The 1,153,433-nt window shown below is 47.1% G+C and overlaps 2 protein-coding genes across 4 annotated transcripts; one reads left to right on the top strand and one right to left on the bottom strand.

The window, feature by feature from the left end:
• Positions 1 to 434,940: 434,940 nt before the first annotated feature.
• Positions 434,941 to 592,443, top strand: slc39a10 (solute carrier family 39 member 10). Of its 2 annotated transcripts, XM_038789118.1 has the most exons (10): positions 434,941 to 435,070; positions 486,900 to 487,821; positions 497,693 to 497,873; positions 512,295 to 512,479; positions 514,711 to 514,926; positions 545,790 to 545,913; positions 564,279 to 564,605; positions 565,738 to 565,818; positions 587,764 to 587,954; positions 591,311 to 592,443. In XM_038789118.1, the coding sequence occupies exons 2-10, from the start codon at positions 486,916 to 486,918 to the stop codon at positions 591,455 to 591,457; spliced, it is 2,358 nt and encodes a 785-aa protein (XP_038645046.1). In that variant the 5' UTR covers positions 434,941 to 435,070; positions 486,900 to 486,915; the 3' UTR covers positions 591,458 to 592,443. The 2 variants fall into 2 exon arrangements, with proteins under 2 accessions (XP_038645046.1, XP_038645045.1); XM_038789117.1 differs by lacking the exon at positions 434,941 to 435,070 and having other exon boundaries at positions 512,310 to 512,479.
• Positions 592,444 to 592,490: 47 nt separating this feature from the next.
• Positions 592,491 to 1,091,252, bottom strand: dnah7 (dynein, axonemal, heavy chain 7). Of its 2 annotated transcripts, XM_038789116.1 has the most exons (64): positions 1,091,001 to 1,091,252; positions 1,074,884 to 1,074,943; positions 1,071,828 to 1,071,912; positions 1,059,055 to 1,059,211; positions 1,057,942 to 1,058,035; positions 1,044,059 to 1,044,239; positions 1,041,057 to 1,041,126; positions 1,024,318 to 1,024,443; positions 1,012,345 to 1,012,464; positions 1,011,925 to 1,012,108; positions 1,008,831 to 1,009,010; positions 984,908 to 985,174; positions 984,495 to 984,622; positions 976,416 to 976,494; positions 969,714 to 969,938; positions 962,285 to 962,431; positions 954,333 to 955,018; positions 948,794 to 948,980; positions 930,923 to 931,116; positions 926,355 to 926,553; positions 921,910 to 922,050; positions 919,301 to 919,513; positions 908,491 to 908,600; positions 886,212 to 886,380; positions 886,014 to 886,116; positions 883,338 to 883,465; positions 882,177 to 882,389; positions 881,947 to 882,045; positions 879,611 to 879,859; positions 874,046 to 874,195; positions 859,531 to 859,713; positions 858,735 to 858,911; positions 834,689 to 834,820; positions 821,756 to 821,977; positions 810,404 to 810,601; positions 802,754 to 802,909; positions 800,154 to 800,322; positions 789,332 to 789,458; positions 783,087 to 783,306; positions 775,541 to 776,413; positions 770,179 to 770,408; positions 767,693 to 768,023; positions 764,795 to 765,141; positions 764,489 to 764,669; positions 760,699 to 760,884; positions 740,510 to 740,673; positions 739,083 to 739,237; positions 734,457 to 734,647; positions 720,490 to 720,623; positions 710,910 to 711,245; positions 709,618 to 709,744; positions 698,735 to 698,929; positions 684,713 to 684,805; positions 683,336 to 683,512; positions 664,369 to 664,530; positions 650,559 to 650,759; positions 641,240 to 641,401; positions 638,894 to 639,079; positions 638,534 to 638,671; positions 618,765 to 618,995; positions 614,184 to 614,336; positions 607,659 to 607,836; positions 597,953 to 598,056; positions 592,491 to 592,921 (listed from the first exon to the last, which is right to left on the bottom strand). In XM_038789116.1, exons 1-64 carry the CDS (start codon positions 1,091,061 to 1,091,063, stop codon positions 592,715 to 592,717), a joined length of 12,033 nt encoding a protein of 4,010 aa, XP_038645044.1. In that variant the 5' UTR covers positions 1,091,064 to 1,091,252; the 3' UTR covers positions 592,491 to 592,714. The 2 variants fall into 2 exon arrangements, 1 of the variants encoding a protein (XP_038645044.1); XR_005459743.1 differs by lacking the exons at positions 592,491 to 592,921; positions 597,953 to 598,056; positions 607,659 to 607,836; ... (4 more) ...; positions 641,240 to 641,401; positions 650,559 to 650,759 and having other exon boundaries at positions 664,407 to 664,530; positions 698,794 to 698,929.
• Between the last annotated feature and the right edge of the window lie 62,181 nt (positions 1,091,253 to 1,153,433).

Genomic DNA, 1,153,433 nt, shown 5'->3' with positions numbered 1-1,153,433 from the left:
CCCACTTGCAAGCTCCTCCGTGATTCATACTTGCCGCACTACGGATTGTGGGCCCTGGGTTGGCAGTAACAGCGGGTATGGCCCATGGGATTGAGGATGATGACAACCCGCTCTGCATTGAGCTCTGGTGCTCCGCATCATTTGACAACATCTGATTGCTGCCCACGGCAGCATTTTCCACCGTCCACCTGGATGATTTCTGCAAGCCGGCTGGCCATTCCATCACATGGTCCCATCGGGTAACGGAGGTGGTGATAGTGAAAGAGGAGGTGGATGGGGGTGGGACATCAGAGCGGTGAGTGCTGGCTGAGCGGCGGTCGCCAAGTCAAGCCAACCTTCAGTGTTCACCCATTCCAACCCCCCTGCAGCCAGCCCAGACCAGCCCACCCCTCACACCCATCTGACAGAGCACTAAGGCAGATTGTAACATTATGCACAGGTGTTTAATGTGAAAGCATACACACAAATTTGTGCCCTAGCTCTTATCACAAACTGTACCCTGCACCTATGCCAACTGAACTGGTGTCCACTTTCCTGGCCTTATGGGTCCTAGCGCTATACCCAGGTGGATCCCCATATAGTACATCAGGACTGTAGGTGGCCTGCAGTGATTCCTGCCCTAACACCTGGGTCCCCTTTGGTGGCCGTCTTCTGGGGCGACTTGGCCTGAATGGACTCGGTATCCCAGGTGACTTGATGCTGCCCAGTTCTGACCACTACCCATGTGTTGTGCCAGGGACAGGAAGGGGGGCACCAAGGTGCTGAGATGTTCCAGCACCTTTCCTGCAGGAGTCACCGGCGCGGGACCCATAACCTCCTCCTCCGTTAGGGTGCCCAATGGCACCCCGGGCTACTCCATGTGACGGGGATGCAAGTGGAGCTAACCCCTGAGGCTCCCCGTCACCTGGAACTGCCAGTCCTAAGGCCCGCTCTCATCTCGCCCAGGTACTACGTGCTCGCAGCCATGGAACACAGGGAGTGGATAAGATCCGTTTGGGACTATGCTGCATCACCCAGTGACTGTGCCATCACCTTCTGCGTCTGTGCCACATCAGCCAGTGACTGCACCATCTCCATCTGGGACTGGCCACCTCCTTCTGGGTGTGTGCCACGTCGGCCAGTCCCTGTGCAATACCGCCTATGCCCTCAGCCATGGCCCGCTATGACTGGGCCACGCTGAGGAGCATCGCTGTAATGCCCAGGTGGCTCTGGCACATGTCTGTCTGTCATAGAATCATAGAATCATAGAATGTACAGTGCAGAAAGAGGCCATTCAGCCCATCGAGTCTGCACCAGCCCTTGGAAAGAGCACCCTACTTAAGCCCACGCCTCCTGTTGCATGTTTTACTATGGGCGTAAAACGCGTTTATTGGAGTGTATTAACACGCCTCCGAGTTCGACGTGTGCTTAACACTGCTAGGCTCTGTTCTATGTAATTATTTAGCTCTGGAGTCGCCAGTTGCCGTATAGGCAACGTCACAAGTATTCCAAGGTCAAGTTCAAAGTAATAAAGACGATACACCGATTAGTAAAGTTCAAACGATCAATATTTATTATACAGTTAATAATAAATACTCATGCACACACTAAGAGACTAAGCTACAACTAAACATAAGCAAACAGAATACTTATCTAACAGGAACAGGCAAGGTCAGAGAACGAGGCCTTCGTCCTGGTTTTGTCTGCAGCCTTCAGCAAGCGTTCTGGTACTTGGGAGTCTAGTGGGCTTGGATCGCGTAGCGAGCGTTGAACTTACGGTTTCGGCGGCTGGTGCTCAACGGCTGGAGTCAGGATGCCAGGTGTCAGTCAGAGCCGGAGCACGGGTTTAACAGACCGGACAACACGAGGTCCCTATCTTTTATAGGGGTTCCGTTGTCCTTCCCTCTTCTCGGGCGGGCTCTACCTATTGGATCAATTTCTTATCGATACTGGATTAATTCCCCAATGCGAGGGGGTCTCCGTGATGGAGGGGGCGTTTCTTATGTCCTTTTGTTTGGAGGTTTCTGGTGCCTCGATGTCTGGGTCTTGATTAGAATGTGTCCATTCAGAACCAAATGTATCTATTGTGTGGGTGTTCAAGTCTGATGGCCTCATTAGCATGCAAAGCGTTTTGCCATTTGCACCTAGCTAAGGTCTTTTCACCTGAGCCCAAACTGGTTTCTGCTGCTGCAGAATGCAAACTGCTCTTTGCAGACTGCTGTTCTGGCTGAACTGTCTGTTTCCCAGCAGCCTTCCATTTTAGTTTGGCTCAGTGTCCATTTTGCGTGGCCAGCATGGCTACATTCCCTCCTTGTGATCCTCACAATCATACTATTGTGAAGGATCACCTATGTACTTTGCCTCCTTGTGTTCTGACCTCTTGCCAGTTCCTGTTCTACTCTGTTCTAAACTATGGGAAGAAGAGAAAAAAATTTTTAACTAACATTTCTACTTGGCCCTATGTCAAAGGGACATGCATTACTACAATTGGGAACCTCTACCTATCACTATTAACCTTAACCTTAACTTAAACATTTAATCACTCTAAAATCTTAACCATTCACACCACAACATCACACTTCCCAACTCGGCAGTCGAGTATGGAACAATATAATACATGGCTGAATTTTATTTACAGAGTGTTGTAATCAGTGAGGGGTTGAGGGGTTTGGTGGAATCCGAAGATGGGGGATTGCACTCTATAGATGGGTGAGGTGCTGGAACGAGAGGCTCTCCTCTTCCATTTCCTCAACCTGAGGGTCTGCACTAGGATGATGAGGATCGCGATCACCAACAGTGATTCGATTATGTAGGACATGGAGTACCACGTCATGAATTTAGTACACCAGGTCTGAACCTCGCTGATCAGAGCTGAGCACTGGGGGTTTGTTGTACTAACATTTACGGTGGGGGTTGTGGGGGAAACGTGTCTTGTTTCCACACATATACATATGACATTAAACAGTAATAAGTGGGCTTCCATCATTTTGCTGTTCTTCTTCTTTCTCTTCCTTCTTCCTCCGGTATTGACAATCCTGGCTTCGACCTCTGTCTCGTCCTTTGAAACCTTTGGGATCAAGCACAGTATCTGTCAATACACAGTTTAAGACCTTTACTTGTTAGTGCATCTGTCTTTCAAATCCCAATTGACCCTTTAAAATGACTGGCTAAGTCACACCCTGTGACTCCCCTCATTTTTTTTTTCAAAAAGCGAATTTAAAGACCAGCATACACCTAACAATCCTTCCTTCTGCGAGCCGTCTCGCAGGCTTTGCTGATTTACCATCCGAATGTTTCCGGATGTAAATAGCATGTGGGATGGCGGCCGAAGGGCTACCTAACTTAAAATGAAAACAAACTTTGAAATAAACATCCGAATGAGTTGCGTATGGGCCGCTACGGGTACGAGTTGGATGGGATCCCCGGGTAGGGCGTGCTGTGCCATACCCGAGCTTGGCTGACCAAGGGTTGGTTCTCAGACAGGGCGGGTCCTCAGTGCCGTTTGTCCACTGCCTGAGTAACCTGGAAAGAAACGGGTACGAATGTGTTCACCATGACTTGCAGCCTCTATTTCGCCGAATAGAGGGGCACCTAAAAAAAACCAAGGGAGCCAAGATGCTCCAACTGAGGACATCACTGAAGTTCTCAGAGATATCTGCAGATAAACTATTTGGCGTGTGGTCTTACAACTTTGGAAAAGATCTCCAATCAAACCGAAGTTCTCAAAAGTTTCGGCAGACAAGCTAACGTGTATGTGAGGTGGTCACAATCTTTTCAGCTGAAAAGAAGATGTCCATCCTCCAGCTGAACAATGTACATTCCTGAGAACAAACAAACATAAAACGAAGACAAACATACGTGCAGGTTCCATCAGAAAGGACATCGTTTCCCTCAAACGATTCCTATCTTGCATCATCTGGACACCTCACTTTGATTCTGCCTCTGTGAACAGGGTCACAAAGGGGTTGCCGTGTCGGGAGTCAGACACCGTGTCGTCCTGCTCTCCCGGATCCCACACCCTTGTGTGGATCAGGCATGCTATTTTGGAGTTGTGTGACCGGGGGTCACTCTCGTCATTGCGGACAAGTCTGTATGAGTTGTCCCTGTGCCATTGTGTAGCGTCGAGTGTGTTGTCGGGGTAGTCGGGGTCGGGTGGTAGTTCTGGATATTTGAGGTAGGTGACTTCCATGGGGTCACTGGAGTCGGGGTCGTAGTTGGTGCAGTGTGGGCTGTATGGCTGTGTGGTGTCGCTGTCTTCAGAGTCAGTGTCAGTCCTGCTGTCTCTGCTGTGGCAGCTTGTGGGCGTGTCGGGGCGTGGTCTGTAGTGGTCTGTGGGCGGAGTCGTGGGCGAGTCCGTTGATGAACTGGTCTGTGAGGGGGATGGTGGAAAAGTGTCTCTGGTGGGCGGGGTGAAGTGTTCTGCTGCATCCAGCAGGACATGGTGAGCATGGTTGGCCTGTGTTCCATAAGCCTTTAACTGGTTTATATGGAACCACGCGGTCTTCCCATTAGGATACTTTATCCTGTAAACGGAGGGGCTAATTTTGTCCGAAATTGAGTAGGGACCGGAATATTTTGGAGCCAAAAAACTGCTGGGGTTATAAACAGATAACATTACCTGTTGCCCAACCTGGAATTCTGTGGTGTGGACGGTCTTATTGAAACAGGCAGTCCGTTGCTGTCGGCGTTTCCCTAGCTGGACTGCGGCTGCGAGCTGTGCAGACCTCACAGTCTCAACTAGATCTTTAACTGCCTTTTCATGTGTGAGGGCCGTCACTTCGGGGCTTGTCATGTCCAGTCCTAAAAGGAATTCTGTACCTTTCATAGGGCGTCCGGTCATGAGTGTATGTGGTGTGTATCCTGTCGATGTGGAGACAGTGTTCCTTATGAACATAAGTGCAAATGGGAGCACTGAATCCCATGTGGAATTATTCTCTTGAACCATTTTCCTAAGGGTAGTTTTTAGGGTCCGATTCATGCGCTCCACAATCCCGCTGGACTGTGGATGATACGCAATATGGAAGTTTTGTTTGATTCCGAATATTGTCAGGACGTTCCTCATGACCCGTCCTGTAAAGTGAGATCCCTGGTCCGAATCGATACTTCGGGGTAAACCCCATCTCGTGAAGATGTGGTGGGTCAGGATCTTTGCAGCTGTCTTTGCTGTATTTGTTCGTGAGGGAAATGCCTCTACCCACTTGGTAAAGGTATCTATCACCACCAGAACGTATTTATAGCCATTCCTGCAAGGGGGCAATGGACCTATAAAGTCGATCTGGAGGTTTGTCCAAGGGCCGTTAACTGGGCGAGTATGCCGAAGTTGTGCTTTCTTAGAATACCTCTCCGGGTTATTCTGAGCACAAATCAGGCAATTCTCTATGTAGTGCGTTACATCATTCCTGAGATTAGGCCACCAACAGAGTTGCCTGAGGTGCCTCGTTGTTGCATCAATTCCCTGATGCCCGTGTCCGTCATGGAACAAGGCAATCATCTGATTCCTGTCCTGCTGTGGGACCACATAAAGTTGGTCCTTAATGATCACACCCTCATGTGTGGTCAGTGCGTGTTTAAAGTGCTCGTAAGCAGGCACAAAATTTCCCTTGAAAACCTCCCTGAGGTCTCCGTCCTGTTTTTGTGCTGCCACGAGATCTTTAATATCAGTCTGTGAGACTTGGACTGCGCTCACAGGGGCGCTAGCTGGTGCGCTAGCTGGGGGGGTCCATAAGTGTCCTCTCCTGGAACCTGCCTTAGCCAACGCGTCGGCCTTTACATTCCCAGGGGGTGATGACCTATGGTGGCTTCTTACTTTTATTATGCCGAAGGTCCTGTCCTTCGCTTTCTCTCGGATATGCTGGAGTAAGGGGGCTGATGGAAGGGGTTTTCCGTCTGCGGAGACAAAACCTCGTGTTCTCCACAGGGGCAGAAAATCTGTCAGGCTATTGCAGACATATAAGCTGTCTGAATATATGTCTGCTGGGCTGGGGAAAGAATTGGGGTGGTCCACTATGTACGCTATGGCTGCTAGCTCTGCTGCCTGCGCGCCTAAGTGACCTGGTAACTTAAGAGCTATCTCTTCGAGAGCGCGCCCCTGCGCGTCCTCTACATAGATGCCGCATCCTGTGATACGCTCACCATTTAAAACTGTGGAGGAACCGTCTACATAAATCCTCAAGGGGCCACACGTGTCTGTGGGTTGGGGGCTTTGTTTTGGGTTCCCTATCTTCCTGGGGGGTGTCTTTGCGATAAAGGGTCCTGTGTTATGCAGGGGAGCTACAATTTCACAGTCATGGGGCTGTCCGGGGTATTGGAGGTTGTCTGCTAAGTATGTGTGTGTGCGTGTCCGTTTTACAGTAATGTCCCGTCCTTGTAAAAGTAGGGTCCACCTAGCTGCCCTAATCTGGCTAACTGAACCGTCCTTCAGTCGACCGTCTAGTAGTAGCTGTGTGGGTGTATGTTCGGTTAGAATGGTGATGGGGTTTAGTCCGGTGATGTAGGAAAAGTACTGTACTGCCCAGAAGACAGCAAGGAGGTGCCTCTCACAGGCCGAAAATCCTTGTTCTACTGGGTCTAACAGTCGGGAGGCATAAGCCACTGGTCTTAGCTGCTCGTGCCGTTCCTGAAGCAACACGGCCGAGAGGGTCAGATCGGTGCTCGCTACCTCTATTGCGTACGGTGAAAGTTGGTCGGGGACTAGCAGCGCGGGTGCTGCACTAAGGGCTCGTTTCAACTCTTCCACAGCGCCTGTATGCTGCGGAAGCCATTCCCAGGGGGCTCCTTTCTTAAGGAGGTCTGAAAGTGGGGCGGCTTTTGTCGCGAATCTGTCTATGTGGTTCCGACAATAGCCAACCAGTCCTAAAAACGACCGGAGGGCTGAAACATTCTGGGGAAGGGGCAATTTGACGATCGAATCAATTCTTTTGAATTCGATCTCGCGTTTGCCGTGCGTGATGACTGATCCCAAATACATCACTTTACTTTCCAATATTTGGGCCTTTTTCGGGTTAACTTTACAGCCAATTTCAGTTAAGAGTTCCAGGAGTTCGGCCAGAAGCGAAATGTGCTCCGCCTTTGTGTCTGTCTGCAGTAGTAGGCCGTCTACATACTGTACCAGACATTCGGGTCGGGAAAATTTTTCTAATCCACTTGCCAGCTGTCGGTGGAAAATGGAGGGTGAATTGTGGAATCCTTGTGGGAGGCATGTCCACGTGTACTGCTGAGTTTTAAAAGTGAATGCGAATTTGTATTGGCACGCTTTTGCCAATGGTATTGACCAGAATCCATTACTGATGTCCAATACCGTGAAGTACTTGGCGTTGAGACCCTGCTTGAGCATGGTCTCGGGACTAGTAGCTACCGTTGGGGCTACTGCGGGGGTTACTTTGTTGAGTTCCCGATAATCGATGGTCAGACGCCATGATCCATCGGGCTTCCTCACTGGCCAAATAGGGGCATTGTTGGTGGAGGCTACCGTTCTCAGTACACCTTGTTCCAACAAGCTGCCTATAACTTTTTCTATTTCCACCTCTGCCTCGAGGGGAAATCTATACTGCTTTTGCGGTCGGGGGTCCTGTCCGGTAACATGAACTTGTCCAGTCATTCTGCCACAGTCATGACGGTGACTTGCAAATGCTGTCCTGTGTTTGTTTAGTAGGGCCTTAATTTGTCTGTCGGTGTGGAGTGTAGTCAGGTCGAATGAGTACTCTCCCACTGCGCTAATCCGATTAGCGTAGTCTCCTACTGTGAGGGTGGCTGGGGCTCTGTCTGATCTAGCCATTCGCCAGACACACTGGTTCACTGGGTCGAACGACAAGCTGTGAGCGTTCATAAAATCTATCCCCAGGATGTGTTCTGCTGTCTGGGGAAGATTTACTAAAACTACGGGGTGCCTTGTGCTAATGTTCCCTAGCTGGATCGCTACGGGTGCTGTGATATGTCCCTGCTGCGAGTGTCCGGTGAACCCGCTAAGTGTGATGGTGGAGGTGGTCGGCCACGTGTCTGCGTGTGCCGTGGTTGTGGAGTTAATGGTGGTGCGGGATCCTCCTGTGTCCCACAGTAACTCTATGGGCTTCCCTTTGACTTTTGCCGTGACTACGGGCCTCCCTGATGAGTCCCATAGTGTGTCACAGACCCAAGTGGGGGAGCCCGAACACCGTCAGTTCGTCTCGTCCACATTGGTGGGTCCTGACTGTACTGCTACATTGTGGATGGGTTTTGCCTTGTTGCGGTTCAGAGTGCCTGTCTGCTGGCCTCTCTGAGATCGCTGGGGTGCTTGGCACTCTTTTGCCCAATGCCCTAACTGTCCACAGTTATAGCATTCCTGTCCTTTCTGTTGAGGGCTGCTCTTGCCTTCATTTACCCATGCGGGCTTCTGGTGCTCTCTGACTGCTTGGATATCTGCAGCAGCCTGAGCCTCTTCTGGGGATCTAACTTTTCCTTTTGCCTGAAGCGATTGCTCCCAAGCGCGGGACAATCTTTTCAGGACCCATTTTTCGTTATGGGCCTCTTCTGAGGGGTCGTAATTATTGCAAGCGCTCTGTCCTGCTTCTGTTGCGTGTGAGATAATTGTGCGCGTCCACTTAACCATGTTTTCGCGGGTTAAATGCGCTCTATCTAGCTGTCCGAAAACTGCGCTGAAGTGAATCCACAGCCTTCCTGCGAATGCTGTGGGGTGTTCGGATCTCTTCTGCCTGCACTTATTCAATCCTTCTACGGGGTCACCTCTATTGTACCCGATGGCATCTAAAATGGCAGTGTGCATCTCCTCTAGGCTGCCTCCTGCCACGTTCTGTGGGTCGGGGAGGGCTGCCACCACACTCTGGTCTAAGCTCAGCACGGTGAGCTTAACCTGCTCTCTCTCATCCAGGCCGTACATGGTAGCCTGCTGTTTCACTTTAGCGAAGAACTGGTGGGGGTCTGCGGTGGGGAGGAACGGAGTGATCTTTTCACAAGCGTCCCTTAGCTGGGTTACTGTTAAAGGGGTGGTGTAAGTTATGTCTGGGGCGCCTTCTGATTCGGCTTTCCTCTGTGTGGTTACGGGATTCATGGGTGCGGTTATGATCTGAGCTGTGGGGGGTTGGGGTGCCTGTCGTTTCTGCTGAGCTGCGGGCGCACATGTTCCCTGAACATAACGCTGCGCTGTCTCGCTTAATTCCTGCCAATCTGGGGCGTTTTCCCCATCTAACTGAGCTCCAAAGGTGCTTTGGAAGCCATTCTGCACCGAAAGCAGAGATTGCAGTTCCGCAATCTGTTTCCTGCATTTCGCGTGGTCAACTGTGCTTTGTCTTTGTTCGGTCGTTGCAGCGTGGAGTGCTCTCAAAGCTGCTTTGAGATCAGAGCATTGCCTCTGCAATGCCTCCACCTGCTTTTCCGATTCCTGTCTTATCAGAACGGCACGTTGCACGTCCTGATAGGCTTTCTCATACTGGGTCTGGGAACTGTTCAGATGAGCTAGACAAGACTGGTGAGCCCTCTTGGCATCATCCACCTCTCTACCCTTCTCTGCCAACTTCCCTTTTAATTCCAGGTTTTCTTTCTCGATGTCCCTGACATCGACCTTACTCATTCGGTTCCTTTCCTCTAAATATGTCCGGAGCGTCCTGATGACCTCCTCTGCGCCTCGCAACTGTGCCAAGCAGGACACAATCGCCATCGGCTTGCGTGCTTTACCTAAACTCTTTTTGTGTATCTGAGAGAGGTTCTCCCACCAAGTATGACCTATACTTCCGGGACCTGTCTCCTCATTTGCACAAAACTCTTTCCAAAGGGGCCATCCCTTTCCTTGTAAATATTTGCGGAGTTCCAGCTCCCACGTGGGACACTGGCCTACTCTGCTACTGCTGCTGGTCGCTGCGACCACAAACTTTGCTGGATCCATCAGACGTTCCATTGCCTGCATGGCCATTTCCTCTGACTCTCTTTTTATAATTTGGAACAGGGGGTTGCTGGGGTGGTGTTTCGTGAAAAGGGTACGGCTTACGCTATTTTCCGATTACAAAACTACCGAAAGTTTGTCGCAACAAAAAGCTTTCAGTTTTACCTTACAGCCCTGTTAGTACGCATGCACTAAACACACTTCCGAATTACGCTTATTATTTTGAACACCTTGAATACTTGTGATCTCTTTCTTTCTCTGCAATTTGGAGTTCTAATTCAAATTTCAGGGTCCTGGACACTGTGGTGTTTCCACTTACAACAGGGTCCCACCAGAGTCGCCACTAAATGTTGCACGTTTTACTATGGGCGTAAAACGCGTTTATTGGAGTGTATTAACACGCCTCCGAGTTCGACGTGTGCTTAACACTGCTAGGCTCTGTTCTATGTAATTATTTAGCTCTGGAGTCGCCAGTTGCCGTATAGGCAACGTCACAAGTATTCCAAGGTCAAGTTCAAAGTAATAAAGACGATACACCGATTAGTAAAGTTCAAACGATCAATATTTATTATACAGTTAATAATAAATACTCATGCACACACTAAGAGACTAAGCTACAACTAAACATAAGCAAACAGAATACTTATCTAACAGGAACAGGCAAGGTCAGAGAACGAGGCCTTCGTCCTGGTTTTGTCTGCAGCCTTCAGCAAGCGTTCTGGTACTTGGGAGTCTAGTGGGCTTGGATCGCGTAGCGAGCGTTGAACTTACGGTTTCGGCGGCTGGTGCTCAACGGCTGGAGTCAGGATGCCAGGTGTCAGTCAGAGCCGGAGCACGGGTTTAACAGACCGGACAACACGAGGTCCCTATCTTTTATAGGGGTTCCGTTGTCCTTCCCTCTTCTCGGGCGGGCTCTACCTATTGGATCAATTTCTTATCGATACTGGATTAATTCCCCAATGCGAGGGGGTCTCCGTGATGGAGGGGGCGTTTCTTATGTCCTTTTGTTTGGAGGTTTCTGGTGCCTCGATGTCTGGGTCTTGATTAGAATGTGTCCATTCAGAACCAAATGTATCTATTGTGTGGGTGTTCAAGTCTGATGGCCTCATTAGCATGCAAAGCGTTTTGCCATTTGCACCTAGCTAAGGTCTTTTCACCTGAGCCCAAACTGGTTTCTGCTGCTGCAGAATGCAAACTGCTCTTTGCAGACTGCTGTTCTGGCTGAACTGTCTGTTTCCCAGCAGCCTTCCATTTTAGTTTGGCTCAGTGTCCATTTTGCGTGGCCAGCATGGCTACACTCCACCCTAGGCCAGCCCTGTCCTGGGCCTCGGTCACCGCCTGCACAATGTGCCCCAGGCCCTGGACATGCTGATCCATGGCCAAAACCCCCGCCCCCTCGGCCTCCCCTGCAGTTGCCACCTGTGCATATCTGGCCTGGGTGGCATGCATGGCTGCCACCACTTCCTGCTCCTGCACGTGGTTGGACTCCCCTAACTGCACCTGCAGGTGCTGGATGCACGCCGACAATCCCTCATGGTGACCCTGGTTTTCCGACAGCATCTCCACGATCAATGGCACCATCTGTTCCAGAAGCCCAAAACACTTTTGGACAGCAGTTAGTCCCTGGGGTTGTTCTGCCCTCCGACCGTCTACCGCCTCAGAAGTTCCCAGTTCCTATCTCCACCTGATGTACCAGAGCATGTATGTGATGCGGAAAACAGAAAAGGCACAATGTTAGACAGTCCGATGCATGCAGCTCAGGGGGTGAGTAGCTGGTCACATCAATGGCAGGCCCATGGCGGTTGGTATGGATGCCAGCATGTGGTCCATGGTTGGGGTTCGGCCGCCCTCTCTTTGTGGGGGATGGTGGAGTTACGGGTGTGTGGGATAGGGGTTGGTTCCAGGGGCACAGTGCTGCCTACTACCCCTGGCACCTGAGGAGGTTGTGCAGTTTCATCCAGCAGTGCTGGCTAGTCATGATGATGTTTCCCACGGTGCTCACAACAGCTTCCACCTGCTTCCAGGCACGGCAATCAGTGGCAGCTGGCAGCCCCTTTGCTGGGCAAGGGTGCAGGGTCGCCTGCCTCTCCTTCACGTCGTCGAGGAGATTCTCCAGCTTGGCGTCCATGAAATGGGGTTTCGCTCTCCTCGCTGCCATCTTCTTGGCTGGGATGGTGTGTGTGGGGAGTGAAGTGTGTATAAGCTGCTGCAGCTTGTCAGCCTCCTGCATATCAATCACGATCCCAGCAAATCCCGCACCATTTCCTGTTGGAATTGATTCTGTTCCACATTGGGCCATGCCAGCCAGTTAATGGTCGTTGAACCCGGTCCAGGTGAGGCACCAGTTTTACTGTCGTGAAAGGCCACGATTCCTGCCACGCCATCAACACCTAGTCTCAGGAAAGAAGAATCCAACTGCATATCTTTCCTTACATCATCTCCAGCTTTGAGCATTTATCCCCATCAAAACCATTACTCACTCTCACTGTGATTATTCCCCTGATTGCAGCACTCATCTCTGCTCCCTTAAGGATATGGCAGACAACTAATTTAGGCATTCATCACCAGATCTGACTGACCATGTGAAATATTATCGGTTCTTATTTGTGCAAGTTGCTCACTATTCCAGGTTCAATGTGGTATGCAAAGGTAAACCACAGCTTCCTTTCATGGCTGAAAACTGTTTTCTTAAATCCTTCTCCTCTATCCTCACTTCTAGCAACAAGAACACAGAGCTCAGGAAACCTTTGTCACCAAGATTGAGACCATCCAATCAGCAACCTCTGCCCCATCCCTCCTTTCCTCGAGCCCACTAACCCAAACTTTCTCTCAGCATCCTCCTGTCCTGAGCCTGAAACTTGTATTTTTCTCAATTTCTCTCTTATCGCTGAACACATCTTCCCCTACAACCCAACTCCTAGCCTCTCAATATATTCCTACTAAATTACTGAGTCACCAACTTCCTTTCCTGACTCTCATGCTCGCCAATGTTGCTAATATCTCTCCTCAAGTGCCCCTGCCCACTGTTATACATAATCACAAACAGCCCTTGTCCTGGGGCTCTGTCTTTGAGAGCCACCATCACATCGTCCACTCCCGTTCCTCTCCAAAGTTTGTTCACGTTATCACCTCAAATATTCCAATGGAACCCTGAGCCAGATGTTTATGTAGGAGGCAATAAGATCACGTCAGAAAGCTTTTTGACCTGGCAGACCTTTATTTTCATGTTGGGTAGTGTTATAACCTGCCTGCTTACCACTGGCTGGGGACAAATGGCAATCCCACAATCCTTTGGGAGTATGAGCCTTCCCAATGAGGGGGGGGGGAATCATTAGCAGATTTCCTGCATGAATAAAGCTGGACAGTTTGGAACCGGCTAGAGGAGAGTGAGCAGCAAGGGAAGTTGCTGCTGCTGTTGTGTATGTATATGTTTGGGCAGCACGGTAGCATGGTGGTTAGCATAAATGCTTCACAGCTCCAGGGTCCCAGGTTCAATTCCCGGCTGGGTCACTGTCTGTGCGGAGTCTGCACGTCCTCCCCGTGTGTGCGTGGGTTTCCTCCGGGTGCTCTGGTTTCTTCCCACAGTCCAAAGATGTGCGGGTTAGGTGGATTGGCCATGATAAATTGCCCGTAGTGTCCTAAAAGGTAAGGTTAAGGGGGGGTTGTTGGGTTACGGGTATAGGGTGGATACGTGAGTTTGAGTAGGGTGATCATTGCTCGGCACAACATCGAGGGCCGAAGGGCCTGTTCTGTGCTGTACTGTTCTATGTTCTATGTTCTATGTTATTGTAAATAAATGTTATTTCTTTCTATCTTTCAACTCGTGCTGGATTCTTCGTGGCCCTCACAAAAGGTAGACAGGGGTGAGGTTTAGGTGGGTGGATGGCCAGGCTGGCAGGCTGAATGTTCACCTCCATTTACTGGGTCACCAGCCCAGTTTTATTGGTGAATGCCAGACCCTCAAATGTTCTAGCTTCTACTAATCTAATATTGAGGGAGAACCTTTATAGAGGCAGGACCTCCAGCCACCATCATCCCACCCATTTAAACATCCTTACTGCCTTCAAACTAGCCCATGGAGAGGGTATAAAATACCACCCTAATAGTCGAACACACAAACACACTGGACACTAAAAGAAATTCTCATTCACGAAACCCATTCATAAAATGCAAATTCCCTCAATCGGTGAATATGTTGTAACAAACAAATATGATTTCACTGACCACATCAAAGACTGCTGGTCTTTTAATGACATCTTAAAACATTCCTACTACAAACTAACCCAACATCCAGTAAACGGTGCACATGATGACCAGACTTCCTGTGTAATAATCCATAGAGGCTGCTCTCCCAATAAGCTCATCACAACAAACTCCAGACTTCCAATTCCATTCTGGAAAGATGGGAAAATATCAGCAAGGCTTTTTAAACCCTGCAGCGACAAATTTCCTCCCTTCATCAATTTATTCTTTTGTTGCAAGGAGCTGTGCTCCTGGCCTGTCATTCAATGTGGTAATGAGCTGATCCCTCGGGTTTTGCAGAGTTCACTGATGTCCCTAACTAATGGATGGGAGTTCTCTCCTGCTTGGGTTTAGGAATTAAAAATTAAGCAGCAAGCTTTCATGAATTTAAAATAACAAAGGTTATTTATTAACAGCTCCATGAGTTTTCAGAGGCAACAACCACATACAACATCAGTGTAATCATAAATCTAATCAAAATTCAAATATATGTGCCTCTTGTTTCTTTCCACTATGCTCCCTTTTGGTGCCTGTGTATAACAACTGACCTCATAAATCTATCCTCTCCAGGGGCACCCTTGTGGCAGGACTGGATGAGATGGCTGGTTGCTGTATTCTGCTGAGTATCTTTGCGAGTGAGGTAATCCTTGCTTCATGTAAGTGAAGCACTGTAATTTACCTGCTATAAGTTGAACCTGCTATATTGACAGATTATCCTGATCTATTTTTCTGATGGAACTTCTAGACGACCACATGTGTTGCTATTCTGGAAGCTAACGCTGAATACATTTCTGCTTTGACGTAAAAACTGGGCACTGGCTCTGCATGGTCACAGGTTTTCCTGGGAAACAGATTTAATGGCACTAATCAGATCAAGGAAGTTCTGTAACTGGCTGCCATGCAACATGCACTGGTTTGCATCTCACATTCTGGTGCTCAACAGCATCCATGGCAGAAACAAAGATCATCCTTGGAGTCTTTGTAAGCAACCTTCATGTTGTAGGGAGTAGAATCCTCCAACTGATTCAGTGTGTGCCTGGTACTTAGTAAACATTTTTGTCTTAAAGCAGAATCCAGGAAATCTCTGTCTCACTTCAGTTGAGAAGTGATATCTTCTGACTGGTCAACTAATCAATGCTTCTGGAAATCCAGTTAACTCCTTCAGTCCACTTGTGCGCTGTGTGCCACACTTTACTCTCTCCCCTCTGACCTGCTCTTTAATGCTCTTTGGGCAGATGTCTATGAGCTAGAGCCTGACAGAGGGAATGTGATCATCTTCCTCATTTACATTCTTCTTGCTGCATCCTATCTAGAGGAGGAGTTGAAGAAAAGTTGGAAGAGTAACTGAGAAGAGTTTACATGTGACATTTAAGATGAGGAGGTACAGGACACTTTATTTATTGCACTTTGCTTACATGTAATGCGGGGTCTAGTAGGAGGAAGGTAAGGACAAGACAAAATTCCAGGTGGCATTTGGCCTCCAACTGCTATTTCTACAACTATCTTGCATAGCTATCTGTCCAGGAACTCCATCACCATCTCCTCTTGGGAGACTGTCAGAGTAGTTTGCAAGAGTCACTACCTGTGGCCAATCTCTCCGGTGAATGAGTTGCCCTCTCTTTCAAGAAGAGTATAACGTATGAGAAAGCACTCTGGTTTTCATAGGTTCGAGTAAAACCCAGGTGTTATCAGATAGATGATAAAAGATTGATGATTGATGCTTCAACCAACTATTACGCACCAGATGGGGATGCCTTCATATAATTGTATCAGTCTATTAACACTTGCAGGTAAAGTCTAGGAATATAAAAAGGCTCAGGAACTTAATGGTAATATTTTGAAGTACTTCAATTCAACCTGGGGAAGATGATTGCAAATGGTAGTCACACTGACTTGTATGCATGCTTGTGAAGTATGGCTGGTTCCTCTTACCTTGGCTGACCTGATAAGATCAGGAGCACAGTTTGTTTTATTTGTTTTTTGGATGTGGGCATCGCTGGCTGGGCAAGCATTTGTTGCCCATTCCTATTTGCCCTTGAACTGAGTAACTTGCTAGACCATTTCAATGGGGGGAAGTTAAGAGTCAACTACGTTGCTATGGGTCTGGAGTCACATGTAGGCCAGACCAGGTAAGGATGGCAGATTTCCTTCCCTGAAAGACATTAGTGAACCAGATGAGATTTTATGACAATCTGTCATGGTGCGATTCGAAGCCAGCACCCCAGAGCATTACCCTGGGTCTCTGGATTACTAGTCCAGTGACAATACCACTCTATCACTGCCTTCCCCGATGCTATGCATGAGGTTGTAAACTTCTCACTGACTGATTTGGCTCTTCCTTCCATTCTAACCACATACCACCACCAACTGGTGGAAATATGGATAGAACATAGACAAATAGAGCACAGAACAGGCCCTTCGGCCCACGATGTTGTGCCAAACCTTTGTCCTAGATTAATCATAGATTATCATAGAATTTACAGTGCAGAAGGAGGCCACTCGGCCCATCGAGTCTGCACCGGCTCTTGGAAAGAGCACCCTACCCGAGGTCAACACCTCCATCCTATCCCCATAACCCAGTAACCCCACCAACACTAAGGGCAATTTTGGACACTAAGGGCAATTTATCATGGCCAATCCACCTAACCTGCACATCTTTGGAGTGTGGGAGGAAACCGGAGCACCCGGAGGAAACCCACGCACACACGGGGAGGATGGGCAAACTCAGTGACCCAAGGTGGAATTGAACCTGGGACCCTGGAGCAGTGAAGCAATTGTGCTATCCACAATGCTACCGCACTGCCCTTAAGAACAAATTAATCGACACTCCATTATTCTACCATAATCCATGTACCTATCCAATAGCCGCTTGAAGGTCCCTAATGTTTCCGACTCAACTACTTCCACAGGCAGTGCATTCCATGCCCCCACTACTCTCTGGGTAAAGAAACTACCTCTGGCATCCCCCCTATATCTTCCCCCATTCACCTTAAATTTATGTCCCCTTGTAATGGTTTGTTCCATCCAAGGTAAAAGTCTCTGACTGTCTACTCTATCTATTACCCTGATCATCTTATAAACCTCCATCCGTCACCCCTCATCCTTCTCCGTTCCAATGAGAAAGGGCCTAGCACCCTCAACCTTTCCTCGTAAGACCTACTCTCCATTCCAGGCAACGTCCTGATAAATCTCCTTTGCACCTTTTCCAAAGCTTCCACATCCTTCCTAAAATGAGGTGACCAGAACTACACACAGTACTCCAAATGTTGTCTTACCAAGGTTTTGTACAGCTGCACCATCACCTCTCGGCTCTTAAATTCAATCGCTCTGCTAATGAACGCTAGCACACCATCGGCCTTCTTCACAGCTCTATCCACTTGAGTGGCAACTTTCAAAGATCTATGAACATAGACCCCAAGATCTCTCTGCTCCTCCACATTGCCAAGAACCCTACCGTTAACCCTGTATTCCGCATTCATATTTATCCTTCCAAAATGGACAACCTCACACTTGTCAGAGTTAAACTCCATCTGCTACTTCTCAGCCCAGCTCTGCATCCTATCTATGTTTCTTTGCAGCTGCCAACAGCCCTCCTCACTATCCACAACTCCACCAATCTTCGTATCATCTGCAAATTTACTGACCCACCCTTCAACTCCCTCATCCAAGTCATTAATGAAAATCACAAACAGCAGAGGACCCATAACTGATCCCTGCAGTACGCCACTGGTAACTGGGCTCCAGGCTGAATATTTGCCATCTACCACCACTCTCTGACTTCTATCGGTTAGCCAGTTTGTTATCCAACTGGCCAAATTTCCCATTATCCTATGCCTCCTTACTTTCTGCATAAGCCTACCATGGGGTACCTTATCAAGTGCCTTACTAAAATCCATGTACACTACATCCACTGCTTTACCTTCATCCACATGCTTGTTCACCTCCTCAAAGAATTCAGTAAGACTTGTAAGGCAAGACCTACCCCTCACAAATCTGTGCTGACTATCCCTAATCAAGCAGTGTTTTTCCAGATGCTCAGAAATCCTATCCTTCAGTACCCTTTCCATTATTTTGCCTACCACCGAAGTAAGACTAACTGGCCTGTAACTCCCAGGGTTATCCCTATTCCCTGTTTTGAACATGGGCACGACATTCGCCACTCTCCAATCCCCTGGTACCACCCCTGTTGATAGTGAGGACGAAAAGATCATTGCCAAGGCTCTGCAGTTTCATTTCTTGCTTCCCATAGAATCCTTGGATATATCCCGTCAGGCCCGGGGGACTTGTCTATCCTCAAGTTTTTTAAAATGCCCAACACATCTTCCTTCCTAACAAGTATCTCCTCGAGCTTACCAGTCTGTTTCACACTGTCCTCGCCAACATTATGGCCCCTCTCGTTTGTAAATACTGAAGAAAAGTACTCATTCAAGACCTCTCCTATCTCTTCAGACTCAATACACAATCTCCCGCTACTGTCCTTTGATCGGACCCAACCTCGCTCTAGTCATTCTCATATTTCTCACATATGTGTAAAAGGCCTTGGGGTTTTCCTTGATCCTACCCGCCAAGGATAGAACTAAATTTTCTAATAAGTGAGCTGCATTATTGGAAGGTATCTTTGGAAGCACTATGCATGGATGAAAATAGACTGCCTTGTGAATATATAAAAAAGACTAACAGGTTCCCAAGTGACAATTATGGATCTAAAGTCAAACACAATTGATTTGATAGCCTATATTGCAGGCATGTCCTGCATTATACTCGAAGGATATTTAACCTTAAATAGCTTCCTTAAAGTTCCAATCACCTACTCTGTTGATTCCTCCCAGTCCCTGCCATCACCATACTTTTATGGCAAGTGTCACTGGATGGGTCCCTTCTTTAGTTGCACCTCCCTCAGCATCACCTGCAGGGTTCTTTCTTAAAGGGGATAGTACTAATTTTGTTTCTCTAAGCCTTTGAACTGTTCTTTAAATCTTTCCCAATGCAGTTTGTGTTTTTCTTCTGCTCCAAATTTGTATCACTTTAAGGACCAGCAGCTCTTTAAATCCTTTGCGCCCCACATTAGATTTTACTATTCCGATGCTCTCCTGGACAGTCTCCCAGCTTCCACCCTCCATAAATGAGAGCTCATCCCAAAATACTTCTGCCCATATCTTAGCCAAGGGCCCATTTACTCATCACCCCTGTGTTCACTGATATCAGTTGCTAGTTTACTAACAGCTTCATTTTAAAATTCTCATCCTGGTTTTTAAATCACTCCACAGCCTTGCTCTACCCTATCTCTATCTGACGAGCTTCTGAGATTCTGAGCTTACTGAATTCTGGCTCCTTGCCCAATATTCATTGCTTGACAATTAGTGGCCATTCTGTCGCTGCCTCAGGAGGCCTTAAGCTCCTTCTCAAAACCACTCTGCCTCTCTAGTTCTAACTGTTGCTTACAGGTGTTCCTTAAAACTTTGCTATTTGACCAAACCTTGTGTCCCTAGTTCTAATATCTCCTTATGTGGCTTCATGCCACATCCTGCAGCATGCCTGTGAAGCACCACGGGATGTTTCACTAATGGCATTATATAAATGCAAAGTGTTGCAATTATTACTGAGTGTTTTGCTGTTTTGCCAATTTTGGCTGTTTGGACCATTCCTCAGCAAGGAATGGTTAACAATTAGTTAAATAAGCAGACATCTGGGCAGCACGGTGGTGCAGTGGTTAGCACTGCTGCTTGACAGCGCTGAGGTCCCAGGTTCGATCTTGGCTCTGGGTCAATGTCCGTGTGGAATTTGCACATTCTCCCCGTGTTTGGGTGGGTTTCACCCCCACAACCCAAAAATGTGCAGGGTAGGTGGATTGGCCACACTAAATTGCCCCTTAATTAGAAAAAATGAATTGAGTACTCTAAATTTATATTTTAAAAAATAAGCAGACTTCACGACACGCTTGAGACACAAGATGCATTTTTATTCTACTTGGCCTGCGGTCCTCCTTCCTTGTGCAAATGTAGCCATGTAATAAGCTGTATTATTTGAAACATAATAGGGCTAGAAAGAAAAATATGGTGAGAAATTGGCACACAAAAAAATCATTAGAAACCCGTTATTAGCTTATAGTGAATACATGAAGCAAAAGAATTTACTGCAGACCCTCTGTGACCCAACTTTATAAACAACTGCTTGTGTGGGGATAAGTGCTGGGCGTAAGACAAGGACACCTAAGAGATGACACAGTTGATTACACTGGGTGTGCAGGTGCAGTGAGCTGGATCACAGGCAGAACAAAGTGAGGGAGGAATCACTAGACCACAATGATCTCATCATCATCTGTGCATTAAATGATGAATGATGATAAGAAGAGGCCCCAGCACTCAGAAATGATTCATTACCCTGTCAGGCTATTAATGGAGTACTGTCCCCCAGTCAAATACTCCTCAAGATACTATTAAAGGAACAAAGATTGTTCATACCACGACTGAAAATTATTTTCATAAAGGGAGCACTATCCCATTTTCTTGTGATCTACGAGACGCTTTCAAGTTTGCTTAACGTTTCCTCAGCCAACCAGCTCAGTATCTTTGCTAATTTAAGAAGGTGATTCCAGTGAATAGATTACTTTTGTAAAATTCAAATCAGATGGAACGTGCATTTTATTTATATGAACTGATAAAAGTTGCAAACCTTTCAGAGAAGTATATTAAATGTAACTGTATTCTGAACTGAAACATTTATGCAAATTAATGTATGAAAGGTAAAAGGAAATGTTTTGGTTCAAATTGCCTAAAGTTTGGCAATGAGGACCTTATGCTATTATGTGCGGCACTCCATGATTGGCTGGGCCTTTTACAAAGGGAGCATCACAGAAAATGCAAACAGCTACTTGGGGACAGTTTTGAGCCTGCACCAGCTGTGCGCAGGATCAGCGACACAGGCTGAAAATCCAGAGAGAATTAGAAAACGCAAATCCCTCCAGCGACATCCTGATTGCCAATTTTCAGCACTCCTCATCGGTGGAAACATTGAAGTACAGAAAATAATAGCAGGAGGAGGCCTTTGAGCCTGCTCTACCATTCATTATGATCGTGGCTGATCATCCAACTCAATAGTCTGATCCCACCTATCCCCCATATCATTTGATCACCTTCGCCGCAAGTTTTGTATCTAACTGCTTCTTGAAAACAATGTTTTGGCCTCAACTACTTTTTCTGATAGGGAATTCCACAGGCTCGCCACTCTCCGGTTGAAGGAATTTCTCCTCAGCTCTGTCCTATAAAACCTACACAACTCCTCGGATGAGAGGTAGTTCAAGGAGGGGAAATCCACGGAGGAGGAGGAAGGACTTCCGGCCATGGCCAGCGCCTGCATGGGACAAACAGCTAGGGGTAGCCTCATAGCCTCTAGGTTTGGCCACAAACACGCCTTACGTGTGACATCTCAACAGTACTGTGGTGCCAGTGGTAGATGCACAAGGTGGTGCCCAGGTTCATGGCAAAGTGCTAAAGCCATTGGCCGGACTCTGCAGGAGGATGATGATGACTCGCATTGAGGATGGAGCGATGCTTCTCTTATGCTCAGCGATATGGCTGACAGTGAGCTTGTGGTGAATGTATTCACCATTATATAAGCTGTCTGTGTAGCACTGTGGCCCAATAGTAATGTGATCTCCTGACAGGTATTGTACTGGAACCTGGTGGGCTCCGCCTCTGGCTCCACACTCAGACGGTATATAGACCGGCCGCCTGGGGGCGGCGCTCATTTTGTACAGCAGACACAGGCAGGCTAGTTCTTGGTTAATAAAGACTAAGTTCACTCACTCTCATCGTCTCACAGTGAATTAATGAAACAACAGAGCTGAACGCATCCTGTCAATGAACAGGCTTATCATGGGGTTCAGAGGCTCAGCTTGAGCTTTCATCTGCTGCAGCCCCCTCCGATGTCAGGTGTCCTGGAGTTTTAACATCCGGGGTGGGCAGCCTCTCTGCACTCTGCCAGCCCGTGACCTTCTCATCACTGGAGAAGAGAGGCAGAAATTAGAAGCCTGAACATTGATGGAGGCAGATCTTTACTGAGTCATCGGTGTGGGAGGCAGGAGAGACATGGTGCTGCCATTCTCACACTCTACAGGGATTAAGTGCCAAGTGTGTGTGGGGATTTGTGGAGCCTGGTGCCACAAAATGACAGGGTCGAGGATCTGCTGGTGAACAAAGTTATGTTTAATGCATGAGTTATATTACAATGGTGACCTATCTCAACTAGTGTCTATGTGCACCCGTGCTCCCTGGGTGCCTATTGTCTCTTACTCTTCCTCACCCTCCCACTACAACTAGTTGTACCCCAGGATCCACAGCTGAGGCTGAGGTGACCTGCTGCCTTCCACAGCCTGTTGTCTGAAATGACCTTGGCGGGCATCCACTGGGGAGCCTGGACCTTGTGGCTCTGGGCCTACTTTCAAGCAGCACTGTGTTGCAATGTTACCATCCTTGCTTTTCGCAGCAGAAGGTGTCATGTGTCGCTCACAGGGTTGGGGGTGTCAGATGGGCTGGGCACCCTCAGGATCCCTTGGTTGGAGGGCCACAGACTGCACTCCTTGAATGCTCTGTGGCCCCTGTACTCCTCCATTGGATAGAGGGGCAGCTGGACTGAGATTGAGAAGCCCCGCCATCCTCTGGATTCCCATCAGTGCCTGCACCATGCAGTTGAAGCTCTGCACCATGGAACTCATACCCTCAGCCATGGAGGCCATGAGCTGAACCATGGAGCGGACATCCCCTGCCACGGAGTACTCATCCTGCGCCAAGATCTCTACTGCAGCTGCCACCCTGACAGTGTTAGTCTTGTTGTGTGGGAATAACAGCATCATCTCCTCGGGCGGAAGGCTGACACCTCCAGTCAACTTGCAGTTCGGGGGAGGGATGCTGTCATTCCTTCATGATGCTCGCGACTCTGCCTTTGAAGATCCAGAATCTCTGGGACTATTGGGCCCAGGGGAACATCATTAGCTAGGGGTTCAGCAGCGTGCCGGATCCCTGGGACATCCCTTCCCCTCCCCCTGTCTGCAGCATATCACCATCTATGAGGTGCTCACCAATTGGTGACGCAGAAGTCTGTCTACTACTTATTCTGACCGGGTTGGCTGAGTGAGAGATCAACTCGGAGCTGCAAAGGGTGTGTGAAGGGGTGCAGCGAGAGACTGGAGGAGGCAAACTTAACCTGGCCAAGCAAAGAAGGTCATTCGTCTTCTTGCGGCACTGCTGCCCCATCCTCTGCAGTGAGCTGGCACTGACTAATGCTGCCACGACCTCCAGGCAGGGATGGTGACCTTGCTGGAAGGGTGTGTGATGGAATGTGAGTACAGGATGTTCTACCTTTGCTGCACACCATCCAGGAGTTTGGTGAGGGCTCCCTCGATGAAACTAGGCACAGGCTACCTGGCAGCGACCCCCCCACCGCCAACAGCACCCCCCTATCCTCCCAGCTTAAAAACTGGGAGAGGATGGACCGGCAATGCAGACAACATTGCCTAAAGTAGATGACAGGGAAACTTGTAGACAATAATCCAGGACAAAATTAATTGACATTTGAAAAATACTGAGATAATAAATGAAAGTCAGTGGGATTTGTTAAAAACTTGATTGGTTTCTTTGATCAAGAAGTGGAGAGGGTTGATGAGGGTAGTCTGTAGATGTGTATATAGACTCTCAAAAGGTCTTTTACAAATTACTACTTAACAATTTTTTTTTAGCAAAGGGACTGTGGCAGTATGGATAAAGATTGATTAAAGGACAGAATGCAGAAATAGTGGTGAGTATTTACCAAACTGGAAGGAGGAAAATATTGATGTTGCCAAGGGGTTGGTATGAGGATCACAGCTCTTTGGATACATGTTATTAACCTGGATATACAAGGCATAATTTCAAACCCTGCAGAGGCTCTGACACTTGAACATACAGCAAACAATGATGATAATAGCAGACTTCAGGAAGGCATTTACATATTAGTGAAATGGGCAGACAGGCTGCTTGACCCGACATTAGGTCCTGGTGCAGGAACATAAGAACATAAGAACTAGGAGCAGGAGTAGGCCTGGCCCCTCGAGCCTGCTCCGCCATTCAATGAGATCATGGCTGATCTTTTGTGGACTCAGCTCCACTTTCTGGCCTGAACACCATAACCCTTAATCCCTTTATTCTTCAGAAAACTATCTATCTTTATCTTAAAAACATTTAATGAAGGAGCCTCTACTGCTTCACTGAGCAAGGAATTCGATAGATTCACAACCCTTTGGGTGAAGAAGTTCCTCCTAAACTCAGTCCTAAATCTACTTCCCCTTATTTTGAGGCTGTGCCCCCTAGTTCTGCTTTCACCCGCCAGTGGAAACAACCTGCCCGTATCTATCCTATCTATTCACTTCATAATTTTATATGTTTCTATAAGATCCCCCCCTTATCCTTCTAAATTCCAACGAGTACAGTCCCAGTCTACTCAACCTCTCCTCGTAATCCAATCCCTTCAGCTATGGGGTTAACCTAGTGAATCTCCTCTGCACGCTCACCAGTGCCAGTACGTCCTTTCTCAAGTAAGGAGACCAAAACTGAACATAATACTCCAGGTTTGGCCTCACTAACACCTTATACAATTGCAGCATAACCTCCCTAGTCTTAAACTCCACCCCTCTAGCAATGAAGGACAAAATTCCATTTGCCTTCTTAATCACCTGTTGCACCTGTAAACCAACTTTTTGCGACACATGCACTAGCACACCCAGGTCTCTCTGCACAGCAGCATGTTTTAATATTTTATCATTTAAATAATAATCCCGTTTGCTGTTTTCTACCAAAATGGATAACCTCACATTTGTCAAATTGTGTTCTATCTGCCAGACCCTAGCCCATTCACTTAACCTATCCAAATCCCTCTGCAGATTTCCAGTATCCTCTGCACTTTTCGCTTTACCACTCATCTTAGTGTCGTCTGCAAACTTGGACATATTGCCCTTGGTCCCCAACTCCAAATCATCTATGTAAATTGTGAACAATTGTGGGCCCAACACTGATCCCTGAGGGACACCACTAGTTACTGATTACCAACCAGAGAAACACCCATTTATCCCAACTCTTTGCTTTCTATTAATTAACCAATCCTCTATCCATGCTAATACTTTACCCTTAATGCCATGTATCTTTATCTTATACAGCAACCTTTTGTGTGGCACCTTGTCAAAGGCTTTCTGGAATATACCACATTCTGGATATACCACATCCGTTGGCTCCCCGTTATCTACCGCACTAGTAATGTCCTCAAAAAATTCTACTAAATTAGTTAGGCACGACCTGCCCTTTATGAACCCATGCTGTGTCTGCCCAATGGAACAATTTCTATAATTACCCGCTCTCTGCCTACCTCCTTTTTTAAACAGTGGTGTCACGTTTGCTAATTTCCAATCCCCCAGAGTCTAGTGAATTTTGGTAAATTACCACTAGTGCATTTGGAATTTCCCTAGCCATCTCTTTTAGCACTCTGGGATGCATTCCATCAGGGTCAGGAGACTTGTCTACCTTTAGCACCATTAGCTTGCCCATCACTACCTCCTTAGTGATAACAATCCTCTCAAGGTCCTCACCTGTCATAGCCTCATTTCTGTCATGTTATTTGTGTCTTCCACTGTGAAGACCGGCCCAAAAAACCTGTTCAGTTCCTCAGCCATTTCCTCATCTCCCATTATTAAAACTCCCTTCTCATCCTCGAAAGGACCAATATTTACCTTAGCCACTCTTATTTGTTTTATATTTTATTTTATTTTATATTTTTTGTTTCATATTTTATATTTTGTTTTATATTTTATTATATTTTTGTTTTATATATTTGTGGAAACCTTTTTTTGTTTTATATATTTGTGGAAACCTTTTTTTGTTTTATATATTTGTAGAAGAGGAAATCTTTGCTGCCCTACACACAACCAAAGAACATCTTGAAACTGCCTGCTACAGTGCAAAGAAATAAGCTTATTTTCTCTCCCCAACATTTAATAAGTAAAGGGAGACATTTTAGTGGGAGGTTTGAGGAGATGGAACATGAATTAAATGGTAGTTCGAAGTGGGTATAGGAATACAGAGACCTTAGTTGTATGTACAGATATCTTTGAAGGAGGGCAGACAAGTTCAGAACGATATTACTGTTATAAATATCAGGTTTATAAGATTATGTTTTGGGACTGCAGCTTTCAATTTGGGAAAATGAAGGGTCATGCGACCTGTTCTGAATTCTGCCTGACAGTAAACTTAACTGTTTGGTTTTCAGAGATCACAGGAAGGTTCAGCTTGCTTTCGTAAGAAGAAGGTACTTATGCTTGGAGATAATGGCAGCAGTCTTTGAGTTTGCCATGAGTAGATTTTGAGTCACCGAAAGTCCAAGTAATATGTTGTAGCTATCAGGATGTGAACCAGTGTGTTGTCAACAGTCCATTTACTTCTAAGGTGGGAGAGAATTGTGATCAAAGATAGGTAGTTACCAGTACTACCTGGATGCAAAGTTATTGAGCTTTGGGTGACTATGTTCTCCCACCAGAGCTGAATTACAACTGGTTTCCGATCCCCTTGCAGTTGTAAAGCAGGATGCAATTCAGTGTTCCATGCCATGAATATTTATAATCGTACTATTGGGCCTCCGTCTTGAGCGAGCTGCCCAAAAGACAAGTCTCACCACCAGCTATCCCCCCCACACCGCAAATCTGCACCGAGCCCTTTCCCACCCCAGATTGCCTGGGTGCCCCCTGTTACTCCCAAGTACATGGGTGGCATGACTCACTCCCCCCCCCCCCGGGACTCCTGTAATAGGGAGACCCCCTGCAGGGACCCCTATAATAGGGGGACACCCCACAGGGAGCACTGTAATATGGGAACCCCCCACAGGGATATCTAAAATAGGGGGAGCCCCCACAGGGACCTGAGTATCAGGGACCCCTCCACAAGGACTCCAGTAATAGGGAGACTCCTCACAGGGTCCCCTATAATAAGGAGACCCCCCACTAGCGACCCCTATAATAAGGATACCTCTGCACAGGGACCTCTGTATTAGGGAGAACCCCCTCAGGGACCCCGCTGCCTAAAGGGACCCCACAGACCACCCCTCCCACACAGTCCATGCCCCAGAAAGGACACCCCTGTCTGGAAGCTAAAGAGCAGTTCAGACAGGAGCATTTAGAAGAATTACAGCTGTCACACTTACCTTGCAGCATCACCTGTCCATTCCTGAAAGGAGAGCAGCTGTGACCCGTGTCTGGTTCCCACAGAACCATTAGTTGCAAGTCATTCATAACGTTCTCATAGTGGTCTGTGATTGACAGCTTTTACAAATCATCTGCTGCATTAGTTTATTCATCTCCTTTCACAATTCATTGTCCCATGTGATGAAACCCCAATGTTTGCAAACATTGACCACATCAAAGAGAGATAATTCCCAGCACTCAAGCGTGTGATTTCACTGCATATTCAATTCTGCACGTTTTGTCAAGAACCTGCTGAGGGTGCAGAAGAGACTTGCTAAATGGTATCAGGGATGAAAGGCTCCAGTTATGTGGGGAGATTGGAGAAGCTGGGATTGATTTATTTGGGGAAGAAACTATTAAAAGGAGATTTAATACAGTAACTCAATATCATAAAGGTTTTTGATAGATTAAATCATCATCGTCGGCTGTCCCTCAATTTGAGGATGACGTCTTAGTCAGGGTTGTGATTTTCTGTGTGGGTCTTTATGTGGCTGACCAGGTTGAATCAGACCAGCAATCTTTGGACACAGAAGGCAGGATGTCCCATGGGGTTCTGGTATCTAGAGTGCAGGATTTGCTTTCTTTTCTTTCCCCCTTTTGCTGTCACCCCATCTCATCATTCAAACCCTGTGAATCAAAGTGTGGCTTTTGGACTGATTAACCGGTGAGAATCTCCCAGTCACTAATGTCAAATCTGTCACTCTTCATGGGGGACTTCAGTGTGTCTTTGAAGTGTTATCTTTGTGATCCCCTCCCCACCCACCCCACAACCGCACAGAAAATTGGCCATTTAAAAGTTGAGAAAACAGGTTGATTTGGGGGAGATGATGCAACCATCAGCACACTGTGTCCAGTGCATCAAAATTGATTTTGCAGGAGTTTTGCTTGAATATTTGGAGGACTGGCTTCAATGAGGGCACTATCATTTCTTCAACAGTTCTCCAATTGAATGCAAAGGTGCTACGAAGGAATTGATGATTACATTTCTCTGGCGCTCTTGTGTGTCACTGATATGCAGTCCAGGTCCCACTGCACTACAGGAGTGTGGTAGAGTAAATAAAGAGAAACCGTCTCCAGTAACAGAAGGGACAATTTAGTGTATAGAATTACTAGAGGTGGCATGAAGAAAAAAATTTTTACATATCAAGTTGTCGTGATTTGTAAAGCATCAATCTATAACCACTCTGAACCACATCAGCCTGAAACCAGTCATCACTCAACCATGTGAAGGTTAGGTGGATTGGCCATGATAAATTTCCCTTAGTTTCTAAAATTGCCCTTAGTATTGGGTGGGGTTATTGGGTTATGGAGATAAGGTGGAGGTGTTGACCTTAGGTAGGGTGCTCTTTCCAAGAGCCGGTGCAGTCTCGATGGGCCGAACGGCCTCCTTCTGCCCTGTAAATTCTATGTAATTAATTTTTGCCCATGATGTTTTGTGAAAAAGTTATCTTATAGCAGCCAAAGAAATCCCTGAACTCCCTGTTGCTGACAATACAATTCAGGAGGCCCTTGAATAAAGCTTTCCTCAGTGTTATAAAATTTGGTCTGGGAGTCACAGATTGCCCAAAGAACGGGTAAAGCTTTGGTCCTTGGGGTTTGAATGAGGGCACTAAAATACAAAGGGTACAGTTACTGTCAGAGGCAGGAGTTGGATCAGGTAGTGCTCGGCTCATGGATGGTCTGGGCGGCATGGTGAGCAGTGGTTAGCACGGCTGCCTCACAGCACCAAGGACCTAGGTTTGATCCCAGCCCTGGGTCACTGTCCATGTGGAGTTTTCACATTCTCCCCATGTCTGTGTGGGTCTCACCCCCACAACCCAAAGATGTGCAGGGTAGGTGGCTTTGTTTTTAAAAGGATACTGCTGATCTTGGGAAACGGAATGGTCAGGATTAGGAGGGATATGGGCATGTCAACAGTTATGGGAATCGGAGAGGGAGCAGGAATGTTCACAAAGATGATCATTGGATTCAGAGTGACAGGGTGAGGCTGTTTTTGAAGGACCTCAGTGATTGAATGGCTGGCTCCTTGGAGACGAGGGAGACCCATGGAAGATGTGGATGATGACGCGAGTTTGCCATTCGCATAGTGCCACTGAGGGGAGCCACAATGCTGCACATGCCTCCACGTGAGCCAGCATTGTGCAGGCCCCCTAAAGATGAGTTTCAAATGTTTGGACTTCTCAGGCGGGGTCTCCAACATTCCTAGGGAGAATGGCCTGGATCATCATTGTCCTCAGTGCCCTGCACAAACTAACGCTACAAAGGAGGGATGTCTTGACTGAGGGAGATATGGAGGACTGAGATGTCTCCTCCGATGATGAGGATGGTGAAAGAATCGATGCTGATGAGGGCCAGAATGTTGTGGAGATACATGCAGAGGCCATTGTAAGAAGAAAACATGGCAGACAGACCCTTCACAATCTAGTAGCTCAGAGATCCCAGACAGAGTAAGCTGACAATACTTATCCTTCACGATTTAGTTTTCTTCTTGCTGGCATATGCAGATCTTTTATGGCAACACACATTACACTTTACTCTCATGTACCTTGATTTGTGATAGCCAAATTAAATTGTGCTACTTAACATCAGCCCTGCTGGTGGATTCATTCTTTACATTCACCGAACTGTACTGATATACAGAGTCCTGTCGCAAAATGTGCACATGAGAACCTACACAGCACTCAGTTCTCCTGTGACCTAAGTCACCTGGAAGTAGAAATTAGATTTTTCACATGCCCTCACAAGGTCCGTACACGTGGCACATTGAAGGCACGATGAAATCTCGCTCATATCACCCTTCCGCTTGATCCCAATGGGGAACAATCCTTTCAGAGAGCTCTTTGAGGTGGAACCAGATGGATGGGTGCAAGGGTACTATTCCATTTGGCTCCTCGAGATTGCTCCTCCGTGTGGATTGATTGGTGTAGTTTGTGGTCCTGGTCCCTGATCACCACTCAAACAGCCTTATCGCTTGACATTTTTATCATGCTGAAAAGTTATAAGGTTAATTTGGAGTCCACTCAATGACAGTGTCTCACCTGCACTGTGGGCTATTCAATAGCAACCTTTCAGGACCCTCCAGTTGCAGAGATTCCTACAAGCCTCAGTTCTAGATTGTCTTGTTATTACTGTGATCCATCATTCTGGATCCAGCCAAGTTAGACATCTTTCCTGCATGGACCCCACACAGCCCTCTAAGAACTGTTGAAGTTTCAAACGGAGACCCTCGCAGTGCTGTGCACAGTCCAGCCTACAGGCCCATTCCACTCGCTTTCACCTATGACCTAACACCCTGCTCCTTTAATGAGATCCAGTGCACTTTGGTTGCAATCTCTTTTATGTAACGTCTACTGCCACAGTGGATAAAAAAATGATCAGGGCACACAAACCTCCATGTGAGGCCTCACAAAGCTGCTGTCAACTGCACACACACCTAAATAATCCTACATCAATCCCTCTTTCAGTCAGGGTTAACCTACCAGTTGTCTCCTCACTTGCAGCCTTCGCCCACATATTAGCTCAAAATTACAAAGCACCAAGGATGACCAATAATGATTGGATGTGCCCTCGACACCATTCTCTAAACACTTAGGGGAAAATTCGATTTTCTATTGTCAAGAAGGCGGTGTAGAGCTTCTTTCAACCCTTAAATTGCATCTACAGTGTGCCTTGCCACTCACATAGCAAATGTAACTCCTCTTGAGCACTCTTTTCATCCACCCACATCTCACATCAGGCAAGAGCAGCAGCACATGCAATGACCGGACTGAACTCTCTGTACAGACATAACTTTCAGGGGGCAGAACATGGTGAGCTGCAAGTAAAGGCCAAACATCCACAAACAATGGCCAGCGCGTAATGTACATGTGGGATTATTGAGTCATCACAATATTGATAAGTGACTATATAGGAGTTCATTATCAGGCTGTGCTGGGGTACCAAGTTCAATACCCTTAAAAACCTATAACCATTCAAGCAACTAGAAGCAAGATGGAAATCCAATCTCAAACAGTGCATGTGAACATATATTTACAAGTGTCAAAATTATATACAATTGTTGTTCACCCGTGCCACCAATGTGCCATCAAAACTTATTTTACTTTCTTTTCCTGCTATTCATTGCCACAGAAGGCTGTGGAGGGCAAATCACTGAGTGTCTTTGAGACAGAGATAGACAGGTTCTTGATTAATAAGGGGATATGGGGTTATGGGGAAAAGGCAGGAGAATGGGGATGAGGTAAATATCAGTCATGATTGAATGGCGGAGCAGACTTGATGGGCCGAATGGCTTAACTCTACTCCAATGTTTGATGGTTTAATGGTCTTACTATATTGAGGTACAGCCTTAACATCCAGAGCAGAAGTGGAGGCAGACTGATGACTGCTATGCCCTGAAGACGTTGACAATTTTGGCAGGTGTCCTCTGGTGGCCCAAGCCCTAGAGGGCCCCAACTTGCTAAGCAGTGCCTTCACATGTTCAGGTTCACCCTCCTCAGCCTGTCCTACTGAAAGCAATGGGATCATAGCAGAGGGGAGTTGGTGTAGCAGGGAAGCCTCAAAGTGACCGGATCTGAAGCCCTCAAGTATCTTGTTGATGCTTTGCTTCCCTGTGGGTGTGCAATGGCAACTCCCTGACTCCTTGGGGAGAATAGGTGCCTGGAGGGATGTCAAGGTGCCCTGTCTCTCTCTCGCCTCGCCAATAATGTGTTGTACCCATGGCTAGAATGACAGACTGCAGGTCCCAGCTTATATCTGGCAGCTGCTGTGTGCTCTGCATGAACTGGGTCTCAAGGCAGCCACCGCCCTTTCCATGGAAGCAGCCAAGCACTCACATTCCAGAGCTAAGATAGCCGACAGAACGTGGACAGCCTCCTCCAGCCTTTGGCCCAATCTAGGCATGGCTTTTGACATATCTGCCTGATGTTTTGCTTATTGTCTCTGCATCTCCAACAGGCCTCCTCTGGCCAACTCCAGAGGCATCACCCAAATGGGGTTCAACAGGGGCCTGAAAGAAATATTTACTGCATGCCTAAACAGGCTCTCTTATCTATCTCTGATTCTGTGGGTAAACGGACACTGCAAACTGGTTCTAAAGATCAGGACATAGAATTATTTTGGGTGGAACTAAGGAACTGTATAAGGGGCAGAAAACATTAGCAGGAGTTATTTATAGGCCATTAACAGCAGTGGTAATGTAAATTACAGTATAAATCAGGATAGTAGAAGGAACATAACAAGGGGAATTCAATCGACATATAGACTAGGTAAACCTAATTAGTGTTGTGGAGGACAAATTCTTAGAATGTATACAACATAGTTTTCTCGAGCAGTATGTTTAGGAACCAACTAGGGAACGGGTTATTTCATATGTAGTTTTGTGCAATGAGAAAGACCTCATTTATAATTTTATTGTAAAGAGGCCTTTCAGAAAGAGTGACCATAGTTTGAAAGTGAGAAACTAAGGGCTTAAATATGAACAAAGAAAACTATGAAGGTAAAAGGGGCAAATTGATTTTGGTGGATTGGGAAACTACATTGAAAGATATGATGGTACGCAGACAATGGCTAACAGTAGAGATCTAATACATAGTGTACAACAAAAATACATTCCTTTAATGCACAAAAACAAAGCAAGGAAAGAAATCAAGGATTGTATTAGATCATAGGAAGAGATCCCAGGACCCCGGAGCTCGCCAATCCCGCCGGTCAGGTAGGTGTTTTGATTCCCGCCGGCGGGAGAGGCCTGTCAGCGACGGGACTTTGGCCCATCGCGGGCCAGAGAATCGCCACGGGGGACCCGCCGACCGGCACGGTGCGATTCCCGCCCCCGCCGAATTTCGGGGGGGCGGAGAATTCGGGACATGGCGGGGGCGGGATTGACGCCGGCCCCGGGCCATTCTCCGACCCTTCCGGTGGTCGGAGAATCCCGCCCGGGATATCTCTGAGGATTGGGAGTATTTTAGAATTCTGCAAAAAAGATCCAAGAAAATTATTAGGGAAAATAGTATAGAAGAGTAAACAAGACAGAAACATAAAAGCAAAATATCAGCAAAAACAAATATGTGCCCATTAGAAGTGGAGTCAGGAAAATTTATAATGGGGAATAAAGAAATGGCAGATAAACTAAACAAGTACCTTGGACTGGATTCTCTCCTCTCCGATGCCGAAATCGCGTTCAGCGACGGTGCGAGAATCCCGTCTTGGTGGCGAAATCGGGAGCAGTGCCAGTTTTAAAATTCTCCAAGCCCCAAAAATCGGCGTACTCATGGAGTACACCACACCAAGTATCCACCGCCTCAGACCATTCCCTGAAGCCCGCCCTGCGATGATCCGTCCCGACCAGCCGAATTCCCGACGGGGTGGGTCTCTCATGGTCCCACCGCCCGGGATCCTCGTGTGGCTGCTGCGGACTCAGTCCAGGGCCGCCACAGCTGGGGGAGGGCCGATCGGCGGGCGGGGGGGGCTTCATTCAGGGATGGGGACAATGTGTGCGGGCAGTCCGGGGCATGAGAGCGGCCGATCTGGGGCACTATTTTGCCAGTCCGGGTCCGCGGGCTGAGACCGCCATGGAGTACCGCACAGCCGCTGCAGGCCACCGCCATGTGCTTGCGCAGCCTCTGACACGGAAGTGCTGGGTGCAGTATCGGCAGCTAGAGATGCGAGCTCTACGACAGCTGCCTGCTAGCCCCCTGCAAGACAGTGAATCTGTGGCCTTTTGACCCCAGTTTTCCTCGTGTAAAAGACCACGGGCGCGATTCACCGCCCCCCACGACGGGTCGGAGAATAGCGGGAGGGCCTTCCCGACATTTTTCCCGACCTCCCGCTATTCTCCCCCTCCCACGGCCGCCCCACGACACGAATCGCTGCTCGCCGTTTTTTTACGGCGAGCAGCGATTCTCCCCTATCCGATGGACCGAGTTCCCAGGCCTTTACAGCCGTTTTCACGAACTCCAGCACACCTGCTCTCACCGTTCGTGAAAACGGCCGCAAAGTGCCGTTCTCGAGAACCATGGCACCGATTGGCACAGCCGAAGGGTGGCATGGGCCTGCGATCGGTCGGCACCGATCGCGGGCAGCGGGTCCGATACCCGCGCACTATTTGTTCCTCCGCCGCCCCGAGGTAGCAGGAGGTGTATACAGAATCAATGGGAGGGTGGAAAGCTTTGGGCAAATTCACCACAGTCTGCAGTTTCTTGCGATCTTGGTCCAAGCAGTTGTCATACCAAGCTGTAATGCAGCCAGATAGGATGCCCTCTGTGGCACATATGTAGAAGTTTGTGAGAGTCAATGCAGACATACCAAATTTCTTTAGCTTCCGTCGGAAGTAGAGTCATTGTTGGGCTTTCTTGACTGTTGCATCGATGTGAGTGGACCAGGACACACCATTGGTGATGGTGACCCCAGTAACTTAAAGGTATCGACCATCTCCACTTTGGAGCCATTGTGTATCACTGGGGAGTTCAGCTCCCCAATGTTGAAAACAATTCTAGGTGTGGGTTTGACTGGGAAGACACTCCCCAAGGCACAACAAAATGACTAAGGGCACGATTGCTTGGCGTCGCCGTGCCCGCCTCGAGATGCAAGGATTGCACGAGAGTTAAATTTCGCAGTCTGGATCTCACCCTCACTGGGCAGGATCCAGATTTTCGTATTTAAGTGAGCAGTTAGTCTCACTTAAATATGTCTGTGCCAGAGTCTCCCAAGGTGGGGATTAAACGCCTGCACCTGGGAGACCTCGCATGGCACTGGTCCACACAAACGGTTTCCCATCAGTGGCCCCTGGGTGGCCTGTCAGCATGACCCTCGATGCCATGTAATCACCAATAACAAAAAAACAGATGAAGAAAAATCTCAGGTTGAGTCAGAGAGAATAAAATTATAGGAATTTCATCTCTGGCCACTGAAGTCAATCCAAAATAAATTCTAGGAGATTGTGTGAAGTACATTACTCAATGTCCCACCTTCTGGAAGCAACATCGTCCTCCTCCAGGGTTCAACTTCCATATGAACATCTGCAGCAAATCTACATTCATTACATGATTATTAAAAAGGTCAATTGTCCTCTTTGAAAAGGAAAAAAAAACGCTTGACACCTCATCCAGCACTCCACTGATAACATTTAGAAGAACACTACCTATATTCGACCTAACCCATATAATTCAATTAAGCTAGGCATACGGAAACAGTCTAGACCTAATTAATTGTATTTTTGGTGAAAGCTAACTCCGTAAAACAACATTATTATGTATTGTAACCAATGCCTCTCTGGAGAGAATGTCACATTATTACATACTGACATCATAAGAGACACTTGATCAATTTTCCCTCTGCTTCCATCTTAGACTGTGAGCAAGCAACACCTCTGCAATAAACTGTGACAACCGGTTAAGTAACCTATGGTGGCAAATTTTTTATCCTTTGTTTATACTGGGCGTAAAAGTAAAACCCCGAAAACATAACAGCATTAAAAATAAAGCTGGAGACAAGGATATTTTTCCAGTGTAATAGTAGAAAAAGCAGAGGGAAAACCAGGAAATATGGGGGTAGGCTGTAAATAAACAAGTTATTTATCAAGTTGGGGACTGTTCCAGCTGTATGCCTTTACACGTGGTGCACTGCATCATTGGATCTTTGAACTTGGAGAGAGAGAGACCTGCTTCAGGGAAAAGCAACTGCTCAAAAGTAAAAATAATGTGATCGTAACCAAGGTTAAGCAGAATTACAGTTCAAATATTCTGTTTTTAATACAGATTAGTGTCTGCAAAAAATAAATTTTCTTAAAACTACTGTCCAAACAATATTTTTTTAACAAAAACAAAGGAAATAATACAAATTCAATTGGAAGAGAAAGAAATTAGAGGGGAGGAAATGTTAAAGGAAGTACTAGAACTTAAGAATGGGTAACTGTGATGCCAGGAAAATATGGAGCTATGGAACCATTTGAGGAGAGTACGGAATCATGGAATTCCTCGGAAGAGACATTCCAGCACTTCCTTGCTGCAAATTTCACCAGCATGATAGGATGGAAAACCTTCACCCTATTACAAAGTCTTGTCCATCCTGCAAAGCCTGGTAAAATAACTTATGAGGAGTTAAGGAAGACCGTTTAAGAACACTTCTTACCCAAACCATGAATAATAGCAGAGAGATTCAGATTTCATCGTCGCTGTCAAGAAGAGCGTGAAAGTATTTAACAATTTGTAGCAGTACTTCGGAAACTATCAAAGAATTGTGAGTTTGAATCCACCCTTGAGGACACACTGCGAGACAGACTTGTGTGTAGATTGAGAAAAGAGGTATGCCAGAGACAATTGCAGACAGAAAGCTCTCAAACACTAAAACATGCTGTTGAAATAGCAGTGTCAATGGAATTGGCAGCAAATGAAGCTTCCCAAATTGGAACTGGTACCAAAATAAACAAGGTGAATACTGAGAAAAGAAGATAATTTAACATGCAAACATGCCAAAGATGTGTCCAGGTGGATATTCTCCACAGGAATGATTTTGTTGAGAAAATGAATGTCATAACTGTGGCAAGAAAGGTCATAATAATCTTTATAATTGTGACAAGTAGGCTTACATTAACACTGCAAAGAAGTTACTGTGAAAATCCCATAACAAATGCGTGCTTGGCCAGACAAAATTCTCAAACCTCGAAAATAGGTAAACTGCAAGAGCGCACCCAAATCTACAAAAAGAGTACACAGAATGACAGAAGACAATGAAAATTCCCAGGACGCAACGATATCTACGAAGGTTAAATAACTAAAACCCTGTATTATCGATGCAAGGTGAGAGATTTTGGGTCTTTCCAAAACTAAATGGGAATAAAATTAAAATGGAGGTATTTACGGGAGCTGCTGTATCTCTTATCTTTGAAATATTATGTCAACAGTAGCTCACGAATGTACCATTAAAACGGAAGAGATTGTTCCAGTGAAGAGTTATATCTTGGTGCAAGTTGAAGTAAATGATAAATCTGAAAAATTGACATGAATGTGGCAAAAGGAAATTTTCATGCACTTTTTGGAAGTGCATGGTTGAACAAAATTAAACTAAATTGCCAAACTGTGAACCAATTGATTGATGGAACGAGCACACATCAGAGACTTTCAGAAAAGTATAAAAAGAATATTTGGAAACACTTTAGGTGAGATGACTAGGGCCAAAGCATGGCTTGAGATAAAACCTCATTGCGCCCCTAACATGTTCATTGGCAAAAACTGTGCCATATGCTATCAAACCAAAAGTCAAAGTGGAACTTGGCAAATTGATCAAAGTGATTGATACAGTGATTGAGAATGTGACAAAGAGCGATTGGGCAACCCTAATTGTTTCAATTATCAAGCCAGGTGGCTCAATAAGAATCAATGGTGGCCTTAAATGTTGATGAACCCAGTGTTGTATGCCAACAACCAGTGTCCCTTACCATTAATAGAGGACCTATTGTTTGGATTGTCAGGTAGACGAAAGTTCAATGAGATAGATTTGTCCCAAGTATACCTCTAGATCAGGGGTGGGCAAACTTTTCCGTGCAAGGGCCACATTCAGAAATTCACAATTTTAAAGGGCCGCATAGTATATTAAGTAAAATAATTACTTCACCCGGTTATGATTCTGGGCGCCTCATATAGAACATAGAACAGTATAGCACAGAACAGGCCCTTCGGCCCTCGATGTTGTGCCGAGCAATGATCACCCTACTCAAGTCAACGTATCCACCCTATACCAGTAAGTAACCCAACAGCCCCCCCGCCCCCCCCCCCCCCCATTAACCTTAAAAAATAAAAAAAAAAAAATTTAAAATTGTTTTTTTTTAATGACTTGGTGGGCCGCATAAAGACCTTTGGCGGGCCGCATGCGGCCCGCGGGCCGTAGTTTGCCCATCCCTGCTCTAGATGAAGGTAGCAGCTAAGTCACAACTTCTTCCAACAATTGTAACACACAAAGAACTGTTCAGGTACAAGCACGTATCAGTCGGAATAACGCCGACACCAGCCCTATGACAAAAGTTTACGGATCAAATCCTTAGTGGCCTCAGCGGTGTTCAATGTTATTTAGATAACATTTTAGTTACCAGCAGGACCGAACAGGAGCATCTAAATAATTTGGAAGACACATTCAAGCATTTTGAAAGACACAGAACTGGATTCTCCAATTTGGAGACTATATCCTGACGCCGGCATGGGAATGGTGGCGTTTTACGACTGAACAAATGGCTCAAAACGGCCACTCCGTCTGGTGGGGGCTAGCAGGCAAGCAATGTAGAGCACCCGGCTATAGCTGCCGATATGGCCATAGAATTGTCGGGTCCGTGACCGCTCATGCACAGGGCAGCGGCCTGCAGCGGCCACGCAGTACAACATGGTGCGGGCGTGGACCAGGCCTGCCAAATAGTGCCCCCTTTTGGCCAGGCCCACCAGCCCTCGATCACCCCCCACCAGTGCCCCATGCCCCTGCCAACGCTCCCCCTGCTCAAGGATCGGCTCTCTCCTGACTGTGGTGGCGCTGGACTCAGTCCGCAGCCGCCACACCGAGCTCCCGGAAACAAACAGCATGAGTTACCCACGCCGTCGGGAACGTGGCCCGTTGGGGGCGGAGAATCAGGGGGAGGGCCTCAGGTAATGTCCTGAAGCCATCCATACGGCATGTGGCGTACTCTTAGAGTACGCCATTCTGGCAGGGGCGGAGCACCGTAAAAGTGGCGGCGCCCCGCAATTTCGGTGCCAATATGGATTCTCCAGCCAATCGACAAACGCAAATTGCAGAGTCGGAAACCAGAGAATCCCGCCCACAATCTTCAGATCAAGAGAGAGAAATGCAAATTTTTCCAATCATCAATAAGCTATCTGCCATTTAATTAATAATAATCTTGATTAGTGTCACAATAAGGCTTACATTAACACTGCAATGAAGTTACTGTGAAAACCCGCAGTTGGAGAATGTGCAGGCTCCGCACAGTGAGCCAAGCTAGGAATTGAACCCGGGTCCCGGGATCTATGAAGCAACAGTGCTAACCATTGTTCTACTATGCCACCCAATTGATAAGGAACAAAGAAGATGACTGCGATTTTAGATGTGCCAAGACCTCAAACTATAATGTCACTGAAATCTTTTTAGGACTCGTCAATTACTCTGGAAAATGTATTCCAAATTTCTCTAGTGTATTATAACCACTCCTACATTTTCATGTGTGAATCCACAATGGACTTGGACAGAAGACTGAGAGGCATATAATGAAGTGAAAAATGTGCTGAAGAAATCAGAAGTAATTTCGACCCTAAATTAAAAATAAAACTTGCAAGTGACACATCGCCCTATGGGTGGGGGCAGTTGCACTCATATCATGCCAAATGGAGATGAAATCCCAATAACTTTTGCTACGAGAACGTTGACGATCTCTGAACAGAATTTTGCTCAATTGGTAAAAGAAGCCTTGAGTATAATATTTGGAGTCAAACGATTTAATCACGACCTGTATGGAAGACATTTTACCTTGTTGACAGACCACAGATCTTTGACAACAGTTTTTGGTCCATAAAAACTCGTACTCCACGAGTACCACGCGGAAAATAATCATTCCCACCCCGTTGGTCCCTTGCGGGATATTACAGTAACCATGGCAAAGAGAAGGATATATGTTTCTTGTCCTCATGGATGCACATTCCAAATAGCCTGAAATAATGAATATGAAGGGTTGCTATGTCGAAGATGGCAAAGTTTTGGCGATATTCATGGGGGAAACAGGAGAGATGGATCCATGACAGTTTGTAAACCCCGGGGGGGTGGGGGGTAGGAGTTTTAATTTCTTTCGCCAGTGCATAAGGTAAACTCAAGGATTGACTTCCTTGTTGTGAGTAAGACTTTGCTCTCTGTGGTAAAATGTGCAGACTATTCGGTGGTCATCATTTTGGACCACGTGCCTATTTGTTTGAATATCAATACGATATGAGCCTCCCTATTGTCCACAAGAATGATCCCAGATTCCATTAAATACCAGCAAAAAGATCACTAAACACAGTATTTTTAGAGAACCATTGAGTCAATGCTCAGTGTGATTTCACACTTTGTTTCAGGATCCTTCACCCAGAATTAAGAGGCAACTATTGTAAAGTCTCTGGTTTTAGATACCTTTCATCTTTCTGCTACTCAGTTTATGTTAGAGTCATTAATTAGTCTTTTGTGGATTCAGAATACATTGTTGAATAAAATAATTACCAAATTATGTCTGAAATTATTTAGCTCAATGTAATTTGTGATTGATGACAATAATGATTAGTGTTTAATATGCCATGGTGATTTCCATATCCTGTTCCCAAATCTCTGGAGTCATTTTCATTTCTAATTTCCATATCTATATTGTGCTGGTGACAAACAATATCTTCACATTTAAACAGACAGCTTTTCAACCACCTGGAACAGTTCCCGCCTCGTTTTCAGTTCCAGTTAATTTTAACTCAAATTTATTTACAATGCGAATAATTTTTTTTTCAGTAAGGCCAGAAGTAATGGTGTTACTTTTTCAACAAACTCCTTTATTTATCTAGTGAGTGCAAAGTCCGAAAGCGAAGCAGTTTCTTCTGGTCCTGCTGTTGAGTGTGGATAGGCCTCCTCCGAGTCTGAGGACTGGCTATTCTATGATGTGGTGCATAGTTTTCTCTCGTCCACAGGCACATAGGGGGCTGGCACTAATGCCCCAACTGTGGAGGTTGACCAAGCAGGGGCCATGGCTCATCCTGAACCTGTTAAGGTGCACCACTCTTTCCGTGGAAGGTTGAAACCAGGCAGCTGGCGGGTTGGGGGTTTGAGACCAGGTGCTTTTTTGTCATGTCTAACTATTCCCATTCACTTTTCCAGGTGGAAATTGCACTGAAGTCCTGTATGGAAGAGTTTTTCCAGATCAACCTTCTTGATGGGAGTCGTACCTTGGGTGGGCCAGCACCAAGTGGGGGGCATTGCGATATTTTTCTCCACATTTGTGGGTTGTTGCAAGTCGGTGGATATGTCAAGAGTGATATTTGCTAGGACAGGATGCCAAGGGAGTGGTGTTGGGCATAGTGTTCCAGTAATGATACTAATGGTAGCATTCAGCTGGGTGTCAACTCTGTGTGTGTGATGATCTTGACTGGACAGGGCGCAGTATTTTCCTACTGAGTATGAGAGTGTGAGTGCTGAGGTTTGGAGGGTGGTGGTAGCAGCACCCCACATTGAGAAGGCGAGTTTGGAAATCAAGTTGTTTCTGGACTTGACCAGTTGCCTTCAGATATTCCCGGAAGGTTGGTTTCTTCTCTAAGGTCACTCCGAGGTGTGTTGAGTGGTGCTTTACCTTGTACTCATTCATTGGGATTTTCAGCTGGGTCAGTTCTCTTATTGAGACTCCCCACCCAACACAGAGCCTTGTCTTAGATTACTTTCCACATAGTCAGCACTGTCCTCAATTCGTTCACATCGGCCTACATGTTCCGGTAGTCAACAGCAAACTATTGTGCCAATACAGTTGATAATTATATAAATATATGTGTATGCACTGAGGTTTTACAAACAACTCCAAAATCAGTATATATAAATGCAATATTTGTCTTGTAAAAGTGGAGAACCAAGAGTGTCAACCTGAATTTTACACTTCCTGCCATTGGCATAACTAAGGTACACAATAAAGTGTGTTAAATCTCATCTAAAGCTTGTGGTGTACGCACAGGACCTTGGTTGCTACTTTGCACTTTCTTTTAAAGACAAAATCCAACACAAGTATTCCAGTAACATGTTACTTAGGTAGCATTTGCACCTCACAAGTGCCAGGCAATAAACTCTCCAACAACTGAGAATCTTACCACTTCCCCTTGACATTCTATGGCATTACCATCACTGAATCTTCACTATCAACATCCTAAGGTTACCACTGACCAGAAACTAAACTCGGCCAGCCATATAAATAATGTGGCTACAAGAGCAGGTCTGAAGCTAGGAATTTTGCCACACGTAACTCACCTCCTCACTCCCCAAAGCCTGTCCGCCAACTCAGATATATAATGGAATACTCACCACTTGCCTGGATGAGTGCAGCTCCAACTACACTCAAGAAGCTCGACACCATCCAGGTCAAAACAGTATGCGTGACTGGCACTCCATCTGCCATCTTAAACATTCACTCCTTTCACACAATTCCCGCTGGCATGTTTCAGTTTTGGAATTTCCAGTCTCCTTCTCCAGTGGAGTAGTGAGAATCGCACTGCGGGAGCCCGGGAACCTCGGTTTAGTGCATTAGCATGTGATTAGTGAGCACTCTCTGCAGACCTTACTCCCCTCACGGAATATTCACTGGGTGCCGACATGACGTCATGCCAGTGTCATTTACAACATGCCGACAAAAGCGTGAACCTGGCCACCTAACCTCCAAGGGGGATATTGGAGGTGAGTGCTCAGGCAGCCCTGGTTCTCCAAGCTCTTCACTGCTCAGGGTGCACTGGAGAGGACATGGGGGTACAGATACATTCAACTCAATCTCAGGGGAGGGATTTAGTTGGCCTTAATTTCCATTCACTTCAGAGCATCTCAGCTCTGCCTCGTCTTTCAGAAGAGGTATTCAATTACTTGATATGCAATTCATCTTCTTTGACAAGTCAATTGTGCCCTATGAAATATGCAGACCTAAAGGTCACTGCTACTGGTTTCAGTCCCAAACATTGAACCCCAATGCATACAAGGGTTTATATCACACAGGATACATTGAAGTGAACCCCAAAGCAAGGCTTCATGTTGAAGTGTACCATCTCTCACCGCATTGCAGGTCTTGACAGGGGGCAGCTTTAAGATGTCCATGAGGATTCAGAGGCTGGTCCCATACATCCACTCAGTAGTCCTGCCACCTAATATAAGGGAGAGATGTTGAGGAAATGTCATGAGAAGTGTGCCAGTGAGGCTCTGAACTGTCCAAGTGTGTAATACTGGTGCAGTTCAGAGGGACAGGTGTGGAGATATGCCAGTGTGAGAGGGAAGAGTTTGAGACTTTGTGAAAAGGAATTCACGAAGGGAGAAGTACATAGTGGATGTCGCAGAAGAGTAAGAGAGTTGAGGGCCATGAATCCCCACCGCTCATTTTGGTTTTCTTCTCTTTTTGTGCATGATTCTGGAGAAACTTGGAGTCTGTTGAGTTGGCTTATTCCCGTCCGGACTCCCGATGGCGTCGGTCGTGGGTGGTCTCATTCATCGGGAACTCGGCATGGCAGCTGCACACTCAGTCCAGTTCCGTCACAGTCAGAGAGGCCGATCCGCGGACAGCGGGTCTTTGTCATGGGCTGGGGGCACTGTTGGGGGGTAGTCCGGGGCTCATGAGTCGGCTAAAGGGGGCACCATTTCGCAGGGCGTGTCACAAGCAGCTGGCACGATAATGCACGGTGCGGCCTCTGCAGGCCGCTGCCATGAGCATGCGCGGCCAGGGACCCAGCAATTCTCCTGCCCATATCAGCAGCTAAAGCTGGGTGCTCTACGCCACGTGCCTGGTAACTCCCGTTTTACGCCATTTTTTGAGTGTCGGAAAATGCCCCTATTCCCACGCCGTCAGGGGGACATAGCCTCAAAATCGGAGAATTCAGCCCTCTATGTTTGGGAATAGCAGGACTAGAGGTGAGGAGATCTCTAACCATAGGGACTGTGATCTCATCATTAGTGTGGTACCAGCACTAGCATTTCATGATTGTGCCCAATTCCATGGGCAGGATGCTAATGCTATTGGCACATCTTCACTGAGTCATCAGTGTGGGAGGTGGCGGTGACAATGCCTTGCCACTTCACAGGGATGAAGGACCCGCATGGCTCTATGAGATGACAGGGATGAAGATCTTCTGGTGAACAAAGTGATGTTGATTTACATGTACATTGTAAGGTGGGGACCTATCTTAAATGATGCCTCTGCTCATCTGTGCCCTCAAGGTGCCTACAGCATCTTGCGTCACCTAACCCTCACACCTCATCGAGGTGTATCGACAGGATCCACAGCTGAGGTTGAGACAGTCTGCTGCCTTCCACACCCTGTTGTCTGAGATAGCTGTGGCGGGCATCTCCTGAGGGGGGGAGTGCTTGGACTTTGACGGTCCAGGGGTACTTTTGTAAAGCAAGGCTGTTGCAGTCCTGTCCTCTTTAGTGTTTGGGGTTGGAGGTGTGCCACTCACAGTGAGGGGGTGTCAGATCAGCTGGACACACCCAGGGTCCCCTAGCTGAAGAGCACTGGATTGCATTCCTCACATGTTGTCAGACCTGCTGAGGTTGTCTAGTATTTTCTGTTTTTATGCACGTGATTTACCGGCTGCTCGCGCCAGTGGGAAATTTCCAGCCCCGTGCCGGGTTTCCCAGCGACAAGAGCTACAGTCAATGGGAAATCCTGCTGACAATGGTCGGGCCAGTAAATCATGCTGGCGGGCTACCTCCACCGCTGAAAAACACGCGGCAAGTCGGTCGGCAAATCCCGCATTATGTATGAGGAGGAAAGTTCAGACAGGAGGAGCACCAAGGTCACTGGTGGGGGGGTGGGATTGGAGGGGGGGGGGGGGGAGGGGAGAGGAGGGAGAGGGCCTTGTGACAGGTGGGCAAAACGCAAGGTGGCTGGGCAGAGTGGGAAACCACCTTGGAGGTGCAAGGGAATGCATGGAGAGACTGGAGGTGGAGGATTTACCCTGGCCGTGCAATAGTCATTCATTTTCTTTCGGCACTGCTGTCCCATCCCCTCTGCAGGGGACTCACATTAATTAAAGCTGTAATTCCCTCCCAGGCACCAAGAATCACCTTGATGGTGGGCTGCTTCCTGGATTCGCGCGTACAGGACGTCCCGCCTTTGCTGCACACCATCCAGAAGTCTGGTGAGGGCTCTGTCTGAGAATCTTGGAGCAGGCTCTCAGGCTGCCTTTTGCTCCAATGGATCTGGAACAAGTGCTGGGAAGGCGGTTAAATAAAGCTCCCCCGTGATTGCATTGATTAAGTTTCCCTGGGGTGAGTGAATCAGCAGGAGGGTGCCAAGACCAAAGCGTGCTTCACGAGGGGAATACATTTTTCCTGGAGAGGTTCAGAATTCCCTGATAAATCCCACCGAGAGCGTCGGTGGTACTTGCACCGTTCTTCTCACTGCACCTGACACTTTGCTATTTTTGCTAAGATTAGTTATGTGTTCCTAACCTCTGCGTACTTATGGTAAAACTGCACTTAGTATAGATTTTCTCTTGAATGTTGTAATATGAGTTTATTCAGAGATAAATCTTATTGGTAAACTTATCTTCAAGCCAGAATTATTATCCAGGTACTCTGGAAAGTCTGGAGCTCAATGCAAAAACGGCAAGCCTATCCAGGACTGGCTGGATCTGCAAGCTGCAGGAAGAAATTAACCTCTCTAACATTGACATTATCTAACTGTGACAGTCTGTCAATACAGAATAATTCATTATCTCTGAGCAGACTGTAAATATTGAATTATGTATTATCTGTGACAAAAGGTAAATAACGAATAATTCATTAACTACAGCGGAGTGCAAGTTTGGAATAATGGGCCAACGTTGTGTGAGGCATGCAGAGTGGGAAATATACACGCAGAATGAAACAGTGAGAAGTGTGCCAGAGATTTGATTAGCCTTTGCCTAAATTATAATTATTCATGTCTGACCTTTGCCTATAAGTGTTAGCAAACATTCAGCCACAGCAGGGAAGGGAAGATCTTAACAATAACCTATCTTGCCTCCAATTAATAACCACACATAATTTTTTTAGCAGGATTGCTAAATAACAATCAGTTACAAAACCCCTGATCGCTCAGCATAGTAAGACCAACGTTAGCATCCCTGCCACTAGCCTGGCTAAGATAGGTTGGCTAAAATACAGACTGATCCTGGGGCCTTCAGGATTACAAACTACTCACTCACTGAACAAAGAACTTTGATTTGATGTGAAAAATACTGGTCTATGCAAACCTTTCTTTGCAATATCTGTGATTATGAAATAGAGAGAAGTAGGATATAAATCTTGAAGGCACTGTATGAATGCCATAAAGAGGATTTAAAATGATTACCCCCACGATAGTTCAGTGGTTCTTATTCCCATGTTGAGGACTTGACTTTTGAGTTTCCGCTCTGACGAGAATTCAGATATGTTTTGTTCCATACAAGCCCCTAGGTGGAGTACTTCACGATAGAAAGAAGGTTAAAACTGCCAACTTTGGTCCCGTTGCTCAGAATTATATTTGAACTATAAATAGAAAACCAGAGTCCAGTTCTGAGGAGGGCTCCACACCTCAATCGCGATCCTGTATTTTCACATTTTACAGATAGGCACAGCAGATCCATCAGAATCTCTGAAGGGTAACCATGGGCGAACAAATTTGATTTGGATCCTTCTTCGAAACTGGAATACGAGTGCAATGGAACAAATCAACAAAGACCGAGGAAGAGAAAAGAAGATAACATTCTGAATGTTCCAGAAATGTTTAGAAATTGGTGAAACCTGGTGAATGAAATATATATGGAGATGCGAGAGAGAGAAATACAGCACGAGAAATACACGATGTTGTGCCGAACTTTTATCCTAGGTTAATCATAGAATTTTGGACACTAAGGGCAATTTATCATGGCCAATCCACCCAACCTGCACATCTTTGGACTGTGGGAGGAAACCGGAGCACCCGGAGGAAACCCACGCACACACGGGGAGGATGTGCAGACTCCACACAGACAGTGACCCAAGTCGAAATCGAACTTGGGACCCTGGAGCTGTGAAGCAATTGTGCTATCCACAATGCTACCGTGCTGCCCTTAAGAACAAATTAATCTACACTCCATTATTCTACCCTAATCCATGTACCTATCCAATAGCCGCTTGAAGGTCCCTAACGTTTCCGACTCAACTACTTCCACAGGCAGTGCATTCCATGCCCCCACTACTCTCTGGGTAAAGAACCTACCTCTGACACCCCCCCTATATCTTCCACCATTTATCTTAAATTTATGGTCCCTTGTAATGGTGTGTTCCACCCGAGGAAAAAGTCTCTGACTGTCTACTCTATCTATTCCCCGATCATCTTATAAACCTCTATCAAGTCGCCCCTCATCCTTCTCCGTTCTAATGAGAAAAGGCCTAGCAACCTCGTCCTTTCCTCGTAAGACCTACTCTCCATTCCAGGCAACATCCTGGTAAATCTCCTTTGCACCTTTTCCAAAGCTTCCACATCCTTCCTAAAAGATCTGCAGTGAAAAGTCATTAAGGGTGTAAAATAACTAAGTTCAGCACTAAATAGAAGGGGAAATAAAGAAAAGTTGTAAACACAGGAAATCGAGAATAAAAACAAAACTGTTGGATATATGCAGTAAGCCAATGAAAAACAGGGAAGAGGCCTCCCCTGAACTTCCAGAATTTATTTTCTGATTATTTTGAGACTTTCTCCTGCCAACACCACCCCTTAGATCAGTGCCTCCCAAACTTCTTTCACTGTGACCCGTTTAAATGCTTCACATTTGGTGCGACCCAGTTGGGAAAATTGGTGTAGTTGGGGAGAGTTGTTGAGTAGAGCGAGGGTTCAAACACCAGGAATACAGGTTCCAAAACAACTAAGACACCAACTCTGTTTGTTGTCAGTGATCTGGCCTTAGAGATCATTACATTAGTCCACACAAACAAATTGTGCACATTTAAAAGAACCTTGCAGCCGATCCCAGGACTGTCAAACCTGAGTCTCTGCTGAGCAGCTGTCGCTGCTGCCTCACAATCCCACTGAGTCACAGTTTGAGAATTCCTGCCTTAGATTCCAGCTTTCTCTAAGAAAGTAGGCAGTCAAAGCCATTGAAGTCAATGTTCAGACTTCAAAGGGGCAAGAAGACAGGTGGCTGATGTTGGTCTTGCATTCTGCTTGGATAGAGCAGAGTAAGAGACAAAAGGTAGATTGGTCAAAGTTGCAAGATCAGAGTGGCAATGGAGAAGAGTTGACATGGTGTGTTACAGAGAGGTCAGAATCGCATGTGCAGATCATATAGAAGTGTTTGGGTGAGTAATTTGCCAATCTGCAGTTCATCTCTCCAATGTAAAGGAGGCTGAACCCTTAGTCGACTGGATTGAGGAACGTACATCAAAATGATTTTTCACACAGGAGTGTTTTGATCCTTTACAAAACAGTGAATAAATAGATGGATCTCAACGGTTAGCCAAAGAAATGTCAAAGAATGAGCAGCTGTAAGTTAGGGTAATAGAAGAACATCCCCCTGAAAAATATGGAGTGTAGGGAAGGGACATGCTTATGAAGGGACCATACCAGAGCTGATAGGCATTGTGGCAATTAATCTGGTTAAAGTTCAATAGGCTGGGCAGTGGACAAAGCAAAACACTGTCACCTCCCAGCCCATCTCTAACTCCGCGGTGAAAGGGATGGTAATATTATTTTAATACAAACTTGTGGTTAAGGCTTGCAACTGAGGAACATCAATGGTTTAAATGAAATAGAGAACGCTGTTTGCCTTAGGCAGGTGTCCAGAAACTGGCTGAATCTTCCCAGCAGCATTGCAAAAGTCATACGGCTTTTCAAACTAAAGTAAACTGTTAAAACAGCAAGCGTTTTTTTCACAGATAAACAGGATCCCTAGGTCTGTGCTGGAAAATAACACTCAATGGCGAGTTGCCCAAAGATTACAAAATCGGGGTGAAACCATTAAATAGCCATAATTCAAAGCTGAGTTATACTTTGATGCCAAGTTGGAACTTTGGTGAAACTTTGTGTTTTGATCAGTGCCTAAAGGATATGGAGGCATGATGTTTGTTCTACAGAGTAATGAAACGCAGCCACAGAGATAAAAGATTTGGCATGGCTGAGTATGTTTTTAAAATGCTAAATTGGTTGGCTTAAATGCTGCACAGAAAAATGTAAGAAGGATGATGTCTGAGTTTGCCTTTTTTTAAAAACCTATTTTGATTTTTTCTTTTCTCTCAGCATTCAGGGACAATTGATTAAAATGGCAAAAGAGTTAGAGATGTACATCAGTGTTGTTGACAAGAATATAAAAGAAACAATTTTGCAAAGTGTAATGAACTCCAATTGGCTTTATTGGTTGGCCAATTGGAGTATGAGCTCCCTCAATGATAGCTCATTGAGGGGGCCCATATAATCACCTGTGTAGGCTTTATGAGCAGTCTTAAGTTGACAGGACTGCTAGCAGCACTGTTTGTAGCTGCTCCTGTAATATCGTTATTGTAAATAAATATTGGTGTGGTGACGGAACTCCTGCCTCCTGTGGATTACTACACAAAGGCACTTTTACTTTAGTGAATCATATACATCTACAAACAAGTGTTGTTATAGCAGATAAACAAGAATTTGATGATAACTTGTCCGTATAAAAGCTATTTTCTTATACAGGGTACCAGTGAAAAATGTCTATAGAAAATATATGGGAAAGCACGGTTAAGAAAAATGCATATCAAATATAAGGAATGGTGTTGGGTTAGGGTAGGGAGTGCTCTCTGTGGTTTAGTTCATGGGAACAATATTCCCATCACAGAATAACAGGAGGCCTTGTTCATCCAGGCTGGAGACCTCAACCAGGCCAACCTCAATAGTGTACTGCCAAAATTCCATCAACACATTCCCTGTCCCACCAGGGGGCCCAACATCCTTGACCACGCTATATAAACATCAAGGGCATCTACCAATCCATCCCTTGACAGCATTTCAGAAAACAAGACGGTACTTCTTCTCCAGGCATACAATCAGAAACTTAAGCGGGAGGATCTGGGTTAAGAAGGTCATGCAATGCTGGTCCAAGGCCCCAGAGGTAGACAGTGCCCACAGGTCGCTTCAACAGCGACCGAGGGCTGGTGAACCATCACGGGCGATAATCGTAAAGTTCCACCAATACCAGGATAAAGAACGTATCCTTAGGTGGGTGAAGAGTGCGTGGGGGTGCAAGTACGAAAAACATTCCATCCAGAAATTTAGTTTGTACCCGGACACCGGCCAATGGCCAAGTGGAGTTCAATGGAACCAAATCCGTGCTCTACAAAAGTGGGATACAATTTGGCATGCTCTACCCGCCTAACTGTGGGTCACATATAGGGCAAAGAAGTATATTTTGACGTTCCGGAGGAGGCCAACATGTTTGTCCAGAAAAATGGACTGTACAAGCAACAATAAAGGGAAATGACCAGAACATGGAATGGAAGGAACTGAAAGGAGAAGGGGCGATCACAGACAGGGGTGCGGAAGAGGGGCAAGGGGGGTGTGAGGTAGCCTGGGTACCGCTACACTAGTGAGCAACCTGGTGTTTGGAGGAACTGAGAGGGAGGTCGCAAAGCACTTCCCGGAAGGGAGGAAGTGCCTGCCAGGAGAGACGGGATAAACAGGATTATGGGGAAACAAAGGGCGAGAAGGGGGTGACCTAGGGTGGGGGTTAGAGATAGGGGCAAAGCCATTGGGAGGAGGGAAGTACAAGGAAGGGGGAGCACAAGGCCAGGGGGGTGCAGGGGGAGAAGCGGGGTGTAGGGGGAAGGGAGGTGGTAGGGCAGAGCGATGGTTGCAACAGGTCGCACGTGGAGATGGTGAAAAAAAGAAGTAGTCAGCGAGCATCTTGAATGGTCCGTGAACAAGGGCAGGCCCGGATGAACAGGGCCAGGTCCAGAGGGTGAGTATGGTTGACGGGGTGGCCCTACTAGTAAACAGAACAGTTTAATTCACGGCAATGAACACATGACTGACCCAGGGGGGCAATTCGTTATGGTCAGCGGACCATGGAAGGGGCCCGGTAGTCTTGGTAAATATATACTCTCCAAACTGGGATGCAGCTTTCGTCAAAAAAAACAATGGCCGAAATCCATGACTCACACGCCCACTAACCCATCATGGGGGGTGAATTTAACTGCATACAGGACCCGACAATGAACAGATCCAACTTCAGGGCGAGAGCCAGATGATACAAAGATATGCAGATGGACATGTAACGGGGTCTCTGTTGGGACTACAAATATTCACTATATACATTAACCATCTGGAAGAAGGAACTGAGGGCTATTCATGTCAAGAGGGCTAGAATAAAAGAACAGGGATATACTTCTGAGGCTGTATAAGGCTTTCGTCAAACCCCATTTGGCGTATTGTGAGCAGTTTTGGGCCCCATGCATAAAGGATGTGCTGGCCTTGGAATGGGTCCAGAGGAGGCTCACAAGAATGACCCCTGGAAGGAAGAGCTTGTCATATGAGGTGAGGTTGAGGACTCTGGGTCTGTACTCAATGAAGTTTAGAAGGATGAGGGGAGATCTTGTTGAAACTTACAGGATGCTGTGAGGCCTGGATAGAGTGGATGTGGAGAGGATGTTTCTACTAGTAGTTAAAACTAGAACCAGAGGGCACAGCGTCAGACTGAAGAGACAATCCTTTAAAACAGAGATGATGTGGAGATGCCTGCTTTGGACTGGGGTGAGCACAGTAAGAAGTCTTACAACACCAGGTTAAAGTCCAACAGGTTGTTTCAAGCACGAGCTTTCGGAGCACTACTCCTTCCTCAGGTGATTGAATTGAATAACCTGAGGAAGGAGCAGCGCTCCGAAAGCTCGTGTTTGAAACAAACCTGTTGGACTTTAACCTGGTGTTGTAAGACTTAAAACAGAGATGAAGAGGAATTTCTTTAGCCAGGGGGTGGTGAATTTGTGTAACTCTTTGCCACCAGAGGCTGTGGAGGCCAATTCACTGAATGTCTATGTGCACGAGCAGTGGGAGTGAGGCCACAGACAGAGTGAGCGCACAGGCAGAGTGAGGCCACAGGCAGAGTGAGCTTTAAGCTTTAAACCCGTGAATTTGAAGCAGTGTGAGGATTCGGTGCAGAGCAGGAAGAGGTGCTCTTTGCTTTTCCTCCTTGCTTTGTAACTTTTAAATCTTCAGAGACTGGTCCTGTCCTGCTGCAGCTGAGGCTACAAGGGAGAGAGCTGATGGTAAGTAGTGGTGAAGGTCGCAAAGTCTTTACAACTTTCATCAATTATAGCTTGGAAATAAGTCTTGTGGTTTATAATCAAAGGACTCTAATTGGTAGTAACGAGGATGAGCAAAGAAGGGCCATAGAGAATTGGATTTAATCTAATATCAAGCATCTTCCAAAGCTTTAATTTAAAAGGGCAAGTCGTGGCAAGAGAACTCAAAGCTTTGGTTTGTTTCTCTTGCTCCATATGGGAGACTGGGAACATTTCCAGTGCCTGGGACCAGCACATGTGCAGGAAGTATATCCAGCCACAGCTCCTGGGAGCCCGGGTTTCGGAGCTGGAGCGGCATCTCAGGAAACAGTGAGACATCCGCGATTGGAGAGTATCGTGGCTAGCATGTATAGAGAGGTGGTCACACCATAGGCTCAGACTCCACAGGCAGGAAGGGAATGGGTGACAACCAGGCAGAGCAAGCGAGCAAGGCAGGCAGTGCAGGAATCTCCTATGGCCATTCCCCTGCAGAACAGATATACCGTTCTGGATACTGTTGAGGGAAATGACCGATAGAATTTACAGTGCAGAAGGAGGCCATTCTGCAGCAGCCTTTGGAAAGAGCACCTCACCTAAGCCCACACCTTCCACCCTATCCCCACCTAACCTTTTTTGGACACTAAGGGCAATTTAGTATAGCCAATCCACATAGCCCTGCACATCTTTGAACTGAGGGAGGAAACCGGAGCACACGGAGGAAACCCACACACAGGGAGAATGTGCGGACTCCGCACAGACAGTGATCCAAGCCAGGAATCGAACCTGGGACCCTGGTGCTGTTAAGCCACAGTACTAACCACTATGCTCCCGTGCTGCCCATAAGGGAAAAGCAGGAACAGACAAATTTGTTGCACCACTGTTGGCTCTGTTGCAGAGGGGAGGAGTAAAAAGTGTGGGAATGCAATAGTCAAAGGGGATTCGATTGTCAGGGGAATTGATAGACATTTCTGTGGCTGCAAACAAGACCCCAGGATAATATGTTGCATCCCTGGTGCTAGGGTCAAGGATGTCTCTGAGCGGTTACAGGGCATTCTGAAGGGGGAGGCCAAACAACCAGTGGTCGTGGGGCACATCGGTACCATTTACATCGGTAAAAAAAGGTATGAGGTCCTGAAAGCAGAAATAGGGAGTTAGGAAGAAAGTTGAGAAGTCGGACCTCAAAGGTAGTGATCTCAGGATTACTACCAGTGCCACGTGCTAGTCAGAGTAGAAATAGTAGGATGTATCGGCTGAAGAGATGGTGTGAGAGGGAAAGTTTCAGATTCCTGGGGCATTGGGACAGGTTCTGGGGGAGGTGGAACCTGTTACACCTGGGCATCACCAGGACTAATGTCCTTTGAGGGGGTGGAGGGGTACTAGCTAAAGCGGGTGGGGAGGGTATAAATTAATATGGCAGGAGATGAGAACCTATGTAAGGACTCAGAGAAGGGGAATTAAGAAAAAGAGAAAAAGGCAGAAAGGAGAATAAGAAAAGTGGTAGGCAGAAAAATCAAGGGCATGTATCAGATAATAATACTGTAAAAAAATAGCAGGGATGGGACAAAGTGCGTTAAAAGGACTAGCCTTATGGTTTTGTACCTGAACGTGAGGAGCATTCAAAGTAAAATGGATGAATTAGTTATGCAGATAAATGTAAAGGGGTATGATATAATTGGGATTACGAAGACATGGCTCCAAGGTGACCAAGGATGGGAAGTAAACATTGAGGGCTATTCAATTTTTAGGAAGGACAGACCGAAAGGTAGAGTTGCATTGTTGATTAAATAAGATATTGATAGAATATTGAGGAAAGATATGTACAAATGATATAGAATCTGTATGGATCGAGTTATAAACATCAAGGGGCAAAAAACATTTGTAGGGGTGTTATATATATCCAACAAACTGCAGTGGTAATGTTTGGAATAGCATTAGACAGGAAATAAGAGATGCATGTGATAAAGGAACATCTGTGATTATGGGCGACTTTAATCTGCATATAGATTGGGTGACTCAAATTGGTCACAGTGCAATAGAGGAGGAATTTCAGGAGTGTATGCAGGATGGTTTTCTGGACCAGTATGTTGAGGAACCAACATGGGAACAGGCCGAAGGGCCTGTGTCTGTGCTGTAATTTTCTTTGTTCTTTTTTCTTTGTAACTATGATGATATGAGGCATGAGCTGGCTATGATGGACTGGGAAACATTACTGGAAGGAAGGATAGTGGATTGGCAATGGCAGACATTCAAGGAATGAATAATTGAACCCCAAAAGTTGTTTAATCCTAATTGGCGCAAGAGTAGAAAGGGAACTATGGCCAAACCATGGCTTACAAGGGAAATTCGAGTTAGTATTAGATTCAAAGAATTTAAGCAGAGAGTGGTGAATCTGTGGAATTCGCTGATGTGTTAAGTGAGTTTGTTCAACATTGACTGCAACTGGATGCAGTGAAACTAGAAACAGGCTTCCGACACAGGAGGTGGTAAAACACTGTTTTATTGAACTTGCTGATTGTTGTACATAATCTGCTGTGGGTTGACACGCTATTACTCTAACTGATAACCTCCTACTGGCTTGACCAGACTAGCTCTCTACCACATGCACTCTGACTATCTTAGTAGCTGTGTCCTGTGAGAGAGGGAGAGTCTTAATGCCCTGTGGGCTTTATAGTGGTGGTGTCCTGTCTGGTGATTGGTTGTTCTGTGTTGTTTATATTCATTGGTTATCCTGTGTGTCAATCGCTGCCTATCTGCATCTCATTATATACATGAGTGGATATTATGACATCTCCCCTTTTTAAAATAAATTTCGGAACGTGGCTGTATATACATGCCTGACTATGTGCAAGTGGTGAATGAATGAACATATGTACATGGGAAGGTGTCTATCGTGCAAATACAGAGCAAACTGAACAAAATTTACAATATTTAAGTCTATAGATTCAGTCTTTGTGGCGGGCGATGAATTCTTGTCGATCGTCTTAGAGGTGGAGGGGGGGGCACCGGCACCTGGACAGCAGGATGGCTGCCATCTCGGTGGCCTTGTGGACAGGTAGGATCACTGCCAGATCGGTGGCCTCGTGGTGCAAGATGTCCAGAGGAGGCATGATGACATGCGGGGAAGTGCGGTTGGGTGATGGGCAGGGAACTTTACGCAGCGCACTCCTGTTGCGCAGTAAAATGGAGCCATCAGCCATTTGGACAACAAAAGACCTGGGGGCAGCCTGTCTGACAACAACAGCTGGGGTGACCGACCTCCCTCAGGCAACTGCACATGAACAACATCTTCTGGAGCCAGCACAGGCAGATCCGTGGCATGAGCATCATATGTGATCTTCTGCTGGTCCCTGGATCGCTGCACTTTCTGCAGCACCGTGAGGTGGTCAAGGTCTGCAACATGGATGGCTGGAACAGGTTGCATCAGGTTGCGGTTCATGAGCAGCTGCGCCGGAAACAAACCAGTCCACAGAGGGGTTGCCCTGCATGCCAACAGCGCCAGGTTGAAATCCAAGGCTGAATCTGCAGCCTTGCACAGCAACCGCTTGACAATATGGGCCCCTTTCTCGGCCTTCCCGTTTGATTGCAAGTAATGGGACTGGATGTGATGTGACTGAAGTGGTAGGATCGTGCAATGTCGGACCACTCTTGGCTGCAGAAACATGGACCATTGTCACTCATTACTGTGAGTGGTATCCTGCGCCTGGCAAATGTCTCTTTGCAGGCTTTGATGACTGACTTGGATGTGAGGTCCGACAGTTTCATCACTTCCGGGTAGCTGGAGAAGTAGTCGACCAAGAGCACATAATCACGCCCATTTGCGTGAAAGAGGTGTATCCCCACCTTGGACCACGGAGAAGTCACGATCTCGTGCTGTTGCAGTGTTTCCTTGGGCAGAGCTGGTTGAAACTTCTGGCATGTTGTGCAGTTAAGGACCATGGTGGCAATGTCCTGGCTGTTGCCAGGCCAGTAAGCTGCCTGCCGAGCTCTGCGTCGACATTTCTCGACCCCAAGGTGACCCTCATGGATCTGTCTGAGCACCATGGTTTGCATGCTTTGGGGAATTACGATTCTGTCTAGTTTAAGAAGGATCCCCTCAACAAACATTAGCTCGTCCTTAATGTTGAAGAACTGGGGGAACTGCCCCTTTTGCCAGCCATGGGTGAGGTGTTGCATCACGCGCTGCAGTAGAGGATCTTTGGCAGTTTCTTTGCGTATTTGGACAACCCGTTCATCAGTGGCTGGGAGGTTGCTGGCACATAACTGCACCTGTGCCTCAATGTGGCAAATTAAGTTGCCCTGTTCACACGGCGTGGTGATGGATCGGGATAGGGCATCCGCGATGATCAGCTCCTTACCCGGTGTGTAAACAAGTTCGAAGTCATATCGGCGGAGACTAAGAAGAATTCGCTGCAGCTGAGGTGTCATGTCATTTAAATCCTTCTGGATTATATGGACCACAAGCCTGTGGTCTGTTTCCACCTTGAACTTTGGCAGACCGTATACGTAGTCGTGAAACTTGACTATTCCTGTCAGGAGACCCAAGCACTCCTTTTCGATCTGGGCATACTGTTGCTCAGTCGGCATCATGGCCACTGGAGCCCAGGACGAGAGTCGTCTCGCTGGAGGAGCACCACCCCAATGCCATCCTGGCTTGCCTCTGTGGATATCTTGGTATCCTTGGTTGGGTCAAAGAATGCCAGTACTAGGGCTGTGGTGAGCTTCACCTTCAGCTCAAACCACTCCGCTTGGTGTGTGGGAAGCCACTGGAACACTGTCGACTTTCGCCATTTTGGGAATGAATTTTCCGAGAAAATTTACCATCCCGAGGAAACGGAGGACCACCTTTTTCTCCTCTGGGGTCTTCATGGCATTGATTGCCAGCACCTTGTCAGCGTCAGGTTGCACACCCTGCTGTGAAATGTGATCACCCAGAAACTTGATAGCGGATTGACCAAATGAGCATTTGGCCCTGTTGAGCTGGAGGCCATTTTCATGAATCCTCTGGAAAACCTGTTTGAGGCGAGCGATGTGATCCTCAGGCGTCGTGGACCAGATGATCACGTTGTCCACATAGACTTGCACCCCCTCGATGCCCTCCATAATTTGCTCCATTATGCGATGAAATACTTCGGAAGCTGAGATGATACCAAAAGGCATGCAGTTGTAGCAATGCCTGCCGAACGGAGTGTTAAACGTGCACAGCTTCCGACTGGACTCATCTAGCTGTATCTGCCAGAACCCACGGGAGGCATCCAGCTTAGTAAAGAATTTGGCATGAGCCCTCTCACAGGTTAACTCTTCACGCTTCGGGATCGGGTAGTGCTCTCGCATTATGTTGCAATTCAGGTCTTTGGGATCAATGCAAATGCGGAGTTCACCAGAGGGCTTCTTGACGCAGACCATGGAGCTGACCCAGTCAGTTGGTTCCTTGACCTTTGAGATGATGCCCTGGTCTTGGAGCTCTCGTAACTGCATTTTCACACGATCCTTGAGAGGAGCCGGCACCCGGCGTGGTGCATGGAAGACTGGGGTGGCATTCGGTGAGAGCAATATCATGTAGCGATATGGGAGCATGCCCATCCCATCAAACACATTGTGGTATTGCGTGAGAATGTCATCTATCTCAGGCTGAAGATTCGCATTGGGCGAGGCAGTCGCCGGTGTCGAGGACATGGCATGGACGCGCTGGACCAGATTTAGGAGTTTGCATGCGCGAGCACCGAGCAGGGATGCCTTGTCAAGCCGGACGATCTTGAATCTTAACGTCGCCTTGATTGCCTTGTGAGATACACCTAGCTGACACAATGGCATTGCCATTGTAGTCAAGGAGCTGGCAGGCCGATGGGAGAATGCTAGCTTGGCCTCGGATGCTGTCGAGGTCTGACTGTGATATGAGGTTTGAAGACGCGCCAGTGTCCAATTTAAATCGGATGCGAGACTGGTTAACTGTGGTGACAGCACACCACTCGTCATCAGGATCCACGCTCAGGATTGAAAGGCGGTTTGCAGGCGCGGTGGAGACCAGTTCGCGTGTGGTGATGGTGCCCACCCGATATGGAGACTCGAGGCAGTCAGCATCGGGGTCCGTTAGGCTGTCGGGATCAGAATCCTGCATGCCTTGTTGTACGCAGCAGACATGTCTGCGCTGCAGCTGGGACCGCTGGCTGTTGCTCGGTGGAGCAGACCTGCATAAGGCCGCATAATGCCCAGGCTTTCCACACTGTAGACATCGCTTTCCTTTGGCCGGACATTGCTGCTTTAAATGGGCGGAGCCACAATTTCGATACATCATGACGCTGGCGTCAGCACGTTCTATGCGCCATCGCGCATGCGCATTAGGGTCTTCGGCCTCATCGCCCACCCGGTCGTGGCGCACAAGCGTAGGGACCCGGGAAAAGCACGTGAAACGACCACTCTCCTTGATGGTCAGGCCTTGCATTTTTGCCTCGTTGAAGGCCAATTTTGCAGTTTATGCCGCCCTGATGTGGGAGTAACGATTTCTGGTATGCTCATGGACAATGCATGTTTTGATGGCGACGGAGAGGGTCAACTGTTTGATTCTGAGGAGTTGCTCCCGCAGGGAGTCGGACTGGACCCCGAAAACAATCTGATCCCGGATCATGGAATCAGCTGTCGAGTCATAATTACATGACTGCGCTAGGATGCGGAGATGGGTCAAGAAGGACTGAAAAGGTTCATCCTTACCCTGAAGCCTCTGTTGGAAGATGTACCATTCAAAGCTCTCATTCACCTCAATGTCGCAGTGGCTGTCGAATTTCAGCAGAGCCGTCTTGAACTTTGTCTTGTCTTCGCCATCGGCAAATGTGAGTGAGTTATGGATGTGGATGGCCTGATCCCCCGCAGTCGACAGGAACAGCTTGATCTTTCTGGCATCCGATGCTGCCTCGAGGCCGGAGGCCTCGATATACAGGAGGAACTTCTGTTTGAAGACTTTATAGTTGGCGCTGAGGTTGCCGGAGATCCGGAGTTGCGGAGGAGGGTGGATCTTTTCCATGCCGCTGGATTGCTGCTTGCTGGTCGTTGCAGATTCACTTGAGGTAGGTTCGTTAGAATTAATACCTCCCTGGTACCATGCTGTGTTACGTGAGTTAGTTCAACGTTGACTGCAACTGGATGCAGTGAAACTAGAAACAGGCTTCCGACACAGGAGATGGTCCAACACTGTTTTATTGAACCTGTTGATTGCTTTACATAATCTGCTGTGGGTTGACACTCTATTAATCTAACTGATGACCTCCTACTGGCTTGACCAGACTAGCTCTCTACCACATGGAGATGATGCTCACTGGCTTGTGCACTCTAATTATCTCAGTAGCTGTGTCCTGTGAGAGAGGGAGAGTCCTGGTGGTGGTGTCCTGTCTGGTGATTGGTTGTTCTGTGTCGTGTGTGTTCATTGGTCATCCTGTGTGTCAATCACTGCCTGTCTGCATCTCATTATATACATGAGTGGATATTATGACATTCGCTACCACAGAAAGTAGTTGAGGCCAACACATTGTGTAATTTCAGAAAGGAATATACGGCGGGATTCTCCATTGGCCGATGCCGGAATCGGGAAATGCAATTGGGCGGAGAATCGGTTCCGTTACTGAACTTGCGGCAGGTGCCACTTTGGCGCCAAATCACAATTCTCTGTCACCTTGACATCGGCGTCAATGCGTTTGCTGTTTGCATAACATTAGCGGGCCTGACACGGTATTGTTGGGACCTTTGTGATTCTTCGCCTCCGATAGGCTGAGTTCCCAATGGCACAGTTCACTTGTGCTTTTAAAAATATTGAAATCGGCATTGTAGCTGATGAGGGAGAGAGGAGATAGGACACACAGTCACAACTGTGAGCTGCCGAGCCAGACTCTGGCTGGGCTGGCTGGGATCGGTTGTGGGGGCGGGGGAGGGGGGGGACTCTGCCAGGGCCAGTGAGGCGGGGGAGAGGTGATGCCCATTCAGCGAACAAGAACATGATCGAGTAGTGCTTGGCCTCCTGAAGATGCGATTCTGGTGGTCCGCTCTGGGGGGTGCTTTCCAGTATGACGCTGAGATGGTCTCCCACATCGTGGTGGCCTGCTGCATCCTCCACAAAATTGCGCAGCAGAGGGGCGACATACTGGAGGAGGAGGGTGAAATGCAGGCTTTCTCCAATGAGGAGGATGCGGGGTAGGGCAGGGATGGGCAGGACATGGGGCCCAGGCAGGCACAGGAGGCCACATGACCTGTGCGCCAGGGCCAACACACACGGGATACACTGATCGTCTCGAGGTTCACTGACTAGGGGGTGGGGGTGTGTGGATCTGGCCAGGGGTACGGATACCACATCCTACCACCACATTCACCCCTCCCCCCACCGGCCACCCCATCGTCTGCAGCCCCCTCCATGATATATACCTGCCTCAATACAGGGTGTGGGCCCTGGGTTGGCAGCACACCGGGCCTGGTCCATGAGATGGAGGATGATGACGACCTGCTCTGTGAGAGCCCCAGTGCTGTGCATCGTTTGACAATGTCTGACTCCTACCCACAGTAGCACTTTCCACTGTCCACCTGGGTGGACTCTACAGGTGAGCTGGTCATTCCATCACACGGTGCCATCGGATCCCTGGGGTGGCGGTGATCGGGGCGGTTGGAGCGTTGGAAGGTGGGGAGCCCAGGCCTTCTCACAACATCTGCCCCTTCCCCCACCGCACGCTCTCTGGCCAGCCCAGACCAACCCACCCATCACACCCATCTGACAGAGCACCGAGGCAGATTGTAACAGTGTGAACAGGTGTTTAATGTAGCAATATATATATATATATAGAGTCGTGCCCTAGCCCCTATAACTAAACTGTGCCCTGCACACGTGCCAACTTAACTGGTGTCTAATTTTCTGGCCTTACAGGCCCTAATTCTACATCCAGATGGATCCCCAGAGGGTATATCAGGGGTGGAGGTGGCTGCTGTGATTTCCGCCCTGCGACCTGGGTTCCCATTAGTGGCTGTCTTCTAGGGTGACCGGGCCTGGATGGGCCCGACTGCTGCTCGGGTGTCCCTGGTGACGCTCTGTCTGTCCGCTGCCCACCAGGTGCACCAAGGACAGGAGGGGGACGTACGAGGTGTTTCAACACCTCCCCTGTGGGAGTCACCGGTACAGGCCTCATCACCTCCTCCTCCTTCAGGGTTCCCGATGGCCCCTGGGCTACTCCATCGGATGGGGGTGAGAGCAGAGCTAACTTTTGAGGCTCCCCCGCCACCTGGCGCTGCCAATCCTGGAGACCCTCTCTGGTCTCAACCAGGGCCTGCATGTTCCTGGGAATGGAGCACAGAGAATGGACCTACTCGGTCTGGAACTGCACCACATCACGCTGTGACTGTGCCACCAACTTCTGGGTCTGTGTCACATCAGCAAGTGACTGTGCCATCTCCCTCTGGGACTGGGCCACCTCCCTCTGTGTCTGTGCCATGTTGGCCAGTGCCTGGGCAATGCCACCAACGTATTCAGCCATTGCCCACTGTGACTGGGCCACGCTCGTTGCCATTTCCAGATGGCTCTCACACATGGCTGCCTGTAAGGCGGCAACCCTGCCCTGGGCCTTGGCCAGTGCCTGCACAGAATGCCCCAGGCCTTGGACATACTGATCCATAACCGCAAACCATGCCCCCAATTCCTCCACCGTGAACACCACCCGTGCCATGTTGGCCTGAGTGGCACACATGATCGGCACCACCTCCTGCCCCTTGATCGTTGAAAACTCACCACTATTCTTAGAATTCCCCCTATACCAAAAAGGGCCGACATTCTAAATGGTGAACAGGGATTCTCACTCCCTGACTCCTATGCTATTCAGGTCAAACTATATTTTCAGTTTATCCCCCGGTATAACCCATACCTTCACAGAAGATTTAATCTACTTACCACTTAGTAGCATCGATCCTGGGTCCCGCATTGCAGGGGCAGCAGGGTAGCATGGTGGTTAGCATAAATGCTTCACAGCTCCAGGGTCCCAGGTTCGATTCCCAGGCTGGGTCACTGTCTGTGTGGAGTCTGCACGTCCTCCCCCTGTGTGCGTGGGTTTCCTCCGGGTGCTCCGGTTTCCTCCCACAGTCCAAAGATGTGCGGGTTAGGTGGATTGGCCATGCTAAATTGCCCGTAGTGTCCTAATAAAAGTAAGGTTAAGGGGGGGTTGTTGGGTTACGGGTATAGGGTGGATACGTGAGTGTGAGTAGGGTGATCATGGCTCGGCACAACATTGAGGGCCGAAGGGCCTGTTCTGTGCTGTACTGTTCTATGTTCTATGTAAGTAAAGTAGACTTAGGAATAACCACTATTTCAGGTTAAAACTTTAAAGTTATTTTATTATATATATATTTTTTTTAAAGATGCAATCACTGTCTTTACAGAAAAGTAAAAAGATCTTGCTTCTGGATCCTTCTGGTTAGTTGAAGGGTCTTCTTTAGATGTATTCGCTGGTTAGCTCGGCTGCTATGTCCTATCTTTCCCATGTACCAAGCTGTGAGAGCTAACTCTGCTGGCTATCTCTGAGCTCACTCTGCTTCCTCTTTAAATCCTCGTCTTCCTTAGATGTATTAGCTGTTTTAGCTCTGCTGCTTTGCTCTGTCCCATGACCGAGCTGACTGTCAGCTGACTCTGAGCTGACTCTGATTCCTTCTCTGTTTCTCTCCTCTCTACTTCTCTCCTTCTCTGCTTCTCTCCTTCTCTGCTTCTCTCCTTCTCTCCCTCTCTGCTCCTTTCTCAGGGTTTATTTATTTTTCTAACAGTTATTAAGTTTTTATGACTTTATTGTAAAGTAACTTTTGGATTGTAAAAGGTACCTTTAATCTAAATTTTTCTAACATGACTAAGTATTCATTTTGACATGACCTCTGCTCATAGATCTCTGATTACATTGTTTCCTTGTGATGTTCAAAATGCTTTGATTTCAAAGGGGTGTTACTTTTAATTCCTGTCATTTCTATAGTTTTATTATCGAATTGTGTCTCCAGCTCATAATTTTGACTTTGATTTTGGCTTTAAATTATGTTTCTCGTAGACTGGTAGTCTCTAAGTTTCTTTTAATTTACCTGATGTCAGCAGAGCTTCACATCTATATATTTGTCTCCCTAGTCATTCTTTTCTATCTGCTGATTTTACTTCAATGAAGGTGTGAAACATTGCTTTTAGCGTAATGCTAAAAATCCACTTGGTTATAACTTTAAAGGTTTTCATTTATCACCTAACTCAACTGAAACCCTCATCCATGCTTTTCCAGATGCTTACTAAGATGGTTAATTTCAATGAAGGTGTGAGCCATTGTTTTTAGCTTCATACAAAAATCCTGTTTGTTTGCTAAGCCTGTTTGGGAGAAGGAATCTGCATTTTATAATCCTGCTCACTGCAGCTGCTATTAACCCTTCATGTGAACTTTCCCTGTATCCTCTCATGTTTCTCTCAGACCAGATATTGCCAGACTTCCATGTTTCAAATGACACATCTTTCCATATTTTCAATTACATCCTACACGTAGCTAGACTCCTCCAGTTGCACCTGCAGGTGCTGGATGTTTGCCAACAACCCTCATGTAGTCCCTGGCTCTGTGCCTGCATCTCCACAATCAATGGGACTGTCTTTTCTAGAAGCCCGAAACCCGTGTGGACGGCAGCTACTTTCTGAGAGATACTACCTCAACCTGATGTACCAGATCAGCTCTGTGGTGCGCACCAGATTGTGTCCCAGGAGCATCTTCACTAAAGTACTCAACCGAGCTGAGTGTGTCTGGGATGTTGGAGATGCTGGAGCACATTGGAGATAGCTGTGACGGAAAATCTGTGTCAACATCGGACTCGGGCTCTGGGGTATCCTGAGTCTCGGGTGGAGGGCTGCCGTCCGGGTGCTCTCCTCATCACTGCTCAGCTCATGGGGGGCTCAGCTGTGGCAATTGCTGGGAGCGGGGGACAAAGGATGGACCCGCCCCATTTCCAGCAGGTTCTGCAAGACACAAGACAAGATGCATGATTAGACCTCGGGCCAGACATGATGGGTTGGTGGGCGTGAGAGTGAGGGTGATGGCGAGGGTGATGAGGGTGGGAGTGATGGTGAGGGTGGTGTGGGAGTGGTGTAGGGATGAGGGTGGTGTTGAAGGGGGCAGGGGGTTGGCACACATGTCACGAGAAACCGCAACTCAGCAGGGTCTCACTTCCCTGCCCATGGCCGACCTCCATCCCAGCGACCTCCCTTTCCTCCGGGCCGCCGACTATGTCCAGGGCGCTCTGCTCTGCCACAGTGATGGGCTGCAGGTCCAGCTGTCCCCTTCCAGTTTTCTCCCACTCCCAGTGGTTATTGGCGGCCTTCTCCTGGGGAGGGGGGGGGGGGGGCGCAGGTTTTTACGGCACTGCTGGCTGGTCACCACCTCTGCCACCTGCGCCCAGGCATGGCAAATGGTTAGCAGGCTCCTTCCCGGGCCGGGGCACAGGGTCAACTGCCTCTCCTCCGCCGCGTCCTGGAGAGTCTCCAACTCGGCGTCAGTGAATATTGCCCGCTCCCCTTGTTGCCACCTTGATGGCTGGGGTGGTGTGTGTGGGGATTGAAGTGTGTATATGTGGCTGCAGCTTGTCAGCCACCTGAATGTCAATTACGAATACGGCGAATACTGCACCTTTTCTCATTAGAATCGATTGTGTTTCACATGGCACCATTGCAAGCCTCTTAACAGTCACTGACTCAGTCCAGATGCGGTGCCAGTTTTGCTGTCGTGGAACTCCACGAATTCAGTGCCAGCACCACGGAATGGAAAATCCAGCCCTAGATATTGCTCTTGGGGCTAAATGGATCAACGGATAGGGAGGGAAGGCAGGATCTGGGTATTGAACTTGAAGATCAGCAATCACCATGTTGAATGGTGGAGTAGGCTTGACGGGCCGAATGGCCTCATTCTGCTTCTCTTTTCTATGTTTTTATGTTTCTAAGTTTAAGATAGATAGGTTCTTTATTAATAAGGGGATCAGGAGTTATGGGGAGAAGGCAAGAGAATGGGGATGAGAAACATATCAGCCATGATTGAAAAGCGTCGCGGACTCGATGGCCTAATTTTGCTCTTATGTCTTATGGTCTTACAGGAATGGTTTGAGAGCAAAACGTCTTCATAGAGCAGATGGGGTTTGGACCCGTGGAGAATCCACAACCCGAGTGATAAAGAATTCCCCTTCTTCTCCCATGTGCACAAGGCCTTCTTGAAAGTGAACCCTAGGAAGGCGGTGGGTCTGGAAGGAGAATAATTATGGGCTTTTCCAGGGGGAAGACATGCAGACCCCGCCACCCCCCCCCCCCCCCCGCCCCCCCGCCCCCCAACACATTAAAAAACAGGGAGGCTGATTACCCTAACCTCGCTCGAGAACACAATAGGGCATCAGGACTCATTCATCAGATTGAGTGCACACATAAAGAAAGTCAAGAGTTCTGACATGGACTGTAGATATGAATGTCAATAACATAATACAAGCACGGGAACATTGGTCAAAGGCAAAATGATAACCGTTTGTGCAGATGTATATGCAATTATTGGTGCCTCATTTCTTTGTTTATGTATTCATCAATGGCACTGTTGTGTTAAATCTTTTTGCTAAATGTTAAAATTCCAATAAAAATTTTTGCAAAAAAAATCTGACATTCATCCTGGGTCCCTGGACCTGATGGGCTGCATCACCGGATATTAAAGAAGGTATCTACAGAGATACTGGATGCCCTGGTAGTAAGCTTCCAAGAATCTTTAAATTCTGTAAAGGCCCCAGTGGACTGGAAAACTATTCATATGAATTTTTATTCAAAAAAGGAGTGGTCCAAAACCATGAAACTATGGGCATGATTCAGTGACCGCGTTGCCCCTGGACATTTCCGGGCACAATGGGTGAATCACGTGAGAGACCCAAATCGGGCAGCGCCAGACCGATCGTGAGTCACCCGACTCGCTCCGCCCAGCGAGATCTGGATTTCACTTCACTGGGTGAGATCCAGATCTGCATATTTAAATAAGCCATTTAAATAGGCTCATTTTAATACTTGAAAGCTATATGCACATGGAGTCAACAGAGATCCCTGCAAGACCTGGTCTCCACAATTGTGGACCAGGCTTAACCCTTGCAGGCCATTAGAAACCTCCAGGAGGTTGGAGACAGGGTAAGGTAGTAAGTACCCTGGCACTCTTCCTGGCACCTGGGAACACTGGTACTACCTGTCTGGCACCATGGCAGCTAGGGGTGCCAGGGAATAGAGTACCAGGGCACTGCCGTGGTGCCAGGCTGGTAGTGCCAGTGTTCCCGATTACCAGGTTGGCACTGCCAGTGTTGTGGCTCATGGGACATTGCCCATTTGAGGGTGGAATGAGGGAGGGTTCCCAGGGGCCTTGACAAGGTTGGTGGGGTGAAGGAGGGTCGAGAAAGGGTGCGGGAACCAGAAACGGGGCTTTATAGATCAGGGCTGTCATTCATTCGATGGCCATTCCTGCTGGCAGGAAATCGACTGAAGTGTGGCCTCGGCAGTGAATAGCTGGGTGACTCTCGGTGCTACAGCCACAGAGAAACACGCTGCTAAATGCACCCAAAAGCACACTTAACATTTGACACTGAATCGCGCCCGATTGGTCAGTTAGTTTAACTCCTGTCATTGGGAAAATGTTCGAGACCATTATAAAGGATGTGGTAGCATAATATGGATAATAAATGCATAATATAATCAAGCAGTCAGTATGGCTTCATGAAGGGGAAATCATGACTGATAAATTTATTAGAATTCTTTGAGGTGGTATTGAGCAGGGCAAATGAAGGGAAACCAGTAGATATAATATACTTGGATTTTCAAAAAGCATTTGATAAAGTACCATACAAAAAGCTACTTAATAAGATAAGAGCCCATGGTGTTGGAAATGGTATATTAGCATGGGTAAAGGATTGGCTAACTGGCAGTTGCAGGATGCCAACCTGAAACTAGTGGAATGCCATAGAGATCCATGCTGGATCCACAATATATATTAATGACTAAGACAAGGGAAGTGTTTGGGGTCCTTAAAGAAATCAACTAAATACATTACTGGGAAATAAAATGATTTTTAGAAATACTTAATCTGCAAAAAGTATAACCAATGTCCTGGAAAATTAGTGAACTGTTAAACGCTTAAGGTCATGTCTGCAGAAACTAACAATGTTTCGAAGAATGTTCCATGCAAGCTCTACCTAAAGAAACAATATATGGATATGCCATTGTATTGAAAATACATTTAGAAAATTTAAACAATCAAGTAACATTGTAAGACTACTGACTATTCATGACACGAAGGCTTTAACCGTGAGAAAGCGCATGGGTAACTGCTGTGTCAGAGAAATATTAATTAATTTTGAGTAAGTGATTTATGGTTAAAAAGCTCGCAAGCAAGTTCAGCAGGTAATTGGAGAGGCAAATGGAACATTGGCCTTTATTTTAAAGGAACTGGAATAAAAACATAGGGAGATCCTGCTAAAACTATATAGGGCACTAGTTAGACCTCGCCTGGAATACTGTGGACAGTTTTGGTCCCCCTATCTAAGGAAATATATATTGGCATTGGAGGCAGTCCAGAGAATGTTCACTAGGTTGATCTTGGGTATGGAGGCATTTTCGTTTGATGGGAGGTTGAGTAGATTGGACCTGTACCCATTGGAGCTGAGAAGAGAAGGGGCTGGTCTACCACAGTGGGCTAAACAGCTGGCTTGTAATGCAGTACAAGGCAGCAGCGCGGGTTCAATTCCCGTACCGGCCTCCCTGAAAAGGCGCCAGAATGTGGCAAATAGGGGCTTTTCACAGTAACTTCATTGAAGCCTACTTGTGACGATCAACAAATATTATTATATTATTGAGATATATAGGATTCTCAGTGGGCTTGAAAGGATAGATGATGAGAGGGGGCGCGATTCTCCGCTCCCACGCCGGGTGGGAGAATCACGGGAGGGCCGCTCTGGCACCCCCCGCGATTCTCCCACCCCACCCCCAAAATGGCGTGTCGCGTGTTAAGTAATGGGTTATGAGACATTGCAATTAGTTGTCTCATTTATGTTAAGTGTTCAATGATTGTCTCATTTATGTTAAGTGTTCAATGATTGACACTGATATGTAAAGAGGCTTCAGGTGGACTTTGAAGCTTGTGATGATCTGTAGAGTTCTGTGCAGAGTGAGTTTGAACCATTAAAGGTGTGTTGGTGGAAAAGGAGCTGAACTCTTGCCTCTTCATACCACAGCATCTAGTACATTTACCATCGCGTTTTGCGACACGCCCCTCGGAGAATCGCCGTCCGCAATTCTCCGACCCGGATGGGCCGAGCGGCCTGCCATTCCTGACCGGTTCATGCCGGCGGCAACCACACCTGGTTGCCGCCAGCGTGAACACGGCGCCAAAAGCTGGTTTGTGGCTTGTGGGGGGCGGAGAGGGGAGTGAGCACCATGACCGTGCTTGGGAGGGGACTTGCCCGCGATCGGTGCCCACCAATCGTCAGGCCGGCATCTCAAAGGGACACACTCTTTCCCCTCCGCCACCCCACAAGACCAAGTCGCCACCTCTTGCGGGGCAGCGGAGGGGAAGACGGCAACCGCGCATGCGCGGGTTGGCGCCGGCCAACCTGCGCATGTGCGGCTGACATCATTAGGCGCGCCGGCCGCGTCATTCTCGGCGCACTGGGCCTTGACACCAGCGACAAGGCCCGGCGGCCGAGATTCACGGCACGGCCCTCCTAGCCCCCCTGGTGGGGGAGAATAAGGAGCGAGGAGCTGCCTCCAACGCCGTCGTGAACCTCTCCGGGTTTCACAACGGCGTCGGGCCTTGCGGAGAATTCCGCCGCCCCCAGGATGTTTTCTTTTGTGGGAGAAGTCTCGGACCAGGGGCATAATCTCAGAGCAAGGGGTTGCCCATTTAAGAGGAGGAATTTCTTCTCTCAGATGGCAGTGAATCTGTTGAATCTTTTTATTGCAGAGAGCTGTAGCGGCTGGGTGGTTAAGTATGTTCACGGCTGAGAGAAACGGATTTTTAATCAGTAAAGGAATGAAAAGTTATGGGGTTCAGGTGAGAAAGTCGAGGATTATATCAGAGGATCCATGACCTCATTGAGTGGCAGAGCAGACTCGATGGGCCGAGTGGCTTACTTCTGTTCCTATGTCTTATTATTGCAAGGAACTCGTTACAACCTTGTCTGTGGCTTGTTTCTCTTTTCAATTCTTGTCAATTCTTGTCCTGTGCAACATTACAGACATTTTGTTTAGAGCTGAATCCCCCCACTGTGAACTGCTATGTGGCATGGGCTGTGATGTCATTTTGATAGTGATATAACCCTGCATGAGACTCGTGCAGCTGGAGATGATTGTTCCCTACTGCTGATTGGGCTGTATGTTAACCAACAGGTTAGCTGCTGTAGCAACTGATAGACAGGAAGGCAGCATAAAACAGATCTCTCTCTCAACTTGGCAATGTAAACTGATTCCCACCAAGCCTGTGAGAAGTCCCTCCTGTTTAAAAGCCTGTAGGCAGTAGTCAGGTCTGTGAGAATTTTAAGTCTCTGGTTCGGAGGGCTGATGATGTAAAACACTCTTTATCAGCTAAAGCTGTCAATTAAAGTACCCTCCAACCAGCCTGCGAAGTTCCACTTCTGAGGAAAAGGCTGGGGAACTGAAACTGACTTTTCTCAACTGATGACCTATGGTTAAAGACTGTTCTCTCTGCAGTGAATTCAAAAGGACATAGTCCAATACCTGCAGGAAGAAGGAAGGGGTTGTTTAAAACCTAGTGAAATCCTTAGGTGAAGAATTCTAATGTTACCTCAGCGGGTCTGAGGTTGGACTGACAGAGGTCCTACAAATGCAACTGACTTTGGGGTTGGAATTCTACCGCCTACATGTTCTTTTTTATAAAAATTGCAATTAAGGGGCAATTTAGCACAGTCAATCCATCTTCCCTGCAGACCTGAAACCAAAAGAGAAAATGCTGGAAAATCTCTGCAGGTCTGGCAGCATCTGTAAGGAAAGAAAAGAGCGAACGTTTCGAGTCAAGATGACTTTGACAAAGCTATGACAAAGAGTCATCTGGAATCGAAACGTTAGCTCTTTTCTCTCCTTGCAGATGCTGCCAGACCTGCAGAGATTTTTCAGCATTTTCTCTTTTGGTTTCAGATTCCAGCATCCCCAGTAATTTGTTTTTTTCCCCTGCAGATCTTTTGGGTTGTGGTGGTGAGACCCACACAGACATGGGGAGAATGTACAAACTCCACACGGACAGTGTCCCGGAGCCGGAATCAAATCCAGGTCCTCACCGCCGTGAGGCAACATTGCTAACCACTGCACCACTGTAATGTCCTGCCTCCATGTTCTAATTGAAGACGAGAATTAGAAAAGGCAAACCAACTGAGGAGTTTGACACATTGGGCGGGATTCTCCGACCCCCCGCCGGGTTGGAGAATCACCCGGGGGTGGCGTCAATCCCGCCCCCGCCGTGTCCCGAATTCTCCACCACCAGAGATTCGGCCGGGGCGGGAATCGTGCCGCGCCGGTCGGCGGCACCCCCGCGGCGATTCTCCGGCCCGCGATGGGCTGAAGTCCCACCGCTGTCTAGCCTCTGCCGCTGGTGGGGATCAAAACACCTACCTGACTGGCGGGATTGGTGGCGCAGGCGGGTGCTGGGGTCCTGGGGGGGGACGCGGGGTGATCTGACCCCAGGGGATGCCCCCACGGTGGCCTGGCCTGCAATCGGGGCCCACCAATTGGCGGGCAGGCCTGTGCCGTGGGGGAAGTCTTTTTCTTCCACCTTTGCCATGGTCTTCATCATGGCGGAGGCGGAAGAGACCCCCTCCCCTGCGCATGCGCCGATATGACATCAGCAGCCGCTGACGCTCCGGCTCATGCGCGGACGTACGCCGGCCGGCGAAGTCCTTTAGGCCCTGGCTGGCGTGGGGCCAAAGGCCCTTCACGCCAGCCAGTGGAGCGGGAACCACTCCGGCAAGGGCCTAGCCCCTCAATGTGAGGGCTTGTCCCCTAAAGGTGTGGAGAATTCCACTGCGCCACCATAATGTCCTGCCTCCATGTTCCGCACCTTTAGGGCGGCCCGACGCGGAGTGGTTCACGTCACTCCAACACGCTGGACCCCCCGCCCCGCCGGGTAGGGGAGAATCCCAGCCCTTGTGTCCTTGGAAGATCGCAGACTGCAAAGACCACAAGTTCAGCAGCGAAGATTCATCTCAAACCCTTTTGAATTTCTGCTTTTTCAAAGATCCTTTCCCTGCCATATGTTTGTCTTGTTTGTGTCTGGGTGGAGGGTGGGACAGGGTTTTGGGTATAGTTAGACTAGTAGACCATTGTTCCATTATTTCCATTATATGCTCATCTTTTACTCTTGTGGGAGGAAACTGGAGCACCCGGAGGCAACCCAGGCAGCCACAGGGAGAATGTGCAGACTCTGCATTTACAGTGACCCAAGCCGGGAATCAAACCTGAGACCCTGCAGCTGTGAAGCAACAGTGCTACCCACTGTGCTACTGTGCTGCCCATATACCTCTATGGCTTTGTCTTTTGCAGTCTCTGCTATTTTCTCCAATCCCACTAACCTCCAAGATTATCTACTGCTGTAGTGCATCCTCTTGTGCATTCCAGTATAATCGTTCCTCCATTGGTTGTCGTGCCTTCCTTTGCCATAGGCCTGAAGCTCTGGAATTCCCTCCTTACCCCTCTGCCCTCACACCTCGCTTTTTTCCTTCAAGCCACGTCTTAAAAACTCTTTGACCAAGCTTTTGATCATTTGTCCTGCTACCTCATTTCATGGCTCAGTTTAATACTTTGTGTCATAATGTTCCTATGAAGAGCCATGAGATGTATTGTTACGTTAAAGACTCTATATAAATATAAGTGGTTGCTGTATTGTTGACAGGCATATTGTATTATTCACTTGTACTCCAACCAAACCTAGTTAAGTCAAAATTGTTTTAAATGAGCTTTGACTATGGTCTTCTTTTTTTTCCCACAGTTCTTGGGTTTGAACCAGAGGTAATTTGTCAAAAGTAGAGGGTTATGACTGAGTGGCAAAATTTAGCACTAGTAGTCTATCCATTGTGGTGAAAATGCAGGTAAGCACAGAAGGTTCCCTTGTGGAGCCATAACGCATCCCTGTAGAGTTATCTTATAATTTGTAGATACTGGTTCAGAAGTGTTCAGAACCTAAAACCACTGTCTTCTAATCACCCAAGGAAATGGGGGGATGGTGGACTGCGGGTCTCCCATGGCAATTTTCTGTTGCCCGGAACGACTCTTGCACCCACTTACAAAGAAGAGCTTAATATTTCTGAAGGGCACATTGCACTTCATCAGAGACAGCATAGAAGATGGGCAGGGCATCCTCTAACATAGAGGCAGTACGAGCCAGAAGGAGGGCAGAACATCAGGATGAAGAGTCTGTGGCATGAACAACAGAGGAAGGACAGACTGATTCTACCCTATGAGGAGTGCATACAGATTGAGAACATCAAACTTCAACATGATGGAAAACCAGTGCTGAAGGAGAGTCAGGTTCAGCTATGAGACTGTGACAAATATTTGTCACATGGTCCAGCAGCAATTGAAGCTACAATCGACCCCCATGCCCTACCAGTGGCTGCGAAGGTAACCATCACATTAAACCTGTGTCCTTCTGCCTCTTTCTAGAACTCATCAGGAAACCTGGCTGGTATGTCCCACACAGCTACATTACGACAGTGACAAATATCCTATTGCTCATGTGGAGGAACACCATTAGTTTCCTTTTAGATTTGGCATCTTAGACACAGAGAAAAATGGCCTTTTCCTAAATCCTCAGGTGCATGGTGCCAAAGATTCCATCCATGTTGCAATAAAGGTCCCAGCTCAGCGGGTGAACACATTCATCAACCAGAGTCCTTTCATCCAATCAATGTCCAGGTGACTTATGACCACAATAAGCTTTTTGTTCAAGTGTGTGCAAGGTTCCTGCACAGCTGCCACAACTCCTTCATGCGAAGGAGTTCACAACACCGACAACACCTCCCCCCCCCCCCCAATCCATTTCAACCACCAACACAGATCTGTGGTTTGTTTGGAGCATTCATTATTGAAATGCTGAAAATGGTTAGTGTATGTAAACATGCAAAATTGATGGACCATCCAGTCCAGGGTCAGCTAACAGTTGGACAACATTTTACAGCTTTGACACTCTCCTTCAAGGCCCAGGAAATAAAGCACCTTGGACCCAACTTCTCAAATAGACCTTTTGAAAGGGGTGCTTTTTATATCAGCCCAAGTTAACCAAACCGCATTGGGCCTGCCTCTGACCTCTCACTGCTTCCTGGGTCACCAGGGCCAACTTGAAATCTGGTCCACACACTTGCCAAAAATCGCAAGTGAGGCAGACATTTCAAAATGTCGAATTCACGAACATGGGAATCCTCCCAACTCTGCGCATCTGAGCAATCTAGCCTAACAATCCAATACAATTCCAGTCACTCTGACATCCTTACACAATCATTTCCATATCGGACTTTCATATGTCTTTTTCTTTTTTTGGACATTGGGCACATACAATGTTTTCTGTTTTTCTTTCCATCCACTCTTCTATGTCCCTGATCTCATCAATATTTGTTGTGAGAATTGAGAAGTAACTTTGCAGAGGAAGTTACAGTTCACAGAGTGAGGAAATGGGAGGGTTCATTTCTTGTAGAAGGAGAATCAATTAACATTTCAAACACACCAATGCCAAGAACAATGGGTCTAAATGACCCATGTACTGTTGACTGTAAAAACATTCTCATTTGTTGTTAAACCAGTTGCTAAATGGCCCATGTAGATCAATTTTCAGCTTCCTCAGGAAATGCGTCAGTCTTTCACTGGGTGAGGAATAAATTTGAACACTTTGGCACTTAATGTAAAATGTTCTGTTTCCTGAAATGTTAAAGTTTATCTTTCTTGCCACAAGCCATAACAAGCATCCCATATAGATGTCAAATGCCTGGAAGGCATTGCTGTCAGTACACATTATGTCATAAAATGTTTGAGATGTCATGACACAAATTGTGCTTTCACAAAACTCTGTATGTGCACAAATAAACGCATGGCTTAAAGAGCAACGATTACTCAATGCCCTTTACAAAATCAAATAATTGCAAACATTTATCATTGGTATTATTTCCTTTCTGCTGGTTTATCAGGATTTTTGCATCAAAACTGAATATTTACATCATAATAAAATTTTGCTTGAAGAGGTCTCTATGTGACACTGTGAAAGAACTGAATTAGCGTCAATAGAGATATCCGTCGACAATCCACTTCAGCTTCACTGTGTGCATTCATTCAGGTCTGTCATACCTTTAATCTCCCTGACATTTCCTCACCGCTTCGCACATGATAACATCTGTATTCACTGCTTAAACCAAATACTTGGAAAAGTCTAAGTGACTGATCCATAAATCTGCTGATGCCCTGCGTGATTGGGGAGTGAGTTGAAAGGATGCTTAATACTTCTGATACATTCTGCTGTAGAATGCAATCTGGAAACACATGGGGCCAAATTTTCATGGCACGAATTGAGCCAGAACGGAGGTGGCAAGATACAAAAAACAGTGGTGACATTGTGTAGGTCGATGTCCCGCCTTGAACTCAAGTTCAGCAATCTTTGTGAGGGCAGGGAGAAATGTTTAGCTAACTAGCCCACGATCCCCAATTAAGATAAGTAAGGAGGTGTTAAAAGCGGTTTTCCAAAGGTTTTTTGAATTTGTTAGACGCAGCCAGCATTTAGGAGCTGCCTGCCTCAGACAAGCTGAGGGCAGGCATGCACCAATCTGGGAGGGTGATTTATGAAGGTGAAAATAGTTTGCGAAGGTAAGTTTAAAGACTGATTATAGATTGAATGGCTTATCCTTTTGAAGTAATAGTTGCAGCAGCCCACTACAGGCCAGAGAAGGAGTCAGAATTAAGAACATTGTCAGTTCAGGGGTCTCCTGGCACCGCACGAGCATTGGAGCAGAGGGCAAGGCTGACATTGGAGCAGAGGGCAAGGCTGAACAGCAGGAAGGTGCAGCTGGAAATGTGTACCCCTGCATGACCACAAGACCATAAGACATAGGAACAGAATTAAGCCACTCGGCCCATCAAATCTGCTCCACCATTCAATCATGGCTGATATTTTTCTCATGTCCATTCTCCTGCCTTCTCCCCATAACCCCATATCCCCTTATTAACCAAAAACCTATCTATCTCTGTCTTAAAGACACTCAGTGATTTGGCCTCCACAGCCTTCTGCGGCAAAGAGTTCCACAGATTCACCACCCTCTGCCTGTTTCAAATGATCGTACTTTTAGTCTGAGATTGTGTCCTCTGTTTCTAGTTTTTCCTACAAGTGGAAACAACCTCTCCACATCCACTCTATCCAGGCCTCACAGTAACCTGTAAGTTTCAATAAGATCCCCCCTTATCCTTCTAAACTCCAAAGAGTACAGATCCAGAGTCCTCAACCGTTCCTCATACGGCAAGTTCTTCATTCCAGGGATCGTTTTTGTGAACCTCCTCTGAACCCTTTCCAAGGCCAACACATCAATCCTTAGATACTGTGCCCAAAACTGCTCACAATACTCCAAATGGGGTCTGACCAAAGCCTTTTATAGCCTCAGAAGTACATCCCTGGTCTTGTATTCCAGCCCTCTTGACATGAATGCTGACATTGCATTTGCCTTCCTAACTGCCGGCTGAACCTGCACGTTAACAAGGTGGCCTTCCTCTGCCAACCCCTATGAAGAGGATCTCCCTCCTCTCTCTCATGGGTGGCAGGCCTCTAGTCTGAAAAAATCTAGATTGAGGTCTGCTGGGTGGTGGGACTCTGGGAATGGTGGTACCCTGGCACCCACAATGCCAACCGGACACTGTGGCATTACCAGCCTGGCACCCTGGCAGTGCCACCCAGACACCCTGGCAGTGCACCCGGGTGCCACCCCGGCACTGCCAGGCTGGCAGGGACACTGTCAGGGTGCCATGGTGGCAGTGCCAAGGTGCCCAAGGGGTGCCTTTCCCTTGTCAGGATCAGGCCCGAGTGCCTACCCTTATGAGGAAGGGTACCGGAGGCTCGATGGCACCCTAATTGGTGAGTTAGAGCGTTGCGGGAGTCCGGAGACGTCACTGGGATGTCTGGAGATCAGGGTGCCATTTTAAAATGGCTCCTAATTTATTCGTGCACTGGTGAGCAGACCTTATTAGTGCAGGAAGTGAGCCTAAGTGTGGCCTTGGCAGGGCATTCCTCGCCGAGACCCAGAAATTAACCACAGTCCCGTTTAAGAGCGGGGTCGTTCTCAGCACTGCAAGCACCGGGAAACAACACGGGACTCTGTTTCATTGCCATTAAATCACACTCAAGAGGTTTTGTACCTTAAGTGGTAGGTATATAGGACATTATTATACATATTCGAGATAAATGCCTAAGTACGTGGCCTTTCTCCTCCCTAACTACAGAAGCTCCTTCAAAACTACACCCTCAACACAACAACCATCTACCCTTACACCTCGCACCTCCACCATTGTTCTGGTTCTCTGAAAACTGCATCGTCATTTGTGATTGTCTCTTTGGCTGTCCCCCTCCAACCACCACAACCTCCAGCCCTCCTACTCTCTGCCCAACTCCCCATGTTTTGGAAATTCTTTGCAAAAGAACTTCACCTTTCCTCCTGAAAATACATCTCGTTCACAAAGCTTACAGTCTTGCTTATTTCTTCCTTCGGCTTAGCATTACATTTTTTCCGAGCCTCCAAGTGCGGCGGGGATGCAGTAGCTGGCCACGAAACCTTGCTATCACGCCGCTATCACACCGCTCACTTTTTTTTTATAAATTTAGATTACCCAATTATTTTTTCTAATTAAGGGGCAATTTAGCGTGGCCAATCCACCTACTCTGCACATTTTTGGGTTGTGGGGGCGAAACCCACGCAGACACGGGGAGAATGTGCAAACTCCACACGGACAGTGACCCAGAGCCGGGATCGAACCTGGGACCTCAGCGCCGTGAGGCGGTTGTGCTAACCATTAGGCCACCGTGCTGCCCTTCACACCGCTCACTTAAGATGACGGCTTGATAGTGGGATTCCCTGGGAATTCCTCGTATTCCACGCCATGCATATATTTGTATAGGATGAAACACGGAATTCCGTCCCATTCTAAGACTAAGGAAATCGTAAACTGGTGCAATTCAGTGCCGGCGGGAGAACATGGAGCAGGATTTTCCGTAGCCCAACGCCAAATTGGGAACTGCAATCGGGCGAAGAATAGCTTCTGATGCCGGAATCAAGGTAGGCGGCGGTTTGATGCCGATTCGCAATGCTCCACGACTCCAAATCGCTGTCATCTGGCCGCGTGTCGCTCGCAGCCGCAAAGCCGTTGGCACATCATCAGCCGACTCACCCACTATCCTCTGTCTCCGATTGGCCGAGTTCCGGTCAGCGCGGGTCACATGTGGTCCCAGTGGTCATGAGTCTGGCGTGCAGGCTGCAGACAGTGTCCAGCACCACCACACTCAGCCGAGATCTGTGCCGCTGCCCAGGGGGCTTTCACTAGGGCTGGGGAGAGTGGTGGGGGTGGCCAGGTGGTGGGCTCTGGGGTTGGGGTGGGCAGGTACGTGGTCCAGCATGGCCGGCGGCGTGTTCCCCGATGAGACCGGTGGGAGGGGAGGCCTGCACAGCTGGAACTTGTCAGCCCTGCGCATGTGTGTTCCCACCGTGGAACACCATGGATTCTCTGTTGGCACCGGCAATTAGCCTCAGAAATGGAGAATCCAGGCCATAGTCTCCCAAATAGAGAATCCGGCTTATTCTCTCAGAAAACCTGAATGAATTGGGGTTCCATAATTTGTGATGGAAACTATCTTCTTCTTCTTAGGCAATCCCTCATAATCGAAGGTGATGTGCTTCCACACTAAAACTGAGTTTTCAGATGACTGAGGAGTCCAATGCACGACCTACAGTCTCTGTCACAGGTAGGGCAAATGGTGGTTGGAGGAGGAGGTGACTGGGGAGCCCACGCGTTACTTTCACTATCAATGATTGGCTTCAGGTTGCTCTCGGCGATGAAACTCACGGGGCAGGATTCTCCGTTTGAGAGATTTAGGGCTGGATTTTCTGATTCTGCGGCTATGTCCGCAGGTTCCGTCTGGTCTTACGACCAAAAAGTTGGCACCGCCCCTGCACCGCTCGGTGGGGGATGAGCAGTCATGCCTAGCTGTGGATACGGCCGCAAAATGGCTGGGTGCATGGCCACGCATGCATACGGAGACGGCCTGCTGTGGCCATGCCACACAACATGGCGCCGGCCGTGTGCGGACCCAGCCTGCCCAAAACTTCCAACTTGTAACTCCCCTCGCCACCCACAGACCACCCCCCACCAGTCCCCCCCAGCTCCCACTGAAGACCCCCTGCCAGCGGAATGGCTACCCCTTCCCCGACTGTGGCACCACTAGACACAGTCCGCAGCCACCAGGCAAGGTCCCCGAAAGTTGTGAGAGATGTGATGTGCTGTGAGAGCTGGGAGCAAGAGGGCCTGTATGGTTTCTTCAGTGCTATGAGGTCGATCTATCGCCCTAATGCTCTTCAATGCATTGCAAATTCAAGAAAAATGCAAGAAGCAACACCAGCCACTTCACATGTCCTTCTTCAAGCTCACAAAAGCCTTTGACCCCATCAATCATAATGAATTATGAAGCACCCTCCTCAAATTTGACTGCCCTCAGAAATTTGTTACCACTTTCTGCCTACTTCATGATGACATGCATGATATGACACTCACCGATGGAAGCACCATGAAAACCCGATCTCAGTGCACGAATACTGGGGTCAAACAATGTTGTGTCTTTCACAAACCCTCTTCGCCTTTCTTCTTGGAGCAATACTGCACATTGCTTCCAGAAAATTATGCACAAGCATGGTGATCATTTGCAGAACAGACGGGAAATGATGCAACCTATGCAGTCTTCAGTCTGAAACCAAAATCGCTGCAAACTCATTGTGCTTCAGTGTGGTGATGTGATTTGCATAGCTGTCTGCCATTGGTGCAGAACACCGGCTTACCATTGGCCCTGGTCGGTCATGTGCCTCTCGACCGATTGGTTGAGACCAGTCATGTGACGGCTCTCCGATTCGTCGAGAGGCTGAGTTAACCACGCCTCCATACCGAGGTATAAATAGTCAGAACGCCCGGCGGTCGTCCATTTACTGTAGTCGACCGCAGGGCTAACTTCTAGCTTATTAAAGCCTAACTTTTGTACAGCAACTTGTCTCGCGTTCGATTGATGGTTCATCAATGCTTCAGTATGCAGATGACACTTGTGTGTGCGCCCACTCTGAAACTGAGCTCCAGGTCATTGTCCACTCCTTCACTGAAGCATTTAAGAAAATGGGTCTTTAAATACCTGGAAAGCTCACCCATGATAGGTTGTACAGTGATCCAATGTCCAGTAAAGCCTTGTCATTTTGTTTTTCTACTGCTGTGAACTGCTGTTCTAACAGACTGAAGCTTGCTGACATATTTTTGCCAGCAATGGAATTCTTTTCAAGTCTGAAATCAAACAATATTCAGGGACTAAGTCTGTCGGCTCACGGCTGTTTGAAATACGCTTTTGTCTCTTGCTCTCTCCCTCCCCTCGCCCACTATTACAGCTCTGTTTTGATGCCTTTGATGAAGGGACGCCTCATTGGAATTATTTTAATTCTCCGCTGGAATCCAATTACCAAGACAAAGGGCCGACTTCAGAAATGCAGTTGTTAAAGGATATTGCAGTCATTAGTGCTTTACATGTGAAAATCAGTAAATACAGAAAAATCAATTGAAGAACCTAAGAATTGCCAGAAATACCTGACACGTTTAATATGTTATAAACTGTTATAGTGCTGGCAAATGGTTGCTGTGATCTTGCCGATATAGGTGACTACCCGTAGGCTGTATATGTGGTGGGGATAGAACTGGATTTGAATTTTATTTCAAATTTATGCAAACGAATTCAAATCTCCAGGGCAGGCTATAAGTGGGCCATATTGATTTTTTAAAATCAAAAACAGCTATATTTCATTTTACTCTGCTTATGCCACGAAAACATTTCATTACTTTCCTAAAACCAGGTTATTTTAGCTAAATTTTCATTGTGATAAATAGAGTGAGGCAACTGATGTGACTCATATGATTTATATTTCATTCTAATATTAATAAGATGCATAAATTCTCCATTTTCAATGTCACCTCTTTCCCGATATTGTCATAAAACTAGGAAAAGACTACCTGACAACCAGGATCTCAAACCCGTGACTAAGGCCATAGTTTATTGAGCAGCAGTGATCCCTGTGTTCCTATATGCTTTGAAGACTTGGAAAATATACAGCAGGCACCTCAAAGCTCTGGAAAAATATCATCAGCAGTGCCTTCGCAAAATCCTCCAAATCCGGTGACAAGTAAGATGGTCCAACAGCAACGTTCTCTCCCAAGTCAACATGTCCAGCATCGAGACGCTGATCACCCAAAACTATCTCCGCTCGGCAGGACTAGTCATTTGCATGCCTGGCATCAGACTCCCGAAGCAACTGCTCTATTCAGAACTCAGGCGTATCAGGAGACCCTGAGGAGGACAATGGTAATGCTTTAGGGATGTTCTCAAAGCATTCCTGAAGGGATCAAATATTCCTGCCGGCTCATGGGACTCCCTGTGACTAACTAAAATGGAGATAGTTAATTCAAAATGCCCAGAACACAGAGAGACTTCATCGCGAACATGCAAAAGCAAAGTCGAAGTGTTGAAGCGAGTGCACAAACCTCCCAAATCCTCATCTATCTGACTTTCAAACCATCCACCTGCCCCACAGCCTGGCAAAGGCAGCAAGTCATGAATTGGGCTTACCTGCAATCGCAGAACCTATTGAACCAGAGTGGAAGCAACTCATTATCAATCCTGAGGGATTGCCAAGAAGATGAAGGGTATAGTTCCCAATAACCAATTGGACATTTTGTTCAGCTCAGCTTCACACCAGCTGGAATGATACTGTGCTATACCTGATGTGAAATGCTTTTATTGCAAAACTGCCTCCTGAAAGCCAACTCACAAGTTCCACTTTATATGTCCAAAAGTCTTATTGCTGACCTGATCTCCGAGTTATGTTGCTACTTTTGGCACATGCCCAAAACACCTCTTGATTTATGTCCAATACCACTGTGCTTTGCAGTGAACCTTGTCACATGCCAGCAGGATTGATGTATGAGGGAGAAAGAAGTAGTAGGTTAGACTGATTAGGATTAGGTGAAGAGTTGTGCAAAGCGACTTGTATGGTGCATTAACGTCAGCATGGACCTATTGGGCACATAGCCTTTCTCTGTGCTGTAAATTCTATGTAATATGTACATGGGAACAAAGTAGGTGCTTTGTGCATTCTTTCATGAATAGAATTTATAATTACATTTTATCCTTAACAACTTCTCTTTTCACCTTTCATCACAGAGCTAAAATGTAACAGTGGTCCTATTTACATGAAAGCAGCACAAAAATGATTACTATCTTCTGACCAGGCTTGCTTAATTCTTCTGTTTTAATCCTTAAATGAATGATAGCACAGGCAGAATTATCGAGATTTTAAAATGAAGCAAGACCACCGAGTCCCAGATATTGTTTTTAACAATCTGGATTAATCAGCAGAATATAAACAATCCTCTGTACCTGGAGCGGTTTAAGGATTGAGCACACCATTTAAATCAAGCATTGGGATTGGTCACCACGGATTTCAGATGACAGGGCGTCTCTGTTGTATGTCAATTAGTTCAGAACTTCAAAAGAAACAGAAAAGGATCCTCGGCCCATGAAGCTTGCTCCTTAAAATATGCAACTCACACTGCTATGGGCTGACATTGTTCTGAAATATCCCAAACTGATGTCCGTGATAAAACCCTGATCAACTTCAACGTAAACCCAAGAATAATTGAAGGGAAACTCCAGGATATCGAATCCTTCTGACCTTTAATTAAAGTCATTACCTAATATTTGTCTTGCCCAGTTCATTGTGAAAGAAAATTTATTAATCAAAATGGGAATATATTGTTCAAAATTTCTATTACATTTTTGTTTTTTGGGGATTGTATTTAAATCTGAGTTTTTTTGCGTAAATCCTGGTGCACACAATGTAATTTTACATGTATTCATATCAACATTTTAGATCAAAATGAATGATGAGATATAAAGGTGTGCATCATTCACAAATATACAGGGACAGATATCCTAATATATGTAGAGTTAGATTAGTTCTGCACACAGGCAAGATTGAGGCAGCTTCCTGGCCATTGGCTGCAGCCTTGAAAAATGAAGAGGCAGTCCACAACAGTTCCATAATGTCAATCATGGGAATTGGAAAGCCTTCCTCGTAAATCAGGAGTCAGGCAGGGCTGCCTTTTCTCCCCCGTCCTGTTCTTGTGTTATATGGAGCAGTTTGCTGAGTCTATCTGGAAGGATTTGGGCATAAAAGGAGTGATGATCCTAGATAGTGGAGCCTCCCGGTATATGGACAACATCACCGCATCAACACCCCGTCAACATGCTCCAGGGTCCCAGGTTCGGTTCCCGGCTGGGTCAATATCTGTGTGGAGTTTGCACGTTCTCCCCGTGTCTGCGTGGGTTTCCTCCGGGTGCTCCGGTTTCCTCCCACAGTCCAAAGATGTGCAGGTTAGGTGGATTGGCCATGATAAATTGCCCTTAGTGTCCAAACAAAAGGTTGGGTGGGGTTACTGGGATAGGGTGCAGGTGTGGCCTTAGGTGGGATGCTCTTTCCAAGGGCCAGTGCAGGCTCAATGGGCCAAATGGCCTCCTTCTGAATTGTAAATTCTATGGGCAGGATTTTCCCTTCTGGGGTCTAAGTCCCCACGCCGGCGGGAAAACTGGCACCAACCACTCTGGCGTCAACAGCCCCCGAAAGTAAGGAATTCTCCAAATTCTCCAGCCGGTGGCGAAGGGCCGGCGTGAGTTCGCTCATGTGTGGAACGGCCGGCGTGATCTTGTGCATGCGCTGACCGGCCGGCGTATTTCCACGCATGCGCAAACTGGCCCACATATTTCCACACATGCGCAGGGATTCTCTTCTCCGCGCTGGTCCCGGGCAATATGGCAGAGCCCTACAGGGGCCCGGGGTGGAGGAACTAAGTCCCCCCACAGAAAAAGCCCGCCCGCAGATCGGTAGGCCTCAATCACGGGCCAGGCCACCGTGGGCCCCCCCTCCCAAAGACCGCCCCCGCACCCTCACCTGCCAGGTCCCGCCGTGCATGAGGTGAGTACTTCACGCCGCTGGGACTGGGCAAAATTGGATGGCCGCTGAGCCCATCGGGGTCCAGAGAATCGCCGGGGGGGGGGGGGGGGGGGGGGGGGGGGGGTGCTGTCAATGGCTCCCAACCGGCGTGGCCGAAACAACACCGGAGAATAGGGCAGCCAGAATTGGGGTGGCAGGGTGGGATTTGCGCCTCCCCCCGGGGATTCTCCAACACGGCTGGGGGTCGGAGAAGCCAGGCCTATATCTTCTACTCAGATTCGCGCTTGGTGCGCAGGCTGATCAACATCTGCAACCAGTTTGAACTGGCCTCGGGTGCCAAGGTAAATCATGGCAAGAGCAAGGCCGTGTTCATTAGAAACTGGGCTGACCATTCACTTGTTCCCTTCACCGTCGGGTCAGTTTGCCTGAAGGTGCTAGGGATATGGTTCAGAGGGACCAAGGCATGCGTTACACACTGGAAGGAGTGGGTAGGTATAATTAACCAAAAACTGTGTATGTGGGAGTGATGCTCCCTCTCCATTGCAGGTAAGAACCTGGTCATCACGTATACAGCACTGTCGGTGTTACTGTACATGGCGCAGGTCTGGCCCATTCCTCACTTTTACGCTGTGGCAATCACCCGAGCCGTTTTCCAATTCACCTTGGGCTCAAACATGGACTGCATTTGCAGGGACAAACTGGACAAACCTCTCAATAAAGGGGGAAAAACGTGTCCAACATTGCCCTAATTCTAATGGCCACCTTTGTGTGTGGCTGCATCAAACTCTTCCACTGCAAAGAGCTGTCCCTGACCGAGTGTTACAGACTGGCACATTCCAAACCTCAGGACTGTGCACTGAGGGACGTAGTAAAGCTTGGGGCAGCCGGCAGAGAAACACAATGGGGGAAGGTCTCTGTCTAAGGCCTTTCAGCCATAGTGAACTGATGGGAATGGAATTGTATAGAGCCCCCTCAGGCTGTATGGCTCACATTGAATGTACACAGTGTGGTAGTCACCACTAACTATATTAGATGTATATTAGATGTAGTACGGTAAGACACCTGTATTAGAGGTACAAGGGTAAATCCCTGCATGCTGGCTCCACCCAGTAGGTGGCGTATAAATGTGTGTGCTCACCGGAGTTGCTCCCATTCTGGTAGCAGCTACAGGAGTCCACACATCTTTGCTCAATAAAGCCTTGATTATTCACTACTCTCGTCTTTGTAGTAATTGATAGTGCATCAATTTATTGAGCAAAGATTTTAAAATGATGGAACTTCGCATCAAGCCTGATCGCCTACAGCTGTGCCCTCAAGCAGCCAACGCTACATCCGCTTTTGACCACTGGCTAGCCTGCTTCGAAAGCTACCTCCGAACATCCGCTGAAGAACCCTCGGACGCACAGAAGCTCCAGGTCCTTTATTCACGGGTGAGCCCTCACATTTTTCCTCTCATCCGGGATGCGTCCACTTAGTCTGCAGCAATGGAGCTCCTGAAAGGACATTACGTTTAGCCGGTCAACAAACTATACACTAGGCACCTACTGTCCACGAGACAGCAACACCCCGGTGAGTCCTTAGATGATTTCTGGCATGCCCTGGTGAGGAATTGTGATTGCCAGGCAGTTTCAGCAGTTGAGCATACAGAACTTTTAATCAGAGACGCTTATGGGCATAGGGTCGGCGTACAGCCGCCAGCGCCTATTGGAGGGGAGTACGCTTGATCTTGCAGGAACCAGGCAGCTCGCGAACGCGTTAACAGTGGCCTCCTGTAACGTCCAGTCGAACACCCCCGACCGTACGGCACCCTCGTGGGCATCGTGGGACCCACCAGCTGCCGACCCCAGCCCACTGCAAGCCTGCGTCGCGCAGCAGCCAGCCAACCCCGGGGTGCCCAAATGCTACTTCTGAAATGAAAATGGCTTATTGTCACGAGTAGGCTTCAATTAAGTTACTGTGAAAAGCCCCTAGTCGCCACATTCCGGCGCCTGTCCGGGGAGGCTGGTACGGGAATCGAACCGTGCTGCTGACCTGCTTGGTCTGCTTTTAAAAGCCAGCGATTTAGCTGAGTGAGCTAAACCAGCCCCTAGCTAAACCAGCCCCACTAGCTAAATCTGCCTGAGGGCAGAACAAACACCTCCGGTGCAGAGCGCAACCTACAACGGCTGTGGAAAGAAGGGACATTTTGTTGCTGTGTGCCAGGCCCGGTCGGTCACTGCTGTTTCTAGGCCCAGCATTCCTACACCCACCACATGCGGCCCTTGGGCGCCGCCATCTTCTTCTCCGCAGACTACGTGCGGCCCGTGGACACCATCATCTTCTTCTCCGCAGGCCACGTGCGGCCCGTGGACACCGCCATCTTTAATGCCGCCCGCCATGTGCGCCTTTTGGGCGCCGCCATCTTCGGCGCCATTTTGGACGGCGCCTCAGGACCCCTGCTCGTCTGGCCGCTCAGCGCCTGCCACCACTGCTGACCAGCCCGGGGCCTCCCAGCATCAGCCGCAGCTCGCCTCAATCACCCTCGACCAGTCCTGGCCTCACAACTGCAATGACAGTGGTGAAAATTGATGGGCACAAGACTTCCAGCCTTTTTGACTCCGGGAGCACGGAAAGCTTCATCCACCCCACTACAGTAAGGCGCTGCTCCCTCGTGGTACACCCCATTAACCAAAATATCTCCCTGGCGTCCGGATCGCAGACCGTGGAAATCCAGAGGGACTGCATCGCGACCCTCACCGTCCAGGCCGTAGTTTAGCAACTTCCGGCTCTACGTCCTCCCCAACCTCTCTGCTTCCCTGTTACTCAGTCAGGACTTCCAATGCCACCTCCAAAGCTTAACTTTAAAATTCAGCGGACCCCTACCCCCCCCCACCCACCTCACCGTATCCGGCCTCACAACCCTTAAGGTCGATCCACCTTCCGTGTTTGCAAACCTCACCCCGGATTGCCCAGGACAGGACCTTCATCAGGTCGGAGGCCCAGCGGCTACTGCGGGAAGGCATCATTGAGGCCAGCAACAGCCCCTGGAGAGCCCACGTGATAGTAGTAAAGACTGGGGAGAAGCACGGGATGGCCATTGACTACAGTTAGACCATCAATCGGTACACGCAGCTCGACGCGTACCTCATCCCACGCATATCTGATATGGTCAATCAAATTGCACAATACCAGGTCTTTTCCACAGTGGACCTGAAGTATGCCTACCACTAGCTCCCCATCCACAAGGAGGACCGCCAATACGCTGCGTTCAAAGCAGATGACCGCCTCTATCATTTCCTTAGGGTTCCCTTCGGCGTCACAAACGGGATCTTGGTCTTCCAATGTGAGATGGACCGAATGGTTGACCGGTACGGACTCCGGGCCACCTTCCCATACCTAGACAACGTCACCATCTGCAGCCACGATCAGCAGGACCACGACGCTAACCTTCGCAATTTCTCCACACCGCCAACCTCCCTAATCTCACGTACAGTAAGGAGAAGTGCGTGTTCCACACCAACCCCTTAGCCATCCTTGGCTATGTTGTGGAAAATGGAGTTCTAGGGCCCCGACCCTTGCGTCCCCTCATGGAACTCCCCCTCCCCCACTGCGCCAATGCCCTGAAACGATGCCTGGAGTTCTTCTCCTATTATGCCCAGTGGGTCCCGAACTATGCGGACAAGACCCGCTCACTCATTCAGTCCACAGTCTTTCCCCTGACGGCTGAGGTCCGCATCAAGGCAGACATCGCTAAGGCCATGATGCACACGGTCGACGAGTCCCTCCGTTTTCAGGTCGAGAGCAATGCATCGGCGTAGCTCTGGCCGCCATCCTCAACCAGGCAGGCAGGACCGTGGCATTCTTTTCCCGCACCCTCCATGCCTCCGAAATTCGGCACTCCTCTGTTGAAAAGGAGGTGCAAGCCATTGTGGAAGCTGTACGGCATTGGAGGCATTACCTCCATTCACTCTCCTCACTGACCAACGGTCAGTTGCCTTCATGTTCAATAATACACAGCTGGGCAAGATCAAAACGATAAAATCTTGAGGCGGAGGATCGAGCTCTCCACCTATAATTACGAGATTTTGCATTGCCCTGGGAAGCTCAATGAGCCCCCCCGATGCCCTATCCCGAGGTGGCAGCGCACACGTGGACCGGCTCCGGGCTCTACACGATGGTCTCTGTCACCCGGGGGTCACCCAGTTCTTCCATTTCATAAAGGCCCGCAACCTGCTCTACTACATTGAGGAGGTCAGGACTGTCACCAGAGACTGCCAGGTCTGTGCGGAGTGCAAACAGCACTTCTACCGGCCATATCGAGCCCACCTGGTGAAGGCCTCCCGCCCCTTTGAGCGCCTCGGCATAGTCTTCAAAGGGCCCCTCCCCTCCACCGACCGAAACACATACTTCCTGAACGTGGTTGACGAGTACTCCCGGTTTCCCTTCGCCATCCTATGCCCTGATATGACTTCTGCCATGGTCATTAAAGCACTCCACAGCATCTTCACCCTGTTCAGTTTCCCCACTAACGTCCACAGCGACCGGGGATCCTGCTTTATGAGAGATGAGCTGGGTCATTTCCTGCTTAGCAAGGGCATTGCCTTGAGCAGGACGACCAGCTACAACCCCCGGGGAAACGGGCAGATGGAGAGGGAGAATGGGATGGTCTGGAAGGCCGTCCTCCTGGCCCTACGGTCTAAGAATCTCCCGGTCTCCTGCTGGTAGGATGTGCTCCCCCACGCGCTCCACTCCATCCGATCGCTCCTCTGCACTGCAACTAACGAAACCCCCCATGAATGTCTCTTTGCCTTCCCCAGGACGTCCACCTCTGGGGTCTCACTCCCAACATGGCTGGCAGTTGCTGGACCCGTCTTCCTTCGCAAACACGTGCGGACCCATTTGTCAAAAGAGTACAACTACTGCACGCGAACCCGCAGTACGCCTATGTGGCGCACCGCGACGGGCGCCAGGACACCGTCTCCCTCTAGGACCTGGCACCCGCTGGATCCCCACCCACGGCCCACCACCCGACACCCCCCTCTTGTTGTCCTTGCGCCATTCACCCTCCCCCCAGCGCACCTCACCGCAGCCCCGCCCCAGGAGGATCCGTCCTCCCACTGGTTCCATTCGGGGGCGATGAAGGTGAGGACAACACACTCCCGGAGTCACAGGTGACCAATTCGGCGCCCGCATCACCACTGGGACCGAGGCGATCACAGTGGAGGATCAAGGTCCCCCACTGGGACCGAGGCGATCACAGTGGAGGATCAAGGTCCCCCACTGGGACCGAGGCGATCACAGTGGAGGATCAAGGTCCCCGACAGACTGAACTTGTAAACTTTTGACTGAACTTTTACATTTTTCCAACACCCCCGCTGGACTCCTTTTTTTTAACAGGGGGTGAACGTGGTAGTCACCACTAACTGTATTAGATGTATATTAGATGTAGTACGGTAAGACTCCTGTACTAGAGGTACAAGGGTAAATCCCTGCCTGCTGGCTCCGTCCAGTAGGCGGTGTATAAATGTGTGTGCTCACCGGTGCTGCTCCCATTCTGGTAGCAGCTACAGGAGGCCACACATCTCAGCTCAATAAAGCCTCGATTATTCACTACTCACGTCTTCGTAGTAATTGATAGTGCATCACACAGTGAATATTACATGTATCACATTTGCATTAAAGCACTTCAGAGTGCAATTTGATCGAGGAAGACAACTTAAATGCCTTTGCATCATTTGTAACAACCATTTTGAAATGTTTAACATATTTTTGCCTGCATTGAAGCATCACGGAGTGCAACATGATGTATGTAGAAAACCCGAATATTATTGCACTTTGTGTGATGGGCATTTTGAAATGTTTGTAAAGTTCTTTCAGACATTTTAAGAATAAAGTATACTTTTGCAAAAAAAAAAAGGCTTGAACAGCAAATAGGTTGAACAGGGTATTAATTTGTTCTAGTGTTTAGAAAACTAATACTGAGCTAGGTCCTATAACGCTTATAAAAGAATCATACAATTTACAGTGCAGAAGGAGGCCTTTCGGCCCATTGGGTCTGCACTGGCCCTTGGAAAGAGCACCCTGCTTAAGTCCACGCCTCCATTCTATCCCCATGGCTCAGAGGGGGAATTCCCAGACCTGGCCAAACCAATTTACAATTGGAATACATGATCATGTTTGAATTACTGGTCAGGTGGAGTGGGCTGTCACTGGGGTGGCATGGTGGCACAGTGGTTAACACTGCTGCCTCACAGCATCACATTCTGACTTGGTGACTGTATGGAGTTGGCACATTATCCACTTGTCTGCGTGGGATTCCTCTGGGTGCTCCGGTTTCCCCCTACAGTCCAAAGATGTGCAGGTTAGGTGGATTAGCCATGCACAATTGACACAAGGTGGGGTTCATAGATTCATAGAATTTACAGTACAGAATGAGGCCATTTGGCCCATAGAGTCTGCACCAGCCCTTGGAAACAGTACCCAACTTAAGTTCACACCTCCACCCTAGCCCTGTAACCCAGTAACTGCGCCTAACCTTTGCAGTCTAAGGGGCAATTTAGCATGGCAAATCCACCTGCACATCGTTGGACTGAGGGAGGAAACCAGAGCACCCGGAGAAAACTCACGTAGACAGGGGGAGAAAGTGCAAATTCCACACAGTCACCCGAGGCAGGAATTGAACCTGGGTCCCTAGTGCTGTGAGGCAGCTGTGCCAATCACTGTGCCACCCTGCCGGGGGTTATGGGGATAGGGTGGGGGATTGAAAATCTGTAGGGTGCTCTTTCAGAGGGACAGTGCAGACTCGATGGACCAAATGGCCTCCTTCTACACTGTAGGGATTCTATGATTCTCTGACAAGCTTTGTTTGCTTTAAGCATCTATCTTCTCAGCATACAAAGAATAAAGAACAATACCGCACAGGAACAGGCCCTCCAAGCCTGTACCGGTCATGCTACCAACCTTTGCCAAAACCCTCAGCACTTCCTTGTGCCGTATCCCTCTATACCCATCCTATCCATGTGTTTGTCAAGATGCCTTTTGAACGCCGTTAATGTATCAGCTTCCACAACCTCCCCTGGCAACCCATTCCAGGCACTCATCACCCTCTGCGTAAAAATCCTGCATCGTGCATCTCCTCTAAACTTTGCCCCATGCACCTTAAACCTATACACCCTGGTGACTGACCCCTCCACCTTGGGAAAGAGTAACTGCCAATCCACTCTATCCATGCTCCTCATAATCTTGTAGAACTCTATCAGGTCACCCCTCAACCTCCGTCTTTCTAATAAAAACAGACCTAGTCTATTCAGACTCTCCACATAGCTAACACCCTCCAGACTAGTCAACATCCTGGTAAACCGCCTCTGCACCATCTCCAAAAATTCCACATCCTTCTGGTAGTATGGCAACCAGAATTGTGCGCAATATTCCAAGTGCAGCCTTACCAAGGTTCCATGGAACTGTAGCATGACTTGCCAATTTTTATACTTGATGCCCCATCCAATGAAGACAAGCATTCCATATGCTTTCTTGACTACCTTGTCCACTTGTATTGCCATCTTCAAAGATCTATCGACATGCACGGCCAGATCTCTCTGACTTTCTATATTTCTAAGAGTTTTGCCATTTACAGGATATTCCCCCTCTACGTTAACCTACCAAAATGCATTACCTCACATTTGTCCGGATTAAACTCCATTTGCAAATTCTCTGCCGAAGTCTCCAACCTATCTATGTCCTGCTGTATCTTCTGACTATCTTCAACACTATCTGCCACTCCACCAACCTTGGTGTCATCCGCGAACTTACTAATCAGACTGGCTACATTTTCTTCCAAATTGTTTACACTACAAACAACAGAGGCCAAGCACAGATCACTGTGGAACGTCACTAGTTGCAACCCTCCATTCAGAAAAACATCCTTCTACTGCTACCCTTTGCCTTCTGTGGCTGAGCCAGTTCTGTATCCATCGTACCACCTTACCTCTGATCCCGTGTGACTTCACCTTTTGTATCAGTCTACCATGAGGCACTTTTTCAAAGGATTTACTGACGTCCATGTAAACAACATCCACCACCCTCCCCTTATCAATCACCTTTGTCACCTCCTCAAAAAACTTGATCAAGTTAGTGAGGCACGACCTCCCCTTCACAAAACCAGGCTGTCTATCGCTAATGAGTCCATTTGTTTCCAAATGGGTATAAATCCTGTCCCTGAGAATTCTCTCCAATAATTTACCAACAACCGCGTGAGGCTCACCAGCTTATATTTTCCAGGATTATCCCTACTACCTTTCTGAAATAGCGGTACCACATTAGCTATTCTCCAGTCCTCTGGGATCTCACCTGTAGCCGATCAGGATACAAAGATGTCAGTCAAGGCCCCAGCAATTTCCTCCCTTGCTTCCCTCAGTATTCTGGAGTAAATCCTATCCAGTCCAGGAGACTTATCTATCTTAATATCTTTTAATATCTTTTAAAAGACCCAGTACCTCCTTTTCGATGTTAACATGATCCAGACTGTCCACACACCCTACCCAAGAATCACCTTCCACAAAGTTCCTTTCTTCGGTGAACAATGATGCAAAGTATTCATTTAGTGCCTCACCCATTTCCTCTGGCTCAACACATAGATTCCCCCCACTGTCCTTAAGTGGTCCAATCCTTTCCCTGGCCATCCTCTTCCTTTTTACATATGAATAATAAGCTTTGGGATTCACCTTAATCCTACTTGCCAAGGATTTTTCATGACCCCTCCAAACCCTCCTAATTTCCCACTTTAGTACCTTCCTATTTTTTTTATACTCCTCAAGGGTTTTGACTGAACCCACCCTTCTAGACCGTGCAAAAGTCTCCTTTTTCTTTTTGACGAGGTTCACAATATCCCTCGTTATCCAACGCTCCCTACACTTCCCATACTTATCCTTCGTTCTCTCAGGAACATGACTTTCCTGAATCCTAGTCAACTATCACTTGAAAGACACTCGCATGTCCGATGTTCATTTCCTATCCACCAGCCGCACCCAATCCAAATTCTTCAATTCCTGTGTAATGTTATCATAATTTGCTTTCCCAGTGAAAAGATCCAGGGTCTTCACTCACCTAAGAAACATGAAAGCTGACATAGTCTTCCTCCAAGAGGCACCCCTGAGAGAGCAGGACCGACTGCGGGTCAGAAAGGGCTGGGTGAGACAGATCTACCATTCCTGCTACGGGGCAAGGGCCAGGGGGGTGGCAATACTGATCAACAAGAGAATGATGTTTAAGGTGATGAAGACGGTTACGAACCCAGGTACATCATGGTAGTGGGGCCCTGGACGGGGCACCAGTAGTACTCGTTAACGTGTACGCTCCCAACTGGGACGACACGAAACTCATTAAAAAGACCATGGCGGAAATCCCCGATATAGCGATGCATTGACTGATCATGTGGGGGGACTTTAGCTGTGTACAGGACCCAAGGACAGACAGATTAAACCCCAAAACAGGGAAGACCTCAACATGGCGAAGGAACTCGGTAGTATTATGGAGCGGATGGGGGTGATGGACCCTTGGAGGTTCACCCACCCAGGGGAGAAGGAGTTCTCCTTCTTCTCCCCAGTACATAACGTATAGACCAGGATTGACTTCTTTGTTGCGGGGAAAGTGGTGCTTCCCGGGTTGGTCAAAACTGAATATTCCACAATCGTAATCTCTGACCACGCTCCATGTTATATGGATGTGAGGTTGGAGACGGGCAAGGCCCAACGCCCCACATGAAGGTTGGACACTGCCCTACTAGCCGACAGGGCTTTCAGCGAAAGGGTACCACGGGCCATAGCAGAGTATACATAGACCAACCAAAACAGGGAGGTCTCACCCTCCACGTTCTAGGAGGCGCTACAGGCTGTGATTAGAGGAGTAATTATCGCCTTCAAAGCGCCAAGAGACAGGGAGGAAAGGACAGCTAGGCAGTAGCTGGTCGACTCCATACAGAGGTAGACAGTAAATACTCTGAGGCCCGCCTGTAGAGCTCCTGACGGAGAGGAAAAGCTACAAATGGACTTTGACCTGCTCTCCATGAGGAAGGCAGTGCGCCAACTCCGCCAGACACGAGGGACCCGAAACGAACACTGAGACAAAGCCAGCCGCCTGCTGGCACACCAGCTGAGAAAGCAGGAAGCCACTAGAGAGATCGCACAAATCAGAAACAACACAGGCACGTTAGAAACAGTCCCAGAAAAGGTCGACAAAACCTGCCAGGCCTTTTACCGAGGACTGTACTCCTCGGAACCCCCAGCAGGGGAATCGGGGTTGAAACGGTTCCTCGATGGACTGGACATGCCAGTTGTGGGGGAGGGCAGAAAACGGGGCATGGAAGCACGACTGGAACTGGGAGAGATCATGGAAAGTATTGGCTCCATGCAGGCGGGGAAGGCGCCAGGACCGGACGGGTTCCCGGCGGACTTCTACAAAAGATTTGCGACAGCATTGGTGCCGCACCTGCGGGAGATGTTCACAGACTCGCTAGCTAGGGCATACTGCCACCTACACTAGCACAGGCCTCAATCTCGCTAATACCTAAGAAAGACAAAGACCCAATGAAGTGTGTGTCATACAGACCCATCTCACTACTAAACGTTGACGCCAAAATGATGGCCAAAAGCCTAGCCAAAAGGCTGGAGGGCTGTGTTCCAGAGGTGGTCGCAGAGGACCAGACGGGATTTGCCAAAGGTAGACAGCTAACATCGAACATCAGGCACCTGTTGAACGTGATAATGATCCCATCCGGGGAGGGAACACCCAAGGTGATTGTCTCCCAGGATGCAGAAAAGGCCTTCGACAGAGTCGAGTGGCAGAATCATAGAGGTACTGGAGCAGTTTGGGCTCGGATCAGGGTTTATCTTCGAGGTGAAGCTCTTTTACAATGCTCCAATGGTGAGCATGCGGACAAACAACACCAACTCCTAGTACGTCCAGCTGCACAGGGTCACCAGGCAGGGATGCCCGCTGTCCCCAAGGGATCCTTTAGGCCGCGTCTGCCATTGTTTAACTCTTTCTCCATGGAGAGCAGATAGAGATTCTAAAGAAAGAACTCAACCCCACAACCGTGCCTCCTGAAGAACAAAAATATCATCCATCTGCAGTTTTAAATCACCTTGACGCTGAAAGCAGACATCCGCTGAGTGAAAGCAGCAAGACCACCAGATTCACCTGATACCAGCTGGGTTACCAGGCTACAGATTGTGAATTCCTTTGAATTTTTTGGACTCTAATTGGACTACCTATCCTTCTCCATGTTGTAATCTGCATTATGGGTGTATGCAATCTTCTGGTGTGAATATGTTTGTGAACGTTGGTGCGTTTTGTATTATTTTACTTTGATGGGTTTAAGCAAACAAAACCTAACCTATTTATTTGTGAAACTCAAGAAAACCTGTCCTATTGGTTATTTTATGACCACAGCACAAAGCTAGTTAAGTAGTCACTGAATTGGAAAGTATAACATTTTCAAATTGAAAAACTTTTTGCAGACAAATGAGGAGAAGGCAAAGAAGGGACGCATCCAACCCCTTCTCATCTGGTTATAACACTCTGCCCCCCCCCCCTATTTTATATATGTTGAAGTAATAGGCTTTACTCTTATGTAATAACCTTCACAAGACCCATGGGGATGACCCGATTCATCTCCCCATGGCGTTTGTGGAATCAACCCTGAAAAGCCGGCCTGGATTGGGACCAGCATGGCCGGTAGTCCTGGTTGGGACCTATTTGCTGTATGCCGCATTGCAGTCTTCTCTTTTGGTTAGAAATAAACCTCCGTTTGAATCACATTCTCGGATCTCCTGAGCTTTTATACTGATGACAAGGAAAAACTACAGGGCGATCCTGGATGTCCAGACCACACTTGAATTCCTCAGAACGAGAGTAAGGTCGGAGAGAATTTTAAAATGCTGCTTTTTAGAAGGTTTGAGGCTTTTGACGCCGGTGTGGAAGATTTGGCCCAGTATACTGAATGGATGTGGTATTTCTTCCAGGCGAATGCCATTGTAGGAAACGACAGGCAAAATGTACTCCTGACCCCCTGCGGAGCCCCAACCTTCAGTGTGAACAAAAGTTTTATCTAACTCAGCAGCCCAAGATTTGAAGACTTTTAATGAGCTTGTAGAGCTTGTTGCAAACCATTACGATCCAAACCATCAGTGATTGTGCAGAGGTATCGATTCAACAAGGCCAGGTGAATCCCGGGGGAGTTCACGGAATTTCTGATGTATCTTCGCAAGCTGGCTGTGCATTGTGACTATGGCCCATCCTCCTGGAGGCAAGGCCGCCTAGTGTGTGCCATTAATAACGTGGAGACCCAACGGGTATTATTGGCTGAACCACTCTTGGATTTAAAAAGGACAAGGGCATTAGAACTATCTCCCTTGTGAAAACGCGGGGGTCCAGGAGCTGCATGGACTTTAATGCACATAGTGTGGCCACCACCTCCCCCCCCCCCCCCCCCCCCCCCCCCCCCCCCCCGCCCGATTCGGCGAGTAGCACCTCCCAAGAGCAGGGCCTATGGAACCCATTCACCACCTGAGCAACTTTGTGGTCAGAACCATTGGTCAAGAACCACCGTAGCCCATCGAGACACCCGCCCCTGAGGTCCAGGAAGAAGACTTGCAATGGTGTTGCTCAGGTTGCCGCAGGAACCATGGAGGCCGGGGGTGCTAGAATCATCAGCGAATGGTCGCCTTGGTCAGGTGAACCAACTACCCCAAGCCAGTGCTCTACATATTGCCCAGCCCAATGAGGGTGATTGCATGCAACTAAATTGCATTACAGCAGCAAAAGTAGCCCCAATTAAGATAACCCTCCAAGTGAATGGTGAGTCCTTGGATATTGGAAATAGATACAGGGGCTGCTGTCTCAGTTATTGGACATCAAACATCCCAGAAAATGTATTTGAGTATCCAGTAGTACTGGGTCTAAAGGACACTAAAACACGGCTGGTGACATATACCGGAGAACCATTAACAATTGGGGTGGCACAGTGGCACAGTAGTTAGCACTGCTGCCTCACAGTTCCAGGGACCCGGGTGCAATTAGAGCCTCAGGTGACTGTCTGTGTGGAGCTTACATTTTCTTCCTGTGTCTGCGTGCGTTTCCTCCGGGTGCTCCAGTTTCCTCCCATAGTCCAAAGATGTGCAGATTAGGTGGATTAACCATGCTAAATTGCCCTTAGTGTCCAAAAGACTAGGTGGGGTTACAGGGGTAGGGTGGAGGCATGTACTTAAGTAGGATGCTCTTTCCACGGGCTGGTGCAGACTCAATGGGCCAAATAGCCTCCTTCTGCACTGCAGGGATTCTATGATTCTGTAATTATTGGGACAACGATGACCTCAGTTACCCATGGACAACAATCAGTTTTTGACTGCCACTGGTGGTGGCACAGGGGCTCTGGCCCAGTCTTCTTACAGTCTTCTTACTTAGATTGGCAACAGATCTTTAGAATGGGTACAAGCCAATTGTATGAGGTCCTGGGAAAATACCCGGAGGTCTTCCAAGAAAGACTAGGAAAGATAAAGGAGGCCACGGCTAAAAGTTACATTGACCCAGATGCCCAACCCAAGTATTTCAGGGCCCACTCATCCTATGCGTCCTGCTGTCAAAGGTGGATGGTGAGCTGAGCCGGCTGGAGAAATGAGGATTATTTACCCTGTCCAATTTGCAGTGGTCCCAGTGCTGAAGCCAACAAGACTCTCCACTTGTGTGGTGACTATAACATGACAGCCAACAAGGCCTCCCATTTGGATAGGTACTCCATGCCACACGTGGAAGACCAAATGGTAAGTTGGCTGATGGCCATTCCTTGATGGAGCTGGACATGAGACATGCCTACCTGCAACTGGAGTTGGACACAACATCAAGAAAATGCGTAACCATTAACACCCACAGGGGTTTGTATGAGTACACCAGGCTCCCATTTGGGGTATCATCCGCATGTGCAATTTTCCAGTGGGTTATTGAAAGCACTCTTCAAGGGCTTCCAAGGGTGGTTGTTTACCTGGATAATGTGTTGATTACAGGAGCCTCTGAGAAGGAACATCTAGACAAACTAGAAGAAGTCCTCTGTCGGTTCTCGGAAGTAGATTTCCACCTGAAAAGAGGCAAGTGTGTCTTCCAGGCAAGAGAAGTCATATACCCGAGATACCGGGTTGACAAAGACAGTAGAAGAGAATGTTCGAGCTACCAAACAGGCACTAATGCCAGAGAATGCAACTGAGCTAAGGGTTGTGAAATATTATGGAAAATATATTGCACATCTGGCAACCATACTGGCACCTCTACATGTGCTCGTAAAGAAGCACCAGAAATGGGCAAGGAATGCACCACAAGAAGGGGCATCTGCCAAAGTAAAGCATCAGCGATTATCCTCTAGGCTACGGAAACACTGTGACCTGTCAGAACCGCTGCTACTCACATGCGAAGTATCCCCATGTGCCATTGGGGAAGCCTTGTCCCATCGGTGGGATGATGGGACAGAGCGGTCGATAGCTTACGCATCAAGAAGCTGACGCAGAGTGCTGTCACGCTCAAATTGAAAAGGAAGGACTGGCCATGATCTTCGGCGCTAAAAAGCTTCATCAGTACATATATGGACCTCATCCATAATCACGGACCACAAGTCCTTACTCAGCCTTTTCAAAGAATACGAAGTGATACCACCGGTAGCTTTGGCCAGGATCCAGTGAGGGGCATTGCTGTTGGCAGGATATGAATATATTTTTGAGTATCTCCCAGGCGCACAGGTTGTGTATTCAGATGCCACTGTCTTTACGCCCTCCATCCCGCCCGTAGCAGATGTTGTTGTGTTGCCACTTAACTTTATGGACATGATGCCTGTCACGGCCTCACAAATTTATGTATAGACTCAAAAGGACCCAACATTGGCAAAATTCTGCCATGTTATCCTGAATGGGGCATTACAGAAGAAACTGCCAGAAGAACTGCGAGCAGTTGAAATCAAGCAAGAGCAGCTTAGCATAGAGGACGGCATTCTCCTGTGGGGACCCAACGCGGGTAGCCCCAAAGCAAGGTTGGAAAACCATTTTGCAGGACTTGCACAGTGGGCATCCAGGAGTTTCCAAAATGTAGATGCTTGGCAGGAGTTAGGTGTTGTGGCCAGGGCTCGATGGCGATATTGAGAGGTTGGTGCAGCAGTGTGCAGCCTGCTAAGAACATCTGAAGCTCCTGCCATTGGCCTCACTCCACACGTGAATGGCCAGGATGCCCTTGGGTGCATCTGCGTGGAGACTTCGCCGAGCCTTTCCAGGAGTCAAATGTTCTGCTGTTGACCATTGCCCACTCATAGTGGATGGATGTGAACTGAGTTCCTTCCCCACTTCTCAAGCCACCATCTTGAAGCTGTGCTTATCATTCAGAATTCACTGTGTTGTCGCTGATAACAATGCCCCTTTCACGAATGACAAATTTCTGCTTATGGAGTGAAGCATATACAGTGCAAACTTTTAAGAGCAGCATGAAAAAACAAACTACGGAGTCATTTGACATGAAACTGTTACACTTTTAATTTAATTATCAGACAACTCTGTAGATTATGACCAGTATAGCGCTGGCGGAGCTACTGATAGGCTGACAACTCCGGACTGTTTAAGCTTGACATTTTCCAACCTTGGTGGGAAGGTGGAGAAGAAACAAGACTTCCAGACGAGGTATCATGACCATCGGAAGCGGGACAGGGGCTTCAAGCCATGGGACACAATATGTCCAGAATATTGGATACTGAGGACCATAGTGAAGAAGCCAGGATCAGTCTCCTGTACTGTCATAGAATTTACAGTGCAGAAGGAGGTCATTCGACCCATCGAGTCTGCACCAGCTCTTGGAAGAGTACCCTACACAAGCCCACACCTCCACCCTATCCCATGACCCAGTAATCCCACCCAACACTAAGGACAATTTTGGACACTAAGGACAATATAGCATGGCCAATCCACCTAATCTGCATATCTTTGGACTGTGGGAGGAAACCGGAGCACCCGGAGGAAACTGGAGCACACAGGGGGAGAACACGCAGACTCCGCACAGACAGTAACCCAAGCCAGGAATCGAACCTGGGACCCTGGAGCTGTGATGTAATTGTGCTAACCACTATGCTACCAGAGAATTGACTGTAGAACATATGGACCATCTCAAAGGCAGGGGCCCACACCAGAGGTAGCCCTGCCAGACAAATCAGTCCCACATTCCCCTTGCTTACCACCAGGGAGCACAATTCTCCAAGGTCAGCATGAGATGGAAGACTCTACAGTGGATATGGATACGGAATCCTCAATACTTTCGGAGAATAGTATGGTCAGAGATGGATATCTGATGGGACTCTGATGGTCTGTGCAAAAATGACGCTCCCCATCGCATTATGCACCTGCTGAGCCAGCCCCACAGATGTTGGAAGATGTTGTGGGCAAAGCGGAGAACAAGACTTCCTCTGCATCCAGCAACAGAGGGACCTTCAGACTTCGGTGGGGGGGAGGATGTAATAACCCTTACGAGACCCATGGGGATGACGCAATTGATTTCCCCGGGTAGTCCTTATTGGGACCTCTATGCTCTATTGTGGCCTCTTCTTTTGGTGATAAATAAACCTCCAATTGAATACCTTTTTGGATCTTCTGAGTTCTTATACCTTATGAGAACATTTAATATTATTTTAATAATTGAGTGATTTCCCACTCCTCACACTTGAATGTTTGCATAACTTGAGTTTTTCTGATAATTTTGCATCGCCCATTCCTTTATTCTTGGGATCAGTCTTACTGCTTTTTCCTGTTAACATCTTAATGCAAGTGTATAACTTGGTTGAAGTAAACATTTTAATTCATGGCGGCTGAATTGGACAGCACCAAAATTGGACACAGTGATTGCAATATGCCCATTGCTTCTGAATCAGGCAGCAGTCCAACTTCATGCTGCTTGTTAACTAATATGATTGTTGCAAGAAGCCAGTGCTAAATGCACTATTGAGTGGTTGCATTCCTTCATGGGATGGTCTAAGTTGTGCAATGTTAGCAACACATGAAATACTTAAACCTAGCCTGTACTACCTAAAGCCAGCTTGTGCCTCTTAGAGGGGAATCCTGACTTGATCAGATGCTGGAACTGTTTGTCGAAGAGAGTCTGAGCAGCAGCAAGTGTGAATTAAAGAGGGAGAGAGAGAAAAGGAGTATGCTTCAAGATTATCTGATGCTGCACTGGACACCTTGGTCAAGGAAGTGGAAAGGAGCAGAGATGTCCTTTATCAATACAGAGCCTCCAGACACATTTTACAGAATCATGGAATTCCTGCAGTCCAGAAGGAGGCCATTCAGCCCATCGAGTCTGCACTGGCCCTCCAAAGGAACACTCTACCTGGGCCCATTCCCCCACCCTAACTCCGAAACCCAGTGACCCCACTTAAGGGGCAATTTAGCATGGCAAATCCACCTAACCTGAACATCTTTGGACTGTGGGAGGAAACCGGAGCTCCCGGAGGAAACCCACGCAGACAAGGAGAGAATGTGCAAACTCCAGGCAATCACTCAAGACCGGAATTAAACCAGGTTCCTGGCGCTGTGAAGCAGCAGTGCTAACCACTGTGCTGCCGTGCCACCCCATGAAGACAATCGGTCCAGATAACCATGTTAGTCAATGCCTTAAGCCACAAGAACCTGGATGCAATGCCATAAAATGTTCAATGCCTTCACTGAGTGGTCAAAATCATTGAATGTATCTTCAAATGCTACCAACAATACCACCAGCTTCGGACACTCCTCAATGCACCACCGCTACCCCATCACTCACCTACTTCTAACAATCAAGACTCATAGATAACATCCTCATCCTCACACACTTAGCAATGCTGCATGTCTCACACCTACATCTCATATTGCCAGCCATTGAACCGTGATAGGCACATCATCCAAACACATTATGCCACACTCACTGATACATTTTCCTCGTGCTTGCAGAACTAGCTGACAGGTCACGGGAGCAGCAGGAGCTAACTGGTGGGACAGGTATGGTGGCATGTCCTAACCCTAAGGGAGGACTTGGTAGTTGCTATCGTGGAGCAGCAATCACTAAGGCTGTGGCCAGTGGTGGGGTTGAAACGAACAAAAATGATGGTATCCTCTACATAATCCTCCTTCCCACATCCCACCTTGTCCTAATCCCACATTCCCTTCTGATTTATAGGCTGCAAATGATGTAAGCATCATCTGATGTCAGCATATCTTTACTCATCACAATCTTCACCACAACCTTTCTCCTTTTAAGTACTCAGGTGCTGCAGTATGGCCTGAGAGTCATGGAAGAGCAAGAGGCAAAAGGCAGTGATGAAGAAGAAACACCAACACTTGCTCTAATACTCGCAGTCACTAGAAAGTGACACTGGAGAGGAATGCACTTCGAGGAGAGCAGAGAGGCAGGACCTACACTTGGTGAGACTCTGGGCATGGGTTGGCTGCAGCAAGGTAGAAGACAAGAATATTGTTTATGCCAGCTCCCTGGAGGTTAAGGGCATACACTGGTTCTGCTGCAAATGATGCAAATGAGAACTTTGATGGGACAGCCTCCAGAAGAAGGCTGATAGGTGTGCACATTGAAACGCCTGCTGCAGTGGCAGGTCTGACAGTCTGTGCATGATTTAAAGGAGCAGAGAGGAAACTGACACCAACTTGGCACAGTACTGTAGGTTAATATTGGAGCCCATATTTTTATTGTGACAGCGGTGACCAATCCATTAGCATAGTCGTGAGCCCACCCATTATGGAACATCATGTTCAATGCCTCTGCGTCCATCATTGCATAAGTAGAAGCCATCCAATGGCTGGATGCTGCAGTGGATGCTGAAGCTTCTATAATGCATGGTCAGCCAGTCACCATGTAAGTCCCAGCTGTTGCTGTCTTGCCTGCAGGTACCGGTATTCAAAGGGGCTTGTCGTGTCCCCCAACAATCGTGCAATCTATCCTCCAACAGATTAATAGATTTACTGAGGCTGTCCAAGGGAATGCAAGTGTCTCCGTAAAACACAAATCTGCCATTCTCACTTATGTGAGCCCTTGCTGTTTCCCATCAGCCAGCCAGCTTGGGCTGCTGCCACCCATGCCAAGATAGTGCGGAGCGAGGACACAAGAATAGGTAGCATTGTAATGTAGATGGAAGCATAAAATTACAAACAGATGTTGATAAATGAAGTGAATGGATAAAACTGTGGCAAATGGATGTCAACATAGGCAAATATCAGGTCATCTACTTTGATCCTAAATAGGATCAAACAGATCCTTTCTAAATTGTGAAGAGTCAGAAATAATGGTGGTCCAAAGAGACTTGGGGATCCAGGTATACAGATTATTAAAATGTCACAAATAGGTTGAGAAAATAATCAAAAAGACTAATAGAATGCTGGTCATTATTTCTGGAGGACTAGAATACATGTTGGTTAGTAGTCATGCTTCAGCTATACAAAGCCCTAGTTAGACTACACCTGGAGAACCGTGAACATTCTTGGGCCCCACACTTATATAGGCTTTGGAGAAAGTGCAATGTTGGTTGACCAGGATGAGATCTGAACTCCAAGGATTCATTTATGAGGAGATATTACTGATGAAAGGTCATCAAACTGAAATGTTGGGTGGAATTTAGTGGCATCCACTAGAGCAGGCAAGATGGCAGGTGGGCCCAAAGAATCATTGCGGTGCCTTGCTTCCGACTCTCACTGGTGGGAAAACTGTTCCACTTTAAATAGCGGCAGAATGGAGCTGACGCAGGAAACTTGCTCATGAGGGACGCACAAAGGGCAATTAGGCTCATAATGAGCTACTTAAATCCAATTATCCCTGAGCCAACTGGGATTTAATGGTGAATCGGGGATGACACAAGATTTGCATGGGTCTCTCATGCCTCCAAAATACTGCCCAGCAAACATGAGGGATGCTAATGGCCTATTAGAAGTATCCAATGTTCACAGATGAAATGAAAATAAAAATGAAAATCGCTTATTGTCACGAGTAGGCTTCAATGAAGTTACTGTGAAAAGCCCCGAGTCGCCACATTCCGGCGCCTGTCCAGGGAGGCTGGTACGGGAATTGAACCGTGCTGCTGGCCTGCTATGTCTGCTTTAAAAGCCAGCGAATTAGCTGAGTGAGCTAAACCAGCCCCTTCAGTGTCCGATTGAAGGACCAGATATTGGTAGGGAAGGACCCACTAAAAGCCCCCCCCCCCCCCCATAACCTTGCATCCAAGACTGCCCTGCTCCCCTCACCAGCAACTCCTTCCCCGTGATACCTATGCCGTCCCACCCACATCTATCCAAGGATCCTTGGTGAAGGTCCCAGTGTATTACCAGCAGCTACTGCTGCCATTACCTGATTGGCTGACAGTTCTTGGGGGTGGGATTTTTGCCTAGTTAATCTGTAAGGGAACTGATGCTGTCCAGATAAGTGCCTGGCTGCCAGGCAACAGCATGGGCACTGGTGGAGCTGCAGGAGTGGAAGGACAAATGCTGTCATCAGCCGCCTTCGCTGAAGTGGGATTTTGGTAGGTCAGGAGTGCGAAACCCAGAATGTGAAGATTAGACCAGTTAAGAGGAAAACTGAACTTTGTGTATTTGTTGGATAGCCATAGTGCCCCTTTGAATAGGTAAGGTACCCCTTTAGATCTGGTCCTGGGTCACCATGGTGAAGGTACATCAGGTGCCCTTTGGCATTGTTGAGAGTAGGAAAAATGTGCATAAGAAGTGCATAAACTCATTACTGTCGAGCTCTTTGGAATTATCAACAGACCTGTCAAAGTCAGCTGTCAAGAGGGCCTGTGAAAAGCAATATCACAGGGATCTGTCAAGCTGGCAAGGCATTTAAAATATCGGCCCTTTAAATTTTGGGGGAAAAATGTCTGGAGTGTTAAGAAAAATGGTTTCTCAGGGTAGAATGACATAGCTTGGCATGGAGGGTGTGATGGTACATGGTTTGGTTAAAGGGCCATAGGTTGACATGATAATGGGAATTGTGGGGTGGCTATATATATATATATATATGATGTGACATTGATTGACATAGATGAGACATGGAGAGTAGGTGGAGAGTTGTGGGGTTGAGGGTGATTACAGTGATCGGTCTGGGCCATGTGGATTCCACGTGAGGGGCAATGCTCCAAAACGTTCACCTCCATTTCTTGTATTTCTTGGATACCGCGTTCCACGCTATCTCGGGACAAAGAAATCTGTAACGTAGCCTGTTGAAAAGTCAGGGCGATTTCGCCCAAAAGTGTTTTTTGTGTCTCCATATTATTTATACTATAGACCAAACGATCGCTGAGCATATCAGTTAAAGCAGTTCCATACTGACAAAACTCGGCTATCTTCTATAGCTTCATGATATGAACTCGGACGCTTCATGATATGAACTCCATGACAGACTCACCAGGGACCTCTTTGCCATATTAAAACAATACCTTCAAACGACCACTGACGAGGTCAGGTTAAAATGTTGCACTACAAGTGCCACAAGTTGGTCAAATGTGTGTGTATATGGTACCGCCGGGTATGTAAGACTCCCAATTACCCCAAACTTGTGCACCCCACAGGCCATCAACAGAATAACTGTCTTGCACTCATTTTGTATGGTGATGTTGGCCTGGAAGAAGTAATGCATCCTTTCTGCATACTGGTTCCAGTCTTCAACACTGGCATCAAATGCACCCAATCGCCTAAACAGAGGCATGGCAAAACAATGGGTCCAGAAAATTGAGAAGGTACGCTGTAGCGTCAATGGAAACCAGTCTATTCCTTGTTGCCAGTTTAATAATGACAGGGGGAGTCCATATTGAGTACGAATAACAAACTTTGGTTTATTTACAATGATGTTATATACAACTCCCGGTGGATTCCTACGGGTCTCTCCTCGGTCAGTGCCTTATTGGCCGACCTTTTATACACAGTTGAAAGGAGTTACCCTGCCCCTCAGCAGGGGAGCTCGTACTCCACGAGAACAATGGGGAAGATAATAATGCCCACCCCCTAGGTCCTATGCAGGATATTACACACGCACTCTTACCCTCATCAAAATGGTATCCCATGTGACCCACACCAGAAGTGTGCACCCTTGATGAGGATGCCATTTTGGAGCTAAAATGGTACTTGTGGCACTGAAAAGGCCAGTACCAAGCAGCCAAATTTTGCAACCTATGTATGTCCCATAAAGTTTTGCTATAATTTTCCATAGGTTTATTTCCCATTGTTCTAGCTGTCTTTGAATACAGAGGAACTCATATTGTGTGGCTTTTAAACCTGTTGACTAACACAGTATCAGGTTTTACATAATGCAGTTGAACTTATATTGACTCTTTCCATTCATCTATATATTCACTTCACTTATATGAGCTTTTGAAAATTATTTTGCCACACTGCCAAATGGCAAGATTTCACTGTCTACATATCATAGAAGGTTATCGTGACCAAGTCATTTAAAGTAATTAGAAAAAATAGGCATCCAGCAGATGCTCACTGTGTAACAGATTCAAGCTTTACTACCAGTCTATCGGGTAAGGATTGTGCAAATCTCCAAGTCTTACTTGAAGCCTCCATGCCTTTCAACATTTCACAGACCTAGTTCATCACTTAATCTCTACTTGGGTGAGTAGAAGTTCCATTCTGTGAGTCTTTTTCATAACAGAGCTTTGAGTTTCAGAATCACTCTTGAAATTCTAATCGCCCAAAGTAATTTCATAGTAATCTTTCTTTATTCCTGGGCGTTAGAAAATTCTGTGAAGAACAAAGACATGTGAAAGGTAACTATACTTTGTGACTTAGTATTAGTTCCATGGTTCAGAGCTCATATTATATGCATTGATAAATCATACCATGCAAAAGAAGCTCATTTGGCCCGTCACATGTCTGTTGCCACTTTGAAAGAACCATCCAATTAACCCAATTTCCCGCTCTTTCCAGCTTTGCCAATTTTGATAACATGGTGTATATGTTAAAGGTCATGAAATTAGAGAGTTGCTGAATATTTTTCAGAATGCACAACATTTTAATAGCCAAACCAACGATTGTCAGTCGACTGGTGAAAAATTTCAACTGGTTAACTTGATGCACTCAAAATGATTGGCAACTAAATGTATCCGGCCTCATTGTTGAATTTTCAAGCCTATCTGTGACGGTAAGATTAATCTTGTGCTTTGTTATGACTTGTCATTCATAATAAATGCAGCAGTGCCAATCTCGCACAAACCAAGGAAAATAAAACAACATTTCAAATGCAGCTAATTATGAGGTTCATTCTTTGCTCTTGTCACACTCCCACTGAAAATCCATCTCGTCTTACCTGACATTCTCCTTGTCCCATTTTTGCAGTTACACCTCTATTGCTTTCGCTTTGCTTAAAATGTGTGATGGCATATTACTCTGTCACAAGCAATCACCACACAATTGTACAAAAGCTAGGGTAAGAATCCCCACAACTGTTCAACAAAAGCTGCAGGAATAAAATAAAACTATACCTTGGCTTATGTGATAATACAATAATAATGTGGATGTTATGTGTTTTATAATGGTGTTTTATGCTTTCATATATAGTATTTGTTTCTTATTTTGCACAATGCGGTTACAGAATTGCGACATCAGCAGCAAAGTTTGAATTAAATTGGGTTACTTAAGTTAAAGGAGGGGCCTTCAGCTAAATCAGCATAGCAATTAACATTTGGTTATAACTTAGTGCAATGTATTGCAATAAAGTATTAATGAAAATTGTCTAAGTTTCTATTCCAAGTATCAGTGTGAATGTACAGTAGCTTCAATAATATCCCATATATTAAAATGTGTGCTGGTAAATACAATCTGTAATTTTTCTCATCCTGCATCAATGAGAATATTCACGGATCTAAATAAACTAATAAAAAATTTGCATCCTACTCAGAGTAAGATTTGAAACTAAAGCTTGAGTAATAGATATAGTCGGATCTGGTGATTGTACCTTTAAGGACAACACAACAGAGTAAGGGTCACCTGGCCTGGGTGACCAGTCGGGACTCAGAGTGTGGAGTCACCCCATGGTGAGAAAGTCTCTTAGGCAGAGACATTTTGGGGAGCAGGCTAAATTCATGAGGCTGCTGTACAATTCTTAATAGTAAATACCTTTTGTATTCACTAATGAAGTCTGCGAAAGTGCATCTTTACATCTTGCATGAGGATAAATTATCATGATACTGCCTCTGCCTGACATCAGCGTGTAACCTGTTTTAATCGTGTCTAAAAAAGGTACTCACTGTGGTGAATGTAATTCACACGGAATTATAATCTGTATGTACATGTGTCTATAATATAAGTGCAGTTGCACAACCTGACCATCAGGGGGAGTAGCTCTGGGAATGCTACTCTCTTGGGTAGGGCTTCTCCCTTGGCTCCGCCCAGGACTCCTCCCCTGGGACCTGCTGTATAAAGATCAGTGCCACAGGGTCACCCGGCCAGTTCACCGAAAGTTCAACGGCTAACAGTCTGGCTCTGTTGTAAGTATATTAAAACCGCTATTCTAATCCTACAAGCACGTGTCCGTAGAATTGTTGGTTCCAACAATTTAATATACTTAGGAAACAGTCGAAGAAATCATGGAAGCAGCCCTCAAGCCCAGACGCCTAGAACCCGACCCACAGGATGCAGAGGCTAAGGAAATTTTTTCCCACTGGCTGAGATGTTTTAAAGCCTACCTGGCAGAAGCCAGCACCGCCGGAACAACGGAGGAACAAAAACTCAGCCTACTGCATATGAGGGTAAGCCACAGAATCTCCACACAGCAAAATCCGGCCGGTTCTTACACCGCAGCGCTGGCAACATTGGACAAAATGTGCGTTAGGCCCATTAACGAGGTTTATGCACGCCGCGTGTTTACGACTCGCCGTCAGCGGCCTACAGAAACGCTTGCCGAGTTTGTAAGGGAATTGAACAATCTTTCCAATGACTGTAATTATCAAGCCGTTACCGCGGCTGAACATAGGGAGCTTGCTGTGCGGGACGTTTTCGTAGCGGGCCTTGGGTCTAACTATGTGCGCCAAAAACTGCTAGAAAAGGGGGCCCAGGACTTAGACACTACTGTGGAGGCTGCTACCACTATGGAAGTTTCCTTCCTCAGCCTTTCGCGAACCCCGCGACCTCATCGTGGACCCCCGACCAACAGTCCCCCCAGGCCTGTGCCGCACAGCCCCCCCAGCTACCGCGCTGCCAAAGCCAGTTACTCTGCTGCCTCAGCCAGCTACTCAGCTGCCCCAGCCTGCCATTTCTGTGGCCAAAGCACTGCCCAGCCCGATCCGCGACCTGCAGCAGCTGCGGGAAGAAAGGCCACTATGCCAGAGTGTGCCTCGCGAAAAGGGCCCCAGTTTTAAACTCTCCTGCGGAGAGAACAAATCGCTCCCAACACCAGCGGGCCCACGGGGCCCGAAACGCTGCGGCCTACGCCCCGACTCTGCCCCCTCCCGCCACGTGTGATCCATGGGGGCTGCCATCTTGGCAAACCCCCACAATGCGGCCGGCCACGTGCGACTCATGGGGGCCGCCATCTTCCTCGCCGCTCACCACGTGCAATCCACGGGCCCCATCTGCATCGGCATGCTCAGAAAGCTCATCTGAAGAATACGACTTCCCCGGGCACTCACCACGCGGCCCGCAACTCAACGCGGTCACCCTGGAGCAATCCCGCCCCAAGCACCTACAAAGTTCGATGACGGAGGTCCAGATCAACGGGTACAGCACGCCATGCCTCTTTGACTCCAGGAGCACCGAGAGCTTTATACATCCAGAGCTGGTAAGACGCTGTTCGCTTTCTATTTTTCCGCTAAGCCAAACTATCTCCCTCGCTTCGGGCTCCCACTCAGTCCAAATCCAAGGACGCACCGTCGCCATGCTCACAATTCGAGGTGCTAGTTATTCTAAATTTAAACTTTATGTCCTGCCCGACCTCTGCGCGCCACTCTTATTAGGCCTGGATTTCCAGTGCAACCTCAAGAGCCTCACCCTCAGCTTCGGCGGGCCCCTGCCCCCACTCACTATCTGCAGCCTAGCCACACTGCGCATCTCCCCCCCCCCTCCGCTCTTCGCCAATCTCACTCCAGATTGCAAGCCAGTAGCTACTCGCAGCAGGCGATACAGCCTACAGGATAGGGTCTTTATCCGATCGGAGGTCCGACGGCTGCTCAGTGAGGAGATCATAGAGGCCAGTAATAGCCCCTGGAGAGCTTAGGTGGTGGTCGTCAAGACCGGGGAAACATTTTGCATGGTCGTCGACTATAGCCAGACCATAAATCGCTTTACGCTCCTAGACGCGTATCCCCTCCCCAGGACTGCAGACATGGTTAATCAGATCGCCCAATATCGGCTCTTTTCCACGGTGGATCTGAAGTCTGCATACCACCAGCTCCCAATCCGCCCGGAGGACCGCCACTACACGGCGTTCAAGGCCGATGGCCGCCTCTTCCATTTCCTCCGGGTTCCCATCGGCGTCACCAACGGGGTTTCGGTGTTCCAACGAGCAATGGACCGAATGGTAGACCAGTACGGGCTGCGGGCCACGTTTCCGTATCTGGACAATGTTACCATCTGCGGCTATGACCAGCAGGACCACGACGCCAAACTCCACCGTTTTCTCCAAACGGCACAGAAATTAATTCTCACTAATAACAAGGAGAAATGCGTTTTCCGCACAAACAGACTGGTCATCCTCGGCTACGTCGTGGAGAACGGAGTCCTGGGCCCAGACCCGGACCCCTCCCTCATTGCCCCAAGGCCCTCAAATGGTGCTTGGGGTTCTTTTCATACTACGCCCAGTGGGTTCCTCAATATGCGGACAAAGCCCGCTCACTCTTTAAGGCCACACGATTTCCCCTGTCAGCTGAGGCACGCCAGGCCTTCAGCTGCATCAAGGAGGATATCGCCAAAGCAGCCATGCGGGCGGTGGATGAATCCACTCCCTTTCAGGTTGAGAGCGACGCCTCAGAGGTAGCTCTAGCAGCCACTTTAAATCAGGCAGGGAGGCCCGTTGCATTTTTCTCCCGTACCCTATCCGCTTCAGAACTCCGACACTCCTCAGTCGAGAAGGAAGCACAAGCCATCGTGGAGGCTGTTCGTCACTGGAGGCACTACCTCGCAGGTAGGAGGTTCACCCTCATCACCGACCAACGATCGGTTGCCTTTATGTTTGACAACTCGCAAAGGGGCAAAATAAAAAATGATAAAATCCTTCGGTGGAGGATCGAACTCTCCACCTATAGTTACGATATTAAATATCGACCGGGGAAGCTCAACGAGCCCTCGGATGTCCTATCCCGCGGGACATGTGCCAGCGCACAGATCAGCCATCTGAAAGTCATCCATGTGGACCTCTGCCATTCAGGGGTCACCCGGCTCGCTCACGACATCAGAGCGCGGAACCTGCCTTTCTCCAACGAGGAGGTAAAAGCGGTCACCAGGGACTGCCCGATCTGTGCAGAGTGCAAACCGCACCTCTATAGACCAGACAGGGCCCACCTGGTCAAGGCTTCTAGGTCCTTTGAACGCCTTGCGATCGAATTCAAAGGGCCACTCCCCTCCACTAACAAGAACATATATTTCCTCAACATCATCGACGAGTTCTCCCGATTTCCTTTTGCCATTCCATGCCCTGATATGACCTCCCACACAGTCATTAGGGCCCTGCATAGTGTCTTCACCCTGTTCAGTTTCCCCAGCTACGTGCACAGCGACCGGGGTTCGTCCTTTATGAGCGACGAGCTGCGCCAGTACCTGCTCGACAAGGGCATCGCCTCGAGCAGGCTACAGCCCCAGGGGGAACGGACAGGTGGAGAGGGAGAACATAACGGTCTGGAAGTCCGTCCTGCTGACCCTCCAGTCTAGAAAGTCTCCCAATGGCAAGACGTCCTCCCAGACGCACTCCACGCTATCAGATAACTCCTCTGTACAAATCAAACCTCTCACGAGCGACACTTCATTTTTTCTAGGGGCACTACCACGGGAGTCTCACTTCCGGCGTGGCTGAGGACACCAGGCCCTGTCCTCCTGAGAAAGCACGTCAGGGGGCACAAAACTGACCCCCTTGTTGAAAAGGTGCACCTCCTCCATTCCAACCCCCAGTACGCATTCGTGGAGTTCCCGGACGGTCGCCAGGACACAGTATCCCTTCGGGACCTGGCACCCGCTGGATCCAGCCCCCCCCCCCCCCCCACCCCCCACTGAGGAACCCCTTACCCCGTTCCCTATGCTGCCGTCCCCTCGCACCCCCGATTCCGCAAACTCACCCCACCGGTTACACGCGCCAGAACCAGCCCGCCCCCAGCGCCCCCAGTCTCCGGTCAGGCCAGAGGTGTATAAAGTTCAGACGAGACCCGTCCCGGAGTCTGCCATCGTACCCCAGCTCTCAACACCCACCCAGCCACCGCAAGAGGCTGCAACCACGGTGCTCCACAGATCGAAAAGAACAATTCATCCACCGGACAGACTAACTCTGTGAGCCACCACCCCCGCTGGACTCGATTTTTTCACAGGGGGTGAATGTGGTGAATGTGATTCACACCGGATTATAATCTGTATATACATGTGTCTATATTGTAAGTGCAGTTGCACTACCTGACCACCAGTAGCTCTGGGAATGCTCGAGAATTGTTCTGGGCTTCTCCCTTGGCTCCACCCAGGACTCCTCCCCGGGACCTGCTGTATAAAGATCAGTGCCACAGGGTCAGGCGGCCAGTTCACCAAATGTTCAATGGCTAACAGGCTGGCTCTGTTGTAAGTATATTAAAACCGCTATTCTAATCCTACAAGCACGTGTCCGTAGAATTGTTGGTTCCAACACTCACCAGAATTCCTCTCTTTTGGCAAATAGACCCATTTGACTCCTCCTCAGAGGATTGGATACATTACGTCAAATGCCTTGGCTATTATGCCCATGCAAATGAAATAGGGGAGGAGTCAAAATGCAAGCAATTCGCCTTAGGGTTTGTGAAATTCAGACCTACAACCCTATTCACAGTCTTACAGCCCCAAGCGCACCTGACACCAAATCATTTAGTGAGCTTCTGGATTTATTGAAGGCTCAATTGCAGCCTCAATAATCAGTCATACTCCAGAGATTCAAATTTAATTTGAGGGTGAGAGCCCCAGGTGAATTGATCGCGACTTACATTGTTAAACTGAAGCAATTATCTGAGTATTGTGATTTTGGAGACACTCTAAGTGACATGTTATGGGATAGGTTAGTCTGTGGCATGAGCACCAACACTATTTAATGCAGATTGCTTGCAGAGGTCAACATAAATTTGAAATGAGCAATGGAGATAGCATTGGCCGTGGATAGCGCTGATAAAGGTACATAAGGGTGGTGGAGCACACAAAATGCGCCATTCGCCAGTTAGGGAAAGAATCTGCAGCCAGCCGTGACGCCAAAACCGCTGAAGCAGCCACAGAACAGGAAACAATTTTAGCCACCAACAAAACAAAAAATGTACAAAATAGTCACAGAATAGGCAATCAATCAGTAATGCTTAAAGTGTAATGTTAATAATGTGGAGGTAACCGGATTCCTGAATCATGTTAGTTTAAGGAGGCTGAGTGTTTATTGTCACAAAAGAGGACATTTAATAAAGCAGTGCAGAGCTAATACAAAATCGCCGAGTAATCGATCAACCAATATGTTACAAGTACACAATGCAGAAGAGCCTAGCACTAGTGATTTTGGTATTCTCTTAAGCCTTTTAAGATGAAAGTGGAGACAGGGGCATCAGCCACTGTGATGGCTGAGCACACATTTAGATACCTAAGAGAAGAGAATGCAACCATCAAACTTGAACATTTCTGCCAAGTTGAAGACTCATATGGGATGTTGCTGTTGGAGTTTGATTGTTGTTACTGGAGTCTGGTTGAGATTTCTTTTCACAAGTTTTTGTTTTCTTTCTTCGAACAGAGATTTTTTCTTTCTTCCTAAACCTGACTATTCGACTTTAGGAACCAGTCCTGGCACCATGTGGGAACCTTACTCTTTAAAGTTTTCCACTTCTGGTTAACAAGCCTTTCATCAGCCACACCCATCCGGCCCAACATTAATTCCTGACAGTCAAAATTCCCAGACAAGTGGATTTGAACTTCAATTCAGCTTAACCCCTTTGTCCTCATAGTGCTACCTGAATGTGAGGTTTAACTCACACTGCAGTCATTTTCCTGCCCATGAGAGGGTCTTCATGCCGTGATGGCATGGATGCAACTGTACACCAAGGTCTGTGAGATCCCGGACAGGTCCCCACTCGGCGCCTGGGAAGGACCCCATGGGAAGGACCCCATTTCCTAAACATTCAGGGTCACAACTTGAAGGCCACCGGGGCCAGATGTCCTCCCCCATACCCCCGGGGTGCCAGATGTGCCACGATCTGGCAGATATTTTGCACTGTCTCCCTGCTCATCCGGAGTCTTCGATGACATGCCCGGTCCGACAGGTCCTCGAATGACAGGCACTGCCAATACACGTGAGGCCTCATAATTTCCCTTCTTTAAATCCATGCTGACCCTGTCCAATCCTGCCACTGTTTTCCAAGTGCTTTGCTATTAAAACTTTTATAATGGACTCTAGCATTTTCCCCCCACCACCAATATCAGGCTGACTGGTCTATAAGTATATATCGCTGTTCCTTCACTGACGGAGGGACAAAATACTTGACTCCCTTGTGGTGTTCTTTGTGTTGCTTATTTCAGGATGGTTGGCATAGTGTTCACGAAGACCACAAAATAGCTTGAACTTAAACAAAGCTATACATTTATTAACACTACTAATTTGGATTCAACACGTACTTGTAAAGAATACACTGTTGATTAATAACATTTAACTACACTCATCTACAATCAATCTTAATACTGATATAAACTATGATCTGCTCTCACTTACACTATTTGTACTTCTGAATCTCTCAAGCTAACTCCTGCGCACACTCTCCCCATAAGGCTTAGCAACACTGCCTTATATAGTTGTAACTTTAGCTCCCTTTAATGGCTACTTTAAACACTTAATTAACCATTGCAGTTCTTACAGTTATGATAATACCACATTCCTCTTTAGCAGCACTCTGATTGCACCTACACTTCATGGACTGCAGCAGTTCAAGGAAGCAGCTCACCACCACCTTCTCAAGGGGAATTGGGGGTGGTGGTGAGCTGGGTGGTGGTAAATGCAGGGTTAGCCAGTGACACCCACATCCCATTTATGACTGTTACAAATGTTGGGAGAGGTGATCAGAGGTATCTGGTCACTACTGCTTTTCTCCTTTGGGATTCCTCTGGGATTCCAGGTGCAGACCGGGCAAATTAATCAAATAAAGCAGAAGAAACAGTCCCAAATCTCCCATCTCATGTCACTTCACGATGTGGGCATGCATTTGGAGTGGTTCCCAGAAGGAAGAGACCCTTTATACTTGGAGGCTCAGAGAGAGAACAAACAACAACCTTGTTGACGCTTTACTGTTTTTCAAAATGTCAGATCAAAGATCAGTTGGAGTCCTCCTCCCTGATCCTGGATGGCAACCAAGAGTCCCAGACCATCATCAGGAGCTACTGCAGCATACACCTTTCCTCATCCATTTGAAGGCACTGTGTGGCGCTGCACTGATGGTTCAATGATCAGCCGCAACAGATTTTTGTGAACTGACGCTTACACAGGAGCAGAGTACTTGGTGGCAGCGCAGTAGCATAGTGGTTAACACAATTGCTTCACAGCTTCAGGGTCCCAGCTTCAATTCCCGGCTTGGGTCGCTGTCTGTGAGGAGTCTGCACGTTATCCCTGTGTCTGCATGTACTCCAGTTTCCTCCCACAGTCCAAAGATGTGTAGGTTAGGTGGATTGGCCATGCTAAATTGCCCTTAGTGTCCAAAATTGCCCTTAGTGTCGGGTGGGGTTACTGGGTTATGGGGATAGGGTGGAGGTGTGGGCTTGGATGTGGTGCTCTTTCCAAGAGCCGGTGCAGACTCGATGGGCCGAATGGTGTCCTTCTGCACTGTAAATTCTATAATACTCTATGATACTTGTAATACGCTACAGCACCCAAAGAGGTAGACCAGGAAATTTAGCCCCATTATTTGTAATATTTATCCACAGCTTTATCAACCTTACGTGACACAAGTAATTTTGTTTTGCTTAAACCTTATTCCGAGTTATTTACTTTACATTTTTTACATCTCACAGTGTTGTATTTGCTTAATGTGAAAATATTTTGTGGTTTCTCTTTCCTCTTCATTCCTAAAAATACCTTTCCTGTAATCTATTTGGATGGCACGGTGGCACAGTGGTTAGCACTGCTGCCTCACAGCTCCAGGAACCCGGGTTCAATTCCGGCCTCGGGTGACTGTCTGTGCTGAGTCTGCACGTTCTCCCAGTGTCTGCGTGGGTTTCCTCGGGGGCACCGATTTCCTCCCACAGTCCAAAGATACGCGGGTGGATTTGCCATGCTAAATTGCCCCTTCGTGACCAAAAGATTAAGTGGGGTTACTGGGTTACAAGGATAGGGTAGGGACATGGGCCTAGTTCGGGTGCTCTTTTGGAGGGTCGGTGCAGAATGGATGGGCCGAATGGCCTCCTTCTGCACTGAAGGGATTTGCAGCACCAAGGATAGGGTGGAGGTATGGGCTTAAGTAGGGTGCTCTTTCCAAAGGCCGGTGCAGATCCGATGGGCCGAATGGCCTCTTTCCGCACTGTAAATTCTATGAAATATGATTCTCTCTAATTTTCATCTTGTCTTTTCCCATTACATATTTAGGTGAAACCATGGAGGATGGCGAACCTGTTCATTCACCTCTTCCTACACTATTTTCCCAAGACCTTCACATTTCTATTCAAAACAACAACTTTACACATACATCCTTTGACTTCAAGTATTAGTTACATATAGAGAATTTACAGGGCAGAAGGAGGCCATTCGGCCCATCAGTCTTGCACCAGCCCTTACAAAGAGCACCCGACTCAAGCCCACATATCTACCCTATCCCCATAACCCAGTAACCCCCACTTACTCTTTTTGGACACTAAGGGCAATTTAGCATGACCAATCCACCTAACCTGCACATCTTTGGACTGTGGGAGGAAACCGGAGCCCCGGAGGAAACCCACACAGACACAGGGAGGACGTGCAGACTCCACACAGTGACCCTGCCGGGAATTGAACCTGGGACCCTGGAGCTGTGAAGCAACTGTGCTAATTACTATGCTACCGTGCTTCCTATCGTCAAAGATACAATATGTCTTTGAAGAGATTTTTGCCCAGCACACAGACACATGTTGCTCGTTCTGGGTGAGTGTGCTTTACACTCAATTTGGCTCTGTTTTATTGCTTAGCTCTAGAGTCGCCAGGTATCGTTACGATACCGCCACAAGTTTCAAGTTCAAGCTCAGACCAATAACTCAATACACCAGTTAGTAAGTTCAAACAAGACAAGTTTATTATAATACAGTTATCTACTAATTATGCATATAAAACTACAAGACTAGGCTAATCCTACCACTAACAGGCCAATACTTATCTGGAATAGGGGAACTGCTGGATCAGGGAACAATGGCCTCTTGCTTTGTCCTGGATCCGCAGGCTTCCAGTTGGTGTGGACTAAAGGGGTCAGGAGTGTCTACTCTCGTAGCGTGCGTTGTATGACACTTACTTGATGGCGGCTGCTGTTGGCCAGGCCTCTCCTTCTCAAGGTTCTTCGAGAGCTGCTAAGATGTTCTGCTGGGAGGGCCAGCTAAGAGAACGAATCAGTCCTGGGACCTGACTTTTATAGGTCCCAGGGGCTTCGCATCCTTCAGGGTGGACCCTCTATAAACCTGCAATCGATTGGGTCTTTTCCCAATCGATTGATTTGAATTTCCCCAATAACGGGACCGTTCCTCGATCACCGAGCGGTTCCTTACACCGCACAGACAGTGACCCAGCAGGGAATCGAACCTTGGACCCTGGCGCTGTGAAGCCACAGTGCTAATCACTTGTGCTACTGTGCTGCCCAAATGTGCTACCGTGGTGCACTTTCAATATGGGCCCGATTCTCTGGCCTTGTTGCGCTCTCACTCAAGAGAGGTGAAGAGCGAAAACGAGAACTGCGCCAGACAACAAACAATTTGCAATGTAACCAGCCCGCTCCCGGAGGCAAAGCCAGGACCTCGCTGTAGCGTGGCGAGAAACAAATTATCACCACTTAAACCCTATTCCATATAATTAACGGGAGCTACCCCTTATCCAACGGCCTCCCATCATTCATCGGCCTCCCCAGCAAGTTGTCACGCTGTCGCTGATTAGTACTCCTTTTTAGAAACATGAACCAGGTGGAATGGTCTCTTTGGTGAGCATTGGGATCACCCCCCCCAGTGCTTGGTGGGGTGTGGGCAACCCTCATCTGGGGTGGGGGGACCCTTAGCAGGGGTGTGTAGCAATGGGAGGATGGGGGGAGGCGCTGAGGGGGGTGCAATCGGGGGGAAACCACACGCAGTACTACCATGTCAATCCCTGGATCATGTGTACCTGTTCCGGGGACAACCTTAGTCCCTGCCCATCTGCCCCACCGATCACCCATAATCCCCACCGACAGCCCACTCTGCCCATGCTGCCGAAGGCTATTGCTAATAGGAAATTGGCAACCATGGTTAAGTGAGCACTTCACACAACCTAAGTAGATTCCCTTGGATGAGCAGGCCATTTAGCATATGGGAGTTATTGCCTAGCATCCCAATCACTTCGCGATAGCCTAATACTGTGCCTGAACACTGCGGGATGCTATACCACACACGTAGCAGCCAAACACCCAGGGGATGGGACACAGCTCCAGGGACATGTCCATGACTGAGGCTAGATGAGTGCCACGGGGAGGGGGACCAGTGCTTTGAATAGATGACGGACAGAGCGTGCCACAGGAGGTTCTGCCTCAACAAGGTAAAGGTGTGGCATCGGTGTCATATCCTCGTGGACTTGGCATGGAGGAGGAGGACACTCACTCCCGGTGGCCATCAAGGTTCCCGCAGCCCTGAAACTTTATGCTTCAAGATCATTCCAGGGCTTGAACAGGAACCTGTGTGGCATCTCACAGACCATAGCCCACAGATGCATCTACAGGTCACGGATGCCCTGTTTGCCCCAGGCAGACGAATTTGAAATGGACCAAACCCTGCAAGATGCCCGGGCAGCAGGTTTCTCTGCTATCACCGGATGCCTCACGTTTAGGGGGTAATAGTTGGCACGCATGTTGCCCTGTGCTCAGCAGGCGATCTGGGAGTGCCCTGCATCAACAGGAGTGGGTTCCATTCCTTCAAAATGCAGCTTGTGTCCGACCACCACATGAAGGCCATGTGCGTATGTGCACTCTTCCCAGGGAGTGTCCATCACAGCTGGGGCAGTCGGTCATCCCCGGCCTCTTTGAGGACAACCCAAGGATAGGCGACTGGCTCTCAGGAGATAAAAGGTACCCACTGAGGATCTGGCTAACGCCGCCAGTTTGGAGGCCGGAGGCTGAAGCTGAGACCCGGTACAACAAGGCCCATGCGGCCGCCCGGACTGTGATTGAGCGGTGAATTGGACTCCTCAAGGTGTGGTACCGATGCCTCGAGCATTCTGGCAGTGGACTCCAGTACCCCACACGGGGAGCTGCCCGCTTTGTGGTGGTCTGCTGTGCCCTTCATAACCTGGCACAGCAGCGGTGCGATGAGCTAGAGGTTGGTGATGAGGAACATGTGCCCACCTCTGAGGAGAATGAGGAGGAGGATGAGGATGTGATGAGGCACTGGACCAGCAGGGGCTAGAGTACAAGCCCAGGGGGGAACAGGAGGACCAGCCAGAGGCTGCAAGACAGGCAGCAATGGTGAGGGTCCAGCAAGCCTGTTTAACAGTGGTGGGAGGAGAGATGTGAAGGATGGGTTGGGGGGTGGGGGGGCGGGGGGGGGGGGGGGGGGGGCAGGGGAGGGAGGGGTGGGGTGGGGGGGGGTTGAAACAAGACAGGGGTAGAGGGAGGGTTGGGGTTTCCATGGAGAGTTGGAAGGGTAGGTGCACACGTGGGGGCGGAGGTGGGGGGTTGGCGGTGTTGGTGTCGACTCACTCTTGTTGCAGTGTAGATCATTGACCGTTTTCCAGCACTGGAGGCCAGTTCTCCTGGTCAGAAGAAGCTTGAATCAGAAGTAACAGTATTACAATTGAATTAGAGTAACTGCAAAGGCATGAGGGAAGGGGCTGGCCAGAGTTGATTGGAAAAGGAGCCGAGCAGGGAAGACAGTGGAACAGCAATGGCAGGAGTTTAGGGCATTACTTAGCAAGCACAACAGAATTCATCCCAAGGAGGAAGAAACCTGCTCAGGAGTGCACAAGGCAGAGGGCGGCATGTGGCACAGTGGTTAGCACTGAGACTATGGCACTGATAACCCGGGTTCGAATCCCGGCCCTGGATCACTATCTGTGTGGAATTTTGCACATTCTCCCTGTGTCTGCATGGGTTTCACGTCCAAACCCAAAGATTTGCAGGTTAGGTGGATTGGCCATACTAAATTGCCCCTTAATTGGAAAAAAAAATAATTGGGTACTGTAATTTTTTTTAAATGGAGTGGACGAGGCATCCATGGCTGACAAGGAAGGTCAGGGACAGCATAAAAGCAAAAGCAAAATCATACAAAGTGGCGAAGATTAGTGGGAAGCCTTTAAAAGCGAGCAGAGGACAACTAAAAAAGCAATAAGGGGGAGAAGATGAAATATGAGCTAGCGAGTAATATAAACGAAGATTACGAGTCTTTTTCGATATATAAAAGGTAAGAGAGAGGCAAGAATAGACATTGGACCACTGGAAAATGAGGCTGGAGAAGCAGTAATAGGAAACAAAGAAATGGCAGAGGAACTGAATACTTACTTTTTATCAGTCTTCACAATGGAAGACACCAGTAGGATAGAACTTCAGGAGAATCAGGGGGCAGAGTTGAGTGTAGTGGCCATCACTAAGGTGAAGGTGCTGAGGAAAGTGAAAGGTCTGACGGTGGATAAATCACTTGGACCAGATGGATTACAAAACCTAGGATTCCAAAGGAGATAGCTGAGGAGATTGTGGAGGCATTGGTGGTGATTTTCAGGAATCACTGGAAGCGGGAAAGGTCCCAGAGGACTGGAAAATGGCTAATGGAACACCCTGGTTTAAGAAGGTTGGGAACAGTTTTGGACCCTCTATCTATGGGTGGTACAGTAGCACAGTGGTTAGCACTGCTGCTTCACAGCGCCAGGCTCCCAGGTTTGATTCCTGATTTGGGCTACTGTCTATGTGGAATCTGCACGCTCTTCCTGCGTCTGCTTGGGTTTCCTCCGGGGGCTCCAGTTTCCTCCCACAAGTCCCAAAGGACGTGCTTGTTAGGTGAATTGGACATTCTGAATTCTCCCTCCGTGTACCTGAACAGGCGCCGGAATGTGGTGACGAGGGGATTTTCACAGTAACTTCATTGCAGTATTAATGTAAGCCTACTTGTGACACTAATAAAGATTATTATTATTATTATTATTATTAAGGAAGGATGTGCTGGCCTTGGAAAGGGTCCAGAGGAAGTTCACAAGAATGATCCCTGGAATGAAGAACGGTATGAGGAGCAACTGATTATTCTGGGTCTGTACTCGTTTTTGTTTGGAAGGATGAGGGGGGGATCTTATTGAAAATTACAAGATACAAAGAAACTGGATAGAGTGGGCGTGGAGAGGATGTTTCCACTAATCGGGACAACTAGAACCTGAGGTCACAGCCTCAGACTGAAGGGACGATCCTTTAAAACAGGAATGAGGAGGAGTTAGTTGAATTAGACATTTTGAATTCTCCACAGTGTATCTGAACAGGCCCCGTAGTGTGGCGACGAGGGGATTTCACAGTAACTTCTTTGAAATGTTAATGTAAGCCTACTTGTGGCACTAATAAAGATTATTTAAAAAATTATTATAAATTTCTTCACCCAGAGGGTGGTGAATCTGTGGAACCTTTTGCCACAGAAGGCTATGGAGGCCTTCTTTAAGTCAGAGATAGATAGTTTCTTGATTAATAAGGGGATCATGGTTATGGGGAGAAAGCAGGAGAATGGGGATGAGAAACATATCAGCCATGATTGGATGGCGGAGCAGACCCGATGGGAAAATTGGCCTAATCTGCTCCCATGTCTTTTGGTCTTATGGTCATGCAGGAGTACCCATTTCTCGCTGCAACTTCCTGGTGTGTATGTATTATTGTCTTAAGGTCACACTCGCAGCACTCAGAGCCACCACCATCTCATTCCAGGCATCATTAGCTGCCCTGTGACTGAACCTCTAGGATCCTGGGGGGAACAGGACATCCCTCCTTGTCTCTACTGCATCTAGGAGCCTCCCCAGATCTGCATTGCCGAACCTTGGGGCGGGACTCCTGGGTTGGCTGAGTAAGTGCTGCCTAAGTGCTGCTCAACCTTGTTAGCGGGGGACTGGCGAGCGCGTTGCCGGCGAATCGGCTGGAGAGCCTTCATTTGCGGCAAGCAGCCCGTAGGGCCTCGTTAAGTGGACCAATTAGCATTGAGTACCATTGCCAGCCTTGCTGGGCCTTCCTGTGCTTCATCACTTTAACTCTGCCACCTTAACCTCACTATCCTTGACTTACAATGCAACTCTTCCAAAGCTAACATGAGCTTCCAGAATAATAGCCCATCATTTTCCTCATTATTCAGAAAGCCATTTGGAATAAACACAGTGAGCCAGATTCTCCAGTCCTGAGACAAACAGCTGGATTATCCGTTTCAGGTACTATGCCCCCAGGCCGTCGGGACTTTGGCCAGTCAGGGGTGGAGAATAGCGAGGAGGGCCTCTGGCAACGGCCGCAGGTGGCTATTACAAGGTGCGCTGCACTTCCCGGGTACGCCACTTTTCGGGGGCCGGAGAATCGAGTAACCGGCGCCTGTCCCAATTCCATGCGCAAAAGTGGATTCTCCGCCCCGGCTCCGGATGCGAATTCAGAGTCAGGGTGCGGAGAATCCAGCCTAAAGTGTTGATGGGGGTAGGATTAGTGGACTTCTATAACAGCAAAATTGGCACAGCACCTGGACCAATTCATTGACCATTAAGAGGCTAGCACTGGCGCCACGTGGAATACAATCGACTCCAATGATAAGTGGTGCCGGATTTGCCGGATTCACGATTGACACTCAGGAGGCTGACAAGCTGCAGCCACAGATACACACTGCATTCCCCACACACATCATCCCAGCCAACAAGATGGCAGCAAGACAAGCACAACCAAGGTTTAGAGATGCCGAACTGAAGACCCTGCTGGACACCATGGAGGAATGGCATGCGACACTGGAGGAGACTGGCAGCCACTGCCATTCGCAGGCCTGGACACAGGTGGCAGACGTCATCAGTGCCATGGGCAACATCGTGAGGACTGGCCAGCAGTGCCGAAAGAAACTGCACAACCTCCTCACGGCAACCAGGGTGAATAGGCAGCACTGTGCCCCTAGCACCAACCCCAGTCCCAAATACTCATAACCACCCCCCCCACATCTGGTGTGCAGCCGGACCCCCACCCTGCATCACATGCCGGCACCTATACCAGCCGTTATGGCTGGATGCCCTGGCCACTGAAGCCATCAGCTCCCCAGCCCCTGGGCTGCATGCGTCAGATTATCTAACACTGTGCATTTTCTGTTTCCCCCCCCACCCCTGTTCAGTCCAGAAAAACTAGACATATTCAAGCACCGAATAATTTGACCATTACATCCATGTAATCATGAGTTTGCAGTTGAGAATCTGCACAAGTCAGCTTAGGCAATTGTAGAAACCTCTGAGAGACCACTTACACAGTAAGAATTGGCAGACCATTGCCCACGCATTTAGACTAGAGGAAGCTAGCTGTCATGGGAAGAAGGGTAAATACTTTCCAGTGAATGTGACATTCAGATAGTCTGATGCTGAAAGTTCATATTCAACTGTACAGATTGTTTTATAAACGATCTCATAATAACCTGGGCGCATGCGTTAATAAAATTAATTAAAAACTAGGAACAGATATAACCATTGTAATAACACAACTACATGGCTGGTTGGTTGTGCTAGAATATTCAATACTGTTAAATATTATATAAAGCCACTAATGAATTCACATGATGTTGATCTTCAGTTACAGCAAAATAGTATTTAATTTAAGAGAGTCAGAGAACATCTGTTTGCTGGGTTTTAAACTAATTATGTCTTGCGTCTGCCTTCAGTTTGGGAATTTAAACGCGCTTAAATTTTATCAAATCACGCTTTGGCTCATTCCATAATCCATTTTATTAATTAACTAGTTATAAATTGAATAGAACCACAGTTGTTTTTTTTTGCTGATAAAATGCATTCGGCTGACGTGCATTCCACTCTGTTCCTCAAGGAGGGTGGAATTGTAATAGTCTTTGCCAAAGGCTTAGAATAATAAATAATAGATGCCAATGTGACAGGATGCACATTGATAGGGAGATCTGTGAGTATCTTTCAGTTTCAAGCCTGCCTTTGATCTCCCACAGCTTTACAGTGTTTGATATGGCCTTTCTGTCACTGGCAGGTGTCTCTTGAGAAATGTGTCATCAGTTCCACCGACAAGTGACATCATCATATATCTTTGTACCTGCAATTTTATTTCAAGTTCTTACATTTATGTAAAATACAGCATTACTGGGTTGTCAGAAACTTGGAAAAATTTATGGGGGAGTTTGAGAGTGGGGGCGGTATTGTGAAATCTGAGGCAGTTTCTAATCCTACTTTCAAGCTTCGCTCATTAATCCTTACTCGATTATTTGAACATTTAAACAGTGAAAGCAGCCAATCATTTTAATTCAGGTCGCTTCAATACATTTCATTTTATTTTAGCATTTATGCTGCTCACCTTCTTGCTTCCCTCTCTCCTTGTTAATCAGAGAATCACAGAATGTCCACAGTGCAGAAGACGACCATTCGGCCCATTGAGTCTGCACTGACCCTCTGAAAGAGCGCCCTATCCAGGCCTAATCCCCCACCCTATCCCCGTAACCCCATCTAGAGGCAATTTAGGATGGTCAATCTACCTAACCTGCACATCTTTGGACTGTGGGAAGAAACCGGAGCACCCAGAGGAAACTCATGCAGACACGGGGAGAACATGCAAACTCCCCACAGACAGTCGCCCAAAGTCAGAATCAAACCCAGGTCCCTGGTGCTGTGAGGCAGCAGTGCTAACCACTGTGCCATCGTGCTGCCCACACAGCGGGCTATTGAGGCTGCAAGACAAAGGAATCACAAATCATTTCTAGTGTTCTTATTCCACTGGCAGAATTTCGTGCCATTCCCATGACGGGTTTGGTGTGAGTGGTGGAGCACAGGGTGGAATTCCTCATTCGCAAGCTCTCAGGAACTGATCAAAGATCCCAGCATCTGGAAGTGGGGACCCACTGGGAAACAATGCTGCCCTTGCTGCTGACCCTCACCCATCCCCTGCAACCCCTATCCCCCAACAGCCCTCCCGCCGTCACTGCCTTGATGCCTGGGATCCTACGACATTAGGCCTCAAGAGGCTGTTGCACCAACAACAGCCTCTGTCTCCCCAGCGATGGCATCTCTTCAATTAGTCAACACTTCACCTCTTTTTGGGAGGAAATGAAGCAGAAAATGCTCTTCAACTAATGGGTCGCTTTTTGATTCTGATAAAAAGCATGGCACTGGGGATTATATAGGCCAGTGTCAATTTAAGCTGCTAATCCATGAACCAGAAAATATTTGAGTTGAAAGCAAAACTGTGTGTGTGGGTCCACATTGCTCCTCAGATTCCATGGATTGGTAAAAATTATGAGCAACTAAGGAAAATAATATACAATTTCGACCTGACACATCATGCCATGGCTTGTCCTACCACATTGCAGATAAAAGAACCAAGAAGAAAGAAAAGTACAGCACAGGAACAGGCCCTTCGGCCCTCCAAGCCTGCGCCAACCATGCTGCCATCGAAACTAAAATCTTCGCACTTCCAGGGTCCGTATCCCTCTATTCCCATTCTATTCATGTATTTGTGCCCCTTAAACATCACTATCGTCCCTGCTTCCACCACTTCCTCCGGCAGCGAGTTCCAGGCACCCACTACCCTCCGTGTAAAAAAACATGCTCATACATCTCCTGTAAACCTTGCCCCTCGCACCTTAAACCTATGCCTCCTAGTAATTGACCTCTCTACCCTGGGAAAAAGTCTCTGACTATCCACTCTGTCTATGCCCCTCATAATTTTGTTGACCTCTATAAGGTGACCCCTCAACCTCCGTCGGTCCAGTGAGAACAAACTGAGTTTATTCAATCGCTCCTCATAGCTAATGCCCTCCATACCAGGCAACATCTTGGTAAATCTCTTCTGCACCCTCTCTAAAGCCTCCACAACCTTCTGGTACTGTGGCGACCAGAATTGAACACTGTACTCCAAGTGTGGCCTAACTAAGGTTCTATACAGCTGCAACATGACTTGCCAATTCTTATACTCAATTCCCCGGCCAATGAATGCAAGCATGCCGTATGCCTTCTTGACTACCTTCTCCACCTGTGTTGCCCCTTTCAGTGACCTATGGACCTGTACACCTAGATCTCTCTGACTGTCAATACTCTTGAGGGTTCTACCATTCGCTGTATATTCCCTACCTGCATTAAACCTTCCAAAATGCATTACCTCACATTTGTCCGGATTAAACTCCATCTGCCATCTCTCCGCCCAAGTCTCCAATCAATCTAAATTCTGCTGTATCCTTTGACAGTCCTTATCACTATCCGCAGTTCCACCGTCTTTGTGTCGTCTGCAAACTTACTAATCAGACCATAGAACATAGAACATAGAACACTACAGCGCAGTACGGGCCCTTCGGCCCTCAATGTTGCGCCGACCTGTGAAACCATCTGAAGCCTATCTGACCTACACGATTTCATTTTCATCCATATATCTATCCAGTGACCACTTAAATGCCCTTAAAGTTGGCGAGTCTACTACTGTTGAAGGCAGGGCGTTCCACACCCCGACTACTCTCTGAGTAAAGAAACTGCCTCTGACATCTGTCCTATATCTATCACCCCTCAATTTAAAGCTATGTCCCCTCGTGTTGGTCATCACCATCCGAGGAAAAAGACTCTCACTGTCCACCCTATCTAACCCTCTGACTATCTTATATGTCTCTATTAAGTCACCTCTCAGCCTTCTCCTCTCTAACGAAAACAACCTCAATTCCCTGAGCCTTTCCTCGTAAGACCTTCCCTCCATACCAGGCAACATCCTAGTAAATCTCCTCTGAACCCTTTCCAAAGCTTCCACATCCTTCCTATAATGTGGTGACCAGAACTGCACGCAGTACTCCAGGTGCGGCCGCACCAGAGTTATGTACAGCTGCAGCATGACCTTGTGGTTCCGAAACGCAATCCCCCTGCTTATAAAGGCTAGCACACCATATGCCTTCTTAACAGCCCTATTAACCTGGGTGGCAACTTTCAGGGATTTATGTACCTGGATGCCGAGATCTCTCTGTTCATCTACACTACCAAGAATCTTGCCATTAGCCCAGTACTCTGCATTCCTGTTACTCCTTCCAAAGTGAACCACCTCACACTTTTCCGCATTAAACTCCATCTGCCACCTCTCAGCCCAGCTCTGCAGCTTATCTATGTCCCTCTGTATCCTATAACATCCTTCAGCACTATCCACAACTCCACCGACCTTCGTGTCATCTGCAAATTTACTAACCCATCCTTCTACACCCTCTTCCAGGTCATTTATAAAAATGACAAACAGCAGTGGCCCCAAAACAGATCCTTGCGGTACACCACTAGTAACTGAACTCCAGGATGAACATTTGCCATCAACCACCACCCTCTGTCTTCTTTCAGCTAGCTGATCCAAACCGCTAAATCACCTTCAATTCCATACTTCCTTATTTTCTGCAATAGCCTACCGTGGGGAATCTTATCAAACGCCTTACTGAAATCCATATACACCACATCAACAGCTTTACCCTGATCCACCTGTTTGGTCACCTTCTCAAAAAACTCAATAAGGTTTGTGAGGCATGACCTACCCTTCACAAAACCGTGTTGACTATCGCTAATCAACTTGTTCTTTTCAACATGATTATAAACCCTATCTCTTATAACCTTTTCCAACATTTTACCCACAACCGAAGTAAGGCTCACAGGTCTATAATTACCAGGGTTGTCTCTACTCCCCTTCTTGAACAAGGGGACAACATTTGCTATCCTCCAGTCTTCCGGCACTATTCCTGTCGACAAAGACAACATAAAGATCAAGGACAAAGGCTCTGCAATCTCCTCCCTAGCTTCCCAGAGAATCCTAGGATAAATCCCATCTGGCCCAGGGGACTTATCTATTTTGATATTTTCCAAAATTGCTAACACCTCCTCCTTTTGAACCTCAATTCCATCTAGCCTGGTCGACTGAACCTGAGTGTTCTCCTCGACAACATTGTCTTTCTCCGGTGTAAACACTGACGAAAATATCCATTTAACGCTTCCCCTATCTCCTCTGATTCCACACACAACTTTCCACTACTATCCTTGATTGGCCCTAATCTTACTCTAGCCATTCACTGGACCAGTTACATTTTCCTCCAAATCATTTATACATACTACGAACAGCAAAGGTCCGAGCACTGATCCCTGCAGAACACCACTAGTTACAGCCCTCCAATCAGAAAAGCACCCTTCCATTGCTACTCTCTGCCTTCTATGACCCAGCCAGTTCTGTATCCACCTTGCCAGCTCACCTTTGATCCCGTGTGACTTCACCTTTTATACCAGTCTGCCATGAGGGACCTTGTCAAAGGCCTAACTGAAGTCCATATGGACAACATCCACTGCCCTACCTGCATCAATCATCTCTGTGATCTCCTCGAAAAACTCTATCAAGTTAGTGAGACACGACCTCCCCTTCACAAAACTGTGCTGCCTCTCGCTAATACGTCCATTTGCTTCCAAATGGGATTAGATCCTGTCTCGAAGAATTCTCTCCAGTAGTTTCACTACCACTGCAGTGAGGCTCACCGGCCTGTAGTTCCCTGGATTATTCCTCAATATTTTCACCTACTGACCTATTGCTCAGGTGCCCACCCTCCGTCATACTAGTTTAAACCCTCCCGTGTGACACCAGCAATACGTGCGGCCAGGAAATGTATTCCTGTCCAGTTTAGATGCAACCCGTCCTTCTTATACAGATCACACCTGCCCCGGAAGAGCTCCCAGTGGTCCAGAAAACTGAAACCCTCCCTCATACACCAGCTGTTTAGCCATGTGTTTAGCTGCTCTATCTTAAAAGTAAACATATATTCTGCAGCTTTTAAACCAGAGTAATTACCTTTTCAGCAAGTTCAAGATATGGGTTTCCTTTAGTCTCGGAATGTGTGGTGTGCCCAAATACCATGAAGCTCTGTGAAGCTTCCAATCTTATTTCCTGAATTACACCAATTAAAATGAATGGCTTAGCCCACTTAAATGAGTCACAGATATCCGAAATGTAAATTTCAACTGGTTAGCAGGTAATCTATTTCAGTATTGACCATGCTCACAGGCAGTCTTCCATTAGACTGGATGAAACATCTGGACCAGCATCTGGTGCACATATTCTGTGGGGTTCCTGCCCTTGATGCCCTCTGCTTTGCCCACAATATGGATATTCCGAGGTAGTTCCTGGCCGTGGGGGGGGTGGGGTGGAAGCACGGTCGCATAGTGGTTAGCACTGCTGTGGCTTCTCATTGCCAGGGTCCCATGTTCAATTCCCTGCTGGGTCACTGTCTGTGCGGAGTCTGCCCATTCTCCCCGTGTCTGTGTGGGTTTCCTCCGGGTGCTCCAGTTTCCTCCTACTGTCCAAAAACGTGCAGGTTAGGTCGATTGGCTATGCTAAATTGCCCTTAGTGTGCAAAATGGTTAGGAGGGGTTATTGGGTTTGGGGATAGAGTGGAAGTGAGGGCTTAAGTAGGTCGGTGCAGACTCGATGGGCCGAATGGCCTCCTTCTACACTGTATGTTCTATGTTCAGCTGATTCTGGCGGCATGACCGGTTCTCCTGGTCCTCGACTTTCCTCTTCAGTGCCCCTTGTATTGCCGAGGTATGTGACCTCTTTTGTATGAAAAACGCACTTGCCCCTTTTTAAGTGGACACCTGCCTCAGGGAACTGGCGGAGAACTTCCTCTAAATTGTTCAGGTGTTCCTTTTCAGTGGCTCTGGTGATCAGGATATCATCCAAGTAAACTGCCCCCTTGAAGCCCTTGGAGGTTGCTTTCCATGACCCTCTGAAAAATTACACATGCAGATGATACCCCAAATGGAAGCCTGGTGCAGACATAAAGACCCCTGTGGGTATAGATGGTCACAAACCTTCTGGATGCTGCGCCTAGCTTCAACTGGAGGTATATGTGACTCATGTCTAGGGAATGCCTTCCAGCTAACTTTATATAGAGATCCTCGATGCCGGAATCGGGTACCCATTCGACTTGTAATTGCCACACAGGCGGTCGGTTTTATCCGGCTTCAGCACTGGGACTACAGGCACTGCCCACTCGGCAAACTGCACAGGACAAATAATTCCCAGGTTTTCCAGCCAGTTGAGCTCATCATCCACCTTCGACTACAGAGAGTAGGGAACTGGGCGGGCCCTAAAATACCTCAGTTTAGCTTCTGGGTCTACGTAGACTTTGGCCACGGCACCCTTTACTTTTCCCAGGCCATCCTGGAAAACTTCCAGGTATTTCCCTAGGACTTGGTATAGTCCCCAGTGGCCATCGTGAAATTCTGCTGCCAGTCCAGGTGGAGCCTTTGCAGCTAGTCCCGGCCCATCAGGCTGGGTCCGGGCCCTCATATCACTGTCAATTACCCTATTGATCTCCCCATGGGTCTGGTGGAATACGAGCTCCCCTGCTGCGGGCCAGAGGCCGAACAGCGGGACTCATTAAAACCCACCAATAAAAGCCGGCCAGGAAGTGAACCGGCATCTTCTGATGGCCCCAGCTAGGACGGACTGCTGCCCGTACGCAACTGGAGTCATCATCATGCCCATGAGGGCCAATGGTTCTCCTGCGTATGTTGGCAAATGCACCGCAGTTTCCCTCAGGTCCAGGCATTGGATTCCTGTCCAGACGTTCTGGTACGTCTGCCATCCTGTGACCGAGACAGAAGCTCCAGTGTCAATTTCCATTTCAAGTGGGTGACTATTAACCTGGAAGGTGACTTTGATGGGGGCTATTCTTAGTGCGACAATACAATTTAGCTGCATGCACTCATCCTCACCCGGCTGCACAATAAGTAAAGACCTGGCTCTACGTGGGTATGTCGCCCAACTAGGGCAGCATGCTTGTTGCCGGATCTAGTGTTCCTGATCCCCACAAGTCCTCCGGCCAATGGTTAAGCACTGCTGTGAGTCCTCCTCCTGGGATTCTGGAGATACGACTTGCCGGACTGTAGAGGCCCTTGGCCAAAAGGTCTGGTCCCGGCATTGGTTGGGCAGTGGCTGGGTCCCAGAGGCACAGCTCTTGGGAGTTATTGTTAGCCTGAATGGGGTGGGACATCCAATGCTATTCACCTTCATTTCTCGCAGGCCTTGGACTCTGTTCTCTGCGCTTTCACCTGAGAAAGATATCTCTATGGCCTTTTACAGGCCCAAAGATGGTTCAGCCAGCAACTTACATTGGCTCACCATGTTGTTGATTCTGCACACAAGGGGTCCCTGAACATCTCCGGAAGGGATGGCCCATAATCACTGCCTGTAGTTCCGATTTTCCTCATCACCAGTATTACAATCACAGGAGTCCCGAGAAGCGTTCAAACAGAAAGGTTTATTCAACAAGTCAAGACAAAACCACAAAGCAGCGGGGAGTACATCTCGCCTTGCTGGGGCCATCAGAAGTTCGCTTCCTGGCCAGCTTTTATTGGTGGCTTTTAATGAGTCCCGCTGTTCGGCCTCTGGCCCTCAGCAGGGTAGCTCATATCCCACCAGCCCCACGGGGAGATCAATCTGGTCATCTCCATGGGTCTTGTGGGAATATTACAGGATTGAACCATGTATGGTAGAATGGCTAGAGAGATCATATTACAGGAGAACCAGGCTGCCATTGGCCCAGGCAAGTCATGTGCCTCTCTGCCAATTGGTTGTGGCTGGTCATGTGACTCCCTGCCGATTGGCTGAGAGGTTGGTAGCCCCGCCTACAAGGAGGGGTATAAGAGCTCGTGTTGGCTGGCAGTCGGCCTTTCTCTGTACGACCACTGCCGGGCTCACATCTAGCGTATTAAAGCCTGTTGTTTGGAACTTCACTACGACTCGAGTCCAATTGATGGTGCATCAATTTAATACACTAGACTTTGAAAATGGAACTACGGATTAAGCCAGAATGCCTCCGGATCAGCCCGCATGCTTCAAATGCATCAGCAACTTTTAAACATTGGCTGGCGTGTTTCAACAGCTACCTCTCTACTACAGAAAATCGACCAACAAAGGAGCAGAATCTCTACATCCTCCACTCATGCGTGGGCACCGCCGTTTACTCGATGATAGAGGACGAACTGGACTATGATGTGGCCATGGAGCTCCTAAAAGGACACTTCATCAGGCCAGGAAACCAAATCTATGCGCGGCACCTCCTGGCAACAAGGCAACAATTCCCCGGTGAGTCCCTTGATGAATTCTATCGGGCCCTCATTGTCCTAGGGAGAAACTGCGCCTGCTCGCAGGTCACTGCAGCGGAGCACACCGAACTCTTGATTAGGGATGCCTTTGTGGCGGGCATGCAGTCACCCCAAATACGGCAGAGACTGTTAGAGAAGGAAGCTCTCAGCCTCACTGAGGCACGGACCCTTGCATCCTCTTTGGAGGTGGCTGCCCGCAACACGTGCGCGTATGCCCCCGGCTGCGCGGCAGCCCCTTGGGCAGCGTGGCACAGCCCCCTCATCTCCGCCGACTCGGACCCCCAGACCTGCGCTGCAGGACGCCCAGACAAGCCCACGGGCCCCCGCTGATATTTCTGCGGGCAGGCCAAGCACCCCCACCCGCGCTGCCCGGCCCGCACCGCAATCTGCAAAAGCTGCGGCAAAAAGGGCCATTCTGCAGCCGTCTGCCTCTCCAAGTCAGTCGCTGCCGTTCCTGATAGCGATCATGGGGCCCCTCCCTGCACTCCTCTAGGGCCCCGTGCGGGTCGCTGCCTCCACCCCCCACCGCCCCGAGTGATCCACAGCAGCCATTTTGGGCCCCCGACTCCAAGTGTGACCCCAGGGTGCCGCCATCTTGTTCATCCCCCACCACGTGCGGCCATCTTGGATCGGCACGGAGAACCCCGCAAGCGATTACTCCGTCCTGGATGATGACTCCGCGTTCCTGCCACGACTCGCCTCGGTGACACTGTACCAGACACGGCCCCGCACGCTTTCCACGGTGACCACACAGATCCACCTCAACGGTCGCGAAACATGCTGCCTACTGGACTCCGGGAGCACAGAAAGTTTCGTCCACCCCAACATGGTAAGACGCTGCGTGCTCCCCGTTCACCCCGTAAAGCACAAAATCGCTCTGGCACCTGGTTCGCACTCCGTCCAAATCACCGGGTGCTGCGTGGCGGACCTCACGGTCCATGGATGGTTTTTTTAAATTATAAATTCCTCGTCCTCCCCCGCCTCTGCGCACTTCTTGGACTGGATTTTCAGTGCAACCTGCAGAGCCCTAACTTTTAAATTCTGCGGCCCTATGCCCCCCCCCCCTCACTGTCTGCAGCCTCGCGCCCCTCAAGGTTGACCCCCCTTCCTTGTTTACGAATTTCACCCCGGATTGCAAACCCATCACCACCAGGAGCAGACGGTACAGTGCCCAGGACCGGACCTTCATCAGGTCCGAGGTCCAAAGGCGCCTGAAGGAAGGGGTCATAGCGGCTAGCAACAGTCCCTGGCGAGCACAAGTGCTGGTGGTTAAGACTGGGGAGAAAAACCGTATGGTCATCGATTACAGTCAGACCATCAACAGGTTACACAGCTGGACGCGTGTCCTCTCCCCCGTATCTCCGACCTGGTTAACAGGATTGTGCAGTACAAAGTCTTTTCCACGGTGGACCTTAAGTCCGCCGACCACCAGCTCCCCATCCGCACGAGTGACCGAAAGTACACTGCGTTCGAAGCGGATGGGCGACTCTACCACTTTTTAAGTGTTCCCTTTGGTGTCACGAATGGGGTCTTGGTCTTCCAAAGGGAGATGGACCGAATGGTTGACCAATACGATTTACGAGCCACCTTCCCGTATCTCGACAATGTCACCATCTGCGGCCATGACCAGCAGGACCACGACACCAACCTCCGTAAATTCCTCCGAACCGCAAAACTCCTTAACCTCACGTATAATAAGGATAAATGCGTGTTTAGCACCGACCGTCTAGCCATCCTCGGCTACGTAGTGCGTAAGGAGTGATAGGCCCCGACCCCGAACGCATGCGCCCACTTATGGAACTCCCCCTTCCCAACTCCCTCAAAGCCCTCAAACGCTGTCTGGGCTTCTTTTCTTATTATGCCCAGTGGGTCCCTAACTACGCCGACAAAGCCCGCCCCCTCATCCAATCCACCACGTTCCCCCTGTCGATGGAGCCCCGCCAGGCCTTTAGCCGCATCAAAACTGACATTGCTAAGGCCACGATGCATGCTGCCGACGAGTCCCTCCCATTGCAGGTTGAGAGCGACGCGTCCGATGTAGCTCTGGCGGCCACCCTGAACCAAGCGGGCAGACTCGTGGCCTTCTTCTCCCGGACCCTCCACGCTTCCAAAATCCGCCATTCCTCGGTGGAAAGGAGGCACAGGCCATTGTCGAAGCTGTGCGACATTGGAGGCACTATCTGGCCGGCAGGAGGTTTACCCTCCTCACAGACCAACGGTCAGTAGCCTTCATGTTCGATAATGCACAGAGGGGCAAGATCAAGAACGACAAGATCTTGCGGTGGCGGATCGAGTTGTCCACGAACAACTACGATATCTTGTATCATCCTGGGAAGCTCAACGAGCCTTCTGATGCCCTGTCCCGCGGTACCTGCGCCAACGCGCAGATAGACCGCCTCGGCTCCCTCCACGCGGACCTCTGCCATCCAGGGGTAACCCGCTTCTTTCATTTCATTAAGACCCGCAACCTGCCCTACTCCATCGAGGAGGTCAGGACCGTGACCAGGGATTGCCACATTTGCGTTGAATGCAAACCGCACTTTCAACGCCCTGAGCAGGCGCATCTGGTAAAGGCTTCCCGACCCTTTGAACGTCTCAATATGGACTTCAAGTGTCCCCTCCCCTCCAACAACCGCAACATATACTTTTAAAATGTGATTGACGAGTACTCCCGCTTCCCGTTCGCCATCCCCTGTCCCGACATGACCACTTCAACTGTCATCAAAGCCCTCCACTCCATTTTCTCCCTGTTTGGTTACCCCGCGTACATCCACAGCGACCGGGGGTCCTCCTTTATGAGTCACGAACTGCGTCAATTCCTGCTCAGCAGGGGCATCGCCTCTAGCAAGACAACCAGTTATAACCCCCAGGGTAACGGTCAGGTCGAGAGGGAGAACGGTACGGTCTGGAAGACCGTCCTACTGGCCCTAGGGTCCAGGTGTCTCCCAGTCTCCCACTGGCAGGAGGTTCTCCCAGACGCCCTCCACTCTATTCAGTCTCTCCTTTGTACTGCCACGAATCAAACACCTCATGAACGTCTTCTTGTTTTCTCCAGGAAGTCTTCCTCTGGGACCCCACTCCCGACCTGGCTGGCCACCCCCGGGCCCATCCTGCTCCGGAAGCATGTGCGGGTGCACATGTACGACCCGTTGGTTGAAAGAGTCCAGTTACTCCACGCGAACCCGCAGTAAGCGAACGTAGAGTATCCCGACGGACGACAGGACACGGTCTCCCTTCGTGACCTGGCACCCGCCGGAGTGCGGCCACACCCCCCAACACCAACACCCTCCCCCCAGTTCCGACCGCCCCCGGCACCCCCAGCGCCCCCGCAACCCAGCGCACAGGAACCCCGTCCCCCGGCCCGGCTACCACCAGCTCCGACCAGGGGTATGGACACAGGACCGCGACCACAGCTCACGGAGTCATGGACGACCACCGCTCCAATGTCACCGGCGCCGCTGCGCAGGTCCGGCAGGACACCGAAGGCACCCATCCGGCTGATCAAGTCAATTTGATGGACATTATGGACTTTCATGTTCTGCATATGTTCCTTGCTGATGTTTTTTTATTATTATCACTATGGTTATTGTTGTTTTTTTTGTCTCTTGTACACTGTATATAGCATGGTTTTCTTGCACGTTCGTTGCGGGCCAGTGGGCAGCCATAGTTACCTCGGTACTAGCCGAGAAGGTCTCTAGTCATACTACCAGTTTTATGGGCCATACACCCCCCTCCCCCCGTCTCTCCCGCCACTCCTTCCCACCCCCCCCGCTTCTTTCTCCACAAGGGGTGAATGTGGTAGTATGGCTAGAGAGATCATATTACAGGAGAACCAGGCTGCCATTGGTACAGCAGCCTCACTGCCCATTGGCCCAGGCAAGTCATGTGCGTCTCTGCCAATTGGTTGTGGCTGGTTATGTGACTCCCCACCGATTGGCTGAGAGATTGATAGCTCCGCCTACAAGGCGGGGTATAAGAGCTCGTGTTGGCTGGCAGTTGGCCTTTCTCTGTACAACCACTGCCGGGCTCACATCTAGCGTATTAAAGCCTGTTGTTTGGAACTTCACTGTGACTCGAGTCCAATTGATGGTGCATCACCATGCTTTCAACTTTCTTTGTGCAGATAAATGAGCCTAATATCAGCTTAGGCATGTGCTGTAGACACTACAGAGGAGCCCTAACTAATATGGCAGGTGGTGTACTTTCAGATTAATGATTAATTGCTGCTTTTAGGCTCCGAAAAAGAAATGCCATCCAATTTCTCAGCAATGTATTTCAGTTTTACAGCCTACTCCCTTATGTAGAGAAAGGGGGGACCAGTTAGCTCAGTTGGCTGGATGGCTAGTTTGTGATGCAGAGCAATGCTAACAGCACAGGTTCAATTATCTGTGCCAGCTGAGGTTATTCATGAAGGCCCCACCTTCTCAACCTTCCACTTGCCTGAGGTGCAGTGACTCCCAAGTTAAATCACCACCAGTCAGCATCTCTCTCAGAGTGGGGAGCAGCTTATGGTCCTCTGGGACTGTGGCAGTTTTTATTTCATGTCGTGAATATTTCTAGTTTGTCTTACTCTTAACCCTGTTTGATCCTTTAAGAGATTTCTTCTTTGTATTTTAATATTGGAAAAATTCTTCATTGTTGCCTCTGCAGCAACGTTCACTTCGATTTGCATCCAATGTGAAGTAAAGCTTCTATGCTTCAGCAACGTACCTCGCCCCACATCTCTCCCTGCTGCAATTATTTCCCACAACAGCCTCTCCTGCTTTGCTTAATCAAGTTTTTTTTCCCTTAAATCAGCATTTCCCACAGTGACCTCTCTCACCCTGAGATGCCACATGAGAAATAGCTTTCAGATTCCCACACCACTGACTCACAACACCATTATACAACCAGTCTATTACATTCCTCCATCTATCATTTACAGTAAACACCGTTAATATATTTCTCATGAGGATCTTAAGCATGTCCTGATTTTCAAACATGCATTACAGTAAACCTATATAAAAATAGTTAATTTTATTTATTTTTAAAATATGTGGAACAATTTTAATTTATCACATACCATCAGATTAATTGCTCACAGTACGGCTTTTTTCAATATTAATTTCACAGTAATAAAACAATTTCCTTAAATTGTCAGATATCTAATCATACAAACGACAGAACAGATCATTTATATAGTTTCTATAACTTACAGTGCCAAAATTGATTTTTTTTTCCATTCATTCTTTGGGAGGAGCATTGTTGAAAAGGATAGCATTCATTGACAATCCCTAATTGCCTTTAAGAAAGCAGTGGTGAGCCACCTTCTTGAACTGCTGCATTCCATGATGTGTAGGTGCACCCACTGTGCTTTTTTAGGGAAGGAGTTCCAGGATTTTGTCCAGCGACAGTGAAGGAATGGCGATACATTTCCTGCTCCTTGTTTGTATGTTCATAAGGCTGGGCGGTGGATATTTAGTATAATCTAACCATTTTTAAGCTATTTCCACCTTATATTCACTGTCGTAAATTAACAAAGTCAAGCAGCCATTTTGTACTGTCATCTTGGGCTAAAGAAGCCATTTTGAGTTCTGCACAGCACAATTATTTAAAAGTATTAATCAAGACTTACTGCATAATTAGTAATCACCCATAAGCAGTTGATGGGCTAAGTAGTGAACCTAAACTAAACTATAATTGAAGAATTAGTAATTCATTAAGAATTTATATAATTGAGATAGGTTATATTCAAAATTCTGCAATCTTATTTTAAAAGTAGTAATTGCTGTAGCTATTATGAGGTTCTGTCCGTAGACTGAGTGGTCATATAAAACATAACATTGGAGGTCACATAGCAGAAGAGTAGAAGTTATCCGCAAGAGCACGGGCAGAATTCAAGTGTAGTATTTAGGTATTGAGCTGAGGAATAGAGTATCTTTGTTGGAAGTTCCTTGATGTCGGGGCTTTGAGGAACCCACAACATTCTACACAGTGTCAGAAGTTGGCAGTATGGCACAAGGCCTATGCCGCATCGACCCACTCGTCTTTGATGAAAAAATTGTGGATAGATAGGATATGTTACAGAAGGAGTGACATATTTACTGTGCTGCTGCCCTCTCTGGCAAGTCAATAAAGATATAAGATTATACCCTATTTCTGGTAAACACCACTGTTGACACACTACATGTATTATGGTACTGCCACTGTATTACAGGCACCATAGTAAATCTCAGCCTGCTGGCTCCTCCCAGTAGGCGGCGTATAAAAGTGTATACTCTCCTGCACTGCTCCCATTCTGGTTCCAGCTGCAGGAGGCACAACATCTTGTGCAATAAAGTCTCGATTGTTTCATCATTCTCGTCGCATGGTAATTGACAGTACATCAATTTATTGCACAAGATTTTGAAAGATGAACACCTTAATCAAATCTGATCACCTGAAGTTGAGCCCCCACGCAGCCGACGCCACGTCCACCTTCGAGCACTGGGTAGCCTGCTTTGAAGGCTACCTCAGAACAGCCACTGATAAACTCTGAACAGTGAAGAATTGATTTTTTTTCATTCATTATTGAAAAGGACAGCATGTATTGACAATCCCTGCAGAAACTCCAGGTCCTCTACTCACGGGTGAGCCCTCAAGTTTTTTCCCTCATCCGGGATGCGCCCACCTACACAAAAGCCATGAAGCTACTAAAGGGACAGTACATCAAGTCTGTGAATCAATTGTACGCTTGACCTTGCAGAGACTGTGCAGCTTGCAAATTCCCTAGAAGTGGCCTCCCCGTAATCTGAAGGCCTACACCTCCGACTGCGTGGCACCCTCGTGGGCATCGTGGGCCCCACCAGCTGCTGACTCGAGTACTCCGCAAGCCTGCGCCGCGCGGCAGCCGACCAACCCCGGAGGGCCCAAATATTATTATTGTGGCCAGAGCAAACATCCCAGGCAGCGCTGCCTGGCGCGGAGCACGACCTGCAATAGGTGTGGAAAGAAGGGCCATTTTGTTTCTATTTGCCAGCCCGGTCGGTCGCCGCTGTTTCCAGGCCCAGCATCACTACACCCCCCCCTCCCCCGTGTGATCCAGGGGCACCGCCATCTTCTCCACCACCTTCGCCGCCATCTTGGACCGCGCCTCAGGACCCCTGCTCGCCTGGCCGTTCGCAGCCTGCCGGTATCTCTGCCACCGCTGATCAGCCCGGGATCTCCCAACATCTTCCGCAGCTCGCCTCCATCACCCTCAATCAGTCTCGGCCCCGCAACCTCGCGACTGCTACGACGATGGTAAAGATCAATGGGCGCAAAATGACGTGCCTCTTTGAATCCGGTGAAGTGTGTGGTGAATGTGATTCACACTATATATAGTTGCCAATATCACTCCATGTATATATGTTCGTTATCTACCCATTGTAAGTGCAGTTGCGCTAACCGACCACCAGGGGGAGTCGCTCTGGGAGTACGCGAGAGTTTGTAATGGGCTCCTCCCTTGGCTCCGCCCAGGACTCCTCCCCCTGGGACCGATGTATAAAGATCAGTGCCTTAGAGCCAGCCTGCCAGTTCACCGAAGTTCAACGACGAATAGGCTGGCTCTATTGTAAGTGTATTAAAGCCTCTGTTCAGATCCAACTACACGTGTTCGCTGAATTGATGGTTCCATCAAAGTGTTGGCTAGTGTAGACTTGAGAGATGAACAGACACTTCCAACACTGATGAAGGTTCAACTCAATTTTATATACTACTTCTAACTAACTAACACACGATGACTGTGGGTCTAAATGATGCTAACTTAAACTAGAGACCTAAGCCTTGTCCAAACCAGTTGATTCTCTCAGCACATGTTGTAAGTCTGTGCTGGGCTGGATGAGTTCTTGTTATACTCAGAGGCAGTACCCAGAATGAGCGGGAACCATGGTGCCCTCTGCCTTTATAGTGTGTGTATTCCAACTGGTGATTGGCTGCGGTGTTTGTATATGTTAATTGGTCCCTGTGTTTGTCCATGCGTGTGTGCCTGCACCATGATATACTGGTGTATATTATGACATCCCCCTTTTATAAAAAAATGTTGATATACGCATGTGATAATAAATAGTGTGAGTGTGTGGAGAATGTACCTAGCTACGTGTGAGGTGCGAAGATATATGTACAAAGCTATATACAGGCAACAAGACTATTTACAGAGGAAGGTGCCTGGTGCGGATGACTACCATGAACTGGAACAACCAACAAATCCATTTACAAATCAGTGGATAGCGAATGCAACAATAAAGGATATAGGAAAAAAAAACATTTCAGAGAGTCCACATGTGTACAGAGTTCATAAGTTCAGTCTCTGAGGTGGGCGACGAACTCTGGTTGACTGTAAGGGTGGCACACCGCTCATCATCCTGGCTGACGCTGTGGCAGTGGACGGGTTCAGTGCCACGCTTGGGGAAATCCTGTTCGTAGTAACGATGCCAATTTGGAACGGCACCTGTGGGTCATTGCAGGCACAGTCGGAAGCAAGGTCTGGAGCAGGTTCATTGATGGCAGGCTGGAATGCCCTGATGTCTCTGTGGGGCTGGGTGGACCTCCTAAAAACAGCAGGCAGGGAGGATCTGCACATTGCAGCGTAGTGGCCTCGTTTGCCACACTGCAGGCAGCATCGGGACTTCACGGGACATTGCCACTTTAAGTGGGTGGAGCCGCAGTTGCCGCACGGCGGAGCGTCGGTACGTTCGTCGCACCACCGCGCATGCACGGAGCGATCCAGCATAGCGCGCACCTGCACGAAGCGGTCCGTGACGTCAGCACGCTCGCTGCGTGTAAGCGCGGGACTCTGCGAAAACGCGTGAAATGGCCGATTCAGATCCAGAACCTGAAAAGGTTTAATCATTTGGACCTGTTCTGCCTCGCAGGGGGCTGCCCGCGCCGTTTCAGCAGCCTGGATGCAGGAGTAGTGCGTGGAGGCATGTTCATGAAGTGCACAGGTCTCAATGGCCGTGGAGAGAGTGAGCTGCTTTACTTTTAGTAGCTGCTGGCACAGGGGCTCAGATTGAACACCAAAAACAATCTGGTCACGGAGCGTGGAGTCAGAGGTGGATCCGTAGTTGCAGGACTGCACAAGGACGCGGAGTTGGGTAATAAAGGACTGGAAAGGCTTGTCCTTACCCTGAATTCGCTGCTGAAACATGTATCTCTCGAAGCTCCCTCCCCTCCACCGACCGCAACGTAATTAATCAGTACTCCCGTTTCCCTTTTGCCATCCGATGCCCCGACATGACTTCTGCCACGGTCATCAAGGCCCTGCACAGCATCTTCACCCTGTTCAGCTTCCCCACCTACATCCATAGCGATCGGGGATCCTCCTTCATGAGTGATGAGCTGCGTCAGTTCCTGCTCAACAAGGGCATCGCCTCGAGCAGGATGACCAGCTACAACCCCCGGGGAAACGGACAGGTGGAGAGGGCGAACGGGATGGTCTGGAAGGCTGTCCAGCTGGCCCTTCAGTCTAGGAATCTCCCAGTCTCCCGCGGGAAGGAGGTCCTCCCTGACGCGCTCCACTCCATCCGGTCGCTCCTGTGCACCGCTACTAATGAGACCCGTCATGAACGTGTGTTTGCCTTCCCTAGGAAGTCCACCTCCGGGGTCTCGCTCCCAACATGGCTGACAGTTCCTGGACCCGTCCTCCTCCGGAAGCATGTGCGGAGCCATAAATCGAATCCCTTGGTTGAGAAAGTCCACCTTTTCCTTGCGAACCCACAGTACGCCTATGTGGCACACCCCGACGGGTGACAGGACATGGTCTCCCTCCGGGACCTGGCACCTGCTGTGTCCCCACCCACAACCCCTGACCTGATACCGCTTCCCACCCCCCCCCCCCCCCCTCCGGTTGCCTCGTTCACTCCTGCGCCACCCACTCTCCCACCAGCTACCTCACCGCCCCTAGCCCAGCAGTATCCGTCCCCTCACTGGATCCACTCAGGGGTAACGAAGAAGAGGACAACACGCTCCCGGAGTCTGAGGTGACCGCATTGGCATCCACATCACCACCAGGACTGAGGCGATCGCAGCGGAGGGTCAAAGCCCCCGACAGACTCAATCTGTAACTTTGTTCTTTCACCCCCACCGGATTTTTTTTAAAAAGGAGGTGAATGTGGGAATTTTCCTGGGTGAGTGCAGCTCCAACAACATTCAAAAAGCTTGACTCTATCCAGGGCAAAGCAGCCCGCTTGATTGCTTCTCCTACCACAAACATTCAATCCCTCCATCACTGACGAACAGTGGGAGCTGTATGTACCATCTACAAGATACACTGCAGTAACTCACCAAGGTTCCTTTGACAGCACCTTTCAAACCCATGACCACTACCATCTCGAAGGACAAGAGCAGCAGATACCTGGGAACCCCACCACCTGGAGGTTCCCCTCCAAGTCACTCACCATCCTGACTTTGAAATGCACGGTATAAATGCTATAAATGCCTCACGGTAGCATGGTGGTTAGCATCAATGCTTCACAGCTCCAGGGTCCCAGGTTCGATTCCCGGCTGGGTCACTGTCTGTGTGGAGTCTGCACGTCCTCCCTGTGTGTGCGTGGGTTTCCTCCGGGTGCTCCGGTTTCCTCCCACAGTCCAAAGATGTGCGGGTTAGGTGGATTGGCCATGCTAAATTGCCCGTAGTGTAAGGTTAATGGGGGGATTGTTGGTTTACAGGTATACAGGTTACGTGGGTTTAAGTAGGGTGATCATTGCTCGGCACAACATCGAGGGCCGAAGGGCCTGTTCTGTGCTGTACTGTTCTATGTTCTATGTTCTATTGCGATTCCTTTGCTGTCATTGGACAAAATCCTGGAATTCCCTCCCTAACAGCACAATGGGTGTACCTACACCTGCAGCAGTTCAAGAAAACAACTTACCAGCACCTTCTGAAGGGCAACTAGGGATAGGCAATAAATGCTGGCATAACCAGCGACGCCCACATCACGTAAATTAATTTTAGAAAATACCACACCTGGAATACTGTGAACAGTTTTGGCCCCATTATCTAAGAAAATATGTACTGACGTGGAAGGCCATCCAGAAAAGGTTCACTAGGTTGGTCCCAGGTTTGGAGTGATTTTCTTATGAGGAGAGGTTGGCTGGGTTGCATCTGTTCTTATTGGAGTTTGGGGTTTATGGCGGAGGAAGAGCAACCCTCCACTGCACACAGGGAAATTTCAAGTTCCGTATTGTTGACCAGAATATAAAGCCATTACTAGGGCTTCGGGAGAGCATTGCATTGGGGCTCATTCAACTTGTTCCAAAAGTATATGTTCAACAACTTTAAGCCCCAGAGATGACAGCATGAAGCAACCTATTGAACTGCTACATCATTGGTAAGCTACCAGTAATATACCGCATGATAATAATAACATAATAATCGCTTATTGTCACAAATAGGCTTCAATTAAGTTACTGCGAAAAGCCCCTAGTCTCCACATTCTGACGCCTGTTCGGGGAGGCTGGTACGGGAATTGAACCCGCACTGCTAGCATTATTCTGCATTGCAAGCCAGCTATTTAGCGCACTGTGCTAAACCAGCCCCTCTAGATGAGAATATATGAATCGGTATCACCAAAACTCTGTGCGCCGAGAAGAGTACCAGTCGCCATGAATCAGAAGGTCGTTACTGAGCTGCATCGAATGATGCACTAGATGTGATAACTCCTATAAATGAGGCTGCCGAATGGGTTTCAGCAATGGTAGCAACAGTAAAGAAAGATGGCATGGTCAGGATCTGTATTGATCCAATGCACTTGAACACAGAGTTGCTGAAATCCCATCACCCTATGAAGACAATGGAACAGGTGATAGCAAACATGCCAAATGCTAAAGTTACAACATTCTTGATGCCAACTGCAGGTTCTGGCAGATCCTGTGAGATGAGGAATCCTTGAAACACACCTCATTCATGTCTCCAATAGACATGACGTTTTCTTCATATTCCCTATGGGATCTCCATGGGCAGTGAGGTCTTCCAGTGATGCATGGAGCAACTCTTTGCCGACCAAACTTGTGAGATCATTATTGATGAAATCTTTGTTTTACTGTGCAACAACATAATGCATGTCTCTGTCTTGTTCTTGACAGAATCAGGATGATCAAATTAAAACTTAACCCTGTGAAATGCAGAGTCAGGACCAACCAGGTTCCGTGTATGGGCCATTTACTCACAGCCGATGGTGTAGAGCCAGATCCAGGCAAGAAAATAGCTGTACAGCAGATGGTCATTCCTGTGGACAAGCACACTTTACAGCGCTTTCTTGGTCTGACAAGTTATCTTTCTGAGTTCATCCCGCATTATAGTGAGGTCACTGGACCGCTTTGTCATCCCTTCCACCAGGACACCAAATGGTTCCAGCAAGAGTACCACACGGTGGTCTTAAACAGCCTCAAGCAATTACTCGCAACCCCACCAGTGCTACAATACTTTGACGTTCAAGCACCTTTACTTATATCAGCAGATGCTTCCCAGCGTTGACTTAGTGCAGTCTGAATCCAAAATGGCAGATCAATCATCTTTGCTTCAAAGGCCCTTACTGACACTGAGACTCGTTCTGCACAAATTGGAAAGGAAATTCTTGCTGTAGTCTTTGCTTGTTATAAATTTCATCACTTCATGTGTGGTCGTCCCACAACAGTTGAAATGGTTCATCAGCACTCATAACTATCTTAAAGAGGCCTCTTCACATCGTGTCTGCACAACTGCAAAGCATGATGGTAAAGTTACAATGTTGCAACCTCGGCATTGTCTGTAAACATGGTAAGAAGCTGTACTTGACTGATGGCCTCCCCAGAGCCTTCTTACCCACCATATACCAGGCACATCATGAGGAAGACATAGATATTATGGCAATAGAGATAGTGTCCTTTCTTCGAATTCAGGAATTCAAACAGACCTTATCGGCAGACATCACATGTAGGAAATTGTGCAATGTCATCATGAGGCGCTGGCTAGAAGCCTCAATGGAGCTTCTCCATGAACTCTGCATATTCTTCACCATCAGAGATGAGCTGATTGTATAGGATGGCCATCATCCTTACTGCCCTCCAAAGGTACTACACACAACTACCCCAAGGGCTCCCCAGGTTGGATGCAACCAGATACAGGGCCAAGGAATCACTGTACTAGCCCTCCATGTATGCAGGCATGGAAAGGGAAATCTCCAGGTGCACACAGTGCAAAGAACTGAAGCGACACCAAGCAAATAAATCGTTGCATTTACACGAGATCCTAGACCACCCCCATAACAGCTGATATCTTGGAGTGAAATGTTAAACAACTTTTAAGGGGCGATTTTCTGGACCAGTTATGCCCCAGTGCCAAATACTGTTCTGGCCGGCAACTCTTGCTAGAGTGCTGGGAGATCTTAGAACCCTGACGGCGAAGAACCATGGTGATTGCCATGGATTTAAATACATTTAAATATTCTAATTCAGCTCAACGCCAAATCTTCTGGAAACGTCACATGTTCCCACCCGCCGTTGTGTCATGAAGATGGCCGGAATCACTGTTGGTCTCCAGAAATGGATACATGTTGTGATGACCATGCTGCGGGCTCAGAGGCTCTTGTAACCGCTGGGTGGTCAGTACCCTGGCAGTGCCCCCTGTCACCCTGGCAGTTGGCACTGTTAAGGGGAGGCACCTGAAGGGGCTGTGCCAGGGACAGGGCCTGGAGGGAGATCCAGTAGGAGGGCCTTGATGCCTGATGTAAGGTGCGGAGGGGGGGGGGGTTGACGCTGGCAATAAATGATGGGAGATGTCCCGATGTCCATGGGGTGGTGGAGGAGGGTCTTCAAATTCAATTTGAGATCGGGGCACCCTTTAAAAATGATACCCCAATCTCTGTGGAGCCAGGCTTGCCATCGTCTTTAGGCCCGCCCCTCACAATAACAGCACAAACACACCCCCTTGTACAAAATGGTAAAGTGTGGAAAGATCCCGATGGAAAACCTGTCTCTTTCCCTGGGAAGGAACACTGAATTTTCAAGTCATTGTGATTCACCTTTCCTATCAGTTGTGGACCCTCGCCCACCTGTTTCCTGGCGGTGTGGGGTGGTTGCAATGGGAAATCTCATTGACAAGCCACGGAAGATAGAATCCTCCCACCAGCAAATGTTGCGCGACCCTAGAAACAGGTGGTTGAGGAACCAGAGAACCCAGCCACTGGCTATCTTACTGAACCTGACACTTTACCATTTTGGGGGAAAATTCCACACTTAGTCTTAGTTGATTCAGATTCCACGCAGCTTGAACTCGACTACCTGCCAAACGTGATGAGTAAAACAGTACAGACACTTCACCACACACAGCATCCCACAGCATCCCATAGAGACTCATTACAGAAAATGCTTGGAAACTTGTCTCTGCTGAATTTCATAACTTTGCACGCACACGGGACATTGAGCATATCACAAACAACCCCCTTGTTCCACATTCAAACAGTTTAGCAGAACAGGTGGTTCACTCAGCCGAGCATTTTCAAGAGAAGTGCGCTTGGGATCTCACACATTACTGTGCTGCTGCACACCTCAGCCTGCAAAATCTACCATAACATATCCTTGTCAGCAAAACCAACTTTTTTCCAGGCACATCAGGACCATGATTACCGTGCCAAAGCTGTGCTGCAGCCCAAACGTGAAACCAGTGTAAAAGATGCCCTTCTGCAACACAGATTGAGAAGCAAAATGCACTGTAATTGAGATGCCCATAGACTTGACCCTCTAATATCAGGTCAAATGGTCAGGATTAGGACCGCACTTGGTGGTGATACATAGTAATGCCCCACAAATGAACAGTTACATAATAATAATAATAATTGCTGATTGTCACAAGTAGGCTTCAATGACGTTACTGTGAAAAGCCCCTGGTCGCCACATTCCAGTGCCTGTTCGGGGAGGCCGGCACGGGAATTGAACCCACGCTGCTAGCCTTGTTCTGCATTACAAGCCAACTGTTCCGTATGCAATATCTGTTATCTTCTACAACTAGTAGAACCAGCACTAATAGATAACACAGCACTTCAGCCCTTCAGCCATTCGGCCTGTGCACCAGACCCTGCACCAACGGATATGCAGACTCCTACAGAGGCCAATGCGCGGATCCTTCACCTGACAAACACAGATGAAACATCCCATATTGCTAAGAACGAGGACACTGGCCACAGAAGGACAACATCACCAACCGTTGTAATCACACTCTCAGGGCACCTGAGCAGGCCAAACACAAGATTCCAGGACTTTATTACCACTTTGCCTCAAACTGACTTTTGAAGTTCAGTTTTTTTTCCAATAGAAAAAATGAGGAGGGAGAAAGAGGCGTGATGGGCCATGCACCAGTTCCTACAGTCTAATCCATGCCTCAATGTGTAAATAGTTGTGCATTGTCAATTTGTTTAATTGCATGTCATACAAAGGTCTAAGTATTGATTCCTATGGTGTACACTGTTGCATCTCATGTCACCTGGTGTCCCAACTAAACGGGGAAGATGAAGACCAGGTGGTTACATGAGAACATGATGATGCAGCTACATACGGGGTCACATGGTGGGAGCATGGGAGTTATCTCCGGGAGAACGGGCAGAGCACATTTGATGTACATTGCTGTTGAGTTTAGGAATAAACTTGTTGGAATCCCTTTGATGTTGGTGATTTAAGGAACCCACAACATTCAGCATTGTCTGCGGGAAAGAACAAGCAAGCTGATACTGTGTGCTAGTTTGAAACTGCCTTATCCTTGCTAACGTTGAGATGCAAGCTGGCTAATAAAGAGAAACTTATAAAAAAACATATGAAAGAGACAGTGGGAACAGTTCCCTGTCCCCCAATAGGACAATATATGCAGGTGCCTAAAGTCCAATGAAAATAATTCAACAATGAAATTGACAATTGCTAAATGACAACATGTTCAGTTTAAGATGAGGTAATGGCAATTTGGGGGTTAAAAGTGTCGAGAGAAATTTTTGCGAATCATGTACTGTAAGCTCCGGAGGCAGAATTCTAAAATTGCTGTCAGTGAAGAAACTTGAAGGAATTACACCTCTCAGGCCTGATTAACCACACGAAGCTGTAAAAGGCTGTCTGAAAGTTGTAAAATATACCTTTTCTTTCAATAAACATCTTTTGGAAAATTTGCCCTCCAGAGTAAATGCAGAGTTCTGCATTTGTCATCTTGTCTGAACAAGGTGAATCTATTAATTTGCAAGCTGAGGTGGTGAAATCAGTTCAGTTACAGAGAAGAGGATCAGATAACATAAATCTTGCCCAAAAACTTCCATGCCCTGGGGCTGAGATGATTGGCCTCCCCACAACTATCTTCCTTGTGCTAGGGATGACTCCAACCCAGATTTCCACTGACTTCAATCTTGCCAGCCAGGGTTCCTTGATACCAGGATCTCTCCATCCCAATTATATACCACTGTGCCACTTTACCTCTGTTGGATCTGTCCCGCCAGCAGAGAGGCTGCAAAATATTCTGAGCAGTAATTTTCTGTAGTGGGACCAACGACATAAAAAAAAGAGGGATGAGGTCCTGCAGGCATATTTTTGGGAGCTTATTTTAGGAAGAAATTACTAAGCAGGACGTCGAAGGTAATAACCTCCGGCTTACTCTCAGTGCCACTCACTATGGGTGCAGTACAGAAATTGGAGATTAGTGAAGATGAATATGTGGCTAGACAGAAGATAAAGAAGGGAGGGCTATGGATTCCTGGGGCATTGAGACTGGTTATGGGAAACATAGAACATAGAACACACAGTGCAGAAGGAGGCCATTCAGTCCATCGAGTCTGCACCGACCCACTTAAGCCCTCACTTCCACCCTGTCCCCTAACCCAATAACCCCTCCTAACCTTTTTGTTTCGATACTAAGGGCAATTTAGCATGGCAAATGCACCTAACCTGCACGTTTTTGGACTGTGGGAGGAAACCAAAGCACCCGGAGGAAACCCACACAGACACGGGGTGAACATGCAGACTCGGCACAGACAGTGACCCAGCAGGGCATCGAACCTAGGACCCAGGCACTGTGAAGCCATGGTGCTAACCACTATGCTACCGTGCTGTCCCCAAATGGATGGATGGATGGATTTGTTTATTGTCATGTGTACCGAGGTACAGTGAAAAGTATTTTTCTGCGAGCAGCTCAACAGATCATTAAATACATGAAAAGAAAAGGTAAGAAAAGAAAAGACATAATAGGGCAACTACATAACACCGGCATTGGATGAAGCATACAGGGGTGTAGTGTGAATGAGGTCAGTGATGCGACCATCAATTGACTCGAGACAGGAGTAGAAGTAAACTGTGGCTTTAATCAACTTAGAACAGTGCCTGCCTGCGACTGATCCAATACTGAGAACCGCGTACAGATCGACTGCTCTTTGTACCTCCCTCCAAGGGGAGGAGCCATGGGCGGAGCCCATAGAGGCCCCAACATGTTCCCCTGTGGATAATGCCATACAATGGCCCACAGGAAGAGTCCACAAGGGCAACAGCATAGCACAGATACAAATACAAGGGCAACAGCACAGATACAAATACAATGGTGGATTATTGGCATAATACATTCAGCACATTCAGTCCATAAGAGGGTCAGTTAGGAGTCTGGTAACAGTGGGGAAGAAGCTGTATTTGAATCTGTTCGTGCGTGTTCTCAGACTTTTGTATCTCTGCCAGATGGAAGGAGTTGGAAGAGTGAGTAAGCCGAGTGGGAGGGATCTTTGATTATGCTGCCCACTTTCCCCAGGCAACGGGAGGTGTAGATGAAGTCCATGGATGGGAGGCAGGTTTGTGTGATGGACTGGGCTGTGTTCATGACTCTCTGAAGTTTCTTACGGTCTTGGGCTGAGCAGTTGCCATACCAGGCTGTGATGCAGCCAGATAGGATGCTTTCTATGGTGCATCTGTAAAAGTTGGTAAGAGTTGAGATCTGTGCAAACTGGATGTGTTGCACCTCAACAGGGTAAGCACCAGTGTTGTAATAAGAAAGTTTGATCGTGGGTTTTAGGGTATACACCAGCTGGGCAGGGGGTGGGACCCTGAATATTGATTCAGATAAGAAAGAAAGCAGAGGGCAGCAGAGCAGAGCTTCTGATTGGCTGTTCCGGGGAGATTTGCATACGTGCAGTGCGGTCAGCGTAAGTTGAAGGTGCACCTGCATCAGTGACCCGAGGAGTTCGACGGAAGGTCAGCATCCAGCAGAGGGCAGCAGAGCAGAGCTTCTGATTGGCTGTTCCGGGGAGATTTGCATACGTGCAGTGCGGTCAGCGTAAGTTGAAGGTGGTTTGTGAAGGGGCTGTTCTCGAGTGACAGCTTTACCCAAAACACTACTTACGTAGTGTCTCCCACCCATCCTTCTCCTCTAACCAAAAAAAAAGCTCTGTCTGTTGGATTGCTAAACTAACAAGTTTTTTATTTTTATTTTTCAGTAGTTGGGAAGTTAGTTCAGTGGGAATGGAGGCTAGGGCAGTTGAATGTTCCTCCTGCAGAATGTGGGAGGAAAGGGTCACCTCTAGTGTCCCTTCTGACTACATCTGCGGGAAGTGCACCCAACTCCAGCTCCTCGAGAGCCGCATTAGGGACCTGGAGCTGGAGCTGGATGAACTTCGGATCATTCGGGAGGCGGAGGAGGTTATTGAGAGGAGTTATAGGGAGGTAGTCACACCTCAGGTAAAAGAAGAAAGTAGATGGGTTACCGTCAGGGGAGGGAGAGGGAACCGGCAGGCAGTGCAGGGATCCCCTGTGGTCGTTCCCCTCTATAACAAGTATACCGTTTTGGACACTGTTGCGGGGGACGACTTACCAGGGGTAAGCAATAGGGCGCAGGTCTCTGGCACAGAGTCTGTCCCTGTTGCTCAGAAGGGAAGGGAGAAGAGGAACAGAGCACTTGTCATTGGGGACTCCATAGTTATAGGAACAGACAGGAGGTTCTGTGGGAACGAAAGAGACTCACGGTTGGTGTGTTGCCTCCCAGGTGCCAGGGTTCGTGATGTCTCTGATCGTGGTTTTGGGATCCTTAAGAGGGAGGGGGAGCAGCCCCAAGTCGTGGTCCACATAGGTACCAACGACATAGGTAGGAAGAGAGATGGGGATTTGAGACAGAAATTCAGGGAGCTAGGGTGGAAGCTGAGAGCTAGAACAAACAGAGTTGTTATCTCTGGGTTGTTACCCGTGCCACGTGCTAGCGAAGTGAGAAATAAGGAGAGAGAGGAGTTGAACACGTGACTACAGGGTTGGTGCAGGAGGGAGGGTTTTGGTTTCCTGGATAATTGGGGCTCATTCTGGGGTAGGTGGAACCTCTACAAACAGGATGGTCTTCACCTGAACCAGAGGGGTACCAATATCCTGGGGGGGAGATTTGCTAGTGCTCTTCGGGGGGGTTTAAACTAATTCAGCAGGGGGATGGGAACCTAAATTGTTGTCCCAGTGTACAGGATGTTGAGAGTAGTGAGGTCAGGGATAGGGTTAAAAGTTCGAAAGAGGGCACCGGCAAGCAGGACGCTGGTTTGAAGTGTGTCTACTTCAACGCCAGGAGCATCCGGAATAAGGTGGGTGAGCTTGCAGCATGGGTTGGTACCTGGGATCTCGATGTTGTGGCGATTTCGGAGACATGGGTAGAGCAGGGACAGGAATGGTTGTTGCAGGTTCCAGGATTTAGATGTTTCTGTAAGAACAGAGAAGATGGTAAAAGAGGGGGGGGTGTTGCATTGTTAATCAAGGAAAGTATTACGGCGGTAGAAAGGACGCTTGAGGACTCGTCTACTGAGGCAGTATGGGCCGAGGTTAGGAACAGTAGAGGAGAGGTCACCCTGTTGGGAGTTGTCTATAGACCTCCGAATAGTTCCAGAGATGTAGAGGAAAGGATTGCAAAGATGATTCTTGACAGGAGCGAGAGTAACAGGGTAGTTGTTATGGGGGACTTTAACTTTCCAAATATTGACTGGAAATACTATAGTTCGAGTACTATAGATGGGTCAGTTTTTGTGCAGTGTGTGCAGGAGGGTTTTCTGACACAGTATGTAGACAGGCCAACAAGGGGCGAGGCCACATTGGATTTGGTACTGGGTAATGAACCCGGCCAGGTGTTAGATTTAGATGTAGGTGAGCACTTTGGTGATAGTGATCACAACTCGGTTATGTTTACTTTAACAATGGGCAGGGATAGGTATATACCGCAAGGCAAGAATTATAGCTGGGGGAAAGGCAATTATGATGCTATTCGGCAAGATTTAGGATGTATAGGATGGGGAAGGAAACTGCAGGGGATGGCTACAATCGAAATGTGGAGCTTTTTCAAGGAACAGCTACTGCGTGTCCTTGATAAGTATGTACCTGTCAGGCAGGGAGGAAGTTGTCGAGCAAGGGAACCGTGGTTTACTAAGGAAGTTGAAGCACTTGTCAAGAGGATGAAGAAGGCTTATGTTAGGATGAGACATGAAGGCTCAGTTAGGGCACTTGAGAGTTACAAGTTAGCCAGGAAGGACCTAAAGGGAGAGTTAAGAAGGGCGAGGAGAGGACACGAAAAGTCGTTGGCGGATAGGATCAAGGAAAACCCTAAGGCTTTCTATAGGTATATCAGGAACAAAAGAATGACTAGAGTAAGATTAGGGCCAATCAAGGATAGTAGTGGAAAGTTGTGTGTGGAATCAGAGGAGATAGGGGAAGCATTAAATGGATATTTTTCGTCAGTGTTTACACTGGAGAAAGACAATGTTGTCGAGGAGAACACTCAGGTTCAGTCGACCAGGCTAGATGGAATTGAGGTTCAAAAGGAGGAGGTGTTAGCAATTTTAGAAAATAGATAAGTCCCCTGGGCCAGATGGGATTTATCCTAGGATTCTCTGGGAAGCCAGGGAGGAGATTGCAGAGCCTTTGTCCTTGATCTTTATGTCGTCTTTGTCGACAGGAATAGTGCCGGAAGACTGGAGGAAAGCAAATGTTGTCCCCTTGTTCAAGAAGGGGAGTAGAGACAACCCTGGTAATTATAGACCTGTGAGCCTTACTTCGGTTGTGGGTAAAATGTTGGAAAAGGTTATAAGAGGTAGGGTTTATAATTATCTTGAAAAGAACAAGTTGATTAGCGATACTCAACACGGTTTTGTGAAGGGTAGGTCATGTCTCACAAACCTTATTGAGTTTTTTGAGAAGGTGACCAAACAGGTGGATCAGGGTAAAGCTGTTGATGTGGTGTATATGGATTTCAGTAAGGCGTTTGATAAGGTTCCCCACGGTAGGCTATTGCAGAAAATAAGGAAGTATGGAATTGAAGGTGATTTAGCGGTTTGGATCAGTAATTGGCTAGCTGAAAGAAGACAGAGGGTGGTGGTTGATGGCAAATGTTCATCCTGGAGTTCAGTTACTAGTGGTGTACCGCAAGGATCTGTTTTGGGGCCACTGCTGTTTGTCATTTTTATAAATGACCTGGAAGAGGGTGTAGAAGGATGGGTTAGTAAATTTGCAGATGACACGAAGGTCGGTGGAGTTGTGGATAGTGCTGAAGGATGTTATAGGATACAGAGGGACATAGATAAGCTGCAGAGCTGGGCTGAGAGGTGGCAGATGGAGTTTAATGCGGAAAAGTGTGAGGTGGTTCACTTTGGAAGGAGTAACAGGAATGCAGAGTACTGGACTAATGGCAAGATTCTTGGTAGTGTAGATGAACAGAGAGATCTCGGCATCCAGGTACATAAATCCCTGAAAGTTGCCACCCAGGTTAATAGGGCTGTTAAGAAGGCATATGGTGTGCTAGCCTTTATAAGCAGGGGGATTGTGTTTCGGAACCATAAGGTCATGCTGCAGCTGTACATAACTCTGGTGCGGCCACACCTGGAGTACTGCGTGCAGTTCTGATCACCACATTATAGGAAGGATGTGGAAGCTTTGGAAAGGGTTCAGAGGAGATTTACTAGGATGTTGCCTGGTATGGAGGGAAGGTCTTACGAAGAAAGGCTCAGGGAATTGAGGTTGTTTTCGTTAGAGAGGAGAAGGCTGAGAGGTGACTTAATAGAGACATATAAGATAGTCAGAGGGTTAGATAGGGTGGACAGTGAGAGTCTTTTTCCTCGGATGGTGATGACCAACACGAGGGGACATAGCTTTAAATTGAGGGGTGATAGATATAGGACAGATGTCAGAGGCAGTTTCTTTACTCAGAGAGTAGTAGGGGTGTGGAACGCCCTGCCTGCAATAGTAGTAGACTCGCCAACTTTAAGGGCATTTAAGTGGTCACTGGATAGACACATGGATGAAAATGGAATAGTGTAGGTCAGATAGGCTTCAGATGGTTTCACAGGTCGGCGCAACATCGAGGGCCGAAGGGCCCGTACTGTGCTGTAGTGGTCTATGTTCTATGTTCTATGAAAGCTGGAAATTCTGTAGCAAGTAACTCACCTCCTGGCTCCCAAAAGCCTGTCCACCATCTACACTGCACAATTCAGGAGTGTGATGGAATACCCTCCACTTACCTGGATGAATGCTGCTCCAGAAATACTCAAGAAGCTTGACACCTTCTCACACAAAGCAGTCCACTTGTTTGGCACCCCATCCACAAACATTCACTCCCTCCACCAACGACGAACAATGGCAGCAGTGTGTACTGTTGCAACTGCCTAAAGGGCCAGAACTTGGATAACATCCGATTCCCCACCTACAAATATTTTGGGCTGGATTCTCCCAAAATGGGGCTATGTCCCCACGCCAGCGTAAAAACAAAGATTCCTGAAGAAAATTTGATCCGATTCTCTTACCTGCAGAGGGCTAGCAGGGACCCAGAGTGATTCACATAGCTTTAGCTGTCAATACTGGCCCTTGCACTTCCAGTTTTGAGTCCACACATTGAGACGGCGGCAGCCTGCAGCGGCCGCGCCGAGCGCCATGACGGACTCGGACCGCGAAGGCAGCTGCAAGATATAGGCCACAGCGATCGGCCGCACGCCCTTGCATCCGACCGGCCCGATCCATCCTCCCCCTGCCCTCCACCAGGGCAGCCGCGGACTGAGTCCACAGCTGCCATGTGAGAGTCCCGACCGGCAATGGCATATTAGTTCCATGCCGTCGGGAATTCGACCGGTCGGGAGAGGAGGATCGCTGGGCGAGCCTCTGTCAATGGGCCCCTAGCCGAGCGGCGTACTGTGCGATCATGCCGATTCTCGGTTCCCAGGGAATCGCCGGACCGGCGGCGGGCCCGGTTTCACAGCGATTGGTGATTCTCCGCCCCCTCGCCAAAAGCAATTTCAGTGCGGGGCTGTGGGGAATCCAGCCCTTTAAGTTTATTGAGAACTTAAGAATACAAAAAAATCAGCAAAGTGCTAAAAACAGTCACAAAAATCAATAATAGGCTGAAAGCATTTACAAGACACCAAAGAAACAACAAAATCAGCATCTCTCAACATCCAAACGAGCAGTACAGACCACCAGTGCCCAGAGAAGCAGATACACTGACATGGGGCATGGTGGTAGAAAGAGAGAGAGAGAGCTCCCTGTACAAGAAAAAAGACAAAATACAAGCAACTACAAGAAAACCAAGAAACAATTAGGTACAAGGAAAAGGCACCAGCACTCAAGCCAGCGTACAGTTGAGGAGAGAGGGAGAGAGAACACCTCTCCCCCTAACTAACACCAGGATGGACCCCTCAACCCCCAAGTGCACAGAAGCAGGAGGGCCGCAACTGGTGAGCAGCCAGCCGCTAGGCACAAAATAAAACAACAAAAATACAAAATGACCATGCAATCCCCGAACAATAAAACAAAACCAACATCAGTACAAACAGTACACATAGTCAATTGGGCCACCGCCCTGCTACCCTCACAGTTCCGGCATCCAGTCTCCAGGCACCATCCAGTCCAAAACTACAAAAGCCAGTCCGTTCTCCTCCACTTTCAGCCTGACAGCAGGCCAACCAAAATCAACCCCGTGCTCCACTCACAGCCAGTAAGCAGAATGGCAGCCAGTCACAAGTACGAGTCCCAGGCATGGCAACTGCAGGCAGGGGACTTTCCCCCCCCTGCAAGGAACTGGCAGCAGCAACAGTATCCTCTTCCCCTTCATCCAACCGCTCGTAGCGCCATTCACCCTTGTTGTAGCCCAGGCTTCAAAGTCCGGAAAAGGCAACCAGCAAGCAGAATAACACACCAAGCAGGATTATAGCCAGAAGCAGCTGGAGTTCAGAGAAACACAGCCCGCATGTGCCTCAGAGTGTAACCTATCTTGGTGACTAGGGGGCGAAGATTCCTCCCAATTGGACGAGCTCCCCACAGGATATAAACCCTAAACTGGAAGCAGTTCGAGGAAGGAGACCCTGTGGGGAGTGGAGAGGAGTGATTGTTGTGAGGAATAAAGAGAGTTGTACCCTGTCAGCCTGGCCTCTTGGGGAGTCTTTGCCTCTATCTCCAACATGTATCACTCACAGGATGCATGTCAGCAACTCACAAAGACTCCTTAGCTCCTTCCAAACCCATGATCGCTACCATCTAGAAGGACAAGAGCAGCAGACACATGGGAACACCATCGCCTGGAGGATCCTCTCCAAGCCGCTCACTAACTCTTTTGGAAATGTAACATTGTCCCTTTGCTGTCACTGGGTCAAAATCCTGGAACTTCCTCCCTAACAGCATCGTGGGTGTACCTACATCATATGGACAGCAGTGGTTTAAGAAGGCAGCTCACCACCACCTTCTCAATGACAATCAAGGATGGGCAATAGATATTGGCGGAGTCATTGACACCCTCATCCCATGAATAGTTTTTTAAAGAATGAACAAGTATAATATAAAAGCTGTTGGTAGATGAGACGTTAAACAGGTTTATTGCTTGAATATGTGATGTTCAATTGATCTAAGAATGGTTCCCTCGATTCCCAGGAAAATACATATCTAAAAATATTGAAAGAGTAAAAATACACCCACAGACTTCATGGAATTTTGGCTGGAGCATCAGGATGCCACTGCCAATCTTCCTTTCTAAAAATTACATTTGGGAATAGCAATGTCAGATCGAGCTGCATGTGTACACTATTTGAATGATGCAAGTTGGACAGCTAAAGAACAACAACCAGGAAATAACAGTAGGAAAAGAGAGCACACTTTCCGATGAAAGTGCAATTAAAATATGTCGGTCCGTTGGAAGCACAATTACAATTAATTAAATTCATTTTGGGAACCTGTTTTTTGTCAATGTCGTGCTGTTTGAATTGAGATGTGACAACAGTAGAATAGAATCAAAAACTGATTTTCTCTACTCCACTCCCCTCCCGGTCCTCTTCCTCGGCCTGCTCCCAGGTCAGGGTTGAGATCCCGTAGGAGGTCCTCCGATTGGGGGGAAGCTCCGCCCCCTAATCACCTGGCGAGATCGTATTCCAAAATGTAAGAGGGAATCTGATACAATGTTGTTTCTGACCCCTAAGGGGGTCGTAACAATTCATCATTTGTTCATAGAATTTACAGTGCAGAAGGAGGCCATTCGGCCCATCGAGTCTGCACCAGCTCCTGGAAAGAGCACCCTACCCAAGGTCAACACCTCCACCCTATCCCCATAACCCTGTGTTGGGGTACCCAACACTAAGGGCAATTTTGGACACTAAGGGCAATTTATCATGTCCAATCCACCCTAACTTGCACATCTTTGGACTGTGGGAGGAAACCAGAGCACCCGGAGGAAACCCACGCACACACGGGGAGGATGTGCAGACTCCGCACAGACAGTGACCCAAGCCGGAATCGAACCTGGGACCCTGGAGCTGTAAAGCGATTGTGCTATCCACAATGCTACCGTGCTGCCCATGAATTTGAAATTCATTTCAGTTCAGTTCGTAGTGAACTCAGTATCTCAAACCAACACTCAAATGAGAGTAATACAGCAGTAATAAAGTTAAATCAGAAGACCAACATTCACTATAAAAACTTGGGGAGGATCCAAATCTGAAAAGAACCTATTATTTACCGCTAAATCCATGTTTGCTCTGCAATTGGATTATGATTGAAATGCCTTTTAAACTGGAGAACCATCTCCTCATATTTTTCAAGGCATATATATAGAATGTATGTGAAGTCCACATTAGCAATCTGCTCACCACTTCCACCAATCTTAAATTAAAGCTCATTTAAGTTCCAGTAAATGACATGTAGATTTAATTTGAGTCTCTCATTCAGTAATATTCAATCACAAGAAAAGCATAAACAATTTAAAAGAAAATTGCAAACTGAAAGTATGAGCATTCTCTTCAATATGTGTAAGGTCTGATGAGAATATGTTCAAAGGTTGTTGGGGGTATTGCAATGATGTGTATATGCATATTTTTATAGAGACATATTATAATAAGGAAACAACACAGACTGGAATTTATTGAATTGGTATTTTGTTCTGTACTTCCCAGCTCACTGTACATCTTGTTTAAATTTCTCTCTGGTTAAGCATTTAACTGTTCTGAAGCCATTACCCATTTTTGTTCTTTGTCTTTTCCCTGTATGGATTACATTCAGTCTATGAAGCTTCTGACTCTCTTCATGTGGGAAAATGGTGATCTTTGTTCAGTTTGTCTCTGTGTGCTACACAACTAATATCAGGAGATCAGTGGAATAGAAAGTTTGAACCTTAGGGGTGGCATTGTGGCACAGTGGTTAGCACTGCTGCCTCACAGCGCCAGGGAGCCAGGTTCAATTTGGACCTCGGGTGACTGTCTGTCTAGAGTTTGCATGTTCACCTCGTGTCTGCCTCCCGGTTTCCTCCCACAGTCCAAAGATGTGCAGGTTATGTGGATTGGCCGTGCTTAATTTCCCCTTAATGTCCAATGGTTAGGTGGATTTATGGGGTCATAGGTGGGGGATTGGACTTAGGTGGGGTTCTCTTTTGGTGCAGACTCAATGGGCTGAATGGCCTCCTTCTGCACTGTAGGGATTCTATGATTCTTTGAGTATCCCTCCAGTCTGTGAAAAAGCAAGTGATAATTCCTCAGCTATGTTTAGTAGATTAATAGTATGAGGGTGGTAATCCACAACAAGCAAAACTGGTGCAAACATTGGGGGCGTAATTCTTCGTCTAGCGATCATGGAATCGCGAATTGCGATTGGGCGGAGAAACGGGCATCAGCGGAATATAGAGGTCAGTGCTGGGTGCCCACATGTTCCACGCCCCACGCCAGCATGGGCATGTAAATCATACATAACACTCATTAACATATCACTAACGGGCCCGACCCAGAGGTCTCTGACCTCCTGTGATGCTCCACCTCCATCAAGCAGAAGTGACACCGGTGTATTTAAAAACAGGGACCGGGCGCCGTTGCTTCTGATGGAGAGAGAGGAGGTAAGAAAAGTTTCCTAACGTGCACAGCGGGTTGACAGTTGTGCTGCTGGCTGTGGGGCATCTGTCAGGGCTGGTGGGAGTAGCAGGGGGGTGACCAGGAGATGGCACATGGGTTTGGAGTGTTCCCCCGTGACCTGGGTGTCTAGTCATGGACCGCCATTGCCGCGGCCTGAAAGGCAGCCATTTGGCTGCACACACCGCTGACTGCCCACTGTCACCCATAAATCTGCAGAGTGCCACCGGCCATATGGGTTCCCCTCCACAGACCACCCCCCCCCCCCGCGCCCCCCCCCTCCCCCCTCCCCCCCCTCCCCCCTCCCCCCCCTCCCCCCTCCCCCCCCCCCACAACCCCCCCCCCCACCCCACCCCCCCTCCCCCCCCCCCCCACCCCGCCCCCGGAACCCTCAGATGCCGACTGACCCATCAATGGGGTGGGCATGGTCAAGCACAACTAGAGGCCCACCAGCACTTGTATGTACCGTAGCCCTTTGCACCCACCATGGCACACTGCCCCTCTCAGGGCAGATGGCCCACCCCACAGGACCACCGACCATCACCAAGCCTCGTCTGGCAATCTCACCCTGCTCCCACCCACTCTGTCCCTGGACAGTTAGGCATAACCCATGCATCACACATAGGACCCACCGCACACTTCAGCTACGGTTACGGTCCCAACAGGTACACAACCCCCTCGCCCAGCCTCATTGGTGGGTGCTGTCTTCTTGGATGCCGCCAGGCTTGGCACCAGTTGGTGGTACATGGTGCCTTCCCCCCCAACTCCAAAACCAGGTGCCACTCTGCTGGTGGGGAATCACACGGTCCACCCAAGGAATTCACCTATGGTACATCACACAGGAGGTTGCAGGACAGGGTTGCAGACCGTATCGCTGGCATGGATGGATACTGCCACCAGTACCCCTACCGGCAGGGACAGGTGGTGGGCTTCGAGGCCTCCCTGTACGAGGCACCGATGGGATCTGGGGTGCAGTGCAGAAGGCAGAGTGACCAGGGGAGTGGTCAGGGGTGGGATTGGGAGGGGAGGGGGGTGGGGGACATAGGGAAGCAAGTCCTACAGTGCAAGGGTGGGCATAGAAGTACTCACCATGCGAACATGTCCTTTACCCCCTGCAGATGCTGGATTTCGGAATCCAGCCAGGAACTTTTGGCTGCCCTTGTGGATGCACTGCGCAGCTGAACGAGCAGGAGCTGGTCGGGGAGGATGCTACATAACAGGAACCTGCCCCAGTGGAGCAGGGGCCAGCCGGTGAGACTGGAGAGACGGCCATCAAACAGGCTGATGAGGAAGTGGCAAGGAGGCACCGCATCATGCCTCGTGTATATCAGGAGCGCCAAGTGGAGAGCTTTCTGGGATATCACAGACGTCCATAACAGGTGCATCTGCACCATCACAGATGTCCTCTATGACCAGGATGCACAATAAATCAACTTCAATGTGGACCGAGCCCAAAAGGTTTTGCGGGCTGCAGGATTCACTGCCATTGCAAACATGCCCCAGGTCCGGGGCAGATCAATGGGACACATGTCCCCCTGCGTGCACCAGTTGACGGGGTCAGCAACCGGTACGGCTTCCACTCATTGAACATGCAATTGGTGTGTGACCACCGGCTATCTCATGCACGGCTGCGCACGATACCCAGGCACATACATAATGGCCGGGATTCTCCGACCCCCGCCGGGTTGGAGAATCGCCAGGTGGCGGCGTGATCCCGCCCCCACCGGCCTCCGGATTCTCCGACCCACCAAAAGTAGGTGAGACGTGAATCGCGCCGCCCGCCTCGGAGAATGGTGGGGACCGGCGCGGCGCTATGGACCCCGGGGCTGCCCAAATTCTCCCGTCTGGATGGGCCGAAGTCCCACCGGCGTGACCACAGATCACGCCGGAGTAAATCGAACCACCTTATATAACGGCATCAACCAGTGCTGATGGTTGACGCCAGACAGCGTGGAGGTAGGTCACGGCGTGGGGTGACCGCAGGAGAAGTGACAGCGCGGACGCAGTCGGTGTGGAGGGGGGAGTGAAGGAGGTGTGAGGTGGGTGGAGGGGGGAAGGGGGTTGGAAGGGGGAGAGTGCCGGCGTGAGGGTGAGAGTGCCGTGGTGAGGGGGCGAGTGCCAGGGAGGGGGGAGAGTGCCGGGGAGGGGAGCGAGTGGCGGGGGCGAGAGTGCCGGCGTGAGGGGGCGAGTGGTGGGGAGGGGAGAGAGTGCCGGGGTGAGGGGGAGAGTGCCGGGGAGGGGAGAGAGTGCCGGGGTGAGGGGGCGAGTGCCAGGGAGGGGGGGGAGTGCCGGGGTGAGGGGGCGAGTGGCAGGGAGGGGAGAGAGTGCCGGGGTGAGGAGGCGAGTGCCGGGGAGGGGGGAGAGAGCCGGGGTGAGGGGGCGAGTGGCGGGGTGAGGGGATGATTTCCAGGGCGGGGGGAGAGTGCAAGGGAAGCGAAACAGTGCCGGGGTGAGGGAGCGAGTGCCAGGGAGGGGGGAGAGCGAAAGGGAGGGGAGAGAGTGCCAGGGTGAGGGGCCGAGTGCCGGGGAGGGGGGAGAGTGCCAGGGAGGGGAGAGAGTGCCAAGGTGAGGGGGCGAGTGCCAGGGAGGGGGGGAGAGTGCCGGGGAGGGGGGGGAGAGCCGGGGTGAGGGGGCGAGTGCCAGGGAGGGGGGGGGAGAGCCGGGGTGAGGGGGCGAGTGCCAGGGAGGGGGGAGAGAGAAAGGGAGGGGAGAGAGTGCCAGGGTGAGGGGCCGAGTGCCGGGGAGGGGGGAGAGTGCCGGGGAGGGGAGAGAGTGTCAAGGTGAGGGGGCGAGTGCCGGGGAGGGGGGAGAGTGCCGGGGAGGGGGGAGAGTGCCGGGGAGGGGGGAGAGTGTCGGGGAAGGGGGAGATTGCCGGGGAGCGGGGAGAGTGTCGGGGAGGGGGGGAGAGTGCCGGGGATGGGGGAGAGTCCCAGGAAGGGGGGAGAGTGCCGGGGAGCGGGGAGAGTGTCGGGGAGGGGGGAGAGTGCCGGGGATGGGGGAGAGCCCCAGGGAGGAGGGGAGTGCCGGGGAGGAGAGAGAGTGCCGGGGTGAGGGTGCGAGTGGCGGGGAGGGGGGGGGGGGGTGAGTGCCGGGGAGGGGAGAGAGTGCCGGGGTGAGGGGGAGAGTGCCGGCAGGGGGGAGAGTGTCGGGGTGAGAGGGAGAGTGCCAGGGAGGGGGGAGAGTGCCGGGGTGAGAGGGAGAGTGCCGGGGAGGGGGGAGAGTGTCGGGGAGGGGGGAGAGTGTCGGGGTGAGAGGGAGAGTGCCAGGGAGGGGGGAGAGTGCCGGGGTGAGAGGGAGAGTGCCGGGGAGGGTATAGAGTGCCGGGGAGGGGGAGAGAGCCGGGGTGAGAGGGCAAGTGCCGGGGAGGGGGGAGAGTGTCGGGGAGGGGGGAGAGTGCCGGGGTGAGAGGGAGAGTGCCGGGGAGGGTATAGAGTGCCGGGGAGGGGGAGAGAGCCGGGGTGAGAGGGCAAGTGCCGGGGAGGGGGAGAGTGTCGGGGAGGGGGCAGAGTGCCGGGGTGGGGGGAAGTGTGCCGGGGAGGGGGGAGAGTGCCGGGGAGGGGGGAGAGTGTCGGGGATGGGGGAGAGTGCCGGGGAGCGGGGAGAGTGTCGGGGAGGGGGGAGAGTGCTGGGGAGAGGGGGAGAGTGTCGGGGAGGGGGGAGAGTGCCGGGGTGAGGGGGAGAGTGCCGGGGAGGGGGGAGAGTGCCGGGGAGGGAGGAGAGTGTCGGGGAGGGGGGAGAGTGCCGGGGTGAGGGGGCGAGTGGCGGGGAGGGGGGCGAGTGTCGGGGAGGGGGGAGAGTGCCGGGGTGAGGGGGCGAGTGGCGGGGAGGGGGGAGAGTGCCGGGGAGGGGGGAGAGTGTTGGGGACGGGGGAGAGTGCCGGGGTGAGGGGGCGAGTGGCGGGGAGGGGGTAGAGTGCTGGGGAGGGGGGAGAGTGTAGGGGAGGGGGGAGAGTGCCGGGGTGAGGGGGCGAGTGGCGGGGAGGGGGAAGAGTGTCGGGGAGGGGTGAGAGTGCCGGGGTGGGGGGGAAGAGTGCCGGGGTGGATGAGTGGCGGAGAGGGGGGGAGTGCCGGGGAGAGGGGGCAGGTGGCGGGAAGTGGGGAAGAGTGCCGGGGCGAGGGGACGATTGGCGGGGAGGGGGGAGAGTGCTGGGGCGAGGGGACGAGTTGCGGGGAGGGGGGAGAGTGTCGGGGAGGGGGGAGAGTGCCGGGGAGAGGGGGCAAGTGGCGGGAAGGGGGGAAGAGTGCCGGGGCGAGGGGACGAGTGGCGGGGAGGGGGGAGAGTGCCGGGGCGAGGGGACGAGTGGCGGGGAGGGGGGAGAGTGCCGGGGCGAGGGGACGAGTGGCGGGGAGGGGGGAGAGTGGTGGGGAGGGGGGAGAGTGCTGGGGAGGGGGGAGAGTGCTGGGGTGAGGAGACGAGTGGCGGGGAGGGGGAGAGTGCTGGGGAGAGGGGAGAGTGCTGGGGTGAGGGGACGAGTGGCGGGGCGGGGGGAGAGTGCTGGGGTGAGGGGAAAGGGAGAAGGAGGTTGTCCGCCGGCCAGGTGCCAGCTCCCAACAGACGTGCCCATGAAGCCCTTGGCCCCTGGCTGCGGGGAGGGGGGGGGGGGGGGGGGGGGGCGGAATGGGCAGTGCTGACATGTCGTCATTGCCCCACCCCCCCCACCCCCACCCCCTGCAGGCCGTTATGTTTGCTGATCACCCAGCGATGTTGGCCACCGTGGCAGCAGCCGCACTTCTACATGTTGCCCTGGGGGAGCAGGAGGAGGAACGTGCCAGGGGGCGGCAGAGGCTGCCGCAGAGGAGCGTGCTGCAGAGCGGCAGGTGGCAGTCGCCCAGACTGGAGGGCCGCCCGCCCGACAGGACGAGGAGGAGGAGCACGAGGCGGAGGAGGAGGGGGAGGAGGAGGAGGGGGAGGAGGAGGAGGGGGAGGAGGAGGTGGTGGCGCCACGGCCCTCCAGTACCCGTCAGATAGGGTGGGCCGCATCGTTGTGGTGTGCTGCGTCCTGCACAACATAGCCCAGCAGAGGGGCGATGTGCCGCAGCCAGAGGAGGGGGAAGTGGAGGAGCAGCAGGACGAGGCGCAGTCCTCCCCAGATGAGGAGTATGGGTGCAATGGTCAGGACAGACGGGCTGGACATGGACGGGTGGCTGCCCACTGTTATCAGCTGGGCCAGCGGGCACAGGACAGGTTGATAGCTGCCCGGTTCACTGACTAGGGGGGGCGTGGGAATTGCCTAGTATGGGCACAGACCACACATCACGACACCAGCCGACCACCCTCATCCTCCCCACACACCCACCAACACCCTCACCCCCCTCACCCACCCACCACCAACACCCTCACATCCCCCCCCCCCCCCCACCCATCCGCCACCAACCACCTCCACCCCATCTTCTGTTTCCTTGAGGGTGCCGTCACTGAGTTTGCGGCGCTCCCGTCTGGAGTCATGTCCGGAATACTTGAATCAGCTTTGGTTTGTCGATGCTCCCCGTCTGGAGTCGTTTCTGGTTCACCTGTGTCAGCTGAGGTTTCTTGATGCTCCACGTCTGGAGTCAAAACATTCAGGGATGTATTTGCTTGTGGAGAGGCTCGAGCGGATTGAATTAATGCGGCGTCACCGGAGTCACCAGTAGTCTCACTGTGATTGTCGAGTGCCTCTCTACACTCTAGCTGAGGTCTGTCACGTTGCACATCTGGTATTGGAAGTGTGATTTGCGTCACTTGTCGCACATACAGTGGGTAGAGCCTCAATGTCTTCTTGTCGTTCACTTGAGCTGGGTAGACTGTCATAGTCTACTTGCTGTGCAATTGAGCATGGCAGACCTGCATCATGTGCTGCTGGTTGCTCAGAGGAGGTTGCTAGACCCTCATGGTCTTGTTCATGCAAGGACTGCGCTCTGGAGTCTTGCGTTGCTTCTATCGTGGAGGCTGTCCACGAGCTCGCTGTGGAGGCTTGTGTCACTGGAGTCACTTTCTGTGTGGGGACGTGCAGTTTTCTCGCTGTGGAGTCTTTCATCGCTTTCTGTGTGGAGGCTGGGACCCTTCATGGTGTGTGGACCACTCTCTGTGTGGAGTTGGGGACTCTTTGCAGTCGTGTCCCACTCTCTGTGTGGCAGCAGGCCGCTCTCTGTGGGCTTGTACCGCTCTCTGTCTCTTGGCGTTAGGCCGCAGCATAATCCTACACTCACGAGTTGGGATGTCATATATGCTGGGCTGAAGATTCCCCATTCCGAAGAACTCATCGTTGGGGTCTTATGGTATAACACCTCTAGTTGCGGTTCGCATTTGGCACTGGGGTAGCCATCTCCCAAGATGAAATCTTCGTCTGCATCGTAGTCTTCCAGGACTATATCATCTTCTAGGCCAGTGCCAACTTCTTGTTGCAAGGTTCTGCGGAGGTTGCTTTCAGCTACTGGTCGAATTTCAGGCATTGTGCTGTCGTTCCAGGTGAAAGAATATTGTTTTGAGGCTTTTTTTTTTTAAATTCTTGTTTTGGGACATTTCCCCTTTAAGTGGCCGTGGTCCGGGGCCTTTGACGTCACGAAGCGTGTGACGTAGAGTGTATGAAGCAATTGAGCATGCGCAGATCGCTGTTCCTATACTTGGAGCCTTTTTTGCAATTGCGCATGCGCGGCTTATCGCGCATGCGCAAATAGACCTTCCCGTTCTGTGCGCTCTTCGCGCAACTGTGCATGTGCGGCTCTTTTTCCAAGATGGCTGTAACTCAAAACTGCCGTTTTCAGCAAATGGAAAGCCTACCTTCGCTTCATGGTTAGTATTGGCGCCTCTTTTACTGTTTTTTCTTGTATCTTCCTCGCAGAATTCTTGAAATTTGTCTAGGACTGCCTGGAAGTCGAGATTTCTGCTGCTTTTTCACCCGCAATAGTAAGTAGAAGCTTTATTTTCTCTGCATCCGCCAGGTCATCTAAATCGGATGCTACCAGGTAGATCTCGAATCTCTGCCTGAACCAAGACCAGTTTTCACTGAGATTGCCTTGGTACCTGAGTTGCTGTGGGACTGGAATCTCGAACATCATCTTGCCTGGGTGCTGTTGCTGGCTGTCACTGTTTGCTGAGTTGTAACTATATGGATTTAAACAGATACTCACTGGTACCATGTTTTGTTAAGCTCTTGACATAGCATAAGCTGCTTCCTTGATATGCACCTGACAAAGGAAGGTTCAGACTTGGAGATAGCTTTAACGCATTTATTATACTGTTAACGATTCTCCTACTTGGATTCGACTCTCCTGTCAATCCTGCTATAGCTACTCAGACTATCTAACCAGTCTGCTACAATCCACGCCGGGTGGGAGAATCGCGGGATGGCCGCTCTGGCACTCCCCGCGATTCTCCCACCCCCCCAAAATGGCGTGTCACGTTTTGGGACACGCCGCTTGGAGAATCGCGGGCCGCCGTTTTTCATAGCGGCGTGTCCCAAAACACGACACACCGTTTTGGGGGGGTGGGAGAATCACGGGGGGTGCCAGAGCGGCCATCCCGCGATTCTCCCACCCGGCGTGGGAGCGGAGAATCGCGCCCCATGTGTGCTGTGTCCTTTTATATGGGTAGCTCCCTTGTGGTAGTGTCACCTCTGTGTGTGTCTTGACTGCCCATTGGTCGTGTCCTATCTTACTGACCTATTGGTTGAATATCTGTGTGTCATGGTGTCTCTGGTGGTCCCTCTAGTGTTTATCTAGTCTTAGTGTATTTGCATTAACTCCTTGTGTGTTTATAGTGTCCTAGTGTATCGACATTAACCCCCTGTGTATTTACAGTGATGCATATCACCGCACTCGGGACTCGTCTGGGCGGCAGATGGTTGCTGGGCCGGCCTGCCCTCCGACCGCCCGGCCCCTTGGCTGCTCCTATCTCAACCTGCTGTACCGGTATGTCTGTGTTGTGCACACTAGTGAGTGTACCAGAAGCCTCATCGCTAAATTCCCCTACTGAGGTGAGTGTCTCTGTGATGGTGGAGGGTGTTGGAGATAGCAGTGGTGTTGAGTTGTGATGATCGTCCGACCCAGAGTCCATGGTCCCCTGGGGTGGCGGTTCATGTCCACCCGTCCACTGTGTGTCAGTGTCCTGCGTGTCGATGTTATGTCCGTCGGTGTCCTGGGTAGGGCTGTCCCGGGAAGGGCTGTCCCGGGTAGGGGTGTCCCAGGTAGGGGTGTCCTGGGAAGGGGTGTCCTGGTCCGGCTGCGACGGGGGCATGTGGCTTCCCCCCTCGTCACTGGGTGTCGCATGCCTGCGTCGCCGCACTCGCACGAGACGGGGGCGTCATCTCCGTGTTGCTCCGGGCCGGTCCCTGTCTCGTGGCCATCTGGGGCGTCCTGGGGGTGGACGGCATCCGCAGGGCTGGGTGCCTCGACGTTTGGTTCTGCAATACACAATACAGCATACATGGTTAGACACGTGGGCTGTGATCGGGGGACATGGGGGATATGGGGGAGGGGGGATATGGGGGATATGGGGGAGGGGGGATATGGGGGAGGGGGGATATGGGAGAGGGAGGATAGGGGGGATATGGGGGAGGGGGGATATGGGGAAGGGGGGATATGGGGGAGGGGGGTATGGGGATGGGGATTTGGGGGAGGGGGGTATGGGTGATATGGGGAGGGGATATGGGGGATATGGGGATATGGGGGAAGGGGATATGGCGGAAGGGGGATACAGGGGATATGGGGGATATGGGGGAGGGGGGATATGGGGGATATGGGGGAGTGGGGATATGGGGGATATGGGGGAGGGGGGATATGGGGAAGGGGGATATGGGGGATATGGGGGAGGGGGATATGGGGAGGGGGGATTTGGGGGAGGGGGATATGGGTGATATGGGGAGGGGGATATGGAGGAAGGGGGATGTGGGAGATATGGGGGAAGGGGATATGGGGGAAGGGGGATACAGGGAATATAGGGGATATGGTGGAGGGGGGATATGGGGAGGGGGATATGGGGGATATGGGGGATATGGGGGAGGGGGATATGGGGGATATGGGGGAGGGGGATATGGGGTAGGGGGGATTTGGGGAGGGGGATATGGGTGATATGGGGAGGGGGATATGGGGGATATGGGGAAGGGGCATATGGGGATATGGGTGAAGGGGGATATGGGGGAAGGGGATACAGGGGATATGGGGAGGGGATATGGGGGATCTGGGGGAGGGGAGATATGGGGAAGGGGGATAATGGGGATATGGGGGAGGAGGGATATGGGGTAGGGGGATATGGGGAAGGGGATATGGGGATATGGGTGAAGCGGAATATGGGGGAAGGGGGATACAGGGGATATGGGGAGGGGGATATGGGGAGGGGGGATATGGGGGATATGGGGGAGGGGGCATATGTGGGATATGGGGGAGGGGGATATGGGGGATACGGGGATATGGGGAGGGGGATATGGGGATATGGGGGAGGGGGATATGGGGGAAGGGGGAAAGGGGGACAGGCCATGGGGGGGTCTCACTTGGTGGTGTGCCCCCGACCTCTGCATCGGCAACCTCCCGGTCCTCAGGTCCGCCTGCCAGTTCCAGGGCCCCCTCCTCATGAACGGTGAGTGGTCTCTCATCAGCTGGGCCCCCTCCGGTCCTCTCACGCTCCCTGTTGTTGTGTGCACGCTTCTCCTGTGGGGGGCGGGTGGGTGGGTGACAGGGATAAAGGGCAACAGTGTTAGGCAGGGATATACACGCAGGCCAGCGGTTGTGCGTATGTTGGCAGAGATGCACAGCACATTAGGGTTAGGGTTAGTTGCACCTGGGGCTGTGCCGCACATCGGGGAGCCGGGGGGGGGGGGGGGGGGGGGGGGGGAGTACTCACCCTGGCTGCCCTGACAAGGTCATTCGCCTTCTTGTGGCACTGGGCGCCTGTCCTTGGTGTCACAGCAACAGCGCTGACGGCCTCTGCCACCTCCCTCCACAGGCGCCGGCTGAGGCGTGGGGCGACCCTGCAGCCATGTCCGGGGTACAGGGCCTCCCTCCTCTGCTCTACTGCGTCCAGGAGTGTCTCGATGTCGCTCTCCTGGAACCTCGGAGCTGCGTGGCGGACGGCCATCTTGTCGGGTCTCCGGGGTGGGGGGTGGCGGCGTGTTTTGTGCTGTGACACCGCGGCAGGTGATGCCGTCGCGTATGGCATCACGCCGCTACTAGCCCATTCCAGGCCGGAGAATTTGCGCCGTTTGGGGGGGCCCGATGCCAGAGTGATCCGTGCTGTTTTTGGCGCCGTGTTCCAGCGTTCGCGCCGAGTATGGGAGAATCTCGCCAAATGTATTTGTCCCGGCTCACTCGATGGTGAGGGGTTTTCGGCAGCGGTTATCCCCTGCAGTCGTGGATAATGGCGCCTATCCAGAGGCCCCAAACCTGCACGGAGAACCGCTACAATGTCGCCCAAGCAGCAACCAGGGGCATCATCAAGCGATGCATCGCCGTCCTAAAGGTGCAGTTCAGATGTCTGGACCGCGCTGATGGGGCCTCCAATATAGCACTCGGAGGGTCTCCCACATTGTTGTTGCCTGCTGCGTCCTCCACAATACGGTGCAGGACAGGGATGGGTGACATGCTGGAGGATGAGGAGGATGGACGCCAGGCCTCGTTCAATGAGGAGGACGAGGAGGTTGGACAAGCACAGGCAGCTGCATGGTTTTTGGGTCACAGTGCACATGACAACCTAATTGTCTCCAGGTTTGCTAACTAGGCAGCCTGTTCACTGGCAAACCAGCCATCCGGTCCCACACGCGCACACAACCCCCTCACTCCCCCATGACCACCCATCCCTCCCCTGTGCCCCCTGCCTGCACTCATCTCCCCCCACCCGAGACCTGCACCCCACTCCAAACTTTCCACTTGCCTCACCACAGAGTGTTGGCCCAGGGTTGGCTGTATCAGCAGATCTGGTCAATGGGGCGGAGGATGAGGATGACCCACTCCGCAATGAACTCTGGTCCTCCCCATTGTTTGACAAAGTCTGACTTCTACTCCGGTGTCACATTCCACTGTCTGGCCAGGTGATTGCTGCATGCATGCGAGCCAGTCCATCACACGGGTCCACAGACCTTGAGGGGAGAGGAGGGGTGGAGATGTGGCCAGTCTTGGTGATGGTGAGTAGCGATGGATCAATCACCATGTGGCATGGCCTGCCCGCATATCTGCCCTCGTCCCCTTCTGCCACCAGGGGCAACCCCGGGAGGTAGCCCCAGCTGACCTCGGTGCCTGGCCCATGCCATCATCCAGCACCCACACACCACATCACTGAGCATGCAAGCTGATGGCAGATGAGGTTTGGTCACCCCCTAGGTGGGGGGGGGGGGGGGGGGGGGGCTGGGTGTGGAGAATGGTGGGACGGGGATTGTGCCAGGGACCACCCTAATGAGGTTGTGCTGCTTGCTTCTTTCAGCACAACTGTCCGGTCCTCGCGGTGGGGCCCATGGCGCACAAGGTCTTTGCCACTCCCACCCAGGCCCACTTGACGTCGGCAGGTGGCAGCCTCGTTCCCATCCCGGGGAACAGGGCGTCCTGCCTCTCCCCCACGGCATCCAGCTCTCAAGCTCTGCGCCCACCAATCTCAGGCCGCACTCCCCTGGTGCCATCTTCCTGGCTGGAATGGGAGTGTGTGGGAAGAAGAGTGCTTACAAGGAACTGCAGCTTGTGAGCTTTTGAGTGCCATTCCTGATCCCAGTGAATCACATGCCGATGTGCGTTGGAATTGCCCTAGTTCCACATGGTGCGATTGCTGGTCCTTTAGCACCTCCTGAATGGCTCTGGCAGTCACCCCGGGACCGTGGAACATCACCCATACAGTCCCAGCATCAGCACATGGGGCGGGATCCTCCAGCCACGCTGCGCCGATGAAGCATCTCACTGCGGTGCTGCGTGACCAGTGAAAACTGGGAGACTCCCCTCCCGGGATCTACCCGGCTCGCAACGCCTCGCGAGATTCAACGCAATCTCGCGAAACGTTGATTGATTAATTGATTGATTGATTGAATTATTGCCATATGTACCGAAGTACAGTGAAAAGTATTTTTCTGCGGCCAAGGGAACGTACAAAGTAGACAAAAGAATAATCGACAGAGCACATTGACAAATAGCCCATCAAATAGTATATCGAATAGTTGCAGGGGGAATCCCACCCACAATGGGCTTTTCAGCAAATCTGCATATTAGAGCGGGTCAGTAAGCCTCACTCTAACGTGCAGATTCCCGAGGTACCTGAGGCTTTGGAATTCAATCCTTTTATCACAGGGACCTCAGACGAGCGCTGTTTGGTACTGAATCCTACAAATGGGTGCCAGCCTGGCACTGCCAAGGTGCCCAGATGGTACTACCAGCTGCCAGGAGTACTGCCAAGGTGGCATTTTTTGCATATGTGCCATTGGGCCAGGGTTGCACAGTGTGAGTGTTGGGAGGGAGGCCGGGGTCCCTCCCATGTTGCATTCAGGCTGGGGGGAAGTCGGTGATTCTTTCCGGAGCCTCAGAGATCTCTCACTACAGTGGGGAGTGCTGGCGATCGGAGCTCCCCATTGTAAAAAACGGGGCTGTGTGCGGCCTCGGCCATGTGTTCCCCATTCAGGCTCCTCAATCAAAGCGAGTCACTGTTATGGGCCAGGGTTTAGAGAACCCCAAAGTGTATCATGGAGTTCACCTGGCCCACAACTTTTAATAGATTGTGGTATGGGGAGCACACGGCTCACTCTACAGGTATGGTATAGCAGAAAATGGACCAGTGGTTTTTTAAAACAAAACAATGTTTATTCAAGTTAACCTTTTTAAAACAAACAGTGAATATCTTAGCAACCAATAAATCAAATCCACCCCCCAAAGAACACAACACTAAATAGCCTGTATGCTTTCCTTTTAACATCCAAAAGACTTAATAAACCTTCAAACAGGAGCACATTAGATATATATTCAATATTGAGACCTTTTTTACAATTCTGAGTTCACCCAAATGATCCATAGATAGTCTTTTGATGGCAGAGATCAACAGCAGTGCAGCTCACAGGCACACCCAAGCTTTCCTCAAACTGAAACTAAAAAGCAGAAGTGGAGCTCAGCTCCACCCACACTCTGACATCACTCCAGTAACGTGAGCAGCTCCATTTCTTAAAGGTACATTTCTTTAACACTCATTTCTTAAAGGGTACTCTCACATGATAGCCACGTCGAATAGCCATGTGTTTCTCGACACTGCGAGTACCGGGAAATAAATAGCTAAACACGCTCACTAAAGGTCGAGTCCTAAGTCTGTCAAACGGAGAATCCTGCCATCAGAATCAGCCAGCTTATCACCCGGATGGGAATTTTTAGCTTTTCTTCTTTCTCTGTAATGATGTGTTTGGCTCTCTATTCGGCATCCTGCTCGCATATTGACTCGCCATATGTATGAATTGTGGACATGAACTGTTTGGAGGATGGTGCATTTGGGGTCCAGTGCATCGTGTGTCACTATGCCAACCTCAGTGGCACCTTATCATTCTCGCTGTGGAAAAAAAAAACAGATGTTTTGTTGCAGCATATTCTGTGTTTTATAAAAATATATTTTTATTCTCCATTTTCACATTTTCTTCAGAATGTACATCCCACCAACAAACAGTAAATGGTAACGAATACAATGTCAATCCCCTTCTTAACAATAACGATCCCATTCTCCCACCACACCCCAAACAACGGCCCACCTGACAATATAAGTATCAAATAAAACAAACCCTCCCAAGGTGGAAAAAAAAGGAAAAAAGAAAAAGGAATCAGGTCAAAAGGCTGGAGGGCTGCGTACCAGAGGTGGTCGCAGAGGACCAAACGGGCTTTGCAAAGCGTAGGCAGCTCTCAGCGAACATCAGGCAGCTGCTGAATGTGACAACGATCCCCCCCCCCCCCCCCAAGGGGAGAGAACACCAGAGATAATCGTCTCCCTGGATTCAGAAAGGGCCTTCGACAGAGTCGAATGGAAATACCTCCTCGAGATACTGGAACGGTTTGGGCTGGCAGCAGGATTCACTGCCTGGGTGAGGCTCCTGTACAACGCTCCCAAAGCTAACACCACCAGCTCTGAATACTTCCAGCTACAGAGAGGAACAAAACAGGGCTGCCCCCTGTCCCCACTCTTGTTCGCGCTGGCAATCAAACCCCTGGCGATAACCCTGCAGGACGCAAAAAGCTGGAAGGGAATCCGGAGAGGACAGGGTCTCACTCTGTGCAGGTGACCTGCTCGTCTATGTCTCAAAGCCACAGGAGCGATTGAAGGCAATACTGCAAATACTGAAAGAGTTTGAAACCTTCTCAGGCTACAAACGTAACCTGGGCAAAAGCGAGACATTCCCAGTGAACCCAAATGTGGAAGGGACAGAGCTGGAGGGGCTCCCGTTCAAAACAGCCCAGAACAGATTCCACTACCTGGGGATCCAGATAGCCAGAGACTGGACACAGATCCACAAGTGGAACTTGACCAACCTGGTGGAGGAAGTAAGAAAAGACCTTCAATGGTGGGGCTCACTCCCACTCTCCCCGGCAGGAAGAGTGCAGACGATCAAGACACACGCACTGCCAAGGTTCCTCTTCCTGTTTCGATCCATCCCGATCTTCACCCCAAGGCCTTTTTCCAAAACACGGACAGGCTAATCATGGCGTTTGTGTGTGTGTGTGTGTGTGTGTGGGGGGGGGGGGGGGGGGGGTACAAGAACCCGACACAGATTGGGTACAAATGGAGGAGCCATCCTGTAAAGGAACAACCCTCTGGGCCCCGGCCACAGCAGCACTCCCATCCACCTCAACAAGGTACACAACGAGCCCAGTGGTAACGGCCACGCTGAGAACGTGGACCCAGCTGAGACAATACTTCAGGATAACCAAAATGTCCCTTATGGCCCCCATATGCGGCAATCACAGATTCCCCCCAGCCATGCTGGATACCACCTTCAAAAGGTGGATGCGGGACGGGGGCACACTGACGGTCGGGGACTTCTACGTGGGGCGCAGACTGGCGATACTGGACGAACTGACATGGAAGTGGATACTAGCAAGAGGACAGGAATTGAGGCACCTTCAAATAAAGCACTTCCTCCGCAAAGAGACAGTAGGGTACTCTGCGTCCCCAGAAAGCACACTACTGGAGGACCTGATAGGCACAAGCAGCGAGAAGTGGGGGCTATGTGGGAAAATATACGGACAGCTACTGGACAGAGCCCGGACTCCACTGGACGAGACCAGACAGAAATGGGAGGACAAACTGGGGACAGAGGTGGGGTGGGGACTCTGGAGCGAAGCACTGAACAGGGTGAGCTCCACCTCCTCCTGTGCAAGGCTAAGCCTAATGCAGCTCAAAGTGGTGCACAGAGTGCACCTGACCAGAACCGAATGAGCAGGATCTTCCCGGAGGTGGAGGACAAATGTGAACAGTGCCAGAGGGGCCCGGCCAACCACACCCGCAAGTTTTGAGCATGCCCCAAGCTTGCTGGGTTCTGGACAGTCCTCTCCGAGGCAATGTCCAAGGTTGTGGGGTGAGGGTGAAGCCATGCCCAATAGTAGCAATCTTCGGGGTATCGGAGCAGCCAGAGCTACACATGAGGTAGGGGGCCAACGCCCTTGCTTTCGCTTCCCTAATTGCACGCCGGAGAATCCTGCTTGGCTGGCGATCGGCAGCACCAGCCAAAGCTGCAGACTGGCTCGCTGACCTCTCGGACTTTCTCCACCTGGTACTAACGACATCGGCAGGAAGAGGCATGAGGTCCTGCAGCAGGAGTTCAGGGTGGAGGAGTTGCTCTACTGCTTAAGGAGAATATCACCGCTGTACTACGGGAGGACACCTCAGAGGGCAGTGAGGCTAAATGGGTAGAGATCAGGAATAAGAAGGGTGCAGTCACAATGTTGGGGTTTACTACAGGCCTCCCAACAGCCAGGGGGAGATAGAGGAGCAGATAGGTAGACAGATTTTGGAAACGAGTAAAAACAACAGGGTTGTTGTGATGGAAGACTTCAACTTCCCCAATATTGACTGTGACTCACTTAGTGCCAGGGGCTTAGACGGGGCAGAGTTTGTAAGGAGCATCCAGGAGGGCTTTTTTAAAAAAATAATTTTTATTCAAATTTTCACATTTTCACAAAAAAGAAAACAATAACAGAAAATTCTAAGAACAAAAAGAACTGAACCCCCCGTATATACAAAAGAGAAACAATAAATTAACGCCCATCGTTGACAAAAAGCAGATATTCAACCCAAAACAAAAACAAAGAGACAGCCCCCCCCCCCCCCCCCCCCCCCCCCCCCCCCCCCACTCCCCCGGGCTGCTGCTGCTGATCTTTTGTTTTTACCGTTCTGCCAGGAGATCTAGGAATGCACTGATCCCCTTAGGGCAAATTTCACCCTCTCCAATTTAATAAACCCCGCCATATCGTTGACCCAGGCCTCCACGCTTGGGGGCCTCGCATCCTTCCACTGAAGAAGAATCCTCCGCCAGGCTACTAGGGACACAAAGGCCAGAGCACCGGCCTCTTTCGCCTCCTGCACTCCCGGCTCCACTGCAACCCCAAATATTGCGAGTCCCCAGCCCGGATTGACCCTGGATCCTACCACCCTTGATACCGTCCTTGCTACACCCTTCCAAAATTCCCCCAGCGCCGGGCATGCCCAGAACATATGGACATGGTTTGCTGGGCTCCCTGAGCACCTAATACACCTGTCCTCGCTCTCATAAAACCGGCTCATCCTCGTCCCGGTCATATAAACTCTATGCAGCACCTTAAACTGTATGAGGCTAAGCCTCGCACAAGAAGAGGAGGAGTTCACCCTTTCTAGGGCATCCGCCCACATCCCCGCCTCAATCTCCTCACCCAGCTCCTCCTCCCATTTACCTTTCAGCTTCTCCACCGAGGCCTCATCTACCTCCTGCATCACCTGGTATGCTTCCGAGATCCTCCCCTCTCCGACCCATACCCCCGAGAGCACCCTGTCCTGGACCCCACGTGGCGGCAGCAGAGGGAACCCCGCCACCTGCCGCCTGACAAACGCCCTTACTTGCATGTACCTAAAGGTGTTCCCCGGGGGGAGCCCAAACTTCCCCTCCAGCTCACCCAGGCTCGCAAACTTCCCGTCTATGACCAGGTCCCCCAGCCTCCTGACACCTGCCCTGTGCCAACTGAGGAACCCGCCATCAATTCTCCCCGGAACAAACCAGTGGTTCCCCCATATCGGGGACCCCATCGAGGCCCCTACCTCCCCCCTGTACCGCCTCCATTGCCCCCAAATCTTGAGGGTAGCTGCCAGCACCGGGCTCATGGTATACCTCGTTGGAGGGAGCGGCAGCGGCGCCGTTACCAGCGCTTCCAGGCTCGTGCCCACACAGGATGCCATCTCCATCCTCTTCCATGCTGCCCCCTCCCCGTCCATTACCCACTTACGCACCATCGCTGCGTTGTCAGCCCAATAATACCCACAGAGGTTGGGCAACGCCAGCGCCCCCACCCCCCCCCCCCCCCCCATCCCTGCCCCGCTCCAAGGACACCCGTCTCACCCTTGGAGTCCCGTGTGCCCACACAAACCCCGTAATGCTCCTGTTAACCTGCCTGAAAAAGGCCTTTGGGATAAGGATGGGGAGGCACTGGAACAGGGACAGAAACCTCGGGAGCACCGTCATCTTGACTGACTGCACCCTACCCGCCAAAGACAGCGGCAGCATGTCCCACCTCTTAAACTCCTCCTCCATTTGCTCCACCAGCCTTGTGTGGTTTAGCTTATGCAAGGCCCCCCAGCTCCTGGACACCTGAACCCCCAAGTACCTGAAGCTCCTCTCCGCCCTTTTCAGTGGGAGCCTCCCAATCCCCCCCCCCCTTCCTGGTCCCCCGGGTGTACCACAAACAGCTCGCTTTTCCCAAATTTAAGCTTATACCCTGAGAAATCCCCAAATTCCCAGAGAATCCCCATCACCACCAACATTCCCCCCACCGGGTCCGCCACATACAACAATAGGTCATCCGCATAGAGCGCCACTCGGTGCTCCTCCCTACCCCGGACCAGCCCCCTCCAATCCCCGGACTCCCTCAACGCCATAGCCAGGGGTTCAATTGCCAGCGCAAAAAGTAGGGGAGACAGGGGACACCCCTGCCTTGTCCCTCGGTATAGTCGAAAATACTCCGACCTCCTCTTATTCGTGGCCACACTCGCCATCAGGGCCTAATACAACAGCCTCACCCAACTGACAAACCCCTCCCCAAACCCGAACCTTTCCAGCACCTCCCACAAGTACCCCCACTCTACCCTATCAAAGGCCTTCTCCGCATCTAGCGCCACCACTATCTCCGCCTCCCCTTCCACCGCCGGCATCATAATAACGTTCAAGAGCCTCCGTATATTAGTGTTCAGCTGCCTCCCCTTCACAAACCCCGTTTGATCCTCGTGGATAACCTAAGGCACACAATCCTCTATCCTCGTGGCTAAGATCTTTGCCAACAACTTGGCGTCCACATTCAGGAGTGAGATCGGCTGGTATGACCCACACTGCAGGGGGTCCTTGTCTCGCATAAGGATCAAGGAGATCAGTGCCCAAGACATCGTCAGGGGCAAAGCCCCCCCCTCCCCTGCCTCGTTTAAGGTCCTAACCAACAGGGGGCCCAGCAGGTCTGCATACGTCTTGTAAAATTCAACCGGGAACCCATCCGGCCCCGGCGCCTTCCCCGACTGCATGTTCCCTTTCCCTTTGACCAGCTCCTCAAGCTCAACTGGTGCCCCCAGACCCTCCACCCGTCCCTCCTCCACCCTCGGGAATCTCAGCCGGTCCAAAAAGCACCCCATCCCCCCCTTCTCCGCCGGAGGTTCGGACCGATATAGTCTCTCATAAAAGTCCCTGAAGATCCCATTAATGTCTACTCCCTTCCGCACCACATTTCCTCCCCGGTCCTTAACTCCACCAATCTCCCTAGCCGTATCCTGCTTACGGAGCTGGTGTGCCAGCATCCTGCTCGCCTTCTCCCCATACTCGTACACAGCACCCTGAACCTTTCTCCATTGAGCCTCCGCCTTTCTGGTGGTCAACAAGTCGAATTCAGCCCGAAGGCTGCGCCGCTCCCTCAGCAATCCCTCCTCCGGGGCCTCCACGTACCTCCTGTCCACCCTCACCATCTCCCCCACCAATCTCTCCCTTTCTCTCTGCTTCCCTCTCGCCCTGTGAGCCCGAATGGAGGTCAACTCCCCCCGAACCACCGCCTTCAGCGCCCCCCAGACTGTCCCCACTCGGATCCTCCCCATTATCGTTGGCCTCCAGGTACCTCTCGATGCATCCTTGAACCCGCCCCCTCACCACCTCGTCCGCCAGCAGCCCCACCTCCAAGCGCCACAACGGGCGCTGGTCCCTCTCCTCCTCCAGCTCGAGGTCCACCCAATGCGGGGCATGGTCAGAAATGGCTATCGCCGAGTACTCAGCGTCTACTACCCCCGCAATCAGCGCCCTACTCAAAACAAAGAAATCGATCCGGGAGACGGCACATGGGAGAAGTATGAAAATTCCCTGGCCCTCGGTCTCGCAAACCTCCATGGATCCACCCCTCCCATCTGGTCCATAAACCCCCTCAGCACCTTAGCAGGCCTCCTACCCGTCCTGGAACTGGATCGATCCAGTGGCGGATCCAGCACCGTGTTGAAATCCCCCCCCATTATCAGGCCCCCCCGCCTCCAAATCTGGAATCCGGCCCCAACATGCGCCACATGAAACCCGCATCATCCCAATTCGGGGCATATACATTGACCAGCACCACCCGCTCCCCTTGCAGCTTGCCACTCACCATCACGTACCTCCCGCCGCTGTCTGCCACCACACTCGATGCCTCAAATGACACCCTCTTCCCCACCAGGATTGCCACCCCCCCGGGTTTTTGCATCCAGCCCCGAATGAAACACTTGGCCCACCCACCCCTTCCTCAACCTAACCTGATCCGCCACCTTCAGGTGCATCTCCTGAAGCATAGTCACGTCCGCCTTCAGCTTCCTCAGGTGCACGAACACACGGGACCGTTTAACCGGCCCATTCAGTCCCCTCACATTCCAGGTGGGCCACCTGCCCCCCTCCCCCGTCGACTAGCCAACACCCTTTCGTAATCCGCCACGTGCCCGCGCCCCCCACTCAGCCCGTTCCCCACAGCGACAGACCCCCATCCCGACCCCCTCTACCCGCTCCAGCTCCTTCTTGGCCATTCCAGCAGCAACCTGGTATCCCCCCCCCTCTCCCCCCCCAAAACCTCCCTCCCCCCCCCCCCCCCCCAAACCTAGGGCTCCCTCCCCCAGCTGCGTAATTTTGGTCATTGTACCTCCGTAAGTCAGCCGACTCCTGCTGACCCCGGCTGCTCCCGCCACCCCAATTACCCTCCCCAGTGTCACACAACCATTCTCCCAATGCAGACCCTGCCCCCTGCATCTCCAGCGCGGGAGAAAAGCCCGCGCCCTCTATCCCAAGCCCCGCCCCCGACCCAAAACACGGGAAGCCAGGCACATGACCCAACAGGGCCGCGAACCCCACCCAAACCCGCAACCAGTGAAATAATAAAAATCCCAACATGATATGATAAATCACCCAAGTAAACAGATAACAGTCCCGAAAAGCAGAAAAGAAAAGCAGCAAAAAAAAACATTGTCCAATAGAACCAAAAAGAGCGAAAGGATATCAAGGAGGACAAAGCCTCCGGGCTGCGTACAACGTTCCCCAGCCCCCAGTCCTCAGTTCAAGTCCAGCTTCTCTGCCTGGACAAAAGTCCAGGCCTCCTCCGGGGAGTGAAAATAAAGTTGGCGGTCTTTATAAGTGACCCACAGGCGTGCCGGCTGTAACAGGCCAAACTTGACCCCCTTCTTGTGGAGCACTTCCTTCGCCCGGTTAAACCCAGCCCTTCTCTTCGCCACCTCAGCCCTCCAGTCCTGGTAGATCCTGATCTCCGTATTCTCCCACTTGCTACTTCTCTCCCTCTTCGCCCAACGAAGCACACACTCACGGTCGACCAAGCGTTGAAATCGGACCAGCACCACCCTGGGCGGCTCGTTCAGCCTGGGCTTCCGCAGCCGCACCCGATGGGCACTCTCCAGCTCCAGGGGTCCCCGGAACGACCCCGCGCCCATCAGCGAGTTCAGCATCAGGACCACGTAGGCCCCCAAATCCGAACCTTCCAGCCCCTCCGGGAGGCCCAAAATCCGCAGATTCTTCCGGCGGGAGCGGTTCTCCATCTCCTCCATCCTTGCCAACCATTTCTTGTGAAGCCCCTCGTGCGACTCCACCTTCACCGCCAGGCCCAGGAGTTCGTCCTCGTTCTCCGAAGCCTTCTGCTGCAGCTCCCGAATCTCCGCAGCCTGAGCCGTCTGAGTCGCCCTGAGCCTGTCCAGCGATGCCCTCAACGGCTCCAGGATCTCAGCTTTTAGTTCCTGGAAGGAGCGCAGCAGCAGCTCCTGCTGCTCCCTCGCCCACTGCTGCCACGCTGCCGGTTCCCCGCCCGCCGCCATCTTGTCCTTTTTGCCTCACACCTTCTTCTGCTGCAAAGTTGATTTTCTGGTCGCTCCACGTCTGGTCCAGCCCATCCACCAGCCGCCAAGCACAGAGGCTGTGTTTCCATCCGGGGGAAAATCAAATCAGCGCCGTTGAGGGCCCTTAAAAGAGCCCTTGGTGAGATCTTTTCACAGTTGTTCTCTGCTGCTAGAATTCAGCTTTCATAAAGGCCCTCAGGTCAGCTTGAGGCCTTTAAACTCGCCCTTCCTCCGCCTGCATGCTGGAAGAGGCTTTTGTCTCTGCCGTAGCTCCAGCCAAATCTTTCACTGTTTCTGCGGGTCTGGTAACCAAGAAACATACCATTCCTGGGGGAAAGTACTCCTCAACATTCACCTATGCTTTTTCATCAAAATTCCACCCCATATTGCTTAAAAAAGAGCTCTTTTCTGTAACCTTGGGCAGGCGCTGCCTTTTGTGTGACCACTTACTCCATGGTGCACACTGGAACTAAGCCAGGAAGGCTTCTTAAGACAATATGTAGACTGTCCAACTAGGGAAGGGGCTATACTGGACCTGGTATTGGGGAATGAGCCCAGCCAGGTGGTAGACGTTTCAGATGGAGAGCATTTCGAGAACAGTGACCACAATTCAATAAGTTTTAAAGTGCTGCTGGACAAGGATAAGAGTGGTCTTAGTGTGAATATGCTAAATTGGAGGAAGGCTAATTATAACAATATTAAGCGGGAACTGAAGAACCTAGATTGGGGGCAGATGTTTGAGGGTAAATCAACATCTGACATGTGGGAGGCTTTCAAATGTCAGTTGAAAGGAATTCGGGAACAGCATGTTCCTATGCGGAAGAAGGATAAATACGGCAAATTTCAGGAACCTTGGATAACGAGAGATATTGTAGGCCTCGTTAAAAAGAAAAAGGAGGCATTTGTCAGGGCTAGAAGGATGGGAACAGACAAAGCCTGTGTGGAATATAAGGAAAGTAGGAAGGAACTTAAGCAATGAGTCAGGAGGGCTAGAAGGGGTCACGAAAAATCATTGCCGAATAGGGTTAAGGAAAATCCCAAGGCTTTTTACACATGCATAAAAAGCAAGAGGGTAGCCAAGGAAAGGGTTGGCCCACTGAAGGATAGGCAAGGGAATCTATGTATGGAGCCAGAGGAAATGGGCGAGGTACTAAATGAATACTTTGCATCAGTATTCACCAAAGAGAAGGAATTGGTGGCTGTTGAGTCTGGAGAAGGGTGTGTAGATAGCCTGGGTTACATTGAGATCCAAAAAGATGAGGTGTTGGGCGTCTTGAAAAATATTAAGGTAGATATGTCCCCAGGGCCTAATGGGATCTACCCCAGAATACTGAAGGAGGCTAGAGAGGAAATTGCTGATGCCTTGACAGAAATCTTTGGATCCTCACTGTCTTCAGGTGATGTCCCGGAGGACTGGAGAATAGCCAATGTTGTTCCTTTGTTTATGAAGGGTAGCAAGGATAATCCAGGAACTACAGGCCAGTGAGCCTTACGTCAGTGGTAGGGAAATTACTGGAGAGAATTCTTCGAGACAGGCTCTACTCCCATTTGGAAGCAAATGGATGTATTAGCGAGAGGCAGCACGGTTTTCTGAAGGGGAGATCGTGTCTCACTAACTTGATAGAGTTTTTCGAAGAGGTCACAAAGATAATTGATGCAGGTAGGGCAGTGGATGTTGTCTCTATGGACTTCAGTAAGGCCTTTGACAAGGTCCCTCATGGTAGACTGGTACAAAAGGTGAGGTCACACGGGATCAGGGGTGAGCTGGCAAGGTGGATACAGAACTGGCTAGTTCATAGAAGGCAGAGAGTAGCAATGGAAGGGTGCTTTTCTAATTGGAGGGCTGTGACTAGTGGTGTTCCGCAGGGATCAGTGCTGGGACCTTTGCTGTTCGTAGTATATATAAATGATTTGGAGGAAAATGTAACTGGTTTGATTAGTAAGTTTGCAGACGACACAAAGGTTGGTGGAATTGCGGATAGTGATGAGGACTGTCAGAGGCTACAGCAGGATTTAGATCGTTTGGAGACTTGGGCGGACAGATGACAGATGGAGTTTAATCCGGACAAATGTGAGGTAATGCATTTTGGAAAGTCGAATGCAGGTAGGGAATATACAGTGAATGGGAGAACTCTAAAGAGTGTTGAAAGTCAGAGAGATCTAGGTGTACAGGTCCACAGGTCACTGAAACGGGCAACACAGGTGGAGAAGGTAGTCAAGAAGGCATAAGGCATGCTTGCCTTCATTGGCTGGGGCATTGAGTATAAGAATTGGCAAGTCATGTTGCAGCTGTATAGAACCTTAGTTAGGCCACACTTGAAGTATAGTGTTCAATTCTGATCGCCACATTACCAGAAGGATGTGGAGGCTTTAGAGAGGGTGCAGAAGAGATTTACCAGGATGTTGCCTGGTATGGAGGGCATTAGCTATGAGGAGCAGTTGAATAAACTTGGTTTGTTCTCACTGGAACGACGGAGGTTGAGGGGCCACCTGATAAAGGTCTACAAAATTATGAGGGGCATAGACAGAGTGGATACTCAGAGGCTTTTCCCCAGGGTAGAGGGGTCAATTACTAGGGGGCATAGGTTTAAGGTGCCAGGGGCAAGGTTTAGAGGAGATGTATGAGGCAAGTTTTTTACACAGAGGGTAGTGGGTGCCTGGAACTCGCTGCTGGAGGAGATGGTGGAAGCAGGGATGATAGTGACATTTAAGGGGCATCTGGACAAATACATGAATAAGATGGGAATAGAGGGATACAGACCCAGAAAGTGTAGAAGATTTTAGTTTAGACGGGCAGCATGGTCGGCACGGGCTTGGAGAGCCGAAGGGCCTGTTCCTCTGCTGTACTTTTCTTTGTTCTTTTTTCTTTGTGTGGTGATATGCATCACTGTAAATACACAAGGGGTTAATGTAAATACAAGTAGACTAGATAGGCACTAGAGGGAGCACCAGAGACATGACACACAGACAGTCAACCAATAGGTCAGTAAGATAGGACACAGCCAATGGGCATTCAAGATACACAAAGAGGTGACACTACCACAGGAGGGCATTACACCAACTCGTATAAAAGGACACAGCACACATGATCTTGCTCTTTCCAGTGGAGACTCTCAGTGTGTACACAGGGTTGATTTGAAACACATCACACCCACCACGTGGATTGTAGCAGACTGGTTCGTCAGTCTGAGTAGCTATAGCAGGATTAAGAGGAGAGTCAAGTCCAAGTAGAAGAATTATTAACAGTTTAATAAATGTGTTAAAGCTATCTCCAAGTCTGAACCTTCCTTTGTCAGAGTGCACATCAAGGAAGCAGCTTATGCTACGTCAAGAGCATAACAAAACATTAAGATTAAGTACGCCATCCGAGGGTCAGAGGAAGGCTTCCTGGATACTTGGGGCAGTTCGTCGGCCTGTTCCAAAACCTGTTCGAGGCCAGCAACGAGGAGTAAGCCAGGGAAAACAAACGGCAGCTAAGTGATCCTTTTCACTGCAATTAGAAATTCTAATTTGGGTCATCACTGTATCAGATCCTTTCCCTCAGAGTAATGAGGTGCAGACTAATGTGGACTTTGAAAGTGTGCTGACAGTGCCCACCATGTGTGGTGGCTCAGAGGATGGGAGTCCAGTTGGCTCTTTGCAGCATGAGGTCGGGGAGATTGTTAACTCCCAGGCCTTTCCCGCATGCTCTGTTTCACTATCACACCCAAACAAGACTGAGTGACCAAGTAGATTAGCATATTGTCCATTCACCTCTTGAATTAGCATTTGAATCGAAGTTAAGCTAATGAAGGTTTCTTCTCTTAGTTGCTTTTTGGAAGGTCCATATGTGGGTGAGTTTAAGCATACTGAACTCAATACTTAATCAAAATGAACCCGCCACAAAACTGCCCAGAAATTGATGATCTCCATTTCAGTCATCTTAAGGGTGGTGAAAGTTGGAGAAGTTGAATTGAAGTTTGTGAAGTTGAATTGATGCGAGTTCCAGTTACCACACATTGTTGGAGCTGAGAAGAGAAAGCTTTACATTTATGATTGTATTAATAGCTAACCTTGGGTGCTTCACATTGCCACTTGATATAAATGATCCAATCACATTGAAATATTTTGCTTACTCAACCTTCTTCCCCCCTCTACCGCCCCCTCAAAGAGAATCCGCAAAAGTCCTCATTTCAAATCATGCCATGCGAACTGAGAATCCCACAGCGATCAGAGGCAATGGTGCAGTGGTATTGTTGCTGCACTGGTAACCCAGAGTCCCAGGGTAATGCTCTGGAGACCTAGGTCTGAATCCCATAATGACGGTGGAATTTGAGTTCAATACATGTGACTCCAGGCCTGCAATGTGGTTGATTATCATAGATTATCATAGAATTTACAGTGCAGAAGGAGGCCATTCAGCCCATCGAGTCTGCACCGGCTCTTGGAAAGAGCACCCTACCCAAGGTCAACACCTCCACCCTATCCCCATAACCCAGTAACCCCACCAACACTAAGGGCAATTTATCATGGCCAATCCACCTAACCTGCACATCTTTGGACTGTGGGAGGAAACCGGAGCACCTGGAGGAAACCCACGCACACATGGGGAGATGTGCAGACTCCGCACAGACAGTGACCCAAGCCGGAATCAAACCTGGGACCCTGGAGCTGCGAAGCAATTGTGCTATCCACAATGCTACCGTGCTGCCCCTTCAATTCTGACCTCTTGTGCACCCTGGATTTTATTCAATCCACCATTAGAGGCTGTTGCTTCAGTTGCCATGGCCCTTAGCTCTGGAATTTACTCCCTATACCTCTTGATTCTTCTTTAAGCTTAGTTCTTTGAACAAGCTTTTGGCTATCTGCCCCAGTTTCCTGTTCTGAGGCTTAATGCTAAATTATGTTTGATAACATTCCTTTTTAAAAATTCTTTCATGAGATATTGGCATCACTGGCGAGGGCAACATTGGTTGCCCATTCCTAATTGTCCTCGAGAAGGTGGTGATGAGCCACCTTCCTTAACTGCTGCAGTCCATCTGGTGCAGATACACAAAGTGCTGTTAGGGAGTTCCAGGATTTTAGCAATGTTAAGCCTTTAAATGTCATGGGGAGATGGTCAAAATGCTCCATGCAGGTGATCATTGCCTGGCACTTGTGTTGAATTGAAGGTCACTACGAAACAAAGATAGCTGGGCCTAGGACACTGTTGCAGTGGTTCTTCAGGATAATGCCGCATGGACAAGGTGATTTCTGACCAACAACTATAATAATCCTCTTTTCTGCTCAGTAAAACCTCAACCAGTGGATAGATTTCCCCAATTCCCACCTGATCCCCAATTGTTTTTTCCATTCATGGGACATGGGCTTTGCAGTCAGGCCCGCATTTATTGCCCATCTCTAATTCCCTTGATGGAGCAATTAAGAGTTGCTGTGGATCTGGAGTCATACGTAGGCCAGACCAGGTAAGGACGGCAGGTTACCTTCGTCCGACTCCGTCAACGTCTTTCTCCTTTTGCCGAATACACCAATTGTGGGTAATTGGCTGGCTGTCTCACCAACTCCTCCCCCCTTTTGCCGACTATGCCAATTGCAGGATCTCGGTGTCTATTCATATACTTGTAACGCCGTACCAGATAACCATGATTCAAGACTGGCTTCTTAGGTTAAAAGCAATTTGCAACTTTTATTTTGTCAGCTTCTAGTGTCTATTGGTAAGCTTCAATTTTCAAGTACAAAATTTAGGATGTTGAAAATGAAAATGGCTTATTGTCACGAGTAGGCTGTGAAAAGCCCCTAGTCGCCACATTCCAGCACCTGTCCAGGGAGGCTGGTACGGGAATCGAACCGTGCTGCTGGTCTGCTTTAAAAGCCAGCGATTTAGCTCAGTGAGCTAAACCAGCCCCGACTAGCCCTGCAGCAACCTAATCAGAATGGCAAAGCAAGCAGATAGAATAGGTTTCAGAGGATAGGTTGAATTGATTCTAGAATGGCTCTCCTATCCTGATACTTGAACTTTTAAAAAGATTACTATCTTTAAAGTTTTGTCCTTTTTACAGCTGTGATTGGTTTTAACTAATCTATAATTCATTTAATTCGGCCGAAGTGTGTCTGTCAGTCAAATTAAGGGATAAAATATTTCTGTATTTTTCCACTCAGAGAAAAGCTTTCCCACCAAAGATTCTTACGATGGGATGACTTGTTACCACGGACACAGAACTGGATCTTAGCCCAGCTCTCTAACATAAAGTCTCTCTACCATCTTCACTGTCCACTTGGTTCAAGGGCAATTAGGGATGGGCAATAAATGCTGACCTTGCCAGCGATGCCCACATTCTATGAATGAATTTTAAAAACATTAAGGGCCTTCCAACCTCAGACCTCTGCATGAAATGAAACATTGACAGACAGCGTTCTCACAAATCATAATGAAAGCTTGTGAGCATCTAATGCTTGAAGGGAATTCATCAACAGAATCATCAGAAGTGCTGCTGTATTCTCCCTGTACAGATGTCAATGATCATATCAATGTGAATAAACTATTACTTACATGTAAAAATACCTCATACCATAGGTATTAGCGCTTTGAAACATCACAACATATATCCCAAAGCATATTACGTTACAAATAGAGGTCAAAAAGCATATGCTATTCAAATATACTCACGCTCCCAACAGTTGCAACATTAGAAAATTGTACACAAAAATCACTGTTTTAACTGAGCTTTCTGAAGAAAACCTATCGGGCTGGTTTAGCACAGGGTTAAAGAGCTGGCTTTTAAAGCAGACCAAGGCAGGCCAGCAGCACAGGTTCAATTCCCGTACCAGCCTCCCCGAACTGGTGCCGGAATGTGGCGACTAGGGGCTTTTCACAGTAACTTCATTTGAAGCCTACTCATGACAATAAGCGATTTTCATTTCATTTCACAGCAGCCTTTTACCAACACACCCAGTAGACTGCATGGCAAAAAATAAATTACTGATCAAGGTCAGTTTAATATTCTTGTGCATCGTGCAATATCTTGTACATATTATCAAAACAATAGCATTTTATTTTAAATTGCCATTTATTCCCCAGGCATCTACACACGAAAAGGCTTCCTTGAGATAGATTCTAGTCTTGCAATTGGGCTATTACTAGGCATTCATTAATGCATATTGGCAAAATGCTCAGATCTTAAGAGCTGCCGCTGCACCATTTTTATTACCATTTCACATTTTTCTGAAATTTTAGACTACAGCCTGGAAGATGCAGCATGCGAATTATCAAGTGGAATTGGTGTTAAAATCAGAGATAATTAAAATGTGTTGGCAATCTATCTTTAAGGTTTTGGGATGAAACTCAACTATTTATGAAATGTTCTGTACTCAGAACGTGACCCAGACTTTAGGCACAAATTTTGACTTTCAATGAGCTTTTACAATTTGTCCTGAACTTCAGTGTTAAATTACTGAAATCAACTGGTGCCCTTTGAAGGGTCTGTTGCATCATTCAGTTCACCTACAGGATTTAGTACTGGAAGAGTGATTCTGAAAATTGTATTAAAAACCCTCTTTCTGCCAGTGAATTTTAAATTTTAAAAACCAGCTGTGTCCATGAGATATAAATAATTAGCACTGAACCATAAATGTTCAGCTTTCATTACTGCAAGATATAAGGGTCCTTGTTTATTTAATCTGCACAGCATTTAAAGAATTCAGTGTGCAATTTTGGACAGTTTGGTAGGAAACACATTTATTAACATATAATTTGACACTGCTGGAGGTTAGATTAGTGATAGAAATATTTATATTGACCATGAAAGTGCAACCGCAGGCCAAGAATTTCTGTTAACAGAAAGTAACTTTCACCTTTTCAAGGACATCAGCAAGAAAAAGCGGAGGTCATGTGACTCAGTGGTAGTGCCCTGTCTCTGAGCCAGAAGCTTTGGGTTCAAGTCTCTCTGCAGGCATTGATGGCCAAGGAAGGGGCATTTATAATGTGCACAGTCACTTGTAAATCCTTCCAATATATGTCAATGGCATGCTTTAAGAGTGGGAGAGATTCCTGGTCAGCCATGTGCCAGAAAGAAATTGGAAGCTCTTCCATCACTATCTATTGAATCACTACAGTGTAGAAGAACACCATTCAGCCCATCGAGTCTGCACCGGCCCTCTGCAAAAACAACCTATCTAGGTCCAAACCCCACACTATCCCCGTCACTCCACCTCGGGCCAATTTAGCATAGCCAATTCACCTAACCTGCACATCTTTGGATTGTGGGAGGAAACCGAAGCACCCGAAGGAATCCCACACAGACACTGGGAGAAAGTGCAAATTCTACAGCAATGCTAACCACTGTGCCACCGCGTAAAAATGGATATTGGATATTACCACAGTACCCCTTTGGAGCCAGGTTGGCTGGAGGGCCAGACAGTGTGGATCAGACCAGTGTGGGTCAGCTTGGCGCCAACAGTATGGGGGTTCAATCCGTGTTGTGGCTGGGATACATTCAGAAGCCGCCTCCTTTCCCTACCCATAGTGGGGATCGTGACTCTGCGTTCAGGCAGAGAACTGAAGAAGCCAGAAACAGGTTAGAATATAGGCAATAGGAGTGTGCTCAATGGGCTCCCTTATGGTCATGTGACCCTCTTCTGTATCAATCACAGGGCTCCTCACAACTGTCATCAGCTGGCTTTTCAGGGTAGTCTTCAAGGAACCACTGGTGCCTATCAATGTGAAGGTTCAAAAACCTGTAGGAGATGTGCCATATAATGGAAGAATCTTGCCAGCCTCCAGACAACTTGCAGAGGTCAAAGTACTAGCCTATACATGCTGAGCATTGAAGACATAGAATCCCTTTCAATTGCTAAATACTTCAGGTTGCTCTGAGACCAACTAGATTAGTGCATTATTACAATGACTCCCCAGATCAATGGGAATCCAGCCACGGCAACAAATGCAAGAGGCCTCTAGATCAATGTCAAAGTGGGCCTAAGTGGAGGCCTTGCATACTTGTAACCATTGCACCAGTGATCTGGGAATTTATATAAAAGTCTGCAGATCCAGCTTCCCTAAAGCTCATAGAAAGAGAAGATAATGAAAGTGCTAGTGCAACTGGGGAGGGTTTAAACTAGCTTGTCAGGGGGATGGGAACATGAGGGGTAGAACACATTAGAAGGAAGTAAAGTTCGTAACATGAGGTAGAAAAGTAACAAATGAAATTAAAAGGCAGGCGAAACAAAAGCAAGCATCAAGTAGTGGGGTGGGGGTTCACCTGGCTAGCCTCGGGTGTTGCTTTGTCTACCCGTCCACCTGGTGGAGGCCGCATTGGGAAGGGGGGTGGGATTGGTGAGGTGTATGAGATGAGGGTGGTGCCAGCAGCACAGAGGTGGTGACTCACCGGGCCACCCTGAGCAGGTCGTGCAGCTTCTTCTGGCACTGCTGGCCGGTCCTCATGGTGGGGGCCATGGCATTCACAGCCACTGCCATCCCCGCCCAGGCTCGGTTGACATCGGCAGGTGACAGCCTCCTTCCCACCCCGGGGAACAGGGTGTGACACTTCTCCTCCATGGTCTCCAGCATGGTCTCGAGCCCTACATTTTAGAACATCGGGGCCCACCTTCGTGGAGCCACCTTCTTGGCTGGAATAAGAGAGTGCATGGATTGAAGTGCTTGTATGCAGCTTCAGCTTGTCACGCTCTCATGTGCCAATCCCAGCTGACACATCAGTGGGATAGGCGCACTCCAGCACAACAAGTGCCATCTTGTTGGCTGGGATGGTGTCAGCGGGAGTGAAGTGTATATGTGCGGCTGCAGCTTGTCAACCTCCCGAGTGTCAATCACGGATCCAGTGAATCCTGCACCGTTTTTCATTAGAATCAATTATGTTCCATGTGGCGCCATTACTAGCCCCTCCATGACCGCTGAATCAGTCCAGTCTGGTGCCAGTTTTACTGTCGTGGAAGTCCACGAATCCTGCCCTGGAATCAACATGGTACAACACGGTACCACAGTGGTTAGCACAGTTGCTTCACAGCTCCAGGTCCCAGGTTCGAGTCCTGGCCTGGGTCACTGTCGGTGCAGAGTCTGTACATTCTCCCCGTGTCTGCGTGGGTTTCCTCCGGGTGCTCCGGTTTCCTCCCACAGTCCAAAGATGTGCACTTTAGGTGGATTGGCCACGATAAAGTGCCCTTAGTGTCCAAAAAAGTTAGGTTAGGTTGGGTTACTGGGTTACGGGGATAGGGTGGAGGTGTGGGCTGAAGTTGGGTGCCCTTGCCAAGAGCCGGTGCAGACTCGATGGGCCGAATGGCCTCCTACTGCACTGTAAATTCTATGATTCTATGAGCTCGTAGTCTCATGAACAGCGAATCCAGCTGATTGTGTTTCAGCTTGGTAAAGTGATAGAATTAATGGGAGAAGCTAGAATACCAGGTATTTTACAGAAAGCAGTCTCATTGAGTTGTAGATTGGGAAGTGAGCAGAAATCTGCTCTCATGGCAGTTCAGTTAAAGATTTGCCCGTGACAGGATAGGCAGTTTCAACAGTGAGTTGAGACAAACAGGAATTTGCAATTGGTTCTAGAAGTCAAAGTATGAAGGCAATTTCTGAAGGCTTCAGCTGGAGACCCTGCATTGATCTAACAACATTCATGCCTGTCTCTTGAAACATTTTCAAAGAACATCTATTAAGCAAGTATACCTGGGTCAACTAATTGTATTGAACAGTGGATTGAGAGATTTGTTCTTTGAGTGGATATAAAGATAGAAGTTAAGGGTTATTGTGTTACTACGCTGATTAGCATTTTGTACAGGATAATTGTAAGCTATTTTCTTGTGTGATGTTAAAGATATATTCTGGTACTGTGTTTGTAATAAAGTTTGTTTTACTATACCATATCCCTATTTTGCGTGACATCACTCCTGGAGCAAGGTATCCTTTCCTCACAGACTTACAAAATGAAAATAAAATATTGGGGTTTCTGTCCAGTATCCCAGCCACTGTTGGGATCTGAACCAGGATCATAATACCTGTCAGCCTTACATCAGTAGCAGGCAAAATACTGGAATTAATTCTAAAATTTGTGATAAATGGACACTTGGATAATGGTGATCTGATTTGGCATAGTCAACATGGATTTATTAAAGGAAATCATTTTTGATGAACCTGATGGAGTTTTTTTGCAAATTTTATAACACAGTTTGTAAAGGGGAATCAGTGGACATAGTGTTGCTATCTTTTAATGGCTATCAATATGGCGGATAATAAGGTCACCTTTCTTAATCTTAATTATGAATATGCTTTCAGAGTTGCCAGGTATCTCTTGATACTGCCACAAGGTCCAACCGAATACCGATCAAAGAGCCAATCCACCAGTTATTTAGTTCAAAGTCAATGGTACTTTATTTACACACAGTATGATTTACTCATGCACAATAACACTACAGGCTAAACTATGTCTATCACTAACACCTATACTTAACTTCGGGTGCTCACTTATGTCAGAGGAACAGTGGCCGTTGTTCGGATCTGAGGCTGTTGGGTTCAAAAGGTAATAGGAGTATAGCTATGGTCGTCCGTCTGGTAGCGAGCGTTGAACTTACCCGCCTAAAAGCGCGCAAAGCCCCCCCGAGTATAAGAAGGAACCCCCGCCATGTGTTCGCTCTCTTGGATTCGGCTCTCAACTGGAGAGACCCCTCCACCTGCATCACCAGAAGCAAGCGAACACATGGCGGGGGTTCCTTCTTATACTCGGGGGGGCTTTGCGCGCTTTTAGGCGGGCCTTAAACTTGGTCCCAATCAATTGGGCAGCTTCTCGATCACCGCCATCGATCTGAGCCAATAAAGGGGCGGGTGCCTTGATGGCTGGGCGTGTCCTAAGTGGCCGTTGCCCTTACTTTGTATGTTCTTGCTGGAGTACTGGCGCCGGAATGTCTGGGACGGTATCGGCTACCTGAGCACTAGTCTTTTGTTAATCGGAGATGGGCCATCAATGTGCAAATCGGCCAAGAGTTTTGGTTCTGTCTGCAGTCTGTCTTCTAAATACACATTCAGGCTCTGTGCCCGCTTGTTACTTTGCATTGTCCATTTTACCCTGTATGCTCTGTGAGTGTCCATTTTATACGCTGAAAGTGGCCATCCCAGATGGTTACACTCCCTCTTTATCTGTGAAGGATCACATTACTGAATCTTCTTTGTTCTCTGCCTAAGTTCGGGGCAGCACGGTAGGATTGTGGATAGCACAATTGCTTCACAGCTCCAGGGTCCCAGGTCTCGATTCCGGCTTGGGTCACTGTCTGTGCAGAGTCTGCACATTCTCCCCGTGTGTGCATGGGTTTCCTCCGGGTGCTCCGGTTTCCTCCCACTGTCCAAAGGTGTGCAGGTTAGGTGGATTGGCCATGTAAAATTGCCCTTAGTGACCAAAATTGCCCTTAGTGTTGGTGTTGGGTGGGGTTACTGGGTTATGGGGATAGAGTGGAGGTGTTGACCTTGGGTAGGGTGCTCTTTCCAAGAGCCGGTGCAGACTCGATGGGCTGAATGGCCTCCTTCTGCACTGTAAATTCTATGAAATAATAAAAGTCGAGCACCCGTAGTCAAGGATAGGTTCTGTCCTACTCTGTCCTATGGATTCAAACATTTACCTAAATTGCGTTTATTTACATCATATCATTATAAAATCCTAAGGGGCACTATAACATTCAAGCATGCATTACATTTCTTTCTTCAAACACGGGAACCTCTACCTATCTTCCTCTAAACTATATTCAGGCTGTTTAGTCAATAAAAGAATTTACAAACAGTATAAAACTATACAACAGCAGCGTTAGATTTCTCTGTATCGTGGCGGTCAAGTACAGAAAATTCACATCCTTTCATTATTAGAACAAATGAAAAAAAATAATCGATGCACTTTATTTATTTAGAGAGAGTGGGGGGTTTGCTGGAGTCCGAATCCCAGGGCCAGTGCTGTAGGTACACTACCCGAGCTTAGCTGACCAGATGGGGGGGTCCTCAGGCAGGACAGGGATCAGTGCCGTACTCCACTGCCTGGGTGACCCGACAAGAATGGAAAGAATTTGTGTTCACCATGGATAAACTGGTTCTTATGATTGCCGTCGAATCAGAAGAGTAGTTATGACTGTATCAATAAACTGTATCATGAGTCGAACAACATACAAACATTCAACATTTTTAAAAAACAAGCTGAAACAAGAAAGCGGGCAGGCTCTATCAGAAAGAAGGAGACTGAAACTCTCAATCAGTTCCTTTTTCTCATCACTTGGACACCTCATTGTTCTACTGTAAAAAGAGTCACAAAGGGGCTAGCCTGGTGGGAGTCAGACTCTGAGTCATCATCTTCACCCGGTTGCCAAACCCGTGACTGGAGTAGCTGTGCCAAGGCGGCCTGGGCCGATGTGGGGTCCATGTCATCGTTACGGATGAGTCTGTAGGAATTGTCACGATGCCAATGCTTAGTGTCTAGGGTGGAGACGGTAGGGGGCAATCCATCATCATCGCGTGGTGGGTCCGGTTCAGGGGCTTTTACGTAAGTGGTCTTGTAGGGGTCAAACATGTCCTGTTCAGAGTCATTGGGAGTGGGGCCTGGTGCAGAATTTAAATCGCGTGATGGTTCCATGAGGTCTAACGTATCAGTGCTGTCGCTGTCGGTGCTGATTGAATGAAGGGAGGGGCGGAGTTGTGTATCTGGGGGTGGAGTCGAAGTGGTGGCCGTGGATGGGCTGGACTGGTTAGGGGAGGGTAGGAATACGTCGTCCATGGGCGGGGCATGTTCGTCTGCTGCTGCGAGTGAGATGTGGTGGGAGTGGTTGCACTATGTGCCATAAGCCTTAAGCCAGTTTATATGAAACCATCCTGACTTGCCATTAGGATAAGTGATTTTATAAACGGAGGGGCTGACTTTGCCTGAAATTGAGTAGGGTCCTGCGAATGTGGGGTAAAGAAATGAACTGGGGTTGCACAGGGAGAGCATGACTTGCTGTCCAACTGGGCTGCTTTAACGTTTTCCAGGATTTGTTGTACTGCTTTCTCATGGGTGAAGGCAGTGACTGTGGGGCTGGCCAAATCAAGCCCTAATAAGTATTCTGTTCCCTTCATGGGTCGTCCGGTCATGAGGGGGGTGTATCCTGTCAAAGTCAATACCGTGTTCCTAATGAACATGAGTACAAATGGGAGAACTGTGTCCCATGTCGTATTATGTTGCTGTACCATTTTCCTAAGTGTTGCTTTGAAGTTTCAATTCATGCGTTCTACAATCCCGCTGGACTGGGGATGATAGGTTATATTAAATTTTTGTCGTGTGCTGAAAATTGTGAGGACATTTTTCATGACGCGTCCTGTGAAGTGTGAGCCTTGGTCTGACTCAATACTACGGGGAAGTCCTCATCTTGTAAAAATTTGCTGTGTTAGATTCTTGGCTGTCGGTTTAGCCGTGTTAGTCCTAGATGGAAAAGCTTCCATCCATTTTGTGAAGATGTCGATCACTACCAACACGTATTTAAAACCATTTTTGCAGGGGGTAGGGGACCTATATAATCTATTTGTAGATTCGTCCAGGGGCCATTAACAGGGCGAGTGTGACTGAGTTGACCTTTCTTCGCATACCTGCCTGGATTGTTCTGGGCGCAAATCAAACAATTCTCAATGTAATGAGTCACATTGGATTTTAAATCGGGCCACCAGCAGAGAGGTGGGCAAGGGTTGAATCTATCCCTTGGTGTCCATGGTTGTCATGGAATTGGCAGATAATCTTGTTTATATCTTGGATGGGGACCACCATAAATACCGTCTTTTAAAATTATGCCATCGTGTGCTGTTAAAGCGTTTCTGTATTTATCATAGGAGGGTGGGAAGTTACCTTTTAAAACTTCCCTGAGCTTTCCGTTTTCCTTCTGTGCCTGGGCTAAATCTTGAATATTGGTCTGTGAGACTGGGGCACTCTCGGGGGAGTTCCAAAGGTGACCATGTCTGGAACTTGCCTTTGCTAGGGCGTCTGCCTTAACGTTACCGGTGGGGGAGAACGTTGGTGGCAGTGAACCTTAGCGATACCGTATTTACGGCCTTTAGCTGGCTTGAGGATATGCTGGAGTAATGGGGCTGAGGGTAGGGGTTTTCTGTCGGCGGAAACAAATCCTCTAGGTTCCCACAGGGGTAGGAACTTAGTTACGCTTTTGCAGACATATAGGCTGTTGGAGTATATGTCGGCTGCGGTCGTGAACGAGTTGGGGTGCTGTACAATGTAGGCTACGGCTGCTAATTAAGCTGCCTGCAAACCTAGATGTCCAGGCAATTTCATTGCGATTTCTTCTAACGCATGTCACTGTGCGTCCTCTACATAAATACCACAACCTGTGATTCTTTTGCCATTTAAAACTGTGGAGGAGTCATCCACATAAATCCTAAAGGCTGCCTCCGTGGGCTGGGGTCTCTGAGGTGTTTGAGGCGTAGTACCTGCTTTCGCAGGAGCTGATTTGCGGACACGGGATCCTGTATTGTGCTTGGTGGTAATGATCTCACACTCATGTGGGGTGCCTGCATAGTGTAAATTGTCTGCTAGAAACATGTGTGTCTTAGACCTTTTAACCGTAATGTCCCGTCCTTGTAAGAGTAGGGTCCATCGTGCTGTGCTGACTGTGCTGTCCTTTAGTATACCGTCTAGTAGAGGTTGGGTTGGGGTGTGCTCTGTCAAAATGGTTACAGGGTTGAGTCCTGTTATGCACTCAAAGTACTGAACAGCCCAAAAAACTGCGAGGAAATGCCTTTCGCAGGCAGAAAATCCTTGCTCTACCGGATCGAGAACTCGTGAGGCTACGGGGCATAAACAATCGTCTCTTTCCTGAAGGAGCACAGCCGAAAGGGTTCGGTCGGTGGATGCTACCTCTATTGCATATGGGGCGAGTGCGTCTGCTACCTGTAAAGTGGGAGCTGTGCTCAGGGCACGTTTCAATGCGTCCAGGAAGCCATTTCCATGGAGCTTGATTTTTGAGGAGCTAGGAAAGGGGCAAAATCGTCTATGTGGTTCCTGCAGTAGCCAACCAATCCTAGGAATGACCGGAGGGCTGGAACATTATGAGGCAAGGGTAATTTAACAATGGAGTCAATGCGTTTCTCCTCGATCTCGCGTTTGCCATGGATGATTACTGTGTCTAAATAAATGACCTTTACCTGGAGAGTCTGGGTATTTTTGGGGTTAACTTGTGGTAGTCACCACTGATGTATATACTGTATATATATGGATTTTACAGTAAGGCCCCTGTACTGCAGGTATGGGGGTAGATCTCTGCCTGCTGGCTCCGCCCAGTAGGCAGAGTATAAATATGTGTGCTCCCCGTACAACAGCTATTTAGTCAGCTGCTGTCGGAGGCCAACTTTTCTGTATAATAAAGCCTCGATTACATTTGTCTCTCGTCTCGTCGTAATTGATAGTGCATCTGTTTTCGTGAAGGAGTCCTAATAATTCGGAGAGAAGTAAAATATGCTCTCCCTTAGTGTCCGTTTGTAGGAGTAAGTCGTCTACATACTGCACAAGGCATTCGGGTCGGGAAAATTTAGCTAATCCATTTGCCAATTGTCTGTGGAAAATGGAGGGGGAGATGCGGAAGCCTTGTGATAGGCACATGCACGTGCATTGCTGTTCCTGGAAGGTGGAAGCAAATTTGTATTGGCACACTTTATCCAATGGAATGGGCCAAAAGCCATTGCTGATGTCCAAAACAGTGAAAAATTTGGACAGGAGTCACTGTTTTAACATTGTCTCGAGACTCGTGGCCACGGTGAGGGCTGCTAATGGGGTCACTTTGTTTAGTTCCCTATAATTGATAGTCAGTCACCATGAGCCATCAGGTTTCCTTATGGGCCAAATTGGGGCATTGTTAGTTGAGGCTACTGAACGAAGTACGCCTTGGTCAAATAAACTTTGAATGACTTTTGCAATTTCTCTCTCTGCTTGTTGGGGGAAACCGTACTGTTTCTGGGGTTTAGGATCGGGACCTGTGATGTTAACTCAACCAGCGATCCTGCCACAGTCATGCTTGTGCTGGGCAAAAGATGCTTTGTGTTTCTGTAAAACATCTCTAACTTCTTTGTCTTGACTAATGGTTCGTGGATCAAACCAGAAGTCTCCTACTGCGCTAATCCTGAGTGCGTAGTCTCCAACTGTAAGCGTGGCGGGGGCTCGTGCTGCCTTTGCCATTCTCCACCCACATCTATTGACGGGGTCGAACGAAAGATTGTGGGAGCTCATGAAATCTATCCCCAAATGTATTTGGCTGTCTGGGTAGATCTACTAGAACAGCGGGATGTTTTGTCTTAATGTTGCCTATCTGAATAGCCACAGGGGCCGTAATGTGTCCCTGCTGCAAGTGTCCTGTGAAGCCGCTAAGGGTGTCTGTGGTGGGCCATGTATCTCGTTGGAACATTGTGGAGGAATTTAATGTGGTACGGGAACCTCCTGTGTCCCAAAGAAATTCTACGGGGTATCTCCGGACTGTGCTTGCCACTACCGGTCTCCCGGACTTGTCCAAAAGGGTGTCGCAGTCCCAAGTAGGGGAGTCTGAACACCGTCAATTGGTGCCGTTCATGTTTGCATTCTCGGAACGAGTGCTAACACTGTGAATGGGCTTGGTTCTGTTCTTAGTTAGGGTATTTGTCTGCTGGTTTTGCTGCTGTTTCTGGGGGACATTGCACTCTCGGGCGTAGTGTCCTAACTGTCCACAATTATAGCATTCTTGTGATTTAGGCTGCTTCTTCCCTCGTTTACCCATTCGGGGTTTTGATGTGTCCTGACTGGATGCATGTTAGCATCTGCCTTCTTTTCCTCTACTTTTCCTTGTTGTGACCTTCCCTGAAGGGACTGTTCCCAAGCTCAGGATAATCTCTTTAATACCCATTTCTCATTATGTGTGTCGTCTGAGGGGTTATAATTGGCACGAGGTCTCTGTCCTGCTTCGGTCACGTGAGAGACGAGGATGCGAGTCCATTTGGCCATATTTTCTGCTGTCAAATGGACGTGGACTAACTCTCCAAATACTGCGGTAAAGTGGGTCCAAAGGCCTACAGCAAACGCTGTTGTGTGCTCGGTCTTTTTCTGTCTGCATTAATTGAGTCCTTTTACGGGATCTCCCTTATTGTAACCGATCGCATCTAGGATCGCTGCATGCATTTCCTGGAGGGTACCTCCTCTTACATTTTGTGGGTCGGAAAGGGCTGCCACGATTGAGGGGTCGAGGCTCAAAACTGTGAGCTTAACTTGCTCTTTTTCATCCAGGCCGTACATGGTCGCCTGTTGCTTAACTCTCGTAAAATAATGGTGTGGGTTGATGTGGGTTGGAACGGTTTGATTTTGTCACACGCGTCCCTTAATTGGGTGACGGTTAATGGGGTGGTGTACAGAAAGTCAGGGTCTCTGCTTGTTGTGGCCATGTACTATGTGGTGACAGGGTTCATGGGATTGTGCTTGACCTGTGCAGTCGGGGGTGGGGGTGCTTTCCTTTTCTGTGTTTTATCTTGAGTACATGCTCTGTGCACATAGCGATGAGCAGTTTCATTTAGCTCCTGCCAATCGGGCCATTTTCCTGATCTAGCTGGGGTCCGAATGTATCTTGGAAACCATTTTGTACTGACAGCAGGTATTGCAGGTCTGCAGTTTGCTTTCGGCATTTGGCGTGGTCCTCCGAACTCTGCCTTTGTTCCATGGTGGAACTGTGGCGTGCTCGTACGGCTGCCTTTAAATCCTGACATTGCATCTTTAATTGTTCAACTTGAAGTTCTGTCTCTTCTCGTACCAATACTGCACGTTGCATGTCTTGGTAGGCCTTATCGTACTGAAACTGAAAGCTGCTTAGGTGAGCGAGACAAGATTGGTGTGCCCGTTTGACATCAGCCATCTCCTTTTCCTTCGCTGCTAACTGCTCTCTGAGTTGCTAATTAACTTTCTCGCATTCGGTGACGTGTCCCTCACTATTCTTCTCTCTGTCTCGAATCTCTCTGCAGAGCGTCTTCCCGACCTCCTCTGTGCCTCACAATTGTGCCAAGCTGGACACGATTGCCATCGGCTGACAAACTTTTCTTAAACTCTTTTTATGGATCTCGGTCAGGTTATCCCACCAAGCTGTCCTATACTTCCGGGATCTGTTCCCTCATTTGTGCAAAATTCGTTCCAAAGGGGCCATCCTTTCCCTTTTAGATACTTCCTAATCTCCTCTTCCCATATGGGACACTGCTCTGCTCTATTGGTCGCTGCAACCTCGGATTCCTGGGCGTGCATAAGGCGTTCCATTGCCTTCATTGCCATCCCTACTTTAATCTCTGGGTATCTACCGTAAATTTGGAACAGGAGGAAATAAAGAGGTGATGCAAACATGGGTATGGCTTAAGCTATTTTCTGGTCTACAAAACTCCCGACAGTTTTACGCAACAAAATCTATCAAGGTTACCTTATATCCCTTGTTAACACGCATGCAAATGACACACTTCCAAATCTTGGAGGTTTGATCAATACTGGTCTTACGCTTGTGGTTTTTACTTTTTCCTATTGGGTTTCTAATTCAAAGTTGGGTACTCTCGGAGTGACAAAGTCACTTCTAGGTCGAGTCCCACTGGAGTCGCCAGTAATGTTGCTATCTTCTAATGGCTATAAATATGGCCGTTAATAAGGTCGCCTTTCTTAATCTTAATTATGAATATGCTTTCAGAGTCGCCAGGCATCTGGCCCGCGATGAGCCGAAGTCCCACCGCTGACAGGCCTTTCCCGCTGGCGTGGTTTAAACCACCACTGGTACTGGCGGGATTGGTGGCGCAGCCGGGCTCCGGGGTCGGGGTGATCTGATCCCGGGGGGTACCACCATGGTGGCCTGGCCCGCGATCGGGGCCCACCGATCGGCGGGCGGGCCTGTGCCTTAGGAGCACTCTTTTTCTTCCACCCCCGCCATGGTCTACACCATGACAGGGGCGGAAGGGACCCCCTCCCCTGCACATGCGCCGGTATGACATCAGCAGCCGCTGACGCTCCGGCGCATGCGCGTCCTTCCGCCGGCTGGCGGGGCGCCAAAGGCCGTTCGCGACGGAGTGGGAACCACTCCGGCGCGGGCCTAGCCCCGAAAGGTGTGGAGAATTCCGCACCTTTGGGGAGGCCCGACGCAGGAGTGGTTCACACCACTCCGTCCCGCCGGGACCCCCCGCCCCACCGGCTAGGGGAGAATCGCGGCCATGGTGACGAGAGGCTTTTCACAGTAACTTCATTGCAGTGTTAATGTAAGCCTACTTGTGACAATAAACATTATTATTAAGAAGAAATTACAAAAAATTAAGCAGGCACAACAGCAGAATGACGAGTGCATCAAAATAAAAATAAAAGAGTGTTGCTGGAAATATATTGACTTGGAAATATTTTGCCGTTGTTGTCGCTGGCACAACTTCCTGGAACTCCCTCCCTAACAGCACAGTGGGTGTACCTACACCTCAAGGACTACAGTGCTCCAAGAAGGCAACCCACCACCACCTTCTGAAGGGCAACTAGAGATGGGCAATAAATGCTGGCCTAGCCGGCGATGCCTACAACCCGTAAGTGAATAAAAAAAAGAATGGATGGCTGGAGTATCGTCGACTCCTTTGTTTTCATTCCATTTCATTTTAACTGTCTTTTACCTTTTATTTCTTTCTTGTCTCCCTTCATCTTATCCCCCCTCTCCTTACCTTTTCTCCTCTTTGCTTCTCCCTTTCCCCCTACATCTGTCACAGCTTACCTTCTGGCTTTAGTTTATCTGCTGTTTGGCCTTTCACACCTTTTATTTTTTCTGTGGACTGCCATTAGCACTCTTTCCCTTGGGCTCTGTGGCTGTTAGCAATCTTTTCCCTTGGTTTCTGTGGATATGACTCAACTTTCATTCCCTCACCCCACTGTATCAATATCTCCCATTTTCTTTTAGCCTTGACAAAGGGTCATCTGGACTCAAAACGTTAGCGCTTTTACCTCCCTAGGCCTGCTGAAATATGCCAGCATTTCCTCTTTTGTTTACAGATTCCAGCATCCACAGTAATTTGCTTTTATCCAGTTAGAAGACACTCATGTCAACCAGCAAAAGAGTGCAGTTCATTTTCAATTTCAAAATAAAATCAGCTTCAGAGCTGGGAGATTGGTAAGGCACCTCAAGAGTGCAGCATTATGGGTTAATAGAATACTTATAATGCATTAATGATGTACATCATGATGTAACAGTGATAATAGCAGCCATGAGCTCGAGACATTGTAGAATAGATGAAACAATCTGTGCTCATGAGAAACATACCACCTCTGTAGCCCATCTTGTACATAGAGTTAACAAAGCAGTTTAACCATGAGTCAGACCATAGCTACTCAAGATAAGATAGGCCAAGCAACCAAAATAAGAAACAAAGACCAACCCTGTGAAGTCTCAGACTTTGTGAAGTGTTCAGGGAGTGTGTATATAAGTGGGACAAAAACCTGTGTGTGGCAGATGTAGAGTGAAGGGTTAACATCAGGAGCACCCAGCAATGATGTAACTATGATGCAATGTCATATGACTAAGAGACTGAGTGAGATCGTGTGGGAAGTGGAAGTACAACCTTGTGCAGTACACAGAGATATATGTAGATCTGTAAATAAACAAGCATGCTTTTTACGAATAATGGTTTATGGTAGCATACATAGGGCAACAGGCAAACCCTACAAAAATCCCATCTAGGCTCAGAAGTCAAAGTATAAATTACTGACCCACCAGTTTCATGAGGATTTCTCACTCACCTCTTAATACACTCCGATAAAACCCAGAAGTGGGAAAAATCCTGTCTCATACATCAATATTTTCCCAGCATTTAATATACTAACCTACGCTTGAACCAACCCCAAACCCCTATCCTCCTTGAAAGATAAAATGTTGCCTTTAATCCTAATCCTATACCTGATTTAACACTGAATTTACCTACTCTAATTCACCTCCTTCTCAGTACTTGGGTGTATACTTCCCATAATGTCATTGGGCGCGATTCTCCAGCCTCATTGCGCTCTTGCACAAGCAAAATGAGGCCGGTGAATAGCCAAAAACGAGAACCGCGCATGGCACCAAACAGTTTGCGATGCAATCGGCCCGTTCCCGTTGGCAAAATCGGCATCTCGCCGGAGCGTGGCAAGAAACCAATTATCACCACTTAGCCCGATTTCCATACAATTAACATGGGCCACCCCATATCCAACGGCCTCCTGTCATTCAGCTGCCTCCCCAGCAAGTGGTCATGTTCGCGCCAATTAGTACTCCTTTTGAAAAATGTGAACCTGGCGGAAGGACTTCTGTAGGGAGCCGAGGAGGTGAGTAGGCATCTTTGCTTACAGGCAAAGAGTCTGGGGGTGCTGTGCTTGCTACTCCTGTGCTTGCCAGGGTATGGAGGACCCTTGGCTGGGGGTGGGGGTTTTGGCCGCCATACGAGGGTGGGGGGGAGACACTGCGGAGGGCAACCCAGGGGGCAACTACTCACGGCACCACCATGCCAACCCTTATAAATGTCTACCAGTTCTGAGGGCAATCATTATCCCTGCCTGTCTGCACCAATGACCATCTATTACCCCCACTGACTGCCAAGGCCTCTGTCTAATAGGGAATTGGCAATCATGGTCAACCCAAGTGGATTCCCATGGGTGAGCGGGCCATGCAGCATGTGGAAGTCATTGCCTAGCATCCCAATCACAGTAGCAAATGGTTAGCACTGTTGTTTCACAGCACCAGGATCCCAGGTTCGATTCCCTGCTTGGGTCACTGTCTGTGCGGAGACTACATGTTCTCCCTGTGTCTGCGTGAATTTCCTCTGGGTGCTCCGGTTTCCTCCCACATGTCCCGAAAGACGTGCTGTTAGGTAATTTGGGTTCGTCCCGGAAAGTGGCAACTAGGGGCTTTTCACAGTAACTTCATTGCAGTGTTAATGTAAGCCTACTTATGATATTATGGGCCAGGCTATAGAGAATGTCAAAGTATATCATGGAGTTCACCTGACCCACAATTGTGAATAGAGTTTGGTTATGGGGAGCACAAGGGCCCACTTTACAGGTGTGATGCAACAGAGATCTAAATTATTTAAAAAACAAAACAATGTTATTCTATGAATCCAGTTAACATTTTATAAACACACATTAAACAGTTTATCAACTACCAACCCTGACCACCCACCTCCCCCAAAAGATACAGTACTCTATAGATAACCCTTAATAACGTATTTCTTAAAGGTACATCCATCTGACAGTGACAATATTATATTATTATAACAATCACACCTTGATGCCTGGACACTGTGCTTGAACATTATGGGAGGCAACACCACACACACAATAGCCAACATCTGAACACCCAGATGATGGGACACACCTCTTGGGACATGTCCATGGCCGGAGGGTGGCTGGGTGCCACGGGGAGGATGGATACCCGAAGCGATGGGTCATAGAACATAGAACATACAGTGCAGAAGGAAGCCATTCGGCCCATTGGGTCTGCACTGATCCACGTAAGCACTCACTTTCACCTTATCCCCGTAACCCAATAACCCCTCCTAACCTTTTTGGTCACTAAGGGTCATTTATCATGGCCAATCCACCTAACCCGCATGTCTTTGGACTGTGGGAGGAAACCGGAGCACCCGGAGGAGCAGACACGAGGAGAACGTGCAGACTCTGCACAGACAGTGAATCTGTGTGGAATTGAACCTGGGACCCTGGTGCTGTGAAGCCACAGTGCTATCCACTTGTGCTACTGTGCTGCCTCTAAAGAGTTCGGAGGTCAGCCCGCATTGTATAAGAAATTGACAGAGGCATCATAATGGTTGTGCATAAGGTTGTTTAATGTATATTACAATTCCCCACTCTCCCGATTGTGCCGCCCCCCCACCCTCCAAACTGCCCTCCCGACACCTCCACACCCTTTAGCTACCCCCCCCCCAACCCCTCCCCCAGTGCCGTCAATGATCCACAATATACTTGGCCTTCCTAGCTCTACCAATACGTCCAGGTGACTCCAAAGGATGCACATTGGAGATGGAGGCAGCCAACTTTCTACCTTGTCCCGTGGCCTTCGATTGTCGGCGGCACATGCACAGCTGTGCCGCCCTGTCCCGTGTGCTGACCTCGTGACACGGCCTCATCAGAGGGGTGGAATTCGGGGGAGTTGGTGGCCACCATTGCCACTCCTTGGGACAGGTCCGGGTTGGTACTCACTGCCCCCACCTTCCACTCGGTGTCCATAGAGCCCTGGGGGTTCACCTTGGGATGGAGAGGCAGCTGGTTCGAGCCACGGCTGGCCCTGCACCATCTGGATCTGTCAGCCCTGGTGGTTCCTGATGGTCCGCACCATCATGTCGACGCCCTCGGCAATGCTCCTCAGTGATTGGGACATGCTCGGCAGTGCCACGGCAATACCCACCTGCGACTGGCACCAGCTCCGCAACGCCTCAACCATTCCCATCTGAGAGCAGGATAAATCCTCATCAAGGTCAGCCTGCTACTGGGTGCCATTGCCCAGAGAGGCAGACATTCTGCCGAGACCATCAGCCATGGCTGTCACCGACTGCACAACACCTTGGACACCTTCATTAATGGTGTCAACATTGTGCACCAGGCTCTCCACTGTGGCCACCACAGAGGTGGGGTCTGTGAAAGGAGGGTTTGAGGGGGTTGAAGGGGAGGGGGGTGGAGGGAGGGTTGTGGGTTGCATGGATAATTGGGGAGGGGTGGATGCTCCCATGGGGCAGGCAGGTCGGGGATGGGGGGAGGGGTGGAGGTTGTCTACTCACACGTGCTGCCCGGTGTTGGTCATTGACCTTCTTCCTGACCTGGAGGCCAGTCCTCCTGGTCACACTACCGGAGCTCACAGCAACCACCACCTCATCCCAGGAAACTCCGGCTGCCCTAAGGAAAAGGTCATCTCTCCTGGCCTCCACAGCATCTAGCAGCCTTCCCTGGTCTGTGTCCATGAATCTTGGGGCCAGTCTCTTCGGCACCATTATTGTGAGCTGGCTGGGGTTTGCTGAGCTAGGGCTACTTAAGCTCGACCTTGTTAGCAGGGGCTGGCGAGCACAGTGCCAGTAAAGTGGCTGGCGTGTCTTCATTTGCGGCGAGAAGCCTGTGGGGCCTCGTTAAGTGGACAAATTAACGTTGAATAGCGTTGCCGGTATCACTGGGCTGAGTGAAAGGAAGCTCGCGGCAATTCTCCCTCACTACAACACTTAGAAATCTTTCCGAAGAATTGTGCCCATAGGGTTTGACAGCACACAAAGAGCTCCTTCAGCCCATCATGTCTGTGCTAGCCATCAAGCCCTTATCTATTCTAATCCAAATTTACAGCACTTGGTCCGTACCGTTCTGTGCTCTGCAGCGGGATTCTCCAACCCTGGGGGGTGGTGTGAATCCTGCCCCTCTGCTCCAACGCCGGCTGCCGTATTCTCCAGTGCCAGTTTTCAGGCGGGGGCGGCGATCATGCTACGCCGATCGGGGGCCGTTCGCAGAGGCAACCCCAGCAATTCTCCGGGGCCCGAATGGCCGAGCGGCCGTCGGTTTCTGGCCAGTCCTGCCGGCGTGAGATGGACATGGTCCCATACGGCAAAACCTGGCTGGTAGGCCGGCTGGTGCCGTCCTCGGGGGGGGGGGGGGGGGGGGGGGATCGGCTCCGAGAGGGGCCCCACAGTGGCCTGGCCCGCGATCAGGGCCCATCGATCTGCGGGCAGGCCTGTGCCGTGGAGGCACTCCTTCCTTCCGCGCCGGCCTCTGTAGGGATCCGCCATGGCCGGCGTGGAGAAGGCGACCCCCTGCGCATGCACAAGAACACGCCGGCCGGTCTGCGCATGTGGTAACTCGCGCCGCCCCTTCGCCGCCGGTTGGTGCGGCGCCAACCCCTCCGGTGCCGGCCTAGCCCCTGGAAGTGCAGATGATTCCACAATTTCCGGTTGGCCCAACGCCGGAGTGGTTCGCACCATTTTTTTACGCCGGCGTCGGGCCATCAGGGGATTCTGGAGAATCCCGCCCATCATGTTTCAAATACTCATCGATGTGCTTCTAAAATGTTGTGAGGGTTCCAGTCTCTACTACCTTTTCAGTCAGTGAGTTTCAGATTTCCAGCATCTCTGGGTGAAAAATATTTTTTACAAATCCCCTCTAAATCTCCTTCTCCTACCTTAAATCTATGCCCCTTGGTTATTGACCCCTCTAAGGGGAAAAGTTTCTTCCCATCCATCCTATCTATGTCCCTCATAATTTTGTACACATCGCAATCCTTCAATCTGATTGGTTAAGGAAATACCTAATTGGTTTCCCTATTCACTCAGGTCTCAGATTTACTCACTCCAGCATTACCAACTCACTATTAGCAACTTTGTGGACAAAATTGATACAAGGGCGGAATCTAAATAATGGCAATAAACTATTAGATTCCCTTTTACAGTTAAATCTGGTCCAATATAGAAACGTTACCTCAGTGAGGTAATTAAAAGATGTTTAGGCCAGATTTTTCTGGAACATGTCCAAATGGAACAAGTTTATTGAACAGTTAAGGTGAAAATGCAGCACTATTATGAAGATCACAGAGTTGTTTCGCACAAGATGGCATTTTTATGAAGTGACTTGTAGCAATTTACAATTCACCGGGTATTTGTTCCTTGCTAAATTTTGCTGGCAACCTTATCCATTAATAAAACAATCCATCATTCAGATACTTTTATTTTTATATACTTTTATCGACAAGACCTAGCCCATTAAGGCAAAGAAGCAGAGAAGCAGGAAGTACCTAAGGATGACTGTGAAAGTGCCTGGGTCTTTATCCTTTTTGGGTATCAGCGAGATTGTGACCTGCGCTAACGTAGGAGGCAAAGTGCCCTTTGCCAGCGAGTCCGCGAACATAGAACATAAAACAGTACAGCACAGTGCAGGCCCTTCAGCCCACGTTGTTGTGCCAACCATTTATCCTAATCTAAGATCAACCTAACCAACACCCCTTCAATTTGCTGCTGTCCATGTGCCTGTCTAAGAGTCGCTTGAATGTCCCTAATGACTCTGACTCAACCACCTCTGTTGGCAGTGCATTCCACGCACCCACCACTCTCTGTGTAAAGAACTTACCTCTGACATCTCCCCTATACCTTTTTCCAATCACATTAAAATTATGTCCCCTCGTGACGGCCATTTCCACCCTGAGGAAAAGTCTCTGGCTATCCACTCTATCCATGCCTCTCATCACCTTGTACACCTCTATCAAGTCACCTCTCTTCCTTCTTTGTTCCAGTGAGAAAAGCCCTAGCTCCCTCAACCTTTCTTCATAAGACATGCCCTCCAGTCCAGGCAGCATCCTGGTAAATCTCCTCTGCACCCTCTCCAAAGCATCCACATCCTTCCTATAATGAGGCGACCAGAACTGGACACAATATTCCAAGTGTGGTCTAACTAGGCTTTTATAAAGCTGCAGCAAAACCTCATGGCTCTTACACTCACTCCCCTGTTAACGAAAGCCAACACACCTTCTTAACAACCCTATCAACCTGGGTGGCAACTTTGAGGGATCTATGTACGTGGAACCCAAGATCCCTCTGTTCCTCCGCACTTTCACGAATCCTGCCTTTAAACCTGTATTCAGCATTCAAATTCAACCTTTCAAAATGAATCACTTCACATTTATCAAGGTTGAACTCCATCTGCCACTTCTCAGCCCAGCTTTGTATCCTTTCAATGTCCTGTTGCAACCTGCAACAACCCTCAACATTATCTACGACTCCCACAACCTTCGTGTCATCAGCAAACTTACTAACCCACCCTTCCACTTCCTCATCCAAGTCATTTATAAAAACCACAAAGAGCAGGGCCGGGATTGTCCCCTACCCGGGGTGGCGGGGTGGCGGGGGGGGTCCCGGCGTGATGGAGTGGCGTGAACCACTGCGGCGTCGGGCCGCCAAGCCCTAACATTGAGGGGCAAGGCCCGCGCCGGAGTGGTTGGCGCTCCGCCAGCTGGCGGGAAAGGCCTTTGGTGCCATGCCAGCTGGGGACGAAGGGAATTCGCCGGCCGGAGGAAGTCCGTGTATACGCCGGAGCGTCAGCGGCTGCTGGCGTCATCGCCACACGTGCACAGGGGAGGGGGACACTTCCGCCTCCGCCATCGTGAAGACCATGGAGATGGCGGAAGGAAAAGAGTGCCCCCACGGCACAGGCCCGCCCGCTGATCGCTGGGCCCCAATCGCGGGCCAGGCCACCGTGGGGGCACCCCCCGGGGCCTGCTCGCAGGCAGGACCAGCCTGACAGCGACGGGACTTCGGCCCATCGCGGGCCGGAGAATCGCCAGGGGGGGGGTCCCGCTGACCAGCGCGGCGGGATTCCCACCCCCGCCGAATCTCCAGTGCCGGAGACTTTGGGATACGGCGGGGGCGGGACTGACAGAGGTTCCAGAACAAAAAGATTTGGGGGGGGGGGTAATCGTGCCGCACCTGTCGGCGGGCCCCCCCTACGGCGGTTCTCCGGCCTGCGATGGGCCGAAGTCCCGCTGCTACCATGCCGGTCCTGCCAGCGTGAATTAAACCACCTACCTTACCGGCGGGACCAGGCGGCGTGAGCGGGCTCCGGGGTCCTGGGGGGGGCGCGGGGCAATCTGGCCCCGGGGTGTGCCCCCAAGGTGGCCTGGACTGCGATCGGGGCCCACCGATCGGCGGGCGGGCCTGTGCCGCGGGGGCTCTCTTTTCCTTCCGTCTTCGACATAGTCTTCACGATGGCGGAGGCGGAAGTGACCCCCTCCACTGCTCATGCGCGGGGATGACGTCAGCAGCCGCTGACGCCCCGCTCATGCGCATAATTCTGTCGGCCTCCCTTCGGCCCCGGCTGGCGTGGTGCCAAAGGCCGTTCCCGCCAGCCGGAGGGGCACCAACCACTCCGGCGTGGGCCTAGCCTTTCAATGTTAGGGCTTGGCCCCTAAAGGCGCGGAGACCTCCGCACCTTTGGGGCGGCCCGACGCTGGAGTGGGTCAAGCCACTCCATCCCACTGGGACCCCCGCGCGACCAGTTAGGGGAGAATCTCGCCCCAGATCCTTGCGGGACACCACTGGTCACCAATCTCCAAGCAGAATACTTTCCATCCACTACCACTCGCTGTCTTCATTCGGCCAGCGAATTCTGTATCCAGACAGCCAAATTTCACTGTATCCCATGCACCCTAACTTCCTGAATGAGGCTACTATGGGGAACCTTATCAAATCCCTTACTGAAATCCATATACACCATATCCACTGCCCGAACTTCATCAATGTGTCTTAGAGTATGAGTGTAAACTTGCTCAGAATATAAAAACAGACAGTAAAAGTTTTTACAAATATATAAAACAAAAAAGAGTGGCTAAGGTAAATATTGGTCCTTTAGAGGATGAGAAGGGAGTTTTAATAATGGGAAATGAGGAAATGGCTGAGGAACTGTACAGGTTTTTTGGGTCGGTCTTCACAGTGGAAGACACAAATAACATTCCAGCGACTGATGGAAATGAGGCTATGACAGGTGAGGACCTTGAGAGGATTGTTATCACTAAGGAGGTAGCGATGGGCAAGCTAATGGGGCTAAAGGTAGACAAGTCTCCTGGCCCTGATGGAATGCATCCCAGAGTGCTAAAAGAGATGGCTAGGGAAATTGCAGATGCACTAGTGATAATTTACCAAAATTCACTAGACTCTGGGGTGGTCCCGGCGGATTGGAAATTAGCAAACGTGACACCACTGTTTAAAAAAGGAGGTAGGCAGAAAGCAGGAAATTATAGGCCAGTGAGCTTAACTTCGGTAGTAGGGAAGATGCTGGAATCTATCATCAAGGAAGAAATAGCGAGGCATCTGGATAGAAATTGTCCCATTGGGCAGATGCAGCATGGGTTCATAAAGGGCAGGTCATGCCTAACTAATTTAGTGGAATTTTTTGAGGACATTACCAGTGCAGTAGATAACGGGGAGCTGATGGATGTGGTATATCTGGATTTCCAGAAAGCCTTTGACAAGGTGCCACACAAAAGGTTGCTGCATAAGATAAAGATGCATGGCAGTAAGGGTAAAGTAGCATGGATAGAGGATTGGTTAATTAATAGAAAGCAAAGAGTGGGGATTAATGGGTGTTTCTCTGGTTGGCAATCAGTAGCTAGTGGTGTCCCTCAGGGATCCGTGTTGGGCCCACAATTGTTTACAATTTACATAGATGATTTGGAGTTGGGGACCAAGGGCAGTGTGTCCAAGTTTGCAGATGACACTAAGGTGAGTGGTAAAGCGAAAAGTGCAGAGGATACTGGAAGTCTGCAGAGGGATTTGGATAGGTTAAGTGAATGGGCTAGGGTCAGGCAGATGGAATACAATGTTGACAAATGTGAGGTTATCCATTTTGGTAGGAATAACAGCAAACGGGATTATTATTTAAACGATAAAATATTCAAGCATGCCGCTGTGCAGAGAGACTTGGGCGTGCTCGTGCATGAGTCACAGAAGGTTGGTTTACATGTGCAACAGGTGATTAAGAAGGCAAATGGAATTTTGTCCTTCATTGCTAGAGGGATGGAGTTTAAGACTAGGGAGGTTATGTTGCAATTGTATAAGGTGTTAGTGAGGCCACACCTGGAGTATTGTGTTCAGTTTTGGTCTCCTTACTTGAGAAAGGACGTACTGGCACTGGAGGGTGTGCAGAGGAGATTCACTAGGTTAATCCCAGAGCTGAAGGGGTTGGATTATGAGGAGAGGTTGAGTAGACTGGGATTTTACTCGTTGGAATTTAGAAGGATGAGGGAGGATCTTATAGATACATTTAAAATTATGAAGGGAATAGATAGGATAGATGCAGGCAGGTTGTTTCCACTGGCGGGTGAAAGCAGAACTAGGGGACATAGCCTCAAAATAAGGGGAAGTAGATTTAGGACTGAGTTTAGGAGGAACTTCTTCACCCAAAGGGTTGTGAATCTATGGAATTCCTTGCCCAGTGAAGCAGTTGAGGCTCCTTCATTACATGTTTTTAAGGTAAAGATAGATAGTTTTTTGAAGAATAAAGGGATTAAGGGTTATGGTGTTCGGGCCGGAAAGTGGAGCTGAGTCCACAAAAGATCAGCCATGATCTCATTGAATGGTGGAGCAGGCTCGAGGGGCCAGATGGCCTACTCCTGCTCCTAGTTCTTATGTTCTTATGTTCTTATGTCACATCCTTGAAGAATTCAGTGAGGCTTGTGAAGCATGACTTGCCCCTTACAAAGCCATGCTGACTATCTTTAATCAAACATTTTTCTAAATAATCATAAATCGTATCTCTCGGAATCCTTTCCAATATTTTGCTCACCACAGAATTAAGACTGGCTGGTCTGTAATTCCCAGGGATCTCCCTATTCCCTTTCTTGAACAGGGGAACAACATTCGCCTCCCTCCAATCATCCGGTACTACTCCAGTGGAGACTGAGGACGCAAAGATCATTGACGACGGCGCAGCAATCTCCTCCCTTGCTTCCCGTAGGAACCTTGGGTATAACCCGTTAGTTCCAGGGGACTTAACTATCCTGATGCTTTTCAAAATTTCCAGCACATCCTCCTTCTTAATATCAACCTATTAGAGTCTATTAACCTGGTTCACACTGTTCTCATGAGCAACCAGGTCTCTTTCTCTCGTGACTACTGAAGCAAAATATTCATTTAGGGCCTACCCCATCTCCTCAGACTCTAGGCACAAGTTCCCTCCACTATCCATGATCGGCCCTACTCTCACTCTGATCATCCTCTTATTTCTCACATAACTGTAGAACGCCTTGGGATTTTCCCTAATCCTTCCTGCCAAGGCTTTTTCATACCCCCTTCTAGCTCTCCTCAGTCCATTGTTGAATTCCTTCCTGGCTACCTTGTAACCCTCTCGAGCCGTGCCAGATCTTTGCTTCCTCAAACTTATGTAGCTTCCTTCTTCCTCTTGACGAGAGGCACCACTTCTCTTGTCATTCAAGACTCCTTCACCTTACCATTCCTTCCTCGTCTCAGTGGGACAAAACTATCCAGCACCCACAGCAAGTGCTCCCTAAACAACCACCACATTAATGTTGTGCATTTCCCCAAGAACAATTTTTCCCACTTTATGCTCCTCAGCTCCTGTCTAACAGCAGTATAACTTCCCCTCCCCCAATTAAATACCTTCCCATACTGTGTGTTCCGATCCCTCGCCATGACTATGGTAAAGGTCAAGGAATTGTGGTCAGTGTCACCGAAATGCTCTCCCACCGAGACTTCTGATACCTGGCCTGGCTTGTTGCCGAGTACCAAGTCCAATATGGCCTCCCTCCTAGTCGGCCTATCTACATATTGAGTCAGGAATCCTTCCTGTACACACCTGACAAAATTTGCTCCATCCAAACCATTTGCACTAAGGAGGTTCCAGTCACTATTAGGATAGTTGAAGTCACCCATGACAACAATTCTGTTACTTCTGCACTTTTCCAAGATCTGCCACCCAATCTGTTCCTCTATCTCTCTGCTGCTATTGGGGGGTCGATAGAAAACTCCCAATAAAGTGACTGCTCCTTTCTTGTTTCTGACTTCCACCTATACTGACTCAGTAGACAAATCCTCCTCAACTACCTCCTTTTCTGCAGCTGTGGTGCACTCCCTAATTAACAGTGCCACTCCCCCTCCTCTTTTACCTCCCTCCCTGTTCTTCTGAACATGGCTAAACCCCGGAACATCTAACAACCATTCCTGTCCCTGTGAAATCCATGGGCGGTATTCTCCACCGGCTCCAAAAATCGCAGAGGCCGTCGTGAACTCGGCCGAGATTCACGACGGCCGAGATTCACGACGGCCTTGGGGCCCGCTCCCCACACCTAATTCACCCCCACCTGGGGGGCTAGGAGCGGGCCCCCGTCGTTCCCTACCGTGACCTCGGCCGCCGGAAATTACGCCCGAACGGCGCTTCACGGATGTCATCCGTGCATGCGCAGGAACCAGCGCATGCACGGATGACATCAGCGCGCAGACGACGCGAACCCATGCATGCGCGGTGCCGTCTTTCTCCACCGCCGCCCGGCAAGACGTGGCGGCTTGTTCTTGCCGGGCGGTGGAGGGGAAATAGTGCGTCCATTTTGGACTCAGGCCCGACGACCGGTGGGCACCGATCGCGGGCCTGTCCCCTCCGGATCACAGGCGCGGTGCTCCCGTCCCAATCGGGCCCCTGGATGCCCCAAACGGGCATCCGGCGCCTGTTTCACGAATGCAGCAACCAGGTATGGTTGCACCTGGTGAAATGGGTGTGAAGGACCGCGTGCTCGGCCCACCGGGCTCGGAGAATCGCTGTTCGCCGTGAAAAACGGCGAGCGGCGATTTTTCCGAGAAGGGGGGGAGAATCGCAGGGCTCCGGGGGGGGGCGTAAAAAATGTCGGGAGGCACTCCCACGATTCTCCCACGGCACGTGGGGAGCGGAGAATTCCACCCCATGTCTCCGTAATCACCACAACATCGTAGTTCCAAGTACTGATCCATGCTCTAAATTCATCTCCCTTATTCCTGACACTCCTTGTATTGAAACAGACACACTTCCACCCATTCTAGTGAGTGCAACTTTGCCCTATCAACTGTTTATCTTTCTTCACAGACTCGCTGCATACTATTTCTGCCTGTTCAACAGCTACCCTAGCCTCTGATCCATAGCTCTGATTCCCATCCCCCTGCCAAACTAGTTTAAACCCTCCCGAAGAGCTCTAGCAAACCTCCCACCCAGGATATTGGTGCCCCTCCAGTTTTGGTGCAATCCGTCCTTCATGTACAGGTCCCACCTTCCCCAGAAGATATCCCAATGATCCACATATCTGAAGCCTTCCGCCCTGCACCAGTCCTGTAGCCATGTGTTCAGCTGCACTCGCTCTCTGTTCCTTGCCTCACTTTCACGTGGCATCGGTAGCAATCCTGAGATCACTACTCTGCTTGTCCTGCTCTTTAGCTTCCAACCTAACCCCCAAAAATCCATTTTTAGATCCTCATTCTTTTCTTAGCTATGTCGTTGGTGCCTATGTGCACCACGACTTCTGGTTGCTCCCCTTCCCCCTTAAGAATCCTGTAGACTCGATCCAAGACATCCCTGGCCCTCGCACCCAGGAGGCAACATTCCTTCCTGTAGTCTCGTTTGCGACCACATAATCTCCTATCTGATCTCCTAACCATTGATCCTCCTATCATTATTGCTTTTCTATTCTCCTCCCTTCCCTTCTGAGCCACAGAGCCAGGCTCAGTGCCAGAGACCTGGCCGCTAGGGACTTCCCCCGGTTGGTCATCCCACCCAACAGCATCCAAAACGGTATACTTGTTTTGAAGGGGAACAGCCACGAGGGATCTCTGCACTGTCTGCCCGTTCCTTTTCTTTCCTCTTACTGTAACCCAGCTACTCTTTTCCTGTACCTTGGGTATGTCTATCTCCCTGTAACTCTTCTCTATCACCCCCTTTGCCTCCTGGATGATCCGAAGTTCATCCAATTCCAGCTCCAGTTGGAGCTGGAGCTGGATGTCCCTTAGGTGTGGGGCCAGGACTTGTGCAGATTTTTTATAGAAGTCCGTCGGGTTCCGGTGCCTTCCCCGCCTGCATGGAGCTGTTGTTGTCCATGGTTTCTCCCAGATCTATTGGTGCTTCCAGCTTCCCCCGTCTGTCTTCCCCCACAACTGGTAGTTCCAGTCCATCGAGGAACTGTTTCATCCCCGTGTCCCCGTCGGGGGGCTCAAAGGTGTGCAGTCCTCGGTAGAAGGTCTCAAATGCCCGATTGACCTCATTTGGTTCTGTTACCAGTCCGCCTCTGCTTTCCTTTACCTGGGCTATTTCCCTTGCGGCTGCCTGCTTTCTCAGCTGCTGAGCCAATAGGCGGCCAGCCTTGTCTCCGTGTTCGTAGAAGTTACCCCGTGTCTGGCAGAGTTGGTACACTGCTTTCCTGGTGGATAGCAGGTTAAAGTCCATTTGTAGCTTTTTCCTTTACGCCAGCAGCTCTACGGTTGAGGCCTCGGAGTACTTTCTGTCGACTTCCAGAATGGAGTCCACTAGCTGCTGCCTGGCCGCCCTCTCTTCCCTATCTCTGCTTGTCTTGTAGGCTATGATCTCTCCTCTAATCATGGTCTTCAGTGCTTCCCAAAACGTGGAGGTGTCAGAGCAGCCAGAATTACACATGGGGAAGGGGGCCAATGCCGTGGCTTTCGCTTCCCTAATCATACACCGGAAAATCCTGCTTGGCTGGCGATCAGCAGCACCACACACAGCTGCAGACTGGCTAGCAGACCTTTCGGAATTTCTCCACTTGGAGAAGATTAAGTACGCCACCCGAGGGTCGGAGGAAGGCTTCCTAGATACATGGGGGCAGTCAGTCGGCCTGTTCCAAAACGTGTTTGAGGCCAGCAGCGAGGAGTAAGCTAAGGAAACGGGAAAGAGAGGAAGAAAAAGATGGAAGATAAGGAAAAAAATCAAGATAGATGGGAAACCAAAGGAATGCGCAACCTGGGGGGAGGAAGAGAGGCGGGGAGGAGAAGAAAGCAGAAAGGTGGGAAAGTCACAAAAAGGGAGAAGAGGTGGCGGGGGCAAACCCCCCCTCCCCGATTACAAAGCAAACACAGCCGAAGTCAACGTGAGGGGGGAAGAAAAGGGAGGCGGAGAGGGATCGGAGGAGGATGGGAGGGAGGACAGGGGGCGGGGCAGGAGGGGGGATAGAAGGGAACATAGGCCGAGCCAGAGGAAGGTGCAATGTATCTAAAGTTAATTAAAGAAAGGACAGGATAAACATTTCTGTACAAGAAAGTAATTTAACGCGGTTAAAAAAAAGTATATGACTGTTTATTAATGTGGAAATTGCCAATAAAAAGATTCCAAAAACAAAAATGTGCCTGGGAGAAACCATCCATGATGAGGGCAAATTAAGTGAAGGTAGATCGAAGAGATAGCAAGAAAATTAGAAATATTTCTAAAATCTGCAGTTGTGAAAATCAACATCAAGTCAGTTCTTTCAGTTGACAGCAGTGCATTTGGCGGAGTACAAGGAGAATGAATAGAAGTGGGCAAGTTTAATCCAAATGCCTTGAAATGGATACATCAGATTATTTCTAGGCAAATGGCAATGCTGTCTGATTCTCTCTCAATTCGATGGGAAGAACTTTTTGCACCCTCTGATCACTCTCCTTTTCTAAGATTTGGGGAAGGTGTCTGTGCTGTCAATCTTCTTTGTGTGCAACTATGTATTAAATGTTTTGGCAATATTTCACTAAGCTCTGATGATTACTCGGGTGACAGATATTTCTTTCCTCCTCCAAGCCAAGTAAGGTTATTTTTCAGTGCTAATTCTGCAATCTGCTCCAGCCACCATCAATAACTTTCATTGTCGGATTATGAGAGCCCATTGACAAGACTGAACATTTATTGTACTCTCCGGGTGTCATTTGCACTAATGATATGTTCATTATTGTTTTATTCGCACCTTTGGTCAATACATGTGTCCCAGTGCTGTATGCCTCACAGCAGGTAATAAAATCTGAAATGTAGGCAGTGATGCAGAACCAAATGGGGCTGGCTCATGAATGCAAAATATATTTTGTGCTTTGGGAGAGAAAAGATAGAATTTAACCTGCCATGTCTTTGTATAGACATGTTTGTACAACTCATGAGTTAATACAGTGTGCGATAAAGATTCAGCAGAAACTTCCAGGTTAAGTGAAAAATAAGATACCTTAAGAAATCCCCGTTCTTCATTACTTTTATCAACTTCACACACATGCTCTTATTTGTCTTAATTTCCAGTTAACTTAGAGCCATTTTCTCTCAATACATTTTTTTTGTGTCCTCTAGTTGTTGCTATCTTCCCAGCTTTTAGTTTTATTCACCTGCATTGTCAGTTTAATTTTTACCCTTGATTTGTTGTTTCTGTCATTCATTAGGTCGCTCCCTTTCTCACACTCACATTTCTGTACCTTACAATTACATTATTCCTCCTATTTATTTCCTTCCTAATTTACTTTCTGATGTTAATCTTATTATCTAAATTACATATTTTCCTGCTTCTTAAGTCTTTGATCTCCTTTTGCAAAAGTTAGTTTCACATCCTATGTTAGTCTTGCCGAAGCGCTGCTTTCTATCATTGGCTTTCCTGAGGTTTAGTTCACTTTTCTCGGCTGTCTTACTTTTCCTATTCATACCCCTTGCCAATTTTTTTTGCTATTTCAATTTCATTTCTTCCACTGCCATTTTCTTCCCTCGTTCCTCCCTGCCTGCGCTGCGTACTATTCCTGCCCTTACTTCCCAGGGTTCCTTTTGTGTCAGTAGAGCTCTCGTTTTCTCTCTGCTGCTTTTCAGACCTCTATGCTGTCAGCCTGCTTTGTCTTTCACTCCTCAGCTTTATGAGTTGAGTAAAATGTTTCTCTTCTGATATTTTCATTTTAACATTTCTGTGGTCACTGGGGATGCCCTTGGATGTTTTGCTTTGTCAATTTGAATACAAGGAGCAGGTGCCCAAAAAATGTTTCCCAGGCATCTGAATTCATCAGAACAAAGTTCAATACTATCATTGTGTAATAGCTTGGAAGGAGTGGTGATCACCAAGCCAAGTAACTACAGAACTATTTATTAACAGAATAACTATGTACAGAGAATGATGATAATACTACCCATGACTTTGACTCCAGTGTCTCGATTGGCTAATAAAACCCACGCTCAGTCCCAGGATTTGCGCGCTCTGTCTCAATTGGCCCAATGATCACATGACCCCCCCAAGACTCCCACCCCTTAAAGGTGCATGCCAACACATCCCGCCCCCTTTTATTGCTGATTAACACATTTCAATAACAATGGAACTATTTACAATATTACAATATACAACAATTGGATCTCAACACAGTCCTTCATAAATTAACCAGGGGACTTCCTGGTACTTTGGGAGCTTCGTAATTCACTAGTGGGTGCTCAAGCAGTAGAGGTAACTTCAGTTTTGAACATCATTGGGTTGACTCTTAACTGGCAAAGGTGCATCAGTGCAGATAAATTCTCCAGTTCTCATTGGGACATTACTTGACTCTTCCTTGGGATAGCTTGCTGCAGCATTACTTTCATCTGTAGCAATATCACAGAGAGGCATACTAGAAGCAGATTGCCCCTTTGGTTCTCTGTCTGATTGTCTTCTTCTAAAATGGTGTTTCTTCATCCTTTTGCCTTTAACATCTGTTTAATATGACACTGAACCTGTTCTGGCCATGACCTTGCCAGGGATATAATTTAGACTAGAACCAAATTCTTTACAGATACCAAGTTGTTTGCCTCAAATGTTCTCTCAGTTTTTGTTAAATTGTGATGTTTCTGCACATGCTGTTTTGCCTCCACCTTCCCCACCAAATTTGGAAGCCCCACATCCAACCTGGTCCGAATACGCCCACCAGCAACTCAGCAGGAGTTACTCCGGCGTCGTTCTTTAGGTAATAAGAAATGTGCTAATTTGGTCTGCAGGGACGCTGGTGCTTGCTTTTTCTAGCCTGTCCTCCATTTTATGTGACAAGACGGCTCCAATTCCATAAGGAGATGCATTGCAAATGAAAATTATTATTTGGAAGGGTCGAAATGGACTAAAAGGCAGGTGACTGAATGGCTTGCTTCACTTGTCTGAAGACTTTGTTTTGCTTTGTCTTCCAGTGCCATCTCTGGTGTTGTTTTAATAATGCATGTAGAAGTGCCAATATTGTGGACAAATTTGGAATGAACATTCTATAATACTTTACCATTCCAGGAAAAGATTTTAACTCTGACACATTCTTTGGGGTCGGTGTTTCTTTCATGGCCCTAACTTTATTTTCTGTCAGGTGCAACCATTGTACATCTGCTCTAAAGTGGAAGTAAGTCACTTCATTTGTCGTAAATGTGCATTTCTCTCTCTTTAATCTTACTCCAGCTTCTTGGAAACTTTTTAAAACCTGCTCTAAGTTGGTTAAACGTTTGTCTTCTGTGGCTCCTGTGATTAGCACACATCATCCAAGTAAACAACTACCTGAGGTAAATCTTGTAATAGGCTCTCCACTGTGCATTGAAAGATTGCACAAGCCAATGATACTACAAGTGGCAGTCTGGTGTACTTCTACAGGCCCTTAGGTGTGTTGATCGGGACGACGAATTCTCTGGATGCCTAATCCAGATCCAGCTGCTGACATGCATGACTCATGTCTAATTTATAGTAAATTGGACCTCCAGATCCTCTATTTTAGGTATAGGATGCTTGCCAATTTTGCTGCTTGACTGACCGTTAATTTATAGTTGCCACATATTCGTACAGTCTTATCTGGTTTAAGTATTGGCACAATGGGAACTGCCCACTCCGCTAACTGCACATGTTTGATATTGGCCAGATCTTCTAAATTCAGTTTCCATCTTCTAAGGCAGGGAATAGGGCACTGGTCATAGAATCCTTACAGTGCAGAAGGGGACAATTGGGCCCATCAAGTCTACACCAACCCTTTGAAAGAACTCGCTCCATAGGCTGAAACCCCATAACCTCACCTCACCTTTGGACATTAAGGGGCAATTTAGCATGGTCCACAATATTGGCACTTCTACATGCATTATTAAAACAACACTAGAGATGGCACTGGAAGACTAAGCAAAACAAAGTCTTCAGACAAGTGAAGCAAGCCAGTCAGTCACCTGCCTTTTAGTCCATTTCGACCCTTCCAAATAAATCATTTTAATTTGCAATGCATCTCCTTATAGAATTGGAGCTGTCTTGTCACATAAAATGGAGGACAGGTTAGAAAAAGCAAGCACCAGCATCCCTGCAGACTAAATTAGCACATTTCTTATTACCTAAAGAACGACGCCGGAGTAACTCATAGATAGTCATAGAATTTACAGTGCAGCAGGAGGCCATTCGGTTGCACATCTTTTGGACTGTGGGAGGAAACCAGAGCAGCCAGAGGAAACCCATACAGACACGGGGAGAATGTGCATATTCCACAAAGGCAGTCACCCGAGTTCGGAATCAAACAACAGTGCTAACCGCTGTGCCACGGTGCCGCACTTGCTCTATAAAACTTTGGTGTAGCCTCTAGATGTATTTACATTTTGACTTTATTCCTCATATTTTGCCTAGTTCTTCTTGAAATACCTTCTGTTATCTCTGGAGGAGGTCATGTAGGTCCCTTTCATTAATTTTGAAAATTACGAGCCAATTCAATTTTATTTCCTAAAGCCAATCTTGTCCCATAAAGCTTGACCCTTGACCCTCAACTAGAATTAAACACAGTTGGGCAGACTGCTGCCTGTAACAAACAGGTACAGGTGTCCCCAAAATCTGTAGACTGCCCATATATAGCACCAGCCTGCTTGCCATGATTTTATAATCTCAGGGGCTGGACTCTTCCCTATCGGTATTGATAAGTTTGTTCTCCCACTATTAAGGCGAGTCTGCTGTGTCAACCTTCATTTTGAGTGGACGACCATTAAACATCAATACAATCGTGAAGGGAACTACTTTGTCCACCTCAATGTTATTTAACCTATATACATCGAATCCTTGTTCTGAATTACTCTCTATACTAAGCACTGGAGTCGGAATTTTTGTCTACTGTCAGGCAGATCCAGTTTTGCCTTGCACTTGCTTCTTAAATGCCCCTTTCTGCCTCAATTGTGACACACAGCTTCCCTAAACTTACACTTTATCTGAGAGTGGGCTCCCGCACACTGATAACATTCTTCACCATTCTTGGTTTGTGGACTGAATCTCCTGTACCTCTGCACTCTCTCTGGTTCGGTCCTTCTTGTTCGTCAAACTATGCACCCGCATCCCTGGTGCTACTGCCATTAGCAGTTCCCCCCAAACCTGGTGAACTTCACCTGCTTGCACGCTTTGAAGTTCCATCAAGCCTTTTTCTGACTTTCCATAGCAAGGGAAATTTCTATTGCCTTCTTTAGGGATATTTCTGCCAACAGTTTCTTCTACATGGGAGTAATATTCACCCCACATACTAGCCGATCTCTCAACATCTTATTAAGGACAGACCCAAATTTACAATGTTCAGCTGTTTGCCTCAACTTCGCCATGAAAGCTGCTATCACCTCCCTGGGAGCTCTTGCTGTTGAATTGTATTTATATCTCTGCATGGTCACCAAGGGCTTCGGGTGATAATACCCTTTTACTAATTCTATGTGTTATTCGAAGGTTTTAGTGTCAGGGGAATCCAGAGGTCAAGCCCCTTATCAACTTGCATGTTTGGGCATCGCAGGCTGTTAACAACCCTCCACTTCACCTCCACCTTTTTTTCGGTTGCTTTGAGAAAAAATTGTAGTCGTTCAACGTACTGAACTCAATCCTCCAAATTAGGGTCGAATGGATCAAGCTTTCCGACTAGAGGCATTATGACAACTCACTGACTGCTGAATAGATGTGCTTCCAACGAGTTGTACACGAGGTCTTCTCTGTCATTCTCCATGCCGAATGAAAAACGCTCCCTTGATCCTCGGCAGCAAATGTAATATCTTGGAAGGAGTGGTAACCACCAAGCAGAGTAACTATAGAACTATTTATTAACAATATAACTATGTACAGAGAATGATAATTATGCTATCGATCATGTCGACTCCAGTTTCTAGATTGGCGAAGAAAACCCATGCTCAGTCCTAGAATTCACGCTCTCCAGCCCGAATGCCCAAACAGGCCACATGGTCCACCGAGAACCCACCCCTTAAAGGGGCATGCTACCACACATTGTCACTCACATCCTTTATAACTGTTACTGTAATTAGCATATCAGCCATATGGATTAGTTCAATTTAAATGTCCAATAAGGATTTTATAAAGAGATAAACTCATTTACCTCATCTACTTGAGTTAGACTTGGGGACAATCTGCTTGCCCTGCCTCTGGATATGGAAGGTAATCACAAACCTGTCAAGAGAAAAGCTCAGGATGAAGCATTGGCAGACAATGAGCCAAGAACTACCCTGCACATGGTGATGATAAACTAATTTGTGAGCTTTTCATCATAGAATTTACAGTGCAGAAGGAGGCCATTCGGCCCATCGAGTCTGCACCGACTCTTGGAAAGAGCACCCTACCCAAGGTCAACACCTCCACCCTATCCCCATAACCCAGTAACCCTACCTAATACTAAGGGCAATTTTGGACACTAAGGGCAATTTAGCATGGCCAATCCACCTAACCTGCACATCTTTGGACTGTGGGAGGAAACCGGAGCACCCGGAGGAAACCCACGCACACACGGGGAGGATTTGCAGACTCCGCACAGACAGCAACCCAAGCCGGAATCGAACCTGGGACCCTGGAGCTGTGAAGCAATTGTGCTATCCACAATGCCACCGTGCTGCCCAAATGCACCGTGCATCACAATTTCTACTTTGTTTAAGTAGGGACATTTACTTTTATGCATCTGATGCAATGTACCTGTGGATATCACTGGCTCCATTAAACGATTTGTTACCTTTTTCCCCATTCTACCGGAGCTCGCACTTTGTTTTTGACATTCATCCAAAACATCTGACATCAAACTTAGATGGAAATGGGCTGACATTTGGCTTTCTTGTGATCATTTAAGATTTTCTGTCAACTTGCCCCAGTAGATATTGAATGCTGAACCCAGGAAAAACGAACTCCAATGGTGAAAAAGCATATCACTATCAGCTATCACTTACTCAATTATCTGATTGCCAATATTCACTTTGGTTTCTGCCAGGGTAAGTCAGCTCTGTATCTCCTTATGGACTTGCACCAAACATGCACAAAAAAACTGAATTCCAGTGGGGATATGAGATTGACTGCCCTTAGCATTAAATGTAGCACCAAGGAACCCTAGTAAAATTAAGTTGATAGGAATCTGGAGAAAATCTCTTCACCGGTTGGAGTCATATTTACACAAAGGAAGATGATTTGAAATGAAATGAGATGAAAATCGCTTAGTGTCACAAGTCGGCTTCAAATGAAGTTCCTGTGAAAAGCCCCTAGTCGCCTTAGTCCGGCGCCTGTTTGGGGAGGCCGGTACGGGAATTGAACCCGTGCTGCTGGCCTGCCTTGGTCTGCTTTAAAAGCCAGCTATTTAGCCAGTTGTTGAGTCCAATCATCTCAGCCCCGGGATATGGCTGCAGGAATTCCCCAGGTTTGTGTGCTGGGCCCAACCATCAATGACCTTTCCTTCATCATAAAGCCAGTAGTAGAATGTTCGCTGATGATTGGACAGCATTCAGTAATGTTTACAACTCCTCAGATACTGAAGCAATTCATGTCTGCAGCAGGACCCAAACAACATTTAGATTTGGGCTGATAAGTGGCAAGCAACATTTGCGCCACACTAAATTGCCCTGAGTGTCCAAAAAGGTTTGGTGGGGTTATGGGGTGGAGGTGTAGGCTTCAGAGGTGTGCGCTTTCCAGGGGCCGGTGCAGACTCGATGGGCCGAATGGCTTCCTTCTGCACTGTAAATTCTATGAACTAGTGCCAAGGAATGACCGTCTCCAACAAGGGTGAATCTAATGACTTTCCCTTGATATTCAATGGAACCATCACTAGATCTCCCACCATCAATACCCTATGAGTTACTATTGAACAGAAATTTAACTGGATCAGCAATATAAATACTATGACTACAAGAGCAGATCAGAGACTCGGAATTCTGCAACTCACTTCCTAACTCCCAAACTCTATCCACCACTATCCAAAAGAATATTTCAAGAGTGTGATAAAATATTCTCCACTCATCTGTATGAGTGCAGCTCAACACCATCCTTGTCAAAGCAGTTCACTTAATCAACACTCTGTTGATCACTGTAAACATTCAACTCTTTTCACCATTGGTATACAGGACAGCAGTGTGTACAGTTACAAGATGCACTGCCAATGCTCCTTTGACAGCACCTTCAAAAGACAAGAGCGCTAGCTACCACCTAGAAGTATACGAGCAGCAGGCATATGAAAACATCATCACCAGCAAGTTCCCCTCCATATCAGACATCACCCTGACTTGGAACTGTAGTGATCTGTACATCTGCACATACACCAGGGATTACAGACAGATGTAACAGCCATAGCATCACTAGAGGGCAGCATCAGAGACGGGTATAAAGAGTCCGACCCAAGGGAGGATCCGGCTCTTTTAGAAGCACAGGGCTAGTGAGCAGCAGCAGACAGAGACAGCTCAGCATAGGCAGTTTACCTTAGTTTCACTGGTGATACCACTTGACTGTATTACATCTAGTTGAGCTCTGGAAACAGAATGAACCGTCTGAATAAAGTATTTGTGTTAACTGGAAGTCTAAAATCTTTATTCAGACTGAGAGAATAACATATGGTACCAAGAGTGATTTCAGCAAGCTAGCTAGACACCAGCAAAAGAAGAGAACTTAAACCAGACATTCGACCAAGCAAGGCCTCGCAGCATTCGGACCCTTCGGATACCAATCGGCACGATGGACCCAATCCAAGCTCCACGCCTGCTCCAGACCACTGGTAATATGCATTCCAATTGGAAACGTTTTATACAACAGTTCAATCTATATCTCGAAACTAAGGATCTGACCTCAGCGTCTAATGCCAGGAAGATAACCTTGCTCCTATCCCTGGCAGGGTCGCAGGCACTAGAAATATATTATTTCTTTGCCTACCTGGAAGGGGAGGACAAGGGCAAGCTTGAAATAATCTTCAAAAAATTTGAAACCCACTGTCAATCTGAAGTCAATGAGATATTTGAAAGATTCAAGTTCACAAGGCGTTTGCAAAAACCAGGAGAATCTTTCAGCAGTTTTGTAACTGATTTATAATTACTAGCTCAATCCTGCACCTTTGAAAACCTCCGCGAATCCCTCATCAGAGACCGGGGCCGGGATTCTCCCCTACCCGACGGGGCGGGTGTTGCCGGCGTGATGGAGTGGCGTGAACCACTCCGGCGGCAGGCCGCCCCAAAGGTGCGGATGTCTCCGCACCTTTAGGGGCCAAGCATCACATTGCAGGGATAGGCCCGCGCCGGAATGGTTACTCCGGCCGGCGTAAGTCCACGCATGCGCCGGAGCGTCAGTGGCTGCTGACGTCATACCGGCACTTGCGCAGGGGAGGGGGTCTCTTCCGCTTCCGCCATGGTGAAGACCATGGCGAAGGCGGAAGAAAAAGAGTACCCCCACGGCACAGGCCCGCCCACTGATCGGTAGGCCCCGATTGCGGACCAGGCTACCGTGGGGCACCCCCCGGGGTCAGATCGCCCCGCGCCCCCCCCCCCCCCCCCAGGACTCCGGTGCCAGCCCACGCCACCTGCTCCCACCGGTCAGGTCGGTGGTTTAATCCACGCCGGCGGGAGAGGCTTGTCAGCGACGGGACTTCAGCCCATCGCGGGCCGGAGAATCTCCGCGGGGGGCCCGCCGAACTGCGCGAGGGGCCCGCCGACCGGCGTGGCGCAATTCTCGCCCCTGTCGAATCTCGGGTGGTGGAGAATTCGGGACACGGCGGGGGCGGGATTGACGCCGACCCGGGCAATTCTCCGACCGGCGTGGGGGTCGGAGAACCCCGCCCCAGATAGTCAATGGCATATCTGGGGCGAAATTCTCCGACCCCCAGCAGGGTCGGAGAATCGCCTGGGGCCGCCGAAAATTCCGCCCCCGCCGTGGCAGGGATTCTCCGCCCCCCGAGAAGTGGCGGTGGCGGGAATCTCGCCACTCCGATCGGCGAGGCCCCTGCGGTGATTCTCCGGCCCGGATGGGCCGAATTCCCGCCGCTGGGAGGATTCTCCCGCCGCCGAGGTTTGAACCACCTCTGGTGGCAGCGGGATTGGCGACGCGAGCGGGCCCCGGGGTCCTGGGGGGGGAGGGGCGGGGGGCGATCGGTCACCGGGGGGTGTCCCCACGGTGGCCAGGCCCGCGATCGGGGCCCCCCACTCAGACTCCGGGCCAGTGCCCTGGGTGCACTCTTTCTCCTCCGCGGCCGCCAAGGCCTCCGCCATGGCAGAAGTGGGAGAGAAACCCATATCACACATGTGCCGGTGCTGACGTCACCGCTGGCGCATTCGCCAACCGGCGAAAGCCTTTCAGCCAGCCCCGCTGCCGGGGGCGCCAGTTTTTTGCGCCAGTCTTCTGGTGGCAACCGCTCCGGCGCGGGGCTGGCCCCCAAAGGTGGGGAGAATTCCCCACCTTTGGGGAGGCCCGACCCCGGAGTGGTTGGCGCCACTCCCCTACGCCGGGACCCCCCGTCGCGCCGGGTAGGGGAGAATCCCGCCCCTGATGAGGGACTCAGAAAATCTTTATTAAAACAAAAAGACCTCACCCTAGAAACGGCCAGGCAAAGATGCTCTACTCATGAAAAAAGTAAAGAATAGTATGAGGAATTTACTTTCCGGGACCAAGGCCTTCACCACGAGGTCGAGCCCGTCAAAATGGTGGCCCAGGCTTCCAGAAGGCGCTCCTCTAGCGGAAATCCCGCGCGCGCGAACCTGGATGCAGGCCATACGCATGAGCAATTCTCCCAAAGATTCAACACGGAAGAAAGGCCTACTGCGCATGCGCGAGTGTGGAGGGACAGCGTCATGACGTGTCTCCGCTGTGGACACGCCCACTTAAAAGGGCAATGTCCAGTTTCTGGAAAAAAAATTTTAAAGTGTGGCAAATACAACCACTTTGCCTCACAGTGCAGAGTTGCACTGCTAATGAAGACCACAAGTCAGAAACACATGAACTTCAACGTAAAAAGCATAGACTCAACGGAGCACAAAAAAACCAATGATGAGTATTCCTCAGACGAGGGCAACCTCGCTTGCGACAACCCGCTTGTCGTGGACACGATCGAAACAATTGAAAAACCTGGCGCAACAATCGCCACGCCTCACCCGGTCAACTGCATTGATTCCAGCAGTGAGTGGACTGCGACTGTGCAAGTCAATGACTTTCCATTAGTCTTCAAGCTTGACATTGGGGCCTCAGCTAACCTCCTCACTAACAAGGATCTACATTCGATTCCAGGAGACCATGAAATAATACCCGCTGCATGTCGTCTGAAGGACTACAACGGCAATCAGATCGCCTCAAAGGGATCATGCCATCTCCGGGTGGACAACAAGATGATACGCAAGCAGCTACGATTCGAGAGGATTGTAGACAACAATAAATCATCACTGTTGGGCACTCAGGCCTGCAAAGACTTGCGGTTGGTGCAACGCATTTACATGCACACCCAGGATCCATCAAGCCTGGAAGCTGAAATCCACAGCATGCTACAAGAATACCCTGACGTATTTAAAGGCATGGGCACCCAACCCTGCCAAAACAAAATCATGCTGAAGACAGATGCCAAACCCGTCATTCAGCCGCCCAGGAGGGTTCCAACTCCACTGCGGGAGAAGTTGGAAGCGGAACTTGACAGACTGCAGTCACAAGGTGTAATATCGCGAGTCACACAGCCGACTGACTGGGTTAGCTCTATTGTCTGTGTTAAGAAACCTTCTGGAGATCTTCGCATATGTATAGACCCGAAGGACCTGAACCAGAACATTCGCCGGGAACACTACCCCATCCCCAAGCGTGAAGAGATCACATCTGAGATGGCGACTGCTCATATCTTCACTAAACTCAATGCCTCGCAGGGGTTTTGGCAGATACAGCTCGATGACTCAAGCAGATTACTGTGTACGTTTAACACGCCATTTGGACGTTTCTGCTTCAATCACATGCCCTTCGGTATTATCTCTGCGTCAGAGATCTTCCACAGGATAATGGAGCAAATGGCCGAGGGCATCGAGGGTGTCAGAGTCTATGAGGATGACATCATCGTATGGTCCACCACTGAAGAAGAACACCTCTATCGTCTGAAGAAGGTGTTTCAGAGGATTCATAAATACGGTTTGAAACTGAACCAGGCAAAATGCACATTTGCGCAGGAGTCTGTCACCTTTTTGGGTGATACCATATCATCACAGGGTGTTAGCCCTGATGAGTTGAAAATCGCTGCGATATGGACCATGAAGACGCCACACAACAAGAAGGCGGTGCTACAATTTCTGGGCTTCGTCAATTTCCTCGGCAGGTTCATCCCAAACCTGTCCGCACAGACAGCAGCTTTACGCAATCTCCTTCGAAAGACCTCTGAGTTTGAGTGGACATAACGCCACCAGAATGAATGGGTGGATATCAAACAGCAACTGATAAGGTCACCGACACTTGTTTTTTTTGGTGCAACCAGACCTACCAAGGTCTCCACTGACGCCAGCCAGGATGGGATAGGCGCCGTTCTCCTCCAACAGGACGACCAGTCTGACTGGGTCTCGGTGGCATACGCGTCCAGGGCCATGACCGCAACTGAGTGCAGATATGCACAAATCGAGAAAGAATGTCTCGGACTCCTCACTGGGATGCTGAAGTTCCACGACTATGTGTACGGCCTGCCCATGTTCATAGCGGAAACAGACCACAGACCTTTGGTCCATATCATAGACAAGAATCTGAATGACATGACACCTCATCTGCAGTGCTTCATGATGAAGCTGCAAAGATATGATTTCACCCTCGTATACACCCCGGGAAGAGACCTTGCCATTGCCGACACACTGTCCCGATCAATTGGCACTGACAGCGCACCACCAGCCCCCGTCAGAGAAATCGAGGCCTAAACACAGTTATGCATGGAGAATTTGCCTGCTTCGGGTGAGAAACTTCACCTAATCCGACAGGAGACGCAGAAAGACGCAACCTTACGGAGGGTGCTGCACCTACTCCAGCACAGTTGGACGAGGGGACAATGTCCACAATTTCAGAATGTCAAGTCTGGATTGTTTGAAGTTGATGGGCTCCTGCTACGCAAAACACAGATTGTGATTCTGGCCACTCTCCGTGCCAAGATGCTACATAAGATTCATGAAGGCCACCTAGACATTGAGAAATGCAAAAGGCGAGCACGACAGGCTGTGTACTGGCCCAGCATGAATCAAGACATAACGGACATGGTTATGACATGTGACACCTGTTAAAGACATCAACCCACACAGTGCAAAGAACCACTGCAGCAACATGAACTCACAATGGCGCCGTGGCAAAATTGGGCATTGACCTATTTCATGCTGCAGGGCGTGATCACGTCCTCATCATGGACTATTATTCAAACTATCCAGAGGTACTGAAACTCCCTGATCTCACGTCTTCATCTGTCATCAAGGCGTGCCAGGAGACATTCTCGCGACATGGAATCCCGCGTGTGGTGATGTCAGAGAATGGTCCCTGCTTCGCAAGCTGGGAATGGAAAGAGTTCTCAGACAGCTACAGCTCTCGGCATGTAACATCCAGTCTGCGCTACCCACAGTCAAATGGGAAAGTGAAAAAAGGTGTCCACATTGTTAAACAATTCATTAGCAAGGCAACAGATTCATGCTCGGATATCAACCTAGCGCTGTTATCCTACCAAGCAACCTCATTGAGCTCAGGACTGTCGCCAGCGCAGATGCTCTTCAGCAGAGACATCCGGACAACCCTACTGGCAATACAATTCCGAGACCCCGACAACGCTCTGTTCCTCAACAAAATGCGGTACTACGGTCCAAACATAAACAATACTACGATCAACATGTGATCCCACTCAAGCCACTGTCAATAGGCGACATCATTAGAATCATGGGACCCAGAAGGCGGATGGTCTGAGCCGGTGTTTCCCATACTGGATTTGACCGAGTTCATTTGTCCACAGGAAGTGCCTCGCCACACAACACCCAGACAGTACTCTTAATGACATCAAACCATCATCCCTACCACAACCGTTAAGAGGCTCCAGGAGAAGCCGTAAGGCACCCGACCGGCTAGATTTGGAACGACACTTCAACACACACACAAGGCAAATATTTCTCACGATGGACTCATAACACAGTTAATTGTTTCTGTACTACTTTTATCATTTTCACAGTGTGCAGATTTCCATATTCTCACCATTTGTTATGTACAGTTTTCTTGAGGCCAGTCTAGAAAGCGTGTCAAATAAAAGGGGGGGGGGTGTAGTGATCTGTACATCTGCACATACACCAGGGATTACAGACAGATGTAAAAGCCACAGCATCATCAGAGGGCAGCATCAGAGACGGGTATAAAGGGTCCAGCCCAAGGGAGGATCCGGCTCTTTCAGAAGCACAGGGCTAGTGAGCAGCAGCAGACAGAGACAGCTCAGCATAGACAGTTTACCTTAGCTTCACTGGTAATACCTCTTGACTGCGTTATATATAGTTAAGCTCTGGAAACAGAACAAACCTTCTGAATAAAGTATTTGTGTTAACTGGAAGTCTACAATCTTTATTCAGACTTAGAGAATAACATAGGAACAAGATCAACTTTTCTTCAGAGTTGCAGGGTCCGAATCCTGAAACACCCTGCCAAACAGCATTGTGGGTGTATCTACATTTCATATAGTGTTTCAGGAAGGACACCTTCTCAAGGACAACTAGGGATGAGGATAAATGCTGGCTTTGCCAGCGAAGTTTGCATATTACGAACAAATAAAAAAACACTCTTCTGTCAGGAGACAACTAGAGCACACTGGGATTTGCTTTGTTCTTCAAAATGAGGCTGAAATGTAAGGTGACATTAAGGGAACTGCAGAACTCTGCTCACCACAAGGATTTCTTCACAAGGAAAATTAATATATTTGTGTCATAACTGTGCATACAAAATATGCACCGCCATGGATTGCAGAAGATTGATTTTAATGCCTTTCATTGAACACAGTTAAACTAGAAATATTGTAAATGTGTGGCATCTGTGAAATTTATCTGGTTTGATTTGATTTTTGTGCCACATCTTTTTCTCAATTGTATGTGTTTCTGTAATTCCCTGTATTGTCTTTCTCAAATTTACTGAGTTGATTTTTTTCAGGTGTTGGCAACATGTCAAGCTGCAGTTCCGGGAGACAGGTGCCTGTCAGGAGACTCCTGGCATTATTATATGACCAAATTCAATTCTCTATCTCACCAACAAATGTGTAGACCCATCAGAAAGTGGAAATAAACGAGTTGGATTTAATAGAGCCAATGCCAGGAACCACACAACAGAATTAAGTCTCCTGGAAGCCGAAGCAAAACAGCAGCAAGTGTCTGTCAATTTATCTTAAAGTGGCATTGTCATTTTCATCAATAAAATCAGAAAATGCTGCAAAACACTAAGCAGTTCAGGCAGTCTGTGGAGAGAGAAACAAAGTTTGTCTGACAAAAGGTAATTGAGCAGATATTTGCGGGGAATTTTAACTTGATTGAGTAGTTTGTAAGCAGGCAACTGGTTAACAAGACTGAAATTGGCACACTTCAGGAAACTAGCGGCAATCTACTGACTTCCGTCTTTAAATTGAGTGAATTTGACTTTGTGCTACTTCATACTCTTGACCAATTGAGATCCATGTGAAACCATGTAAAACCCAGTTGGTCCAGCTGAGGTGTGTGTATCTGAGCTAATGAACTTTCTGCAGGAGTCCATTTGGTCATCCTTAGAGTGGGTGGCCTTCTGAGAGGAGCCTTGATCCCCCTCCTGAACCACTTAATGTAGAATGAGCCGGTGGGAGATGAAAGACGCGATTTAGAGCTGTCAAAGTAAGAAGTTGCGAAGTAACATTCTTCACATAATCATGTTCCAGTTGGTGGCTGGCATCCAGTCAACATGACTGAGTCTTGAATGTCATCTTGCAGTGTGATATTTACTTTTGTCACTAGGTAGCTGAGAGACTATCCTTCCATTTCCCCTACCAAGCATATCAAGACTCAGCTTGTCTCCAGTACATCCACCAGTGCACCTGAAGGGTCTCCTCTGGTTCTCTGTTGTTCCCTGCTGTTCAATGCAGCTACAAAGAGAGAAAGAAGAGACATGTGTGTCTGAGCAATGGAACGCGTTGAGAAAATGGATCGATGACATTTGAGGATATGCACGTTGCCTTCAGATGAGGGTGAGTGTCATTGGTGGATGGAATGCAGAGAAGTGCTTAGAGAGGGATGGGCCCATTGGCAAAGTGTGTTGATCTGAGAAGTGATGTGCAGGATTAGGCTTGGGAAGGCAGGGTGATGAGGGTTGGGGTTGGTCACACATCCAGGTGCACTTGAATATGCCATGCCACCCATCTTCCAAGACCTAATCAGGCCATTAATCCTTGTTTGGCAATGCGCTCAGGAACAGAGCACACACTCACGTTGCTCAGCTCCTCGGCAATTTCAAGCTCTGCCTTCTTCTTCTCTGTGACAGGCTTCGTCCTCCCATCAGCAGGGGGGGAAATCTCTCTGTGGGCCCTTGAGCCATAGCATCAACATTAAGGAGGCATCATGACACGAGGTGCTGTCTTGCAACATTGTGATTCCAGTGTTGCATTTTCTTATTCTGTAGAAACCCCTGGACAATCCTTCAACTTCAGCTAAAATAAATTTATGCAGGTCATCATTATCATCAGTCACAGTATGTAGGTAGGAAACCTGAAAGTCATATATTGATGCAGTAGCTGGGTTATGGAGTCACTGACAGATGCACCAAAACTTCCAGGTTCCCTGCGCTGGAATCCCCTGCTGCCAGTGTGTCGAAAAGTTAAAATTCAGCCGTTACTTCAGCTTCTCTCACTGCTGCTGCTGCCTGACCTGGTGAATCTTTTTCAGTATTTTCTGTTTTTATTTCAGGTGTCCAGCATTTGCAGGAGGGTATTATTAGTGTTTTAATACTTGATTTAGTAGAGCATTTCCTTTCTCTTGCCTTTTGCCAGTTATCCTATTTGGCATGTATAGTTTATGTAAATTATTCCACTCAAAGTACATCACCATATCAAAAAAGCTGATATTATCGCAGTAATAATATTGTTCTGAGTTATTCTTTCCCTATCCAGAAAGGCACTCTAACCAATGGTAATTGAGCAGATAATCCACTCATAGACAAGTAACAAACCAATTGATAATTATGGAATCATTTGAAAGAGTCGGTTTACATTGATGATGTATATAAATAAGGTAACCAAGAGACAATCCATGTTATTTTGTTAAATAAGCTTAATACTGTTCATCTCTTAGCTAGAATCATTTATATTGGTTTCAGCAAAGTGTTAACTCCTGTTCCCCTTTCCTGGGGCGAGACTCTCCCTTACCTGGTGGGGTGGGCGGTCCTGGTGCCAAGGAGTGGCGTAAACACTCCAGATTCGGGCCGCCCGGAAGTTGCGGAATCCTCCGCACCTTCAGGGGCTTGGCCGGCACCGGCAGGATTGGCGCTGCGCCAACCGGCGCGGAAGGGGCTTGGCGCTGTGCCAACTGGTGCCAAAGGGCATCTGCTGGCCGGCTCGAGTTGACGCATGTGCGAGAGTGCCGGCATGTGCTGGCATCATCCCAGCGCATGCGCAGGGGGTTCGTCTCTGCACCAGCCATGGTGGAGGTCCACAGCAGATGGTGCGGAGGGAAAGAGTGCCCCCACAGTACTGGCCCGCTCGCTGATCAATGGGCCCCGATCACGGCCCAGGCCACCGTGGGGACACCCCCCCGGGGCCAGATCCCCCCCCCCCCCCCCCCCCCCCCCCCGAAGACCCCGGAGGCCGCCTGCAGAGCCAGGTCCTGCCAGTAACTACCAGGTCTCATTTACGCCAACGGGACCGGCCTAAAACGTGTGGCCGCTCGGCCTATCGCGGGCCGGAGAATCGCCAGGGGGGCCACTGCCAGCGGCCGCCAACCGGCATGGCGCGATTCCCGCCCCCGTCAAAACCCCGGCACCGGAGAATTCGGCAGCCGGCGGGGCGGGATTCACGCCGCCCACCGGCCCAGCGGGAGGTCGGAGAATCCGCCCCTAATCTTTTGCACTCATCGTGTTAGTGGGCTGATGAATTTGGAAACCATATCCCTCAATTCTGTCCCTTTAGTAAAATGTAGCATTTATTTAGCTGTAGAGTGTACCATTTTATTGATCTAGCGAGGGAGGCAAGATACAGCACCTAATGATTATCCTGTTGTCAAATGTTATATATATCTTGTAACAATTTGAAATTAGCAGAAATAATTGAAGGTTGAAATTGGGGGAATCATTTTCCTGCCTCCAGTTGATATTTCAAAAGGATTATGGAGTATTGCATGTATTTTTGAAGAAGAGATTTGGTTGAGCCATCTTGCCCCATTGCAGTGGCAAGCATCCTGGTGCAATGATGTTGACATCTCTTCCTGATGACAATAACCGATCCTGGTTTATAATTTTACTGGACTGAAGTCTTCCAGGTACATCAGGGAGGCTGTTTGAATGATAAAGTAGAAAGGATCTTGCATGTTTGAAGTGTGCAGGTGACTATCCACAGCAACCATTTATATTAGTAGCTCAAATTTAAAGAAGTCATTAAGAAGGAAGTTTGTATTGATCCACCGCACTAAAGCTTCGTACTGATTTATCATTGTCCGTTTTGTTTGTGATCATGCAAGCCCATAAAAGAAACCTTGTTATACTTAAAGGGCGCGATTCTCCACAAATGCGGCGAGTCGTAAAGGCTGCCGTGAAACTGGCCGTGTTTCACGGCAGCCTCCGCGCCCCCTCCCGGGACCTGATCCTCCCCCCGGGCGGGGCTAGCAGCGGGGCCCCGTGAACCACGGCATCGCGGCCTTAGCGACCGTCGCTAAGTCCGCGTGCCAAGCGTTACGCCAGCTGACGCGCACGATGACGTAATCCACGCATGCGCGGATTGGACGGCTCCAACCCGCGCATGCGCGGGGCCGTCATCTCCCTCGGCCGCCCCGCGGACTGATCCTGCGGGGCGGCGGAGGGAGAAAGAGTGCGTCCGTTATGGACGCACTGCCCACGATCGGTGCCCACCGATCACGGGCCCATGCCCCCCTTGGCACGGCCGTGGTACTGCCTTGCCAATCGGGGCCCTGAATGCCCAGAACGGGCATGTTGCGGCCGTTTTTACGACGGCAGCAAGCAGGTGTGTTTGCTGCCGTAAAAACGGCCGTAAAGGCCTGGGTACTCGGCCCATCGGCCTGGGGAAAATCGCTGTTCACCGTAAAAAACGGCGAGCAGTGATTCGTGTCGTGGGGCGGCCGTGGTGGGGGAGAATAGTGGGAGGGCTTGAAAAATTTCGGGGACGCTCTCCCGCTATTCTCTTTGCCCGTCGTGGGCAGCGGAGAATCGTGCCCAAAGTATTTTCAACATTCTGTGATATGCATGCAATATTTAGATATAAAAATAATTTCTGAATTATATAAAATACAGAATCCGTCCAACTGTAATATAACTGATGCCATGCAATGACTGTAATGGTCACAGTTTTACAAGTAAGGATCTTCATATATTAAGTAGCTTCCAGCCTATTTCAATTGGTATTGAAGAATTTGAAATTTCTTCAGCTTTAAGTACTAGTACAATATTGGAAAACAACTTACTAAAATCGGTTTTTATTCATGAGCAAAGTTTATAGACAATCAGAAGATACTAATTAGCATCATGTGATTCAAAATAATTAGCATCCATTTTGAAACCTTTACTTAAACTTTGCAGTACTTAATTGAGGTAAAGTGTGGCATATTTTACATAAATTTATTGATATTCTCTTCTGCTTCATTTATGTAATATGCAAATAAGTGTGGCACTTTAATGAGGTTTTTCTTAAATCCAGATCACCTTGTTTTATTTTGAATAACATTTATTATTGGGAGCGAGTAAATTTACTGCTCATCAAGACAAGACATGTTTGTGCTGGAAAATGGAATATTAGTGTCACCGTCTATCCAGCACTCCCACATCAGTTTTGCCAGTTATGTGCCAGAGTAAATCGTCCTTTAATTTGACTCAACCACAACAGTGCCCTCTACTGCACTAATTTTTTTTTGCATCCCACAAGAAGTTTCTCTGGGGTAATTTTGATTTTGCAGGACAGCACAAAAGTGGCTGCTGATTTACTCTCACATGTTCTATCGCCCGCTTTATTGACCATCCCAAATTGTATGCAGATTTTATGCGATAGACTCACTCGGTGCATCTGGGTTAAGATTTCCAAACGTATTTCCTGAAAATAATCCTGACAATCAGCAGAATGAGGAGACTTTATTTCTATAAGTTAAACTGGATACGAGCTCAGTTCCCACAACAGTTGCCAAACAATCATCCTCCCAAACCAATTAATTAATTACATTTTCATTGCACGCATGAATATTTAATGGGCATATACCTTGAAGTTGAGAAGAGGATGTGAGGAACTCAAAGGTTGTAAACCGGTACACTGTGCTATTGGAGATTTAGATTTTGAACAGTAGAACTCAGACTTTCTGACACCTGAGAGATTGGAGAGATTCAATTCAGTTGGTTGACTGGTAGCCAATGTATTGGCTAAGGACCATATTCTGCCCAATGACAGACAGTAGCTGGGTTCAACCAGGTGGGGATTTTCGAGGACACAAGAAGAGGAAGCAGAATGTGCCTGGACGCTGAGAGAAGAAGCTGGGAGTTGTTCCTTTTCTTTCTCTCTCTCTCTCAAAAAAAAAGGTTTGCTGACTGTTGTTTCTGAATCTGCAGAGGTCTTGAGATCCTGGTGAATCTACAGAGAAAATCATTACAGACTGAAAGCAAGAACAGCCAACTGATGACCCAGACTAAAAAGAATCAAATTGGAAGGGGTTTGTCCCCCCCCCCCCTTGTGCTGTTCTTTGTGTTGCTAAATTCAGGATGGTTGGCACAGTGTTCACAAAGACCACAAAATAGCTTTAACTTAAATAAAGGTACACATTTATTAACACTATTAATTTGGATTCGACACGTACTCCTAAATAATACAGTTGATAATTAACATATAATCGATGCTCTATAGTCACCTACAACTAATCTCTACACTATAATAAACTATGATCTTCTCTTACTCACACTAACTTTTGTTCAGTCTGTACTCTAGCTAACTGCTTCACTTCTCCCCCACAAGGCTTAATATCAATGTCTTATGTACTCGTAACTCTAGCTCCCTCTAATGGCTGATCTAGACATTTCATCAACCCTTGCAGTTCTTACATTAATGATGATACCATCTCTTCCAGCGGGATCACCCTTACTTACCTGGTGGATGCGGCCCTGTACTCTTCAGTTTCCCTTTGTGAGGCGACCGTCCAAAATGGCAACCGTTACTGTTCTCACCATGAGGTCAGGCCCATGCGCTTCGGGGTTTACCTTTTCCCAGGGGGCACCCAACACGGCCACCAGCTGTGTGCATGCCACATGGGTGCGTCCCTGCACTCCGGGGTCTCCCTTTGTTTAGGGACCCTCCAACATGGTTGCTTGCAGCGCCATCTTGTCTCCTCCGCCTGCAACGTACCTGCCGAAGCCAATCGAAAACCAATTCTTTTTCCCATCCTGTTCCCATTGTGTTCCTTTCTCCCCCTTCCCCCGCCCCCCCCCCCATTCCTCCCCCTTCCTACATCGCTCTTTCCCCTTATCTCCTTATGCGTTCCCCCTCACCGTGGCCCCTCCCCCCCCCCCCCCCCCGCTGTCTGTCTTCCTGTGCTAGCTATCCCTGCTAGTACGGTGGCCGCCCCTTCCCAGGGCTGGTCAAGTCCCTAATTTACACCTGCTGACTGTCTGCTTTCCCTGCCTATTACTCACCCTCACCTGAGTTTCCTGTCCTCGCTCTTTCATGTGACCTGGTGTTTTTGATCAGAACGAGGCAGCACAGTCACGCGCAAACATATGTACTGTCCAATGAACCTCTATTTCTTTAGCGGTTCTCCTCTGATCCGGCTTCCTCTTTACCTCTTCTGCCCCTTGTCCAGGCTGTTGGTCTGTATGAATTTGTTTGCCTCCGCTGGGGTGTTGAAATAGTGCTCTTTGTTCTGGTACGTGACCCAGAGCCTGGCTGAGAACAGGATACCAAATCGCACCCCATTCTTCTACAGGGCCGACTTCACTTGATTAAACTCAGCTCTACATTTTGCCAGATCTGCCCCAATGTCTTGGTAAATTCGGATTGTGTGTCCTTCTCAAGTACTCGCTTTAGTCTGTGTTGCCCACCTCAGGATCCTCTCACGATCCTGGTATCGGTGCAGCTTCGCAATGACTGCACGCGGCTGCTCCCCCATCTTGGGTTTCGGTCTGAGAAATCTGTGTGCTCTGTTGAGCTCTGGTGGGTTGAGAAGCTGTCTCCCCGACTAGGTTGTCCAGCATTTGGGTAACGTAACCTGTCAGATCTCTGCCCTCGTTGATCTCCGGCTCAGTGTCACATTTTGTTGGATAAAGCTGCTGTGGCACACCTTGGGATAATTTGGTATGGTAAAGGCGTCAGATAAATGGCTGTTGGTGTTGGTGGAAAGACCTTGCGGTGTTAAGTGGTGAGCCACTTGCCACAGATTACCCAGCATCTGACCTTTGCTAGTCGCCAAGGCTAGAATACAGCTAGAATACTATGGGGAGGATTTTCTGCCTCCGTTTTCGGTCAGGAGGAAGGCTGATTGGGGGATAGAATCCAACGGGTGACCCAAGACAGTCTTTACACTGTCAGGGATTCCCATTGAGATTGTCCCCAACAACTACCCCCCCCCGCCCCCCCCCCCCCCACCCCACCCCCAACACCACCAGTGATATAATGGGGTTCTGGCTGTGAAAGGTTGGGAACCTCATTAGGAGACATTATCATCCACAGCGCAGGCCTCTCTGCTATGTCATCCCCCCATGTAGGGACTTCCAATGCCCCGCCGTCATGACATTTTGACTTGACAGGAACCTGGCGAACAGAACCCGCTGGGGGCGCAAAGATAGGTACAACCCCCACGGGGGCAAGGATCATCCCAGGCAGTCCCCCCTTCCCCCCAATGGAAACCGAACTGAGAATCAGTGAGCAGGTTATTACTGACTAAGTGCCACTTGATAGCACTGTCAGCGCCACCTTCCATCACTTTGCTGATGAGAGTGAGGTGAGGAACATAATTACCAGGTAAACTGAGAAAACTATTAGAACTAAAGGCTGACAGGTTCACAGGACCTGGTGGATTCCATACTAGGCCTTAAAATAAGTGCCTGCTTCAATAATAGATGCATTGATTGTAATTTTTCATAATCCCCTATATTTTGTAAATGTTCAATCAGATTGGAATATAATGAATATAGCTCCTCTATTCAAGTGGGTGAGACAGAAAGCGGGAAACTACAGGCCAGTTATCTGTCAGAGGAAAAGTGTTGAACCCATTATTAAGGAGGTAATTGTCGGCCATTTAGAAAATCTTATTGGAATCAGGCAGCGTCAATAGTTTTGAAGTGGACATCAGGGACGGGATTCTACGACCCCATGGCCAAATTCTGACGCGGAGAATCGGCAGCCCGACCCGGAACGGGATGGGAGAATCCGGGCCAAGGAGTCTTGTAAAAGGTGATAGGTAGGTTAAATGAGTGGGAAAAAAATTTGTAGATGGAGTATAATGTGGAAAATTGTGAACCTGTCCACTTTAACAAAAATGATAGAATTTCCTCTGAGTGGCAGTCAGCATCGGATTGCCACTCTGTACCCATTTGCCTGCACTATATTTCTTCCGTAACTCTCTCCCGACCTTCTTGATTCAGGCCGGGTGAGATGAAGGCAGTGCAGCTGTCCATGCAGTGCACCCTCAGAGGCAATGCCCTGTTTTCTGCTGCACCAGCTGCTGTAAAGCATGTAAGTTTAAAGGTCTGAGTTAAAGGTCAGGGCGAAGGGAAATATCTAATGTAAGTTGATAGAATTTGGGAGGGTGGGATGATCAGAGATGAAGGGGGTGGTCGGACATCGGGAGAGGGTGGGGGGAGGCAATCATTGTGGTGGGAGAGTCCAGCAGTGTTGGGAGGTGTCAGTTTGGATGGGTCAGGTCCAGCTGGGTCGGGTGCAGCTCGGTCGGGTTGAGAGAGTTCGGGCAGGGGTGGGTGTGTGTGTGTGTGAAGGGAGGGTAGCCATATCCGGAGGGGTGGAGTGTTGGCCATTGGGGAGTGGGTTCAGACATCAGGAGGGAGGAGCAAAAATTGGGGATGGGTTGGATATCTGGGGATATGGGGATCAGCTTCAGCTGGATCAGATGGGTCAGGTCAGGTGGATCAGATAAGTGGGGGCCCAACTAGATCAGGGACTAGGGTCAGGTCAGGTGAGGTCAAGCTGGTTCTGGGTGTTGGGTCAGGATAGGTGGCGGGGAACCCAACAGGGTCTGGGGTAGGGTTAGGGTGTTCCAGTGGGGTCAGGAGACCGGGCGGGATGAGGGTGGTGGTGTCTAGCTGGGTTGGGGATTCGGGTTAGGGATGGCAGTTAGGCTCACGGGTTTTGGGGGGGGGGGGGGTGGAGTTCCATGTGGGTGGGGGGAATCTCATGGGGAGTCTGGTGTAGGGAATACATTGTGGGGGGGTAGTTCACCGAGAGCAATGGGTAAGTCCTCCGGGAGGGTTGCGTGTGTGGGAAGTCCTGTGTGGGGATCGGTCTGGGTGGTTTAAATAGTTAGGCAGAAGTTCAAAGGGGCTTTATTTCTTCTAAAATTATCTGAGTAACTATTAGCCCCTGATGGAGCTGTCCAAAGTTAACAATCTAAATCACTCTTTCGGATGGTTCACAGCGCATCGCGATGGTTCACAGAGCATCGCAATTGCCCAAGGCAAACTAGCATTTCTGGACAATTACCATGCAACTACTTACCCAGGAAGTACCGAGAGAGATTCTGCAGTGCATTTTTGGGGTGCCCTGAAAATCAACACTGAGGAGCCAACAAGTTAAGGCCCATTGAGTTATTTAAATGAAGAAAGATTGCAGAACTCTGTGGCTGTCTTGTTATGTGAATCACAGACAGTATGCAGGTACAGTGCATGATTAGGAAGGCAAATGGAATGTTGTTGTTTATTGCAAGGGAATGGAATGTAAAAGGAGCCAAATTTTGCTTCAGTTGCACATGTCTTTGGTGAAACCACATCTGGAGTACTGTGTATAGTTTTGGTCTCCTTATTTAAGAAAGGATATAATTGCATTAACAATTCAGAGAAGATTTAGTCAATTGATTCCTGAAGTGAAAGACGATTTCATTGAAACATATAAGTTCCTACGATGACTTGACTAGGTGGATGCTGCAAGGATCTTTCCCCTTATGGGGTCTCCCATTTGGAACACTCTTCCCCAAAGATCAGTGGAGGCAGGATTATTGAATATTTTTGAGGCTAAATTAGATAGATTATTGATTGACGAGGAAGACAAAGGGTACAGGGGTAGACGGGAAAGTAGAGTTGAGGTCACCATCAGGCCAGTCATGATCATGTCAAATGGCGGAGCAGCCTCGATGGTTCTCCACAGATATCCCAGTTCGCACAAGTGCAGATGAGGAGGCACTGGTAATAAGTAGAGTTCAACATCCCCGGCAGTGGGGGTGGGAAAGCATGGATTTCCCAGCTACTTAATGAAATAATTAAATACCCACATACCGCATGACCCTCAATCATGTTGGAAATACTCAGCAGATCTTGCAGTATCTGTGAAGAGAGAAAAACAGAGTTAAAATTTCAGGTCAGTGATCTTTCATCAATATTTCCAGCATCTCCAGTATTTTGCTTTTGCCCTCAGTCGTGTTGACTTGTTTCAACAGTGTGAGAAATGTGATCATCTTCAAAATGATAACTTACAATGAATAATTTGTATCTTCGATTTACAACAATGCCTTCTCTCATGCAACAGATGTCAGCGGAGATCACAGATGACAATTCCTCAGAGGAGCTGAATGTTTCTGAGGGTACAACATCACAGGACTTGTGCAAACCTTGCAGTTAATCAGTTACTCACACTTGGGTGGGACCAGTAAGGCAGATAACTGGGAATCAAATTTTACAAATGAGCAAAGTGGCAATTAGGGGATTTTCACAGTAACTTCATCGCAGTGTTAATGTAAGCTTAATTGTGACAATAATAAAGATTATTATTATCATTAAATCATTCTTTTTTAAAAAACATTTTATTGAAAGTATTTTAAATATATACATATTCACAAAAATATAAAAGCCAACCACGGCAACAGGTAACAAAAGCCCTCCCTCCCTGCATCCCTCCCATCACAGCCCCCACTCACGCCACTGCCTCATCAGTACCTGTCTCCCTTTTCCAACCTATCTCCTCTCCCCAAACAAAACGTAAACTCCCACTGCGCCCGCTGCTGATGACTCAATGCTCTTAAAGAAGTTGATAAGCATCTTACACCTCAAGGTGAACCCCTCCTCCACCCCTCAAATGGTGAACTTATTTATTTCCAAATACAGAAACTCTGCCAAATCACTCACCCATACCCTCACCTTTGGCGGCTCCGAGTCCTGCCAATCCAGCTAAATCCATCTCCGGGCTAACAGATAGGCAAAGGCCAACACGTCGGCCTCTCTCCCCACCTGAAATCCCAGATCTTCCGACACTCCAAATATCGCCACCTCTGGACTCGGAGCTACCTCCACCCCCAAAATCGTTGCCATTACGTCCGAAATTCCCTTCCAAAACTCTCTCCATCTCAGACATGCCCAAAATATATTCACTTTGTCTGCCGACCCCCGCCTCCCCTGCACACTGCCCACACTGATCCTCCCCACCCACACCTATCCTCCACACCAAAATGAAAAAACTCATCCTGGGCACCATCATGTGAGCTCTATGCGCCACCTTAAATTGGATAAGATTTAACCTAACACACAATGACAATGCATTCACCCTCTGCAGAGCCTCCCTCCACACTTCAGCCCCCAAAGCCCCTCCCCCCAACTCCTCCTCCCACTTGCGCCTGACTTCCTCCATGGGAGCACACTCTTCATCAGCTGCCCATATATGTCTGCCATCCTGCCCACCCCAATGTCATCTTTGGATAAAAGTGGCAGCACGGTGGTGCAGTGGTTAGCCTTGCTGCCTGATGGCACCGAGGTCCCAGGTTCGATCCCGGCTTTGGGTCATAGTCCGTGTGGAGTTTGCACATTCTTCCCATGTTTGCGTGGGTTTCGCCCCCTACAACTCAAAGATGTGCAGGCTAGGTGGATTGGCCACACTAAATTGCCCTTAAATTGGTCAAAATGAATTAGGTATGCTAAATTTAAAGAAACAAATGTTTGGACAAAAGCTTCTCCTGCATCATCAGGGTAGGCAGTGCTGGAAAGGACGGCACATTCTTCCTAACATATATGAACCTATTCCCCTTTGGTAACTGGTGCGCCCCCTCGAGCTCTTCGAGATTGCAAACTTTTCACCCACAAACAGATCCCGGAAGTACGCTATCCCCATCTGCCGCCATCTCTGGAATCTCACATCCATCCCAGTTGGCGCAAACCCAGAATTATCACAAATTGGCACCCACAGCGACATGCATTCCAATCCAAAGTGCTGTTGACACTGGTTCCAAACCGTCAGTGCTGATACCACCACTGGACTCGTGGAGTACCGAACCGGCGAGAACAGAAGGGCTACCAACAACAGTCCCCTCAAGCTGGTCCCCAACACGAGGCCACCTCCATCTGCATCCAAAACAATGACTCCTTCACTGCCCATTTCATAGCCATTGCAAAGTTTGCTGCCCAATAGTAATTCAACGAGCTCAGCAATGCCAACGCCCCCAGGTCGATCCCTCTCCAAGAACACCCACCTCAACCACGGAGTCTTCCCAGCCCACACAAAGCTCAAAATCAACCCTTTCGCCTTCTTTGGACCTAGGAACAAAAGTCGGGAGGGTCTGAAATACAAACAAAACCTTTGGCAGCGCAGTCATCTTCACCGTCTGCACCCGCCCCACCAAAAACAATGGCAGCACATCCTACCTGTTGTTGTTCACCTTCATCCCTCCACGAGCCGTGCAGCTGAGCCCAACTCCGCGCCACATGCATCCCAAGATAGCGAAAGCTCACCCCCCAGACCCAAAATGGCAATTCCCCCAGCTACCTCTCCTGTCTCCATGCATTAATTGGGAACATCCCGTATTCAGCTTGGACCCCGAAAAGCGGCCAAACCCACAAAGACTCCCCATGATCCAATCAAAGCTCCCAACCGGGTCCGAAATATACAACAGGTCATCTGTGTACAAAGAATCTCGGTGCTCAACACCCCCACTCAAACCCCCTCCACCCAATAAGCGCCACAGCCAATGCCTTTATCGCTAGGTCAAACAGCAGCGGGGAGAGCGGGCATCCCTTCCTCATCCCGCGGAGCAACACAAAGTAATCCAAACCAACCTTGTTTGGTCAAACACTCACCTTAGATGCCTTTTACATCAGCTAAACCAAATCCACAAACCCTTGCCCAAACCCGAACCGACCAAAGACCTCAAACAGATACGCCCATTCAACACGATTGAACGCCTCCTCTGCGTCCATTGCAACGACCACGTCTCGGCCCTCGAAGGGTGTCTTAATAACATTAAGCAGCCTCCGTACATTTGCCAACAGCTGCCGCCCCTTCATGAATCCCGTCTGGTTCTCTCCTATCACCCCCGGCATGCAATCCTCTAATGCCAGATCCTTCGCCAACAACATTGCGTCCACATTTAACAGCAAGATCTGGCGGTACAATCCATACTGCTCTGGGTCTTTGTCCTTCTTTAAATTGAGCAATATAGTCTGTGACAGCATTGGGGGGGGGGGGGGTTTAGCTCCCTCCTCACCATCGCCTCATACACCCCAACGAGCAGGAACCCTAGTTCCAAGCTGACAGAAATTGGCTTTTCTAGTCAGCTATAACCATGGGAGTAAGGGAAGATGATAGCGGTAAAAGGATTAAATGAGAACTCATTAATAATAATTAACTATAATCATATTAAGCATTACTTAAGTGCAAAAATAGCTGGGAATCCACTAAGGGTTAATCCTGATCATACACTTTAATTTCCTTTTTTCTGCAAGTTGCTTGAGGCTGCAAAGTCAGTGATGTCAACTAGCTAAAAGGCCCCATTGTATGGTAAGAACTGGTGCTGCTGTCCAAGAACAAGTCGTCCCATTTCTATGGTGGCAGCTAGTCTAGGGTGATAATGTCGTAACAAAAACTGTGTTTTCTAATTAATGTTAGATGCAGGTGTGGATAATTTGGAAAATTGGCAAGCCTTGGAATGGGAAATTTGCACCAATACATTTAAAAATATATATCTCTTAATTTGATGGACAGACATTTTGGCCAAATTGAGTAAATTATAAATTAGTTAAAGCCAATCAGAAGTAAAAAGAAGGCTAGACTTTAAGATAATTATCTCCTTAAGAATCACTTACCAGAATGGAAAAACTCATCCCGAGATCACCCCATCTATATTTCTGAAACCCATTTCCTTTGCTGCTTGCTTTTGCTAATCACCATCTTTCATTTGTTTAAATTATTTAGTTGTTTTATCCTGTGTATTATGATTTGAAGAATTACTACGATCTGTAATTGAATGGAAACTTAACTACTATATTCGCTAAAGACAATTAACCTGACTAGTTGCTGCAAGGCTAGTTGGAAACTTTCTAAATTTTGTACTAAAAATAAGTTTACCAGTGGCACAGCTGACAAATAAATTACAAGTGGACTTTGCCAAAATGCACACACTTGACCTCTGTTATTTGGGAACTGAGAAGGGATAACGGATATCCAGGGTTCCAAATAGACACTGAGATCCATCACAAGCCAAACTTCTTATAAAATGGCTGGGAACCCATCCAGCTTTAGCTCCATTGACCCATGGAATCCATCCCATCCCTGAGCTCAATCAGGACCCCCAATCCCTGCACCTTCATCTCCTCAACTCTCAGGAATTCCACCCCAACATGCTCTATAAACCCCAATAACTCCCTCGTCATAGACAAAACCTTCAGGGACCTAGGGTACGACTGGCCCAACCTAAGATGCAGGACTATATTGAAATCTGCCCCCATAATCAGCCGATGCGGTACAGGTCCGGAATCTTCACCAGAACCCACCTCAAGAAATCCACATCATCCATCAAGCCCGCCACTTGGCCAACTCCGCACCCAGGTCGATCGATCCTCAGCAGGTTTCCTTCCCAGGTGCACTTTTTTATTTGCTTCGGCCACGTCAGTACCTTCTGTGTATCGTGAAAACGATGCAGCCGCACCACCATTGCCCTTGGAGCCCCCCGCCTTCGGCCTCCTCCTCAGCGCACTGAGCGCTCGATCCATCTCGGGTTGCTGCAATTGGGTGATTAGCATATTTTAATAGATGACCTACCTCCCCCGTGGGGCTGTATGCATTCAAGTTAAATACATAAGTCAGCCAATTGGAAACAAAGTCCTGGCGACCTCACATTTTTTTCCCCAGATTGGTGCCCCCTCTTGCATCTGTCATGTTGTTGGTCGTTCTGGGTGAGTGTGCTTAACACTCAATTTGGCTCTGTTTCTTTACTTAGCTCTGGAGTCGCCAGGTATCATTAAGATACCGCCACAAGTTCAAGGTGAAGTTCAAAGCAATAAAACCATACACCAATTAGTAAGTTCAAACAACTGAGTTTATTATAATACAATTATAATAACTACCCATGCACACGCTAAAAGGATTAAGCTATTCGACCGCTAAATAAACTAATACTTATCTCGAAGGAACTGCCGGGTCAGGGGACAAGGCCTCTTGCTCTGCTCTGGTCTGCAGACTTCAGGTTGGTATAGGTTAAAAGGGGTCAGGAGTGTCTATCTCTGGTAGCGATCGTTGTGAGACACTTACTTGCTGGTGGCTGCTGTCCGAGCCCCTCTCTCTCTCCTTCAGGGTCTTCTTGGCAAAGCTGGTCGAGGTGCTCGTCCACGGAGGAGTGCTGGTCAAAGAGAGAGGAGGGCTGGACGAGAAGACTGAACCATGTGTGGGACCTGTCTTTTATAGGTCCCAGGGATCCGCGCCCCTTTGGGCGGACTCCCTTACCTGCTTGGAATCAATTGGGTCTCTTCCCAATCGATATGTTTGAATCCCCCCAATACTGAGGCTGTTCCTTAGCTTCTGGGCGGGCTCTCAGGCTCTTTGTTTTCGAACCCTGTTGGTGCCTGAGTGTCTGGTATCCTTTACAATGTTGCAGTTGCTTCCCCATTTGTGTCCATTGTATCTGGAATCGTTCCATTAACATGCTAATTATCCCGGTGATTGCCTCATTAGTATGCAGACATTTGTCCATTTTATCCTATATGCTTTGTGTTCCTCCATTTTGTATTCAGGGAAATGGCCAACTTCGGTGGCTACAATGTGAGAGTCCCTTTAAGAAAAGTGTGTTTCATCAAATGGCTGCAGTGATGTCATTGTGTGCGTGGAGCTGGGATCTGCTGTGCTTTTTACTTTCACTTTGAGCTGGGAACTGTTTTTGGCTGTGTTTAGTTTCGCTTTCAGTTGGAGAGCTGCATTCAAACCAAGCAAATATGTATTGATCTCTCGCTGCAATCTAAAGAATGTCTCCAGATCACTTGATGGTTTCAAAGTAATACCTGTTTCTGTAAGGAATGCAAACCTACTGTTTGTTAAAAAGGGTTTTTTGACTTATGGATGTTGTTTGGAAAGTTATTAAGGGTTATCTGTAGACTACTTTTGGGGGATTATTTGTGTGTTGGTAGTTGATAAACTGCTTAATGTGTGTTTATAAAATGTTAAACTTTATTGAATAAACATTGTTTTTGTTTGAAAATACTTTTAGTTCTCTAATGCATCACACCTGTTAATTGGGCTCTTGTGCTCCCCATAACCAAAATCTATTAAAAGTTGTGGGTCAGGTGAACACCATAATATACTTTGGTGTACTCTAACCCTGGCCCATAATACACCTGAAACCATATATTCCTCCAGGTTAAACGTCTTCCTTTTGCATCTGTTCATCATGTTCTCTTTTATTCATTTACTCCCTCTTTAACATTAAACTTGGGAGGCATGGTGACACAGTGGTTAGCACAGCTGCCTCACAACGCCAAGGATCTGGGTTCAATCCTGGCCCAGGTCACTGTCCATGTGGAATTTGTACATTCTTCACATGACTTTGTGGGTCTCCCCACACATCCCAAAGATGTGGAGAGTAGGTGGATTGGCCAAACTATATTGCCCCTTAATTGGAATTTTCTTTTTTTAAACTTACTCATTTCAAATAATTCCAAGCTTATACTTTCAAATTAAATTCTTTTATTTGTCTTCTTCTGCCTTCATTCTTTCACTATCTAGTTTCGAAAAGAGTTTTGATATCCTGAAACACGTTTTTGGGTGAGTTCTTCACCTAGTGAGAAAAGTAATTTGAAGCCCATAACCTGGTATGAATGTATTTTCCCGCAGTGCTTTAAGAGTTAAGAGTCCAATTTATCTGGGATTTGACCTATAGTTGGTTATGAAAAATCTGTTGACGACTAATGCCCGACTCGCAGTTTCATGAAGCATGTCCTTGACACAATGATTTCTAATGTCAGCAAGTTGGCGTTTGGCCATCTAACATACAGATAAAAGGTATTCAGCGTTTCTGTTATGAATCAATATTGTGATGCAGAACAATGCCAGCAGCACAGGTTCAATTCCCATACTGGCCTCCCCGAACAGGCGTCGGAATGTGGCGACTAGGAGCTTTTCACAGTAACTTCATTGAAGCCTACTTGTGACAATAAGCGATTATTTTTCTTTTTTTTCTTATTTGACAAGTTCAACTAGATTTGAGGCTACTATAAGATTCAGGGTGGGAGATATAGGAGGGATGTCCGAGGTAGGTTCTTTACTCAGAGTGGTTCGGGTGTGGAATGGACTGCCTGCTGTGATAGTGGAGTCGGACACTTTAGGAACTTTCAAGCGGTTATTGGATAGGCACATGGAGCAGACCAGAATGACAGGGAGTGGGATAGCTTGATCTTGGTTTCGGACAATGCTCGGCACAATATCGAGGGCCGAAGGGCCTGTTCTGTGCTATACTATTCTATGTTCTATATAAGGTGGATTGGTGAAGTGTATGTACAAGCCATTGATGTGCACCACAAAATGGAGACCTGGACAAACAACTGATTCCACTAACAATTGGCAATGCTTTGTGTCTGGGGAAAGGAAGCAAAACCACCTCATGACATCATGACATAAAGTGCTGTTTTATAAGAGCAGTCATGCCTCTGGAAGAGAGCAGCAATATACGAAGATTGCTTCAGGTCCAACGCTTACTCTCATATTTATGACAATTAGTCATAATTTATCTTTTTAATTTATCATTTATCTTTCTTAACTTTATGTAATTACTCTTTCCTCCCTTCCATTACTCGCATCAATTATTCCACTGCTTTGCATAAAGAACCGGTGGATTCTGTGTTAGTTGAATGTTACCTTCTCATGAACCTCTTTGAAATGGGTTAATGTAATTTGCATTGGAACACTTTGCTCTTGTGTATTGCATTTCTATTCCAGATATAAAAGAATAGCAATTTGCATTGAAATTGTTTATAGTTCAAAGCTTTGCAATCAATATTTTTAAATATTCATTAAACAAACCCACCTTCCTTTTTAGATTATTGCTAAAATGCTTGCTCGACTCTCAAAAGCATTCCATATTGTCAGTACAATCATTGAAACAACCTTAATGGTAGCGATTTTAAAATGGGTAAGCAAGCTGCAGGTTTAGTTATACCAAATTCAATACCAAAATCTGAAATCTAGTTTTGAAAGTGATTGAGATGGGGGTTGGGGTGAAAAAGCCAAATTGCAAGGAATTTCCCGGGCTCAGCTCTATTCATCTATTTTCCGTAAGCTCCCACTTGTATTCCCCTCTGTATTTGGGATCTCTATACTGGGAGCAAGCGTAGAAACTAGTTGCCACTAAATCTGACAACTGCAACATTTTAAATGCACAGTAAGCTTAGAGAAGTGAAAAATTCAGTTATCTGAAAACAGAGAAAATGTGCCATTGGATCTGTTTGTTGATTGCACTGTATTGATTGCTTTTAAATGTTTAAGAATGTAGGATGTTATTTTGGAGAAATGGGAAAACAGACACAAGATGCTAATATATTACATCCCTGTTTCAAAGTATAATTTTGACCCACAATTTTAGGGCTAATGGTCGATTATGATTCAAGGCACCTGGAGGCGCTAAAATGCAGACCTACATGTTTAGCACTCAAGCCTTGCCCTGTGCTGTAACCAGCCTATGATTCCATGGACTGATTGGAAGCAATTTTCATTGAGCACTATATGTAGCCTTTTATGTACAAATTTTGCATGAAAGTGGGGTGTATGCTAGCTGACAGACAATGGGTCATTTCAGAACAAATGAAGGACAGGGTGCCTGGGTTCTTGGATGTGACATTGGCGGTCCTGGTGAAGAAGGTACTGAGGGCTGTCCTGTACCTGCAGGGAGAAATAAGTCACAGAGGTTACTAATGCAGGTGGAGATTACGAATGAGGTCACAGGCCTTGCCCCTAAATCATGTACTTTTATTTAATAAATACCAAGTTTTCAAATATTTAATATTTTCAATGGAATTTATGATGGCCTTCAAACATGTTAGCACCAAAAAGATTCTCGTATTATTCTCTCATGTCGATAACAATGACAAATAAATCATTCAATCTCCATCATCAAAACTAGACCTTCCTATTTACCTTCCTATTTCCATTCATTTTCCTTCTCACTCTCATTGTTATGTCTTTTTCAGGGCCCACCAGAGCCTCCCTCTCCACAGTCTGATGACATGGAGCATTCTAATTGGCAAGCTTACTTAGCAAGAGTGTAGAAGAATTGTACTCTTGACTCACTTTAAAATCAAGAATCAAAATCAGAAGCAACAATGCCAATAAATGCCTTTGGTTACCGTTTGACTGTTGGGCATGATCGTGTGCCACTTCCACTTTGTTGTGGCTACAGGCAGTCTGGAATCTGACTATTTAACCAGTTTCTGGAAGACAAAATGCGCAAGCATTTTGATCATGATACCTCTTTCCTCTCCGACACTTCTTCATGATGGTGGCACTCATGTTGGTTTCATCCTTTGGTTGTCTGAGGGACTGAGAAATGGGAATCGTGGTCTTGGTGCACCTGAAGAACAGGTGCTGCACTGATGAGACCAAACTTTGTCTTGGCATGTTGTGCAGGCTGAGGAGAGCAGCATTAAATTCTGTGTGATCTCAGGAATATTTTGCGAGTAGGTGCTTGGCTACCAAGTAGGTGGATGGCATATTGGTTAGCACTACTGCCTCATAGTGCCATGGCCGCGGGTTCGATTCTGGCCTTGGGTGACTGTCAGTGTGGTGTTTAAACATTCTTCCTGTGTCTTTGTGGGTTTCATCTGGGTGTTCTGGTTTCCTCCCACAATCCAAAGCTGTGCAGGATAGGTGGGTTGGTCATGCAAAATTGCCTAATAGTGTCCAAAGATGTGCAGGTTAAGTGGAATCACGCGGATACTGTGGGGAAGTGGGCCTCAGTAAGGTGCTCTTTCATAGGATCGGGGCAGACTCGAACGGACAAATGGCTTCCTTCTGCACTGTAGGGATTGTATGAATACACTGCCCTTTCTGAAAAACCAATGGATTGTGTCTACAGGGAGCTAACCATATGCTCAAAGTCCCATGCGTGCGCAAAATCCCTGAACTCTCTGGAATTAAATTGATGAGTTTGTCTGTCATTATCTGTTGTGGGATGCCACACGTGACAAAGTGTCTCTTGACCGTGCTTATAACCGTGTTGCTCTTCACATCTGCAAGGTAGTCAATTTCAAACCGACCAGACTACAAGTCGACTAGGACCAAATGCTGTTTACTGCTCCATTTGAAGCTATCAGCCACTGTGAATGACCATGGGATAGCCAGAACCTCATGCAGATTCCTTGGTTTAATACAGCTTGAGTGGTTTGCACGGTGCACACCTGGATACTTCTCTCCTCATGTCTGCATACATCAATGGCCAGTATAGGGATTCCTTTGCCCTGTGTAATGACATGCATAACGTCAGGTTAGTGAAGGGTTAATTATTACATCTCTGTGTAAATCAAACACTACAGGGCGTTGCTGCTTCTCTGTATTTAAGTCAGACTCTGAGGGAATTCTGGGAGTAGCATAAGGAGAAAGCATGGTGAAAGCATAAGAAGATTAGAGTAGATAGAGTTAACACAAGGTTAGAAAATTGTGTAGTTAGTGACTAATTTAGATTATTAAGTGCTGTGAGACAGATTCAATATCATTTAATTATCATCTGTATCTCAGTAGAGTGTGAAAACTTCATTATATTAGCAGCGTAATAATAAATTAGTTTTGTTTCAATCTTTTGATTCGTATATTCTTTGTCAACACTGCATTGGGTCGTTCTGGAATAAAGGACAAAGAATACATCATATTAGCAATCATGGTAATATAACGTGGTACCAGGTGACTGCTGAAGCTATATAAATAGTTTAGTAAGAAACTAGTCAACAAAAAACCAACACGCAACTCGAATTTTTAAGAACAGACCTGTTACTGCGAGACATCGAAGAATCCAGGACTCAGGAGAAAGCTCACGCTTCACGACAACTCCAGATCACCGGTAAACTAGATGTTAACTGGCAAGTGTTCAAGCAACAGTTTCAGTTATATCTGTTGGCTTCTGATTTAAATGATGCGAGTGATCTAATGATTGGGAATTAGCTTTATTTCTAACGATGGCTGGTCCACAAGCCATAGAATTGTATAACTGGAATAATCGATGATAAGCTCAGGGAACGTTTGCTGAGACAGAAAGATCTCCAGCTTGAAAACGCTATTGAAATGTGTTGTATGCATCAATTATCCAAAAGTCAATATATTGAGATTCTGCTGGGGGAAAAGGGCGCGAAAACAAGCCTCAAGGTAGAATGCATCGGAGCTATGGCGCAGCTCAGAAAGATGCATGTTTCAGATGGCAGCCATCTTGCGCATGCGCATTCTAGGCCTACACATGTGCCCTTCACAAAAAGATGCAAGACGGAAGAAGACCCATCTGCGCATGCGCGAAAAAGCTGTACCCATGACGACGTGAATGTCATGACGTGTGGACGCTGTGGACATGCCCACCCACACAAAAAATATCCAGCAAAAGGAAAAATTGCTCACAAAGTGGCAAACACAACCACTTTGCTGTAGAGTGCAAATCCATTCTTAAATTGAAATCTGTGAATTTAATTAAACAGCAAATTAATGCAAGTTTTTCAAATGATCTTGATGTTTATTCGTCCTTCGTGGGCATTATTGAAAAATGTGATGCTACCACAGATGTTCAATTTTCTCTTAAATGTTGTTCATTCTATTAACACGGAATCGGAATGGAACACAGTACTTCAAGTTAATGGTTCAGAAATCAATTTTAAACGTGACACAGGGGTTTCTGCAAACTTTCTCAACAGGCGTGACCTTTCGCAACGGAGGCAAACTCCTAAAATCAAGAAATCAAATTGTCAATTGATGACTATAATGGCAATGCCAACACCTCATTGGGATCTTGCTATTTATTGGTTACCAATCACAACACTGCCATATCTCTAAGATTTGAGATTGTTGACCCGAACATATCTTCACTCTCAGGTGCGCAAGCCTGTAAGGATCTTCACCTAATTCAGAGAATTTATAATGTGAGTTCATCTCATCCACCTATTCAAGATGACATACAAGGAATTCTTGATCGCTTTCCGCACGTCTTTGAAGGCATCGGTACAAACTTACAAGATAATACATGGCTTAGAAAGGATGGACGCAAAGAAACTGTTTCCGTTAGGCGAGGAGTCGAGGACCCGTGGGCACAGCCTTAGAATTAGAGGGGGTAAATTCAAAACAGAAATGCGGAGACATTTCTTCAGCCAGAGAGTGGTGGGCCTGTGGAATTCATTGCCGCAGAGTGCAGTGGAGGCCGGGACGCTAAATGGCTTCAAGGCAGAGATAGATAAATTCTTGATGTCGCGAGGAATTAAGGGCTATGGGGAGAATGCTGGGAGGTGGAGTTGAAATGCCCATCAGCCATGATTGAATGGCGGAGTGGACTCGATGGGCCGAATGGCCTTACTTCCACTCCTATGTCTTATGGTCTTATGGTCTTATGGTACTCTTCCCTATCACATAAAATTCAGTTACAGCCAGATGCCAAATCAATGGTACACCCGCCGAGAAGAGTTCCTGCACCGCTTCGGGAGAGATTGAAGCAAGAGCTTGCACGTATGCTAAATCTTGGCATAATATCCAAAATAGCAGCACCGACTGACTGAATGGTGTGTGTAAAGGAGCCTTCTGGGGGATTAAGGATATGCATCGATCCTAAAGATCTTCATAAAAATATTAAGAGAGAGCACTATCCTATACCCAAGCGAGAAGAAATCACTAGCAAAATTTATTTTTAAAAAAATAGAATTTACAGTGCAGAAGGAGGCCATTTGGCCCATCGAGTCTGCACCGGCTCCTGGAAAGAGCACCCTACCCAAGGTTAACACCTCCACCCTATCCCCATAACCCAGTAACCCCACCCAACACTAAGGGCAATTTTGGACACTAAGGGCAATTTATCATGGCCAATCCACCTGACCTGCACACCTTTGGACTGTGGGAGGAAACCGGAGCACCCGGAGGAAACCCACGCACACACAGGGAGGATGTGCAGACTCCACACAGGCAGTGGCCCAAGCCGGAATCGAACCTGGGACCCTGGAGCTGTGAAGTGATTGTGCTATCCACAATGCTACCGTGCTGCCCCGTGCTGGAAATGCTAAAATTTCCAGCATTACCGTGCTGGAAATGCTAAAATTGTTTCCAACTCGATGCCTCCAGAGGATTTTGGCAAATGCAGTTAGATGATACAAGCAAGACGTTGTGTACATTTAACACACCATTTGGTAGATACTGTCTCAACAGAATGCCGTTTGGAATTATCTCAGCATCAGAGATTTTCCATCAAGTGATGGAACATATGACGGAAGGTATTGAAAGTGTACGAGTGTATATGGATGATATAATTGTCTGGTCATCTATAAGAGAAGAACACAATGCAAGATTGTTACAAGTATTTTAATGAGTACATGCATTTGGTTTGAAACTGAATAGAGCCAAATGTAGTTTTGGTATCTAAACTCTGAAGTTCCTTGTAGATCAAATTTCGGTGTGCGACCTGACATCAACAAAATTTCTGCCATACAGAAAATTAAAGTCCCAGAGGACAAGAAAGCTGGATTGAGATTCTTAGGTGTTGTGAATTTTTTGGGAAATATAATTCCCATCCTCATGTCCAGATGTTGCAAGGACTAACACTCATCAAAAAGAATGGATTGACTTGAAGTCAAAACTGAGTCCTGCATCTCTTCTTTCTTTCTTTGACCCCAACAGGGAAACAAAAATCTCAACAGATTCAAGTCAAAGTGGAATTGGAGCAGTTCTTCTACAGAGAGCTGACAATTGTTTATGGTTACCAGTTGCTTATGCTTCAAGAGCAATGACGCCTACTGAACAACGGTATGCCCAAATAGAAAAGCAATGCTTAGGTTTACTGATGGGAATTCACAAGTTTCACAATTATGTATATGGCTTCCTACATTCACAGTCGAGACTGATTACAGACCACTTGTTCACATCATTCACAAGGATTCGAATGATATGACACCAAGGTTACAGCGTATCCCGATGAAGCTACGTAGATATGACTTTTGACTTGTATAAAGTCCAGGCAAGGAATTGATCATTGCTGACGCGTTATCATGTTCTGTGAATTCATAAGAGCAACCACCTGAATTTGTTCAGCACATAGAAGTTCAAGTGCAGCTTCGAGCTGAAACCTTACCTGCATCAGACGACAAACGGAAACTCATCCATGATGAAACCAAGAAAGATTCAATGTTACTTCGAATCAAAGACCATTTAAACAATGGTTGGCCAAAAGGACATTGTTCCAAGTATAGGAACATACAAGCTGAATTAACAGCTGTGGATGGATTGTTACTTCGACTTGATCGAATAGTAATTCCTATGTACATAGACCCATGATACTGAAACAGATACAAGAAGATCACCTCGGCATTGAAAAATGCAAGAAAAGAGCATGACAAGCTGTTTATTGGCCAGGTATCAACCAAGACATCACAAATCTTGGGTGTGATTCTCCAACAATGGGGCTATGTCCCCACTCCAGCGGCACAACGCGGGTGTTTCACTTTGGACTTTCTTCAAGAAAGTCCAGAGTGATTCTTCGACCTGAAGGGGCCCAGTAGGGCCCCGGAGTACTCATCGTACCTCTGCCTGCAGATATGGGTCCCTGTACTTCCGGTCGGGGGTCCACGCATGCGCAAGGCGTTAGCCATTGGCTGCCACCCCGCGTGACATGGCAGATTCAAAATGCAGAGGGGCCCCAAAAATATAGGCCCCCCGAGATTGCGCGCACCCGCAGATCGGTGGCCCCCAGTCGCTAACCTGGACGACCCCCCGCCCCCCCAAGGTACCCCGGTGAAGGATCCCCCCACCCCCCACCAGTCCGCAGCCGCCGGCGACCGTTCCTGACAAGCAAGACGTGGTTAGAACCATGCTGTCGGGAACTTGGCCAGTTGTCGTCGGTGAATCACGGAGGGGCAGAGAAAAAGAGGAAGTGAGAGCACTTAACTGTGTTTGAAATGGTCCAGGAGCTGTCAATCATAGCTATATGTATCTAAACATTGTAGTTAGTTTCACAGCTGAAAGCCACTCAAGTGTGAAGAGAGATTACTAAAGAATTCTTCTGGTTGAGTGTGGAAGCTGTCAATCACAGCCTAGTTATAGCAATTTCACAGGCTTGCAGATCAACAAATAAGGGGGTTTAAACCCAGCTGACTGTTTTTCTATTTCCAGGAATTTACAGGTGCTGCTTCCTCTACCCGAGCCAGCAGGTGTATTGCAAGGCAAGTTTTAAAGCAGTGGGTTTTTTTTGTCTGGGCTATTCTCTAGCTTCAAGAAAGAGGGTTTCTAATGAGGGTAACAAGCAAGGGTCTCTCTTTTGGCAATGGTCTCTCTTATTGGGGGCTTCCAGGCAGGGGCCACTTTTATGGGGGGGGGGGGTCTCTGGTAGGGGTCTCTGTAATGGAGAGGTCTCTAGTGGGGATCTCTGAAAATTGGGGGTCTCTCTTTTGTGGAGGTCTCTGGTGGGGATTCGGTGGGATGAGGTCAGTCACCCTCATACTGTTGCATTGTGGGGGTCCCAGCTGCTGGGCCTCACTATTGGGCAATCTGCTCAAACCAGCGGCCTGATAACCGGATTCGCTAGATAATCCCTTGCATACCCCACCATGCATAACTTTGCCTGGAAGTGAGTCGTGAATCGTTTCTGGATTTGCACTCCCAGCGCGAGCACCAATCAGTGGTAATTGATCTCCAGCAAGAGAACATAGTCTCCCAAATGGAGAATCCTGCCCCATATTTAACCAACTTATTAGAGTTATGGAGTTTTCTGTAGATAAAGGGGAGTCTGTAGATGTATTGAATTTGGATTTCCAGAATGCATTTGATAAGTTGCCACATCAAAGGTCATTGTGGAAAATGAAAGCTCATGGTGTAGAAGTAACATATTAGCATGGAGAGAAGATTGGCTGGCTGGTAGAAAGAAGAGATTATTCCTAAATGGGTCTTTACCTGATTGAAAGAATGTGACAAGCAGAACCTAACAGAGGTCTGTGCTGGGGCCTCAACCTTTTACAATTTACATCCATGACTTAGCAGAGGGGACGGATGGAATGGTTGTGAAACTTGCAGACAACACAAAGAAAGGTTGGAAAGTATGTTGTGAAGATGACAAGGTATTTGCAGATGAATATAGATAAGTCGAGTGAGCAGGAAAATATCTGACAGTGTGAGTACAATGTGAGAAATATGAGAAAATGTGAGGTTGTTGACTTTGGCATGAAGAATAAAAAACATCAGAGTGTTATTTAAACAGAGAACGACTACAGAAGCCTGAGGTGCAGAGAGATGTACGTGTTCCAATTCATGAATCACAAAAAGCTAGTATGCAGGTACAGCACACAATCTGAAGGCTAATAGAATGTTATTTTTTATTAAGAGATGAATTTAACATAAAAGTTAGGATGCGATGCTTCATTTATGTAGGGCATTGGTGAGACTATATCTTGAATACTGTGTGCAGTTTTGGTCTTTAAGGTATGATGTAAATGCATTGGAGGTGGTTCATAGGAGGTTTACTGAATACCTATAATGAGCAGGTCATTTTATGAGGTTGGACAGACAGGGCTTTGTTTCACTTAAGTTTAGAAGAGTGAGGAGTGATTTAATTGCATATTGCGAGAGTCCTTCCATTTGCTTTCCCTTTGCTGCCATTTTAAGAGCCAGCTTTGGAGGAAGTCAGTTCGATTAGCTAGCTGCCAACCTATTGGTTGGCCAGGGACAGTATTCTGCCTGACAACAGTCAGTGATTGGTTCCTGCATAAAGCTTCTCAGATGGCTGAGCAGAAGTGATTCGACCTTGAAATGAGAAGGAACTGTCTCTCGCTGCTGAAGTAAAGATCTGGGGGGTTCTCCAAAATCCCGGACAAGTGTTGATGCCGCGTAAACATCAGAGTGTTTCACGCCGGCGCCAACGGGCCTCTTGGCCCTGCGATTCATTGGACCATAGAGGGCCAGCACGGCGCCGGAGTGCTGCGCGCTGCTCCGGCGCCGATACGCGGCCCTGCACTGCCGGCGCGGGTCTGCCCATGCGCGTGGTGATTGTTTCCATGCCGGCGCATGCGCATGGTGGTCATTTCCGCGCTGGTGCCACACAACATGGTGTAGTGACACAGCAGGCCCTCACGGAAGGAGGTAGGTGCCCTCCAGATCACACACGCCCACCAATCGGTAGCTCCCGATCGCGGGCCTGGCCGTCGTGCAGGCCCCCCGGAGTCTGATCCCCCGCCCCCCACCAGGAAGGCCACCGCGGCCGAGGGTCCGAGCTTCCGCCGGGTGTACCAGGTTGGAACCACGCTGGCGGAACTCGGCAGGAACTCAGCCGGTCGACCGCGTAGAGTCGCCGCGGGGGCCATTTTCAACGGCGGGAATTTCCGGCGTTACCGCCGATTCTCCGACCCGGCGCGGACTCGGAGAATCCCGGCCCAGCTTTATCGTTCTAAAACCAATGGCACATCTTTACTATGAATTTGAAATGATCTTGAATTAACGGAAAAAGTAGGCAACCTTGCCAGAGAAAACCATCTCAAGGCTGGGAGGAAGAAATATCAAAACAAGAGCTTGAACTCCAGAAAGGCATTAAATGAAAGCCATCCCAGTGCATCAGAGATCCTTTATCCTTTTATGTTGTCATTATTTTCTTCCGGCTTCACCACCCTTTGCCTTTATTTTGTCTGTGTGTGTGTGTGTGTGTATAGAAAGTGGAGCTAGTTACAATCATGGTTAAATCAGCCCTTCACACAACCCAAGTTGATTCCCGTGGGCGGGTGGGCCATGTAGCATGTGGAAGTCATTGCCTAACATCCCAATCACACCTTGATGCCTGGACACAGTGCTTCAACATTGCGGGAGGCAACACCACACATGCAGCAGCCAACATCCAAACACCCAAGGGATGGGACACAGCCCTGGGGACATGCCCACAGCCTGATTGGGGGTAAGTGCCACAGGGAGGGGGACCAACGCCAGGTCCAGGTGACATTATGAGTGAGTGTCTGGGGTCTGGTGAGGGGGGGGCCGCTGCGCCCGGGTTTTATGGGCAAGGCGTTCTTGGTGGGGGGCGGAGAGGATCAGTGGGGTTTGGATGGTCCATGGGTGGGAGCCACCGCTTTTTGTCGTCTAACACCCTCTCCCAATTATTTGCAGATATTGAACAGTATGAAAGGGATATTGGGCCCAGAACCTGCCCTTGTGATGCTGCTGCTAAGCCGGGTGGCCAGGCGCAGGACACAGCGGCGGACCAAGTGCCGGACCCTGCCCCTCACCCTCAGGACCTAGCCGCCCATCAGACCAGGGAGGGACCCAGAGGGGGAGTCCTGCGACTACCCAGAGTGTACAGGCGTCGCTGGTCATTTGACCAAATGATGGACACTGTGTGCTGCAGGAGGCTCTGCCTCAACAAGGAGATGGTGCGGCATCTGTGCCATATCCTCGCAGACTTGGCACCACATGGAAGAGGAGGACACATGCTCCTGGTGGCTGTCCAGGTCACCGCAACCCTGAACTTTTACACTTCGGGATCATTCCAGGGCTTGAGCGGGGACCTGTGTGGTATCTCAAGGCCACAGCCCACAGGTGCCCCAGATGACATGGGAGACTGGAGAGGGAGGGTGCCCGCCCACCCCCTTCATCGCCCCCCCTTCATCCCTCCAAGTGGTCAGTGGGAAGAATGGGTCAGTCAGTAAAGCAATAACAACTCACGTTTGACAGGACCTCCTGATGGAGCCAGCGGTTCCTCACCTCTGCAGCTTTCTCCAGCCTCCGCTTTGGTGACCGCCCTGTCCTCGGCTACACCATTCATCTCCAGGCCCCGTTTCTCGAAGGTGGTGAGGGCACTGATGTCCGGCAGCCCAACGCCAGTCTGGCCCCTCTCCCGGTGATTGTGGGGGAGCTTTTCCTGAGCTGACACAGAGAGGGCATCGTTAGTCACATGTGTGGTTCACAATAGCGAGAGGGTGTGTGTGAAGGAAGGGTTGGGTGGGTTGAAGGTGGAGGAGGGTGGAGGGAGGGTTGGGGGGTGCAAGTGAAGTTGGGGGGTGGATGCTCCCGTCGGGGCGGAGGGGTCTCATGGGTGGGGGGACGGGGTGTTTGTTGATGTCTACTCACTCGTGCTGCCTGGCATAGGTCGTTCACCTTTTTCCTGCACTGGAGACCAATCCTCCTGGACTCACTCCCAGCAGCCGTCACCTCATCCCAGGCAGCACTGGCTACCCTATGGCTGACCCTCCTGGACACGCGGGGAGAAGGACATCCCTCCTGGTCTCCACATCATGTAGCAGCCTCTCCAAGTCTGTGTCTCTGAACATTGGGTCGGTCTCCTCGCCGCCATTGTTGGGAGGTGGCTGGGGTTGGCTGGGCAAGTGCTGCTCGACCTTGTTAGCGGGGGGCTGGTGAGCACAGTGCCAGTGAATCAGCTGGCAAGCCTTCATTGGCACCGAGAAGCCCGTGAGGCCTCGTTAAGTGGACCAATTAACGTTCAATAGCATTGCCAGACTCCCTGGGCCGAGCTGGGAAATTCACGGCAGTTCCCGCTCGCTACAACACTTAGAAATCTTTCTGGAGATTCATGCCCTATATAACCAATCTGAAAGTCTTGACTAGGGGATGTGAGAATGATGTTTCCTCTTGTGGGTGAGTCAGAACTGGGGGATACTATTTTCAAATTAGGGAGTCATCTTTCCCGGACAGAGATGAGAATGTTTTTAGTCTGAGGGTTGTGTAACTTTGGTACTCTCTGCCTCAGAATGGGGTGGAGGTGGGGTCACTGAATATTTTTAAGGCAGGGATAGATAGATACTTGTTAGGCATGGGATTTAAAGGTTATTAGGAGAGATGGGAATGTGGAACTCAAAACAAAAAAACAATCAGCCCTGATCCTATTGAATAGTGGAATAGGCGCAATGGGCCGAATGGCCTACTTCTGCTCTGTTTGTCTGTTCGTAGTGGCTGTCTTCTGTATTCTCCGAAAGAAAATACCATTCCATTGTAATATGATGAAACTTGTGCAAAATAATTGAAGTGACCCAAATCAGTAAAGCAAAATACTGTGAACGCTGGAAATCTAAAATAAAAACAAGAAGTGCTGGAAATGTGGTGACATCTGTGGGGGAAAAAATTTCTAGTTGAATATAGAACATATAGTGCAGAAGGAGGCCATTCGGCCCATCGAGTCTGCACCAACCCACTTAAACCCTCACTTCCACCCTATCTCCATAACCCAATAATGCCTCCTAGCCTTTTTGGTCACTAACGGCAATTTACCATGGTCAATCCACCTAACCTGCATGTCTTTGGACTGTGAGAGAAAACCGGAGCACCCGGAGTAAACCCACGCAGACACGCGGAGAACGTTCAAACTTCACACAGACAGTGACCCAGTGGGGAATCGAACCTGGGACCCTAGCGCTGTGAAGCCACAGTGCTAGCCACTTGTGCTACCGTGCTGCCCTGTTCTGAAGAAGAGTCTTATAACTCTACTTCTCTCCCCACAGATACTGGCAGCTGCCAGAGACTGTACTGGCTTAAATGATTCCATTTGCTCCCTTTCTTTGGCACATCCTGTTTGCTTTTAGTGTTACAGATCGAGTATCCTTCATCCATAAACTCAGGGCATTACATTTTTGATTTCAGATCATTTCAGTTTCCAGATACGGAATATAACCTTTAATTACAATAGCCTAATCCTAGGCTAGCTATAGTCAAAAGCAAATAAAATGGCTCGAAAAGTAAGATGTGTGACTGAATAATAAATGCAGAGTACCTGTAAGAAGTTATGACATGTTCACCACAGAACTCGCAAGGGTAACAGTATAGACAAACAACTAGATTTCCCCACCACAGGGCAGCATTGCTGCCTCACGGCACCGAGGTCCCAGGTTCGATCCTGGCTCTGGGTCACTGTCCGTGTGGAGTTTGCACATTCTCGCTGCGTTTGTGTGGGTTTCACCCCCACAACCCAAAGCTGTGCAGGGTTGGTGGATTGGCCACACTAAATTGCCCCTTATTTGGAAGAAAATGAATTGGGTACTCTAAATTTATATTTAAAAAAAAGATTTCCTCACCAAAGTTAAAGAGGTTCAAAAAAGTGTGCTTTTTGGATATTTTCAGATTTATGGATAAAGGATACTCAACCTGTCCTGTATAGCACATTGCTTGAGGTCTTGGAATAGTGTTCAGACCTCTGGGCCACAAGCTGCAGGTTCAACTCCCAATTTGGGGGCTGATGGTCAGGGGAAGTGGTCAAAAAGGTGGATTGGATTATCAGACTGTAAATCCTTTCTAATTGTCTGATGGCAGGTGGTAAGAGTGGGAGAGTTTTCTGGTCAGCCAGGCCATTGCAATACATTACCGAGTATAATCATGGACCTATCAAATGGAAGTTGTCAATGTCCTCTTAGGGTATGGCACCTGAAGGACCTAGGTGAGATTTTAACTCACTCAAAAGACAATCACTTACACTAAGTTAAAAGGCCACAATTTCAACAAGATGAATAAGTGCCTGCTCTTCTGTATAATCTATCACTATTATATACATATTCTATATATTCCAACAGAATTTCCCCTTTTTCCTTCCCCAGTCCTACATCTTTGTCCACACAGAATATTTATCGCTTATGAGCCCAAATTACATAATTCTGTAATTGGTTTGCTTTGTTCCAGTAATTGCAGCCCCACCCTTAACTCCAGTATTGTATCATCAACAAACCAAGGCTGTGTTGTTTCTATCCTCATTCCAAATCGCTTAATGTAAACAAACCTGCTGATTTTTGAGATACGTCTCTTATTCCCTCACCATGCAAATGTTCCCTGTGTTATTATTTTGAATAGGTTAATGTTCCTGTTTTTATTATAGGGAGAAACACTTGATGCCTGATACAAAAATAAGAATATAAAAAGAAGTGTTCATAAAATATTATTATCGATATTGAGATTTAATCTACGCGATTGTCAAATGTAGAATGGTCATAGACATTCTGAATTTTTACACTTGTTGCATACTCAAACATCCTGCCTTTCTTATCAATTAATCGGGGAGAAAACTCTCCACTGGTTGGAGTCATACCTAACTCAAAGGAAGATTACTGTGATTTCAGAGACAATCATCTCAGTCCCAGGAGATGGCTACAAGAGTTCAAGGTAGTGTCCCAGGCCCAACCATCTTCAGTTGACTCATCAGTGACCTTCCTTCCATCATATGGTCAGAAGTGAGGATGGTCACAGAAGAGTGCACAATGTTCATCACCATTCATGACTCCTCAGACAATGAAGCAGACTGTGTCCATGTACAGCAACACGCAGACAATATTCAGGTTTGGACTGATAGGTGGCAAGTAACGTTTGCACCACACAAGTGCCAGACAATAAGCATCTCCAACTAGAGATGATCTAACCATCCCCTCTTGGCATTCAATGGCATTACCATCACTAAATCCCACTATCATCATTCTGGGAGTTACTATTAACCATGAACTGGACCAGCCATATAAATACTGTGGGTACAAGAGCAGGTCAGAAGTTTAGAATTCAGCAGCAGGTAACTCACCTTGTGACTCGCAAAGTCTGTCCACAATCTCCAAGGCACAATTCAGGAATATGATGGAACCCTCTCCAAATGCCTGGAAAGTGCAGCTCCAACAACACTCAAGAAGGTCAACACCATCCAGTTCAAAACAGTTCAATTGATTGCTACCCTGTCTTCAATATTCACTCCCTCCGCTGCACAGTGACAGCCATGTGTACCACCTACAAGATGCACTGAGGCTCACCGAGGCTCCTTGGACAACACCTTCCAAACCCACAGCCTCTAACCACCCAGATGGACAAGGGCAACAGATGCATGTGGACACCATTACCATCAGGTTCCTCTCGGTGTCACACACTAACCTGACTTGGAACCATTCCTCCACTGTCGCTCTGTCAAAATCCTGGAACTCTCTTCCAAGCATCACTGTGGGTGTTCCTATATGTACTCCAGAAAGCAACACACCACCACCTTCTCAAGGGAAATTAGGGATGGGCAATAAATGCTGGCCTAACCAGAAATGTGCACATTCCATAACATATTTTTGAAAAAGTACATGATTGTGCATCGAAAATATTAGAACTAAAAGGACTGCATCATGTATAAAATATAAAATAAAGTGATTGTTGATAGTGAAATTGTTGGTATTCAGATTGCAGTGTTTCAGGAAAAACACAGTTCACACTTGGTTTCCACACGGTGAGATTCTACTTGCAGCCATACTGTATAAAAGGGAGACTGAAGAATTGAAGGCTGGTCAATCCAGTCTCCAATTATTTGCTACCAGCATAAAAACAAATGAAATTTAACGTCACTAGAAGAAAAAGAGTGAAATCCTGATGGGGTAGTGTAATGATAAGGCTTTAACAATTGGCTGAACATAATTTCTAACAAAAAAACTGTTTGATAGAGAATGATCTCTAATCACTTTCTCGGAGCTGTCTCCTGCCTGCATGGTGGAGAGAACGCAATGACAGCCCTGCTGTGACATTCAAAGGGCATCTACTCACTCATCCCTGCTGAACAGGTTGTGCTTGTTTTCTGCTGAGTGACACTGGGCTGTGTTGACAGGATGTTTTAAATATGGTTCTGGTTTTGTTTTAAGACTGAAGTATTTTGAGTCATGTCACATTACAGTTGTGTTATTTATTGGTGCATTACGGAGAAATCTAAAAAATGTAGTGCCATTTCGATTAACTACATCGGGTGTTTAATTGGTTTTATTAACTGGCAAAATACCTGCACCCAAAGGTATTTAGTAAACCATTTTTATTTGTTTGGAAAATGCTAAGGGGATGTTGATATTAAAACTCATCACTGATTCTGAATGTTTCTGAATGAAATCTTGTATTGTTTGTGGTTTATGTAACAAAATAATTTTATATTGTTCTATAAGCGAAACACCTGAAAATGTAAGTCGGTTAGAATTTCTAACAAGTATGCTCTGTCTATTAATATTTCATCTTTAATGTTTAATTTGATATTATTACACAGTATTAGCAGTGCTTTCCAAATTCACACATTATGCTGCCAGGTGTCTGACATTTAATATAACCAGCTTGGCTTTATCCTCAAGGTCAAGTGCTAAGAATATTAACTCCTTCAACTCTGACTGTAATTGTTAAATCAATGGCCCATATATATTCGATACTGCTGCAACAATCATGCTGGCTGGCCCCTAGCCAGGGCAGTGACTGCAGTAGGAATCACGCCAAGATGTTTCACTGCTGCCGTTCTGTGTAAAGAAAGGGGTGTAAACAACAGAAAGTTAGAACTAATTATAAAATATAAGAACATTGCATAACCAAAAAGTGTTTGACTAAATTCAAATATAAAGAATTATTTTCCAAGTGAAAGCTATCAGCAAGAATTAATAAGCCATGCAACAGAGACAGAAATGCTCTATTAGAGGCACACTAGATCGATTGTATTGTCAGATACATGTTCTGAACCACCTTCAATCTTAGCTGTCAGACAGTAGTGGTATACACTGGTAATCAACTTTGCATCTGCAAAGTGATAACAATGAGAACTTTCATTCATGTAGCATCTTTAACATAGTAAAATGTCCCAAGGCATATCACAGGAAAATTATCAAACAAGATTTGACACCGAATCACATAAAGAGATATTAGTGTCGGTGAAAGTGGTAGGCTTTTAAGGGCATGTGAAAGAAGGAAAAGTACGAAGGGAAGCAGATAAGATTAGAAGGGAATTCAAGAACTGAAGGACTTGTCAGCTGAAGGCATGGTCACCAATGGTGGGGTGATTAAAATCAGGATGCTTCAGAGACCAAATCCCAGTGGAATGTGGGTATGGAGGAGATTACAGAGATAGCGAGGAGCAAGGCTACAAAGGGATTTGCAAACCAGGATGAAAAAATTAAAATTGTGTTGGTTAACCAGGAGGCAAGGTAGGTAAAGAAAACACAGGGATGGTGTGTGAATGGGATTTAATGCAAGTTAGGACATGGGCAACAACATTTTGGAGGATTTATGGAGTATATGGGAGCTATCCAGGATTGCTTTGGAAAAATCAAGTCAAGTGGTGATATAGTCATGGATGACGGTTTCAATGGCAGATGAGCTGTGACAGTAGTGGAGTCTGGCGAGGTGGGAATAGGTGGTCTTAGTAACGACACAGATCTGTGGGTTGGAAGCATACCTCAACCTCAGTTATGACACCAAAATGGTCTGATACAGCCTCAGACTGTTTCCAGGGGGAGGAGGAGGAACATACAAACAAAAAATAGGAGAAGAGTGAATCATACAGCCCTTCAAGCTCGCTCTACCATTCAATAGGATTGTGAATGAGATTCAGCCTTCATTCTACTTTCCTACCCAATCCCCTTTTATCCCTTGATGCCCTGAGAGACCAAAAATCTGACGATCTCAGTCTTAAATATATTCAATGATGAAATTTCCACAACCCTCTGGGGAGAATTCCAATGATTCAAACCCCCACAAGTGATAACATTTCTCCTCAGCATATTCTAAATGTTCAATCTCTTATCCCAAGAGTGTTCCCTCATGTTTGAGATTCCTCAACTGGGGAAACAACCTCTCAGTGTCTCCAATGGCAAGCCGCTTCAGAAACTGAGACATAAATAAATAGATGCTGCATAATAGCTGGGTTGACAAGTGTTGTCATAGATCTGGCCATCATCTCCACTCCACAAAGGATGGGCGTCAAACTCTATGCAAAGTCATGTATCAATTTCGAGCCCTCCATAAGATCATAAGACAGGAGCATAATTAGACCATTCGGCCCATCAAGTCTGCTACACCATTCAATCATGGCTGATCTGTTTCTCATCCCCATTCTGAATGATTTTGAAGTCCTGAGCTGGAAATTGACAGCACTTAACTCTCTTTGATGTGGTTGATGTTGATAAAAATTATGATTTCAGCACTTAGACTTTCCCACCCATGAAGAAGATGAATTAAGCAAGGCTCACAGCTGGTTTGTGGAAGCTGTCAACCACAGCCCACTGCAGACATTATTGAACGACTTGCAGCTAATGGATCTGATGTGTTTAAACATAGGTCACAGCGGTTCTCTTTACAGAAATGGAAACATGCTACTTCCAGGTGAGTGTTGCACTGTAATTTTTTTCACTGCCACTGTCTGTTCTGCTTTCTAGATTTCAGACAGGAGTCTCTTTTCTGATATGCCCCTGTGGGGAGGTGGGTTCCCTCTTGTTAAGGGGTCCCTGTAGAGGGGGTCTCCCTATTTAGGCGGAATCTGTGAAGGATCCCTTTAGTTAGGGGGTCCCTGTGGGTGTCCCTCTAGTTAGGGGGTGCCTGTGGGGAGGTCCCTCTAGTTAATGGGTCTCAAGCAGGGTCCCTCTAGTTGGGGGGTCTCTGGGGGTGTCCCTCTAGGTAGAGAATCCCTGGGGGTCCCTTTAGTTAAGGGATCCCTGGGGGGTCCCTTTAGTTAAGGGGTCCCTGGGGGGTCCCTTTAGTGTTTCCCTGGAAGGGGGGTCTCCTATTTAAGTGGGTCTCTGAGGGAGGGTGGGGGCGTTCTGGTAGGGGTGGTCAGGTAGCACATTGTGGTGGGGGAAGGTGGCCGTTGGATGGACTTTGCGGGAAACTCCCTTCAGGAGTTACCCCTTGGCCCAACAGGAGGTCCACCACATCAGGTTCACGTTTAGAGATACCTGTAGTAATCCTGGCTGCTGTGATTCCTGGCCCATAATCTCAGAGGCCCGGAGATTCTGGTGCCTGCCCCTCTAAGTAGATGCAAATGGGTCATTGGGACCCATTTGTATCCATTTACATTCTCCCGTAGGCGTGCGGGCACGAGCCCCAATCAAGCTGTCAGCAGAGGGGTCAGCAGGGGGGCTGGTGCATAATGGTTGGTTTGACGCCTAATGCCCGATTCTCTGCATAATTGCGATTCACGATCCCAATGCCATGGTGGGAAAATCCAGCCCAAAGACTCTGGAAGATTTGCCCAAGCAAGGCCAGGAAAATAAATTACTGCCATGAATCTTACTGCTAGTAGTTAATTGGAGATTCTCCACAACCTGAGCGAAGTGGCTTTAAACAATCATTCTACGTTAAAACTCGGCATATAGTTGTGAACACATTAGAGACTAGGAATGGTTGTGGCCTATTTCCTATAAGGACTGTAAGCATGTTGAGCGCATGGTGTAATGTATAGATGTGAATCATGTGTTCATCAGTCATGTTAAAGCATTCTCTTCTGTAGTTTAGAGTAGCAACTACTTACTCGGCATTGTTTAGTCAATGTTGATTTCATTGGTTTATTACAGTAAATGTCTTAAAACATAAAGAAGGGGCCGGATTCTCCGATCCTGGGATTAAGTGTTGACGCCATCGTAAACACTGGAGTGTTTTACGACGGCGTCATCTGGCCCCTAGGATCAGCGATTCTGCACTGCACAGGGGACCAGTACAGCACTGGAGTGCCTCACGCAGCTCCAGCGGCCGATATGGCCGCCAGTCCAGCCGCCGCGCGTTTGTGCATGCGCGTGAGTTGCCTTCTCTGCGCCGGCTCCCGGGCAACATGTGGGAGCCCTAAAGGGGCCCAGCGCAGAGGAACATAGGCCCCCTCCCGGGATAAGCCCGCCTGCCGATCGGTTGCCCTGATCATCGGCCAGGCCACCGTGGAGGCCCCCTCCCCGGAGTCGGAACCCCCCTCTCCCCGGAGTCGGAACCCCCCTCTCCCACACCAGGATGGCCCCTGCAGCATGAACGCCGAGGTCCCGCCGGGTAGGAGCACACGCGAACGTCGCAGGCGGGACTCAGCCGAACTCGACGGGCATTCGGCCTGTCATGCGCGGAGAATCACTGGGGGGCTGCATTGAGCGGCCCCCAACCGGCACCGAACCGACCAGGCCGGTGCCATTGCCACTGATTCTCCGATCGCTGGAGAATCGGCGGACCTGCATCGGAGTGGCGGCGTATGATTCGCGTAACACCCACCCCCGGCGATTCTCCAACCCGGCGTGGGGTCGGAGAATCCCGCCCAGGAGATTTGAATTCCCAATGACTAGTTTAAAGGAATTGTGCAAAGACATTTTAAGTTATCAGTCTCATTGGGAATCCTATCAATCTCCTCCAAGAGTCATAGGTGCCTGTTCAGCCCTGGTTAGCTGCTGCCTACTTTTGAGTGCAACCTAGTCCTGCAAGAGAGAAGGAAGAGTATTAGTGAGCATGTTGCGAAATGTGTGAGTCATAGCTGAGCAACTGGAAGTTAGTGGAAGCTGTACGATGTAGAAATGATTTGATGTTTGTGAAGGTGTGGTGGAGAATTGGAATATTAGGCATGAGCCCTGATTACTGGTGATTTTTGGTGGATGATTTATCGGGGTGTGGTGCATTAAACAGTGTGTAAAGTTGGTAATGCGGTGGGCAGGAGGTAACATTTGAAGATGCATTCACTCATCTTGACCAGTCATGTGAGTGCACTGAACATCTTGCAAAACTGACAACATATCCTCCAGGCCACTCCCCTGAAATTGACTGCATTGGCTGCACATTCCAAGTCCCTTTGCAATGAGTGCCTCCTGGCCCACTGCAGCTATGACCCCTCTCCTAATTTCTAACTCCTGAAGGAAGACCTTCATCTCCATATTGAAGAAGGTCTCTTTTGTGACTGCTTTATCATTCTTATTCCTTCTCTGAAACACTTTGTTACAGTTCCACCATCAGCTACATCCTTCCCTTTAAATGATAGAGGCTAGCTGTAACTCTGGATCGCCATGTATGTACTTGAGTCCCCTGCTAAGCATACAGCACCTAACAGGGCGTTTAGAGCTGGACTGCTCACAACAATCATGAAGATGGGTCAGTACGCATCATGATTCCCTATCTGAAAACCGGCACTAATGAATATTTAGCCCTTGGTCTCCTCACATGGGTGACCAAAGATGAGTGCTGCTTCAGGTCATCAACATTACCACAGACTGCTACTGGGCCAGGATTGCCTCCTCATCTCCCCACCTTTCCTGCAGGATGACCCGACATCCAGGTGCACTAATGTTGAGAATTCCCAAATCCGAGAGGTATAGCTTAATATCAATAAGGTCAGGGCCACATCTGGAGTAAGGGTCATGTTGACACCTTCAGATGTATATCCCAGAAATGCACCAACTCCTTTACCTCAGTCTCCACCACTAAACCATTTTCTGAGCTGTGGACTTTTACATTTACTTCTTTAAATAACAAAGTATTAGTGCTACTGGGATCTTATTCTCATGGTGTGAAGCATTTGGAGAACTTGGCACAAATGTAGCCTTCTGTAAATATCAGACCCATTGCAAGGACACGTCAACAGTTGCCTCAGTGTTTGCATATGATAATCTAAACTTTGTTCAAAGAATTTTCATTTCAGCTCATTTCTGAAGCCTCTGGAGCAAAAGCTGTGGCTTTACTTCAGTATGCAATGTGCAAATAATCCTTCAGTCACTGCTGTTCCCTCATCAATGCATTTGAACTTTTGGCTGAAGCATCCATTTTCATTTATTTTTCAGTCACCATTACTGTCTATTTTGTTCTCTCATTATGATGTTCCTGAATCACACAAACCTTATGGTGCTTTTTCACCACAGAAGTGCAGCAGGCTATAGGGGTGAAGATCACCCTCAATTGGTTGTTCCACACAGTGAGCAAGTTTGGATATTCTGGAAGGGTGGCACAGTAGCACAGTGGTTGGCACTGTTGCTTCACAATGCCAGGGACCCGGGTTCGATTCCTGGCTCTGGGTCACTGTCTGTGCGGAGTTTGCACATTCTCCCCGTGTCTGCATGGATTTCCTCCGGGCGCTCCCTATAAGTCCTGAAAGACGTTCTTGTTAGGTGAATTGGATATTTTGAATTCTACCTCAATGCACCCAAACAGGTGCCGGAATGTGGCCACTGAGAGATTTTCTCAGTAACTTCATTGCAGTGTTAATGTAAGCCTACTTGTGACACTAATAACGATTATATTATCAAAATGGCTGCCATCGTAGGTCCACTAAAACCCAAATCTTCAATTCGTCTTCAAGAGAAAAGACCTGGCTTTAGTGATCTTGAAAGGGAGAGCCGAGCTCGTATGATTTACGCTTTTAGGGTCAAATAAGTAAACAGAGACAAGCACAGTCCCCACTGCTTATACTGGGCTTGTTTGTGAAAACATCTTCTTGTAAAGTTGACATTTCCACATTTTTTAAAAGCAGGACAGATCCAGTCACCATTGCTTTTTACCAACATCCAATCCAAAGCTATTGAAAAGGCTGTAAAACAGGAACAGGGAAAAAATAAACTATCTTCAGACATTATATCCACCATTAGAGTAGACCAGAGCTCTCCCTTCGTACAACACAATTCTTTACATATAGCAGCAAAGCAAATCAAGGCTGGAGGAACAGAAATTGGAAAGATACTTACAAAAGAAATCTGAAACTTCTTCAATGCCAATTATTGGGCATGTCAAATTGTGGGAATGTGAATTGGGCAATAAGGTCAGAGTACAACACTCTAATCAATGCCAGATGATAAAACACTGCACATGGATTTGAATTTAATGAAATGTGCACAGATAAGTAAGCACAGCTGTACCTAGCCAAAATAGACACTGAACATAGGATGCTAAAACTGACAACTTTAAAATTGACAGTAATACATATGACTGATAGTTATCGCATTTGGTTAAAATGTGTAACTGCGCATTTTAAACATGCACATTTAAATGGTGGGAAATATAGGGTGTGATGTAACGGGAAAAGTTCTAAGTGTCACATCGAGCCCGATTTCCCGAGCCTACCCAGCTAGCCCGCGGCCGCTTTCAAACAGCATTTAGTGTTGCAAATGCTCAACGACAGAACGAGTTACTCTGCCAACTGATTCGCCGGAACGGTGCCTGGCAGCTTCCCGCTAACAAGGGGAGATGCACATAAACGTTCCCTCCGAAGTTACTCCAGTCAGCACACAGCCATGCCACCGCGTAGACCTGCTGCACACTTCGGAGGCAGGCTTCTGGATGGCGTGGATACGAGAAGGGACACCCTGTTCTCCCAAGGGGGTCGGAGGACCAGACACAGCGCTGCCATTGTCACCTGGGAGGCAGTGGCAGCAGCTATCAGTACGGGCAGGCGGCTGGCACCTCCCCCCCCTCCCCCCCCCACCACCACCACCTCCCACACACACTCATAATACCACACCTGTGTCCCAACACTCCCTAGAACCCACCAACACAACCCACCTATACCCAGGGGCGGTTCCCAAACATGTCACCCACAATACATCCCCCTCCCCCCCCCCCCCCCCCCATGCATCAAGCATGCAGCTCACAATGCCCTCTCATTGTCCCTGTGGAGAGGTTGGCACATAACAGGTGGGAAAGGGCCCAGACCTGTGGAGGGGTGTCAGACCTCAGAGTCCTCACCCCCTATGATGAATGGTCCTGGAGGTCACGAGGTTGGCCGAGGAGAGAGAGTTCACGGACAGTGAGGTGGGCCTGCACCGCAGAGGTGAGGATCCACCGCCCCGTCATCCAGAGTTGTTCATGTCTGACAAAATGATCCTTCCCTCTCACTGACCACATGTCCTTTCTCTCACAGGGTCACCCCCCACCCCTCTGGCACCCAAGAGCACACCTCGGAGGAGAGCTCCAAGGATGCCATCATTGGTGCATCAGAGCTGTCATACCCACCTTCCATCAGCACAGAGACACACATCTCGGTGGGTGAGACTAGTCGACAGGCTTCTGGGGCACAATCTGGTGAGCACCACACAGGATGAGGTCGGAACATCCAAGATAGTTAGCAGTCGGAGATCTGCTGGATCCCAGGACTCAGCTGGGTCCCAGTCAGATGCCGAGCCTCTGAACAAGGTTGTCCTGGAACTGATGAAGACGCTAGGACATGGTCGTGAGATTCAGGAGGGGATGTCAGCGACACTCCGGCGAGTGCATAGACGGTCGGAGGAGTCCCAGAGGCTATGGGCACAGGAAATGGCACCGGCAATGTGTGGCACTAAGGCCAACACTGCTAAGGTGACCGTTCTGGAAAGCCTAAATCATGAGTCAGCGCCATGAGTGATGGCATCCAAGGCGTGGCTCAGTCAGTGGCGACCATAGCTGAGGGAACCAACAGCATATCCCAATCGCTAAGGGACATCTCCCAGACACAGGTACATATTGGTGAGCACTGCACCCAATCACTTGAGGCCATCGCTGAGGGCATCAACACCGTCGGGAGGCACCAGGATCGGCAGGGCCGGATGACGCAGAGGCCTCTGGAGCTCACTGTTGCTGCCTTGCCATCCCATGGAGTCCCCCAGGACCCCATGTGCACCGTCTAGGAAGAGGGAGTGCTGGAGGCCAACCAGGAGCCTTCCACCAGGGATCAAAGGCGATCTTCACCTCACATGACTCCCCCCCCCCCCCCCCCCCCCCCACCTCCTGACATAGGCGCGACTCAAGATCAGCAGGCTAAAAAGGGTGGCATGGCAATGCCAGTGTAACCAGGAAGGTGGCCAGGGTCTATGACTCCAGGCTCTCCAGAGGATGTCTGCCAGGAGCATGAAAGTCCACAGGCAACGAGAAGCAGCAGGCTGCCTCCATCTCTTATGTTCATCTTGAGGACACACCTAGACATAGTGGCCGAGCACGGAAGCTTAAGAAGATTGAGGATCACTGAGTGGGCACTGGGAGAGGGAGGCGGGACCATTGATAGCTAGGAACAATGAGGGTTTCAAATGTGCCAAATTGAAACATGTTACACCTGATACATGCAAAGCCTCTGTAACGTTATTCCTTATTGCGGGCCGGCCCTCACCCCCACTGCCTGTTTCCCATTTCTCCCCCACCTCCTCCTCTTCCCCCCCCCCCCAGCCCCTCAATACCTGCACCCCCGGCACAGTGGTCCGAGGGGGGTGTTTGGGGAAGGGGGACGGTGGGATCGGGGAGGCAGTTGGTGGTTAAAGTGGATGAGATGATAGACAAAGCCCTGTCCTATGAGAAGGGGCAAGGATGAGGGCCTCCTTGGTCCTTCGGGCATGCTGGACTATCATCACCACCACCACCACTGCCACCTTGTTATGGAAGCGGCGTTCTCAGAACCCCAAAATGTATCATGGGAGTTCAACCAAACTCTCCCTTTAATATATTGTTGCTTTTGAAGCACACGGCTTGGTCTGCAGGTGCGGTATTACAATTATGGACACGTGGGTTTTTAAACACAAAACACTGTTTATTCCATGAATTCAACATAACCTTTTTAAATAAACATTGGATCTCTTAACACCCCTTACTTCAAAGAAACCCCCAAAAATAATACAACACTAAATAAACCCTCAAAATGTTCCTTCAAACCTCCAAAAGACTTAACACCTTTAAACAGACACACAAGAGGTTAAAGACATTACTATTATGAGTTTAAATCATCCAAATGAATCAGAGATAGTCTTTCCTGGCAGAGATCACAGCAGATTTCAGCTTACTGAAAAAAACACAGACACACCCAAGCTCTTTTCCTCAAAACTGAACTAAAGCACTGCAAAATGGCTGAGCTAAAAACCCAACTCCACCTACACACTGACATCACTTCAGTAATATGAGCTGCTCCATTTCTTAAAGGTACATTACTTAGACGTCCATTTCTTAAAGGTACTCTCACATGACAACCTGTCCTCCCCCCTCCGGTTGCTCCCATGGATCCTCCCCTGGTTCTTCCTCCAGCCACTTGTAGCCCACCACAAAGCGGGTGACCCTCTGGGGGGGTATACTGCAGGGCCCAACCACAGCACTCCAGGCACTGCAATCCCATTTTCAGTAGTCTGATGCACCACCCAGTGACAGCGCGGGTGGCAGCATAGGCCTCTTTACATCGGGTCTCAGCCCCAGTCTCCAGCCTCCATATTGCCGTCATCAGCCAGGCCCTCAGAGGGTACCCGTTAACCCCATGAGCCAACCCCTCATCCTGGGATGGTCTTTGAAGATGCCAGGGATCTCTAAATGTCCCACGATGAGGCCGTCATGCACGCTCCCTGGGATGCGTGCACACTCATGCATGCTCTGGAGGTGATGGTCGCACACAATGTGAACATTCAGGGAGTGGAACCCTTTCTTTTTAATGAAGGGTGCTCCCTGTTGCCCTAGTGTGCATAAGGTGACATGTGTGTCATTAATTACTCCCTGGACCTGGGGCATCCTGGTGATAGTGGAGAATCTTGCAGCCTGGGCATCTTGATGGGCTTGGCCTAGATCAAAATATACATAGTCAGCTGCCCGGGCATACAGGGCGTCCATGACCTCACGGATGCATTTGTGGGCTACGGCTTCAGAAATGCCGTGGTATAAAATGGTATAAAAAGTTCAGGGCTGTGGTGACCGGGAGTGGGTGCCCACCTCCTCCTCCTCTAAAGGGTGTCAAGTCCCCAAGGACATGTATCGCACCGTCTCTTTGCTGAAATGGAGTTTCCTGCAGCACACGTTGTCCATCAGCTCCTCGAATGATCAACGATGCCTGTACACCTTGGTCCATCATTGGCCTCTCCCTCTGGGTCTCTCCTTTGCCTGATGGGCGGCCCCCTGCACATGGGGTGCTATCTCGAGCCTGCGTCAATGCTGTTGCCATCTTTTCCAATGCCTGGCCACCTGAGCTGCCACCAGCACCGCGAGGCCTGCGGCTGCGGGGTCGACAATACCATCCATATTTGGATATCTGTAAGGAGACCAGAGAGAGACCTACAATCTGTTTCCATCCTGGGACCCTCAAATCCCCCAAACGACCCCCACCCATAGATTTCCTGCCTTCTCTCCAGAGTGCCATCCACCGAGTGAGTTGTGCTAGGGAACCCCGATCTGCATTCTTACCCCCGGCCACGTCAGGTGTCCCTAGACCCCAGACCCCTGCCGGCAACATTAGGAGGACCATGGTCAGGTGCACTCCCCTGATCCACACACTCACACTCTAGTTGCAGAGTTATCCCCAGTAGTGAGGCCCAGCTCCTGAGTGCTTGATTGTTAGCTGCTGCCTTTGTGGTGATGATGCTTCCAGGGTTCAGGCAAAGTGTTCAGGCCAGGCAGTTTGATTGTAATGCTAGGCAATAACCCTCTCTGAGACATGGCACGTATACCCACGAGAAGCCACTTGAGAATATTTTGTTTTTTAAACAGTCAACAAAAAGATAAAACTACTTAACAGTCTATATATCACAATAACTTTTGAATGACAAGGAAAGGCACAATGCCACGCACACAGGCATCTTTCGCACTACAGAATATTGGTACAAACACAAAGCCAAATAGACATTAACCTTGAAACAATCAACGGTACAATGAAGTCAACAGCATCTGAAACAACCCACTGCTCTCTCCACCTCCCACAGCTCCCAGAAGTAGACTTGCATCAATGGAAAGTCGCTCGAGGGTTGCACAAGAATACACCGGAAAGTCACACAGATGCAGAGCTCAGCAGAAGAACAGCGAGCATCCCTTCCCCCTCTCCAGCACTGACAGTGGTTCCAAACTCCAGGCTACAGAAGTAAAGGGGGCTACAGCAGATAAGTATACATCCTCCAGGCATTAAACAATCACCAGTGCAATAGAAAACGCACAGCTTCCGGACATTAAACATTGAACAGTGAACAATACAATAAAGCCACCAACAATCTGCAAGAGCATTTCCTCAATATCTTCAGCAAATGGCATGTTCAAATCAACCCGCCATGCATCCTCCTCTCCAGCACTAGTAGGGGTCATCTTACTTCCTCCCTTTCCATGCGCTCCAGGCCACAGAAGCAAAAAAGAGGCAGGAGCAGACAGACACAAGATTTCCACATATTAAACATGAATCAGTCAATAGAACAATAAAGCCACCAGCAATCTGCAAAGCATTTCTTCATTGCTAGAGGCATTTCCTCAATACCTTCAGCAAATAGCATTGTAAAACTGGCCTGCCACCTCTCCCCCCCTCTCCAGAACTGGTAAGGGTCATCTTACTTCCTCCCTTCCCATGCACTCCAGGTCAAAGAAGCAAAATAACATAAGAACATAAGAACTAGGAGCAGGAGTAGGCCATCTGGCCCCTCGAGCCTGCTGCGCCATTCAATGAGATCATGGCTGATCTTTTTTGGACTCAGCTCCACTTTCCGGCCCGAAAACCATAATCCTTAATCCCTTTATTCTTCAAAAAACTATCTATATATCTTTATCTTAAAAACATTTAATGAAGGAGCCTCAACTGCTTCAGTGGGCAAGGAATTCCATAGATTCACAACCCTTTGGGTGAAGAAGTTCCTCCTAAACTCAGTCCTAAATCTACTTCCCCTTATTTTGAGGCTATGCCACCCTAGTTCTGCTTTCACCCGCCAGTGGAAACAACCTGCCCACATCTGACCTATCGATTCCCTTCATAATTTTATATGTTTCTACAAGATCCCGCCCCCCGCATCCTTCTAAATTCCAACGACTACAGTCCCAATCTAGTCAACCTCCCCTCATAATCCAAGCCGTTCAGCTCTGGGATTAACCTAGTGAACCACCTCTGCACACTCTGTGCCTGTACGTCCTTTCTCAGGTAAGGAGACCAAAACTGAACACAATACTCCAGGTGTGGCCTCACTAACACCTTGTACAATTGTAGCATAACTTCCCTAGTCTTAAACAACTCCATCCCTTTAGCAATGAAGCACAAAACTCCATTTGCCTTCTTAATCACCTGTTGCACCTGTAAACCAACTTTTTGCGACTCATGCACTAGCACACCCAGGTCTCTCTGCACAGCGGCATGTTTTAATATTTGATCATTTAAATAATAATCGCTTTTGCTATTATTCCTACCAAAATGGATAACCTCACATTTGTCAACATTATATTCCATCTGCCAGATTCTAGCCCATTCACTTAACCTACCCAAATCCCTCTGCAGACTTCCGGTATCCTCTGCATATTTTGCTTTACCACTTATCTTAGTGTCATCTGCAAACTTGGACACATTGCCCTTGGTCCCCAACTCCAAATCACCTATGTAAATTGTGAACAATTGTGGGCCCAACACTGATCCCTGAGGGACACCACTAGCTACTGATTGCCAACCAGAGAAACACCCATTAATCCCCACTCTTTGCTTTCTATTAATTAACTAATCCTCTATCCATGCTACTACTTTACCCTTAATGCCATGCATCTTTATTTTACGCAGCAGTCTTTTGTGTGGCACCTTGTCAAAAGCTATTTGGAAATCCAGATATACCCCGTTATCTACCGCACTGGTAATGGCCTCAAAAAATTCCACTAAATTAGTTAGGCACGACCTGCCCTTTATGAACACATGCTGCATCTGCCCAATGGGACAATTTCCATCCAGATTCCTGTACCGGCCTCCCCGAACAGGCGCCGGAATATAGCGACTAAGGGCTTTTCACAGTAATTTCATTTGAAGCCTCCTTGTGACAATAAGCGATTTTCACTCATTTTCTTTTTCATTTCAGATGCCTTGCTATTTCTTCCTTGATGATAGATTCCAGCATCTTCCCTACTACCAAAGTTAAGCTCACTGGCCTATAATTACCCGCTTTCTGCCTACCTTCTTTTTTAAACAGTGGTGTCACGTTTGCTAATTTCCGATCTGCCAGGACCACCCCAGAGTCTAGTGAATTTCGGTAAATTATCACTAGTGCATTTGCAATTTCCCTAGCCATCTCTTTTCGCACTCTGGGATGCATTCCAATAGGGCCAGGAGACCTGTCTACCTTTAGCCCCATTAGCTTGCCCATCACTACCTCCTTAGTGATAACAATCCTCTCAAGATCCTCACCTGTCTTAGCCTCATTTCTATCAGTCACTGGCATGTTATTTGTGTCTTCCACTGTGAAGACTGACCCAAAAAACCTGTTCAGTTCCTCAGCCCTTTCCTCATCTCCCATTATTAAATCTCCCTTCTCATTCTCTAAAGGACCAATATTTACCTTAGCCACTCTTTTTGTTTTATATATTTGTAGAAACTTTTACTATCTGTTTTTCTATTCTGAGCAAGTTTACTCTCATAATCTATCTTACTCTTCTTTATAGCATTTTTATTAGCTTTCTGTTGCCCCCTAAAGATTTCCCAGTCCTCTAGTCTCCCACTAATCTTTGCCACTTTGTATGCTTTTTCCTTCAATTTGATACTCTCCCTTATTTCCTTAGATATCCACGGTCGATTTTCCCTTCTTCTACCGTCCTTCCTTTTTGTTGGTATAAACCTTTGCTGAGCACTGTGAAAAATCGCTTGGAAGGTTCTCCACTGTTCCTCAACTGTTTCACCATAACGTCTTTGCTCCCAGTCTACCTTAGCTAGCTCTTCTCTCATCCCATTGTAATCTCCTTTGTTTAAGCACAAAACACTCGTGTTTGATTTTATCTTCTCACCCTCCATCTGTATTTTAAATTCCACCATATTGTGATCGCTCCTTCCGAGAGGATCCCTAACTATGAGATCATGAATCAATCCTGTCTCATTACACAGGACAAGATCTAGGACCGCTTGTTCCCTCGTAGGTTCCATTACATACTGTTCGAGGAATCTATCGTGGATACATTCTATAAACTCCTCCTCAAGGCTGTCTTGACTGACCTGGTTAAACCAATCGACATGTAGATTAAAATCCCCCCTGATAACTGCTGTACATTTCTACATGCATCCGTTATTTCTTTGTTTATTGCCTGCCCCACCACAATGTTATTATTTGGTGGCCTATAGGCTACTCCTATCACTGACTGTTTTGCCTTACTATTTCTGATTTCCACCCAAATGGATTCAACCTTATCCTCCATAGCACCGATGTCATCCCTAACTATTGCTCGGATGTCATCCTTAAAATAACAGAGCTACACCACCTCCTTTACCATCCACTCTGTCCTTCCGAATAGTTTGATACCCTTGGATATTTAACTCCCAGTCGTGACCATCTTTTAACCATGTTTCATTAATGGCCACTAAATCATAGTCATTCACGATGATTTGCGCCATCAACTCATTTACCTTATTCCGAATGCTACAAGCATTCAGGTAAAGTACACTTATGTTGGCTTTTATACCTCTGTTTTGAATCTTAACACCTTGATCAGTAACCTCTCCTCAGTTATTTTTCCTCTTAATATTTCTCCTAATTTTCCTTGTCGTTGAACCCATATCTTCGTGTAACAACCTGCCGCATCGCTTTCCATTTATGTTTTTACTTCCCGTTTTATTCCTTTAAATATTACTGGGCCTATTCACTGAGCTCCCCTCAGTTACTGTACCTTGTACTGTCGCCCTTTTTGAGGCAGCAACAGGCAGATACAGGGGTTGGATTCTCCGATCCCCGATGCCGAATTTGCTTTCAGGGATGGGGCGGAAAATCCCTGATGACGACAAATTTGGGTGCGGCGCCACTTTCGCGATGGTCCGCCCTCTGGAAAGCGGCATCCTCTAGGAGTACACCGCACGTGGTATCCCCGGCCTGAGGCCCGCTCTGCGATGCTCCGTCCCTGACCGACCGGGTTCCCGACAGCCTGGAACTCTCATGGTCAGATCCGTCGGGACTTCAGCGTGATGGCTACAGACTCAGTCCTGCGCCACCACAGTCAGGCGACGGCTGGTCCGCGGGAAGGGGATGCTTTATTTGGGGCAGGGGCATTGTGGGGGGGGTTGGTCCTGGGCACCCGAGCCGGCCGAAGAGGGGGGGGACATTTTTTGCGGGCCGGATCCATGGGCTGCGTCTGTCATGAAGCACAGTATGGCCGCTGCAGGCCGCCGGCGTGTGCATGTGCGGCTACAGACCCGGCTATGCTCCAGGCCATCTCAGCAGCTAGAGCTGGGAGCCTAATGGCTGGGTCCTCAGCGGGCTGTGCAAAACATTTCTGTACACCATAACACTTCTTTTGCCAATTCCTCAATCATGGATCTCCAGCTCGCTGTCAACCCCTTCTTGACAGAGGGCACAGACATAAATCTTGCCCGCGTCCCACCATAGCCTCAAGCAGGGGAAGCCTCACTGCTTCCTTCTCCAGCCAGCCCAGAAGCGACTAAACAAGACCAGGAATTGTTCGTCCTCCAGCAGCAGGTTGTTAAAATGCCAGTCGCGGGCAGTGTCAGAGTGTGGGAGGAGGCGAGCCACACCAACCAGGTCTGATCATGGCACCTGCTGCAAAGGGGCCGTCAGAACACTGGTCAGGTATGCCTTTGAAATGTGAAGGCTGAGAATTCTGGACGTTCCGACTCCAGGCCTCAGCAAGGTGGACATGCTGGAGTCAGGGTGGAGAGTTCACCAGACGTCCACCAAGTCCAAGGTCCCGAGAAGGCACTTCAACTTCACCACCGCCAGCAAGTTGTGCTGAGGATGAAGACGGTCCTTGGTCCCAAGGGTGCCATGAGGACAATGCACTCGCCCGGGGCAATGGTGCCTGTGGTGATATGCCTGGACACAGTTATGTAGAATGTGAGCAATGTGACCTCCAACCAGCTGGTGGCATCAGAGATACCAGGCAGTTGGTAGTAGGATGTGCGCGAGGATAGTCGCACATAGAGTAGTTCCAGGAGTATTCACGGAATTCATTGAGTAGCCTTTGTCTGTATGGTAATCTGTTAGTTATCTTGTTTATTTTTAGTTATTTAGTTATATTTATTAATAAATCATTTTTCTAGTTATACAACTAGATGTTCTGTGTATATCATTGCAATTACCATAACGAAGAACACAACAGTGCCAAGAAGAGTGGGCACTATGTCAAAGAACTTTACTTGCTGCTGGCGAACTTGGGGCCATAAAGTGAAGCGCCATGGCCCCTCGCGGACAAGTCAGGTTCAGCAACTGGCCTGGCACTGGCTCCTTGACCCTCAAGATCACCGGCTGTAAATGTGGGGCCAACAAGATAGCCACCCTGCCTAAACATGAGGTCTGGTGACTCATGTAGACACCCCCCCATCGCCTCTTAAGGAGCCACCTTGCCTGGCCTCCCGGGGCGGTGTGGGTTTCCTGCAGGAAACACACCACGTACATCCCATCCCGGAGGACCGAGAAGTTATGGAATCTGCGGAGCGCATCCCTTCTCCCATTAATATTGAGGCTGGCAATTGTCACCCCCATGTCAACGGTAATGTGTCACCATAACCGTATTTAGTGCACAGCTCTTGCACCTCCACTCCCTCAGGAGCTCGGCAAAAAAGCCAACGTGCTGGTGCCACTCTGCCTGGTCCATGCCCAGCGCCTCCTTGGCATAGGCACAGGGGGACCTCGGGAACAGCGCCAGATCAGACGACCGGTCGAAGGATGGCCGCACTGGGTCTCGGCTTCTGTGGTCAGTACCAAGAAAATTCTGGAGTTCCCCTTGGGAGATGAGGGGTAACCCAGCTCCGAGCATGAGGGAGCCCTCCGGCTCACTGCAGAGGGAAACAAAATCCTCGCCCGTGCCTGCAAGCGAGCAGCCATCCTCCTCCAGACAGTCGCTATCTAGGTCCAGGTCCCCCGCCACATTGAGTGCGGCAGATGGCATGGACCCACCAACCAGCCCTGGATCATCATCAGGCGGGCTCCTCTCATGCTCCTCCTGGGACTCTGGGTCAGAGGCGGGTGGTGATGCAGACTTTTGCTCATCGCTTGTGGTAGTCACCACTGCTGTATAGTGTATACTGCATATGAGGGTATTACGGTAAGGCCTCTGTACTACAGGTATGGGGGTAGATCCCTGCCTGCTGGCTCCGCCCAGTAAGCGGAGTATAAATGTGTGGGCTCTCCGAGCTGCAGCCATTTCGGCAGCAGCTGCGGGAGGCTCCACATCTCTGCTTAATAAAGCCTCGATTACTCTTGTCTCGTCGTAATTGATAGTGCATCACCGCTGATGCCGGAAAGGTCTGGAAACAGATCCGGAAACAGCTCCGGTATCGTAGCAGAGGCGCCTGGTGTCGTTGGTTTGGATGGAGGAGAGGTGGGCTTCTACACCACCATCTATCCACAATCTGAAGATCATGGAGCTGCCGCTGTCCCCTGGCATTGGGAAAATAAATGAATAATGAATCAGGGGTGCAAAGTTGCATCTGGCAGAATGAGGCCTCAACGGCCCTGTCCACACCCGGCCCCAAAACGTCTTTCTCAGCTAGCTGTGTTTTAGCTCAAGAATTATTTTTCTGGGGGCTGGGCATATGTCGATGGGGATGTAGCAGGCCATCATCCATTCCTCACCGGGGGCGGTAGTGATGCACGATCAATTGAACAAAGACTAGAGTTGGATACAACTGAGGCTTTATTGCTCTCAGATGTGTGGCCGCCCACAGCAGCTGGCAAAATGGCTGCTGCATGGAGGACACACAATATTTGTACTCCACCTACTGGGCGGAGCCAGCAGGCAGGGACTACCAGCGAACCTGTAATACAGGTCCTACTGTACATCACCTAATATAGGTGAAACAGTGGTTTACCACATTCACCCCCTGTTAAAATTGAGTCTGGCGGGAGTGGTGAAGAACTATATACAGCAATGAATTTATATTTACAATATTTGAGAGCAAAAAAAAAGTATTTTTAAGTCCAGTGGAACAGTTATAGGTTTAACCTGTACAGGGCCTTAATGTTCCGCTGGGAGCCACATAGTGGTGGCAGCGATGTTGATGGTGGCCTGATGTTCGGTGACTCCGGGAGCGTGCTGAAATCCTCTTCATCCTCGGGCGTGGGCAGGGGAAGGATGGATGGTCCTGGTGGGGTTGATGTTGGGAGCGCTGGGGGAGGGGAGGGTGGCGCTGGGCCGGGGGTGTGTGTATGGGTGGAACCTGCTGGTGCCAGGTCCCTGAGGGAGACAGTATCCTGGCGGCCGTCGGGATACGCCACGTAGGCATACTGGGGGTTTGCATGGAGCAATTGCATCCTCTCCACCAACGGGTCCACCTTGTGGAGACGGACGTGCTTACGGAGCAGGACTGGTCCTGGAGTTGCGAACCAAGTCGGGAGCGACACCAGAGATGTGGACTTCCTGGGGAAGGCAAAAAGACGTTCATGGGGTGTGTTGTTAGTGGCGGTGCACAGTAGCGACCGATGAAGTGTAGTGCATTAAGGAGGACCTCCTGCCAGCGAGAGGCTCGGAGGTTCCGTTACCGTAGAGCCAGTTGGACGGCCCTCCATACTGTCCCGTTCTCCCTCTCTACCTGCCCGTTTCCCCGGGGGTTGTAGTTTGTCGTCCTGCTGGAGGTGATACCCCTGCTGAGCAAGAACTGTTGCAGCTCATCACTCGTGAATGGATGTAGGCGGGGAAACCGAACAGAGCGAAGATGGTGTTGAGGGCTTTGATGACGGTGGCAGGCGTCATATCGGGGCATGGGATGGCGAAGGGGAATCTGGAGTACTCATCGACCACACTACACTGAGAAAATACATGTTGCGGTCGGTGGAGGGGAGGGGGCCTTTGAAATCCATGCTGAGGCGTTCAAAGGGGCTGGAAGCCTTCACCAGATGCGCACGGTCTGGCTGGTAGAAGTGCGGCTTGCACTCCGCACAGACCTGGCAGTCTCTGGTGATTACCCTGACTTCTTCGACGGAGTAGGGCAGAGTGCGGGCCTTGATGAAGTGGTACAACCGTGTGACTCCCGGGTGACAAAGGCTGTCGTGCAGGGCCCGGAGTCGGTCTACTTGTGCGCTGGCACATGTACCTCGGGATAGGGCGTCTGGGGGCTCGTTGAGCTTACTGGGGTGATACAAAATCTCGTAATTATAGGTGGAGAGCTCGATCCTCCACCTCAAGATCTTATCGTTCTTGATCTTGCCCCGCTGTGTGTTATTGAACATGAAGGCTACCGACCGTTGGTCAGTGAGGAGAGTGAATCTCCTGCCGGCCAGGTAATGCCTCCAATGCCGCACAGCTTCAACAATAGCTTGGGCCTCTTTTTCAACGGATGAGTGCCGAATTTCTGAGGCATGAAGGGTGCGGGTGAAGAATGCCACGGGTCTGCCTGCCTGATTGCGGGTGGCAGCTAGGGCAACGTCTGATGTGTCATTCTCTACTTGAAAGGGCAGTGTCTCATCTACTGCGTGCATCCCGGCCTTGGCTATATCGGCTCTGATACGGCCGAAGGCCTGTTGTGCCTCAGCCGTCAGGGGAAAGTGGGTGGACTGTATGAGTGGGCGGACCTTGTCTGCATAGTTTGGGACCCACTGGCCGTAGTATGAGAAGAACCCCAGGCAGGGTTTGAGGGCCAGAATTCCGTTCTGGACCACATAGCCGAGGATGGCTAAGCGGGTTGTGCTAAACACGCACTTTTCCTTGTTTTAGGTGAGGTTTAGGAGAGTGGCGGTGTGAAGAAATTTGGCACGGTTGGCGTCGTGGTCCTGCTGATCGTGGCCGCAGATGGTGACGTTGTCTAGGTACGGGAAGGTGGCCCACAAACCATACCGGTCAACCATTCGGTCCATCTCCCTTTGGAAGACCGAGATCCCGTTAATGAAGCCGAAGGGAACCCTGAGGAAGTGATAGAGGCAACCGTCCACCTCAAAGGCAGTGTATGGATGGTCCGATTTACGAATGGGAGCTGGTGGTAGGCAGATTTGAGGTCTATCGTTGAGAAGACCCGGTGCTGTGCAATCTGATTGACCATATCAGATATGCATGGGAGGGGGTACGCGTCAAGCTGCATGCATCGATTGATGGTCTGGCTGTAGTCCATGACCATTCTGTGTTTCTCCCCAGTTTTAACGACTACCAATTGGTCTCTCCAGGGGCTGTTGCTGGCCTCAATGATGCCTTCCCGAAGCAGCCGCTGGACCTCGGACCTGATGAAGGTCCTGTCCTGGGTGCTGTACCATCTGCGCTCCTGGTGGCGGCGAGTTTGCAATCCGCGGTTAGATTTGCGAAGAGGGATGGTGGAGCGACCTTTAGAGTTGCGAGGCCGCACACAGTGAGGGGTGATAGGGGCCCGCCGAACTTTAGGGTTATGCTCTGGAGGTTGCACTGGAAGTCCAGGCCTACTGGTAGGGCAGCGCAGATGTTAGGGAGGACGTAGAGGCGGAAGCCGCTGAATTCTACGCCCTGGACCGTGAATGGGACCGTACAGTACCCCCGGATCACGACGGAATGGGATCTGGAGGCCAGGGAGATTCTTTGGTTGGCAGGGTGTACCGCGAGGGAGCAACGCCTTACCGTATCCAGGTGGATGAAGCTTTCGGTGCTCCGGGAGTCCAGTAGGCAAAAGGTTATGTGGCCGTTGATTTTCACGCTGGTCGATGCGGTGGCCAGGTTGTGCGGACGAGACTGGTCGATTGTCACTGAGGCGAGTCATGGTCGGTCGTCGCTGAAGTCGGATGATGGGGAGCCTGGAGGGCCCAGGTCCTGAAATGCTGTCAGTGTCCATGTGCCATGGGGAAGACAAGATGGCGGCGTCGGAAGATCTTGAGGGGGACAAAATGGCGGCGCCCATGGGCCGCACGTTGCGGGGGGTTGGACAAGATGGCGGCACCCATGAGCCACACGTAGTCTGGTGGGGGGGGGGAGATGGCGGCGCCCACTGACCGCTCGTGGTCTAGGGAAGTGAAGATGGTGGCGCCCATTGTGCATAGACTAGGGGGTGAGGGCGACAGCGGCAACTGCATGGGACTGGCACACCGCGGCGAAGTGCCCCTTTTTACTGGAAGCTTTACAAAGGGCAGCGCGGGCCGTGCAGCGTTGGCGAGGGCGTTTCTGCTGGCGACAAAAATAGCATTGGGGGCCCTCGGGGTGCGATGGCTGGCGTGCGGCGCAGGGGTATTGGCTGGGTAAGGCCCCTGCTGGGGCAGCCGTCTGTGGGGTCCACGATGCGTAGGAGGGGTGGGCTGCGCGGCTGGGGTGTAGGCCTGAATGTTGCGCGAGGCAACGGTCATGGAGAGCGCAAGCTTCTTTGTCTCAGCTAGATTGAGCGTGGCCCCCTCTAACAGTCTTTGGCGTATGAGGTCCGACCCAATCCCCGTAACGAACGCGTCTCTCATAAGGAGGTTGGAATGTTCGGTGGCCGTAATGGCCTGACAGTCACAGTTCCGGACGAGTGGGATTAGGGCACGCCAGAAGTCTTCAATGGACTCACCAGGGAGTTGAGAGCGAGTGGCGAGTACGTGCCTAGCGAAGAGCGTGTTCGTCTTCTGCGCGTAGTTTTCATTAAGAAGCGTCATGGCTTCGGCGTAGGTCGGCGCGTCCTAGATCAGTGGGAAAATGTTGGAGCTCAACCTTGAGTACAGGATCTGTATCTTCTGAGCCTCCGAGATAGCGCTGGGCGCCGAGTTGATATACGCCTCGAAACAAGCTAGTCAGTGATTAAAGTCCTTTTTGGCGTCGCTCGATTGTGGATCCAGCGGCAGGCGATCTGGTTTGATACGGAGGTCCATTTAGAGCAATAAATTGATGCACGATCAATTGAACAAAGACTAGAGTTGGATACAACTGAGGCTTTATTGCTCTATGATATGTGGCGGCCCACAGCTGCTGGCGAAATGGCTGCTGCATGGAGGACACACATTATTTATACTCCGCCTACTGGGCGGAGCCAGCAGGCAGAGACTACCGGCGAACCTGTAGTATAGGTCCTACCATATATCACCTAATAAAGGTGTAACAGTGGTTTACCACAGGTAGTGATGGCCATCTCCCCCCCGCGCCCCCGCTTCCTTGGAGTGATGCCTTTTGCAGAGTGGGGTGGCATCTGAGGCCCCCTAGCCACACCACCCTCCGCTCCCTCGACATCTTGCCCCCGGGGCTGTGGTCAGGACAAGGATAGAGTGCCCTCCGGCTCAGGGTCACCCGCTTCACCACTGCCACCTTGGAGGACCCACGGATTTGTCACATTGCCCGATGATGATGCATCGACGGGCTGGAAATCTCTCTGGGTGACGGCAAGACAAAGTGTGACCGTGACATCCACGGCGGCAATCAGGGGTGCAGTGCTCTTACGGCCTGTGGGGTCAGGCGTAGCACTGGCTGGCCTCGGTTGGCCTTCCGGCCGGGCGGATCCGCCTTCTCGCTCTCCACGCTGGCAGCCATGGTGGCAATAGGCGCCGGCTGGGCCTCCCCGGGGAGTGGGAGGGGGGGGCGCAGTTATAAGTGAAACGTAAGAGGAGGGGGAGGTGGCGCCAGCTGCGGCCATTTTGGTGGCTGTGATGGTCATTGCGGCTGGGTAGTTGCATGTAACTTGTCGCACCACGCCGTCCACAAACCAGAAGATTCTAAAGGTCTCCCCTTGATGAGGGACCTTGAAGACCCGTCCAAAACCTCCTCCCGGGCCAGGCTGATAAAAACCTGGTGCTGGATGAAGTAGACATGATTTATGGAGGCTTCCTTGAGACTGAGTGCAAGTGGTGCCACCCTGGACTTAACCTCCCCCAATTGATGGAGGTGCGGGAGAAGGAGCTCTGTGAGGAGGTAGGGCAGGACATTAAACAAGATGACTTGTGCAACGGTTGTCTCCAATGGGTCCACTGCCACATGGGTCCCGTGCACCGTGGACCCCTTTTCCAGGACCAGGTGGACCGCTGGCTCAGCCTGGAGAAAAAACACGGCCTTCGGGAGGCGGCTACAATGGCCGAGGGGCCGATGAACCTGACCATTGCGCGCAGGCATGTCTTGATGGATATAGAAGAGTGGGCATAACACTTGACCCCTAGCTGCCTGGTGAGCAGCTGGAAGGGTGACGAGGCTGCAGGAGCAGAGCGGGACTTCGAAGCCACATCTCTCACACAGGTGGCCTTGGAGGGCCCTGCCACCAGCATAGACGGGGACACCTTAGGTCGATCAGTACGCCCATCCCGATGTAGTCTTAGCCATGTCAATATGGAGGTGGGGGGGTGAGGTGGCAGACATACGCCCCCAGGAAAGGTGGGTGGAGGAGAGGGGGAATGGGATAAGGGAGAGAGAAATGTAGAGGGAGCAGGAGGAGGAAGGGGCACCGTCACTGGGATGGTGCGAGTGGAACAGAAACAGAAGCTGGAGGATGGGAGGATAGGAAACCAAACTCTTCAGCCTGGGAGGGGCCCAGCCAACGCAGTTCAGTCGTCCAAGTCCCTTTCTCACCCAGGGACATGCACACTGATGAGAGAGAGAAAAAAAGGAACCTCCCTCCTTACTGAGAAGCAGATGTTGGGTGGGAGGGGCTAGGAGGGGCCCAGAGAATTATAGTCACCAACCTTGCTCTCCTGGTGGTGTTGCTCAAGTCTAAGCCCTCCAGCCTCACTCTCTTTCCGCAGGGAGGGAAGCCTCCAGTCTGCAGGCCCTAGGCCTCTGTAGATTGTATTTGGCAGTCCCAGCCTCTGCCTCCTCCTTTAATATTGCAGCCAGCAGGCACTCATGAACAATCAGGCAGTTCTCAAATCCAGTCACAGGCCAAGCCCAGTCCCAGAGCCTCACCTGCAAACTCATCCCTCTCCTTCCCTTTTCCCTTTCCTTTCCTCTCCCCTAAGCAGCAATCGCAGAAAAAGAAGGGAGTCAGCAGCAAGCGAACAAACTGTCGGCTACAGCAGCGTCCAGGAGTCTGCAGCCACCAGGAGGAAGCAGCAAACAAACTCTCAGCTACAGCAGCCTCCAGGTATTTTGCAGCCAGCAGGAGCAAGCAGCAAACACAGCGTGCAAATATTTTAGTTTATTGACAATATCAAAATACAAAAGGCGGGCAGCAGTTTTGGGTGCCTGAAATCATAGGATCTGAGCAGGAGGGTGGGTTGGAAAGACCCCTCTTCACATTGAGGACATCCTCCTTCATGTTGTGTGACACTACCAGACTGTTAAATGGGACAGACTCAGAACAGGTATGACAGCTCCAAACTGGGCATCCAGGTTGCGGGTTATCGGCAGCAGCAGAATTCTACTCAACCACAATCGAGTTATGGCCCAGCATATTCCACACTGAATGATTACCATTAAACCAGAGATTAACCCGAATTCAATGAGGGGTGTAGGAGATAATGCTCCGAGCTGTATCAGTCAAACCCAAAAACAAGGTCCAAGCACGGTGAAGCTCCAAGACAGGACTACAAGCATACTACACACTGGAATTAGCATGTTATAGATAATGCTAAGTGTGCTCACAACCAACGGATCGAATCAAAGCTCTGCATGCCAGTCACATCCATTAATGAATGCTGGTTGACAATTTAAATCAAATCTGTCCTCCATGGATTACCTCACATACATACTTTCCAATAAAGGTCAAATGGTATTGATCAAACAGCAAGAACCCTAGCCAACTTTCTCATCATGTGAGAGGGGTGCCAGAGGCAATTATAGTATTCCAAAGTTGCATTAGACAAGAGCTGAGCAAAGACCATGGGTCCACTGAGGGGATATGATTGATGCCATGTGATCCTGGTTTCTAAAACTTATTCTAAAGCTATTTCCCCTCAATACGTTTTGTGCCAATGTATATGATAAAATACACCTCCCTATAACCTATCAGGCTTGGTAGATAATGTCAGAAACCTATAAATCTGAGACAAATGGTCTTTTGGTAGTAGAACTTGACTAATGCTGAAAAAAAAAGACTTTTGTCATAACTTCTGAAAACCCTGTGTATTAATATATGGACTTTCCTGTCGACGCAAATGCAGCACAAAAAGCCAAACTGACAATCTTAAATTGGTTGTCGGTGTAATTCTTATCACTCCGAGGGTTATTTAGCAAATGGTGTTCAATCGTGGAATCACATCAAACATTGGACACTGTGTTTTGAACTTTGCAAGCATGGGTTGGTTGAGCGTGGTCTGCACCTTGCCTGTATGAAAAATGGAAGCGACATGCTGATTAATATGATCTTTAAGAAACCCAATGTGCATAATGACCATAAGACCATAAGATATAGGAATAAATTTTGGCCATTCAGTCCATCAAGTTTGCTCTGCCGAATTCTATTGCTATATCTTATGGTCAGAAGGAAGGATGTGTTGGCAATGGAGATGGTCCTGAGGACGTTCACAAGAATGATCCCGGGGATGAAGGACACATCATATGAGGAATGGTTGGGAATCCTGAATCTGTACTCGTGGAGTTTAGAAGGATGAGGGGGATCTCTTTGAGACTTACAGAATACTGAGAGCCTAGATAGAGTGGATATGAAGAAGATGTTTCCACTAGTAGGAGAGACTAGAACTTGAGGGTACAGCCTTAGACTGAAGGGCGCTCCTTTGAAACCGAGATGAGGAGGAATTTCTTCATCCAGAGAGTGGTGAATCTGTGGAACTCTTTGTCACAGAAAGCTGTAGAGGCCAAGTCACTAATGAGGGGATCAGGGGTTATGGGGAGAAGGCAGGAGAATGGGGATGAGAAACACATCAGCCATGATTGAATGGCGGAACACATTCGATGGCCCGAGTGGCCTAATTCTGCTCTGATGTCTTATGGCCTTATTAATTAAGAACCTATCTACCTCTGTCTTAAAGACACTCAGTGATTTGGCCTCTACAGCTTTCTGCGGCAAAGTGTTCCACAGATTCACCACTCTCCTCAGGACCATCTCCATTGCCAACACATCCTTCCTTATATATGGGGCCCAAAACTGCTCACAGTATTCCAAATGGGGTCTGACCAGAGTCTTATACCTCAGCAATATACCCCCTCCCTATCCCTCCTGAAGATTCTATATCCTGGGATGTTAAGTTGCCAATCCTGCCCCTCCCTCAACCATCTCTGTGATGGCTACTATATCATAATTCCACATGTCAATCCTGCCACTCCCTCAACCATCTCTGTGATGGCTACTATATCATAATTCCACATGTCAACCCTCGCCCTTAACTCATCCGTTTTATCTGTAATACACCAGGCATTAAAGTAGAGGCCATTCAGCCTCGTCTTACTCTCCTGTAACTTACTACCACTGTATTCCCTCTGACTTGATTGCTTTTCTGTGTTATGCTGTGTCCCTATTCTGCTATCAGTCTGTATCCGCTGCTCCTGCCGAACCCACTAATAAGGATGTTAGTCCTGCTCTGGTTCAGATGTAGACTGTTCCGCTTGTACAGGTCCCACCTTCCCCAGAAATGGTCCCAGTGGTCTAGGAATCTGAAACCCTCCTTCCTGCACCAACTCTTAAGCCAAGCATTCATCTGCGCTATTCTCCTATTTCTATACTCGCTAGCACGTGGCCCTGGGATTAATCCAGAGATTACAACCAAGAGGTCTACTTTTTAGTCTACAGCCTTGCTCTCTAAATTCCTGATGCAAGACCTCATCCCTCTTTCTACCTATGTCATTGGTAGCAACATGTACCATGACCTCTGCCTTATCACCCTCCCCTTCAGGATGCCCTGCAGCCATTCAGTGGCATCCCGGACCCTGGCACCAGGGAGGCAACACACCATCCTGGAGTCTTTTTCACAACCACAGAAGCGCCTATCTGTGCCCCTGACTATAATGGCTCTTATGACTATTGCTCTTCTGCACTTTGATCCTCCCAGCTGAACAACAGAGCCAGAGGTGGTCCCACTGCTCTGGCCACTGCTGTTGTTTTCCCCCGATAGAGCATCTCCCCCAGTGAATAGTTATGGTCCCAATACTGACCCCTGCGGAACATCACTAGTCACCAACTGCCATCCTGAAAAAGACCCCATTATCCCCACCCTCTGCCTTTTACCAGTCAGCCAATCATCTATCCATGCCAGTACCTTGCCCCTAACACCAAGGACTCTTACATTATTTAGCAGCCTCCTGTAAAGCACCTTGTCAAATGCCTTCCGGCAATGCAACTAGATCATGTTCACTGGTTCTCCTTTGTCCAACTTCCTTGTTACCTCCTCAAAGAACTTTAACGGATGTCAGACATGACCTCCCCTTGACAAAGCCATGCTGACTCAGTTCTATTTTACCATGCACTTCCAAGTACTACCGGCCTATAATTTCCCGTCTTCTGCCTCATTCCCTTCTTAAACACTGGTGTTACATTAGCCACTTTCCAGTCCTCTGGGACCCTTACTGCCTCCAGTGATTCCTGAAAGATCATCACCACTGCCTCCAGTATCTCCTCAGCTATCTCCTTCAGAATGCTGGGTGTAGTCCATCTGGTCCAGGTTATTTATCCAACTTCAGATTTCAGTTTCCCCAAAATCTTCTCCTTAGTGATGGCCACTACACTCACCTCTGCCCCCGATTCTCCTTTTGATTTGATTTATTATTGTCACATGTATTAGTATACAGTGAAAGGTATTGTTTCCTGCATGCTGTACAAACAATGCATACCGTACATAGGGAAGGAAGGAGTGACTGCAGAATATAATGTTACAGTTATAGCAAAGTGTAGAGAAAAGATCAACTTAACACGAGGTCCATTCAAAAGTCTGATGGCAGTAGGGAAGAAGCTGTTCTTGAGTCGGTTGGTACGTGACCTCAAACTTTGGTATCTTTTTCCTGACGGAAGGAGGTGGAAGAGATTATGTCCGGGGTGCGTGGGGTCCTTAATTTTGCTGGCTGTCTTTCAGAGGCAGTGGGAATTATAGATAGAGTCAATGGATGGGAGGCTGGTTTGCATGATGGACTGGGCTACATTCACGACCTTTTGTAGTTTTGTGCGGTCTTGGGCAGAGCAGGTACCATACCAAGCTGTGATACAACCAGAAAGAATGCTTTCTATGGTGCATCTGTGGAAGTTGGTGAGGGTCGTAGCTGACATGCCAAATTTCCTTAGTCTTCTGAGAAAGTAGTCGTTGGTGTGCTTTCTTAACTATATTGTCGGCATGGCGGGACCAAGACAGGCTGTTGGTGATCTGTACTCCTAAAATCTTGAAGCTCTTGACCCTTTCTACTTCGTTCCCATTGATGGAGACAGGGGCATGTTCTCCACCTCGCTTCCTGAAGTCGATGATAATCTCCTTCGTTTTGTTGACATTGAGGGAGAGATTATTGTCGTCGCACCAGTTCACCAGATAATTTATCTCATTCCTATACTCTGTCTCATGATTGTTTGAAATCCGACCCACTACTGGGTCATCAACAAATTTGAAAATCGAGTTGGAGGGGAATTTGGCCACACAGTCAAAGGTGTATAAGGAGTATAGTAGGGGGCTGAGGACACAGCCTTGTGGGGAACCGGTGTTGAAGATGATCGTGAAGGAGGAGTTGTTGCCTAGCTTTACTGATTGTGGCCTGTGGGTTAGAAAGTTCAGGATCCAGTCGCAGAGGGAGGAGCTGAGGTCAAGGCCACGGAGTTTGGAGATGAGTTTCGTAGGAATTATGGTGTTGAAGGCTGAGCTGTAGTCGATAAATAGGAGTCTGACATAGGTGTCTTTGTTATCTAGGTGTTCCAGGAACGAATGCAGGGCCATGGAGATGGCGCCTGCTGTGGACCTGTAGCAGCGGTAGGCGAACTGTAGTGAATCAAGGCAATCCGGGAGGCTGGAGTTGATTCGTGCCATGACTAACCTTTCGAAGCACTTCATGATGATGGATGTCAGAGCCACTGGACGATAGTCATTAAGGCACGCTGCTTGACTTTGTTTTGGTACAGGGATGATGATCATCTTCTTGAAGCAGATAGGGACCTCGATTGTTGTAAAGAGAGGTTGAAGATGTCTGCGAATACCCCCGCCAGCTGATCCGCGCAAGACCTGAGTGCTCGTCCGGGTACCCCTTCCGGGCCAGTGGCTTTCCATGGGTTGACCTTCGAGAAGGCTGCTCTGACGTCTGCAGTGGTGATCTCAGATACAAGTTCATCCACAGCTTCTGGGATGGAGGGCTCGCTCTCACTGACCTCTTGCTCAAAGCGGGCATAGAATGCGTTGAGCTCATCAGGGAGGGGTGCGTTAGAGCCGACGATTTTACATGCCTTCATCATGTAGCCCAATATGTCTTGCAGACCTTGCCATAGACGGCAGGGATCCGTGCGGCGAGCCTGGGACACGAGCTTGGTCTGGTACTGTCTTTTGGCATCTTTGATGGATTTGATAGATCCCCGGACAGGCGCTGGAATGTGGCGACTAGGGGCTTTTCACAGTAACTTCATTGAAGCCTACTCGTGACAATAAGCGATTTTCACTTCATTTTTCATTTCATTTCATTTCTTTAGATCATATCTGGCGTTCTTGTAGATCAGGGTCGCCTGACTTGAACGCCTCAGACCTAGACTTCAGCAGTGGATATCCCTGTTCATCTAGGGTTTCCGGTTGGGTAACACGCGGATTTGCTTCTTTGGCACACAGTCTTCTACACACTTACTAATGAAGTCAGTTACTGTAGAGGTGTACTCGTTCAGGCTGGTCGCAGAGTTTTTAAATACTGACCAGTCCACTGACTCTAAGCAGTCCCGTATGTGGTGATTTGCATCACTGTAGATACACAAGGGGTTAATGTAAGTACACGTAGACTAGCTGGACACCAGAGGGAGCACCAGAGACATGGCACACAGACACTCAATCAATAAGTCAGTAAGATAGGACACGACCAACGGGCATTCACGATACACACAAGAGGTGACACTACCACAGGGGGGGCATTACAACAACCCATATATAAAGGACACAGCACACATGATCTTCCTCTTTCCAGTGGGGACACTAAGTGAGTACAGACACAAGGTTGATTCAACATTACACCCACCACGTGGATTGTAGCAGACTGGTTTGTCAGTCTGAGTAGCTACAGAAGGATTAACAGTAGTGGCGAACCCGAGTAGGAGAATTGTAAATAGTTCAATAAACGTGTTGAAGTTATCTCCACGTCTGAACCTTCCTTTGTCAGAGTACACATCAAGGAAGTTGCTTATGCTACGCCAAGAGCATAACAAGACATGGTACCAGTGAGTAACTGTCTCAATCCATATAGCTACAACTCAGCAAACAGTGACAACCAGCAACAACACCCAGGCAAGATGATCAAGATCCCGGTTCCGCAGCGGCTCAAGTGCCACAGCAATCTCCGCGAAAACTGGCGTGCACAACAAGGAAGCCGCTTATGCTATGCCAAGAGCATAACAAAACACTGTAGGAGATCATCCGATTCCTCAGACCAACAATGCACAACTTTCTTTGATGGATTCTCCCGCTTCAGTTTTTGCTTATAAGCAGGGAGCAGGAGCACAGCCTTCTCGCCAGATTTGCCAAAGTGTGGGTGGGCGATAGAGCGGTAGGTGTGGTGATATAACCACTGTAGTGATGTGTACTTGCCGTAGGGGGATGTATGCCTGTACCTGTAATACAGGTTCCTCCGGTAAGCCCCTACTGGCTAGCTCCGCCCACAGGGAGCTTGGGTATAAATATGCGTGTGAGTCACTCAGACCTTAGTCTACAGTTGCAGATGGAGGAATAGCATCGCACAGCAATAAAACCTCTATTGTACTACTCTCTCGTCTTTGAGTATAATTGTTAACGCTACAATTTATTGCTGTATGATTTTCCGTTCACCATGGACATCAGAATCAAGCCTGACCGTCTGCAGCTGGATCCGCAGTCGCCTCACGCCAGGAAAGACTTTGTTCACTGGCTTGCAGTCTTTGAGGCCTACATCTCTTCAGTGGACCCTCCCCCGACGGGGGCTCACAAAAAGCAACTTCTGTACTCCAGACTTAGCTCCAGTGTCTTTCCGCTAATTCGAAATGCGACTGACTACGCCAGAGCTAGGGAACTGCTCAAGGAGAACTATGCACAGTCACTAACACCCTGCTTGCGAGGCATCAACTCTCTACTCACGTCCAGCAGCCGGGTGAGTCGATTGAGGACTTCTGGAGGGCCCTCATACCTCTGTTACGCGACAGCGACTGCCGGGCCCTCACAGCCACGGAGCACTCTGACTTACTCATGCGCGATGCCTTTGTTACAGGCATTGCATTAGACCCGATCCAACAACGACTGCTAGAAGGGGCCGCCCCCGACCTTGCGGCCGCAAAGACTCCCGTAGTCCGCGATCTTACTCCGCTAGCCACTCGGCCCACCCGTCCTACCCCTCGTGGACCCCGCAAACGGCCCCCCAGGACCACCCGTCCTACCCCTCGTGGACCCCGCAAACGGCACCCCAGCAGCCGCCCCCGCGCACTATGCCTGCGCTGCCCGCCGCACCGCGCTCCCTGGGGGTCACCACTGTTACTTCTGCGGTCAGCAGAAGCACCCCCGCCAGCGCTGCCTGGCCCACACCGCGACCTGCAAAGCTTGTGGCAAGGAAGGCCACTTTGCAGCGGTGTGTCAGTCCCGGACGGTTGCCGCTATCGCGCCCCCGGTCCCCTCGCCTCAGCCGCTCGCTCAATGGGCTCCGCCGTCCGCTTCCCCTGACCCCACGTGCGATCAGTGGGCGCCGCCATCTTTCGCCGCCCCAGCCACGTGCGCTCCATGGGCGCCGCCATCTTCATCCACCACCGCCATGTGCGTTCCATGGGTGCCGCCATTTTGTCCCGACCCCACAATGTGCGCTCCATGGGCACCGCCATTTTACCCACAGGTACTCCAGATGCCGCCATTTTGTCCTCCCCCCAGGACGGGGCCACGGGACACGGGTCACTACCGCTCCTCGTCGGACTTCATCTGACTCGACCGCCGATCGCCCGCTACTCGCCTCTGTTACGCTCGACCAGTCCCGTCCTCGCAACCTGGCACCCTCTTCCACATCGGTGCTGGTCAACGGCCATCTGACCTCCTGCCTCATCGACTCCGGGAGCACCGAGAGCTTTGTCCACCCGGACACGGTAAGGCGCTATTCCCTTGCGGTCCATCCCGCCAACCGGCAGATCTCTCTCGCCTCCGAGTCCCACTCTGTCCCGATCCAGGGTTTCTGCCTGGTTAAACTTACTGTACAGGGTGTGGAATTCGACCGTTTCCGTCTGTACATTCTCCCCAACCTCTGTGCGTCACTCTTACTAGGCCTGGATTTCCAGCGCAATCTCCAGAGCCTCATCCTCAAATTCGGCGGACCCCTACCTCCCCTCACTGTTTGCGGCCTCGCGACCCTCAAGGTCGAGCCTTCCTCACTCTTTGCCAATCTGACCGCAGATTGCAAGCCCGTTGCCACCCGGAGCAGACGGTACAGCACCCAGGACAAGGCCTTCATCAGGTCCGAAGTCCAGGGACTGCTTCGGGAGGGTATCATCGAGGCCAGCAACAGTCCTTGGAGAGCCCAGGTGGTAGTGGTTAAGACCGGGGAGAAGCACAGGATGGTCGTGGACTACAACCAGACCATCAACCGGTACACGCAGCTCGACCTGTACCCCCTCCCCCGCATTTCTGTTATGGTCAATCAGATTGCACAGTACCGGGTCTTCTCAACTATTGACCTGAAATCCGCCTACCACCAGCTCCCCATCCGTAAATCGGACCGTCCCTACACTGCCTTCGAGGCAGATGGTCGTCTGTACCAATTTCTTACGGTTCCCTTCGGCGTCACAAATGGAGTCTCGGTATTTCAACGAGAAATGGGCCGAATGGTTGGCCGGTACGGACTGCAGGCCACCTTCCCGTACCTCGACAATGTCACCATCTGCGGCCATGACCAGCAGGACCATGATGCCAACCTTTCTAAATTCCTCCACACCGCATCGCTCCTTAATCTCACATACAACAAGGAGAAATGCGTGTTCCGCACAGACCGCTTAGCCATCCTCGGCTACATTGTCCAAAACGGACTACTGGGGCCCGATCCCGACCGTATGCGCCCCCTCATGGAGCTCCCCCTCCCCCACTGCCCCATGACCCTCAAACGCTGCCTTGGGTTATTTTTTTATTACGCCCAGTGGGTCCCACAATACGCGGAAAAGGCCCGCCCACTTATCCAGTCCACACATTTTCCCCTCTCGGCCGAGGCACAACAGGCCTTCGTCCGCATTCGATCTGACATAGCCAGGGCCGGGATGCACGCAGTAGACGAGACACTTCCTTTCCAAGTAGAAAGCGACACTTCAGATGTCGCACTTGCCGCCACGCTGAATCAGGCAGGCAGACCCGTGGCATTCTTTTCACGCGTCCGAAATTCGGCATTCCTCTGTTGAAAAGGAGGCCCAGGCAATCGTTGAAGAGGTGCGGCACTGGAGGCATTACCTGGCCGGCAGGAGATTCACTCTCCTCACTGACCAACGGTCGGTAGCCTTCATGTTCAACAACACGCAGCGGGGCAAGATCAAGAATGACAAAATCTTGCGGTGGAGAATCGAGCTCTCCACCTTCAACTACGAGATCTTGTATCGCCCCGGCAAGCTCAACGAGCCCCCAGACGCCCTCTCCCGAGGTACATGTGCCAGCGCACAAGTGAACCAGCTCCGTGCCTTGCACGACGGCCTTTGCCATCAAAGCCCGCAATCTATCCCACTCTGTCGAGGAAGTACCGACAGTCACCGAGACTGCCAGATCTGTGCCGAGTGCAAGCCGCACTTCTACCGGCCAGATCGTGCGCGCCTGGTGAAAGCGTGCCGCCGCTTTGAACGCTTCAGCGTGGACTTCAAAGGGCCCCTCCCCTCCACCGACCGCAACACTACATCCTTAGTGTGGTCGATGAATTTTCTAGGTTCCCCTTCGCCATCCCATGCCCGGATATGACGTCTGCCACCGTCACCAAGGCCCTGGATTCCATTTTCTCCCTGTTCGGTTTCCCCGACTACATCCACAGCAACAGGGGATCCTCATTCATGAGCGATGAGCAGCGTCAGTTCCTGCTCAGCAGGGGTATCGCCTCCAGCAGGACGACCAGCTACAACCCCCGGGGAAACGGGCAGGTAGAATGGGACGGTATGGAGGGCCGTCCAGCTGGCCCTATGGTCCAGGAACTTCCCAACCGCTCGCTGGCAGCAGGTCCTCCCTGACACGCTCCATTCCATTTGGTTGCTACTGTGCACCGCAACTAACAGTACACCCCATGAACATGTTTTTGCTTTCCCTCAGAAGTCTACATCCAGGATGTTGCTCTCGACGTGGCTCACGACTCCGGGCCCAGTCCTTCTCCGTAGGCATGTCCGGCACCACAAGTAGGAACCCCTGGTGGACAAAGTACGCCTTCTCCACACCAACCCTCAGTATGCCCACGTGGAGTACCCCGACGGCCACCAGGACACAGTCTCACTCTGGGACCTGGCTCCCTCAGGTGCCGATCCCATGCCCACGCCCCCTTTTCCCCCCGCGCCACCCTCCTTTATCCCGGCGCCCCCCTATTCGTCCCCACCAGGTCCATCCCTCGTCCCCCTGCCCATACTGGAGGACACGGAAGATTTTGGCTCGCTCTCGGAAGATTTCGGCTCGGTCTCGGAGTCATCCCGCCAGCAGCCAGCACCAACACCGGCAGCAGCTGCACCGACGTCGCCACCACAGCTACGCCAATCACAGCGGAATATTCGACCGCCAGTTCGGCTCAACCTGTGACCTGCTGACCGGATGGACTCTTGGTTTTCTTTGTTTGGACCCTCTTGTAAATAGCTCATCCTTTGTATTATAGTTACATGTCACCCCTGCCGGACTCATTTTTTTTTTTTACAGGGGATGAATGTGGTGATAACCACTGTAGATATGTGTACTGCAGTAGGGGGATGTATGCCTGTACCTGTAATACAGGTTCCTCCGGTAAGCCCCTGCCGGCTAGCTCCGCCCACAGGGAGCATGTGTATAAATATGCGTGTGAGTCACCCAGACCTTAGTCTACAGTTGCAGATGGAGGAATAGCATCGCACAGCATTAAAGCCTCTATTGTACTACTCTCTCGTCTTTGAGTATAATTGTTAGCGCTACAGTAGGCATGTTTGATATTTGTGCAGCAGTGGTCCAGGATCTTTGGGCCTCTGGTGGAACAGGTAACGTGTCGGTGGTAACTAGGTAGTATGCTCTTGAGCTTGGCCTGATTGAAGTCCCCAGCCACAATGAACACAATGAAGGCCTCGGGATGTTTCATTTCAAGGCTTTTTGTGGTGGTGAATATTTCGTCCAGTGCGATTTTCACATTCGCATGGGGTGGGATGTGAACTGCCGCCAGGATAACGGAGCAGAACTCCCGCGGAAGGTAGAAGGGGTGGCATTTTAGTGTCAGGTATTCCAGGTCCAGGGAGCAGAAACTCACCAATGTTTGCTACATCTAGGCACTAGGAGGAGTTGATTAAAACCTGGAGTTCTGGTATCCCACTCATGTTTTCCACTGTGAAGACTGATGCAAAGTACCTGTTCAGTTCTTCTGTCATTTCTTTGTTCCCCATTACTACTTATCCAGCCTCATTTTCCCATGGTCCAATGTCCATTCTTGCCTCTCTCTTACCTTTCATATATCAAAAAAACTCTTGCAACTTTTTTTTTTTAAATATTACTATTTGCACACAAATTTCATCCCTTTTTGTTTTTCCAGTTATCCTCTGCTCGCTTTTAAAGGCTTCCTAATCCTCTGGCTTCCCACTAATCCTCGCCACATTGAAGGCTTTTTCTTTTGCTTTTATGCTTCCTCTCACTTCCCTTGTCAGCCATGTTTGCCTCACCCTTCACTTAACATGTCAACTCCTCCTTGGGATGAATTTCTGTTGTTCCTCCCAAATAACCCACAAAAATCCTGCCATTGAAAGAGAAAATGCTGGAAAATGTCAGCAAGTCTGGCAATTCCCTGCAGATCCCTACAGATGCTGCCAGACTTGCTGAGATTTTCCGGCATTTTCTCTTTTGTTTCAGATTTCAGCATCCACAGTAATTTACTAAAATCCTGCTATTGGTGTCAGACTGGCTTCCCTGCTTGGTTCCACTTCCAATTAACTGTCCAGCTCCTCCCTCGTTTATTATCTTTATTCAATTGTAAAACCTTTGCATCTGACTCCAGCTTCTCCCTCTCAAACTGCAGGGTAAATTCTATCATATTGTGGTCACTGTCCCCCTTTTAAAAGGAAGCTTATAAAAGCAAGCAGAGGACAACTGGAAAAGCAATAAGGTGGGAGAAGACATTTCAGGGATCTGTTATAACCCCAGGGGAGGTCCCGAGATCAGGACTATACAGTTTCCCATGAGTTCCCCAGAATATAAACTGTCCATTTTAAGGGGGCGGGTATTTCCCTTAACAGGGAGAGCCCCAACTCACATACAAATCTAGACCTGGGTGCAGATTGGGAAAGGAGACCCTTAGGGGAGTGCAGTAGTGTTGGATTTGCATCATAATAAACAGTGTTCATTAATTTCTACCTGTCGTCCATGTGTCCTGCTTACCGTGGATTCAATACTGGCGATGAGGATTCAGTGGTGCTGCCATCGAAACCGGTTGCTACGCACTCAGTCCATCTCATCTAGGGCTTGGGAGGCCCCTCTGCTGACTGCTAAAATGCCACATATAATGAAGCTGGAGTCATTTAACACCGGTACAGACAATTGGGGACAATACGTGAAACACATTTTTCAAAAATGACCAACGGGGGCTGCAGCAGGCTACAGGAACCAGGGGAACAGGAGACCCAGTGAGGATCTAACTGCCCACTGGCCCACCAGGCCCGAATGCCCCCCCCCCCCCCCCAACGTGACAGGGCTTACTATGTGTAAGAATACAAGAGCACCTTCCAGCAGTTGCATTGCTTGTCTGCACCAGGAGTGCCACCCATCGAGATGTCTCTGCAAATTAATGGACACCCCATCTGCATGGAACTCGACACTGGGGCGACAGTGTCTGTAGTCCATTGGCGTACGTTTGACCAAATTCAGACTGGCCTTCAATCAGTGACTCTGCTGGACACCAATGTGTGGTTGGCCACTTATACAGTTGAACCGCTGGCAATAGCGGACACTCCAACTGTTCTGGTTGAGTATGATCAGCAATCCACAACTCTTCCTCAGGTGGTGGTCCACGGGAGCCGTCCGAGCTTGCTGGGGCGTGACTTGTTACGTCACCTATAGTTAGATTGGTGGCATGAATGCCACATGCACCTACATGGATTCTGACCAGATTTCCACGGTATTCCAGGATGGCTTGGGCACCATAAAAGGGGCAGTGGCCCAAATAAGCTTGGACCAGATGGCTCAACCATGCTGCTTCCATGCCCAAGCTGTTCTTTAAGCCCTACGACCCAAGGTAGACGCAGAATTGGACCAGATGGAGAGTTAAGGCATCATACACCCGGTGCAGTTCTCCGAATGGACGCCGCCAGTCATCCCGGTCATGAAACGTGACAGATCAGTGAGTTTCTGTGGGGCCTATAAGATAACAGTCAACCGTGTGTCTCAGCTGGACCACTACACTGTCCCTCGGATCAAGGATCTTTACGCAAAGCTGAGCATGGCAGCACGTTTACAAAACTCGACATGAGTGACGCTTACCTCCAGTTGGTCCCAGCACCCGAGTCCAGATGCTTCATAACCATGAACACACACTGTGGGCTAAATTAATGCTCCGGGGGCTAAAGCACGTAATGGAGAATATTTTGCATGGCCGTTTACCTGGATGATGTCCTGACCGCGGGCTCATCCGATCAGGAGCATCTGCGAAAGCTGGCAGAGGTACTGAGGTGTTTTGAGGAAGCCGGTGTCCACCTCCAGCGGGTGAAGTGCACTTTAAATGCTGCCAAGGTAATGTACCTCGGCTATCGAGTCGACCGCCATGGTTTGCACCCAGTGAAAGAAAAAGTACAGGCAATTCGGTAGGCCCCCATGCCAGATGACCTGATGGAACTCCGATCATTCCTCGGCCTAGTGAACTAATATGATAAGTTCCTCCCGAATCTGGCAACCATTTTGGCCCCCCTCCACCATCTGTTGAAGGAGCGGCCCCCCTCCACCATCTGTTGAAGGAGGGGCCCCCCTCCACCATCTGTTGAAGGAGGGGCCCCCCTCCACCATCTGTTGAAGGAGGGGCCCCCCTCCACCATCTGTTGAAGGAGGGGCCCCCCTCCACCATCTGTTGAAGGAGGGGCCCCCCTCCACCATCTGTTGAAGGAGAGACCCCCCTCCACCATCTGTTGAAGGAGGGGCCCCCCTCCACCATCTGTTGAAGGAGGGGCCCCCCTCCACCATCTGTTGAAGGAGGGGCCCCCCTCCACCATCTGTTGAAGGAGGGGCCCCCCTCCACCATCTGTTGAAGGAGGGGCCCCCCTCCACCATCTGTTGAAGGAGAGACCCCCCTCCACCATCTGTTGAAGGAGGGGCCCCCCTCCACCATCTGTTGAAGGAGAGACCCCCCTCCACCATCTGTTGAAGGAGGGGCACCGCTGGGAGTCGGCCCAGGAACAGCAGACGGTTTTCACCAGGGTGAATCAGCAGCTTTCCTCAGCAAGACTGCTAGCAGTGGGCAGCACGATAGCATTGTGGATAGCACAATAACTTCACTGCAGTGTTAATGTAAGCCTACTTGTGACAATGAAGATTATTAATTTTATTAATTAAAATTAACTCACTTTGACCCATCACAAACCTGTGATGCTTCTCTGTATCGCACAGGAGCAACGTCCACATCCATGGGTAAGTGTGCCGGTCTTTTGACCGTTTCGCCTGTGGATGCTTTTCAGGTGCAGACTGTGCGGTGTCAGGAGGCGTATATCGGATTGGGGAGCAGCATTTGCGTGATGAGCGTTGGGGTAGAGGCGGCGTTGCATGTGTGGCCATGAGAGCCTGAAAGGGTACCTCTGGAGGTGGTGAAACATTCATCTTGGTTTCAGAGTTGGAGGATATAATCAGTTTTAAGGCTGATTAAATTGTATATCATAAATTAAAAGAATTGGGCACTTTAAAAACCACAGTCTGCAGAAGCCTGCAGAATCCGAATATACAGAACTCAGACAAGCTGCTGGGGCCTGCCCGAAGCAGCTCTTGAATAACCCATCGAGTAATTATCATTGCTACTTGAGATTCACTGGTCTACTGTCCACAGTTCCTGATATCCCATCAAGTGATAGTCGCTCCTACTTAAGATGCATTGGCCTATTGTCCACAGTTCCTGATAACCCATCAAGTGATAGTCGCTCCTACTTAAGATGCATTGGCCTATTGTCCACAGTTCCTGATAACCCATCAAGCAATCATTGCTCCTCCTAGGGCAGGCTCAGGACCCATGCGTGTCCAAGATGAATATGTTAGCTCACAGCTACATTTGGTGGCCGGCATTGATGAGGACATTGAGCTGTTGGCCCAGCGCTGCGTTCAGTATCGGGCACACCAGAAGTTACCTCCTGCAGCCCGCTCCAACCTTGGGAATGGCCAGGTTGTCCGTGGTCTCACCTCCATATAGACTTTGCAGGCCCCTTTCAGGGCACAATGTTCCTCGGCTTTGTCAATGTCCACTCCCTAGTGGATGGAGGTACTCGAAATACAGGCAACGACGGTCCAGGTCACCAAAGAAAAGCCCCGGCACATTTTCAGCATGCATGGCATATCAGAGGTGCTGGTATCAGACAACGGTATGGCTTTCACGTGTGCAGTATTTGCAGCATTCGTGTCCGCCACTGGGATCAGTCATGTGAGGATGGTCCCGCACCATCCAGCTTCAAAAGGGCAGGCCGAGCGGGTGGTCCAAACTTTACAGCTTGGAATGAAGAAGCAGGTATTGGGTTCCTGGGAGACCCGCATTGATAGAATGTTATTCTGCTACCGGACGACCCTGAATGCCACGACAGGCATCTCTCCAGCTGAGATCTGGATGGGTCATCGCCTCCACACCCGGTTAAGTCTCGTCATTCCGGATATTGGTGTGAATGTCCGCCATGCTCAGGATCAAACCGAGGCAGTCGCAGGCCGTCGCAAACTGCTGCACGTGTTTGTCCCAGGAGACATGGTACAAGAGAGTAAAGAAATAGTCTAAAGAGAGTAAAGAAATAGTCTGGAATCCAACTTCAGGAACTGCAGCTAACATACAAGAAGTATGCTGGTTAAACCAAAAGCAAAAAGTAATAAAAAAGGTAACAAAATATCAGTGCTGAGGGACAGGTCATAGGGAGTAGCCCAATTAAGTGTTCTATATACAAATCCATGTAGTGTAAGGAATAAACTAGGTGAGCTGCAGGCGTAAATGTAAGTTGAGAATTATGACGTAGTTGCTATTTTCATAGAATTTACAGTGCAGAAGGAGGCCATTCGGCCCATTGAGTCCGTACCGGCCCTTGGAAAGAGCACCCTACCCAAGGTCCACACCTCCACCCTATCCTCATAACCCAGTAACCCCATCCAACGCTAAGGGCAATTTTGGACACTATGGGCAATTTAGCATGGCCAATGCACCTAACCCGCACATCTTTGGACTGTGGGAGGAAACCGGAGCACCCGGAGGAAACCCACGCACACACGGGTAGGATGTGCAGACTCCGCACAGACAGTGACCCAAGCCGGAATCGAACCTGGGACCCTGGAGCTGTGAAGCGATTGTGCTATCCACAATGCTACCATGCTGCCTATTAAAGAGACATGGCTGCAGGAGGTCGGCACTGGAACTAAATATACCTGGTTGTTAAGTTTACAGGAAGGATGGAAGATGGCAGCAGGGGTGGAGTGGTCTTACTAATTAGAAACACTATCACTTCAATGTTGAGGGAGGATATAACGAAGGGAAAGCATCTAGTGGAGACCATTTGGGTGGAACTGAGGAACTAAAAAGGAACTAAAGCTGTAATGGGTGTTGTATATCGATAGGGCAGCATGGCAGCATAGTGGTTAGCAGAGTTGCTTCACAGCTCCAGGGTCCCAGGTTCAATTCCCGGCTGGGTCACTGTCTGGGCGGAGTCTGTACGTTTGCCCCGTGTCTGCGTGGGCTTCCTCTGGGTGCTTCGGTTTCCTCCCACAGTCCAAAGATGTGTAGCTTGGGTGGATTGCCCTTAGTGTCCAAAAAATGTTAAGTGAGGGTTTCTCGGTTACGGGGATAGGGTAGATACATGGGCTTCAGTAGGGTGCTCTTTGTAAGGGCCGGTGCAGACTCGGTGGGCCGAATGGCCTCCTTCTCCACTGTAAATTATATTATTCTGTGACCCATTATGCTATGTCCCATTATTCTATGTCCTGAATTTCAGCGATGGAGTCACTTGGATCCCGGGCGTCCTGTTGGTGAAAACAAGACCCATTGCCTGACTGAATATAGGCATAGGACCTCGAGTATAGTCACCAGGTGGACCACCTCTGAAGCTGCATGCCAGATATTCTCGTCGATACTAGTTGATTCAGTCGTCCCAGCACCACTGTGTTCGCCACTGCCCCTCGGCCCCTTCCATCTCCAGATCTGCCGGCTGTCCAGGATCCAGGGGTTGATTTTGAGGATACCAAGATGCTGGTCAAGGAACTTCTTAGCTCCAACTCTGAAACCAAGATGAATGTTTCACCACCTCCAGAGGTACCCTTTCAGGCTCTCATGGTCGCACACACAACGCCGCCTCTACAGCAACGCTCATCACGCAAATGCTGCTCCCCAATCCGATATACGCCTCCTGACACCGCACAGTCTGCACCTGAAAAGCATCCACAGGCGAAACGGTCAAAAGACCGGCACACTTACCCATGGATGTGGACGTTGCTCCTGTCTTAAGAGGCAAAAGGAGTGTTATAACCCCAATGGAGGTCACGGGATCAGGACCATACGGTTTCCCATGACCCCCCCTGGAATATGAACTGGCCCTTTAAGGGGGATTGGCGTCCCCTTAACAGGAAGAACCCCAGCTCATATAAAAACCCGGCCGGGGTGCAGGTTGGCGAAGGAGGCAGGGGAGTAGAGGTTTGGATTGTATCGTAGTAAACCATGTTCATTAATTTCTCCCAATCTTCCATGCGGTTCAGCAGGTTCCTTGACCTGAAGTTCCTTGAACGAACACAGGAGATCCTGAAGGGGGAGAGTGAACAGCCAGAGGTCATAGTACACATAGGTACCAATAACATAGGTAGGAAGAGTGATGAGGTCCTGCAGAAGAAGTTCAAGGAGTTAGGCAGTAAGCTAAAAAGCAGGAACTCTAGCATTGTAATCTCAGGATTACTCCCTATGCAACATGCCAGTGAGGCTAGAAATAGGAGGATAGTGCAGCTAAACACGTGGCTAAACCAGTGGTGTAGGAGGGAGAGTTTCAGATTTACATAAGAGCATAAGAACTAGGAGCAGGAGTAGGCCATCTGGCCCCTCGAGCCTGCTCCGCCATTCAATTAGATCATGGCTGATCTTTTGTGGACTCAGCTCCACTTTCTGGCCCAAACACCATAACCCGAAATCCCTTTTTTCTTCAAAAAACTATCTATCTTTACCTTAAAAACATTTAATGAAGGAGCCTCAACTGCTTCACTGGGCAAGGAATTCCATAGATTCACAACCCTTTGGGTGAAGAAGTTCCTCCTAAACTCAGTCCTAAATCTACTTTCCCTTATTTTGAGGCTATGCCCCCTAGTTCTGCTTTCACCCGCCAGTGGAAACAACCTGCCCGCATCTATCCTATCTATTCTCTTCATAATTTTAAATGTTTCGATAAGATCCCCCCTCATCCTTCTAAATTCCAACGAGTACAGTCCCAGTCTACTCAACCTCTCTTCGTAATCCAACCCCTTCAGCTCTGGGATTAACCTCGTGAATCTCCTCTGCACACCCTCCAGTGCCAGTACATCCTTTCTCAAGTAAGGAGACCAAAACTGAACACAATACTCCAGGTGTGGCCTCACTAACACCTTATACAATTGCAGCATAACCTCCCTAGTCTTGAACTCCATCCCTCTAGCAATGAAGGACAAAATTCCATTTGCCTTCTTAATCACCTGTTGCACCTGTAAACCAACTTTCTGTGACTCATGCACCAGCACACCCAGGTCTCTCTGCACAGCAGCATGCTTTAATATTTTATTGTTTAAATAATAATCCCCTTTGCTGTTATTCCTACCAAAATGGATAACCTCACATTTGTCAACATTGTATTCCATTTGCCAGACCATTCACTTAACCTATTTCTCGACAATTTGGATCTCTTCCAGGCAGGTGGGGCCTGTAGAAGAAGGATGAGTTGCATCCAAACTCAAGGGGCACCAATATCCTGGCTGGGAGGTTTGCTAGTGTCATACGGAAGGAATAAACTAATATGGCAGAGGGGTGGGGATCAGAGCGTTAGCATAGCAGGTGTCATAACTGAAGGGGAAATAGAAAAAAAAACTAAGAGAACAACATCACCCTCAGGCAGAGCAAAAAAGGTGACAAGTGTGGGAAGGGAGGTGGTCAATGCAGGATTGAGGATGTTGTACCTTAATGCACGCAATATACGGAACAAAGTAAATGAGCTTGTTGTGCAGATTGAAATTGGCCAGTACGATGTTGTGGGCATCACAGAGACGTGGCTGCAAGGGGTTAGGGATTGGGAGCTAAATGGCCAAGGGTATGTGTCCTATTGAAAGGACAGGCAGATGGGCAAAGGGGGCGGGGTTGCATTGCTAGTAAGGAATGCAGTTAAATCGATAGCAAAGAGCAATATAGGATCAGAAGGCATAGAATCTCTGTGGGTAGAGTTGAGGAATCGCAAAGGTAAAGAGACCCTGATGGGAGTTATGTACAGGCCCCCTAGAGTAGTCAGGAAGTGGGGCAGAAAATAAATCAGGAGATAGAGAAAGCTTGTAAAAAAGGCAATATCACAATAATCATGGGAGACTTCAATATGCAGGTGGACTGGGAAAACCTGGTTGGTAGTGGATCCCAAGAAAAGGAATTTGTGGAATGTTTTTTGGAGCAGCTTGTGGTAGAGCTCATAGGGAACAGGCAATTCTGGATTTGATTATGTGTAATGAAGCAGACTTGATTAGGGATCTTAAGGTGAAGGAACACTTGGGGAGCAGTGACCACAATATGGTAGAATTTACCCTGCAGTTTGAGAGGGAGAAGCTGGAGTCAGATGTAACGGTATTACAATTAAAAAAAGGTAACTACAAAGACATGAGGGAGGGGCTGGCCAGAGTTGATTGGAAAAGGAGCCTAGCAGGGAAGATAGTGGAACAGCAATGGCAGAGGTTTTTGGGGGTTATTCGGGAGGCATAGTTGAAATTCACCCCAAGGAGGAGGAAACAAGCTAAGGGCAGGAGAAGGCATCCATGGTTGACGAGAGAAGTCAAGGACAGCATAGAAGAAAAATGAAAAGCATACAAAATGGCGAGGATTAGTGGAAAGCCAGAGGATTAGAAATCCTTTAAAAGCGAGCAATGGACAACTATAAAAAGCAATAAGGGGAGAGCAGATGAAATATGAGTGCAAGCTGGCTAGTAATATAAAGGAATATAGGAAGAGTTTTTTTTCAAAATGTAAAAGGTCACAGAGAGAGAAAAATAGACATTGGACCACTGGAAAACGTGGCTGGAGAAGTAATAATAGAAAACAAAGAAATGGCAGATGAACTGAGTAATTACTTTGCATCAGTCTTCACAGTAAAAGATGGTAGTAGGATGCCAGAGCTCCAGGAGAATCAGGCAGCAGAGGTGAGTGCAGTGGCCATCACTAATGAGAAGTTTCTGGGGAAACTGAAAGATCTGAAGCTGGATAAGTCACCTGGACCGGATGAACTACACCCCAGAGTTCTGAAGGAGATAGCTGAGGAGATAGTGGAGGCATTTGTGATGATCTTTCAGGAATCACTGGAGGCAGGAGGGGTCCCAGAGGACTGGAAGGTGGCTAATGTAACACCACTGTTTAAGAAGGGAGGGAGGCAGAAGACAGGAAACTGTAGGCCGGTTAGTCTGGCTTCAGTCAATGGTAAGTGATGTGTTGGGTAAGCTGGGTCTGCGAGGACTGCGTTTACTGCAGCAGTGAGAGAGACAGGCTTCCAACACTTGAAGAAATGCAACTCGATTTTATTGAACTCTTAACTATCATACATACTTTAACTGTGGGTTGACACTATGCTGACTTGACTGGAGACCTGAGGCTAACCTGACCAGACTATCTTACTCCACATGGTGGATGTTCTAGTTGTTGCTCATGGGCTCTGACAGTCTCAGAGGGTGGATCCCAAGAGAGCGGGAAAACTAGTGCCCTCTGGCTTTATAGTGGCCGTGTCCTGTCTGGTGATTGACTGCTGTGTTCTGTGTGTTCATTGGTCATCCTGTGTGTCAATCAATGCCTGTCTGTGCACCATCACATACTTGTGTGTATATTAAGACAGTAAGATTTTAGAGTCCGTTATTAAAGATGAGATCGCAAAGTACTTGGAAGTGCATGATAAAATAGGACTGAGTCAGCACAGCTTTGTCAAAGGGAGGTCGTGTCTGACAAATCTGTTCTTTGAGTTCTTTGAGGCGGTAACAAGGAAGTTAGACAAAGGAGAACCAGGGAACGTGATTTATTTAGATTTCCAGAAGGCTGTTGATAAGGTGTCGCATAGGAGATTGTTAAATAAGTTAAGAGCCCATGTTGTTAAGGGTGAGATCCTGGCATGGATAGCGGATTGGCTGACTGGCAGAAGGCAGAGAGTGGAGATAAAGGGGTCTTTTTCAGGATGGCAGCCGGTGACTAGTGGTGTGCCTCAGGGGTCGGTGCTAGGACCACAACTTTTCACAATGTACATTAATGATCTGGAAGAAGGAACTGTCGAGGGGCAGGTAGTTTTGAGGAAGCAAGGGGCCTTCAGAAGGATTTGGACAGGCTAGGAGAGTAGGCAAAGAAGTGGCAGTGAAATACAAGGTGAAAAAGTGTGAGGTTATGCACTTTGGAAGGAGGAATGGAGAGGCATAGACTATTTTCTAAATGGGGAAATGCTTCGGAAATCAGAAGCACAAAGGGACTTGGTAGTCCTAGTTCATGATTCTCTTCAGGTTAACATGCAGGTTCAGTCAACAGTTAGGAAGGTAAATGCAATGCTAGCATTCATGTCAAGAGGGCTAGAATACAAGGCCACGGTTGTACTTCTGAGGCTGTATAAGGCTCTGGTCAGACCCCAGTTGGAGTATTGTGAGCAGTTTTGGGCTCCGTATCTCAGGAAGGATGTGCTATCCTTGTGCCCAATTTAAATTTTAAACCCTGCTTGGTAGTTACCTGTCAGTCACCATCTTCATTTTCCATGGCAATTCTCGACCAAAGTCTACTTGCCAACCAATCAACACTTTCTTTTCATACAGTATAAATGAATTGTCTCACTTGTTGTCTCCGCGGTGTATTTCATGGCAGCGGGAACGAGCCCGCATTTGGCCGGCGGCGGGAGCATCTGGTCCTGCCACGGTCAATGGGATTTCCCACTGAATCCACCCCACACCACTGGAATTACCGCAGGCAGGGTGCACCATTGGTGGTTCCGGGTAATGCCACCAGCATGAACAACCAGAAGATCTTGGGTGGGATTCTCCATTTCTGAGACAAAGTGTTGATGCAGGCGCAGAATTCATGGAGTTCCACAACAGCAAAACTGTGCCACACCTGGACAGATTCTGCTACTGTTAAGGTGCAAGCACCGCACCACAAGGAAACCAATGGGCGGAATTCCCCGCAAGGCCCGACGCCATCGTGAAAACTGGAGAAGTTCACAACGGCGTCGGAAGCCTCTCCCGGCCCCCTATTCTCCCCTACCTGGGGAGATAGGCCGTACCGGGAAACTCGGCGGCCGGGCCTTGTCCCTGGCTTCAAGGCCCGGCATGCCAGGAATGACGCCGCGGCGGAGCCTAATGACGTCATCCGCGCATGCGCGGGTGCCGTCTTTCCCCTCAGCCACCCGCAAGATGTGACGGCTTGATCTTGTGGGGCGGCGGAGGGAAAAGAGTGCATCCCCTTGAGACGCCGGTCCGACGATCGGTGGGCACCTATCGCGAGCCAGTCCCCTCCAGAGAACGGTCGTGGTGCTCGATTCCCGATCCGCCCCCCCCCCCCCACCTAGGCCCCACACTTACCTGGCGCGCCATGTTCACGACGGCAGCGACCAGGTGTGGTTGCCGCCATCATGAACAGGTCGGGAACGGCAGGCCGCTCGGCCCATCCGGGTCGGAGAATCGCGGCCAATTTACTCTAAAGAGAAACAATGCTGGCTTTTCTGGTATCTCGATTGACACTCAGGAGGCTGACAAGCTGCAGCCACATGTACCTCTCCACTCCATGCACACACCATCCCAGCCAACAAGATGGCAGCGAGGAGGGCAGCCCCAAGATTCACCGCATCGGGCTGGAGACTCTACTGGATGTGGTGGAGGAGAGGTGGATGACACTGTACCCCAGCCCGGGAGGCAGGCTACCAGCGACTTCTGCTGCCCACCGAGCCAGGGCACTGGTGGTAGAGGCGGTCAGTGCCATGGGTAATACTGTTGGGACCGGCCAGCAATGCCAGAGGAAACTTAACGACCTCCTCAAGACGGCCAGGGTGAATAGGCAGCACTGTGTCCCTGGTACTAACCTAGTTCCACACACCCGTAACGTGACCACCCCCCACCCGGAGAGCAGCTGAACCCTACCTTGCACCACATGTCAGCATCCATACTGGCCGCCATGGCTAAATGCCCTGGCAACTGAGGCCACCAGCTACCCACCCCCGGGCTGCATGCGTCAGACTGTCCAACACTCTCATTTTCTGTTTGCACCCCCGCCCCCCACAGAATGCAGTGAACCTTTGATGGATACAGGTGGGGAGGTTTTTTTTCTGTTGCACCATGTTAGGAAATTTCAAGCGGCTATTGGATAGGCACATTGGAGCACACCAGAATGACAGGGAGTCGGATAGCTTGTTCTATAACTACCGTAACTGTATGTATGTAGTCACATTAAACACCTGTTCACACTGTTACAACCTGCCTCGATGCTCTGTCAGATGGGTGTGAGGGTTGGCCAGGTCTGAGCTAGGCAGGGAAGTGGTGGGGGAATGGGCAGATGTTGTGGGTGGGTGCACACTCTGCTGCTGCAGCTTCCTCCTCCTCCCCCTCAAGCAGATCCAGCTCATACAGCCGCAGAGCATCCCCCATGGTGGCAGCAACCAGAAGGAACGCCACCATTGATGGTTGAATTTGAATATCCGGTGTCTGCAGGGGGAAAAAGACCGACATGTTAGCATGGTGCTTAACCCCGTTCCAACCAGCTCCACCGGGCTACACAGTGCGGGGGTGGGGGCACCCATACAGCTGGTGTCACTCTGCAGAATCCCAGGCCAAGGTAACTGGTTAGTGGGGTGTGCAGCAAGGTGGCTGACTTGCAGTCTGTGGTAATGGCGGTCTATGCTTGGACAGCATCCCAGTCCCGTGAAGGGTCACACCGGCCGCACGGCCTGTTCCCCCCTCACCCCTCCCTCCCCCGGCCCTGGCAGCTGCCCCCACCCCAGCCAGCCCAGTCAGTGTCTGGCCCAGCAGCCCACGGTCTGGCCTCTCTATGTCCTACCTCCTCTCTCTCGCTCAGCAGCCACGATGCCAATTTCACAATTTTTAAAAGCACAAGTGAACCGTGCCGTCGGGAACTTGGCCCATCATAGGCGGAGAATTGAGGAGGCCCTGGAGAACACCGGGTCGGGCTCTATAATGACATGCAAACGGTGTTTACTGTACGTCCGGACCACATTTACGCCGCTGTCGAGGTGACGGAGAATTGCAATTTGGCGTCAAATCGGCCCCCACCATGATTTTGGAGTCGGAACCTATTCTCCGCCCAATCGCGTTTCCTGATTTTGGCGTCAGCCAATGGAAAATTCCGCCCCTTGTCTATTATATTTTCTTCCAATAGCAATTCACAATATCTGGCAGACATGGCTGTCTCTCTCCAAAATTAATGAGTGTAATACAGCTGTGTATCTCTGAAGAAATCCAAGTTTACCTAGATGTGTTACTTTTTAAAAAATATATATGTCTCTTAACGCTTTGTCACTGGTCAGGCTTTTACCCAATGTTCACTTTTGCATTTATGGTTAGATAACAGTTTCATAGCAGATCGAATCCCTTAATAACCGTACCTTGAGTCCTCATTCGTTATCTGCATCAGGAGGCAGCATACACACATTTAACCCTAAGTATGTTTATTGCTCACAGGACTTTTAATGGGACAGGCACTATGCCCTTCTGCCACTTTAGAATGTAGAAAATGACACATTGCCAAACAATCCAGGCTAAAACTAATCAATCATATTTAGTTATGGAGCAAATAATACACAGAAGCAAAAATGTAAAGAAAGGCTCTAAAACAGCACTTTGCTTCAAAACAATATAGAGGTAGAATCAATCAAAAATGATGCTTCCACAGCCTCTCATTGACATCAGGACTTTCAGGACGAAAAATTGCAATGTACAAAGTTCAGTTTGCCCAGAGTCTGGATGCTTTTATTATAACTAAAAATTGGCAACTAAATCATTATTTATACCATGGCAACTCTTTTGCATTAAGACCATCTCTTGTCAAATAAACATCAACTTGTGAGATAAAGTGTTAATATCTAAAAGTCACTGTTTACTTCATACTTCCTCGTTATACAGAGTTTTACTCCTCTTTATAAACCCCTGAATGTTCAGAGAAAATAGCTTTCTACATCACTGTCTGTCAACCTGAAAATATTAGCACTTTAACAGAACAGTTGCCGTATCAATGCTACTTCAACTTAAATTTGTTCCTGAACGTTGGCATTCTCCACGTTCCAGTGAACATACTGCAGGCCTCCATTTGAGAACAGTTCAATAGCCATTCAACACTGACTATCTGCATTGTTTCCTACTCTATCTCAGTACTTAATCATCACAACCATGTTCCAGGCCTCAGATTACCCATGAGCAACTTCATGGAGTCAGTGACTAATTTACAAACATATTACTAAAATGTTCAAATGACTAAAGCACAGTTAATTACCGTAGTTCCAGAGTAATTTTAGTGTTACATGAACTGGTAAATCTCAGATTATTGCCAACCTTTTGTAGCTTAATTGCTTATTCATTATCAAGTCTATATTTAAGTGATTTGTTATACATGGTTCACAATTTAGAATTGGGATATCTGAGCCATTCAACTGTGAATCCCATTAACCGATATAACTGCAGTCCATCTGTGTAGGGAATGTTTAAACAGTATTACTCAAAAATGGTTGCCCTCTTAAAACCTAAAAAGTTGGGCAAACAGGCAACTCTCTGTGCAAATATGCATGCTTCCTAATTTTCACTTGAGCAACCTTTATTTGCTGCAAAAGACAATCACCAAAAGAGGTAAGATTAAAATTATTAAATCCATTTCCATTAATGTCAGTTAAATACAGACAATATCACAGGCAATAGCATTTTATCATCAATAGCATGTGCTTTATATGGAAGGTGGGGCCTATCCCAGCATAAAACAGGTTGGATCTATCGTAATATGTTAAACTAGTGACTGCCTCAAAAACATACATTGAGCACATTTATAAACTTTTATTGTATAGCATCTAGCAGGACTGAATTAAGAACAGTAATAAACACAATAGCAGATGAATCACAATCATCACGCAAATGGTTTGTGATAGGTTCCGAGACCAGATTTGTAGCAAATGAGGTTTGCTTACCATTTTAACAAGTAGCCATCATTAGAAAAGACAGCTATATAATCACATAATTAAATAGGCACTTTGAAGGATGATTACAAGAAATAGTAACTGCATGAAAGAAGAAACACATTCATTAAGTGGCTTTCTTTGTAGTTAATGATATAATGGAGACACGGTCTAACCAAATTGCAACAGAGTCCCGTGTCGAGCATGTTTAGCCGGGTGTTTCCCAGCACTCGCCGTGCCTAGAAACACCATGCAATCGAACGGGACTCTGTTGCAATCCAGGACCTCAGCGGTGAATATCCCGCCAAGGCCGCACTTAGTCCCATTTCCTGCACTGAGGAACTCCGGTCAGCAGAATTCCGCAGTGTAGGAAGAGATCAGGACACCATTTTTAGATACATTGTTATATAGAAGATAGGAGCAGGAGGAGGCCTTATGCCCCTTCGAGCTTGCTCCGCCATTTATCATGATTATGGCTGATCATCCAACTCAATAGCCCAATCCTGCTTTTTCCCCATAGTCTTTGATCCCATTAGCCCCAAGTGCTATGTCCAGCCACCTCTTGAATATATTCAATGTTTTAGCATCAACTACTTCCTGTGGTAATGAATTCCACAGGCTCAGTACTCTTTGGGTGAAGAAATGTCTCCTAATCTCTGTCAGAAATGGTTTACCCTGAATCCTCAGGCTGTGATCCCTGGATCTGGACACACCCACCATCGGGAACATCTTCCCTGCATCTACCATTTAAATGGCGTCCCGGTCTCTCAATCCCCCCGACGTGACCCCCGGACCACCTAAACCAGCCGCAACTCACCAATAAGGGGGTCCTCGGCACCCCCACACCTCATCTCACATGGGGAGGGAACCCTGGGGCCCGATCGGCAGTGCAGGAACAATGCCTGCCTGGCAGAACCACCTTGGCACCTTGACAGTGCCAGTCTGGCACACAGGTGACACTGCCAAAGCGAGATCTTCATTAGATCTTGGGAGGCGTAGCGAAGCGAGTAGACCCCGGATGAAGGCTCTCCCGGTATCTGGTCGCATGTCGACTCCGTTCGCCCGAAGCGGGGGGGGGGGGGGGGGGGGGGGGGCGTGACATTATTGGTAGATCATGCCCTTAAATTAATGCATGTGACTATATAGGAACGAGACCATTGATCAGAAATTGAACTGGATTAGCCATATTAATACTGTGGCTACCAGAGCAGGTCAAAGACTAAGAATCTATGATGAGTAACTCACCTCCTGACTCCCCAAAGTCTGACAACTGTCTAAAAGGCACAATCCAGGAATGTAATGGAATACTCTCCACTTGCCTGCGTGAGTGCAGCTCAACAACACTCAAGAAGCTCAACACCATCCAGGACAAAGCAGCCCACTTGATTACTTATCCTTCAACAGCCATTCAAACCCTCCACCACTGACGAACGGTGGTAGTCTTGTGTACCATCTACAAGTTGCACCGCAGTAATTCACCAAGGTTCCTTAGACCGCACCTTCCAAATCCATGACCATAGAACATAGAACATAGAACATAGAACAGTACAGCACAGAACAGGCCCTTCGGCCCTCAATGTTGTGCCGAGCCATGATCACCCTACTCAAACCCACGTATCCACCCTATACCCGTAACCCAACAACCCCCCCTTAACCTTACTTTTATTAGGACACTACAGGCAATTTAGCATGGCCAATCCACCTAACCCGCACATCTTTGGACTGTGGGAGGAAACCGGAGCACCCGGAGGAAACCCACGCACACAGGGGGAGGATGTGCAGACTCCACACAGACAGTGACCCAGCCGGGAATCGAACCTGGGACCCTGGAGCTGTGAAGCATTTATGCTAACCACCATGCTACCCTGCTGCCACTACCACTGAGAAGGGCAAGAGCAACAGAACTCCCTCCCTAACAGCACTTTGGGTGTACTTACATCTCAAGGACTGCAAGGGTTCAAGAAGGAAACTCACCACCACCTTCTGAAAGGAAACTAGGGATGAGCAAAAAATTCTGGCCTCACCAGTGATGCCCACGTCCCGTAATTTGCGTAGGACCGCGTCCTAAAACAAAAAGTGGGAATCAATATCTTTTGACTATAATGGATATGTCCTCTAGGTTTCCAGAAGCCATTCCAGTACGTAACAATACAGCGAAAAAGATTGTGCAAGAGTTACTTAAATTCTTTACTAGATATGGACTACCCACAGAAATACAATCGGATCAAGGATCAAAGTTTACCTCAAAGTTATTCAAAGAAGTTATCGATAGCTTCAGAATAAAACAATTTAAATTAACTGTGTACCATCCAGAATCGCAGGGAGTTTTAGAAAGGTGGCATCAGATATCAAAGACAATGTTGAGGGCTTATTGTCAAGATTATCCAGAGGATTGGGATAAAGGAATTCCATTCGTACTGTTTGCAATTAGGGATGCACCTAATGAGTCAACCAAATTTAGTCCTTTTGAAGTAATTTTTGGTCATGAGGTAAGAGGACCACTTAAATTGATTAAGGAAAAATTGGTGAGTGAGAAATCGGAAATCACATTATTGGATTACATGTCAAATTTTAGGGAACGATTAAATAGAGCAGGTGAATTAGCTAGACAACATTTGAAAGTTGCACAAAATATGATGAAACAGGTCGTGGACAAGAAATCCAAAGTTTGTAGTTTTGCCAGTGGCGATAGAGTTTTAGTGTTGTTACCAGTGGTAAGTGAACCTTTAAAAGCAAGGTTTTGAGGACCTTATCTGATTGAAAAGAAATTAAGTGAGGTGAATTATGAGGTAAAAACACCAGATAGAAGGAAGACTCACCGAGTGTGTCACTGAATGTGCTTAAAAGGTACTTTGAAAGGGAAGGAGAGAAAAAGGAGGAGGTTTTAATGATTCTAACTCGAAGTCAAGAATCAAATCCAGATGACTGTGAATTTGACATCCCTCAAATTAAATTGGAAAACGAGGATATTTTTAAAAATTGGGATAAATTGTTGAGATACCTTCCAGAGGAAAAACGAACTGACCTGAAAGAGTTATTGATATCACATGGGCAAGTTTGTGGAGATAAATTGGGAAGTACTAAAATGGCTATACATGACGTAGATGTGGGAAATGCTGTTCCAATCAAACAACATCCACACAGGCTTAACCCTTTAAAATTGGAACAGGTTAACAAAGAGATTGAGAATATGCTTAAAAATTGCATAATTGAAGTGGGTTGCAGCCAATGGAGCTCACCCATAGTGATGGTACCCAAACCAGATGGTACCCAACAGTTGTGTGTGGACTATAGAAAGGTTAATGCAGTTACAAGAATGGACTTTTATCCTATCCCACATTTGGACGATTGCATTGAGAAAGTGGGACAATCAGCTTTTATTTCCAAACTGGATTTACTTAAAGGTTACTGGCAGGTACCTTTGACATGGTGAAGGAGATTTCAGCTTCTGTGACTCCAGATGGTATATACCAATTCAAAATTATGCCATTTGGCATGAAAAACGCCCCAGCCGCATTTCAACGGTTAACTAACAAAGTTGTTTCAGGATTACCCAATTGTGCGGTATGCATCGACGATCTCGTAATTTTCAGCCAGACATGGAAAGAACATTTAAAACATCTGATGGAGTTATTCGATTGACTTCAGGAGGCGGGTTTGGTGATAAACCTCGCCAAAAGTGAATTTGGAAAAGCCCACGTCACTTTCCTTGGCCACACAATCGGACAGAGTCGAATGGTCACACGGGATGTGAAACCAACAGTTATTGAGGAGTTTCCGATACCCTCGACACAACAGGAAATGATGCAATTTCTTGGCAGGAGTGGATTTGATCGAACATTGGTGAACAATTTTTGTAGCGTGGTTGCTCCACTGATGGACTTGCTGAAGAAAGGTCGAAAATTTCAGTGGACAGCAGACTTTCAAGAGGCATTTGATGGCCTGAAAGCTGTGCTGGAGAATTAAAAGGGACTCTGTGATCAGATTAAACTACAGTATCGGACTTTAAAGAGAAATGCCGAGGCGTAGAGCAATGGACGAATCGTGCAGACACCTTCTTGTTCAAAGAGACTGTCAATCAAAAAGGATTTCAGTTGGAGGAAGAAAAAGAAAAACAAAATGGACTATATCATCATAGCTGTTTGCGTGTTGTTTTTTGAAACAAAAAAGTATATTTACTGTGTGCATTTCTGAAAGGAAAGTGAAAATGTGAAAAATGAAACCATCTTGAAGTTGATGGTTTATTTTTTTTCTTGGGGGGGAGGTGTCGTACGAGAGTTCTTTTAAGAAATGGGTGTTTATTACTGCAGTGATGTCAGAGAGTGGGTGGAGATGGGCTGTCTGTCAGCTTTTTACTTTAATTTTAGGCTGTTTGCTGCAGGGTGCGTTTTAGTTTCGTTTTCAGAGCTGGATAGCTGCAGTCACAGCCAGAAGGTGTATTAGAGTCACTCTCTGTAATTAAAGACTGTAAATCGATCCTGTTGATTTAAAACTAATAACAGGAGTGACTTTAACCTGATGTGCTTCTGGTAAAAGGTGTTTTAAGTCTTATGGATGTTAAAAGGAAAGCTTGAAGGATTACTTAGTGTTTTATTCTTTGACGGTTGTATTTGAATTAATGGTTGCTAAGATGTTCATTGTATGTTTTAAAAACGTTAACTTGAGTTCATAGAAAAAACATTGTTTTGCTTTAAAAAATACTTTTCCATTTCTGCTCCACCACACCTGTAGAGTGGGCCGTGATGCTCACAATACCACAATCTAGTAAAATTTCTGGGTCTGGTGAACTCCATGATACACTTTGGGGTTCTCTAAACTCTGGCCCATAACACTATGCGACCACCTTCTGGGTCTGAGCCACATCAGCCAGTGACTGCACAATCTCCCTCTGGGACTGGGCCACCTCTATCTGCTTCTGTGCCACATCGACCAGCACCTGGACAATGCCAGCAACGCTCTCAGCCAAGGCCTGCTGTGACTGGGCCATGTTCAGGAGCACCACTGCAATGTCTGATGGCTCTGGCACATGGCTACCTGTGACAGGGAAGCCCTATCCTGGCCTTCGGCCACCATGTACACAGAATTTCCCAGGCCTTGCACATGATGAATCCATAGCAAAAACTGTCGCCCCTAAAGCCTCCACTGCGGACATCACCCATGCGGTGTTGGCCTGAGTGGCATGCATGGCCGCCACCACCACCTGTTCCTGCACACAATTAGACACCTCCACCTGCAGGTACTGGTTGCTCACCGACAAGCCCTCATATAGTCCCTGGCTCTGCGACTTCATCTCCACTATCGATCGTACTGTCTGTTCTAGAAGCACGAAACACAGATGGACAGCAGCTAGTCCCTGGGGAAGGCCCGTCCTCCGACCGTCCGCCCCCTCGGGAGTTCCTACCTCCACCAGATGGACCAGAGCGTCTGTGTGTGATGCCACCAGGTAGTGTCCCAGCAGCCTCTTCACTAAAGTGCCCAACAGAGGTGAGTGTCTCTGGGGTGGTGAAGACAGCTGTGATGGGAAATTAATGTCATCATCGAACTCGAGCTCCGGGATGTCATGAGTCTCAGGCATATGGGTTCCCTCCATGTCAGTATCCTTGTTGCTGCTTGGCACACAGGACTCTGGCTGCGACTGTGGCTGGGGACGGTGGACACCACAAAGGCCCGCCTCATCACCAACAGGTCCTGAAAGACACAAGACAAGACGTATGATTAGACCACAAGCCGGGGGAGGGGGGGGGGGGGGGGGGGGGGGGGATGGTCTGCTGTTACGATCTGGTGCTTGGCCAGTCGGAGTAAGTGCACTAAAGAACGTCTAGTTCTTGACTAATTAAAGTTTTATTGTAGAGCAAATATAACCATAAGAATATTACCAAAATCTACTAATCACAATAAATAATTTAAGAGCTACTACAAATTGTGACTATCTACTACAAAGACCATCTACCAACCCCCCGACACAAAAATATCACATGGTTATTCTCTACTGTCACCTGCTGGTTGGAGGTTTGGTCTACTATTATATACGTGACTGCTTATGCATATCATCACATCCACTTTTCTTTGGAAATGTACAGAGTTTACATACATATTTTCAATTTTCTATACAATATACATGATAGGAATAATGTTTCCATTATTTACATGTTTACATTCCATCACAAATTCAATCTGTCTGGCTGTCTTCTGTGTCTTGTCGACCTTCTGAGCATTGGTTGAACTTGTGAGTTTGCTTGATGTTCATTTGTTATAGAAGATGATGTGATGATAAGTACATTGTCATTTGTATGTAAATAATAATATATGTTTAACTGGTGTAGTTCCACATCCAACCAACCAGGTGGTGTGAGTAAGCAGAAGCGTGACCCGTGACACCATGGGCGAGATTCTCCGATCCTGCACCGGATCGGAGAATTGGCAGAGGGCGCGCGAATCCCGCCACACCGCTCCGATGCCGGGCAGCCGATTCTCCGGCAACCGAAGAATCGGGGCCAATCGTGATTACGACGTCGCTGAGGTGCCAGTCGGGGGCCGTTGAAAACAGCCCCCCCCGGCAATTCTTCATGCTCGCTGCGTGGACCATCCTGGTGGGGGGGGGGGAGGGGGAGCCGACTTCGGGGGGGACCTCGACGGTGGCCGATCAGCAGGCAGGCTCATTCCGGGGGGGGGGCCTATGTTCCTCCGCGCCGGGCCCCTGTAGGCCTCCGCCATGTTGCCCGCGGTCTGGCGTGGAGATGGCAGTGGCACGCATGCGCGAACCCATGCCTGCTTCTGGAGCCGGAGCAGTGCACAGCACTCCTGCGCCATTCTAGTCCCCTAGGAAGGGGTGAATGCCTGGGCCTGGAGGCCTGTTTAAGCTGGCATCGCTTGCGCCGGTTTTGATGCTGGCGTTCCACGTGTTCCGGGGGAAGGTGTTAATAAGGGGTTTGTAGCAGCGATGCATTAAAGTAGGTCTGTAGTATCTTAGTGTAAGTCACTCTACAATATCAAGATTCAACATCAGCCCAATCAAAGAACAATACATGGTACCTAGGAGTGGATGTCGAAAAAGAACAGTTAGGAAAAGTTCTGTGTTTGTGAACATAATTAATGAAAATGCTGGATGACAAAAAACATTAAGGGCGGTATTCTCCACCCCCACCTCCACCCCACGCCGGGTGGGAGAATCACCGGGGTGCCGTGCGAATCACGCCGGGCCACTCGGAGAATCGCCGCAAATGGCGAGCGGCGATTCTCCAGCCCGGATGGGCCGAGCGGCCGCTCCGACACAACAGGTGCCCACCGGCGCCGTCCACCCCTGGTCGCTGCTGGCGGAACTGTGCAGGAACACTGGGGGCGCAGCCTGTGAGGGGGGTGGGAGGGGGCTCCTTCACCAGAGGGGGGCCTCCGATGGGGTCTGGCCCGCGGCCGGGGCCCACCGATCAGCAGGCCAGTCTCTCCCCACCCCCCCCCCCCCCCCCCCCCCGCCCTACCTCTTTCCGCAGCCGGCCCCAGAACACCGGTGCCATGTTGGTGAAGTGCCGGTGCGCATAAGAAGTTCCCCGCGCATGTGCAGGATGGTGCGGCCCAACTGCGCATGCGTAGGAATGAGCTGCCCCAACTGCATGCGTAGGAATGAGCTGCCCCAACTGCGCATGCGCGGCATTTGGTGCCGCGTAGGGATGCTGGAGTGGCGTGAACCTCTCCTGTACCGTGCTGGCCGTCTGTGGGGGCCAGAATAGGTTGTGCCCGGGACCTGTTCGCGCCATTGTGAAACGCAACGCCGTTCACGATTGCGTGGGCATTTAGTCCCGGGAGCGGAGAATACCACCCTAAAAATTCAGATAGTGAAAACAGTGGATGAGTGGACTACACCGCTCAAGATAAACGAGACCACTGTAAAAGTAGCTAGACACATGAGCTCGCACAAACATAATTACAAAGCCAATTTAATGAAGTTGAAAAAAAATCCAAACATCCAAAACACAGATTGTATCCTGAGCGACTATAATGGGGAAAATATTACAACGCTAGGTGTTTTTAACTGACAGGTGGAAGTTAAGAGGAAGAAATATTTAATCAAGTTCATAATAGTTCAATAACCAAGAACATTGTTATTGGCGCAGATGCGAGCGAGCATTTACAACTGGTGAAACGTGTCTACAGCATGCTGCAACAACCACTCTGTGCTGCCATTGAGCAAATAATAAGTAGATTTCCCTAAGTATTCCAGGGAATTGGAATGTTGCCATTCCAATACAAAATCCAGCTCAAGGATGATGCACGTCCAGTAATTCACCTGCCAAGAAGAGTACAAGCGCCACTGCGGGAACACCTCAGCACCAAGCTTGATAAGATGCAGAGGTTAGGTGTCATAGAGAAAGTGGAAGGTTAACTCGATGGTCTGTGTTTGAAGAAGAGGAACTGAGAGTGCATTTGCATTGATCCTAATTATCTGAACAAAAACATTAAACGGGAACACTGCCAGATCTCCAAAAGAGAGGAGATTACCAATGAGATGAAAGATGCCAGTTTTTAGCAAACTTGATGCTTCCAGGGAATTCTGGCAGCTGAGATTGGACAAGGGCAGCACACGTTTGTGCACCTTTAATACACCATTCAGGTGGTACTGTTTTTTAAGAATGGCATTTGGGATCATCTCTGCATCGGAGATTTTCCACAGAATGATGGAACAGGTCATGGAAAACCTTCCTGGAGTTCATGTTTATGTCAATGGCATAGTCATCTGAGCATCAAACATGGCAAAGCACAATGGAAAACTACGACAAGTCATGCACAGGATTCAGCAGTAGGGGCTCAAACTCAACAAAGACAAGAGTCAGTTCGGGATCAAAGGGATCACTTTTTAGGAGACAAACTATCAGCACAAGGAGTACAGCTGGATCCTGAGAAGTTAAAAGCAATTGTCAGCATGCCTCATCCACATGACAAGAAAGCGGACCACGTATGCTTGGGATGATGAATTTTGTGGGAAAATTCATCCCCAACTTCTATATCGCTAAGACTCGGCTCAAGAAGGCCATTGCTTCAGACACTGACCCATATCTAGCCCTGTTGCTGTACCCTACTGCACCACTGAGTAGTGGGTTAGCTTCAGCTCAACTGCTAATGGGTAGGAAGCTGCTGACAACACTTCCCAGAATTCCTGAAAAAATCTGTAATGAGCCCATAATGCAACAAATCGCTGCTCAAAAGTAAAAACAAGCATATGGCTACAACCATTCCAGCAGAATGTTGGACAGTTTGGGACCAGATGATACCGTCAGGGTTGAGACACCACAAGGATGGTCCATGACTGCTGAAGTCATAAGACAGGCAGGTCCCAACTCCTTTATCCTTCTCACAGATCAAGGCTCAATATTGAGACGCAAACGCAGAGCGTTGCTAAAGCTCAAGGCAAATCACCCATTTACTCTTCAATCAAGTCTGGATGATGGGGTTCCTCCTAATTGTACGCCTGAGACCACACAAACAGCTGCACAAGCGCCAAATATTGAAGCAACCAATGGGCAAGTTAGATTCTTGGAAAATAACCAGACTACCTCGTCTTCACCTCAAGCACTGCGACAGTCCACCAGGGTTTGAAGACAATCTGATAGACTGAATTTATGAACATTACCAGCCCGATTATTTGAATGTATACAGAGTTATAATCAACATTGTGAGTAAAAATGTAAATACTTTCAAACTACAAATGTATCTAAAAAGAAAAAAACATTTCCAAAGAAAGGGGGATATGATGATTAGTAGATTGTCATCTGTATGTAAATAATAAATGTACAACTGTTGTAGTTCCAGCATCCAACCACCAGGTGGTGTGAGTATGCAGACATGTGACCCGGACACACCATGTGTTCCAGGGGAAGGTGTTTGTCAGGGGTTTATAACAGTCACATATTAGCGGAGCTCTGTGGTACCTTAGTGTAATTTAGTGTTAGACCATTATTTCCAACTGTATTAATCTTAAACATTTCAGTAATTTGTTGGTATAGTGTTAGTAATAAATAACTTTGTTCTTTGTTCACACTACAATATCAAGATTCAAGATCAGCCCAATAAAAGAATATTACAGATGATTCTTGCTGTATTTCTGTGTTTTGTATATTTTCAGATTGTTCTGTTTCTACATGCTGAGGTACCGTTTGCTGAGTTGTCCTTAGATTGCTTACAACATCATCTTGCGGTTCCATGACAAAGGGTTGCTGAACCTTCAGCAAAGCTCTCCTGTTCCATCGTAGAACTTGCCCGTCATCAGTGATGATGATACAAGATTGAGGACCCGATGATAGTCGTACCTTATCACACTTCAACCATCCATTTCCATCAGAATCATCTACCCTGATTGTGTCATCCTCTGCTAATGGTTGCAGAAGACTTATCATTTTGTCATAATACCTCTTTTGCCTCCTTTTTTGAAATGTGAGCTTCCTCACTAGTTTTCAATTCGTAGGTTCCAATGAAATGTAGGGTTGTTCGGAGCTGTTGATTCATCAACAACTGCTCTACAGTTAAGTTAAGCGAGATATGGATCTTCCCGGCTGTCCATGGCTTTTTTGAGTAGCTGTTTCACAATGTGAACACCTTTTTTAGCCTTCCCATTGGATTGTGGATACAGAGGACTAGAAGTAATATGCTGAAAATCATATGTCTGTACGAACTCTGTCCATTCATGACTGCTTAAAAATGTCGCTCATGACAATGACAGTATTCCATGGAGAGATATTCCATGGTAAGCAAAAATGTCTTGTGGTATGCTTGATAATGTCTTTGGTATGCTTGATAACACCTAGCTGATGAGTTTGCTATTGTACCACTTCTGGAAAGTCAGAGAAATAGTCGATCGCTAACAGGTATTTTTTTCCTGCCAGATGGAACAGATCCATCCCCACTTTCTGCCATGGAATCGTAATGATTTTGTCCATTTATATTGGTTCCTTTCTGTAGTGAATTTGGCCAGGCCTTTGAGTTTGGCCAAAGTGTCAGATCCTCTGCACTCCCAGTGTAGTCAGCAAGCTGACTGTGTTAGCCGTTTAGCAGCTGTTGTATAAAGAGTCAAAAGTTCTGCTCCTTCTCACAAACACCTTTATTTTCCTTTAACACAATTCTGTACAAAAATTCTATCATCACATCACATGCCCCAAAGGCCACCTGAAGCTTCTTTACATATCAGTGTCAATTATTGGATACTTAACATAAACAAGACATTTAATTGGAATGCCTCTTAACCCATTCCTTAACAGAATGCACCTGGCTGGTTGGCTGTTAGTTTAGTAAAATAAAAAGAATTCTGGTGAAGGGACTTCTGCCTCCGTGAACTTATTACACTTTTGTTGTTCGTACTGATATTTCTGACAGGTTGCAGTTTTCAATCATAATTTGAATGCTGTCTGGCCAGTATACCGTCTCTCTGGCTCATCATTTGCATTTTTCTTTGCCTAAGTGCCCCTCATGAATCTTTTTCAGAATCGTTGGTCATAACAATTTTGGAATGATTATTCCATTTTGCCTCAGCAAAAAAACCCATTGTCTGCACTTAGCTCTGCTGTGATATGATAATATTTGGAACAAGATCCTTTTGGACATCCCAATATATTTTATTATCTTTTAGTTGGTTTCGCCTCGGATTAGTTTTGACTTCTCATCTGAGACTGAAAGGGATTCTGTCACAAGATTCATATGTGCTTGTACATCCTCATCCAAATATTGTTGCTTTTTCATGTCCACGGCATGAGGTTCAGCTCAGCTACTACAGTGATTTTTACCTGGCGTGCAGATGATATTGAAATCGTATCATTGTAACTTCAACATCATGGGCTGGATTCTCCATTATTAGGACTATGTCCCCAAGCCGGCGACAAAATGGTGGAGGTTTACTCCTGAAAATCCTGGATTAAAGCAGGGGGCTAGCAGCTTTTGCTGCAGATACAGGCCCTCAGACTTCTGGGTCTGAGGTCTGGGTCTGAGGCTGCGTGTGCTCACAGCGGCGGCCTCCAGCGGCCGCCTTGTGCTTCATGGCGGACTTGGACCGTGGAGGTAGACCGACAAAAGAGACCCCACGATCGGCCGCGCGCCCAACCCTCAAACACTGCACAAACATTCTCCAGCCACTTAAAAGGCCCCCCATGGCCTCCAATCCGCATGCCCCCAACCAGGGTGGCCGCGGACTGAGTCCGCAGCCGTCACGTGAGTATCCTGACCGGATGGACCAGGTTAGATGCACGCCGTCGGACTTCGGCCGGTCCGGGGCAGAGGATGTTGGAGCGGGCCTCTGGCAATGGCCCCCAGTGGCGCGGCGTACTCCCCGGTGATGCCGCTTTTCGGTGCCCAGAGAATCGGCGAACCGGTGCTGGTCTCGATTTCCGCACGAGGGTGAGGAGACTCCAGCCCCATATGTTGTATCCTGGGTGACATCTCATTTAGATTTTTCTTCACCATTGCCACAAGTGGTCTATGGTCAGTTTCCACGAAGAATTGCAGTAAGCCATACACAGAGATCAATCATCCTGAAGCACCTGAAGGAAGAAAAGGTAAAATACAGGACCTTTCCAGACCCCCACCAAGGCCAACCAAAGCGTGACTAGACCGCAGGGACGCGAGGCCTCGCCAGCGAAGCGGGAATGCCTGAGCCAACCCCAGAGCGACAGGTACTCGCCCGACCCCACCTGAAGGTGAACCCTACCTCAACGCCCCACGAGGCCAGACCAGCCCACGCACAACCCCCTCCAGTGACCCTGACACCGCCACCATCATCCATGACCCCTCCAAATGCAATCACAAGAGCAGCTGACGACCCAGGAAGAGAGAAAAACGCGCCGACCTGAAGGTGAAACTTTAACTATGCAACATCAAGACTCCTCTCCCCAGCGTACTCCTGGCGAACGTCCAAGCATTTGAGAACAAGCTGGATGACCTCAACTCTAGACTTACCTCCCAGAGTGAAGTGAGAAATTGCTGTGTGCTCTGCTTAAACGAGACATGGCTCACTACGGCCACACCAGACTGCGCCATCCAACCCAAAGGTTTTTCAATCCACTGATTGGACCACACGAGGGCCTCAGGCAAGTCGAAGGGCGGGGGTGTTTGCCTCCTAATCAACACCTCCTGGTGCTCGGATGTGGTGACTCTAGCATGCCATTGCTCCCAGACCTAGAATACCTAACCATGAAGTGTTGCCCCTTCTACCTCCCATGTGTATTCGCCTCTGTACTCATCTCAGCACTCTACATCCCACCCCAGGCGGAAGTGAAGAAAGCACTTGACGAGCTACATTCCACTGTCAACAACCAAGAAACAAATCACCCCGAAGCCCTGACAATCGTGGCTGGAGACTTCAACCAGGCCAACCTCAGGAAGGTCATACCCAAACTCCATCAGCATATCTCCTACCCCACCAGAGGTGCAAACACCTTGGACCACTGCTACACAACCATCAAAGGAGCCTACCACTCCATTCCCGACCTCACTTTGGCAAATCCGACCACAAGTCGGAACTCCTAATTCTGGTTTACAAACAGCAACTCAAACGTGCTGAACCAGTTAAGAAAACCATGCAGTGCTGGTCCGAGGAACCTGAGGACATCCTCCGTGACTGCTTGGAGACTGAGGACTGGTCCATATTTAAGGCCGCGGCAGCTAAACTGGACGAGTACGCAACCACCATCACAGACTTCATCAGTAAGTGTGTCGAGGACTGTGTACCAAAGAAGACAATACGGGTGTTCCCCAATCGGAAACCCTGGCTCAACCAAAAGGGTCCACTCCTTGCTAAAGTCCCGGACAGAGGTGTTCAAGTCTGACAACCCTGACCTATATAAGAAATCCAGGTACGATGTACGGAAATCCATCAGGGATCCAAAAAGACAATACCGCATCAAACTACCAGAGTCCCAGGCCAACGACACTAACCCATGACAACTATGGCAGGGCCTACACAAGATCACTGTCTATAAAGCAAAGCCAGGCAGAATTTCTGGGGCCGGAGCATCCCTACCCGATGATCTGAACAAGTTCTATGTTCGCATTGAGCAGTCAGCCAATGTGTCAGTGCCTCCCGCCCCAACAGCCCTGGACACACCCATACCCACTGTTACAGCCTCAGAGGTAAGAGCTGCCTTATTGAAAGTGATTCCGCGGAAAGTGACGGGCCCCAACGGAGTCCCTGGGCTCAGAGCTCAGAGCCTGTGCAGACCAGCTGACGAGTGTATTCGCAGATATCTTCACCACCTCACTCCTCCACTCTGAGGTCCCCACCTCCTTCAAGAAGGCCACCATAATACCAGTACCAAAGAAGAACAAGGTAGCCTGTCTCAACGACTACCAACTGGTGGCCCTAACGTCTGTTATCATGAAATGCTTCGAGCGGTTAGTCATGAGACGGATCACTGCCAGCCTCCCAGACGATCTTGATCCACTGCAGTTTGCCTATCATCGCAACCGGTCCACAGCAGATGCTATCTCACTAGCTCAACAATCAACACTCAAACACCTCGACAACAAGGACACCTATGTAAGGCTGCTGTTCATAGACTACAGCTCCTCCTACAACACCATTATCCCAACAAGACTAATAACCAAACTCCTCACTCTCGGACTTGACCCGTCCCTGTGCAGCTGGATCCTCAACTTCCTCACCAACAGACCACAATCTGTCAGGATAGGCAACAGCACCTCCTCCACAATAGTCCTCAACACCGGGGCCCCGCAAGGATGTGTGCTCAGTCCTCTACTGTACTCCCTATACACCATGACTATGTGGCAAGATTTAACTACAACTCATTCTATAAGTTTGCAGATTTCATAGAATTTACAGTGCAGAAGGAGGCCATTCAGCCCATCGAGTCTGCACCGGCTCTTGGAAAGAGCACCTTACCCAAGGTCAACACCTCCACCATATCCCCATAATCCAGCAACCCCACCCAACAGTAAGGGCAATTTTGGACACTAAGGGAAATTTATCATGGCCAATCCACCTAACCTGCACATTTTTGGACTGTGGGAGGAAACCGGAGCACCCGGAGGAAACCCACGCACACACAGGAAGGACGTGCAGACTCCGCACAGACAGTGACCCAAGCCGGAATCGAACCTGGGACCCTGGAGCTGTGAAGCGATTGTGCTATCCACAATGCTACCGTGCAGCCCCCGACTGTGGTGGGCCGTATCTCAAACAATGATGAATCAGACTACAGGAGAGAGATAAATCACTTGGTTGCATGGTGTACCGAAAACAACCTCTCTCTAAATGTCAGAAAGACCAATTAACTGATCATCGACTTCAGGAAGTGTAGCATGGCACACACTCCCGTCTGCATCAATGGCTCCGAAGTGGAGATGATCGATAGATTTAAGTTCCTGGGGGGTCACCATCACCAACAGTCTGTCCTGGTCCACTCACATTGATGCAACAGTCAAGAAAGCCCAATAACGTCTCTACTTCCTACAGAAGCTAAGGAAATTTGGTATGTTTGCATCGACCCTCACAAACCTTTACAGATGTGCGATAGAGAGCATCCTATCCGGCTGCATCACAGCTTGGTATGGCAACTGCTCGGTCCAAGATTGCATGAATCTGCAGAGTGTGGTGAACTCAGCCCAATGCATCACACAAGCTTGCCACCCCCACATTGATTCTGCATACACCTCTCGCTGCCTCAGGAAGGCAGACAGCATTATCAGAGACCCCTCCCACCCTGGCATTGCCTTCTTCCAGTTCCTTCCATCAGGCAGAAGATACCAAAGTCTGAAGTCTCGCACATCCAGACATAGGAACAGCTTCTTCCCCACAGCTACAAGACTCCTCAACAACTCCCCCTCGGACTGATCAGTTCCCTGTAAGAACACTATTTATGACGCTCTATGCTGCTCTTGCTCATGTATTTGCTTTGTTTGCCCCCTTGTTCTGCACTGTAACCAATCACTTTGTCGATGTACCATTTGTCAATGTTCTCTGTTGATTATTCTTTTGTCTACTATGTACGTACTGTGTACGTTCCCTTGGCCGCAGAAAAATTTCAGGAAATTATTTAAAGATTGCATCTACTGATGTACTCTGCATAGTTACAACACAGTCTGCACTGTGGACTCTTTTCATTAGTTCGAGTGCTTCACATGCTTCCACTCCCAGTAATGTTTCACGCTCAACCTCTACAATGGAAAACTTCACTTTATACTTTCTGGGCGCGATTCTCCGCTCCCCAGGCCGGGTGGGAGAATCGCGGGAGGGCCGCTCTGCCCCCCCCCCCCGTGATTCTCCCACTCCCCCTAAAATGGCGTGTCGCGTTTTGCGACACGGCGCTCGGAGAATCGTGGGTCGCCATGCGATTCTCTTACCCGGATGGGCCGCGCGGCCTGCCGTTCCCGACCGGTTCACGCCGGCGGCAACCACACCTGGTCGCTGCCGGCATGAACATGGCACCAAAAGTTGGTTTGTGGCTTGTGGGGGGCGGAGAGGGGAGTGAGCACCACGACCGTGCTCGGGAGGAGACTTGCCCGCGATCGGTGCCCACCCATCGTTGGGCCGGCGTCTCAAAGGGACGCACTCTTTCCCCTCCGCCGCCCCGCAAGATCAAGCCGCCATGTCTTGCGGGGCAGCGGAGGGGAAGACGGCAACCGTGAATGCGCGGGTTGGTGCCGGCCAACCTGCGCATGTGCGGCTGTCGTGATTAGGCGTGCTGACCGCGTCATTCTCGGCGCGCTGGGCCTTGACACCAGTGACAAGGCCCCGCGGCCGAGATTAAGGGCACGGCCCTCCTAGCCCCCCGGGGGGGGGGAGAATAGGGAGCGAGGAGTGGCCTCCGCACCGTAGTAAACCTCTCCGGGTTTCACGACAGCGTCAGGCCTTGCGGAGAATTCCGCCCTTTATTCCTTACAAGGACCTCTAATTAGCATACTCTCAGTGTATTAATAATTTTGCCTTCGTAATAGAACATAGAAGATACAGTGCAGAAGGAAGCCATTCGGCCCATCACGTCCGCACCGACCCACTTAAGCCTTCACTCTCACCCCATCCCCGTAACCCAATAACCCCCTAAGGGCAATTTATCATGGCCAATCCACCTAACCTGCACATCTTTGGACTGTGGGAGGAAACCGGAGCACCCAAAGGAAACCCACGCAGACACGGGGAGAATGTGCAGACTCCGCATAGACAGTGACCCAGCGGGGAATCGAACCTGGGACCCTGGTGCTGTGAATCCACAGTGCTATCCACTCTGCTACTGCACTGTCCAATCTTTAAAAGTGGTATTTTAAATGTGCAGTTTAATCTTCATTTCCGGCATATCGAATAAACTTATAAGATTGGCCCACGCTCCAGTGTCAAGTTTGACATTGATTAATCTTTTATTATGATTTGGGGATGCTGGCTTTGGACTGAGGTGAGCACAGTAAGACATCTTACAACACCAGGTTAAAGTCCAACACGTTTATTTCAAATCACTAGCTTTCGGAGCACTGCTCCTTTCTCAGGTGAACAGTGCTTCGAAAGCTAGTGATTCAAAACAGATCTGTTGGACTTTAACCTAGTGTTGTAAGACTTCTTACAATGTTTTATTAATCATCAGAGCAACTGTCCAGTTATCTACTTGAAAACTTGCATTTGCATTGCTGGTACAGCAAATTTGCTTTAAGCCTGTTTAACTTGCATATTGTCACAATGCTTATCTTAACTCGATATCATATCAATTAAAAATGTGTCTTCGAGATTTATCTCATCAAGCACGTTGATCGATTTTGGTATTTCCGGTTTGTTATTAAAACACATTGTTTACAAAGTGATTTTTGCCTTTGCATTTAGAATAGACTTTTCCAAATGCTGGACATTGACTTTGCAAATGTGTGTTGCCGCATCACTTGCATAAAATGGTGGTTTTGATTACTCGCATGAAATGGCCGCCGCTGCTGGGAACATGTTTTGCCTCAGAGTGTATCTCAATAGTAATGGCGTTGGCTGCATCTCCAATCTTCGCGCCAAAAATCTTCAGGGTTAGAGTGCTAATATGCTGCGCAGCTAGCTCACTGGCATGGCTAATTTTAATGGCACCGTTGAGCTGGAGTTCATTCTCCCTCACTAATCTCTCCAGAATCTGGTCATTGCTTGTCTCGAAAATGATTTGATCGTGGATCATCGATGCTTGCAAGGTTGCAAAATTACATGTCTGCGCCTTTAACCTCAAGTCTGTTAAAAAGCTAATGAACGATTCACCTGCCGGCTGTGTACGCATGCAAAAGACATACCGCTCAAATGTCTCATTTTTCTTGGGGTGCAGTGCCGTTCAAATGTTTTCACGACTTAATCGAAGTCATTTTTATCCACTTCGTTATCGAATGCAAAGGTGTTAAAGATTTCCATCGCTTGTGGACCTGCTACAGTGAGCAGCAACTCTATTCTCCGTTCATCAGGCTGTGCTTGAAAACCTAGAGCTGTTACTTCTGGTGTGAATTGCTGTTTAAAAGCACGTAAATTCGGATCTAGATTACCAGTTCTCGAAGCTGATGTGGTGTCTTCAGACCTTCCATCATGGATCTCGATGCCTTGCAATTCAACGCGCTTAGTAGAAAGTCTTTTTCATTCCTCTCTGGTTATTGTGTCTTTAGATCTTCAAAACCAATCCTGATACCTTGTTAGATCTTTAAACCTGGTACCATGTTATGTTCTGGTGCTTGGCCAGTTGGAATAAGTGCAATAAAGATCGTCTAGTACTTGACTAGTTAAAGTTTTATTGTTGAACAATTACATAGGTTAGATTACAGTAAAAATATTATCAAGGTTAGATAACAATAAGAATGACAAAAACTACTAATTATTGTAACTAATCTAAAAGCTACTATAAATTGTGAATGATTCACTATGAAGACCATCTACCAACACCCTGAGGTACCAGTGTCCTGTGATTGTTCTCTACTGCCATCTGCTGGTTGGAGGTCTTGTCCAGCACTATATACATGAGACTGTTTATGCATAGGGGTGTGGGGGTGGTGTGAGCGTGGCGTGGGGGTGAGGGTGGCGTGGCGGTGAGGATGTGGGGGTGAGGTAGTGTGGGGATGGTACGAGTGTGGTATTGTGGGGGGGTTGACACATGTATCACGGGGAATTGCAACTAAGTGGGGTCTTACTTCCTCGCCAGAGGCCATTCTCCACCCCAGTGACTGCCCTTTCCGCGGGCCCGCCAATTATGTCCAGGGCCAACTATTTTGCTGCGGCGAGGGGCCGCAGATCCAGTGGTCTCCCTCCAGTCTCCTCCACTGCCTGGGGTTATGAGCGGCTTTCTCCTGGCAGGCGGGGAAACAGAAAACACGCAGTGTTAGACAGTCTAACACATGCAGCCCAAGGAGTAGGTAGCTGTGGGCTTCAATGACTGGGGCACCAGGCCATGGCGGCTGTCATGGGTGCCAAACTGGGGTGCCAGGTGGGGGTTCAGATGCCCTTCAGGTGGGGGGTGGGGTAGGGGTACGGGTGTGTGGGATGGGGGTTGGTGCGAGGGGCATAGTGCTGTCTTCTCACTCAGGTCGTGCTGAGGAGGTTGTGCAGTTTCTTCCAGCACTGCTGGTCGGTCCAGATGGTGTTACTCGTGGCACTTAATGCCTCTGCCACCTGCGAACAGCGGCGGCTGGCAGCCTCCTTCCTGGGCCGGGGTACAGGGCTGCCCGCATCCCCTCCACAGCGTCCAGGAGGGTCCCCAGCTCGGCGTCAGTGAATCTTGGGACCCCTCTCCTTGCTGCCATCTTGTTGGCTGGGATGGTGCTTTTCAGGAGTTCTGTGTTTATATGCGGCTGCAGATTGTCAGCCTCCTCTGTGTCAATCCAATTGTGAATCCGGCGAATCCCGTAACATTTCTCATTGGAATCAATTGTGTTCGATGTGACACTGGTGCAAGCCCCTCAACAGTTGTTGAATCAGTCCAGGTGCGGTGCCAGTCTTGCTGTCGTGGAACTCCATGAACCCTGCCCCAGCATCAACACTTTGTCTCAGGAACAGAGAATCCAGCCTGTCATTCAGGAGGCACCCAGATGAGCCTCATGGACTTCACGGTGACTTGCAAATGACCAGCGGGTAGAGAAACCACTCTAGATCCCAAAGAACACAACCACCCTGCACACTCAGCTCCTCTTTTGTGTTTCGCCTACGGTCTCAGTTCCTCATCATCTGTAGCAGGAGGCCAACCCTGCAAAAGAAATCCTCTCACCCGGGAAAACTAGGATCCCTGTGTGTTTAATCTGTTTGGCATTAACAGGAGAATTTGAAAGTTGCTCGAGCAAGAAAATTGTCTCCAGAGGAACTAGTGTCTTGGTTGACATTCCCAGTAAGGGAAGACAACTCAGCGTGTCTGTGTTTGCATTGTCCTTCACTGCCCTGTACATGATGTTGTACTGGTATGCTAACAATGTGAGAGCACAGCGCTGTAATCTCACCAAGGTCATGGGAGGATGCATCTGCCCTCACTAAAAAGGTTCACCAGTGGCTTGTGGTCTGTACATATGGTGAATGAATACCTATTAGGGGACTGATGAAACAGTTTCACAGCAGAATGATGGCTCGACACTCCTTGTCTAACTGCGAATATCCCTTCTCAGTTGTTGTCAGTGCTCGTGATGCAAATCCAATAGGTTTTGTGCCCCGACACCATAAGGCAGGGTGTCACATGACAGAATGAGTTCTCTGCCCTGATTAAAGTGAACCAGCAGAGTAGCTGATTGTAGCAGCGCTTTCAAGTCCTTGAAAGCTTTCTATTGTGCTGGCCCCCACTTCCATTTTGTCTGTTTGTGGTAGTATATAAATAGTACATAAAAACGCCACTCAGAGACCCTACAGTGCAGAAGGAGCCATTGGGCCCATAGAGTCTGCGCCTACCCTCTGAAGGAGCACCCCAACCCAGGCCCAATCCCCTTCACCTATCCCTGTAACCCCACCTAGGGACAATTTAGCATATCCAATCCACCTAACCTGCACATCTTTGGACTGTGGGAGGAAACCAGAGCACCCGGAGGAAAGCAATGCAGACACGGGAAGAATGTGCAAACTCCACACAGACAGGCGCCCAAGGTTGGAATCGAATCCAGGTCCCTGGCGCTGTGAGACAGCAGTGCTAACCACTGTGCCACCATGCCGCCCAACCACCGTAGCGTCAACACTGTTGAAAGGTCTGGCAGAAACTTTCCGTAGTAGTTCACTGAACCAAGTAATGGTATAGTCTCACCCATGTATGTTCGAAAGTTGATCACTGCCTGGGTAAGGGCTGGCATCTGCTTAGAACACCAAATCCTCCTGAACGTCTCTTCGCTAATGACAGGTGCAACTCCATCTTAGGTTTCTGGCCATTGACCTCCACTGTAGTATAAATAGGTTCTGTACGCACCTTACTCACATTGAACTTGTTGCAGGACCACTCCTCCTTTTGCTCTGCGCTTTCCAGGTGATGTGTAACAGACTGAGGGTTCTTTGAATTTGAAAATCCTTGCCGGGCCTTTGACTTCTTCTTTGCACTCCTGCACTTTTAGCCAAACATTCCTTTTTGTTGCAACTGTGGCATACAACATCTATGAATATGCAATGATTGGCATAGTGTATGCCTCCATACCTGAAATATTCTATTGTATTCACCTTTTTGCTTTCTGGCTCTTTTCTTACCTGATGCACTGCCCCCACCTGCTTTCTGGCTCTTTTCTTATCTGATGCACTGCCCCCAACCATGGCCCACTATGTGCCTTTTGAATATTCTTTGCATTGTTGGCAGCCATCTCCATGCCCTGAGAAACTTCTAGAGCCTTCATAAAGGTTGGTGTGTCTTGCCCCAAAAAGCGACACTGTGTGCAGTCTTGATTAATGCCACAGACCATTCTGTCCCAGAGACTATCCTCTAACACTGCCCCAGTGCTCAGAGAGTTATGCAGTTCAGCAACAAACGCACCTACACACCATCCTGCCTTTCAAAAGTGACTAAGGAACTTAAAACGTTGGACAATTACTGAGGGCTTAGGATGGTGATGATTCTGAACAAGTGCATCTAACTGCGCAAATGAACTGTCCCCCAGTTTCTGTGTTTTTGCTAAATTCCTCATTAGCTTGTAAGTATTTGCATCCCACACTCAGGAGAATTGAACACCGAATTTTGTATTTTGGAGAGGAGAAACAGACTCGTCGATGAGTGAATCTTAGGGACTGATTTTGGAGGAAGACAGTTCAATTGGCTAACTGGCAACTGGTGGTTTGGCTAAGGATAGTGTTCTGCCTGACAACAGTCAGTGATTGGTTCCTGTGTGATGCTTTTTGAGAGAATGGGGCAGAAGTGTTTCGATCTTGGAAGTGAAAGGGACAGCCTCTCTCTCTCTCGCTGCTGAAGTAAAGAACTGCTTTAGTATTCTAAAACCAGTGAATGTTTGTCACATCTTTTCTGTAAACTTGAAATCATCCTCAATCTACAGACACCAGCAGCAGCTAAACACAACATATACACAAGCTTATCGTGGCTAAAATGGAAACCCGCACAAGCCCACGCTTCTGATGACTTCACACACACATCCGAACTTTTGGTAAAGACATCTGTACACATGATTAAATAGAAAGATGCTCATTAAAACACTATTAAAACATAACAGGAACCATTTTAAACCTTAATTTACAGTGGGAGAAAGTGAATGAATTTGGTAATGCAGATCATCAGCCAATAGTCTACACAACACTAGTTGAACCAAATACCTACACCCATTCCAAACTTGCAGAACCAGTGTGGAATTACTATTCAGCAGACAAGTGTGAAAAAACCTCCCCAGTCATCATTCGCTATTCCTGGGGGTATGTGATGTCTTAATTGAAAAGCAGGAGAGGATGAGAGATACCCACAACCAGCATCCAAGTAACAAATTATCCAAATGGAACATTTTACAGGAAACAACTGATGGCCCTTGGCATCCAGCAGAAATCATCAGCATGTGCCCAGAAGCAAGATATTCTCAAGTATGAACACCGAATGGCAATTGAGTGTGACATCAGAAACATTGAGCAATCGTATAGTGACTAGAACACTGTCTAAGACGCAACACAAACACGCCACCCTTAACTAACATTCTGATTCCATACAGCAGCCTCCAGCAAAGCTCATCGTAACTAAATCTGGACGGAGAAGTAACCCATTGATTAATTCCAGAGACTCCTCAGTATTGTACTCTGTGTTAAAGTACATTCAGATACTATGTTCTTTTGTTTTGCTGTAGTGCAAATTGTTTGATTATTTAAACGTAAATCTTCAGTTTAGAAAAAAAGGAACGTTGTGATATGATGTGCATGCACCTTTAAGAGCACCTTAAGCCCCTGTCATGTAGTTACTCTGCAAGTACCAGCAGTTGAGGTCAGATAGGTGCATAGAGTTAACAGTAAGCTTCAAATAAAGAAACCACATTTTTGTTGCACCCAGTCCTTGTGTATGACTGATATGTTCACATTGAAAAGAAGAAGGTAACATACCCCATCTGTCAGCTTGTTGTGCTGAGTGCATGTAAGGATAAATGAAGAAGTCCAATGAAGGTCAGGCTATCTTTGGACAGTCTTGAGTTGCAGACATGCTTAATACAGTGCATTGATGAGAGATCTAAGTAGCTTGTCACTCCCATTTCCCCTAAGCTGCTCTCCATGTACCTGTCAATCATAAAGAGGATTCCTTTTGTGCCTCATAACTTTAGCCAAATTTCTGTAGCCCATCTGGAAACTTGGTCACTTTATGCCAGCCTTCACTCCTGCTCACATATTCTTTCCCCATCTCTTAAATTTTACATCATTATCAACAGAAGTAACATGATGCCTGCGGCTTTGAGCTGTTAGAGGACTTTAAATCCCATGGCAATACATGTGCCTGCACCGCTTATGTGATGAGTTCCCTGTCAGAGAAGTTGTTCGAGCCTGGCAAGAAACTTCTAATGACATGACCCTGGGTTTACATTCGGATTAAACCTGAGAACATCAGCCAAGTGTGCTTCATGTTCATACCCAAGGGATGTTTCTTATAAAGTCAAATATTTTTATGGAATGCTTTGGTATTATACAGATGTTTTTCTAGTCTTACTCTTTTACTGATTTCCTTTTACTACTTTAATCTGTTGCAAAACAACCCTGAATCTCTTTTCTACCCCTCAATTTTGTTTTTCCAATGTCAATTTTATCACTTTTAGTCAAATTGTACCTTAGTTCTTTTATTCATGTCAAATGTTTGCCTCCTTTTTTCCTCATATAATTGGATCAAAATGTTTGTTCTGTTTTTCTTTGTACTTTTCATGCTTAATTAAAAAGTCTGTTACTGAGGTCTTTGTGCAGAAATGGGTTGGAACAACATGTTTACATGAAAAAAATGAAAATCGCTTATTGTCACGAGTAGGCTTCAATGAAGTTACTGTGAAAAGCCACTAGTCGCCACATTCCGGCGCCTGGTACGGAAATCGAACCATACTGCTGGCCTGCTTGGTCTGCTTTAAAAGCCAGCGATTTAGCCGAGTGAGCTAAACCAGCCCCTGGCATGAACTGTTACAACCCGAGTTTGCATCTAGCCAAAATACTGGGATCACATTTGTTGCTGGCTGCTCGAATCCAATACAAAATTTGAATTTTTCCATCCCAGTCAATGCTTTGTCCCCAAAAGCGAAAGACAAAAATCTGCTTATGGTAATTTGCAAAGCATTTTATCATCCATGACTATATTTGTCCTTCTAACCAACAATCCTTTACATTGCCAGATACTTGTGCTCCTATTTAATTAATTAATTTACATTACATTAGCTCCATCTAGAACTGATCACAAGTATCTGCAATGGAACAGAGAAAGATATATATGTGCTAAGAAACCTGTGAAACAACACTTGTTTCTAAAGCAAGTCATATTTCCAAATGTGGTGCAGTTCAACTATTTTCATGTAAAAAATGATAGAATCCTTAAAACATGAGTAACATTTCCAAAATTTCATGTCATAAAACTGGAATTAAGCTTAGTCAGTCACTCTAACCCATACCATGAGGTAATGGAAATAATTTTTCAAACCAAAGTTCAAATACTGACTCACTTCTATCAAGGACGGTAGAAAGAGGAAAAATCGACCATGGATATCTAAGGAAATAAGGGAGAGTATCAAATTGAAGGAAAAAGCATACAAAGTGGCAAAGATTAGTGGGAGACAAGAGGACTGGGAAATCTTTAGGGGGCAACAGAAAGCTACTAAAAAAGCTACAAAGAAGAGTAAGATAGATTATGAGAGTAAACTTACTCAGAATATAAAAACAGATAGTAAAAGTTTCTACAAATTTATAAAACAAAAAAGAGTGGCTAAGGTAAATATTGGCCCTTTAGAGGATGAGAAGGGAGATTTAATAATGGGAGATGAAGAAATGGCTGAGGAACTGAACAGGTTTTTTGGGTCGATCTTCACAGTGGAAGACACAAATAACATGCCAGTGACTGATGGAAATGAGGCTATGACAGGTGAGGACATTGAGATGATTGTTATCACTAAGGAGGTAGCGATGGGCAAGCTAATGGGGCTAAAGGTAGACAAGTCTCCTGGTCCTGATGGAATGCATTGCAGGGTGCTAAAAGAGATGGCTAGGGAAATTGCAAATGCACTAGTGATAATTTACCAAAATTCACTAGACTCTGGTGTGGCCCCGTCAGGTTGGAAATTGCCAAACGTGACATCACTGTTTAAAAAAGGAGGTAGGCAGAAAGCGGGTAATTATAGGCCAGTGAGCTTAACTTCGGTAGTAGGGAATTTGCTGGAATCTATCATCAAGGAAGAAATAGAAAGGCACCTGGATGGAAATTGTCCCATTGGGCAGATGCAGCGTGGGTTCATACAGGGCAGGTCGTGCCTAACTAATTTAGTGGAATTGTATGAGGACATTACCTGTGCGGTAGATAACTGTGAGCCAATGGATGTGGTATATCTGGATTTCCAGAAAGCCTTTGACAAGGTGCCACACAAAAGGTTGCTGCAAAAGATAAAGATGCATGGCATTAAGGGTAAAGTAGTAGCATGGATAGAGGATTGGTTAATTAATAGAAAGCAAAGAGTGGGGATTAATGGGTATTTCTCTGGTTGGCAATCAGTAGGTAGTGGTGTCCCTCAGGGATCAGTGTTGGGCCCACAATTGTTCACAATTTACAGAGATAATTTGGAGTTGGGGACCAAGTGTAATGTGTCCAGGTTTGCAGACGATACGAAAATAAGTGGTAAAGCAAAAAGTGCAGAGGATACCGGAAGTCCGCAGAGGGATTTGGATAGGATAAGTGAATGGGCTAGGGTCTGGCAGATGAGATACAATGTTGACAAATGTGAGGTTATCATTTTGGTAGGAATAACAGCAAAAGGGATTATTATTTAAATGATAAAATATTAAAACATGCTGCTGTGCAGAGCGACCTGGGTGTGTTAGTGCATGAGTCCCAAAAAGTTGGTTTACAGGTGATTAAAAAGGCAAATGGAATTTTGTCCTTCATTGCTAGAGGGATGGAGTTTAAGACTAGGGAGGTTATGCTGCAATTGTATAAGGTGTTAGTGAAGCCACACCTGGAGTATTTTGTTCAGTTTTGGTCTCCTTACCCGAGAAAGGACATACTGGTGCTGGAGGGTATGCAGAGGAGATTCACTAGGTTAATCCCAGAGCTGAAGGGGTTGGATTACGAAGAGAGGTTGAGTAGACTGGGACTGTACTCGTTGGAATTTAGAAGGATGAGGGGGGATCTTATCGAAACATTTAAAATTATGAAGAGAATAGATAGGATAGATGCGGGCAGGTTGTTTCCACCGGCGGGTGAAAGCAGAACTAGTGGGCATAGCCTCAAAATAAGGGGAAATAGATTAGGACTGAGTTTCGGAGGAACTTCTTCACCCAAAGCGTTGTGAATCTATGGAATTCTTTGCCCAGTGAAGCAGTTGAGGCTCCTTCATTAAATGTTTTTAAGATAGAGATAGATAGTTTTTTGAAGAATAAAGGGATTAAGGGTTATGGTGTTCGGGCCGGAAAGTGGAGCTGTGTCCACAAAAGATCAGCCCTGATCTCATTAAATGGCAGAGCAGGCTCAAGGGGCCAGATGACCTATTCCTGCTCCTAATTCTTATGTTCTTATGTTCTTATTTCATCTCAAAAAATAAGCTCCAAAGAGATTGTGTTCCACTCATGACAATGACACATTTCTTATAACAAAGGGCTTGGACAAAGGGTCATTTGAACTCGAAACGTTAGCTCTTTTCTCTCCCTACAAATGTTGCCAGACCTGCTAAGATTTTCCAGCATTTTCTCTTTGGTTTCAGATTCCAGCATCCGCAGTAATTTACTTTTATTTTGAAACATTTCTTATTGCAGGGTGCATTTATATTACAATGAGTTTCCAAAATTGATTCTGCTTCCCATTACTGTGAAAACTGTGGTAGACATCTGGGGCACGATTTAACCAAAAGGTTTGTAAGCGAATGGGAGGTGCCCTAAGCTTCCCAATGCTCGGCCATCGAGGCTGTCACTGCTATTATGCATCAATTGGTCCAATTAATGAGGCCCCACAGGCTTCATGTCACAAATCATGGTACACCAGCTGATTATCTGGGACCGCGCTTACCAGCCCCCAGCTAACAAGGGACGGCAGCACTTAAACTGCTCCTGCACAGCCAACCTCACTTAACTTATAGCCATGCCATCAAGCTGACTAGCCCATGATTTGGCGATGCAGACCTGGGGAGACTACTAGCAGCGGTCAAGGCAAGACCAGGTGCTCTGTTCCCCCTAGAGTCTCGCAGGGTCAGCCACAAGGCAGCCAGTGCCGCCTGGGAGGAAGTGGCAGCGGCCCTCAGCTTGGAGTACCGGCACCCAGTGCCACAAGGAGGTCAACAACCTACACTGGGCCGCACAGGAGAGTTGGCACCGGACCGCCACCATGTCCCTCTGTCAGATGGGAATGGTTAAGGCGCTGAAAAGCAAGGCCCAATCACTGTGGAGCATTGCCGAAGGCAGCGACCTGATGGTGCAGACTTTGGGGACCGCCAGGTGACGCAGGGGCAGCCGGGACTCGAATCAGCTGTCCTTCCATCCAGAGGTGAACACCAGGGCCCTATGGGCATCCAGCGGGTGGAGAGGGTGCTGGGTGCCAACCCGGATTCGTCCCATGGAGTGAGGATGGTGGCCCCCGAGGCTCACTCCTCTGATGAAGCCGCGTTTTGGAGTCAGCACAGGGGACAGGGCGGCACGGCTGTGCATGTGCTGTTGACAAGTGCGCTGGAAGCCTCAGGCCCCAGAGCTCCCAAAGGATGCCCGCCAGGGGCATCGAAGGCCATGTAACGTGGTAAGCAGCTGGCTGTTTCCACCTCAGATGTGCATCCTGGGGACACACCTAGACATAGTGGTAGAGCAAGGAAGTTTAAAAACCGGGAAGGGTGGGAAGAGGGCAGGGGGGTAGGCAGGAGGAGGTGACGGGGAGGGGGGGGGAGGGGGTGGCGGGGAGAGTGGGGCAGCACCGTCGGAGAGTGGGGCATTGTTGTACACATGTGACAAATTAAAAACCCTAGACCATAAGCAGTATGATGCCTCATAAAATCATGGAATTTACAGTGCAGAAGAGGACCATTCGGCCCATTGGGTCTGCACTTGCCCTTGGAAAGAGCATTCTGATGAAAATGGATAACCTGACATGTGTCAACATTGTATTCCATCTGCCAGACCCTAGCCCATTCACTTAAACTATCCAAATCCCTCTGCAGACTTCCGGTATCCTCTGCATTTTGCTTTACCACTCATCTGAGTTTTGTCTGCAAACTTGGACACATTGCACTTGGTCCCCAACTCCACATCATCTATATAAATTGTGAACAATTGTCGGCCCAACACTGATCCCTGAGGGACACCACTAGCTGTTGATTGCCAACCAGAGAAACACCCATTAATCCCCACTCTTTGCTTTCTATTAATTAACCAATCCTCTATCCATGCTACTACTTTACCCTTAACGCCATGCATCCTTATCTTATGCAGCAACTTTTTGTGTGGCACCTTGTCAAAAGCTTTCTGGAAATCCAGATATACCACATCCATTGGCTCACCGTTATCTACTGCGCTGGTAATGTCCTCAAAAAATTCCATTAAATTAGTTGGCACAACCTGCCCTTTATCTTCCCTACTACCGAAGTTAAGCTAACTAACCTATTATTATCCGTTTTCTGCCAATCTCCTTTTTTAAACAGTGGTGTCACGTTTGCTATTTTCCAATGTACCGGGACCACCCCAGAGTTTAGTGAATTTTGGTAAATTTTCACGAGTGCATCTGCAATTTCCCTAGCCATCTGTTTTAGTACCCTGGGATGCATTCCATCAGGGCCAGGAGACTTGTCTACCTTTAGCCCCATTAGCTTGCCCATCACTACCTGTTTAGTGATAACAATCATCTCAAGGTCCTCACCTGTCACAGCCTCATTTCTATGAGTCACTTGTATGTTATTTGTGTCTTCCACTGTGAAGACTGACCCAAAAAACCTGTTCAGTTCCTCAGCCATTTCCTCATCTCCCATTATTAAAACTCCCTTCTCATCCTCTAAAGGACCAATATTTACCTTAGCCACTCTTTATTGTTTTATACATTTGTAGAAACTTTTACTATCTGTTTTTATATTCTGAGTAAGTTTAGTCTAATAATCTATCTTACTCTTCTTTGTAGCATTTTTAGTAGCTTTCTGTTGCCCCCTAAAGATTTTACCATCCTCCAGTCTCCCACTAATCTTTGCCACTTTGTATGCTTTTTCCTTCAATTTGATACTCTCCCTTATTTCCTTAGATATCCACAGTCGATTTTCCCTCTTTCTACCGCCCTTCCTTTTTGTTGGTTTAAACTTTTGCTGAACACTGAAAAATCACTTGGAAGGTTCTCCATTGTTCCTCAACAGTTTCACCATAAAAGTCATGGCTCCCAGTCTACCTTATCCTCTGTCATCCCATTGTAATCTCCTTTAAGCACAAAACACTAGTATTTGATTTTACCTTCTCACCCTCCATCTGTATTTTAAATTCTGCCATATTGTGATCACATTAATTGTATAGAAATAAGGCTTAGGTGGTGATGATGGGTTTCTCGCCACGGTTGCCTGGCGTGGATCTCGTTTTTGGCCTCTCCTGTTAGTCACCAGCCTTGTTTTGTTCGAGTGAGAGCCTGAGAATCGCGCCCTAATTTTTCTGACAATAGAAGGCTAGGTAGAAATATAAGTTTGTGAGGAGAAAAAGGAAAGGCTGAAAAGAGAAATGGACAGGTTAAAATGAGTCGGTAGCAAGATGACAGATGGAGTATAATGTGGTGAAGTGGGTGTTCATTCACTTTGGGCGTAATAATAGGCAAGCAGAATATTTTTAAAAGGTTGAGAGGAGATTCCTGGGACTGTGGAACCGGTTCTGGGGGAGGTGGAACCAGTACAAACCAGATGGTCTGCACCTGGACAGGACTGGAACCAATGTCCTCGGGGGAGTGTTTGCTGGTGCTAGTGGGGAGGGTTTAAACTAAGGTGGCATGGGGATAGGAACCGATGAAGGAAGTTGGAGGGAAGTAAAGTGGGGAGAGAAACAAAGGACAGTAAGGGAAAAAGTGAAAGGCAGAGAAACCAAAGTCAAAAATCAAAAAGGGCCACAGTACAGAATACAGAGACTGTGGAGAACTCAGTGAATGGATCCGGTAAGGCTAAGTGTAATAAAAAAACAGGGAGAGTGTACAAAACATGACTGGACAGATGGTCTGAGAAAGCAGGACAAAGAGCAAAGGAAGCCAAGATTAAACTGCATTTATTTCAATGCAAGAGGACTGATGGGCAAGGCAAATGAACTCAGGGCATGGATAGGTACATGGGACTGGGATCATAGCATTTACAGAAGGAGGCCATTCGGCCTATCAATTCTGCACTGGCTCTTGGAAAGAATACCCTACTTAAGCCCACGTCTCTACCCTATCCCCGTAACCCCAGCTAACCTTTTTGGACATGAAGGGCAATTTATCATGGCCATTCCACCTAACCTGCACATCTTTGGACTGTGGGAGGAAACTGGAGCACCCAGAAGGAACCCATGCAGACATGGGGAGAACGTGCAGACTCCGCACAGACAGTGACCCAAGCAGGAATCGAACCTATGACCCTGTACCTGTGAAGCAACTGTGTACAGCACCATCTGGTGACTGACGGCAAGAACTGCACTGATCTGAACCCCCCCGGACCTAGCTCCACTTGGTAGCCAAAGGGTGGAATCACACCAACCTGGAATTCTCAGGTGAAACACCAGCTGGTGGTCGAAGGATGGAATTGTGGCAACTTGAACCTCTCTGGTAAATCTTTTTCCCATAGACTGCAACCACAGTAGTGAAGACTCATCTCAGACCTACCACTTTAATCCATGTTTTATTTTATTCCTCGCCGCCCCTTCCCTGGTGTCTGTCCTGTGTGTGTCTGGATAAAGGGTGGAATGGGGTTTGGGGTTAGGTAGTCTGGTAGATAGTTATCCTGTTATTTCCTTACAAAGTCATCTTTTCTCCTTTTTACTAATAAATAGTTTGTTAATGTTTTACTTATAAAAGTCTGGTGTCTGTAACACATTGGAGCAGCCTACAGAAAATGCAAGATTATTGGTTAATTCATTTTGGAATGTCCATTTTGGAAGGACAAATATGAATGCGGAATACAGGGTTAACGGTAGGGTTCTTGGCAATGTAGAGGAGCAGAGAGATCTTGGGGTCTATGTTCATAGATCTTTGAAAGTTTCCACTCAAGTGGATAGAGCTGTGAAGAAGGCCTATGGTGTGCTAGCGTTCATTAGCAGAGGGATTGAATTTAAGAGCCGTGAGGTGATGATGCAGCTGTACAAAACCTTGGTCAGGCCACGTTTGGAGTACTGTGTGCAGTTCTGGTCACCTCATTTTAGGAAGGATGTGGAAGCTTTGGAAAAGGTGCAAAGGAGATTTACCAGGATGTTGCCTGGAATGGAGAGTAGGTCATACGAGGAAAGGTTGAGGGTGCTAGGCCTTTTCTCATTAGAACGGAGAAGGATGAGGGGCGACTTGATAGAGATTTATAAGATGATTAGGGGAACAGATAGAGTAGACAGTCAGAGACTTTTCCTCGGGTGGAACAAACCATGACAAGGGGACATAGATTTAAGGTAAATGGTGGAAGATATAGGGGGGCTGTCGGAGGTAGGTTCTTTACCCAGAGAGTAGTGGGGGCATGGAATGCGCTGCAAGTGGAAGTAGTTGAGTCGGAAACGTTAGGGACCTTCAAGCGGCTATTGGATAGGTACATGGATTAGGGTAGAATAATGGAGTGTAGATTAATTTGTTCTTAAGGGCAGCATGGTAGCATTGTGGTTAGCACAATTGCTTCACAGCTCCAGGGTCCCAGGTTCGATTTCGGCTTGGGTCACTGTCTGTGTGGAGTCTGCACATCCTCCCCGTGTGTGCGTGGGTTTCCTCCAGGTCCTGCAGTTTCCTCCCACAGTCCAAAGATGTGCAGGTTGGGTGGATTGGCCATGATAAATTGCCCTTAGTGTCCAAAATTCTATGATCTATGATTAACCTAGGACAAAAGTTTGGCACAGCATCGTGGGCCGAAGGGCCTGTTCTATGCTGTATTTCTCCATCTATCTACCTATCACTTGTGTTGGGGCTCCAGGTCTGTGGGGCAGGAATTGACCGTGCACTCGCCCAGGGTATAGTAACACAGTATACTTTACCTGGTCCATATCATACCATGTCTTCCACCCATAAGCATGCTTTGGTTACTGAGGGAGATTTCTGGTTGAGTAACATTTGCCTCCTGGCTATTAAGAAAGCAAAAGCAAGAACATCTGCCCTCACTCCCAAGTAGATTGACGGGGAATCCAAAACCCCAAATATTGCAACCAATGGGCAAGGTTCCAGGGTTATCTGCAAAATCTTGGATATTGTATTGACAAAGGAAACTCAGTGTTCAGCAAGCTTAGTACAAGACCAAAATGCATGCATATGGTTAGCCAGTTAGAATGAACAGTGGTCACACTTGTTCTCCATGTCTTGCCTTTGTCCAATCTGTTCTATGTAGAACTCGGAACTGAACTATACTCAGTCTGACACAAGATGAAGTGGAATTCACGCTCTAGAGGGCTTCCCTCCAAACCACTTCAATAAGCACAGAGCCTAGCAACGCCATCCATTTCTCGTATATTCTATGCAAAGTGGCAGGATCCGAAGATAGAATGAGTTTGTTATGATTTGAAATTGACCCTCTCCCCTGATATGCCAAGGCCAATACCTTTACCAGCAGGAAAGAAGGAGGGGCTCGGGGAAGGAGGAAAATAATTTATGTGAAATCCCAAATTTGAAAGAAATGAAAAAGGTTGGGACCAGTCAGATTGTACTTGTCTGTATGTTTTCCAAGACTGGCAAAGCCTCCATCTAGAAATGAATACCCGAAGAGAAAATGCACCAAATCTTGTGAGTATCTTCATGATGTTTTCTATTGAGGTGATTGGATCCATAATATGTAAGAGTAGGTCATCTGCATATAGTGAAACCCGGTATTCTCCTCCCTCCCTCAACCCTTCCGATTACCTCAACAGTATCGCCATCGCAAAGAGCAATAAAGAAAGGGGTCAGCTCTGTCTAGTGCCCCTGCCTAGCAGAAAATATTCAGAGGAAGTCATATTTCTGCAGATGTTGGTTTTCGGCACATTGTACATTAGACAAAATTATTTTTCTGCATCCAAAGATGCTATAACTTCAGGTTCTTGAGTAGATGAGGGGGTAAGGACAATGTTCAAGAGACCTGGTACATTAGCCAATAACTGTCTACCTTTGATAAAGCCTGTCTGATCCTCCCATTTTGTTGTTGGGAGACAGGGTCCATCCATGTTGCAAGGACTTTAGCCAGTATTTAGCATCAATGTTAAGGAGTGAAATATAAGACCTGCACTCTACTGGGTCCTTACACTCTTTAAGGAGCACCGACATTGTGGCTTGGGCAAGAGTCGGGGGTAGTGATCCCCTAGACATTGAATCATTGAACATGTCCAATAATAAGAGTATTAGTTGCTCTGAGAAGCTCTCATAAAATTCGGATGGGAAGCTGTCAGGACCGGGAGCTTGGCTGGATTGCAGCCGACCAATACATTTCTGTCTTTCTTCTGGGCTTCAGGGGGATTCCAGTTCCCACTCCCTGCCTTCCTCGATGATCAGGATGTGTAAATCATCTAGAAACTTCATCATGTCTGAGGTGTCTGGAGAAGGTTCTGATTTATATAGCCCATAGTAAAAGGAACAGAAAGCCGCATCAACCTGCAGAGGGGCTGACACTGGATTACCAAGGGATTTCTCGGGAGGCAGTCTTCAGGGTTTCTCAGAGTGTTGAAGGAGAAACTAACTCTGTTTTATTGAGCTTAATAAGGTCGTCAGACAGTAAAGAGGTGTCTCATCTCCAGGGCGGGCACTCAGATCAAAATGAAAGCAAATATCAACAAAAGGGATTGGTCAACAACAAAAACATTAACTCAGAATAGGTGCGGTGAACATGTGAAATAAAAGAAAATTATTGACTCTTTGAACACAGAAAAAGCCACAGGTTGACCCCTCCAATACTATCCATGAAAGAGGTCAATGCCCTGGACATCCCAGTTTGGGGCCAGGATTTTTGACATGGAGTGGTCCAATTTAGGGTCCAAGACACAGTTTAAATCTCCTCCTAGAATCATCCGATATGAGTCCAATCGGGGAGGGCATTTACAAGGGAGTTTATGAAGCTCGCGTCATCCAATTGGGAGCATAGATATTTACCAAAATAACCGGAGTATTTTCCAATGAACCACAGACAATAATTTAATGCCCATTGGGGTCATCCATGATCTGGAAGGAAGTAAATTGTATTTTTATGTGGATTAGTATTGCTGTAGCTTTAGCCCTACCATTAATGCCTGAGTGAAAGACTTGTCCCACCTAATCTTTGCGAGGTATTATCTGGTCCTTCACCCATAAGTGGGTCTCTGGTAAGATCACAACACATGGATCTAGGCCCTTCAAATTAGCAAAGATCTTTGCCCACTACACTGGTCCATTCAAACCCCTTACGTTCTAGGATATAAGACAGAAAGGAGAACCTTGACTGCCTCGCCCACTGATGGCAGCCATTACATCTGTAGTTCAACAAGTAAATCCTGTAAAGATACAGCGTAGAGATCCCACCAGGACAGCAGCCTAGTCCATAGACCAGACAAATACAAATTAGTAGACAGCATCAAACTATAACCCATCTATAATCCCCCTCCCTCCCCCAACCCAATAACCTCCAACAAAAACATCAAATTTGTACAAAGCCTGAACTCCTTAACACTATAATTTAAGCTTCCCCACGCAGAGTGTTTGCGGGTGGGAGCTGCAGTACACCCAGTTTTGTGACTTCCCTTCACTAAACCCATCTCTCGCAATAGCTGAGAGACTCTCCATCTGACCCCATATTCAAAATTAAGAAAAATCATTAACAAGATTTAAAAGTTCCAGTTATAATAACCAGTGACAACGACGGCACAGGAGGAAAAATATATACAGGACTGCAACAGTAATAACTTTTTAGTTTAAACCAACCATATAGAAAAATTATTTAATTTTTGAATGTACAGCAACTTAACTCTTAGACAAAAACAGAGAAAGTTTTACACAGAGTTCAAACCAAGTTTCTTACCAAAAATGTTCGCATAATCTGGGGAGTCAAAGAAGTAATCCTTTACCCTGACAGAAACCCAAAGATGGGCAGGGTATAGTAGGCCAAATTGGATACCTTATTGAATAGAGCAGACTTTGCCCCTTTGAATGCTGCCCTTTTTTTTGCCAGCTAAGGTCCTGGGTAGCCAGGTTAAGTGATCCTCCCATTTAACGTTCCAGTGCTCCCTGGCCCACCGCAGGATCTGCTCCTTTTCCTTAAAATTATGGAACCTTATGATCATTGCTCATGGGGGTTCCTCTGCACGAGGTTTCAGTCGCAGCGAGCAATGAGCCCTACCATATTCTGAATGGGATTTGAGAACCCTCTCACCCACCATTTTGGACAGCATATTTGCTATGTAACCTGTGGAAGTCTCGCCCTCTAACCCCCGCGATGAACCCATGAGACGATGTTTTGTCTTCGAGACCTGTTTTCCAGGTCACTTACTTTATTTCTCAAATACATTTTCAATTCCCGGACCGAAGTCAATTTTTTTTAAAGCATTGTGATCCGCTCAATAGAAGGCCTCCTCCATATTTCTAACCATATCGCCCCTTGCCTCCATAATTTTGTCCATCCTTTCCAATTGACTTGATATTTTGATTAGGGACTCAGCTACTGACCTTTATACACTTCTCCGGCCAGGTCCCGTTGATATATTTGCAGTTCAGCCTCCACGATGCAGCTGATGCCCTCGGCTAATGGCCACGCGGTTACCTGGGAGGGGGAATGGGAAGCTTGTTGCAGCCATTTTCTCCCCCGCTAATTCCAGGGAAGCTTCCGAATCTGAGGAACACACCCAGCTCTCCACTCTCATATTCTTGTTATTTTTTGGCATTTTTCGTTGCTGCACTGTTCCCTGAGTGATTTTTAAAATCTTTTTATAGTTAGCGCTGCCATTATCGTGCTACGCAGGTCGGGTCTGGGTCTGAGTGTCTTCCAGTGGGTTCTCTCCCCTCACATCCCCCACTGGAAGTCTCACTGCTCTATGATTCTAATCTATAGACAAGATTTTCAATATATTTCCAGCCAATAGTACCTGATAGCTACAGCTGCTGATTTCTTCCACAAGCCAATAATTAGTTTCAGCAAGTGGGAAACTCTCACTTTTAAACTCATTTATTTGATGCAGCTAAAATGATAAAAATGATTGACAGGATTGTTCTGTGTAAATTATCTTAATCCAGAAGCTTCCACTTCAATTCGAGCATTCAGGGCCAAATGGTAATCATATAAATATTCTGAGTCTTGGAGCCTCCATTCAGCCATGCCCAGCAGCCATCACAGTAATTCACTGGTGTTACAGTGACAGAGACGATGAGGGAGCTTTATCGTTTTGCTGTGTGGAGAAAAGGCATTTTAAAAATAATTGGTGCAATTTACAAACTGTAGCAGCCAGGTCACTATTTTTATAACGTTACTGCTAAATGATTGAAATTTTATACATAAACTGTTCAATTTTTCCACTTTCCTTCCAGCTTTTCATCTTTTTCTGCATGTATGTGAGGTGATGATGCAGCTGTACAAAACCTTGGTAAGGCCACATTTGGAGTACTGTGTGCAGTTCATTTTAGGAAGGATGTGGAAGCTTTGGAAAAGGTGCAAAGGAGATTTACCAGGATGTTGCCTGGAATGGAGAGTAGGTCTTACGAGGAAAGGTTGAGGGTGCTAGGTCTTTTCTCATTAGAATGGAGAAGGATGAGGGGCAACTTGATAGAGGTTTATAAGATGATTAGGGGAATAGATAGAGTAGACAGTCAGAGACTTTTTCCTCGGGTGGAACAAACCATGACAAGGGGACATAAATTTAAGGTGAATGGTGGAAGATATAGGGGGGATGTCAGAGGTAGGTTCTTTACCCAGAGAGTAGTGGGGGCATGGAATGCACTACCTGTGGAAGTAGTTGAGTCGGAAACATTGGGGACCTTCAAGCGGCTATTGGATAAGTACATGGATTACGATAGAATGATGGGGTGTAGATTAATTTGTTCTTAATCTAGGACAAAGGTTTGGCACAACATCGTGGGCTGAAGGTCCTGTTCTGTGCTGTATTTTTCTATGTTCTATATTCCCGTACCAGCCTCCCCGGACAGGCGCCGGAATGTGGCGACGAGGGGCTTTTCACAGTAACTTCATTGAAGCCTACTCGTGACAATAAGCGATTTTCATTTCATTTCATGTTCTATCTATCTGTATCCCCGCAGTATGGTATGCAACTTATTTGAATTTTCAGTTCATCTCTCAGCATTTTATTATTTTGCACAATTACCTTATGCTATTTGGACCTTAATCTTATATACTTCATCTTAAATTAAACAGTACCCTGTAATTTCCTTAAATGTCTGGAAATTTGGTAACATTATATACTCTTCCAGAAAGTACTTGGGTTAGTATTTTGGTGAATCGTCAGGTCAAACACGGATAAGGAAACCTCCTGCTGATTGCCACATCTCCGCCTCATCTCTCAGCTGATGAATCAGTATTGCAACATATTGGACAACAGTTGCAAGGTCCACTGAAGTTGGCAAGGGCACAGAATGTACTCTGCATGGGGAACATTAATGTCCATCACCAAGACTAGCTGTAGTACCACTGCAGACTGAGCTGACTGTGGTGGTATGAATGTGAGCACTGCCATTGGTGCAGAGCATGGGTTTCCCATTGGCTCTGGCTGGTCATGTGCCTCTCGTCCGATTGGCTGGGACTAGTCATGTGACTGCTCACCAATTGGTCGAGAGGCAAGTAGACCCCGCCTCGGAGGCGGGGTATAAGTACCCAGAGTTCCCGGCGGTCAGCCTTACTCTGTAGTCGACCACCGCACTAACAACTAGCTGATTAAAGCCACAGTTTGGATCTTAATCGTGTCTCGAGTCCAATTGATGATACATCAATTTAATCAGCTAGAATTTTGGAATGGAGCTACGCATCAAGCCTGACTGCCTCCGCACCAGCCCGCATGCTGCAAATGCGTCTGCAATCTTTAATCACTGGCAGGCGTGTTTTAATAGTTACCTGACTACTGCAGCCAGCAAACCCTCCAAGGAGCAGAAACTCCACATCCTCCACTCATGCGTGGGCACAGCGGTATACTCAATGATTGAGGACGAAAGCGATTATGATGCGGCCATGGAGATTCCCAAAGGACACTTTCTCCGGCCGATCAACGAAGTATACGCACGGCATCTCCTGACGACTAGACAACAGTTCCCTGGTGAGTCACTCGACGAGTTTTACCAGGCCCTCGCAGCTCTAGGGAGAACGTGCGCATGTCCCCAAGTTTCGGCGACTGAGCACATGGAACTGTTAATTAGAGACGCTTACGCTGCTGGCATGCAGTCCCCTTCTATCCACCAACGATTGCTGGAGAAGAACACCCTCAGCCTAGCTGAGGCACGGACTCTTGCAACATCCCTGGAGGTTGCTCACCTGAACACCCGTGCATACGCCCCCGGCCGCACGGCAACCCCCTAGACATCATGGCAGGTGCCACCCTCGTCCTCCGTGGACCCCGACCCCCCCCCCACCAAGCCTGCGCTGCGGGTCGCTCCGACAAACTAGCGGGGCCCCGTTGCTATTTTTGTGGCCTCTCCAAGCACCCCCGTCCACGCTGCCCGGCCTGCTCCGCTCTGTGTAAGAGCTGCGGGAAGAAGGGCCACTACGCGGTGGTCTGCCAGACCAAGTCGGTCGCTGCTGTTCCGCGCAGCGACCGTGGATCGTCCCCCACAGGCCCCCCTAGGGCCCAGCGCCGCGCACCAACCTCTCTGGCCCGCCTCCTGGCCCCCGCTACGGCCCCAAGGTCCTCCCGACCCTCGCTCCCAGCTGCCCCGACCGGCCCGCAGACGCCGCTGACACTGCCCCCAGCCGCCACGAGGTTCCCACGGGCGCCACCATCTTGGGCCCCGGATGCCATGTGCGGGCCCCGGCTCCACGTGCAGGTCCTGGGCGCAGCCATCTTGGGACCTCGATTCAACGTGCGGGTCCTGGGCGCCACCAAGGCTTGGGCCAACACGGAAGGCCCTGCCAGCGATTACTCTGCCACCGAGGATGATCTGGAACTTTCACCACGACTGGCTTCCATCAAACTCGACCAGTCGCGACCACGCTCGCACGCCAAGACTACGACAACGATCCAGCTCAACGGACACAAAACGAGATGCCTGTTGGACTCCGGGATCACGGGAAGTTTCGTCCACCCAAACACGGTAAGACGCTGCGCGCTCCCCATCCATCCAGTTAAGCATAAGATTGAATTGGCCTCGGGTTCGCACTCCGTCCAAATCACCGGGTGCTGCATAGCGGACCTCACGGTCCAGGGGAGGGTTTTCAAAAACTTCAAACGCCTCATCCTCCCCCGTCTATGCGTTCCGGCACTCTTGGGCCTGGATTTCCAGTGCAACCTGCAGAGCTTGACCTTTCAATTCAGCGGCCCTATTACCCCTGTTTGCAGCCTCGCGTCCCTCAAAGTGGACCCCCCTTCCTTGTTTGCTAATCTCACTCCAGATTGTAAACCTGTCATCACTCGGAGCAGACGATACAGTGCCCAGGTCCGGACCTTCATCGGGTCCAAGGTCCAGAGGCTCCTCAAGGAAGGAGTTATCGAGGCCAGCAACAGTCCCTGGCGAGCCCAAGTGCTGGTAGTTCGGACTGGGGAGAAAAACCGGATGGTCATCGATTACAGTCAGACCATCAACAGGTTTACGCAGCTGGACGCGTATCCTCTCCCCCGTATTTCCGACCTGGTTAACAGGATCGCGAAATACAAAGTCTTCTCCACGGTGGACCTTAAGTCCGCCTACCACCAGCTCCCCATCCGCGCGAGTGACCGAAAGTACACCGCGTTTGAGGCAGATGGGCGCCTCTACCACTTCCTCAGGGTTCCATTCGGTATCACAAATGGAGTCTCGGTCTTCCAACGGGAGATGGACCAAATGGTCGACAAGCACGGTTTACGGGCCACCTTCCCATATCTCGATAACGTCACCATCTGCAGCCACGACCAGCAGGACCACGACATCAACCTCCAAATATTCCTCCGAACCGCAAAACTCCTTAATTTAAATTGCAATAAGGATAAGTGCATGTTTAGCACCAACCGTCTAGCCATCCTTGGCTACGTAGTGCGTAACGGAGTGATAGGCCCCGATCCCGAACGCGTGCGCCCCCTGATGGATCTCCCTCCCCAACTCCCTCAAATCCCTCAAACGCTGCCTGGGCTTCTTCTCATATTATGCCCAGTGGGTCCCCAACTACGCTGACAAAGCCCGTCCCCTCATCCAGTCCACCTCCTTTCCCCTGTCGATGGAGGCCCGCCAGGCCTTTAGCCGCATCAAAGCAGATATCGCAAAGGCCACGATGCATGCTATCGACGAGTCCCTCCGATTCCAGGTCGAGAGCGATGCGTCTGACGTAGCTCTGGCGGCCATCCTGGACCAAGCAGGCAGTCCGATGGCCTTCTTTTCACGAATCCTCCACGCTTCCAAAATCCGCCATTCCTCGGTGAAAAAGGAGGCACAGGCCATAGTCGAAGCTGTGCGATATTGGAGGCACTATCTGGCCGGCAGGAGGTTTACCCTCCTCACAGACCAACGGTCAGAAGCTTTCATGTTCGACAATGCACAGAGAGGTAAGATCAAGAACGACAAGATCTTGAATTGGCGGATCGAGTTGTCCACGTACAACTATGATATCTTGTATCATCCTGGAAAGCTCAACGAGCCTCCCGATGCCCTATCCCGCGGTACCTACGCCAGCGCGCAGATCGACCGCCACCGGTTCCTCCACACGGACCTCTGCAATCCAGGGGTCACCGGTTTTTACCATTTTATTAAGACCCGCAACCTGCCCTACTCCGTTGAGGAAGTCAGGACCGTCACCAGGGACTGCCACGTCTGCGCCGAGTGCAAACCGCACTTCTACCGCCCCGAACGAGCGCATCTGATCCAGGCATCCCGCCCCTTTGAACGTCTCAGTATAGACTTCAACGGTCCCCTCCCCTCCAACAACCGTAACACATATTTCTTGAGTGCTATCGACGAATACTCCCGCTTCCCTTTCGCCATTCCCTGTCCCGACATGACCACAACAACCGTCATAAAGGCCCTCCTATCCATCTTCTCCCTGTTCGGTTACCCTGCGTACATCCACAGCGACCGTGGGTCCTCCTTTATGAGTGACGAACTGCGTCAGTTCCTGCTCAGCAGGGGTATAGCCTCTAGCAGGACGACCAGTTATAACCCCCGGGGTAACAGTCAGGTCGAGCGGGAGAATGGCACCATTTGGAAGACCATCCTGCTGGCCCTACGGTCCAGAGATCTCCCTCTCCCCCGTTGGCAAGAAGTCATCCCCGACGCTCTGCATTCAATCCGGTCTCTCCACTACCACTAATCAAACACCTCATGAACGTCTTCTTGTTTTCCCCAGGAAGTCGTCCTCAGGATCCCCTCTCCCGACCTGGCTGGCCACCCCCGGGCCCATCTTGCTCCGGAAGCATGTGCGGGTGCACAAGTCCGACCCGTTGGTTGAGCGAGTCCAGTTACTCCACGCCAACCTGCAGTATGCGTACGTGGAGTATCCCGATGGTCGGCAGTATACGGTCTCGCTTCGGGACCTGGCACCCGCTGGTTTGCGGCCTTCTTCCCCGACATCAACACCTCCCCCCCAACCCCAATTCCCTCCAGCGCCACCCGCGCCCCCACGACCCATTGCACATGCCCCCTCTCCCCCGATTACAGCGTCTCCACCACCGGCCCAGGGTACGGAGACACATCTACGACCGACGCTCCCCGAGGCAAGGACGACCAGTGGCCCGACGTCACCGGCTCCACTGTGTCGGTCCTCTAGAACACCACGGGCACCCGACAGGCTGATCGTGTCCATCTGATGCGACCATGGGACATTTTGGACCTTGTTGTTATTCTGTTGCACCTTAAGTAGTAGTAGTATTGTTTTTTTTGCCACGAGCCAGTGGGAAGCCCACCTTTCTCGATTTTCGCTGCTCATCACCACCACCACCAGTCCTCGGACACCCCCTCCCCCCCCCCTCTCTCTTCCACTTACCCTCCCCGCCTTCTTTCTCCACAAGGGGTGAATGTGGTGGTGTGAATGTGAGCACTGCCATTGGTACAGAGCATGAGTTTCCCATTAGCTCTGACTGGTCATGTGCCTCTCGTCCGATTGGCTGGGACTAGTCATGTGACTGCGGACCAATTGGTCGAGAGGCAAGTAGACCCTACCTCCGAGGCAGGGTATAAGTACCCAGAGTTCCCGGCGGTCGGCCTTACTCTGTAGTCGACCACCGGGCTAACAACTAGCTGATTAAAGCCACAGTTTGGATCTTAATCGTGTCTCGAGTCCAATTGATGGTACATAACTGACCAAGTCCTAAAGAACACTAAAGTCCAGACCGAGTTTGCGGCAGATGGTGAGGGAACCAGCAAGAGGGAAATATTGGCTTGATCTCATCTTCGCCAATTAAAGTGTCGCAGATGTATCTGTTCATGGTGGTATTTGTAGAAGTAGCCATTGCACAATCCTTGTGGAGACAAAGTCCCTTCTTTTCCCTGAGGATAACCTCCATCATGTGTGACGCTGCCACTGTACTAAATGGGATAGATTTTGAACACATTGAGCAACTCAAGACTGGGCATCCATAAGGCGCAATGGGCCATCAACAACAACAGCAGAATCACATTTAGCCACAACCTGTTGTCATATGATACATCCATGTATATGATGGAGTGCAGACAGGCAGTGATTGACACACAGGATGACCAGTGAGCACACAGAACACAGCAGCCAATCACCAGACAGGACACGACCACTATAAAGCCAGAGGGCACCAGTTTTCCCGCTCTCTCCGGATCCAGCCTCTGAGACAGTCAGAGCTCGTTAGCAGCAGCCAGTGCAAACACCATGTGGTAGTCAGTTAGTCTGGTCAGGCTAGCCTCGGGTCTCCAGTCAAGTCAGCATAATGTTACAGTTAAGCATGTAACATAGTTAGATGTTAAATAAAATTGTGTTGCATCTCATCAAGTGTTGGAAGCCTGTCTCTCTCTACACTGAATCAAACGCAGTTCACATAGACCCAGCCTGCCCAACACATCATGGTACCAGTGAGTGATGCTGAAGTTTGACGGACCTACCTTTAGATAATCTGCCTTTGACCAGCGATCAGCCATCCGGTAACATGGACAGCGTCCACCCTCCCCCGCAGCTCCGCATCGCCGGCAACCTCGGTGCAAACTGGAAGATTTTCAAGCAGAAGTTCCAACTCTATCTTGAAGCCACCAACCTCGAGGCCGCATCGGATGCCAGGAAGATCGCACTATTGCTTTCTACGGCCGGGGACCACACTATCCACATCTACAACTCCCTTACATTTGCTGAAGGCGAAGACAAGATGAAATTTAAAACAGTCCTGCTGCAGTTCGACAGCCACTGCGACATTGAGGTAAATGAGAGCTTTGAACGGTATGTTTTCCAGCAGAGGCTTCAGGGTAAGGATGAACCTTTTCAGTCCTTTTTAACCCATCTCTGCATCCTCGTGCAGTCATGTAACTCTGACTCGACAACTGATTCCATGATCCGGGATCAGATAGTTTTCGGGGTCCACTCAGATTCCCTTCGCCAACAGCTCCCGAAAGTTAACCCTCACCATCGCTATCGAAACCTGCATTCTCCACGAGCACGCTAACAACCGGTACTCCCACATCAGGGCGGTAGAAACGGCAAAGCTAAACCCCACGAGGCAGAACGGGTGCAGGCCATCAAACAAATGCAAGGCCTGAGTCTTGATGAGAGTGGCCATTTTGCGCGCTTTTCCCGGGCTCCGGCACATGTGCGGCACGACCAAGGGGACGGCGAGACCGACGACCAGCCTGCGCAGGTGCACACGTCGTTCGACCGCACTGCGCATGCGCGTTGGCGCACGGAACGTTCTGACGTCGGCGTCATGACGTGTCCGAATTGTGGCTCCGCCCATTTAAAGAGGCAATGTTCGGCAAAAGCACGATGCTGTCTCCAGTGTGGCAAGCTTGGCCACCACGCAGCCCTTTGCAGATCTGCTCCACTGCCCAGCACACAGCGATCTCAGCCCCAGCGCAGAAGCGTCCGTTCCGTACAGCAGGCCATGACAGATTCCGACCCCGACAATCCACCAGATCCCGACGCGGAGTGCCTCAAATCCCCATTCCGGGTGGGCATCATCACAGAGCATGTGCTGCCTCTCTCAACGATGGTGAAACACCTCCCAATCCTGAGTGTTGATCTGGACGACGAGTGGCGTGCTACCCTTACAGTTAACAAGGCTCGCATCCGTTTCCAGCTGGACACCGGCGCTTCAGTAAACCTAATTTCAAAATCTGATTTTGACACCATCCGCGTCAGACCAAACATTCTTCCACCGGCCTGCCCGCTCCTCGACTACAATGGCAATGCCATTGCTGCCAGTGGCTCATGCCAACTTGGGGTATCCAATAGGTCATTGAAAGCGACGCTGCGATTTGAAATCGCAGGAACCAGCAGAGCTTCCCTGCTCAGTGCTCGGGCCTGCAAACTCCTGAACCTAGTACAGCGGGTCCACACCATGTCATCCGCACAGGCAGCAGCCTCACCAGATGATAACTTCCAGGCTCAACTCACTGACATCATAGCGCAATACCATAGCGTGTTCGAAGGTATGGGCACACTCCCATACAGATACAAAATCCTACTGAAGCCAAACGCTACCCCTGTGATTCACGCACCGCGTCAGGTGCCAGCACCCCTCAAGGACCGCCTCAAGCAGAAGCTGCAAGACCTCCAGGACCAGGGCGTCAAAGGTCATGGAACACACGGACTGGGTTAGCTCCATGGTTTGCGTCAAGAAGCCGTCAGGGGAGCTACGAATCTGTATCGACCCCAAAGATTTGAACCGCAACATCATGAGGGAACACTACCCAATATCTAAACGAGAAGAGCTGACCAGCGAGATGGCTCATGCCAAGTTCTTCACGAAGCTGGACGCCTCCAAGGGGTTCTGGCAAATACAGCTGGACGCGTCCAGTCGCAAGCTGTGCACATTCAATACCCTGTTCGGTCGCTACTGCTACAACCGAATGCCCTTTGGCATCATCTCTGCCTCAGAGGTGTTCCACCGCATAATGGAACAAATGATGGAGGGCATCGAGGGGGTGCGAGTGTACGTCGATGATATCATTATCTGGTTCACAACCCCTCAAGAACACATCGATCGCCTCGAGTGTTCCACAGGATCCACGAGCACGGCCTCCGACTCAACAGAGCAAAATACCCGTTCGGTCAATCAGAAATCAAATTCCTTGGCAACCACATCTCGCAGCAAGGCGTGCAGCCGGATGCTGACAAGGTTTCGGCGATCAACGCCATGAAGACCCCGGAGGACAAGAAGGCAGTCCTCCGCTTTCTAGGGATGGTCAACTTCCTTGGGAAGTTCATTCACAACATGGCGTCACACACCACAGCCCTCCGCCATCGCGTAAAAAAACCGACGGATTTCCTGTGGCTATTCGCTCATGAGCAAGAGTGGCGTGAGCTCAGGGCGAAACTCACCAATGGTGCTGGCGTTTTTCGACCCCGCCAAGGAAGCAAAAATATCCACTGATGCGAGCCAGGCTGGCATTGGGGCAGTGCTCCTCTAACGGGATGACTCCTCCTTCGGGGCCCCAGTTGCATATGCCTCTAGAGCCATGACGCCCACTGAGCACAGATATGCTCAGATTGAAAAAGAATGCCTGGGCCTCCTCACAGGGATCAACAAGTTCCATGATTATGTGTATGGCCTCCCCAAATTCATGGTCGAAACGGACCACAGGCCATTGGTTCACATCATCCAAAAAGACCTTAATGACATGATGCCATGGTTACAACGCATCCTCCTCAAGCTACGCCGCTACGATTTTGACCTGGTTTACACCCCAGACAAAGAGCTCATTGTTGCCGATGCACTCTCCAGGTCCATCACCACACCGTGTGAGCAGACTGACTTTGTCTGTCAAATAGACGGGCAGGTGCAATTCTGTGCCTCCAACTTCCCGGCCTCTGATGAGAGGGTCATGCAAATTCATCAGGAGATGGTCAGGGATCCTCTGCTGCAGCGGGTGATGCAGCACCTCACAAATGGCTGGAAAAAGGGGCAGTGTCCCCAGTTTTACAATGGCAAGGACGATCTGACGGTAGTAGGTGGCATCCTCATGAAGCTTGACAGAATTGTGATCCCGCAGAGCATGCGAGATTTGGTTCTCGGCCAAATCCACGAGGGTCACCTGGGGGATCGAGAAATGTCGCCGTTGAGCCCGAGAGGCCAGGCATCAGCCAAGATGTCGCCAACATGGTCCTAAATTGCCCGACGTGTCAAAAATTCCAGCCAGCTCAGCCTAAAGAGACTCTACAGCAACATGAGATGGTGACCTCCCCACGGTCCAAAGTCGGTGTTGACCTGTTCCATGCCAAGGGGCATGACTATGTCCTCCTAGTGGACTACTTTTCCAATTACTCCAAAGTGGTCAGACTGTCTGACCTCATGTCGGCGGCGGTGATCAAGGCATGCAAGGAAACTTTTGCCTGACATGGGATACCACTCACGGTGATGAGTGACAATGGCCCCTGTTTTTTCAGCCAGGAGTGGTCAGATTTTGCCCGGCTATACAATCTTTGGCACGTCACATCCAGCTCCCACTACCCCCAGTCAAATGGGAAGGCCGAAAAAGGGGTCCACATCATAAAAAGATTGTTGTGTAAGGCTGCTGACTTGGGCTCAGATTTCAACCTGGCGCTGTTGGCTGATAGAGCGACCCCTCTGTCCACTGGGCTGTCCCCAGCGCAGCTCCTCATGAACCGCACACTGCGAACGACGGTTCCGGTCATCCACATTCTGGACCTTGACAACTTCCTGGTCCTACAGAGGATGCAGCAGTCTCGGGCCCAATGCAAATCTGCATATGATGCCCATACCACAGATCTCCCCGAGCTGGTACCAGCTGATCGAGTTTGTGTTCAGCTGCCTGACGGTGGCTGGTCCGTCACAGCTGTGGTGGACAAGCAAGTGGCCCCGAGATCGTTCCTCGTTCGCATGGCTGATGGCTCTTTCCTCCGGAGCAACAGGCGGGCACTGCGCAGACTTCCACGCCTGCCATCCGACCGTGATGTCCCGCCTCGCACACTGCTTCCTCTGCACCCTGCCACAAGGCCACCGATCTACCAGATATTCTACCGACCTCTACGACCACCACATTGAAGGCAGTCCCACCCGTTCAGGTGCAGGCGGCCCCTGGGGCGGTCAACCAGAATTCGTCACCCGCCACAGAGACTACATTTATAGACTGTTGCATTAACTTGTTATCTCATCATTTTGACATCTGTACATGTTGTTTTTTCTCATGTGTTATCTGCCCTCTATCTGCACTGGACACCTTCCCATGTATATAAGTTAGCATGTTCTGTATATAGTCAAGTACCTGTACACATATTCATTATTTATTGACCTGAACACATATTTCTTTTGCAAAAAAAGGGGGAAGATGTCATAATATACATCCATGTATATGATGGAGTGCAGACAGGTAGTGATTGACACACAGGATGACCAGTGAGCACACAGAACACAGCAGCCAATCACCAGAAAGGACACGACCACTATAAAGCCAGAGGGCACCAGTTTTCCCGCTCTCTTGGGATCCAGCCTCTGAGACAATCAGAGCTCATGAGCAGCAGCCTGCAAACACCGTGTGGTAGTCAGTTAGTCTGGTCAGGCTAGCCTCAAGTCTCCAGTCAAGTCAGCATAGTGTCAACCCACAGTTAAGCATGTAATATAGTTAGATGTTAAATAAAATCATGTTGCATCTCATCAAGTGTTGGAAGCCTGTCTCTCTCTCTACACTGCATCAAACGCAGTCCACATAGACCCAGGCTGCCCAACACGTCACCTGTAACCTCTTGTCATGGCACATCCCTCACTCTACCATTACCATCAAGTGGGGAGAATCAACCCTGATTCAATGAAGAGTGCAGCAGGCCATGCCAGGAGCTGCATCAGGTATACCTGAAGATGAGATGTGCTCCTGTTGAAACTAGCATACAGGACACCTTACATGCCAAACAGCAGAGGAAGCATGAGATACAAAGAGCTAATCGATCTAAGCTCTGCAATCTTGCCACATCCAGTCATGAAGTGATGAATAATTAAACAACTAACTGGAGGTTCCCAAAATATCCCCATCCTCAACGATGGGAGAGTCCAGCACATCAGTGCAAAATTGGTAATGCATTCACAACCAACTTCAGCCAGAAGTGCCAGTTGCATGATCCATCTCAGCCTCCTCCTGAGGTCCCCAGCATCACAGGTGCCAGTCTTTAGCCTATTTGATTTGTTTCACATGATATCAGGGACTGGCTGAAGGCATTGGATACTGCAAATGCTATGGGCCCTGACAACATCCAGGCAATAGGACTGCAGACTTCAGAACTAACTATGCCCCGAGCCAAGCTTTCCAAGTACAGCTGTATCACTGCATCTACCTGGAAATGTGGGAAATTGCCCAAAATGTCCCTTGACAACAAAAAGTAGGACAAACCAATTACCGCCCCATCCGTCTACTCGCGATCATCAGTAAAGTGATGGGAGGGGTCATCAACAGTTCTAACAAGCGGCATTTAACCCTCATAATAATTTCCCTCCATAATAATGTCAGACGTCGGGTTGTTCATTGTTAATTGCAAAATATTCAGCGACATTCGTGATTCCTCATATACCAAAGCAGCCCATACCCATTTGCAGCAAGACCTTGACAACATTCAGGTTTAGACTGACAAGTGGTAAGTAACATTTGTGCCACACCAGTGCCAGGCAATGACCATTTCCACAAGAGAGAATCAAAACACCTTCCCTTGAAATTCAATAGCATTATCATGGTTGAATCCTCCACTATCAACATCCTGGAAGTTTTCATCAACCAGAAACTGAATTGAACCAGTCATACAGATAGTGTAGATACAGGAGCAGATCAGACACTAGGAATCCATGGCGAGTAACTCAACACCTGACTCTCCAAAGTCTGTCCACCATTAACATGGCTTAAGTCAGGAGTGTGATGGAATACCCTCCACTTGCCTGGATGAGTGAAGTTCCAACAACATTTATGAAGCTCAAAATCATCTAGAACAAAGCAGACCTTTCGATTGGCACCCCATCCACCACCTTAAACATTCACTTCCTCCTCTACCCATGCACATTGGCAGCAGCGTGCATCATCCACAAGATGCACTGCAGCAACTCAATAGGATTCCTTTCACAGCCCCCTCCAAACCCATGGGGCGGGATTCTCTGGTCACCAACGCCAAAATCGCGTTCGGCGATCAGCCGGGGAATCCCCATTTACGAACCAACTCGGGGCGGCGCCGCTTTCACAATGCCCGCCCCCTCCACAGCATGTTGCTTGCCATATCGACGGTCTCAGGACGTTGCCCGTGGCCCACCCCCCAATGCTCCATCCCCGACCAGCCGAGATCCCGATGGCGTCAGTCACTCATGGCCTCATTGGTCTGGAACTTGTCGTGGCGGCTGCGGACTCAGTCCAGCGCCGCCAGAGTCGGGGGGAGGGCCGATCTGCGGGGAAGGGATGATTTTGTCAGGGGCTGGGGGCACTGTGGGGGGGGGGGGGGGGTGGTCTGGGGCTTACGAGAAGGCCAAAGGGGGGATACTATTTTGCAGGCCAGGTCCGTGCACGGCACAACCGCTGCAGGCCGCCGCCGTGCGCATGCGCGGCCATGGACCCGGGAATTCCCCGTGCCGTGTCGGCAGCTAGAGCCGGGTGCTCTACACTGCTCAGCTGCTAACCCCCAGCCAGACGGAGGATCGGTGGCCATTTTACACCGAATTTCCGGTCATAGAACACCACTGTGCCTACGCCCGTGTGGGGACAAAGCTTCAAAATCGGAGAATCCAGTGCATATCTACCACCTATAAGAATATGAGCAGCAGATGCATGTGAGCAACACAACCTGCAAGTTCCCCTCCAAGCCACACACCATCCTGACTTAGAACTTTATCGCTGTTTCTTCATTGTTGCTGGGTCAAAATTCTGGAATTCCCTTCTAAACAGTACTGTAGAATTAATGGGAAAAGAAAGTGCTCCACCTTTCTGGCTAGGCTACCTACCCTTAGCCTAGCCAGAAAGGTGGAGCACTTTCTTTTCCCATTAATTCTCATTGGACTCTGCAGTGAACTAGACTTAGCACTGCTGCTTCACAGTGCACAGCTCACAGCACCAGAGACCCAGGTTCAATTTCAGCCTTGTCTGTGTAGAGTGTGCATGTTCTCCTAGTGTCTGCATGGGTTTCCTCTGGGTGTTCTGGTTTCCTTCCACAGTTCAAAAATGTGCCAGTAGGGTGAATTAGCCATGCTTAGTTGCCCCTTAATGTCCAGGGATGTGCAGTAAGGTAACAGGGTTATGGGCAAATGGCAAGGGAGTGGACCGAGGTAGAGTGCTCTTTCAGAGGATGTGTGTAGACTCAAGTTGCCGAATGATCTCCTTTTGCACTGTAGGGATTCCATGATTCTATGAATGAGGTCCCATTAAATCAACCCAATTCCCCACTCAACAACCGCCCCACACTTTATCTTCCCTCTGTCATTGGCCATCACAGAGTTTCTTGACTGCATGCTGAATTAAAATCAATCACAAAACAAACATAATGGGAGGGATTCTCCGAGCCCCGCGCTGGGCCGGAGAATTGCTGCAACCGCGCCATGCCGCCCCGACGCCGGCACGCAATTCTCCGAGAAGCGAAGAATCGGTACCATTTGCGCCGGCGCGTTTTGCGTGGTGCCTGTTGCGGGCCGCTGTCCGCGGCCTGGCCGCCGATTCTCCAGCCTTCATTGGCCGAGTGGCCGCGCGGAAACGCAGAGTCCCGCCGGCGCCATCCACACCTGCTCGCAGCCAGCAGGAACTCTGCGCACAGGGTCAGGGGGGGGCGGCCTGTGGGAGCGGGGCTCCTTCACCGGGGGTGGGGGGGGGCTCTGATGGCCCGCGATCGGAGCTCACCAATCGGCGGGCCGGACTTTCCAGCCCCAGCCCTATTTTGTTACGTGGCCGGTCCCTGAACCCCCACGCCATGTTGCGTCGGGGCCGCATGTTGAGGACGTCCCCCGTGCATGAGCGGGTTGGCGCATCGCCACTGCGCAAACGTGGGTTGGCGCAGCGCCCAGTTGGTGTCGGGAAGGGAGGCTGGAGCGGCGTGAACGACTCCAGCACCGTGCTGGCCCCCACCCGTTTTGCGCCATCGTGAAACGCGACACGGTTCAAGACGGCGCGTACACTCTGCCTGCATTTCGGAGAATCACGTCCAATAAATCAACTTTATAAATTAAACAATCCACGTTTCCATGTAAAAGCCAATTAATCACCCTTGTGAATTCTCTTAGTGCCTGTACTAGTGTCCCGATGCAGTGTCACCTTGGTGGTTGCAGCATGGTAGTGGAATACTGTTGACTTTCAGTGGAAAAACCTGAAGATGGCCTTGCAGGGTGATCTCTGTGGTGATATGCATCACTGTAAATACACAAGGGGTTAATGTAAATACACTAAGACTAAGTAATCACGAGAGGGAGCACCAGAGACATCATGGCATGCAGACATACAGCTAATGAACACACAGAATAGGACATGACCAATGAGCAGTCAAGACACCCAGAGGTGATACTACCACAAGAGGGCATTACACAACCCATATACAAGGACTGGGCACACATGCTCTTTCTCTTTTCCACAGGCGACACTCAGAGAGACAGGGGCAGATTAGGAAACATCACACCCACCGCATGGATTAGAGCAGACTGGTTAGTTAGATTGAGTTACTATAGAAGATTAGCAGGAGAGTTGAACTCAAGGAAGAGAATTGTTAACCGTTCAATAAATGTGTTAAACCTATCTCCAAGTCTGACCCTTCCTTTGTCACAGCATACCTCAAGGAAGCAGCTTATGCTACATGAAGAAGCATAACACAACAATCTCAACCAATTCCGTCTCTAGATCTTGGACTGTGTTGCCTAAACGTGTGGTAGCAGTATGGGCTGTCAAGCAACAGCAACAGGCAACAGCAAGGACACTAGCTAAGTACAAATGTGATGGAACAAATATGGTAATTTGAGGAAGGACAGCAAGTTTCTCTCCATGATGCAGCTGGCACTGCTCTGGTGCAGCAGCTTGAAATCCAAGTAATGTGTTGGAGGTTAGATTGCTGGAATGCTGCGCGATCCTCCAATCATTTTTGAACAGGCTGAGCATTTATAGCAGCAAGTTAGCTAATGTGGCTGCCGTCTGAGATTCGACTGGAGCACTCAGACATTGGGTTTGTGTTGCAAATGAAGCAGCCATTATGTTTAGCTCCACAAACATGATGATCAAGTTGACCACTACTTCCATGCTGTAAAAGATGGTCTCCAAGTAACTGAGCAAAGCCTAAGGTTGGTACCAGACCCCTCCACATTCCTTGGCATTGACCACAAGTTATTTGGTAGGCCTGTCAATACACCAAGCATTTCTGTGTGCATATCATTTTTCTGTATGTTGTCCGACAGAAGTCCTCACCTGGATCCTTTGAAGCAAAACATGTATGCAAACTCACCCCCTGGTGAGCTGGAACCTGTGCCATGCCAGCAGACAACTCATGTTTGGAATCTCTCCACATGCAAATCCTGCCTTTCAGCTATCCACTAAAGTATGTGCAGTGCCATTATCTGAGCTGGTGGGTGTGGAAATGAAGACAGGAAATGAGGGTTCATCTCATCATTGTTTTTTTGTTTTTCCACCTCTGCTCTTCCTCCACTGTGCTACCGTGGGGCAGCACAGTATCACAGTGGTGAGCACAGTTGCTTCACAGCTCTAGGGTCCTAGGTTCGATTCCCGGCTTGGGTCACTGTCTGTGCGGAGTCTGCACGTTCTCCCTGTGCCTGCGTGGGTTTCCTCCGGGTGCTCCGGTTTCTACTAAACTGGCACTTATAACACAAAAACTGCCAGTGTTTTCAATGACTACGAGACGAAATGGCGAACTATTGAGGCTTTATTGTGCTCGATGTTAAGCCTCCTGCAGCTGACACCACAATGGGGGAATCGCCTCAGTCCCGGTTGTGGTGTGGGCGCCAATGTGGGTACCTGCGACTCCGGGAGCGTGTTGTCCTCGCCTTCTTCACCCAGTAGTGGATCTGGTGGTGGGATGGGCGCTGCTGGAGTGGGGGTTGCGGTGATAGTCGCTGGTGGGGGGGGTAAATGGCGCAGGGGTGGGGGTGGCAACCAGAGGGGGAGGGGATGGTACCTGGTTGGAGGTGGTGGTGATTGTGGATGGGGAACCAGCAGGTGCCAGATCCCGGAGGGAGACTGTGTCCTGTCGCCCGTCATGGTGTGCCACGTAGGCGTACTGTGGGTTCGCATGGAGGAGGACTTTTTCAATGCGAAGGTCTGATTTATGGCTCCTCGCATGCTTCTGGAGGAGGACGGGCCCAGAAACTGTCAGCCAGGTTGGGAGTGAGACCCCGGAGGTGGACTTCCCAGGGAAGGCAAACACACGTTTGTGAGGGGTCTCATTGGTAGCAGTGCACAGGAGCGACGGGATGGAGTGGAATGCATCGGGGAGAACCTCTTTCCTGCGGGAGACCGGGAGACTCCTAGACTGAAGGGCCAGCAAGACGGCCTTCCAGACCGTTGCGTTCTCCATCTCCACCTGTCTGTTTCCCTGGGGGTTGTAGCTGGTCGTTCTGCTCGAGGCGATGCATTTGATGAGCAGGAACAGACGCAGCTCATCGCTCATAAACGAGGAGCCCCGATCGCTATGGATGTAGGTGGGGAAACCGAACAGGGTGAAGATGCTGTGTAGGGCCTTGATGACTGTGGCAGAAGTCATGTCAGGGCATGGGATGGCAAAAAGGAAACGGGAGTACTCAATGATATTGAGAAAGTAACGTTGCAGTCAGTGGAGGGGAGGGGCCCTTTGAAGTCGATGCTGAGGTGCTCAAAGGGGTGGGAGGCATTCACCAGATGCGCTCTTTCCGGCCGGTAGAAACGCGGTTTGCCCTCCGCGCAGCCTTGGCAGTCCCTGGTCACTTTTATACAGAGCCTGTTGGGTGGAGCCAGCAGGCCGGAATTTACTGTAATGACTGTAGTGCAATAGCAGTACCGTAATACATGTAGTGTATGACCAGTGGTGTTCACCACACCTTCCTATAATAAAATAATGGCCCAGACCTTCCAATCTCTGGATTTTGCCCCATGATGCACCACAGGACCCCTCAGAAGTCCCAAAACAGTGACTCCATGGGAATCGGCAACTACATTTTAACTGCTGATGGGCAATTTCCCTGCTTCTGGGACTCTTTGAAAAAGTCTCCAACTCTGAGACAGAGTTAAAGACTTTGGGCAGTCATGACATACTTATCTGAATAGTTACCCTGGAAATAAGAGACTGAAAAAGCCTAATCGAACTGCCGGTTAACTATTCAACTGATCCTAAATCACTCAGAATAAATGCTGCTCAGAACTCCCCCCTCAGCACCCCCATGACTACTCCCCTGACTCCCCCCTTCCAACTAGCCCCCCATTACCTCATTCCCCCCGACTCAACCTGACGTGGCCTCAGCATCCTGTCCAGCTGTCACCCTCACCTACATTATCCTGAATGCATTTACCTCACCTGTCCTACCCCCTTATCGACATACTTTTGGTGCATAGCTTTTCAAAGAGGCTTTGGAACATTAAACTCTTTACTTACTAGAATATGGTAGCTAGCATTATGAAAAGGTGGCATGGTTGAACATGGATTTTCGTCATTCACGCCTTCCTGCGCCGAGTCAATTTGTAAAGGATCCTCCGTCGGAGGATAGCGCAGAAAAATGTCAGGAACTACATTTGATTTTGCTTTGTTAGATCAGGTCCGACTTTGATCGAATGAACATGTGTCAGTGGTGGGGTGGGGGGGGGGGAAGGATCAAAATGCAGGTGGGACCTGTGCCCGGGGTCGATGCTAACGCACCATTGCGGTCCGGTGAAGGTCGTTCAGCTTTTTAGGACACTCTGCAGCGGTCCTCCTGGTCACACTCCCAGCACTGACGGTCACTGCTACTTCGTTCCAGGCGGCACTAGCTGCCCACAAAAAAAATCTCAGGTTACCAAAGCCATATTGGCCAGGCATTGTCATCCACTTTGGTACTGATGAAGTCAAAATTTGGGGGCTCTTGCTTTTATGACATTTACCTTACATTTTACTATGTTCATCAGTCTCAGAAGAGAATAAAATTAATTTAGGGAGTTGTAGTCCAAAGGGATTGAAGAGTCACACTGGTGTAGTTAGGAGTCATACTCTGCTACCTCATTAATTATTTCATTGAGGGCAGTTGATCTTGAAGCAGCAATCTTGCTGCACATCCCACTGTCTGCCCTCCATGGCCCCGGGGCATTCAGAGTGACAACAGCCTTATGGGTACCCAGACCCCACCACCCACTATACCCCAGCCTCCACCAACTTCCCCCCCAACCTGCTACCACTTGCCAGCGGGGCAGCTTGTGGCCCACGCATTGTCCACAGTAGCCCTTGCAGGAAGGCGACAGCGAGGGGAGGGGGGGGGGGGGGGGGGGGGCATGGACCACATTGCTGGCATGAGTAGTGCCAGCCAACAGTACCCCTAGCAGCAGGGACGGGCGCCAGGGCTGGAAGCCCCCACAGCTTGGCGAGGGGTGCAGCAAGTTCTGGAGCACAAGTCTTTAGCACTATTTACGGGACATTGTCAGGGCCGATAGCCTTTGCAGTATCCAGCACATTCCGGCACCTGTTCGGCTACACAGTGGGAGAATTCAGAATGTCCAAATTGCCTAACAGCACGTCTTTCGGGACTGGTGGGAGGAAACCGGAGAACCTGGAGGAAACCCACGCAAAAATGGGGCGAACGTGCAGACTGCACACAGACAGTGACCCAAGCCGGGAATCGAATCTGGGACCCTGGAGCTGCGAAGCAACAGTGCTAACCACTGTGATACCGTGATGCCCATATAGTAGGATATGGGCCAAATGCAAGTGCGACCAGTTTAGTGATAGAAACCGGGTGGCATGGACCAGCTGGGCCGATGGTCCTGTTTGCATGCTGAAAACATCTAAGATTCAATGATTCTATGACACATGGTTGGACCGGTGAATGAGGCGGCAGGTGGTGGTGGATGGGGCCGGGTGTGGGGAGGGGGGGGCAGCGTGGGGAGGGGGGCAGTGGGGGGACTGGAGGGGGCAGCGGGGGGACTGGAGGGGGCAGCGTTAGCGAGGTGGTGGGAGTGGAGGGGGAAGTGTGAGGGTGGTGGTGGGAGTGAAGGAGCAATGTGGGGTGGGGTTGTAGAGGTGGGCCATCCGCTCCCCAGGCTTGCTGATCAAGTTCGGGGCCCGCTGCTCTGCCACGGTGAGGGGGTCGCAGGTCTGGCGGTCCCCCTCCAGTCTTTTCCCTTGGCGGTTGTGTGCCACCTTCTGCTGGGGGAGGGGGGGTGGAAGACTGAAAATGCACAGTGTTAGGCAGTCGGACGCATGCAACACACGGGGTGTGTAGCTGATGGCCTCGGTGGCCAGGGCACTCGGCCTGGGTGGCCAGGGCACTCGGCCTGGGTGGCCAGGGCACTCGGCCTGGGTGGGTAGGGCACTCGGCCTGGGTGGCCAGGGCACTCGGCCTGGGTGGCCAGGGCACTCGGCCTGGGTGGCCAGGGCACTCGGCCTGGGTGGCCAGGGCACTCGGCCTGGGTGGCCAGGGCACTCGGCCTGGGTGGCCAGGGCACTCGGCCTGGGTGGCCAGGGCACTCGGCCTGGGTGGCCAGGGTACTCGGCCTGGGTGGCCAGAATGGGTGCTGACAGGTGATCTAGGTTGGGGTTCGGTCACCATCCGGGATGTGGGGTGGTGGTGGTGGTGGGGTGGGGGGCGTGAATTGCTGTGTGGGTCGAGGGTTAGTTCCAGGGGCACAGTGTTGCCTACTCACCCTGGCTGCCCGGAGGAGATTGTGCAGTTCTTGAGGCACTGCTGTCCGGTCCTGGCGGTGTTGCCCATGGCGCTCATGACCTCTCCCACCCGCGCCAGGCCCCAGTGCATGGTGACAGGTGGCAACGCCGCTCCTCCACTGCATTCAGCATCAGTGAAACAGGATGCTGCTCTCCTCTCTGCCATCTTGTTGGCTGGGATGAGTGTGTGTGGGGAGTGGAGCGCATATATGCGGCTGCAGCTTGTCCATCCTGAATCCGACGAATCAGAAACCGTTTTTCATTGGAACCGGTCATGTTCCACATGGCTTTGGTGCTAGCCCCTTAACAGCAGTGGACTGGAACAGCGCCAATTTTGCTGTTGTGGAACACCACCGATTCAGTCCCGGCACCAGCACTTAGTTACTGGATCCGGGAATTCCGCCGTATGCGTATTATGAAAAGGTTAATGCAGATATTAATGTTTTTATTCAACCAGATGGTCTGTTGTCATTTAATTTTTTTTAACCACTCACCATTCCTAAATTAAAATATTCTTATATGTACAAAACAGCAGGTTATGACTATTAACAATAGTCTCCCGCTATCACCGCACAGTTTGTTCTCTCTTCAATTACCCCAAATGCATATAATTTATTGAAAGTGTCTCCATTCCTGCTGGAGATGGTAAGTACCAAACATTGCTATTCCACTCAGATTTTAACTTGCAACCTGAAGACTTTTGTTTTTGAAATGAGCAAGTTAGTATCTGCATGATATAAATAACTTTTTTTTTGTAATAACAATGATGATGAATTGGGCCATTGTTAATACTGCAGTGTCATATTTATACCTAGAACTTACACCCTGGTTTGTCGAATCTTGCTAACTGAACTTGCTAACTAAGGTCAATGAATATGGCACATCCTAATACAGAAACTACCTTCTTAAAGAGTGGGTGAACTGGCCAGGGGCAATAACATCGTATCCCACCATCAGCTCTCCCCCCACTCCTCACCCCTTGCCACCCCCGCTGGCAACCCCCTCCATGATACATACCTGCCGCATTGCAGGGGGTGAGCCCTGGGTTGGCAGTAACATCGGGTCTGGTCCCTGGAATGGAGGACTATAATGACCTGCTCTGCGATGGGTTCTGGTGTTCCACATCGCTTGACAACATCTGACTCCTGCCCACGGTAGCACTTTCCACCGTCCACCTGGGTGATCCCTGTCTGCGAGCTGGCCATTCTATCACATGGAATTCTATCCCCGCCCCCCTCCCACCCCCGGAAACCCCTCTCTGACCAGCCCACCTCTCACAGTCAGCTGGCAGAGCACCAAGGCAGGTTGTAAAAGCATTAACGGGTGTTGAGTGTGCACAAATATTTACAGATACTTGCCCTAGCCCCATATCACTAAACTGTGCCCTGCACCCGTGCCAACTTAACTAGTGTCTAATTTTCTGACCTTACGAGCCCTAAAAATATATCTAGGTGGATCCCCAGATGGCACATCAGCAGTTGATGCAGCCCGCTGTGATTCCCGCACCTGCGACCTGGGTCTCCGTTGATGGCATCTTTTTGGGCAGCCGGGCCCAAATGAGCCCGGCTGCTACTCGGCTGTCCCAGGTAGCGTCGTGCCATCCTGTTCTGCCTGCTACCCATAGATACGGGCAGCACGGTAGCATGGTGGTTAGCATAAATGCTTCACAGCTCCAGGGTCCCAGGTTCGGTTCCCAGCTGGGTCACTGTCTGTGTGGAGTCTGCACGTCCTCCCCGTGTGTACGTGGGTTTCCTCCGGGTGCTCCGGTTTCCTCCCACAGTCCAAAGATGTGCGGGTTAGGTGGATTGGCCATGATAAATTGCCCGTAGTGTCCTAAAATGTAAGGTTAAAGTGGGGGGTTGTTGGGTTATGGGTATAGGGTGGATACGTGGATTTGAGTAGGGTGATCATTTGCTCGGCACAACATCGAGGGCCGAAGGGCCTGTTCTGTGCTGTACTGTTCTATGTTCTATGTGCCATGGACAGGAAGGGGGTGTGCGGGAATGCGAGGTGCTGCAGTATTCCGGCAGCTCCACTGCGGGAGTCACCAGCATAGGCACCATCACCTCCTCCTCCCTCAGGGTGCCTAATGGCCCCCGGGCTATTCCTTGGATGGGGATGCAAGCGGAGCTATCCCGAGACTACCCCGTCACTTGATGCTGTCAGTCCTGGAGGTCTCGACCAGGATCTGTATGCTCGTGGACATGGAGCACAGGGAGTGGATCATCACCGTCTGCGACAGCGCCACGTCATGCTGTGACTGGGCCACCACCTTCTGGGTATGTGTCACATCTACCAGAGACTGCGCCATCTGCCTCGGAGACTGGGCCACCTCCCACTGTGTCGGCACCACATTGGCCAACGCCTGGGCAATGCTGCTTATGTCCTCAGCCATGGTCCGCTGTGACTGGGCCCCACTCAGGAGCGCCGCTGCAATTTCCAGGTGGCTCTGACACATCACTGCCTGTGAGGTGGCAACCCTGTCCTGGGCCTCGGCCAGCGCCTGCACAGATTTCCCCAGGTCTTGGAAATGCTGATCCATAGCCTCAACCCTCGCCCTCAATGCCTCCACTGCGGATGCCACCCGTGCGGTGTTGGACTGGGTGGCACGCATGGCTGGCACCATCTCCTGCTCCTACATGCGGTTGGACTCCTCCAACTGCACCTGCAGGTGCTGGTTGCTAGCTGACAACCCCTCATGGATCCCCTGGATCTGCGACTGCATCTCCACCATAGATGGGATGTCTGATCCAGAAGCCCAAAACCTGTCTGGACGACAGCTACTCCTTTGGTTGGCCAGCCGTCTGACTGACTGCCCCCTCAGGTGTCCCTACCTCCATCTGATGCACTGAAGCAGCTGTGTAGTGCACACCAGAGGGAATCCCAGCAGCCTCTTCACTAAAGGGCCCAGTCAAGGTGAGTGTCTCTGGGATGGTGGAGGGTGTTGGAGACAGCTGTGACGTGAAATATGTATCATCCCCGGACTCGAGCTCTGAGATATCATGAGTCTCTCATCAAGGGCTGCCATCCATACTGTTGTCCTCTTCACTGCTAGACATACGGGGGGGCTCAGGCTGTGGCTGTGGCACTGGCTGGGGGCGAGGGACACAAGATGGACCTGCCCCGTCACCAGAAGGTCCTGCAAGACACAAGTCAAGGGGCATGATTGCACCGTGGGCAGGGGGGGGGGGGCCGGGAATTACATAGATTACATACACTTTACAGTGCAGAAGGAGGCCATTCGGCCCATCAAGTCTGCACTGGCCCTTGGAAAGAGCACCCCACTTAAGCCCATGTCTCCACCATATTCCCGTAACCCAATAACCCCACCTAACCATTTTGGACATTAAGGGCAATTTGGAATGGGTAATCCACCTGACTTGCACACCTTTGGACTATGGGAGGTTGCATAGAAGCATAGAGCACCCAGAGGAAACCCACAGGGAGAACGTGCAGACTTCGCACAGACAGTGACCCAAGCCTGGAATCGAAACTGGGACCCTGGCGCTATGAAGCAACCGTGCCGCCCATAATGGGTGGTGGGGCTGAGGGTGGTGTGTGGATGAGGGTGGAGGTGAGGGTGGTGTTGAGGGGGTTGACACACGGGGATCCCCACCCCGGCGACTCCCGTTTGGGCCACCGGCCATGTCCAGGACCCTCTGCGCAGCCATAGTCAGGGGCCGCAGGTCCAGCGGTCCCACTCTAGTTTTCTCCCGCTCATGGTAGTTATGGATGGCCTTCTCCTGGGCAGAGGGGGGTGGCGAGACAATGTTAAACAGTCCAATGGGGGGTGGATAGCTGGTGGTCTCAGTGGCCAGGGCACCCAGCCATGGCGGCCGTTATGGATGTCGGCATGTGGTGCAGGATGGGGGTTTGGATGCCCTCTGGGTGGGGGAGGGAGGGCGGAGGGTTACGGGTGTGAGGGACGGGGATAGTTCGAGGGGCACAGCTGCCTACTCACCCTGGCTGCCCTGAAGAGGTCATGCTGTTTATTCAAGATGGCGGCGCCCAGGACCCGCACGTGGAGTCGGGGCCCCAAGATGGCGGCGCCCAGGACTCGCACGTGGGGTTGGGGCCCCAAGATTGTGTTGTTCGTTTTACTGGAGTGTATTAACATGCCTCCGTTTAAAGGCCGTGTGCTTAACACTACTATGGCTCTGTGTATGTAATTATGCTCAGGAGTCGCCAGGTGCCGTATTTAGACACCTCACAAGTATATCAAGGTCAGGTTCAAAGTAATAAATCTGTACACCGATTAGTAAGTCCAAACGATTGATATTTATTATGACAAATATAATAAATACACATGCATATGCTAAAGAGACTAACTTACTTCTAATACTAAATAACTAAAATACTTATCTAGACAGGAACAGTCAAGGTCAGGGAGCAAGGCCTTCGTCCCATTCTTGGTCTGCAACTCTCAGGTACTTAATGTTGTCAGGATCTAGCAAGGTCTGGATCACGTAGCGATCGTTGTATTGGCACTTACAGTTCGATGGCTGATGGCTCAACGGCTGGTGATGGAACTGGAGTCAGGATGCGATGTATCAGCAAAGCGGAGCCGGAGCGACAAAACAGACTGAACCATGTGCGGGGGTCTACTTTTATAGTCCCTAGAAGTCCGTGCCCCTTCGGGGCGGGCCTTTTACCTGCCATGTATCGATTGGGCCTTTCCCAATCGAAATCTTCCAAACCCCCCAATCTGAGGGTCGTTTCTCGATGGGTGGGCTGTCCCTATGGTTCTTTGTGTTGGATACAGTGGTGCCGTTCTGTCTGGGCGTCTACTCAAAAGTATCCATTCATACTTAAATGTTTCTATTGTGTGGGGTCTGGATCTGGATCACCTCATTACTATGTAGATCTTGTTGCCATTTGCACCTTTGGCTGAGACTCTGCACCTGGCCACAAACTGGTTTCTGTACGTGCAGAATGCTAATTAGTCTCCTGCAAACTGCTTGTCCTTGCTAAGACTGTTTTTTCCCTGCAGCCTTAGCAGTTCTCCATTTTGTAGCCCAGTGTCCATCTTAGGTGGCTACATTGGCGGCGCCCAGGACTCGCACGTGGGGTCGGGGCCCCAAGATGGCGGCGCCCAAGACCCGCACGTGAAGTCGTGGCCCCAAGATGGTGGCGCCCGCAGGGCCCTCATGGTTGCTGGGGGCGGGGTTAGCGGTGCTGGCAGGCCGATCGGAGCGGCTGAGAGCGACCATTTTGCGCGCTCTTCCCGGGGACCCACGCATGCGGGATGCGAATGGGATATCGAAGCGGCCCAACACACTGCGCAGGTGCGAACATCTGCCGTCCGCACTGCGCTTGCGCGACGATGGATGGAGCATAATGACATCACAACGGCCCGAACTGTGGCACCGCCCATTTAAAGAAACACTGCCCTGCAAGAGGCAGGCGCTGTTTGAATTGCGAGAAGCCTGGACACGATGCAGCCTTGTGCAGGTCTGCACCACCAGTCAAGGGCCAGCGCCCCCAAATCCAACACAGGTGTGTTTGGAGTGTACAGAAAGGATTACAGGATTCAGATCCTGGCAGTATTACGGATCCGGAGGACGATTGCCCGGAGTCCCCTCCCATGTGGGCATCATCACCATGTGTGAACATGCCTCGCCGACAGCATCACGAAGCCTGCCCATTGTCACTGTGGATTCTGCGGACGAATGGCGTGCGGTGATGCAAGTTAATCAATGCTCTATCCAGTTCAAGCTGGAACCAGATGCTTCTGCCAATCTTCTTTCACAGGCAGATTTCAACCACATCTAAAAGGCACCCAAGCTCCTTCCAGCAGCCTGCCAGCTCCTGGACTATAACGGCAACGCCATCACAGCGCTGGGATCCCGCCATCTGCTTGTCTCCAACAGAAGCGTTCATGCGAGGCTCAGGTTTGAGATCGTCAAGCCTGACAGGGCCCCCCTGCTCGGCGCACAGGCATGCAAGCAGCTGAACCTGGTGTAGCGGGTCTACACGATGACCTCCCACAACGTGGATCTTCAAACCGGCATTGATGACCATCCTCGCTCGATATCCGGATGTATTTGACGGTTGGGGCACTCTGCCATATCGGTACAAGATCCTGCTGCGGCCTGAAGCCACGCCTGTGGTCCACGCTCCACGTTGGGTTGCGGCTCCACTGAAGGAGCGCCTGAAGCCACAGTTGAAGAATCTTCAGGACCAGGGCATCATCTCCAAAGTCACAGAACCAACTGACTGGATCAGCTCGATGGTCTGTGTAAAGAAACCATCAGGGGAGCTGCCCATCTGTATTGATCCCAAGGATCTAAACCAGAATATCATGCGGGAACACTACCCCATCCCGAAGCGGGAGGAACTGACAAGTGAGATGGCGCATGCACGGTTTTTCACAAAGCTGGATGCATCACACGGGTTCTGGCAAATCCAGCTGGATGAATCCAGCAGAAGGCTCTGCACCTTCAACACACCGTTTGGCAGGTTCTGCAACAATCGTATGCCGTTTTGCATTGTTTCGGCCTCGGGCTTTCAAAGCACTGAGGGCTTTGAAAGCTTGGGAAGGAATCATCAGAGGAGGGATGGAGCATAGGGTCTCACTTTAGGCCAACAATTTGCTGTTATGTTAGGAATCAGGAGTCGTCAGTGGGAAACATTATGGAGATTTGGCAGCACTTTGGGGCCTTTTATGGGTAATAAACTAAATATAGCAAAGAGTGAATATTTGGTGGTTGAGGCAGAGGTGCGTCGTTGTTCTGGCTAGCAGATGAGTTTCTTTCAGGAATCACTGGAGGCAGGAAGGGTCCCAGAGGACTGGAAAGTGGCTAATGTAATACCGCTGTTTAAGAAGGGAGGGAGGCAGAAGACGGGAAATTATAGGCCGGTTAGCTTGACATCGGTCATTGTTAAGATTTTAGAGTCCATTACTAAATATGAGATCACGGAGTACTTGGAAGTGCATGATAACATAGTACTGAGTCAGCACAGCTTCGTCAAGGGGAGGTCATGCCTGACAAACCTGTTTGAGTTCTTTGAGGAGGTAACGAGGAAGTTAGACAAAGGAGTACCAGTGGACGTGATTTATTTTGATTTCCAGAAGGCCTTTGACAAAGTGCCGCATAGGAGACTGTAAATAAGTTAAGAGCCCATGGTGTTAAGGGTGAGATCCTGGCATGGATAGAGGAATGGCTGACTGGCAGAAGGCAGAGAGTGGGGATAAAGGGGTCTTTTTCAGGATGGCAGCCGGTGACTAGTGGTGTGCCTCAGGGGTCTGTGCTGGGACCACAACTTTTCACAATATACATTAATGATCTGGAAGAAGGAACTGAAGGCACTGTTGCTAAGTTTGCAGATGATACAAAGATCGATAGAGGGACAGGTAGTATTGAGGAAATAAGGGGGCTGCAGAAGGATTTGGACAGGCTAGGAGAATGGGCAATAAAATGGCAGATGGAATATAATGTGGAAAGGTGTGAGGTTATGCACTTTGGAAGGAGGAATAGAGGCATAGACTATTTTCTAAATGGGAAGATGCTCAGGAAATCAGAAGCAGAAAGGGACTTGGGAGTCCTTGTTCATAATGTTCTTAAGGTTAACATGCAGGTTCAGTCGGCAGTTAGGAAGGCAAATGCAATGTTAGCATTCATGTCGAGAGGGATATAGAGTACAAAAGCAGGGATTTACTTCTGAGGCTGTATAAGTTATGGTCAGACCCCATATGGAGTATTGTGAGCAATTCTGGGCCCCATATCTAAGGAAGGATGTGCTAGCCTTGGAAAGGATCCAGAGGAGGCTCACAAGAATGATTCCTGGAATGAAGAGCTTGTCGTATAAGGAATGGTTGAGGACTCTGGGTCTGTACTCATTGGAGTTTAGAAGGATGGGGGGGATCTTATTGAAACTTACAGGATACATCGAGGCCTGGATAGAGTGGATGTGGAGAGGATATTTCCACTTGTAGGGAAAACTAAAACCAGAGGACACCATCTCAGACTAAAGGGACGATCCTTTAAAACAGAGATGAGGAGGAGTTTCTTCGGCCACAGGGTGGTGAATCTGTGGAACTCTTTGCCGTAGGAGGCTGTGGAGGCTAAATCACTGAGTGTCTTTAAGGCAGAGATAGATAGTTTCTTGATTAATAAGGGGATCAGGGATCATGGGGAGAAGTCAGGAGAATGGGGATGAGAAAAATATCAGCTATGATTGAATGACGGTGCAAACTCGATGGGCCAAGTGGCCTAATTCTGCGCCTATGTCTTATAGCAGGAAGTTATTTTCAGTATGTGTGGGTCTAGATAGCAAGGAACTGGGGGAAACTCCAGAGGTTGAACTAGACGGGTCTGGTAGGGAAGGTTCAGGCAGTCCTGCAAAGGTTGGATGGTCACCCACTATCACTGGCGGGCTGAGTGCAATCGGTTAAAATGAATATCTTGCCGGGATTTTCACTTTTATTTCAGTGCCTCCTGGTGTTCCTGTCTAAAGTGGTTTTCAAAGAGATCAACCGGCATGTTGTTGGGTTTCTTCGGGCAGGTAATGGTCTGGAGATCAGGAGGACGGTGCTCCAGAGGGAGAGACAAGAGGAGGCTGGTCCTTACCAAACATTCAATATTACTATTGTAATTTTCAGAAATCTGTATCCAGAGCTTGCAGGATAAAGCTGCATTTCAGAAGTGTAGTACTATATTGTATCCTTTGCTGCCTTCCACATTTCACCAGGACCATGGAAAAAATTAGATTTGTCTGAACTAAGTAAGTTAATAAGTTTATATTTGTTAAAGCTTCAAATGGGACGTCTGACCCGAGTATCCCTGCCGTGCACCCAACAGGCCACATTCCATTAAAACCCAAACATCAGCGGACTTCAGCACACAGCATTGTCTACCGTATCTCCCATTTTAAAAAGGTTTATAATGTTGAACATTCTTTCACGGTTGCAATGGTTCCTTATAAGCCATCTGTATATAATGCAGTGATGGGAAGCAAAAGAAAAATGACAGTAGATCCGATGGTTGCATCAGTCATTCCGCCCAATCCGTTATCTCCTGCTCTGCCTCACTCCTCGTGCCTGTAGCCTCGATCTTCCTCTCCTGACTCTAACTGTTTTTGTTGACTTTTCGGCCCATTTGTTGGTTTGAGGGCATTTCCTTGGATACTTGCTGTTCCAGTTTGGGGTGGGGTGGGGGGTGGTTTCGCTTAGAGACCGATTTTCGGGTCAAAGAGACTTAGGTTGGAGTCTCAAGGAGAGAGCCAACTTTCATGCCACTGCTCAACACATCCTCGTCATAGGAAGTCGATCATCTTGAATTATTGTAAGGATAACGGCAATATTTTTCAAAGCTTTGTTTAAAACGTGTTTTCTATGTCAACTAATCTACTGCACGATATGTTTAAACATCCTTTGCTCTTGTATTTAGATATCATTAAAGGTATTTTACTGTCATAGTACTTTTGGATGTGCACCTGTGTGTTGGTGTGTATTGGTCATTATATCAATTGTATATCAAAGACTGACTAATATTATTGAATGTAAAAACAAATGATTAATCTGATCCAAGGGTCTTTGTGCTAAATATGTAATTATGCAAAATAATAATTAAATATTTTTATCTCCATGAAAAAGATGATAGGTCACCAAAAATTCAAAACTTGAAAATAATTGAATAATTACCTTCTATTGATTTAATATATCTAAAATGAGAGAATTATTTGAAGCAGATCCAAATGTCATATATTTCCATATTTTAGAATGTTCTAATGTGGCATTCTTATTAAACCACCTACTGAGACATTTATAACAATTGTCAGACTACCTCATTTATCATCGTACACACTAACACATACTTACTGATAACAGATTGGAGAGGGCATTTCATGAAAGGGTGCAGATTGACTGATTACACTTATTCAACAAATCATGCAGCATCAGTCTGCCTGTCTCTGGACACACCTTTAGGAACTGAGAATCATAACCATCAGAATTCAAATTGTTGACTAAGAAATCAAAATAAAGACAGTGCTTGCAGTCAGTTTCAAAGAGTACCAGGTGTGATTCACGCATTTCATTGTTTCATTCAAAAAATATAAAAACATTCGCTACCCTACCAGAAAGATTCTGGTATTCCTTAGCATTTATAAAGGTTCATGAGCATCCAATGCTGATCTGACTTCAAGTGGTGTAATTTGGAACAAATATTCATTCATGTGAAAAAAGCTTCTTTTAAGAGGCTCTTAAATTGTATTTTGTTCAGATAATATATAGAATATGAGTACCAGTTTGAATTCAAACCGTAGTAACTGAGAATCATAGACATCATGGGTTTTCATTGTGAGTGGCTTTGAACAACTGTATACTTCCAGTTTCTTTAAAAAAAAAATAATTATCCATTTCTTAGTTTCATTTCCTCCCATTCTTAGACCTAGCTAAATCATGTACTTTTAACTTGTCTAAGCTGCTCCTTATAGAGGCAAGGGAAAGTGGCCAAGTGATTCATCCTTCAGTTTCTCTTCCGACCCTGCTGTTGAGTACCTCTTGCCAACAACATTGCTGAGACTGGGAAATAACTGTGTGGCTGTATGGCACAAGCCCACATGCCCAACCACCCACAGCACTGTGCAGCTGGAGTATTGTGAAACCATTCAACCAGGGTATCTCATTCCATCAGAAAACAACTTCATGTGGAAAATCTCATTGTAAAAAAAAAATATTTTTACAGTATTGTAACTTTCAGTGATATTATGATTTAGGGTTCTATTATCCATTATTTTTGTCTCTCCTCAAAATTTTAGAATCTAGTTTAGCATTATTTTATGAAATGCAAAGAAATCACAGAAATAGCATATAAAAGGAATCACAAAAGTCGCATTTTCAATATGAAGGGAATTTGAAAAGAATTCTATTAAAATCAATGGAGCTTTACCCAGAGATCACAACCAATACCTGTGACTCCTTTCATGCTGAGTGACAAATCTCAAGCATATTGTTCCAGCAAGATATTGAGCAGATATTAAGTGCTTATTCACAGGGAAGGAGGGAATTGAGACTGTGAGCTACCCTGGCATGTTCTTGAAACACTTCCTAGTGGCTGGTTTTGGATCAGTATTAGCAGCAGGTTTTCTGCCTGGCCTGCTACCCAGAGGATATCATGTAGTCTCAGAGGACTAAAGTGACAGACAATAGGCAATACAAAAAAGGGGCCAAGTATTCACTGCAGCCAAATCCATGACCTAGAAAGAGCTGCTTTCAATATTAGCAGATAATGCTGAACAAAGTCAAGTAACAGTCCTTTGCTTTGTCCATTTTTGGGGGTGTTAACCCAGTCAAAAATTCAACCAATATTTTTTTAGAAAGATTTCAAAAACTTTGAAATTGACGGGGTGGTACAGCAGGTAAACACCACAATATTTGTACGCTCACAGTGTCAATCCTGGCTTCTACCATAACATACGAAAGACATAATTGAAAAAAAGTCCATTACAATTAAGCAAATTTCATTTAACAGTGTGTCTGTACTTTTCCGAAAATCTTGTTGGTGTTCCACAATCTCATTTGCATTGCATTTCATTTTGTTGCTTGGCTTTTCCGATGCTTTTCATCCATCTTATATTTATTTCAACACTTTGAAAACAAATTGTTTCTATCATTGCTTTCTTTCTCCTCTTGTTTCACTGTAGCTTGAGGGCGGTGGTGGTGTAGTGGTATTATCACTACTAGAAATCCAGAGAGCTAGGGTAATGCTCTGGGGACCCAGGTTCAAATCCTACCATGGCAGATTCTTGAATTAAATGTCCAAAGGTTATTGTGACAACTATCATAACTTGTGGAAAGGAAAGGAAAGGAAATCTGCTGTACTTACCTGGGGCGGGATTCTCTCCTACCCGGCGGGACAGGGGGTCCCGGCGTAGGGGAGTGGCGCCAACCACTCCGGGGTCGGGCCTCCCCAAAGGTGCGGTATTCTCTGCACCTTTGGGGGCTAGCCCTGCGCCGGACCGGTTGGCACCACGCCGAATGGCGCAAAAACCGGCGCCAGCGGCCTTTCAGGCCCGCCGCCCGGCAGCAGAGCTGGCCGAAAGGCTTTCGCCGGTTTGCGCATGTGCCGGCGGTGACGTCAGCGGCCAGCTGCCGCTGACGTCACCACCGGCGCATGCGCGCTGTGGGTTTCTCTTCCGCTTCCGCCATGGCGGAGGCCGTGGCGGCAGCAGAGGAGAAAGAGTGCCGCCAGGGCACTGACCCGCACCCTGATCGGGGGGCCCCGATCGCGGGCCTGGCCACTGTGGGGGCACCCCCCAGGGTCCGATCACCCCGCGCCCCCCCCAGGACCCCGGGGGCCCGGTCGCGCTGCCGATCCTGCCGCCACCAGAGGTGGTTCAAACCTCAGCGGCGGGAGAGGCCTCCCAGCGGCGGGTCTTCGGCCCATCGTGGGCCGGAGAATCACCGCAGGGGCCTCGCCGATCGGAGTGGCGAGATTCCCGCCACCGCCACTTCCCGGGTGGCGGAGAATCTCTGCCACAGCGGGGGCGGGCATTTCAGCGGCCCCAGGTGATTCTCCGACCCTGCTGGGGGTCGGAGAATTTTGCCTCTGGTCTGGCCTACTTTAGATTTGACTCTAGATCCACAGCAACTCTGAAATGGCCGAGCAAGTCATTCAGCTCAAGGGAAATTTGAGAGGCACAATTAATGCTAGCCCAGTCAGCAACACTCACCTCCCATGAATGAATGTAAGAAAATTATTCCTAGTTAAATTTGTTTTTCTAACAGCAGTGAGGAATAAAAGGTGATAAACAGAGCAACCATAACAAAAAGCAAGGCAATGAAAGTGATGTTAAACAAGAGGATAAAACAAGAAATGACCAGCATCAATGATTCTTGTGCCTTAAAGTGTAAGTAATAATCATTGCCTTATCACTGTTGCTGCTCCATTTGAGTTGCTTTTCTGTCACTAAATATACGATAATATATGATAGCTCAGTACTTAAGGTTATGGGCGCGATTCTCCGCAAATGCGGCGAGTCGTAAAGGCTGCCGTGAAACTGGCCGTGTTTCACGGCAGCCTCCGCGGCCCCTCCCAGGACGCGATTCTCCCCCCCGGGCGGGGCTAGCAGCACGGCCCCGTGAAGCACGGCATCGTGGGCTTAGCGACCGTCGCAAAGTCCAAGCGGCAAGCGTCACGGCGGCTGACGCGCACGATGAAGTCAGCCACGCATGTGCGGGTTGGACGGCACCAACCCGCGCATGTGCGGATGACGTCATCACGCAGGCGCGTCAAACCCGCGCATGCGCGGGCCGTCATGCCCCTCAGCCGCCCCGCGGACTGATCCTGTGGGGCGGCGGAAGAACAAATAGTGCGCGGGTATCGGACCCGCTGCCCGCGATCGGTGCCCACCGATCGCAGGCCCATGCCACCCTTGGCACGGCCGTGGTGCGGCTGTGCCAATCGGTGCCATGGTTGTCCGGGATGGCACTTTGCGGCCGTTTTCACGAACGGTGAGAGCAGGTGTGATTGCGTTCGTGAAAACGGCCTTAAAGGCCTGGGAACTCGGCCCATCGGCCTGGGGAGAATCGCTGTTCGCCGTAAAAAACGGCGAGCAGCGATTCGTGTCGTGGGGCGGCTGTGGGGGGGGGGGGGGGGGGGGAGAATAGCGGGAGGGCGGGAAAATTGTCGGGAAGGCCCTCACGCTATTCTCCGACCCATCGTGGGCAGTGGACAATCGCGCCCTATATATTGTAATAAGCTTGTGAATAAAGTTACAATTGTCTATATAAAGTTTTTGAGAGTCATTTTGTCGATACTGGACTGTGATAATGTTGAACTTGCCAGTCTCATCATGTGGCTAGTCAAAGTGTGTTACGGGAGCAGCAGATGGCAAATGAACATAAAAAGTAATCAGTAGTCCATTAAAGTGCGCGATGCAACCTTTGGGCTGTGCAGTTGAGCCAGGTCATCGCCCCTCCACTCCTGCAGTATCGGCATCTGATCTTTCATCACCACCCTGTCTGAGGACCGGGCGAGAGGAACACAGGGGGCATTAACAGGTGAAGCAAAAGTCGAGAACAGAATACACAGTCAATGCACAAAACAGACCTATAAAATAAATCCTCCCCTCGCCGCACTCCAGGTAAAAGAGGTAGAAAAGCAATTACCTTCTTTCTTCCTTCTCTTCATCCAGAAAGCAGCAAGCAAACTCTCAGTTACAGCCTCCAGCAAGCAGCAAACACAACCTGCAGCTGGGAAGTGCTCTCATAACTAACAATGCCAATTCCTTATTAGCAATAGCCTTCAGCTGTGCAGCCAGAGGCTGCTCACAGTCAGACGGTCTTAAAGTTACCTTCAGCATTTAATCACAAACGGGACACTGTCCTGGAAGTGCTTGGTGGGACAGACAGGCAGCAGCTATGGTTGCCTCTGTTATGGGTGTACACAATTTGGGAGATGGCCTATAGGACCCTCAGGTGCTAAGCTCCTCAACCCCCAAGCCCAGGGGTGACCTCTCGACCGATGGCACCCACCCCCCGGAACATACTTGCCCCTCTCAGGGAACCCTCCCTGAGCACTAAGGCTCAATTGGTGTCTCGGCGCAGATTCCGATTTCGGCCTCTCCCGCGATTTAACCAATGCGCTCGGATCCAAGCTCAACACGGCTGTTAAATCACACTCACATGCTTCAGAACTAGCCATGTCCCTAGCCAAGCTGTTCCAGAACAGCTACAACACTGATATATTTACATGACAATGTGGAAAATTACCCAGGTATGTCCTGTCACAAAAAGCAGGACAAATCTAATCTGGCCTACTGCTCCATAAATCTAACCTCAGTGATCAGCAAAGTGATGGAAATTGCCATTTACAGTGCTGTCAAGTGGCACCGATCTGCGATAACCATAGGTTTGCACCAGCAGGGTTAGACGCGAGGTTTCGGAGGTGGCAGCAGGTAGGGGTGGAGCGCTTTGGTGATCTGTTTATAGGGAGCAAATTTGCGAAGTTGGAGGACCTGAAGGAAGAGTATGAGTTGCCCGGGGGAATGGCTTTAGGTACCTGCAGGTTCGGGACTTTGTAAGAAGAGAGGTGCAAGAAGAGAGGTGCCATCCTTTCCTGGGCTGCCGCCCCTGGGGTTGCAGGACAAGGTGCTGTTGAGGGATGAAATAGGGGAAGAAAGGGTTTCAGATGTCTCTTTTCCATTGGTGGAATGGAAAAGAGCCCTGGTGGGGGATATTGCGCACAAGTGGCAGGAAGAGCTGGGAGGGGAGGTGGGAGCCATCATAAACGGATTTGATGTGTCTGTAGTCTGTGTATTCAGCTGAGCTGTAATAAAGAAGGAGGATCCCCACATAAGAGCTGGCTTAATACTCTCTCCTTGGAAACGCTCCTACACAGATAAATCCCCAGGATGTTGATAGATGGGGATTTAGTGATGGTAATGCCATTGAATGTCAAGGGGGATTAGATTGTCTCGTTTTAGAGATGGTCATTGTCTGGTACTTGTGTGGTGCGAATGTTACTCACCACTTGTCAGCCCAAGCTTGGATATTGTCCAGGTCTTGCTGCATTTGGACATGGACTGCTTCAGTATCTGAGGAGTCATGAATGGTGCTGAACATTGTGTACTCACCAGTGAACATCTCCACTTCTGACCTTATGATGGAAGGAAGGTCATTGACAACTGAAGCTGGTTGGGCCAAGGACACTCCCTTGAAGAACTCTTGCAGTGATGTCCTGTAACTGAGATGATTGACCTCCAACATCCACAACCATCTTCCTTTGGAGGTCTAACTCCAACCAACAGAGAGTTCTCCTCCTGAATCTCATTGATTCCAGTTTTGGTAGTGCTCCTTGAGGCCAACTCAGTGAAATGTGGCCTTGATGTCAAGGGCAGTCACTCTCACCTCACCTCTGGAGTTCAGCGCTTTTGTCCATGTTTGAATCAAGGCTGTAATGAGGTCAGGGACTGAGTGGCACTTGCAGATCCCAAGCTGAGGGTCAGTAAGTAGGTGATTGCTAAATAAGTGCTGCTTGATTGCACTGTTGATTTCCTCTTCCATCATTTTACTGGTGTTCTAAAGTAGCCATGATGGGGCAGTAGTTGGATTTGTCCTGCTTTTTGTGTACAGGACATACTTTGCCAGGTAGATGCCAATGTTTTAGCATATCTGGAACAGCTTGGCTCAAGGCGCAGCAGGTTCTGGAGCACAAGTCTTCATTATTATTGCTGGAATATTATCAGGACCCATAGCCTTTGCAGTATCCAATGCCATCAACCTTTCTTGATACCAAGTGGAGTGAATCAAATTGACTGAAGACTGATATCTTTGACTCGGGACCTCTGGAGGAGGCTAAGATGGATCATTCTCTTGCCATTTTTGGCTGAAGATTGGAGCAAATGCCTCGGCCTTATCTTTTGCACTGAAGTGTTGGACTCCCCCATCATGAGGATGAGGATATTTGTGGAGCCTCGTCCTCCAGTGAGTTGTTCAATTGTTTTTTTTATTTAAAGTACCCAATTCTTTTTTTTCCCAATTAAGGGGCAATTTAACGTGGCCAAGCCTGCACATCTTTAGGTTGTGGGGGTGAGACACACGCAGACATGGGGAGAATGTGCAAACATAGTGACCCGGGGTCGGGATTGAACCTGGGTCCTTAGCGCCGTGATGCAGCAGTGCTAACCACTGTGCCATTGTGCCTCCTGAGTTGTTCAATTGTACACCACTATTCACAGCTGGACGTGGCAGGACAGCAGAGCTTAGATTTAATCCGTTGGTTGTGGGATTGTTTAGCTCTGTCCATCACTTGCTGCTTATGCTGTTTGTCACACAAGTAGCCCTGTGTTGTAGCTTCACCGGGCGACACCTCATATTTAGGTATGCCTGGTACTGCTCCTGGAAGTACTGGAGGGTTAGTTATCCCTGAAGGTGGATAAATCATCGAGGCTGAACGGTTACTATCCCAAGCTGTTAAAGGAAACAAAGGCAGAAATAAAGGATGCTCTGAGGATCATTTTCCAATCTTCACTAGTTGCAGGTGAGCTACCAGAGGATAAGAGTTCTGAAAACGTTTCGTACCATTAATTTTTTAAAAAGAGGGAAATTGGTAAAATAATTATAGGCTGGTCAGTCTGACTTTGGTAGCAGGCAAATTATTAGAATAAATTCTGAGGGACAAGGTAAACTATCACTTAGAGAGAAATTGATTCATTAGAGATAGTCAGCATAGAACATAGAACAGTACAGCACAGAACAGGCCCTTCGGCCCTTGATGTTGTGCCGAACATTGTCCGAAACCAAGATCAAGCTATCCCACTCCCTGTCATTCGAGAAATGGATTCATCATGGATAGTCAGCATGGTTTTGTAAGGGGAAGTTCATGTCTTAATAATTTAATCAAATTTATTTGAGAAAATCACAAAGGGGATTGATGAGGGTAGTGTAATGGATGTTGTATACATGGGGTTTACTGACGCAGTTGATATGGTCCTACATGGCAGACTGTTGCATATTGGATACAAAATTAACTCAGCGACAAAAAACAAGGGATAATCGTCATAGAATTTACAGTGCAGAAGGAGGCCATTCAGCCCATCGACTTTGCACCAGCTCCTGGAAAGAGTGCCCTACTTCAGCCCACGCCTCCACCCTATCCCCGTAATCCAGTAATCCCACCTAACCTTTTTGGACACTAAGGGCAATTTATCATGGCCAATTCACCTAACCTGCACATCTTTGGACTGTAGGAAGGAACCGGAGCACCCGGAAGAAACACGGGAAGAAGGTGCAGACTCCGCAAAAACAGTGACCCAGACTGGGAATCGAACCTGGGACCCTGGAGCTCTAAAGCAACTGTGCTAACCACTGTGCTACAAAGCTGAATGGTTTCTACAGGCATTCCAGTATGTTCAGTGTTTCTTCCTTTGCTGTTTGTTGTGTATATTAATGATTTGGACTTGATTGTGGGAGGCATAATTGGAAAATTTGCAGGTGACACAAAACTGGCCTCTGCAGCTAATAAGGAAGGATATAGCTTTTGTCTCCAGAATGATATCAATGGTTTGGTTGAGTATGTGGAAAAGTGGCAACTGGTATTCAATCCAGAGAATTGACAGGACAGATGGATAAGGTGTCAAAGAAAACATATGGAATGCTTTCCTTCATTGGATGAGGTATGGACTATAAAAGCAGAGATGTGACACTGGAACTTTATAAAATGCTGGTTAGGCAACAGCTGGAATTTTGCATTCTATTCTGGCGGCCACATTACACCCAGGTCATAATTGCTCTGGAGAGAGGGGCCTCACGGTAGCATGGTGGTTAGCATCAATGCTTCACAGCTCCAGGGTCCCAGGTTCGATTCTCGGCTGGGTCACTGTCTGTGTGGAGTCTGCACGTCCTCCCCGTGTGTGCGTGGGTTTCCTCCGGGTGCTCCGGTTTCCTCCCACAGTCCAAAGATGTGCGGGTCAGGTGGATTGGCCATGCTAAATTGCCCGTAGTGTAAGGTTAATGGGGGGTTGTTGGGTTATGGGTATACGGGTTACGTGGGTTTAAGTAGGGTGATCATTGTTCGGCACAACATCGAGGGCCGAAGGGCCTGTTCTGTGCTGTACTGTTCTATAATGTTCTATTCTATAAGAGTACAGAGGTGATTACAAGAACATTGTAAGAAGTCTTAGAACACCAGGTTAAAGTCCAACATGTTTGTTTCAAACACTAGCTTTCGGAGCACTGCTCCTTCCTCAGATTCACCTGCTCCGAAAGTTAGTGTTTGAAACAAACATGTTGGACTTTAACCTGGTGTTGTGAGACTTCTTACTGTGCTCACCCCAGTCCAATGCCGGCACCTCCACATCATTACAAGAACATTGCCAGGGCTTGAAAATTGCAGCTATGAGGAAAATTGGATAGGCTAGGATTGTTTCTCTAAGAACAGAAGCCAAGGGGTGACTTAATTGAGGTGTACAAGATCATGAAGGGACGAGATAGAGTACACAGGAAAGACCTGTTTCCCCTAGCAGAGTGCCCAGTTATCCGGGACACAGATTTAAGGTGATGGGTAAAAGGGACAGACAGGATATAAGGAAAAACGTCTTCACCCAGAAAATGGTGTATGTCTGGAATCTATTCCCTGGTGTGCTAGTGGAGGCAGAAACCCTCAACTCATTTAAAAGGAACCTGGATCTGCAGCTAAAGCGCAGTAATCTGCAAGGCAATGCACAAGTGCTAAAAGTTTGAATTAGAATGGGTAACTAGTTCTTTATCTTTCTTCTCACGCAAACAAAAACAGCTGAATTTCCTCTTTCTGTGCCGTAACTTTAAATGGTTCTATGGTAGATTTCCAGAGGTGAGGTGAGAGTGACTTCCCTTGAAATTTTACATTTGACCAAGTGTCAAATCAAGGAACCCTCATAAAATTTGTCAATGGGAATCAGGGATAGAACTCTCCACTGGCTTGAGTCATACCTGGCACAAAGGAAGATGTCTGTGTTTAATGGAGGTCAGTCACATCTCCCCAGGATATTGCTGCAGTAGTTCCTCAGGATGATGTCGTTGATCCAACTAAGCTGATTCATCAATGACCTTCCCTCAATCACAAGTCAAAAGTTGGTATGTTTGCTGATGAATGTATTGTGGAAGGGAAATTAATGAGTTGTCCACTTAGAAGCATACTGGGAAATGCTTGACTATAGTTTAACATTGCTTTTGAACGAAAATACTTAGAAGCATACTAGGAAATGCTTGACTATACTTTAACACTGCTCTTGAACAAAAATAAGTAGGTCAGGTAACTTAAGCATAATACTGCTTAATATTTTGGACTCGGCCTTGTTATGATAAGTTGTTCTTCTGAAGGACAACAAAATGCATACTGGAGTTGTTTTTAAACCAAGGGCAAACCATTTGTATTTCCACTTGCGTATGTTCTCAAGGTTTATCTCTTCAAAGTTGCTTATCTCACACTATAAATATAATGGGTTTTCAACTGTATAACTCAGAGTGCTGTGGAATGGCTATGCAGTCGGACCACTCCCCTCTCCGCAAATGAAATGAAAATGAAATGAAAATCGCTTATTGTCACGAGTAGGCTTCAATGAAGTTACTGTGAAAAGCCCCTCGTCGCCACATTCCGGCGCCTGTTCGGGGAGGCTGGTACGGGAATTGAACCGTGCTGCTGGCCTGCCTTGGTCTGCTTTATAAGCCAGCGATTTAGCCCAGTGTGCTAAACCAGCCCCTGTGTATATATCTGTGTAAATAAATTTCCTTAAATCGAACCTCAAAGAATATGTCTTTATTATAATTTCCACAACATGTATAGTGTTCATTTCTATTTGTAACTCCTTAGATGATGCAGTCCAGGCCCACATCCTGGGCAAAATCGAAGAAGTGGCAATTGGCCAGGTGATGACCATCTCCAATGAGAGAGAATCTAACTATCTCCCTTTCACATTTAACAGCATTGTCATCACTGTATCCTCCACCATCAACATCCTGGAGGGTTTCACAGTAACTTCATTGAAATGTAATGTAAGCCTACTTGCAACAATAAGAAAGATTATTATTACCTTTGACCAGAAATTTAACTGTAAAGCCATACAAATAATGTGGTTACAAGAGCCGTCAGTGGCTGGGAATTCTGCAACACATCTGCTGACTCCCAAAGTCTGTCAACCATCTACAAGGCACAAGTCAGCAGTGTGATAGGATACTCATCACTAGCCTGGATGGGTGCAGCTCCAATGACATTCAAGAAGATCATCACCATCAAGGACAAAGCAGCCACTTGATTGTATGCCTCCATAATCTGAAATATTCACTCTCTCCACCAGTGGTGCACAGTCACAGCAATGTGTACCATCTACAGGATGCACTGTGGTAACTCACCAAGGCTCCTTTGACCACCTAAAATAATAAAGGTAACCACCACCTCCAAAATCCCCTCCAAGTCACACACTACCATTATTTAGATGTATACCTCTATACTTTTATTGTTGCTGAGTCAAAATCCTGAAATTTCCTTCCTATCAGCACTATGGGTGTGCCTACACCACAAGAACTACTGCAGTTCAAGAAGGTGGCTCAGCGCCACCTTTTCAAAAGCAATTAGGAATGGGCAATAACTGCTAGGGTAGACAGAAGCTCCCACATCCCATGAATTAATAATAAAAAATCCACAGCCTTTTGGGGAACTGATTCAGATTTCCACTGCCCTTTGGCTGAAAAATCTTATGAACTGCCTAACTCTAATTTTAAGGTTGTGTCAGAGAACATTTTAAAATTATCTCCATTTTATACTCAAGTTATACTCTACTCCGTGTTAGTTCCTAACAGGATGAGATCAATTTTGAAAGAGATGGCAATATGCAAGCACACTTGAAACCACTTATTATCAACGTGAAAGTGGTAGTATAACTCCAAGTATAAAAAAAGGCATTCAAAAATTAAAATGCAAACTTTTCAATGTGCAGTGACTCATGTTCAATATGTTCCTCAGTAAGCTGCCTTCCTGTTTCACATCCTGAATAGCTTCTGTTCACTGCTGGCATTTTGAATACTTTGTTCACTGGCCTTAATTAGCAAGCAGCAAGGAAACATTCACATACAAATAGTTCTTTAGCCAATCACATTTCTATCCAAGTTTTGGTAAGACAAATTTAACAAAATTGCTTCATGCAAATAAAAATGTTGAATTTAATATTTTTTATTATGCTGAAAAATATGAAAATGTATTTGTGTTTATCAAAGTGGGAAATGTTAGTTCTAGATGTTACCTTTCCATTTCTGTAATCTAATGTCAATATTAATTAGTTCTAGCTTACGTTTTTGCACATCGAGCTGCAAAGTAAAACCCCCGTACTTCAGAAATGTAGCTCTACTGCACAACTGCAAATGTTTCTATTCCCATATCCCTTTGTAGTCTGAGTGAGACTGATTGTTACATTTTGTTCTGTCGGATTCCTTTAATTGAACATAATATTGCATGTCATACCAACATTGGGATTGGTTAGCTCACTTGGCTAGATGGTGAGTGTGTGGTTTAGGATAATGTCAACAGTGCAGATTTGATTCCCGTTCTGGCTGACAATGACTTGGGATATGTCTCCTCTTCCTGCCCATGACAAAAGCTGCCAAGAAAATGACTCAGGATGAAACAGTCAATGATTCAAGCAGTGGTTTGAGGCAGAGCACACATGGGTTCTAAGGAAATCCTGCAACTCATCACGTCTGAATTTAGAAAGAATGTGATGAGGTGCAAACCATAATTGGTCTCCAAAATCTATTTGGAAGTCCCCTTTCATGTGGGTTTGTGGATACCATCATTCTTTTGATGTTTCAAAAGGAGGGAATGGTACATTTAGGAGATGAAGAAGGAATTTTTCCCCATTGCAAAATGACTCCAAACAATTCACAAACTTAAATAAAAGAACAAATTAACTTCAGACAGTTGCACTAATTACGATCTCGGACCACACCCAAACATGGACCCTGGAGCTGTGAAGCAACTGTGCTAACCACTGTGCTACCATGCTGCCCTCTCATACAATATATATATACCTACATTCATCACATACTGCAATGTAAATCACAAAGCAATGCTCTGAAATTATCCCGGTGCTACACTGATGTGATGCCTGTGGATCAGGTATACCAATGTGTGTCTGTGCTGTGGCATCACAGACTCAAAGCTTGATGCCCAGAATGAGATCTGCACATGGGTGACTGGTCCTATAATTTTGATCCTTCCGTGAATAAGCATCAACGATGATTTCTAGAAAGTTCACTTAAGGAGTCAATGAGAGAGAAGATGACAAAATGAAAATAGATTCTAACCGTACAGGTTCCCATAAGTGCCCAATGAAGCCTTGATTTTTATTCAGGTGGAATTGCATTCAGGGGGACACAGCAAACAAGAGTCAGCCAGATGGGAAGCTAAACTTAACCTGTGCAATCACCAGCATCCGTCCATTGGGAAAAGATGGACTGCGCTCAGGGTATATGTCATTTCGAGACTGAACATCGTCTGTTGTGGCTGTCGAGGCCGATTCATAAATGGAAATCCCTTCTGCAGCTGGCACAGATGAATAATGTTGGTCCAAGGTTAACTGGTGTCTTTTTTTTCTTACAAACTCTCCTTTCCACCATCTGGTTGTTTCCTTTGTCAGAACATAGAACATACAGTGCAGAAGGAGGCCATTTGGCCCATCGAGCCAGCATCGACCCAGTTAAGCCCCCACTTCCACCCTATCCCCGTAACCCAATAACTCCTCCTGACCTTTTTGGTCACTAAAGGCAATTTTTCATGGTCAATCTACCTAACCTGCACGTCTTTGGACTGTGGGAGGAAACCGGAACACCCGGAGGAAACCCACGCAGACACGGGGAGAATGTGCAGACTCCTCACAGACAGTGACCCAGCGGGAAGTCGAACCTGGGACCCTGGCGCTATGAAGCCACAGTGCTATCTACTCGTGCTACCGTGCTGCCCCTAGTCTGAATTTTCATCTGAATTTTCCATACACTTCCTGACTGCTTCTTTCCAGGCATTCCATTCTTCCCAATCATTGATTCCAATCCCAGTCAGTTTGAGCTCTCGCTTGTAGACACCCTCGTATTGAAGACATGAGCGATCCAGCGGTCTTTTGCTTATAATAACTTATCATAGAGCATGTCTTTGGGAATGCAGCCATCATTCATTTAGCTCACGTCTCTCGCTTGGGAAGTCCCTCAGCATTGAGAATGATTTGCTTCCACTCCGGGGAGGTGGATTCTGCGGTGGCTGAGTAGTCTGATGCTGGATCCGCAGACTCTGCCACAGGCTTCGAAGGTGGGGCTTGATGAGATGGGTGTGACACTCTGGATTCTGTGCTCGCTTCCCGCTGGTTATGCTTGGACTCCGCGTGCTGCACCCTACGCTCGAGGTAATTGGCACCCTCGTGGACGCTTTTTCTCCAGTTTGTGCCTTCTCAGGCAAGCGGTTCCCACATGTCAGAAGGGATGTTGCATTTATTTAGAGGGGCTTTCAGAGTGTCCTTGTGGCATTTCCTCTGCCCTTCTGTGATTGCTTGCCGTTGTGGAGCTCGGAGTAGAGCACGTGTTTTGGGGGTCTTGTGACGGGCATGCGGGCAAAGTCACCCGCCTATCGCAGCTGGTTGAGTACGACCAGTGCTTCAATATTGGGGATACTTAGGTAATTTGGACATTCTGAATTCTCCCTCTGTGTACCCGAACAGGCGCCGGAATGTGGCGACGAGGGGATTTTCACAGTATCTTCATTGCAGTGTTAATGTCAGCCTTCTTGTGACAATATGGATTATTATTATTATGATATTGGTCTGGGAGAGGACGCTCACATTGGTATGCCTTCCTGCCAGTGGATTTACAGGATTTTGCGGGGGCCACGCTGGTGATATCTCTCCAAGAATTTGAGGTGTCTGCAATACATTGTCCATGTTTCTGATGCATACAGGAGGTCGGGGACTATATCTTCTCTGTAGACAACGAGCTTGGTGCTGGCTTTGAGGTCTTGGTCTTCAAATTCTCTGTTCCTCAGGCTTCCGAAGACCGGCGCAGTGCAATCAATGTTGGATTTTGTCGTCAATACCTGCTTGCACCGAGGGGAGACTCTCGAGGTATGGGAAATGACCCACATAATCTTATGACTAATGGAGTTACCACAGGCTCATGAGGAAAAACACATCAAGGATCCCTGCACATTGGTGTATTGCCACATTCCTCAATGTCAGGAGATACCCATATTATTTTGAGGCAGTAGAGGTGGAAGCTGTTCAGCCATTTTTCTTTGTTTGCATAAGTTCTCTATGCCATGCTACTGTAAAGAAGCGTGTTGAGAGCACAAGTCTGATACATGCAGAGGTATGTATTTTTAGTAGTTTGCTGTTGGTCTATAGTCAACTTCTCAACTTTGACATGACAGCTGTGACCTTGATAATCCTGGTGCTGATTTTGGCATCAAGGGACAGGTTGCTGGTGATTGTCCATCCAAGGTGTGAAATGTAGAATCCAAAGTGAAGCTGTCAATGTTGATGGGTGGAATCTCTACTTCCTAGGGGCCCATAACTTTGATGTTCCTGATGCTGATTGCCAGTCCAAACTCCTTGCAGGTCGCGGAGAACTGGGGCGAAATTCTCCAACCCCACGCAGGGTCGGAGAATCGCCCGGGGGCCCCGATATTCCCGCTCCCGCCATGTTCAAAATTCTCCTACCCGTCATAAAACGGCGTTCTTCAAATCCCGCCACCCGCCTCGGAGAACGGCTGGCGCCGGCGGGATGCCATTGTTTTTTTGGGCTTAATTATTCTCCAGCCCGGATGGGCCGAAGTCCCGCCGACGTGGCCATGGGTCACGTCAGCGAAAATCAAAGTTGCTTTATAACGGCGTCAACCATTGATGATGGTTGACACCGTTCAGTTACCTACATCGCGTGCCGGGGAGGGGGGGGGGGAGGAGTTGTGAAGAGAGAGTGAAATCACTTACATCGCGTGCCGGGGGTAGGGGGGGGTAGAGGTAGGGGGGCTAGGGGTAGGGGTAGGGGGGGTTGTTGGGGGTGGGGGGGTGTTGGGAAGAGAGAGAGATAAATCACTTACCTCGAGTGCCGGTGGGTTGGGGGGGGAGGGTTTGTGAAGACAGAGTGAAATCACTTACATCGCGTCCCGGGGGTAGGGGGGGTAAGGAGGGGTGGGGGGGGGGTAGGGGGGTAGGGGGGGTAGAGGGTAGAGGTAGGGGGGCTATGGGTAGGGGTAGGGGGGTTGTTGTGGGTGGGGGGGTGGTGGGAAGAGAGAGAGATAAATCACTTACATCGAGTGCCGGGGGATGGGGGTGGGGGGGTGGGGGGTGGTGGTGGGGGGGGGGGGGGGTGGGGGGGGGTGGTGGGGGTGGTGGGGGGGGGTGGGGGGGTGGGGGTTGGGGGGGTGGGGGTGGTGGGAAGAGAGAGAGATAAATCACTTACCTCGAGTGCCGGTGGGTTGGGGGGGGGGGTTTGTGAAGAGAGAGAGTGAAATCACTTACATCGCGTGCCGGGGGGTCGGGGTAGGGGTGGGTGGTCGGGGTAGGGGTGGGGGGTAGGGGTAGGGGTGGAGGGTAGGGGTGGGGGGTAGGGGTGGGGGTGGGGGGTAGGGGTGGGGGGTAGGGGTAGGGGTGGGGGGTAGGGGTAGGGGTGGGGGGGGTAGGGAACTCAAGGTTCTGCAAGATGGCATAATTAAGTTCAAACATTTGGAGTAATAAATAATGAGGATCACCAAGAGTGCAGCAAATCTTTTTCTCTCTCGCTCTCAGATAGGCACGTAGCACAATATACTTGCCATTTAAAAAAAAAACAAGGCATTCACATCTTTTCCAGCCGTGTTGGTTGCAGACTCTGCCACCCCTACCCCCCACACCCCCCTAACCCCCACCCCCCCAACCCCTACCACCACCCCCCCCACCCACCCCCCACCACCCCTACCCCCCCCACAACCACTACCCCCCCACTACCCCTACCCCCCACCACCCCTAACCCCCCACCACCACCCCTACCCCCCCACCACCACCCCTACCCCCCCCACCACCCCTACCCCCCAACGCCGGGTGGCGTTGATGATGTTACCCGACGTCAACCGACGCGCCATTTCCGCAGCGGGTGAAACTGACGCGTACAGCGTCACTCCGCTGCTGGCCCTTTCGGGACGGGAGATTTCGGGCTGATAAGCGGGCCCCGACGCCTGAGTCACCAGCGCCGTTTTTGCCCGCCGGTCAAGGCGTCACGATGGACTTCGGTGAATTTCGCCCCTGATCTCCAAGTTATTGCAATTAAGTTCAGTATGGGATTTCAGCGCGGCATCATCAGCAAACAGAAACTCTCGGACTATGATATTCTGCACTTTGGTCTTGGTGTGCAATCTTGCCAAGTTGAATAGCTCGCCATCAGCTCTGGCATGCAGGAGACACCCTTATTTGAGCAACCAAAAGTGGACAATAGCAGCATGGGGAAAAATCTGCCAAAGTGTTGGTGCCAAGATGCAGCCCCATTCTACATCACTGCTGACCACAGAAGCATTTAAAGTCAGTTCCATACAATTGACAGAAGAGTACACCTTCTCCTGGAAGGAAGAGATGTTGCTCAGGTGTCCAGCCTATTTTCCACCAGTTTAAAGAGTCTGCCTCTGCTGACAAGATTGAAGACCTTGGTGATATCTTTAAGATGACATGATCTGAGCTATCGCAGCATTTCTTATAGTACAGCCGAAGTGAGAAAATCATGTTGACTGTCAATCTGCCAAATCTGAAGCAACACTGATATTCAGGCTAGATGCGTGATGCCATCTGGTTAGAACAACATGTGCAAAGATCTCCTCCGCAATACCTAGCAAGAAGATGCCTCAGTATTTGGTGCAATCAATTCAAAGCCCTTTGTTTTTGTACAAGGTGATTATATTTGCATCAAACATGCCTTGTGGCACAAATATCTCCTTCCAACAGAGACACTAAAGTTTGTGAAAATGCTGACTAAATTTAAGACTCTGAAATCAGTGTCACTGAATGTTTTTCAAATTTTTTTTCCTGGGACCCACTTTTACCAACCAACTCTGGCCGACCTTCATGACCCACTCTGGCCGATCTTCGCATAACACCATTTTCTCTTACGTTTAATGGTCCTCACAACCTCAATCCAATCAGGTTCACAGGAGGAGAAGGCAATGTGCATATCAGGTGCAGAATTCAGCTGGTTCCTTTGTTCTGTCTTCAGATTTGTGAGGAAAATTCAACCTCGCACATGTAATTCATTGTGACGGGCAAAAGCAACAAAATTCTTGTTTTACTCAGCACTGGATATACCTCAGATACCCTACTCCAGAATGCTGACAGCCTCATTGACTTGTGGCATGTTTTAATATGCTGTCACAGGAAGGGCACAGAAGTTCAGTCTCTTCATTTGGAGTCAGCTGTAATTTAATAATTGACTATGAAGTCTCAAACTCAAAAGAACTTTTCACCTCCAGCTTCTCTCTCAGAATCTGAAACTTCTCCTCTGGAAAGTAGAAACAAAAACCGTTCACCAGCACACCCAGATGTAACTGAATAAGGCTTGCTAGTCTATTGACCGTTCCCTTACTAACACTGTTTTCTTCAATGTATCATAGTAGTGTAGGGAACATGTAGTAATTTTGGCTTTGTACTCACACTTGCCAAATATTCAACGACTTTTGGAAAGCATCTATTTCTTCATGCGATCATCATCCTCCCCTTGCAATTTGAGGCTCAGTTCATTTAGAATTGCAAAGAGTCTACAAGGTAAGACATATTTCACATCCAAGTTTCATCACAAAACGAATCAGCCAGAGGAGATGATTTCTCAAGGAGAAAAGTGTTGATTTCATATTTCAATTCATAAACTCTGACAAGCACCCGATCCCTTGACAGCCAACATACTTCTGTGTGGAACAATAAATGTGTGTGCTCGGCACCCATATCAGAACAGAGCCTCAAAAAGCCTGGTATTATGTGCACTGCATTTAATGAAATTCACAACTTTCACAATTCCTTTCAACACCACTTTAAGATCGGATGGAATTCCTTTCAATGCCAGTGCCTCACAAAGAATAAAACAAATGATTCCAAACAATATGCTGACCAGCTGCCTCCTAAATCTTTATTATAACTTCACTATTTTTTCCAGTCACGTTGGCAGCCCCATCGCTTATGATTCCTCTGCAATGAATCCAATTGGGCCTGCACTTTCCAACCACATAACTATTCAGTGCTTCATAACTCCCTGCACCAGTTGTGTTGGTTGCTAATATCAGGCAGTGCAGCAAATCCTCAACAAATTCATTGTGCCAAACATACCTAACCTAAACCAGCAAGGTTGCACAATCTGAAATGTCTGTCCTTTCATCCAATTGTATTGAGAACTCCTGTGCTGACTTTAAATGAGAAATAATCTGGGCTTCTAAATTCTCAGCAATATCTCAAATTTAGCGAGCCACTGAGTTATTACTAACTAGGATACATTTCAGTTTTTCAGCTCACCTCACATTTAGGACAGTACGAACTATGTCTGATGTTGCAGGAAGAGTTCATCTCTCTGCTACAGTGTGCGCCATTTTCTCTTTAGCTACATGGTAAGCTACGATGCAAGAGGCTCATTGTGCTTTGTCATTCAATGTCATATTTCAGCTAAGGTATGGCAATTGCTCGGTCGAAGATCGCAATGAAACTGCAGTGTGGTGAACTCAGCCGAATGCATCACACAAGCTTGCTGTCCTCACATTGATTCAGTATACACCTCCCGCTGCCTCAGGAAGGCAGACAGCATTATCAGAGACCCCTCCCACCCAGGCATTGTCTTCTTCCAGACTCCTTCCATCAGGCAGAAGGTACAGAAGTCTGAAGACCCGCACATCCAGACATAGGAACAGTTTCTTCCCTACAGCTATAAGACTCCTCAACGACTCCCCTCGGACTGATCTGTTCCCTGTAAGAACATTGGGTGCAATTCTCCGCACTCACGACGGTGCGGAGAATAGCGGGGGTCGTAAAATTTTACGGCCACGCTAGTCTGACGCCCTTCCGCTATTCTCCCCCCCCCCCCCCACGCCGGACTCCCAATATGAATCACTGCCGCCGTTTTTTTACGGCCAGCAGCGATTCTCAGCTGGCCGATGGGCCGAGTTCCAAGCCCTTTACGGCTGTTTTTACGAACGGCAAACACACCTGGTCTGGCCGTTCGTAAAAACGGCCGTAAAGTACCGATTTTTAAAACCGTGGCACCGATTGGCACGGCAGTACCACGGCCGTGCCAAGGGTGCCATGGGCCCGCGATCGGTGGGCACCGATCGCGGGCAGCGAGTCCGATGCCCGCGCACTCTTTGTCCCTCCGCCGCCCCGCTGTATCACTTCGCGTAGCGGCTGAGGGGCATCCCGGACCACGCATGCGCGGGTTTCGCGCAAATGCGCGATGACGTCATCCGCGCATGCGCGGGTTGGAGTCTTCCAATCCGCGCATGCGCGGCTGACGTCATATGACGCGTCAGCCGGCGCAAACTCTGGCAAGCGGGCTTAACGAAATTCGTTAAGCCCGCGATGCCGGAGTTTACGGCGGCGGCATGCTAGCCCCGACCGGGGACCAGAATCGGTTCCCGGTCGGGGAGGGGGGGGCTGGCATCAAACCCGCCCGGATTTGACGCCAGCCTTACGATTTCTCCCTGTGTGGGAGAATCGCGCCCAAAATTCTGTAAGATGCTCTATGCTGCTCTTGCTCATGTATTTGCTTTGTTTGGCCCCTTATTCCGCACTGTAACCAATCATTGTTTGTCGAAGTACCATTTGTCAATGTACCCCATTGATTATTCTTTTTGTCTACTACGTACGTAATGTGTACGTTCCCTTGACCGCAGAAAAATATTTTCATTGTACTTCGGTGCATGTGACAATAAATCAAATCAAATCAAATCAATGGTTGGTAGGGGGGAAAGTGGGGAGCCCAGGTCACCCACAACATCCTCCCATTCCTCCCACCCCCCCCCCACCCTTTCTCCAGCCAGCCCAAACCAGACCACGCCTCACAGCTATCTGACAGAGCAACGAGGGAGGTTGTAACAGTGTTAACAGGTATTTAATCTGCACACATATTTACAGATACGTGCCCTAGCCCTGCACCCATGCCAATTTAACTGGTCTACCTTTCTAGCCTTACGAGCCCGAACGTTACGTCTAGGTGGATTCCCAGATGGTACATCAGGAGTGGAGACAGCCTGCTGTGATTTCCGTCCTGCAATCTGGGTCTCCGTTGGCGGGCGTCTTCTGGGGTGTCCAAGACTGGATGGGTCTGCTTGCTGCTCAGGTGGCCTTGTTCTACCTGCAGCCCACCAGATGCCCCAGGACAGGAGGGGGAAGTCTGAGATATTGCAGTATTCCGGCACCTCCCCTGCGGAAGTCACTGGGACGAGCCTAATCACCTCCTCCTCCCTCGGGGTGCCTGGTACCCCCGGGCTACCCTATGGGTTGGGGCAGCAAGCGGAGTTATCCCCTGAGGCTCCCCCGCCACCTGGCTCTCAGTCCTGGAGTCCTGCTCTGGTCTCGACCAGGGTCAGCATGCATGCGGCCATGGAGCAGGGAGTAGACCATTGCCGTCTGAGACTGCGCCACATCGCCCATTAACTGTGCCACAACCTTCTGGGTCTGTGTCACTTCAACCAGTTACTGCACCATTTTTCTCTGGGACTGGGTCACCTTCGTCTGTGTCTGCGACACGTCAACCATCGCCTGGGCAATGCCACCGACATTCTCAGTCATGGCCTGCTGTGACTGTGACACTCTCAGAAGCAATTTCCAGGTGGTTCTCGCACATGGCTGCCTGTGAGGTGGCAACCCTCTCCTGGGCCACGACCATCACCTGAAACGAATGCCCCGGCATTGGACATGGTTGGCCGACCCTCCGGGTGTTCCTACCTGCACGTGAAGTATCAGATCAGCTGTGTGGTGAGCACCAGATAGTGTCCCAGGAGCCTCTACACTAAAGTGTCCAACTGAGGTGAGTGTCTCTGGGATGACGGAGGGTGTTGGAGACAGATGTGAAGAAAAATCTGTTTCATCCTGGACTCTAGCTCCGGGGTCTCTTTGGTTTCTTATCATGGGGTTCCATCCGTACTGCTCTCCTCATCGCTGGTCAGCACACGGGGAGGCTCTGATCTGGCACTGGCTGGGAGCGGGAGACACCATATGGACCTGCCACATCACTAGCATGTCCTGTAAAACACAAGACAAGATGCATGATTAGACTGCGGGCTGGGAGTGCTGGTGGGGGTGAGGGCGGTGTGGGGGTCGTGTTGGTGGGGGTTGACACACGTGGCATGGGAAACCACAACTCAGCGGGGTCTCCCGCTCCACCGGATTTCAAAATGTTTACCCTAAAGCTCTTTGCTAAGGTCGCATTTCATTAAGTTTCTCCTTGTAGGGCAGCACAGTGGCACAGTGGGTTAGTACTGCGGCCTCACGGCGCTGAGGTCCCAGGTTCGATCCCGGCTCTGGGTCACTGTCCGTGTGGAGTTTGCACATTCTCCCTGTGTTTGCATGGGTTTTGCCCCCACAGCCCAAAGATGTGCAAACTCGGTGGATTGGCCATGCTAAATTGCCCCTTAATTGGAAAAAATGAATTGAGTACTCTAAATTTCTTTTTAAAGTTTCTCCTTGTAATTTGAGCCAACCACACATTAGAGATGGGAAAGACCTGAACAAGTCTGCATACCTAATCAAATATTCCAAAACCAACACTGAGGGTCCAGGAATATCTAGCTGCACAAAATCCAGTCTCAGCATAGGCCATTGCTGAAATGTTTCTTGGGAGAAATCATCTTTTGTGTGCATCACTCAGAATTATTCACAGAACAGTGCTGCAGCCTATCCAGTACCAACAGAACTTTCACAGTGTACTTTTTATATTGTGAATACTGACGGGAACAAACCCAGCTCTATTATGATACATTTTGTAATATGGCTTGAAACAAATCCTGTCGACATATGGATCACAGAATGTGAAGTGTAGATATTTAACACTGACTGATCAATCCTGATCAAAAATGAACTTTTGGGGAATTCGTATTTCTGTCAGAACCAGCTTCTGACAAAGGGCTCACATGACTCTCAGATCTGGTGGCATATTCGATCTTGGACAACATTACTGGAACTAATCTTGGCAGGTAAGGGCAGAGAACTCAAGTAAATCTGTCAGACATTCATATAATTGGTGGACAGGCACCAAAGGCAGCTGGCATGTATGTCAAACACAGTAAACAGCCATGCAAATGCTTGCCATCTAATGATATGCTGCAGTTCTATGCTGCTGCATGTAATTTAATTATTTTTAAAAACAAGAAAATGTAGTTCTTATAAGTAAATCAAATTCTCAGTTGCATACACTGCCAGGAACTGGGTAGGGTAGGAAAATACAGACTACTTTAAAGTCAATGAGTCATTTTGCTTTTCCAAGCTGATAACCTGGACTACGACTGGTGTGTGGTGGAATGAAGCACAAAGTTTATAATTGCTGAGCAGTATGTGACACATAGACAATAAATTGTCAAGCCTTAGTGACTCTTACACAACAAAACTCATTACTAAAGAAAATGTTCATTGTGCATTTCAGAATATGTTAGAATCATAGAATCTCTACAGTGCAGAAGGAGACCATTCGGCCCATCGAGTCTACACCAACTCTCTGAAAGAGCACGCTACTTAGGCCCACTCCTCCACCCTATCCCTGTAAGCCTTTAACCTCACCTACCCTTTGGGAACTTTTGGCAACCACTGGACAATAAGGGGCAATTTAGCACGGCCAATCCACCTAACCTGCACATCTTTGGACTGTAGGAGGAACGGAGCGTCTGGAGGAAACCCTCGCACACACAGAGATAATGTGCAAACTCGACACAGACAGACACCCAAGATTGGAATTGAAGCTGCGTCCTTGGCACTGTGAGACAGCAGTGCTAATCACTATGTTGCCCTGTTATGTTATTAGTTATTCTTGAATTTTGTGGGAATGAAATATCTAAAATTAATTGAAATTTAATTACAGACAACAATATGTCCTCAGAAAAAGTTGTAATGGATCAAACTAAGGCTAAAATGTAACCAAGGAATTAGTACATTCAACATGTATTCTCAACAACCAAGTGTTCCTCAAAAGTGTCTATGGCAATAAAAACAGAGCTCTGTATTTGTTAGAAATACCACAGGAGATGGTGGCACTGTGTTGTCGTTAGAATAGTAATCCAAAGGCCCAGTCTCAGCCTCTAGGGACATGCGTTCAAAATCCCACCGTAGCAGCAGGTGAAAAGTAAATTAAATTAATTTATAAAAATCAGGAATTAAACGTTAATCTCAGGAATAGAAGAACACACCTGGACCATTAATGCTCTTCAGGGAAAGAAACCTCACCGCCCTGACCTCATCTGGCCTACAAATGACTCTGAAATGCCCTCTGAAATAACCAAGGAAGCCACTCAGTTGTACCAAACTGCTACAGAAAAGTCAAAAAGGAATGAATTGAGGCACCCACGGACCGAGTGCACTAAGAGCCAAAAACAAAGAAGGTGCCCATCAACAACAGAGCATCAATGGTGGCTGAGCTGATTGATTGCTGAAGATCCTTTCTGCCAAACTGTACCAACAGGAGGTGGTGAGGGAACCAACAAGAGGGAAATACCGACTGCACGTTGTCCTTGCCAATCTATCTTTTGAAGGTGTATCTGTCCATGACCATATAGGTCGGAGTAATCACAGCACAGTTCTACTGAAGACAAAGTCTCATCTTCACACTGAGGATACCCTTCAGTGCATTATGTAACACTACCACTGTGCTGAATGGAGTGGATTGACAGACAATAGACCCACCAGCTCATTATAGGCATCAATGAGGCACTGTGGACAACAGCAGCAGAATTATATTCAACCGCAAGCTGTGACCCCCATGGCCTGGCATATCCCTCGCTCTACCATTACCATAAAAGCAAAGGATCAACCCTGGTTCAATGAAGAGTACAGGAAGGAATGCCAGGACCTACATACCTAAAAATTAGGTTTCAAGTGAAGCTTCTACACAGGATGACTTGCATGTCAAAAAGGGGAAGCAGCATGCGAGAGAGAGCTAAGCGATTTCACAACCAACAGATTAGATCAAAGCTCGGCAGTTTTGTCATAGCCAGATATGAATCATGGTGGACAATTAATCAACTCACTGTAAGAGGAGGCTCCATAAGTATCCCCATCCTCAATTGTGGGGAGCCAAGCACATCTTCACAAAATAGAAGACATTTGCAGCAATCTTCAGCCAGAAGTATCAAGTGGATGATCCATCTCAGCCTCTTTCTTTATCCCCTGCATCATAGATGTCAGTCTTCAGCCAATTTGATTCACTCCACTAGATACTACAAAGGCGATGGGCCTTGAAAACAGCCCAGAAATAGTACTAAAGACGAGCTTCAGAACCAAGTGCATTCCTAGCCAAGCTATTCCAGTACAGGCCCCCCCATCCTGGCCCTAATCTGGCACAGGCAGAAAAAACTCTGATGCAGGAGACTCAATGTCGCTGGACTCAAAGACCCTGAGAAGAAAGCTACTCAGTCAGTGCCTCACAGCTAACCTGACCAACGAGCCAGAGCTGCAGAATTCCCTTAGTACCTGGTCCGCCTTAAAAGCCACCATAGTCAGCATCTGCAAGGAGACGCTTGGGCTCTCGACCAGGAAACACAAAGACTGGTTCGACGAGAACGATCATGAGGTTGAGGATCTCCTTGACTGCAAAAGCAAGGCGTTCCTGAACTGGCAGCTCCACCAAAATTCGAATGAGAGAAAACAAGCCTACAGGCAACTGAAGGACAAGGTGCAACAAAGAACTCTCGGCCTAAAGATCAGATGGTGGGTGGAAAGAGTGCAGGAGACACGTGGCTTCTTCAGAGTAATTAAAACCATCTACAGTCTGAGTACCCAGGGACCGAGTGCACTAAGAGCCAAAAACGAAGAGGTGCCCATCAACAACAGAGAATCAGCCAACACCCACTGAGGAGAGCACTTTGAGGACTTTCTCAACCAAGACACAGACTTTGGCGCAAGTGCCCCCAACACCATCCCGCAACACGCCGCCATCTCAGCACAGCCCCAGCTCGCCAAGTGATCGAAAAAGCTATCCGACAGCTGAAAGACAACATGACCTCTGGCGTAGGTGGAACCCCCGCAGAGGTATTAAAATGTGGTGGAGAGGCACTCTTGACAAGAATCCACAATCTCATCAGCCATGTCTAGAAGGAAGAGAGCATAATGGGTGATTTCAGAGATGCCTTAATTGTGCCATCTTCAAGAAAGGAGACAGGTCCATATGTGGAAATTACAGAGGGATTTCCCTACTCTCCGCCATGGGAAAGGTCACCATGAGAATACTCCTCAACCGCCTCTTCCGAGTGGCTGAACAACTCCTCCTGAGTCTCTGTGTGGCTTCCGCCCATCAAAAGGCTCAATGGACATGATCTTCAGCACGCACCAAATCCAGGAAAAGTACAGGGAGAAGCATCAACCTGTGTACATGGCCTTCTTCGATCTCACAAAAAGGTTTTCGACTCCTCCAGCATGAGGGATTGTGGAGAATTTTCCTCAAATTCGGCTGTCCACAGAAATTTGTCACCATTCTCTGCCTGCTCTACCATGACATGTAAGCCATGATCCTCACCAATGGAACAATGACAGACCCAATACTTGTGCAAACTGCGGTCAGAGTTGCATCATCGCACCAATGCTTTTCTCCATCTTCCTCGCAGCAACACGCCACACTCATCACTCTGAAACTCCCCGCTGGAGTGAAGTGAACACATTGGACATGCGGGAAACTATTAAGCCTCTACGCCTCCAGGCCAGAACCAAGACTACCCCAACTTCTGTTATTGAGCTGCAGTATGTGTCATAATATACACCGGTATATCATGGTGCAGACACACACTGATGGACACACTCAGGGACCAATCAACATGTACAAACAGCGCAGCCAATCACCAGTTAGAACACACACACTATAAAGGCAGAGGGCACCACGGTTCCTGCTCATTCTGGGTGCTGCCTCTGAGTGTAACAAGAACTCATCCCGCCCAGCACAGACGCACAACACGTGCTGAGAGAATCAACTGGTTCGGACAAGGCTGAAGTCTCTAGTTTAAGTTAGCATCATTTAGACCCACAGTCATCGTGTGGTAGTTAGTTAGAAGTAGTTAATAAAATTGAGTTGAACCTTCATCAGTGTTGGAAGTGTCTGTTCATCTGTCAAGTCTACACTAGCCAACACTTCAATATGCACCCAACCACTCAGCTCCTGACCTCATTACGCCTTTGATTATACATCGCACAAACCCTACCTGAAACATTTCACATAATTTGACATAATTTGCATTCAACAGCATTCATTCATACACATTTGACATCAATTAAACTCAAAAGCAATCATTTAGCTATCATTTGATATCACTTGCATTCAAAAGCCATCATTTCGGTATCATATAATACGCAAGTAGTGTAATTTACATCATTGTCATCAATTACCCCAAACCACAGTGCTCAACTGTTTGTAATTAGCAAAATCGCTAAAGCATTCTGACACCAAAAATTATCACACAGAGTTTGTTCTCCATATTTCTGAATTTCTATAACTTCAGACATCCTAAAACTTTGCAAAAAGCAGACTGGTTGAACAAATTTTGATAAAATAGTTTTATGTTTTTCTTCATGATCTATAACTAGTGCAGCACAATCCTGTCACCCCCCACATTTCATTGCAGCAGTTTTCTCCCGCACCACACACGTGGAGCAATGGTCTTCTGCCCCCACCACCAGATTGTAGTAATTTTCATTCCCATTTCTTCCATCCTTACCCACTTTTCCTCAGCCTTCTCTCTTCCTTTCAACTCACCTCCACAGACAGGTTCTGTCTGCCAGGTGCACGCCCTAGTGGAATATTGTAATTAATGTCATTGTGCCCTCATACCAATGTGAATAGACAATATAAGGGATTAGAGATTGTTTCTTGGAACAATATGTTGTGGAACCAACCAGGGAGCAGGCTACTCTGGATTTGGTATTGTGTAATGAGGAGGGATTAATTGATGACCTTATAGTTAAGGATCCTCGAGGGAATAGTGACCATAGTAGTATGATAGAATTCAAAATTCAGTGTGGGGCGAGAAAGTGGAGTCCCACACCAGCGTTCTGGAATTAAACATAGGTAACTACATAGGCATGAATACAGGTTTGGCCCGCGAAGAGTGGGCAGGAAGGCTAAAAGGTAGGACAGCTGATGAGCAGTGGCAGTTGTTTCAGGAGATACTCAATTCCTCACTAAAATATATTCCAGAGAGGAAGAAAGACGGCAAGCGGGGTAAAAAAACATCCATGGCTAAGCAAGGAGGCTAAGGACAATATAAAGACAAAAACTAAGGTATACTATGTTGCAAAGGCTGGTAAATTGGGTAACGTTCAAACATAAACAAAGGGTTACTAAAAAAAATAAAAAGATCAAAGCACAAAATATCAAAAAGGACAGCAAAAGCTTCTATAAGTACATAAAAATGAAAAATGAATCGAAAATCACTTCTTGTCGTAAGTAGGCTTCAAATGAAGTTACTGTGAAAAGCCCCTAGTCGCCACATTCCGGCGCATGTTCGGGGAGGCTGGTACGGGAATTGAACCGTGCTGGCCTGCCTTGGTCTGCTTTCAAAGCCAGTGATTTAGCTCTGTGCGAAACCAGCCACTATAATGGAAGAGAGTCGCTAAAGTGAATGTTGGTCCCTTGGAAGATGAAACTGGAGAGTTAATAGTGGAGAACACAGAAATGGCGGAGACTCTAAATCAATATTTTGCCTCAGTTTTCACGGTGGAGGGCATTAGTACCATCCCTATCAGAAGTAATAGAAAGGGTGGAACTGAGAACAATCAGGATCAATAGGGAAACAGTACTCAACAACTATTGGGTTTGAAGGCAGACAAGTCCCCTGGTGGCCAACATCCTCGGGTGTCAAAAGAAGTGGCAGCGGAAATAGTGGGTCCATTGGTCACAACATTCCAAAATTCCCTGGACACGGGAAAGGTTCCAGTGGACAGGGAAAATGCTAATGTAAGCCCCTTATTCAAAAAGGGAGGCCGAATGTAGGAAATTACAGACCAGTTAGTTTAACATCTATTGTTGGGAAATGGTTAGAATCCATTATTAAGGAAGTAACATCAAGACATTTGGAAAGTCAAAATGCAATCCATATGAGTCAGTATGGTTCTATGAAGACTAATTTGCGAGAGTTCTTCGAAGATGTAACAAGCCAAGTGGATAATGGGGATCTTGTAGATGTAGTATTTCTGGACTCCTGGAATACTTTTGATAAAGTGCCACACAGGTCAATACACAAGGTTAGATCACATAGAGTTAAGGGTAATTTATTAGCTTGGATAACAGACTGGCTGAACAAAGAGGACAGAGAGTTCGCGATAAGTGGGTCGTTTTCTGGATGGCAAGATGTAACTAGTGGGGTGCCACAGGGTTTGGTCCTTGGGCACCAACTATTTACAATCTGTATTAATGATTTGCATACAGGGATAGAAGATTCTGTAGCAAAATTTGCAGATGACCCTAAATTAGATGGGACAGTAAGTTGTAATGAGAAAATAAGAACCTTACAAATGGATATAGATCGGTTGGGTGAGTGGGCCAAAATATAGAGTTTAACGTGGATAAGTGTGAGGTCATCCATTCTGGTCGGAAAAATGGAAAGGCAACTTATTATCTAAATGGGGAGAGACTTTGGGGTGCTCCGATGCAGAGGGATCCGGGTGTCCTTGTACATGAGTGGTAGAAAATTAGCATGCCAGTACAGCAGATAATAAAGAAAACAAATGGAATGTTAGCATTTATAGTTAAAGGAATAAAGTATAAAGGTAATGAAGTGTTGTTACAACTGCACAATGCATTGGTGAGACCACACCTGGAATATTGTGCACTTTTGGTCCACTTATTTGAGGAAAGATGTAGTGGCATTTGAAGCAGTTCAGAGGAGTTTCACTTCAACACAAAAATATGCCAAAAAAACACAAAAAACATAAAGGTATATCAAAACAACCAGAAGTAACATTAACTACATCTCCTGAAGAATCCTTCAATATTATGCCCAAGATTAAACATGGAGATGAGCATCTTCATGCTCCCGAGGACGAAGCAGCTTTGCAACATAGAACAAGGAAAGATTTGAGTTCCTCAAAATTGAATCATGAAGATCGCCTAGAATCTGAGCTTGTATATGATGAGGTGAGACTGGATGAACCAAATTAATAACGTGTAAATATGTTACAATTGAAATATTCTATAAATGATGATGAAGGGAATTCAGAATTATTCCCCACATTGATCAAAGCAGAACTGTTAAATATAAGCTTTCCCTTTTTAATTAATTGCTTAAGCTTAATTTGTAATATACAATTTCTTTTTTTCTGTGTGCAAAAATATGAAATTCAGCTAATTTAGCATTTTTGAAAAAGAAAGTTTCAGGTCTTTGTACTTACTTTGTTTCTCCTTTCCCATCTTCTTCAAATCTATCACTTAGATCCTTGTAAGCCCTTGTGCCAGTTACCATTTATTTTTCTAGATCCAGGTCCCTTTGCTGACACTGCAGGATTTAGGGAACCTTCAAGTTGCCATGCTAAGAGGAAGAGTAAAAGTTGCAGATTGACCTCAAGATGCCCTGTAGGTGATTGGTGCGCTACTGCTAGCACCTGCAACTGAGAGATGAACAACAACCTTTGCTTTAAAAGATACCTGCATGCAACATTTTCCTGTTATTAATGCATTATCCCTGGATTTGTTTGAGTTCCCAATTGGAGCTATAAATAATAAATTAAATGAGCTTAGACTAATTAATTTAATATTATTTACAATTGACATTGAGGCAGATATTAAAGCAGAGGAGATAAAATTAGAACAGATTTAATGCCAGAAGGCGAATATTTCCCCAATATTTTCAAGTTCAAGTTGGGAAAATCATGCTCGAGGAAGTGAACTTCTGTGAATGTTTGTTGAGGGATGCATCAAATGATAAAATATCTTATGAAGAAGAACAGGGAAAGTGGCTAGGTTCCCATAAGTCATAACCAATTTGAGAGAAATGGGGAGAAAATTCAATGAAAATAAATAACAAATATTTATGCGACAGTTAACTGATAGTACTAACCGTTAAGGTATATATTTTCTCTTCAGTTATTTCATTATTCAATCTGAGCTGCTGAGTATCTCCCTCATTTTCTGTTTTTATTTCAGATTTCCAGCATCTGCAGTATTTTGCTTTTGCATCATTTTCTAATATTCCATGTTAATTAAATTCTTCATTTCAGTTTAAAGAATTGCACTTAAATCGCATTGAGTGAATTCTGAACTTTTTTCTAGTTGACATGAAGGCTCTCTGATGTGAGACTCCATTTGTAACACTTCAGGCATGAGCAGACAAGACGGGCTGGATTTAGTGGAGAAGACAAGAAGGTTAAGTCAGGAAAGTTTCCAACTCTGCAGTGCCATGTCCTTTAAAAGGCCCCTGTTGTTTCCATTTTCTCGCTGAGGAAGGCCTCAGGAACTCATTACAGTTACAAAAACAAGTAACAGGGCAGAGAGTAAAGAAATAGTCTCAACCCAACTTCAGGAACTGCAGCTAATGGCAAAACTACGAGAAGTATGCTGGTTAAAACAAAAGCAAAAAATAATAAATAAGCTAACAAAACATCAGTGCTGAGGGACAGGTCATAGGGAGCAGCCCAATTAAGTGTGCTATATACAAATACATAGAGTGTAAGGAATAAACTAGATGAGGTGCAGGCTTAAACGTAAGTTGAGAATTATGATGTAGTTGCTATTTTGAGAGTGAAAACAGCGCGAGAGGGGAGACAGCCTGGAGAGTGAAAACAGCGCGTAGGAGAGACATCAGAACATAAGAACATAAGAATTAGGAGCAGGAGTAGGCCATCTGGCCCCTCGAGCCTGCTCTGCCATTCAATGATATCATGGCTGATCTTTTGTGGACTCAGCTCCACTTTCCGGCCCGAACACCATAACCCTTAATCCCTTTATTCTTCAAAAAACTATCTATCTTTACCTTAAAAACATTTAATGAAGGAGCCTCAAATGCTTCACTGGGCAAGGAATTCCATAGATTCACAAACCTTTGGATGAAGAAGTTCCTCCGAAACTCAGTCCTAACTCTACTTCTCCTTATTTTGAGGCTATTCCCCCTAGTTCTGCTTTCACCCACCAGTGGAAACAACCTGCCCGCATCTATCCAATCTATTCCCTTCATAATTTTATATGTTTCCATAAGATCCCCCCTCATCCTTCTAAATTCCAACGAGTACAGTCGCAGTCTACTCAACCTCTCCTCATAATCCAACCCCTTCAGCTCTGGGATTAACCTCGTGAATCTCCTCTGCACACCCTCCAGTGCCAGTACGTCCTTTCTCAGGTAAGGAGACCAAAACTGAACACAATACTCCAGGTGTGGCCTCACTAACACCTTATACAATTGCAGCATAACCTCCCAATTCTTAAACGCCATCCCTCTAGCAATGAAGGACAAAATTCCATTTGCCTTCTTAATCACCTGTTACACCTGTAAACCAACATTTGCGACTCATGCACTAGCACACCCAGGTCTCTCTGCACAGCAGCATGTTTTAATATTTTGCCATTTAAATAATAATCCCTTTTGCTGTTCTTCCTACCAAAATGGATGACCTCGCATTTGTCAACATTGTATTCCATCTGCCAGACCCTAGCCTATTCACTTAACCTATCCAAATCCCTCTGCAGACTTCTAGTATCCTCTGCACTTTTTGCTTTACCACTTATCTTAGTATCGTCTGCAAACTTGGACACTTTGCCTTTGGCACCCAACTCCAAATCATCTATATAAATTGTGAAAAATTGTGGACCCAACACTGATCCCTGAGGGACACCACTAGCTACTGATTGCCAACCAGAGAAACACCCATTAATCCCCACTCTTTGCTTTCTATTAATTAACCAATCCTCTATCCATGCTACTACTTTACCCTTAATGCCATGCATCTTTCTCTGATGCATCAACCTTTTGTGTGGCGCCTTGTCAAAGGCTTTCTGCAAATCCAGATATACCACATCCATTGGCTCCCCGTTACCTATCGCACTGGTAATGTCCTCACAAAATTCCACTAAATTAGTTAGGCACAACCTGCCCTTTACGAACCCATGCTGCGTCTGCCCAATGGGACAATTTCCATCCAGATGCCTCGTTATTTCTTCCTTGATGATAGATTCCAGCATCTTCCCTACTACTGAAGTTAAGCTCACTGGCCTACAATTACCCACTTTCTGCCTACCAACTTTTTAAAACAGTGGTGTCACGTTTGCTCATTTCCAATCCGCCAGGACCACCCCAGAGTCTAGTGAATTTTGGTAAATTATCACTAGTGCATCTGCAATTTCCCTAGCCATCTCTTTTAGCACTCTGGGATGCATTCCATCAGGGCCAGGAGACTTGTCTACCTTTAGCCCCATTAGCTTGCCCATCACTACCTCCTTAGTGATAACAATCCTCTCAAGGTCCTCACCTGTCATAGCCTCATTTCTATCAGTCACTGGTATGTTAGTTGTGTCTTCCACTGTGAAGACCGACCCAAAAAACCTGTTCAGTTCCTCAGCCATTTCCTCATCTCCCATTATTAAGTCTCCCTTCTCATCCTCTAAAGGACCAATATTTACCTTAACCATTCTTTTATGTTTTATATATTTGTAGAAACTTTTACTATCTGTTTTTATATTCTGAGCAAGTTTACTCTCATAATCTATTTTACTCTTCTTTATAGCTTTTTTAGTAGCTTTCTGTTGCCCCCTAAAGATTTCCCAGTCCTCTAGTCTCCCACTAACCTTTGCCACTTTGTATGCTTTTTCCTTCAATTTGATACTCTCCCTTATTTCCTTAGATATTCACAGTCAATTTTCCCTCTTTCTACCGTCTTTCCTTTTTGTTGGTATAAACCTTTGCTGAGCACTGTGAAAAGTCGCTTGGAAGGTTCTCCATTGTTCCTCAACTGTTTCACCATAAAGTCTTTGCTTCCAGTCTACCTTAGCTAGTTCTTCTCTCATCCCATTTTAATCTCCTTTGTTTAAGCACAAAACACTAGTGTTTGATTTTACCTTCTCACCCTCCATCTGTATTTTAAATTCCACCATATTGTGATCGCTCCTTCCGAGAGGATCCCTAACTATGAGATTATTAATAAATCCTGTCTCATTACACAGGACCAGATCTAGGACCGCATGTTCCCTCGGAGGTTCCATTACATACTGTTCTAGAAAACTATCGCGGATATGTTCTATAAACTCCTCCTCAAGGCTGCCTTGACCGACCTGGTTAAACCAATCAACATGTAGATTAAAATCCCATATGATAACTGCTGTACCATTTCTACATGCATCAGTTACTTCTTTGTTTATAGCCAACCCCACCATAAGGTTACTGTTTTAAATCCCCGTTCCTATTCTTACCTATGTCGTTGTTACCGATGTGTACCACGACTTGTGACTGTTCCCCCTCCCACTTAAGGATTCTGAAAACACAGTCCGAGATGTCATGGACCCTGGCACCCAGGAGGCAACATACAATCCGTGAGTCTCTTTCATTGCCACAGAACCGTCTATCTGTCCTTCTAACAATTGAGTCCCCAATAACTATAGCTCTCCTGCTCTCCCCCTTCCCTTCTGAGCCCCAGGGATGGACTCAGTGCTGGAGATCTGGTCACTGTGGCTTACCCCTGGTAAGTCCCCCCCCACCAGTATCTATACTTGTTACTAAGGGGAACGACCACAAGGATCCCTGTGCTGACTGCTTTCTCCCAGCCCCTCTCACCGTCACCCATCTATCTTAATTCTTCGGAGTAACTACATCCTGGAAGCTACTATCTATGACCACCTCTGCCTCCCGAATGATCCAAAGTTCATCCAGCTCGAACCCCAGTTCCCTAATGCGGTTTCTGAGGAGCTGGAGATGGGTGCACTTCCCACAGATGAAATCAGCAGGGACACTGATGGCGTCCCTCACCTCAAACATTCTGCAGGAGGAACATTGCACCACCTTTCCTGCCATCCCCCCTAGATAACTTGCGGTAAAAACAAGAAAAAGAAAGAGCTTACCTGATATTTACTCACCCTCTTAGGTTAGAGGAGGTGGAAGGGTGGGGGACACTAAGTGTAGTGTCTCGAGTTTGGCATCCGGCCAACTTTAATACAGGTAAAAATACAGGTAAAAATAAAACACTTAACCAGCAACCACTGCGTCTCCCGACTGTCTCTCCTCTCTCGCTGTTTTCACTCTCTCTCTCTCCTCTCTCGCTGTTTTCACTCTCCCGACTCTCTCTCCTCTCTCGCTGTTTTCACTCTCTCTCTCTCTCCTCTCGCTGTTTTCACTCTCCCGACTCTCTCTCCTCTCTCGCTGTTTTCACTCTCCCAGCTGTCTCTCCTCTCGCGCTGTTTTCACTCTCCCGACTGTCTCTCCTCTCGCTGTTTTCACTCTCCCGTCTCTCCTCTCTCGCTGTTTTCACTCTGCCGGCTGTCTCTTCTCTCTTGCTGTTTTCACTCTCCCGACTGTCTCTCCTCTCGCGCTGTTTTCACTCTCCCGACTGTCTCTCCTCTCACACTGTTTTCAGTCTCCCGTCTCTCCTCTCGCGCTGTTTTCACTCTCCCGACTCTCTCTCCTCTCGCTGTTTTCACTCTCCCGACTGTCTCTCCTCTCTCGCTGTTTTCACTCTCCCGACTGTCTCTCCTCTCGCGCTGTTTTCACTCTCCCGGCTGTTTCTCCTCGCGCTGTTTTCACTCTCCCGGCTGTCTCTCCTCTCACGCTGTTTTCAATGTCCCGACTGTCTCTCCTCTCGCGCTGTTTTCAATGTCCCGACTGTCCGACTGAGTAGGAACGGGGATTTAAAACAGGAATTTAGGGAGCTAGGGTGGAAGCTGAGAGCCAGGACAAACCATATTATCATCTCTGGTTTGTTGCCGGTGCCATGTCCTAGCGAGTTGAGGAACAGGAAGAGAGTGCAGATAAACACGTGGCTACAGGGATGGTGTAGGAGGGAGGGTTTCAGTTACGTGGATAATTGGAGCACATTCTGGGGAAGGTGACACCTGTACAAACAGGACGGTTTGCACCTAAACCAGAGGGGCACCAATATCTTGGGAGGAAAATTTGCTATGGCTCGGGGGGGTTTAAACGAATTTGTCTGGGGGATGGGAAAATGAGCTGTAGTCCAGAAGCCAGTGTTGAGAGTAGTGAGGTACTGAGGAGGGTATCAAGGTTGCAGGAGTGTACCGGCAGGCAGGAAGGTGGATTGAAGTGTGTCTAGTTTAATGCAAGGAGCATCCGGAATAAGGTAGGTGAACTTGGAACGTGGATTGGTACTTGGGACTACGATGTTGTGGCCATTACGGGGACATGGTTAGAACAGGGACAGGAATGGTTGTTGGAAGTTCTGGGGTATAGATGTTCCAGTAAGAGTAGGGAAGGTGGTAAAAGAGGTGGAGGAGTGGCATTGTTAATCAAGGATAGTTTAACGGCTGCAGAAAGGTAGTTCTAGGGGGATCTGCCTACTGAGGTAATATGGTCTGAAGTTAGAAATAGGAAAGGAGCGGTCACATTGTTAGGAGTTTTCTATAGGCCCCCAAATAGTAATAGAGATGTGGAGGAAGAAATTGCAAAGCAGATTATGGATAGGTGTGGAGATCTCAGGGTAGTTGTCATGGGTAACTTTAATTGTCCAAATATTGATTGGAACTTCTATATGTCGAACAGTTCGGATGGGGCAGTTTTTGTACAGTGTGTGCAGGAGGGTTTCCTGACACAATATGTGTTAGGCCGACAAGAGGTGGGGCAGCATTGGATTTGGTACTGGGTAATGAACCGGGCCAAGTGTTAGATTCTTTTGTGGGAGAGGACTTTGGCAATAGTGACCACAATTCGGTGTCGTTCACTATTGCAATGGAGAGGGTTAGGGTGATATAACAGGGCAAGGTTTATAACTGGGGGAGGGGTAATTATGATGCAATTAGGCAAGAATTAGGGAGCATAAGATGGGAACTGAAACTGTCAGGCAAAGGCACAAATGAAAAGTGGAGCTTGTTCAAGGAGCAAATACTGCGTGTCCTTGATAGGTATGTTCCCTGTCAGGCAGGGAGGAAATGGCCGTGTGAGGGAACCATGGTTCACAAAAGAGGTTGAATGCCTTGTCAAGAGGAAAAAGGAAGAGTATGTAAGGATGAGAAAACAAGGTTCAGTTGGGTCATTTGAGGGTTACAAGGTAGCAAGGAATGAGCTATTAAAAAAAAGGGCTTAGGAGAGCTAGGAGGGGGCATGAGAAGTCCTTGGCGGGTCAGATCAAGGAAAACCCCAAGGCTTTTTACTCTTATGTGAGAAATAAAAGAATGACCAGGGTGAGGTTAGGGCCGGTCAAGGACAGAAGTGGGAACTTGTGCATGCAGTCAGAAGAGATAGGAGTGGCGTTGAATGAATACTTTCCTTCAGTGTTCACCGAGGAGAGGGGCTATGTTTTTGAGGATGAGAGTGTGATACAGGCGGAAAGGCTGGAGGAGGTAGATGTTCTGAGGAAAGATGTATTAGTAATTTGAAAAACCTGAGGGTCGACAAGTCCCCTGGGCCAGATGGAATATATCCTAGGATTCTTTGGGAGGCAAGGGATGAGATTGCAGAGCCTTTGGCTTTGATCTTTGGGTCCTCACTGTCCACGGGGATAGTGCCAGAGGACTGGAGAGTGGTGAATGTTGTTCCTCTGTTCAGGAAAGGGAATAGGAATGACCCTAGTAATTATAGGCCAGTTAGTCTTACTTCGGTGGTCGGTAAGTTAATGGAAAGGGTCCTAAGGGATAGGATCAATGACCATTTGGAAAGATGTAGCTTCATCTGGGATAGTCAACACGGATTTGTGAAGGGAAGTCTTGCTTCACAAATTTGATTGAATTCTTTGAGGAGGTAACTAAGTATGCAGATGAAAGTAGAGCAGTTGATGTTGTTTACATGGATTTCAGTAAGGCGTTTGATAAGGTTCCCCATGGTCGGCTCATGAAGAAAGTAAGGAGGTATGTGATCAGTGCTGGGTCCTCTGCTATTGATGATTTTTATCAATGACTTGGAGGAGGGGGCTGAAGGGTGGGTCAGTACATTTGTTGATGACACCAAGATTGGTGGAGTAGTGGATGAGGTGGAGGGCTGTTGTAGGCTGCAGAGACATTGATAGGATGCAGAGCTGGGCCGAAAAATAGCAGATGGAGTTTAACCCTGGTAAGTGCGAGGTGATTCATTTTGGTTGGACATATTTGAATGCGGAGTACAGGGTCAACGGCAGGGTTCTGAGGAATGTGGAGGAACAGAGAGATCTTGGGGTTCATGTCCACAGATCTCTGAAGGTTGCCACTCAAGTGGATAGAGCCGTGAAGAAGGCCTATAGTGCGTTAGCGTTTATTAACAGGGGGCTTGAGTTTAAGAGCCGCGGGGTTATGATGCAACTATACATGACCCTGGTGAGACCACATTTGGAGTATTGTGTGCAGTTCTGGTCACCTCATTATAGGATGTGGAAGCATTAGAAAGAGTGCAAAGGAGATTTACCAGGATGCTGCCTGGATTGGAGGGTAGGGCTTATGAGGAAAGATTGAGGGAGCTAGGGCTTTTCTCATTGGAGTGAAGGAGGATGAGAGGCGGCTTAATAGAGGTTTATAAGATGATGAGGGGGATAGATAGAGTGGACATTCAGAGACTTTCTTTGGGTGGATGTAGCTGTTACAAGGGGGCATAACTATATGGTTCGGGGTGGGAGATATAGGAGGGATGTCCGAGGTAGGTTCTTTATTCAGAAAGTGGTTAGAGTGTGGAATGGACTGCCTGCTGTGATAGTGGAGTCGGACGCTTTAGGAACTTTCATTCGGTTATTGGATAGGCACATGGACCAGACCAGAATGACAGGGAGTGGGATAGCTTGATCTTGGTTTCGGACAAAGCTTGGCACAACATCGAGGGCCGAAGGGCCTGTTCTGTACTGTTATATGTTATAAAGAGACATGGCTGCAGGAGGTTGGCGCTGGAATGAAATATACCTGGTTATTAAGTTTACAGGAAGGATGGAAGATGGCAGAGGGGGTGGAGTAGTCTTACTAATTAGGAATACTATCACTTCAATGGTGAGGGAGGATATAATGAATGGAAAACATCCAATGGAGACCATTTGGGTGGAACTGAGGATCTAAAACTGTAATGGGTGTTGTGTATCGATAGGGCAGCATGGTAGCATAGTGGTTAGCACAGTTGCTTCACAATTCCAGAGTCCCAGGTTAGATTCCCGGCTGGGTCACTGTCTGTGCAGAATCTGTTGTAGCCACCTAAGATGGACACTGGGCTACAAAATGGAGAACTGCTAAGGCTGCAGGGAGAAAACAGTCTTAGCAAGGACAAGCAGTTTGCAGAAGGCTAATTAGCATTCTGCACGTACAGAAACCAGTTTATGGCCAGGTGCAGAATCTCAGCTAAAGGTGTAAATGGCAACAACGATTTGCATAGTAATGAGGTGATCTAGATCCAGGCCCACACAATAGAAACATTTAGGTTTGAATGGATACTTTGAGTAGACGCCCAGACGAAACGGCACCATAAGTATCCATCACAAAGCACCATAGAGACCGCCCCACCCATCGAGAAGCGACCCTCAGATTGGGGGGTTTGGAAAATATCGATTGGGAGAAGGCCCAATCGATATACAGCAGGTAGAGACCGCCCCGAAGAGGCACGGACTTTGGGGGGGACCTATAAAAGTAGACCCCGCACATGGTCCGGTCTGTTGTCTTGGCTCCGGCTCTCTGCTGTCTTCATCGCTTTGCTGATACATCGCATCCTGACTCCAGTTCCATCACCAGCCGTTGAGCCACAAGCCATCGAACTGTAAGTTTCACCACAACGATCGCTACGTGAGCCAGACTTGCTAGACCCTGACGACCTTTAACACTCTGAGAGTTGCAGACCAAGAACGGGCCAAAGGCCTCGCTCCCTGACCTTGCCTGTTCCTGTTTAGATAAGTATTTTAGTCGTTTAGTTTAGAAGTAACTTAGTCTCTTTAGCGTATGCATGTGTATTTATTGTATGTTATAATAAATATCAATCGTTTGAACTTACTAATCGGTGTACAGATTTATTACTTTGAACCTGACCTTGATGTACTTGTGAGGTGTCTAGATACGGCACCTGGCGACTCAAGAGCATAATTACATACACAGAGCTGTAGTAGTGTTAAGCACATGGCCTTTAAACGGAGGCGTGTTAATACACTCCAATAAAACGCGTAATACACTCAAGTAAAACGTGCAACACTGTATGTTCGCCCCGTGTCTGTGTGGGCTTCCTCCGGGTGCTCCAGTTTCCCTCCAATAGTCCAAAGATGTGTGGGTTAGGTGGACTAGCCATGCTAAATTGCCCTTCGTGTCCAAACAATGTTAAGTGCGGGTTACTGAGATAGTGTAGATATGTGGGCTTCAGTAGGGTGCTCTGTAAGGGCCGGTGCAGACTCGATGGGCTGAATGGTCTCCTTCTGTCCTGTAAATTCTATGATTCATTCCAGAGATGAGGGGTTTGTCTTGTGAAGGGAGATTGAGCTGGTTAGGCCTATGCCTTCTAGAGTTTAGAAGAATGGAGGGAGATCATATTGAGGTGTATAAGATGATAAAATATATGGATAAACTCAACATGGACTGATGCTTCCTGTGGGGCATTCTAGAGCAGTGGTCTTCAAACTTTTTTTCCGGGAACCCATTTTTACCAACTAGCCAACCTTCCGGACCCAACCTGGCAGACCTTCACGACCCACGCCTGCTGACCTTCACAACCCACGCCGGCCGACTTTTGCGACCCACGCCAGCCGACCTGCGTGACCCACCATTTTCTCTTACCTTGCTTGCTGCTGACAAAAATGGAGAAAATGCTTTTGGGTCCCTTTGGCCCTCGTACACACTTCTTCAATGGAACCAGTTGGATGAAGGTGAAGCCTTCCAGTGTCGGAAAGTATGGAGTCTCCATCTGTCCAAAGTTCTGAATTATTTTCCTGTAAAATTTTATCAAATGAACCCCCCCCTCCGAACTTGTAAAAAAAAAGAATAAAATAAATGAAAAAAATGAATAACACCCCCCCCCCGAACTTTTAAAAAATAATGAATAAAATAAATGAAAAATAAATGAACAAAATAAATGAATAAATCAATAAAAACCACGACAGAACTTGTAAAACAAAAAGCTGCCAACGTTTAAAAAAATAGCAGCCGCATTGCGCATGCGTGCCCGATTTTCGCATGTGCACCGATCATGCGCACTGCGGCCATTTTCTTTTTACATGTTCGCGGAATGCGCATGCGCACTGATCATCGTGCGCTCATGCGCAATGCGGCCGTATTTTTTTTCATGTTCCCGACCGCTTGCAGCCGGCGTTATGAAACGCCGGCTGCTGCGCGGGGATTTGCACGATCAGGAGCGCCGCGGACAACAGCTCCATGACCCTCCCGACACCCGCCCGCGACTCGTGCCCACGACTTTGAATACTCTGAGGATAAGAGGTAGCAAATATAAAACAGAAATAAGGAGAAACTACTTCTCCCAAAGGGTCGTGGAATTCACTACCTCAGAGTGCTGGGACAGTGAATAAATTTAAGGAGGGGTTGGATAAATTTTTAATTAGTAATGAGTTGAAGGATTACGGAGAGCGGGCAGGACAGTGGAGTTGAGGCCATGATAAGAAAAGCCATGAATGTATTGAATGGTGGAACAGGTTCGAGAGGCTAAATTGACTATTTCTGCTCCTAGTTCCTATGTTCTTGGAAATAACTATTCTAACTCCACCTTCCAGCCTTTGGTCTGTAGCCCTGTTGATAGCAGCACCTCAAGCACAAATTTGGTGTTCTGGATTAATAAGGGGATTTCTTGATTAATAAGAGGATCAGAGATTATGGGGAGAAGGCAGGATAATGGGGATGAGAACCATATCAGCCATGGTCACATGGTGGAGCAGACTTGATGGGCTGAATGGCCTAATTCTGTTCCGATATCACATGATCTAAGGGGGGGATAATTTGATTTAAATTTATTCTAATGGGATTCCCAACATTCAATGAGGGGAATTCCACTGATGACGATGGTGGTGAGAGGGTGGGGACAATCATGACAGGACTTCCTGGCAACACGTTTTGGATCTCTCATGAGAATTTGCACTCACGTCTCCATTCACGCCTGGTTCGAGAAGGTGGCTCATTACCACCTTATCAATGGCCAATTGCAATTTAGGAATGGGAAACAAATGTTGGCCTTGCCAGTGAAACCCACTTCCCGTGAAAGAAAAAAAAAATATTTGGTTGATAACTCACATACTCATGTAATTCTGAGTGTGGCATGTGAATCATTCAAATAGTCCACATATTTTAAGTTGGGTTTAGATGTTATTATGGTGCTATTGTTTCTTGTTTGTTGTCATGTTTTGAATGTGACTATTTTTAACGTAATCACCTAAAATGGGAAATTTTGTCTTCAAGTCCTTATTTAAAAATGTTATAATGAAATATGATAAGTGCCACATAATTTTTTGGGTGTTAACTAGACTCTGGGGTGGTCCCGGCGGATTGGAAATGAGCAAACGTGACACCACTGTTTAAAAAAGGAGGTAGGCAGAGAGCAGGAAGTTATAGGCCAGTGAGCTTAACTTCGGTAGTAGGGAAGATGCTGGAATCTATCATCAAGGAAGAAATAGCGAGGCATCTGGATAGAAATTGTCCCATTGGGCAGGTGCAGCAGGGGTTCATAAAGGGCAGGTCGTGCCTAACTAATTTAGTGGAATTTTCTGAGGACATTACCAGTGCAGTAGATAACGGGGAGCCAGTTGCAGAGTGAGGAGCCCAGTCCTAGGTTTTGGAGCTTTGCTATGAGCTTGGCTGGGATTATGGTGTTGAAAGCGAAACTGCAGTCAATAAATAGAAGCCTGATGTAGGAGTCCTTGTTGTCAAGATTGGATTGGATTGGATTTGCTTATTGCAAGGTACAGTGAAAAGTATTTTTCTGCGAGCAGCTCAACAGATCATTAAGTACATGGGAAGGAAAGGGAATTAAAAAAAATACATAATAGGGCAACACAACGTATACAATGTAACCGGCATCGGATGAAGCATACAGGGTGTTGTGTTAATGAGGTCAGTCCATAAGAGGGTCATTTAGGAGTCTGGTAACAGCGGAGAAGAAGCAGTTTTTGAGTCTGTTTGTGCGTGTTCTCAGACTTCTGTAGTAGCTCCTGCCCGATGGCAGAAGTTGGAAGAGTGAGTAAGCCGGGTGGGAGGAGTCTTTGATTATGCTGCCCGCTTTCCCAAGGCAGCGGGAAGTGTAGATGGAGTCAATGGATGGGAGGCAGGTTCATGTGATGGACTGGGCGGTGTTCACGACTCTCTGAAGGTTCTTGCGGTCCTGGGCCGAGCAGTTGCCATACCAGGCTGTGATGCAGCCCGATAGGATGCTTTCTATGGTGCATCTGTAAAAGTTGGTAAGGGTTAATGTGGACATGCCAAATTTCCTTAGTTTCCTGAGGAAGTATAGGTGCTGTTGTGCTTTCTTGGTGGTAGCGTCGACGTGGGTGGACCAGGACAGATTTTTGAAGATGTGCACCCCTGGGAATTTGAAACTGCTAACCATCTCCACCTCGGCCCCTTTGATGCTGTCAGGGGTGTGTACAGTACTTTGCTTCCTGAAGGCAATGACTAGCTCTTTAGTTTTGCTGGCATTGAGGGAGAGATTGTTGTCGCTGCACCACTCCACTAGGTTCTCTATCTCCCTCCTGTATTCGGACTCGTCGTTATTTGAGATCTGGCCCACTATGGTCGCATCGTCAGCAAATTTGTAGATGGAGTTGGAACCAAATTTTGCCACGCAGTTGTGTGTGTAGTGAGTAGAGTAGGGGGCTAGGTACGCAGCCTTGCGGGGCCCCGGTATTGAGGACTATTGTGGAGGAGGTGTTGTTGTTCATTCTTACTGATTGTGGTCTGTTAGTCAGAAAATCGAGGATCCAGTTGCAGAGTGGAGAGCTAAGTCCTAAATTTTGGAGCTTTGATATGAGCTTGGCTGGGATTATGGTGTTGAAGGTGGAGCTGTAGTCAATCAATAGGAGTCTGATGCAGGAGTCCTGGTTGTTGCCATGCTCTAGGGATGAGTGTAGGGCCAGGGAAATGGCGTCTGCTGTGGACCGGTTGCGACGGGATGCGAATTGCACTGGACCAAGGCATTCTGGGTGTATGGAGGTGATGCGTTTCATGATCAACCTCTCGAAGCACTTCATTACGTCTGAAGTCAGGGCCACCGGACGGTAGTCATCGAGGCTCGTTGCCTGGTTCTTCTTTGGCACCGGTATAATATGGTCTTCTTGAAGCAGGTAAGCACCTCGGAATGGAGTAGGGACATGTTAAAGATGTCCGCGAACACTCTGCCAGCTGGTCCGCGCAGGCTCTGAGTGCACGACCAGGGATCCCATCCGGGCCCATCGCCTTCCGAGGGTTCACTTTCAGGAAGGCCGATCTGACTTTGGAAGCTGCGATGGTGGGTATGGGTGAATTATGGCTGCTGGGGCACTCGACAGCTGATTGTTGGTTACCTGCTCGAACCGAGCATAGAATGCATTGAGTTCATCGGGGAGGTGTGCGCTGCTGCCAGAGATACTGCTCACCTTCGCTTTGTAGCCCGTTATGTTGTTTAGTCCTTGCCATAATCGCCGAGAGTCTGTCAGTGACTGTAGCTTGGTTTGATATTCTCTCGTCATCTCGGATGGTTTTGCGGAGGTCGTACCTGGATTTCTTGTCTAGGTCAGGGTCGTCTGACTTGAACACCTCAGATCTGTCCTTCAGTAGGGAGTCAATCTCGGGATTGAGCCATGGTTTCCGGTTGGAGAACGTATGTACTGCTTTCTTTGGCACGCAGTCGTCCACACATTTGCTGATGAAGTCTATGACAGTGGTGGCATACTCATTTAAGATGGTCGCTGAGTTCCTAAATATGGACCAGTCCACTGTCTCTAAGCAGTCATGTAAGAGCCCTTCTGTCTCCTCGGACCAGCACTGAACGACCTTCTTAGCTGGATTCTCCCGCTTGAGTTTCTGCTTGTATGCCAGGATAAGGAGCACTGTCTTATGGTCTGATTCTCCAAAGTGCGGTCGGGGGATGGAACGGTAGGCGCCCTTGATTTTTGAGTAGCAGTGGTCAAGAGTATTGTCGCCCCTGGTGGGACAGGAGATATGCTGGTGGAATTTTGGAAGTACACCCTTGAGGTTGGCCTTGTTGAAGTCTCCGGCCACGATGAATAAGGCCTCCGGGTGTTCTGTTTCGTAGTTGTTTATAACTGTGTACAGTTCGTCCAGCGCCTTCCTCTATTCTGCCTGGGAGGGATGTAGACCGCTGTGATAATGACTGAAGTGAACTCACATGGAAGATAATATGGGCGGCACTTCACGTTCAGGTATTCCAGGTCCGGTGAGCAGCAGGTCACCAGGGCCACATCCAAGCACCAGGCGGAGTTGATGAGGAGGCAAACCCCTCCACCCTTTGCTTTGCCTGATTACGCGGTGCAGTCCGTGGGTGAATTGAGAAGCCTTCAGGTTGTATGGCACAGTCCGGTGAGGCAGTCTCTTACTTCCATCTGAGAGGTAAGTCTGGCGTTAAGTTCATCCAGCTTGTTTTCGATCGCTTGGACGTTTGCCAGGAGTATGCTGGGGAGAGGGGTCTTGAAACCGCGTTGCTTCAATCTAACCTGCAGACCACCGAGTTTCCCTCGCTTCCTCGGTCAACGGCTGGATGATCCTGGGATCCGATGGGAGATGTCTGACCTTGTGGAAGGTAGGTGGTTGCGTCTGGCGGGGTCCAGGGTGCTGGCGGGGACCATGGCGCTGGTTATGTTTCCGGCGTCGCGTCTGGCAGGGTCCCGGTGCTGGTTGAGGTAGAGGGGATGTGAGGGGGGCATGTTTGCGATCTGGATGGGTCCCGGCATTCTGCAGGCACGTGAATATTATGCAGCGCGTTCGGGTCCTTGCGCGGGGTCTCCGCCATTTCGGGGCTCCTGGGTCATGGGCAGATGCTGTTTAGCACACTGGGCTAAATCGCTGGCTTTGAAAGCAGACCAAGCAGGCCAGCAGCACGGTTCGATTCCCATAACAGCCTCCCCGAACAGGCGCCGGAATGTGGCGACTAGGGGCTTTTCACAGTAACTTCATTTGAAGCCTACTCGTGACAATAAGCAATTTTCATTTCAGTTTCATTTCCTGAGGCAGGTTGGGCTGAGTCCCGTGATCTGTTCCCTCCCTGGACGCTCCTGGTTTCCTGTCTTGAAGTAGGCCCGGTCGGGCATCCACGTCGATTTTTCTTTCTTCCATCTCCAGGTAGTTCGGGTTGCTGGGCGGGGCTCTCCTGGTCGGGTCTCTCGGGGCCGAGTTGGGCTGGGTCTCGTTGTTGGGTCGGGAGCTCCGGGGACTGGGCCGGGCGATGCAGGGACTGGCGTCGGTTATTAGGCCGGGTTGGGAGCTCCGAGGTCCAGGTCGGCTCAAAATCGAGGTCGGGGCTTCACTTCCGGTTTGGGCCCGATCCACTTCCAGGTAGTGGAGGTCATGTCGGGTCAAAAGGTCTTCACGGGCCTCGGAGGATGTTCAACCCTGCAAGAAAAGATAAAAGAGAGAGGTTAGTAATAATGTTAGTCTTAGAATTACATTTTAAAATATAAAATGTATCTTTTAAATACATTATATACAGTATAAGTTAAGTAAAAAGTGGATCTGGTGGGGAGAGCTCGCAGAGAGTTGCCTCGCTCCAGCGCCATCTTCTGGACATCCAGAAGATGCTCAAAGGATGAGTGTAGGGCCAGGGAGATGGTATCTGCTGTAGACCCGTTGCAGCTGTATGTGAATTGCAATGGATCTAGGCTTTCTGGGAGTATGGAAGTCATGCGCTCATGACCAACCTCTCGAATCACTTCATTACATCTGAAGTCAGGGCCACCGAACGGTAGTCATTGAGGCACATTGCCTGGTTCTTCTTTGGCACTGGTATGATGGTGGTCTTCTTGAAGCAGGTGGGGATCTCCGAGTGGAGTGGGGACAGGTTAAAGATGTCCGCGAACACTCTGCCAGCTGGTCCACGCAGGCTCTGAGTGCATGACCAGGGATGCGTCGCCTTCCGAGGGTTTACTTTCATGAAGGCTGATCTGACTTTGGAAGCTGTGACGGTGGGCATGGGTGTGTTTTGGGCTGCTGGACACAACAGTGGATCGATGGTTTCCTGCTCGAACGAAGCATAGAATGCATTGAATTCATCGAGGGGTGTGCTGTTGCCGGAGATACTGCTCAGCTTCGCTTTGTAGTGGTCCTAGAGACAGGCAAAAATAAGGGAGGCACAGTGGTTAGCACCAGGGACCCGCAATCAAATTCGGTCTTTGGTGACTGTGTGGTGTTTGCATTTTCTGCCCGTGTCTGCATGGGTTTCCCCTCAGTGCTCCGGTTTCCTCCCACAGTCCAAAGATGTGCAGGTTAAGTGGATTGGCCATGATAAATTGCCCTGAGTGTCCAACGGTTAGGGGGAGGGGGGGGGGGGGGGGGGGGGGGGGGGTTAGGGATAAGGTGGGAGAGTGGCCTAGGTTGGGAAGATTGGATGGAAGATTGGACTGAATTTGTTTATTGTTACGTGTACCGAGGTACAGTGAAATATATTGATTTGCATATAGTCCAGACAGATCATTCCATCCATGAAAAAAAACATAGGGCATACATAAATACAAAATGTAGACACAGGCATCGGGTGAAGCATACAGGAGTGCAGTACTACTCAGTAGAGAGGATGTGTGAAGAGATCAGTTCAGTCCATAAGAGGGTCATTTAGGAGTCTGGTAACAGCAGGGAAAAATCTGTTTTTGAATCTGTGATGAGTGTTTTTGTATCTCCTGCTCGATGGAAGAAGTTGGAAGAGTGAATAAGCCGGTGGGAGGGTGCTCTTCCGGAGGGTCAGTGTAGGCTTGATAGACAAAATGGCCTCTTTCTGTGTGGTAGGAATTCTATGGCTCTGTAACCGTTCAATCTCCAGTCTTCGTCAAAGTCCTTGAACATTCTATTCCCTCCCTTCCCTTTTTCTGAGAACTTAATGTTTGAATCAGGTTTCTCTCCCCCTGCCAGAGTACCAAAACAGCTCTTATGAAAATCACAAATAATATTTGTTGCCTGTGACACAGGTAAACTATCTATTCTCATCTTGATCTGTCTTTCACGCAGTTCAACACACCTTCCTCCTCCAATGCCTCTCGAAATGAAATGAAAATTGCTTATTGTCACAAGTAGGCTTCAAATGAAGTTACTGTGAACAGCCACATTCCGGCACCTGGTCGGGGAGGCTGGTACGGGAATTGAACCAGCGCTGCTGGCCTGCTTTAAAAGCCAGCTATTTAGCCTTGTGCTAAACCAGACCATACCTTATATATCCAATTGTAGCTTGCTCCCAGATTATCTTTCATATTTCCCAAGGATCTATTTTTTGTGCTCCATTTCTCATCCACAGGCTGCTCCTTGGAGACATCGACTAAAAACATACCATTTTTTTCTGTGGCTGAAATTTTGTATCCTCGTTCGCAGCTGGGATTTTCCAGTGCCACTGAAAGTCAATGGAGTTATTCCTAGATCACCAAATTCTCCATTCTTGTTCACGAGTCCTGCTGCGATCGAGATCGGAGAATCCCACCTGGTGGCTTCTACCTTGCAACAGGGTTCTTGTGTTTCTCAGGAACAATCTTTGGTATTGCAACAGAAATATCAGTTATAGCTCAGCAAACACTTATCTGACCAATTCTGAAACATGCAAGTTGTGTGGCACATATGTGCTGGTGTAGGTAATTTCTATTGCTGACTGATGGACAGCGTAACATTGCTAAGGGGTAATAAGGCAGGGGTTATCTTGCAAAATAGAATCATAGTTTGAATTCAAATCCTTCAAGGAATAAGCTTTTTTTAATTGACACATCATGTGTACACTATGACAGAATACCTAATCTAAGTTGTATCTATATCAAGTTCCTGGCAAACTTCACAGGCTGAAGAATAGTCAAATTGGCTAAGGATTCTTGGCCATCTCCAGAATCTATATTTGGACAGGAATCCTTTGACGTAATCCCCATTTGATACTGTACCAGAACATCAGCCCCAGCTCTATGTAGTCTTTGCCCAAGTTACCCGAGAGCACTGCAGGGCAACCCAGAAGCTAGAACATACAGTGCAGGAGGCTATTCGGCCCACCGACCCACTTAAGCCTTCACTTCCTCCTTGTCCCCATAACCCCTAACCTTTTTGGACACTAATGGCAATTTAGCATGGCCAATGCACCTAACCTGCACATTTTTGGACTGTGGGAGGGCAGGAAACCCACACAGATATGGGGAGAATGTGCAGACTCTGCACAGTGACCAGCGGGGAATCGAACTTGGGACCCTGGCACTGTGAAGCCACAGTGCTATCCACTTGTGCTACCTACGGAAATCCAGGCAGGCATCAATATTGGCAAAAAAAAGTAACAATCCCTAAAGAGAAGGCAAAGCCTTCCGGCAACAAAAGTCACCAATTCAGTGAATAACTCCAGTTATAGCTCCATGAGGCTGATAGTCTAAATTCCTATTATTGGACTCGGGGGCTAACAGAGAGGTGGCTCAGTCACCCACTGAACGTTCTGGTAGGGTTTCCGGCCCATGTGCCGCCTTTTCTCTTTCGGCGCTGAGGTGGATGGCGAACGATCCAATTCCTACGTCGATGTCGCGCGCCGGCGGCAGGGGTGGACAAGATTGATTGTGTGTGTGTGTTTACATATATGCAGCCATGCCGGTAAGGACACGGACGCTTTGTGAGGCGGCGGTTGGTATTTTCAAACGGGCTGGCGCGGGCCCCGAGGAGCGTGCAGGAGGAGCTGCGCGCGCAGTGCACTGCGGCACAGGGCGCAGCCTGGGCCTGCCCCGCCTCGCGCTCCCTTGTGTTGGTACCGAGCGGAGAGGATGCACACGGCACTTGAGTGAGGTATTTAAACACCCATTTCTTTCCCTTCTCACAAACCCAGTCGCCGAGCGCTTTACATGTAGCCGAACGTGAAGACGAGCGCTTCGCCGGCAGCGCTTCCGCTTGATATAAATTTTAGATCGGTTTTTAACGTTATGAGGGAGAGGGAGCGCTGAGATGGACAAAAAAAAAGAAAGGAGGACGGGAGGGGAGCAGCCAGAGCGCGCGCGAGCCGGCTCCGGCGTCACGTGCCGTGATTTTTGCCGAGGTTGAGATTTTATAAGAGGAATTAAAAACAATACTTGGGACGACTGGTTGTTTTCTTTGGGGGGGCCTAAGAGGACGAGACGTCGGGAGGAGTATTTGAGGCGGCTGGATAGAGCGTGTGCGTCTTTGTTTGGTGTGTGTGTGTGTGAGGGGGGCGGGGGGGTTTCTATTAGCGGCTGGTTTCTCGTCCTTGTGGAGCCGCCTGTGCGGCAGCAGCACCGCACCGTGTTCAATCATTACCGCGGCGCTGCAAGGGGAAAGGCATGCTCACCCCGGTCACATTGAGAAGTGGCTCACTCCCCTGTTAACACACCGTAGGCTGTTTATCGGGTTTAAAACATTAGGCCGGTTTTCTGCTCGCTTAGAAATCCCAGTTTTATTTCCTCCTCGAGACGTTAAAAAAAATGATGCCGTTTTCGGTCGTCAGTTTGGCGCTTTTTTTCTTCGTCCGCCACCCCCCTTCCGACAAAGTGGATGTGAACTTAACCGAGTTGAAACGCAGAGGAAAAAAAAAATCACGTGTTTGCTTCGCGATCAGCTGAATTGCATAACGAACCAAATACAGAACGAGGTTTTGTATGGTTGAACCACATCATAGAATTTACAGTGAGGAAAGAGACCATTCGGCCCATGGAGTCTGCACTGGCCCTTGAAAAGAGCACCCTATCTAAACCCTATTCCTGTATCCCAGTAACCCCACCTAACCTTTTTGGACACAAAGGACAATTTAGCATAGCCAGTCCTAACTTTCACATCTTTGGACCATGGGAGGAAACCCACGCAGGGAAAACGTGCAGACTCCGCACAGATAGTCACCCAAGCCAGGAATCGAACCTGGGACCCTGGAGCTCAAGCAATTGTGCTAACCACTATGCTGCTGTGTTGTCCCACATGCTGGAAATTGGGAGATTTGCTCATTAATAGGCTGCTTTACAAAAGGCTAACACATCTTTCCAAAGTGGACCAGTTACATTCTTGGTAATTGTTTTGTGGTTAATCACTCAATATTACAGTTTTGTTGAAAAATTGTAGCTTGAAATTGCTAATTAAATGTAAATTTCCTGCGTCATTCCAGTAAGTTATTAAATCCTTTTCAAATACAATTCAATTAAGGTTCTAATACAACCTATTACCCTGTCCATGGTTTTTGTCTTTTTGTTTATATACTTGTTTAAAAAGTTGAAATATTGCTGTTACTTGTTATCAACTGCAGCTTGAATTTAAAATCTTCAATAATGGTGTATTTTGTTAACTGGAGTACTCTGGTTGTAATCGTGTGCACTTTCAAAGTTAACTTACTGGTAGCATATTGGCACAGTGGTTCGTGCTGCTGCATCACAGCGGCAGAGATCCAGGTTCAATTCCGGCCTTGGGTGATTGGAGTTTGCGCATTCTTGACATGTCTGCGCGAATTCCTCTCGGTGCTCCGGTTTCCTCCCAGTTCAAAGATTTGCTCCTTAGTGTGCAGACTTGTGCAGGTTAGGTTACAGAATTATTGGGATAGGGCAAGGAAATAGCTGGCGTGCTCTTCAGAGGTTGCTGACGGCTAGATGGTCCAAATGGTATTAGGAATATGAACCCCATCACAATAGTGTCTTAAATTGCAGAATCACTTTCATTATAAATGAAATGTTAGAAATCGATAAATACTCGAGCTTTCTAAACATCTGAAAGCCACAATTAAAATCCTTTGCATGTGACTGGTCATCAGCGCAAAAGCAATTAACCTTCCTGTTGATCTTCAGTATGCTCAAGTATGATTAGAATACAGTATAACCATTGTGAAACCAGTGCCCTATCAATGCCTTGATCTTGCAGTGTTGCAGTTGGGAATAATATACATACAGATAAAGCAAAGTGAGCTGGGTTTAAAAAAATCACAACTTCAGTCCTTTACAGTGGTCACAGCAATTATCAGTATAATGGCTGCCAAAATTTCTAATATGGGTATAAATGCTAATCCATCTGGTTAGGACTCAGCAGTCAGAATCCCAGTAATTTTGCGGATAGTCTTTAATCATTTGCCCAGTTGTTTACCTAAAGAAATCTAAATAGAATGCTGCAGCCTAAAATAAAACTGAATGATCATGTTTGTATTGTGTTCTGATCTCCCAACTTTTGCATGTAGCCTGTCTGCCACTTGGAATTTACAGTGGAAATCTTGTAAAGCTTTACAACTTGACACATGCAATCAAACTACTTTGCCAAACTGAATGCAAGATCCAACCAGCAGTATAACTATCTTCTATGGCTTGGCTGTTAGGATGTACAGATATTTATAGTCTGCAGCATTTCAGTCCATTCGGCTCAACTGGTTCAGACTCGTGTTTATTCTCCACACAACTCTATCAGCATCTCCTGTTCCTGTCTCATGCTTATCTAACTTCCTCTTAGATTTGTCTGCTGTTTGTCTCAACGACTACCTGTGGTAGAATGGTGCACATTCTTGCCACGCTTTGGGGAAAAGACAATTTTCTTGAATTCCTTATGCGATTTATTAGTGACTATCTTGTATTTATGATCTCTAGTTTTGGACACTCCCAAGTGGAAACATTTATTTGTCTACTCTATCAAATATTGGTATCTATGATGGCAGACTTGGTAAATATTGATTTTAAATTTGTGGTTGATGAATGATTTTATGATTGAAACTACGCATTTTACTGCAAAGTTACAACTTGTGAAATTTAACTCAGCAAGGTTACTAATTGCCTTTTTGGAATAATAGAATATTACAAAACCAGTGGAAAATAAATGTTCTGTACTTTGCTAAAAGCAGTTAGAAGCTACAAAATGAATTTCAAACTTTTATGTTGTGTACATAAGAATTTCATTTTTTTTATTATTTCTTACGCCTAGATTAAAATTTAATCCTAGTATAGAAGATTATTTGGGGTGATGATATTGTGGTTCTAAATGTATTCCATCTGTCCACACTTTTTTGAGGAAGAATATCTGTTGGGTATTGGAATTGCATCTCAGTGGTTCACTTTATCATGCTGACATATTGGGTAAATATATTGAGAGCACTGAGTCACCTTGTGGTTTGCATTTTATCATAAACGTAAAGGATTTTTATTGTGTGCCTGCAGTGTGTGATTCAAGCTGTTGGTACCTGTACAAAGTAAGTAACCAATCTCTTTAATGGTTGCCATAACACTAGCTTCCAAATTTGCAACCATTAGCACTAATTAAATGCAGTGCTGAGATGCTAAATTGAGGATGTCGACTTATAATTGAAATAACTTGTGTGAACCTGTCATTTTGGAATTCCACCCCCTCACTAATAGGATTCTTCTGGAGAATAGTGGTATGCAATATAACATAGGTAGGCAACAATGTAGTTCATTGATGCAACAATGAAAAGTTGATTCATAAATGAGGAATGCTGATGTCAATTTTCATTTTAAATGCGACACGTTTTTATTTACTACACCCAGTGGTTAGCAGTGCCAGGGATCTGCATTCAATTCCGGCCTTGGGTGACTGCAAGAATTTGTACATTCTTCCCGTGTCTGTGTGGATTTCCTCTGGTTGCTCCGGTTTCCTCCCACAGTCCAAAGTATTGTAGGTTAGGTGGATTGGCCAACATAAATTGCCCCTTGGTGTCCAACGGTTAGATGGGTTGCAAGTTTATAGGGAAAGGGAGTGGGCCTATGTAGGGTGCTCTTTCAGAGGGCTGGTGTAGGTAGGTTTGATGAGCTAAATGGCCTCTTGCAATGTCGGGATTCTGTGGTAAGTTGCATGATTCTGCAAATACTTTATTGAATGTGGAAAAATACAGGCTGTTAATGAGTCAAGTCCGGTGACCTATTATTGACTGAACACTTGACAAAAATGGATGTGTAAGTATAATATTTACATGAAATTGCAATATTCTTTAAGAAATGTAACTGCATAAAGGATATAAAGCAGACTGAATCCAAGTACAGTCCTCATGGAGTGTTTAAAAACGTTAATTACAAATGTAATATATTATGTCTGGAACAAAGATATGATGTGGAGATGCGTCGTGGAACTGGGGTGGGCACAGTAAGAAGTCTTACAGCACCAGGTTAAAGTCCAACAGGTTTATTTTCCTGAGTATTCACTCAGGAAAAAGATAATGTTGTGGAGGAGAATGCTGAGACCCAGGCTATTAGAATAGATGGCATTGAGGTGCGTAGGGAAGAAGTGTTGGCAATTCTGGACAAGGTGAAAATAGATAAGTCCCCGGGGCCTGATGGGATTTATCCTAGGATTCTCTGGGAAGCCAGGGAAGAGATTGCTGAGCCTTTGGCTTTGATTTTTATGTCATCATTGGCTACAGGAATAGTGCCAGAGGACTGGAGGATAGCAAATGTGGTCCCTTTGTTCAAGAAGGGGAGTAGAAATAACCCCGGTAACTATAGGCCGGTGAGCCTCACGTCTGTTATGGGTAAAGTCTTGGAGAAGATTATAAGAGATACGATTTATAATCATCTAGATAGGAATAATATGATTAGGGATAGTCAGCATGGTTTTGTGAAGGGTAGGTCATGCCTCACAAACCTTATCGAGTTCTTTGAGAAGGTGACTGAACAGGTAGACGAGGGTAGAGCAGTTGATGTGGTGTATATGGATTTCAGTAAAGCGTTTGATAAGGTTCCCCACGGTCGGCTATTGCAGAAAATACGGAGGCTGGGGATTGAGGGTGATTTAGAGATGTGGATCAGAAATTGGCTAGTTGAAAGAAGACAGAGGGTGGTGGTTGATGGCAAATGTTCAGAATGGAGTTCAGTTACGAGTGGCGTACCACAAGGATCTGTTCTGGGGCTGTTGCTGTTTGTCATTTTTATAAATGACCTAGAGGAGGGCACAGAACGTTGGGTGAGTAAATTTGCAGACGACACTAAAGTCGGTGGAGTTGTAGACAGTGTGGAAGGATGTTGCAGGTTACAGAGGGACATAGATAAGCTGCAGAGCTGGGCTGAGAGGTGGCAAATGGAGTTTATGTAGAGAAGTGTGAGGTGATTCACTTTGGAAAGAATAACAGAAATGCGGAATATTTGGCTAATGGTAAAATTCTTGGCAGTGTGGATGACAGAGGGATCTCGGTGTCCATGTACATAGATCCCTGAAAGTTGCCACCCAGGTTGATAGGGTTGTGAAGAAGGCCTATGGTGTGTTGGCCTTTATTGGTAGAGGGATTGAGTTCCGGAGCCATGAGGTCATGTTGCAGCTGTACAAAACTCTGGTACGGCCGCATTTGGAGTATTGCGTACAGTTCTGGTCGCCTCATAGGAAGGACGTGGAAGCTTTGGAACGGGTGCAGAGGAGATTTACCAGGATGTTGCCTGGTATGGAGGGAAAATCTTATGAGGAAAGGCTGATGGACTTGAGGTTGTTTTCGTTAGAGAGAAGAAGGTTAAGAGGTGACTTAATAGAGGCATACAAAATGATCAGAGGGTTAGATAGGGTGGACAGTGAGAGCCTTCTCCCACGGATGGAGGTGGCTAGCACGAGGGGACATAGCCTTAAATTGAGGAGTAATAGATATAGGACAGAGGTCATAGGTGGGTTTTTTACGCAAAGAGTGGTGAGGCCGTGGAATGCCCTACCTGCAACAGTAGTGAACTCGCCAACATTGAGGGCATTTAAAAGTTTATTGGATAAGCATATGGATGATAATGGCATAGTGTAGGATAGATGGCCTTTAGTTTTTGACTTCCCATGTCGGTGCAACATCGTAGGCCGAAGGGCCTGTACTGCGCTGTATCGTTCTATGTTCTATTTGGAATCACAAGCTTTTGGAGCAAATGTACTGAAAGAAGCACCTATGAAGGAAAATTTGAGAGACCAAAGACTTAATCAACGATGCAGGCTTTTAAGAACCTTGAAGACTGAGGGAAATTGCAACTGTCGCAGCCCTAAACATTCTGAAAGCTATCTATAGCAGGGTAGCATAGTGGTTAGCATAAATGCTTCACAGCTCCAGGGTCCCAGGTTCGATTCCCGGCTGGGTCACTGTCTGTGTGGAGTCTGCACGTCCTCCCCCTGTGTGCGTGGGTTTCCTCCGGGTGCTCCGGTTTCCTCCCACAGTCCAAAGATGTGCGGGTTAGGTGGATTGGCCATGCTAAATTGCCCGTAATGTCCTAATAAAAGTAAGGTTAAGGGGGGGGTTGTTGGGTTACGGGTATAGGGTGGATATGTGGGTTTGAGTAGGGTGATCATGGCTCGGCACAACATTGAGGGCCGAAGGGCCTGTTCTGTGCTGTCCTGTTCTATGTTATATATAGGCAGACATAGGCAATTCTGAAGTTATTACCATCCGTAGCCATAACAAAAAACAAAATAGACACACCCACATTGTTTTAAAAGGCAGTGGGAAACGTGTGAGCACCTCCATGCAACAACATCCGTTGCTTTTCATAAACATATTCATGGAATTTACAGTGCAGAAGGAGGCCATTCGGCCCATTGAGTCAGCACCGGCCCTTGGAAAGAGAACCCTACCCAAGCCCATACCTCCACCCTATCCCAGTAAACCCACCCAACCTTTCTTTGAACACTAAGGGCAATTTAGAATGGTCAGTACACCTAACCCGCACATCTTTGGACTGGGAGGAAACAAGAGCACCTGGAGGAAACCAACGCAGACACGAGGAGAATGTGCAGACTTTGTGCAGACAGTGACCCAAGCCGGGAATCGAACCTGGGACACTGGAGCTGTGAAGCAACTGTGCTAATCACTATGCTACCCCAGTGTCAGCATGCAGAGAATATATAAAGAAATGCAGTCAGTTGATAACAGTTTTGCTCATCAAGAAAGTTAAGAAGAAAAAGATAGTTCAGGAACCCAGAGAGATTGAGGAAGTTAAGGAGACAAAACTGTTGAGAACAAAAATAAAATGCAGGGTGAAAAACAACACAAAAAAATCTGGTGCTTTGAACCAACCTCCACCAGGCCATCTGATTCGTGTGCATCCGACAAAACAACAATGCAGAAAGAATCCAAAAAATATGAACGTATGCCTCAATAGTGACACAGTTCTCCAAAAATAAAACAAGTGGATGAAAACATGAAGGTCGTGAGGAGAGACACCAATGGTGGTCAGTGGCAAAATCCTGGGCAGCACACCTTTTTCTACAATTTTATCTCTTCCTCCTTTCCCGCCTACATTCGAGTCAGCTTTATGACTATTTTTCCGGTCAGATGCTTGGCACACTAATCAATTCACATCATTTTCGATTCAATGATACCAACTTTAAATGATGGGGCAGTTACCAGAATTCATTGCCGGACAACATTTTGGGGATTCGAAAATGAGAATCTTGGAAATTGATTTGCAGAGATGCAGATAGCTGAAGTTGTTGGGGACTATTTTAAGTACAAGAAATAGTGTAGGAAAGAATCCCAGTATTTCTGCAGACACAATTGGCTAAAAACATAATTGGGGTAAGTGATCGATGAAAATTGGTTGTTCAAGCACTCAAAGACACAAACTACTTTGTTACCGACCCTGGTGCAGAATGCCATTTCCACTCGGCAGCTGAGGAATAAAACTCTAAAATAGGTTCTGGATTATTCACAGCTCCACAATAGACTGATAATTTGTGCCCCATTCTCTGGAAATCTGGACCCCAACTTTTGTTCATTCTCTTTCTCTCTCTATCTTCAGCAATCTTCAAATCATCTGTTTTATGCTGCAATAGTGCATGCCTCTAACCTACAGGTTTGGTATGTTTTCTTCAGCCAAAGATTCCCCGTGGGACCCTTGACCATGCCTGATCCATTTCCTCCACTCTACTCTCATCCTTACTGCAGCCACAATATGGGTCCCCTTTCTATTTAACGGATCATCCAGTGCCAATTCTCCCACTTTTACTCTGATGCCACCATTGAACGCATCCCCTTTCAGTATTCCAAAGGGACCATTGCCTCCTGGACACCCTGGTCCACCCCTCTAATATCCCCAGCACCGCAGCACCTTCCCACAGCTCCTTTCCATGTAAACACACGAAATGTAACACCTGCCCTCTTATCTTCTATCTCTTCACTGTACAAGCTCTGAATATTTCTTCCATGTGAAGCATACATGTGTATTCAATTTAGTATATACTGTGTTTGCTTACTTTATGGTTTCTACAAAGGGGAGACCAAGCGCAAATTAGGTAACTGCTTTGCTTAGCCTTCAATCATGATCCGGAGGTTCTGATGGTTTGCCATTATAATTTTTTACTAGAGATTTTTCTGACTTACCCTGTTGCAGTGTTCCGGTGAATCTCGATGCAAGCTCGAGGAATGGTATCTCATCTTTTCCCTTACATACTTTACAGTCTTCTGGCTGCAAATTTTTACTTCAATTGCAAACCATGATCTCTGCCTCTCTATCTCTCTCTCTCTCTTCCCCGCGCCCCCTTTTTTTGTCTAATTTTCTTTGCGTGTTCATTAATCTGCCATATACATCTCGTCAGACTCATCTTTTTCTTGTCCCATTACAACTCTTTTGATCTGCCCGAAAAATGCCTTCCATTTTTTCATCCCATCAAATATCTTACCTTTGTTTAAAAGGGGCTGTTTAGCACACTGGGCTAAATCGCTGGCTTTGAAAGCAGGCCAGCAGCACGGTTCGATTCCCGTAACGGCCTCCCTGAAAAGGCGCCGAAATGTGGCGACTAGGGGCTTTTCACAGTAACTTCATTGAAGTCTACTCGTGACACTAAGCGATTTTCATTTAATTTCAAACCACAAACTATTGCATTTCTAACTTTTCCAAGTTATCAAGAAAAGTCTAGATATGGTACAACTCTTTCTGTCTGCACAGATGTTGTCGGACCTGTTTTTTTGGGAATGAATGACTTTGAAACATGCAATTTTCTTCGGTCCAATTTTGTTTTCTTCGGTCCAATTTTGTTAAAATTTATTTATGGAGAAGAATGCATTCTCCAATTTATGTCTAATGTATTTAACCTGCTTAGCCCAAGTAAAAGTATGGAAAAGAATTGTAGCCCAAGTAAAAGTATGGAAAAGAATTGTAATCAGAATTTGTGGTAACTCATCTATTGGAATACTGAAGAGACGTTCACATTAAGTACTTTGATTATGTACAGGTATGAACATGTTTGAGAGATTTTATTCATTTTTGTTAAATATTAATATAGCTGAAACATGCAGCATTTAATGTGTCTCATTTAAAATAATTTGATTTTTTTGTGTGGAAATTACAGATGGCTTCAATTACTGCAAAGCAGTGCAGATTTACCATATTGGAAAGTAGTGTCTGAAAATGTAATGGAATTCATTAAAGAACTCCTGAGCTCCTGATGGTATTGCCAATTTATCGTTGAATAGTTTAAATGGAGCTTGGGCCCTTCCTGGATTGTATAATGACCAGCTACTGAGATAGCTGATAAGTAGGTCTTAGGTTAGGGATGGGAAAATTAGCCAGGATTTATGCTTTTAGTTGCTATCGAATGGCCTAACCCCGCTTCCTAATTTGGTCCTTACTGATGTATTATCAGGCACTGCTGCCATGTCCTCTATGCTCAACCCTCGGGTGAAAGAGTTCTGTTCAATCATACCGGTGGGGAAGGAGGGTGGTGGTTGGTAAGTTTCCAAATAAAGGGAGGATTGGCATAATTCTGAAACACAAAGTTATCGACAACACTAATATGTAAATTTATTTATTTATTTATAAATTTAGAGTACCCAATTCATTTTTTCCAATTAAGGGACAATTTAGCTTGGCCAATCTATCTAGCCTGCACATCTTTGGGTTGTGGGAGCGAAACCCAGGCAAACACGGGGAGAATATGCAAACTCTGCACGGACAGTGACCCAGAGCGTGGATCGAACCTGGGACCTTGGCGCCATGAGGCAGCAGTGCTAACCACTGTGCCACCCAGTTACCCTATCTAAATTTATTTTGCCGTGAATTTAATTTTAAAATATAATTTGGATTTTAACGTTGCCTAATAAAATTAAGCTGTTTTTATTTGAGTAATTTATACTAATCGTAATTGAAAATATATGCTTGCCATTTACAGCTGACTGTGGAATTAGTGACGTACAGTCTTCTGTAGCTTCTGTTGTATGACACAATGGAAATGGTTGTTTTTGCTGTTCTTGCCTCATCTTCGTATAGTTAAGCATTGGAGGCCATTCAGCTCATCTCTTCCATGCCTGCTCCCAAGAATAATTTGCCTAGTTTCCCTTCATCTCTCTGCATTTCTTTTTCTCTTCAGATGCTAATTTAACTCCGGTTGAAAATCGCAACTGAATTTGTCTTCACCACACTTCCAGGCAGTGCATTCCAGAATTGAGGCCAAACAGTGTTTTATAAAGGTTCATAACTGCCTTGCTTTAATTTTCTACGTCTCAACTCATAAAGCCCAGGATCCCTTGTGCCTTTTGAACCACTTCTCAATCTGTCCTGCCATCTTCAATGATTTGTGGACCTATATCTCCAGTTGTCTCTGTCCCTGCACCCTTTTTTGAATTGTAGCCTTCAGTTTACGTTGCCTCTTCTCATTCTTCACACTTCTCTGTGTTACATTTTAGCTACCACATGTTCGCTCATTGCACCATCCTATCTATATCCACTTGAATTCTCACCATTATTGAAGGTGAAGTTTTGTGTTGTCTAGAAATTCTAAAATTGTGCTCCACTTTTAATATTGTCCTCAATATGCATTTTTTAAAATGCAGTGGTCCTAGTACCACTCACCCCCATGGCAACATAGCTATATACCTTTGTCCAGTCCAGGGGGAAGAAAACTACCCGCCTCTCTTGTCGTTCACCCAGTCTCATATCTGTGCTGCCACTATCACTTTCGGTCTTTTATAAGCTTCAGAAGCTTACAATTGCAGCAATATCTATTTTTCTGAACTCGTGCGGTCTCGATCTTGTATTTTCTCTCGGCTTTTCAACAGCACCATCTAAATTAATTACATTTTTTTCTAAAGTAGTTTTCAACAGCGACTCGTGAGCAAGTTTTTTTTTCTGGTGTCTTTTTGAGACATTTGATTTTCACTCCTGATGTTTTCCGACAAAGGTATTATTCTCACTTCTCAACATCACAAGTTTTAATGTAACATAAATAACATACACCCCAGTTATATTCAAATTTATCAGTTAACTGGGTTGCATATGTTCAAACACTCAGAAGACGATCGTTGCATTTCTTTGCTCCATTTTTGGCCAATTTCATGCAAAGCTATGTAGTGCCCTCCGGACAACTCTAGTATTATTCTGCTGACATTTGATTCTCAATTAAACAATTCTTTGAATTGTTCCATTAATCAACTGCTGAGCTTAACTTGTTCATAAAAAATATCTTAATTACTGTATAGCCTATTTGAAAAGTTTGTGTTATATTTGCATAATGTATTCAGCTACATTGCATCAAGAAATGCTTTCCTACAGTGTAAAACTGTCAGATTGTGATTATGGAGGTGATGAGATTCCCTGCCCTTGAGTGATTATAGACCCATTCAATGTCAGAGGAAAGGCAGATAAGAGTTTTGCTCAATCAACAACAACTTGTATTTATATAGTTTTAGAGTGGGCACACTTGCTGATGGCCAAAAGTCCGATGTTCAGTTTTCACCACAGGTGCTACCAGTTGAGTAATTCCAGCATTTTCTCTCTTTTCTGATATCCAAAATGTATTTTGCTTTCGTCTTGTCAAAATAACTGTTGTATTACTGTAATTTATAACAGGGTTTTTCAAAGTCTGGGTTGCGGTTCACGAGTGGGCCATGGCAGGTGTCGGGACAGTCGCGGCATTCCCAATTGCAGAGATGCGGCTGGCTTTTAAATTGAGAATGCTGGCCATCGTCAGCTTTTAAAATTAGAACGATGGCCAAGGCTAGATTTCAGTGAAACAATGTAGTCTTCCAGACAGAAGCAACAACAGAGAGCAGGTCACACACCCTGTACGTCTATGTTTTTGGCCCAAAATCACGGAGGAGTGATTCCTCCATTTTCTAGCTGTGAGCAAGCAACGCAACGGGACTGTGAGGAACGGAAGATGGATTGTTTTAAACAAAAACCTAGGTTGGGAACAAAGCAATATAAAGATGATTTCTTGATGTCTCGCTTTGTTAATCGTGCCAATGCAAATCAGTATGCAACCACTTGTGTGTCATATGCAGATAGGTACTGGCAAATGAAAGTTTAAAACTTGCAAAACTTCAAAGGCATTTGAAGACTAAGCTTGGCGAGTTTGAGGACAAACCTCTTGATTTTCTTCAAAGGATGCATTGAGAATGTAAATCATCAGCTAAGTCATTAGCAGAAATGTAACATTGAATGACAAAGCAGTGTGATTGTGAGGACCAACCAGGCTCCTCTGTCGCATTAAAGATAAGCAAAAATGTTGTGTCATTAACGTCAGTCAGCGTGGGTCCAAAGGTCAGCTGGTAGGTAAAAGTGGGTCCCAGGAAAAAGTGAAATCATTGATCTACAATATGGTGAAGTGAGAAATCTTACAACACCAGATTAAAGACAAACAGGTTTGTTTCGAATCATTAGTTTTCAGAGCACTGCTCCTTCCTCAGGTGAATGAAGAGATAGGTTCCAGAAACATATATATATATGCAAGACGATACTTTGAATGCGAGCCGTTGCAGGTAATTAAGTCTTTACAGATCCAGAGAGAGTGATAATCACAGGTTAAAGAGGAGTGAATTGTCTCAAGCCAGGACAGTTGGATCCAGCAGAGGGCAGCAGAGCGGAGCCGCTGATTGGCTGTTGCGGGGAAAATTTGCGTCAGTGCATTGCGGTCACTGTATCCAGAAGGTGTACCTGAGCAAGACACCCTCCGTGTTCAAGTGAAGGAAAGCATCCAGCAGAGGGTAGCCAGAACGTGGTTTGTGGAGGAGCTGTTGTCAAGTGACAGTTAAACCCCAAACACTTCTTCAATGTTTCCCTCCCTACCTCCTCTAACCAAAAAAAAATCAGGATCCCAGCCAAGTAAAGATCAAGAGGGAGACTCGGGCAGGTATAAGTAGAAAGAAGTTGAACTGTGACGTCACAGCCAGCAGGTAAGTGATTGGCTGGTGACTCCTTTTCCCTGAGGTGTGTTCATAAGGTAAGGTTTTTCCATTTCTATTTTTTTTATCGTGTGATTGGTAACAATTTTCTTTTTCTATTACATTTATCTATTATTTGATATTATAATTGGACTAAGTTAATCTTAAGACTAAAAATTGCCGGAGATCTCAGACCCGTGTTATGCTCCTCTTGCTCAATGTGGGAGCTCAGGGACGTCTCTGATGTCCCTGGCTCCTTCATGTGTGGGACGTGTGTTCAGCTGCAGCTCTTGTTAGACCGCATGACGGCTCTGTAGCTGCGGATGGGCTCACTTTGGAGCATCCGTGATGCTGAGGAGGTCGTGGATAGCATGTATAGCGAAATTGGTCACACCACAGATTAGGATTGCTGCGGGAGAAAGGGAATGGGTGACCAAAAGGCAGAGAAAAAGCAGGAAGGCAGTGCAGGAGTCCCCTGCGGTCATCTCCCTCCAGAACAGGTATACCGTTTTGGATATTGTTGGGGTACATGGCTCACCAGGGGAAGGCAGCAGTAGCCAAGTTCATGGTACCGTGGCTGGCTCTGCTGTACAGAAGGGCAGGAAAAAGAGTGGAAGGGCTATAGTCATAGGGGATTCAATTATAAGGGGAGTAGATAGGCGATTCTGTGGTCGAAAATGAGACTCCCGGATGGTATGTTGCCTCCCAGTTGCACGGGTCAGGGATGTCTCAGATCGGCTGCAGAACATTCTGAAGGGGGAGGGTGAACAGCCAGTTGTCGTGGTGCATATAGGCACCAATGATATCGGTTAAAAAAAAAGGGATGAGGTCCTATAATCAGAATTTAGGGAGTTAGGAGTGTTGCTCGTTCTGGTGAGTGTGCTTAATACTCAATTGGCTCTGTTTTATGCCTTCGCTCTAGAGTTGCCAGGTATCCTTATGATACCGCCACGAGGTTCAAGTTCAGATCAATGACTCAATACACCAGTTAGTAAGGTTCAATCAAACACATTTATTATTTACACAGTAAATCGATACTCATGCAACTAATACTACCGGACTAAACTATTCCTACCACTATAAGCCAATACTTACCTTCGATAAGGGAACCCACTGGATCAGGGAACAATGGCCTCTTGTTCTGTCCTGAGATTGCTGGCTTCCCAGTTGGTACAGGCTAAGGGGTCAGGAGTGTCTATTCTCGTAGCGAGCATTGGGTGGACACTTACTTGTCGGTGTAGCTGTTGGCCAGGCCTCTCCTTCTCACGGTCAAGTTCTTAGAGAGCTGCTGCAAAGGTGTTATGCTGGGAGGGCCAGCTAAGAGAGCGAACTAAACTTGGGACCTGACTTTTATAGGTCCCAGGGGCTTCGCGCCCTTTTGGGCGGACCCCGATCCTACTGTCAATCGATTGGGTCTCATCCCAATTGATTGGTATGAATCCCCCAATACTGAGGCTGTCCCTCGATCACGGGGCGGTTCTTCCTACCTGGTTTGTTTCCTTTTGTTTCAGACCCCGTTGGCGCCGGGAAGTCTGACCTGCCATAGAATGTCCCAATTGTAGCTAATCGTTGTATCCATTGTTCTCAGGGATCGCTTCATTAATATGCAAACTGCTGGTTTCGGTGCTGTCTGGTTTCTTTGCAGCCAGAATACACATGAACATCTGCAAACTGCTTGTCTCTTTATAATTGTCCAGTTTTCCCTGCAACCTTTGCGTTCTTCCATTTTGTGTGGGGAAGTGGCCAACCCAGGTGGCTACAGGAGCCAAGTTTAAAAAGTCGGACCTCAGAGGTAGTAATGTCAGGATTGCTATCAGTGCCACGTGGTAGTCAGAGTAGAAATGAAAAAATAGGTAGGATGAATGTGTGGCTTGAGAGATGGTGCAGGAGGGAGGTGTTCAGATTTTTGGGACATTGGGACCGGTTAGACCATAAGACCATAAGACATAGGAGTGGAAGTAAGGCCATTCGGCCCATCGAGTCCACTCCGCCATTCAATCATGGCTGGTGGGCATTTCAACTCCACCTACCAGCATTCTCCCCGTAGCCCTTAATTCCTCGCGATATCAAGAATTTATCTATCTCTGCCTTGAAGCCATTTAGCGTCCCAGCCTCCACTGCACTCCGCGGCAATGAATTCCACAGGCCCACCACTCTCTGGCTGAAGAAATGTCTCCGCATTTCTGTTCTGAATTTACCCCCTCTAATTCTAAGGCTGTGCCCACGGGTCCTCGTCTCCTCGCCTAACGGAAACAGTTTCTTTGCGTCCACCCTTTCTAAGCCATGTATTATCTTGTAAGTTTCTATTAGATCTCCCCTTAACCTTCTAAACTCCAATGAATACAATCCCAGGATCCTCAGTCGTTCATCATATGTTAGACCCGCCATTCCAGGGATCATCCGTGTGAATCTCCGCTGGACACGCTCCAGTGCCAGTATGTCCTTCCTGAGATGTGGGGCCCAAAACTGGACACAGTACTCCAAATGGGGCCTAACCAGAGCCTTATAAAGGCTCAGTAGCACATCGCTGCTTTTATATTCCAACCCTCTTGAGATAAATGACAACATTGCATTAGCTTTCTTAATCACAGATTCAACCTGCATGTTTACCTTTAGGGAATCCTCGACTAGCACTCCCAGATCCCTTTGTACTTTGGCATTATGAATTTTCTCACCGTTTAGAAAGTAGTCTATGCTTGGATTCTTTTTTCCAAAGTGCAAGACCTCACATTTTCTCACGTTGAATTGCATCAGCCATTTCCTGCACCACTCTCCCAAACTATCTAGATCCTTCTGCAGCCTCCCCACTTCCTCAGCACTACCTGCCTGACCACCTAACTTTGTATCATCGGCAAACTTCGCTAGAATGCCCCCAGTCCCTTCATCCAGATCATTAATATATATGGTGAACAGCTGCGGCCCCAACACTGAACCCTGTGGGACACCGCTGGTCACCGGCTGCCATTCCGAAAAAGAACCTTTTATCCCAACTCTCTGCCTTCTGTCAGACAGCCAATCCTCAACCCATGCCAGTAGCTCACCTTGAACACCATGGGCCCTCACCTTACTCAGCAGCCTCCTGTGTGGCACCTTATCAAAGGCCTTTTGGAAATCTAGGGGAAATCAAAATTGGTTCTAGGGGAGGTGGAACTACTAGAAATTGGGCTGTCTACATCTGGGCCGGACTGGAACCAATGTCCTTGGGGGTGCTTTTTCTAACGCTGCTCGGGAGGGTTTAAACTAATGTGGCAGGGGAATGGGAACCAAATGAGGACGTTAGTGGACATTAAGGAGGTAGTAACTAAAGCCTGTAAGGAACTAGATCATGAAGTCAGCGTGACGAGGGGAAGAGTAGGCAGGGAGCAGATGGACTGGTGGTCTGAGGTGCATTTGTTTTAATGCAAGAAGTGTAGTAGGTAAGGCAGGTGCACTTGGGGCTTGGATTAGTACCTGGGAGTATGATGTTATTGCTATTACTGAGACTTGGTTGAGGGAAGGGCATGATTGGCAACTAAATATCCCAGGATATCGATGCTTCAGGCGGGATAGAGAGGGAGGTAAAAGGGGTGGAAGAGTTGCATTACTGGTTAGAGAGGATATCACAGCTGTGCTGAAGGAGGGCACTATGGAGGACTGGAGCAGAAAGGCGATATGGGCAGAGCTCAGACATAGGAAGGGTACGGTAACAATGTTGGGGCTGTACTACAGACCTCCCAACAGTGAGCATGAGATAGAGGTACAAATATGTAAACAGATTATGGAAAGATGTAAGAGCAACATGGTGGTGGTGTTAGGAGATTTAAATTTTTCCAACATTGACTGGGATACACTTAGTGTCAGAGGTCTAGATGGAGCAGAATTTTTAAGGAGCATCCAGGAGGGTTTTCTAGAGCAGTATGTAAATAGTCCAACTTGGGAAGGGACAATACTGGACCGGGTGTTGGGGAATGAGCCGGCCACGTGGTTGAAGTTTCAGTCGGGGATTACTTTGGGAATAATGATCACAATTCCGTAAGTTTTAGAATACTCATGGATAAAGACGAGAGTGGTCCTAAAGGAAGAGTGCTAAATTGGGGGAAGGCCAACTATACCAAAATTCGGCGGGAGCTGGGGAATGTGGATTGGGAGCAGCTGTTTGAATGTAAATCCACATTTGATATGTGGGAGGCTTTTAAAGAGAGGTTGATTAGAGCCCAGGACAGACATGTCCCTGTGAAAATGAGGAATAGAAAAGACAAGATTAGGGAACCATGGATGACAGGTGAAATTGTGAGACTAGCTAAGAGGAAAAAGGGAAGCATACATAAGGTCTAGGCGACTGAAGACAGACAAAGCTTTGGAAGAATATCAGGAATGAAGGACCAATCTGAAACGAGGAATCAAGAGGGCTAAAAAGGGTCATGAAATACCTTTAGCAAACCGGGTTAAGGAAAATCCCAAAGCCTTTTATTCATATATAAGGAGCAAGAGGGTAACTAGAGAGGTTGGCCCACTCAAGGACAAAGGAGGAAAGTTATTTGTGGAGTCAGAAAATGGGTGAGATTCTTAACAAGTACTTTGCATCGGTATTCACCGAGGAGAGGGACATGGCGGATGTTGAGGTTAGGGATAGATGTTTGACCTAGGTCAAGTCGGCATAAGGGGGGGAGGATGTGTTGGGTATTCTAAAAGGCATTAAGGTGGGCACGTCCCCAGGTCTGGATGGGATCTATCCCAGGTTACTGAGGGAAGTGAGAGAGGAAATAGCTGGGGCCTTAACAGATATCTTTGCAGCATCCTTGAACACGTGTGAGGTACCAGAGGACTGGAGAATTGCTAATGTTGTCCCCTTGTTTAAGAAGGGTAGCTGGGATAATTCTGATAATTATAGACCAGTACGTGACGTCAGTGGTAGGGAAGCTGCAGGAGAAGATACTAAGGGATAGGATCTATTCCCATTTGGAAGAAAATGGGCTTATCAGTGATAGGCAACATGGTTTTGTTCAGGGAAAGTAAAGTCTTACCAACCCAATAGAATTCTTTGAGGAAGTGACAACGTTGATTGAGGGAAGGGCTGTAGATGTCATATACATGGACTTCAGTAAGGCATTTGATAAGGTTCCCCATGGTAGGCTGATGGAGAAAGTGAAGTCTCATGGGGTCCAGGGTGTACTAGCTAGACGGATAAAGAACTGGCAGGGCAACCAGAGACAGAGAGTAGTAGTGGAAGGGAGTTTCTCAAAATGGTGAACTGTGACCAGTGGTGTTCCACAGGGATCCATGCTGGGACCACTGTTGTTTATGATATACATAAATGATCTGGAGGAAGGTATAGGTGGTCTGATTAACAAGTTTGCAGATGACCCTAAGATTGGTGGAGTAGCAGATAGTGACGGGGACTGTCAGAGAATACAGCAGAATATAGATAGATTGGAGAGTTGGGCGGAGAAATGGCAGATGGCGTTCAATCCGGGCAAATGCGAGGTGATGCATTTTGGAAGATCCAATTCAAGAGCGAACTATACGGTAAATGAAAAAGCCCTGGGGAAAATTGATGTATAGAGAGATCTGGGTGTTCAGGTCCATTGTACCCTGAGGGTAGCTGCGTAGGTCGATAGAGTGGTCAAGAAGGCATATAGCATGCTTTCATTCATCGGAAGGGTATTGAATACAAGAGTTGGCAGGTCATGTTACAGTTGTATAAGACTTTGGTTCGGCCACATTTGGAATACTGCGTACAGTTCTGGTCGCCACATTACCAGAAGGATGTGGATGCTTTGGAGAAGTTGCAGAGGAGGTTCACCAGCATGTTGCCTGGTATGGAGGGTGCTAGCTATGAAGAGAGGTTGAGTAGATTAGGATTATTTTCATTAGAAAGACTGAGGTTGAGGGGGGACCTCATTAAGGTCTACAAAATCATGAGAGGTGTAGACAGGGTGGATAGCAAAAAGCTTTTTCCCAGAGTGGGGGACTCGATTACTAGGGGTCACGAGTTCAAGGTGAGAGGGGAAAAGTTTAAGGGGAAATGTGTGTGGAAAGTTCTTTACGCAGAGGGTGGTGGTTGCCTGGAACGCATTGCTGGCAGACGTGGTAGAGGCGGGCACGATAGCGTCATTTAAGATGTATCTAGACAGATACATGAATGGACAAGGAGCAGAGGTATACAGATCCTTAGAAAATAGGCGACAGTTTTAGATAGAGGATCTGGATCGGCGCAGGCTTGGAGGGCCGAAGGGCATGTTCCTGTGCTTTCATTTTTCTTTGTTCTCTTTGTTGATTTTGCAACAAGGGCCAGATGGTGGGGGGTGAATGTAATGCAACATGAATCCAAGGTCCCAGTTGAGGCTGTATTCGTGTGTGGAACTCGGCGATTGTGTGTTGTCATCCCGAAGGCTGCCTTAGAGAATACTTACCAAGATCAGAGGCTGAATGCCCTTGATTGCTGTAGTGTTCCCCAACTGGAAGGGAACATTCCTGTCTGGCGATTGTCGCGCGATGTCTGTTCATCCGTTGTCGCAGAGTCTGCACTGTCTCGCTAATGTACCACGCTTCGGAGCATCCTTTCCTGCAGCGTATGAGGTAGACTACGTTGGTCGAGTCGCATGAGTGTGCAGCAAACTACCCAGCCTTCAGAACAGCGATCACGACACATGGCAATCTCTGCAAGACATGCCAGATCATCGACATGGGTACTACCATTACGCACAAGAACACCACCCACTAAATACGTGGTACATACTCGTGCGACTCGACTAACGTTGACATCAAGGCAGCATTTGACTGAGTAGCATCAAGGAAGCAGCCAAATCAAAGTCAGTGGGAATTCACAGGGAGGCGGTGGCGTAGTGATATTGTCACTGGACTAGTAAACCGGACACCAGGAGTAATGTTCTGGAGTCCCAGGTTTAAATCCCGCCACTGCAGATGGTGAAATTTGAATTCAATAAAAATCTGGAATTAAAGTCTAATGATGGACCAAAAAACCATTATTGATTGTCTGATAGAAACTAACCTTTTATTATAGGTAAAAAGGGTTAAAGGAAGAAATTATTTAAAGAAATCATATTAACTATAAATTTAAATCGATATACATTAACCATAACAGTAAGAAATGGCTGACTGCTTGTGAACTGATCATATAATCAGAATGTGAGGATTTGCAAGGCTAAACTGGTAGAGAGACTTTATGTTAGAGAGCTGGGCTAAGATCCAGTTCTGTGTCCGTGGTAACAACAAGTCATCCCATCGTAAGAATCTTTGGTGGGAAAGCTTTTCTCTGAGTGGAAAAATACAGAAATATTTTATCCCTTAATTTGACTGACAGACACACTTCGGCCGAATTAAATGAATTATAGATTAGTTAAAACCAATCACAGCTGTAAAAAGGACAAAACTTTAAAGATAGTAATCTTTTTAAAAGTTCAAGTATCAGGATAGGAGAGCCATTCTAGAATCAATTCAACCTATCCTCTGAAACCTATTCTATCTGCTTGCTTTGCCATTCTGATTAGGTTGCTGCAGGGCTAGTCGGGGCTGGTTTAGCTCACTGAGCTAAATCGCTGGCTTTTAAAGCAGACCAGCAGCACGGTTCGATTCCCGTACCAGCCTCCCTGGACAGGTGCTGGAATGTGGCGACTAGGGGCTTTTCACAGCCTACTCGTGACAATAAGCCATTTTCATTTTCAACATCCTAAATTTTATACTTGAAAATTGAAGCTTACCAATAGACACTAGAAGCTGACAAAATAAAAGTTGCAAATTGCTTTTAACCTAAGAAGCCAGTCTTGAATCATGGTTATCTGGTACGGCGTTACAAGTATATGAATAGACACCGAGATCCTGCAATTGGCATAGTCGGCAAAAGGGGGGAGGAGTTGGTGAGACAGCCAGCCAATTACCCACAATTGGTGTATTCGGCAAAAGGAGAAAGACGTTGACGGAGTCGGACGAAGGTAACCTGCCGTCCTTACCTGGTCTGGCCTACGTATGACTCCAGATCCACAGCAACTCTTAATTGCTCCATCAAGGGAATTAGAGATGGGCAATAAATGCGGGCCTGACTGCGAAGCCCATGTCCCATGAATGGAAAAAACAATTGGGGATCAGGTGGGAATTGGGGAAATCTATCCACTGGTTGAGGTTTTACTGAGCAGAAAAGAGGATTATTATAGTTGTTGGTCAGAAATCACCTTGTCCATGCGGCATTATCCTGAAGAACCACTGCAACAGTGTCCTAGGCCCAGCTATCTTTGTTTCGTAGTGACCTTCAATTCAACACAAGTGCCAGGCAATGATCACCTGCATGGAGCATTTTGACCATCTCCCCATGACATTTAAAGGCTTAACATTGCTAAAATCCTGGAACTCCCTAACAGCACTTTGTGTATCTGCACCAGATGGACTGCAGCAGTTAAGGAAGGTGGCTCATCACCACCTTCTTGAGGACAATTAGGAATGGGCAACCAATGTTGCCCTCGCCAGTGATGCCAATATCTCATGAAAGAATTTTTAAAAAGGAATGTTATCAAACATAATTTAGCATTAAGCCTCAGAACAGGAAACTGGGGCAGATAGCCAAAAGCTTGTTCAAAGAACTAAGCTTAAAGAAGAATCAAGAGGTATAGGGAGTAAATTCTAGAGCTAAGGGCCATGGCAACTGAAGCAACAGCCTCTAATGGCGGATTGAATAAAATCCAGGGTGCACAAGAGGTCAGAATTGAAGGGGCAGCACGGTAGCATTGTGGATAGCACAATTGCTTCGCAGCTCCAGGGTCCCAGGTTTGATTCCGGCTTGGGTCACTGTCTGTGCGGAGTCTGCACATCTCCCCATGTGTGCGTGGGTTTCCTCCAGGTGCTCCGGTTTCCTCCCACAGTCCAAAGATGTGCAGGTTAGGTGGATTGGCCATGATAAATTGCCCTTAGTGTTGGGTGGGGTTACTGGGTTATGGGGATAGGGTGGAGGTGTTGACCTTGGGTAGGGTGCTCTTTCCAAGAGCCGGTGCAGACTCGATGGGCTGAATGGCCTCCTTCTGCACTGTAAATTCTATGATAATCTATGAAGTGCAGGTAGCTCGTTCCACGAAGTTTGAGCTGATGCCCACAAATGAAAAGTGTATAAACCTTGAGTGTCATTACGGCTCACCAAAGTGCATTTATGTGTGAGTGCAGCACAATTGAGCATTTGCATGCTACAAATACTATAAGTAACAAAATGATATGTGTAGGATGATTTTCCTATATCCCTCAAAAGCATGCATAGTTATTAGGTGAGCATTCTAAAACTATTGTCTGGTAAAATTTGTTGGCTTCCGTCCCCTAATATATTTTCTCTCCTTTATAATTTTCACTTAGTGTACTTCTATCCACTGTTAGACATATTGTCATATAGTCCTGACTGCTGCTATTGATTTTAAATCTAGTCTCCATTTGTAATGCAGTGCGGCCTGCAGTTTTAGATTAACAGTTGAGATCTGAGATTGAGATCAGAAGAAAAGGAGCTTTTTTTCAAATTAATTTTTTGGGATAAAGGAATTGCTGTCTAGCCCAGCATTCTTGAATAGCCCATTCCTGAGAAGGTGGTGGCGAACTGTCTTTTTAAATGCTGTGGTCCCTGTGGTGTACACGCGCTGTAAAATGCAAATTCCTGAGTACAGCAACCATGGATGGATCTACGATCTTTGGAAAAGTTGCTATCCCAGATTGGAACTCTGAAGAAGATAAGCCATGTGTATTACAAGCACTTTCCTGACTCATGCGCTGAAGTCCCAAATGGCAATAACCATTTGTCGTATTTTTCAATATTATATGCATTATTTGCCAATTTCATGGATTCCATAATAGTTTTAATGGAATTGGAATGATGCAATCAACAGTTAAGATGGGCATATTTACAATTCATGTTTATAATGAATATCTTGCACTTCCAACTTTTTAACTGCATCATCATGACTAAAATTAAATTGAGGAATTTGCAGATGACACAAAAATTGATCGTATAGTTGATAATGAAGAGGACAGCTATCAACTCCAGAATCATATCACTGGTTTGGCAGAGTGGGCAAAGAAATAGCAAATGGGGTTTAATCTGGAAAAATGAGAGTATTTGGGGAGGGCTAAAAGACAATGGGAATACTCAAAAAATCGAGAAGTTATTGAGAGGGGTTGAGGAAGTGAGAGACCTTGAAGGTGGCAGGACAGGTAGTCAAGAAAGCATATGGAATGCTTTTGTTTATTCAACGAAGTATTGAATATAAAAACAGGGATGTAATGATGGAACTGTATAAAACGCTGGTTAGGCCACAGCTGAAGTTCTTGTGTACGGTTCTGATCACATTACAGGAAGGACATAATTGCCCTGGAGAGAGTGGAGAGGACATGTACAAGAATGTTGCCAGAACTTGAACATGGCAGCTATGAGGAGAGACTTGATAGGCTAGGGTTGTTTTCCTTCGAGCAGAGGAGGTTAAGGAGTGACTTAATTGAGGTGTACAAAATTCTGAGGGGCCGACTCTGGGTAGACAGGAAAGATTTGTTTCTTGTAGCCAAGACGTCAATTATCAGGGGGCATAGATTTAACGTGATTGGAAAAGACTTGAGGAAACACGTGTTCACTCTCTGGGTGGTCAACTGGAAGTAACGGCCAAGTTGGCGGTTGAGTCTGAAACGCTTAACTCATTTAAAATATACCTGGATCTGCATCTAGTGCTGTAACTTGCAAAACTCAGAGCAGGTGCTGCAACATGGGATTAAAATCAGCTCCTTTTTTCTTCTTTTTATTGCTACTGACCCATAATGGCCTCTTCATGTACTGTAACTTTTCTATGGTTCTATTACTTCCTCTTGTGATATTATTTGCCACTGAAACAGTCAAAGCTTCCAGGCTCAATCTTGCTGAGGTAAGCCTACTGAGCTCTACACATAATAATTCTAGAATTCTAAACTAATATGGTATCCTAAACTGGAAAATGTAACTCTAAACTGAAATGGGTGGCGTGGTTAGCACTGTTGCTTCACAACACCAGGGACCCGGGTTCGATTCCCAGCTTGGGTCACTCTGCCGAGTCTGTACGTCCTCCCCGTGTCTGCATGGTTTTCCTCCGGGTGCTCCGGTTTCCTCCTACAAGTCCAGAAAGACATGTTTGTTAAGTGAATTGGACATTCTGAATTCTCCTTAGGTGTACCCGAACATGTGCAGGACTGTGGCGACTGGAGGATTTTCACAGTAACTTCATTGTAGTGTTAATGTAAGCCTACTTGTGACACTAATATTATTATTAATTCAACCAACCTTGGGTTTGAATTTTATGTGTTAATTCCAAACTGCCTTCCATATTTCCAAAATCTCTTTGCAATCCATCATCATTACAACATCTTTAAAAGATCTTCAAATTCCATCTCTGATGACACATTCATCAATATGTTAAAATGCTTCCAATCTATTCATTCTTCCTTGAGAAATACGTGGGGACATTTTGCAATGTTTAATGCTATATAATTACTAAAAACAGATAAGTTGTCTATGGGACCAACAGTGGCTACCTCATTTTCATAGAATCATTGAATTTACAGTGCCGAAGGATGCCATTTGGCCCATCGTGTCACCACCGGCCCTTAGGAAAGAGCATTCCACCCAAGCCACACCTCCCCCTATCCCAGCAACCCCACCTAACCTTTTTTGGACACGAAAGGTAATTTATCATCGCCAATCCACGTAACCTGCACATCTTTGGACTGTGGGAGGGAACCCATGCACACACAGGGAGAACGTGCATATTCTGCATGGAGAGTGACCCAAGCCGGGAATCGAACCTGGGACCCTGGAGCTGTGAAGCAACTGTGCTAACCACTGTGCTACCATGCTGCCCTATTTTCCACAATACGACAATCACTGCACTGCAAAAAAACTTTATTTGCTGTTAAGCACCTTGTGCGCATCATAAAATGTATTCAATATTTGCAAGCATTTTCTTTTTATTTGTTATTGTCTCTGCCACATTCAGATTTGCTGACTGGGGAGATGTTGTAATTCATATCGTAAGAAGTTTTATTCAGATTGGAAAAGGAAAGTCAGATTTCTGTAAATGTTCAAGTCTAAATGTTAATCTGATTGTCAAGTCAGTTTCACATTGTAAAGCCATGTGTGGGCTGAACAGGCTTAAAATAAAAATGATATGCATGGTATTCTGCAAATAATAGGCACAAATAGGATTAGTGATGTCTCAGTGATGCTTGCAATAACAATAATCAGGGATTAGTAATAGTACCAAGAACAGTTTCTCCCATGTTGTTCCCATGACAGACAACAGCAACAACAACTTGCATTTATGTAAATTATTTTTAATATAGGAAGACATCCCAACGTAGTTCACAGGATCGAGATGGAATTTGGACAGAAGGAGGCACAGTTGTTATGGAACACTGACATTTGGAGGGCTGGAGGAGATTCAAGAGAAAAGGCGGGGATATGCCATGGAGTGATTGAAAACGAGAATTCAATCGAGGTGGTGTATCGGACGCCAGTGTTGGTCAGTGAGGAGAGATGATGGGTGAAAAGGACTTGATGCAAGTTATGATATGTGTAACAGAGTTTTGGATGAACTGAAGTTTACGGAAAGTACAAAGTCTGAGGAAAGTGGAAAGTGGAAAGGTAACAAAGACACTACTATTTTCAGCAGGCAGAAGGGGTGAAAATCCAAATTCAAGAGTGAGGTGAGACCGACTGTCCTTGATATCAAGGCAGCATTTGAAGGTATAGGTCATCAAAAAGCCCTAGCAGTGAGAATTGGGAGGAAAATGTTTTTGGTCATGCTAGAACTAAGGAAATAGTTGCAATTGTTAGAGACTGATAGAAACCTACTTTATTATAGGTAATAAAGGTTTACGGGAAGAAATTATTTAGTGACATTACACTATTAAAAATCATATATTAAGCCACGACAGCAGAGAAGCTGAGAGCATGGGAAAAGATCTGATAAGGAAGTCAGTATTCAAACTGACTATCCACGTTGCAGAATAGACTCATTGTTATCATTACTGGGCAAACATCCCAGTTGTGGAGAATATGGTGGGAAACAAGTGGTTCATTCACACCATATTATGGAAACACAGAAATCCTCCTAATGCACATTATCTCTTAAAACTTGATAGACAGACATTTCGGTCAATTAGATGAATGATAATTATTTTAACCCAATCACCGTCAGAAAGGCAACAGAACCTAAAAAAGATTATGATTTCCTTATGAGACAGGGACAGAACTTTTTTCGCTCTCTCCAAAAATCATCTCTCCCTCTCGCGCTTGCGGAATTCATCTTTAACCTAACCGTTGAAATCTACTTCTACTTTGCTTTGCAAACAGATATTTACTTTTGTTTCGTTTTTGTACTGTGCATTTTGATCTGAAGAAATTACCATGAACTGAATTGTATTTTGAATTCAACTCGAGCATCTGTATTTGCGTTGGACAAACAACCTTTTAGATTCTGTATTCGTATAAAATTTGACTTGATCAATAGACTTTGAAACTGACATAAATAAAGCTATACTTTACTTCATCCAAGAAGCTCAGGCTTGAGTTCTGTAAGATTGATATATAGTGCGACGACACATAAATATATTAACAAAATACAGATCCATCAGAGACCAATCATCTCAATCCCAGTACATCGCTGTTGGAGTTCCTTAGGGCAGTGGCCTCGTCCTGTCCATCTTTAACTGCTTTATCGATGATCTTCCCACCATCCTAAGGTCAGAAATAGGGCTGCTCACTGATGATTACATAATGTTCAGTATAATTTGCAACTCCTCTCCGATAAATGCAGCAGTCCTTATGCAAATACAGCTATTCCTGGACAACGTTCAGGATTGGGTTGATGAGTGGCGAGTAAAACTTGCACCATATAATTGCCAGGCCATGGCCATCCTCAATAAGAGAGAATCTGACCATCTACCCTTGACACAGTATTGCCAGTGTGAAAAACCTCCACCAACATCAATCTACCACCTAGAAGAACAAGGGCAACAGACACATGGGAACACCACCACCCAAAGTCATACCCTATCTGACTTGGAACTGTATTGCTAATCCTTCACTATCACCGGGTCAAATATCTAAAACTCCCTAACTGCACTGTGGATATGCTTGCACTATGTGGATTGCAGCGATCAAGATGGTGGCTCACCACCATTTTCTAAGGGCAGTTAGAATGGGCACTAGACTCTGGCCTTGTTACCTACATTCACATTTAATTAAATTAAATGGTTAACTTTGGCAGGAGTGAATTTTAAGGAGATGGAAACAGGTAGTCTTAATGATGGAGAGGATATGGTTTGGGAGCTTTGACCATCCCCTGCCCTCCCCCACTGAACCATAGTGTTCAGTACATTTTGCTGAGCTTTTTTATCTCTCACTTGCTTGATGTTGGGAGAGAACCATAGGGATTCCTATAGAAACCTAGAACCTGGACCATGGGGAATTCTATGATATACAGATAGCGAGTGTGTACCAGCAAGTAATATACACATGAACAGTAGAGCAATTCTGGTGCTTCCATGGACCTGAGCTACATACCTCATTCAAATTGTCAGTTTTATTGGTGACAGATCTAATCAGCATATTGCAGCATTTACATTTTAAAAACCAACAAAGCTGGCCATCATCTGCCTCTTGAGGTAATTTTACCTTCTGATCTTCCCACTCTTCCTTGTGAGTTTTATTTTTGTTATCTTCAATTTCCTTTTTTCTTGCCTGCTGTTTTCCACTTGGATGTTATATTAACTTTTGTTATGTGCCATTTCCATTTGCGTTTCCACCTTCAGTTTGAAAGGAGGTTTTTTTTTCTCTGAACATAATGATGTCATTCATTGCCCTGCCAGTTCAAATCATGCGCAATAAAGCCATTTTGTTTTATTATGTGCAGGTGAAATGTAAGAAGTATGCTGAATGCTTTTTTCATTCACCAGTGTCCCATGTTTTAACATAAAATAGAAGGAATAATAGAAGCATATGTACACTTGATTTCACTCCATTCACAAGTTATTTTGTGAGTTATCCAAACATACCGAAATTTCAATCACAGAGCGGTGCTGATCCTTCTATTAGTCTGCTTAGTACATCACGGGCTTTATAGCGAAGGACCGCAGCTTCGACTGCCTTACTTTGCAAACCCTTAACTTTTTTCTGTTGGGCTTCAACTGGAGAAGCTGGTTTAACTACATATCTTTTCACACTTCAATATAAAAATAGCAAGTTACTTGTGATCAAGCTATTTTTACATCAAAGAACAATGCAGCACAGGGACAGGCCTTTTGGCCCTCCAAGCCTGTACTGGTCACGATAGCAACCTTTGCCAAAACCCTCAGCATATCCCTCTATACCCTTCCTATCCATGTGTTTGTCAAGATGCCTTTTGAACGCTGTTAATGTATCTGCTTCCATAACCTCCCCTGGCAACGCATTCCAAGCAGTCGCCACCCTCTGCGTTTATTTAAAAAAAACCTCACACATCTCTAAACTTTGCCCAACGGATCTTAAACCTATACCCCCTGGTGACTGACCCCGCCAGCCTGGGAAAGAGTGCCTTCCTATCCACTCTATCCATGCCCCTCGTAATCGTGTACACCTCTATCAGGTCACCCCCTCAACCTCCGTCTTTCAATTGAAAACAGTCTGAGTCTTTTCAGCCTCTCCACAATGCTACCACCCTGGTAAACCTCCTCTGCACCCTCTCCAAAGCATCCACATCCTTCTGGTAGTGTGGCGATCAGAATTGTGCGCAATATTCCATGTGCAGCCTTACCAAGTTTCTATACAACTGTAGTACGACTTGCCAGTTTTTATACATAGGTCAAGAATCCAATGAAGGTAAGCATTCCGAATGCTTTCTTGACCTCTTTGTCCACTTGTGTTGCCACCTTCAAAGATCTGTGGACCTGCACAACCAGATCTCTCTGACTTTGTATATTCCTAAGTGTTTTACCATTTACGGTATATTTCCCCTCTATGTTAGACCTACCAAAATGCATGACCTCACATTTGGCTGGATTAAACTCCATTTGCCATTTTTCTGCCCAAGTCTCCAACCTATCTATGTCCTGCTGTAGATTCTGACAATCCTCAACACTACCTGCCACTCCCCCAACCTTGGTGTCATCCGCGGACTTACTAATCAAACCGGCTAAATTTTCTTCCAAATCGTTTATGTACACCACAAACAACAGAAGCCGAAACACAGATCCCTGTGGAATACCACTAGTCACAACCTTCCATTCAGAAAAACACCCTTCTACTGCTACCCTTTGCCTTATGTGACTGTGCCAGTTCTGTATCCGTCTTACCACCTCAACTCTGATCCCGTGTGACTTCACCTTTTGTACCAGTCTGCCATGAAGCACCTTGTCAAAGGCTTTACTGAAGTCCATGTAAACAACATCCACCGCCCTCCCCATGTCAATCATCTTTGTTACCTCCACAAATAACTCGATTAAGTTAGTAAGGCACAACCTCCCCTTCACAAAACCATGCTGGTCTATCGCTTATGAGTCCATTTGTATCCCGATGGAGAATTCTCTCCAGTAATTTACCTACTACTGTCATGAGACTCACCGGCCTATAGTTTCCAGGAGTATCCCTGCTACCTTTCTTAAACTGCGGACCACATTAGCTATACTCCAGTTCTCTGGCATCTCATCTGTAGCCAATGAGGATACAAAGATGTCAGTCAGGGCCCCAGCAATTTCCTCCCTTACTTCCCTCAATATTCTGGGATAAATCCCATCTGGCCCAGGAGATTCATCTACCTCAATATCTTTTTAAAAGACCTAATACCTCCTTTTCGATATTAACATGATCCACACCCTACCCAAGAATCATCTTCCACAAACTCCCTTTCTTCACTGAACACTAATGCAAAGTATTAATTTAGTGCCTCGCCCATTTTCTCAGGCTCAACACATAAATTCCCCCCACTGTCCTTAAGTGGTCCAATCCTTTCCCTGGCCACCCTCTTGCTTTTTTTTTACATATGAATACAAAGCTTTGGGATTCAACTTAGTCCTACTTGTCGAGGACTTTTCATGACCCCCTCCTTGCCCTCCTAATTTCTCGCTTCAATACTTTCCTACTTTGTTCATACTCCTCAAGGGTTTTGATTGTTCCCACCTTTCTAAACCGTACAAAAGACTCCTTTTTATTTTTGACGAGGTTCACAATATCCCTTGTTACCCAAGGCTCCCTAAACCCACTATACTTATCCTTCATTCTCAGGAACGTGACATTCCTGAATCCTACTCGACTGTCGCTTGAAAGACGCCCACATGTCCAATGTTGATTTACCCTCCAACAGCCGCACCCAATCCAAATTCTTCAATTCCTGTTTAATATTATCATAATTTGCCTATCCCCAGTTTAGCACCTTAATGCGAGGGTTACCCTCATCCCTGTCCAAAAGTACCCTAAAATTTACGGAATTGTGGTCACTACTCCCAAAATGTTCCTCGACTGAAACCTCAACCACTTGTCCAGGCTCATTTCCCAATACCAGATCCAGTACTGCCCCTTCCTAGGTTGGACTATCTACATATTGCATCAAGAAGGCTTCCTGGATACACCTTACAAACTCTGTCCCATCCAAACCCCTAGCACTAATTGCGTCCCAGTCAATATAGGGGAAATTAAAATCCCCTAACACAACAACCCTGTTACTTTTCCACCTATCCAAAATCTCTCTACCTATCTGCTCCTCGATCTCCCGCTGGCAGTTGGGGGGCCCTGTAATAAACGTCCATCCTTAACTCCTTTCATATATTTCCCAAACCATAAGACAAAGGAGCAGAATTAGGCCACACGGCCCATTGAGTCTGCTCCGCCATTCAATCATGGCTGATATTTTTCTCATCCCCATTCTCCTGCCTTCTCCCCAAAACCTCTGATCCCCTCATTAATCAAGAACCTATCTATCTCTGTCTTAAAGACACTCAGTGATTTGGCCTCCATGGCCTTCTGCGGCAAAGAATTCTACAGATTCACCACCCTGTGGCTGAAGATACTCCTCCTCATCTCTGTTTTAAAGGATCGTCCCTTTAAACTGAGATGGTATCCTCTGGTTCTAGTTTCTCCTACAAGTGGAAACATCCTCTCCACGTCCACTCTATCCAGACCTCGCGGTATCCTGTAAGTTTCAATAAGATCCCCCCCTCATCCTTCTAAACTACAACGACTACAGACCCAGAGTCCTCAACTGTTCCTCATATGACAAGCTCTTCATTACAGGGTCATTCTTGTGAACCTCCTCTGGACCCTTTTCTAGGCCAGCACATCCTTAGATACAGGGCCCAAAACTGCTCCCAATACTCCAAATGGGGCCTGACCAGAGCCTTGTACAGCCTCAGAAGTACATACCTGGGGCGGAATTCTACGACCCCCCCCCCCCCCCCCCCCCCGGGAATCGGCGCGGGCGGGAATCGGGCCACGCCGGTTGGCGGGCCCCCGCGGTGATTCTCCGGCCCGCGATGGGCCAAAGTCCCGCCGCTGTCAGGCCTCTCCCGCCGACGTGGTTTAAACCACCTCTGGTGCCGGCGGGAGCAGGCAACGGGAGCGGGTCCTGGGGGGGGGGGGGGGCAGGGCAAATTGACCCCGAGGGGTGCCCCCACAGTGGCCTGGCCCGCGATCGGGGCCCACCGATCGGCCGGCGGGCCTGTGTCGTGAGACCTCTTGACATGAAGGCTAACATTGCATTTGCCTTCTTAACTGCCGGCTGCACATTAACCTGAAGGGAATTATGAACAAGGACTCCCTTTGTGCTTTTGATTTCATGAGCATTTCTCCATTTAGAAAATAGTCTATGCCTAAATGCTTCCTTCCAAAGTGCATAACCTCACACGTTTCCACATTGTATTTCATTTGCCACCCATTGCCCACTCTCCTAGCCTGTCCAAATCCTTCTGCAGCCCCCTTGCTTGCTCAATACCACCTGCCCCTCTGCAGATATTTGTATCATCTGCAAATCTAGCAACAGTGCCTTCAGGTCCTTCTTCCAGATCATTAATGCATATTGTGAAAAGTTGTGGTCCCAGCATAGACCCCTAAGGCAACCACTAGTCACCGGCTGCCATCCTGAAAAAGACCCCTTTATCCCCACTCTCTGCCTTCTGCCAGTCAGCCAATATCTATCCATGCCAGGATCCTACCCTGAACACCATAGGCTCTTAACTTATTGAATAATCTCCTATGCGGCACCTTGTCAAAGGCCTTCTGAAAATCTAAATAAATCATGTCCACTCCTTTTGTCTAACTTCGTTGTTACCTCCTCAAAGAACTTGAACAGATTTGTCAGGCGTGACCTCCCTTTGACAAAGCCGTGCTGACTCGGTCCTATTTTACCATGCACTTCCAAGTATCTGCGATCTCATCTTTAATAATGGACTCTAAAATCTAACTAATGACTGAAATCAGGCTAACCGTCCTATAATTTCCAGTCTTCTGCCTCCCTCCCTTCTTAAACAGTGGTGTTACATTAGCCACTTTCCAGTCCTCTGGGATCCTTCCTGCCTCCAGTGATTCCGGAAAGATTCCCACCAATGCTTCCATAATATCCTCGGCTATCTCATTTAGGACCCTGGGGTATAGTCCACCTGGCCCTGGTGACTTATCCACTTTCAAACGTTTTAATTTCTGCAGAACCTTCTCCTTAGTGATGGCCACTGCACTCACCTCTGCCCCCTGATTCTCCTGGAGCTTTGGCATCCAACTAGTGTCTTCCACCGTGAAATCTGATGTAAAGTAACTATTCAGTTCGTCTGCCATTTCTTTGTTTCCTATTATTACTTCTCCAGCCACGTTTTCCAGTAGTCCAATGTCTATTTTTTCCTCTCTCTTACCTTTTTATATATTGAAAGAAACTCTTCCTATCTTTTATATTACTAGCTAGCTTGCACTCATATTTCATCTTCTCTCCCCTTATTGCTTTTTTAGTTGCCCTCTGCTCGCTTTGAAAGAATTTGCAATCCTCTGGCTTCCCACTAATCCTTGCCACTTTGTATTTTTTTTCTTTTGCTTTTATGCTGCCCTTTACTTCCCTCGTCAGCCATGGATGCCTTTTCCTGCCCTTAGCATATTTCCTCCTCCTTGGGATGAATTTCTGCGGTGCCTCCCGTATAACCCCCAAAAACCCCTGCCATTGCTGTTCCATTGTCTTCCCTGCTAGGGTCCTTTTCCAGTCAACTCTGGCCAACTCCTCCCTCATGTCTTTGTAGTTACCCTTATTTGTAATACTGTTACATCTGACTCCAACTTCTCCCTCTCAAACTGCAGGGTAAATTCTATCATATTGTGGTCACTGCTCCCTCAGGGTTCCTTCACCTTAAGATCCCTAATCAAGTCTGTCTCATTACACATCATCAAATCCAGAATTACCTGTTCCCTAGTGGGCTCTATACAAGCTGCTCCAAGAAACCATCTCTTAAACATTCCAGAAATTATTTTCTTGGGATGCACTACCAACCTGATTTTCCCAGTCCACCTGCATATTGAAGTTCCCCATGATTATTGAGATATTGCCTTTTTTACATGCTTTCTCTATCTCCTGATTTATTTTCTGCCCCATATCCTGACTACTACTGGGAGTCTGTACATAACTCCCATCGGGGTCTTTTTACCATTGCAATTCCTCAACTCTACCCACAGAGGTTCTATGCCTTCTGATCCTATATCGCTCCTTGCTACCGATTTAACTTCATTCCTTACTAACAATGCAACCTTGTCCCCTTTGCCCATCTGCCTGTCCTTTCGATAGGACACATATCCTTGGATATTTAGATCTCAGCCATGATCCCTTTGCAGCCACGTCTCTAGATGTACACAACATCGTACTGGCCAATTTCAATGTGCGCACCTTGTTCCGTATACTGCGTGCATTAAGATACAATACCTTCAGTCCTGCATTGACCACCTCCCTTCTCACACTTGTCACCTTTTTTGCTCTGCCTGAGGGTGATGTGCTATTATTTTTGTTTTCTATTTCCCCTTTAGTTATGACACCTTCTAAGCTAACGCTCTGGTTTCCATCCCCCTGCCATATTAGTTTAAATCCACCCGAGTGACACGAGCAAACCTCCCAGCCAGGATATTGGTGCCCCTCGATTTTAGATGCACCCATCCTTCTTGCACAGATTGCACCTGCCCCGAAGAGATCCCAATGGTCCAGAAATCTGAAACCCTCCCCCCTACATCACTAGTTTAGCCACGTGTTTAGCTGCACTATCCTCCTATTTCTAGCCTCACTGGCACGTGGCACAGGGAGTTATCCTGAGATTACAACCCCAGAGTCTCCTATAACTATCGCTCTCCTGCACTTTTCCCTCTCCTGCTGAGCAACAGAGCCAGTTATGGTGCCACTGTTCTGGCTGCTGTTGTTTTCCTCTGATAGGCTATCCCCTCCCCCAACAGTATCCAAAACGGTATACCTGTTAGAGAAGGGGGCAGCCACAGGGGACTCCTGCACTGACTGCCTGTCTTTTCTGGCGGTCACTCATCTATCTGCCTGTACCTTGGGTGTGACCACTACTCTATAACTCCTATCCATGATACTTTCTGCCACCTGCATGCTCCTAAGTGCATCCAACTGCTGCTCCAACCAAATCACGCGGTCTATGAGGAGCTTCCATTGTTTACATTTCCTGCAGATGTAGTCGACCTGAATGCTGGAAGCGTCATGGATCTGCCACATCTCACAGTTAGAGCACTGCACACTACTAAGTGACATTTAAGCACTAGTTAATTAATTCAAAATAAACACCTAAATTGTTATTAGATTCCTTTCCAATTAACTATATGGCCCTGGCGCTAGACTTTTACTGTAAAATTAAATGCTAAATACTAATCTCTGCCCTCGGGTTTAGTTACTCCTCTAACTAGTTAATCAATTAGATTTAATTAGTTTTTCAATGTTTTTTTTTCAAATTCATCAGATTCCCTACTAGCCAATCAGGCCACAGCTTTACTGTGATGTCACTTCAGTTTCTCCTTCCCCCTTACAATTTGAAAAGATATTTGTATCACTTACCTTCCCGGGATGTACTCTGGATCTCTCCCTTCAGATTATCAGTTACAAGCCAGAAGAAAGAAAACAAATCAAAAAGGGAAAAAGCACCTTGTCCCACTCTGCATCGAATTATCACGCTGCTCCAAATTACCAAGTTCCAATCCCCACTCTGGCTGTCTCACACACTCAGGCTGTCTCTCCTTCACGTGCGCAAAGCTTACCGAGTGTGCGCTTATGCTTGTCTCTTATATACAACCCAGCTAAACTGAGATGACTCACACCAGTTAAGCTTCATACAGAACCTGTGGAAAAGTTCCACTATCTCTTTTTACAAAGGATTAGTGCCGCATCGTGATTTTAGACCTAACCATTATTCAGTTTGACAGCTGCAAATAATTATAGATTTTTTGATGTGGAACTATGAATTCTAATGCTAGTTATTATATGGGTTTCTGAGTTTGAAATAAATGTTTGTTATATTGCGACATTCTGGGCGAGTGCGCGGTCCAGCCCCACTTGACTCTGAGTCGCAATACCAATTAAATTGAGATTTATTTACATACCCAAGGTGTTTGGTTGAGTCCGATAAACTAGTCACTAAGTTTGTAACTTTAACTTGCACTTAAACAAATGTTGACGGCTGCGCAGAATTCGTGAAATTCCACGATAGCAAAACCGGTGCCGCACCTGGACCGATTCAGCTACTGTTATGTGGCTAGCACATGGGACACAATCGACTCATGAGAAACGGTGTGGGATTCGCCGGGTCCAAGATTAACACTCAGGAGGCTAACAAGCTGCAGCTGCATATACACACTTCATTCCCCATACACACCATCCCAGCCAACAAGATTCACCGGTGCCGAGCTGGAGCTCCTCCTGGATGTGGTGAAGAAGAGGCGGATGACCCTGTACCCCGGCCCAGGAAGGGGGCTGACAGCCACCGTTCGCCGTGCCTGGGCGCAGGTGGCAGAGGCAGTTAGCACAGTGGGCAGCACCATCTGGAAGCCAGTAGTGCTGGTAAAAACTGCGCAACCTCCTCAGGGCAGCCAGAGTTAGTAAACAACACTGTGCCCCTGGCACCAACTCCCGTCCCACAACTCCGTAACCCGAACCCCCCACACACATGGGGTGGGGGTGCCTAAACGGCTGGTGTCACTCAGCAGAACCAGGGGCCAAGATAGTTAGTCAATGGGGTGCTCAACAAAATGATTGTCTTGCAGGCTGCAGCAATGCGATCCATGTCTGGATACCGAGACTGGTGAATAGAGGGAGAGGCCAAAAATGAGAACTGTGGCAGGCGCCAAACAGTTTGTGATGCAACCTGTCTGCTCCCGTAGATGAAATCGGTAACCCGCAGTGTGGCGAGAAGCCAATAATCACCACTTAAGCCCTATTTCCATACAATTAATGGAAGCCACCCCATATCCCAACCGACTCCCGTAATTCAGCAGCATCCCCAACACGCATTCATGCTGGCGCCGATTAGTACACCTTTTGAAAAATGTGAACCTGACGGAAGAGCTTTTGCGGGGAGACAAGGAGGCAAGTAGCCATCTTTGCTCACAGCCAAAGAGCCCGGGAGCACTGGGCTTTCCGCCCCAGCGTTCAATGGGGGAGTGATGGCACCCTCGGGTGGGGAGGCACCCTTGGCTGGGGTGGGCTGCCATGGGAGGGGAGGTAAACTGCGCATGGTGCCATCATGCCAACCCCTGGATTGTGTGTACCCATTCACAAGAAGAAGTTCCCAACATCCGCGACCCGTTTTTAAGAATGTCGTCCGTGGACAATCCCCGATTGGTTGCGGCATTTGACGGAGTTGGGCGTTGCAAGGCTGGGCTGTGCTGGACACCATGCACGCAGGGGTGGGGATAAGGGATGGGGGCTGTTGGGATTCATGTGGGCGCACAATGTTAATGGTGGCAGCCCCAGTGAGTTCTACTCTGGTGCTTGTCCTCTCTGTGCTGCTCGACTCGTTCCCCCACCACCGATTGGCAGTATGCAACTTCGGCTCCGCGGTTAAGCTGTTCGACGGTGGCCTGAAGATCCGCTTGCACTCCCACTGTGTGAAGTACGGATCGGGAAGTGGTCAGCAGTCTGTAACTGAGGTGAATGCAGCTACTGGACAGGAGCGGGAAACCAGGCCAGGTTTGGCGGTGAGGAATACCGATCAAACGAGGCCATTCAATTTGGCTGACACGTGCTGGAAGAAACCTGCACAGTCATCACTTTGTGTCGCCACTCTGGAAACCAGAAAGTGAGTGCTTTTGGTGAGAATAGAGGAGATGATTTGGATGTTTGGATAGTGCAATGCAGTGGAACCAGTAAGAAATATTGTGACATTGTATGTGTTTGACAAGTTACTTCATCTCGTCTAAAGTCATAGTTTATAAAGTAAAAACAAGATTGTACTTTTTCCTAAACTTATTTAAATTTCTAAAGTAATGGGAATATATTTTTAAAATATTGTGTGTAAATGTATGATTGCGCATGTTCAACTGAATCTGTTTTAATTTTTAGTAGCAAAAAGTCATAAATTTGGAAAAATAAGGTATCGGAGTTAAGGTAAGGTAACGTTTCAAAGTTATAAAAAGAATGCCAGCTGCGACCGGTTGTTAAATATGAACGATGGAGGGCGCGATTCTCCGGCCCCCTCCCCCAAGCCGGTTGGGAGAATAGCGGGAGGGCCTCACGACATTTGTCACGCCCTCCCGCTATTCTCCCCCACGCCCGACCCACGTCACGAATCGCGGCGAGCGGCGATTCTCCGCGGCCGGGCCTTTATGCCCGTTTTTTCACGGCAACAAGCAAACCTGCTCGCTGCAGTCGTAAAAACGGGCGCTGGATGCCCGTTTGGGGCATCCAGAGGCTCGTTTGGGGCAGGAGCACCACCATTGTGCTCGGGAGGGGACAGGCCCGCAATCGGTGCCCACCGATCGTCGGGCCTTCGTCCAAAAGGGACGCACTATTTCCCCTCCGCCGCCCGACAAGATCAAGCCGCCACGCCTTGTTGGGCGGCGGTGGAGAAATGCGGAACCGCGCATGCTCGGGTTCCATCAATGGCGTGATGACGTCACCCGCGCATGTGCGGGTTGGAGCCGGCCGCGCGTCATCTTGGCGCGCGGCCTTAACGACGGTCGTTAAGGCCGCGACGCCGTGGTTCCCGGTGTCCCGCTCCTAGCCCCGACTGGGGGGGGGGGGGGGGGGGAGAATCGGGTCCTGGGAACGGGCGTGAAGGCTGCCGTGGAACACGGCCGGTTTCGCGGCAGCCTTTACGACTCTCAGCATTTGCGGAGAATCTCGCCCGCAGTCTTTCCGTCAGAGAGGAGATCTTGCGCCCAGCACTAACATTGACGGCACGTATGTCCATGCTTTGGGCGCAAAATCACAAAAGAGTGCTTTTTCCATTTTGCAGCTGCCAGCCAGCAAGCAGCAGGACTGGACTGTGTGAAGAACTGAAGATAGATTATTTTGTAATAAGGGATCTCATAATTGAATCTGCTGGCGAGAGCTTGTCAGGAGAGTCCATGGCAGGATAAAGCAGTCTGGTGTGAGCTGTATCCCGAGCTCCAGGACCTCTTGTGAACAAATAATTGAGAAGAAACTCAAATCAGCCGAAATGTTGATTTCTTGACGTATGGCTTTAATTTTGCCAATGCAAATGGATGCAAAGCCCAGGTGTGTTGTATCCAGGGAAGTACTGGCAAATTAAAGTTTAAAACCCTCAAATCTTCAAAGGCGTTTGAAGACTAAGCATGGCGAGTTCGAGGACAAATCTCTTGATTTTTTTTTCAAAGGATGCAGCGAGAACTCGAAGGTTGGTAAAAGTGGGTCCTGGAGAAAAAAGTTTGAAAAACACTGCTTTAGGTCTACCCTTCTACTATTTTTGTAATCTCTGATCTTATCTGTTGATCCCCCACACCCCCAACCCCCAGTCACTGCAAATTCCTCTAGCCCAGAGCAGATGTTTTGAATCCTGGCAACTGACAGCAACACGGTCATCTAAACTGTGTATATCCCCCTGACTATACTGTCCCCTACTATCACTACATTCCTATTAACTATTCCTCTTGAATGGCTTCCTGGACCATGGTACCATGGACAGTTTGCCCATCCACCCATAGCCACCACATTCATCCATACAGGTTGCAAGAACCTCCCAATCTGTTGAACAATTGCAAAGGCTGAGGCTCCTCCACTTCTAACTCCCCATCCTCGCCGTCCTCTCTCGCAGCCTCGCCCTCCTGTCCCTGATCACTAACGAAATCAGAAGACCCTATTCTATTTCATTTTTTCATTTCAAGTGATGTGACTACCTCCTTGTACAAAGTATCCAAGTAACGGTTTCCACCTCCCTAATGCATCGCAATGTCTGCAGGTCATCCTCCAGCTCAATAACTCTTAAGGCAAAACTCATCAAGCCGCACACACTTCCTGCAAATTTGTTTTTCCTTGATCATCCTCCGGGTGCTCCAGTTTCCTTCCATGTTCCAAAGATGTGCAGTCTAGGTAAATTGAAAATGATTTTTTTTTAAATTGCCCCGGTGTACAGGTTAGGTGGGGTTACAGAAATAGGGCAAGGGAATGAGCTTAGATAGTGTGCTCTTTCAGAGGGTCGGTGCAGACTCTAATGGCTTCCTTCTGCACTGTAGTGATTCTATGATTCAGACCTGCACCTAACAGCTCCCTCTGCAGTCTCAACACATCACCTGCTTGTCCATCTTTATTATGTGTTAATTTATTTATTTTCTTAATTCCAAATTACCTTTACTTCTGTCAGTAAACCTTATTACAACTAATAAAACCTTTGCAATTAATAAATTACACATTTAGGTAAAATAGCAAAATATTCATGAACCAAACACTTCTGTTCTCCTGTGATTTCTCAAAATGCGGTGGCTCTGCTGTGGAGTCGCAAACTGTATTGGATAGCTTTTCTAGGTGCTGCAGATTGCCTCCAGGCTCTCCCCTCTCCTGCTCTTCTAATTGCTGCTGACTTGTCTCCAGTTTCTCTTTTCACTCACAAGTTGGAAAGTGATAGCTGGAAGACGAGTTTTCAGCAACAGAAATATTTATGATTATGGAGATTGGGGAAGGTAGCAAGACGAGGATTCTGAGAAAATGGGACCTCCAAGTCTGTCATAAGGGAGGGTGGGATTTGGAGGGCACATCTGGATATTGTTGCAAGATGGCAAATCTGATGGAAGTGGTGTTTCTGGGCCTGGTAAGTAGAGAGGGATAACTTGTAATCCCAATGCTATTTAGTAGATTAAAATGACTGTTAATGGTCAATACTACAAATTAAACACTTAGAATGTAGCAATAGATAGGGGCACTGAAAATAATTACCTTCAGACAATAACAGATGGTAAAGCTGGCAGGAAACAATTTTTTCAAAATGAGAGATTTAAGAAAAAATTGCACAAAGCTTTTAGACTGCTGCAGAGACACTCTGCGATCTTTAATGATCCATTTGTTGGGCTCCCAGTTTGAGCTCGTGTGTTGTCATAAATTATGCCATTTTCAGTCAAACAATCTATGGTGTAGCATAGGCGGACGGATGTTTCATGATGTGGAGTGACACCAACAGAGCAGGTTCAATTTTCCTGCCAGCTGAGGTTATTCATAAGCCATAGGAGCAGAATTAGGCCACTAGACCCATCGAGTCTGCTCCGCCATTCAAACATTGCTGATATTTTTCTCATCCCCATTCTCCTGCCTTCTCCCCCATGACCCCTGATCCCCTTATTAATCAAGAACCTATCTATCTCTGACTTAAAGACGCTCCGTGATTTGGCCGCCACTGCCTTCTGCAGCAAAGTGTTCCACAGATTCATCACCCTCCTCATTTCTGTTTTAAAGGATCGTCTTTTCAGTCTGAGGTTGCGCCCTTAGGTTCTAGTTTCTTCGACCAGTGGAAACATAATCTCCACGTCCACTCTATCCAGGCCTCGCAGTATCCTGTAAGTTTCAAAAAGATTCCCTCTCATCCTTATAAACTCCAACGTGTACAGACCCAAAGTCCTCAACCGTTTCTCATATGAAGACATCAGTTTCTTAACCATGCCCCTCACCCGAGGTGTGGACACCCTCAGCTTAGGTCACCACCAATAAGCTCTTTCTTAAAGGGGAGTATAACCTATGGTCCTCTGGGACTAGTGACATAAACATTTTTTTTTGTAGCGAAAGTCCAGCAAATTAGCGACCCTCATTCACTACAATCGAGCCTGAGCTCAGAAAACAGAATTTTGTCAAAGGGGTGAAGGTCACACGGTTCCTGTGAAATTCCTTGATTAAAGCAATACTTGGTAGTTGCACAGAACATCTAGAGTACAGTCACATTGTTATTTTACATCTGTGATAATTCAACTCAACAGTCAATGGCACATAATTGATAACTTCAGGGTCAGGCAACAATCTGGGTCAAATGTGCAGAATAATGCAAAATCCTCATCAGAACCATTTTGCAATCTTTCAGTTTGACACTGAATGAGGTGTAACTTGAATGAGGTGACAATGAAGATACATAATGATGTTAATGGTGGTCTGAAATAAACTTCCACATGTTTTGTCCAGGGTGGCTTTTTATCCTGAAAGATGACTGCCTAAAATATCTTCACCACCCCTTGGAATTACCATGTCAGCTGTGGCTCAGTCAGTGGCACTCTTTCCTCTTGAGTCACAAGGTTCTGGATTTGCAAATGGATGCACAAAAATTATGGTTAACATTTCCAGTGCAGTACTGAGGGAGGGAGTATTGCACTGTCAAAGGTTGATTGAGATGTTAAATCGAGGCACCATCTCTGCCTCCTTGTAAAATAGCACATGACTATTTCGAAGGGGAACAGAGAATTATCCCTGGTGTCCTGGCCAATATTTATCCCTCAACATCATAAAAATAGATTATCAGGTAAGTTTTTCTCTGTGCTGTCAGTGGCAAACGGAAACAGCACTGCTTCACATTTAACTGTAAAATACAGGCCATTATTACTGGTGCTAGCTCTTTTAGCTCATCCTGACAATTTTTTCATGTTATATACATTCTTCTATGTCAAATGGTTCACCTTTTCAAAATGTTATTACAATCTGCCTCAGTCAAAATTTTCCAAAAGAGAATTCAGTACATCATTAATTCTTCTGTTGATGATCCAGAGATTGTGGGCGGGATTCTCCAATGCCGTGGCAGAGTGTTCACGCCGTCATAAACATCATCACGTTTTATGATGGCGTGAACCAGTCATTCCCACGTCTAATTCTGGCCCCTACAGGGGGCCAGCACGGTGCTGGCGCAGTTCACGCTGCTCCAGCTGCAGATTCTGGCGCGAACTGTGCGCCGCGGGATCCGCGCATGCGCAGTTGCCCCGGCGCCAACGAGGGCAAGCGTAGTTGTGCCAGCGCCCATGCATGCATGCGCAGTCGCCTCCTTCAACTCACCGGCCCCGATGCAACATGGCGCAGGTCTACAGGGGTCGGCGCATAGGAAAGGAGGCCCCCAACCACAGAGGCCAGCTCACCGATCGGTGGATCCCAATTGCGGGCCAGGCTACATCAGAGGTCGTTTCCCCCCCCCCCCACACAGGCCGCCTCTCGACCCATACACTCCGAGGACCCGCCGGCCCAGATCAGGTTAGAATGGCGCCGGCGGGACTCTGCTCTTTTCCTACGGGCGCTCGGCCCATCCGGGCCGGAGAATCGGCGGACGGACGTGTAGAGCGGCCCTCGACTGTGTTGCTCGTTTTACTGGAGTGTATTAACACGCCTCCGTTTAAAGGCCGTGTGCTTAACACTACTATGGCTCTGTGTATGTAATTATGCTCAGGAATTATGCTCACAACTGTGCCAAACAGGACACGATTGCCATCGGCTTGCGTGATTTACTAAGGTTTTTCTTATGAATTTGAGAGAGGTTCTCCCACCAAGTATGTCCTATACTTCTGGGACCTGTCTCCTCATTCATACAGAACTCTTTCCAAAGGGGCCATCCCTTTCCTTGCAGATACTTGCGGAGTTCCAGCTCCCACACGGGACACTGACCTACTCGGCTACTGCTGGTCGCTGTGACCACAAACCGTTCTGGGTTCATGAGGCGTTCCATTGCCTGCATGGCCATTTTATCTTTCTCTTAAATTTGGAACAGGGGGTGTTGAGGTTATGTTTTACAAGACGGGTAAGGCTTACGCTATGTTCCGCTCACAAAACTCCCGACAGTTCGTCGCAACAAAAGCTCTCAGGTTTTCCTTACAACCCTGTTAGTACGCATGCACAAAACACACTTCCGAATTATCTTTATTCGTTTGGACACCTTGATTACTTGTGATTTTTTTTTTTTCCTTTTTCTTTACTCAGATTTCTAATTCAAATTTCTGGGTCCTCGACGGAGTGGGGGTGCCACTTGTAACCGCGTCCCGTCAAGATGTCGCCACTAAATGTTGCTCGTTTTACTGGAGTGTATTAACACGCCTCCGTTTAAAGGCCATGTGCTTAACACTACTATGGCTCTGTGTATGTAATTATGCTCAGGAGTCGCCAGGTGCCGTATTTAGACACCTCACAAGTATATCAAGGTCAGGTTCAAAGTAATAAATCTGTACACCGATTAGTAAGTCCAAACGATTGATATTTATTATGACAAATATAATAAATACACATGCATACGCTAAAGAGACTAACTTACGTCTAATACTAAACAACTAAAATACTTATCTAGACAGGAACAGGCAAGGTCAGGGGACAAGGCCTTCGTCCCGTTCTTGGTCTGCAACTCTCAGGTACTTAAAGTTGTCAGGATCTAGCAAGGTCTGGATCACGTAGCGATCGTTGTATTGGCACTTACAGTTCGATGGCTGATGGCTCAACGGCTGGTGATGGAACTGGAGTCAGGATGCGATGTATCAGCAAAGCGGAGCCGGAGCAAAAGTAGCAGTCAGAGCCGGAGCCAAAGCAGACCGAACCATGTGCGGGGTCTACTTTTATAGTTCCTAGAAGTCCGTGCCCCTTTGGGGCGGTCCTTTTACCTGCCATGTATCGATTGGGCCTTTCCCAATCGATATCTTCTAAATCCCCAATCTGAGGGTCGTCCCTCGATGGGTGGGCTGTCCCTATGGTTCTTTGTGTTGGATACTGTGGTGCCGTTCTGTGTGGGCATCTTTTCAAAAGTATCCATTCATACTTAAATGTTTCTATTGTGCGGGATCTGGATCACCTCATTACTATGTAGATCTTGTTGCCATTTACACCTTTGGCTGAAACTCTGCACCTGGCCACAAACTGGTTTCTGTACGTGCAGAATGCTAATTAGTCTTCTGCAAACTGCTTGTCCTTGCTAAGACTGTTTTTCCCTGCAGCCTTAGCAGTTCTCCATTTTGTAGCCCAGTGTCCATCTTAGGTGGCTACAACTGGCACCATGGCGGCGCCAATGACGCCGATTCTCCGCACTGCGGAGAATCGCGTGCCAGCGTCGGGGCGGCGTGGGCCTGTCACAGGGCTGGGAGAATCTCACCCTTGATCTCCTCAAAGGTTTCCAAAACAATATAAATAAGATTCCCCTTCATTCCAGTAAACAAAAATGCCCTTATTTTTGAGTCCTTCGCTTAACTATTCATTTTTAAAATGAGATAGCCACCGTGGCATAAAGTACTCCCAACAGTGCATCATTCAAATTCAAAGTATGTTTCCTCCTTGCCACTTTGATACCAATTTCTTGCACTGGCTCCAGGCCTGTAATCTACCGGGACATGCCCACAGTCTGCTTTTGTTTAGCACTTTGTATCCATGGGTATGATGTGGAGATGCCGGCGTTGGACTGGGGTGAGCACTGTAAGAAGTCTTACAACACCAGGTTAAAGTCCAACATGCAGCAGGGTAGCATGGTGGTTAGCATAAATGCTTCACAGCTCCAGGGTCTCAGGTTCGATTCCCGGCTGGGTCACTGTCTGTGTGGAGTCTGCACGTCCTCCCCCTGTGTGCGTGGGTTTCCTCCGGGTGCTCCGGTTTCCTCCCACAGTCCAAAGATGTGCGGGTTAGGTGGATTGGCCATGCTAAATTGCCCGTAGTGTCCTTAAAAAAAAAAGTAAGGTTAATGGGGGGGTTGTTGGGTTACGGGTATAGGGTGGATACGTGGGTTTGAGTAGGGTGATCATGGCTCGGCACAACATTGAGGGCCGAAGGGCCTGTTCTGTGCTGTACTGTTCTATGTTCTATGTTTGTTTCAGACACTAGCTTTCAGACCACTGCTTCCTCAGGTGAATGAAGAGGTATGTGCATACAGCATACCTCTTCTTTCACCTGAGGAAGGAGCAGTGCTCCGAAAGCTAGTGTTTGAAACAAACATGTTGGTCTTTAACCTGGTGTTGTAAGACTTCTTACTGTATCCATGGGTAGTAATAAAGGGAAATGGTTGATAGCAAGAAGAAAGTGGGGTGGAGTCAGATGCTTGAGAACAATATGTTGAGGCGAAGTTGAAAATAGTGCCGAGGTGTGTTAACTAGAGTGTAGGTTCAGTGCCATTATGTATTCTGTGCTGAGAGGAAAGAACACCGCCAGCAACTGAGTTAGAAGAGCAAGAGTGCCTTGTTAAATTGGCACGGGAGAAGTCTGCTAGGTTTAGTTATTGAGAAAGAATGACAAGATTGCCAGTACGAGGGTTAGAGGAGGTATATGGTGAAGTTGGATGGGATGCAGTGTTTGCGAACTGGGTCTGGAGATTTGATTTGAAGTACCCTTTTGAACCAGTGTGGTAGGGTTTGGATGTAAAGTTCAATGATGTTTTAGCAGAGTTCCAAATCTCAACTTTTTTTAAGATTAAGCATCATAACTGAAGCACAGATGCTTATATTTATGCATTCAGTTTTACTTGGGAGTCTATCCACAGATTACCCCTAAAATTGACCACCAATTGTGTGCTTTCAGCATTTTGTTCCCCTTCTCTTTTGTAGGCTTTCTTGCTGCACAAGTAACCTGCATTTACGTGGTGCTTTTAGGTTACAAGGGGTTTCATAGAGGCATGAAAGAAAATACGGATGCTGAGCCAAAGATACAAGGACATGTATTTAAAAGCTTTTTGAAAGAGATGTGTATTAAGGAAGAGAGGTTTTGAGATTTAAGAAGGGATTTCCAAAGTACGGAGCAGGGAACCAGGCAACCTAAGGTATAGCCACAGATAACGGCAGTGGGAAGGATTTGGATTAGATGATTAGATGAATCAAATTTGTTTTATTAGCAGGTGTACTTTGCTATTGAAACTATTGAAATTATGCATTATTGTACGTGATATTGATGTGGACCTCCTTGCTTGAGGACAATGTTATAGTCATTTTTGAATACAGTCAAAATGGCCCAAAGAAACAGAGTCTAGGCTTACATCAGTCTATGTGCATAAAAATCCAGGTGCAGTAAAATAAGTTTATTGGTTCCTCTAACTTTGTTGTTAAGAGAGCAGGTCTATTTGACCTTTCATTTCTGAAAACATTGTCCTCAGGCATTGGTGACCACTAAATGTTTCTCTTTTTTCTTCAGATAGTAAATTTGGTTTAAAAAAGACACTCTTTGGGGGAAAACTAGTTCATTTTATGTCATTGCAAACATATAGGGGCTGGTTTAGCTCACTGGGTTAAATAGCTGGCTTTTAAAGCAGACCAAGCAGGCCAGCAGCACGGTTCGATTCCCGTACCAGCCTCCCTGGACAGGCGCCGGAATGTGGCAACTAGGGGCTTTTCACAGTAACTTCATTGAAGCCCACTCGTGACAATAAGCGATTTTCATTTTTCATTTCATTTCATATAATTTTCAAAAAATTTGTTTCTGATACTATTGATGAAAGAGTAGAAAAAGGATTGTAATAAATGCTATCTATACGGATTTTAAGGAAGAGTTTGACAAGGTACTACATAAAAGGCTGATTAATAAAACCAAGGCTTGTGGAATAGGCGGTGTCAAGCTAAAATTAAAATATTGGTTTAAGGACAGAGTACAGTGAATCATGGGAAATGGTTGTAGTACGATGCCCTGGGCTAGTGTGCAATCAATTCCAGCCCCACATGCCCTGTAAGTCACAACTCAAGAAAATTAAGCAATAATTCTTTTTAAAATACCCAAAATATTTGGCCCTTGGATGCCCAAATGGGTTTGTAATGTAAACAAGATTACTGTTTATTTATAACAACTATCATGAAATGTGCAGTAAATACAACTGGTTAATGACAAGCTAATACCTCTCTCATCACGCAGAAGACAGACAAACACAGAGGTGGAAAGGGTAAAAAATCAGAGGGAAGAAAGAGTCTTTGTTTCTGATGATGCTCCTTAGTACATTTTTTTCTTCACAGCAAGCTTGCAGATTAAATTATTTAGTTTACAGACTATAATGATCTTCTTTGCAGATTCATTCATTCAGGTACTCTGTAGTTTAAAAATGCATTACTCACAATTTTCTTGGAGAGACACCTTACTTCACATCAAACTTTGCTTTCAGTTTGTGGTTTGTCTTCAGGCTTCTATAGTTCCAGGAAAACAGCACCCACCAGGCTTTCTGGAGAGAGTTAGCCGGATATTTCTGGAGAGAGCTAGCCGGAACTCTTCTCCATGCTGCTAGAATCAATACTGAAACTAACTCAAACCATGGGCCTCTGAAAAAGATCTCAATGGAATAGGATCCAATCATTACCTGTTACCGGGCAGAGCACAGACTTTTGGGCCAATTCACTGGCCACCAGCCAGTCAATCAAACTCTTCTGGGAACTGACAAAACTGCAGCTTCTCTTTAAACCAGCACAGCCTTCCGGATTCTTCTTGCTTGAATTAAAGATACAGGCCGCTTGCCTAAAGTGATATGTCCATTAATCTTCCATGGATCAAAATAATAACAGCAAAAATGAAAGAAAGGTGAAATAAGGGAATAAATAGGAAAGACCCTTACAGTTGCTTTCCAAATTGGAGGTTTGTGGACAGTGGTGTTTGCCGGGATAGTGCTAGGATTACTTTTGGAAATATCTAATGACTTGTATATTGGAATACAGAGTAAAATTTTAAAATTTGCAACTGTGAAAGTGTTACACATCAACTGCTATAGAACATAGGCTAGGTGCAGCGCAGGCAAGTGACAGATGGTGCATTTTGAGCCATGAACTCCTAGTGACCTCCCAAAGGAACGGTGTAGTGATCTTTATATGTGCGTGTACACAAGGGGTTAATGTGTAATCAGTAGCACCACATGATCACTAGAGGGTCGGACCAACAGGGGTATAAAAGGCAGCCACATTGGCTCTCTCCCTCTCTCTTGGGTGCACTGTGACCAAAGCAATAACAGACTAGTTCAGATGGCCAGTGGAGTTGCGTATAGTTACCGTAGTTAGATCTTGTTAACCTTAACACTAGTATCAAAGTTAAAGTAAAGAACTCGTGTAAATATTGTTGTAGTTACTCAATAAACCTTTTGTTACAACTGGACAAGTTCGAATCTTCTTCATCGAGATTCAGAATTCCTCATCACTAACCAAGGTTTGAGTAGCACATGTTACCTACCACACAGGTAACAAAAGAAACGGGGAACCCGAAACATTCTCAAAATGTCCACACTGTCTTTTCCTGTAAACACAGAAATCAAATGCCAATAAATCTTCTAGCTATATCTGTGCATATATCAAGAATTCGGAAGAGAGACAGTCACATACATTCGCCAACCACATGGCACCTTCACATTAACCCCTGGCCAAGCCATCCTCCCTCCTAAACTACTTGAGGAGTGGGTCACTAAAAAGTTCTCTTATTAAAAAAATATTTACGTCTTACTTTTGTCATTTTTAATGAAATGATGGTGGAAAGCTGATCCACATAGTTAGGAACCCCTGAGCTATAGTATTAAATTGGAGGTCCCATGCACTTCTCTCTTTCTCACATACACAAACATGCTCGCGTCTCCCTCTCACGTAAGCTTGCGTCTCTTACACTCAGTGCATCTCTCTCTCTCTCTCTTCCCCCACACAGTTGGTGCATCTCCCCTCTCACGCTCAGTGCGTTTCCCCCACTCTAACACGCTTGGTGCGTCTCCCCTCTTGCACTCAACTCCCCACTCTCTCGCACATACTGTTGAACTGTACGAGCTTAGTGAGTAGAGTTAAGGCCGGCCTGCAGTGTTTCCCACTATCTTTGGCGGGCCATGTCCAATCAGTTAAGGTGAACACCTTGCCGAGATTTTTGTTTTTCTTTCAGTGTCTCCCAGTGTTCATGCCCAAATCTTTTCCGAAGGGTCGAATGGTTCATTTGCTGCTTTATTTAGGCAGGTACAGACCCGAGGATTAGGAGGGGGTTCTTCAGAGGGACAGGCAGTTAGGGGGTTTGACACTGCCAAACCTGTTATGTTATTACTGGGTGGCCAATGTGGAGAAGGTGTTGGGATGGTGTGAGGATCCTGGGACTCTAAGTTCAGATTGAGTCTGGGCCATGCAGAGGTTTTGGGGCATTGGTAATGGCACCTTTTTGGTTGGTGTCGGCAAGGTACTTGGCGAAACCCGTGATGGTGTCCACGTTAAAGATATGGAGGCAAAGTTGGTGGAAGCCTCAATGCTGCCTCCCATTTGTGCTCGCGATCTGTTTGAACCGGCACGGCTGGACCCCATATTTGGTGCATTGAAAGAGAAGGGCTGGAGGGAGTGAGTGATTTATTCCTGGAAGGGCGATTTGCCAACCTGGAGGAATTGAGGGAGAAATTTTGGTTGGCAGGCTCAAACGTGTTTTTACGTCCAGGTACAGAGCTTTGTAAAGAGGATGTTCCCAGACTTTACAGTGGTGCCACCATCATCCTTGTTGTAGAGGAATTTCTCTTGTTCAGGGTCGGAGGAGGGCAGCATGAAGGCATGTACACACGGATCTTAGGGGAAGATTTGGGTTCGATAGAAGGATAAATGCTAAATGGGTGGAGGAATTGGGGCCGATATGGAGTGAGGTGCTGCAGAGGCTAAATGCCACGTCATTTTGAGCGAGACTGAAGCTGATACATCTCAAGGTAGTGTTCCAAGCGCACTTCACTAAGGCTAAGATGAGATAGATGTGAGTGCTGTTCGAGAGTATACATTCATAACATACACATGTTCAGGTCCTGTTCCAAATTGGGGGATATTTGGCAATTGTTTTTTGACACCATGTCGGCGATCTTAAAGTATTGAGTTGGAACCCTGTCCTTCGGTGGCTAATTTTTAAGTTTTCAGATGTGCCAGAATTGCAGGCAGGTACAGGGGTGGATGTCCTTGCCTTTGCTGCGCTGATGGCACCGAGGTGGATCCTGTTGGGTTGAGGCTAGCAACATTCCTGAGTGCTTCGGCGTGGTTAGGTGATCTGATGGAATTTTTCCACCTCGAAAGTCAGATACACCATTAGGGGGTGATTGAAGGATTTTACCGGAGATGTCGTCCATTTATATTGCATTTCAAAGAGTTGGCCACTGTTCAGTGTTGGGGGTTGGTCTTGATTCTTGGTGTTTTGGTTGTTTATATGGGTTATTGTTTGTATATTTGTAATTTTGTATAAAATGTTAAAACTTTAATAACATTTTCAAAACAAAAACCTGTCCCTCTCTCTCACACGCCCATGTATCCTTCTCTTTCGAATGCTCCGGCTCCCTGCAATTAGGACCCCCACACACCTTTGAGGCCTGCTCCGCCCCTCCGCTCCAAGTTCAGTTCTGAGGTCTGCTCTGAGGCCCGCTCTTCCTTTCACTCTGCTGTCCATGCTTGGTCTGTTATGGAGATTTGAGTTTCTTGTTCCCAGCAGGTTCTATCAGAAGCCAGCCTCTGATTGGTCAAGGAGCTCTGCAGCAGTTTCCAAATGAGGCTGTCCGGCCACTGCTCCCTGGGTTCTGTGGACCCTAGTTTAGGAACCCCTGAGCTATAGTATTAAATTGGAGAATCTGGGCTTGTTGTCTTTGGAATAAAGGAGATTGAGGCAATCTAATGGAGGTGTACAAAATTATGACAGGCATGGATAAGGTTGACAAAGAAAAGCTATTCCCATTAGCTGATAGTACAAGGACCTGGGGATTTAAGATTTTGGGGAAGCATTGCAGGGAGTTGTGTGGAAGAAATGTTTTAATACAGTGGGTGGTAATGATCTGGGACTCGCTGCCAACGGAGGTGGTGGAAGTAGAAACAGTCAATTATTTTAAAACACAATTGGAGGGCACTTGAGGGAAATGTACTTGCAGGGCGAGGAGGATAGAGCAGGGATGTGAAACTGACTGGATTTACTCCACAGAGTTAGCGTGGACGCTGGGCTAAATGGCTTCCTACGCCATAATGACTCCATGACTAAAATTGACATTAGAAACCACAGTACCTTTTCAAACCAAACAAGTTTATGCATTTCAATTTTTAATAAATATTTTGTTTGGCAAGGAAGTCTCCTGTGAGCTTTTGTGTTTTTTCATTGCCTGCTATATTCTTTGATGTAGTGACTTATGTTGAAACGTGGCTTTTTTTTTTCTTGTCTCAGGGGCTTCTAAAATTCACTTCGGAAGGCAATAAAATATTTGTGACATGATGGATTTAGTGCATTTTCCTGAAACTTTTTTCTTTTATTTCAGGTGCAGAATATACGCCATGAAGGTACATCTACATACAAAATTTTGTTTCATTTGCTTACTCACTTTTCTGTTTCACCATTGCAACCACTGCCATGGTGACCATGACCATGAACATAATCATGATCATAACCATGCTCCTGAGGAGAACCACATACATAAGCACAATGATTACCAGATCTCAGAGGAGTCGTATCTTCAAAATAGCAAGAGCTCTCTACATCATGCAGAAAATAAACAGATGTACTACATTCAAAAACTGTTCAGTCGTTATGGTGAGAATGGGAGGTTGACCTTCCATGGTTTAGAGAAACTCTTATCAAATTTAGGTCTTGGAGAAGTTAAAGTCGTAGAGATTGAACATGAGCACAATGATCATGATCATGTTTCACACCTAGACTTTTTAGAGCTACTTAAACATAAGCATGTACACTCCCATTCACACTCCAATGACACAGCAAATGACCAAACTGTACCAGCTCCCAAGCTGTCAGTTAGGCATTGTAAAAACTCTGATAGTCAGAATGCACACACCACTTTGACCACACCCATTTCTTACCATCAACCCCGGCGACATCACCGCAACCATCATCGGGGTGCTGCCCATTCTGCAGACTCGCAGATTCATAAAGGAGAAGAAGGAGAACAACTCCCTGACCCATCAGATGTTAATACATTACAGCAACAGCCCAAAAATAGGTCAAAAAAACGCAAAAAACATAAAGGTATATCAAAACAACCAGAAGGAACATTAACTACATCTCCTGAAGAATCCTTCAATATTATGCCCAAGATTGAACATGGAGATGAGCACCGTCATGCTCCCGAGGACGAAGCAGCTTCGCAACATAGAACAAGGAAAGATTTGAGTTCCTCAAAATTGAATCATGAAGATCGCCTAGCATCTGAGCTTGTATATGATGAGGTGAGACTGGATGAACCAAATTAATAACGTGTAAATATGTTACAATTGAAATATTCTATAAATGATGATGAAGTGAATTCAGAATTATTCCCCACATTGATCAAAGCAGAACTGTTAAATATAAGCTTTCCCTTTTTAATTAATTGCTTAAGCTTAATTTGTAATATACAATTTCTTTTTTTCTGTGTGCAAAAATATGAAATTCAGCTAATGTAGCATTTTTGAAAAAGAAAGTTTCAGGTCTTTGTACTTACTTTGTTTCTCCTTTCCCATCTTCCTCAAATCTATCACTTAGATCCTTGTAAGCCCTTGTGCCAGTTACCATTTATTTTTCTAGATCCAGGTCCCTTTGCTGACACTGCAGGATTTAGGGAACCTTCAAGTTGCCATGCTAAGAGGAAGAGTAAAAGTTGCAGATTGACCTCAAGATGCCCTGTAGGTGATTGGTGCGCTACTGCTAGCACCTGCAACTAAGAGATAAATAACAACCTTTGCTTTAAAAGATATCTGCATGCAACATTTTCCTGTTATTAATGCATTATCCCTGGATTTGTTTGAATTCCCACTTGGAGTTACAAATAATTAAATAAATGAGCTGAGACTAATTAATTTTATATTATTTACAATTGATATTGAGGCAGATATTAAAGCAGAGTAGATAAAATTAGAACAGATTTAATGCCAGAAGGCGAACATTTCCCCAATATTTTCAAGTTCAAGATGGGAAAATCATGTTCGAGGAAGTGAACATCTTTGAATGTTTGTTGAGGGATGCATCAAATGATAAAATATCTTATGAAGAAGAACAGGGAAAGTGGCTAGGTTCCCATAAGTCATAACCAATTTGAGAGAAATGGGGAGAAAATTCAATGAAAATAAATAACAAATATTTATGCTACAGTTAACTGATAGTTAAGGTATATATTTTTTTAGTTATTTCATTATTCAGTCTGAGCTGCTGAGTATCTCCCTCATTTTCTGTTTTTATTTCAGATTTCCAGCATCTGCAGTATTTTGCTTTTGCATCATTTTCTAATATTCCATGTTAATTAAATTCTTGGTTTCAGTTGAAAGAATTGCACTTAAATCGCATTGAGTGAATTCTGAACTTTTTTCTAGTTGACATGAAGGCCCTCTGATGTGAGACTCCATTTGTAGCACTTCAGGCATGAGCAGACAAAACGGGCTGGATTTAGTGGAGAAGACAAGAAGGTTAAGTCAGGAAAGTTTCCAACTCTGCAGTGCCATGCCCTTTAAAAGGCCCCTGTTGTGTCCATTTTTCTCGCTGAGGAAGGCCTCAGGAACTCATTACAGTTACAAAAACAAGTAACAGGGCAGAGAGTAAAGAAATAGTCTCAACCCAACTTCAGGAACTGCAGCTAATGGCAAAACTACAAGAAGTATGCTGGTTAAACCAAAAGCAAAAAATAATAAAAAAGCTAACAAAATATCAGTGCTTTGGGACAGGTCAAAGGGAGTAGCCTAATTAAGTGTTCTATATACAAATCCATGTAGTGTAAGGAATAAACTAGATGAGCTGCAGGCATAAATGTAGGATGAAAATTATGATGTAGTTGCTATTAAAGAGACATGGCTGCAGGAGGTCGGCACTGGAACTAAATATACCTGGTTGTCAAGTTTACAGGAAGGATGGAAGATGGCAGCGGGGGTGGAGTGGTCTTACTAATTAGAAACACTATCACTTCAATGTTGAGGGAGGATATAATGAAGGGAAAGCATCCTGTGGAGACCATTTGGGTGGAACTGAGGAACTAAAAAGGAACTAAAGCTGTCATGGGTGTTAGGGCAGCATGGTAGCATAGTGGTTAGCACAGTTGCTTCACAGCTCCAGGGTCCCAGGTTCGATTCCCGGCTGGGTCACTGTCTGTGCGGAGTCTGTATGTTCGCCCTGTGTCTGTGTGGGCTTCCTCCGGGTGCTTTGGTTTCCTCCCACAGTCCAAAGATGTGTGGGTTAGGTGGATTGGCCATGCTAAATTGCCCTTAGTGTCCAAAAAATGTTAAGTGGGGGTTACTGGGTTACGGGGGTAGGGTAGAGTGCTCTTTGTAAGGGCCGGTGCGGACTCGATGGGCCGAATGGCCTCCTGCACTGTAAATTCCATTATTCTATGACCCCCCCTGATAGCAGCTCTGAGGTGCTAGATTGTATAAAGGCATAAATTAGGCAAGTGCGTAGCAAAGGCAGAATAGTATTAATGGGGGATTTTATGGGAGAGGCAGACAAGCACCTGTCAGAAAGGTAGTGAACGTCTGGAATGTATCCTGGATAGTTTCCTGCAGCGATATGTTCTGGTTGCAACAAAGGAACAGGCAATATTAGATTTTGTTACGGTAATTAACCTAATTTAATTAGTGGCCTAACTGTACACAAACATCTTTCAAATAGTGATTGAATAACATGATTGAATTCAGAGTAGCATTTGAAAATGAAAAGCACATTTCAGACACGAGAATGTTAAGCTGGGTAAGGCTGACTTTAACGGGATGAGATGAGACAGAAAATCTGTTAATGGGTCAAATGACTGAAGATCAGTAGTGAATATTTGAAGAAACATTTAATGAGATACGGAGTAAATATATATCCCTGAGAGGAAGCTTCACACACAAAATGCAACCATGGACAACTGAAGAGGTTGTGGACAGCATAAAACTAAAATAAAGGGCTTACAAAAATGTAAGAAAGAGCACATATCCGGATGAATGGGATAGATACAAAGACGAGCAAATCATCACAAAGCAGCATCTAAGTGTGACTAAAAGCGATTATGAAAGGAAACTTGCAGGGGACATCAAAATCAACAAGAAATTTTATAGTTATATAAAGGGAAAGCGGGTGGTCAAGAGCAGATTTAGGCCCACTAAAAGCAGAAAATTGAGATATGTTTAATAATGGGGAAATTGCAGACATGTTGAACAGTTACTTTGCGGGAGTATTTACAGTTGAAAACGAGGATAAAAAATTAATCTTTAATAGAGGACCTGGAAGGCAGCACGGCGGCGCAGTGGTTAGCACTGCTGTCTCATGGCACCGAGGTCCCAGGTTCGATCCCGGTTCTGGGTCACTTTCCGTGTGGAGCTTGCACATTCTCCCCGTGTTTGCGTGGGTTTCGCCTCCAAAAACCAAAGATGTGCAGGGTAGGTGTATTGACCACGCTAAATTGACCCTTAATTGGAAAAAAATAATTGGATACACTAAATTTATTTTAAAAATAGAGGAACAGAAATTAATACAATTAACATAAGTATCACTAACTAGGAAATGAATGGAACTAAAGAGTGACAAATCCCAGGACCTGATGCTTTCCATTCGAGGGTATTAAAGGAAGTTAGACAGCACTAACTATAATCTTCCAGAGTTCCCTACATTCAGGAGTAATCTCTCTGGATTGGAAAATTTCACATGTCACTCCACTTTTGTCGAGGGTGAAAGGGGGAAACTAGGGAATTACAGACCAGTTCGCCTAACATCTATGGTGGGAAAATTGTTGAGTCTATAATCCAGGATGGGGTAACTGAGCACCTTGAAATTTTTCAGTTGATCAGGGAGAGTCCGCATGCATTCATGAAGGGAAGGCCATGCCTGACAAATCTCAGTTTTTGAAGAGGTGACTAAGGTTGTGGTCAAGGGAATGTTTATGGATGTCATTTACATGGACTTCAAGAAACAGTTGATAAAGTCCCACACAAGAGACTATTAACAGTGGAAGCCCACGGAGTTGAGGGCAAATTATTGACGTGGTTAGAAAATTGGTTGAGTGGCAGGCGACAGAGAAAGGGGATAATAGGTAATGAATTTAATTGGCAGGAGGTGACAAGTGGTGTACCACTGAGATCTGTGTTGGGGCCTCAATATTCACAATATTCATTAATGACTTGAATGATGACATAGCAAGTCATATATCCAAGTTTGTGGATGATACAAAGTTAGGTGGCATTGTAGGAAACCCAAATAATTGCAGAAAATTGCCAAGAGATATTGACAGACTAGGTGAAAGGGCAAAATTATGGCCGATGGAATTTAATATAAGCAAGTGTAAGGTTATCCATTTTGGACCAAAGAAGGATAGAGTCAAATACTTTCTACATAGAAAGAGGTTAGGTACAGTTGATATCCAAAGAGACCTGGGGTTCAGTGCATAGGCCCTTAAATCCCAGGAACAAGTGCAAAAAATAATCAAACAGCTAATAGAATGCTAGCTTTTATATCTAGAGGACTGGAATATAAAGATACAGGGGTTATGCTGCAGCTATACAAAATGGAGTACTGTAAGCAGTTCTGGCACCACACTTCAGGAAGGATGTTTTGGCCTTGGAGGGAGTGCAATCTAGGTTTACAAAAATGATACCTGGATTACGGGTTGAGTTATAAGGAGAGATTACTCAAATTAGACCTGGTTAGGGGAAGCATGGCGGCGCAGTGGTTGGCACTGCTACCTCACGACATCAAGGCCCCGGGTTCGATCCCGGCCCCGGGTCACTTTCCATGTGGAGTTTGAAATTCTCCCCATGCCTGCGTGTGTCTCACCTCCACAACCCAAAAAGATGTGCAGGATAGTTGAATTGGCCATGCTAATTTGCCCCTTAATTGGAAAAAAACGAATTGGTGACTCAAAATTTTTTTTTTAATTAGACCTGTATTCACTAGAATTTCAAAGCTTAAGGGGTAGTCTGATCAAAGTATTCAAGATAGTAAAGGGAAAAGACAGGTTAGATGAAGGACAACCAGTGGTTGGAGATTCTAAAAATTGGGGGCATTGTCTAAATATTTGGGCTAAGCCATTCAGGAGAGATATTAGGAAGAACTTCTTCACTCAAAGGGTGATCGCGGTTGGAAACTCTCCCACAAACAGCAGTTGAAGATAGATCAGTTAATTATAAATCTGAGATGGATAGGTTTTTTTAAGTAAAGCTATTAACGGATATGGGCCAAATGCAGGTATATGAGGCAGAATTCTCCGCAAGGCCCGACGCCGTCGTGAAACGCGGAGGTTCACGACAGCGTCGGAGGCCGCTCCTTACCCCCTATTCTCTCTCTCTCTTCCCCCCACCCCCGGGGAGGCTAGGAGGGCTGTGCCGTAAATCTCGGCCACGGGTCCTTGTTGCTAGCGTCAAGGCCCGGCATTTGAGCGCCTAATGACGTCAGCCGCGCATGCGCGGTTGCCGTCTTCCCCTCCGCTGCCCCGCAAGATGTGGCGGCTTGATCTTGCGGGGCGGCGGAGGGGAAAGAGTGCGTCCCTTTGAAACGCCGGCCCGACGATCGGTGGGCACCGATCGCGGGCCAGTCCCCTCCCAAGCACGGTCGTGGTGCTCACTCCCCTCTCCGCCTCCCCATAAGCCCCATACTCATCTTTGGCGCGCTGTTCACGCCGGCAGCGACCAGGTGTGGTTGCCGACGGCGTGAACTGGTCGGGAACGGCAGGCCGCTTGGCCCATCCGGGTCGGCGTGAAAAACGGCGGCCCGCGATTCTCCGAGCGGCGTGTCGCAAAATATGACACGCCATTTTGGGGGGAGGTGGGAGAATCGCGGGGGGTGCCAGAGGGAGGAGTTAGGTCACAGATCAGCCATGATCACATTGAATGGCAGGATACGCTTGAGGGGCTGAATGGCCTACTCCTGTCCCTATGAGGGCAAGGTGGAGTTGGACCCACCGTCTCCAGAGGCAGGACTGAGGTGGTGACTGAGGCAGCCGGCAGGCTACAACACATATCTTATGTTTTTTGGCATATCAGTCCAGTGATCAATGTCAGGCCCTCAACCCGCACCCTTCCAACCCGCTCACCCCGCCATCTATTTCCTAGTCACTCACCCAGTATACACCATGGGCAGACGTCAGGAACCATGTTTTTGAAATGGACATTAATCGAATAAAGCTATTTTCAAAAATCGCATGCTGTGCAGTTATGGAACCCACATTAAAGCAGGGATGTAATAGCACAGGAAAGGGTGCAGGGAAGATTTACCAGGAAGTTGCCTGGTCTGGAGAGTTTTAGCTATGAAGAGAGATTGGATGGATTGGGGTTGTTTTATTTGAGGCTGAGGGGCTGGGGGAGACATGATTGAGATGTATAAAATTATGAAGGGCATAGATCGAGGAGACAAGAAGTTTCTCCCCTTGTGGGGAAGGATCAATGACCAGGAGGCATAGATTTAAGGTAAGGGGCAAGAGGTTTAGAGGGGATGTGAGGAAATACTTTTTCATCCAGGTGGTGGTGGGAGTCTGGGACTCACTGCCTGAAAAGGTGGTGGAGGCAGGGACCCTCATAACAATTAAGAAGTATTTAGATGTGCACTTGCGCTGCTAAGGCATACAAAGCTATGGGTCAAGAGCTGGAAAATTGGATTAGAATACTCGTGATTGTTTTTCATCGGCGCAGCCACGGTGTTCCGAAGGGCCTTTTCTATATTGTAGGTATCTATGATTCTATGAAGAAAAACTAATTGGGGGAAAAAAAATCATAAAAACTTTCAAGTTCTCAATCTCCTTTAAAAACAAACATATCTCACTTAACCGCATCAGCAACATGGAATCCTTCAATAGCATTTCAAAAGCACAGAGTTTAGTGAGAGGAATGAATTGAAGGAGATCAGTGGTGTTAGAGAAATGGTGTTGGGGAAATTGATGGGATTGAGGCCGGTAAATCCCCAGGGCCTGATAATCTACACCCCAGAGTACTTGAGGTGGTCATCTTCCAAGATTTTACAGTCTCTGGAACAGTTCCTACAGATTTAGATGAGGGTACTAAATGTAATATCTCCAAATTTGCAGATGACACAGAGCTGGATGGAAGGGTGAGCTGTGAGTTGGATGCAGAGATCCTTCAGCGTGATTTGAACAAGTTGAATGAGTGAGCAAATGAATGGCAGATGCTGTATAACGTGAATAAATGTGAGGTATCAGAAACGGGAAGGCAGATTATTATCGAAATGGCCATGATCATGAGGGGAATGTGTAACGAGACCTGGGTGTCCTCGTACACCAGCTGCTGAAGGTAAGCATGCAGGTGCAGCAGGCAGTAAAGAAGGCAAAATGATATGTTGGCCTTCATAGTGAGAGGATTCCAGTGCAGGAGCAGGGATGTCTTGTTAGAATTACACAGGGCCTTGGTGAGGCCAAACCTGGATTATGTGGGCAATTTTTGTCTCCTTATCTGAGAAAGTATGTTCTTGCTCTAGAGGGTGTGCAGACTGATTGCTGGAACGGCAGGTCTGACATTTGAGGAGAGATTGAATCAATATTAGCTGGAGTTCAGAAGAATGAGGGGGAATCTTAGAAGAACCTATAAAATTCTAACAGGACTAGATAGGGTAGATGCAAGAAGGATGTTCCCATGGTGGAGGTGTCCAGACCAGGTGTTATGGGTGATATGGGATAGACAGTTTAGGGTAAAGATGAGGAGAAATTTCTTCACCCAGAGAGTGGTCAGCCTGTGGGATTTGCTATTACAGAAAGCAGTTGAGGCCAAAACATTGTATGTTTTCAAAAAGCAGTTAGATATAGCACTTGGGATGAAAGAAAGTCAAAGGACATGGGGGAAAAGGCGGGATCAGGCTATTGAGTTGGATTATCAGCCATGATCATGAAGAATGGCAGAGCAGGCTTAAAGGGCTAAATGGTCGCTTCCTATTTTCTACGTTTCTATGTAAAACTGTCATCAAACTCTACATAGCCTACTGTTAGGATATGTAGTACTGTAGCTTTATAAACTCAGCCAAGCATTCCTAATGGGTTCTACTGCCATGGCAAACCATTACTGCTCCCAAACAGTGAAGCCTATTGAAAGTACAAAATAGATGGCCTCTCAATCATTGTAGTTCAGGAGCAAGTGTTTGTTTTTTGTTCCAAAGGAAAGTTGTAGAGTAGATTTGTTCTCTATTAGTCTATGAACATTTAAATCATTTATGGTCATGACACTTTTTACCAAACACTGTTTTCTTCATTTTCAACGCACAATAGCATAAATACTCTAATGTAACTCTCAGGGAGAGCCAGCATGGATTTATGACCAGTAAGTCATGCCTGACAAACCAATTGAATTTTTTGAAGAGATGATTAAAGTAGTGGATAGGAGAATGTTATGCGGACTTCCAGAAGGCATTTGATAAAGTCCCATATAAGAGACTGTTAACCAAGGTGTAGAAGCCCATGGAGTGGGAATATGGAGTTGGGCCACAGACTAGCCATGATCTCATTGAATGGCAGAGCAGGCCCTCAAGCTGCTGAATGGCCTATTCCTGTTCCTATGTTCCTAACACTTAGAGGCTGGTCAACTTATCATTGCAGAATGGAGCCCTTTACTTAATCACTGCATCTAATTTACAATGATCATTTTTTTTGTCTTTCAAAGTCGTCACTGGAAGAATTCCAGGAGCAAGTAACTTTTTTTGATACCCCACTTGGGACTGGGGTTCACACCTCCACTAAAAAGGTTATGGACCATATATTCCTACAGAAGGGATCTGACTCCACAAAAAGTACAAGGGGTGGGCGGGAGTGGAGGGTAAGGTTGGACTGCCCACCCTGTAATAATTCCAGTATGGGCAGGAGTCTCTGCAGGTGAGCTACCCCACATCATTAAAAATTGCCAGAAACAGAATGGTCCTACCTACCATTTTCGAAGGTCTCAAAAATTGACCCAACTCGGCAAAAATCCAGGCAAGGAAATTCACTTTATATTGATTTGTAAAGAAAAAATAATATTTTAGAAATATGCATAATAAAGTATGAAAATGCACAGCAGATCAATCAGGGAATTGAGGGAATGATAGTTCCGTTTCACATTTTGACTATGGACCACCATGACTGCACGCACACTTGCACCAATATTTGAAGAATATTTTTGTCGATTCCTTTTCTAACATTTCTGGTGCAAATTGCTAATACCAGATATAATGTAACTATTATTCATGTTATATTTGTGCATATTCTATTGTATAGCAGATAAGGGGCTGGATTCTCCGACCCCCCGCCGGGTCGGAGAATCGCTGGGGGCAGACGTGAATCCTGCCCCCGCCGGCCGCCGAATTCTCCAGCACTGGATATTCAGCGGGGCGGGAATCGTGCCACGCCTGTCGGCGGGCCCTCCCCAAACCCCCCCCCCCCCCCGGCGATTCCACGGCCTGCGATGGGCCGAAGTCCCGCTGCTGTAATGCCGGTCCTGCCGCTGTGAATCAAACCACCTCCCTTACCGGCGGGACTGGCAGCGTGGGCAGGGTCCTGGGAGGGGGGGGGGGGGGGGGGCGCAGGGCGATCTAGCCCCGGGGGGTGCCCCCACGGTGGCCTGGCCTACGATCAGGGCCCACCGATCCGTGGGCTGGCCTGTGCCGTGGGGACACTCTTTCCTTCCGCGTCGGGCATCAACCTCCGCGATGGCTGGCGCAGTGGTGCCCCCCCCCCCCCCTCCGCACATGCATAGGGATGACGTCAGCAGCCGCTGATGCTCCCGCGCATGCGCGGACTTCCGGCGGCCAGCGGATTCCTTTTGGCCCCGGCTGGCGTGGCGCCAAAGGCCTTTCCCGCCGGCCGGCGGCGCGCCAACCACTCAGGCGCGGGCCTAGCCCCTAAAGGTGAGGGCTTGGCCCCTAAAGGTGCAGAGGATTCCGCACCTTTGGGGCGAACCGGCCGGAGTGGTTCCCGCCACTCCATCCCGCCGGGACTCCCCGCCCCGCTGGGTAGGGGAGAATCCAGCCCAACTATTCTCAATGTAATATATTTGAAAATTGCACAACAGAAACAATTATTGGTTATTTTGAATGTTAAGCTAATCTGAAGAGTTAAAGAACTTGCTGATTACAGGTCATGTTCTCTTACTTGGTGAGAATTTTGGAATATTTAATCAAATGTTTTCTTTCTAGTGCTTGAATGTGTCGCAACTGCTTGAGCATTATGGTCTTAGCACAAATTCTGGGATTTCTACAGTGGAGTTTACATACCTATGCCCTGCCTTGCTGTACCAAATTGATAGCGGGGTTTGCATCCAGTATCATGATAAATTGAGTATGGAGCCAATAGACAATCAAGAATCTGTATTACCAGGTGAGGCATAAAAATGATCTTAGAACTGGAATTTGTTTTTATTCTTAACTAGTGGTTAAACTGTGTGCTTCCAAGCATTTTCAGCATCAATAGTTTTTTTTCAATATAGTAGAAGACACATTCTGGACTATAAAAGTTACTTGAAGCGATCAGACGTTCTGTTTACTCTGTTTCCCTCTATCCTGGCCTCCCACCAAATGAATGATCAAAGCACTACAAAATCTGTTTTTTAAAATTATTTGTAATTGGGATTTGAAATCTGGCAAAGCCAACATTTATTACAAATTCTAATTAACCTTGGGAAGGTGGGAGCGGCCCACCTTCTTGAACTGCTGCAATCCATGGGGAGCAGGTGTACCCACAATGCTATTAGGGATGGAGTTCCAGGATTTTGACCCAAAAACCAAGAAAGAATGACACTTATAATTCCAAATCAGGGCTTGGAGAGAAACGTACAGGTGGTTTTGCTTTGTGCAACCACAGCCCGTATTCATTTAGGTGGTGGAGCAGGTGTTGTCGGAGGAGCCTTGGTTAGATACTGCAGTACATCTTGTGGATGGTATGGATACTTGCCATTATGTGGGAATTAATGTCTAAGGTATTGGATGGGGTGCTGATAAAGCAGTCTGTTTGGTCTTCGATGGTGTAGAGCTCGTGTTGTTTGAGCTGGACTCATCCAGGTAAGTAGAAAATATTCCACTACTCTCCTCTCTTGAAGGATTTTGACCCAGAGGAGGGGAAAGAACAATGAAACCAAAGATAAAATGCTGGAAAATCTCAGCAGGTCCGGCAGAATCTGTAGGGAGAGAAAAGAGCTAAAGTTTTGAGTCCAGATGACTCTGTCAAGGAAGGAACAATGATTTTGGCTGGTATTTTTCAAAAATGTACTAATAAGTAATCCCTGCTGTTGGAACCAAAAGCAGGATCTCATCTCATTTGGACAGACAGTGGGACGCAAGGGGGGGGGGGGATTTTACTGATGGTGGTCAATTAATAGACTGCTACCAAGAACGCATCCAATTGAGAATGGTGGCTCGCCTCCCAGAGCGGCCTGCCCAATTGTTGCTAAAGCTACAGAGGGAATAGAGTCCCTGCATGCTGAGGTGTCCTCAAATACCAGTTTGTTTTTTAAAATACAGCTGTGGTGAGGCAAGAGCTGCTATTGCTACCGAGGGACTCCTCTGTGGACCATGGAGCGGCCCAAAACTCCCGCCGAATAGCTTTTTCCGAGGCCACTCAGGTTTACCTGGTGATCTTTCCACATGGCTGTAACTTTTCCTAGTGCTGGTAAAATGCTAGCAAGGGAGGGTGGGGGATAAGTCTTTGACTACTAATTGCAGGTGGCGGTGCCACTGGGGTCCTCAACGCTGGCGGTACCCCATGATGGTGGATTGACGATATTCTCCTTTCCCAATCCCTCTGCTATTTTACTGAGTTGCGACACCCATCCCTTCTCTAGTGGGCTGTTGAAAACCAGCTCATTGTTTCAATTTGAATTGGGTGGGGTGTGGGTAGGGGTGGAATTTGCAGGTTGTCATGACCCCATATGGCTGCTTTATTCTAGGTGGTAGTGGTTCTGGGTTTGGAAAGGGCTGCTGAAGGAGATTTGGTGAATTTCTGCAGTGCCCCCTGTAGTTGGTGCACATTGCTGCCACTGAGTCCATAGTGGAGGAAAGAAATATGTAAGGTGGTGAATGGGCTGCCAATCAGACGGGCTGCTTTGTCTTGGTTCGTGCCAAGCTTCTTGACTGTTGTAGGAGATGCACTCATCCAGGCAAGGAGAGTATTTCATCATACTCCTGATTTTTGATTTGAAGGTGATGGACAAGCTTTGGGGAGTCAGGAAGAGAATTACTTGCTGCACAATTCCAAGTTTGTAACCTACGATATATATAGCTTGTCCAATTTTCTGGTTAATGCTTACCTCCAGTATGTTGATGGTAGGGATTAATCATATAATCCCTACAGTGCAGAAGGAGGCTATTCAGCCCATCGGGTCTGCACCGGCTCTCCGAAAGTGCATCCTACCTAGGCCCACTCCCTATCCCAGTAATCCCACCTAACCTTTAGACACTAAGGGGCAATTTACCATGGCCAATCCACCTAATCTGCACATCTTTGGACTGTGGGAGGAAACGAGCACCTGGAGGAAACCCATGTAGACAGCAGGAGAATGTACAACTCCACACAGGCAATGACCCAAGGCTGAAATCGAACCCGGGTCCCTGGCGCTGTGAGGCACCCGTGCTAAGCACTGCTGCCTTCAGCTGCTAAATGAACTTTTTTGAAGGTGGTCATTGCTGGGCACTTGTGCTGCACAAATTTAACATGTCACTTCCAAGCTCAATTTTGAATGTTGCCCCAGTCTTGCTGCATGCAGACACATATTGCTTCATTATCTGAGGACTTGCAATGAGCACTGCAATTATCAGTGAACATCCTCACTTCTGACCTTTATGATGGAGGAAGGTCATTCATAGAGCAGCTGAAAATAGTTGGGACTATGATACTAACCTGAGGAACTGCTGCAGTGATTTCCTAGGGCTGCGCTCATTGTGCTCTAATAATCAAAACCATCTCCCTTCATGCCAGGTATGACTATAGTCAATGGAGAAATGTTCCTGTGATTCTTTGACTTCTATTTTACATGGGTTTCTTGATGTGGCACTCAACTAAATCCTGTTTTAGTGTAATTTCATCTCTGGAATTCAGTTCTTTTGTCCTTGTTTGGACAAAGACTATAATGGGACCTGGGGCTGATGCTCCAGGTGGAGCGCAAACTGAATATTGGCGAGTTAAGTGCCACATTATAGCACTGTTGAAGACTGCTTCCATCACTTTGCTGATGATAGAGAGTAGGCTGAAGCGGTGGTGTTTACAAGATTGGACATGTCCAGATTTTTGTTGACTGGGCACATATATGTAATTTCCAACTTTGTCAAGTAATGCCAGTGTTGTAGCTTTCCATTTTGGACCAAAGAAAGGATAGAGAAGAGTACTTTCTAAATGGAAAGAAGTTGGGTACAGTGGATGTCCAAAGAGACTTGGGGGTTCAGGTGCATAGTTCCTTAAAATTCCAGGAACAAGCGCAGAAAATAATCAAAAAACCATTACATTTAGAAGTTTGGAGTATAAAGACACATGCGTTATGTTGCAGCTATACAAAACCCTGGTTAGACCCCAATTGGAGTACTGAGAGCAGTTCTGGGTTTCACAGGAAGAATATTTTGGCCTTGGAGGGAGTGCAATCTAGGTTTACAAACATGATACCTGGACTACAGGAGTTGAGTTACGAGGAGAGATTACTCAAATTAAACCAGTTTTTGTCAGAATTTTGAAGGTTATGGGGTGATCTGATCAAAGTATTCAAGATATTTTCAGGGAAAGACAGGTAGATAAAGATCAATTATTTCCACTGGTTGGAGATTCTAAAAATAGGGGGAATTGTCTAAACATTTGTGCTAAACCATTCAGGAGCGATGTCAGGAAGAACCACTTCACTCAAGAGTGGTACAGGTTTAGCCTCTCTCCCACAAACAATTGTTGAAGCTAGATCAGTTGTTAATTCTAAATCTGAGACAGATAGGGCGCGATTCTCCCAGAGAGGGAGAAATCGTAAGGCTGGCGTCAAATCCGGGCGGGTTTGATGCCAGCCTCCCCCTCCCCGACCGGGAACCGATTCTGGTCCCCGGTCGGGGCTAGCATGCCGCCGCCGTAAACTCCGGCATCGCGGGCTTAACGAATTTCGTTAAGCCCACTTGCCAGAGTTTGCGCCGGCTGACGCGTCATATGACATCAGCCGCGCATGCGCGGATTGGAAGACTCCAACCCGCGCATGCGCGGATGACGTCATCGCGCATTTGCGCGAAACCCGCGCATGCGCGGGCTGGGATGCCCCTCAGCCGCCCCGCGAAGTGATACAGCGGGGCGGCGGAAGGACAAAGAGTGCGCGGGCATCGGTGGGCACCGATCGCGGGCCCATGGCACCCTTGGCACGGCCGTGGTACTGCCGTGCCAATCGGTGCCATGGTTTTAAAAATCGGGACTTTACGGCCGTTTTTACGAACGGCCAGACCAGGTGTGTTTGCCGTTCGTAAAAACAGCCGTAAAGGGCTTGGAACTCGGCCCATCGGCCAGCTGAGAATCGCTGCTGGCCGTAAAAAAAACGGCGGCAGCGATTCGTATCGGGAGTTGGGCGTGGGGGGGGGAGAATAGCGGGAGGGCGTCAGACTAGCGTGGCCGTAAAATTTTACGAACCCCGCTATTCTCCGCACCGTCGTGAGTGTGGAGAATTGCGCCCATAGATTTTTGTCAAGCAAAAATATATTAAGGGATATGGAGGAAAGGCAGATCAAGAGGGTCAGTGCAGATTTGATGGGCCGAATGGCCTCCTTCTGCAATGTATGTTCTATGTTCCGTGTCATGCTCCTCGTGTGCGATGTGGGAGCTCAGGGACACGTCCACTGTCCCTGGCTCCTTCACGTGCAAGAAGTGTGTTCAGTTGCAGCTCTTGTTAGACCGCTTGACGGCTCTGGAGCTGCGGATGGACTCACTTTGGAGCATCCGCGATGCTGAGGAGGTCGTGGATAGCACGTTTAGCGAGTTGGTCACACCGCAGGTGAAGGTTACTGAGGGAGATAGAAAATGGGTGACCAAAAGAAAGAGCAAGAGTAGGAAGGCAGTGCAGGTGTCCCCTGCGGTCATCTCCCTGCAAAACAGATATACCGCTTTGGATACTGTTGAGGGAGATGGCTCACCAGGGGAAGGCAGCAGCAGCCAGGTTCATGGCACCGTGGCTGGCTCTGCTGCACAGCAGGGCAGGAAGAAAAATGGCAGGGCTATAGTGATAGGGGACTCGATCGTAAGGGGAATAGACAGGCGGTTCTGTGGACGCAATCGAGACTCCAGGATGGTATGTTGCCTCCCTGGTGCAAGGGTCAAGGATGTCTCGGAGCGGCTGCAGGACATTCTGGGGGGGGGAGGGTGAACAGCCAGCTGTCGTGGTGCACATAGGCACCAACGATATAGGTAAAAAACGGGATGAGGTCCTACAAGCGGAATTCAGGGAGTTAGGAGTTAAACTAAAAAGTAGGACCTCAAAGGTAGTAATCTCAGGATTGCTACCAGTGCCACGAGCTAGTCAGAGTAGGAATGTCAGGATAGATAGGATGAATGCGTGGCTCGAGAGATGGTGCAAGAGGGAGGGATTCAAATTCCTGGGGCATTGGGACCGGTCCTGGGGGAGGTGGGACCAGTACAAACCGGACGGTCTGCACCTGGGCAGAACTGGAACCGATGTCCTAGGGGGGGTGTTTTCTAGAGCTGTTAGGGAGGGTTTAAACTAACGTGGCAGGGGGATGGGAACCGATGCAGGAAGTTGGAAGGTAGTAAAACAGGGACAGAAGCAAAAGGAAGTAAGGGGAAAAGTGCAAGACAGAGAAGACATAGTCAAAAATCTAAAAGGGCGACAGTACAAGGTACAGTGACTGAGGGGAGCTCAGTGAATAGGCCCAGTAATAACAAAAGGAATAACACTGGAGATGTTAAGATTCAAAACAGAGGTAAAAAAAACAACATAAGTGTACTTTACCTGAATGCTCGTAGTATTCGGAATAAAGTAAATGAGTTGATGGCACAAATCATCGTAAATGACTATGATTTAGTGGCAATTATTGAAACATGGTTAAAGGATGGTCACGACTGGGAGTTAAATATCCGAGGGTATCAAACTATTCGGAAGGACAAAGTGGATGGTAAGGGAGGTGGTGTTGCTCTGTTATTTAAGGATGACATCCGGGCAATAGTAAGGGATGACATCGGTGCTATGGAGGATAAGGTTGAATCCATTTGGGTGGAAATCAGGAATAGTAAGGCGAAAAAGTCACTGATAGGAGTAGTCTATCGGCCACCAAATAGTAACGATATGGTGGGGCAGGCAATAAACAAAGAAATAACTGATGCATGTAGAAATGGTACAGCAGTTATCATGGGGGATTTTAATCTACATGTCGATTGGTTTAACCAGGTCGGTCAAGGCAACCTTGAGGAGGAGTTTATAGAATGTATCCGCGATAGTTTCCTAGAACAGTATGTAATGGAACCTACGGGGGAACAAGCGGTCCTAGATCTTGTCCTGTGTAATGAGACAGGATTGATTCATGATCTCATAGTTAGGGATCCTCTCGGAAGGAGCGATCACAATATGGTGGAATTTAAAATACAGATGGAGGGTGAGAAAGTAAAATCAAATACTAGTGTTTTGTGTTTAAACAAAGGAGATTACAAAGGGATGAGAGAAGAACTAGCTAAGGTAGACTGGGAGCTAAGACTTTATGGTGGAACAGTTGAGGAACAGTGGAGAACCTTCCAAGCGATTTTTCACAGTGCTCAGCAAAGGTTTATACCAACAAAAAGGAAGGACGGAAGAAAGAGGGAAAATCGACCGTGGATATCTAAGGAAATAAGGGAGAGTATCAAATTGAAGGAAAAAGCATATAAAGTGGCAAAGATTGCTGGGAGATTAGAGGACTGGGAAATCTTTAGGGGGCAACAGAAAGCTACTAAAAAAGCTATAAAGAAGAGTAAGATAGAGTATGAGAGTAAACTTGCTCAGAATATAAAAACAGACAGTAAAAGTTTTTACAAATATATAAGACAAAAAAGAGTGGCTAAGGTAAATATTGGTCCTTTAGAGGATGAGAAGGGAGTTTTAATAATGGGAAATGAGGAAATGGCTGAGGAACTGAACAGGTTTTTTGGGTCGGTCTTCACAGTGGAAGACACAAATAACATGCCAGCGACTGATAGAAATTAGGCTATGACAGGTGAGGACCTTGAGAGGATTGTTATCACTGAGGAGGGAGTGATGGGCAAGCTAATGGGGCTAAAGGTAGACAAGTCTCCTGGCCCTGATGGAATGCATCCCAGAGTGCTAAAAGAGATGGCTAGGGAAATTGAAGATGCACTAGTGGTCCCGGTGGATTGGAAATTAGCAAACGTGACGCCACTGTTTAAAAAAGGAGGTAGACAGAAAGCAAGAAATTATAGGCCAGTGAGTTTAACTTCGGTAATAGGGAAGATGCTGGAATCTATCATCAAGGAAGAAATTGCGAGGCATCTGGATAGAAATTGTCCCATTGGGCAGACGCAGCATGGGTTCGTAAAAGGCAGGTCATGCCTAACTAATTTAGTGGAATTTTTTGAGGACATTACCAGTGCAGTAGATAACGGGGAGCCGATGGATGTGGTATATCTGGATTTCCAGAAAGCCTTTGACAAGGTGCCACACAAAAGGTTGCTGCATAAGATAAAGATGCATGGCATTAAGGGTAAAGTAGTAGCATGGATAGAGGATTGGTTAATTAATAGAAAGCAAAGAGTTGGGATAAATGGGTGTTTCTCTGGTTGGCAATCAGTAGCTAGTGGTGTCCCTCAGGGATCCGTGTTGGGCCCACAATTGTTCACAATTTACATAGATGATTTGGAGTTGGGGACCAAGGGCAATGTGTCCAAGTTTGCAGATGACACTAAGATGAGTGGTAAAGCGAAACGTGCAGAGGATACTGGAAGTCTGCAGAGGGATTTGGATAGGTTAAGTGAATGGGCTAGGGTCTGGCAGATGGAATACAATGTTGACAAATGTGAGGTTATCCATTTTGGTAGGAATAACAGCAAACGGGATTATTATTTAAACGATAAAATATTAAAGCATGCCGCTGTTCAGAGAGACTTGGGTGTGCTCGTGCATGAGTCACAGAAGGTTGGTTTACAAGTGCAACAGGTGATTAAGAAGGCAAATGGAATTTTGTCCTTCATTGCTAGAGGGATGGAGTTTAAGACTAGGGAGGTTATGTTGCAATTGTATAAGGTGTTAGTGCAGCCACACCTGGAGTATTGTGTTCAGTTTTGGTCTCCTTACTTGAGAAAGGACGTACTGGCGCTGGAGGGTGTGCAGAGGAGATTCACTAGGTTAATCCCAGAGCTGAAGGGGTTGGATTATGAGGAGAGGTTGAGTAGACTGGGACTGTACTCGTTGGAATTTAGAAGGATGAGGGGGGATCTTATAGAAACATTTAAAATTATGAAGGGAATAGATAGGATAGATGCGGGCAGGTTGTTTCCACTTGCGGGTGACAGCAGAACTAGGGGACATAGCCTCAAAATAAGGGGAAGTAGATTTAGGACTGAGTTTAGGAGGAACTTCTTCACCCAAAGGGTTGTGAATCTATGGAATTCCTTGCCCAGTGAAGCAGTTGAGGCTCCTTCATTACATGTTTTTAAGGTAAAGATAGATAGTTTTTTGAAGAATAAAGGGATTGAGGGTTATGGTGTTCGGGCCGGAAAGTGGAGCTGAGTCCACAAAAGATCAGCCATGATCTAATTGAATGGCGGAGCAGGCTCGAAGGGCCAGATGGCCTACTCCTGCTCCTAGTTCTTATGTTCTTATGTTCTATCAGCCATGATCTCATTAAATGGCGGGTTAGGCTCGAGTGGCTTTGGCGGGACAGGCTCAAAGGGCTTAATGGCCTATGTTTCTTACTGGCACTGCTTGACTAGAGCCCAATAATCCCTACTGTATTAGACGCCTCTGGCTGATCTGATTTGTAACCTCAACTGGACATCCGCACCTGCAACCATTAAACTTTTACCTCCTTCCTTATCAAGAATTCATTAAGCTGTGCCCTAAAAATATTTAAAGACCACCTTTTGAGAAAGCGTTCCAAAGACTCTCAACCTTTTGAGAGAAATAATTTCTCCTCATCTGTCTTAAATGGGCGAGCCCTTATTTTGAAACAGTTTTTTACATATTCCCACAACAGGAAACGTCCTTTTCATATCCATCTTGTCAGGACCCCATAGAATCTTTTTTGTTTCAATCAAGTCACTTCTTACTCTTCTAAACTTAAGTGGATACAGACCTAGCCTGTCCCAACTGTTCAAACAGCACAGCTCTCAGTTTCTCAGTACTGTTGCCAGTATCCCATAAATCGAAACTCATTTCTCCCATCAGTCTTTGAGCCACACATTCATCTCTTTAACCTTATTTACCATACGCAATTAGATTGTAGCTCAGGTATGTCAATTAAATCGTAGCGCAGGTAATAATCCCGAGATCATTCATTTTAAGGTTCTACTTTCTAAATTTAGCTCCAACTGCTCATATTTCCGAAGCAGAATCTCTTTCCTAGGCCTATTTCTATCGGTGGTACACATGGGCGACAACAACGCTACCACCAAGAAAGCACAATAGCGCCTATACTTCCTCAGGAAACTAAGGAAATTCGGAATGTCCACATTAACTCATAGCAACTTTTACAGATGCACCATAGAAAGCATCCTATCTGGCTGCATGACAGCCTGGTATGGCAACTACTCGGCCCAAGACCGCAAGAAACTCCTCCCACTTCAGATTTGTCTCCAATTCCAAGCAGATGTTTGAACCCTGGTACTGTCGAACAACACAGCCACTTGGACTCATGCTCTTGACTGCAGCGAACTCTGTCAACTCTGACTATATTGCTGTCTACTAGTCAAACCTATTAGACAATTGCAAGGGCCGAGGTTCCTCCATTCCTACTGTCTCAGTCCCCTTAATTGCCTCACTTGCAGTTAAAGCCTCTTGTATCTGACCACTGACCAAATCAGAAATGTTAGGGTACCAGACCAGACCTCAACTTTTGTTAGGATACCGCTAGTTTATTGTCACGTGTACCAAGGTACAGTGAAAAGTAATTTTTCTGCGAGCAGTTCAATTGATCATTAAGTACATGAAAAGAAAAGGAAATAAAAGAAAATACATAATAGGGCAACACAAGGTACACAATGTAACTACATAACACCGGCATCGGGTGAAGCACATAGGGGTGTAGTGTTAATGAGGTCAGTCCATAAGAGGGTCGTTTAGGAGCTTGGTAACAGCAGGGAAGAAGCTGTTTTTGAGTCTGTCTGTGCGTGTTCTCAGACTTTTGTATCTCCTGACCAATGGAAGAAATTGGAAGAATGAGTAAGTCGGGTGGGAGCTGTCTTTGATTATGCTTCCCACTTTCCCAAGGCAGTGTAGGTATAGATGGAGTCAATGGTTTGTAGGCAGGTCTGTGTGAAGGACTGGGCTGTGTTCACGACTCTCTGAAGTTTCATGCGGTCCTGGGCCGAGTAGTTGCCATACCAGGCTGTGATGCAGCCAGATAGGATGCTTTCTATGTTGCATCTCTAAAAGTTGCTTAGAGTTAATGTGGACATGCCGAATTTCCTTAGTTTCCTGAGGAAGTACAAGCGCTATTGTGCTTTCTTGGTAGTAGCGTCGACGTGGGTGGACCAGGACAGATTTTTGGAGTTGTGTACCCCCAGGAATTTGAAACTGCTAACCATTTCCACCTCGGCCCCGTTGATGCTGACAGGGGTGTGTACAGTACTTGGCTTTCTGAAGTCAATGACCAGCTCTTTAGTTTTGCTGGTATTTAGATTGTTGTCGCTGCACCACTCCACTAGGTTCTCAATATCCCTCCAGTATTCTGACTCGTCGTTATTCGAGATCCAGTCCACTATGATCATATCGTCAGCAAACTTGTAGATGGAGTTGGAACCAAATTTTGCCACGCAGTCGTGTGTGTACAGGTAGTATGGGGGGGGGGGGGGGGGGGGGGGGGCTAAGTACGAAGCCTTGCGGGGCCCCGGTATTGAGGACTATTGTGGAGGAGGTGTTGTTGTTTATTCTTACTGATTGTGGTCTGTGGGTCAGAAAGTCGTAGATCAAGTTGCAGAGTGAGGAGCCAAGTCCTAGGTTTTGGACCTTTGATGTGAGCTTGTCTGGGTCTATGGTGTTGAAAGTGGAGCTGGAGTCAATAAATAGGAGTCTGATAAGAGTCCTTGTTGTCGAGATGCTCTAAGGATGCGTTTAGGGCCAGGGAGATGGCATCTGCTGGTTGCGGCGGTATGCGAATTGCAGTGGATCAAGGCGTTCTGGGAATATGGAAGTGATATGCTTCATGACCAACCTCTCGTCAGGTTAACGATGTCCGCAAACACATCTGCTAGCTGGTCTGCGCAGGCTCTGAGTGTACGAGCAGAGTTCACGTCCGGACCGTCGCCTTCCGAGGGGTCACTTTCAGGAAAGCCAATCTGACTTTGGAAGCTGTGATGGTGAGTATGGGTGTGTTATGGGCTGCTGGGGCACTCGACAGCTGATCGTTGGTTTCCTGCTTGAACCGAGCATAGAATGCATTGAGTTCATGAGGGAGGGGTGCGCTGCTGCTGGAGATACTACTCTGCTTTGCCTTGTGGCCCGTTATGTTGTTTCGGCCTTGCCACAACCGCCGAGAGTCTGTAACGCTAGTCTGTGACTCTAGCTTGGTCTGATGTTCTCTCTTGGCATCTCGGATTGCTTTGCGGAGGTCGTACCTAGATTTCTTATATAGGTCAGGATCGCCTGACTTGAATGCCTCAGACCTGTCCTTCAGTAGGGAGTCAATCTCACGATTGAGCCATGGTTTCTTTGGCACGCAGTCGTCCACACATTGTGATTTGTATTGCTGTAATATCTCATTAACTCTTTAGAAAGACTATGACAAAGAAGCTGGTTGTTGGATCTTTGCAACAGAAGATGGTGCAGTTCCTGGGCTGAGCTAAATTTCTGTCTTAAAACTGGCCACGGCTATAATTATTAGGGTCTTTTCTTAAGGCTGCTAAGCATATCTAAAAAATATTTTTAATAAATATAAGTTTAGAAAATGGAAAAGTGTATATATAGACACCTGAAGTTTGGAAAAGGATTGATTTTAATAGCGCAGGTTATTCTGGCAAAGCAGGAAATGCTAATGTGTTATCAGAATGAGACCGAGGTGAATTTAATGCAGAGTCTCCAAGCTTGGCAGATCAGGACAGGGAACTGGACTGTAAGAGCCTATCATGAAATGAAAACTGCTTGCCTCTCAAGCGGTTATACCAGGATTGAACAACCTGTCACAAAGTTTAAGCACTAGTTGAAAGCATAGCTTGTCCACATCTAATCTTGGAGGGTCACATAGCAGAAAATTCAAAGTTGAATGTAATTAATGACTAGTTGTTTAAAGATGCTAAATAAATCCATGCATGGTATCTCAGATAATTTATCCTTTGTTCTGTGAAATAGCAATTACTTATTTCACTTTCAGGCATATTGATTTTGTTTTCGTTCTTTCATGAAGGGATGTTGAGAGATCTTTGTTTTTCATTATTCACTTCTGTACATGTTCTCTTTGTCTGCATTTAATGTAATATTGAATTAACCTAGTGTATATGCCTGACTGACAGTGTGCCAAATAGTTTGAAAAAGCAGTTTGGGGAAAAAAAATGAAATTGTGTGCACAAAAATCAATGTGTTGAATTTAAGGGACACACCATTACATAATCATAGAACTCAAAAGATTTGGTGGATACATGTTGATTTGAAATAATGCGAACATAGGTATCCAAACTGCTTTTCGTCAGCAGTGCAAAATCTGATCAACTGTTGTCTGTTATTTTAAAATAAATATTTGACACTCATTAATATAATTTTTAGTGAAAATTTAAATAATTCGTATAAATTCGCTTTGAATCAGTTAGAAACTGTTGGGATACGTACAGAATATATTATGATTGGACCAAAGTTGGCATAGCCTGTTTTTAAGAGTTGGAACTTGGAAATTCCTGATTATATGTGATCAAAAATTAATGAATTAAATTCTGAGTATTCTGTCAAAAAATACTATCAGCTTAAACAAAAAATACATTCAGAAATGTTAACTGAAGTGTGTTATGAAAACCTTAATTTTAGTATCCATTGGGTTGATGAAGTATATAGAACTTGAATCAGAGGCCACATTTCAAATCCCAAGATTGGAAGCCAAACATCTCAGTCCAGGTTTAATTATCGTGCAAAATCTTTGCATTGCGATTGTCACTATATACAATGTCCGCCGCAGCATTCTTATTTGCAGAACTAAATATTTGAAAACAAAGTTAAAACTATTTTTGGGTTATTATTGCATCCATTTCTTCACGTTGTAGTGTGATCCGGTTACAGAAGGGAAGCTGATTAGTAATGTATTTCTTTGGACTACAACCTGAGTTTTAACGTTTATTTCAGTATCGTTTGCCCTTTTAGCATTGAATCAAAGCTGACACCTTTGTTGCACTTTTAGAACCACAGTGTGTGTTTCAACCTGTATGGTGGACAAATAATCACACAAATATTTTAGTTCAATCAGAGTTTGTTTATTAGACACAAGGTTATTAAGTAATCACACGTCCATACACACTACGACTGTAACTAACACTTAAACAACCTTAACTTAAACCTCGAGGTGACTGGCAGATGTAGAGTAGTTATGGTCTTATCTGATTCTTAACTTCTGGCGTGGTTGGAGTTCTCGTAGGTAGTCTATATTTTGTTTCTCCTTCGATGGATGTTGTGGGCCCTTGAACTTGGCTGGTGTTGATAGCTGTGCTGCAGTCAACGATCAGTCAGAAGGGACCAGTCAAAAAGAGAAGGAATGCAGGCCTGCGCTGCCTTTTTAACCGGCTTGAGTTTCCCCTGCCCCTTTTGTGGGCGGTCTCTGGTCACTGTCAATCAATTGATCAGGGCTCCACCCTCTGAATGGTCACATCCAATCAGGGGCTGGCACATCACTTTTGGGGTGGGCATTCTGTGGCCAATCCTGGGCGTGCTCCGAGCAAGGCTGGTGCCGCTTCGTCTGGGAGACGATGTGTTGGACAAGATTGTCCTATTGTTCCTTTAATTGCCTTTTAATGGCCCATTTACAGCTGTGAGTTTCTGCATAAAGTCTGGGCTGCAGCTTGTATATTTGCAAACTGCAGCTTGTCAGTGTCTCAGCTTGACCGAATTTCCCATCACTTTGCGGCAATCCATTTTAGATGGCCACACCTTAAATTTTGGATGCTGTTCAAATAGGGTGTAGTCAATCAGGTCCTCTAAGGAAACATTTAGAGGATGCATAATGGTTTTGGAAATTATTTATTTATTACAAGAAGTGCAATCTGAAAACATCCATGCCACTGAAACCACAAATGATTTGCAGTTGGTAACAGGCGTAGAATGCTGATCATATCATATGATACTTTATACTTTGTTGTAGCATATTTCAGATCAGTTAAAATAAATTGGATGTGAATCTAATTTCTAATGTGACTTGGATTGAATACTCCCCAAGTATAGTTGAACAGAAAATCTTGATATTATCAAGACTTTCAAAATGAGGTGAATGAAAGCTTGAAATTTTGATGATCAGTACAAAACTGAACAATATCTAACACATTTATTACTGCTTCCCAAGCAAATGAATTGCAAGATGGCAATGTCATTATATAGTATACCGTTGTCAACTGCTATCTTAATGTTATTTTTATGTTTTTGTGGTAACCTAATATATTCTTCTGAATCAGTTGTTTCTTACACAGTTTGGATTTGGGGACTGCTCTCAATCACCATTATAAGCTTGTTGTCAGTTCTGGGTGTTGTCCTTGTACCGATCATCAATCAAGTGTGCTTCAAGTATCTGCTAACATTCCTAGTGGCTCTGGCAGTGGGGACACTCAGTGGAGATGCATTATTGCATCTTATGCCACATGTAAGTATAATTTTATTTAATGAGAATATAATTTGTATTGTGGTTCCTGTTCCTTTTGGGGGAGGAAGGGGGGGGGACAGTTGGTTCAAAGAGGCATTGCAGAGATTTCAGGGAGCCAGCCGAATGAGCTGCTCTCTGCTGTGATATTGAGGTGTATTTTTATTTGAATGACCACAGTACTTCATTTACCAACTGGCCGTTGAGGATTGTTTATAATGCAGTTTATCTTCACCTCACTTATACATTGACTTTATGCAAAGCAGATTTTCCTTCCCTAACTGGAAGCACTGTCTATATGCGCGATCTTCCTGGAGATCCTCTCCACTTTGAGCCGGCAGTTTGCGGTGTCGATGGTAGCCATGATGTGGAGATGCCGGTGACACCCCAGTCCAACGCCGGCATCTCCACATCATGGAAGCACTGAGGTCACTTATTAGTATCCCTGCTGCTAAACAAACTGGATTGGACTTGGGCTCTCCTCGTGTGTTTGACTGAATTGACTGGATAAACTTGCCGAGCCCCTGGGGCACTAATTGTTACATTAGTAACATCCAAGAAGGTCTCATCTTTGAAGGCTAGCTGACAATGCCTAGTAGAAGTGCTTCATGTATTTCATTCGCTGGGCAACATGGTGGCGCAGTGGGTTAGCCCTGCACCCACACGGCACCGAGGTCCCAGGTTCGATCCGGCTCTGGGTCACTGTCCGTGTGGAGTTGGCACTTTCTCCCCGTGTTTGCATGGGTTTCGTCCCCACAACCCAAAGATGTGCAAGCTGGGTGGATTGGCCACGCTAAATTGCCCCTTAATTGGAAAAAAAAATGAATTGGGTACTCTAAATTTAAAAATAAATAAATATTTCATTCGTTGATACCAGGATCATCATTTCAACCCACTGGGAAATAATGTCCTATCATATTTACAAATGACACTGAATTGGAGGTACTTTGAACTTACTTTGAAGCCATATTTTTTTCTTCTACCTAATATTCGCCTGTGTAGGAACACCTGGGGCTGGATTCTCCATTATTGGGACCCACCCCGGCGTCAAAACTGTTGAATTTCACGTTTCGTGTGAAAGGACTACTAATTTCTAGTCCTGCAGGGGGCTAGCAGAGACCTAAAGTAAATCTCTCAGCTTTTGCTGCAGATATGGGCCCCCGCACCTCCGGGTCAGAGGCCATGCATGCACATGGCGGCGGCCTCGCCGTGCTCCATGGTGGACTGTGACCGTGGAGCCAGACCCAAGAAAGAGACCCCCCACAAACGGCCGTGCGCCCGGCCCTCAAACACCGCACAAACATTCCCTGACCGCCTATAAGGCCCCCCTGGCCTGCAATCTGCCCGCCCCCGACCAGGGCAGTCGCAGACTGAGTCCGCAGCTACCACGCGAGTATCCTGACCGGCTGGAGCACATTAGTTCCATGCCGTCAGGACTTCAGCCGGTGGGAGAATTGCTGAGTGGGCCTTTGGCAATGGTCCCAGGCGGTGGGGCGTAGTCCCCGAGTACCGTGTTTTGTTTGGACCTGCAGAATCGGTGGACCACGCCGGTCACGATTTCTTGCGGGAACATCTATTATCTGCCCCCTCACCGGCCGCGATTTCGCCGCGAGGGTGCGGAGAATCCAGCACCTGAAGTTTCAAGTACATGGATTATTCTAGAAGATGCTAATAATTAATTTGGTTTTTATCTGACTCCTTTTGCTTCTTGTATAGCTCAAAAGGATTTTGTTGCTGTTCATTTTAGTAACATTTTAATGAAATGCTTCCATTGGTTGAAAAATGCCTCGTCTTTTTGAACACGCAGATGGTGCAGTCTTAGTTCCTACATTGACTTGTTTTTGCCAATCTGAACCTCAGTTTTATTTCTTTTAAGAAATAGCAGTGCTGTGTCGTCGTACCCCTGTGTTTCTGTGCTGAAAATGCAGATTATGAGCTTTTTTTCAATGTTCAGTAGGTAACCTTGAACCTTGTATCCATAATTCCTTTTTAAATGTGACCAAAATTTGAAAGATTTTGTGATTTGATTGTAAAATCACTCCAATACCATCCATCAAAAAAATTGAGACATTGATCCATTTTATCATACTTCAATTTCGTACTAATATAAAAGCAGAATGTGTTAGATCATGGTTAATGATTTTGTTCATGTGTCTGAATTGTTATAAACCTATTGGGGGTAAAGTCTGAAATGTGTGTTTTATTACTATTTATCTTTCTTTTTACAAAAATAGTCGCAAGGTAACCATGATCATAGTCATCATGACCATAACCATGATCATCACCATGATCATGATCATAATCATACTCATGGAAATCATGAAAACTTTCAAGATCTCCTTACAGCATATAATGGATTGTGGAAAGGACTTACAGCTCTGGGTGGTATCTACCTTCTTTTCATCATTGAACACTGCATTGGCATATTCCGAGATCACAGAGCCAGAACGGTAAGTTCAATGTATGTACATTGTTACCAATAATTCAATGTTCTCTCCCCTATCCTTAAATTCTAGAGTTGTCTTAAATTTTAGTAGGGCTCAGTTCAACAGAATATTACTTCCAGCTGATCATGCAGTTTAAAGGTCTGTAGGGATCTATTCCGAAACTAAACTGAGATTTGATTTAAATATAGATTGTAGTTGATGCACAATATGATATTCAGCTGTTAAACTTGAAAGTGACATATTCCAACCACAACAAGAATCTTCAATTGAACCAAAGGCAATTATGATGGGAAAACTGGCTAAGGTTTGTAGGGTAAATACACAAAAACGTATGACGATAAATAAAAGCGAATTACTGCGGATGCTGGAATCTGAAACAAAAAACGGAAAATACTGGACAATCTCGGCAGGTCTGACAGCATCTATGGAGAGAAAAGGGAGCTACTGTTTTTCAAGTCTGGACGACTTAAATTTTACTTTAACTAAGGGTCATCCAGACTCGAAACATTAACTCGAAAACATTAACAGATGCTATCAGACCTGCTGAGGTGACCATAAATAAACAAACGGAAATATTTAAAGAGACTATCCAAAATGCTCAACAAAAATACATTCAATTGAAGAACGAAGCCTCAGCAAAAAAGATTCATCCCTCGTTACTCAGGAAGTTAAGGAATGTATTAGATTAAAAGAAGAGCAGTATAAGGTTGCAAAGTGTAGTAGCAAGTCTGAGGATTGTGAATGTTTTAGAAACCAGCAAAAAGCCACCAAAGTGTTGATAAAAAGGGAAAAAATAGAATGAGTGCAAACTACCCAAGAATTTCAAATAGACTGTTAAGAGCTTTTACAAGTATATAAAAAGGAAGAGAGTAGCTAAAGGACACTCTGCTTCCTAAAAGCAGAGACTAGTGAAATTATGGGGAATGAGGAAATAGCACAGCAATTGATTGAACATATATTTTCAGTAGAAATTGCAAGTCGTATATCAGGTATAGAGGGTAACCTGGGTGCTAAAATGAATGAATGAGGAAATTAGCGATATTATCAGCAGAGAAAAAGTACTGGAGAAACTTGGGGACTAAATTCTGACAAATCCCTGGGACTTGATGCCCTATATCCTAGAGTTCTAAAAGAGACAGCCACCACATCCACTATCTCTGTGGTTACATTTCAAAATTCCATAGATTCGGGAATGGTCCCATTAGATTGGAAGCTAGCAAATGTGACAACGCTATTCAAGAAAGGTGGGAGCGAGCAGGCAGGAACTACAGGCCAGTTAACAAAGCATCAGTCATTGGGAAGGTTCTGGAATCTATTATTAAGGAAGTCTTAACAGTGCACTGAGAAAATCATAGTATGATCAGACAAAGTCAATGTTGTTTTAATTGTTTCATAAATTTGAGTTTTTTGAGGATGTAATTAAAAGGGTAGATAAAGGGGAACCAGTAAATGTGCAGTTAGGTGGATTGGCCATGCTAAATTGCTCCCGAGTGTCCAAAAGGTTAGGTGGGGTTACGAGGATAGGGTGGAGGTGCAGGCTTAAGTAGAGTGCTCTTTCCAAGGGCTGATGCAGACCTGATCAGCTGAATGGCCTCCTACTGCACTGAAAATTCTAAGATTCCATTTTTGGAGAGATTCGGGTGTGCTCGTACAAAGAGGAACAGCAAGCAATTGGGAAGGCAAATGACATGTTGGACTTTATGCAATGGGATTGGAGTACAGGAATCAAAAACGCTACAACATTGTACAGGGTTTTTGTCAGATCCCACCTGAATCTTGTGGTGAGTGGGCTCTTGGCTGCCAGCTGGAGTTCTGACGAGAGACTGATGTTGCCTCATTTAGGAAAGGCCCGCAGCATCTTGTTCCACTTGGGCAGTTGACAGGCCAGAAGTGACCCCCCACCCTCCCCCGCCGGATGAAGAACGCCAGGAACGGAGGTCCCCCCTCTCTGGGAGATGTCAGCCACAGTGGCTGGCATCTCTATTGAACGTCACTGCCACCGGGGATGAGATGGCTGCTGCTGGAATGATAACCACCTGCGGCCTAGGATCATAACTGGATCCCTGGCTAGAGATGAGTGATGGCGGTCGGGTGGGCTTACGGTGTACGGGTAGCAAGGGTGGTGGAATTGGAAGAAAGGCTATGCATGGGGGAATAGGTGGCTCTCAGCAAGTCCCTACCTGCACTTCCTGAAGGCAAGTCCCTCAATCAGGCATTGATTGTCCTTTGAATGAGGAATCCTCTGGAGCCAGCAAGCAACCCAGCACAGGTTTGCTTGTTGCATTCCCAGCCTTGGGAGCCTCCTGCTGTGGCTTTAATTGCACTTTTATTACCCATTTAAGGACCTTAACTGATGGTAGGGCAAGAAGATCATCCACAGGCATTCCTGCCATGGACATAACCAGGGATTCCCCTCCTCCCGCCGCTGATCTTAGCAAGGCACATGATACATGATTCCCACCCACTGTATGCAACTTTGGTCTCCATATTTAGAACATAGAACAGTACAGCACAGAACAGGCCCTTCGGCCCTCAATGTTGTGCCGAGCCATGATCACCCTACTCAAACCCACGTATCCACCCTATACCCGTAACCCAACAACCCCCCCTTAACCTTACTTTTATTAGCACACTACGGGCAATTTAGCATGGCCAATCCACCTAACCCGCACATCTTTGGACTGTGGGAGGAAACCGGAGCACCCGGAGGAAACCCACGCACACAGGGGGAGGACGTGCAGACTCCACACAGACAGTGACCCAGCCGGGAATCGAACCTGGGACCCTGGAGCTGTGAAGCATTTATGCTAACCACCATGCTACCCTGCTGCCCCCAAGGGGAGGATAGAGGATAAGGAAGGATAGACTTAATTGGAAGCGATACAGAGAAGGTTCACAGGATTGGTCCCTGGGTTGAGAGGATTCCGCCAGGATGAGAGGCTAAGTAATTTGGGCTTACATTCTTTGGAGTTTAGAAGAATGAGAGGTGATCTCATTGAAACACACAAGATTCTGAAGGGGCTTGGCATGGTAAACATTGAAAGGTTATGTTTTCACTGGCTGGGGAATTCAGAACATGGGGGCACTGTCCCAAGATAAGGGTTTGATCTTTTAGAACAGAGATTAGAAGATATTTCTCACTCAAAGGGTTCTAATTTCTTTGGAATTCTCTACCGTGGTGGATTATGGGTCAATATTACCCAAATTATTTCCATCCATGTATGAAATTAATTTTATCAACATCAAAGTAACGTGTGGATGTGCTGTACTAGTAGAAAAAATGATATATTGTCACAGACAGCCATGTCATATGCCCGTAAACCTCTTGGAATAGGACATTGAAGAAAAAAAAAACAACTGATCATATGGATACGGTATGCTCACAAAATGGTGACATCACTTGTGTTTCCTGGAAAGACAGGGACACACATCACAACATATCTCTGGGAAGTTAGTTAAAATACAAATGGTCTTCCAAGATGCTAATTGATTACCCCATATAATTTCAATGGAAGAGATTTAAAATGACAGTGACTACTCAACCTGCCGCCCTATAAAGATGGATTTCAAATAAAGTCATACAGTGAAAATGATCATAGCTACAATGTTGCTGGGATATTAATCATTTCCCTGTTGTGTGTCAATTTCTCTGGCTTCAATCCATTGTATGGACAATGAAATACACCAATATCACATGACTGAAACATTGCTGGAGAGGGTCTGCAATATTTTCCTGAGGAAGGAGCAGTGCTCCGAAAGCTAGTGTTTGAAACAAACATGTTGGACTTTAACCTGGTGTTGTAAGAGTTCTTAATGTGCAATTTTTTCAACCTCCATTTTAAGGATTGTAAATAAGTGACCAGTGTTGTGTCTAAAAATCTAAGTACATGTTCCAATGTGTGTTTGTGGAGTTGGTACTTGATGCATTGACATTTCCGATGTGAGCTGGGGGGGGAATACAGATTTATCCTTTTCATTTAAATTTACAGTTAAGTTTGTTCATATCTGTTTAAAACAACAACATTCAAGGGATTCAAACGCTCCACTTAACGTACATCTTGTTGCAATCAGCTGAGAAGAGAAAAAAGGGGGGAATTTATTTCTCATTTCTTCCTGACCATAATAATACAATATATATTTTTTAGAAGTTAGCGTATGTATGGCAGAAGAAAAAATACCACCCCAGTCATTGGCCCAATAACATGCCAGTCCACAAATGACCAGATTTACTAAAATAATAATAAATTTACCTTTTTGGCACTTAACCTCATGGTGAGCAATCATCAGAGAGGCAGCACTGATATAGCTTCAGGCTGCAGGAACTGCATGCATTAATTTTGGCTGTTAATTCCCACCTATTTAATTGTGTCAAACTTGGCACTTATCCATTAATTTCATGTTGTGGGGGAGACTGCCATTCCTTTGCTCAGGGGCTAGAATGGCAGTAAACTTCATTCAACCAGCAGGGTCTACGTGACTGTCATAATTAAGTGCATGTCACTTGATGGACTTGTTGCAAGGCCATGCAGTTGGAAAGAAGGAATACTTATAAATGCTCTATCATTGGCAATATTCAAGGCTGGGATTGACAGATTTTTGGTGTCTCAGGGAATCGAAGTATATGGGGAGCAAGTGGGAAAGTGGAGTTGAAGCCAAAATTGTATTGAATAAGAAAGAAGGCTTGATGGCCCACTCCTGCTCTTGTGTTCTTGTGTGATCAGTTTAACCTATGCCCTATTAGAAATACAAGCTGTCACTAATTTTATTACAGTTTGTATGTTTAACACATGATGCAAAAGATAGAAAGCAATAAAAAGATTAAAGTAAAATAATTACAGGGACATTGTATCTAATTCAATAATATTTCAGTCTTGTCATTTGAGCAGAGAAAGACTCAATAGGGTGAAAAAGGCTAGATTGCGGAGATCAACCAAGATGTGCATTTGGCCTTCAATTATCAGAGGAGTTAGATAACCAAGTGGTGCCTGATTTTTTAAAATTGTTTTGGAAGAAAGAAAGATTAAATATTTCAGTGCAATCCAATACTAATATGCAGTGCCTGTACAATATTGGAAATGTTGATAGCTTTCCATATCCAGAATCAAAATGGGCAAGGTGAACTGTGGTTCTTTTGTGCTTTAGGATTATTATATGGAAGAAGCTGTAGCCTTCCGGGGATTATGGATTCAAGGAGACGGCTGGCAGAGCATTTAAGAAGGAAGAAAAGTGGATGACCAAACATTGGGAGTACTGTTATAACCTGAGGGTCAAGGGATCTACAACATCAGGTGCCCGGTAGCCTCACCTGAGTATGATCTCCCCAGATGCAGGGGGGATGGAGCTATACCCTTAACCTAGTGGACATTGGGACATAAATACACCAGCCCGAGTGTGGGCCGGGCATGGGCGACCCTTCAGAGAGTTAGGAATAAGAGTCTTGCAACACCAGGTTAAAGTCCAACAGGTTTATTTGGAGCTTCGCTCCGAAAGCTTGTGATTCCAAATAAACCCGTTGGACTTTAACCTGGTGTTGTAAGACTTTGGACTTGTCGACATCTCAGGAATGTATTTGAATAGGTAAATAAATAGTGTGTATTTCAAAACCGTAATCACTTCTGAGTGGTCACTCGTCAAGGACTTTATACTGGTGATGAGGGTGAATTGGAGCTACAGGAGACGTAATTTACTCCAGACACCTCAACCAGGCCTCGGGAGGACCCACACCAGGCTGTGGATATGCCACTAATTGGAAGCATTTGACGCCGAGATGGGAGACTTGACCCAGTATATTGAACAGATATGGTATTTATTTCGGCTTAATACCATTGTTGGCGACAACAATGTTTCAGTGCAACCCAATACTAATATGCAGTGCCTGTACAATATTGGAAGTGTTGCTAGCTTTCCATATCCAGAATCAAAATGGGCAAGGTGAACTGTGGTTCACTGTGGTGCGGAACAGAAACATATAGCATAATTAAAAGTTTAACCTCCCCAAATATGCTCAATACCCGTCCATTTGCAGAGATGGTTTCATTGGTGAGCAACAACTTTGATCCAAGGCTGCCACTCAGTGCGCCATTTTCGATTCCACATGGCCACCCATCACCAGGGAGAGTTGTTGGCCGAATATTTGACCCATTTAAGGAAACACGCAGAGTTTTGCGAGTTCAGCCCAACTTTGTACGAATCTTTCAGGGACTGACTGGTTTACGGCATGCGTGATGCAGCAACCCAGGAATGCTCACTGGGGGAAAAGCACCCAGACCTGCAGAAGGCGATCAACATTGCTTTGTCCTGAGAAGGCATGGAACGAGGTGTGCAGGAGCTGCACGTGACGACAATCCTAAGCCTAAGGTACTGTGCAGACTCCTGACACTGGGGGCGCTACCCTCTGGGCCTGGACCAGCTTCAGCGGTTTCCCAAAGAGCAAAGCCAGTGCCTCCCACCCAACCAGCGAGACAGACGGCAGTTTCCAGAGGAACCAGAAAGAGGCGCCAGCGGAGAAGACTGCCCGTCCACCGGTATGCCTACGATGGCCATTCCCAGGGATGGGCCCATTTCATGGACAACAAAGTGGCTGACAACCACATTGAATCGCTGCGCCATGGGTGGCACCGATTCAGGTCACAATCTGGAGCAATGGGCTTCCCATCAAATTGGAGTTGGATACGGGAGCCGCGGTATCGGTAGTAAGCCGACGCACGTTTGCAAATGTTTGTATGGGCATCCGCCATTTGGTATTATGAGACACGGACGCCAGATTGTCAACATACACGGGGGAGCCTTTGGAGATTGTGCCAACACCTCCGGGATCCCTGTAGAGTACAGGGAACAATCAGCAAACTTACCAGGTCGTAGTGCGAGGTCGTAGTGCGAGGATCGGGTCCCAGTTTTCTGCACCTCCAGCTGGACTGGCAGTAAGTGTACCAGATGTACCCTGATGGGCTGGACATAGTGCTGGTGGGTTTACCAACAGTGTTTGAAGATGGGTTTAGTACATTCGAGGAGCTTCTGCCAAGATCTTTGTGGATCCTGAGGCTCAACCATGCTATTTGCGAACCCGCCCGTTCCCTACACCTTTAAAGTCGAAGGTCGATGTAGGTTTAGACCGTTTGGGGCAGTTGGGGATATTATACAGTTTATTGTAACAAGTAGGTTGACATTAACACTGCAATGAAGTTACTGTAAAAAGCCTCTCTTCGCCACATTCTGACCCTTGTTTGGGTACACTGAGGGAGAATTCAGAATGTCCAAATTACCTAATAGCACCTCTTTCGGGCCTTGTGGGAGGAAACCGGAGTACCTGGAGGAAACCCATAGGGAGAACGTGAAGACTCCGCACAGACTGTGACCTAAGCCGGGTTTCGAACCTGGGGCCCTGGCGCTGTAAAGCAACTGTGCTACCGGATAATCCGCCCAGTTCAGTTCATGGATTGGGCAATGTCGATAGTGTCTGTCATGAAGCTGGATGGCTCCGTCAGACTGTGTGGAGGCTACAAAATGACGGTAAATTGTGCATCCCATTTGGACAATTACCCAGTGCCTGGAGTTGAAGCCCTGTATGCCTGGCTCAGTGGAAGGCAAACTTTCACCAAGCTCTATTTGAGCACTGCTTATTTCCAGTTGATTCTGGACCTGGCCTCGCCGAAATACGTTACTGTCAATACTCACCATGGTCTTTACGAATATAGCAGTTTGCTTTTCGGGGTGTCGTCCATCTGCCATATTTCATAGTTTTGGAAAACATATCTGAAGGACGTGTTATGCCACTTCAAGGCAGCAGAGGCCTGCTGCGTAGGGAAAAGTGTGTTTTCCACACCAAAAAGGTGGTCTACCTCGGCCACAGAATGGACTGGAATGGTTTGCACCTGATAGACGATAAGGTGCAGGCAATCGTACAGCCCCCGTGCCGAGTTACCCAACGGAGCTCCTTTCTTTCTTCGGCTCATAAACTATCATGGGAAATTTATCCCCAATTTGGCCGTTTTGGCCCTGTTGGACCTTTTGCTGACCGGGCCAGCAGTGGTTTTGGGACCTGCCCCAACATACGACATTTGATGAGGTAAAATGGAGGCTTTCATCCTCACATCTGTTAACACATTTCCGCCTGTTCAAGCCCCTACTATTGACCTGCGATGCATCGCCTTACGGCAGCTAGGCTGTTCTGGAACACCGGATGGATGACGGCACAGAACGGCCCATCGTGTTTCTTCCCTGCACCCTAGCAGCTGCAGAGCGGAACTACACGCAAATAGAAAAGGAGGGTCTGGAAGCGGTTCCACAAACACTTATACGGACACGCGTTTACATTTTTTATAGACCACATGCCCTTCCTGGGTTTGTTTAAGGAGGGCAGGGTGATCCCTCCCGTGGCGTCCACCAACTTTTGTCACTGGGCATTGCTCCTGGCAGCTTATGAGGATGCCTTGGAACAGTGACCAGAAACGAGCATACTGCACGCAGACACCTACAGCCGACTCCCGTTATCCACCAGCATGCTGACACCCACCAACCTCAGATGAGGTAATTGCGGCATTGCATTTTATGGAGACTCGGCCAACAGAAGTTGCAACAGGTCCGGTGGCGCCTGCCGAACCCAGCATGGTGGAACCACTCCGCCATTGGCTCGAAAACATTGTTCTCCACTGAGATACATCCCTCCGGGTGCGGCGCAGTGGACCCCTGAGACAGCCCCAAGCGAAGAGGGCGAAGGATTTCCCCGACCAGCCATTGTGATGGAGGACATGTCGGACGAGAGGAGGAGAGGTGTTACAACCCGACCCAAAGTCATGGGCCTGCACCATCTGGTGCTCAATAGCCTCACCTGAGCATGATAGAACATACAATATACAGTGCAGAAGGAGGCCATTCGGCCCATCAAGTCTGCACCGATTCACCAAAGCCCCACTTCCACTCTATTCCCGGAACCCAATAACCCCTCCTAACCTTTTTTTTTGGTCACTAAGGGCAATTTTCCATGGCTAATCCACCTAACCTGCACGATAAGTACGTACCAGTCAGGCAGGGAGGAAGGGGTCGAGCGAGGTAACCGTGGTTTACCAAAGAAGTGGAATTTCTTGTTAAGAGGAAGAAGGAGGCCTATGTGAAGATGAGGCGTGAAGTTTCAGTTGGGGCGCTTGATAGTTACAAGGAAGCGAGGAAGGATCTAAAGAGAGAGCTGAGACGAGCAAGGAGGGGACATGAGAAGTCTTTGGCAGGTAGGATCAAGGAAAACCCAAAAGCTTTCTATAGGTATGTCAGGAATAAAAGAATGACTAGGGTAAGAGTAGGGCCAGTCAAGGACAGTGGTGGGAAGTTGTGTGTGGAGGCTGAGGAGATAAGCGAGATACTAAATGAATACTTTTCGTCAGTATTCACTCAAGAAAAAGATAATATTGTGGAGGAGAATGCTGAGACCCAGGCTATTAGAATAGATGGCATTGAGGTGCGTAGGGAAGAAGTGTTGGCAATTCTGGACAAGGTGAAAATAGATAAGTCCCCGGGGCCTGATGGGATTTATCCTAGGATTCTCTGGGAAGCCAGGGAAGAGATTGCTGAGCCTTTGGCTTTGATTTTTAGGTCATCATTGGCTACAGGAATAGTGCCAGAGGACTGGAGGATAGCAAATGTGGTCCCTTTGTTCAAGAAGGGGAGTAGAGATAACCCCGGTAACTATAGGCCGGTGAGCCTAACGTCTGTGGTGGGTAAAGTCTTGGAGAGGATTATAAAAGATACAATTTATAATCATCTAGATAGGAATAATATGATTAGGGACAGTCAGCATGGTTTTGTGAAGGGAAGGTCATGCCTCACAAACCTTATCGAGTTCTTTGAGAAGGTGACTGAACAGGTAGACGAGGGTAGAGCAGTTGATGTGGTGTATATGGATTTCAGTAAAGCGTTTGATAAGGTTCCCCACGGTCAGCTATTGCAGAAAATACGGAGGCTGGGGATTGAGGGTGATTTAGAGATGTGGATCAGAAATTGGCTAGTTGAAAGAAGACAGAGAGTGGTGGTTGATGGGAAATGTTCAGAATGGAGTTCAGTTACGAGTGGCGTACCACAAGGATCTGTTCTGGGGCCGTTGCTGTTTGTCATTTTTATAAATGACCTAGAGGAGGGCGCAGAAGGATGGGTGAGTAAATTTGCAGACGACACTAAAGTCGGTGGAGTTGTAGACAGTGCGGAAGGATGTTGCAGGTTACAGAGGGACATAGATAAGCTGCAGAGCTGGGCTGAGAGGTGGCAAATGGAGTTTAATGTGGAGAAGTGTGAGGTGATTCACTTTGTAAAGAATAACAGAAATGCGGAATATTTGGCTAATGGTAAAATTCTTGGTAGTGTGGATGAGCAGAGGGATCTCGGTGTCCATGTACATAGATCCCTGAAAGTTGCCACCCAGGTTGATAGGGTTGTGAAGAAGGCCTATGGTGTGTTGGCCTTTATTGGTAGAGGGATTGAGTTCCGGAGCCATGAGGTCATGTTGCAGTTGTACAAAACTCTAGTACGGCCGCATTTGGAGTATTGCGTACAGTTCTGGTCGCCTCATTATAGGAAGGACGTGGAAGCTTTGGAACGGGTGCAGAGGAGATTTACCAGGATGTTGCCTGGTATGGAGGGAAAATCTTATGAGGAAAGGCTGATGGACTTGAGGTTGTTTTCGTTAGAGAGAAGAAGGTTAAGAGGCGACTTAATAGAGGCGTACAAAATGATCAGAGGGTTAGATAAGGTGGACAGCGAGAGCCTTCTCCCGCGGATGGAGGTGGCTAGCACGAGGGGACATAGCCTTAAATTGAGGGGTAATAGATATAGGACAGAGGTCAGGGGTGGGTTTTTTACGCAAAGAGTGGTGAGGCCGTGGAATGCCCTACCTGCAACAGTAGAGAACACGCCAACATTGAGGGCATTAAAAAATTTATTGGATAAGCATATGGATGATAAGGGCATAGTGTAGGTTAGATGGCCTTTAGATTTTTTCCATGTCGGTGCAACATCGAGGGCCGAAGGGCCTGTACTGCGCTGTATCGTTCTATGTTCTATGTCTTTGGACCGTGGGAGGAAACCGGAGCACCCGGAGGAAACCCACGCAGACACTGGGAGAACGTGCAGACTCCGCACAGACAGTGACCCAGCAGGGAATCGAACCTGGGACCCTGGCACTGTGAAGCTACAGTGCTATCCACTTGTGCTCCCCAGATGAGAGGGGTGGAGCTATACCTTTAACCTAGGGGACTTTGGGACATAAATCACTCCAACTCCATTGGAGGGCCCGCCCCAAAATACAAATCCTACCCCCCCCCCCCCCCCAAAATACAAATCCTACAACCCAATCAGAAATATCTTCTTCCCGCCCCCCCCTCCCCAACACCAGAAGACCCCCCCCCATAAGAGAGACCCCCCTCTCATTACACCCACCCCTGCCTGGAAGCTAGAGAGCAGTGCCGACAGAGCCAATGGAAAAAAATTAACTGCTTTGAAACTCACCCAAGCAATCACCTGCTTGCTCAGCAGACAAAGCAGCACCTGCAAATTCCTAGAAAGCGAAAACCATATCAGCTGAGTGTGAACCCCCTCAGAGCTTTGATCTGCACGGCTTTCATTCAAATCAATGAGATTTGTTTTACTAGGCTGTTATAACTTGCATACAGTCAGCTGTCTGGATTGTTTAATTTCACGTCCCTTCACGCTTGAATGGATGTGAAACCAACCATCATATTTATAAGCATCTAGCTATCATTGACAGCTCTTGGACAATAACCAAGGCAGTTAAGTGCTCTCGCTTCCTTGTTTTCTCTGCAGAAAGCAATTTGTGGGGATCACTAATGGGCAGGTCTCTGGTGGGGGGCTCTGGTATGGTGGGGGTCTCTGTAATTGGGGGATCTTTGGTAGGAGTGTCTTAGGTTCTGTTTTGGGGTCTCACTTATGGGTGGGTTTCGTGGGAGGGGACAGGTAACCCTCCTAATGTGGGGGTGGGAGGGGAGTGACCCAGCAAGTCCCGTGGTTGGGGGATGGTGAGCGGCAGCCGCTGGACTTCATTCTCAGGCTGCCGCTTAAAATGGTCGCACGATAGTGGAATTTGCGACGGAATCCCGCGCAGTCCCCGCCGTGCATAAATTTGCATGGCAAGGGATAAATTACCTCTGGATTCATGCTCCCAGCATGAGAGCAAATCAGAAGCAATTGACCTCCAGTGGGAGAGCATAATGGAGAATTCAGCCTGTGAAGTCGGTAACAAGTATGAGGAAGCAAGCTGTTGCCAAAGAAGGGAAAATTAAGTGCAGAAACTCAGTAAGAATAAGGAATTCGTAGTCATTGAATAAATGAACATTTTATGCAACAGCTCGATTCCAAATTATATGTTGCTCCCCAGTTGTCAGGGTAAGTAAGCCAGTGCAAATAAATACAGATAGGAAAGGGCTGCAGTCCAAAGTCATGGTTCATGTTTGAAGCAATGATGCAGGATGGGACATAAAAATTGATGACCTGCTAATGGAGTTTTGGAAATTAAAATAAGCAGGACTTCAAAATTGAATAATGTGGGCCTCCTTGAATCTGAGAAAGAGTGATGGGTTCATAAATATTCACCAATTAAATAAATATTCTATTTGTATACTTCCTGCACAGGGCTTCACACAGTAGCATATATTGAAAAATAATGTACAAAGAAGCCCTGATTTTTCATCCAGTCACAGTTCTTTATGCATGCATTATCACATTGTAAATTCCTAGTGAGTGAGTTTCTCAAGTGGACATTTAACCGATGTGCATCCAGAGTTAAGAATGTGGGTCGTTGAAATGGAACTGTATGTGGAACCATGTCTGCCAGTGCAGTTGAAGGAAGCAAATTTAGTGTACACTTACATGGACACATTTTTTCAACATGTTAAAACTTCCTGCATTTGAAACTGTTCAAAACACGGTCACCAAACCTCTGGAAAAGTCCATCTGACCCCAATTTGGGAATTTACTTGTCGCATCTCCTTCACCATAATCTCTGACTCTCTACAAAGTGGATTGCCATTCTTGCTGCCTCATTAACTCTGCCACCTGTGCTGCATATCAAGTTAGCATTCCATTGTGTACTTTGAAACAGGACACAATATAGTTGCTCTCTTTAAGGCATGGCTGAAACTCTTAAAAGTCTATCTACTGGATAACCTGCCTCGCATGTTCCGATTTTCCCAGCACATGACCCAATCTGCACTTGGACCAATGAATAATCATTAAAATAAGGAGGCCTGTGAAAGTCTTCCCAGATGCCAATAACATGAAATGTGTGTTTGTGCCAGAGATATTCTAGCAGTCTCTGTCCTTATGCAACAAAACCTGGACCATGTTTCAGGCTTTGGCTAATATGTGACTAGTAGTATTCATACCATATAATCAAAACATCTTCCCCATGACACTTGACAGCATTACCATTGCTGAATCCCCCACCATCTACATCCTGAGAAATACCATTGACCAGAAACTTAATTGGATAGCCGCATAAATACTGTTGCTGCAAGGCCAGGTCAGGTGCTGGGAGTTCTAACTCGCCTGTTGACTCACTAAAGCTTGTCCAAGTGAGGAGTGTGATGGAATACTCTCTGCTTGAATAGATAAGTGTGATTCCAACATCACTCAAAAAGCTCATCACAAACCGGGGCACTTAAAACATTCACTCCCTCCACCACCTTACAACAGTCTGTACCATGTACAAGATTCACTGAAGCAACTCACCAATGCTTCTTCGATTGCACCTTCCAAACCTGAAACCTCTTCCAACCAGGAAATCAAGGGCAGCAGACGCATGTTAACATCACCACCTGCAAATTCTCCTGGAAGCGACATGCCATCCTGAATTGGAATTGTATCATTCATCTTTTACTATTACACGATGAAACTCCTCGAACTCTCTTCCGAACAACACTGTACACTGCTGCGGTTCAAGAAGGTGGACCATAATCAGGGATGAGCAGCAAATGCAGTACTCACTAGCGACACACTAATCCCATGAAATAATTTTTGCAATCAACTTTTAGATTCCTCAAGTAGTTACAAGGTGGTAGTTACTAATGCCGCTTTGTTAATGTAAATGTCGCCACAGTCCCAAAGGACCATAGGCTGTCCTTCCCTTTGAGAGCTGACTGGTGGTGATTTAACCTGAAGTTCACCACACCTCCAGTGAGGGGCAAGGCTGAGAAGGCAGAGCCTTCCTGAATAGCCTCAGTTGGTACCTGAATTCAACCCACGCTGTTGGTGTCGCTTCGCATCATGAACCAGCCATCCAGCCAACTGAGTTAACCAATTCCGCTTTATAATTATTTACTGAAAGATATGCAAGAACAATTGAAGCTCACTTGTCCTCCAAGTTTTCTGTTCCTCAAAATGATTCCTTCTCCATTTCCTACCTGTTACAATTCCCTTATCCAAATTCATTGGCCAGGATTCTCCTTTCCGGGGACTAAGTCCCCACGCCGATGGGAAAACCGGCACAAACCACTCCGGCGTCAACAGCCCCCGAAAGTGCAGAATTCTCCGCACTTCCAGGGGCTAGGTGGACGCCGGAAGGGTTGGTGCTGCTCCAGCCACGCCGAAGGGACTGTGAGTTTGTGCATGCGCCAAATGGCCAGCGTGATCTCGTGCAAGCTTCTCTGCGCCAGCCATGGCGGAGCCCTACAGGGGATGGTGCGGAAGGAAGGAGTGCCCCCACGGCACAGGCCCGCCTGCAGATCGGTGGGCCAGGCCACCGTGGGGCGCCCCCCCCCCCCCCCCGGGTCGGATCCCCCCAGCCGACTTACCTGCCAAGCCCTGCTGGTACGTGAACCGAGTAATTCACGCCAGCGGGACTGGCCAAAACGGACGGCCGCTCGGCCCATTGGGGCCCGGCGAATTGCCAGGTGGGGGGGGGGCTGCTGTCAACGGCCCCCGACCGGTGTGGCGTGAACCCCATCCCCGCCTGAAAAATGGCGCCAGAGAATACGCCAGCTGGCGTCGGGGCGGGATTCGCGTCCGTCCCCCCCCCCCCCCCCCCCCCCCCCCCCCCCCCCCCCCGGGGATTTTACGACCTGGTGGAGGCTCGGAGAATCCCGCTGATTATGTTGGGCAACTGACTTAATTTCTTTGTCATTTTTATACCAACCAGAGTGCTCTGGGGGGATGGTAAAATATAGGTCCAGTATTTTATCCACATTTTATTCAATGTAATTTAGAGTACATTGGTGGGACAAAGAAAAGGACCACACAAAGAAAAAGTATAACCATTATGGATGGTGTTTGATTGTTGTGGAATATCAAAGAATAGATAATTGTGTAAAAACATACGTATTTTGAGGAATAGTTTAATAACAATTACATGGGTTAACTGAGGCCTTCTGGCCTGATAGAAATGGGCCATTAATAGCACCCTGAAAATAGTAGGAAAGACTTTTTGTCATCTGTACGGTTAGTGTCATTATTTAAGGGTTTTTATCTTAGTCTGTCACTCACAGTGGGGACACCATGTGCAAAATGGGAGCCTACAATTCAAATTGGAAATTTTAAAATGGCAGTTGAGAGCCTGGCTTAAAGGGCCAAGCTCCTGCAGACTAAACTTTTAATACTTTTGCAAGTTTCAGTTGAGTGATGTGGAGACTTCTGTAACTTCAGTATTGAATGTAACAGATGAGTTATCTGAAAATTCTTGCCAGAGTTTATTCTTTGCCTTCTGGACGGTAAGTGAGCATCAGAGGCATGGGAATAATTCATGCAATCTAATTGTTGGCTGTGGCAACTGAAGAGTAAAAGGAATTAAGGGGAATTCTGAAACATACACTATCAGAACACCACAAAGGAGAGACTTTGTCCACAGAGTCCACTTTTGAGAATTTATTGATCCAGAAACAATTACGAGAAGCTTACCAAGAGTGATGCGTATTCTCATGGCAGACGATGCAAAACAATGCACCCTCCTGCAGGGGAACAGTCCGGCTTCTCAAACAGTTATTCTATGCCAGTGCCAGTCAAAGCTGCCCTTGTTTCTCTGCTCGAGAGTCTTTCCAATTGAAACAGAGGACAGAGATGATGACAGAGTTGATGACAGAGATTCCTGTGCAGTGGTCCTGACCAGTTTTATTTGTACTGCAATAAGTTTACAAACCATAAACATACACTATTTAGCAAAAGGTTTAAAATGCACTAAAGGTAATTGAATACTAATCAAGTACTTACGTTTGTTCTGACTCAGTTTGACCTCAATCAAGTGCTAGAAGGGTTGAGAAAAATCTAAATCACTTGCCTAAATATCTAATATTGTTTGTATTTAACATTTGACTGCAAATGCTGTTTAAATTCTAAATCTCATCCTAGAACCCATGCAGGGAGATGCAAGCTATCCACTATATTGTATATAGTTAATTCAGCAAACTAATTTGTTTTTTCTGTACCTGGACTCCGTTAGTGCCTTTATTTTCAGACCATATAAATATAAATCTTTCAGTGTGATCTAGCATTAAAGTGCAACTTCAACAGAATGCAGAGAAATTAGTGAGTTGAGGGAGTTAGAAGAGGAGGGGAGGGAGGTGCTCCTTTGCTTTTTCTAATGTTTTAACCTGCAGGAATTGTTCTGCTCTACTAAAGGGGAAGGGGCTAGCTGTTGGTGATTATCTGGTGAGCGGTTAAAGAGGTATTCTATTCCTAAGGAGGCCGAGCTAGACACTGCGACACATCAGGAAGGGAGAACGTTACCTGGATATCTTGTAGCAGGAAGTGATTACACCCCTTAGGATAAGGTCTTCGGGTTTAGAAGGTGGTCAGGGACTGAGACTGCGAATGAGGCAGGTAACTTGGCCCGGAGGGATGGAGTGTCAGCCTCTGCAATTGTCCAACAGGCTTGAGGTTCTTTCAGCTTGTTTGGATGAGAGTGGGGGGTTGCAGGGTGGATGAGCTGATTGACCATGGCACCATCGTATGGGGAGCCATTCAACTTGGGGGTGCAAAATGGAATGTATTGGTAGTAGGGGACAGTATCATGAGGGGAATTGACACTGTCCTTTGCAGCTGTGGGCGAGAAGCCAATAAGCTGTGTTGCCTGTCCGTTAACAGTGTTCGGGACATTTGCTCAGAGCTGGAGAGAAGCTTACAGTGGAAGGGGGGAGATTCAATTTTTGTGATTATATGGGTTAAAACAAAGGAGGTTTTGCTTGTCATTTTAGGGAGTAAGGCACCAAATTGAGAAGCAGAACCCCAAAGGTAATAATCTCTGGATTGTTACCTGAGCCATGTGCAAATTGGCATTGGGAAAATAAGACCAGAGAAATGAATGGGTGGCTCAATGTAGAAGTGGGTTCCAATTCGTGGGGCATGACACCAATTTTGAGGAAAGTGGGTTCCGTACTGTTTGGACAGTCTACACCTGAAATGTGCTGAGGCTGGTGTTCCAGCAAGCTGCCTATTAAGGAAAGTAGAAAGAGTTTTAATCTAAATAGTAGGGGCAAGGGATCTAATTTGGGAAGATGTGATAAATCAAGAGTGGGGACAAGGTGAGAAAGATACCGATATGGGAATGATAAATAGAGTGTGACGGAAAGGGACAGAGAGTACAAATCTAAGCGTAAATAAGCAGATAAAGCTAAACATAATAATAATAAAAGGACAAAACTAAAGGTCTGTATCTGAATACACAGTTTGCAACTAAACAGATGAAGTGACAGCACAAATGGAAATCTAATCATCATTACAGAGACATGGCTACAGATTGACAAGGATTGGGATCTGAATATTGAAGGGTGCATGACATTTAGGAAGGACAGGAAGTTGGGAAAATGTGGAGGAGTCGCTCTTAATGATGGTGCTTGCACAATAAAGAGAGATTACCTAAAATTCAGCCAATTTGGGTTGAGATGAAAAATGATAAAGGCAAGAAGTCACTGGGAGTGGTGCCTAATTGTAATTAAATAATAAATCTTTATTATTGTCACAAGTAGGTTTGCATAAACACTGCAATGAAATTAGGGTGAAAATATCCACATTAGGACAGAGTTTAAAAGAGAAAATGGGAGCTTGTCAGAAAGGTATGGCAATCACTTCCGGTGGCAGCTATGAACGAGTAAGTCGCACATTTGGTGGCTCCTGCTCGGGTCAGACCTTTGGACCTTTTCCCCCGATTTTTTGTCGGACTTGATTCGGTAAATTGATGGTGGAGGCAATTGTGGAGTGGATTCCTACATCGGTGCATGGAGAGGCGGACTAGAAGTGCTCGCAAAGGAAGAAATAGACGAACAGAGAAGGCTTGGGCTGAAGCTGCAGCGGGAGAAAGCATGGCGGACGACCAGAGTCCTGTCTTGTCGACCCAGTGGTCAACGGAGCAGTTGATGCAGTTTATTCAGGAGGGCTTCGCCAAGCAGAAACAGGAATGCTTGGACCCGATTTAAAGAATCGATTGCGCGGCTGGAACTTAGACTGGATGCCCAAGACCGGGCGACCCAGAAAGTAGAGAAGGCGCTGGCTGGGCAGGAGGAACATCAAACTGCGGTGGAGTTGGAGGTGGGGATGCTGAGAGACCAGCAGAAAAGGTTCCTCGAGAAGAATAGTTACAGATGTGGGAGGTCGGTACATTATGGTCAGTGGGAAGCTGGAGGGGTTGCCGGTGGTACTAGTGAATGTGTGCACGCCAAATTGGGATGATGTGTTTATAAAGAGGATGTTGGGGAACATCCCGGACCTGGATTCGCATAAGCTGGTAATGGGGAGGGTCTTTAACACAGTTATCGACCCTGGGTTAGACCAGTCGAGCTCAAGGACGGGCAGGGTGCCAGCAATGGCGAAGGGGCTAAAGGGGTTCATGGAGCAAATGGGGGAGTGCACCCACGGAGATTTGGGCAGCGAGAGTGAAGGAACTCTCCTACTCACATGTGCACAAAGTGTACTCCCAGATTGATTTTTTTATTTTGAACAGGGCTCTACTGACGGGGATAGTGGACACTGGGTATTTGGCGATCACAATCTCAGACCATGCCCCGCACTGGGTTGACCTACAAGTTAGCAAGGAGAGTAGCCAGCGCCCGCACTGGAGGCTGGACATGGGACTTTTAGCTGATGAAGAGGTGTGCGGGTGGCTGAGGAAATGTTCAGAACTACCTTGAAGTCAATGACACGGGTGAAGTTTCGGTGGGGTTGTCTGGGAGGCATTGAAGGCGGTGGTTAGAGGGGAGCTGATCTCAATACGGGCCCACCGGGAGAAGACAGACAGAGCAGAGACGGAGCTAAAGGAGATATTGCCGGTCGACAGGGGGTATGCGGAGACCCCAGAGGCAGGGCTTAAAAACATAGAACAGTACAACACAGAACAGGCCCTTCAGCCCTCGATGTGCAATGTTGTAAGGAAGCGACGGAGGCTACAGGGGGAGTTTGGCTTGTTAACTACAGGGCTCTACTGACGGGGGTAGTGGAGACGGGGTATTCAGCGATCACAATCTCAGATCATGCCCCGCACTGGGTTGACCTACAGGTGGAGCAGCTGAGGAAGGCGAGGGAGGCTTTATTGACTGGGTCAGGCTGTTGTATCAGGCTCCTGTTGCGAGCGTACGTATGAACAGGTCAACATCGGACTATTTCAGGCTGCATCGGGCGACGAGACAGTGATGCTCCCCCTCCCCACTGCTGTTCACGTTAGCCAAAGAGCCACTGGCAATTGCGCTGAGAGCCTCAAGGGGCTGGTCCAGGGGGAGTGGAACACAGAGTCTCGCTTTACGCAGACGACCTGCTCCTGTATGTTTCGGACCCTCGAGAGGGGATGGAAGAAATTATGAGGATTCTGGGGGAATTTAGCCAGTTCTCGGGGTATAAACTAAATATGGGGAAAAGTGAGATGTTTGCGGTCCAGGCAAGGGGGCAGGAGAGGCGATTGGGGGAACTTCCATTTAGGGTGGTAGGGGGGAGCTTTCGATACCATGGCATCCAGCTGGCGCGGGAATGGGAACAGCTACACAAGTTAAATTTGGCCCATTTAGTAGACCAAATGAAGGACAATTTTCGAAGGTGGGACGCGCTTTCGTTGTCACTAGCTGGGAGGGAGCAAGACAGTGAAAATGACGTCCTCCTGAGATTCCTGTTTGTGTTTCAATGTCTCCCCATCTTTATTCCATGGCCCTTCTTTAGACGGGCCAGTAAGGTGATCTCTGGCTTTGTATGGGCGGGTAATACCCTGCGAGTAAAAAAGGGGATGCTTGAATGGAGCAGGGGGGAGGGTGGGCTGGCGCTGACTAACTTTAGTAATTATTATTGGGAGGCGAATATAGTCATGATCAGGAAGTGGGTGGTGGGGGGAGGGTCGGTATGGGAACATGTGGAGGCGGCATCATTCAAGGGCATCAGTTTGGGGATGTTAGTAACTGCACCTCTGCTGTTCCCGCTGGCACGGTACTCCACCAGCCCCGTGGTGGTGGCGGCCCTGAGGGTCTGGGGGCAATGGAGGAGGCATGTGGGAGCAGAGGGAACATCGGTTTGGTCTCCAATCTGTAGTAATCACTGGTTTGCCCCGGGAAGGCTGGATGGAGGGTTCCGGAGATGGCAGAGAACAGGGATTGAGAGGATGGGAGATATGTTTATGGAGGGTGAGCTTTTCTAGCCTGAGGGAGCTGGAGGAGAAATTTGGATTGGCGAGGGGAAATTAGTTTGGGTACCTGCAGGCGCGGGCTTCCTATGCAGGCAGGTCTCAACCTTCCCACTCCTACCACCAAGGGGGGATACAGGACAGGGTAGTTTCCAGAGTGTGGGTGGGAGAAGGGAGGGTTTCTGACATTTACAAAGAACTCCTGGGGTCAGAGGAGACACAGACCGAGGAGTTGAAAGAGTGGGAAGAGGAGTTAGGAGGAGAGATAGAGGATGTCTCTGGGTGGACGCGTTGAGTAGAGTCAACGCGTCCACAACATGTGCCAGGCTCAGCCTGATACAATTCAAGGTCGTTCACCAGGCCCGCATGATAGTGGCCCGGATGAGCAGGTTCTTTGGGGTAGAAGATAGGTGTGCGGTAGGGTCAGCGAACCATGTCCATATGTTCTGGGCATGCCCGAAGCTTAGGGGATTCTGGCAGGGGTTTGCGGATGTCATGTCCAAGGTATTAAAAACGAGGATCGCACCGAGTTCAGAGGTGGCAATTTTCGGAGTGTCGGAAGACCCGGGAATCCAGGAGGAGAAAGAGGCAGACGTCTAGCCTTTGCTTCTCTGGTAGTCCGGCGAGGAATACTATTAGCTTGGAGGGACCCAAAGCCCCCGATGACGGAGACCTGGCTAACTGACATGGCTAGCTTTCTCTGGAGAAAATCAAGTTCGCCTTGAGAGGGTCAATGTTAGGGTTTGCCCGGAGGTGGCAGCCGCTCGTCGACGTCTTTGGGGAAAATTAACCATCAGCAGAAAGGGGGGGGGGGGTGGGTTAGCTTAGTTTAGAGTAGGGGGTTAGTAAAGGTGGGACCTGCAAGGGAGGTAGACGGCTTTTGCACTATGTTTATATTTTCATGTACATTGTTTATTTGGTTGTTGTTGTTAAACCATAAATACGTCAATAAAATGTTTATAAAAAAAAGAAAGGTATGGCAATCATATGGAATATTAATCTACATAGACTGACAACAATCAGATGGGCAAATGTGGCATAGATTAGTTCATAGACCGTTTTCATGATGGTTTCTTAGAACAGTGTGTTCTGAAACCAACCAAGGAGCTGGATGCCATTCGACTTAATATTGTGTAACCTCATGAAGATATCCCAAGGTAGTAGCGATCATCAAATGTTTGAATTTTATATTCAGTTTGAGGGAAAGAGTGGTTCCAAAACTGGTATTTTAAACATTAAATAAGGGCAATTATAAGAGCATGAAAGCAAAGCTAACTAAAATGAACTGGCAAATCAGGTTAATGGATATGTCATAGAAACATAACAAATAGAAGCAGGAGGTAATTCGGCCCTTCGGGCCTGCACCACCATTCATTATGATCATCGCTGATCATCAAGTTCAATACCCTGATCCCATCTTCCTTCCCCCCCGATCCCTTTAGACCCAAGAGCTATGTCTAATTCCTTCTTGAAATTACGCGGCGTTTTGGCCTCAGCTACTTTCTATGGTGGCAAATTCCACAGATTCACCATTCTCTGGGTGAAGAAATTTCTCCTTATCCTCAAACTATGACCCCTAGTTCTGTACTCTCCCACCATCAGTAACATTCTTTCTGAATCTACCTGTCTAATCCTGTTAGAATTTTATAAGTTTCTATGAGATCCTCCCTCACTCTTCTAAACTCCAATGAATATAATCCTAACCAACTTAGTCACTCCTCATATGACAGTCCCGCCAACCCGATTTCGCCTACGGGTGCGGGACAGTTGCAATATAAACTGTTTGGCGCCTGGCGTGTTTCTCGTTTTCTGCCTCTCCTGCTATTCACCGGCCTCGTTTCGCTTGTTCGAGAGCTTGTGCCTAGAAGCGAAGTACGAAAATAGTTCTTCAACCATTTCTTTGTACCATTTATAAATTGCCCCGTTTCTGACTGTAAGGTGCCTACATTAGTTTTTATCAATCTTTTTCTCTTTACATATCTATGGAACCTTATGTTCCACGCTAGTTTCCTTTCAAATTGCATTTTACCCTCCTTAATCAATCCCTTGGTCTGCCTCTGCTGAATTTTAAATTGTTCCCAATCCTCCGATCTATTACTTTTTCTAGATAATTTACATGCCTCTTCTTTGAATCTAATATCTCAGTCTGTCATAGCCAGCTCATGCCTCATACCATCATAGTGACCTTTATTGAGGTTCAGGACTATGGTCTCAGAATCAACTTTACAAAGAATTCTACCATATTATGGTCCCTCAAGGGTTCTCGCACAACTAGATTGTCAACTAATCCTTTCTCATTGCACAACACCCAGTCCATGATGGCCTGTTCCCTTGTTGGTTCCTCAACATACTGGTCCAGAAAACCATCCCGTATACATCCCAGAAATTCCTCCCTTGTACTGTGACTAATTTGAGTCACCCAAGCAGTCGCCCATAATCACAGATGTTCCTTTATCACATGCATCTCTGATTTCCTGTCTAATGCTTTTCCCAACATTACCACTGCAGTTTGGAGGTCTATATACCACTCTTACAAATGTTTTTACCCCTTGATGTTTTTTAGCTCGACCCAGACAGATTCCTCGTCATCTGTACTAATATCTTTCCTCAATAGTCTACCGATATCTTTAATCAACAATCCGACTCCACCACTTTTTTCTTTCTCTCTGTCCTTCCTAAAAACTGAATAGCCCTCAATGTTTAATTCCCATCCTTGGAGCCACAGCTCAATAAACCCAATTCTATCATACCTCTTTACATCTATCTGCGCAACTAATTCATCCATTTTATTTTGAATGCTCCACACATTCTGGTACAAAATCGAAAGGCTAGTCATTTTAATGTTTCTTGTCTCGTCCAAAAAAAGATGTAGGGCTGGATTCTTTGCCGGCGGGATGCTCCGTTTGCCCACAGCCCGGCGTTTTCCCGAACGCGTGGGGCTGCCCCACAATGGGAAACCCCATTGACCAGCTGGCGTAACGGGGTGAAACAGAAATGTGGGAGAGTCCAGCTCGTAGTGTCAGACGTTTAAAGGAATATATCAGAATACTCAGAATAGATGCATACAACAATTCGGTGACCTTTACGTTAGTGATGGAAAGGGATCAGTATACCCCGCAGGGCAAGAGTTATAGCTGGGGGAAGGGCAATTATGATGCCATTAGACATGACTTAGGATGTGTAGGTTGGAGAAGTAGGCTGCAAGGGTTGGGCACACTGGATATGTGGAGCTTGTTCAAGGAACAGCTATTGCATGTTCTTGATAAGTACGTACCAGTCAGGCAGGGAGGAAGGGGTCGAGCGAGGGAACCGTGGTTTACCAAAGAAGTGGAATCTCTTGTTAAGAGGAAGAAGGAGGCCTATGTGAAGATGAGGCGTGAAGTTTCAGTTGGGGCGCTTGATAGTTACAAGGAAGCGAGGAAGGATCTAAAGAGAGAGCTAAGACGAGCAAGGAGGGGACATGAGAAGTCTTTGGCAGGTAGGATCAAGGAAAACCCAAAAGCTTTCTATAGGTATGTCAGGAATAAAAGAATGACTAGGGTAAGAGTAGGGCCAGTCAAGGACAGTGGTGGGAAGTTGTGTGCGGAGGCTGAGGAGATAAGCGAGATACTAATTGAATACTTTTCGTCAGTATTCACTCAGGAAAAAGATAATGTTGTGGAGGAGAATGCTGAGACCCAGGCTATTAGAATAGATGGCATTGAGGTGCGTAGGGAAGAAGTGTTGGCAATTCTGGACAAGGTGAAAATAGATAAGTCCCCGGGGCCTGATGGGATTTATCCTAGGATTCTCTGGGAAGCCAGGGAAGAGATTGCTGAGCCTTTGGCTTTGATTTTTATGTCATCATTGGCAACAGGAATAGTGCCAGAGGACTGGAGGATAGCAAATGTGGTCCCTTTGTTCAAGAAGGGGAGTAGAAATAACCCCGGTAACTATAGGCCGGTGAGCCTCACGTCTGTTATGGGTAAAGTCTTGGAGAAGATTATAAGAGATACGATTTATAATCATCTAGATAGGAATAATATGATTAGGGATAGTCAGCATGGTTTTGTGAAGGGTAGGTCATGCCTCACAAACCTTATCGAGTTCTTTGAGAAGGTGACTGAACAGGTAGACGAGGGTAGAGCAGTTGATGTGGTGTATATGGATTTCAGTAAAGCGTTTGATAAGGTTCCCCACGGTCGTCTATTGCAGAAAATACGGAGGCTGGGGATTGAGGGTGATTTAGAGATGTGGATCAGAAATTGGCTAGTTGAAAGAAGACAGAGGGTGGTGGTTGATGGCAAATGTTCAGAATAGAGTTCAGTTACGGGTGGCGTACCACAAGGATCTGTTCTGGGGCCGTTACTGTTTGTCATTTTTATAAATAAGAACATAAGAACTAGGAGCAGGAGTAGGCCATCTGGCCCCTCGAGCCTGCTCCGTCATTCAATTAGATCATGGCTGATCTTTTGTGGACTCAACTCCACTTTCCGGCCCGAACACCATAACCCTTAATCCCTTTATTCTTCAAAAAACTATCTATCTTTACCTTAAAAACATGTAATGAAGGAGCCTCAACTGCTTCACTGGGCAAGGAATTCCATAGATTCACAACCCTTTGGGTGAAGAAGTTCCTCCTAAACTCAGTCCTAAATCTACTTCCCCTTATTTTGAGGCTATGTCCCCTAGTTCTGCTGTCACCCGCCAGTGGAAACAACCTGCCCGCATCTATCCTATCTATTCCCTTCATAATTTTAAATGTTTCTATAAGATCCCCCCTCATCCTTCTATATTCCAACGAGTACAGTCCCAGTCTACTCAACCTCTCCTCATAATCCAACCCCTTCAGCTCTGGGATTAACCTAGTGAATCTCCTCTGCACACCCTCCAGCGCCAGTACGTCCTTTCTCAAGTAAGGAGACCAAAACTGAACACAATACTCCAGGTGTGGCCGCACCAACACCTTATACAATTGCAACATAACCTCCCTAGTCTTAAACTCCATCCCTCTAGCAATGAAGGACAAAATTCCATTTGCCTTCTTAATCACCTGTTGCACTTGTAAACCAACCTTCTGTGACTCATGCACTAGCACACCCAAGTCTCTCTGAACAGCGGCATGCTTTAATATTTTATCGTTTAAATAATAATCCCGTTTGCTGTTATTCCTACCAAAATGGATAACCTCACATTTGTCAACATTGTATTCCATCTGCCAGACCCGAGCCCATTCACTTAACCTATCCAAATCCCTCTGCAGACTTCCAGTATCCTCTGCACTTTTCGCTTTACCACTCATCTTAGTGTCATCTGCAAATTTGGACACATTGCCCTTGGTCCCCAACTCCAAATCATCAATGTAAATTGTGAACAATTGTGGGCCCAACACGGATCCCTGAGGGACACCACTAGCTACTGATTGCCAACCAGAGAAACACCCATTTATCCCAACTCTTTGCTTTCTATTAATTAACCAATCCTCTATCCATGCTACTACTTTACCCTTAATGCCATGCATCTTTATCTTATGCAGCAACCTTTTGTGTGGCACCTTGTCAAAGGCTTTCTGGAAATCCAGATATACCACATCCATCGGCTCCCCGTTATCTACTGCACTGGTAATGTCCTCAAAAAATTCCACTAAATTAGTTAGGCATGACCTGCCTTTTACGAACCCATGCTGCGTCTGCCCAATGGGACAATTTCTATCCAGATGCCTCGCAATTTCTTCCTTGATGATAGATTCCAGCATCTTCCCTATTACCGAAGTTAAACTCACTGGCCTATAATTTCCTGCTTTCTGCCTACCTCCTTTTTTAAACAGTGGTGTCACGTTTGCTAATTTCCAATCCACCGGGACCACCCCAGAGTCTAGTGAATTTCGGTAAATTATCACTAGTGCATCTGCAATTTCCCTAGCCATCTCTTTTAGCACTCTGGGATGCATTCCATCAGGGCCAGGAGACTTGTCTACCTTTAGCCCCATTAGCTTGCCCATCACTCCCTCCCTAGTGATAACAATCCTCTCAAGGTCCTCACCTGTCATAGCCTCATTTCTATCAGTCGCTGGCATGTTATTTGTGTCTTCCACTGTTAAGACCGACCCAAAAAACCTGTTCAGTTCCTCAGCCATTTCCTCATTTCCCATTATTAAAACTCCCTTCTCATCCTCTAAAGGACCAATATTTACCTTAGCCACTCTTTTTTGTCTTATATATTTGTAAAAACTTTTACTGTCTGTTTTTATATTCTGAGCAAGTTTACTCTCATACTCTATCTTACTCTTCTTTATAGCTTTTTTAGTAGCTTTCTGTTGCCCCCTAAAGATTTCCCAGTCCTCTAATCTCCCAGCAATCTTTGCCGCTTTATATGCTTTTTCCTTCAATTTGATACTCTCCCTTATTTCCTTAGATATCCACGGTCGATTTTCCCTCTTTCTTCCGTCCTTCCTTTTTGTTGGTATAAACCTTTGCTGAGCACTGTGAAAAATCGCTTGGAAGGTTCTCCACTGTTCCTCAACTGTTCCACCATAAAGTCTTAGCTCCCAGTCTACCTTAGCTAGTTCTTCTCTCATCCCCTTGTAATCTCCTTTGTTTAAACACAAAACACTAGTATTTGATTTTACTTTCTCACCCTCCATCTGTATTTTAAATTCCACCATATTGTGATCGCTCCTTCCGAGAGGATCCCTAACTATGAGATCATGAATCAATCCTGTCTCATTACACAGGACAAGATCTAGGACCGCTTGTTCCCTCGTAGGTTCCATTACATACTGTTCTAGGAAACTATCGCGGATACATTCTATAAACTCCTCCTCACGGTTGCCTTGACCGACCTGGTTAAACCAATCGACATGTAGATTAAAATCCCCCATGATAACTGCTGTACCATTTCTACATGCATCAGTTATTTCTTTGTTTATTGCCTGCCCCACCATCTCATTACTATTTGGTGGCCGATAGACTACTCCTATCAGTGACTTTTTCGCCTTACTATTCCTGATTTCCACCCAAATGGATTCAACCTTATCCTCCATAGCACCGATGTCATCCCTTACTATTGCCCGGATGTCATCCTTAAATAACAGAGCAACACCACCTCCCTTACCATCCACTCTGTCCTTCCGAATAGTTTGATACCCTCGGATATTTAACTCCCAGTCGTGACCATCCTTTAACCATGTTTCAGTAATGGCCACTAAATCATAGTCATTTACGATGATTTGTGCCACCAACTCATTTACTTTATTCCGAATACTACGAGCATTCAGGTAAAGTACACTTATGTTGGTTTTTGACCTAGAGGAGGGCACAGAAGGTTGGGTGAGTAAATTTGCAGACGACACTAAAGTCAGTGGAGTTGTAGACAGTGTGGAAGGATGTTGCAGGTTACAGAGGGACACAGATAAGCTGCAGAGCTGGGCTGAGAGATGGCAAATGGAGTTTAATGTAGAGAAGTGTGAGGTGATTCACTTTGGAAAGAATAACAGGAATGCGGAATATTTGGCTAATGGTAAAATTCTTAGCAGTGTGGATGAGCAGAGGGATCTCGGTGTCCATGTACATAGATCCCTTAAAGTTGCCACCCAGGTTGATAGGGTTGTGAAGAAGGCCTATGGTGTGTTGGCCTTTATTGGTAGAGGGATTGAGTTCCGGAGCCATGAGGTCATGTTGCAGCTGTACAAAACGCTGGTACGGCCACATTTGGAGTATTGCGTACAGTTCTGGTCGCCTCATTATAGGAAGGACGTGGAAGCTTTGGAACAGGTGCAGAGGAGATTTACCAGGATGTTGCCTGGTATGGAGGGAAAATCTTATGAGGAAAGGCTGATGGACTTGAGGTTGTTTTCGTTAGAGAGAAGAAGGTTAAGAGGTGACTTAATAGAGGCATACAAAATGATCAGAGGGTTAGATAGGGTGGACAGTGAGAGCCTTCTCCCACGGATGGAGGTGGCTAGCACGAGGGGACATAGCCTTAAATTGAGGGGTAATAGATATAGGACAGATGTCAGAGGTAGGTTTTTTACGCAAAGAGTGGTGAGGCCGTGGAATGCCCTACCTGCAACAGTAGTGAACTCGCCAACATTGAGGGCATTTAAAAGTTTATTGGATAAGCATATGGATGATAATGGCATAGTTTAGGTTAGATGGCCTTTAGTTTTTGACTTCCCATGTCGGGGCAACATCGTGGGCCGAAGGGCCTGTACTGCGCTGTATCGTTCTATATTCTACAACGAGACAGCAAATTTCCAAGGGGAGAACCCACCACCCGTGGTTAACTTTAAAAAAGTTAAATACAGTATGAAACTTAAAGAAAAAGCATTTAATTGCACAAGAATGGGTGCCAGATCAGAAGATTGGACAGAATATAGAGAACAGCAAAGAATGAGATAAAGATTCATAAGGAGGTGAGTGCGAGAAAAAGCTAGCAAGAAACATAAAGCCAGCTAGTAAATGTTTATAGATAATTGAATAAGAAGAGATAACAAAGTGAGTGTTGGTACTACAGCAGTGAGTCTGGGAATTAATAATGGAAAATTAAAAAATGGAAGAGAAATTGAACAGGTATTTTGCATCGGACTTCACTATAGAGGATACAAGTAACATCCCAGAAATAGCTGTAAATCAGAAAATGGAAGAGAGGGAGGAACTCCAGAAAATTACAATCACCACGGAAGTGATATTGTACAAATGTTGGAGCTGTGGGCTGACAAATCCCTGGGTCCTGATGGACTGCATTCTGAGGTCTTAAAATAGTTATCTAGTTAGATAATTGATGCATTGGTTCTAATTTTCCAAAATTTCCTAAATTAAGTGATGGTTCCATTAGATTGGAAAATACCAAATTATTCAAAAACAGCGAGAGTCAGAAATTCAGAAACCTAGGCCAGTTAACTTAGCATCAATCATCGGACGATAGTACTAAAGATATAGCGGCAGGGTGCTTAGGAAAATTCAAGCCAGTTAAGGGGGGGGGAGAAAGAAGCCCCTATTTGTCAGCTGTGGGGTTAGGGGTAAGCTGTCTGAACTCTGTGTCGGATCCCGATTCTGACAGATTCCATTGTGCTCCCCTCCATACATAAATTTGCATGGCTAAGTCAAGGGAATTGCTCCTGGGCATCTCTCCTAGTGCCAGTGGAGACGAGGAGAGATTGTTTTCCAATGGGAGCACTTTGTCTCCAGATGGAGAATCCAGCCCAGTGTCTAATGGAGTAAAAAAAACCCCAAGGCACTTCATAGGAACTTTATCGGAAAAAAACTAACACCTAGCTATAGAAAGAAATATTAGAACATTTTTAAAGATTCATGCCGTGTCTTAAAGCAGGTTCCCTCTTTCTACTCGACGTATAAGTCAACCTCTGTTTTTGGAAGACTTTTTAAAGTTAGACATGCATCTACGCTATATGCACCCAGATCTCTGTGTTCCTGCAGCCCCTTTGGAATCGTGCTCTTTAAGTTATATTGCCTCGCTTCATTCTTTCTTCCAAATATATCTTGTCACATTTCTATGCATTAAATTTCATCTGCTTTGGGTGTGATCTACTGGCCTCGTCGTGCCCGACTCGGTGATGCGATGAAGTTGTTACCCATGCGAGAATTACGTCACACTTAACGGGAGGAGTCACAATCTGGATCCTGCCCTCAATGGTCGGGATCCAGATTTGCGTATTCAAGTGAGTAAATAGTTAGTCTCACATGAATATGTCTACGCCGGAGTTGCCCAAGGCGTGGGATCCAACGGCCTCGCCTCGGACACCCTGCTATGGATTGTTTAGCACTGGTTTCTACAAACGTGGACCAGTCGTAATGGCACTTGGAGAGGTGGGGGTGGTCTCCCATGCAATCGGAGGCCCCGGATGGTCAGGCTCTGGCAGGGTGATACCCTGGCACCCCGATGCAACCCAGGCATTCTGGCAGTGCCTGGGTGCCAGGCTAGCAATGCCAAGGTGTCAATGTGCCAGGTTGCCTGTGCTGAAGATCGAGCCCTGCCCTTATGAGGTTGGGGGCTTGAAGACCCCCTAACTGGTAAATGAAAATATTAGAAGATATATGGAACTAATTGTATTTGTCTTGTAAAGCTGTTTTCTGCAATGTCACATCAATTTTGAATTGATTTAATACACAATCAGAAGTTGTACAGCCAAGTCATCTTATTTTAATTTCTCTTATTGGCTCGTTCAATTCTTTGTGTGCAAAAATCATCAGAGGTAAATAATTAATTCTGTTTCGCTGCACTTGAATGGAAGATGTGACTAGTATTTTGAAAAACCATTTGCAGGATGATATGTTTAAAATTCAATTAACAGGGCAAAAAAAAGTGGCTCAAGCAGAAAGTTCTGAGTGAAGAGGCAGCAGTGGGACGAAAATTGTCAGACCACCAATTGAACCGTAGATCAGAAGGTGAATGGCTTGACCTTAAGGCCATGTCCGGTAAGTGCAGTAATATGCTCAATAGAAGAATAGCGGAAGTTTTTGAGATGTATAACAACCTCAATTTGCCTTCAACAAATTCACAAATACATTTCCTAGTGAAATATAAGATATGGAAGTGTGATACCTATTTGGAACATGAAGATGTTAGTAATATGTTTTTTGATTGTGTTCCTCTGTTGCTTTAAAGCTGATGGTCAAGACCAATGTATAATCTATAGTCAATGTCAAGCATGGAATACCTGATCAACAAATTTTTGTGATAAAGCTACAAAGTTGTCACCATGGGTAGAGTTCCTCAACCCTGTACTTTAGACTCCTGAATTGCATCAGACCCCCATCTCCCCACAGGACAGAATTTTATCCCCCCCCCTCCCCCCCCCCCACCCCCCAACACCACGGGCGGGCCACAAAGCTCCCCAGGTGGAATTCCTGCTTGACCCTGACATGTCAACAATTTTTACAGGAGCTCAGGTAAGGCCTCGAGTGGCTTGCCCACCCTCGCTCTAATTGAGGCCTTATATGACAAATATTTGACTCAGTTGGCGGAAGGAACTTGGGCATGAGTGAGAAGCCTGGCACATCACTCTACTCTGGCCTTGGGCAGGAAAGGGGAGGGATGGCGGTACCTCCATTACTTAGCCCCTTTTAGAGATTGGGTGCCCCTCACCTCTGATGATTCCTCTCTGTCTTCCCCCCCCCCCCCCCCCCCCCCAAACAAAAATCTGGTCTTACGATCACAATCCCCCATCCCCTCCCCTATTGCCCATCCTTGCCACGAGATCTGTACACTTACCTCCACCCTGGGCTCCAGCCGTAGCATATGGGGACTGCTGTAGTCCCAGCACTGGCCACTGCTTCTGGTTGTGTGCTGGGTAAATGGAGCTCCCAGCAACAGTCTCTGAGGGAGAGCATTGCCTCATGAGGGCAGAAATGCTGAGTGTCAAATGGCTGTATGGTAACAGGCATTGGCTGAAATCAGGTGATGTGGTATGAAATTCTGTCATCCGTTAAAATTCTGCCCAAAGATTTCTGCTGACATCTGGGCCAAGCTTCAGTGAGGATCAAGCTTCCGTGTCCAATAAAAGTCCCCACTCTTCACCTTATTCCAGCAGAGGCTCAGCGGCCTTTGATGGCTTATGGTTATCACAGTAAAGATGCACTCTTATCTCCATTTCTTTTTTTTAAAAACATTTTTATTAAAGGCATTTTCACATGTATAAAAACCAAAGAGAAACAGCAACAATATCAACACACAACATATCATAGCCATAACCAAACTGCCCCCCTCTCCTCCCTTCAGCTCACTCCCCCCATTTCTTTTATTAGAACAAACCCCACCCTCCCCCGTTGACGGTTTACCGTGCCTTAAAAGTCGGAACAGCCTCTACTTCGAGAGGGACCCCTGATAGCGAACTTTATTTTCCTCAGACTCCGTCAAATCACTCACCCATACCCCAGCCCTAGGCGCTTCTGAATCCCGCCAGCCGAGCAATATCCATTTCTAGGCTATCAGGGTGGCAAAGGCCAACACTTTGGCCTCTCTCCCCACCTGCACTCCAGGATCCTCCAACACCCCAAATATTGCCACCCACTTCACCCCAGTATCTTTGACATTGTGTCTGCAAACACTTCCAAGAGCACCTCAAGCCTCAGACATGCCCAGAACATATGGATATCCAGCCCCCCTGCACACCGCCCACGGCTATCCTCCACACCTTCAAAGAACCGGTTTATTGTGGACACCGTCATGTGTGCCCTATATACCACCTTGAGCTGATGAGACTCAGCCTCGGACACGATGAGGATGAATTCACCCACCACAATGCCTCACCCCATACCCCAGTTCCTTTCTCATGAAGTGCCTAACATATAGGTACTGGAACCCATTTCCCTTTGGTAATTGAAACATCACCTACAATTCCTCTAACTCCCGTAAACCTCCCCCCAATAAACAGGTCCCTACTCTATTCCCATGCACCCCACTCCCTGAACTTAGAATCCAACCAGATGGCAAATCTGTGGTGACCCAAAATGGCGTCCGCGGGGACATGGCCTCCATTTTGAAGTGCTGTCGACACCGGTTGCACACCCTCAGCGCTGACACCTCTGCAGAATTTGTGGAGTACCTAGCCACTGATCTCTCCTCCACCACCAACTCCCTAACCTTTGCGAAGTTCGCCGCCCAATAATAATTCAGGAGATTTGGCAATGCCAGCCCCCTTCTCTCCCTGTCCCGCTCTAAAAACATCTTCCTAGTCCAGGGAACCTTGCCTCCCCCCCCCCGCCCCATATAAACTCCAAGATCATTTTATTGACCCTCCCAAAAGAGGACTTGGGACAAAATAGCAGAGGGTTCTGGAAGACGGAACAAAAATTTCGGCAACGCCATCATCATTACAGTCTGGACCCTCCCAGCTCATCTGAAGATTCTGTGTCCTCAGGCGATTCTCCAAGTCGGCCACTTTCTCTCAATATCTTCTAGCCCTCCGGACCAACACAATATGTTTAGCACAGTGGGCTAAACAGCTGACTTGTAAAGCAGAACAAGGTAGCAGCGCCTGTTCAATTCCCATACCAGCCTCCCCGAACAGGCACTGGAATGTGGCGACTAGGGGTTTTCACAGTAACTTCATTTGAAGCCTACTTGTGACAATAAGAAATTTTCATTTCATTTTCAATTAAGCCAACCGAGCCTCATGGTCAGCCACAGACACCTCCACTTTCTGGAGTGACGTATACTGCCCCTCCAGCCTTTGCTCCACTCTCTCTGTGGCTCTCTGGCAACCCAGGCAAGGTCCTTTGAGGCCTCCATTCTGTGCTGTTCAAATTTAGCCATCAGGAATTTAGCCACCAACTGTTCCGTGGATCACTGAGTGGGCAACAACTTCACAGAACTCTCCGCCATCTTTCCCTCTGTCGCAGTTTGAGAAATCTCCTGGTCTGACTGTTGCCCCTTACTTGTTGCACTCCTCGTTTGATAGGCTCTAGACATGCCCTACTGAAGAAAAATTTGTGGTCCCTTATACTTAAACATTTTTCACTGCATAACTCCTCCCGAAATGTGCGAAAAGACTCAAAACAATTCCAATTCGAGCAGGAGCCACTTAATATGCGACTACGCCAATCCAGGAAAGATAATTAAAATTGTACTTTGTCATAACAAGCACCTTGGGCTCAGGCAAGCAATCATATGAACGAATGTACAAAAGTGACAGACCGGAAAAGACCTACTGATCAACCTAGATTTTCTTGTATGTTTGTGACAGTTATATCACTATAAAGACAGTCCCTCTCCAATCAGAGCTATATAATTTCTCAAGGGCAGTTAAGACCCAGGCCAACTCTCTGTCGGCCCATTTAGGCCATCAAAAATTGCCCTGAAAGATAACATAGATCATTATATATGATGCACTGAGATGATCTACACTCCTTGAATATTGGTGTATGTGTTAAATTGATTGCGCTATGTCTCTGCTCACCCACCTACAGTTGGGATTGATGTGCCTCTGATTGGGGTGGGGGGGTGGAAGGGAGACGTGTGGTTGTGGGTAGAGGGAGGGCAGAATGATGGACATTATGGCGGGGAGGGGTGGTGGTTACTTTGGGTGGGGGCCACTATGCTAGCAGAAGCAGGCCCAACTCTTTCTTAAAGAAAAGCAATGAATCAGCAGTCACTGCATAATTGGCAACCTACTGCACAGCTCAAATGTTCTCTGGGAAAAGAACAACCACCTAACATCCAAAATTGTTCTGCCCAAATTATATGCATTTTTCCTATCCACCTTAACTTATTCTGTTGAGTACCACAAGGTTGAAACTTGGAACACTATATCCTAACTGCGGATTAACCAAAGTTTTGTACGAGGACAAAATGGTGTGCTTTATTTTAATGAATTGTCTTATGAATACAACTAGAATCCTGGTTGCGTTGGTTGTAATTTTTGCTGCATTGGTCATGAGAATGATGCATTAAAAAGCTCAGTTCCCTCTCTCACCATTTGGCTTTTGTTCAGTTCCTTGTACGGTGCAAGTGTGTTCAGTATCTAATCTACGCATTTTATCTTTCTCAGTTAAGCATAAGTTTCCTAACATGGGGACATTCTTCTGCTACACTGAGATCTGTTTAAAATCCTCTCCAATTTTTACACTCGGGCTCCTCTTGGTCATAGAGTCATAGAATTTACAGTGCAGAAGGAGGCCATTCGGCCCATCGAGTCTGCACCGGCTCTTGGAAAGAGCACCCTACCCAAGATCCACACCGCCACCCTATTCCCATAACCCAGTAACGCCACCCAATTCCCATAACCCAGTAACGCCACCCAACACACTAAGGGCAATTTTGGACACTAAGGGCAATTTAGCATGACCAATCCACCTAACCTGCACATCTTTGGACCGTGGGAGGAAAACCGGAGCACCCGGAGGAAACCCACGCACACACGGGGAGGATGTGCAGACTCCGCACAGACAGTGACCCAAACGAGAATCGAACCTGGGACCCTGGAGCTGTGAAGCAATTGCGCTATCCACAATGCTACCGTGCTGCCATATCATCCACAAATCTGCAGCCCATCCCCCCAACTCATTCATCCAAATTATTAATACAAATGATAAATAGCAAGGGTCTTAACACCAATCCCTGTGGGGCACTACTGGTAACTGGTTTCCAAATTCATTGACTACAGCTTTGGCGCAATGGATATCACATTTGACTTCAAATCAGGAGATTTCAGGTTCGACTCCTGACTGGCTCGGAGTTCAATGTTTAAAGTGGGCGGCACTGTAGCACAGTGGTTAGCAATGTTGCTTCACAACGCCAGAGTCCCAGGTTTGATTCCCGGCTTGGGTCACTGTCTGTGCGGAGTCTGCATGTTCTCCCTGTGTCTACATGGGTTTCCTCTGAGTGCTCCGGTTTCCTCCCACAAGTCCCAAAAGATGTGCTGTTAGGTAATTTGGACATTCTGAATTCTCCTTCTGAGTCCCCAAACAGGCGCTGGAATGTGGCAACTTGGGGCTTTTCACAGTAACTTAATTGCAGTGTTAATGTAAGCCTACTAGTGCCAATAAAAATTATTATTATTATTCTGCGTGGGTGTTCAGCTTACCAGTAATTCTGCCAAATTCTATCTTGGCAAGGAACTTATTGTGAAGTAACTTTAACAAAGCTTTTTGTATGCCCAAGTAGACCCAAGTCTACGTGGTTACCCTTCTTTTCAAACCTTCTTCAAAAAAACAATCAAATTCTTACATATGCAAAATCAAATGAAGATTAAAATGGTTAATCATAGAATTTACAGTGCAGAAGGAGGCCATTCGGCCCATCGAGTCTGCACCGGCTCCTGGAAAGAGCACCCTACCCAAGGTCAACACCTCAACCCTATCCCCACAACCCAGCAACCCCACCGGACACTAAGGGCAATTTATCATGGCCAATCCACCTAACCTGCACATCTTTGGACTGTGGGAGGAAACCGGAGCACCCGGAGGAAACCCACGCACACATAGGGAGGATGTGCAGACTCCGCACAGACAGTGACCCAAGCCGGAATTGAACCTAGGACCCTGGAGCTGTGAAGAAATTGTGCTATCCACAATGCTACCGTGCTGCCCACCTGAAGTCCAAAGAACTGTATCTATAGTTGGCACTATAAATGAAATGAAATGAAAATCGCTTATTGTCACAAGTAGGCTTCAATGAAGTTGCTGTGAAAAGCCCCTAGTCGCCACATTCCGGCACCTGTCCGGGGAGGCTGGTACGGGAATCGAACCGTGCTGCTGGTCTGCTTTAAAAGCCAGCGATTTAACTCAGTGAGCTAAACCAGCCCCTAGGCGAGAATTCTACCACTGAACCACCAATGGAAAGTATAAACCTGTTATGTAGCTTGTTGATTTCACTGCTAGGGCTCTTTGACTACCCTTAATAAACAGAACCAATAAGAAACAAATCTATAATCCTTAAGAAAAATAGCAAATACTCAGCAGGTTGTCAGCATCTATGGAGAGAGCAGTCGAGTTAATGCATCAGGTCCCTGACTTTTCATCAAGACGTTTTGTTCTCTTTGTTAAGCATTTACATTCTCAATTGAATAGTTACAGGCATTCAAGCATCCACCCTTCCTCTCTGCTCTTATTTCAGTAATAATTTCATTTTTTTTTTAATAAACAATTTTATTGAGGTAGTTTTTGGCTTTGTAAACAGTTATAGACATCAACAGAAAGAAAGCAAAAAAGGCAAAAATGTGCAAACATCCACGTACTTTCAATACTTCAATCGTAACATACTGCACAAGCCCGCTCCTCTCCCACCGGTACTACCTGCCATTTTATCCCTCCTACTCTACTCTTACCCCCCCCCCCCCCCCCACCCCCTGCTGACGCTCACTCTCCCGCAAAGAAGTCAATAAATGGTTGCCACCTCCGGGCGAACCCCTGTACAGATTCCCTCAAGGCGAACTTAATTTTTTCCATACCCAGGAAACTTGACATGTCCGCAAGCCACAACTCAGTCTTCGGGGGGTTTGAGTCCCTCCACGCCAATAGTATTCGTCGCCGGGCTATCAGGGAAGCAAAGGCCAAAACATCGGCCTCTTTCTCCCCCTGGACTCCCGGGTCTTCCGAAACCCCAAAGAGTGCCACCCCTGGACCCATCGCCACCCTTGTTTTTAGCACCCGGGACATGACGCCCGCAAATCCCTCCCAGTACCCCCTAAGCTTAGAGCATGCCTAAAACATGTGAACGTGGTTCGCTGGTCCTCCCGCGCACCTAGCGCATTTGTCCTCTATCCCAAAGAATTTGCTCATCCGAGCCACCGTCATGTGGACCCGGTGAACGATCTTAAATTGAATCAGCCCGAGCCTGGCACATGTCGCGGTCGAATTTACCCTACTCAGGGCCTCTGTCCACAGCCCGTCCTCCATTTCCCCGCCTAGCTCCTCCTCCCATTTAAGTTTCAGTTCCTCCGTCTGGGACCCTTCCTCCCTCATGAGCACCTTATAAATATCAGAGACTCTACCCTCCCCTTCCTCCCCCCTAGAGACTATTCTGTCTTAGATCCCCATTGGCGGGAGGCGTGGGAAAGATGGGACCTGTCTTGAACAAAATCCCGCAACTGTAGGTACCTAAGATCATTTCCCCTTACCAGCCCAAATTTCTCCTCCAAGCTCCTCAAACTCGCAAAGCTCCCTTCCAGGAATATATCGCCCACCCTTCCCACCCCCGCCCGCCGCCATACTCGAACCCCCCCATCCATACTACCGGGGGAAAACCAATGGTTGTCGCAGATTGGCGCCCAAACCGACGCCCCCGTCTTTCAGTCATAAATTGCCTGAGGAATGCACTTAAACACCGTCTTTATTTAAAATCCCTACTGACACTTTTAGCCGCAACATTACAAACCCATTGAGGAACCCCATAATCCTCCCCCAACCTTGCTGAACAAAATCTCCCTTTGCCGCCCAACTATATTTCCCATTCACAGGACTTCCTCTCCCAAATTGGCTGAATTTCTCCTGCTAAAATCAATGATTAATCCCTCAATCCCATTTACCATGCAGATTTAAATTTTGAGTAATTTACTCCCTTACTTTCTTTCCCCCCCTCCCCATTTTTTTCATCTTATTTTATCCTCCTTTTCCACCGTTTTAAAACTCTCCATACCTCTTGGTCTCTTGATTTTTCAGGCCCGATGGGAAAGCAATTCATTACAACCTCCCCTCAAGCAATTTTGTTTCTTTAGGTGAAGGAACGCTCAGTTCATCACACCAACCTCTCTTTTTTCCTCACCATCATTCCAAAGAGCTGAGATATCCCTCCCTATTAAGGTTGTTTCCATGATTTAGCTTTCATGTCCCCATCCTCTTGTTATCCTCAAAGAACAAAGAAAATCACAGCACAGGAACCGGCCCTTCGGCCCTCCCAGCCTGCACCGATTGAGATCCTTTATCTAAACCTGTCCCCTATTTTGCAAGGTCTACTTCCCTCTGTTCCCTGCCCGTTCATATATCTGTCTAGATGCATCTTAAATGATGCTATCGTGCCTGCCTCTACCACCTCTGCTGGCAAAGCGTTCCAGGCACCCACCACCCTCTGCGTAAAAAACTTTCCACGCACATGAGGGAACCATGGTTGACAAGAGAGGTTGAATGTCTTGTTAAGAGGAAGAAGGAGACTTATGTAAGGCTGAAGAAACAAGGTTCAGACAGGGCGCTGGAGGGATACAAGATAGCCAGGAGGGAACTGAAGAAAGGGATTAGGAGAGCTAAGAGAGGGCATGAAAAATCTTTGGCGGGTAGGATCAAGGAAAACCCCAAGGCCTTTTACACATATGTGAGAAATATGAGAATGACGAGAGCGAGGGTAGGTCCGATTAAGGACAGTAGCGGGAGATTGTGTACTGAGTCTGAAGAGATAGGAGAGGTCTTGAACAAGTATTTTTCTTCGGTATTTACAAACGAGAGGGGCCATATTGTTGGAGAGGACAGCGTGAAGCAGACTGATAAGCTTGAGGAGATACTTGTCAGGAAGGAAGATGTGTTGCGCGTTTTGAAAAACTTGAGGATAGACAAGTCCCCCGGGCCTGATGGGATATATCCAAGGATTCTATGGGAAGCAAGAAATGAAATTGCAGAGCCGTTGGCAATGATCTTTTCGTCCTCGCTGTCAACAGGGGTGGTACCAGAGGATTGGAGAGTGGCGAATGTCGTGCCCCTGTTCAAAAAAGGGAATAAGGATAACCCTGGGAATTACAGGCCAGTTAGTCTTACTTCGGTGGTAGGCAAAGTAATGGAAAGGGTACTGAGGGATAGGATTTCTGAGCATCTGGAAAGGCATTGCTTGATTAGGGATAGTCAGCACGGATTTGTGAGGGGTAGGTCTTGCCTTACAAGTCTTATTGAATTCTTTGAGGAGGTGACCAAGCATGTGGATGAAGGTAAAGCAGTGGATGTCGTGTACATGGATTTTAGTAAGGCATTTGATAAGGTTCCCCATGGTAGGCTTATGCAGAAAGTAAGGAGGCATGGGATAGTGGGAAATTTGGCCAGTTGGATAACAAACTGGCTAACCATAGAAGACAGAGAGTGGTGGTGGATGGCAAATATTCAGCCTGGAGCCTAGTTATCAGTGGCGTACCGCAGGGATCAGTTCTGGGTCCTCTGCTGTTTGTGATTTTCATTAACGACTTGGATGAGGGAGTTGAAGGGTGGGTCAGTAAATTTGCAGATGATACGAAGATTGGTGGAGTTGTGGATAGTGAGGAGGGCTGTTGTCGGCTTCAAAGAGACATAGATAGAATGCAGAGATGGGCTGAGAAGTGGCAGATGGAGTTTAACCCTGACAAGTGTGAGGTTGTCCATTTTGGAAGGACAAATCTGAATGCGGAATACAGGGTTAATGGTAGGGTTCTTGGCAATGTGGAGGAGCAGAGAGATCTTGGGGTCTATGTTCATAGTTCTTTGAAAGTTACCACTCAAGTGGATAGAGCTGTGAAGAAGGCCTATGGTGTGCTAGCGTTCATTAGCAGAGGGATTGAATTTAAGAGCCGTGAGGTGATGATGCAGCTATACAAAACCTTGGTCAGGCCACATTTGGAGTACTGTGTGCAGTTCTGGTCACCTCATTTTAGGAAGGATGTGGAAGCTTTGGAAAAGGTGCAAAGGAGATTTACCAGGATGTTGCCTGGAATGGAGAGTAGGTCATACGAGGAAAGGTTGAGGGTGCTAGGCCTTTTCTCATTAGAACGGAGAAGGATGAGGGGCGACTTGATAAAGGTTTATAAGATGATCAGGGGAATAGATAGAGTAGACAGTCAGAGACTTTTTCCCCGGGTGGAACACACCATTACAAGGGGACATAAATTTAAGATAAATGGTGGAAGATATAGAGGGGATGTCAGAGGTAGGTTCTTTACCCAGAGAGTAGTGGGGGCATGGAATGCACTGCCTGTGGTAGTAGTTGAGTCGGAAAAGTTAGGGACCTTCAAGCGGCTATTGGATAGGTACTTGGATTAGGGTAGAATAATGGAGTGTAGGTTAACTTCTTAAGGGCAGCACGGTAGCATTGTGGATAGCACAATTGCTTCACAGCTCCAGGGTCCCAAGTTCGATTTCGACTTGGGTCACTGTCTGTGTGGAGTCTGCACATCCTCCCCGTGACTGCGTGGGTTTCCTCCGGGTACTCCGGTTTCCTCCCACAGTCCAAAGATGTGCAGGTTGGGTGGATTGGCCATGAAAAATTGTCCAAAATTCTATAATTAACCTAGGACAAAGGTTCGGCGCAACATCGTGGGCCGAAGGGCCTGTTCTGTGCTGTATTTCTCTATCTATCTATCTATCTCCCTTAAACTTTCCCCCTCTCACTTTGAAATTGTGACCCCTTGTAATTGACACCCCCAATCTTGGAAAAAGCTTGTTGCTATCCACCCTGTCCATACCTCTCATAATTTTGTAGACCTCAATCAGGTCCCCCCTCAACCTCCGTCTTTCCAACGAAAACAATCCTAATCTACTCAACCTTTCTTCATAGCTAGCACCCTCCATACCAGGCAACATCCTGGTGAACCTCCTCTGCACCCTCTCTAAAGCCTCCACATCCTTCTGGTAATGTGGCGACCAGAACTGCACGCAGTATTCCAAATGTGGCCTAACCAAAGTCCTATACAACTGTAACATGACCTGCCGACTCTTGTACTCAATACCCCGTCCGATGAAGGCAAGCATGCTGTATGCCTTCTTGACCACTCTATCAACCTGTGTTGCCACCTTCAGGGTACAATGGACCTGAACTCCCAGATCTCTCTGTACATCAATTTTTCCCAGGACTCTTCCATTGACCATATAGTCCGCTCTTGAATTAGATCTTCCAAAATGCATCACCTCGCATAGAGAGATTAGTATCTCTCTTAGTATCATCTGCAAACTTGCTAAGCAGACCACCTATACCTTCCTCCATATCATTTATGTATATCAGAAACAACAATGGTCCGAGCACAGATCCCTGTGGAACACCACTAGTCACCCTTCTCCATTTTGAGACACTCCCCTCCACCACTACTCTCTGTCTCCTGTTGCCCAGCCAGTTCTTTATCCATCTAGCTAGTACACACTGAACCCTATACGACTTCACTTGTTCCATCAACCTGCTATGGGAAACTTTATCAAACGCCTTACTGAAGTCCATGTATATGACATCTACAGCCCTTCCCTCATCAATTAACTTTGTCACTTCCTCAAAGAATTCTATTAGGTTTGTAAGACATGACCTTCCCTGCACAAAACCATGCTGCCTATCTCTGATAAGTCTATTTTCTTCCAAATGTGAATAAATCCTATCCCTCAGTATCTTCTCCAACAGTTTGCCTACCACTGACGTCAAGCTCACAGGTCTATAATTTCCTGGATTATCCCTACTACCCTTCTTAAACAAAGGGACAACATTAGCAATTCTCCAGTCCTCCGGGACCTCACCCGTGCTCAAGGATGCTGCAAAGATATCTGTTAAGGTACCAGCTATTTCGACCCTCGCTTCCCTCAGTAACCTGGGATAGATCCCATCCTGTCCTGGGGACTTGTCCACCTTAATGTCTTTTAGAATACCCAAAACTTCCCCCTTCCAAATGACAACTTGACCTAGAGTATTTAAACATCCATCCCTAGCCTCAACATCCGTCATGTCCTTCTCCTTGGTGAATACCGATGCAAAGTACTCATTAAGAATCTCACCCATTTCCTCTGAGTCCACGCATAAATTCCCTCTTTTGTCTTTGAGTGGGCCAATCCTTTCTCTAGTTACCCCCTCGCTCCTTATATACGAATAAAAGGCTTTGGGATTTTCCTTAGCCCTGTTAGCCAAAGATATTTCATGACCCCTTTTAGCCCTCTTTATTGCGTGTTTGAGATTCGTCCTACTTTCCCGATATTCCTCCAAAGCTTCATCAGTTTTGAGTTGCCTCGACCTCATGTATGCTTCCTTTTTCATCTTAGCTAGTCTCACAATTCCACCCGTCATCCATGGTTCCCTAATCTTGCCATTTCTATCCCTCATTTTCACAGGGACATGTCTGTCCTGCACTCCAATCAACCTTTCCTTAAAAGACTCCCACATTTCAAATATGGATTTACCCTTAAACAGCTGCTCCCAGTCACATTCCCTAGCTCCTGCTGAATTTTGTTATACTCGGCCTTTCCCCAATTTAGCACTCTTCCTTTAGGACCACTCTCGTCTTTGTCCATGAGTATTCTAAAACTTACGGAATTGTGATCGCTATTCCCAAAGTAATCACCAACTGAAACTACAACCACCTAGCCGGGATCATTCCCCAATACCAGGTCCAATATGGCCCCTTCCCAAGTTGGACTATTTACATACTGCTCTAAAAAACTCTCCTGGATGCTCCTTACAAACTCTGCTCCATCTACGCCTCCAACACTACACGAGTCCCATTCAATGTTGGGGAAGTTAAAATCTCCCATCACAACCACCCTATTGCTCCTACATTTTTCTATAATCTGTCTGCATATTTGTACCTCTACTTCATGCTCGCTTTTGGGAGGCCTGTAGTAAAGTCCCAACAATGTTACTGCACCCTTCCTATTTCTTAGCTCTACCCATATTGCCTCAGTGCTCGAATCCTCCATAGTGCCCTCCTTAATCACAGCTGTGATATCATCTCTGACTAGTAATGCAACTCCTCCACCCCTTCTACCTCCCTCTCTATCCCTCCTGAAGCATCTATACCCTGGGATATTCAGTTGCCAGTCCTGCCCTTCCCTCAACCAAGTCTCAGTAGTACCAATAACATCATATTCCCAGGTACTGATCCAAGCCCTAAGTGCATCTGCCTTACCTGCTACACCTCTCGCATTAAAACAAATGCACCTCAGACCACCTGTCCCTTTGCGCTCATCATCTCTTCCCTGTCTGCTCTTCCCATTAGTCACATTGAGTTTATTATCTAGTACCTTACTGGCTTTAGTTGCTGCCTCTTTACTGACCTCTAACTTCCTAATCTGGTTCCCATCCCCCTGCCACATTAGTTTAAAACCTCCCCAACAGTGTTAGCAAAAGCACCTCCTAGGACATTGGTTCCAGTCCTGCCCAGGTGTAGACCATCCGGTTTGTAATGGTCCCACCGCCCCCAGAACTGGTTCCAATGTCCCAAAAATCTGAACCCCTCCCTCCTGCACCATCTCTCAAGCCCCATATTAATTCTGACTATTCTTGAATTTCTACTCTGACTGTCTCGTGGCACTGGTAGCAATCCTGAGATTACTACCTTTGCGGTCCTACTTTTTAACTTATCTCCTAACTCCCTAAATTCTGATTGTAGAACCTCATCCCGCTTTTTAACCTATATCGTTGGTGCCTATATGCACCATGGCAACTGGCTGTTCTGTATGTCCTGCAGCTGATCTGAGACATCCCTGACCCGTGCAACCAGGAGGCAACATACCATTCTAGAGTCTTGTTTTCGACCACAGAAACGCCTGTCTACTCCCCTTACGATTGAATCCCCTATGACTATAGCCCTGCCAGACTTTTTCCCGCCCTTCTGTGCAGCAGAGCCAGCCATGGTGCCGTGAGCCTGGCTACTACTGCCTTCCCCTGGTGAGTCATCTTCCCTAACAGTATCCAAAATGGTATACCTGTTTTGGAGGGAGATGACCGCAGGGGACACCTGCACTGCCTTCCTGCTCTTTCTCTGCCTTTTGGTCACCCATTGCCTGACTCCCTTACCAATCCTAATCTGCGGTGTGACCAACTCACTGAACGTGCTATCCATGACCACCTCAGCATCGTGGATGCTCCAAAGTGAGTCCATCCGCAGCTCCAGAGCCGTTATGCGGTCTAACAGGAGCTTCAGCTGGACACACTTCCCGCACATGAAATGAAAATGAAAATCGCTTATTGTCACGAGTAGGTTTCAATGAAGTTACTGTGAAAAGCCCTTAGTCGCCACATTCCGGCGCCTGTCCGGGGAGGCTGGTACGGGAATCGAACCGTGCTGCTGGCCTGCTTGGTCTGCTTTAAAAGCCAGTGATTTAGCCGAGTGAGCTAAACCAGCCCCTAATGACATGGAGGTGTCAGGGGCATCAGCCACGTCCCTGAACTCCCACATTGAGCACGAGGAGCATAACACGGGTCTGGTATCTCCTGCCATTTTTACCCTTTACCTTAACTGACTACAAATATAATATCAAATCATTAATAAGTGAAAGGAATAAAGATTTTACTTACCAATCACAATACTCACCAACACACGAAGAGTTAAATTTCTCCCAGCTGCTGCTAATTGGAGCACTTTCCTTACCAGCCAATCAGGTCACTGCTTTTTTGTGATGTCACTCTTCAAGGTAAGTTTTTAAAGTTTTAAAGAGATAAACTTACCTTCCCAACGACCCCTCGCCACTGCTCCCGCCGAAAATCTGAAGGCTGCTGCTCCTTATCACCACAGTCTTTTTTTTTTGGTTACAGGAGGAGGGTGGGTGGGAGACACTACACGTGTAATGTCTCGGGTTTAGCTGCTGCCCAAATATATCAGTTCACTCACCTTCCCAGAGCGCAATTCGACCGCTCCCGCTCAGCTCCTCCCACGCACTGCTCCTGCAAGGTAAGTTTTTAAAATAGGAATACTTACCTTTTCATCAGCCCCCTGGTTTCTGCTCTCGCTAAAAAAAAAAGCACACTCCGCGCTCCTGAATGAAGTCTCACCCCTGTCTCTCCGCTCTTTTATGAAGTCTCCTCACCTTCCCAGAGCGCAATTCGACCGCTCCCGCTCCTCATCCCATCCTTTTCCACATCTCCAGCCCCTTCCTTCCTCAAGGCAGGACCTATCCCCTCTCTTCTTTCCCTCCCAGTGTTTTCTCCTTATTTTGGTCCATATTTCTCATACATGCTAAACCCACTTGACCTGAATACTAAATTTTCTGTTGACTTAATGTAAACAACCACAGAAGTCAAGTGTTAATCATTGTTTTCACCAGGATCTGTCTGTTCCAATTTTCATGCTCTCTCCTTTTCAGTTTGTGTTCTCCTTTGTACTCTTCTTCTTGCTGTTGCAACCTCTTCCTAGCCAGCACCAAGATTATTGGAAGTTTTGCCTCCTAAATTCCTGTAATGGAGGATTAGAAGAATATGATTTGAGGCTGGCACTCCGCATCTCAGTCACTTCTTTGAATTTGTCACGGGCATTATTGTACAAAACAAGTATATATAGAATTAAATAAAACAGGAAAATGCTGGAAATGTTCCATCAGGTCTGGTGGATTTGTGAAGAAAGGAAGTAGGTTAACACTTCAGATTCATAACCACGCTTAGAAAATGTGTAAAATATTAATGATGTAACCAGTTTTAAAACAAGTGCACTGATGGGAGAAGAGTTTGTTTTGTGGGTTAATGCAGGAAAAATTAAATAACATGGGGATTATGGTGCAAGGCAAAAGAGGATGTTAATATGACTAGCAAAGATACAAAAGATGAATATGGAGGAAATGTAAATTGTGAGAGCAAGTATCATCAAGCACTAATGTCCAAAGAGAAAAATACGTCAAAAGGGAAAAAAAGGGCAAACGTTATGATCTGAAGTTTTTGAACTTTTAAGTGCCCAGTTGGAAGATGAAATGTTGAGATTCATTAGAATAGTACAAGAGGTCAAAGTGGTCAGAATGGGAGAGGAGGGGAGAATTAAAGTGACAGGTTATCGAAAGTTCAGGGTCACATTTGTGAACTGAATGGTCACTCAATTTGTCTTTGTTCTCAGTCAAAGCGACCACATTGTGAGCGGTGATTACCATTTACGAAATTGATTATTTTATTAGGAGTGATCTTATAGAGATCTATAAAATAATGAGGAGCATAGATAAGGTAGATAGTCGACATCTTTTCCCAAAAGTAGAGGAGTCTAGAACTAGAGGGCATAGGTTTAAGGTGAGAGGAGAGAGATACAAAAGAGACCAGAGGGGAAATGTCTTCACATACAAGGTGGTGAGCATCTGGAATGGGCTGCCAGAGGCAGTGGTAGATGCGGATACTATTTTGTCCTTTAAAAAGTAGTTAGTTACATGGGCAGGGTGGGTATAGAGGGATATGGGCCAAATGCGGGCAAGTGAGACTAGCTTAGTGATAGAAACTGGGCGGCATGGGCAAGCTGGGCTGGAGGGCCTGTTTCCATGCTGTAAACATCTATGCCTCTGTAATAAATCGCTGTGTGGATACCCATTTTCTTTCGGATAACGTTCATTCAGCAAAGAGTACATGAGAAAAGGTTGATTTCGGAAATAGAATGGATTGACCTTAGTCAGCAATTAACAGCTGTTTGGCAAAGCGAAATGCTTTCCCCAATAAATTATTGAATGTCCTAAAAAGGTCTCTTGTATCCATATGAGTTTTTCTTTTCTTTTTTAAAAATAAATTTAGAGTACCTAATTATTATTTTCCAATTAAGGGGCAATTTAACATGGCCAATCCACCAACCGGCACATCTTTGGGTTATGGGGGTGAAACCCACGCAGACACGGGGAGAATATGCAAACTCCACACAGTGTCATGATGAGTTATAAAAATTATGGAAAACCAATTTTCTTTCTTTGCTCTGTATGTTAAGTGTGTTTAAGTATATTTTTTAAAGAAAGGGAAATTTATCAGTGGTTGTTAGTTAATTATGATGTTGAAGATACACAGGTGATGGCATCCTTTGACTAAGGAGTTGGATCATATAAAGAGAGTCAGCTGGGACACTGGGATATTAGGAGGCAGATATTTGCAAGGATGCATCATGTGAACTAACCTATCAAATAATTGTGTCTTGTTTTGTACTTCACTGTCTGGCTTGAATCCACTTAACACTGGTGCAGGAATCACATAAAGTTGGTTTGCAGTTGCAGTGAGTGGTTAGGAAGGCAAATGGAATGTTGTCATTTATTGCAAGGGGAATGGAATATAAAGTACAGTAGTTATGCTGTTGTATAGGGCATTGGTGAGTCCACACCTGGAGTATGTTTTGGTGTCCTTATTTAAGAAGGGATACATTTGCATTCAGAGAGGGTTTGCTCAACTGTTTCCTGGGATGAAGGGTTATTTTATGGGAGAAATATTAAGCAGGTTGGGCCTATTCCCTTTGGAATTTAGAAGAATGAGTAGTGATCTGTTTGAAACGTAAGATCCCTAGGGACCTTGGCAGGGTGGATTCTGAGAGGATGCACCCCCTTGTGAGGAATCTAGAACCAGGAGCCATAATTTCAAAGTTAGGTGTCTCCTATTTAAGACTGAGATGAGGAGAAAATGTTTCTCTTGAGGGCTGTTAGTCTCTGGAATTCCCTTCCCCAAAGAGCAGTAGAGACAGGGTAATTAAATATATTCAAGGCTGAGTTAGTTAGCTTTTTCATCCACAAGGGAGTCCAGAGTTATGGGAGACAGGAAAGTGATGTTGAGGCCACACTCCCATCTGTCATGATCCTATCGAATGGTGGAGCAGGCTCAAAGGGCCAAATGGCCTACTCCTCTTAATTCTTGTGCTCTTGTGTTATGTTCTACCCTGGTTCTGGGAGGAGTGAGGAGAAGGGGTGAGATAGGAGTGCAGGAGGTGGAACAGACAGGATCAAGAGCCCTGTGAACCACTTTGTGGGGGGAAGCCTTGGTTGAGGAAAAAGGAAAGCATATTGGGAGGGTCGATATGGTAGGTTGTGTCATCAGAATAGATGCAATGTATTTTGTCGAAACTTGCAAAATGAATTTGAGACCATCCAAGAAGCAGGGCATCAGGAAGTGTAGCCCAGGTAACTGGGAGTTGAGGGGCATATAGTAAATGAAACCGAGAAGTTGTGGAAGGGAAGAATTAGATCATGTGAAGGTGAGGAAAGTTCAGGCTAGAACATGCAACAACACCAATACAATCATCAGTACACCAAAAAAGAGGTGAGGAAGGGGACCTGACTAGGACTAGAATGAAGAATGTCCATATATCTCATGAAAAGGCAGGCATACTGGATCCCTTACCAACCCCATTTATTTGGAGGAAGTCAGTTTTGGTTATAGGAAAATTGTTAAATGCGTAAGAAATTAAGCCAGGCAGAGGAAAGTAGTGGAATGGTGGTGAATGGGCATTGTTTGATGTTGTGTCCAAGGAAGAGCCAAAGAGCCTCAGACTGCTGGGCTGAAAATATGGAGAAATTGGACATCCTTGGTGCAAAGGAGATGATTAATGCCAGGAAACTGATGGGAGTCATTGGCAGATTCAAGACACTATTGAACAGCTTTGTCAAGGGGGCTTCGTATGGAATTATTTATGAATAAAAGAATGATTTAACAATTTAGGTAGCAAAAAGTTCAAATTCTGAATTTCACTTCGACAAATTATTTCTTGTTTCAGGAACAGACCAACAAGATGGTTTTTGTGAGCAACATGATGTAACCCAGGTTACTGACCTTGATGGCACTCTAGGATCCCCATCAAGAATACCTGATGCTCCTGATTTAAAGTCTGTTTACATTCATGACTCACAAAGTGAAATTGATTATTGTGCTACAAACTATGAAGTTAAAACAATACCCAAAAAACATCATTCAAACCACTCGCATCATCCTCACGGTCACTGCCATTCTAATAAAGAGATGCAAGATGCTGGAATAGCAAATATTGCTTGGATGGTTATCATGGGAGATGGCATGCATAACTTCAGTGATGGTCTGGCAATAGGTAAGAAAATAAAATCAATTCCAGTGCCCAAAAGCATTTGATTGCTTTAGCAGTGTCCTAGAAGTTTTACACTCAATAACGTGTACACCTTCCCTTAATCTTTAAATCTGCACAATAGATAATTGAATTATAACTTACTGTATTGATTGTTTGTAGTGATGTTCCTAAATTCTAAACTGATTCTTGGGAGATATTATTTTTAAAATATTAGGTTATTTGGTAACAAAACATTGGATAATCAATTCCTTTATTAGCTTTGTAGATATGCGCTCTCCTTCAGAAACAATGTTGTTAATATATAATTAAGCCCCTTCACTTTGAGAGCCTGCTTGTAAGCAGGAGGATGGAACTTTGAGCTGCAGATAACTTGCCACAACACTATACTTAAATAGCAAGCTTATTTTTGGGAGACGAGACTAGATTTCTTACTGGGCTCAACTTTAAACTATTGAACCTCTAATGAGGATAGGCAAATTTGAATATTTAAACTTGAAGATAAATTTGTCTTAAAAACCAAGTTATGTACTGAAGTTACCAGGATATAAACATTTTCTCTAGATTTTGAATGAAACATGTACTCCATAAGAGTGTGGGAGATGCATTGAACTTTAAATCATTTCCGCATATGTTATCTGAATAAGCAAAAAAATGAATTTTAAAAATCCTTGCTGAAGGACAACCAGTCTTTCTGCTCCAGTGTAGCAGATTCATGAAAGTTTAATCAGAAGTATTGCATTTTATAAAATGGGTGGTGTTATGAAGTATATATAAAAGTATGTGTTGAGCAATATTATGGTTTGCATGAACTGCATTCCTTGCAAGTCAGAATTAACATTAGCATTGTTTTTAAATGAGACTGATAATTGCAGCATTACTTTTTACTATCCTGTAAATTTCAAATTAAAACAAAAAAAATTTAATTTTAGATATCACTTTTCACAACCTCCAGAGATTCCAAAGCACTTTACAGCCAATAAAGTCGATCAAACAAGTGATTTTACAGTTCAACAATGCTAATCTATTTTTGTATTTTAACTATAATTTATCTAATTCCAACCAGTATATGCAGATGCATGATACATAAATTACATATGTTGTTGTGATTGGTATAAAGAATATTTTTCTTTTCTAGGAGCTTCTTTCAGTGCTTCCATTACAGGGGGGCTGAGCACTTCTATTGCTGTGTTTTGCCATGAACTTCCTCATGAGCTAGGTATGTTTTTGTTATGTCCATTGGAATAAATTGTAACGGTGGGATTAAGCACTTCATTAACTATTTTAGATGGAGAATCCCATTTTAGCTGCCAGCATTTATATATCTAATATCAATTGGAGAAGCAGAAAGAGTAAAATTTGAGGTCTCTAGAAGTTTAAGGCGGCAATTTTGGGTGTCCTGTAATGGGAAGGACATTAAAACCATATAGATCGTACAATATAGATTTACAAGGGTATTGCAGGAGATAGGAAAATATTGCTGTGGAAAGAAAGTAGGATTATTTTCATCTATGAAAAGGTTAAGAGGAAGTTTAATAGAGGTATTTTAAAATTACAATAGGCATTTATAGTGAATTGAGAAGCAATTCTTTGATGGGATATCAGTGACAAGTGGGTCATTAATTAAAACATTTCCTTTTATCCAAATGATAGTTGGAGCGTGGAATCCTTTGCTGCAAAGAGTGGTGAAGCAGCAGCCGTTGTAACTTTTAAGAGAGAGTTGAAACAGATGCTGGGTGGAGCTTAGGGGGCTGGTGTGAGGAAGTGGGTTTCAGGTTTTGATGACTAATATAATAGAAGGCAAGCAAAAGACACAATGAGATGAATACACTCCTTATGTCGTAAATATATGATTAATAGTAATTGTTGAATTTTCTTTTGAGAGTTTTGTCTGATTGAATTTAGTGAGTTCTCCCACTTTCTTTTAATCCAGTACGAATAACTCATTGCAGCTACCTTTAATAAACTAACTTTAGATTACTCTCACCTTGGCTTCTAATAGTGACAACTTTTTTTTTGCTTTTTTATGAGGCACCAAAAGGTGGCCAATCTCATTGTATGGGGTTTTGTCATTCATAACAGATTAGGAAAAGTATAGTCTGAAGGAATGAATTTTAGGCTTCCTGCTGTTTCAATTTTAAGATTGATATATTTTTGAACATATTCATTTCTTCTGGATTTTTCTTTTCATGTGCCACAGGGATGGCCGGACTGTTAAATGAGGAGAGATTGGCCAGGTTGGGATTGTTCTCGCTGGAGTTCAGGTGAAAGAGGGGGGATCTCATTGACTTATAAAATTCTAACAGGACTAGACAGGGTAGATGCAGGGAAGATGTTACCAATGATGGGTGTGTCCTGAACCAGGGGCCACAGTCTGAGGATTCAGGGTAAACCATTTCGGACAAAGATAAGGAGACATTTCTTCACACAAAAAGTGGTGAGCCTGTGGAATTCACTGCCAGAAGAAGTTGTTGATGCAAAAACTTTGAATATATTCAAGAGGCAGCTAGATATAGTGCTTGGGGAGAATGGGATCAAAGGCTATGGGGAGAAAACAGGATTAAGCTATTGAGTTGGATGATCAGCCATGATCGTGATGAATGGCGGAGCAGGCTCGAAGGGCCAAAAGGCCTCCTCCTGATCCTATCTTCTATGTATCTACCATACATTTAATTTGGAAGGTTAATTCCTTTCATGAACTTGGCTGGTTTAGCTCACTGAGCTAAATCGTTGGCTTTTAAAGCAGGCCAGCAGCAAGGTTCGATTCCGTACCAGCCTCCCCAGACAGGTGCCGGAATGTGGCGACTAGGGGCTTTTCACAGTAACTTAATTGAAGCCTACTTGTGACAATAAGCGATTTTCATTTCATTTCATTTCATATGCATTTATTCTATCATGGATTCTAGCAAAGTCAGTTAATTTCTTGAGGGAAGGCTTTCCTGATCTCTCCACCAATATAATCAAGTGAATGAACTGTTGAATATTCATCCTGCAGTTTTCAATTCTTTACAAGTTGCTTTCCATGATGCCAAAATATTATGGAGCAACAATTATCTCACCATTTTATCTTCTCAGGAACTTAATTTTGTTTCAATTGTGTAGTCTGGAACACAGAGTAGAGTTTTGCTTGTTGTTTTTCCTTAGTGCAAGGGTGCCTAGATAAACTGAATTGATCAGTGTTCAATCTTACACTGCTACTACACGCAGAGAGGAGTTTTAACCTGTCACACAGCTGTGTTGTGAGATTTTTGAAGTCCTGGACAAAATTGCCACTTGAAGCAATAATCCTACATTTGCAAAAGATCACCATGTAGATTGAACTCGAGCACACAGACAAACCTTTGGTATATCAGTCCTGACATCAGTTGTTATGGTACACTGGCAGGTCATTAAGTGACAAAAGAAGGTGAATGATCTACCTTGCGTAGAACAGTACAGCACAGTACAAGCCCTTCGGCCCACAATATTGTGCTGACTATTTATCCTAATCTAAGATCAATCTAGCCTACACCCCTTCAATTTACTACTGTCCATGTGCCTGTCCAAGAGTCGCTTAAATGTCCCTAATGACTCTGACTCCACTACCTCCGCTGGCAGTGCATTCCACGCACCAACCACTCTGTGGAAAGAACCGAACTCTGACATCTCCCCGCTGCCTTCCTCCAATCACCTTAAAATTATGTCCCCTCGTGACAGCTATTTCCGCCCTGGGGAAAAGTCTCTGGCTATCCACTCTATCCGTGTCTCTCATTACCTGGTTTAGCACACGGCTAAATCGCTGGCTTTGAGAGCAGAACAAGGCAGGCCAGCAGCACGGTTCAATTCCTGTACCAGCCTCCCCGAACAGGCGCCGGAATGTGGCGACTAGGGGCTTTTCACAGTAATTTCATTTGAAGCCTACTTGTGACAATAAGCGATTTTCATTTAATTTCTATCAATTCACTTCTCTTCCTCCTTCGCTCCAGTGAGAAAAGCCCTACTCCCTTAACCTTTCTTCATAAGACATGCTCTCCAGTCCAGGCAGCATCCTGGTAAATCTCCTCTGAACCCTCTCCAAAGCATCTACATCCTCCTATAATCAGGCGACGAGAACTGGACACAATATTCCAAGTGTGGTCTAACCAGGGTTTTATAAAGCTGCAGCAAAACCTCGTGGCTCTTAAACTCAATCCCCCTGTTAATGAAAGCCAACATGCCTTCTTAACAACCCTATCAACCTGAGTGGCAACTTTGAGGGATCTATGTACATGGACCCCAAGATCCCTCTGTTCCCCCACATTTCTTTGGCCAGTGTTCGTTCTTTGTTGGCTGGGATGAATTTCAATCATCCGTCGTATAAGATGCACTGCATCAACTCTCTAAGCCTCCTTTGATCGCACCTTCCGAGCCCCAGATCACTCAACCTACAAGGGCAGCAGGTGTATGGGATCACCACCATCTGCAAATTCCTCTCCCATGTCTCACAGCATCCTGACGTAGAAAGATATTGCCATTCCTTCACTTTTGCTGGGTCAAAATCCTAGAATCCCTTCCTAACAACTGTGGCTGCATCCACAATACCTGGACTACAATGGTTCAAGAAAGTGGCTAAACATCACCTTCACAAGTGCAATTAGGGATTGGTGCAAAATGTGGCATTGCCAGAAATGCTCACATCCCATGAACATAACGAACAAGGAACAGGAGTAGACCATTCATTCCCTCGAGCCTGCTCCGCCATTTAATAAGATCGTGATTGATTTGACAGCAACCTCAAATCTGCATCCTCGTACCCGAAATAACCTGTCACCCCCTTGCTTACCAAGAATGTATACACCTCTGCCGTACAAATATTCAAAGACTTTGCTCCCAGCACCTTTTCAGAAAGAGAGTTCCAAAGACTCTCAGCCCTCTGAGAGAAGAAAAGTTGCCTCATCCCTGTTTTAAATAGATGACACTTTTTTTTAAACAATGACTCTTGTAATGTGTGAGAGAACCTAGAACTAAGAAACACCCTCTCCACATCCACTCAGGAAGATCCCATACGATCTTATATGAACATAAAATAAACATAAATGCATAAACCCCACTCTGTTCCATTTCCAACGCTACACAGGAACAGGCTTGGATTAGTCTATTTTTGCTTGACATTTTAATTAGAACATGGCTGATCTGCAAGTCTGCTCCAAATACCTGTCTTTGTTCCATATTCCTTGCCTAACAAAGATATATTAATAATAAAAACAGATTTTCCTCACTTGCTGACTATATCCGTATTTTCTGTGAAGAGTGAGACAATGTCAGTGCTAATGACCCCTCATCAGAAAATGTGAAAATGATAAGAATGTAAAATTTTTTAAGCAAAGGAGGGAAAGGGAATTGGGGGGGTGGGTGGTTAAGAACAACAAGTGGGAAGGCCTCTTATGGAGAAGGTAGGTTGATGGTGGAAGGCAAAAGGAATTAGTTATGGGTCAAGTAAAGAAAGAAAATACGTTTAAGGGTGGTAAATTGGAAAGCAGAATCATCACCAACAGCTGCCGTCCAAAAATACAATGGATAAGATTATGATCTGAAATAATTAAACCCAGTGTTTGATTTGGGAAAGTTGTAAAGTGCCTAATTGAAATATTTAAATGCTGTTCTTCGAACTTGCACTGTACTTCATTGGGACAGTGTAGAAGGCCAATGACGGGATGGTCAGAGTGGGAGTGGAAAGGAGATGACAAGTACCAGAAGCTCACAGCCATGCTTGTGTGTTGCGTGAGGTATTTGCACAAAACAGTCATCCAAGCTATGTTTGGTGTCTCTAATGTAGAGGAGATCGCATCATGAACAGCAAATAAAATATACTAAATTGAAAAAACTACAAGTAAATCGCTCTTTCGCTGGAAAAACTGTTTCGGGACCTTGGCTGGTAAGAGATGGAGGTAAGGTAAAGAGGCAGGTTGCAGCAGGGGTCAAATGATTGAGAAGTGTAAGACTTAGAAGGGATTGGAAGATTTATCTGGTGACATCACATGGTTTTGAGATTTTCAGTGGAGCTGATCTCAATAGGTTTTGTGGTTGGGGGGGGGGGGGGGGGGGGGGGGTGATTCCAGATTTCCACAACATTTTGTGTAAAGTATTTCCTGAGCAGCCTGTTCAATCTTCTTAATCGTCTATATTCAAGTGTATATAAGCTGCACACAAAGTTAATATGTTCTTACTGGGGTGCAATGCCCAGAACTGAATGCAGTATTCCAGGACTTTTACCTTTGGTACAGCTGTAGTATAATTTACATCCCTCTGTATTCTAACCTTCTTGAGTTATATGCCAACTTTCCATTAGTCTTCTTTTTGTACCTACCTAATAGCCTTAAATGATTTCTGTACATGGGCTCTTCAGTCTCTCTGCTCATCCACAGGAATCCTGTGGAGAGTAACTCACCTCCTGGTTCCCCAAAATCTGTCCACCATCTAGGCTGAGGAGTGTGATGGAATACTCTCCAATTGCGTGCTTCTCCAAGAACACTCGAGAAGCTTGATGCCAAACTGGACAAAGCAGCGTACTTATCCCCATCCGCAAACATTCACTCCCTCCACCACCGATGTTCAGTGTGCCATCTACAATATGCACTGTAGGAACTCACCAAGCCTCCTTATATAGCACCTGCCAAACCCACGACCAGTGTCACCCAGAAGGACAAGGGCAGCAGATACATGGGAACATGACCACCGGGAAGTTTCCCTCCAAACCATCCACCATCTTGACTTAGAAATATAGTGCCAACCCTTTAGTATTGCTGGTTCAAAATCCTGGAACTCCTTCCCTAATAGCATTGTAGGTGTACCTACACGACATGGACTTCAGGCAGCTCATTATCGCCTTCTCAAAGGAAATAAATGCTGGCATAGCCAGTAGCGCCCACATCTCACACAAATGAATTATGGAAAAGTCCAAGATTCTCGTCATTTAGAAAATACAGATCCGTCTTTCTTAGGCCCAAATGGCCACAGAAATTCAAATATTACATTAGGTAAGCTATCTATCGAATTTCTCCAGTTATTTAGCCCAAGGTTGTTCCAGAGGTATCGATAATGCTAAAATGAGACAGCTTCATGATTGAACAATTATTTATGCACTGAGATCCAACAGATTAGTAATAGAGTTACATATAATGTCTACACTGCGCTTGGTCTAAGATGTGCAATTTGCCATTACAGAGACTTGGTTCAGGACAGGATTGGCAGCTTAACGTTCCAGGATACAAATGTTTCAGGTGGGATGGAGGGGAATGTAAAAGGGGTGGGGGAAGTTGCACTACTGGTTAAGGAGAATATCACAGCAGTACTGCGGGAGGACACCTTGCAGGGCTCGTACAGCAAGGCAATATGGGTAGTGCTGAGGAATAGGAAGGGTGTAATCACAATGTTGGGGGTTTACTATAGGCCTCCCAATAGCGGAAGATAAAGGAACAGATATGTGGGCAGATTTTGGCAAGCTATAAAAGTAAAGGGTTGTTGTGGGTGATTTTAACTTTACCTATATTGATTGGGACTCACTTAATGCTAGGGGTGTGGATGGGGCAGAATTTGTAAGGAGCATCCAGGAGAGCTTCTTGAAACAGTATGTAGATAGTCCAGCTAGGGAAGGTGCCGTACTGGAGCTAGTATTGACGAATGAGCCCAGCCAGGTGGTTGACGTTACAGTAGGGGAGCAGTTCAGGAACAGTGACCACAATTCAGTAAGCTTTAAGGTACTGATGGCCCTGGGTTACTGTCCTTGTGGAGTTTGCACATTCTCCCCATGTCTGCATGGGTTTCACCCCCACAACCCAAAGATGTGCAGGTTAGGTAGATTGGCCACGCTAAATTGACCCTTAAGTGGAGAAAGAATAGTTCGGTACTCTAAATTATAAAAAAAAATGAACTCTTTCCTTGACGGAGGTTCTCTACTCTGTTCTACTGCAAGCCTACCTTCATCAGTTGACACACATGTTGGGATTTTAGTAGTTCCGTGCACTATAAGATTGACCTGATCAGTAACCTTGCAAAAAGGGTCCAAGCCATTTGCTCATCATGCAAGCTTGATGCCGAAATAGGGCACATCAAAGACATCCTACTATCCTGATCAATCATTTTGTGCTATATATCACGCAAATTCATGAACCGGCCTAAGGCCCTGAAAAGTCCACCTCAGATTATCTTGGAATGCAAGATAGCTCAAAAAGTCTGAGCAACAGGTGAAGTTTGCAGTTTCACACTGCTACAATGCAGTAGCAACGCGAGTAGTATTTGCCACTAGCAGGATGTTGCCATCATGTCAAAAAGATGCTCTGCCTATAACACAAATAAGTAATGTGATATATGTATTTCTGTGCCAGTGTGAGATGGGTATGGAAGCCATATGTCACAAAGACTGGCAGATTGACACTTCCATTGTCCACAACAGACAGGGTACAGACCATAACTATCGGCCCATGCTTGCAAAACTGAAAATACAGTCTAATATTAGTTATGATTCTGCACTTGGACATTTGCTGAATAATGTTCAATGTGCTAAACATGACACTGACAACCAATTTAAGATTGTCTGTCAGGCTTGCAGTGGGCATATTTGTATGTTCTGGAAGCTACATATATTAATGCAAAGGGCCTGTTCGTGGCAGACAAAAAGAACACATCTGTTTCTGCTCAATAAAATAGGTGATAGCTGGTTCATTCATCAGGGTATTGCCGTGATCAAAGTCAAGCTGCCTGGTTTAAATTTTCAAAATGCTTTGCAATTAACTGTCAGTCACCATTAACTGTTACATTCTCTATGACAATGCCTCTTATCAGAATCCACTTACCAACCAATTCGCATTCTCTTTCATACAGAATAATATTGTTGTCTCCTCTGACAATGGTATTTTTGCAATTGTCTTGAGTGAAAAATTAAAAGCTTTGACCAAATGTCGTCTTTCCGCAGTATTACATTACTCATTTTTGTGATAGACAGAATGTTGATATGGTTTGACGGCAGCATCCCAATTGTATAGAAAACTGCTCATGTTATTACTTCATTGTAGCAGCGCCTGTTGCTCAATTTATGAGACACCTTACCATTCCAAGTAGACTGGACACTTTTCAGGACTGACAGTGGTGGCTTTCATAAGTTTGGATAATATACAGCAAGCAATGATTTGATCAGGGTCGCCATTATCTCATAAGATAGTTTTGATGGGCCCTATTTAAGCAGCAAGCCTTCAATTTAGCTTGGGCCCTATTTAAAAGGGTGTTGATGAGCCAATCTTAAAGTTTGAATTTATTGTCACGTGTACCGAGTACAGTGAAAAGTATTGTTCTGCGTACAGACCAGACAGATCATTCCATACATGAAAAACATAGCATATGCGATAAATACACAGTGCAAGTACATAGACATCGGGGAAAGCATATGGAGTGTAGTGCTGCTTAGTGGGGAAGATGCGTGGAGAGATCAGTTCAGTCCAAAAGAGGGCCATTCAGGAGTCTGGTAACTGGGGGAAAAGCTGGTTTTGAATCTGTTAGTGCGTGTTTTCAGACTTTTGTATCTCTCGCCCGATGGTAGAGAGAATAATCTGGGTAGGATGGGTCTTTGATTATGCTGTCCGCTTTCCCAAGACAGCGGGAGGTGTAGACAGAGTCAATGAATGGGAGGTGGATTCGCATGATGGACAGGCTGTGGTCACGACTCTAGGTTCTGACGGTCTTGGGCAGAGAAGTTGCCATACCAGACTGTGATGCAGCCAGATAGGATGCATTCTATAGTGCTTCTATAAAATTTGGCAAGAGTCAATGTGGACTTGCCGGATTTCCTTAGTTTCCTGAGGAAGTACAGGCAGTGTTGTGCTTTCTTGGTCGTAGCGTCGACGTGGGTGGGCCAAGACAGATTGTTAGTGATGTGCACACCTAAGAATTTGAAGCTGTCAATGATCTCCACTTTGGCACCATTAGGTGCAGATAGGGGTTTGTACGATAGTTTGCTTCCTGAAGTCAATGACCAACTTAGTTTTGCTGAAGTTGAGGGAGAGATTGTAGTCGTTACACCACCCGACTAGGTTCTCTATCTCCCTTCCATACTCTGACTCGTCGTTGTTTGAAATCGAACACACTATGGTTGTGTCATCAGCAAACATGTAGATGGAGCTGGAGCTAAATTTTGCCACACAGTCGTGTGTGCGTATAGGGAGTATAGTAGGGGGCTACGTACACAACCTTGCAGGGCCCCGGTGTTGAGGGCCATCATGGATGATGTGTTGTTGTTTATCCTTACTGATTGTGGTCAGTGGCACAGGAAGTCAAGGATCCTGTAGTAGAGCCAAGTCCTAGGTTTTGGAATTTTGATATGAGCTTGGCTGGGATTATAGAATCATAGAATTTACAGTGCAGAAATAGACCATTCGGCCCATCGAGTCGGCACCAGTCCTTGGAAAGAGCACCCCACTTAAGCCCATGCCTCCATCCTATCCCAGTAACCCCACCTAACGTTTTGGACACTAAGGGGCAATTTAGCATGGCCAATCCACCTAACCTGCATATCTTTGGACTGTGGGAGGAAACCAGAGCACCTGGAGGAAACCCACGCAGACATGGGGGGGGGGGGGAAGTGCAAACTCCACATAGACAGTCACCTGAGGCTGGTGTTGAAGGTGTTATGCTGTTGAAGACAGAGCTGTAGTCAATGAATAGGAATCTGGTGTTGGAGTCCTTGTTGTTGAGGTGCTCCTGGGATGAGTGTAGGGCCAGGGAGATGGCTTCTGCTGTGGCCAGTTGTGGTGGTCTGCAAATTGCAGTGGATCAAGGCATTCTGTGAGAATGGAGTTGATGTGCCTCATGACCAACCTCTCGAAGCACTTCATAATAATAGATGTCAAGGCCACTTGACGGTAGTCGTTGAGGCACATTGTCTGGTTCTTCTTTGGCACCGGTATGATGGTGTTCATCTTGAAGTAGGTGGGAACCTCTGAACAGAGTAGGGAGAGGTTGAAGATGTCTGTGAACACACCTGCCAGTTGGTCCGTGCAGGATCTGAGTGTACAAAAGCTTGGCAGTTGACTGTTCCCTGGTGCATTCTCCACGGAAACACCTCTACCCGAGTCCACTTGCCAACCAATCAGCACTCTCTTCTCAAATGTTGTTCCCTTTAGATGAGGTATTCTTGCAAATTGATTTGATTAGTGTAAGGCAAAACCCTTTGACAGCGTGTTTCTTTTTTCAGAGGTACTCCAGATCTGTACTACCAAATTAATATTTTCCCCCTTCATTACTTTTTTAGTTTGAACTTTGAACTCGAGCTGCCATAGTTTTTCCCACTTAATCTTATATTGTTCGTTCGCACCTTTCTGTTCCTACTTTTATTATTTACCTTATAGCCCTATTGTTGATGCAGGTGATTGGTACAAAACACCTTTAGCTCAGCTTTAGGTAAAAGCAATTCAATGGAAATCATGGGGCATAGTACAATGTAGCTTTCGTAGAACATGTAGGTCGCATAAATCACTAGTGCTATGGCAACAGTTTATTGTGCATTGCTGAGACAAGAGTCATGTCGAAGTTTTTTGTCATGCACTCATCAGAACACTTTGCAAGAATACCAGTATAAGAGGGAAAGAACTGTATGAGGAGAGTGCTGCTGGTTGGCAAGTCATCTCTGAATGGCAAAGGTATTACCATAGCGAATGCACCAGGTGGTGACTGACAGGCAGCTGCCAAACATTGTTTGAAATTTAAACCAGTTAGCTTGACCCTGACTGGTCAAGACATTGTGCTGGAGAATGAATCAATAAATGGCTGTCACTTACCAAGTTCAGCTGAAATAGGCACAATGTGTGTACTGTTCTTTCTGTCTGCCTTCTTGGGCAACACTGGTTAGTACTGCTGCCCCACCGAACCCGGGTTCAATTCCGTCCTTGGGCGAGTGTGGAGTTTACACGTTTTCCCTGTGTGCATGGGTTTCGTCCGGGTGCTTCGGTTTCCTCCCACAGTCCAAAGATGTGCAGGTTAGTTGGATTAGCCATGTCAAATTGACCCTCAGTGTCCAACGGTTAAGTGGGATTATGGGGATAGTCCATAATCCCCATAATTATGGGGGAGTGGGCATGGGTTAGGATGCACTTTCGGAGGGTTGGTACAGACTAGATTGGTCGAATAACCTGCACTCTAAGGGTTCTATTAAGGGTTCTATCTAACTTCCGATACACGCAAATGCACCCCACTGCAAGCCTGACTATCTTAAGTTGGTTGTTCACGTAATTCTTAGCGCACTGAGAATTACTTAGTAAATGTTATAATAATCTTTATTAGTGTCACAAGTTGGCACTGCAATGAAGTTACTGCGAAAATCCCCGAGTTGCCACACTCCAGCCCCTGTTCGGGTAAACACTGAGGGAGAATTCAGAATGTCCCATTCACCTAATAAGCATGTCTTTCGGGACTTGTGGGAGGAAACCGGAGCACGGGGAGAACGTGCAGACTCCGCACAGTGACCCAAGCCAGGAATTTGCAACAGTGCTAACCACTGTGCTACCGTGCCACCATCTAGTCGCATCATAATGTTAGACCGTCTTTTGCGTTTCGCAAGCATGGGCTGGTTGGTATGGTCTGTACCTTGCCCATTGCAAACAGCAGCTGGGACGTGCTGTTTAAAGTGCTTTACAGTTAGTGCTAGTGTTGGACGTTCTGTGCATGTAACCAAAAAACTGTATTTTTTGTCCTCTTTTGGAAAACCTTGTCACTGTTCTGTAGCGGAATTAATGTATTTGCACACGCCTGTTAGTGACCCTTTCAGTCCTGTTTCTTTTGGGATCCAGTTTTCCTCTTAACACCATCTAATTTAAACAATTTTAAATCATTATCTAATTTTTTTTGTATTATACCTGCTTTATTTAGGTATAACTGTTTCTCCTGTAATATTCTTTGAATTCCAATTATTAAAGCATTTCTTGTTATTTGTGGAAGTGATGTTATTTTTATGAGATTGGCAGGTACTTGGTGGAGACCTTTCTTTTGATTACGTGATCAATTAATCTGCTTCTGATGGTGTTAGTTCAGGATGACCAATGCTAGGGAGAACATACTGCCCTTCTTCATGGGATTGGTAATTAAGCCATGGTATTTTAAACACAAATTCTGATTCGAACCTGCATCTTAAACTAATGCCTCAATCAAAAAGGGTATGACCAGTTAGTACGCCATCATTGTCAACTTGATTGAACTGCAGGGGCACGATTCAGTAGCCTTGTTGCACTCGAGTGAGAGGCGGCTGATGAATAGCGGGAGAGGCCAAAAATGAGAACCACGCTGGGTGCAAAGCTGTTTGCGATGCAACTGGCCTGCTCTCATTGGCGAAATCGGGATCCTGCTGTAGCGTGGTGAGAAACCAATAATCGCCACTTACACCTTATTTGCATAGAATTACCGGGAGCCATCCCATATCCAACGACTTCCCATGATCCAGCCGCCTCCCCAGCAAGTGGTCACGCTAGCGCCAATTAGTATTCCTCTTGAAGAGGCAGAAGGGCTGCTGCGGGGATCCTAAGAGGTGAGTAGCCATCTTCGCTCACAGGCAATGAGCCTGGGGGCACTGGGCTTGCCACTCCTGTGCTCGGAGGGGTTGCAGCCCCAGTTGGGGTGGTCCACCATGGGGCATTGGGGCTGGGGGGAGGGCAACCGTGCGTGGGTCCTCCATGCTAACCCTTGTATTGTTCTACCTGCTCCAGGGGCAACCCTAGTTCCTGCCTCTGTCCCACTGACCACCCATAACTCACTGATTGTGAATGCCTCTAGCTGAAGGCTACTGCTAATAAGGAATTGGCAATCGTAGTTAAGTGAGCACTTCAAAAACCCATGATCATGCCATGTAGCATGTGATGCTTATTGTCTAGTATCCCAATCAGACTCATGCTTGAACACTGCAGGAGGCAACACCATGGACACAGCAGCGAACCTCCGAACACTCTGGATGGGCCCCAGCCCTGGGCACATGTCCACGGCTGGGGTATGGCAGCGTTCTGTTCAGGTGTCTGGGGTACAGGGTGTGAGGTCCAGTGTGGCCAGATGTGCATGGGTAGTGCGTGCCGGTTTGGAGAGGTAGAGGGCAGGACCCATGTCTGGGGGGGGGGATGGAGCATGTGATTGGTAGTCGAGATGTGGAGAGGATTCTGATGTCCAGCACTCCACTACCAGTCTGGGCGCACTCTCGATGGTTGTGGGACACAGAGAAGGCATCGTCAGCCACACGCATGGTTCACCGTCGGGGCGGGGGTGGGGGTCCACCTCTCGTGTGGCCCGGTATAGGTCGTTGACCTTTCGGCACTGGGGGCTCGTCCTTCATCCAAGGCAGCACTGGCTGCCCTGTGGCTCACCCTCCGGGGGCCTCAGGGGAACAGGACAACCCTCCTGGCCTCGACTGCCTCTTAAGAGCCTTCCCAGGTCTACTTCGCCATGGCTGCAAGCTGAGTGGGGTTGGCTGTGCAAGAGTTGTTTAAGTGCTTTTCGACCTTGTTAGTTGTGCGGGGGGGGCAGGGACAAATCTGTGGATGAGCTTTGATTTGCTGTGAGAAGCCTGTGAGGCCCCCTTAAGTGGACCAATTAATGTTGCATTGTAGTGCCAGTCTTGCCAGGCCTAGCACTGGGAAGCTCACAGCAGTTCCTGCTCACTATCACACTTGGAAATTTTTCCGGTGAATCGCACCCCAGGTCTGGAGTGAATTTGAACCCACGATCTGAGGCCCAGCGAATGGTAGTTATCACATCAGTAAGGCTGACGTTGCTAAAACTAGATTTGAAAATGCTGAAACATTTTTAAAAAATTTAAAACATCCTTCTTGACCCCTCAGTACTTCCCTGGGCTACAAATCTTGTGACTAGTGTTTACATCCCCTTTTAGAAGTTCAGAAATCACTTCAGCAAAATGTAGTTTGGTGTACTTTAGGTTTTCCTGCAATACGAATGATGCTATATTTGGTACAGTTTCACATTGCTCTGTGAGTTTGTGCCTTTAGTTTATTTTTTTTAAAAATATTTTTATTCTCCATTTTCACATTTTCTCCAGAATTTACACCCCACCCACAAGCAGTAAATGGTAACAAATACAAAGTCAATTTCCTTATCAATAACAGCAATCCCATCCTCCCACCACCCCAAGCAACGACCCACCTGACAATATAAACATCAAATAGAACAAACCCTCCCATGGTGGGACAAACAAAGGAGAAATAAAAGGGAAAGGAATTAGGAATCACCTATGGTCACCATTAACCTAATAGAGTCCCTCCCAACCTTCCCCCCCCCCCCCCCCCCCCAACATTCAATGCCATCCAATCCCCGAAAGAGTACTGTAGACGACACCCATGCATTGTAAGCCCCCCTCGCCCCCTCCCCGGCTCCTCCCCTCCACTTCCTCTTACAAAAATCATCCCCTCAACCACTGTTCCTTCCCCCCTGGTTTAGCACACTGGGCTAAATCGCTGGTTTTTAAAGCAGGCCAGCAGCATGGTTCAATTCCCGTACCAGACTCCCCGAACAGGCGCCGGAATGTGGCGACTAGGGGCTTTTCACAGTAACTTCACTGAAGCCTACTCGTGACAATAAGCGATTTTCATTTTCTTTCCACCCCGGCTAGACTCATCGGGCCCTATTCTGCCATGCTCCGATGGGCGCAGCCCCTCTTTTCTCCCCCCCCCCCCCCCCCCCCACTCCCGTTCACTGGCCGGCTTAAACCGGCCAGCGTGGAGGCCCCCGCCCAGGTCTCTTTCCCCTTTGCCCGGCCCCAGGACAACCAAGAAATCCCCTTTAGCACACAAACCCCGCATACACACCCAAGCTTCAAAGAACCATAATTGCAAGTGAAAGTCCCTTCTCTTCCCTTGTCCAAGTATATACAATGTTCGCTCATTTAGCACATACGCCGCAGTGAAAAAATACAGCTACATGAGGCTACATCGGTACATGACCACTTCTCAATTCAGCCACAGTCCTTCTGCCTTCGCAAACTCCTCCGCTGCTTTCGTCGTCCCGAAAGTCCATGGATTTGTAGGTCACCCTCATCTTAGCTGGGTATAGTATGCCGCGCTGCACCTTACTGATGTACAGCACCTTCTTCACCCGGATGAAGGCAGCACGCCTCCTCGCCAGCTCCACCATAAAGTCCTGATACATGCGTATACCAGCTCCAGCCCACTGCACCACCTGCTTCTGCTTTGCCCAGCACAGGATCTTCACACTGTACCTACGAAAACACAGAGTCACTACTCTTGGCGGCTCACTCTCCTTTGGTACAGGCCTCCATGACCAATGAGCCCGATCCAGTTCATATTGGGAGGGATCATCACCCTCCCCCAATAGCTTCGCCAACATCATGGCAAAATACTCAGTCAGCCTCGGGCCTTCCACTCCTTCGGGAAGACCAACAATCCTCAGATTCTGTCGCCTGGATCTGTTTTCCAAGTCGTCTATTTTGGCTCGCAGACCCTCGTTGATCTCCTTCTGCATCTCCTTCCCCATCAAAGTAAGTTGATCGCTGTGCTGTAATAATGTCTCTTCCACTTCCTTCAGCACCTCACCTTGCTCCCGCCCCTCCGCCACTGCGCTCAATACCGCCGCCATCACCGAGGCAATCGCCTCCTCCACCGGCACTTTCAATACCGCCCCCATCTCCTTCCTCGTCGCCTCCATGTGCTTTGTGAACTGCCTTTCAAGTTCCGCGGCCATCACCGTAGTCATTTCTTCAGCCGTGGGCAATGCGGCCTCCCCTGGTGCCCCAGCCTCTGTTTTTCTTGCCGTCCCCGCGGTGACCTTTCCACTCCCCGACGGACTTTCAGCTGCATTTTTCACAGCCGATTTTTTTACTTGTTCTCGCCATCTTCCTTCACTGTGCTTTCCCCCTGCTTTTGTCACTTCTCTTACCCCTGGGACCGGGCGTTAGACCCTGAAAATGCCGTTCCCGAGCGCGAGCCCTCCAATGTGCGGCTGCCTCCCGTCTGCCGTCACCGGAAGTCTCTGCCTCTAGTTTATTTAATACATTTTGCCTACACCCAGGAATGTTTTGCAGTTATCAGCTTTTTGCAGGCTGTTAGTTTTTTGTAGGTTAACAAGTTTGTTTCTACAAAATATTTGAACATTTCAATACCACTGGCTGAATTCAATGAGTTGGTAGATTAGAAATTAGCTGGAGCACAATAATTGTTTTATGTATGCAACTCTATAAAATATCGGTTTTACTCCTATTTTTAAACAAAATAATAAAGGATTGTATGAATTCACAACAAAGTTAGTTGTTTAAAATGTTGCTTTGAGCTGTGGAATCTGCTTATTTTGTTCTTTCCCAGCTGTATTTGTAGAATTATCAAGGAAAAACTGGACTGCTCGCTACATTCTTTGAACGAAGCACAGGTATTGAAACAGCCTAATATGTGCTGGAGCCTTCCAGAGGCAAATGAGCCACCATATTGAGCCACATCGCTTTCAAATACTCTAAGCAGCTGCCAAAGATCAGAGTTGGATCATTGAAAAGAATGGTCTTGTGCCTATTGTAACATCCTTCTGCTATCTTGGGCAAAACCCATCAGTGCCTGAACTGCATTAGTTCCAACAAATTTATTTTGTTTCTACAGCAACTTAAATAGGAAATTGCTGAAGGTTATGGAAGAAACAAAATTAGGTTTTCACAACCTGAGTGAATGGGAGCTCCATTTGACTCCACATTAAAACTGGGCCACTGCATTCTCAGGCATACCCTCTCCTTATTGCCTTCCTTCTGAACTTAATGAGGCCTTTGATTGGCATCCCAGCTCGCTGATCTAACTCTTTGTCACAGATTATGAACTGGCTCTCAGTGCATGACTAATATATGCAGTATGCCAGCCGCTCCCTCATGACAAAAGGAGCCATCAGTTTGCACTCAGCAATGGGCATCAATAAATTTCCAGATCACAATTATTATTACATAGAACGATACAGCGCAGTACAGGCCCTTCGGCCCTCGATGTTGCACCGACATGGAAAAAACTAACGGCCATCTAACCTACACTATGCCCTTATCATCCATATGCTTATCCAATAAACTTTTAAATGCCCTCAATGTTGGCGAGTTCACTACTGTTGCAGGTAGGGCATTCCACGGCCTCACCACTCTTTGCGTAAAAAACCCACCTCTGACCTCTGTCCTATATCTATTACCCCTCAATTTAAGGCTATGTCCCCTCGTGCTAGCCACCTCCATCCGCGGGAGAAGGCTCTCGCTGTCCTCCCTATTTAACCCTCTGATCATTTTGTATGCCTCTATTAAGTCACCTCTTAACCTTCTTCTCTCTAACGAAAACAACCTCAAGTCCATCAGCCTTTCCTCATAAGATTTTCCCTCCATACCAGGCAACATCCTGGTAAATACCCTCTGCACCCGTTCCAAAGCTTCCACGTCCTTCCTATAATGAGGCAACCAGAACTGTACGCAATACTCCAAATGCGGCCGTACTAGGGTTTTGTACAACTGCAACATGACCTCATGGCTCCGGAACTCAATCCCTCTACCAATAAAGGCCAACACACCATAGGCCTTCTTCACAACCCTATCAACCTGGGTGGCAACTTTCAGGGATCTATGTACATGGACACCGAGATCCCTCTGCTCATCCACACTGCCAAGAATTTTACCATTAGCCAAATATTCCGCATTCCTGTTATTCTTTCCAAAGTGAATCACCTCACACTTCTCCACATTAAACTCCATTTTCCACCTCTCAGCCCAGCTCTGCAGCTTATCTATGTCCCTCTGTAACCTGCAACATCCTTCCACACTGTCTACAACTCCACCGACTTTAGTGTCGTCTGCAAATTTACTCACCCATCCTTCTGCGCCCTCCTCTAGGTCATTTATAAAAATGACAAACAGCAACGGCCCCAGAACAGATCCTTGTGGTACGCCGCTCGTAACTGAACTCCATTCTGAACATTTCCCATCAACCACCACTCTGTCTTCTTTCAACTAGCCAATTTCTGATCCACATCTCTAAATCACCCTCAATCCCCAGCCTCCGTATTTTCTGCAATAGCCGACCGTGGGGAACCTTATCAAACGCTTTACTGAAATCCATATACACCACATCAACTGCTCTACCCTCGTCTACCTGTTCAGTCACCTTCTCAAAGAACTCGATAAGGTTTGTGAGGCATGACCTACCCTTCACAAAACCATGCTGACTATCCCTAATCATATTATTCCTATCTAGATGATTATAAATCGTATCTTTTATAATCCTCTCCAAGACTTTACCCACCACAGACGTTAGGCTCACCGGCCTATAGTTACCGGGGTTATCTCTACTCCCCTTCTTGAACAAAGGGACCACATTTGCTATCCTCCAATCCTCTGGCACTATTCCTGTAGCCAATGATGACCTAAAAATCAAAGGCTCAGCAATCTCTTCCCTGGCTTCCCAGAGAATCCTAGGATAAATCCCATCAGGCCCCGGGGACTTATCTATTTTCACCTTGTCCAGAATTGCCAACACTTCTTCCCTACGCACCTCAATGCCATCTATTCTAATAGCCTGGGTCTCAGCATTCTCCTCCACAATATTATCTTTTTCCTGAGTGAATACTGACGAAAAGTATTCATTTAGTATCTCGCTTATCTCCTCAGCCTCCACACACAACTTCCCACCACTGTCCTTGACTGGCCCTACTCTTACCCTAGTCATTCTTTTATTCCTGACATACCTATAGAAAGCTTTTGGGTTTTCCTTGATCCTACCTGCCAAAGACTTCTCATGTCCCCTCCTTGCTCGTCTTAGCTCTCTCTTTAGATCCTTCCTCGCTTCCCTGTAACTATCAAGTGCCCCAACTGAAACTTCACGCCTCATCTTCACATAGGCCTCCTTTTTCCTCTTAACAAGAGATTGCACTTCTTTGGTAAACCACGGTTCCCTCGCTCTACCCTTTCCTCCCTGTCTGACTGGTACGTACTGATCAAGAACACGCAATAGCTGTTCCTTGAACAAGCTCCACATATCCAGTGTGCCCAACCCTTGCAGCCTACTTCTCTAACCTACACATCCTAAGTCATGTCTAATGGCATCATAATTGCCCTTCCCCCAGCTATAACTCTTGTCCTGCGGGGTATACTTATCCCTTTCCATCACTAATGTAAAGGTCACCGAATTGTGGTCACTGTCTCCAAAGTGTTCACCTACCTCCAGATCTAACACCTGGCCTGGTTCATTACCCAAAACCAAATCAAATGTGGCCTCACCTCTTGTTGGCCTGTCAACATATTGTGTCAGAAAACCCTCCTGCACACATTGTACAAAGAACGACCCATCCAATGTACTCAAACTATATCTTTTCCAGTCAATATTAGGAAAGTTAAAGTCTCCCATAACAATTACCCTGTTACTTTCGCTCTTTTCCAGAATCATCTTCGCCATCCTTTCCTCTACATCTCTAGAACTATTAGGTGGCCTATAGAAAACTCCCAGCAGTGTGACCTCTCCTTTCCTGTTTCTAACCTCTGCCCATACTACCTCGGAAGAAGAGTCCCCATCTTCAAATACTCTCAGCTGGGGACATGAATTGGTTCTGGAAGAGTGCTAATCTGATTCTTTGTTGAAATTTAGCAAAAGCTCTTAATCCTTCCTATTAAATTGTCCTATTTTGGCAGAAAGCACTTTGCTATTTAGCTTCTCAAAGGTTCTGTGATTATGTCACTGCTTCCCTCTGTTCACTTTTGAAGGGTTAATATTGAAAATATTGGTCTAGTGTATTCTTCTCCTACCATAGACAATTCTGAAATGTCTGTGCAGTGTGGCTGATGACTAAAACTGCAGTAGAGCTGATGGGACTTTTTAAAGAAAACAAGTTTCCTATTCTTTCCCACTCTTAAACGGGTGAGGAGGAACAAAAGAATTAAGTGGTTCCATCACTGTGGTTACTCCAAATATGATGTGACTCTTTGTAATCAGGCCAATAAACTGGGTTTTACATCAATGAAAGGGCAATGTTAATTTAAAAGGAGAGATCCTGCAATAAAAGGGCAATGTTAATATAATAGAGATCCAGCAGTCATTTAAAATTCTAATAGTGTTAGGAATCTCTGGAAAATTAGATGTGAGGATTTGCATTCTTTAATTATAGATGTTACAATGAGAGTTTGTAATATAGAGGCTCTAATTACCTTGCCAAGCCGTTTTGCAGAGCTTAATTATACTGAAAATATATTTCCTATTGTCTGGGGGACAGTAGTAGTTTTTATCCCAAAATAAATATTTTCATACTTGTATATTAACCTGGGTTGTTGAGGAATTCATAGCTGCTCTTAAATACATTTGCTGTTTGTCTTGTACACCACTGTTTAGAAACTGAATAATAATTTAGGTTGGTTCAAGTATACTGAAAAGAACGTATTAGTCCATCCAACCGTAAGAACATTTGAGAGCATGAAAGTGTTGCATTTAATTTGAAAAATCACACTGCACACTATTGAAGTCTGTTAAGGGATTAGTGCCACATTTGAATTATTTTTGACAATGTCTTTGCATTTTTGTACTCAACAATGGAAGAAACAGCAATGGTAGGAAATAGTGTTTTTCATTTTCACAGCCAGTATCTATGGGTCTGATTTTTGTTAAGGAGACAGATATCAGGAATCAGGTAGGTTCTTGACTCCACAAAACCCTCTCCGTTCAGGAGGCCCCGGCTCGCTATATTTTCATTTCAGGGAAGCAAGATGGGTTGGTGTCTGGCCCACTGCCCGTGGAAGCATACTGAGGTGGGCAGTGGAGAGGGTGGTAGGCAAGGCTGGTAGTCTAAAAGGTACACTTGGGTTTATTGGGACATTGACCAATTATATTCATGAGATCTAGGCCCTCAATGCCCACCCATATCTCCCATGCCTCTGCCCCCTGCATCCCCCACTTTCCACTCTCCTAGTATTCAGTATGTACAGAACTGGTGAGCCATTGGCACGTCTTTGAAATGCCTCTGAAACACAATAAGCTAAAAGAGACATGAAAACATTTCCTTTGTGAAAAAATAAAAACTGCTTCTTACAACTTCTCATCAGTCACAGCCATTCATAGTATTTTTTTTTCTTTTCAGAAATTTTGTGTACATTTCTTCCAATTAAGGGTCTATTTAGTGTGGCCAATCCACCTAGCCTGCACATCTTTGGGATGTGGGGGCGAAACCCACGCAAATACGGGGAGAATGTGCAAACTCCACACGGACAGTGACCCAGAGCTGGGATTGAACCTGCGACCTCGGCGCTGTGAGGCAGCAGGGCTAACCCACTGCACCACCGTGCTGCCCTCGCCATTCATAATATTAATGACAAAAAGCTTTATCCACTTCACACCTCTTAATTTTATGTAAGTAAGCACACTGGCATTGAAAAACCACAGCCAAAGAAAGATCGGGCTGGATTCTCCATCGGCGGGATCCTCCGATTAGCCGGCAGCACACTCACGCGGGAGTGTCCACAACGGGAAACAATATTGACATACCGCCGGGACGCAAAATCCTGTTGCCAGTGGGGGGGGGGGGGGGGGCACACCAGAAAATGGGTGCAACGGGACGGAGAAACCTACCCTAGGTCATTACAATGTAAAGAATATGTCAAAGTGGATCACTTCCCTGCATGCTAAATCAACATTGTCCATTGAGAGCTAAATGCATTAGTCATTCTTGGAGCTCAGACATGTGTTCATAATGGGATTATCTGGAAATATTATCTAACTGCTTCTTTGGATATTCATGCCAGCATGAATGTATGAGGTGACATTGATTGGGCATGAAGGGTGTGAAGTGATATGTGTGTGTGGGGGGTTGGGAGGGGAGGGGGGGGGATGAAGGCTAGAGGGCCTAACAGCCTTTTCTAAAATAGGGTCATATTTCAGAAAACTGAGGCAGGCCTTCTAACAAGCTTGCCTCCATTGGCTGCCTCCAAATGCCTCTGGACCCACACAGCTTTCCGGAGTAAAAATTGCGTATGACAAAGCCTTGTTTATTGAGGGATCAACATGTGACTTAATAAGGCAGCTGAAATGCAGCATTAAAAAAACTCTGAATTGGGAATGAAAGAGGTTTGAATTGTCTTTTTCAGAATTGGAAAACTTAATAAGATGTAAAACAATTAAAACCAGGGGAGGATCATACAAATGTATTCACTATTATTTTTTTCCCTCACCAGGTGATTTTGCTGTCCTGATTAATGCTGGAATGTCTGTGAAACAGGCCATTGTTTACAACCTCCTGTCAGCTCTGCTTGCATATGTTGGTGTAGTAATAGGTATTGCTGTGGGACAGTATACTCATAATTTAACCCAATGGATTTTTGCTATCACTGCGGGAATGTTCCTATATGTGGCATTGGTGGATATGGTGAGTAATATCTTGGACTTTATTCATTGGACAAATGCGGTTTTAAATATTTCTGATCTGAACTTATTAAATTTACCTAAATTTTAATTGGCTTTTTTGTGCTATATCTCTTCAAAAAATAAACCTCCAGGTGTTATTCAACGCATCCATGGGAATGATTTAAAAATTATAGAATCATAGAATCCCTACAGTGCAGAAGGAGACTATTTGGCCCAACACGTCTACACCCTACCTACACACCCGCTCCATCCCTGTAACCCCATTTATGGACACTAATGGGAAATTTAGCATAACCAATCTGCCTAACCTGCAAATCATTGGACTATGGGAGGAAATCTGAGAACCCAGAGGAAACCGACTCAGACACTGGGAGAACATACAAACTCCACACAGTCACCCAAGATCGGAGTTGAACCCAGAGCCCTGGCACTGTGAGGCAGCAGTGGTAACCACTCTGCCACCGTGCTGCCCATTGTTCATTAATATTTTATTCAGGAAAAACAAGTTTAAAAACTTCAATAAGTATTTCCCAAAAAAGGAAGGATGAATTAAATATTTGTGGTATTAGCAATATATGTAGGTTTGTTTTTAAAAATCAAATGTTTATGTAGGATAAAATCATAGATCATAGAATTTACAGTGCAGAGGGAGGCTATTAGGCCCATCGAGTCTGCACCGGCCCTTGGCAAGAGCAGCCTACTTAAGCCCACTCCTCCACGCTATCCCTGTAACCTAGTAATCCCACCTAAAGTTTTTTGGACACTAAGGGCAATTCAGCGTGGCCAATCCACCTAACTACATCTTTGGACTGTGGAAGAAACCGGAGCACCCTGAGGAAACCCACTCAGACGCCGGGAGAACATGCAGGCTCCGCACAGACAGTGACCCAAGTCAGGAATCGAACTTGGGACCCTGGAATTGTGAAGCAACAGCGTTAACCATTGTGCTACCACACGCCAATCAATGTTGCATTGCACTTAGTCTTAAGACATGACAGTATGCTATAATGAAGACAATAGTAGGTCTGGTTTCTATTCTAAATCTCAGCACTACTTCATCAGTGTGCACCCGTTTTTTGGCTGCCAGAAATGATCTGCTTTATTTTGTTTTTCCAAATTCCTTTTCTTTAAATGTGAATTTACTATTTTTAGAATTGTGGTGGAAATTTCAGAGGATGATTAAAATTGCTTCACAGCACCAGGGTCTCAGGGTTCGATTCCCGGCTTGGGTCACTGCCTGTGCGGAGTCTGCACATTCTCCCCATGTCTGCGTGGGTTTCCTCTCAGTGCTCCAGTTTCCTCCTCCGAGTCCCGAAAGACGTGCTGTTAGGTGAATTGGACATTCTGAATTCTCCCTCAGTGTACCCGAACAGGCGCCTAGGGGCTTTTCACAGTAACGTCATTGCAGTGTTGATGTAAGCCTACTTGTGACAATAATAAAGATTATAAAAATGATTTTAAAGTAATGAGTAGGGCAAGTACGTTGTTCAGGATTATTTAGCAGCACATGCAGCAGCTGATGAAAGGTAGGTGACAATTACTTTATTAAGTTAAAAATTTATGCTGTACTCCACTATAGGATTAACAACTGCCATTTACCTCTCCATAGGGCCTTGTCCACTAGAAATTATCAGGGGACTTGCCAGTAAGGCAGACAGCTTTCATCGATCCCTTAACCTGAGCAAACTGCGGTGGAACCAATACCAGCAATTCATGCCAAATGGAAGATAATTCCACAAAACAATTTCCTTTGATCCTCAGTTCAGACATGCATTAGGACATGGACTCTTTAGTCATTTAAATAATAAATTGGAGAGGGGGGTGATTTCCGGTGATGACAATGTGCTGAGCAGTCGCATGCCAGGTGGTTCTCCTCCTGAGGACCCAAAAAATAGTGACTTTTCAATGAAAACTCGCCAAAAAAAGTAACTCATTCCCCATAGGTTTTTAAACCCACCTCCTTGCAATGATTATTAATGCAAATTAATTGCTTATCATGAAAACGTTGGTGAGTGGTAGAGACAGATTTTATGTTTCGCTTGAATGCAAGCATTTATAAGATGCTAACCATTGTGCTACCAGTCCTTCAGCAGACATTAGCCCGTTACAGACATCCACCCTGATCGACCACGCTAAAACGAGAACTGCCACCCCCTCCCCAAAATTAGCAGTGCAACGTGTAGAGATTTGAGCCTGTTTTACACCTATGAAATTGCTACAGTGCGTCGGAATTTATACCCAAAGAATCACTATGTCTGTTATATTGTTCTTGATTTTCTCCAGTCTAGTGCATCTTCACATTTGCAGGACATTCTTGAGTCCGCGATTAAATTTTCCCACTTTTGACAGTGTCCAGCACGGATCAACTTGGATCTATTGCACAAATTTGTCAGCTTAATTTTCTTTGCAAAAGAAAAATTAAGGTTGAAATACTATAGAACATAGAACAATACAGCAAAGTACAGGCCTTTCAGCCCACGATGTTATTGCATATCAAGGTGAAATTAATTCCAGGACCATATGTGATAGAATTCCTCTATTAAATAGAAATTCCAAACACTGCTGGCATGCCTTGCACAGTCTTCCCTTAGTAAAATTTCAGTCATCCAAAACTCTGCTGCCTGTGTTGTAACTCGTATCAAGCCCTGAACAACCATTTACTCCTGTGCTTGACCTACATTGGCTCCCAGTTAAGCAATGCCCCATTTTGAAATTCTCATCAAGGTTTTTAAATCCTTCCAAAACCTTACCCTTCCCAATCTCTCTAATTTCTTCCAGCCCCACAACCCTGAGACAGCATCCCTAATTTTAATCATTTGACCACGTGATCCAGTCTTCAGCTTCCTGGGCTGTACGATTTTGTATTCCTTCTCATTTTTTTTCCTGTCCTTCTTAATGCTCCTTTAAACCCATCCTTTACCAAGCTTAAACGCTCTCATTTCCTTATGTAGCTCAAGTATAAATGTTGTTAATGTTTCTGTGAAGTGCCATGAAACTTTTCACTACATTAAAGATCTATACACCATGTATAAAATGTGAATTGTCAGCATAGGTAGGTGCCCTTTTGAAATGTGAACAAAATTCTGTTCAGCAGTCACCATTTGATGTTTCCTCTTTGAGTGTGCCTTGTACACCGACCCACCTTCATGGCAACGCCTTATTGTCTGTTTGATTCCATGCGCCTACTTATAAGGCAAGTTTAACCCTAAATGTATGTTTTTGAGCTTAAAAATTTATGCCGACTTCTAATGCTCTAGACATGCATTTATTAACTGTAAAATTACAGTGGAAGGGCAGGTGTCCGAAACTGTTGTTTGCAGATTGCGCCCTAATTAAGATTTTATTTTCCCTTTCCAGTTACCAGAGATGCTGCACCGTCCAACAGATAGCCATGTTCGGGCTAGGTTTGGACACTTTGCTCTACAGAATGCTGGGATGCTCTGTGGATTTGCCATCATGCTGCTAATTGCCATTTTTGAGGATCAAATTGTAATCCACTTCTAACAGTTTTGATGACTATGTATGGTCTTGTTTTGCCTTATATGTAACAATTCAGTGGCACATAGGTTTTGCAAAGCAAATTGTGACAGAGATTTGTTAGTACAATAGATTACTTTTCACAGCAACTGCTATTTGTTGGTTGGTTTGACGCACGGTTTCTTCCGTGGTTCAGTATGGAAATTTAAATAATCAACTTTTTAAAATGTCTATGGAGAAGATAAAATCAATGCTTGAATAAATATTTAGCACAGTTAGATCAGGATTAATGATGTATTTGTAACAGCCGTTTAGAATACTTCCTTTCGCATGCATTGTGGTAGGTGTTTGTTTATGGATGGCAATCACCAACTGTAATGCCATCTGGATTCATGGTGCTGGTTTTATGAGCTCACATCTTCAGTGTCGCACATACACAAATTAACAAATTCCAGTTTAGTTTTTAAAATGGTGTGTGTTATAACTTGATTGTAGACATTGTCCATTAAATTCATTTATCATTCACTTTTAACATTCCTCCTTCCATTGTAATACCTCAAAACCATGCTTGCTGTTCTAAGTGAGCAGCTAGATTGCTTGTTTGTATGTATTAGTTTGGAGTTGATTTTTGTAAACCCCTAATTAGCCTGTCACTGTGTGACATTTCCCTTTTTGTCACTGTATAAATCAATGTAATAGATCATATGTGATCAAGTGCAACTGGCCAAAATATGATAAATGTGAGTTAGTGGAGCCTGTGATTCTTGTGGGTGCTGATCAATGTGATAGTTCATTGTTAAAGCCAAAGATTATGGAACCTAACCAATTAATTTTGAAGTTTAGAGGAAAAGTTTCAGTGTTAAGGTACCATAGACTTTGAGTTTGTCACAAGTGAAATTAAAAAGCATTTTTTGTTTATCACTTAAAAGTTTTGATTGTTACAAGCCTGGACTAATGTATGAATGAAACTGGCTTTTTCAAGTTTTACTTAATAAAGTCCTGACAATGCAAAACCATGGTTTTATTGTGTTGTTGCTGCAACAATCTTTGTTTCATTGGATATGATAGAATACACAGGCACACAAATTACCTTTTTAATATTTAAATGTAATAGGAATCCTATCCACAAAATTGATTCATCAGAAATGTGGGGTTGAGAAATAGAAGTGAGTAATTTCCTAAAATCCTAATTGTTTCACATTTGAGGCAGACATATTAAGAATTTTGGCCAAGTACAAAAATGAGTAAACTTTAAGCTGTAATAAAGTGCATCAAAATCATTATTTAAGAATTAAGCTGACAGAGTAGAGCAACACCACGACCAATCCAGTGTTCCGAAGACTGGTCAGTCGGGATACGCATAGCAATCACAAAGTTAGTGGAATGTCCAGTTGTAGATAATGTACCCCTTCTCTCACTGGTCTTGTAAACTGGAGCAATGTAAACAGGGTGTGGAGAAATTTCTGACCTTTTGCAAGGCTTTAGCCACATCTGTCAAAGGGAAGCAAAAAACATAAATTGATAATTATTGAATACTAGAGTTGTTGATGATCATTTCCAGGAACCCGGGGGCAGGATTCTCCCACCCCCCACGGGGTGGGAGAATCACCGTGAATCCCGCCCCCGCTGTCCTCCCAATTCTCCTGCCCCCCAAAAACCGGCGTGGCGTGAGTCGCGCTGCCCGCCTCGCAGAATGGCGGGGTCCGGCGCGACTCAATGGGGGCCGGGGCGCCCGAATTCTCCGACCCACGATGGGCCAAGTCCCGCCCACCTGTAGCCGGTCCCGCCGGCGTAAATCAGAGTAGGTCCCTTAACCGCGGGATCTGGCGGCGCGGGTGGGCTCTGGGGGGGTCACGGGGGGGATCTTGCCCCGGAAGGTGCTCCCACGGTGGCTTGGCCCGCGGTCGGGGCCCCCCGATCTGCGGGCGGGCCTGTGCCATGGGGGGCATTCTATTCCTTCCGCATCGGCCGTTGTGGTCCTCCGCGATGGCCGATGCGGAAGTGAATCCCTGTGCGCATGCGCAGGGTGATGCCAGCACGCACTGGTGCTCCCGCGCATGCACCGGCCGGTTGGAGGCCCCTATCCCGCCTGCTGGCGTGGCGCAAACAACTCCAGGGCGGGCTTAGCCCCTGAAGGCGCGGAGGATTCCACACTTTTGGGGCGGCCAGCACCGGAGTGGTTCACGCCACTCCGTCCCACCGGGTACGGGAGAATCCCGCCCATAATGTTTCGAGCCATATTAAATTTAACAAAATCTGGCTCATTACTTATGATCGCGTTCAACATTTGAAAGGGGAAAACTAGATAAGGTGGACTTAAATTGGATGACAGACTGTCCACAGTAAACTATGCAAATTTGTCAATGGACAAATTGACAGGTCTGGGAGGTTTCAAAATAGGATATAATGTGACACGCCACCAGTTCATACCTCTAAGCTGTAAAATAATCTTATTAACCAAAGATATTAAGGAATGTGGGGTTGAGGAGTTGGGTTATAATCAGTTTTAACCTTATTGAATGGCTATTCAAGCTTAAGGGGTTAAATCAGTGCTACCCAAATGTTTTCCCACTGTGAAGTTTGAAAATTGCCATGCCACCAGAGTGTGAGCCAGGTGGTGATTAGAGCTGTGATGTGGGCAGGATTGGAAACAGCAGTGATTGGGGCGGGGGCAAGTTATGAAACCACGGGTGAGGTGGCGGGGTGTGTTTGTTAAACTGCTGGACAAAGCGTGTACATTTTCACTGATCTTTTTGTGGCAGGAATTAAGCCTCAGTTTGGTCAGTTAGGCTACACCCAATATTGGAAAAACCACTGGGATTTAAAGGGGCCTGATAGCTGTTGGCACTCAGTTTGCATTCCATAGCTGCCTTAAAGCTCATGACTCCTAAATCTCATCTGGGTCTCAAAGCACACGGAAAATGCTGGACGAAGTGGTTTATTCCTGTTCACATGTAATTCCGATACCTTTGCGTTACACGGGTGGTTAATCTAACAGAATTAAATTGTGACTTATTGAGATGTGGGAGATCAGTACGAAAGAATAACATTTTGGTGATCTTTTGAGTATGGACCCTTGACATTTTTGTATCAGATTAGCGTTGCAATTAATTGAACTCAGGTGGCACGAGAGCTAAGGTTGTACATGTCCATGCTATGAGTACACGACAAGGTAGAATACCTCCTACCCCATACATATCAAAATATGTGAAACAAATCTGTTTAGTCTTCCATTTTTTGCATGGAACAAGTTGATAAAGCTACTTTTCTTTTAAAAACATATGGAATCCTTGGTTTTATAAACAAAGGCATAAAGTACCAGAGCAAGAAAATTATGGTAAACCTTATAAATCACACATTAGGCCTCAACTAGAGTATTGGATTTAATTCTAGGCAGTGCACTTTAGCAAGAAAGGCAAGCAATGAAGATGGTATGAAGGATAGTTACCAGAGTGGCACCAGTTATGAGCAGTAACTAGAGAAACTGGGATTATATTCCTTAAATCAGAGACCAGTTAGGAGAGATTATAACAAGTAATCAAAAATTAAGAGGTTTTGACAAAAGATCAGAAGAAATTTGTCACTGGTAGCGATTCAATAACCAGGGAACACATTTAAGGGCCGGGATTCTCCCCTACCCGGCGGAGCGGGGGGTCCCGACAGGACGGAGTGGCGTGAACCACTCCGGCGTCGGGCCTCCCCAAAGGTGCGGAATTCTCTGCACCTTTAGGGGCTAGGCCCACATCGGAGTGGCTCCCGCTCTGCCAGCCGGCGTGGACGGGCTTTGGCGCCCCGCTAGCCGGGGCCGAAAGGCCTTCGCCGGCCGGCGGAAGTCCGCGCATGCGCCGGTGCGTCAACGGCTGCTGACGTCATACTGGCGCATGCGCAGGGGAGGGGATCTCTTCCACCCCTGCCATGGTGAAGGCCATGGCGGGGCGGAAGGAAAAGAGTGCCCCCAAGGCACAGGCCCGCCCGCCGATCGGTGGGCCCCGATCGCGGGCCAGGCCACCGTGGGGGCATCCCCCGGGGCCAGATCGCCCCGCGCCCGCGCCGCCAATCCAGCCGGCACCAGATGTGCTTTGATTCCCGCCGGCAGGATTGGCCTGTCAGCGGCGGGACTTCGGCCCATCACGGGCTGGAGAATCGTGGCGGGGGGACCGGCGAGTGCGATTCCCGCCCCTGCCGATTCCCTGGTGGCGGTGAATTCGGGCCACGGCGGGGGCGGGATTGACGCCGGCCCCGGGCGATTTTCTAACCCCCGGGGGGTTGGAGAATTCCGCCCAAGATAACTGGCAAAACTTCAGAAATAGAAAATCATTTTTTTAATGCAGTCAATTATTAGCAACTATAAAGCTACCTAAAAAGGTTGTCATAACAGATCGAATACTAATGTTAACAATGAAATTGGATAAAGACTTTGAAAAATTTATAGGGCTGGGATAAAAGAAAAGGGGAATGGAACTAATTGAAACGCAATTCCAAAGAGCCTGAACAGAAACAAGGCTAAATTTTCCATCTTGCAAGCCGGTAATGGAGTTCCCGGTGAGGCGGAGAAAAATGGATCGGTGCCCTTTCTGATGCTCCTCCCCCCACCCCCTCCCCTCTCTCGCTGGCATCAGGATCGAGGTCGCATCAGCAGGAGGATGCAAATGGGTCTGAATGGCCCATTTGAATCCACTTGGCGGACCAGGTAACATTCTCCAGGCCTGCATGATTCTCTGGGCCAAGAATCACGTGGGCAAGAATTACTACAGGTATGGACAAGTGACTGGTGGTAACTCTGAAATGCTTTCCAATCACCTCTCTTCAAACTTCAGTGATTTTGAATGGTCAGCTGGAAATTGACAGCAATTTACTCAGTTTGAAGTGGTTGATGTTTATAAACATTGCTGTTAGAGCACTTCAGAGTTACTCAACCCTGAAGAAAAATGAATGAAGCAAAGATCATAGCAGTGTGTACGAGTGTGTGGAAGCTGCCAATCGCAACCTAGTAAGGGAAATGAATGGATGGCTTGCAGCTCAAGGATCTGAAGGGTTTAAACACAGCTGACTGGCTTCTCTTTCCAGTGTCTGAGCCAACAGGTGAGTGTTACAACCGTAATTTTTTTCACTGCCTCTGTCTGGACTGCTCTCCAGCTTCTCTTGACGGACGGCTCATTCTTCCTGACAGATGTCTCATTTCTGGAGGGCTTCCTGACAGGGGTCTCATTTCTGGAGGGCTTCCTGACAGGAGTCTCTTTTCTGGGGGGCTTCCTGACAGGAGTCTCTTTTCTGGGGGGCTGCCTGACAGGGGTCTTTTTATTTATGGGGTCCGGTGGGTGGGGGGGACGCTCTAGAGAGTCTCTGTGGGTCTCCTTATTTAGGGAGTCTGGGGCTTTTTATTTAGCGAGTCTAAGGGAACCCCCCCCCCCCCCAAGAGACCCCCATTTCGGGGTTTGTTGTGGGGTCTCCATATATTTGGGGTGTCTGGAGGAGTCGCCTTATTTAGGGGTTCTCTTCGGGGGGTCTCCTTATTAAGGGGTTCTGTGGCAGGGACTCGTCGGGTCACTCCCATATTTGCGGGAAGGGGGCAACCAGAAAATATGGGGGTGGGGGCTGAATTGCGATGAGGGGTAGACCTCACAATCAGGCCGTCTGCTCACAATGGCGGCCCGATAGTAGGATTCCCTTGGGAATCCTTCGCCATGCATAAATCTGCATGGTGAAGCATTGGGTATAGCTTGGAGCGCAACTCAGCTCTGGCAGGAGAACTTTGGGCGGGATTCTCTAATAATGGGGCTACGTCCCCACGCCGGCGTAAAAAGCGGCACCAACCACTCTGGCGTCAATGGTCCCTGAAAGTGAGGAATTCTCTTTCTAGGGAGCTAGGTTGGCGCCAGAGTGGTGCCCGCAGCTCCAGCCCGCGCGAGTTTGCGCATGCACGGAACGGCCGGCATGATTCCGCGCATGCATGGAATGGCCAATGTATTTCCACGCATGCGCGCTATGGCCGGCGTATTTCCGTGCATGTGGAGGGGGTTCCCTTCTCCGCGCCGGCCCCTGGGCAATATGGCGGAGAACTACAGGAGCCTGGCGCGGAGTAAAATAGGCCCCCACGGAACCAGCCCGCCCGCCAATCGGTAGGCCTGGAGAATCCTGGCCATAGTCTCACACACAATGAGCCAAAACAGTCTCCTGCATAATTTTAAGACCTCATAAAAACTGGGCTCAATAAGGAAGCAAAAATAAATCAAAGGTATAAGCAAACAAAATATTCGAAATCTTACAAAAGACTGATTGACAATTAAAATATAAACGTTGTAAGGACAATAGAAAGGCAAGATAGAAAGAATCCAAATAAATAGTTTACATATATATGTAGAAGGTAAAGGACAGGTATTTTTTCCAAGAGCCTAAGTAAGCCAGATGTGCAATGAATCATTAAATAGCAGTGGGGTTCAATATTAACATTTTGTGTAATGAAATCTCATTGTTTTTCAGAACTAAAAATATACACTTAATAATAACATAGATGCTACTTACAACAGGCATTGTATCATAGAGGATTTTGGGTTTTGATTCCGCCAGTTTTTTAAGATTCCTGTCCCACCGTGCTCCATCTATAAAGAGACCTCGTACATAGACACCTATATACAAAATAACACCATGTTAACTAATATTAGTAACAGTTTCCTTAGTCACTGTACCTTTCTCCTTTAAATCTGCTGTCACCGCCCCTCCTTAAAAAAGAATCATTGGTCCCTCTGTCCTTACAATCTCCAACATCCCTTTCCTCTCCAAAGTACCTCCCAAGTACCATTTTTCCTGCAACTCCATATTTGAATCCCTACAATCAGGTTTCTGCTGTTAGCCCAGTATAGAAAAGGCCCTTACCAAAGTCACAAATTGTATCCCAAGTGAGTGTGATCAATGTAAACTAACCTTGTCTTTGACAAGGCTGACCACGCCATCTTCCTTTAGTGCCTCTCCCATAGCTGTCGAACAATGTGGGACTGCACTCATGTGTTTCCATGCTTACTATCCAGTTATACCCAGAGAATCACCTGAAATGGCTTCTCTTCCCAATTCTTTACCATTACCATGTATTTAATGGAGCCTGCAAGAGCTGAAAATGTGTGTGGGGTGACTTCATTCGGCAGGATTCAAAATTTTGATTTTGTAGTGACAAGTTGAGATGCAGAGATAATGTCAAGCCCACCATGATTGGCCAGCCTCAAGCCGTCCTGTGGCAGGATCATTCTTGTAATATACGTTACTCATTAGCGTTACACATTTCTAAAATTGTTATGGGCCAGGGTTTAGAGAACCCCAAAGTGTATCATGGAGTTCGCCTGACCCACAACTTTAAGTAGATTTTGGATATGGGGAGCACACAGGCCTACTTTACAGGTATGGTGCAACAGAGAGTTATAGTACTTTTAAATTAAAACAATGTTAATTTATAAAACCCAGTTAACATTTTATATAAACATACATTGAACATCTTAGCAACCATCAATTCAAATACACCCCCCAAAGAATACATTACTCTATAAGTAACCCTTAAATCTTTCCCTTTAACATCCATAAGACCCTTTTTAACACAGAGATCAGGGGCGGGATAATCCCGTACGCGGTGGGGCAGAAGGTCCCTGGTGAGCCACTCCGGCATCGGCCTGCCCCATGGGTCCGGAATCCTCCGCACCTTCAGGGGCTAGGCCGGCGCTGGAGTGGTTTGCACCCCGCCGGCTGGCATGGAATGCCTTTGCCGCCACGCCAGCCGGAGCTGAAGGGACTCCACTGGCCGGCACGAGTCCGCGCATGCGCGGGAGCGTCAGCAGCTGCTGACGTCATCCCTGCTCATGCGCAGGGGGGGTTTCACCTATGCACCGGCCATCGCGAGGCTGACACGGCCGACGCGTAGAAAAAGAGTGCTCCCACGGCACAGGCCCGCCCGCGGATCGGTGGGCCCTGATCGCAGGCCAGGCCACCGTGGGGGCACCCAACGGGGCCAAGTCGCCCCCCCACCAGGACCCCGGAGCCCGCCCGCGCCGCCAGGTCCCGCCGGTAAGGGACCTAGTCTAATCTATGCCGGTGGGACTGGCAAAGAACCAGCGGGACTTTGGCCCATCGCTGGCCGGAGAATCGCTGGGTGGTCCGCTGCGAGCGGCCACCGACCGGCGCGGCGGAATTCCCGCCCAGTCGAATCTCCGATGCCGGAGAATTCGGCGGATGGCGGGGGCAGGATTCACGCCACCTCCCAGCGATTCTCCGACCCGGCGGGGGGTTGGAGAATCCCACCCCAGGTTTAAATTCTCTACTGAGAGCAGTCAGCACTTTGAAATCACCCAATTGATCTAGAGAGAGTCTTAGATTGCAGAGAGAGATTGTTATACAGCTCTGATGGAACCATCAATTCACTAGACACGTGTTTCCGATATGAATCTAGGCTTTAATCGACTTACTTCAGAGCCAGCCTGTTACCTGTTGATGAACTCTTAGTGAACTCAGGCTGACTCTGGACAAGGGTATTTATACAGCTGCACTAGGGGGAGGAGTCATGGGCGGAGCCAAGGGTGGAGCCCAGTACAAGTTCCTGAGTACTCCCAGAGCTACTCCCCCTAGTGGTAGGATAGCGCTACTGCGCTTACAAAGACAGTGTGAATTATGATATATACATATATATATTACATTCACCACAAGCTCCTTGCTTTGCCTGCAGCTATCCAGCTCTCAAAATGAAACTAAAACACACTATGTAGCAGACAGCCCAAAGCGAAAGTGAAAGACAGATAGGTCAGCTCCACCCACGCGCTGACATCACTGCAGCTGTTCGATAAATACTCATTTCTTAAAGGCACAGCCACTACAGCTATTTAATAAACACCCAGTTCTTAAAGGTTCTCTCACATCACAAAATTATGACCTACCTTCAATGTGCAGTTAGTAACACACGAAGATGTCAGGGCTCCTGGTTCACATTTGTTTAAAAGTGATACGCACTGGTCAGCTTTGTGCAGTTGTGTGTAAGGTCAGCAGTTTTCTTTGAACTCTTTGGCGCAAAGGAAGGAAGCAGGAGAATGGCAGCTTGCATGGAGGCAGAAGACCAGCAAGGGCGAATAAGTGGTGATTGGGAGGGAGTTGGATTATGGAGGGGGGGGGGGGGGGGGGGGGGTTGCATGGAGAAGGAATGTGCCAAGGGACTGGCACGAGGTGTAGTGTTGGGCGGGGGTGGGGGAGAACAGTCAAATGGCCCAAAAGGTTGGCCAAAGCTGTGATAATCTTTGGTTGTTGGCTGGCAGAATCCTGACAGCGCTTTGAGTTCACATTTCAATTATCCCCACAGAAGAATCTCAGATATGTGGGCAATTTTGAGCCCTCACATCTGTGGGAGCGGCAGCATTTGTGGAAATCCCAGGAGAACTGGGAAATGCGATCTTTTGCCAGAGAGATTGCCTTTTCTGAGTTTCCTCGCCCCCCTCGCCAGCAATGTCACATCATTCGCAAGCACAAAGGACATGAACCCCAATATATTTCCATTGATTTAAATATTATCAGCCATACCCCCCTGCCCCCCGCCACAGGGTGCCCGATACCTCTGTGATGGGGTGGAGGCCCTTAGGCTGCAGTTCTGAACATGGTGCCTCAATCTCTTTGGAGCTGGTTACCGGCTCTATGAGACCCCATCCCACCAATAACGGCATAACCACAGCCACTCTTTTTTTTTGTCTTAAGAGGCACAAGCGTTTGAGAGCAAACTGGAGCTGCTTCATCGGCTAAGTGCTGTGCAGTCGGGAACTCTTCCCATCAGGGGCAGAGCATCGGGGAGGATGACGCATGACGCGCCAACGCCGTTCCAATGGTGCGGGACGCGATGACGCAATTTTGGAGGGGGCGGCGACTAGAAAACCAGCATCAAACCGACACTGTCTCCAATTTGACCGTTGGAAGGGATTCTCCGCCCGGTCGCCGATTACAATATCAGTGGGCGTGTTTGCGCCATCATTCTGGCAGGACAGCGCCTCATAGAACAGGCAGCCCGACTACACAGAGGTCAAGGTACCATCCTTTAAGGGTGCCGCAATCAGCAAGAACACTGAACTCCCTCCCACCACCCCCTTCCCCCATGGCCATGGAGAACAGCAACCCCCCTCCCCCCCGACCCATTAAGCTTGGAGGAGACTCACCCTGCTGCACATACTCCAGCACACAGCCATCTCTACCCCCTGACACATCTCATAAGGGGAAGCCCCCTTTCCCCGATGGAGAAGAGTTTGCCCTCTCCCAGATTCCCCCTATGCCCCGTGATCACTCGACCTGGGGATTTCAGTCACCTCCGCACCTTGGCATGGTCATCACAATTGGTTTCTGATTTCGAATTCCAGTAGTGAATCCCCGCAGCATAACATCATACCGCCGGGGCGAGGGGAGGGGGACATCACACGGGGCTGGAAGGAATGGCGCAAGTTTATTTAATTATATTTAAATGAATGGAAATCAGGTCACATCACCGGCAGGGGCAGGGAAGATCTCAAATTAAGATGTCGCCGGCGCAAATCATATTGTAGCCCTCTTCCAAGGTTTAGCAGCCATAACGGGATTTGCGCGTCTGTCAAACAGGCCCGGAAAAATCATGTCCATTGTTTCTTCTACAATAAAGAAAATATCTGTAACTCCCCTCTTAACCATTAGTGCATGCCAATCATGAGGCTTGCTGGTTCATTTAGCTCTCTGACTAATCTCAACAAATAATCATGGTTCACAGATGATTAAAGTGAAACCAATGCACTGTGAAATATTTGCAAGTGGTACTGAAATTTGAAAAAACACCCATGCTACTTTTGTGCACTCTATAAACCTTCTGTTCATGGCAATGGAATTGGACAGGAAAACTTTAACCATGATTTACAGCCTCCCTGTTTAATCAGGGGGCTCTTTTATCGCCCATCCTTAATTGCAGCATTTTCAACTGATGGCAGGATTGACCACTGAAAAGCAGCGTAATAATAATCTTTATTGTCACAGGCTTACATTAACACTGCAATGAAGTTACTGTGAAGGTTACTAGTCGCCATACTCCGGCGCCGGTTCGGTACACTGAGGGTGAATTCAGAATATCCAATTCACCATCTTTTGGGACTTGTGGGAGGAAACCGGAGCACCCGGAGGAAACCCTGGGAGAACATGCAGACTCCACAGAGACAGTGACCCAAGCCAGGAATCGAACCTGCCTCCCTCGCCTCCCCCATTATTTCAAGGATTCCCTCAATGTCTAACCTTGGCTTCTTTCTATTACTCTTGGCTACATCATCGAAAAGCATAATGCCAGGTTCCACATCGATGCTGATGTCACCCAGCTTACCACTGGAGATGGGATGCCAGTGTGTGCTTTAGGGATCAGGGTAAGGATCATTGACCTTTACTGATTTTTGTTTTAATGTCCTACATGCAATTGTTGGGGGCATGATCTACAAATTTTCATATAGTATTAAGATCTGTTTGAGAGTTACAATTGTAAACAATGCTTGTCTGCTTCATGTGATCTTAATGTTTTGGCAAATTAGCTCATGATTGGCAAGTGATGTAAAACTTGAATAAGTGTAATGTTATGCATCTGGACAGGGCAAAAGTTCAATATTTATGCACCTTCTGGGAAAAAGCATTAAAGGTGGAGGAAGAAACAGACCCCTGCATCCTAGTACATCCTTCTGTAAAGGTTCATGAGCAAATGCTGTGATGTGATAGCTAAAACAACCTTTTGAGATAACCCAGACCTAAACCAGCAATCTTGATGTCATTTTTGAGATGATCTGTCACCCACATAGCTGTGCCATCACTAAGACTGTGCCTTTCCACCTCCGTCACATCACCCAATTCCATACCTGCCTCAGATCATCTGCAGCTGAAACTTTAATTTATGTCTTTGTTATCTCCAGGCTTGACTACTCCAATGTACCTCAGGTTGACTGTCTACATTCTAACTCAAAATCCTGAGATCATCCAAAATTCTGATGCCTGTGCCTTTACTCACAACAAGCCCCATTCACCCAAAACCCCGTCTTGCTTTTATAATGATATAAAGGCATCAATCGCTCATAAGGGATGTGAAAACATGTTGTTGGTTCATTTATTAAGACTAGGACACAGAAACATTTATACAGAGAAATAAAGCTTGAAGACATCAGAGCTGTCTATGTATACTCTGCTGAAAGAAAAAGTTAAACTAAAACTGGATTGAATGACACACTTGCTCATGATGTTATGCTTCTATCCCTTTAAGGGATATTACATCATCTCTTTATTTTTAAAGATATTTTCCCTCCTTCCAAAGAATTCTAACTATTTATAATACATGAATGTATAGTTACTGTTATATAAGTGTCATTGTCATTGTTTGTCCTTCAGTATAGAAGAAGACCATCTTAATTTGACAACAAGTCTTTGAAGAAGGCCTACAGGGTATCCTTGAAGTATTTCTTCCAGCAGCCACAGGACCATGCTCCATTCTGCAGTTCACCATTGAAGATTTGCTTAGGGAGCCAGTTGTTAGGCATTCTGGTGACATGTCCAGCGCTGTAGGGCAGTTTTTGTTGTAACCCTGTGAAAATGCTGACCATGCTGGTTCTCTAGAGGATGTCTGTGTCTGGGTCTTTGTCTTTCCACTTGAAGTCGAGGAGCTCGTGGAGGTAGCAAAGGTGGAAGCAATTGATTTTCCTTGTGTGTCGTTGATAGACGGTCCAGGTCTCACTCACATTGAGAAGAGTGAAGAGAACAACTGCTTGGTAGACATTGAGTTTGGTTTGTAGACTCACTCCTCTACGTTCAGTAGCCATCTAAGATGGCCACCTGCAAAGGACCATGGGAATTATGGCCAACCCAGGACTCAGACAGATACAGAGCCTATGAGTATCTGAAACACAGGTAACCAGGCCTGATCAAAACCCCCAATAGAACAATAGAACTCCAATCAAGCAACCGGTACAGCCACAGACTGATCGGCACCATCCCTTCACTCAGAAATCCCAAGGTCAATGACTGCTAAGGACCTGGGCATCTGTCCATTTATTGACCGAAATGGAAGATAGTGATCAGAGCCCTGTCGAACTATTGGTTCCAAGGTTAAAGACCGCCCCAAAGTGCACAAAATCCCAGAGAGATAAAGGAGAGCACAGCCATAGAACATAGAACATAGAACAGTACAGCACAGAACACAGGGAAACACAGGGGCAGCAGGGTAGCATGGTGGTTAGCATAAATGCTTCACAGCTCCAGGGTCCCAGGTTCGATTCCCGGCTGGGTCACTGTCTGTGTGGAGTCTGCACGTCCTCCCCCTGTGTGCGTGGGTTTCCTCCGGGTGCTCCGGTTTCCTCCCACAGTCCAAAGATGTGCGGGTTAGGTGGATTGGCCATGCTAAATTGCCCGTAGTGTCCTAATAAAAGTAAGGTTAGGGGGGGGTTGTTGGGTTACGGGTATAGGGTGGATACGTGGGTTTGAGTAGGGTGATCATGGCTCGGCACAACATTGAGGGCCGAAGGGCCTGTTCTGTGCTGTACTGTTCTATGTTCTATGTTCTAACAGGCCCTTCGGCCCTCGATGTTGCGCCGAGCCATGATCACCCTACTCAAACCCACGTATCCACCCTATACCCGTAACCCAACAACCCCCCCCCTTAATTTTTTAGGACACTACGGGCAATTTAGCATGGCCAATCCACCTAACCCGCACATCTTTGGACTGTGGGAGGAAACCGGAGCACCTGGAGGAAACCCACGCACACACGGGGAGGACGTGCAGACTCCGCACAGACAGTGACCCAGCCGGGAATCGAACCTGGGACCCTGGAGCTGTGAAGCATTTATGCTAACCACCATGCTACCGTGCTGCCCACAAGAGCCATGTGTTCTGTCTCTTTTGGATCCTGCTTGTGCCACCCAATTACAGCAGGAACAGCCAGCAAGTTCAAGACCAATGATCACTACCTGATGGATGAGCCCAGCAGAGACAGAGCCACTTTCTTTGAACTAGCCAAGTGAAATCCAGATAAAGGCCTTATCCATTTGCACAGTGCCGGTCGCCCTGAAGTTAAGTATAGGTTATTGTAACTGATAGGTGTAGTTTAACTCGTAGTAGATAGTGTGTTTGCATGTCGACATAACCCTTGTGTATATAAATAAACCATCTTTTGAACTAACTAACTGGTTGTATGGTCATTTGATCGATATAAGGGAAGGCTTGTGGTTCACCAACATCATTAATATTAGCAGCAGTATTGGTGACGCTGTTGGGACCAAAACGAGCAACAGTTCCCATAATAAATAGCAAAGTCTTCCGAAGGACACACTGGCCTTGGCAATTCTGACTACCACCAGTCCTGTGACAATCACAGAGGAATATTTCGCCTGTTGCTGAAAAGATTCTTGCCAGAATCCTTCTATACCAGCTCATATTACATCTTAAGCAGGGTTTACTTCTGGAGAGCTAGTGTGGTTTCAGAAAAGGTACGGGAATTATCGACATGATGCTTGCTGCTCGCCAACTGCATGAGAAATGCGAAGATCAAAATGCTGACCTGTACACCAACTTTGTTGACCTAACCGAAGGCTTCAACACTATTAGCTATGAAGGGCTCTGGAACATTATGAGCAAGTTTGGGTGCTCAGACAAATTCATTCAGATGGTTTGACAGTTCCACGATGTGAATTTATGAGTCTTTAAAGTGTAAAGGGAATCTGCTGGCATGTCCAGATCTTATAATGGTGATCTTATCTGGAGGTGTATTTAATTGCTTAGGTATTTATGGGATTGCTATTCTTAGATGTTGTTTCTGGTTTCATTCGGGATCTTGTCCTCGAGACGGCATAGTGGCACAGTGGTTAGCGCTGCTGCCTCACAGCTCCAGTATCCCGGGTTCAATTCCAGCCTCGGGTGACTGATTGTGTGGAGTTTTCACATGCTATGGCTGTTCTCCCCATGTCTGTGTGGGTTTCCTCCGGGTGCTCCAGTTTCCTCCCACGGTCCAAAGATGTGCAGGGTAGGTGGGTTGGCCATGCTTCATTGTACCTTAGTGTCCAAAAGGTTAGGTGGGGTTTCTGGGATAGGTTGGAGGCATAAGTAATGTGTTCTTTCCAAGGGCTGGCGCAGACTCGATGGGCCCAATGGCCTCCTTCTGCAGTGTAAATTGTATGATTCTACAATAGAACTGCATAGTAGTTGAGGATCTGGAATGTATCTGATTTGTCCTCGGTTACATCTCACTTTTGTGTGTAATGACTTCACAGGACCTCGGTAACGAATAAATCTTTGTCACATCAGCAGGTTACCACTTCCCTTCTGTGGGATTGTGAATCCAAATTTATTGGCCGAACTCTAAACTTGTCTGCCTTTATAAATGACTCCCAAGAGGTGCCTAGCTTGTCCTATTAAGTCAAAATGCTAAATCGAACCAGGCCATCCTTCAAAGATGGTTTTCCACAGATTCTGTAGTGTGGAATCTTTCATCATTTCTTTTTGTAGTTGCTGGCATTTGCAGCAAAAGGTACCAGATCAGTTGATGGACTTGTAGATGCAATTGTAGTGTTGCAGCTCTCTTAAAACTGCCACTTTGTCAAAACATTCTGGAAGTTTGAATGTTAGGTTGTGAACTGAGATGACAGAAGCAGTTTCAGAGGTTGATTTGCCAAATGACATCGGACTAATTCCATGGATTATCACTAGTGCGAGATCATGGCATGCCGGTAGATCTGTGATCACTGAGCCTTTAGTTTCTGTAATACAGAACATCTGTGGCACCTAATGATTGATTGTACTTGCAGTCGAGGACTATAGAACTTGCATATGGGATAGTGAACTCTTGTACGTCGAACATTGCACAGATGTAGGTTTTGCCATGGCCTTTCAGGTCTGTGGAAACCAGGAACAACATCCCAAAAATGACAATCCCATGGAATTTGCAGGGGTAGTATGTTGCCACATGCCTCTGTGCCAATCACGGCCAACAAGAAGTAGTTACCAACTTTCTAATAACAGATAATTTAAGTCTAGGCAAACACTTCGGATGGTGTGATGGCATTTATGTTTTCAATAAGATTGACATTCTAAAACCTATGCTCATCACTCATTGTCTCATTGTGCATATCATTATCATGCACTCATCACTCCAGAATGATATTAATGGTTTGGCTGAGTGGGCAGAAGAGTGGCAAACCACCCATTACAAAATCACATTACTGTTCAAGTTGCGTTCTCTTACCATCGTCTGGAGCGATAGTGTAATTCTTGTCCTCTAGCACGTCATAGTCAAATGTGAGCAGGTCAATGGGAATGGTATATTTCCTGGCATAATTTTGCTGTCCCCCTGTCAGAAACGCTTGAGTGAAGAAAAACCCAGACAACCAGAAGACAGGAGGAGCTGTATATTCAAACCAATCCTGGCATATTGAAGAAACAACATTACAATCACAATGAGTATACAGTATTATACATTTCCACGTGCACAAAAATCCATTTGCTTTCTACATAGCATTTATATTTAGGGTGGATTCTCCATCTGAGGGATCCTCCGCTTCGCCAGCAGCGCACAGAGGCACACGGATTTCCCGACGGCATGGGGGTGTCCACAATGGGAACCCCATTGGCTGGCTGCTGGGATGGAGGATCCCGCTGCCAGTGGGGGCATGCCGCACCAGAAAACAGGTGTGGTATTATTTTAAAAACCGATGCAGCTTTTACAACAGAGTGGAGAAATTTGACATTCTACAAATGTAAAATTAGTTTTGCAGGGCCAGAGAAGTTGTTTGGTGATAATTATAACCTAGTATGCCATTGATGTCTTAGTTACACCTCATTCAATAAGGCTTAACTTTTCCGAAGTTTTTGTTAACAGCGGGAATATAGTGAAAAAAATGGAAGTCCATGTTACTTTATGATTTTGAAACATTTCCAACCGCGTGGACTTCAACAGCATGCCTGTGAAGGAGTGGTGAATAATTGACAACAATTTGTGTATTTCCACATTTAACCTCGCAAGTGCAGAAGGCAGACTGTCTTTCGCAGAGTAGTGGTGCTGACAGTTTTGCCATCATTGGACCACAGGGATGGGAAAGAACTGAGGATACCTGTCAATGGGCGGGAAATCCGGAAATGCTGAGAAGGCAGTGAACCTGCAGAACTTAATGACAGGACCACATTAGAATTTTTTAATTGCTGTCCCATACACCCAAATTGAATCAGGTATAAAAGAAAGCTGTCAGGGGCCATTAGGGGATGACATATGGTTTATTATATAACTGACAGTCATTGATGGCTTTTTGTTCAACTTTAAAAGGCTCTGAGCATTCAAATCACCACAGATAATTACAATAGGTGATTACATCCCTGCAATTTGAAAGATATCGCAAATTATACTCCTGTGTTCACATTATTTCATGCAACACAGAAGCTGCAAAATAACAAAATTTCTAACTATTTTGAATCCCTTCATCTAGTTTCTACATCAAATATTGTCTGCATATTTAACCATATCTGATGCTTTCCTGATTATCTCAGCAAAGATACAAAGATAATCACAAACAAAGTCTCATGCTTCATTTGAGCAGGAGTCTGTCCACGAACAAGCTATGCTTGGTGAGAGAAATAATATAGCTACTATCCCTTTATCTTCACCTTTAATAAGGTGTAAAATGAAGAAGACACTCAGCAGGTCTGGTAGCACCTTTGAAGAAAGAGAAATAGTTGGGCTTACATTTCAGATCTATAAACCTTCATTAGAACCCACATGGATTCCAGCTTAAATTCCACCCAACCTATTTAATTTCCACCTGTGCATGATATTCAGCTGGTCACTCCACTTCAGGAGATCCCCCATCTGGACTGTGCACAGTCACATATTATCAACTCTTGTCTTCAGCAGCACTGACCCGGCCACTTCATTTCACCGTTGTCCTGCTCTGCAATTTGATCTTGTTCTTTCAACACATTTAATAGAACTTCTTTTTTTCCTTCCAAGTAGCAGAGAAAGCATTTGAAAGGGCTCTCCTGAAAGGTCGTAGACCTGAATGTTAATCTAATCTTTTCCTTTTTGTCAGAGACTGGTTGTTCAGCTAATTGATTCCAGCATGCGATGCTTTAATTTGAAAAATCTGGCATCTAAGGTATCCCCCCTGATAAAACATTCCTCCCTTAAGCAGTCAACATTATTTTCTCAAATATGATGATCTTTCGTTGACTCAGTCTTTAAATGTTTAAGGAATTTCTCTCCTCCATATAGCAATTATTTAGCTTTATCCAATTGATAAAACACTCTCCTGATAAAACAATGAATTGAAAGATCACGGCTAAAAAAGGGCACAGTGATTTATTTAAGAACGTGATAAAACAGCCTCTCACAACAAACTATGATAATTATTTCATAATTTATTTAACAGTTCTTCAAGCCAATTTTAGGAGATTTCATCAACTCCTTTAATTTATTCTCTTGACTTCAGCGAAGCTCCACAGAACATTTAAATCATAACAGTAACCCAATTAAATTTGATTCCTAATTTTTTTTTTTAACTTTCTTGGGACTGTCAAGCATTTTTAGTTACTTTAACAAAGTAGGGTGCATAGGTCCCTGAGTCCATAAAGATTTTGCAGGGGGTCTGCGAAATAGCCAAGCAGTACGCAACTCAGCAGTGGCCAGAGGCAGGAGTGGTCTATAACCATCAATATGTATAGTGTAGAGCAGGCTGGCTGTCTCATGCAAAAAGGGCATTAAGGTGCATTGAAAGTGGCAGGTAGATCATCAGATAGACCTACAGTTATCAACATTAATAGTAGGCATCAGGTTAGTTCAACCTTGTTCTTGAGAGGGGGGATTTTTAAATATTTAAATACTATTGAAAGAATGCGTGAAAAATGAGTTCGCTTGCGTATTATGAGTATCATACATTAGTATAATTTAGCTAGGGTGTCCATGGTTACTGATCCATGTTAAAAGAGGACCTTCAACCAAAAGGTTTTGAGAATCACTGTTCTATCAGTTTCATTAAAACTCACTCTGACATACCACCTGTGCCACTTTATGAATTCTCTGACCTGATTTAAAGTCTGGGAGTTATTAATCACAAAAACCCACTTCAGAGATATTAACAAAGTAAATCTGAGTCAGCTGACCATGATGCATTTCTTCTTATAGTCTAAGTTTAATATTACCATTCCACAAAGATAATTGGGTTCATGTTCTCTACTTCTTTTAGAAAATGAAAAATCTTTCATGTGTTGCAGTAATTTCAATTGTTATGTGTTTTGACTTATATTCTCGTCCTGTTTTTTTAATCCTAAAACCAAGATGCATTTGCTTTCAAGGTCAGTCAGGTGCTTATTTCCAATGTAAATATATGCAGCAGTGCTCTAGTTATTATTAACTACTGCCACTGTCGAATGAGTGGTCACGTGATGACGCAGCTACAAAATGGGTCAAGTGTCGGGAGCGGGGGAGTTCTCCCTGAGAGTGAGGACAGAGTACAAGCATGAAGTTGCTGCTCAGCCAGCAAATAAAGTATTGTTTGATACAAGTCCTTGTTGTCAGCGTTTGGGAACATATTATTTCTACATGGTCTCAGGAGTTGGCAGTGTGGCACAAGGACTTTGCTGCATCAACTCACTCGTCTTTAATGATAACACTGCAGATAGTTAGGAGCAAAAGCAGCAAAACCACTGAGCATCCAACAACATTCTAGTGTGAGAATGCTGACATGGTCACAGAAAACGATGAGACCTTCACCACCTTCAACATATTTGCAGTAACGCAAGACTGAAAATAAAGATTGACAGTGGAGCAAAGTGTAACATATTTCCCAGCTGAATGCTTTGGGAAATAGACACATGTGAAACACTGGATTTCAGTAACCAGGTGGACCTCATGTCTTATGGCAGACAAACCATCCACACCAAAGGTGTAGCAACTCTCCACTGCACACAAGACAGTTTTAAGTTTCATATATCAATAAATCAAATCAAATCAAATAGTTGACCAGAATTTAAGGTCACTATAGGACAGCATCACACGTCACCTTGGTCCAGAAGTGCATGCTTTACAACAGAAGGCCCTAGAACCTCTTCAACAGTAATGTCATTGGAGACTTCTGGTGGCGGCCATGAACTAATCGGCGTGCACATGGTTGCTCCAGCTTGGAAGCTCAGGTTTTGACATTTCTACCTGGTCAATGGAAAAAGTGCAAAGTAACTGGAGTGTGTTGGGTTCTCCTCCAATGTGGAATATCAGCAGGTAACAACACCCACCTTAAATCGAATAAAGCCTCGGCCCAAGGGATGGATGACCCTCATGGCGCAGCAACAGAAAGTATAGCTGGGCTTGCCATGTCGTCATCGCCTGCCCCACTGCCTATGGATCAGTTGATAGAGTTCACTAAAGGGGATCTTAAGAAGCAGCAGCAGGAGAACCTTTACAAGGCGATTGAGGGAGCAGTATCTCTCTTCGTGGGACTTTGGAATGGGTGGATCAGCTTATGGAGTAGCAGGGTACGATGATCTCTCGGTGGAAAGTGCAGTGTCTGATCACAGTGACCAGATCTTGTCTTTGGCGGTGGAGGTGGCAATGCCAGGAGAGGCCCATAAGTTGTTGAAGGCAAGAGTGGATGGCCAGGAGAATCGATACAGGCGGCAATATTTACGAACAGTCGGACTGTCGAAGGGGGTTGAGGGTACGAGTGCCACCGACTACACAGCGAAGATGTTCGGGAAGCTGGTCAGGGTGGGGGAGTCTTCAAGAAGTCCCTGGTGGTGGATCGGGTGCTGCACCAGAGACCAAGAGCTGGAGTGATCATCCAGATGCACAAGTTTCAGGAGAAGAAGTGAATTTTGAGGTGGGCGAAGTCCACGCGGGACTATAGCTGGGAGGGTCATCAGATACCGATCTATTAGGACATTGGGTTTGACCTGGCCAAACAGCGAACGGGATTTAATAAGGCCAAGGTAGTGCTATTATGGAGCAAGGTTCAAGTGGGATGTTGTAACTGGCTAAACTGTAGATGACATACCAGGGCAAAGAACATAATCTGAACATGCCAGAGGAGGCGAGTGACTTTGTCAGGAAGCATGGTTTGGGGGAGGAATAGTGGAGGAAATGCATATTTTTTGATGATTTTGTAATGTGAATGTTGGGAAGTGTCATTGCTGTACATGTTGGTCGTTTTGGTATGGTTGGTATGGGATGGTTCCGAGTCCTGGATTCTTTCTCCTGCTGGAGTTGGGGGAGAAAGGTATAGCAAGGGGAGATAGGGAGCACCAGATTTCATTCTACATGGACGATCTGTTGCAGGATGTCTTGGATCCGCTTGCATGTATGTAGAAAATAATGGGACTGTTAAGGAAGTTTGGTTCCTTTAGGGCATAAACTCAACATGTTGAAGAGCAAGGTATTTCCTGTGAATTCTCTGGGGAGGTGTGCTGACCTGGGAGCCATGCTGTTAAACCAGGTTAAAGATTATCCCTCTCCCTGGATCTGTAATGATTTGATTACCTGCAAATGCTTGCATTCCAAGCATTGTCCGGCATCTCTGACTTTGTCTACATAAATGTTTCTGGATCATACCTCTCCATTCACCTGAGGAAGGAGCTGCGCTCTGAAAGCTCGTGTTTGAAACAAACCTGTTGGACTTTAACCTGGTGCTGTAAGACTTCATACTTTGCTCACCCCAGTCCAACGCCGGCATCTCCACAACAGTGATAGTAATGGCATTGAATGTCAAAGAGAGGCAATTAGGCACTCCCTTATTGAAAATCATCATTATCTATCAACTATGTTGCCTAAATGTTACTTGTCACTTCTCAGCCCAAGCCTAGATGTTTTCCAGGACTTGGAACTGACATGAACTGCTTCAATATCTGATGAATTATGAATGCAGCTGAACATGGTACAATCATCAGCGAATTTGTGACGTTATGATGGAGGGAAGGTCACTGGTGAAGCAGTTGAACAAAGCTGGGCCTAGGATGTCCAGGTCTTAGCTTGTCTGAGCCTTTCATAACCCTGCACATCAGTGTTAGCTCTATAGATTATCCCAAATTAGCTGTAGGTTCTTCCAGGCTTATTCAAATTAGTTTTAGGAACCTCTCTAAAAATGAAAGCAGTGTCCTTAGAATCTTCAAGAGTTGTGGCAAAGGACAGGGCAGGTTGCTGTTTTGCATAGTAAACCAGTTTGGCAGTAAAGGATAGGTACGAAATATTTGAAACATTCATTAGTATTTGGAGCAATGCTTGGAATGAAGTCGAAGCTGAATTTTGATGAATTAAGGAGTAAAGATATATATTTTCACCATTACCATGAAAAAGGATTGGACTTCTGAGCTTGATGTGCATTTTCCAGCCATTGTCTTTATTTGCATATTTTCAATCCTTTTAGATGAGCTATATTTTGAGGATTTTCATTAGGCCAATAAGCCTTTCATCTTACAGACATCAACAGGATGTGTGTTCATATTCATGATGTACCATCTGTCTAATGTAAATTAAACTGGAATGTGCCAAGTTGATTCACATGGTTGTCTTGTGAGAGCTGCCTCAATTGGATATTATATGCATTACTGAGAAGATTACTATGCATGACAGATGCAGAAATGAACTGATTATATCCTTACATTATCTAAAATTAAGCCAAAAAAGCTAATAATTTTTTATTGTGATGTTAATTTTCAAATGATTGGTATCACAAGAGATTGAGCGATGAACAGAAGATTGCTAAAATACAAGTCATTAAAGAGCAAATGCACTCACCTGTAAGAATTTCAGTCTGTCTAAGAAGTCATGCATGTAGCTGCCAAGTGGTTTGAGACTAGGGTATGATTTAGTCATCCACATTCCTGGAATTTTTCCCGTCAGCATACTCTTCACCACCTCTTCCAGTTCAGCAGACATCACCACCAATCCCTAAAACAATTGCCATGTATAAAATGTCAAATTAATGAGATTTTCCACCAACATTTAACAGGAGTGAAGACAGCACTTACTCTCTGGGGTTTAGAAGAATAAGAGCTGATCTCATTGAAACGGACAAGGTTTTGAAGCAGTTTGACACATTGAAAAGTTGTTTCCCCTCGTTGGGGAATCTCGAACACTGAGGCACAGCCTCAAGATAGAGTGGATCATTTAGGACTGAAATAAGGGAACATTTCTTCACTCAGAGGGTTGTGAATCATTGGAATTCTCTACCTCACAGGGTTTTAAATGCTCCAAGTATATTCAGATAGATAGATTTTGTGTCTCTCAGGGAATCAGGGGACATGGGAAAGCGGAGTTGAGGCAGTAGCTCAGCCATCATCTTATTTACTAGCAGCTAGGCTCAAAGAGCGATGTGGTCTGCCGCCGTTCCTATTTATTTTGTAGATGGTTGAGAAAAGTTTCCATTCATTGTAAATAGTAAAGCGGAAACATCGGCCATTCAACCCCTCAAACCTGTTCCACCATTCATAGAACATAAAGTGCAGAAGGAGGTCATTCGGCCCATCTAGTCTGCACCGACCCACTTAAGCCCTCACTTCCACCCTATCCCCATAACCCAATAACCCCTCCTAACCTTTTTGGACACAAAGGGAAATTTAGCATGGCCAATCCACCTAACTTGCATGTCTTTGCACTGTGGGAGGAAACCGGAGCACCCGGAGGAAACTCACGCAGACACGGGGAGAATGTGCAGACTCCGCACAGACAGTGACCCAGCAGGGAACTGAACCTGGGACCCTGGCGCTGTGAACCCAGTGCTATCTACTTGTGCTACCATGCTGCCAATCACTTGTGCTACCGTGCTGCCCATGCTGATTCAATTAGAACATGGTTGATCTGAATCTTAAATCTATCAATCCACTTTGGTTCAGTTATCCATAATAATTTTGCAAACAAAAATCTGCCAAATTCAATTTTGATTGATTCCAGACATCACTAAATGAAGATAATGTCCAAAAGTAAATGATATCAGTGTCATATAACAGGCAACCAAGTCATTGTCAAATATAGTGCTCTGAGCATGGTGATGCAGTGGTTAGCACTGCTGCCTCACGGCACCGAGGTCCCAGGTTCAATCCCGGCTCGGTCACTGTCCGTGTGGAGTTTGCACATTCTCCCCAATGTTTGCATGGGTTTCGCCCCCACAAACTTAAGATGTGCAGGTACCTAACCACGGTACGATCGGGGGCACTATTTAGGAGGTCCAGCTCCGCGGTCTGAATCCACCATAGAGCACGGAGTGGCCACTGGAGGCCGCCACCGTGAGCATGTGCAGCCTCTGACCCGGAAATGCGTGGACGTATCGGCAGCTAAAGCTGCTAGATTCACGACAGGTCCCTGCTAGCCTCCTGCAGGGCTATGACGCCAGTTTTTCTGGCATGAATCGCCACAGTTTTTACGACGGCCTGCGGACATAGTTCCAAAAACGGAGAATCCAGCCCAGGGTTTCCAATTTTTAACCTTGGGAGCTTATTCTCCAATTGGCTGCAAAACCTGACTCAATCTAAATTTTCAGCATTGAAATAGATAGAGTTTGGTTTGCTAACAGCATTAAGGAATATAGAGCAATGCATGTAAGGCAGAAAGGATGGATGGACGGATGGAGGGAGGGAAGAAGAGAGGGGAGGAAGGGAAGGAGAGAGGGGAGGGAGGGCGTGACAGATGGATAAATAATCTATCTCCTATGATGCAAGGGTTACCGAAAAAATAAAATATATTTTTCTGTAATCTTATTCCATTATCTTATTGCCTGAATAGTAACAATTAAGCAATAGGTTTTAAAATGCAAAACTATTTTCAATTCCATTGTACAAACATACATACAAACAGAGTTCCATAAATATACATTTGACCTAATAATAGGATTTGCAAATGACAAGCATGAGCATTTTCCAAAAATCAAACTGTAGGTGGTCTGATTCTCCAGGTGGCTAATCAGACCAGCAGTTTTGCTGAATTATGCCTATCACTGTCAAAAGCATTAGTGGCATTTTGTCAGAAATGGTTTAAAATATTTTTGAATTTGCAATTTCTCCAGTAAATTTGGGTATATATTTTCTGGTGTTGATTTACTAAAACTCTATTAAAAGACTTCAAAGCAAATGTGAACACTCAATATAAAGCTTGGTTTGATCCATTTACAAAAAAAGCTACTGTTCAATATTGAAATCTTTTGTTCCTGACCTTCTGTCTTCTAATCACTGTGACTCAAGAAAACAAACATATTGCTGCATCAAAACCTTTGGAATCGTACCCTTTGAAACAGAAAATTATGAAACCACTTGTTTCAGGAGATCAACTGTGTGCTCAAAGATCATCCTGTTGGCCTCAAGGCTCTGGTTGTACTTCAGCCTTGTGGACATGCTGGAGTTAAGGAGAATGTCAAAAGCCATTTGTGGAGGCAGTATCGTGAGCTCCTTAACAGCCAATGTTCCATGAGAAGTAGAATAGTGGCTGGGTGGGTAGTTGACTGGTGCAGAATTAAAGCATTATGTCATACATGGCAAAATTCTTCTTTAATCTGTGGGACCAACTATTGACCAGTTGACCACTGGTGAAATGGTTGCCTGTTGTACCATTTTTCACAAAGGATGGCAAGTTCAACATCAAGTTAAGGCCAAAATTCATTTTAAGTAAGGACATGAAGGAATGAAGCTGAGGTCTTTGATGAGGTGGGGCAATTCAGGGTCTGGTAAAGGAAATCAGGCAAGATAGTGAAAATACGATGAAGAGTAAGATTAAAAGGTGGGATAGGGTCAGAAGAAAGTGAAGGGAAGACAGATCTTGAAAAGCATTAGATTCTAAGATTAATTGACATGTGGTGAAATTTATGAGTGTGATGTGGATCTTGCCACCAAATTGGAGAACTGGTGGGAGTTCCCATCACTCCTCCCTGGTAGGCCTGATGCAATTACCCAATTATCAGGTACTTATCTGACATGCTTCAGACCGCCCACTCAATTAAACTCCCAAGAGAGCTGAAATTCAGACCCTGTGAGCTGCTGATCTCTGGCAGCTCTCCAACATCAGCAGCATCACAGAGAGCGATGGTCTCTGTCAGTATTATACTTGGGCCTGTAGGGGAAGTTTGGCCATGGATCCCCAAATAGAGGTGAGTGTGGGCAAGATGGGATCACAGGGAAATGAGAAGAGGAGGGAGGATTTTAGTGACTCTCCTGCTGATGCTGAGGACAGAGTGCCTGTGAATGAGGGACCCTCAAGCTCCCTAGGTAGGCAAATCCTCTACCAACCACTGCTTGAATACCACAAAACCTTGCAATCTCTGCAACCTGAAAGCAAGTTTTCTATTAAAGTAAATAATGAGACAAAGAATAACATGGAACTGAAGGCAGGACAGCTGTGAGGTAAAATGGGTTAGTACTGCTGATAAGAAAGGTTGAGATCATACATGTGACTATGCATGGTGGGGAGAGGATCTTATTTAAAAATTGTTTTAGAGTACCCAATTATTTTTATTTCTAATTAAGGGGTAATTTAGCATGGCCAATTCACCTAACCTGCACATCTTTGCATTGTGGGGGTGAAACCCACACAGACAAGGGGAGAATGTACAAACTCCACACGGACAGTGACCCAGGTCCTCAGCGCCGCAGTCCCAGTGCTATCCACTGAGAGAGAGCATCTTATGAAGTGAAAAGAGTAGTGGCTGATACGGTGGCACAGTGGTTAGCAATGCTATCTCACAGCGCCAGGCACCCGGGTGCAATTCCAGCTTGGGTCATTGGCTGTGTGGTGTTTGTATGTTCTCCCCGTGTCTGCAAGGGTTTCCTCTGGGTACTCAGCTTTCCTCCCACAGTCCAAAGGTGTGTGGGTTAGGTAGATTCGCCATGCTAAATGACCCCATAGTGTCTATGGATGTGCAGATTAGGCTATGGGGCTACGGGGGCAGGGTGGGTTGGACGGGAGAGTGGTCATGGATAGAGTGTTCTTTCGAGAGGTTGGTGGAGACTAGATGGGCCTAGTGGCCTCCTTCTGCACTGTAAGGATTATATGATTCAAATAATTCTGAATATTGCAATCATGCATGGATCAGAAACAGATAGATCCTAAGTGGAATGAGTCGGATCTGGGTCCCTCTGAAAATGTGTGCTGTGTCAGCTTCTCCACTCGATCCTCTCATTCACACAAATCTAGCTCTTTGAGGGCTGAACCAGAATGAAAAGCCACTATCATAAAAAAAACTATCCATTAAATCATTTCTATTAGTGCCATTTAATGGAAAGTACTAGTCAGCAGAGGTTTGGATTTGGACAAGACGGATTTGTATTGTGCAGAAAGAGGGCCAATGTAATTTTCAGGGTTTATAACGCAATGCTTACGACGACGAAGACCGACCTTAATAGCTTTTTGTATGTTTTTGCACGACTCCCTAATTGTCCTCAGCAGAATATTAAAACGACCCATCTCTTGCACCAGGACTGTGTTCATGCTCTGGTTGTATGTAGTCGGATACTTCCTCATAGCAGCCTCAATATCAAAGTCTGCTGGTACCCTACTGAGGATATCAGTTGACACCTCAAAAACAATTTCATCAGTTGATTTTCCAGCTCCGCCAGAGGCTCGGGACTGTAAAAGCAAAAACAAATGATCAAATATTGCTTGTCTTGTGAATGCTGATAGAAGACATACAGTAGTAGATAATCCTGGAAAGCATGTAAAAGTTTTAATTCATTAAAAGGAAATAGATGCCCTATAAAATTACCGAGCTAAGGTTGTGAAGTTTAACTTTCTCTGAAATACATGGTGCATCTTTTAACTTTATAAATATAAATAAATCATCTTATAAATAATCTTTATTGTCACAAGTAGGCTTACATTAACACTGCAATGAAAAGCCCCTAGTCACCACATTCCTGCGCCTGCTCGGGTACACAGAGGGAGAATTCAGAATGTTCAAATTACCTAATAGTACGTCTTTCGGGACTTGTGTAAGGAAATCGGAGCACCCAGAGGAAACCCACACAAACACAGGGAGAACATGCAGACTCTGCACAGACAGTGATCCAGCCGGGAATCAAACCTGCGACCCTGGAGCTGTGAAGCCACAGTGCTAACCACTGTGCTAGAGTGCTGCAACTGAATTCCCAATGATATAAAAACTTAACTTTGGTACTCTTCCTGCAGGAGTAACTTCAGCAAGATAAGTTTACATGGTCAGTATCCATTATAACTGCGGGGATAGGCATAAATTATGGAAAAATAAAAAGGGTTATTTGGATAAATATATGACTATAAAATGGGGAATGAAGTACATCAACCTGCACTGACCCAATAATGCCTTAGCCCTCTAATTGTGATTCACCTGAACTCTTCAACTTATCCTCAACTTCCTATGTACAACTATACACATGTTATTCTAAAGTAACACCCACTTCCTGTCCACATGTTTTCCCATTATAATTTTTGCTCAACCTTTTCTAACACCTTTACCATCATAAATTACTATGTCAAAATTTCTCAAATTTGCTGTATTAACTCTCACAATATAGCTACAGGCATTAGTTTTATATGTAGAGGAAGCCTCTGAAGTGTGGATCCCAACTCTGCTGCCAACATTTGTATAAAAAGTATTGACCAAATCTGACTGAACAACGCCGTGAGAAATGTAGTTAGTTAAACATTTTACTATTCCCAGAAACTTCACTATTTTTGCCATTTTCAGCAGCATTTTACTTTCAATGTTGGTTGTAGCCATTTTCTAATATCATTAAGGTAGATTTCTAAAAATAAATACTTGAAAGACTTGTCATGTGCACCCCTGAATCTTATCAATTACAGCATTAACCAAGTTATAACACTCTGACCATCCAAAGGTTTTGGTTACCTGTAAGCTACGTGGTATAATGCAGATTATACCCAGGTTGCTGTTGAGGACTGTGTTATATAGTCTTTGTATTCCACCAAACAATTATCCTAATTTGAGTGTTAACACAAATGGCAAAGACACCAAAATAACCTGTACTTTTTACCTACTATGTATTTCAGGCTATTCACCCACATTATTTTAAAGCCAGAAGATAGTTGTCGTTTTAATTCTAAATGAACAATAATCAGTAAATTGTTTGCTAAATACATTGCCATAAAAGCAGGAGGTTCTATTGTGATTTCCGAAACATCTTGTCATTAATAAACATGAATCTGTTTCAGCCAGTAGATGCTCCTTATGCTGTTTTATAGTATTTAATGTAGGAGTGATGAGGCCAACTTTATTGTTGCAAGTATAAGTACTTCTTTAGTGTATCTCTGTGAGAGGCTTTCATTGAACTGATTATAAGATGTTTGCCTCCAGAGGCAGACTCATGGCATGGTCACATGCCTACAGAAAGCCTGAGATGTCAATCAAACTGGTTACATTTCAAAATCCAAACATCCCCCCTTTCATCAGATATAAATATTTATTTAATTTTTCTAGGTTCTCCTGCCATGCAAAATGCCACAACAGAAATGCTTCATGTTTCCAATGAATCATGATTGTTACAGCTTGCAGTCATTAAATCATTAAATGTTTATTGAGTGCGAATTATTTTAATAGAAATTAACGGTCAGTTTGTTATTTTGAAACCAGCCAAAATTTCTGAGGAAGTCTGATTAGGCATTACAATAAACTACATTTCACATATGTTCAAACAGATAAAAGTACATGGGCGGTATTCTCACCCCCCCCCCCCCACGCCGGGTGGGAGAATGGCCGGGGCACCGTGCGAATCGGGCCACGCCGCCCCGACACCCGCACGCGATTCTCCCACCTCCCCGGAAACCAGCACCGTGCGAAATGCACCGGGCTGGTCGGAGAATCGCAGCAAAAAGCGATCGCGATTCTCCAGCCCGGATGGGCCGAGCGGCCGCTCCGACACAACAGGTTCTTGCCGGCGCCGTCCACCCCTGGTCGCTGCCAGCGGGAACTGTGCAGGAACGCTGGGGGGTGGGGGGGGGGGGGGGCGGGGGAAGGGGGGGGCTCCTTTACCGGGCGGGGCCTCCGATGGGGTCTGGTCCGCGATCGGGGCCCACTGATTGGCGGGCCGACCTCTCTCTTCTCCCCCCCCCCCCCGCCTACCTCCTTTCGCAGCCGGCCCCAGAACACCAGCGCCATGTTGGTGAGGGGCCTGCGCGCGTAAGAAGTTTCCCACGCATGCACAGGATGGCGCAGCCCAACTGCGCATGCGTAGGAATGATGTGCCCCAACTGCGCATGCGCGGGTTGGCGCGGTGCCCATTTGGTGCCGCGTAGGGAAGCTGGAGTGGCGTGAACCACTCCAGCGCTGTGCTGGCCCCCCAATAGGTCATGACCGGGACCTGTTCGCACCGTCGTGGAAGGCAACGGCGTTCACGATGGCGCGGGCACTTAGTCCCGGGAGCAGAGAATACCGCCCCATATGTCCATAATGTACACACATAGATCCACATATCTAGCAAATGCTTCAAACCCAACTGTATGTGCTGGATTCTTCCACCCTGCCTGCTGCAAGATCACCGTGGGCGGAACGCGGACCATGTAAAGTACCATTGACGTTGGGTGGGAATTTCCGGTCGCCAGGTGACTGCAGCTAGAGAATCCTGCCCTATATGTGAGATGTACATTTCTAAAATAGGTGTATTAATTCATTAGAGAGTGGTGAATCTGTGGAATTCACTACCACTAAAAGTAGTTGAGGTGAAAACATTATGTAATTTGAAGAAGGAATTAGATTTAGCTCTTGGGGCTAAAGGAACCAAGGGATATGGGGGAAGGCGGGATCATAGAATCTACAGTGCAGAAGGAGGTCATTCGGCGCATCGAGTCTGCGCCGGCCCTCGGCAAGAGCATCCCACCTGAGCCCACATCTCCACCCCTAACCCAGCAACCCCAACTAACCTTTTTGGACACCAAGGGCAATTTAGCATGTCCAATCCACCTAACCTGTACATCTTTGGCCTGTGGGAATAAACCTGAGCCCCCGGAGCAAACCCACGCAGACACCGGGAGAAAGTTGAAACTCAGCGCAGACAGTGACCCAAGCTGGGAATCGAACCTGGGACCCTGGAACTGTGAAGCGACTGTGCTAACCAGGGCCGGCCCAAGGCACCGGCAACTCGGGCAGTCGCCCGGGGCGCCATGTGCTAGGGGGCGCCAGAGACTCGGGTCCCGCGCATGCGCAGTTGGGCCGGTGCCAAAAGCGCATGCGCGGTGGGCGCCCTCCCCCAGGGCGGCCCCCTCCGCCCCCCCCTCCCGCCCCCCTCCGTCCGCCCCCCCCTCGGCTCCGCCCCCGTGCCTTGGGCCCGCCCCCGCCGCCTCGGGCCGCCCACTCCGCCTCGGGCCTGCCGCCCCCCCCCCCCGCCTCGGGCCTGCCGCCCCCCCCCCCGCCTCGGGCCTGCCGCCCCCCCCCCCCCGCCTCGGGCCTGCCGCCCCCCCCCCCCGCCTCGGGCTCGCCGCCCCCCCCCCGCCTCGGGCTCGGCCCCCCCCCGCCTCGGGCTCGGCCCCCCCCCGCCTCGGGCTCGGCCCCCCCCGCCTCATCCTCAGCCCCCCCCCCGCCTCGGGCTCGGCCCCCCCCCCGCCTCGGGCTCGGCCCCCCCCCCCGCCGCCTCGGCCTCGGGCTCGGCCCCCCTCGGCCCCGCCCCCCCTCGGCCCCCTCGGCCCCACCCCCCCTACCCCCCCGGACCCCCACACCCCCCCCGAAGGGCGCCGAAGTTCAGCTTGCCCGGGGCGCCAGCAACCCTAGGGCCGGCGCTGGTGCTAACCACTGTGCTACCCTGCCCCTCGGATCAGGGTATTGAACGTGATGATGAGCCATGATCATGATGAATGGCAGAACCGGCTCAAGGGGCAGAATGGCCTCCTCCTGCTTCTATTTTCTATGTATGTTTCTATGAATGTTTCTAACATGGTGGCTGGAATTTGTGAATAACGCATGACAAGCTAGATGGGGATAGGATGTTTCCCCCGGCTGATGACTCTAGAACCAAAGGGCACAGCCTCAGGATAAGGATCAGGTTATTTAAGACTGAGAAGAGGAGAAATGTCTTCATTCAGAAGGTGCTGAATCTTTGAAATTCTTTACTCCATAGGTGAGCATGCTCAAGACAGAAAACGATTGATTTTTGGATATTAATGTCACTAAGGGATATGGTATAGTAGGTGAAATGGCATCAAGGTAGATGATCAGCCATGGTTTGTTTGAATGGTGCTGCAAGCTCAAAGAGCCGTAGGGTCTACTCATCATTCTATGTTCCGATTTGCTTGGGGTATCACCTCCTTCGAGCTACAGTTCTCTGTCCATTCCTTCTGTCATGTGGCTCGGCATGTGGTGTTGGAGAAGGCAGCTGCTTTTGGTTTTGTTGCTGCTGCTGGTATGTTTGTTCTGACTGATTTTACCAGTGGTCCAGGCTACTGATACAAAGGTTGGTCCCAGGCAGCACTGAAGAATGAAGGCAGTTGAAACACTGCCAGAAATTGAAACTGACTCTCAAAGTAGTGATCTCAGAGTCCCAATACTAATCCTGCAAGCACTAGCCTTTTACTGTGGTTGGCCACACACTTGACAATTTCACTTTTTGGAGGTTTCCCAGCAAATAAATTTAATTAAACACTCTGTTGTCATCTCATCTCGTTGACCCTGGTGAAATATAGAGGGCTGATGAAACCGCAAATTGTTAAACCCAGAATGCAGGACTGAAGTGAAGGTTAATTACTTGTTTGCATATTATATTGTCTTTCCTGATAGCTGCACAGACGCTCCTTGCTCATCTGCAAACCTGGAAGTGGGCAGAATTCTGATCACTTTTCAGGGATATAACCATGCATTAGCACCCAAATCCGGTTCCCCTTGGCAGTTAGAACTCTGTCCATTGTGTTGAAATTAGCAGGATCGATTGTAACTTTTGGTTGCTCACAGGTGGATTGTCAGTTTATTCTGGGGTTGATCTGACCAGAGAAGTTTAATTCTTGTACCTCGCTGTAATGGAACCAGCAAGTTGTGGGGGCCACATAGAAGTCTCAATATAGATTGCGGGATTAAGGCTGACTCAACGGGCAGCTACAAATGCTTTTGTCTGAGGCAGCGAATGTTAGGAAAGGGTGAGTGAAAACGCAGTGATTTTTCACATCATTGCCTGCACTGCTCTTCAGCTTTCAGGCATGGATCTGTGATGAGCAGTGGCGGACTGGGTCTAAAAATATTGGTTGCCAGGAGACAAAGGGGGCCCACCCACAACTACAATGCTATCATTTAATTTTCATAACGAATAAATAAAATTTTCAAAAAATAAGGGGCTGGTTTAGCTCAGAGCTAAATCGCTGGCCTACCAAGCAGACCAGCAGCACGGTTCGATTCCCATACCAGCCTCCCCGGACAGGCGCCGGAATGTGGCGACTAGGGGCTTTTCACAGTAACTTCATTGAAGCCTACTCGTGACAATAAGCGATTTTCATTTCATTTTCAAATACATATGGGAAAAAGGGTACAATTAAAATCTTTGTGGAAAAAATGTGTATTTCTGAGTAATTACAGTGTACATGTACTGTACATATTACTGGCAGTAGATACCAAATGTAAATACGGAATGTTATAATTGAATTTTTTATTTATTTTTTTTAATTTTAAGTAATTGGTTGATATTTTTAAATAGTTTACTGCACAATTTACACATTAACAGATAGTTCAAAAGCACAATAGAGCATTGCATGCAGTCCACTATATTAAGAGCAATTGTTTGTGTTCGCTAGATGATTGTGCAAATCTGCCAATAATTGCTTCTGCATCCAATTCATCTAACAATTCCTTTTCAATGGATAGCAACATGTATGATTCCAAATTCTCCTCAGACAGCAAATTTCTTAACCTTGTCTTTATGATCTTTAGCTTTGAAAATGTCCTCTCACATTGGACTTGAGTAACTGATAGTGTGCAGATGACTCATAAAGGTTATCATATGCCTTGTCATGAAGTCTGTTGGACGCCAGAATTTTTAGTACACACGATGGGCAAGTGCTGCAAATTTTACAATTGTTGCAACTGGAATCCATATTCTCACCATCATTAAGCAATAGCTTTAATACATCAAAGTTTGAAGCAAAAGAAAACAATTTCAATATTACTTGATCTTTGCTGATTTTTGGAAACAGCTTAATAATACCTTCCAATGCTTCATCTTTAAGGCCCTTCTCTGCAATAGTTTTAAACTTTGCTAGGTCCAAGCAGGACAAATCTTTATACAACTGTTTGTGTTGTACAAAGCGTGATTCTAGTGACTGGGCAATGCGGTCCATTATTAGGTTAAACACATTTACTCGAAAATCAGCTAGAGAATCTGAGGAATTTCTTTCATCATCAATAAGCTCATCTGCCATTCTTTTCTTCTTCCTCTGCCTCTTGGCAATGCTGTTTCCAATGCATCGATTTCCAATGTTTGATTTTCATCCATATTCATCTGTGAAATCCTGTCATTACATTTATTTACAAATTCCAAAGCCTTGCTGTGAACGTTATCAAATGTTCTTGTCTGTTCCTTCAACTTTGTTGTAGCTGAATCTACCAAACTCCATGCAGTAAACATATCTAAACCACTTGTCTGTAGATAACTTGATAACGGGGTTGTAGTTTCAAATATATACAAGTAAGTAAATGCTGTCAATATGGTTTCAAACTTTAGAAGACTTTGAAGTAAAACATTTGCTTCATGTTTTATTTTTGCATCAAACTTTTCTGAATCTTGTATCATTGATAAGCATGTCAATAGATTTACAAAAGTACTGGCAGCGGCATCATCAAAATGTCCAAATATAGTTGTTGCTGCATTGGATTTTCCTGACCAATTAGCTTTAATCGTTTCATTTTTTCTCGTCCTAGATGTTTTCCAACAACTTCTATCCATACAGCCATTCTCTTGTATGATGCTTTCACAAAAGTTGCTATATTCTGGAGAAAATTGAAAAAAGAAACTGCAGGCACACAACATTTTGTTGTTTCCGTTATCACCAAATTCAAGACATGGGCATAGCACCATATATGAACATGTTGATCAGCCACATCAGCAATTTTACTTGGTGAACCATTATACTGGCCATGGTAGCTTGCAGCGCCATCTGTGCTATCAGATAAACATTTTTGGGGGGTCAATTTTAAGATGCTGTAATGTTTCAATCAATAGATCAAAAAGTCCCTGTCCTGTACCATCATTACTTGGCACAACTGAAAGTAGTCGCTCACAGATAATACCTTTAAGCACATACTGAATAATAATGCTAAACTGATCGATGGATGAATTATCTTGTGTTGAATCAACCTGAATAGAATAATATTTTGCTTGAGAAACTTCATGACTAATTCTTTCTTGTATCATATTCTTCATAATTTTGATTAACATGTTTATAGTTGTTTTACAGGTTGTTTTATAGTTGTTTTTATAGGTATGTAACAAGTTCTCCACAGCCTTTACTTTGTGCCATTCCTTGTTGCTCTAATCGTTTGATTCTTTGTTTAGACTTGTTTTGCACTGTAGAAACGTGAGCTGCCATAATGGGGTCATATTTTGCCATCAACTGTACTGTAGCTAAAAAATTGCCATGATTCAGAACCTCATTATCTAGAGTGTAGGCCGATTCATTTCTGTGACCTCGAAAAGTGCTTGCTTGCCTAACATCTTTATGATGTCTATAATCCTCGTGACAATACTTCTCTGCTTCAATACTTCTTCTTTCCTTTTAATTAGTGATGCTGCAAAAAATTTATCTAAGGTGCCATCATTAACCACACTGATATATTGCTGAGCATTTCTGACATGTGTTGTTGTCGATTCATGTAAACTCAAGCTCTGGCTAATACGCTTGTAGTCACTAAAGCCACGTACAAAGGGTGATGGATTACAAGTGTTGGGAAACTCAAAGGCTAAGCAGTATGAACAATATAAGCATCTATTTTCTTTGTTATATGTTAGCCATTTTCATAACTTTCCTCTCATACAAACGAGCATCAAATGGCAGATCATCAAGTGGCTGAAGTGGATGTTCAGCAAAAAACTGTTTTAGCTTTGCTCGTGATGGATATTGGAAGATTCCAGTAACTGATCTTTCATTTTCTTGCGTAGGTTCATTTACAGGATGTGCTTCAGAAACCAAGTCATTTATGCTTCAAGGAATATCTGATTCCCTGTCACTAGTTGAAGTTATGTGCTCAGATGTTGCAACTACAGGCAGGTACAGATACCGGAACAAGGAAGCCAGAAGAAATATTGGGCCTGGGTTGATTAGTAATGGATGCACTTGTATTTGTCTCTACATTCAAAGTAGCTCTTCTCTGTTCTTGTAACTTGCATGTCGTTGCATCATCACCATGAGCATTGTTTCTTGCTTCTTGATTATTTGTTGAAGAACTGGATATTGATGTGGATTGTGCTTGTGGTATTATAAACTCTGCAATAGGCCTGCATCGCTTGGCTGATTCCTTCCTTTCTGCTTCTTTTTGTTCTTTGTGTTTTAGTGACCCAGATTTATGCTTTTTCTTTTTATGCTGGTAGGGGTAATATTCTTGAAATAAAAACTTAATTAAAAATAGCCCACAGTGGGAAAAATGAATATTGATGATTGCAAGAATAACTTGAAGGAACGCCAGATAAACCCCTACTTGATAAAAAAAAAAAATAACTCACTTACACTTCAATAGGCTATGTTCATTAGTCAATACTACTGTGGTCTATGCAGCTTCAGAAGAGGAGACAATCCACTGTCCAGTGTTCACACCAGCAAGCAACTGAGACAACTGTTGAAACTTAGAAGTTTGGTCCGACTATAGTGAGATATTAAGAATGGTCCCACGACCAAAGTTAACATGTCCAGTTTGATACCAGTGTAGTGTTACAAGTCGCAACCCTTTAAATTTAGCAATCATGGCTTATCACTTCAATATCTTTGACCTCATGATTCACGGTCAAAGGTACCGCTTCTCCTTTTCGATGACCTCACGACCCTATGTACTGCTTGATATCCTTTCAAGTTGCCGACTATTTCAAATCACGAACTGTAACTTTATCTTTAAATTCACACACTCTTGCTGAAAACATGGAATTTCCTTAATTATGCCCGACCCGGGCCCCCCATTCCACATTCCTCCACTACCTCCCCTGCTTCATTCATTTTCATGCACTACTTATTTGTGTTGTGTTCTCTTTTTTTTCTTATTCCTTTTAATTACTAAAACAGTTGTCTGTGTTTGTTTCTTTATTGCATTTTATTTGATATAGGGGGCCCACTTCATCAGGGGCCCACTTGCCATCGGGCAAGCTGACACCCCGGCCAGTCCGCCACTGGTGATGAGGGTCTCTGTTGGGGGATTCTGTGTTTGGGGACACCTGTTGGGGGTGTCTGATAGGGAGGTCTGATGGGGAGGTAAAGAGGGAGGGTCCGAACGGGGTCTCTGATGGGGGGGAGAGAAGGAGGGGTAAGTCGGTGGAGGGTCACCTTCATGCATGCGTGCTGTGGGGGGGGGGGGGGGGGGGGGGGGGGCGACAATGCCGTTACTTGTCAATGGAGGGTTGGTGGCGGAGGGGGGGGGGGGGGGTGCAGGATTTGTGTTTTGGGAGGAGGAGGACCAGCCACCAGATCTCAGTATCAGGCCATCCTTGAAAGATTCCGACAATATCCTGTGAGCTCACTTCCATGCATATGTTTGCATGGAAAAGGAGAGTGAATCATGCCTGGGGGCCGCTCCCAGCACCAGCAGAGACCCGCCGGGTCAGAGAATCGCCGAGGTTTGGCGTGAATCCCGCCCCCACCGTCATCGCCCCGGCGTGAATCGTGCCGCGTGCCTTGGAGAATGGCAGGGATCGGCGCGAAGCTATGGCTCCCAGGGCAGCCCGAATTCTCCTGGCCGGGTGGGCCAAGGTCCCGCGACGTGGTCCACCTATTTAATGGCGTCAACCAGCTGTGATGGTTGACGCCGGCCAGCGTGGAGGTAGGTCTCGGCGTGGGGTGGCAACAGGAGAAGTGACGGCGCGTCCGCAGTCCGGGGGGGGGGGATGTGTTTGTGGAGTCGGGGTGTGTGTGTGTGGAATGGGTGGGTGTGTGTGGAGTGCAGCGACAGTGTGTGTGAAATAGGGGGCTATGGAGTGGGGGAGGTGGAGTGGGAGAGTTGGAGAGGTGGATAGGAGAGGGAGAGGGCGAGTGCCCAGGTGGAGAGGAGAGGACGAGTGCCCGGGTGGAGAGGCCGAGTGCCGGAGATGGGGGAGGGCGAGTGCCGGGGATGGGAGAGGGCGAGTGCCGGGGATGGGGGAGGGCGAGTGCCGGGTAGGGTGAGGGCGAGTGCCAGACATGGGGGAGGGAAGCACCAGGGATGGGGGAGGGCGAGTGCCGGTGGTGGGGGGTGGGCGAGTGCCGGTGGTGGGGGGTGGGCGAGTGCCGGTGGTGGGGGGTGGGCGAGTGCCGGTGGTGGGGGGTGGGCGAGTGCCGGTGGTGGGGGGTGGGCGAGTGCCGGTGGTGGGGGGTGGGCGAATGGCGGGGGTGGGGGGTGGGCGAGTGCCGGAGGGTGGGGGGGGGCGAGTGGGAGTGGGGGGTGGGCGAGTGCCGGGGGTGGGGTGGGCGAGTGCCGGGGGTGGGGGGTGGGCGAGTGCCGGGGGTGGGGGGTGGGCGAGTGCCGGGGGTGGGGGTGGGCGAGTGCCGGGGGTGGGGGGTGGGCGAGTGTGGGGGGTGGGCGATGCCGGGGGGTGGGGGGTGGGCGAGCGTCGGGGTTGGAGGGTGGGCGAGCGCCGGGGGTTGGAGGGTGGGCGAGCGCCGGGGGTGGGGGAGGGCGAGCGCCGGGGGTGGGGGAGGGCGAGCGACGGGGGTGGGGGGGGGCGAGCGCCGGGGGTGGGGAGGGAGAGCGCCTGGGGTGGGGGAGGGCGTGCGCCGGGGTGGGGTAGGGCGAGCGGCCGGGTTGGCGGAGGGCGAGTGCCGGTGGTGGGGGGTGGGCGAGTGCCGGTGGTGGGGGGTGGGCGAGTGCCGGTGGTGCGGGGTGGGCGAGTGTCGGGGGTGGGGGAGAACGTGTGCCGGGGGTGGAGGGTGGGCGAGTGAGTGCCGGGGGTGGGGGAGGGCGAGTGAGTGCGGGGTGTGGGGAGGGGGAGTGAGTGCCGGGGGTGGGGGAGGGCGAGGTGAGTGCCGGGGGGTGGGGCGAGGGCGAGAGTTGGTGCCGGGGGTTGGGGGAGGGCGAGTGAGTGCCGGGGGTGGTGGGAGGGCGAGTGAGTGCCGGGGGTGGGGTGAGGGCGAGTGGTCCGGGGGGAGGGTGCAGGCGGGGGTGGGGGAGGGCGAGTGAGTGCCGGGGGGTTGGGGGGAGGGCGCGAGTGAGTGCCGGGGGTGGGGGAGGGCGAGTGAGTGCCGGGGGTGGGGGAGGGCGAGTGAGTGCCGGGGGGGGGGGAGGGCGAGTGAGTGCCGGGGGTGGGGGAGGGCGACTGAGTGCCGAGGGTGGGGGAGGGCGAGTGTCGGAGTTGGGGGAGGGCGAGTGCGGAGTGCCGGGGAAGGAAAAGGGCGAGTGCCAGGGAGGAGAGGACGAGTGCCGGTGGTGGGGGGTGGACGATTATCGGCGGTGGGGAGGGCGAGTGCCGGGGGTGGGGGAGGGCGAGCGCCGGGGGTGGGGGAGGGCGGGTGCCGGGGGTGGGGGAGGGCGGGTGCCGGGGGTGGGGGAGGGCGAGTGCCGGGGTGGGGGGGTTGGCGAGTGCCGGGCAGGAGAGGGCGAGTGCCCGGGATGGGGGGTGGGCGAGTGCCGGGGAGGAGAGGGCGAGTGCCGGGGATGGGGGGTGGGCGAGTGCCGGGGAGGAGAGGGCGAGTGCCCGGGATGGGGGGTGGGCGAGTGCCGGGGAGGGGAGAGGGCGAGTGCCGGGGATGGGGGGGTGGGCGAGTGCCGGGGAGGGGAGGGCGAGTGCCCGGGATGGGGGGTGGGCGAGTGCCGGGGATGGGGGGTGGGCGAATGCCGGGGAATGGGGGATGGGCGAGTGCCGGGGAGGGGAGAGGGCGAGTGCCGGGGATGGGTGTGGGCGAGTTCCGGGGAGGAGAGGGCGAGTGCCGGGGATGGGGGGTGGGCGAGTGCCGGGGAGGAGAGGGCGAGTGCCCGGGATGGGGGGTGGGCGAGTGCCGGGGAGGGGAGAGGGCGAGTGCCGGGGATGGGGGGGTGGGCGAGTGCCGGGGAGGGGAGGGCGAGTGCCCGGGATGGGGGGTGGGCGAGTGCCGGGGATGGGGGGTGGGCGAATGCCGGGGAATGGGGGATGGGCGAGTGCCGGGGATGGGGGGTGGGCGAGTGCCGGGGATGGGGGGTGGGCGAGTGCCGGGGATGGGGGGTGGGCGAGTGCCGGGGATGGGGGGTGGGCGAGTGCCGGGGATGGGGGGTGGGCGAGTGCCGGGGAGGAGAGGGAGAGTGCCCGAGATGGGGGGTGGGCGAGTGCTGGGGAGGGCAGAGGGCCAGTGCCGGGGATGGGGGAGGGCGAGACCAGGGTGGGGTTGGGAGGGGGATTTGGGGAGGTTGTCCGCCTGGCCAGGTGCCAACTTCCAACAGTCGCGACTATGCAGCCCATGGCACCTGCCGGCAAGGGGGGGGTAAGGGCAATGATGGCATGTCGTCTGTTCCCCCCCCCCCCCCCCCCCCCCCCCCCCACCCCAACTCCCACCCCTCACCTCCTGCAGGCCATTATGTTTGGTGATGATCACTCAGCGATGTTGGCTTCCATTGCGGGAGCCGCACTTTTACGTGTTGCCCTGGTGGAGCAGGAGGAGGAACGTGCCAGGGGGGTGGCGGAGGCTGCCGCAGAGGATCATGCCGCAGAGAGGCAGGTAGCAGCCGCCAAGGCTGGAGGGCCGCTCGCCCAACAGGATGATAAGGAGGAGCACGAGGAGGGGGAGGTGGAGGAGCAGCAAGTGCCACAGCGACGGAGATGCCCGATGAGGCCCCGTGTGTACCGGCCCCGTTTGTCGTACCTGGGACCTCATGGACCAGGCATGCAGGAGGAGACTCCGGATGAGCCAGGAAACCGTTGCCCATATCTGCCACCTGATGGCACACCTGGCACCACGTGGCACTGGGGAAGGACACCTTCTCCCCGTGTCCGTGAAGGTTACGGAGGCCCTGAACTTTGATGCCATGGGGTCATTCCAAGCGCCGAGTGGGGACCTGTCCGGCATCTCGCAGGCATCGGTGCACCGGTGCATCCGGGCAGTGACAGACGCCCTTTATGCCATTGCGGACCGCTACATCCGGTTCACTGTGGGCCGGGCGAGCCAGGATGCCCGGGCACGGGGCTTCGCTGCCGTGGCCGGGTTTCCCATGGTCCAGGAGGCGATCGATGGGATGTACGTCGCCGTGCGGCCACCTACAAATAATAGGGCCGTGTTCACGAATAGGAAGGGGACCTATTCCATGAACATCCAGGTGGTCTGCGACCACAACATGATTATCCTGCACATCTGCGCCCAGTACCCGGGGAGTATTCATGACTCATTCATTTTGGCGCAATCTTTCATCCCCGGCATGTTCGAGGGACGCCACCCCCGGCTGAGTGGCTGGTTGCTGGGCAACAGGGATTACCCGTTGCGGTTGTGGCTGATGACGCCTATACGGAGGCCACAGAGTGACGCGGAGAACAGCTACAATGATGCCCATGCAGCGACCAGGGGTGTGATAGAGAGCTGCTTTGGGCTGCTGAAGATGTGTTTCAGGTGCCTGGACCGCTCTGGAGGGGCCCTTCAGTACCTGCCAGATAGGGTCGGCCGCATTGTTGTGGTCTGCTGCGCCCTGCACAACCTAGCCCAGTAGAGTCGATGTGCTGCAGACAGAAGAGAGAGTGAAGGAGCAGCAAGAGGAGGTGCAGACCTCAACAGATGGGGAGGATGGAGGCAATGGTGAGGACAGATGGGCTGGACATGGACGGGAGGCTGCCCACCGTTACCGGCTGGGAGAGCATGCACGGGACAGGCTGATAGCCGCCCGGTTCACTGACTAGGGGGGCAAGCATGGGCACAGACTGCACACCATGGCACCAGCCGACCACCCTCACCCCACCACCAACCACCCTCAACCCCCACCCACCCTCCACCAACCACCCTCACCCCACCCGCATGCAGACCACCAACCACTCTCACCCCACCTGCATGCACACCACCCCTCCATTGCACATCCACCTGCGGCACGACGGGCTGGGCTCACAAGGTCGCCGGTGGCAGCGTATGTGTGGCAGGCCATGGAGGATGATGGCAACCCGCTCTGCGATGAGCTCCTGGCTCCACATGGTTGGACAATGTCTGACCCATGGCCAGAGTAACACCCTCCACCCGGAACGTCCTTGCATGCGGCCGTGACACTGCAGCGCACGGTCCCGTCCTCTGCCTGGGGGGATGGCGAGGGCAACTCGGGGTGGAGGGGGGGCACATCACCTGAAGCCGACGTTCTATCACCCCTCACGTACACACTGGCGCTCGCCTCACACCACACCCCCGCACGCTTCGGACAGAGCACAAAGGCAGCTTCTGTCGGTGTGAAAGTGATTTTAATAACAAACAGTTCATACATCTGTGCCCTGCACCACTGCCAACTTACTCAGTGTCTAATTGTTTGGCATTACGGGCCCTTTGACTATGTCTACGTGGTTCCCCAGACAGTACAGCAGAACTGGAGGTGGACTCCTGTGATTCCTGCCCTGTGACTCAGGATCCATTTGGTGGCTATTTCCTGGGGCGGCCCGGCCTAGATGGGCCAGGCTGCGGCTCGGGCGACTGAGATGGCGAGCTGCCAGCCTGTCCTGCCCGCTGCCCACCAGATGCACTTGGGACGGAAGAGGTGGGGGAGACCGAGGTGTCACGCTGTTCCAGGACCTCACCTACAGGGGGACCCAGAACGGGCATCAGCACCTCCTCCTCCCTCGGGGTGCCCGATGGCCCCCGTGCTTCTACATGGGTCGGGGGTGTAAATGGACCGACCATCCGATGCCCCCGACACCTGGCGCTGTCAGTCCTCGAGGCCCGCCCTGGTATCAACAAAGGCCTGAAAGTTTTCAGCGATGGAGCTCGGGGAGTTGGCCATCCATGTCTGTATCTGGGCGACGTCGGCCAGCATCTGGTGCCGATGCCCTCAGCAATGGCCTGCTGAGACTGGGCCATGGCCTGCTGGGACTGGGCCACGACCTGCAGAGACTGGGCCATGGTGTTGAGCCCCTCTGCAATCTGCCGCTAGCTCTGGCTCATAGCTTCCTGTGAGAGGGCAGCCATGTCCTGGGTGGCGCGCATGATCGGCACCACCCCTGCTCCTGGACGCGGGTGGACTCCTCCACCTGCGTCTACAGCTGCCACATGCCTGTCGTCACCCCCTTCGATCGTCCCTGGGTCCGTGACTGCATGGGGTCTGTGGGTGGGTGTGGTAACTCCAGGAACCCGGGACCTGTCTGGGCGGCAGATGGTTGCTCGCGCCAGGATGCCCTCTGACCTTCCGGCCCCTCGGCTGCTCCTACCTCCACCTGATACGGCTGTGTTGTGCGCATCAGTGAGTGTACCAGAAGCCTCATCGCCAAAGTGCTCAAGCTGCAGGAGATAGCAGTGGCGTGTGTCGTGCTCCTCATCCAACCCAAATTCCATGTTCCCCTGTGGTGGTAGTTGTTGTCCACCCGTCCCCTGTGTGTCAGTGTCCTGTGTGTCAGTGTCCTGTGTGTCAGTGTCCTGGGTAGGGGTGTCCTGGGTAGAGGTATCCTGGGTAGGGGTGTCCTGGGTAGGGGTGTCCTGGGTAGGGGTGTCCTGGGTAGGGGTGTCCTGGGTAGGGGTGTCCTGGGTAGGGGTGCCCTGGTTAGCGGTGTCCTGGGTAGGGGTGCCCTGGGTAGCGGTGTCCTGGGTAGGGGTGCCCTGGGTAGCGGTGTCCTGGGTTGAGGGTGTCCTGGGTAGGGGTGTCCTGGCTTGGCTGCGACGGAGGTTTGTGGTTGCCCCCCTCGTCATTGGGTATGGCCCGCCGGCGTCGCCGCACTCGCACGAGATGGGGGCGTCGTCTCCCTGGTGCTCCGGGTCTGTCCCTGTCCCGTGGCCGCCCTGGATCGTCCTGGGGCAGTTGGCATCCACGGGGACAGGTGCCTCGACGTTTGGTCTTGCAATACACAATACAGCGTGCATAGTTAGACACGCAGATAGAGATCGGGGGCAAGGGGGATATGGGGGAAGGGGATATGGGGGAATCGGGATATGGGGGAATCGGGATATGGGGGAAGGGGATATGGTGAAGGGGGCTATGGAGAAGGTGGATAAGGGGGATATGGGGAAGGGGATATGGGGGAAAGGGGGATATGGTGAAGGGGATATGGAGAAGGTGGATATGGGGGATATGGGAGAAGGGGATATGGTGAAGGGGGATATGGAGAAGGTGGATATGGGGGATATGGGAGAAGGGGATATGGTGAAGGGGGATATGAAGAAGGTGGATATGGGGGATATGGGAGAAGGGGATATGGTGAAGGTGGATATGGGGGATATGGGGAAGAGGATATGGGGAAAGGGGGATATGGAGAAGGTGGATATGGGGGATATGGGAGAAGGGGATATGGTGAAGGGGGATATGGAGAAGGTGGATATGGGGGATATGGGAGAAGGGGATATGGTGAAGGTGGATATGGGGGATATGGGGAAGAGGATATGGGGAAAGGGGGATATGGAGAAGGTGGATATGGGGGATATGGTGGAAGGGGGATATGGGGGAATGGGGATGTGGGATATGATGGAAGGGGGATATGGGGGATATGGTGGAAGGGGGATATGGGGTAAGGGGGATATGGGAGATATGGGGGAAGGGAGATATGGGGGATATGGTGGAAGGGGGTATGGGGTAAGGGGGGTATGGGGGATATGGGGAATTGAGGTATGGAAGATATGGGGGAAGGGAGATATGGGGAAGGGAGATATGGGGGAAGGGAGATATGGTGGATATGGAGGAAGGGGGATATGGGGGAAGGGGGAAAGGGGGGCAGGCAGTGGGGGGGTCTCACTTGGTGGTGCGCCCTGACCTCTGCATCCGCAAACTCACAGTCCTCGGGTCCGCCTGCAAGTTCCAGGGCCCTCTCCTCATGAACGGTTAGTGGTCGCATATCAGCTGGACCTCTCATGCTCCCGGTTGTTGTGTGCGCGCTTCTCCTGTGGGGGAGGGGGGGTGGCAGGGATAAAGGGCAACAGTGTTAGGCAGAGATGTACATGCAGGCCAGCGGTTGTGTGTATATTGGCAGAGGTGCGCAACCCATCCTGCCACTGCAGGCTGCATGGGTGAATGCAGCCATGTTCGTTGTACCTAGGGCTGTGCCGCACGTCGGACGTGGGTAGGGGTTGTACTCACCCTGACTGCCCTGACAAGGTCATTGACCTTCTTGTGGCACTGGGCGCCTGTCCTTGGTATTACAGCCACGGCGCTGACGGCCTCTAGCACCTCCCTCCACAGGTGCCGGCTGAGGCGTGGTGCGACCCTGCAGCCGTGTCCAGGGTACAGGACCTCCCTTCTCTGCTCCACTGTGTCCAGGAGCGCCTCGATGTCATGCTCCTGGAACCTCGGGGCTGCGCGGTGGGCGGCCATCTTGACGGGTCTCTGGGGGGGGGGGGGGATGCGATGCTGCGCGTCCGTGACGGGTGACGCCGCCGCAAATGGCATCACGCCGCTGCTAGCCCATTCCGTGCCGGAGAATTTGCGCCACTTCGGGGGGCCGGACGGCAGAGTGATTCGCACCGTTTTTGGCGCCGGGTTCCGGCTATCGTGCCGATTAACGGAGAATCCCGCCCAAGCAATTCTATTCCGATGGAGGCACGTCATCTCTAGAATGGAGAATCCAGGTCCGGATCACTGGTAGGCACGTTGACTGCCCAGCAGTGGATACTTCTGAAAGCGCAGGTGGCTGATGGCCGGTATTAACAGGGCAGTAAGTATACCAAATACATTTTTGAGGAAATTGCCACTGCATTAATGACAATTCAGACAAATTAAAATCAATATCTGTTTACCATAAAATCCAAATTATATTTTTTGCTTTTTGATATGACTTCATATGAATCAAAGAATCATGGAATCCCTACATTGCAGAAGGAGGGCATTCAGCCAATCAAGTCTGCACCAACCCCTCGAAAAAGCACTCTACCCATGCTTACTCCCCCATCTATTCCGCCCTATTCCCCGTAAACCCATAACCTACCTGCACATCCTTGGATACTATGGAACAACTTAGTATGGTCAACCAACCTAATCTGCACATCTTTGAACTGTGGGGGAAAAAACCAGACACGGGGAGAATGTATAAACTCCACACAGAACAGTGATCCAAGGCCAGAATTGAATCCAGGTCCCTGGTGTTGTGAGGCGGCAGTGCCACCACTGTACCACAAATAGCCCACAGATATTAGGGCAGCACGGTAGCATGGTGGTTAGCATAAATGCTTCACAGCTCCAGGGGCCCAGGTTCGATTCCCGGCTGGGTCACTGTCTGTGCGGAGTCTGCACGTCCTCCCCGTGTGTGCGTGGGTTTCCTCCGGGTGCTCCGGTTTCCTCCCACAGTCCAAAGATGTGCAGGTTAGGTGGATTGGCCATGATAAATTGCCCGTAGTGTCCTAATAAGTAAGGTTAAGGGGGGGGGGGGTTGTTGGGTTACGGGTATAGGGTGGATACGTGGGTTTGAGTAGGGTGATCATTGCTCGGCACAACATCGAGGGCCGAAGGGCCTGTTATGTGCTGGACTGTTCTATATTAATAATGGAGTTATACTACACATTTTGTAAGTTGATTGTACATTGCTTGGTTCAGGTGAGTAATTCAACTGCAGCCAAACTATCCTCAACGTGGCATTTTGGAGAAGGCTTGAATTACCCAGAAAAGGATTTTGAATAATTCAGTAGTTTTATCTCCAGGAAGAATAATATGGCATAAAATTTATTTCATATAATAGCTAAAGTTGGAAATGATAATGAGCTTTTTTGCACCCAGTTGACACATGCTCAATTCATGCAAGGCTAAAATGATGGTTTTATACATACTGGAGTTTGCCTAGATAGAGTAGTTACTCACAGGATTGATAAAGAAAAAATATCCCAGTTTGCACTGTTTGGTCAGCCCAACATTATTTTTTAAGTCAAACATTGTAACCCATTTTATTTCGAACTGTAGCAACCATTTGACATACCTGAGTAAGTAGGATGCTGTTAAACAGGTTCTGGGTCTCCGACTGATCCTTCAAGATATCTGCATTAGCGTGCATCCCAAAGACTTCTGGAGTTGAGTTCAAAGGGAGACTCTTAGTATAGGTAATGTAGCTGCTGTACTGTAAGGTGATAAAACAGTGTTATCAGATGATTACGTGATACCACTATTTTCACTGCAATTTATGTTATTTTAGCTGTCCTTGATCTTGAAAACTAATAATCTAAGACCTGCCCGAAACCTGTCTAAATAGTCAACAGATGTGACTTTTTTTCTTTGTGCGACCATTATTTTAAGCATTATATCCACTGAGAATATCCATCAAAAGTAAAATTTTTCTTACATCTCCTTCTGGTGGAGCATAATAAATGCCACTCAAGTCAAATGTGTAGCTGTCACTTGCTGTAATTTCTTTATTATAGAATTTATTTAGAATTGACCGAAGTGTGCGCCGGTCCCAGTCATCCGTCACTCGACCACCATAGTTGCATTCACAAGTCATATATCGAATAGCATCAAGGGGCACCTCCTGCATAAATGAACATATGTGGTCAATGTTAATTAAAAGAAATTGGGTACAATGGGTCCAAATGGCACCCCATTTTACAGACTGTGATGATATGATCTGCATACTCGTCTGCCATTGGGCCAGAACGTCGGCTTACCATTGGCCCTGGTCGGTCATGTGCCTCTCGACCGATTGGCCGAGAGGCTGAGTTAACCACGCCTCTATCAACGAGGTATAAATGCTCAGAAGCCTGACGATCGTCCCTTTCCACTGTAGACGATCGCCAGGCTGTGTTCTAGTTAATTAAAGCCTGACATTGGTAAATCACTCGCCTCACGTGCAATCGATGGTGCATCACAGACCCTGATGTCAAGACCCTGCTAGATGCAGTGGAGGAGAAGCAGGTGACCCAGTATGCTGGCTTGGGATGGAGGCTGCCAATGCCACTGTTTGGCAGGCCTTGGCGCAGGTGGCAGAAGCCATCAGCGCCATCAGCAACAACACCATCCAGACTGGCCAGCAGTGCCATATGAAACTGCACGATCTATTCAGGGCGGCCAGGGGGAGTAGTTAGCACTGTGTCCCTGGGACCAATCCCCCCCCCCCCGGATCTGAACACCCACCACATGCCGGCACCCATACCGGCTCCAGCTGCTGGGCCACTGAAGCCACCAGCTAAACATCCCCTGGACTGCATGCGTCAGACTGTCTATCACTCTGCGTTTTCAGTTTCTTCCCCCTCAGGAGAAGGCTACCCATAACCACCAGGTTATGGAACTCCAGGACTGGCAGTGAAGGTGGCAGGGGAGCCTCAGGGGTTCCAAGCACGGAGGTCACTGGTGGTGGTGGTGGGGGGAGTGGGGGGGGGGGGGGGGTATTGGGGGTGGAATGCAATATCTATGCCCCTGGCCAGTCTACCAGTCTACCCCTAGACGGTAAACCTGGAGCGATCAGAGCATCCCGTGTGTGTCGGACCTGGCGCATATATTTTGTGGCCTCCTGTGCCTCATGTCCTGCCAATCCTCGCCGTTCCCTGCATCCTCCTTTTTGGTCCAATCAGGTTCTCACCAACTCAACATGAATTGAAATATCATTATGAGGTTTGAGGCCAAATTCTCCGACCTTCTAATATGCTCCCAGAGCCCCTAGCTGGCAGTCCCGTGGACGTCAACCTCTCCTAGTCCTGACAAGCGAGGACTAAGTACCGGGGGGGTGTGGGCAAGGGGGTGAGCACCTTCTCTACCCTTACCTCCAGGGTGCCGACGAGGGCCCTTCAGGGGAGTTGGGGGATGGGGGAGCTGAGCTGGGATGCTGTGCTCAGGTCAGTGGTCTTCCCTGGGATGGTGCGTCATGTGGCAGGTCTTCCCTCTGTAGCTTTGAAAATCAGTCTTTCAGCATGTCAAGCTGTAGTTAGAAGTGTTCCCTCTGATGTGTTGGAACCCTTTGATGTGGGCCGCACGGTAGCATGGTGGTTAGCATAAATGCTTCACAGCTCCAGGGTCCCAGGTTCGATTCCAGCTTGGATCACTGTGTGCGGAGTCTGCATGTCCTCCCCGTGTGTGCGTGGGTTTCCTCCGGGTGCTCCGGTTTCCTCCCACAGTCCAAAGATGTGCGGGTTAGGTGGATTGGCCATGCTAAATTGCCCGTAGTGTCCTTAAAAGTAAGGTTAAGGGGGGGTTGTTGGGTTACGGGTATAGGGTGGATACGTGGGTTTGAGTAGGGTGATCATTGCTCGGCACAACATAGAGGGCCGAAGGGCCTGTTCTGTGCTGTACTGTTCTATGTTCTATGTCTCTCCCAACATGCCGCTATCATAAACCTGTCAACTGAATGTGAAAGACTTCCCTCTGTAGCTTTGAAACCCTTTGATGTACCTCTGTAGTACTTCAAAGGTTTCCAACGCATCAAAGGGAAGACTTTCACCTTCATTTGACGGATCATTGATATTGACATGCTGGGAGGGACATCAAAGGGTGTATGTCCTGCCTCTCTCAAGGCCACCGCTAAAGCCCCTCTCTTCCAAAAAAGTTTCACAGTGCCTTTGAATCCCACCTCAGCAGTGCTGTCAGTGCCAATGGGCAATACACCGGTTTTCCCACGGATTGCAGCACTTATTTTATCAGTTAAATCATGACCAACCTATTGAGTCCAATATGACTTCCTTGGAACTGGATGACTTACCACATATTGGTCAAGGAACATGTGAAGCTGCTGTACACTTATCCGCAGATCCGTCTCATTAAACTCATAAGGGATATTCCATCCGAGTGGCCCAAATTTCCGTCTTTCCTGAACCAGAGCATGAAAGAAGCATAGGCCATATAGGAGCTTTTTAAATGCAGCCTGTTGGAAAAAAATAATACAACATCCATCCCAATCACTGTGCACAAATTATCAAGGTAGCTCAGATACTAATGTACCAGAACACAAATATTATGCCTATTTTGACCTAATTTTGAAATAGATTTTCAAGCAATATTACTGTGAAAACTACAATGTTTTCTCTCATTGCAACAGAGACTGCACTCAAAACAGCATCCACTGGTTGTAAAGCTCTTGAGACACTTAAGTGGCTGAGGAAAGCGCTATGTAAATGCTAGTCTTCCTTTCAAATATGCCAGCATTTTTCAAAATGCAATAAATCCAAAAATACCAATGCAATAAATAATTCTTGCATTTCAATTCATCAATAATTGTGTTAAGTTAATTTAAGTTGTTAGCAGACTTGTTGATGTTAGCAACAAATTTAACCAACTTTATTTTAAGATTTTCTTCACATTTTGTATTAAACAAGGAATCATTTTTTCTCAATCCAGCCGCAAATAAAACGTAAATTACACATTTAAGGCTAAATATGACTAGTCCCATTCTGCCTCTGCTGGCTTTGGAAGAGGTAGCAGTGTGTAAAGTTGGTGCTGCTACCATGGCTTAGCTTGTAGTAGTGTAGGGCCAAGCATCTGGCACACTGCCAACTGCCTTGATGTTCAGCACATAATGAAGATAACTTTCTTGTCTTAAAGGTCGCCAATCCCACTTTAGGGAAACCTGAACTGAATTAAATGAGGCTGCTTCTGAATTCTACTGTTGGAATTCTTAATAAAGAAAATGTAGAAAGCGGGTCCGTGGTCATGGTTGTATTACTCGAGACTATACAAATTTCAGATCAGTTGCGATGAATGTATCACATCACAATCTGCTGACATTGCACCAAGTTGCCAGAAGAGCAAGGCATGCCATTTTCGATGTTTGGAATTTCAATAGTGATGGCACCAATGCCATTATGGAGCCCTATTTTGCGTCCATAATATTAAATTCAAGTCATAGGGAGTGTAGCATGTCTATCCATTTATCGCGTCCTGAAAACAATGGGGGTAGAGGGGGTGGTAGACGCACATGAAATATGAAGGCTGGAAAGCCCACCACATTTCTGTCTCCGCCCGAACTGTGCCCATAATACAGTGGCTGCGATTTTCTTTAAAAAAATATTTTAATTGAATTTTTATATCTGTATACTATGCAATAGGTGAGCAATTTGGCTCATATGTACAATTTATATGTTTCCCTTTCATCGACCATCCCGCCCCTCACTTGCCCCCCCCCCCCCCCCCTTGTTGTTCAGGCTCCATCTTGGGCTCTTTCTTCTGTCGTAGATGCTGTAGGCTGTCTTTCATTTTTATTTACTGCGTTTGCCCCAATGGCTTTGTTTGGGGAGGGGGCTCCTGTGACCCCCTCCTTGGTCTATTCCCATGTCCCCTCCCGATGTTTCCCTGGGTTCCTTCCTTGCTGGCCCCCTCCCACCTTTGCTTCTATCGGCTCTGTGTGGTCCTATCTGCCCTCATTGCCCCCGCCCCCTTCCCTTCCTATCCATTATTGACCTCGAACTGGTCTTGGAACAGGTTGATGAACAGCCCCCAGCTTTGTGGAAGCCCCATCCGACCCTTGGATGGTGTACTTGATAATCTACAGATGGAGGAATTCCGACAGGTTTGCCAGCCAATCTGCAGCTGTGAGTGGTGCTGCTGATTGCCAGCTGAACAGGAGTCTCCGGTGTGCCATTAAAGAAGCAAAAGCAAGGGCACTGGCCAACTTCCGCATATGTAGTTTTGGGGGGGTCTGATACCCCGAAGACTCTCCGGCACGGCTTCACCCTCACTCCCACAATGAAGAGCTTGCCATACGAGGAACGGTTGAGGATTCTGAGTCTGTACTTTGAGTTTAGAAGGATGAGGAGGGATCTTATTGAATGCTCCCAGATAAAGTGGACTTGGAGAGGGCGTTTCCACTTGTGGGAAAAACTAGAACTAGAGGGCACCATCTCAGACTAAAGGGATGATCCTTTAAAACAGAGATGAGGAAGAATTTCTTCAACCAGAGGATGGTGAATCTGTGGAACACTTTGCCGCAGAAGGCTGTGAAGGCTGATGTGTTGGGTAAGCTGGGTCTGCGAGGACTGCGTTTACTGCAATGGTGAGAGAGACAGGCTTCTAACACTTGAAGAAATGCAACTCGATTTTATTGAACACTTAACTATAATACATGCTTTAACTGTGGGTTGACACTATGCTGACTTGCCTGGAGACCTGAGGCTAGCCTGACCAGACTAACTGACTACCACATGGTGTTTGTACTAGCTGCTGCTCACGAGCTCTGACTGTCACAGAGGCTGGATCCCGAGAGAGCGGGAAAACTAGTGCCCTCTGGCTTTATAGTGGTTGTGTCCTGTCTGGTGATTGGCTGCTGTGTTCTGTGTGTTCACTGGTCATCCTGTGTGTCAATCACTGCCTGTCTGTACACCATCATATACATGGATGTATATTATGACATCTCCCCCTTTTAAAAAAAAAAAATGTGTCAGGTCAATAAATAGTGAGTGTGTGTGTATAGGAGCCTGACTATATACAAAATATGCTAACGTATTTACATGGGAAGGTGTCTAGGGCAGATAGAGGGCAGATAACACATTAGAAAAAAACAATATGTACAGATGTGTAAACGATGAGATAACAAGGTAATGCAACATTCCGTCTATAAATTCAGTCTCTGTGGCAGGCGACGAACTCTGGTTGACCGCCTCAAAGGTGGGTCAGGGGCCGTATGCACTTGAACGGGCGAAACTGCCTCCAATGTAGAGGCCGATAGAATAACTGGCAGATCGGTGGCCTCGTGGAAGGGCGCATCCCGAGGAACCAGCGTGTGAGGCGTTGTCACTCATAACTGTGAGTGGGATGCCATGCCGGGCAAAAGTCTCCTTGAATGCCTTGATTACTGGTGCTGATGTGAGGTCAGTCAGTTTTACCACCTCGGAGTAGTTGGAAAAGTAGTCCACTCGGAGGACATAGTCTCGGTCCTTGGCATGGAAGAGGTCGACACCAACTTTGGACCATGGGGAGGTCACCATTTCATGCGGCTGTAGAGTCTCTTTAGGCTGAGCCGGCTGGAACCTTTGACACGTCGGGCAATTGAGGACCGTGTTGGCGATATCTTGGCTGATGCCTGGCCAATATACTGCCCCTCGGGCTCGACGGCAACACTTTTCGACCCCCAGGTGACCCTCGTGGATTTGGCCGAGGAGCAACTCTCGCATGCTCTGTAGGATCACAATTCTGTCCAGCTTCATTAGTATGCCGTCTACCACCGCTAGATCGTCCTTTACATTATAAAACTGGGGGCACTGCCCCTTTTGCCAACCATCCATAAGATGTCGCATGACCCGCTGGAGTAGAGGATCCCTGACCGTCTCCTGACGAATTTGCACGACCCTTTCATCAGTGGCCAGAAAGTTGGAGGTACAGAATTGCACCTGCGCGTTTATTTGACAGACAAAGTCAGTCTGCTCACACGGTGTGGTGATAGACCTGGAGTGTGCATCGGCCATAATGAGCTCTTTGCCCGGGGTGTACACCAGGTCGAAATCGTAGCGGCGGAGTTTGAGGAGGATATGTTGTAGCCATGGCGTCATGTCATTGAGGTCTTTTTGGATGATGTGAACCAATGCCCTGTGGTCCGTCTCACCCGTGAATTTGGGGAGGCCATACACATAATCATGGAACTTGTCGATCCCTGTGAGGAAGCCCAGGCATTCATTTTCAATCTGAGAGTATCGTTGCTCAGTGGGTGTCATGGCTCTCGAGGCATATGCGACTGCGGCCCAGGAGGAGGAGGATTCGTCCCGCTGGAGGAGCACTGCCCCAATGCCAGCCTGGCTCGCATCGATGGATATTTTCATCTCCTTGGTGGGGTCGAAAAACGCCAGCGACACTTGGTGAGTGTCGCTCTGAGCTCACGCCACTCTTGCTCATGAGCGGGTAGCCACTGGAAGTCCGTAGTTTTTTTAATGAGATGGCGGAGAGCTGTGGTGTGTGATGCAAGGTTGGGGATAAACTTCCCAAGGAAGTTGACCATCCCTAGGAAGCGGAGGACCGCCTTCTTTTCCTCCGGGGTCTTCATGGCGTTGATCGCCGACACCTTGTCAGCATCTGGCTGCACGCCGAACTGCGAAATGTGGTCGCCAAGGAATTTGATTTCTGATTGACCGAATGAGCATTTGGCTCTGTTGAGTCGGAGGCCATGCTCATGGATCCTATGAAACACCCGCTTGAGGCGATCGATGTGCTCCTGAGGAGTTGTGGACCAGATAATGATATCATCGACGTACACTCGCACCCCCTCGATGCCCTCCATCATTTGTTCCATTATGAGGTGGAACACCTCTGAGGCGGAGATGATGCCAAAGGGCATTCGGTTGTAACAGTAGCGACCGAACGGGGTGTTAAATGTGCACAGCTTTCGACTGGACGTGTCCAGCTGTATTTGCCAAAACCTCTTGGAGGCATCCAGCTTCGTGAAGAACTTGGCATGAGCCATCTCGCTGGTCAGCTCTTCTCGTTTAGGTATTGGGTTGTGTTCCCTCGATGTTACGGTTCAAATCTTTGGGGTCGATACAGATTCGAAGTTCCCCTGACGGCTTTCTGACACAAACCATGGAGCTAACCCAGTCCGTGGGTTCCATGACCTTAGAAATGACATCCTAGAGGTCTTGCAGCTGCTGCTTGAAACGGTCCTTAAGGGGTGCCGGCACCCGACGCGATGCGTGGACCACAGGGGTGGCATTTGGCTACAACAGGATTTTGTATCAGTAAGGGAGTGTGCCTATAACAATGGACACGCTATGGTATTGTGCTGTGATGTTATCGAGTTGGCCTTGGAAGTTCAGGAGTTTGCAGGCCCGAGCAGGGAAGCTCTGTTGGTTCCTACAATTTCAAAATGCAGCGTTGCTTTTGAAGAACGATGGGACACCGCAAGCTGGCATGAGCTACTGGCAGCATTGGCATTGCCATTGTAGTCGAGGAGCTGGCAGGCCGGTGGAAGAATGCTTGGCTTGATGGTGTCAAGGTCGGACTTTGAAATGAGGTTTGCTGAAGCGTCGGTGTCCAGCCTGAAGCGTATGCGAGCCTTGTTGACCGTGAGGGTGGCACACCACTCGTCGTCCGGATCATTGCTCATTATTGGGAGTTGTTTCACCATCGTTGCTGAAGGCAGCGTATGCTTGGTGATGATGCCCATCCAGAATGGGGATGCGAGTCCCTCAGTGTCAGGATCTGGAAGAATGTCGGGGTCGAAGTCTGTCACGGGCTGCTGTACTGACAGGATGCTCCTGCGCTGCGGCTGGGATCGCTGTGTGTTGGGCAGTGGAGCAGATCTGCAAAGGGCTGTGTAGTGGCCAAGCTTGCCACACTGGAGACAGCGTTGGGATTTCACGGGACATTGCCACTTTAAATAGGCGGAGCCGCAGTTGGAGCATGTCATGGCGCCGCCGTCAGGACGTTCCGTGCGCCACCGTGCATGCGCAGTGCGGTCGAACGACGTACGCACTTGCGTGGTTTGGTCGTCGGCCTCGCCGTCCCTGGCGTGGCGCGCATGCGCTGGAACCCGGGAAAAGCGCGCAAAATAGCCGCCCTCATCCAGACTCAGGCCCTGCATTTGTTTGATGGCCTGTACCCGTTCCGCATCATGGGGGTTTTTCGGTGCCATTTCTACCACCTTGATATGGGAGTACCGGTTGTTAGCGTACTTGTGGAGGACACAGGTCTCGATGGCGATGGTAAGAGTGAGCTGCTTAACTTTTAGGAGCTGCTGGCGAAGGGAATCAGAGTGGATCCTGAAAACGATCTGATCCCGGATCATAGAATCGGAAGTGGAGCCATAGTTGCAGGACTGCACGAGGATGCGGAGATGGGTTAAAAAGGACTGAAAAGGTTCATCCTTACCGAGAAGCCTCTGCTGGAACACATAGCGTTCAAAGCTCTCATTGACTTCGATGTCACAGTGGCTGTCAAACTTCATCAGGACTATTTTAAACTTTGTCTTGTCCTCGCCTTCAGCAAAGGTGAGGGAGTTAAAGATGTGGATAGCGTAGTCCCCAGCTGTAGAAAGGAAGAGAGCAATCTTCCTGGCATCCGATGCGGCCTTGAGGTCTTCAAGATATAGCTGAAACTTCTGCTTGAAAATCTTCCAGTTAGCACCGAGGTTGCCGGCGATGCGGAGCTGCGTAGGAGGGCAGACGCTGTCCATGTGACCGGATGGCTGATCACTGGTGAAAGGCAGATTATCTCAAGGTAGGTCTGTCAAACCCGAGCATGACTCACTGGTACCGTGATGTGTTGGGTAAGCTGGGTCTGCGAGGACTGTGTTTACTGCAGTAGTGAGAGAGACAGGCTTCCAACACTTGAAGAAATGCAACTCGATTTTATTGAACTCTTAACTATCATACATACTTTAACTGTGGGTTGACACTATGCTGACTTGCCTGGAGACCTGAGGCTAGCCTGACCAGACTAACTGACTACCACATGGTGTTTGTTCTAGTTGCTGTTCACGAGCTCTGACTGTCTCAGAGGCTGGATCCCGAGAGAGCGGGAAAACTGGTGCCCTCTGGCTCTGTAGTGGTCGTGTCCTGTCTGGTGATTGGCTGCTGTGTTCTGTATGTTCACTGGTCATCCTGTGCGTCCATCATTGCCTACCTGCACACCATCATATACATGGATGTATATTATGACGAAGGCCAAATCACCGAGTGTCTTTAAGACAGAGATGACAAAACCTCCAAACTTGTACCCTTACAGGACGCCGCCTCCACTCGCTCCCAAACCAACCCCTCCCCCATTACCCACTTCCTAACCATCGATATATTCACCCCGCAGTGATAATTAATCAAATTCAGAAGCGCCAAGGCCCACCCCACGCCCCCGTTCCAAAAGGACCTTCTTCACCCTCAAGGCCCTACCAGCCCAGACAAAACCGAGATCGCTGCGTTTATCATACTGAAAAAAGCCTCGGAAATAAAAATTAGAAGACATTGAAACACAAATAGCAATCTCAGGAGGACTGTCATCTTCACAGTCTGTACCCTCCCCGCCAATGATAGCAGGAGCATGTCCCACCAGCGGAAGTCTCCTTTAATTTGCTTAACCGCCCTGCCCAAATATACCTGATGGAGCTGACCCCAGTCCCTTGTCACCTGACTCTCCAGGTACCTAAAACTCCTTCCCACCACTTTAAACGGTATCTCCCTCAGTCCCTCTCCTGCCCTCGTGCCTGGATCGTGAACACTTCACACTTACCCATGTTTAATTTGTAGCCCGAGAACCAACCAAATTCCTGCAATATCTCCATGATCCCAGCCATCCCCCCCAACGGGTCTGTTATGTAAAGGAGCAGGTCGTCCGCGTAGAGTGAAACCCTATGCTCCACCACCCCTCTCACTATCGCCCACCAGATGTTTGATGACCTAAGCACCATTGCCAAGGGCTCGATGGCCAGGGCAAACAGTAGTGGGGATAGTGGACACCCCTGTCTCGTGCCCCTACACAGACTAAAATATGGCCTGTGATGTTTTCTGGCAGAAGATCCTGTCGGCCAAGAGGTCCGTATCCAACCTCCATGCGGAGCATTGGGCACGGCCAGTTTCCAACCTCATACCCATGTAATGTGGAGCGTGGTCGGAGATGACTATCCCAGAGTGTTCCGCTCTTACTATGTCTGGAAGCACCGATTTCCCCACTGCAAAGAAGTCGGTACGGGTGTATACCTTGTGCACAGGAGAGAAGAACGGTCTGTTAATGTCGTTTCCAGCTTGAGGATCACCTTCCCCTCAGCCTCCACCTTCTTCCCCAGTAAATCCATCGCCGTCTGCATGGTGACCATGCTTCCTTCACTGCCATCTTGACCGCCACCTGGATTTCCACTTTTATCGCCATCCCCATCAGTTCCTTCGTCAGGAACGTCTTCTGTGCACCACCAGCCGGGGGGGGGGGGGGGGGGGGGGGGGGGGTGTGAGGCCATTGTTTGGGTTGTCGGACTCCCTCTCTCCAGGGTGGCCGGGGACCCCTCGCCTTGTGGATCCGCCGACCCATCCACTCGCTGCTCGTGGCCTTTTCCTCCTCTCTTGTCGACTCTGTGGCTTCTCAAGTTCCCATTTGCTGGCATGTCATTTCTATTCCCTCCCTTTCTTGATTGTGAGATAAGTCCGAATTTTCGGGCTAATTTCAAATAAAAGTGCCTATTTGGTTGTTAGGAGAAGAACCACCTGATGTATGTCTGCTCAGCACATCACCATCACCGGAAGTCCATGGGCATGATTTTCTACCCTGTCACGCTGGTGGGACCTTGCGTGCCCACCGATGGAACACTCCCGCTGCAGGTTTTACAGCGGCGGGGGGTGTGTTCAACAGGAAACCCCGTTGTTACCGGCGAGCTGCCCTGTATCGCTGCAGAACACGCTGCGGAGGAGGAGGAAAATCTCACCGAGTAGGTGGGAGAGCAATAGAGTCAGCAACCCGCCCACCATTTTTAAATAAATAATTAAGGCCCAATTGAAGTTGTTTCCAAGATAATTTACCCAGATAAAATGCTACACATGCCTTAAAGCATGGTATGGGACAGCAGGTAGAAGTGTGCAGGCCCCTTTATCAGAAAAATTGTAATGGCAGGAAAGAAGTGAGGCGCAGCATTCAGGGACACTGAATTGCGCATTGAGGACTCCACGGCAAAATAAAAATGCTTTTTATTTCCCTTCTGCGGCGTCCAAAATGTACCCTCCCACACCCTCATCCCCTTTCCTAGGCTCCCTGATCCTTCCCTGTCCACAACACCTGACTTACTGGGTCAGGACACCATGATCACTTTCTTTGGGGGCATCTTTGCAGCACCAGCAACGTCCACTACTCAATTCTGGCACTGCTGGAGCATTTGCCAGATAGTTGGACAGACCCCGAGGGTGGGATTTCCTCCCACTGAGGGGTTGAAAGTCCTACACTTAGCCCATTTAGTCTACAGGCAGTCTGTTACGGCAACAGATGTGCTTCTTTTAGATGTATGCCTGCCAGCCAACTCTTGCAACAGAAGCAGGAGCAATACATCCTCACCACCTCTACCGCCTCCCGCCTTGAAATCAAGCCTAATTTGTTTATTGTAAACAAATGACAATTGAACTGGTACTAACTTGCTTCTTGCAGCTACTAAAGAACTCTGGATCAGAAATAGGATCCATGAGGTAGGATCGAATAATATTAGGCCGAAGACCCTTTGGTGCTTCATTCGTCATTTTCACGCCATTCTGGAGGACAGCAACTGGGAAATTTGGAGATGGATAGCTTGTAAGCCACAGTCTGAAGTCAGGATGTGTCGTCTCCGGATTAAGTTCCTGCAATATGATGCCACAGATGAAACAATAATAACTCTAAGGGGGAAAAGTAAGCTCTACTAAACATCACAGTAAATTTTTATTCTTAGTTACTTGTAGTGACTTCCAGATAAATGAGCCATAAGAAACAAACCTATAATCTACATTGAATAATACAAGTTCTTAAGTTAATACCTTTCTGATATTTGAATTACTGGTAAAAACAGAAAAAACAATGACCAAAATGTAATAGTTGGAGCATGTATGTTTATGCCTGTTACTCTTCTAAATTCTAGTGGATACAAACCTAACCTCTCCAACCTTTCCTCATGAGACAACCTGTTCATTCCTGCTAATAGCAGAACAAACTTTCTCTGAACTGCTTCTGACACATACTTACATCTTTCCTGAATGCTGTGCAAAATACTCCAGATGCAGTCTCACTAATGGACTGTACAACTGAAGCATAATTTCCCAACTCGTGTAATTAGTTCTCCTCACAAATTATAACACCCCCTACAAGGACAGAGCTTCCGCATCCCCTCCTACAAATATTTTGGGCTGGATTCTCCGATTTGAAGACTAAGACTAAGTGCTGACAACGGCGTATGAACAGCAGTGTGGGAACTTCTGAGTCGAGGGAAAGGGATAGCGACAGGGAGTAGGGAGTTAAATGGAAGGATAAGCAGCATGTGTGCAGGTGGGTTTAAGTTCAAGGCAGACTAGGAATGAAGCAAAAAGGAAGGATAACTTAGGACATCTCATGATGTCCAATTTCTCTAATAATGATTAGAAAGTCAGCATTAAGGCACTTTACCTGAATGCTCGTAGCATTCGTAACAAAGTTGATGAATTAACGGCACAAATCATTGCGAATGAATATGACTTGATAGTCATTACGGAGACATGGTTGCAGGATGGTCACGACTGGGAGTTAAATATCCAGGGGTACCAGACGTTTCGGAGGGATAGACAGGTATGTAAGGGAGGTGGAGTAGCACTAATAATCAAGGGTGGCATTGAGGGATGATATAGGTTCTATGGAGAATGAGGTTGAATCCATTTGGGTAGAAATTAGAAATTCTAAGAAGAAAAAGACACTGATAGGCGTAGTCTATAGGCCACCAAATAATAGCATCACACTGGGACGGGCAGTAAATGAAGAGATAACTAATGCCTGTGAAAAGGGTACAGCAGTTATCATGGGAGATTTTAATCTGCATATAGATTGGTCAAATCAGCTCGGTTAGGGTAGCCTTGAAGAGGAGTTTGTTGAATGTAACCGGGATAATTTTCTGGAACAAGATGTAATGGAACCGGCGAGAGAGCAAGCTATCCTAGATCTGGTCCTGTGTAATGAGGCAGGAATAATTAATGACCTCATTGTTAGGGATCCTCTTGGGAGGAGTGATCACAGCATGGTTGAATTTAGTATACAGATGGAGAGTGTGATGATAGAATCCAATACCAGGGTCCTATGCTTGAACAAAGGGGACTACGATAGAATGAGGAAGGACTTCGCTAAAGTAGACTGGAAACAAATATTTTATGGTAGGACAGTTGAGGAGCAGTGGAGTACTTTCAAAGAAATCTTTCATAGTGCTCAACAAAAGTATATTCCAGTGAGAAGGAAGAATTGTAAGAAAAGAGGTAATCTACCATGGGTGTCTAAGGAGATACATGAGGCTGTCAAATTGAAAGAGAAGGCTTACAAAGTGGCCAAGATCAGCGGGAAACTAGAAGATTGGGAAAATTTTAAAGGTTAGCAGAAAGCCACGAAAAGAGCAATAAAGAAAAGTAAGATAGAACACGAAAAAAAACTGGCACAGAATATAAGGACAGATAGCAAAAGTTTTTATAATTATATAAAACTAAAAAGAGTGGCTAAAGTAAACATTGGTCCGTTAGAGGATGAGAGTGGTCATTTAGTTATGGGATATGATGAAATGGCGGAGGCATTGAACAAATATTTTGTATCGATCTTCACAGTGGAGGACACTAATAACATGCCAGCAATTGACTGAGAGAAGGAGGTAGGTGAGGACCTAGAAACCATTATTATCACGAAAGAGCAAGTGTTGGGCAAGCTAATGGAGCTCAGGATAGATAAGTCTCCTGGCCCTGATGGAATGCATCCCAGGGTACTGAAAGATATGGCTGGAGTAATAGCAGATGCACTGGCGGTAATTTTCCAAAATTCGCTGAACACTGGGGCAGTCCCAGAGGATTGGAAAACAGCAAATGTGACGCCACTGTTTAAAAAGGGAAGTAGACAAAAGATGGGGAATTATAGACCGGTTAGCTTAACCTCTGTCGTGGGGAAGATGCTTGAGTCTATTATCAAGAAAGAGATGGGAGGGCACCTCGATAGAAATTGTCCCATTGAACGGACGCAGCATGGATTCATGAAGGGCAGGTCATGCTTGACGAATCTCTTGGAATTCTATGAAGACATTTCGAGCAAGGTAGACAAAAGGGACCCAGTGGATGTGGTGTACCTAGATTTCCAAAAGGCCTTTGACAAGGTACCGCACAAGAGGCTGCTGCATAAGATAAGGATGCATGGTGTTAAGGGTAGAGTACTAGCATGGATAGAGGATTGGTTGTCTAACAGGAAACAAAGAGTGGGAATAAATGAGTGCTATTCTGGCTGGCAATCAGTGACGAGTGGTGTGCCTCAGGGATCGGTGTTGGGACCACAATTATTTACAATTTATATAGACGATTTGGAGTTGGGAACTACGTGTAAGGTATCCAAGTTTGCAGATGACACGAAGGTGTGTGGCAGAGCAAAGTGTACTGAGGACAGTAAAACCTTACAGAGGAACATTGACACATTGAATGAGTGGGCAAAGGTCTGGCAGATGGAGTATAATGTCAATAAGTGTGAAGTCATGCATCCTGGTAGGAGTAACAATAGAATGGATTATTACTTAAATGGTAAAAAGCTGCAGCATGCTGCTATGCAGAGGGACCTGGGTGGACTTGTGCATGAGTCACAGAAGGTTGGTCTGCAGGTGCAACAAATAATTAGGAAGGCAAATGGAATTTTGTCCTTCATTGTGAAGGGGATTGAGTTTAAAAGTAGAGAGGTAATGTTGCAGTTGTACAAGGTGCTGGTGAGGCCACACCTGGAGCACTGTGTGCAGTTTTGGTCTCCACACTTGAGAAAGAATGTGCTAGCACTAGAGGGGGTGCAGAGGAGGTTCACTAGGCTGATTCCGGAGTTGAGGGGGTTATCGTATGAGGAGAGGCTAAGTAGATTAGGATTATATTCACTGGAATTCAGAAGGTTGAGGGGGGATCTAATAGAAACATATACAATTTTGAAGGGAATGGATAAGATAGAAGTAGAAAGGATGTTTCCACTGGTAGGTGAAAGTAGGACAAAAGGGCATAGCCTCAAGATTAGGGGGAGCAGATTTAGGACTGAATCAAGGAGGAACGTCTTCACTCAGAGGGTGGTTAAAGTATGGAATTCCCTACCGAAAGCAGTAGTAGACGGTACTTCATTGAATATATTTAAAGATAGGGTAGATTTTTTTTGAAAAACAAAGGAATTACGGGATATGGCGAGAATGTGGGTAAGTGGTGCTGAGACCACGAAACGATCAGCCATGAACTTATAGAATGGCGGAGCAGGCTCGAAGGGCCGGACGGTCGACTTCTGCTCCTAGTTCTTATGTAACAGTGGTGTTTTACGCCAGAAAAAAGGCGCAAAAGCTGCACTGCTCCTCCGTCTGGTGGGGGGCTAGCAGGCACGCAGCATAAAGTCCCCGGCTTTAGCTGGCGGTTACGGCCTTAGAATTGCCGGGTCCCTGGCCGCACATGCGCACGGTGGCGGCCTTCAGTAGCCACGCCGTGCAACATGGTGCCGGCCGCACGCGGACCCGGCCTGCCACATACTGTCCCCAGTAATGCCCCTCGCCAACCCCGGACCACCAGCAGTGCTCCCAACCCCCGCCAAAGACCCCACCCCGTCCGCGAAACGGACCCCCCATCGGCTGTGGCGGCGCTGGACTCAGTCTGCAGCTGCCATGCCGGTTTAAGAAAAACAAATAGCATGAGTGGCCTATGCCGTCGGGAACTCGGCCCATCGGGGGCTGGCTTCAGGTGTCGATGTGCGGCATACTCTTCAAGCATGCTTTTTAAATGGGCGGAGCATTGCAAAAGTTGCACCTCCCCCAATTTTGGCACAAACGGGGATTCTCCGGTCGATCACGATTTTGGTGTTGACGGCCGGAGAATCCCGCCTTGCCCACCCCCCCCCCCCACCTCACTAGGCCCAACGCTAGCTCCTCACTGACGGAAAGGCGCCCAAATGAACAGCGCAGACCACCGGAAAAGAACAGGCAGCACACAGTTGAGGAGAGAGAGGCAATGTGAGAGAGAGAGAGAGAGAGACAGAACTCCCTTTACAAAAAGAAAATCAAGACAGAATACAAAGCAACCACAAGAAACCCAACAAACAATTAAATACAAAGTAAAGCCGCCTGCACTCAAACCAGTGGCATGCTCCCGCTCCCCCCCCCCCCCCCCCTCCGCTCCCCCCCCCCTCCCCCCTCCGCTCCAACAACAGCCCACATCGGTGCAGAGGCACCCGCAAGCAGCACAGTCTACCAGAAAAGAACAGGCAGCACACAGTTGAGGAGAGAGAGATAACATCCCTCCCCCCCCCTCACTAGCACTGGGAAGGACCCCTCAATGGCTAGTGCAAAGAAGGAGGGCCGCAACTGGCGAGCATCCAGCAACTAAGCACAAAACCCTCCTCAAAACTACAATAACCATACAATCCCCCAACAATAAAACAAAACCAACATCAGGTCAAACAGTACACATAGTCAATTGGACCACTGCCCTGCTACCCTCACAGTTCCAGCATCCAGTCTCCGGACACCACCCGGTCCAAAACTGCAAAGCAAGTCCGTTCTCCTCCACTTTCAGCCTGGCAGCAGGCCAACCAAAATCAACCGCGTGCTCCACTCACAGCCAGTAAGCAGAAAGGCAGCCAGTCACAGGTATGAGTCCTAGGCATGGCAACTGCAGGCAGGCAAACTTTACCCTCTCTTTCCCCTGCAAGCAACTTCCCTTCCATCCAACCGATCGGAGCACCATTCTCCCTTGTTGTAGTCCAGGCTTCAAAGTCTGAAAAAGGCAGACAGCATACAGAATAACACCAGGACCGGGATTCTCCGCTACCCGGCGGGGCAGGGGGTCCCGACACGTCGGAGTGGCGTGAACCACTCTGGCATCGGGCCGCCCCAAATGTGCGGAATTCTCCGCACCTTTAGGGGCCAAGCCTTCGCATCAAGGGGCTAGACCCGCGCCGGAGTGGTTCCCACTCCGTCGGCTGGCGTGAATGGCCTTTGGCGCCACGCTAGCTGGGGCTGAAAGGATGTCGCCGGCCGGCGTAAGTCCGCGCATGCGCCGGAGCGTCAGCGGCTGCTGACATCATACCGGCGCATGCGCAGGGGAGGGGGTCTCTTCCGCCTCTGCCATGGTGAAGGCCATGGCGGAGGTGGGGGAAAAAGAGTGCCCCCACGGCACAGGCCCGCCCACTGATCGGTGGGCCCCGATCGTGGGCCAGGCCACCATGAGGGTCACACTCCGGGGTCAGATCGCCGAATCTCGGGGGTCGGAGAATTCGGGACACGGCGGGGGCGGGATTGACGCCGGTCCTGGGCGATTCTCCGACCGCCCGCCCCTGGTCTGGAAGCAGGGTTAGAGACAGAAGCAGCAGGAGCTCAGAGAAACACAGCCAGCATGTGCCTCAAAGTATGAGCTACTCAGGTAACTAGGGGGCGGAGCTCCCTCCTAATCGGAGGAGCTACGCGCAGAATATGAACCCCGACCTGGAAGCAGTTTGGGGAAGGAGATCCTGCAGGGAGTGGAGAAGAGTGATTATTGTGACTAGAGCGGAATAAAGTGAGTTGCACTCTGTCAGCCTGGCCTCTCGTGGAGTCTTTGCCTCCGTCTACAACACTGGTGATGAGGACCAAGTGGAACTGCCATAAGAGGCAAGTGCTGCGACCTCGGATCATTTAGCAACCAGATCAGGAGGATGTTCACCGGCTAACAGGCATGGCTGACTTAGGTAAACCCGAGCCTTTTGATGCTGACTCAGACGATTGGACCACCGGACAGGCTCAATCTGTAAACCATCACCCCTGCCGGACTTGATTTTTTACAGGGGGTGAATGTGGTGAATCATAATAGCATAATTCACACTGTTATCACACATGTTGTACCATGCCTCTGTAAGCTCGGCACACAAGCAGTTGCGTGGCTCTGCCCCTAGGGGGAGGTGTACTGGGAATGTATGGAAGTTTGTACTGGGCTCCACTCTTGGCTCCGCCCATGACTCCTCCCCCCCACTGGTTGTATAAAGCTTGGCAGTCAGAGCCTGCCTGCCAGTTCATGTAGAGTTCATCTCGTCACAGGCAGGCTCTGTTGTAAGACGATTAAAACCACTGTTCACTTCTAACCACGTGTCGCGTGAATTGATGGTCTCATCACCCAGTACAGATGCCATCACCAGTGACGAGCGGCAGACTGTCACCATACTGACCGCCGTTGGTGGACTGACTTATGCACTAATCAAGAACTTGACTTACCCGAACAGGCCATGCTGATGGACCGGGTGGGCCATCACCTAAATCCATTGCCACCAATTATGGTCCGACGGTGCCGGTTCCATACCGCATCGCACATGCCGGCAGAGTCCAAAGGGGAATACTTACTATGTTTACAGGGACTCGCCGCCCCCCTGCGCGTTTGTAGCTGCCCTGGCTGAATCAATGCGGGAGCGCTTCGTTTGTGGGCTTCGGTACCAGGAGATATGGTGGAAACTGTTAATGGAGAATCCCTTGACACTTGACAAGGCCGTCGACATAGCTCTCGCCCAGGAAAGCTCCAACCGCGGGCTCCAGGAACGTCAGGGCCTGGCGGTCCTGAACATTGGATCTCACCGACACCACCAGCCGATGGCTACCGGAAGTGAGATGACGGGAACTTCCCAGGACGAAATGCACCGCAGGTCCCCTAACCAGCGCCATGAGTCACCCCGGAGCGACAGTGGAGCTTCCCCCGACTCAGCGTTCCCAGATGACAGACATCAGTGTCGAGTGGGAAACCAAGGCCAGGAACGAGGCTCTGCATGGTTGCGTGAGTGCGCCGTCCCACGCCAACGAACAAGCCGCCATGTTCTCCCCCTAGAAACTGCACATATTTCCTGGAGGACATGGACGCTGAGGAGCCAACCCTACCACTGCTCTGTGTGACTGACCCCAGAATGGCACCTATCCGGGTGACACTGCTGTTAAACGGACACCCCACCGAGATGAAACTGAAGTCATCAGTCTACACATGTTTGCCACCATCTGAACAGGTGTTCAGCCACTAGCGCTTCACAAATTGGGGCCCAACTGGCCACATATACAGGGTATCCCTTACAAATCAAAGGCACTGCCCATGTGCCCATGGCATACGGAGACTAGTCCGCATGCCTAGCATTGGTGGTAGTCGGAGGCAATGCGCCCAGCATATTCGGGTGTGATTGGCTGAGTTACCTACATTTGGATTGGCAATGCGTGTGCCAATAAATACCCGTCAGTTTTCAGAGAAGGCCTCAGGACCATTAAAGGAGCTATGGCCATGATAAATGTGGGGGAAATCCCCAGCTCTGGTATTTACGTGCCCGCCCGGTGCTGCACGCACATTGTGCCAAGGAGGACCAGGAATTGGACCGTTTGGAGCAGCGGGGGATTATTCACTCTGTCCACTATGCTGATTGGTCTGCACCCATGGTCCCCATGTTGAAGCTGGATGGGTCGGTGCGGTTCTGTGGTGACTATAAAATGACCGAGTATCCCACCTTGACTGTTACTTGGTCCCTCGGATTGAGCACAGTAAGAAGTCTCACAACACCAGGTTAAAGTCCAACAGGTTTGTTTCAAACACTAGTTTTCGGAGCACTGCTCCTTCCTCAGGTGAATGAAGAGGTATGTTCCAGAAACATATATATAGACAAATTCAAAGGTGTTGTAAGACTTCTTACTGTGCTCACCCCAGTCCAACACCGGCATCTCCACCTTGGATTGAGGATCTCTACGTACAGCTCAGTGGAGGAAAAACATTCACTAAGCTGGACATGAGCCACATGTACATGCACCTGGTGCTCAAGACAAGTGTGGTGATATAACCACTGTAGTTATGTGTACTTGCAGTAGGGGGATGTATGCCTGTACCTGTAATACAGGTTCCTCCGGTAAGCCCCTGCCGGCTAGCTCCGCCCACGGGGAGCTTGTGTATAAATATGCGTGTGAGTCACTCAGACCCTAGTCTACAGTTGCAGATGGAGGAATAGCATCGCACAGCAATAAAGCTTCTATTGTACTTGTCTCTCGTCTTTGAGTATAATTGTTAGCGCCACAATTTATTGCTGTGTGATTTTCCGTACACCACGGACATCAGAATCAAGCCTGACCGTCTGCAGCTGGATCCGCAGTCGCCTCACGCCAGGAAAGACTTTGTTCACTGGCTCGCAGTCTTCGAGGCCTACATCTCTTCAGCGGACCCTCCCCCGACGGAGGCTCAGAAAAAGCAACTCGTGTACTCCAGACTTAGCTCCAGTGTCTTTCCGCTAATTCGAGATGCGCCTGACTACGCCAGAGCTAGGGAACTGCTCAAGGAGAACTATGCACAGTCGGCGAACACCCTGTTTGCGAGGCATCAACTCTCTACTCGCATCCAGCAGCCGGGTGAGTCGATTGAGGACTTCTGGAGGGCCCTATACCTCTGGTACGAGACTGCGACTGCCGGGCCCTCACAGCCATTTTGTCCTCCCCTGGGACGGGGCCACAGGACACAGGTCGCTACCGCTCCTCGTCGGACTCATCTGACTCAACCGCCGATCGCCCACTACTCGCCTCCGTTACGCTCGACCAGTCGCGTCCTCGCATCCTGGCACCCTCTTCCACATCGGTGCTGGTCAACGGCCACGTGACCTCCTGCCTCATCGACTCCGGGAGCACCAAGACCTTCGTCCACCCGGACACGGTAAGGCGCTATTCCCTTGCGGTCCATCCCGCCAACCGGCCTGACTTCCTGAGGTCAGTTCACCAACAAACCAAAGTATGTACCTAGTGCCTAAAATCAAAGTGTCCGCAGCCGAATCAGTGGGCAGGTTGAGATAGATTAGTTATCACTGTCCTGGTTACTTTTTGAAGGAGTCTTTTAGAATTCATATTTTCGTAGGGGAGATCTTAGTGTGGCTTCAGACATTTTAGATCCAACATTTCAGAACCAACGCCTCCGGGTCCCACTCTGTCCCAATCCGGGGTTTCTGCCTGGTTAAACTTACTGTACAGGGCGTGGAATTTGACCGTTTCCGTCTGTACATTCTCCCCAACCTCTGCGCGTCACTCTTACTAGGCCTGGATTTCCAGCGCAATCTTCAGAGCCTCACCCTCAATTTCGGCGGACCCATACCTCCCCTCACCGTTTGCGGCCTCGCGACCCTCAAGGTCGAGCCTCCCTCACTCTTTGCCAATCTGACCGCAGACTGCAAGCCGTCGCCACCAGGAGCAGACGGTACAGCACCCAGGACAAGGCCTTCATCAGGTCCGAAGTCCAGCGGCTGCTTCGGGAGGGTATCATCGAGGCCAGCAACAGCCCTTGGAGAGCCCAGGTGGTAGTGGTTAAGACCGGGGAGAAGCACAGGATGGTCGTGGACTACAGCCAGACCATCAACCGGTACACGCAGCTCGACGCGTACCCCCTCTCCCGCATTTCTGATATGGTCAATCAGATTACACAGTACCGGGTCTTCTCTACTATTGACCCGAAATCCGCCTACCACCAGCTCCCCATCCTTAAATCGACCGTCCCTACACTGCCTTCGAGGCAGACGGTCGTCTGTACCAATTTCTTAGGGTTCCCTTCGGCGTCACGAATGGAGTCTCGGTATTTCAACGAGAAATGGACCGAATGGTTGACCGGTACGGACTGCAGGCCACCTTCCCATACCTCGACAATGTCACCATCTGCGGCCATGACCAGCAGGACCATGATGCCAACCATTCTAAATTCCTCCACACCGCATCTCTCCTTAATCTCACATACAACAGGGCGAAGTGCGTGTTCCGCACAGACCGCTTAGCCATCCTGGGGCCCGACCCCGACCGCATGGAGCTCCCCCTCCCCCACTGCCCCAAGGTCCTCAAACGCTGCCTTGGGTTCTTTTCTTATTACGCCCAGTGGGTCCCACAATACGCGGACAAGGCCCGCCCACTTATCCAGTCCACACATTTTCCCCTCTCGGCTGAGGCACAACAGGCCTTCGCCCGCATTCGATCTGACATAGCCAGGGCCGGGATGCATGCAGTAGACGAGACACTGCCTTTCCAAGTAGAAAGCGACGCTTCAGATGTTGCACTTGCCGCCATGCTGAATCAGGCAGGCAGACCCGTGGCATTCTTTTCACGCACCCTCCACACCTCCGAAATTCGGCATTCCTCTGTTGAAAAGGAGGCCCAGGCAATCGTTGAAGCGGTGCGGCACTGGAGGCATTACCTGGCCGGCAGGAGATTCACTCTCCTCACTGACCAACGGTCGGTAGCCTTCATGTTCAACAACACGCAGCGGGGCAAGATCAAGAATGACAAAATCTTGCGGTGGAGAATCGAGCTCTCCACCTTTAACTACGAGATCTTGTATCGCCCCGGCAAGCTCAATGAGCCCCCAGACGCCCTCTCCCGAGGTACATGTGCCAGCGCACAAGTGAACCAGCTCCGTGCCTTGCACGACAGCCTTTGCCATCCTGGGGTCACTCGCTTGTACCATCTAATCAAAGCCCGCAATCTGCCCTACTCCGTTGAGGAAGTACGGACAGTCACCAGAGACTGCCAGATCTGTGCCGAGTGCAAGCCGCACTTCTACCGGCCAGATCGCGCGCGCCTGGTGAAAGCGTCCCGCCCCTTTGAACGCCTCAGCGTGGACTTCAAAGGGCCCCTCCCCTCCACCGACCACAACACCTACATCCTTAGTGTGGTCGATGAATTTTTTAGGTTCCCCTTCGCCATCCCATGCCCAGATATGACGTCTGCCACTGTCATCGAGGCCCTGGATTCAATTTTCGCCCTGTTTGGTTTCCCCGACTACATTCACAGTGACAGGAGATCCTCATTTATGAGCGATGAGCTGCGTCAGTTCCTGCTCAGCAGAGGTATCGCCTCCAGCAGGACGACCAGCTACAACCCCCGGGGAAATGGGCAGGTAGAGAGGGAGAACGGGACGGTATGGAAGGCCGTCCAGCTGGCCCTACGGTCCAGGAACCTCCCAGCCGCTCGCTGGCAGCAGGTCCTCCCTGATGTGCTCCATTCTATTCGGTCACTACTGTGCACCGCAACTAACAGTACACCCCATGAACATGTTTTTGCTTTCCCTCGGAAGTCTACATCCGGGGTGTCGCTCCCGACGTGGCTCATGACTCCGGGCCCAGTCCTTCTCCGTAGGCATGTCCGGCACCACAAGGCAGGACCCCTGGTGGACAAAGTACGCCTTCTCCACGCCAACCCTCAGTATGCCTACGTGGAGTTCCCCGACGGCTGCCAGGACACAGTCTCGCTCCGGGACCTGGCTCCCTCAGGTGCCGATCCCATGCCCACACCCCTTCCCGCGCCAACCCCAGCGCACCCCTATTCGTCCCCATCAGGTCCATCCCTCATCCCCCTGCCCACATTGGAGGACACGGAAGATTTCGGCTCGCTCTCAGAAGATTTCGGCTCGCTCTCGGAGTCATCCCGCCAGCAGCCAGCACCTGCACCGACGTCGCCACCACAGCTACGCCGATCACAGCGGAACATTCGACAGCCGGTTCGGCTCAACCTGTAACCTGCTAATCGGATGGACTCTTGGTTTTCTTTGTTTGGACCCTCTTGTAAATAGCTCATCCTTTGTATCATAGTTACACGTCACCCCCGCCGGACTCATTTTTTTTACAGGGGGTGAATGTGGTGATAACCACTGTAGTTATGTGTACTTGCAGTAGGGGGATGTATGCCTGTACCTGTAATACAGGTTCCTCCGGTAAGCCCCTGCCGGCTAGCTCCGCCCACAAGGAGCTTGTGTATAAATATGCGTGTGAGTCACTCAGACCCTAGTCTACAGATGCAGATGGAGGAATAGCATCGCACAGCAATAAAGCCTCTATTCTCTCGTCTTTGAGTATAATTGTTAGCGCCACACCAAGTTCCCGGAAATATGTGATGATCAATACCCACCAGGGATTGAATGAATATACGCAGTTGCCGTTTGGAGTATCCAGGTGGTGGGGTTCCCGGGTATCTGCTGCTCTTGTCCTTCTAGATGGTAGTCAATGTGGATTTGGAAGGTGCTGTCAAAGGAACCTTGGTGAATTACTGCAGTGCACCTTGCAGATGGTACACACGGCTGCCACAGTTCGTCAATGGTGGAGGGTTTGAATGCTTGTGGATTTAGGAGCAATCAAGCGGGCTGCATTGTCTCCTCGGCTTGTGCGATATTCCAGAGGGTTATGGAGAACATCTTCCGATGGTTGCCAAGGGTAGCCGTCTACCTGGACGACGTTCTAATCACCGGGACTTTGCATCAGGAACACGTGGAGAACCTAACCGAGGTCCTTGAGTGGTTTGCTCGGGATGGGTCCATCTCCGGAGAGAGAAGTGCCTTTTCCACCCGCCCAAGTTTTGTCCTAGATGGTGTGTAGCTTCTTGAGTATTGTTGGAATTGCACTCATCCAGGCAAATGGAGAGTATTCCATTACACTCTTGACTTGTACCTTGTAGATGGTTGACAGGCTTTGGCTGTAAGGAGGTGAGCTACTCTCCATAGGATTCCTTGCCTTTGACCTACCCTGGTAGCCATAGTATTTATGTGGCGAGTCCAGTTCAGTTTCTTTTCAATGGTAACCCCAAGATATTGATTGTGGGGGATCAGCGATGGTAATGCTATTGAATGTCATGGGAGACATTCAGTAATAGCTTTGAATGGGAGACTTCCAGTTCAGATTTTCATTGGCTGCTGGCCATTGATGCACTGCTTCATGTGCTTGGTGCAGTCAGTGAAAAGAAAGGTCTAATCAATCTTCATGGATGGCAACATAAACATTCAATTAGTGATCTACCAAGTGCTAACTACATGTCATTGGGAGGGACCGAAAATCTGCTGCAGTGGCAAATTATGCCTGCACAGCATCTTAATTGGCAAGAGCAAAAAGAGCAGAAAGGAGATCAAATCTTAAGAACCTTTTAAGGATTGTCAACGCAATCAATTGTAATAAAAATGAGTGTCAGACATGCTTACAGCTTTTTCTTACTGCAGCTATAAATCTCTTCACAGTGCTGCAAACTATCTGCTCATCCATTTTTGAAAGGCAGGTGGCAAATGGCTTTGAAGTCTATTATTAGATTCTGATTTGTGCAGATTAATGAGGCCCGCAGCCTATTTCCAGCAGGCTATTGAAATGGAGGTCTCCAAGAAAATCGTACTTAGGCATAAATAGAAAATAGTGAGGCAAAAAATTGATTGCATGCTTTTTAAAAGTTCCCGCTCTTTTTGAATATTTGATTATAAACTGAACACAAATTCTTACCGCACAGACTCTTTCCAATGTTGGCATCCATGATGTTGCCAGATGACAATTTTGTAATACCACCCATGAACCCTGTTTCAGAGCCTTCTCAATCATGTTCATGGCTATTGGTCCTTGGCCTTGTCCGAGGGATAGAGAGCTTAGCTTGGATCCTCCAAAACCCTGTACAAATAGGAAATTTTAGTTAACATTTTTAACTACAATCTGTGCACATATTAGCCAGAATTTTATCAGTCCCGTGGAGGTGGCTTGCGTCAGAGCAGGATGGAAAATCAGACCAGGATGTGTCAGGGTGGCTCTGTAACATGTTGCCGCCTTTAGGAGATTTACATGGAGGTGGGCCCCCAGCGGCTGTGGCTACCTAGCCATCTGCAGCAGGCAGCAAGACAATGTATTTAAAAGGTTAAATAACCCTTATTAATCATGCACAGCAATGAAGTTTTATGGAAGACACACAAGCCTATATTACATCAGGACCCGCAACGCATTGGAAGCAGCTTCCCAGCAGAATGTCAGTGTCCCATCATATGATTTTGTACACTCATGTATGAAAGGGCAGATACGTTGAAAATGCACTTCTGCTGTCAAATGCATTAATCTGAAGGCGTTTTTCCTGAAGACTGATTAATGCCTCTGATAGTCCCGGCCCTCAATGTTTGCAAGTCATTTGGACTATTAGGTATGGGCCTTCATCTTTCAGCACCCTCTGTCTATCCATCTGCCTGAGCAGTACCCAGCTACCCAGTGAGGTTGCTAACCATCCCTCTCTAAGGATCCTCTGATCGGATATCCTGTGTGTGTCTACTGCCCAACATCCCTAATTGGGGGACAGGTTATTGATGGTCTGTTAATGTTCTACATCCCCAAAGATTGCACTGTAGGGTGCACCTCCAACATAAGTGGGGTTGAAGCATTTTCATGGTTCCATCAGCCGAAAATGTTTGTAGTGCAGAAGATTATGGCCATTGTTTCCACTTTAAAACACAAGTGAAACTGCATAATATGACCTGAACATTTACTTTTCTGTGCAATGATGAACTATTCAAGATAAAGACACAAAGCTTTTTAAAAAATAATTATTTAGATATAATCCTATGAAGATGTCCTTGTATTGATTATCTTATCTAGCCTGGAGTGGTTCTAGCGAGGATAATAACCAGTAATGCTGGTACATTCACAGGCTGGGAAAATGTTAGTTCAGACCACAATTCTCCACACAGTAAATGTCCAATTTCGGTTAGGTATCATTTCGAATTTAACACTGCACTTACATTACAGTGCAGTATAAATCAGGTGCTTTGGTGGGACAAATCTCCTATTGTGTATGTGTGTGTGTGTGTTGTGGCAGGAGGGTCAATAATGAGAAATAGGTCTGAATTTTTTGTTTGAGAGACTAGGGTCTGGATTCTCCATTTGAGCAACTAAGTGCTGATGACAGGACTGAATGGGGGTTGTTCCACAGAACCATTCAGGACATGTTGATGGACCAGCACTCATGCCACATGGAACTGGTGCAATTCCAACGCACGCGGTGTGTGATTCGCTGGGGTCGGGAATGGCACTGGAGAGCCTGACAAGCAGCAGATGCATATAGCACTCCGTTCCCACACACTGTCATTCCAGTCAAGAAGGTGGCACCCCGGAGAGTGGCCCCGAGGTTCGTGAATGCAGAGCTTGAGGTATTGCTGGATGCCGTGGAGGAGAGGCGGTACACCCAGTTCCCTGGGGTGAGAAGGAGGCTGCCAATGTCAATCGGACCTGGGCAGAGGTTGCAGATGCTGTGATTGCCATGAGCCCCACTGTGAGGACGACAGCAGTGCTGAAAGAAGCTGCATGGCCTCCTCCGGACAGCCCGGGTCACCAGCTCACGTCCCATACATCCCACCTCAGTCCCACACACTTCACACCCATCATCACCAGCACCCCCATGCCGCCCCAGCTAGGCAGACCAGTAAGCAGTGCTAGGTGACAATGGGCAACCCCCTAGGCCATCCAGGGTGAGACAACACCACTGCACCCCTGGCAACATCCCCCGTACCACACACCGTAACCTGCGACTGGCTGTCTGCATGAACCCAACCCTGCACCACATGACAATATGGTGCCCTTCACATAAGCCACTAACTGCGGACCCCTGTGCAGCCCGCATCTGAGTATCTCACACTGTGCATTACCAGTCCCGCCCAGAAGAAGGCGCTCCACAACTACTGGGAGCAGGAGAAGTCCGTCGCAGAGCAGAGGGTGATGGACCTGGTTGAAGGGTTGGAGAAATAGGCAGACGCAGAGGTCATCAGGGGAGAATTAAGCCCCCCAATGCGTTGCAATGTCCCTATGACCCGAGTCACCACTGCGCCCCCCAACACCATGCCTACCCTTGATCTCACCATGTGTCCTGTTTTATGTCTTGCAGGGTCACCTTCCGAAGAGGCGGGTTGGCTAGTTCCATCGCCCCACACCTGGCGAAGAGGCGGGAATGTCCAGAGTCCCCCGCCCCCAGCTGCAACCCTGCAGTGTCCTGGAGCACCAGTCCGGGAATGACACCGACTTTTCCTCACTCCTGTCTCCGGCACCCTACACCATCCCAGAGACTCTCCCCTCGGTTGGCCATTTCAGTAAAGATGGGCTGAGTGGCCTAATTCTGCTCCTATGTCTTATGGGCCTCCAGGACTGGCAGCGCCAGGTGACGGCAGAAACCCTGGAGTTCGCTTAGGCCGCATGCCCATCCAAAGTAGTAGCCCAGGGTACCCGGAGGGAGGACCAGTTCAGTTGGCATGGGTGCAGCACATAGGAAAGCATGAGGGGCAGGGCAAAGTTATTGAGCACAGCACTGTCAGAAACACCTGTTCATGAACATTCCGAACTGCACGGTCCGCTATCCGGAGAATGTGAGAGATGGCTAGGGTGGGTGCAGAAGGTGTTCCAACTGGGGGAAGGGGGGGTTTGCAGGGGGAGGCCGGTGATGTGTGGTGCAGGTGTTAGAGGACGGCATAGGCCAGGGTCACCAGGACCGTCAGGGATTACCCTCAGAATTGCCCTCGGAGGCGGAAGAGGACTGGGCCAGAGATGGGGTGGCACCATGTGGTAGGGCCCTCTCAATGAATTACCCATCACCGCTCACCACCCCCAGAATCACACCAACCTCCCCTGCCCCCACAACAACCCGGTTCCCATCACCACCCACTTCCTCTGAAGGTCTATGGGCCCGTGTGATGGATTGGCTTGTACAAATACAGGGATAACCCGAATGGACAGTGGATGGACTGGCTAGCACGCATGCAGGAATCACCTGAGTGAACAGGGGAACATGACACCGGGGCAGGAGTTAGACTCTGTCAAACTATGCGGAGCACCAGAGCTCATCGCACTGCAAGCCGTCATCATCCTCTATCTTATAGACTAGACCTGATGATACTGCCAAACCAGGGTCAAGCTGTGATGAAGCTGATGGGAGCGTGGAGGGAGACTCTTCTACAGCTATACCGAACGGCCCCGCCCAGAGCATTACGAGCATCTGAATCGCACCTTCAGGACGCCAATGCACTGCTTGATGACACGCCTGGACCTGGAGATTTCTCTGCTTTTAAGCCTGCCAACACCTCCAATACCTTGTCCCTCCCAATGACTTGCTCAATAACCTCACAGTCTCACTCCCCGAGTTCCATACCTGCCTCCTCATTCTCTTGGTTGAAGATGGATATGAAATATTTATTTAACACCCTACCATCCACAGATTCCCCTTTGGTCTCTATGTGGTGAGATAACCACTGTAGTTATGTGTACTGCAGTAGGGGGATGTATGCCTGTACCTGTAATACAGGTTCCTCCGGTCAGCCCCTGCCGGCTAGCTCCGCCCACAGGGAGCTTATGTATAAATGTATGAGAGCTGCTCAGACCCTTAGTCTACTGTTGCAGATGGAGGGACAACATCGTACAGCAATAAAGCCTCTATTGTACTAGTCTCTCGGCTTTGAGTATAATTGTTAGCACCACAATTTATTGCTGTACGATTTCCCAGTCCCCATGGACATCAGAGTCAAGCCTGACCATCTGCAGCTGGATCCGCATTCGCCTCACGCCAGAAAAGACTTTGATCACTGGCTCGCAGTCTTCGAGGCCTACATCTCTTCAGCAGACCCTCCCCCGACGGAGGCTCAGAAAAAGAAACTCCTGTACTCCAGACTTCCGCTCATTCGAGATGCGACCGACTACACCGCAGCTATGGAACTGCTCAAGGAGAACTATGCACCATCGGCGAACACCCTGTTTGCGAGGCATCAACTTTCTACTCGCGTCCAGCAGCCGGGTGAGTCGATTGAGGACTTCTGGAGGGCCCTTATACCTCTGGTACGAGACTGCGACTGCCGGGCCCTCACAGCCACAGAACATTCTGATTTACTCATGCGCGATGCCTTCGTTACAGGCATTGCATCGGACCCCATCCGGCAACGACTGCTGGAAGGAGTCGCCCCCGACCTCGCGGCCGCAAAGGCCCTGGCGCTCTCCATGACGGCCGCCTCCCGTAGTGCGCACACTTACTCCGCTAGCCACTCGGCCCACCCGTCCTACCCCTCATGGAGCTCCCAATTCCCCACTGCCCCAAGGCCCTCAAACGCTGCCTTGAGTTTTTCTCTTATTACGCCCAGTGGGTCCCGCAATACGCAGACAAGGCCCGGCCACTTATCCAGTCCACACATTTTCCCCTCTCGGCCGAGGCACAACAGGCCTTCGCCTGCATTCAATCTGACATAGCCAGGGCGGGGATGCACGCCATAGACGAGACTCTGCCTTTCCAAGTAGAGAGCGACGCTTCAGATGTCGCCCTTGCCGCCACGCTGAATCAGGCCGGCAGACCCGTGGCATTCTTTTCACGCACCCTCCACGCCTCCGAAATTCGGCATTCCTCTGTCGAAAAGGAAGCCCAGGCAATCGTTGAAGCGGTGCGGCACTGGAGGCATTACCTGGCCGGCAGGAGATTCACTCTCCTCACTGACCAACGGTCGGTAGCCTTCATGTTCAACAACACGCAGCGGGGCAAGATCAAGAATGACAAAATCTTGCGGTGGAGAATCGAGCTCTCCACCTTTAACTACGAGATCTTGTATCGCCCCGGCAAGCTCAACGAGCCCCCAGACGCCCTCTCCCGAGGTACATGTGCCAGTGCACAAGTGAACCAGCTCCGTGCCTTGCACGACAGCCTTTGCCATCCGGGGGTCACTCGCTTGTACCATCTGATCAAAGCCCGCAATCTGCCCTACTCCGTCGAGGAAGCACGGACAGTCACCAGAGACTGCCAGATCTGTGCGGAGTGCAAGCCGCACTTCTACCGGCCAGATCGCGCGCTCCTGGTGAAAGCATCCCGCCCCTTTGAACGACTCAGCGTGGACTTCAAAGGGCCCCTTCCCTCCACCGACCGCAACACCTACATCCTTAGTGTGGTCGATGAATTTTCTAGGTTCCCCTTTGCCATCCCATGCCCAGATATGACGTCTGCCACCGTCATCAAGGTCCTGGATTCCATTTTCGCCCTGTTCGGTTTCCCCGACTATATCCACAGTGACAGGGAATCCTCATTCATGAGCGATGAGCTGCGTCAATTCCTGCTCAGTAGGGGTATCGCCTCCAGCAGGACGACCAGCTATAACCCCCGGGGTAACGGACAGGTAGAGAGGGAGAACGGGACGGTATGGAGGGCCGTCCAGCTGGCCCTACGGTCCAGAAACCTCCCAGCCGCTCGCTGGCAGCAGGTCCTCCCTGACGCGCTCCATTCCATTCGATCACTACTGTGCACCGCAACTAACAGTACACCCCATGAACGTGTTTTTGCCTTCCCTAGGAAGTCCACATCCGGAGTGTCGCTCCCGACTTGGCTCACGACTCCGGGCCCAGTCCTTCTCCGTAGGCATGTACGGCACCACAAGGCGGAACCCCTGGTGGACAAAGTAAGCCTTCTCCACGCCAACCCTCAGTATGCCTACGTGGAGTTCCCCGACGGCCGCCAGGACACAGTCTCGCTCCGGGACCTGGCTCCCTCAGGTGCCGATCCCATGCCCACACCCCTTCCTGCGCCAACCCCAGCGCCCCCCTATTCATCCCCATCAGGTCCATCCCTCATCCCCCTGCCCACCCTGGAGGACACGGAAGATTTCGGCTTGCTCTCGGAGTCATCCCGCCAGCAGCCAGCACCAACACCGCCAGCACCTGCACCATCGGGGCCATCACCGCCTGTGCCGACGTCACCACCACAGCTACGCCGATCACAGCGGAACGTCCGACCACCGATTCGGCTCAACCTGTAACCTGCTAACCGGATGGACTCTTGATTTTCCTTGTTGGACCCTCTTGTAAATAGCATCCTTTGTATTAGAGTTACATGTCACCCCCGCCGGACTCATTTTTTACAGGGGGTGAATGTGGTGAGATAACCACTGTAGTTATGTGTACTGCAGTAGGGGGATGTATGCCTGTACCTGTAATACAGGTTCCTCCGGTCAGCCCCTGCTGGCTAGCTCCGCCCACAGGGAGCTTATGTATAAATGTATGAGAGCTGCTCAGACCCTTAGTCTACTGTTGCAGATGGAGGGACAACATCGTACAGCAATAAAGCCTCTATTGTACTAGTCTCTCGGCTTTGAGTATAATTGTTAGCGCCACACTCTAATAGGCCCTATTGTTTTCCTAGTTATCCTCTACCCATTGATATACTTGTAGAATATCTTGGGATTGTCCCTACTTTTACCAGCTAGAGATTCCTCATATCCCCTCTTTGCTCTCCCAAATGCTTTCTTAAGCTCCATCCTCCACTTTTTAGATTCCACAAATGCCACTGTTGATTTACTCCCCTTGTACTTATTAAAGCCTCTTTCTCATTGTATCCTGAATATCTCTGGTCATCCATGGTTCTCTGGGTGTGTTGCTCCTTCCTATTGCCATAAAGGGAGCATGTTGGGCCTGTACTCTCCCCATTTCCTCTTTGAACACCCCTCACTGCTCTTCTGTTGATCTCCCCACCAGTAACTTGCTCAAATCTAACTTGTCCAGATCCTGCCTTATTTTACTAAAGTCGGCTCTCCTCCAATCCAAGACCTTTTTCTGCAATTTGTCTATTTCCTTGCCCATAACCAATTTAAATTGCACCATACGCTCCAGAGAATTATCGGGTCCGTGGTTGTGCATGTGCACGGCTGCGGCCTGCAGCGGCTGTGCCATGTTTCATGGCGGAGGCCGCTCACGAACCTAGCCTGCGAAATAGCCCCTAGAGATTTTCTCAATGCATCAGCAATCCTTCAACCCATTTTCTAAGAATCACAGGATCCCTGCAGTGCAAAATCTGTACCTAGTCTCCGAAAGAGCACCCTATCCAGGCCCACTCCCCTGCTCTATCCCTGCAAGCCTGTAAATTCATTTAACCTTTGGATACCAAGGGGCAATTTCGCATGGCCACCAAACCTGCACATCTTTTGACTTTAGGAGTAAACTGGAGCACCTGGAGGAAACCCATGCACTCCACAAAAAGTCACCCAAGGTAGGAATCGAACCCGGGTCACTGCATTGTGAGGCAGCAGGGCTAACCACTGTGCAACCCTGACACCTGTGAATGGCCATCCATCACGATGACTATCTAATGTCCTTAAAATTCTGCAAAATCTATGTGCCGCCTCTGCCACAATCTTAGCTGGCTATTTCCATGGTTGCAAAGGTACCGATAGCAGTTTTTTTCAAAAGCTTGACATGCTCTATACGCTGTTTCACTTTGTCTTCTGTGTCTTAATTGAAACCCTGGACATCAATGATAGCTTCTTACTGGACTCTGACAAGCTCTTTCATCCCTAAATGTTGACCATGCAGATCATATAGCAACTGTGATCTAGATCTTTCAGGTATTACAATCCTGGCTCTCCACCTAACACAGCCTTTATCAATAGACAAATCACTCATGCAGAAAAAATTGCCTTATTTCTACATCCAGTGTCTGTGTTGGCGACTCATTTCTGGTGTAGCCATATAGGGCAGCACGGTAGCACAGTGGTTAGCACAGTTGCTTCACAGCTCCAGGGTCCCAGGTTCGATTCCTGGCTTGGGTTACTGCCTGTGCGGAGTCTGCACATTCTCCCCGTGTCTCCTCCGTCTGCGGGATTTCCTCCGGGTGCTCTGGTTTCCTCCCACAGTCCAAATATGTGCAGATTAGGTGGATTGGCCATGATGAATTGCCCTTAGTGTCCAAACAAAAAGGTGAGCTGGGGTTACAGGGGTAGGCTGGAGACGTGGGCTTAAGTAGGGTGTTCTTTCCAAGAGCTGGTGTAGACTCGATGGGCCGACTGGCTTCCTTGTGCACTGTAAATTCTATGATTCTATGAACCTTGCCAATATAAAGTTCCAACAAGGTTGTCTATCAATGTCATCTACTGTGACTGCCTACTCATCTGTGTGTGAAAAGAAAAACACATTTCCGATCAACTGGAATTAATGTCGTACTGATAAGCAGACAAAATCAAAACCCATCTTTGCAACAGGGCTGCGAAAGAGATTTTGGATTCAAAATAGCCATCAGTAGCTCAGAATGAATTTTGATCATGAAAATATTATCATACAAGTACTCTTACTCCAAAAATCAAAGACAATGATTTCTGTTAATCTGAGCATAAATGTGCTCACTGGCACAAAGGGTGCATGAGGCAAATGCAATCGATCTCTCCTCGTCATTATCCAACACATGACAGATCATAACACCTACTCCACATGGAGATGGCTTCACATCTACTTGTTGGCCACGTGATAATGTGCAAGAATATCTGCCAATTTATTTTTACACAACTGAATGGTTTGTCACACTGCCTTGTCCAATTCCACAGAACATCCTTCCTCAAGAATTAATTCAATCGATTCCATAAGGGTTGCCAAATCCGGTATGAATTTACTGCAGTAATTCACGAGGTCAAAATAAAATCTGTGGCGAAATTCTCCGTTCCTGAGATTAAGTGTTGACGTGGGGGCAGGATTTGTGGACAACAAATTACGACAACAAAACTGGCGCCGCAGTTGGACCAATTCAGTGACTGTTAAGGGCTAACACTGGTGCCATGAGGAACATAATCGATTCCAATGAATAACGGTGCCGAATTTGCCGTGTCCATGATTGATACTCAGGACAAACAGCAGCCGCATATACACATTTCATTCCCAAACACACCATTCCAGCCAACAAGATGGCACTGGTTGCACTGGAGCACGCCCTACCTACTGATGGGTCGATTGGGGCCAGAGGGCACATAGGGGAGTGACCGGAGGGGACACCCATACAACCTGTGACCATACGTTCACAGTGGGCAGTCGGCGGCATGCGCAGCTGCATGGCTGCCTTGCAGGCCGTGGCAATGGTGTTCTATATCCCCATATCCATCCACCCTGACCCCACAGCCCATTTCCTGGCCAACCCTTGATACTCTTCCCCCCCCCCCCCCCCCCCAGCCCTAGCAGAAGCCCCCTGGCCAGTGGCACGACTGTCAACGCAGGATGGCGATGTTGGACACTTTTCGTACCCCCTTTGTCTCCCTCAGCAGCCACTGCACCTGTTTCATGATTTTTAAAAGCACAAATAAACCTCAACATCAGAAATTCATCCGGTGGAGGCGGAGAATCGCGGAGGCCCATGAGAATACCGGGTCAGGTCCGCTAATGATGTGCCGAGGATGTTTACCGTACATGCGGAGTGGAATGCATTGACGTCGCTGTCAAGGCACTGGCGAAGCACTGGCGAGGGAATGGAGAATTGTAATTTGGTGTGAAACCGATTTTGGCGTCAAAAACTGATTCTCCTCCCAATCGCATTTCCCGGTTCCGGCGTCAGCCGATGGAGAATCCCGTCCCTGAGCTCCGAGATATTCCAAGGATGTGATGCATTTCTTATTGCTTGAACCTTACTTTGGTAGGATGCAGCCTATCTTTATCTACCCTGAGATCCGGAGATTCCACGGAGTTTCAAAACATTTCACATTTGTCGACCGATCTCTCATGCTTTTCCAAACGTTGGAGCATGTTTTTCAGCCTGTCATCATGGTTCTGCCTGTTTGGAGCTGAGACAAATGTCCTCGAAACAGCACACTACTCCCTGAATTCCTTCCAAAATTTCAGAGGCTGAAGAAACTGAAAAAGACCCCAGTATGCATTAATAGTCAAAATGACATAGACCCAATTTGCTGATTGGTGTTTTTCAGCTCTAACTTTGAAAAGAATCTGCGATCCTGACAACATCATGAATGGATCCTCTACGTTTGGAAAGTATTGAATGGATTATATTCCAGTACGTGATTTCCGATTTCTTTATAATCCCCATATATTCTTATGCTATTATCTGATTTTGGTACTATCAATAAGGGAGTAGCCCAAATATACTATTCTACTTTAGAGATATTCTCAAATCTCTTCAGTCTTGCTCTGCTTTCTCTTTAAGAGGTTGATGTGACCATCAATTCACAAGACACGTGGTTGGAAGTGAACAGTGGTTTTAATAGTCTTACAACTGAGCCTGCCTGCGACGAGATGAACTGGCAGCAGGCTCACAACTGCAGATCTTTATACTTCCAGTTAGTGGGAGGAGCCATGGGCGGAACCATGGGCAGAGCCAAGGGTGGAGCCCAGTACAAACTCCTCATCACCCCCTATGGGCAGAGCTGCGCAACTGCTCGTATACCGAGCTTACAGAGACACAACACATACAATATAACACAGTGTGAATTACTAGGATTGTGATTCACCACATTCACCCCCTGTAAAAAAATCAAGTCCAGCGGGGGTGATTGGTTTACAAATTGAGTCGGTCCGGCGGTCGAGTTGTCCTCTGCGATCTATGAAGCACCGGGGTTGCAGCCTTTTCTGGTGGCTGGATGGTGGCGGTCGGCGAGGGTACCATGGCGGATTTCGGGGGTGATTCGGTCCAAGCTTCGTACCCGACTGGCTCAACTGGTGGCGGGGAGCGCCGGAAACCCATAGGAGCGGGGGCACGGAACACGGGCAGTGAACCTGCAGGCGTGGGGGCGCCGGGCGTGGGGAGTTGGGGGGCGGGGTGTAGTGTGAGGGGCGCCTCGGCGGTAGTGGTGTCGGAGTTGGATCCTGCAGGCGCCAGGTCCTGGAGGGAAACAGTGTCCTGACGGCTGTCAGGGTATTCGATGAACGCGTACTGGGGGTTCAAGTGGAGTAGGAGCACTCTCTCCATGAGTGGGTCAGTTTTGTGGGTCCGGACGTGCTTCCGGAGGAGAACCGGGCCCGGTGTCTTCAACCATGCTGGGAGCGAAACCCCCGTGGTAGTGCCCCTGGAAAAAACAAATAGCCGCTTGTGAGGGGTCTGATTGGTGGCAGTACATAGGAGGGACCTAATAGCATGGAGCGCGTCGGGGAGGACCTCCTGCCAATGGGAAGGTCGGGAGCTTCCTGGACCAGAAGGTCAGTAGGATGGTCTTCCAGACCGTCGCATTCTCCGTCATCACCTGCCTGTTCCCCCTGGGGTTGTAGCTGGTAGTCCTGCTCGAGGCAATGCCCTTGTCGAGCAGGTACTGACGCAGCACGTCGCTCATAAAGGACGATCCCCTGTCGCTGTGTACATAGCTGGGGAAACCAAACAGGGTGAAGATACTGTGCAGGGCCCTAATGACTGTGTGGGAGGTCATATCGTGGCACGGGATAGCAAAGGGGAAGCGGGAGAACTCGTCTATGACGTTTAGGAAGTACACATTCCGATTGGTCGAGGGGAGTGGCCCTTTGAAATCGATGCTCAGTCGTTCAAAGGGCCGGGAGGCCTTTACCTGGTGGGGCCTGTCAGGTCAATAGAAGTGCGGTTTGCACTCCGCGCAGATCGGGCAATCCCTGGTGATGGCTTTTACCTCCACGGTGGAGAAAGGCAGATTTTGGGCTTTGACGTAGTGGGCGAGCTGGGTGACCCCCCGGGTGGCAGAGGTCATTGTGGATAGCTTTCAGGTGGTCGTGTTGCACGCTGGCGCACGTGCCGCGGGACAGGGCATCTGGGGGCTCATTGAGCTTCCCCGGTCGGTACATGATATCGTACTTGTAGGTGGAGAGTTCGATCCTCCACCGTAGGATCTTATCGTTTTTAATTTTGCCCCTTTGTGAGTTGTCAGACATAAAGGCAACCAAACTTTGGTCGGTGATGAGGGTGAACCTCCTACCTGCAAGGTAGTGCCTCCAGTGTCGTATAGCTTCCACGATGGCTTGTGCTTCCTTTTCAACCGAGGAGTGTTGAAGTTCCGAAGCGGAGAGGGTTTGGGAGAAAAAGGCGACTGGTCTCCCAGCCTGATTTAGTGTGGCTGCAAGAGCGACCTCTGAGGCATCGCTCTCTACCTGGAAAGGGACGGATTCATCCACCGCCCGCATGGCCGCTTTGGCGATGTCCTCCTTGATGCAGGTGAAGGCCTGGCGAGCCTCATCTGATAGAGGAAAGAGTGTGGCCTTAAATAGTGGGCGGGGCTTTGTCCGCATACTGAGGGACCCACTAGGCATAATATGAGAAAATCCCCAGGCACCTTTTGTGGGCCCTGGGACAATGAGGGAGAGGGAGTTGTAAGAGGGGGCGCATACGGTCTGGGTTGGGGCCCAGGACTCCGTTTTCCACGACAGAACCGAGGATGGCTAGCCTGGTCGTGCGGAAAACGCATTTCTCCCTGTTATACGTGAGGTTGAGTTTCTGGGCAGTCTGGAGAAATCGATGGAGGTTTGCGTCGTGGTCCTGCCGATCATGGCCGCAGATGGTGACGTTGTCCAAGTACGGAAACGTGGCCCGCAGCCCGTACTGGTCCACCATTCGGTCCATTGCTCGTTGGAACACCGAGACCCCATTTGTGATGCCAAAGGGAACCCGGAGGAAGTGGAAGAGGCGGCCGTTGGCCTCGAACGCCGTGTAGTGGTGGTCCTCCGGGCGGATTGGGAGCTGGTGGCATGCAGACCTCAGATCCACCGTGGAGAAGACTTTATAATGGGCGATCTGATTCACCATGTCTGCAATCCTGGGGAGGGGGTACGCATCGAGGAGCGTGAACCGATTAATGGTTTGGCTATAGTCCACTAACATTCGGAATTTTTCCCCGTTCTTGACGACCACCACCTGAGCTCTCCAGGGGCTATTACTGGCCTCTATGATCCCCTCACATAGAAGCCTATGGACCTCGGTTCTGATAAACACCCTGTCCTGCAGGCTGTATCGCCTGCTGCAAGTGGCTATGGGTTTGCAGTCCGGCGTGAGATTGGCAAAGAGTGGAAGGGGGTCGATTTTTAGCATAGTGAGGCTGCAGATAGTGAGTGGGGGCAAGGGCCCGCCGAAGCTGACTGTGAGTCTTTTGAGGTTGCACTGGAAGTCGAGTCCCAGTAAGAGTGGGGCGCAGAGTTCGGGGAGTAAGTAGAGCTGGACGTTTGAGTAGCTAGTGCCCTGGATCGTTAGGGTCGCGGCGGTGCGCCCTTGGAGGTGAACGGAGTGTGAGCCCGAAGCGAGGGAGATAGTTTGCCGTGCAGGGAAAATAGGGAGCTAACAGCGTCTTACCAGATCTGGGTGTACGAAGCTCTCGGTGCTCCCAGAGTCAGAGAGGCACAGTGTCCTGTACCCGTTGATTTTAACGGTCATCATTAAGTTGCGGAGCTGTTTCGGACACGACTGGTCCAACGTGACTGCGCTGAGTTGCGGGTAGTCGGCGGCTCGATCAGCTGTGCTGGAGTGGCCCCGTGATGACTGCCCTTTGAGTTCGTAGTCTTCAAGGTGAGTTTCAGAGTTTGAAGAGGTGGATCCCAAGATGGCCGCCCCCGTAGATCACACGTGGCGGGCGCCGAGGAAGATGGCGGCCCCCATGAGTCACACGTGGCCGGCCGCGTGGAGGGGGGGTTGCCAAGATGGCGGCCCCCATGAGTTGCACGTGTCGGGTGGGGGCGGAGTCGGAGTACAGGCCGCAGCATTTCGGGGCCTGCGGGCCTGTGAGTTTTGGAAACGAGTGCTCTGGGCTGCGGGAGAGTTTGGAGAGGGGGATTTCTTCACCAGGCAGACCTGGGCATAGTGTCCTTTGCGACCGCAGCTGCTGCAGGTCGCGTTGCGGGCCGGGAAGTACTGCCGTGGGTGCTGGGGCTGTCCGCAAAAAATGGCACACTGGGGCTGCGTAGTGGTTGGGTGGCTGCGCGGCGCAGGCCTGGGGCAGTCGCTGGTCGGGGGCCCAGGATGGGGTCGCTTGGTCCGCGGGGAACAAGGTGAGGCTGCGGAACGAGACGTCCATGGTAGTAGCCAATTCTACAGTGTCCTCCAAGTTCTGGGCTCATTTTTCAAGCAATCACTGGCGCACATAGTTTGACCTGAGCTCTGCTACGTACACATCTCTGACAGCGAGCTCCATATGCTGTTCGGCTGATACAGCTTGGTAATTACAGTCCCGAGCTCAACCTTTTAAATCCCGCAGGAATTCATCCAACGACTCCGTGGGGCGCTGGCGGCGGGTCGTACAAATGTGGCCGCGTAGACCTCGTTGATGGGCCTCACGTACATTCGATCGAGCATGGCCAGGGCCGCCGTATACGAGGTAGTACTGTTAAGTTGAGTAGAGATACGGTGGCTCACCCTTGCGTGCAGTAGGCTGAGTTTCTGCTCCTCTGTAGTTTCTGATGTGCTTGATTCAGCCAGGTAGGCCTTGAAACATCTGAGCCAGTGTTGAAAGATTTATTTCGCCTCTGCAGCCTGCGGGTCGAGTTCTAGTCGATCAGGTTTGAGGGCTGATTCCATAGTTCTTTTCTTCAAGTTTCCTAAGACTATTAAATTGACGTGACCATCAATTCACAAGACACGTGGTTGGAAGTGAACAGTGGTTTTAATAGTCTTACAACTGAGCCTGCCTGCGACGAGATGAACTGGCAGCAGGCTCACAACTGCAGATCTTTATACTTCCAGTTAGTGGGAGGAGCCATGGGCGGAACCATGGGCAGAGCCAAGGGTGGAGCCCAGTACAAACTCCTCATCTCCCCCTATGGGCAGAGCCACGTAACTGCTCGTATACCGAGCTTACAGAGACACAACACATACAATATAACACAGTGTGAATTACTAGGATTGTGATTCACGACAGAGGTATTGGGTGAAATCTACAATAAACTGGTCTTGCATTCCTCTGGTTCTGTATATTGTTCTGTACATCCTGGAATCTGTTTGCCTGATACACCAACACCTGAGGGCACTTGTGATCACGTCACCTTACATTGTGAATTTCACTTCTAAGCAAAAAACCTCATTCCAGTTTAACTTAAGTGCTGTTAACCAGTTTCTTCTTAAAAAGACAGGTTTTTTGCACTTCACAGCAAAGATGTGTAATTTTGCACATTGCTCCTTGTACATGAATGGAACTGACACACTTCCCATGATTGGGACTTTATCTCCTCTACAACTTTCTCCAGCTGATGCTGACTCAACTTTTGATTGTATAGCAATTCCGGAATCATGCTGACTGATACACACGTGTCAATTTTAATGTTTACCGGTGCTCCACTCAACGCGACATGGACTATGATGTTCTGTGAATTTCTAATTTCCTTGTGTTTTGGATTGTATGGGTCTCAACCAACCTCTCATCGACTTGGTGCTGCTCGACAACCATATGTAGTGACTGCTGTTTCCTCCAGGAAGCATTTTCTCCATTTCCTTTTGATATGCCTTGGCAAGATAACACTTTATCTTGCAGCTGGAGCACTCGGTCTTCACAAATGGAAAATTCTGTGCTTGATGATAGTCTAGGCACCAGTAACATGTCTTTTTAGTCCTTTGTGACTGTTAATTTTTATCATTTGGGCCTTATGCTTATTTAGCTGCAATTTATTTACTTCAGCAACAACCAGCAGTTGTTAACTCTGACTTCTATTGAGTCATATTCCGCCCTGTCTATGAACAATGGCAAGCTCAGTCAAAAATTATCATTGCCAATGTCAGCAACTTATTCAAAATGCACTAACTTTTTAAACTGTACACAAATCTATCCCGTAATGCTCTCTCTTCAGATTCTCCAGATGTACAATGAATGGACAGCTTCTTCAAAGCCATGATAAAGTTTCCAATGTCCTTAGTAGAGAACTGATCCCCGGTTCTAAACCAATAGCTCCAATGGCTTGGGATTGCTGAAGCTTACACAACATGTTCGACAGTGGCCTGTCTTTTGGCTTAGCAGAGGTGAGCAAATTCATGAGGGTTTCATACAATGCTGGACCTGTTTCAGATGCTGGACCTGTTTCAGACAGAAATATCACCCTTTTCCTTTCCCCCACTGCCTGATTAGCAGCTAGATTATTAGGAACATCGAGAATATCATTAGCAGTAAAAATATACTTCTCGCCACTCCAGCAAAGCACACAAAGTCTCTTGGCCATGGTTATACTCTCCCAGTCACCCAATAATGCTTTTTGGTACAGCCATCTTTGAAGATCAGTTCACCACATATACAAACAGCCTTTTTATTAAAGCTGGATTTTAAAAGATATTTCTCAACAAATATAAAACTCACAGTTCCTCTAATGGTTTGCTGGTAGCTTCTCCAACCAAATTTGTTCAGTTGGGAAGATCCACAATCCCACCTCATTGCCAGACTGTGACAACTTTGCAGGACAGTATAGAGACTGTGTGCAGCTCATACTGTTCAAAACCCTCCAGCCCTATCCAACCGCCTCGGACCCGACCCCCTCTACCAGGTGCAAACTTCCCTCCCAGGCAAACTTGGTGTGACCCGCCCCCCCCTCCCCCCGCATTCCTAAACTGCCCCCCCCCCCCCCCCCCCCCCCCAGATTGACCCCATCCTCCCAGGCTGACCTACCTCCAGTCCAATCCCCTTCTCATGGACTGACCTCCCTCTCTGGTCGACTTCCTCCACCCCTCCTAGTCTCCGGTTCCACCCTCACACACCCTTTTCAGGCCCGATCCCCCCTCCAGTCCAATCCCCAGCCTCCTCCGAGTCTTCCCCATCCTAGACCGACCCTCCCCGATCTTTCCCCAGTTGCCTAAAAAGGGAAAGTGACTTACCTCTCTGCATCCCAGTCACTTCACTGTGATGCGGCCAGGTCTCTCTTCGCTGCTCCTGTCTCACTCAGCCCAAGGAAGGAGAGTTGGACAAGACATAAGAACATAAGAACATAAGAACTAGGAGCAGGAGTAGGCCATCTGGCCCCTCGAGCCTGCTCCGCCATTCAATGAGATCATGGCTGATCTTTTGTGGACTCAGCTCCACTTTCCGGCCCAAACACCATAACCCTTAATCCCTTAAGACATGGGCTTCGGAATCCCAGCAAAGGTCCAGCAATCGTGGCAATCTGATGGAGATTGCCCACTCTAAGGAAGGTACAGGCTTATATTTCCCCAGTGGGTGGGCACCCATGGGCACCCACAGCCATCATCCCGCCCCTCAAACTTACTCCACAATATGAAGAGCCAAGGGGCTAAAATCGGCAGCTAGCTCAACATTCTTTTTTTTAAAAAATATTTTTATTCTCCTCCTTTTCACATTTTCTCCCAAATCTACACCCACCAACAATAAACAATAAGCTGTAACGAATATAATGTCAATCCCCATATCAATAACAACAATCCCATCCTCCCACCGAACCCCCAAACAACTGCCCGCATGTTAACTTAAACAAATAACAAAAAGAAATAAGGAATCACCTATAGTCACCATTAACACACACAGTCCCCCTCCCCGCAACCCCCCCCCCCCCCCCCACACTAATGTTCAATGTTATCCAGTTCTTGAAAGTGCAAAATGAATAACGCCCATGAATTGTAGAACCCCTCCACCCTTCCCCTCAGTTCAAACTTAACCTTCTCAAGAGTCAAGAATTCCAACCGGTCCCCCCACCATGCCAGGGCACAGGGTGGAAAGGCTGCTCTTCATCCCATCAGGATCTGCCTTTGGGCGATCCATGAGGTGAAGGCGACAACATCTGCCTCCGCCTGGAACCCCGGCTGGAACATTCTTAAATGAATAATCAACGGTAAATTAAGCTGGCCATCAAGCCAATTGACCCTGATAAAATGCTGTCCACGCCATAAAATGTTCAGTGCGGACAGCAGGATAGCAGTGGGAAGCCCGCTTTAAAAAACAATTAAATGTTGGTAGGGGGTGATCGCTCTTTTGAGGCTGCCCTATACCAAACATGGGACAGCACCCTCCTCAGGTCAAACCCCCACTTTCCTTCCTACTTGTTCCCTCCATTAAAGTCCTGCCCCCACCTCCTCTCCCCCCTCCGCCCCCGCCCACCATCACCACCACCCTGGCCCTCTCCTGAACCTACCGAAACCCTCCCAGCTCAAGACCCCAGAATTAAATCCTTGAACCTCTTTTCCATCTGCCATTCTTCCGGGTGCTGCAAGCACTGATGGGTCTGCCAGCCAATAGGATTGGCCAACAGCTCCAGAGGGTGGGCCTTCTGCCCCAATAAGGAGCAAAAATACCACTTGTTCCTCATTAGTCTGTCCTGCAGCACTTTATGCCTTCAGGACAGTTTGACATGGAGCATGTTGGCTCCACGTCCAAGTTCTTTCCACGGGAGTGTGCCATCCGGTCCTGCCCCTCCTCTGTATTATTCAGCCTACAGTTTCAGCAGAGGACATTGAGTAGAATCAGAAGCTGGAACGCTCTGCAAATATTTTTACTTCCATCCTAAACAAGAGCACTAAAAATAAATAATGCATCCCTGCCACCATCCCAGATTATCCAGTACTTTCTGGCTCAATTACTTAAGCTGAGCTTTCAGGAACAAAGCAACACACATACTGAAAACATACTTACATTTAATACTTTCATACTTTTAAAAATTAGCTCTAAATTATTTTATTGTTTTGCTACTATTTTAGGCAATTAGCTTTGAACAACTTTATCATATTGTAAAAATTACAAATTTAAATCAGTAGTTCTAATTGATATTTATTCAGCAAAATAATTGGCGCATTTGGACATACCTGATCTTCAGCAAACTTGAGAAGAGCAGCCATTGGGTCAGCACCAGGTGACAGGATAAATATAAGAGGTGCAATGCAATGACTGTCAGTAAAAGCACTGCCCAAATCAAATGGAGGAGGCTCAATGAACCGTCGGCCAAGCTTCACAGTCACATATTCCTGAGTCATTGGAATAAACTGAAGAAGAAGAGTTGACATTTAACATATGAACTGATAGTTTCATAGAAAATGTTATTGATCAATCACAGAGTAAATCATACTCCATTATGCTTAGACAGGAGTGCCAGCTTTAATAACAAACCTAGCATTTTGTTTGGTGCCAAATTTGAAATAACAAGATATATATTCACCATTGGAGTACTCTGAAACAATGAACAAACTTACACTTATTTATAGAATCCCTACAATGAAGAAGAAAACCATTCGGCCCGTTGAGTCTGCACCGACCCTCCGAAAGAGCTCTCTGCCTAGGCCCGCCTTATCCCCGTAACCCCAACTAACCTTTGAACACTAAGGGGTCATTTAGCGTGGCAAATCCACTTAACCTGCACATATTTGGACTGTGGAGCACCCAAAAGAAACCCACACAGACACGGGAAGAATGAGCAAACACCACACATTCACCCAAGGTCGAATCCCTGGCACCATAAAGCAGAAGTACTAACCATTTTGCCACTGGGCCACCCATAATATTAAATATTAATGGAAGCACGTTTACCAAATGGGAGTCATAGTATCAGCAATCTCTAATTGTGAGATCTCATGTTTCAAAGCCAGAATATATGAATTAGGAGATGAGTGTTGGGAAGGGCAGGGACGGGTTGGGGGGGTCGGGGTGGAGAAGGAGCGGAGAATGGTGATGGTGGGGTGGGGAGGTGCATTCCCAAAATGCTTCACATTAAATATGCGATTTGGTGCTCTTAAAACTCTGGAGATACAACTTGGGCCCTTGGATTTCTCCAGGCTGTTTTTGGGGGGACTATTTGCACATCAAGCCTCCACACGCCCCCTTGGACAACCTCACCATATGGACAAAGTGAATTTATGCCAGAAGTGTCCTCTCAAAAATATCCCACAATCAGAAAAATTGATACTTTAGTATTGATACATTTTAATCAAAATAAGGTCAAAGATCCAATTTTTAGAAGTGTGAAATGATTTTGTGTTTTGTCAAAAATATTTGCTCATATCTCTTGTTCATTGCATTTAAATTATATTCTTGAGTGACTTTAACTCTCATTATTTAATCTTTTCTAGGTCATTTCACATCTAATAGCTTCTGTTGATACATTGTAGATATTGTCCCCACAGGTTTGGGACAACTTTTTAATTAGCTTTTAAACCATGCAGTTAAGTGGTACAGATTGACATTTAAACCTTGTCGGGCCTCAGGCAGCGAATTACAAGCATCCTCTGGAACTTTCTGAGCTGATCCTCCCAGCGACCAGGAAATAGCTCGCGATATGGCTCCTGAAAAACAGCATGGACATTTGAAAAATAATTAAAAGATACACACACAATGCACCTAAATATGGAAAAAAGGTAATACTGCCAATACTTTGTATTAAGAACTGCAAAAGTTCAGATACTCCCCACATTATATTTATAACCATTGAAATAAACATCTTTAAAAAAAAATAAATTTAGCGTACCCAATTAACCCAATTTTAACAGCACGGTAGCATTGTGGATAGCACAATCGCTTCACAGCTCCAGGGTCCCAGGTTCGATTCCGGCTTGGGTCACTGTCTGTGTGGAGTCTGCACATCTTCCCCGTGTGTGCGTGGGTTTCCTCCGGGTGCTCCGGTTTCCTCCCACAGTCCAAAGATGTGCAGGTTAGGTGGATTTGCCATGATAAATTGCCCTTAGTGTCCAAAATTGCCCTTAGTGTTGGGTGGGGTTACTGGGTTATGGGGCTAGGTTGGAGTTGTTGACCTTGGGTAGGGTGCTCTTTCCAAGAGCCGGTGCAGACTCGATGGGCTGAATGGCCTCCTTCTGCACTGTAAATTCCATGACAATTAATTTTTTTCAATTAAGGGGCAATTTTAGCATGGTCAATCCGCCTAGCCTGCACATTGTTTTTTGGGTTGTGGGGGCGAAACCCACACAAACACGGGGAGCATGTGCAGACTCCACAGGAACAGTGACCCAGAGCCGGGATCGAACCTGGACCTCGGCGCCGTGAGGCAGCAGTGCTATCCACTGCGCCACCATGCTGCTCAACAACTTTGATGCCCCTATCTTGGGTAAAGTCTCTATTTTCTCCCATTTCAGATGTTCTCCGATGTAGCCTTTCTCCTCAGACACTGCTCCTTCTTAATCAAACCTGCTGTTACATCATCAGCTCTACTGTCCTTGCAAATTACAGTCTCTAACTTCAATCTCCTGTTCCTCTTTAAAGTCCATACCCATTGCTCCCACCATTCCGGTTTTAGATTAATCCAAACAAATAATTGTCTCATGTGAATTTAATGCATTAAACTGCCTTGATGACTCTTGATTATATTATTCATTCCCAATGCCTCTCATCCTCTATTCAGCTCGGTGAGACAGCCCTCATTTGTTTAATTGAAATCTTTTCAGAGCAAAGTATTTCCGGCCTTGATTTCCTCCTCTTATTCCATCTCCACCTGAAGTGACCTTGTTATAACCCTCACAGATCATATGGGTAAATAGAGTCAGCCAACGAGGCATCAACTAGAGAAGGCACAGTAGGGAACTATTGGAGCTGTATAAAATAGTAATTGTAAAATAAAGTAAGTTTTTGTTTTCGATCAACTCGGTGTGGACTCTTCCTGCCCTTTACAAAAGATCTCCTTTACACTCTGCCTGCATCAGTGAGGAACCTTCTCCGCCATTCAATCAGATCATGGCTGATCTTTCTGGTCTCAAAGCTGCTTTTCTACCTGTTCCCCATATCCCTTTAACCCATTTTTAAAAATTAGTAATATATACACTTCCCTCTTGAAACCATTTAATGATTTGGGTTCCACTGCATAATGAGGCAGAGTTCCACAAATTCACCACCCTCTGCGAGAAGTATTTCCTCCTCATCTGTTTTAAATCTACCACCTCTCAACTATGCCTGTGATCTCGTGTTCAAAAATGACCCCACAAGGGGAACATTTGGTCCACATTTACTTTGTCAATCCCTTTTGGTATTTTATATTCCTCAATCAGATCCCCTCTCATCCTCCTAAACTCCAGTGAGTATAAGCCCAAACTGTTTATAGACCTGTGAGCTTGACGTCAGTGGTAGGCAAACTGTTGGAGAAGATACTGAGGGATATGATCTATTCACATCTGGAAGAAAATAGACTTATCAGTGATAGGCAGCATGGTTTTGTGCAGGGAAGGTCATCTCTTACAAACCTAATAGAATTCTTTGAGGAAGTGACAAAGTTAATTGATGAGGGAAGGGCTGTAGATGTCGTATACATGGACTTTAGTAAGGCGTTTGATAAGGTTTCCCATGGCAGGTTGATGGAAAAAGTGAAGTCATATGGGGTTCAGGCTGTACTAGCTAGATGGATAAAGAACTGGCTGGGCAACAGGAGACAGAGAGTAGTGGTGGAAGGGTGTGTCTCAAAATGGAGAAGGGTGACTAGTGGTGTTCCACAGGGATCCATGCTCGGACCATTGATGTTTGTGATCTACATAAATGACCTGGAGGAAGGTATAGGTGGTCTGATTAGCAAGTTTGCAGATGATACTAAGATTGGTGGAGTTGCAGATAGCGAGGAGGACTGTCAGAGAATACAACAAAATATAGATAGATTGGAGAGTTGGGCAGAGAAATGGCAGATGGAGTTCAATCCAGGCAAATGCGAGGTGATGCATTTTGGAAGAACAAATTCAAGAGCGGACTATATGGTCAATGGAAGGGTCTTGTGGAAAATTGATATGCAGAGAGATCTGGGAGTTCAGGTCCATTGTACCCTGAAGGTGGCAATGCAGGTTGATAGAGTGGTCAAGAAGGCATACAGCATGCTTGCCTTCATCGGACGGGGTATTGAGTACAAGAGTTGGCAGGTCATGTTACAGTTGTATAGGACTTTGGTTCGGCCACATTTGGAATACTGCGTGCAGTTCTGGTCGCCACATTACCAGAAGGATGTGGATGCCTTGGAGAGGGTGCAGAGGAGGTTCACCAGGATGTTGCCTGGTATGGAGGGTGCTAGCTATGAAGAAAGGTTGAGTAGATTAGAATTGTTTTCGTTGGAAAGAAGGAGTCTGAGGGGGGACCTGATTGAGGTCTACAAAATTATGAGAGGTGTGGACAGGGTGGATAGCAACAAGCTTTTCCCAAGAGTGGGGGTGTCAGTTACAAGGGGTCACGATTTCAAGGTGAGAGGGGGAAAGTTTAAGGGAGATAGATAGATAGAGATAGAGAAATACAGCACAGAACAGGCCCTTCGGCCCACGATGTTGCGCCGAACTTTTGTCCTAGGTTAATCATAGAATTTTGGACAATTTGTCATGGCCAATCCACCCAACCTGCACATCTTTGGACTGTGGGAGGAAACCGGAGTACCCGGAGGAAACCCACGCAGTCACGGGGAGGATGTGCAGACTCCACACAGACAGTGACCCAAGTCGAAATCGAACTTGGGACCCTGGAGCTGTGAAGCAATTGTGCTATCCACAATGCTACCGTGCTGCCCTTAAGAAGTTAACCTACACTCCCTTATTCTACCCTAATCCAAGTACCTATCCAATAGCCGTTTGAAGGTCCATAAATTTTCCGACTCAACTACTACCACAGGCAGTGCATTCCATGCCCCCACTACTCTCTGGGTAAAGAACCTACCTCTGACATCCCCTCTATATCTTCCACCATTTATCTTAAATTTATGTCCCCTTGTAATGGTGTGTTCCACCCGGGGAAAAAGTCTCTGACTATCTACTCTATCTATTCCCCTGATCATCTTATAAACCTCTATCAAGTCACCCCTCATCCTTCTCCGTTCCAATGAGAAAAGGCCCAGCACCCTCAATCTTTCCTCGTATGACCTACTCTCCATTCCAGGCAACATCCTGGTAAATCTCCTCTGCACCTTTTCCAAAGCTTCCACATCCTTCCTAAAATGAGGTGACCAGAACTGCACACAGTACTCCAAATGTGGCCTGACCAAGGTTTTGTACAGCTGCATCATCACCTCACGGCTCTTAAATTCAATCCCTCTGCTAATGAACGCTAGCACACCATAGGCCTTCTTCACAGCTCTATCCACTTGAGTGGCAACTTTCAAAGAACAATGAACATAGACCCCAAGATCTCTCTGCTCCTCCACATTGCCAAGAACCCTACCATTAACCCTGTATTCCGCATTCAGATTTGTCCTTCCAAAATGGACAACCTCACACTTGTCAGGGTTAAACTCCATCTGCCACTTCTCAGCCCAGCTCTGCATTCTATCTATGTCTCTTTGAAGCCGACAACAGCCCTCCTCACTATCCACAACTCCACCAATCTTCGTATCATCTGCAAATTTACTGACCCACCCTTCAACTCCCTCATCCAAGTCGTTAATGAAAATCACAAACAGCAGAGGACCCAGAACTGATCCCTGCGGTACGCCACTGATAACTGGGCTCCAGGCTGAATATTTGCCATCCACCACAACTCTCTGTCTTCTATCGGTTAGCCAGTTTGTTATCCAACTGGCCAAATTTCCCACTATCCCATGCCTCCTTACTTTCTGCATAAGCCTACCATGGGGAACCTTATCAAATGCCTTACTAAAATCCATGTACACTACATCCACTGCTTTACCTTCATCCACATGCTTGGTCACCTCCTCAAAGAATTCAATAAGACTTGTAAGGCAAGACCTACCCCTCACAAATCCGTGCTGACTATCCCTAATCAAGCAATGCCTTTCCAGATGCTCAGAAATCCTATCCCTCAGTACCCTTTCCATTACTTTGCCTACCACCGAAGTAAGACTAACTGGCCTGTAATTCCCAGGGTTATCCCTATTCCCTTTTTTGAACAGGGGCACGACATTCGCCACTCTCCAATCCTCTGGTACCACCCCTGTTGACAGCGAGGACGAAAAGATCATTGCCAACGGCTCTGCAATTTCATTTCTTGCTTCCCATAGAATCCTTGGATATATCCCGTCAGGCCCGGGGGACTTGTCTATCCTCAAGTTTTTCAAAACGCGCAACACATCTTCCTTCCTGACAAGTATCTCCTCAAGCTTATCAGTCTGCTTCACGCTGTCCTCTCCAACAATATGGCCCCTCTCATTTGTAAATACTGAAGAAAAATACTTGTTCAAGACCTCTCCTATCTCTTCAGACTCAATACACAATCTCCCGCTACTGTCCTTAATCGGACCTACTCTCACTCTAGTCATTCTCATATTTCTCACGTATGTGTAAAAGGCCTTGGGGTTTTCCTTGATCCTACCCGCCAAAGATTTTTCATGCCCTCTCTTAGCTCTCCTAATCCCTTTCTTCAGTTCCCTCCTGGCTATCTTGTATCCCTCCAGCGCCCTGTCTGAACCTTGTTTCTTCAGCCTTACATAAGTCTCCTTCTTCCTCTTAACAAGACATTCAACCTCTCTTGTCAACCATGGTTCCCTCACTCGACCATCTCTTCCCTGCCTGACAGGGACATACATATCAAAGACACGCAGTACCTGATCCTTGAACAAGTTCCACATTTCACTTGTGTCCTTCCCTGACAGCCTATGTTCCCAACTTCGGCACTTCAATTCTTGTCTGACAGCATTGTATTTACCCTTCCCCCAATTATAAACCTTGCCCTGTTGCTCGCACCTATCCCTCTCCATTACTAAAGTGAAAGTCACAGAATTGTGGTCACTACCTCCAAAATGCTCCCCCACTAACAAATCTATCACCTGCCCTGGTTCATTACCAAGTACTAAATCCAATATGGCCTCCCCTCTGGTCGGACAATCTACATACTGTGTTAGAAAAGCTTCCTGGACACACTGCACAAACACTACCCCATCCAAACTATTTGATCTAAAGAGTTTCCACTCAATGTTTGGGAAGTTGAAGTCGCCCATGACTACTACCCTGTGACTTCTGCACCTTTCCAGAATCTGTTTCCCAATCTGTTCCTCCACATCTCTGCTGCTATTGGGGGGCCTATAGAACACTCCCAACAAGGTGACTGCTCCTTTCCTATTTCTAACTTCAACCCATATTACCTCAGTAGGCAGATCCCCCTCGAACTGTCTTTCTGCAGCTGTTATACTATCTCTAATTAACAATGCCACCCCCCCACCTCTTTTACCATCCTCCCTAATCTTGTTGAAACATCTATAACCAGGGACCTCCAACAACCATTTCTGCCCCTCTTCTATCCAAGTTTCCGTGATGGCCACCACATCGTAGTCCCAAGTACCGATCCATGCATTAAGTTCACCCACCTTATTCCTGATGCTTCTTGCATTAAAGTATACACACTTCAACCCATCTCCTGGAAAGTTTTTTACGCAGAGGGTGGTGGGTGCCTGGAACGCTTTACCAGCGGAGGTGGTAGAGGCGGGCACGATAGCATCATTTAAGACGCATCTAGACAGGTATATGAATGGGCGGGAACAGAGGGAAGTAGACCTTGGAAAATAGGAGACAGGTTTAGATAAAGGATCTGGATCGGCGCAGGCTGGGAGGGCCGCAGGGCCTGTTCCTGTGCTGTAATTTTCTTTGTTCTTTGTTTAATCTCTCCTCATACATCAACCCTTTCATCCCCAGAATCAATCTGGTGAACCTCCTCTGAACTGATTCCAATATCACCGCTTCCTTCCTCATATAAGACGACCAAAACTGGACATAATACTCCAGATGTGGTCTCGCCAACACTTTATACAATAGCAACAATACTTCTCTACTTTTGCACTCCAGTCCTTTTGCAATAAATGCTAACATTCCATTTGCCTTTCCTATTACATTTTGTACCTGCATACAGACTTTCTGTGACTCATAAACAAAGCAATCCAGATCCCTCTGCCCAGATACATTTTGTTTTGGCCTCAACTACTTTCTGCGTTTGTGAATTTCAAAGATTCACCACTCTCTGGGTGAAGAAATTTCTCCTCATCTCAGTCCTAAACGGTTCATCCCTTGTCCTTGTTGGAGGGCATTTTGTGATACTGGACTATGATATAAATTATAGGTGGCCCTGTAACTACATTTGTGCTCCTATATTACTTTTGAATAGTTCTGATGAGACAAAAGGTACTCATTGGCTTAGATGCCTGTTTAGAAGAGGCAATTTGTAGAAATAGATAGTGTATACACAATGCTGTTAATATCAGAAAAAACACAAAATGGCTATCAGCTATTTTGTGATATTAAAGACACAAAATGGCTAAACAAGCCACATTCCCTGTAAACTGTTTCATAAGACCCAACCGTGGGTATGTATAGGGAGTATCCCAACAGCCACTGGTAACAGCTTCACAGAACAAGACATGCAATGTATACTTGATAAAGCTCAAGGCCCACGGCTGCAGACAGGACATATCCTTGTGTTAGTTTTGAATGACTTCTGTATGAAGTTAGGGGCGGGTAAGACAACACCCACTTTAACCATATACGTAATAACTGGGATGCTAAGAAAATTGATTGACTGCATGTAATAAAGTGTGATGCGAATATAGTTGATTGATTGTATGTAAATAATAATCCACCCCTTGAATCTGTATATTAACCCGTGTGAGCCTTAGCTCAAGTGAGAAACGGTGCTGGCAATAGGCTGCAGAGTCTCAGGCCTTCTCTCCCAGAATTCTGACATAATAAACTGCTTTTTAAAAAACTTATACTCAGGCCTTTGTGTGAATATTTTCACCTCTAACATCCTCAAACTATGACCCCCTAGTTCTGGACTCACCCACAATCGGGAGCATTCTTTATGAATCTATCCTGTCTAATCCTGTTAGAATTTTGTAAGTTTCTATGGGAACATTCTTCCTCAGATAAGGACACCAAAATACTCCACGTGTGGCCTCACCAATGCCCTCTACAATTGCAGTAAAACATCTCTATTCCGATACTCAAATCCTCCCGCTATGAAGGCCAACATACGATTTGCCTTCTTTACTGCCGACTGCATCTGCACACTTACTTTATTCGACTGATGAACGAGGACATCAAGGTCTCGCTGAGTATCCACATCTCTTAATTTACACATATTCAAATAATAATCTGCCTTCCTGTTTTTGCTACCGAAGCAGATAACCTCACATTTATACACATTATACTGCATCTGCCATGCATTTGCCCACTCATTCAGCCTGTCCAAATCCCACAGATTATCATTATCATAGAATTTACAGTGCAGAAGGAGGCCATTCGGCCCATCGAGTCTGCACTGGCTCTTGGAAAGAGCACCCTACCCGAGGTCAACACCGCCGCCCTATCCCCATAACCCAGTAACCCCACCCAACACTAAGGGCAATTTTGGACACTAAAGGCAATTTATCATGGCCAATCCACCTAACCTGCACATCTTTGGACTGTGGGAGGAAACCGGAGCACCCGGAGGAAACCCACGCACACACGGGGAGGATGTGCAGACTCCGCACACAGTGATCCAAGCTGGAATCGAACCTGGGACCCTGGAGCTGTGAAGCCATTGTGCTATCCACAATGCTACTGTGCTGCCATGAGGACTGCAAGGTTGTATGTTGTCTCATGAACACCTTTCAAGGCTTATATGATTGAACAATAATTGATTATTAGTAACACAACTATATATATATTTATAGAAGACATGGTCCTGACTAGGTGCTATTTTCATACTGACTTCTACCCAGACTCACCACTACACTCAACTACTGCCATGTGACTCTCCACAAAATAATATGGGCGATACATTTTTGCCCAATCCCACATTAAGTTTTATAGTGCCAAACACCCTCATACTATAATGAGCTGTTGTTTGTGCTGCTCACGCATACCACAAATAAGGGCCCTGCATGGAAATATATTTCTAAATAGCGTAAATTGCAACTCGCAAGCCTGCAAATAGTCTTTTGGCAGCTGCAAACATAGTGAAGAGCAAGTGCTGCTCCTTCACTGCTGACTGCAGCATTCTGGAAATTTAGGGATAATTTTACTCAATATTTTGATAGGACAATATCAAGCTGGGCTATTTACATTTTCCATAACCCGAACAGGCGCCGGAGCGTGGCGACTCGGGGATTTCCACAGTAACTTAATTGCAGTGTTAATGTAAGCCTAATTGTGACACTAATAAAGATTATTATACTATTATTACCTATCTCAAACTTTGCAATCAATCAGCGAATGGGCATCCAGGCAAACTGGGATTGTATTACAGATTGAAAGATATGTATTAAATTTTGGTAAAATTCAGACAAATGTTTCCTAACTTGCTGAGCACATCCAGAATTTTCTATTATTACTATTGAGATTCAGTTCCTGGTTTTAACATTATAGTATACATATCAAGATCAGATTCCTTGGATCACTCCTTTCCAAGAATATGGATAAGAAATTATCTACAAAAGCGAAGAACTGAGCATGCTGGAAATCTGAAATTAAAACAGAATATGCTGATTTATGTTGATTTTCCCTTTAAGGGCAACATAGCAGAGTAAGGGTCACATGGCTTGGGGGGCCAATTAGGACTCAGAGTGGCAATCACCCCAGGGAGGGTGGGGCAGGGAGACATGCAGGGAGATAGGTACAGCCACAAGGTTACTGTTTTATTCTTAATAAATCCTTTTGGAATTCAGAAATGAAGTCTGTGGAAGTGCATCATTACATTTGGCGATGAGGATAAAATTATCATGACATTGCCTCTGGCCCAACACCTGTGAATACCCTGCTTTAATCCAAGTCTGGAAAAAAAGTACTCACCTGAATGCCTCTCATTGGGCAAATTGGTCGTTTGAGGTATTGCCAGGCCCTAAGTAATGTAGAATCAGAAAAGATGGACAGTTACAAGATGAATAAAAGGAACTGAAAGACTGATGTCGAAAAACCCCAGGAGGGCACTGAGAGACCCCAGAAGGAAGGCAATGAACGACCATAGGACAAAGACAACGGAAGACCCCAGAAGATTCTCTGGTTGGCAATCAGTAGCTAGTGGTGTCCGTCAGGGATTCGTGTTGGGCCCACAATTGTTCACAATTTACATAGATGATTTGGAGTTGGGGACCAAGGGCAATGTGTCCAAGTTTGCAGATGACACTAAGATGAGTGGTAAAGCGAAAAGTGCAGAGGATACTGGAAGTCTGCAGACGGATTTGGATAGGTTAAGTGAATGGGCTAGGGTCTGGCAGATGGAATACAATGTTGACAAATGTGAGGTTATCCATTTTGGTAGGAATAACAGCAAACAGGATTATTATTTAAACAATAAAATATTAAAGCATGCTGCTGTGTAGAGAGACCTGGGTGTGCTAGTGCATGAGTCACAGAAAGTTGGTTTACAGGTGCAACAGGTGATTAAGAAGGCAAATGGAATTGTGTCCTTCATTGCTAGAGGGATGGAGTTTAAGACTAGGGAGGTTATGCTGCAATTGTATAAGGTGTTAGTGCAGCCACACCTGGAGTATTGTGTTCAGTTTTGGTCTCCTTACTTGAGAAAGAACGTACTGGCACTGGAGGGTGTGCAGAGGAGATTCACTAGGTTAATCCCAGATCTAAAGGGGTTGGATTACGAGGATAGGGTGAGTAGACTGGGACCGTACTCGTTGGAATTTAGAAGGATGCGGGGGGACCTTGTAGAAACATATAAAATTATGAAGGGAATAGATAGGATAGATGCGGGCAGTGTTTCCACTGGCGGGTGAAAGCAGAACTAGGGGGCATAGCCTCAAAATAAGGGGAACTAGATTTAGGACTGAGTTTAGGAGGAACTTCTTCACCCAAAGGGTTGTGAATCTATGGAATTCCGTGCCAAGTGAAGCAGTTGAGGCTCCTTCATTAAATGTTTTTAAGGTAAAGATAGATAGTTTTTTGACTAATAAAGGTATCAAGGGTTATGGTGTTCGGGCTGGAAAGTGAAGCTGAGTCCACAAAAGATCAGCCATGATCTCATTGAATGGTGGAGCAGGCTCGAGGGGCCAGATGGCCTACTAGTTCTTATGTTCTAATGAGAGCAATGAATGAGCCCAGAAGGGCACTGAAAGACCCCAAAAAGAGGGCAATGAAAGACTGCATAAGGTGGGATGTGAAAGACCACAGAGCAAGGGGAAAGAAAACCCCCAGACAAAGGGTAATGAAAGACCCCAGAAGGAGACCTGACCAATAGTGAAGCCAAAAGGTTTAGGTTGAAATTAAGTGGTAATAAAAGGTTCCATTTTTGAAATGTATACATCCTAAGAAGAAATGCAGAAATTGAAAACTTCAAAATAAACTAGAAATTACTGAACATAAAAAGGAATCAGCAAAAGGAATTAAAGTTCTAGAGAAGACAATTGAACAAGATGAAACGACTGACAGAAAACATGAAAAAATGTTGCAAAAATTTACAAAATTATGTTAAGAAGGAGAAATTAAGGAGACAATGTAGAATAAGCTGAACTCCATAAAAAACAACTAGAAAGTAAGAACTAGTCCAGAGAATAATTGAATCAGGTGAATAAGAGCTTGAAGAAGAGAAATTAATTGAAGGGGTAAAAACATTAAAATTGACAGCAGAATCTGCAATTCAGACAGATGAGGAAACTGAGGTTACATGCCAGAACAAGATTGCTGAAACGGTCACACTAATAGAAAAGCACAAGGACCAATATGATAAAATGGTCGATGAAAAAGATGCCGAATTGAAATGCTGGAAAGAGAAGGCACTGTATCACATGACCTAAGTACCAGAAAGAGTACCATGACGATTTCTTCACACGTGACAGCCCAAGATTGTGAAAGAACTGTCAAGATGTGAGACATTGTTGTATTGTGATGATATGTGTCTGCATGTATTATAATGTAAGGTGCTCAGCAGAACAAGGGCCAATGTGGGACTGGAGAGTGGCACGACCACAGAGTGATGTATGTAGTCACATGGTCAGTCTAGGAACGATCACGGTAAGCAGCAAGAGCCTGCATGGAAAAGCTCCATACAAGACTATATTTGGAACTATACATAGCAAAAGCCTATTAATAAAAGCGTTTTTATGTTTAAACACACAAGCCTCAAGATCTCACCAATGAGTCATCACCACTGCAACTTAAAAAATAACCCATATTAAGTATATAATGTGATATGGTGTCATAACATGAAATGTCGGAAGTGAATTAAGTTGGATCCCTGGAATTATTGTCTCTAAGACCGGACCTCTGTCATACCAAGTTGGTGTGGAGGGGCAAATCATTCATAAACATGTGAATCACTCGAGGAGTAGAGAGATACTCCAGCAGTCAGTGTTGCCATCAGAAATGTTTTCGAACCCGTAAGCACCGAAGTATCTGATCGACCTGATAGAGATAACTGATGTTTCTGTAGAAGCAAATAGTAATGAACTGCCTGTGCCAGAAGCAGTACCCGTTATTACAGTTTCTGTTAATGTTGATCCTGTGGCAGCATCTCAGACTACAGAATTACGCCGCTCGACGAGAAACAGAAAAACCCAACAAAGACTAAATTTATAATTGTACAACTCGCATACAATGCTTAGTTAGAATTTAGGACTGAGTAACTTAGTTATTGAAGATTGTATAAAGGTGTTAAAGGGAGGGGGATGTGGTGATTTGTGGTGATTGTCCATTTAAGGGTAACGCAGCAGAGTAAGGGTCACCTGGCTTGGGGGTCCAATTGGAACTCAGAGTGGGTAATCACCCAGGGGGTAGAGTCCTCTACATATAGGGAGCCAAGTGTAGCCAAGAGGCTGCTGTTTTCGTATTATTAAATCTTTGCTGTATTCACAAATTAAGTCTTTCAAAGTGCATCATTACAACGTTGGAAATACTCAGCTAAGAAACTGCCGAATTGCCCTCAATAATTTCACCTATATGAAAGTTTGGCTGAATAGATGATGGATATAGCAGCCAAACTATAAACTCCTCTTCTACAAGGGCAGCACGGTAGCACAGTGGGTAGCACTGTGGCTTCACAGCACCAGGGTCCCAGGTTCGATTCACCGCTGGGCCACTGTCTGTGCGGAGTCTGCACGTTCTCCCCGTGTCTGCGTGGGTTTCCTCCGGGAAACAGTCCAAAGACCTGCAGGTTAGGAGGATTGGCCATGATAAATTGCCCTTAGTGACCAAAAAGTTTAGATGGGATTATTGGTTTATGGGGATAGGGTAGAAGTGAGGGTTTAAGTGGATCGATGCGGACTTGATGGGCTGAATAGCCTGCTTCTGCATTGTATGTTCTATGTTAAGATCTAACAAGAGTTTTTGAAAAATATAAAGCAACATTTTAGATCCAAAAGGAAAGACCGATGTTTCAGCTATCCAGTTCAAGCATATTGACTGAATCCAACTTCAATATAATAATCATCTTTATCAGTGTCACAAGTAGGCTTACATAACACTGCAATGAAGTTATATGAAAATCTCCTAGTTGCCACACTATGGCGCCTGTTCGTCTACACGGAGGGGGAATTCAGAATGTCCTATTCACATAACAACCACGTCTTTCGGGATTTGTGCGAGGAAACCGGAGCACCCGGAGGAAACCCACGCAGACACAGGGAAAACATGCAAACTCCGCACAGACAGTGACCCAAGCCGAGAATCGAACCTGGGACCCTGGCCCTGTGAAGCAACAGTGCTAACCACTGTGCTGCCATATATTCTATGTGGATAGGCCTTCATCCCAAATACTAAGAGACTACAAAGATAACACTAACACATTCCATTAATGTTATATGATTTATATGCTGTGGCAGTCAGTAATCACATATATAAAATATTATCAGTCAAATATTAAACTTAACACTGCATGGTCTGAATAGTTTTCTTTTCTCAAAACAGCTGAGCTACTGAAAGGTTTATGTCAAGTTTTGATCTAAACATTCTATAGCAAATTATGTTGCACAATATATTGGTGAACTGTCATTTGCAAAAAAAAAAATCACCGCAGTGTGTTACTTTGTATATCATTTATAATTTGACAAATACCAATAATCTGAGCAGTATTCAAATGTCTCCATCACAAGATAAATAATTAATGTAGCTCTGAATTCTCCAGCGGTTGAGATTCTCTGTTCCTGCGCCCCCTCCTGCAGGTGTCCCAGCAGCATTTCACAGAAATCCACCAAGCACCTGGCTTCACAGAGAAATACCATTGACAAGCAAAGAATCCCATTGACAGAGAACGGAAGCTGCAAGAAACATGTGGCTGGGGAACTGGAGAATCCAGCCATACTGATAAAAAAAAACTTTGAAAGTGGACACATTAATTTTGAAAAATCTCATAATTGTCCTGCGCCACTCCCAACTTACTGAGCTGTCATACACAGCCTGCCATCCGTCTATCATAATGTTAAACTCCCTCCGGATACCCTTGAATGCTGGATATTCATCAAGGCGACAGAACTCGTCCCAAGACTTTGTAGGAAGCCAGTCAGTTGGGTTCACGTGAGGGTTATCCAAGCCAATTCCACCGGTCAGTAAAAATGTCCACTCCTCATCATCAATCTGAAGATAAAGCTAGTATTAATAGACTGAATGTGTATGCAATCCGATTCAAAACATAAATAAGCACAGCTCAAGGGAAAACATTGCTTCAGTTTGAACTTTTAGCAACATTTCACTGAGCTAAATCGCTGGCTTTTAAAGCAGACCAAGCAGGCCAGCAGCACGGTTCAATTCCCGTACCAGCCTCCCTGGACAGGCGCCGGAATGTGGCGACTAGGGGGCTTTTCACAGTAACTTCATTGAAGCCTACTCGTGACAATAAGCAATTTTCATTTCATTTCATGTGATGGGAAGTAATTTTCTGCATTTCCTTTACTTAGAAATGACAGTTATCCAATTGTGTTTGTGAACTAATTAACATTACTCGAGTAAAATAATAACAATACAATGTTTCCACAAGGCAATTGTTCACTGAAAGGTGTGGCATTTTGTTTTCTTTTTGTAGTGGGTATATTGGTATGGAAAAGAGGGAGTTTGATTTCAAGCAGTCCTGATTTCTTCCCTCACCACCCATTTGTAAACAGAAAGGTGGTTTTTCATTTTTGATTTTCCTATTTATAACCAATAGCATATTGTCCCCAACCTCTCAGTTTTAGAGTGATGCAATCCTCTATTAATAACCCGATAGCAAACTAAAGATAGGGTAAAATTAGGGAATTAGTTTATTTTACACACATTCAAAATGCAAGATGGGGGGTTGCTATGTAGCCCCAGTACATTTACACAATAAAAAAGGAATAAGGGAAAGTGGTAAAGGGCAAAGAACTCAGAAAAAAAAGGAATGTTGTTTCACTGGGGTGAAAGCACTTAGCTGCTTTTGATGTGTTGAGGAGCTGCCAATCCTCACAAGGGTGTTGATAAACATTGTGGTTAGTATCAAAGTAGGGTAATGGAAATGCATTCAAGCATGAAGGAAAAGATAGATCAACAATCCACCTGTCTCTGGAATAATAAAACTGCAATCACTGACCAATGCAATAGATTGCTGTATGACATTGAATGGAATATTTGCATTTCTAAAGGCTTTCAAGGGATTTGAAACCCTTTGAAGTGTACTTGGTTTTCAAGGAAGGCTCTGACATATGTAATACCTGCTGCTTTAAATACCTTTGTCTGAGGCAGCAGATGTTAGGGAAGGGTAAATGAAAATGCAGTGATTTTTTTCATTCTATTGCCTGGACTGCTCTTCAGCTTTCAGGCAAACATCTTTGATGGGGTCTCTGTTGGAGGTTTCTGATTGGAGGTCACTGATGAGGGATCTGATGTGGGGGTCTGAAAGGGGGGATCAGATGGGGGCAGGCTTTGCATTGAGGGGGGCCTACCGATGGACTTTTGGGGGCAATTCAATTATGCACTGATTTCCCTGTGGCATCAGGGCCACACTTGTGAAAACTTGGGAAAACCTGCACCAATTCCTGGTGTGGGGATCAGTGCATAACGGAGTGGTGGAGGGGAAAGAAGACTCAGGCTTCCAGACCATTAATTAGATGCAAATTGGTGCAAATCACTGATTTGCATCCACCAGCCCGTGAGGGGCGTGTAGTTTGTAGCTGCCGACGGTGGTCATCGGAGCATCGGAATGGGACTGCCGCCTGCCGCCGATTCAGATGACACTTCATTCTCTGCTGGATCGGGAGGCCTGCTACCGGCATCGGGCAATGTAGAATCCACCCCATTATAGCTAAATTAGGTCTTTAATTAGGTAATTTAGCTATTTAGTTTGGGTAATTAAAAGTTGAATTTCTGAAACAGGAGTCAGCTGAGTTTCATTTCAACTGTAATGTTTGGTTAGTTAAATATTCAACTGGTTCAAACCAGTTCCAGGGCATTTCAATTTAAAACCTATAAAAGCAGAATCTGCTCAGTGCTGCCTTGTCTGCAGTGAGAGTGCGCTTGGAGTTAGGTGGAACTGTGAGGAGGAGAAACTGGCAACTGACACTACAAGGAAGATAAGTGACTGGTAAGTCTCCAGGGGCAGAGCCGGAGACCTGCTAAATTTCAATCTATCTGGTAAGTAGTGGTGATTGGCAAGTAGTTTTTCTTTTAGTTTCATTTATCGTATTTTGGGGGGGGGGGCATTGTAGTTGTATCAGTTAACCTAAGGTTTAAGACATGGTAGGAGATCCCAGACCTGTGTTGTGCTCCTCTTGTGCAATGTGGGAGTTCGGAGATACGTCCACTGTCTCTGGCTCCTTCACGTGCAAGAACGGTGTCCAGCTGTCGCTCCTGTTAGACTGCTTGACAGCTCTGTAGCTGTGGATTGACTTACATTGGAGCATCCATAATGCTGGAGGAATTGTGGATAGCATGTTGAGTGAGTTGGTCACACCACAGATAAAGAGTACTGAGGGAGATAGGAAATGGGTGACCAACAAGCAGAGGAAGAGTAGGAAGGCAGTGCAGGGGTCCCCTGCAGTCATCTCCCTCCAAAACAGGTATATAGTTTTGGATACTGTTGGGGGAGATGACTCACCAGGGAAAGGCAGCAGTGGCCAGGTTCATGGCACCGTGGCTGGCTCTGCTGGGCAGGAGGGCAGGAAAAAGAGTGGAACAGCTATAGTGTCAGTGGATTCGATTGTACAGGGAGTAGACAGGTGTTTCTGTGGACGCAAATGAAACTCCAGGAAGGCATGTTGCCTCCTGGGTACAAGGGTCCTGGATGTCTCAGCGGCGACAAGACATTCTAAAGGGGGAGGGTCAACAGCCAGCTGTCGTGGTGCATATAGGCACCAATGAAAAAGTAAAAAAACGGGATGAGGTCCTACATGTTGAATTTAGGGAGTTAGGAGCTAAACTAAAAAGGACCTCAAAGGTAGTAATCTCAGGATTGCTCCCAATGCCATGTGCTAGTCAGAGTAGGAATGACAGGATAGACAGGATAGATGTGTGGCTTGAGAGATGGTGCAGGAGGGAGGCATTCAGATTTTTGGGACATTGGAACCGGCTCTGGGAGAGATGGAACCATATCAAACCAGACGAACTACACTTTGGCAGGACTGACACAAATGTCCTCTTTGAGGGGGGGGTTGTTTGCTAGTGCCGTTGGGAAAGGTTTAAACTAGTATGCCAGGGGGAGGGGAACCTAATTAGTCAGAGACAAGGACACATACATACGATTGAAAAGGGAATAAGAAAAGTGAAAGGTGCAAAATTCAAACAGGGCAACAGAAAAAATATTGAGCGGAAGACAAAAAATGTGAAAAGGCAAACTTAAAGGCTCTGTGCCTTAATGCATGGAGCATTTGCAATAAAGTAGATGAACTAATCGTGTAGATAGATTTAAATGGGTATGATAGAAATGGGATTACGGAGACATGGGCTGCAGGGTGAACAGGGATGGGACCTGAATGTCCCAGGGTTTTCAGTATTTAGGAAGGCCAGGCATAAAAGAAATAGGTGGTGGCGTGATACTGCTGGTTAAATAGGAAATTAACACAGTAGTGAGAAAGGATATTAGCTCTGACAATGTGAAGTCTATATGGGAAGAGTTGAGAAATACCAAGGGCAAAAAACATTAGTGGGTTTCATATATAGACCCCCAAACTGCAGTGGTAAGTTTGGGAATGGCATTAAACAAGAAATTAGAGATGCATGTAATAGGGAATAAAGGTGATCATGGGTGATTTTAATCTGCACAAAGATTGGACAAATCAAATTAGCCACAAAGCCATAGAGGAAGAATTCCTGGAATGTATACAGGATGGTTTTCTTGAACAATATATCAAAGAACCAACTAGAGAGCAGGCCATCTTAGACTGGGTACTGTGTAATGAGAAGGAAATCTTTGCCAATCTGGCTGTGCGATACCCCTTGCGGATGAGCCACCATAACATGATAGAATTTTTTATCAAGATTGGGCAGCAGGGTAGCATGGTGGTTAGCATCAATGGTTCACAGCTCCAGGGTCCCAGGTTCGATTCCCGGCTGGGTCACTGTCTGCGTGGAGTCTGCACGTCCTCCCCCTGTGTGCGTGGGTTTCCTCCGGGTGCTCCGGTTTCCTCCCACAGTCCAAAGATGTGCGGGTTTAGGTGGATTGGCCATGCTAAATTTCCCGTAGTGTCCTAAAAAGTAAGGTTGGGGGGGGGGGGGGTTGTTGGGTTACGGGTATAGGGTGGATACGTGGGTTTGAGTAGGGTGATCATGCCTCGGCACAACATCGAGGGCCGAAGGGCCTGTTCTGTGCTGTACTGTTCTATGTTCTATGTTCTAAGATGACGAGTGAAGTAATTGATTCGAAGACTAGGGTGCTGAATCTTAATAAAGGAAACTATGAAGATATGAGATGTGAATTGGCCTTCATAGATTGGGGAGAGTCACTTAAAGGAATGACAGTGGATAGACAAAGCAAACATTCAAGGAACGCACGGGGGAGGTGCAGCAACTTTTCATTCCTGTCTGGCACAAAAGCAAAAGGGTAAGAGGGCCAAGCCATGGCTTACAAAGGAAATTAGAAATAGTATCCAATCCAAGGAAGAAGCATACAAATTGGCTAAGGAAAATAATAGGTCTGAGGATTAGGAGCAGTTTAGAACTCATCAAAGGACCAAGGGATTGATTAAGGGGAAAATACAGTACAAAAGTAAGCTTGCAGGGAACGTAAAGACTGACACTAAGAATTTCTACAGATATGTGAAGAGAAAGAGATTGATAAAGACAAAAGTAGGCCCCCTACCGACAGATACATGGGAATGCATAATAAGCGACAAGTAAATGGCTGAGCAATTGAATACATACTTTGGTTCTGTCTTCGCAAAATAGGACACAAATCAGATACCAGACATTTTGGCGAGTGAGAGGGAAGAACTGAGGGAGATCAACATTAATAGAGAAATAGTGCTGCGAAAAGTGATGGGATTGAAGGCGAATAAATCCCCAGGGCCTGAGAATCTGCATCCCAGAGTGTTTAAGGAGGTGGCTGTGGAAATAGTTGATGCATTGGTTGTCATCTTCTGGGATTCCATAGACTTTGGAGCAGTCCCTGCAGATTGGAGGGTAGATAATGTCACTCCAATATTCTAAAAGGGAGGTAGAGAGAAAAGACAGAATTATAGACCAGTAAGCCTAACATCAGTAGTGGGGAAAATTCTTGAATCCATTATCAAGGACTTTATAGTGGACCATTTAGAAAGCAGTGACTGGATCAATCAGAGTAGGAAGGAAGGGGAAATCATATTTGACAAATCTGTTGGAATTCATTGAAGATGTAACTAGTACAAGTGACAAGGGAGAGCCATTCATTGTGGTGTATTTGGACTTTCAGAAGGCATTTGACAAAGTCCCACATAAGAGATTATTGTGCAAAATTAAAGCACATGGGATTGGGGGAAATGCATTGAGGTGGATAGAAAACTGGTTGGCAGAGAGGAAACCAAGAGTAGGAATTAATGGGTCATTTTCAAATTGGCAGGCAGTAACTAGTGGGGTACAACAGGGATCAGTGCTGGGACCCCAGCTAATCACAATATATTAATTATTTGGATGAGGGAACAAATTGTGATGAGAGAACAAAATAGGGGCTGGTTTAGCACAGCAGGCTAAACAACTGGCTTGTAATGTAGAACAGTGGCAGCAGCGTGGGTTCAATTCCCATACCGGCCTCCCTGAACAGGCGTGGAATGTGGCGACTAGGGGCTTTTCACAGTAACTTAATTGAAGCCTACTTGTGACAAAAAGCAATTATTATTTATTATTTAGGGGCTGGTTTAGCACAGGGCTAAAGAGCTGGCTTTTAAAGCAGACCAAGGCAGGCCAGCAGCACAGTTCAATTCCCGTACCAGCCTCCCCGAACAGGCGCCGGAATGTGGCGACTAGGGGTGTTTTACAGTAACTTAATTTGAAGCCTACTTATGACAATAAGCGATTTTCATTTTTCATTTGTCAAAATGTAACATCTCAAAGTTTGCAGACGATACCAAGTTGGGTGGGAGGGTGAACTGTGACGAGGATGCAGGAATCCTACAGCATGATCTGGACAGGTTGGGTGAGTGGGACAATCAATGGCAGATGCAGTATAATTTGGATAAGTGTGAGGTTATTCACTTTGGAAGCAAAAACAGGAAGGCAGATTACTACCTGAATGGTTATAAATTGGGAGAGGGGAGTGTACAGCGGGACCGGGATGTCTTTGTGCACCAGTCGCTGAAGGTAAACATGCAGGTGTAGCAGGTGGTAAAGAAGGCTAATGGTACATTGGCCTTTATTGCGAAAAGTTTTGAGTACAGGAGCAGGGATATGTTGCTGCAATTATACAGGGCCTTGGTGAGGCCACACCTCGAATATTGTGTGCCGTTTTAGTATTCTTTTCTGAGGAAGGATGTTCTTGCTCTCGAGGGAGTACAGTGAAGGTTTACCAGACTGATTCCAGCATTGGCGGGACTGTCATATAAGAAGAGATTGACTAGGTTAGGATTGTTCTCACTGGAGTTCAGAAGAATGAGGGGGGATCTCATAAAGACTTATAAAATTCTAACAGGACTAGACAGCGTAGATGCAGGGAAGATGTTCCTGATGGTGGGTGTGTCCAGAACCAGGGGTCATAGTCTGGGGATTAAAGAGAGGAGGAGACATTTCTTCACCCAAAGAGTGGTGAGCCTGTGGAATTCATTACCACAGGAAGTAGTTGATGCTGAAATATTAAATATATTCCAGAGGCGGCTAGGTATAGCATTTGGAGTGAATGGAATCAAAGGTTATGGGGAGAAAGCAGGATTAGGCTATTGAGTTGGATGATCAGCCATGATCGTGATAAATGGCGGAGCAGGCTCGAAGGGCCAAAAGGTCTCCTCCTGCTCCTATCTTCTATGTATCTATATGTCAGCGTTTACGCCAATTTGTTCTGCGATTTTGCAACAGGAGCTGACTACACAACTCTCTGCAGAGCTCATTTGACAAAGCCGGAATATAAATGAATGGCTGAAGCTTTCAGCAGATATACCTTAGAAGCAGTACAAATGTTCCAGGAAATTCCTGCATATTCACGGTTTGGCATAACTTAGTTGAATACAAATTTCCTTGGAAATTTTCTTCAAGAAGTGGAGTGCGGCCTGTGAGGGACACTCTTCTGAAAGTGGAGGATAAAGGGAATGTGAGGTTCAGGACCATTACTCACCTTTGGAAGGGGGAAGAGCCATGCACTTGCTGCCACTGTTCAGACAGCACGCTGAGCTTGAAATATCCTAGAGCAACGTCACAGGGAAGAGGTAAGCTGATTGGTTTGTGTGTAATTGATATTAGGGACTGTCTTTTAATAGCTGCAAATTAAATAACGAAATAAGATAAGAGGGAACAAAGCTGGGAGGATAAAGGAGTAAAGGAAAAGTGAATCTAAGAGCAGATCCAGGTAGTTAAAAGACTGCAAGAAAGAGCGGAGTGCAAGTTTAAATCTCCTGAGGAAACCTAAACAGCTGTTTGGGTGAGACAGTTGGGTAGGTACTTACTACTATTGTTGGTTATAATTGTTAAGACTTCATTGTTTATGAGAAATATATTCTATTATGATAAAAGAGTGAAGAAGATGGGCCCTAGTTGGTATTGCTTGATATTGAATGAATCAATTTAACTTAAAGGGGTAAGACATGGCAGCAGAACTCCAAGCCATGGTCTGCTCTTCTTGCTTCATGTGGGAGGCCAGGAACGCATCCAGTTCCCAATACCAGCATGTGTGCAGCAAGTGTCCCAGCTGCAGCTCTTGGTAGCCCGAGCTTCGGAGCTGGAGCAGCATCTGGGGACATAGGTGAGCATCCGTGAGGCAGATAGTATTATGAACAGCATGTATAGAGAGGTGATCACATTGTAGACTCAGACTCCACAGACAGGAAGGGAATGCGTGACCACTTGTCAAAGCAAGAAGACTAGGTAGGCAGTGCAGGAATCTCCTGTGGTTGTTCCCCTGCAAAACAGATATGCCATTCTGTGTATTGTTGAGGGGAATGACCTCTCAAGGAATAACAGCAGCAGACAAATTCATAGCACCAGGGGAGGAACATAAGATATAGCTGGGATAACGGAGATATGACTCCAAGGTGACAAAGGCTGGGAACTAAACATTGAGGGCTATTCAGTTTTGAGGAAGGACGACAGAAAGAAAAAGATGATGGAATTGGATTGTTGATTTAAAGAAGATATTGATAAAATATTGAGGAAAGATATTAGCACAGATTATGTGGAATCTGTATGGGTCGAGTTAAGAACCATTAGGGGCAAAATACATTTGTAGGGGTGGTATACAGACCACCAAACTGAAGTGGTAATGTTAGGAACAGCATTAGACAGGAAATCAGAGAAGTATGTGATAAAGGAAAATCTGTGATTGTGGCTGACTTTAATCTGCATATAGATTGGGTGAGTCAAATTAGTCACAGTACAATAAAGAAGAATTTCTGAGGTGTAAACGGGATGGTTTTCTGGACCAATATGTTGAGGAATCATAAGGGAACAGGCCATTTTGTACTGGGTATTGTGCAATGAAAAAGAATTAGTTAGCAATCTAGTTGTGAGACACCCCTTGGGGATGGGTGACATAATATGATATAATTCTTTATCAAGGTGGGTGGTGAGTTGGTTGATTCTGAGACCAGGGTCCTGAATCTCAATAAAGGTAACTATGATGGTACGAGGCATGAGTTGGCTATGATGAACTGGGAAGCATTACTGAATGGAGGGACAATAGTAACATTCAAGGAACGAACAGGTGAACTCCCAAAAATTGTTTATTCCTATTTGGCACAAGAGTAAAAAGGGAACTGTGGCCAAACCTTGGTTTACAAGATAAATTAGAGATAGTATTATCATAGAATCATAGAATAATAGGATTTACAGTGTAGAAGGAGGCCATTCGGCCCATCAAGTCTGCACCAGCTCTTGGAAAGAGCACCCTAGCCAAGGTCAATACCTCCACCCTATCCCCATAACCCAGTAGCCCCACCCAACACAAAGGGCAATTTTGGACACTAAGGGCAATTTATCATGGCCAATCCACCTAACCTGCACATCTTTGGACTGTGGGAGGGAACCGGAGCACCCGGAGGAAACCCACGCACACACGGGGAGGATGTGTAGACTCTGCACAGACAGTGACCCAAGCTGGAATCGAACCTGGGACCCTGGAGCTGTGAAGCAGTTGTGCTATCCACAATGCTACCGTGCTGCCCTTGTGGGAGGAAACCAGAGCAGCCACGGGGAGAAAGACTCCACACAGACAGTGACCCAAGCTGGGAATCGAACACAGGACCCTGGCACTGTGAAGCAACAGTGCTAGCCACTGTGCTACCGTGCCAGTCAGACCCCTTTAAAATCAGAACCAGGGGAATTCATAATGGGGAACAAAGCAATGGCTGAGGAACTCCATTCGTAGTTTGCTTCTGTCTCCACAAAGCAAGACATGGATAATGCACTGGACATTCTGAGAAACATTAGTTTAAGTAAGGAGCTAAAGGAAATCAGTATTAGTAAAGATATGGGGCGAGATTTTGCCGCAACTGGCCAGATGGCCCGACTCCAGCGCCAAGAGCGGCGCCTAACACTCCGGCATCAGGCTGTACGGAAGTTGCAGAATTCTTGCGGCCAAAGGGCCGCCATGGGCCGGCACGGGTTGGTGCATGCGCAGAACCACAGGTGTGCTTCCGACACTTGCGCAGGGGGCTTCTTCTCCGCACCGGTCCTATGGAGGCCGGCGCGTGGGAAAGAGTGCCCCCACGGCACAGGCCCACCCGGGCACAGGCCCACCCGCATATAGGTGGGCCCTGATCGCGGGTCAGGCTACCGTGGAGGCCCACCCTGGGGCTGGATCTCCCCCCCCCCCCGAGGACCCGGCTCGCTGCCCTCCAAGCCAGGTCCCGCTGGGATGGACCATGTCCATTTCACGCCGGCGGGACTGGCCAGGAACACATGGCAGCTCGGCCCATCGGGGCCCGGAGAATTGCCAGGGGCCGCTGCGAACAGCCCCCGACCAGCGTGGCGTGATTCCCGCCCGAAAACTGGCACCGGAGAATTCGGCAGCCGGCGGCGGGGCAGGATTCTTGCCGCCCATCCGCGATTCTCCATCCCAGAGTACTTAAGGAAGTGGCCCTAGGAATAATAGATCCATTGGTGGTCACTTTCCAAAATTGTTTGGACTCTGGAATGCTTCCTACAAATTGGACGGTAGTTAATATTAGCCCGCTATTCAAATGGAGAGAAAACAGGGAATTATAGAGCAGTGAGACTAATGTTGGCAGTAGGGAAGTTGCGAGAATGCATTTATGAAGGATTTCATAGCACAGCATTTGGAAAACAATTGCATAATCAGACAAAGTCAGCATAGATTTACGAAAGGGAAATCATGCTTGACAAATCTAGTAGAGCTGACCAGGGAGACCAGTGGATGTGATTTATTTAGACTTTCAGAATACTTGCGATAAGGTCTTGCATGCTAAAAAGAATCATATGTTGGGATTTGAAATGACCACCATGGGGCTGCATGGCAAATGTTTTACAAAAGCAATGCCATGTTACAGGAACAAAAGCTTTTTGAGACTATTGAAAAATAAATGTCACTTTCTTCACAGCTGTGCATAAAAAATAATAATCTCTTACAGGAATGCTGATTGAAACAAAACAAATACTATAATTGCCTTAAATTTTACTTCAGCATGTTCCTAAAGTATAACTTCCGCATATATAAGGTTAGTATTAAAAAATAAAGGACTGACCAGTCCGTCGTGCCTCAATAGGTTTATCGTCAGGCAAAATGAGAACAGCAGTTTGTCCTTTTCAAAGAGCGATCGGCACACATTCACATACAATGAGTACGTAAAATACTTTTCAAGGATCTTCAACCTAAAAGATATTGAGAGATAAATTACATATTAAAGCATGTACATTAAAAAACACAAGTACACATTTAAATTGCTATTATTCCCGTAGGTTTTACTACCAATCGCACAAGAAAAATCAACAATTTCCATCAAGTACACATTTCAGAAACTTCCGGTGGTGACATGTAGGTGGAGGTCACACTTTGGGTGGCTCTGCCAGAGTTTTTGGTTTTTGACCCTTTTCACCCTTGCCAATATGAAGAAGGTAACTGAACCTCTTCTGGAACTGGACACTGTTCCTCCTAACTGCACTTCATCTGCAATATCTCTCCACACCTGCCTTGTTTGGAAGAGTGCCCTTTCCCATCATTGTCTGGAAGGAGCACCTTCCTGCTCGCCTTCATTGCTTCAAGGAGGACCGCCAGTGCTGCCCCCTAGTTCCAACCCTCTATCTTTCCTGTTTCGTGCCTGATAAAGCAATGAGTAAAATCGCAGCAATAGTAATACTGTCCCCCCCCCCCCCCCCCCCCCCCCAGCTCCTAATTGGTGCCCAACCCTCCCTCCACCCAATTAACAGTCTGACTCCCTTAAAAATAGGGCCCAGTAATTTCTTTGCTCCTGGGGTGGTGTCTGTACCCGGAAACGGTCCTGATAACAGCTTCCCAATCCCAGAAGGAAAATCCTACCAATGGTGAAAGGCAGGATAAACCTTCAGCCAGAAAAGTAGCATCTGAAAAGTGATCTTATTATATTTGTAATACAGTAAATGCCATTTAAAAGATTAATCTGGAATTTAATCTTTAACAAAAGCATGGGAGAATGTCAGAAAGATCCAAGTGCAAACTAATAGATGGTAGATTTAACACCGATATCAGGAAGTTCTTAGTGTACAATGATCAACACTTGGGAGTGGATTTTCAAGCCGAGTGATGGTGGCGAAATCCTGGAATCAATTAAGAAACAATTAGATGCAGCAAACGAATTGGGATAATTTCAAACTTGGGCAGGAACAGAAAATTGATGGTATTAAATCAGTTGCATGCTAAACAATTTGTTCAATTTTCCTTGACATCAATCTAAAGTGACAATCAGCTGCTGAAATGCCATCAGTTTTCTGATCTTCCAAAAGTTAACGTTTCCCCAATATCTTTTTTAATTATTCAAAATTAAACCAAGTTTTACCATACCTCTGTGATAGATCGTCAGATTTTTCAGAATTTTCTATAGACATGACAAAAAGGTTGATAAACCAATTCAGGGAATACTGGTACATGGGCTCTATATTGCCAAGGTCAGCAATTGAGAAAAATAGGATGGAAGAGTGTATTGCGATAGGTCGGTAGCCCATTCGAGTAGCATCAATTTTCTTTTCTGTCTCCTCAGCTACAGCTTGCTTTTGGGTTATTTCATTGGCAAGAACCTTTGACGAAGATAAAACCTTTATGGCAGTCTCATCTTCCAAGATATTCCCTTCTGAGGATGAGAGAATTTCCAGAATCTTATCCTCAATTTCTTTAAGCAACCTGAAAAAATGAAATGACTTCAAATTAATATGCAAATTAATATGGGTGTACTTATTACACTAATTCTTTTCCCTCAACTAAATAAGATTGTGACTTCAACTGATATTTAGCAATTTGGAAGATCATAGGCTGCATTTTGTGACCCACCGGGCATGTTTTCGGCAGGGGAGCATGTACAATAAGACGGGTACCCAACCCACCACATTCCTCCCAACACCAAACTCGCCCCTAAAACACAAGGGTGGACAGGCTTTGAAATCAACAGCCTGCCCATTATATTTAAATAGATAATCGAGTATCAACTGGGCTTGCTACCAAGCCAAGTGACTCCAATAATGCACTGTCAATGGCATAAACTGTTTGGCATGGGCAGACGAGTGGGCAACCTGATTTTTTTTTAAGGGTGGGAAGGAAGGGGAGCATTCCATCATTGGTGGCTGCCTTTTTGGAGCACGAAGACAGAACCTCCCAGCGCCCATTAATGTGCTCATGACACTGCTGGAACAAATGTGCCGAGGGCAGGATATCCCTACAATGATAGGCACAAGTTCCACTCTTCACCTATTCAGCCCATTTGCGCTGGTGGCAACCAAAGAGCCGGATATACTAGACCTGGTATTGTGCAATGAGATTGAATTAATTAATGACCTCAGAGAAGATGCTCTGGGTGTCAGCGATCATCATCATCATATGATTGAATTTTACATTCAGTTTGAAGGGAAAAAGAGAGGTTCTAAGATTAGTATCATAAACTTAAATAAGGACAATAATGTGGGCGTGAAAGCAGAGATGGCTAAAGTGAACTGACCAATTATGTTCAGGGATAGGTCAATAAGGTGCAGTGGCAGACTTTTAAAGGGATATTTCAGAATACACTGAATAGATACATCCACCAAGTAAGAACAATTTTATGGGAAGGACCCACCATCTGTGGTTAACTAAAAAAATAAACATAGCAACTAACTTAACGAAACAGCATATGATTCTGCAAGGAGGGGTGGCAGGTCACACAATGTACAAAATATAAAAACAACAGAGAATGACTAAAAGATTAACAAAGAGGGGGAAAAAATTGAGCACGAGAAAAGCTAGAAATATAAATATGGATAAGAGAGTTATTTAAAAAAGAAAGGACTTAACATAGTGAGTGGGTCCTGTAAAAAGTGAGTCTGGGAATTAATTATGAAAAATAAGGAGATGGCAGATGAATTGAACAGATATTTTGCATCGGTCTTCACTATACAGGGCACAAGTAACATTCCAGAAATAGCTGTAAATAAGGGAGGGAAGAACTCAAAAAAAATTACAATCATCAGTAAAGTGGTACTGAGCAAATTGTTGGGGTTGCAGGCTGACCAGTCCCTGAGTGTCGATGGACTTCATGCTAGGTTCCAGTTAGATAGTTGATGCATTTAATTCTCCTAAATTCCCTCGATTCAGGGATGTTTTCTTTGCATTGCAAAAGAGCAAATGTAACACCTCTATTTAAAAAGGGAGGGAGACAGAACTCAGGAAACTACAGGCCAGTTAGCTTAACATTTGTCATCTGGAAAATGTTAGAAGCTAAAAAGGTATTGTACCAGGGCATTCCGATAGGTTCAAGGTAATCAGGCAGGCTCTACATGGTTTTGTGAAAGGGAAATCATGTTTAACCAATTTATTGGTGTTCTCTGAACAATTAACATGAGCTGTGGATGAAGAGGAACCAATGGATATACTGTACTTAGATTTTCAGAAGGTATTTGATGAGGTGAAAGCTGAAAATAAAAAAATATAGCATAGGAGGTAACATGGTAGCACGGATAGAAGGTTGGCTAGCTAACAAGAAACAGAGAGTAGGCATAATTGGGTCATTTTCTGGTTTGCAAAAATGAGTGGTGATCCAAAGGGATCCGTGCTGGATCCTTGACCTTTTACAGTTGATATAAATGACTTGGATGAAGGGATGGATGGAATGGCTGCTAAATTTGCTGATGACACAAAGATAGGTAAGAAAGTAAGTTGTGAAGAGCATGTAAGGAGACTATACAAAGAGATTAAAATAGGTTAAGTGAGTTCTGGAAAATGTAGCATCATGTGGGAAATTATGAAATTGCCCATTTTAGCAGATAAGAATAAAAAAAAACATAATAATATATAAATTGTGAGAGATTGCAAAGGTCTGAGATGTAGAGGGATCTGCGTCTAATGCATGAATTGCAAAAGGCTAGTGACAGCGAAGAACAATCAAGTGCAAAATAGTACAGAGTATTCAAAAAAAGGAGGAAAATCAGTACCAGGCCAGAATGGCAAGAGAGTTGGGAGCTGGATTATTTTGACATTGAACAGAAAGGGAGACTATTTTGCTTAATTTGCAACAGGGTGATATGAGCACCAAATAAAATTGTTAAAATGCATTAACAAAAATGTCTAGACACCGCATTCTTCACGTGTCACAATATTTCTGAAAAGTTCTGCCCAACATGCTTCACAGTTTCCAAATCTGAAGGAAGCCGTGGAAACAGAGAAACAAGTACTTAGATGAGCATTAAATGAGAGGGCACAGCAACTTTGGCTAGCTTTCATATTTTGAAGTTGATGACGATTTCTATTAATATATGAATAATTAAGCATTTCTAAAACTCAATTATGAAATATTCAGCATATAAAAATGTATTTAATCTTATTCATGGGGTCAGGGTTAGTGCACATACAGGGGGCGGGATTCTCCCCTGCCCGGCGGTGCGGAGGGTCCCGGCGTAGCGGAGTGGCGCCAACCACACACATTGAGGGGCTAGGCCCGTGCCAGAGCGGTTGGCACCACACCGACTGGCGCCCAAACCGGCTCCAGCGGCCTTTGATGCCCGCCGGCCAGCGCCGGGGCTGGCCGAAAGGCTTTCGCCGGTTCGTGCATGCGCGGTGCGTTAGCTGCCGCTGACATCACCAACGAAAAATGCGCGCTGGGGGATTCTCTTCCGCCTCCGCCATGGTGGAGGCTGTGGCGGTGGCGGAAGTAACAGCACTGGCCCGCCCGCCGATCGGTGGGCCCAATCGCGGGCCTGGCCACCGTGGGGACACCCCCTGGGGTCCGATCACCCCGCACCCCCCCAGGACTCCGGGGGCCTGCTCGCGTCGCCGATCCTGCCGCCACCAGAGGTGGTTCAAACCACGGCGGCGGGAGAGGCCTCTCAGCGGCGGGACTTCGGCCCATCGTGGGCCGGAGAGTCGCCGCAGGGGGCTCGCCAATCGGCAGGTGGTGTTTCCCGCCCCCGCCAATTCCCGGATGGCGGAGAATTTCTGCCACGGCGGGGGCGGGATTTGTGGCGGCTACGGGCGATTCTCCGACCCTGCGGGGGGTCGGAGAATTTCGCCCCGATTTCAATCTCGTGGCCCACTGAGATGGAGGGCCATTCTTGCAACCCATGCACTAGCCTAGGTTGCCCATCACTGCCATAGAGAGAAGAAAGGGAGGTCTAGACTGCTGAAGTAATAAACTTGAGGAACTCCAGTAATGAATTTAGAGTGTGTATTTCTGAATCTCAAGGGAGACGCCAATTATGGAAAGACTTCTCGTGAATGTGCAGAAGTCGACTTGGAAACAAATCCCTTTGCAACTGAACCAGCTGTCCTAGGTGTAGAAATAATGATGGGCATCATCGTCTGGCAGCGTTGCACTCAGGCACATCGCAGTCAGAGAATCCCAGGAGAGTCCTCTTGCAGGCTTTCTGGCAGCCTCCGCGCCTCGCGGGATTTACCTAAGTCTCACGAGAAGTCAGATTTGGAACTCGGTCCAGAAGCGGCGGGACCAATCGGCACTCCCGGAAGTAGGCCTGGGATAGGCTGCAGCCAGTCGCCAATAAATCCTAGTCCCCAGGAATGTGGGTCTAGCAGGCTATCTGAGACCCCTGGGTGGTCAGGGATAGTGCAGGGAGGCCACCTGGCCCTCCCCATGGAATGTGGGCGCCTTGGCACTACTCCAGACCTTGCTTCCGACTGTGCCTGCGATGACCCAGAGGTCCCGTTCGAACTTGGTATCGTCACTACGAACAGGATGCCCCCCAAGCATGGCACCAAACCCGTCCACATCCACAGCATCGAACAGGATGATGAGTGGTGTGCACCCTTACGGTCAACCGGTCCCCTGTCAGGTTCCACCTGGACACTGGCGCTTCTGCCAATCTCATTGCGCTGTCTGATTTTCGCAAACTCTGCGTACAGCCTGTGTCCTGCCATCTGCCTGTAAATTGCTTGACTACAATGGCAATGCCATCGCCGCCAGCGGCTCCTGTTGCCTTGAAGTGACACATCGTGCTCACACAGCCATTCTCCCGTTTGAGATTGTTGCTGCCTCAAAAGCCTCCTTGCTTGGTGCGCAGGCATGCAAGCTGCTCCACTTAGTGCAGAGAGTACACTCTCTCTCTTCAAGCAATGTGTCTGCAACGTCTGACACAGACTTCAGGGCGCAACTCGACTCCATCATCCAGCAATACCACGATGTGCCCATGCCTGTCTTCGAAGGCATGGGCACACTCCCGTACACGGATAAAATCTTACTCAAGCCCAACACCACGCCTGTCGTTCACGCACCTCACAGAATCCCAGCGCCCCTTAAGGACCACCTCGAGCAACAGCTCCAGGACCTCCGGGACCAAGGAGTTATTTCTAGGGTCACGGAACCCACAGTCAGGGTAAGCTCCATGGTCTGCGTTAAGAAACCGTCCGGCGAGCTGCGGATCTGAATAGATCCTAAAGATCTGAATCAGAATATCATGCGGGAGCACTACACGATTCCGAAATGTGAGTAGCTCACATCTGAGATGGCACGCGCCAAACTCTTCTCAAAACTGGATGCCTCGAAGGGTTTCTGGCAGATCCAACAGGAAGCTGTGTACGTTCAACACGCCCTTTGGCAGGTTCTGCTACAACCGGATGCCATTCGGCATCATATCTGCGTCCAAAGTTTTCCATCGAATGATGGAGGGCATTGACAGCGTCCGGGTATATGTCGACGACATTATTGTCTGGTCAACCACCCCGCAGGAACACATTGCCCGCCTTAAGCGTGTTTTCAGGCGCATCCAAGAACACGGCCTCTGCCTCAATAGGGCCAAATGCTCCTTCGGCCAGTCGAATATCAAGTTTCTGGGGGATCACATCTCCCACCAGGGGGTGCGTCCAGACGAGGACAAGATTGCAGCAATCACGTCCATGAAGACACCCGAGGACAAGAAAGTGGTCCTCCGGTTCCTGGGTATGGTGAATTTCCTTGGGAAGTTCATCCCGAATCTCACCTCACACACCATGGCCCTCAGAGACCTGGTTCGCAAAACCACAGATTTCCGATGGCTCCCCGCTCGCGGGCTTGAATGGCAGGAGCTGAAGGCTAAGTTTTCTACGGTCCCAGTATTGGCCTTTTTTAACCCGACCAAAGAGACCAAGATCTCTACTGATGCCAGTCAGTTGGGGATTGGTGCCGTGCTCCTGCAACGAGACGAGGCCTCGTCATGGGCCCCATTGCGTAAGCGTCGCGGGCGATGACCCCCACAGAGCAGCGCTATGCGCAAATTGAGAAAGAGTGTCTCGGCCTTCTAACTGGAGTCGTGAAGTTCCACGACTATATCTATGGACTTCCGCAGTTCACGGTTGAAACCGACCACCGCCAGCTTGTAAATATTATCAAAAAGGACTTGAATGACATGACGCCTCGCCTCCAGCGTATCCTACTCAAGCTGCGCAGGTATGACTTTCAACTGATCTATACCCCTGGCAAGGACCTTGCCGTTGCCGATGCCCTCTCAAGGTTGATCACAACTCCGTGTGATCATGAAGGCTTCGCCTGCCAAATAGATGCTCAAGTTCAGCTTGCAGACTCCCATTTGCCAGCATCGGATGCACGACTGATGCAAATTCGCTGCCAGTCAGCGGCTGATCCACTTCTGCAGCAGATGATGTGTCTAATGTCAGATGGATGGCTCAAGGGCCGATGCCCACAATTTTACAATGTCCGCGATGACCTGGCAGTTGTCGACGGGGTGCTCCTGAAATTGGATCGCATCGTCATTCCACAAAGCATGCGCCAGCTAGTGTTGGAGCAACTGCATGAAGGCCATTTAGGAGTCAAGAAATGTCGCCGCAGGGCCAAAGAAGCCGTCTACTGGCCGGGCATCAATGATGACATCGCCAATGTGGTGCTCAACTGCTCTACCTGCCAGTGTTTTCAGCCTGCCCAACCACGGGAAACCCTGATGCCCCATGAGCTCGTCATATTGCCTTGGACCAAAGTGGGCATCGACTTGTTCCACGCATTGGTCAGGGACTACGTCATCATCATTGACTACTTCTCCAGTTACCCGGAGGTCATCAGGCTGTACGATCTCACATCCTCAGCTGTGATTAGGGCGTGTAAGGAGATGTTTGCCCACCATGGCATTCCGCTGACGGTCATGTCAGACAATGGCCCCTGTTTCGCGAGCCAGGAATGGGCCGGCTTTGCCCGACACTACAACTTTGCGCACATCACATCCAGTCCCCTGTACCCCCAATCCAATGGGAAGGCGGAAAAAGGGGTCCACATAGTTAAGCGGCTACTCAGCAAGGCCGCCGATGCCGGCTCAGATTTCCATCTAGCCTATCACTCTGCCCCGCTCTCCACTGGGCTGTCGCCTGCTCAGCTACTAATGAACCGCACCCTCAGGACGACGGTGCCATCGATTCTCACCCCCAACCTCGACCATGTCCCTGTGCTCCACCGCATGCACACGTCTCAACTGCAGCAGAAAACTTCATACGACTCACGGGCTGCTGACCTTCCCGATATCCATCCACGCGACAAGGTTCGCATCCACCTCCCGGATGGTGGCTGGTCTGCGCCTGCTGTTGTTCTTAGGCAGGTGGCCGCCCGCTCCTTTCTGGTCCGCTTACCGGATGGATCCATTCGGCTGCGCCATTGGCGTGTCCTTCGCCTTGTTCCAGACTCATCACGGGATCCTCCGACCAGCTCTGCTACTGATCCCGCCGTGGACTGTGTAGCGTTTCCGGTCACTCTGCCTGCCCATGACTGTGCTGCAGCCCTTCCGGCTCCCGATGCGCCAGCTACTGCCCCACCCTTGAGGCGGTCAACCAGAGTCGGCGCCCACCTCAGAGACTGAATTTATGAACTCTGCACACACGTGGACTTTCTGAGATTTTTTTTTCATTCCTTGTTGCATTCGTTCTCCAGTGATTTGTAAATAGATTCGTTGGTTGTTCCAGTTCATGTTAGTCATCTGCACCAGGCACCTTCCTTTGTACATAGTCTTGTTTCCTGTATATAGATTTGTACATATGTCTTCATAACTCACACGTAGCTAGGTACATTCTTCACACACCCACACTATTTATTATCACATGCCTATATCAACATTTTTTATAAAAGGGGGGAATGTCATAATATACACCAGTATATCATGGTGCAGACACACACTGATGGACACATGCAGGGACCAATCAACATGTACAAACACTGCAGCCAATCACCAGTTAGAATACACACACTATAAAGGCAGAGGGCACCACGGTTCCCATTCATTCTGGGTGCTGCCTCTCAGTGGAACAAGAACTCATCCAGTCCAGCACAGACTCACACCACGTGCTGAGAGAATCAACTGGTTCGGACAAGGCTTAGGTCTCTAGTTTAAGTTAGCATCATTTAGACCCACAGTCATCATGTGTTAGTTAGTTAGAAGTTAGTTAATAAAATTGAGTTGAACCTTCATCAGTGTTGGAAGTGTCTGTTCATCTCTCAAGTCCACAACTTCAGTTACATCACCCAGAGATGATGCGATACCTAAACCTTTGCAAACAATTCAACACACAACGGCAACCAGTACCACTCCAGAGGTTGCTACAAAGAAAACAAACAAAACCAAGAGACACACCAAAACATATCACCATGTCCAAAACATTAAGAGAAAAGAAGAGGAGAAAACTGGGAGAACTACCTCATCCCACCAACAAACCAGCAATGAAAACAGTCAAAAATTGCAAGAATCATCATGCAAGAAAATGGAAGAGAAAGTGACTGGTAACACAAGCATGGGCACAGGCTTTTCAAAGGCACCGGACAAAGCGTAAAAGAAGCAAGACTCGGGCAAGCAAACCAGGCTCTGAGATGGGCAACAATTTGAAAGAATGAGAGCTGTACAAAGGAAATGGACACTGGTCAGCATGTGTCCATGGACACTTTAGTAAAACTCTTTCACCCCACCAGCTACGTATAATGAATGCATAAAGTTTAATGTTACCTGTTTAAAAAATTATCTTAATGCTTTGTTAGAAAGGGTGATGTAGTGATGTGCCGATGGGCTGTATCATAGTTGGAAGGTGTGCGACCTCCAACCAGCAGGTGGTGGTACAGACACCTAGACCAAGGTTATGTGACCTGTGACTCCGATATAAGGGGAGACACATCCGGCCATCTTCAGAAGAAGATTGAGAGGTTAATAAGACAGACATGTGAATGGTCAGTGCTAGGTGCAAGTTCCAGAGGAGTAGTTAGCAGACTCCATGATAACGTGCTCTGTATCAGATGGCTATCTTGCCACACGAGACTCAGTAAAAGATTCTGGTTTGGACAAGTCAAAGTGTGTGGTGGATTCCTTCATTAAGTACAAAGGACCAATAGTTTGATGTGCAGAATATTGACAAATGTGACTTTAGGCATTGGAGGGTGTATTTTGATAATACACTATACTTGTGCTGCAGGAGCTGTACTTAAGTGAAAGAACATGTGGTATAAGGAAGGAGATGTAAACGGTATTGTGTACCCCTTGCAGATTTCTGGCAAGTTCTCGGTGTTTTCAACACAATATAGGAAACATGGATGATAAACATGTTTATTATAGTGCATTGTTGCAAGATGAATGCTTCCACTTACATTGGCTGAAGTGGTGTGATCAGTGGACTTCTTCTAGTACTCCAGCTATCATGGGGATGGGAGGGGGAAGCATTGGTGGATATGACAGTGAATGTCAAAGCATTTTGCACTACTCCAATCATGGCAATGCACTAATTTTCTATTGCTAAAATGGCATGGTGGCACCACAAACATCCATGTTCAAATTATTACACTGTTTTACCGCTTTTGATCGCAGTGCTTATACAATTTTTCATTTAAAAATCTCTTATTAACAAAAGCGGCATTTATTTCAAAATCGCTGCTTTAATCAATCACAAGAAGTACAGAAATAGGATGTGATATAAATTGCTATGTAAGGTTTGTATTTACCTTTTGTTTTCTGCACTTTGCAAAATTAAAGCCTGCTTCTCCTCTTCCAAATCAGGCCTTTCTCTGGCCACCACGATACCAAGAAGCTGGTCTTGCATCCCCTCACTGGTAATCATAAAGTTTAGCAGTGTCACCTGTAGGTCAGGGAATAAATTCAAAAATGAGGACATTATGATCAACTCTTAGAACACAAATATATTTCCAATTAACTTCCTGTTATCAAATATCCACTAATCGTATCAGATTCTCTCACACCATTTACCTTTTGATCCAATAATTAAGTGTTGAACCAGAATAATGTAGAATTAGGCCAGAGCTGTTATTTAACATATAAAAGAAAATCCTTTAATAATTTAACTCATCTGCCCACTAATTTAAGAATACTCAAGTTTTATTTTAGTGTTACTTTCCCAATGTGACAGGTTTATTTCCGTAATTAGTACACAATTATTATGTCATTTCGTACTAAATTCTATACTTATCATTTCATTGGAGGGGTGGTTATAATAAAATGTATACAATACGACTGCAACTTAAAAATAAATATCAAGACTCAAATATGGAGGTTTAATTACTTTATTTATATTTCCTTAAAATCAAGACTGCTTACTGCCAATGTTCTTAGTGCAATTAAACTGATCTATTGAGCATTTTATATTTTTTATTGACTGCATGATTATTGTGTATCTATAGAGTGCTATGTTTGATATATGATGTTAACTATGGTTAACTTACTATTTAACAGCATTGGTTGATTATCCATAGTGTTTCATGGAGAGTAAAGTCCAGTGTAGTTCAAGTTCACTTCAGGTGAAGTGGAGTTAGAAAAGAGGGAACACTTGGATCAGGGCACACAGATATTACAAAGAATTATGAAGCCATATATTTTTCCCTTATTTTCATATAATATTTTAATGTATTATTGCCATTTATAAGTAAATACAAAAGTAACAATTTCTCTCAAGTGTATGCGGAGGAGCTAGGACTTTGGTATCATTTTTGGTCCCATATATCATATCTACTCTATCACGTAGACCTCTGTAACATCCTCTAATTTCACCCCAGTCTTTCTTACCTCTAGATTTGATTCTTCTGAAGCACGTTTGGTTTTCCAAAGCACATTTGGTTGGCCTCACCCATTCTACATTTCGAAATGGAGTTCATCCAGAACACTACTGCCTGTGTCTAAATTCACAATTTGTCTCATTCACCCAACATCATGTGTTCGCTAGCCTTCATCAGCTCCAAGTTAAATGATACCTTAATTATAAAATTCTGAGCCTGGTTTTCAAATTCCCCCACAGCTTCACTCTTCCCTAGCTCTTCAATCTCCTATAGCCCAGAACCTTCTGAGATGTCTGCATTAGTCAAATGTTGGCCTCTCTAGCAACCCTAATTGTAATTGCTCCACCATTGGTGACCGTGGGTGCGATTCTCCGGCCTCATTACACTATCGCTCAAGCGAAACAAGGCCGGCGAATAGCAGGAGAGGCCAAAAACAAGAACGGCGCCAGGCAATGCAACTGGCCTGCTCCCATAGGTGAAATTGGATCTCGCCGTAGCGTGGCGAGAATACAATTAATGGAGCCACCCCATATCCAACAATCTCCTGTCATTCATTGGCCTCACCAGCAAGTGGTCACGCTGGAACTGGTTAGTACCCCTTTTTCAAAATGTGAACCTAGCGAAAGAGTTCTATGAGGAGACATTTTTGCTTACAGGCAAAGAGCCCGAGGGCACTGGGCTCTGCCACCCCTGTGCTCGATAGAGGTGGGGGACCTCAGCTGGGGGTGGGGAACCCTCTGCAGGGGTGGACTGCCATGGGAGGTTGGGGGGGGGGCAACCGGGGGCAACCACACCATGCCAACCCCTGGATCATGTGTACCAGTTCCAGGGGCAACCCTTGTCCCTGCCCGTCTGCCCCAATGACCACTCGTAACTCCCTCTGACTGCCAATGCCTCTGGCCGTGCGGCTGAAGGCTATTGCTAATAGGGAATTGGCAGTTGTGGTTAAGTGAGCACTTCACACAACCAAATTGATTCCAGTGGGTGGGTGGGCCATGTAGCATGTAAGAGTCGTTGCCTAGCATCCCAATCACACCTTGATGCCTGGACACTGCGGGAGGCGACATCACACACCAACAGCCAGCTTCCGAACTCCCAAGAGATGGGATACACTTCCTGGGATGGGAAACAGTTCCGGGGACATGTCCACAGCAGGAGGGTGGATAGGTGCCATGGGGAGGGGGAGATGCCTGGAGAGATGGACCAAAAGTTTGTATTTAAGCCCGTATTGTGGAAGAACGTGACAGAGGTGTCATAAAAATTGTGCACAAGAGTGTTTAACTTGTAATATAATTCCACTTTCCCGATGGTGCCTCCCCCAACTCCCAATTCCATCAGTGAGCCTCAATGTGCTTGGCCTTCCTGGCTATACCACGACAACTAAGTGTCTGCTCAGGATGCATATCAGAGGGGGGGCAGCCATCTGCATACCTTATCCTGTGGCGTCGATGCCCCTGGCGGGCATGCTCTGGAGGACTCTGCTCCACTCGTCAGCGGCACAGCCGTGCCGCCTTGTCCTGTGTGCTGACTGCAAGACATGGCCTCATCAGAGGGGTGGAACTCGGGGGAGCTGATGGCCACCATTCCCACTCCATGGGACAGGTCCTGCCACCTCCTCCCCGTCAGTGCCCATAAGGTCCTGGAGTTCATTGTGGGATGGAGGGACAGCTGGTTCTAGCCCTGGGTGCCCCTGCATTATTTGGCTCTGCCAGCCCTGACCATGGTTCCCCATGGTCTGCATTGTCCTGTCGACACCCTCGGCGATGCTCCTCAGTGACTGGGACATGCTCTGTTTAATGATATGTATAGTACAAGTGTAGTAAAGGGTTAACAAGAGACACTACATGTAACTCAACACTAGATGGCATTACTAAGTGATCATATTTAAGGCCGTGTCTCTAGGCATGCTGGAGAGAACTGTTGGAGATTTCAATATAGAAGGATAGTGTGAGGTTGAGTTATAGTGAAGTTTATAAATTAAAGATTATCACAGATGCAGTACTATTATTTCATTATCTGTTATTGAGTAAAGTGTGCAAACCTAATCAAGTTAAGCAGTGTAAAATAAATTAGTTTTCATTTAAACTTCAAGTTTTTATATTCTTTGTCAACACTACCTATCAGGCTGTCTTGGAGAACAAGACAAGTAATAGAACATGGTACCAGGATACTGCTGAAGTTATTCAGATAGAAAATAGTTAGACTCTAAAGAAAAGAGAACTAGCACATGACTCAAACTTCAAAGACAAGACTGCTTCCAGACCTGCTACTTCAATACACAGACAAGTCCCGAACTAATGGAGAAAGTTCAATTTCTACGACAGCTCAGGATTTCTATTAAACTGGAAAGTATTTAAGCAGCAATTTCAACTGTACCTTTCTGCATCAGATTTAGATGATGCCATTGATAACAGAAAACTTGCATTATTTTTAACAATGGCTGGACCACATAACTTTTCAATTCTCCACGGGAGAAGACAAAAAGAAATATGATATTGTCATTGAAAAATGTCATCTGCATTGTAGAGCTCAAATTAATGAGACATATGAAAGATTTATCTTTCAGAAGTGAGTGCAAAAAGATGGGGAATCTGTTGATTGCTTCATAACAGACTTGAGGCTCAAATCGCACAGACCTGTAATTTCTCTATATTGTCAAACACTATGATCAGAGATCAAATCATTTTTGGCATCACAGATGAGAAACTTAGAGAACATTTATTAAGGCAAAAAGATTTGAAATGAGAAGATGCGATTGAAATGTGTCGAATGAATGAATTATCTAAAAATCAGTACTCTGAAGTTCTGATATAAGAAAAGGGCGTGAAAACGCACCTTGAGGCCGACTGCGTTGGATCTGTGGTGCAGTTCAGAAAAATGCGTCTTTCAGACGCCAACCATACTGCGCATGCCTGACCTGCACATGTGCACTTAACCAAACAACGTGATTTGGATGAAGACCAATCTGTGCATGCATGAAAACAATTTGCGCGTGACGAAAGCAACGTTATGACGTGTAGATGTTATGGACATCCCACCCAAATAAAAAATGCCCAGCACTTGGAAAAACATGATCAAAATGTTGCAAACTTAATCACTTTGCTGTTCAGTGTAGAACACACTTAAATCTTCAAACTTAATTTTTACGTAGAGGGTGGTGAGTGCCTGGAACGCGTTGCCAGGGGAGGTTGTGGAAGCAGATACATATGGAATTCAAAAGACATCTTGGCAGACGCATGTAGGATGGGTATAGAGGGATATGGCACAAGACATGCTGATTGGCAAAGATTGATATCATGACCGGTACAGGCTTGGAGGGTCGAAGGGCCTGTTCCTGTGCTGTATTGTTCTTTGTTCTTAATGAACATACACATAAATATACAAAGTGATAACACCAATGCTGGTACCTCCAAAAATTAACAACACTGATAATGATATAGATGCTTATAAATTAGAAGATTCATTTTTTATGGGAATTATTGAGAAGTTCCACACAACTGTTAATGACACTTCCAATCCACAAATAGTACAATCGATTAACACGGAATCTGAATGGAACACACCATTACAAGTAAATGGTTCCGAGATTGTCTTCAAGCTGGACACTGGAGCTTCCGCAAACTTGATAAACACATGATTTATCATCACTTATTCATTGTCCTCAGATTCAGAAAACTGATTGCCAATTGCATGACTACAATGGTAACACGATTACCTCTTTAGGATCATGCTATCTCATAGTGACAAATCACAACATTGTGATATCCTTACGGTTCGAGATTGTTGAATCCAATAGATCTTCGCTATTAGGTGCACACGCCTGTCAGGATTTCACCTTGTTAAAATAATCTAATAAATAAGGACATAACCGATCTAATTCTAAACTGTGAGACCTGCCAGCGACCTGCCAGTGGAACCAATCAATTCAGAGTAAAGAAACACTTACACCTCATGCTCTTGAAAAGAATCCATGGTCAAAGGTTGACATAGATCGTTTTAACATTCATGGTCATGATTATATCCTAATCATCAATTATTTCTCAAACTATCCCGAAGTGACCAAATTGTCTGAATATATCTCAAAATCTGTGATTAAATCAACAAAGGAAATTTCTGCTTGTCATGGGATTCCTTGCAAAGTCATGACAGACAATGGATCTTGTTTTTATAGCTATGAGTGGTCAAAATTTGCTAATGCATACAATTTTACTCATTTAACTTTAAATCTTCTTTATCCACAATCCAATGGAATGGGTTGAAAATGACGTTCACATTGTGAAACAAATTTTCAGGAAAGCTCTTGACTCTGATTCAGATATGTTCTTAGCTTTATTGAATTACAGAGCTACTCCTCTTTCAACTGGTTTATCTCCTGCTCAATTGTTAATGAACAGAATGTTGCGTACAACTCTTCCATGTATTTGACTACCTAATCAAGATCTTCAGCCAGTCATTAAGAGAATGCAACATCAAAACAATTTTCAGGAGAAATATTACAATCAACATGCAAAATCACTGGAACCACGCAATCCAGGTGATCAAGTGAGAGTACAAATTCCCACTGGAGGATGGTCTGATCTAGCTAAGGTCATACATCAAGGAGCACCTCATTCCTACATTGTTCAAACAAATGATGATTCAATCATTGTTGCGAGCTGGCTGAGGTTGGCTGGGCAAGTGCAGCTTAACTGCTGCTCGACCTTGTTAACAGTGGGGTGACCCTTCATTTGCGGCGAGAAGCCCGTGAGGCCTCATCAAGTGGACCGATTTATGTTGAATAGCATTGCCGGCCTCAGTGGGCCGAGCGCCGGGAAGTTCGCCGCAATTCCCGTTCGCTACAACCATTGGGCCACGTGTCTTATGTTTCCTGGGTCCTAAGCTTTGTAATTACCACCTGAAACATCTCTCTCACTATCTTGCTTTCCTCCTTTCTGATGATCCTTAAAACTTATCTATTAATCAAGGTTATTGACCAAGGTTTTAGTCATCTGACATAATATTGTTTTTTTTTTAAAAGACAATTTTATTGAGGTATTTTTGGCATTGTAAACAGTAACAATATACATTAGTGTGCAGATACCAATTACAAAAAACATAGTGCAAATAACAGTACCACTCTCGCAGATAGACCCGCCTATTCTTCCCCCCCTACTCTACACTATTCCGCCCCCCCCCCCCCCCCCCCCACCCCCTGCTGACGATGAGTTCCCAGCGAAGAAGTCGATGAATGGTTGCCACCTCTGGGCGAACTCCGATAGTGATCCTCATAAGGTGAACTTGATTTTTTCCAAGCCGAGAAAGCTTGCCATGTCCGACAGCCATACTTCGGTCCTTGGGGGCTTTGAGTCCCTCCAGGCCAACAGTATTCGTCGCCGGGCTATCAGGGAAGCAAAGGCCACAATGTCGGCCTCTATCCCCTCCTGTACTCCTGGGTCTTCTGACACCCCAAAAATCACCACCTCTGGACTCATCGCCACCCTTGTTTTCAGTACCCGGGATATGACGTCCGCAAATCCCTGCCAGTATCCCCTGAGTTTTGGACACGACCAGAACATGTGGACATGGTTCGCTGGTCCTCCCCCACATCTAGCACACTTGTCCTCCAGCCCAAAGAATTTGCTCATCCGGGCCACCGTCATGTGGGCCCGGTGAACCACCTTGAACTGAATCAGGCCGAGCCTGGCACATGTTGAGGTTGCATTTACCCTCCTCAAAGCGTCTGCCCATACGCCTCCCTCCAACTCCCCACCAAGCTCCTCCTCCCACTTAAGTTTCAGTTCCTTGGTCCCTGTGTCCTCTGCTCCCATAAGCTCCTTATAAATATCTGAGACTCTCCTCTCCTACCTCACCCCTGGAAATTACTCTATCCTGGATCCCCCTTGGTGGAAGGCGTGGAAAGGACGGGACCTGTCTACGTACGAAATCTCGCACCTGCAAGTACAGAAAGTCGTTCCCCCTCGCCAGCCCGAACTTCTCCTCCAGCGCCCTCATGTTCGCGAAGCTCCCTTCCAGGAACAAGTCACCCATCCTTCCCACCCCCACCCTCCGCCACGCTCGAAACCCGCCATCCATCTTCCCCGGGACAAATCGGTGGTTGTCACATATTGGGGACCAGACCGACGTTCCCACTTCCCCCGCATGCTTCCTCCATTGGCCCCAAATCCGCAAAGCCGCCACCACTACAGGGCTGGTGGAGTACCTGGCTGGCGGGAGCGGCAGGGGAGCCGTGACCAGGGTTGCCAAGCTGGTGCCCCTGCACGAAGCAGCCTCCACCCGCTCCCAAACCGACCCCGTACCCACCATCCATTTCCTTATCATGGCTATGTTAGCCGCCCAGTAGTAGTTGCTGAGGTTCGGCAAAGCCAGCCCCCCTCGCTACGGTTTTGTTCCAACATCCCCCTCTTTACCCGCGGGGACTTCCCCACCCAAACAAATCCCAGGATGATTTTATTGATTCTTTTAAAGAAGGACCGCGGAATGGAAATAGGGAGACACTGAAAAATAAACAGGAATCTCGGGAGGATCGTCATCTTCACCGTCTGTACTCTCCCCTCTAGTGACAGCGGGAGTGCAGCCCACCTCCGAAACTCACTCCTCATTTGCTCCACCAGCCTGGACAAGTTCAACCTATGCATCTTACCCCAGTCGCGCACCATTTGTATCCCTAGATACCTAAAACTTTCCCCAAACAGCCTAAATGGTAGCTCCCTCAGCCTATTCTCCTGACCCCTCGCCTGCACCACAAACATTTCGCTTTTTTCCATGTTCAACTTGTAGCCCGAAAACCGGCCAAACTCCCCTAGGATTTCCATAATCCCGTCCATCCCTGTTGCTAGATCTGACACGTACAAAAGCAGGTCATCTGCGTAGAGTGAGACCGTGTGTTCTATCCTCCCCCTGACCATTCCCTTCCATTCCCTTGCCGCTTTCAGAGCAATTGCCAGCGGTTCTATGGCCAACGCAACAGCAGTGGAGAGAGGGGCATCCCTGTCTTGTCCCGCGGTGTAGTCTAAAATATTCGGATGTTGTCCTGTTCGTCCTTACACTAGCCTCCGGGGCCTGATATAGCAGTTTAACCCAGTCCACAAAGCCCTCTCCAAACCCAAACCGTCCCAGCACCTCCCATAAATAGTCCCACTCCACCTGGTCAAAAGCCTTTTTGGCATCCATTGCCACCACTACCTCCACCTCTCTGCCCTCCGTTGGCATCATAATCACATTGAGTAGCCTTCTTAGATTGGCTACTAGCTGCCTGCCCTTAACAAACCCCGTTTGGTCCTCCACAATCACGTCCGGTACACAGTCTTCGATTCTGGATGCCAGGATCTTGGTCAGCAGTTTAGCGTCTACACTAATCAGGGAGATTGGCCTAAAGGACCCACAGACCTCCGGATCCTTATCCCGTTTTAAGATCAGCGAGATGGTGGCTTGCGACATCGTCGGGGGTAGCACCCTATTGTCCCTCGCCTCGTTAAACAAACTAACCAGCACCGGCCCCAGTATATCCGCAAACCTTTTGTAGAACTCCACTGGATACCCATCTGGCCCCGGGGCTTTACCCGACTGCATGTACTTCAGGCCCCCCATTACTTCTTCAGCTCTAATTGGGGCCCCCAGCCCCTCTACCATCCCCCTACCCACCTTTGGGAAGGTCAGCCTATCAAAGAAGCGCCTCATCCCCTCCGGCCCCGTGGGGGGTTCCAAGGTATACAGCTTACTGTAAAAGACCCTGAATACCCTGTTCAGTCCTGCCGGGTCTCCCACCCGGTTCCCTGCCCCATCCAGTACCGTCCCTATCTCCCTGGCCGCCTCCCTCTTCCTAAGTTGCTGTGCAAGCATTCTGCTGGCTTTCTCCCCATACTCATACACCGCGCCCCTGGCCTTTCTGAGTTGCTCTACAGCCTTCGCAGTGGATAGCGCTCCCAGCTCCGCCTGCAGTCTCCGTCGTTCCCTAAGTAGCTCTGCCCTCAGGGAGTCCGCATATTCCCTATCCGTCCATATCATCTCCTGCACCAGTCTGTCCATCTCTGCCCTATCCGTTCTGTCCCTATGGGCTCAGATTGAGATCAGTTCCCCTCTCACCACCGCCTTCAGCGCCTCCCAGAGCACCGCTGCTGAGACTTCCCCTGTATCGTTGACCTGCAGGTAGTCCTGCATGCATTTCCACACTCTCTCACACACCCTCTCCTCTGCCAACAATCCCACCTCTAACCTCCATTGTGGGTGCTGGTAACTTTCTTTGCAGACCAGCAGGTCGACCCAATGTGGAGCATGGTCCAAAATAGTGATCGCCGAGTATTCTGTATCCCTCACCTCCTCCATAAAGTCCCGACTCATAATAAAGAAGTCAATACGAGAATAAAGTGAACATGTGAATAGAACGAGAACTCCTTCCCCGTCAGCCGGCGGATTCTCCAGGGGTCCCCCCCCCCCCCCCCCCATTTGTTCCATGAACCCTCTCAGTTCTCTTGCCATTGCCGGGACCCTGCCCGTTCTGGAGCACGATCGGTCCAGGTCGGGGTCGAGGACTGTATTAAAGTCCCCACCCATAATCAACTTGTGCGAATCCAAGTCGGGGATTTTCCCCAGCAGCCTTTTGATGAAATCTACATCATCCCAGTTTGGAGTGTAAACATTCACTAGGACCACCTTCACCCCCTCAAGCTTGCCCCGGACAATGAGAAATCTACCCCCCCCATCCGCAACTGTGCTGTCCGCCTCAAATTTAACCCGTTTGTTAATCATGATCGTGACCCCTCTGGTCTTAGCGTCAAGCCCCGAATGGAAGACCTGGCTAACCCAGCCCTTCCGTAATCTAATCTGGTCCGCCACTTTCAAATGCGTCTCCTGCAGCAACATTACATCTGCCTTCAGAGCCTGTAAGTGCGCGAACACACGTCTTCTTGACCGGCCCGTTTAATCCTCTAACATTCCAGGTGATCAGCCTGGTTGGAGGGCACCCTGCCGTTGCCCCCCCCCCCCCCCCCCCCCCCAACGCCGATCAGCCATCTCCCTTCTTGGGCCCACCCCTGCCCATGTGCCGTGCCTCCCCGGTCCGCCTCTTGGCAGCTCCCACCCCGACCCCTTCCCTGTTACCTGGTTCAGTTCCCTTCCTCGGCAGCAGATCATCCCCCCCCCCCCCCCCCCCCCAGCAACAACCCCTTGTAACCTAACCCCTGCCATATACTGGCTGTATAAACACACCCCACCTCGCTCCCGTTGACTAGCTCAAACAAGCTTGCCTGGTGGCTCTCAACTCCGGCGCCACCATGTCTCACACCTATTTCCACCCCCCCAGCCCATCAACACCACCTGCCCAGAGCAGCCCAGAGAGAAAACAAACAAAGAACAAAGCAACATTCCCAGAAGAAAAAAAAAGCAAAGAGAGCCCGAACAACCCCCCAGCACCCAACAGCTTACACTTTAACTATCACTTTGGCTTTAACTTTAAAAATTTCAAACAGACAAACACAAACACTAAAACAACCCCAATTTTAAATAAAAGAGCATGCCGAACGACATCGCTAACACGAAGGGCAATCTGTGAACAACTGCAGACATCCCTTAGTTACTCTAACTTGAGTCCATGGGTCCTCAGTTCGGCACCAGTCCATGCCCCTTAGCGAAGTCCATCGCTTCCTCCGGGTCGTCAAAATAATGTTGCTGTTCCCGGTATGTGACCCAAAGCCACGCCGGGAAAAGTAGCCCGAACTTGACCATTTTAAACAGAATCTCTTTCATTTGTCTGTAGGCTGCCCTCCTTCTGGCCACCTCCTGGCTCAGATCCTGGTAGATGCGCAGGACACTGTTGTTCCATGAGCAGCTCCTCATGCTCTTGGCCCACTGTAGAACCCGCTCCTTGTCCACGAACCTATGGAACCTGACCACCATCGCCGCCGCCCCCCCCCCCCCCCCCCCCCCCCTCGTCGTGGCTGCCTCTCCTGCACTCTGTGTGCCCTGTCCAGCTCCAACGGACGGGGGAAGAAATCATCCCCCACCAGCTTCTGCAGCATGTCTGCCACATATGCCATGGCATCCACTCCCTCGGCCCCCTCTGGGAGCCCAATGATTCTCAGATTCTGCCGGCGAGACCCGTTTTCCAGGACCTCCAGCTTGTCCATCAGCCTTGCTTACTGCTCCTTCAACTTACTAATTTCCACATCCGCTACCGTTTGGAAATCCGCCTGCTCTTCCACTGTCTTCTCCAGTGCCTGGACCTTCTTATCTTGAGCATCCAGCCTCTGGTCAAGTCGCTCCACTGCTTTCTGGAGCGGTTCCAAATTATCCCGCTTCAGTGCTGCGAAGCTCTCTTTCATGACCTGCAGCATGTTGTCCAGTGCTGCCTGGACCGTCCTTTCCGTGGTCCGTTCATCGGCCACCTTTCCTCCCACTTGAGCTTCCTCACCCCCTTTGTTCAGCCCCTTCTTCGCCTGTTTTCGCTCCCTTCTGCTCCTTAAGTCCATACAACTCTGTATGGATTCAGATCTAGGGTGCTATTGTTTTTCACTCCAGCCAGCGTTCAAAAGTTCAAAAAAGTCAGGGAAAAAGGTCTTAAAGCGGGAGCCACCAAATGTGCGACTTACTCCCTCATAGCCGCCACCGGAAATCCATCCTGACATAATATTGTTAATAATCTTTATTGTCACAACTAGGCTTACATTAACACTGTAATGAAGTTATTGTGAAAAGCAAATTACTGCGGATGCTGGAATCTGAAACAAAAGAGAAAATGCTGGGAAATCTCAGCAAGTCTGGCAGCATCTGTAGGGAGAGAAAAGAGCTAATGTTTCGAGTCCGATGACTCTTTACATCAGACTTGCTGAGATTTTCCAGCATTTTCTCTCTTGTTATTGTGAAAAGCCCCTAGTTGCCATATTCCGGCGCCCATTCGGGTACACAAAGGGAGAATTCAGAATGTCCAAATTACTTAATAGCACGGGAGGAAACTGGAGCACTGGAAACCCACGCAGACTCAGGAAGAACATGTAGACTCCGCACAGACAGTGACCCAAGCCGGGAATCGAACCTGGGACTCTGGCGCTGTGAAGGCATAGTGCTAACTACTATGCTACCGTGCTGCCCTTATGTGTCATACATCTTATATTGTTTTATAATGATTCTCCGAGGCGCCTTGGGATGCTTTATTATATTAAACGTGCTACAGAAATACAAGCATGGTCACTGTGAGTCATAAAACTGAGGTGCTGCAGCATCACAAATGGTGGATAGTTGTAATTGACATAATTAGATTCTGAAATGAAAGGAATTCATAGGAAATGCAGACCGACATAAGATTTTTATTTATTGTTACAATTGTGAGGTTTATATGATTATTATGTCTTAGCATTGTATCTTTTGTTTTATAAGTTTACTTTATTTTGGGACTGTAACTTTCAATCTAGGGTAGGAAAATGTGACATGTGTGGACTCTGGCTGACAGTAAACGTGGGCTGTTCAATTGTTAGAGATCTGAGGAAGGCTCAGATAGTTCCATTGAAATGGAGTGTAAGATATTTACACTTGGAACAATGACAGCAGTTTCTAAGTGCACAATGAATAGGCCCAGATGAGCCATCAATTGCACGAGAGACGAGTTGCTATACAAAAGTTAGGCTTTAATAAGCTAGAACTTAGCCCTGCGGTCGACTACAATAAAATGGACGACCGCCGGGTGTTCTGACTATTTATACCTTGGTATGGAGGCGTGGTTAACTCAGCCTCTCGACCAATCAGAGAGCCGTCACATGACTGGTCTCAACCAATCGGTCGAGAGGCACATGACCGACCAGGGCCAATGGTAAGCCGGTGTTCTGCATCCATGGCAGACAGCTATGCAAATCATACCACCGCAGGCCCCAAGTCTTCTAAGGTCTTAGAAGTGTTATAAATATTGCGTAGTAAATTGGTGCACTGTTAATTATGTCTTTACTTTTAGGGAACAAGGATAATTAATTAGCATTTGCACTACTTATGTACGCATCTCATGGGCGGGATTCTCCGTCCTGCCAGATTTCTGGTTCGACACGCCGGCGGGATTCTCTGTTTCGCAGGGTTGGTCAATGGGGTTTCCCAATGTGGGGCAGCCCCATGTCGTCTGGAAACCCCCGGGCTGCCGGCAAAATGGAGCATCCCGACGGCGGAGAATCCAGCCCAATGTGTTTTTTTTTGTTACAATGGGGAAGAGTTAGAGGAAGCCATTCTGAGAGCTGGTTACAGGTTTTCCTTTAAACCCAGGAATATCATAGACAGGCAGCATTTGTGGTTTTGTCATGTACAACCTGTACCCAACTAAGTAGAGAGCAAGAGATAGACAAAGGCACACCTGCATCTTAAGCAGAGAATATGCTGACACTATCATTCACTGCAGAGAACAGCAGTGTGAGCCCATGCTCAGATTGAAAATTGGTCTGTACGGAGTTAAAAGAGGCTGAAAGACTTGCCAAGCTTGAAACTAGAGAGAGGTCTACAGTGTAACCCTCACAATGAGGGCGAATTCTGCGATTGGAGGTCATCAACTGGGAAGGTAAAAATAAAGCAAACCATTGTAAGTTCTTGTGAACTGCTTGCTATAAGAATTGAAATTCCATGGAAAACGCAATGCATGCTCAGCAAACAGGAACAGTTATTTATAAAAGAAAATGCTGTTTAGTTATTTGATGGAGTAAACGTTTTAAAACTTGAAAATTTGTGTGTTTTTCTTTCAGCTTTAAAAGTTATCGGTCTCTACGTAGACATAACATTATTTATTATGAACATATATTGAAATTTGTGGCCATTGTGTAACTTGCAATAATGTGGTTAAATTGTGACACCGTAAAGGTGGCCTGGAAAGTTAACAATGACCAGGAATTAAACCGTAATCCAAAGCTAAGATGAGTACGATATTTCATAATATTTCAGACCTTGACAGATGTTTCTGGTAGGTAATGGGGGTTTCTCAACTTTGTTGTGATGTAAAAGCGGAAATCTGGGGCATATTCAATTGTGGAATCTCCCAGTCGAATGCACACACTTCCACCCTGCTTGAATGTTTGCTTAAGCAACAAAGGTTCCAGGATGGGATCTAGCTCCTCTCCAACATTCTCCAGCAAAACTGAAAAATTAAATCATTAACATTGACATTAACAAAATCCATATTTAGTTCTACAGTGAACTCTACATCATAACAATACATTTTCTAAGATAATTGCTCTTCGAGATGCAACAACGGCTCATTTCAGCTACTGTGTCCTTTTTTACCCTTTGGATACTGAGGGACAATTTCAAAATACTATTTCTTTAATGTCCATAAATTCCATTTGCTGTACATTCCCAGTAAAAACAAATCCAAATTAAACTGAGAGACATATAGAGGAACAAAAGACAAGCACGAAACCATACTGCAATCAAGATTGATCGGCACGTTTAACCACCGCATAGAGCTCGGCGCGGATCTGGGTGTGCTGGTTAAATAGCGGGAGGGGCCAAAATAAACATCTGCGCCATTCAGTTCGCCATATAACCGGCATGTTCCCTGCACACTCCCATGTCCAAACATGGCGAGAAGATCATTGATCCCAATTAGCACTAATCTCTATCTCATTAGCGAGATGGAAGTCCAATGTATTGGCCAATTTAATGTCCCAGGAACTAACCAATTCCCCAGCGAGAGATCATGCAGGCGTCATTCAGCACTCCTTTTTAAAAATGTGAAGCTGGCGCAATGGCTGTTGAGAGGGACCGAGGAGGTGAATAGCCATTTCCATTTTCCGGCATGCAACTCCGGAAATCTGCAAATATCTAACAATCATTTAGTGACAAAAATAGACAACCAAATTCAGCAGGTTACAGGAGAGTGATGAATGGGATATTAAAAAGGGAGCGTTGAATGATAAACTAGCACACTATTCCTACAATACAGGGACTGAAATTAATTCAAATACATTTCAGAATTTAAATACTTCATTGAGGACCTGAACCATTTATGGAATAGGGCCACTTTGATACTTTTCATTCCCGTAAGATTCAGGGTGAAGTTTAATTGAACATCTGAGTTGCCGTGTGTGCTCTGGACATGGTAGAGATAAACAGTTCTGAAATTGGGTAGCTTGTATTAGGGATTTTCTGAACTTGGCACAGATATTAGGGGCTGGTTTAGCTCACAAGGCTAAATCGCTGGCTTATAAAGCAGACCAAGCAGGCCAGCAGCACAGTTCCATTCCCGTACCAGCCTCCCCGGACAGGCGCCAGAATGTGGTGACTAGGGGCTTTTCACAGTAACTTCATTGAAGCCTATTCGTGACAATAAGCGATTTTCATTTCGAGGGGCTGGTTTAGCTCACAAGGCTAAATCGCTGGCTTTTAAAGCAGACCAAGCAGGCCCGCAGCACGGTTCGATTCCCGTACCAGCCTCCCCGGACAGGCGTCGGAATGTGGCGACTAGGGGCTTTTCACAGTAACTTCATTGAAGCCTACTCGTGACCATAAGGGATTTTCATTAATTTCATTCAGATATTAACTCAGTTGTGTTCAAAGCTTTATGACTACTACTGAGGGCCGAAGGTCAATCTCTGTGGACGCTTCTGCATGCTTTAATCTGGCCAGTTTCAACATTTGTGAGACCAGGGTGCCTTACAGGCACTGCATATTCGACCCAATGGACTGATGTAATCAGTGTAGATCAGCAACAACTCATAGACAGTGAGTTTGGAAGGTATAAGGAATCTTGAGAATTGAACATCTGTTTATTTGTTCCTTTTAGCATACTGTTGATTCGGCCATCCCACTTCCAAGTCAGGTTGAATAAGATTTTCAAGACTTTCACCTCTGTCAGGAAGTAATTGCCTAACTTTATGTAAACGGGCATGTGCTCATATCTACCAATGTCTAATCACGTGCGCTACATTGAGTCGCATTTAGCTGCATATGGTTTTCCTCACAGCATTTATTGAGAGGGTTGAGCATTTTCTGAACCTCATTGATTACACTAGCAGCCTAGACTCCCCGAATGTCATTCCATCCACTATTTCCTGAAAGAGACTATCATCAATTAGTATTTGGAAAGGAATTGGTCTTAGCCCAGTGCCCTGAGGCTCAGCTGTTAATTGAACACTTTTGGATACACAGCCACGATACCTGACACACTTGGGGAAGTCAGCAATTCACTGGGCAAGAATCTCATTTACAAATGGTTGCTTTGGTAGTGCAGAACTTGAGTAAAAGGTAAGGTAAAGTTGCCATAGTCCCAGATGACCATAGGCTGCTTTCCTCTTTGAGGAGGGAGAGCTGACTGGGGGTGACTTAGCCTGAGGATCACCACACCTCAGGCGAGGGATAAAGTTGGGAAGGCGGAACCTTTATGAATAATCTCAGCCGGTTCGGGAATTAAACCCACACTGCTGGCCACCCTCTGCATCACAAACCAGCTGTCGAGCCAAGTGAGTAAAGTATTGCTGAAAAAAAAGAGACATGTTGTAGCTTTTCATTTGTATTCATCAGCACACTTTGTGAGAATACCAGTGTGCGGAGGAAACAACAATTTACACTGCGTGAGAAGAGAATGCTGATTGCTTGGCAAATGGACCCTGATTGGTCGAGGCATTGGAATGGAAAACGCACAAGTCTGTCAGTCGCCATTCATTGGTGCATTCCCTATCTCTCAGTCCAGAGGTATATATATGATGGCGTGTAAGGCGACATTACCCTCTGGACCTGTGGCATCCTGATGATGTTGAAAAATCGTGCTGCCCAGGCATCTTTTGGGCTTGGTCCAGGTCAAAGTTTATATAGTCAGCTGCCAGGGCAAACAGGGCATCCGTGACTTCATAAATGAAGTTGTGGGTTGTAGGTTGGGAAATGCTGCATACATCCACGCTCAAGCCCTGGAATACACCCGAAGCGGACAATTTCAGAGCCGCGGTGACCTTGATGGCCACGGAGAGAGGATACCCTCCCCATCCATGTGGTGCTATGTCAACAAGCACATGGCACAGGTGCCGCACTGTCCCATTGTTGAGGCCGAGCCTCCTGCAGCACGCGCTGTCCTCAAACGACCAGCAACGCCTGTACACCTTGAGCTGTCACTGCCCTTCCCCTCTGGGTCCCTCCGTGGTCTGATGGGTGACCAGGTCCTCAGGGTGTGCGACGGGCCCCTGCACATGGGCTGCCGCCTCAAGCATCTGTCAATGATGCTGCCGCTGCCTTCTCCGACATCTAGCTGCCTCTGGCGACTGACAGACTGGTGCCTTTTCCATGTCAAGCAATCAGCATTCTCTTCTCACACAGTGTAAATTGTTGTTGCCCCCTCACACTGGTATTTTCACAAAGTGTGCTGATGAGTGCAAATGAAAAGCTACGGCATGTCTCTTTTATTTCAGTAATACTTCACTCACTTGGCTCATCCAATGAGTCGGTTGTGCTGGGGCCCCACCCTGGACCTGGACCTGGTTCAGATACACCTCCCAAATCCCCACCCACCACCCTGCTCCATTCCACTAAAATAACATGAACTATAAATACTAACAAACAAGAACTCTTTGTAACAAACAGAGAAACATATTTCTGGTTGGCACTTGTACAAATGAGAGACTTGCACCAGCCCAAGAAAAATAGGCAGATTTTCCTTTCCAGCACACCGGGCAAAGAGTTTGTGTGCAAATTCATTCATTACAAGTTTAGGTACTTGCTACACCCCATGAAAGATTGTACATCAAGCTGTAAAGAATATCACTAAAATATCAACAGTGTGGGAAGCTACCAATGGGCGGCACGGTAGCACAGTGGTTAGCACTGCTGCCACACAGCGCCAGGGACCCGGGTTCAATTCCGGCCTCGGGTGACTGTCTGTGGGCAGTTTGCACTTTCTTCCCGTGGCTGCTTGGGTTTCCTCCGGGTGCTCCGGTTTCCTCCCACAGTCCGAAGATGTGTGCAGTTTAGGTGGATTGGCCCAGTTAAATTACCCATTAGTGTCGAAAAGGTAAGGTGTGGTTACAGGGGTATGGTGGGGCTCTTTCAGAGGGTCAGTGCAGACTTGATGGGCTGAATGACCTCCTTCTACATTGTCGGGATTCTATGAATCTACTGGTAATGCTAACCAAGAGGGCTGTTCTGAATAAGAGAAGTTTGACTCTTTGTTTGACAGTTCTAGCCATGAAGATAATGGTGCCCAAATTCTAAACATGGATTAGCATTTTCTTTAAAATGTTGAATACCTTGATTTTTAACTATTATTTGTATAACTGTAAAGGAGAATTGTAAACAATTTATTACTAGTAATGACTATTGATTACCATACTAAATAGTGTTTTTAAAAAATAACATAATTTGTTGTTGTATCTCAAATGATAAGATTAATTGTTCTTATGCTTTCTAATTTCTCACAATAGTATTTTAAATTGCCAACCACATGCAGCTATTTTGTGCGCATGCTGAAAGAATGCCAGTTCAGTTATTTCCTATGTAAATTCAATCATACGTTTTAAGTTACTTTTCTTTATGATAAATTGCACCTCATTTAGGCAGTGTTTACAAACTGCATATCTGTAACTTACCAGGAGTGCCAAACTGAATGCAGTTTTCCAAAGTCCTTACAAAGTCAGCGTCACTGAGCTTAATCACATGAAGGCTGTTGGCTTTTTCCATATTTTTTACCCATTTATTCGCCTGACCTTGAGGATCTATCATTAATGGCCATCTTCGAGCATTCCTGCAGGGAGTCAAAGGTTTTATGCAACATTAAAGGTGCGATTTGCATTTAATTTCTATTAATTGGATGTAATATGAATAGAACTGTAACAGAAAACAACATGATGTTAACAAAATAGTTTGATTTTATGACTCCTCAACATACTTTAAAAAGGTATGGCAGAATCAAATATTCATTATATTGTGAAGAAAATTACAAAATCATATTACCTTAAGGGACATAGCAAGTGAAAACAGCAATAGAACAAAATTGGAAAAATATATAAATGCCAGGATTTAGAATCTAAAGACTACGCAACCACATTTAGATATGGTGATCATTATTTGAGACAAGGTAAAGTTCATACAGGCAGGTAAGCTAAATGTACTTTCTTAAACCCTTCTTCCTTGCCCCCTCCATCCCATATAAGTTTGAGGAGTCCATGGCCTTATTTGTTTTAAGATTTAGACCATTTGATTATTTGCTTTTACTGCTTCCTTCTCTTCCCTAACCCACCAAGTCAAAATTCCCCTCAATTTTTCCCCTGCCCTAACCTTTCTTTAATTTTTCTCCTATTTCCCTTCATGTTCATTCTTATCTATGGAACCCAACTCCTGCTCCATTGACCCTCTTCTATCGAACTACTGATTATCTAACTGCTGTTCCTGTCCCTCATGTTAGCGGATATTGGGCGCAACTGTGCGGGAGGAGGCCTTAAATTGCCTGAGAGGTCTCTCGCGGGATTTTTGATGCTGGGAACGCCTCGTGAGATTTAACAAGATCTTGAGAGATGTTAGGCCTTACTGGGTGGGATCGATATTTGCATATTTAACTGATCAGTTAACCTCACTTAAATTTGATCACGCCATAGTCTCCCAAGGCCCAGGACCGAACGGCTGCACCTGGAAGACCATGTCATGACACTATTTAGCATTGGTCCGCACAAACAAGGACCAGGCATAACAGCACCTGGGGGGTCTCCCAGGCCATCGCAAGTCCCTGATGGTCAGGCTCTGGGCAGGGTGGTATCTAGGCACTGCCAGTCTGGTGCCTTGGCACTGTTGCCTGGGCACCCTGGCAGTGTCAGCCTGCACTTCCAGGGTGCCCAGGTGGCTCTACCAGGGTGCCAAGGTGATAGGTTGTTCATGCCGGGTATTGGGCCCGAGGGTGCCCTGCCCTTATGAGGTTGCTAGTTTTAAATTCTAGAAGCAACCTACAAGCAAAATGATTAATTGCAAGGCTTCATCTATACTACCTGTTTGGTATCATTTATATCAACTGTTTGCTACTTACGATATGATGATACCATTGTCAATGGAAAAACTGTCAGTAGGTAATCCAGCAATATTCCAAGTTCGAATTTTTACAGCATCCCCCAAAGTAGTTGTCAGAGAGAAATCGTCAGAACATGGGATTTGCATTGCCTTGCACTGTTCCACCCATTTATCTGTTTGGAGCTACAAATAATCAGAAGTCACAATTAAGATGAGTACCAAAGTCAAAGTACAGGAAAGTGGTAAGCATGAAGCATATTATGAGTGCACTGGATAATGAAAAAATATTGATGGTAAAAAATGGTTGCTTTGCTTCATGGAATTCTGGATGACTCAAACTGTCAAATTCCCTAAATATGCTATGTTAGGAGTTGGAACACAAGTCCACGTTTAAATGATGAAGCAGGTGGGTGGGGATGAGGGTTGCAGTTCCAAATCCTCACTGACATATTCCTGACCTCTGGCACAATGCTGTGATGAGGCCAGTGACTCTAGAACTTACATGACTATTTTTGATAAAATTATCATGACAGAACCTGGAAAACATGGGGTGGGATTTTCCCTTCTGACAGCAGAGTGTTGACGTCGTTGTAAAAACTGGAGAGTTTAACGATGGCGTCATTAGACCGCTAAGTATAGCGATCCTCTGCCCTACAGGAGGCCAGCACGGCACTGGAGTGACCCACTCCGCTCCAGCTGCCGATACCAGCGTCAAATGGGCAATGTGGGTCTGCACACGCGTGCTGTGACTGGCGCGAATGCGCGCTGTGACCGACGCGCACATGCGGTAGCTTCCTTCTCCGCGCCGGTCCGCCGCAACATGGCGTAGGGCTACTGGGACTTGCGCGAAGTAAAAGGACTCCCACCAGGAGAGGCCAACCCACGATTGGGTGGAGGTCCATCCCGACAGGATGGACGCCGAGGCGCCGCTGGGTAAGACCAGATGTGAACGGCGCCGGCGGGACTCGGGCTTTTTTGGCGGCCACTCGACCCATCCCAGGCAGAGAATCGCTTGGGGGGGGAGCGCGTAGAGCGGCCCCCTCCTGCCTCCGAACCGGCATGGGCTGAGAGAATCCCGCCCAGAACTCCAGAAATCAATGATCAAGACACAGTTGCAACAAATGCTGACAAATACCTTTCAGACACATTTACAGAGGAATTCTGACTGTACTCAAACATTTCATCTTCCTGGCCCAATATAAACCTTTAAAAAAATCAGGACGTTCCTGAATCTGCCAATCTTTGACTCTGGGTTTCCCTGCCAAGGTAGTAACATCACTTTGGCTGATTAAAATGAAAGACCCTGACTTTTGAAATTCAATGAAGTCATTACCTACTTGGAGCTCTGCTGAGACACATGATGGTATTTAAATTCCCACACAACACTCCATATGGTTAATTTAAAATTGAGGCCTTACAATTACCCCAGTAGGCTATCTGCTGCTTGAAATTGGGTGGGATTCAAGAGACATAGAACACACAGTGCAGAAGGAGGCCATTTGGCCCATCGAGTCTGCACCGACCCACTTAAACCTTCACTTCCACCCTATTCCCATAACCCAATAACCGCTCCTAGCCTTTTGGACACTAAAGGCAATTTATCATGGCCAATCCACCTAACCTGCACGTCTTTGGACTGTCGGAGGAAACCCACACAAACACGGGGAGAACGTGCAGACTCCGCACAGACAGTGACCCAAAGAACGATGGTACTTTCCACTTGGTTGGCCCTCCATTGGTCATAGGGTGCCCCAAAAGGAGAATCCCAGCACCTTTCCCCCTCACCCCCCACGCCCCAACAACAGAGAAATCCCCTTGGCTGAATCTCGTATTTAAAAAGCTGTTGCAAATCTCGCAGACATGACGTCAGCGAATAATGAATATTTAGTGAGGGAGGATCATGTGACGGGTTGCCTCCTCAGAATATTGACATGCAGGTAAATCTATTCAAATGAGGTATTCGCCTCATGATGGCGCCAGTGAGGGCTGGGGACAATCGTGAAACGAGATCTCCCTGAGAATACCGTTTCCCGATTCTCGCAGGATGTTCTGGCCGCGCCGCCAATCCCATGCACGGCTAGTGCAGGTTCAAATCACCCCCACTGCACGTTAAGGATGAATGTTAGGGTTTTTTTTATTGCAACCATTATATGGTCCAGATAATAGATGGTGTATCTCAGGAAGGGATCAGCTATTCCAATGACACTGGTATGTCCAGATCTACAATTGAATGTGAAACACAGATCATGGAACAGAGTGCTTGTAAACAGCGTGTTAAATTTAAGAATTAGGTGGAATTTTAATTTCAGTGCAGAGTGGGGAGGAGGTGCTGCTTTTTTATTATTTTTGTTTTGCCTCCAATAGTTGGTGAATGTTTTCTCTTTTGTTTCTAAGCTGGAATTGTACCTTGGTATTGCTTTAATAAATTAGTAACTAACTAATCAGAAAACAAAATATGGTAGACAGACATGATACGGCAAGTGCTGTGCCATAACTTATTATTTGGCTAATGGTAAAATTCTTGGCAGTGTGGATGAGCAGAGGGATCTCGGTGTCCATGTACATAGATCCCTGAAAGTTGCCACCCAGGTTGATAGGGTTGTGAAGAAGGCCTATGGTGTGATGGCCTTTATTGGTAGAGGGATTGAGTTCCGGAGCCATGAGGTCATGTTGCAGTTGTACAAAACTCTAGTACGGCCGCATTTGGAGTATTGCGTACAGTTCTGGTCGCCTCATTATAGGAAGGACGTGGAAGCTTTGGAACGGGTGCAGAGGAGATTTACCAGGATGTTGCCTGGTATGGAGGGAAAATCGTATGAGGAAAGGCTGATGGACTTGAGGTTGTTTTCGTTAGAGAGAAGAAGGTTAAGAGGTGACTTAATAGAGGCATACAAAATGATCAGAGGGTTAGATAGGGTGGACAGCGAGAGCCTTCTCCCGCGGATGGAGGTGGCTAGCATGAGGGGACATAGCCTTAAATTGAGGGGTAATAGATATAGGACAGAGGTCAGAGGTGGGTTTTTTACGCAAAGAGTGGTGAGGCCGTGGAATGCCCTACCTGCAACAGTAGTGAACTCGCCAACATTGAGGGCATTTAAAAATTTATTGGATAAGCATATGGATGATAAGGGCATAGTGTAGGTTAGATGGCCTTTAGATTTTTTTTCCATGTCGGTGCAACATCGAGGGCCGAAGGGCCTGTACTGCGCTGTATCGTTCTATGTTCTATGTTCTATAACTCCGACATGTGAGAGTTGTGAAGGGTATTGTGATCTCAGAAAATTCTATCTGTGCTAAGTGTCTGCAGCTCAAGCAACTTAGGTTCAGAGGTGTTGAGTCCAATCTGTAGACATTGAGGACATCAGAGAGGTGGACAGTTACCTAGGTACTTTGCTTCAGAAGGCAAACACACCCCTTAGATTAAATAGAGCTTTAGAGTTGGTTAATGGTCAGGGACAGGACAGTGTACCTGCGATCAGGTAGATATGGGGGACCCAGGATGTTGTGATGACCATTGCTCTTCACTTGGACCAACAGGTAAGAGGTACCTTCTATTTGTGTATGAGAAGAAGGACTGCAGCGTGCATGGGCAAATTGACCATAACACAGGTCAAATAACAAATTGCCATAGTGCAGTAAGTAATTCAAGAATATGAGTGACAAAGAATGTGGCAGTGAAAGAAAACAGTATAGGCAAGAAGACAGATAGTTCTCTGCAGCCGTGACAGGAAGTTCTGAAAATTATGTTGCCTGCCTGGTGCCAGGAGTAAATCGGTCTTGTGGCTTGAATCAAACTTGGGACAGGACTGACTTTGGGGATGGCAAACAGAATTTGGAGATTCTTTCCAAACCCACTCATGGGTTGGGGGTGGTAGAAACAGTTACTCATTGGAATTTTTATTGGGACACCTAAGTAACTGGCAAGGAGACACTTTCTCCATCCAATTAAGGGTGGTGGGTGAACTCTTGAATTTGGAGGGCCAACAAGTAATCTTCCAGCTTGAGAGAAGTAGCAGGCTGTAATGGTATGTTTGACATGGAGACATCCTATCTATAACTTCTTAAATTTTTAATTAAAAGCATTATTCTTGCAGCCAGGCCGCCCCGGTTGGAGGAAACTTGGTATACGTAATCAGGAAAATGCTGGATTCACTTCTTAAGGAAGTCTTAAGAATGTACTTTCAGGCTCTGAATGTTTGCAGCATTCATAACAAGATGGATAAATTGAACATGCAAATAAAAATAAATTAGTATGATGTGATAGCTTTTACAGAATATGCTTACAAGGTGATTGTGAACTGAATATTCAAGAGCATTGACATTTTACAACAGGAGGAAAGGAAAAAAGGGTGGGGTAAACTTTATTAATAAAGGATTATATCAGATACGGGATCAGTTTGGGTGGAGATAAGGAATGGTAACAGTAAGGAGTCAATGGTCAGAGTGGCTAATAGACTCCATAATAGATGTTACTCAATAGGGCAGAGTATACATAAAGAAATAACGGCGTCTTGGAAGTACGTTAATAATTGTGGGTGACTTCAATCTTCACATTGATTGATTGGACAAATCAGATTGGCAAAAGTAGCTTTAAGGATAAGTTCAGAGAGTGCATTAAGCCAGTTTCTTAGAAAAATACATTCTGGGACCCAACCAGGGAGCAAATAATTTTGGGCCTGGTAATGTGTAATGAGATAGGAGTGCAGTAATGGATCCTCGAGGCAAGAGTAATCATAACATAATAGAATTTAACATTCAGTTTGAGAGTGAGAAATGTGGGTCCATTACTGGTGTCTTAACTTAGGACCCAGGTGAGAAATCATGGTCTCTGATGTTTCTCCTGTTTCCAGGATATTTATTACACCACTCCACCAAACAATTTTGCTCAATCATGCACCAACACCCCACTCCCCCCATTCAAGTGTCATTATGCAATTTTCTTTAAGTTCCTCACGTTCTGGAATTTTTTGAGGTTGTGACCAGTAAAGCACACAAGCTGAACCAGTGGATATTGTGTACCTGGACTTTCAAAAGGCTTTTAACAAGGTCCCATACAAAAGATTAGCGAGCAAAATTAAAGCTTATGTATTGGCGGTAATGTATTGACATGGATAGAGAACTGGTCGGCAGACAGGAAGCAGAGGGGGGGGAATAAATAGCTCCTTTTCAGAGTGGTAGGCAATGACTAGTGGGATACTGCAGGGTTCAGTGCTGGGACCCCAGCTGTTCACAATATACATTAATGATTTGGACAAAGGAATTGCATGCAATATCTCCAAATTTGTGAACGACACTAAGCTGGGTGGCAGTGTGTGCTGTGAGAAGGATGCAAAATGACTTGGGCAGGCTGGCTGAATGAGCAAATACTTGGCAAATGCAATATAATGCGGGTAAATGTGAGGTTATCCACTTTGGTGGCAAAAACAGGAAGGCAGATTAGTATCTGAATAGTGGCAGTTTAGGAAAAGGGGAAGTGCGTCAAGACCTGGGTGTCATGGTGGAACAATAGCTGAAGGTTAGCGGCAGGTACAGCAGGCGATGAAGAAAGCTAAAGGCATGCTGGCAGGCATTCATAACAAGAGGACTTGAGTATAGGAGTAGGAATGTCTTGCTGCAGTTATACAGGGCCTTGGTGAGGCCACACCTTGAGTATTGTGTGCAGTTTTGGTCTCTTAGTTTAAGGAGGATGTCCTATTGAGGGTGTCCAGCAAAGGCTCACCGTACTAATTCCTGGGGTGGCAGGACTGACATATGAAGAAAGACTGGATCGAATGGTTTTGTACTCACTAGAGTTTAGAAAAATGAGAGGGGCTCTCATCGAAACATTCTGGGCAGAATTCTCCCCCCCCCCCCCCCCCCCCCCACGCCGGGTGGGAGAATCGCCGGGGCGCCGCGCGAGTCCCGCCACGCCGACCCGGCACCCGCACGCGATTCACCCACTCCCCCCAAACCGGCGCGGCGAGATTCACGGCTGGCCGCTGGGAGAATTGCCGCTCACCGTTTGTAACGGGCGAGCGGCGATTCTCTGGCCCGGATGGGCTGAGCGGCCTGCCCAATACGACGGGTTTCCTGCCGGCGCCGTCCACACTGGTCGCTTCCGGCAGGAACAGCAAGTGAATGCTGGGGGGGGCGGCATGTTGGGGGGGGGGGGATCCAGCACCGGGGGGGGCCTCAAAAGGGGTCTGGCCCACGATCGGTGCCGACTGATGGGCGGGCCGGCCTCTCTGAAGGAGGAACTCCTTTCCTCCGCCGCCCCACAAGATCTATCCAACATTTCTTGCGGGGCGGCCGCGGGGAGGACGGCAACCACACATGCGAGGAACGGCCTCCGCGCCGGAGTGAAACACTGCGGTTTTTACTCCGGCGTCAGGACTTAGTCTCCCAATGGGAGAATTTTGGCCATAATATCCTGATGGGACTGGGCAGGCTGGATGCGGGAAGAATGTTCCCGATGTTTTGGATGTCCAGAACTAGAGGTTACAGTCTAAGAATAGGGGAAGCCACTCAGGATTGAGATGACAAAGAACCTCTTCTCTCAGAGGGTTGTGAACTTGTGGAATTCTCTACCGAAAGCTGTTTGGGCCAGTTCATTGGATATATTCAAGCGGGAGCTGGACATGGCCCTTGCAGCTAATGGGATCAAGGGGTATGGAGCGAGTACTGAATCTGTATGATCAGCCATGATCATATTGAATGGTGGTGCAGACTTGAAGGGCCGTATGTCCTACTCCTGCACCTATTTTCTATGTTTCAATCAAAGCCTCCGTGTATTTTGAATGTTTGCTATTTTAATTTCATTATTAATATGATGAGTGTGTCTCAGTTTTTATGACAAGAAGTGAATGTGCTCAAGAGTTTATTTTAAAAAGTAAGAAACTAATTGGCTTGAAATCAAAAAACAAACCTTTGATCCTACTTATGTCAAGACAGCTAAGTTTATTTACATGTGTGGGCTTGGGTGGGGTGCTCTTTCCAGGGACTGGTGTGGACTCGATGGACGGGGCGGCCTCTTTCTGCACTGCGGATTCTATGATTCTATGATGACAGGATAGAGGAAAGAGAATGTGAATTACAGTTTGGTCCCCCAATCTATTAAGGGCCATTGTTTACAAAGAGTGTTTGATTCAGTTCCAAAATGAACTTGGTTCTACTTGAAAATGGTCATGGTTTACTATGGTGACTATGGTTTACAGACTTACTGCTGTGCATGTTTTGGAGTCTGTAGGTAGATTTTGTATTCAGGGAACAAGAGGTTTGGCACAAGGAAGACTCACCAAGAAAATACAGTTGCACTTCCCTGCCTCCCAAACCGGCATGAAGTCAAGGCTCAGACTCGTCAGTTTTGTTGCACACACGCATCAGGAAAATAAATGACAGATGTGCATCTTCATAAAATTGTGCCATACCCAAAGAATTATACACATTATCTTTTCTTTCATAGAAACAGTGATGATCCTCCGACTCTAATGTATTCTACCAAACATCTCAAAGTTAGGGAATTACTTCAGTCAGGTGACAGCTCAAGTCAGAAAATCATGGCTTCAAGCCCTATTGGAGACAATTGATATTGGAATCTAGACTGGCACTCAACAGGACTGCTGGAGGTGCTTTCTTTCACATGAGACTTTAAACTGAACCCTTGTTAACCTCACACTGTTGTGTTATGCTTCTTCATGTAGCATAAGCTGCTTCCTTGATGTGTACTCTGACAAAGGAAGGTTCAGACTTGGAGATAGGTTTAACACATTTATTGAACAGTTAGGTCAGCCTAATTTGAAGGTGTACCTGTGAAAGGGACCCGAGGAGTTCGAGTAAAGGCAAGCATCCAGCAGAGGGCAGCAGAGCAGAGCTACTGATTGGCTGTTCCGGGGAAATTTGCATACGTGCAGTGCGGCTAGCCTAATTTGAAGGTGTACCTGCGAAAGAGACCCGAGGAGTTCGAGTAAAGGCAAGCATCCAGCAGAGGGCAGCAGAGCAGAGCTACTGATTGGCTGTTCCGGGGAAATTTGCATACGTGCAGTGCGGTCAGCCTAATTTGAAGGTGGTTTGTGGAGGGGCTGTTGTCAAGTGACAGTTAAACCCGAAACACTTCCTCAGTGTTTCCCCCCCCCTACCTCCTCCTCTAACCAAAAAAAAAAAACCACCCCCACGGTCGTTGGGAAGCGGGAGCAGGGGCCTGTCGTGAAGGTGAGTGAGTGCCTTTAAATTTGCTTACCTTTTAGAGGGAGCAGGGTTTGAGGAAATATCAGGTAAGCTCTTCCTTTCTTTTTCTTGTTTTTTTTAAATCTAGAGGTGATGTCAGGGAAGGCAGTACAATGCTCCTCCTGCAGAATGTTTGAGGTGAGGGACGCCGTCAGTGTCCCTGCTGATTTCATCTGTGGGAAGTGTACCCAACTCCAACTCCTCAAAAACCATGTTAGGGACCTGGAGCTGGAGCGGGATGAACTTCAGATCATGCGGGAGGCAGAGGGGGTCATAGATAGAAGCTTCAGGGAGGTAGTTACGCCAAAGAATAAAGATAGATGGGTGACGGTGAGAGGGGCTGGGGGTAAGCTGTCAGTACAGGGATCCCCTGTGGTCGTTCCCCTTAGTAACAGGTATACCGCTTTGGATACTGTTGGGGGGGGGACTTACCAGGGGTCAGCCATGGGGTACAGGTCTCTGGCACAGAGTCTGTCCCTGTTGCTCAGAAGGGAAGGGGGGAAAGGAGTAGAACATTAGTCATGGAGACTCCATAGTTAGGGGGATAGATAGGAGATTCTGTGGGAACGAGAGTGACTCGCGGTTGGTGTGTTGCTTCCCAGGTGCCAGGGTCCGCGATGTCTCAGATCGTGTTTTCGGGATCCTTAAGGGGGAGGGGGAGCAGCCCCAAGTCGTGGTCCACATAGGTACCAACGACATAGGTAGGAAAAGGGATAGGGATGTAAGGCAGGAATTCAGGGAGCTAGGGTGGAAACTTAGAGCTAGAACAAACAGGGTTATTATCTCTGGGTTGTTACCCGTGCCACGTGCTAGCGAGTCGAGGAATAGGGAGAGAGAGCAGTTGAACACGTGGCTGCAGGGATGGTGCAGGAGGGAGGGTTTCAGATTCCTGGACAATTGGGGCTCATTCTGGGGTAGGTGGGACCTCTACAAACGGGATGGTCTACACCTGGACCAGAGGGGTACTAATATCTTCGGGGGGAGGTTTGCTAATGCTCTTCGGGAGGGTTTAAACTAGTTCAGCAGGGGATTGGGAACCTGAATTGTAGCTCCAGTACACATGAAGCTGAGAGTAGTGAGGTCATGAGTAAGGTTTCAAAGTTGCAGGAGTGTACCGGCAGGAAGGAAGGTGGTCTAAAATGCGTCTACTTCAATGCCAGGAGCATCCGGAATAAGGTGGGTGAGCTTGCGGCATGGGTTAGTACCTGGGACTTCGATGTTGTGGCCATTTCGGAGATATAGATAGAGCAGGGACAGGAATGGCTGTTGCAGGTGCCGGGGTGTAGATATTTCAGTAAGCTCAGGGAAGGTGGTAAGAGAGGGGGAGGGGTGGCATTGTTAGTCAAGGACAGTATTACGGTGGCTGAGAGGACATTTGATGAGGACTCGAATACTGAGGTAGTATGGGCTGAGTTAAGAAACAGGAAAGGAGAGGTCACCCTGTTAGTGCTTTTCTATAGGCCTCCAAAAAGTTCCAGAGATGTAGAGGAAAGGATTGCAAAGATAATTCTGGATAGGAGCGAAAATAACAGGGTAGTTGTTATGGGGGACTTTAACTTTCCAAATATTGACTGGAAACACTATAGTTCGAGTACTTTAGATGGATCCGTTTTTGTCCAATGTGTGCAGGAGGGTTTCCTGATGCAGTATGTAGATAGGCCAACAAGAGGCGAGGCTGTATTGGATTTGGTACTGGGTAATGAACCAGGACAGGTGTTAGATTTGGAGGTAGGTGAGCATTTTGGTGATAGTGACCACAATTCGATTACGTTTACTTTAGCGATGGAAAGGGATAGGTATAAACCGCAGGGCAAGAGTTATTGCTGGGGGAAAGGCAATTACGATGCGATGAGGCAAGACTTAGGATGCATCGCCTGGAGAGGAAAACTGCAGGGGATGGACACAATGGAAATGTGGAGCATGTTCAAGGAACAGCTACTGCGTGTCCTTGATAAGTATGTACCTGTTAGGCAGGGACTAAGTGGTCGAGTGAGGGAACCATGGGTTACTAAAGCAGTTGAAACACTTGTCAAGAGGAAGAAGGAGGCTTATGTGAAGATGAGACGTGATGGTTCAGTTGGGTCGCTTGAGAGTTACAAGTTAGCTAGGAAGGCTCTAAAGAGAGAGCTACGAAGAGCCAAGCCAGGACAGGATAACCCTAAAGCTTTCTATAGGTATGTCAGGAATAAAAGAATGACTAAGGTAAGACTAGGGCCAGTCAAGGACAGTAGTGGGAAGTTGTGCGTAGAGTCCGAGGAGATAGGAGAGTTGCTAAATGAGTATTTTTCATCAGTATTCACACAGGAAAAAGACAAAGTTGTCGAGGAGAATACTGAGATACAGGCTACTAGACTAGAAGGTCTTGAGTTTCATAAGGAGGAGGTGTTAGCGATTCTGGAAAGTGTGAAAATAGATAAGTCCCCTGAGCCGGATGGGATTTATCCTAGGATTCTCTGGGAAGCTAGGGAGGAGATTGCTGAGCCTTTGGCTTTGATCTTTAAGTCATCTTTGTCTACAGGAATAGTGACAGAGGACTGGAGGATAGCAAATGTTGTCCCCTTGTACAAGAAGGGGAGTAGAGATAACCCCGGTAACTATAGACCAGTGAGCCTTACTTCTGTTGTGGGAAAAGTCTTGGAAAGGTTTATAAGAGATAGGATGTACAATCAGCTGGAAAGGAATAATTTGATTAGAGATAGTCAACATGGTTTTGTGAAGGGTAGGTCGTGCCTCACAAACCTCATTGAGTTCTTCAAGAAGGTGACCAAACATGTGGATGAGGGTAAAGCAGTTGATGTGGTGTATATGGATTTCAGTAAAGCGTTTGATAAGGTTCCCCACGGTAGGCTATTGCAGAAAATACAGAGGCATGGGCTTCAGGGTGATTTAGCAGTTTGGATCAGAAATTGGCTAGCTGATAGAAGACAAAGAGTGGTGGCTGATGGGAAATACTCTGACTGGTGTCCAGTTACTAGTGGTGTGCCACAAGGATCTGTTTTGGGGCCGTTGCTGTTTGTCATTTTTATAAATGGAGGAGGGCGTAGAAGGATGGGTGAGTAAATTTGCAGATGACACTAAAGTCGGTGGAGTTGTGGACAGTGCAGAAGGATGTTACAAGTTACAGAGGGACATAGATAAGCTGCAGAGCTGGGCTGTCAGGTGGCAAATGGAGTTTAATGCAGAAAAGTGTGAGGTGATTCATTTTGGAAGGAATAACAGGAAGGCAGAGTACTGGGCTAATGGTAAGATTCTTGGTAGTGTGGACGAGCAGAGAGATCTCGGTGTCCATGTCCATAGATCCCTGAAAGTTTCCACCCAGGTTTAGAGGGTTGTTAAGCAGGCGTACGGTGTGTTAGCTTTTATTGGTAGAGGAATTGAGTTTCGGAGCCATGAGGTCATGTTGCAGTTGTACAAAACTCTGGTGCGGCCGCATTTGGAGTATTGTGTGCAGTTCTGGTCGCCACATTATAGGAAGGATGTGGAAGCATTGGAAAGGGTACAGAGGAGATTTACAAGAATGTTGCCTGGTATGGAGGGAAGATCATATGAGGAAAGGCTGAAGGACTTGAGGCTGTTTTCGTTAGAGAGAAGAAGGCTAAGAGGGGACTTAATTGAGGCATACAAGATGATCAGAGGACTGGATAGGGTGGAAATCGAGAGCCTTTTTCCTCGGATGGTGATGTCCAGCACGAGGGGACATTGCTTTAAATTGAGGGGAGATAGATATAGGATAGATGTCAGAGGTAGGTTCTTTACTCAGAGAGTAGTAAGGGCGTGGAATGCCCTGCCTGCAACAGTAGTGGACTCGCCAACACTAAACGCAGTCAAATGGTCATTGGATAGGCATATGGACGATAAGGGAATAGTGTACAGGGACTTTAGACGGGTTTCACAGGACGGTGCAACATCGTGGGCCAAAGGGCCTGTACTGCGCTGTAATGTTCTATGTTCGATGTTAACAATTCACTTCCTTGAGTTCAACTCTCCTGCTGATCTTACTATAGTAACTCAATCTAACTAACCAGTCTGCTCTAATCCATGCGGTGGGTGTGATGCTTCCTGATCGGCCCCGTCTCTCTTGAGTGTAGCCTGTGGAAAAGAGGAAGAGCATGTGTGCCCTGTCCTTATATATAGGTAGCCCCCTTGTGGTAGTGTCACCTCTGGGTGTGTCTTGACTGCTTATTGGTTGTGTCCTATTCTACTGACCTATTGGTTGAATGTCTGTGTGTCATGATGTCTCTGGTTCTCCCTCTAGTGTTTACCTAGTTGCAGTGCACCTACATTAACTCCTTGTGTATTTACAATGAAGCATATCACCACACACACATGTCTGAAAATAGATCCCATAGCCATGTCTTCAAAGAGGGCGAGGGAGAGTTCTCCCTGCAGTCTATGTCAATATTTATCCCTTAAATCAACATTTACAAAATCAACATTAGCACATTGCTAAATTGCAAATTTAAATAAAGTTGTTTTAGATGTTGCATTTGCTTGTCCATTGTCACTGATATTACACAAAAAAGAGGTAAAGCCCTTAGGCTATCTATTATCTGAGCCTATAGCATCAACCATGGTGGGAAATGCTTCATGTACCAGAATTATGCCATCATATTTCAAGTGTGCAGGAATGTTGTTAAGGGTTTGCTTGGTCAGTCTCACCAAGAGTTTCAGAGGCTTCTAAGGTTGAATAGCGGTGTTTATTGGTAACACACACACAAACACACACTATCCCAAACTAGGAGCTAACTTCATGCTACATCTTCACAGGTTTCTGCTTATTCTTTGACTGACCCAGGTCCCTTGCCGTGTGGCCCTTTACATCACACTATTCTCCAGTCCTACATTGATCTTTATTATGCTACATACCCTTATACTTCACTTTCCCCAAGTCATAGCCAATATATTTACAGTACTGTCTTTCTTTATGTTCTACCCCTTCTCCAACCCTCACGTCTCTGACTATATAAATTCATATGGCCTGGAATCTTTACAATGCTTCCAGATTTCATTGAAGTGAGTGTAGGCTCAGTTGCTTTGGGCATGCTTTGTTGGTTTGGAGTTGAAACCATAGTATTCTGCGTTTCCAGCACGTCAGATTCTGGAGGGATGAGGAAAACTCTCCTCCTGTTCACCGATGTGTCAGATATGATGTTGGTTGATCATCGTCTGTCCAGACCGTGACACACACACTTTCCAAGTCCCTGATTCAAACCGGTTTAGCCTGGGCAGGTTTCTAGTGAGATGGCTCAGATTGTAGGCAAACGCCTACCCGTCTGTTGGATTGTTCTCGGTCCTGAACCATCTGGTAGACCTCGACTGACAACACTGGGATTAATTTCTTTGGCAGCACTGGGAGTTGAGTGCAAAGTTTTCTGCCCATCAGGAGCTCTGAAGGGGACAATCCACATTGCAGCGGGGTGGATCTATATGCTAAACGTGAAATTGGGAAGACTTTGGTCTTTTCCATTAAATTGTGGATATCCATTATCGAACACCACCTAGTCAAAGATGCCATAACTCACAAACGTTCCTTTCAAGGACCTAACAACCTACTCTATGATGATCCTGTGTAACTGCTTCAATTTGATCCATCGGGAAATGTAATCAACCAAGATCAGGAAAACCGAGCCATTAAACACGAATGAATTCATTCCCAACCGTTCCCATGGCCTGTTAAGGAACTGTGTAGGGATGGCGGGCTCCCTCTGAGCAAGTGTATGCAGCATGCAAACCTGGCAGTTTTGAGGTCATTTCTTCAATTGCCCTTGATATTACCGACCTTCACACTACAGACTGAGCCGTGCTCGGCACATGCCCTTCTGGCCTTGTTGGATTCGGTGGAGAATCTCCAGCTGAAGGGAGTCTGGAAGGATGAATCATTGATTATATACCAACAGATCATCTATCATGGTGAAGTGTTTTGGCTGTTCAAACAAATTTTTACGACTTTGCTACCAAGCCTCTGCTGTGGCCACCCTTGTTTACAGTAACTACGGATGCAGACACACTCATCTCGCAATTGATCCTGGCATATTGGCTGAAGCTTTCCCAGCATTTGCTTTTGTACCGATTGAGAATATAACTCAAGCTCGTCGACTAGGTTGACATCATGTGGCCAGCCACTCAGGCTTGGCATCTTTACTCAATGTAATACTGTGCAGTCAGGCTGTCATTACCGAGGACAATGGGTGGAATTCTCTCGCCACTGCTTTGTTGATTGCGTCATAGTTGATATTTTGGCTTCTTTCAATTTAGCCCATTTTAAGACACTTTCAATTATTAAATTTGCCAGCCACATACTGTTTGGTCATCCATTTTAAAAGTCAAGCCATTTTTAAGAACGCAACACCAGCCATTCAGACATAACAGGCCCCAAAAACAAGGCTCCCTTCAGCCCTTACAATATTGAGATCATCCTTAAGACATGACTCCAAATACAGGATTGTGGCGACAAATGCTGGGGCCAATCGCATAATCTTTTTTGGTGTGGCATACCTGGTAGAACTCCGGAGTGGATGCTAGCATAGACCCTCCAAACCATACGGCATATTCCATTCATTCACAGGTGCGAATTAAACTATTTGGCTTCAGCACAGGAATCATCCCGGAACACCATTCCATCGGTTGAATGACGGGGGAAATGATCCCCATTTTGGCCATATCGTCCTGTTGCTGCTGTATTTGCTTCATAAGCAGGTGCAGTATTTCCCATGGAGTGAACAGGGACACAGGCTTGGCATCTTCTCTCAATGTAATAATTTATGCAGTCTTCAGCCGTCCCAACCCAGTGAAAAGTTTCAAAAACTCTTTCTGAACTGAATCCAGTCCCTTGCTGGTTAACCTTGTCAATTTTCTGCAGGAGATTGAGCTTCATGCAAGCTTTCATGCTCAAGAGTGAAAATTCTTGAATGTAGAGTACAAATAATGTGTCCCATTTATTTTTGTTTTGGAGTGTGGTGTGGTGATATGCATCACTGTAAATACACAATGGGTTAATGTAGGTGCACTGCAACTAGGTAAACACTAGAGGGAGCACCAGAGACATCAGGACACACTGACATTCAATCTCTCGGTCAGTAAGATAGGACACGACCAATGAGCAGTCAAGACACACCCAGAGGGGACACTACCACAAGTGGGCTACCAATATAAAAGGACAGGGCACACATGCTCTTTCTCTTTTCCACAGGTGACACTCAGCGAGACAGGGGCAGATCAGGAGCATCACACCCACCACATGGAGTAGAGCAGACTGGTTAGTTAGAGGAGAGTCGAACTTAAGTAGGAGAATTGTTAACTGTTCAATAAATGTGTTAAACCTATCTCCAAGTCTAAACCTTCCTTTGTCAGAGTATACATCAAGGAAGCAGCTTATGCTACATGAAGAAACATAACGCAACATGGTTCCAGGAGTGCCCTGTTAAATCCACATAGTTCAACTCAACAAATCCGTGACTACCAGTAACAGCACCCAGGCAAGATGTTCGAGATTCCAGTTCCGCAGCAGTTCAGGTACCAAGGCAATCTAAGTGCAAACTGGCGTGCGTTCAGGCAGAGATTCGAGATCTACCAGGTCGTGTCCAACCTAGATGGCGTGGCGGATGCAGAGAAAATAAAGCTTCTGCTCACCATTGCCAGTGCAAGAGCAGCAGAAATGTTCAAGACCTTCAAGTAGTGCCAAGGACAAAACAAGAGAGACTTCCAGGCAGTCCTGGACAAGTTTCAAGAATACTGCGAGGAACACACAAGAGAGAACGGTAAAAGATGCACCAATACTCACCACGAGGCGAAGGCAAGCCTGCAAATGCAGAAAACGGCAGTTTTGATTGGCAGCCATCTTGGGAAAGGTGCTGCACATGTGCAGTTCCCCAGAAGACAAAAACCAGCAAAATAGTGTTTTGCGCATGCGCGAGAAGCTGCGCACGCGCAGTTGTGCAAAGTGCACACAGAAGAGGAAGGTCTGTTTGCGCATTCGCGAGAAGCCGCGCACGTGCAGTTGCGGAAATGGCGCAAATTAAAGGAACAGCGATATGCGCATGCGCAATTTATTCCTACGCTCTACGTCACAAGCGCCATGACGTCAGAGGCCCCGGACCACGTCCACGTAAAGGGGAAATATCCCAAAATAAGAAACAAAACATTTAAAGCCATAAAACACAATTCATCAACCTGGAACAACAGCAAAATGCCTGAACTTCAACCTGTAGCTGAAAGTAACCTCCGCAGGACCCTGCAACATGCAGTTAGCACCACCCAAAGAAATAATTTGGTCCTTGAAAACTATGACTCAGACGTTGATTACTTCTTTGGACATCACAAGCAGAATGACAGCTCCGACACAAACAGTGATGATATGGTCCTTGAAGACTACGACTCGGAAGATGATTTTATCATTGGACGTGGCAACCTCAGTACCAAATCCAAACCGCAACGAGATGTGTTGTACAGTGAGGAATCCGACACATACATGGACGAGTTCTTTTGATTTGAGGATCCTCAGCACAGTACAGATGATGAAAGTCTACCACGCTCACGTGAACAACAAAGCGACTATGACAGTCCACCCAGATTATTTGAGCTATGAGAAGAAGACTCTGACAGTCTACCCAGCTCAATTAACCGACAAGACATAGAAGGTTTTCCCACAGTCTGTGCGACAAGTGACAAAGGCTTCACAATTCCCATACAAGATGTGCAACATGACAGAGAGAATGACTGTTCCCCGCTAGCATGTACAGAGGCACTCGACGATCAAAGTGAGGTTACTAGTGACTCCAGTGACGCCTCAGATGTTTCAAATGAAGATAAAATGATTCTGGACGGGGAATGTCGACAAGCTAAAGATGATTCCAGTGAACCGGACATGACTCCAGATGGGGAGCGCGAGGAATCAGAGACGGCATGCTCAATGAAACAGTAGATGCCACTAAGGACACTGACACAAGTAACTTTGTGAAGGACTCAAATTCTCCATTTGGTGTGGTCATTGAGCGCAACAAACACAACAACAAAACCTATAAAACCAACAACAAAGAGGCGTACCAAAGGCACCAACGTCAACAAGCACGACAAAAACAACAACACTGGAACAACGACTGCTACGACATGGTACAACACTGCAAATGCAGGACAATGTAACAGCACAGCTCCTAACACTGGCAAGAGTACAGCCATACCATGGCATGACAGCAAATCTCACCAATTCAAGTTAGCTCCATTGCAAACCAGCAAACCAGCTTTCAAGGCAGATGAGTTTGCTCCACTACGAACAAGCAAACCAGCTTTCAAGGCAGATGACATACTGCATCAATATCATAATCACAAGAAACCGTCCAGGCCGGACATCACAGATTACATACGGCATAGCTATCACAAGCATAGGAAAAAAAGAGTCTAAATCAGACAACAAAGTGAATTGACCACTTCTTGGTTCCTTAAGTACAGGTACACTGTCAGCGTTCACAATGGAATGACACCATCAACATCAACACACACTGGGCTAAATCACTGGCTTTGAAAGCAGACCAAGGCAGGCCCGCAGCATGGTTCAATTCCCGTAACAGCCTCCTCAAACAGGTGCCGGAATGTGGCGACTAGGGGCTTTTCACAGTAACTTCATTGAAGCCTACTCATGACAATAAGCGATTTTCATTTCATTTCAACACTTCCATAACAGCACAAGAAAGCCACTCGACCAAATGACTTCATGAACTTTGGACTCATACATATTATTTGGCATTGTATAATCATCACTATCATACATATTATTACATGTCATCACTTAGCTACCTATTTTGTTCAATTTTCTTTCACACTGTGCAGAAAATATGTAACACGAAAAAAGGGGGGATGTGGTGATACGCATCACTATAAATACACAAGGGGTTAAAACACTAGAGGGAGCACCAGAGACATCATGATACACAGACATTCAATCAATAGGTCAGTAAGATAGGACACGACCAATGGGCAGTCAATACACACAAAGAAGTGACACTACCACAAGGGGACTACCCATATAAAAGGTCAGGACACACATGCTCTTTCTCTTTCCATAGGCGACACTCGGAGTACAGGGGCAGATGAGGAAGCATCACACCCACCGCATGGATTAGTGCAGACTGGTTAGTTAGATTGAGTTACTATAGTTAGATCAGCAGGAGAGTCAAACTCAAGGAAGAGAATTGTTAACTGTTCAATAAATCTGTTAAACCTATCTCCAAGTTGGAACCTTCCTCTGTCAGAGTATACATCAAGGAAGGAGCTTATGCTACATGAAGAAGCATAATGCAACATGTGGATTGCAACATACATTTAACTAGAAGCTTTATGCCGCCTGCTCCATACAGTTGTACTGTGGATTGCATCAGGTATTGTGTTACCAGCCATGGTTTGTTATTTGAGAGGCTCATTTCACGGGCTCCTGTGTCTAATTTGAAATTGCTGAGGTGACCATTTACAGAGATGTCAGCACTCCAAAAATAAGAATCCGTGATCTCACCCAAGAAGCACAGCTGAACTTCTTCGTAGTGTGGTACCTTAATCTTGTGGATTGTTTTGGGATCCTCCACACATCTCAACATGCACAGCTTTCCAAAGCCCAACGTTTTCCAGTCTGTTGCAGCTGAAACACTGCACAGAGTGTGCTGGACATTGTTCTCGTCTGTGAGGTCTGTTGGTTCCATAGTGCCAACATGGTCACCCACCATCTTGTGGTCTGTTTGGGTGGAGCCTCGCTGGCCTTTTGTTACTTATGAGCTGGACTGTTGGGGTTGCTCTATATTGTGATTTAACCTTATCACGTAAAATGGACCGGTGTTGTTGGTGAATTTCAAACTGCCTGACTATTTAGATGGCCTTTTCTAGAGCCAGATTTCCTTTGGTCTGTAGTATGTCCAAAAGTGCATTAACCAATTTGGTCTTGCATGTGTTCTGGCTCAAGGGCGCTGTAGTCACAGCTATCAGCCAATCTGTACAATTAGCTTATTGAGTTCTCCAGGCTGTTGGACTCACTGGTTGAACATTGCTCGCTCTAAAATGTTATTGCTTCTTAAATTAACATAGGTATCGAAGGATTTCAGAACATCTTCAAACTTATTTGAAGAATAATTTATTCCTTGCTTTGCAATAATGTCATCAGTTATCGGACCTCTGGAGTACAGTAGTGAATTCACTTGTTCAACCTTGTCTTCCTATCTAAATCTGAAGCTATCAGGTATCTGCACCTGGTCAAGCCATTGTATCAGCCCAAATTGATTTGGTAGGGTTGATTTATTATCCATGGTTGTTTTTCAGATCAGGGGAGTACAACTTTAAATGCAGTTTCATTTTTAATGATGCAGCTGAAGGAACCATTTTGTCAATACTTCTCGTCTTTGTCAGGTTTCAGTGGGCTTCCGTGACAATCGTGGATCCGAGCTCAAAGGAATTGATTTCTTGCAGCAAATTTTTTAATCAAAGGTTTGGGCCCTTCAGATCATTTTTAGATATGTTAGGGTGATTAAAAGGAGATTCCCAGGTGTAACTGAGTTTTTAAAACTTCACTTTGTTTTCAACGGGTTTGACTACCGCATGGTACAATGCCATCTCTGAACCCAGGCTGGCCTCGGTGATTAATGAAATGGACTGCTCTGACTGATTAATGACCTGAAGACATTTGGAGGCTACTTCAGCAAAACTGAATGTTTTGATCATGATTGTCAGGTCCTTTGATTCTACAATCAATGGGGACTCACAATGCTCTGATGGGAGTCTGAGTTTGTTGGTGGAACAAACACAGGAAAATTAGATGGCCATCTAAATTTCATCATTTTAAACCCTCGAGCAAACATTTTCATAAACGCCCTGAATATTGAATATTCTAAGCTGAGAATAATATTAAAATCAAAATTTGCATTAAGAATAAATGTTGTCATTGTCATATCAATTCTATCAAAAAGCACATAGAAAGATTGGTGAAAAATTCCAGATATTCCATCCACTTTCTTGGTTTTATTTTGAGGTTACCTGTCTATAGATTGATGTGAAGGCCCCAAGATATGCCACAATTCCAGAAGAAATCAGGATGTCACCTGTCAAGTTCGTGTATTGTACTCCTAAATTTATGGCAGTGTCATTCCAGCGAGTCTTCTCACCACCAAGCCCACCAATGAGCTGTTCTGCTCGATCCAGCTTTTTACTGCACAAATCAACCTGGAAGATAAGCAACCTTTATGAAAAATGAAATGAAAATCGCTTATTGTCACGAGTAGGCTTCAATGAAGTTACTGTGAAAAGCCCCTAGTCGCCATATTCCGGCACCTGTTCGGGGAGGCTGTTACGGGAATTGAACCGTGCTGCTGGCCTGCTTGGTCTGCTTTCAAAGCCAGCGATTTAGCCCTGAGCTAAACAGCCCCTGTCACAATTCAACAAATTGTTTAGAACTTGGTTTATTTCCTGGTCTATTAAAAAGGATATTGATTAATGTATTTAATGACGTCCTAAAATGAATCAAGAAACAATCTTAAATTGGAATAAAGTTTGTTTCTTATCTTCACACATACGTTTTCCCTTTGGGGAATAATGGGGAAGTGTTGGAAGGACTAGTAGGCTGATTATCAACCTATTTACCCATGTCATCAACACTCTTTCTGTAACCAACCAGTCTTGGACTGGGACTTGAACCTAAAGCATCTAGTTCAGTGATAGGGATGCTACTGACTGAGCCACAAGACCTAAAAAAGTTTAAACAGCAAAAATTAAGTTTTGACTAGAATGTGCAATGATATTAATAAAAATTATCTGCGGAGAATTGCGTTGGAGCGGCGTGTCGCGATTGGCACCAGTCACGAGGATTCTTCGGCCGGCTGAGAGAATCCTGCCCCTGATGTCTGTGGAATTTTTAAGCTGTTAAATTATTGAAATCCCCTGCCCTTTAAATGTTGACAAAGTAACAGCCTGCTGTTTCTTCAAGTTGAAAAAATCTGCTTGCAGTTTAATTGGTACTTATTGACTTAACCCTAAAGACGATCAGTATAGTATCATTACTACTTGACTGCTTCTATAACATCACAGTGGGAAGCATTACATTCACAGGATTGGCAAGACAATATTAGGGTATTTGTTATCGATTGTTCCGCATTGTTCAAGTACAGTGTCCAGGCATTCACCCGAGGAAGGAGCAGTGCTCCGAAAGCTAGTGTTTGAAACAAACATGTTGTACTTTATCCTGGTGTTGTAAGACTTCTTCCTATGGTATTTGTTGTCTTTGATATGGGGGTTATGAATACCATTCTTTGTTTTTAAGAGAGGATTAAGTTCTTGAGAGGATCAAAAGTATTGGGCTTTTTAAAAGAGTCTTTTTCAAACAGTGAGGTCTGTAATAGATAGGTGGAACTTTATTTCAGCATGGCTTCTGAGTTCTACCCATGGTGGATACAAGGTGAGTTGGCATGGAGAGTGTAAAAGCAAAAAGTGGTGGACGAGGCAGCGCTAGTTGACATGAGTTGGAATAGGGGCTATAAGGGGCTTTGGGGATGAGGAGGTGGTTATGCGGTGGCATGAGTTTGAACAAATTTAACAAAAGGGCTATGAGATGAGTGAATGCTCATCAAGGGTGAAGCCATGTGATGGCATGAGTTAGCTTAGATATAACATGGGGGGGATGTGTGGGGGGTGAGGTTGGAGGGCCTATTATTCGGTCACACAACTGGAATGAAGTCCCAGAGCACGGAGGTGGGCCTTTTAACCAACTTACCTTGACAGTTGGAAGCCCTTGTGACTCCTTGAACTGTTTTGGGGAGAGGCAGGCTCAACTCCAGCGTGCATGTCCCACTTTCAGATGGGCATTGCCGAGGCACTGCGGAGCTTGTCCCAGTCGATGGTGGGCTTTGCCGAGGCCTGTAGAGCTTGCCCCAGTCACTGAGGAGCATCGCTGAGGGTGTCGACACAGTGGTGCGGACCACGGGGAACTGCTAGGGCTACTGCCCCTCCGTCCCAAGGTGAACCCCAGGGCCCTCTGGGCACTCACCAGAAGGAGGGGACGCTGAATGTCAACCTGGACCCGCCACATGGAGTGGCGATGATGGCCACAAGCTCCCCAGAGTTCCACCTCTCTAATGAAGCTGCGTCTCGAGGTCAGCACACCAGACAGGGTGGCACAGATGAGCCGCCGACAAGTGAGCCGAGGGCCCTCTGGCCCCATAGCCCCCAGAGGTTGCCTACCAGGGGCATTGAAGACCCCGGGACATGGTAGGCAGCTGACAGCCTCCACCTCAGATATGCATTCTGGGAAAACACCGAGACGTAATGGTAGAGCTAGGAGGGCCACTATTGAGAATCACTGAGAGCAACACATTAAACAACGCAACCATTATGTTGCCTCTGTCACTTTCTTCTGCAATGTGGGCTGACCTCCAGACCTTTTGCCCATCTCTTGAGGCCCCGCCCCTGCCACTCCCCATGGCATTCACCCACCCTCCGGCCGTGGACATGTCCCCGGGTGTTCAGATGTTGCATGTGTGGTGATGCCTCCTGCATTGTTCAAGTACAGTGTCCAGATATCAGGGTGATTTGGGAATGATAGGCAATGTTCCATGGCCCGCCAATTCACGGGAATCCACTTATCATAGAATCATAGAATTTATGCATAGTGCTGAAGGAGGACATGCGACTCTTCAAGTCTGCACTGGCCCTTGGAAAGAGCTCCCAACTTGAACCCACGCCTTCACCTTATTCCCGTAACCCAGTAACCCCACCTAAACTTTTTGGACACAAGGGCAATTTATCATGGCCAATCCACCTAACCTGCACATCTTTGGACTGTGGGAGAAAACCGAGATACCCAGAGGAAACCCACGCAGACATGAGGAGAACGTGCAGACTCTGCACAGACAGTGACCCAAGCCAGGAATCGAACCTGGGACCCTGAAGCTGTGAAGCAACTATGCCAGCCACTGTGTTTGTGCGGAGTGCTCACTTAACCACAATTCCCTTTTGGCAATAGCCTTCATCCGTGCAGCCAGAGGCCTCAGCATTCGGTGGGGGGTATGGGTCGTCGGTGGGGCTGACAAGTAGGGACAAGGGTTGCCCCCGGAACGGGTACACACGACCCAGGAGTTGGCATGGTGATACTGCAAATGGTTACCCCCCACCTCCAGCGCCTTTCCCCACCCACGCTCCCATGGCGGTCCATCCTTGCAGAGGTGGTTCCCCCAGACCCAGTCGAGGGTCCGTCACCGCAACCCCCCCCCCCCCCCCCCCCCCTCGCCCACTGAGCACTGTGTGGCAAGCCCAGCGCTCCCGGGTTCGTCGCCTGTGTGTAAAGATGGTTATTCACCTCTTTGGCTCCCCACAGAAGCCCTTCCACCAGGTTCATGTTTTTCAAAAGCAGTACTAATCGGTGCCAGCGTGAACACTTGCTGGGGAGGCCACTGAATGACAGGAGGCCAGTGGATAAGGGCGGCTCCCGTTAATTATATGGAAATTGGGCTTAAGTGGTGATAATTGGTTTCTTGCCCTGCTACGGCGCCTGGAGCGGATCTTGTTTACGGCCTCTCCCGTTAGTCACCAGCCTCGCTTCGCTCAAGCAAGAGCGTAACGGAGCTGGGGACTCGCGTCCTACATTTCAGACTCCAGGTCAGCAACAGGATTTATTTTGCTTTCCTTAAGAATGTTTTATATTTGTAACTTAGCACCACATTTTCCTGGTGAATAATATCAGTGTGATTAACGTGTGCTGTGCCCAAAGCTACAGACTGATAAGAATTCATCTGTTCTAAAAGTGTCTTTAGTTGTACAATAATGGTGTTTAAATTACCTGATTTTCCAGGTCTGCTTTTTTTTGTTTATTGGTTTCCAATTGCTCCTGTAGTTTTTCCAGCTTATCTTGCACTTCTTTAAGTGCAGCTTGCTTCTTTCTGAGACCATCCATTGCTATCTTCAATTCACCTTCAGCCAGTGCTAGCTTCTCTTTCTTGGGAGCCACAACTTTAGCTACTCTAATAAATGTGAGTAGGTTTGGAGAAAAAAAATAACTTATTCTATCTCATGCAATGAAAAATTGATGCTGGTGAACTGAAACATTAGATTTAAAATATTCTATAGGTCAAATATAATGACTTACTTGTCATAGGAGGCGATTGCAATGACCCATTTGCAGAGACCCTCAGCTGCTGTGGAAGCATTACGAATCTTTTCTGGAATAAATTCTGGGTTTGTTATGTATTTATTCCTAATAACATTTATGTAAGCTGAAGGTATGTTATCCTTGTCATATTCATGGAGAGACTGCAAAAGCTTCATGTCACCCAATACTTTTTTGGCAGGGCCCCAGAAATCTTCAATCTTTTTACCTGATCCGGTCGGATCTGGAATTCTGTCTGGCTTTATTCCTTTCAAAATACAAATTGCCTCCATAACTAGCTTTACGCCAGATGGGGGGCTCTTCATAGACTTCATCACAGTAATATCCTAAAAAAAAATTAACAGTTGTATCACAATAGCTCAAACATCTAGTCATGTAACATAATGACAGTGGATATGATGTTGTGGATTTTAGCAACATTTCTGATTGTATATCTTCATCATTGGGTTCTGGGACCACACATGTTAAAGATGAACTGATAAGTACTCCAGTAAAGCAAGGCCAACTTATTCTGTATATAATACATAACTGAACATAATGTAGTTTCCAATGAAATTCAATCTATTTTCTATTACTACTTATTGTATAAAATTATATCAAACAACGCTCTTGGTATGTATCAAATTCCAAATTACTGCAGACTATGTTTTACAGTTAGACATGGGCAGACTCATGACTCTGTTCCCACATCCCTGTCCAGGGAGGCTGGTACGAGAATCGAACCGTGCTGCTGGCCTGCTTAGTCTGCTTTAAAAGCCAGCGATTTAGCCGAGTGAGCTAAACCAGCCCCTTTCAAATGATTGAAAGTGTTCCGATATTCCATTCCAATTTGTCTCTGTAACATATTAATCCTCCTGTTGCCTCAAATTGACCTGGTATGTGAGAAACTCAATTATATTAGCTATTGCTGAAAAAAAAAGATGTTGTTGAAGCTTTTCACTGATCAGGGCAGACGCAAGAAAGAAGTTTAAATTGGCACTTCCTTTAAAATGTGGCATTCTTGTATCTGTCTTGAAGAGAGAAAAGCTTCAACAGTAGGTATCTTTTTTTAAGCAATACTCACTGTACTTCTGTACTACCAGTATTCTCAGATATTTAAGGAGTGATTTTAACCTTCTGAACCTGGTGGAAACCAAATAGCAGCCATCATCATGAGTTGGATTACACGGGTGCTGCATTCCCCAGATTCCTAATTGAAAAATCAATTGTCAGGCCAAAACCCACCTGCCCCACATTGATATTACACTGGGAGCAGCCTAAATTGTTTCAGATGGAAGTTCCACACCTATCTGAGGCAGCTGATTGATCAGCTACTCTGTATTCCTAGCAGCAGCGGAATCGGCGATGGCCACTGCTAGGAAAAAATGGAATCCACAAGGAAGAAGATTGGTGGACCTTGGAATAAAGGCATGTGTGGGCATTTGAGTGAGATTGGCTGAAAGATAGGAGGATTGCCAACTTTGATTCAGTGTATTCTTGGAGACTTTAATCCCGCGATTTGTCCCCGTGCTCCAGCTGTTTGTTGGCCAATGCATCCATTTCTGTAACATGCTGCCTTCCCATGTTAATTGGAAAGTATTAAGACTCATTACCAAATTGGATGATGTTTTACTGTCATTTAAATAGCCTTTTTCTCCGACAGTCAATATTTTTATATCTGGTAGAGAGAAATTTTCAAATACAATTTTGAAAAAAATCTATCTTTGGAAATATCCCCATGGATTTTCTCCAAAATTGTACACATTAGTGCCTTGGAGAGTGATCTCTAATTCCTGGAGATTCCAAGCCAATACTGAAGGGTTGCCAACATTACCAACAGATCCCAACATAGGGGGTGTGGGGTTTGAGAAGCTGGTGGGGAGGGGGAATGGTTATAGGGGGTTTGATCTTGGGGGCTCTGCCTCCACTGGGCATCTGGAACCTCCTCAAAAGGAGATACCTATCCCACCCCCACCTCTGCATTCTTGTTTCCATCTTTCCCTCCCATACATAAAATCGTGGCAGAGGCAGAATGATGCAATTAAGTGGTCACTCAAAGGCTTCAATACACATAAGGAAAGAGCATGTGCCTGACATTTTCCTTGCCCACTTTTACATGAGAGAAAAATCAAGGGTGGGCGGTAAGGCAGTGGGTGGGTCACCATCCTTATTTTATGAGCCTCCCACCTTCAAATATGCCAGCGTTGGGTGGGGCAGTTGGAGGCATGGCATAAAATACAGCCCCGAGCTGCTGAGCCTCCACAGCTCCTTCATAGGCTTTGTTCTTCACTTGCTCTTTCCAATAAGCAGATTTATCTCCCATTATGGCATCGGTGCCTATTATATTAAATTTAGTCCAATGTGGGGATTATATTAAATTTAGTCCAGTGTAGGGAAGCTGTTCTGGCTTTGATGCCCAGCCACCTTAATAGAAAAAGGAGTGAGGGCAAGAAGAGACCTCTTGAGGGAAATAATTTTCTTTTTTTCATGTGGGGCAAATAGGAGTATAAGGCCTCCCCTGCCTTGGACTTTCCCATCCCCAGATTGTGAGGTCCTCCCAAACCTTTGTATCTGGGATTGTTTCTTCAGAGAGGTCTTGACCCACACTTGCAGGAGTGCTATCCCAAGGGGATAGCTTTGCTGCATTCCTCTTGATTTAGAATCCTTCAACTTTAAAAACTCAGCAACATTTCTACATTCAGCATTCCAGAACAACAAAAGTTTGTCAAATAGTTTTCATCTCCAAAATCTCAATCTTCAAAAGTTCTAATGGAGAAACATTCGCCAAACATAAATAAAAAGATATGAAATCTGTTGATCTGTCTACACTTATAAACTTATTATAATTACTTGCCTTTTATGTAGGCAAGTCAGTAAAATTAACAATTTTATCCTTACCGATGTAGTAAGTGTGTCAAGGGCAGCAAGTGCAGATTCCAGGACTGGTAACGCTTTTGCCAGATCAGCATCGCATTCATCCTTAATTGCTTTGGCAGCCATAGCTTGCTCATTTGCTATTAATTCATCGGCTTTCACAATCTCCTCTGTTCTTGAGACCTCAATAGACTCTTTTTCAATGATTATCATCATTTCATCCACTGCTAAACTAGCAACTATCAGTTCAGGCTGCAGGGCTTCCAGTTCAGCTTGCATGGAGGCTACCTGAGATGCAGCGGATTCCAATTTTTCTAGACCAACTTCATATCTCTTTTTCATCTTCACTACTTCACTGAAGACAAAATATACAAAACATGACAAACATCTTAGATACAAATATATCTCCTGGCTCATTATAAAGCTAAAACTGCAATGACCTTCACTATCACAGGCCTCGGTGATGGGCTCCAATTCTTGTTACTACAGGTGGCAGAGGTGTGACTGTCTCCCTTTTGAAACAGATCAATTTTACCACTGCTCCTCTGTGAAGTTCAGATATGATGTTTTCTTCCTGAATGCATGCATTCTATGCCCTTGCCTCCTTTAGTCTCTTGCACCTCATTCATAGCTTTGCTGCATTCCTCCTGATTTGGAATCCTTCAACTTTAAAAACCCAGCAACATTTCTAAATTCAACATTCCAGAACAACAAAACTTTGTCAAATAATTTTCATCTCCAAAATCTCAATCTTCAGAAGTTTTAATGGAGAAACATTCGCCAAACATTGGAAACCTGGCCATTAAGGACCTGCACAATGACTAATCAGACAAATTGATAGGGGTGAGGATACTTTAAATATTGCCTCTGAAAGCGGTCAATTCACTGTACACCATGATTTTCTGTATACTTATGCATTTGTGCCTACAAACGCCCAATTGAATAAGAGGGCCCTGATTCAGGTAGAGATTTGTTAAACCAGACAAATTTTCCTGGAACAATAAAGGCAAATTCATGACACATTCTGTTATAATTAGTAAACAAGTAAGCAAATATGTTAATCCATAGTTGAAAACCCCCAAAACGTGCTGGGCAATTTAGGCCATTTGGATCTCGCCCTTAGCAACTCCATTCTTTTAACAACTTGCTGAATTTGAACATTAAAAACTTTACACGGGACGTTAGAGCTGATAATCAATAGCAGGGAACAATTTTCACAAAGGCCTGTAACTTTCTGTCTCCCTGGAATAGGATTTGGGAAATATCCCAAAGATGGGTTGGGGAATCCCTCGAAGATTCCCCGGTAAGGCCTTAGGCAGCAGTTGTCCAGAAGTGCTAAGTTACCCTGGACAATTGAGCTGTGCGGAGAACCATCTGACAAAGTGATTTAATTTGCTGATATAGATGATTCTGCCAGTTTTATACCTGATTCTGAAAGAGTTAGAAGGAATATAATAATTTCTACCTTCAGTGTAACTATTTTAAACACCCAGACAGAGCCATGCATGGGTCACCCACAAACTCCAAACCCACAACTCCCTCTCTGACCAATCAACATGCAGAGCTTCCCAAAATGGGATTCCCAACACTCCCAACCATATGGGACTACCAACCTGCGAGTCAGACTCTAATTTTCCTTCCTCCCCGATCCACACCCCCATCCCTCCCAACGGGTGAACCCAAACACCATCCCCCCCAAATGGATCCCAGACCGTGGACCCCACTCTTACCTTAAGCTGACCCAGACACTCCCAGAGCTGACCCAGACAGCCTCCCCATCCATGAGAGTGGACCTGGACGACAATCCACCACTCCGAAGAGCGGACGCAGTCCAGACGCCTGCACGAGCAGATATGCCCCCCCCCCCCCCCAGCTCAGTGGTGAGGGCCCAGCCCGGCCCCCAGAGTGGACAAGACCCCACCCCCAGAACCGATCCATACCGACCCCCCCCCCCCCCCCCCCCTAGGCACCCCCCACCGCTGCAGGGAGTGGATCTGACCCCAACCCCCATCACCTGGAGCAGACTCAACCCTCAGAGTGGGCCCAACCAGACCCGAGCCGGCGGAGGCGGAAGAGAATCCCCCAGTGCGCATGCGCGAACAGGCGAAGGCCTTTCGACCAGCCCCGGCGCCAGGCGGCGGGCGTCAAAGGCCGTTGGAACCTGTTTGGGCGCCAGTCGGTGTGGTGCCAACCGCTCCGGCACGGGCCTAGCCCCTGAATGTGAGGGCTTGGCCCCTAAAGTTGCGGAGAATTCCGCACCTTTGGGGAAGCCCGATGCCGGAGTGGTTGGCGCCACACCGCTATGCCGGGACCCCCTGCTGGGTAGGGGAGAATCCCGCCCCAGGTCTCTTATTAAAATCGACTAAGTTGAATAGCCGTGTGTTTCTCGGCACTGCGAGTGCCGGGAAACACGCAGCTAAACGCGCTCGCTCGCATTGTTCCCTTTTGTAGATCATGCCCGTTTTTGAAAACCCATATACTACAAAATGCTCCGTTTAATTTGTACTTACGCTCTTTTTGTTTCAAGCAATACTTGGAATGTGGAGATCAGTTCCAAGTAAGATGTAGGAGTCACATAGTTATGCCTCTGAAGCTCTGTATGGAATGTTCCAGACAATTCAATTGTTGAGGTATGAAAGCTCTTGCACATATCAATGCAGCCCAGTCGTATTTCATGTGACATTTCAATGTCTCCCAAAGAGCGTGTTGCCACAGCTTGCAAAGCATCTTCAGGCCAAGACTAAATGAAACAAAGTGGTAACAAATAAGTAGCCAATGAACCTTAACATGAAAATTGTGCTGAAAACCAGGAAAGCAAAGACTTCTTATTTATAATGTGCCTTTCATGACCACCAGTTGTCTCAAACTTCTTTAAAGTCAATGAAATGCTGTTGAAGTATATGCACTGTTGTAATATTGGAAACAGGGTAGTCAACAGCAAGCTCCCACAGACACTGCCTCCACCACCTGCTATCCCTACCACTAAGAATGACAAGGGAAGCAGATGCATGGGAACACCACCACCTTAAAGTTCCTCTCGAAGCCACATAGCATCCTGATTTGGAACTATATCACCATTCCTTCATTGTCACTGTGTCAAAATCCTTGAACTCCCTTCCGAAGAGCAATGTGGGTGTTCCTACAACACATGGTGTGCAGTGGTTCAAGAAGGCAGATCCCCACCATCTTCTCAAGGGCAATTAGAACAAAGAACAAAGAAAATTACAGCACAGGAACAGGCCCTTCGGCCCTCCCAGCCTGCGCCGATCCAGATCCTTTATCTAAACCTGTCTCCTATTTTCCAAGGTCTACTTCCCTCTGTTCCCGCCCATTCAGATACCTGTCTAGATGCTTCTTAAATGATGCTATCGTGCCCGCCTCTACCACCTCCGCTGGTAAAGCGTTCCAGGCACCCACCACCCTCTGCGTAAAAAACTTTCCACGCACATCTCCCTTAAACTTTCCCCCTCTCACCTTTAAATCGTGACCCCTTGTAACTGACACCCCCACTCTTGGGAAAAGCTTGTTGCTATCCACCCTGTCCATACCTCTCATAATTTTGTAGACCTCAATCAGGTCCCCCCTCAACCTCCGTCTTTCCAACGAAAACAATCCTAATCTACTCAACCTTTCTTCATAGCTAGCACGCTCCATACCAGGCAACATCCTGGTGAACCTCCTCTGCACCCTCTCCAAGGCATCCACATCCTTCTGGTAATGTGGCGACCAGAACTGCACGCAGTATTCCAAATGTGGCCGAACCAAAGTCCTATACAACTGTAACATGACCTGCCAACTCTTGTACTCAATACCCCGTCCGATGAAGGCAAGCATGCTGTATGCCTTCTTGACCACTCTATCAACCTGCGTTGCCACCTTCAGGGTACAATGGACCTGAACTCCCAGATCTCTCTGTACATCAATTTTCCCCAAGACCCTTCCATTGACCACATAGTCCGCTCTTGAATTTGATCTTCCAAAATGCATCACCTCGCATTTGCCCGGATTGAACTCCATCTGCCATTTCTCTGCCCAACACTCCAATCTATCTATATTTTGTTGTATTCTCTGACAGTCCTCCTCGCTATCTGCAACTCCACCAATCTTAGTATCATCTGCAAACTTGCTAATCAGACCACCTATACCTTCCTCCAGGTCATTTATGTAGATCACAAGCATCAGTGGTCCGAGCACGGATCCCTGTGAAACACCACTAGTCACCCTTCTCCATTTTGAGACACTCCCTTCCACCACTACTCTCTGTCTCCTGTTGCCCAGCCAGTTCTTTATCCATCTAGCTAGTACACCCTGAACCCCATACGACTTCACTTTTTCCATCAACCTGCCATGGAAAACCTTATCAAACGCCTTACTAAAGTCCATGTATACGACACCTACAGCCCTTCCCTCATCAATTAACTTTGTCACTTCCTCAAAGAATTCTATTAGGTTTGTAAGAGATGACCTTCCCTGCACAAAATCATGCTGCCTATCACTGATAAGTCTATTTTCTCCCATTAGGGATGGGCAATGAAACCTGGTCTAACTAGTGGTGCTCAAACCCTATGAATAATTTTTAAAATAATTTTTAAACTGTCTGTTCAATTGCGCACAATTATTTGGACTACAATAAAACAACTGATCACGTGACTTTGTCACCAAATAATACCATATTATCATAAACTATAATAATTTATAATATTACAAGTAGCAACCTCTCCCATATCATTCATAAATAATAGACCAAGGAAAGATGTATCCCCATGTTCCCACACACATGCCGAAACAGGAACTTTTGCTTTCTACTGCTGAACCATTTTCAACTAATATTATTCTATTATAAACATCCTGGGCTGGAATCTACGGTCGGCGACACCGAAACTGCGTTCAGAGGCTCCGCCCCTTCCATAGCGGCAAACTCTGTGTATCCACTGCCTCAGGTAATGGCAGCCCGGATGATCCGCCCCCGACCGGCTGGGTTCCCAGCGGCGTAGGTCGCGTGCGATCTCACCCGTCGGGAACTCAGCATGGCGGCTGCAGACTCAGTCCAGCGCTGCCAGAGTCAGGGGGAGGGCCGATCCGTGGGCAGGGGGGGGACATTATTCAGGGCTGAGGGTACTGTGGTGGGGCGATCCGGGGCGCATATATCCACCATGAAGCACGGTGCAGCCGCTGCAGGCCACGTGCATGCTCCACCTGCATTGTGGAAGAAAGTACCAAAGGCATCATATTGGTCAAGGTCAACAGATTTTAATGATGTACATTAAGTGTCCCCAACTACCCCACTCTCCCAATAGTGTCGGCTCTCTCTATCAGGTGTGCGTACAGATCTCTCCAGTTCCCTCTACCTGCAATGTCTGAGTCCAGTAGTTCCTCTAGTAGCGTCTGTCATGGTGGTCGCGGGCACGTCCTTGTCTCCTTCCATGGGACGTTTTTCAGCTGCAGGTATCGGAATTCTTTGTCCTTAGCTAGCTGGAGTCTCTCCGTCAGTTCATCCAGTGTTGTGACCCTGTCGTTGGTGTATAGGTCCCTGACTGTCAGTGTCCACCACTGTCCTGTCTCCACCTTGTAAAGGTGGCGTCAAGGAGCGCTGGGGCAAACCTATGGTTGTTACAGATGGGGACTTTGTCAGACATTTCGGTAAGGCCGAATTGTTGGCGTAACCGATTACAGTCGGAGGGCGGATACCACGACTGGGCTGCTGGAGTATTTTTTTGGTGGGGATGGGAGTACCTCCGTGGCGAGGACCCAAAGCGAGATCCCCCTGCAGGAGGCCTCCTCCGCATGCACCCACTCAGCTTCTGGCTCCTTTATCCATCCCATCACTCTTTCTGTTATCGCTGCCCAGTGGCAGTACTGTAAGTTTGGGAGGGCTAGCCCCCCCCCCCCCCCCCCGGACTTTGTTCAGTAGGACCTTCTTGGGATCCTAGCATTCATCCCCCTCCCCTTACAAACACCATGATTAACGTCCACTGAATTGAAAAAGGCCTTGGGGATATAGATCGAGATGGATCTAAGTAGGAAGAGGTACCTGGGCAGCACGATCATTTTGATCGTCTGCACTCTCCCTGCAATGGAGAGTGGGAGTGTGCGGATCCTTATTTACATCCTTTGTCAGACTGGTCAGGTTTCATTTGTGAACCTCCGTCCAGTCATGAGCGATTTGGATTCCCAGGCAGCAGAATTTGTGTCGGGCTTGTTTAAACAGCAGTCCCATCAGTGCTACCCCTCCCCCTTGCGGGTTCATTGAGAAGATCTCTCTTTTGCTCATGCTGAGTTTGTAGCCCGAGAAGGCACCAAACTCTTCCAGGAGCATGATTCCGTCCATGCTGCTTTGTGGGTGCGAGATGTAGAGGAGCAGGTCATCCACACAGAGGGAGACTCTGTGCTCTCTGCCTCCTGCCCTTTGCACCCCCTTCCAGTCCTTTGCTGTTCTGAGTACGATTGCTAGTGATCGATCGCTAGGGCGAACAGCAGTGGGGATAATTGGCATCCTTGCCTGGTGCAGCTGGAAGCGCTGAGAACTGGTATTATTTGTCCAAACAATCGCCACAGGGGCATTGTATAGGAGCTTCACCCAGGAGGTGAACCCTATTCCAAGCCCGAACTATTCCAGTACCTCTATGAGGTACTTCCACTCGATTCTGTCAAAGGCCTTTTCTACGTTCAGGGAGACGGTCGCCTCAGATGTTCTCTCCCCGGACGGGGTCATGATCATGTTCAGCAGGTGCCTGATGTTCGATGTTAGTTGTCTACCTTTGACAAAGCCCGTTTATCCTCTGAAACTACCTCTGGTACGCAGTTCTCCAGCCTTTTGGCTAGGATCTTGGCCAGTATTTTGGCATCTATGTTTAGTAGTGAGATGGGTCTGGACGAACTGCACTCCATTGGGTCTTTGTCTTTCTTAGGTACTAGTGAGATTGAGGCTTGTGTTAGCGTAGGTGGCAGTGTGCCGCTCGCCAGCGAGTCTGTGAACATCTCCTGCAGGTAAGGGTCCAGTGCTGTCGCGAATGTTTCACGTAAGCCCGCCGGGAACCTGTCTGGGCCCCGCGCCTTCCTCGCCTACATGGAGCTAATACTCTCCATGATCTCTCCCAGTTCTAGTGGTGTTTCCAGGTCCCGTTTTCTGTCCTCTCCCACAACTGGCATGTCCAGTCCATTGAGGAACTGTTTCATCCCCAAGTCCCGTGGTAGGAGCTCTGAGGTGTACAGCCCCTGGTAAAAGGCCTTGAAGATTTTGTTAACCTTGTCTGGGTCTGTTTCCAATGTGCCTCTGCTGTCTCTAATTTGTGCAATCTCTCTAGTGGCTGCCTGCTTTCTCAGGATGTGCCAGCAGGTGGCTGGCTTTGTCTCCATATTTGTATAGGTCCCCTGTGCCTGGTCGAGTTGGTGCACCACTTTCCTGTGGGGAGAAGGTCTTGTAATCAGATAATCACATAATTTACAGTGCAGAAGGAGGCCATTCGGCCCATCGAGTCTGCACCGGTTCTTTGGAAAGAGCACCCTACCCAAGCCCACACATGCACCCTACCCGCATACCTCAGTAACCCCACCCGACACTAAGGGCAATTTTGGACTCTAAGGGAAATTTAGCATGGCCAATCCACCTAACCTGCACAGCTTTGGAATGTGGGAGGAATCCGGAGCACCCGGAGGAAACCCACGCTCACACAGGGAGAACGTGCAGACTTTGCACAGACAGTGACCCAGCGGGGAATCGAACCTGGGACCCTGGCGCTGTGAAGCATTTGTGCTATCCACAATGCTACCCAGCTGCCCGAATCTGACTGATTCAAAAACTTAACACATAGGAGGTATTTAATTAAATATAATTTATTTTTCAAAAAACATGTGAGCAATCAATACACTTACCTGAAACCAGTTTATGGTGCAACAGTTGACAAGTGCAGGGAACTTCCTTAGCCTGTTGCGAAAAGCATCACCAATTGGACTCATTGCTAAAACGACATGTAGTTGATTACGACAGCGCTCGATAAACATGTTGAAAAGTGCCAATGGACTTCCATCAGTCTGTTTTGATTTATCTCTTTGGCGATCAATTAAACGCATACGTTCACAAACCTCCTGTTTCTCATCCACAGCAAAGAGATTTGGCACTTCTCCCGCATTCAATAAATTGTTGATGTCTTCTAGAAATGATTCTTGTTTAATCTGCGTGTCAGTAAATAAAAAAACGCCTTGCATCTCACCTTCGGTAGCTTTCCGGAATATTAGTTTTAAATCTTCTCGCCATTCACTGGAACCATAACTCTTGGAAATTTCCACTTGAAACAGAATGTAGTCAGCCATATGTGATGCAAGGCGAGTTAGTGACTGACGACCACTGCCTCCAACTCCCACCAAAAGTGCATGGCTATGGGGCTGCTTTAAAATACGGGAAATTCGAGAAACATGCTCAATTGCAAATCTGAATACAACCAGATTCATGGGTTTCTTACTGAGGTTATTAAACTCATCCAAATGAAGTTCAACCACTTTTCGTAACATTCTGCTATCAAAGATCTCTTTATAGCCTTTGTCATCACCTTTTGGATCACTAAAATCACAGAACATGAGGCTACGTAATTCATCTTCCATCACTTTGCCATGACCTTCAACATCAAGGTGTATGAAGATCTCATTAAAGTCCTCTTCCAACTGATTCGCCATCACTTCTCGAAGACAGTCAACAAGCCAAGCTCGATCTCCATCATCCACCAGACGATCATAGTAGACACGTAAAACCTGCATTTTAGACACAAATAAACTAGAATTAGGTTTGAATGTTTGTGACAGCAATAAAAATAAAACAAAGGCTTGCATTCATGTGGCCTTCTTAAACCTGTGACAATCAAAGCACATTACAAGTAACAAACTATTTTCAAAGTTATCCCTCTTGCTTTTGCAGGAAAATGCTGGATTTTTTATTGTAGAATGCCGGTCTGTGAAAGAGAGAATTGCAGCAAATCTTGCACATTTTAGTGGGATTTTCCACACACTCTGCCATTTTTCGTGGTGGCAGCCCATCACTGGCCAACAGCAGGATCTTCTTGACCTACCACTGCCGATGGGGTTTCCCGTTGAAAGCATCACTGGGAAAGCAGAAGTTCCCATGGCATCAATGGTCAGAAAATTCCGGCGACTATATTTATTTACAACATTACACATTAAAAACATACATCTCCTAGCCCAACAACCCACAGTTTTAGTTTTTGCCTATTTATAACTCCTTTGATCCAACCAGAACATTGCCAATAAAGAGGAACTAAGTGGCCCTTTCCAGAGGGGCAGCGGGAAAATAACTAATTTTTTTAGCCAAAGAGATCAAAATAATATTTCCAGGGTGATGGTACACTCCAGACTCTACAGTGCTTACAAGTCCTGGGTACACTCAAGCATACCGGCAGACACTATTGGTTCCCTCTCCAGGGACATCTGGGTATGGACGATTATTTTTATGCTTTCATGGGATGCGAGCATCACTGGCTAGGCTCAAAAGTACAACTTCAGCTACACTGAACCGAACACCATTGCTTCAAAGAGTTTCTTTTTCGCCAACTGGTTTATGACCTGCTCTCGACCCCTGTCAGAATGAATAGTTTAATAAGTGCTTAATTTGTTCTTCTTACTCTAGATAAAGGGCAGTCATAGTAATTGTGTCACACTTGAATTGATGGTCTTGTTGATTGGATTCTTCATGGGAAACACATTGAAAGGATTGAGTGGAGGTGATTAAACTTGATGGATCCTCAACGAAAAGTAAGGCATGTGTTAACAGTGCACCAAAACTGGATGGTGGAAGTTGCCTCAAAAGTGGTCTTCAATTAGATGGTGGTAAAAGAATCCCTCTTAGGTGTGAGGTGTCTACCTGCAGCTCTCTGATGTTCCCCTGGCACCATTCTTTCCCTCCTTCTCCTTGATGTTCATGATGTGGAGATGCCGGCGTTGGACTGGGGTGAGCACAGTAAGAAGTCTTACAACACCAGGTTAAAGTCCAACAGGTTTGTTTCAAACACGAGCTTTCGGAGCACGGCTCCTTCTTCAGGTGAATGGAAAGGCTTGTTCCAGAAATGTTTATATAGACACAGTCAGAGATGCCCGGAATGCGAGCACCTGCAGGCAATCAAATCATCAAAGATGCAGAGAGAGAGGTAACTCCAGGTTAAAGAGGTGTGAATTGTCCCAAGCCAGTTCAGTCGGTAGGCCTCTGCAAGTCCAGGCTTGTTGGTGGGGGCCGAATGTAATGCGACATGAATCCCAGATCCCGGTTGAGTCCGCATTCATGCGTGCGGAACTTAGCTATAAGTTTTTGCTCAGCAATTTTGCGTTGTCGCGTCTCCTGAAGGCCTCCTTGTAGAATGCTGACCCGGAGATCAGAGGCTGAATGTCCTTGACTGCTGAAGTGTTCCCCAACTGGAAGGGAACAGTCCTGCCTGTTGATAGTCGCACGATGCCCGTTTATTCGTTGTCGCAGTGTCTGCATGGTCTCGCCAATGTACCACGCTTCGGGACATCCTTTCCTGCAGCGTCCGACTGAGGCCTACCGACTGAACTGGCTTGGGACAATTCACACCTCTTTAACCTGGAGTTACCTCTCTCTCTGCATCTTTGATGATTTGATTGCCTGCAGGTGCTCGCATTCCGGGCATCTCTGACTGTGTCTATATAAACATTTCTGGAACAAGCCTTTCCATTCACCTGAAGAAGGAGCCGTGCTCCGAAAGCTCGTGTTTGAAACAAACCTGTTGGACTTTAACCTGGTGTTGTAAGACTTCTTACTACCCTCCTTGATGTTGTCCTCCTCTTGTGGTTCCTGAGCTTGATCCATTGGCATAACTTCATTGTAAGGGCTCACGATCACCGAATTTTGAAACATGCAACAAGTCATCACAAATCTAGAGCCTTGTCTGCCTTGCTGCTCTTCACCTCTTTTCTTCAGCAACTGATTCTGCTCAATCAGTCCTCATCCCCTCTTAGCATTCCTCCATCAGACCTGGGCCCCTAGTGAGAGCCCCGTGACCAATCACACTCTTTTTTGTGGTGATTCTGATAAAGTTTTCCAGAAGGTGCCTCACGGTAGCATGGTGGTTAGCATCAATGCTTCACAGCTCCAGGGTCCCAGGTTCTATTCCCGGCTGGGTCACTGTCTGTGCGGAGTCTGCACGTCCTCCCCGTGTGTGCGTGGGTTTCCCCCGGGTGCTCCGGTTTCCTCCCACAGTCCAAAGATGTGCGGGTTAGGTGGATTGGCCATGCTAAATTGCCCGTAGTGTAAGGTTAATGGGGGGATTGTTGGGTTACGGGTATACGGGTTCCGTGGGTTTAAGTAGGGTGATCATTGCTCGGCACAACATCGAGGGCCGAAGGGCCTGTTCTGTGCTGTACTGTTCTAAGGTGCAGTAGCACAACACCTCAGTGTGCTGAGGTGAACTCCTCAAAGAGTTTTTGAAATAAATGTTGGTAGTGTTCATAAAGTCTTGACAAAAATGTTCCAGAAAGTTTCCCAAAATGTATCAAATGTCCTCCTCAAATGTATATTAGTCAGTTGATCTCGAGTAGCAAGTGTATAGTTAAAGCTGAGCATGACTTAGTAGTGCTCAAATGCCTCACTAATGACTGCATCATTTTTGATCAGCTGGTTGTTGTTTGGGAGAGGTTGTTACTTGTGATGCAAGGGAGGAAGAATGGTGTACAACCGTGAGCATTGGGAATCACTTTAGTTATTCATCAGGGCCTTAATCACCTTTCCTAACGGCACTTCAAGTCCTTTACCATGTTGCCATCAATTCTAAAGGCGGGCTAACCAGATATTTCCGTTCAAGACTCCATCTTAGAGACTGTTTAGTGCCTAATGTGACCTAGGAAAATCACTCCTTTCGTTTTGATACAGTAAGTAATATAGATAGGAGCAGCTGGTTGCAAAGGGGTACTGTTAGATTAAGTGACTGTGCAAGACTGTAATAGTTGGAGATCAATGGCGAGATTTGTGAGGCCATCCACTTTAGATTGAAGAAAGATAGATCGGAGTATTTTTTAAATGTTAAGAAACAAAGAACTGTGAAGGACCAAAGAAATTTTAATTAGTAAAAGCTAGAGGGAAGATAGAAGAAATAATTCAAAATACTAATAGAATGTTTTAATAGAATGCTATAATCCAAAGTTAAGGTACACTTGAAATGAAATGAAATGAAAATCACAATGTCACAAGTTGGCTTCAAATGAAGTTACTGTGAAAAGCCCCTAGTCGCCACATTCCGGTGCCTGTTCAGGGAGGCTGGTACGGGAATTGAACTTGTGCTGCTGGCCTGCCATGGTCTGCTTTAAAAGCCAGCTATTTAGCAGTGTGCTAAACTAGCCCCTACCCGAAAGACATGCTTGTTAGGTGAATTAGACATTCTGAATTCTCCCTCTGTGTACCTAAATAGGCACCGGAGTGTGGCGACTGGGGGATTTTCACAGTAACTGCATTGCAATGTTAATGTAAGCCTACTTGTGATACTAATAAAGATTATAAAGAGCTGATAGCACAGGTTGCAACATATGAGTATGATGCATTAGCTATTACAGAAACATGGTTGCAGGGTGACCAGGACTGGGTTCTCAACATTCCAGGGTATATAATGGTTCAAAAGAACAGGTCAAAGGGGAAAGGAGATGGGGTAGCATTGTTAATCAAGGAAGATTTCAGAGCAGCGTTGAGTCGTAATATATAGGCAGTAGATAGTGATGTAGAATCCGTTTGGGTTGAAATCATGAATAGCAAGGGAAGGAAGACAAGGGTGGGAGTAGTTTACAGACCCCAAAACGTGACCTCTCAAGAGCATAAATAGGGAAATATCAAGGGCATGTTTGAAGGGAATTGCAAGTATCATGAGAGATTTCAATCTGCATATTGATTGGATAAACCAAACCAGCAGGGTACCGTAGAAGAAATTGTGGAGTGCATCAAGGATTGCTTTTTAGAGCAGTACATTGTGGAACCAACCGGGAGATTTGATTTTGGGTAATAAAGAAGATAATAAGGTATCTTGTGGCTAATCCCCTTGGGGGTAGTGACCACAATATGATAAAATTCCAGATACAACTTGAGGGTAAATGCCATATGTCCATAACCACTGTCTTCAACCAAAATAAGGGCAATTATAATGGTATAAAAAGGAGTTGTCTGAAGTGAACTGGCTAAACAAGCTGAGACACAGTAGATGGGCAGTGGCATATATTCAAGCAGCTGGGCAATTTAGAAGTGTGAGGAGTGACCTTATTTAAACAGGGTAGATGGTGAGATGTTTCCACTTGTGGGAGAGTCTATCAAATAAGGGGACATAGCTACAAGGTAAAGCGCCAGTTATTTAAAACTGTGGTGGTAGAAATTTCTTCTGGCATAGGGTGGTGGATCTCTGGAATTCTTTGCCAGGAGGTTGGTGGAAGCTGGATCATTAGAAGTATTTAAAGTGGAGGTGGATTAATATTTGATTGATAGAGGAATAGAGGGCTACAGAAAAATGTCACAGAAAAGGAGTTGAGGCTGGCATAGATAGAGCAGCACGGTAGCATTGTGAATAGCACAATCACTTCACAGCTCCAGGGTCCCAGGTTCGATTCCAGCTTGGGTCACTGTCTGTGCGGAGTCTGCACATCCTCCCCGTGTGTGCGTGGGTTTCCTCCGGGTGCTCCGGTTTCTTCCCACAGTCCAAAGATGTGCAGGTTAGGTGGATTGGCCATGATAAATTGTCCTTAGTGTCCAAAATTGCCCTTAGTGTTGGGTGGGGTTACTGGGTTATGGGGATAGGGTGGAGGTGTTAACCTTGGGTAGGGTGCTCTTTCCAGGAGCCGGTGCAGACTCGATGGGCCGAATGGCCTCCTTCTGCACTGTAAGTTCTATGTAAATCTATGTAACCACAATCGTATTGAATGGCGAGGCAGTCTTGAAAAGGCCTGGTGACCTACTCCTACTTCTATTTCTTGGGTAATCTTGTGAGGAAGCCATTTTCGAGATCAGCTTACAGACTTCCTTACACATCAATGAATATCACAGTCAGACAGTGGTACTGTGTGATCAACAGAGAGAAAAAATTGTTCAGCATTGTAAGCTACTACAGCCGAGCATAGGAACGAATGTTTCCAGTTGGAATGACTTACACTGCAGCATTTTAAGGATTTATAGAGATTTGTTCCAGCATGGTCAGGAGGAAGAAGAATCATCAAAATAGACTTTACTGTTGATGGCGGTTTTAAGAAACTCTGAGAACTGAGCAAAGTACCTAGCAATACCCACTCAAAGTTACTACTCGGTGAAACGGTCACAGGAACTAATTGGAAGCTGAGAATGACAGTGGATTGTTTGCTATAGGGAATGTATGAGCAGCACGGTAGCATGGTGGTTAGCACTATGGCTTCACCACACCAGGGTCCCAGGTTCGATTCCCGGCTTGGGTCATTGTGCGGAGTCTGCACGTTCTCCCCGTGTCTGCGTGGGTTTCCTCCCGGTGCTCCGGTTTCCTTCCACAAGTCCCGAAAGATGTGCTCTTAAGTAATTTGGACATTCTGAATTCTCCTTCTGTGTACCCGAACAGGCACCAGAATGAGGTGACTAGGGGCATTTCACAGTAACTTCATTACAGTGAGCCTACTTTTAGCTCACCAGGCTAAATCGCTTGCTTTTAAAGCAGACCAAGCAGGCCAGCAGCACGGTTCGATTCCTGTACCAGCCTCCCCGGACAGGCGCCGGAATGTGGCGACTAGGGGCATTTCACAGTAACTTCATTGAAGCCTAGAACATAGAACATAGAACAGTACAGCACAGAACAGGCCCTTCGGCCCTCGATGCTGTGCCGAGCAATGATCACCCTACTTAAACCCACGTAACCCGTATACCCGTAACCCAACAATCCCCCCATTAACCTTACACTACGGGCAATTTAGCCTGGCCAATCCACCTAACTCCACCTACTCGTGACAATAAGCAATTTTCCGTTTTCATTCATTTTGACAGTAAAGATTATTAATTAATGTAATTCTGTGGGGAATGTGTGCTAAGTATAAAAGGGGAATGGTCCCTTCAGCCATTTGTTACAGGCGAAGTTTCAAAATATGAAATTTTGTCATGCGATTCTTTCAACTATCAAATGGAAGTTCAAATCACTTCTTAAAAGTTATGGAAATTGTAACACACTTATGATCTAGTTAAACAGGTGGAACAAGTACATGAGGATGAATGGTCTACCTGTTTCTTTGTTGAGGGAAACATATTGTTGGTTAAGGAAATAGCACAATTATTAGTGGAAGATTTTGTGATACTTCATATTTGTCACCCACGTTTTCCATCTATTCTAGTAACTTGCCAATGAGCATTTGTTATTTTCACTGAAAAATCAATCAGTAATAAATAGGCCCCACGAAAGCGAGTAAATACAAATTTCACCTCATGAACCCAGAGACGCTTGATCACAGCTGGAGATTCTGATGTCTCTGGACTGCAAAGACACACTCCCTGAATAACACGGGAAAAATCCCGCAGGTTAAACAAATAATGAGACTTAGCCGGTGTTGGGAGTAGATTCTTCATTGCATCCTTGTAAACAGCCAAAGTGCCATTAATGATCTGTGGAGTCAGAGTTCCAAATTCCGATGGGAAAGTGAATCTAAATGAGAACACAATAATGCAATCAAAGTTAAGGTATTATTTTAATACCTTATAGTTACTATATAGAGATATAGTTTTTATTACTGATAAATGACAAATGCCGTTTTTATTGGACAGAAGAGTCAACAATCTCATAATTTTGTTGCTGGTATTTTCAACTATATTATTAGACTATAAACAAGTGATGGTATATGGGACAGAATTTTTACCTTCAGATCCACCAGCAATGGGAAAAGCTCACAGCAGGTCAGGAACCTCAAGTGGGGGCGTGGACTTTGCTGCGACATTCTAACTCAGTCACATTAGCATCTCGCTTCTGGATGTTTGACCAAACAGGGGAGGCAGGCATAATGATAATCCATACCCGACTGTTAAAGGATCTCTATTTAGAGGGACCCCAATAGGGAAGACTGGAAGCATACTACAATTAGGGGCTGGTTTAGCACACTGGGCTAAATCGCTGGCTTTGAAAGCAGACCAAGGCAGGCCAGCAGCACGGTTCGATTCCTGTATCAGCCTCCGCGGTCAGGCGCCGGAATGTGGCGACTAGGGGGTTTTCACAGTAAATTTATTTGAAGCCTATTCGTGACAATAAGCGATTTTCATTTCATTTTTCATTTCATTCTCCCGTACAGCACTCCTGAGACCAAGAAAATCTTCCACTCTACACAATCTTCCCTCTCTCTCGAGCAGCTTCTCACATCTGAAGAGCCAAAATTGACAATCATCTTCCTCTCATTGTCATTTCACATCTATCCCTTACATTCACCATCCATAAATGTGTTTCCACTCTTTCAAAGTATTAAATTTTTCACACAGGTAGCTCTCCTTACAGCTAGAAGAGATTGCAGACCTCCCGTAAAAGCCATTCAGTCATTGCTACCCTGACCACAGTAGAGGAAGATGCTATGGAGATCAAGAGAGTTTCAGAATGCAGGACTATTCAAGTTGGAAAGAATGGGATCTTCCAGATACGTGATGACAAAATTGAATATCTCAGAGCACAAAACATTGGCACATGTTGAACTGAAGTCATCACTGTCTGAAATATAATCATTAGCACAATGATGACTTTAAACACTTTCCCCATGCCAGTTCTAATTTGAATCTCTCAGCTGCCACAGGTTTTTCAAACATGACAAACATGGGGCGGGATTCTCCAATAATGGGGCTATGTTCTCATGACGGCGTGAAAAGTGGCACCAACCACTCTGGCGGCAACGGTCCCCAATAATGAGGAATACTACCCTTCCTAGGGGGATAGGCCAGCGTCAGAGTGGTCCCCACAGCTCCAGCTGGCGCGGATCGGCCGGCGCGAATTCGTGCATGCGCAGAATGGCCAGCGTGATTCCGCGCATGCGCGGGGTTCCCTTCTCCGCGTCGGCCCCAGGGCAATATGGCAGAGGAACATAGGCCCCCACAGAACTAGACCGCCCGTCGATCGGTAGGTCCCGATCGCAGGCCAGGCCACCGTGGGGTCCCCCCCGGGTCGGATTCCCCCCCCTTCCAGGACGGACCCCGCAGACACATCTTCCAGGTCCCGCCATCTGTGACCTGAGTAACCCACGCCGGCGGGACTTGGCCGAACTTGGCAGCCACTCGGCCCGTCGGGGCCCGGAGAATGGCCGGGGGGACCGCTTTCAACGGCCCCTGACCAGCGCGGCGAGAACCCCACGGGCAGCCGAGAATCAGCGGGGGTGAATCGGGAAGCCGGCGTCAGGGCACGATTCTCGTTTCCCCCCCCCCCGGGGATTCTCCAACCCGGCGCGGGATCGGAGAATCTTGGCCATGATGTTGATAGGAGAGGCTGGGGAGGCCACAGACGGGATTATACACTCTTAGAAACTCCCATCACACGGCTCATGCATACACTCCACCAGCTCAGTTAAATAAACACACCTTGGTGGGAACTTAAAAGGAGATAGTTAGACTGTCACATGACGAATCCCATATCACACAGGAATAGAAGCAGGTGATGGGGATCGGGACAGCAGTGCAAAGTCCCGGTTGGAGGACACAGGATCTTTCTAGCACTGCTCAGCTAGGTGCCGTTCCTGTGCGTTTTGGGGCACGGGAGAAATCATCCATTTGGATGACTACTTTAAAGCAGCAGCAGAAAATACGAGAGGTTCTGTCAGCATTTCCAGAGACACTGCATATTATTGCATAATGGAGTATTTGGTCTCTAGCATGAGCACTATGATGTCTCAGATCTTTGTTCAGATGCTCACCTCCATGGAAAGAGTGGCCACCTGCATGGAACATCCAACACAGCAGGCAACTATGTGCTTACTGACCCTCACCAGTGGGCTGCACAACGTGTCACCATAAATAGCATGGAGAGAAGGCTTGCCTGAAATGTGGTAGATTACACCCCCGTTCTTGCCTAGGGAAATACTAGTGAGTCGTACAATCATAGAATCCCAACAATGCAAAGGGAGGCCATTCAGTCCACCAAGTCTGCACCGACCCATGGAAAGAGCACCCTACCTATACCCACTCCCCCGCCCTATCCCTGCAACCCACCTAACCTTTGGACACTATGGGGCAATTTAGCATGGCCAATCCACCTAACCCACACATCTTTGGACTGTGGGAGGAAACCGGAGCACACAGAGAAAACCCATGCAGGCATAGGGAGAAAGTGCAAACTCCACACAGACAGTCACCCGAGGTGGGAATTGAACCCGGGTCCCTGGCGCTGTGAGGCAGCAGTGCTAACTGCTGAGTAACCGTGCCGCCCTTGAGTCATGAGAGGGAAGATGGGAAAGTGCATAAGTGTGATTCTGTCCAATGCTCCCACTTCTCACTCCTTGCTTTGTTAATCCCCTTAGTCAGAGCCCTACATGCCGTACTGTCCCAATGCCAGGTCTTTCCCTTCAGAGGTCCAAATGGGAGATCCTTTGGCAAGGCCCTCATGGGCCTCAAACCTTAGAGGACATCTGCCACAAGCACTTCAGCTGTCATAACAAGGGAATGAGTAGCCTGCCTCAAGCTCTGCTGAAGGAACTGCGGTAGCAACAACCATAACTTACATTTATAAAGTGCCTATAATGTACTGAAATGTCCCAAAGTGCTTCACAGGAGCATTATAAAACAAATTATGACACCAAGCCATATAGAGAGATATTAAATCAGATGACCAAAAGCTTTGTCAACGAGGTATGATTTAAGAACTATCTTTAAGGATGAAGGTGATGTCGGGTAAAGAGAGGAAATCTAGAACTTGGGGCCTTGGCAACCTAAAGCAGCGCTGGAGTAATTGTCATTGGAAATGCACCAAGAGGCCAGAATTAGAGAAGCACAGGTGTTTTGGAAGGCTGTGGTGTTGGAGGAGGTTACTGAGATGGGGAGAAACAAGGTCATGGAGAGACTGGAAAACTAAAATGAGAATTTTAAAATCAGGATATTTCTTGAATGGGAGCCAATGTAGTTCAGAAAGCACAAGAATGATAGAGTAAGCAGATTTGCTAGCAGCATGTAGAAATAATAGCAAAAAGAGAGAGACTTCACAAGGGGATATTTATAAATCACTTAGATATTTATAAATATGCCACTATTTCAATTTTATTGTAAATATTTCTGAAGCATAAATGGACAATGGAGGCCTGCAATAAAGATCACGTACCAAACGACAAATGGCCAAATCAGTCTTGAGGAGAACGTTATGATATGAGTAGAAGATAAGGAAAGGGTGTGAATGAGATGGAATGGCAAATGACTGTGGGATGTTTTGTGTTGGACAGGGAGAGCAGTGGACTCAGAAGTGATATACCATATTCCTTCACAGGCTTAGGTTAGCTGAATCGTGCCATTCTGTGTCTCTTGTGGATATCCTTGTGGCCACCTCATGGTCCTCCTGCTATTCCTCCTTTGAGGCTGCAGACATTCATTATCTTCCGCCTCCCGCAGATTGAGTTCTCTCTGCAGCATAATGTTGTGAAGGGCAAAACAAACCATGACGATTCTGGAAATCCGGCTGGTGCACATTGAAGGGCAACCGCAGTTTTGTCCAAGCACCTGAAATACAACTTCAGCAACCTTGTTCAATAACTGCTCTTGAGCTCCTGTGGCTCAGTTGTACGTTTCCTGTTCATCAGTTTCTCACAGGTGACATCAGCCACACTCTTAGAGAACAGCCCTTGTCTTTAAGGAATGATAGTTAACTGTTTGGTGATGGAAAGGTATGTGAGTGATCTCATTGAATAAAGACATCATGGCAACTTCCAGAATGCCTTGTATTGACATGTTTCTGTTGATTACAGACCAGCTACACATTAGTGAAGTGGAATTACTTTTGATTGACAAATTCATTTACAGAACTCGAGAGTGCCTTGATTGCCATGTCTGCATTTTATGATTCTCTGTTTCTTTGAGAATCCAGCCATTGCAGCAAATCCAAGAGTCCTCTTAATCTGACTGGCTTCATTAGAAACATAGAAAATAAGAGCAGGAGGAGGCCATTCAGCCCTTGGAGCCTCCTCTGCAATTCATTATCATGGCTGTTGATCATAGTAATCTGTTCTCGCTTTCACATCCATGTCATTTACTCCCTTAAGCCCCAAGAGCTATATCCGTCTTGAAAAGACACAATGATTTGGCCTCAACTACTTTCTGTGGTAGTGAATTCCACAGGTGTACCACTCTCTGGATAAAGAAATTTCTCCTTATCTCAGTCCCAAATGGTTTGCCGTGTATCCTTAGACTATGATCTCTGTTTCTGGACAACCCCACCATCGGGGACATCCTTCCTACATCTACCCTGTTGAGTACTGTTAGAATTTTATAAGTTTTTATGAGACCCCCCCCCACCCCCTTATTGTTCTGAGCTCCAGAGAATATATTCCTAATTGACTCAATCTCTCCTCATACGTCAGTCAGGTTATCTCAGGAATCAGTCTGCTAAACAGTCTCTGCGCTCCCTGTATAGCTTCAGATAAGGAGACCAGAACTGCAGTGTCCTGCAAGTATTGGGCATTGCAAGATTATAGAATAAAATAGAATAGAATATAAGAATGGCAAATTCTGGAGAGTGCACCCATTGACATTGGAGAGATGAAGTTATAAGTGTGGAGATATGAGGCTATTAATGGAGGAAAGGGATTTTAGAGTTGTGTGTTGCAGTAATTGTTGAGAGGAGTTGTGTGGCCAAACTGCAAGGTGCCAAGTTGGAGAATATCCTAAATCAAAATGAATTGTGAAGCATTAGTTTTTGAAGTGTTGTTTTAAAAGGGTGAAGCTTGTGCTGTTGGCCAGAATGTCCAACTGAGACAAACGGGGAAAGCTACAATTTCTTGCAACACTGATCTTCAGTCATCAGAGTGTTAGTGAGTAGGCAGTTAATGCCCTCTCCCTCAAAGTGGCACAACTGTGGGAGACTTGGTGAGGCCCACACTTAAAATAAACTCTACATTCTGCTTTCTGAACCTTTCAAGACCACTCAAAACTCTGAATGAGGGAAGCTGTGTATTCCCCAGCTTGGTGCTATGCCCTGCTGACCCCAAGGCACAGATCACACTTCCATATTCATAATTCTATCTAGCATCAGAAAAATATCGAAATAACAACTTGATAGAAAAATGAAAGAGTGAGCACACAAGCTTTATTTGTTTGTCCTCGAGTGTGTTGGTTAAGTATTCATGCTGCTGCAGAAAACTTTCCTCCTGGCGAGCTAATATTTTGCTTTTGTACACTTTGCATGAATACCTACACCAATGGGTATGCAGATGAGCAAATTCAGAAAGCATGTGTGTGTCCCTCAAGAAACCTTGAGTGATTGTTACTTTTTTTTAATGGTGCAACAACAGTTCATTATTTGAAGAAAATCCCAGGCTAAAGAGTGAAAGTAAATTGCAAACAAAGGAGAACATCATTTAAAACAGTGTTTTAGCAGATCATTCTAGGCCATTCCCTTGCTAACATTTTTAAAGAACTGAGTTAGGTAAGGTTGGAAGTAATTTAAACATGACTAAAACTACTGCCAGTTAATTGCAACATTTAAATCTTTAAGTAATGTAATATACCTCAGGTTAAACTGCCAGTCAAGGATCCGAGAGAAAATGATGTACATGGTTTGGTCATCAAATTCATTAATAGTCACAGTATTAAAGTGCCTCATGTATCGAGGTGTAATTGGGTTTCTACCACCACCTAAGAAGAAAATAATTTGGTTATTAACAAAGCAAAATGCATAATAAAACAGCAAAGGAGACTGTGAGATTTCATGAACTATTGTTCTAGGAACTGGTTACAAATTCATAAGTGAGATGACGAGATAAACACATGCCTGTTGCATAAATTGGTGAAATGTGCAAAATACTTCAAATGCTGCAATCTGAAACAGTGTCTGTAAGAAAAGAAAGGGGAGTTAACAGGCGGGATTCTCTGGTCACCCAGCTGCATGTTTCTCGGCGCCGCGTCATTCTTTCCTCCTGCCGCTTGTCAATGGGATTTCACATTAAGCCATCCCACGCCACCAGGTAACCCGCGGGTGGGGATGCGCTGCCAGCGGGAAAAGAGACTCTCTCGACGAGAGAATTCTGGCCAACGTTTCGAGTTCTTTGGCTCTTGTTGCATAAATTGGTGAGTTTATCAGTGCCATTTAGCAAAGCCAGAAGGATTATTAGTGGTGAACAAAAATGGAAGCAAAATCATCACACAATATAAATTTATAAATAAGGAAACAATTATTTTTTGGTATTACTTTAAAATAAAATTAAAGAGAAAGAAATTCAGCTTTATTGCACCTATTGTCCAGGGATAAACCTGGCATGAGACACAATTTTGAGGGATCAATGTTTTAAGGGGGTCTGAGAAATGTGCCAACAAAATTGTGTCTGACATATTTTTTTTTAACAAACAATTTTATTGAGGTAGTTTTTGGCTTTGTAAACAGTTACAGACATCAACAGAAAGAAAGCAAAGAAGGCAAAAATGTGCTAACATCCATGTACTTTCAATACTTCAATCGTAACATACTGCACAAGCCCACTCCTCTCCCACCGGTACTACCCGCCATTTTGTCCCTCCTACTCTACTCTACTCTACTCTACCCTGCCCCCTGCCCCCCTACCACCCCCTGCTGACGCTCACTCTCCCGCAAAGAAGTCAATAAATGGTTGCCACCTCCAGGCGAACTCCTGTACAGATCCCCTCAAGGCGAACTTAATTTTTTCCATACCCAGGAAACTCGACATGTCCGCAAGCCACAACTCAGTCTTCGGGGGCTTTGAGTCCCTCCACGCCAATAGTATTCGTCGCCGGGCTATCAGGGAAGCAAAGGCCAAAACATCGGCCTCTTTCTCCCCCTGGACTCCCGGGTCTTCCGAAACTCCAAAAATTGCCACCCCTGGACCCATCGCCACCCTTGTTTTTAGCACCCGGGACATGACGCCCGTAAATCCCTCTCAGTACCCCCTAAGCTTAGGGCATGCCCAAAACATGTGAACGTGGTTCGCTGGTCCTAGCGCATTTGTCCTCTATCCCAAAGAATTTGCTCATCCGAGCCACCATCATATGGGCCCGGTGAACAACCTTAAATTGAATCAGCCTGAGCCTGGCACTTGTCGCGGTCGAATTTACCCTACTCAGGGCCTCTGCCCACAGCCCGTCCTCCATTTCCCCGCCTAGATCCTCCTCCCATTTAAGTTTCAGTTCCTCCGTCTGGGACCCTTCCTCCCTCATGAGCACCTTATAAATACCAGAGACTCTACCCTCCCCTTCTTCCCCCATAGAGACTATTCTGTCTTGGATCCCCATTGGCGGGAGGCGTGGGAAAGATGGGACCTGTCTACGAACAAAGTCCCGCAACTGTAGGTACCTGAAATTAATTCCCCTTACCAGCCCAAATTTCTCCTCCAAGCTCCTCAAACTCGCAAAGCTCCCTTCCAGGAACATATCGCCCACCCTTCCCACCCCCGCCCGCCGCCATACTCGGAACCCCCCATCCATACTCCCGGGGGCAAACCGATGGTTGTCGCTGATTGGTGCCCAAACCGACGCCCCCGTCTCCCCTACATGCCTCCTCCACTGGCCCCATATCCGCAGGGTCGCCACCACTACCGGGCTGGTGGAGTACTTGGCCGGCGGCAGCGGTAGAGGAGCCGTGACCAGGGCTGCCAAGCTGGAGCCCCTGCACGAAGCATCCTCCACCCGCTCCCAGATAGATCCCATACCCACCATCCACTTCCTTATCATAGCGATGTTGGCCGCCCAGTGTGTCTGACATTTTTAGGCGACCCCTGGCATCGAGGTGAAAAGGCATTCATTTCTTTACACATATAAATAATGGGCTGGATTCGCTGCTCCCTCTACTAAGATCGGGAATCCCAAATGGGTAGGGAATCCTGCTTTAGCCCAAAAACAGGACCGGCACCAGGCAGCAGACCAGTCTCCGGTCCCGCCATAGCAGGCTTCCCGCCTCGCACTGGCGGGAACATGCAAACAACTCATATGCATTAATTTGAATGTGATTAAAGGGCTGGAATCCTGAATCCCCCTCCCTCATCCCCATTATGCTCCACCCCTCCCGGCGGGAGTCATGCAAGCGTGATTTGGTGCAAGTATTTACAAACAGTATGCGAACACCATGGCCTTTGAGGGGGAGCAAGGTGGTAAGTACCTTTTTCATTGTCTTTGGGTTTGCTGGAGGTGTATGCCTGGGATTATTGGGGACTGACCTGGTGGCAAGGGTGTGGACTCAGGATGTTCCGCTTCGGATCGGTGTGCAGTGGCTGAACCTCCCATTTCTATTTTTTAAAAACTAGCAACTCACCTCTCAGGTGTTACCTACAGGCTCCTGCCTGTTTAAACTGTTGACTGCTGCCTATATACTTGAAATGCTCTGAGGTCTCCTGATCATGGAGGTATCTACCTTGTCCACCTGGAAACCCTCATGTATCACCAGTATATTCAAAGGGTTGGCCTTTCCCATGATCAATTACTGGACAACAAGGTGGACTCCTCATTGCACTCCTTAGATGCGCAGCTCCACAGCAGAGGCATCATGATATTAACAGAGCTAACCCCCACAAAGGACACAGGGGCCTGTGGATCCCGGACCCACTCAGGAAACCTGAACAGCAACCTGTCACACCTCTGTGTTAAATGCAGGCTCCACATCACACTGCAACCAAGCTCTGAGCAAAGGCACACATCCCACAGTGACCTGGTATCTGAGCATAGAACCTCATGCCTGTACGGTATGAATCTCTCTACCCACAACCAGTAACCACCATTCTGGTGGGAAGGCACAAGGTTCACTCAAAGAGTACATCCACGGTAGGCCCCACTGGGAGAACCAGGACAGGGGCCACATGGCTATCGCAGCCATCAGTACCCCATTTGGCAGGGACATGTGGTGACGCTAAAAGTTTTGCACATCAAGGGGCGGATGCAAGTCACTGATGGGAACAGGGCTGCAGTGTCAAGTGCATGATCAAGAAGGGGGCTGGGGCAGAACTAGGTGAGGGTAATGGTGAGGGTAGCTGAGTGGTCAAACTCAGGATTACCATGTAATTTGGGAGGTTTGGTTGCTCAGGGAACCATCACCTTGCTGACAGTCTCTGACTCTCCCCTGTCCCCCTGCACAGAAATGGAATTTGGAACCCAGCATGCTATGCTAGCTATCCCCCTTCCCGTTGCTGCCATAGAAGATGCATGGTGGTGAGAATGCCGGGGCCAGCCCAGGGAAGACCTTGCACGACAGGAGCCTGCCCAAGAACAGCAGGATTTAGCACCAATCCAAGGAGGGCAGTGCCCCATCAGACCACATTTTTACAGTTGGTATTCGTCCTTCGAGTGGCTGCCATCCTCGTGAACCGCCTTCGACTCCACCTCACCAAGAATACCTTACGCCACCTGTTCCAGATGGTGGCGGACCTGGCATTATGAGTACGAGGAGAACAAAAGCTGCTCCCGGTTGCTGTCAATTTGATGGCTGCCCTCAACATGTATACCTCTTGCTGGTTCCAGGGCTCAATCGGCGACATATGCGGGATTTAGCAAACGTCCGTGCACAGGTGCATCCAAAACGTCACGGATGCCCTATGCGCCTGGACAGCTATCTACATCCACTTTAACCAGAACCAAGCCCACCAGGATGCCAGGGCAGCTGGACGTGCTGCCATTGCTGGTGTGCCCCAAGAACGACAGGCCCCGTCAGATGAGAAAGACCCGGAGCTAGCTCAGCAGGCTGTGGAACAAGTCCTTTAGGATCGGAGAAACAGGGAGAACCTGATCAGCTCCTGATTTGCTGACTAGGAAGCCAAAAGGCCAGCAGTGCCATCGTCATTGCCCTCCACCAACCTCAGTCCATTTTGTCTAATAAGCCTCCCCCTCATCTTCCCATTAGCCTTTCACCCCAATTTCCCCTTAACCTTTCACCCACCTTGGCCTTAACTTTTCACCCCACCTTCCCCTTAGCTTTTCACCCCAGCCTTCCCTTAGCCTTTCAACCCTTCCAACGCCTACAGTTCTCTTCCCCCCCTCTCATGGTCATCTCAGCTTCACAGCAGGGTGTTGGCATTATTTGCGGGCCCAACTCACTGTGAGATGAGCTCTGGTGCTCCTAATTGTCTGACAAAGTCTGCCTCCTGTCTTGTAGATAACATACCACTGTCCACCCGGATGATCGCTGGTTATGTGATAAGGACTCCTTCTCATGGGCCACATTATTTTGAGGGGGTGGGAGCAGGGTGGGATGGAGCAAGCCGTGGGGTCATAGACTGGGGATGCTGGCATACTAGGCTATCTCACACTGCGCTTCCCATGGCCTGTCACTACTCGGTGAGGATGGATGCCTGTGGGACATCCAAGATGCTCAATGACCTCCACTGGGCCACGTGGGTGGGTTGGCATTGGCCCCCTGGCACTGGCCCCGCCTGCTATCTCCCTGACTCCCCTGTACCTGGCACCAGCCCTGCATCTGCCATCGCCCACCCTTCCCCCCCCCAAGCACAGTATCACGACGTGCCCAAACACACTCTTGCGCCCACCAGCACACTGCACCCATGTCTAGCAGTGGTTCACCCTTGTGTCCCCCACCATGCAACCCCCCCATGCCTGAGCCATGCGGCTCACGATGCCTCCTCTCTGTCACTGCACGAGACATTGGCCCACAACAGATAGGAAAAGGCCCAGATGGGCGCTGGGGTGCCAGACCTCAGGGTCCACACGAGGTATGGGCCCTGAAGGTTGCTGGGTGGCCGACGACAAGAGTGAACACCGATGTCAAGCATGGCCTGCGCTGCCAAGGTGTATATCCACTGGTCCCCACCCAGGTGACCTGTCACACTTGAGTGGTTCATGCCAGGATGATGATCCTTCCCTCTGACTGACCACATGTCCATTGTCCCGCAAGATCTCCATCTGATGGCAACGACCCATACAGAGTGTCCCCCGAGCCACCACCCCACCCCACCCACCGCTGCCATCTAAGGGAACACCTCAGAGGAGAGCTCCGAGGGTGTCACAGTTATCATCCACACGCTACACCAGTGCAGACACACACCTCAGCGGTAAAAGTAGTGGCCAGGCTTCAGGGGTACAATCTGGTGAACACCGCACATGTGCAGATACACACAGGTGGAGGCAGGAACGTCCAGGGGAGACAGCAGTCAGAGGTGCTGGATCCCAGGACCCAGCTGAGTCCCAGACAGATGCTGAGCCTCTTGTCCAGGTTATCCCAGAGCTGATGCAGTCGATAGGGTGCGGCCGTGATATTCAGAGGGGGATGTCAGCGACATTCCAGTGGGTTCATAGCCAAATTGAGGAGTCTCAAAGGCTACAGGCTCAGGAGATAGTGCCAGCAATGCGTGGCACCGAGACCAACACTGGTCAAATGGCAAACACAGTGGAGAGCCCAGAGCACGATGTCAGCACCTTGAGTAATGGTGTCCAAGGCATTGCTCAGTCAGTGACACCATAGTTTAGCACCTTGACAGCTTGTCCGAGTCGCAGGGGGACTAGTCCATGACGCAGGTGACCATACCAAGGCGCTGCGGTTTGTCCCAAGCACAGTGGTATGTGTCCCAGTCTCAGGTGGACCTTGCCGGAGCACTGCAGAGCACATCCCAGTCTCAGGTGGACATCGCTGATGTGCTCCAAACATGCCCTGGTCGCTGTGGACCATGTCCCGGACACAGGTGGACATTGGCATGGTGCTGCAGCGCACGGCCCAATCAGAGAAGGGCATCGACACCATGGTGCAGACATTGGGGAGCCGCCAGGGCTGACAGAGCCAAATAACGCAGGGGCATCCAGAGCTCATTCCAGCTGCCCCTCCATCCCTGGGTGGCCCCCAGGGCCCAACGGGCACCAATTGGGAGGAGGCAGCGCTCAAGGCCAACCCCTCGGGGTTGCAACGCCAGTCACCTACTCTCCCAAGTCCACCCCCCTGACAATGGCACTTCTCAGGATCAGCGTTCGGAATAGGGTGGCACAGGCATGTGCTACCACCTAGGTCTTCAGGACCCTCTGGCCTCAATCCCCCCAGAGGATGCCCGCCAGGAGCATCAAAGGCCAGGGGGCATGATACACAGCAGGCTGCCCCCACCCCTTATGTGCACCCTGGAAGCACACCTACGCAGGCTACTCAGAAGATGATCACTGAGAGCACATTGGGGGGAGCAAGGTTGGGGGGGGGGGGGCACCATCAGGGGCTAGGGACAGTTGCGCTCCTAATTGTGCATCAATAAAAAATATTACACCTGAGTCATGTGAAGCCTCTGTCCTGTTATTCCTACTACACAGGTCATCCTGTGCCCCCCTCCCCCAGTATCCCTTCGCCCTCCCCTCAGCCCAGCCCCCCCCGGACTCCCAGCTACCAGATCTCTGTCCACTGCTCTCTTCCCGTCCCCCCGTCCCCCATCCAAGGCATACCATGGGTGTGAGCACGCACTCAGCAGACAGACAGGAATCAGACTATGGCTTAGATTGAGGAGCTCACAGCGGGTTATCAGCACCCTTCTGCCTTGTTTATTGACCCACTGACAGTGCCGACACAGGCCCACCGCTGGAGTGACGTAACACAGACCCTGGGAGGGTGGAACATGGCAATTGAGGGGGGGAGGGGGGAAGGGGCTAATGGGTGGGGGAATGATCAGGGAGGTAATGCGATGTGGAGGGCACAGGTGGGGATGGTGAGTGGGAAGGGGAGATGTGGAGAGATGACAGACGAAGCCACGTCCTACGAGAAACGGGCAAGGATAAGGGCCCCGGGTATGCCGGACCCTTGCCACAGTTCCCTGGCCTTCACTCTCCGGTTCGTCCCACGGATCCTCTCTTGGCTCATCCTCCAGCACCTCCTGGTCCGACTCCTCCTCGTCTATCTTCCTCAGAGGTGGCCGCATGTTTCTCCTCCTCCATCCCCAACACGTCGGTCCGCTGCTGTGCCAGGTTGTGGAGGGCATAGCAGACCACTACAAAGCAGGCGACCCTCAGGGGGGTGTACTGCATTGCACACCGGAGCAGTCGAGGCAGCGGAAATGCATTTTCAGCAGTCTGATGCACCGCTCAACGACAGCCCAGATGACCACATGGGCCTTATTATATCGGATCTCCCTATCCTCAGCGACCTCCGTACTGGTGTCATTAGCCAGGTCCTAAGTGGATATCTCTTATCCCCAAAGGCCAGCCGGGCACCATGGAGTGTCCTTTAAAGATGCCGGGGATCTACCCAGGATGTAGCTGTCGTGCACATTCCTATGGAAGTGTGCACACACGTGTATGATCTTCAGCTGGTGGTCACATATAAGGTGGATATTCAGGGAGTGGAACCCCTTCCTGTTAGTGAAGTGCGCTCCCGGCCCGAATGGTTGGCGCAATGTGACATGCGTGCCATCTATTACCCCCTGGACCTGGGGCATCCTGGCAATGGTGGAGAACCTTGCTGCCAGGGCATCTTGATGGGCTTGGTCCAAGTCAAAGTTTACATTATCAGCTGCTTGGGAAAACAGGGCATCCGTGACTTCACTGTAGTGTTGATTTCTCTGGAGTCCAGGACAAGTGTCCAAGCCACATGACCTGGTTGGGATGCTGGGCACGAACAACCAGCTGCTTAATGGCATGTGTACCCACGGGCAACCAGTTGGGAGCTGTGAAGTGCCCCCAATTACCAGATAAAAGCAAATTACTGCGGATGCTGGAATCTGAAACGAAAGGGAAAATGCTGGAAAATCTCAGCAAGTCTGGCAGCATCTGTAGGGAGACAAAAGAGCTAACGTTTCGAGTTCGATGACTCTTTGTCAAAGCTAACAGACAGAGAGAGTGGGAAATATTTATACTGTGGAGTGAGAATGAAAGATGAGTTATAGCCACAGAAACCCAGGGAAACTTGGTACTAATGGCCACAGAAACCAAGGGGAAAGAGTGCTAATGGCAGTCCCCAGAGAGGACAAAAGATGTGAAAGGTCAACCAGCAGGGAAACTAACATCAGAGCTTGAACTGTAGGTGTGGGGGGAGGGGAAGGGGGAAGCAAAGAGGAGAAAGGTGCAGGAAAGGTGCAGGAAAGAAAGAAATGGTAAAGGACAGTTAAAATGAAATGAAAACAAATGGGTCGAGGTGGGGCTGATCATCTGAAGTTGTTGACTTCGATGTTCAGGCCGGAAGGCTGTAGCGTGTCTAACTGGAAGATGAGATGTAGTTCCTCCAGTTTGCGTTGCGCTTCACTGGAACATTGCAGCAGGCCAAGAACAGACATGTGGGCATGGGAGCATGGTCTTTTGTTAAAATGGCATGCAACAGGAAGGTCAGGATCTTGAATGCGCACAGACCGAAGATGCTCAGCAAAGTGATCACCCAGTCTGCGTTTGGTCTCTCCGATATAGAGGAGACCACATTGGGAGCAGCGAATGCAATAGACCAGATTGAAAGAGATTGAAGATTGGAAGTTCCAGATTCGAAGAGATTCACTTTCACTTGCACCTCTTTCAATCTGGTCTATTGCATTCGCTGCTCCCAATGTGGTCTCCTCTATTTTGGAGAGATCAATAAGATCACCTCTCATTTTATCAACTCCAGCGAATACCGGCACAATTTGTCCAACCTTTCTTCATAAAACAACCTGGGAAATATTCTCTGGCCTCTCTGTGGTGCGTTTTCCAGTGGCCCACCAATGGCTGGCTGTGGGATCTTCTGCTTCCACCGGTGTTAATGGGATTTCCCATTGAATCCACTCCATGCTGCCAGGAAACTTGTAGCAGGTGTGTGTCATTGGTGGGACTGTAAGATCCCAACGGCGTGGTCAGCCAGAAGAACTTGACCCCTTCCATCCCAGAAATCATTCAACTGAACCTTCTCTGCACTGCTTCAAATGCAATTATATCCTTTCTTAAATAAGGAGATCAAGACTACATATGTGGTCTCATTCCTGATGTGGTCTCATCATTGTCGATAAAACTGAAACATCCTTACTTTTGTATTTCATTCCCCTTGCAATAAATAATAACATCCCATTTGCCTTCCTGATCACCTACTGTAGCTGCATACTAACCTTTTGCAATTCATAAACCAGATCACCCTGATCCCGCTGTACAGAATTTTGCAATTACGCCCCATTCAAATAATATGCTGCTTTTCTATTTTTTTCTACCAAAGTAAACAAATTCATATTTTCCCACATTATACTCTATCTGCCAATTTTGTCCCAATTAACCTGTCTATATCCCTCATACCTTCTACTCGATTTATTCCTCACCTATCGTTAAATTATCAGCAAATTTAGCAACATTACATTTGATCCTTTCCTCTAATTATTGATTAATGTAAATAGTTGAGCTTCCAGCACTGATCTCTGTGGCACTTTATTGGTTACATCTTGCCAACCTTTAAATGATCCATTTATCCCTACTCCCAGCTTCCTGTTAGCTACCAATTTTAAATCTATGTAAATATAGTACGCCCCGCTGAGACTGAACTTACATCATTTCCTCCACTTGCAAGTTCAGCTCACCAGTGCAGGAAAAGTACTCGCAGGTCGGGTGCCATTTTTAAAGGCTGCTCCAATCTCTTGACCCCCCCCCCTCCCTTCAGCTACCCTACCGCGGCGTCCGGACCCCCACACTGCACCCAATCTACCTCTTACAAAGTCCTCGATCTCTTTCACCCCACCTCTGAAGGGCAAGGTGGTACCCTGGCACTTCCACTGGCACCTTGGCACTGCCAGCCTGGCACCCTGGAAGTGCCCCTGGCAGCTTGGCAGTGTCAATGTGCCCAGGTGCCCGTGGAAGTGTCAGGGTACCACCTTGTCCAGCGGCTGACCACCCGGGGTCTCCAATGGCCTCAGAGACCAGCCCCCCCCCCCCCCCCCACTCCCCGCAGGTACTATTACACCAGGTCCGCATTTGTGTGGACCAGTGCTATACGGTGTCCTGGTGAAGCCTCGCAGGCGAGGCCGTTAAGTCCCGGGCACCGGGAGAATCTGGCGCAGATATTTAAATATGTGTGTCTGGATCTTGTTCACCAAGGGCAAGATCCAGATCGTAAAGTCTTGTGAGATTCCGTTGAATCTCATGAGTCATTTCGGACGTCACGATTCTCGTGAGAGGTCTCTTGCAAGATTCAACGGCCTCGCCGCATTACCACGTCAGGTGTAAAGAGGCCTGTAAATTGTGCCCATAATGTTCTAGTGAAGCTTGGGCAGTTCATTACGCTGAAAGCATATCATACATACAAGTGGTTGCTGTTATTCTTTGAAATGGAGCAAAATATTTCATTCATACTATAGTTGTATCAATATGTTTACGACTATTTTATTGCAGTCATCATTTTTTTTTCCAATCTTCATAAATATTTATAAATTGTTTATAAATATAGCTCTGAAATAGATTTGTCCCTTGGTAACTCACCTGGTGGTCCCATTGCACAAATAATTTGTATGTCCACAAGTTTAATTGTGCTGCAATCTTTCAAGTCATACCAGTTCCAATGGTCTAACCACTGACGGAGAAGCTCAACCGGTGGCTGAGCACCATAGACTTCTCGTTGTGGCATGTTCACATCATCCACAAATACAACCTGAGAAAAAAATAATAGTATTGACATAACATGAATGGTACCACATTTCAGGTTAATTTCCAAAGAAAAAAGTTCCCCTTATTGGGTACGATCAAATGGCCAAACTGCACATGAAAAGCAATGCAAATGGCGCAACGCGGCCAACAGAAACCGGGAAACCCCGCTCCCTGGATGTACCCGGTTCGCGGAACCTAATATAATCTCGTGAGATGTTGCAATATAAAGCCTGCCCATTGTGGGCGGGAATGCTTATTGGCAAATTTGCTTATTAAAACGAGACAGCTAGTCTCTCTGTAATATGCAGTTTCCTGAGGCACTTGAGATGTTGGGATCTATCCCTTTTGCTTCGGAGACGTCAGGCAAGTGCTGTTCAGTACTGGTCTCCACAAATGGGGATCAGACGGAATGATACTCGTGGGGGTCTCCCAGGGGATCAGAGGCCCCCAGGTGCATTGGCTTTGGGCAGGTTGGCATCCTGACAATGCTGGTGCCACCTGGATGCCATCTTGGCACTGCCAATGTGCCCAGGTAGCATTGCCAGCTGGCAGGGGTGCTGCCATAGTACCACATTGGCACTGCCAAGTGCCATGCTGGCATTTTTCCTGCATTGTCAATCGGGCCGCGATGCCCTTCACGGGTCTTGGGGGTGTGCGGAGAGCCCAAGGACCCACTCATCATGAGTTGGTGCTTGGGGAAGGAGGGCGCATCAGGGGCTCCAGAAATTGGGATGGCATTTTAAAATGACGTCCAGTTCTCTCGCTGCACTGAGATGTTTCGGCGAGCGGAGCTTCTCAGTGCCGAAAATGGGACTGAGTGCGGCATCGGCCAGCCATTCCCCGCTGAGGCCCCCTATCTAACCAGATTGCCACTCGATAGCGTGTTTCTCTGCTCTGTGAGTGTCAGGGAACAAGCAGCTAAACGCACTCGCTATGGGACTTCGTTCCCATTTGGTTAAATCGCGCCCATTAACTCTAATCATGCTTGACGTAGTGTCATACATTGTTTGAATACTCAGGTAAGTGATATCAAGATACTTTGTAATTGTATTTGATGACTAAGGGTGCTGTCCACTGGCTAATTAACAAAACAAAATCCAGGAAAAATGTTTTGATGAGGCACTCTGGATACAATTTGACCTGTAGGAATATACATCAGGAAATCAAAAACAGCTTTTAATTTTCCATCCATTAATATTAATAGACAGAACCTAGGCTGCACACTGCACAATTTCCCAATATAATCTCCCAATAGGTTCTGCATTGAGAACATGCAATTGTAAATTTGATACAGCAAGGGTAACTTTCTATCTATGCACTTGCAATCAACGAGGCTCTCTGCAACAGGGGCAAAATCAGAAAATTACCCTTGATATATAGTTTACTACTATACAGTAGATGAATTCCTATGGCATTGCTCACTGGTATTGTGAACACAGAATGCCATTCCTAATGTTTATCACACTTCTGCAGAAACCTCGATGCAACAGTAGCTTGTTTATCGCTCCAAAGCAGCAAGTTTACTAAAGAAATAAATCATATACCTGACATACAGTAAACATTCTCCGCATTACGGAAACTCAAAACTGGAGGTTTCACAAAGAGTGATGTTATTTACTTACCATTTTACAAAACTTGCTTAAATTGCCTATGTACAGATACTGTAATGAATTTATTTATACTGTCTTCCACCTTCTCCGAAATGAAAGATATATTTTTCTTCCCCTCCCTTTCCGTAGTATATTTAGGATTTATGCTAGAGTTCTAATTGGTTTAATCCATTTTCCAAGAAATATTGCACACTGCTGAGATGGAAATGAATGGGAGTTTGGATCATTCACAGTGGTTAGACCTGACTGACTGCCTGACTCTAGCTGTAATATCAGACCTCAGCATTTAAACGCCACATTTCTTCAGACACAGCAATACAAATAAAAACTCTCATCTCAACCATTTAACAGCTTGATCAGCATGAAACACTATCAAATAATTAATTCTGCATTCCCAGTGTTTCTGAAAGAGAGCATACAATGGAAAATCACAGCTATATGTGGCATTGAGTTCTAACCCATTAAAATGACTGTATAGAAAATCAGTCCTTGGTAGTACAAAGGTTAACTATTGCTGAAAAGAGAGGCACTTTCCCATCTTTATGTATTGCACTCATCAGGACAAAGAATCAAGGTCAAGCAGGGGAGATGCACTCAATTCCAAACAGAGCAACAGGCCATCAAGAAACATTTTGTAGGTGTTCCTAACAACCAATATTTAACTTTGTGGGTAAGATTGCTATGTTTTCCTTGCTTAATTCTCTCCCTTCTTTGGTCGCGGCGCCTGCAAAATTATGACATAAATTTTAAATGGCCCTGAACGATAGTGTCTTTCTGGTATTACTAGATTATTTCTTGATGATTGTAAAAATATTAATTTTGTACCATTTTTTTGCCCAGAGGTGGGCCAAAAACTCCCTTCCTTCTTTTATCCAGCTTAGACATGATAATATTCTGAGTCTGAGCAGCAGTAGTTTGGGCTGAGAAGTTAATCAGCAGTGGTTTGTAAATGTCTTTGTTCAGATGATTCAATAGGAAATCCTGAAAGAAAACATTACAAAGTTGAGAACTGTATTGCATATGGGTTTCAATTCCCAATACTCAGCTAAAAGAGTCCATAGGTAAAATAATAATTTTTTACATCACAATGTAATTATTTTTTATTATATTACCAAAATCATAAACTTTTACAATCCACCAAATTCAATATTTTCAGCATAATCTTAAAGCTACATACAAACATGATTGACTGCAGAGTTTATTGCTTTACATAACTTCTATTACGCATCCCTGTTCTTTTCATGCCGAGAGCAAGGGATCACTGTTCATTGTGATTGGTTGATGTTCTAATATTTATGGTAATTAACAGTGGTGGGTAGAATTTGCTAGCCATCATCACAAATTTGACACTTAAATACACTCCCATAGTGTGTTTGGGTTGGGGATGGGGGGGGGGGGAAGTCGGAGGTCGGGGATGTTTGAGGGTCCTCTGACTACAATGGGCGGAGCTCCCCAGAGTACAAAACAGGGCTATGCGAGGCCTTGGCTGCACATTTCCCGTTCAGGCACTGCAGGCGGTGGGAAACGTGCGGCTAAACGCACTTCCTAGGAGACTTTATTCCCTTTTGGGAGAATTGCGCCCATTTTGGGCAGGTTTGGCCGGGTGTTTCTCGCTGGCTCTCTCGGTGATATCCACACCGGTATTAATCCACGTCATTTTTTGGGACCTTGGAGAGTTTCTCCCTGGTCTAGCCCACACAAAAATGGTTTCAGCAGCACTGCAGCCTACAGCGGGAGAATGTGCTGATGTCACTATCCATGTGGAGTTTGCACATTCTCCCGTGTTTGCATTGGTCTCACCCCCACAACACAAAGATGTGCAAAGTAGGTGGAATGGCCACCCTAATTTGCCCCTTAATTGGAAAAAAATAATTGGGTTGTGGTGCTAACAATTGTACACAAAGACTCGAGAAGGTACGAGAGAGGCTTTATTACAGTGAGATGCTATTCCTCTGGCAGCAGCTGTAGAATGGCATCTCAGTGAAACTCATGCATATTTATACTGCTCCCTCGGGGCGGAGCTAGCCGGCAGGGGCTTACCAGCAAACCTGTAATACAGGTACTGTCATACAATGGTAGAGATCACCACATTCACCCCCTGTAAAAAATGAGTCCGGCAGGGGTGACGTCAAACTATAATACTTAGAAGTGATATAATTACAGAGGAGGGGGGGAAAAGATGCCATCGGCAACCCAGTGCCTGTCACAGGTTGAATCGGACCGGCGGTGGAACGTTCCGTTGCGAGCGACGCAGCAGTGGTGGCGACGTCTGCACAGGCGGTGTCGGCGACGATGGTGTAGGTGCTGGCAGTGTTTGTGCTGGCCAGTGGCGGGATGACTCCGGGTGCGAGCCGGAATCCTCCATGTCCTCTAGTGTGGGCAGGGAGATGAGGGATGGACCTGATGGGGCTGAATTCTGGGGCGCCGGGGAAAAGGAGGGTGGCACGTGGGTAGGGAGGGGCGTGGACATGGGATCGACACCCGCGGGAGCTAGGTCCCTGAGCGAGTCTGTGTCCTGGCGGCCGTCGGGGAACTCCACGTAGGCATATTGGGGGTTCGCGTGGAGCAGGCGTACCTTGTCCACCAGGAGGTCTGCCTTGTGGTGCCGGACATGCCTACGAAGAAGGACTGGCCCTGGAGCAGCGAGCCAAGTCGGGAACAACACCCCGGATGTAGACTTCCTAGGGAAGGCAAAAACACGTTCATGGGGTGTATTGTTAGTTGCGGTGCACAGCAGTGACCAAATGGAATGGAGCGCGTCAGGGAGGACCTCCTGTCAGCGAGCAGCTGGGAGGTTCCTGGACCGTGGGCCAGCTGGACGGCCCTCCATACCGTCCCGTTCTCCCTCTCTACCTGCCCGTTTCCCTGGGGTTTGTAGCTGGTCGTCCTGCTGGAGGCGATACCCCTATGAGCAGGAACTGACGCAGCTCATCACTCATGAACGAGGATCCCCTGTCACTGTGGATATAGTCGGGGAAACCGAACAGAGCGAATATGGAATCAAGGGTCTTGATGGCGGTGGCAGACGTCATATCCGGGCATGGGATGGCGAAGGGGAACCTAGAGAATTCATCGACCACACTAAGGATGTAGGTGTTGCGGTTGGTGGAGGGGAGGGGCCCTTTGAAATCCACGCTGAGGCGTTCAAAGAGGCTGGAAGCTTTCACCAGGCGCGCGCGGTCTGGCCGGTAGAAGTGCGGCTTGCACTCAGCACAGACCTGGCAGTCTCTAGTGACTGTCCGTACTTCCTCGACGGAGTAGGGCAGATTGCGGGCTTTGACCAGATGGTACAACCGAGTGACCCCAGGATGGCAAAGGTTCTCGTGCAAGGCACGGAGCTGGTTCACTTGTGCGCTGGCACATGTACCTCGGGAGAGGCCGTCTGGGGCTCGTTGAGCTTGCCGGGTCGATACAAGATCTCGTAGTTATAGGTGGAGAGCTCGATTCTCCACCGCAAGATTTTATCATTTTTGATCTTTCCCCGCTGCGTGTTGTTGAACATGAAGGCTACCGACCGTTGGTCTGTGAGGAGAGTGAATCTCTTGCCGGCCAGGTAATGCCTCCAGTGCCGCACCGCTTCAACGATTTCCTGGGCCTCCTTTTCAACAGACAAATGTTGAATTTCGGAGGCATGGAGGGTGCGGGAAAAGAATGCCACGGGTCTGCCTGCCTGGTTCAGCGTGGCGGCAAGGGCGACATCTGAAGCCAAGCTCTCTACTTGGAAGGGCAGTGTCTCGTCTACTGCGTGCATCCCGGCCTTGGCTATGTCAGATCGAATGCGGGCGAAGGCCTGTTGTGCCTCGGCCGTGAGGGGAAATTGTGTGGACTGGATTAGTGGGCGGGTCTTGTCCGTGTATTGTGGGACCCACTGGGTGTAGTAAGAAAAGAACCCCAGGCAACGTTTGAGGGCCTTGGGGCAGTGGGGAGGGGAAGCTCCATGAGGGGGCGCATGCGGTCGGAATCAAGCCCCAGTAGTCCTCTGGACTACGTAGCCGAGGATGGCTAAGCGGTCTGTGCGGAACACGCACTTCTCCTTGTTATACGTGAGGTTAAGGTGAGATGCGGTGTGGAGAAATTTAGCAATGTTGGCATCATGGTCCTGCTGGTCATGGCCGCAGATGGTGACATTGTTGAGGTACGGGAAGGTGGCCTGCAGTCCATACAGGTCAACCATTCGGTCCATTTCTCGCTGAAAAACCGAGACCCCGTTAGTGACGCCGAAGGGAACCCTAAGAAATTGATACAGTGGACTGTCCGCCTCGAAGGCAGTGTATGGACAGTCCGATTTACGGATGGGGAGCTGGTGGTAGGCGGATTTCAGGTCAATTGTTGAGAAGACCCGGTACTGTGCAATCTGATTGACCATATCAGATATGCAAGGGAGGGGGTACGCATCGAGCTGCGTGTACCAGTTGATGGTCTGGCTGTAGTCCACGACCATCCTGTGTTTCTCCCCAGTTTTAACCACCACCACTTGGGCTCTCCAGGGACTGTTGCTGGCCTCGATAATACCCTCCCGAAGCAGCCACTGGACCTTGGACCTGATGAAGGTCTTGTCCTGGGTGCTGTACCGTCTGCTCCTGGTGGCGACGGGCTTGCAATCTGCAGTCAGATTGGCAAAGAGGGAGGGTCAACCTTGAGGGTCGTGAGGCCGCAAACGGTGAGTGGAGGTAGGGGTCTGCCGAATTTGAGGGTGAGGCTCTGGAGGTTACATTGGAAGTCCAGGCCCAGTAAAAGTGTCGCACAGAAGTTGGGGAAAACGTACAGGCGGAAACAGTTAAATTCAACGCTCTGTACGGTGAGTGTAACCAGACAAAAGCCCCGGATCGGGACAGCGTGGGATCCGGAGGCCGGGGTGATCCGCTGGTTAGCGGGATGGACCGTGAGAGAGCAGCGCCTACTGTGTCTGGGTGGATGAAGCTGTCCGTGCTCCCGGAGTCGATGAGGCAGGAGATCGCGTGGCCGTTGACAAGCACCGTCGTGGAAGCGGTGGCCAGGTTGCGAGGATGGGACTGGTCGACCGTCATTGAGGCGAGTAGTAGGCGGTCGACCGTCATTGAGACGAGTAGCGAGCGATCGACCAAAGAGTCCGACGAGTCCGATGAATAGCGGCTGCGGCCCGGGTCCTGTGGTCCAGTTCCGAGGGGAGCACAAAATGGCGGCACCTGGAGTACCTGCGGAGAAGAAGATGGCAGCGCACGTTGTGGGGGTGGGGCAAGATGGCGGCGCCCATGGTGCGCACATGGCGGGGTGGCGAAAGATGGCAGCGCCCACCGATCGCACATGGAGTCGAGGAAGGAAGATGGCGGCGCCCACTGATCGCACGTGGCCCCGGGGGCGGTGGACAGCAGGGCCCATTGCGCAATCGGCTGCGGCGAGGGGGGAAGTTCGGGCGCGATAGCGGCAACTGCGCGGGACTGACACACCGCTGCATAGTGGCCTTTCTTACCACAAGACTTGCAGGTCACGGTGCGGGCCGGGCAGCACTGGCTGGGGTGCTTCTGCTGACCGCAGAAGTAGCAGCGGGGACCCCCAGGGTGCGCGGTGCGGCGAGCGGCACAGGCATACTGCGTGGGAGCGGCCCCAGTCGGGGGGGTCGGTTGCGGGGTCCACGAGGGGTAGGATGGGTGGGCCGCGCGGCTGGCGGGGTAGGATCACACATTACGGGACGCGGCCGTCATTGAGAGCGCTAAAGTCTTTGTTGCCGCAAGATCGAGAGCGGCCCATTCCAGCAGTCATTGCCGGATGGGGTCCGATGCAATACCCGTAACAAATGCATCCCGCATGAGTAGATTCGAATGTTCCGCGGCCGAGACGGCCTGGCAGTCGCAGTCCCGTACTAGAGGGATAAGGGCCCGCCAGAAGTCCTCAATCGACTCACCCGGTTGTTGAACGCGAGTGGAGAGTACATGCCTCGCAAACAGAGTGTTCGTCGATTGTGCGTAATTTTCTTTTGAGCAGTTCCATGGCCCGGGCGTAATTAGGCACGTCCTGAGTCAGCGGGAACAGGCTGGAGCTCAGTCTGGAGTATAGGAGTTGTACCTTCTGAGCCTCCGATGGTTCAGGGTCCGCTGAGGAGATGTAGGCCTCGAAAACAGCCAGCCAGTGGTTGAAGTCTTTCCTGGCGTGTGGCGACTGCGGATCCAGCTGCAGGCGATCAGGTTTGATTCTGATGTCCATGGTTTTGGGAAAATCTCACTGTAATAAATTGTGGCGCTAACATTTGCACACAATGACTCAATAAGGTACAAGAGAGGCTTTATTACAGTGAGATGCTTGGCAGCAGCTGTAGAATGGCATCTCAGTGAAACTCATGCATATTTATACTGCTCCTGGGGACGGAGCTAGCCGGCAGGGGCTTACCAGCAAATCTGTAATATAGGTACTGTCATACATCCCCTAATGCACGCACACTCATATATACAGTAGTAGAGATCACCACATGGGTACTGTACTATAATTTTTTTTAAAAATGGTTTCAGCAGTGGGGAGCTAAACATGCTTGCGCAATCCACTCCTCCGAGGTCTAGCCACCATTTTGAAAGGGGGCCACAATCCCTAAGTGAGCTTCAGGTCCCACACATTCCCCACCCATGGGTAATATCACCACCGCCACCCCCTTCCCCCCACCCGTACACATTGGCATTTCCCCACATACCCCCAAGTGAGAATACCCCATTATGGGGTCGCTGAGGTCCCCTTCCCTTTTCAGGCCTCCCCACCTCCATTTTGAATCCCTCTTCAGGATACCAACCCTTCAACCCTGAACCTATAGATGGCACCTTCATACCACCCTCATCTCCTCTTTCATGGGCATGGCCCACTCAGGCCCCAGCCCTTGACAGTGCCATGTTGACACCTGGGCACCCTGACATAGCCCCTGACAACCAGGCAGTGCCAACCAAGCACCTTGGCAGTGCCAGACTGCCAGGGACACCCATGCACCTTGGCAGTTTTTAAGCATCAAGGTGGCAGTGCCAAGGTGCCCGTGTGCTAGACAAAGAGCCACAGTGGCACCCTGCCCTGTTCCTGACCACTCAGGCCAATGGCCTGGAGACCCCTACTGACTGATGAGTCTAATTGCTCATTTGAATATCTTAATCTGGACCTTGCCCAGCGAGGGAAGATCCAGATTGTGATGTTTTGCGAAATCCCGTAAGATCTCGCGAGGCGTTCCGAGCGTGTAAATCTCCCATGAGATTTAATAGCCTCGTTGCGTCACAGACTTGGAGCCTGACGAGACCATTCGATCGCGCCCACCATTTCCAACAGGAAACAAGGTGACAGTTTAATAGCTGCTTTTTTCTTCCAGCTGTGACAAGTATCTGAGATATGGGATGAAATATGTACTTCCAGTAATTCCACAAGTCTGTGGCAGAGGCCACTTCCTGTATTTAAATTACTCCAATTCCAGAAATTCAACAGATTCATTGAGGGGGAATGGGTGGGGACATTTGTGGGGCAAGTGGAAATCCAGCCAGGCTGGAGATGCAACCTTTTTAGAAATACAAATATCTATACAACTTTGGAATTACAGCACTAAAGCTTCAAGACTTTTCAAATTTAAGTTTGCAATCAGCAAAGTTCATGTGTAATCCATTATCATGCTCATGCAAAATTCCTGTGGCATCATTTCCTTGCAGCTATTTTAAGTTTAAGGAGGCTAATACTTAATGTACTATCTGGAGCAGATAGGAATATAGTGCAAACACATTAAGCATTCATGATTGAGCTTACATAAGAATATTAGGACATAAAAAGAATAGCTGGAGTTGCCCATTTGTTCCTTCAAGCCTGCTCTGCCAATTAAGAAGATCAAGCTCGATCTTCCATCTTAAAATCACCTTTCCCACACTATTTCTGTATCTCTAAATTCCTTGAGGAGCCAAAAATCAATTTAACTTTATAATCAAGAATTAAATGTAATCAAGAACAGGGCATCCACAGCTCTCTGAGAATTACAAACACTGACAACACTTATTGCCATTTGGTAATTTAGAAATCGAGAACTGCTGAAAAGAAACATGTTATCAAAGTTTTTTGCCTTGCACTCAACAGAAGAAATTAGCAACTGTAAAGGGGGAACAACAATTTATACTGCATGAGAAGAGTGCTGATTGGTTGGCAAGTGAACTCCGATTGACTTTGCCGTGGAGAATGCAGCCTGGAACAATTAATTGCCGAGCTTTGTTCAAATTCAATCCAGGCAGGTCGACTATGATTGGTCAAGGCAATGCCCTGGCAAATGAACCAGGGAGTCACTTTCCCCAAGCTTTTGTTTAGTTGAAATTACGCAATATGTGGACATGTTCCTTCTTTCTGAAAAACGATAGAATATATGTGTGAATATATATGACATCTCGCATGCATAAGTGATCTACATGGTGAGGCATGAACTTGGTGTCTTATTAAGTGATGTAATTGATTAACTTTATTTCATGAAACTACCTGTTCCACTAACAACAGAATACGTACAATAATGTAGACACTCTTCCCTGTTCCGGTTGGACCCACAAATATACAAGGTTTTTGATTTGTTGTCATAAGTTTCATCAGTTTCATATAACGAATAGTATCTTTAGTCGGTACAATAATTTCATTGAACTCCACATCTTTTGGAATGGCGGGTACAGAGTTCAATGTTTCCGTCCAGAGTTCCCAACTCCCTGATCCCTAGGAATGAAAAATGAAAAAAGCTGAAGGTAAATTAGGTGCAGTAAGCTTGCATTGATCAAGAAAACTATGGAGGCAAATATAAAGCAGCATTTTCTCTCACATTTCCAGGTAACGTGGTTTTATAGTTGTTAAAATTGGGCCCAAAATCCAGGAATCCTGCTTTGCTGGTGAAGGTTTGACAGAGTAATTCTCTCACCTGCTCTTGGGTACAAAATTGTTGGGACAGGCACATTTAAGCACCTCAAGTCTAGTGACCCAGCCATATAAGGATGCAGCAGAGGTGCCGGTCACAACAGAGATCAGGAAAACTGGAGCTCAATTTTGCGAAGGACGGTGCTAAGATCCAGGGAGGACAGAAGGGAAAGATTGTCTAAGTTATAAAATTGTGCCTAAGAAAGGACTTTGTTATTTTAATTCAAATTTAATTAATTAATATAGGATTGATCTTTTAATAAATAGAACCTTCACAAAACCTTCTGCCTTCAAGTTCCAAAATAAAATAGTTTTAATAATGGCTGGTAATTTATGTTACGACGCCCTGGGCTAGTGTGCAGTAAATTCCAGCCCTAGAGGCCTAAACAGGATATCATACTGGGGTGCACCTGTTTAAAAGTAAAGGCTACAGTGTTGTAGACACCAGTATAACAAAACATGAAGGAATTACGCAAGGAAAGCAAGGTTTAAACATGGGGATCCTTGCATTATGTCTAAACAGTCCATGCTGGTGTTTATGTTCCACATGGTCTCTAGTGCTAATTCCAAAAGCATAACCTGTTCCCTGATCCCTTGAATCCCTTTTTTTAACTACATATTTTTCTTAAATATTGATATGATCTCTGCTTCAATCACCAATTTCTATTAATTGCCTGTTAGTAAAAGGAAGACCACAAACAAATCAACCACTGTCCCCTCTATTCAAGGCCCTCACAGGTGATGCAGGGTTTTTGAATAGTGCACAATTATTAACTATACTTCCCAGCATATTGATCATGCATTGAAAGTGGTGTCTATTGTTTCCCCCAGTCATTTTCTAAATGTATTTGCTCACCTCTGCAAGGGGCTCTATCTATCAAGAATGCATATTGGTTGCGGAAGCCGGTTTCGCTCATTTGGCTGGACAGTTGGGGTGGAATTCTCCGCTCCCGGGAAAATCGGGAGGGCCGTCTTGAACTCGGCCGAGTTTCACGACGGCGGAGGCCGCTCCTCGCCCCCTATTCTGCCCTCCCAGTGGGGCTAGGAGCGGCGCTCCGTAAATCTCGGCCGCTGGGGCGTCGCGCAGAGAATGACGCGGCTGGTGCGCCTAATGACGTCAGGGGGCGTGAGGGCGGCATGAAATTTGTCGGGGGGCCCTCCCACAAGCGGAGAATCATGCCCTTGGTTTGTGATGCAAAGCGAGGCCAACCTCACAGGTTCAATTCCCGTACCGGCTGAGGTTATTCATGAAGGTCCTGCCTTCTCATCCTTGCCCCTCGCCTGAGGTGTGGTAATTCTCAGGTTAAATCACTACCAGTCAGCTCTCCCCTCAAAGCCTATGGTCATCTGGAACGATGGCAACTTTACTTTACAGTCAGCACTGGAGTGCTGACTGGGTTGCATTAGAGTGTTGAAGTGAGAGTTTGGTGACTGAGAGATATTAAGGGTTTATTTTTAACCAAAGTCTAGTCTTTCTTTTATTTTGGTAAATTAACTTAAAAGTTGCTGTTTGGGTTAGACCTTTTATATGGTCTCAGTACTCTAATTTAACAAATGAAAAATATTTCTGTTTATGTGTTTTGTCGTTTTTATTTTTTGTTTTATTTCTGTTTTTCGTGAATTCATGACCTGTACGTTTATCTACACATGCAGGATTAGGCCAGCATCCACCACTGACACTGGCGTGATGCTGGGTCTGACAACCAAGCAAAAGAACATAAAGTAACTGATGGATAGAATAAAAGAGGGGAGTGCCCCAAAACCATGAGTGGAGCACAGCCCAAAAGGAACGAGAAAGGAAACAAAAACTTATCACAAACCCGTCAAATCAAAGTGTGAAAATCGGGGTCGATAAGGCAATCCAACCCCTGCGGTGCCCACCGAGCACGGAAGGCCTCGAGTGTGCCCGTGGACGCCGCTTGCTCCCTCTCCAGGGACACCTGGCTGCGAGCGAGGCCGCGGAAGATGGGCAGATAGTCAGACTGGACGACCCCTCGGTCGCCCGCCAACTGGACCTATAAATAGCAAGTTTGGCCAGGCCCAGGAGCAGGTTCACGAGGAAGTCCTCCACCTTCCCCGCCCCCCTCCGCACCGGATGTCCATAGATCAGGGGCATGAGGCTAAAGTGCAAATAAAACCTCAACAACAACGTTGTCAAGAAACCAAGAAGGGAGTGCAGCCTAGGACAGACAACATAAACATGCTCCACAGTCTCCAGCAGGCCGCAAAAGTGGCAGGTCTCTGGCAGAGCCGTGAAGTGGTTCAAATGATAGTTGCACAGCACTGCCATGCGCAGCACCCTCCACCCCAGGTCCCCTAGTTTTATGGGGAGGACAGCTCCGTAGAGGGACCTCTGCCACCGGACGGCAAAGAGGCATGCCAAGGTGAGGACAAGGAGGTGAAAGGTGTGCAACAGCAGGCCGTAGAGGAAACCCCTCCGCGCAGTGCGAAATGGGTGTTTGAGTTAGAAGAAGGTGAGTTTTCAATCAGCATTAAACAGAGGTTCTACTTGGAGCTACTTGCAGCTGTAGCTTGTTAATTAGTTACTTGGATTAAGCTGGTTTTCAGAGGCTAGAGTCACACAATATAAGGGTGAGTCAGCTTACAGTACTGATTTTATTTGTGCTGGATTGCTGACTGGGTTGTATTAAACTGGTAAAGTGAGAGTTTGGTGAGGGTGAGGGTGAGGGTGAGGGTGAGGGTGAGGGTGAGGGTGAGGGTGAGGGTGAGGAGGTAGAGGTAGCAAGGTGCTCCTTTCATTTCATTTCCTACATTTCCTCAAAGAGCCTGAAGGGAGCCGGGAGTTTACAGAGAGTGCAGCTGACTGTGAGCGGAGTTGTAGGGTGGAGATCCAGTTGGTTCACAGAGCAGCTACATTCTGTAAGGTAAGAGTTGTTTGTTTTTGGGTTTTTTAATTTTTAAAAATTTTGGTGTTTATTTTGTTTTCTGGGGCAGCAAGCTATCTTTGTATCATTTAGCAGAATCACCAATTTTAGAGGGTTCACTTGGGAGAGTAGCAGCAGCAGAAATATATATATTTTTTTAAGGGCCTAATGGCTGTTTAATCTTTATTTTTTTTTCCCCTTTAAATCTCTTTGGGAATTCAGATTAGACAGGATGGAGGCTAGGGCAGTTGCATGCTCCTCCTATAGGATGTGGATGGTGAGGGATACCACCGGTGTCCCTGCTGACTACACCGGTGGGAAGTGCACCTCAGAGACCGCGTTGGGGAACTGGAGCTGGATGAACTTTGGATCATCCAGGAGGGAGAGGGGGTGATCGAGAGGTGTTACAGGGAGGTAGCCACACTCAACGTGCAGGACACGAAAAGCTGGGTCACAGTCAGGGGAAGGAAAAGGAACAGGCAGACAATGTGGCCGTTCCCCTTCAAAACAAGTATACTGTTTTGGATGTTGTTGGGGGGGTTGATCTACCGGGGGAAGGCCCTAGTAGCCAGGTCTCTGGCACTGATTCTGACTCTGGGGCTGAGAAGAGAAGGGGGCAGAATAGAAAAGCAGTAGTGGCAGGAGACTCAATGGTTAGGGGATCGGATAGGAGATTCTGTGGTCACGAACGAGACTCCAGGAAGGTATGTTGCCTCCCTGGTTCCAAGGCCAGGGATATCTCGGACCTCAGGGGGAGGGTGAGCAAACAGAATTCGTGGTGCAATAGGCACCAATGACATAGCTAAGAAAAGGGATGAGGATCTAAAAAGTGATTTTAGGGACTTGGGTTGGAAGCTAAAGAGCAGGACAAGCAGAGTAGTGATCTCTGGATTGCTACTGGAGCCATGTGCAAGTGAGGCAAGGAACAGAGAGCATGTGCAGCTGAACACGTGGCTATAGGGCTGGTGCAGGAGGGACGGCTTCAGGTATGCGGATCATTGGGATATCTTCTGGGCGAGGTGGGACCTGTACATGAAGAGCGGATTGCACCTAAACTGGAGAGGCACCAATATCCTGGGTGGGAGGTTTGTTAGAGCTTGTTGGGAGGGTTTAAACTAGTTTGGCAAGGAGATGGGAACCAGAGCTATGGTTCAGAGATTAGGATAGCTGTTGAACAGGCAGAAATAGTATGCAGCGAGTCTGTGAGGAAAGATAAACAGTTGATAGGGCAAAGTTGCACTCAGTGGAATAGGTTAAAGTGCATCTGTTTCAATGCAAGGAGTGTCAGGAATGAGTGAGATGAACTTAGAGCATGGATCAGCGCTTGGAACTACGATGTTGTGGCCATTACGGAGACATGGATTTCACAGGGGCAGGAATGGTTGTTAGATGTTCCGAGGTTAAGATGTTTTCAGAAGAACAGGGAGGGAGGTAAAAGAGGAGGGGGAGTGTCACTTTTAATTAGGGAGTGCACCACAGCTGCAGAAAAGGAGGTAGTTGAGGAGGGTTTGTCTACCAGTATAAGTGGAAGTCTGAAACCAGGAAGGAGCAGTCACTTTATTGGGAGTTTTCTATAGACCCCCCAATAGCTGCAGAGAGATAGAGGAACAGATTGGGTGGCAGATCTTGGAAAAGTGCAGAAGTAACCGAGTTATTGTCATGGGTGACTATCCTAATATTGACTGGAACCTCCTTAGTGCAAATGATTTGGATGGGGCAGATTTTGTCAGGTGTGTACAGGAAGGATTCCTGACTCAATATGTAGATAGGCCGACTAGGGGGGTAGGGCATATTGGACTTAGGCCAGGTGTCAGATGTCTCGGTGGGAGAGCATTTCGGTGACAGTGACCACAACTCCTTGACATTTACCATAGTCATGGAGAGGGATAGGATGCAAAGGTATTTAATTGGGGGAAGGGAAATTATATTGCTATTAGATGGGAGCTGAGGAGCATAAAGCGGGAACAATTGATTCTTGGTGAAAGGCACAACAGTAATGTGGGGGTTGTTTAAGGAGCACTTGCTGCGAGTGCTGTATAGTTTTGTCCCACTGAGACGAGGAAGGAATGATAAGGTGAAGGAGCCTTGGATGACAAAAGAAGCGGAGCTTCTAGTTAAGAGGAAGAAGGAAGCTACATAAGGTTGAGGAAGCAAGGATCTGGCATGGCTCTAAAGGGTTGATGCTCGATCAATGATTCCAGAAGCGAGATTGGATGACAATTGAAGGCTTTATTGGATTAGATGTTTCCCTCAGCAGCACAGGTACAGAATGCGGCAGCTGGGGAGACACAGACTCTTATACTCCGCCTTACTGGGCGGAACCAGCAGGCAGGCTTCACCAATGATCTTGCTGTTTCGGGTACCTCCCACACCAATGGTCTTACAGCCTCAACCTGGGTACCGTAATACCCCTAATACAGACTACCACATTCATCCTCTGTTTAAAAAAACGAGTCGGGCGGGGGTGGTGGTCTTGCGTTATACAGTGGTAGAGGTTGAGATTATGGTGGTACCCGTCAGTGGTACAGTGTTTTGGCTTGTTAAAAGCAGGATTCTTTGAAGTGTGGAGGAACAGAGGGATCTTGGGGTCCACGTACATCCCTCAAAGCTGCCACCCAGGTGGATAGGGTTGTTAACAAGATGTATGGTGTGTTGGCTTTCATTTAACAGGGGGATTGAGTTTAAGAGCCAGCAGGTTTTGCTGCAGCTTTATAAAACCCTAGTTAGACCACACTTGGAATATTGTGTCCAGTTCTGGTTGCCTCCTTATAGGAAGGATGTGGCTGTTTCGGAGAGGGTACAGTGGAGATTTACCAGGATGCTGCCTGGACTGGAGGGCATGTCTTATGAAGAAAGGTTGAGGGAGCTAGGGCTTTTCTCACAAGCGAAGGAAGAGAGGTGACTTGATAGAGGAGTACAAGGTGATGAGAGGCATGGATAAAGTGGATAGCCAGACTTTTCCCCAGGGCAGAAATGGGTGTCACGAGGGACATAATTTTAAGGTGATTGGAGGAAGGTATAGGGGAGATGTCAGAGGTAAGTTCTTTACACAGAGAGTGGTGGAGTCAGAGTCATTAGGGACTTTTAAGCGATTCTTGGACAGGCACATGGACAGCAGTAAATTCAAGGGGTGTAGATTAGGTTGATAGATTAGGATAAATGGTTGGCATAGCATGATGGGCTGAAGGGCCTGTACTCTGCTGTACTGTTCTATGTCCTTACTTTTATTGGTTAATTATGAACAACTATTATGTCTACCAGAAGCCGATCTTTACTGATCAATATACATCTTAGGATTGTATACTCCCACATGTTGTAAGATTGGTCTTATTGGAAACCTCAGAAATAGGGCCTGAGCCATTTGCTTGTTGTGCATGCTTGGTGCCAAAATATCAAACCTATCCTGCAGGTTAATGGCTACCCCGATCATATCGTAGCTTACTGTTTATTGCTCAAACTCATGAATGAGCCGAAGGCTGGTACTTTCAGTCTGGAAAAGTGCCTAGTCTACCTCCGATTACAGAGGAAGGATAAGGTGCCTCAATGATTTGAGCAGCAGGTAGAACATAGAACATAGAACACTACAGTGCAGTACGGGCCCTTCGGCCCTCGATGTTGCGCCAACCTGTGAAGCCTATCTGACCTACACTATTCCATTTTCATCCATATGTCTATCCAGTGACCACTTAAATGCCCTTAAAGTTGGCGAGTCTACTACTGTTGCAGGCAGGGCGTTCCACACCCCGACTACTCTCTGAGTAAAGAAACTGCCTCTGACATCTGTCCTATATCTATCACCCCTCAATTTAAAGCTATGTCCCCTCGTGTTGGTCATCACCATCCGAGGAAAAAGACTCTCACTGTCCACCCTATCTAACCCTCTGACTATCTTATATATCTCTATTAAGTCACCTCTCAGCCTTCTCCTCTCTAACGAAAACAACCTCAAGTCCCTGAGCCTTTCCTCGTAAGACCTTCCCTCCATACCAGGCAACATCCTAGTAAATCTCCTCTGAACCCTTTCCAAAGCTTCCACATCCTTCCTATAATGTGGTGACCAGAACTGCGCGCAGTACTCCAGGTGCGGCCGCACCAGAGTTATGTACAGCTGCAGCATGACCTTGTGGTTCCGAAACTCAATCCCCCTGCTGATAAAGGCTAGCACACCATATGCCTTCTTAACAGCCCTATTAACCTGGGTGGCAACTTTCAGGGATTTATGTACCTGGATGCCGAGATCTCTCTGTTCATCTACACTACCAAGAATCTTGCCATTAGCCCAGTACTCTGCATTCCTGTTACTCCTTCCAAAGTGAACCACCTCACACTTTTCCGCATTAAACTCCATCTGCCACCTCTCAGCCCAGCTCTGCAGCTTATCTATGTCCCTCTGTATCCTATAACATCCTTCAGCACTATCCACAACTCCACCGACCTTCGTGTCATCTGCAAATTTACTAACCCATCCTTCTACACCCTCTTCCAGGTCATTTATAAAAATGACAAACAGCAGTGGCCCCAAAACAGATCCTTGCGGTACACCACTAGTAACTGAACTCCAGGATGAACATTTGCCATCAACCACCACCCTCTGTCTTCTTTCAGCTAGCCAATTACTGATCCAAACCGCTAAATCACCTTCAATCCCATACTTCCTTATTTTCTGCAATAGCCTACCGTGGGGAACCTTATCAAACACCTTACTGAAATCCATATACACCACATCAACCGCTTTACCCTGATCCACCTGTTTGGTCACCTTCTCAAAAAACTCAATAAGATTTGTGAGGCATGACCTACCCTTCACAAAACCGTGTTGACTATCGCTAATCAACTTGTTCTTTTCAAGATGATTATAAACCCTATCTCTTATAACCTTTTCCAACATTTTACCCACAACCGAAGTAAGGCTCACAGGTCTATAATTACCAGGGTTGTCTCTACTCCCCTTCTTGAACAAGGGGACAACATTTGCTATCCTCCAATCTTCCGGCACTATTCCTGTCGACAAAGACAACATAAAGATCAAGGACAAAGGCTCTGCAATCTCCTCCCTGGCTTCCCAGAGAATCCTAGGATAAATCCCATCTGGCCCAGGGGACTTATCTATTTTGACATTTTCCAAAATTGCTAACACCTCCTCCTTTTGAACCTCAATTCCATCTAGCCTGGTCGACTGAACCTGAGTGTTCTCCTCAACAACATTGTCTTTCTCCAGTGTAAACACTGACGAAAAATATCCATTTAACGCTTCCCCTATCTCCTCTGATTCCACACACAACTTTCCACTACTATCCTTGATTGGCCCTAATCTTACTCTAGTCATTCTTTTGTTCCTGATATACCTATAGAAAGCCTTAGGGTTTTCCTTGATCCTATCCGCCAACGACTTTTCGTGTCCTCTCCTCGCTCTTCTTAACTCTCCCTTTAGGTCCTTCCTGGCTAACTTGTAACTCTCAAGTGCCCTAACTGGGCCTTCATGTCTCATCCTAACATAAGCCTTCTTCTTCCTCTTGACAAGTGCTTCAATTTCCTTACTAAACCACGGTTCCCTTGCTCGACAACTTCCTCCCTGCCTGACAGGTACATACTTATCAAGGACACGCAGTAGCTGTTCCTTGAAAAAGCTCCACATTTCGATTGTACCCATCCCCTGCAGTTTCCTTCCCCATCCTATACATCCTAAATCTTGCCGAATAGCATCATAATTGCCTTTCCCCCAGCTATAATTCTTGCCTTGCGGTATATACCTATCCCTGCCCATTGCTAAAGTAAACATAACCGAGTTGTGATCACTATCACCAAAGTGCTCACCTACATCTAAATCTAACACCTGGCCGGGTTCATTGCCCAGTACCAAATCCAATGTGGCCTCACCCCTTGTTGGCCTGTCTACATACTGTGTCAGAAAACCCTCCTGCACACACTGCACAAAAACTGACCCATCTATAGTACTCGAACTATAGTATTTCCAGTCAATATTTGGAAAATTAAAGCCCCCATAACAACTACCCTGTTACTCTCGCTCCTGTCGAGAATCATCTTTGCAATCCTTTCCTCTACATCTCTGGAACTATTCGGAGGTCTATAGACAACTCCCAACAGGGTGACCTCTCCTCTCCTGTTCCTAACCTCGGCCCATACTACCTCAGTAGACGAGTCCTCAAACGTCCTTTCTACCGCCGTAATACTTTCCTTGATTAACAATGCCACACCCCCCCCCTCCCCCCCCCCCCCCCCCCCTCTTTTACCATCTTCTCTGTTCTTCCAGAAACATCTAAATCCTGGAACCTGCAACAACCATTCCTGTCCCTGCTCTACCCATGTCTCCGAAATTGCCACAACATCGAGATCCCAGGTACCAATGCAAGCTCACCCACCTTATTCCGGATGCTCCTGGCATTGAAGTAGACACACTTCAAACCAGCGTCTTGCTTGCCGGTGCCCTCTTTCGAACTTTTAACCCTATCCCTGACCTCACTACTCTCAACATCCTGTACACTGGGACTACAATTTAGGTTCCCATCCCCCTGCTGAATTAGTTTAAACCCCCCCGAAGAGCACTAGCAAATCTCCCCCCCAGGATATTGGTACCCCTCTGGTTTGTAGAGGTCCCACCTACCCCAGAATGAGCCCCAATTATCCAGGAAACCAAAACCCTCCCTCCTGCACCATCCCTGTAGCCACGTGTTCAACTCCTCTCTCTCCTTATTTCTCACTTCGCTAGCACGTGGCACGGGTAACAACCCAGAGATAACAACTCTGTTTGTTCTAGCTCTCAGCTTCCACCCTAGCTCCCTGAATTTCTGTCTCAAATCCCCATCTCTCTTCCTACCTATGTCGTTGGTTCCTATGTGGACTACGACTTGGGGCTGCTCCCCCTCCCCCTTAAGGATCCCAAAAACACGATCAGAGACATCACGAACCCTGGCACCTGGGAGGCAACACACCAACCATGAGTCTCTTTCGTTCCCACAGAACCTCCTGTCTGTTCCTCTAACTATGGAGTCCCCAATGACAAGTGCTCTGTTCCTCTTCTCCCTTCCCTTCTGAGCAACAGGGACAGACTCTGTGCCAGAGACCTGTGCCCTATTGCTTACCCCTGGTAAGTCGTCCCCTGCAACAGTATCCAAAACAGTATACTTGTTATAGAGGGGAACGACCACAGGGGATCCCTGCACTGCCTGCCGGTTCCCTCTCCCTCCCCTGACGGTAACCCATCTACCTTCTTCTTTTACCTGAGGTGTGACTACCTCCCTATAACTCCTCTCAATAACCTCCTCCGCCTCCCGGATGATCCGAAGTTCATCCAGATCCAGCTCCAGGTCCCTAATGCGGCTCTCGAGGAGCTGGAGTTGGGTGCACTTCCCGCAGATGTAGTCAGCAGGGACACTAGAGGTGACCCTTTCCTCCCACATTCTGCAGGAGGAACATTCAACTGCCCTAGCCTCTATTCCCACTGAACTAACTTCCCAACTCCTGAAAAATAAAAATAAAAAACTTGTTAGTTTAGTAATCCAACGGACAGAACTTTTTTTTTGGTTAGAGGAGGAGGATGGGTGGGAGACACTACGTAAGTAGTGTTTCGGGTAAAGCTGTCACTCGAGAACAGCCCCTTCACAAACCACCTTCAACTTACGCTGACCGCACTGCACGTATGCAAAGGTGAAGCTAACTGTTTCACACTGCTAATGTGCAGTAGCAACACAAGTGGCATTCTTCACTAACAGGATGCTGTGGTCAAGCCAAAAAGACGCTCTGCCGCCCAAACAAATGAGTAATGTGGTATATGAATTTCAGTGACCGTATGATGCTGGGTATGTAGGCCATACATCCCAACAGCTGGTAGATTTAACAAACATCACATGTCTCTGGCAAAACAGTTAAAAGATGTGTACACAGATACCCACAGGCTGGTTGGCTGTCAACTTGCTTGACGATAGAGCTATTGTGGCGCAGTAAGTAAACGGACAAGAGGGGAAAAAATGAGAAGGTCACATATCTCCTACATAGGCATAGAATTGATTTTAGTCAAAGTGCTTAATCTATTTTCAATTAGAAATTTAATACATACGTCTTTAATGAACAAATAATCGTAAATAAGACCCTCATCTGGAATTGGAACAGTTGGGAGTTTCGCCGGAGGATCAACTTGGAGAAATAAATTGAACAGGGTTCTTGTCTCCTCAGTAAGAGGTCCATTGGTTATCTCTCGCACAAGCTTATCAAACTTCAGTCGATCTTCTTCGATGGTGGTAGCACCAATAGACCAGATTAAGGAAAATAAATAAATTCCCTGTGCAGAAAAAAGCATTTATGAGCAAAAACAGTCACCTAAAAATCCAATTAATAAAGAACACTTAAAAGACTTAATTTTGCATTAAACTCATCACACTCAAACAGAGACATACTATTATCTTGCAATTAAAGATGGAAATGTTTGGTCAGATTTGGCTGGATTGGAGCATCTTTCAGCATGCCCCATTAGTTAGTGCATAACTTGTTTTTTTTAAAATGCCCATTATGTTGTGGGAAGTGTGAGTTAATAAGGACGCAATGAAGGTAACAGCGTGATAAATAAACAGATGAAGGAATAAGAGAAGGTTGTATATGAGGTGGTCAAATCAGGTAGAGGACAAGAAACAATGAGAGGCAAAGAAACATTAGAGAGTAGAAAATGGAAAAAAGCTTAAACTCATGAATTCACAACTTTAAGGAATGAGTCACCACGTTTGTAATTTCTGGGCAAGATAGGTTAAATGGCAGTCATTAATAATCATCAACTAATTAATACCATAAGTACTTAAGACCATAAGACATAGGAGCAGAATTAGGCCACTCGGCCCATCGAGTGTGTTCCGCCATTCAATCATGGCTGATATTTTTCTCATCCTGTTCTCCTGCCTTCTCCCCATAACCCCTGATCCCCTTATTAATCAAGAACCTATCTATCTCTGTCTTAAAGACACTCAAGTGATTTGGCTTCCACAGCCTTCTGCGGCAAAGAGTTCCACAGATTCACCACTGTGTGGCTAAAGATACTCCTCCTCATCTCTGTTTTAAAGGATCGTCCCTTTAAACTGAGATGGTGTCCTCTGGTTCTAGTTTTTCCTACAAGTGGAAAATTCCTCTCCATGTCAACTCTATCCAGGCCTCACAGTATCGTGTAAGTTTCAATAAGATCCCCCCTCATTCTTCTAAACTCCAACGAGTACAGACCCAGAGTCTGTGGTGAATGTAACGTAGTAATTCACACTGTATTTACCAATACCATTGTAAGCGCAGTAGCATTATCTGACCACTAGGGGGAGTAGCTCTGGGAATGCTCAGGAGTTTGTACAGGGCTCCACCCTTTGCTCCGCCCATGACTCCTCCCCCTTGACTGCTGTATAAATAACCGTGTCCAGAGCCAGCCTGCAGTTCATAGAGAGTTCAATGGGTAACAGGCTGGCTCTGTAGTAAGTAGATTAACACCACTGTTCATATTTTAAAGCACGTGTCTCGTGAATTGATGGTTCTATCAATTTAATCTACTTAAGAACAGTCAGGATCGATCATGGAATCAGCCCTCAAGCCTGGACGCCTGGAACTCGACCCACAGGATGCAGAGGCAAAATAAATCTTTTCCCACTGGCTGCGGTACTTTAAGGCCTACCTGGCAGAAGAGAGCACAGCCGAAACAACAGAGGAACAGAAGTTAAGTCTACTGCACGCGAGGGTGAGCCACAGAATCTCTACGCAACTAAACTCGGCCGGTTCATATACTGCAGTGCTAGCGCTACTCGATAAGATGTATGTAAAGCCCATTAACTAAGTTTACGCATGCCATGTGTTCACGACTCGCCGCCAGCGGCCTACAGAATCACTCGCCGAATTTTTAAGAGAGCTCAATAATCTATCTAATGACTGTAACTATCAAGCGGTTACCGCGGCTGAACATGGAGAACTTGCTGTACGCGATTATTTTGTAGCGGGCCTCGGGTCTAATTATGTGCGCCAATGACTGCTGGAAAAGGAGGCCCAAGACTTAGAAACAACTGCGGAAATTGCTACCATGATGGAGGTCTCCTTCCGCAGCCTCACCTCATTCCCCGCGAACCCCGCGACCCAATCATGGGCCCTCGACCAGCGACTCCCCCAGGCCTGTGCCACGCGGCCGCCCAGCCACCAGGCTGCTCCAGGTGCTATTTCTGTGGCCAGAATCAGCACCCGCGACAGCACTGCCTGGCCCGTAACGTGACCTGCAGCAGCTGCGGGCGGAAAGGTCACTGCGCGAGAGTGTGCCTCGCAAAAAGGGCCCCAGCTTCCAACTCCCCAGCGGCATGAAGTAATCGCTCCCCACACAAGCAGGCCCGCGGGGCCCGAAACACTGCGGCCTATGTCCCGACCCCGCCCCCTCCCGCCATGTGCGATCCATGGGGGCTGCCATCTTGGCAAACATCCACCATGCGGCAGGCCATGTGCGACTCATGGGGGCCGCCATCTTGGATCCACGGGCCCGACCTGCATCTCCACGCTCGGACAACTCATCGGAAGAGTACGAACTCCCTGGGCGCTCGTCACGCGGCCCGCAACTCGGCGCAGTCACCCTGGATCAATCACGTCCGAAGCATCTGCGAAATTCGATGGCAGAGGTACAAATCAACGGGTACAACACGCCATGCCTTTTTGACTCTGGGAGCACTGAGAGCTTCATACACCCAGACCTGGTAAGACGCTATTCGCTCCCCGTTTTCCTTGTGCGGCAAACTATCTCGCTCTCTTCAGGCTCCCATTCTGTACAGATCCAGGGGTGCAACGCCGCGACACTCACAATCCGAGGCGCTAGCTACTCAAAATTTTAACTCTACGTTTTGCCCGACCTCTGCGCGCCCCTCTTATTAGGCCTAGATTTTCAGTGTAACCTTAAGAGCCTCACCCTCAGCTTCGGCTGCCCCCACTCACTATCTGCAGCCTCGCTACACTGCAAACCTCCCCCCCCCGCCCCTCGCCAATCTCACAACGGACTGTAAACCCGTAGCCACTCGTAGCAGGCGATACAGCCTGCAGGATAGGGTATTTATCAGATCAGAGGTCCGAAGGCTTCTCAGTGAGGTGATTAGAGGCCAGCAATAGTCCCTGAGAGCTCAGGTGGTGGTCGTTAAGACCGGGGAAAAAGTCCGCATGGTTGTCGACTATAGTCAGACCATAAATAGATTTACGCTCCTCGACGCTTATCCCCTCCCCAGGATTGCAGACATGGTAAATCAGATCGCCCAGTATCGGCTCTTTTCCACGGTGGATCTGAAGTCTGCATACCACCAGCTCCCAATCCGCCCGGAGGACCGCCACTACACGGCATTCGAGGCCGATGGCCGCCTCTTCCATTTCCTCCGGGTCCCCTTCGGCATCACTGATGGGGTCTCGGTGTTCCAATGAGCAATGGACCGAATGGTGGACCAGTATGGGCTGCAGGCCACGTTTCTGAGGATATGACCAGCAGGACCACGACACCAACCTCCACCATTTTTTCCAGACGGCACAGAAATTAAACATCACCTACAACAAAGAGAAATGCGGTTTCCGCACAAACAGACTGGCCATCCTCGGCTACGTCATGGAAAACGGAGTCCTGGGCCCAGACCCGGACTCTTAGAACTCCCCCTCCCCCATTGCCCCAAGGCCCTCAAACGGTGCTTGGGCTTCTTCTCCTACTATGCCCATTGGGTCCCTCAATATGCAGACAAAGCCCGCCCACTCTTTAAAGCCACACGATTTCCCCTGTCAGCTGAGGCACGCCAGGCCTTCAACTGCATCAAGGAGGACATCGCCAAAGCGGCCATGCGGGCTACGCCTCAGAGGTAGCTCTAGCAACCACTTTAAATCAGGCAGGGAGACCAGTCGCATTTCTCTCCCGTACCCTCTCCGCTTCAGAACTCCGACACTCCTCAGTCGAGAAAGAAGCACAAGCCATTGTGGAGGCTATTCGTTACTGGAGGCACTACCTCGGAGGTAGGAGGTTCACCCCCATCACCAACCAACGATCGGTTGCCTTTATGTTTGACAACTCGCAAATGGGCAAAATAAAAAATGATAAAATTCTTCGGTGGAGGATCGAACTCTCCACCTACAGCTATGATATTAAGTATCGACCCGGGAAGCTCAACGAGCGTCCGGATGCCCTATCCCGCGGGACAAGCGCCAGCGCGCAGATAGACAGACTGAAAGTCATCCACAATGACCTCTGCCACCCGGGGGGTCACCCGGCTCGCCCACTACATCAGAGCCCGAAACCTGCCTTTCTCCAACGAGGAGGTAAAAGCGGTCACCAGGGACTGCCCGCTCTGTGCGGAGTGCAAACCGCACTCTTCTATTGACCAGACAGGGCCCACCTGGTCAAGGCTTCTAGGCCCTTTGAACGCCTCGCGATTGATTTCAAAGGGCCACTCCCCTCAACTAACAAGAACGTATACTTTCTAAACGTCGTAGATAAGTTCTCCTGTTTCCCATTTGCTATCCCGTGCCCCGAAATGACCTCCCACACAGTCATTAGAGCCCTGCATAGCATCTTCACCCTGTTTGCTTTCCCCAGCTACGTGCACAGCGACCGGGGTTCGTCCTTCATGAGCAACGTGCTGCGTCAGTACCTGCTTGACAAGGGCATTGCCTCGAGCAGGACTACCAGCTACAACCCCAGGAGGAACGGGCAGATGGAGAGGGAGAACGGGACGGTCTGGAAGACCGTCCTACTGACCCTCTGGTCTAGAAAGCTCCAAGTCTCCCAGTGGCAGGAAGTCCTCCCAGATGCGCTCCACGCTATTAGGTCCCTCTTATGCACAGCGACCAATCAGACCCCTCACTTGAGGCTCTTCATTTTTTTCCAGGGGCACTACCACGGGGGTCTCACTTCTGGCATGGCTGAGGACACCAGGCCCGGTACTCCTGAGGAAACACTTCAGGGCACACAAAACCCTTGTTGAGAAGGTGTGCCTGCTCCACTCCAACCCCCAGTACGCCTTTGTCGAGTTCCCTGACGGCTGCCAGGATACAGTATCCCTCCGGGATCTGGCACCCGCCGGATCCAGCGCCCCCTCTACCCCCACAGAAGGACCCCTCACCCTACACCCCATGCTGCCGCCCCCTCGCGCTCCCGAGCCCACGAGCTCGCTCCACCAGTTCCGTGCACCCGTGCCGGCCAGCGCCCCCAGTCCCCGGTCGAACCAGAAGAGTATGAAGCTCGGACACAACCCTCCCTGGAGTCCGCCATTGTACCCCAGGACACAACACCCATCCAACCACCGCAAGAGGCTGCAACCCCGGTGCTCTGCAAATCACTGCAGACAGTTCGACCACTGGACAGACTTACTTTGTAGACCACCACCCCCGCCGGACTTGATTTTTTTGCAGGGGGTGAATGTGGTGAATGTAACGTAGTAATTCACACTGTATTTACCAATACCATTGTAAGCGCAGTAGCGTTATCCAACCACTAGGGGGAGTAGCTCTGGGAATGCTCAGGAGTTTGTACAGGGCTCCGCCCACGACTCCTCCCCCTTGACTGCTGTATAAATAACCGTGTCCAGAGCCAGCCTGCAGTTCATCGAGAGTTCAACGGGTAACAGGCTGGCTCTGTAGTAAGTAGATTAAAACCACTGTTCATATCTTAAAGCACGTGTCTCGTGAATTGATGGTTCCATCAGAGTCCTCAACCGTTCCTCAAACAACAAGCTTTTCATTCCAGGGATCATTCTTGTGAACCTCCTCTGTACCTTTTCCAAGGCCAGCACATCTTCCTTAGATGCGGGGCCCAAAATTGCTCACAATACTCCAAATGGGGTCTGACCAGAGCCTTAGATAGCCTCAGAAGCACATCCCTGGTCTTGTATTCTAGCCCTCCTGACATGAATGCTAAATTTGCATTTGTTTTCCTAACTGCCGACTGACCCTGCACGTTAACCTTAAGAGAATCGTGAACAAGAACTCCCAAGTCCCTTTGTGCTTCTGATTTCCTAAGCACCTTCCCATTTAGAAAATAGTCTATGCCTCCATTTTCCTTCCAAAGTGCATAACTTCACACTTTTCCACATGTATTCCATCTGCCACTTCTTTGCCCACTCTCCTAGCCTGTCCAATTCCTTCTGCAGCCCACCTGCTTCCTCAATACTACCTGTCCCTTTACAGATCTTTGTATCATCTACAAACCTAGCAGCAGTGCCTTCAGTTCCTACTTCCAGATCATTAATGTATTTTGTGAAAAGTTGTGGCCCCAGCACAAACACCTGAGGCACACCACTAGTCAATGGCTGCCATCCTGTAAAAGACCCCTTTATCCCCACTCTCTGCCTTCTGCCAGTCAGCCAATTCTCTATCCATGCCAGGATCTTACCCTTAACACCATGGGCTCTTAACTTATTTAACAGTCTCCCATGCTGCACCTTGTCAAAGGCCAACTGGAAATCCAAATAAATCATAAGACCATAAGACCATAAGACATAGGAGTGGAAGTAAGGCCATTCGGCCCATCGAGTCCACTCCGCCATTCAATCATGGCTGATGGGCATTTCAACTCCACCTACCAGCATTCTCCCCGTAGCCCTTAATTCCTCGCGACATCAAGAATTTATCTATCTGCCTTGAAGCCATTTAGCGTCCCGGCCTCCACTGCACTCCGCGGCAATGAATTCCACAGGCCCACCACTCTCTGGCTGAAGAAATGTCTCCGCATTTCTGTTCTGAATTTACCCCCTCTAATTCTAAGGCTGTGCCCACGGGTCCTCGTCTCCTCGCCTAACGGAAACAGTTTCTTTGCGTCCACCCTTTCTAAGCCATGTATTATCTTGTAAGTTTCTATTAGATCTCCCCTTAACCTTCTAAACTCCAATGAATACAATCCCAGGATCCTCAGCCGTTCCTCATATGTTAGACCCGCCATTCCAGGGATCATCCGTGTGAATCTCCGCTGGACACGCTCCAGTGCCAGTATGTCCTTCCTGAGATGTGGGGCCCAAAACTGGACACAGTACTCCAAATGGGGCCTAACCAGAGCCTTATAAAGGCTCAGTAGCACATCGCTGCTTTTATATTCCAACCCTCTTGAGATAAATGACAACATTGCATTCGCTTTCTTAATCACGGATTCAACCTGCATGTTTACCTTTAGGGAATCCTCGACTAGCACTCCCAGATCCCTTTGTACTTTGGCATTATGAATTTTCTCACCGTTTAGAAAGTAGTCTATGCTTGGATTCTTTTTTACAAAGTGCAAGACCTCACATTTTCTCACGTTGAATTGCATCAGCCATTTCCTGCACCACTCTCCCAAACTGTCTAGATCCTTCTGCAGCCTCCCCACTTCCTCAGCACTACCTGCCTGACCACCTAACTTCGTATCATCGGCAAACTTCGCTAGAATGCCCCCAGTCCCTGCATCCAGATCATTAATATATATGGTGAACAGCTGCGGCCCCAACACTGAACCCTGTGGGACACCGCTGGTCACCGGCTGCCATTCCGAAAAAGAACCTTTTATCCCAACTCTCTGCCTTCTGTCAGACAGCCAATCCTCAACCCATGCCAGTAGCTCACCTCGAACACCATGGGCCCTCACCTTACTCAGCAGCCTCCTGTGTGGCACCTTATCAAAGGCCTTTTGGAAATCCAGATAGACCACATCCACTGGGTTTCTCTGGTCTAACCTACTTGTCACCTCCTCAAAGAATTCTAACAGGTTCGTCAGGCACGACCTCCCCTTACTAAATCCATGTTGACTTGTTCTAATCCGACCCTGCTCTTCCAAGAATTTAGAAATCTCATCCTTAACGATCGATTCTAGAATTTTACCAACAACCGAGGTTAGGCTAATTGGCCTATAATTTTCCATCTTTTGTCTTGATCCTTTCTTGAACAAGGGGGTTACAACAGCGATCTTCCAATCGTCCGGGACTTTCCCTGACTCCAGTGATTTTTGAAAGATCTCAACCAACGCTTCCGCTATTTCTTCAGCCACCTCCCTCAGAACTCTAGGATGTAGCCCATCGGGCCAGGAGATTTGTCAATTTTAAGACCTTTTCGCTTTTTTAGCACCATCTCTTTTGTAATGGCAACCATACTCAACTCAGCCCCCTGACCCTTTATAATTTTTGGGATATTACTCATGTCTTCCACTGTGAAGACAGACGCAAAGTACTTATTAAGTTCTCCAGCCATTTCCTCGTCTCCCATCACTAGCCTTCCAGAATCTGTTTGAATTGGCCCAATGTCTACTTTGGCCTGTCGTTTGTTTCTTATGTATTGAGAGAAACTTTTACTATCATTTCTTATATTACTGGCTAGCCTGCCTTCATATTTGATCCTCTCCTTCCTTATTTGTCTCTTTGTTAACCTCTGTTTGTTTTTGTAGCCTTCCCAATCTTCTGATTTCCCAGTGCTTTTGGCCACTTTATAGGATCTCTCTTTTTCTTTGATACATTTCCTGACCTCCTTTGTCAGCCATGGCTGTCTAATCCCTCCCCGGATAATCTTTCTTTTCTTGGGGATGAACCTCTGTACAGTGTCCTCAATTATGCATACAAACTCCTGCCATTTTTGCTCTACTGTCTTCCCCACTAGGGAATGAATTTGTGGAATGTCACATCCACTGGTTCTCCTTTGTCTAACTTCCTTGTTACTTCCTCAAAGAACTCTAACAGATTTGTCAGACATGACCTTCCCTTGACGAAGCCGTGCTGACTCAGTCCTATTTTATCATGCACTTCCAAGTAATCCGCGATATCATCTTTAATAATGGACTCTAAAATCTTACCAATTACCAAAATCAGGCTAACCGGCCTATAATTTCCCCATCTTCTGCTTCCTTCCCTTATTAAACAGGAGTGTCACATTAGCCACTCTCTAGTCCTCTGGAACCCTTCCTGCCTCCAGTGATTCCTGAAAGGTCACCACCAATGCCTCCACTATTTCTTGTGAACTCTGGGGTTTGGTCCATCCAGTCCAGGTGATTTATCCACCTTCAGACCTTTCAGTTTCCCCAGAAGCTTCTCCTTAGTGATGGCCACTGCACTCATCTCTGCCCCCTGATTCTCCTGGAGCTCTGGCATCCCACTGATGTCTTCTGTCACGAAGACTGATGCAAAGTAACTATTCAGTTCGCCTGCCATTTCTTTGTTTCCTATTATTACTTCTCCAGCCACATTTTACAGTGGTCTAATATCTATTTTTGCCTCTCTCTTACCTTTGATATATTGAAATAAAACTCTTCCAACTTCTTTTATATTACTAGCTAGCTTGTACTCATATTTCATCTTCTCCCTCCTTATTGCTTTTTCAGCTGTCCTCTGCTCGCTTTTAAAGACATCACAATCCTCTAGCTTCCCACTAATCTTTGCCACTTTGTATGCTTTTTCTTTTGCTTTTATGCTGTCCTTGACTTTCCTCATCAGCCATGGATGTCTTTTCCTCCTCCTTGGGAGAATTTCTGTTGTGCTTCCAGAATAACTCCCAAAAGCTCCTGCCATTGGTGTTCCATTGTCTTCACTGCCAGGCTCTTTTTCCAAGCAATAGCTCCTCCCTCATGTCTTTGGAGTTACCCTAATTTAATTGTAATGCTGTTCAATCTGATGCCAGCTTCTCCCTCTCAAACTGCAGGGTAAATTCTATCATATTGTGATCACTGCTCCCTAAGTGTTCCTTCACCTTAAGATCCCTAATCAAGTGTGCCTCATTACACATCACCAAATCCAGAATTGCCTGTACCCTAGCAGGCTCTGTCACAAGCTCCAAAAAAAACTTCTCTTCGACATTCCACAAATTCATTCCTTTCCTTGGGATCCATTACCAACCTGATTTTCCCAGTCCACCTGCATATTGAAGTCCCCCATGATTGTTGTGAAATTGTCTTTTTCTTTTCTATCTCCTGATTTATTTTCTGCCCCACCTCCTGACTATTGCTCGGGGGCCTGTACATAACTCCCATCAGGGTCTTTTTACCTTTTCGATTCCTCAACTCTACCCTCAGAGATTCTATGCCTTCTGATCCTATATTGCTCCTTGCTATCGATTTAACTTCATTCCTTACTAGCAATGCAACCCCACCCCCTTTGCCCATCTGCCTGTCCTTTCGATAGGACACATATCCTTGGATATTTAGATCCCAGCCCTGATCCCTTTGCACTCACGTCTCAGTGATGCCCACAAAATTGTACCGGCCAATTTCAATGTGCGCAACAAACTCATTCACACCTTGTTCCATGTACTGCGCGCTTTTAGCTACAACACCCTCCATCCTGCATTGACCAACTCCCTTCTTACACTTGTCGCATTTTTGTTCTGCCTGAGGGTGACGTTGTTCTCTTCTTTTGGTTCTCTCTTTCCCCTTCAGTTATTACACTTTCTGAGCTACTTACTCTGTAATGTCTTAACTCCCTGTGGCAAGTTTAATGGACAATTAATATGCAAATGCAGCAACTTCATGAAAATTACACGGAGTTAAGTGTAGATGCCATTTTACCATAGCTAATGGTGATAAATCATAAATCATTCAGCAACTTGCGATGGTCCACAACTTGTGTAGTATCTGTTACTCGCCACAAGTTGGGGTTGATTTAATAATAATAATAGATTTGTAGGTTAATAATGATGCGTATTGGTCAGGAATTATTATTTTTTTCAGCAAAATATGTCCCATTGGGTATGGTGTTCCTCATTCTGAGTTAAGTTCAATCACATGCCTAGCACTCCCTATTACCCAGAAAGGTAAAGAAACAGTAGACAGGGGCTTGGATTCTCTGCCCCACGGCACTGGCAACACAGATCGCGAAAGGGCGACCAACTGAAATCTATGTTCGTGTTGGGTGCCAAGCCGATGGCTATGCTCTGGCCCCCCCACTGGTAGCGGAAATGGAGTTGATGCCCGCACGCCAGTGAGAGGTTGCTAATGACACATTTGCATCCACTTAGCCCCTAATGCTATCCTATGTGTTGTACCTCTGCCAACTTAACTGATGTCTATCTTTCTAAACTTACATGTACTACTGCTCCGTCTAGGTGAGTCCCCAGGCAGTACACCAGATGTGGAACTGGCTTGCTGCGTATCCCGCCCTGTGACCTGGGTCCCCATTGTTGGCCATCCCCTGGAGCGACCGGGCCTGGATATGCCTGGCCAACTATCGGGTGCCATGGGCGATGAAGTGCCACCCTGTTCTGCCCGCTGCACATCGGATGTGCCAGTGACAGGTGGGGGGATTCAGAGGCACTGTAGTGTTCCAAAACTTCCCTGCGGAAGTCACCCATCACCTCCACCTCCCTTGGGTCACCGATGGCCCCCAGGCTACTCTTGGGAAGAGGGTACAGCTGGAGCGAGCTCCAGGGGCTCCGCTGTCAACTGGCGCTGCCAGTCCTGAAGGCCTGCTCTCATCTTGTCCAGGCATTTTTTGCTCGTGACCATGGAGCATAGAGACGGTACTATGTCCTTTTGGGACTGTGCCACTTTCCATCGGTGATGGCTCAGATCAGCCAACACCCAGCCAATGCTCTCGCCGCCCTCCGCAAAGACCCGTTGCAACTGGGCCATGCTCTGGAGTGCTGCCACAATGTCTACATAGCCCTGGTACATGGCTGCCTGTGACAAGGCTGACCTGTTCTACACCTCAGCTGCCACCCACAAAGTGCGCCCCAGGCTTTGGACATCCTGACCCTTGGTCGTGATCTTCGCATCCATCGCTTCCACTGTAGATGCCACCCATTCCTTATTGGCCCGGGTGCTACCGTGCCCCCTTTGCAAGTTCCTCTTACCTAACTGGCTTGTTATTGCCTCAAAAAACTCTAATAAATTAGTTAAACACAATTACACTTTCATAATGCTATGTTGACTCTGCCTAATCACATTATGATTTTCAAAGTATCCTGCTATAACGTCCTCAATAATGGATTGCAAAAATTTCTTTATGACAGATGTTAGGCTAACTGGTTTGTAGCTTCCTGCTTTCAGTCTCCCTCCTTTCTTGAATAAAAGTGTTACATTAGGTATTTTCTAATCCACTAGGACCTTCTCAGAATCTAAAGAATTTTAAGAGATTATAATCAATGTCTACCATCTCTGCAGCCAACTATTTTAAAACACTCGTGTATAGTTTATCTGCTCCTGGGGACATGTTTTCCCAGCACCCTTTCCCTAGTCTTGATGATTATTTTAATTCCTCGCTCCCGTTCACCTTTTGATTTTCAATTAATCTTTGAATAATCGTTCAGGTAGATGAGCAGCACTAGGATAGTTGAAGTAGTCTAAATTTAACCTGGTGTGAGAAAAAACAATTTTAATTTGCTATAAATTCCTATGTACATAAGTACATGTCCTGTGTACATTATTCCACTATGTATGGAGCAAAGCATTCAAGACAATGTGATTTATAAAGCAGAAATTATCACAATTCTTCAATTGTTATGAATATTATTAACTCACGTGGGCCTACCACAGGATTGATCAGAAAATCCAATGGGCATAGAGAGGCACTGTAGGAAAGGTACCCTTTAGAAGAGTGAGAAGGAGTAGGTCAGACATCAGATTCTGGCTGGTGCCCTGTCCCTTAACTCTGGGCATCTTTTTAATTAAGTTAGGAATGAGGTATGATGATGAATGAAAGAGTGGGAGCACAGCAGGGGGCCTCAAAGGTAATTCCAAATCGGGGAAGGGAGCCAAGCCAAGAAATAAGCTCAGAAGCTGAGGGGGATCAATGAGCAAGTAGGTAGAATTTGAAAGACACTAAAGCCGGTGGTAGTAGGCGAGCGTTAAGGAGGGAGACCGAAAGCAGGAAACTACAAGCCAGTTAGCCTAACACCTATCATAAGTACATTTCAGAATAAGAATTTATACTAGAAATTTCCATTATAGTGTTTATACTGGAAGGTTTTACTGTTGCGGCACATGTTTACATAAAATATCGTCAAATATATATTTTTAAAAATCATAAATATCTTTCATACTGCTGCAGAAGATGAAAATTTCACAAGTTAACTGCATGAAAATAATACCTACCTCAAGCCAAGAACAAATATCTCGTTCATTCATTTGCTTGATTTTGGCAGCATCCGTAAACTCTTCCATTAGACAATCCATAATGTTCATGAGTGACCGAACCAAGCTTGTGTCACTTGTCGGAGCTAGCTCCTGCAGATTGAAAGTAAAATTTGAGAATGTTATTATTCATGGTCAGCATTCATCAGGAGCAGTAGACAAGCTTTTTTAAAAAGGTGAAGAAGTGCTGAAAAATATCCGGAGGTTATGACTACGTAGTGGGAGAACCAGCATAGATATTCAGCTGGAACAATTATACATTATTGATGACAAATTACTGTTTCTAACATTTATCCTTTATCTCAGATTTGTAATTATGTAGCTCTAGACTAATTCAATAGTGCAACATATGGGAGATGTTAGCACAGGGCCATGGCATAATTATGGAAATCAGTTGGGTGCACCAATTTTAGGTGCTGGCCACCTTGTTTGAAACATCCACAGGCATGTCATGAAGGACTACACCCAAAAAACAAGACTATCCAATTATTTATCTTCCTGTACCTCACATAACTGAATGTGATGCATTGGTGGTTTGTGGGTGTGTTGAGAGATGCACAGAGACGCGCGCACCCCCCTTTGGAAATGACTGCAAAGAGAAGACTTGAAGAGGAAAATCAAGAATTTCAGGATGAATGGATTAATTCATCCACTTCCATCCCAAATTCGGCTGACCTTGATTTGTGTCCTGTTTATATTGGAAAATTCAGCAACAACAAGGAATCAAACCTTGAAGCAATTCACTAAAACAATCACAACGCCTTAGCCAAAAATGATCCTGATGGAGAAGCCCAAATGAAAGTGATGGAGGAGCTGAAGAACAAAGTAGAAAAATCTAGGAGTGTTTGACAAGCTTTGACAAAGAGTCATTGGACTCGAAGCGTTAGCTCTTTCCTCTCCCGACAGATGCTACCAGACTTGCTGAGATTTTCCAGCATTTTCCCTTTCGTTTCAGATTCCAGCAGTAATTTGCGTTTAGGCCTTGAATTCTTAGTCGAAGGCAAATAATAATTCTCTGCTGTCAGCAACAATGTGCAGCTGTGAAATTGTTTACATGGTCTGACATGCTTCCTATTACGTACAGAACTTATTGACTGAAATAAGGCTAATATATTCATCATGCTTTGCCAAGTGCCTATTTCCATGAAATATAGTCAAGCAGCTGGTTAAAATGAATACAGGGTATTAAGTCAACTAATCCGCCAATTAAAGTCCCTTCTACACCGCCAAAAGGAAGGCAGGACATGGTAGTTTCTAGGGGAGAGGTGAGAGAGTGTAAGAGTCTCAGTTGTCTACAAGGAACTAATGGGAGCTGAGGATACACAGACAGAGGGCCTGAAGCTTGAGTGGGAAGAGGAGCTCGGGTGGGGGGGGGGGGGGGGGGGGGGGGGGGAATGGAGGACGGCATCTGGGCAGAAGCCCTGAGCAGAGTAAACACGACCGCAACATGTGCCAGGCTCAGCCTGATCCAGTTTAAGGTCGTGCACAGGGCCCACATGACGGGGGGCCTGGATGAGCAGATTCTTTGACCTGGAGGACTAGTGTGCTAGATGCACCGGAGGGCCGGCTAACCATGTACACATACAAATGTGAGGTTATCCATTTTGGTACAAATGCGAGGTTCTCCATTTTGGTCAGAATAACAGCAAAAGGGATTATTATTTAAATGATAAAATATTAAAACATGCTGCTGTGCAGAGAGACCTGGGTGTGCTAGTGCATGAGTCGCAAAAAGTTGTTTTACATGTGTAACAGATGATTAAGAAGGCAATTGAAATTTTGTCCTTCATTGCTAGAGGGATGGAGTTTAAGACTAGGGAGGTTATGCTGCAATTGTATAAGGTGTTAGTGAGGCCACACCTGGAGTATTGTGTTCAGTTTTGGTCTCCTTACCTGAGAAAGGACATACTGGCACTGGAGGGTGTGCAGAGGAGATTCACTAGGTTAATCCCAGAGCTGAAGGGGTTGGATTACGACAAGGAGGTTGAGTAGACTGGGACTGTACTCATTGGAATTTAGAAGGATGCAGGGGATCTTATAGAAACATATATAATTATGAAGGGAATAGATAGGATAGATGCGGGCAGGTTGTTTCCACTGGCGGATGAAAGCAGAACTAGGGGGCATAGCCTCAAAATAAGGGGAAGTAGATTTAGGACTGAGTTTAGGAGGAACTTCATCACCCAAAGGGTTGGGAATCTATGGAATTCCTTGCCCAGTGAAGCAGTTGAGGCTCCTTCATTAAATGTTTTTATGATAGAGATACATAGTTTTTTGAAGAATAAAGAGATCAAGGGTTATGGTGTTCGGGTCGTAAAGTGGAGCTGAGTCCACAAAAGATCAGCCATGATCTCATTGAATGGCGGAGCAGGCTCGAGGGGCCAAATGCCCTACTCCTGTTCCTAGTTGTTATGTTCTGGTCATGCCCTAAACCCGGGGTATTGGCAGGGATGCGCAGATGTCATGTCGCGGGTATTGAAAACTGGGGTGTAATGAGCCCTGAGGTGGCATTCTTTTGGGGTTTTGGAGAACCCGGGAGTCCAGGAAGCGAGAGAGGCTGACGTTCTGGCCTTTGCTTCCCTGGTAGCCCGGCGACGAATACTGTTAGCATGGAGGGACTCAGAGCCCCTGAGGGCTGAGGTATGCCTATCGGATACTGCGAGCTTTCTTGGCCTGGAGAAAGTCAAGTTCGCCTTAAGAGGTTTGCTATTAGGGTTCGTCCGAAGGTGGCAGCCATTTATTGACTTCTTCGCAGAGGAGTAAGCGTCAGCAGTGGGAGGGGGCTAGGGTGGAGTAGAGTCGAGTAGGGGGATATTGAGACACGTCCATGTGTGAACAGAGCCGTGGTTTGCACTATGTTTAATTTGTGTCTTGACTTTTTTTTTGTACTGTACAATGTCATTTTTTCTATATGCCTAAAATACCTCAATAAAATTGTTTGTTTAAAAAAAAAGAAGAAATCAGCAGCAGAAATCTCATTAAAGAATGAAAGCCTGAACTTCAAGTAGAGAATGGACGTTGGGAACTTCAAATCCTGACAGATACAGATCTCAGTTTTCACATATGCACAGACTGGGATAAAGAAAACAACATGAAAACCTGGGTCATGTGACTGGGGGGCGGAGTATCATTGTAGACAAGTTTCTCAGGTCGGGGACAGGAAGAGGAGACAGAGACATGTCCCAAAAAGAAGATTCCCAGACAGGATCCCAGTTAAAATAAAAAGATAAAAACACCATCCGAGTTGGAACAACATTTGCAAAGAATTCCAAGGTAAGATCTTCAAAGGTGAAGACTGGAATCTGTCGCGAGGGAGACAGAGTCGGAGCTTCCTGCTCTGGGACTAAATCCTGTGGTGAAAGTAGGAAGTAATAGTGACTTCTGCTGTTGAATGGGGCAGGCTATTATACACAATCATGCACTCCCCATCTCATTATTTATACATGTGCATGGTTGACGTCAAGTCTTGTGGCAGGGCGGACAGAAAATGGGCTGCACCACTGTCATGTCCAGGTATCCTATTTAAAAGGCACCCAGACAGCCCTTGATTAATGTTGCCAGAACCCCTGCAGCGAGGTGTGCAGTGAATGGTAGCAACCATCAACCCACAATTTAGCAAAGTCTCTTTGGAGATTCTCCTCAAGACTGTCAAGGGAAGGTGGGACGCAGGAGGCCCTCCCACTGACCACGGCGGCATGGGAGGTGGTCACCAAGGTGATCAGTGCCCAAGGGTTCCAAGAAAGGACCACCTGCAGTACAGGAAATGGGTCAATGATCTATTCCATCCCGCAAGGTTAAGTGAACCTTCTACTCACTCAAAACTCACATTATCACTCATTTTGTGATTCTGTTATGGGACATGAGTTTCACTGTCAAGGCCACAATTTTTGTTGTCCACACCTAAATGTCTTGAGAAGGTTGTTGGGTGCTGCATCGTGAATCACTTGTGCTGTTAGGGAGGCAACTGCAGGATTTTTACCCAGCCATGGAGTGCGGAGTGGTGGGGAGCTTGCAGGTGTTGTTGTTCCCATATGCCTGCTGCCTCTTGCCTATTTAGCTGGTAGAGTTCAAGGGTTTGAAAGGCAATATCAAAAGTGCCTTATTAAGCGGATGGTAGCACAGTGGTTAGCACTGTTGCTTCACAGCGGCAGGGATCTGGGTTCGATTCCCAGCTTGGGTCACTGTGCGGAGTCTGCACGTTCTTCCCGTGTCTGTGTGAGTTTCCTCCGGGTGTCCAGCTTCCTCCCACAAGTCCCGAAAGACGTGCTGTTAGGTGAATTGGGCATTCTGAATTCTGCCTCAGACGCCGCAGTGTGGCGACTAGGCGATTTTCACAGTAACTTCATTGCAGTGTTAACGTAAGCCTAATTGTTTCACAAAAAAAAAACAATTATTAATCTAAGTTGCAGCAATGCATCTTGTACATGGTATACACTGCTGTCACTCTGCATTGGTTGTGGACGAACTGAATGTTCAAGGTGGTGGATGGGCTTTTCACTGAATGCTGTCGAGCTTGTTAAATCTTTCTGGAGCTGCACTCATGCAGATAACTGGAGAGTACTGCATCATGCTCCTGGCTTGCGCCTTGTATATGGCAGTCAGGCTTTGAGGAGTCAGGCGGTCAGTTAGTAGCCACAAAATTAGGAGCCTACAACTTGCTCTTTCATCAAATTTGTTCCCAATCTATGAATCTGCCTTTATGCAGGAGAGGACAGCGCACAACAGGAAGGAGACAGAGAAGATGGTACTGCCAGCCCTCACTGTATTCAAGCATCAGGCTGAGTAGTTGGCTGGGGAGGATAGATACTGTGCCTGTGCCAAGAGTGGGGTTGGCCTCTCCCTTGTATCCAGTGAGGAAACATGCATTATTCCAAGAACTTTTTAAAAATCAAGGTAATTGATAGCTGAAATACTTGAGCCAGCCCAGGCAGTCACCCATTCTCTCATCTCCATTCTAGATGTCAACAGGAAGAGGGGGAAAGCAACATCCCCTCAGAAGACAACCCAAATCTCCAGGCTAATGTAGCCACCTAAAATGGACGCTGAGCTACAAAATAAGCCAAGCGCTAAGACTGCTGGGAAACAGACAGTTTAGCCAGACCAGCAGTCTGCAAAGAGAGCATTTTTGCATTCTGCAAGTAGCAGAAACCAGTTTGGGCTCAGGTGAGAAGACCTTAGCTAGGTGCAAATGGCAAAACGCTTTGCATGCTAATGAGGCAATCAGACCTGAACACCCACACAATAGACACATTTGATTCTGAATGGACACATTTGAATCAAGGCCCAGACATCGAGGCACCAGAAACCTCCAAACAAAAGGGCATAAGAAACGCCCCCCCCATCACGGAGACCCCCTCGCATTGGGGAATTAAAACAGTATCGATGAGGAATTGACCCAATAGATATCCAAAGGTTAAAGAAGAGGGAAGGACAATGGGATCCCTATAAAAGACAGGGACCTCGTGTTGTCCGGTCTGCTTTTCCGTGCTCCGGCCCTGACCAAGACCTTGAAGATCCACTCTGACTCCAGCCGTTGAGCACCAGCCGCCGAACCGTAAGTGCCAGTACGACGCTCGCTACGCGAACTAAGCCCGCGAGAACCCCCAGTGACCAGAACGCTTGCTGAAGGTTGCAGCCCAAGACCAGGACGAAGGCTTCGCTCCCTGACCTTGCCTGTTCCTGTTAGATAAGTATTCTGATTACTTTAGTTTAGTCATAGCTTAGTCTCTTAGTGTGTGCATGAGTATTTATTATAACTGTATAATAAATATTATCGTTTGGACCTTACTAATCGGTGTATCGTCTTTATTACTTTGAACTTGACCTTGGAATACTCGTGACGGTGTCTATACGGCACCTGGCGACTCCTAAAGCTGAATAAATACATAGAACAGAGCCTAGTGGTGTTAAGCACTTGGAAGTTAATACACCCCAATAAACGCGTTTTACGCCCATAGCAAAACGTGCAACATTTAGTGGCGACTTCCTGACGGGACACGGTTGTAAGTGGAAACCCCACACCGTCCAGGACCCTGAAATTTGAATTGGAACTCCAAATTACAGAGAAAGTAAGAAAGTAAAGAAAATCACGAGTATTCAGGGTGTTCAAACTAATAAGCGTAATTCGGAAGTGTGTTTAGTGCATGCGTACTAACAGGGCTGTAAGGTAAAACTGAAAGCATTTTTGTTGCAACAAACTTTCGGTAGTTTTGTGAACGGAACATAGTGTAAGCCGTACCCGTTTCTTGAAACACAACCCCAGCAACCCCCTGTTCCAAATTAACTAAAAGAGAGTCAGAGGAAATGGCCATGCAGGCAATGGAACGTCTGATGGATCCAGAAAAGTTTGTGGTCGCAGCGACCAGCAGCAGTAGCAGGGTAGGTCAGTGTCCCACGTGGGAGCTGGAACTCCGCAAATATCTGCAGGGAAAGGGATGGCCCCTTTGGAAAGAGTTTTGTTTGAATGAGGAGACAGGTCCCGGAAGTATAGGACATACTTGGTGGGAGAACCTCTCTCAAATTCATAAAAAGAACCTGAGTAAAGCACGCAAGCCGATGGCAATCGTGTCCCGTTTGGCACAATTGCGAGGCACAGAGGAGGTCGTCAGGACGCTCCGGGCAGAATTAGAAGAAAGGAACCGAATGAGTAAGGTCGATGTCAGGGACATTGAGAAGGAAAATCTGGATCTAAGAGGGAAGTTGGTAGAGAAAGGTAGAGAGGTGGATGATGCCAAGAGGGCACATCAGTCTTGTCTAGCCCATCTCAGCAGTTCCCAGACCCAGTACGAAAAGGCTTATCAGGACGTGCAACGTGCCGTTCTGATAAGAGAGGAATCAGAGAAGCAGGTGGAGGCATTGCAGAGGCAATGCTCTGATCTCAAAGCAGCTTTGAGAGCACTCCATGCTGCAACCACAGAGCAAAGGCAAAGTACTGTGGATCACGCGAAATGCAGGAAACAGATTGCAGAGCTGCAATCGCTGCTTTCGGTGCAAAATGGGTTCCAAAGCACCTTTGGAACCCAGTTAGATGGAGAAAATGCCCCAGATTGGCAAGAATTAAGTGAGACAGCGCAGCGATATGTTCAGGGAACATGTGCGCCAGCAGCGCAACAGAAAAGGCAGGCACCCCCACCCCCCACAGATCAGATCATAACCGCACCCATGAACCCCGTAACCACGCAGAGAAAAGCTATAACAGAAGGCGCACCAGATATAACCTACACCTTAACTGTAACCCAGCTCAGGGACGCATGTGAGAAGATCACTCCGTTCCTCCCCACCGCAGACCCCCACCAGTTTTTCGCTAAAGTGAAACAGCAGGCTACCATGTACGGCCTGGATGAGAGAGAGCAGGTTAAGCTCACAGTTCTGAGCTTAGACCAGTCAGTAGTAGCAGCCCTCCCCGACCCACAGAACGTTGCCGGAGGCACCCTAGAAGAGATGCACACCTCCATTTTAGATGCCATAGGGTATAATCGAGGTGACCCCGTAGAAGGACTTAATAAGTGCCGGCAGAAAAGATCCGAACACCCCACAGCATTCGCAGGAAGGCTGTGGATTAATTTCAACGCAGTTTTCGGCGAGTTAAATAGAGCGCATTTGAACCAGGAAAATATGGTCAAATGGACGCGCACCATTATCTCACACGCAACAGAGGCAGGACAGAGCGCTTGCAACAGTTATGACCCCTCAGAAGAGGCCCATAATGAGAAATGGGTCCTGAAAAGGTTGTCCCGCGCTTGGGAGCAATCAATTCAGGGAAAGAGTAAGGTTCAATCCCCAGAAGAGGCTCAGGCTGCCGCAGATATTCAGGCAGTGAGAGAGCATCAGAAACCCGCATGGGTAAATGAAGGGAAGAGCAGCCCACAACAGAAAGGACAGGAGTGCTATAACTGTGGACAGTTAGGGCATTGGGCAAAAGAATGCAATGCACCCCAGCGATCACAGAGAGGCCAGCAGACAGGCACTCTGAACCGCAGTAAGGCAAAACCCATCCACAATATAGCAGTACAGTCAGGACCCACCAATGTGGACGAGACAAACTGACGGTGTTCGGGCTCCCCCACTTGGGTCTGTGACACACTATGGGATTCATCAGGGAGACCCATAGTCACAGCCAGAGTAAAAGGGAATCCCATAGAGTTATTGTGGGACACAGGAGGCTCCCGCACCACCATTAACTCTACGACCACGGCACACGCAGACACGTGGCCGACCACATCCACCATTACACTTAGCGGGTTCACCGGACACTCGCAGCAGGGACATATCACAGCACCCGTAGCGATCCAGCTAGGGAACATCTCAACCAAACACCCCGTAGTTCTAGTAAATCTTCCCCGGACAGCAGAACACATCTTGGGGATAGATTTTATGAACGCTCATAGCTTGTCGTTCGACCCAGTGAACCAGTGTGTCTGGCGAATGGCTAGATCAGACAGAGCACCAGCCACCCTCACAGTAGGAGACTACGCTAATCGGATTAGCGCAGTGGGAGAGTACTCATTCGACCTGACTACACTCCACACCGACAGACAAATAAAAGCCCTACTGAACAAACACAGGACAGCATTTGCCAGTCACCGTCATGACTGTGGCAGAATGACTGGACCAGTTCACGTTACCGGACAGGACCCCCGACCACAGAAACAGTATAGATTTCCCCTGGAAGCAGAGGTGGAAATAGAAAAGGTGATAGGAAGCTTATTGGAGCAAGGTGTGCTCAGAACGGTAGCCTCGACCAATAATGCCCCTATTTGGCCAGTGAGGAAGCCCGATGGATCATGGCGTCTGACCATCGATTATCGGGAACTCAACAAAGTCACCCCCGCAGTAGCCCCAACGGTAGCTACTAGTCCCGAGACCATGCTCAAGCAGGGACTCAACTCCAAATACTTCACGGTATTGGACATCAGTAACGGATTCTGGTCAATACCATTGGCAAAAGCGTGCCAGTACAAATTTGCCTTCACTTTTAAAACACAACAGTATACGTGGACATGCCTCCCACAAGGATTCCACAATTCCCTCTCCATTTTCCACCGACAGCTGGCAAGTGGTTTAGAGAAATTCTCCCGCCCCGAATGTCTGGTACAGTATGTAGACGACCTACTACTGCAGACAGACACAAAGGCAGAGCACATTACGCTTCTGGCCGAACTCCTGGAACTGTTGACTTCAATTGGATGTAAAGTTAACCCAAGAAAGGCCCAGATTTTGGAAACTAAAGTGATGTATTTGGGAACAATCATCACACACGGCAAACGCGAGATCGAATTCAAAAGAATTGATTCGATTGTCAAATTGCCCCTTCCCCAAAATGTATCGGCCCTCCGGTCGTTTTTAGGACTGGTTGGCTATTGTCGGAACCACATCGACGGATTCGCGACAAAAGCCGCCCCACTCTCAGACCTCCTTAAGAAAGGAGCCCCCTGGGAATGGCTTCCGCAGCATACAGAGGCTGTGGAGGAGTTAAAACGAGCCCTTAGCGCAGCACCCGCGCTGCTAGTCCCAGACCAACTTTCCCCCTATGCAATAGAGGTAGCGAGCACAGATCTGACCCTCTCGGCCGTGTTGCTTCAGGAACGGCACGAGCAGCTAAGACCAGTGGCTTATGCCTCCCGACTGTTAGACCCAGTTGAACAAGGATTTTCTGCCTGTGAGAGGCACCTCCTTGCTGTCTTCTGGGCAGTACAATACTTCTCATACATTACCGGACTCAACCCCATTACTATTCTGACCGAACACACACCCACACAGTTACTCCTAGACGGTCGACTGAAGGACGGTTCAGTTAGCCAGATTAGGGCAGCTAGGTGGACACTACTCTTACAAGGACGGGACATTACAGTAAAACGGACCCGCACACACACATATTTAGCAGACAACCTCCAATACCCCGGACAGCCCCATGACTGTGAAATTGTAGCTCCCCTGCATAACACAGGACCCTTTATAGCAAAAACACCCCCCAGGAAGATAGGGAACCCGAAACAAAGCCCCCAACCCACAGACACGTGTGGACCCCTGAGGATTTATGTAGACGGTTCCTCCACAGTTTTAAATGGTGAGCGTATCACAGGATGCGGCATCTATGTAGAGGACGCGCAGGGGCGCGCTCTCGAAGAAATCGCTCTAAAACTACCAGGTCACTTAGGCGCGCAGGCAGCAGAGCTCGCGGCCATAGCGTATATAGTGGACCACCCCGCTTCTTTCCCCAGCCCAGCAGACATATATTCAGACAGCTTATATGTCTGTAATAGCTTAACCGATTTTCTGCCCCTGTGGAGGACACGAGGTTTTGTCTCCGCAGACGGGAAACCCCTTCCATCAGCCCCTCTACTCCAGCATATTTTAGAAAAAGCGAAGGACAGGACCTTCGGAATAATAAAGGTACGAAGTCACCATAGGTCATCCCCCCCTGGGAATGTAAAAGCCGACGCACTGGCTAAGGCAGGTTCCAGGCGAGGACACTTATGGACCCCCCCAGCTAGCGCACCAGCTAGCGCCCCTGTGAGCGCAGTCCACATCTCACAGACAGATATTAAAGATCTTGTAGCAGCACAGAAGCAGGATAAGGACCTCAGGGAGGTTTTTAAAGGCAACTTTGTGCCAGAGTACGAGAGATTTAAACACGCACTGACCACACATGAGGGTGTGATCATAAAGGAACAACTTTATGTGGTCCCGCAGCAGGACAGGAATGCAATGATTGCTTTATTTCATGATAACCACGGGCACCAAGGAATTGATGCAACAACGAGGCACCTCAGGCAACTCTGTTGGTGGCCTAATCTCAGGACTGATGTAACGCATTATATTGAGAATTGCCTTATTTGTGCTCAGAATAACCCGGAGCGGTATTCTAAGAAGGCACAACTTCGGCATACTCGCCCAGTTAACGGCCCCTGGACAAACCTCCAGATCGATTTCATAGGACCATTGCCCCCTTGCAGGAATGGCTATAAATACGTTCTGGTGGTCATCGACACCTTTACCAAATGGGTAGAGGCATTCCCCTCTAGAACAAATACAGCTAAGACAGCTGCAAAGATCCTGACCCACCACATCTTCACGAGATGGGGTTTACCCCGAAGTATTGATTCGGACCAGGGATCTCACTTTACAGGACGGGTCATGAAGAACGTCCTGACAATATTTGGAATAAAACAAAATTTTCATATTGCGTATCATCCACAGTCCAGCGGGATTGTGGAGCGCATGAATCGGACTCTAAAAACTACCCTTAGAAAAATGGTTCAGGAGAATAACTCCACATGGGATTCAGTGCTCCCATTTGCACTCATGTTCATAAGGAACACTGTTTCCACTTCCACAGGCTACACACCACACACACTCATGACCGGACGCCCTATGAAAGGTACAGAATTCCTTTTAGGACTGGACATGACCAGCCCCGAGGTGACGGCCCTCACACACGAAAAGACGGTTAAAGACTTAGTTGAGACTGTGAGGTCTGCACAGATTGCAGCCGCAGTTCAGCTTGGAAAACGCCGTCAACAACGCACAGCTTGTTTTAATAAGACCGTACACCCCACAGAATTCCAGGTTGGGCAACAGGTAATGTTATCTGTTTACAACCCCAGCAGTTTTTTGGCTCCAAAATATTCCGGCCCATACTCAATTTCGGATAAAATTAGCCCCTCAGTTTACAGGGTAAAATATCCTAATGGGAAGACCGCGTGGTTTCATATTAACCAGCTTAAAGCATATGGAACACAGTCTAACCATGCTCATCATGTACTGCTAGATGCAGCAGAACACTTCACCCCACCCACCAGAGACACCTTTCCACCATCCCCCTCACAGACCAGTTCATCAACGGACTCGCCCACGACTCCGCCCACAGACCACGACAGACCACGCCCCGAAACGCCCACAAGCTGCCACAGCAGAGACAGCAGGACAGACACTGACTCTGAGGACAGCGACAGCACACAGCCATACAGCCCACACTGCACCAACTACGACCCCGACTCCAGTGACCCCATGGAAGTCACTTACCTTAAAAACCCAGAACCACCACCCGACCCCGACTACCCCGACACCACACTTGACACAACACTATGGCACAGGGACAATTCATACAGACTTGTCCGCAATGATGAAAGTGACCCCCGGTCACACAATTCGAAAATAGCATGCCTGATCCACACAAGGGTGTGGGATCCGGGAGAGCAGGACGACACGGTGTCTGACTCCCGACACGGCAACCCCTTTGTGACCCTGTTCACAGAGACAGAGGAAAAGTGAGGTGTCCAGATGATGTAAAATAGGAATCGTTTGAGGGAAACAATGTCCTTTCTGATGGAACCTGCACGTATGTTTGTCTTCGTTTTATGTTTGTTTGTCTCTCAGTAATGTAAATGGTTCAGTTGGAGGATGGACATCTTCTTTTCAGCTGAAAAGATTGTGACCACCTCACATACACGTTAGTTTGTCCGCAGATACCTTTGAGAACTTCGGTTCCAAAAAAAACAGTTTGATTGGATATCTTTTCAAAGTTGTAAGGCTTGTGACCGCCTTACACACACAATAGTTTCTCTGCCGAAACCTCTGAGAACTTCTATGGTGAGCAGCTCACCGTATCAGCCAAATTGTCTGAAGCCCAGCTCAATCCTCAGTGGGAGCATCTTGGCTCCCTTGTTTTTAGGTGCCCCTCTATTCGGCGAATAGAGGCTGCAAGTCACGGTTAACACATTCGTACCCGTTTTAATCCAGGTTACTCAGGCAGTGGACAAACGGCACTGAGGACCCGCCCTGTCTGAGAACCCACTTTGGTCAGCCAAGCTCGGGTATGGCACAGCACGCCCTACCCGGGGATCCCATCCAACTCGTACCCGTAGCGGCCCATACGCAACTCATTCGGACGTTTCTTTCACAATTTTGTTTTTCATTTTTCGTTAGGCAGCCCTTAGGCCGCCATCCCACATGCTATTTACATCCAGGAACATTCGGATGGTAAACTATCAAAGCCTGCGAGACGGCTCGCAGGAGAAGGATTGTTAGGTGTATTCTGGTCTTCAAATTCGCTTTTGGAAAAAAAAAAATGAGGGGAGTCACAGGGTGTGACTTGGCCAGTCATTTTTAAAGGGTCAATCGGAATATAAAAGACAGATGCACTAACAGGTAAAGATCTTAAACTGTGTATTGACAGATACTGTGCTTGATCCCATAGCTTTCGAAGGACGAGACAGGGATCGAAGCAAGGATTGTCCATACAGGAGGAAGAAAGAAGGAAAACCAAGTTGAAGATGATGGAAGCTCACCTATTGTTGTTAACTGTTATATCTGTTTGTGTGGAAGCAAGACACGTTTCCCCCACAACCCCCACCGTAAATGTTTCCCTTACAGCCACTCCCCAGTGCTCAGCTCTGATCAGTGAGGTTCAGACCTGGTGCACTAAATTTATGACATGGTACTCCATGTCATACGTAATCGAATCACTACTGGTGATTGCGATCCTCGTTATCCTTGTACAGACCCTCAGGTTGAGGAAGTGGAAGAGGAGAGCCTCCCGTTCTTGCCCTTCCGTCTATGGAGTTCGATCTCCGATTTTCCGATTTCATCAATCCCCTTTGCCCCATGATGAATAAAGAACTGTGTAATGAATAAAAATTCGACCCTGTATTGTATTGTCCTATACTCGACTGCCGAGTTAGGAAATGTGATGTTGTGGTGTGAATGGTTAAGGTTTTAGAGTGTGAGGAAATGTTTAAGTTAAGTTAAGGATAATTGTGATAGGTAGAGGTTCCCAGTTTATGGTAATGCATGTCCCCTTTGACATAGCGCCAAGTAGAGATGTAAGGTAAAAATTTTTCTTCCCATAGTTTAAGATAGAGTAGCCCAGGAACTGGCAAGAGGTCAGGGGACACAAAGAAGGCAACCCAGATGCACTCAAGGCGACGTACATAGGTGATCCTTCACAATATTTTGATTGTGAGGATCACAAGGAGGGAATGTAGCCACCTAAAATGGACGCTGAGCTACAAAATAAGCCAAGCGCTAAGACTGCTGGGAAACAGACAGTTTAGCCAGACCAGCAGTCTGCAAAGAGAGCATTTTTGCATTCTGCAAGTAGCAGAAACCAGTTTGGGCTCAGGTGAGAAGACCTTAGCTAGGTGCAAATGGCAAAACGCTTTGCATGCTAATGAGGCAATCAGACCTGAACACCCACACAATAGACACATTTGATTCTGAATGGACACATTTGAATCAAGGCCCAGACATCGAGGCACCAGAAACCTCCAAACAAAAGGGCATAAGAAACGCCCCCCCCATCACGGAGACCCCCTCGCATTGGGGAATTAAAACAGTATCGATGAGGAATTGACCCAATAGATATCCAAAGGTTAAAGCCCGCCCAAGAAGAGGGAAGGACAATGGGATCCCTATAAAAGACAGGGACCTCGTGTTGTCCGGTCTGCTTTTCCGTGCTCCGGCCCTGACCAAGACCTTGAAGATCCACTCTGACTCCAGCCGTTGAGCACCAGCCGCCGAACCGTAAGTGCCAGTACGACGCTCGCTACGCGAACTAAGCCCGCTAGAACCCCCAGTGACCAGAACGCTTGCTGAAGGTTGCAGCCCAAGACCAGGACGAAGGCTTCGCTCCCTGACCTTGCCTGTTCCTGTTAGATAAGTATTCTGATTACTTTAGTTTAGTCATAGCTTAGTCTCTTTGTGTGTGCATGAGTATTTATTATAACTGTATAATAAATATTATCGTTTGGACCTTACTAATCGGTGTATCGTCTTTATTACTTTGAACTTGACCTTGGAATACTCGTGACGGTGTCTATACGGCACCTGGCGACTCCTAAAGCTGAATAAATACATAGAACAGAGCCTAGTGGTGTTAAGCACTTGGAAGTTAATACACCCCAATAAACGCGTTTTACACCCATAGTAAAACGTGCAACACTACCCCGGAGGAACAGGATGATGACTTCACACCTGTAGACCGATCACGACATTCAACTGCACCCTCCATCAATCCAGAAACATATACCTCATTGGGTCAGTGGGTTTAGGCTTGAGGGCACATTCCAGTGGTCACCTCACACACACACACACACACACACACACACACACACACACACACACACACACACACGTGTCCACAGCAAGAGGAGGCAATGACAGCCAAGGTCGATGGTACTCAAGAGGACTGCTGGAGAAGGACACCTGCTAAGTTTTTGTCTGATGATGAGCCTCGGAAAGCAAGCAGAAACAATCTGCTGCAGATTCAGAGTCACAGGAACACAAGTCAGAGATGTCAGAGGCCCTCAACAGCATGGCACACGAGATGGAGAAGCCATGTTTCCAGCATTTGAGTGCATGGAAGTTTCCATCAGGAGGATGGCACATGCCATGGAAATCCAGGTCCAGTGGTTTCTGCCAGATATGCACTCAGACCTGCGCACAATGGCTGTAGCCATGGCTGCATTGCAGCAATGGCTAGGTGAGAGGGCAATGGGGCATCTCCATTTCCGTCCAGATGTTCCTTCTCCTCAAGAAGTCAGAGAGACGCCCTTGAGCACCCAGGGGTGTCAGTCAGATATCCCAGGGGCCTCCACACATGATACTCCAAGGGCATCTGGGTGTTCCCAATCCCATTTGCATGTGACCCAATCAGCTCCAGCTGTTTAGGCTGAGAAGGATGCCCCTGCCCCTAATCAGGATACCTAAAGCAAGCCGGGACCCTCCAAGCCTGGGACTTCCAGAGGACGCCCACCAAAGTCATCACAGACAAGTAGTCAGCAGACTATATTCCTCTGCTGGTGATGTGGGGGATGCACGTAAAGGCAGTGAAAGGATTAGGAAGTTCTGAATGCACAATGCATACTGGGGATGCAGGTGTACAATCTTTATATACAGTTTGGAAACTTGTAAATATGGTCCGATCGAATGGCAACGCTGCGCCCAAAAATCAGGTGCAATGTGACCAATAGGAGCGGGAGATCCCGCTCCCGGGATCTACCCGGCTGGCAACCCAGGTGTCCTGCCCCTTGATGAATGCCTGTGCATGGAGCCATCACTCTTTGAAAAGGTAATGAGAGCCATATGCAAGAAGCTTCTCTCTCACACTGTTCCGCTTTGCTCTACTGCCCGCGAGGCTATTAGAGAGACTTTTGCCTTGTCATAATGGAAAGATTAGCCACCTGAGCTCTTGTCAGGCATGATCTTTCTCCGAGGTGGATGAAAGTTTGCAGTCATGGGTTGGTTGCCTTTCACCTGCATGCCACCTGCCTCTCTCCCTTCATCCCTATGACAGGTGTCAAGCCAAATGGATCAATGCGAAGGGCATGCTCTACACCTTGCTTGGATCTCATTGTTATGAGATCCCTCGATGCCAGACCTGCTGTTGTGTGGGCGTCATGATACAGAGAAGATTTCAAAAGAACAAAGCTTTCATACAGATTCCCCATAATTATTAGGGTGTACCTTTAGTTTCCTAGGTTTGCTGACCTTCAGCTCCAACTGCACAAGATGACCCTCCTTCCTCTATGATATAGAACATCGAGTGTGTTGCCTTGCTGGTGAACAGCCTTAACTAAGATGATGTATTTCACCTGTTTGACTGTCTCCAGGACCTTTAACCCTCTTCCTGTCACTCACCAACTTTCACCCATCACCACTGATCTCCCAACGTGACCTTCCCCCTCACCTCGGACACTCTTGAACCTCCCCCATCATCCTGAACCTTGATGCTGTTTGACCTTTCACACCTTTGTCCTCTCTGGGGATTGCTATTAACACTCTTTCACCTTGGTATCTGTGGCCATTAGCACCCAGTTTCCCTGGGTTTCTATGGCTATGACTCATCTTTCATTCTCACTCCACAGTATAAATATTTCCCACTTTCTCTGTCTGTTAGCTTTGACAAAGAGTCATTGGACTCGAAACATTCACTCTTTTCTCTCCCTACAGATGCTGCCAGACTTGCTGAGATTTTCCAGCATTTTCCCTTTCGTTGCATCCTGGACCTTATAACTGTTAACCTCTACCTTCCTTCCCTCCCCCGCGCCCATGCAAGTCACAGTGCCCATGCCCACCTTAATCCTGCTCACTAACATTAGTCATGCCACATTCTTCTCCCCATTAATGACCCCCTGATGAGAACTGTACTCATCATACCAACATCATGATCCTCCCACCCTACCATATCCCACTTCCCCCTCTCAATGACCGCCCCTTCACACCATCACACACAACTCACCCCCCAGGACTCCAGCATTGATTCAACTGACTCCATCCTATGAAACATTCTGCTCCCACACACCTTTCCCACTCACTTCCTTAATGCCTTCCTTCCACCCCTTCTCGTTGATGCCCCCTTCTCTTTTTCTCGCTCATGCCTTCCTTTCCAATTCCTTCCCCATTCACCCCACAACTGCCCCCCCCCCCCACTTCTTCAAACACCCCTTCCCCTTGTGTATTCCATTGACCACTTCCCCTCTTCCAGCAGCCCTTCCCCAATGTCTTTTATGACCGCCCTCGACATCTGATCCGCCCCCAGGTGCTGACAGTGGCAACTGTCTAGAATCTTAAACTTTGTCTATTTCAGAAAAACATTATTGGTCCCTAACCGAATCTTAAAATAAACTTAAAATAAATCATAAGAAGTAAATATTTTATTTTCATTTTGATGCGCGATCAATGAACACAGAAACAAAGGAGTAGTCCGAATCGAAGGCTTTAATCTACAAGAAGTGTGCCCAGCAGCAGGAGTACAGAAATGACGATGGCTGCTGGGAAACATGGGTTCTTATACTCCGCCTCGTAGGCGGAGCTACCTTCCTCTCAACCAATGAGAAGACAACACTTGGGCCAATGGGCAGTGAGCCTTCTACCAATAACAGCTCACACTCCCAGGTACTGTAATACCCCTAGTCATACTACCACATTCACCCCTTGTTGAGAAAGGAACCTGGAGGGGGGGCGGGGCATGTGCCTTTGAGAAGCCGGGGAATGAGAGGGGGGGATCCCGTGCGAGTGGGATAAGAGACTGGTAGTATGACTAGTGATGTGGGATCATACCTCTCCAACAGTCAACGGTGGCTGCCCACTGGCCCGTAACTATATACAGGGACATGCTAGAACACGGTAACTATTTACAGAGTTGGAAAACGAGAGAACAAACAAAAAAAGTCCATTAACAGTTCATATCGACTCGATGAGCCGATCGGGCGCCTTGGACATACTCTGCGACCTGCGGAGCTTTGCTGGAGACGTTGGAGATGCGGGCGTCCATGACTCCGGGAGTGATGCTCCGGTCCTCGCGGCTGCGTCCATACCCCTAGGCAGAGCTGGTGAGGGCCAGGCCATGGGGGGGGCGTCTGGTCCTCTAGGAGGCGCGGGTGAGGGAGTTGGCGGGCCAGGGAGGGGAGCGCCTGCGGGAAGCAGTTACAGCTGGAGCGGGGGTGGGGGGGCTGGTGCCGGGGGCGATGGCGGGGATCCGGCAGGCGCCAGGTCCCGCAGGGAGACCGTGTCCTGCCGGCCGTCGGGGTACTCCACATACGCGTATTGCGGGTTCGCGTGGAGCAGCTGGACCCTCTCAACCAACGGGTCTGATTTGTGCGCCCGCACATGTTTCCGGAGCAGGATGGGCCCGGGGGCAGCCAGCCAGGTCGGGGGCGGTGTCCCTGGGGATGACAAGAAGGCGTACGTGAGGCGTTTGATTGGTAGATGTGCAAAGCAGTGACCGGATTGAATGGAGGGTGTGTGGGAGGACCTCTTGCCAGCAAGAGACTGGGAGATTTCTAGACCATAGGGCCAGCAGACGGTCTTCCAGACCGTACCGTTCTCCCTCTCGACCTGTCACTTACCCCGGGGGTTATAACTGGTTGTCCTGCTTGAGGCAATGCCCTTGCTGAGCAGGAATTGACGCAGCTCGTCACTCATAAAGGAGGACCCCCTATCGCAATGAATGTAAGCGGGGAATCCGAACAGGGAGAAAATGGTGTGTAGGGCTTTAATGATGGTGGGTGTGGTCATGTCGGGTCAGGGGATGGCGAACAGGAAGCAGGAGTACTCGTCAATCACATTGAGGAAGTACGTGTTGCGGTTGGTAGAGAAGAGGGGACCTTTGAAGTCCATGCTGAGACGTTCAAAGGGGCGGGAGCCTTTATGGGATGCGCTTTTTCGGGGCGGTAGAAGTGCAGCTTGCACTCCGCGCGGATGTGGCAGTTCCTAGTGACTGTCCTGACCTCCTCGATGGAGTAGGGCAGGTTGCGGGTAATTACAAAGTGAAAGAAGCGGGTGACCCCCGGGTGGCAGAGGTCCGTGTGGAGGGATCGAAGGCGGACCACTTGTCCGTTGGCACAGGTGCCGCGGGACAGGGAGTCGGGAGGCTCGTTCAGCTTCCCAGGATGATACAAGATGTCGGAGTTGTAGGTGGACAACTCGATCCTCCACCGCAAGATCTTGTTGTTCTATATCTTGCCGTTCTGTGCATTATCGAACATGAAGGCCACCAACCGTTGGTCTGTGAGGAGGGTGAACCTCCTGCCGGCCAGATAGTGCCTCCAGTGTCGCACAGCTTCTACTATGGCCTGTGCTTCCTTCTTGACCGAGGAGTGGCGGATTACGGAAGCATGGACGGTACGGGAGAAGAAAGCCACGGGCCTGCTTGATTGAAGGTGGCTACCAGAGCTACGTCAGACGCGTCGCTCTCGACCTGGAAGGGGAGGGACTCGTCGATAACGTGCATTGTGGCCTTTGCGATATCTGCTTTGATGCGGCTGAAGGCCTGGCGGGCCTCCATTGACAGGGGGAACGTGGCCGTTTGGATGAGGGGACAGGCTTTGTCGGCGTAATTGGGGACCCACTGGGCGTAATATGAGGAAAAACCCAAGGCAGCGCTTGAGGGCTTTGGGGCAGTGGGGGAGGGGGAGCTCCATCAGGGAGCACATGTGTTCCGGGTCGAGGCCTATCACTCCATTTCGCGCCACGTAGCCGAGGATGGCTGGGCGGTCGGTGCTAAACACGCATTGGTCCTTCTTGTAAGTCAGATTCAGGAGTTTTGCGGTTTGGAGCAATTTGTGGAGATTGGTGTCCTGGTCCTGTTGATCGTGGCCGCAGATGGTGACATTATCGAGATACGGGAAGGTTGCCCGTAAACCGTATTAGTCAACCATTCAGTCCATCTCCCTTTGGAAGACCGAGACCCCGTTTGTGACACCGAAGGGAACCCTTAAAAAGTGGTAGAGCCGCCCGTCCGCTTTGAACGCAGTGTACTTGCGATCGCTCGCGTGGATGGGGAGCTGGTGATAGGCAGACTTGAGGTCCACCGTGGAGAAGACCTTGTACTGCGCGATCCTGTTGACCAGGTCGGATATACGGGGGTGAGGGTATGCATCCAGCTGCGTAAACCTGTTGATGGTCTGACTGTCGTCTATGACCATCCTATTCTTCGCCCCGGTCTTTACCACCAGAACTTGTGCTCGCCAGGGCCTGTTGCTAGCCTCGATGACCCATTCCTTCAGAAGCCGTTGGACCTCGGACCTGATGAAAGTCCGGTCCTGGGCACTGTACCGTCTGCTCCTGGTGGCGACAGGTTTGCAATCCAGGGTGAGGTTTGCAAACAAGGATGGGAGATCGACCTTGAGGGTCACGAGGCTGCAGACAGTGAGGGGAGGCATAGGGCCGCCAAATTCAAATGTTAGGCTCTGGAGGTTACATTGGAAGTCTAACGACCAAGATTGTGTGCGTGCAGAGGTGGGGGAGGCTGTAGTCTGTAGTTTTTAAACTCCCTCCTCTGGACCGTGAGGTCCGCTATACAACACCCCGTGATCTGTACTGAATGGGAGCCAGAGGCCAGTGCGATTTTTTTTTTTTGATTTTGTTTTTTTTTTGCTTGACCAGGTAGACAGGGAGAGCACAGTGTCTTACTGTGGTGGGGTGGATGAAACTCTGTGCTCCCGGAGTCCAGCAGGCAGGTCGTCTTGAGCCCGTTGAGCAGTATCCTTATTGCCGTAGAGAGGGTGCGGGGTCGAGACTGGTCCAGAGTGACTGAAGCGAGTCGTGGCAGATAGTCGGAGTCTTCATCGGGCAGTGAGTAGTCACCCGCAAGGTCCTCTGAGCCGATCCAAGATGGCGGCGCCCGTCGGTCGCACATGGTGGGGGGTGGACAAAATGGCAGCGCCCGTCCCCCGCACATGGCATTGGAGGCGTAAAATGGCGGCACCCGGGGGTCGCACATGGCATCAGGTGTGTAAAATGGCAGCGCCCAGAGGTCAAACGTGGCATTGGGGAATGGGGGCTGCGAGGTCCGCGGGCCGCACGGGGCCCCTGGAGAGAGAGAAGGGGGAGTCCCGCGGTCGCTGCCCGGGACCGCAGCGACTGCCTTGGCCTGGTAGACGGCCACAAAGTGGCCTTTCTTCCCGCAGCCCTTGCAGGTTGCAGAACGGGCTGAGCAACGTTGTCGGGGGTGCTCCCTCCTCTGGACCATGAGGTCCGCTATACAACACCCCGTGATCTGTACTGAATGGCCGCAAAAATAGCAGCAGGGCCCCGCGGGTTTTTCAGGGCGCCCTGCGGCGCAGGCCTGGGGGGAGTCAGAGTCTGTGGGGGAGAGAGACGCTGAGTTCCACGCTGCCCAGGGGGCCGCCGTGTGGTCGGGGGCGTATGAGCGGGCGTTTCTGTTCGCGACATCTAGGGAGGTAGCGAGGGACCGTGCCTCCGTGAGACTCAAGGTTTCTCTTTTTAATAGTGTCTGGTGGATCTGTGGGGACTGCATGCCTGCAACAAAGGCGTCTCTGATGAGGAGTTCCGTGTGCTCATTAGCAGTCACTTGTGGGCTGCCGCAGTTCCTCCCCAGTACAAGGGGGCATGTTAAAAATCGTCCAGTGACTCACCAGGGATCTGCTGCCTTGTGGCTAGTAAGTGCCGAGCATAGACTTGATTTATCCGCCTGACAAAGTGTCCTTTGAGCAGGTCCATGGCTGCGTCGTCGTCGGTCGTGTCTTCGCTGAGCGTATATATGGTTGTGCCGACGCAAGTGGAGGATGTGTAGTTTCTGCTCCTTCATCGGGACGTTTTCCGCCGTACTAAGGTAGCTGTTGAAACAAGCCAGCCAGTGCTTAAATGCAGCTGTTGCATTAGCTGCGTGGGGGCTGAGTGGTAGAAACTCCGGCTGGATGCGGAGCTCCATCCTTTAAAATCTTGTTCATTAAATTGATGCGCGATCAAGGAACACAGAAACGAAGGATTAGTCCGAATCAAATGCTTTAATCTACAAGAAGTGTGCCCAGCAGCAGGAGTACAGAAATGACGATGGCTGCTGGGAAACACGGGTTCTTATACTCCGCCTCATAGGCGGAGCTACCTTCCTCTCGACCAATGAGAAGACAACACTTGGGCCAATGGACAGCGAGCCTTCTACACCAATTGCAGCTCACACTCCCACATACCGTAATACTCCTAGTCATACTACCACACGTTTACCACACGTTTAAGGAAGGAGTTGCTGTTAATGAAATGTCTTGTTTTGTTGGTTTAAACTTTCATTAATATTGGATTATTGGCACTTGAAGAACAGCATTGTGACTCTTATTTTAACTAAATTTTAAATAATGGTTGGGATTATCAGTGTGTTTTACAGAGGTGGCCTGCCATTGGTCAGTGGTAGGATCTTCCAGCACCGCCAATGCCAACGGCTTTTTCCGTGGCTCACGCTCTCTGCCGCTTAGGTTTGGCATTGGCAGGATCAGGGGATCCCACCGGCGGGAAGGGCCAGAAAATTCCAACCTGTGTCTTTTTTGTTATAACTGCAGACCCTGTGCTGGACCATGCAGTTTTATAATGGTTACACCACTAGGTTTTGTTTTTGTTTTCCATAAATTCCTGTGGAAAAACTAGTAGGTTATGATGGGTTGACAGAGTGAATGCGAAGTAGATGTATATGAAAATTATATTGAGCCATTACTCCATGGAGTGGCAATCGCGGTTAGATTGCCAGTCTGCTCCTATTTGCACTAAAATGTAGCCACACCTTTCTTGCCTAACCTTCCAACTCAGGCCAGATGAGAAAACTGAAGTGCAGCAAGTTCCCGAGGCCGTCAATTGAGTACAAGAGTCAGGTGGCAGGTAGGCCGGCACCTTTTTAACAACACTACCTGCGTACAGCAGGTAAGATTAAAGGTACAGCCATGTTGAGAAGCCAGGGAGAAAGTAATTGTGTAAGGAGGCTAGGTGGGGAAGGTGGGCGGCAGGATTGAGGGGTCATATGGGGGTAGGATGGGTTGGGGTATCAAGTGGTCAGTGGGGGGGGGGGGGATCACTGGGTGACCACCAAGGTTTTCCGTCGGGAAGTTAAATGGTCACCAGGTGAGGCGGTCTGTCGGCGGGCGGTGGTGGCTGGTTTGAAAGGTCAGTGTAGGGAATGGCCATTTGGGGGTTCAGGTGGTCCGTTGGGGGGCTGTTGGTCAGGGAGGTTAGTCTGGGGGGAGAGGCAGGGTTGGGAGCATAGTTGGGGGTTCCTGTGGGGGTTGCGAGGGTAGTCAGGTGTGGGGCATAACTGGGAGGTCTTGTGAGGTGTCAGTAGCTAGTCAGGGATTGGGGAGGGTAGTCATTGGAAGGTGGGTGGGAGCTACTCAGAGATATTGGGGGGATGGGTAGGAGGCCACGAGGCCCAGCAGAGTTCCAAGTTGGGGGGGGGGTGATCCGTGCTACTATTACCAATTAGAACTGGTTTTAATTCTGCTAACTGATCCTGACTATCTATTCCTGTGACAGTGTTGGAATCACTAAGTTCGCGATTTAAATCAGAATTTCGATTTGTCCCAGTGCAGAGTAACATTCAACTTCCTGGGTAGTTGCCGTGCATTCCTTATGTGGGGACTATCTGGGGGGCTCTAGCGCAACTTTGGGGCACACCCCCCCCCCTCTACCGGGTACCACTCCCTGGAAATCGGAAGTTATGGGTTAACGTATTTGCAGGAATCACATTCCATTTAAACCTAAACACTGATAGCGAACCTGTCACCTTAGCAGCTTTGCGAACAAATTGCAGACACACTGGAACCATTCTGTCAAACAATCCTTCGATTAATTCCTTGTGCATGGGGCGTACACCAGGTGGCATTTTATTCATCCAAGACATCATTACAGGCTTCCATCCCATCATAAGAGGTTCCATGTAGACCATTCCACACCTTGAAACCTAAAATATAATGAACAAATCTTCTCACTAAAAATGTAGTGTGCAATCTGACACTAATTCCACAAAAAAAAACACTTGGTCCAGAATGTACACAAAACATACATCATTCAAACATACAACATTTTTGAAAGTTGGAAAGTTTTGCAAACTACAAAATATCTTCACAACCGGTGTTTACTTCCCATTCATAGGGATTTTCTATCCCTCTCGCAGCGTGATTTGCATCGGCAGAGTCTGTGCACCATTGGCAAGTGGCGGGATCTGGCCAATCGGCCGATATAAACAGCTTTTTCCATGGCTCGCACCCTCCACCACTGGGTGTCCAGGAAGTTCCTGAAAATTTCTGCCTATTTATCACGTTGAAAATAACAATTTGACAAAATGTATTATAAAATAGGCAGTTTCATGACTGGCTGCTCAAAGCAAGACAGAGCACTTGCGAGGACTAAGTGTTGGGAATTCATTTCCCATAACTGATCATTTTCCATCAAGTCAAATTAATGAACAGAATGTAATCGTCTGTAGTCTAAGCTGTACCGCATATAAATGTCATTTCTTGCTTGAAACACTCATGAAATTATCCTTATGTTTCCATCAAAATTAATAATTGACTACTTACAGTAGCAGGGGAAGCAACCTCCAGATCCATTGGCTCAAAAATAAGACTCATTTGGGGAGACATCTGGATGATCTCTCCACTCATCAGACATAGTTTCTTGTTGTCATCTAGCACAGTGTTCATGTTCTCAATCCAGACTGCATCAACGGGTCCATCAAAGATTAGCCATTTCCTGTCTGGAGTCTATTTGTTTAAAAAATCATTACACTTTGAATAGAACAAACAATCTGAATAGAACAAATAGAAATGACAACTTTCAAAGGAATTGGATATTCAGAGAGTCAAAAGAAATGTGAAAATGTTTCCCTGCTACAATGGGAGGGCTAGGATATTTGGTCTAATCTGAAAGCCAAACTGGAGCCAGAAAAAAACCTATAAAGCTATACAATATAGACTTGGAAATTGTGCAAGTTAATGCCATGTTCACTATCATTTTTCAAAAAGAAGCGGATAACCATTTGGTTAACAAGTATAAAGGCTGTAAGCAGGTAACTGCAGACTTGGACGATCGATAAACATTTGCATATCTAAAAGCTATTTTTCTGGGGTTTTTTGAGCCACAGTTGGATTATCTGGTTCTGTTTCTGCCTGATACCAGATACGAATGGCAATGAGATGGAAAAAAAAAACAGTACTGGAAGGTGGGTTTACTACTATTCTTCTGAAACCAGAATTGCAAACCAAAAGTGCTTTATGGAAAACTGCAGCTAGAATCCTGGTGATATCAGTTGTGTGTTCAAAGCAAATCAAATTTAAATAAAGATTTTAAACTTCTGGGATTTAGGAAGAAATTTCATTTTTATTTGAAGTCGAGACACAGTGGTTAGCACTGCTACCTCACAGCGCCGAAGGCCCGGCTTTTCTCCCGGCCCTGGGTTGCTGTCCATGTGGAGTTTCCACATTCTCCCCACATCTGCGTGGGTCTAACCCACACAACCCAAAGATGTGCTGGGTGATTGGCCATGCTAAATTGCCCCTTAATTGGAAAAATAAAAAAAATATATATATATTGTTATTGGAAATGTTGTCTTTGCTGTTCGCTTTAGTAGGAAATTAAGCTGGTGTGTTCACGATGATGAAAATGTCATGGAGGAATTTCCAATAGGTTTAACTGGCTGAATGGATTTTCCTCCCGCTTTCTGGACAACAAGAGAAAGTCCACCAATCAAGACAGAAAACTTCACTATAAAGGGAAGGACTTTAATTTGATTTAATAGTTAAAAATAAAAATGTTATGAAGGAGATATCTATAATTTATCTAAGTTTCTCAATTGCTCTAATGTAGGCTAACTTACACTTTAGAGATGCTGACTTGAGTTATTCAGGGCAGGTATTTTATGAATACATCTCCTTTATGACTCCGGGGGTATCATAAATAGAACAGTGGATTCTGAGCCACAAAAAATTTGGTATAAGGTCCATTAGATTAAAATTCAATATGTGGCTAAGGGATCAAACTACACTCCAAAAGCGCTGGGTACACCAGGTGTTTCACCTGGTCACTGATAACAGGGCCCAGGACGTGGCATTGCTAATTAATAAAAGGGTCCGTTTTCTGTCAGGAAAGGTCATGGCAGATCAGGGAAGTACGTATGTTATAGTCACTGGGACGCTGGAATGTAGGTTAGTGGTGTTGGTGAATGTGTATGCCCCAAACTAGGACGATGTGACAAGTATGAGGAGATTGTTGGCCGCAACCAGACTTGGACACACATCAGTTGATCTTGGGGAAAGACTTGAATTGTGTCTTGAATCAGAAACTAGACGGTTTAAACCAAAGTCGTTGGCCCCTTCAGGGGTAGCAAAAATGCAGTTGGCTCTTGTGGAGTAGTTGGGAGAGGGGGCGGATCCATGGTGGTTTATGCACCCTGGGAGTAAGGAATTTTCTTTTTTCTCCCCAGTACATAAAGTATATTCGAGGTATTTTTTTTTTATGATGGCAAAGTCTCTTCTGCCTGGGGTGAGGAAAGCTGAATACTCCGTGAATGTCATCTCAGACCATGCTCCACATCTGGTAGATTTGGTATTAGAAATAGGTCTGGTTCAGCATCCAGCATGGGAGGTTGGATGTAGTGTTATTGGCAGACTTGGGATTCTGTGGATGGATATCAAGGGCAATTGACGAGTCTGAGGTTTAATGGGAATTAATGAGAAGCCCTTGGTTCTGTGGGAGGCCCTGAAAGCAGTGATTACCGGGGAGATCATTTCACACAAAGCGCATGCGGATAGGAAGGCAAGGGAGGAACACCAAAAGTTGCGAGATGATATCTTGAATGTAGACCATGGGTACTGGAATGATCCAACATCAGACCTCCTGGCTAGCAAGAAGAAGCTGTAGATGCAGTTAGACCTGTCAGCCACATATAAGGTGGTACGCTAGTTGTGGTGCTCAAGTGGGGTTATGTATGAGTATGGGGAGAAGGTCAGTCATCTCTTGGCTTGCCAGTTGAGGTGGCCTCCAAAGAGATTATTCGGGTCAGAAACTCGGTTGCAGGCTGGCGTCTGCGCCAGACAAAGTTATTGGGGTGTTTGAAGCGTTCTAAAAGAACCTGTTTAGGTTGGGGTTGCTGGGGGGAAGTCAGGTGTGTCAGAGTTTGTAGAGGGTTTAGAGTTTCCAATGGTGGAGGAGGATGAGTGTGAAGGGTTGGAGAGGCTGTTGGGCACAGAGGAGGTCTTGACAGTAATAGGGTAGATGCAGACAGGTAAGCTCCTGGGCCGGCAAGTTCCCGGTGAAATTTTACAAGAGGAGGTTGCAGGACAGTTGGTGCCATTATTAGTGGGGATGTTCGAGAACTCAGTAACATGGTGTTCCCTGCCTGAGACACTGATGCAAGCATCAATTTCACTAATTTTACATAAGGATAAGGACCCTGTGAATGTGGTCGTATAACCCTATTTATTTACTTAATATAGACGCCAAGATGTTGGCCAATGTAATAGCACTGAGGATGGAACCACATCTTCCTCAGGTTATCAAGGAAGATCAAACAAGTTTGGTTAAAGAACGGTAATTGTCATCTAACGTGCAGCAATTGCTAAATGTGGTGCTTTGCCCGTCTGAGGGGTCAGATCTAGAAGTAATTGTCACACTAGATGCATAAAAGGCATTTGATAGGGTAGAATGGGTTATCTTATTGTGGTCTTGGTCACGTCTGGGTTGGGGCCCAAGTTTGTGTCTTCAATATGACTGTTGTACAAGGCCCACACAGCTAGTGTCCACACCAATAACATGAGCTCAGGATATTTCCAATTAAATAGCGGAACGAGGTAGGGGTTCTCTATGTCTCCCCCCCCCCCCCCCCCCCCCCCCCCGCCTCTTGTTTGCATTGGCGATAGAGCCTTTGGCCCTCACCTTCAGCGCTTCAGATAAATGGAGAGGATAGCGAAGGGAGGGGCAGAGCATAGGGTGTCCCTGTATGCTGATGATCTCTTACTTTATGTGATGGACCTGATCTCCACCATGGGCAATATAATGGATCTGCTTAGGTACTTTGGCTCTTTCTCAGGGTACAAACTAAACTTGGGGGAAAAAAGTGAATCCTTTCCAGTTAACCTCCCAGGGAGGGGAGTTAATCCAGAGGTGCAACCTTTATGAATGGCTGGTTCCAGCTTTATGTATCTGGGGGTTCAAGTAGCTTGGGATTGGGCCCATCACAGCAAACTAAACTAAACTATACTAGCTTGGTAGGCAGGGTCGGGACCGATCTGCAAAGGTGGGATAATCTTCTCCTGTCCTTGGCAGGTAGGATTCAGTCAGTCAAGATAAGCATTTTGCCAAGACTTTTGTTTTTCTTCAAGTATTTGCCAGTCTTTCTCCCTCAATCCTTTTTGAAGGAGTCCATAGTTGATTACATTCTTTATGTGGGTGAGCAAGATTGTGAGAATTCAAAGGACAGTCCTTCAAAGGGATAAACAGTTCAGGGGCTTGGCATTGCCAAATCCGATATCTTATTACTAGGCAGCGAATGCAGAGAGGTGTTGGGTTGGTGTAGTGACCTGGGAGCTACGTGGGTGCAGATGGAATCAAAGTAGAGGCTCTGGTCTGAGGGCATTAGTGACAGCCTCATTCCATTCTCACTGACAATGTATTCGGCAAATCCAGCGGTTGTCTCCACTTTGAAGAGATTGAGACAATTTTGAAAGCAATCTTTTTCCTTTTTAAATAAATTTAGAGTAACCAATTAATTTTTTTTTACAATTTGAGGGGCAATTTTGTGTGGCCAATCCACCTAACTTACACATCTTTGGGTTGTAGGGGTGAGATCAACGCGGACACGTGGAGAATGTGCAAACTCCACACATAGTGACCCAGGGCCGGGATTGAACCCAGGACATTGGCGCCTTGAGGCAGCAGTACTAACCACAGCACCACCGTGCCGCCCGGGTTTCAACAGCATTTTAATTTGGGGTCAGTGTGAATCATTTGTTTGAGCCTGCGAGATTTGATGCCACTTTTTTTTTGGGGGGGGGGGGGGGGGGTAGAAAATGAGTGATCTGTTCCCAGTCTTACAACACCAGGTTAAAGTCCAACATGTTTGTTTCAAAAAACTAGCTTTCGGAGCACTGCTCCTTCCGCAGGTGAACTCAGGAGCAGTGCTCCGAAAGCTAGTGTTTGAAACAAACATGGTGGACTTTAACCTGGTGTTGTAAGACTTCTTACTGTGCTCAGCCCAGTCCAACTCCAGCATCTCCACATCATGTTCCCAGAGGGGCAGTTTACCAGTTTAGAGGAACTTTCAGAGAAATTTGGGCTCTCGCAACTTGACCTATTTAGATGCTTACAAGTTCGCAACTTTGCAAAATAGATTTTCCAGACATTCCCCGTGGAGCCACTAACCTCTCTAATGGAGAGGATTCTTTCACTCGCAGGGTCGGAGGAAGGGGGTGCCATAATATCCACTCATGTATATCATGAGATGCAGAGAGGCAGTGATTGACACACAGGATAACCAATGAACATACATGACACAGAACAACCAATCAGGAGACAGGACACCACCACTATAAAGCCCACAGAGCATTAAGGCTCTCCCTCTCTCACAGGACACAGCCAGGGAGATAGTCGCAGTGCACAGGCCAGTGAACATCATCACCATGTGATAGAGAGCTAGTCTGGTCAAGCCAGTAGGAGGTTATCAGTTAGATTAATAGAGTGTCAACCCACAGCAGATTATGTAAAGCAATCAACAGGTTCAATAAAACAGTGTTGGACCATCTCCTGTGTCGGAAGCCTGTTTCTCGTTTTACTGCATCCAGTTGCAGTCGATGTTAGATCCACACAGATAACACATCAGGGAGCACCTCCGGTATTTATAGATGGATTATGTCAGAGGATTCAGTGCCGGTGGAGGGGGTTAAAGCCAGGTGGGAAGCGGAGCTAGGGCCCATTTTAGATGGCGAGGTGTGGAGCAAAGCCCTGCGGAGGGTGAACTCCACGTCCTTGTGCACGAGGCTTGGTTTAATCCAGCTCAAAGTAGTTAATAGGGTGCACCTGACTAGGTCCAGAATGAGTAGTTTCTTTGCTGGGGCGGAAGACAAGTGTGAGCGCTGTTCAGGGAGCCCGACCAATCATGTGCACATGTTCTGTCCTTGCCCCAAGCTTGTAGGTTTTTGGGTCTCCTTCTTTAGCACCATGTCACCGATTCTGAAAATGGCACCGGAGCCCTGTTCTTTACTGACCATATTTGGGGTGTCAGACTCACCAGAGCTGCACATGGGCCATGTCCAGGCCTTTGCCTCCCTGACTTGAGATAGTGTACTGCTGGGGTGGAGATCTGCTTCTCCGCCCAGTGCCTCAGTGTGGAGGGAGAACTGATGGAGTTCCTATATGTCGAAAAAATTAAGTACACGTGAGGGGAGCAATTGAGGGGTTTTACTGGAGATGGCAGCCGTTTATTGTGTATTTCAAGGAGCACGTTATCATGAGTCGTTGCGGAGGGAGAAGGTGAGAAAGGGGAAGGAGGGAGAGGTTAAGTTTAGTGGGGGGTTAGGTTATGTTTTAGGGGGTTGTAAGTGTGTATTGGTGTTTTATTCAGTTTCATTGTTTTGTAGTATTTTGTATTACGTAAAATAAAATAAATGGGTTGTGAGGGGGAATTTTGAAAGTTAAAGAGAAGGGACAAAGCAATTGTTCAAAGTAGCAATACATGGTAGAACAATGGTTAGCACTGTTGCTTCACAACGCCAGGCACCTGGGTTCAATTATCGGCTTGGGGCACTGTTTGTGCGGAGTCTGCACTTCTCCCAGTGTCTGCGTGTGTTTCCTCCGGGTGCTCCGGTTCCCTCCCACAAGTCTCGAATGCTTGTTGGGTGAGTTGGATATTCTGATTCTCCCTCTGTGTACCCGAACAGAGGCGCCAGAGTGTGGTGACCAGGGGATTTTCACAGTGGCTTCATTGCAGTAAGTAAGTCTACTTGTGACACCATAAATGATTATTATTATTATTACAAACAACCATGACTGGAGTGTTGCAGGAAGGGGCAAAGCATACAGAAATAAGAGTGTTCAAGCCAATAGGGTGACAATAGTGAACAATAGAAAAAGGGCAAAATTAAAAGCTCTTGTTTTTAGAGCACACAATTCTTTTCTCGCAATTAAGGGGCAATTTAGTGTGGCAAATCCACCTACCCTACACATCTTTGGGTTGTGGGGGCGAGATCCATGCAGACGCAGGGTGAATGTGCAAACTCCCCACTGACAGTGACCCAGGACCGGGATCGAACACTGCGCCACAGTACCGCCCCAAAAATTAAAGGCTCTTTACCTGAATGCACACAGGACTCATAAAAAGACAGATGAACTGATAGCACAAAGAGAAATAAAAGCAAATTATTGCGGAAGCTGGAATCTGAAACATGCTGGAAAAACTCAGCAAGTTTGGCAGCATCTGTAGGGAGAGAAAATAGCTAATGTTTCGAGTCCGATGACTCTTTGTCAAAGCTAACAGACTGAGAAAGTGGGAAATATTTATACTGTGGAGTGAGAATGAAAGATGAGTTATAGCCACACAAATCCAGGGAAATCGGGTGCTAATTGCCACAGAAACCAAGGGGAAAGAGTGTTAATGGCAGTCCCCAGAGAGGACAAAAGATGTGAACGGTCAACCAGCAGGGAAACTAACATCAGAGGATGAACTGTAGGTGTGGGGGGAGGGAGAAGCAAGAGGAGAAAGGTACAGGAAAGGTGGATAAAATTGGGGGGGGGGGGGGGGGGGGGGAATTAAATGTATATTAAGAAAGAACAAAATGGTAAAAGACAGTTAAAATGAAATTATAACAAATGGGTCGAGGTGGGGCTGATCATCTGAAGTTGTTGAATTCGATGTTCAGGCCAGAAGGCTGTAGTGTGCCTAACTGGAAGATGACATGTTGTTCCTCCAGTTTGCATTGAGCTTCACTGGAACATTGCAGCAGGCCAAGAACAGACATGTGGGCATGGGAGCAGGGTCTTTTGTTAAAATGGCAAGCAACAGGAAGGTCAGGATCCTGAATGAGCACAGACCGAAGGTGCTCAGCAAAGCGATCACCCAGTCTGCGTTTGGTCTCTCCGATATAGAGGAGACTACATTGGGAGCAGCGAATGCAATAGACCAGATTGGAAGAGATGCAAGTGAAACGCTGCTTAACCTGGAATGTGTACTTTGGGCCTGGGATGTTAAGCATGGAAGAGGTTAAGGGGCCAGTGCCATGAGTGATGAGAGAGGTACTGGGTCTGGTGGAGGAGTGGACTAGATTGTCTCGGAGGGAACGATCTCTGCGGAATGCTGACCGAGGGAGTGAAGGGAAGATGTGTTTGATGGTGGCATCACGCTGGAGTTGGCGAAAATGGCGGAGCACATAGATCATAGAATTTACAGTGCAGAAGGAGGCCATTCGACCCATCGAGTCTGCACCGGCTCTTGGAAAGAGCACCCTACCCAAGGTCAACACCTTCACCCTATCCCCATAACCCAGTAACCCCACCCAACACTAAGGGCAATTTTGGACACTAAGGGCAATTTATCATGGCCAATCCACCTAACCTGCACATCTTTGGACTGTGGGAGGAAACACGAGCACCCGGAGGAAACCCACGCACACACGAGGAAGATGTGCAGACTCCGCACAGACAGTGACCCAAGCCAGAATCGAACCTGGGACCCTGGAGCTGTGAAGCAATTATGCTATCCACAATGCTATTGTGCTGCCGGTGGGCTGGTGGGATGAAATGTGAGAACGACGGGAACTCTATCCTTGTTCTGGGAGGGAGTGGAGGGGGCGAGGGTAATGGCGCAGGAGATGGACTGTTGAGGGTCCTGTCCACAACTGTAGGTGGGAAATCACAGTCGAGGAAGAAGGAACACATTTTCAAAGCACCATTTTGGAAAGTGGCATCGTCGGAACAAATGCATCGGAGGTGAAGGAGTTGAGAGAAAGGGATGGAGTCCTTACAGGGTGTAGGGTGCGAATAGCTGTGGGAGTCAGTGGGCTTGTAGTGAATATTAGTGGATAGTCTATTGCCGGAAATGGAGACAGACAGATCAAGGAAGGGAAAGGAAGTGTCTGAGATGGACCAGGTGAAAGTGATGGAGGGGTGGAAACTGGAAGCGAAGTTGATGAATTTTTCCAGGTCCAGGCGAGAGCATGACGCAGCACCAAAATAGTCATCAATGTATCGGTAAAGGGACCCGGGTAGGCCTGGAACAAGGAATGTTCCACATACCCCATAAAAAGGCAAGCATAGCTAGGACCTATGCGGGTACCCATTGCTACACCTTTGATTTGGAGAAAGTGAGATGAGTTAAAGGAGAAGTTGTTGAGAGATAGAACGAGTTCAGCCAGGCGGAGGAGAGTGGTGGTGGATGGGAATTGTCTGGGTCTCTTTTCGAGAAAGAAGCGAAGAGCTCTCAGGCCCTCCTGGTGTGGGATGGAGGTGTAGAGGGATTGCACATCCATGGTGAATAGAATGCGGTTAGGGCCCGCAAACTGGAAACTGTCAATATAAGCTGTCAAATAAAAGCAAGATATAATCTGATAGTCACTGCTGAGATGGGGGTTGTAAGATGACCAAGGCTGGGAGCTGAATATTCAAGTGAACGAGGGGATTGGGTGCAATATACGGAGTGTGGGGGAGAGTGTGAGTCTACCTTAGACCCAGTCTCAGGTTCCTCACTCACTCTTACCACCACACACCCACACTCACTCATCCACATACACTGACCCTCTCACACACGGATGCTCTTTAATTTATTGTTAATTTATTGTACTTTGTTCAGTAATTGTTTCTTTCCTTAAATCCTTAAAAACTTTTCTTTGAAATTCAATTCATTTTTGGGCCAACATTACCTTTTTGAAATTTCCCCATTAGCCCCTTGAGTGAAATAAATATCCAAATGTGCACCCCCACCACCCTGGCGAAAAGGTAAGACAAGCCTGCACTAACACAGCAGCATTTGTTTGCACAGTTGTCCAGGGAATGCGAGTTTGATTTTTCTTACAGATTTATGTGTTTCTAAAGAGGCAATGGAGGGGTTGAGGGTGGTCAAGGGAAGGTGAGAGATAGGGCGCTTTACTCAGTTCTGCAGAACTGGGCTAATGTCACTGTGACCAGAGACTCGCCTTTTAATCTGGCTGCTTAACAGTGACATTTTCATTGGCCCACCTCTATCTCCATCTCAGCCCAACAGCAGGTTGTCCTCGCCCTATTGGATGAAGATCCTGCTGCCAGCATACAGGGATGGAGGCAGTATTGCAATGCAGAAACGTTCCATGATGAAAATCCAGGTCAATGCATCTGTAAAACTATATTGGTAGTTAAGTGAATGGGCAAAAAATTGTTTGAGTTTAATTTGGGAAAACCAAATTATCCACTTTCTCCACATCATTCCTATCAGCAGCACTTGCTCTACTTTAACAGGACTTTGGATGCTCTGTTATTTATAGAGTAAAATTTTCTATTGAAAGTCCAGCCGTGGGCTGAATTTTATCACAGACGCTGAGATCCCACTGCCGAGATTGAAAACAGGAGGTGATATCGTTTTACAGGGCATTGGGGTCCAGGGAGGGATGGATATTCCTGCCACTAGTCAATTAAGTGGCTATCCCAAGTTGCTATTTCTATTAATAACAGCAGCCTGCAGCCAAGAGATGATGTCCCAATCAGAAGGCTATCCACCAGCTCTGCTGCAGAGTCAACACTAGTGGAGGCCAGTCCTTAGGCTACAGCTGCAAGATAAGTTGCAATGATGGCTGGGCACCCATAAAGAGAGGACAGCATAGCTCAATACACCAGCATTTATTCCCATGTGACTGCTGTCTGTGTCCTTCTAGGCGGCAGCAGGTTTGGAAGCTATCAAAGGAGCCTGGGCGAGTTGCTGCTGTGCATCTTATAAATAGTACCACTGTACATCAGTAGTGGAGGGATTGAATGTTTAAGGTGGTGGAAGAGGTGTCAATCAAGTGGGCTGCTTTGTCTTGGATTATGTCAAGTGTCTTCAATGTTGTTGGTGCTGCACTCAGCCAGGCAAATGGAGAATATGCAATCACACTCTGACTTGTGTCGTGTAAGTGATGGATAAGCTTTGTGGAGTCAGGTGAGTTCTTTGCTGCAGAATTACCAGTCTCTGACTGGCTCTTATGGCCACAGTATTTAAATAGCTCATCCAAATTAGTTTCTGGTCGATGCTAACCCCCTGAATGGTGATAGCAGGGGATAGCTTGGCCAGGGGTGCAGCTAGTTCTGAAGGACAAATTTCAGCAAGGCCTGGGTAAACACCAGGGCCTGGGAACTTGGGGAAGCTCAGACTCATTGCCTTCAATGGAGTTCTCAAGTCACACTGAGGGGCTCTACCTCCAGCCCCTCCTGCCCTCCTCCTCTGGCCTGTCGCCCGCTGCTGTGCCAGCTTGTGGAGGCCACAGCAGACCACGACAATGTGGGAGACCCTCTAGGGGCTGTACTGCAAGGCATCACCAGAGCGGTCCAGACAGCGTAACTGCACTTTCAGCAACCAAATTACCGCTCAATGAGAGAACAGATGGCAGTGTGGGCTTCAGTGTAACCAGTCTCCGCCTTGGTCTTAGACCCCCGCACTGGCGTCATGACCTCAGCAGATATTCCTTGCCCCACATGAGCCAACTCATCATCTTGGAGTGGTCCTTGAAGACACAGGGGATCTCCGAGTTCCCCAGGGTGTAGCTGTCTTGCATGCTCCCAGGATAGTGTGCACACACGTGCATGAGCCTGAGGCAGTGGTCACACAGGATCTGTGCATTCTAGGAGTGGAACCCCTTCCTGTTAATATAGGGCACTCCCTGATATCCCAGTGCTCACAGGGCGACATGTAGCCATAAATGGCCCCCTAGACCTGGGGCTTCCCAGCGAATTCCGCAGCCCGACATCCTGGTGGGTCTCGTCCAGGTTGAAGGTGACGTAGTCTGATGCCCAGGCATACAGAGCATCAGCCACCTCCCAGATGCCCCTGTGGGCTGACGGCTGCGAGATAATGCACATGTCTCTCTGCTCAAGTTCTGGAATGAGCCATTAGTGTAAAAATTAATGGCTGCCGTGACATTGATGACCACCAGGAGAGGGTTCCCTCCTTTTCCACGGGGTGCCATGTCCACAAGGATCCTTAATTGCCATTGGGAGCAGGCTGGGAGAATGGAAAGCTATTTGGTGCCCGAAGTGAATCCCATTTTTGGTCTCTCCTGCTATTCATCCACGTCGTGGGATCAACATCGGGCACAATGCAGTCGGAAAACAGCACCCTGAGCTGGATTCCCTGTTATTGGGACAATGTCCCCACGCCGGCATCAAAAGTGTGGAATTTCACACCAGAAAAACTGGTGTGTAATGGTCACAAATTCCCAGCCCTGCAGGGAGCTAGCAGTGAACCATTGGGAATCTCGCAGTTTTTGCTGCAGATACTGGTCCCCGCTCGTCCGGATCGGTGGCCGCGCATGCGCACGGCAGCGGCCTCCAGCGGCCATGCCGTGCTCCATGGCAGATTCGGACCGCGGCGATGGACCCTAATCGATCGCCCGCCCGACCCTGTCCGCCTGCTAAAACATTTCCTGGCTGCCTGTAAGGCCCTCCCCCCCACCCCCCCCCCCCCCCCCCCCCCCCCCCGCCCTCCGAACGACCCACCCCCGACCAGGGTGGCCGCGGACTGAATCCGCAGCCACCACACGAGTATCCCGACTGGCTGGATGATATTAGATCTACGCCGTCGGGACTTCGGCCGGTCGGGGGCAGAGAATGGCAGTGAGGGCCTCCTGGCAATCGCCCCAGGTAGGTCCTAGGTGGCGCGGCGTACTCTGAGTGCGGCTATTTTCGGGACGGCGAGTCCCAATTCCATGCAGGGAAACAGATTCTCTGCCCCTCAACCTGCCGCTATTTCGGCTACGGGGTGTGGAGAATCCAGCCCTCTACGTTTTATCTAAGAAACTTTGGACACGTTTCAAGAGTGTAGAGGTTCTTTCATCCTCCACAGGGGTCTGAGTGCCTGTTGGGTGTATATGCTGGTTGGCTAGGACTTACCCAGCATTTTAATAAGATTACAGCTGATTAAACTCCAGCACTTTGCATATTGAATAGCCGGGATTCGCCAATCCTGCGGCCAAGTTCTGACACCTGCGTGAAAAATGGCGCAAGCCACTCTGGCATCAATGGGCCTCCACGTCCAGGTATTCACCCCTTCCTAGGGGGCTAGTAGGGCGCCGGAGTGGTGTCCGCAGCTCCGGCGCCCGAAAGCTGGCGCGTCACAGCCGGCGCGAGTTTGCGCAAGCGCACCACGGCTAGCGCTAGGTTGCACATGGGCACCACGGCTGCCATGATTCCACGCATGCGCATGGATTCCCATCTCCGCGCTGGCCCCCGGGCAATATGGCGGAGCCCTACAGGGGCCTGACGCGGAGGAACATAGGCCCCCCCACGGAACCAGCCTGCCTGTTGATCGGTAGGCCCCGATCGCGGGCCAGGCCACCGTGGAGGTGCCCCTGGGGTCAGATCTCCCCCCCCCCCCCTCACCCCACGAGTATGGCCCCCGCAGGCAGAACTCCGAGGTCCCGCCGGGTAGGACCATACGTAAATTACGCCGGCAGGACTCGGCCGAAGTCGGTGAGCACTCGGCCCGTCGCGCCCGAGAATCGGCGGCGGAGAATCGGCGGGTCGGCGTCGGAGCGGCGCGATTCTTGTGCCACCCGCGATTCTCTGACCCAGCAAATATCTTCCTTTGCGTTGGGTTTCAATATTTGTCGATTACCAGAAACCACTTCCTTGCTTCACACTTCCTTGCTGTCGTCTTGTTTGCCATTCTCTCTTTCACTTTCGAAGCTTGCCTTCCATTATAGTTAATAAGATACAGGAGAAGAATTAGGCCATTCAGCCCATCGAGTCTGCTCCACCATTCTATCATTGCTGATATGTTCCTCACCTGTTACCTACAAATACTATAGGATTTTAAAGCAGTTTGTTCTGTCTAATTTTAAAATAAAATGTTTTTTTTTAAACTATTTTTCAGAGAGAAAACTAATTTCATAGCTGATGGGAGAAAGAGGTTAGCCTGTCCTACCAAGCAAACATGGAATGAGTGGCTGAGGAAGTCAGCAGCAGAAATGTGGCCCCTCCAACCTGAAGATAGTCCACCAAGTGGATCCAGGACCCCAAATGGGAATGACAGTTGAGAGGCATAATCTTTCAGGGACCAAGCCCCATATTCTGACTTTCTCAGCATTCTCCTTCACAGCACTCCACAGAACAACACACCTTGCAACTCCACTCATTCCACCCTCTCCAGGCACCTTTTCACATTTCCATCTGAAGAGCCAACACTCGCGCTTATCCTTATGCTATTTCCTTCTCTCACCCATGCATCGCAGTCACTATCCTCAAATGTTGTCCTTCCCTCTTATTCATACAAACCATTTCTAATGCTCATGCCTCTCTCCTTTCTCTGCTTGCAGGGAGAGCACAAAAGGTTAGGCCAAAGACCCAAAGTGGAGGGGTGGTGGTGTTGAGGGAGGGGGGGGGGGGGGGGGGGGGGGGGGGGGGGGAGAAGGAGGGCACTCTGCCGATGGGTACAAGCAATGCATGCCTCCATGGTCCACTGAGAAGGAAATCTTGTTCCAAGGTAGATGTTACCAATAACCTGTCATGAAGGTGAGAGCTTCTGAGGGACTGATGTTTAGACATGTCAAGAGACCTATTTCTCTGCTTATGGACCCAGTGTTTGTGTCCTCATCTCCTTCGAGCTTGATCTCGGTGTCCATTGCTTCTACCATGTGGAACAGAGCTGACCTGTCATCCTGAATTAGATAGTGCGCCTGACATCTAACAATCAATTATGAAAAGTACAATTGAAATGCAAGTCTTATTTTACTATTTTTTGTCTACATTTGGAAATATTAGGCTATTGTGAAGTTGCACATCCTAAATACTTAGGATTTTGTTTGTTTGAAGTTTTATAACATCCTCAATAACATAGAGTTTGATATTTCTTTTTATAGCTGTACATTTACATAATTCACAAGTACTTACAGAAGAAACAGCAAATGCTCTGTAGCTAACAGCCAGAATGCCATCAGACCATTCGTGTGACACCTTATCAAATTGCCCATATAGTTGACCCATAGTGATGGCCTTGGGATTGATAACTGTAATTTGAACTTTGTTCTCCTCCATAAGTCCCTAGACAAAAAGGTAACAAGTACAGCATTTAAGGAGCCATTTAATTGTCATCACTGATGTAAAGAGTAACATGCTAAAAGCTAATTACTAATTTTAAATCATAGTAAAAGAAAAAACTTCAAATCACAAAACTGGTCAATTTAGAGAATGGTGATGGATGGATATGTGGCGTTTTATTATGTCACAGTAAGAGAAACTCAGTCTCACAGCATGATACAAATATTTTCATTGTTTGATAAAGGACATACTTTATTAATCTAGGATAGTGGCATCTGATGTACAATAACTTCCTTAATGTCGCGGGGCCTCCACAGTATTTGTGGAGAAAACTGAGCAGGAACTGGGGCGGTATTCTCCCCTACCCGGCGGGGCGAGGGGTCCCGGCGTAGCGGAGTGGCGCCAACCACTCCAGCGTCAAGCCTCCCCAAAGGTGCGGAGATTTCCGCACCTTTAGGGGCTAGGCCCGCGCCGGAGTTGCTCCCACTCCACCGACTGGCACCAACGGCCTTTGGCGCCACGCCGACCGGCGTCAGGGCTGGCCGAAAGGCCTTCACCAGTCGGCGTGAGTCCGTGCATGCGCCGGAGCATAAGCGGCCGCTGACGTCACCACCGGTGCATGCACGGTGGAGGGGGTTTCTACCGCCTCCGCCATGGTGGAGGCCGTGGCGGAAGAAAAAGAGTGCCCCCACGGCACAGGCCCGCCCGCCGATCGGTGGGCCCCGATCGCGGGCCAGGCCACCTTGGGGGCACCCCCCGGGGTCAGATCACCCCGCGCGCCCCCGGGGCCCGCTCGCGCCGCCTGCTCCTGCCAGCACAGAGGTGGTTTAATTCACGTCGGCGGGAGAGGCCTGACAGCGGCGGGTCTTCGGCCCATCGTGGGCCGGAGAATCGGCGCGGGGGGGCCCGCCGACCGGCGGGGCGCGATTCCTTCCCCGCCGATTCCCGGGTGGCGGAGAATTCCGGCCACAGCGGGGGCAGGATTTATGAAGGCCCCGGGCGATTCCCTGACCCTGTGGGAGGTCGGAGAATTCCGCCCCTGGTTGGCCTTGTGGGCACAACTGTTCAGGGAGCAATGTCATTGGCAGGTTGAAGGACAGATCGAGTTTGGCAGCACAGTAGCATTGTGGATAGCACAATTGCTTCACAGCTCCAGGGTCCCAGGTTCGATTCTGGCTTGGGTCACTGTCTGTGTGGAGTCTGCACATCCTCCCCGTGTGTGCGTGGGTTTCCTCCGGGTGCTCCGTTTTCTTCCCATAGTCCAAAGATGTGCAGGGTAGGTGGATTGGCCATGACAAATTGCCCTTAGTGTCCAAAATTGCCCTTAGTGTTGGGTGGGGTTACTTAGTTATGGGATAGGGTGGAGGTTTTGATGTTGGGTAGGGTGCCCTTTCCAGGAGCCGGTGCAGACTCGATGGGTCGAATGGCCTCCTTCTGCACTGTAAATGCTATGAGTTAGCATAAGGTAAGTGAGAGAGCAGCAAAGAGCACAAGTCCAAAACTTGTGAGTTGCAGTGGGGTAAGAGCCAAGGCCACTAGTAGGGCAACTCGATGCCTCTGACTGTGGCTAGAGAACAGGAAAATGTAAGTGGAGTAGGCTTATAGCTGATAGAGACCTAGTCAGACTGCCTGGGAAGCAACCTTAACTCCAAGTAGCCCCAAGAAGTGCAAGGTTCCTCTTGTGTCTGGGAGACAGGAAATTAGTAATAAGTGCTCCACCAGCTGAACTCGGCTACCAGATGCTTAGAGATCAGGAGTTAATCACTCGACAATATCTTGGTAGATCTGGAATGTGGGTCGCAAATATTCCTCTACGTTGAGCTTTCAAATAAATTCATAAAGATTTGATGCCAGTAGAATAACTCCCCTCTGTTTTATTGTCTTTATGCAGTTTATTTGCTTGAATCATTTGTTACATTAATATACATATTCACAATTTTGTTAAAATTCTCATTAAGGCAGCAGATGCACAGGGAAACTCCAAGTCACTCATTATCCTGACTTCAAAATATATTGGTGTTCCTTCACTGTCACTGGAATTCACTCCCTAACACTACGATGGATGTACATCACACAGAACAATGTGATTCAAGAAGATGACTCACCAGCACCTTCTCAAGGGCAATTAGGGATACGCAACAAAAGTTGGCCTTGCAAGTGACCTCCCATTCCAAGAATGAATAAGAAAAGCCAAGAGATATCCATATCCTTTCTTGTAAATATATTTTGCTAGATAAATGATAGGATATGATAATAGGATACAGAGGGTGCGTTGCGCTTAAGTGAGAACACAACAAGGCCGTTGGATCGTGGGAGAGACCAAAATCAAGAACCACGCCGGACATGGATTGGTTTGCGATCTAAATGGCCCACTCCCGTTGGCGAAATCAGGAACCCACCGTAGCATGGTAAGAATCCAATAATCGCCACTTAAGACCAATCTCCATACAATTAATGGGAGCGACCGTCAATCTAATGCCCTCCCATGATCTAACCGCCTCCCAAGCAAGTGGTCACAGGATTAGTACTCCTTTTTAAAAATATGAAGCTGGCAGAAGGGCTGCTGTGGGGATCAGAGGAGGTAAGTAGCTATCTTTGCTTGCGGGCAAGTGGGAGTTATTGCCTAGCATCCCAGTCAGACCGTGATGCCTGGACACTGCAGAAGGCAACACCAGGGGCCCCCGCTGCAGCCGGGGTTGTGCGTGCGTAGGTTGTATTGGATGGCAGGGGTTGAGGGGCTGGGGGGAATGGAGGGTCCCGGGTTGGAAGACGCCATTAGTTGACAGACTCTCACCCTCTCAAAATCCTATAGATAGGACATGGATTGGATGATATCTTCAACTCCGCAGAAACTGCCCTCGTGGTGCTCTGGCAAGCCAGGTGACCAGACGCCGGAGAAGGCAGTGGAATCAGCGCCAACAGAGGCTCGAGGGGGCGGTCCATGTTCAGGACACCGCCCCACACCTTGAGGACCCAGCCCCTCCATCAGGCCAGGGAGAAACCCAGAAGGTGAGGCCAGCATGTGCTGCAGGAAATTCTGCACCAACAAGAAGATGGTTCAGTTCCTGTGCCATGTCATCGCACACTTGTCACTATGTGGAAAAGAGGATATCCACTCCCAGTAGCCAATAAAGTCACTGCAGCCCTGAAAGTTTGTCTCAGGATCATTCCAGGGCTCAAGCCGGGACTTTTGCAGAATCTCACAGCTGCAGCCCAGAAGTGTATCTGCGAGGTCACGGATGCCATTTGCCTGGGCAGCAAACTAAATGAACTTTGACCAGCACTAGGCCCAACAGGATGCCCAGAGAGCAAGTTTGTCCACAATTGCCAGGATGCCCCAGGCCCAGGGGGTAGCGGATGGCATTGAGGGGGGGATGGGTCATCCTGCATGGCATGTAATGTGACAGGTCACCTGTGTGGGGGCCGGTGGAACCTCATCTCTGCATCGTATGCTAACCTCTACATCAGTGAGAGATCTGGCCTCAGCCCTCCCCACAACCTCCAGGGCCCTTTCCTTGTAGGGGGCGAGGTGTCTGATGTCCGGTGCCCCACCACCCATCAAGTTCCTCTCCCATCTGTTGAGTGCCAATTCTCCTACGGGGACAGAGAGGGGGTATTGTGAGCCACACATGTCTTTCATCACGGGGGTGGTAGGGAAGAGATGGTGAATATGGAGCGGGGCAGGGGATTATAAGGGGGGATGGGGAGGACTGTTGGGGGGGGAAGGGGAGCATGGAGAAGATGAGGAGTTGGGTGGGCCGGTGCATGGAATGGTACTGGGCGAAGGCGGTGCCCGGCATATGCTCGAGGGGGAACATGGGTGATGGGCATGGCCAGTACCAAGGGGCTGGTGCCAACCCACCCTTGCAGCCTGGAGGTCATTGACATTCTTATGGCACTGGGTGTCAGTCCTCCTGGTGACGCATCCCGAGCTGATGGTCGGCGGCACTGGCTGCCCTGTGGCTGACCCTCCAAGACCCTCAGGGAAATAGGGCATTCCGTCTGATTTCGATCGTGTCCAACAGTCTGGCCAGGTCGGAATCCCAGAATCGTGGGCTGGTCTCCTCGGTGGCATGGCTGTGAGCTGTGTGGCATTGATGTGCAGGAGCAGTTAAAGTGCTGCTCTCCCTTGTTAGCGGGGGAGTTGTGAGCACGGCCCTGGTGAATCAGCTGGCAGGACTGTCATTTGTGGCATTAAGCCTGTGGGACCTCGTTAAGTGGACCAATTAACATTTTATAGCAGTGACGGCCTTGCTGGGCCCAGCGTCTGGAAGCTCATGGCAGTTCCCACTTGCTATCACACTTAGAAATGTTTCCATTAAATCGCGTCCAATAGCATTTCAAAATACCCACCAGGATCTATTCACCAATCAGCTTCTCCTGTTGGCCTACGTCACTCTCTGAACCATGATGTCTCTGAAAGTCACTTGTGGTGGCCCCGATGATTCCCACTGCAAGGCTGCAACTCGCCTTTCTGAGGACAGGTTGAACAGAGCACCTTGCTCCCTCCTCACCGAACTCCCTCAGTTTCAAAACTCCAACTTAACATCTCTGCTGCAGCCCAAAGCAGCACTCCAGTGCAAACAAAAACAACACTAAGATGGCCCACTTTTATACTGTCTGAATCTAGACGCTGAAAACTGTTTTAAACCAGTTATCTTGTTTTTTATTCATTCTTGGGATGTGAACGTCGCTGGCTGGGCCAGCATTTGTTGCCCATCCCTAACTGCCATGGAATTGAATGGTTTACCCAGCCATTTCAATGGGGGATAGTCAAGATTCAACCGCATCGCTCTGTGAGTCTGGAGTCACATGTAGGCCGAACCGGGTAAGGAAAACAGATTTCCTTCCCTGAAGGACATTAGTGAGCGAGCTGGGTTTTTACAATACCCAAAAATCGTTTCATGGTCAACGTTAGACTTTTAATTCCAGATATTTCTTGGATTTGATTCAAACCCAGGACCCCAGAGCATTATCTTGTGTCTCTGAATTACCAGTGCATTGAAAATACCACTATGCCACCACCTTCCTCTAACTAGTTAACTAGCTTCAGCTGCAAGCAGAGCCTGTACGAACCTTGCTTTAAAGCTGGTCTAAAACTCACCTTCTTCCAACTCAAACAGCAACTTTTAGTTAATTACTAAATTAAAGAAAGACTAGACTTTAAATAGAAATTAACCCTTAATTTCCCTCAATAACCTTTCCCTCAATTTCCCTTCCCTAACTTAAGCACTCTACTAATATAACATTCTTTGTGATCAATGTCATTGTTTCATTTTACAGTTTAATTTTTGTAACTGAAAAATTAGTTTGATTTATGTGGTTCTCCAAAAAATATATTAGCTATAAAATACAACCGATTGATGACAATAAAATAAATGAAGATGCACCAATCAACAATTCGGTATTCATTTCTACCTTTTCACAGATATCATGTAAAGCTCCAGCCAGCACTCTATAAGCTGATGTTTTTCCACCAAATGGTTCTCCAACAATCATAAAACCATGACGCACAATCATCATTTCATAGATTTGTAAGATCTTCTGTGAGAAGAAGTCAGTCATTTGCAAATTCATGTGTTCACAATTCTCTCTGATTGCTTCCAGCAAGACACGGTAGTCAGGTTTTGGTAGTTTTATTCCAGGAAACAAATCTGATGTGATTCCCTAGCAACATAAAAAAAAGATTTACTACAGTATAATGGGTGTTACATTGACGCCTGATGACTTGCCTCTCAACAGATCTATGATGTATTGTTACGCACAGAACGAGCAAAGCATCAAAGTATGTGTTATAGTGAGAGTTTATTAATTTTCTTTAAGAGTAGGCTATGCTTTGTGAGGCAAATCATTTATCTCTACAGATTCAAAGATAATTTCAATTGAATTATTGACTTAATAAGCCTGTGATTTAGTCCAATTAGTTGATTTAAACAATACCTGCAGGAGGTCACAAAACAATTATGCGAATTGCTTTTGGAGGTTATGTTCCTCGGAAGCATTATAATGGTAGTCTTATTCAAAGGGAACTACACAGTAATATGTAAGCTCATTCATAGAAGAGGCTAAATTCAAGAAAATATAGAGGGCCACAATAATGCAGCTGTAAATAAAATGTTGTTCTACATGACATATCACAGCTCTGATAAGGAATACCTGTGGGCATTGAGCAGCAAATGCAGAAATTTAGCTGGATGGACTAAAGATGAACACGATAACAGGCAAAATTCTCCATTTGGCAGACTAAGTGTTGATGCCGGGATTGATTTGCATACGGTTCGCGTCATTGGGGTTGCTATTCATGGAGCAATTTAGGACATGCTAATGGGCCAGCACTCCGCTAGCTCAGATTCTGATCAACTCACCACCCAGTGGACGTTCTAACGGTTGGGGCCGGTGTTAGTGCTGTAAGGGTCTTTCTTGTAGCAATTCACACCCACAAGATTTCCGCCTGAGAGGAGCAGAGCATCACGGAAGGGTGGAAAATACTGTATGCAACCCGCTAATCACATAAATGCCAGTTTTGCATAGTGCCACTGGCACAGGGTGCAAATCTTGTTATCGCCACCCACGAGAGACTGGGGCATGGCGCCGAGATGGACCTCAATTTTGGCTGGATGCCTGATTCTCCGCCCGATCGGGTTTCGCGTTTACGGAATCGCAAGGCAGAGAATTCCACCCAACTTCACAAGAGCATTTTAATGTTAGGGAGAAAGGTAATTTGGCAGAATAGTTTATAGGAGGGAAACCATGAAAGGCTCAGATTTCAATGATGGAACAGAAAAGCGTCAGCAAAAATGTAATAATCAGGCATTGGGGGAAGCCACGGTATTTGCTTGGTATATATAGCTTGTAAGGCAATTTGGAAAGAGCAGGATCTAGCTGTGGATGGATTTGAAAGCAGAAAATGATGATTCTAAAGTCAATTTGCTTTGGTACATAGAGTGTGCATCTTAGTATGTGTGGCTAATGGGTATATGAGGCTGAGTGCAGAAGATGCAGGACACAAGGTTTGTGGATAACCCTAGGTTTGTGAAGGATGGACATGGAGAGGCTGGTAAGGGAAGCATTGAGAAATTGTTCCTTGAGGTCAGGTGAGGGAGTTGCTATTTGTTCAAATTTAGTTCTAAATACATTTTTAGAACTTCTAATACAGCTTCCCTTATTAATCACTGCCATCCCAAGTCTAATGCTTAATGAATAACAGTTGGAGTGTCGATGGGTAATTTCTGTGTATGTTTCGCGCATCAAGGCGAAGTCGCTGATGCTAAGGTTAGTATCGAAGACACTCTTGGAGTGACTAAAATTGCACACAGTTCTTTAGCTTCAGACAAACCAGTACCCAAAAAACCACTTCACCCAGTGCTATGTTTTATCCTATTACTGATATAGTCAATTTTCTTATTTGTCTTTTTTATTACTATCATACATTGAAAGCACTAAAAATGATCTGTTTCTACATAAACACTTAGGGAAAACTTTTGTTCACATAGCACCGTTTCTTGTGTGGACATTGATGCTATTAAACATGTGGAGGGTGTGTATTACACAAACAAAATTTCCCGCTTGAAATATAAAATGTTTAAAACAATGTCATCTGATCATTTGCATTGCATTATTTAACATTTTTAACAAATTGACTAATCGCATTTTGTTCCATTATTAATATTGCAATTATGTTCCTCTACAATTTAAAAACCATTGATAATGGAATAAAAAATGTGCAAAGCAAATGAGAGGAAAGCTGGTCTTACCTCAAAAAGTGGCAAATCATGAGACAGGAATTTAGGCAGGTTAACATCAATAATCGATCTCAGCAGCAAAACCTCTTCATTTTCTGTTGGGTATTTCAGCTAAATGCAAAAAACACATTGCTGAATGTATAATGTAATTTATTTATCACAATAATTTATATATATATATGTGACGTAATACGCTTTTCTCACAAAAGCTGCTGTACTGGCATAATTGTGTATCATGTTACCTTTATATTTCCTGCAGCAGTTAAGACAGATTTCACTGCACGCATCCCGTAGTCATAATGGGGCTGGGAAGACAGTTGTTCTGAACAAAGTCGATAGGTAGCTACAATCTTAACTGACAGAGGTCGAGCACTGACAAAGCCACAGGAATAAAGTACAATCTCTGCAATCATTGCATAGTCTGGTACCATCATAGCAACTGTTCTGAAGAGTGCCTACAATATAGTCATGATGAAATAATTGATATGTTAAAATATGTTATTACATTCCTCCCCAAATCATGCTAGAATGTGAAAGTTTATTTCAAATTTACAAAGATACAGGAGGAATTTAAACTGCCAGGAGTGTTTCCAAAGGGAAAGCTCAGATTTTGGAAAGATTCTCAACTGTCCCTGGTAAAATGAGGCTATGGCAATTTGATCATTCACTGACAACCAGCCAACTGTCCATTCGGAGCAGGTGGGAAGTCAGCAGGAATATACTTCTGTGTGGGAGCTGAGGCACTTGAGTCTTGTACTATAGAAAGTTGCGGAGTAAGAAGATGTTCTGAGGCTGAGGAGGCCTGAACTTTCCTCGTGAGGCTTGGGGGGAGCACCTTTGCTCTGCCACAAAGGAAAGCTAAGAAAAAGATTACAAGCAACGTCCTGTTCTCAATTAACTTTATCTGATAGAAAAGCCACAGATTAAAGTTAAAGTCGCAGGTTTGTTCTCACCATAAAATTCCCATCTGTATTTTTAAATAAGGAGTCCACTGTCTTAAAGTGACGGGATTTTCTATATATTGAGAACAGCAGGTTAAATTGAAGACGGCGACATCAACGGGTAAGCCACCGAATAAATTCAGCTGGGGGATAGGGTTAAAATTGATTTCATAGAGTAAAACAACTTTTACTTAAAATTTACCAAACAAATTTTGTCAAAATAGTCCGTCCTTTACAAAAATATTTTGTTCAAAATTCAAATGTAGTTAGGAAGCATTATGAAACTGTTATACAATTTGAAGATTTTCTGGCAGCTGTATCACACTTCCGACATCTGATTGACATCTACATTATTTTTATGCATTATGGATTACTACGGAAGAGTTGACTAATAATAATCGTATAATGTGCAATACCATTCAAATTATTGACAGCTGATCCAAACCATGAAAATGAATATACCTTAAGGTTGTCTGGTAACTCTGAACGACCAGCATAACCTGGATTCATAGTAATGAAAACAGCGCAGGTTGGATTAAGTTTCAGTTCGGTTCCTTCAAACAGTAATGTAGTTGCTCCAGCTGCAATACCTGCAACACAGAAAGATAATAGAAAGTTTCAACATATAACTAAACATATGATGAGGACATCACTGGTGACTTTTGAGGCTGCGTGAAATAAGCTTTATCATAAAAATCAATTCACGCTAAATTATTGCACAAACAGCAAATATGATAACCAGTGTGAGGCAAGAAGGGACAGTGTACAGACTTAAGAGTGCAACATCAAACAAGGCCAGAATGTGCAAAAGTGGTAAAAAGACCGAATTAAAAGCACTGTATCTGAATGCAAGCAGCATTCAGAACAAAATGGATGAATTGTTAACACAAATAAAAATAAATATATATGGGGCGGGATTCTCCGGGAATTGGCAGGGCAGGCAGAAACAGCACAGTGGCGTAGCGGGAACCACTCCGGCGTTGGGCCGCCCCGAAGGTGCGGAATCCTCCACACCTTCAGCGGCTATGCCGGCGCCGGAATGGTTTGTGCCCCACCTGCTGGCGTGGAAGGCCTTTGGCGCCACGCCAGCTGGGGTCGAAGGGTCTCCGCCGGCCGGCGCGGGTCCACGCATGCGCGGGAACGTCAGCTACTGCTGACACCATCCCCGCGCATGCGCGGGGGGGTTCACCTCTGCGTCGGCCATCGTGGAGACATACACGGCTGGCGCGGAGGAATAGAGTGCCCCCACGGCACAGGCTCGCCCGCGGATCAGTGGGCGCCGATCGCGGCCTGGCCACGATGGGGGCACCCCCCCCCCTCCCCCGGGGCCAGATCGCCCCGCGCACCCCCACAGGACACCGGAGCCTGCCTGCGCCGCGAGATCCCACCGGTAAGGGACCTACTCCAATCTACGCTGGCGGGACCTGCATAGAACAGGCGGGACTTTGGCCCATTGCGTGCCGGAGAATCGTTGGGGGGGGGACACAGCGAGCGGCCGCCGACCGGCGCGATTCCCGCCTCCGCCAAATGTCCGGCGCCGGAGAATTCGGCAGCCAGCGGGGGCGGGATTCATGGTGCCTCCCAGCAATTCTCCGACCCGGCAGGGGTCAGAGAATCCCGCCCTAGATTACAAAGATGTAGTTGTAAGGTGATCATAGCTGGGATTTGAATATTCATGATTATCTCGCATTTCGGAAGTACAGGAAGCCAGGAAAAGGTAGTAGGATAGCTCTGCTAGTGGGGCAGCACGGTAGCATTGTGGATAACACAACTGCCTCACAGCTCCAGGGTCCCAGGTTTGATTCCAGCTTCGGTCACTATCCGTGCGGAGTCTGCACATCCTCCCTGTGTGTCCGTGGGTTTCCTCCGGGTGCTCCGGTTTCCTCCCACAGTCCAAAGATGTGCAGGTTAGGTGGATTGGCCATGACAAATTGCCCTTAGTGTCCAAAATTGCCCTTAGTGTTGGGTGGGGTTACTGGGTTATGGGGATAGGGTGGAGGTGTTGACTTGGGTGGGATGCTCTTTCCAAGAGCCGGTGCAGACTCGATGGGCCGAATGGCCTCCTTCTGCACTTAAATTCTATGATAGTCTATGATAATTAAGGCTCTGCTCATTGCAGTAGTGAGAGATGACCTTTAAAATCACAAGATTAAGATGTGCAATCAATTTAAAGAATGTTTCAATTTATTTGTACTAGGGGAAACAGTTTAAAAATAAGAGGGTGGAGATGAGGGAAAAATCATTTCTCTCAGACGCTCATTAGCCTTAATCTTCCACCCCAGAGAGCACTGGAAGCAGCTGGGTCATTGAATATATCCAAGGCTGAGTTACATAGATTTTAGATTGATGAGTTAAATGTTACAGGGAACAGATGATAAAGTGGAATTGTGACTATATTCAGATCAACCACAATCTTATCAAATGATAGAGAAGTTCTCAAGGGGCCGTTTGGCCTTAGAACCATAAGATTCCTACAGTGCAACCGACCCTCTGAAAGAGCACACTGTCTAGGCCCACTCTCCTGCCCTATCCCCGTAACCTCACCTAACCTGCACGTCTTTGGACTGTGGGAGCAAACCGGAGCGCCCGGAGGAAGCCCCCACAGTCACCAAAGACCGGATTTGAACCCAGGTCCCTGATGCTGTGAGGCAGCTAACTGTGCCACCCTGTCACCCATTCACCTGCTCCTAATTGGCTTATGTATGTATGTATATATGTACAACATTGCTGTTAAAATAAGGTTGAGGATAATAGCATTTGCTGTTATTTACATGCTTCAGGTGATGTTGGTGAGGTGGTTAAGCAGGGAAAGATAAACGTTGCTGTCTGAGATGCAGTCTGCTGTTCAATCTGAGAATAAAACTTACTGCAGTAGAATCAGTTTACATTTCTATTGTGATAACTGAAAATAAACTTTGTAAAATATACACACAAATAGAAGATCAGAAGTTTATGGATCATTGTAATAAATTTCTTATTTAATACAAAGTTGGATTGGACGCAACAAAATATAGTTTTAAATAATAAGTGACAAACCAACTATCGACATTAACAGTAGCTTACTTTATATCCCAGCACTTTTACTCAGTAAGAACAAGGAATGGACTAAAGTCAATAAAAAATCCCAAATTCACAAACCTCTTTGGATAGTTAGAATTTGCTGTGCAACAACAGAAAGTACTTCCAGATCAATTCGGTTGAATTCATCAAAGCATGCCCAAGCACCACAGGAAAGCAACCCCTGAAATCAGAATCGGGTTTGCAGTTGAAAATTCATCAATACTTTGTACATTCACATTAATTCATGAGGAATTTGTATTCTGATATGATACGCACCTTAAAAAATTTTCCCAAGGCAATGTAGTCCAGTCCATCAGAGCAGTTAAATACAACACATTGTTTGGCTACAGCCTTTGCCAAGTCTTTAGTGGTCTCAGTTTTACCAGTGCCAGCAGGCCCTTCCGGTGCTCCTCCAAGGTGGAGATTCAAAGCACCAAACAAAGTTCTGGATATTTATTAAAAAATATACATCATAGCTCACGAATGCATGTATATGGAAATATTAATAATTCCAACTTCAATTTAGCTATATTCAAAAGTAAACTTTCTGTATTTTTGTACACTTTTGTAACTTAAAACTTTTCTGAACATACATAATTTTGTAACATAAAAGTCACAGACAGTAGAAAAATGTAGTGAGAGGGTAATATGTTATTATTAACAAGTTGACAAAAAATACAGATTTATTTTCTCTCTGACCGGGATTATTCAGCCCCATTATGGCCTTGGCTTTTGGCGATTTGCTCCAAGGATTTAATAAGTAGCAATTACTTCCCTGGTGATTCTCCCGCCCTTCCATTTTCTGATTTACAGCTATTTCTGGTATATTGCCTCTATTTTCTATAGTGAAGACCAATACAAAGTATCTGTTCAATTAATCTGCCATTTCTTTATTTTCTATTATTAATTCCACCAGACTCACATTCTATACGACCAACACTCACTTTATTTACACTTTTCTTATTTAACTGTCCATAGAAGCTCTTACTGTTTTTATATTTCTAGTATTTTAATTTTGACTTCCTTATTAATATTTTTGTTATTGTTTGCTGAGTTTTATCTCATGTCCAATCTTCTGATCTGCCACCTGTACTTGCACAATTATATTGCTTTCCTTTCATTTTGATACTAACTTTAACTTTTTTAGTTAACCATAGATGGTGAATCCTCCCTGTCATAATATACACCAGTATATCATGGTGCAGACAAACACACTGATGGACATACACTAGGACCAATCAACATGCAGAACACCGCAGCCAATCACCAGTTAGAGCACACTCACTATAAAGATAGAGGGCATCAGTTTTCCTGCTTATTCTGGATGCAGTCCTTCAGAAGTGCAGAGCTTACAATTCACAGCAGAGATCCTCAGAGTGTGCTGAATGATTAGCCTGGTTAGGATAGGCACAGGTCTTTAGTTTAATCTAACATTGTGTTAACCCACAGTAAGAGTATGTTCAACAGTTTATAGTTTAATAAAATAGTGTTGTACTATTTTAAGTGTTGGTGGCCTGTATGTGTTCCACGGATCAAGAGCACCCAACATATCACTCCACTTGGAATTTTTCCTTTCTCATTGGAATGTACCTATCCTGTGTATTCTGAAATATATCTTTAAATGTCTGCCATTAAATCTCTTTTGACCCATCTCTTAACCTCATTTATAATTCCCGTGAGCAAGCTCTGCTTTCATGTCCCCATAATGGCCCTTATTTAAGTTTAAAATTCTAGACTTGCACTCACATTTCTCTCCCTCAAACTGAAAGCAATAGTCAATCATATTATGATCAGGACTATGAGGTTATCAATTAATTCTATCTCACTGCACGATACCAAGTCCAGTACAGCCTGTTCTCTGATTGCATCCGGAGCATACTGTTTGAAGAAACAATCCCCAAACTATTCTCTGAACTCTTCAGCTGAGGCTACTTTTGCCCATCTGCTTTTTCCAGTCTATATGTTCATTAAAATATCCATGATTATCATCATATATTTCTGACAAGGTCTCATTATCTCTTCCTTTATATTCTATCCTACCATACAGTTACAATTAGGAGACCTGTACACCACTCCCACAGGTACTTTATCATTTCTCATCCTAACTAACACTGCTTCTACATCCTGGTTTCCTAAACCTAGGTCATTCCTCTCTAATGCACTAATACCATTAATTACAGGGCCACCCCCTATCTTTTCATAGCTTCCTGTCCTACCTAAAAGTCAAATACCCTTCAATGTTCAGGTCCCAATCTATCTCATCCTGAACCATTTCTCTGTAATGGCTATCAGATCGTACTTATTTTTATCTATTTGTACCGAGCTTCCCAAATAGAAACTTAAAACAGCTTCCAGAAAAATAGCTGCCAGAACAGTCTTGCAATTTGTTAATTATAAGGAGGTTTCCTGAAATCAGGAAGTAACTTCTCAGACCAACTGTGATGATTTTATATTAAAAGTTAAACATTAATTAAAATAAAGAAATAAAACTAATTACATTTGAAACACAAAAATACATCCACACAGTTAACCGTACTTTTAGAACATCAAAGCTTCACAGCTCCAGGGTCCCAGGTTCGATTCCAGGCTGGGTCACTGTCTGTGTGGAGTCTGCACGTCCTCCCCGTGTGTGCGTGGGTTTCCTCCGGGTGCTCCGGTTTCCTCCCACAGTCCAAAGATGTGCGGGTTAGGTGGATTGGCCATGCTAAATTGCCCGTAGTGTAAGGTTAATGGGGGGGTTGTTGGGTTACGGGTATACGGGTTACGTGGGTTTAAGTAGGGTGATCATTGCTCGCCACAACATCGAGGGCCGAAGGGCCTGTTCTGTGCTGTACTGTTCTATAACCTCAGTGCGGTGTATACCATGGAGCCCCTACTGTGCAGAAGCAGGCCATTCAGCCCATCGAGTCTGCACTGACCCTCTGAATGGGTACCCTACCTAGGCCCACATCCCCATCCTATCCCGGTAACCCCATAACCCCATCTAACTTTTGGACACGGAGGGCATGTTAGAGTGGCTTATCCACCTAAACTAGTTCAAGTTTAGACTTTGGGTCACTTTCTAAAGAACGACTCACAGACACATCCCCACAGCAGTTAGAAGCAGGGATAACCAAGGTCTCTGGCACTCAGAGCTGCTGAAGACCACCCCTGCTCAGTTCCAATCAGATGATGAGCCTCTGGAAGTGGCAGTCAGCTCACTGATGGAGACACAAAAAGAGGCAGCAAAACATCGGAGAAAGGTTCAAGAGTTCAAAGGGCAGCACGGTAGCATAGTGGTTAGCACAACTGCTTCACAGCTCCAGGGTCCCAGGTTCGATTCCCGGCTTGGGTCACTGTCTGTGTGGAGTCGGCACGTTCTCCCCGTGTGTGCATGGATTTCCTCCGTGTGCTCCAGTTTCCTCCCACAGTCCAAAGATGTGCAGGTTAGGTGGATTGGCCATGCTAAATTGCCCTTAGTGTCCAAAATTGCCCTGAGTATTGGGTGGTGTTACTGGGTTATGGGGATAGAGTGGGAGGTGTGGGCTTGGGTAGGGTGCTCTTTCCAAGAGCTGGTGCAGACTCGATGGGCCGAATGGCCTCCTTCTGCACTAAATTCTATGATCAACTCTATGAGTCTCTCACAGTCTATAGCGCACGATGGAGAAGGCCTTCCGTGCTCTGTTTAACCTCATGGCTCCAACATGCGCGCACCTTGAGGCCACCATGGGAAGGTTGGCAACCACCATGGAAATCTTGGATAGCAGGTTCCTGGATCTTAGCTCAGCCAAGCACTGCATGGCTACACACACTGATGGGCACCATCAGGATATAGGTACCCTCCAGGTACCACATCTCATGCAGGAGTCATGCCAGTGCCTTCTTGCACCAACAGGGAGGATAAGCATCAACTGGACAACCCGGGAGCTTCCACGCATATCACTCCAAGGATGTCCAGTCGCTCGGCGTCTCTTTGCCTGTACCCACACCAACTCCAGTAGGGTAAACCACAGGGGTGCGTGTGCCCACGAACAAGAGACACTTATGAGGCGAGGGTGCACAGGCCACCAGAGGACATCCACCAAGGTCATCACAGGCTTCAGGACATCGGCGCCAACAGACTGCCTCCACCCCCGCTGTAAATATCAAGGCTGCACCAAGATGCAGTGGTAGGGTTAGAAAAGTAAACAGTTTTGATGTCACCTCTGGGTCATGAATACTCTATCACTGTGAATAAATTGCAATTTTTGTAAACCGTTCCATGGGTATGTGAATGTAATGTTCATATGAAAATATTTTGGTTTGGATCTTTGCAGTCTTCTTACTCTGAGGTTCAACCTTTCCGAGTGCCCGCTGATGTGATGTCAACTTCAGTGCAACTTGGTCCTTTGTGTATTGTCATGGAGTTCTGTGTAATTCCTTATTAGGAGTGTATGGTGGGTGAGTTCTCAACTCTTAATCCTCAAGGGATAGCAGTGGCTGAGGACAGTACTCAGATATATGACTTTCTGCGCATCTGGATTTCCTTACTGGTAGTGGCCCAAACCAAGACATGCACTTCAGGATGACAGCCCAACACTGGTCCGCATATCATTCAAGGTAGTGTTTGCCTTCTCCGAGGAGCTTCAACTCACATCTCTGTTCTTCCTTACCGAACTTTAAGTTGACAGATTGAGGGCTTTGGCAGGACACTGATAATCAAAGCTAAAATCTAGTCCTAATGAGTCGTGATCTCTTAAATCCAAATGTAAATTGCTGAACCAGTCGTCTCACTGATGGTTCAAAAGTCACAACATTTTTGGCTCTTGGGTTATCATGGACATATCTTCTATGGCTACCCTCTTCCATGCCATCACCATGTTCATGGTGTCTTTCACCAGCCCCCTGGGCTTCCTGCAACTCCAGGTCACCCTCTGGTACGGCCTCACCTCTCTGCCTAGCCAGATTGTCAAGGCTGCAAAGTGCGATCATGCGGCAAGCCCTCTCCAGTGCATATGCAGAGAACCATTTGAACTGTTCAAGCATCTGATTCACATCTTTAAAAGCCCAATGGTCTACTCTATGAGGGAGCATGTGGTGGCATGAGCAATGTTGTAACTTTCCTCGGCTGGAGTCAGAGGGTGATGCACCAGAGTCAAGAGTCAGTATTTAAGCAGGTAGCCCTTATCCTCTAGCAATCACCCCTACAGATGTGTGGCCCCTCAAAGATTCCAGGAACCTGAGAGTGATCGAGGATATAGGAGCATTGGCAGCTCTCAGGGAACTGAGTACAATTTTAAAAAAAAAAATTTAGAATACCCAATCATTCATTTTTTCCAATTAAAGGGACAATTTAGCGTGGCCAATCCACCTAACCTACACATCTTTGGATTGTGGGGGTGAAACCCACGCAGACACAGGGAGAATGTATAAACTCCACACGGACAGTGACCCGGGGCTGGGATTCGAACCCGGGTCCTCAGTTTTGTAGGCTGCAGCGCAAACCACTGTGTCACATGCCGCCCTGAACCGAGGACAATTAAGTAGGATTTGTTTCGCCGGTCAAATACCAAATGAACATTTACGAAATGGAAGCCCTTGTGGTTGATGAACATCAAGGGTTGCCTCTGAGTAGCCCGTATTGCCACAGAGGTGCAATTTATTGCTCACTGCACTTTCGAGAACCCGAGGCTAGCTGCAAGAACTGTGAAACTCTGAGCCTGGCTATCCTCGTCCAGGACAAAGTTCACATAATGATGGGCCCTCCAGTAAAGGGCATTGGTTCACCTCCTGAATGCAGCAGTGTGTTGCCGACTGAGAAATGTTGCATTGTTGATCCAAAAAGATCCAGAGGCAAAGAACTTGAGTGCTGCTGTCACCATCAAGTGAACTGGCACCTAGTGCCACGTCTTCTCAGAACATGTTACATATGTGTTAATTTTGGCATTCATTCAAATCTAAATGTTGGGCAATCGCATCAATTATCTCCACCTTCCTAGCTCTGGCTGGTAACTATTTCTTAGTCACCTACCAATTCAGCTAGATTTTCATTGTGAAGCTCCTGTAAATAAACTAGAGATAAGTCGTCCAACTTAAGAAAATTCTTCGAAGCTTCCAGAGCCACCCTGTTATATCACTACAAACTTGGTGTACCTTTTAATTTACACTGTAACCCAAAATTCGCCATCTACCATTCCAATTATGTCACAAACCCCTGGACAAGTCCGCAGTCAAATCCAGACCCACACGTCCCTGAGTCACAACACAAGTGAATTAGCCAATAATTCTTATAAAAATTCCTGAAGTCTTTGGCCCTGAGCTGCCCAATAATGACAGTCACTGGGTTTGTAAGTTGAAAGGCAATTATTATTTTTTAAGGTGAAACGCAATTATTGTTTATTTATAACAAGACTAATTATGAAATAAGCAGTAAATACAACTGAATAACAACAAGCTACCGACGACCCCCTTTTAACTGTCCCACTCTCTACCCACACACATGCACAAGACAGACAAACACAGAGGGGAGGGAAAGGGATGAAAATAATAAGGATGAAAGTCAAAAGATAAGAGTCTTTGCTTCCAATAATGATCCTGCAGCCTTGATTAAAGTCACTGGACACAGGTGGTAATGGTCTTCTTCGCAGAGTCATTCATTCTATACAGCCCTTACAGGTTTTCTGGAGAGATATAGATATATAGAGAAATACAGCACAGAACAGGCCCTTCGGCCCACGATGTTGTGCCGAACCTTTGTCCTAGGTTAATCATAGAATTTTGGACAATTTTTCATGGCCAATCCACCCAACCTGCACATCTTTGGACTGTGGGAGGAAACCGGAGTACCCGGAGGAAACCCACGCAGTCACGGGGAGGATGTGCAGACTCCACACAGACAGTGACCCAAGTCGAAATCGAACTTGGGACCCTGGAGCTGTGAAGCAATTGTGCTATCCACAATGCTACCGTGCTGCCCTTAAGAAGTTAACCTACACTCCCTTATTCTACCCTAATCCAAGTACCTATCCAATAGCCGCTTGAAGGTCCATAAATTTTCCGACTCAACTACTACCACAGGCAGTGCATTCCATGCCCCCACTACTCTCTGGGTAAAGAACCTACCTCTGACATCCCCTCTATATCTTCCACCATTTATCTTAAATTTATGTCCCCTTGTAATGGTGTGTTCCACCCGGGGAAAAAGTCTCTGACTGTCTACTCTATATACTCCCCTGATCATCTTATAAACCTCTATCAAGTCGCCCCTCATCCTTCTCCGTTCTAATGAGAAAAGGCCTAGCACCCTCAATCTTTCCTCGTATGACCTACTCTCCATTCCAGGCAACATCCTGGTAAATCTCCTTTGCACCTTTTCCAAAGCTTCCACATCCTTCCTAAAATGAGGTGACCAGAACTGCACACAGTACTCCAAATGTGGCCTGACCAAGGTTTTGTACAGCTGCATCATCACCTCACGGCTCTTAAATTCAATCCCTCTGCTAATGAACGCTAGCACACCATAGGCCTTCTTCACAGCTCTATCCACTTGAGTGGCAACTTTCAAAGAACTATGAACATAGACCCCAAGATCTCTCTGCTCCTCCACATTGCCAAGAACCCTACCATTAACCCTGTATTCCGCATTCAGATTTGTCCTTCCAAAATGGACAACCTCACACTTGTCAGGGTTAAACTCCATCTGCCACTTCTCAGCCCAGCTCTGCATTCTATCTATGTCTCTTTGAAGCCGACAACAGCCCTCCTCACTATCCACAACTCCACCAATCTTCGTATCATCTGCAAATTTACTGACCCACCCTTCAACTCCCTCATCCAAGTCGTTAATGAAAATCACAAACAGCAGAGGACCCAGAACTGATCCCTGCGGTACGCCACTGATAACTGGGCTCCAGGCTGAATATTTGCCATCCACCACAACTCTCTGTCTTCTATCGGTTAGCCAGTTTGTTATCCAACTGGCCAAATTTCCCACTATCCCATGCCTCCTTACTTTCTGCATAAGCCTACCATGGGGAACCTTATCAAATGCCTTACTAAAATCCATGTACACTACATCCACTGCTTTACCTTCATCCACATGCTTGGTCACCTCCTCAAAGAATTCAATAAGACTTGTAAGGCAAGACCTACCCCTCACAAATCCGTGCTGACTATCCCTAATCAAGCAATGCCTTTCCAGATGCTCAGAAATCCTATCCCTCAGTACCCTTTCCATTACTTTGCCTACCACCGAAGTAAGACTAACTGGCCTGTAATTCCCAGGGTTATCCCTATTCCCTTTTTTGAACAGGGGCACGACATTCGCCACTCTCCAATCCTCTGGTACCACCCCTGTTGACAGCGAGGACGAAAAGATCATTGCCAACGGCTCTGCAATTTCATTTCTTGCTTCCCATAGAATCCTTGGATATATCCCGTCAGGCCCGGGGGACTTGTCTATCCTCAAGTTTTTCAAAACGCGCAACACATCTTCCTTCCTGACAAGTATCTCCTCAAGCTTATCAGTCTGCTTCACGCTGTCCTCTCCAACAATATGGCCCCTCTCATTTGTAAATACTGAAGAAAAATACTTGTTCAAGACCTCTCCTATCTCTTCAGACTCAATACACAATCTCCCGCTACTGTCCTTAATCGGACCTACTCTCACTCTAGTCATTCTCATATTTCTCACGTATGTGTAAAAGGCCTTGGGGTTTTCCTTGATCCTACCCGCCAAAGATTTTTCATGCCCTCTCTTAGCTCTCCTAATCCCTTTCTTCAGTTCCCTCCTGGCTATCTTGTATCCCTCCAGCGCATGGTCTGAACCTTGTTTCTTCAGCCTTACATAAGTCTCCTTCTTCCTCTTAACAAGACATTCAACCTCTCTTGTCAACCATGGTTCCCTCACTCGACCATCTCTTCCCTGCCTGACAGGGACATACATATCAAAGACACGCAGTACCTGATCCTTGAACAAGTTCCACATTTCACTTGTGTCCTTCCCTGACAGCCTATGTTCCCAACTTCTGCACTTCAATTCTTGTCTGACAGCATTGTATTTACCCTTCCCCCAATTATAAACCTTGCCCTGTTGCTCGCACCTATCCCTCTCCATTACTAAAGTGAAAGTCACAGAATTGTGGTCACTACCTCCAAAATGCTCCCCCACTAACAAATCTATCACCTGCCCTGGTTCATTACCAAGTACTAAATCCAATATGGCCTCCCCTCTGGTCGGACAATCTACATACTGTGTTAGAAAAGCTTCCTGGACACACTGCACAAACACTACCCCATCCAAACTATTTGATCTAAAGAGTTTCCACTCAATGTTTGGGAAGTTGAAGTCGCCCATGACTACTACCCTGTGACTTCTGCACCTTTCCAGAATCTGTTTCCCAATCTGTTCCTCCACATCTCTGCTGCTATTGGGGGGCCTATAGAACACTCCCAACAAGGTGACTGCTCCTTTCCTATTTCTAACTTCAACCCATATTACCTCAGTAGGCAGATCCCCCTCGAACTGCCTTTCTGCAGCTGTTATACTATCTCTAATTAACAATGCCACCCCCCCACCTCTTTTACCACCCTCCCTAATCTTGTTGACACATCTATAACCAGGGACCTCCAACAACCATTTCTGGCCCTCTTCTATCCAAGTTTCCGTGATGGCCACCACATCGTAGTCCCAAGTACCGATCCATGCCTTAAGTTCACCCACCTTATTCCTGATGCTTCTTGCATTAAAGTATACACACTTCAACCCATCTCCTTGCCTGCAAGTACTCTCCTTTGTCATTGTTACCTTCCCCACTGCATCACTACGTGCTTTGGCGTCCTGACTATCGTCTACCTTAGTTGCTGGACTACAGATCCGGTTCCCATTCCCCTGCCAAATTAGTTTAAACCCTCCCGAAGAGCACTAGAAAACCTCCCCCCCAGGATATTGGTGCCCCTCTGGTTCAGATGCAACCCGTCCTGCTTGTACAGGTCCCACCTTCCCCAGAATGCGCTCCAATTATCCAAATACCTGAAGCCCTCCCTCCTACACCATTCCTGCAGCCACGTGTTCAACTGCACTCTCTCCCTATTCCTAGCCTCGCTATCACGTGGCACCGGCAACAAACCAGAGATGACAACTCTGTCTGTCCTGGCCCTTAACTTCCAGCCTAACTCCCTAAACTTGTTTATTACCTCCACACCCTTTTTCCTACCTACATCGTTGGTACCAATGTGCACCACGACTTCTGGCTGCTCACCCTCCCCCTTCAGGATCCTGAAGACACGATCAGAGACATCCCTGGCCCTGGCACCCGGGAGGCAACATACCTTTCGGGAGTCTCGCTCGCGACCACAGAATCTCCTATCTATTCCCCTAACCATTGAATCTCCTATTACTATTGCTTTTCTATGCTCCCCCCTTCCCTTCTGAGCCCCAGAGCCAGACTCAGTGCCAGAGACCTGGCCGCTGGGGCCTTCCCCCGGTAGGTCATCCCCCCCAACAGCATCCAAAACGGTATACTTGTTTTGAAGGGGAATGGCCCTTAGTTCTTATCAAACTGGGCTTTCAGCTCAAGGTTCACATCCAGGCCTATGTTTTTCTGTATAGACACTTTGGGCACAATTTACCCAAATGGGAACAGGGTCGCATAATGAACGCATTTAGTCAGGTGTTTCCTGGCATTCAGAGCGCTGAGAAACCCCATACTATTGAATGGGACTCCGTTCCCTTTTGGGTAGAATCAGAGCCTCAGCGGGGAACTCATGTTTTCTGCACTGAGGAGCTCTGCTCGCTGGAACTCCTCAGTGCAGAAAGAGATCGGGGCGTCCCAATCTCTCAACCCCCTGACGTGAGCCCCAGACCCTCCCCAAAGCCCACCTCAAGTATAAGGGGGTCCTCGGGCTCCCTGTGTACCTCCCTCCATCTGCACATGGCACCACTAGGCCCTATCCATATCTTGGTAAAAAGGCCAGCCTAGCACCTTGGCCCTGCCTGCTTGGCAGTGCCCCTGCCAGCTGGCAGTGTCACCTGAGCACCTTAGCAGTGCCAGGCTGGCACCCAAGTGACAGTGCCTGGCTTCCACCCGGCCCAGAGGACAAGCATATGGAGGCCTCCAATCCTCTGGGAGACTCCCACAAGTGCCATTATGTCTGGTCCCCGTTTGTGGGAACCAGTATTGAATGGTGCTCACCTGAGATTTCCAAGGCAAAGGGGTTAGATCCCAATGCCTTGGTTAGATTGTGGGGTTGCATATTAGAATGAGACAAGCTGTCTCACTCCAATGTGCAGATTTGCTAAAGTGTGTTCCGCCCACATTGGGTGGAATTCACATCACACGTCTCACGAATTCGCATTAGATCTAGTGAGGCGGGACGAGCTGGGTAGATCCCGGAAGATGGATCTCACGGTATCTACTGGCCATGCCACGCGGCCTTTTAGGTGTACCGTAGCTGGTAGATTGCACCCTTAATTTTACATCAAAACTTGCTTTCAGCTCGTGGTTTATTTCCAGGCCTCTCTAGAGAACCAGTTGGTTTACATAAGCCTTTTCTGCAGCGAGTGTTGATCGGTTCACCCCTGAAAGCACAGCCTGTTATGGTTCACCTGTACATGGATTCATCCAGGCTCCATGCCAGTTCAGAAACACAGACTTTCTGGAGAAAACGGGTTTAGAGGGGAGGGGACAGCAGGCGTTCCTTTGGTCTGCCAGGAGTCATACTGAAACCAAAACTCGACCCTTAAAGCTCCGAAACATTCCAGTGGGAACAGAGCCAATCAGCACTTGTTATTGGGCAGAGCACAACCTTTTGTGCCAATTCATTGCCCAGCAACCAAACCCATCAAACTGAATCATCACTGATGTCAGCCAGTCTAAAACAGCACAGCCTTCTGGATCCTTCTGTTTGAATTCAAGGCACAGCCTGCCTTAAAGACGCATGCCCATAAATCATCCACGGATCAAATATGTATCAGCAAAAATAAAAGGGGAAATAAACAGGGAATAAACAGGAATAAACAGGAAGGACCCTTACATCTTTGACAACCCAGGAGGGAGCTGAGGAGGTGATGCCCCTGTTGTAGTGGTCGAATCTGAAATACAATCTTCCAAGGGTGATAACGTTGCTACCTCAGAATTGGAGAAGGCAGTTGGGGGAGTAACTCCCTAATATTGCCTTGAGCCACCACAGTATGTTACTTATGATTGTGAAAGATGCCATTTTACCTGAGTCGACAAGTCCTATAAAATCCCCTGACAGAATTACATTGTGATGAACTGTTATGGACTCTCTCAACTTGTGTCTCTCAACCTTTTTATTGTCTATAATTAATATACATCACCTGTTCTGTAAATATATTATTATAGGACTTAAAGAGAGAGGGATATGGTAGCACTGCCCCTTTAAGGTGCAAGCCCTCGCGGTCCAAGTGACCGGCTTGGGTCCTATCGCACGGGAGCACCCAAACCCCGACCGATGTGGAAAAAGCACAGGGTCCTGGAAACTAGGTCCTGGGTAGAGTAGACCCTGGAGTCAGAGAATGAAGACTTGTTTAATGACTCTGCGTTTGTGTATAGTTCACTTTTACTTTTCACCAATAAACCATTGTTCCATTCTACTGGAAGACTACCTAGTATTGCCTCAAGCCACCACAATATGCTACGTATGATTGTGAAAGATGTCATTTTACCCGAGTATCAAGATGGTGGTGCTGCACCTGTATTATAGGACGGAGATCAACCCTCTCTCCCTCCCTCACTGTCCATTTGGTTCCAATTTATCTGCAGCCTCACAATGTGCAGGTACAGATGGCATCTGTTAATCTCCAGTCTCCCCCAGTAACACTGGATCTTACTAGTGTAATGGTGAACAATGACACATTCCCCCTGAGCTCGTCGCTTGCAAGGTACCCATGGATTACATGGACCTATTCCCAACCCATCTGAAGGCTGTGTGTACCGTCACTTACAGGGGCTTCCTTTCCCCAATGACAGCTTCACATTACCATGCCCCCCCCCCCCCCCCGGGGTACTGTATTGGGTTCCCTATCTACAGGCTACTAGCCACTGAACATAAACGTGAGCCTTGGCGTAGTTCCCATTTCCAAAAAGGACGATAGTAACCTTCACAAAGCAGCCCTGGCCTATTTAGTATTTGTTCAAGATGTTATAACCCCATGGAGGTCAAGGAATAAGGATATTCCGTTTCCCGTGACCTCCATGGAATATGAACTTCTCTAGTAATGAGGGCGGGGCTTCCCCTTAGCGAGAGCCCTCACTCGTATAAAAATGCTAACCAGGGATCAGATCGAGGAGGGAAACCCTTCAGGGAGTGGAGAGTTGATTGCATTGCTAATAAACCTTGTTCACTGTTTTCGATCTTCTGTATCATGCATGCTGCTTTGGCGGATTCGACACTGGCGATGAGGATACAGTGGAGCTGCCACCAGCGGCAGGTACTGTGCACCGGATCCTCTTCGGCTAGACCTCAGGAGGCTTCCAATCCACCAGCCGAAATGCCGTACATTTGGAAGTTAGAACCATTTAAAGCAGCTACCAATGACTGGCGCACCAATCGGATTGTTGAGGATAAAAGACAGATGTTGATACTGCTAACAGCTTGCAGGGGTCCACCTACAGCCTCATCAGAAGCCTATCCAACGCAGATGTGTTGGATTCACGATCGTTCACCGCTTTAGTGCCCCTGGTAGGGGAACATTTTGACCCCAAGCCGCCGTTGATTGTCCTGCTGTTCCTGTTCTAAACGGCCATTCAGGTCTAGTCTGAATCTACTAGTGACTTCCTGTCACTTTCAGCCAAGGAGGTTGGCTGAAACATGTGAGTTTGGTGCTACACTCAATGAGTCCTTACGCAATCGTTTAGTATGTAGAATCTGCGACACAGCTACACAGCAAAAACCTTCAGCTGAAACTAACCTGGAACTACAGCGCGTGACGGAGATATCTGTCTCCCACTAAAACACTGAGCAAGGGCTCCAGGAAGTCCATGGGATGCAGTGCTCATCCTGTGCTGCCAAAATGTATAGCGTTTGAATCCCGCCCAGAATTATGTTATGGCCAGGGTTTAGAGAACCCCAAAGTGTATCATGGAGTTCACGTGACAAACAACTTTGATTAGATTGTGGTATGGGAAGCACATGGCCCACTATACAGGTGTGGTAGAGCAGAATTGGAAATGTTTTTTTTTAAAAGCAAAACATGTTTATTCTATGAACTCAAGTTAACCTTTTTAAAACAAACGTGAACATCTTAGCAACCATCAATTCAAATACAACCCCCAAAGAATACAACACTAAATAATCCTTAAGCTGTCCTTTTAACAACCAGAAGACTTTAAAAAAAACCTTTAAATGGAAGCACATACGGTTAAAGTCACTACTAAGAGCAGTTATTAGTTTTAAATCACCAAAGGATCGATTTATAATCTTTAGATTACAGAAACAGACTCATACACCATACACCTTCTGGCTGTGACTGCAGCTATCCAGCATTATTTCCCTTTGTCTTGAGGGTATCGGAAACTCCTCAATAACTGTTGGGTTTGTATCCCGTGTGACCATTCGACCCTGTCCGATTGTATGGCCAAGGAAAGTGACTTGGGCTTTTCCAAATTCACTTTTGGCTAGGTTTATCACCAAACCCGCCTCCTGAAGTCGATTGAATAGCTCCATCAGATGTTTTAAATGTTCTTTCCATGTCTGGCTGAAAATTACCAGATCGTCGATGTATACCGCACAATTGGATAGTCCTGAAACAGCTTGGTTAGTTAACCATTGAAATGTGGCTGGGGCGTTTTTCATGCCAAATGGCATAACTTTGAATTGGTATATACCATCTGGAGTCACAAAAGCTGAAATCTCGTTTGACCTTTCGGATAAAGATACCTGCCAGTAACCATTAAATAAATCCAGTTTGGAAATAAAAGCTGATTGTCCTACTTTCACAATGCAATCCTCCAAGCGTGGGATAGGATAAGAGTCTGTTCTTGTAACTGCAATAACCTTTCTATAGTCCACCTACAACCGTTGGGTACTGTCTGGTTTTGGTACCATCACAATGGGTGAGCGCCATTGGCTGCAACCCACTTCAATTATGCCGTTTTTAAGCATACTCTCAATCTCTTTGTTAACCTGTGCCAATTTTAAACGGTTAAGTCTGTATGGATGTTGTTTGATTGGAACAGCATTTCCCACATCTACATCATGTGTAGCCATTTCAGTACTTCCCAATTTATTTCTACAAACTTGCCCACGTGATATCAAGAACTCTTTCAGGTCAGTCCGTTTTTCCTCTGGAAGGTAACTCAACAATTTATCCCAATTTTTAAGAATATCCTCATTTTCCAATTTAATTTGAGGTATGTCAAATTCACAGTCATCTGGGTTTTTTTGTCACTTTAAGTAAGAATCAATAAAACCGCCTTTTTTTCTCCTTCCCTTTCAAAGTACTTTTTAAGCATATCACATGACACACTCCGTGAGTCTTCGTTCTATCTGGTGTTTTTACCACATAATTCACCTCACTTAATTTCTTTTCAATCTGATAAGGTCCACAAAACCTAGCTTTTAAAGGTTCACCTACCACTGGTAACAACACTAAAACTCTATGTCCACTTGCAAAACTACGAACTTGGGTTTTCTTGTCTGCTCCCGTTTCATCACATTTTGTGCAACTTTTAAATGTTGTCTAGCCAATTCACCTGCTCTATCTAATCGCTCCCTAAAATTTGACATGTAACCCAATAATGTAATTTCCAATTGCTCACTCACCAATTTTTCCTTAATCAATTTAAGTGGTCCTCTTACCTCATGACCAAAAATTAGTTCAAAAGGACTGAATTTGGTTGACTCACTTGGTGCATCCCTAATTGCAAACTGAATGAATGGAATCCCTTTATCCCAGTCCTCTGGATAATCTTGACAATATGCCCTCAACATTGTCTTTAATGTCTGATGCCACCTTTCTAACACTCCCTGCGATTCTGGATGCCACGCAGTTGATTTAAATTGTTTTATTCCTAAACTATCCATAACTTCTTTGAATAACCTTGAGGTAAAATTCGACCCTTAATCTGACTGTATTTCTGTGGGTAGTCCAAAGAATTTAAGTAACTCTTCAACAATCTTTTTAGCTGTAATATTACATATTGGAATGGCCTCTGGAAACCTAGTAGACACACCCATTATCGTCAAAAGATATTGATTACCACTTTTTGTTTTAGGAAGCGGTCCTACACAATCAATTAGGACCCTTGGAAAAGGTTCCTCAAATGCTGAAATGGGTATTAAGGGCACTACTTTTATCACTGCTTGAGGTTTCCCTATCACTTGACATGTGTGACATGATTGACAAAATGTAACTACATCTTTAGGTAGCCAGGCCAATAAAAATGTTTCTGGATTGTAGCTTGAATTTTCCTTATTCCCAAATGACCTCCCACTGGTACCTCATGTGCAACTTGCAACACTTCCTTTCTATACCCTACCAGCAATACTACTTGATGAACTTCTGCCCACTTTTCATCCGCCTGCATATGAAAGGTCTCCATTTTCTCATCAAGACATTACTTTTACTGGAATAACACTCTGGTCCACTCAGATTCCTCTTCCATGTATGCTTTCTGATACATCTGTTTTTTTTCTATATCTTTTTATTGTAACTCCGCCAATTTTCCTGAAACAAAAATATCTGCCTCATCCTCCACCTGTTATTGTTCTTTTTCAACCATCTGATCAAAAATCATTTCTGATAACTGCACTTCAACGTCATCTTCACTCTTTGATTTATCCTCTTGTCTTAACCTGTGACTTTGCGACATTGTTACTACACAATCCGGAAAAATCCCAGGATATTCGTCCTTCAGCACTTCAGTTGTCTGGTTTTCCACTGGCTTACCAACTATAGTAGGCATCACTCCCACCTGTGATCCAGCTATATCATTACCCATGATAAACTGTATTCCTGGACAAAACCCAGTTTCTCTATTACTTCTACTACCACTTCACCACTCCTCACTTTATATAACATAAGAACTAGGAGCAGGAGCAGGCCATCTGGCCCCTCGAGCCTGCTCCGCCATTCAATGAGATCACGGCTGATCTTTTGTGGACTCAGCTCCACTTTCCGGCCCGAACACCATAACCCTTAATCCCTTAATGGAACCTTACTTTATATAATGGAATACTACTCCTCTCACCCTGAATTCCACATATAACCACCTTTTCTGGCAAAATTCCAGATTACATAACTCCTCATCTCTTACATTAAAGATTGACTAGCTCCCGTATCTCTTAAAATTGTGACTTCTTTACCTGCTCCTCCTGATACACATGAGTAAATTTTACCCACACAAGTAAATTATTTGAAGAGATCTGGCACCTTCTTATCAATGATCTCTTGATACGGCTGTACAATCTTTTGCACCTCCTTCGCTTCCCTTGGGCTTTCCTTTACCACTTTCACAAACCCCACTGTCTTATCCTGTTTTACCACATCAGCCTTCCCAGTGCTTTTCTTCAACTGTGACTTCACATGGCCTAGTTTATTACAGTGAAAACATTTGAAACTTTTCATTTCTTTTCCACCCTCCTGGATTTTGTTTTTAATCTGAGATACACTCTCCTTATTATCTCCCATCAGATCATCTCCTTTACCACTTGAGTATTTCTCATGTCCCCAGTTTCTATCCCTCACAGGCTGAAACTGATGTCGGAAACCAAGCTTTGATTTATGAACTAATTCATAATCATCTGCCATTTCCGCTGCTAATCTCACAGTATTAACCCTCTGCTCTTCCACATGAGTTCTCACTACATCAGGAATTGAATTTTTAAACTCCTCCAAAGGTATAATTTCTCTGACAGCTTCATACGTTTGGTCTATTTTCAAAACCCTTATCCACTTTTCAAAATTACTCTGTTTGTTCCTTTCAAACTCCATGTATGTTTGACCAAATTCTTTCCTTAAATTTTGAAACCTTTGTCTGTAGGCTTCAGGCGCTACTTCATCTGCACCCAAGATGGATTTTTTTCACCTCCTCATATGTCCCAGATACTTCCTCAGGTAGTGATTAAAACACTTCACTAGCCCTACCTACCCGCTTTGTTTGAATCAGTAATACCCACATGTCCTGTGGCCATTTAATTTGTTTAGCTACCTTCTCAAATGAAATGAAAAAGGCTTCTACCTCCTTCTCATCAAATCTTGGCAATGCTTGGACATATTTAAATAGATCCCCACCAAGCCTTCAACTATGACGCTCTTTCTCACTATCATCATCACGATCCTCCAACTGTACATTTCCCTTTACGTCTGCCAATTTTAACTGACTTATGTTTCATAGCCATTTTCTGAATTTCAAACTCTCTCTCTTTTTCCCTACCCTCTCTATCTCTTTCTTTTTGTTCTGTTCGGGCTATTCTTTCTTTGTTTCTTTCTTCTCTCTCCTTTTCTTTTTCCACGATCTGTATCTCCCTTTCTCTTTCTTTTTCTCTCATTGCATATTCAAGCTGCTTTAATTCTTTTTCATGTTCAAGTTGCTTAATCAGCAACTGGATCTTTGCCATTTCTAATGAGTCAGACTGTATCTCAGGCAACTTTAAATGCTTAGCCACTGCCATAATTACCTCATCTTTTCACATTTTGTCAGGTAATATTAACAGCAATGTCTTTGCCAAATCTAAAAATCTGTTTTTAATCTCTGTCCGTAAGGTACAGACATCAGGGATGATGTGATTGTCTCCATCCCCAAAAATTTCAGAGCCTCTGAAAGAGCCATTGTCCACAATACACTTAAACTAAAATACCACACCTGAAAAGCATCCACAATATTCTCACCCCTCACTGTCTTTAAGTTCACTCAGCCAATCCAATAGATGGATTTTTATCCCCCTTAAGCCCAAAATTTGTTATGGGCCAGGGTTTAGAGAACCCTGAAGTGTATCATGGAGTTCATCTGACCCACAACTTGTAATAGATTGTGGTATGGGGAGCACACGGCCCACTCTACAGGTGTGGTACAGCAGAAATGGAAAAGTATTTTTTAAAGCAAAACAATGTTTATTTGTTTATTCTATGAACTCAAGTTAACCTTTTAAAAACATACAGTGAACATCTTAGCAACCATCAATTCAAATAAAACCCCAAAGAATACAACACTAAGTAATCCTTAAGCTGTCCTTTTAACATCCAGAAGACTTAAAAAAAAACCTTTAAACAGAAGCATATCAGGTTAAAGTCACGACTGAGAGCAGTTATTAGTTTTAAATCATCAAAAGATCGATTTACAATCTTTAGATTATAGAGACAGACTCATACATCTTTTGGCTGTGACTGCAGCTATCCAGCTCTGAAAATGAAATTAAAACACACCCTGCAGCAAACAGCCTAAAATGAAAGTAAAAGGCTGACAGACAGCCCAGCTCCACCCACACTCTGACATCACTGCAGTAATAAACACCCATTTCTTAAAGATACGCTCACTACAGATATTTCTATACACGCCCATTTATAAACACCCATTTCTTAAAGGTACTCTCACATGACACTGAGGAAGCGAGCTCCCGACAGTGGGACAGCAACCCAGACATTGGCTTTCACCAAAAAGACCCAGAGCGCTGTCACACATTTGCCTCCGACCTAGAGTACGGCTAACAGCCAGCAGCCACTGGGTGTAGAGACTATGAGGGTCGACGACATCGTGAGGGACCACGCCCCCGCCATCCTGCCAGGTGCGACCGACCTTTGCATGACCAGACTCACTACACGGAAGACAGTGACACCTCCTCCTTACAGTTGCACTGTGTGGTATCATCGTGAGACACTCTAATCCAGGTTTACCTGCACGTAAATGGGCAATCAATTTGGATGGAGCTTGATACTGGAGCGGCGGTATCAGTGGTCAGCTGCCGCACTTTCAACCGGATCAGGTCTGGCCTCCAAACATTGACCTTTGAGACACCAACGCCCGCCATGCCTCTTATACGGGAGTCGCGCCTGCCAGGTTGTTGATGGGTTGCCACCTCCGCATCCGTTTGAGATTAGTCATCCCAGACATTGGCAGGAAGGTCTGCCCTGCACTGGACAGAACTGAGGCGGACTCAGGCCTTTGTGCACATTCGCCCCAGTAATCTTGTGCACATCTTAATGTTTGAGGCCGGGCCGCATGGATCCCAGATGTCATGCTGGCACAAACTGGCCCACTCTCTTATTAAGTGTGGGCACATGGCTGCAAGTCCAATTGGCAAGTGGACCATCTCTGATGTAGCATTGCCAATGTGCTGGACCCTGGTCCAGAGGCCCCGATCCAGAACCATCTAACAGCACTGTTGTCACCACTGCTGCTATCACCTCTGCTCCCGGTTGTGCCAGCCATTGAGAATCCCAACACCGAGGTTGAAGATGCCGAGATGCCGGATGAAGCCCCGCCCAGCTCTGATTCCGAATCAGGTATGGACATTTTGTTGCCGCCGGAAACTGTTGTGTCAGGTCCCACAACTGAGCAAGCTTTCCAGCGCCACCCAGACACTCCTCGGGAAAGCACCACTCTCCGGTCAGGTATACACCTCTGGATGACACACAGACGACGACCAAAAGCCCCAGACAAAGAAGCTGCGAGACCCTTGGCGTTGGATGTCACTCTGGACTTTGGTGGGGGGGGGGGAAGGAGTGTTATAACCCCCATGGATGTCAATGACCAAGGACAATCCGATTTCCCATGACCTCCATGGAATATGAACATCCCCAATAATGGGGGTGGGGCTTCCCCTTAAAAAGGCGAGCCCTTACTAGTATAAAAACCCTGACCTGTGAGCAGGTCGAGGAGGGAGACCATTCGAGGAATGGAGAGTTGATTGTATTGCTAATAATCCTTGTTCATTGTTTTCTTCCTGCCATTTCATGCATGCTGTTTTGGCAGATTCAACACAAACCATCCCTAATATTCCACATTAACAGTCACCTACATAAAAACCTGCAGACTGCATGCTACCCCTCCCAGTAATACACGTACTAGCCATTAGACACTTGTTTGTCTTCATATCATGCAGCCTTGTCGGGGTCCAGCTTCCCTCCCTTCGGTCTTCCCTTCGCCTTCCATTGTTCATTCTGTTCATCCACCCCCTTCCCTCTGACTGCCACTGTGAGCCTTTGACCTTATTCTTTCTCCTACATTGCCCCCATCGTCTTTGTCAACTCACATCCCCACCGGCTTCATCTCGCACCTCAGCCTCATCCTGCACCCTACCCCCAGTCGAACATCGGACCTTGAAGGATGGCCAGGAGAGCATTGGAATCGCCATGCCTCGTGGTAAAAAATGCATTGATGAAGATTTCAGCAGAAGATGAGCTGAGGTGCAGGCAGAAATGGACAATGTTATGAAGGTGCTCAGTTCAATATCATGCCAAGTTTGAAAATAGTCTGGCCAGCCTCAGATAGTGAACAAGAAGCGAATGGAGTCGGTCGCCATGACATGCCGTTTGTTCCAAATGTTTAATAGGGCTGAGAAGAAGCCAATTGTACTGTTTACACTATAAATACATGGGTCAAAGTAACAGGAAGATTGCAGAAAGAATGTTCTAAAGGATAAAATAAAAGGAAAAACTTTAATTTCTAAAATATACGATGCATAAACAATATTTTTCATTGGAATTTAGGCTTAATGTAGCAACTTTGCTCCCTGATGTCTCCCACTACAACACATCTCCCCACTTGTGAAATAAATGGAGAAATAGCTTTAAAAAGCAATAGTTTCCTGCCAGCAAATGGTTCCATTGGTTTGTTTTTATGTCATTATGTCACTTTTTTGACTCTCACTCACAATGAAGAGGCATCGGAGTCTGGATAATTTGGTGCCAAACTGTTAGACAATGTTCTAATCCTGGGGTTCTGTCTAGTCTATTGAGGCTGATGACTGACAATGATGGCAGATGTGGCAACCATCATGTCATCGTTGAAGGACAATTCTCTGGCGGAAGCTCTTGATTATGTCCATAATTTAACCACTTTAGTGGAGAAGGTGCATGATAGAAGTTTAACCAAGCAGTTTTTGGAAACAAATGTTGAAAATCTAATCGGGAAAATAATTAAGCACACTCCATTAAATGCATTCAGTATTATATAAAAAGTATTTGTGTCATGATTTGATACTTTTAGGTATTTGTTGATTTTTTTTCCCAAAATATTCTATGGTTGAAAAACATACATGCTGAACTAACATCTAGTAAATCTATGACATTGACCTTCAAGCACATCATAATTTGGGACTATGTGAAACAAAGGTCAATGAGTTAACTTACAAGGAATGCTTCCTTGTTATTCTGCAGTTTTGCTTTGTTAATAAATCAAAATGAGACCAGAGATTATGTGGAGAAGTGGAGAGCCACTATAAATTCTACTTTAATATATATCTTGGGGATTACTGTATCCAGGTACGGTTTTCTACTTCTTTGCTTTTGCTCATCAGTTCACTGATTAAGATAATTTATCCAAATGTACATCATATTCTTATTCATATCTGAGCAATATTTCATAGCATTGTATCCTACTTTGTTTATTCAAGAACCAAATGCAAAAGCGCTCACCTGTAGCATCTGTCTGTAAGTGGAGTGATAACAAGGCGGTCAGTGTTTCCAAGATATTCATAACCATAGGGTAAACCTGCATTGATCATTTTTGTTTGAAGTTCATTTTCCTATTAAGTGAAGAGTACAATGAGCTGTAAAAAGAGACATCTATGCCACATGAGTGCTAGGCAATGACAGTCTCTAACAAGAGAGAATCTAACCATCTCCTCTGTAATTCAATGGCATTATCATCGCTGAATTCCCCACGATCAACATCCTGGAGGTTACCATTGACCAGAAACTGATATGGATCAGCTATATAGATACTGTGGCCTATTTCCTCTTTAGTTGCAACCAGTGATGTGCTGAGCCAATTAATCTCTAATTACTACCTTAATCACTTGTTGACTATTAACTATGTCCTATCCTAACAGATACTCCTCTTTCTTTAACTGAAAGTAATCCTTAGATGGAACAAAGAAATAAAAATTATCTTTGTTTTTCCATTCTATATAATACAATCAAAATAAACTATATCATACAAACAACAAAGTTACATTTCATACAATTGACCTTCCCGATTACCCCTTCTTTAAGAAATATATAAAAATGTACCAAAAAAACACTTAAAGCTCCTCATATCAAAAGACGTCCCTCTTTGAGAATGTCCAGTAATTTTCCGAGCTTGCTCCTCTTTTTGTGAGATAATCAGACAATTGATGGCTGGTATCAATCCAATTAAGTTTGGAGATTTCTTTGATCTTGAACATTTGTTTTAGACGTACAGGGGGGCGATTCTCCTAGACCCGTGCCAGGCTACCTCACTGGTGGGAGGGGCCTCCGATTGTGTCTGGCCCGCGATCGGGGTCCACCGATCAGCGGGCCGGCCTCTACCCCCCCGAGCCTACTTTCCTGAACACCGACCCCATGTTGGGTCGGGGCTGGAGTGCGTAAGACATTCCCCGCGCATGCGCAGGATGGCGCAGCCCAACTGTGCATGGGCAGGATTGAGCTGGCCCAACTGCGCATGCGCGGGTTGGCACGGCGCCCATAAGGAGGCTGGAGCTGCATGAACCACTCCAGCACGGTGCTGGCTCCCTATAGGGGCCAGAATAGGTCGTGCTGTTTGTGCTGTCGTGAAACACGACGGCGTTCACGACAGCGTGAACACTTGGCCACCATATCGGAGAATCGCCCCCACAATATTGATTCGCAATCTTTTTTCATTAATTCACTTTGCACATGATCCGAAAGTGACTGAGGGTCTATGTAACCCTCAAAAGGTATCGTTACTAAATCCTCTTTTGTAGTTCGAATTTATTCCAGTATCTTCGATATGAAGAATGCCATGTCTATTGCCTCAACAAGGGCGAGAGTTTCTGCTGCCAAAGTACTCTTTACTAGTCTCTAAATGTTTTTAGCTCCCCACGGCAAAGGTCAATATTTACTTCTTTCCCTCATAAAAAATATTATAAATCCTCCTGCATGTGAAAACCCATCACTGCATAACAAACATCACTAAAATCAATTAGTTTTGTATTCCATGCAAGAGCCAAAGATGGGAGTTTCAAGACATAATGCTTCATTTTTTATTTTTTTATGTTTTATTTGCCCAAATAACACCATCAACCTTCGGATTGTTCATTGCCGTACTCAATTCTAAAAGATTAAAACCGACATCCAGCTTGTTTGTATGCTCATCCAATTCATTTGCCCAGTTAGACTTCTCAGCCCCTCCAGCTAAGTTTTGGATACCACTGTATCTCTGGGAGGCCATCTCATGATTAACTGCGATGGTATTAGCATACTCAAAATAGGATTACTAATGCAAAGTCACATTCGATTCACTCTGCCTGATTTCCAATCCATTGTATTTAAAGGCTCCAGAGGCCTGATTTCCAATCTTGAACTCTGTTCTAAGCCCATCAATGACAATCTTTTCAAATTCACTGCGCCCACTCACACAAAAAGTAATCTTCATGCATCTTGAAGATGCTGGAAAGTTCCTTTCCCAATGGTGCCAAGAAATATTGCAGGGTCTGCTTTCAACTGTAGACAGTCCAATTTTAGTAAAACAGGCCTCACTGAGAAATATCACACCCTGGAAGCGTTGTTTAAAGTATTTGTGAATTTATTTAACTTCCAGAGTGTCCCTTCTGCATTTGCCACCTCCTTTGGAGTGCTGAGTAAAACTTCCCTTTGAAGCTGGTCTCTCTGCAAAAAGGCAGCTAAATAGCAATTGATTTGCATTCTCAAGAAGTTGTTGCTAACAAAGCAAAGATGGTTGTCAAAATTTTCTTTCCTGCCGTAGGTGCATCTGCTCTTATATTTTAGTCACCCACCTTTTATTCAAACTCTCATGCGACTAGACTGGCTTTAGTCTTACAAGTCGCATCAGGGAGCATCCCTTCCCATGCATATTCATCGGCGTGGCAGGGCTGGCTGTCTCCTATCCTGCACTGCTATGTAAACCCCAAATTCTCTCCAGGTGTGTAATTCTTGCTGTTTGGCATATTTCATTAATTTGTCTCCTAATGTTTTCCTAGCCACTAAGACTTCTTGATCACATGGGCTTTAGCTCCTTCTGGCATTCTTGGTCTGTGCAATATTCCTTGACCTTGTTAAACTATGTCCTCTATCCTGCCTTCTATCTCATTCCTGACTGCTACTATTTGATCTCCCCCTCCGATATACATGTATTCTTTTGACAGTCCGTGATCTCTTCCTGGAGACATGTTCAGTCCCAGACCCACTGTCTGAACTCACACTACAATTTCTTGCTTTCCATTTTTTCACTTCACATTTCCAATCCTGCTGCCCCTGATCTTGTTCAATTAATCAGTTCTTGTCTTTTCCAGTGGCCTTCCCTGCCCAGCCTATATTGGTTGCATCTCTCCATTGACTCGTCCCTTCTGGCAAGTATGTAATAATAATCTTTATTAGTCTCACAAGTAGACTTACATTAATACTGCAATTAAGTTACTGTAAATCTAGTGCCAGCTTTTGGCAGTTGTCCTCTGGGAAAAATCACCTCATGTTCTTCATCCGCATCACTGTGTCTTGGTTGAGTCAGGTGTTCCACTTAGGCTTTAACAGCACGGCATGGGGATGGCAAAACTTTAGTAAAATAATTCAGTTTCAGAAGGGGAAGGTGGTAACGGACCAGAGTGGTAGGAATATCATAGTTATGGAGATGTTAGAAGGTACATCGGTGGTATTGGCGAGCGTGTACGTGCCAAATTGGAACAGTGTGGAGTTATGAAGAGGATGTTGGCTGCCATACCAGGCATGGACACACACCAGTTGATCTTGGGGGGGGAGATTTGAATTATGTTTTGAATTCTAAGTTGGATCATTCTAAGCCAAAGCTGTTGGTCCCTTCGGAGTTGAAATGAAAAAATGAAATGAAAATCGCTTATTGTCACGAGTAGGCTTCAAATGAAGTTACTGTGAAAAGCCCCTAGTCGCCACATTCCGGCGCCTGTTCGGGGAGGCTGTTACGGGAATCGAACCGTGCTGCTGGCTTGCCTTGGTCTGCTTTCAAAGCCAGCGATTAGCCATGTGAGCTAAACAGCAACGGTACTGATGGCGTTTAGGAAGGAGATGGGTGGAGTGGATCCATGTTGGTTTTTGCACCCTGGGGGTAGGGAATTATTCTTCTTTTCTCTGGTGCATAAAGTGTAATCGAGAATCAACTTTTTTGTGATGGGGAGATCTTTGTTGCCAGGGGTGAGGAAAGCGGAATATTCCGCAATAGTTATTTCAGACCACACTCCTCACCTGGTTGATGTGGTTTTGGAGACGGGTCCGGTTCAATAGCCGGCATGGAGTTTGGATGTGGGGCTGTTGGCAGATTTGAGATTTTGTGTGAAGGTGGCAAACGTGTGGTGTTGAACAAAAATGGGAAGGTTTCACCCTCAGTATTATGGGAGGCCCTGAAGGTGGCGGTGAGAGGGGAGATAATCTCCCATCAGGTGCAGGTGGATAGGGAGGCAAGGAAGGAACACCAAAGGTTGGTGGACAACAAATCAAATCAAATGAGATCTTGAAGTAGATGGTAGATATTTTAGTGACCCTACTCAAGAGCTCCTGGCTAGTAGGAAGAAGCTGCAGGTTCAGTTTGACCTATATCCACTGATAAGGCAATGCACCAGTTGCAGCGCTTGAGGAGGGTAATGAACAAATATAGGGAGAAGGCGAGTCGTCTTTCTGCTCGTCAACTGAGATGGCAGGCGGCCTCCCGTGTGATTGTTCAGGTTCGGGATTGGGGTGGCGGACGAGTGTCTGCACCAGATAAAGTCAATCAAGCATTTGAGGCTCAATACCATGACCCTCTGCCCCCGACAGATCAGTAACTCCTCAGCATTGTGGACTTTGGCCCTTGGATCGTTGGATCATAGGCATCACTAAGCTAAGAGAACACCCCTCCCAAGAATGGACCTTGCCTTCCCTGCAATTGATAAGTAATTCCCAACATTCAGAGTGACAGTCAGGATTCAGCAAGCTCCGTCTCTCCCCTCAACCCCACCTTTGCCACACTACTACTAGGCCAAACAAAGATTTGAATGCCTCTGGCCTGTGATTCCTCTGAAGCATTCTGTGCCCGAAAGGTATGAAATAAAGTTGGCTTCCAAACAGAGAATTTGCTGGGAAACTTTTCCCAGAATCTTTCAAACCCTAATTTATTTGTATAATAAAACAATTTTTCACCTAAATAAAAGTGAGGGACTTCCGGTTGCGGCTATGACCAGCTAAGTCGCACGTTTGGCTGCTCCTGCTACAAAGGTGTTTTCGGGCCGATTGGAGGGCCCCAACGGCGCTGTAAGGACAAATCCCGGTGGGGGAAGGCTCCCTGAAGAGAACCAGACCAACTTTATGGTCGGTACCCGGAGTGGGGTGGTAAAGAAAGCAACAGCAGCTCCCAAAAAAAAGCGGGGGAAGAAGACCAAAATGGCGGCCGGTGGCACACCCGAGGAATGGAGGAAATGGGCGGAGGAGCAGCAGGCCGCTCTCCTGCGCTTCTTTACGGAGCTGAAAATGGAGCTCTTGGAGTCAATGAATGCGACGACCACCAGGCTGATGGGAGCCCAGGCGACCCAAGAGGCGTCGATTCGGGAGCTGCAGCAGGAGATGACTGCGAGGGAGGAGGAGGCCACGGTCCTCGTGGGAAAGGTAGAGGTGCACGAGGCACTCCACCTGAAATGGCAGAGCCGTTTTGAGGAGCTGGATACCCGAATGAGGCGGAAGAACCTGAGGATCTTGGGCCTGACAGAAGGCCTGGAGGGGTCAGACCTCCCGGGATATGTAGCAGAAATGCTGAGCTCCCTGATGGGGGCAGGGGCCGTCCCTTCGCCCCTGGAGCTGGAAGAGGCCTACAGGGTCATGGCTAGGAAGCCAAGAGCAAATGAGCCCCCGAGGGCGGTGCTGGTGCGGTTCCAGCGACTCAGCGACCGTGAGAGAGTGCTGGAGTGGGCCAAGAGGGAAAGGAGCAGCAAGTGGGAGAATTCGATGGTGAGGGTCTACCAGGACTGGAGTGCGGAGGTGGCAAAGCGGCGGGCCCGGTACAACCGGACGAAGGCGGTGCTACATGAAAAACGGATCAGGTTCGGAATGCTGCAGCCAGCGCGCTTGTGGGTCACCTACAAGAACCAACACCACTATTTTGAGTCCCCAGAGGAGGCGTGGGCCTTTGTACAGGAAGAGAAACTGGACTCGAATTAGACCCAGGGGATACTTGGCGGCCGTAGCCGCTCGGGTACTTTCAGCTGAACTCTTTGTTTGGGTCTTGAACTCTTGCTGGGGGTTTTTCTTCTGATGTTTTTTCCCCCCTTTGCCAACTTCCCTTAGTTATTGTTATTGTGGTTATTCATGGTTATTTATGGTTATTTATGCTGTTTGGTAGAGGGCGACTGTTAAGTACATTGTTATTGGTTATCTATCTGTTATTTATAATGTTAAGTTGGGGAGGCGGGACGGGGGGGGAGAGCAGATCGGGGATATAGGCTCCTGGGGGGGCTCTTTACAGGCATGGACGGGGACGGGGGTGGAACTGAAGATGGCGGGGTGGGGTGTGGCAGGGCGAAAGCGCGGGCTTTCCTCTGTTTTCCCGCGCGCGGGGCAGAGGAGGGGGGAGGGGAGGAGTGCGGGGCGTGGCTAGCAATGGCGACCTTTCCCGCGCTGGAGCGGGGCCAGGGAGGAGTGGCAAGGGGGGGGAGGCCCCCCCCCCCCCCCGAGCCGGGGGGAGTCGGAGTGTGGCAGGAGCAGCCGGGTCAGCGTGAACCAGCTGACTTACGGGAGTACGATGGAGGGTACATCGCGGCTAGGAGGGGTCCTAGCCTGGGGGAGGGTTAGGGAGGGACACCGGGTTGCTGCTGCAAAGACCAGAAACGGGAAGTGGAGGACTGGAGAGGTGGGGGGAGGGGGACATCGCCATGGGGAGCGGGTCAGAAGGGGAGGGTCAACCCGGGGCGAGCAGGGAACAGGACATGGCTAATCGGCAGGGGAAGGGGGTGGGTCGTCCCGCGACCCGGCTGATCACTTGGAACGTGAGGGGGCTGAATGGGCCGGTCAAGAGATCAAGGGTATTCTCACACCTGAAGGGACTGAAGGCTGATGTAGCAATGTTACAGGAGACCCATTTGAAGGTAGTGGACCAGGTTCGCCTGAGAAGGGGGTGGGTGGGACAGGTGTTCCACTCTGGATTGGACGCAAAGAACCGGGGGGTGGCGATTCTGGTGGGAAAGAGGTTGTCGTTCGTGGCGGAGGAGGTGGTGGCGGATAAGGAGGGTAGGTATGTGATGGTGAAGGGTAAGCTGCAGGGGGAGAAAGTGGTGATGGTCAACGTATATGCCCCGAACTGGGATGACGCGGGTTTTATGAGGCGCCTATTGGGCCTCATTCCGGGACTGGAGGCAGGGGGCTTGATCATGGGGGGGACTTTAACACAGTGCTGGACCCCGGGCCAGACAGATCGAGCTCAAGGACCAATAGGAGGCCGGCAGCGGCACAAGTGCTGAGGGGGTATATGGAGCAGATGGGAGGAGTAGACCCATGGAGGTTTGGTAGGCCGAGGGCGAGGTAGTATTCCTTTTTCTCCCACGTCCATAGAGTGTACTCCAGAATCGATTTCTTCGTGTTGAGCAGGGGGCTGATCCCGAGGGTACGGGAAGCTGAGTACTCGGCCATTGCGATCTCTGATCATGCACCACATTGGGTGGATGTGGAAATGGGGGAGGCGCGGGACCAGCGCCCGCTGTGGCGGCTGGATGTGGGGCTGTTAGCGGACGACGAGGTGTGTAAAAGGGTCCGGAAGAGCATTGAGAGCTATCTGGACTTGAACGACACGGGTGAGGTGCAGGTGGGGATGGTCTGGGAGGCCCTGAAGGCAGTGATCAGGGGAGAGCTGATCTCCATAAGGGCACACAGAGAAAGAAAGGAGAGGCAGGAGAGGGAGAGGCTGGTGGGGGAGCTATTGGAAGTGGATAGGAGATATGCGGAGGCACCAGAGGAGGGGCTGCTGGGAGAACGGCGCAGCCTGCAGGTCAAGTTCGACCTGCTGACCACCAGGAAGGCAGAGACGCAGTGGAGAAGGGCACAGGGCGCGGCCTATGAGTATGGGGAAAAGGCGAGCAGGATGCTGGCACACCAGCTTCGCAAACGAGATGCGGCTAGGGAGATTGGGGGAGTGAAGGAGAGGGGCGGGAAGGTAGTGCAGAAGGGGCAAGAAGTGAATGGGGTCTTCAGGGATTTTTACAAGGAGTTGTATCGGTCTGAGCCGCCGACGAGGAGAGGGGGAATGGAGGACTTCCTAAACAAATTGAGGTTCCCAAGGGTCCAGGAGGGGCTGGTAGAAGGGCTGGGGGCGCCAATAGGGCTAGAGGAGCTAGTCAAGGGAATAGGTCAGATGCAAGCGGGGAAGGCGCCGGGGCCAGATGGGTTCCCGGTGGAATTCTACAAGAAAAATGTGGACTTGGTGGGACCGGTACTGGCACGAGCCTTTAATGAGGCGCGAGAGGGGGGGGTTCTGCCCCCGACAATGTCGCAGGCTCTGATCTCCCTGATATTGAAGCGGGATAAAGACCCCGTGCAGTGCGGGTCCTACAGGCCTATCTCGCTTCTGAACGTGGATGCCATGTTGCTGGCAAAGATCCTGGCAGCTAGAATAGAGGATTGTGTGCCAGGGGTAATCCATGAGGACCAGACGGGGTTCGTGAAGGGGCGGCAGCTCAACACGAACGTGCGGAGATTGCTGAATGTAATTATGATGCCGGCAGTGGAGGGGGAGGCTGAGATAGTGGTAGCGCTGGACGCGGAGAAGGCATTCGATAGGGTGGAGTGGGAGTACCTGTGGGAGACTGTTGGAACGGTTTGGGTTTGGGGAAGGGTTTATTAAGTGGGTGAAGTTGCTCTACTCGGCCCCGACGGCGAGTGTAGTGACAAACGGGAGGAGGTCGGAGTATTTCGGGCTCCACCGAGGGACCAGGCAGGGATGTCCCCTATCCCCCCTACTTTTCGCACTGGCGATTGAACCGTTGGCGATGGCACTGAGGGGTTCAGGGGGGTGGAGAGGACTGACTAGGGGAGGGGAGGAACATCGAGTATCGCTGTATGCGGATGATCTACTGCTGTACGTGGCAGACCCAGAAGGGGGAATGCCGGAGATAATGGAACTATTAGCAGAGTTTGGGGACTTTTCGGGGTACAAACTAAATTTGGGCAAAAGCGAGGTTTTTGTGATACACCCGGGGGATCAGGGAGAGGGTATTGGGAGACTCCCCTTCAAGCGAGCAGGAAAGAGCTTTAGGTACTTAGGGGTGCAGGTGGCAAGGAACTGGGGGACCCTCCACAAGTTGAACTTTTCCAGGCTGGTGGAACAGATGGAGGAGGAATTTAAGAGGTGGGACATGGTACCGTTGTCGCTGGCGGGGAGGGTGCAGTCAATCAAAATGACGGTCCTCCCAAGGTTCTTGTTTTTATTTCAGTGCTTGCCCATCTTCCTCCCTAGGGCCTTCTTCAAAAAGGTGACGAGTAGCATCATGAGCTACGTGTGGGCGCATGGCACCCCAAGGGTGAGGAGGGTCTTTTTGGAGCGGAGTAGGGACAGTGGTGGGCTGGCACTACCCAATCTCTCGGGGTATTACTGGGCGGCAAATGTGTCAATGGTGCGCAAGTGGATGATGGAAGGGGAGGGGGCAGCTTGGAAACGAATGGAGAGGGCGTCCTGTGGCAACACAAGCCTGGGGGCCCTAGTAACGGCACCATGGCCGCTCCCCCCCACGAGGTACACCACGAGCCCGGTGGTGGCGGCCACCCTCAAGATATGGGGGCAGTGGAGGCGACACAGGGGGGAAATGGGAGGTCTGTTGGCGGCGCCAATAAGAGGGAACCATAGATTCATCCCGGGGAACATCGACGGGGGATTTCAGAGCTGGTACAGGGTGGGCATACGGCAGCTGAAGGACCTGTTTATAGAGGGGAGGTTTGCGAGCCTGGGAGGGCTGGAGGAGAAGTTTGAGCTCCCCCCGGGAAACATGTTCAGATATTTACAAGTGAAGGCATTTGCTAGGCGGCAGGTGGAGGGGTTCCCCCTGCTCCCCAGTAAGGGGGCGAGTGATAGGGTGCTCTCGGGGGTCTGGGTCGGAGGGGGGAAGATATCAGACATCTACAAGATAATGCAGGAGGCGGAAGAAGCATCAGGGGAGGAGCTGAAAGCCAAGTGGGAAGGGGAGCTGGGAGAGCAGATAGAAGACGGGACGTGGGCGGATGCACTGGAGAAGGTCAATTCTTCCTCCTCGTGTGCGAGGCTGAGCCTCATTCAATTTAAGGTGCTGCATAGAGCTCACATGACGGGGACAAGGATGAGCCGGTTCTTTGGGGGTGAGGACAGGTGTGTCAGATGTCTGGGAAGCCCAGCGAACCATGTGCATATGTTCTGGGCATGTCCGGTGCTGGAAGGGTTCTGGAAGGGGGTGGCAAGGACGGTGTCGAAGGTGGTGGGGTCCAGGGTCAAACCAGGATGGGGGCTTGCAATCTTTGGGGTCGGGGTAGAACCGGGGGTACAGGAGGCTAGGGAGGCCGGAATACTGGCCTTTGCGTCCCTAGTGGCTCGACGAAGGATATTAATTCAATGGAAGGACGCGAGGCCTCCAAGCGTTGAAACTTGGATTAACGATATGGCTAGCTATATTCAGCTAGAAAGGATCAAATTTGCCCTGAGAGGGTCGGTACAGGGATTCTCCAGGCGGTGGCAACCTTTCCTTAACTTTTTAGATCAGAGATAGGCGTACGGGGTCGTGGCAGCAGCAACCCGGGGGGGGGGGGGGGGGGGAGGGGAGGGGTGGAGGGGAGGGGAGGGGAGGGGAGGGGAGGGGAGGGGGGGCAGCAATGGTCGTGGGGGGACAAGCACGACTGTAACGCGGGCAAGTCTGCCCGCTGCTCATGTCTGAAACTGTAGGCTGCCTTGTTTGTTAAGTTGGTGCTTGGGGGGGGGGGGGGGGGAGTGCTGGGGCGCGCGAGAGGGCGGGCGAGGGAGGGATATTTGCCTAGAGGGATTGTGTTGTAAATAATTTAAAAATTAGTAGGGGTAAATGTCTGTATGGAAAAACTCTTTCAATAAAAATTATTTAAAAAAAATAAAATAAAAGTGAGGCAAACAACTAGTTTTGGTTTTGTGTTATTTGAGCTGATGACCAAAAATTTATCTAATGCTTTTTCATACATAAATTTCAATTCTTCAGCAATAGAATGACAAAGTTAATGAATTAATCTAATAAAAAAATGTTCTTCCAGGCAGTTTAACAAACTCAGGGCGTTATCACTATTCATTTACCTCCCAGTAGTATCTCAGCTGGCTCAGCCATTCAAAGTCATTTTCGTCAGTGATTTTTTTCTTCACCAGAACTGCCAAGACATCTCTGGCATGAACGTCTAACACAACCAATGCCCCAAGAGTAACACGATTCTGCTTGGATAGTTTTCCACGTACTAAGGCAACAATGTCATCAATCTGGCTATTATTCAGATCCAGAAACTGCTCCAGGATCTAAGAAATAAATGGAGTAAGCAATTTAACTGTATGCCATCAGGATCAAACACAGTTTAAATTATACACAGCAAACAATTATTTTTCTGCCATTATCGATGAATGAGTAAAATAAACAAGTCCATTGTAAAAGGAAAGCTACGTGGATGCTGGAACTTTGAAGTAAGGTATAAAATTATGGTAATATTCAGCGGGTCTGGCAGCAGTATTGTCGAGGGAAACAGGGTTAACGGGCTAAATCCTCCACTCCTCAACACTGGAAATGTGAATTGCAATCGGGCGGAGAATCGGGTGTACGGACAAAATTGATATTCGCATCCGGCGCCGAACCGAACACCATTCTCCGGTCCCTCGTTGTTGACAATAGCGAGGTTTATGCCCCATGGCGGCGGCGGCAGCATGCAAAACCGGCATTTAAATTTATTTGTATTTAATTCACGGATTGGACGCGGTACGCTCAGGACCTCCGCGATTCTCCACCCCTCTCTGGTGGAAGTTATCCAGCACGGTTTACTATAGGTATTTACAAGTGGGGCCTGGGTGCCATGGCAGCTGAGGGAGAGAAGGTTAGCAAAGTTTTAAATACTGTTAAAAATTGTACCATTTGCTGGGGAGTGGCTGCCAATGCCAGGAGGAGTGGCAAGAAGTGATTTGGTGACAGCTTTGTGTGTGTCCCCCTCATGATTGGGGTGGCCTGGCACAAACATCATTGTTGCAGTAAATGCACTATTTGGTACAAGTTACGGGCCCTTGGCTTCTCACTCTGCTGACTGCTCACTGTGTCCTGTAAATGTCCACCTAGCCTCTGGTCATTTGGGAGCCCATCCAGGCCAGACCCAAGCTGACCCATCAATGGATGGGCATGACCAAGCGCAATCAGTGGCACAACAGGTGCTGGCACTCAGTGCACTCACCAGAAGCGATGGCCCACAGCAGGAGAAGCAGGTGAACAGCAGAGCCAACCCCAAACAAAGGATACATACAAAGTGGCATGTGTTGGGGTTTGGTGCAGGATTGAATATGAGTGAAATGGATTTTGATTGGCCTCTGGGGGTGGCGGGATGGGGAGGGTGGAGGGAATTATTCATCTTTTTGCGACGCTGCAAGCCATTCCACCTAGTGAGGCCAACAGCGCGCGTCGCCTCTGCCACCTCCGCCCAATCCCAGTTTACGTCCGCAGCTGTAGCATCCTGCACACCTTGGGGAAAAGGGTGTCCCTCCTCTCCTCCACCGCATCCAGCATTCTCTCCAGCTCACCCTCCATGAACCTTGGAGCAGATCTCTGTGGAGCCATCCTCTTATCTGGAATGACGGTGTCTGGGGAGTGGAGTACTTATAAGCAGCTCAAGGTCGCTAAGTTCTCTAGTGCCAATTCCAGTCCCAGCGAATCCAATGCCGGTGGGAATGGGAATTTCTCTAGATTCACATGGACAGAGTGCTGGCCCATTAGGATGTCCTGAATTGTTCCGGAACTGTTGCCCCAATGGGAACGTGAATGAACTTCGGTGCCGTCGTCAACATTTAGTCTCTCAACAGGTCAGTGACAATTTGTCAGAACTTGGAGTGCTTAGAGATGAGACAGGGCCATAACTTTGTCAAAGTGGCAAGTCACATTGGATTGCCACTCCAAACCCACTTGGCTATGTCAAATCTCTTCAGCGCCTGCCTCGCCTGACTTTCCTGACATGGGCTGAACAAGACCCAGGCAGCGCAGCAGTCATGAAGGCCCAGAGTCAAAGTCTAAAAGAATCCGAGTGATGGAGGACATTGCCCCATTTTTACAACACTTTCTGCTGTAAAGCAGATAAGTTTAAAGGTCCCACTGTAAATGACAGGCCAGGGAGAAGATAAGTGTCAAGATAAATGGATGAGATTTGGAGGGTGGATGTGCCGGATGTCAAAGGGGTGGTGGATGGCCATCGGTCGGGTTGGGGAAGGCGAGTGCAGTTGGGTCGGGGTGGTTCTGATTCACCAAGGTTGATTCAGGTCGGAAGAATGGGGTCAGATGAGGGTTTGGGTTGGGTCACATCAGTGTGGGGGGAATCTAACCAGGTTGGGTCAGGTGGGAGGGGAATCCTCTGTATGTTTCAGGTCAAGTGGGGAATACCTTGGGTGGGGCATGATTATTTGTGGGGGTGGGGGGTACCCTGTGGGTCCAGAGAGTGGGGCAAGTCCCGGCTGGGATCGATCTAGGTATTTAAAATAGTGTTTTGCCGACTTACTTTACTTTCAATGATAAAATTCAAACAGACTAAATTAAAATCCAAAGATTTAAAATTTCTGACCATTTATCTCTTTTATAGTCAATGCCAGCTTTAAAAACGTAAGTATTTACAGAAAACCATTTTAATTTTCAAAGTAGATTATTTTCTCACCATTATTCCACTTCTGCTTACCTGCAGACCTGTTTTAATAGATTCTTGAACCGTTTGTGTCCAAAACATCTGAGACACACACAACACTGTCTGACCGGGCCAGTTTCTCACCCAATCTATACGTGTAGTCTTTGGATAAGCTTCAATCGCTTGGCCAATAACCTTTGCATTAAGTACAAAACAAATTTTTTTTAAAAAAAAGCTTTTTTTGCAGTTAATATTAATTTGAAGTGCTCTTGTTAGTATGATTTTTAATGCAGTTTTTGGTTGTCTGTTGTTGTAGATACAAAGAACGATGTTGAGTCAATACAGTAATTACTTTAATGCATAAATCATAGAGGAGTAATCATAACACTTTGTATTCACTGTGCAGCATTCCAATGTTGTATCACAGTGTTGTATCACATTGGCTGGATGAACTACTTCAGAAAGGGGAAGGGGATAAGCCAGGAAGCTACAGATAATAAGGTTTTACTTTTGTTGTAGGTTTTGTTGCTCTTGGGAAAAATTGGGCCTTAATACTTCATTTGCAGGTGTAAGACGAGTCCATAGAGGATCAAATTTGTTGCTAATATTCTGTGTATGAAAGACACCTGACACAATAACGACCATTTTTCAAGTATACCTGGTGTTAAGCCGTTTACATGTGTAAATGCCGGTTATTGTGCTTACTTTAGGGCCACACTGCAAAATTTGATTTCAATATGAGAAGCAGATGCAAGTTATTGCCTTGGGAAAGCGACCTAAAATTAACTGATATAAAATGGGCACGCTGTCTGTGGAGAGACAATAACTGCTGGTCGTTCATCAGATAATGCAAATGAAGCCAGAGGCCAAACTTTGGGTCTGTTAGTTACGTCATACATCATCTGAAAGCCACTATGTTAGTGCCTGAAAACCAGCCCTACCCAACATCTAGGTTTAAACTTTGGCCAGGTCTTCCAGTTTCGGAATTGTCGGAGACCGGATGCACTCACCGAGATAAGCGTTGGGTCCCTCAAAAGTCCTAACACACTGACTCCATAGGAATCATCTGGGAAGTTTGAACCTCCAATGGATAATTCCCCTGCAACACGGGACCCTCCAAAAAAGTCTGAGTTAAGAGTCAGAGACTTTGGAATTACTTCCCTGAATAGATCCTCAGGAAATGTCGTACAGAAAAATCCTGATCTAACTCCTGGGTAACTATACAACTGACACCCAATTACTCACACTGACCCCAACCTGATTTCCCCCTCGATCCCGTGACTACTCCCTTGACTGCACAACCGACTTGACCTGACCCAACCTCACCACCTGACTCCCCAGGTTTTCCTGACCTGACCCCAATTCCTCTGATCCAACCTGACCTGACCCCACCACCCAACTTCCCCTCTGAACCCCCTCACTCCACCTCAGCCTAAATTGACCTGCCCTCACTAACTTACCCACCTGCCACGATACACACCTGCCTCCCTACATCATACCTACCTTCTACCAACCACTTCATCCATCCTGCTCCCTTATACACTGACACATTTACTCACTCACTCAGATACATACACTAACACACTGAAAGCTGCGTAAACGTTCCAGCTTTTCCGTGTGTCTGTGAACATTTAGCAAAAAGACAGCAGCTAGTGCTGTAAAAAGGGGCTCATTTTGTCTTCCCACAATGATAATAATCTTTATAAATAATAATAATCTTTATTATTGTCACAAGTAGGCTTCCATTAACACTGCAATGAAGTTACTGTGAAAAGCCCCTAGGCGCCTGTTCGGGTACACTGAGGGAGAATTCAGACTGGCCAATCCACCTAACCTGCACATCTTTGGACTGTGGGAGGAAACCGGGGCACTCGGAGGAAACCCACACACACACGGGCAGAACGTGCAGACTCTGCACAACCAGTGACCCAAGCCGTGAACCAAACCTGGTACCCTGGTGCTGTGAAGCAACAGTGCTAACCACTGTGCTAATGTGCTGAAAATATGCTCTGCACTTCTGAAGAACCTGGGATTAAACACCTAGCCAGGAATGTGGAGCTCCAGCGTGGTGCAGAAAAGGAGGAACGGAGCGGCAATCCAACGGTGATTCCCACACCCCAGAAGATTTGGGCCTTTGTAATGAGGAAATAAATTACTGAAAATTTAGTAAGTAATGGAGTACATATAGTCAGGACAGTACCCCACTCATCTCTCCATTAAGGCCACCCATCGTTACATTACATTTTAGCCTGCCAATTTTTGACTCTAATTCCCTAAGTCACATCTCTTCTCAATTCTCTGAAATTGACCTTCCAACAGTTAAATATTTTTATACTGGATTCCTCCTTGTTCTTCTCCAAAACTAATCTAACCTAATGTACTATGCCCATTATTTCTGACAGTGATTGGGCAACATGGTGGCACAGTGGTTAGCACTGCTGCCTCACGGCGCTGAAGTCCCAGGTTCAATCCCGGCCCTGGATCACTATCCGTGTGGAGTTTGCATATTCTCCAGTGTTTGCATGGGTTTCGCCTCCACAACCCAAAGATGTGCAGGGTAGGTGGACTGGCCATAGTAAATTGCCCCTTAATGGGAAAAAAAATTGATTGGCTACTCTAAATTTTAAAAAAATCATTTCCAACAGTGATGTCAGAATATGAGCACACATAACCCGAGCCATTATCAGGAGAACTTAACCCAAGAGAAAGAGTCAGTCAGGCAGGACTACGTGACAATGTACAATGTGAGGACTGGGAAATTTTGACTCCAGCTTCATTTTTAAATGTACATTTGTACGCAGCATGAATGTAGTGATGAAAGTGAAGAATATTGAATACTGCTGTAACCTGGAGCTAGAGCTACAAATCCAAGGTCCTTGATTGCCTTTGCTTGAAGAAGGATCATTAGAAGAACTATGTCCAGGAGGAGGAGATCAGGGCAGGGCAGGAACAATTCTTTCCCAGGAAGTAAAGGAAGATAGCCAGGGCAAATAAACTAGGGGCATTGAAAAAAAAGGTGATCTTTAATGCTCAGGAATAGAAATGTCACCTTCAGGATTTAGGTTCAATGTAAGAATTGGTTCAATTACTTCATAAGAGCACGAGTAAGTACTCTCTGCACTCTTTTCCTATTGCCCCTTTCTTTCCCCTAACAATTACATACAATCCACCATATATTTTACAACCAATCACAAGTGCCACTGTGCCACGCCATATTTTTATTCCAAATTAATTTCTTCTTTTGCTGCCTTCACACAGAATGCTAACATCCTCTCCTCAGATGACACCAACAGGAGGATCGGCAACTCTCGTTAAAATTCCTCCTCACTTCATATTCCAGACATTTCACTTCCTATACATCATACCCCATTCTAACTATCTTGTTTCTTAATCAGCTGTCAACAGATGCAAAGTATCCAAAGGCTTACACAAGTGTACCCTCCCTTTTCAGGGGCGGCATTCTCCCCTACCCGGCGGGGCGGGGGGTCCTGGCGTAGGGGAGTGGCGCCAACCTCTCCGGCGTCGGGCATCCCCAAAGGTTGGCACCACGCCGACTGGCGGCAAAACCGGCACCAGCGGCCTTTCAGGCTCGCCGCCCGGCACCGGGGCTGGCCGAAAGGCCTTCGCCGGTTCGTGCATGCGCCGGTGGGGGATTCTCTTCTGCCTCCGCCATGGCGGAAGAAAAAGAGTGCCCCCATGGCACTGGCCCGCCCAGCGATCGGTGAGCCCCGATCGCGGGCCTGGCCGCCATGGGGTCCGATTGCCCCGCGACCCTCCCCCAGGACCCCGGGGGCCCGCTCACGCCGCCAATCCCACCGCCACCAGAGGTGGTTCAAACCTCGGCGGCGGGAGAGGCCTCCCAGCGGCGGGACTTCGGCCCATCGCGGGCCGGAGAATCGGTGCAGAGTGTTAAACAGTCGGACACATGTAACACGGGAGATTAATGTCCAATCACCACCTGTTGCCGGGCAGAGCACAGCCTTCTGGGCTCATTCATTGGCCACCAGCCAAATCAATGAAAAAGAGTCCCAGCTAATCTCTCTCATTAGTTCCTGTCCACAATTTAAATCAGCCCAGCTTTCTGAATCCTTCCATTTGAATTAAAGGCACAGACAATGCTTTCTTGAATTAAAATGTCAGGCAGCCTTAAAGACATATGTCATAAATCATCCATGGATCAAAAATGAAATGGCAAAATGAAAGAAAGGGGGAGACAAGGGAATAGACAGGGAATAAACAAGAAGGAATAAAAAGGACCCCTTACAAATGCCGTGGATTGGGTAGATTAAAACTATGTATCAGATATTAATCATGGCTAACTTGGTGAAATTGTTTATAACATCCTTCCAAATACTACAGAATTATATTTGTTTGCCGAGGCATGAAAGAAAAATAATACTTTTTAAAAATAAAAACAATCCTAACCATACTGAGAAATAATTATTTTTGCCTCAAAATTGATTAATGAATACAGACATAAATAAAAAAACAAGCATTACCTTGTGAATGGATTTGATCATGGCTGATTCAAGTTCTAGCAGCCACTTTTCCACTTGACCTCTAGCTTTTGCAGTGGAAATTACGTCAATAAGTTCCACTATCTCATCTTCACTGCTCTTCATATGGGTTATTTCCAAGATATCAGTAAATTCAACTTTTGCAATGCCCTCAAAGCACTTCTTCAAGTGAGGCTGTACTCTGTAGCAAGGGTCAACATTTTTACAGTTTAAAATGCATCGCTTAACAACTTCAGTGACCGCTATTAAAATATATTACTTTTCAGTTTCTACCTACTTTCTTCATTAAGCAGATTTTTCAGAAAATCTATGGAATGATTGATCCAGTATGTATAGATTGTCAATTGATAGGTTCTTTGCTAGCAATACCATTCTAAAAATCGCTTCCTGTGTGAGCCACAAATGCGACCATATGGCAGTTTTCTTCAGGAGGTTGCTTGTCCTACTAAATCACTGGCAGACAGGATGTGTATGCAATTTTCCGGACAGAAGGCTGCTCACCATACTGGTGGCCTGTAGCACGTGTTAGGCTCCTTGAGTACACACATAAGGAAGATAACTGCTGCTTGAGCCCAGCTCACTACAATTGGTTTAATCACTACAGGTGGCATCCACAGAATCATCTCGCAAACAAGAAAAATTGGAAGAGACAGCAAGTGAGACAGGAAAGCATAGAATGTCTAGACCAGTTAAGTCACAAGGGTGTTTGGTAAGATTAGACAGTTTTTATTTTAATGCAAGGAGTCCAACAAGGCAGGTGAATTGAGGGCACAAATTAAAACATAGGGGTATGATGTTATTGATGTCACTGAGACATGATTGAGAGGGGGGCAAGATTGGCAGCTCAATATTCCATGATACAGAATCTTCAGAGGAGATAGGTAAGCAGGCAATAGAAGGAGGTGTCGCAATTTTGATCAGGAAATCAATTACAGCAGTAAGGAGGGATGACATCTTAGAAGGCTCCTCAACTGAAGTCGTATGGGTAGAGCTTAAAAACCAAAAACTAGAACCAGAGGACACCATCAAAGACGAAAGGGACGATCCTTAAAAACAGAGATGAGGAGGAATTTCTTCAGCCAGAGTGTGGTGAATCTGTGGAATTCTTTGCCGCTGAAGGCTGTGGAGACCAAATCACTGAGTGTCTTTAAGACAAAGATAGATAGGTTCTTGTTTGATAAGTGAATCAGGGGTTATAGGGCGAAGGCAGGAGAATGGGGATGAGAAAATATCAGCCCTGAGCGAATGGCGGAGCAGACTCAATGGGCCAATTGGCCCAATTCTGCTCCTATATCTTATGGTCTAAAAAGGAGCAATCACATTAGTGGGAGTGTTCTAAAGGTCCCCTAACGGTTCAAGAGAAATTGAAGAACAGATACTAGGCAAATTTAAGAAAAGTGTAAAAGTATTAGGCTAGTGATAGTGGAGGATCTCAATTCTCACTATTAACTGAGATAGCCGTAGTGTAAATGATTTAGAGGGAGCGGAATTCTTGAAACGTATCCAGGAGGACCTTTTCAGCCAGTAGGTAGAAGGTCCTACAAGAGAGGAGGCAGTCCTGGAATTAATCTTCGGTAAACAAGTCAGGCAAGTAGTTGAAGTATCAGTGAAGGAAGCATTTTGCAGACAGTGATCATAACTCTGTTAGATTCAAGATTTTTATGGAGGAGGAGAAGGATGGACCTGAGATCATGCTCTAAACTGAGGGTAGGCCGATTTTATAATAATAATCTTTATTGTCAAAAGATTTAATAATAATATTCTTTATTGTCACAAGTAGGCTTACATTAACGCTGCAATGAAGTTACTGTGAAAAGCCCCTAGTCACCACATTCAAGCGCCTGTTCGGGTACACAGAGGGAGAATTCAGAATGTTCAAATTATTCAACAAGCACGTCTTTCAAGACTTGCAGAAGAAAACCGGAGCACCCGGAGGAAAACCACGTAGTCACGGGGGAACGTGCAGACTCCACACAGATAGTGACCCAGCCGGGAATCGAACCTGGGACCCTGGCGCTGTGAAGCCACAGTGCTAACCACTGTGCTACCGTGCCGCTTAATAAGATTAGATATGATTTGGCCAGAGTGGACTAGGAGCAGACACTTTTAGGTAAATCTGTGACAAAACAATGGGACACATTCAAGAAAGAAATGGGGAGAGTACAGGGCCAACAAGTTCCAATCAAGAGAAAAGGTGTGACCAAAAATTTCAATGAACCCTGGATAGCACTGGATAAGGAGAAAATGGGAGGCTTATGGCAGGTATCAAGGGCTCAAAACAGCAGAAGCACGAGAGACATATAGGATGAAAAAAAGGGAACTTAGAAAGGAAAAGAGGAGCGCAAAAAAAGGGACATGAAAGGATAGTGGCAGGTAAAATAAAGGAAAATCCTAAGTTATTTTACAAGTGCATTAGGGGTAAAAGGATAACTAGGGAAAGAGGAGGGTCTATTAAGGGCCACAGTGATCATTTGTATATCGAGCCGGAGAACGTAGGTAGGGTTTTAAATTAATACTTTGTGTTGGTGTTCACTCGTGAGGGGGACGGTTTGGGTCTTTTATTACGCTCCTGTATAATCTTTGATTACATTTCTTTGTGTGTTTTGATATAGTACGGAGTGTAATATGTGTTACTCAAACCTTGGTTACTGATGAGGTCTTCTGAATCTCGATGAAGACTCAAACTCGTCCAGTAGTAACAAAAGGTTTATTGAGTAACTATAACAATAATTGTGTGAGTTCTTTACTTTAACATTGATATCAGTGATAAGGTTAACAAGATCTAACGACAGTAACTATGCGTAACTACACTAACCATCTGAGCTAATCTGATACTCCTGCCCTGGCCACAGATCATCCAAAAGAGAGAGAGAGAGAGAGAGAGACCCAATGTGGGCCGGGATTCTCCCCTACCCGGCAGGGCGGGGGGTCCCGGTGTGATGGAGTGACGTGAACCACTCCGGCGTCGGGCCGCCCCAAAGGTGCGGAAGTCTCGGCACTTTTAGGGGCCAAGCCCTAACATTGAGGGGCTAGGCCCGCGCCGGAGTGGTTGGCGCTCCGCCGGCTGGCGTAGACAGCCTTTGGCGCCACGCCACCCGGGGCCAAAGGGACTTCACCGGCCGGCGGAAGTCCACGCATGCGCCAGAGCGTCAGCGACTGCTGACGTCATCCCCGTGCATGCGTAGGGGAGGGGGTCACTTCCGCCTCCACCATTGTGAAGACTATGGCGAAGGCGGAAGAAAATAAATGCCCCACGGCACAGGCCCGCCCGCTGATCGGTGGGCCGGGGCACCCCCCAAGGGCCAGATCGCCCCCCCCCCTCCCACAACCCCAGAGCCCTACCGCACCGCAAGAGCCCATCGGATCCAAGGAAATTTGGAAAAGTGGATAAAATATTGGCTGGGTGGCAAGAAGCATATTGTGATGGTCGAGAGGACTTTTTCTGATGGGAAGTCTCTGCCCAGTGGGGTCCCACATGCATCAGTGTTGGGCCCTTGTTGTTTGTGGTTTATATAAATGATTTAGAACAAAAAACAAAGAAAATTACAGCACAGGAACAGGCCCTTTCAAGCCTGCACCAACCATGCTATCCATCTGAACTTAAAAAACCTACCTTTCTGGGGACCATATCGCTCTATTCCCATAATATTCATGTATTTGTCAATACGCCTCTTAAAAGTTACTATTGTATCTGCTTCCCTACCTCTCCCAGCAGTGTGTTCCAGGCTCCCACCACCGTCTGTGTAAAAAACCTGACTCGTACCTTTAAACTATGCCCCCTAGTAATTAACTTTTTCACCCTGAGAAAAAGCTTCTGACTATCCAAAGCTTCTATTTAGACATGAATGTAGGAGCGTTGACCCCAATCTTTTCTCTCAATCCTGTGTTACAAAATTCTGACCTAATCTGACCCAATCCAGTCTGCATCCCCTTCCCCAGCCTAACCTAGGACCCAAGACTCAACTCAATCCAGGACATGACCTTGGGCCCATTTGCTGAGGGCCAATGTGACACCAGCATTGGCTTAATATAACCCAATACTTGTCTGACAAGCTCCAAGAAAATAAAGCCCAAAGCCCAATATCTGGACCCTAGGTATTTAATTTAGATTAACTTTTTTCAATGGGCAGCATTGCGCAGTGGTTAGCATTGCTGCCTCAAGGCGCCGAGGTCCCAGTTTCGATCCTGGCTCTGGGTCACTGTCCATGTGGAGTTTGCACATTCTCCCCGTGTTTGTGTGGGTTTTGCCCCCACAACCCAGAGATGTGGAGGGTAGGTGGATTGGCCACACTAAATTGCCCCTTAATTGGAATAAATGAATTGGGTACTCTAAATTTATTTAAAAAAAAGAAAAAATAATAACTTTTTTCAGAAACATCACACAATTTGTTATGTAGCTGATCTCAGAAATGTTCATCAACTAAAGAGATTCCGGTTGAAAGATTTTTTTCAGTAGCATGCAATCTTTTGAGAGCTTATACAGGAATAACTATCTAAAGCCTTATAACAACACAAAGTTTTAAGTTGATTATGCATCAAAAACATCATACCTGGTAGGATCTTTGGTCTCTGAAAGGATCTCCAGCAACTCATCATTAGACAGGAAGAAAAATCGTGGGAAGAACAGACGCTTCTTTTCCAAATAATTATTAAGTCCTTTTAGGATCAAATCCAGCAGAGCATTTGACTTTTTTAGTTTCTCAATCATTTTTTCTATGGCTACCACAGCTAGAACATGCGTATCCTGGAGAAGTAACATTTTATTTAATATAGCTGGCTCCATTTAGAAAATCAATCATAAACATCAAAATATACATGCAATGAAATAATATGTGGGAATGTCTTCTACTTTTAAAAATTGAAGTAGCAATCTTGCCATATCTTATTTTAATGGTAACAAAAAGAAATGTTAATTGCTTCAGTTTTCTCTATTTGTTGTACAGCATTTCATTCATCTTACTGACAGAAATCAACTGGTATTAATGTACATTTTGTGCTTCTCATGTGACATCATTGGCACCTTAAATTGTAAATTATTAGTCAAAAATTCTAATATATGATGGGCAAGAGGATATTGTAGGATATTAAGCATATTAATAAATTGTACATCCCAATTACACATCTCCTTTTCTTTCAAAGATTTGAGTTACGAATTTACGTCAGTAGAGATAAAGGGTTGAATTTAGTTCAAAGTTCAGGGGCTGGATACTCCATTTCAGGGACTATGTCCCCATGCCATCGTAAAAACTGTGGCCTTTCACGCCAGAAAATCTGGGGTCAAAAGGCCCCTTACTCATTGCCCTGCAGGGGGCTAGCAGGGACCCATCGTGAATCTCGCAGCTTTAGCGGCCACGCCATGCTCCATGGCGGACTCAGACCTCGGAGCTGGATCTCCTAAATAGTACCCCTGATCGGCCGCACGCCTGACCCAGACCGTGTGCCCGAAAATACCCAGGTCCCGTATAAGGCGCCCCTGCCCTCCAATCGACCCGCCCTTGACAATGGCGACTGCCCGAATGGCCGGTCGGGGTGGAGAATAGCGGGGCGGGCCTCTGGATGATAAGCGGTGCGGCGTACTTCCCGCTTTTCAGGGGCTGGAAAATCAAGGAACCGACGCCGGTCCCGATTCTATGCGCAAAACTAGGTTCTGCACTCTGGCGCGGGATGCAATTTCAGCGTCGGGGTGCGGAGAATCCAGGAGTCGCATCAGCAGGGCAGAAAACAGGAGTCGGTCCCGCATTAGCAGGGGGAAGGACCAGGGTGCATCTTTTTGTCAAAATCAGCCAATCAACAGACCACAGTCTGGATCCCCATCCAAACAAAAAAGGCATTGCTGGCGGAGGTGGGTGATTTGGGGTGGTCGACGATTGTCATTTCAGATCACGCGATGCGACACACCGAGTGGAGTTACGGGGGGGAGGGGGGGGGGGGGGGGTGCAGCGATTTCTGGATAGCTTGGAGTTTCCCAAGATGGATGAGGACCTGGTGGAGGGGCTGGGGCTCCCTATTGGGTTGACGGAGGTGATGCAGAGTATGGGGGCAATGCAGGCAGGGATATTCCCGGGCACAAATGGGTTCCTCGTGGAGTTTTATGGGAGGTTTGGGGGGGATTTGGCGTCTCAGTTGGTGAGGGCATGTAACAAGGAAGAGGGGGGGAACTCCCCCCAACACTGTCACAGGCGTCTATTTCCCTGATACTAAAGATAGATAAGAATCTGGAGCAGTGTGGGTCCTACCATCTGATATTGCTGCTAAATGTTGAAGCGGCTGGCGAAGGTTCTGGCCTTGCGAATCGAGAACTGTGTCCTGGGAGTGATAGGTGAGGATCAAACCGGAATTGTGAAGGGGAGGCAGTTATCATAAATGTAAGGAGGTTGCTTAATGTGATTATGCTTCTCCCGGTGGGGCAGAAGGTGGAGGTGGCAGTGGCAATGGATGCAGAGAATACTTTTGACCGGGTGGAGTGGGAATATCTGTGGAGCTGTTGGGACAGTTTGGGTTTGGGCAAGGGTTTGTGGATTGGGTCCAGTTGCTGTATAAGGCGCTGGTAGCGAGCTTGCAGACAAACAGGGTGAGCTCGAGATTCTTCAGGTTGCATGGTGGTACAAGGCAGAGGTGCCCGCTGTCCTTGTTGCTGTTTGCCTTGGCGATAGAGCCACTGCCAATGGCGCTTAGAGCACGTGGGGTTGGAAATCCACTTAACATCTTCTAACTGGGTTCCCTCCCAGTCTATCAGCTCCTCTACACTGCTTGGGTGGAGGGACTCGGAGCCACCGAATGTGGGGTGTTGTGAGTGACCTGGTGGAATTCCTGAGTTTGGGAAAGATTAAGTTTGTCTTGAGAGGGTTGGTTGATGGGTTTACCCGGAGGTGGAGGCCATTCATCGATTTATTTAAGCAGAATTGAGGTGCCAGCAGAGGGAAGTGGGGGGAAGGCAGGGGGATGTAGGTGTTGGTTATTTATTATGCTGTACAAGTTTGCTTTTGTTCTTATTTGTGTGTTTGTTGTTTATATAAATGCCTTAATAAAATATTTAAACATAAAATAGAAAATTAGATGTTTATTTCCACAAGTAGACAGCTGTCTGTCATACAGACCGGACCTGCTAATCAGTGGGGCTATATTGCAGCAGTAGCACCTTAGCCACAGAGGCAGCCAGTGTCACACTGTGCACTGGAGTGGCCATGATTGAGCGATCCCCAAAGGAACCCGATGTGTTGGGTAAGCTGGGTCGATGTGGACTGCATTTGATGCAATGTAGAGACAGGCTTCCAACACTTGAAGAGATGCAACACGATTTTATTGAACAACTAACTATAATGCATGCTTAACTGTGGGTTTACACTATGCTGACTTGACTGGAGACCTGAGGCTAACCTAACCAGACTAACTGACTACCACGTGGTGTTTGTACTAGCTGCTGTTCATGAGCTCTGACTGTCTCAGAGGCTGGATCCCGAGAAAGCGGGAAAACTGGTGCCCTTTGTCTTTATAGTGGTCGTGTCCTGTCTGGTGATTGGCTGCTGTGTTCTGTGTGCTCACTGGTCATCCTGTGTGTCAATCACTGCCTGTCTGCACTCCATCATATACCTGGGTGTATATTATGACAGAACCTACTGAGCAGCTACCAGGATTTACCTGGTAGTCTCCCCAGGCGATGATGAACCCTCCCAATGTTGGTAAAATGCTGATTTAAGTGGGAAGTAGCCCTTAATTAGGCACTTAAGTGACTCAATTGGTTGCTCAGTGGGAAAACCTCAGGCTCCCATCTTGACACCTTCTTCCACCACATTACCAGCCTCCAAACTCTCAGCTTGGTATTACTGGGCTGGAAAATATCAATCCTCATTACTTGTTTTATTTTAGTGTCAAATCTTGTAGGGTTCAATTTTAATACCCATCATATTATGGTAAAGCAAACAATTTCCATTTAGGTTTCATTTAAACATAGAATTTTCTGAATTCCTGTCCAAAATAGGCAGTTAAGGTAAGTGCCACTCAGGCTGCAGAATGAGAAAAAGGGCACCAATGTGCTGAGGTGCTCTCAAATGTGGTCAGAAGTTTCTTTCAGCAAGCTGGGGCCAAGGAGGCAGATTCTGCCAATTGGTGGGGAGATATATTACAGCGGTAGGAGGCCACCATCACATTGTTAGATGAATGGGCCTAGCAGGAGATAAGAATAAGAGGTGAGGAATCTCGGTGGAGGAAAGGCCTTGAGCAGAGTAGACTTTACTTTACCTGTGGGGGGCGAGAAAGGTCTGGGTTAGTGCCCTTCCATCCCATATGAACTGAAATTAAAACATATTCTTTGGCCAAGGTCAAGAACTTAAATCTACAGAACACTGCAGAAACTGGAATTTCAAAAACACAAAATGCTAGAATTCACTACAAATCAGACCAAATTTGTGGAGAGACAAACAGAGCTAACAGGAGGTCATTTTAATTTTCTAAAACAGGTGGGTTGGCTTCACGATATGCAAAAATTTTAAATATCTCAAATGCAATCCTAACCTGCCTCCAATCCACTCAGGACTACATTCATACATTACAGCGGAAGAAGCATACCTTAGATACAACTATGCAATCCTATAGACAAAGAATCAGATCAAAGCTCTACAATCCTGCCACATGGAGTTGTGAATCATGGTGGATGATTGAACAACAAACTGGAGGAGGAAACTCCTAAGATATCCCCTTTATGAATGATGAGGGAACCCAACACATAAGTGTAAAAAGATGAAGCTGAAGCATTTTCAACCATTTTCAAATAGAAGTGCCAGAAGGATCATTCATCTCAGCCTCCTCTTGAGATCCCCACCATCATAGATGACAATTTCAGTCAGTTTGATTCATTCCATGTGATTTCAAGAAATGGCTGAAGGAACAAGAAAAGCTAGAGGCCCAACAACATCCCAGCTGTTCGACGAAAGAACTAACTGCACACTTAGCCAAACTGTTCGAGTACAGCTAGGATACTTGACAAAATGAAACATTTCCATGGTATATCCTGTCCATAAGAAGCAGGAAAAATTCAATCTGGCATCTGTCCACACTCAATCATCAGCAAAGTGATGGAAGATGTCATCAATAGTACTATCAAGTGGTCCATGCTCAGTCATAACCAGCACACAAATGTTCAGCTTGGATTCCAGCAGGTGCACTCAGTTCCAGACAGTGTTACAGCCTTGGTTCAAAAATGGACAAAATAACTGAATTACAAAGGTGGGACGACAGTAATTGCCCTTGACATCAAAGCAGAATTTGGCCAATTGTGGTATCAAGGAGCCCTAGAAAAATTGAAGTCAATGGGAATCAGGTGAAAATATTTTTATTGGTTGCAGTAATGTTTAGTATAAAAAAGATTGTTGGAAACCATTCATCTCAGCCCCAGGTGATCACAGCAGAATTTCCTTAGAGCCTAGGCCCATCCATCTCCAGTTGCTTCAATGGTTTTCCCTTCATCATAGGGTCAGAAGTGGGGATATTTACTGATTTGTAACTGCAGACCATGCCAACATACAGCAAAACCTGAATAACATTCAGGCTGGGGTTGATAAATGGCAAGTAACATTCAAGCCACACAAATGTCACGCAATGACTGTTGTTTCTATCCAATAAAGACCATTAATGTCTAAAGATAAATCAGAACACCCATTAATTAATCAGTAGAACTATGCCACAAGATTTTACATTTTTAAACAAAAGCCTTTGTTGTATGTAACAGTTAAATAAAGTAGGCACGATTAACATAATACTATAGTTAATAATTATTTATGCTCTGAACTCAGTTCCACTTTTTACTTTTCCTTATACATTACAACAACCTTGAATGTTCATTCACTTCTTTAGGGGACAACCTCCAAAATTCGCTTTAATGCTCTGCAGTGCTCCAACTATTCACCAGGGTAATGTTTTGCGGGGACCTTTTCATTAGTCTTTTGGCTAAGCGACCCTCCAACTTTTCTTTACAGACTTCAAGACTGTGGGTGCCACAGCTCCTTTTTGAACTGCTGTAGCCCATGTGACGTGGGTAGAATCACAGTGATGTTCGGGAGGGAATTCCAGGATTTTTGGCAGAGCGACAGTGAAGGAATAGTGATAACCTCCAAGGCCAGATGGTGAATGACTGGCGGGGAAACTTGCAGGGAATGGTGTTCCCATGGATCTGTTACCCTTGTCCTAAATGACAGATCCATCTCACTGCTAAACTCAGACGCGAAATTACTGACCAAGAGGCTGGAGGACTGCATGCCAGAGGTGGTAGCAGAAGACCAGACGGGCTTTGTCAAGGGTAAACAGCGAACATCAAACATCAGGGGCCTGCTGAATGTGATCATGTCCCCATCTGGGGAGAGAATACCGGAGGTGACCATCTCCCTGGATGCAGAAAAGGCCTTTGATAGAGTCGAATGGAAGTACCTCATAGAGGTACTGGAGTGGTTCGGGCTTGGAACAGGGTTCACCGCCTGAGTGAAACCCGTCTACAACACTTCCACAGCGAGCGTATGGACAAATGCCACCAGCTCTACGTACTTCCAGTTGCACAGAGGCACAAGGCAGGGATGCCCATTATCCTCGCTGCTGTTTGCCATGGCGATCTAACCACTGGCCATCGCACTTAAGGTGGCAAAGAACTACAAAGGGACCCGGAGATGAGATAGAGAGCACAGAGTCTCGCTCTATGCGGATGACCTTCTCCTTTACATCTCTGGCTAGCGAAGCAGCATGGAAGGAATCGTGGCGCTCTTGAAAGAATTTGGAGTCTTCTCGGGCTACAAACTTAACCTGAGCAAGAGCAAGGTCTTCCCGGTGAACCCGCAAAGCGGAGGGGCAGAGCTGGAGGGGTTGCCTTTTGAACAGGCCCAACACAAATTCCCCTACCTGGGATCCAAATCGCTTATGACTGGACAGGGATCCACAAGTGGAACCTGACCAGCCTGACGGAGGAAGTAAAAAAGCACCTGTAGAGATGGAACACACTCTGACTCTCCCTGATATGGAGAGTGCAGATGATCAAGGTGAACGTACTGCAAAGGTTTCTCTTCCTGTTCCTGTTTAGATCCATCCTGATCAACACCCCCAAGGCCTTTTTCAATTCACTATACAGACTGATTATGGCGTTTGTGTGGGGAGGGAAGAACACAAAGATCCCAAAGAGAGTACTGCAGAGAACAAGATCCAGCGGGTGGCCTAGCCCTCTCAAGCCTGCAAAATTATCATAGGGCGGCAACCATGGAGGGGGCAAAGAGGTGGATAAAGGAGTCAGAAGGTGAGTGGGTGCTTATGGAGGTGGGCTCCTGCAGAGGAACCCCCATCTGGCCCCTAGCCACAGTGGAACTCCCATCCCCACCTAATAAATATTCAACGAGTCCAGTGGTGGTAGTAACACTCCGGTCGTGGAACCAACTGCAACAGCATTTGGGGTTAACCGAGAACCACAGGTTCACACCTGTGACTATGGATGCCACCTACAAAAGGGGGGGGACACTGACACCTACAGGACGGGGGAGACACTGACAGTTCGGGGCTTTTACAGCAACAACAGACTGACAACGCTCGAGAAACTGACAGAAAAGTTATGGATTCTCCCAAAACGAGGCTAAGTGTTGACGCCGTCATGAGAACCGTGGAGTTTCACGACGGCGTCTTCAGGCCCCCAGGTGGAGCTATTCAGCGGCCCACAATGGGATTTTATGGGTGCATCGTGCAACGCCCGACGGACCGGCCACGTCATTGACACGATAGCGCGGCGGGGATTATATACTGCCGCCGCCGCCGCCCCCCCCCCCCCGCCCCTCCCCCCCCCCCACGCAACACAGGCAAGATGGCAGCGCGGAGAGCAGCCCCGCGATTTAAGGATGGGGAACTAGACACCCTCCTGGACACCGTGGAGGCGAGGAGGCTGGTGTTGTACCCCGGGCTGGGATGCAGGACAGCAGGCGCCATTGTTCGCTGTGCCTGGGTGGAGGTGGCCAATGTCTCCAGCGCTGTCGGGGTGGTGGTCCGGACTGTAGGACAGTGCTGAAAGAAGATGAACAACCTCCTCAGTGAAGCCAGGGTAAGTATCCAGCACTGTGCCGCTGGCACCAACCCCCCTGTCCCCAACACACGTGACCACCCCACATCCCCCCCCCATGGCGACAGTACCACCTCTGACCCACATGGCTGCACCCACCCATGCTATGGTCGGGTGCCCTGTGCACCAATGCAACCCCTGGGCGGCATGCGTGCGACCGTCTAACACTGTTGCTATCTGTGTTTGCCCCCCCCAGGACAAGACCGCTCATAACCACCGGGAGCGGGAGAAGACGGGAGAGTGCCACAAGACCTCTCACCATGCCCGAGCACAGGGTACTCGACATCGTCGGTGGGCTGGAGCAGTGGCAGGTCGCTGACACGGAGGTCGTAAGCGTGCCTGGTTGCGGCGCCTGACGACACAAGCATGCACACCCTCACCTCCTCACCTCTCACCCACCCACCAACACCACTCACCCCTCCACCCCGCCATCTCTCACCCTCCACCCCGCACCCCTCCACCCCCTCATCCCATACCCCTCCACCTCTCACCCCCTTACCCCACACACCAACAGCCGTCACCACCTCATGCCTCACCCCCGTCCGCCTATCTAACCATACATGCCGTCTTGTGTCTTATGGGACCTGCTGGCGATGGGCCCGGCTCATCCGGGGGCCCCTTCCCCCAGCCAGTGCCGGGTACGGTGCCTCCCAGGAATCCAAGCACCGATTGGGAGAACAGCCGGAACACCAGTCACCTGCCCAAGACGATCGAGGACACCACGACCTAGGGGACAGACACGCAGGGCACCACGACCCAGGGGACAGACACGCAGGGTACCACGACCCAGAGGACAGACACGCAGGGCACCACGACCCAGAGGACAGACACGCAGGGCACCACGACCCAGAGGACAGACATGCAGGGTACCACGACCCAGAGGACAGACACGCAGGGCACCACGACCCAGAGGACAGACATGCAGGGTACCATGACCCAGGAACCCAAGACTTTGGGTCCGATGAGCACATTGACGCTCCAGCACAGCTATCTTGTACACCATCTCAGAAACTATCACCTCGGTAGGGCAATTTAGTGGAGTGGCTTCTGGGACACTCACTGGTGCGCACCACACAGCCATACCGGTACAGCAGGTGGAGGTAGGAGCAGCCGAAGGGCTGGATGGTCGGAGGGCAGGCCGGCCCCAGCAACCAGCTGCTGCCCAGACGGATCCCGGGCTCCTGGAGTATCCATTCCCAGGTGCAGTGAGAGACTCAGGGAACAGAGGAGGGGATGATGGCCGGCTTCCAGCACCTGCAGATGCAGGTGGAGGAATCCAACCGCCTGCAGGAGCAGGGAGTGGTGCCGGTCATGCGTGCTACTCAGGCCGAAACTGCGCAGGTGGCATCCGCGGTTAAGGCAATGGGGGCAACGGTGTCGGGCCTGGGTCAGGTTTTGCAAGGTCGGGGCTTTCTGTGCAAGCGGGGGCCATGGCCCAGGACAGGGCTGCCCTCTCGCAGGCAACCATGTGCCAGAGCCAGCTGCAGTTTGCAGGGGCACTCTCAGTCACAGCAGGCCATGGCTGAGAGCATCAGCCCCATTGCCCAGGTGCTGGCCGGCGACGCACAGACCCAGAGGGAGATGGTCCAGTCCCAGACAGGAATGACCCACTCCCTGTGTCCATGGCCGCAAACATAGCCTGGTCGATACCAGAGCGGGCATTCAGAACCTGCAACTCCAGGTGTCGGGGGCGCCTCGGGGTTTGGCTCCACTCGCACCCCCGTCCCATGAAGAAGTCCGGGGGCCATCAGGCACCTCAAGGGAGGAGGAGGTGCTGGGTCCCATGCAGGGGAGGTGCCGGAACAGCGCAGTCCCTCTGACTACCACCCCCCCCCCTTCCCTCCTGTCCCTGGTGCATCAGGTGGGCAGCGGGCGGAACAGGGCGGCACCCGGGATGTCCGAGGAGCAGCCTAGCCCATCTAGTCCGGGTCACACCACGAAACGTGCGCCAATGTGGATCCTAGTCGCAGGGCAGGGGTCTCAGCAGTCAACCTCCACTCCTGCTGTACAGGCTGGGGAACCGCCTCCGGGAAGTGTTAGGGCCCGTAATTCCAGAAATGTAGACATCAGTTAAGTTGGCACGGGTGCAGGGTGCAGCTTAGTTATAGGGGCTAGGGCACAGACTGCAAGTACATCTTCATATTAAACACATAGTCACACTATTGAATGCCACATCTGTGCTCTGTCTGATGGGTGTGGAGGTGTGGCGAACAGTGATGTCCACTGTGGGTGAGGAGTGATGGATGAGTGAGGTCCAGCTGCTGGGCCATGCAGCCCCCCTTCCCCTCCCCTGACCATCCCCATCATCCTGTCCCCAGCTATTCAACAGGGCCATGTGATAGACGTGCCAGCTTGCATGGTTCACCCAGGTGGTAGGTGCTACTGTGGGCATGAGTCAGTGTCATGTGAGAGTACCTTTAAGAAATGGGTGTTTATTACTGCAGTCATGTCACAGAGTGGGTGGAGCTGGGCTGTCTGTCAGCTTTTTACTTTCGTTTCAGGCTGTTGCTGCAGGATGTGCTTTAGTTTTGTTTTCAGTGTTGGAGCTGAAGCCAGACCAAGCAGGTGTACTGCTGTTCTCTCTGCCATCAAAAGACTATCTCTTGATCATTTGGTGAATTCAGAATTATAAATGTTCTCAGTAATGAATGTAAACCTAATGTGCTTCTGTTAAAAGGTGTTTATTTTGTCTGGATGTTGTTTGGGAAGTTATTAATTAAAACTTAGTGTTGTATTCTATCGGGGTTGTATTTGAATTGATGGTTGCTAAGATGTTCACTGTCTGTTTTAAAAAGGTTAACTTGAGTTCTGAGAATAAACATTGTTTTGCTTTAAAAAATACTTTTCCAATTCTGCTGTACCACTGGGTCGTGTGCTCCCCATACCACCATCTATGAAAAGTTGTGGGTCAGGTGAACTCCATGATACAGTTTGGGGTTCTCTAAACCCTGGCTCATAACAAATTGGGGGCTTGAGGGGGATAAAAGTCTATCTAATGGATTGGCTCAGTGAACTTAAAGACAGTGAGGGGTGAGCATATTGTGGGTGCTTTTCAAGTGTGGTATTTTAGTTTAAGTAGGGAGTGTGTTGTGGACAATGGTTCTTTCAGAGGCTCTGAAGGTTTTGCGGGTGGAGCCGGTCACACGCAGTACCTTACAGACAGAGACTAAAAGCAGACTGTTAGAGTTGGCAAAAATGTTGCAGTTATCATTACCTGACAAAATGCGAAAAGGTGCTCGGGCGGAATACTCCAGGAATCGGCGTGACAGGCAGAAACGGCGCAGTGGAGTGGCGGGAACCACTCCGGTGTCGGGCTGCCCCAAAAGGTGTGGAATCCTCCGCACCTTCAGGCGCTAGGCCGGCGCCGGAGTGGTTTGCGTCCCATCAGCCAACTTGGAAGGCCTTTGGCACGGAGCCAGCCAGGGCCAAAGGGACTCCACTGGCAGGCGAGGGTCCATGCCTGCGCAGGAAGTCAGCGGCTGCTGATGTCATCCCCGCGCATGTGCAGGGGGTTCACCTTCGCGCCGGCCATCACGGAGGTTTGCACAGCCTGCGCGTAGGAATAGAATGCCCCCACGGCACAGGCCTGCGGATTGGTGGGCCCCGATCGCGGGCCAGGCCACCGTGGGGGTATCCCCCGGGCCAGATCGCCCTGCACCCCTTCTGAGAACCCCGGAGCCCGCCTGAGCTGCCAGGTCCCGCTGGTAAGGGACAAACACCAATTTACGCCGGTGGGACCTGCATAGAATGGGACTTCGGCCCATAGCGGGCCGGAGAATCGCCGGGGGAGCCCACCGACCGGCATGGAGCGATTCCCGTCCCCGCCAAATCTCTGGTGCTTGAGAATTCGGAAGCCAGCGGGAGCGAGAGTCACACTGCACCCACCAGCGGGGCGTCGGCGAATCCTGCCCGAGGTAATTATGGCGGTGGCTAAGCATGTAAAGTTGCCTGAAATACAGTTTGACTCATTGGAAATGGTGAAAAATTCAGTTACAAATTCAACAAATGCAACATGAGAAAGAATTAAATCAGCTAGAATACAAAAGAGAGAGGAAAAAGAAAGAGAAAGAGAGAGAGAGAGGAAAAAGAGAGTGAAGAAAGGAAAACAGAAAGAATAGCCCTAGCAGAACAAAAAGAAAAGGTACAGATCAGGGAGCAAGATAAGGAAAGAGAGTTTGAACTTCAGAAAATGGCCATGAAACATGACAGTCAGTTAAAATTGGCAGGTGTAAAGGGAAACATACAGTTGGATGATACTGATGAGGATAGTGAGAAAGAGCCAAAGTCGAAGGCTTGGTGAGAATCTATTTAAATATGTCCAAGCATTGCCAAGGTTTCACGAGGAGGTGGAAGCCTTTTTCATTTCATTTGAGAAGGTGGCTAAACAAATGAAATGGCCACAGGACATGTGGGTATTACTGATTCAAACAAAGCTGGTAGGAAGGGCTAATGAGGTGTTTCCATCACTACCAGAGGAAGTATCTGGGACATATGAGGAGGTGAAAATTCCATCTTAGGTGCATATGAACTCATGCCTGAAGCCTACAGACAAAGCTTTAGAAATTTAAGTAAAGAATTTGGTCAGACATACATGGAGTTTGAAAGGATCAAACAGAGTAATTTTGAAAGGTGGATAAGGGCTTTGAAAATAGACCAAACGTATGAAGCTCTCAGAGAAATTATACCTTTGGAGGAGTTTAAAAATTCAATTTCCGATATAGTGAGAACTCATGTAGAAGAGCAGAGGGTTAAAACTGCGAGATTAGCAGCAGAAATGGCAGATGATTATGAATTAGTTCATAAATCAAAGTTTGGTTTCCGACATCAGTTTCAGCCTGTGAGGGATAGAAACTGGGGACATGAGAAATACTCAAGTGGTAAAGGTAATCTGATGAGAGATAATAAGGAGAGTGTACCTCAGATTAAGACCATAGAATTTACAGTGCAGAAGGAGGCCATTCGGCCCATCAAGTCTGCACTGGCTCTTGCAAAGAGCACCCTACCCAAGCCCACACCTCCACCCCATCCTCATAACCCAGTAACTCCTCACAACACTAAGGGCATTTTTGGACACTAAGGGCAATTTTAGCACAGCCAATCCATCTAACCTGCACATCTTTGGACTTTCGGAGGAAAACGGAGCACCCGGAGGAAACCCACGTACTCACAGGGAGAACATGCAGACTCCACACAGAGTGACCCAAGCCGGAATCGAACCTGGGACCCTGGAGCTGTGAAGCAATTGTGCTAACCACTATGCTGTCATGCGGTAGCACGGTAGCAGAAATCCAGGATGGTGGAAGAGACACAAAAACTTTCAAATGTTTTCACTGTAATAAACTAGGCCATGTGAAGTCACAGTGTTGGTGGTTGAAGGAAAGCACTGGGAAGGCTGATGTGGTAAAATAGGATAAGTCAGTGGGGTTTGTTAAAGTGGTTAAGGAATGCCCAAGTGAAGCAAGGAGGTGCAAAAGATTGTACAGCCTGATCAAGAGGTGATTGGTAAGAAGGTTACAGATCTCTTTGAAGAATTTACTTGTGTGGGTAAAGTTTACTCATGTGTACCGGAAGAGCAGGTAAAGGAGTCACAATTTTAAGAGATACGGGAGCTAGTTAATCTTTAATGGTAAGAGACAAGGAGTTATGTAGTTTGAGAAGAATGTTGCCAGAAAGGTGGTAATATGTGGAATTCAGGGTGAGAGGAGTAGCGTTCAATTATATAAGGTAAGGTTGGAAAGTCCAGTGAAGAGTGGTGAAGTGGTAGCAGGAGTAATAGAGAAACTATCTTGTCCAGGAATACAGTTAATCTTGGGTAATGATATAGTTAGATCGCAGGTGGGAGTGATGCCTACTGTGGTGGATAAGCCAGTGGAAAATCAGACAACTGAAGTGTTGAAGGACGAATATCCTGGGATTTTACCGGATAGTGTAGTGACAAGTCCGCAAAGTCACAGGTTAAGCCAAGAGGAGAAATCAAAGAGTGAAGATGAAGTTGAAGTGCAATTATCAGAAATGATTTTTGATCAGATGGTTGAAAAAGAACAAGAACAGGTGGAGGATGAGGCGGATATTTTTAATTCAGGAAAATTGGCGGAGTTACGACAAAAAGAAATAGAAATAAAACGGATGTATCAGAAAGCTTACACGGAAGAGTAATCAGAGTGTATACCAGAGTGTTATTACCGTAAAAGTGATGTCTTGATGAGAACATGGAGACCTTTACATACGCAGGTGGATGAAAAGTGGGCAGCAGTTCATCAAGTAGTATTGCCGGTAGGGTATAGAAAGGAGGTGTTGTGAGTTACACATGAGGCACCAGTGGGAGGTCATTTGGGAATAAGGAAAACTTAAGCTAAAATACAGAAACATTTTTATTAGCCTGGACTACATAAAGATGTAGTTAAATTCTGTCAATCATGTCACACATGTCAAGTGATAGCAGTGGTAGCACCTCAAGCAGTGATAAAACCAGTGTCCTTAATCCCCATTCCAGCATTTGAGGAACCTTTTACAAGGGTCCTAATTGATTGCGTAGGACCGCTTCCTGAAACAAAAAGTGGGAATCAATATCTTTTGACTATAATGGATGTGTCTACTCGGTGTCCAGAGGCCATTCCAGTACATAATATTACAGCTAAAATGATTGTGGTGGAGTTACTTAAATTCTTTACTAGCTCTAGACTACCCACAGAAATGCAATTGGATCAAGGATCAAATTTTACCTTAAGGTTTTTCAAAAGTTATGGATAGCTTAGGAATAAAACAATTTAAATCAACTGCATACCATCCAGAATGGCAGGGAGCATTAGAAATTAAAGACAATGTTGAGGGCTTATTGTCACGATTATCCAGTCGTACTGTTTGCAATTAGGGATGCACCTAATGAGTCAACCAAATTTAGTCCTTTTGAACTAATTTTTGGTCATGAGAACCACTGAAATTGATTAAGGAAAAATTGGTGAGTGAAAAATCTGAAATTACATTATTGGATTATGTGTCAAATTTTAGGGAACTATTAAATAAAGCAGGTGAATTAGCTAGACAATATTTGAAAGTTCGACAAAATGTGATGAAACGGGTCACGGACAAGAAATCCAAAGTTCGTAGTTTTGCCAGTGGAGATAAAGTGTTAGTGTTGTTACCAGTGGTAGGTGAGCCTTTAAAAGCTAGGTGTTGTGGACCTTATCAGATTGAAAGGAAATTAAGTGAGGTGAATTATGTGGTAAAAACACCAGATAGAAGGAAGACTCACCGAGTGTGTCATGTGAATATGCTTACAAGGTACTTTGAAAGGTAAGGAGAGAAAAATTGAAAAATTGAAAATTGAAAATCGCTTATTGTCACGAGTAGGCTTCAATTAAGTTACTGTGAAAAGCCCCTAGTCGCCACATTCCGGCGCCTGTCCGGGGAGGCTGGTATGGGAAAGGAGGAGGTTTTAAATATTTCTAACTCAAAGTGACGAACCAAATCCAGATGATTGTGAATTTGACAACCTCAAATTAAATTGGAAAATAAGGATGTTCTTAAAAATTGGAATAAATTGTTGAGTTACCTTCCAGAGGAAAAACAAACTGACCTGAAAGAGTTATTGATATCACATGGGCAAGTTTGTGGAGCTACATTGGGAAGTACTAAAATGGCTACACATGATGTAGATGTGGGAAATGCTGTTCCAATCAAACAACATCCATACAGACTTAACCCTTTAAAATTGACACAGGTTAATGAAGAGATTGAGAGTATGCTTAAGAATGGCATAATTGAAGTGAGTTGCAGCCAATGGAGATCACCCGTAGTGATGGTGCCTTAACCAGGCGGTACCCAACAGTTGTGTGTAGACTATAGAAAGGTTAATGCAGTTACAAGAATGGACTCTTATCCTATCCCACATTTGGAGGATTGCATTAAGAAAGTGGGACAATCAGCTTTTATTTCCAAACTGGATTTACTTGAAGGTTACTGGTAGGTACCTTTATCCGAAAGGGCAAAGGAGATTTCAACTTTTGTGACTCCAGATTGTATGTACCAATTCAAAGTTATGTCATTTGGCATGAAAAATGCCCCAGCCACATTTCAACGGTTAACTAACAAATGAATTTCAGGATTACCCAATTGTGCAGTATACATTGACGATATGGTAATTTTCAGCCAGACATGGAAAGAACATTTAAACATCTGATGGAGTTATTCGATCAACTTCAGGAGACGGGTTTGGTGATAAACGTAGCCAAAAGTAAATTTGGAAAAGCCCAAGTCACTTTCTTGAGTTTTCAATACCCTTGAGACAAAGGGAAATAATGCAATTTCTTGGCATGAGTGCATTTGATCAAACATTTGTGCAAAGGTTTTGAAGTGTGATTGCTCCACTGATGGACTTGCTGATGAAACAAAAACGTCAATGGACAGCGAAGTTTCAACATACATTTGACTGCCTGATAGCTGTGATAACCAATGCTCCTGTGTTGGAGAATTACAAGGGACTCTGTGATCAGATTGAACTAAAGTATCTGACTTCAAAGAGAAATGCCGAGGAGTAGAGAAATGGACCGATCGTGCAGAGACCTTCTTGTTCAAAGAGACTGTCAATCGAGAAGGATTTCAGTTGGAGGAAGAAAAATGGAAAAAAGGCCTATATTATTATACCTGTTTGCGTGTGTTGTTTTATGAAACAAAAATGTTTATTTACTGTGTGCTTTTCTTAAAGGATAGTGAAAAGGTGAAGAATGAAGCCATCTTGAAGTTGATTGTTAATTTTTTTTTCTTGGGGGGAGGTGTCATGTGAGAGTACCTTGAAGAAATGGATGCTTATAAATGGGTTTGTATATAAATATATGTAGTGAGAGTACCTTTAAGAAATGGGTGTTTACTACGGCAGTGATGTCAGAGAGTGGGTGGAGTTGGGCTGTCTGTCAGCTTTTTACTTCATTTTTGAGCAGGCTGCAGGGTCTGTTTTAGTTTTGTTTTCAGTGTTGAAGCTGAAGCCAGACCAAGCAGGGATACTGCTGTTCTCTCTGCCATCGAAAGAGTATCTCTTGATCATTTGGTGAATTCAGAATTATTAATGTTTTCAGTCGTGACTTTAACCTGATGTCCTTCTGATAAAGGTTTTGTTTTTAAGTCGCATGGATGTTAATAAGGAAAGTGTAAAGGTTTACTTAGTGCTGTAGTCTTTGGGGGTTGTTTTTGAATTAATAGTTGCTAAGATGTTCACTGTATGTTTTAAAAGGGTTAACTTGAATTCATGGAATAAGCATTGTTTTGCTTTAAAAAATACTTTTCCATTTCTGCTGTACCACACCTGTAGAGTGGGTCGTGTGCTCCCCATTCCACAATCTATTAAAAGTTGTGGGTCAGGTGAACGCCATGATACACTTTGGGGTTCTCTAAACCCTGGCCCATAACAATACAATGTGAACAGTTGGGGTCCTACCACAGGTCTCTCCGGTACCCAACTAGTCACTGTCTGACAATCGGAAAAAGACCCATTTATTCCAACAACAAAAATATAATTTCTCCAACATCTCAGGACGTTTACACAGTGAATTTCTGATCTAGTACATGATACCTGGTCTATGTTGTGTTAGCTAATCTCTGATAAGGCAGTAGTTGGAGTATATAACTGGCTTCAGCAGTTCTGGATTAAGATGCGGAAAATAAGCAGCATCTCCACTCTTGATCGCTATCCATCAACCTACTGGAAGTACACACATTTGGATATCAAATGAGAATACGTTCAAAGTTGGGGCTGGTTTGGCACAGTGGGCTAAACAGCTGGCTTGTAATGCAGAACAAGGTCAGCAGCACGGGTTCAATTCCCGTACTGGCCTCCCCGAACAGGGGCTAGGGCGACTAGGGGCTTTTCACAGTAACTTCATTGAAGCCTACTTCCGACAATAAGCGATTATTATTATTAAGTTAATTGTGATAATCCTGAATTTCAACAGCAGTCATTATGAGGCTTAGATTTTAATAACGGCTGCTCAGATAGGCGCCAAAGAGTGACCAATGTATGTAGAGGCATATGCTAACAAGAGTACTCCACCTTACGGAGAGGATGGGTAGGGTGAAAATTAGTGGGAGAAGGGGCTAAGAAAATATTGGTAGTTTTGGATAATTGGTGGTGATTAAATTGTAACAAATTCTAAAGTCCAAAATCTTGCAGTTTTGAATAGCTCAATAAGATTGTTTGCATCGGTGAAAGAGCATGTATAACATATCAATGAATATTTTTATTATTAATGAGTCATATAATGCAGGCCAATAAATCTAGGCTTGACACTGCAATTAGTTATCAATTACCTGGGTGGTAATATTATAACCAACATTCAGTAATTATTTAACTTACCATTATAACTAGTTTCATCAGTTCTTTCCAAGTCTTGTCTACAGCAGTAAACCGTCTTCCCTCTTCAGGCATCTGAGCCATGATATCAGGAGAGCTGAAAATAGGTTCCAGGTATAGCCAGGTTGCCTGCACTTTTAAACATTCATCCATGATCTCCTGCAGCAGCAATAGTTTACTTTCCCATACCCTGTATTATACAAAACAGAGATTAGAATTTACATTAATTTTTGAGTATATTATTTTCCACCTCCAGTCCTATTTTTCATACTTTCTGATGTTTGCATAGCAAGACATGTCTGGTACAAACATAAAACAAAGCAGTGAAATATTCTGCAGGCACATAAATGTTTGAAAAGTCAAGATGGGAATAGGGCCTTAAAGGATGGGCAGGATAAAAGGATAAATCACATATCACAATAGTAAAGTAGCAGGAATCTTCATTAATTACTTTGCTTCAGCATATATCAGGGAGAAAAAGTAGGCTGGTCTAAGGTGGGTTCACCAGCGGTGATGGGTGTGGGATGTGTGTGTGTGGAGGGGGGGGGGGGGGTAACCACATTTAAAATAAAAAGTGGAGAAATGGTAAGTAAACCAATCAAATTCAAAGAGGATACAATGCTTGATCCAGACAGGCTGCGTTTTGTGTTTTCAAATAATCAAGGAAAGAGATAGACGAGATACCTCGTGGTGCATGCGCAAGGCAGACTTTCATTTTTCCCCATAACGAGGCTTTTCCTGAACAGGTGACTAGCCTTTTGCCAGAGGCTGAGAGTTTGAGGGGCGCCACTCCACATTAAGCATGGCTGACCAGGAGTCTCTTCCACTTTTACCACCTGCATTAGCATGTTGGAAGAATTTTGGAGGTTGATGGTCAACCTGTTATGAACAGGCAACCTTCCTTGCTCATCATGTCCTGCAATGAGACTCAAACCCGGAGAGGCTGGAATACTACCCACTGCGCCACAAGACCATCCTTGAAGTAGCATGACATATATGTAATAATTTGATGGGAATGCCAGTGCACTGGCAGATACCTAAGATTATAACTATATTTAAGCAGGGCAATAAAGCGGTAAAGAAAAAAGAAAATCACTTATTGTCACAAGTAGGCTTCAAATGAAGTTACTGTGAAAAGTCCCTCATCGCCACATTCCGGCGCCTGTTCGGGGAGACAGGTACGGGAATTGAACTCGCGCTGCTGGCCTTGGCCTGCTTTACAAGCCAGCTTTTTAGCCCACTGTGCTGCAGTCAACTTAACATTAGTGGTAGGAAAAATAATCAAATAATTACTACAGGAGAAAAGACAACAGTTAGAAACTAATAACATAATAATGTATAATCAGCATGGATAGCAAAAGGGAGCGCTTGCTTGACTAACCTCATTAATTTCTTCGATGGTACAACAGAGAGAATGGTCTGGATTTCCATACTCTTGGTGGGTAGGGGAAATCAGGAAAATTCTTTGCTCAGCCCACCTACCTCAGGATAAAGTGCTTGCAAGATGGGGTTCTATTACTGGGAGCAAGATGTGAGCTGGAGTCAGGCCAGCTGACCTAGTAAGAAGTGTGGAGGCAGCTATAGGAGCTTCCACATGCCAGGGCAGGCAATTTAAAAGGCCCACCATGGTATGGTGGGACTTTGTCCCAATGAAACAAAAATACAAAAGCCCTCTAGCCCTCACTCCCACATCCCCTTCACCCTCGAGACACTGCCCATGCCCCATCCATGCCAACTCATCCATTCCCTCAGGCCTATGACCCCTATGCCAGACTCTGCCATTCCATGCAACTCCTATATCCCTCATGTCTCCTTTGCTAAGCTCTGCCCTTTTATCCACTCCCTATGTCCACACATGGGTATAGGGGCAATGGGTACACAGAGTAGATGGAAGGGTAGAGCATGGCACAATGGACATAAGGTGACATAGTGGGTAGGTGGAAGGGGAAATCATGGCATGGGGGCATGAGGAGGACCGTTTGAACTTACATTTGAAAAGCTCCCCTCATGTACATTAGGGTTCATGACTCCACTAAGGGGCCATGCTTGAGCTGTGACTCTTGAAAATCCAGTTCAATACCAGAAGATAATGCAGGAGATGCAACATATCTAGATTGCCAAAAGGCCTTCATTAAAGTGCCATATAATAGACTAATGAATAGGATTAGAGACTATGGAGACAAGTCAGGTCGCAGGAGGAGTTGGGTTGTAGGGGGCAGGGGACATTTGGGTGGTCGGCGGAGTGGTCGATTGTGGTGCTCAGTTCAGTTGTACTGGATAATCACGGAGTTAGACTGGGTACTAAACAGTGTAATATTTTGAGAGTAAGTATGCAGAAAAGTCCAACATATATTAGCCTTGAGCTCAGTTTCAGAGATTTATTGGAGGGTCGCAGGCAGCACAAATCAGCCGAGTGTAATTTTAAACTTCCTGGGCAACTTTCACACTTGTGCGCGTCTGGACCCCTGCAGGGTCCTGTCACACATCCCACCTCCGATGATCCAGAGGCTGGAAGGTTTCTGCCACAATTTCTAAATTTGCAAATGACATCAAATTGGGGGAATAAGTCAATAATACTGAGGAGCACAACAACAAACTGCAAGACAACTTGCAGAATGGGCAGAGGATTAGAATATGAATTTCAACAGACATAACTAATACACTGAATTTTGATAAGATAAATATTACTTAGAAAATAAGAATCTAAATGGGGTAGATGAACAAATGGTTCTGAGAACACAAATACATAAATCACAAATAATTGTTACACACTAAGACCAAGCACAGGGTTTATGACAAACATACAAATTAGGAGTAGGGGAAGGCCATTTGGCCCCTTGAGCCTGCTCTGCCATACAATAAGATCATGGCTGATCTAACTGTGACCACAACTCCAATTTCACCTCCCTCAACAAACTTTGATTCCCTTGTTAGTCAAGAATCTATCTACAGATGCTTTAAAATATTCATTGACCCTGCCGCTCTCTGGGGTAGAGTTCCAATCCTCTGAGACAAAACCTCTTCTCATCTCCGCCTTAAATGGAAGATCCCTTATTTTTAAACTGTGTTTATTTCTTGAGGAACAAGAAACAAATTGAGAAACAAGAGTGGCACCAACTGAGCCAAGTTGAACCGAGTGTGCCCAAAGGGTGCAATTGGCAGCAATCAGAAGCTCCACCATGAGCTCCCCTGGAAAAGCAGGGGAAGGTGGACAAAATGGCAGCTGGTGGAGCCCCTGAGGAGTGGAGGCAGTGGGCGGAGGAGCAGCAGGCCGCCCTCAGGGCTCGACTCGAAGAACCGGGGGATGGCGATCCTGGTGGGGAATAGGGTGGCGTTTGAGGCGTCTGAGGTGGTGGCTGATAGTGGCGGCAGATATGTGATGGTGAGCGGTAAGCTGTAGGAGGAGAGGGTGGTGTTGGTAAATGTGTACGCCCCAAATTGGGATGATGCTGGTTTCATGAGGCGTATGTTGGGCCGCATTCCTAACCTGGAGGTGGGGGGCCTGATCATGGGGGGGGGGGACTTCAATATGGTGCTGGATCCCCTACTGGATCGTTCTAGTTCAAGGACAGGCAGGAGGCCGGCGGCGGCCAAGGTTTATGGACCAGATGGGAGGAGTGGATCCCTGGAGGTTTGGGAGGCCGAGGGCTCGGGAGTACTCTTTTTTCTCCCATGTGTACAGGGTTTACTCCCGTCTCGATTTCTTTGTCCTGAGTAGGGGACTGGTCCCGAGGGTGGAGGAGGCCGAATATTCGGCTATAGCGATTTCGGACCATGCTCCGCATTGGGTGGATCTGGAGATGGGGAGGTGCGGGACCAGTGGAGGTTGTGCCATGCATGCCATAGGGACACTGGAACTTGGCGGAGGGCTCACTTGCTTGCCCAATGTGGACCTCCACTTCGGCAATTGCCCTCTCTCACGGCTCACCAACTAGGTCCAGTGCCCGCCACTTCGCGCCGGTGGGGGTCCGCAGCTCCAGCAGTCCCTCTCCGGCCTTCTCTCTCTCTCTCTTCTCCACTGCGGGGTGTTAGGCAGTCGATGCGTGAGGCACAGGAGGTGGGCAGCTGGTGGCCTTTATAGATAGGGCACCCGCCATAGTGAGTGGTATGGGTGCTGGCATGTGGTGCAGGGTAGGGTGCCAGCTGACTGCCGGTGGTGGGGTTTCGTCGCCCTTCAGGTAGGCGGGAGGAGGTGATTACCAGTGTTTGGGATGGGGGGTTGGTGCCAGGGCCATGGTGCTGCCTACACACCCTGTCACCATGAGGCAACTTCTTCAGGCTCTTCTGGCCAGTCCTGGTGGTGAGGCCCACAGTGTTCACGACTTCTGCCACCTCCGCCCAGGCCTGGTGTATGGTGACAGATGGCAGCCTTCTTCCCGCCCCAGGGAACTGGGTGGCTTGCCTCTCAGCCACGGCATCCAGCAGGGTCTCTAGCTCCACATCCGCAAACCGGGGTGCCACTCTTCATGCTGCCACCTTGTTGGTTAGGATGAGTGTATATGGGGAGTGGAGTGCTGATAGGCAGCGGCAGCTTGTCAGCCACTGGAATGGCAATCCCCACCCCATCGAATCGAGCACCTTTTGTCATTGGAAGTGCTTGAGTTCCACGTGGTGCCGTTGCCAGTCCATTAATGGATCAGGAATTGCTCCGGGATCTGCATCACTTTAGTAGTCATAGAAGAGCAGCAATTCAGTCCTGGCATCAACTCTTAGGGCTGGATTCTCCGAATTTCAGGCCATGTCCGGAGGATCCGTGGCGTTTTACGTCCAAAAAAAAATATCGCCATCACCCCACCACTGATCCACCGACCGGTGAGGGGCTAGCAACTGCGCCATGTAAAATGCCCGGCCTCCACGACAAAAATGGCATGTGCATGCTGACGACCTGCAGAGGTCGCGCCGTACAACATGGCGCCGGCCGTGCGCAGACCCAACCTGCCAGATAGTGCCCACCTGGACACCCACTCGCCACCCTTGGCCACCCCCCACCAATCCACAAACCCTCACCAAAGCAACCGCAGCCAGCAGCATGGCTTCCTCCCGACTGTGGCGCCATTGGAAACAGTCCGCAGCAGCCATGCCAGGCTCCCGACCGCTGAGACCACATTTCCCCCGCACAGTTGGGAATTCAGCCCATTCGGAGCGGAGCATTGGGGGAAGAGACTTCAGGTAACGTCCTGAGGCCGTCCCAGCAGCATGCGGCACTCTCCTCGATGACGCCATTTTGGAGGGGGCGGAGCATACAAAAAAACAGGCGTCATCCCCAATTCCATCATGAAAAGGGATTCGCCGCCCAATCGTCGATTACAAAATCGCCGTCGGGAACGGAGAATCCCACCCTTGGTCTCTGAAATGGAGAATCCAGCCCCATGAACCTGAAATTTTAAATCTATTTCCCTCTTTCCAGATGCAGCTAGATCCGCTGAGTATTATTATTATAGTTGTGTGTTTTCTCAAAACTGTTAAACAATTTGCAAGTTCTTTTTTACAATTCTTGAACCTGTCCTTTAAAATTCCATAAAGATAATAACAAAGTAAATACCTGATTTCTTTCTCAAATGGCTGTATAAAAGGAGATCCACGCATTGTCTGGGTCTTTACAATGTGGTCATCTAGTAACATCTGGATATCATCAACAGCTGCTAGTATATAAGTTCCAGTTTCTCGATATGGATGGAGAATGAATTCCATGTCTTCCCACTCCTTCACCATTTTTTCCAGGGCTTTCTCCAGTGAATATTCTTTGCTAGCAGCCTCACTAATACCCTCAAACTGATCCAAGAAAGGTTCAAGATTCATACCGAGAAACTTGGTAATAGTTGTGTCTTCAGAAGGCTTGAGTGGGAATCCCACAATGTCAGATAAGGCATCCCAGTGTCGATCACGTAGACCAGGATTGCACACAACATGAATAAGGGGAATGTGCTCTTTGAATTCTTCAACTTTTTTCCGAACAGTATTTGCAATCTTGTATGCATTTGGCGAGTCTGATAAAGTCCGTTCCAATTTGTATAGAGCACGCCAATAGTTCCCTATATCTGCCTCTACTTGATCTGGGTTGGCCTCAGAAAATGGTCCCTCCATCCAATTTTTATACTTGCCATTGAACTCTACAGTCATGTCATACAGTCTGAGGTATGGTTGAAGAATATCACTGGTCTGTTTACGCTGAGGATACTGAGATTCACTCCATCCAAATGCTTGTTCTTCAACATTAATCTGATCAATCTAGCACAATAAAAAAGTGAATATCATTTAAATAACTTTTTAAAGTATTTTTGTCAAAATGTAACATTAATTAGATTAACTTGGTTAAATGTTACACAACCATATATTCAACTTTAAGTGTAATTTGTGAAGACTCATGCCTTTCAAAATACAATATAGCTTTACTCCAAGTGTATATTTATTCTAACTTTGCGCCCTACATGCATGGATTCAAAACTAAATTATTCACAGCGGATTATTTTTGAAGCTTACAATTTCTCTGATCTGAAGTAAAATGATCCATATGCAGTGCACACGTGAGGTTGAATTCACAGCAATTATCCTCTCTTGATACTTGTCAAAATAATAAATTGTGTAATTCGCAAGGTTCCTGTTGTCAGAAAAATACTCAAGTGCCAACCAATCAAAACTAGTGCTCTATGGAGCTAAATCTCCTTGCAAGAACAAAATTAAAAAACAATTTTTCACAATATATGAACTGAAACTTCTCAAACATTTTTTTTTAATATTAAAATTCAATACGCATCAACAGAATTTATTACATACCAGAAGACAAAGAACATTTATTCACAGCGGGCAATATAAAGAATCAGTTTCAAAAAATAGGAGATGGATAAAATTAAGAAATTAGGTTTTCAAAATGTAATTGCTTATTGAACAGCTTCAGGTCATCTTTTTCTTTTGCGGAAAAAACAAGAATTTTTCCTTGCAATTTATGGCCCCTGCAGGAATCTGCAATTTTCAAACAGAGATGTTCTGAGGATACAATTCAATTAGCAGGAACTGAAACAAAGCAGTCAATTACAGCACATCATTGATATTTTTCAGACAACTAAACAGAGAATTAAATGGTATAAATGATGATGGAGCATTCTGGAAATGCAGTTGGGGGGCATACATTTGAGAACCAAGTTCAAAACATTTGCTTTAACAAAGATCCAGAATATGTGGCAAACCAGTCTAATGAAAAAGCATGTAAAGGTATTTGGTAAGGATTTAAGAACAAGAGAAATAGGAGCAGAAATAAGCTAAATGGTTCCTCAGGCCTTCTTGCCATTCAATATCATGGCTAATCTTTGACCCAAACTGTACCTGCCCCCACCACTCCGCACCCCCCACCTTTCCTTGATTTATTAGGAGTCCAAAAACCTATTGATGCAAGCCTTGAACATATTTTACCAGAGTAGAGTATCCTCAGCCCTCTCAGCACATACCAAAGATTCACAAAAAAATGGTCAACCCGTTAATTTAGAAGAGGTGCTACAATAAGTACAGGCGGAGGCAAAGATACCTGAATATGGCTGAGAACCAGCATTGAAGGAGACTGCAAATATCTACACAGAGATATTTGTGCCCCCATCAATGAGGAGTTCATTGACCTTGCATCACTAATGGCCTTACCTGCCAGTAGCAGCCAAGTAACTGTGACTTTGAATTTCTTCCTTTTTGGACACTTTCAGGATTCCGCTGCAGATTTCTATGGGATCGCAAAGTCAGCTGCACACCTCTGCATCACTCTGTTAACAGATCCCACCAAAGATGGACAACACATCAGATTCACAACTGATGGGGTATCATAAGTTTAGAAGGCACTGGGCTTGCCGCCATGATGGAACTCCCCTAAGTGCAGGAAATTCATCCACGTTGCCATCAAGGTATCCAGTAACTGACCAGAAATGTCAAGATGGGCTCCCAAATCCCAATTTCCAGCTGGTCTGCGATCACAAAAGAGCTTCTTTCATATGTGTCAATGTTTCCCTGGTATGATACTTTTGTTCTCTGCCAGTTAACCCTTCTACACCCATTCCACCTAATCCTACAAATCCATGGATGAATTCCAGGGGCAGGATCAATCCTTTGAGGAGATGTTTCTCAGCCAAACACTGACACAGGTGTTACAATGAGAATCACCTGCTCACAGGAACTCCATTGAGCAGTCCATTGGGCTGTGAAAGATGTGCTTTGACTGACTGAATCAGTCAGGTAGCACTCTGCTTTGCACACCTGCAAGGGTCTCTCGAATGGTCATGGCTTGTTGCATCCTTCACAATATGGACCAATAGAGGAGTGAATCTTGAAGATGAGGACACTGTGGCAGAACTGATCTCATTGGACAATGAGGAAGAGCAGGGCATGGAGATAGGGAAAGGGATATGGAGGGCAACTCTTTTGCTGCGTAAGGTGGTCCGGATAAATATGGAGTTGCCCTGAGGGTTAGAAGTCTTGACAGCAAACTATAAGTGTGAGGGAACATCTGATCCAGCAAAGGTTCATCTAATATATTCCAAGGCCTGAGAGACTTACTACATGGATGTTAATGGTACAAGCCTGCGCTGACAAAAAGAAAGGTAATATTGCCTGAAAATTCCAGAATCTTACCATCACATTGAGTTAGACTACTACCTGGAGTCCTTACTGTCACCGGTCAGGAGCTCCTGCTTTGTTCACATGCTGTTCTGACTGCTTTGCGCAAAGTTGACATAGTCTTGCATTTCCGATTAACAATAAATCAATTTATTTACACATTGCATTTTTGAACAAAAAAAATCAATAGTACACACCAATGTATCACCATAGTGACACTCTCTGTGATCAATGAGATAGAGTGCCCCAGGGCAGCACAGTGGCGCAGTGGTTAGCACTGGGTCTGCGGCGCTGAGGATCAGGGTTTGAATCCCGGCCCTGGGTCACTGTTCGTGTTGAGTTTGCACATTCTCCCTGTGTTTCACCTCCACAACCCAAAGATGTGCAAGTAGGTGGGTTGGACACAGTAAATTGCCCCTAAATTGGAAAAATTTGGGTATTCTAAATTTATTTTTAAAGAAGAAATAGAGTGCCCTGTGCACTCAGAGACATCCACACAGTACTCCCTTGTTATCTAAGCGTAAGTGAAGACAGACTGCTCACTTCTCTGGCCTTGTGGCTGAGATGACTGTAGCGGTCATCTTCATTATGAACAGACCCTTTGTTGCTTCTTGAGACTGTCCTGCCACATCCTTGCAGGGGCAGCCCTTAGGGGCTGGTTTAGCACAGGGCTAAATTGCTGACTTTGAAAGCAGACCAAGGCAGGCCAGCAGCATGGTTCAATTCCTGTACCAGCCTCCCCGAACAGGCGCCGGAATGTGGCAACTAGGGGCTTTTCACAGTAACCATTTGAAGCCGGCAGCTTCAAAGAAGGGGCAGCACAGTAGCATGGGGCAGCTCGGTAGTATTGTGGATAGCACAAATGCTTCACAGCTCCAGGGTCCCAGGTTCAATTCCAGCTTGGGTCACTGTCTGTGCGGAGTCTGCACATCCTCCTCGTGTGTGCGTGGGTTTCCTTCGGGTGCTCCGGTTTCCTCCCACCGTCCAAAGATGTGCAGGTTAGGTGGATTGGCCATGATAAATTTCCCATAGTGTCCAAAATTGCCCTTGGTGTTGGATGGGGTTACTGGGTTATGGGGATAGGGTGGAGGTGTTGACCTTGGTATGATGCTCTTTCCAAGAGCCGGTGCAGACTCGATGGGTCGGATGGGCTCCTTCTGCACTGTAAATTCTATGAAAAGCCTACTTGTGATAATAAGCGATTTTCATTTTCATTTTTTCATTTCATTACTGGGTCGTGCTGCACAGATGCTTCCTTTGTCAGAGGGGCCAAGTAAGCCAAGGATGATGACAGAGCCAGGTGAAATGTAGCATTCTTGGTTGATGCCTCGGGAGGTTTGAAGAAGACTACCAGCAGATGCATCTGGCATACCCTCCAGCCACTTACAGGACATAAATGCAACTGAGCTGTCCAGCCCACATAGCGCTTCTTCTTTCCATGGAGGATCACAGTGGTTAGCACTGTTGCTTCACAGCACCAGGGACCTGGGTTTGATTCCCGCTTAGTCACTGTATGTGCAGAGTCTGCATGTTCTCCCCGTGTCTGTGTAGGTTTCTTCTGGGTGCTCTGGTTTCCTCCGAGAAGTCGCGAAAGACGTGCTGTTAGGTGATTTGGAATTCTGAATTCTCCCTCAGTGTACCCGAACAGGCACCGGAATGTGGTGACTCGGGGATTTTAACAGTAACTTCATTACAGTGTTAATGTAAACCTACTTGTAAGACTAATAAAGATTATTATTATTATTATTATTATTATTAATGCACCAAACATTCTGTGCATGACAGGGTACTGCTACTGCATGCACTGCGAGTACTATCACATCTTGTTCTCTATGAGGATGGCAACGCTTTCATTGGAGGGGCCCATGCTCTCAAAGCCATGAAGGATGGTGGCATTCATCTGCTGCATTGACTCCGCCTTCGCATCCAATGACCACATACAGCCTCAGGTTGAAACACATCCGCTGCCACTTCAAGAAACGCCCCCATTTGTGATTCATGTGGATCTGGATCACTGTTCATCTGAACATCACTATGACTGTCTGCTTCTGGCATCCATCTTTGCATCTCATCCAGTGCCACCTTGTCTAAATGTACGGAAGGATCCACCGAGGTGAAACGATTTGCACTGGTGGAATGTGCACTGGTCAGATGTGATGCTGTATCCTCGGACATACTTGGCAATGGTTAGCACTGTAGCATCAGGGACCATGGTTCAATTTCAGCCTTGGGTGACTTGGGTGTGGAGTTTGCACATTCTTCCCATGTCTGCATAGGTTTCTTCCAGTGCTCTGGTTTCCTCCCACAGTCCAAGGATGTGCAGGCTAAGTTGCCCTTAGTGTCCAAAAATGTTCAGGTCTGGTGGGGTTATGGGATTACAGGAATAGGGTGAGGAGTGGGCCTCTGAAGGGTGCTCTTTCAGAGGGCTGGTGCAGCCTCGATGGGCTGAATGGCCTTCTGCATTGTAGGTATTCTATGTTAAGTAATGGGTTAAGAGACATTGCAATTAGTTCTCATTTATGTTAAGTGTCCAATAATTGACACTGATGTGTAAAGGGGCTTCAGGTAGCCTCTGGGTCTGGTGATGTGTAGAGTTTTGTGCAGAGTCTGTTGGAAGAAATAAAAGTGTGTTGGTGAAAAAGAAACAGAACTTTTGTCTCTTCATACCACAGCATCTAATACGTCTAACATTCTATGGTTCTATTTATTCTTTCTGCTCCGATCCAATGGATGTCACTGGAGGTAGGGGTCTTGCGTTGTCACCGAGGCCTGTGGGAGATACAATACGATCTTGTGAGAATTAGCCTTAGAGACCTGAAGGCTCTGCAGTGACGATGTCTGCCACACTACCAGTGCTCGGCATACCTTTGAATGAGATGTGGCACAAATTACCGCTTCCATACCACGTGATGGGCCTCTGTAACGGCCATGTGCACCGGGAAAGGCAGTCTCACGATCACCAATTTGTTCCTGTTACAGTAACATAGCTATTTACATAGCTGCCTTCTCAGGTGCTCTTAATCAATTATGAAGGAGGTTCCTCCATCCATCCTGGTCCAAGAGCGAGAGAGAGAGAAGCAGCATGTGTCTATAGTGACATTTCCTCAGAAGCAGTCTGGCTTAAAGGTTCTCTGAGAGATGAGTGAATGTCCTGAGCACTCATTCCGCCAAAGTTGAGAAGCAGCATACATTATGTGTTTCCTAAGCCTTTGGGTAGGGCCTCAACCCAAAAGCCTGCCCCAGTTGTTGGAGTATGCACTCACTTTCCAGATCATAATAGGCCACTAGACCGTCTCTTGCACTGGATCCATGTCCACCAGATCTTTCCTCTGCTGCTAATGATGCTTACAATTCAAGCCATACGCTCTTGTCCTGGGCAGACGGTATCATCTTTGAATCAAGGCATATGATATCCATCCTCTCTTTCAGGGCCTCAACCAAAGCCACCAGGTCAGCATGAGAGAACCTGGGGGTTGCCCTGTCCTGGTTTCCCTGTCCCACGCTCTGCTGAGACATTATGGCATTGAAGCTGATGATTTTCAAAAGTTAATTGTGTTTTGGCTTCGTCAGAGAATAGCATCAGCAAGGAAAGATTACATAAACCTATCCAGCTACTCAATTTAGTGAACAGACAAATGATGGCTGCCCACATATGTAGAGTTGGTTGCCTCACGTTAAATGTGTGTTAACCATAATGGAAGGGTGTCTTATTGTGTCAGAAGGTTATTAAGTCAGATGACCGAATTAGTTAATTGTTCTCATTGATGTTATGAAGTTAGATGCACCCAGAAGATTATGTCTTCGGAATACAGTCAGTTGGAGGCCATTCAGCTCATTGAGTCTACACCGATCCACTTAAGCCCTCACTTCCACCCTATCCCCATAACCCAATAACTCCTCCTAGTCTTTTTGGTCACTAAAGGCAATCTTCATTTGTATTTCTTGCAAAAAACCATCTTCAGTCTCCAGAGAGTTCCCAATTTTGTTATGATCCCCACAGCAAACAAAATTTAAAAATGAATTTCCCAGTGACCAACAGAAGAACAAGATTTCATATTTTAGGACTTCTACTGCAATAAACAAGCTAAAATCAACATATACTCAACAAAGCTGCCGATGCTCCTTTAACTTTTGCCTATTCTGGAGATGACCTGACTCTGTTCTCATGTCAATGGTTGCTAATTGGCTAGCAGATCTGACTCCTCACCCAATTAGGCCCTGCCTGAGCCAATATTATGTTTGCTTCCAAGTTCCCATCAGGATGGATTTGCATTCCAAAAATAAACCCACCTCCCATTTCCCACCTCCTCCAGAAAAAACCTGGCCAATAACCCCCTGCATGGAATCTCCTCAGTCCCTCTGGGAACCTCTTCCCTACATATAAATTCATACCAGCAGACCACCTAATTTATTTAGAGACCAGTAACTGCTTCCTCCGTACTTCCAACTCATGGAATCTCAAATTTTCTTCAAGTGTGCATGTTGCACTTGGGCCAGTATCTATCTTCTCACAAATCAAATATTTTACACAACACAGATACAGCACTCTTAAACCTGCTTAAATGTAGTGAATTTTGTATTTAAATTACTTTTCATTTATTCCCCAACTTCCCTGAACGGTGTCTTGTCACTCCATAGGCATTATTCAAGTGTGAGCCTTGATAGCAAGCGACAGTAAGGTATTTAACCATGTGAGTATCACAGCCATGACCTCACTGGATATAAATGCCACATTTGTAAATTATCTACAGCTGTGACATTATATATATGTAGTATAATTGTATGACAAAATATTAACTGGCTTTATAAACGATAAAACACCAGCTCATTTTTTTAACATCCATCAATAGGTTTATATTCATTTATATTCATTACTATTGTGTCCAAGCTGTATCCTAGTACCTTCTCCAGTGCTTGATTGAGTTTGATATTCAATGTTTGAGCCTTTCGCAAGTAACGGTTGACTTCTGTCATTTCTGCAAAACTGTAGAACTCTTCCACTTGCTTAGAATAGCTTTCCAGTTCTTCAACAAATCTTTCAGTACGAAGCTAAAAAAATAATGAAAGAGGCACCATATCAAATTTAAACAGTTGCATGCATCTTTGAATAATAGGCGGACTCTCATTTTTCACCAGCAGTCATAAATACCCAACATGAAGCCCAAGGACAGAGTAGAAGCAGATCTCCCACATACAGCTAGATTCTGGAGCAGAACCGAGTTCCGTTGAGATTCTCTCATTTTCTTCACTGCAGGCATAGAGGGTTTCATGCAGATCTCCACCCCACTCTCCCCTTCAACAGGGAATCAAGTCTAAGACATTTCTGAGGTACCTGTTTGTCAATAAAATGCCAAAGTGGACTCTCATCGGCTGACAATGGCTTATGCCCAAAGGAGGTCTTCTAAAAAGTCCCCAAACCTTACCAAGAAAAGGTAGTTGATTCTTTAAACATGTTAGTACCTTATTTTTAGCTTAGAATCATCTTAAGAATGGAAATATTTTATATATTTTTAATTCTTAGCCGCTGGAAGGGTCTTGATGACTGTAACAGAATAGCTTTTGGCGATTCCACTACTGCTGGCAGGCCTTCAGGATTATCCTTGGGTTTCCAGAGTTAAAGATTAATCTCTTGGAAATTGCTAAGAGCAAGCAGGAAGGAAGATCATACAGGCCTTCAAAGAATTTTAAAATTATCCTTGAAAAGTTTTCATTATTAGTTATAAAAGTATTGGCGATGGGAAAAAAAGGTTTGACTGAGAAGGATCGTTGGAGGCAGGATATTTGATGAAACCTCCAAGAAAACCCGAGCTGACAACCCTACTCCATTGTCTACTGGTATGTCAAGTAGTTACCATTCATACATCTTTGAAAGTACCAATGTGCCTATACTGACCATGCAGATGACAAGTTTCAAATATTTCAATATTGGGTTTTGGGCTTTGGCAATTCCGCTGGCAGGATGGAGAACTGCAACTTCAGCCCCAATGTTCTTAATATGCTCCAGTAAAATATTTTATATCATCTTTGAAACATATACTGATCACACATTTTCCAATAATTGACGGCAAACTTACAGTAATATCAGAATTCTTAAGCCTCCCAAGTGGGCACCATCACAGATTAATGACATGGGACTAAGTTAACATTAACAAGAACAAACAGCACAAGAGAAGAAATGTAACCATAAATGAGTAGAAATCCCCCAAATGAAATTAAAACAATAGCACACATTTTGAGTTGAAATATCAGTGAGGCTATCATCACTTAATGTTATTATGGAGAACATCAGAGAGGAATTTCTGGATTCTGCAGAAACTTCTGGATTCTGCACATTCGGGTAAACATGGAAATCCAGAACTTGTTGTCTAAGTTAGCCTGCACCTCTAAAAGCTCCACTACAACATTGTAGTGGTCTAAGCATTTAAATCCAGGGACAACAACACATATTTATACCAACCCCTTTAATATAATGAAACATCCAACGGGTCTTTTGTAAGAGCATTATAGAGAAAAGTATGACACAGCCGTATCAAATTATATTTGGCCAGGTGATCATAAACGTGTTCATAAAGGTGGCTGGTTTAGCACAGGGCTAAATCGCTGGCTTTGAAAGCAGACCTCGGCAGGCCAGCAGCGCGGGTTCAATTCCCGTACCAGCCTTCCCGAACAGGTGCCGGAATGTGGAGACTAGGGGCTTTTCACAGTAACTTCACTTGAAGCCTACTTGTGACAATAAGCGATTTTCATCTCATTTCATTTCAAATATGGAGGTTATTAAGGACTGTCTCAAAGGAGGAAAAACAGGCCAAGAGTCAGAACCATAGAAAATAGGTTCAGGAGTATGTTATTTGGCCCTCAAGCCTCAATATGGTCATGGCTGATCCTCTGTCTCAATGTCACGCCACCGCTCTCTGCCCTTATCTCTTGATGCCTTTAGCATCTCAAAATATATTTCCTTCTTGGCTCCTCCCTCTGCAATGGATCCTTGACCCATAAACGACAATCAGTAAGGACAAACAACAACACCTCCTCCACAATAGTTCTCAATACCAGGGCCCCGCGAGGCTGTGTACTTAAGCCCCTTCTGTACTCCCTATACAGAAATGGCTGGGAGGCAAAGGTTGGATCCATCTCCATCTACAAATTTGCTGATGACACGACCGTAGTGGGTCAGATCTTGAACAATATTGAGTCAGAATACAGGAGGGAGATAGAGGGCGCGATTCTCCCGAGTCACGAAAACTCGGGAAGCTGGCGTCAAAAACGGGCGCGTTTGACGCCAGCCTCCGCCCCCCCCGACCGGGAACCGATTCAGCTCCCCGGTCGGGGCTAGCATCGCGCTGCCGTGATTTTCGTTAAGCCCGCTAGCCAGAGTTAGCGACGGCTGACGCGTCAGATGACGTCAGCCGCGCATGCGCGGATTGGACGACTCCAACCCGCGTATGCGCGGATGACGTCATCGTGCTTGTGCGTGAAACCCGCGCATGCGCGGGCCGTTATGCCCCGCAGAAGCCCCGCGGATGGATCCATCGGGGCGGCGGAGTAAGTACCCGCTGCCCGCGATTGGTGGGCACCGATCGCGGGCCCATCGCACCCTTGGCACGGCCGTGGTACTGCCGTGCCAATCGGTGCCATGGTTCCCCAGATCGGGACTTTACGGCTGTTTTTACGAACGGTCAGACCAGGTGTTTTACGTTCATAAAAACGGCCGTAAAGGCCTTGGAAATCGGCCCATCGGCCAGGGGTGAATAGCTGCTCGGCGTAAAAAAATGGCGGGCAGTGAGTCGTGTCGGGAGGCGGGCGTGGGGGGGGGGGGGGAGAATAGCAGGAGGGCGTCGGACCAGCATGTCCGTAAAAATTTACGCCGCACGCTATTCTCCGAATTTACGTGAGCGCGGAGAATTGTGCCCAGAGAATCTAGTAGAGTGGTGTCATGACAACAATCACTCCCTCAATGTCAGCTAAACTAAAGGACTGGCCATTGACTTCAGGAAGCAAAGTATCGTACAGACCCCGATGACTCTTTGTCAAAGCTCAGCTTTGACAAAGAGTCATCGGACTCGAAACGTTAGCTCTTTTCACCCCTACAGATGCTGCCAGACTTACTGAGATTTTCCAGCATTACAGCATCCGCAGTAATTTGCTTTTATCATACACACCCCTGTCTGCATCAATGGTGCCGAGGTGGAGATAGTTGACAGCTTCAAATTCCTAGGTGTGCACATTACCAATAATCTGTCCTGGTCCATCCAAGTCGATCCTACGACCAACAAAGCACAACAGTGCCTTTACTTCCTCAGGCAGCATAATCAAAGACCCCTCCCACTCGGGTTATTTCTCTCTTCCATCGGACAGGAGATACAAAAGTCTTAGAACGCGTACTAACAGATTCAAAAACAGCTTCTTCCCCACTGTTACCAACTCCTGAATGACCCTCTTATGCTTATGTACTGAACTGATCTCCCCACGCAACTTCTCTACCGAGTAGCACTACTCTCCGTTTGCTTCACCTAATGTCTATATCCATGTATTTCCATTGTGCATTTATCGTATGTCCTATGTTTCTCATGTATAGAATGATCTGCCTGGTCTGTACACAGAACAATACTTTTCACTGTACCTCAGTACACGTGACAATAAATCTAAATCAAATCAAAATCCTACTTAAATATGTTCAGTGTCTTGGCCTCCACAGCTTTCTGCAGTTGGGATTCTGTAGATTCACCACCCTCTGAGTGAAGAAACCTCTCCTCATTTCAGACCTAAATGGCCTATTCCACATTCTGGGACTGTAACCCCTAGTTCTAGACCCCCCAGCCAAGGGAAACACCATCCAATCTGTCCAGCCTTATCAAACTTTTATATGTTTCAATGTGATCTCCTCTCATTCTTCAAAACTTCAGTGAATATAGGCCTAATCAACCCAAACTCTCCTTATAGAAGAATCCTGCCATCCCAAGGAATCATTCTGGTGAACCTTCAGAGGTTTAGGTACAATATTCCAGAGCTTTCAGTCGAGGGAATTGAAGACAGGGCCACCAATGGTTGAGTGATTAAAATTTGGGATGTACAAGAGGCAACAATTAAGAGAACGGAGGTATCTCAGAGGGTTGTGGGGTTGGTAAAGATTACATAGATGGGGGGGGGGGGGTTGACCCCATGGACGGAATTGAAAGCAAGGTTGAGAAATTTAGAATCGAGACTTGCTTGACCACAAACCAATTTAAATCAGTGAGCACAAGGGTGATGGGGAACCAGACTTAGTGTCGGTTAAGACCCAGGCAGCAGAGTTTATGCAGAGTACGATATGGCAAATCAGTCAGGGGAGCATTGGAATAGTCAAGTCTGGAACAGTCAAGTAGCAAAGGCTTGAATAGGTAGATAAGCTAAGAGAGTGGGGTAGTTGGGGGTTGAGAAAGGCAGTTTTAGTGATGGAATGACTGTGAGGTCAGAAGCTCATCTCAGGATCAAGTGTGACACAAAGGTTGCTAACAGACTCCACATCATGGCTAACAGACTGGATTAATCTCAGACTGTTGCCATGAATAGGGATGAAGTCAGTAGCTAGGAAACGGAGTTTGAAATGGGTCTAAAGTCAACAACTTTAGTCTTCTTAATATTTAATTAGAGAACATTCTGCTCAAGCAGTACTGGATATTTGATAAGCTATCTGATAATTCAGCACCGGTGCAGAAGTCAAGAGAAGTGGCAGTGAGATCAGAGATGTTGTCAGCACACATGTGAAAACGAACACTTTGCATTTTGATGCTCTCGCTGAGGGGCAGAAAATACAAGATCCTTGGAGGACAGCAGGGGTAATGGGAGGGATCCGAGGGAGCAGGAAGAGAAGCCATTGCATGTGATTCTCTGACTATGATTAAATAGGTGAGAATGAAACCAGGTGAGAGCAGTCCTGCCCAGCCTGATGCCAGTGGAGATGCATTGGAGGGGATGGTGTGGTCAACCATGCCAAAAGCTACAGAGAGGTCAACAAGGATGAGGAAGGAAAGTTTACCTTTGTCACAGTCACATAGGAAGTCATTTGTGACCTTGATAAGAGCTGTTTTGATTGGAGAAATTCAAACCTGGAGCCCCAGGATAAATGGTAACAGATTTTGGGGGTGATAACAGGTTCAAGGGCTTTGGGAAGGAAAGGGTGGTTGAAGATGGGATGATATTTCGCAAAGGCGATGAGATGAAGGGTTGAGGAAAGTAGTGATAATGGTAGATATAAAGACAGATGTAAGGGCATGAAGTTGCAGCGTTACCTTTAGAATTTATTTTATACTGGACATATTTCTTTAGAAGTTTAATTTTTTAACATTTTCTTTTCTGTCTCTTTTATCTTTCTGAATCCCATATTTCTTTAGTTCTTTTTATTTTGCTTTCTGTACATGATTTAAATCTAATTATGCTTAGTGGATCTTTGCAGATCTTATTGAAAATCCTCTATCTGATTCTAAAGTACTGAGTCCAGTTCTGATCAACGCGATTTAGAAAAGATATGAGGGTCATTGAGGAGGTGCAAAGAGATTTACCAGAATGGTTCCAGAGATGGGGGATCTTAGTTACAATGTAAAAGCTGAGGTCATTATCCTTAGAGCAAAGGAGATTGAGGCGAGATATGATAGAAATGCATCAGATCGAAGTGTGTAGATATGGATAATTTAGACATGGAAAAACTGTTCCCATTAGCAGAAGAGTCAAAAACGAGAGGGTGTGGATTTAAGATGATTGGCCATAAAGCCAACAACAATATGACAAATAACTTTTTTTTTTTACACAGAATGTGGTTAGGATCTGCACTGCACTACCCAAATGTGTGGTGGAGGCAGATTCAATTAGAGGTTTCAAAAGGAATTGGATGAGCAGCTAAAGAGGGGGAAAAAACTGCTGGACTACATGGAAATGGCATGGGAGTGTGAGTAGTTGAGTTGTTTTTGCAGAGAGCTGGCACGGATGCAGGAGGCCAAATGGCCTCCCAAGGTTCTCGAAACCATTGTCTGCTGCTATGATTTGATGCTGTGGTTATGACACACCTGCGCAGCCATGTCTATCTAACCATATTGATTTATTTGATTAATTGTCAACTGTGGTTCAGTTGGTAACATACACACCAGTGAGTCTGAGGGTTTAACTTCTGCTCCAGGAGTAAAATCTATAAATCTAGACTAACACTTCTGTGCACTGTCAGAGATGCCAGACTTTGGATGGGATATTAAACTGATGCCCCATCTTCTCTCTCAAGATGGGTATGATAATTCCCTTGGCACTATTTCAAAGAAGAGTGTGAGAGATATCCCCAGTGTCCTGGTCAATGTTTGTTTATCAGAATCGCAATAACGGATTATCTAGTCATTATCATATTGCTATTTATAGGACCTTGCTATGTACAGATTGGCTGCCATATTTCCTACAGTACGCCAGTGATTACACTTCAAAACCACTTCATTAGCTATAAAGATTTTGGGCTGTCCAGTGGTCACAAAAGTTTTACTATTTTAATTATTTGCTAATTTACTAAAATAAAGGAAGAGAAAGGTTTAGCTTAAAGGAAGAAACACTCACCAGCTACTGGAAGTAAACAACATGAACAATACGTTTAAAAAAAAATTTAGAGTACCCAATTATTTTGTTTCCAATTAAGGGGCAATTTAGCATGGCCAATCCACCTACTCTGCACATCTTTGGATTTCTCATGTGAGAGTGCCCTTTAAGAAATGGCTGTTTAAGAAATGTACCTTTAAGAAATGGAGCTGCTCATATTACTGGAGTGATGTCAGAGTATGGGTGGAGCTGAGCTCTAATTCTGCTTTTTAGTTTCAGTTTGAGAGCGCTTGGGTGTGTCTGTGTTTTTTTCAGTGAGCTGCACTGCTGTTGATCTCTGCCATCAAAGACTATCTATGGATCATTTGGTGAACTCAGAATTGTAAAAAGGTCTCAATATTGAATGTAAACCTAATGTGCTCCTGTTTGAAGGTCTGTTAAGTCTTTTGGGTGCAAAAGGACAGCATAGAGGTTACTTAGCGTTGTATTCTTTGGGTGTGTATTTGATTTACTGGTTGCAAAGATATTCACAGTTTTTTTAAAAAAGGTTAACTTGAGTTCATAGAACAAACATTGTTTGTTTTAAAAAACCCTGGTCCATTTTCTGCTGTACCATACCTGTAGAGTGAGCCATGTGCTCCCCATATCACAATCTATAAAAAGTTGTGGGTCAGGTGAACTCCATGATACACTTCGGGATTCTCTAAACCCTGGCCCATAACAGGTTGTGAGGGTGAAATCCACGCAGACACGGGGAGAATACTAAAGCACTTGAATCTCTCACCTTGAGTCCTTGTTGATACTGTTCTTCTTTCTCTGCAACCATCCTCTTGTTTTCGTCAAAAATTTCTGCCATTCGCCCACTCCAGTGAAATGTATTATTGTTCAGTCGTATGTCACTCGGGGAAAATGTAACATAATCCACAAGAAAAGCCAAGCGGTTTTTGGCTTCAACCAGCTTCAGCTCAAGCTCAGCCATGTCCTTCACTTCAACCTGTTTTATATAGGCCTGCCAAGAAAAACATTAATTTAGATCTCCAAGTGTACGATAACATTTGTGTATTTGAATTAGAACTCACAAATTGCCTAAAATTTCAAATTTTCCTTTAATTGCTGTGCAATACATTTCGTTTTTCACAGTCTTTTCAGCACTTCAAATTATGTGGATACCCCCAAAAAGCATTTTTCAACAATAGAAAGAAGTACAACAAATCTACCAATTCTGCACCAGAGATCACAATATATATTAGAGGTACGGGGTGATATTTGACCACCGCATTGCATCTGGCACAGATCTGGGCATGCCGGTTAAATAGCGGCAAGGCCAAAATCAAGATTTGCACCGGGCACGAATCAGTTTGCTATCTAATCAATGCTCCCGATGGCGATTTCTGGATCACACTCAAATATGGCAAGCATATCATTAATCCTCATTTGCATTAACTTCCATCTCATTAGCACGATTGAAGTCAAATGCAACGGCCCCCCGGGAATTAATTGGCTCCTCAGTAAGAAATCATGTGGGCACCATTTAGTACTTTGTTTAAAAACGTGAAGTTGCCGCAATGGCTGCTGCGGGGAACTGGGGAGATGAGTTGCCATTTCCATTTTCAGGCATGCAGCTCAAGGGCACCAGGCCTCTCACCAGGCACCAGGGTGGTTGGGCTTAGTCGGGGCACTGAAGCATTCCAGGTCAGGGGTCATCCCTGGCCCGGGGGTGGAGGATGGTGAGAGGGCCTTTTCGTCTGTGAGGCCTTCAAGCTATCTTTCAGTATTGTGGATACTCATAACAAGGGCAACTACAGCTGCTGCCTCTCTGTCCTACCAAACACTTCCAGGTCAGAGCCCTGCTCTTGGTTCTCTGCTGAAGGTCACTTTAACTCCATTTGTCTGTGAGAAGCCTCCAGCTTCACAGCTGAAGGCTATTGCTAATGAGGAATTGGCCTTATTAGTTATGTGAGCACTTCCCAGCTGAAGGTTGTGTTTGCTTCTGGCTCCTGCTGGTGCTTGCAGATTCCTGGAGGCTGCTGTAGACGAGAGGCTGCATTGGCTGGGCCTCTCCTGGGCTGAAGAATTTGGTACCCTATCCTCCCATCCTCCAGCAGCACAGGAGTTTTTGTTCCACTGGCACCAGCCCACTCACAGTGCCTCACCCGCCTGTGCCCGTTGCTCCTCCTGCTCCCTCTACCTTCTCTCCATTTTCCCATTCCTCCGCTCCTCCACTCACCTTTAAAAGGGCTGAGACCACATTGGGATGGGCATAGCAATCGACCTGAGGTGTCCTCATCTAAGTCGGTAGTGGGGCCCTCCAAGGCCACCTATGCAAGGGTGGCAGCTTGCAAGTCCCCCACCGCCCCCATGGCCCCGTCACCCATCAGGCTGCACACCAGGCAGATAGGGATCAAGTGTTACGCCCACCCATCTATATCCATCAAGACCTGCGTAAGGGCAATGGCCGGGTCATCGGCTCCTCGGCCATTGTGGCTGCCTCCCGGATGTTCAGGGAGGCATTGTTTTCTCTCCGGGCTGAGAGGGAGGTCCACCTGGTCCTGGAAAAGGGGCTAACAGTGGGCGGAACCCATTGGAGGCCACCACCAAATGAGTTATCTTGTCTACTGTCTCACCCCTATCCTCCTCCCACAACGGCATCTATTGGGGGAAGTAAAGTCCGGGGTGGCACCACTCCCCGCCCCCCCCTTGCATGTCTACTCCTTCCGGGAGGAGGTTTTGGATGGGGGCTTCAAGGTTCCCCCATCAGGGGGAGACCTTTAGACAGCGTGCAGTGCCAAGTATGTAAGGCAGTGGGGCACCCCGGATTTGCTTGTTATCTGAACGATGGAGGGCAGAAGCAGCTCCCTGATCTTTGGGTGATGGCGTAGAAGGCCCCCACCTCCCCATCCCAACCAACAACACCTCTGCCACGATCCCGGAGCTGTTTCTGGATCTTTCTGGTGCTGGGAGGACTCTGGAAACAGTGGTTAGCACTGTTGCTTCAAAGCTCCAGGGTCCCAGGTTCATAGATTCAATTCCCAAGTGGGTAACTGTCTGTGCGGAGTCTGCACGTTCTCTCCATGTCTGCGTGGGTTTCCTCCGGGCACTCCTGTTTCCTCCCACAAGTACCGAAAGAGGTGCCGTTAGATAATTTGGACATTCTGAATTCTCCCTTTGTGTATTCAAACAGGCGCTGGAATGTGGTGACGTGGGGCTTTTCACAGTAACTTCTTTGCAGTGTTAATGTAAGCCTACTTGTGACAATAAAGATTATTATAAAAAAGGAGCTGAGAGGAACCTGCCTGTCGACAATCCTGGGGGTGCGATCGAGGTGGGCCCAGGACTGGTCGGTGGGTCCATGCCATCCGCTGCACTCAATGTGGCAGGGGACTTGGACCCAGTCTACGGCTGCCCAGAGGAGGAGTCTGCTCGGTGGCAGGCACGGAGGAAGATTTTGTTGCCCTCTACAGTGAGGCAGAAGGCTCTCGAGTGCCTGAAACCTCATCCCCCAAGTGGAACTCTGGGATTTTCTTGGCACTGACCACAGCTACCGAGACTGAATGCAGCCAGCCCTCGACAGGTGGTCGGATCTGCGCTTCTCCCGATCTCCCCCTGCGTCTATGCCAAGAAGACACGGACCACGGACCAGGATGTGCAGCGCCAAATGGTTGGCCTCCTCGCCTAGCTCCTGAGGGAGTATTGAGCCAAGAGCTCCTGTGCTCCCTCTGCACACTGAATAAGGTGACGGTGGCACATTACCATTGACATGGGAGATGACCATAGCCAGCCTCAACATTAACGACAGCAGGGACGCACACCGCACCTTCCAGAACCTTTCAGTCTTCCGGGACAGGAGACCTTGGCCCTTGTGACATTGTGAGCTGCACGCTTGATGGGTCGGGGGGGGGGGTCTATAACTGGTGGCATGTGTGGGCAGCGCACCTGGCCATGAAGGGGTGTGCTGGTAGGTACAAGTGGGTTCTGAGGTGCAAGCACGAAGATCAGATGTGGGGAGGGTGCAAGGTGTCAAGTCAGTGGATTAGGGTGGAGGGGGGAAATTTGATGGAATACCAGGAGAGAGGTGGTAACTTGCAGCTTGGTGGAGGTCATTGGTCTTTTTCCTACATTGGATAGTGGTCCCCTTTGTCATGCTACTGACACAGACAGCTGCTGCCCTGCCTCCCAGGCAGTATTGGTGACCCTGCTACTGATCCTCCAACCTCTTCAGGAGAACAGGATTTCTCATCTCGCATCCACAGCATTGAGAAGCCTGACCATGTCAGCAACCCAAAGTGTTGAGCAGGTGTGTACGCTGCCATGCTTGTGGTGCGAGTGTGGGAATGAGTGGTGAGGGAGCGTTTAAAAGCAGCTTCCCCCTTATTAGGGGCGAGACGCTGAGGCACGAGTCTAGCGAATCAGACGGCGAGACAGCCGGTAATGGTGAGAATCTCGTGGGGACTCATTTCCGGTATTGTGCCATAATACGGGCCACTATCTCACCAACGCAGCCGTCGAGAAACAACCCACCAATCACACCCACCGTGTCTCAAACCTACTATCAGTAAACGGGACTTTTTTAAGCTACCATGCATGAAATTTTATTATTATTGGATGAAAAAGGCAACTTATTTGCTTGTTGGGCTAGAGGATGCATTGGCGCAGTGGTGCACTGGCTAGTTATCGGCTTCATGCTTTTCCCTTTCACATTGGTCCAAGCAGCCCTCGACCCGACCCAACCCAGCCCTAGCTGCCCAACCCGAACCACCCACCACAAAAAACGGCAACGTCCAAGATCTGGCACAGAATCAGTCCTGAGGTTGCCAGTTTGAGAGGCTCTACCTAATTTTTAAAAAAATGAACTATGTGAATTGCAATCAAAACAAAGTAACCTTGAATTCTTCCATGTTGGCCATTGTATGATAGACAACAGGGTCAATTAAATATTGGCGGCATTAGAGAAGTATAGATGCCAAAGTGGACTGGTTAAAAGGACTATCAGCTCAGCTCGCCAAACCTTCACCCTTCCACCCAGCCCCATGCTCCTACATACCACTATTTATCCCAGGATGTCCTGTTCATTCTCACTGATACCCCCATGCCCCCTCCATGCTCACTTATACCACCTCCATGTTCCCATGTATCCTTAATAGCCATTCACCCAGTATCCACTGTGGGCAGACCACAGAAGCCACGTAATAGCAATCAGAAGTCTTTGAAATTAACATGAATAAAGTAAACCTCACATTTATAGATACAACAAAATGGTAGAACCTCTAACAAAAACTTAAATCAGTCAGGCAGTAGGTTGTAAAAACAAACAAACATCTATTGAGTAACCATATCAAAGACAGATAATCCTTTTATTTATTTATTTTTATAAATTTAGATTAGCCAATTATTTTTTCCAATTAAGGGGCAATTTAGTGTGGCCAATCCACCTACTCTGCACATTTTTGGGTTGTGGGGGCGAAACCCACGCCGACACGGGGAGAACGTGCAAACTCCACACGGACAGTGACCCAGAACCGAGATCGAACCTGGGACCTCGGCGCCGTGAGGCGGTTGTGCTAACCACTAGGCCACCGTGCTGCCCTGACAGATAATCCTTTAACAACCACTTAAAACTGTCCATCAAACAGGGGACACAACTTCCCGCTGAGCTAGGTGGTTCACTAACTTTTGAAAGTCAACCAAGAACAAACCACGGAAGCTCCGAATAATGATGCCTATTGAATTGGAAGCTGTCAAAAGATTTAATACTTTCCTGTCAGAATGCTCCTGACTCCTCAGCAGGCATCTCCCAAGCTCTCTTACCTGGTGGGTTTCTAAAAGGTTTCCTAAACCTGCCCGTCCCCAAAAAGATACTGTGAGATATGGGAAACAATTTCCCCATGGCCTGCGAGTGGTGATTTGGATGTCACAAGGCATGCATATGGCGCTGCAATGCAAACTGACCCAAACCTCTTCCATTTTTGGGATGCTTGTGTGGGCAGGTTTTTTGGGGGAAATTCAAAATTTCCAAACCTGTAACCTAATTGTTCGAGATTCCCACATCTATGCCCAACATTTGTGGGGCACAAAAATCTAGCCCCATATTTCCATTCCTTCACTGTTGTTGCATCAAAATCCTGGAACCATAGCACGGTGGTTGTACCCATACCAGGAGGGCTACATGAGTTCAAAAAGGTAGTTCACCACCACCTTCACAAGAGCAATTGAGGATGACCAACAAACGTTGGCCTTGCTAGCGATGTCCACATCCCATGAAAGAATAACACACTCAGGCACAGATAGAGACAAGTGAGCAGTCTGCTTCCACGTCCTCGGAGGCCACAAGGGGAGCACTATGTAGATATGTAGACTGGGCTGTGCCTGTCTCTGGATGTCGTAAAGAGACGAGTAGCCATTTTTTCAAGGGATATCCCTTGTTTCTATGAATCCACCCATGGGGTGTGGATGCAAAAGTGAATGATTGCAGCAGCCTGGACTGTCAGAGGATAAAAGAGCCTTGGCAGCTTCCAGGGTGGAGAGAGTTCATATGGAGGAAGCTCCTGCTGTGCTCACAAACCAGTTGAACTTTGAGGGAGCAGTTGACATTCCTGTTGATGAATCTGACAGGTTGGTCACTTGATAGTTTGATAGCCAAATGAATGCAGCGGCCGCTGAGGTGTAACCCACTGTCCTCTGTGCCTTGGAGGTCATGTACGTCTGGAAAGCAATGTACTGACCAGCTCTCGCAAATAGGGTATCAGTGGCCTTCAAGGTGCTGTGGTGTGCAGCTGTTTGTGAAATGCCTTCATGGTCTGCAGTTGATTTTGGAAGGAAACAGAAGTGAAAGGATTCAAGGCCATGGTGACTTTGACAGTTACTGGCAGGGAATGGTAAGCAGTGCTGTGAGGGATGACCTGCGAGGAGTGCTTACATGTCTGGATTCATCTCCTTGGAGAGTTACAATCTCCTGCAACACTGGTTATTGGCAATCTCAATGTTTCTCCTCCTTCAACAGATCCTATGCTGAGGGCATGGTTTCAGTTTCACTCCTGCCTCTCATTCCTCTCCTCTGCCCCCTGATGCCAGAGTTCTGCCCCTCCTGTGGAGTGTTTTTCTCCTCATCCCCACTGGACCCAAAACTGAGAGTCATGCTCCCATTTGGCAGCTGCTGTTTTCCTAATGTTTAAGTCATCCAAGGAAACTCACCAGGGCCAGAAATGACATCAGGAAGCCATCACATAGTTGACAGCTGGTATTTTCACCCCACCCACTTCAGTTTCCACCCCAATGGAACCCAAAAATGGAGCCCACAAAGTTATTAAGGGGCATTGATTAAAGGATGTATTTTATGTGTATTTCCTTTTATTGTCAATATTAAAACGGGTCTTATAATCGTATAAAAATAGTCCACTGTAGATTTTTATGTTATTTCCAAATAGTAGTTAATTTGATTTGTACATTATACTTAATTCTTACAGAACCTTATGAGCAAAACAAAAATTACCTTCAAATCTATTAATGCTTGTGTATTTGGAGGCGTCATCAGGGATTTCTCTGCTATCTTCTCAAATTCAAGACATAACCTGTCATTAATAAAGCAGATTTAATTAACAAGCAGTTAAAGCACAGGGCGCAGTGAAAAGTGCTGGAGAAAATGTTCAAAGTTGTAAGATGTGGGTGGTTGGCGAAGACATGTGGGCTGGTAATGTACAGAAGATGACCATGAGATTTTGGAAATCATGGGGTATGGAGTTATTCACGGGGAGTGCCATAAAAAGCTCTATGACAACCACAAGGAGTGTTGAAGGACTTGTGATCAGTAAGTAAATGTTACGTTAATTTTAAAAAGCAAGGCATCCGCAGGAGAGCCTGTGGAGGAGGGGGACCTTCAGGTCAGGATCACATTTGGGAGAGGTGAGGGTGTGAGCTTGTCATGAAGGGTGGACAATCTGGCTGGGAAGTGTGATTGATCAACCCAGGAAGTAGCAGTAGCTAGTGGAATCCTCCCAATCTCAGTGATAAATTGGAAGAGAGCTTTAGCTTTCTGTGCGCTCAGCTTTTAACTACATTCAGCTCGTTGCGCATAATTATTAAATGTAATAATTAAATATCCCCGCTTGTTGGTTGTAGGGCATTTTGCTTCAGAAAACCATCCTAAGCTTACAATGAAATTTGCTACCCCTCCGAAATGAGCTAGACTGCTTATGCCATCTATATGAATATTAAAACCAAGTTGGCTTCATACATGGTTGTCTAATATCTGCTTTTATACGTTGCCATTTCAGTCACTACCAGAGGACTATACCAAATTCCTACTACAGCTTTAAGTCCTTTTCAACTCTTAATTCTACCCATCATAAAGTTTCCACTGCCTGCTTTCCTTTCATTATTCTCTTATCATTGAAGCAATTCACCCATAATCTTCTATCCTCCACCTGCTCCCCCACCATCCAAGGTCACCCTTCCCCTCTACCTGTTTCCCTATCCCTCCTGTAGACTTACAACCTGTATTTTCAGTTTGGGGTTCAAAATCCTCATCTCTTTGCTCTCATCACCGAAACTGCACAATGCGTTAGAAAAGATCGATGAAAATAGGGTGAAGTAGATTGGGACTCCTTATAACCTGGGTTGCTTAAGTTACCATGAAGGCTTGTTTAGGAATTCTAGAAATACTGAGCAGACAGGGCTCTGGCAAAGAAGTCTCAATAGCAGAAAGTGCAGAAAGCCATCTTGAATATCTCAACAGCTGTTTTGGCAGCCAACGGTTGCATGAAAACAAAACCTCCATTAGTCTTGGTTTCCTTGCCATTGGATCAAGGCGCATGTGAAACTGATGTGAAAGGGTTTCCCCATGCTAAAAGAAGTAATTCATAGACGTCTTTCTTTTCGTACACATCTCCCAAGCATTTTGTTGACCAGAAAATTGCAACAGGAGTAGGATTCTGTTGTCTGGAAGCTTCTCGTCACAATCTGACATGGATGCGGCAGTTACAAGATGGCCGTCTAACACTCTACGAGGCAGAGGTGCTTTTCGCCAGCTTTAGATAGAACTGCGATAGAGCTGCCCTCTTTAGGATCCACTCTGCTCACCCCTAATTGGGGAGGGGACTAGAAAAGGATCCCCAAACATAGCCTGCCTCATCTCTCCTGACTAAATAGTCACATCTGGAGGGATCACCTTCTGCGTAGAAACACATAAAAAGGCAAAGCAATAAAGTTTGTGACCTGGACTATCAGGACACTCCTGGAAACACCCACGAGTGAATACCCAGAACGTCGTACTATGTTTGTCACTCAAGAACTCCAGTGACATGGCGTTGATGTCGCCACTCTGAGTGAGGCCCACTAAACTGGTGAGGGGAAAATCAAAACATACAGAGTTGGGTTTGCCATCAAGAGTGAAATTGCAAAGTGGCTTCATGAAATCCCTCTTGGAAGAAAGGAGCACCTCATGATTGTTTGGCTGCAATTTTCCACGAAACACACTAAGTGCTTTAGCAGGTGTAAAAAAGTGTAGCACCCGCCAACCACAATGGTGGGTTTTGAGCTGTATCATGCACTACAGGTTGAATTCATTACCTATCCATGGGGAACACACCATTTTACTGGCCGGTGGCATATGATTTGCCTGCCCTTCCATGGTTTGTGTTTCCTAACTCCAGGCACCGTATTTAAATGCACCCCAGCACAGAGTTCGTACTCTCTAAATCCTAGGACAGCTCCAGTAAAGACGTGACTTCCAAAGAGAGAAAGCATGTTGCACCCAAATACAGTGACGCCTCACTGGTGTGCCTGTTGGCACAGTCGAGGCCTGCTGAAATTTATTCTACCCCCGCTCTGGCCGCAGGACTTCCACCAAGGTGACCAATCCGGCTTGGGAGCCAGTCACATCAGTGGTCACTGCAAAAGAAGACAACCACCCAATGCAGAAAGAGGATGAACAAAGGAAAGTCAACCATCTCACCACTCTCAACTCACAAGCCCATCACACATTAAAAAGGATCTCACTCACTGCCACCTCAAGTGATATCACCACTCACTCTCCATCTGGCCTCATCTCCTATGGAGTTTGTGTCTTAATTCTGTCCAGATTTCCACTTACCACCCATACATGCCAGGCATCCTTAAGATCTTCTCTCACATTCATCTTGTTCACACTCACTCCATCTGTCTTCATGCAGGATAACGTTTCTCACAATAAGGTTTCCTCGGGTGCACCTGTTTCTTCCCACAAGTCCCGAAAGACGTGCTGTTAGGTGACTTGGACATTCTGAATTCTCCCTCAGTGTACCCGAACAGGCGGCAGAATGTGGCGACCAGGTGCTTTTCATAGTAACTTCATTGCAGTGTTAATGTAAGCCTATTTGTGACAATAATAAAAATTATTATGATTATTATTCTTATAAGGACGTCCCAGACCAGGGATGAAGTTCCTGAGATCAAGCTTCTCATGGAATTTGACAACAGAGCCATAGAGCTGGTCGGAGCTGACAGAGACCATGCCTGCGCTGTGGTGAGGCACCCACCCAAGTGAAGATCCTACATTACAACATCCATCAGGCAACCATTGTGTGAGTAATTTTTCCTGTTTCAGAGTCACATGCCATGCACTAAATGTCTCTCCTTTCTTCGATAGGCACATCTGGGAAGTTGCCATGGGCATCCAAGAACCAAGCCTTTGGGCGGTATGGCGGTGCAATAGTTAGCGCTGCTGCCTCACAGAGCCAAGGTCCCAGGTTCAATTCCAGCCTTCGGTAATTGACTGTGTGGAATTTGCACATTCTCCCCATGTCTGTGTGGGTTTCCTCCGGTTGCCTCCCACAGTCCAAAGATGTGCAGGTTAGGTGGATTAGCCAGGATAAAATTGCCCCTTAGGTGTCCAGGGATGTGCAGGTTAGACAGGGTTAAGGGGATTATGCAGGGGAGTGGGCCTAGCTGGGGTGCTTTTTCAGAGGGTTGGTGCAGACTTAATGGCCGAATGGCTTCCTTTTGCACTGTAATGATTCCATGATTCAAACCCAGCCCTGACCACATACCCTCCACCAGCACAGAGACACAAACCTCAGTGGGACCTAGAGCTAGCGTAGCCCCAAGGGCATAATTTGGTGAGCACAATACCCCATCTGGCCCACAGCAGGTAGAGGCAGGGACATCAGATGATGTTGGCACTAGGTCAACTGTTGGAGGTTACAATTCTGCTGAATTGGAGTCCCATGATAAGCCTCCAGACTTGATCCTAAATCAGTTGCTGAAGCTGCAGAAAGTGGCTCAGGAACATTAGGAAAGGAAGTCAGCTGCACTCCTCAGATTGCAACATGTGATTGAGGAGTCAATCTGGCTTCAATCATAGGTGATAGCACCAGCATACCAATGCACTGAGGTCCACACTGGTACAATAGAGGTTGCCATGGAGGCCTTGGTCCAAGCCATCAGTCTTGCACTGCAGCAGGAGTTGCACTCCATCACTGTAGTCATTGGTAGCATCCATCAGTATCAATGCGAGAGGAGCCTGTGGGGCACCTTGATCTCACTCCAACTGCCCTTTCTCCTCAAGGTGTCAGCCAGGAGTCCTCGTACACACATAAAGAGGAGCACCAGCACCTCAACATCTCCCAGGGTCATGCATCCAGGTGACTTCGGAAGTGTGTAGCTCATCCAAATCCCTTCTTCCTGTGACCTCATCAGCTCTAGCTCCATAGGCCAAAGAGGCTGTACCTGCCCCACACCAGGATACCCAAAGCAGGCCAGGGCCCTCTAGGTCTCAGCTCTCCAGAGGACACTGCCAATGTCATCACAAACAACAGACAGAGCAGTCAGCAAGCTAACTTCACGTTCGTTATAGATGTCAGCAGAGCACCAAGACGTGGCAGAGTAAAGAAAGTGAAAAAGATGTAGTTACACAACGTTGGCATGGGTATTAACTGCATGTTTATAATGTTCACAAATGTAAATAGACACAATCATTTCATATCTCCTCTCGTCAGTGCCTCCTGTCAATGCCTGTTTCTTACGATGAGTTGTGTTACCATTAATCACATGTGATACCTTGGTTCCTGCATCAACTTATGGCAATTTTCTCTATTCTGGGCCTCTTTTCTCTGCAGTGTGCTACCATCTCACCACACTGAGTGTCCTACTTCAACATAATTCTCCACAGCAATAATGCTTGCACCTTCATGCATAATGTCCTTGTGGAATAAACCTTATTCCAATGCCTCATTGGGTCCCATCATGTGTATTTTTGTCTCTGTATGATTGAGGCAGAGGTGTGCCCCGATCTTGTCTGCATTCTTGAAAGTTAAAAGTGAGGTGTTGAAGGATAGATGTGCTCATGCATGGAGAAGGCTCATGTACCATCCAAATCCCATCTTCCTGCTATCTCAACAGTGTTTTGAGGATGAGTCTAGCTTCAACCTTATGTGCACTGCCCTCGGACAGACAGGTTTACGATAGTCCCAGCTTGTATCTGCTACAGAGACGGTCGTCGCGCGCATGTGCGGACCCACGCCGGCCATGCAGGGCCGCCTTTCGCCGCCAGAGCAGAGCGCAGCACTCCGCCGCTGTGCTAGCCCCACTGAATTGCTGGGCCAGGAGGCCTGTTGACACCAGTGTACACAAGTCCGGTGTTTACGCGGCGTCAACATTTGCCTGCCAGAATGACCCAATTTCAAAAGAAATGACTTACCAACGAGTATAGGCCGAGGCACAAAAGTGCACCCGTGACATGAGGAATGTATGGTGGGAAGCTTAGGCAAAGGAAATTCATTATCTCACTGACAGGATTGATATCCATAGCTTCTTCACTGTATAAGGACTATTTATGACCAAGTACGAAGCATCAGTGCCTCTGAGGACTAAGGATGGGGAGATCTGATCAAGGAAAGTTGTCAACACCTGTTGGAGGGAGAAGTTTGAAGATTTTCAATCAAGAATCAATTGTTGACAAAAGTGTTTTCAACTCCATTTTACAACACCCAGTTAGAGAACAGGTCGGAACTCCACCTATGCCTATGGAAGTGATGAAAGCCATCAGGCAAAAGACGTAGAAATCAGCAGGAGGTGATGGAATGTACAGTGAAATCTTTAAGCCCAGGGGAGAGGAACCAGCATTACAGCTCCAAGCCCTTAACAAGCAGATCAGAATGAAGAGAAAGTTCTCAATGATCTGAAGGTCATCATGATTGTGACAATACTCAAGAAAGGGGAAAAATGTAACTGTGTAAATTATTGCGGCATCTCCCTGTTTTCAATTGCAGGAAAGATCATCACAAGAATCCTTCTAAATCAACTTATTACACTTGCTGAAGTGCTGCTCCCAGAATCTCAACGTGGGTTTCAAGAGGAATGGTTGACATGATTTTTACAGCTCGTCAACGAAAAGAAATGTGCCACAAACAACACCAACCTCTCTAAATAGTGTTCTTTGACTTAACAAAGGCATTTGACTTTGTAAATTCAGGGGCACTCTGGAGGATTTATCTGAAGTATGGATATCCTCCAAAATCCCTTGCCATCCTTGTCGCCTTCATGCTGATATGTCAGTGGTGATCTTTAACAACAGATCCTTTACAGACCCTTTGGAGATTAAGATAGAAGTAGAACAAGTTTGTGTCATCACTCCAACTCTTTTTTTCGATCTTCCTTCCTGCCTTGTTCCATATAGAAAGCAAGCATCGAGGCTATAATCATCTGCCACTAGCTTTGTTGAGTTTGTTATATAATTTGGGTCAGATGCAAAGCTTCCCAAAGCAGTTCTTTGGACCTGCACTGGGAGTGCTGCTTTGGATGAGTGGGAGTGCATTTTGGAGTTGGGTGGAAACCTGGAGTTAGGTAGAACTGGGAGAAGGTGAAACTAGCAGCTGAGGCTATAAGGGAGAAAAGTAACTTGTAAGTCTCCAGAGAGTAGAGTTGGAGAGAGGAGTTCCAGACACTGCAACAGGGCGGAGAACAGCTGACCGGTAATTAAACAGATTGCAATGCGGGAAGATAAGGAAGTACTGTCTCTCTCACTGAAACTGACAGAGTTTCAACTGGGAAAAAAACAAAGGACATCACAGAAAGGCTGTGATTTGATTGGCTAATAGGGAAACTTGAAAACCCATTTTATTACAGTTTATACATTGCTTTCAGACAGAGATAATAAGGAGATTTTTTTAAATTGATAAAATAAATAATATGGGTTTAAAAACCAAATTAAAAACAAATTAAATAAAATAGACCTGGAGAGTTAAGTGATGTTTTGTACCTGCATGACGTGGGAGCTGGTGGACCTCATTGTGGTTCCCAGTGAGCACGTCTGTAGTAAGTGTTGGTTGCTTGAGGAACTCCGGCTCAGAGTTGATGGGCTGGAGTCTAAGCTTCGGATACTGCAGTACATCCCGGAGCAGGAGAGGTTCCTGGACACTGTGTTCCAGGAGGCAGTCACACCCCTTTGAATAACTAACTTAAATTCGGCCAGTGATCAGGAGGGTGTGACTGCGAATGAGGAAGGTAGGGGATCCAGGAAGTAGGGTTGCAGGAATCTCAGCCTTTAATCCCTGTCCAACAGGTGTGAGATTCTTGCTCCCTGTGTGGACGGGAATGGAGACTACAGGGAGGATGAGCAAACTGACCACAGCACCGTGGTACAGGGAGCCATTCAAGTGGGGGGGGGGGGAGAGAAAATGCCCTCCAATTTGAATTTGCTCTTGGAATTCATTCATTTTTTTCTTCATATCTCCTGAGTTTGTATAAAAATTGCTTATTTGGGCCACAAACTGCATCCTTTCCATCTGACCGAATGTGTTTTTTCTCACAAATGTCTTTTTTCGCTCTCCTTACTTAATTGCTTTACATCGTTTAGCTTCCCCTTAATCTGTATTGACTAAAGCATAATTTTTGACTATTACTCTATTCTTTTTCTTTTTGTTTGTTTCAGATTTATTTATATTACTTTTTCCACTTCAGCCCTCTTTCACCCACATTTATTAATTTAAAGTACCTGTGATCACTATATTCATCCTTTCCAACAGGAGCTAGACTCAACTGGTTGAGGTGGAGCTTCTCCCCACATTTCAGCTTCATTCTATCTAGTGCTGGTGCCCTATGAAATTAAATCCTTCTGTCCCACATCACTCCTTCAGCCACATGTTCAACTCCCTAATTTACCTACCATTGCATCAGTTTGCACAAGACTTGGTCAATAACCCAAAGATTATTATCCTTAAACTTCCATTCTTTAAACTTAGCTCCTAGCCCATGGTGGAATCTGAACCAGATCTCCTGGCCACTCTTTCCTATGTTGCGAGTTCCACCATGGTCCACAATGACTGGACCTTCCCACTCACTCTGCAATATCCTTTCAAGCCAGTTTGAGATGACCCTCGCCAATGCACCAGGTACACAGCATATCATATACTAGGTTGAAATTAAGTATCTAGTATTGAGCAGAAATAGGAAAAAATGTTGTAGGGTTTAGCAACATAAAGAAAGTTTGGAAGAGTTAATTAGCAAGCATTAGCAGCTCCAATTACTATGGTTGAAAGTTGATGGAATTATAAGAGGATTTCTCAAAAAGATACTACTTTTCAGAAGCAGTACTAACGCTTTATTTGCATCCTGATGATATTTGTTTAGCTTGTTCAGAAGTTTCTCATATAGAGTTTCTGCTCGTTTCACAAGAGCCCTTATGAGTTCATCACAGTGCACCTCAAACATCCCCAAGCGAACAACCTAGAGCAAATATTAAGCCAATTACACAAAATAAAGAATATTTTTGTACAGCTGCATGAAAAACACAATTGTGCTAGAAAGCGATTGTTTTATTGTATGATCTGCTAACTATCTAGTTAATTCAGTAATGTTCACACTATCATCTTGTATAGTTATCAAATATAGTTCAAAGTGTTTCATAATTAAATAATTAATAAATGTAGTTGTAAAAATTTAAAATATACTTGTTAACTCATTCTTCTATAAAATATAATTTACATAATTTATAATTGAGTTAGTAGGTACCTTCTGAGATTCATACTTAATTTCATCTTTCAGATTCAGGTACTTATTAATTTCCTGTGCTGTCTCTTCGAATGTATGTTCTTCATTCAGGAATTGCTCCACATCCAAGTCAGCTTGCCTATTGATGAGCATGGTATATTTATCATATAGTTTGGTATGCTCTTCAGGTCCTAAACTTTCTTTGGCAACAATGTTGATAGCTTTTCTTTTGTTTTCCTCTAGGATTTCATCCAAGATTATTGGTTTCAACGTAGTTTTAACACCAGACTAAACAAAGATAAAAGGGGGGAAAATCTTCTAAGTGCACAAGAAGCATTTCTAAAAGTAGTAGGAAACTATGTTTATTGAGATAGATACTCCCGTCTTGAAATTTCACTCAATAGGACAGCAGATTGGACAAAGTTCAAAGATCACCAGACCAGATTCCAATTTTCTAGTTAATAATTTTAATGGTCGATAAACTAGAAGTCCCAAAGCCGGTGAGCTGACATCCTCACCCAATGATTCAATTCGTCCTCCCATCAAGTGAGCTGGAATATAATAAATTAAATGGTTTGGGCCCTTCTTCAGACATTGATCCCTAATTTTCCAATTTTACTGTTCAATTTCAGGTGAATGGAAAATAAATCTGGGCAAATATACAAGATCTCCACTGATGTTGGCATCCAACATACTTTTGGTCATTATTTCAGCAAGATATTGGATGCAGTCACCTAAATAACAGTGGACACATTTAAAAGTAGAAGAAAATTTGTAGGTCAGGAAATTCCTCAAAACTGGTCCCATTCCATCACCAGAACTTTGCCAGAGATTCAAGTTGACAGATACAAAGGGGATTTCTGCGGGGCTTGCAACAAAGTTACCCCAATAGATCAGCCCCATGAATTTATGGCCAGTGGCTATACATGTCCCATTTCCCCATTGTAGCCTCTGCATGGCATAACTCACACCTCTATACATAAACATCAAGCATTACTACAGTCAGTGAAGTAAATTTAACAGACCACAGGCAAAAATACATATATTAAAAATTGCTGTAAAGTCTTGATCAACAAATTTCCCAATTTTCTGTTAGTTACCTTCCCACATGGTCTTCCAGTTTTGCACTTTGTTCCCCATTCTAAAAAATTACCATTGATAGAGGCCTATGTCTTGGAAAAAAAGACATAGGGAATATACCTCTTCATTCACCTGAGGAAGGAGCAGTGCTCTGAAAGCTAGTGTTTGAAACAAGCATGTTGGACTTTAACCTGGACTTTAACTAAGACTTCTTACTTGGAAAAAAAGAGGAGGGGAAATGGGGTTGAGGTCAAGCTGGCCAGGCATGGTGCCCACTTGCTGGCATCTACAGGATATATAAACCAATACCTATATCCTGCTAATCCAATAGTAATGCTGGCTGTGCATTAAAATGGTAGCTGTCAATGAGCTCTACCGCTGCTGTCATCTAACTTGTAGCTCATCTCTACTGTAGGCACTACATTGCCAATACATCCAAGGTCACCAGTGAATGTGTATGCTACATAGCTATTCCAAGATACTTAAATTATATTAGTAGCATTAAGTAGTCAACCGTACACAGTTGTACCAAGCAAGTTAGAGAGGTATTCTTTGCTTTGGAACCAATTTCCTCATCAGATTCTGTAAATTTACCAAGTAACAGGAATCTGTAAAGTTTAAAGAGCCATTAATTACCTCTGCCATTGAAGTTCGGTGGACGTCATATTTTTGTTTCTTGTTTGTTTGTCTTTCTTACTGTTTATAAGCAATATACCTCAAATACTGAGAGACAGATTTCAATTGAAACTTGGTGCACAGATAGGGTATGGCCCAAGCAAGGGCTGTTTAATTTTTAGTGAAGATGTTGATCAATTTCCTGGAATTTATTTAAGGATCTATTAACATCAGGAGATGGGGGTGAATTGTGTTATTTTTAGAAGTTGTGAGTTTCTTTATTAAAATGCTGTTGATTGTTTTTGAATATTGTGGATTGTCTCAACTGCTGTGGTCTAACTTGTCACAACAGTCAAAATGTTTGCAGAGTTTTCAGAGCAGGTTGATAGATGTGGTTCAGCCTGAAGTCTTCTCATTGAGATGTCTGCTTAACATGTTGGAAGGCCTGCTCCTATACTTCCTTCCAATGCCAACACTGGTGTTTTCTTAAGAGTAAGTGGTGTTAACGTCATTGCTAATTTGGGGACAAATGGATCATAGTAGTTTACCATGCCCTGGAAATACTTTAATTCTGCCACATTCTTAGGTATTGGGACTTCTCTTATGGCTCTCACCTTCGTCTTCGAGTGGGTACGGGCATTTTGAGTCCGCTTTGAACCAGAGGTAAGTAACTTCTTGCACTTCAGATGGATTCTAACATCTCTAAATCTTTTCAGCACCTCTTCTAGGCTTGCTAGGTGCTCTTCATGTGATGTTCCTGTTACTAGAACGTCATCAAGAGAGACCGCAACATTCAGGATTCCCTGGAGTAGATTCACCATTGTGTGTGGGAATAGTACACAGTCTGAGGAGACGTCAAAGGGTAATCTGGTGTATTGAAACACGCCTTTATGAGTATTAATTGTTGCAAACCTTCGAGAATCTTCATCCAATTCTAACTGCAAAAAGGCATGACTGAGGTCAGGTTTGGTGTACGTAAGGTTCCCGCCAACTTCACATAAAGGTCTTCACTTTGTGGAATTGAATATTTAGTCCACTTGGGCAGCCTGGTTTATTGTAAACTTGTAATCCTTGCATATCCTTCCCTTATTCGACGCATATTCTGACTGAGAGGTCTGGTTTTAGCAGAGGGAAGATGTGGTCTGCCCATTTAGAAAACTGCACAGGTCTGATCATTCCCAATTCTTCCAGCCTTTTATGTTCAGCTTCCACTTTTTGCTGTAAGGTGTATGGGACTTTGGTGTGGAATCAGGATTGAGGTAAATCTTGGCTGTTACTTGGCTGGTATAGCACAATAGGCTAAATCGCTGGCTTTTAAAGCAGACCAAGGCAGGCCGGCAGCACGGTTCAATTCCCGTACTAGCCTCCCCGGACAGGTGCCGGAATGTGGCGACTAGGGTCTTTTCACAGTAACTTCATTGAAGCCTACTCATGACAATAAGCGATTTTCATTTTCCATTTTCCTTAGTCAACCCAATCTGTCTGGAATACATCTTTATATTTGCATAAGAGTTTCTGGAAAACACTATCTGAAATACTGAAGATCTCCAACCAGTTCAACTTGATTTTGTTGAGCCAATCTTGTCCCATGAAACTTGGCAGATGTCCTTTGATAATGATCATAGGAAGCTGGGCATCCTGTTGTTTATAAGACACTAGCGCTGTGATTGTCCCCAGGATTTTCAGGATTTCCCCTGCATATGTCGCCAACTTGGCCGTTGTGCTGCTTAGGTTCAAAGATTGAACTACTTCTCGAAGACACTTGAACATTTATTCGGCCACAACCAGTATCAACCTCCATTTTTAGTGAGCCTCCGTTAACTGTGAGGACTCTCTCAATTGAGATTGTTTGTTCACTTCCATCATATTCTGAATTCTGCTCCACTTTATTCACTGGTATCATGATTTGTTTTTTTTATATTTGGTGTGTTCTGCCTGGCACAGGAACATGCCTGGATATGACTTTTCTGATTGCACCAAAAACAAATAAACTTCCTGCAGCGGCATGGTTCTTGGGCGTGGTCTCACCCACATCAGTAGCAATCACCTTGACTTCTTGGCTGATGACCCATTTTCTTTTCTGACCACTGACTACGATCATGTTCCTGGGATCATAGCTGAACTCCCTCTGACCCTGTTGACCTGGCTCCATGCCTTACAGCCAAACTGCCCCACAGCTGGTTCACCACACCCTCTTTGAAGCTTTGACGTGCCCATCACAGTGCACTTGGTTGCCTGATCTATCTCGATGGCCTTGTCCAGGATGATCCTTGTTTCATCCAGAAGCTTCTTTTGCACATTTATGTTGTTAATTCCCCATACTAAACGGCCGTGCAACTTGTCGCTGAGTGCTGTGTCTGACAACGAAGGCAGAGATTGTCTCTTCTGGTTCCCGGACAGCCGAATTAAACCTCTATCATTGTAGCATGGTTGAGGGTCTGGGGTTGAAATCCTTCCTGACCAACGTCAGCAACTAGTCAAATTACTTTGTGTCGGGAGCCTTTGGGGGAAATCAAATTTCTTAAGGTTGTAGGAAGGTGGCACCCAAACTGTTAATAGGATAACCTTCTGTTTATCCTCCCCCATTATTTTGTTTGCTGCAAAGAAGTAATGGATCCACTCAATATATGGCTCCTGCCTTCAGCTGCCTGGCAGAATGGGTCAAGCTTCCCAATCATGGGCATTTTTCACTTACTGTTTTACAATGATGTTGATGATTTCAACTTCTCTGTTTCCCCCTCGAATTCTGAACTATTGCGGACTTGAAATCAATCCCATTTACACTCGTAACCAATGTGATGGCTCGTGGCAATACTGGGGAGACTTCTAGTATAACGGAACAAGGGTTTATTGGTAACAGGCAAAGATAACCTATACTCAGAGTCATTAAACAGGTCTTCACTCTCTGGCTCCAGGGTCCACTCTGCCCAGGACACCTCTCCAGGCCCGCGCTTTCCCCCCATTGGACGTATCTGCACGCTCCCTTACGATAGGCCCTAGCTCGTCACATGGATCACCAGGTTTCACTCCTTAAAATGGTTGTGTTACCACACTATTCAAATACTGTACAACAGGGGGCTCCAGAGGTTGTGTTTCCTGCTTGGTGACAGGGTTAAAGACCTCACCTCCCAGATGGTGATGGATGTAAAGTGCTTGTGGGAGGATCTAGTTGTTGTGGTCCATATAGGAACCAATAATATAGGTAGGACTGGGAATAATGTTCTGCTGGGAGAGTTTGAGGAGTTAGGATCCAAATTAAAATGCAAAACCTCAGATTGTTATCTGAACCACATGTCAATTGAAATAGGGTCAAGTTATTTGATAATTAAATACTTGGCTCAAAGAAGAGACTTTGATTCACTGGGCACTGGGACCAGTACTGAAGAAACAGGAAGCTGCTACATTGGGATATACTCCACTTAAACATATCTGAGATCAATGTCCTGGTGAATCATATAATGAGGGCAGTGGGGAAGGGTGGGGGTTGCTGTGGCTTGGTTCATGTGAAAAGTTAAAGAAATAACTGGGAACAATAGAACAGTGTAGTGATTTGGACAAAGACAGAATGGGATTAAAAAAAGAACTTAAAGCTTAATGGTAATATTGATTCAGTGAATAAGATCCACAGGAAAAAAAATGTTAAAAGTTAAAATTTAAAGGTTGTTTTCAGAATGTATGAAGCATTCACAATCAGATAGGTGAATTTGTGATAGAGATAAATTGTTTATGCCTAATTGCCATTAAAAAACATGGGGCAGGATTTATTTTTTAATTCTTTCATGGGATGGTGGCATTGCAATGTGAGAATTTGTTGCACATTCTTTGAGAAGATGGAGGTGAGCTGCCTGCTTAAACCACCGCAGCACATCCAGTATAGACACGCCTTTTATTTATGTATTAGTTCACAGGATATGGCTGTCGCTGACAAGGCCAGCATTTGATGGCCATCCTTAATTGCCCTTGAGAAGATAGCAGTGAGGTTCCTTCTTGAACTGCTGCATTGCCTGTCATGTAGGTACACCCACAGTATTGTTTGGAAGGGAGTTCTAGGATTTTGACCCACAGTGCTGTTCGGGAGTTACAGTATTTTGATCTTGTGATAGTAGGAGCAAAAATACAGTTTTGAGTCAGGGTGGTCTGTTGCTTGGAGGAAACTTGCAGGTGGCGATGTTCTCATGCATCTGCTGCTCTTGTCCTTTTAAATAGTAATGGTCTTGGGTTTGAAAGGTACTTGGAGGAAGCTTGACAAGTGCAACTTGTAGATGCTAAACAAGTCTGCCATTATGCATCGGTGGTGGAGAGACCAAATACTTAACACCTGCTGATGAGAGAGTTGCTTATCTTCTTGCTATGTTTGTCAGTCTTCTGTTGCCTGAGCCCCTTGGTGCACCTTCAATGAGTGGCATCTCTGGAAGCGCCTCTTGTTCATCTTCCTCCTCTATAGATGTGGCTCACTCAACGTCTTCCTCTGGATACAGTGTTGATGGTTTTATAATGGTAATTGTCTTTTTATGCCAAGGGCAAATTGCAAAGTACAACAGTTAATCTTGTCTGGAAACATGTCAAAATGTGATTGTTAAATAATGTGGTTGAGTAAGCTGTAATAAGGGCAAAAGTAGTTAAGCATCTGACAAACTTAAACATGGTCTGACTGACATCTTATGCTGAAATTGCAATTACATTGTATTGTGGCTCATAACATGTGTTGAAGTTTAAGGAACAAGCAATTTATGTTGAGAAGTGAATTAATGGTCTTGAAAAAGCAAATGTGGTTACATATCTTGGAAAAGTTTTAGAATTTGTTGTAAGGAAATGCTTTAAATGCTATGCAGAATTGTGTCCTTTGGAATCTTTTGCAAGGACTGTTAAGAAGAACAGGAAAAATCTATGAGGGTCTGTAGACTGAAACATAAAGAAATTATTACACCAAATTAAAACAATCTTGTCAAAGAGATTCCGACATACTTATAAAAGCAAATTACTGCAGATGCTGAATTCTGAAACCAAACGAGAAAATGCTGGAGAATCTCAGGCAGTCTGGCAGCATCTGTAGGGAGAGAAGAGAGCTAACGTTTCGAATCCAGATGATCCTTTGTTGAGCTTTGACAAAGGGTGATCTGGACTCAAAACTTAGCTCTCTTTTCTCCCTACAGATGCTGCCAGGCCTGAGATTTTCCAGCATTTCTCTTTTGGTTTCAGACATACTAAAACAGGTTCGAAAAAGAGGTGAGGTGCTTCAAGACTTGATTCTTGATAAGGGGTGAAAGTTTATCCAGGGTAGGCAGGAATGTGGAGTTCAGGTTAAAAGTAGATCAGCTGTGATCTTATTGAATGGCAGAGCAGGCTCGAGGGGCCAAATGGTCTATTCTTGCTCCTAATTTGTATGCTTGAGACATGGATGCACACTGAGAGAAGGATCAACAGGTGCTGGAAGAGGAGTGCGTCAGCTGTCCCGAAGGCAAGGACCGGAGTTGTGGAAGGTACAGCTGTATACTGGTGCCCATGTTAAGCATTGAATAGTTTAACTTGTGTTGCTAATAAATCTATTGTCACTTTTAATCACGCTCTGTACTTGCGTGGATCTTTATCAATCACAAATGAGCTTCAAATCTATTAATCTAACAGTGCTTTTCTGCTCTTGTAATTTGGACATTCTGAATTCTCCTTCCATGTACCCAAACAGGCGCTAGAATTTGGCGACTAGGGGCTTTTCACAATAACTTCATTGCAGTGTTAATGTAAGCCTACTTGTGACAATAAAGATTATTATTATTATTCAATGCCAGGTTGTACTATGCACAGCAAATGATATCAATGCAGGATATCCTTGAGGGTGCAACTTGTCCCCCAGGTCTATTGTGGTGTCGAAACATCATCTTCAAGAGGCCAACAATCTGCTCAAGGTGGCACTTTATTTTATGTGGCTGCAGTTATATTTGTCTTCAGTCTGTGTCTCGGAGTTGAATACAGGGGCTAGAAGCACAAAGGTGGCTCATTGAAGAACTGAAACAATTGGGACTGCGTAAGGATTTGAGTCATGGCAACCTCCAGGAAACCTCGCAGACACTTGCATGAAGCACTTACTGTGGTCACATGTACTTACTGTGGTCACATGTAACCTGAACAATGAGCAAATGAAAGCCCTTTCTGCTTCTGGCTGTTGTAAGAGAGCCACAGAGTAGCAGGAACATTGAGAAGAATCAAAATGAATTCCTGGGAGCTGTAGCTTGATTTGGTTTGGTTCCAGGAGAAGTCAAGGAACCCTCAAGATCCTGTAAAGTATAGGGAAATTCATTGGCTGCAGGGGTGGGGAGGGTGCTGGTGAAGCAGGTGTTGCAGGTAGTTTATTGGACAAAGGCAGGGCAGAGGGTGGCCATTTTGGGTGGGCATGGACAAGAAAGGAAAACGGGGGCAGAGGTAGTTTTGTGATGAATTGGGATTGCGGATTCAAATGGGGGGAGGGGAGGTCAGAAGCCCCGGTGGATGAGGATAGTGACTTGGAATGTATGGGAGCTGAATGGGCCAGTGAAGCATCTAAGGTGTTTGTGCATTTGAAAAGTTTTAAGCAGGAGGTAGTGTTTCTTCAGGATACACATCTGCAGGTAAAAGACTAGGTGAGGATGAGAAAGGGGTGCTTTTCCATGTTGAGAGGGGTTGCGATTCTATTTAATAAGAGGGTGACATTTGTGATGGCTAGGGAGGTGCAGGGCCCAGGGGCAAGTTTGTGATGGTCAGCGGGGTTTTGGAGGGAGTGCCAGTAGTGCTAGTAAATACGGATATAATTAATTGGGATGATGTGGAGTTTGTTAAGCAGATGATGGCAGACATCCTGGATCTGGACTTGCATAAATTAACAATGGGAGGTGACATCAACTGCGTGTTAGATCCCTGGTTGGACCTGTCAAGCCCAAAGACACTGGTTAGATCAGGAATGGAAAAGAAACTGAATGGAAAGATGAGGGAAAGTGATTCCGAGACGGTTTAAGCATCCGGGAGGGAGGGAGTTTTCCTACTTCTTCCATGTGCACTGGGTATACTCCGGTATAGAATTTTTCATGTTGGAAAATACGATTCTTCCGGGGTATGTGGAGGTGTAATATGGGGCGATATTGGTTTCGGACCACTTGCCGCATTTTATGGGTGTCAGGCTTGATGTGAGCCAGGCACAGAGACCTTCGTGGAGGATGGCCTTGCGCCACTGGCAGATGAGGTGTTTTGTGGAAAGACGACTTTGTTAATGAAGGAATATGTAGAGTTTAACAGAATGGGAAGGTCTCCCCCTCCACGTTTTCTGAAGCATTGAAGGCGGTGATATGGGGGAGTGGGGGGGGTAAGTGATCTCGTACAAGGTCCATAGAGACAAGGTGGAGAGGGCGGAGAGGCAGCGATTGATGGGGCAATTTTGGAGTTTGGCAGGTGGTACTTTATGGCCCTGACCAGATAGCTCTGAGAGGAGGGGAAGAAGCTGCAAGGGGAACTGATTTGCTGACGACAGGGAAGGCAGTGGGCCAGCTTCGGAGAATGAGGGGGGTCTGTATAAGTATGGGGAGAAGGCCAGCCGCCTGTTATCGCATCGAGACAACAAGCATCTGTGTGGGGGATAGTATAAGTGAGGGATGAGGGGGTTGAGCTGGTGACGCTGCCGGAGGGAATTAATAAAGCCTTTGAGACTATTTATAGGGGGTTGTACAGGTCTGAGCCTCGAGGGAAGGAGGCGGACATCGGGTGGTTTCTGAATGGGTGTTCCCAGAGGTTGAGAAGGAGAAGGGGCAGTGATTGGAGGCGACGCTGCAGTTACAGGACATTATGGAAGCAATTGGTTCGATGCAGTCAGGGAAGGCACTGGGACTTTTATCAACAGTCAGCGATGGAATTTACCCAACATCTCCTGGAGATCTTTTCCAATTTTTTGGCATGGGGAGCTGCCGGCCACGTTGACTCAGGCATAGATTTTGGGATAAGGACCCAGCGGAGTGTGGACATATAGGCCTATTTTCCTATCGAACACAGATGTGGAGGTGCTGGCTAAGGTGTTGGCGAGGCAGTTGGAGGGGTATGTGCCGGAAGGGTGTCGGAGGAACAGATGGGATTTGTGAAGGGAAGGCAGCTGTTGAGCAATATTCGATGACTATTGAATGTGGTAATGACACCATTTTGGGGCAGGGTGCCGGAGGTTATTGTGTCGATGGATATGGAGAAGGTGTTTGAGAGGTTCGAGTGAAGGTATTTGTTTAAGGTTCTTGGGAGGTTCAAGTTTGGGCCCATGTTCCTTAAATTGGAAAAGATTAAGTTCTCCCTCAGGGGTTCGGGGGGAGGTGAAGGAGGGAACGGGAACGAGGTTCTTAAGGGGAGAAAAAGAGAAAAATGTCAAACTGTGGGTATTGTTACGTTTTTGAAAGATTACATGCTCATGTTTCTGTATGTTCTGGTTTGAATTTTAAAAATTAAAAAGTATAGATGAACTATTGGGTGAAAATAATAGTTGAATGGGGAATGTCTTGTAGGGGTTTTTGGGCAAAAGGAAGAAGGACGGTATCTTCCAGTCCTGCAGAAGGCAACCCCCGTTTGGATTCCCCAGCGGCAGGACAGGCGAGCAATACAAAATGACATGGATTTCGGCAGGTCCGGAAGATTCTTTTGGTACCCAATGGAGAGCCATCTCCACCGCCGGAAATCAGAGCACAGGCCAACCAGAAAGTCCCACCCAAAGTGTTTACGAAATATATATTAAGTTAGTAGTATGTGCTCTGCTTAAAAGTGAAATCTTCTGGCATAACTCTTTCAGTTAATAACTGAGAGTTTGAATTTATTTTGAAAAGGTACTGGTCTTCCTCGAGTTCTTAACAACCTCAATGGGTTTCTATTTGATTTTTTTCTCCCCATAACACCCTGAGGCACTTCTTAGAACTGAGGAGTTTTGCCAGAATTCACCGTACTCATTTTCAAAACTATGTTTTACTTTAAGTTAAAGAGACTTTTTCATAGACTCATAGAACTTACAGTGCAGAAGGAGGCCATTCGGCCCATCAAGTCTGCACCGGCCCTGGGAAAGAGCACCCTACTTAGGCCCACACCTCCACCCTATCCGTGTAACCCCACCTAACCGTTTTGGACAATTTAGGGCAATTTAGCATGGCCAATCCACCTAATCCGATCGTCTTTGGATTGTGGGAGGAAACCGGAGCACCCAGAGGAAACCCACACAGACAAGGGGAGAACGTTAAGACATGTTTTTAAGATATAACTGTCTGGTAAAACTTAGCATTCATAACAATGTGATGTGTTGGCCAGCCAACGGTACATGGTATCCATGACCTCCTTTATGCAGCAATAGACTGTTGAGAGAGGCAACACCAATTTTCAGATGATCCCTGCAATGACAGAGTGTCAATGTCACCTTAAAGATGACAGGATTTGGACGGCCACCACATTCCAGTTGCCCCAACGTCTGTTCCATCATTCCATTTGGTTCAGCCACCACTTGCCTGGAGCGTTGCCGTCGTCATAGGCATTGATGTTAGGACATGTCGATGAAGATTTGCCTGTGCCAGGGAATGCCTTCTGTGACTAGACTGCACAGGCTGCCCCATGGGTCCTCCTTATCGACGTTTTGCCAACCACTGGAGCTCCCTTTGACCCTTCTATGGCAGAACACATGACTTTATGCCCATCTCTGCGCCACTTGCCTCCTCACTGGATAATGTGTCAAGTTCCCTAAACACTCTATCCATCAACTGATAAATCTTCCACTGCCTTGATACTCCGAGTGACATTGGCCCTTTCTTCTTTGGATCCTTAGGACCTTGCAGACACCTTCCTCGTAGCACCAAACCTCTTAGGCCCCTCCCTCTGCAGAACCACTAAACCTGATTGTCTGGCTTTGTTGAAAACACACGCTGCAGTCAGGTTTACAGACTTATTTTTTATACTGCTGACATTGATGGCTGGTTTCATGCCTGTGATGGCGTGTGCACCCTTGGTAATATCAAACTTTCCTGATAAAACAGTGGTATTTTGCCTCATAAAGTCCTGCTTCTTTTGTGTCTTAGATCCACCACACCAGCTGTCCACAGAAAAATCGGCTGAAGGGGGAAATGTTTGGGCATTCCTGCACAATTTTACGGTCTCCCCACGTTCATCCCACCTTGTGTGGGCCAGTAAAATTCAGGCCATGAATAAATATTCCAGGGTACAAACATTTTAAAAAGACCGAATGAAAAAGGAGGTGGACTAGCCCCGATAGTAAAGGATGACATTAACGCAGTTGTGCGGAAGGATCTTGGCTCAGAAGATTGTAAAAGATAACAAAGGGACAGAAGTGCAAATGGATTTTGGCTCAGAAGATCAGGAACCCATATGGGCAGAAATTAGGAATTACAATGATCATAAACAATGGTTGGAGTAGTTCATAGTCTCCCTTACAATAATTATACCATTGGACAGAGCATTAAGCAAGAAATAATTGGAGCTCATAACAAAGGTAATGCAACAATTGTGGTGAGACTTTAACATTCATATAGACTCGACAAATCAAATTGGCAAAGGAAGTCTGAAAGAATGCCTTGTGACAGTTTCTTGGAAGAGTTTGTTGTGGAATAAAGTAGACATAAAGCTATTTTAGAATTAATATTGCATTTGAGGGAGGCTTAATTAGTAACCTAATCGTAAAAGATCATCTGGGAAAAAATGACAAGAATATGATTGAATTCCATATTAGATTTGAAAGCAACATACTCCAGTCCCAAACAATGATCATAAACTTAAACAAAGCCAATTACATAGTATGAGGGAACAACTGACGGAATTGATTGAGCACATAGACTAAAAGGTCTGTGGTAAATAAAGTGGAAAACATTGAAAAAAACAATTAAAATGTCGAACGACAAAGCATTCAAATAAAAGACAAATTTAGCAAGAAATCTCCACCCGTGGCTGACCATGGAATGAAGTGATTGTGTTAATTAGAAGAGCTTATAATGTTGAAAAGATTAGGAGTAAGCCAGAGGGTTGAGAATGTTTTAGAAACCTGCAAAGAATAACCAAAAAGTTGACAAAAAGGGAAAAATAGAATGACTGTAAACTAACCAGGAATATGAAAGCAGATTGTAGGACAATGGGAAATAGGAACTGGCAGAGACATTGAACAAATATATTGTATTTGCATTCACAGTAGAAGACCCAAATTACATACCAGAATTAGTGGGTAACCAAGGTGCTATTAAGAGGGAGGAACGCAAGATCATTAATATCAGCGCAGAAAAAGTATTGGATAAATGTAAGGGACTAAAAGATGACAATCCTCCAGCTTAGATACTGGCGTTATCAAAGGGGTAGTGGCAAAGATAGCTGTTAATTCACTTTGTTGCCAGATGGCAAAGTAGGAAACCAGACACCAATATTTTACTTAAAATAGGTTTATTCACAGGGTGCAACATTATATATGTCTACCGCTCCCTAACCAACCAACTCCCAGTGTCCCAAAGATTTCTCTTTGTGTTCTTTTGAATGCCAACATAAATAAATAAACTAATGAACAAATTAACAACCCCTTAAAGGGGTATGGTAACATAAAGACAAAACTTTAAAGGAAACTTATTAAATTAAAATAGTGTTCTTGGGACTGATGATGCACTCCAGTCCCTGCAGTGCCCACCAGTCGTGGAACGTCTCTTTAAATTATTTTGATTAGAACAAAAAAAATTATAAATGAAACAAAAGTGACAGATGACAGTTCCTATTCGGACACTGACAAAAAAAAAACATCAGAAGAAAATTTAAGTAACTAAACCAGAATGCCATTACCAGGAGTCATGATACACCCCAAAATCTCTCTTTATACATGTTCAAGGTACTTAATCAGTAAATGTTCTTCCCCTGTGTATCCTTAACCTAAATAATAGAATTAACATACCATTAACAACAATGGAATGCACTGGTTTGATTTTGCAAAATTCCCCAGATTCTACAACAGTGCCAGCGGATTTTAAGTTAGCAAATGTAGCACACTAGCCAATAAAGGAGGGGGAGATGAAACAGTGAATTGCAGACCAGTTAGTCAGAGATCAATCCTTTAGAAAATTATGGAATCCATTATGAAAGAAGACTGAACAATGCACCCTGAAAATCACATTATAACGAGACAATGTCAACATGGATTTGGGAAAGGAAAAATCATGTTTGACATTTAATAGAGGTTCTAAGGATGTAACTGGTAAGGTAGACAGGTAATATATGTGGTATGGTTTACTTGAATTATCAATAGGATGTCACACAGGTTAAAAATTAAGGTAAGGGCTCATGGTGTTGGGGGTAATATACTATAATAGATGGAGGATTGATTATGAATATGAAGCAGAGGGTAGGGATAAACAGTTGCAAGCATTCTCCTGTTAATCCCTGGTTGTCCCTTGTATTTTTCCTTTTAATGTGCGTTATTTTGCTTTATCAGTTTTTGTATATTGTTACGACACTCTGGGCAAATGCGCAGTCAATTCCAGCCCTAGAAATCCTGGAATCCCAACACAAGTGAAGTAACTAATAATTAATTTAAAAAGCCCGAGATCTTTGGCACTTGACTGCTCCAATGACATACAGGCAGCAGATTTGTAAGTTAAACACAACTGTTTATTTATAACAGAAATAGGGTTGAAACATGCAATAATTATAACAGAATAATGGCCAGCTACTCCCCCCTTTTACTGTCCCACCCTCCACCCAGTCAGACACAAACAAACATACAAAGACGGAGGGAGAAAGGTAAAATAAATAAGAGGGATTAAGATGAAAGGAGAGAGATTAGTGTCCTTGATTCCGATGTTGAGGTCACTTCAGCAGTCTGTCCTCCAAGGACACGGAGTGATTGAAGCCTTTAGCTGGATTGCGAATGAGGATCTTCTGGCTGTGGTATTCAATCAGAACTCCCACGCTGTGGGGGTGTCACTCTTTTATTACTCGGGGCCTTCACTGAAAAGAACAGCCTTAGGCCAGTTTGATTCTCAAGACTTTCGGTCTCACCTTCTCCCCAGCTTCAGCCTGTGGTTTAAACTTTAATGGTTTCCAGACTCACCAGAATGTGCCCTATCTTTACGGAGGAAAAACATAGTATCCGAGAAGCAGATTCCACGAGTTTATAGAGAGGTATGTTAATTTTTCAGGGAAAGAACCCAAAGAGTTCTCTCCAGCTCCATATTCAGGAATTAAACACTCACTGGCTGGTAGAGAGGAAAAGCTGGCTAGATTTGTTTTCCTGGAGAGAGCTCCAGCCGAGGTGTTGAACTGCTGCTGGATTTTCAAAACTGAAACCAAGATCAAACCTTCTTAGCTCTTCAGAATCTTCCAGAATGGTCAGCAACAATCAGCATCGAGTATTAGCTAAGGGCCCAGCAGTTTAAAACAACGCATTGGCTGCCAGCCAAGTCCATCAAGACAGGTCATCACTGACATCAGACCAAACACAGCACATTCTACTGGGGATTCCTATTTTTAAATTAAAGGTAAGCTGCTTGGTTTTCAAGACATTAACCATCCATGGACAAAAATTGGCAATAGCGAAATGGTTAACAGAAATTAAAAGGAGGAAAGGGGAACAGACAGGGATTAAACAGGAGGATTCTTACAACGTGAAACATTTAATGTGCCTCTGCCGCTAAGACAGACTAAACCTTTAATTCAAGTGGCTGGTAAACTGAGGGTTGACTTATGATGTCAGGCAAGGCAGGTTGCAAGGAGCTGTTTATATTTTGGATCAGTAGATTCAAGGTAGATCAGTAATGACACAACATGATGGACTTGGCTGTCGGCCATTGGAATGTTTCGAATTGCCAGGCCTTATCAATGGCTCATGCCAATTAGTCAGGGTTTTCTCTGGAATGTTCCATCCTCAGTGTCACTGTTTTCTTTTACTTTTATTTTGGTCAGAAGCTGGTGGGTCAGCCTGATCTCTCTCTCTCTCACTCATCTAATGGATTTGTTCTGAAAATCCAATGTAAAGATCTTTCTCTCTCCACAGCCAGATTGAACTGCAAATAATTCCTGTCCAGCCCAAGCTAAAGGCAGGGCCAGTTGTTTAAAACCCTTTTGAAAATCTTGTGTGGGAACTCTGTTCTTATCTCAGTAATGCTCTTGGTCATTGAAGTGGAGTTGGAAACAAGGATTGGACAGGCCTGAGGCTGTTCGTTTGATTGAAGCCCAGGTTGATAAAAGTTAAAGTGCCTCTCCAGTGAAAAACCTATTGTCTGAGCATACTGACTGCATGCTCCAGCCAGGAGACTATCTCTAACCGTACACCGGTGGTTTTGAGCCCTAATAATCCTATGAGCGCAGCCTGCTGCAACAACCTTAACGTTGGAAGTCAGGACATTCATCTTTCATTTAATCGTAATTCCTACTATTTTTAACCCTTCCCCTTCCTCATTGTGTGACTGTCTCATGTCTGTTTGGGTAGAGGGTGGGATGGTAAAAAGGGAGGGGGGTGTAGTCAACTAGCTGACTGTTATTTCTGTTATAATTATTGCATATTTCAAATTTGTTAGTTATAAAGTTACTGTGTTCAACTTACAAACCTGGTGGTTATAACCAGGCAGCACAGTAGTACAGTGGGTAGCACAGTTGCTTCACAGCTCTAGGGTCCCAGGTTCGATTCCCAGCTTGGGTCGCTGTCTGTATGGAGTCTGCACGTTTTCCCTGTATCTACGTGGGTTTCCTCTGGGTGCTCCGGTTGCCTTCCAGAAGTCCTGAAAGACATGCTGTTAGGTAATTTGGACATTCTAAATTCTCCCTCTGTGTACCTGAACAGGTGCCGGAGTGTGGCAACTAGGAGCTTTTCACAGTAACTTCATTGCAATGTTCATTGCAGTGATAATGTAAGCCTACTTGTGACAATAAAGATTATTATTATAACCTATTAGGCACTATGGTTAGGGGAATAGATAGGAGATTCTGTGGTCGCGAGCGAGACTCCCGAAAGGTATGTTGCCTCCCAGGTGCCAGGGCCAGGGATGTCTCAGATCGTGTCTTCAGGATCCTGAAGGGGGAGGGTGAGCAGCCAGAGGTCGTGGTGCACATTGGTACCAACGATGTAGGTAGGAAAAAGGTTGTGGAGGTAATAAACAAGTTTAGAGAGTTAGGCTGGAAGTTAAAGGCCAGGACAGACAGAGTTGTCATCTCTGGTTTGTTGCCAGTGCCACGTGATAGCGAGGCTGGAAATAGGGAGAGAGTGCAGTTGAACACGTGGCTGCAGGAATGGTGTAGGAGGGAGGGCTTCAAGTATTTGGATAACTGGAGCGCATTCTGGGGAAGGTGGGACCTGTACAAGCAGGACGGGTTGCATCTGAACCAGAGGGGCACCAATATCCTGGGGGGGGGAGGTTTTCTAGTACTCTTCGGGAGGGTTTAAACTAATTTGGCTGGGGAATGGGAACCGGATCTGTAGTCCAGCAACTAAGGAAGACGATAGTCAGGACTCCAAAGCATGTAGTGATGCAGTGGGGAAGGTAACAATGACAAAGGAGAGCACTTGCAGGCAAGGAGATGGGTCGAAGTGTATACTTTATTGCAAGACGCATCAGGAATAAGGTGGGTGAACTTAAGGCATGGATCTGTACTTGGGACTACGATGTGGTGGCCATCACGGAAACTTGGATAGAAGAGGGGCAGAAATGGTTGTTGGAGGTCCCTGGTTATAGATGTTTCAACAAGATTAGGGAGGATGGTAAAAGAGGTGGGGGGTGGCATTGTTAATTAGAGATAGTATAACAGCTGCAGAAAGGCAGTTCGAGGGGGATCTGCCTACTGAGGTAATATGGGTTGAAGTCAGAAATAGGAAAGGAGCAGTCAACTTGTTGGGAGTTTTCTATAGGCCCCCCAATAGCAGCAGAGATGTGGAGGAACAGATTGGGAAACAGATTTTGGAAAGGTGCAGAAGTCACAGGGTAGTAGTCATGGGTGACTTCAACTTCCCAAAGATTGAGTGGAAACTCTTTAGATCAAATAGTTTGGATGGGGTAGTGTTTGTGCAGTGTGTCCAGGAAGCTTTTCTAACACAGTATGTAGATTGTCCGACCAGAGGGGAGGCCATATTGGATTTAGTACTTGGTAATGAACCAGGGCAGGTGATAGATTTGTTAGTGGGGGAGCATTTTGGAGGTAGTGACCACAATTCTGTGACTTTCACTTTAGTTATGGAGAGGGATAGGTGCGTGTAACAGGGCAAGGTTTATAATTGGGGGAAGGGTAAATACGCTGCTGTCAGACAAGAATTGAAGTGCAGAAGTTGGGAACATAGGCTGTCAGGGAAGGACACAAGTGAAATCTGGAACTTGTTCAAGGAACAGGTACTGCGTGTCTTTGATATGTATGTCCCTGTCAGGCAGGGAAGAGATGGTTGAGTGAGGGAACCATGGTTGACAAGAGAGGTTTAATGCCTTGTTAAGAGGAAGAAGGAGACATATGTAAGGCTGAAGAAACAAGGTTCAGACAGGGCGCTGGAGGGATACAAGATAGCCAGGAGGGAACTGAAGCAAGGGATTAGGAGAGCTAAGAGAAGGCATGAAAAATCTTTGGCGGGTAGGATCAAGGAAAACCCCAAGGCCTTTTACACACGTGAGAAATATGAGAATGACTAGAGCGAGGGTAGGTCCGATTAAGGACAGTGGCGGGAGATTGTGTATTGAGTCTGAAGAGATAGGAGAGGTCTTGAACAAGTATTTTTCTTCAGTATTTACAAACGAGAGGGGCCATATTGTTGGAGAGGACAGCGTGAAGCAGACTGATAAACTTGAGGAGATACTTGTCAGGAAGGAAGATGTGTTGCGCGTTTTGAAAAACTTGAGGATAGACAAGTCCCCCGGGCCTGACGGGATATATCCAAGGATTCTATGGGAAGCAAGAAATGAAATTGCAGAGCCGTTGGCAATGATCTTTTCGTCCTCGCTGTCAACAGGGGTGGTACCAGAGGATTGGAGAGTGGCGAATGTCGTGCCCCTGTTCAAAAAAGGGAATAGGGATAACCCTGGGAATTACAGGCCAGTTAGTCTTACTTCAGTGGTAGGCAAAGTAATGGAAAGGGTACTGAGGGATAGGATTTCTGAGCATATGGAAAGGCATTGCTTGATTAGGGATAGTCAGCACGGATTTGTGAGGGTCTTGCCTTACAAGTCTTATTGACTTTGAGGAGGTGACCAAGCATGTGGATGAAGGTAAAGCAGTGGATGTAGTGTACATGGATTTTAGTAAGGCATTTGATAAGGTTCCCCATTGTAGGCTTATGCAGAAAGTAAGGAGGCATGGGATAGTGGGAAATTTGGCCAGTTGGATAACAAACTGGCTAACCGATAGAAGACAGAGAGTGGTGGTGGATGGCAAATATTCAGCCTGGAGCCCAGTTATCAGTGGCGTACCGCAGGGATCAGTTCTGGGTCCTCTGCTGTTTGTGATTTTCATTAACGACTTGGATGAGGGAGTTGAAGGGTGGGTCAGTAAATTTGCAGATGATACGAAGATCGGTGGAGTTGTGGATAGTGAGGCGGCTGTTGTCGGCTTCAAAGAGACATAGATAGAATGCAGAGCTGGGCTGAGAAGTGGCAGATGGAGTTTAACCCTGACAAGTGTGAGGTTGTCCATTTTGGAAGGACAAATATGAATGCGGAATACAGGGTTAATGGTAGGGTTCTTGGCAATGTGGAGGAGCAGAGAGATCTTGGGGTCTATGTTCATAGATCTTTGAAAGTTGCCACTCAAGTGGATAGAGCTGTGAAGAAGTCCTATGGTGTGCTAGCGTTCATTAGCAGAGGGATTGAATTAAGAGCCGTGAGGTGATGATGCAGCTGTACAAAACCTTGGTCAGGCCACATTTGGAGTACTGTGTGCAGTTCTGGTCACCTCATTTTAGGAAGGATGTGGAAGCTTTGGAAAAGGTGCAAAGGAGATTTACCAGGATGTTGCCTGGAACGGAGAGTAGGTCATACGAGGAAAGGTTGAGGGTGCTAGGCCTTTTCGCATTAGAACGGAGAAGGATGAGGGGCGACTTGATAGAGGTTTATAAGATGATTAGGGGAATAGATAGAGTAGACAGTCAGAGACTTTTTCCCCGGGTGGAACACACCATTACAAGGGGACATAAATTTAAGATAAATGGTGGAAGATATAGAGGGAATGTCAGAGGTAGGTTCTTTACCCAGAGAGTAGTGGAGGCATGGAATGCACTGCCTGTGGAAGTAGTTGAGTCGGAAAAGTTAGGGACCTTCAAGCGGCTATTGGATAGGTACATGGATTAGGGTAGAATAATGGAGTGTAGGTTAACTTCTTAAGGGCAGCACGGTAGCATTGTGGTTAGCACAATTGCTTCACAGCTCCAGGGTCCCAAGTTCGATTTCGACTTGGGTCACTGTCTGTGTGGAGTCTGCACATCCTCCCCGTAACTGCGTGGGTTTCCTCCGGGTACTCCGGTTTCCTCCCACAGTCCAAAGATGTGCAGATTGGGTGGATTGGCAATGAAAAATTGTCCAAAATTCTATGATTAACCTAGGACAAAAGTTCGGCGCAACATCGTGGGCCGAAGGGCCTGTTCTGTGCTGTATTTCTCTATCTATTGAGCAGTCAAGGGGCTAAAGATTCTGCAAACCTTTTACAAATTATTGGGTAATTCACTTGTGTTGGGACTCAAGGGTTTGTGGCTAAATTTACTAGAATCGACCATGAGATGAGAGGATTGTCTTGCAGTAAGAGGCTAAGAAAACTGGGTGTATTCTCAATGGACTTGAAAAGAATGAGGGGTGATCTTATTCAAACGTACAAGATTCTGAGAGGGCTAAACAGGGTAGACAAAGTGGTTGTTTTCCCTGGCTGGGGAATTTAGAGCACAGGAATGCAGCCTCAGGATTAGTAATCAATCACTTAGGATGCAGGTGAAGAGAAATGTTGTCACTCGGAGGATTGTGAATCTTTGAATGTTTCAATACGAACGTGCTGTGAATGCTCCATCATTGAGTATATTTTAAGACTGATATCAATAGATGTTTCATCTCTCAAGGAATCAAGGGGAGCAGGCAGGAAAGTCGAGTGAAGTGGAAGATCAACCATGGCCATATTGATTGGCAGAGCAGCTGCAAGAGGCCAATTGGTCCACACAATTGGTCACATTTATTTTGTTCTTATCTGGCATTGGCAGCCACACCTTCCATTGCCAAGGTCAAAAGCTCTGGAATTTCTTCTTTTTCTTCCTTAATGCATACCCTCTTTTGCATACCCACTTTTGTTCATCTGCTGTAAAATTTTCTTCCATAGCTTGGCATCCAATTTTGTATGATAATACTCCAGTGAAGTGCCTTAGAACATTTAATTGCTTTGTAAACACTACACAAATACAAACACTTGTTGTGGGGAGTGTGAGAAATCAGATTAAGAACCTAGGTCAATAATGGGACTGGGAATTGGAAAAATCCTCTTTGGTTCCCTTAGGAAATAGAAATTAGTCCAGGAGATCAAATAGGTAGCACCTAATTTACTTTACGGGATAATGGACTTATATGGGTGATCTCCAATCCTGCCATAAATAACCCCAGTTCTTAACTGTTGAAATGCAGTGAATCAGTGTTCAATGTATTACAATCCCATACCAGACCCAAACATTGGCTAGGATACTGGACCGAAACCCCAATATTTAGTTTATTTGTAAGATTGTGTGGAAAGAATGATTTGCTCCAGGAGTGATTGCATGAATAAGTCTTTGGTATTTCTGAAACAAAACATTATGAATACAATATTAAACTTTGAACTTCACACCCGCAAAGAAGAGTTCACAATTACCCCTTAACACTGGGCAGCACGGTAGCACAGTGGTTCGCACAATTGCTACACAGCTCCAGGGTCCCAGGTTCGGTTCCTGGCTTGGGTCACTGTCTGTGTGGAGTCTGCACATTCTCCCTGTGTGTGTTTCCTCCGGGTGCTCCGGTTTCCTCCCACAGTCCAAAGATGTACAGGTGAGGTGGATTGGCCATGCTAAAATTGCCCTTAGTGTCCAAAATTGCCCTTAGTGATGGGAAGGCTGACTGGGTTATGGGGATAGGGTGGAGGTGTGGGCTTGGGTAGGGTGCTCTTTGCAAGAGTCGGTGCAGACTCAATGGGCCAAATGGCCTCCTTCTGCACTGTAAATTCTATGGTCTAAACACTACTACTCAATTTCTCTTAAACAACAAGAAAATAAACATATAGCCTCAATCCATCTTCAAATTAGTAGTCTAGAGTAAAAACCTAATTTATAAAACAGATTTGGCTCCTGTTAGAGCCCCTTGAGACTCTGGCTGAACTACTTCAAAAAGCTGGTTCGCCTGGCGTGTTTCAGCTTCTTCCTTGTTCCCGTACAAGATTGCTCTGCTTTACATGTTATTACTCTTTTAAAGCCATCCTACTGTGAGAGGATTGTGGACTCAGGATCAGGAAGGTCAGAAATCAGCTCCTCTGTCTCCCAAGCTTCTCCAAAGCGTACTGCCTCTCTGTATTCCTGGGCTCCACCTAGCAATGACCTCATGTCCCCAAGCTGAAAAGCAAATGATCCCCGCAGGCTGCAAAGCACATTAGGTCCCCAGGGATTCCCCAGTCAAACTACTGTATCCATCTAAGATGGCCACCTGCAAAGGACCATGGTAATTATGGCCAACCCACGACTCAGACAGATACAGGGTCTATGTGTAGTTGAAACGCAGGTAACTAGACCTGATTGAACCCCCCCCCCCACTCGTTTGCATTTTAATGGCCCACTTTCCCAGGATAATAGAACTCCAATCAAAAACTGGTGCAGCCACAGACTGATCGGCGCCATTCCCTTTACTCAGAAAGCACAACTACCAAGGTCAATGACCGCTAAGGACCCGCCCAGCTACCAAGGCACCCGCCCCTTTGTTGGCCGAAATCGAAGACCGTGATCAGAGCTCTGTCGAACTATTGGGTCCAAGGTTAAGGACCGTCCCAAAGAGCACTAAATCCCAGAGGGATAAAAGAGAGCACAGCCATGTGTTCTGTCTCTTTTGGATCTGGCCTGTGCCAACCCAATCGTAGCAGGAACACGCCAGCTAAGTTCAAGACCAACGATCACTACCTGACGGATGCGCCCAGCAGAGACAGAGCCACTTTCTTTGAACCAGCCAAGTGAGATCCAGATAAAGGCTTTATCCATTTGCACAGTGCCGGTCGCCCTGAAGTTAAATATAGGTTATTGTAGCTGATCGGTGTAGTTTAACACGTAGTAGATATTGTGTTTGCATGTCGAGGTAACTCTTGTGTATGTAAATAAACCATCTATTGAACTAACTAACTGGTTGTATGGTCATTTGATCAATATAAGGGAAGGCTTGTGGTTCATCAACATTATCATTAAAATGAGCAACAGTATTGGTGACGCAGTTGGGATCAAAACAAGCAACACCACATTCCTCTGGTCAATTTCACATGCTACTTCCTAGAAGCTCCCAGGCCTTTACAAAACAAAATCCTTTTTAAAAACATGACCATTGCAGTCAAACACACTATAACCCCAGGCATTTAACCCTTAAATTGTCCCAAGATTTAGAACCCAATATTCTTAAAATCCTCCATTTGTCACAAATGCATAAGCCAAAAGTTTGTTTCACAGGTCCAATATTCTTCAGGAAAAGAACCACCAAACATTCAAATTAGTTTTTCAATTCTTTAACTTGTACGTGTTTCCCAGTTCTCACTAACTGACTCAATTGAAACAAACATGATCTAATCTCAAAATTATTTTGTAAACCTCAATCATATCACCCATAAATCTAAGCATTTCTAAAGTTCCGAGACCCAGTTCATTGAGCACGAGTAAGTACAATGTTTCAACTGTGGATCAATCTTGCAGCCAAAATTAGCATGACCAAAGATAAATATACAAATATGATAATGTGACTTTGGGCGCTGAACTAAGACTCTTGGTTCTGGCAATGACATTTTTAAACCAATCACAACCTTTCAATGTATAGGTTTTGTCTAACTCTTGGCACTAAAGTCACAATTTGCAATACAACATTTGTGGGATATTTGTAAATTCTCAGTTATTTAGATGATCAGACCAGTTATTTAGATGATCATTTTTAAGATTCTGGAGAAAACTCATATGCTGTCATTCACATTAATCGTGAGAATGTTCATATTGCCATTAATATGAATGCAACTCGCGAAAAAATAGTATAACTGTGAGTCTCTGTTAATCTTGGACATATGTTGGAATGTAAACATCACTTACCCATTCAGTGTACAGCTTTGTCTCAACTCTTGGCACTTTATTCGCAGTTTTCAGCATGACATCATAAACACTCAAGAATATTAGTTCAAAATCCTTGAACTCTGGTTCAAATTGAACACTGTTGTTTTTTAGGATCAGACGCAAAATGAAACCTGGGTGTTCATAAACACGTATGGAATCCTAGATATAAAATTCCAGACATAGACAATTGAAATAAAAACCTATCTCAAAGGGTTGCGCTTTTATTCCTTCAGTATTTACATGTGGCTAATTTTCTTCAAGCACATAATAATTATATCCAAATATAAGGATTTGCAAATGAGAAACTTAACTGATTCCAAGCAGTCCATTACATAAAATATGTGGCAGGATATTATGCTTGGAATTAATCAGAATTTTAAATTGTGTAACATAAAAGTGCTGTAACAAAATCTAGTGTATAGCTTACATCCATGCAATTTTGATTGTTTAGAAGTACAAGGTAACAATTTAGACATGTAGGCTCTTATTAGAACAACTTTGCAGGAATCCCTCAGCATTTCAGTTTTCTCATTTCTATCAATTACCCTTTGAATTAAAAGTAACACTGTTCTCTTTATTGATGATAACTACTGTATACAGGTTGTTATCTCCCAATAGGACTGAGTTTAGGAGGAACTTCTTCACCCAAAGGGTTGTGAATCTATGGAATTCCTTGCCCAGTGAAGCAGTTGAGGCTCCTTCATTACATGTTTTTAAGGTAAAGATAGATAGTTTTTTGAAGAATAAAGGGATTAAGGGTTATGGTGTTCGGGCCGGAAAGTGGAGCTGAGTCCACAAAAGATCAGCCATAATCTAATTGAATGACGGAGCAGGCTCGAGGGGCCAGATGGCCTACTCCTGCTCCTAGTTCTTTTGTTCTTAATAGAGCAACAATACTTTTTTATTTTTCATGTTATCAAAAGCAATATAAAAAAAGATGAAATTCAACAAAAATAGGTTCTATTTGTTTATGCTGTGGATATTGGTGCACCCATGAAATTGGCATGTGCAGACAACATTTCCAATACTGCAAATAGGGAGGCGGTGGCGTTGTGGTATTATTGCTGGGCTAGCAATCCACAGACCCAGGGTAATGCTCTGGGGACACAGATTCAAATCCCACCACAGCAGATGGTGAAATTTTAATTCAATCAAATATCCGGAATTAAAAGTCTAACGATGATCATGAAACCATTGCAATTGTCATAAAGACCCATCCCGTTCACTAATATTCTTAAAGGGAAGGAAACATGCCAACTGTACCACCTGGTCATGTGACCGCCGACCCACATCAATATGGTGACTCTTAAAATGCCCTCTGAAATGCACACAGTTCAAGGGCAAATAGCGATGGGCAATAAATGCTGGCCCAGCCAGCGACAGCGACATTCCATGAATGAATAGAAAAAAATTTGAGCCACCATGTTAACAGTACATGTTGGAAAATGGCAGAACAAATTATGATATTGTTGAATATTAGTTGTGGCCACTTTCTGGTGTTTGAACTGCAACAGAAGTTACAGCAATGTATACAGGATGAGAAGTGAGTGCTAATGTGCCAAGCAATCAGCACTCTCTTCTCATACAGTATAAATTGTTCTTCCGCTACTGTTGATCATTTCTTGCAGGTTTTCTGGGGCATGGTGGCATAGTGGTTAGTGTTTAACATTGCTGCCTCACAGCGCCAGACACCTGGCTATGAGTGACTGCCTGTGTGGAATATTCACATTCTCCCTGTATCTGCGAGGGTTTCCTCCCACAGTCCAAAAATGTACAAATTAGGTGGATTGTCCATGCTAAAATTGTCCCACAGCATCCAAAGATGTGCAGGTTAGGTGGGATTATGGGGATAGAGTGGGGTGTGATCTAGGTAGGGTGCTCTTTCAGAGAGTCGGTGTAGACTTGATAGGCCAAAAGGCCTCCCGCTGAACTGTAGGGATTCTACCGAAAAGCCTTGACAGCAATTCTCTTATTTTAGCAATACTCAGGGCTGATTTTTCCATTTTCTGCAGAGGGCTGGCTGAAGTGAGAAATGAAATGAAAATCGCTTATTGTCACAAGTAGACTTCAAATGAAGTTACTGTGAAAAGCCCCTAGTCGCCACATTCCGGCGTCTGTCCGGGGAGGCTGTTACAGGAATTGAACCATGCTGCTGGCCTGCCTTGTTCTGCTTTCAAAGACAGCGATTTAGCCCTGTGCTAAACAGCCCCTAAAGCATCTGCATAGCCGGCTTATCTCATTACACTATACAGTACTCTGTGCAGGAAGACTCTGCAGGTGTGGCATACGCCATCTTGCTGGTGGGGTGGAAAAAAACGGCAATGTCACGAATCCTGAGATCAGGGCATCTTTTTTAAAGGGCCCCACGTTCTCTGATTTTAAAAAACAGGGACCCGCTCCCACCCCATGGACATGGGGTATCCCGTCGCACCGTGGCTAAAGGAAATCCCCACCCAAAGGAGCTCCCCACGGGGCCTAGGCTGCCAGAGACCTGTGCCAGTGGCCAGGGACAGTGTCATGGTACCAGGGAGTTGTGCAAGAGCAGTGCAAGTGTACTGCCCATCCATGTCCCTCTCTCCCAGGACTTTACTTACCTGTGCATCTGCAGCATGATCCCTCTGCATGGTTCCCATTTTTTAAAAAACGTATTGAATAGCTCGCTAATGTGACAAGACTTCAACAAGTGGGGAGATCCTAATGTGTGACGAACATATGACAGGGAAGCCCTATAATTACATTATAATTTATTTAAATGAGGTTCCTGGCCTTTCTGGGCGGAAACCTTGTTACGGCATTAGCGGGGGGTGGGGAAAATCTGAAATTGAGAAATTGCCAGCAAGATTCTTATTTTCAGACCCTCATGACGTTTTATGCCCACGTCACCGTTTATGTTTGCAGGAATGTGGATGAAAAATCACGTATCAGGTTCTGTACTACCAAACAACTAATTTTATAAATTATGAAAAGCAAGAAATAAAACCTGCATCCGGTAAGTAAATTTCTATAATCTGCATAAAATTGATTAAATAAGAAATACATTTGGCAGCACTTTGCAGGTTTCTGATAAACGTACCGGTCGTTGTACAATCAGATCAGTATAGTCTTGGATGGACTTTAGGGTTAAGCTTTGCAGTTGTGAAGTCATCAGAATAGCAGCACAATTAAAGAAAGACAGTAGTCTGGCACGATTGCTATTACTGGGAACCTGCTTCCGTTTATTTCCCAGGTAATAAATATTTTGGACTTCAGGAAACCATCTAAAACACATTCAATAAACCATCGGTTAAAACCTGGATATTAAAGATTATTTTTCACTTGTAATAAAAGTTACAATATTTTTAATGTTGGTGACACGTTTTCTTACAAACATAACTTTCATAAGAATCTATGCTTACCAGATAAAGGTACGATAAAGAAATGATTAACAGCCAATCAAAACTGAACAAAGTACATTTAACAATTTCTATTTGACATGTTTTTGGAATGATCATACTTTTTAAGGAGTTGATCTTTGGCAGATTCAATTTGCCTCATGAACAAGACCTGGAATGTAGTTAGTTCCATTGAATCCTTACGATTACGAAATTCATCAACATCAATGAATCGTAATTGCCTGCAAAAGAAAAATAATTATCTTTCATGCACTATTTTACTCCATTACTAAAGACAAGAGGTGATGGAATATTATAAGAGGCCCAAGTTAATGCTCTGGGGCCATGGGTTTGAATCCTACCATAGCAGCTGGTGTAATTTAAATTCTGTTAATAAATTTGGAATTAACAAGCAAGTCTCAATAATAATGACCACAAAACCATTGTCAATTGTCGTAGCAAAACTCCATCTGACTCACCAGTGACCTTTATGGGGAGAAATCTGCTGTCGTTATCTGGTCTGGCCTACATATGACTCCAGATCCACAACACATGAGCAAGGAAACCTCTGTTGATTACTACCTACCACCCTCTCCAGCTAATGAAGCTGTACTCCTCCATGTTGAGCACCACTTGAAGGAAGTACGAAGGGTGGAAAAGGCACAAAATGTTCTCTGGGTGTGGGACTTGAAAGTCTACCAATAGGAATGGCTTGGTAGCACCACTACTGGCTAAGCGCCAAAGGACAAAAGAAAATGCTGAAGCATTTGCGACCACCTTTTGCCAAGTGGGTGATCCACCTTGGCCTCCCCTGGAGGTCCCCAACATCAAAGATGCCAGTCTCCAGCCAATTGGATTCACCGCATGTGATAACATAAAAAGTGGCCAAAGGCACTGGATACTGCAAAGGGGCCCTGACAACATTCCAACAATATTACTGAAGACTTGTGCTCCAGAACTAGTTGGACCCTTAGCCATGTTGTACTGGAATCCAGCGGCAAAGTGAAAACTTCCCAATTATGTCCTGCCCTCAAACGGGGCAAATCCAACTTTGTCAATTGTCATGCCATTATCATACTCTCCATCATCAGCAAAGGGGTTAACATCAGTGCTATCAAGTGGCACTTACACAGCAATAACCTGCTCACTGAAGTTCAGTTTGGGATCCACTAGTGCCACTGAGTTTCTGACCTCATTACAGCCTCAGCCTAAACGTGGACAAATGGGCTTGCCTGGGTGAGTGCATTTCCAACAACACTCAAGAACTTCAACATCCAGGACAAAGCAGCCCGCTGGATTGGGTAGGTAGTACTATGCAATGTCGTGCATCAGGTGGGGAGAAAATTTCACAGTGATAAGACAGATAAAGACCGAACATTTTTTTCACTCTGTGATGGGTGCATTAAGTACAGAAAATTGCTAAGCTGACCCCATTCATTACATACCTAAACCGAGAAGGCCAAAACAAACATGAACCCAACATTTTAAACCAGGTACTGTACATGCCCACATGGAACGAGGCTGAGAGTCATCAGGCCAGTTATCTTAAGTGATTTATTCACATTACAGAGCCACAATTTCAGGGGGTGAAAACCAACCTCAAACAACTGAGTGAAACAAAGGGGAGAATTTTTACAGAACTGATCCACTCACAGTGGAGGGTAGTGGTGTGAGGCACTGGCAGAAGTAGAGGTCAGGAACTGGATCATTTGTGAAACTCAACTAAAGAATTAATATCCCACTTCCAAGCTCCCCAACCAATCACAAAATACAAACCACACCTATCAATGGAAGGCGTTCTAATTATAGGGACCCCAGCAGGAATCAGAATGGCTTATTGCAGAATGATTAGTTAGGTTTCATCAACCCGAAGAATTGAGGCAGGCTGCCTCCCAGCAGTGTGATGCTTCCCAGAAGGTAATACTATGAGCCATGAATATCTACAGAGAGTTGTTGTTCCCCGTGGGCAGCAGCCATCATACAAGCATGGCTGGCAGCGACTGACAAAACTGATCAGGAGGAGTGTGATTTGCCACAGCTAGATTTTGTACCAAAATGGATTCAATGGCCTTGTGAGAGCAAGAAAGGAGAGTGGCATCCTACATTTTGATGCCAACCCCTATGCTCAAACTTTCCCAACATTCTCCTGTACAACATTCCTGAGAACACTGCACATTGCAGCTCCACTTACTCCTCTTTCTCGAGGCACCACCTCATATTGTTACATATTATCTTGTTCTGAAGTTTATAGGATATTTCTTTTGGTTTATAAAAGTGTTATGCTTTGGGACTGTATGTTTAAGTTTAGAGTAAATGAAAGGGGATATGTGACATTTGCTGGCCTCAGCCTGACAAAAATCCCAAGTAGTTTAATTGCAAAAGATCAAAACAAGATTCAAATTGTTTTATTGAGAGTGAGGTGCAAGGTATTTACTCTTGGGAACAATGAAAACTGATCCTAAATCTTGCATCTCCTGAAATCCCAGAATGGTGGTATCAATATTAAGTTGTAGACAGTTGTGCTGGAACCTATCCCTTTACGTCTATGATGAAAGGCAGTTATCAAAACTAACTGATTAGCATTTCCAAATAGATACAAAGCTTACATTTCCTGTTGCCATGGAGAAGATGGGAAAGGCCATTTTTAAATCAGTTTATATAGGATTGTTTAGGACGTTTAAACCCAGAAATATCACAGGCAAGAGTTTTAGTTTTTGTCTTGAGTAGTCTGTAGCCAACTAAGAGGTGGAGAGCAAGAAAAAATATAGAATTAGCCAGGCCTGCACCTTTAAGCAGAGAAAATGCTGTTCATCATCAGCGCCGGCCCTAGGGTTGCTGGCGCCCCGGGCAAGCTGAACTTCGGCGCCCTGGGGGCGGGGCCAAGGGTGGGGGCCTGGGGGGCGGACCCAAGGGGGGGCGGACCCGAGGGGGGGGCGGACCCGAGGGGGGGGCGGACCCGGCGGGGGGGTGGACCGGCGGGGGGGGGGACAGAGGGGGGGCGGACCGAGGGGGGGGGGGGGCGGGGGGAGCGGACCGAGCGGGGGGGCGGACAGAGGGGGGGCCAGCCCAGGGGGAGGGCGGCCCTGGGGGAGGGCGGCCACCGCGCATGCGCTGGTTAGCACCGGCCCAACTGCGCATGCGCGGGCCCCAGTCTGACGCCCCCAAGCACATGGCGCCCCGGGCGACTGCCCGAGTTGCCGGTGCCTTGAGCCGGCCCTGTTCAGCATTCACCATGCTAATACTCAGTTTGATGATCAAGTTTGTGAAGAGTTGAAAGAGGCTGAAAGATTTGCCTAACTTGGAACCGGAGGAATAAATCTACGGTGTAATCCTCCCAGTGAAAGGCAGTTCCAGGATTAGATGTTGACTGGTGAGAAAAGTAGAAAGGAAGCAACCCATTGGGAGGTGGGAGCAACTGTGAACTTTTTCAAAGAGATGTGTAATTTGGGTCAAGCAAAGTGGATAGCACTGTTGCTTCACAACGCCAGAGTCCCAGGTTCGATTCCCGGCTTGGGTCACTGTCTGTGCGGAGTCTGTACATTCTCCCAGTGTCTGAGTGGGTTTCCTCCGGGTGCTCCGGTTTCTTCCCACAAGTCCAGAAAGACATACTGTTAGGCAAATTCAACATTCTGAATTCTCCCTCGGCGTACCCGAACAGGCGCCGGTGTGGCAACTAAGGACTTTTCACAGCTTCATTGCAGTGTTAATGTAGCCCTACTTGTGGCAATAAAAATTATCATAATAAGCAAGAAGAGAATGTATATTTCTATATTTTAAAGTATAACTCAAAAAAATTGTGTTTGGTTAGGAGTATTTCATTAGTCATTTGATACAGTAAGCTTATTAAAATGCAAAATCTTAAAGTGTTATCTTTTCAGCTAATAACTGGAAGCTAAGATTTCTCTGTAAAAGTTATCAGTCTCTACGTAGGTCATAACAATCTGAACAGCCAACAGAGATACCCACCCACACCTTGGGCAAAGTTTTCCATTTATGAGACTAAGTGCGGTGGCGAGCTGTTCTGGCGGCACCCTTGCGCTGGACGGAATGGCAGGAACACGCACCCAATTTCACACTTTGAAGCTCATTAGTTATGCACAGGCAAGTATCAGGCCAAACCAGCTGATGGATCAGAAACTGCTTCGTCTGCCCACCATCAGCTGGGGAGCTTGAAGGTCAGGGTGCCATATTTAAGTGCCAGTCCCAGCATATACATCTCACTCTCTCCAGCCCACCTGCCTTCAGCAAACTTGCAGAGATGTCTTCCGGCCACCTGAAGACAGCCGAAAGCTTCAGAAAGAAGACAATACCCCACTTCACCCATCAGGCCCTGAAGACTCTGATCAGAGGAGTGTGGACATGCCCTATATCCGAAGGGTGGCTCCAGGAAGCCTACCGACTTCATATCTTCGGTCTGGGAAACCATTGCGTAGGAGGGCAACATAACCAGCAACAGCGTCTGAAGCACTATACAGTGCAGGAAGAGGATATATGATTTCATCCGCTCCACCAGAGGGTAATTTATGTCTTAACTCCCTTCAGTATCCAATTCTTATCATGGCATTGTGCACTCAATGATTATTCTTGCAATGGATTGCACACATCCATTAGCATGAGACACATATTGTCAGGGGAGTGCCTTGAAGAAATGTTTTTGTCTTATCACATGGCTTCAGTGATGCCATTGTGTGGGTGGTGCTGGGCTGTGGCTCTGGGAGTTGGTTTTACTTTCACTTTGAGTTTGAACTGGTTTGTTTTGCCCAGGTTGAAAGAAGGGTTTTTTCTCTGTCTGCATTTTTAAAAGCTGTTTCCAGACTTGAAAAAACATAACTTGGAAAAAAATAACTATTTTCTGGAAAAAAATCAAACCTGCTGTTTTGGGAAGGAAACAGGAGCATCCATACCAGGTCTTGAGTGCTATGTGCTGGGCCACACCTTTGACAAGGGTTTTCTGGTTTATGGGATCTTGTTATCATAGAATCGTAGAATTTACAGTGTAGCAGGAGGCCAATTACTGCGGATGCTGGGATCTGAAACCAAAAAGAAAATGCTGGAAAATCTCAGCAGGTCTGGCAGCATCTGTTGGGAGAGAAAAGAGCTTTGACATAGGGTCATCTGGATTTGAAAGATTAGCTCTTATCTCCCGACAAATGCTGCCAGACCTGAGATTTTCCAGCATTTTCTTTTTCATCCAGTTAACTAGGAGCAATTCTATGGGAGGTCAATCAATATTTTAAAAGACAGAAAAATAGCCTGTACTTAAAAGGCTAACTGACATTTTAATAATGAATTATACTTTTTTAATTGTTTAGCATTATCACATTAATGCTGAGTAAAAGTATTAATATCAACTAACTATGAGATGGGTCACAATGGAAAACTGACTTTTATTTCATGGCAGGATCACATATCATTATTTCATTGAGGCCCATTGTGTCTTCTAGTTATGCTATGAATTCCTGAATCTTTGCCCCTACAACACAATACAAAGTCAGGTCGAATCTACAGATTCTTTTTCATATCCAGCTGATATTATTTTTCTTATTGTGTTATTTTATCGTTGTACTTTTTATTATTTTCTACTGTTGAGAATGGAATCAAATTAGAACTGAACAACAGTACGTCAACATTTGTTATTCAAGTATCTAAGGTTGGAAATTACGCTGAGCAATGTTATCCGATGACCAATTCATCTCTTTGTTATTGTAAAGGAGGTGAAAATGTGTCCATTTTAAATTTGTCAACAACTTGTTAAAATTGTGTTCACTTCCGGTGTGCACCATGGAGTGAGTGATCACACAGAGGCAGCTCCTGCCCAAGGTTACAGAAAAGAGCTCTTTTTTGGGCGGCACGGGTTGGAATTTCGATGAAAAGATGTAGGTGAATGTTCGAGGAGTACTTTCCCCCAGGAATAGTATATTTCTTGGTTATCAGACCCTCAGAAACAGTATAAGATTGGGCTGAAGCAGCAGCAGACAAAAGCCTCTGCAAGCATGCAGGCGGGGGAAGGGCCAGCTGAGAGGCCTCAAGCTGACTTGAGGGCCTTTATGAAAGCTGAATTCTAGCAGCAGAGGGAAGAACTGTGAAAAGATCTCACCAAGGCCATTGAAGAAGCGGGAACGGACTTCCGGTAGCGGTGATGCGGAGCTAAGCTGCACGTTCAGTGGCTCCCGCTATTTTCGGACTTTGGGGCTCTTTTAAGGGCTCGTAGTGGTGCTGTTTGGACTTTTCCCCGTGTGGGAACACTCCTTCTCAGATTCTCCACCGGTGGATGGCCTGGACTAGGAGTGGAGCGGTTAGAAAATTGGCTTTAGAAACTTCCGGTTGCGGCTATGCGGAGCTAAGCCGCACCGCAGCTCCCGCTACTTAAGGACTTTTGGGCCGATTTGAGGGCCCCAAACGGCGCTGTCTCGACGAATCCCGGTGGGGGAAGGTGTCTAGAGGAGCATTCCCCATAATTTATGGTGCTCACCCGGAGTGGGGTAAAGGAAAAAGCTGCAGCAGCTCCCCAAGAAAAGCGGGGGAAGAAGGACAAAATGGCGGCTGGCGGAACACCCGAAGACTCGTGGAAGTGGGCGCAGGAGCAGCAAGCCTCTCTTCTGCGCTGTTTTGCGGAGCTGAAGGCTGAGTTGCTGGACTCCCTGAATGCGACTACTAACAAACTGCTTGGGACCCAGGCGGCCCAGGAGGTGTCCATTCGGGAGTTGCAGCAGCAGGCCGCTGAGCGGGAGGAGGAGGCCGTGGTCCTCGTGGGGAAAGTGGAGTTGCACGAGGCACTTCACAAAAAGTGGCAAGACCGCTTGGAGGAGCTAGACGTTCGCACGAGGAGAAAGAATTTGAGGATCCTGGGCCTGGCGGAGGGGCTGGATGGGTCGGATCTCCCATCGTACGTGACCACGATGTTGAGCTCGTTGAAGGGAGCGGGGTCCTTCCATTTGCCCCTGGAGCTTGAGGGAGCTCACAGAGTGCTGGCCAGGAGGCCTAATGCAAATGAACCCCCGCGGGCGGTGCTGGTGCGGTTCCATCGATTTAGTGACCGGGAGTGTGTGCTGCGCTGGGCCAAGAAAGAGAGGAGCAGCAAGTGGGAGAATTCGGTAGTGCGAATCTACCAGGACTGGAGTGCGGAGGTGGAAAACGGCGGGCCGGGTTCAACCGGACGAAGGCGGTGCTGCATGCCAAGCAGGTCAGATTTGGAATCCTGCAGGCTGTGCGTCTGTGGGTGACATATAAGGACCGGCACCACTACTTCGAGTCCCAGGAGGAGGCGTGGGCCTTTGTACAGGCGGAGAAGCTGGACTCGAACTAGGGTTTAGGGACACACTATGGCCGTTGCTGTTTTCGCTGTTGCTGTTCTTCAATTTTGACACGTGTTTTTTTTATGCTGGTTTTCTGTTTGCTCTGTTTCCGGGTGGGTTTGTCTGTTGGGTATGGGTGTGGGGTATGTGGGGAACGTTGGGGGTATGTGCTTTATATGTTCTCTTCTGTATGGGGCTGGGGGTTGGGGTGAAACTGGATTTTGGGGAGCTGCGTCAGAAGGGTGGGGTGTGGCAGTGTGAAAGCGCGGGCTTTCCTCTGGTTTCCCGCGCTGTGGGGCAGGGGGGACGGAGCTGGAGGTGGGGGCGTGGCCTCTACTGGTTTTCTTTCCCGCGCTGAAGCGGTGCCAAGGAGGTGTGGCAAGAGGGGGCTGACCCCATGCCGGGAGGGGATGGGTTTTGGCGGGAGCTGCCGGGTCAGCAGAAGTCAGCTGACTCACGGAAGTACCATGGAGGGTGCGTCGCGGCTAGGAGGGGTCCTAGCCTGGGGGGGTGGGGGGGTGATACCGGGTTGCTGCTGGAATGGCCAGGAAGGAGCTGGTGTGGGCTCGGGGGGTAGAGGAGAGGCGTTATCGCCATGGGGAACGGGTCAGGCGGGGTGAGCTGGCCTGGGGCGAGCAATCGATAAGCTATGGCTAGCCGGCGGGGGAGAGGGCCGGGTTGCCCTCTGATCCGGCTGATTACCTGGAACGTGAGGGGGCTGAATGGGCCAGTTAAGAGAACTAGGGTATTTTCTCATCTGAAGGCGGACGTAGCTATGCTCCAGGAGACCCACTTGAAGGTGGCGGACCAGGTTCGTCTGAGGAAGGGGTGGGTGGGGCAGGTTTTTCACTCAGGATTGGACGCAAAAAACCGGGGGGTGGCGATTCTGGTGGGAAAGAGGGTGGCGTTCGAGGCGGCTGAGGTGGTGTCGGACAAGGAGGGCAGATATATTATGGTGAAGGGTAGGCTGCAGGGAGAGAAGGTGGTGCTGGTTAATGTATATGCCCCGAATTGGGATGATGCCGGCTTCATGAGGCGCTTGTTGGGCCGCATTCCGGACCTGGAGGCAGGGGGCCTGATCATTGGGGGGAGACTTTAACACAGTGCTGGATCCCCCACTGGACTGGTCCAGTTCAAGGACGGGTAGGAGACCGGCGGCGGCCAAAGTGCTGAAGGGATTCATGGACCAGATGGGAGGGGTGGATCCCTGGAGGTTTGTGAGACCGAGAGCGCGGGAGTATTCCTTTTTCTCCCATGTGCATAGGGTCTATTCCCGAATAGATTTTTTCGTCCTGAGCAGGGGATTGATCCCGAAGGTGCAGGATGCCGAGTATTCGGCCATAGCGATTTCAGACCATGCTCCACACTGGGTTGATCTGGAGATGGGGGAGGCGCGGGACCAGCGCCCGCTCTGGCGCCTGGATGTGGGGATGCTGGCTGATGAGGAGGTGTGTAGGAGGGTCCGGGGAAGTATTGAGGGGTGTCCTTGATACCAATGACACGGGGGAGGTCCGGGTGGGGATGGTCTGGGAGGCTCTGAAAGCAGTGATCCAGGAGGAGCTGATCTCCATCCGGGCCAATAGGGAAAGGAGGGAGAGGAAGGAGAGGGAGAGACTGGTGGGGGAGCTCCTGGATGTGGACAGGAGATATGCGGAGGCACCGGAGGAGGGGTTGCTGGGGGAACGGTGTAGTTTGCAGGCCAAATTTGACTTGTTGACCACCAGAAAGGCGGAGACACAGTGGAGGAGGGTGCAGGGTGCGGTATATGAGTATGGGGAGAAGGCGAGCAGGATGTTGGCGCATCAGCTCCGCAGGCGAGATGCGGCTAGGGAAATTGGTGGAGTGATGGTTAGGGGTGGGAATGTAGTGCAGAAGGGGACAGAAGTAAATGGGGTCTTTAGGGACTTCTACCGGTCGGAACCTCTGATGGGGAGAGGGGGGAAGGAGAGCTTCATGAACAGGCTATGTTTCCCAAGGGTTCAAGAGGAGCTGGTAGAGGGGCTGGGGACGCCGATAGAGTTGGAGGAGCTAGTCAGGGGGATTGGACAAATGCAGTCAGGTAAGGCGCCGGGGCCGGACGGGTTCCCAGTGGAACTTTATAAAAAATATGCGGATCTGGTGGGCCCCCCTGTTGGTGCGAGCCTTCAATGAGGCATGGGAGGGGGGGGGCGTTGCCCCCGACGATGTCGCGGGCACTGATCTCTCTGATCCTGAAGCGGGATAAGGACCCCTTGCAGTGTGGATCATACAGGCCTATCTCGCTCCTCAATGTTGACGCTATGTTGCTGGCGAAAATCCTGGCCACCAGGATAGAGGACTGTGTGCCAGGGGTGATACACGAGGATCAGACAGGATTTGTCAAGGGGCGGCAGCGCAACACGAATGTGCGGAGACTGCTAAATGTTATTATGATGCCGGTAGTGGAGGGGGAGGCAGAGATAGTGGTGGCGCTGGATGCGGAGAAAGCGTTTGATAGAGTTGAGTGGGGGTACTTGTGGGAGGTGCTGGAGCGGTTCAGATTCGGGGAGGGATTCATCAAATGGGTGAGGCTGCTCTACGCGGCTCCGATGGCAAGTGTAGTTGCCAATGGAAGGAGATCGGAGTACTTTAGGCTGTACCGTGGGACCAGGCAGGGGTGCCCCCTGTCCCCTTTGCACTGGCGATTGAACCTTTGGCTATGGCATTGAGGGAGTCAGGGAGATGGAGGGGTCTGGTGCGGGGTGGGGAGGAACATCGTGTATCGCTGTATGCGGATGACCTGCTGTTGTATGTGGCGGATCCAGAAGGGGGAATGCCGGGGGTGATGGAGCTGTTAGCGGAATTTGGGGGCTTCTCGGGCTATAAATTAAATTTAGGCAAGAGCGAGGTATTTGTAGTACACCCAGGTGATCAGGAGGAGGGAATTGGCAGACTCCCATTTAAGAGGGCAGTGAAGAGTTTCAGATACCTGGGGGTGCAGGTGGCCAGGAGTTGGGGGACTCTCCATAAGCTTAATTTTACCAGGCTGGTGGAGCAGATGGAGGAGGAATTTAAAAGGTGGGACATGGTGCCGCTATCGTTGGCGGGTAGAGTGCAGTCCGTCAAAATGACGGTTCTCCCAAGGTTCTTGTTCGTTTTTTAGTGTTTGCCCATCTTTATCCCTAGGGCCTTTTTTAGAAGGGTGACCAGCAGCATCATGAGCTTTGTTTGGGCGCATGGGACCCCGAGGGTGAAGCGGGTCTTCATGGAGCGGGGTAGAGATGGGGGGGGGGGGGGGGGGGGGGGGGGGGGGGGGGGGGGGGGGCGTTACCCAATCTCTCGGGGTATTATTGGGCGGCCAATGTGTCGATGGTGCGCAGGTGGGTAATGGAGGGGGAGGGGGCAGCATGGAAACGGATGGAGAGGGCGTCCTGTGGAGATACAAGCCAGGGGGCCCTGGTAACGGCGCCATGGCCGCTCCCTCCTACGAGGTATACCACGAGTCCGGTGGTGGCGGCTACCCTCAAGATTTGGGGGCAGTGGAGGAGACATAGGGGAGAAGTGGGGGGCTCGACGGAGGCTCCGTTAAGGGGGAACCATAGGTTCGTCCCGGGGAAAATTGATGGGGGATTTCAGGGTTGGCACAGAGCGGGCATCAGACAGCTGAGGGACCTGTTTATTGATGGGAGGTTTGCGAGCCTGGGGGAGTTGGAGAAGAAATTTGGGCTCCCCCCAGGAAACATGTTCAGGTATCTGCAGGTAAAGGCATTTGCTAGACAGCAGGTGGAGGGATTCCCTTCGCTTCCCGCGAGGGGGGTGAGTGACAGGGTGCTTTCGGGGGTCTGGGTCGGAGAGGGGAGCCGGGAGTGCAGGAGGCGAAAGAGGCTGGTGTGCTGGTCTTTGCGTCCCTAGTAGCCCGGCGAAGGATCTTGCTACAATGGAAGGATGCGAGGCCCCCAAGCGTGGAGACCTGGATCAATTACATGGCGGGTTTCATTAAGCTAGAGAAGGTCAAATTCGCCCTGAGAGGGTCGGTACAAGGGTTCTTTAGGCGGTGGCAACCTTTCCTTGACTTTCTGGCTCAACGATAGGGTACTGGGACAGTAGCAGCAGCAACCCGGGGGGGGAGGGGGGGGGGGGGGGGAGACGATGACTATGTTTGTTTATTTAATTTTAATTTATTTTTAAGTTCTTTTGTTGTTCATTGGGGTTGGGGATGTGATACATGCGTCGATACGGTCTGGGGGGGGGTTACAGTTATTATGGGTTATTTTGTTGCATTTCATCGTTTGTCGTTATGTTTTATATTTTCTGTAAAAAATTCCAATAAAAATTAGTTTTTTTTAAAAACTTGTTAAAATTGTATTAAACATTCATATAATAGAAGAGTGGATGAATGCTGACATTTATTTTCCCAACACCCGAATTTGCTAATTAGGATACAGCAAGACTCTGCAATCATAGATATGGAATTTACTTATAGTGCGAGAACCATTTAGATGTACTAGCAGGTAAGTCATAACTAAAGTCTCAACCATCCACTGCTGAGGTGTTTCGCCCACCCACCAAAGAAAAAGCAATCTGAAATGAGAAAGATTTTTAAATTGATTTACGGGATCTGGGCTTCGCTGGTTGGACCAACATTTATTGCCCATCCCTTATTACCTTCCGTTTCAGTGGGCATTTGAGAATCAAACACATTGCTGTGGATCTGGAGTTACGTGAAGCCCAGACCAGGTAAGGATGATAGATTCCCTTCCCTCAAGGACATTAGTGAACCAGATGAGTTTCCTGACTTCAGTTGAAGGTTTTACATTGTATACAAATAGTATAAGAACTCACTGAAAAGAACATTGCCAGAGATCCAGGACAGCCAACATTGTGGGATTCATTGCATTAAGATTCGCCTTTATTAAGTTGCGTGCTGTCAAAAATGATTTGTTCCAAGGCTTTGGTACGATTTCCAACCTTAAAAATATGTAGAAATATAGGTTACACAAAAGTTTGTCCAGTATTAGGTCATTAAGGTAAAATTTCATAGATGCAGATATGAAAAAGATGCAAAATTTGTGTAAAAGTTGAATTTCATGAGTTAGCCTTTCTGGCATCAAAGCATTCATAAAAATCATTTTTTTAACCTCAGAGTCTACTGAGATTTTCAGATAGGGACTGACCATTATAAAATAATTTCACACTGCAATAAAATTCTAAATCAACTTGAAAACTGTACCACCAACATTCTGTTGCAAAGTTGCTGTTTAGCTGTTGTGTCAGTAAAACACATGTATGGAATGGAATTTCACCGGAACTTATCTTTATACAGTACCAAACATCCCATGCTTCAGACAAACAGGATCAGATGCGAAGCAGGAACAGGAAAATGATCAGCGATGATCAGAAGAATAGCAAACAGGTAGGTTTTCAAGACCTTTCTGAGAAAAACAAAGCAGAAAGAATTAAGTGAAAAGTTGCACCTGGATGCACGAAAGGCAAAGTCGCCATAGTCCCAGATGACCATAGACTGCTTTCCCCTTCGAGGGAGAGCTGACTGATGGTGATTTAACCCGAGGATCGCCACACCTCAGGCAAGGGGAAAGGTTGAGAAGGTGGGCCTTCATGAATAATGTCCTAGAAGCTGATTATTGATTCAACTGATACAGAGGAATAAAAAGTAAATTACCCATCATTTATACAGTCAGTCTTTGAATAATATGGTACTTCTACAGCTAGTGAGAATAAGCCTATGTTGATTGCTTCTGGGAAAACTATGGGTCCTGAGACTGGGGTGCTAAATCATATATTTTACAAGCAGTACAGATTATTCAATAGCAGAAGTGATCTTCTGTTCTGTCAGTGCATAAAGTTTAAGAACTAGTCGCAACTGGGGTTTAATTAAAACAGAACTAACTACCCCCTAATGGCCCACCTCAAAAAACCAACACCAAAGCTGCAGAATTGGATCGGTGTGATTGTCGTACGTGAGGAATGCACAATTGATGAGTACCTGGAAGGCAATTATAAAGAACAAAGAAAAGTCCAGCACAGGAACAGGCCCTTCGGCCCGCCAAGCCTGTGCCAACCATGCTGCCCGTCTGAACTAAAATCTTCTACACTTCCGGGGTCTGTATCCCTCTATTCCCATCCTATTCAAGTATTTGTCAAGATGACCTTAAACGTCACTGCTTCCACCACCTCCACCGGCAGAGAGTTTCAGGTACCCGCTGTGTAAAACACGTGCCTCGTACATCTCCTCTAAACCTTGCCCTTCGCACCTTAAATCTATGCCCCCCTAGTAATTGACCCCTCTACCCTGGGAAAAAGTCTCTAGCTATCCATTCTGCCAATGCCCCTCATACTTTTGTAGACCTCTATCAGGTCGCCCCTCAACCTCCTTTGTTCCAGTAAGAACAAACCAAGTTTATTCAACATCTTCTCATAGCTAATGCCCTCCAAACCAGGCAACATCCTGGCAAATCTCTTCTGCACCCTCTCTAAAGCCTCCACTTCCTTTTGGTAGTGTGGCGACCAGAATTGAACACTGTACTCCAAGTGTGGCCTAACTAAGGTTCTATACAGCTGCAACATGACTTGCCAATTTTTATACTCAATGCCCGGCCAATGAAGGCAAGCATGCCGTATGCCTTCTTGACTACCTTCTCCATCTGTGTTGCCCCTTTCATTGACCTGTGGACCTGAACACCTAGATCTTTCTGACTGTCAATACTCTTGAGGGTTCTACCATTCACTGTATATTCCCTACCTGTATTAGATCTTACAAAATGTATTACCTCACATTTGTCCGGATTAAACGGTAAATTATCTATCTCTTTTCTTCATTAAACATCATCCACACAGCAAACATAATAAAGCAGCATCATTCAGGAAAGAGTAGGCAACTACGGACAACCAATAGCACTAGTTGTCTGACAAAGGTGCTGCATATTGCAGTTACATCTAGAAAGCAATGTCTGCTGCATGTACGCAGCCATTCCAGCTTGCACAGCTTACGGATGTTATGAATTAAAATTTGATTTAGAGCTTCTCAGGAAGTGGCCTTTGACCTCCTTTGTCGATTTTGTCCCGATAACGTAGTATAAAATGCAATCAACGAACTTCTTAACTATCTGTTGCTTGGTTTGTCTTGAGTCTTTGCATCACAGGAAAATTATCTTTGTTGAGAACTCTCAAATTGTTTTGTACAGAGAACATCGGTGAGTTTAATGGGTAATAAATGTGGAAATCCAGCAAGTTATTAAAAATTGCAGTAAGGTTAAGACCAAAATGGCACTTGTGCAAAGCAAATAGTGGAACAATGTAAATCAACTAGAAAACTGCATATTTGTCACTCATGGTGTAACTCATAATCCAATGAACAATCTGAGCTATTTGTGCATTAATAACAACATGTATTATTAATGCAATATTACTTTTGCAGCAAGATCCAACTCATTATAAAATGTCAATCCTACCCTCTGTAAGAGTCCTTCCTGTTTATTTCCTTATTTCCCTTTTCATTTATATTTGGCATTATATTTTTTATCCATGGATGATTTGTGGACATTTGTCTTTAAGGCAGCCTGCATCTCTAATTCAAGCAAAAGAAAGTAGCGACCATGCCTTTAATTCAAACAGAATTTCAGCAGCAGAAGAGACCATTGTATTCGTCTGTGCTGGTTAAAACTAGAGCTGTGGACTGTCCGGCACCAATGACAGAGATTGAATGAGACTCGGTTTGATTGATTTGGCTGGCGGCCAATGAATTGGCCAAAAGGTGGTGCCTGCCCAGTAACAGGTGGTGATTGGATCTGATCCTACTGGAATTAATTCAGAGTCATGAGGGTTCCAGTTTGGATTTTGCCAACCTGATGGTAGGATCTAACTAACACTCTGCAAAAAAGATCCAACTTATTCTCTTCAGAAGGCCATTGCGAGGGCTGACTTTCTCTCCAGCAAGTCTGGATGCCGTTCTCCTGAGACTGCAGAGGACTGAAGTCAAACCACGCGCTGGAAGCAAGGTTTGATGTGAAATTAAGTGTCTCTCCAAAAAGGTATTGGCCTAAATTGGAACTTTGAGTTGAAGGCCCAGCTTGATGAAAGCTACAGTGTCCCTCCAGAAAGACTGCTGCCTGTGAGTACTACATTTTCTAACCCCGGGACCCCAAATGAATGGCTCTGCAAAGAAGACTATTACCAGGTGTAAACCGGAGACTTTTATCTCTGTTCTGTGAGGAAGGTATGTTAAAGAACCACCATCTGCGCAAAGACCTTCATCCTTATTATATTTTTACCCCTTTTCACCCGTGTTTATCTGTCTTAAGTATGTGGGTAAAGGGTGGGACAGTTAAGTGGGTAGTAAGTATGAGTTTGTTGTTATCTAGTTGCATTTACTGCCTATTTCATGATAGTTCTTGGCATAAATACACAGTAATTGTGTTTCAACTTACAAACCTTGTGACTATACTCATTGGGCAGCCAAGGGCCAAAGACTTTGGGCATTTTTATAAGAATTATTGGTTAATTCATTTGTGTTGTGACTCCAGGGTGAGTGAGGTTGGAACTGACCACGCACTTGCCGAATGTGTTGTTACATAATTTGTGGGCTCACCTGGGATCTTTGGAATGGTAGACAGCGCATTTAGGTTACAGTGTAAATTAAAAGAGACACCAGGTTTGTAGTGGTACAACAGCGTGCCTTTGGATATTGCTAAGGGTTTTCTTGAGGTGCACAACTTATCTCTGGCTTATTTCAAAGAGCTTTGCAAAGGCAAGTTAGTCGAATTGGTCGGTGCATTAGAAATAGAGGTACCAGCTAGAGCTAGGAAGCCAGAGATAATTGATGCAATTGCTCAGCATTTAAATTTGAAAGGAATGCATGAGAAATGCATGAAACACAGCCTGGGTCATGGCAGCGATATGTAGAATTGGCTAAAATCCAGTTACAAATGAAACAATTGGAAATGCAGCAAAAAACAAAAAGAAGTGGAACATAGAACATAGAACACTACAGCGCAGTACAGGCCCTTCGGCCCTCGATGTTGCGCCGACCTGTGAAACCATCTGAAGCCTATCTGACCTACGCTATTCCATTTTCATCCATATGTCTATCCAGTGACCACTTAAATGCCCTTAAAGTTGGCGAGTCTACTACTGTTGCAGGCAGGGCGTTCCACACCCCTACTACTCTCTGAGTAAAGAAACTGCCTCTGACATCTGTCCTATATCTATCACCCCTCAATTTAAAGCTATGTCCCCTCGTGTTGGTCATCACCATCCGAGGAAAAAGACTCTCACTGTCCACCCTATCTAACTATCTGACTATCTTATATGTCTCTATTAAGTCACCTCTCAGCCTTCTCCTCTCTAACGAAAACAACCTCAATTCCCTGAGCCTTTCCTCGTAAGACCTTCCCTCCATACCAGGCAACATCCTAGTAAATCTCCTCTGAACCCTTTCCAAAGCTTCCACATCTTCCTATAATGTGGTGACCAGAACTGCACGCAGTACTCCAGGTGCGGCCGCACCAGAGTAATGTACAGCTGCAGCATGACCTTGTGGTTCCGAAACTCAATCCCCCTGCTTATAAAGACTAGCACACCATATGCCTTCTTAACATCCCTATTAACCTAGGTGGCAACTTTCAGGGATTTACGTACCTGGATGCCGAGATCTCTCTGTTCATCTACACTACCAAGAATCTTGCCATTAGCCCAGTACTCTGCATTCCTGTTACTCCTTCCAAAGTGGAGATTGAGAGAGAGAGAAAAAAAAAGGAGAGAGAGAGAGAAAGGAAAAAGGGGAGAGAGAGAGAGAGAAAGGAAAAAGGAGAGAGAGAGAGAGAAAGGAAAAAGGAGAGAGAGAGAGAAAGGAAAGGAAAAGGAGAGAGAGAAAGAGAGAGAGAGAGAAAGGAAAAAGCTGAGAGAGAGAGAAAGGAAAAAGGAGAGAGAGAGAGAGAGAGAGAGAGAGAGAGAGAGAGAGAAAGGAAAAAGGAGAGAGAGAGAAAGGAAAAAGAGAGAGGAAAAAGCAAAAGAGAGTCTTCCAGCTTAAGATACTGCAAATATGCAGGGAGCTGCCAGAAATTAGAGGGGTTCTTAGTCCGAGAACGGAACCCAGCGCAATACGTTTAAATTTATACAGGCCCTGTCAAGATTTGAAGAGGAGGTGAAAATGTTTTTTTAGGGCTGAAAGTCTGATGCATAGGGTTACCTAAGTAGGCTAACATAGGCTAAGGAGGGAAACAATAGATCCATAGCAGGGTAACAGAGTACAGCATGAGAGTAGGAAGAGAGTTACAGCTGGTAAGCAGCTGCAACCATAGCCACACCCAGCTGAAAAGGCAATTCATCTCCCAAAAACAGGTTGGTGCTAAATGCTGCTATTTTAACAAATCTCAGAGAGAAGAAATGCTACGCTGAACCGAAGAAAAGAGTTTTCCGAAGCTAGAAGAAAACTCACAGATGGTAATATCTGCTGGGTTTAGCTCACAGAATTATACGGTATGGGATGTGGTTTCGAAAAAGGGATATTTCTCATTTTCAGGATTGTAGATATCTGGGAACAGGGTTAACTTCATAAGATACTGTGTATGTGCAGCTATTATTTGAAATTAAGCATACACTTTTCTTGTATTGTAATCTGTCTTGTGTGTTTCTTTCAAGTTAATAAATATTCTTTATTAATTGATTACAACAAGACTGGACTGTTCATCACTGGTTTGCATATCTTTCCTCATATTAGATCACATTGAAAATATACACCACTAAGAACTGGGGCTGGATTCTCCGCAGCCCTGTGCCGAAATCGCGTTTGGTGTGGTGGTGGAGAATCCAATTTTGTGCCGAAATCGGGGCTCAGCGCCAGTTCGGCGATTCTCCGAGACCCAAGAATCGGCATGATCGGAGAGTACATCGCGCGGTTGGGTGCCATTGACAGAGGCCCGTCCAGCGATCCTCTGCTCCCAAACGGCCGAGTTCCCGACGGCTTGGAACTAACCTGGTATTGCCAGTCGGGATGCTGGCATGGCAGCTGCAGACTCAGTCCGCGGCCGCCATGGTGGGGGGCGGGGGGGGAAATCGGACACCGGGGGGGCCTTATAGGTGGCCGGGGATCAGATGATCACGCGTGCAGGCAATTGGAGGGTCTTAACAAGCGCAACAAATTACCACATTTTCCTTTCAGGACACTGTGACGATAAGATTTCGGAGCAGAATTAAGCCATTCGGCCCATTGAGTCTGCTCCGCCATTCCATCATGGCTGATATTTTTCTCATCCCCATTCAGGCATGCTTTCATTTACTAAGCAGATAGAGAAGATGGTTCTGTGCAACATGAGGATTGTTGTGGCAGAGTCCATAGCATCAGGTACCATGAGAAGATTCATGATGACAGAGTGTCACTGTCTGACGGCTCTTCAAAACTCTCACTGTACCCTGATTCAGTAATATGGCGTATTGTGCAAGATACAGATGGTGTGAATTTGGGCCAGTTGCTTTACAGCCCACCACCCCCGTCACCTCAATCCCCTCCTTCTGATTTCATGCTTTTGGATACACTGGAATTGCCATCACACCCAGGAGGAAGACGAACAGCAGTCTCATAAGAACTAGGAGCAGGAGTAGGCCATCTGGCCCCTCGGGCCTGCTCTGCCATTCAATGAGATCATGGCTGATCTTTTGTGGACTCAGTTCCACTTTCCGGCCCAAACACCATAACCCTTAATCCCTTTATTCTTCAAAAAACTATCTATCTCTAGCTTAAAAGCATTTAATGAAGGAGCCTTAACTGCTTCCCTGGACAAGGAATTCCATAGATTCACAACCCTTTGGGTGAAGAAGTTCCTCCTACACTCAGTCCTAAATCTACATCCCCTTATTTTGAGGCTATGCCCCTGGTTCTGCTTTCACCCGCCAGTGGAAACAACCTGCCCGCATCTATCCTATCTATTCCCTTCATAATTTTATATGTTTCTGTAAGATCCCCCCTCACCCTTCTAAATTCCAACGAGTACAGTCCCAGTCTACTCAACCTCTCCTCATAATCCAACCCCTTCAGCTCTGGGATTAACCTAGTGAATCTCCTCTGCACACCCTCCTGTGCCAGTACATCCTTTCTCAGGTAAGGAGACCAACACTGAACACAATACTCCAGGTGTGGCCTCACTAACACCTTATACAATTGCAGCATCACCTCCCTCGTCTTAAACTCCTTCCCTCTAGCATGAAGGACAAAATTCCATTTGCCTTCTTAATCACCTGTTGCACCTGTAAACCAACTTTTTGCAACTCATGCACCGGCACACCCAGGTCTCTCTGCACAGCAGCATGTTTTAATATTTTATCATTTAAATAATAATCCCTTTTGCTGTTATTCCTACCAAAATGGATAACCTCACATTTGTCAACAATGTATTCCATCTGACAGACCCTAGGCCATTCACTTAACCTATCCAAATCCCTCTGCAGACTTCCAGCAGCGCCGGCCCTAGGGTTGCTGGCGCCCCGGGCAAGCTGAACTTCGGCGCCCTTCGGGGGGGGGGGGGGGGGGGGGGGGGGGGGGGGGGGGGGGGGGGGGGGGGGGGGGGGGGGGGGGGGGGGGGTGCCGGGGGGGGGGGGGGGGGGGGGGGGCGGGGGCGGTGCCGGGGGGGGGGGGTCCGGGCCGGGCCGGGGGGGGTGGGGGAGGGGGTCCGAGGGGGGGGGGCGGAGTGACCACCGGCGAGCCTGGATCCATCCGCCATGTTTGTGCGGGGCGGCCTGAGGGAGGACGGCCACCGCGCATGCGCTGGTTGGCACCGGCCCAACTGCGCATGCGCGGGACCCGCACTCCTTGATGGCGCCCCCTAGCACATGGCGCCCCGGGCGAGTTGCCGGTACCTTGAGCCGGCCCTGACTTCCAGTATCCTCTGCACTTTTTGCTTTACCACTCACCTTAGTGCCGTCTGCAAACTTGGACACATTGCCCTTGGTCCCCAACTCCAAATCATCTATGTAAATTGTGAACAATTGTGGGCCCAACACTGATCCCTGAGGGACACCACTAGCTACTGATTGCCAACCGGAGAAACACCCATTAATCCCCACTCTTTGTTTTCTATTAATTAACCAATCCTCTATCCATGCTACTACTTTACCCTTAATGCCATGCATCTTTATCTTACGCAGCAACCTTTTGTTTGGCACCTTGTCAAAGGCTTTCTGGAAATCCAGATATACCACATCCATTGGCTCCCCATTATCTACCCCACTGGTAATGTCCTCAAAAAGTTCCACTAAATTAGTTAGGCACGACCTGCCCTTTATGAACCCATGCTGCGTCTGCCCAATGGGACAATTTCCATCCAGATGCCTCGCTATTTCTTCCTTGATGATAGATTCCAGCATCTTCCCTACGACCAAAGTTAAGCTCACTGGCCTATAATTACCCACTTTCTGCCTACCTCCTTTTTTAAACAGTGGTGTCACGTTTGTCGATTTCCAATCCACCAGGACCACACCAGAGTCTAGTGAATTTTGGTAAATTATCACTAGTGCATATGCAATTTCCCTAGCCATCTCTTTTAGCACTCTGGGATGCATTCCATCAGGGCCAGGAAACTTGTCTACCTTTAGCCCCATTAGCTTGCCCATCACTACCTCCTTAGTGATAACAATCATCTCAAGGTCCTCACCTGTCATAGCCTCATTTCTATCAGTCACTGGCATGTTATTTGTGTCTTCCACGGTGAAGACCGACCCAAAAAATCTGTTCAGTTCCTCAGCCCTTTCCTCATCTCCCATTATTAAATCTCCCTTCTCATTCTCTAAAGGACCAATATTTACCTTAGCCACTCTTTTTGTTTTATATATTTGTAGAAACTTTTACTATCTGTTTTTCTATTCTGAGCAAGTTTACTCTCATAATCTATTTTACTCTTCTTTATAGCTTTTTTAGTAGCTTTCTGTTGCCCCATAAGGATTTCCGAGTCCTCTAGTCTCCCACTAATCTTTGCCACTTTGTGTGCTTTTTCCTTCATTTTGACACTCTCCCTTATTTCCTTAGATTCCACGGTCGATTTTCCCTCTTTCTACAGTCCTTCCTTTTTGTTGGTATAAACCTTTGTTGAGCACTGTGAAAAATCGCTTGGAAGGTTCTCCACTGTTCCTCAACTGTTTCACTATAAAATCTTTGCTCCCAGTCTACCTTAGCTAGCTCTTCTCTCATCCCATTGTAATCTCCTTTGTTTGAGCACAAAACACTAGTATTTGATTTTACCAGATCCAGGACTGCTTGTTCCCTCGTAGGTTCCATTACATACATTCTAGGAAACTATAGTGGATACATTCTATAAACTCCTCCTCAAGGTTGCCTTGATCGACCTGGTTAAACCAATCGACATGTAGATTAAAATCCCCCATGATAATTGCTGTACCATTTCTACGTGCATCAGTTATTTCTTTGTTTATTGCCTGCCCCACCACAATGTTACTATTTGGTGGCCTATAGACTACTATCACTGACTTTTTTGCCTTACTATTCCTGATTTCCACCCAAATGGATTCAACGTTATCCTCCATAGCATCAATGTCATCCCTTACTATTGCCCGGATGTCATCCTTAAATAACAGAGCTACACCACCTCCTTTACCATCCACTCTGTCCTTCCGAATAGTTTGATACCCTTGGATATTTAACTCCCAGTCTTGACCATCCTTTAACCATGTTTCAGTAATGGCCACTAAATCATAGTCATTCACGGTGATTTGCGCCATCAGCTCATTTACCTTATTCCAAATACTACGAGCATTCAGTTAAAGTACACTTATGTTGGCTTTTATAACTCTGTTTTGAACCTTAACACCTCGATCAGTAACCTCTCCTAAGTTATATTTCCTCTTAACGTTTCTCCAAATTTTCCTTGTCGTTGAACCCATATCTTGGGGCAACACGGTAACATTGTGGATAGCACAATTGCTTCACAGCTCCAGAGTCCCAGGTTCGATTCCAGCTTGGGTCACTGTCTGTGCGGAGTCTGCACATCCTCCCAGTGTGTGCGTGGGTTTCCTCCGGGTGCTCCGGTTTCCTCCAGGTGCTCCGGTTTCCTCCCACAGTCCAAAGATGTGCAGGTTAGGTGGATTGGCTATATTAAATTGCCCTGAGAGTCCATAATTGCCCTTAGTATTGGGTGAGGTTACTGGTTTATGGGGATAGGGTGGCAGTGTTGACCTTGGGTAGGGTGCTCTTTCCAAGAGCCAGTGCAGACTCAATGGGCCGAATGGCCTCCTTCTGCACTGTAAATTCTAAGATAATCTTCATGTAACAACCTGCTACGTCGCTTACCATTTACGTTGTTACTTCCCGTTTTATTCCTTTTAGTATTACTATTAGTGATGAAGATGTGCCAGCCATCAGCTCAGACACTAGCACTGTACAAACTGTTATAGAGTTAGGACCAGTGCATAGTGAATCATTGGGCATAAGTGGGGTGCAGCCAAGCCCGAGGGAAACTGCAGATCATGTACCAGCTCACAGGAGGGCAATATTGCTGACAATTTCTGCTACATGGGACTCAGGTGAGAATTTTAGTGAGGCAGCATGCTGATGATGAATCACAGATTCTGGAACATTAGCAGACCTTCCAGACAGCCTCGTCACTGTCAAGAAGCATGGGCAGCAAGGTAGAACAGTGGTTAGCACAGTTGCTTCACAGCTCCAGGTCCCAGGTTCAATTCCCGGTTACTGTCTGTGCGGAGTCTGTACGTTCTCCCCATGTCTGCGTGAGTTTCCTCTGGTTGCTCCGGTTTCCTCCCACAGTCCAAAGAGGTGCAGGTGAGGTGGATTGGACATGCTAAATTACCCTTGGTGTCCAAAATGGATTGCTGGGTTACGGGGATAGGGTGGAGGCTTAGGTAGGGTGCTCGTTCCAAGGGCTGGTGCAGACTCGATGGGCCAAATGGCCTCCATCTGCACTTTAAATTCTATGATTCTATGAAAGAGTCCAGTTCCAAAAATTCAAAGTCATCATGAAGCACGTGGGACTCATCCTTTCCACCATGGGAATGATAGCCAACTTCATAACAGCACAAGTGGACCCAATAATGATGCAAAGTTGGTTCTTTCCAATACAACACCAACAGAAGCCACCCAATGTATTATTGCTGATGTGGAAACTCTGATACTAGCAACAAGATCCATTTGGGCTCAAGCTTCTACATCACTGCTATGGATGTCAATGCTTAAAGGGGCATGCAGGTACTCGTAGCCAACATGTACTCCAATGGATTACAAGAATTGCTGAGGTGCTGCTCCATACAAGGAGAAGTATAATTGTGGAGTTACTGGTCCGTAACTAGGTGGTATTCTGATGGGGGTGGTCTTAGGTGGATGTAATGTCAGGGGATGATCCATAAGGGCCATAAGTTTTCTAGAAACCAGAATCTCAGACAGCACATCCAGAGTGAAGGATTGAAGAATGTATCGCCTTGCCATCTTCTCTTCCTCCTCCCAAGGTGACCTCAAGATGCCTCATGGCAATGGCTATGCCCTCACAATGGCAATATCACAAAGGTGCAGCAGTCTATCACAAACTTGATTGTGGAGTGTGCATTGGAGTGCTCCCTTCCGCTGCCCAGGCATTGGAGCATTGATTGAGTACGAAGATCGGCTGTTCCATGATGTTCCTGGTGATTCCATGGTTCTCATTACAAACAATTATCCTTGCATGACCAGGTGGCAGAGCGGTGTGATTAGCCAGGTATACCTTTGTATAGCCTTTTTCCCTGAGAAGTCACCCTCTGGTTCTCCATGGGTACCAGATGATGACAGGAAATGTTCACTGCCTCAGAATGAAATGATTATCACTTTAAGTGCCAGGATGGCAGGCATTCACGAACGTGATGTTTTGTGCATGATGGACCTGTAACTGCACATCGATAATATGTTAGACATTCTGGTTGTTATACTTTTCCCTTTTGATATGGGGATGCCTACAAAGCCAATTTTTTATAGTCCATTATGTCCAACATGAATTGATCTATCCTGACAAAGTGAAATTCCCTCTCATTCTGTTGAGGTATTCAGCTCTCCTGATATAACATGGCCCCTCTCAATTTCAAGATGCATCAATGGATGGTGCACTAGGAAACGTTGGAATATCAACATTGACTATGACTACCTGGGAAGATCAGGATGCTTTAAAATTCAACACCACTGTCACCTTACGGCCACTAGCAGCACTATCCTTTCCAGCTCCAGCTAGGGTTGAAGATGGTGGCACCGTTCTGTGAACAACTTCTTGCAGAACTATAGTTTTCCTCGGCATTGCTTTTGGATGAGGTTGAAATAGGAGAAATGTTCTTGACAACCCCTATATCTCAGGACTCAGGCCTAAATTTCACACAATCAACTTCACACATCTTCCAATAATTTCAGCCTCACACCCACCTCTAGGTGCCTTCACATACTGCCAGTTATTCAGCTCTGCCAGGCATATCAACCAAAGACAGTGTGTCAAAATATTGGAGTAAAAGGAAGATAAGAGTTGAGTAAAATACAGATTAAAACTAAAATTTGGATAAAATGAAGAGGTGAATGGGATTGATAAGGGTGCATCTGTTTGAAAGGGTTCTTTGTAATAATAATCTTTAATGTCACAAATAGGCTTACATTGACACTGCAATGAAGTTACTGTGAAAAGCCCCTAGTCGCCACAATCCGACGCCTGTTCAGGTATACAGAATTCAGAATGTCCAAATTACCTAACAGCACGTCTTTCTGGACTTTTGGCAGGAAACCAGAGCACCCGGAGGAAACCCACACAGTCATGGGGAGAACGTGCAGACTTCACACAGACAGTGAACGGAGCCGGGAATCGAACCCAGGTCCCTAGCGCTGTGAAGCAACAGTGCTAACCATTGTTCTACCGTGCCGCCATAATTTATATGCAAATTAGCACAGAAGCAGGAATACCTATGGCGGGTATGAACCTTAATGCAGAATCTTTCTCCTCCATCTTAGCAAAGCTTCCTTTCGCTGCAACTTTCACTCTAATCAGTTAAGGTAAAGGTAAAAATGGCAGGAGATCCCAGACCCGTGTTATGCTCCTCGTGCTCAATGTGGGAGTTCAGGGACGCGGCCGATGTCCCTGACTCCTTCATGTGCGCGAAGTGTGTCCAGCTGCAGCGCCTGTTAGACTGCATGACGGCTCTGGAGCTGCAGATGGGACTCGCTTTGGAGCATCCGCGATGCTGAGGCAGGTCGTGGATAGCACGTTCAGTGAGTTGGTCACACCGCAGATTAGGATTGGTGAGGGAGACAGGGAATGGGTGACCAAAAGGCAGAGAAAGAGCAGGAAGGCAGTGCAGGTGTCCCCTTCGGTCATCTCCCTCCAAAACAGGTACACCGTTTTGGATACTGTTGGGGGAGATGACTCACCAGGGGAAGGCAATAGTAGCCAGGCTCATGGCACCAGTCATGGTGGCAATAGTCATAGGGGATTCAATTGTAAGGGGAGTAGACAGGCATTTCTGTGGTCGAAAACGAGACTCCCGAATGGTATGTTGCCTCCCGGGTGCTCGGGTCAGGGATGTCTCCGATCGGCTGCAGGACATACTGAAGATGGAGGGTGAACAGCCAGTTGTCGTGGTGCATATAGGCACCAACGATATAGGTAAAAAAAGGATGAGGTCCTACAATCAGAATTTAGGGAGTTAGGAGACAAGTTAAAAAGTAGGACCTCAAAAGGTAGTAATCTCAGGATTGCTACCAGTGCCACGGGACAGTCAGAGTAGAAATTCAAGAATAGTCAGTATGAATACGTGGCTTGAGAGATGGTGCAGGAGGGAGGGGTTCAGATTTTTGGGACATTGGAACCGGTTCTGGGGGCAGTGGGACCATTACAAACTGGATAGTCTACACCTGGGCAGGACTGGAACCAATGTCCTAGGGGGTGCTTTTGCTAACACTGTTGGGGAGGTTTTAAACTAATGTGGCAGGGGGATGGGAACCAGATTAGGAAGTTAGAGGTCAGTAAAGAAGCAGCAACTAAAGCCGGTAAGGTACGAGATAATAAACTCCATGTGACTAAGGAGAAGAGTCGACAGGGAAGAGATGATAAACGCAAAGGGACAGGTGGTCTGTCGTGCATTTGTTTTAATGCGAGAAGTGTAGCAGGTAAGGCAGATGAACTTAGGGCTTGGATCAGTACCTGGGAATATGATGTTATTGGTATTACTGAGACTTGGTTGAGGGAAGGGCAGGACTGGCTACTGAATATCCCAGGGTATAGATGCTTCAGGAGGGATAGAGAGGGAGGTAGAAGGGGAGGAGGAGTTGCATTACTCGTCAGAGATGATATCACAGCTGTGATTAAGGAGGGCACGATAGAGGATTCGAGCACTGAGGCAATATGGGTGGAGCTAAGAAATAGGAAGGGTGCAGTAACATTGTTGGGACTTTACTACAGGCCTCCCAAAAGTGAGCATGCAGTAGAGGTACAAATATTCAGACAGATTATAGAAAAATGTAGGAGCAATAGGGTGGTTGTGATGGGAGATTTTAACTTCCCCAACATTGAATGGGATTCGTGTAATGTTGGAGGTGTAGGTGGAGCAGAGTTTGTAAGGAGCATCCAGGAGAGTTTTTTAGAGCAGTATGTAAATAGTCCAACTCGGGAAGGGGCCATACTGGACCTGGTATTGGGGAATGATCCCGGCCAGGTGGTTGATGTTTCAGTCGGTGGTTACTTTGGGAATAGCGATCACAATTCCGTAAGTTTTAGAATACTCATGGGCAAGGACAAGAGTGGTCCAAAAGGAAGAGTGCTAAATTGGGGAAAGGCAGAGTATAACAAAATTCGGCAGGAGCTAGGGAATGTGGATTGGGAGCAGCTGTTTAAGGGTAAATCCACATTTGAAATGTGGGAGTCTTTTAAGGAAAGGTTGATTAGAGTGCAGGACAGACATGTTCCTGTGAAAATGAGAGATAGAAATGGCAAGATTAGGGAACCATGGATGACGGGTGAAATTTTGAGACTAGCTAAGATGAAAAAGGAAGCATATGTAAGATCGAGGCGACTCAAAACTGATGAAGCTTTGGAGGAATATCGGGAAAGTAGGAAAAATCTCAAACGCGCAATAAAAAGGGCTAAAAGGGGTCATGAAATATCTTTGGCTAACAGGGTTAAGGAAAATCCCAAAGCCTTTTATTTGTATGTAAGGAGCAAGAGGGTGACTAGGGAAAGGATTGGCCCACTCAAAGACAAGAGAGAGGGAATTTATGCGTGGACTCAGAGGAAATTGGTGAGATTCTTAATGAGTACTTTGCATCGGTATTCACAAAGGAGGGGGACAAGATGGATGTTGAGGCTAGGGATGGATGTTTAAATACTCTAGGTCATGTTGTCATATGGAAAGGGGAATTTTTGGGTATTCTGAAAGACATTAAGGTGAACAAGTCCCCAGGACCGGATGGGATCTATCCCAGGTTACTGAGGGAAGCGAGGGTCGAAATAGCTGTGGCCTTAACAGATATCTTTGCAGCATCCTTGAGCACGGGTGAGGTCCCGGAGGACTGGAGATTTGCTAATGTTGTCCCTTTGTTTAAGAAGGGTAGCAGGGAAAATCCAGGGAATTACAGACCTGTGAGCTTGACGTCAGTGGTAGGCAAACTGTTAGAGAAGATACTGAGGGATAGGATCTATTCACATCTGGAAGAAAATAGACTTATCAGTGATAGGCAGCATGGTTTTGTGCAGGGAAGGTCATTTCTTACAAACCTAATAGAATTCTTTGAGGAAGTGACAAAGATAATTGATGAGGGAAGGGCTGTAGATGTCATATACATGGACTTTAGTAAGGCGTTTGATAAAGTTTCTCGTCAACGAGGAAACTAACTCTTCAACAAGGAAATTAAAGCAACTTACCAGCAAAGTGGATGCTTGGTTATCACCAACCTCTCACCCTCTACCCCATACCACTGGTACCTGACAGACTGATCCCCGGTAGCGGCCCTCAGATCCCAATTACCTGGTTGTAAGAGCGTCGCTTCCTCTTTTTCCAGCTGCAGTCCCAGCAATGGCCACTGCTCCTGTTGGCACTGCTGAGACTGCTGAATAGCCAGCTCTCCACTTGGCTGGCACCCATGGGAGCTATGTAGTCATCCTCTAAAGGGATAGCAGCACCAATGCAACCAATTAATTGCCTGACCCCTTAAAATGCAGACCTGGAGTCACCCCCAACTTTCAGGCTCATTGCTAGGATCCCTACTAAGGCTACTCAATTCTGACCATGGTGTGAGACAACCCTAGAGAGAAAAAGTGTGGAAAAATAAGCTGAAAGACACAAGCTGTACTAAAGAATCAGAGAAATACACAAGAAAAAGGTAGTTTAAAAAAAATATTGATTTATATTCGTAAGAAATGCATGGACTATCAAATAATAATCTTTGCATGTATGATACCTTATAGCGCAGATATGCAAGTTGAACTGCCGTAATGAGTAGGTAAAAATGTAAGCAACACATAGTCTTGTCACCAAGTTCTACTTATCCTTCCTGTAGTCACACACAAATAAAGTAAACTTTGAATAATTTCACTTCATACAATCCTTCTTACTCTGCACGATGAACAGGGAGTTCTTTCTTGACTTCCTCTTTCTCTCTGGGATCTCTTAAAACAAAGTCCACTGAAAATGGGAGAAATATATTTGTAAATAATTTCCAAATATTCCAATTGCCATTTTTACATCAATGTCCTCACAAACTTAGCCAACTGCTGCATAACATACAATTAATTGTTTTTGTGCTATTCTTGAAATAACATTTCTAGAAATCACTATAAGCAGCACAATATATTTGGAATGCATATCATTTATTAGAAAGTTTAGAAAGGCAAAGGGTACAAGTCTTCAAACACATAACATAAAATGGGAAATTAAATATTTTGGACATTGATGCTTCCATCAGAAATGGCTCTCTTTATCTTCTGTTTTCATTTCAGATTTGCACATTTGCTGATGTAAAAGATCTATTATGGGAGAATCTCCATTTATTTAGACTCTTAAGGGGAGTTGAGTAGACTTGGCTAAAGGTTAAAACAACTGATGTGAAAAACAATATTTCCCACATTCTAAAGGCAGAAATCATATGTGCTTGACATGAGTGTCAGTAGTTATCTTTATAAACTTCATTTTCATAACGAGATATTTATCCAACTACTTTTTAAAAAGAATTAATTAATAAAAACCACGGGCTGAATTTTTCCACAAGGTATCGCCACTGAAACCAAAAGTGGGACCTGACCCTGCACTGGCAGGGCCCTGGAGGACATTTTACCAATGGCTGCAAATTAAGAGGCTACTGCCTCAACCAATGTCCAATTGAGGACTGGTGTCTACCTCCCAGAGCTGCCAGCCCAATCAGCCATGGGGTTGTCCTGGATTCTGGAGCAGCCACAAAGGAGGGCCCACCACCCTGAGAAGCAGCATGGTGAACAGCCCATTCTGATACCAGTAAAATACTGACAGGAGCAGGAGGTTGCCTTCAATTGGCACAAGTGGCCATCTGGTGGGCGGCCATGCCGCAAAGGTTTCTGCTGCTGGTAATTTGCAATAGCAGCAGGAAAATGTCGGGCTCCATGACTGATTTTGCCAATCCTCGTATCTCCAAAAACCCAGTCTCCCAATTTTCAAGAGTCCATTCCATGTTGTTGGAACATTTTTCAAGAGTCCATTCCGTATAGTGGTACTATATTGATACTATTTAAATTATCAGAGCTGCTTAAGGCTTACTAATTTTGTACTGATCCCTTCCAGATATGTGGTTAAAGATCAAGCCATTGAACTTAATTGAAATTAAATGAAATAAAATGAAAATTGCTTATTGTCACGAGTAGGCTTCAATGAAGTTACTGTGAAAAGCCCCTAGTCGCCACATTCCGGCGCCTGTCCGGGGAGGCTGGTACGGGAATCGAACCGTGCTGCTGGCCTGCTTGGTCTGCTTTAAAAGCCAGCGATTTAGCCGAATGAGCTAAACCAGCCCCTAATTATGGTTATCTTCGTATTATCTGTGTTCATTGTTTTTATCACAAATAACATTACCCCTCAATTTTCTCAAATGGGAACAAATTTAGTTCTACTAGTTTATACTTATATGTTGGGCACTCTCTAAAATCTCACCAAAGCATCCATTCACAGTACAGTACATAGTTACATGTAGTCTATATAGCACAGAAGCAGGCTACTCATCTAACTGGTCTATGCCAGTGTTTATGCACAGCCATAGCCTCTTCTCTACCCTCTTTATCTAACCCAATCAGCAGAGCTTGATGTTTTTTTCTTCCTTGTGTGCTTAAATCTCTTTAAATGCATCTATACCATTTTTCTCAATTACTGTTTATGGTTGATGGTTGTATGTTCCAAATTCTTAACTCTTTTCTCAATAATTCCCAATTGGATTTATTTGTAAATAAAAGATTTTGCATTTATATAGTTCTTATCATGATCTCTGGATGTCCAGAAGCACTTTAGAATGAATGAAGTACTTTTGAAGTGCAGTTACTGCTGTAATTCAGTAAGCACCTTGGTCAATTTGTGCACAAGCTCTCACAAATGGCAATGTGATGACGACCAAATAATTTGTTTTTTATGTTGACTGAGAGATAAATATTGGTCAAGAGACAGAAACCTGTCTCTTCTTTGACATAGTGCAAAGGGATATTTTATATCCATAGAAGAGTTAATCCAAAAGATAGCAGCTCCGACAGTGCAGCATTACCTCAGTACTGCACTGGAATGTCAGAGTAGATTTTGTGCTCAAGTCCTGGAGTGGAACTTGAGCACACAACCTTATTACTCTGGGGCAAGAGTGCCAGCAACTGAGCCACCGTTCATATCCAACAGATATGAATGAGACAGTGACACTATCTTATATTTACCACCTTCAGGACTTCCCTGCAATGGAAATATTTTAATCGGTATCTACCCTATCAAATTCTTTCAAGACCTTTATCAGGTCTCCGCTCAGCCTTCTATTTCCAAGATTAAAAACCCTTTCTAGATTAAAGACCTTTTCAGCTTTCTCTGATACTTTTACATTCTCAGTTTTCACATAATTGTTCCAACTCCATTTTGACAGCTCATTCAATGCTTCTATTTTTTTTATTTTACAAGAGCCTAATGCAACATCTTACTTTTCTAGTGTTCTGGTGCTCGATTTGCTTTTTCATTGCTTCATTAATCTGTAATGCTGTTTTTAGCGATTTATGTTATCAGCACCTAAAATCCCTTTGTTCCTCTACTCATTTAGTCTCTTATTGTCCAAGCAGCATGTGCTCTTCTTATTCTTCATGCCACTTTTCGTTTCTTTGTTCCAACAATTTAAAAAATTAAGCACACTAACAGTATGCAAATATAATGAAGCCTATATTCTTTAAATATTTAACTTAAATTAAATTCTTATAATATATGCCACAAACCTACCCCAACCACATCTCATTAGTAATGCACTCTATCAGTTATGGAACTAAAATCTTGCTTAACATGATTTTTACTAATTATCTCAAGTTTCCTAGAAAGTTTTGAGTCATTATTTCCTATAATTGCAAAAATAATTATGTACCTATGGCCTTCTTTACACTAAGAAGATAATCTTCTTTCATTTCATCTGAAAGTGTCTCAATAGTACCAGTGTATGTTTTGAGACGGAATGGCACCAGAGATAATACATCTTCCAACCAGCTGTCTTCCATAGGAGCCACATGTTCTGTATCTATTCCATGGTTAATGTAATAGTAATACCGCTGTAGAATTAGAAGCCAAGAACATGGAATTAATAACTGATAACACTCTACAATAATATGACATTGGTTACAAGTGTGTTAATAGAGGCATAGCACCCAAATGTTTTAGGTTATGTGGTATTCCTATTTCATTGACTAGAAGCAAAGGAATATACAGGCCAAATGGAATAGAGCTATGGAGGTGGTATTTGTTTAATATTGGTCCCATAAAAAAAAACAGCATAGGCACAAACGGTCTTCCATACTGAAACTTTCAATATTTTTAAAAACAATCAATCATTCATTTGTATGGCACCATTGCAATGATCACAAGTTTAACAGCATATAAGCTGTAATAACGAACTGTCATGTCTTCCATGTTAAATCTGTCAAAATGTCACTATTAAGAAATGGATAATATTACATTTTCAGTATTAATCTCTGAGCTGCTCAAGTCATTAGCATGCATTATTTCAATCATATGTTGTTGCTTATGTTTAAGTTAAGAACATGCATATAAACAAAGCAAGATACTAAATGTTTTAAATGTGGGCAAGAATTGCAATCTCAAGGCTAAAATAATTAAATTGGCCAAGTTGAGAGAGGAGTTAACTGGTACCAGAATAATTTACAATAGGGGGGGGGGGGTGTTAGAAAGGCTATCTTTACTTAAAATTGATACTGTTCAAGGGCAGAATGGTGGTGCAGTGGGTTAGCCCTGCTGCCTCACGCGTCGAGGTCCCAGGTTCGATCCCGTCTCTGGGTCACTGTCCGTGGAGTTTGCACATTGTCCCCGTGTTTGCGTTGGTTTCGCCCCCACAACCCAAAGATGTGTAGGCTAGGTGGATTGGCCACACTAAATTGCCCCTTAATTGGAAACAATTAATTGGGTACTCTAAAAAAAAATTTTTTAATTGATATGGGGCCTGATGGGATGCATCCAAAAGTGGAAATTGCAGAAGCACAAGTGATAATCTTCTAGTCTTCATTGGGGACAAGGGTGGTGCCAGAGGACTGGATAATTTTTATTTGAGTTTCTCGCTACAGCAACCAGATCACATGGGCATTTCTCCAAGCTGATCAGGAATGTTAATTGTACACTTCTAGGACTATCGACATGCTTGCCAGAAAAGAGAGCCAGCATGAAGAGGGTGTGTTCGTGCCATTGTTCTATGTCTGCATTGTTACAGGAAAAAAAACTACATCAGCACCAATCCTGTGCAGTCAAGTGCCGCACCTGATGCAAGAGGACATATTTTAAAGCAGTATGCTGCGGCAGTAGGAAATTTCCATTTTCAGGTCAAAAATTTAAAGACAGACCGTTTCAATCCCTGTGTCCAAGAAATAGACGATACTAAAAAAACAGGATATATGATTCTTAGAGCTGCAAAGGTATTTCTTGTATACAGATATCATGGTCAATGGCCAACAGACAATTTAAACTAACTCAGGAGGAGGAATGTCCATTCTTTCACATACCACACCGTGGCTGAAGTCTGAATTTCTTAAGAATCCAAACATAAAGAATCTGAAAGCTGTGATAACTTTGACAGCCAGAGGCACAGCGTGGCCACCTACTTCTGAGAGATCTTCTTCCAAAACATTGCAGAGGTCTGCAAGTACCTATGGCAAGAGCCAGAGCCCTCTGTTACCGTGCTGTTCAAAGAAGTCAAAGAAGGTTCCCCTGTGTTGAGGGTTTTGTCTTTGAGATATAATCCTGTGTCCATCCCGTCTTTTCTAGCTGCAAATAGCTGTGGAGAAGGCAGTTGTTGCTGCTGTAGTTGCTGCTCCTGCCACTCTAGCTGCTGATCTGGAACAAGCTGTGTCCCCTCCTCAGGTCCAACCAACATTAGAATATGTAGTAGACACCATGGGCGAAATTCTCCGACCCCCAGTAGGGTCGGAGAATCGCCTGGGGCCGCCTAAAATCCCGCCCCCACCGTGGCAGAGATTCTCCGCCATCCGGGAAGTGGCGGCGGTGGAATCTCGCCACTCCGATCGGAGAGGCCCCTGCGGTGATTCTCCGGCCCAAATGGGCCGAAGTCCCGCCGCTGGGAGGCCTCTCCCGCCACCAAGGTTTGAACCACCTCTGGAACGGCAGGATCAGCGACGCGAGCAGGCCCCCGGGGTCCTGGGGGCGATCGAACCCCGGGGGGTGCCCCCACGGTGGCCTGGCCCGCGATCGGGGCCCCCCGCTCAGACTTCAGGCCAGTGCCCTGGCTGCACTATTTTCCTCCGCGGCCGCCACGGCGGAAGCGGAAGAGAACCCCACATCGCGCATGCGCCGGCAGTGACGTCAGCGGCCAGCTGCCGCTGATGTCACTGCCGGCGCATGCGCGGACCGGCGAAAGCCTTTCAGCCAGCCCCGCTGCCGGGGGCGCCGGTTTTTTTGCGCCAGTCTTCTGGTGCAAACCGCTCCGGCGCGGGGCTGGCCCCCAAAGGTGGGGAGAATTCCCCACCTTCGGGGAGGCCCGACCCCTGAGTGGTTGGCGGTACTCCCCTACGCCGGCACCCTCCGTCACGCCGGGTAGGGGAGAATGCCGCCCCATGTCACTGGGTAGCCTCACAGGAAACAAGATGAGATTACCCTAAAGGATATCAAAGACCCTTGAATATAAGACTATAGAGAAGTTACAGTGCAGAAAGATGCCCTTCAGCCCATTCTGTCTGGGCCGGCCGAAATGGAAAAAAAAAAAATTGCTGCTCATTTTAATCCAATTTTCCAGAACTTAGTCTGTAGGCTTGCAGTTTGCAGCACTTTGATGCATTGAGAGATTCACCTCAACCACCAAAAAAAGCAGCAAATTCCAGACATTCACCACCCTCTGGGTGAAAAGGTTTTTCCTCATGTTCCCTCTAATCCTTCTGCTAATCACCTTAAATCTATGCCCCCTGGTAATTGACCTCTCCGCTAGGGGAAACAAGTCTTTTCTGTCTACCCTACTAGGCACTTCACAATTTTGTACAACTCGATTAAGTCACCCCTGAACGAAAACAACCTTAGTGTAAAGTCTCGGGCAAACGGCCACTCGGAAGTGATGTCTGTAGCAAAAAGTTTGGATTTGTTCAGGTTACTATACAGTCCTCCTCCTCCCTGGAGGGTCTCCCACACCCGGCCCTGGGTATTTATATCTCAGCAGTCCAACGAACAAAAGGGCAAGCCCTACCCTATCATCTGGGTACATCATATTCAGGTGAGGCCAGAGGGACTCTGATGTTTTCAACTCACCGGGCCCAGCCGCTTCACTGGGTACCACTGGCAACTGCGCCGGAAAGGAGGGACACCACCAGTCTCAGGATCCATGGTCGTTTTTTGCGTATCTGTTTCACCTGGATCCGGAATGGTCCACATGTCGATTTGAGGCCTTTCCTTGCGCCTGCACTGTATATGAGACCGGCCCGGTGTGTTGTACAACTATTCCTGGAATCCATAATACACGGTACAGTACAGTAGCACAGTTGTTAGCATTGTTGCTCGTCAGCACCAGGGACCCGGGTTCAATTCACAGCTTGGGTCGCGATCTATACGGAGTCTGCACATTCTTCCCATGTCTGCGTGGGTCCTCCAGGTGCTCCTGTTTCCTCCCACAAGTCCCGAAAGAGGTGCTGGTTAGGTGAATTGGATATTCTGAATTCTCCCTTGGTGTACTCAAACAGGCGCCATAATGTGTGGCGACTCGGGGATTTTCATAGTAACTTCATTTGCATGTTAATGTAAGCCTACTTGTGACAATAAAGATTATTATTATTAATGCCCAGTCAGTAAAATTCCTGACGGAAACGGGGTCGCCAGCGGCCAAGTCTCTGATGGGCCTGGCTCTCTGCGTTCTGGTCCGTACCGACTTGTCACGGACCTTACCCCGATTTCTGATGAACTGAGCCTCAACCGTATGCATAACCTATGACCCAGCATAACCTATGACCCAGCATAACGGTAGCATAACGGGGCAGCACGGTATCATTGTGGATAGCACAATCGCTTCACAGCTCCAGGGTCCCAGGTTCGATTCCGGCTTGGGTCACTGTCTGTGCGGAGTCTGCACATCCTCCCAGTGTGTGCGTGGGTTTCCTCCGGGTGCTCCGGTTTCCTCCCACAGTCCAAAGATGTGCGGGTTAGGTGGATTGGCCATGATGAATTGCCCTTAGTATCCAAAATTGCCCTTAGTGTTGGGTGGGGTTACTGGGTTATGGGGATAGGGTGGAGGTGTTAACCTTGGATAGGGTGCTCTTGCCAGGAGCCGGTGCAGACTCGACGGGCCGAATGGCCTCCTTCTGCACTGTAAATTCTATGTCTATGACCTATGGTTCAGCTGGCGGTAGTGTGCTGCGTGGTCCTATAGTGGAACAGAAAGCGCACGAGGTGGGTTTCTGGTGAGCCTGCGGTCTGTTTCCTCATCCCCAGTTTGAAAGTCTGCATGGAACGTTCTGCCAACCCATCTAAGGACGGGTGGAAGGGTGCAGTGTGGACATGACAAACTTCATTTTGCTTCATAAAATCCGCAAATTCCGAACTAGTGAAGGCAGTGCCATTGTCCGACACAAGGACCTCCGAGAGTCCGTGGAAGCTAAAGGTCTGCCGGAGACGTTTGGTGGAGGCACACAACGTGGATGTCGTCATTGTCTGTACATCCAACCATTTAGAGTGTGCGTCCACTATCAGTTGGTACACTGCCCCTTGGAATCATAGAACCTTAGAATTTACAGTGCAGAAGGAGGTCATTCGGCGCGTTGAGTCTGCACCAGCCCTTGGAAAGAGCAACCTAACCAAGCCCACATCTCCACCCTATCCCCATAACCCAGAAACCCCACCCAACCCAAGGTTAGTTTTGGACACTAAGGGCAATTTAGCATGGCCGATCCACCTAACCTGCAAATCTTTGGACTGTGGGAGGAAACCAGAGCACCCGGAGGAAACCCACGCACACACTGGGAGAACGTGCAGATTCCGCACAGACAGTGACCCAAGCCGGGAATCGAACCTGGAACCCTGGAGCTGTGAAGCAATTGTGCTAACCACTATGCTACCGTGCTGCCCAAAGGGGTCCATGAAATCCACATGGAGGCGGGACCATGGCCGGCCTGTCCATTCCAGTGGGTGAAGTGGAGCTGCCAGTGGGAACTTCTGGTGCTCCTGGCAACGGGTACACTGTTTTGCCAAATGTTTATTTGATTTATTGTCACATGTACTGAAGTACAGTGAAAATTATTTTTCTGCTGCCGAGGAATGTACACAGTACGTATATAGTAGCCACATGAATAATCAACAGAGAACATTGGCAAATGGTACATCGACGAAACAGTGATTGGTTACAGTGCGGAACAAGGGGCCAAACAAAGCAAATACATGAGCTAGAGCACCATTGTGCATCGTGAATAGTGTTCTTACAGGGAACAAATCAGTCCGAAGGGGAGTCGTTGAGGAGTCTTGTAGCTATGGGGAAGAAGCTGTTCCTATGTCTGGATGTGCGAGTCTTCAGACTTCTGTACCTTCTGCCTGATGGAAGGGTCTGAATGAAGGCAATGCCTGGATGGGAGGGGTCTCTGATAATGCTGTCTGCCTTCCTGAGGCAGCGAGAGGTATGTACAGATCAATGTGGGGGTGGCAAGCCTGTGTGATGCGTTGGGCCACAGTCTGCAGTTTCTTACGATCTTCCGCCGAGCAGTTGCCATACCAAGCTGTGATGCAGCCGGATATGATGCTCTCAGGGGTTGGTTTAGCTCACTCAGTGGCTGGTTTAGCTCACTCGGCTAAATCGCTGGCTTTTAAAGCAGACCAAGCAGGCCAGCAGCACGGTTCGATTCCCGTACCAGCCTCCCCGGACAGGCGCCGGAATGTGGCGACTAGGGGCTTTTCACAGTAACTTTATTGAAGCCTACTTGTGACAATAAGCGATTTTCATTTTCAATTTTCATTTCTCTATCGCACATCTGTAGAAGTTTGTGAGAGTCAATGCAGACATGCCAAATTTCTTTAGCCTCCGTAGGAAGTAGAGACATTGTTGGGCTTTCTTGACTGTTGCATCAACGGGAGTGGACCAAGACAGACTGTTGGTGATGGTGACCCCCAGGAACTTAAAGCTATCGACCATCTTCACTTCTGAGCCATTGATGCAGATGGGAGTGTTGTCGTGCTGCGCTTCCTGAAGTGGATGATCAGTTTGTTGGTCTTTCCAACATTTAGAGAGAGAGGTTATTTTCGGTACACCATGCAACCAAGTGATTTATCTCCCTCCTGCAGTCTGATTCGTTGTTGTTTGAGATGCGACCCACCACAGTCATATCATCCGCAAACCTTATAGATTGAGTTGGAGTTAAATCTTGCCACAAACAGTCATAGAGGACTGAGCACACATCCTTGCGGGGCCCCGGTGTTGAGAACTATTCTGGAGGAGGTGCTGTTGCCTATCCTGACAGATTGCGGTCTGTTGGTGAGGAAGTCGAGGATCCAACTGCACAGGGAGGGGTCAAGTCCAAGATTGCAGAGTTTGGTTATTCGTCTTGTTGGGATAATGGTGTTGAAGGTGGGGCTGTAGTCTATGATCAGCAGCCTTACATAGGTGTCCTTGTTGTCGAGGTGTTCGAGTGTTGATTGTACAGCCAGTGAGATAGAATCTGCTGTGGACCGGTTGCGGTGATAGGCAAACTGCAATGGATCGAGACCGTCTGGAGGCTGGCAGTGATCCGTCTTATGACTAACCGCTCGAAGCATTTCATGATAACAGACGTTAGGGCCACCGGTCGTTGTGACAGGCTACCTTGTTCTTCTTTGGTACTGTTATTATGGTGGTCTTCTTGAAAGAGGTGGGGACCTTCAAGCGGAGGAGTGAGGTGGTGAAGATATCTGCAAATGCACTTGCCAGCTGTTCTGCACAGGCTCGGAGTGATCGCCCAGGGACTCCGTCAGGGCCCGTAGCTTTCCGCGGAATCACTTTCAAGACGGCAGCGCTTACCTCTGAGGCTGTAACAGTGGGTATGTCCAGGGCTGTTGGGGCGGGAGGCACTGATACATTGGCTGACTGCTGAAAGCAGGCATAGAACTTGTTCAGATCATCGGGTAGGGATGCTCCAGCCCCAGATATTCTGCCTGGCCTTGCTTTGTAGCCTGTGATCTTGTGTAGGCCCTGCCATAGTCGTCATGGATTAGTGTCGTTGGCCTGGGACTCTAGTAGTTTGATGCGGTATTGTCTTTTTGCATCCCTGATGTATTTCCGTACATCGTACTTGGATTTCTTTTATAGGTCAGGGTTGTCAGACTTGAACGCCTCCATCCGGAACTTCAGCAGGGAGTGAACCTTTTGGTTGAGCCAGGGTTTCTGATTGGGGAAATACCTGTATTGTCTTCTTTGGTACAGACGCCAACAGGACACTATGCCCACCCACTACCGATGACCGCCCAGAACGTGGACACATTTCATAGATGACCTCCCGGAGGTAGCCCATTGCCTTTACTGCATTTCAGCACCACAGGTGGCATCTGTCCAGTTCACAGTCCAGATCAATGGATTCCCAATAACGATGGAACTTGATTCTAGAGCTGCAGTCTCTGTGATCAGTCGCCGCACACAAGACAAAACTCCTGGACACGTGCCTTAGCATTGAAGGATGCCAATGCCCAGCTAGTGACGTATGCAGGGAAACCATTGGAGATCGCAGACATCTCTGAAGTCCCCATGGAATACGGATCTCATATCTGTGACCTCTCATTCTAGATTGCCCTACAAGGGGAAACATTTGGTCCATGTTTACTTTATCAATCCCCTTTAGTGTCTTGTATACCTCAATCAGATCCCCTCTCACCCTTCTAACCTCCAACGAGTATAAGCCCAAACTGTTTAATCTCTCTCAAAAGTTAACCCTTTCATCCCCGGAATCAATTTGGTGACCTCATCTGAACAGCCTCCAATGCCACCACATCCTTTCTCAAATAAGGAGATCAAAACTGGATACAATACTCCAGATGTGGTCTTACCAACACCCTATACAACTTCAACAATACTTCTCTACTTTTATTCTCCAGTCTTTTGCAATAAACACTAGCATTTCATTTGCCTTTTTAATTACACAATGTACCTACATACCAACTTTCTGAGATTCATGAACAAAGACACCCAGATCCCTCTGCCCAGAAGCATTTTGAATCTGCTTTCCATTTAGATAATAACTTGCCTTTCTATTTTTCCGGCCAAAATGGATAACCTCACACTTATCTACATTAAACTTCATCTGCCACATTTTGGCCCAATCTCCTGGCCTATCTATATCCATCTGTATCTCCTCTTCACTGCCTGCTTTCCCATTTATTTTAGTATCATCCTCAAATTGTGCCTTGTTATACTCTGTCTGTCTCTGCTGAAAGATCATTTATATAGATTGTAAACAGTTGAGGTCAGAGGACTGACCCCTGCGGCACCCCATTCATTACAGTTTGCCAGTCGGAGAAGTATCCATTTATCCTGACCCTCTGCTTTCTGTCAGTCAGCCAATCCTCAATTCAACCTGGTAATCTACCCTCACCTTCTGGATCAGTCTTTTATGCAGCACCTTGTCAAATGCCTTCTGGAAGTCTAGATATACCATACCCACAAGGACAACACTTTGGATGTAGACAACATCTACTACACTAGCCTCATCAATCTTCCTGTTACTTCCTCAAAAAATTCTATTAAGCTAGTAAAACTCGATCTTCCCCGGACAAAACCATGCTGACTATTCCTGATCAATCATGCCTTTCTAAGTAGCAGTTTATCCAGTCTGTCAAAATTGTTTCCAATAACTTTCCCACACACTGAAGTCAGACTGGTCAAACAATATTTTCTGGCTCATCCCTCACACCCTTTTTAAATAATGGGACAACATTCGCAGACCTCCAATTGTCTGCAACTAGTGAGGATTGAAAAATGCATCAGAGCATCCATTGTTTCCTCGCTGGCTTCCTTCAACAGCCTGGGATACAATCCATCTGGCCCTGGTGATGTATCCACCTAAAAGGATGCCAATTCCCAGTACTTCCTCCATCACTATGCTTACTGTTCCTAATAGTTCATACTCCTCTTTAACTAGAATGTCAGAATCATCCCTCTCCTTAGGAAGAAAGATACAAAGTACTTATTGAGAGTCAATAAATCAACTCACAAGTTTCCATGTATATCTTTGATAGACCCTACATTTCCCTCAGTTATTTTCCTGCTCTTAAACGTACTAGTAAAACATCTTAGGATTTTATCTGCCAATATTTGTTTGTATCCTCTCTTTACTTTCCTCATTTATACATTTGTATTTCACCTTTGTACTTTCTATACTCCGAGACTTTCTACAATATTGAGTCTTTTGTAAATGTCATAAGTTTTCTTTTCCTGCCTTTTCTTGGCTGTGTGCTTCTGAAAAACCAAGGGTCTCCAAATCGGGAGGACATGTATCTTTGCGAGGACATGTCTACACCCGTGCCCGTCGAATTTCACCTTTGAATGTCTCCCACTGCTTTGATATTGTTATTCCTTTAGAATGGCTGTGTACAGACCACTCTTGCCAGCTCATCTCTCAGTTTTGCAAAAATCATCTTCCCCCAGTTTAAAATTTTTCATATTACTCCTGTTCCATCATTATCCATTCCACTATTTAGGGTTCTACAAGACACTCCTCATAGTGTGGCTTCCCCTTTTTTTAAACTTCTGAGCTCAACTCATATAGTCTCATTTGATGCTTAATTTAGTATATCATCCCTGCTCACAGCTGTATTTGATTCTTTACCAATAATGCCCCACCTTTTTTTAAACCACTCCCTATCCTGCCTGAAAACTCTATATCCAGGGATACTTGAGCTGCCATTCTTGATTCTCCTTAAGCCAAGCTTCCGTTATAGCGATGATATCATGCTGCCATGTGTCTTTCTGTGCCCTCAGCTCATTGGTTTTAATTACTATGCTCCTAGCATTTATATATATATACCTTTAACACTGCCAAATTCCTGTTTGTACACTTTTAAAACCAATGCGGAAGCAGGTGACACCTTGTCAAGGTCCCAACCCAACAATAGAACAATGGTCTACAAATCTCACTATTTCCAAAACCCCATCCCACCCTCCACTCAGACACACACAAGAAACAAAGTGGAGGGGGTAGGAAAGGTTCAAAATAACAGAGGTTAAAAGGGCTGAGATGAATCTTTGCCAATGAGGTGGTAGTCGTTGTAGTCGGTGATCTTGAATACATCAGTTGGCTTCGAACTTTTAGAGTCTGCCTTCAGTTAGACCTCTCAGGCTGCAGGAATTCCTCTGGAGAGCCACCTTCACTTATACAGGCCTCCACCAGATTGACTCTCAGGCTCACTGAGTTAGCACTAGAATTCTGTACCTGAGAGTACAGGTACAAGAGGGATGTTCTGTCCACTCTGCCTCTGGAGTGCTTGTCTGCTGTTTGTGCGGGGTTCGGCTGTGGTATACAGAGAGAGAGAGAGAGAGAGAGAGAGAGAGAGAGAGAGCGAGAGCGAGAGCGAGAGCGAGAGAAAAGGGCCTGGACTTCAGGACCCTTTTTGGATTCTCAGGAGAGATATCAGCCTGAGCCTTTCCCAGCCTTTCTAACAGAGAACAAAGAACAAAAAACAGTAGAGCACAGGAACAGGCCCTTTGGTCCTCCAAGCCTGCACCGATCACTTGTCCTGTCTAGACCAATCTCCTATATCCTTCTATACCCCATCTGTTCATGTGCCTATCCAGATACGTCTTAAAGGTCGCTAACATATCTGCCTCAACCACCTCACTTGGCAGTGCATTCCAGGCCACCACCACCCTCTATGTAAAAAATTATGCCCCGCACATTTCCACTGAACCTTCCCCCCCCCCCTCACCTTGAACTTCTGCCCCCTTGCAATTGTCATTTCTGCCCTGGAAAAATCCTCCAACTGTTCACACTATCTATTGTTGCTCATTTTACTGGAGTGTGATTAACACGCCTCCGTTTAAAGGCCGTGTGCTTAACACTACTATGGCTCTGTATGTGTAATTATGCTCGGAGTCGCCAGGTGCCGTATTGAGACACCGTCACAAGTATATCAAGGTCAGGTTCAAAGTAATTATCCGTACACCGATTAGTAAGTCCAAACGATTGGTGTTTATTATAACAAATATAATAAATACACATGCATACGCTAAAGAGACTAACTTACTTCTAATACTAAACAACTAAATACTTATCTAGACAGGAACAGGCAAGGTCAGGGAGCAAGGCCTTCGTCCCGTTCTTGGTCTGTAACTTTCTGATTCGCAAAGTTGTCAAGGGCTAGCAAGGTCTGGATCACGTAGCGATCGTTGTGTTGGCACCTACAGTTCGATGGCTGAGGCTCAACGGCCGGTGATGAAACTGGAGTCAGGATGCGATGTAACAGGTCTGGGCCGGAGCAAAACAACAGACCGAACCATGTGCGGGACCTACTCTTATAGGTCCTAGAAGTCCGTGCCCCTTGGGGCGGGTTCTTTCACCTGCTAGGTATCGATTGGGTCTTTCCCAATCGATATCTTTCAAACTCCCCAATCTTAGGGTCGTTCCTCGATGGGTGGGGCGGTCCCTACGGCTCTTTGTGTTGGTTGCTTTGGCGCCATTCTGTCTGGGCGTCTATGGAAAAGTATCCATCGATACTTAAATGTTTCTATTGTCCGGGGTCTGGATCTGGATCACCTCATTACTATGCAGATCTGTTTCCCATTTGCACCTTTGGCTGAAACTCTGCACCTGGCTTGAAACTGGTTTCTGTACGTGCAAAATGCAAAACAGTCTTTTGCAAGCTGTGTGTCCTCACTATGACTGTTTTTCCCTGCAGTCTTAGCAGTTCTCCATTTTGTAGCCCAGTGTCCATCTTAGATGGCTACACTATACCCCTAATAATTTTATAATCTTCTATCAGGTCACCCCCTCAGCCTGTTTCTATAGGGAGAACAATCCCAGTTTATTCAATCTCTCCTCATAGCTAATACCCTCCATACCAGGCAACAGCCTGGCAAACCTTTTCTGTACTCTCTCCACATACTTCTGGTAGCGCGATGACCAGAATTGGACACAGTATTCCAAATGTGGCCTAACCAACGTTCTATATAACTGTAACATAATTTTCAAGCTTTTATACTTGATACCCCGTCCTATGAAGGCAAGCATGCCAAATGCTTTTCTTTAACCACCATTTCCACCTGTGCTGCCACTTTTAAGGATCTGTGGACCTGCACACCCAGATCTCTGTGTCTCTATGTTCCTGAAGTGTCTGTGATTTATTTTATAGCTTCCACCTGAATTGGATTGACCAAAATACATCACCTCACATTAATCTGGGTTAAATTGCCATCTGCCATTTCTCCGCCCAATTTTGCAGCCTTTCTATATCCTGCTGTATTCTGACAATCTTCACCACTATCCGCACAACTTCTGCAATCTTAGTATCATCCGCAAACTTGCTTATCAGACCAGCTACGTTTTTTTTTCCAATTCATTTATATATATTACGAAAAGCAGAGGTCCCAATACCGGTCCCTGCTGAACAACACTAGTTACAGACCTCCATCAGAAAAACACTCTTCCACTGCTACCTCTGTCTTCTATGGCCAAGCCAGTTCTGAATTCATCTAGCTAGTTCACTCCTGACCCGGTGTGATTTAATCTTTTGCACCAGCCTGCCATAAGGGACATTGTCAAATGCTTTACTAAAGTCCATGTAGACAACATCTACAGCCTTCCATCATCAATCATTTTTGTCACCTCTTCAAAAAAACTCAATTAAATTAATGAGGCATGACCTACCTCATACAAAACCATGCTGTCTGTCACAAATAACACCATTCACTTCCAAATATCTCGGAGAATCTGTCAAAAAATGTAACTATCACTGACGTCAAGCTCACAGACTTATAATTACCCGGATTATCCCTGCTTCTACTTCTTAAATAATGGAACAACATTGGCTATCCGCCAATCCTCTGGGATCTCACCTGTGGTCAACGAGGAAACAAACATTTCTGCTAGAGGCCCATCTCCTGTCTTCCTCAGTAATCTGAGACAGATGCCAGCTGTCCCTGGGGATTTGTCTACCTTAATGCTTTATAACACACCTATCACTTCCTCCCTCGTAATAACAATCTATTTTAAAGTATTTACAGGTTTAAACTTGCACAGGCCTGACTGGATAGATAATTCTTGCAGCATTTAAATCAGGAGTTACACTTTCACAGTGTGTCCAGACCTGCTCACTCCAGCCCAGCTATCAGAGCCATCAGATATCAGTTTCAGCCTTTCTGGGAGAGACATTTAACAAGCTTCCACCCAGCACCTTCTCAGAATGAAACTGAAAACAAAAATAGAACTTGCCTTCTGCTCCAGAATCTTCTGAAAGACTCTACCAATCCCAACCAAAAACAGAAAATGTCCTGGAATTCCAGAAGAGGGGATAGTTTGCTAGCCAAGTCAATGAAAATGACATCACGAATTATGCCACAGAGCACACTGCATCAAGGGGTGTGCCTGGGCCAGTACAACGCTTGAAGCGGGGTCGGGGGGTGAAGACGGGTTGAAAAGTCTATAGTTTATCCCAAAATCTACAATGTTGCAGCAGCCAACAGGACAGGGATTAAAAAGACACAACGATCAGACAAGGATTTAAAAGATGTTCCTTACAAAAGTAGTACAAAAATATCATGCCAGTAAGAAAATTAGTAAGTGGTTTAAATAGAAAGTATGTTTTTCTCACAAGAATGTCTTTCTCCACTGTTGAAGGAGGTCCAGATGTTGAAGGCTCAATTTCATCCAAAGAAGGAGGCTGTTTAGCTGCACATTCATGTTGCCTGTTATTTAAAAAGTACAACTCATAAGTCCTGAAGTCTTATACAAGGCTGCCTCACAAGCAGAACTAAAATAGGGATAAAGCAATTTGCATATTTTTGTGGCACTCATGTTATCGCTCACCTGATACACCGAGACTAACCGGGTACCAGGAGTGCAATGTTAGGAATCAGTTGCCAATGAAGAACTTCAAATTCTCTCTGCATGGGGCAGGGTGTCTGAATTGAAACAACAATTGAATGGTGGTCTCTCTCGGCCTCTTGGTTTATTCCAAATGAGAGCTGTGCAGCTGAAATTCTGTTCAGGAGCTCGAGACATTATAGAAAAATCAACTAATTTGCAATGAACCAACTTCTTGGAGCATTCCGCGACAGCGTGGCCAGACCCATCCTTCACAGTACCAAGCAAATAGAACCTCAACACATAGAGACACTTAGTGTTTGTGTACCAAAGTACCAAAGGGGTTGGATTACGAGGAGAGGTTGAGTAGACTGGGACTGTACTCGTTGGAATTGAGAAGGATGAGGGGGGATCTTATAGAAACATATAAAATTATGAAGGTAATAGAGAGGATAGATGCAAGCAGGTTGTTTTCACTGGCGGGTGAAAGCAGAACGAGGGGGCATAGCCTCAAAATAAGGGGAAGTAGATTTAGGACTGAGTTTAGGAGGAACTTCTTCACCCAAAGGGTTGTGAATCTATGGAATTCCTTGCCCAGTGAAGCAGTAGAGGCTCCTTCATTAAATGTTGTTAAGATAAAGATAGATAGTTTTTTGAAGAATAATGGGATTAAGGGTTATGGTGTTCGGGCCGGAAAGTGGAGCCGAGTCCACAAAAGATCAGCCATGATCTCATTGAATGGCGGAGCAGACTCGAGGGGCCAGATGGGCTACTCCTGCTCCTAGTTCTTATGTTCTATGCACAGCTTGATGCAGCCACACAAAAAAGTGGCCATCAGATTGGGCAATAATGGGCATTTTAGAGCAAGGTTAAACATTTTAAGAACAGAAAATGTACTTGCATTATGATATTAACTAGAGTAGTTCTAAACTGCTCGCGTTCCTTCTTTGGATGGGAAATTCCATCAGAGCTTGACCGAGTTCCTCCACTTGGGCTGACACCAGGAATTCCAGGCTCCCATGCTTTACTCCTTTTCCGTTTTTGGGGAGGTGAACCCCCTGTGATCAAGAAATTGTTCAGGATATTGTTTTTATTATGGAGAAAAACAGTTTGGAATAGTTCATTTCCATCACTCAGACATTAAAATTAACAATAGCGTTATTACTTCAATTTGTCTTATTTCATAAAGGGCTTCTTTATATTATCCTTCAGCAACCCAAATGCTGATCATGTTTTGAAAATGTTACAAATGTGAGATGTTGGGTGGAATTTACTGCCTCCCCTGACATAGGTTTGGTGGGGTCAGGGCCATGTCACTGGGACAGAAGGAGCTTGTGAAGAAGATGCCATTGTCCTCCCCCCTCTCCCCCCCCCCCCCCCCCCCATCTTACCTGTAGCTTCCCTGTCTAGCACCACAAACCAACCCCAACTCAGGTTTGTCCTGAGGCTTCAGTGTAATCCACGGTGCAGGCTACACTGGAGTATCAGCAGTGACCACCTCTCGGTGGTCCTATTGGTACTGAAGAGCTGCAGGCCTTTGATTGGTTGGAAGATCTCAGAGGCAAGACATCCATCCTCTGGCAGGATTTCAATGGAAATTTCCCCTCACAGGAAAACCCAACACTGGGCAGACAAGTGCCTACTTTATTAAACCTGAGCTGGTCTCCCAGAAATGGCAATGGTGGGGTTGCAACCGGGGTTTTTGAGCCAGTGGACTGGCCCCGGTTGGTGACCATTAAAAGTCAGCCAATTAATAAAAAATATTCTCATGCTGGGAGTTATCAAGCAAAAGTGAGCAGCTTCAGATTTTCCGGGATAAGCAATGTCCAACCACCTTCCACTGCTTCATCGATTAATTCCCTTCAGTATAAGGCCAGGAGAGGAGATGTTTACTGATGATTCAGAGTCTTCAGGCCCTCTTCAGCTAATGAACAATTCATGCCTGCATGTAGCAAAACCAGGACAACATTTAACTTAAGTTTACAAGTGGCAAGTAACAGTCATGCCAAACTAGTGCCAGGCAATGACTACCCCAACAAGTAACAGTCATGCCAAACAAGTGCCAGGCAATAACCACCCAACAAAAGAGAATCTAACCATTCACACTTGGCATTCAATGGAATAACAATCAATGAAGCCGCCACCAGCAACATTCTTGTGAGTACCATTGACCAGAAGCTTAATTGGACTAGTGACATAAATATGGTGACAAGAAGAGTGTATCTTGAGACATCTGCAATGAGTAAGTCATTTCCTGATTCTCCAAATCCTGCCCATCAACAAGGCATAAGTCAGGAGTGTGATGGAATACTTCAGCTGCCTGGACGAATTTAGCTTCAGCAATATTCAAGAAGCTTGATACCATCCAGGACAAATGATTCCCATTGCTTTATACCTCATCTAAATCTTAAATATCCACTCCCTCTATCAACCATGCATAGCGGCAGTAGTGTATGTCATCTACAATGTGCTCTGCTGGCACTCGTTAAGGTCCTTTTTCCAAACTCAAGATCTCTACCACCTACATGACAATGGACAGCAGGCGCATGGGAACCCCACCAACTGCAAGTTCTCCTCCAATAGTCACATAATCACACACTATGCTGACTTCAAAATATATCACCTTTCCTTCGAACAGGTTTAGTGAGAGGGAGGAACTGAAGGAGATCAATATTAGTAGATTTGATTTTGATTGATTTATTGTCACATGTACCGAGATACAGTGAAAAGTTTTGTTCTGCGTACAGTCCAGGCAGATAGTTTCATACATGAAAAACATAGGACATACGAAATATACATCGGCTGAAGCATACGGAGTATAGTGCTACTCGTAGAGAAGATGCATGGAGAGATCAGTTCAGTCCATAAGAGGGTCATTCAGGAGTCTGGTAATAGCAGGGAGGAAGCTGTTTTTGAATTTGTTAGTGCATGTTCTCAGACTTTAGTATCTCCTGCCTGATGGAAAAAGTTGGATGAGTGAACAGGAGGAGTCTTTGATTATGCTGCCTGCTTTCCCAATGCAGCGGGAGGTGTAGACAGAGTTGATGGATAGGTGGCGGGTTCGCAAGATGAACTGGGCAGTGTTCACAACTCTTTGTAGTTTATTATAGTCTTGGGCCGAGCTGTTGCCATACCAAACTGTGATGCAGCCAGATAGGATGCTTTCTATGGTACATCTATAAAAATTGGGAAGAGAGAAATGGTGTTGGGGAAATTGGTGGGATTGAAACCAATAAATGTCCTGGGCCTGATAATCAACATCTTAAGGAAGTGGCTCCAGAAATAGTGGATGTATTGGGAGTCATCTTCCAGGATTCTATAGACTCTGGAACAGTTCCTGCAGATTGGGAGGGTAGCTTTTGTAACTCCACTATTCAAAAGGGAGGTAGAGAGAAAACAGGGAATTATACAGCAAGCCTGACATCTTTAGTGGGGAAACTTCTAGAATCCATTATCAAAGATTTTATAGCAGAGCACTTAGAAAAGAGTGGCAGGATCAGACAGAGTCAATATGGATTTATGAAGGGGAAATCATGCTGAACAATTCTACTGGAATTCTTCGAGGATGTAACTAGTAGTTGATAAGGGAGAGCTAGTGGATGTGGTGTATTTGGATTTTCAGAAGGCTTTTGGCAAAGCCCCGCATAAGCGATTAGCAAGTAAAATTAAAGCGCTTGAGATTAGGGGTAGTTTATTGAGATAGATAGAAAACTGGTTGGCAGATAGGAAACTGGTTGGCAGACAGGAAACAAAGAATAGGAATTAAGGGGCCTTCTTTAAATTGGCAGGCAGTGATTAGTTGGGTACCGAAGGGATCGGTGCTAAGACCCCAGCTAATCACAATATATATTAATGATTTAGATGAGGCAACCAAATGTCATCTCCAAATTTGCAGAAGGGAATATGGAACGAGATCTGGGTGTCCTCATACACCAGTTACTGAAGGTAAGCATGCAGGTACAGCAGGCAGTTAAGGCGACAAATGGTATGCTGGTCTTTATTGCGAGAGGATTCGAGTACAGGAGCAGGGATGTCTTGCTGCAATTATACCGGGCCTTGGTATAATATTCCACACCTGAAATATTGTGCGCAGTTTTGGTCTCCTTATCTGAGGAAGGATGGTCTTGCTTTAGAGGGCATGCAGCAAAGGTTGCCAGACTGATTCCTGGGATGGCAGGACTGACATACAAGGAGAGATTGAGTAGGTTAGGATTGTATTGACAGAAGAATGAGGGGGGGGGGGGGGGGGGGGATCTCATAGAAACCTGTAAAATTCTAACAGGAAGAGACAGGGTAGATGCAAGAAGGAGGTTCCAGATGTTGGGCATCCAAAACCAGGGGTCACAGTCAGAGGACACTGGGCAGACCATTTGGGACAGAGGTGAAGAGAAAGGTCTTCACCCAAAGTGTGGGAGGTCTGCGGAATCAGTCACCACAGAAGTAATTGAAGCCAAAACATTGTACGTTTAGGGCAGTATGGTGGCACAATGGTTAGCACTGCTACCTCACGGTGCTGAGGACCTGGGATCAATCCCGGCCCCAGGTCACTGTCCATGTGGAATTTGCATGTTCTCCCCATGTCTGCGTGGGTCTCTCCCCCACTACCCAAAGATGTGCCGGGTAGGTGGCTTGGCCACGCTAAATTGCACCTTAATTGGAAAAATAAAGAATTGGCTACTCTAAATTTTAAAAAACATTTATGTTTGCAAGAAACAGTTAGATATAGAACTTGGGGAAATGAGGAACAAAAAATGCAGGGGGAAAAGCAGGATTAGACTATTGAGTTGGATGATCAGCCATGATTATAATGAATGGCGGAGCAGGCTCGAAGTGCATAATGGCCTCCTGCTCCTATTTTCTATGTTTCTGTGGTGAATGTAATATATGAATGTATATATACTAATTCACACTGTTATTGTAAGCGCAGTAGCGCCATCCTACCACTAGGGGGAGTAGCGCTGGGAGCACTTAGGAACTTGTACTGGGCTCCACCCTTGGTTCTGCCCATGACTCCTCCCCCTAGTGCAGCTGTATAAGTATCCGTGTCCAGAGTCAGCCTGGGTCATTATGAGTTCATCGACAGGTAACAGGCTGGCTCTGAAGTAAGTCGATTAAAGCCTAGATTCACATCGGAAACACGTGTCTGGTGAATTGATGGTTCCATCAGTTTCTAAGGCACTGGATCAAAATCTAAAAGCACTATTGGACTGACCTGATTAATACTACACTCCTATATGCTTCACTCGATACCGATGTCTATGTATTTACATTGTGTGCATTGTGTTGGCCTATTATGTTTTTTTTTTTAAATTTATTCTCCTTTTTCACATTTTCTATGTATTTTCTTTTTCTTTTATTTTCATGTGCTAAATGATCTGTTTGATTCTGCTTGCAGAAAAATACTTTTCACTGCACCTCGGTACACGTGCCAATAAACAAACAAACAAACATACGTCAAAAGAACTGCAGCAGTTCAAAAAGGCAGTTCACCACCACCTTCACAAGGACAATTAGGGACGGGAAATAAATGCTGGCCTCACCAGCAATGCTCATATCCCAAGAATGAATTTTCAAAAAAGGTCTGGGTCATCTTTTGCAGCCAAAATTGGAACAAAACCTTTGGCATTTTTATACAATATGATGATGATGATGCAGCGTTTTAGTATGATGGCTTTTCTTGATTGCTGAAATAAATGTTTTTTGAAGTAATAGTTAATGTTATTGATATTTTATGTTTACAGTTATTGTTTATCTCGATTAATCTCTCATAAGATCAATGACCATCAAACCCTGCCCTAAATTTAGAATACAATTTTAATTTGCACTGATTCCACTGCATTTGGCACAACTCACTCTCTCTTGTTTTATATCGGTGCCTTTGAATACTACTGTAGGAGTAGATAGCTATTACTGTATACAACTGCAATGGTCAGATGTTGTGGAACTAAGTTAAAGTATATGTGAAAAATAACACGAGTTCAGTTGCTCAGTAACCAACATCACCGAAAATACAATAAGTTGTATGTGATTAAGATAAAAGCCCAATCAGTGGAGATAAAGTCCCACTGCAGCATATTACAACCAATCCGTGTAAGGAACTGACACTCTCACAGCCCTGCCTCTGAAAGGAGTTATAAAGGTGTGAAAGCTGTAGGCATTGGAGAGAAAGAAGTGATACCAGTAGGTTACATTGAAGACTGGATAAAATTTTGTATGATTATACCACAACTCCGGCTCAAGTATTGCGAATATAACACTACTATGAATCCATATAGCATCTAACTTTCAAAATTCCATGAACAGAATTTACCAGTCTCCCAGTGATTAACCTGAATATTCCTAAAAAGAATCCCCTTGAATCAATATAAATTTAGAACATAGAACAGTACAGCACAGAACAGGCCCTTCGGCCCTCAATGTTGCGCCGAGCCATGATCACCCTACTCAAACCCACGTATCCACCCTATACCCGTAACCCAACAACTCCCCCTTAACCTTACTTTTTCTAGGACACTACGGGCAATTTAGCATGGCCAATCCACCTAACCCGCACATCTTTGAACTGTGGGAGGAAACCGGAGCACCCGGAGGAAACCCACGCACACAGGGGGAGGACGTGCAGACTCCACACAGACAGTGACCCAGCCGGGAATCGAACCTGGGACCCTGGAGCTGTGAAGCATTTATGCTAACCACCATGCTACCCTGCTGCCCCTAATTTCTCCTAGGTTTCTACTTAGTTTCAAATTACAATTACTTTAATTCTGCCTATTCCTATCTGTAAATACACAATCAGTTTTCGCAATAAATTTTAACCAATACCGAAACATTTGTGCTTCATTTCTGGTAGGAATGTTAAACCCTTCTCGATATTATTTTGAGAAGCAGTTCCTCTTTTTTAACTGTACAAAGTAGGCAACAGATTTTATATGAAATAAGACATTGGACACAAACCCGAGCGAGCTGGTTAGATCTTGGGAGAGTCGAAAATCGGGAACCGCGGTGGGCGCGATCAGTTTCCAATCTAACCAGCCCGCTGCTGCTGGAGAGATCCAGATCCCACCATGGTGTGGCAAGAAACCAGAAGATGAAACCGGCCACACCATCGGTGGGAGTTCGCCTCCGGGCTGGAGGGAGGGGCAAGGGGCTGAGAGCCCATGGTTCTGACATGCCACCCCTCAGTTCATATATACCATACGAGGGGCCTGTTAGCAATGTGAGCACTTCACAGCTCATTGGATGGCATGCTGAGAGATGGCAGGGCATGCAAGGGTGAAGCATGCTTGTGGGTGTTAGAGGGTACCAGGGTGGAAGCCCTAACTGATTATCAGTCTCACATCCTTTCCAATTCCTTACAGATATCACTGTATGGATGATATTGTGGACCTCTCAGCAGCTGCCCTCATGTTGGCAGCGGCAGTCTAGACGGCGGAGAAGGAGGTGGCAGCAGCGTCAACAGAGGTTCAAGGCAGCAGCCCATGCGCAGACCCATCAGACCGGGGAGGAACCCAGAGGGAAAGGCTGGTGATAGTCCAAGGTGCACATGCATCACTGGTCGTTTGAAGGGATGCCAGACAGCATGTGACGCAGGAGGCTCCGCCTCAACAAGGGGACGGTGCAGCACCTGTGCCATGTCATTGCGGACTTGGCACCACAGAGGAGGAGGATACCAACCCCCAGTGGCCGACAAGATCACCATGGCCCTAAACCTCAGGTTCATTCCAGGTCTTGAGCAGGGACTTGTGTGGCATATCCCAGCCAACAGCCCACAAATGCATCTGTGAATTCACAGATGCCCTATTTCCCGGGCAGCTGACAATATAAACTTTGACCTGGTCTAGGCCCATCAAGATGCTTGGGCAGCAGGATTCTCCGTCATTGCCGGGATGCATCAGATCCAGGGAGTAATAGATGGTACGCATGTCATTTTGCACGCACCAGGCGGTCTTGGAGCACCCTTACTCAACAAGAAGGAGTTCCTGAATACTCAAACTTGTGTGCAACCACCACCTCGATCATGCATATGCGTGCACGCTGCCCCCGAGTGTGCATGGCAGCTATATCCTGGGACAGTCGGAGATGCTCAGCGTCTTCGAGGGACACCCCAGGGTGACCGGATGGTTCTTGGGGGACAAGGGGTAACGTGGCATGGCTGATGGCGCCAGTGCTGAGGCCGGTAACCGATGCAGAGACCCGATATAACAAGGTCCATGTTGCCACCCGAGCTGTCATTGAGCAGTGCACGGCTGCTTAAAATGCAATTCCGATGCCTCAGCCACTCTTGTGGTCCACTGCAGTACAGCGCCCGGAGGGTCGCCGCTTTGTGGTGATCTGCTGTGTCCTCCACAACCTGGACCTGGCACAGCAGCTGGACCACATACTGAAGGTGGATGAGGATAATCATGCAGCCTCGTCAGAGCAGTTGGATGAGGCGTAGCTGGAACAGAAGGGGTTAGAGGACAAGCCCGGGAGGACCCCGAGGAGCAGCCGGAGAGTGGAGGACAGGGGGTAGCGAGGATCCAGCATGCCCCGATGTCCAGGAGGCTCTCATCCTTGCTCGCTTCTCGCACGACATGCCTTTGTCAGTCATATAAACCCCCCTCCCCCTTCACTGCCCCCTCCCAAACCAGGGTGGTTCCAGCGCTCTTCCCTCCCATCCAGTGCCCAAAGGACCTGGAGGGTCACCTTGGGATGGAGGGGTAGCTGGATTGAGCTCTGGTGGTTCCTGCGTCATCTGGCTCGGCCAGCCCTGGCGACTCCCCATTGGCTGCACCATGGTATCGATGCCCTCAGCAATGTCCCTCTGTAACCGGGCCACCCTCTGCAGTGCCTCGCCAATGTCCACCTGCGCCTGGAACACATCTTTCAGTGACTGGGCAATGCCCATCCTTTCTCTTAATATTTCTTTACAGGATGTGGACGTCGTTGTTGCCCATCAGAAGATGGTGGTGAGTTGCCTTCTTGATCCACTTCAGTCCTTCAGGTGTAGGTACAGCCACTGTGCTATGAGGGAGGGAATTCCAGGATTTTGTCCCACCGACAGCAAAAGGACGGCGATATATTTCCAAGTCAGGATGGTAAGTGACTTGGAGGGGAACCCCCAGGTGGTGGGGTTCCCAGGTATCTGTTGCTCTTGTCCTTCTAGATAGTAGTGGTCATGGGTTTGGAAGGTGCTGTCGAAGGAACCTTGGCGAGTTACTGCAGTGCATCTTGTAGATGGTACACACGGCTGCCACTGTTCGTTGGTGGTGGAGGGTTTGAATGTTTGTGGAAGGAGGAGCAATCGAGCTGGTTGCTTTGTCCTGGATGGTGTTGAGCTTCTTGAGTGTTGTTGGAGCTGCACTCATCAGGCATATGGAGAGTATTCCATTACACTCCTGACTTGTGCCATGTAGATGGTTGACAGGCTTTGGGGGGTCAGGAGGGGAGTTACTCGCCGTAGGATTTCTAGCTTTTGACCTGCCCCGGTAGCCACAGTATTAATATGGCTAGTCCAGTTCAGTTTCTGATCAATGGTAACCCCCAGGATGTTTCTTGTGGGGGATTCAGCGATGGTAATGCCATTGAATGTCAAGGGATGGTGGTTAGATCCTCTCTTGTAGGCAATGGTCATTGCCTGGCACTTGTGTGGCATGAATGTAACTTGCCACTTGTCAGCTTAATCCTGGATATTGTTCAAGTCTTGCTGCATTTGGACATGGACTGCTTCATTATTTGAGAAGTCGCAAATGGTGCTGAACATTATGCAGTCATCTTGAAACATCCCCAGTTCTGACCTTATGATGGAAGACAGGTCATTGATGAAGCTGCTGAAGATGTTTAGACCTAGGACTACCCTGAGGAACTCCTGCAGTGATGTCCTGCAGCTGAGATGATTGACCTCCAACCACCACAACCATTTTCCTTTGTGCCAGGTATGACTCCAACCAGCGAAGAGTTTTCCCCCGATTCACACTGACTCCAGTTTAGATAAGGCTCTTTGATGCCATACTCAGTCATGTGCTGCCTTGATGTTAAGACCGAGACTGGGACTTGCTTCACAGCATCTTGGCAAGGTCTGCCGCCGTCAGGGACATGTCCCCGAGTGACTGGGACATACTGTTGAGGCCCTCAGCCATGGCCGTCACTGACTGAGCAATGCCTTGGACACCATCACTCATGCTATTGATGTGCTCCACGCTCTCCACTGGGATCACCACACTAGCAGTGTTGACCTTGGTGCCACTCATTGCCAGTGCCATTTTCTGCACCTGTAGCCTTTACGATTCCTCCAATCGGCTATGTCCCTGCTGGAGTGTCGCTGACATCCCCCTCTGAATCTCACGGCTGCAACTTAGTGTCTGCATCAGCTCAGAGATAATCTGGCCTAGAAACTCAACATCAGACTGGGACCCAGCTGGGTGCTGGGATCCAGCAGACCCATGACTGTTCCCTGGAAGTTCTTACTTCTGCCCGAAGTGCATCAGCAACTGAGTGGTGCTCACCAGATTGTGCCCCAGAAGCCTCTCCACTACTTTCGCTCACCGAGGTGTCGGTCTCTGCACTGGTGGTGGGTGGGGATGATAGCTGTGACGCATCGATGGTGGCATCCTCTGAGCTCTCTCCAAGGTATTCTCTTGGGCAGCAGGGGTGAGGCATACACCGGATGGGCCACCACCATCAGATGAAGATCCTGCGGGAAAATGGACAGGTGGTCAGTGGGAGGGAAGGATCGTTCTGGCATGAACAGTACACGTATGACAGGTCATCTGGGTGGGAGCTGGTGGATACTCACCTCTGCAGAGCAGGCCAAGCTCGACGTTGGTGACCAATCCATCTTCAGTCACCCCTGTAACCTCCAGGGCCCGTTCCTCGTACGGGGTGAGGCTTCTGATATACAGCAACATGCTGCCAGTCTGTGAGCTTTCCGGTCTGTTGTGGTCCAACTTCTCCTGCAGGACAAAGATAGGGCATCATGACCCCACGCTTCATGCATCACGGGGTGGGGTGTTACGGCAGGGCTCAGGCGGGTGCCAGGGTGTGCTGGGGCACAGGCACGGTATTATTGTTGGGAGCGAGGAGCAGTGCCAACCACAGGAACTGAAGGCCGCTGACACTGCTTTCCAGGTGGCACAGGCTGCCCTGCATCTGATCTTCCGATCCCCTCAGGGGAACAGGGTATCCTGCCGGGACTCTGCCAGGTCCAACAGACAGGCCAGGTCAACATCACCGAAACATAGGGCTGGTCTGCGTGGTGGCATTGCTGCGTGCTGTCTGGGGTTTTCTCTGTGGCTTATGAGCTATTCTACCTAGTTAGCGAGGAGTTGCCAATCAAGATCCAAGTAAATAAGCTGGCGGGACAGTCATTTCCGGCGTGAAGCCTGTGGACACCATTAAGTGTCCTAATTAACATTAATAATAATAATCTTTATTGTCACAAGTAGCCTTACATTAACATTGCAATGAAGTTATTGTGAAAAGCCCCGAGTCGCCAAACTCTGCACCTGTTCAGGTACACAGAGGGAGAATTCAAAATGGCCAATTCACCCAATAGCACGTCTTTCGGAACTTGTGGAAGGAATTAGATATCGGTCTTGGCCCCACCGGGTCGGCTATCGAGAAACACCTGGCAGTTTCCACTCGCTACCACACGTGGAAACTTTTCCATTAGATCGCGCCCAATTTCTTTTCAGTACAATAAATGAGCAAAGCTCAAACATTCCAATTTTTTCCCAAGCCTATTTCAGCCTTAGGCCTGAGTCCAGAATTAAGTTGAAAAGAATTGAACTGAACAGGCACATCCCCATGAAGTAGTTCTCTCATGCCCACCTTCTGATAAATACTGAAACAAAATATTTTCTGAATAATTTTGTGATTGCGCTATCGCTGTTATGTGATTTTGGCCTACCAATTCCTTAATGGCTCTGGCTCTGTTCTAATCCCAATTTACATTTTTATTGATGCATCTGTAGAACATTTAACTCTTTTATGTTCCTAATAAATTAATTTCATAATTTATTTTGCCTTCCAAATTGTCTTTTTTATTTCTCTCCAAATTCCATCATATTCTCCTTCAACATGCTCTCCCTACAGTTCATCTACTCAATGCCTCTTTCTTTACTCTCAAATTTTCCTTTATTCATCCACACCTTCTCATTAGTTGTTCTTGTTTTCTTAACTGAACATATTTTTTCTGTAAGAAGTCTTACAACACCAGGTTAAAGTCCAACAGGTTTGATTCAAACACGAGCTTTCGGAGCGCAGCTCCTTCCTCAGGTGAATTCACCTGAGGAAGGAGCTGCGCTCCGAAAGCTCGTGTTTGAATCAAACCTGTTGGACTTTAACCTGGTGTTGTAAGACTTCTTACTGTGCTCACCCCTGTCCAACGCCAGCATCTCCACATCATATTTTTTCTAAACTCTATTAAACATTGTTTTAATTGTATTCTATTTCTGTGCCACAATGAGTGCCAATATTGCACATTTTATTTTCCCACGTTCTATTCTTTTTACAATCTACTGCTTGGTCTTTATGATGCTTCTCAATTATTATCTTAAGGCATATTGTATAATTCTCACTATTGCCCAGATGTTCCCCTACTTTTAGTTTTGTTATAAAGAAACAAAAGAAAGATTTGCATTTAGGGCACGTAGGGCAGCACGGTAGCATTGTGGTTAGCACAATGGCTTCACAGCTCCAGGGTCCCAGGTTCGATTCCGGCTTGGGTCACTGTCTGTGCGGAGTCTGCACATCCTCCCAGTGTGTGCGTGGGTTTCCTCCGGGTGCTCCGGTTTCCTCCCACAGTCCAAAGATGTGCAGGTTAGGTGGATTGGCCATGCTAAATTGCCCTTAGTGTCCAAAATTGCCCTTAGTGTTGGGTGGGGTTACTGGGTTATTGGGATAGGGGGAGGTATTGGGTAGGGTGCTCTTTCCAAGAGCCGGTGCAGACTCGATGGGCCGAATGGCCTCCTTCTGCACTGTAAATTCTATACTAGCTCCGTTCACATCCTCAGGATATCTAGATAAAGCTCTGCACAGCCAATAAAGTAATTTTGTTCACTGCTGTGTTATGGGGAATGCAGCAGCCAGTTTGCATACACAAAGACCCGATTAAACATCAAAGCAATCATAACCAGATAATCTATTTTTATGATGCTAACCTAGGAAGAAATATAAGTCAAGATCAGTGGGAATAACTGCCCTGGTCTTCTTGGAAATTAAAACTGGTTGCTGTTTGACCCAATAAGCGACACCTCTTACGGTGCAGGACTCCTTCAGTACCGTGTTAGAGTGCACGTCTGGTTCAGTCTGTTTTATGATCTCTAATTCAGCTTTGGTCATTTTTTAAGTGTCTCACATTTGCTGTACATTCCTCCCAACTTTTATTTAACTTGTTTAAAGTCTATGCCACCTTTCTATTCCAGAAGACCACAGGACCCATTGTAGTTTGGATGGATAGCACTTTCACAGCCTCAGGATGTCCACATAAAGCAACGATACAGTTCCTTCCTGACGCAGTACTGGGTCAGTACCAATGCCTCTCAGAATAACGGGGTCAAATCTTTATTCGCAATTAAGTGAAAACTTTCAAAATTATCTAATCTATTTATTGATACTTGAGAATACCCTATGAGCATGATTCTCTATTTAATATGATAGAATACAATTGCTATATATCTGTGACTTCAAACTCACTTGTTAAATCGCTTTGCTCATCCTCATCCTCTGCTTGAAGGAAGAATGAAGGTGAGGCTGATTGCCACAATGGCTTGGACCGGCTCTGAAAGGTTGTACAAACATAGAGCCAAAAACATTAGTTGCTTTCTTTAACATTGTTTTCATTCTAGGTGCAATTATGTGTTGTGCTTTGGGAGGGTATTTCTAAATACTTACTAAACATAATTATACTGTTGCTAAAATGCTCCAAAGCGATTACTTCTACAGTAATTTTCATTGCTCTATTGATATTTTAAACAAAGTCTATATTAAATTCAACAAATATACAATGTTTCAAAGCAATAAAATTTAAGGTAACGTTATCTTAATTTTCTGCATATAGCAACTAATATTCATTTCTACATTAGATGTATAATGGGTTGAAATAGCTAGGAAATAGAATCACATGCCTACTATTCAATAAAATAAATAGATTTTCAAGCTTATCATGGATAACGGAGAAAAAACATGATACCATAAAACAACTGCATTGAAAATATTTTGACATATTTAGTGCTGACTGGAGAACACGTGGCCAAATGATAGTATCCCTGCCTCAAGGAGCTCCAGGTTCAAGTGCCACTCCAGCACTCGATGGCCAACAAAGGTGTCACAAATCATAACATGGTCAAACAGGCTGAGTATCCAACTTAGAAATTCTTCCAAATACACCAGTATTTACTGACAGTAAGAGTGGGAGAAATTCCTGTTCAGTCATCTGATGGAAATAAACTGGAGCCGCTACCATCTCTATCCATAGCTCCAGGCTACAACATGCATTAAAAAGCACATGTTGCCACAGCAATGCAGAGCCCTTCGGGGTGCTGTTTGACTCAGTTGGCTGGAGGGCTTGTGTGGATCAGATTGCTGCAAACACCACAGGGTTTGTTCCTCATTACGGCAGTGGTGGATTCAGGGCCTCCCTCCTTGTCCCAATCATGGTGGAGATCATGGTGCTGTGGGTTGCACCTATCTTCAGAGAATTCAAGAAGGAGTGTTGAATGACCAGTAAAGGTTTTTAAATATATCTTATTTATGTAACAAATGTCTAATATAGCTTACTATTACACCACTGACTCTGCAGCTGTGATGCAGTGGCAGAACATCTACTAAAAATTTTACAAGATTTGCTTTGCTTCACAAGAAAAGAAAGCGAGACAGCATTGGTGTGACTGACATAATAGGAGACAATTAGAATTGGCACAGCAATGGCTTTAGTTAGATACAATGGAAGTACAATGCAGTCCAAGGGGACAGCATGACCAAACATCAGTGTCAGACTAACAATGCAAGCAAATAAAGGATTAGAGATAAAAGAGAATTGCCCAATGTTGCAGGAAAATAACAGCATGTTAACCACATTGATAACCATAGAATTTAGATTGTAGAAACAGGCGATTTGGCACATCAGGTCTGCACCAGCCCTTGGAAAGAGCACCCTACTTAAGCCCTCCACCCTATCCCCGTAACCCAGTTACCCAATCTGACCTTTTGGATACTAAGGGGCAATTTAGCCTGGCCAATCCACCTAACGTGCACATCTTTGGACTGTGGGAGGAAACCAGAGCACCCGGAGGAAACCCACACAGATCCGGGGAGAAAGTGAAAAATCCACACAGTCACCCGAGGCTGGAATTGAACCTGGGACCCTGGAGCTGTGAGGCAGCAGTGCTAACCACTGTGCCGCTGTGCAATCAGCCGGTAAGTTCATGGGATAAAGAGTTAGGTGGTCTATTACTATCCCGCCATTTGCTTTGCACAAACAGTATCTCAGCCTCAACCGCCCAATATTTTTAAGAACTTGCTAAATTTGCACATTAATTTCCTGGAAAATCCAATACACAAAATTAGGGCTTATAACTGAGTACAAGTGTCTTCTTAACATGATCATTGTCAATGCCCATGTCAATCAATCTCCAAAAGGGAACAATTTAATCTATTCTATCTCATTCCTAGTATTCAGTTAATCCTTCTCAGAATTTGTTAAAATTTCACATTTTACTTTTTAAAAAATTCTCTCTCACTCTCTCAATCCCTTCCTTTATTTCTCTTTCAGTAGCTGATTTGACTCGATATATTTCCAAATTAATCGTTCTCCTTCTTTGTCATTCCTCTATTTCTTTCACTATCCATTAATCATATTGTTTAAAGGGATAAACTGTTGGTTGTCACTAACGTAGAGAAGTCCTGTTGCACTCTCAATTCCAGGAAGTGATGGTTAAATTCTTTGAGCTGAATGGTGCAGAGAAAAATCTTATTGCATAAGCCCCAAGGTGCTGAGCAAGACCTGGCCCATCAACATAAAAAGGCACTTCAGTTAGGCACTTAACCACTCCAGTGCACTCCTTTCAAGTTTATTTTACTTTTTCCTGCCCAGTACTCTTTGCTCTGTTTCTTCCTATAGTTTACAAAAAGGATGGTTAAGGAATTTCTCGCTGAAGAAAATTCCTAGGAGCATTACTGTGTCTATGGCACGTCATTCAAAGTGCTCCAAGAGCAAGAAATAGAGTTAACGTTTCAGCTCTGTAACCTTTCATCCAAAAAGTTCCTGGATTCTAAATACTAGATATTATTATTTTTATAGTTTCTTTTGAACTCCAATCATTACAATTAGAATTTGCCACCATAAGCCATGCATATGTTAAATATATTTTATCTTTAACTCACTCTATGTATGAGTAACATTATAATACTAATATAATTAAGATGATAAAACAGCGTGATAAAGAACTGCAAGAAGATTAGAACGGTCATCAGAACCCCAAGTTTAGATTGCTTCCTTGAAATCATTCCATATATAATATATGTGTTGTTAATTGGGTGATAATTTTAACCCATTTAGTTACACTTTTATCTGCCAGTAGCCAACTGTATGGTTATACTGTTTAAGTGTTCCTGGGCATTGCTGCACAACAATCAAACAGAAACTTTAAAAATGCAATCCTGTGTTTAGAATTTATTCAAATAATGTATCATAATGAACTACCGCTAGAATATAGTCTATTATCTTGAACTTTTATCTAAAGGTACATTACCGCGGGTAACTGTGGTAAGAATGAGACTGCATTCCTGGGCAGCTTTCCTTTATTCTGTGCCTGAAAATGCAAGAAAGATATTCAGATTATCAATATGAAATGGAAGAAGTTTATGTATTATACCAATTAAAGAATCAGCTAATTTATTTTCATGATGTACAAGAAATTTTGAAGCATCAAAATTAAATGAAAGAGACAAGACCCTTCAGTAGAAGTGTCACTAGATAACAATATTAATGTCTGGGAACCGGAGGATTGATTCTAATCAGCAACTTGTATTAGCAACTCGTGTTCAGTTTCAATGGGCTAACCCAGTTTATGAAAGCTTATCAATGAAAGGATCAAACTTGCATTTGTATAGGATCATCCTCGTCCTTGCAACATCCTTACATGCTTCACAACCAATAAATTATTCTTAAGCACAGTCACTGTTTGGAGAAATTGAGCAATTTGCACACAGCAAGTTCTCAATAAGAGCAATGAGACAAATGACCACTTTGTTTATTTTTGATGCTGTTCATTGAGGGACATATATTGACCAGGTCACCAGGCAACACACTTTTCTTCTTTGAGTAGTGCCATTGAATTTGTCATATCCAGCAATCAGGTAAATAAGGCCTCAGTTTAACACTTCTTCTGGCTTCTTGAAATCAGCTCTCTAACCCCTGACGCAGGACTTACCTGGGCTTGACATGGTGCACTGCCTGGAGTCTCAACAGTTGCCAGCATTCTCACTGGCACTGCACAGAACACACAGCTGTCAGTCATTCGATTGACCAGCAGATCTCTAAGATGGACTTCTTACTGAGATAGGGGCAGACGTCTCACCTGAAAGCAATTAACACAGCTCTCAGCTTTAAATTACTGCAGAGCAGCATAGGATCTTGGTCAGGTTCCCTCCATAGGGACTGTAAAACCTAGCAGAATAACCTGGAAACTGAGTGGTACCATGTGTGGTGATATGCATCACTGTAAATACACAAGGGGTTAATGTAAATTCACGTAGACTAGCTGACACTAGAGGGAGCACCAGAGATACGACACACAGACATTCAACCAATAGGTCAGTAAGATAGGACACGACCAATGGGCATTCATGATACACACAGAGGTGACACTACCACAGGGGGCATTACACCAACCGATATATAAAGAACACAGCACACAGGAGCTACCTCTTTCCAGTAGAGACACTCAGTGAGTACAGACACAGGGTTGATTGAACATCACACCCACCACGTGGATTGCAGCAGACTGGTTCGTCAGTCTGAGTAGCTATAGAAGGATTAATAGTAGAGTCGAATCCAAGTAGGAGAATTGTTAATAGTTTAATAAAAGTGTTGAAGCTATCTCCACGTCTGAACCTTCCTTTGTCAGAGTGCACATCAAGGAAGCAGCTTGTGCTACGTCAAGAGCATAACAAAACATGGTACCAGTGAGTGACTGTTTCAATCTATATAGTTACAACTCAGCAAACAGTGACAACCAGCAACAACACCTAGGCAAGATGATCGAGTTTCCGGTTCCACAGTGGCTCACGTGCCACGGCAATCTCAGTGAAAACTGGCATGCGTTCAGGCAAAGATTTGAGATCTTCCTGGTAGCAGCCGACTTACAAGACATGACCAATGCTGAAAAGACAGAGCTTCTGCTGACCATCGCGGGTGCCAGAGCAGAAGAAATCTTCAAAACATTCAAGTTCTCCAAAGGGCAAAACAGGAGCGACTTCCAGGCAGTCCTGAACAAATGCGAACAATACTGCGAGGAAAACACAAACAAACCAACAGAAAACGGTAAGAGAGGCACCAATACTCAGCACGAGGCCGGGGTCCCGGAGCAGCGAACGACAATTTTGATCGGCGGCCATCTTTAAAAAGGTACCACGCATGCGCAGTTGAGAGAAATGCACAAAGTAAAGGAGCAGCGATCTGCGCATGGGCAATCGCTTCCTACGACCCACGTCACATACTTCATGATGTCAGAGGCCACGGACCACACCCACTTAAAGGGGAAATGTCCCAAAAAAAGAAAAAAAAATTTTGAAAGCCTCAAAACAAGATTCTTTCATCTGGAACGACAGCACAATGCCTGAAATTCGACCAGTAGCTGAAAGTAACCTCCGCAGAACCCTGCAACAAGCAGTTAGCACTGCCCAAAGAGATGGCACAGTCATTGAAGACTACGACTCCAACCTTGATTTCTTCTTTGGACATCACGAGCCCAATGCCAGCTCCGACACAAAAAGTGATGATATGGTCCTAGACGACTACGACTCAGACGAAGGTTTCATCATTGGAGATGGCGACCCCAGTACCAAATCCGAACCGCAACGAGATGTGTTCTACAGTGAAGTATCCGACACAGACGCGGATGTGTTCTTCGGATTTGAGGATCTTCAGCCCAGCATATATGATATGAGTGCAGGATTAGGCTAATCCTGATACTAAGAGACAGAAAGCGGTACAAGCCCACAGAGAGCGGCCTGCTGCCACACAGAGAGTGGTCCATGCACCACAAAGGGTCCCAGCCTCCATACAGAAAGCGATGCAAGACTCCACTCCGCAGTCCTTGCATGAACAAGTGACTTGAGTGACACAAGCCTCCACAGCGAGCTCGTGGACAGCCTCCACGATAGAAGCAAAGCAAGATTCCAAAGTGCTGTCCTTGCATGAACAAGACCATGAGGGTCTAGCAACATCCTCTGAGCAACCAGCAGCAGATAATGCAAGTCTGCCACGCTCAAGTGAACAACAGAAAGACTATGACAGTCTACCATGCTCCAGTGAACAACAAAGCGACTATGACAGTCCACCCAGATTGTTTGAGCCACAAGAAGAAGACTCTGACAGTCTACCCAGCTCAAGTGAACAACAAGAAGCTACTGAGGCTCTACCCACTGTATGTGAGACAAGTGACGACGGCATCCCACTTCCCATACAAGATGTGCAATGTGACAGACCTCAGCTAGTGTGTACAGAGGCATTCGACGATCACAGTGAGACTACTGGTGACTCCGGTGACAACACGTTACTTCAAACCTCATTCACTTGAGCCTCTCCACAAGCAAATGCATTCCTGAATGTTTTGACTCCTGACGTGGAGCATCAAGCCGACGTGAAATCTCAGCTGACTCCAATGAGCCTGCAATGACTCCGGACGGGGAGTGGCAAGAAAGCTGACACAGGTGAAAGAGACCAGACTCCAGACGGGGAGTATCGACAAGCCAAAGCTGATTCAAGTAAGTCGGACATGACTCCAGACGGGGAACGCCGCGGTCTCAGTGACGGCACGCTCAAAGTGACAGCAGATGCCACAAAGCACGCTGACACGAGTAACTGTGTGAAGGACTCGTATTATCCACAGAGTGTAGTCTTTGAGCGCAGCAAACACAAGAACAGAACCATCCAACACAAAACACAACCTATGAAAACCACATCAACGGCAATAACAAGAAGCGTACCAAAGGCAACAACGTCGACAACAAAGACAACAACACTGGAACTACGACTGGTACGACATGGTACAACTCTGCCCATGAGGGACACTGTTGCTGCTCAGCTCAGTACAATGACATACCATGGCAGGACGATGCATCTTCCCAATTCACGTTTGCTGCACTACCAACAGGCAACCTTACTTTCAGGACAGATGCCATCCAACATCGCTACCACAAGCATCGGAAGAAAAAAAGACTCTAAATCAGACAACAAAGTGATTTGACCACTTCTTGGTTCCTCACGCACAGGGACAAGGATGGCGTTTACAATGCAATGCCACCATCAACATCACCACCTCACCAACCCAACAAGAAAGACATTCGCCCATAATAATTAATGAATTTTGGACTCATGATTATGATTTGGACTTATTGTTTAATGATCACTGTTATCATAACTTGTACAGAGCATCACTTATCTACGTGTTTTTGTTCAATTTTCTGTAAGTGTACAGAATATATGTAACATGAAAAAAAGGGGGCTGTGGTGACATGCATCACTGTAAATACACAAGAGGTTAATGTAAATACACGTAGACCAGCTAGACACTAGAGGGAGCACCAGAGACACAACACACAGACATTCAACCAATAGGTCAGTAAGATAGGACACGATCAATGGGCATTCACGATACACACAGAGGTGACACTACCACAGGGGGGCATTACACCAACCCATATATAAAGGACACAGCACGCATGATCTTCCTCTTTCCAGTGGAGACACTCAGTGAGTACAGACACAGGGTGGATTGAACATCACACCCACCACGTGGATTGTAGCAGGCTGATTCGTCAGTCTGAGTAGCTATAGAAGGATTAACAGTAGAGTCAAATCCAAGTAGGAGAATTGTTAATAGTTTAATAAACGTGTTGAAGCTATCTCCACGTCTGAACCTTCCTTTGTCAGAGTGCACATCTAGGAAGCAGCTTATGCTATGTCAAGAGCATAACAAGACACCATGTTCATTTTTAAAGTGCTAAATGGGTGCCTAAACCTCCTATAACAGACAAGAAGCATGCACCCATTACAAACATGAAACGTGTCACCTATCACATTAGTAGAAACAAAGAAACAGACACCTAGGGCCTGCAACTCTATGGATATGCAACCAAATGGCCAAATGCAATTATTGATTTTCCCGAGCAGCTGGCTGCACTCAGGAGTTACCAAAGGAACATGGCTGGCAAAACAGCAGCCCGATCTTCAAGAATTATAATCCAACCAATTACTGTCTACTCAGTCTATTCTCAAACATTTGCAAAGTGATGGAAGATTTGCTAATAAATGTCATCAAGCAGCATTTACTCACCAATAAACTCATCAATGTTTGGCTGTGGCGGAGCCCAAACCAGTCGGTTCCAGACAGCATTAATGCCTTGGTCAAAACATGGACAAATGAGCAGGGTTCCAGAGGCGAGGGTGACTGCCCTTGACATCAAGACATTTGAGAAGTGTGGCATCAAGGAGCCCTGGCAAAACTAGAGTCAATGGGAATGAGGGGGAAAACTCTTCACTGGTTGAAGTCATAACTAGCAAAGGAGGACGATTGTGATTATTGAAAAACAATCATTTCAACTCCAGGGCATCACTGCAGCAGTTCCTCAAGGTCATTTATCCCAAGCTCAATCATCTTCAGCTGCTTCACTGATGAACCTCCCTCAAACACAAGGTCAGAAGTAGGGATTGCACAATATACAGTAACATTCGCACCTCTCCTTAAGTACTGAATCAGTCAGTGTCCATTTGGACCAATTCAGGCTTGTGCTATTAAATCTCAAATGATGTTCGCTGCACACAAGTGCACAAAATGCCAATGACAAGAGAGAAACTAACCACATCGACATGACTTTAAACGGCATTACAATTGCGGAATCACTCACTACCAACATTCTGGAATGAAATTAAATGAAACCATTGACTAGAAATGTAGCTCGACCAGCTACATAAATACTGTGGTTTATAAGACCAGGTCAGAGATTGGAAATTCTGCGGTGAGTAACTCAATTCCCAAAGCTTATCCACCCTTTGTCCAAGACAAAAGTCAAGAGTGTTATGGAACACTCCCTAGTTGCCTGATTGTGTGCAGCTCCAACAACACACAAGCTTAACATCATAAAGCAGCCGAGTTGAGCAGTATTCCTTTGTTAAACATTCACTCACATCACCAGTGAGACACTATGTACCATCTACAAGGTGCGCTGTACTAACTCGTCAAGGGTCTTTCAATAGCACCTTCAAAACCCACGAGTTCATAGAATCCCTACAGTGCAGAAGGAGGTCATTCGGCCCATCAAGTCTGCAGTGACCGTCCGAAAGAGCACCCTGCCCAGGCCCACTCACCCACCCTATCCTCACAATCAGGGGCACGGTAACACAGTGATTAGCACAGTTGCTTCACAGCTCCAGAGTTCCAGGTTCGATTCCCCGCTGGGTCACTGACTGGGTGGAGTCTGCAAGTTCTCCCCGTGTCTCTGTGGGTTTCCTCCGGATGCTCCCTTTTCCTCTCAGTCCAAAGATGTGCAGGTTAGGTGGATTGGCCATGATAAATTGCCCTTAGTGTCCAAAAAAAAAGGTTAGGAGGCGTTACTGTGTTCCGGGGATAGGGTGGAGGTGTGGGCTTAGGTAGGGTGCTCTTTCCAAGGGCCAATGCAGACTCAATGGGCCAAACAGCCTCCTTCTGCACTGTAAATTTTATGATTCTAATGATACTATGAACGCAATAACTCCAATTAACCTTAGCCTTTTTGAAGGGGCAATTTAGCATGGCCAATCTACCTAACCTGCACATCTTGGACTATGGGAAGAAACCGGAACACATGGAGGAAACCCACGCCAACATGGGGAGAAAATACAAACTCCACAGTCACCCGAGACCTGAATTGAGCCCTGATCCCGGTTGAGCCTGGTGCTACGATGCAGCAGCACGAACCACTGTGCCACCCCATGCCACGGCCTAGAATACCACTGGCAGCAAGCACATTGGCATGCCATCACCAGCAAATTTCCCTTAAACTCACAGATCAGAAACTGACTTGGAAATATATCAATATTCCCTGACTGTCATGAAGTCAGAAACCTGGGACTCTCTCACTAACAGCGTTGTTGGCACACCTCCACCACATGCACTTCAGCAGTTTAAGAAGGTAGCTGGAATTGCAGAGACAACCACACCCCATGAAGGAATCTTTAAAAAGATCTGCTACCTTCTAGCCACAACAGTCTAAGGACAAAGAGAGCTAGCAACAACACAGTAGGAGAGGCCCTGTCACTTGGTTTGGCATTTGCAGTCACCAGCTCAGAGAATGGCATTGCAAGTACCTTTGAGGCAATTACAGAGATGAAATCAACACAATTAGTTATCTGTACACAAATGGGTTGCAGCCACCCCAAGGGAAAAGGATTGTTTGTTTGGGATCTTACCAGTGGGCGAGGTTACAGATTATTAGTGCTGCAAAGGACTCAGATGAAGGCCTTGATGGACCAGTGAACAGGATCCCAGTGAACAGGAGACTACTGATGGGCATGCACACCAGATGCTAGATGGGTTGGTTGGCCTGCGAGACAGCCTCCTGACATCATCAAGGAGCAGCGAAGCGTTTTGCTCTAAGTTGCAGAGAGCATTGTCCAGTTTCCCTTCTCTACAGCCTCTGCTTCATCCCTCTGTCATGCTGGAGACTCCAGAAGCATTGTCAATGTTGTCCACATATCTGTTACAGCCTTCATGGGGCAGGACTCTGATATTCCTGTGACACTCTCGAGCAAATTTAGAAACTCAGCCTAATTCCAAAAACACCTTAGGCTCCTTTCAATCAATTTTCAGTGGTCGAAGTTCTTAAAAATTAGCTTACCTGCAATTTGGGTTTACCAAGGGGAACCAGTAAATGTAGTATATTTGAATTTCAAAACGACAATCAATAAGGTGCGATATAGAAACATAACAAAAACAGGAGCAGGAGGAGGCCATTTGGCCCTTCAAGCCCCCTCCACCATTCATTATCATCGCTGATCATCCAACTCAATAGCCTAATCCCACTTTCCCCTATATACTTTGATCCTCTTGCCCCAAGTGCTATATCTAACTGCATATTGAAACCATACAATGTTTTGGACTCGACTACTTCCTGTGGTAATGAGTTCCACAGGCTCACCATTCTCTGGGTGAAGAGATTTCTCCCCATCTCTGTCTTAAATAGTCTACCCCGTATCCTCAGACTGTGACCCCTGGTTCTGGACAGACCAACCATCAGGAACATCCTTCCTGCATCTACTCTGTCCAGTCCTGATAGAATTTTATAGGTTTCTATCAGATCCCCCTTCATTCTTCTGAGCTCCAGCGAATACAATCCTAACAGATACAATCTCTGCTCGTAGGTCAGCCCTGCCATCCCAGTTATCAGTCTGGTAAACGTTCGCTGTACTCCTTCTATAGCTAAATCATACTTCCTCAGATAAGGAGACCAAAACTGTGCACAATATTCCAGATGTGGCCTCACCAAGGGCTGGTATAATTGCAGCAAGACATCCCTGCTCCTGTACTCGAATCCTCTCGCAATAAAGACCAGCATACCATTTGCCTTCTTTACCGCCTGCTGTACCTGCATGCTTACCTTCAGTAACTGGTGTATGAGGACACCCAGATCTCGTTCCATATTCCCCTCTCCTAATCTATGGCCAGTCAGGTAATAGTCTGCCTTCTTGTTTCTTGCTAGCAAAGTAGATAACCTCGCATTTCTCCAAATTATACTGCATCTGCCATTCATTTGCCCACTCACTCAATTTGTCCAAGTCATATTGAAGGTCCTCTGCATTTCCTCACAGATTACTCTCTCACCCAACTTGGGGTCATTTGCAAATTTGGAGATCACATTTGGTTCTTTCATCTAAATCATTAATATATATTGTGATTAGCTGGGGTCCTAGCATCGATCCCTTCCGTACCCAACTAATCACTGCCTGCCAACTTGAAGAAGACCCCTTATTTCCTATTCTTAGTTTCCTGTCGGCCAACCAGTTTTCTATCTATCTCAATAAACTACCCCTAATCCCGTGCACTTTAATTTTACACGCTAATCTCTTATGCGGGGCTTTGCCAAAAGACTTCTGAAAATCCAAATACACCACATCCACTAGCTCTCCCTCATCAATTGTACTAGTTACATCCTTTGAAGAATTCCAGTAGATTTGTCAAGCATGATTTCTCCTTCATAAAACCATGCCAACTCAGTCCGATCCTATAAAATCTTTGATAATGATTCTAGAATTTTCCCCAATATTGATGTCAGGCTTACTGGTCTATAATTCCCTGCTTTGTCTCGACGTCTTTTTTTTAAATAGGCACCCTCCAATCTGCTGTTTAGCAGTCTATCTTATCCTGGAAGATGACTGCCAATGCATCCACCATTCCTAGAGCCATCTCCTTCAGTACCCTGCAATGTAGATTATGAGGCCCTGGGGTTTCATCAGCTTCAATCCCATCAATTTCCCCAACACCATTTCTCTACTGATATTGATCACCTTCAGTTCCTCCCTCTCACTAAACCCTGCGTTCCCCAACATTTCTAGTATCTTATTTGTGTCCTCATTTGTGAAGACAGAACCAAAGTATGTATTTAGTTGCTCAGCCATTTCTTTGTCCCCCTCACAAAAGGTTATTACACAAAAGTCAAAAGTGGTTGAGGTTATATAGTATTATAGGCCAGGGTTTAGAGAACCCCAAAGTGTATCATGGAATTCACCTGACACACGGCTTTTACTAGATCGTGGTATGGGGAGCACACGGCCCACTCATCAGGTGTGGTGCAGCAGAAATTTAAAAGTAATTTTAAAAGCAAAACAGTCTATTCTAACCTTTTAACCCAAACATATAGCGAACATCTTAGCTACCATCAATTCAAATACACCCCCCAAAGATTACAACCCTCTAAGTAATCCTTAAACTTTCCTTTTAACATCCATACGACAAAAATCCTTTTTACAGAAGCACGTCAGGTTTAAATTCTCTAGTGAGAGCAGTTATCACTCTGAATTTACCATATGATCTAGAGATAGTCTTTAGATGGCAGAGAGATTGAAATTACCCCTTCTTTGGCAGGCTTCAGCTCCAACACTAAAACAAAACCAAAAAACACAGACACTACCAAGCATTTCCCCAAAGCGAAACTAAAAAGCAGAGCCAGAGCTCAGCTCCACCCACACTCTGACATCACGGCAGCCACTTGAGCAGAAGTGACATTCCCATGACACCTCCTCCCAAGAAAAAAATAAACCATCAACTTCAAGATGGTTTCATTTTTCACCTTTTCACCTTTTCATTATCCTTTAAGAAATGCACACAGTAAATATACTTTTCCGTTTCAAAAAACAACACATGCAAACAGGCAAAATAACATAGCCCATTTCAGTTCTTCTTCCTCTAACTCGTCATCACTATAAAACACACAAGGCATCAACACTCTGCCTCTTTCCACTGGTGACAACTGTAGTGACAGTCAGGGTGTATATTTCAGTTAGCACCTTCTACACGTGGCTCAGAGCTAGTCTGGTCTAGTTAGTTATAGTAAGCACGCTTAGATTAGTAGAGTGTCAAACCCACAGCGAACTGTGTGCACTGCTTAAAGTTCAATAAAGCGTATTGAACGAACATCAAAGTGTATAGGCTACTTTCAAGTACAACTGCATCCAGTTGCAGTCCATGTTACCCCAGGGTGATTAACACAACATATATCATGTATAGCCATTTTAGTACTTCCCAATTTATCTTCACAAATTTGCCCATGTGATATCAATAACTTTCAGGTCAGTCCGTTTTTCCTCTCAACAATTTATCCTAATTTAAGAACACCCTCGTTTTCCAATTTAATTTGAGGTAAATCAAATTCACAGTCATCTGGATTTGGCTCATCACTTTGAGTTAGAATCATTAAACCTTTTTCTCTCCTTCCCTTTCAAAGTACCTTTTAAGCATATTCACATGACACACTCGGTGAGTTTTCCTTTTATCTGGCGTTCTGACCTCCACCTCCCTTAATTTCCTTTCAATCTGATAAGGTCCACAAAACCTTGCTTTTAAAGCTTTACCTACCACTGGTAACAATACTAAAACTTTATCTCCACAGGCAAAACTATGAACTTTGGAATCTTGTCCGCTACCCGTTTCATCACATGTGCAACTTTTAAATGTTGTATAGCCAATTCTTCTGCTCTATTTAATCGTTCCCTAAAATTTAACACATAATCCAATAATGTAAATTATGATTTCTCACTCACCAATTTTTCCTTAATCAATTTAAGTGGTCCTCTTATCCCATGACCAAAAGTTAGTTCAAAGGGGCTGAATTTGGTGGACTCATTAGGTGCATCCCTAATTGCAAATAGTACGAATGGAATTCCTTTATCCCAATCCTCTGGATAATCGTGACAATAAGCCCTCAACATTGTCTTTAATGTTTGATGCCACCTTTCTAATGCTCCCTGTGATTCTGGATGGTATGCAGTTGATTTAAATTGTTTTATTCCTAAGCTATCCTTGACTTATTTGAATAACTTTGAGGTAAACTTTGATCCTTGATCCGATTATATTTCTGTGAGTAGTCCATATCCAGTAAAGAATTTAAGTAACTCCTCTACAATCTTTTTAGCTGTAATACAGCGTACTGGAATGGCCTCTGGAAACCTAGTAGACACATCCATTACAGTCAAAAGATATTGATTCCCATTTTTCATTTTAGGAAGCGGTCCTACGCAATCAATTAGGACCCCTGTAAAAGGTTCCTCAAATGCTGGAATAGGTATTAAGGGTTTTATCACTGCTTGAGGTTTCCCTATCACTTGACATGTGTGACATGATCGACAAAATTTAACTACATCTGTATGTAGTCCAGGCCAATAAAAATATTTTTGTATATTAGTTTGAGTTTTCCTTACTCCCAAATGAACTCCCACTGGTACCTCATGTGCAACTCGCAACACCTCCTTTCTATACCCTACCGGCAATACATACCTGATGAACTTCTGCCCACTTTTCATCTGCCTGCAAATGTAAAGGTCTCCATTTTCTCATCAAGACATCACTTTTACGGTAATAATACTCTGGTATACATTCAGATTCCTCTTCCGTGTATGCTTTCTGATACATCTGGTTTATTTCTACATCTTTCTGTTATAAGTCCGTCAATTTTCCTGAACTAAAAATATCCGCCTTATCCTCTACCTGTTCTTGTTTTTTTTCAAACATCTGATCAAAAATCGTTTCTGATAATTGCACTTCAACTTTATCTTCACTCTTTGATTTCTCCTCTTGTCTTAACCTGTGACTTTGCGACCTTGTTACTACAGAATGTGGAAAAATCCCAGGATACTTGTCCTTCAACACTTCAGTTGTCTGATTTTCCACAGGCTTATCAACCACAGTAGGCATCACTCCCACCTGCAATCCAGCTATATCATTACCCAAGATAAACTGTATTCCTGGATAAGAAAGTTTTTCTATTACTCCTTCTACCACTTCACCATTCTTCACTGGACTTTCCAACCTTACCTTATATAATGGAACACTACTCTTCTCACCCTGAATTCTGCATATTACCACCTTTTCTGGCAATATTCCTCTCAAACTACATAACTCCTCATCTCTTACCATTAAAGATTGACTAGCTCCAGTATCTCTTAAAATTGTGACTGATTTACCTGTTCCTCCTGATACACGAGTAAACTTTACCTACACAAGTAAATTATTTAAAGAGATCTGGCACCTTCTTATCAATCACCTCTTGATCAAGCTGTACAATCTTTTGCACCTCCTTCACTTCACTTGGGCTTTCCTTTACCAGTTTAACAAACCCCACTGTCTTATCCAGTTTTACAATATCAGCCTTCCCAGTGCTTTTCTTCCACCAACAACACTGTGACTTTGCATGGCCTAGTTTATTACACTGAAAACATTTTAAACTTTTCATGTCTCTTCCACCCTCCTGGATTCCTTTTTTAATCTGAGGTACACTCTTCTTATTATGTCCCATCAGATCACCATTACCACTTGATTATTTCTCATGTCCCCAGTTTCTATCCCTCACAGGCTGAAACTGATGTCAGAAACCAGGCTTTGATTTATGAAGTAATTCATAATCATCTGCCATTTCTGCTGCTAACCGCACACTTTTAACTCTCTGCTCTTCCACATGAGTTCTCACTACATCAGGAATTGAATTTTTAAACTCCTCCAAAAGTATAATTTCTCTGAGAGCTTCATACATTTGGTCTATTTTCAAAGCCCTTATCAACCTATCAAAATTACTCTGTTTGATCCTTTCAAACTCCATGTATGTTTGACCAAATTCTTTCCTTAAATTTCTAATCCTTTGTCTGTAGGCTTCAGGCACTAGTTCATATGCACACAAGATGGATTTTTTTCACCTCCTCATACATCCTAGATACCTTCTCCAATAGTGATGCAAAGACTTCACTAGCCCTACCTACCAGCTTTATTTAAATCAGTAATACCAGCCCTGTGGCCATTTCATTTGTTTAGCTATCTCCTCAAATGAAATGAAAAAGGATTGTACCTCCTTCTCATCAAACCCTGGCACTGCGTGGACATATTTAAATAGATCCCCGCCAAGCCTTCGACTATGTCGCTCGTTCTCACTATCCTCCAAATGTACGTTTCCCTTTACGTCCGCTAATTTTAACTGACTGTCATGTTTCTTTCTGAAGTTCAAACTCTCTCTTTATCTTTTTCTCTGATCTATATCTCTCTTTCTATTTCTTTTTGTTCTGCTAGGGCTATTCTTTCTGTTTTCCTTTCTTCTCTTTCTTTTTCCTCTCTCTCTCTTTCATATTCAAGCTGCTTTGATTCTTTCTCATGTTCCATTTGCTTAATTTCTAACTGAATTTTTGCTATTTCCAATGAGTCAAACTGTATCTCAGGCAATTTTAAATGCTTAGCCACCGCCATAATGACCTCACCTTTTCGCATTTTGGCAGATAATGTAAACTGCAATGTTTTTCCCAACTCTAAATGCCTGTTTTTAGTCTCTATCCGTAAGCTACTGCGTGTGACCGTCTCCACTCCCAAAAACTTCAGAGCCTCTGAAAAAGCCATTGTCCACAATACACTCCCTACTTAAACTGAAATACCACATCTGAAAAGCAGCCACAATTTGCTCAACCCTCATTGTCTTTAAGTTCACTAAGCCAATCCAATAGATAGACTTTTATCCCCCTCTAGTCCCCAATTTGTTATGGGCCAGGGTTTAGAGAACCCCAAAGTGTATCATGGAGTTCACGTGACCCACAACTTTTACTGGATTGTGGTATGGGGGAGCACATGGCCCACTTTACAGTTGAGGAGCAGCAGAAATTTAAAAGTAATTTTTAAAGAAAAACAATGTTTATTCTATGAACTCAGTAAACCTTTTAACCCAAACACACAGTGAACATCTTAGCAACCACCAACTCAAATACACCCCTCAAAGAACACAACCCTCTAGGTAATCCTTAAACTTTCCTTTTAACATCCATAAGACAAAAACGCTTTTTACAGAAACACATCAGGTTTAAATTCTCTGGAACATAGAACATACTGTGCAGAAGGAGGCCATTCAGCCCATTGGGTTTGCACCAACCCACTTAAGCCCTCACTTCCACCCTATCTCTGTAACCCAATAACCCCTCCTGACCTTTTTGGTCACTGAGCGCAATTTATTATGGCCAATCCACTTAACTTGCACATCTTTGGACTGTGGGAGGAAACTGGAGCACCTGGAGGAAACCCACGCAGACACGAGGAGAACATGCAGACTCCGAACACTCACCCAGCAGGGAATCAAACCTGGGACCCTGCCGCTGGGAAGCCACAGTGCTATCCATTTGCGCTACCGTGCTGCCCCAAGAGCAGCTGCTCTACTGAGAGCAGTTATCACTGACTTCACCAAATGATCTAGAGATAGTCGTTAGATGGCAGAGAGATTGAAATTATCCCTTCGTTGGCTGGCTTCAGCTCTAACACTAAAACAAAACCAAAAAACACAGACACACCCAAGCTTTTCCTCAAAGCGGAACTAAAAAGCAGACCCAGAGCTCAGCTCCGCCCACACTCTGACATCACGGCAGCCACTTGAGCAGACAAACATTTCTTAAAGTGACATTCCCATGACAAAAGCATGGAGAGAGGATAGGAAACAAAGAGTCGGGATAAATGGTTAATTTTCAGGAAGGCAAACTGTAACTGGTGGAGTGCCACAGGGACCGGTTCTGGGTCCGCTACTTACTACTTACGATCTCTATTAATAACTTGTTGAAAGGACTGACTGTATTGTAGCCAAATTTTCTGACGATACAAAGGGAGGTAAAAAAGCAAGTTGTGAGGAGGATACAAAGGGCAGGATCTTCCTATCCCACTGAAGGCTCTACAGTGCATTGGTGAGATAGCACCTGGAGCATTGTGTACTGGTTTGGTCTCCTTATTAAATAAAGAATAGCAATGGAAGCAGTTCAGAGAAGGTTACGCTGCTGCGTCAGATGAAAGGGTTGTCTTATGAGGAATGGTTGAGCATGCCAGGCCTATATCCATTGGCATTTAGAAGAATGAGAGGAGATCTTATTGAACTACATAAGGTTTCAAGGAGACATGACAGTGAAGATGCTGAGAAGGTGTTTCCTCTCGTGGAGGACTCTACGATTAGAGAGCACGATTTAAAAATAAGGGGTCTCTCATTCAAGATGGAGATAATGAGAAACTTATTTTCTCAGGGGGTCGTTCATGTCTGGAAGTGTCTTCCCCAATGAGCAGTGGATCATTTAACTGATTCACAGCTGTGTTCCACAGAATGTTGATAGACATGGGGTAATGGGGGCAAGTAGGAAGGTGGAGTTAAAGCCACAATCAGTTCAGCCATTATCACATTAGAACAAGCATGAGGGGTCAAATAGCCTTATTCTTTCTTGATTTTCTTACGAAATGCAAGGTCATGCTTTTCAAAAACTTTAAAGTACTCTCTATTGATCTCTTTCATGAACTGGCAACGAAACAGCCAGTCATGAATTCTAAACTGGAATTAATACTCCAACATCGATTTTAAACTTCAGAGGTCTATGGTTTTTTTGTGAATTACCTAATTATTTGCAATAGTACTTTGAGAAAACAATAAATATCACATTTCATGAAAAGGCAACGATTATTCTGTTTAAATAGAATATGCACAAGGTGGCGGCAAGAAACAAAAATCTCAATCTCGTACTCTTCTGAAGCCTTGGCGGAGCCCTGCCAGCACCTGGCTGTCATTTCGTGCAAGGAACGTGGAACATGAATTCAGCAAAACCTATTGCAAAAGCAGAAAATGTTTGCAGTTGCACATTTGGCACTGAATAGAATTTTACACGGAGGAGAAAGCGAATGCGATTTCCAAATTGTGCTATATATGATAGCGTGGCGTTTTGTTTTAATGGTTTTCTTTCTATTTCATGTGAAATAGGTGATGAAACGTTGAGATCAACGTTTGTCAACTGAGCTTCGTTACGCCCTCGAACAGTGCGAGTGACTTAGAGTCGCTTTTTCCAGCTAGTTGCTGGTTGCGAAGCTGACTGAAATGCCCCAGGACTGTCCTGTGCAGACATTGTACCTGTCTTTCTGCCTCTGGGTCGGTTCCCTCTTTGAGGCACTGACAGAGCGCCGACTCCTCCATCTCCCGCCGCCGACAAACTTTCCAATGTTGTTGGGGACTGGGGCAGGACGTCGCTTAGCAACAGCACTCGCAGTCAGTCCGCGGCCGAGCACCGAGCAAAGCGCTTTTGGTTTCAGGTTTCCAACCGGACGTGGCCTGAAATCAGGGCTGTCTCGCCAACCTGCCAAGTGGCTGCCCGAACCCAGCCCAGCCCGGCCCAGTGGACTGTTTGAAAAGGGCGGCGCCGTTTCCAGGGTGACCATTGTCCAGAGAGTTCTGGCAGAATCAGGTGGAGCCGCCCACCGCCGGCGGGGTCCTCGCTCACCCGCCTTTCGCCACTGCCCCAAGCGGCAGCGCGCCGACTTCCATCGGCCTCTTGAAAAGGGCAGGGGATGCTGTCTGTCCCATACATTTTAACTTGTTGAAGATTTGGTTGTTCGCATGATGTATTTGTAGACTGTCAACAGCACATGGTTGGACTGCTGGCCCAACATCCAGCCACTGGAGAAGCATCCATCACTGCTCTCCAGCTATATACTGGGGAGACCAATTCTCAGTGGGCGGAGTTCTCCATTTATGAGACTAAGTCTGCGATTTAATGGAAAGGTTTTCAAGTGTGGTAGCGAGCGGGAACTGCCGCGAGCTTCCCGACGCTTGACCCGGCGAGGCATCAAATGTTAATTGGTCCACTTAACGAAGCCCTCAGAGCTTCACACCACAAATGATGGTCCTGCCTGCTGATTCGACAGGACCAGCTCCCTGCCAACAAGGGGGAGCAGCACTTAAACCGATCCTGTAGAGTAAACCTCACACAGCTCGCAGCCGTGACAGTGAGGAGACTGGCCCTAAGATTCGGGGATGCCAACCTGGCCAGATTGTTGAACACAGTCGAGTCCAGACAGGATGCCCTGTTCCACCGAGGAGCTCGAAGGGTCAGCCACAAGGTAGCCAGTGTCGCCAGGGAGCAGGTGACAGCAGCCGTCAACCCAGAGAGCATCACCAGGAGGACTCGCACCTGGTGCCGTAAGAAGATCAAATACCTCCACCAGGCCATGTGGGCGGGTTGGCACCGGGCCCCTGGCACTGACCCTGCCTACCCACTTCCCCTCCCCGACGACTACCATGCACCTGGCACTGCCTCCGCCCAGCACCATATCGTGCCCCAGCCCACCCATGTCCAGCAGTGCCGCCCACATGAGTGGCATTGAAGCCAACACTGCTAGGGTGGTGACCGCAGTGGAGAGCCTGGAGCATGACATCAGCAGCTTGAATGGAAGTGTCCAAGGCGTGTCTAAGTCTGTGATGGCCATGGCTGAGGCCTCGACAGTCTGTCCGACTCACTGGGGGATGTGTCCCAGTCCCAGGTGGACTTTTCTGAGATGCTGCGGAACATGTCCCAGTCTTAGGTGGGCATCGCGGAGGCCCTCCAGGACATATCCCAGTTGCTGAGGAATGAGGTGGACATTGGCGAGGCACTGCAGAGCATGGCATGGTCATTGCGGAGCATCGCTGAGGGCATCAACACCATGCTGCAGACATTGGGGAGCCAGCAGGGCTGGCAGAGCCAGATGATGCAAGGGCAATTGGAGCTCAATCCAGCTGCCCCTCTGTCCCGAGGTGACCTCCACGGCCCTATGGGCACCAGCCGGGAGGAGGGGGCACTCGGTGCCAACTCAGAGCTACCCTACAGAGTGGCAATGGTGGTCAACAGCTCCCCGAGTTCCACCCCCCTGCCAATGGCCCAACTCGGAGTCAGCCCCTGGACAGGGTGGCACAAAGAGACATGTGCCGCCGAAAAGTGGCCCAAGGACCTCTGGCCCCAGTGCCTCCAGAGGATGCCTGCCAGGTGCATCAAAGACCTTGGGACGCGATTAGCAGCAGACTGCATATTAGGGACAAACCTAAACAGCTATGGAGCACGGAAAACTAAGCAGGTCGAGGATCGTTAAGAGAGCACTATGGGGGAGGGCGGGCGGATGGGGGCCGGCACCATTAAAAACGTTGCACCCATGAAATGTGACACCTCTGCCACTTTCTTCCACAATGCAGGCCGACCACCAATCCGCTGCCCCAGCCACTGGGCATGCTGGTCCTGGATCCCCCCCCCCCCCCCCCCAGGTACACCACATGCAGGTGATGGGTGCAGTGAGCACTCAGACAGACAAGGGTCAGACTATGGCATAGATTGAGGAGCACCACCGCTCAGCTCTCAGCGGGTTATCATCACCCCCTCTGCCACCAACAGTGACCTGTTAACAGCACCAACACAGTCCTGTCACCCTGGGGTGATGTCACACAGATCCGGGGTGAGTGGAACGGGGAAGTGGGGGAGTGGAGAGGAGGAGGGAGTGGGATGAGATGACAGACGAAGTCACGTCCAATGTGAAGCGGGCAAGGCTGAGGACCTCCCTAGCCCTCTGGGCTTGCCGGGCCTACTGCTGCCTATCCTCCATCTGCGGCTCCTCCCTAGGTTCATCCTCCAGGCCCTCCTCATCCTCCTCCTTGGAGGTGTCTACATGTTCCTCCGCCTCCAGCACATCACTGTGCTGTTGCGCCAGGTGGTGGAGAGCATAGCAGACCACCGCAAAGTGGGTGACCCTCCAGATGGTGTATTGCAGTGTGCCAGAGAGGGGTCGAGGCATCAAAGTCTCATTTTTAGCAGTCTGATGCACCGCTCAATGACAAACCGGTCGGGCCACATCATTGCAAAGGGTCTCCTCATCAGTCTCTGGCCTCCGTACTGGCATCATTAGCCAGGTCCTCAGTGGGTACCCCTTATCCCCCAAGAGCCACCAGAGTGGTCCTTGAAGAGGTGAGGGGCCCAAATGCCCCAGGATGTAGCTGCCGTGCCCATTCCTGGGAAGCATTTACACATGTGCATGATCTTCATGTGGTGGTCACACACAACATAGAACATACAGTTCAGAAGGAGGCCATTCGGCCCATCGAGTCTGCACCAACCCACTTAAGCCCTCACTTCCACCCTCTCCACGTAACCCAATAACCCATCCTAACCTTTTAGGTCACTAAGGGCAATTTATCATGGCCAATCCACCTAACCTGCACATCTTTGGACTGTGGGAGAAAACCGGAGCACCCAGAGGAAACCCACGCAGACACGAGGAGAACGTGCAGACTCCACACAGTCAGTGACTCAGCGGGGAATCGAACCTGGGACCCTGGCGCTGTGAAGCCACAGTGCTAACCACTTGTGCCGTGCTGCCCTAAACACAAGGTGGACATTAAGGGAATGGAACCCCTTCCTGTTGATGTCAAGCACTCCCTGATGGCCCGCTGTGCACAAATGACATGCGTGCTGTGTATTATCCCCTGGATCTGGGGCATCCTGTCAATTGGGGAGAACCTTGCTGCCTGGGCATCTTGTTGGGCCTGGTACATGTGAAAGCTTAAATAGTTTTCTCCCCGGGCAAACAAAGCATCCTCACAGATAGACTCGTGGGCTGTAGCTTGTGAAATACCACACAAGTCTCCGCTCGAGCGCTGGAATGATCCTGAGGCACAGAAGTTCAGGGCTGGGGTGACCTTGATGACACTCTTCCACGTGGTGCCAAGTCCGCGAGGAACCGCACCATCCCCTTGTTGAGACAGAGCCTCCTGCGGCACACACTGTCTGCCATTTGTTCAAAATACCAGCAACGCCTGTACACCTTGGTCCATCGCTGGCTTCTCCCTCTGGGTACCTCTCTGGCTTGATGGGCTGCTAGGTCCTCAGGTTATGGGGTAGGGCTCTGCACATGGGCCGCCACCTCAAGTCTCTGTCGCCGCCTTCTCAGGTGTCTGGCCACCTGGCCTTCCAGCAGTATCGTGAGGGCAACCACTAGAAGGTCTATCATCCATCCCGTGTAATATCTGTAAGAATTTGGAGAGGGTGAGAGACTGACAACCAGTGGTGTCTTCCACCCCAGGACCCTCCATTCCTTTCACACACACACCTACATCTCATGCCATCCAACATGCCCTACCCACACAGGCCTGGCTGCAGCTGTACCCTGGACACCCGCACATAAAGTTGCTTGGACAAGACGCTATTCCTCTCCCAGGTCTGCACGCCCATCTTCTAGTCGCAGAAATGTTCCCCAGAGGGGGAGATTGGGATGCTAGGCAATAACTCTCACATGCTACATGGCACATCTACTCAAGGGAAATCACTTGGGAGCTGCGAAGTGCTCATTTAACTACAATTGCCAATTCCCTGTTAGCAATAGTCTTCAGCTATGAGGCCAAAACCTCCATAGTCAGTGGGATTAATGGGTGGTCATTGGGACAGACAGGCATGGGCTAGGGTTACCCCTGTAACTGGTACACACAATCCAGGGGGTGGCATGGCGGACCCACAGGTGCTGAGATTCAATTCCAATCTTGGGTGACTGTCTGTGTGGAGGTTGCATGTTCTCGCGGTGTCTGCGTGGGTTTCCTCCATGTTCTCCAGTTTCTTCCCACAGTCCAAAGATGTACAGGCCAGGTGGAATGGCTATGCTAAATTACCCCTTAGTATCCAAAAGGTTAGGTGGGTTTACTGGGTTACAGGGATAGGGTGGGGGCGTGGACCTAGTTAGGGTGCTCTTTTGGAAGGTCGGTGCAGAATGGATGGGCTGAATGGCCTCCTTCTGCACTGTAGCGATTCTATGATTCAGCACCGAGGTCCATAGTTGAGGGATCCAGGCCCACAGGCAGGTGCTCTACCCCAGGAATAGCTCAAAAAAGCACACCAACCTCACCTCTCCGGCATGGGAGGCTGTTGTCTAGGAGTTCAGTGTAGCTGGCACTTGCCCATGAAGCACTACACAGTGCAGGAAGTAGATCTCATCCGCTCTGCCAAGGTAAGTTCTCTATCAGCTCACTCCACTATCAACTCTCAGCATGACATCATGTGCTCAAATGGCTTCTCACTTCACAGATCGCACACATTCAGCAGCGGGGGACACATATCAGTACTTCAACAAGACTTTCACAGTCCCACCATCCCAATTGTGTTGTTGCTGACACTCTATTCTCTGTCCCTTCTGGGTAGAGTTCACCATACACAGGAGACATGCAGTTCATCCAACCTCTGCTCCATCCCTTTCTGATCACGTCTTTCTTTTGCCTCCTTACAGGCCAAAATCACGCAGCTCGCCCAGACCGGGAAAGGCATGGCAGCAATCCTCGCCTTCAATGTGATCACGGAGGCTGCAGCAGAGCTTGCCAGCAAGGACAGGGATCGCCCCTGTGTACAGCTGAAAAGAAGGGGGCTCAGGAACAACCGTCACTGCGCTCACCTGCACCCTCCTAAAGCGCAGTCACGTTCTTCGGTTTGGTGAGATCAAGGCTAGACTCAGAGTCACTTTCTTCAAACACCTTACTGACATGTTCCCGCAGCAGTCGGAGGCAGGAACAGCCTAGGTCTCAGGTACCTGGGAGGACTCAGTCGCAGTTAGCCTCTGGAAGTGGCTGCTAGCTCACTGGTGGAGATGCAAAGGCATGCAGCGAAACGTCAGGCAGATCTTTGAGAGTCTCAGCAGACCAGAATGCACAAAGACGGAATCCGTCTGCCTTCTGAGTGCTATCCTGGCACCAGCACGTGAATGTCTCGAGACCACCATGGGAAGGTTGGCTACCAACCTATCTGTTCTGAGCTATTTGCTGCCTGTGTCCGGATGTGAAGGTGCTGATTCTGAGATCCTGTGTCAGAGTTGAAGGCTGAGTCTAGAGGGGGACGATATTGATCTTGTTTCCTTGTCGACACAGGATGCATGTCCAGGCACTGCTTAAAAATGGCGTCTGGGCCTCCGACCCAATCAGTACCGGCATATCCGTTGACTTCATGCCCTTCCCGTCTGCACAATTGGTGGGCCACGAACTTCCACCACATTTATTGGTAGATTGCCATGTAATCGCGTTAGTCCAGCCTTTTCTGCCGAGTGTAAGTTCTGTTCACTTCTTGGTCCGTCATCAAATCCCACCCTGGGATGTCTACATTCGCCCCAGTAATATTTGTCCATTGAAGGGGTTAAAATCAATGAATGCAGTAAAATTCCCCTGTAGATTGAGTTCAGCAGAATTCCCATGGGAGCTGTTGTGAAGTTGTTCTTGTCAATTTCCCATTTCAGATGACTGCATGAACAAGTGACAAAGGAGTGAGAAGTTTGATAAGCTGCAAGGAGATAGCAACAACAGCCAAGGTCTGCAGGTGGGGGTGTGCATCATTAATAATTGAATATTATAATTAGGCAATGTAACTGGTTAACTATATTCACTTGACATAAACAAAGTAATTAGAACTATTAGATATAATTGGATATCAATGACTTCAGGACAAATGTAGACTTTTGATTGGATTTTGCAAATTACTTGTAAGATAACCATGCTTGAATAAATCGGTGAAAGTACGATCCTTTCTGCGTCTGGTCTCTTACGATTAGAGAATAAAACTGATGTGGCTGGATAGTCGGTAGTTTCCTAACATTCATTATGGAGTCAAATCTATCTTAACATATCTCACTAAATCTGCCTCATTCCTTTGATCATAAATCTCAACATTTCCCCAGTGGGAAAACTTTTAGCAGGTAATATTTTAATTACACTATAAATTATAGAGATAACGGATGATTTGCCTGTCTAACAGCCTTACTGAAGTGTGCTTTTGAAACGAGGTAACTCTAATCCTTTTCTAATTAGTGCAGCACAATTACACCCCATTTTAAAATGATTATGTTTAGCAGCATCTTGAAAGGAATACTATAATACCACCTAATGATCACCGTATCCTGGAATTTACTGCTCGTAGTAATAATCCTGAACAAAAGCAGGATACTTTGAAACTTGAACAAATAGAATTATCTTCTTTCCAGCTGAGCTCCTCCTTGGAGTCATTATTGTTTTAGAGAGACTGAAGTGATTTAATTTTCAAAACTGAACTTTCACAAGACATTTCCTCTAGTTGGGAAAATATTAAAATTTGTATTGAGATGTTAGGAAAATAATTCTGAAGCTGTCTGAGATGTTTTCTTTATATTGTAAATTCAAAGTAAATAGTCAAAAAAATTCCAGTATGTATTCAGCTATTAAACACTGAAGTATACATATGCACAAATTGCACCAAATGTTTGACATAGAATTTATAACACAGAAATAGGCCATTTGCTCAAATTTTCATTGCTCCACACAACCTTCCCCTCACCTTACTTCATCTGTCCCTAGTAACATAAATTGCTGTTCTCCACCTCATGTATTTATCTAGCTTCCCTTCATTGTGTAAATGACTCACTGTGGCAGTGCATTCCACATCCTAATATTGGGAAAAATAAATGTTTCCTGAATTCATTATTGGATTTATTAGATATTACCTTATATTGATAGATCTAGTTAGGTTTGATTGATTGATTTATTGTCACATGTACCGAAGTACAGTGAAAAGTATTTTTCTGCGGCCAAGGGAACGTACACAGTACGTACATAGTAGACAAAAAGAGTACATTAGCAAATGGTACATCAACAAACATTGATTGGTTACAGTGCGAAACAAGGGCCAAACAAAACAAATACATGTGCAAGAGCATTATAGGGCGTCGTGAATAGTGTTCTTACAGGGAACAGATCAGTCCGAGGGTGAGTCGTTGGGGAGTCTAGTAACTGGGGAAGAAGCTGTTCTTATGTCTGGACGTGCAGGTCTGCAGACTTCTGTATCTTCTGCCTCATGGCAAGATCTGGAAGAGGGCAAAGCCTGGGTCGGAGGGGTCTCTGACAATGCTGTCTGCCTTCTTGAGGCAGCAGGAGGTGTAGACAGAATCAATGTATGATGCATTGGGCTGAGTTCACCACACTCTACAGTTTCTTGCGATCTTGGACCGAGCAGTTGCCGTACCAGGCTGTGGTGCAGCTGGATAGGATGCTCTGTCTGGCACATCAGCATAAGTTTGTGAGAGTTGATGCAGACATGCAGAATTTCTTTAGCTTCCGCAGGAAGTAGAGACGTTGTTGGGCTTTCCTGACTGTTGCAACAACGTGAGTGGACCAGAACAAACTGTTGGTGATGGTGACCTTCTCTCTCCCCCCCCCGGGGGGGGGGGGGGGGGGGGGTCGTGTTACGCTTCCTGAAATCGATGATCAGTTCGTTGGTCTTTCTGACGTTCAGAGCGAGGTTGTTTTTGGCACACCATGCAACCAAGTGATCTATCTCCCTTCTGTAGTCTGATTCGTCGTTTGACTCACCACAGTCATATCATCCGCAAACGTATAGATCGAATTGGAGATAAATCTTGCCACATAGTCGTGTGTGTATAAGGAGTACAGTAGAGGACTGAGCACACACCCTTGCGGGGCCCCGGTGTTGAGGAATTCTCCACAAGTGGAAACATCTGCCCTATCAAACCCCTTCATAATTTTAAAGACGCTCAGCTTTCTCTCCTTCAAAGAGCAAAGAGCTCCGGCTTTTTCAATCTCATATAGATATTGAGATAGCAATTGATGAGTCTGATTGTAATGCTCTCTAGAATCAGAGGCCTGAATTTTGTTCTTGTACCGGTTGCACAGAGAGTTCCCAGTTACACAAACCCAAAGTCCAAAAGAGTGGTCCAAACTTCTAATTTTCGTTGCATTGGATGGGCTATAATAGGAGTTGCGGTGGCTGATCCTGAAAGTAGTGAGGGGTCGGAGGCGGGCCCAGCGTGGATTGTGCAACTCAGGCAGATATAAAAAGCGGGCAATCAGAAAGGTACATCGTCAGGTAGAAAGGACATTGTACAGTCCCTGCGCTTCGAAGGAGAAGTCATTGTCAGGTGAGTGGGAATGGTGGATATGGGTGTGTTTACATCCTCCCCCCCCTCCAGAATTGGACCGGGCCCATCGCGCTCTACAACCAAAGCCTTGATCTGGAGATCTGCCTTGTGTGGTAATTATAAGGTTTCATAGCTTCAAGAAAAAGGTACAGGTTCTTCGCAGGGCAAGAAAACATCATGATATCAAATTTGAAGGTTACTCCATTAGGCTGTACCAAGATATAAGTTATAGGAGCAGAATTAGGCCATTCAGCCCATCGAGTCTGCTCCACCATTCTATCATGGCTGATATGTTCCTCATCTGCTACCTGCAATGTTACAGGCCAAGAGCTGGATTGCGAAATCAGCCAGAGCATCTCCTCCCTAGAACACATGACGTAGAAGCAGGAGTAGGCAATTTAGCTTCCCAGCCTAACACCCTCAATGTGATCATGGCTGATCCCATCCTGGCCTCAACTCCACCATCCTGCCCATTCTCCATAACTCTTGAACCAATTAAAAATATGTCTAACTCCTCCTTAAATTTACTCACTGTCCCAGCATCCACTGCACTCTGGGGTAGCGAATTCCACAGATTCACAACCTTTTAGGAGAAGTAGTCTTTCCTCAAAATTTTAAATTTGCTACCTCTTATTCTGAGATTATAACCTTGCATTTTAAAATGCCACAAGGGGAAACATCAGCTCCACGTTTACTTTATCCATACCTTATGACATGAGTGCGGATCTAACAAGATGAAGAGCTTCTTTTTTTGGAGTGAAAGCCATCTTGTATAAACATGGAGTGAGGTTCAGAATGGTTTACCCAGCCCGCCTTTGAGTGACTGCTGGGGAAAAAGACCACTTTTGTGACATGCCAGGGGATGCGGTCTCCTTTGTTCAAAAGCTCAAATTGGGCACTGTTTAATCTATTTTATGTGTGGGTGGGCACTTTGTAGTTTATGTATTTTCATGTTTGGCTTTTGGGTGTGCTCACAACATCTGTGGTAGTCACCACTAGTGGCATATTATATGTATTACAGCACTGCCTGTATATCAAGGGTACAACGGTAAATTCCTGTCTGCTGGCTCCACCCAGCAGGCGGCGTATAAAAGTGTGTGCTCTCCGATGCTGCAGCCATTCTGGTTCCAGCTACAGGAGGCACAACATCTTGCTCAATAAAGCCTCGATTGTTCCACCAATCTTGTCTTGTGGTAATTGATAGTGCATCAATTTATTGAGCAAGATTTTTTTAAACGATGGATCTCAGCATCAAGCCTGATCGCCTGCAGCTGAGCCCTCAAGCAGCCAATGCTACATCCACTTTTGACCACTGGCTAGCCTGCTTCGAAAACTACCTAAGAACCGCCGCTGAAGAACCCTCGGACTCGCAGAAGCTCCAAGTCCTCCATTCACCGGTGAGCTCTGACATTTTTCCCCTCATCCGGGATGCGCCCACCTACTCCGAAGCGATGGAGCTCCTGAAGGGACATTACATTCGACCAGTGAGTCAAGTATACACCAGCCAACTCCTGGCCATGAGACAGCAACTCTCCACGGAGTCTCTGGATGATTTCTGGCATACCCTGCACATCTTGGGTAGGAACTGTGAATGCCAGGCAGTTTCGGCAGTCGAGCACACCAAACTTTTAATTCGAGACGCTTACGTCTCAGGCATTAAGTCTGCGTACATCCACCAGCGGCTACTGGAAGGGGGTACACTCGACCTGGTGGGAACTAGGCAGCTCGCTAATTCGTTAGACGTGGCCTCCCGTAACGTTCAGTCCTACGCCCCCGACCACGCGGCACCCTCTTGGTCATCAGGGCCCCACCAGCTGCCGACTCCAACTCACCGCAAGCCTGTGCCACGCGGCAGCCTGGGGGAGACCAACTGTTATTTTTGCGGGCAAAACAAACACCCCAGGCAGCGCTGCCCGGCGCAGAGCGCGACCTGCAACGATTGTGGGAAGAAAGGACATTTAGCTTCTATTTGCTAGGCCCGGTCGGTCGCCGCTGTTTCCAGGCCCGGCGTTCCTACACCCCCCCATGTGCGACCCAGGGGCGCCAGCATTTTCCCCTTCACAAGCCACGTGCGGCCCATGGGTGCTGTCATCTTTGATGCCGCCCGTCATGTGCGCCACATGGGTGCCGCCATCTTCGGCGCCATTTTGGATGGCGCCTCAAGACCTCTGCTCATCTGGCCGTTCATCGCCCGCCGCTACCTCTGCCATAAGCCCGGGACCTCCCAGTATCTGTCGCAGTTCGCCTCTATCACCATGGATCAGTCCCGGCCCTGCAACCTCGCGACCGGAACGACAACAGTGAAGATCGATGGGCACGAGACGACCTGACTCTTTGACTCCAGGAGCACCGAGTGCTTCATCCACCCCACTACGGTAAGGCGCTGCTCCCCCCCGGTACACCCCAGCACCCAGAAAATCTCCCTGGCCTCCGGATCACATTCCGTGGAAATGCGGGGACACTACATCATGACCCTCACCGTCCAAGGCGTAGAGTTCAGCAACTTCCGGCTCTACGTCCTCCCCCCACCTGTGCATTGCCCTGTTACTCGGCCTGGATTTTCAGTTCCATCTCCAAAGCCTAACTTTAAAATTCAGCGAAACCCCCCCCCCCCCCCCCCCCCCACCGTCTGCGGCCTCACGACCCTTAAGGTCGATTCACCTTCCCTGTTTGCGAACCTCACCCCGGATTGCAAGCCTGTCACCAATAGGAGCAGACGGTACAGTGCCCAGGACAGGACCTTCATCAGGTCGGAGGTCCAATGGCTTCTGCGGGAACGGGTCATTGAGGCCAGCAACAGCCCCTGGAGAGCTCAAGTGGTAGTAGTGAAGAGTGGGGAGAAGTACAGGTTGGTCATTGACTACAGTCAGACCGGTACGCGCAGCTCGACGCGTACCCATCCCACGCATATCTGATATGGTCAATCATATTGCGCAGTATCAAGTCTTTTCTACAGTGGACTTGAAGTCCGCCTTCCACCAGCTCTCCATCTGCCCGGAGGACCGCCAATACACTGCGTTCAAAGCAGATGGCCGCCTCTATCACTTCCTTAGGGTTCCCTTCGGCGTCACTAATGGAGTCTCTGTCTTCCAGCGAGAGATGGACCGAATTGTTTACCAGTACGGACTGCGGGCCACCTTCCCGTACCTAGATAACGTCACCATCTGCGGCCACAATTAGCAGGATCATGACACAAAGCTCCAAAAATTCCTCCAGACCGCCAAACTCCTTAATCTCACCTACAATAAGGAGAAATGCGTGTTCCGCACCAACCGCTTAGCCATCGTTGGCTATGTTGTGGAAAATGGAGTCCTAGGGCCCGACCGCATGCGCCCCCGCCTGGAACTCCCTCTCCCTCACTGCCCCAAGGCCCTGAAATGATGCCTGGGGTTTTTCTCCTACTACGCCCAGTGGGTCCCTAATTATGCGGACAAGGCCCACCCACTCATACAGTCCACAGTCTTTCCCCTAGCAACTGAAGCCCACCAGGCCTTCAAATGCATCAAGGCAGACATCACCAAGGCTATGATGCACGCGGCCGACCAGTCGCTCCCCTTTCAGGTGGAGAGCGATGCATCGGATGTAGCTCTGGCCGTCACCCTCAACCAGGCGGGCAGGCCCGTGGCCTTCTTTTCCTGCACCCTCCATGCCTCCAAAATTTGGCACTCCTCTGTTGAAAAGGAGGCGCAAATCATTGTGGAAACTGTGCGACATTGGAGGCATTACCTGGCCAGCAGGAGATTCACTCTCCTCACTGACCAACAGTCGGTTGCCTTTATGTTCAATAATACACAGTGGGGCAAGATCAAAAATGACAAGATCTTGAGGTGGAGGATCGAGGTCTCCACCTACAATTATGAGATCTTGTATCACCCGGGTAAGCTCAATGAGCCCCCTCATGCCCTATTCCGCAGTACATGTGCCAGCGCACAAGTGGACCGACTCTGGGCTCTCCACTATGAGCTCTGCCACACGAGGGTCACTCGGTTCTTCCATTTTATCAAGGCCTGCAACCTGCCCTACTCCATTAAAGAGGTCAGGACCGTCACCAGAGACTGCCAGGTCTGCGCAGAGTGCAAGCACACTTCTACCAGCCAGATCCGAGTGCACCTGGTGAAGGCCTCCCGCCCCTTTGAACGCCTCAGCGTGGAACTCAAAGGGCCCCTCCCCTCCACCGACCACAACACGTACTTTCTGAACGTGATTGATGAGTGCTCCCAGTTCCCCGTCACCATCCCATACCTCGATATGACTTCTGCCACGGTAATCAAAGCCCTGCACAGTATCTTCACTCTGTTCGGTTTCTCCACCTACATCCACAGCGATCGGGGATCCTCTTTCAAGAGCGATGAGCTGCGTCAGTTCCTGCTCAGCAAGGGCATCAACAGCAGGACGACCAGCTACAACCCCCGGGGAAACGGGCAGGTGGAGAGGGAGAACGGGACGGTCTGGAAGGCCGTCCTGCTGGCCCTGCGGTCTAAAATTCTCCCGGTCTCCCGCTGGCAGGAGGTCCCCCCGACGCGCTCCACTCCATCCGATCGCTCCTCTGCACCGCGACTTACGAGACCCCCTCATGAACGTGTGTTTGCCTTCCCCAGGAAGTCCACCTCCGGGGTCTCGCTCCCAACATGGCTGACAGTTCCTGGACCAGTCACCCTCCTGAAGCATGTGCAGATCCATAAGTTGGTCAAAAAGGTCCACCTCTTACATGCAAACCTGCAGTACACCTACATGGCACACCCCAATGGACGCCAGGACACAGTCTCCATCCGGGACCTGGCACCCGCTGGATCCCCACCCATGACCACCGACCTGTCACCGACCTGTCACCGCCCACGCCCCCGGTTGCCTCATTCACCCCTGCGCCACTCATCCTCCCTCCAGCAAACCTCACCGTAGCCCCCACCCCAGCAGGATCCGTCCTCCCACTTTATCCACTCAGGGGTGACGAAGACGACGACAACGTGGATGATCTACACCTGGGCAGGACTGGAACCAATATCCTAGGGAGTGCTTTTGCTAACACTGTTGGGGAGGTTTTAAACTAATGTGGCAGGGGGATGGGAACCAGATTAGGAAGTTAGAGGTCAGTAAAGAGGCAGCAATTAAAGCCAGTAAGATACTAGATAATAAACTCAATGTGACTAAGGGGAAGAGTAGACAGGGAAGAGATGATGAACGCAAAGAGACAAGTTGTCTGAGGTGCATTTGTTTTAATGCAAGAAGTGTAGCAGATAAGTCCGATGAACATAGGGCTTCGATTAGTACCTGGGAATATGATGTTATTGGTATTATTGAGACTTGGTTGAGGGAAGGGCAAGACTGGCAACTAAATATCCCAGGGTATAGATGCTTCAGGAGGGATAGAGAGGAAGGTAAAAGGTGGAGGAGTTGCATTACTAGTCAGAGATGATATCACAGCTGTGAATAAGGAGGGCACAATGGTGGATTCGAGCACTGAGGCAATATGGATAGAGCTAAGAAATAGGAAGGGTGCAATAACATTGTTGGGACTTTACTACAGGCCTCCCAAAAGCGAGCATGAGGTAGAGGTACAAATATGTAGACAGGTTATAGAAAAATGTAGGAAGATTTTAACTTCTCCAACATTGAATGGGACTCATGTAGTGTTGGAGGCGTAGGTGGAGCAGAATTTGTAAGGAGCATCCAGGAGAGTTTTTTAGAGCAGTATGTAAATAGTCCAACTCGGGAAGGGGCCATATTGGACCTGGTATTGAGGAATGATCCCAGCCAGGTGGTTGAAGTTTAAGTCGGTGATTACTTTGGGAATAGCGATTATGGTGATTGTAGAGCTGTGTAGATGCAATACAACTGAGCAAGCACTAGAGGGAGCATGGGAGAGCTATAAATACAGAGGAACAGGAAGTGAGGGCACACTTCACAGAAGGGAGAACTGGCAGCAGGACAGGCAAGCAGCATTGAGGTAGCTGTAAGTTGAGCACTGAAGACAGAACGAACTCACAATAAAGCATCTACTCCAACTTTGAGACTACGAGCTTTATTAAGACACAAGGAACAACACAGCGATCACAATTCCGTAAGTTTTAGAATACTCATGGACAAAGACGAGAGTGGTCCTAAAGGAAGAGTGCTAAATTGGGGAAAGGCCAAGTATAACAAAATTCAGCAGGAGCTAGGGAATGTGGATCGGGAGCAGCTGTTTAAGGATAAATCCACATTTGAAATGTGGGAGTCTTTTAAGGAAAGGTTGATTAGAGTACAGGACAGACATGTCCCTGTGAAAATGAGGGCTAGAAATGGCAAGATTAGGGAACCATGGATGACGGGTGGAATTGTGAGACTAGCTAAAATGAAAAAGGAAGTATACATAAGATTGAGGCAACTCAAAACTGATGAAGCTTTGGAGGAATATCGGGAAAGTAGGACAAATCTCAAACGCGCAATGAAGAGGGCTAAAAGGGGTCATGAAATATCTTTGGCTAACAGGGTTAAGGAAAATGCCAAAGCCTTTTATTCGTATATAACGAGCAAGAGGGTAACTAGAGAAAGGATTGGCCCACTCAAAGACAAAAGAGGGAATTTATGCGTGGAGTCAGAGGAAATGGGTGAGATTCTTAATGAGTACTTTGCATCGGTATTCACCAATGAGAGGGACATGACGGATGTTGAGGCAAGGGATGGATGTTTAAATACTCTAGGTCAAGTCGGCATAAGGAAGGGGGAAGTTTTGGGTATTCTAAAAGGCATTAAGGTGGACAAGTCCCCAGGACCGGATGGGATCTATCCCAGGTTACTGAGGGAAGCGAGGGACGAAACAGCTGGGGCCTTAACAGATATCTTTGCAGCATCCTTGAGCATGGGTAAGGTCCCGGAGGACTGGAGAATTGCTAATATTGTCCCTTTGTTTAAGAAGGGTAGCAGGGATAATCCAGGGAATTATAGACCTGTGCGCTTGGCGTCAGTGGTAGGCAAACTGTTGGAGAAGATACTGAGGGATAGGATCTATTCACATTTGGAAGAAAATAGACTTATCAGTGATAGGCAGCATGGTTTTGTGCAGGGAAGGTCATGTCTTACAAACCTAATAGAATTCTTTGAGGAAGTGACAAAGTTAATTGATGAGGGAAGGGCTGTAGATGTCATATACATGGACTTCAGTAAGGCATTTGATAAAGTTTCTCTGGCAGTTTGATGGAAAAAGTGAAGTCGTATGGGGTTCAGGGTGTACTGGCTAGATGGATAAAGAACTGGCTGGGCAACAAGAGACAGAGAGTAGTGGTGGAAGGGAGTGTCTCAAAATGGAGAAAGGTGACTAGCGGTGTTCCACAGGGATCTGTGCTCGGACCACTGTTGTTTGTGATAAATGATCTGGACGAAGGTATAGGTGGTCTGATGAGCAAGTTTGCAGATGATACTAAGATTGGTGGAGTTGCAGATAGCGAGGAGGACTGGCAGAGAATTCAGCAAAATATAGATAGATTGGAGAGTTGGGCAGAGAAATGGCAGATGGAGTTCAATCCAGGCAAATGTAGCAGTGGCAGCCGATTTGGCGATGGCAAGGATATGGGGTCAAACAGAGGTTACACACGTTAAATAAAAATCTGGAATTAGAAGTCTAATAATGACCATGAAACCATTGTCGATTGCCATAAAAAGACATCTGGTTCATTAATGTCCTTAAAAGAAGGAAATCTGCTTTCCTTACCTGGTCCAGACTACATGTAACTCCAGATCCACAGCAGTGTGATTGACTATTAACTGTCCCTTCAAGGGCAATTAGGGATAGGTAATAAATGCTGAGCCAGCCAGCGATGCCCACATCCCATGAACGAAAAACAAAATGCCCAGAAATATCAGGGGAAAGAAGGTGGACGACAGATGTCCGTCAATGGAGGAGGAGGCCTTTCAGAGTTCGTCGGCAGGTAAAATGGCGAAATCAGCCTCTGGAGTTCCAACCACTCCACTAAAGCCCGAGGTGCTTTCTGGTACCTTGGTAAAGGAATTTGAAAAACACTGGCAGATTGTGTCGGAGGACCTACGGGAATCAATGGAAGAGGCCTTGGCCCCCATCTTAGCGGCTGTGGAGAAAACAAAGGAAACTGAAAACCCATGAAGCCAGGATAAAAGATATGGAAGTGGCCCTTTCGAGCCACTGTGGTCGGATTGTCGCACTGGAATTGGAGCTGTCTTCGGTGGTGAAGCACATAAGTTGTTGAAGGCCAAGGTGAATGATCTAGAGAATCAGTCCAGGAGGCAGACTATTCAAATTGTGAGGCTGATGGAGGGGAAGGAAAGCACAATGTCCATGGAGTACTTTGCAGATGTGTTTGGTAAGATGGTGGGTGAGTGAGGGTGGATTCACATCCTGAGCCCACCATGTGCTCAGGCAGAGGCCTCATCCTGAGGATCCATTGCGTGCAGTAATTGTGAAGTCCCATAGCTTCAAGGAGAAAGAGCAGGTTCTGAGATGGGCAAAGGAACATCGGGACATGTGAAGGACACACCATCAGGTTCTACTAATATGTGGGAGTGGAGCTCGTGAAGAAGAGGGCTGCGTTCAATAGAGCCCAGGCTGCCCTGTATAAAAGTGGAGTCTGGTTCGGTGTGGTCTACCTGGTTCGTCTTAGAGTAACCTTCAATGGAAAGGACTACCGGTATTTATTTGATGCACCAGGAGAGACAGACCCCTTTGTTAAGAAACACAGGTTGGGCACGGTGTAATTGAGTTTTTGGTTTCTGGCAACGGGCATGTTGAATTGTTGCATTGTTGGGGTTTCATGCTCGGTCCTGTATTTTCTTGAATTCTGTTCAATTCCCTTTTCTTCCCATGTACTGAATGATCTGTTGAGCTGCTTGCAGAAAAATACTTTTCACTGTACCTCGGTACACGTGACAATAAACAAATCCAATCCAATCCAATCCAATCTTGTTCTTGTAGGAGTTGAATTTTTACAGTTCTTGTTTAGGTTTGGGGTTTCATTCTATGTGGGGTTCTGTTTGTTATGATAATATATTGCTCCCTTTCGGAGCACAAGGTTTATGGGGCTTTAGTATTTTGTTGTTTGTAACCATATTTCTTAACTCTGCTCAGGAGACTCCCTGCTAACCTAAGAGTTAGATAAAGGGAGCAGTTTTGAAGGATTGGCTGCAGCTCCTTATAGCAGGTTTTTTGGAGAATGAGTTTAGAGTTTTGTTTAGGTTTGTTAGAAGTAGATTTTAGTTGTTCGTGTTGGCCATGCCTCTATTTGTAAGGGTATTTGGGTCGTGGTGGTTTGTTGATGGTGACTGCAGATTTTTCTTTGTTCAGTCCCTTGATTTGGTTTGGTAGTCATCTTGGGTGGGCCTAGTTATTGTACCCTTTAAGTATTTTTTGGTTAATCTCTCTTGGTGGAAATGGCTGATTCCAGATTGAGGGGCGACCCCCAGTTTGCTTGGTCACCTGGAACGTCAGGGGGTTGAATGGCCTATGAAATGGTTGTGAGTTTATGCTCACCTCAAGAGTTTAAACTCTAATGTGGTATTTTTGCAAGTGACCCATTTGCAGATCAGGAACCAGACAAGATTGTGGAAGGTTTGGGACAACAGATCTCTCATTGGTAGGTTTCAGTGGTAGGGCCAGGTGAAGGTTAGTTAATAAATGGGTTTAATTTTCTGCCTAACAGCAAATGTTATTGTCTGTGACTCTCTGGTGGGCACCCCGGTGGTTATGGTTAATACATACCCACTGAACTGGGACAATATGAATTTTGTTATAACTCTGCTGGCCTGCCTCCCTGATTTAGATTTGCATGTGCTCATTTTGGGTAGGACCTAAACTTTGTCCTGGACCCTAGACTGGATCATTCCAAGCCCTAATCTCTGACCCCACCATGGATGGCCAGGGCTTTGTTGTCTTTTATGGAGTAGATGGAGGGGGTAGGTGAGTACTCAGCCACTGTGATTTTAGACCATGCCCTACATTTGTTGATTTGGTGCTAGAATCAGGCCCATCCCAAAATCCGCCATGAAGGTTAGACACAACATGACTAGTGGATAAGAAATTTTGTGAATGGATGTCCACTGCCATTGGGCATTACGTACAATTTAATAAAACTGAGTCAATCTCACCTTCCATGCTGTGGGAGGCCCTTAAGCTGGTTCTCAGAGGGAAAATTATCTATAAAGCGCATTTGGTGAAGACAGCAAGGGTGGAGCATCAGAGACTGGTGAACTCTATTCTTAAGGTGGCCCACCAGTACGCGCATGACCTGGAGGTTTTGACAAGTAGAAAAAGCTGCAAACACAATTTGAGCTATTATCAACAGACAGAGCAGAAGGCCAGCAGTCAGAGATGTAGGCCAGCGGCAACGATTGTCAAGGGGCATGTTTTACGAATACAGGGAGAAGGCCAGTCGCTTTTTGATTCACCAGCTTAAGCAGCAGGCGTTCTCCGGGAAATCATACAAGTAGGCAATTTGAGCAATAGTCTGGTTTCCACCCCTCCTCGGGTTAATGCGCTTTTGAATCATTTTATCATGATCTTCATAGATTGGAACCTCCAGCAGTGGGATTAGTTGTGTTGACCTTTCGGACAGCCTATCCATCCCAGCTGTGTAGGTACAGATGAACAATGAATTGGAATGCCCGTTAAACCAGATAAAATTGTAAAATGCATTGTTTTGTTGTGGAGAAACGTACAGCTAATTGACTTTAGCGTACTTAATTCTTCCACTCACGAGAAACCAGTCAAAGACTCTTTGGTTAAAGCTTGGCCTTTATTATAATGGTATAGCAACGGGCTGGTGGTATTCCAAGAGGGATGCTAGATTGCACAGATTCAAGGATGGTACAGACAGATATACTTTGAGATTCGGTTACAAGAAATTAACATATACCAATCATTTCTTACTAGTTATCTATATCCAATCATGACTATCGATTATGGTTGCATCATGCACAGTATATGGGAATAATTAACCAATCACATCAAAGGTCCGCCTACTTAATTAAACTAACCAATCGCTACAAAGGCACGTATGTTATCTTGCAATTAGTGATATCAGTGGGCCAAAATATGGTATGTAGTTATCAATCACATTCCTTCCTGCTGCTTAATGGTTCCTCTTGAGGTTTGGATGCTATCCGTCACCCCTCCCTGGCATTATTAGCAGACACCCTGGAGCTAGGGCAAATGATAGAATGTCCCACATTGAGTTTTAACACCTGTAGAATTGTTGCCTGGGTGTTGGCCCCGCTGACACATTGTGTCCTTGTGCTATCTTTTTACAATTGGCAGCTTGTCTCTCACAATCAGAACAAATATTTTAACTTCTCCCGCTAAAAATGGAACTAGAGTTTTTAAACTGCTTGCAGTGTAATATCCAAAGATGCTCAAATTGCCCTCTCCAGTTTGATGCAGATTGGTAAAGCCCCTGATCCGAATGGCTTTCCAATTGAATTTGTTAAGAGGTTCTCGGAGGAGCTAATGCTTTTGATTCTGGGCATGTTTAATGGCTTCTTATCCTGGGGGTTGTTGCCCTCTGCCCTCACACAGGCCTCTATCTCCTTAATTCTCAAGAAGGATAAAGACTCAACAGAGTGTGGGTTGTGTCAACCTATCTCACTCTTGAACGCGGATGTTAAGTTACTGGCCAAGTTGTTGGCGTTGCAGCTGGAGCCTTGCCTCCCAAATATAATCTCTGAGGATCAGACATGCTTCGTTAAGGGTCAACAATTGTCAGCCAAGATACATTGCCTGATAATTGTTGTCCTTGACCCCTCTATGGTGCCCGAACCAGAGGTAATTTTTTCCCTAGATGCCGAAAAGGCATTTGATAGAGAGGAGTGAGAGTATCTGTTTGAGATTCTTGGGAGGTTTGACTTTGGCCACAAACTTATTTTCTGGATTTGACTATATATTATGGGTGGTAGCACAGTGGTAAGCACTGTTTCTTCACAGCGCCAGGGATCCAGGTTCGATTCCCGGCTTGCGTCACTGTCTATGCGGAATCTGCACGTTCTCTCCGTGACTGCGTGGGTTTCCTCTGGGAAAATTCCTTCGTCGCCACACTCTGGCGTCTGGGAGTTTGGGTACACTGAGGAAGAATTCAGAATGTCCAATTCTCCTAAAAGCTCATCTTTCTGGACTTGTGGGAGGAAACCGGTCTTTGTGGGAGGAAACCGGGGGAGGGGGGTGGGGGGGTGGGCTGGCCCTATCCAATTTATTGTTTTACTATTGGCCACCAATATTCTGAAGAGATTGTTGTGGTTTAGCGACCCTGGTTCCATACGGGGACAAATGGAAGTGAGCTCCTGCACTGCTTCTAGCCTTTGCACAATAGTTACTGCACCATTGCCTTTCTCTGTCTCGTATCTCCTCTTGATTGGGTGACCTCATGTCTTTTTTACATTTGGAGAAGGTTAAGTACACCATTAGAGGGTCAGTGGAGGTGTTCTATCTAAGATGGCAGCCATTCATTCCTTTTTTAAGGAGCTAGTCAGCATCCGTTGTTAGGGGGTACAGTTTACTTTTTGTGTTGAAGTTAATATGTGCTTTTAGTTTATTGTCTCTTTCTTCTACTGTGTATTTCTGTTTGTTTCTGGTGACTTTGTTTAATATGAAAAATTCTTAATAAACATTAAAAAAAAAAGAATTTGAGAGTTTTCTGCTATTCGTTTTTTTGCATCAATTTATTGCTCCCTTCCTCTTTTCATCATTGTCGTTGTAGTTAAACGCTAATGTGGCATTGTTAGCTTGTATAAGTTGTATTTTCCAGTTGGGAGTCTCCCTGTTAACAAAGGGGTTAGTTAGCTGGCACTGTCTGTGGGTCCTCCTCTATCGGGTCATCTGACTTGTCTCGGTGGCCGTCTTGGTGGATTTCTTCACTTTATCTTTTCATAGTCCCTTGTTTGGTATCTCTCTTTGGGAATGACTGACTCAGGATTAAGGAGTGGTGGGAGACCTCCAATCCATTTTCTTACCTGGAATGTTCAGGGTTTGAATAGTCCAGTAAAACAGTTGAGGGCAAGGGCATTCGCCCATCTTAAGAACCTAAATACCGATGTTGTTTTCTTGCGGGAAATCCACTTGCGTGTCAAGGACCAGACCGGGTTGCTTAAGTATCTTTCTCAACCATGATTTCCCACCTACAGTTGTTAACAGGGCCCTCAACAGTGTGCGGTCCATCTCCCATGCCACTACCTTCGCCCTCTCACCTCCCTCCCAGAACAAGGTTAGAGTCCTGATCATTCTCACATTTCACCCCACCAGCCTCCGTATCCTCTACCATTTTCGGCAACTCCAGCGCGATATCACCACCAAACACATCTTCCCTTCACTCCCTCTGTCAGCATTTTGCAGAGATTGTTCCCTTCGAGATAATCTAGTTCACTCCTCCACCTTACCCAACAACTCTCCCATCACCCATGGCACCTTTCCATGCAATCGCAGAAGGTGTAACACCTGCCCCTTTACCTCTTCCATGCTTAACATCCCAGCACCAAAACAATCATTCCAGGTTAAGCAGCGTTTCACTTGCACCTCTTTCACTTTGGCCTATTGCATTTGCTACTCCCAATGTGGCCTCCTTTATGTCGGAGAGACCAAACGCAGACTGGGTGATTGCTTTGCTATGCACCTTTGGTCTGTACGCGTTGAGGACCCTGACCTTCCCGTTGCTTGCCATTTGAACACAAGGCCCTCTCCCATGCCCATATGTCTGGCCTTGGCCTGCTGCAATGTTCCAGTGAAGCTCCACGCTAACTGGAAGAACAACATCTCATCTTCCGGCTAGGCACGCTACAGCCTTCCTATCTCAACATCAAATTCAACAACTTCAGGTGATTAGCTCTACCCCACCTCGACCTCTTTGTTTTCACCCCATTTCATTTTAACTGTCTTTTACCATTTCTTTCTTTCTTGTCTTTCTTTATATAAATTCCCCCCCCCCCCCCATCTCACTCCCCCTTTCCTTATAATTTCTCCCCCTTCCCCACATCTACATCTGTTACAGTTTACCTCTAATGTTAGTTTCTCTGCTGTTTGGCTTTTCACACCTTTTGATCTCTCTGGAGACTGCCATTTGCACTCCTTCCCTTGGTCTCTGTGGCTGTTAGCATCCTGTTCCCTTGGTTTCTGTGGCTATGACTCATTTTTCATTCTCTCACAGCACAGTGTAAGTATTTCCCACTTTCTGTCTTTTAGCTTTGCCAAAGGGTCACCTGGACTCGAAACGTTAGCTCTTTTCTCTCCCCACAGATACTGCCACAACTGCTGAGATTTTCCAGCATTTTCTCTTTGGTTTCGGATTCCAGCATCCGCAGTAATTTGCTTTTATCCAGTGCTTAAGGGTTGGTTGGGCAGGTTTTTCACTCCAGTTTCAATGGCAGGGTCAGGGTGACGGCAATTCTAATTAGTAAGAGGGTTCAGTTCTCCCCCTCTCAGATTATAGCCGACTCCAATATCGTTATATTATTTTTTGTGGCTCCCTGTTGAACACTCCAGTAGTCATGGTTAATGTTTATGCCTCTAACTGGGATGACACAAACTTTTATCAATTCTCTTTTAAACTCTCTTCCCAACCTCGCACCAGCTGGATTTATGAGTCGACCTGAACTATGTTTTGGACCATGGATTGGATTGTTCCAAACCTAAATCTCTTGTCCCATCCAGATGACCAGGGCTTTGTCCTCTTTGATAGCAGAGGTGGGGGGGGGGGGGGGGGGGGGGAGGGGAGAGAATCACTGGCCCTTTTGAACCCAAAAGTTGGGTGCAGTTGAGTACTCAGCAATTGTTATCTCTGATCCATCCCACATTTTGTTGATCTACCTTTAGAGTCCAGCACTGCCCACCCTGGAGACTAGGCAAAACCCTCCTGGCAGATAATACATTTTGTGAGTGTTTGTCTACCTCCATAGATGATTATACCAATCTAAACAAGTCAGGTTCAATCCCTCCCTCCATGTTGAGGGAGGCTCTTAAGGCCGTCATTTGGAGGGAAATTATTTCTCATACAATGTATACGCTGAGGACGGCAAAGTTGGAGCAGCAGTGGTGGTGGATTCAACCTTAGAGGTGGATCACCAATAATCGCTCAATCCTACTCCGGAGCTACTGGCAAACAGGAAAACATTACAGATCCAGTTCAAGCTAATGTGCACTAGCAAGGCTGTATTTCAGTTACAGTGCCCCAGGGGTACATACTATGAGCATGCGGAGAATGGCAGTCGTCTTCTGGCTCACCAGCTCAAACGGCAAGCGGCCTCACATGATATTTCCTCGGATACGCAATATGGGTGGCATCGTTGTTTACTCCCCTCTCCAGGTTTACACAGCATTTAGATCCTATTACTGCGACCTATATAAGTTAGAGCCACAGATAATTCGATAATGGCTGACTTTTTGGATGGTGGTCTGCATATCCCAACTGTTAAGGTGGTCAAGAGCTGTGAGTTGAACTCCCCGTTACACCTGGACGAGATTTTAAAATGTATTGGCCTAATGCAGCCTGGCAAGGTCCTAGGCCCGATGGTTTCCCGGTCGGGTTTTACAAAAGATTTTCAGAACAGCTCATACCCTTGCTATTGGATATGTTTAATGACTCATTGTTTCAGGGTTCATTGCCTTCGGCCCTCACTCTACCCTATATTTCTTTGCTCCTTTAGGGAGACAGGGACCCAGCTGAGTGCGGTTCATACCGACCCATCTCACTTTTAAACACGGACGTGAAGATGCTTGCTGAGGTTCTAGCATTTCATTCGTAGCCTTTTCTCCAAGGTATAATTTCAGATGATCAAACAGGCTTTGTGAAGTGCCGACAATTGTCAACCAATATACATGGCCTTTTCAACATTCCTGGAATCATAGAATTCCTACATTGCAGAAGGAGGCCATTTGACCCATCGAGGCTGCACTGACCCTTCAAAAGGCCACCCTTCCCAAGCCCAATCCCCCACCCTATTCCTGCAACCCCACCCTCAGAGGTATTTAGCATAGCCAATCCACCTAACCTGCACATATTTGGACTGTGGGAGGAAACCGGAGCGCCCGGAGGAAACCCACGCAGACATGGGGAGAATGTGCACACAGTCACCCGAGGTCGGAATTGAACCGGGGTCCCTGATGCTGTGTGGTGGCAGTGCTAACCACTGTGCCGGTGTGCTGCCCTTGCTAGGGAGATTTGAATTTGGCCACAAATTTACCTCTTGGATTTGTTTGTTGGATAATGCCCCTCCTGCCAGTGGTCACACGTAACTGTACACCAAGATTACTTTTCCATAAAAAGGGGCACTCAACAGGTGCCCTCTTTCTCCACGTTTGTTTGTCTTGAGAATAGAGCCTCACTCTATAGCATTGAGAGCCTCTAGGCAATGGAGGGGTATTTGTCAGGATGTGTTGGAGCCTTGGGTATCTCTTTATAAGAATGACCTACATTACAGACTCAACTCCCTCCATATATAGCATAATGAAGATGTTTAATATCTTTGGTTCCTTTTCTGGTTATAAATTGAATTTAGTCAAGGGCGAATGTTTTCCAGTGATCTCCCTCGGTAGAAGAGCTCATTTACATTACCTTTCCAGCTTTCCAATACCAGTTTCCATTTTTGGGGGGTCTGTGTGGCACATGATTGGGCATAAGTTAAACTGCTCAAGCCTGATTAACTGCGTTAGAGCGGATCTACAGAGTGGAACAACCTCCCTCTATCACTATGAAAATGAAAATCGCTTATTGTCCAAGTAGGCTTCAAATGAAGTTACTGTGAAAAGCCCCTAGTCGCCACATTCCGGCGCCTGTTCGGAAGGCTGGTACGGGAATTGAACCATGCTGCTGGCCTGCCTTAGTCTGCTTTTTAGCAGCCAGTGATTTAGCCGTGTGCTAAACCAGCCCCTAGTGCGTGGGATCCAAACAATTAAAATGAATGTACTTCCTCGGTTTTTCTTTTTCTTTTGATGTATTCCCATTTTTTGGCCCAAATTCTTTTTTATTAAAGGTTAACAACTTGATTTCTGCTTTTATTTGGGCGGTAAGAATCCCAGAATATGCAGTGCTCTTCTCCAAAGAAATAGGCGGGCGAGAGGATTGGATCTCCCAAATTTATTGTTTTATTATTGGGCTACTAACATCCAAAAGTTTTGCTGTGGATTAGTGACCCCTATTCTATTTGGGGCTGAATGTAGGCTTGCTCATGCACTATCTCGATTTTTCATGCCATAATTACTGCACCATTGCCCTTCTCTCCTGCTAACTTTCCTCAAACCCAGGGTAGTCTCCAACATTAGGATTTGGAGACATTTTCAGAAGCACTTTAAGCTCATTACCCTGTCTTCTTTAGCCCCTATTTGAAACAATCACCTCTTCTTATCTTCTGGTTTGGACTCTTCATTTAAATGTTGGAAGGCAAAGGGGCTTGAGCATTTCAGGGACCTATTTGTAGAGGGGAAATTTGCTAGTTTTGGGCAGCTGGCTGACAAATTTCAGTTGCCTAATTCTAGCACCTTGCGTTATTTTCAGTTTTGTGACTTTTCTCACAAACATTTTTCCTTCCTTTTCTTTGGCCAGTCCTCCTTCTTGCTGAAGAAGGTTTTCTCCCTGGCTCAACCTGGCGAGGGGTCTATTTCAGACCTATATGGCTACATTATCTTGTCCGATCCCGCCCCACTGAATGGAGTGAGGACAAGGTGGGAGAGTGAGCTGGGTCCGGTGCTTACTGATGAGGTCTGGAGGGAGGTCCTCTACAGTGTCAACTTCCCAGATGTGGAGGACAGATGTGATCGTTGTTCACTTGCCCTGGTTAACCTTATGGGGTTTCCTTTTTTAACACTATATCGGAGATTCTCTGCGTGGTTCTAAATCCAGGTCCATTGGTAACCATATTTGGAGTCTCAGATTCTCAAGTGTTTCACTTTGGGTTAGGGGCGGACGTTGTCACCTTTGTCTCCTTGATAGCCCGGAGGTGAATATTGCTTAACTGAAGGTCTCCCATCCTGCCCAGTGCTTCTGCCTGGTTGGGCAATTTAATGTAATTCCTGAACTTAGAGAAATGTACCATCAGGAGGGTCAGTGAGGAAGTTATACCTGAGATGGGAACCTTTTATTTCCTTGGTAAAGGTAAAGTCTCCATCGTCCCAGATAACCATAGACTACTTTCTCCTTTGAGGGGGAGAGCTGACTGGTGGTTATTTAACCTGAGGATCGCCACACCTCAGGCAAGGGGCAAGGTTGAGAAGGCAGGCCTTCATGAATAACCTCAACCAGTATGGGAATATGGGAATTGAACCCGTGCTGCTGGCCTTGCTCTGCATTATGAACCAACTGTCTAGCCAAGTGAGCTAACTCCAGACCCTACTAGGATCCAGACACCGTCACCTGTGAACTAAAAACCTCACCACTATCCTTAGAATTCCCCCTATACCCGATAGAGCGCTGTAATTCTAAATGGTGATCCAGGTGTTTTCCCTCACTCCTAGGCAGACTTCTGCAGATGCCAATCAGGTCAAACTATTATTTCAAGTTATCCCCCAGTATAACCCATATCTTCCCAGAAGATTCTGTTTACTTACCACTCAGTAGCTTACACACGCAGGTTATCTATTTAAACTTTATTTTATTTTCAAATTAAAAAGATAAAAACTACTTTTACAGAAAGGTAAAAAGATATTTTCTTGTTCGGACCAGTTGTAAGACTTTCAAGTCTATCTTGTCAATCGTTTTTCTTTAACTTTTGGTCTTCTGTTCGCTTCTCTGGGTTGCTCGGTCTTCAAATGCTGCTCGTCCCATCACTGAGGAAGATTGTGCCTCTCTGCTGAATTTTCAGATTTTTTATAGCAATTTGTGCAGCCTGACCTTCACAAATGGCTCCCCTTTGTTGACTGCTGGCCTGACAGTTGAAAGCTAGCTTCTATCGGTTAGAAGCATGGCTCCTTGCAACAGCGTGGCTTCATTCCACCAGCGCGCCATTACTTACTTTGAACTTTTTCACTTTGCTTGACATGTAATAAATTTTTCTGTGTCTTCGTCAGTAACCTTTCAGATTTATGTCTTTATTAATGATTTTTCAGTCTCAACCCGGGTCATCTTTGGGTCAAGCTAATGTCATGTTCAGGTTACACCCTTTGACTCTAACCTTATCTGGCTCAGCCACTTTCTAAATGGTTTTAATGTCAAAATGGTGTTTGTTATAGTATAACCTTGTCATCTTATGGGTTTCTTTATTTGTAAATCAAATACAAAACTTAAGGACGTGGCCCCCCCCCCCCCCCCCCCCCCCCCCGGGAGCTAGGAGTGGCGTTGCGAGAAACTCGGCCGCCGGGCCTTGACGCTTGCGTCAAAGCAGCACGCCGAGAATGACGCGACCGGCGGCGCCTAAATGACGTCAGCCACACATGCGCAGGTTGGCCGGCTCCAACCCGCGCATGCGCGGTTGCTGTCTTCCCCTCCGCTGCCCCGCAAGACATGGCGGCTTGATCTTGCGGGGCGGCGGAGGGGAAAGAGTGCGTCTCTTAGAGACGCCGGCCCGACGATCGGTGGGCACCGATCGCGGGCCAGTTACCTCCTGAGCACGCCCGTGATGCTCGATCCTCCCTCCGCCCCCCACAGGCCCCACACTTACCTGTCGCGCGATGTTCATGCCGGCAGCGACCAGGTGTGGTTGGCGCCGGCGTGAACCAGTCGGGTTCGTCAGGCCGCTTGGCCCACCCGGGCCGGAGAATCGGCGGTCACCCTGAAAAACAGCGAGCGGCGATTCTCCGAGCGGCGTCACGCAAAACGCGACACGCCATTTTGGGGGGGGGGGGGGGTGGGAGAATCGCGGGGAGTGCCAGGGCAGCGTGTTGGGATTCGCCCGGCCCTCCCGCGATTCTCCCCCCCCCGGCGTGGGGAGCAGAGAATCGCGCCCTAAGTGCTAACAGCGGGGCAGAATTTGCAGACTTTCACAAAAGTAAAACTGGCATCGAACCTGGATAGATAAAGTGACTGTGGAGGGGCTAGTTCCGGTGCCACGTGGAACACAATCGACTCCAATGAAAAACGGTGCGGGATTCAGCGGGTCCGTAAACTATACTCAGGAGGCTGACCAACTGCAGCCAGATACACATATTACAATCCCCTCACACACTCATCCCAGTCAACAAGATGGCAAATTGTGCTAGAGCGCGCCCATACAGCTGATGGGTCAGCTGGGGCCAGAGGGCAACTAAGGGGGTGGCCTGGGGGACACCTAGACCACCAGTGGGCTGTTAGCAGTGTGTGCAGCTGTCCGGCAATGGTGTTCCGTGCCTGTCCACCCCAACCCTCCTGCCCACCCCCTGATACTCCCCCCAGTCCTGGCAGAAGCCGCCCGGCCAGTGACACAACTGTTAGCAAACTATTGCAATGTTGGACACTTTCCGTACCCCCCTCTCGCTCTCTCCCTCAGCAGCCACGATGCTGGTTTCATGATTTTTAAAGCACAAGTGAACCGTGCCATCGAGAACTCAGCCCATCGGAGGCACAGCATTGTGGAGGCCCGGAGAATACCGGGTCGGGCCCGATAATGGCATGCAAATGGTTTTTATTGTACATGCATTCCAGACCGCATTTACGCCACTGTCAAGGTGATGGAGAATTGTGATTTGGCGTCAAATCAACACCCGCCGCAATTTTGGCATCAGAACCTATTTTCCACCCAAACGCATTCCGCAATTTTGGCATCAGCCAACGGAGAATCCTGCCCGTAGTGTTCCAGTTGTCAAGAAATTTGAAACTTTGAATTCTGTACTTCCTCCCCTCAAATACAAGTATATCTCAATTAATGATCACCGGACCAAAAGAAAAAACAAAATAAAAGAAATTGGAACAAAGGGAAATCATAAAGAAGGACCCTAATAATTACCACATATAAGTATGTATTGTGTGTAAAGTTACAATTCCTTCTAACACTCTCTGCATTGTGGGCAAAATCATAATTCCTACTGACACTCTCAGCATTGTGGGCATAGTTTGAGGGTAAGCATAAGGTACAGCTTTGGCACCTCATTAGTGGTTATAGGATGGGGCTATTTTGTGAAGGACCTCTCATATTCTGTGTCATGAGATGATGAAGCCAATGGTTAAGATGCTGTTGTTGGCATCCATTTTTATTGACTGACTCAAACTATTTGATGGAGATTTTCTCTCTTGCCAATGAGGGGCATTGTCCTGAGTAGGTAGGACTTCCATGTTAAAGGTTTTGTAGGTGGCATTTGCTCACAGGAATTGTTGATGGCAAGTGTTCGATCTGAGGACCATGTGTGAATCTCTTTTGCATAAGGATGTGTCTGGCAATGAGCCCCTCGTGCACACAATCAGTCTGAGATAAAAGCCTCCCAACTACTTTGCTATTGACACCCTCCTCATACTCCTCCATATCAAATTCCTGATATTGCGAAGGGATTTCATACTCCCCTTCCTCCTCATCACCTTCCTCAGAGGTTTGCGCTCAGAATGGCATCTTTGTCTTTGAGTTACAACTGTGCTGTCTGATGCTGTGCAACATGCAACACACCACCACAATTCTGCATACCCGAGGCCTCTTTATTTATGGAAAGATGTAAATGCGTTAAAAGTAGTTCAGAAAAAGGTTTACTCAATTAAAAACCAGGAATGAGTAGGTTGTCTTATTAGGAATGGTTGTAGAAGTTATGTTTGTGTCCACTGGAGTTTAGAAGAGTAAAAGGTGACTTGATCAAAACCTTTAAAATCCTTAGGAGTATTGACAGGGTTGTCAGAGAATTTAGAACAAGAGGTCACTGTTTAAAAATAAGGGGGTCATTCATTTAAGACGACGATGAGGAGAATGTTTTTCTTTTCGAGGGTCGTGAGTCTCTGGAATTCTCGTCCTCAAAAGATAGTGGAAGCTGAAGCTTTTAATATTTTTAAGGCAGAGTTAGATTAACAAGGGGGTGAAAGGTTATCAGAGCTAGGCAGGACTGTGGGGTTCAGGTTACAATCAGATCAGCCATGATCTTATTGAATGGTGGAGGAGGCTCCTGAGCTTGAGTGGCCTAATCCTAATCCTAATTTGTATGTTCACATGTACCCTTGCTGGGGCATTCTGCAGAACTCCAACAGAGGGACAAAGGCAAGTGAAGTGCATTTTGAAGATGCCGATGGTCTGCTCTATGTGGTCCTTGGGACGGCATGGCTGCTGTTGTATCTGTGTTCAGATTCAGTTTGCAGGCTGCTAAAAGGGGCCTTTACAGGTAACCTATTTCCCTCAGAAGCCAGCCACTGATTTGTGTAGGTGGATGAAATAGATGTAACAGTCGGGAACTTCTCAGCATGAAGGAGTCATGGCAGCTACCAAGGAATCTTGCATAGACCTGAAAGAAAACTTTATAAAGGGCACAAAGTAACTGTACACTAAGGGAATGGAGGCATTTTGCTTCAAAGTGGTCTCTAATTTCTGTTTTGGAGCATTTATGATGAAGTGGCTGCAATTGATGACCAACTTGATACAACTGGTGTGCTCTGATTGTGATATTCCCGATAGATCTTCTGCAAGCTCTGGAAAAAGCATGAGCTTAAAAAGTTAGATCCCCAGTCATCTTTATAGCCACCAGCAAGGCATGGGATCAATATAGTGTGGTTTGAAATGTTGCTGCATCATCCAACATATCAGAGCCATTTCTGTCCTTGACCTCAAAAACCTTTGACACTAGTTCTCCATCATTTTGAGGTATGACATCAGAGGTTGGTACACCATACCCATAGGGTAAAACCTGGTTGTTGTCCTCCTCCTTCCTGGTGCATGCAAAACTGCTTCAACCCCCTGATCCAGTGCCCTCCCTCTTGCTTCCACTTGTATCCATTAACTTGCCACTATGGCAAAATTGTGCAAGGGTACTATGCCCATTTTAGCACTTTCTTGGACCAAAGCGCAGTGTGTCCTTCCCTTGTACATTATCCTTTGCACCACCTTGTTACCTGGGAGTCAGAGGCAAAAAATGTTGCTCTGCAAAGTCCAACAGTCCTGCCCAACTGCCCCCTTGAGTTAAAGCCAGACACTTGAAGAAAGTTTGCCACTTCTGTGGCAGTTAATGCAACTTTTGTGCAATTTCCAAAGGGATCCCTGCACCTCTTTAAAAGCTTATTCAAGCTATCCAAACAACTTCATACAGTTTAGACCTGCTCCAGATTTAATCTACACATGTCGAATCTTCTACTCTTGGGTAATCAGAAATGAAAATCAGACATGACAGGAGGAAGCTACATTTTATTTGGGCAGATGACTCTGCAAACTATGTATGTGCGAAAAGCAACCTATCCCCATTCCTCCCTGCAAAAATGATGGGGACTTCCTGAATTCGGCCTCCTCCATAATTTTCACAATGGCTCTCCAAGAGGCTTTCCGTCATTGTGAAAATTCAGGTCACAGAATCACTGAATGGCTACAACTCAGGAGGCCAGTCAGCCTATCATGTCCATGCCAGCTCCTCAGATAATTATCAAATTCCGTTTTGAAAGTCAAGATTGAACCTGTTTCCAAACACTCTCAGCTAGTGCATTTCCAATCCCATCCACTCACGGCATATAAAAAAAGCTTTTCCGCATCCTGCCATTGGTGTTTTTGCTATTTACCTTAAAGCCATGTCCTGCGGTTCTTCTGCCAGTGGGAATAGTTTCTCTCCATCTACTCTGTCTAGACTCCTCATAATTTTAAATACGTCTATCGAATCTCCTCTCAAAATTTACTTCTGTAGCACAGTGGTTAGCACTGTTGCTTTATAGCTCCAGGGTCCCAAGTTCGATTCCCGGCTTGGGTCACTGTCTGTTCAGAGTCTGCACGCTCCCTGTGTGGCAGTCACAACTTTATCATTCTATCTACATAACTGAAGTTTCTCACCCCTGGAGCCATTCTTGTAAATCTTTTCTACACCTCACATCCTTCCTAAAATGCAGTGCCCAGAATTGGACACTATGCATCAGTTGAGGTCAAACCAGTGTTTTCCATATATCCTCGCTTTATTGTTCCATGCCTTTGTTTCGCTCTTTAAGGAAACAAATAAAGCATTTGTTCTAAAGTTTTTCTCAATCCACATTTGCAGAATGTAAAAAAAATCCATCAGATGAGTTAAAGTATGAGTGAAAACTCTGTTCCAAAAGACACTAGAATTACCATGAGCAGCAAGACTGAAATGTTTATCCAGGACTACATATGTGCAGTCATAAGACTCTCCCTTACTCGGAGCGAGACCTTGGGAAGATATCTTGTATGAACTGAAGGGATTAAATTATGCAATCACGTTCAGGCAGCAATATCTGATGACAAGCAGACGTGATGGGGTCTGAATCTTCAAGCATGGCAAATGAGGAAGGAACCATAATGGGAACCCAGGCAGATGACCACTCCTCATATTCCACTATCACTTGCTCCCCCTCGCATGTATTGTGACTCAGTTGGTGATACCTCCTCCAGCTCGCTACCTCCTCCAGCTCGCTACCCACATGCTCTAAGTTGGTGCTTGCTGGAGTGGATGAGAGTAAGGCTAAGTTCTGGAAGGTGGTGACTTGCATTGCACCTCAAAGACTGCAGCAGTTCAAGAAGGCAACTCATCACTACCTTCTGAAGGGCAACTAGGGATAGGCAATAAACGTCCACATCTCATAAATGAATTTTTAAAAAAGGTACAAGGGTTAGGATGGCATTCTTCTTCTAGGTTTCCAAAAACAGAAGAGATGTGTATCAAATTGCTGCCTATTATAATTTCTTTCATTCTATAGTTTTAATTATGTTGCAGTTGGCAATATTCCAATGTTGTATTGTATGCCTGCATAATAAACATTCAATGAACAATTTGTGTCATGGATCAATTTACAATTATCATTGAGAGTGTGACAAGAGAAGTTAGAAGAAATTTCTCCACAAAAAGGGTTGTTTGAGTGTGGCATGCGTTGCCAGAGAGAGTGGCTGCGGTAGATAGCATGATTTTTCTTTATGGTAAACTGGATAAATATTTGACACCAGGCCAACAGAGAGAGTAGGACAGTGGGATCGGTTTCTAACTACTGTAGCATCTAGCAAGCAACGACTCAGTGAAAACATGTGTTGTGTTGTACACTTCTATAGAAGTTGAGGGTAAGTCATGACAACCTTAATTGCAGGTAATGAAGAAATTCTTTGTGGTAATGGATACATGGAGCACGCAAGCTCTCCAGCCGTTGTCAATTTTAAACAAAAAAGCATAAATACTGACTATTCACATTGCTGTTAAATCAAATCTGCTTTGAGGAGGGTATGTTCCATTTGTGGAAAAGTGCCAATACTTCATCACCAAATCTATTAATGCGCTCCTCTGCAGCATAAGTGCATCTGACACTCCATTGGTTTGGATTGGATTTGTTTATTGTCACATGTACCGAGGTACAGTGAAAAGTAGTTTTCTGCCAGCAGCTCAACAGATCATTAAGTACATGAAAAGAAAAGGGAATTTAAAAAATACATAATAGGGCAACACAAGGTACACAATGTAACTACATAACTCCGGCATCGGGTGAAGCATACAGGGGTGTGATGTTAATGAGGTCAGTCCATAAGAGGGTCGTTTAGGAGTCTGGTAACAGTGGGGAAGAAGCTGCCTTTGAGTCTGTTTGTGCGTGTTCTCAGACTTTTGTATCTCCTGCCTGATGGAAGAAGTTGGAAGAGTGAGTAAGTCAGGTGGGAGGGGTCTTTGATTATGCTGGCCGCTTTCCCCAGGCAGCAGGAGGTGTAAATGGAGTCAATGGATGGAAGGTAGGTTCGTGTGATGGACTGGGCAGTGTTCATGACTCTCTGAAGTTTCTTGCAGTCCTGGGCCAAGCAGTTGCCATACCAGGCTGTGATGCAGCCCGATAGGATGCTTTCTATGGTGCATCTGTAAAAGTTGGTAAGAGTTAATGTGGACATGCCAAAATTTCCTTAGTTTCCTGAGGAAGTAGAGGCACTGTTGTGCTTTCTTGGTTGTAGTGTCGAAGTGGGTGGACCAGACCAGGACAGATATTTGGTGATATATACCCCTAGGAATTTGAAATTGCTAACAGCTGTTGGGCAACAGTCATGTGGGCGGGAGGTTAAATAAATTTGAATATGCCTTTACAAAAAATGAATATCATGAGCTAACATGTCAGGTTCCACATGTACACCGAGAACATCCTACTCTAACTCACCACCGTCTCTCTCAATTGCTTCACTGTCTCTTATTTGTCACACTGTTTATCCAACATCCAGTATTGCATGGGCACCAGTTTCCTCAAACTGAATATTGGGAAAGCCTGCAGAGAATATGAATTCTGACAATTCATTGCATTCCAGCAACAGGACTGAAAACATGTGCTCCAGACCAGTTGCGTCCTTAACCAAGCAGTCCGAGTACAGTTACAGAACTGGCACCTACCTGACAATGTGCAAAATCTCCAAGGCTGTCATGCCCACAGAAGGCAGGACAAATCCAACATGACCAATTACCACCCCATCAGTCTACTCTCCATTTTCAACAAAATGATGGAAAGTGTTGTTGGCAGTGCTTTCAAGCAGCACTTACTCAGCAATAACCTGCTCATCCTCAGGTTGGGGTCCCTAGTTTCTGAACTCATTAAAACTTTGGTCCAAACATCGAATGATGAGCAAAACTCAAGAGGTGAAGTGAGAGTGCCCTTAACATCAAGGCCACATTTGATCGAGTATGGCATCATGAAGTCCTCACAAAACTGAAATCAATGGGAATTGGGGGAAAACGTTCCACTGGGTGCAGTCATACCTAACACAAAAACAGGTGATGGTGGTTGCTGGAAGTCAATCGTCTCAGCCCCAGGACATTGCAGAAGGAGTTCCTCAAGGTACTGTCCTTGAGCAATCATCTTCAGCTGCTTTATCAATTACCTTCTCTCCATCATAAGAATAGAAGTGAGCATGTTTGCTGATGATTGCACAATGTTCAATACTATTCACAACTAATCAGGTACAGAAACAGTTCATGTCCATATGCAGCAAGATCTGGACAATATTCATATTGAGTTGATAAGTGACAAGTAACATTTATATCAACAAGTGCCAGGAAATGACCATCTCTAACAAGAGAGAATCTAACCACCTACCCTTGACATTCAATGGCATTAGCATTACTGAATCTCCCACTATCAAAATCCTGGTATTACCACTGACGAGAAACTGAACTGGATCAACCATAAAAATACTGTGGCTACAGGAGCAAATCAGAGGCTGGAATTCTGCAGAGGGTAACTCACCTCTTGACTCCCCAGAGCCAGTTCTCCATCTGCAAGGCGCAGATCAGGAGTATGATGCAATATTCTCCACTTGCCAGGATGTGCAACAACGCTCGAGAAGCTGAACACCATGCAGAGCAAGCAGCCTGCTTGATAAGCACCCCATCCACCACCTTCAAATTTATTCCCTTCATCATTGACACACAGTGACAGTCGTGTGTAGTAGCTACATGATGCCTTGCACCAACTCACCAAGACTCCTTCACCAGCACCTTCCAAACCCGCGATCGCTACCACTTAAAAGGACAGATGCGTGGGAACACCAGCATCTGGGGGACATCTGTGGGCAGCACGGTAGCATAGTGGTTAGCACTAGGACTTCACAGTGCCAGGGACCCAGGTTCGATTCCCGGCTTGGGTCACTGTCTGTGTGGATTCTACATTCTCTCTGTGTCTGCATAGGCTTCCTCCGGGTGCTCCAGTTTCGTCCCACAAATACCGAAAGATGTGCTATTAGGTAATTTAGACATTCTGAATTCCCCTCTGTGCATCCGAATAGGCGCCGGAATGTGGCAACTAGGGGCTTTTCACAGTAACTTCATTGCAGTGGTAATGTAAGCCTACTTGTGACAATAAAGATTATTATTATCTTCAAGTTCCCTGCAAGTCATACACCATCCTGACTTGGAACTAGATCGCCATTCCTTCATTGTTGTTGGGTCAAAATCCAGGAACTTCCTCCCTATAGCACATGGACATGGACTGTAATGGTTCAAGAAAGTGGCTCACCACCACCTTCTCAAGGGATGGGCAACAAATGCTGGCTTAGCCAGGGATGCTTACATCCTGTGAATGAATAAAGAAAACATTTTCAATAACCGCCGCATTTTGATTTTGTACATCTCTTCAAGATACATCTTTTGTTTTTATATTGTCTCATTACCATTTCATTTTGCCTTGACCATCGTCACTTTTGACATTTACCACTCTGCCCTCCACCATACCACAGATCTCTCACTTCTGTTCTCTCCCTGATCAAATGTTTCTGGCTCTGTACAATAATAACAGCAGCATTACTAGAATCAGCAATTCTTCCTGTTCCAACATTGTTTTTCTCACCAACAAGACGATTCTTGAAGTACTGGTCTGTTCAAACGGAACATCTGAGTCCAAAAGACATGATAAATCTCAGTCAACAATGAAGTACACCCCTAAACAGGCCATGTATTTGTTACAGAAATCTAGCACAGTACCCTGCTGTGAGAAAATACAAACTACTCTGTAACTAGGTCAGAATTGGTTCAGCATGGAACGTCTTGTGTATATTAAATGTTGCGTTTCTTTATTTGCATGATCAAAATTCTTTCAGGATTTTGAAAATCACACCAATTCGGAGTACAGTTAAACTCAGACACATACCGCCAGCAGGTGTCTTTATGCTTTTCATTACCAGTAGATGTCACTTCAGTGTTACCAAAGGACATTGCTGTAATTGTCTTTCCCTGCTTACAGCAATCGCCCTCTCTTCCTCACCTTTTAACAGTAATCCTTTTGCTTTAATTCCCTAATTTACACACCAAATCTGTTCAATGACTGCCCAGAAACAAAATGCAACAAACTCTTTCTTCATAAGAGTAACATTTTATTATGATCCCAGACCAAAACCATTACAGTGGCTAGGATACTGGCCCGAAACCTCAATATTTTAGTTTATTTTGTAAGACTGTGCAGAAAGAATGATTCACTTCAGGACTGATTGTAGGAAGAGGTAGGGAGTTGGTAGTTTTGAGACAACTTTAAGAAGAGTACAATATTCAACTCTTTAGGCTAGATTTTCCGTAGCCTGACGCCAAAATCGTTTTCAGCAATCGGGTGGAGAATGGATTCCCACGCCGAAATCGGGGCTGGTGCCAGTTTGACACTATTCCACCATGCTCCGCCCCCTCCAAACTGGCATCATCGTGACTTGCACAGCGCGCCATTTCAACGGCGTTGGCGCGTCATCAGCCGGCCCACCAGCGATGCTCTGCCCCCGATGGGCCGAGTTCCTGGTCGCGTGGGCCACGTGTGATCCCAACCTTTCAAGAACCAAGGTTCTCTTAAAATTTTGTGCTAACTGTCCTATTATGAGAGAATTGTAGATAGATCAGACTTCAACTCTCCTCTCAAAACTTCTTCAAAATGTCTCTCTATTCTTGGCTCCACCCAACAATGACATCATCTCCCCAAGATGAAAAACAAATTAGCTCTGCGGACTGAAAGTACATGAACTCCCCAGAGTCGTTCCTCAGTCACACCACAGTGCATTAGCCCAGATTGAAAAACAATATTCCTTAATTTCACCTTCTGGCTCCTAAAAGCTCCCAGGCCTTTAGAAAACCAAATCCTTTTTAAAAGCATGACCACTGCAGTCAAACGCACTACAGCCCCAGGCCTTTAACCCTTAAATCGCCCCAATGTTTAGATGCCAATATTCCTAAAATCCTTCATTTGTCACAATACATGAATTGTGTTACAAAGAATGCAAAGCCACTGTCAGTTTTTTTTGAACATTTTACTGTTGCTTGTGGACTTGATCTTCCTTTTGATAAATTAGGATTTCTAATTTTAAAAATATGTTGCCTCCCTAGTAGCCGGGAGACGGATTTTATTAATGTGGAGGGACTCGAAGCCCCCGAGTGTAGAGACTTGGGTTACCGACATGGCTGGGTTTCTCAGCCTCGAGAAAATAAATTTTGCCTTTAGAGGGTCTACTCTAGGATTCTCTCGGAGGTGGCAGCCGTTCGTCGACTTTCTCGGGGAAAATTAAAATGTCAGCAGCAGCAGCAATCCGTGGGGGGAGGGGTGGGTGAGTGCTTCATTGGGATGGTGTGGGAATACTGGGTCGCGTGGGGTAATGTCTATTTAATTGTTATTGTATATTCTCTTTTTGCTCTATGTTAATGTTCACTCTAGTTTGTTTTGTTATTATGGTCACTACTGTTTTATTATGAAAAATTCTGCAAAACCTTAATAAAAATACTTAAGAAAAAAAAAATTTATTCCGAAAACTACTATTACACATTGCTGACTATGTGGACCAATTCTTCGGAGTTATTTAGAAAGATTAAACCCAATACCGTCTGCAGTATTAATGTCATATCACACCCATCCCTTTCTCACTGCCCCAGATTCATTTTCAACCTGTGCAATGAGGTAACTTCAATCCCCACCTGGGCACCAAGAAGGCTTGATGTTGGAAGACAAATGATTAGGATTTATTAACAACTATTTATTAGGGAAATTAGCACTTATTCTTAGGAATTTTGAATCTATGCAGTGTAGTACAGTATACCAAAGCAATAAAGGACAATTTGACAAAGATGACAGCTAAACATTAATGTAACACCATCTGTAGTAATCAACATAATCATCAAGAAATATGTTCAAGTTAAACCAGATTTCAGTGACTTTAAAAACGTGTTCTTCAGACACAAGCTACAGCAGTCAGCATAAAGGTTAACAAACGTGTTTTTCTAACTTGACCTAAGGACCAGACACATTTATTGGGACTGGCACCAAGTGTTGGTTTGGGAGGGTTCCACAGAAAGATGAAGCATAGATAACACTCACTCTGCCTGGGTGCACATACGTAACTTGTTTATTGTAAAATTTAAAACAGGCGCAATCCAATGTAAACAATATTCTTGCCTACGTAACCACACTCTGTATAAATGTTACCCGATTCTCAAGTGGGCAGTCAGCTTCGGAGGTTTTCTCTGAAGTTGTACTCTCCCACCATGTTAATCAATAAACAATCGTTCTGGACCTGAGAGTCCTCCGATTATTTTGGAAAAGAAAATCACCATAACAGGCTGATGCAATAACTTTCTTCATGAATACTCTTCCTCCTGCCCAACCTGAGAAATAAAGTTCCCCTTCATTTTCACTTTCCCTGAAAGAGATATCTTATGCTGCAGAGAATTTCCACAGGAATCCTCCAATGCCTTAATTCAGCTGAGCAGCCTTCATGTACAGTCTTCGTCTAGATATAACAAAGGCTATTCAACAAAGCAGTGAATCATAACAGAATCTGATCCCGATCCTCAGAACATTGGCAGTTTTGTTCCATCCACAGCTGGCACAATGAGGCCAAATGTCATGGATAAAAATTAATTAGCTCAGCACAGACCAGAAATCAGATGCAAGACCTCTGGGATCTAAATGGCTAATTAATGCACTGAGTGATACATTTATTTAGTGAATCATTGGGGAACAACGGCCTATTTCTTTTTAATGAGAGTTTGCCTTCTATTTTCAAAATCAGAACCACACTGTCAATGGAAATGTCAAATTTTCTGCACAATTAAGCCATATATTAATTCAGTTCAGCATGGCATCCAAACTCAGACTCTAAACCCAATTTGGTCTCATCATATTGTGTCACAGAGCCAAAATATTTTCCAAATTCCATGACTCAATTCAGTAACCTATTCAATTTTAAACCTGCAAATTCAATTCTTTATCTCTTCCAGGGGAATTTTGAAATTCCAGTCCAATGATTTAACAAGACATACTAAAATGGTTTCAAGAGCTTGGGATGCACCAGCTAAAAAGTGAATCAAATCATGAGCTTTAATTATAATCAAAAAAATACAGTTTAATCTATGTACTCAAAAGAATTGTGTGGAATTAGTAGGGAGTGAGGTCTTTAGATTTTCCTTACTAGATGAATTATTTACTCTGCAATTCATTCTGCATGATCTCCATTTAAACAACGGAATTGCATCCATGCCCTTAAAATATTTCAGCAAATAAATAGGTATGAACCCAACTACATCATGTTTCAGAAATCCACTCAAGAGCAACCGATAAAACTACATTAACGCAGCAGCTGCATTTATGAATAAAATATGTGGAAATAAAGCACTATTCAATATCCAGCATCAATTTGCATATATTTATATACAATTTGCATTTATTCTATTACAATCTAATCACATTTTTGAGTTTAATTAACACTTCATTAACAATCGTTACACCATTTAAACATAGAAATATCTCTATTATATTTAACCTGCTAGTACTTGAAAGAGATTAACTGCACAGAATAAGCATCGTGGTATAGAATTTCCACTGGAGTGCATGAACAAAATGGCTCCATAATGGATTGGACACTACACTGGTTTTGCTTTATTGAAGTTACAAGGTCCAGTTTCTTTGTAAACATAATAGCATAAGCACAATTGTAAATATTAATTAAGTTGGTTGGTTCATAATTCCATGGACACGTTCTGTCCCTCCACGTTAAATATAAGAATTACATTATCTATCCACCAGTCCTCTGACAGTGCCTTTTTCTAACAAATTAAGGGTGTGTTGTGATCCCTTTGGTATTTTTTCCCTAGATTTTTTTAAATAATAGGTGTATACAATCCATCCCAAGCAGGGGTTTACCCACTTTAACAGTCTTTAGTTTATTCCATACGTTCTTTTTTAATGTTATATACACTTATCTCATTGTTTGTCTCATCATTCAATCAGTACAATTTTCAGTCCTTCCCACCAGTGAGATCTGTGAGTCCAGCCAAAGGACCCCCTCATAGTGGGTTCCCTGGCCGTGGGTGGGAAAAACACACAAAATGCCATAGACGTCAGAGGGACTGGAGAATCCCGCCAACGGCCATGGCGAGCCGCCTCTGACACCAGAAAACACTTTGCGGGGGAGCAAAAAATATTCCACCCAATGTCAAGTCCACCTGTTCTATCTTCCGGACAGATACTGAAGTGAAATGATTATTTAATGGGTGAGATCTAATGGAAAGGTTTTGAGGGGTGTGATTCAATTAAATGGGAACAAAGTCCCATAGTGAGTGTGTTTAGCCGCGTATTTCCCATGTTCACAGCGCCAAGAAACACATGGCTATACAACGCCCCTCATATTAAATAAGGGGCCTCAGCGGGGAACATGACCGCACATGCACACTGCGGCGGCCTGCAGCGGCCATGCCGTGTTACATGGCAGAGGCCGCACGCGGACCCAGCACGCGAAACAGTGCCTCCCCTTTGGGCTGGCTCGCATGCCCTGGACCACCCCACCCACAATGCCCCAAACCCCTAATAAAATCCCCCTCTGCCTGTGGATCAGCCCTTCCCACTACTGTGGCGGCGCTGGACTGAGTTAGCAGATGCCACGGCGAGTTCCCAATGGATGAAACCACAGGTAATCGATGCTGTCGGGAACTCAGCCAGTCGGGGGCAGAGCATCGGGGGGCAGGTCTCGGGCAATGTCCTGAGGTCATCAATACGTGGCACGGCGTACTTAGACAGTACGTCACTTTGAAGGGGGCAGAGCATTGTGACAGCAGCGCCGCCCCCGATTTGGTCAGGAACTGTGATTCTCCAGCCAATCGCCGAATGCGATTTCGGCATCAGCGACCGGAGAATCCAGACCCCTGTCTCCTGGAAGTAGTGGGGGAGAATCAGACGGGACTTGTAAAGGGCCAATGACTGTCATCGATGTACGGCGACTGTTGAATGTGGTTCTTACCCCAGCAGCTGGGCCAGAGCCAGAGATTATTGTTGAGTTAGATGCAGAAAAGGCGAACTTCGGGCAAGTGGAGGAGAGTTAGGGGCAGGGTAGAACATAGTGTGTCCCTGTATGTTGACGATCATTTGTTATATGTAAAGGACCTGGTGCCCACTATGGGGGACATAACGAGAATACTGAAGACTTTGGTTCTTTTTCCAGATACAAATTAAACCTGGAGAAGAGCAAATATTTTCCCGTTGGCACCCTGGTGACTGGAACCAGTCTGGGGTAGTTTCTTTTCACTTGGCCAGGTCAAGTTGCCGATATTTGGGGGTCCAGGTAGCTCGGGACAGGACCAGATGCCACAAGTTGAATTATACTAACCTGGTGAGGATCATGAGATAACCTTCCTTTGTCGCTGGTGGGGAGGGTGCAGTCAATTAAGATGAATATCTTTAAAGGTTTCTGTTTTTATTTCAGTGTCTTCCGGTCTTTCTTTCCAAATAATTGGGGGGGGGGGTACAATTAATAACGGCCTTTATGTGGGCGAGCAAATCTTTGTGAATTTGGAGGGTTATCCTACAGACAGTCAGAGTGTGGGGGGGTTTTGTATTGCCGAATTTGATATTTTATTACTGGCTGGCTAATGCAGAGTAGATGCTGGGATGGTGTGGGGACCTGGGAGCCACCTGGGTGCAGGTGGAAACTGGGTCATATAGGGGGTCAAGTTTGCGTGCACTGGTGACGGCGTTATTTCATTCACACTGACAAAGTACACGTTGAACCCGGTGGTGGGGCAAAATTCTCCGACCCCCTTCGCCTGGGGCCGCCGAAAATCCAGCCCCCGCCGTGGCAGAGATTCTCCGCCACCCGGGAAGTGGCAGCGGCAGGAATCACACCACTCCGATCGGCGAGGCCCTAGCGGCGATCCTCCGGCCCGCAATGGGCCGAAGTCCCGCCGCTGGGAGGTCTCTCCCGCCGCCGAGGTTTGAACCACCTCTGGTGGCGGCGGGATCGGCAGCGCGAGCGGGCTCCCGGGTCCTGGGGGGGGGGTGGGGGGGCGATCGACCCCGGGGGGTGCCCCCACGGTGGCCAGGCCCGCGATCGGGGCCCCCGCTCAGACTCCGGGCCAGTGCCCTGGGTGCACTCTTTCTCTTCCGCGGCCGCATGGCCTCTGCCATGGCGGAAGCGGAAGAGAAACCCACATCGCGCATGTGCCGGTGGTGACGTCAGCGGCAGCTGACGTCACCGCCGGCGCATGTGCCGACCGGCGAAAGCCTTTCGGCCAGCCCCGCTGCCGGGGGCGCCGGTTTTTTGCGCCAGTCTTCTGGTGCCAACCGCTCCGGCGCGGGGCTGGCCCCTAAAGGTGCAGAGAATTCCCCACCTTTGGGGAGGCCCGACCCCGGAGTGGTTTGCTCCACTCCCCTACGCCGGGACCCCCCGTCACACCGGGTAGGGGAGAATGCCGCCCGTGGTCTCCACTTTAAAAATACGGAGACAACTCCGTCAACATTTTAAATTGGGGTCAGTATAAAGGTTGGCTCCTATTTGCGCCAACCACCTGTTTCAACCTGTGAGGCTGAATGCCACATTTGGGGTGTAGGAGGAGAAGGAGCTGGGGAGATTGTGATCTATTTCTGAAGGGGTGGTTTGCCAACCTGAAGGAACTGAAAGGGAAGTTTGGGCTCTCGGGCTCAGATTCATTTTGGTACCTTCAGGTACAAAATTTTGTTCGACAAATGCTCCCGGCATTCCCAGTGGCACCATCCACCATCATCTTCCTTGATGGAAAGGATCTATTCGCGCGCAGGGTCGGAAAAGGGCAGCATGTCCAGTATATATGGGCTGATTCTGGTGGAGGGCTTGGTCGAGGGGATGAAAGCCAAGTGGGAAGAGGAGCTGGGGCCTATATTGGAGGAGGTGGTGTGGAGTGAAGCCCTTCGCAGGCTGAATGCCACGTTGCAAGGCTGAGCTTGATCCAGCTTAAGGTAGTGGTTAGGGTGACCAGAGCTAGAATGGATAGCTTCTTTGCGGAGGTGGAGGACAGGTGTGAGCTTTGATGGAGGGGGTCAGCTAACCACACACACGTTTTGATCCTGTCCGAAGCTTGAGATTTTCTGGCTCTCCTTTTTCAGCACCATGTCAGCGATCCTGAACATCAATTTGGAACCCTATCCCTTAGTAGCCATATTCGGGATATCAGGCTTGGCGGAGCTGTGGGTGGGTGCAGGGGCATATTACTTGACCTTCACTTCACTGATTGCTCAGAGGCTAGGTGACTTAATGGAGTTTCTGCACCTGGAGAATGGCCAATACACAGTGAGGGGGGCAATTGATGGGTTCCACCAGCGATGGCAACCGTTTATCGTCTATTTCAAAAGGTTAATCACTGGCAGGGGTAGGGGTTGGCGGTGATGGAAGAGGTGGAGGTTGTGGTGTCCGTATGGGAGGGGTGGTTTAGTTTAACTGTTTTGGTGGGAGGGGCTTGTTTCCTAGCTATGGGGGGGGGGGGGGGGGGATCTGTAAATTAGCTTGTTCTCTTTTGCTGTTTTTATTGTTGTTATTATTGTATTGTATAAATTGAAAATGGTTAACAAAAATACTTTAATAATAATAAATCTGAGATGACTATAGGTCCCCTTAGGAGTGATCTTTTTCTTGATTCACCAGTACCTTCCCCGTCAATACATACCTTGTATTCCTTCCCGAGTGCTCCGCACAAGGACTTTACGTACAGAATAGTTTGCGAAAGAACTCATGCACAATCCTCTTCTGGATGTGGGTTGGTTATTTGAGTGCCTGATTAAGTTGGTTAGCCTACTATTGCCAGACTCCTAAATGACTCTCTTATGGACTGACCTCATTAACACTACACCCTGTATGCTTCATCCGATGCCAGTGGTTATGTAGTTACATTGTATATCTTGCATTGCCCTATTATGTATTTTCTTTTATTCCCTTTTCTTCCCATGTATTTAATGATCTGTTGAGCTGCTCGCAGAAAAATATTTTTCACTGTACCTAGGTACACGTGACAATAAACAAATCCAATCCAAGTTGAATTATGTCTTCCTGTCCCGCAGTGATTAACTGTTTAGTTTCAAACAGCTTTACTGCAATTTCATTCAAATTGTTCAATTCAGTTGCAAGTTACACTAAATTCTCCCAAATGACTATTAATAGTCAAGCCATGAATTTAAGACTACTTATATTTTTGGTGGAATTCTCACATGGCTGCACCAGCAGGTTCAAGGGCGAGGGGGTGGGGAAGGGCGGTTTTCAGCGGATGCCCAAAAATCAGTTTTACACTGGCATAAGTTACCTGTGGGATCTTCTGCTGGTGCCTACCATGGCGGATCGGGAAACCCTACTGGAGGCCAGCAAGAAGCGGATTTGCATCCCACGAATTGATTGTAAATAAAGACCCAAGTGGAATTTTCCTTGCACATCTGATTTTCTGCAGGAGAACAGGCCAACAGGAGAACACGCCAGTCCAGAACACAATATGGCCTGCAGAAGTCTGGACTCACCTGAACAATGCCTGGGGCTACCTCCAGAGTTCTTGATGGAGACTGCCAGCAATTCTGGACCCCAGATCACCACAGCAGTGAGTTGGGGAGAGCATCTACAGGTGGATCTTCCAGATTCAGTGTCAGCGAGGAGGTCCATATTCCAGCCTCAAGAGTGTTCCTAAAGATCCACCTTTTTCAGGAAGTCCATTTACTTTTTTCAATGGTGGGTCACTGCTGTTGGGCACCTTTTAAATATGACACCCTGATATGACACCATTCATCGCTGGTGCGATGACTGCATAATGCCAGCCCTGCTATGGAATATGGCACTAAACTCGTAGGTGCATGTTTAATAAGGTTGAGGCCGGATGGTACGGTATGGTTTCCTGCCAGTCTTGCCACAGCCAGATGGGAGATTTTCCACCCTTTCATGGTCAGAGTATAAACTGCTGCCCTAGTTTAGAGATAAAAAAAAGAAACCTTAAGACTGACCAATCAAACACCATCTGTTTACCTAATTATGTCTCTCAACATCAGTCCTCATGTCTTACCAACTTCCACGACCCCTCTTGAATTACTTCTTGATTTATAAAAGATCAGGGCAGCTCCTCTTCACTCACCAAATTATAAAAATAATTATGCCATTGAGCTTTGCCTTCATCTGGCCTTGGCAGGTAAGACCAGTGTCCAGCAGTCATGTGAAAAATATTTCTTGCTCAGTTGTAAATGATCAGATTAATTACCTCTGACACTGAAGGTGACAAAGTAATGTCCTTACCCCTTTTTAGTTTGTTAGTCTGCAAATAATATATCTCAAACTAATGGCTAGGTTTTAACAACAATTGGTACAAAGGGCAAGACTTAAGAACGGATTAGTTTTTGTCGAAGATACGCTCCGGATTCTGGATTCTGTTTTTTTAAAGCATGTTAACATTGGGAGATGGGGTAATTGATTTAAGAATATTGTAGATTTTTGTTCTGGAATATCATCAATTCTTTTAGAATGTTATGGATTGACTCAGTTGTTCTGGTGGAATTCATGGCAGCTGTCAAAAGCAGAATTTTCAGAACGGGTGTTAGATGTGAATTAGCCTGAAAGATTGTGTTTACTCTAGTGTAAACTCATTATGGGTGCAACTCTTTCTTTTTATTTGTTCATAGGGTATGAGTATTACTGACAAGGCCTGACACAATTGCCCATCCCTAATTACCCTTAAATTACTGCAGACCATGTGTTGTACATACATTTAACATTCAGAGATCTTTAGCACTCTTTCATTTTCTTCTACCCAAATTATGTTGATATCTGGATGGGAGTCATATGCCTGTTCCCTTAGCAACCGGTTTGCAGATATTATGGCACAAAGATTTTTGACAAAGTAATTCAAATCTTTTGTTTCACTTTCCAACACGACAGCAGTTTTTATTTAAATGTTTAAAATCTAATCTATTTTAACAGAAATGTCATCCAGCTAGTGGTGGGAGTCTGGAACTCTCTGCCTGAAAGGGTGTGGAGGTCGAGACCCTCATAACATTTAAGAAATATTAAGAAATATTAAGAAATACACGAGGGGACATAGCTTTAAATTGAGGGGTGGTAGATATAGGACAGATATCAGAGGCAGTTTCTTTACTCAGAGAGTTGTAGGGGTGTGGAACGCCCTGCCTGCAACAGTAGCAGACTCGCCAACTTTAAGGGCATTTAAGTGGTCACTGGATAGACATATGGATGAAAATGGAATAGTGTAGGTCAGATAGGCTTCAGATGGTTTCACAGGTCGGCGCAACATCGAGGGCCGAAGGGCCCGTACTGCGCTGTAATGTTCTATGTTCTAGATGTGCAACTGCAATGCCAAGGCATACAAGACAAGGGCCAAGTATTGGAAAATGGGATTAGAATACTTAGCTGGTTGAGTTTGATGATGGGCTGAAGGGCCTTTTCTGTGTTGAAGACCTCTATGACTCAGTGCAGTAGACAATTAAGTTAAGAGATGACACAATTCTGACTTGCTCAACCAGCTGATGGAGGCAATGAATTTCTGTGGGGTTGACTTTCTGATCCACTGTCATTTCTGCAGAAGAACCACAAAAACATATTTTTTTCCTGGGTCTCTGCTATTCCTCTTCTGAAGTGCCAATGGATAAGAGGGAGCACCTCAATGTAAATTTATCTCCGTAGTATTGACTGCTTTAGGGTTATTACACTGTTGAAATGCTGTGTCTTCCACCTACAGGAGGACAGGTGTCACCATAAACAGAGCTGTCCCTGAACCAAATCATTTTCTGCCATTGTGAACCAGATAGCATGCCCAGGTCGAACAATTAGTGTATTATGGTACCTTATAGGATGGCCACTGCATTCTCCTGTCAGAAAATAGCACTCAGCCAGATGAAAATATATAGTGTAAAATTACCTAGTAAGCAGAAATAATGGGCAAAAGTTAACGGTGGGCTATTTCCAGGAGCCCAATGGGATAAATCCCAAACAGGCATTCTCCTGCTTGCCTTGGGGTTCTTGGGTCCTGAGGGGGTTATTTCCTGGCTGAGACTAGTTTAGAAACTGAGAGGGAGAGAAGGCATTTTCAGTTTCTAAACTAGTCTCAGACCAACTAAACATCCTGTATACAAGAATGAAATGCCTAAAGTATTACTGTCCTACTGTATAAATTCATTGAATATGTTGGGTGCATGCATGAATGTTTGAAAAAGCAGTAAAAGCTGTAAGACTAATAACCAAACTCTGCGATCTTGGACTTGGATTTAGATGAAGCATACAGGGATGTAGTGTTAATGAGGTCAGTCTATAAGAGGGTCGTTTAGGAGTATGGTAACAGCGGGGAAGAAGCTGTTTTTGAGACTGTTCGTGCGTGTTGACCCCTCCCTGTGCAGCTGGATACTTGACTTCCTCACCAACAGACCGCAATCGGTCAGGATCGCCAACAGCCGACCCGTGAAACCATCTGAAGCCTATCTGACCTACACTATTCCATTTTCATCCATATGTCTATCCAGTGACCACAATAATCCTCAACACCGGGGCCCTCACAAGATGTGTGCTCAGTCCTCTACTGTACACCCCATGCACACATGACTGTGTGGCAAGATTTAACTCCAACGCAATCTATACGTTTGCGGATGATACGACTGTGGTGGGCAGTATTTCAAATGACGAATCAGACTGCAGAAGGAAGATAAATCACTTTGTTGCATGCTGTACCGAAAACAACCTCTCTCTCAATGTCGGAAAGACCTAGGAACTGATCATCAACTTCAGGAAGCATAGCACAACACACACTCCCGTCTGCATTAATGGCTCCGAAGTGGAGATGCTTGATAGCTTTAAGTTCCTGGGGTCACCATGACTAGCAGTCTGTCCTGGTCCACTCACATTGATGCAACAGTCAAGAAAGCCCAACAACGGAATTTCCGGTTGTGACCATGGAGTGAATGGTCACATTCAGGCTGCTCCTGCTTAAAGTCACAGAAAAGAGCTCTTTTTACACAGAACTGGGTGGAATTTTGATGAAAAGGCATAGGTGAATGTTAGAGTAGTTTACCCCTGGAGTGGTGTGTCTTCTGATCACAAGACCCGGCAAATTTATCAGGACATCGGAGCCGAGTTGACAAAGCTGCTGGCAGGTTCCGACAAGGCCAAGGCGGTGCTGTACCGGTGGCAGATCAGGTTTGGGGTGCTCTACCCGGCAAAATTATGGGTGACGTTCGGAGGCCTGGAGTATTATTTCGAGACCCCAGAAGCGACCGAAGACTTCATTAGGGAGCATAAATTGGGGGAGAACTGAATGGACAATGCTTCGGAACCAGGTGCTGGCAATTTGTAATGGTCGGGAGCATGTTTGAAGTGGGTATAGGGATTGGGGGATTTTCGTCTTCTTTTGGGAGGGGGTTTGATGTTCAATGTTGAGATTGTAAGGAGTTGTAGGGGTGAAACGTTTATGTGGGGATGGATGTCCCCATCCCCCCCTCCTGTTTTATGGGACTGTTTGTGTTAAACATTTGTTTCTTTGCTTTTGGAAAAGGCTACCTGGAGTTCAGGAGAAGTCCTTGTTTGGGTGGGGGAGGGCAAGGTTAGCAGGAAGCCTTCATCCTTTAGCTGAGAAGTGGGGGGGGGGGGGGGGGGGGAGTCATTCGGAGGTGCCTTTGGGCAGGGGCAGCCATGCTAGCAGTATATGCTGGTGAAAGGAAGTGAGGTGGTGGGGGAGAAGGCCAAGAGGAGTGGACAGGGGGAGGGGGGAAAGGGGAAGTGGGGCGGGGGGGGGAGAAGGGGAAGGGGAAAAGGGAGGGGGAGGATTCTGCGACGTGGCAGGGGATGAGAGATGACATGGTCAAGGGCGGGGAAAGGGGCCATCTGGGATGGGCTAGATACAGAGTGGAATTAAAGGGGCAGGAGTTAAGTGGGGAACAAAATGGACGGTCGAGGGGATTGGAGGCGCAAGCCTCCAGTAAGGTTGGAAACGTGGTGTCCGGGGACTAAATGGGCCGGTTAAAAGGTCATGGGTGTTCATGCATCTCAGGAGCTTGAAAGCGGGGTTAGGGTTAGGTTTGTGTCGGAGACACACCTCCGTGTGAAGGACCAAGTTAGGTTAAGAAAGGGGTGGGTCGGGCAGGTTTTTCACTCGGGGTTTGATTTGAAATCGAGGGGTGTGATGATTTTAATGACCGAAAATTGGATTTGTGAGTGCGAAGCAGGTGAGGGATCTGGGTGGGAGATATGTGATCGTGAGTGGGGTATTGGAAGGGACACCTGTAGTGTTGGTAAATGTGTATGCCCCAAATTGGGATGATGTGCGTTTTATGAGGGCAGGCAGCAATCCCGGATTTGGCCACGGAACAGTTGATCATGGGAGGAGATTTTAACTGTGTCCGGGAGCCGAGGGTGGATAGGTCGAGCCCCAGGTCGATTGGTAGGGTACAAATGGCGAGTGAGCTGAGAGGGGAGGGGAGGGGAGGGGGGGGGGGGTTATGGAGAGGATGGGTATGGTGGATCCATGGTGTTTTCAGAACGCAGGGGGAAGGGAATATTCCTTATTTTCACACGCTTATAAGGTGTATGAGGATTGACTACTTTATAGTGAGTCGGGAGATTTTGGTTGGGGTGGAGGGGGCAGAGTATGTGGGGATAGTTAACTCAGACCATGCACCCTCCTGGCTGGAGATTCGGTTCAGAATGGGCGAGAGCAGAGGACGGTGTGGAGGTTTGACTCAGAGTTGTTGGCGGATGGAGGCATTTTTTGGGAAGCACTCGAGGCAGTGGTCCGGGGAGAAATTATTTTGTTTTTGTTTACGGTTCACGTGAATAAGCAAAGGAGGGCAGAACATGACCATCTAGTGAGCTTGATAGTGAAGGTGGACAGGGATATTCACCGTGGAGGGATTGGCGAGGAGGAAAAAGTTGTAGGGGCAATTTGACAGGCTGACAATGGGGAGGGTGGTAGGGCAACTGCATAGGGCAAGAGGAGTGCAATACGAGTATGGTGAGAAGCCGAGCCACATGCTGGTGCACCAGCTGCGGAGGCAGGCTGAATCCAGGGAAATATTGAAAATCCGGACTGGGGATGTGGTGTCAGAGCCAGGGAAGATAAATGAGGCATTTAGAGAGGATTACCAGGGACTTTATGAGGCAGACCCAAGAGGAGAGGAGGGGGACATGGGGTGGTTTCTGGACGAGGTGGAGGAAGCAAAGAGGTCGGCGTTGGAGAAGCCCCTGGGGCTGAGGGAGGCGCTGGATAGTATCAGGGGTATGAAGTCGGGGAAGGCCCCTGGGCCAGATGGGTACCCGGCAGAATTTTATAAGGAATTTGCGGCGGACCTGGCACCACATCTGTTGGGGGTGTTTAATGAAGGACTGGAGAAGGGGAAGTTGCCGGAGACAATGACACAGCAGTAATCACATTAATTCAAAAAAAAGGGAAGGATGCGGTGGAATGTGGGTCGTATAGACCCATATCACTATTGAACACGGATGTGAAAGTATTGGCTAAGTTGTTGGCGGGGAGGATGGAGGATTGTGTCCCGGGGTGGTTGCCGAAGATCAAACATGCTTCGTGAAGGGCAGGCAGCTCGCGAGTAACATAAGACGGCTGTTGAATGTGGTGATGATTCCGTCGGGGGCTCTGGTACCGGAGGTGGTGGTGTCCATGGACGCGAAGAAGGGATTTGATCACGTGGAGTGGCGGTACTTGTTCGAAGTTTTGGGAAGGTTTAATAATAATAATAATAATAATAATAATAGTCACTTATTGTCACAAGTTGGCTTCAATGAAGTTACTGTGAAAAGCTCCTGGTGGCCACATTTGGGTTTGGGCTGAGATTTGTAGCATGGGTGTGGTTGCTGTATGTGGCGCCAAGAGCGAGGGCGAGGACAAATGATATGAACTCACAAAGCTTTGACTGACACAGGGGTATGAAGCAGGGGTGCCCACTGTCGCTGTTGGCCATAGAGCAATTGGCGATGGCTCGCAGGGGTTCGGCAGAGTGGCAGGGGATAATGAGGAGACAAAGCGAGCATCGGGTGTCGCTCTATGCCGATGACCTCTTGTTGTATGTTTCGGATCCGTTGGAGAGTATGGGAATGATTATGGCCTGTTGGAAGGTTTGGAGGATTCTCAGGGTACAAACTGAATGTAGGGAAAAGAGAGGTATTCCCGTTGAATGATCTGCCATAGCGTGCTAATTTAGGGGGGATGCCATTTACGGTAGTGAGAGATAGGTTTAGGTATTTGGGGATTCAGGTAGCAAGGGAATGGATGGGGCTCCATAAGTGGAACTTAACAAAGCTGGTGGATGAGGCCAGGGAGCATCTTAGGTGGTGGGATACACTGCACTTAACATTGGCGGGGAGGGTCCAAGTGGCGAAAATTAATATTCTGCCGAGGTTCTTGTTTATCTTTCAGGCTCTCCCGATCTTTATACCAAAGGCCTTTTTCGGAAAGTAGGCACGATCATCTCAGACTTTGCATGGGCGGGGAAGGTGCCGAGGGTGGGGAGGACCCTGCTACAGAGGCAGAGGCAGCAGGGTGGGTTAGCGTTGCTGAACTTGCTTCATTATTATTGGACGGCAAATATGGATAAGGTGTGGCAGTGGTGGGAAGGAGAAGGGGTAGAGTGAGTTAGGATGGAGGAGGAATCTTGCAAGGGGTCTAGTTTGAGGGCTATGGTGATGCCGCTGTGTACGAATCATGGGTTTGAGCCGGGGGGTGGGTGGGTGGATAGTGTATACAGGAGGTGGTGGAGGAAAGCGGGGCTGGTCAAGGGGAGGGATTTGTATTTGGAGGAAGGGTTCGTCAGTCTCAAGGAGCTGAGGGAGAGGGTAGAGCTGCCGAGGGGAGTGAGTTCAGGTATATGCAGGTTATGGACTTTGCACGAAAGGCCTGGAAGGGGTCCCTAGTTTGCTGGGATACACCCTGCTGGAGAGACTGCTGCTTCCGGATGTGGAAGGGGAGGGAAAAATTGGGGATATATATAAGTGGCTGGAGGAGCAGGAAGGTGAGCGGGTGGTGAAGATCAAGGAGAAATGGGAAGCGGAGTTGGGAATGGAGATCAATTGGGGAGTATGGAGTGATGCACTGCAAAGGGTAAACAGGACCTCCTCTTGTGCAAGGATGAGCCTGATACAGTTTAAGCTGGTGCACAGGGTGTATATGACTCGGGCGAGAATGAGTGGGTTCTTTCAGGGGGGGTAGCAGATGAGTGAGAGAGGTGTGGGCGGGGACCAGCAAATCACGCGCACATGTTTTGGAGTTGTGAAAATTTGGGAAGATTCTGGGCGGGAGTGTTCGTGGTTTTAGCCAGGATAGTGGAGGAGGAGGTGGACCCGGACCCTTTGGTGGTGATACTTGGGGTTTCAGAGAAGCTGGAGTTCATGGAGAGGAGGAAGGCCGATGTCTTGGCCTTCGCCTCTCTGATTGCACGGTGGTGAATTTTGCTGGAGTGGCGATCGGCATTGCCACCAGGGGTAGCAGCATGGTTAGGTGACCTGTACGACTTCCTGCGGTTAGAGAAGATAAAGTATAAGTTAAGGGGCTCAGCGGAGGAGTTTGAGAAAAGGTGCAGGATGTTTGTGACTGTGTTTGAGGAGCTGTTTGACGCGGGGCGGGGGGGGGGGGCATTACTAGCTGTAATGTGCTTTGGTACAAGTTTGCAATAAAATACGTTTTAAAAACAAGAAAGCCCAACAACGTCTACTTCCTACAGAAGCTAAAGAAATTCGGCATGTCTGCATCGACTCTCACAAGCTTCTACAGATGTGCGATAGAGAGCATCATATCCGGCTGCATCACAGCCTGGTATGGCAACTGCTTGGCCCAAGATCACAAGAAACTGCAGACTGTGGTGAACTCAGCCTAACACATCACACAAGCTTGCCATCCTCACATTGATCCTGTATACACCTCCCACTGCCTCAGGAAGGCAGATAGCATTATCAGAAAACCTTTCCATCCAGGCATTGCCTTCTTCCAGACCCTTCCATCAGGCAGAAGGTACAGAAGTATGAAGACCCACACATCCAGACATAGGAACAGCTTCTTCCCCACAGCTACCAGACTCCTCAATGACTCCCCGTCGGACTGATCCGTTCCCTGTCAGGACATATTCACAATGCTCTATGCTGCTCTTCTTGGCCCTTGTTCCGCACTGTAACCAATCACTGTTTGTCAATGTGCTATTTGTCAATGTACTCTGTTGATTATTCTTTTTGTCTTCTAATACATACTGTGTACGTTCCTTTGGCCACAGAAAAAACTTTTCACTGTACTTCGGTACATGTGACAATAAATCAAATCGATAGCAATAAATCTATTGCAAAACAGTGCACTCATCTGTAACTTGTCCCCACTGTTTCTAAATGTTAGTTTTAAATAACGTCACAGTTTAACATTAACAATTAATGTTCAGCACTTTCAATGTAGAAAAATGTCCTTCATATAGATGCAATGAAAATGATGGACTCCATTTTACAGGAGGAGATAAAGGATAAATGACCAGAAAGGTGGGTATTAAGGAGAATACCAAAGGAGGAGGGACACGTGGAGCAGTGGAGGGACTTAGAACATAGAACATTACAGCGCAGTACGGGCCCTTCGGCCCTCGATGTTGCGCCGAACCGTGAAACCATCTGAAGCCTATCTGACCTACACTATTCCATTTTCATCCATATGTCTAACCAGTGACCACTTAAATGCCCTTAAAGTTGGCGAGTCTACTACTGTTGCAGGCAGGGCGTTCCACGCCCCTACTACTCTCTGAGTAAAGAAACTGCCTCTGGTATCTGTCCTATATCTACCACCCCTCAATTTAAAGCTATGTCCCCTCGTGTTGGTCATCACCATACGAGGAAAAAGACTCTCACTGTCCACCCTATCTAACCCTCTGACTATCTTATATGTCTCTATTAAGTCACCTCTCAGCCTTCTCCTCTCTAACGAAAACAACCTCAAGTCCCTGAGCCTTTCCTCATAAGACCTTCCCTCCATACCAGGCAACATCCTAGTAAATCTCCTCTGAACCCTTTCCAAAGCTTCCACATCCTTCCTATAATGTGGTGACCAGAACTGCACGCAGTACTCCAGGTGCGGCCGCACCAGAGTTTTGTACAGCTGCAGCATGACCTCGTGGCTCCGAAACTCAATCCCCCACTGATAAATGCTAGCACACCATATGCCTTCTTAACAGCCCTATTAACCTGGGTGGCAACTTTCAGGGATTTATGTACCTGGATGCCGAGATCTCTCTGTTCATCTACACTACCAAGAATCTTGCCATTAGCCCAGTACTCTGCATTCCTGTTACTCCTTCCAAAGTGAACCACATCACACTTTTCCGCATTAAACTCCATCTGCCACCTCTCAGCCCAGCTCTGCAGCTTATCTATGTCCCTCTGTATCTTATAACATCCTTCAGCACTATCCACAACTCCACCGACCTTCGTGTCATCTGCAAATTTACTAACCCATCCTTCTACACCCTCTTCCAGGTCATTTATAAAATGACAAACAGCAGTGGCCCCAAAACAGATCCTTGCGGTACACCACTAGTAACTGAACTCCAAGATGAACATTTGCCATCACCCACCACCCTCTGTCTTCTTTCAGCTAGCCAATTACTGATCCAAATCGCTAAATCACCTTCAATCCCATACGTCCTTATTTTCTGCAATAGCCTACCGTGGGGAACCTTATCAAACGCCTTACTGAAATCCATATACACCACATCAACCGCTTTACCCTCATCCACCTGTTTGGTCACCTTCACAAAAAATTCAATAAGGTTTGTGAGGCATGACCTACCCTTCACAAAACCGTGTTGACTATCGCTAATCAACTTGTTCTTTTCAAGATGATTATAAACCCTATCTCTTATAACCTTTTCCAACATTTTACCCACAACCGAAGTAAGGCTCCCAGGTCTATAATTACCAGGGTTGTCTCTACTCCCCTTCTTGAACAAGGGGACAACATTTGCTATCCTCCAGTCTTCCGGCACTATTCCTGTCGACAAAGACGACATAAAGATCAAGGACAAAGGCTCTGCAATCTCCTCCCTGGCTTCCCAGAGAATCCTAGGATAAATCTGGCCCAGGGGACTTATCTATTTTTACACTTGAATTTAGAATATATCCTTTTAGCATCTGAAAGCACAGCTGCCAGTAGTGGGCTAAAGGCAGGAGCGGCACAGGTTAGAATTCACAAGAGTAACAAATTCATGTTGAAGGGGTTTAATGCTCCAGGTTGGAGAAAAGTTAGGTGGTGATACTGTGGAAGAATGTAAACACATAGATAAGAATATTAAGTTTTACGTATTAGTGATCAAGTGCCAATGCAGGTCAGCACGGACAGAGATATGTATAATATAGAAATATTCTGGGCTCCAGGTTGAAAGCGGCAAAGATATGAAAGATGTTTTAGCCACTGATGGGTTAACATAGGGACAGAGGTATGCCTTTGAAGGAAGGAGTGGGCAGTCGGTGTGATGTGGAGGATATGAGGTCATAAACTCAGTTTGAGGTCAGATACCAAAGATTATGAATTATTTGGCTGCGAAACTGGTCAGGAAGAAGTTAGTCACAAGGATGCAGAAATCAGGAGAATGCCTCATGATCATGCCATTTTGGTGATTTCTAATAAACCTGAGAGTCCCTAATAAGAGAGGCAAAAAACATTAAACTTGGAGAAATGTGTACTTAACTTCACATCTTTAGGTGCCTTAAAGAACTTGAAACGAGGTGGGTTTTTAAAAAATAATTTTATTAGGATATTTGCAATTTTTATAATAACAATAACAGCGCCATAAACATGGCACAATAAACATTTCCACCCCATCACAATCTTCACACCCCCCAACAATAAAACAACAGTCTGGCCCTCCCCGACCCCCCCCCCCTTTATGAATCCTCCTTCTGTTGACATTTTAATTTTCCCCGAGAAAGTCACCGAACGGCTACCACCTCTGGGTGAACCCTACCATTGACCCTCTTGAGGCAAACTTTATTTTCTCGAGACTAAGAAACCCAGCCATGTCACTAACCCAAGTCTCGACACTCGGGGGCTTTAAGTCCCTCCACATTAATAAGAACCATCTCCGGGCTATCAGGGAGGCAAAGGCCAAAACATCAGCCTCTTTCACCCCCTAAACACCCGGCTCTTTCGACACTCCAAAGGTCGCCACCCCGTGTTTTGAGTATCGTGGACATCGCCTTAGCGAAACCCTGCCAAACCCTTCTAAGCTCCGGGCATGATTTACTGGACTTCCCATGCATCTTGCACACCTGTCCTCTTACCCCGAAAAACTTGCTCATCGGGGCCACCCCTTGGACTACCTTGAATTGTATCAGGCTAAGCCTTGCACATGATGAGGATGTGTTAATCCTGTTTAGGGCATTCCCCACAGACCCGCCTCTATCCCTCCCCCCAGCTCATCTTCCCACTTGCCTTTAAGCTCCTCCACCGGAGTGTTCCTCCGATTCCATAAGTTCTTGGTAGATGTCTGATACCTTCCCCTCTCCCACCCCTGTACTGGAGACTACTCTGTCCTGTATCCCCCGTGGCGGCAGCAGCGGGAAGGCCATACCTGCCTTCTCAAAAAGTCTCGTACCTGCAGATACCTGAACCCATCCCTGCTGGCAATTCAAATTTATCCTCCAAGGCTTTCAAGCTGGGGAAGCTCCCGTCCATGAATAGATTCCCATCCTCTTAATTCCTGCCCTCTGCCATCTCCGGAACCCACCATCCAGCCTACCTGGTACAAACCGATGATTATTATAAATCGGGGTCCAAACCAATGCTCCCTCCGCTCTCTTATATTTCCTCCACTGCCCCTAGATTCTCAGAGCCGCCACCACCACCGAACTTGTGGAGTATTGGGCCGGCGAGAACGGGAGAGTTGCCGTTATCAGTGCTCCCAAACTTGTGTCTTTACATGACGCAGCCTCCATTCGGTCCCACACCGACCCCTCCCCCACTAACCACTTCCTGATCATGGCTATATTAGCCACCCAGTAGTAATTGCAGAAGTTCGGCAGCACCAACCCACCCTCCCCCCGACTGCGCTCCAGCAACACTTTCTTCACTCGTGGGGTTTTACCCGCCCACACAAAGCCCAAAATAACTTAATTCACCCGCTTGAAAAAGGCCCTTGGGATGAAGATGAGGAGGCACTGAAAGACAAACAGAAATCTGGGGAGGACCATCATTTTCACGGTCTGTACCCTCCCCATCAGTGATAGCGGGAGCATATCCCATCTCTTAAAGTCCTTTCATTTGTTCCACAAGCCAGGATAAGTTTCACTTTAAAAAAAAAATAAAAAATTTAGAGTACCCAATTCATTTTTTTAATTAAGGGCCAATTTAGCGTGGCCAATCCACCTACCCTGCACATCTTTTGGGTTGTGGGGGCGAAACCCACGCAAACACGGGGAGAATGTGCAAACTCCACATGGACAGTGACCCAGAGCCGGGATCGAACCTGGGACCTCAGCGGCGTGAGGCTGCAGTGCTAACCCACTGCGCCACCGTGCTGCCCTAGGATAAGTTTAACTTGTGCAGTGCCTCCCATTCCCGGGCCACTTGGATTCACAGATATTAAAACCTCTTTCCTTCCGTTCTAAATGGCAGCTCTCCCAGTCTCTTCTGTTGCCTGGATCACGAACATCTTGCTTTTCCCCCATGTTCAATTTATACCCTGAAAAATTACTAAATTCCCCTAAGATCCGCATAACTTCCCCCATCCCCTCCAATGGATCTGGGATATACAGAGCAAATCAGCTGAATAAAGCGAAACCCGGCGTTCCACCCCTCCCCACTACACCCACCCACCCCCCTCCGGCTCATATAATTTGCTGTAAAAGTCCTTAAACACCTCATTCACCCCCACTGGGTCCAGGACCGTAGTCCAACCTCTACTCGTTACTCTCCCTTTCTCCCTGGCCGCCTCCCTTTTTCTGAGCTGCTTGCCTTTTCCCCATACTCATAAATCGCCCCCCTTGCCTTCCTCAGCTTTTCCACCGCTTTCCCTGTAGTCAACAGTCCAAATTCCACCTGTAACCTCCGCTGCTCCCTCAGTAGTCCCACATCCGGAGCCTCCGAGTACCTCCTGCCAACCTGGAGTATCTCCTCAACTAACCCTTCCCTCTCCGCTCGGTCCACCTTTTCTCTCTGAGCCCGTATTGATATTAATTCCCCTCTGACCACTGCCTTCAAAGCTTCCCAGACCGTTGCTGCAGAGACCTCCTCCATATCAGTTGTTTCCAGGTAGTTCTGGATGGACTTATTCACCCGCTCACAGACCACGTCATCTGCTAACAACCTTACATCCAGCCTCCATAGCGAGTGTTGTTCTCTCTCCAAACTAACCCGTAGATCCACCCAATGTGGGGCATGATCCAATACAGCGATTGCCGAGTAGTCAGTATCCGCCACCCCCGGTATTACAGCCGTGCTCAGAACAAAAAAAATCAATGCGAGAGTATACCTTGTGGACATGGGAGAAAAAAGAAAACTCCCTCGCTCTTGGCCGTCCAAACCTCCATGGGTCTACTCCGCCCATCTGTTCTTTCTGGTCTCAGAGTCCAGCCTGAGTGGAATACTTGGCTAACCCACCCCTTCCTCAATCTAGTCTGGTCTGTAACCTTCACGTGTGTCTCTTGCAACATTGCCTTGTCCACCTTCAGCCCCCTCAGATGCACAAACACGCGAGCCCTCTTGACCACCCTATTCAGCTCTCTAACATTCCATGTAATCAGCTTGGTCGGGGAACTCGACAACCCCCCCCCCCCCCCCCCCCACCCTCCCTCCTCCTGCCGACTAGCAATCACCCTTTTTAGGCCAGCGTCCAGCTCACATCCCCGGCCTCCTCAAGCCCCCTTCGGGCATCCGCCGTGCCTGACCTCCCATTTGTCCCCTAGTAGCAGTTCCTCCCCTGTTAGCAAAGCAGCTCCCCACCCCGGTAACAGCACCAGAAACCCAACCCCCCATATCAAGCTCAATCTCATCACCTGCTTGCCCCCCACTGTGCTTCCATGAGCCAGCTGACCTGATAGCTCCCGTCCATGGCACCAAACAGTCTGTCTCCCCATTGTTCTTTCTCCTCCCCCCATACTTGGACATACATATTCAAAGTATCACATTCCCCAGTAAACAAACAGTGGAAAGAACAGTGGAAAATCAATCACAGAACCCCCCCTGCCCTCTCCTCCAGCTCCCAGCAAAACAAAGTTAACTTTAGACCTCGAAACAGCTCCTCATAACATAACACTACTTATTCAAACCAGCAGAAAATTGATTATCAACAAATCGCCATTGCAATACTCTCCCCAAGGCTCCAGTGTCTTTAGTTCTCATCAATGTGGGGGGTAAGGAGGTGATGAGATTGAGCTTGATATGGGGGGTTGGGTTTCTGGTGCTGTTACCGGGGTGGGGAGCTGCTTTGCTAACAGGGGAGGAACTGCTACTAGGGGACAAATGGGAGGTCAGGCACGGCGGATGCCCGAAGGGGGCTTGAGGAGGCCGGGGATGTGAGCTGGACGCTGGCCTAAAAAGGGTGATGGCTAGTCGGCAGGAGGAGGGAGGGTGGGGGGGGGGGGGGGGGGGTTGTCGAGTTCCCCGACCAAGCTGATTAGTTTAAACTAATTTGGCAGGGGAATGGGAACCGGATCTGTAGTCCAGCAACTAAGGTAGACGATAGTCAGGACGCCAAAGCACATAGTGATGCAGTGGGGAAGGTAACAATGACAAAGGAGAGTACTTGCAGGCAAGGAGATCGGTTGAAGTGTGTATACTTTAATGCAAGAAGCATCAGGAATAAGGTGGGTGAACTTAAGGCATGGATCTGTACTTGGGACTACGATGTGGTGGCCATCACAGAAACTTGGATAGAAGAGGGGCAGAAATTGTTGTTGGAGGTCCCTGGTTATAGATGTTTCAACAAGATAAGGGAGGATGGTAAAAGAGGTGGGGGGGTGGCATTGTTAATTAGAGATAGTATAACAGCTGCAGAAAGGCAGTTCGAGGGGGATGTGCCTACTGAGGTAATATGGGTTGAAGTTAGAAATAGGAAAGGAGCAGTCACCTTGTTGGGAGTTTTCTATAGGCCCCCCAATAGCAGCAGAGATGTGGAGGAACAGATTGGGAAACAGATTTTGGAAAGGTGCAGAAGTCACAGGGTAGTAGTCATGGGCGACTTCAACTTCCCAAACATTGAGTGGAAACTCTTTAGATCAAATAGTTTGGATGGGGTAGTATTTGTGCAGTGTGTCCAGGAAGCTTTTCTAACACAGTATGTAGATTGTCCGACCAGAGGGGAGGCCATATTGGATTTAGTACTTGGTAATGAACCAGGGCAGGTGATAGATTTGTCAGTGGGGGAGCATTTTGGAGGTAGTGACCACAATTCTGTGACTTTCACTTTAGTAATGGCGAGGGATAGGTGCGAGCAACAGGGCAAGGTTTATAATTGGGGGAAGGGTAAATACAATGCTGTCAGACAAGAATTGAAGTGCAGAAGTTGGGAACATAGGCTGTCAGGGAAGGACACAAGTGAAATGTGGAACTTGTTCAAGGAACAGGTACTGCGTGTCTTTGATATGTATGTCCCTGTCAGGCAGGGAAGAGATGGTCGAGTGAGGGAACCATGGTTGACAAGAGAGGTTGAATGTCTTGTTAAGAGGAAGAAGGAGACTTATGTAAGGCTGAAGAAACAAGGTTCAGACAGGGCGCTGGAGGGATACAAGATAGCCAGGAGGGAACTGAAGAAAGGGATTAGGAGAGCTAAGAGAGGGCATGAAAAATCTTTGGCGGGTAGGATCAAGGAAAACCCCAAGGCCTTTTACACACATGTGAGAAATATGAGAATGACTAGAGCGAGGGTAGGTCCGATTAAGGACAGTAGCGGGAGATTGTGTATCG

The sequence above is a fragment of the Scyliorhinus canicula genome, chromosome 2, assembly GCF_902713615.1.
Source record: "Scyliorhinus canicula chromosome 2, sScyCan1.1, whole genome shotgun sequence".
NCBI lineage: Eukaryota > Metazoa > Chordata > Chondrichthyes > Carcharhiniformes > Scyliorhinidae > Scyliorhinus > Scyliorhinus canicula.
Note: the sequence above shows the minus strand (reverse complement) of the source record. Positions and strands in the feature narration are given on the sequence as shown.

Bases quoted from the DNA above. Each gene is read 5' to 3' on its own strand.
- slc39a10 (XM_038789118.1), top strand. From the start codon at position 486,916: ATGAAGGTACATCTACATACAAAATTTTGTTTCATTTGCTTACTCACT. The intron at 497,874-512,294 runs GTGAGGCATAAA...CTTCTGAATCAG, and splicing joins TCAAGAATCTGTATTACCAG to TTGTTTCTTACACAGTTTGG. The intron at 514,927-545,789 runs GTAAGTTCAATG...TTCAATTAACAG, and splicing joins GAGATCACAGAGCCAGAACG to GGCAAAAAAAAGTGGCTCAA.
- dnah7 (XM_038789116.1), bottom strand. From the start codon at position 1,091,063: ATGGAGGAGTCGGCGCTCTGTCAGTGCCTCAAAGAGGGAACCGACCCA. The intron at 962,432-969,713 runs GTGAGAGATTCA...TTATTTTTTTAG, and splicing joins AGTATCAACAAGGACTCAAG to CTTCGTACTGAAAGATTTGT. The intron at 821,978-834,688 runs GTAGGTATTATT...TTTTCTGCACAG, and splicing joins ATATTTGTTCTTGGCTTGAG to GGAATTTATTTATTTTCCTT.